General features: G+C 39.1%; 4 protein-coding genes, 3 non-coding genes and 1 pseudogene across 40 annotated transcripts in view; 5 read left to right on the top strand and 3 right to left on the bottom strand.

The window, feature by feature from the left end:
* The window catches only part of RGS22 (regulator of G protein signaling 22), a 108,300-nt gene extending 48,443 nt beyond the window's left edge, over positions 1-59,857 (top strand). The window contains exons 12-28 of the mRNA XM_036338586.1: positions 586-700; positions 2,277-2,399; positions 3,147-3,248; positions 26,645-26,839; positions 30,013-30,105; positions 32,264-32,436; positions 33,788-33,950; positions 36,908-37,066; positions 39,357-39,425; positions 41,987-42,148; positions 46,790-46,969; positions 51,169-51,327; positions 55,174-55,272; positions 57,177-57,270; positions 57,386-57,424; positions 57,733-57,780; positions 58,435-59,857. Of these exons, the coding sequence (XP_036194479.1) occupies positions 586-700; positions 2,277-2,399; positions 3,147-3,248; positions 26,645-26,839; positions 30,013-30,105; positions 32,264-32,436; positions 33,788-33,950; positions 36,908-37,066; positions 39,357-39,425; positions 41,987-42,148; positions 46,790-46,969; positions 51,169-51,327; positions 55,174-55,272; positions 57,177-57,270; positions 57,386-57,424; positions 57,733-57,737 (1,930 nt within the window). The 3' untranslated portion in view covers positions 57,738-57,780; positions 58,435-59,857. The remainder of the gene's footprint in view (positions 1-585; positions 701-2,276; positions 2,400-3,146; positions 3,249-26,644; positions 26,840-30,012; positions 30,106-32,263; positions 32,437-33,787; positions 33,951-36,907; positions 37,067-39,356; positions 39,426-41,986; positions 42,149-46,789; positions 46,970-51,168; positions 51,328-55,173; positions 55,273-57,176; positions 57,271-57,385; positions 57,425-57,732; positions 57,781-58,434) is intronic.
* LOC118671049 lies at positions 47,020-47,207 on the top strand. The gene has a single exon (XR_004972574.1). It is a non-coding gene; the product is annotated as a U2 spliceosomal RNA (small nuclear RNA).
* Positions 59,858-80,408: 20,551 nt separating the features above from the next.
* Positions 80,409-89,719, top strand: LOC118670671 (cytochrome c oxidase subunit 6C). Of its 2 annotated transcripts, none has more exons than XM_036337884.1 (4): positions 80,409-80,551; positions 82,097-82,225; positions 83,708-83,836; positions 89,599-89,719. In XM_036337884.1, exons 2-3 carry the CDS (start codon positions 82,112-82,114, stop codon positions 83,819-83,821), a joined length of 228 nt encoding a protein of 75 aa, XP_036193777.1. In that variant the 5' UTR covers positions 80,409-80,551; positions 82,097-82,111; the 3' UTR covers positions 83,822-83,836; positions 89,599-89,719. The 2 variants fall into 2 exon arrangements, with proteins under 2 accessions (XP_036193777.1, XP_036193778.1); XM_036337885.1 differs by having other exon boundaries at positions 80,500-80,631.
* Positions 89,720-90,031: 312 nt separating this feature from the next.
* Positions 90,032-703,046, bottom strand: VPS13B (vacuolar protein sorting 13 homolog B). 30 transcript variants are annotated; one of them, XM_036337862.1, is made up of 62 exons: positions 702,873-703,008; positions 702,290-702,468; positions 695,172-695,315; positions 686,032-686,152; positions 681,752-681,919; positions 676,324-676,505; positions 669,774-669,948; positions 668,061-668,329; positions 662,256-662,351; positions 661,685-661,807; positions 661,082-661,219; positions 660,064-660,151; positions 656,075-656,266; positions 652,522-652,691; positions 649,207-649,401; positions 640,335-640,459; positions 621,688-621,869; positions 554,301-554,435; positions 553,361-553,534; positions 479,495-479,604; positions 469,700-469,844; positions 447,245-447,372; positions 435,420-435,654; positions 418,119-418,339; positions 404,689-404,889; positions 395,481-395,652; positions 394,856-394,970; positions 392,575-392,716; positions 388,598-389,006; positions 377,946-378,057; positions 344,057-344,260; positions 332,978-333,104; positions 329,619-329,762; positions 283,225-283,912; positions 266,124-266,261; positions 243,621-244,016; positions 225,693-225,895; positions 219,590-219,791; positions 219,079-219,263; positions 184,642-184,838; positions 176,841-177,022; positions 175,247-175,596; positions 170,149-170,310; positions 147,226-147,381; positions 138,303-138,566; positions 137,510-137,593; positions 137,158-137,333; positions 136,512-136,682; positions 135,952-136,153; positions 134,396-134,584; positions 131,985-132,131; positions 130,487-130,770; positions 128,229-128,356; positions 127,320-127,519; positions 116,458-116,576; positions 112,161-112,966; positions 107,930-108,106; positions 105,306-105,476; positions 98,174-98,350; positions 95,918-96,020; positions 95,243-95,492; positions 90,032-91,557 (listed from the first exon to the last, which is right to left on the bottom strand). In XM_036337862.1, the coding sequence occupies exons 2-62, from the start codon at positions 702,434-702,436 to the stop codon at positions 91,306-91,308; spliced, it is 12,048 nt and encodes a 4,015-aa protein (XP_036193755.1). In that variant the 5' UTR covers positions 702,437-702,468; positions 702,873-703,008; the 3' UTR covers positions 90,032-91,305. The 30 variants fall into 30 exon arrangements, 24 of the variants coding, with proteins under 24 accessions (XP_036193755.1, XP_036193757.1, XP_036193753.1 ...); XM_036337858.1 differs by having other exon boundaries at positions 91,306-91,557; positions 469,700-469,847; positions 702,912-703,046; XM_036337857.1 differs by having other exon boundaries at positions 91,306-91,557; positions 469,700-469,847.
* On the bottom strand, positions 427,920-428,083 carry LOC118671084. Its single transcript, XR_004972596.1, has one exon. It is a non-coding gene; the product is annotated as a U1 spliceosomal RNA (small nuclear RNA).
* Positions 480,110-482,607, top strand: LOC118670743 (annotated as a pseudogene).
* Positions 488,542-488,674, top strand: LOC118671036. The gene has a single exon (XR_004972569.1). It is a non-coding gene; the product is annotated as a U11 spliceosomal RNA (small nuclear RNA).
* Positions 703,047-745,870: 42,824 nt separating the features above from the next.
* OSR2 (odd-skipped related transciption factor 2) lies at positions 745,871-757,848 on the bottom strand. 4 transcript variants are annotated; one of them, XM_036337854.1, is made up of 4 exons: positions 757,425-757,847; positions 752,736-753,499; positions 751,549-751,648; positions 745,871-748,993 (listed from the first exon to the last, which is right to left on the bottom strand). In XM_036337854.1, the coding sequence occupies exons 2-4, from the start codon at positions 753,389-753,391 to the stop codon at positions 748,985-748,987; spliced, it is 765 nt and encodes a 254-aa protein (XP_036193747.1). In that variant the 5' UTR covers positions 753,392-753,499; positions 757,425-757,847; the 3' UTR covers positions 745,871-748,984. The 4 variants fall into 4 exon arrangements, with proteins under 4 accessions (XP_036193747.1, XP_036193742.1, XP_036193746.1 ...); XM_036337849.1 differs by lacking the exon at positions 745,871-748,993 and adding an exon at positions 750,204-750,794 and having other exon boundaries at positions 757,425-757,848; XM_036337853.1 differs by lacking the exon at positions 745,871-748,993 and adding an exon at positions 750,204-750,712.
* Positions 757,849-832,064: the final 74,216 nt, after the last annotated feature.

The following is an 832,064-nucleotide window of genomic DNA, read 5'->3' as shown; positions in this document are numbered from 1 at the left end:
ATAGAAATCCTTATTGTGAGAATTACATATGAGAATGTGAGTTATATTGTAGCAGATGTTCACTTAACTGTTACTCTAAGCAAATTAGTTAACTTGCTGCCTTTTAAACAGGCGTTTCCTGCCTACCTTTATATATTGCTCATTATTCTCCCCATCTAAAAGAACCCCTGGAAACACACACACACACACACACACACACACACACACACACACACACACGCACACACCACCCCCACCATTATCTCCTATCCATTTTTCAGGGAAAGTCTCATTTCTTTATTTACTAATGTACCTCAAAGGAACCTCTCATTCTTAGACTCCTGTAGCACGTATTATCCATCCCAGTCATTTGGCAACTATAATATATTCTTGAATTCATTCAAACGATAGTTACGGTGTTAACAGTTTTCTTTCTGCACACGCATTCTCTCAACTAATTCCTCAGGACTGGACCTGACACTTACACTTGCTGTTGTTTTTTCTAATTCTCTTACAACGCTAAGAAGCACTTCTGAGGCGTGGTGCCATGTATACCAGAGGCGCTCAAAATATGCCCGTTGATCCATTAGTTCTCATCTAATTTAGGTCAAGGCAGATGTCAGAGAGATACAATGTTATTCATTTGACATCCTACACCGACATTTCGGAATGCCTGAAGCCCGAGCTGGAGAGAAGATTTACTTATTCAGAAGAACCTTTGGTAAGTATTTTGAGGACTGAATAATCTTATTCCTCATTTAACTGATCAATGTCCCTTGATTTTAGAGAATTTTTATTGATTTACCATAACATTTTTTCTTTACTAAACAACACATTTTATTTTTTCCTCATGACAAGATTTTTTACACAAAAATTTCTTCTGTTTCCTTTTGTAGTTCCATGTTGCTATATATTCCACTAGAGGCCCAATGCACGAAATCTGTGCAAGAGTAGGCTTTCCTTCCCCCGGTGCTGGCACTGGCTTCCCTCAATTGCCCCGGCTTCATCCGGAATGTCATCTGGAAGGACGTCCAGTCTAATTAGCATATTATACTTTTATTGTTATAGATTGATTGCTGTTTTCAAAAACAGCTGTGTTCTGGTTTTGGTATGAGAACACTTCAAACACAAAATAAGACTCTCTAGGATTTTAAGTTTTTAACATGATAAAAAATAATATTTGATGTTATGTTTTGGAAGCTTCAAATTTTTATGAAGCACTTTTTATGAAGTATTTTTGTAGTGTGGCTACCTTGAAAATGTGGACTTAGCACACCAACTCTGGATGACAATTTCACACTCCCTAAGGATTTTACTTTAGCGTGGTATTCCTGATATAATCGGAACACTTCGGTATGATATTACATAACTATTTTATTCTACGCGAACAGTTCTCCTTTTCTTCTAATTGGGGTATTCTTCCTACCAAAATGATGATATTTTCGTTTTGGAATGCCAATGCTTAGACATCACAAAAACATTGAATTCTCACCTCAGAATTTGTTTAGTAGGACGATAGAGAGGCAGAGAGACACTATAACAAAGAGAGAGCAAGAACCGTACTTAAACCCCAAATCGTTTATGCCACAGTTATTTTAAGATTAGAAAGAAGTCCAGGTTCCAAACAACAAATAGCAAAGAGTTAATATGAATGTAGGTGCCCTTTTGGATTCTAGAGTCACTCTTGTGCTTGAAGAAATAAATGGGCAGCTCTCTGTGTTTCAAGAATGGTATTAGGGTTGCCAACTTTATTGGCAGGGAAGCCCATAAATAGCAGTTTTATGAGAACTTCTGTCATTTACGCCCTGACGGCCGTGACCTGTATGGGGTGAGACTATCCAGAGAGGGAACCCCTCCCCCTGAAGACTGTTAATGAGCAGCATTGAGAGGCCTTGAAGATAGTTCTTTTTATAACTTTCTTGTAGCTATTATCGCATCACCTCAAGGCTAAACTAACAGTAAACATGCAGGAAGGAGGCCACCAACAGTGATTTGGGAGACTCCTAAAATGGTATCGCTGTGCCAAGAAAATCGTTGAGATTGCAACATCGTTCTAACATTAAGCTTGAAATCCGATTGGTTTAGGATAAAATGAACTCGGCTGCTATATTTGGCTCCAGAAATGAACCTTATATGACAGTCAGATGCAAACATACTGCATTGATTACATACATGGGACAAAAATAAAATAGTCCTCTGGGACATGACAGCCTCACAGAATTTATGAAACCAGTTGTGCAATGTCATAAAAATGACAATGTTTCGGGTGGATCATGGCCTTCTGTTTTGTTATCTAGGTTAAAACCATGGCAGATGGTGCCTTGGGAGGATCTGACATGGAAAATTTGTTGCAATCGTTGTATGTAGAGAATAGAGCTGGATTCTTCTTTACTAAATTCTGTGAGCATTCGGGGAACGAGGTAGAAAATTATTATTTTAAACATAATTTTATACTTCATTTTAAAATAAAGGTTGAAATAATTCAGTACTCACATAATTATACTTGATGTTAACATTCCATCTCTGGTAAGAAATTTCATACTAAATATTTAGGTTCACTACCCTGCTTAAATTTTAAAAAAGTAAAATACAGATAGACAAGAATTGACTTGCACTGTTAACAGTTCATTTTCCTATAACTTTGTTTCAGTGTAATACATTCTATTCAGAGTTGATTTCTAGCCTATAGTTTTATTTTTTGATAATTATGAGAATTAAAAATTACAGTGGGTAGTAGAAAACTTGTTTTTTAATGTTGTTGTTTTTTAATCAGAAAGTCTTCACTGTGCTCAAATGAAAAGTATTTCACTAGTTCAAATGAAGAGTTCTGTTTGGTTCTGGTATGATGTACATTTGCCCATATATATCAAAATACCTTTAGATTTGGGGTTCGTGCCAGAAATATGTGAGTGCTCTTTGTTAACTAGAACACTTACTATTTTAATGACCAATTATATGAGAAGAAGCACACATGCAAAAATATAATGTTCTAGTGAGTACCAATAAATATTTTGTATGTTGCCAATTTGTGATAAAATAGAAAACTATCTTAAATGGAACATGATTTATGGTAGCAGCAAGAAGCAAAAGCAGTTGTTTACATCTGAAGTCAGAGCCTTGAAGAGCTTTAATAGTTGGGTGGTCATCTGTGCTTTTTCCATCGGCAGCTGTGGAAGAACAGCGTGTACTTCTGGTTCGACCTACAGGCTTATCATCAGCTTTTCTACCAAGAAACACTTCACCCTTTTAAAGTATGCAAGCAAGCCCAAGTAAGTAGTAAATAATGCTGGCTCCCTGCGAGGCTCTGAGGACACAGAGAAATGAGAAATTGTGTCCAGGCCCAAACAAGAGAAATCTGGGAGTGCAGGCACAAAGCAACAATTAAGTTTTTGCCACGGGGATCACTTTATTGAAATGTCAGCAGAATATTGTTTTTATCATCTGGTCTGTGGGTCCTCAGTTTTATCTTTTTTATTTGGTTTGCTTTCTTTTCTCTTTGCTGCCAATATTCTTTCTTTTCTTTCTTTCTTTTTTTTTTAAATTATGCCTTTTGGTATGGCCATGAATGATTTAGAAGAGAACCCCGAGAGAGGATATGTAACGAATCATGGAAGTGATGGGGAGTGGAGGCATTGACAAAGCTGTTCTCTGAGCTTCCTGCAGAAATTGACTGTTGGATACACTAAAGCTGCTGACCTGTCTGAAGGGAGGGAAAGAATGTTGACTGTGGTGTAGGCCCTGTGTGTCGCCTGGGCTTCTGTGCTACACACGATATAAGGCAGATACTCAGAGAAAAGACTATCTCTAGACCTCCCTGAAGCAGAATAGAAGAGGAGGGGAAATGGAGGCTGAACAGAGGATTCTCTGTGAGAGACAGAGTGGCCAGTTGTTTTGTTTTGTCGTGTGTGTGTATGTGTGTGTGTGTGTGTGTGTGTGTGTGTATGTGTATGTTGTGGAAGAAGGAGAGGGATTAGAATTATGAAACTGACTTTTCAGTTGTTTTATATTCTTAAGCTCTTCTGATCTTTTATAGAGAGAGGTTGTCAAGCCTCGAAAACTGCTAATCACTTTGGGTTCTGTTAAACATTTCAGCGGTCCTTAAAATCTGAATTAACCCCATTCCAGAGGAACTCTCCCTGAACAAGGCTGAGATGAGCTCTGTCGTGTTATTTATTACCCTGCCATCATCTTATTTAGGGCATCCAAGAACACTGCTGCATGTTTGCTGCTCCTTCCACCACCCTGACTCTGGCGTTAATAACGGTGCTTTGCAAATCAGCGGACAGAACTTTGTACTTTTCACCGTGAGAATAAGGGCTTCAGTTTTACACAGCCCAGCTCTGGCTTCATGAAATCATGAATTTTATCTCTAACTTGCCAGTACCATTTTCTGAGACCACACAGCTAGCTCTTCTGCTTGTCAATCCTTTACCTGTGATTCTCTATTTATCATTCTCCCCCTAACCTATTGCCCCTGTCTGCTAAAGTACCATCCGTTATTTTTATTATGTTTTCACTACTACAAAGCGTACTCCAAAAATCTTCAGTGGCTCAATTAAGTGGGATCTTTGTTGTTGTAATCACCATATTTCCATGAACTTGTAAAAGAGGAAATTGTATTTGAGCTTAGTAGACTTATTAATTCTTAGTAATGATGTTATTCAACCAGCTATGAGTAATTGTGAAACAGGATACAGTCAAGTTTTATCCATTCTGAGATGGATGATTCTGTTTGGCGATTATCAAGGTCCATAAACTTTTTCTTCTTTTGTAGGTTATCTTTTGGGGCCTCAAGGTGGGGTGGGTGGAAGGGAACATTGGAGAAATTGGCTTTAGTGAATAGGGAGAAATAAAAGGAGCAAGTCATGTGTTATTTTCTTACTTGGTTACTTTATTTAATTTTTAGTTAGTGGGACAATTATCTAAATTTGTTTAGGTTTTAATTACTTTAGATTTCTGTGCCTCCCGATATAAGAATTGACTAATACCATAGCTCTATAGATTTATTTCACAGTATAAAATACCATTTATGTCTTTATAATAGAAATGTATGGCTTTCTTTCATGGTACATTTAGCTATAGATCTTTGGGTTGATAATGCTGACGGCAGGACGTTATCAGCTGGTGCTGTGTTAAAGTGGCTATGAACTTGATTTTGTATTGTTTTTATACATCTGGCAAGCTGTATAGTAAGAGACCCAGAGTTGATTCCAAAGGCGTACATGCTTTTATGTATGCTAGTAGGCAGATTATATCCCTTGAAGTTTATTACCTCAACAAGTATTGCAGACGTATCTGTAGGCAAACTAGTTGGTGTGTGTGTGTGTGTGTGTGTGTGTGTGTGTGTGTGTGTGGAGGGGGGTCAGTGACAATGATTTAACGTGACTAACTGAGGTTAGGAGTTGGAACTACAGTCTTGGGCACGCCCTGAAGACTTTCCTGCATGGCTTCAACAGAAAAGTGTGGTGAGAAACCAATCGAAATGGTTTTGGCAAGGAGTTAGGGAATCTATAAGGCAGGGTGACTCTAGCAACAATTTACCGGGGGACTATCTATGACTGCTAAGCTTTGGGGCCTACATTGCATCCCAGATAGCCCTACTGCTTTCTGACATTACATTCCTGCTTCAGTGATAGGGTACCTAGAATAGAATGAAGCAGATCTGGGCACCACTGTATTTTGTAACTTCCATCTTTGTAGAAATCTTTCAAACGCACTGTATCCCTATAAAAACTATACATTTAGAATTTACCACTCTGGACAACATATACATTGGGATTTTAAAAAAATAGTAAGCATGTATGATTCATAAATATACATGTTTACACATATGTATATACATATACAAACATGTACAAAATTAAAAATATTTTTAATGGGAAGGAGGAAGAGAGAAAAAAACAGTAAAAATGAGAGCCTATGAGAAAAATAATGTGGAGCATGTAGGAATTAGAGCATAGGTAAGGATGAAAAGGAAATGAGAAATAAGAGGATTCACAGCTCTTCTACCACAAAGTCCTGTTAATATAAAGATATTCTTGCATCAGTGTGAGGTTTTTGCCTTTTTGATTTGAACACTAGAGTAACATATTGTTATATTCATGTATCACCTAAATCAGAGTCTATATGTCATAGAAGGGAAAAAAAATCAAGAACTTGCAATGGAAACACATGAATTTAAGTCACATTATGGTAGTTATTGGCTGGGTAAGTCGGGCACTTTAACAAGCCTCAGTTTCATGTTTTGAAAAATGAAGGTAGTAATAATGTTTTACATTTTATTTCCTCCTATTTCTGTTTTCACCCTTCTAATTTGAACACATATACTAAAATTAACAAAGTACACAATCATTATATTTATCGTCCTCTCAAACAAGTGAAGGATCTTAGAACACAAATTCTACCACACCTCGCACATTTTATATATTCTTTTTTATAGCATTTAAAATTTTCTTTTACACCCCTCATGTAGTCATCATTATATTTTTAAATAATGTATAGATTTAGTCATACACAAATTTCATTGCTTTTTTCATCACATTCCTTTTTTGGGGGGTTAATTCATGAAGAACATATTTTAGTGGGTTTTTTAAATTAGGATTTACTAGTGGTGAAAATCAGGTTTCGTTTGTCTGAAAATATCTATTTTATGCTCTTATTGATCATTTAGCTGAATATAGAACTCTAGGCCGACAATTTCTCTTAGGACTTTGGAAATATTATTCCACTGGTTTGTATTGCTATTATTGTTCCTTGAGGCTGGATACTTTTTATCATTGTTTGCTTTTATAATATTCTCTGACTTTGGTGTTTTTTATTCACCTCAGTGTGTTTACTATAATTATCTTTCTTGGGTCTAAATTACTTCTAGAACCTGATAAATGATGTCTCATCAATTCTGGAAAACCCTCAGCCATTATTTCTTTTAGTATTTCTACTTCTCTTTTCTGTACTCTGTCATTCTCTATCCCCTGTCCGGTCAGTGTTTGTGCTTATCAATCCTCTATCTCTAGTTCAAGTTTTTCCATCTTTTACTATCTGTATTGTGTGTTATAAATTGAAATAGATAAACTTTCTTTGATCTGTTTTATAGTTCATGTATTATTTCTTCTTTTAATATTTTATTGATTTTTTTACAGAGAGGAAGAGAGAGGAACACAGAGAGTTAGAAACATCGATGAGAGAAACATCGATCAGCTGCCTCCTGCACACCCCCTATTGGGAATGTGCCTGCAGCCAAGGTACATGCCCTTGACCGGAATTGAACCTGGGACCCTTCAGTCCACAGGCCAACGCTCTATTCACTGAGCCAAACCAGTCAGGGCCATGTATTATTTCTTCAGCAGATTTTAATCTGCTGTTTAACCCATCCATTGAGTTAAATCATTTTAGGAATTAGGTTTTTTTAAATCAGACTTCCTACTTGTGTTTTTTCCAGTCTTCCTTCTGTTTATTCTCTTTGTCTTATGTTTTCATGTTTATCTGTCCTTTTATTTCTTTAAGCACTTGAAACAAATATGGAAGTCTGTAGCTGCATTATTTATCTATTCCTGCACAATAGTATTATAACTTTGTGGCTTAAAACAACACACATTTATCATCTACAGTGTATGTGGATAAGGAGTCTGGGCACAGCTTTGCTGGGTCCTCTGTGAGGCTGTAAATCAAGATGTTGGCCAGGGCTGGTGTCTCATCTGGGGCCCAAATGGGAAAGGATCTCTCTCAGTGCTTTCATGGCTGTGAGCAGCATCCAGGCTGCTGGACTGAGGACTCACTGTTTTGCTCCTGTTCACTAGAGGCCACCTCAGCTCGGTGCCATGTTTTACTTGCTTAATCCCCTGTCCATATTGGCAGCTCACGACATGGCAGCTTGCTTCTCCAAAACCAGCCAGGGAGAGAGTGTCTTAGTAAGATGGGCATCACCCCCTTATGGAACATAATCACATATACACAGCCACACAAATCTCTTCACGATTGCTGCATTCTGTTGGTTAGATGTAAGCCACACATTGTGCCCACACTTGGGGGAGAGGATTGCAAAAGGGCATGGCCACTAGGAGATACTGTGTTCATGGGAGCCACCCTAGAGTCTGGCTGCTACAGTGTCCAATAATTCCATGATTTGTAGTTCTTAGGAGAACTAATTCTGCTATTTAGGATTTCTGCTGACGTGCTGGATTCTTTCCTTGTGTATTTTGTAATTTTAAATTATGAGCTCATTAGTAAGGTTTTTATCTTTGGTGCTTCTGCTAGGCACATTTAATATATATCCTATATAGTAAAGAGGCAATATGCTAATTGACCATCACATCCTCACAAGATGGCGGTGCCCACAGCCACAAGATGGTGGTGCCCAGTCCTGTCAGCCCTGCTGGGACAGGGGGTGGGGGGGGGCTGACAGCCGTGACACACGCCTGACACTGGAGTCCCTCAGTCCCCTCAGCCCCACCGGCAGTGAATTTTCATGCTACCATTACCTTTTTAAAAAATCCTTACCTAAGGATATGATTATTTCTTTTAGATCATCTGTTCTCGGGGAGCAGGCCTAAGCCAGTAGGTGGGCATCCCCCAAGGGTCCCAGACTGTGAGAGGGCACAGGCTTGGCTGAGCGACCCCCCATGTGCATAAATTTTCATGCACTGGGCCTCTAGTATATATATATTGTTGATTTTAGAGAGGAAGGGAGAGGGAGAGAAACATCAATTATGAGAATCATTGTCAGCTGTCTCCTACACGATTGGGGATCTAGCCTGCAGCCTGAGCATATGACCTGACCGGGAATTGAACGAACCATGACCTCCTGTTTCATAGTTCAACACTCAAGCACTAAGCCACAATGGCCAGGCTGCTAGGCACATTTAAAAAAATACATTTTTATTGATTTCAGAGAGGAAGGGAGAGGGAGATAGAAACATCAATGATGAGAGAGAATCATTGATCAGCTGCCTCCTGCACGCCCCACACTGAGGATAGAGACCACAACCCCGGCATGTGCCCTGACCAGGAATCGAACCAATGACATCTTGGTTCCTGGGTTGCTGCTCAACTGCTGAGCCACACATGATTTCTTCATATTTATTTAGTATCCTGCTGCTTTGCTAAATTTATTTATCAGTACTAGTGGGGTTTTTTGGTGTGGAATCTTTAGGATTCTCTATATACAGTATCATGTCATCTGCAAATAATGACAGTTTTACTCCTTTCCAATTTGGATGCCTTTTATTTCTTCTTGTCTGATTACTGTGGCCAGGACTTCAAGAACTTTGTGGAATAAGAGTGGTGAAAGTAGACAACCCTGTCTTGTTCCCCATATTAAGGGAAATGCTTATAGTTTTAGCCCATTGAGTATGATATTGTCTGTGGATTTGTCATATATGGCTTTTATGTTCCATCTATTTTCACTTTGCTGAGAGTTTTTAATCATAAGTGGGTGCTGGATTTTATCAAATGTTTTTTCTGCACCCATTGATATGATCATGTGGTTTTTATCCTTCATTTTGTTTATGTGGTGTATCATGTTTATTAATTTGTGAATATCATACTAACCTTGCATCTTCAGAATAAATTTCACTTGATCATGGCATATGACCTTTTTAATGTATTGCTGGATCTGGTTTGCTAATATTCTGTTGAGGATTTTAGCATCTATGTTCATCAGGGATATCTATCTATCTATCTATCTATCTATCTATCTATCTATCTATCTAAAAGCCTAATATGCAAAGTGTCCCCTCGGGAGTTCGACCAACTGGGAGTTCAATCGCTCGCTATGACATGCACTGACCGCTAGGGGTCGGTGCAGAACGAAGGAAGGCCCCAGCCGGCAGCCTGCAGCCACTAGGGACCCTCCCCATGCACGGATTTCAGTCATTGGACCTCTAGTAGGCCTATAATTTTCTTCTCAATTTTGAACCAAAAACTTTTATCTTTTGGTGTTATTCCTGCCCTGTGAAACAATACACAATAATTATCTTTCTTTTGGGTGATAGCTCTTCAAACAAAAAAAATTATGCTGTCCCGTGTTACTCATATCAGCAACTTTAGATGAAATCTCAGGTCTTTTCAGTGTAGTGAACTAGATGAAATCTTGACATTTGGAAATCCCACTCTGGACATCTCCACCCAGTAAATTGACAACTTGGAAACCTTCTGGCCGACTGATCTAGTGAGGGACTTGCTGCTTCCTTTTATATACATTCCTACAAAGAAATCATTTGATGGGTCCCAGGGTAGATACGTCAGTCTTAGTGTCCACCCCTCTCTCCTCAGGGTCTATAATGCTGTCATGAGTTTACTCTTGTGTTTGCAAGATTTCACGAAAGAGAAAGGAAACACAGAAGCTAAGTCAGTACATGTCATCAGACCTATACCATACATTGGTATTTTTAGGAAGCCATGGTTGTGATGTAATAGCAGTGCAGAATTCATTGTGTTCATTGAGGAATTATTTATTGCCATACTTCTCATCCTCTCTTGCCTCAGATCACTTCAGTTTCCCATCAGGAGATCCTAGACACACAGTGTGGGTCCAAATGAAGTTCAGACCAGGTTGTGCAGCATAGCCCAACCAGAGGTTTCTACAAGTATGTCCGTGGACTTGGCCCCTCGGTTCCTGCTCTTGTTTCTATGACTGTAGAATGAGGAAATCAATGTAAACTGGATAGCAGCAATTACAAGCACATTTGTCCTAGCCTGAAGAATTTTATTGATAGCTCCACAAACATTTATCAGACATCTAGATCCTCTGACCCATGCCCGGAATACTTTGGTGAACAAAGCACACATAGGTGCTGCCCCCTAAGTGCTATCCAGGTTCAAGAATATGTTCTTCTTTTGCTGTCATTTCCAGAGAACCTTAGCAATATTAAGAAAGAAGAGGCCTTGTAGTACTTTCCCCACAAAACTTGCATTGTGCTGACAATGTTTTCCAGTGACGCCTGAGCTAATTTTAGGAAGCCAAAACCTTGGGTGTTACCACAGATCTCTCTGAAAAAACTTTTGGCATAAGACAGTCAGAATAGAGGATTTTTCTGATATGCAGCTTACTTTTTTCTTTGCTTGCTGTCACCCATTACCCTAATTGTTTAGTTCCTCTCTTTACTTGGCGTTTACAGGACTTCCTGGTAAATACTTCAGGGTGGTCCTGACATTTTCATTAAAGTGCTATGAGCTCAGTGCTCTTTCTCTAGCCTGCTGGTGTATTTCCAGGTGCACTAACCGAGTTCATCATTCCTTCAGACAGCAGCAGCATCGAGAACCGAGCTGTGCTTCCTAACAGATGAATGGGCGTGGGTGAGGAGCGAGGCAAGGGTGGTGGTTAAACACAGAGAATCAGGTACCTCTGTATAGCTTTGTGGTGAATGTCAGTGCCTCTATAATTAGGTTGTTTCTTGAGTGCTGGGCAATTATTATTCAGGCTTTGTTAAATTATTTGTTTTTGTTACCAGAGAGATGGTGTCACGGGGAGCAGCGAGGCTTGGAATCCCGAGCGCGGTGAATCACTGAGCACAGAGTCAGCAGGGTCCTCATCTTGAATCCCATTTCAACGTGCTTGCTCGTCAAGTGGGTTCCGGAGAGAGCACGGGTAGCAGCCAGCTCTCTGGCTGACGGCTCTTCATTCATTTCCCCTCTTCCTGATGTTTATACCAGCTATCCACATTCAGTCTTAAGATTTTTGAATACCCTAGGATTATTATTTCAAAATAGGATCTCCAGATATCCTCTTTTAATCCTCTTGTTTCCAGAAAAGCCAACCCTTGAGCTTCTCTAAACCATAATTATTATTATATCTGACATTTATTTAATGTTTACTCTCTGTTAGGCTCTGTGGGAGTCACTTTACATGAATAAATTTTTATTCTTTATTTATTTTTAAAAATATATTTGTATTGATTTCAGAGAGACAGGGAGAGGGAGAGAGAGATAGAAACATCAATGATGAGAGAGAATCATTGATCAGCTGCCTCCTGCATGCCCCACACTTGGGATTGAGCCTGCAACCTGGGCATATGCCCTGACTGGGAATTGAATTGTGACCTCCTGGTTCATAGGTGGATGCTCAACCAGTGGGTCACGCTGGCTGGGCTGAATAATTTTTTAAAAACATTCTTGACAATCCTAAGAGGTAGATATTGGTATTGTCCCCATATTATAGTTTAAGAAATTGAGACTTAGAGAAGCTACACCGGCTGGGCCATATATTTATATTCTTAGCAACATATTGTAAACCTAATTATGGATAATAATTGTTTATATATGCCTGCCAGCCAGGTGTTTTTACTTAAACATTTTCAGATATCATCGTTTAATGAACCCCCATATGCAATCACCCAGCATCAGCAAGGACCAACATCAGTCTTTCCAGACATACCATGTTTATAGTCCAAGTTTGCTCTTCATAGAGAGCTCTTGACAAATTTCGCTGGAGCAACAGTGAAGTCTCCCAGTCCCTCCCACCTCATCCACAGAACTTCAGCGGTGGAATCAATGTGTAGTAATTCAGAGCAGATATGAGCAGTTGTCAGGAGAGGGAATGGCTTCACAGGCCTGAAAGGCTTGCAACAAAGAAGCCAGTCCATCCAAAGAAGCAATGTTCTAGTCAAGAAGGGGCACTGGTCCGAGTGGCATCCGGGAAGGGAAGGGTCTCAGGGCAGACAATGCACTGGAAGCTCTATCCCACCAACTTGTCTACTCTGTGGGCAGCGGGCAGCCCACTGGAGCTGATGGAGAGACCATCACAGGGATCCCAGTCAACTTCCCTGAGTCTGACTCTAAGCAACCTGCTCCACGTAAGCTTGCTTTCCAAGGAGACACGCTGGTTAACGTAAACATCCACCCCGTGTGACAGTTGGTTTTCTCATTGTAAAGTAATCCCTCAGTGTCATGGATCTGCCTGTCATGCTTGTTGGCGGGGAGTAGCTTCCCTTTTCGACAGGGTTTTGTTTTCTTTGAGGCAAAACGTTAATATCGTCATGCTTTTCTCATTGAATTATACTTTGTTCACTGAGTTTCAAGAAATTATTTTTATTGGAGGTTAAATCATTCCATTAATTTAAATACATATTTTGCGTTTGTGAGTTAAAAGTTTTTCGGGCCCTGACCAGTTTGGCTCAGTGGATAGAGCGTTGGCCTGCGGACTGGAAGGTTCCAGGTTCGATTCCGGTCAAGGGCATGTACCTTGGTTGCGGGCACATCCCCAGTAGGGGGGTGTGCAGGAGGCAGCTGATCGATGTTTCTCTCTCATTGATGTTTCTAACTCTCTATCCCTCTCCCTTCCTCTCTGTAAAAAAAATCAATAAAATATTTTAAAAAATGTTTTTTGTTTTTTTTTAAATGAATGAAATGATCGAAAGGCCTATTTGTTCCATAGGTTGCCTTAAACTGCTTAGTCAGAAATCTTTTTTGTGAAATTGTTTATTTTATTTTATCATATAGGAATCAATTTTAAGCCACGGCCCAACTTGGTCTTTAACTCGGTCTGTTTTGTCCCTGAGTTTGTGGTTCCTTTTTGGCTTTACTTAACATGTTCTGTTTTCCCTTCTGATTTTTCATCCTGTCCAAAATGATTCAAGTTTGTTTTACTCTTCTGTCCTATTGGCATTTTCTCAGGTCCTCTTTCGCACTGAGCTCTCCTCAGTGGAGCCTGCGTAACTGCCAGGAACGCTCAATTTGATTGTCATCACATTATCTTTTTCTGTGCAACTCCATCTTGTGTTGATCCCTGTCGTAGTTTGAGTCCCGGTATCAGGATGTTGCAATGTCTAGATCCCACTTTTAACATTCCTAATTGAAAAGCCCCAAGGTCCTTCACATGAAAACCCATTTGCGGAAAGCTCCATCTGTAATTTATCCCCTCTCAGCAAAGCTCTCAGTAATGTTCTTTGAGCTCCTACGGGATATGAGAGGTCATTAAAAATCATCATATTTTCCTCCTCTTCCAGAAAGAAAAAAAAATTGGATTGCTTCAACTTGCTTGTTATTCTCTTTTTCTGCCTCATATGAACTCAGATAATGATGTTCTACGCCTGCTAGAGCTGTGAAAGGCTGTGAAAGCAGACTGCTCCTTTTGCCGAAGTAAATGTTTTATGATTTCTGAAAGTGTTCTGTATTAGGGCATTTATATTCCTTTTATAAACTCCTCTAGGGACACTTTAGTTTTTTTGGTGCAGTTTCATCTTATTGTTTCATGTAAATTCCAAGAATAGAACTATTGAGCCCAGTGCTATTTGCCTTTGAGTACAGCATTATGCTACTTTATTGTTGTCACGGTGCGGTGGACATTTGTCCTGTTGTGTTTAAAACTATCTGTGAAGTGATTTGGGTCTCTGGGGTCCAGACACTGCACCAGGACCCGGGAGTACCAGTTGTATTTCTCGTGATGCTTTCAGTGTTTCTTCTTCATAGCTCTTCCTTGTACTTTGTTCTTTTATTATTTTAAAATATATTTTTATTGATTTCAGAGAGGAAGGGAGAGGGAGAGAGAGATAGGAACATTAATGGTGAGGGAGAATCATCCATCGGCTGCCCCCTGCACGCCCCCTACTGGGGATGGAGCCCACAACCCAGGCATGTGCTCTGACTGGAATCAAACTGGCGACCTCCTGCTTCATAGGTGGACACTCAACCACTGAGCCACACTGGCTGGGCTCCTTGTACTTTCTTATGAGGACAATTTAACGAGTTTTTCCCCACTAAACAAACTCCTATCTTTCTGGTTTACTAATCAGACTGAAGTTAAATCTAACATTTAAGTCTTAGCTTTTCTCTTTTCTAGATAAATACTAGAAAATGGTTTACTATCCAAACTGTCAACAATTTCAAAGAAAAGCTTGTTTGTCCTCCTCTGGCAGTTCAGCTTGACTCTAATTTGAATATTAAAAGGAACTTTACTGTGTCCGTATTTTTAAAAAGTAGATGTCAGTTAAACAGTATTTCAGTACACTGTGTTGTAAATTGCCATAGCCTGGTGTGAGTTGGTACATTGTTACGTGGCTTTGCCTCCAGTGAATATATGAACCAGTTGGTGTCATTTGCTTTTTTCCTACTTTATTTCTCTTTCTCTACCAATGATGATAGGAAAGAGAAGTACATTTTCCTTGTGATTAGTGGTGCGATGATAACCCGCCCTCCAGGGGAAAATAAAGCAGCCCTGCTTTGTAGCACTTACTGGTCTCTGGGTGCAAATACTCTCACCACGGATGATTTCAGGCTGCCAACGCGACACCACTGAGTGCAGAGCTGGGCAGAGCTGTGCGGTAGCCCACCGTCACGTAGTGTTTCCTGGGCATCACGTGGTATTTCCACCATGCAGATACAATACCGTTAATAACCAGGGCACGGATGATAGTAAAACAGTACAGTCAGTAGGAAGTGATACATTTTGAGTATGCATTGTCTGTGTTTTTAATATAATTTATTTAACAGTAAATTTGGGTAATTTAATTTTTGATAGTGACTGAGTTTAACCTCTTCACACAATTCCTGAAAATCCATGAATTGGCTCTCATGAGCGGATACAAGCTGGTTCCAGCATACCATTGCTTATGATGGAGGAAGAGAGAGAACGACAAGGGAGCTGTCACTCTGGTCCTCTCTATTTGAAGTCGCTTTCGTGTTGTAGCCGGAGACAACTGACCCTGCATCCTCAGACTTATCTCCCACCCTCGGGAGACTGCTTATGACCCCTCGCTTGCACCCACCAAACGCAGGCACACCCTTGGCTCCAGACGCTCCAGGTCCTATGAACTGTAAGAAAGGAGCTTATGAAAAAGACTGTCTACTTCAGTCACCAAAGGGTTTTGTTTCTTCTTTCGTCTTACGAGTGCATGCAGTCGTGTCATGGGTTCAGTCTTTTTCCAAGCGGGCCAGCTAGAGCTTGTCGATACCGCTCTATAAGTCCATCTGGCAGCACCCTAATCAGTAAAGGAAACTGCAGCAGCTGCGGCTTTACATTCCCTGTGCTCCTGGTGGGCATCTTGGCAAAGATGAGGAGAATGTGAAAGACACACGCCTTCCTGCTGCCTTCCTGTCACAGGGTCAGCAGTCCTGTTACTGTTACAGTGGGTCCTAAGGAAAATGGACTTGCCAGTGACACCAAATGCTGGCGTGGGACTGTTCTCTCCTCACCTCTGGAATATATTCATGAGTCATATTGTCAGTCCACTTTTTAAATGTCCCTAGTTTTTGCCGATGTGGTGATATGTCCCGCTAGATGTCCTGTAAACTAGTATTCGGATCTCACAGCATATGGATCTGGACACATCTTGCCCCAGTGTCCTGAGGGGCTCATTACAAGTCATCCAGTTCCGAGGCGAAGTTTTAGTACATTTCTCTTTCTTACTTCCAGTTCTGGCCTGGTGGTGACAGCACAACATCATGCGATCAGGGTTACCAGGCAGTCCTAGAAAGATACAGCCACATGATTATGAAAATAACTACATCGGAACGAAGTATGTGAAACCGTTCCATTAACATAACCAACAGCTGAAATGTAACATAACAAATCAACACATGTGCTACAGCATTTGGTATTCTTCTTGACGTTGCCTTTTAAGTCTACACAGACATTATTCTTGTTTTCACTGGAACACAGATGAGTGTCAAGCTGCAGCTCATCAGATGGCCCCCAGTCATGGGAAAGAGGCCTCCCAAAGCCGCGCTCACCTAAGGCCCAGGGAGGGTGCGTGCTCGGTGCTTCTACAGCGTGACGGTTGGAGTCTAACCCCACAGCTGTCCTTATTTCATTGTTGGTACAAGGGGACATCCAGATAGCACAGACAGTTGTGAGAAATGTTTTATTGTTTGGTTTTGACATTGTTAGAGACAATAAATTCAATAAGCCTACCGTTCTCCTGTCTCAGGCGTGTCTAGCTAGGCTTTCTGAGCGAACGGGAACACAGCCACGCCCTCCAGGGTCGGCGAGGATGAGTAAAATGTGAGACACTGAGCCCGAAATGCACTCTGATACATTTGAAAGGCAGTTGGGATCCACTTCCCGCCGGGAACATGCTCATTAGAATGCACCGTCTGTCAAAATGACTTTGAAAACTAGTGAGTGGCAATGCTGACTCTTGTGTGAAAAATAACGTAGAGTTGGAAAGAAATGTAAATTGCCACGGGAAATGTCATATTTTAATTTGAGCCGTCGCCCATGTAGTGCAGTACAGTGTTGTGTACAGGATACTGGCTCTCATTAGATAAATAAAGCATGTGGAGAGGGCCCTTCTAGTTGCTAGAGGGAATGCTGCCCGATTCATAAATTGCTAATAAAGCCAATTAGATCTTCAGACAAACAAACAAACAAGCAAGCAAGCTGAGATTTCCTTGAAGAGGCAAACATAGAAACACTGTGTTTTTCTTTTCTTTTTATTTGGGATGGGGGGGGGGGTCTTTACTTCTCCATTCCACTTTCCAATTCAATTCTTCCTTCTGTGTCCACAGCATCCACCCTACATCTTTTTCTCTTGAATGTCTTGTTAAGCGTCATATGGTCTTGAGAGCTTAGTTAAATAACAACAACAAAAAATCAACCCCCAGGATTTCGAGCCTGTAAGAGACTTTTTTAGGGAGAGGCATTGCTTTTTTTCCATCCCTATCTGATACCGTCGCCAGGAAAGTGAGTCACAGGCACAGGTGTAGAGCGGGCTGGGCCAGCAGCCCATTGTGCATTTCCTGATGACATAACCTTTGAGTGCCTCCAGGAGAGATGGGGTTTAGAGCCGTGCTCTGCGCTGTGCCAGGCAGTGTGATCAGACAGGCATTGCTTGTATCCCTTCTCAGAAACTTCCCTGCTGTGTTGTTAAAGCATCACAGGTTAATGTTTAAATTGGAATCATGTCGACCACAGCTGTGCATGAGTGAATCTCTGCTTTAATGTGAATCAGAGTAGCAGACTGGGAGATGAAGGGAGCGTTTTCTTCTCCAACATTAGCCTCATTGTTATTTGCTCAGCGGCTAGAAGGGAAGAACTGGGTGGCCAATAAAAGAGCAAATGACCCAGGATGCTTAAACAATGTTTCTAGCCCATCGTTAGACTGTTTTATTTAGTTATCATATAACGTAATCTTTACTAGTATATTCCATCTTAAAGTCAGTGTACACCAATTTAAAATAAATTTTTATCATTTTTATAAAGATTGTAAACGTGTTGCTTAGCTTTTTAATTTTGTTTCATATATGTCCCTTGTGTTTGTTATATATAGTCAGTTACCAGTTATTCACTTATAGGTTGTCCCTGGATTATTAGAAACACATTATTAGAATACATTTTCAGATTTTAATGGCATAATTCAGTTGAATGTACTATAAATTTACTGTGGAGCCTAATGCAATTCAATTTTCTCCTCCTGACCCCCTTAAACACCCTGGGGAGGTGAGGAAGAGTGACAATAAATGCCCATCATGTGGGTGTGGGCTGCCATGGGAGGCTAACCTTTCAAACCTCTCTCCAGTGCTTTTATCGGGGAGATGAGGGAGTATTGTGGCGGTTATCATAGTAGAGGTTGATACTTGCACAAAGAGAAATTACTTGGGTGATAATGAACAATGTTCTAATAAACTGGCTATGAGGAAGCCACACACACACACACACACACACACACACACACACACAGAGTTAGGAGGGCACACAAGTCCCTAAATTTAGATGCAATCAGAGAGCGGAAATACAATATTTTTAAATTTGTATTAGGATTTTCATTTAGTGCATTTATTCTTTTTAAAAATGTATTTTTATTGATTTCAGAGAGGAAGGGAAAGGGAGAGAGAGATGGAAACATCAATGATGACAGAGAATCATTGACTGGCTGCCTCCTGCACACCCCCTACCGGGGCTCAAGCCCAAAACCCAGGCAGTGTGCCCTGTTGGGAATCAAACTGTGATCTCCTGGTTCATAAGTCTATGCTCAACCACTGAGCAATACTAGCCAGGCTAATACATTTATTCTTAACAAGGAAGTCTATGAAGCTTCAGCCCACATTATAAATAAATATTTCTGGTTTGAGATGTTGGCCTTTAACAGCTATTCAATTCATATGGTTGTAAATTAGACAAATGGTATGTATCTTAGCAAGGAATATCCTCTGACTTTCCTTTATTCCCAGCATTTCTGGGAGTCCTATCTTAGAAAAACTTCATAGTTTTATCTAACTGGTGGCAGTTAAATATAGGGATTTGTAATCTAAACCAGAACTCTTTTGAGAGTGAACAGGGAACTATAATTATGCCAGAACAGTAGTCTTAAACCGGACTTGGGACATATGGCTACCCTAAATATGCTCTTTGAAAATATGGGATATGCAGCTAAGTCAGATGCATGGACCACTTATGGCTTCATGAGCAGAGAGTATGGGGTCGGGAAGGAAGGTAGTAGTAGAGAGTAGCCTGGAAAGGGTCTGGCCTGGCTTGGTCAGAAGACTGAGTTTTATGATGTTTCTCATTGGGGTGGAACTTCTGCTGCTCGTTTCCTCCTCATGTTTTTATACTTGTTCTTGACAATTTTTCCTTGTTCTGTTGTAGAGATTAAATTAATAGGATTTGCATTTGAGGAAGAAGGAGAATATAGGCAAGTCAAAGAATGTGCTGTGAATGGTATTTTATTAATACAACCTGGAAACACAGGAGAAAGGGAAAGGTTTGGAAAACTAGGGAAATACCATTCATTATATTATTGAGTCATTGAGTTTGAGGGTTGATGGGCTCTCTATGTAAAGTGTAACAAGTCCTGAACTCTAGGTTTTGGGTTCAGGAAAGAAATCAGGTCTAAGGAGCCTACGAATGGAAGTAGGCAGAGGATCAGGAGAAAGTATTGAAGACAGAGGAGAGAAAGTCAAGAGAAGAGGATAATCAACAGAGTTAAAGGTGAAGAGATGAAGCAGAGAAGCTACTGAATTGGTGGTTATGTAGTTTTTAATGATCTTAAAGATCAGCTTCATTGGCATGAAAACCAGATTGCAGTAGATTGGGCAGTGAGTGAAGAGTGAGTGTAAAGATTTGTAGAGAAGGGAAAGCGAGAAATGGGGTGACAACTGTTTAGGATGGGAGAGACACTTCACTTGAATGCCTTTATAGCACAAGGAAGGAGATGGAATCAATGGAAAGGTAGATTAAGGAGACAGGTACTAAGAACACAATTGATGTTGCAAGGTTCTGGAGGAATGGAGTCAAAAGCACACATGAATGCCTTAACCAGTTTGGCTCAGTAGATAGAGCATTGGCCTGTGGACTGAAGGGTCCCAGGTTCGATTCTGGTCAAGGGCATGTACCTTGGTTGTGGGCACATCCCCTGTAGGGGGTGTGCAGGAGGCAGCTGATCAATGTGTCTAACTCTCTATCCATCTCCCTTCCTCTCTGTAAAAAATCAATAATATATATATATATATATATATATATATATATATATATATATATATATATTTATATTTTAAAAAGCACACATGAGTGATTCAGCCTTGGAAAACAGTCTTCCTTTGAAACTTGAGAAAGAAAAAGATTTAGAAGAAAGCTCTAGAGAGGGAAGTTGAGGGCATTTATACCAGTGATTTTTCCCAATTAAGTGGGATGCAGTCTACCGAAAGCAAAGAAACATACGGCTGCATCTGGAGGCTTTAAGGAAGATGGCAAAATTTAGAAATGGGGAGATGGAGTTGACTAGAAACAAGCAATAACTTACCAAGCTTTGCAACCGTAGATGAGCTGTGATATTTTTTTTAAAGGCTATTTAAGTGGAGACAATTATTATAGTTTTTACAGGGAGCTTGAGGATAGAGTTGGAAAAAAATGAATGAATGAATGACTAGACTGACCCCAAACTGGGCCTTGACAAGGCAGTATATCAAGCTGGGAGAAACTAGGGATATTTGTAAGAGTTAGTTGAAATGATGGGCAGTCTTGAGTCCCAGTCAGGTAAGAAGGTAAGAGATGAGGTGGTGCCTGATTTATTTAGAGGACAGATTGTGCAGAAGGTAGAAAAAGCTTGGTGAGAGGTATTGAAGGATACAGAGCAAGGGTCAGAGAGAGGAAGTTGTGCTACGAATACAGTAAGTGGTAAAGTGAAGTGAAGCTCATTCTGAAGAAAATCATACAGCAAATTTCAGAAGGTCAAAGCCCAAGCCAGTTGGATACGGTGACATAAAGAGATCTGGCTTTAACATGGCATCATGAAATGTCCACCGTGGTGTGGTGATAGAACATGTAAATAGCACTGGGAGCCGTTCATAGGCCTGTGGCAGCAGTAGATTTTAAAGACAAGACATGAGTGAAGGCAAGACTGAAAGTGAAAGGGGAGGGCACGGATGTGGACACCCCCCAGCAGCCGACCTATCACTGTTATTCTAGTTACCATTTCAACTTATTTTGTGCTTTATGCTCTTCACTGCTACCATGTTTTTAAATCAAAGGAATCATGCCGATTTCTACAGAAAAGTTTGGTATGTGGCATACCAAGTCTCTTTAAGCTACAGCCTTTAATGTAGCTGACCCATTGACAAAGCCATTGCTTTATTTTGCCATTAGAGGGTATTCCTGCCCGAATAGAAGTTGAGTCTGATTTTTAACCTAATTGATGTGGGGAGTCAAATGTGCTTTCCTTTGAGGTAAGCTTGAAATTATTAAAGTGACTTCTGGAATCATTGTTTAATGTTGTTAAGTTGGTCATTTTAGTCTGTAGTTTCTTAATTTACCTTAGTATGGCATTATTTTAATTCACTTCCAAAACTTCCACCTTAGAAAATGGTCAAGAACAGATTTGAATCCGATTCAATCCTAGCTTGTTAGACTAGTTAGATTTACAAGTCATTCTTCTAAATAATTCCCAAGGTTAGAAAAATTTCCTTTCTCCGTGTGTGTGTGTGTGTGTGTGTGTGTGTGTGTTTGTGTGGCAACTTTCATTTTAAATATTATGTAATCATTTGGAAAGAGTATGATTCACTTTGGACTATTCAACCCAGTGGAATATGTACTTATGTTTTAAGTAACTAAGTTTCCAGACTGTAGATTGCCTAATTAAATAGGACATCTCGAATGGCTAACTATGCCCCTTCTCTCATATTTCACAACACTTCTTCTCTGCTGCTATTCAAGACTCATCTTTTAATAACTTCAAAAACTTTGCTGTCTGCTATGTCATGTAATTCCCCCATTCTTAACCCCAATAATGTCATCCAAAGATCATCTAAGTTCTGTTTTACCTTCCTAGAAATTTTCATTACATGACTCATGAACTTTCTCCCTACCTTTTCCTTCTATTTTATCATCTTGAAGCTCTTTCAACACCCACACAAATTGCCCTTATAACATATATGTTGTGGAGTTTCTTAATTGACCCAATTCCAATGTTTTTAATCTATGTTTTCCCTAAGTTAACTATGGGATGGCCATATGTTGGAATCCACCATAAACTGGAACTATTTCAACTTTGAATTTTGAACTCTGATATTCCTTGTTCAGATCATAATTTCACTTTAGGCCACTAATCTCCCATTTATCCTTTTAGTAAATATTTATCGAGTGCCTATAAGATACTGAACTTCAAGTACTCCTTTTAAGGGAGGACTAGATAAAAAAAAAAGTCAATTCTGATTTTTGTAAAGTACTCTAAATGCCTCCTTTCTTTATTTTCACCTCAAGTTCTTTACTACTCCCCACTGCATGTTATTGTGTTACTGCCCTGATACTAACCTCAATTGCTTTTCTACCTCTAATGGGCCTCATGGTACATCATCTCAATTGCAGTTTAATCTGCATCTTCAATTCTGGCTTTTATTTTTTTAGTCTCTTTTACTATTTCCTCTGACTTTATTCATTATTATTATATTTTACAATCAATATGTATTTACATTTATCTACATATTTATGCTTTCTCTTGTTCTCTATTCCATCTTGCTTTTGTTTGGGGCTTCCCCTTAATTAATTAATTAATTAGTTAATTAATTTCATGCAGGTCTGCTGGTGATTAATTCTCCGTTTTTGTTTGTTGATTTCTGACATCTTTATTTTATTTTCATTTTGGAAGGGTATTTTTGCTGGGCATTCAATTACAGGTGAGCAGTTGTTTTCTCTTTGCACTTAAGATTTAAGGCTGGAGTTTATACCTGGTCTGCCCCTGCTCTTAGGGTGTTTTGAGAGCTTATGGTATTTATAGGAGCTTCCCCCACTGCCAGGCACTAAACTACAATGATCCATATCCCATCAGCATCGAGAAACTGCCAAAACCTCCACCTATTGGTAATTGTAAGGACTTTGGTTATTACTAAGTGTGAAATGGGAAGATGGGAGTTTGAGGAGGAAAGTGACATGCATAGTGGATTCGCTGTTTGCTGTGGTAAAACTGTAAGAGAGCAAAGAGGAACCTGGCAAGACCAGCTAAGAGGCTATTGCAGAAAAACAGGTAAGAGACGAAGGTGGCATATAATTTCTTATTTGACTATTGAAATGACTTCCAAATGGCCTCAAACCTTGATCTGCTCAAACTGTTTCTCCCTTCGACACCATAGTGATTTATTTCTAAAATTCATATCCAATGGCGTCACTTCTCAGAGTTTCCCCATTATATATCTTTAGGTAAAAATTAAAATTCCTTACCAATGAATAAAAGATCATATTCATGCTCGGATACCTGCCTCCCTTTACAGCATCCTCTCTTATTCTAACTCTTTCTTTTAGCCAGCGTTACGTACTTGAAGGCTCAAATCTCACAGGTTATGCCTGGCCGGTGTGGTTCAGTGGTTGAGCATCCATCAGTCTATGAACCAGAAGGTCACGGTTGGATTCCCAGTCAGGGCACATGCCTGGGTTGCGGGCTCACTCCCCAGTAGAGGGCATGCAGGAGGCAGTCGATCAATGATTCTCTCTCATCATTGATGTGTCTGTCTCTCTTTCCCCCTCCCTTCTTCTCTGAAATCAATAAAAATATATTCTAAAAAATTATATTTAAAAAAATCTCACAGGTCATAAAACCTCTTAGGGCCTCATGCCTTGGCCCATGTTTTCCTTCTTTCTTGAATGATCTTTCTCATCAGCTTTCTTGCCTGATTGACTCTAACTCATCTTTAAAGATCCAGCTTAAGGATCTAGGGTAAGAGAAACTTATCTTCTCTTGGAAGAGTTTCTGAGTCTTTTCCTTCCACATTCCAAGATATAAATGAGTATTTTTGGTGGATTCAGTACAATTCAATAAACATTTATGGCATCTAGTCTCTGCCAAGAACAGTTTTAGGAGTTGGAGAATCACAGATGAATAAGCTGAAGTTTTTACCCTCAAAAACCTAGTTCCAGAAGAGAAGACACATAAATACTTAACGGTGTTATAGTGTGATAGTATAGCAGTTGACAAGTATGATCTTGGGAGGAGGGTGTGAGTGAAGGATCCTTAGAGGAAGAGAAATTCCTGTTGACTTTACAGAATAAATCAGAGTTTATCAAGCAGACGAGGTGCATGGGGTAGGGTCAATACAAGATATGCAAAACATGGAATGCCAAACAGCAAGGTGAAGGGAAATTAAGAAAAATTGACATTTGATAGCTAAGATTTGGAAACAACCTAAGTGCCCATCAGCAGATGAGTGGATTAAAAAACTATGGTACATCTACACAATGGCATATTATGCCACTATAAAAAAAAGAAGGAACTTGTACCATTTGCAACAGCATGGATAGAACTGGAGAGCATTATACGAAACGAAATAAGCCAGTTGGAGAAAGATAAATATCACATGATCTCACTCATATGTGGGATATAATGATCAATATAATTTGATGAACAAAAATAGATTCAGAGAAAAATGGCAGGGGACGTGGGTGGGCGGGGGGGTTAGAGGTCAACCAAAGGACTTGTATGCGTGCATATTAGCATAACCAATGGACACAGACACTGGGGCGGTGGGGGCTTACCCAGGGTGGGAATGGCTGGGGGCGGAGTCAATTGGGAAAAAAGGAGACGTATGTAAAACTTTAGACAGTTAAAAAAAAAAGAAAAAAGGAAAAAAAGAAAAATTGATATTTGAGTATAAAATTTAAAAGGTATGTAATGGGAAGTGAGCTTGAAAAGATTGGACAGACAATCATTGAAGATCTTATTTCAATATATACCTCCACTGTGGTACTTTTCATACTGAAAACCACTGGTTTTCATCTCCATGTCACCACCAATGGGCTCCTTCAGGGCTGGCATTAGGTCTTACTTATTAATCTTTGCATACATAGCACCTACCCAAGTGTCTAAAATGTGGTGGATACTCATAAATGCTTATGTTATTAATGTGGATCCTTTAAAACTTTTAAAACATTATTTTACATAAGGGTATTATTTGGTACATATCTACTTATCATTTAATCTATATCATCTATCTATCTATCTATCTATCTATCTATCTATCTATCTATCTATCTATCTAACGCCTGGGTTAAGTCTGGACATTATCAGCTCCAAAGTCTAAGTATAAAAATAAAATTGAAATAAAATACAATTAATTAAAGATTCTGAGTAAAACTAAATTTAAATCTGATATATAGGGCATGACATATCCAGTTTGTAACATTTAAAAAATAAAATTTATTAAAGTGCTTCTCAGATTTAAATAACTATTATTGAGAGACAAGACAAATGAATGGAACGAACTAGACCCGTGATCGGCAAACTGCGACTCGCGAGCCACATGCGGCTCTTTGGCCCCTTGAGTGTGGCTCTTTCTAAGCCTTAAGAGTACCCTAATTAAGTTAATAACAGTGTACCTACCTATATAGTTTAAGTTTAAAAAATTTGGCTCTCAAAAGAAATTTCAATCGTTGTACTGTTGATATTTGGCTCTGTTGACTAATGAGTTTGCTGACCACTGAACAGACATACAACTTTCCCTAGAGCAGCGGTTCTCAACCTGTGGGTCAGAACAATGAAAATACATTCTGCATATCAGATATTTACATTACGATTCATAACAGTAGCAAAATTACAGTTATGAAGTAGCAATGAAAATAATTTTATGGTTGGGGGTCACCACAACATGAGGAACTGTATTAAAGGGTCGCGGCGTTAGGAAGGTTGAGAACCACTGCCCTAGAGGCTGTGTATGTGCTGTGTATATCTTTCCATTCATGCCTATTTCCTCCTTCTTTCTCTATCACAGCCCTGGACACGAGATATGGACATTTTTACAGCAGAAAGTCTTAACTCTGCAACTCAGCTGGTTGGGCAGGTAGTCTTCTGGGTCTCTAGACTAGAAGACTATCAGTCAACTTTTCAGCCTTAGTGTATTCTTTCCTCTTGCTTTCCAGCGGGCATTTCCAGCCACTTTGGAAAGTAGCACATACAGTTAGAACTGTCATGAATATAAGGAAAAAAGGAAACATATAACGTGAACGCAATCATTATAATCCACAGTAGTAATCTGAGGAAAATTGCAATATCTAAATCACCTACTTTTGTGCAAGATCTCCTGGCTAACTGACTAATTACAAATGAAGAAATAGGAAGAGAAAATTTAAAAAAACACACAAAAAGGTCTTTTGGATAAACACACTGCTTTGTCTTAAGTAGTTTTGTACATCTTTTTTTAAAAAACCACTCAAGCTTGTTTGTCTTTTCTTACCTTTAAAAAAATGTCTTTGCCGCGGAACCTGCTAATTATTATGGTTTCTCCCAACATCCACTCCTTTCTTCCCCTCCTCCTCTAGTTGCTTTTTGCCACATATGTTGCTCCTTCGGCCACTCTTGACATTGGACTCCAGCAGCAAAAGAAAAAAGAAATTTATATGAAAATACAGCCACCGTTTGAAGACCTTTTTGACACAGCAGAAGAATATATTCTTCTCCTCCTGCTTGAGCCCTGGACAAGGATGGTACAATTAGACCAACTTGCCTACAGACAGGTACGGCGACACTGATACATTGTGTGTGAACCAGTCGGGCTTATTGTAAAACTGATGATAAGCAGCATGGTTAACTCACATGATAAAAACAAACAAACTGGAAAAGGTCTCAGTTGGGCCAGGGATTCAGAATTTTCCTGTCGTCTCCTAACAAAACACATCGGTGTCGTTTTTAGCTCTGTGCGCAAATGTGTCAGCAGAGATAACTCTGACCTTGGGTTTCCTGTGACCCAACAAAATGTGCCACGGTAATATACTGGCTTTGTCCCTTCTTGCCATTTTCAGCGGCAGTCTTAATTTTGATTAATGGACAAAGCTCGTTCAATTTTATGCTGGATGAGTTACAGTAAATATTATACCCATGGAAAACATAAACATTTCATATGTATTGTGGAAAGCACATTCTCTGGCTTCGGCGCTATTGTCAAGCGCACCCAGATGTTCATCAGGTCAGGCTGCTTGATTGGGTAAAAGTTTCAACACATCTTTTTTCATCCCCAAAGAGGTCATGTTAACCCTTCGTGCTGGAATATCTTCACTCTTTTTATTGACGGGTGGAGGAAATTTCTTTAAATATTTATTTTGAGTTACAAATTAAAACCATTCATGGGTATTTTTTATATTAAGTTAATGCATGTGCCCTGAACATGTGGTCATTTCAGGTGGGACTCTGGTATCTCTGTGTTGCTATTCTTTGTTTGTATCTCTTCCACAACTTCTTAGTCATGTCTTTCACCAGAAAGGATAGCTTAGGTAATTAAAATAAAATTAATACTGAAATACCCTGGATAGAGTTATCTTATTGAATTGAAACAACCCGTATGGCTTACTAAATTCAGTAACCAAAATAATTAAAATTTTATTTCTGATTTTCTCTTTGTTCTGAAAACTTAGCATTGCAAGCTTTCTTCTACAGAAACACATAGATTACATTACGAAAATTAGGCTATCGTATGAAATTTAAAAATATCTCTCTAGTTGTTATTTTAAATATAATATAGGGTGTAGGGGGAAATGGACCTGAGATATGGTCCTGAGATGATACTTAGAATTATAACTAAATTCCCTAAACCAGCGGTTCTCAACCTGTGGGTCACGACCATTGGAAAACTCATATAGCATATCAGATATTTACATTACAATTCATAACAGTAGCAAAATTACCGTTATGAAGTAGCAACGAAAATAATTTTATGGTTGGGGGTCACCACAACATGAGGAACTGTATTAAAGTGTAGCGGCATTAGGAAGGTTGAGAACCACTGCCTAAACCAAAAGGTTTTGGCATTGGTAATGATGTGCCACGCCAGCACAGCCAAGGGTGAACATGAGGAGGGGCGGTGAAGGATTAAAGAAGACAGACAAGAGAATACAGCTGGGGCTCGGTGGATCTCTTGTGCCTGGATGAGGACACAGAGAGACCCAGCCTGCAAGCCGAAGCTTTATTTTATAGTCAGAGCACACAGAGCAGAACAAGGGAAGTGGTCAACATGTTTACAATGTTCTTGTGAGTTTCACCTTGTTTTGGCAGCACTTTCTGCACCTCCCACAACCCATTAGCTACCTAGGAAGGAACTAGGGAGGACTAGAAGGTAAAGTTTACTTATGCTAGGAGGGCTCTTCCCTCCAAGCTGGGACTTGTTTATGGCCCTGCCACAGGTCAGTCTGAGGCTTAACCCTGTTGCTGCTTCCTATAGTAATGATTCTTATAAAAATGCATGGGACAAATAATACATTCTTTTTAATAAGAGGAAAAAGAAATCTCTCTTAATTCTAGACACATCCTTAAATTCAGACTAGAGATGTCTCTAAAAGTCCAGCTGACTGGATTAGGTAGACTCTTCCCCAAAAAGGATAACCAAGGGGACTCCCAAAACTAGCTGTGAAATACACAACATTCTCAGTCCGCCAAACTGATTTTCCCTGTGACAGAGAATGGAGAGTGTTCTTGTTCTCGTGACTATATAAAATAGTGCACTACACATTCTGAAGGCTGAGACTACTAAGGAGTTTAATCGGATGATTAACGCTCTCCTCTTGCTACACCAATAAAACCTTTGCTCACAGACTGATAACAGTGGAGTCCGGTCATTTCGTGTTCTATGGATTATGTGGTGCCTAACGCTAGTAGTGCCTGCCTTCGTGGCTGTTATCCTATTATAATGAATAGAAGCTAGAAATCTGACCCGAAATGTTTCCATTATTTGTTAGTTCACAAGGGGTGTCCAGAAAGGAGGAAGATTTTTGTTGGCACTATATCAGCGATTTTCAATCTTTTTCATCTCATGGCACACATAAACTAGTTACTTAAATTCTGCAGCACACCAAAAAATATGTTATTTTGCCGTTCTGACAAAAAAAGGTATAATTTTGATTGATTTATAAAAGAAAAAGTAATAATAGCAATTACTGATTCTTCTAGCTCCAAAGTGATTTTTTAAAAAATCAGGTGCCTATATTTGTATATAAGGATTTCTGATACCAAGAATTAACCAATGAGACACAACATTCTTATGCAACATGATCAATGACATGCAAGTCTATCATGACCTGTATATTTATTATTCAAGACAGAATATTCATGCCTAAAGGCTATTGCTGTGTTGGCTGTTATCATATTTTTATTTGTCAATCTAAGGGAAAAGAGGTCAGTGCCCCTGACTAAATAGTCAGGTATTGCATGTTTTAAAAATTCTTGCAGCCCCTGGTTGAAAATCACTGCACTATATCATTACCTAGAAATGCATGTAATTTTTAAAATATATTTTAATTTTTTTCGGAGAGGAAGGGAGAGAGAGAGAAACATCATTAATGAGAGAGAATCATTGGTCGGCTGCTTCTGCATGCCCCCTACTGGGGATCGAGCCCCAGCATGTGCCCTGACCGGGAATAAAATTGTGACCTCCTGGTTCATGGGTCAATGCTCAATCACTGAGCCACACCAGCCAAGCAAAATGCTTGTATTTTTTATAGTATGCATTCAAAGCCTGACTTTGCTGTAGCTGCTTTTTTACATTATGTTGGTCTTCCTGCTTTTGCCTCCAAACTAATTTACTTTATTGGCAAATGTATTGGTCTTTAGCCCACTTTTCCTGGCAAATGGTGCATTCTTTCCCCACTTTTTCATAATGCACATACTATTGATGTTACATGTTTTATTATTATTTTATTAGGTGAAGTTGGTGGAAGAAACTCGACAGCTAGACTCTGTCAACTTCAGAAAGCTACAGGCTTTGTATAAAGAGACAGTTTTCAGGAAAGCTGAGGTAAGACAACTCTCTAAAAAAAAAAAAAACTTTTATCCTGAAGAGGATTGCCACCACATATATTGTTGGGGGTGGGGATGGGAATAGATGATCATATATTGATAAGATAGGGAATAGGCAGTTTCATTTTTCTGCTGCTGCTTTGCCAAGGATGCTACAGTTTGATAGGTGGCACATTTTATTGACACATTTAACGACAAAGTCAGAAAAACAAAGCAGATAAGGTAGCACAGGTTGCCAAGCTCCTTGGCTGCCTTAGCTAAGAGCCTACTAGCCACATTATATTCCTTTGAATGTTATTGGTTATTTTCTGTATGGCAGCACCTCTATTTGTTGTCAAGTCACAAGAGTTAAATTGTGTTTTCCAAACAGAAAAGAGGCTATTGTATGCCATCAGCAGGCAAAACAATTTCTTAAAATATGGAAAGAATTTGGGGAGTTCAATTAAAAAGACTATAGCATTGCCTAGGATATGCTCTGATTGGTAGGTTAGCTTGCTGCTGGGGTCCGGCCGATTGGGACTGAGCGAGAAGAGCCGGACACACCCTGGAGTCCTCCCACGATCCCTCCCTGACTGGCCAACCTCCTGCGTCCCTCCCCAGCCCTGATCATGCACCAGTGGGGTTCCTTAGCCTGGCCTGCGACCTCTTGCAATCCAGGCTGAGGGACCGCCCACCCCCCCAAGTGCACAAATTTCACGCACTGGGCCTCTAGTATTACATAAATGTAAGAAACAATAACACTGGTGTTGTATGATCTTATTTATATAAAATTGCATATGTATTACCACATGTGTACATATATACAAAGAGATAATCTGGAAAGATGTTCACCAAAATATTAAAGATAGCTCTGACTGAGCATGGAACAGAGGGGAAGGCAGGGGTAGGGGTTGGGGAGGAAAGATTAACCGGGGAACTTATATACATATATACATAGCCCATGGACACAGACATTAGTGTGGTGAGGGCCTGGGGGAGGGGATGCAGGGTGGAGGGGGTTAATGTGAAAAAAAGGAGGCCTTCTGTAACACTGTCAGCCATGAAAATAAAATAAAAAATAGCTCTGAGTGGTAAGGTTTCAGGTGATTTTTACTTTCTTCTTTGTACCTATTCGAAATTTTTATTCTTTTACAATAAGGTTTTACAAAAAACAATGAAGTTATTTTTTAAAATGTAACCTTCATGATGGTTGCCTCATTAACACAGAAGTTCTCTATTTGAGACACTACTAATTAATACGTTGGAAAGGATACATAAAAATCCACAAAGATAGCATTTTGTAAAATTGTATTTTAAACTTTATGAACTAAAATTTATAATACTCCCCATCATTAGCCTTCTTCCTATGAAAATGGATTTTGAAAATATTGGCAGTTTATATCATGGTCTGGTGCTTTTCAAAAACATATAGGGAGATGAATTAATCATACAATGAATTACAGAAAGAATAGGGCTTGTAAACTGTCTGCAAAACATCAGAGGTTTTTAAAATACCCCCTAATTAACTTTTATATGAAGGAGATTATATTTAAAGGATGTAATCTTTATTAGAAAAGCATCTTACATTACTGTGTAGCTTTTGAAATTAAGTTATAGATAAAAGAATGTTTTATGGTCATGATATATTGTTAAGAAAAGGAACCAAGTTATAAAACCATACATAGTTGTATAGTCCTGCCCTCATTTTTAATAAACTACATGTATGTAGACAAAAAGAAATCTAGAAGGGTATATATAAAAAAGCTAATGGTGATTATCTCTGAATGGTAGTATTATGTATGCTTTTTGTTTTCTTTTTATTATAAAAGACATTACTTCGGTACTAACAAAAATAATAAAATTAATATTTTATAAGCAAGTATGTAATAACTGTTTACTAAATGTTCATGAAAAGAAGGGAATGGAATATAAAGGAACATTAATATTTTATAAGCACGTATATAATAACTATTTACCAAAATGTTCATGAAAAGAAAGGAATGGAATATAAAGGAACAGAAGAGAATTTGATGTAAGTTAGAACCAAATTTTAGATTCTAGATTCTTTGGCCTGTTAAATGGCATTGGCCTAACAGTTAATTTTTATTTCAGTTTATTTAAATTTGAAAAAATAATTTGTGCTTAAGAGATTTTTATGAAAAGTATTATTTTACTAGGATGCTACTAGTGACATTGGAACTGGTATTCCCCCACATCCTGCTACCACTAAATCAACAGAATACTGGAATCTTGTCCCTGCAGAATATAAGAATTTTAATTTTAATAATCTCCTTAACAACAAACTGGAGTTTGAACATTTCCGTCAGTTTCTTGAGGCTTATTCTGCAAGGTAAGGAACATAACCATTGTAAATTATATTACTCTCTTAAAATATTCTTTTCTAAGCTACTTATTTTTTTTAAGCTGTATGGGTAACTTTTTGTTGGGGCATGCAGTTTAAAAATAGCAGCCTCTGAAATGTTATTTAAGTGGTTAAATAATATTTGTTGATACTTTTAGCATTGGCTAAAGTTAAACACCAGCATGGTTTATTTATTTATATATGTTTTTGTTATCCTTACCTGAGGATATTTTTCCCATTGGTTTTTAGAAAGAGTAGAAGGGAGTGAGGAGAGAGGAAGAGGGGGAGAGAGAGAAACATCAACGTGAAAGAGACACATCGATTGGTTGCCTCCCGCACACGCCCTAACGGGGCGGGGATCAAGCCTGCAATTCAGTATGTGTCCTTGACCGGAAATTGAACCCACCACCCTTTGGTGCTCAGGCCAGTGCTCCATCCACTGGGCCACATTGGCCAGGGCAATACCAGTGTGTTTTATCCAGTCCCTTTTCTGCTGTTTCTTTTGCATTTGTCTAGACAGGTGCTTCAATTACTATTTCATTATCATTATTATTATTATTAATATTATTGATTTCAGAGAGGAAGGGAGAAAGAGAAAGAGATACAAACATCAACGATGAAAGAGATTCATTGATTGGCTGCCTCCTGCACTCTCCCTACCAGGGATCAAGCCTGCAACCAGGGCATGTGCCCTGACTGGGAATCAAACTGTGACCTCGTGGTTCATAGGTTGATGCTCAACACTGGCTGGCTTCAATTACTCTTTCTGAGAAGTGTCTCTTTTATAGTTCACTAAGCTATTGAAATGAATGTAATATTTTATAACTTTTGTTAGCTGACACATAAATAAAATGTAGTTTTGCACAGAATCTTAGGACCTTATAAAAATTTATCTAATATAAAGTGTTCATATTTTTTCTAATAATTTTCTCACAAGTTAGTAGAGATTGATTAGACTTGGGAGCCACATTCCAGATACATAGTTGCTGTTGGCGCTGAGGATTATTTTTAATGTAGCTTGTTGCCAGACAGACATGCAGAAGGTGGCATGTTCCCAGATCTGAAACAGAGAGTACTAGTCCAGTGTTCACAGAAGAACTCCGAGACCCCACCAACAGTGGTGAGAGTTATTTTTCTGCTCCCAGGACCCCTGGTATTCATTCATATTTTTAGCCAGGATCAGAAGCAGTATTGTACTTATTAGTTTCATGATCTGATCCCTTGTGCTAATTGGTCAAGACAACCACTTTTTAAGTTCTGTCAAAACAGCCGCTTGGTTTGGGGTTTAGTAGAATTGAGAGAAATAAATAAGAAAGGCTGTACTTTGTTTTTATTTTAGCATCGACCTGATGTGCTGGACAGACATTGAGCAGTTCCGAAGTATACCTTACAAAGATCGAAAGCAAAGGGAGGCAAAATCTATTTATATTAAAAACAAGTACCTGAACAAAACATATTTCCTTGGACCTACCAGTCCAGCTTCTCCATATCAGCAGGACCAGGTATCAACGTGAGAAGATATTTTCTATATTGACATATAAGAACCAGTCAGTTCTTTCTCTTTGCCAGCAACCTGAAAGTCATCTTTTTCATTTGCTTTTATGACTTAAATGCTGGACATGTTGGGTATCTCATTTTTTTAGGTATTCACAAGTATCTATAAAATAAATGCCTTTAAAACTCAAGTATTACATATTATAAAATGCGTTATCTTAACAAGTAATTTATAGAATTAACAACAATAACCATTCATTCATTCATTCATTCATTCATCTGCTCATTCAGAAAATATGAGTGCCTGTGACAGGTTGGACTCTCCTAGGTGCTCAGGAAAAGTGGTGAACTAGAGGGTCAAGTCCAATCAACAAGCAGGGAAACTGCCATTTTCAGCCACTAAGCTTCATCTTTACTTCTTTTCTTTGCTTCTATTAACGGATATTACTCCAGACGTCATTGATCTTAAAACAATCCTGTTTGCCATTGTATTGTCCCCAGAAACTATTTTTATTGACCAGGGACATAGGTTTGGTCATTTTATTGGACCAAAGTCACACGGTCTGAATCACAACTTATTAATAACCATAGCATTATTATTATTATTTACAGCAAACAGTTCTTATTGGGACTCAGCAGTGGGTTTGATCACATAAAATATGGCTCAATTTTTGTGCTTTAAAAATTTCTCTAGTTTGAAGTTTGCCAGTCTACATTACCACCTAGAGATCAAACGACAGCACTTGACTTCTTTATATTGGTCATGTGAACAGATGCATATTCTGATGCCATACATTTATAAAATACAAATCTCAGATGAATGCTAAATTAGTACATGAAAGAAAAATTCAGAGATGTTCACAGGTAGAGCCTACCAAATTAAAAAAGCTCAGTCTTTGCAGGGAGAAATAAGCAAAAGTCCTTGGGAATAAGAGGAAGAAGTGGTAAAATTAAGCAACCTTGACAAAAATGCCTCGCTCTTTGTTAGTTCCCTGATGTGTTAGCGAAAGAGGTTGGTATCTCACTAAGCACAAGCATGAAATAAGCACACGGAAGAATTTGTTTTCTCTCTGGTCTGCACTACGTTGGTGAGGTTCGGTGGTATCGGATGCTACTGTGTGAACCCTCCATAGTATAACATGCTGAGAACTTAAAATTACTTTTATTTTTATTTACTTACTTTACTCTTAAGGATATTCGTATTGCATTATGCTTTCTATAGATCATGGGTCCATGGGCTAATTTCAGTTGTGTGGTCAATTTGCTCTTTGATTAGCAAAGTAATCCTTTCTCTTTAATACAGGAAAACAATAGTGTTATTGTTAATGTTATTAGATTAATAATAAAGAATGGCTAAGAGGGTTTCTCTTTTTATATATTTTAATTTTTAAAGTATTTTATTGATTTTTTTTTTCTAGAGAAAGGAAAGGAGAGGGAGAGAGAAACATCAATGATGAGGGAGAATCATTGATTGGCTGCCTCCTGCATGCCCCGCTACCAGGGATAGAGCCCACAACCCCAGGCATGTGTCCTGACTGGGAATCTACGGGGCAACCTTTCAGTGCATAGGACTATGCCCAACCCACTGAGCCATACCAGCCAAGGCTGTTTTGTGTGTGTTTTAAGATTTTATTGATTTTTTTTTTTTTTTGAGAGAGAGAGAGAGAGAGAGAGAGAGAGAGAGGAGAGAGAGAGGGAGAAACATCAATCACCCTACCCCGTTTGGCTCAGTGGATAGAGTGTTAGCCCGCAGACTAAATGGTCCCAGGTTCAATTCTGGTTAAGGACATGGTTGCAGGCTCAACTCCCAGTGGGGGATGTGCACGGGGCAGCTGATCAATGTTTCTCTCTCATCGATGTTTCTAACTCTCTATCCCTCTCCCTTCCTCTCTATAAAATCAATAAAATATATATATTTTAAAATTGATGGGTTGCTTTCTCTATGTGTCCCTTCCCTCTCCCCCCACAGCAGGGCTCCAACCCATAACCTAGGTATGTGCCCTGACTGGGAATCAGACCCATAACTTTGTGGTATATGGGACCAATTGAGCCACTCTGGCCAGGGCTCTATCTTGTTTTTATGGAAAACAATTTATTAGTAGGATCCAATTAATCTTATTAATAAAAGAGAATTGTAAAGAAAGCAATTTTTCCAATGAGCAGTCCAAAAATTTTGAGTGGTTTGTATACAGGAACGGATAGAAAACAGAATGATTTATAGTGGGAAATAGCCATTAATAGCTGTTGAAGCCAGTACATATGCAGAAGAGAGATTTGGGGGCACAAAGAAATTGTGTTTTATAAAAGGTACTGCCTGTGCGAGTCAGACTACTGTCTGTGTAACCTGGCCTTTCTCTTCTTCCTCTGCCTCTCTGTTCTTCTTAGAAATTGGTGGAATAGCCCTACATTGCTACCACCACCAGCAACCCACCATCCCCAACTCAAAAGTTTGGGTATTATACACATGTATAATATGTGAGTCAAGGCTGTCTCTTTACTAAGACTCACTTTCCTCAGACACAAAAGAAAACGATTTCTCAAACATGTCCATTTGACTAGAATCACCGACTCACAGAATATTAGACCTAGAAGAGGACTTAGGAAACCAATACGCTAATGCCCTCATCTTACAGTTGACGACACTGGGGCCAGGGAGGAAAAAATGGCATTGCTTGTGCTCACACAGGACAAAAACCCCATTCCTGTGTTCTTTGAGATATATCATAAGCAAAATCACACACCCAAAACAACCATCCCAGGAACCTCACAATTCTCTGATTGGTGGTAGAGGAGTTATCTGTCTTTCTATACACCAAAGAGCCAGGAGATACTTTACAGAAAATGAGAATTGTGCCACCTGTCAGTGCTCAGCAAAAGGTTTCGGGTGAATTAACAAATTCATGACTAGTAGTGTTTCTTTCCCCACACAGACGTTTGCAGTTTCTGTTTTGTTGTATTTTCTTAGATCATGAGTTTATGTGGTGGCTGGGGCAGAACCCTCCATGAGCAGCTGGACCCGCCTGTTTTCGTTGAAGTTCAGAAGCATGTCCTAAGAAGGCTAGAGAATGTGTGGTTGCCACTGTTTCTTGCAAGTGAACCGTTTGCAGCACGTCAGAAGATAAAGGTACGTAAGTTAGTACTATAACCTTTGGATAGCGATGGACAGTATCTCTCGAAACTCAAATGCATGTACGAGTTGACCCAGCCATTGTACTTCTTGGCGTCAGACTTCCGAAGTTTTACTCTCAACACTGCCATATATTAATTGTACAGCTTTCAGTCTTATAACCTTAGTCTTCTCATTTAAAAAAAAATGGGGGGGATTAATAAGAGTAATTGCTTCATAAGATAGTTGTAAAGATGAAATGAAATGAATGGTGTGTGTTTAGTTTCTTAGCATGGTGCCTGGCACATGGCAAACACTGAAATATCATCTACTAATATAGTTGTTTTTTATATTATTATTATTATTATTATTATTATTATTATTATTATTATTAAGTTCTCACATAAATGGGCAAGGGGGAATACTTAAATGAATTATGAGAATTTCATACTATGAAAAACCATGCAGATTTTCATATAAAATGATATTAAAATATAAATTGAGATTTCCTCATGTGCTGATATGAAAGATTTTATCTGAGTGGAAAAACCAGGATGCAGAACAGTATATAGAAGATAATTCAATTATATATACTTACATCTATATATCTATTTATATGTTTCTATCTCTAGACATTCATCCATCCATCCAACTATCTATTTTTATGTTTATGAAAAAAATATCTAAGAGGAATGGCTTTAGGGAACGAGAAAGATTTTTATTTTACTTTGAAAGTCGTATGAGATTTTTTTTTGTTTCTTTGCTTTATTTTATTTTATAAGAAGCATATATTACTTTGATAATTTAAAATGTCATTATCACACCTAAAAATAGGAAAACCTGATCTTTACAAAGACAACATAAGGACAGAGAGCATGTGACTTTAGTATGCAAAGCACAAGCTATTAATAATGATCGGGAAGAATCCCCCCCCCCCCCCCAAAAAAAAAGTTTATCAAACACTTAGAGGCTTACTTACCTTAGTCTTCTGAGAACCTTAAGTTATGGAAAACACAGCACACCTGGGCACATAGGATTTATAACATGGAGAAAAGCTGACTTGCTTTAGTTCCTGGAAATAAGCTTTGGAATAACTCAAATTTCCTCATTCCTTTCTTCAGGCGGACTCTAGTTCTCTGTCCAAAGCCAAGTTTAGATATTTAACTTAGTAATATAACTTACCACATTTCCCCACAGTAATCTTACTGTAACTTACAGTTATTTCCTGACTTAGCATTGGGTGGCCAACAACATAAGCTGATTTGGGCAACCTTAAGCCAAAGACAGAAGAGAAGGGAGAGCATCTATAATAATAAAAGCGTAATATGCTAATTAGACTGGACATCCTTCCAGACGACCTTCTGGATGAAGCTGGGGCTGCGAGGGAAGCCAGTGCTGGCAGCTGGGGGAAGGAAGGCCTACTCTTGCACTAATTTCATGCATCAGACCTCTAGTTTGTTATAAAGTGCTGCTGGAGCATCTCACACACTTAGGGGGAGAGTTGACACCCAGGCTTTAGGAGGGTCAGGGGCCAGGCCGAGGCTGTCAGAAAGACTCAGCAGTGACTCCATCCTGTGTCTCTAGCTCAGCTTCTGGGTCTGTCTGTGGAAGAGAGGTAAAGTCACACAGGACAGACTTGGCAGGAGTGAGTCCCAAGAAAGGAAAAATAGTGCCAATCGGCAGTAACCTCAGGAGGTATCTTCTGTATTTTCTGCCTGTATTGCGTACCTTTGTACTCATCTAAAATTAATGTGGCTAGATAATAGCACACAAATCTGGCAAGTCCTAATTATCCATTCAGTTTCCATGTGACCCAAAGTGGAAGTGCCACCTACATTTAGGGCAATGCAGTTGGCTGTCATTGTCTCCATTTTGCAGATGAGGAAACTGTTCAGAACAGAGAACTTGAGTAACTCGCCCAAGGACAGGGGCAGAACTTTCATTTCTACAGCTGATCCTTTTTCTTCTGAACTGCCCCATCTCTTATCCACGCTTACCTTTACCTCATTTAAATATATATATATATTTCAGAGAGGAAGAGAGAGGGAGAAAGAGAAACATCAATAATGAGAGAGACACATTGACTGGCTGCCTCCTGCACACCCTCTACTGGGGATCAAGCCCACAGCCTGGGCATGTGCCCTTGACCGGAATCAAACCCAGGACCCTTCAGGCCTCCGCTCTATCTGCTGAGCTAGGGCTACTAGCTAGGGCTACCTCATTTTTTAAAAGCTAATAAATTATTAAATGATTTCAAAACTTTAGCCATTCTGAATCATTGACATAAGATCATTGGTTTTGCTTTTAGGTACAGCTGAGAGAAGCAACTGATGAGCTCTTACTGCCGAAGCGTGAAGGGAAAATTGGGATCTGGAAGGTAAGTACCATTTTTTATATTCTTCCTCCTGTACGTTCTACTCTGTCAAAGTATCTTTCTCCCTCTTCTTGTTCATAAATCCTCATTGTAGACTGTTTTCTAAGCCACCAACTGACTGCCAACACTGCTCTAATTGGCTGATGGGATTTAGTGGAAAGTGTGATCGTATCAGGGCCTTCTTAGAAAGTTCCTTTACCTGCTCAATCCCAGAAGTGTCCATTGGACTTTCAATACGTCTTTTTTGTTAATCCTCACCCAAGAATATTTTTTCCATTATTTTTAGAGAGAGTGGAAGGGAGGGGGAGAGACAGAGAGAGAGAAACATCAATGTGAGGGAGACACATCAATTGGTTGCTTCCCGCACGCACCCCAACCTGCGCCGGGGATGGAACCTGCAACCGAGATTCATGCCCTTGACCAGAATTGAACCAGGGACTATTCGGCCAAAGGGCCAACACTCTAGCCACTGAGCCAAACCGGCCAGGGCTCAATATGTATTTTTATTTGTTTTCCTTGTGATGGATTTATTGAGACAAATTGTTCATTCCAGCGTCTGGTAGGATATTTATTACTGAGAGTAGGTTACACAAAGGGATTAAGAAGTATGCAATAGAATCAGCAGGTTAAATTACCTTATGTTATCTCCCTTGATTTAGAATTACATTTTAGCTTTAAAAGAATTAAGATACTATCATTTTGGTGTTTTTTTAAATCACATAATATGATACCTCACTAGAAATGGCCTATTTTGCTTCTTAACAAGTGTGATAAATACAGTATTCTTTTTGAGCCTACAAATTTATGGGTATTTATCCTTCTACAAGTCTTGATAAAATGTTAAACTAGACCCAGGGAAAAAAACTAACAAACTAACAAAGACAAGACTTTATCTGACCAGTAGAGGAGTATGTATATGTTAGGCTTCTCTTTTTCTGTATTTTCCTCTTGAAAGGAAAGAAAACCTGTTCTTATGTTTGTCTTTTGCTATGTTTTTATTGACATGCTAAGTACAATAAGCTCATATTTCATATTATTATGCGTTATATATTATTTTTTGTTCAGTAAAATTTCAGGCTTTAGTTAAATTACTAAGGTTTAGTATCTTAAGAAGCAGGTCTTAAAACGTTATTTGCTGAGTGGGTTTTAAACAAACATCCCATTCTAATACATAGTTGTTCCTATTTATAGGGCTATAATTTTAATATGAACCATATGGTGAGGGTCTTAACTACTTGAGCACAGAACACAGCCTGTGCCTCACTGAAACAGTGATAGACATCTACTCGCCTTATCTGGGTTCAGGGCATCACCATCCATCTCGACTGCCTGGAGTTGCCTTCAGTTTTCAGTTTCCAATTCAGATGTCGTCCTGAAGGCCCTTCTCAGTAACGCTTTTACTTCTCCAGGCAGAACTAGTTACTCCTTCCTTCGTGTTTCCGCAGCACTTTTTACATAACTCTCTCAAGCCTCATTTTGATGATCACATAGAATGAAACAGTCTATAAACCTTATTTTATGCATGATCAGTAATGGCTATTTATCATGTGTTTTGTTTGTTACTGTAATTCCTAGGTCCACCTAAAACATTGACTTTGGAATGATGCATGGTTGTAGGCTAAACTCGGATTTGGGGAACTTCAATAAATGTATCCAGTAAAAAATATATATATATATATATAAATATATATATATATTCAGTAAATTCATTAAAATGTTGTTTTTTTTTTGTCATCTAAGAGGCTAACGAGAGATGAATATGTGATCTAAATGGTCAAAGTAAAAGAAGTAGACATCTTAAAACTGTGAAGATATGAAATAAGTAATACCTTTAGGCTTTAATAAAACACCAGGGCTCCTTCAGGCTTTTTTGTTATGTAAAGTGCATCCTTAGTCAGAGGAAGTCTGTTATTAAAAATAATGTATTAATAATTATTTCTCCTTATTAATTCTTAATCACAATTTGTTATTAAAATAATATATAGATAGTTCACCAAAATATATGATCTTTCCAGGGTAGAATTATAGTGAAGCTCCACAGTGAATTTCCTGTTTAAATTAATAGGATTAATTGGTAGTTATTTTTGGAAAAATTTGAAAAAATATCTTAAATGTTCAACTGCTTTTACTTTTGAAAAGGTAGGAGAATTAATATGTAACAATATGTGAAACCATAACATAAACAATAATATAACAATGTATAATCATAACATCATGATTATTTTGTCCCATTTAAGCACAGAACTCACACTAGCACTAAAATGCAGTTTTTCAGCATCGTCTCAACCTGTAATAATTAACATTCTTAAACAGTGTAGTCATAAGCTCTAAATCAACCAGTCATTTCTTTTTCTCTCTACCCCTTAACAAAATGACGCCATAAAAACGTAAAGGAGACAGAGGCGAGAGGATCAGAGGGAGGCAGTTCCCAGATTCTGTTGTATCCAGGCCACCAATGTCAACAGTCAAAAGTAAAGGAGATAGCACGTGGTGATTTTCCAGTCCAATGACTTTGTTTACATTTCAGAACACAGCTAATTTTCTGTTCTCTCTGATTTGGGCAGCCTGTGGAGAGTAAATGGATATCTTCATCTTCTGAAATCATTGCTTTCCGTAAAGCATTATTGAATCCAGTTACTGCAAATCAATTTCAACAGTTCGTGGCTCTAAAAGGAGATTTATTGGAAAATGGGGTGCTCTTTTGGCAAGAAGTACAAAAATATAAGGTATCTTATTGGGAGTGGGAGAAAACCACCTTTTTCTGAGGAGGGGATGCATTAACATTGATTCTGAACTGGAACATGATGGAGAATATATCCCAATTTTGCCACCTTCATACAAATAGGAGAATATTGAGGTGTTTATATTTCTATTTTAGACACATTATTATTGTACAATGAAGAGTAAGAGTGAGCCCTAAATGATTGTATAGGTTCTTAAAGGTAGTCCCATATATGATCTAAGGAGAAACTTTTTGAAAAGTCTCAACTATATTTTTGCATATCACTTATTTATAAAAGTACTATATACATCTTCCCCTGAAGGTGTCCATATTCAGTACTTCAACCAAGACTTCTTTATAAGAATTCCCAACCATATTTACAGCAAGAGTAATCAAAGATAGTGGATTATAGATAAATAAACCAACAGAGATGAGAGAAGCTTTCCTGTTAGAAAATGGCAAGATTCTTTTTTTATTAAACTTTTTTTAATGTATTTTTATTGATTTCAGAGAGGAAGGGAGAGAGAGAGAGAGAGAGAAACATCAATGATGAGAGAGAATCATTGATCGGCTGCCTCCTGCACGCCCCCCTCTGGGGATCGAGCCCACAACCCAGGCATGTGCCCTTGACCAGAATCAAACCTGGGACCCTTCAGTCCACAGGCCAACGCTCCATCCACTGAGCCAAACCAGCCAGGGCAAATGGCGAGATTCTTAACAAAATAAATGTGAGCCCAGCCAGTGTGGCTCAGTGGCTGAGCGTCGACCCATGAACCAGGAGTTAATGGTTCAAGTTACAGGGGCAGGGCACATGCCCAGGTTACTGGCGTGGTCCCCAGTAGGGGTCATGCAGGAAGCAGCCGATCAATGATGTTTCTATCTCCCCCTCTCACTTCTCTGAAATCAGTAAACATGTTTTTAAAAATCTTTTTTAAAAAAGTGAAAAAACAAGTGCTTAGTTTCAAAAAGCAGTTTATTTTCAGGTTTAAGTGTTTAATAAAATCATATAGACTCTTTGCATTGAAAAGGGGGAGAGGGCTTTGTAGGTTATACAGTCCAGACTTGGATACAGGAATGTTGTCTAGAAATACCTAAGAGCAGGTATGCAGCCGCCGCTTAAACACTCCAGGGGTAGCAGGTTCATTCCCACTATAAAAGGAGGGAGTAAAAATAAAACTAGAATTTAAGAGGATAATGCTTTCAAATGGCGTATAAATATGTATTATGTAGCATGACTACTCTACTCCATATATATTCCGTATAGTTAGTAGTTGCTCAATAAAATCTATTTCTAAACTTTCTCCAACATACCACGAAATTGTTTTCCATGCTTTTCTGCTAACAACAGTTTTTGTATTATTCACAGCTTAGAAATTTTCTCAGGAAAAAAAAAGTTTTAGAGATAAGTTTTTTCAAAATTTGTCATGAGATAAGTAATATTAAAATATCTTTTTGAGAATTAGAAAGGAGGTAGTTTGTTTTCCAAAATAGGCAATTATGTATGGGTAGAAGTATCTTCAAGCTAATATGAATCTGAGTAAGCCCAACCTTGTTAAGACAAGAGGTGATGAGATAAACCTTCCAAAATAAGTATTTAAAAAAACATAGTCTCATACATAGTCAACCCTTAATTTTGTGACTATTCCTTCTTCAAGGCTGCCCTTGGCCTTCATTTAGGTATCTTTTCTGTATCATAGGATGGAGGACGTATAATAGTAAGTAGCTATTAAAAATCATGCTATAGGAGTGAATTTGTTCATTCAGTAAGCATTTCTTAAGTATGTAATGTACTAGCCATGATGCTGGACTGTAGGAATAAAAAAGGTGAATATAACACATTGCCCTCTGCAGGAAGGGAGACGTCTGTGAAAATCCACAGTATTGATTATGACTTATGCTCTAACTAGGTGTTCCCACAGAGGAGGGAATGAGGCAGGGAAGGTGGTAGGTCAGGGAAGTGTCCGTAGATGAAATAATACTAGGATTGGGTCGTGAGGGAATTTGCCAGGTAGAAAGCATTCCACCTAGCAAAGTCCTACTGAGCTCACTTTTATATGGTTTACTCTTACTGTTTGCTATCTGCCAGATAGTGTCTTAATGCTTTTCATGTCATAACTAATTTAATCGCCATAAGAATCCTATGAGCCCTGGCCAGGTGGCTCAGTTGATTGGAGTGTCATCCCATAACACCAAAAAGGTTGTGGGTTCAATTCCCTGTCACGGCGCATACCTAGGTTTCAGGTTGGATCACCAGTTGAGGCGTGTGGGGGAGGCAGCTGATTGATGTTTTTCTCTCACATGGATTTTTTTTTTCACTCTCTCCCTCTCCTCCCTCCCTCCTTCTCTCCCTCCCTCCCTCCCTCCCTCCCTCCCTCCCTCCCTCCCTCCCTTCCTTCTTCCCCTCTAAAATCAATAAACAAATCCTCAGGTCATGATTTTTTTTTTAAGTGAATACTGCTAATCTCCATTAAAAAAAAAAAGAAGGAAAAAGAATCCTATGAGGCCAGAGCTGTTATTCTCACTATTTTATGGATGAAGAAGCTAAGGCACAGGAAAGTTAAGAAACTCCTGACATCATACAGCTAATTAAGTGGTAGAGCTGGAATTTGAATCAAGGCATTGTGTTGCTAAAACTCATGCTCTTATCCACTAAGTTATACTCCCTCCCAGTGATGACTGTAGTAATATGCAAAGAGATGGCTACAGTGACCTTAATCAAATTGTTCTGAATTGTGAAAAATTAGAACGAACCCAAATATTCAACAACAGGACATTGGTTACTTAGTTATGATACAATAGAATACTCTGCAGCCATTAAAAATGTGCTGTAGGAGAATAATCAATGATGGGAAAGATACTTATTTTATTGATTTTTTTTTTAAAAACCCAGCTACTAGAAAACAGTATGATTTCATCTAAAGTGTGTCTCCATAGAGAAAAGACTGGACGCAGATGGTCATGCAATAGATACTTATTGAGCACCTACCAAGGGCCATGCTAAGTCCTGAGGAGTCAGCTGTGACCAGCACAGTCTTCCCTCTCAGACAGGTGGCAGACACGGCAATCACAGCAGCGTGCTTAGTGCAATGGTGGGAGAAGCACAGGTTAGCAAGTGCCTACGGTGGACATCTCCCCTGGGCTGAGGGAGCCACAGTAAGCTCATTAGGGGAGGTGTGCTTACCCAGAGACTTTTATGACAGGTAAACGTTCACTAGGCCAGTGGTATAATAGAAAGAGCAATTAGGAAAAAAATCAGTTTTCATTGTCTAAATACTCTCCCTTCATCTCAAAATTAAACTTCAAATTTTTTTTTATTTCATAAACCTCATATTTTATAGTTACAAACCAGGCTCACCCAATAATTATTATGATAATCTCACTAGTAATGGCAAAAAATACATTTTTGGTAATATGCCAAGCGTGGTATAAATAGGCATTTTTGGAAGGAATACTAAATTGAGTAAAAAAATGCTAACCATTGTCTCAATGTAACATAACAAGCTTTCTTCACATGCAACTTATGCCAAACTGTATGTGAAGTTTTATATGGCAAGCACTAGAATTTTCTTTAATAGTATCCATAAGACATGTTATTACAATGTCCATCATACAGTGAGTACTTAATAAATGTTGGCTCATTTCTGCCCTAGAATTATTTCCAAATATGTGTACTTTCTAGTGATTTAGAGAACAATGTCTTTGACAGACAAATGCCATAATTCAAGCTAAGCTACCTCTTTATTTTTTAAAAAAATGATAGCCCTACATCTGTGACATAAAACTAGATCTTTTAAATGCACGATCACTATTTTTAAGTTCTTTAGCAATAAAGAGGATAAGGTAATAGGTTAATTGAAAAACTATAGATGCGTACTGACACACCTGTCACCACCAGCACGTAGCTTAGGTAGCTGGCCTTTTTGAGCCCAAGTCCCCGTGCTGTAGAAGCAGTTATGGTTGAGAAAGCTTTTGTAGCCACCTGTCAGTTGAGTTGGGTGCCTGTTCTCAGTGCTCTCCTGGAACGCTGTGTATGCTTTTATCAGAGCGCTTACCAACTACCTCAAATTGGAGTAGCGTTGCCATGCTTCTCCTCCAGTAGAAATCGGCCTTTTAAAGGCCAGGTACTGTAAGTGGGGCTCAGCTCAGTGTCTGGCATATAGCAGGCACTCAACATAAATTTGCCAAGTAAGTCGAAGTCGACACTAGATCTGTTCCTTTGCATAGGAGAAAGGATTAAAATGAAACCTGTATTTACGTGAGGTATATCCATCAAAGACTTAGGTTCCTCAAACCCAAGAGAAATAAAAGCTATGATATTTTAAGATAGCCTTCGCATGTCCCAGTACCCTCTTGACCTGAAGTTAAAATGTATATATTAGACCTTGTCTGAATACATCAAGGTTGCCGGTTTGGCCTTCAGTCAGGGCATGTACAAGAAGCAACTAATGAATGCATAAATAAGTGAAACAACAAATCAGTGCTTCTCTCTCTCTCTCTCTCTCTCTCTCTCTGTCTTCCTCTTTCTCTCTCTCAAAATCAGTTTTTAAAAAAGTATATATTAGCTGAAAGACATATTGGCACAACTCTATAAAGTGTTCTAATAATCCGTTAATCATATATTGTCCTATCTATCCCCCTTGTCCAGGACTTGTGCCACTCCCATTGTGATGAGTCTATCATCCACAGGAAGGTCATGACTATTATCAACTGCTTTATTAACTCCAGCATTCCACCAGCTTTACAAATAGACATCCCAATGGAGCAAGCCCAGAAGATTATTGAACACAGGAAGGAGTTAGGACCATATGTATTCAGAGAGGCACAGGTAAGCGATCGGGGCATGTGGCTAAAGCATACTTTTAAATAGATTGACACATCGCTTCTCGACCTTTTGGCTAAGATCAAGTGTAGTATCTGTTCTTATCAGTTTAAATAGATTGACAACCTAGGTGTTCTCGTAAAGCTTTTTGCATTATTCATATTTGGCAGGGCTTCAATCATCCTAACACTGGGATTGATCCTAGGTAATGAAAAAGCAACTTTTCATATGCCACAGAACGTAAGAAACTAGCAATTGACTATCTTGTTGTTGATTCTGCACAACAAATAAAATTATTAAATACTACACTTAGACTTTGCATGGTTACCATTTTTTGTTTCTAATGTAGAAAACAAGCTAAGTCCTCCTTCCTTTCCCACCATTCCTATTCCCTTTTAAAATATCCGCTACCACAAAAACGTGTGGCATGTGTGTGTCCCAAGGTCTGTGTATTTTTAAAGATTGGAATATTCACGTCGCTCATAAAATAAGCGAGAGGAGATTTAAGTACCCGACCAACATAAAGTACACAAGCTCATGAAAGGAAAGTCATGCCTGTTAACCTGCTCACATTACTTCTTCTTAAGATAAATAATAGAAAACAGCGATTTGATGAACATAATTTATTTGCATTTTGAAAAGCCTTTTACCGATGTTGTTCCTGAAAAATGATTAAGAAAAATAAATTATAATAGAGGTAATAGGGAAGGCCATGTCATGACTTAAGTGATATGAAACAGAGATTTGGGGTATGATTGCCCTTGAGCATGGAAAGAGGCCATTACTCCTTCACATGCATTTGTGAGCCAGCTGTGCTCTAAGTCCTCCAAGGGACTGAAAGTGGACTCACAATCCAAATTGTGCATTAAAATCGGCGAAAATATCGAGGAATGATTGAGGATGTGCTAGAGAGAAACAGAGAAAACGTGGTGCCAGAATCGGGGCGTCTGTGAACGAAGGGATCTGAGAGATCACGCAGCCGGGCCTGGGCCCGGGTCTGCCGATAACCAGGCCCCACGCCCGGCCGCCCGATGCATCAGAGGCCTTGAGCCGGGCGGGAAGGCCTGGGGCTGCACACGCCAGTCCGTTCGCAGTGTCCAGGGGAGTCCTCTCCTTTACGCCTTCTACCTGATTTCCGAAAAGGAGTCCCCGGCCCGTAAGAGAACATTTATTTAGGGGCCTTACCCCACCAACTCTGTTACTCCTCCTGTGTCTCCTCAGAAAGCTCAGAGAATGGTCAGAGGCCCGGGCACCGTCTCCACGCCCCCCTTGCCTCCATGCCCTGGCCGCCAGACCTTCATTCCCTGAAATGTATCCCTCTGTCTCCCTGTTCTCTGTCATTCTACCTACTTCTCTCCAACTTCATGTGACTGCCTCAGTCCCACCTGCCAAGTCTCACAGTGATGACCCCAGGCCCCCGCCTCCGGGCTCTCTCGAAACCATTTAACTCCCTGCAGACAGAGCCGTCTTTTTCAAAAAGTCCATCTGGTCATGTCACTTCTCTGCTCTCAGTTACAGTTGCTCCCCATGGTCTCCAGAAGGGAGACCGTGCGCCTTCCTACATGTCTCCAACCACATCTCTGACCGCTTCTCTCCCAATCTCACCTCATGGTCCTGTCGGCGGCCTCATTCTCTTCCCTCCTGAGCGCTGGGCTCATCCTCTTCTCCTCCGTGCGCTGTGATGCTATCCGGTGCTTGTCCCTGTCAGAACACTTGTTCCACAGAATTGAAAAGCACCGTTCCCATGCCTGACTTTCCCATCAGACTGGGAGGTCGTTGAGGGCAGGGCCTGTTTCCCAGTTTCCTTTGCGTCCTGAACACCTGGCACAGAGGCAACACCAATAGCATCTTGGAACGTGGGAATGAACGATGTGAGAAGAGAGCTATCGCAGCAGAAAGGAGTAAGACCAAGTTGGAAACGCGAGCAAAGTTGAGAGAAGGGCTAACTAGTAAATTTACCTGTTTTAGGATTGTTATCAGTGTATCCTCTGCTTTCCCCACCCGCATCCCTCATCCCTCAGCCAAAGTCCTTATCACTGGACCTTTTTACTCACACTAAAGCCATTGTCTATCTGCTGGCAGTGAGCAAAATAGCTCCATACTTATTTTTAAGTTTTTTGTTTTTGTTTTTAAATATATTTTATTGATTTTTTTACAGAGAGGAAGGGAGAGAGATAGTTAGAAATATTGATGAGAGAGAAACATTGATCAGCTGCCTCCTGTACACCCCTCACTGGTGTTGTGCCCGCAGCTAAGGTACATGCCCTTAAGCAGAATCGAACCTGGGACTGTTCAGTCCACAGGTCGACACTCCACCCACTGAGCCAGATCAGTTAGGGCAGCTCCATATTTACTAAAAACAATGTCTTAGCCACAGTTTGGTTATCTTTTTTTTTTTTTTAAATATATTTTATTGATTTTTCACAGAGAGGAAGGGAGAGAGATAGAAAGTTAGAAACATCGATGAGAGAGAAACATCGATCAGCTGCCTCCTGCACATCTCCCACTGGGGATGTGCCCGCAACCCAGGTACATGCCCTTGACCGGAATCGAACCTGGGACCTTTCAGTCCGCAGGCCGACGCTCTATCCACTGAGCCAAACCGGTTTCGGCAGTTTGGTTATCTTTTAAGGCTGCGTAAGTTTCATGAATAACACGTAAGTTATTAACCTAACATCTTTAATTACGACTTTCAGAAATGGAGCAATTTGGCCCGGCCAGTGTAGCTCAATGGTTGAGTGTCACCCCATGAACCAAGAGGTCACTAGTTTGATTCCATGTCCAGTCAGGGCACATGTCCAGGTCGCAGGCTCAATCCCCAGTAGGGGGCCTGCAAAAGGCAGCGATCAATGTTTCTCTCTCATCCATGTTTCCACCTCTTTATCCCTCTCCCACTCCCTCTAAAAAAAAGAAGAAAAAAAAAGCAATTTTATGTCTGCCTTTGAAAGGTTCTGTGTTAATTAGGTGACTTTTACCGGAAGGCCTTCTAGATACATGTATTAGAGAACGACTCAGGTTCTGGAGAGATCCCTAAAAAGTAGGGTCAATAGTTGGTAGATAGGGAAGGGGTATTTAAGCGTAAGAAGTTCACAGGAAAGCTATCATGGCCCCTGAAGAGCGGAGCAGGGGATTATTAAATTAACTACGTGGCAGGTAAATGAAAAAAGTTAAAGGCCTGCATTTTATTGAGTAGAGTATCTCTGGCTTTTGTGTTCACAATCCCAAGAGGCTAACAGGATTCGGTGACAAATTTTAGAATTACTAATAATATCCACGTGCAGAAAAGAGGAGTCATGAAACATGACTGATTCAGGACTCTGCTGATCACCGCAGCTTTTACTCTCTAAAAAAGTCTTCTTTTCCTCACAAGAGCTGGCTCCAAGCCTAATGGGATGGTTCATTTTCCTCCAGGGCATTAGGGAAAGGCCATTCCTAGCAACAACATGTTGGGCTTGATCTGATGTGGCAAGTCCTACCTTCTTGGAAGTAATGTCTGCCTCTGGAACTAATGGAAAGACTTGGCAGGGGAGTTGGAGCAACAATTCTTATCTCTATAAATATCACAATTAATCACTTGCTGTGGAGTGTCCTCATAGAAAGCACTTGTCCAGGATACCACTCGGCTTTTTAAATGTTACTTTTCTTGCTCTCACATAAAAGAGAGATTGTATCATTTAAAAGTTACTCAAGATTTATTCTTAGATCTGCAGCTTTGTTTAAGAGCTTTTCCAGAGGTAAATGGTATTTCCTTTCTCTAAAAAGAAAGAAAAGGGGCGAGGGGAGAGGAGTTCCCTTGATGGACTGAATATTTGGAATACTTGCATAAAACAGCAGTGTGTGGCAGATCCGCTAGTATATGCTTTAAAAGAAAACATAAATTCCTTATTAAAAAAAAAAAAGACCTAATGGATTCTTTATTCATACAATCAATGGGTTAGGGAAACATAAAGAATAAAGTGACCTTTAAGTGTATTTTAAGAATTCTTTTTTTTTTTAAAGAAAGACTTCTCGTTGGTAGTAAAAAAAATTGATGATAAGCATGTGCCGAGCTAAACTATACCAAGATGTCTGGCGACAATAAGTTGGAGGAAACATGCTGTATATTAAAGATGCAATAGTTAATCCATTATTATGGTGAGTTAGAGTTTAAAACGGTACATTTGTATAACATTGTAACCTGAGACATGCTTTGTTTTTTTATACAGATGACAATTTTTGGAGTTCTGTTTAAATTTTGGCCTCAGTTTTGTGAGTTTAGGAAGAACCTAACTGATGAAAAAATTATGAGTGCGTTAGAGAGAAGAAAAGAATTTCATAGGCAGAGAAAGAGGTCGACAATCGTAGAAGAGGAAAGAATTACAAAGGTGAGACCAGACTCATTTTGGGTTTAGTCAGACGGATAAAAGCCATTTGTAGAGACACTTGGGCCAGCGAAAAATCCAGCAAAGTGACAGAAGACAAACTTCAGGGACCTTTAAGCCTTTAGTTAGGGGTTTCAGACTTGGTTTTGAGTTCCTTAAAATTCATCTCCAATGTCGCCTTTTCTATGGGAAGGCTTCCTTGATAGTCTCCTGGGCAACTTAAGAACTCACGTCCACTGTAGTCACTTGTAGGAACCTCTCTTGGGGAGCACGTTATATGGTCTTGTGAGTAAGTTTTTGCATTTGTTGTCCTCACTGGACTGAGATTCTTAAGGATAGTATCTGTCTTACTCATCTGTGTCTCATAAGCACTTACACCAGTGTCTCCCACACATGCAGTTATTAACAATTGTTTACTAAATGAATGGGTGAATGAATGAACAAATAGTATGTACTGAGGGCAGCACTTTAGAATTATAATTACAGACGTATACATTGATGGTGAAATTTGTAAATATGAATCACAAATTGTTCAGCCTGCCTATTTATAAGTTAGTCTGTCCACTCACCCATCTGCCCATCTTTCTTTCTATTTCTCTATTTGAATTGAAGAGGGATAACTGCTCCCCAATAATGTATTTTATCTTATTTATAAGCTTATGCCTACTCTATTTTATATATATATAAAATATATACACACACACACACACACACATACATATATACTAGAAGCCCGTTGCATGAAGATTCGCACAATAGGCCTTCCTCCCCCTGGCTGCCAGCACCGGTTTTCCTCTGAAACATGGTACCCAGGCCTTTGTTCTGGCCGCAGTGAGGCTTGGCTTCTTCAGTCTTCAGTCTCCACTCAGGCCGGAGCCTTAGGTCTTCACTCTGCATCTGCATATGCAAATTAACTGTCATCTTTGTTGGGTTAATTTGCATAGTCACTCTAGTCACTCTGATTGGCTGGTGGGCATAACAGAGTGACACCAATTTGCATGTTTCTCTTTTATTAGTGTAGACTAGAGGCCCGGTGCACTAAAATTTGTGCACTTGGGGGGGAGGGGAGGAGGGGTCCCTCAGTCCGGCCTGTGCCCTTTCGCAGTCTGGGACCCCTCGGGAGATAACGACCTGCTGGCTTAGGCCCGCTCCCGGGTGACAGAGGGCAGGCCCAATCCCTAGGTGCAGCCCCTGGTCGGGCTCAGAGCAGGGCCGATTGGGGAGTTGGGGCGCCGCCCCCTGTCATGCACAGAGCAGGGCAGATTGGGAGGTTGCGATGCCACCCTCAGTCATGCTCAGGGTAGGGCCGATTGGGGGGTTGGGGCACCGCCCCCTGTCACACTCAAGGCAGGGTCGATGGGGAGGTTGCGGCGCCACCCCCTGTCATGCACAGAGCAGGGCTGATCAGGGGGTTGGGGCGCTGCCCCCTGTCACGCACAGAGCAGGGCCGATCAGGGGGTTGGGGAGCTCCCCCCCATCACAGAGCAGGGCCAATCAGGGGGTTGGGGCGCTGCCTCCTGTCACGCGCAGAGCAGGACCCATCGGGGGGTTGGGGCTCCGTACCCTGTCACGCACAGAGCAGGGCCCATCAGGGGGTTGGAGAGCTCCCCCCTATCACAGAGTAGGGCCGATAGGGGAGTTGGGGCACCGCCCCCTGTCACAAACAGAGCAGGGCGGATCAGGGGGTTGGGGCGCTGCCCTCTATCACCCACAGAGAAGGGCCAATCGGGGTTGGGGCGCCGCCACTGTCACACTCAGGGCAAGGCTGATGGGGAGGTTATGGCTCTACCCCATCACACACAGAGCAGGGCCTGTGGGGTGGGGGTTGGGACGCCGCCTTCTATCACCCACAGAGCAGGGCCGATCAGGGGGTTGGGGCACCGCCACTCTCACACTCAGGACAGGGCCGATGGGGAGGTTATGGCTCTACCCCGTCACACACAAAGCAGGGCCGATCAGGGGGTTGGGGCGCTGCCCCCTGTCACACACAGAGCCACAGGGCGATCAGGGGGTTTGGGCGCTGCCCCCTGTCACGCTGATCCCAGTGCCGGGAGGCCTCGTGGCTCCGCTGATCCCGGTGCTGGGAGGCATATTATCCTTTTACTATATAGGATAGAGGCCTGGTGCACGGGTGGGGGCTGGCTGGTTTGCCCTAAAGGGTGTCCTGGATCAGGGTGGGGGTCCCCACTGGGGTGCCTGGCCAGCCTGGGTGAGGGGATGATGGCTGTTTGCAGCTGGTCACACACCCTTCAGGGTGGGGGTCCCCACTGGGGTGCCTGGCCAGTCTGGGTGAGGGGCTGAGGGCTGTTTTCAGGCTGGCGAGTGACTGAAGCTCCCAACTGCTCCTTTTTTTCTTTTTTTTTATTCTGGGCCAGCTTTAGCTTTAAGGCTTGGCTCCAGCTCTTAGGCCTCCGCTGCTGAAAGCAGGTTTCTGGCCTTTGTTTATCTTCTGTATTTGAAACAATGCTGTGATTCTGCTCGCTGAAGCCTGATGGACTAAAGCAGGTTTCTGGGGTTTTGTTTAGCTTCTATATTTGTAACATAGTTCTTAGAGTTGCAGCTCAGAGGCCGGCAGTGGCAGGCAGGGAACGTTGGAGTCCTCCGTCACTGAAGCAAGCAAGCCTCATGTTCACGTTAAGCTGCCTGGCTGCCGGCCGCCATCTTGGCTGGCAGTTAATTTGCATATTGCCCTGATTAGCCAATGGAAAGGGTAGCAGTCGTATGCTAATTACCATGTTTCTCTTTTATTAGATAGGATATATATATATATATATATATATATATATATTTTTATATATATTATTGATTTTTTTTTTTTTTTTAGAGAGAGAGGCAGGGAAAAGGATAGAGAGATAGAAACATCAATGAGAGAGAAACATCATTATAGATTAAATCTGTGCATTTCCCTAGTGAGAAATTTAAATGGATATTAATGAAAATGTCTGTAGTGGTTTTTCTTGGATGCTAAAATTTGGGGGTGATTTTTACATTCTACCTCATGATTTCTCTCATTTATTTTTAGTATTTTTATATTAATAGTAGAGGCCCAGTGCACAAAATTTGTGCATGGTGGGGAGGGGGGTCCCTCAGCCCAACCTGCACCCTCTCACAATCTGGGACCCCTCGGGGGATGTCCAACTGCTGGTTTAGGCCCAATCAGCATTGGGCCTAAACAGGCAGTCGGACATCCCTCTTGCAATCTGAGACGGCTGGCTCCTAACCGTTCGCCCACCTGCCTGATCGCCCCTAACCGCTCACCTGCCTGCCTGATCGCCTCTAGCTGCCTCTGCCCCTACCCGATGGGGAGCTGCCTTTGCCTCGGCCCCGCTGCCACAGCTTCATCCAGAAGGTGGTCCAGAAGGATGTCCGGGATGATGTCCAGAAGATCGTTTGGCTGTCCGGTCTAATTAGCATATTATGCTTTTATTATTATAGATGAAAGCAATATTATTTTTTTTAAAATATTTTATTGATTTTTTACAGAGAGGAAGGGAGAGAGATAGAGAGTTAGAAACATCGATCAGCTGCCTCCTGCACACCTCCTACTGGGGATATGCCCGCAACCCAGGTACATGCCCTTGACTGGAATCGAACCTGGGACCTTTCAGTCCGCAGGCCAACGCTCTATCCACTGAGCCAAACCGGTTTCGGCACAATATTATTTTTTAATGTTTTTATATTAATATGAAAGAAAAATAAAGATTATGTCACATTAGTGATATTGACTTGATGAAACCTCAAGTGTGGTGCTCACCACACAGTGTTTTTTCACCAGCTATTATGACTCCTTAACTGTAAGTTTATATTAATTAATTACCCCTTTGGGGGAATAACTTAATATAATTACAGGAAGGATTCAAACAACCTGAACAAGTTCCAGTATCTCCTGTGAAACCATCTGATTTGTTCAGTGACCAATCTCTAATCCTGCAAGCATATGGCCGACAGGTAAGCAAGAGAGACGCCACGGGCATCACTTCTGCAGAGCGCTGGGTGGTGGGAAGCAGTCGTTTGGAAACTTTACAGTAGTAGAGGTGTGTTTGCTTGAAAATGAGGCTAAAATTGTAATCATAGAAGAGATGGGAAGGAAATTTCCTTGAGCCTCCAGAGGACATTAAAATGCCAGCTGATCTTGAATAATATAATCAAGAAAAATAACTTCTTGATACATGTGAAGATTTAAGAGGCAGAAATTGAAGTGACTATCTTATCAGAAAAGAGAGAATAGGGCAGATACAGAAAAAAGTTAAATATATATAAGTTCCTATATTTTTGGGTTAAGAGAGGAAAGATGAATGGCAAATGCTTTGTCTCAATTTTTAAATTATTTGAAGTGATTGTAAAATTGGCCAGTACATGACCATCAACTAATATATATATTTTCATGTATAACTTGACCATTAACATCACTTCCCTGAAATTTTAGAAGTTTAATTTATGTCCGTTTTGAATGACTTCGATTGAAAGTGATTGCATCTTAAATACTATTAGCTTGGGAATCAATCTTTTTGGTATTCAGCAATGTCAAGTAGGTTCAGCTACCCCGCTAAGATTACTGATAGGCTAGGAAGCTTTTATTGAAAGAAGAGAAATGTCCAGTTTTTTGGAACCATCTAAAAGTGCATGATACCTAACAATGACATTTGGAAGTATATTTATTAGCAAATGACTAGTGTTACATTTCAGAAACACAGAGTAAAAATAAAGGGGGAAATATGGAATTAGAGATACCAGACTTCTAATTTTTACTCTGACACTTGCAAGTCAGTATCACGTTGAAGCCTGGAAGAAATGACTTAATCTCCTTTGAGGCTATTTTCTTAGCTGTTCAAAAGAAAAAGATGATGATGATGATGATGATGATATTGTCATATATCTAAGATTAAGAAACTAAATGCTTTTGGAAACCAAAGGCATTTTTATAAATATAAACTAGAGGCCTGGTGCACAAATTCATGCATGGGTGGGGTCCAGCCAGCTCACCCAGATGGGGGCCGATCATGGGCGGGGCCAGCTGGGGGGAGGGGCCATGGCTGGCCAGGGGAAGGGGCCGCAGGCAGTTTGGGGAGGTCAATTGGGTCCACAATCAGGCCTGTTGGCCGCTGCAGTGCACATCATAGCGACCAGTCATTGCAGTCATTCTGGTTGTTCTGTCATTCTGGTCACTTGGCTTTTATATATATTATTATTATTATTATTATTATTATTATTATTATTATTATTTTCATTATTGCTCGTTAATGTATAGATGCTGAATTACACTAGGAATTGTTAAAATAATAACACACTGCCATTTAGTATGTGTGGGATGCTCTACACATGCATTTCTTTCAGATAAATTTTACAAATTGAAGAATTGTAATTAATCCAAAGGCAAAATTACCCCACAAAAAACTTGGATCTTTCCTAAGCACATAAGTTCATAATCAAATTGAATGTATAACGGTGACTGAATAGCTGTCAAGAAACCTATGAAATTTTTGAGAAACTGTTTTACTGAGAAGTAGTGAATCATCCTTCTCACATCCCACCAGCCTCCCAACCTGAGGCGAGGGAATTTAACATTTTAAGTCCAGGCTATAGGAAAAAATGCCTTTACTCCATCAAAATATTCTTATTAAAATGGTGTAGGGTAGACTGATAACAGTTTGTGGTGACCAGTTGAAAGGTTAAGTGGTTAAGTTCCACTTGTGAAATTTTATAATAAGTTGTGATATGTGCACATTTTATCATATGGGTTATACTGCAATAAGGTGTTCAAATGAAGGGGCTGATATAAGTTATCATCTTACCTTCAATTTATTCTCTGGGGCAAACATTTCTAAAATTGACTCTGAAAATCATTTTTCTAGCCATCCTGGTGCTACTCGAAGTACATAGAAGCCTTAGAACAGGAAAGGATTCTTCTTAAAGTTCAAGAAGAAATAGAAAAGAAGTTGTTCATGGGTAATTTTTGCTTTTTGCTTACACGTTGTTTGTTATCTTCCATCACAGGTTTATTTTAGAGGACTTTGCTGATGATTGCTTCACTGTGTCCCTTATTTCTCTTATTTTTGTGCAGGTGGACTATCTCTTATAAACGTTAAGCCTAATTCTTCAGGTGCGTCTTAGAAAAAGACCTTATCTTTCCAAAGCAACCAGAATGAGTTTCTGATGACAGTCTGTGAGGAGGTCTTCAGTTCTTCCTTCCTTCTTGTTAGAGCTTTGCCTTCGTCCTGGCCTTGCCGAATAGAGAGGGCAGGGGGCAAGGACTGACTCCCTCCAACTGATCTGACCCTGAAAGTTAGGAGAATTTCTGTGTGTGTGTGTGTGTGTGTGTGTGTGTGTGTGTGTGTGTGTGTGTTCTCTCTTCCCCACCCCTCCCCGCTGAGGAGAAAAGGCATATCTAACATTTCATTCCATTTCCAGAGTGACAGTACGCCTGTGAGGGCATACCCCGGTTTGGATAGGTGCAAGGTAAGTCATAGACTGAGAGTTGATCAGTCGTATCCATGCACCTATAACATACATACTCTTGTGCTTTCACAGCTGTATACATGTACACACAAAAAATACATGCACACATGTACATCAAACATATATACACACCAAATAAACACACGCATGCCACACACACACACACACCACTAACAAATGTATGGGTAGAGCACTTTGCCTCCCTTCTGAATGGTACAATCTGAAAAGGACTTTGGATACAAATGTTAGAGTTTAACGATGCCCCTATAAAGTAGTATGGTAGCATAATGTAGTATACGTGTAACCCATTGACCCAGTACTTGAAGAACCAGTAAAAGTCCCCTTTCTCTTACCTTCTGTCTTGCAGCTGACCTTTTTATTTCTCAAAATCTTTAGTGTCCTGACTCTTGGGAGGGCTTGATGAGCAGATCTTGATGTTCTGAGCCAGCTCATCTTTTTCCTCTCTGGTTTATCCTAGCCACTGCCCCTTTCTCTCAGTTCCCCTCTCCTTAGGCCAACCTCACATGTAGAATGTGCTGACACATGTTAATGTTTTTATCCTTATCACAACTCTGTGTTAGGTTTCTTGGTTTGTTTTGGATTTATGTTTTCTATAGCTACTTATGTTTTCAACCATTTATTTTTCTCTTGCAGGAATTCTTTAAGCCCAATTTAACTGACATGGAAGCTCAAGTGATTTTTTGATGGTCTTCATTAGAGCAAGCCTTCCATCTAAGCAAAGTTTGGCTTGTTTTACGCCCACCATTTTAAAATGACAGCTATTCTGCACACAGGACATACAGACTATAAAATTTTTAAAAACGTATTTAGAATAAAGCTACACTCTAGGTTAGACAATCAAAATGTTTATCACAGATCTTAAGGATGCATCACGCTCCTCAAGTAATTTTTCAACAAATATCCTTGAGCATGACTCTATTTGATTAGCAGATATATTTAGCAGGTGGTTAGGGAACTAATATTCCTAGCAATAAATTGGCCCAAAACATAAAAGGGAGGAACCTTCCCCAGCCCATCCCTATCCCCAACTCTAAAGGAACCCTATATTAAAACAGTGGCTCTCAAACGTCAGTGTGCGTAAGACTCACTGGTGGCATCTGCTAGCAATGCAGATTCCTGGACTCGCTCTCGGAGTCCGATTCAGTAGTTCTCTGGCAGGACCCAGGAATGTCCCTCTTCCGCAGACTTTCCAGGTGATTCTGACTCAGGTGGTCCCCAGGCCACTCTGTGATACATGGTAGCAAGAGAAGAGCCTTCAAAGGGAAAAGCCCTCTTATTGACTGGAGTTACACTCGTAGCAGAGAGAACCCAGTCCTACACCCTTATCTTCCCTGGAGGGAAAGGCGAATGTGGCAGAAATGACTGCACCATCTCTAGGCTTCTGGACTCAGAAGCTCCAAGGTCTATGGCCTGGGTTACAGGATGGTAAGCATCAGATTCCACTCGGATGCAGTCTCAGAAAGCATTTTCACAGTGGGAACTGCCATTTCCAGTTCTCTGAAGAGTTAGGCATTTTAAAGAGGGAAAGCACCAGTAGGCGCCATCTTTTTTTCTAACGCAGGTTTTTAAGGAGCACTGGGACTCTGTATTTCCTAGAGTTTACCCTCACACTACCCCACAACCCACAGTGGCCGAGAAGTTGTCTGTTTTCCATTTGTTACCCTTGTCCTTTGTTTCTTTTTTTTTTGTATTCCACTCTTTTCCTGCCTTTTGTTTTGTTCTGAGTAATTTATGTGATTATATTTTCTCTCCTCTCAGCATATCAGTTATACTTCTTTTTAAAATTTTCTTATTGGTTTCCATAGAGTTTACAGTATACCTTTACAACTAATAAAAGTCAACTTACAAATAATACTCTACTGCTTCATGGGTCGTGCAAGTACCTTATAACAGAGTATATCTAAGTCCTCCCTCCTGTCCCTTATCACATTGCTGTCAATTCACTCTACTAATCCATAAGCTATAATCACTGAGTGCATTATTGCTATTATTATTTTGAACAAACTATTTGCTGTTAGGTCAAGTAAGAAGAAGGAAAAATAAAACATTATTTTACCTCCATTTATTCCCCTTTTTTAACGCTCTTCCCTTCTTTATATAGATCTGAGTTTTTTACCTGGATCATTTTCCTTCTCTCTAAGGAACTTTTAACATTTCTTGCAAGGCATGTCTAATTAGGACTCAATACTAAATCAACTATATAATATAATTCATAAAAATTTAAAAAATAGATAAATAGCATTTCATAAAATTGTAAAACTTTTGTACTTCAAAAGATCCCATTAAGAAAATGAAAAGACAAACCAGGGACTCAAAGAAAATATTTGTAAATCATATATTCTGCCAAAGACTTAAGTCTACAATATATAAAGAATTCTTACAATTCAACAGGAAAAAGACAACCCATTTTTAAAATGAGCAAATTATTGGAAAAACATTTTACCAAACAAAATATGTGAATGGAAAGCTATTCAAACATCATTAATCATTAGGGCAATGCAAATAAAAAACAACTCACATTCACTAGAATGGATATAATAAAAAAGATAAGAAATAACAGGTATTACCAAGTATGTAGAGAAACTGGACTTTCATAAATTGCTGGTGGAAATGAAACTGGCAACTTTGGAAAAATTTGGCAGTTCCTTAAATAGTTACATGTTTACCACACTACTTAGCAATTCAACTTTTAAGAATCTACACAAGAGAAATAAAAGCATTTCCACACAAAAATTTGTATGCTAATATTCAGAACAGTACTGATCATAAGGGCCAAAATATGGATGCTATACAAAAACCAATCAACTCATGAAAGGATAAACAAAATGTTGCACATACACACAATGAAATACTATCAACAATAAAAAGAGCACAATACGGATACATGTTACGATGTACATGAACCTCAAAAACATGCTAAGTGAAAGAAGACAGATAAGTAGCATTTATTATATGACTAGAGGGCCGGTGCACGAGATTCGTGCACTCGGGAGGGTTCCTCAGCCCGGCCTGCGCCCTCTCGCAGTCCGGGAGCCCTCGGGGGATGTCCACCTGACAGCATATGCCCCCTTCTCAGCAGTCGGACGCCTTTAGCGCTGCTGCGGAGGCGGAGGCCGGAGAGCTCCTGCCACCATTGCTGTGCTCACTAGCCATGAGCCTGGCTTCTGGCTGAGCGGTGCTCCCCCTATGGGAGCGCACTGACCACCAGGGGGCAGCTCCTGCGTTGAGTGTCTGCTTCCTAGTGGTCAGTGCGTGTCATAGCAACCGGTCGTTCTGCTATTCGTTTGGATTATATAGAATTCCATTTATATAAAATGTCCAGAAAAGGACAATCTGTAGAGATAGAAATTAGATAGTGGTTGCCTGGGGCCTAGGATGAAAACTGGGATTAATTGTAAATGGTCATAAGGGATCTCTTTGGGGTGATAGAAATGTTCTAAAACTGCACTGTGGCGATGGTTGCAATATTCTCTAGATTCGCTTAAAAAAAATGATTGAATCCCCCCTCTAAAAAAATAATTGAATCCTAAAATGAGTGAATTTTATAGTATATAAATTGTGTTTCAATAAAGTCATTTGCAAAAAATACTGAAACTAAATTAACACACCAAAGAAGTGTGTGTGTGTATCTTTATTTTTCATTTGTATTTGAAGTGGTTGCTGGTATTAACAAAGGGCTATTACAGTGATTCCATTTCAAACAGGAAGAAGACCATAAACCTTGGCATCAAACACATCTATTAACTCACACTTCCTACCATATCTATCATCTCTCCTCGCTTACAGTAAAACCAGAGAGGCTCAACCTTTTTGGTCTCAAGGCCCGTTTATACTCCTAAAAATATTAAGAAACCCAAAGACCTTTTAATTTTGTGATTTATGTCTATTGATATTTACTGAATTAGAAATTAAAACTGAGATCTTTTAATTAGATTTATTAAAATACCAATAATAAACATATTAAACATATAAACATGCTAGCATAAATTATACATTTTTCTTTTAAAAGACTACATTTTTGAAACAATACTATTTAGGGAAAAGAATAGCATTGCTTTATATTTTTGCAACTCTCTTCAATGCCCACCTTTAAAAAAAAGGCTGAAATCATATATCTGCTTCTGCTTTTAATCTGTTATGTTATATCAGTGGTTCTCAACCTTCCTAATGCCATGACCCTTTAATACAGTTCCTCATGTTGTGGTGATCCCCAATTTCATTGTTACAAATTGAACATAGTTAAAGCATAGTGATTAATCACAAAAACAATATGTAATTATATATGTGTTTTCTGATGGTCTTAGGCGACCCCTGTGAAAGGGTTGTTCGACCCCCAAATGGGTCGCGGCCCACAGGTTGAGAACCGCTGTTATATTGTTTTGGTCAAACTATATGAAGAAAATCTGGCCTCACACAGATAGGCAGTTGGAAAAGGAAGGAGTGTTTTGATAGCTTTCTCAGATAATTAGGGGTATTCTTCTTTGTACTACCCCAGCACTTGAAAAACTGGTCGATTCTTAAAGGTTAGTTGCAATATGGAATCTGAAACCACACCAATACTTCCCATACTCTGTTACACGAAAATCTATTGGTCTTTGTGGCCCTTTGAATGGATCTTTTATCCATGTGTGATTGTGTAACCTCATGCTTTGTTCTTTTTTGTGGGGGATTCACTGAGTTATGCAGATATTCCAAGTATTGCCATTGTATTGTACCACATCAAAAAATCACCAATCTCATCAGAAAAATCTGTGAGAATTGGGAAGCTGCCAAACCCACAGTGGTAGATATATTCTCCAGAATTCTTATCGTCACTGGAAGCTTGTATTTTATCATCGGAAAAAATACTGTCTGTTGTTTTCCTTGAAGTAACAGTTTTGCTTTGTACATTTTTGAGAAAACACCTGCCAAGTACCCCAGTCTGAGTAGCTGTACTTTGTATGTCAGTCCTTCCACGTGAAAGTGGCGTTTTATGGAGAAAGCGCCACAGTCAGCTGGCAGCCCCGACAATTGCACAATTGCAGGCTTTTCCTGGAGATAGCCATTACACTTTGGTATGCAGTGGGCACGCTTTCTATTTACTTCCCATTTCATCATCAGAATATTTTTTAAATGTGTACTCAAGGGTGAACATTTAATAAAGTTAATACTTTGTGACATTCTTAAGTGAAACTGGCTTTTTTTCTTTAAGAGTGAAGAATGCAGTTGTTTTGGGGCCACTGCCTTGATAAAGGGGCGAGCAGTTTCACCCACCATTGTATTAGCATCGTCAGTACAAGTGCCAGCACAGAGGGAAAGGCACATGCCATCTTAATAATATTAACATTATTCTGAAAATAGCTTTGACCTCATGGGTCTCCTGAAACAGTAGTGTGCAGACCACCCTTTGAGAACCACTGAACAAAGGACAGCTCAGGAGTAAGTCGTGCGGTTGCCTATCCATTCCACCTCCTGGGCATCCCTTTCCTCTTCCTCCTGCAGAATTCCTACCCATTTTCAAAGGCCCAATTCAAAATTCTCTGCTTCTTAAAGTTTTCCCTGACCCTCCCCCCCCTCCTAACCCCATTGAATTGATTGGTTGGTTTTTAAAAAATCCTCACCCAAGGATCTTTTTTTTCCATTGAATGGTGGGGATGGAGGAGGGGGGAATGAAAGAGAGGGGGAGGGAGGGAGAAAGGAGAGAGAGAGAGAGAGAGAGAGAGAGAGAGGAGAGAAGAGAGAGAGAAACATTGATGTGAGAGAGACACATCAATTGCTTGCCTCCCATTTGTACCCCAATGGAGGTATGTGCCCTTGACCAGAAATCAAACCCATGACCCTTTGGTCTGCAGGCCGATGGTCTAACCACTGAGTAAACTTGCTAGGGCTGAGTTGATTGGTTTTTCTTTTGTTTTGCCATGGTACCTTGCACATATCTTGCTATAGTACTTATCACTAGTGTTACATTTTTTGTTTACATGTCTTATTCATATCCTCAGCCCTTTAATTAGACACTCAATTATTTATTAATTTTTTTAGTCTTATTTTTTCAATAATTTAATGAGAATGAAGTTTTGTAATTGTCTACAGAAAATGATGGCAATAGCTTTTTCTTCTTATTTTGAGGGCTGTTTTCTAGTGTCTAACTATAATAGTACTAGAAAAATAAAAAAATAAACACAGTAGTACTGCCATCGAATCGCTCTGCACTATATGTGTGGCACACCCTACTCCTATGTAATGGTAGTTCTTGGCTGGGTGCCCCATTTGTTAATTATTCAAATATACATTCTATAAATAAACAAAAACCCACTTATTCAATTCCCATAAGAGTAGTGGGACTATGTATTTTTTAATTTATTAATTTAAGAGAGGGAGAGAGAGAGAGAGAAATTTGTTGTTTCATTTATTTATGCTTTCATTGATTGATTCTTATATGTGTCCTGACTAGGGATTGAATCTGCAACCTTGGTGTATCCAGACAATGCTCTAACGAACTAAGCTACCCAGCCAGGGAGTATAGTATCTCTAATCAAATCTGTTTTATCTTGTATGTACTTTCTTTTTAAGTTTAAGTAACCTTTATGGACTAAACTTCTCCATTGATCATCAAAAGCTGAAAATAGCGTGTCTTTCAAAGGATAATTAATTTGGCTCAATGAGAAACATTTTATAGATAGTGATTACACTTACTCCATCTGAGGATTTTAAATGGATATTTACAAAAACACCAGTGTAACTTTTTTCATTTTGCGTACTATTCATTTTTAAGACTTGTCAGCAGACAAGAAGAATGGTCTTAATAGACTGCGGATCTAATTGAAGAATTTTTGTGCATCCATTAAAACTATCATGGGCCTGGTTCTTTTATGGCTTATGTTTTGAAGTTCCCATCCTGAAAGAAATACAATATTTTTCAAATCCAGAGAATTATCTCTTCTCAGAAAAATATTCTTGCACACAGGAAAGCAATCATCTCATTAACTAGAACGTGAAATGAGACAAATGACAGGACAAACAAAAAACAAGCTCATGGTCATAGAAGAAGAATGTGCTGGCGTCCCACCGCGTACGTCTTGCTGATGTTATGACAAATAATGTGATATATCAACAAGATGTAACATAATGTGTAAAAAGTTTTATAAGTGTTTTTGAGGGAGTGTTTGTGTTTGGAGGATGGCTATGCTTGTTGATAAGTATTCATTATTAGAATTCAGATAAAGAATGACAATTTTAATTCAGATGTAATTCAGCAAAGACCACTGTGCAAGCATTAGAGCCATCAACAAACTGATCCACGTGCCGTGGGTCCAAAAGTTACGAAAGCTGTTTCTGAGTTCTTGTTTGTACCACCATCTTAAGATTACATCAGAATGAAAGCATGCAAGACTTGAACTGACTTCAGAAACTACGCTTAGCCTGCTAGTTTAGCTTTTTTCTTTCAGTGGTTCATGTTTTCCATTTGGCTTCCACATCCTGTTCTAGCTTGATGCCCCTTCTAGAATTTCATTTACAAATCTTACAGTCTTGGTTGGAGAAACACACTAATTAATGTTGTGGTGGAGGCTGGGGATTTTAAGCATTCTCATGCCTCCTGCTTGGAAAAATACCTGCTGTTTTTCCACCATGCCTGGGACCATATTGAACATGCATCTTAAGTGGAACTCTCAATACATTTCATCAAAAATGCATTAAAGGAGGACTGTTTACACTGTCTGCTGCCAATACTGGTAATCATGCAGTTCAAACCTTTCAATGCAACAGAAATATGAGATCTACTTGATTAGATTTAAAAAAGTAAAAACAGGTCATTTTATGACTAAAAAAAAAAAAAGAAATCCCAAGTAATTTAGTAATCCTTAGGCAAGAGCATTCCAGCTTTATAAAGTGGACAGTTCCAGGGGCTTTGAAAATCCCTCTAAATATACTAAGCAATACTAATTTAAGGGACAGATTCCAGTTCCATAGGTCTTTGGCCTGCCTGGGAATACTACCTACCCAGATAACTAAGCTCAGATTTGCAGGTTTATACTTGAAGTTTTGTCTATGACCAACATCTCAAAAGACTTTGGTCAGTACTTTGTACAGCCATCATATTTTAGTTGGGATTGAGTAAACTTACTTGTGTTCATTTGCCTATACTATAAGCTTTTAGCAGATCCAGAAGGTGCCATATACTTTTGGTTGAATCTAAGGTCACCTTTTCTGCATGCTGTCTTGTGATGGTGACAGTACATGCCATTTCAGTATTTTCTGAGCAGCATGTAGCGGCCAGTCTTTTCGTAGGTTTAAAACCTTTGAAAAAATAGTCGGGTGGTTTTATAAGCACTGCACTTGGTAGCTCCTGAGGTTACAGTTAAGTTTTCGACTCTGGGATTTCTCCAACCTTAGCTAACTGATGAAGAGGAAAAACAACCTACTCTTGAAACTCCAAATTCAGTGAACCTGGAACATAGCACCCTTGTTTGGTGGGACGACTTGGCCACAGTAGTTGGCCGTCCATAAACCGAGGGAGATGGAAAGGATACTCTGGGAATTGGGGCTGGAGATGTAGCAATCTCCACTGCCAAGTTCAAAGCTCTGTTTGCCAGGTTACTTTATTATCCAAATCCTCATGTATTTGAAAACTTTATGTGTCCCTTGAGACCTTCTGATGAATGTGATTCTACCATCCTTCCAAGAACCAAGGATTAACTGATGAAAAAACAATACATTTACCTTGAGCTTTGATTGGCAGTATTTGTGTTAACATCGCCCCTATGTTCTGACTAATGTGTGTGGGTAAACACAAAGGAATGACAAGTCGGTTCCAAAACAACAGTTTAAAAAAGTGTGAGGAAAAAACCTGTATGTGGCTTGCTTAAGGCTTTTTTCCTCATAATTTAAAAATATCTTTTCCAAGATGGCATTCTTTGTATTTTTTTTATAACATTTAATTGAAAGTTTCTTTTTGAAATATAGAAAAATGTAGTTCAGAAATATTCTCCTTGGTTTCTACTTTTAAAACACCTAGCACAATTCTCAGGTGCTTTAACATATATGCCATTTACTCATATTTTACTAAAGAGGTAGAAAGACAAACCCAAAATGATATATATAGCTTACATTCTTTTTGGCAATTGTTTTTTCAACCTCTTAAATTTTTTTTTTTTTTTTTTTTTTTTTTTTTTTTTTACTGATTTTTAGAGAGAGAGTAAGGGAGAGGGAGAAAGAGAGAGAAAAAGATTGGTGTGAGAGTGAAATACCAATTGGCTGCTTCCTGTACGCCCCCTACCAGGGATGGAGCCTGCAACCTGGACATGTGCCTGACCGGGAATCGAACCAGCAACCTTTTGGTGCACGGGACGATGCCTAACCAACTGAGCCACACCAGCCAGGATTCAACCTTTTTTCAAATTGAATTTATTGGTGTGACATTAGTTAATTAAATCATACAGGTTTTTTCAGGTATACAATTTTACAGTCCATCACCTGCATATTGTCTTGTGTGTTTACCAAGTCAAGTCTCCTTCCATCACCATTTATCTCCCCTTTACCCTCTTCTATCTCCCACCACCCACCTTACCTCTGGCCAACACCATACTGTTGTTTGTGTCCCTGAGTCTTTTTTTTTTCTTTGCTTAATCCCTCCCCCTTTCTCACCAATCCCCAAACCCCTTCTCCCTGACAGCTGTCAGTCCGTTCTCTGTACCCATGAGTCTGTCCCCACTTTTTCAGTTTATTTTGTTTATCAGATTCCACGTGTGAGTGAAATCATATGGTACCTGTCTGTCTCTGACTGGCTTATTTCCCTTCGCACAATACTCTCCAGAGCCATCATGCTGTCGCTAAAGGTAAGATTTCCCCCCTTTTGATGGCTGGGTAGTATTCCATTGTGTCACTGTACCACCGCTTTTGTATCCACTCATCTCCTGATCAGTCCTACACAAAGTGAATGACAGAGTTGTGGTCAGTACTCGTGACATCTGAATTTTCTCACTGTAGTAATGATGACATTGATCATGATAAATGGTTACTATGTACCATGTTGTTCCTCACAAGAACTGGAATCATCAGTAAATTACAGAGGCAACACCTGGGTGTAATAGATGAACTTGTCCGTGGTTCCACTGCTAAGCTTATATCATTAAAGTAGGAAGCTTTCCAGCATTAATTCCCTTTTGAGCCCATTCAAGAACAACTCAAATTTGCACAAAAAACAGTGCGCCTACATAAAGGAAAAGGAAATGGAGTTTGGTGAACATGTAGCATTGTCTTTTCCACAACTGGGAAATAATCAACTTCTTGGAAAGCAGAGTGAAAAGGTGGAAAGTACAACTGGGTTGTGACTACCTACAGTTTTGTACAAAATGTACCTAATTCAATGCGCACATTACCTCTTGTATCTACGGGTCTATTAGGGCTAGATTTAGTCTTAGAGCCAGTGGTCAAAGGAGAATGGAGTGATTACATTGCCCACACACTCCAAAAGCAGAGTGGTACTTGGGTACTAGCCAGGTAGGATTTTTTGTGTTTTTTTTAGACTTTATTTTTAGAGCCATTTTTTAAAAATCAAAATTATTGGGGTGATATTGGTTAATAAAATTCTATAGGTTTCAACCTAGGTAGTTTTCATTCCATTTTTATGAATTTACAGGTCATCCTCACCACAAGCTGAGATTACTAAAGTTATAGGAAGCAAACAGATAAGGGTCATATGTGTTCCTGTCATAAAGAAAACTAAACTGGAAATCACATAATAGAGGTTTGCCTACCTTTAATTTCTTGCTACATAAAAATAAAATTGAATTATAAGAACTTTATATTTTTAGACTTTTGGTACTAAATATGATGGAGTCATTGGTATCAGACGCCCTATCCTGACATAAAAAAATATTAAACTGGCAGTGCCCTCGGCTCTGTCTTCTGCTTCAACAGTGTTTGGATGGAACAGACCCAGGAACACCCCTTCTTCCAACCTCCGACCACCCTCCAACCTCTCTCTGGGCTTCTATTTTGACGGCGGCAATGTGGCTCTCGAGGGCGCGGGCCGCTGCTTCTGTGATTTGGCTGAGAAGAGGTGCCAGGGCGCTGAGCATCTTAAAGATGCAAAACCATGTTCTCTTCCTGGACATGCTGAGGCCTCCCAAGGTGAGTGGGCAAAACTCAGGGCCACAGAAGCCACCCTGGCCTTGGAGAGAAGCCTGACCCAGGCCCTTTGGGAGCTGCAGGCCCAGGTTCTGCCCACGCAGACCCTTAGCCCTTTGGCTTCCTGGAGAACCACTTTCTGGATGAGGAGGTGAAACTCATCAAGATGGGTGACACCTGGCTCCCCTCCGCAGGCTGCCGGCCCCAGGCTGGGTTGGGCGAGTATCTCTTGGAAAGGCTCACCCCCAAGCATGACTTTGAGAGGTAGGTGTGGGCCCGCAGAGGCGGCTGGCCAGGCGGTTGACCGCAGTCTCCACCTCGATGGAATAATTCTGACCAATAGGGAGCTCATGGTTGTTTGGCAATAAGTAGTGAAGGTCAGAAAATGATCTTGGAATCTGAGGTGGTTCTGAAGGTGGTGACTGGAAAACCACGGCTCTAAAGAGTGTTGAATTTTGTTCAGGCAGAATATTAAAGTATTGGTGGGTCACTCTGATCCTTGAGGCTTATTTTAGGCTTTTATTGAAGGTTTATTTCGGTTTTCTTTTATTCTAGGGTTTAGCCCTTACTTATAGGGCATGGTCCATACTTCTTTTTGGAGTCTGTACAAGATCTGTCGATTCTGACCAGGTCAGAGCTCTGTCTGTCTGGCCTGTGTGACTTCTGAAACCTAGGTTTCCTTTCAGCTTTTCCTGCTGTTGTTTCCTGATAGGCCTTGCAGGGTGTTTCCCAGCACATCTACAGCTTAGAACTTGGCCAAGGGCCCAAAGGAAATCTCTGTGCAGCCCCAGGGACGACTTCTTTGCAGCTCTCTCATTTCTAGGTACTGTGAATTGCAATTTCAGCCACCTTAGCAATTCCCATCTTCAGTCTATTTAACTGCTCCAACTCCCGTCCATGATTTGGAAAATGCCCACAGGTTGAATATAGAGCTCTCATTTAGTGCTTTTCTCTGAAGGATTGTAGTCATGTGCTAGGTATTATCCAATGCCTAAACACAGTTGATCTGTACATTTTGTTCAGTTTAATAGTTGGGGTTTTTTTGCAAAAGCCAGACACCAGGGGACACACACACACACCACCACCACCACCACCACTGGCAAACACCATTCTCCACCGTTCTACTTTGTCTATATGAATTTGATGGTGCAAGGTACCTTGTATTAATGGAATCACACAGTATTTGCCTTTTTGTGACAAATTGCACTTAGCATAATATCTTTAAGATTCATCTGTATAATAGCGTGTGTCCAAATTACCTTTATTTTAGCAAATGTATAATACTCAATTGTATGTATGTACCACATTTTGTTTATCCTTTCATCCATTGATGAACGTGGGAAGAAACTTGCCTCCATGTTTTAGCTGTTATGAATAATACGTTATGAACATGGGTGTACAACTATATCTTCAAGACCCTGCTTTCAGTTCTTCTGGGTATATACCCAGAAGTGGACTTGCTAGATCATATGGTAATTCTGTGTTTAATTTTTTAAGGAACTACCATACTGCTCTTTCAAAGTGGCTGCCCCTTCTCACTAGCAGGACACGATTGTTCCAATTTTTCCTCTCCAACAGTTGTATTTTTTTAAATTTCTTTAATTTTAATAATAGGTGTGAAATGTTATCTCATGGTTTTGATTTGCACTTCCCTAATTATTAGTGATGTTGAGCATCTTTTCATGTGCTTATTGACCATTTGGATATCTAAATGGAAGGGAGAAGGAGAGAGAGATTGAAACATCAATGATGAGATAGAATCATTGATTGGCTGCCTCCTGCACGCCCCACACTGGGGATCAGCCCTGACCTGGAATCGATCCATGACCTCCTGGTTCATAGGTTGATGCTCAACCACTGAGGCATGCTGGCCGGGCTTTTTGGATATCCTTTTAGAGAAATGTCTATTCAAGTGCTTAAGCCAGGGGTGGGCAAACTTTTTGACTCGAGGGCCACAATGGGTTCTTAAACTGGACCAGGGGGCCGGAACAAAAGCATGGATGGAGTGTTTGCGTGAACTAATATAAATTCAAAGTAAACATCATTACATAAAAGGGTACGGTCTTTTTTTTTTTTTTAGTTTTATTCATTTCAAACGGGCCGGATCCGGCCTGCGGGCCGTAGTTTGCCCACGGCTGGCTTAAGCCCATATTTGAATTGAGTTGTTTGTTTTTGTTGCTGAGTTGTAGGAGTTCTTTGTTAAGATATTAGCCCCTTATAAGATAGAGGATTTGCAAATATTTTCTCCTATTCTGTAGGTTGCCTTTTCACTGTGTTGATTCTGCCCTATGATGTGCAAAAGTTTTAAATTTTGAGGTAGTCTAATTTATCTGATTTTTTTGTTGCCTATGCTTTTGATAATATATCCAAGAAATCACTGCCAAATCTAGTGTCATGAAGCTTCTCTTAAGTTTTCTTGTGTCTATAGTTTTAGCTCTTACCTTTACGTCTTTGATTCAATTTGAGTTAATTTTTGTATATGACATAAAGGAAGGTCCAACTTCATTCTTTTGTGTATGAATATTCAGTTTTCCCAACACCATTTATTGAAAGGACTGTTCCCCATGAGTGTCTTGGCACACTTGTGGAAAGTCACTTGGCTGTCTATGTGAAGGTCTATTTTGGGGCTCTCTGTTCTATTGTGTTGGTCTATATGTCTGTCTTTATGCCAGCCCCACACTGTTTTGATTACCGTAACTTTGTAATTGGGAAGTGTAAGTCCTCCAGCATCGTCCTTCTTTTCCAAGATGGTTTTGGCTATGAAGGGACATACACTATCTTAACCAGGAAGTAAAAGTTAACAGTAGCAGTAATGAGGACAATTGCCATTGTGTGCTTCTGGACAGGATGCATTAAGTAGGACACAACACCACTTCTGTGTTATTTCTGCCAAACAAAACTTCTCTTGAAAAGTGAGGACATATCAGACAAACCCAAATGAACAATAGTCTGCGATAAATAACTGGCATGTACTTTGCAAAAATGCCAAAGTCATGGAAGAGCAGAGGTAATCTTCCAGAAAATTAAAGAAAATTAAAAAGACTTGGTACGTCTATTTGGGATGAGATTGTATAAAGAACATTATCGGGACAATCAGTGAAATTTGAGTAGGATCTATGGGTTTAATGATAGTATTGTTTCAGTGTTAATTCTCTGAATCTGGGTCATTATACCTGTAACTTACTGTCAAATGGTTAAAATTATATTATGTATAACTATACATATTTACAATATTGTATCATATTATATATAATAGAATTTATAATATGTATAAGATATATGCAAGAAAGAGGGGAAGACAATGATTATGCAAGTGTGGCAAAATGTTAACAATTAAATTCTAGCACTTAAAAAGGGTACTTGGGAGTTCTTTGTAATAGTCTTGCAATTTTCTGTAAGCCCCAAATTAATTCAGAGTAATTTTTCAAATAGAAAAATTATGGCCCAAATCAGGCATTTTCAGAAAAACAAAAGCTGAGGGAGTGTGTTGGCAGCAGACCTGCACCGCAGGAAATACTTCAGAGTTTCCCAGGGCAGAAGAGGAATGATCCAGATGGGAGCCTGCGTCTGCAGGAGCCCTGGAGTGGTGAGATCTCCGAATCCCCTTTCACACTTGTAATTCAATATGGTGTCTAAGCACGCGCACTTAGCTCCTCTCCTCCCAACCCCCTAAAACAAGGATACAGCTGTAAACCTACAAAACTAGAAGGCATCCGTGGATTGCAGGTCTTAACAAAGCCTGGAGACTGAAAGTGGGTGATAGAGTAAGTGTTGAGTGGGGCAGGGAAACCTCACTTGAAAGAACGCGTGGTGGATATTGTAGTTGAGGAGATTGTACAGCTGCCCCTCAGAAGCTTGGAGAGGCTTAGGTCTCGGATGTGCCAGGTCTGCAGAGAAAGGTTAATCGGGCATCTGTAGACAGAACATTCGACCCTGCAGAGAATGCCTCCCTCTGCCCAAACAGAGAAAGAGACACAGAGAGCAAGAGGCAGAGAGAGGAAAGATTGCCAGCTTGATTGATTTCATGTCAAAAGAAGTGGGAAGATACCATTCTTTTTCTCTCTTCTCTTGTGTGGGTGACAACACTTCAAGATCTACTCTCAGTAAATTTCAATATACATAGTATTAACTATAGTCTGGTCTAAATATAATCCTTTCTTCTTTTTTAAAAAAATCCTCATTTCAGGAGTGAGGATACTTTTCCCACTGATTCCAGAGAGAGAGGCAGGGAGGGGGTGGAGGACAGTGGGGAAGGGAGAGAGAGAAAGAGGAACAGAGAGAGAGAGAGAGAGATTGAGAGAGAGACATCGATGTGACAGAGACACATCGATTGTTTGCCTCCCACATGTGCCCTGACCAGGGGCAGGGATCAGACCTGCAACCCAGGTACACGTCCTTTACCAGGAATCGAAACCAAGACCCTCCTGTGCACAGGCCGATGTTCTAACTGCTGAGCATGCCGGCCAGGGCTAATCCTTTCCTTGTTTTTCTTTTCCTAATAGCTCCCCTGCCACACCCTTCTTCCTATAAAAATCTTTCATTTGTACAACCCATTGAACTCACGTCCTCAGCCAGCAGGCTCTGCTCAAAGGTCACCTCCCCAGAGAGGGTGTTCCTGGCCCCCAGTGGAAGGGCACCCCGCCAACACATTCCATTGCTTCCCAGCACTGACCCCTGTCAAAAGCGATAGCATGTATGTAGTTGTTTACTTGTGCCCTGTGTCCCCTGTGCGAGCAAGAACTTTTTCTTTCACACAGTGTCTCAGCATTGCTTGGCCCACAGTTGATGTTGGCAGATATTTGTTGAATGAATAGATGATCTCATGCTGATCTCCATCTTCCAAACTTCCTTTTGCATTAATTGATTCCGTCTCATGTTGGTCCTGAACTCCCCCTTGTATTGGGTTTCATGACTCTTCTTAATGAAATTTCCAGCTACTGGAACACAGGGTCTGGGTTGTACAATTCCCTGCCATCTCCCATGATGGCTGGCACAGACTGGGGAACATAGCAAGTGCTCAGTATCATTTTTTAGTTATAGTGGGAAGATTTAGTTTAGTTTATTCTTTACAATGAAGCTTAAAACATCACACATAGATTCATATGCACAGTTTGAATATTGAGTACATTTAAAATTCAGACTTTTTGTATTCAAGACAAAAGGAAAATATTGTATTTTCTAAGAGGGCACAACACAGTCAAAAGACATCAATTATCATTTTAAAAACACAATAATGAATTAAAAAATTGTTTTATTGATTTCAGAGAGGAAGCGGGGGAGAGAGATAGAAACATCAATGATGAGAAATAATCATTGATTGGCTGCCTCCTGTATGACCCCTACTGGGGATCAATGGAGCCTGAAACCCAGGCATGTTCCCCGACGGAATCGAACCGTGACCTCCTGGTTCATAGGTCAATGCTCAACCACTGAGCCACACCAGCCAGGCCAAATAAGATTTTTTTTTAAATATATTTTTTATTGATTAAGATATTACATATGTGTCCTTGTCCCCACGTTACCCTCTACCCCCCCCCCACTCATGCCCTCACCCCCCCGTTGTCCATGTCCATTGATTAGGCCTATATGCTTGCATATAAGTCCTTTGGTTGATCTTTCCCCCTTACCCCCACCCTCCCCTACCTTCCCTCCAAGTCCCGACAGTCCAATCAATGCCTCTCCATCTCTGGATCAGTCCTTGTTCATCAGCTTATGTTGTTCATTATATTCCACAAATGAGTGAGATCATGTGGTATTTATCCGCTCTCCAGTTCCATCCATGCTGTGGCAAATGGTAAGAGTTCCTTTTTCTTCTTCCTCTTCTTAAAGAATACCTTTCAGCATTTCATATAATGCTGGTTTGGTGGTGATGAACTCCTTTAGCTTTTTCTTATCCGTGAAGCTCTTTACCTGACCTTCTATTCTGAATGATAGCTTTGCTGGATAAAGCAATCTTGGTTGCAGGTTCTTGCTATTCATCACTTTGAATATTTCTTGCCACTCTCTTCTGGCCTGCATGGTTTCTGTTGAGAAATCAGCTGACAGTCGTATGGGTACTCCCTTGTAGGTAACTGAGTTTCTTTCTCTTGCTGCTTTTAAGATTCTCTCTTTAGCTTTTGCTCTTGGCATTTTAATTATGATGTGTCTTGGTGTGGTCCTCTTTGGATTCCTTTTGTTTGGGGTTCTCTGCGCTTCCTGGACTTGTAAGTCCATTTCTTTCACCAGGTAGGGGAAGTTTTCTGTCATTATTTCTTCAAAAAGGTTTTCAATATCTTGCCCTCTCTCTCCTTCTGGTACCCCTATAATTCTGAAGTTGGTATGCTTGAAGTTGTCCCAGAGGTTCCTTACACTATCTTCATATTTTTGGAATCTCTTTTCTTTTTTCTTTTTCGGTTGGGTATTTTTTGTTTCTTTGTATTTCAAATCTTTGACTTGATTCTTGGGATCCTCTTGTCTGCTGCTGGATCTCTGTAAATTATTCTTTATTTCAGTCAGTGTATGCTTAATTTCTAGTTGGTCCTTTTTCATGTCCTCCATGGTCTCCTTATACTTATTGAGGGATTCATTAAATTTATCGGCGGTTTCCATAAAATTCTTGAAAAACCTTATAAACGTGGCCTTGAACTCTATATCCAGTCGTTTGCTTTCCTCCATTTCTGCCATTTGTGACCTGTTTCTTTGTCTCCGCATTTTGGCAGCTTCCCTGTGTTGATAGAGTGGCCCTGCGCGCCAGGTGTCCTGTAGGGCCCAGTAGCTCAGCCTCCCCAGTTACCTGGGGTGGACACTCTTGGTGCACTCTTGGTGCCTTGGTTGTTGTAGAATCACTGGGAGGAATTGACCTCCAGGCCAATTGGCTGTGAGAATCAGCTGTGTCTAAAGTGGGAGAACTTCTGTGCTGAAGACACCCTTCTGGGGCAAGACTTGCTTCAGTGGGGCTTTGGTGCTCACTGAGTCTGCTCCCTGAGTGTGTCCCTTATGGATCTGAGGAGTTGCAGTCTGGATGGTCCCCCTCTGACCACTGGGTACAGTGGCTCCTGGATCTAAGGAGGTGCTAATTCAGCCTCTGCCTGAGGCCACACAGCAGGAGCCACGAAGAGGCTCAGCTGTGAAGCAATGCAAGCCGCTGCGGGGCCTTGGGCCTTCTCTTGGAAGTTCCGGGTCTGCCTGGCTCGGCTGCAGTTAGGTACATTCACATGCAAAAGCCTCTGCCGCAGCCTGGGTGGGGCGGGGTCTCAGGGAATCATAGGGCGGATCAAGGAGCTATGGCTGATTCTCCGCCCGGAGTCGCGGGTCTCAGTGACCCGCTAATTGCTGCAAGCACCTCTGAGGGAAAGCCGCCTTCAAGTTCGCCCGCTGCCCGACAGACCAGCTTCTCCCCGTATGAGTCCTGGGTCCCCAGAGACTTCCCGGAACCGGAGTTCAGAGCAGTGGGGAGCTTGTGATTCAAAAAGACAGCCGTGTCCCCAGGTGCCACCCCCTTTCCTCGCGCGCGCGAGCCGCCGTACCTCTGCACTTCACCTCCGCAGCGCCTCTGGCTCTCAGCGTGCTTTTCTTTCCTTCTAGTTGTAGAATTTACACTCAGCCAGCCTTTCTGTTGTTCTGGATGATGTTTGCTCAGTCCTTTGCGGTAATTTTCAATTGTTGTGTGAGGCGACAATTTCCCGGTGTTTACCTATGCCGCCATCTTAGTTTCTCCCGGCCAAATAAGATTTTAAATGAAAATGATTGTTGCTAGTACAGATCTGAGTTAAGAGCTTATTTGGAATTTTACCACGTCTCTCTTACTGAGGGTGACGTGTGGGACCACCTTTGAGAAAAGACCTACATTTCCTCTGAATTGTACTGGTTGTCGGGCGTAAGCTGTAGTGACCTTCGTTTAGATATGGGCACTGCCACAGCCGATACGCTTAGAACACTCACTGTTCCCTCCTCAACCCACGACGTGTAGTGCTTCCCAGGCTCCTGCCAGACACCATCAGCGTCTGGTGGGTCTCTCCAGCCTTTCTGGGCGCGTGCAGAGCCAAGTCATCTGGAGCTGAGCTGAACATGGCTAGTCTCTCGGAACAGGAAGTCATGTTCAGATCACTCACAGCATTTGCTTGGTCAATAACAGTATCACTGAGAAAAACATTTCACCAGTCTTAAAGGTTTCCTTTATTTGAGAAACAAGGAAATAAAAGCTTACTTCTCTTAAAAAAAAAAAAAAAGTTTCCTTGGATCCTTATCTACGTATTGAATGTGGTCAGGTTGAAAAAAGTACCCCAGACCCAAACTTTTGTGATGGTCCATAGTTAACGCTGACTCAGCAATCTTTTATTATTTGTTAAATTTGAAAGTAGAAATAAGTTATATGTAAAAGAGTGAACAGCTCTACCCCCAAGATTTGTCAAATATTGCAATTGCTGCTATTTTACCTCACCGAGTGTTTGTTTTTGATGCTTCTTAACTTTTCAGTCCCTCGTATTTTCTTAATTCACATAATTATTCATGACTCTTCTCATGGATACTGTTGTAGGCAGCAGGAACCGTACCAGGTGTCTGACGGGTGGGGTCAGACCAAACCTGAGTTCAGCAGCCTCGGCACTTGGGTTCTGCCTAGGAAAGAATTCAGAGCCAAGACCCAAACTGTAAGAGAACATTTATTTGGTAAAAACACAGAGGTAGAAGGAGTAATTTCTAGAAGAAATGGGCTTAGGAAACAAGTTATGGAGACAAAGGAAGGGCCCTAGGAGCTTGGGAGTGAGGAAGCTAATGGTAACTTGCCCGGGGAGGGGAAGAGGAAGAGGAATAGGAAAGGTAAGGAGGGCGAGCACACCGGGTCCTCCATCCTAAGGGCGTTAGGGTGGAGACATTAGGGCAGGTCCCAGGGGAAGGTTTGAATAGACTGGTCAGCAGCTTTCCAGGTGTGTCCTTCAGGGCTGTGGTCTCCACTGATTGATGGTGGCACCAGGGAAGGGGGGTCTTTATTCAAAGCAGCTGGTCCTGAGGCTGGATTTGTTGCTCACCTGGGCCTGGAGCTGAAATCAACTGAGGCCTAGATGTTACCTCTAGGGGGGAAAGGTCAGGGGTTCCAAACCAGCGACCATTGGTACACTAGGGGAGGAAAGTCACCATGGGGGCGAGGTCCCACCCTACCATTGATTGTCTGCTGCCAGGCACCTGGGGCTATCTGCCCTGGTGACCTTCTGACCTGGCCCATGGTCCTTGCTCTGCTTATGTCTGTCTAACCACCCCTTTTAGTTCCTAACGTTGCAATCTGCCTTTCTAGGTATTGCACACCCTTTCCGCACTGTGAGGCCCCGAGCCCAGGTGAGAGCAGAGTAGTAATGGAGGAGGCATGGCAGAAGTTCCCTTAGGCCCATGTTCCAAAAGTGATGTCTCTCCAACACATTTTAAGGCAACACATGGACCTGGTGACTGTCAGGTCAGGAAAAAAAGATGCAGGAGGAGTAAGATTGTTGCTTTGCTTCTCTCCCAGTCAAGGGATCCTGGGGTCCTCCAGCTCAGGGGATGTCTTTGGTTGAGGATCACCTTGAAAGGACTGATTTCTAGCCATGGTGAATACCTAACTAAAATCTGGCTTTTCTCACCTTCCACTCAGCCATCCTAGTTGATTTCTTGGGGCCATGCAGAACAATCCCACTCGTTCCATTGAACCATCTTTTACTCTAGTGTAGACCACGGGCTCGAGTCAGCTGCCTGTCTTTCTCAAACTTCCAATATAAAATGGGTACTTTTGTTTTGTTAATTCTCACCCGAGTATATTTTTTCCACTGGTTTTTAGAGAGAGTAGAAGTGGGTGGGGAAGAAAGAGAGAGAGAGAGAGACTGGGTACTGGGCCTGGGGATGAACCTGCAACCCAGGCATATGCCCTTGACCCAGAATTGGACCCGAGAGTATATAGGCCGATGCTCTAACCATTGAGACAAACTGGTCAGGGCAAAAATGGACACTTCTTTATTCAACTTTCTTTGCCCATACTTTCCTCTGTTTTTTCCTTTGCACTTATCACCATCTGACATGTTTTTGTTTCTTGTCTGTTCTGTCCTCCATGAGGACAGGTTCTCCCTATCATTTGAACAGTACCTGGCACATTGTAGGCACATACTACTCTCTGGCTTCCTACTCTGAGAGCAGCAAGACCCCTCCTCCATCCCGCTATGCTCCCTGAAGGAAAGAGCCTTCCCCCTAATGGTTTTGACCAAAGCTGTAGAGTCGAGTTTCATTGCTCTGGTCAGGGCTCTTTGCCTATCCCCAACACAAGGCTGTGGCCAAGGGGGTTGGCTACGTTGTTTGGCCCCTCTTGAGTCATATGACCCCGTTAGATCCACGTGGCCAGGACTAGGTAAGGGTTGGTTCCTGGAAGGACAATCAAGGACTGCTATTAGCCTGGCTGGTGTTGCTCAGTGGTGAGACACCTATGAATCAGGACCATTGCTCCCCTGGTTGAAAGCCTCATGGGGTCGTTCCCTCAGAGGTTAGGGGGGTATTGCCTGTGAGGAGGGAGAGGGGGAAGGGAATGGCAGGGGCATGCTTCCTGGAGGGAGAGCAGGCTGGACGTTTAGGGGAGGTCTTAGGGGGCAGAATATTTATCAGCTTTATGCTGATGTTCCAAAACGAGGTCTATTCTCTTCATCTGTGTGGTTGGCAAATGGCACTAATTGGGTTTCTGCTGTGTCTCCCTGAGTAGGGTGATTTAAGTATTTACCCGCTGGTTGAGGAGCAGAAGTGCAAACCATTTACTCTGAAGTGTCCCTGGTTTAGGGAAGATAGGATTTACTCGGTGGCTGCAAACTGCTGTTGAACTATCTGTCGTAGTTTCCCCATTCCGCTCGTCCTGGAATTTTCCTAGCTTCTTCCTATTCTATACCATTCCCTGTGACGTGTTGCGTCGATCCCATGTATCCTTTGTGTCCTGGTGTACCTTCCACAGTGCTTGCTGAGTTGACTTAAATCAGGCCTTACAAACCCAGGTGGTTTCCGTTAACAACCAAGCCTCACCCCCCTGAAGCATGAGAGCCTCCCCCTTACACATCCCTTTTAACACGCCTCCAGCTGTCTTCCCTTAAAACACCCGTGTTTTACTTAAAACCCCCACACAAATACTTCCACCAAAACTTGCTCCACCCTGCCAGGCAAGCAATTGCTTCCACAGTCGCTTGGAATTGGTATTAATCTGTTCATGTTTGTCTCATAGGCGAGGCCTTGGGCTAGGCTGTCTCGTTCAGCCTTTACCCAAACCGAACAGTTATTCGCCTAAGACTAGTTATAATAGTGAAAACGTCGGTTTGTGCACAATGCTCAGCCAATCCGTGGGCCCAGGATGATTTGTACTGTCCTTGTACTTTTAAAAAATGTACATGTTGACTATCTCTGAGTTCTCTACTAAGTTCATATCAAATCTGTATTAGTAAAACGAATACCTCCACTTTATTAAGGAAACCGACTCAGAAAGTCAAGTCCTAAACTGAAGGTTGCATAAATAATGTAATCACACAGGTGGACTTCAGCAACAAGCGGCAGCAGGCGCGCCAGAGGGCTTTTGGCCTCCCTCGGCCACCGTCGGCCCCTTCCCTTTTGAGCGCATGCGCGCTGCCGGGCGTCACCCAGTTCTCCCTCTGGAAGGACGGACGTTGGTGTCGGGGTGAGTTGGGACGCTGTCGTGTACCTCGTTCGGGCTCCCATAGCTGCCGCCGCCTGCTGCTGGCTGTCCGTGGGCCCAAGGTTTGAGCCGTGACGCCGCGTCCCGTCGGTCGTGGAGCCTCGGACCCCCCCGAACCCCCGCCCGCGTCGGCCCCTGCGCGACCCCCGCCGGGGCCTCGGGAGGGCGCGGGGGCCCGCGGGGGCCTCAGGGGAGCGGCCGGGCTCCTGGGGCGGCGGGCCTGGGTCCCCGGCGGCTGAGTTTTCCCCGCCGTCGCTGTGACCTTGGTCAGGTCATTCGGCCTGTCCGGCCCCGGGGTGCTCGCCTCCCTTTGCTCGGCCACCTTGGGCGCCCGCCTGGGGCCCGCGCGGGGGGCTGGAGGGAGGGCCGGCTTCCCGCCGCCTCCCCGCGCCCACGGCCTCGCCCCCGCCTGCCCGCCGGCCGGGAGGGAGGGCTGCGGGAGCGGCCCCGCTGTGGGCCGCGGAGCCCGGGGACCAGGCCGCCGTCTCGGGTGGACCTGCGGGCGGCTGCTGGTTCCCGCCCGGGCCTCAGTCGCCTCGGGGGCCCCAGGGCTCCCGTCGGGAAAGTGGAGTAAAACGTGGCCCGTAGGGTGGCCCCGCAGACAGTGCAGAGCCGGTGCTGTGGGTGCGTGTGCACTTGCCGGCCTCGAGCCGCTGCTCTCCGGGGGCCGGGGGAGCGGTGTGCAGTGTCCGCTGCCGCCGGGTCCACTGTCTCATTTAGGGTGGAAGACAGGGATGGGGCTCAGAACAAGGCACCCCAGGGTGCCTCTGCTGTGCAGATTGCTTTGAGCTAAGGGCAGTTACTTTTTACTCCATCATCATTATTTTAATGTAGAGGGGAGAGAGGAAGGCGGTGGAGGGGGAGAGAAAAAACGTCGATGTGTCTCACTCACATCGATCGGTTGCCTCCCTCGGGCACGCCGACCGAATCGAACCTGCAGCCCAGGTGTGTGCCCTTGACCGGAATCCAACGGACCAGCGGCCTCACCGCTGAGCAGGACCAGCCCGCTTCAGGCCCAAGACACTTGAGCCTCCTCCCTTTACCTAGAAGGACTTGAATCAGGGGCCTTCCCCATATTACCACCCACAATCCCACCTCTATGGCCGGCAGACCTTTGTTTCCTGAACGTCTGTTCTTGACCTGCTGCAACCCTTTAAAGCCCCCAAGGTGTGTCACCTCATCCCCAGCTCAGGGCGGCCTACACCCAGCTCCCCCTTTCTGCTCCGAGCCTCTCCTGCTTGCGGGGTGCCCATGCATGCATGGGTACATTAAACTCGGTTATTTTCCCTTGCTAATTAGCCTCATGCTTGTTTGATTATTAGGCCAGACCCGCAGAAGGTCCTTGAGGGCAGAGGGAAGTTTGTTCCTCCCCCACAAGCCTAAGCCCTTAAACATCTTAGGTTTTGTGGGAGGAGTTGGTCCACTGTCCGTCCTTCCTGTGCCTCCCTAGGTACTAAAATGCATGATGCATAGAATTCCTTAGGTTTTTTAGTGTTCTCATAATTTTTAAAAATTTTTATTTACCAGGAGACTAGAACTGCCATGTCTGCCGGTACTTTGCCAAAACCTCAGATGCGTGGCCTTCTGGCCAAGCGTTTGAGATTTCATATTGTTGGAGCCGTAATTGTATCCCTGGGGGTTGCAGCTTCCTATAAGGTATGTATGTTTGATTTTTACTTGGTGCTTATGGTCCCAAATGTGCTTTACATTTAAAAATGCATTTTATTTTCATAAGCAATTTCAAGTCTTCTAAAGAAACTCTTTAATGTGCTTCCTTCCTCTGACTCTCCCTGCATTCACCTCACGTGATGGGAAAGTACCTTATTCCCAGATAACGTATCCTCCATCTGTAAATGAAGCTGAATGAGTTTGCTAGGGCTTCCATAACAAAGTCCACAAGCTGGGTGGCTTAGACAACAGAAGTTTTATTTTCTGTTCTGGAAGCTAGAAATCTAAGGTGGCTCCTGGATTGATTTCTCCTGAGGCCTCTCTACTTGGCCTGTAGATGGCTGAATTTTCTCTTAATAGGACACTAATCATATTGGTTAGCACCTACCCTGAAGACCATGTGTGATAAATTACCTTCCTGGTGCTTGACCAGGACGTTCAAAACTGGTGGATTGTTCCTGGCGCTGGCCAGGTGGCTCAGTTGGTTGGCGCATCATCCCGTACACCAAAAAAGTGGAAGGTCCCATTCCTGGTCTGGGCACATACCTAGGTTGCAGGTTCGATCCCCAATAGGGGTGCATATGGGAGGCAACCAACTGATGGTTCTCTCACATTGATGGTTCTCTAAAGTCACTAAACATCTGGTGAGGATTTAAAAAAAAATGTTTCTGGAAAAGGTTGAAACAACCATTAGGTTAGGTCTTAAATCTGGGTTTGGTATCATGGGCCATTTTGTGCCTGTGGCTTTTTTTTTTTTTTTTTTTGATTGATTTCAGAGGGGAAGGGAGAAGGAGAGATAGAAACATCAATGATGGGAGAGAATCATGGATCGGCTGCCTTCTACACACCCCACAGTGGGGATCGAACCCGCAACCCAGGCATGTGCCCTGACTGGGAATCAAATTGTGACCTGGTTCATAGGTTGACGTTCAACCACTGAGGCACGCCAGCCTGGCTGGCTTTTCTTTTTGACAGCACCTTCAAGAATTGTTGCCATAGGAGAAAAAAAGAATCAAAAAAGAACTGTTAGAAAATTGCTTTGCAAATTAAAGCTTTACCTTCTTTAATGTTTGCCTTTTTATAAATATTTTTTATTGTGGCAGAATACACAACAAAATCGAACGATTTCTAAGTGTATGGTTCAGTGGTATTACAAACATACATAATGTTGTGCAACCTTTTAGATTTCTGGATGTTTTCCTTCGGCTCCTGCCAGTCTACCCTCTCTCCCTACCACCATGGACACCCACAAGGAATTTCCCTCCCCAGGCAGGGAGGGCCCTTCTTGCTGACTGGTTTCTCTGAGATTTCTTTCCCTTTCCTTGCATCTGTGTTAACGCCCCCATCCTTTGTCTTAGGAAATACAGGGGTTAAGTTAAAGGTGAACACAAACAGTTTGATTTATGTTGTCTTTAGATGATAAGTTTCTAATCTAAAAAATAAGCCGTAATGGGATATGCTCTTTTTCAGTTTGGTGTAGCTGAACCAAGAAAGAAGGCATATGCAGATTTCTACAGAAATTATGATTCCATGAAAGATTTTGAGGAGATGAGGAAGGCTGGTATCTTTCAGAGTACAAAGTGATCTTGGAATGTAAAGGTAATATGAAGTTACCATTTAAAAATTTTTAAAATTGTGGTACCACCTTAACTATTTTTAATGTATAATTCAGTATTGTTAAGCAAATTCACATTGTCGTATAACCAATCTCCAGAACTCTTCATCTTACAAAACAAACTCTGTACCCATTTAAACAACTCTTCATTCCCTCCCATTCCTGGCAACCACCATTTATATCAGAGTATTTGTCTTTTTGTGACTGGCATATTTCACTTAATGTAATGCCCTCAAGGTTCATCTGTTACAGCATGTGTCAGAATATCCTTTTTAAAGCTAACTATTGCATTTTATGTATATACCATATTTTGTTCATTTATCCATCAGACACTTGGATTGCTTCCGTTTTTTGACTTATGCATAACACTGGTATGATGTTTATGTTGTTAGCAGTGGGAAAGACACCACGTGTAGACAGGTGGGGTCAGACCAAACCTGGTTTCTGGCTAAGAAAGAATTCGGACCAAGACCCAAACTGTAAAAGAACATTAAGTAATTCCTAGAAGAAATGGGCTTAGGAAACAAGTTACGGAGACAAAGGAAGGGCCCTAGGAGCCCGGGAGTGAGGAAGCTAATGGTAACTTGCCTGGGGCAGGGACGGGGAGAGCAAAGGCGAAGGCTGTGCTCCTGGGAGGGAGAGCACACTTCCTGTCCTGGGTCCTGAGGGTTCTAAGGGTGGAGATTTTAGGGGAGGTCCCAGGAGAAGATCTCAATGGAATAGTCATCAGGTTTCCAGGTGTGTCCTTCAGGGTTGTGGTCTTCACTGATTGATTGTGGCACTAGGGCAGGGGGTCTTTATTCTATGCAGCTGGTCCTGAGGCTGGTTTTGTTGCTTATCTGGGCCTGGAACTGGAATTCAACTGAGGCCTAGATGTTATCTCTAGGGGGGCAAGGTCAGGGGTTCCAAACCTGGTGACGGGGGGGCCACACTGGGGATGAGGGCCTACCTACAGTTGATTGTTGGTAGGCACCTGGGGCTTTCCATCCTGGTGACCTTCTGTACCTGGCCCATGGTCCTTTCTCCACTCAAGTCTAACTGCCCACCACTTTTATAAATAATCTCTTTGAGTAAATACCCAGAAGTGGAGTTGCTGGATCATATAGTAGTTCTATTTTACTTTGTAAGGATCTGCCATACTATTTTGCATAATTTTTACACTCTAGCAATAGTGTAAAAAGGGTTCCAATTTCTTCACTTCCTCAGCAAACTTGTTTTCTGTTTCATGATGTTGAGCATCTTTTATCATGCTTGTTGGCCATTTGTATATGTTCTTTGAGGAAATGTCTATTCAAGTTCTTTGCCTATTTTTAATGTTGTGTGCACTTTTATTTCAACTTGCAGGCCCCATTTTAATTTGCAACTCCCATTGCAGGCCTATTAGTAATGAACTCCATATCCTTTAGCTGTTGTTTACCTGAGAATGCCTTTAATTTCTTATTTTTGAAGGACAGTTTTCCTGGATATAGGGTGTTTTTTGTGAGCACTTTAAATATATTAATGGGCAGCCTTCTAATCTGCAAGGTTCATGCTGACAAATCCATTGCTAATATTATAGGCTCTGTTGTAGACTGTGAATCAGTTTTTCACTTGCTACTTTTTAAAGGTTGCCTTGCCCTCTGTGGCTCAGTGGTTAAGCATGGATCTATAAACCCGGTTGTGAGCTTGCTTCCTAACAGGGGGCATGCAGGAGGCAGCCAATCAATGATTCTCTTTCATCGATGTTTCTTTCTATCCTACCATCCTCTTTGAAATCAATAAAAGTACATTAAAAAAAACAACACCACAACAAATTGTAATAAAAAAAAAGATTTATTGTCTGGTTTTTGACAGTTTGATTATAATGTGTCTTAGTGTGGATCTCTTTGGGTTTAACCTACTTACAAGTAATGTCTTGTAATAGTATATACATTTCTCCAAATTTGGGGCATTTGGGCCATTGTTTCTTCTAGATAAGTATTTTGCCCCTTCTCTTGTTCTGGGTTTCCATAATGGATATGTATTGGTCTTTTGGTGATATCCTATAAGTCCTTTAAGCTCTCATTTACTTTTCCTTTTTGCATCTTAGACCCAGTAATTCAAATGAACTATTTTCAGGTTTGCTGAATCTTCTGTGTGTTTGAGTCTGTGTTTGACACAGATGGCTGTGTTCTCCCACTGCTAACACCCTCTAGTGAATTTAATAATTCAGTTACTGTAGTTTTCTGTATTTTTTATTTTCTTTGTTAATATTCTCATTTTATTCATATGTTGTTTTCCTGATTTTGTTTAGTTGTCTGAGTTCTTTAGCTCATTGAGCAAATTTAAGACAGTTTTAAAGACTTTGACAAGTCAGAGTCAATGTGTGTTTTTTCAGTGTTGTTTTCTGGAGATTTATTTTGTTCCTTTGAATGAGCCACGTTTCTCTTTATGTCCTGTGATCTTTTGTTGAAATTTAGGCATTTGATTAAACAGCCACCTCTTCCGTTGTTTTTGGATTTGCTTCATGCAGGAGATCTTAACAGCCTGGCATAAAGGCTTATGGTTTGTCTCAAACTTTCTCTGGGGTTATGTCTTGCCTTAGCCTTTGCTTTTGTTCTAGTTCCCGAGTATAGTCAGTCACTTTTAAGAGCTCCTAAGATTCTGACTCCTGCTTCCTCTACGTAGCCTTAGCTCTTCTTGTGTAGTAGGGGCCGAGTGCACGAATTCATGCACCTTGAAAGGAACTGTGGGCCACGAGTCTGTGGTGGGTCTTGGCCCATCCTCTGTGCCCCCGCCTGGTCCCTCCCTCCGTGGCCCAGTCCCCTGTTTGCCAGCAGCCCCACTTCCACCACCGCTGCTCCCACGTGCTGATGGTACCAGCCCCGCTTGCACCTGCTGACAGCGTGGAGCGATTGGGGCTGGCGCCGTCAGCGGGTGTGAGTGGCAGCTACTGTCCCAATCACCCCTCAGGAGCAGGGGGATGTGGAGAAGCTCTCAGGGGCAATCGGGGCGGCAGCCACTGCTTGCACCCACTGACAGCGCCAAGTGATTGGGGTGCTGGGCACTGGCAGTGGGTGTGAGTGGCAGCTCCAGCGCCAGCAGCGGGTGTGAACAGGGCTGGTGCTGGCAGCAGGTGTGAGCACCGGTGGGACAGCGGCATGTGGGAGCAAAGAATTTTCAACAACCACCAGAGGCTCGCCCCAATGACAGTGACTGGCGCCCTGCCTTGGTCTGGCACCCCGCTCACTTGCTCCACCATCCCACTGTGGCCGATGCCTGCCATGTTCCATACGTGCCCCTGGTGATCAGCACATCATAGCGACAGGTTGTTCGGTTCCACTCTTTGGTCTATTTGCATATTAGTTTTTTATTATATTGGAGAAAAAAGAAAAAAATATATATATATGGCCTGATGCACAAAATTCGTGTAAGGGGCTTGGCCCTGGCGGCCCCGGCTGCCTTGGCCGGCCCTCGCAGCCCTGGCTTCATCCAGGTTGTCCAGACTGTTGTTCTGCTGTTTGGTCTAATTAGCATATTAGCTCTTTATTATATAGGATTGCTCAGCCCATAATCTCTTGCTCATCATTCCCTCTGCAGCTCTTTTGTGTCATGAGACCCATCACTGCTTTCAGCAGCTTGCAGGCTGATTCTAAATGATGTCACCATTCCCATTAGTGCTCCGAGATAGGCAAGTAGAAAACCGTCCCTAAAACAAGCCAGAATGCAGCCAGTTCTCCTCCTCTTCCCGTCCTGAGGGAGAAGCCAGGAGCTGGCTGGGTTCCTCCTAACCACACTGTTACCCTGAGGGTGGGAGGAAAAAATTCATGAAATTTCCTGCTGTTTTGAGTGGCTGTTTCTTTTTTTAGGTGTTTGCTTATTTGCAGCAGCTTCATAACTGGTTTCTGGTTCTCACACAGACATGTTGGTTCTTACGTTGATGGGTTACTGTGGGGGAGCGGGAGCCTGGAGCTTCATAGCCAACCATCTTGCTGACTTCGGCTCAAAATGCTCTTTATTGCTAAATTGGCATTAGGAAAACCACTTTTAGAAGTGTTTCATTTTTTTAAATACTTATTTTCTTAAATTTATCACCCCCCCCTCCGCCCCCCGCCCCCCAGCCTTGAACGAATCAGTTTTAGCTTTCGGCCCAGGGGTGTCTCTCTCAGGTCAGTACACAGCCTCTTGGCTTGTTCATGTATCACTGCCTCCGAAATGTCGCTGGCTAACTGCTTTTCCATTTTCCAAATCAGTAACTGTTTTTCTACCTCTTTGTGATCATTGTTTCTTTCACATCTTTAGCAACATTAGCCCTCTTGATGGTCTTTTTTTTTTTTAAATATATTTTATTGATTTTTTACAGAGAGGAAGGGAGAGAGATAGAGAGTTAGAAACATCGATGAGAGAGAAACATCGATCAGCTGCCTCCTGCACATCTCCTACCGGAGATGTGCCCGCAACCCAGGTACATGCCCTTGACCGGAATCGAACCCGGGACCCTTCAGTCCGCAGGCCGACGCTCTATCCACTGAGCCAAACCGGTTTTGGCGTCTTTTTTTTTTTTTTTTTTTTTTTTTTTTTAAATGGTGCTAATCATTGGTTTTGCCAGCAACAAAAGTGTTCTCTCCTTTGTGGCCTAGGAGCCGCTTTTTTTTTTATGCTGAGGTATCAGGGTTGTCATTTCAAAAACCAAAGTTTGGTTCTACATTTTTTTTGTCAAGATGGGAGACATGTAAGAAACAAGGTTTGACTGTATAAATAGGATTGAAGGTTCTCTCCGTCCAGTGTGAGTTTGATGTGATAAGGGGAAGGCGACTGTTTTTCAGGCAGACTGTACCTGAATGAGCATTCCAAATGCCATATATCTATCTTTCCCAAGGTCTGGGGTGTGGGGGAGACCTACTACATTGGACTTCAGATCACTTTTCTGAAAGACTTGAGAGACATTTACGTATCTTTTGTCCAATATAAGACTCAGTTCCATAATCCGTTTCCATAGCTGCTTAAGTAGTATCTGAAATGCAGATTGATGCATGGACTAATTAGCCGTAGAATTACTTAGAAAAAGTACAGAGAACTTTATTTCCAATTGTTGGAAAATTGATGAGGCCCGTTAGAAAAAATGATTCACAAACATGAACAGATAGATTATTTTAAGATAGAAAATTAGGAATGTTAAGGATGATCATGTTAAGTAAATTACACAAAATCCCTGAAGGTGAAAAGGTCAAGAAAATGTTAATGGTTCTGTATAGAGTCTTAATCTTAACATTGCTATTTTCTTATAACTGACATTTTCAAATTTTACTCAGTGGGTATTCATTTCATGGTTAGATGTTAACAGGATGATTTCAAATATTAGATTTTTACCTTTTTATATAAGAAGTTAATTGTGTTTAAAAGCCATTAAGAAAAACAAACTTGGAGACAGAAATATAAATTGTTTAGAACAGATGGGCTGCTGCTTTTAAGAAGAGTTTGTGGGTATGAGAAGGGAATGGGGATGGGGATTTGAGAGAAGGAAAAAAACCAGTTTGGAAAGTGAAAGCAAGAAGCCAGAGATAGGGTGTTGTAATTCCTGAAATGGAAAGGAAGCTGGTCAGGGAGTTTGGTGGAGATAGGACCGTGAGCTCAGGGAGCTTGAACTGGGCTTCTCTCGGGCTTAAGGTGAGTGAGCAAAGCGTGGGCTACTAGTAGGAACAGACCTTATGTGATCGCAGGGTGGTGAGATACTGAGAGAGATTGAGAATGCTGGATATTAACTTAGCAACTGTGTTCTTCTCCACAGAATTTCTTTGGGTTGAATTCCACAGAAGTTTGTCACTGACCTGTGTTCCTGAACTATGAAACATGAATATTTGAGCTAAGGAATAGTTTATCTTGATAAATAAACAATGAAATACTGTGGACAGTGTTTGTTCAGTTATTCTTAATGATGTAATTTTGGGCACTTGCATCAGAATTGGTTAGGGATTTTTAACTGTTTAAGATAACTTAATTTCAGTATTAAATTTCATTATTTTAGTACAGTTTCTTAGTCCTGGGTCATTGATTTAAGCCAACATGACTATTATACTGCCGGCTGTTACAAGAGACAGGGACCAACTGGCCTTAACTTAGAATTTTTGTGTCTTGAAAATGTGAGCTGAATTATATCAGGTATCAGTGAAAACATGCATTTAAAAAACAAAATACCCAGTGACAACACACACTGTGTGGTCATTAATTCAAGGTTTCCTTTTATTTTAAATAATTTTATATAACAAATCTTAGTAGTATTCAAAATTCTCATAAAAGAATTAATGTATATCTGCATTCTTAAAAATAGTTACTCTTGAGGTTAACTGACCAAGCTCACTTTCCTAAATGAGTATGGTACAACAAACTAACGGAGGAACCATTTTTTCATAGTCAGTCCGAATTGTCCATTAACAAACTTGCTTTCCAGAAACAACTATGCAGTGACTTACGATGCCTATGCATAACAGGTGAGACTTCAGGTAAAAATTAGTGGACATTTGAAATTGAATTTTCTTTAGTGTCTCACAATGATAGGTAACAGGTTGTAGGCCCAAGTTAATATGTAATCAATAAAAACATGTTTCATTGGAGTTGAGATATTTACCAAATACTAAAATGATATCTGGTGACCCAGGATCTTGAGCCAAACCTGTTGTTAAAAGCAAAAGAAAATATTTGGTCTGGTTCATTGTTAAGGTTGTTGATGGGGTTCTTCACTCCCCTCCAGGACAGCAGGCAAGTATGAATCCTTCAGCTACACCCTTTCCACAAGGGAATGTTCCCAGTAGTGTTTTGTTTCTAAGACTAAAGAGACTCACTTGAGCACTCCAGATCTATTTTTATCAGTAGACACAAGACTTACTCTAAGTTTGACTAGTAAAACAAAATAGAAAAACATTTTTCCAGAATGTACCTGGACAGGCATCAGAATGCTTGGTAAATTCAATAAAATGCAGACTTTAAGGAATATACACAGCAGCTTTCACTTAAAGAATACCAGCACCTACAAGTAACAGATTTAACAAGTTAAACAATAAAATCCTAAATATTTAATTTCATTTAAAGAGATCAAACTTTTGCAGATCAGGGTATTCAGCAAAGACAATGTCATTGGAAATGAAGTTTTAATGTCTCTCCATTCTAAGGCCTGACCATCTTTTACATTAGCTGAGTGTTAATAGATCCTCATTATAGTAAAAATTGTAGCAAATACCATAGAGCAAAAAGGAATGTATTTTCAACTGTGGTAAGACTGCAGCCCACAGGATTCTGTTAGTCAACTGTCCCCAAATGGAAAACGGTTTTTCACTCCATTTTATTCAAGTATCTTAGTTTTAGGGTGGAGGAATCTGAATTAATTTTAGGCCAAAAAGTTACTGTAGAAAGGTGTTGGCCTTGTGTCCATAAGAGCTATTTAGGTTTCTTATTAAAAAGATGCTGCATAAGCAGGAACTGGTGCCTCAGACGAGGGGACTCACGGGAACCCCTTCCTCAGGGCTTTGTTTTTCACCATGGTGAACTTACTGACGAAGACTTGAGCAAAATGCGGGTCGACCACGTAATGGTATGTTTTCACGTTGGAGGGGAGAGGTTCCACAGGCACCACAGGGCATGGCGGTGTCTGCGTGGACAAGCAGCTGGGGGCCAAGTGGCAAGATGTCTTGGTGACGTAGTCCACCAGCCTGTTGTACTGCTGCTCTGACAGTCTTTCTCGGACTCGATCCACCTGGGAGCAGAAATGAACAGTTCTGTAGTGACCGAATTCTCATAAGACTTTATAACAGAATTATCCCCTTTCTTTTGCCTTGATAGTTTTGATAACTTAAAAATGTATCTAACAAAGCTATTTTATCCAAAACTGCTTTTACTTTTCCTGACTGACGATAATACTGTGATTTCAGCAGTGTAACAAAAGTTCTGCATGAGAATATAAAGACAGCCTCCTTAGAATAAGCATTTGGTATTATATAAAATTCCCATGTTTCAAATTGACCATACCATTTTACTCAACAGCTAAACATCTGTCACTGTGCTTTACTAACCAGCCCAGGGAACAAAGTGCCCTTCCTCTGCTTCAGTCTCCTCACCAGTAAAAGCTCTGACATGAAGGCTGTTTGCCTGTCTCCTCAGCCTTCACACAGAACCTTCTTTGTTGGACAGGAGAGTGGGGAAGCGCACCTCTTTCAAACCAATGGCTTTGGACAGAGCATTAAGAGAATACCTTTGAACCGTAACATGTACTGTTTTTATAAATACTAGGATTTAAAGCCAGAGAAAATAAAACTGGGCAGAGGAAGGGGAAATTTTTATGGAAAAGAGGATGCAAAGTACATTTATGATTCATAAAAGTCTGGCTCATCTTCAGTGGAACTCAAGTAGAACTGAGATACAGTAAGTACCTAAGTCCTCAAGTGAGATTTCCTGAGAAAGCATCCATCAAAGGCACTTGGAGCTCTAATTCTTCCCACCCTGAAACTAGCTGGTCTGTGGGAACAGGTAGCCACTGACCTTTCAGTGGTCTTTACCTGCTAAATGTTGGTGAGGCCACTCTGGCAGAATTAGGAACATTTAAAGGAGGGCTCTTTAGTCCTCAAAGTAGTAAAGAATTGTATATATCTGTGTAGGGCACAAATACAGTCAAGGGTGTCTTAAACAGAAAGCCAGTGGGACAGTAGAGAGTGAAAGGCGCCTGCCAGAATAGTAAGTAGGGTATCTGTTAGCGTTCGGGTCTCATTTTAAGCTTAGGAAGGAAAATACAGGCCCCTAAAGACTCACTGACACATGAAAGCTGCACCACCAGGCACAAGCCAGAGCGCTGATATCATTTGATGGGGTCAGAACTCCGCTGGAAGGCTCTGAGTACACAAAGGTCTTAATTGCTCCTCCTGAACAGCAGCACAGGAAAGCCGTGTTGTGAAAGGAATCTGGCCAAGGAATAAATTGACCTTCTGACTCATTTTGAGCCTCTCATACGGGACTTCAATAATGTGCCAGGCATATTAAGCAATTATTACCCTAAAAATGGCTGCGTTTACCCAAGAAAAGCAAATGCTGCTTGTAGAAAAGCATCTGAATCCTGTCATATTTGAATATACTGAATGATGTCATCTACAAATTAATTCCTTTTAAAATTCAAAGGAACTGAGCCTCCTAGTTTCTAGGGCAGTGATGGTGAACCTTTTGAGCTCGGCATGTCAGCATTTTGAAAAACCCTAACAACTCTGGTGCCGTGTCACACATAGAAATTTTTTGATCTTTGCAACCATAGTAAAACAAAGATTTATATTTTTGATATTTATTTTATATATTTAAATGCCATTTAACAAAGAAAAATCAACCAAAAAAATGAGTTCGCTTGTCACCACTGACACGCGTGTCATAGGCTCGCCATCACTGGTCTAGCAGCACCGCTGAGGGCCCCCTCCCATTTAGAACATACGTGGGATTACAGCACTCCCAAGGAAGGGTTTACTCAGAAAAAAGGATTTTGTCTGCAGCTTGGATCTCCTTTGGGAGTAACTGGGGGAGGTTAGGATTTGGACAGAGGACTAAGGGGTCAGTTTCTTACCAGGGGAGAGGTGAAGTGAAATAGGTAGTGAAAAAGAATTTGGAGACTGACGGCATACTGCATGTCCACCCTCTCCAGTGCCAGGTGCCGCTGTGTACGTGGCCGTCTGTCTCAGCTGCCCTGCAGCCCTGCCTGTCTTTCCCTGCCTGCTGAGCCATCCCTCAATCCCAACCCTCGTTACCCTAACCTGAACATCAAAGGAAAACCAGTGTAGAGCGTGGTGTCAAGGCAGTGCTTCTGCCTGTAACTCTGATCCCATGGTCTCCATTAGAAACTTGTAGGGCTGGTGATCCAGATACCTCACTGATGGATAGAGAAACAGGTTTGTTTCCCCCCAGCTGTGATCATTCCCTACAGTACCCTTCACAAACAGGTAAGCGAGAAGGATCACAATTGACTAAAGTAGCGGCCGTTCAACAGCAAAAGATGAATCTCCAGTCTCAATAGTTTAGGGTCTGAAATATTTCCCAAGCAGTTAAGGAATAATGACGGTCACAAATACTGCTCAGGGCCTTGGAAGTTTCTTGCTAACGACCAAGGACTTGAAGATAATGATGCTATCCCCTGCCAAATCCTGGAGCCACATCACTGGTGCTTTATTGTCAACTAGATCAGACGATTTTGGCAGATCTAATAAAGTCAGCCTGGACATCTGACCTCTGTTTATTCCCAGAAAGTCATCAACTTGAAGCAGCAATGTAGTCCTTGTGCCAAGCCCTAGCTTAAAGCTTGACTGATTGTGATCCAAGAAACTAGAGAAATCTCAGTTGTTGTGCTTGGCCGCCTTCCACCTTCTCATAATTTTACCCAAGCAGTGGTGTGGGGGGACAGGCTCCCATACCAGCAGAAAAGGAAAGAAGGAATTAGGATCTGCTAGAGGCAAGTTTGCTGTCCTTTCCTGGGGCTACTGCCCTTTCCCTGGTTAGGACTAGCCAGCTGCACATTGTCCTCACCTTGCCATGTGGGTGAAGTGTTTCTGAGGGCGACTCTTAGGGAGGGTCGAGGGTCCTGTGGGTCAGGCATTAAGCGGGGCGGCAGGGGCAGAGAGCAGCTTTCCAGTGGGTGTACCTGCTCCCCAGGCTGGGGTTGCAGGAAGCTGTGCCACTCCTGTCAGGTTTCATCCTGACGCTCCGTATTCCATTGCCATCAACTTTGTGTGGCCAGGAGTCAACAACCAGCACATCTTAGGAGCTGGGTGGCCAGGAAGCTGCCCAAGAGCCTAAGCAGAATCCCTAGGAGGTACCCAGGGAACTTAGGGGTGGGAAACTATCCTTTGGGGAAGGGGACACAGCCACGTAGGATACAGAGCAGTAGATGGGGGAGAGAGGTTGGTTTATAAAATTTTGACCTCTCAAGTCTTAGGAATGGGGGAGTGAGTCAGACCTCCTGGCTTGTGAACTTGGCTAAGGTCTGGCCTACTACCCATGCCTTGTTTCACTCAACATCCCACTATTCTTCAGCGGTCCTCCCCTGCTACAGACCTGCTGCAGCCGCCCAGGCCATGCACAGGGGCCTGTTTCACAGAGTAAGTGCATGGCATCGCTGCCTTGGTCCTGTTCCTAGCACAGACCTGCTCATTTTGGAGTCCGTTGTCCTGGCCTGTCCACTCCCGCACTCCAGCCCATGACCACCAAGCCTTGTTCATCACCTGGTGGCTTAGCCCCAGGCTGGGAATCCCCTGGACCTGCTGCTGGGCTCTCACATGTACAGCTGGGTGACTCCCCTCCCCCTTTCCCCCCACACTCCCTCCTGAACTCTAGCAGCCACTCCAGAAGTACCAGTGGTCAGCCCACATCTTGACTTCACTGGTAGTTAGCCCTGGTCCCTGTTTTCTGGACTGTACCTCCACATCACAGGCTGCTCTTGGCTGCTTGAGCTGCAGGATGAGCAGGTGGTTTTGCATGCTGTCCTGTGCACAGTCGATCTCCGTGATGGGGAAGGCCTGCTGCTGCGTGTCCTCGCTGACACTCACCACGAACAGCACTTCCGACGTTAGCAGCAGGCACCCTTCATGCTCCTGGCCAGAGCCCCTCACCAGAACCACATCCAGGGCCATGTGGACTTCAGGTCTGCCCAGAGACTGAAGCATTTTCCTGTTCCAAAGGAGAAAACAGTCAATACCCATGCTCACTGTACCAGGGTTGGGACCAGATGCGACCTCCCCAAAGGTTTATTCATTTGATCTTGAAATAGAACTGTCACTTTAATTCTCAAAGTGATTCTGGTCAACAGAGCCCAGCTGGGCTCTGTTGAGTTCTTTCCCTTCCCATTAGAGATGCCATCCCTAATGACAAGGCTCGTTCCCTAGGAAACCTCAGGCCCTCTCACAAGCCAGGGGCATCCTGGGTGGGAGACCCAGATCGGGGTCAGCGGCCTCCCTCTGGCTCCAGGATGCCCTTGTGCTGCCTGAGATGCTGAAAACAACAGCCCCTGCGTGGCTCCCGTTAGCCTGAGATCGAGCCAGGCCCCGTGAACCCAGTGCGCATGTGCAGCTGAGCGAGCATCTAGAGGATTTTACCAGACGTATTTGACGTGGCTGTTTGAAGCCTGGGCAGCATGTAGATCACTTGGCTGGTAGCGCTGTTTGGGAAGCTGAGAAAGTCCAGCTCCGTGTAAAATGCCTGCGGTAAGAGAAGGAAGGAAGTTTTACTAGTTGTTTTCTGGAAAACAGTTCCATGCTACAGTGATGTCATCTGCTAAGAGCCATCATAAAATGCTGCAGATCCAACATGATGTCACATCTTTGGAAGCAAGTGAATAGATAATCATTAAACACTGCAGTGCTCTTAACCCTGGTGATCTTACATCAGCTACAAACTGAAGTCTGAATGAGCTGCAGTCTAAGCACAGACTGCAATTAGAGGGAGCGTGATGCTCCTGGGAGTAATGGGTCCTGAGCAACGGCTCGCACATCATTTACAATTTATGTGATCAAGACAAGACTGTTAGTTGACTTTGTTGTTAATAATACAGCTGTATCTGCTGTGGCTGGTTAAATAGTAAAAAACAACGGAGATGCACAAAAGGCACGTGGTTTGTCCAGGTAGTCCCTAAGTGGCTTAATCCAGCTCTTAAGCATGAATCCACATACATTTATGAGCGCTCCGGTTTTTTACACGCTCCCCCTGGTGCCAGCACCCAACCAGGGCACCCAGCAGCAGCCATGTAGGCCTCCAGAGACTCCAGAGCCAACGATGGTACAGCCTGTGTGCTCTCAGGGCTGGGAAATGTTTATAAGCGAGGCAGTCATTAGACTAAGAGTTAGTGGTTTATAAAACCTTCAGTGCGGTAATAAAAGTTTTACAGGATGATGGAAACCAACGAGGCCATGTGAGGCTCTGCTCTGAGATGCTCTTACATAAGGGAGAGCCCTCAGCCCTGGGAACACACGGTGAGGGCCAATGGCATTTTTAAACCAAAGGAACTTATGAAGTATAAGTTGTCTTTTCCTCACAAGAAAAAGGGAGTATTTGACTTCGTCCACTGAGGACTTGCAGCAGTTCTTCCTGTCAGTGTCCTTGTGAGTGAAAATGTCATTCACAGGAAGAGAACAGAGAGGGAGGAGGCAGGGGAGAAGGAAGAGGAGCATGTTTGTGTGTGTGGTCTCTTAAAGGAGCCTCTCCCTTGGCTGCCCGAGTGGGTATTCGTCTGCTCTCTCTTCCTTTCAAACAGGGTTTTTATGCTCAGATCTGGCTGCCTCTTGTCAGGTCAGATCTACTGAGGTGCAGGATGTCTGCAGTGAAGTGTCCCCCCAGCCCCCCGCCGGACTATGGCCAGATGCAGAGCACTCACCTGTCTGGCAAATGACAGAGCCCGCCTGTAATTTGTGATACTAATGAGACAGCCCACTTCACCACCAAAATGATGACATTGATTTCTGGGTAAAAAGATGACAATTCTGGTCACCTGTTTTTTAAAAGTCACTTCCATGTGCTCTGTCAAGAATGCAGAACATAAGCATGGGATGGCGTCTTCCTTTCCCATGCACGGTACTCCCATGTGCACCCGCATGCATGGGAGCCCCGTGCCAGCAGTGCCACGATCCCAAGGTCTCCAAGCTGTCTGCTTGGGGAAAGGGTTTTCATTGCAGCTCATACACCTTCGCTGCCATTGGCTAGGACATTCAGCCTGGCTGCAGTGGCAGCATGGAGTCTGCGGGTGAGAAAGCCATGCCAAGTGCAAAGCTCTGTGGGCAAGTGTGCGCACACACATACATGCTCCTCTCTCATTCTCCAAATGCTTGTACATTGTAATATAAAGATATCTTTCTGCCTCAATCTATTTTTCCTTTTGAACTGCTCACCAGAAAAATAATTATAATCATATTGTCCTCAACCTCTAATTGGTTATTTTTCATTAAAGTCTACTTTATTAAATGGATTGTTAAAAGATTCTGTGCCATGCATAGATATACTGAAATTACTAGTTGATTTCTGGTTCTAATTTGTATGTCACAGAATCTTTTAACAATCCATTTAATAAATTAGACTTAATGAAAAGTAACCAATTAGAAGTCGAGGGTAATATGTTGAAGTACTGAATTGCTAATTGATTTCTGGTTGTGTAATTTTATTACAACTTATTCTTAGTCATACAGTTCTACTCTTCATGTAAACAAGCATAAGGAGGTGAGGAAGAGAACTATTTAACTGCTGATTTATCAATTCTCACTCCTCTGCCACGTGCGGGCGAGGGTATCTCAGGGACTCCGGGTAGAACAACACAGGTTACTTGGCCGTGTCCGAGCCGGCCCGCCAGGCGTCCCCTCACTCACCGTAGCCAGTCTGCGACACGAGCTCGGCAGCTCCTCCGATGGGTTTTGTGAACACCCCCATGATTCCTTTCCCCATGCCTGAGATCACGCCCTTGGCCTTGTGTCCTGCTGAAGCCTGAGCATCGGATGTTCTCTGGAAGTTTTGCATTGGCTGATCGACTATGCCAGCAATTGCACCTGAAACATAGCAAACGCCCAGTAAGGGCTGAGGCTTAGCATCTTGAGAAAGGGAAAACCTTCCATTAGGAACACAGTTGCATTTTTGATTGACAATGAAAGCCCACCCTCATTTTAAGTTCTTTACATTTATTTACCAACCACCTACATGCACTGAGGGCAGTTCAAGTTAGACATTTATTGTCTCAACAGAATACAATGTTCAGACTGGGTTTGGTCCATTATAGTCAGGATCTGTGAAGTTCAGTTCAGAATTTAGTGAACATGCCAGACTATTCCAAAATGACCCCCCTTTTTCTCCCCTCATTGCCTTTCTCCAGAAAGCAGGCAACACAGTTTAGGGAAGAGAAAGCCTGCTCAGCCTAATAAATTTTCAATGAACAGGAGGATGAAAATAACTGGAAGGCTCAGTTCCTCTCCATGTTGTCACTTTTAATTAGAGCAATTATTAATTAGTAACTTAAATGTGTTAATAATTAAAGAGTAGTTGTTGATGTAATAATTTCCATTACACAGTTCTGCATAACGACATTTGGGTCAACGACAGAATGCATATGTAATGGTAGTCCCGTAAGATTAGAATGGGCCCTGGCCGGTGTGGCTCAGCTGGTTGAGTGCGCCGAAAGGTTGCCAATTCTATTCTTGGTCAGGGGCCTGCAGGAGGCAGCTGATCAATGATTCTCTCTTGTCACTGCTGTTTCTCTTTCCCTCTCCCTTCCTCTCTGAAATCAATAAAAATATACTAAAAAAAAAAAATAAAGTGAAAAGTAAGTGGCCAAACCTCAGTTGAAGTGAGAGAAGTTTTTTCCAAGACTAGCAAGGGAAGAGACTGTTTCATAAACAGGATCAGTGAACAGCTTGGTGGTTAAGGGGGAGGCAGGGACCCAAGACCCAAAATCCTGCCTCAAGCATGGGACAGCTGTGTGACCTTGGGGAAAACTCCTTAACCTCTCAGTGGCCTGATCCAGGAAGTGAGGATAAGAACCATGCCTGAATCCTAGGACTATTTGGATTAATGATTTCATACAAGCAAAGCTCTTAGCACAGTCTCCCAGCACAGATTAAGCACTCACGTGAGCTAAGTCATATGCAGCTTAGCGATGGGGATATGTTGTGAGAACTGCACCACTGGGTGATCTTGGCATTGCTCAGATGTCATGGAGTGCACTTCTAAACCTGGACGGTGCTACACAGTGTAGCCTACAGCTCCCGGGCCACAAGTCTGCACAGCACATTACTGTACGAAACAACACGACGAAATCGAACATAAGAGAAAGTGATGCAAAGAAGAGGTGTGGTGACCCTGAGCTGTAGGAGGCTGCTGCTGTTGTAACACGGATGCTGGTTTACAGCCAACTTTCTTTTACATAGTGTACACACTAAAACCACGAGAAGTACAATACAGCAGGTCCTCGAGTAGTCATTTCTTTGTAATGCTGATGAGACGCCACAGAAACTTCTCCTTTATGTCAAGCAGCCTATGGTAAAGTTTGCTAGCCACGGTGCCACACTGGCAGGCCTCTTCCCTTTGGAACAGCTACAAAACCTGCTCCCGCTCTGCTCTCCGCTGACGGCTTTCCCATGGGGTGGTCTGTTCCCCTGCTCTTACTTTGAGGGGCCAATGATGCGATCCAGCCAAGGCCTCACCAGTCCAGTTTTTTCCGTAATGGAGTGGAGGGTTCCCTAACTCAGTAAGAGGTAAAAATTTCACTCCAATTCTTGACAGAATCTGTTTTCAACTCAAACCTGCTAGGATTAATGAAAATGCACAGTCCCCCTGTAGAAACTTTAGTACATGTCAAATCCCATTATTCCAAATGCCACTAATTCAAGGTCTCTTGGGAAACAGAGGTTTCCAGGTCTCAGTTAATGACCTGCTAATTTCAAGCAATATTCCACGGAACAAAATCCAGTAAAACCAAAGGCCAGTTCCTGCGGGTCAATTGTAAAGGGAATGTGCTTCAAGGGTTCCATTCCTCTCAGTTTTGACAGAGCCATTTAAGTTTATGTACTGACAGATTAAGAATGACCTGAGGCGACAGGTCCGTTTCCCAGCCTCGACCAATGCTGCTCAAACCGTCTACAGAAATGATGCCCGAAGCGGGGGAGCGGCTCGCAGCTGGCCCTCGGCTCTGGCGATGGAAGGTGGAAGGATCACTGTTTCAGTGACACCCAATCCTGGCACCGAGCTGGGAGCCCGCCTCACATTTCCAGTCGGAGGAATCCGATGCTCTGCTCCCCACTGTGAGGTCAGGAGTCAGGGCAGCTGGGAGTGTTAGGGGACCGGCCACAGTGGAGGTGATGGCTGCCTTCAGCGTGCGGGGGAGGTCTGGTCGCCAACTCATTTCATAGCAGACTGTTCAAAATGGTTAGCACGAAGCCAGTGACCACGGCTCCTGTGATTTCATCATCTGATTCTGACAGGTCTCTGAGTGTGGTGATTGTGTGTCGGGGGGAGCAGGGGGAGGTGGAAGTGGGCATAGAGGGGATAAATGGTGATGGAAAAATAAAAGAGGAGGAAAACTGGGGTAAATAATTATAAACTCATCAATCAATTAAATTCTTGCCTGCATTTCTGGTAGAAATGTCTATTCTCAAGTGCAGAGTCCCATAAGCCTATTACAACCGAGTTGGAGGGCTGGCGGTTGTTTTGGTGAGCATCTCCCATTTCCCTTTAATGTGCAGGCCTAACCGGTAGTGGGCCTTGGGGGCGTGGCTGTCCACCACAGGGGCTCCAACTCCCACCTGCCTGAGTGCAAACAGGTGTCACAGTGAAACTCCCCTTTGATCTTAGCTTCCTCCAGCCAGCGGCCAAAGTGAAGGCTCGTTACTACGGCTTTGGCAGATAAGCTATTTGGGCCTCCGGAGAGTGGAAAGCCTGTAGCCCATGACAAGGTGTTAGGTTCTCAGAGGTAGAGGAGAGGCTGTCAGACCACATGCCATTGCCGCACCAGGCCCTGCCGGGAGGAAGCTGCCCGTCGCGCACGCACACCGACACCTCCCTGGCCTCCAGGTGCAGCTGGCAGCAGAGGCTGCGAGCGATGGCAGTCCCGCCTGTGCCCCGGCCGGGCCTGAGAAGCAGCCTCCCCGAGGGCTGCAGAGGCTCTCACTGGCAGGACCCAGCTACCCACCACTGCTGTCATTCACTGCCGGGCGCTCACACTGCTCGGAGGTTTAAGCAGTGGAAACTGAGCCCCACACTGGTCCTTGGCGCCAGGCCCGTGGGGTGGGCGGCCACCTGGAGACGGCTGTGAAGTGATGAAGCGAGGCGAGGAGGAAAAGCGCACCTTGGAGGTGTGTCCACAGCCCCTGTGCTGGCCACGGCACAGACTGCGGAGGTGTCTCCTCTTCTAACCTTCTGCTGGGAGAGGAGGCTTTCTTTGAAGCCAGGGAACTAGAAGGCCTTCCCGCACCTCTTCTGGGACTTGCTCCTCGCCTCCGGCCAGAAACCCTGTCCCTGAGCTATGAAATTCCTGCCTGTCTGGTTATTTTGGTGCTGTCCTTACCACACATTGTAATTCTATTTGGGGCACTTTAAAAATAAATCGCAAAAGCAAAGCTACAGGCTGAACCTGGGACACCCCTCCACAGCTCACCGTTCCAGAGACAAACGGCGCATCGGCTAGTCCAGCTTCAGGTCAGCAAATTGAGAAGGAAGCACCGTCTTCCTGAACCCCTCCCCCCTGCAAACCCATCTGCTGGCGCCGACGGTGGTGTCAGAGATGACCTGGTGCCGTGTCTTGGGTGCACAGTTCTTGGCTCACTCGCTGGAGGGAAGTGTCCTGCTCATCTGGCGGAGGCCTATTTTGTTGGGATTCCACATGGCACCCCAGGAGTGGTGGTGAAGAGAGGGTGTGGCTGCTGGGAAGTCAGTGATGCTTCATAGTCAGGCAGCAGCCCAAGAAGCGTGGGTCAGAGCAAGTTCTGACGTCCTGCCAATGGGGCTCACGAGCGAGAAGTCACGTCTCGGGGGCAACGCAGAGTGTACGGGTGATAAGGAGCCACGTCCTCAGCACAGACTCCAGGGAGGGTAGAAAGTGGAGCGTCTGGGGACTAGGTCTGGTACATGTGGGCGCGCCCGATGCCAATTCTGCAGGCTACACAGCCTGTTCCAAAGCCGTTGTTTTTCCAAAACCGTGGTGGGTCTTGTCCAGGGCCTTGGCCACATCTCTCAGTGGCATCTCTGCTGGCTGACACTTCTTGTTGACCTCAGGCGATGTGGCTGGGCACGGCGGCCAGAGACTCCCTTTGATTTTTCAAGTGCCTCATACACTGCACAGCATCTCCGTGAGGGTGAAGCAGCGCCAGGAAGGCCCACCACCCCATACACATTTGGGGGATGTGCTTTCCCTACCTGGAACTTCTGATGGTCCGGCCCCCCACATCCTGACTGTTCCCAGGCGTGGAGCCCTTGGGGGTGGGTGATTGTGGAGGGGCCGGGATCTTGTCCTGGCTGGAGGTTTGACCTGGGCAAGCTCTGAACCTCATTCAGGCCTGGGGTTTGATGATCAAAGGCCACGCATGTGAAGCCCTGAAGTGTTCTTTAAATACCTTTCTAGCTTCAATTAGGTGTGCAGTCGCGTTTCTGGGGACGGATTACATGGTGACAGTCCTATTCTTTCCCAGAATCCTAGCTTCTCTGTCTTCCTCTGGGACCTGGTGTTTGGAGCTAACACTGAGATTATGTGGGATACAGAGGGTTCTTACACTCGTAGAGGGAAGGGAGCCCGTGTGGGCCCACCTTGAGATGCCCACTGTGAACTACATGTCTGAGGAGCACAGACAAGGACGTGGAGCCCAGGGTGTGCTGTGGGCATGGAGCTCCTGGGCCCCGGCCAGGCCAGCATCTGTAGGTGCACACGTGGGGCAGGGTCTACGTTACCCCCAGAATACCTAGGTTTCTGGAAATTACCAGAAATGCAGAAAAACTCTGCGCCCACTGCAGGTCCCACAGACAAAAAGATTCCCTTGCATGGAGGAGGATGTACAGGACACAGACCGAGGAGGAGATCAAAGCTTTATGGCCAACCACGAGCCAAGCCCCAAGGGCAACATCGCCACGGCAGGTCCACGGCTCCTCCCACAGCTGATGTCTACGCCAGGCACAGTGTCCTACAGTGGGGAGTGGTAGTGGCGCTGCTTCTCGGGGACGAGAGCATTAGGACAGAGGCGGCCACAGGCCAGCCACGCAGGTCTCCTCCGGGAGCACCTGGAGCTCCTCTGGCTCAGACGGGGGGAAGGAAGCTCTCCTGCCAGAGCAGGGCCACAGAGCCCACAGGTCTCAGCGAAAAGAGGGCCCACAGACCCCAGACCATGACCTGAGCCCCCAAGGTTGTCATTTCCGGTGGTTACAGCAACTGGAACCCACTGGACTAAAACTAAAGCAAGAAGGCTCCTGCCACTGCCCATCCGACACGCTTTGAAACTGAGCAACTCGCACAGCTCCTTCGCTGCCATGATTTCATAATGACAGGTTCTGATGACCAAACACAGGCCCTGGGCGGGCACACGCCTGACCCCCATGACTTCTAATAATGGTGTTTCCAGCCCCGATTTACACCAGAGAAACCCAGGCTCAGGGAAGATAAGCACATGTCTGAGGTACAAAAGAAGGAGTGTGGTCCACCCCACACCACTGCCCTTTCCCACAGCAGCCACCATGCCTCCGGGCTGCTGCTCTACCCAGCAGTCCCATCCCAGCCACCAGCTCCCCACTCCCAAGCATGAGTCAATGACTGCCGCGCACCACTGCGCGTTCCGACGGGAACAATTTCTAGTAACCGAGCTGCTCCTGTAACACCTCGCCACGCCCTCTCCGAGCCTCCGTGGCTGCACTGCGAGCTGGGGTGATGTCTGCACCGGCAGACTGGGGAGAGGATGAACCCTTCAGGCCCAGCTTTGCTGACCTTTGCTCTCTGCACTGGGCACTTTGATCTCAGGAGATGCACCCTTCTTCAGAGGTTGGGCAGGCATGCTGCCAAGCAACACAGTTTTAAATTCCTTTGCAAACAAACAGAAAATACCCTTGAAAATCCTGCTCTGCAAAAGTTCAGCTCTGAAGCTTTTTATAGATTTTTCCAAAGCAACTTATTTATCAAACATTTGTAAAATTTGGAAATTTTAAGAGCAATCTTCACCTCTAACTATACCATCTGGCTGCTCAACAACTGATAATCACGCCAGTCAGGCTGATCTGGCATTCTTAAAAAACACAAAAGCAAAAACTGGCTTCCTCATGAGGTTCGCATGAGTTAGTTGCAAGTTGCTCAAGTGCTTAAAAAACAAAAGCAGGCATCGACAGTGGTGCTGAGGGAGCAGGTGTCTGGGTGGTGAGGAAGCAGGTGTATGGGTGATCGGGGAGCAGGTGTCTGGGTGATCGGGGAGCAAGTGTCTGGGTGATCGGGGAGCAGGTGTCTGGGTGCTGAGGGAGCAGGTATCTGGGTGGTGGGGGACCAGGTGTCTGGATGGGGGGGAGCAGGTATCTGGGTGGTGGGGGAGCAGGTGTCTGGGTGGTGCGGGAGCAGGTGTCTGGATGCTGGGGGAGCAGGTGTCTGGGTGGTGGGGGAGCAGGTGTCTGGATGCTGGGGGAGCAGGTGTCTGGGTGGTGGGGGAGCAGGTGTCTGGGTGGTGGGGGAGCAGGTGTCTGGATGCTGAGGGAGCAGGTGTCTGGGTGGTGGGGGAGCAGGTGTCTGCAGTGCCTGGGGTGCTGAGGGAGCAGGTAGCCTCTGGTCAGACAGGATGGCCTGTCATAGCCTCACCCTGGTACTGGAACGTGGGTCCTGTTCCACAGCCTCACTGACTCAGGGCAGGAACTGGGGTGAGCGCCATATCCTCTCCAAGCCTCCGATGGTCTACAGAAAGGATGTGAACTTCCCAACCACCTCCCGTCCTGGGAGTCCATGTCCCACGGCAGAGCCAGAGGGCAGACGGGCGCGCACATCCCTGCACCCCTTACCGAGCAGGCTGATGCCCAGCCGGGACAGGCCCAGTCGGAGCCCCTCGCCCAGGCTCTCCGGGAGCTGTCGCCGCCACTCCTCCTGCCGGTTGTAGTGCTCCTCATCAAGGGAGAGCCGGTCCATGTTTCGGGCCAGGCTCGTGGCCAGGTTGGTGATGGAGGTGAGGGTACCTGAGGGCACAAGAGCACATGGGTTGCCTCCTGGTCATGTACAGAGGACATGGAGAGTGGTGCCCAGAGGCCGCGGGATAGTAGAGAGGGCAGGGAAAGCCCATCTGTGCCCTCTGGGTGAGTGATGGTGGCTTCACTTGCCTGTGCCGATGATGGCTCTCCTCAGAGGGGTAGGATAAGAGTCTGTTACCAGAAAAGTGCCTAGAGTTTCACATGGACCGGGCTCACTACTATCTGACTGTCAAGGCTTGGCTAAAACAGTTGGTTTTAGGAGGTCACAGTTCCATTCCTGGTCAGGGCACATGCCCGGGTTGCGGGCTCGATCCCCAGTGTAGTGCGTGCAGGAGATAAGCCCAAGGATGCTGATGTTTCTTTCTCATCGATGTTTCTATTTCTCTCTCCCTCTTACTTCCTTTCTCAAAAAAATCATAAAAACAGTAAAAAACAAACAGTTGGTTTTGAAGTCCTCACTGAGGCCCGGTTTTGAAGGTTAAAATCTGTCTACTCTGATTTTATTTTATTTTATTGTTAATCCACACCCGAAGACATTTTCCATTGACTATTTATTTATTGATCAATTGATTGATTGCAGAGAGGAAGGGGGAGGAGAGAGGGAGGAAGGGGGAGGAGAGAGGGAGGGAGGGAGGGAGGGAGGGAGGGAGGGGGGGGAGAGGGAGAGAGAGAGAGAGAGAGAGAGAGAGAGAGAGAGAGAGAGAGAGGAACATCAATGATGAGAGAGAATCATTGATTGGCTGCCTCCTGCATGCCCCCTAATGGTGATTGAGCCCACAAACCAGGCATGTGCCCTGACTGGGAATCAAACAGAGACTTCCTGGTTCAACCATGCAAGCTGGGCTGGGCTCCATTAACTTTTTAGAGAGAGTGAAGGGAGAGGGAGAGAGAGAAACATTGATGTGAGACACATTGATTGGTTGCCTCCCACACGGAATTGAGCCTGCAACCAAGGTACCTGCTCTTGACCTGAATCAAACCCTCAACCCTTCAGTCTGAGGGCTGATGCTCTATCCACCGAGCCAAATCGGCTGGGGCTGCCTGCTCTGATTCTAAAGGTTGAGGTTAGTTGCTGGATTTTTGACAGACTGCAAAGAGATGTTTTCACTTTTGGACTAAAAATTATTCCCTCCTTATTATCTGACATTTTTGAGGAGATGATTATTGTGCCGCAGAGAGCATGTGCAGTTTTGATATTCAGGATGTTCACTGTGAAAAATGTAAGGACAACAAAGGAAGCAAATCACGTGAAAGCCATGATCCTGTTTTTTTCCTAAGAAAGGCTATTTCAGCATCTTACTCAAGATATTCAGCCTCCTTTCTAGCAAGTCTGCACCAATCCCCATGAGCAAAGGGAAAGACATCAATGGACACAATTCTGAAGCTAATGAATGAGCTCATCTGTGAGGATGTCAGGTTTTAAGAAGAGATGGGAAGTGTCATTCTTGCAGTTGCATCTTTACCAGTAATCTGAAAATAAAGACGATACATGCGCACACACAGATCCCAATAAACCGCACGGGTCTGCGAAGAGGAGAGAGCCAGTGTAAAAACATGCAGTGAGCCAGATGTTAAAATTACCGGTGGACTTCAATTTAGCAGGTGTTGGTTGTCTTATTTTAAAATACAAACAACAGAACCACAAAGATCTAAGTGTCACGGGTGAGAAGTCTACCAGTGACTCATCTGTGAGCGCTGGCAGCTCTGCTCCCAGGCCTCCTGGGTGACTGGGAGGGGGAGTGGCCCTGCCTTTGTCCATTACCCAGGTGCCGTGCTGTTGACAGTAAAAGGCCTCGCTTGGGGAGAAGCCCTTCGCCCCTTTTCCCTGCCTCCTGCTGAGAAGAATGGGGACTCAGATGGTTCTTGTTAGCTCCCGAGTCCCTGCCAACCTGACCAAAATGTCGTCAGGCAAACGCGGAAACCAGGGAAACACTGCCCTTGTCCAGGGGGCACCTGGGCTTCTGCGCCTGGCGGCCCGTGCAGCCACCAGATGGCACTGTGCGCGCGGCTTCACTCCCCATCGGCTTCCCGTCCAACTGTATCCACAGCCTCACAGAAGTTATGACAACTGTATCTACATTAAAACAATAGGATGAGGCAACAGAGTGTAGGGTTTCTGATGTTTAGCAGAAGTCCGAGCACCTTTAACATTTCTGCATTTATCACAGGGGAGAGCCGCTGAGCCAGTGCATGCTTCCCCGGTGAGCGGTCTCACATCCGAGGCTTCTGGGATCCTCACACACGGCACAGGCACGCAGTGATCTGCTTAACACATCAGAGCGCGGATACGAGCTTTGTCACAGAGCCAGCGTTTCACTGCAAGCCAACACGCCACACAGAGCTAGAGGCAACACTGAAACTTTAGCACGTTCTTTAAAAAGAGAAAAATAAGTCAGGAAGGAACGAAATAAGGCATTATCACAAGGGACCGAAATAGCTACCTTTGGAAATGTGCTTCACAAAGGACGTGGTCCCACGGGAGACGCCGCTGACGAAGGCCCCGGGGCCGCGGGTCAGCCCCTCGTACGGGAGCCGGAAGAAGTCGGCGATGCCGTTGCCCACGCTCCGCACCAGGCTGGCCGGGCTGCCGAGGATTTCCAGGGATCCAACCACCCAGCCTGCGGGAGCAAAGGGAAGGGTTGCTGAGACCTTCAACAGGGCACTTTCAACATTTGGGAAAAATAACACATTTTCCCTGCAATTCATTTTTCACACTAGAACTGAGAACGTAATAAGCTCTTTTGGAGCAAAATATGGGAAATAACTCATTCACTGTGAATTCAGATATGGCAAACTTCCCTAGTTTATAAATCAAAGTGGTCCTTTGGCAGCCTCACAAACAGCTTTCTGTGGCCTCCCTGCCGAGCCTCCCTGTTCCTGCTAAAAGGGACCGTGTGCGGGACGCAGGCCCAGGCGCGGGAGGGCGGCCCCTCAGGCTGCGGGTGTGCGCAGGGGCAGCGGGGCCCTGGGATCAGAAGGTGCCTGGTCGGGAGGCCAGATGCTGAATGGGTGTTACAGGGGATGCAGAGTCCTGACCAAGATGGAGGAGTTATTTTTAATCTTTCCCACTCTGACCAAGCTGAGCGCTTCCCTCTAGCGCGGAGCTGGAGCCAGACACACGTCTCCCTTTCCAGCCCAGCTCCAGTTGTGTAAACCTCGGTGACAGGGACACACTGATTAGTTAGCGAGGGGAGCGTCCCCTGCCAAGGTCCCGGGGGGAGCCCCGGGTCTGGTTTCCTGTGTGAGCCGGGCTTGCCAGGAGCGGCCTCACTGCTGGGCGCCCTGCCCCGTGGGAACGTGGCTGTGGCATGGACCCTGGCAGTGGCTTCCCTTCGTCCCCCCACACACCCCGGGGTGGGGGCTTGGGGCTCTCGCCCAGAGGATGGAGGTGCAGGCAAGGGCCAAGGGCTAAGGAGAGGAACATTCCTGACGGGCGGCTTTCTCTGGTAACTGACTCCCGGCCCAGGGCTGACAGCACTAACGGGAGGCCAGCGGATGGAAGCCCTGGGAGCCGAGCCTGCCTCACCAGCAGGTTCTTAGCGGACAGGCCTGCGACAGAGATCCCCAGGCAGGTCACCAACCCCGGGGGCCGGACAGTGCGGGTGCAAAGGCCTGTGGAGCCCCAGGGCACCCTGGCCCAGCTCTTGTAGAGGGGGACGTTCTTAAAATTGGAGCCCCCTCTTCTCTGGACCATAGGAAGACAACACCAGGGCTTATGTTATCACAGGGAATAACTTCCAGAAGAAGATCGTAACTGGGAGGCCTATAGGGGCCAGGCATTGGACATTTTTAATTCTCAAAGGCAACTGTGCAAGAGAAGTACTATCACTCCTTTTATGTAAGTTCAGGTCAGCTAAAGACTGAACCCCTGGGCTCAGGAACCGTCCGAGACCCAGGGGACAGAGAAGACTGTTAATTCCCCGCCTCCACTGCCTCCCAGGCAGGCAGGGAAAGGGGGAAAGAGAAGAAGTCCACTGTTCACCATCTCCCCAGGGTTAGACACGTGGGCTGGGTTTCAGCCCAGGTTTACCTGATTCCATCTGCACCCCACCCCTCCCCGTGAGCCCAGGTGGTCCAGAAACATTTTAATTCCCCTTCTCTCCAAAGACTTCACATAGAAGTAAAGGAGCTACTGCCAAGCAAAACCCCAGGGCAGGGGGCAGGGCAGAAAGGACCCAGCCCCTCGGTCTCCTGGATCGGGACCACGGGCTGACGGAGGCCATGCATGGCCCAGAGCTACTGCATGTGCATGTGAGCTGGACCGAAAGGGCACAAAGCATCCCAGACTCTCCTTTAACGAGTTTCCTCCAAAAGCAAATGTAGCCTCAGCTTGCTTGTCCGGGAATTTTGTTGAAAAAGGATGTCTGTCTGATAGCTAATCAAACTGAGACTTAGGGGTCGTGAGGGCCCCAGGAAAATATAAAGCCCACATTCTTTCCTTTAAATAGGGTTAGTTACTCATTTCTAATTACTTTACTGTCTTTATGCAACCTGTTCACTTGTTCCTACAAGACTCATCCTGGGGGTTGGCCACCTCCTACCGTCTTCCCATTTCCAACCTGCTCATCACTGCTTCTTCCAGATAATCTTTAGATTGTCGGTAGGTTTTTAGTGACAGACTTCCCAGCAGGCTCTAAAATCTGGCCCTCTGTATTAGAATTTCGTCTCAGCGATAATGAGGTTGGGACACAGCTTAGAGGATTTTTAGGTGGATTACAAAAGATCCAAACGGAATGTTCTTGGGAAAGCTCGTTAAAAACAAACAAAGCAGAGCGATCGCTTTTGGCGCTGGGGCTGCAGGGACGTGGCTCCCGGTGCCACAGCGCGTGTCGGTGCCAGATCGTGGCACAGATGGGTGCTCCCCACACTGCAGGCACGTGGTGCCCGGCCCAGGGCGTTTCCTCCCAGGCCTGGGTCAGCGCTCAGTAACCTACATGCCTGCTCCTCATGTTAAGAGCAAAAACTGCCCGAAAGGGTAAGTTTCTGGAATACCCGTCTATTAAATTTGAAATGTTAACAGCTTATTTCTAAATGGTTTCTTAGCAAGAGGGAATATTTCTTCATTGTTGTGCAAGCTATCAAAACAACAGCTCAGCAGGGCCCTCCCCGGACCCTGTCATTTTCAGTTAAGGGTTGTGAGTAGCCCTCTCTACACTGTGCATTTCACGGTGGAGAAAACGCAATCTTACCAGGACGGCAACAACATGAGTCATTGCTGCTAAAATGATCATCTCCGATGGGAATGCATTCCAAGTACAATGCTACAAAGGCTCTCTCTCTGCTATTTCAGAAAGTAAGACTTCCATGTTCCTTTATCAAACAGGGCCCACAGACCCACTCTGGCTGGTGTTTGTTGCCTAAATTCAGGGGAACTTAAGGAGTCAGACTGTCAAAATGAAACGGCTTCCGAGTGCATTTAGGTCAGGAATGTGTGCTTTGACACCGGTTACCATAGAGCAGCCAGAATTTTCAAAACACACAATACCCGGCTATTTAGTCAGGGGCATGGACCTCCCTTCCCTTAGATTATCAAATAAAAAAAAATGACAGCAGCCAACACAATAGCCATCTGTTGTGAATGAATCAAAATTATATCTATTTTTGTGTGTGTGTGAGATTGGCAAAAAATAGAATATATATATTTTGGTGTGCCACAGAATTGGTTTATGTATGCCATGACACAAAAAAGGTTGGAAACTGCTGCCAGAGTATTCTGAAACAACCTGGTCCCCAACACTCAACTCTCAGCACCGCCCTTCCCACATAACGTTCTGTGCACATATTCGAACCAGCCCTGCGGGCTTTCCCAGCTTGGGTGTGTGGGAGGCTGAGGCACCGCGGGCCCTCTGTCATCTGTCCAGACGGGCAAGGCCGCACCGGGCAGGCAGAGTCTCTCTATGCATCTTACTAGCAAATCAAGCCTCTGAATTTCTCTCCTACATCTCTTCATGAAAGACTGCAATGAAGAAAGCTAACAGCCCGGCCAGTGTGGCTCAGCAGTTGAGCTTCGACCCAGGAACTAAGAGGTCAAGGGTTTGATTCCCAGTCAGGGCACATGCCCGGGTTGGGGGCTTGATCCCCAGCAGGGGGAATACAAGGGGTAGCTGATCTATGATGTTTCTCACTCATGGATGTTTCTATCTCTCTATCCTCCCTTATCTCTTTCTAAAAATCACTAAAAACATTAAAAAAAATAGTGTTGAATACAAACTATAATTGAAAAATAAAATGATTAAAGGCACTGCTTTTCGGCTGGGCTGCTCTTCCTGGCTGCACTGGTGTGCTAACATAGAGCCTGGTACCAGCAAGAGGCCAAAGACTGTTTCCTCCGTGGGTTTCCAATTCTAAGTTATTTGACAGCAAATAGAACAGCTGTCTTGCTTTAGTTTGTTAAGTGCCAAGCAAAATTCAGGGTACTTAATTCAGGATACTTTCATCGTATCCTCTCAAAACCCTCAACAACCCATTTTATCGCGGAGGAAACTGAGACTTGGGGCTGTTCAACGACTTGCTCAAGGCCTTCCAGCTAGCGGTGGCAGAGCCCAGGCTTAAATCCATGGCTGTCTACCTGCCAAGCCCACACTCCTCGCCTCTCACCGTATTGCCTCTTGATGTCCTTAAGGCACGACCCCGAAACATCTCCTTTGCCCAGACCCTCCACCCCGTCCTCACCTGCTCTGAAAAGAGCCCCCGAGGCGTAGTGCATGGCCAGGGCGTGGACGAGCTGCCGGGCCGTGGTGAAGACGGGGCCTCTTTCAAACACCGAGAAGGAGAGCGGAGTGTGGTCGGAGGCTATGTACAGCTTGAGGGAGGCGTGGATGCTGACAAGGAGGCTCACGGGCAGGATCACCAGTTTCCGCAGCTTCACGGGGTTCACCAGGGCCCTGGCGTGCTGTCTCACCTGCACGGGCAGAGCCTGTGAGCCACCCGCGGACAGGGTGGGGGGGCCGGCCAGGCTGCTGTGAGGAAGGTAGGTCTCAAACAGAGTTCTGATGTAGTAGACAAACGTGTCTTCCACGTACAGCCGGGCAGGTTTCAGCTCAAAGCTGAGCTCGTGAATGTCACACAGGAAGCTCTCGCCCTCAGTGAAGGTGAGGCCCAGGCGGATGAAACTCTTCCTCCTGCATTCCTCCAAATCGCCGCTGGACGCGAAGAGGCTCTGCGTGCTGGGGCCCTGAGCCGGCTCTGGCTTCTCTCCCTGGCAGACCAGGACGGCGAAGTGGAAGTTGGACTTGTGGTACAGCTGGTTGTCCAGCTGCAGGTCCCCACAGCAGACCTCCACACAGTACAGCTGGGAGGGCGCCACGCTGGGCTCTTCCCCCAGGAGGGGACCGGCCGCCGGGGCCATTTGGAGGAAAACATTGTCCAGCGTGAGTCTCAGCAGTTCGGAGGAGACCGTGTGGTGGGTGAGGTCATCGAACACGGCCAGGCTCAGCCGAGTGACGAACATCTTCAACGCCACAGTCCTCGCCCGCGTTCTGGAGGAGAGAAGGACAGAAGAGTGGCTCCCCTGCTTCCTTCCTTTTGTGTGTGTGAATGGCAGTGCCTTATTCAACACCTGCTGAGGTCCCCTGGGGTCCTCACAAGGAACGTGAGAGCTCCACTTTCAGTGCATTGTGTCTGGACAGAGCCCGTCACACTCGGACCATCTGGGGAATGTTCTCAACGGGACTACCAGTCCCTGTCATGTTCCTCCACGGGTTTCCCTTATCAACACCAGACTTTTACTCCACTGTCCTCTCGTCTTTGTGCCCGAATCCTCTGTTACAATCATCGCAAGGCAGAAAGACTAACAAAATAACCAAGACTCCTTAGCTTGAACAAGGAGAGCAAGCGAAAAAAAACTGACCGCAAACCGCTCCAGCGTCTCTGCCAGCGCTGCTTCCCGCCACTTCTACGGCTCACGGGCGAGTCGCTTCCCCTCCTCAAGGTCATCACCACGAGCAGCTTAGAAGCTGTTATTTCTCCTGTCTGAACAAATCCCTCTTGTAGCTCCATTACCTCCTCCAGCTACCACTCATTTTTCTGATCCTTCTACCAAAAAACTCCAAAGACTTTTTTTATATACATCATCTTCTATTCTCCTTTCCTTTTCCCTTAACCTTGCTCCACGCAGGCTTCTGCCCCCCAACAGTCCACCAAAGCGACTCTCCTCAAGGTCACCAGTGACTGCCGCCTGGCTACATCAAATGGTGGGCTTCAGTGTGTGGCTCACTCAACTACTGTGGCCTCTGATGGCGATAACTCCCTCCAGCTGGGAGTGATTTCTTTCCATGTCTTCTCTGTCCTACCTCTGGACATCCATCCCCGTTCCTTAAAGTTCAGGTGCCCAACGCTCGGCCCTTGGTCCTCCACCTCCACTCACTCCCCTTGGAAATACTGTCCAGCCACATGACTTGGTGAGTCATCTATGTACTGATGACTTCCAAAGGCACACAGTTAGCCTAGGACTCCTCCGAACTCCAATCCACAGTGTCACATATGTCTAAATGATGCTCAACTTGTCATATCCGTAATCAAACTCTTAATCCGACCCCAAATCTACATACAGTCTTTCCCATCTCAGTTAATAGCAACTAAGTTCTACCAGCTGCTTAGACCAAAAACTGTGATTCCTTCTTGATGCCTCTATTTTTCTCCCTTCTCCAATGCATCAGGGAAAACCCAAGGGCTTGTCCTCAAAAGGCTATCCAGAAACTGGCCACTTCTTATCTCTCTCTGGTGTGAATAACTGTCATGATCTCCTAACTAGTCTTCCTGCTTCCACCCTCGCCTTTATACCATCCACTTTAACAAAGCAGCCAACAAGCATCTAAAATTTTAGATCAGATCATGGAACTTCTCTACTCAAAATGCTCCAAGACTTCCGTTTCACCCAGAATGAAAACTGGGCCCCACATGTGTCCCTCCTTCCAGCCTTTACTCTCGGACCTCCGGCACTGCACCCCCACGTTCACCCCTCCATCTGGCCTGCATGGGCTCCCCCTGCTTCGCCAGACTGTGCCCTCTGTCTGGACAGCTCTACCTCCAGAAAACCACATCACTAACCCTCTGGCTGCTTTTAGGTCTTTGCTCCAACGTCAACATCTTGGAGAGACTTACACCGTTTTCAAAAACTACCCTCTGTCCTTCTTACTGAGCTCTGTTCTTATATCTGCAGCATGCCAACCTTCTTTACCTTTTATTATAATGAAATAAATTGAGATTTATGATCATCATAAAATTTCCCTTTCCATTATGTTTACCCTTTGTTTTCCCATCCCATGCCTATGAGAATGTGATTCCTCAAGAGCAGGGATTTTGGTCTCTTTACTCACTGATATACCACCTCCCCTAGAATAGCACCTGCATCCAGTAAGTACTTGAAAAGTAAGCGTCGAATAAATGAGTTACAAAGTACAAGTAAATACGGGTGTCTTTCCTGTTTTCACCACTGGACGCATGGATTGTGGCTCTTGTCATTAATAATGCCCTCCTAATGCTTAGATAAATGTTCATGAAATTCTGGGGTAGACTTAAAATTTTGTACTATGCAATTTAAAATGTAGTCTCTGAATTTTAGTCTCTTAATTAATTTCTTACAAATACTTCTGGGCCAAGAAAACATTCTACTTAACTTTGTTTGAAATATTATAAATTCAAATTAATAATAATTTGGCAGGGTACAAATTAATGAGTTCCTACCCATATATGAAAAGCGAGAAAATTTTTTAAAAAGGACCTAAACAAATGTATCAAAGTTGATATCATTTAAGAGTTCGTAAAATCAATAATTTTTCTGATTATAAATTTTTACTGTAGAAAACGAAAATACAGAAACTTATTAAATAATCACTTTTAACCCCACATCTATTAACACTTCTGATTCTTTTCAGGTTTCTTTTTAGGAATGTTTCTCTTGTGTGGGTACATGTGTGAGACAGAGAGTGAATGTGTGTGCATGCACATTTATTTATGTAGACTATGTGTACATATGACATACAGCTAGGGCCCTATTTATATACTCAACTTTATACTGTTTTCTCCACTTTAGGTTTATCATGTGCATCTTCCTATTACACTATAATCCTCTGTGCCTATTTTCTGTGGATATACCACTCGTGGTACATTTATGTGTTATCTATTCCTCTACTGATAGCTGTTGTTCTCTTAATATTTTGCCATTATAATTGGCAATGTGATAAATACCTCTCTGCATATATCTTTGCCAACTTCTCTAATTATTGCTTTAACTCTTAAAATTGGAATTTCTAAGCCAAAGGGATTTTAAAGCTCCAAATATGTATTTCTAAAGTGCTTTCCAGAAAACGGTAACAACGTACACTTCAACTAGGACCATATATGATGGAACATATTGTTATTTGATAAGAAATATATTTAATTTAAATATGCATTTCTTTAGTTACTTGTAGTTCCTCTTTCTAGAATTTTCTGTTCATGTCTTTTGCCCTTATTTTATTTTTGGAAGAAGAGGCTATCTTCATGGTAAGCCTACTGAATTATATGAGTTCTTTTAATTTAAGGATATTAACTCTTGGATTCATGTTTGTAAAACCTGATGGTGACATTCAGGTTGAAGGGGGAAAACGTGGTTCTAAGAGGTGAATTTACTTTTGATGCAGCTCTAATTGCTAAGTTAGTTATTAATTACTAGGTTGTCATGTGGATACAGAAGTATTAATTAGCATTTCATGCTAGTGATAACATACAATTTTAAGAAGTGTGCTTTAGTTTGTAAATGTTTGTTAATATCACAGAAGAACTGGAAGGGGCATCCAGGTAAGACAATAGATTGCTCCCCATTATAAATATGACTTAATGCTAATAACCATATCCTGATGGATTACCCAATAATTAATCACAAGCTTCAATGTATACATAGGGATGACCACGAATGGTAAGTGATAGGTTTACAGCTTCATAGTGGGAAAGCTTATTGTCCTGCTGCTGAGATAATGATTAAACCTACTTGTTGGTATTGGTTACAATAGGTCCTGCTTTTCCTTCTGGGGCCAGAGTGATGAAGATGGAGCCACATTGATGGACAATGTCCACGTACACATAGCCAAAGCCAGTCAGGAACACAACCTGCAGGAAGAATATTCAATATCTGATGAAAAAGAAACAAGACACACCACTGAAATGACCGACTCTCAATGTCTCAAGTTCTGATTCAATTCCACAAACACTTCCTGGTTCTGTTTCTGTATATCCATATCCAGTTGATTGAAAGGAAGAAAAGAAAGAAAGACCAAATCAAGATTTTTCAATATCCAGCTGTAAGGTTCATGGAAAACACATGATGGATGACGGGGCATGAGTGTCTTCCTTCTCTGCTTCTTTGGAACAGGCAAATAACCCGGCGAGGGCTGGAGCCCAGCCACGGGCCAGCTGTATGTGCACATACGAATTCCTGTGGAAAAACCCCTCTAAACACTCCGAGCTTCACATGCAATGTGCAGAAAGTTTCAGGCTCTTGAGTGTTGATCTCCTACCACAAGGATGCTCTTCTATGCTGGGGATAAAACAAAAACCTACCCACAAAGGCCTGTCATAATCCTTCCAAGGCCCTCACATAACTTGTCACAAGAACATCAGATAACGTCATGTGAATAGAGTCAAAATTAATTTTTCTACAGTGAGAAGGTGGACTCAGACTTAAAAAAAGTTCTAGCTCAGAAGCCAGGTGCCAGGCCAGCAGAACAGATGTCCTTTCAGCCATAAATAGTGATGTTGCTTAAATGGATAAATATTTGAAAACAGAACAGAACTATTTGAAAAACAACTCCAAGAACACCATGTTCACAGCCAGCATTACCTGCGGGTGGAAACAAGAACCTCCTTATGCTTGGAATGTTGATTATGATGGTTAGGACAGCAAATAAAAGACTGACAATTCCTGGGTGAAGGAACAAAGCCAGGTGCCCACGTGAGATGCAATGAATGTCTTCTCATTTTGACCCAACGAAGAGTTACCAGGAGTGTACACAGAACCACAGGAGTGAGTCACAGACTCAGATTTGGAAGCAACCTCAAGGCCACTGAGCTTTTTTCCTGAACAAATGGCTCTTTCTCCCGGCTGTGCCCAGCATCTAGGGCACCTAATGTCGTCTCTGCCCCCTCCCTCTCCTCACCCCTGCAGCCCAGCAGTCATCAGGGCCTTTACGCTGCTGCCTGCTAACCCAGCACCCTTTTTCATTCCACACCATTGCTCCAGCTTAGGCTCTTGTCTGACACTCAGCCCTAGAATATGCTCTGACACTGTGCCTAGAATACGCTTTCCCCATAAAGTCCTTCAATTCCTATGTACTTTTGCACATACAGCTTAAGGACACTTTCTTCCATTCCCTAAGTTTTCTAGTCCCTTCCTCAGCTTGATACCATGCCTACACCTGCATTCCCACAGTACTTTGACCATATTTCTATCCAATCACAAATAGTATTGTTTGCCTTACAGTCAACTGTTTATATACCTGACTTACTAGTAGTCATGAGACCGTCCACTTCCTGGGGGCAGGAGTAGAGTCAATTTGTATTCTCTACGGACTGGATGTGCTTCCCAAATGGATTGCTTCACAAAAATGTCTGTTTCAAAAGACTCCTGTATCCTGAATTTGACTGCTGTGTTCCAAGGTCAGAACTGAACTTGACTGTGATAAAATCTAGAATGTAGCAACTTAAAAAATGGCCCAGCTCACGTAAAACAGGCATTCTTTGAGAAACACATTATAAAAGCCATTATTTTATATGACATGTAAAGTAAGCCAACTGCCTCTCTGGCCTTGCAGGTGTGAGGTTATTCTCTTAGCACACTCCCTTCTCTCTATCACTGCCCATGACTTTGGTGCCCGCCCCCCCCCCCCCCCCAGGGTTTCACCACACAATGAACAACCAGAATTACTACCCCACAAAGGGAAGGAGGGGACCAGAAGAGGGAAATATATTGTTCTGTTCATTATCAAAGTGATCTTCATGAATTATGACAGGAGGACATTTGTTTGTTCTAAGTAGTAAAAATAAGGCAAGTTGAGGGTTCTGCTCACTGCCCAAGGGCTTTGAAAGTAAGCAAATTAACCAAACCTTTAAGGTGCTTCTTTCTCTTCTGCAAAGAAAGTTGTGCTGGGTGTCCCTTTCACTCCATCAGAACGGGAGAAGTACTGACGTGAGTTCTTGGAGCCCACCCCGTCTTTTTCCCCAAGTGGAGAGACAGGGCACGCGCCGTGTCTTTTGTACAGTGGCAGCTCCAGGGATTAGGGAGTTGGGTAACTAAGTGCCAGAGAAACTAGGCACCTGTAACCAGGTCCTCCAGAGGCTGAAAACAAATCCTTGTTTTGGTTTGATGTTTTGATCACCCAGTCATTCAGTCAATTTTCAACACTTAAAGAGGACTCACAATGAGCCAGCCACTGTACTAGGCATCAAGAAGATACAATCACGCCCTTAAGTTGCTCACAGCCGAGGCTGTCAAAAGCCAAGTGCACAAAAGTGAGACAAGGCATGGCTAACAGTTTCAGGGCAGAGAGCTAGAAAATGCTCCTCCCTCTCAGGTTATTAACCATTGTGGTTGCTGTATACACTCCTGAGTGCAATGGTTTTGTGTCCATTTCTTCTGTACTTATAACCAAGAGCCTGGGACTCAGTAAAGATCTGAGAGGACGTTATCTCAATGTGGCTCCTGTGGTGGAGACTTCTGTCCACCCTTGTCTGCTGCCCTCTCCTTCCTGGCACGAGCAGGATTCTACTCCTTACCCCATGCAATTAGGTATGACTAATTTTGGTCAATGAATTGACATGTGTTGCTTCTGAGGCAAAGCATAAAAGAGCCAGCCTTCCCCCCCACTGCAGTCTACTTGCGTTCTCAATAAACTGCTACTGCTCTGTAAATTTATGAACCTAGAGTAAGAGAGACTATGATTATTTGAGACTCAAAACAAGCTGCAATACTGGCCCAGACAGAGCTCTGAGGGTAGATGCAAGAACTGGAGGAATAATGGGAAGAGCGCTCTTCCAAGAGCAGAAATGGGCTCAAAGACTAAGCTTCGCTTCCAGGGTGTGATCCACAATACATGCTCTCAAAATTCCAGACTTGTTATGGACGAGAGGCTCTCATCCCTCCTCTTTCCAATTTGGAGGGACCGTGCCTGTTATCCTGTCCTGTACAAGGGGGAAGAGGCAGCAGATAGTTCATAGGTCTCCAGAAGGGAGTTACACCCAGACTACGGGAGCCTCATGCAGAAGACTGGGTTTCAACTAGGATGTGACTGGTTAGCATCCTGGGGAGATTTGCTTGTTCTGTGTGTGGAAAAAATGAATTACTAAATGGGGATTGTTTTTTAGTTGTTTGGTACTGCTCAAGGAGCTAGTGGGTCCTAATCAATGCTGTCACTTAGTTATGTTTTACTTTTCTCACTTCACACCGTAGCATGGGGGCGGGGGTGTGTGTGTGTGGAAGGCTATAGGAAGAGAGGTGCCGTTCTCAGTGCAGAACATTCAGGGCTACTCTGCTGCCATTTGTACCTGTTAGAGCACTCTGTCAGTGACTTTCTCTTACGTGTGGGTCAGTGGTTAGCGTGTCAGCCCACACACTGAAGGGTTGTGGGTTCAATTCCTGGTGAAGGGCATGTATCTGGGTTGCAGGTTTAGGGCTTGTATGGGAGGCAACCTATCGATGTGCCTCTCTCACATCGACATAGCTCTCTCTCTTTCCCTCTCCCTTCCACTCTCTCTAAAAAGCAATGGGAAAAGTAGAAACACTTTAATATAATTTGTGCTTTTCTATATATTATCTTCATTAAAATGATTAATTATTATATTTATATCCAACACATAATATTTTAAAATATTACAGTTTTAATTGTATTGAACAAATAAGTTACAAGGTGATACATAGGAAATCATTGAAAATATTCTTGAAAATCTTCCTTTCTTTCCCTCTTTCTCTTCCCCCTTATAGGCAATGTGTGACAACCCAGAGATAATCAGAGGCGCCTTCAGCATCCAGCACTGCAGCCGGTTAAACCAGGCCTCTCAGAAGGAGATGGCTGGTGGGTATTGGACACAGATCCGGAGCTTCAAAAAGGTGTGGAGGCCAGAGATGGTTACTGGCAGTGCCTGGGTGATAGTGGCTAAAGCTATGAGATGAATTAGATTCCCAGAGAGAAAAAGGAGGGAGATGAATTTCTAAGATGATCAAGGTGGAAAAGGATGGAAAGAAAACAGCAGGGGCTTGAAAAAACAGTGGTTACGTAACTTTCTCAAGATTCTGAGGACTCTCATGAGTCATGACATCCTTGTAACCAGATAAGAAATATCTGGGATAGTTCGAGAAGTGCCTTTGCATGCATCTTCTCATTTAAGAGATGTGGGCGGTGACGGTGAGTTTGGGGTGCTGGCGGCTGGCTGAACCCACGCACCAGGGAAGTGTCTAGAGTTTCACTGCAGCGCGTAGACCTTGCCTCGTCTTGCTCCACACACTAATGATGACGACGGACGCGCAGAACGCATGCTTACCACATCTACAGACGAAGGACAGCTACCACGGATACTTAATATGCTGGATGGCAGCCTCACATATTTTTTTAAAGTGATTTCAACAAACTGGACTGGGCCAATAGCAACAAGATTTAATTGATTGGGGAGAAATGTACGGTCCCGCCACTGGGTTAAAATCAACTGTACAGCGAGTTACATGATAAAGACCTGGGGAATGTGGTTGACCACAAGCTCAATAATAACAAAGAGTCTGAGCTCGTTAATGAAAAGCTAACTCAGTCTCTACTTTCTTCATGGAGGTATGGGGAGGCAGTGGCTGCTTAGACCACATTTGGAATACGGGGTGCCCTCCGGCTGCCAGGTTTTTAAAGGGGAACCTAACACACCAGTGTGCTCAGAGCAGGGCAACTGTGGGGATGGGCCTGGGAGTCACATGACTGGAGGAATGAGTCAAGGAACAAGAAAGGTGTGGCCTGGAGGGGAGGACGCTAGAGAAGTGTCCAGGCTGCCTTCCATGCCTTAGTGTCGCTCTTAAAAGGGAAGTAAATAACTGGATGCTCCAGAGGGCAAAACAAGGCTGCGTGCACGGATGCTACCAGGGAGTCTCCGCGAGATAGCAGCACAGACTGCCTCGCTCCCTGCGGCGGGAGTCTTGCCTGGACACGGGCAACATCGTGGAAGGGACGCTCGCACGAAGGGAAAGGGGTCCTAGAAAACCTCTGACCGGTGCTTCTGTGAATGTTCTGGTAGCGTATTTGCAGCCGGGACAGGACTCCGAGGGCAGACAGTGACCTTAGCTTCATGTATGAAAAACAAGACGGGGCCGCATCTGACCACATCCAGGTTCCAGCCTGATCCTGCTCCGCCAGTTACAACCCACCCAGCTGACTCCTCAGTAAGCCTCAATCCTCTCACCAGTTAAAAAAACACACACACATAAAAATTATTACTCTATTTTAGAATTTTTGTGGGGATCAAAGGCTCTATCTTAGATACTTGACAACATTAATTTAGTTACTCAGGTTTCTGAAGGCAGGAATTAGGCCTTTCTCAGGGCAAAAGGTTTGGCCCTTGATAGGCCCTCAGTAAAAGTTTATGGAATAAATGAATGAAAGACTGTGAATGTGAACGCACTCTGTAAATGGTACAGAGCTATATAAACACGAAGGACTTCCATCTCCCCTCCCCACACCCACACACAATGGGAGAAGAAAACAGCGAGGACAGTGACCCACGACACAATTATGCGAGAAGTCCAAGATCATGGGTATTTACTGGGTCATTGTAGAAGTCATCAGCAAAGGGATTATTTTAATCTGAGTTTTGGGGTTCAAACCACTCATCCTTCTCAACTCATACAAATTAACAAAAGGAAGACAAACAATCCACCTAAAAAATGGGCAAAGGACCTAAATAAATAGACACTTCTCCAAAGTGGAAATACAGATGGACAAGAGACATATGAAAAAATGCTAAAAGTAACTAATCATCAGAAAGATGCAATTTAAAACAACAATGAGTTATCACCTCACACCTGTCAGAATGGCTGCCATCAACAAATCAACAAATGACAAGTGTTGGTGAGGATGTGGAGAAAAGGGAATCCTAGTACACTGCTGGTGGGAATGCAGACTGGTGCAGCCATTATAGAAAACAGTATGGCATTTCCTCAAAAAGTTAAAAATAGAACTGCCATTTGACCCAGTGATCCCACTTCTAGGAATACAAGCTAAGAAACCAGAAACACCAATCAGAAAGAATATATGCATCCCTATGTTCACAGGCACACCATTTACAATAGCTAAGATCTGGAAACAGCTCAAGTGTCCATCTATAGATGGGTAAATAAAAAAGCTGTGGTACATTTACATCGTGGAATACTCTGCAGCAGTATAAAAAGAAGGGTCTCTTACCCTTTGAGACAGCATGGAGGGATCTGGAGAGTATGATGCTAAGTGAAATAAGCCATCAGAGAAAGAAAAATATCACATGATCTCACTCATATGTGGAATTTAATGAACAAAAAAAACTGATGAACAAAATAGATCCAGAGAGAAGGAAGCATGGAACAGACTGTCAAATCTCCAAGGGAAGGCAGGAATTGGGGGCCGGGGGGGGGGGGAGGGGAAGTGGAGAGAGATTAACTTGGGAACTTATCCTATCTAATAATAGACAAACATGGTAATTGACCATACCTTCACTATGCCTCCCATTGGCTAATCAGTGAGATATGCAAATTAACCGCCAACAAAGATGGTGGTTAATTTGCATACGTAGGCGCGAAGTGGCGGAGCGAAGACTGAAGGAGGCTCCGGCCGGAGCAGCGCAGGTCTGAAGGCGGCTCCGGCTGGAGCGAAGGCCTGGGTCCCGGGTGCTGGAGGAAAACTGGAGCCGGCAGCCAGGGGAAAGGAAGGCCTATTGCACAAATCTTTTTGTGCAACAGGCCTCTAGTTCTATATAGTAAAGAGGCAATATGCAAATTAACCCTCACAAGATGGCTGCCTATGACCAGGCTGGCAGGGGGGTTAGTGAGGGATGACCAAACAACTGAACAAGCAGGCTGCGTGGGGCGACCAGGCCGGCGGGGGGCCGTGAGGGGCGACCAGGCTGGCAGGGGGGCGCAGTAAGGGGTGACCAGGCCGGTGGAGGGGGCAGTTAGGAGCGACCAGGCAGGCAGGGAGGGGGCAGTTGGGGGCAACCTGGCCGGCAGGTGGGGGCAATTAGGGGCAATCAGGCCGGCACACAGAGGCAGTGAGGGGCGATCAGGCTGGCAGCAGGGGCGCAGTTAGGGGCGACCAGCAGGCAGACAGGTGAGTGATTAGGAGCCAGCAGTCCAGGATTGTGAGAGGGATGCCCGACTGCCGGTTTAGGCCCGATCCCCATCGAATTTCATGCACCGGGCCTCTAGTATACATATATGAATAGCCCACGGACACACATAATACTGTGGTGAAGGCCTGGGGGCGGGCAGGGTGGAGGGGGTCAATGGAGAAAAAAATAGAAGACATCTGTAATACTTTCAACAATAAAGATAGATTTATAAAAATAAATATAGTACCTCTTTGTGTCATTAAAAAGTTATCTTCTGCATATTCCCTTCCATAGCCCATTACAAAATTATACAACATGACACTATCCTATTCATAAAGCCGAAACAAGGGGGCACATCGATGACTGACAAAAGCTACAGGACTTCTCTTCCTTGCAGCTTAATGGGGATTTTCTGGAGTTTTAATTCTGCTTTTTGAAATTTGCATCATGTGCCTCGGAGAGGGCTGAGGAAAGCCTCTGAGACAAGCTCACTCCTACAGAAGAGCTGCTTCCTTTCATCATAGGACACACGCCCTCCCTCCCCAGTGATTTATACGCCTGGTGCACTATTGAGGCCGCGGCCGCGAGGGGCTGGAACAAATCTTCCTGCCGAAGAGGAAGTACGCCCTGGTCTGCGGGACATATGGCACACAGTTCCTCGAAGATTAATGGGAACATGACACTCTGCTGGGTCCTCAGACCAGGGATGATAAGGGTGTTGGAAAGAGTACCTCCCCTCTTAGCTTTGAAGTATCCCTGACTACAAAGGTTGGAGGAAATTTAGAGTGGATGGGAATCCCCGAAATAAGGTTGGCGGGCAGAATGCCCGACTGTAAAGACGTCCCAAGACCATATATAAGCCAGGTTTTGAAACTCTTCTAACGGACACAGAGTAGCTCACAGTATTTACTTTGTAAATTAATGTGACCAGGAGCGTCTCCTGAGGCTGCACAGACTCTCACTGTTCATCAAACAGCCTGTGGATGGAAAGCACACCCTGGGTATTTTGGAGCCACTGTGAATACAGGTCTCCAAAGTGAGTGTAGTCTCCAGGCTGCTTGGCCTCTTGCACCTGCCCCCGGCCAGGTCCTTCAGCTCTGCACAGCGACTGCTCTCCCAAGCTCCCCCTCCCCCGCCCCTTTCTCTCTCTCTCACAGATGATTCATTCCACACTTCACAATAAACTTAAGGCCACCGAGTACCAATTTATTCAATGTTCTGGTCCCATCCCTCCAAATATCTCCACCTACACCTGTCCCTTCCGCACTCTTTTCCGTGGTCAGATAAGAGGACATGGCCCTTCTGTTGAAGTCGAATTACAGGCTCTGGGTTTGGACATGTCTATCTGGGCAACTTCTTGCTCACATTTTCCACTTCTTTATTGACTCCTCCCCTGCAGCATGCAGCGAGCTTCCTCCCCTCTGATCTCATCTGCTTCATGGCCTCGCTCCTGGGAAGAACACCTTTCCCCTTTTCCTCCCGTCCCTCACTTGCATTTACTCTGCACTTGTACTTCGCTACGCTGCTTTCCTCTTTCCACATCTCACGCCCTGTGCACTTCCGCGCTCAGGGGCTTCGTGCTTCCACCTGCCGGGCTTTCCTCCTCCCTCTCTGCCTCCTCCTCAGTCTCTTGCTGCACTGGACTTATATAATGAAGTTTCCCAAGGGTAGGCCTGGAACCCTCTTTCTCTTCTCCCTTGGTAACCTCATCTTCTCATTCATTCATTCATTTGATATTTATTAACATCTTATTGTGCTGACTGGTACTATGTTGTAGGCTAAGAATGAAAAAGGCAAATATCAAGTGTTCTGTAAAAAAGAAGGAAATCTTACCTCTTGTGACAGCATGGAGGGACCTGGAGAGTATTATGCTAAGTGAAATAAGCCATCAGAGAAAAGAAAGTACCATATACTTTCACTTACATGTAGAATCTAATAGACAAAATCAACTGATAAATAAAATGGAAACAGTGTCATAGGTAGAGAATAGACTGGCAGCTGTCAGAGGGGAGGAGTTGGGGACTGGGTGAAAAATGTGAAGTGACTGAGCAAAACACAAAATAAAAACAAATTCATAGACACAGACAACAGTGTGTGATTACCAGAGGGAGACAGGGTGGAGGGAGGTAGAAAAGGGGAAAGGAAGATAAATGGCGAAGAAAGGGAACTTGATTTGGGTTGAACACACAATACAATATACAAGTGATATACTATGGAATTATACACCTGAAACCTGAATAATTTTATGAACCAATGTCACCCCAATAAATTCAATTAAAAGATGTAAAGTGCTTAGCCCAATGCCTGTCATACAGTTGATTATTAAATGGTAATCATTATTACTGTACATATATTCATAATTTTAATGTGTTTTGTTATCATTATAATGGGACCTACCTCAAAAGCTTATTGTGAAGATCAAATAAACTAACAGATGAGAAAGAACATTAGAAAAGTTCAGCACAGTATTATTTGGCTATAAAGTGGAATAAAGTTCTGATACCTGTTATAACATGGACAAACCTTGAAAATATTATGCCCAGTGAAATAAGCCAGACACAAAAGGACACATATTGTTTGATTCCACTCTTGTGAGGTGCCTAGAATAGGCAAAGTCAGACACAGAAAGTACAATAGAGGCTACCAGGGGCTGAGAAAAGGGGAACATCGGGGGTTATTGCTTAGTGGATAGAGCTTGGGTTTGGGATTCTGAAATAGTGCTGATGGCAGTACGACATGGTGAATGCCACTAAATTATCTATTACAAATGGCAAATTTTAAGCACAGCAGAAACAAAATGCTTGACTCATGTGCCATTTTCAATATAAAATAACACCAACTAATATCCAGAGTAAGACAGGGACAAAGCCAGGACCTTTTTACCTGTTCAAAATTTTAAAACTCATATTTGCAAAGTTTTATAGACTACTAGGAAAAAATATATATTTTTAAATTAGTAAATTTGTGCCCTGGCCGGGTGGCTCGGTTGGTTGGAGCGTCATCCTATACACCAAGAAGGTTGTGGGCTTGGGGCACATACCTAGGGTTGTGGGTTCAATCCCTGGTTGGGGCGCATACAGGAGGCAACCAATTGATGTTTCTCTCTAAAAATCACATATCCTCAGGTGAATACTAAATAAGTAAATAAGTAAATAAATAAAATTAGTAAACCTTCAAAAGAGGGAACTGATCTAGGGTTGTCACTATGATTGTTTTAACATCTGGCCAGTTGGACTACCTTCTATGACAGAAGTCCAACAATTTCATTTCGTTTTTGACCTTGTACTGGAACTAAGGTGGGCTTCTTTTCCAAGTGCCCTTCCCTGGTAAACAGCTGTATAAAATGCGTTAGAGATACATATGCTGCACTTATATTTGAGAATTTATAACATGAGGATACACACACACCCTAATGCAGACACAGGAAGTTCAGCATTTAGAAAACTATGCTTACAAATAGAAAGCCACCGAAACCTCAGAAAAGGGAATCCTCCTTCGGGCAGTAGCAGGACCGCACGGCTCACTGACCTGCATTCCCTGGCTGTTGATGTCGATGGCATCGCTCCACTCGGTCGTCATTTCATCCTGGAGTTCCACCCTCAACAGGAGGCTGGGGAGGAGGTCTCTGGTCTTGCAATCTGGGTAACTGGAAATCTGATGATAAAGCTCATGATGGACTGAGCACTCAGAAGGGACTTTTCTGCAATAAACCTCAAACTTTGGAATATCTAAAAAAAAAAATTGCATATTTAAAATTTATTTCAATTTTAATGATATTTGTTTTCAGAGAAGCTTAGATAACACTAATGAACACTCATATTTGGTCAATATACATACAGTTCTTGGTTAGATAGCCATGTTGCTGAGATAGTATTTGTAAATAAAATTTTTATTGACCAAATTAAAATTAAATGTTTTACACTCTGTTACTCTCTAGAGCAGTGATGGCGAACCTTTTGAGCTCGGCGTGTCAGCATTTTGAAAAACCCTAAGTTAACTCTGGTGCCATGTCACATATAGAAATTTTTTGATATTTGCAACCATAGTAAAACAGACATATTTTTGATATTTATTTTATATATTTAAATGCCATTTAACAAAGAAAAATCAACCAAAAAATGAGTTCGCGTGTTGCCTGACACGCGTGTCACAGGTTCGCCATTACTTCTTTAGAGGAAGGCCTTCACAAATATCAATGAAGAAAATGTCCTATTCAATTTAAAGAAAATATAAAAAATATTTTTAAAAAGGCATATGGAAGCTTAGGCCTTTAAAACAAACTCAGGGATATTAAACAGAGTGTGGCAAGAAAAACTTTATAGGGGAGGAATAATATATGTATTTAAACATTCTTCAAAGGATCACAACTACTAAGTCAAAATCCTCCGGAAAAAATACAAGTTCTGAATCATTTAAATTCAATGCTATAAAATATACCTTTAATATTTTCCTTTATCACTATTGTTACTGGACATCTGTTGTGGAAAATGATTCGAGGACTAGGGTCTTCTGAGAAGGTTAAATAAGTCACTCCAAAGTGTTCTTGATATGTCAGTGCAATAGCCCTAGAACAGAATCAAATCAGATGACAGAAATGGTTTAGAAATAAATTTATCTTTTTCCCCTGATCCATGTTTACTTCGACTTGCAATTCAGGACTCTACAATCCTTCTCTTTTATAAATCAGAGGAAATGTTTTCTAGAGAAAGAAGGGCATCTTCTTACATATTAACTGCCATATACTAATTATAGTTTACTGATTTTTTCCTGAAAACAGTTTATTGTAAACCACTGTTTAAAATGTGAAAACCTGGTTAAAAGAATAACCCTAACTTCTACACTCAGAGAATGGCAGGTAACCTCCTGCTAACCTGCCTCTGGCCGCTTTCCCCTCAGTGCGCATGAGCCTTAACTTTTCAGACAGGTGCTTTCTCCTCCAAGTGCCTGGTAAATTTGGGCAGAGGGGGAGCTGGAGTGCTTTTAGCAGGACTCCCAGAGAATTCAGGTACTTGTTGTTTTTTTTTTTCCACCTAGAGGTGGGTAGGCTCATAATGGCCGTTTGTCTTCACAAGCATCATCCTTTGCAGGATCTCCGTTTTGACTACCAACAACAAAGCTGGATTATTCGGCACCATACTGCTGTGTGGGTCAGGCTGCCTTCTACAATAGAGTGACAACATTTTTCCAATTTAGACCTAATAAACTACCAAACAACAGTTCCTATCAAAGCAGGAAAAATTCTCTCTGAAGTTTAAATGACATGAATTGATTATTTAAATTAATCAAATAAATCAGGTATTTGCCATTTATCCTGTCCACCAGTGTCTGAGTCCTTCCTGAAGACTGTATTTGTCTGAAATGCCAAAGTGAACTGTCCACTGGCATTTGGGGAAATCCCAGCAGCACCACCACGAGATGTGCACTATTTGACTGAGGAGAGGAGGGGATGGGGCAGCAGGAGGTGCGTTCCTTTCAGAGTGCTGCCCTTGGGTCTGCACCAAAGTTCTCTGCCAGCTTGATTTTGAAAGAGCTGAGCAAGCCAACCTCAGAGAATTTTCTTGTGGACGGCCACGAAAGCTGGGGCCCGCACTGACATACGGGCTTTAAATCTAACATCTCGCTTAATAGTTAAGAATAAGATTAAATTATTTTAATAAAATTATGTCTTGTAATTCTTAGAATTTTAAAGTTTTAAGTAGAAACTTTAATTTTGTCTTTAAGTTTAAGAAATAAGCATGTTTTCTAGACACAGGCTCACATCACTTTCAAAAACACTTCCTTAAACTCACCACACTTCACTTCTCCAATCGGAACAGAAGGATGGCCACTCCTCTGGGGGGGGAGGAAGGGAGGAAGTGTGCATAAAGCAGGGATAAGGCTGGATGTTGTGAAAGGAGGGATGCATGCGTGCAGGGTAAAGTGAGTTAGGAAGTTATTTTCTAAAGTGTTACCACTAGAAATAGAGCCTCGCCGAGTTCGGATGACTAACACCTCAAGTAAAGTCTGTAAGTCCGCACTCACGGGAATAAGGTCCCTCTCCTGCGGCTGCATTTTCTTTTGTACTTTCACGTATGGCACACCTAAGTCCCCCCGGCAGCTACAGAAAGGACATAGTGCAAGCAACACAACCACAAAATAAAAGTCCAGTCTGAACAAACCACTGCCCGTCCCTGGCTTGAGTCAGCGGTGGTTATTTGCATAATTGGTAACTTGTGTGCAGGAACGACCACAGGACAGAGTCTTCTGTAACTTGTGTTTATCTAAGTTATCTCCCTTAATGACTTTTGGAGAAAAATTCCATTTTAAAGTAAGATATGGGAAAAGAAAAAGGTTTTCCAACTCGACTCTCATATTTTAACCCTTATTTCCTATCATTTGACAGGGGCTAAGAGGTCATAAAAGAGGGCGGTCTTTTCCTTGTGATGCGGTGCTGCTGTTATTCGAGGGTACAGACATCCTCATCTGCCCCAGGAGGAGCCGCCTGGGGAAGAATCCCATCAGCAGTCTCCTGGGGCCACCCACACGTGGTCTTCACATTTGTCCAGTTGTATGCTCTGTCTCGGAGAAGTTAACAATGAAAGTGAACCCTAGCTTTCCACATGGTGAACGTGGCCATTATTCCCCTGTCTCTTTCCACACCTCCATCAACAGCTGCAGTGACAAGCAAACCAGGGCATGCACATGGTGTAAACTACCTGGTACAGAATCCGTCTTCCCTGCGACTGCCGACGGGCACGGCCACACTCTGCCTGGGAAAGTCCTGCCGAACCACAGCCGGCAGGCTCCAGCACTGGGAGCTGCCGGCACCTGTGGCTGGAGAGAAGGCCAGAGAAATCTGTTTCTGAAGCAGAGATGCATCCAATGCTGACTGACTGAGGTCAGGCATTAAGTCCCAGCAAGGAAGGGAGCTGCAGTGCACAGCAGGCTGCTTGCCACCTGGGCAAATGCTGAAGGTAGTGCTGTCGGGAACGCGAAAATACTGAAACAAAGAACAGACGATGCAGAGAGCACACTTACTACAGTACACAAAGAAGTTAAGGTTTTTCAAGCAAAGTGTCTAAGAAACCATAGCCATGTAATCTCAGGGGTGGCCCCAACCTAATGCTTCAGGAAGCCCCCAGTGTGGGGAGAAGCAGAATTTATTGTCAAATCCCTTCCCTACAATGAAAATGGTATTGACCTCTATTTCCCACCTGGGTACTTCTGCTCACCTATTTATTTATTAATATGTTTTTATTGATTTCTTAAGAGAGAAACATCAATCAGCTGCCTCCTGCACATGTTCCACTGGGGATCAAGCCCGCAATCTGGGCATATACCCTGACTAGGAATCGAACCTCGACCTCCTGGTTCATAGGTCAATGCTCAACCACTGAGCCATACCACCTGGGTTGGTCACCTATTTATTTTAACAACACTTTAATGAACCAAGATAAAAATGTACTATTCTGACATTTTTGTAAATACTGCAATTCATGGTAGACGTAGAAGAATAAGACTTTCATCTGCATTTTATTGTTCTAATGTAGTATTTAGGAGCTGAAAGTAAGAGATAACGGTGAATGTAGACAAAGGTAAAGTAAGATAATACTTTCCTACAGGATAGTTTCAATAGCATAAAACAACAGCTACCATTTAGAATGCTCTGTATTTAAGTCCTTTTAAAATATCTTCCTTCTCTCTAAATATAACTTCATTTTAACTGTATAAAGAACTGCATAAAAACCCTCCTTGGATTTGTTTTCCGCGTATTCTGCCATGGAGATGTTGACATAAACGAGTTGGTACATTTTCACATTTACTCTCCCGGTGGATGCGGAGCTCGGTGCTCCCAGCCGCGGCGCAGCTGGGGCCCAGCCCTGCGCCCACAGGCTTCTCCAGGTGCCGCAGCCTGAGACCTGGGAGCCAGGCCTCAGGAGGACCTCCCGCCTGTGCTGGATGCCTGTGCCGCAGCCTCCCAGCGGACGGGGTGGGCAGTGACTCCATGCTGTGTCAGGATGTGTCTGCTTGTTAATTACCTTACAAGCACTGACCATGACATCCACAGTTTTAATTAAAGCAAGAACAAATGCATTTCTCTTTACCTATATTCAGCATTAGCTTTTTATTTGTTCCAGATTTTAAAAAGTTGATCCTACTTTATTGTAACTTATTGAAACTTAAGACAAGCCAATCACACTGAGAACCACTTACCTCTATTTCAGAATGGGGCTTGGAGACAAGTAACTGTGGTTTATAAAATATTTGATATGGGGTATTATTGATTACTGTAGTCTTGTCTTCAATCTGAATAATCTGTATGCCCTGCTGTACCATGGAGGAAATGCAGAACTGACACAACTGCAAGAAATTGGAGGAAGAGAACACTTGAGAACCTTATAAGGCAAATAGAAATCTCCTGGCTATTTTTAAAAGGTCATTTTACCATTGGGTTTCCCAGGTCAGTACCAAGTTACCTTCTGCTCCAGAGGACTTAACAGAGTCCCCTCTCAGTTTCAAAAGTGCCCTGGCCCCTCGTTACTCTACAAACGGGGTGCTTCAGCAAACCAGTTAGTTTTGCTGCCACCGTGTAGTGACCGATAGAGACCTGCTTTCAAGTTACTCCCTCACAAAATATTTATTTATAAAGCACCTTTACATAAACAAACGCCACTCATCTTTTTCAGCATAAAAAATTCAACGAAACATTCCTCCTCTCTTCTTCGTGTGCATGAGAACAGCTGTCTCCCTGAGTGCCTACCTCGCCAAGGGGAGTTCCGGGAACTTCAATGCTGCTGCTGCTGCTAATGAAATCATAATGATTGGCCCTCATATAGTGCCTTCTGTGGCTACCTGTAAGTACTTCATGCATATTAACTCACAGAGCTCTCACAACAGCCACAGGGAGTCACTACTCTTATCCCCATTTTACAGACGAGGAAAATGAGGCACAAAGAGGTTAAGTAACTCGCCTAAGGTCGCAAATATAAAGAGGGTTGAAAACCATGCAGTCTGGTTCCATGGTGCTGCTCTTAATCACTACATGTATCATCTCACGACCTTACCATGTTATAGGAACTGGTGCTCAGAGAAGACATTATTGCCTAAAGGTACCCACCTAGCAAGTGGCACTATCAGGACAGCAGTTCTAAAAATGTGGTCTAGGCCCCATGGTCCGAGGGGGTGTCTTTGAGATCCTTGGAGGGGTCCCAAGGTCAAAACTGTCTTTATAATAATACTAAGATGCTATCTGTCCTTTCCACTCTAGTTCTCTACTGAGTGCACAAACGGAGTTTTCTGGAGGTTATAGGATGTATGATGTCATCACTTTCATGACTAATGGAATGTATGTGTATCCTCGTGCTTTAATTTTTTTGTTTTGATTTCTAATTTGATAAATACCAATAGGTATAACCCACATGTGCGAAAAATTTTGGGAGGTCTTCAGTAATTTTAAGGGGTCCTGAGAAAGAACGTTTGAGAATCGCTGCTGAAGAATAATGAGATATAAATATATAAAATAAATTTTCCAACAGTTCATTCATTCATTCACAAACATTTATTCAGCCTTTGCTGTGGCTACGCTGTGAGGTGCTGGACATATTGGGTGTTTGACTGTATATCATAACATTTTTTCCAGGTTTTGATGGTAGTTCTCAACTTACAACTATTCAACTTTGGGTGATTCACGCTTACAGCTCTTTGCCATTTACACCCATGTTCCAGTATTTTGGCCGGCAGAGCATAAACATGTGTTGCCCAGACAACTTTGAGGAAATGGATACCAGCCTTGAATACTGAAGACCAACTTCTTTGTATCAGAGAAATTTATTTTTAAAAAGTCACCAAGTGACCCTAACATTTCTTGAGAAACTTTTCAAAGATGCCTGTCAAACCTAACTTTTCCCACAGAAAGGCCACTGAATTATACTCCCCCCATGAAGTATTCCTTTCTTTTTCTGATTTGGGACAGCTAAAACAACGGAGATATGATTAAGTACAGCAGGAGACCTCGACATGGTACAACAGGATAGCGCACTTTCATACATGCAGTTTTATATGACTTGTCACTGTATTATTCAGCTTCATTGGTTTTCATGGACTTTGGAACATTTGTATTTAATTAATAACTGCTTAAGTATGTTTTTTGTATTCAGATCTTTAAAGACATGGGTACCAGTCTCCCGTGCAAGGATACAGCTCCCACTTAGAGCACTGGTTCTATGGGAAACCTGAATGGAGGCCATCACTGCGCTCAGGACAGAACCTGTGTGGCAGAAGCCTTTGTCCTTTTAGGTGTTGCTCAGAATGTTAGCAACTCTACTTCCTCCTCTACCAGACGGAGGCCAACTACAATCTGTGGATATCTGTGAATACATCAAGTGACTGCTGAGTGTCCTGAGCTGGAGCAGTTATCGGGTAAATTATGTGACGCAGCTTTTACCATTGGCGTAAGGAAAAACCTATAAAACGGAGAGGTCTAAGAATTCACGTGTTTCACTGTTCATAAACTGTCTAGAACAAGTAATACCAAAGAGGGATTACAAAGAAAAGGGTGGGCTCATTTTAAGCAGGCTGAGGGGACGGCATGCTACTTGCCTTGACCCACACAACTTTGGTCCTACCTTCTGATGTCCTGGAAAAGCACCAAGTCTTATTTCAGCATCAACAAACCCTTCTTCGTCCAGTGACACAACTTCGCCATTCCCTCCATCTTTCCACTTTGGAGATGTCAGGTTATGAACCAGTTTAACTGCTCCTGACTTGTGCACAGTGTTTGTATTTGCCCAGTATATTCCAATTTGAAAAGCTTCCTGGAAAAATAATGCTTCAATTATAAAGTATTATTCTTAACTTTGATATTTTTATCTCAATTCACAGGAGTTTTTTTTATATTACAGTGGGGCCTTGACTTACGAGTGTCCCGACTAATGAGTTTTTTGAGATACGAGCTGTCTCTTGGCCGATTTTTTGCTTTGAGTTGCAAGCTAAAATTCGGTTACGAGCCGGCTTCAGATACCCCATCGCTAGTTGGCGCAGCGAATGTCACAGTGAATGCCACAACATCAGCCCAGCATCACATGTCTCACTCGTTCACTTTAAGATTTGACATACGAGTAATTTGAGTTACGAGCTCTGTCACAGAACTAATTAAACTCGTAAGTCAAGGCCCCACTGTATATAATAGGTCTATTTAGGCAAACAATTCCTTTATGGTTTTCTCTTTCTTTTTCTACTTTCTTTCTTTTTGTAATGGCAGCACACATTTTATTTTAGGTCTCACTGTTTTCTTTGATTCATGGTGGAATTCATATTTATGGAAGAGGGGAATAAAACCAAACCCACGCTGTAACTACCCTATAAATACCAAAGGCTTAAAAACTGAAGGTTTCATTTCATTTGACAAAAGAATAACATGCAACTTTAGGTCCATGGAGGTCAACATTCCAATTCCATAAGGTAACATCATCTGATTATTTTTTAAAAATGCAATTGAATAAAGATGTTTATGAACTGAAGTCCCCCCAAAAAGAACTCTCAAGTTGTTCCCTACCAGAAAACATGTTACTTAGGTGTCCCTTGTACTCTATTTTCTTATAGATTTATGTGCCCTTTAAAATGAGCTAGCCTTACTGAGAAAATTCCCTGTGAGGGAACATAAATCTTCCTGTGAAGTTCTGTCTGTGGTTAGGTTTCCCCCCCTGACAGTGATGATTCCATGTTATTGTCAACACTGGGTGGGCATCATGATTATGGAATTCAAATCCACTTATTTAAAAAGGGGGCCGTGACAAAAATGGTTGCTCAGAAATCCTCAATTCTTAACCATCTTGCAGATCTCTGGGGGGTCGGTTAGCACAGAATATGGCTCTATGGCCTGAATATGTCTGAGCAGGCTGGTTCTAATGCTTGTCAAACATCCAGTACGCAATGGAAATGAGAATGTAACAGTACAAGTTATCAAAGTTAATGATATCTCAAACATGAATACTGCTGATGGGCAAAAAAGGACGTCTGAGATGTTTGAATATCAAAGAACATTCCATACCCCTTACATGTGTATCTCAGAGGACAGTTTCCCACATCTGATTCATTCTGCTGTGAACATAAATGCAACCTCAGAATAAAAGCTAGCTGTTGAAAGAAAGGAATTCATATTAGTTAAAAAAAGTTATAGTACCTGAAAATTAGGAGGAATAATAATTTTGCCAGCAGGAACCTGCAGAACAATCTTCTCTCCTTCAAACAGCCAGAGGTCCCACTGGGACTGATTGATCAGCAGGGCCCAGGGGAGAAGCTCTATCAGCAAGGTTCTAACATGTGGCTTCCAGACTGACAGCTTCACGCGCATCGGGCTGTCCCACTGACTGAGCTGTTCGTTCCTGTTCCAAAGACCACATCAAGGGACTCGGTGAAATGCAGCTACTTCAGTGTTCAGGAAACATGGCTAAGGATCCCAGACACACCGTGTCCGGCAGGACACCTCTTCACATCACCATTATCTAATGCTGGGTGTGCACCAGGAGAAACTTTTCATGCAATTATGTGCCAGATTATGAGTAAAGTCATCTACAAAACACATCTACTGGATGATAAAAGGGCGGAATCTGACATATACAGGCAAGTATCTTCTTTTTACAAACACACCCTTTATTTTGGATATCTAACGTTGTTGTGAATGGTCTTTTATTACTTAATATTGAGAAATGTTTGTAGAAAAAGATTGCTGGAGGACATTACCTGTCAGTATCCTTCCTGCTATAGGGCCAAAGGGGGTGAAGGGACTTCTCTGGCCCGTAGAAGTCATCAAGGATCTGGTGAATGGGACCTCCCGGGTGCGCCTTTGAAGCTATCTGCTTAACAAGGCACGTTGAGATGGGGACAGCGCAATGTGAAGGATCATCTTCTTCTCTGGGAAGTGGGGAGAAAAAGCAAGAATATCAGGTTTCCACAGTGGTCTGCAACTTACGGAAAAGAATTAAGTACAAAGGTAATATAGTCCGGTACTTCTTTTGTGAGGTTGAGTCAACTTTTGGTGTTTTAGGTTTTGGTGACACCGTGTTTTCATGACCTGGCCCTGGCTTCTTCCTCTTCCTACCCCTCCCCCGACCACAACTGTGCTTGGGTGAGTTCTCTATTCATCTCTTCTTTTGTGAGAGAAATTATGTGCCAATTAAATTTTCTGATGATCCCTCTTGTTTACTTCTAAGCTTAATAAAAAAAAAAAGGCTGAATTTTATTTAAAACTATAGAACAGTGGGCAGGATAATTTTAAAACAACATTCTCATAAGGTATCATACAAAAACCTCAATCTTCCCTCTTCCTCTCAATAGGTTAATTTTCTACTGAACTTCTCTTAGGAAAATACAAGGATTTTCCCAGTACCTTGCTTGAAATGTGAGGTGATGCACAAGGTCAGGTTCTATGTTTTGCAGCGGTTTCTCCTGCCCTTTTCCTGGAATAATTTGTGTTTCACTCAATCCCAGACTCCTTTTCTCCAAATGTATGATAATGGGGTCTGGAAGATGACTCCTCATGATAAAGAGAGGGCTGAACACAATCTGTAAAAAATAAAAGGACAGAAGAACTTTCATATTTGCTTTGTTGCAGTATTCCAGCTGTTTGATGCTGAAACAAACGTCATAAATCTCTTCCTTGGGTCACTGTGACCTTAATTTATTTCAGAACAGAAAAGGTCAGAGTCATATACCATATTTTAGGATTGGGAAGCACTCACCAGCCGCTGTTGCACTTGAGAGTTGGGTTCCAAAGTCAGAACGGTGCACCAGACGTAAATAATGGAGCTGTTTGAAGACGGCACCTGCAGGTGGCATAGAAAAGGGTCCCATCAAACCCCAGGTTACTGATTAATGAAAATAAGGCACAGATATAATACCGATTGGGAGGATTAAAAGGTTTGAAGTTATAGAAAAGAACCATAAAAAAGAAAACTAAGCAAAAACAGACTTCATTAAGGCATAAAGTGGATGTGCAGTGAGTTAATGGGGGCAATTTTTTCCATCAAGACGAGGGGACTCCTACGGGGAGAGACTGATATAAGACTGAGTGGGAGAATGGAAGAGAGGATTTGTCCCTTATGGGGATGAAAGTGATGATGGTGGAGATTGAGGGAGAGATAAAAAAGTCACAGGTCATCACAGATTCCTGAGTGGGGAGGACACTCTTTCTCCCCCACAAAGCCTGTGCACCAGCAGCTTTTTCAAGCTACAACTCGCCTTCCTCTGGGAGGGGCAGCATTTGGCTACACGAACGCCTGGACTGGATACACACGTGTGGTCCTGGGATGGGGAGGAAGTCTGAGAAGCAACACGCAACGCCACTTCACATTATTTCAGGTCTCCCCTCTTTTGAATACACTGCCTTTTATTTTTATTGCTGACAGTATTATAGACGTCCTTCATATTCCCAGAATAAGTCATCTTTTAATAAGAGGTCTGTATTGAATACAGGACATCCTGACAGCTTTAATTGTAAAGCTGCTCTCCTCTCGATTGTGCCACTTCTTGTACCTGGATGACAACGCTGTGCTCGGGGGCGGCGGACTCCAGGCACACGTCCCTCGACCAGTCTTCATCTCCTTTGGCCTTCACACACAGCTCTGTCAGCTCACTGTTTTCCAGGATGTAGGAAGGCAACTTCTGCTGGGCTGTGAGGCAGTCAAAATGTTCTCGAACCACAGCTTGTCCATCGTGACCCATGTAATGCTGGACGACTTTCAGTTCTATGCTTTGAGACAAGTAACTACAGATGATCTGTCTTCCACAGATGATAATCTAAAAGACAATAAATAAATAAGGCCTTCATCAGCTCTGAAGGGTTGCAGGTTGGGGTGCATGCGGGAGGCAACTGATAGATGTCTCTCTCACCAATGTCTCTCTCTCTCTCGCTCCTTCCCCCCCTTTCCCTCCCTCCTTCCACTCTATCTAAAAGTAATGGAAAAATATCCTTGGGTGAGGACTGAAGGAAGGAAGGAAGGAAGGAAGGAAGGAAGGAAGGAAGGAAGGAAGGAAGGAAGTTAGGAAATAAATGAAGTCTCTGGCTGGGTAGCTCAGCTGGCCAGAGCGTCATCCAGTTACACCAATGTTGCAGGTTCCACCTCCAGTGAGGGCACATACAAGAAGCAACCAATGGATGCATAAATAAATGGAGCAACAAATTCATTCTCTCTCTCTCTCTCCATCCCCCCCTCTAAACTCAATTAAAAATGAAAAAAGTTATTACCTTATAGAGTGCAAGAAGAAAAAGAGGCTTCAAAGGAGAGAGTTTGCTCTATTGAGTTTGCAGCATTCAAAGGAGAGACACATAGAGGTGGGGGTGTGTGTGCAGGTCCAGCTAGAAATACTGGCCATATGCTTGAGAGGAAAGGTGGGGCTGGAGATAAAAGACTTGCAAATGTTCACAGGAAAATAGTTTACTTGGAAGAGAAGGTAGAGGCTCAAACCCAGCAACTGACCAACACTTTAGGGAGAGCTTCTCAGGGTGAGAAGCCAAAGCAGAGGCCGGGGAACAAGGGGTGAAGGGGTGGTGGTAGAGCAGGCGAGAGGGTGCTGCGGGAGCCCCTGGAAGGGACTGGCCAAGGGGAGGTGGTCAATGGTACAAATGATGCAGCAGAAAGAAAGGATGGGACCGAAAACAAGACTTCCCTCTGGTAGCTGAGAGGGCGGTTGTGATCAATCTGTTCCCTGAAGGTGATCTCCAAGGGTTTATTCTGTTCTTACGCAATAAGACAATTTGTTACTCAGATGCCTAGTTGCATTTTATTTTATTCAGGTTTTTCCTATAGTGAAGCATGTATCTTCATAAAACACACAGAATTACTCATTAACCCCATGGATTACCCAACTGTTCAGTCAGCTAAGAGTATAGTTCATAGTAGGGATTAAGAAATCTCTCTTAAATAGATTGAAATGGAAAAGGCAATGCAAAATTTATTCTTATAAAGTGAATATTTTCAGAAAGCAAATCCTTCCATAATAGGAATACTCACCATAATGGGGGAAATAGGACTTTCCCATCTGGATTTCCTTCTCCGTAATATTATTTCAGGTTATAAAATAATAACTAGTGTAAACACTGCGGAGTTACAGGCCTAAGCATGTGATGGTTCATTTTATGTGTCAGGGCACACAGATCCGGTCACGCGTGGTCTGGTCTGGGTGTGTCTGGGAGGCTGCCTGGATGAGATTAACATCTGAGAAGGCTGATGCGTGAAGCAGACTGCCCTCCAAATGAGCGTGGGCCTCGTTCTATCAACTTTGGATCTGAACAGAGGGGCCTGAGTGGGAGGGAACCCCTCCTGCCGACTGCCAGAGCTGAACACTGGTTTTTCTCGGCCACTGGATGTGGACTGAAACGTCAGCTCTTCCTGGGCCGGCCTCCTGCTGGTTTAGGACTCGAACTCCATGCCGGCCACGGGGTCTCTGACTTGCAGACCTTGAATCTTGGGACTTCCTGACCTCCATAATCACGTGAGCCAACTTATCACAAATCTTTCCCGCTCCTTCTGTCCGTACATACATAATATGTGTGTCAATATCTGCGCGCGCACACACATCTTCTGGTTCTTTCTTTGAAGAGCCCTGACTAATACCAGCCTTTCACAAATTAACTCTTTTCATCTCACAGCAACCTTATAACATAGGTGCTATGATGACTCCTCATCTGAACAAGGAGAAAATGGAGGCACAGATGGTGAATAACTTGCCAGTATTACCCACCTGGCACGGAGTCTGTGCTGATAATCACCTTGATAGTCTCTCATTGATACCTACGGATTAAGAAAACTTAGAACTATAAAAAGAGGATAAAGGCTGCCCATCATAATGTAAATGTGGCAGACACCACTGGTTTTGTTCCAAATAGCTGGCCCCTCCTCCTCCCTTGCTATTAAAAACCCTGACTTGGTTTAGGTCTCAAATATCAGCAAAGCATTCAGGGAAGGTGTACTGAGTACTGTATCATAATTGGCATAAGCTAATCCTGGTAGTTCCTTTTGCAATGATTAAGGAATAAACATGGGACTCTTGGCTAATAATATGGAAGGAAAGACTGCTAAAAGGCTCTGGGGGAGACTTGCTCCTGGATAAAAAGGGGGATAAGTCCTCTCTCCTGGCCTGGAAGGTGTTAGGAGAGGAATACAGATCCCTCTGCGGCCATCCCGAAACAGGAGGGAAACCCACGTGGTGGCAGAGCAGCAGAGCATCGAGGCGCTTAGCTGACCAACAAGGAGCCCACTTCCTTCCCTCTTGCCATGTGCGATGGTAAATGTAAAACAGTAACCATAATAGTGTCTGCCGCAATAATTTGCTATGAAGATTAAAAAGCCTATTTTGTAACTTTAAGCTGAAAACATCCTAATTGATATTTTTGCTATGTCACTAAGAATATTTTGTAACCATTGTTTTTAACGAACTATTACTTACACAAACATGAATGACTATTTAAGAACTATAGTTTTACCCCCAAGAACCTGTTGTATTGATAGAAGAAAAATTGTTATTGTTGTTTCAACTTGCATTTTTTGAATAGTGAGGTTTAGCATTTTTTGAATAGTGAGGTTTAGCATTTTCTTAAACATTTATTTCCCAACAATTTATTCCTTTCAGTTTTCTTTAGAAGGAATACATCTGTGAAAACCAAGCTGTGCTTAACTGTTATATTTCCCCTAGATACTCTGGCCATTATATATATATTTAAGACAAAAACAATGTTTTCACAATAGCTAACATAACACTCAACTGAACTATGGGTCCTAACTTAGGAGGCAAGTTTTTCTTTAGTGTATGCGAGGGGTTAACACACATTCACGATTACTATTTTGATGCCACAGCATCACCCAACTTTAAGCAAACATTCGAGAGCTCTGAGGCTGTATGGCAGTCAGTTCGCGTTCTGGATGAGCCAGCCTGGCCATGCACCACGGCACTCTTGCTTCAGAACCTTTGGGCCCCAGGAGGTTGGGGAGAATTTCACTGTCTCTCACAGAAACCACAGCATCTCTGCAACCATCTGGGACTCACTTTGTTTAAAGACAGAGATCGTCTTGGTGGGTTTTATATAGTTTCATTTTCAACTAAAAAGCCTGTTAAACAGGCTTTCAAATTTGATAAAAAGAAAACCTTTAAAAGTAGCCAGGAGGGAAGGCCACTGGATGAGGGGCATCCAGCACGGCTGCTCCTCCTGGACTCTGCGTGCGGCTCCCACGCAGGGTCCCGTGCAGCCACGTCTGCTTTTCTTCAAAGTGGCAACACTTACAAGGCCTTTATTTTGAACATTATGGTTAGAATTTCAAGATTAATTTATCAGTTGAAGACAGCTACTTAATTTTTTAAATGTAGGGTTTCTCTTTAATACACATTTCCAGGTTTCACACTAATTCTCCTCTTTCCCCAAAGCCACAAAGATGTGTACTGAAGATTTCCACATATGATTGTACTTAGCAGGTTTCAGAACTCTTATTAGATCAGTGCCAAGGAGAATAGCGATATTAAAGAAGGACTCCAGAGCACCAGATGCACTGGAAAATGATATCTCAGCCATGATTAAAAGTGTATGGATAAAGATACCAATGTCTACACAGACATACACACGTACATGTATGGTTTTAGAGTCGTGAAGCTCCATCAGGGGGTGGGAAACATGGAAGCAAATCCGTGTGCATGAGTAGCTGTACAAAGTGCCTGGGAATCTGTCATTCAGTGGGGAAATGCGAGGGGCAGAGGCAAGGCAGGGTACAGACAATAACCAAAGTCACTGCTCAGAAGAGCACCAGTCAATTTTCCATTACACAGGGGCCTAGTAATGTGGTCAAGGTACACCATCTCCCCAGTAGGGCTTCGTAATTAGGCAGCTGCAGTTTATTGCAAATTCCCAGGCCCAGGCTGAGTAGAAGGAAAGAAACTAAGAGACAGGGAGGCAGGCATCCATGAAACTCTTCTGAAGTCTTGGTTCCTATCTTCCTTCCTGACCCGGCTAATTGAGGAAATCTGTGTCTCTGATGTACTTGAACTAGAGCTAATCTCAATGTTAATTAATCTACCCTGACAATAAAATAATAAATCCATTTTAAAAAGACACTAAATTTTTGCTTGTGTGTGTGTGGTGGTGGTGGAGGGGAGGAGGGAGAAGTATAGAGGGAGAAGTATAAAGGGAGGGAGGGAGGGAGGGAGGGAGGGAGGGAGGGAGGGAGGGAGAGAGGAGGGAGGGAGGGAGGGAGGGAGAGACAGACAGGCTAAAAAACACTGACTAGAAAGGTTTTTCACAAGTTCAATAGCCGCAGCGGTGCATTTGAGGTTCGCACGGTGGTCTGCTGAACCTTTCAGTATCACCCAGGTTCAGTATTAACCACTCGCCATTTGCTTCATTCCAGGTTAAATAAATTGCTGCTTTTGTGTCCCGCGTTTCACAACCTAAGTTTTTAAATGGTTCTAACATAGAGCTCAATCTCACCTGACTACAAGAAATGCTAACATTCAAAATATAACTGAAGTGTGTGCCTTCCTGACAGTGGGAATGTGCAAGGGACTTCCAGCTCCTCTGGGAGACGATGACACGTCCCTTCAGACAGGTGAAGGCTGCCCGCTTCATTACTGCTCTCCAATAGGACTTTTCTGTGTGGCTAGATTCTTTTTTTTTTTTTTTTTTTTAGGATTATTGATTATAAATAGGGTAGAAGCAGAAAAAAGTGTGAGAGGTAGTCCCCACAGAAGATGATTACCAACATTAATCAGTACAAATAGCATTTGGAAAAATTCTGAAATGTTATTTGGCACCAGATGTCTTAAAATATGTATACTAGTATTTGACATTAATGCAAAGAATGATTAAAAGAATTCCTTAAACTTGAAATGTATGGAAATTATTTTTGTTGGTTATGTTTTGAACCCCTCTTGATATTAATACTTTTTTAAAAAAATAATGAACAACATAAACTGATGAACAAAAACAGATCCAGAGACAGAGAAGCATTGATCAGCCCATCAAACTTCAGAGGGAAGGTAGGGGAGGCTGGGGGTAAGGGGGAGAGATCAACCAAAGGACTTGTATGCATGCATATAAGCCTAACCAATGGACACAGACACCAGGGGGGTGAGGGCATGAGTGGGGGGTGGGGGGGGCAATGGGGGGATAAGGACACATATGTAATACCTTAATCAATAAAGAAAAAAAATGCTTAGTTTGAAAACTAAGAAAATCAGCAGAAGTTTTGGGGCAAACATATATTTAAAAGATTAGTATAGCCCTAACAAGAATTTGGTGAGACAAAACAATGAATTTTTGTTAAAGAATAAAAATACATGTTTTTAGTTTGGGAATATGCATCAAGTACCATAAAAACATTCATATACTTTGCTCACGGAATTAAATTTTATAGCAAATTATATTAGGGATAGACTCAGAAATTTGGACATCTATTTATACACAAAGATATTTATTTATAAGTATTTATTATAGTGACAATTGGAAATTATCTAAAACCCAACAACAAGGAAATGCTGTTTCAATGGATCATATGGTAAATTAATATGCAACCATTCAAAGAAAATTTTTAGGAATTTTAGATAACATGAGAAGAGTTATGTTTTAAGTGGGAAAAAACAAGTTGAAAAATTGTTATTATAACCAGATCTCAAGTTGTTTAAAAACATCTACATAGAAAAAATACATCAAAGTAATAATATTATTTATCTTTGGGTGGTTGAATTATGGGTAATTTTTATTTTCTTCATTAGACTATCTGTGGTTTTAGAAATATTTTATAACAGTTAATACAAAAATAACAAAAGTGAACTAATATTTTCTGGGTGCTTTCTTTTACAAAAGGAATATAAAACATGTAAAGATTAAGAAATTTGTCTAAGATCATATGGGTAATAGGTACTAGTTATGGGAAATCTTTTACAATCAGAAAAAAGAAACAGGTAACATTTTTGAGAATTGAAAAAAAAATGTATTTTTCATTACTAACTTTTTTGACTTGTGGTGAACTATTGTAGTGTGTCATATCTGCTCCAGAACATTATATATATTCATTTTCCCTGAAATTTAATGTCACTCCTTGAAAATATGTAATATGCATGAAAGAATGAGAGACTTAGAGTAAACAAAACAAGTCCAACTGGTGCCACTCCTGCCTAGGAGTATGTCATCATTGTTATTGTAACGAAAGCTTACTGGGTTACGATAGTGGGCCAGACATGTTGTGAGGACTTTACATGTAAAAACTCATTTAATCCTCCCACTAACTTCTTGAGGAAGCACTATTACTATCCCCATTTTACAGATGAGGAAAGTGATTCACAAAGGTTAAATAACTGGCAAGATCACACAGCTAGCAAGGGCATATAGCCAATTGCCTTAACCACCAGGACCTACCACGGAAACCATTTCTTCATAGAAGTACCCTGCCATTCCACTAGTTGGTAGATGGCCCAGCAACTTCATGCACAAGAGGTGAACGAACTGGGAAAGGTCAGACAGAGCTGTATGGTCAAAGCATGGCCCCCGGACCAGAAGCATCATCACTTGAGAACTTGTTAGAAATGAGCACATCACACCAAGAGTTTCTGGACCTGGTCCCGTGGGAGTGTGACCAGGAATCTATCTTAACAGGTACACCAAGGACTGTGATATACTCTTCAGCTCGAGAACCACTAGCCTAGAGAGAAGGAAAGGAGGAAAACATCCTCGCTTCCCTCCTGTTCTTGAAGGTGCAGAGGGGCATCCTCCCAATAAGGTGTGTGGCTGTTCTGTCCACCTCACAAGTTCTGAGGAATGGTCAAAACTGGCTGAATGGTAATAATTTCGACTCAAAATTGGGAAAAAACCCCTCATTAATAGCTAGCAGTAACGGGAAGGGCTGCTGTGTGAGAGCATGAGCCTCTCATCGCCTGGAGTATTCAAACAGATGCTGGAGGACCTTTTCTCAGGCACGCTGGTGAATGAGGAGGTGGATAGGCATTCTTGGAAGATCCTGAGTGACAGAGTCAGAAAACCGGTCTGAACGAGGGGGAGGTATTTGTTGAGAGCACATCCATGTAAGAAAGTTCTGAGGGCAGATGGGAGTCAGTGACGCTGCTTGTTCTTATGACTTTCCAGCTCAACACTCACACTAGTTAGGCAGTCCCCTCACTGTCTACTTGAAATGCCCTCCCTTCATCCACATTCTCCATGTGTTACAAAGTCCAGCTCAAGTCATATCGTCTTAGTGAAACCTCTAAATTCCCTTCACACTTACTATTAGTTGCGTACATTGTTAGGTTTACATAAATTTGTAATTTAAGAGCAGACTGTGTCACATACTTAGTACCTTTCATTTTACCCAGTTCCACTGTAGCCATCAGTTGACTGGGGAGACTACTCTATGCTTCACTTCTGAGACGTCTCTGTTATAGTTCTCATTTCACTTCTTTTGCCCACAATAGTAACAGGCAATTCAGCTGCGACCTGATTAGGTGCGGGCCAGGAATACCGTGTGGGTCCCCCTGTTCACCTCACCAGTTGCTTCCTGCTCACCCCTGGCAAACAGCAATGGCGTGGCCCTGCTGCTCCATAGGGAGGCTCCCCCTTTCTGTTTCCGGGGCTGGGAGCTGCTGCTATCATGTCCTCAGATAACTACGTCCTGGAAAGACTGTGACAATCAAGATGCAGAGTGTATGTTCAAACCCGTATGACAAGCCCAGTTATACTGTGGGCAGTGAAGCCAGCTTTCAGGTTTTCATACTTCCTTTTTTTCTTTCTACTCTTGTCATGCTCCATGCTTGAGAACCATCTTTTAAAAACCACATTCTCACATCTTAAGAACACAAAAAAGTGTCAGATACTCCCCCCCTTTGCAGTCTTGGAACTTCAAAAGCAGCCCAAAGGAAGTTTTATAAAATACGTAGAAATATGTGCTGAGAGCTGAGGTTTTATATGCCAAGAGCTAGACTGCAGTGGGTTTTTACTGCAGTGAGCATGGACTCCTAGGAAAGAAGGCTGGAGACCCAGGCCGGGCGTCAACGCTTCCTCCCAGACTATGACTGCACGTATGAGAACCAAGTCATCCACTGGGGGTTATCCAGGGTCCCTTCACTCTTCGCTTTTTTTTCTTTCTCAATAAAGGCTTTTTGGCCATTTCACAGCTCATTAGCACCTCCACCAGAGGTAGGTGGTGACAGGGAGAAGAGGTGAAACTAAAATCAGTAAATTTTACTGCTCGTTAGCAGCTCTTGTAAAAGACAAGGACAAGGGGGTCTGAGCCATCTCCATCATCATCATCAGGACCATTGGCAGCACTTAAGTGCTCAGGTGCACGGCTGCAGTAGGTGTAACTAGGCATATCACTGTGATTCTCTTTATTGTTATTTCCATTTTTTAAGTTTTCCTTCCATTAATTACATCCAACATCCACCGACTAAGAGCTGTGTGGGTCATGAACACAAGGGAACTTACCTGTTTTTGCACTCCACTGAGCTGCTGAACCTTGATGATGAGTGAAGCAGTTCGACCCTTGTACTGAATAGTTCTAATAAAAGTCCCGGCATGGTCCACGCTGAAGGGCTCTGACCAACGCCAGTTGCCCCAGCCTTCGATACAGATGTGTAACAGCTGGAGGGAAAAACAATAATCGTCATAATGCCAAAAGTGCCAACAAAAATCTCGTCCTAAAATGAACGTCTCCTTGCTGGAAAACCTTCCTATTGGTAATATTTAGCATCTGTTTTCTTTCTAACCTGCATTATTCATCCACTTCCAGCTTATTCCACCAGGCTAAGAATAGCAAATATGCCACATAGAGTCAATGTGGTTTTCCAGATCACATTTTAAACCTTTTTAAAAATAATTGTCCGATCAAATGGTAAAAGGCCTGTTGAACATTTGAGAAAAGACCATTTCATTCATGTGGGGGAGAAGGAGGTTGAAATGTGAGATCAAAGAGCCTTGGTCTTGGCTGATAGTTTATTCCTTCTTTTGGCTAGATAGTAATTAAAGCTAAATTTGGTTTGTGGCATTATTTTTGACCCAAATTGCCATTCTGTATTTTTTTATTTTGATAAAGAACAAAATAGCAATTTGATTATGCAGTTTATTTAATACACTCTCCTTATGAGGTCACATATATCAAATCAGAAACACCTTCAACATTTTGAATGTATAGAAAATATCTTTATTTTTTCTAGTATGGATTTATTGTAACTTTCACCATTTGAGTCTCCTGATTCACATTCATATTTATTCATATAGTATTGCTGCCTTTGGTAATATTTAGATTTCTTTCATGGTCATCAAATATTTTCCATTTCCACTCCCACCCACTAAATGCAACTAAGAAAATCAGTCTGAGCAAGTATTCCAAAACAATGTAATAATTACTGTTTCTTTAGGACACATGTTTATATGAAAATAAACAATGTTCCCTATGATTATTAGCTATAAGAAAATAAAATGGACATTTTAGGAAAAACATTTACATGATATACAAACTTAATATTTTCTTTTATATCACATATAAATTTTTGAAAGCTAACCAAAGGCTAAGCGCATGAAACATTTTCCCAATTAACAGAATGAATAAAACTTTGAAAACATTCTATAAGAGCTATCATAATCAGTCCTTAAAATAAATATATTAAAGATTTGCATGGGAATTGTCATAATAACAAAAGTCTTTTGATGAAAAGATTATTTTTCAGTTTTAGAATTAAGAGGAGCACTTATAAAGTACTTAAATTAAGAAATTTCCCTGTGTGGGTAGATAGGGGCTGGGAGCGAAGGGGTAAAGGGGAGGAAAATGGGAGATATCTGTAATACTATTAATAATAAATAATGTATTTAAAAAGAAAAAAAAAAGAATAAAATCCATACATTTAATCATAAAAACATTTTCCCAAGGTCATTGGTCACCATAATGTGATTTTTGGTGAAATATTAAGAGCTTTTTTTTTTTTTTTAATATATCTTAATAAAACATTTTTAAAAATCTAACTCATTTCCCAGCTTTTAATAGGGCCCCATTCCAGTTCTTCCTCCACACAACTGCCAGTCATCAAAAGGCTACCTGCCATTCAGATGACTTCTAAAAAAGAAGGCTAACAGATTAAAACAAACAAACCGAAAAACACCATCTAGACAATAAATACCTTTAGGGAAAATTTGGTCTTATATGCACTCTGTCATAAAGTTGATATTTAAATACGAGTTACAGAAAAAAAGAAAAAAACAATAGTGATGTTTGGAACCACTTCAATTTTTGTAGCAGCGACTGGGAAAAAAGCTCGGGCACACACAGAACTAAAAGAAACAAGAAAGTTGTTTTCTTTGGAGAGACTAGTAGCTGGAAATGACAAAAAAAAAAAAAAAAAAAAAAAGGCAAGGTACGTAAGGTCAAGCTCAACTATACTTAATTTTGAAGAATTCATAGCTTCTAAAGAAACTGTAATGTACACCATGTAATTTTAATTGAGGAGTGTTCACATTTGCATATGAGCGCAGTTTTAGGCAGCTGCTCACTCTGTGTACACAGCTTTTAATGACTGGATGTCACCAAGGAATACGCTGTCAGGTTTCACTTGGCAGCTAGTGGTTCTCAAAATGTTGGCACAGTATTTTCTTTGAATTACAAAAATTCAGATTCATTTGGATTTAGTTCACACAGAAAAGTTAAGTAGGAGAAAAACATAACACTTCTTCCCACATGCATCACCAGTAGAATATTTGCAATGTTTGATCTACTGTTAAAAAGCATCTAAATATCACTGGCAAGTAGATGTATATAATTTATGAGGACAGGAATTACATTCCTGAGGGGAAATCTACAAAAGGGAATTCAGCAGGCCTGCTTTTCTAGTCCTCCTTCCTGTGCTGTCATTGACTTGGGCACGAGGCAGATACCCACGGACATCAAGCAAGAAGAAACTATAAAACCAGGCATAAACATTTGAACTTCGTGTTAGCCTAGCTGATCCTAATGAGATTTCCTTCCATCATTTATCCAATATATTTTTCTTACTCAGATACCATAAGGAAGGCAAGATGCTAGACACTATGGAGAAAATAAGGAAGAGCTCAAGAAGCTTAAGATTTTATAGGGAAAATAAGGCATGTGCAAATAACTAATAAGAGACATTAGGAGAGGTACAAAATGATACAGGAGTCTAGAGAAAGGAGGGCTTCTAGGCTGATGTGATTAGAAGAGCTTCATGAAGCAATTGGGTCTCAGAGTTTGGGTAGGATTTCAGCTGGCAAAGATGACAGTCCATTTCTGGGCCAAAGGGACAATCTGGTATGTGGAAGTCAGAAGGTACACCTGGGGCAAAGTTAATAGCCTTGACTGGTTGGAGGAAAGGGAACATGAAAAAACAGTGAGGAGTAAAGTCAGACAGACAGACCTAGATTGCGGTCAGCGCTGATTTCCTAAGCTAAGGAATTGGTGTTTTCAGGAATTCAGGGGGTAGCTACCGAAGCCTTCTGTATAGGGGAGCAGTGTATTGACAGAATGGTAAGAGTAGGGTGTGGAGGTAAGAGGGCAATAGTCAGGATGACAGGCAATGTAGCCAGAAACAGGCGAGAGAGAAAGCAGTGGGCTTAGCAAAATATCACCATCCCTTTTGCCTGGAGCCCAAGGTATTTTTATGTTGTTGTTTTTTTTGTTTTGTTTTTTTTTTAAAGTCAATTTGGATATTTCCTTTCTCCTCTTTTCTATTCAACTTCCCTTACTCAGTTCCCCTACCATCTTTCCTATCCAGGCTTTTCATTCTCTTTGGACTACTTAGCTAGTAAATAATATTTTCCATTGGGAAAAAAAATCAAATAGGAACTACTCTTGTTTGAACTTTTCAATGGAAACAGAAACTAAGCAATAAGTCAGGTTGTACAGTGGCCATTGATGGAAGGTCCCAAGGGGCTACATTTTCATTTTTTCCAGCAGATCCCTCTCTTCTTCCTCTTCCCACCCAGCCCCCAATGCTGTGCTGGCAACAAGACTAAATTCGTAGTTTTTCCACTGAAGACCTCGTATGGGAGTATATACAGCCTTTCACTCATTTTTTCCTCTCCAATACAAAATAAAGCTGAAAATGAAATTACTGATCAGGAGACTGGGGACCAGCTCTCAGGACCACCCACAGTCAAGTCTGAAGGGAGAATTCCCATATTGACAGATTACAGAGGAAAGAAAACAAGATAAAATCTAGGAAAACAGTGTGTACCAAAGAAGAGAAAGAGGATAGTTAAGAAAAATTTAAAAATTATATCTTAATTATAAATGAAGGAACCAGATACTTTTCTGTGAACTTCATTTCATTATTTTTAAATTATTATCAAAATTATTTCTACCTAATAATTACAAATTAAAAATTTGTCTTCAGATTCATTTGCATTGTTTTCCACTTTTTAACAATTTACTATATAGTAATTTGTGATGTTCTTAAAAAAAATGAAAAGCTAAAGAACTTCAAAACCTTTCCCAATCCATTGTATCCTTTATAGAAATTTTACAAGTTCTGAAAAAAAACCCTAAATATGTTATCCAGGTGAAATAAATGACTGAAAAAATATATATTTATATATACTTATTACATAAATATATAGTGTATTTTAATATATTAAAGCTTAGGCAACATATTTTTTTAACTCTGAAACTTATCACTGTATCCCAAGAGCTCAGTGCACAGTATTGAATAAATAAATGAATTAACAATGACCCAAAGTAAATATGCAAACATTTTAGTAGTTATATTTTCACATAAAATATTACCATAAAATGAGTATCAAATCAAAATATTGAGAAAAGGCTCTATTTTAAATGGCCTTTAATAGAGCCCTCTGATCCATAATTCAGATACCGTAATGTTTAAAGCATAAATTAGACCCCAAATGGTACACTAGGTGAGCACCATGAGTGAAAACTAAGTTAAAATATAAATTTTCTTTGTCTATCTAAAATTACATCTGAAAAGCTACAGATCAAATTCAATAGATTAAAGTAAAATTGCTTGTTTGAAATGCATAAAACTGATTGTATATTTCACACCAACACATTAACATAAAAAGAAAATGAATTATGTTGCTCATTATTGTTTTTTCAAGGCAGTTGAATTTTAAGATGCTTAGAGTCCTGGAAATAATGCTAAGAACGAAGTAGAAAGATTTCTGATAATGGTTCATGTTTGGTGTCACCCTGATTCAATACTGGAGTCTGAGGACCCTATATATTGTTTACATTTAGAGAACACAATCTCCCACCGAAAAGAATGATAAAGTGGAACTAAGTCAAAGTGAATTATATTTCAGTGGAGAACACGGGCTCTTTTGATGCATTAGACTTTGGGAGAAAAAGGAGAAAGAGAAGGGAAGTCTTCCAGCGGACTCTTTTAGAGGTAATATGATGGACGAGTCACTGTCACTACACATGGGTCAGGTAGTTTACTCCTCTACAGCATGAGTGCTTGCAGGCTTTCCCTCAAGACTGAATTCAGTGAAGGCCACGAATACTGGACAATCAGCACAGAACAGCCTCCTGCAAGAGGGAAACCTAGCACTCACAAAATGTGGGCTACAATGAAAATTGTAGCTGGAGAGGGATCCTTGTATCACAAGCCTTAGTCAGATACTCATTGACTCATCAATTCTACATGGGAATGTATCCTAAGGTAATAATTATAGATATGTGCAAAGATTTATCGAGATGTATGTTTTTTCCAGCATTTTTTAAATAATATAAATGTGGCATTAACAGGAAATTGGTCAAATAAAATATAGTACAATCAATATCAACTTTCATTTACCGGACACATATTATGTGTCAAGCACAAGATGCTTTTAATATGCTGTCTTATTCATTCCTTAAAAAAATCTTATAAGGTAGATGCTTTTATTTAATTTTACAGATGAAAAATCACACTAAGAGACAGAGCGATTGAGTGACCTGCCCAGGGCCTCAGTGTTGGGGAGGGCAAGGTATAAGCTTTGAATGGAGGTGTGCTTACTCAGCCTCTATTCTTAACCATACCTCTCCTATGGAATCCTTTCAGGCCGCTGACAAAACTCATAGCATAAAAAACATTACCAATGTCAATTAGCAATAGGTTAACTGAGAAAGAGCATGTTACGAAAGACTATGTGCAGTAGGCATCCCATTTTTGTAAAATGAACAAAAATATATATGCCCACTCTTAAGGGAGAAAATGGCTACAAGTACGCCAGAATGCTAACAGTGCTATCTTGTGTTGGGGTTATGTGTTTTAAATCTCTTTTTGTGTGTGTGCTTTTATGTATTTTCCAAATTCCAAACTAGAAATATGTATTATTTTGTAATCAGATAAAATTAATGTTATTAAGATGAAAAATGTCTAGTAGGAAGCATTCAGGACCTGCATTTCCAGTAAGAAGGTACATTTGTATTTTAAAAACAGCTTCCTGCGTGAAGCCACCCACACGCCAACCACTGTCCTTTTTCTCTCTGCAGGGCAGGCATGTTACTACTGGTGCCAGGCTCCCCTGCTCACCTCTGCAGCCTCCAAAGCTCCTCCCAGACTTGCTCTATTGCCACTGACTTGACTCCTGGAGCAGTTTCATGTAATTAGTTTGAGTTTTCCCCGTACGGACAATAGTGTGTGTGTGTTTATCAATTTAGCAAACATTTTTAGGATCCACATCTATTAAATGTTTACCATTTGCCAACTGACAGTACCACACATGGTGAATATAGATGAGTGAGGCACATTACTTGCACTGTAAATTCTCACACTACAGTGAGAGAAACAGATATTTAACAAGGAAAAAATTTATATTGCAAATTTTTATGAGAGGAAGGAAACAACTGTTGTGGGACTCGAGGTATACAGCTTGGGGAAGTGAAAAGAATGACCAGAGAGCGTATTTTACTTACCCAGAGAAACAACATGAAAAAAGGCGCATCTGAAACAGAGTAAAAGATACGCAGGGCTGTGACTTCTGATAAACAAAAGCAGGCAACAGCCTAACTTGGAGTGGTTCTTTTTGTACCCAATCCCTTACTGAAGTATTAAAGACACCGAAACGAAGTAAATGACAATTGCTGGGCTGTTTGAAATAATGCCATTCCCTATGTCCCCCACTATGGGACTATGTCTACCGGAAGCTGACAGCTTTCTGGAAACAAAAGATTCGAGCAGTACCCTGTTGCTTTTTATGAGTGTTTGCCACAAGATAAAGACAGAGAGTCAGGAAAAACAACAAAAACAGTATCTGCGAATGAAGAAATTGTAGTTGTTCAGGAATTTGAACAATTCAGGATATCAGAGAAGCATGAAAGAATGTGAAGAAGCTTTTACTGCTGTATAGTTGAAAAAAATTAGCAGCCGAAACCGGTTTGGGTCAGTGGATAGAGCATCGGCCTACGGACTGAAAGGTCCCAGGTTCGATTCCGGTCAAGGGCATGTACCTGGGTTGTGGGCATATCTCCAGTAGGAGATGTGCAGGAGGCAGCTGATCGATGTTTCTCTCTCATCGATGTTTCTAACTCTCTATCTCTCTCCCTTCCTCTCTGTAAAAAATCAATAAAAAATATATTTAAAAAAAAAAATTACCAAATGCCAGCTAGAAAAGAGGAACTGACTTTATCATCTGCCCAGTGGCTGGAGACATAATAGAAACCTCACCATTCCTCAGCTGATAACAACAAGGTCTAGCCCAGGATTATCCACTTAATTCAATCCTATAATAAAAGGCTAATATGCAAATTGTTCCCTTGGGAGTTCGACTGATCGGGAGTTTGACTGCTCACTATGATGTGCACTGACCACCAGGGGGCAGCACAGAACGAAGGAAGGCCCCGGCCAGCAGTCGTGAGGGACCCTACTTGTGCACCAATTTTGTGCACTGGGCCTTTAACCATTAATAAACAACAGAAATAAAATGAAAAGAAGCCAGAGACCTATGAAAAAGTACTGCAAAGCAAAGGAGAACGAATGTCATCCTTAAAAAATGAGGTGAAGAAGAGACTAGTTAAAGTAAGCACCCTGTCGCAGAATTCAGGGAAAAAAATACCAGGAATGTTTTGGGTTTTCTCTAAAGTATGCAAAATTACATGATTTCTATAAAACTGTATGAAAATATTGAGGGGGAAAGAACAGTCTTATGTAAATGGAAAACAGCTTGAGGTTAAAAAAACTAAATGATATAAAAAGGAATTAGATAAGAAATAAAAGCAAGGAAATAAAAAATGCATTTGCAGAATAACAATCTACAATGATAGAAGTAGAGCAAGTTTTTTAAGAAAAAGACTTAAAGACCTTTATAATTATGCAGAGCAAAATGACAAATAGATGAAGAAATATGAGAGAAAATGTCATAGGTATGAACAAAAAACAATATACTCATAATTATTATAAAAAAGAAATAACGCTATTGATATCTTATATCTCTAAGTCTTCATAGCTTTAAAACCGTGCATTGTGTCACTTCACTATATAGTTTACAATAAATTATTTGAATTTATGTGGGCAAATAGAATGTCAAATGTCACACATTTCTAGCAAACATTAAGGCTCAATACATGTTTCAACATATCTATAACCAAATCATAATCTTTTTCGAAATAAAAAACACTAATTTTTCACCAATGACATATTTTTCACTGTTCAGGCATTAGTCTCTTCAGTCTCTGGCTGAGATGGACATACTTAGAGAAAAGTAAATTTAAAAAGAGGCAACAGTAGGGTGAATAGTAGTGACACTTGATTTATTCATTATCAATAAAACAATGGGGTGCTTAATGGGCATTCTTTATTAAAAATTATCTAAATTGAAACTATTTAAATTAGGAAAAAATAATTAAGATTACAAAAATTTTTGCAAAAAGATTTAATGAGCAAATTCATTTTTAAAATATAACTTTATGGAACCTATCGATTATGAAATCAGATATAACTGCATACAGTAAAAAAGTATAAAAAGATATATATAGGCTTATTTTAAAGAGGTCATTTCACATTACACATGTATTGTTTTCATGTTTCGAAAGGGTGTGAGCACCCCTATATTCAATGATACACAACTGAAAATATATGAATTGTGATGCCAATAGCTCCTTATATTTAGAATTGTGTGACAGTCTTTGAGATTATTCACCTTGACACTACCACAGAGGGCTGAAAAGTGAAAATTCAGAGAAATCTGATATGTGTATGTGTGTGTACAGAAAAGGATGGTGTGTCTATAAAATAGAATAACATAATTCACACTTTCTTTAATAAATAAAAACTTTAATTGCTTAATTGAGCTGAACTATCAGCAGGAGATTTGGTACCACGTAGACACACTTTCTTGACAGAAAGATAGTCAGTGGTCGTCAAGCCCTTGGCTGGAGCCAACTCTTCAGTGGAAGAGGTAAGAGTATGTCGGATGGAAATGATAAAGAATAATTTAGGTGAGCGGAGAAATGGAAGCCAATAAGATAAGCAACTGGAGATAGATACCCTTTGATCATCATTCAGATTTGGATGCATATTTGAGTTTCTGAGCCCAAGTGTCAGGTTTTGTTTGAAAACCAATGTTGACTAAATACAAATATAAACAATAGAGACACCCAGCCAAAGTGTAAAAAAAAACTTTCTTTGAAATATTTCTCAAATGTAACATTAGTCATTCAGCAAAATTTAGCTTAGTGTAAAGTAGAAGGCAGGCCAGCCAACATGTGTCCTAAGAAAAGATCAAGTAGTTTCGTGCAATCTTTATTTTTAGTCATCATGGCAATTTAGACAATTTTAATTGTTATCCCTAAATTTTAATTAGCAAAAAAAGCAGTCAACAGATGGATATGAAAGAAATAGAAAAATTTTAGTTATTTATTTTCATTGAACTAAAATGCCTTGCCATACTAAGAAAACATTTGTATAAAGGTTAAATAAAGTATTTCGTGGCAACCACTGCTTCTGAGAGCCTGTGTAACAAGAAACATGAGCCAGCCAACGTTGTGCAAGTGGGTTTGCTTTCCCTGTAAGGGAATGTGGTATTGAAGACCTTGTCCTAACTCATTTTATCCCCAAGTGTAAGTCAAGCAAGTCAAACATGAACTAATGCCTGAAGGGAAGTCCTGGACTCCAAAAGTATGGATTATTTCACGTTTATCTTAAAATCTGTTCTCAGAGTTCTTAAAATTCACTAACTTGGCAAGTCGGGAATTATCATGAGAAATGAAATAATTTCGTAACTATGAAGTCATCCAACATTCCATGCATCTGACACTCTTGGGCTTGGCCATGTCTTGGGCATTACTCTGACCTTTAGATAATAAGCTCTTCAATATCCTGGTCAGCATGGAAATAATTAAAACGTGCCCCAGAACAACGTGCCCCATTGTCTTTAATGGAGTTAATGCTTTTGCTGCATGGACTTGTGGTAATAGGTGATGATGAAAGACAATCACAGTATGTACGCTGAAATCTTTATAACATTCTTGATCAGTATTTCCCATTACTTAAAAATGGCAAAATACCATGCTTTAATGGTCCAGCTGCATTCCCTTTCCCCAAGCACTCTGTATTAAAATTCACATTTAAAATTAGTTTCGTAAAGGAACTTTATGTTTAGACATCAAGAATTCACATTAGCAGAGCACTGGCTTGTGAAAAGCCTTTGAGTGTCTTGTAAAAAGCTTAAGGAATCTTCAGTATACTTTTCTCCAAAGCTGTATTTCAGTATCTAGAATTTATTGCCAGTGGGGGACAGAGAGGCCATTAGCAGGACCAGCAGTCATTCCTCTGGGTGCTTCGCAGCTGAAATAATCCCCAGGCACTCCCTTTCATGCAAGCTTGTAGAAAACCCCAGAAACCAGCCTGTGATGGATAAAGTGCCCTAACACAATCCTATCTTTGCCATTTCTTGTGACAGACCTTACCAAGTCTTAACGAGGTCATACTGCAAACCATTTTCACAAAGAAACTTTGAAATATATAGAAAAAAAACAAAACCTCAATCCAAACTTCTGCCTCTCACTTAAAAAGAGTCAATATATTTCCGAACAGATAATGAAGAAATCACAAAGATGCTCTATCCACCAGCTACTTCATGACCCAAACTGTCAGGCCCATTCACTTCTGATAATTTCCCAAGTCCCTATAACCTTCCTCAGAGAAATGTATACTATAACATTCTTATAAAACTGGACCTTCTTATAAAACTAGAAATATTCTTTTTTTTAAAAAAATATATTTTATTGATTTTTTTTACAGAGAGGAAGGTGAGAGGGATAGAGAGCTAGAAACATCGATGAGAGAGAAACATCGATCAGCTGCATCCTGCACACGAACCCCTGCCCCCCCCCCACCCCCCACTGTGGATGTGCCGAAACCAAGGTACATGCCCTTGACCGGAATCAAACCTGGGACCCTTCAGTCCGCAGGCCGACGCTCTATCCACTGAGCCAAACCGGTTCGGGCTAGAAATATTCTAAGAGAGAAAGGTGAAGGAACTGCGTCTACAGCCTTCCATTTGCTGTTTCATTACTGCTTAAAACGAAATAAAAATGCAGCTGATGGTCACTGGTCTCGGGTATTCAACTGGAGTCAGTGTTTACAGAATATTTTGGATTGCAATCCGTGCCAGATGGTCCCAGGCACTGCTTGCCTCACTGCGGACTTTAGCTATCTACTGTCAGCAACAATAAGCAGCTTGCGACTGCCACTGGGGAGGGAAGGCACACGATTTTCCTCCCCAAGTGGACCTGCAGAGAGCTGCCCACACAATAGCCAGGGTGACATTGCAGGTTTCTGAAAACCTACTTCCATGACTACAGATAGAGACAATATATGGCATATTTAACTTGATGTAGTTTTAAATTCGATAATATTTGGTAATTGTACAATGCATGGCCAGTGTATGATAAATAAGAAATTTTCACAGTTAAACCAAAGTGGGGAGTTAGACATGCATGTGGACCTGAGGATGGTCTTGCCTGAAGTGCACTGCTAAGCCCCTCCTGTAGCACTGTCCTTATGATCCCATAGGCCACTGGGAGGCCAAAGGGCTGAGGTGGGGAGACCAGGAGTAACTCTTAATTAAGAGTCCAGGGCACTGACAGTAAACTGAAGGACACATTTTGAGATCAGAGGACCTATTTTTGTGTGCCTATATAGTATACACAACATCATCCAACATGATGCAAAGAATGTTGCTTATAATTTTCATACTAAGATAATTAAGCTTTTTTGTGTATGTTTGTGAGAAATGTCTGAAATGTTATGAGAAGTCTCAACACTTATATGTTCTGTGAAGATTAATTGAATGCCTATTATGGGCAGGATACAGGACTAGATATTGTGGAAAATCACTCTTTTAAAGCCTCCTTTTTTTCCCCCTTTTCCTTTCAGCAAAACACACACCAACCTCACATTTGCACGAAGTATGAGGCTTTTGTGGGTGTTGCAAATGGCCACAGATTTCCTCAGCAGCTCTCACTAGAAGGTGAAATCTTGTCCCTTACCCTTTGGATCTGGCCTGATCTTGAGACTTGCTCTGCCTACCAGGATGTGGCAGAAGAAATACTGCATGACTCTGAGCTCAGGGTCAACAGGCTTGCAGTCTCTGCTCCTGCTCCCATCTGGGCTGCCTGCTGACAAAGTCACGTGGAAGAGAACCAACAGCACCTGGGCCAATGGCCTGTCAACTACCAAAGACAGGTGAGGCTGTGGGACCACCCAGCCCAGCTGGCCTACAGCTGGCCACAGCCTCATGACTGAGCCCAGCAGAAGAACCTCCTGATTGAGTGCTATAGATTTCTGACCAACAGACTCAAGAACTAATAATTTCTTTAAGGCACTAAGTTTTCAGGTGGTTTGTTTGGCTGCAGCAGATTAAGTGGTACAAAATCCTCCCACCCGCAGTCAATCCTTCTACCTGTGATATGGACTCCTCCCTCTGCTTCCGTTCTAACACCTTATGACATTAATCCTTCTTCCTTTAGTCTGTGCATCATTGGCCTCTTCACTGTTTATTTTTTCTTATATATGATCATGCCTAAGTCTCTTCCATTTAAAATCCTCACTTGACCCTGCAGCTTTCTCTAGTTACTACCCAATCAAGATTAAAAAAGAATCATGTTCATTCTCTTTATTTCTTTACCTCCCATGCTTCTCTCAACCCACTGCAAACCGGCTTCTATCCCTATTTTGTCACTGAATACGCTTTCCTTGAGCCATCAGTGACATCCCAATTGCCAAATGCAATGGCCTCTTCAGTTCTTGTCTCACCGAGTCTCCTTATGGCATCTGACAACACTGACAATTCTACACCCCTAGATATTCTTCGGAGGTGTTTAGAACACCTTTATGTCCTAGTTTTCCTGCTATGTCTTGGGTTTCCTCATACCTCTTATTCCTCCTCAGTGGACCTCATTCCTCAGCTTAAACCCTACATTCTACCATGAGTCCTCATGGCAGCCCACTTTCTTGACAGCCCCAATAACCCTTGGCCCCTGTTATTTGTGCCTTTGTGTAGTCCCTTCCACACTGAATAGGGCTGGTCCATGTAACCACTAGGATATTACAGAAATGACAATGAATGACTCCTGAGGTTAGGTCATAAAAGACACTGTGGCTTCTTATTCTATCTTGGTCCGGGAAAAGCCTCCTGCTACATCCTGGGAACACTCAAGCAGCTCCATGCAGAGACCTGTGAGGCAAAGAGCGGAGGCCTCCTGCCCAGAGCCATGTGATCGAGCCATTTTAGAAATGAGTCTTAGGTGACGGCAGCTCCAGCTGATGTTTTGACTACCTCCTTATCGGGGCCTCTCAACTCCAGAGCCATTCAGGGAAACCACTCCCAAACTCCTGGCTAATGAAACTGAGAATAAACATTTGTTGTTTTATGTACTCAAGTTTTAGAGTAATTTGTTAAACAGCAGTATGTAACTAATAGAGATGTTGGTATCTGCAAGTGGGGTGCACTGTAACAAAAGCCTAAAATGTAGGAGGGCTTTGGAGCAGAAGGTGGGCAGAAACTAGAAGGACTTGGGGACTGTTAGTGTCTAAGGTGCTTCAAAGGTATTAATAGGAACTTGGTGGCCTTAGAGGAGGCTGCCAGTGAGGACTTTAGGAAAATGTTATGGGAAACTGGAGGACAAGGGATGCTTGTTATGTAGTCGCAGAGAGTTTAGCAATACTATCACATGCAAAGTAAAAAGTGTGCTTAATAAACCACGTGATCTAGCTAAGGAGATTTCCAGGCAGTGCCTAAATGCCTTCTGGTTTTTATCTGCTGCTTATATTAAAGTCCGAGAGGGGCGATATAATCTTAAAAGAGAACTATCAGATAATAAAGATTCAAGATTCGCTAATTTTCAAAATTCCCAGATTTCCAGATGGCAAGTGATGCTAAAATCAAGAAATGGCTTCCAGGCAAAAATCATATCCAGGGCATGGTCTAGGAATGAAGCTAAGGAAGCGGCTGCAAGCCCTCTGTTAAAGGCCTCAGACAGATCTAAATCTGTGTCTCAATGAGCTGTTTAAACCACAGGCTTCTAAGCCACAAAAGGGTGACGTCCCTCAGCAGTGTCTGCAGAATCGCAAAGTGGTGAAGAAATAATCTTGAAGAGAGAGATGCATGTGATTTTCTCTAGGGTGGAGGTGGAGGCGGCCATTAAGGGGAAAATGGTGATGGGAAAACATAAAAAACTAAAGGCAAGTAATATGGCCCAGTCAGTAATACGTAAGATTCAGCATATTGCTGGTAATTAAGACATAAGCAGAGAGAATATAAATAATGTTCATGAAGATTTTCAAGGCATAATTCTTCTTAGAGACAATGGAATATTAAAAAATACCCAATTATTCAAAAGAAGGAAGAGAAATGCAAAGGAACAAAGAAGAGATGGGACAAATAGAAAACATATCAATGGTGGACATCAACTAAAATATGAATATGTATTTTACAAAATATAAATTTTTATCCTCTTTTAAGTCCTTTGTGCTATTGTTGTCATATATTTAACTTCTATGCAATTTATAAGCCCCATAGTATTTTGTTATGTTTAATTTAAGCAGTTAATTACTTCAAAAATAATTAAGAAAAGATAAAAGAAAGATTAATAAGAAACCCACAAAATTGTTTAAAGAATTATATTGGCAAAAACACTGCCAATTTAGATGGAAGAAACAAAGAGAGTACAAAATGTAAAGAGGTCTTTGAATCTTCAAAATTCTAGGAATAGAAAGCAGCCTGAGAAAACAATGACGAGTGAACACAGGATACTTTCCATGGAAAAGGATGGATGACTCAGAGGCTTGCGCCAAGGGTCTGAAGCCATGAGCCATAGACAATTATTCCCAAGCAGAAGTATGAATGATTCTAACCAAGAAACTTCCAACATTAATCTGGTTGGATTTCAGATCTACTTCTCCAGTTTCCTCCTTTTATGAATGGGAGTGTCTACAGTAGTTACCTGATGCCTGTGCCACCACTGTGCACTGTTCTACAGCAAGAGATAACTAATAAAGTCCTCTTGGCACTCTCTCCTCAGCATTTTTCTCTCTATCCACTGCTATGTAGGCACTGATGATAGGCCAACTTTTTAACCTCTAGGCCATACTATTCTTTTGAGCTCCTGACCCTTAAGTTCAATGGCCACTTGGACATCTGGTAAGAAAGGGAAAAGGGAAAGGAACCTTTTGTTACAGAGAGCGGAGTTCTTTACTAGGCACTTAATGTTGTTTCATGAGATATCACTTATTTTTGCAGAAGAGGAAGTTGAAGCTCCAAGGAATTAAGAAACTGCCCAATCTTACACAGCTAACTAACCTTAGGGGTGGAACCCAGGTATATTCATATCGGGAGTTTCGACTCGGGAAGTATCCCCTTCCAGTATCACTCAGGCTGGTGCAAATTTTTTTTTTTAAATATATTTTATTGATTTTTTACAGAGAGGAAGGGAGAGAGACAGAGAGCCAGAAACATCGATGAGAGAGAGACATCGATCAGCTGCCTCCTGCACATCCCCCACTGGGGAAGTGCCCGCAACCCAGGTACACATGCCCTTGACCGGAATCAAACCTGGGACCTTTTAGTCTGCAGGCCGATGCTCTATCCACTGAGCCAAACCGGTTTCGGCAGGTGCAAAATTTATTGCCTTGCGGATATATGATTAGGGGCTCCTTCAAGTCCTGGGCGCTTCCCACAGTGTCCTTGCTCATGGCCCTCTGCATAGGCAGTCACAACAAGGCAGTCTGCTTCTGCAAGGCCAGCAAGAGCCTGTGTGTCTCCCTCGCCTCACAAAAGGGGCCAAATGCTCTTTTAGGACTTTTACCTTATTAAGTTAGGCCCACCCAGAATTATCTCTTGCTTTTTTCCCCTATGTTAGTGTTTTACTTCAATTCCCCATCATTTCTCCCTGTCTAGAACTGCAATAATATTCTGATACTGATCATGTCTATAATAATTTGTTTACTCTTCTGATTCCCTCATCCTATATAGTAAAAGGCTAATATGTGAATTGTCCCCTTGATCGGGTGTTTGACCAGGAATTTGACCAGGGAGTGGGGTCAGGCTGCCAACCACCTATGTCCCCTCCCCCTGGCCAGCCCCTCTCTCCATCGCCCTCCCTCCCCATTGGAGAGGGCCAGCCGGACCCCACCTGTGCACAAATTCGTGCACCAGGCCTCTAGCTAGACAATAAGTTTCTTAGAAGAAAATTATGTATTTACAAATGAACAGGAGTGAGGGGAACTAAATAATAAGTGAGAGAGAAATAATGGCAAACAGGAGGGCTTGTGAGTAGACTGAGGAAGGCCTTTAGATGCCATGTAATTTGGAAATATTTAATAGATGGTCAGAGAGGCTGTGAAAAATTTTGGACAGAAAAGTGTAATAATCAAAACATTACTCAAGAAGTAATCTGCAGATAGACTGGCATGGGGGCAAAGCTGTAGCTAAAAGAATAATTGAGAAAAACTATTGTAATAGTTCAGATGAGGAGAAATAAAGAAAACATTATTTAATTATTTAATTAATATATCATTACACTTGCCACCGACTTAGTCTGCATATAATTTTTTCCAGGATGCTTAAATTAACTTCTCTCCAATTTAATAATCTATACCTCTTGTTTAAAAAGTTGAGAAGTATATAAAAATGTAATAAAGTGAAAAATATCACCTTAACCCACCATTCAGAGGCAACCACTGGTAAGAGTTTCACGCATCTCCTTCTCTTATTTTTCTTTGCCTTGTTCGTATATTGTAAGGGCCATTCTGTAAATGCAGAACCTTTATTCTGCTTTTCTGACTGCTATAATATGGTAGCACTTCCCCTTTCAATGTAAAACTTTAGAGGTCCCATAATAGTTAATCTTTTAGGTATGCCAGATTTTTAATTAACTTTCCTCAAAGTGAACATAATGGTTTTTAATTTTTTGATACTATAAAAATTAAATTGTGATACACATTTTTATGTATAAACCTTTGCTTTAATTTGAATTATTTCCTGAGAGTAGGCTATGATGATTTTAATAGCTTTGACTCTTCTTACCAATTGCTTTGTAGAAAGGAAGCATTAATTACATTCACCTTCAATGTGTAAGAATGTCCTCTAAATAAACTGTAACATGCATGCCATGTACAATGTAACAGAAGAGGCAAACATCTGAAAAAATTTATCAATTTGAACAGTTTTGTCAACACAGTGTATTTCCTTCCCTAAGTCTGCTTTTAAATTTTCTAAATTGTGACTGTGCCAAGGAATGTCTTTCTCTAGATATATGAGTACTTGCACTTATTAAATGAATAAAGGAGAGTGGTAACTGAGTAAGAAATATAATCTAGTTAATGAAACTGCCAGTTGAGATTATCATAAAATAAGTAGATAATACTCAAAATCCATTATTTTCCCCTTTAGATAAGAGAAAAATGATCAGATTTCACTCTGAAATATTTTTACATGCAAAAAGAGAACTGGAGAACTTTTGATCTATACAGGCCTAGAAAGAGTACAATAAAAATATTTTACTACTTACTATGGGGTGAGTACAGGTTGATTATACGTGTTACGTATAAACTATTACTTATCATTCCTTACTTTCTGAAACATTTTACCAAGTTTTCAAGTGACAGGAATACCATTTAGATCAGAGTAAAAATAATGTAATATCAAACTGCTAGTGTATTGAATTTTGTTAACTGGGAGGCCTTAAAGCAGGCTGGCAAGTTGTGGCATGTGGGCCACACTGGCGCAACGTCTATTTTCATATAGCCTGTGAGCTAAGAATGGCTTTCACATTTTTAAATGGTTGAAAAAAATCAAAAGAACATTTCGTGATGTGTGAAAATTACTGAAACTCAAATTTTACCGTCTATAAATAAATTCTATTGGACCCAACCATGCTCATTCGTTACGGCTGCTTTTGTGCAGAGCTGAGTAGCTGCCACGCAGACTGCGGCCCTGAAAGTCCACATAGGAGACGGAGGCCGGCCTCTGACTTAATGTGTGCTTTCTATTTTCTTCACTAAATCTGATGCTTTAATGGGTACCTCTGCTGCTCTTCCAAACTAATTCTTACCTTGTTATATTTTGCATTTTTAGATATCTGCTATTTTTCATGAGCTTATGAAACTTTCTAGGGCAGTGATGGCGAACCTATGACACGCATGTCACCTCTGAACTCATTTTTTTGGTTGATTTTTCTTTGTTAAATGGCATTTAAATATATAAAATATCAAAAATATAAATCTTTGTTTTACTATGGTTGCAAAGATCAAAAAATTTCTATATGTGACATGGCCCCAGAGTTAAGTTAGGGTTTTTCAAAATGCTGACACGCCGACTCAAAAGGTTCGCCATCACTGTTCTAGTGTATCCATTTTGAAGCAGCATTTTATTATTTTCTTTAGCTCTGTCTATAGCACATTTTCACCCTGCTTGGTGATTTGATTATTAACATGAAGTCACTGAGATTTGGAAATCTGCAATTCCAAAAACAATGTACAATCTATACGTTGTGCATGTTATAGGGGTAAAAGCAAATGTAGTTCCTTATGTATGAAGTAGAAGCATTCCTATTTCAAGCAGTTTAATTAGCCAACAGTGCTCTCTATTAACCAGTAAAGGACTTTAACTCAGAAGGAAGGCGGGGGTGGGTGGGAACTTGTATGTATATACGCATAACCCATGGACACAGATAATAATGTGTGAAGGGCTGAGGTGGGCTAGAAGGGGTCATTGGTTTACAATAAAGTTTTTTTTTTAAAAAAGGAACTAAACAAAAAAAGGATGTTAACTTAAACAGACTATACACAAATCCTCCCAGTTGATGGAAATGTCACTATATTTGGTTTGGTAAATTAAACATCGCTTCCCTTGCCTCTGAACTGCCCATACTCTGGGGAAGGACTCCATACACTTACACTCTGGTCCCTATGTGACCTCTACAGAATGTGAAACACTTCTTTGAAGACCAATCCCTCGCCGGTTATTGTACCCATACAACCTGATCTGAAGTCTACTGGGCTGGGATATTTAGGGCCCTTTGTGGTGGCAAATATGGCTGTGCAGCTGAATAGATTCAATTATTTCCTAGGAAAGAGTTATGTTCTCCCTCCGATTGTTTAAGGTAGCAACTGTTGTGGGATAACCAGCATTTTAAGCGACTCTGCCTCAGAGCGTGTGCTGGAAACCCTAAGGAGAGTCTCTAGCTTTTCATTTCTAAAGGGTTTTTCAGCTTTGGATTTCCGTGTTTCTGCCCATCCTGCTGGGACTTACTGTTGTTAGCAACCTCCTGTGTGGTTCTACGGCATGTTGACCTCTTTGAAACCTTTCCAGGTGTCACTGCCACTCTCTTGATCCCTGCAATCCAAGCTGCATTGTTTGGTGGAGTTACGTTCTGTGAACTTTAGAAATCCTCCCTGCGACTATGAATTGACTAACACCCAAGGTAGCATAAGCAGCAGACACAAATGTTCCTGAAACCACGCCTGCTGGGCAATGCAGGATGTGACTTGGAGCCTGGAAAAGAGAACAGTTTGCTCACTTGCGAAGCTATGACTACCTCCAGGTGCGGTTTGAAGCTAAGTGACTAGTTTTTCTTTATCCTCAGATGGAACCTCTCATTAGAACACAGCAGAATCTGTGATTGTGGATGGAAGGAATTCCATGAAGACCCCATGGGCCCAGTAAGACCTCTGGCTTCAGAGGATCCTAAAACACACTTCCTTCAGCATACGTGGGTGTGGGAGAGAGCCACTGTGGTTTACTGCTTGTTGTCATTTTTTTTTTTTTTTAAGAAATCTGATCAAAGTTTAGCCTAAGATTATAATGAACACAGCTTATTCTAAAATTTGTGTCCAGAGGCTGCAGTTACAGATTTAAAAGAAAAAAAGTTTAATAGACACCTGTCTTACTTATGTCTCCAGTTTGTCATTAAAAATTATTTGTTTTTGGTAATACAGTTAAGGCTTTGTAAGGGTTTCTACTTGGACTAAGAACCCCATTAGTCTAGCTTTAAAAGTGGAGTATTAGACAGTGATTTCCAAGCCCTTCTTTTAAAGCCTCACAGCTTGGCTATCCTAACAGACAATTCATGCTGCCAAAACCTAGGAGAGTTTGACAACGTTTTGAAAATAACACTATACTGAGAATGAAAACATATGGGATGCCAACTCTACTGCTATCTTAGCTTAATATTTCTAGCTTTCTCCTTGCCTAAAAATATGCATAAGAAATGACACAAAGCACACAGGGATACTGTGAAAACAAAATTAGTGATAAATACAAAAAGACCTTGGAAACGTGCAAGAGCGTTAACGTGAAAGGTGTTGAGGCCGCGGTGGCCGTCCATTCTTTCCCGTTGGCCTCCTTCCACCCACCACTGTATGCCCGTAACAGGAAGGGTGATCACAGAACAGCTGGCTCATATACCACTGAGCCAGCTGTTCTCACCATCTCCCTTCCCATGTGGGCGCCTGTGTCCGGGGAACCCTGAGGGCCAACAGGCCATGGTGGTCCATGCATCTTAGGGGGCTGTGAGGGGCAGTAAGCCTCCTCTGCTTCACTTCCTGAGGCCCGAAGCTGTGTGTGAATGGGGGACGAGGCGACAGGTACAGTCAGTGTGATAGTGGGGAAGGGCATGTAGTGAGAACAGAGCCACCGTTGTCTGATAATTATTCACCTCACTGACTACAGATGATAAGTTTCCTTACTGACCCTGGGGAACTGGAGGATGAAGCAAGGCTGTAAAAAGGTAAGATGCTTCGATGGGTCCATGACTCAGAAAATACATTTTGAGAACAGACCAAGGACAGGACACGCTTTGATTTGGTTGCTGTGCCCTGACCCTGACCCCCTCAGGGACACTGACCATTCTCCGGTCCCAGGAATGGGCCGAGCTGGCTATAACATCACAAATTAGCCACCTTATCGGATTCTGAGCTCCTGAAGGCCGGACTGCAGACTCTACCCTCCCCTTTCCCTGTTACACTTGCAGCTCCCAGCTGCATGTAGCTATCTTCTCCCTCGTGTGTATATGACCAGCCAACTGGCGGGGTGGGGGTGGGATGCAGAGCAGATATTCGTGGATGACCTGCTGCTCTCCCATACCGGTGGCATTATTGGAATAAATGCTCATATACGATTCAACCCCGTCTCTGCTGAACTGGTTCAAGTAGTGACAGGCAGCCTGGACCCCTTGGTTGCCGTTTACAAGTGGACGATAGCCCATGTGCAGCTTCTCAGAGGCCTGCTTCCTGCCACTGCTAATTCACTGTTGTGAATGCAATCACCATGGAAACCTTTCAGAACTCTAAAAGGCGACAAGTGTCAACCCAGGTTGTCTGGGTGGCTGGAATCAGAGGTGGTCATTTTTTTATTTGGTCTACTTATCTGTATGTTCTCACTTTTGCAATGAATAAGAAACAAAATAAAAAGGAACTTAATTTTAAAATAAATAAACAAAACACCCTTTAACTATATTATAAGAGGCAAATAACCAAACGACCTAAAAACTCTCTAACACGGAAATTCCTCAAGAGGAAAATTTGAAAATAAGGGCATGCCATTCACTCTAAAATTATGAGTGCAATATTATATCATTTGAAAAATATTTGTAAGAACTTTTTTACTAAAAAGGATTTTTGTAGTTTTAATGTCCTGTCAAATGAACTAGAATTGGATAAACAATATACTTAAATAAGAATTGTACTGTATCTACATTTCCAAATTTTATAGTAAGAGTGTGGCAATTCATGAAACAGCAAGGAAGAAATCAGAATCTAGCTACTGGGGCGGGGGGTGGGAGAGCAAGCGGCAGCCCGAGGGCACAGCATGTCCTGAAGCCAGTCTATGGAAGCGGGTCCCAGATGGGAAACCTTGTTCTCTAATTTAATGACTTTCTTTTAATCACAAGCAGACAGTTTCCTTATTACCCCGCGTGTTAGAAATACGTTATTCCTGAGAGCACTTCCTAGGGTTTCTTTGACTCATTTAAGACCACATCTTTGTGTTTAATTCACCCTCATATTATCCCTCCGGGGCACATCCCTCTAATTATTCCCATCGAATGTGACAGGAAAATGGAATTACACTACTTGGAAAACAGACATCCTTTGGTATGTCTCTCCTCAGTGCTCCCTTGGGCATATTCTGTTGTCCTGCTCACTTCATTACAGACCGGGAGCTGTCCCTCAGAAGGCGAGGATTACCTTTGAACTCCCAGTGCCTGGCACATGCTTGGCACACGGTAACAATCTGAATAAATAGCCTGGCCGGCGTGGCTCGGTGGTTGAGCATCGACCTATGACCCAGGAGGTCATGGTTCGATTCCCAGTCAAGGCACATGCCCGGGTTACAGACTCTATCCCCAGTAGGGGGCATGCAGGAGGCAGCCAATCAATGATACTCTCTCATCATTGATGTTTCTCTCTCTCGCTCCCTCTCTCTAATCAATAAAAATATATTTTAAAACATCTGAATAAACAAATGAATAATAATAATACCCAACGCATAATGCTTACAGTTTATCAAACACTGTTTGGTGCCTTGTACGTATTTATTATTTAGTCCTCACCATCCCATGAAACAGTTACTGATATTATCCCCGTGTTACATGTGAGAAAGCTGATGTGTGGGAAGTAAAGCAAGGTCATGCCCGGCCAGGATCTGCACCTACGTCTAGATTCAGTCTCGTGGCCACCGGGCCGTTCCACCGCCCGTGCTCCCGGGAGAGCGTCCTCTCCAAGGGGCGCTGGGAACACCGTGCTCCCACCTCTCAACGTTTCTGGGTTCCTGTCAGGTGTGGCTGACGTGGGTCCTTGGGAGACCCACCCAAAAGGAGAAATAGCTGGACACAGGCACACAACTGCAGAACAAGTGAACCGCCGGCCTTAATGATCGCTGTGCTGTGAGCTGCTTCTCGCATACCTGTGGGGATCTGTGCGAGCGCCAGCTGTACTGGTGACGGTGGAGGCTCGCCAGCAGGACGTTCTCATCCGTGTCCACCTGGCCAAACCGCAGCGTCTCCTGGGTGTCGTTACAGATCACAAAATGGCTGAAGACCAGCTCCTCCACCTCAGGGCATTGGTTCTGAAAGAAAAGGAAGAGGAAAGCCAACGTGCATCAGATTAATTGCAAGATGTTTGGCAGCTGTCTGCCCAGTGGCGATTGTTACAACGCAGGAACGCTCAAGGATCTGCTGTCATTAGCTCGTGTATACAAAGGATTCTATACTTCCAGGACAAGCACCAAAAATACCTTAAAGAGATCTTACATGGTCCAAAAATATGTTTTGACTTATACTGCTGCAAAATAAATCATAGACACAGAAGAGTAAAAGAACAATGAGATCCCTCAAACTTTTAACATTTTAAAATGAATTAACATCCTACAGAGAACGCTGGGCTGGGTAGTGCACGTGTTTGAGCAGAGTGCTGGCGGCTAGAATTACCGTGTTCCTGGCCTTCTCAACTCGGCAATCAAGACCAATTACAAAGCCACAGTTTGTACCCTACAGAAAGTAAGGCTCTTTTAGGTAATACGTCCCCAGATCCCTTAAGGGGGAGGGAGGTGGGGAGAGACAGAGAGAGAGAGAGTGTGTGTGTGTGTAAATGTGCTCAGGGAGAGATGCAAATAAAACCACAAGTTTCCCTCTATTGTTAAGAGGCTGCACACACAAAACAGACCTGCTCCAGAGTCGGGTAAGCCAAGTGCAGTTTTCAAGAGAAGTATGTTAGCTAAAAAACAGGTGTTGCTGTCTGTTGCAGCTGATAGTCTTCAATCAGCGAGTGTCTCCCATGAACCTGTGAAGGCTCAGCAAATTAGTAATGGGCTCCTGTGTTTAGGCCTCCTTTTCAACTTAGTGGTGTCTCCCCTGGTTGCTGTTATATTAAAACACTGGCAAAGTGATAGAGAATTTCTGTTCTTACTCTGGTTAGGTTATGGCTTAATAAACAATAAGTATGCTTTGGGTAAACGAAAAGAAAAGCTAAATAAATGATGCTTGAGAATGCAAGAAAAAAAAGTATAAACCAGCCCATCAATTTGCAGACAATAGGAGGTAACATGCTTCTCCGTTGGCCTGTTTCCTGGTTGTGGATGTAAATGACGCCACAATGCCACACGCAGTCATTTGCCGTTTTACTGAATCCTCACGAGCACAGGGAGTTACGCGATGGTGAGGCCTGAAGCCAAGTGGATGGATGAACCCACCTGAATCCAGCCCAGACCAGGACCTGACCTAGAACTCACCCAGAGCAGTTCCTGGGAGGAGGAATCCTCGTCACCCGCCAGTCCCCAGATGGGGGCAGTGCTCTGTGGCTGCAGCTGGTGAAGAGGCGCTGAGGTAGCTCCTTCCAGACATCCCTGAGGACTCCCAAGCCCTCGCTCTATCACCCAGCCATTCCCACCAAACCTCTCTGCTCCTGGAGCGCCACCTTGCTGGACAGCCACACTAACCACGGAAACAGTCTCTGTTCAGTATCAAAGGGATGATAACAGCAGTTATCTGCTGTCTCCCATAACGCTCTCGGCTGCGGCTTTTAACCCCAAGCTGCGACTTCATGGCCTGCCAGCAGGTTCCAGATGTCCTGGCCCTGCCACATCCGACCTCCTCTCCACTTGCTCCGACAGCCCCTCTCAGGTCCTCCCACATGATCCTGACCATGCTCAGCTCACCCAACACATCGCTCTCCTGCCTCAGTGCCTGTCCCCTGCCTCCACATCCTTCCTCCTGGCTCGACAAGCTCTTTCCACTCAGCCTTCAGGCTCCTGTGTCCAGGCTCTGTCCTCGGAGCAGCCTCTGAGCCCTCCCCACATCAGGGCCCTGTTTTATGCTTGCGTCTTACTCCATCTTTGCAGAATTACCCCTCTGGGACTAAGGAATTGTTTGTGTGACCGTGGGTTCAATCTTGTCTCCATCACTGGACTCCATGCTTCATAAGGGCAGGAATCAGTCTGTGCTAGTTATAACTTTATCTCTAGTTCTCAGCATAATGCCTGACATATAAAATACTCAATAAAAACTTATGAAATAAATATAGAAGTTCAATTTTTAAAAGTATGAATTGTAATAAATGCTCACAATAGAAAAGTTAGAAAATACAGAAAGTCTGGATTGTTTTAAAGTCTCTAACTGCAATTAACATTTCGATGAATTTTCTTCCAGCAGTTTTTCTCTTCTGAGTGTCCCGCCTGTTCCTGTTCGAGTCCATCCTATCCAATCCTCTCTTCTGCACCTTATATAAGGTTCGTAATCAAATGGAGTCCCATGTATAATTAGTCCTAATGGTTTTTCCATTTAGCATTATGTAAGCAACACAAGCTGCTCTCCTTGTAAACAGTTTTCCCCTCCTTTAGGCCCAAGAGCACAAACATGAAGACCGGATATGAGCCAAACTCCCACCTAGATAGACATCCCAAGGTTGGAATTCAGTTTTCATAATGAACTGGGATCTCTGCGCCGGTGACACAGAGGTTAAGTTACCAGATGGGGCTTGAGTAGAAAAAAAATCATATTACTTTCCTCATCTCTGAAAACTGACCTTTCATAAATGATGAGAGTTTTAGGAAAAAATGTAAATGAAAGAACACAAGGGGGTTGTTTACATTTTTCTAAAGAATACTCACAGTCCTCAGGGAGCTGTTTCCCTACTGCTCCTTCAGCGTGGGGCTCGTTATAACTGCAACACGCTGAGGCATTTCTTGGACTGTTTTAAATTCTGGTATAAAAAGATCATACACATTTCATATGACTTCCAGAGGCTAACCCTCAGAATGTTCACTCAGATGTGTAATTAAAAGGTGGCTTATTTACATTTAAGGTTTGCGTTGGGGTGTTGTGTAGGCATTTGTAGTTAAACAGAGATATCGTTTTGGTGTAAGATAAGACACATGAGTATAAGCCTGATTTTTAAATAAAAATCCCCTTTAAATGCTATTTTGTTCAAATGTGGGAATGTGACATAAAAATAAAAAGCAAACTTGAAATGTCATTTTGGGTCCTTAAGCTGGTTTCACAAGACATTATTTACCAAAAAAACCCCCCAAAAACCCAACAACAAAAAACAAAAACCAACAAAAAACTACCACCAGAGAAATCAGACACTAATGAAGGCTTCTGTTAATCTTGAACTTGTGACCTAAAGGTGAAAGGCCAAATTGTTTCATGCTTCATCTGTCTGGTCCATCTACACTGGATACAAATGACTTGTCTCAGAGATGAATCTGATAAAAAGTATGTGGAGAACTCAACATATCCTGCTTATTAAATTCATATTTCTCATGGGCAACTATTACACTGTATAGATCACTATACACACAATAAAATCCAAGTTGGGAAACTAAGTTTCCCCTCTAAAGGGGATAAACCACATTCTGAATATTTTAGAAACAATGAACTTAATAACCCTTTATAAGCCCATTTCAATGTCACATGTCCTATAATTTTGAAGTTGTGCATTTCTGTATTTACTTTAGAATACACAGGGTTAGATGCCTACCACATTAAAACTTGGTGGCAAGTACCCTTGACACGGGAGGAAACAAGAAAATTACAGCAACAATTACAGAAGTATATCCGCTTGTGGCTCATGTTAACATTGCCAAATCCCTGTGTAAATCAGAACCAACTATTCATAGAATGTACCTGTCAGCAATATGCTACGTGACATATGGCTCTACTTAATCAAATATACAATTCCATTAAAAAAAAAAAACCCCTCAGAATATTCCTTCAAGGCACTGGGCTAGCCAGTCATTCACACTCTGATGTGGTTTAAAACATTTAAATATTTATGCACTGTGTTATTTATATGTATGCCTGTGTCTAAGAGAACATTTTCACCCTGAGAGGGAACTGGGATTTCTGGAGGCCATTTTGCAGTAGTTGCTACACACGAGTCCCCTTATAATGGCCCCGATACCAAGACAAAAATATCCTACGTTTAAGTCCTCTATCAATGACTCTTTTATGTTTTCTAGGTTTGTTTTTTATTAAATGCATTGTTCAAAATATGACAAAAAGCAGAAATTGGAGCCATGAAAGTTTTTTTCACATCGCTATTCGAACCAGCTGCAAAGATTTAGATCACACTAGCTCTTATTTTACGCATGTCCTTTGCAACAAGAAAACCATGGAATGCCCTTAAAAAGGAATTTTAAAATATAAAACAGATGTGTTATCTTCTTTCCCTTTGCTATTGTAGTGCCATGTTAGGTAATTAATTCCTTAGTCTTGTATAGGTCTTTGTGCACATAAAGGAAAGTTTATTCCCATAAGATTCTGATGCCCGAGAACTCAAGCCCCTCCCCCTGCACTGTGCCTGTTCCCATGTGAGGTCAGTGCGGGATGGAGGACCATTTCTCTTGGGGAGCCGGCTCCACACAACTGCACGTAACATACACAAAAGGTGGGAAGTGCCTCAGCTTACGCAGCAACACGAACTTGATGGAAATACAATATTATACTGACTATCAGAAAGAGAAGAGGAAGTGACTTGTTCTTAAACCACTGAGTATATTATCGTCCAAACATTCCAATTAAAATCCATTATGAAGTGTTTTAATGACTCAAGATGGCAGACTGTCATAGGGAAAGACTAAGCCCACCCCGTGCTCACACGTTCCCTGTGTAAAGACGGAAGGCTCATTAGCAGAGAGGTGCGCCCACAGGTCCTCCAGTCTGCAATGGGCGCTCAGACAACTTGATACATAGCTGAGCTGAAGCTTTGGCAAACTAGAGCCATAAAACTTGAAAACTATTTCTGGGAATATGTTACTTCCCACACAGATGTGGTACATTAGTCACAAAAATGTGGGCATGTTCTCCTATGCATCTGTAGAGAACCCATATCCTCCAAAGCCTTTATGCATTACTTAGCCCAAACAGAGAAGGTCCCAAATATGATGGTGCCCATCAAACCCTTCGTTCTCACACTGGAGTTTATGCTTATCTCTACAAGTGATAACAGAGTGCCTCGTCAAAGCTCACACGTGGACGAACTGTAATGGTCTCGGGTGCACGTACCTGTTGCCAAGCCTGCACCGCAGTGTTTAGGGAGTGAACCGCGTGCTGCCCGAAGTTTACAAACACAGAATCGACGATGACGGTGCAGTCGAGCCGCTTTTCTGCGGCATCGCTGGAAACGGCCATTTGTCCAGAGAGGCTGAAGGGTTTCACCAGGCTCTGCATCGTCACGTTCCTGCACTCCAGAAGCTTGCAGTCTGCGTGGGCTGAGAACTGGATCTCCTGACAGACGGAACTGTTGCTCCACTGTCGGAGATACAGGTGTGGCTCTCGGAAGGAAATGATCATGTACTCCAGCTCAGGTGGCACATTTTTATCCGAAACAAATGGCTGTAGGTAGGGCGGTGGAGCTGTTGGAAAACAAGCAAGGAAAAGAGCAATTGAGACGAGCCTGTGCTTTACGGAAATAGAGAGATGACGTTTAAATTATTCGGTTTTTGGTTATTGAATTCAACACTGGATGTTTAATAAATTTAAACGTTCTCCTGAAGATAATGCAATATCTGAACTGCCATTTGATATCTGCAAGCAAAACTGGTTTGTTCAACCAACAAGGCCTCTTAAATACATATTGTCTCCAAAGGTTACAGTCAGTTTCACAGGCAAACTTTGATCACAGAGACAAGAAAGAAAATGAAGAGGAGGTAAATATTTGAGGAGAGTTTCTTGGAAGCGTCTGTATCTACCCACCAAATCTCAACAGCAAAGTCATGACTCAGAGAGTTAGACAAATCAGGTTGAACTCCATTTTTGCTGAAAAGGCAAGATGTTTAACAGCAGCTGTGTTTAGTTTTAATCTGATTTTTCCCCTTTTTTCCATTACATGTAGGTTGAAAACCTAATTCCTGAATAAAATGTATTTGCTAGAAAAGGTTTGGTAAAGGCTTTGAGGAATAATACATGTAATATTAGCAAATCTACAAAAGGCCACTTTGGGGCTGTGGGGAAATTTAATCTTTAACTGTACAAGCTTCTAAAAGTGCTACTCCTTCAAATTATTGGAGAAATTGCCAATCTTTTATAGAATGTAGTCATGCTTTTAAAATAAGGTGATATCAAGCATTTTTGGAGTCTATCTGCCATTAATGTAATGGGTCAGGATATAGAACAAAAACATGTATTTCTTTCAAAAAGATCTAATTGGAATAATAGCAAAACCTGCAATTTTAGTAACTTGCTTGAAAATTCCTATTGAAAACATGCAAAATCATGTCAGTTCAATACAATTAGTAACCTATATAATAGGTCCATAAGACAGCTCAAAAGTAAGAGGCACACCTGTTATATGAAGTTAACTTCAGAATAACGTTGCCAGAGCTCACTGTTAGGGGAAAAGAGGCCGCTTCTAACGCCTTTCACCAGCGTGTGGGTGGTGGTCAGCAGAGAGGACCTCTGGGTGGGGAAGTGATTAGCAATCACAGCACTTTGTAACATCACTAACACTCTAGTGCACAGAATGGAAACACCTCCCAAACTTTTTATTTCCTCAAAAGAAATTATCTGGGTAAAAACAGATGAATTGTGTCTTGAGAACCCACAAGACAAAACAATGAGTATTAAGTGGATGTTATTCTGATGCTAAAATGAAGAGTACCTGTGCCTAGTTGATCCAAGTGATGACAAAGATGGAACTCCAGGTGAGCAAACTGGAGGGAAATGCAAAGAGATGGGACAAACCACGGGGTGAAGCAGGAGTCCACCCGGGTGCAGGCAGCCAGGGCTGTTGGTGTTACAAGCTGGTCACAAGTGCTTTGAGAACCAGATTCACTTGCAGAGCTATGGGAAAGAAGAGAAAAAAAGAAGTTCAATAACCTAAATCTCCCAATATCATGCAAGTGAAATGTCTTTCGATAGGGTTCTTAAAGCTAGTACCCATAATCCCATAGTCAATGTTATCAAATCTTTTGTATTTACTCACATAAATTAGTTGTTTTTAAACATTTAGGTCATGTGATTGGTCCCTATGAGCTACTAGCAGAAAAATTTCAAAGCCATTCCTCAAACCCCAGGCCATGCTGACATCTCTGCAACCCAATTTTTGTTTTCCATCTACAGCTCATGTAACGTATGGACAATTTGCTCTCACATTAGTTTAAGATCAACACAACTCAGAGCATGACTGCTGTTCAAAACACCCAATACTTTCAGTGTCACCATAAATGTCTCACTTCTGCAGATTGTCCACATCCATGTCCCCATGTGAACTAGTCAGTACTCTTTACTGAACACCTACTGAATGCTGTACGAAGTGCCACACAGTCCTGACCATGATCAGAAGGACCCAGGTCCCATGGACCATTACCCTGCATGGCCCTCTCTTCACTTGCCCATCCTCTTCACACCATTTCACACAAGTAAACCTGATCAGCAGGAATAGTGAGGGCATCGGCAGGAGGGAAGACGTTTGTAGTAGTGGCTGCTGGTGTGCAGGGGGACACGCTGCCTCGCTGCCTTGCCCCCGTGCCAGTAGAAGCCGAGAGCTGGGGATTGTGAGGGGCAAGGTGCAGCCTGGCCACTGTGCACGCTGAGTGATGCTGCCCACGTCCCTCTCACTGTCTTCCATGCCCTTCTTTCCAAATCTAAAATTCCTCTGCAGTTATGGTAGCTTGGCTCCCCAATCCATGAGGAGCCTCACGAAGTAACACTGTGATTTACAGTATCCTAGGGAGAACTTCGACAGGAAAAACTAAAGAAATAAATCCTTGGTTTTCCAAGAACTCACAGTCTGTCTGGTGATATAAAATATGTGGACATTTAGAAACATTATACAACAGCCACCACCCACGGACAGAAAAGTCAGAAGAGCTGCCAGAGTGGAAACAAGGAACGTGGGATGGTGTGGGGTGAACCATGTGGAGCAGATCTTCAGCTGAGTACTGAGAGAGGCAGCGGAAAAGCTGGTGAGGAGAGCTGGGGAGAAGGAGAAGCTGGGGAGGAGAAGCTGGGGAGAAGGAGAGCTGGGGAGAAGGAGAAGCTGGTGAGAGACGGGGAGAAGAACTGGAGAAGGAGAAGCTGGTGAGGAGAGCTGGGGAGGAGAGCTGGGGAGAAGGAGAAGCTGGTGAGGAGAAGCTGGGGAGAAGGAGAGCTGGGAGCGCGGCCGGCAGGCGCAGGGTGCACCGTGGGTGAGGGATCTGCTCGGTCAGGGCACCCGAGCCTTGTAAGGCGACCTCTGCCAAGGCTGGAAGAGCACAAGCCCTTGTTCTTCACTTACAGAAACCTGCACCAGCTCCCACTGGAGTGAGTCACTGAGAGATGAGGGACACAGAGCGTCCACACGGGTGGAACTGTGCCTTCACTCACATAACATAGTTGTGGGTCCGGAAGCCATTGGGTCCCTTGTGTTTGGATCTTGGTGACTGCTTAGAAATTGGCCGTCAGAGAGCTTTCTGTCATCTTCCATTAGCTAATAACCTACTGCACTTCCTACCTTCAGAGGCAGGCAAGTTGAGGGAGCTGCAGACACCAGACATTTCTGCCAACTGTTTGCCAACTTCCTGTGAGAGGCTTTACCCGGGCCTTTCCCGCAGAAACCTCCTCGGTGAGTGCATGCCACCTCTGCCCGCCGCCCAGCCCTGGCGAGCTCTCTCTGGCTGGAGACCATCTTGCGTTTCTGCCTCTTGATTTACATCGATCTCGAGAACGACAATGCTTGGATAACAACCTTCACCTGAAAGGCTTGCCAGCCTAGCTGCACAATCAAGTCATCGGGTGCAGCTGCTTTCCTTTTCATCGGGGCCGCTAACCGCTTCCTCCCCGCCGAGGCGAAGGCCAAGGGGCAGGGAATGACCGCATCCTGTGTCTGCAGGAGCTGGCCATCACGCCCCCCCCCCCCCCCCCCCGCAATTTCCTAAAGCGGAACTTTCTCCTGTCTCCTTGCCCAGAGTCTCCTGGGAGCATAAAGTCTAGCACTTAATAGAACCCTCCCCTTTTCTGGCTGGCCAACAGAGTACCGTGCTGGTTATTCAGTTCAATATGAATCATTAGTGTTTACCGTTAGTTCCCAAGAGGGACCTCACACTCACACTGACATTCACCTCCATGCAGCGTTGTCTCTCACACGCTGGCTCACCTAAACCAGCGGTCGCCAACCGGTGGTCCGAGGAGCACTGGTGGTCTGTGAGGTCTGAAAGGTTGGCGACCGCTGACCTAAATGCTCTCCTCCTGCAGGGACACTGCAGTCTCAGACACTGCCTCTCAGACACTGCTCTGCCCAGGCTGGGAGAGTGCTGTCATTTTAATAATGTTTCAACTCTAACTCAAAATAAGAAATACGCTTTTATTGTAGCCTTGTACACATTAAAACGAAGGAGGGGGTAGGAGGTTTACTGAAAATATGACACTGATATTTTAAAAATTGTGGTAAAATATACATAACATAAAATTACTATTTTAGCCATTTAAAACTATACAGCTCTGTGGAATTAAGTGCATTCACACTGTTGTGCAACTGTCACCACCATCCATCTCCAGAATTCCCAAAATGAAACTCTATACCCATTAAACAATAATTCCCCATCCCCTCTCCCTCATTCCTTGGCAACCACTATCCTATTTTGTCTATAAAATTGACTATTCTTGGTATCTCATATAAGTGTAGTTATATAACATTTGTTCTTTTTACACTGATACTTTCTCTTTTATTAAAAAAAATTCCAACTGCAATTGATTTCATCACCCACTAATGGGCTGCAACCTGTGGCTTACAAGCAGGCTTAGATGGGCCCTCAGGGAAAGGACTGCCTATAAAGAGACGACAGAGAGATGGAGCTAGGGACAGGCAGAGCGATCGCCCGGGTTCAGAGAGTAAGCACCATGCCACACAGACTGAGTTGGCAGCATCAGCCCAGAACTTAGGGTGTGACCTGAGGAGCTCGGGGAACCTTGGGGAATGTGTATGGGGAGAAGGACTCCCTCGCAAAAGGCCAACTCCCTGGAGGGGTTGTTACATAGAGTTTAGCCTCCGACTAAAAGGAAATGGAAAAAGACTTCAAAAAGACACTTGGGTAAAACGCAAGCATTCCTTCTACCCAAGGGAGAAAAGGCAAAGATAAATTTAGCCCTGGGAAGGAATTTTCTGGATAAATCCTGGATTATATCACGGGATGACTAGAAACATAGGTGACAAATTAGTTCCAAATGTCAAGATTTATGTCTGAATTGTTTATGAAAGACAAAAGGTTTTTAAAAAAGGTACCCAAGGAATTTAGGTTCATCAGAGAGTGCAGACCCTGGGAGCCCCGTGGAGGGGACCCATATCTGGAGGCCCCGGCCACCTTCTGGTAGAATGTTCAACCCGTGGAGAAAAGAAACAATCCAGGGACTTGCCCTTCACGATGGTCTCTCTCTCTGCTTCCTCCCCACCTATTGGGAAAGGAAAAGCATCGACTCCTCGCTGAAAAGCTGTGGGCCACTGCCTCAGGATTACCGACTACGAGCTGACAGTGACTTCTTTCCTGGCCTTTTTAGGGCCTGAAGAGAATGTTTTTTTGGGGGCACATCCAAAGATGAAAGTGCTCCAAAACACTCACCAGAGTTTCATTTTTCAGTGCTGAAGAAATAGCCACACACCTTAAGCCATTTCTCTTGCCAGAATGTCTTCTAGGGACCAGCATTTTGGGGGTGGGGATAACAAGTCCTTGTGGGAAAATGACCATGCAAGGAGGACAACAAACGACCACAGCCAGGGCACAGGTGGTCAGAGTTTAGATCACAGAACTTGTAAATGTTGGCTGGACATACATATCAGGTCTGCACGGATATTATTGTGCTCCATAAATGCCTGGGATGTGTGTGACTTCGCTTATCACATACTCTGGGCGTTAGCCATGTCGGTGAGGATAAGAGGGGAAACAAAGTTGGAAGTTGTTCTGGTCCATCAGAGACATCTCGTTAATACCAAACCCAGGGAACCTACCAGGGAGGCTCAAAGCCTGAGAGTGGGTACCACTCCATTCCCTCGTTTCCCTCCTGGGATGAGTCATGGGTAAGAAGCTGTAAATTCCAAACAGAATGTGTGCTTGCTGCCTGCGTTCTGTTTGCCCACTAGATCCATTTTCTACTCTTCCCCATCCTTTTCTTTGCCCCTGGACTATATCAACAAGATGCTTTGCCCAGCTGATGTAGCTCAGTGGCTGAGTATTGACCTACAAACCAGGAAGTCATGGTTAGATTCCCGGTCAGGGCGCATGCCTGGGTTGCGGGCTCGATCCCCAGTTGGGGAACTGTAGGAGGCAGCTGATCGATGATTCTCTCTCATCGTTGATGTTTCTATCTCTCCCTTTCCCTTCCTCTCTGACATAACAAAAATATATAAAAACAAAAAACAAAAAAACCCCAAAACAAGCTGCTTTGTCCTTTGATTGGGCCAGTGGGAGGTGCCCACAGAAGAGGAGGGTGAGGGTCGTATTCCCCTGACTCCTTGGCAGTATCACCATACGCTGCTGTGCCTCTCTTACGCAAAGTACCTACCACACCTGCTCGGCGTTAGTTTTGGTAATAATGCTCCATCACCTGGATCCTTTAGGCCTAAGAGTGGATGGTTCCCCAGGGTTCCCAGCTCCATCCCTTAAACCTACCCACGTGGACCTTTGTAAATAGTCTTTTCATTCAACTCTCCTCAATCCTCCAGTCAGAGTGTGCCTTCTGCTTCTTGTTGGGGCCTGATAGAGGGGGTTATTTAGGCTTCAGCAATGGGTGTGGGCAAACACATAGACGATGAGATTAAAAACAAGTGGCTGAAATGGATATCTGATCAGGGCTTAAAGGTCATATCTCTTGCTTCCGGTCCAGTGCACAAGCAAAGAGAAGTCTCCTAAAGGCCAAGACTATTGTGGAACCTAAGCTTGAATTTAACTCTACTTCAAATGCTAACTTAAAAACCCCCACCATAATCATTACTCATCACTCATTTTCATATGATCAAGCAAATCATTAGTTACAATAGTGGAATGTAATTATTACATATATGGTGACTGAATTAAAGATCATACACCTGCATGGGATAAACACACCAGGTATAAGAGTGTGAATCTTTTGTCTCCAGTTCTTTGCTGAAGACTAGCTCCTCTTGGGACTAGTTAGCGCCTATTCATCCCTTAAGGCCTCAGCTTAGAAATCAGGTTCTCAAGGCCAAAGAGCTAGCTGGGAAGAGAGTCAGGCCTTGGAGACCGGGCTCTAATGTGAAATTCTCCACTAAGCAGTGCTTCCACTGCACAGGTACAGTGATACTGAACCACTGAGCTGCCTACACTATTGCAACTTTATGATAACTATGGACATGGGAGTTATTCTTTACAAACTTTTTCTTTCTTCAGTAATGTACAGTCTGATGAATATCCTTCTCAAACCAAAGAAAATGTTACTTATAAGACCATCTCTTATTATAAAAGTGTCAAGTTTTTGTCCAGTTCTAGATTTCTAGTGACCGAATATACTGGAGCAAACTGTAGCAGTTTCTTTCATAATCAAATGCTGACGTTCATCAAAGCACTGATGTTTTCTTTCTAGAAATTGGGTGAAATTTATTGTCCATTCTGAAAAATGTCTTAATAGTGTTTTATTATGTGGGCTTTTAAACCAACTTTTTAAATTTCAATTTCATTAATATCAGTTTCTACCTGAAAAATAGTTAATCTCAAACAATTTAAAGCAAGATCAATTGTGAAATATTAGGTAAGTTGAAAAATCCCAGGTGAGGGCAAAAGATCTGTGCTTACAGTGTCAGAAGCTTGGTGAAAAATTGCCTGAATTTGATTGTCTGCATAAATTTCCAATCCCCAAAGGCTCTACATTTCTGTAGTGCTAAGCTTACCACAAAAGTAATTTTTATGGATGTTTCAGATTCAGAGGAATTAACCTTGTCTAAAATGCTCCTTTCAATAATGAAAATGCATTCTTTCATAATTAGAATCAAGAAATGATTTCTAACCTGACAGTAAATTTTATTACACATAGTTCTATTTTCTGAGGTTTCCTCATTTCTGACTAGGTAACCTATACTTAGATTAGGCAATCTTTCCATCCATCTGCTAATTCTCACAGGATGGGTGTTCTTTTCATTGCTGCATTACATACAGGTAAAATCAAGACCCCACTCCTCTGAAACATTTTCACTAATCATATATTACTGGGTACCCTCTGAGAAAGGTAATTATTTTTGAAGAGCCCAAATGACCTAGAAATAGAATATATAAAGTATGAAACATATTATTATTAAGCACACAAAGTCATCAATTAAGAAGACTGGGAGGCAACAGACTAAAATGTTAATAGGTTATTTCACTGTGATATAATTATGCATGGAATAGTGTCATACTTTCCAATGAACTCTTCAATGAACATACATTATTATTAATAAAAAAGGGAGAAAGCATTCAAACGCTATAAAATATAAAGTAAAAATCAGAATATCCAATGGTGTACTATGATTATGAGCTTGTAAAGGCGTACAATAATGGGCAAAAATAAAGGTAACAGAAAAAACAGTTGATTTTCAGGGTGTTTGAATGGTGGATTCCTTTTCTCTCTGTTAGTGTCAGATGCTGTTTGGGGGGGAAAAAAGGAGGGATTATATAAAAGGATTAAGATTCCTCCATCAGGAGAACTGGAAGGCAGGACACTGGAAACAATGGGCAGCAGGAGGGGGTCACAGGCCACTGTCCACAGAACATCACATGGGCAAAGGCACGCTCCACTGCATGTGATGCGGTTACTTCTTTTATGGGAGCGTGAAGAGGAAATGCTGAGGCTACACTAAAAATGGGGACAATCTGGGCCCTTTTTGCCAGGAACCAGGTGTCCTGTAGGAGGTGTGGGACAGGAAGCTCTGGGGACATGGGTCAGGATACCTCTATAGCTCTAGAGGCTGATGTGACCAAACCGAAACTAGAGCTAAATAAAAGTTTGGCTATTAGAAATCCTTTGGGTATATTATTTTGGTTAGCCAAGTTTTTCTAATGTCTGGAGGTTTGTCTTTTATAGTTATTCTAAACACCACTTAAGAAGGAACTATTTCCAAAAGTTATCTTTTTAGAAGGAAACAATTCAATCTATTTATCCATTCCCCTCACCTTCCAATTTCCTAAGGTTATCATTATACAAATTGTGAGGTATATATGGCTCTTTTTCTATATTTTTTGGTTCAGGATGACTGGATTCTTTTGGTAGTTTGTTTTTTGCACTTTTTATATTTAAGGAAGAGGTTCTTAGTCAAGGCTCAGTATGAGCAAAACAGGAGTTTTTAGTACACATATTTGAAACACCAGCTCTCTCTGCTTCCTGGTTCATCTGTAACTGAGGCAGATACAGCTGCTAGCCGCTAAGTGAGGGGTCACCAGATAAGATGACAACGATGGCCTCCCCAACACAATGCCTCTATTCCATTTCCACTGAGTTACCTTTGGTCATCAGCTCCGTTTTGACTGCTGTTCAAGACAATCCTCCAAAGATCCGAGGATACCAGTGTCTTCTGGTCATTCACAAGATTGACATCTGGCAACTGCAGTTCACAAACTTTGCTTTCAGACAGACTGAATTCTCGAAATGCAACAAAAACCTTCTGGAGTTCATCCCAGTATTCCAAACTGCAAGGAATCTACATTAAAATAAAAAAGGTTTCAAAGGGTACAAATGGGAACTATGCTGCTATGTTTGTTAAAGTGCAAATTAAACCTTCAAAGAAGTTTCAGCATTATAAGACTTTTAAAAAGGGTTAAGTAGTTCATAATTTCTTTATAATGAATACTTATATTCATGTTGTTTACCTATTTTATTTTAAGAGACCCATTTAAGAATATGTGAGCTCTTCCGGTGGTGATGCCCTCCCCAGGACAACATGCCCCTCGCCAAGGACGTCCTCTATCCCTCTCCAGAAGAGGAGAAGAGAAAGCAAGAAGCACCAGGTGCAGAGCCCCAGTTCCTACTTCCTGGATGTGAAATGCCCAGGATGCTGTAACATCACCACCGTCTCTGGCCCTCCACAAACGGTCATTTTGCGTGTTGGCTGCTCCGCATCCTCTGTCAGCTGACAGGAGGAAAAGCAAGGCTCACAGAGGATGCTCCTTCAGAAGGAAGCAGCACTAAAAGCACCTGAAGCAAGGTGAGTGGGGAATCATCCCAATAAAACACTTTGGATGCAAAAAAGAAACAAATGTGGTAAGAGCCAAGAAAGTTTTTAAGTGAAAGTGAAATAATGGGGGGCAAATTCTACCAGGTGTTAAGTGTATTATAAAGCGAGAGTAGCCAAAACCGGTTTGGCTCAGTGAATAGAGCATCGGCCTGCGGACTGAGGGGTCCCAGGTTCGATTCCGGTCAGGGGCATGTACCTGGGTTGCGGGCACATCCCCAGTAGGAGATGTGCAGGAGGCAGCTGATCGGTGTTCCTCTCTCATCGATGTTTCTAGCTCTCTATCTCTCTCCCTCCCTCTCTGTAAAAAATCAATAAAATATATTTAAAAAAAATTTGTATAAAGCGAGAGTAATTAAAAGATAACATTGTAGTAGTAACATCCAAATAGATCATAGGTTCTCAACCTGTGGGTCGCGACCCCTTTGGCGGTCGAACGACCCTTTCACAGGGGTCGCCTAAGACCATCCTGCATATCAGATATTTACATTACAATTCATCAGAGTAGCAACATCACAGTTATGAAGTAGCAACGAAAATAATTTTATGGTTGGGTCACAACATGAAGAACTGTATTTAAAGGGCCAGAAGGCTGAGAACCACTGAAATAGATTAAAAGAATAGAATAAAAATAGTATAAGATGTAGGCACCAATACATTTTAGTATGTAATAAAGATGTGATCTCAAACAAGTAGGGGAAAGAGGTTGCAAGAACTGGCTAGCCATTTGGTAAAACCAAAGTGGGTCCCTACATCATTCCTGCATTAAAGTAAATTTCAAAAGGACCAAACGTTAAAGGCTAAAAACTAAAAGGTTAAAATTTAAAAAATCAGTTGGTATTTTTATCATAATAGGGCATCCTTTTTCCATGCATGGCTTGGAACTCACGGTTGTAAAAACCCCACAATCGATGAAATAAAATTAAAAAACAAAACAAAAACAAAGTAGAAGTATAGTCAATGATAGACCTGGGAATAATTGTAATAGCAGAGAGCTCTTATAAATCAGTAAGATGGTAAGTGAGCACATAACAATGGCCGTTGTTGGAAGAGGCAATTCGCCATGGGACTTAAACGTCTCTGCGTATTCTTACTAATTACGCAAAGGATGCAGGGCCCTGAAAACTGTTAACTGGGACCATTTCGCAGGCTGTGTTTGCAGAGAGCAACCAGGCGGGGATGAGGTAGTCTCTTTCTAGGACCAAGAGCAGTTGTGCTCTGAAAGAGGTGGGTGACAAGCTCCTTGCTCCTCAGCTGAGTCACCTATGGACTCCACGCATAACATCCCCCTGGGTGCCCTTCAGCTTTTGCCCTCTTTCGCCTTGGCGGCAAGAGAAACCAATGCAAACGTGATGCTCATGCTGCTTGCGAGCAATAATGTTCTTTGTTTCTGACCCAAGAGTCTTATGTCTTCCGCCAGAATCCATGAACCACTGACAGGCAAATTTATTAGCTTGCACAGGTAAAATCCCAGACATTGACAGCAATTAGTTTACCAAAAATATAACCAGCCTGACACCTGAAAAGATACTCAACTTCATTAATACTTAAGAAGTTCAAAATAAAGCAATAATGTAATATTTTTAATTCATTAATTTGGCAGTTTTGAAAGATTGACAGTTCCCATTTCTGTAGAGGTGAGAGCAAAGAAGGCGGGGTGGGTGGAGGTGGGCAAAGGGGGGGGGGGAGAGACACCTGCAAAAGTGGCACATTATTTTTAAAAATACTCTTAGCATCTAACAGTTCTGGGGACATAATAGGATCTTAATAAAAGCTTCCCGAAAGAATAGATTTCTCCTTAACCTTTCTTTCCTTAATAGTGATTCTTAATCCTTTAATGGGGACAATATGTTTTCCCCACCTATAAGGAAGTTTCTTCTCTTTCAAGGAACTTGAGCACTCATGTGTGAAGAGGTGCCAGATGGGAGGAAGGAGAATGCAGCACTATGCACGAGAGGCTAACTGTGATGAAACAGGCATATGTTCTGGTCAGTGGCAAGTAACACATCCATAGCATTCTACTTCCAGCTACCATTTCTTAAAATCCTTTTCTTGCTTTCCATGACTTCCTTTTTCTAACTTTCCCCTCTGGGTCTTTGTTCCTAAATCCTCTCTCAGTCTGAAATACCTTACACTCTCTAGTTTCTTGTTGTCTCACACTTAGATCCTTTCCATCTATCAAGGTTCAGATGAAATACCACCTTCTTTTAGTGTTTTCACCTCTCCTTTTTCTGAACTACAATACTTTTTTAAAAATGGGATCTGCTTCATAGCTCTTACCCCTGTATACCTCATGTCACAGTTATTTCTGTATCTAACATAGTCCCTGGTAGACACATTCCTTGAGGGCATGATTTCTATTTGGCTAAGCTATGGATTTTCACAGCACCTGGAAAAGTGTAGACAGTGAATGTTCAAAAAAAGTTGTTGAATGAATAAATAAATAATTCATGAATGAATGAATGAGTGAATCACATACTGGGTGATTTGACCCATCTCTGACACATTAAAACTTCACCACGAAGTACAGAAGATTAAAGCATGAACACTGGAGTCAGACCTAATGAGATTCAAATCCTGGTTCCATTAGCTATGCATTCTTGGGCAGGTTAATTTCTTAACATTAGTTCCCATACCTCTAAAAAGAGGAAAATAACAGAACTGTCATGAACTATTATGAGGATTAAATGAGACAAAGCATCTCATTCAGTAGCACATCCTAAAAGTTTAGGAAATGTTAGTTATGAATTACTTATCTTTCTCATGCTCAACGAACACTTTTGAAGCATGGGTGCTATGATCAGTGGTAATCAAGAGTACTCGTTGTTAGGTTTCTTTACAATAGGTTGGATTTGGAAGAAAATAGTAAACCCCGAACCTGGGTGTTCAGAAACATTATAATCATAGTTCAACAGGTTTCTGCTGCATACCTGTTACCACATGTCCCTTCATGTTGGCTAGGACTTGAGAGACAAAGGAATATCTTTTTGCTTAATTCCTCTCTGGACTGCCAGTGACTGCCAGTGAGTCAGCCCTCTGGCTTAGGACACTCACACCCAAAGGTGGTAAGATGTGGGAAGTGGTGTAAGACATATGTGTAAGAATATAAAAGTTTCAATGGAAGAGGACAAATGAGTTTAGGAAAAGCATATTTAAAACACCTATTTTAAAATACAAATAATAAAATGTAAAGTTCAAAATCATCATTGTGGTAGAGAGGTTACCAGAAAAGGGTGAACATATACTTCGTTTCTGGTATTGTCTCCAGACGTTCTCCATTAAATTAATAAATAATAGCTCATGAGAATTAGCTGTCACGTTGGGAAGCAGATTGGGGCCTTAAGGAAAAAGCCCTCGCAGTTTTGATGTACGAGGCGTGGGTTGGAATAGGTCCATACTTAAGGGAATCCAGGCTGGGAACTATTGTGGGCAGCCATTGGCAGTTTCATGGCAATTACAGTGGACTGCACCAACATGGGCTTAGAGGAGAGCAACTGAGATAAATAAAAAAGAGAAACTTGGAAGAAAACCAAATAAAAAACTTTATTTAGTTCTCAACTATGTGTGAGGCTGGCTCTGTGGTTACATACTTCAATTGGAACATTCCAGGCTACTTTGCAAATTCAAAAAACAATAAAAAACTACTAAAGAAATACATCCCCAAATATGGCAGTTATGTGTTTGTCAGGATTTTCCTTTATACACCCACTTTCCTTGGTTAATAAAGGGTTATTAATAAATTTGCTCCCAATGAAAATTCTGTTGAAAAAATTTTAAAATTGTATGCCTATAAGTGCATTTGCAAAAGTCACATATGAACTCTTTTCCCATTATAAGAATATATTTATCTTCAAAACGTCAAAAGAAAAGCTAATAACATTGAATATAATTACTATTTTAAAGGGAACTTTAGTCAACTGTCCATTTAAATATATATTGAGCCATAAATTTATAAATCTTATGGATATAATCTTTGTATTTTCCTATTTCTGCATCATAAAAAAAATCTTGTTGTGGGTCCACCCCTCCGAGAGAGCTCCTGAGCGTCTCCCTGCCCCCAAAACAATAAAGGTGTCACCCACATTCCTCAACCCCCCTCCGTAAAAAATAAATCTTGTTTGCATTAACCCTGGCCCTGCCACTTGAATCACTGTTCTAAGACCTTGAGCAACTTATTTAATGACTCTGAGCCTCATCTGTGAAATGCAGCAAATAAAAAACCATATTATTTTTTAGGGCACATTGAGGATTTGGGGCCTTATCTTAATAAAATCAAAGGGTTATCTTAGAAAGGTTTGAAGAAAAGAAGTTAATGCAGCCAAATTTATGTTTTTAAAACCTTTGGATACTGTGTAGAGGCTACTGTTAGGATTAAAAAGGTCCAAGCTAGAAAAGTAGTAGCTTAGCATGTGGCTGGTGGCAGTGGAGTGGTATGTGGGAGATTCCTGGGACATAAAAATTTGGTGACTGATTATATGTGAGAAGAGGGAGGTGTCAAGAATGATTCCCAGGTTTTTGGCTCAAACCACTGTGTGGATACTGATGTCATTTAGTGAGAGGTAGGAATCACTTGTCTCGTGAGGAGGAGGGGAGATCGTGAGTTCATTTTTAGACAAACTGGATCGGAGGCCCCAGTGAGCGATCCAAGTAGAAATCTTGAGTACGGAGTTGGTTGTTCAGAGAGCACACGGTTATAGGGTCTTCCTGCCTTAACTTTTGCAGGAAATGGAAGGACTAACAACAGCAAAGTTTAGGGTATTTGTTTGCAAGACGGTGCTTGAAGTAATGAATTAAGTATATAAACTAGTTAAACGGGATATGAAGACAGTAAGATGAGGGATAGGCAGAAATCAGAGAACTACAGGTTTATATATGATAGTAGTTTACTAGATGACTATAGCAGGGCTTGTTGAGTAAACAGGATGGAGAGACTGAGAGACTGTGAGGGAGATTAGAATGCTGAAATGGACAATTCAGGAGGCAGAGGACTTTGGGATGATGTCAAGGTCCAGGGCTGTGTGTGAGAGAGGGTAGTTAGATGGAGTGGGGAGAAAAGCACTAAGATGAGGACAGCAAGCTGGCGTTTGGCTGGGCCATTGGCCTGAATGCTGATGGCAGTGGAGAAACAGGCTGGAAGCCCTGGGACCAAGACTTCTGAGAAGGAAAATGATAAAGTGAGCAGATGCAACACAAGGGGTGAGGATGACATAATTAGGTGCAGTGAGTCTAGAAGAAGCAGAAGAATTTTACAGGAGGGTAAAAGGATAAAGGCAAGTGGCGTTGGTGAGCAAGGAGAACATCTCATCTCCTGACCATGGGATCCCAGAGAATCAACAGCCTCCACCTCAGAGGGTCACAATGGTGCAGAGAGCCCCAGGGGACAGCAAGACTTCCTTTAAGCTAAAGGGGTAGGGAAATGCTTGAAGGAGAGGCTGAGGATTAGGTAAATTCACTAATCACAGAGCAGGTGTTCGGCAGGCTCAGTGGGAGAGTTGGGAGGTGGAAGAGGAAGGATGTTGGTAAGAGGACAGTAGGATACAAATCAGTATCTAGACAAGAGAGGCTAAGTCTTATCGTTTGAGTGGTGACTAGGAAAGAAGGAAGGGAGGCATGTGTTGGAACTGAGTTCCGATTTAGGAGGGGTAGGGGCAATGCTTGAGTCTAAAGGTAGCCTACTGCTCCTTCCGGAGGCCTGGCTCGCATTCCGTGTTCTCCGACAACTATTCTTAAAGAACTCCAGGTATTTCTCCAAAAAACTCAGAGTACAGGGTCTGATTCATGATATATGATTAATAGTTCTTAAATTAATCAATGCAGATAGGGGCTGTAAACGTAACAATTTTAGCTTCTTTTGAAAAGGTTTTGCTTATATACTGAACACTCCACTCCCTTCAAATTATTTTGTAATCACACCCACTTTTTAACAAACTTTCCATTAGCTCACTAATCTTCCTTTCCCAGCGAGAAGCTGACATTTCCCAGCTAATCTCTAGGTTAGTAGTAACATAATTAAACTAAAAATCTAGTGCGGTCATTTTGTGCTTCATGTGGTAGCAATTAATTATTCTAAAGGAATAATTCTGGGCTCTATTTTGTGTGATCTATTTAAAATAACTTTATTATGTGCTTTTAGGTTTGAAAGAGATGATGTGAATGATCTTTAGTTACATATCTATAGCTGAGGATTTATTATTAATGCCGGCACGGAATAACTTGAAGGAAAGATGACTATTCCAAGAAAGTCTGGTTGCCAAAAAATAGTTTAGAAAGCCTGAATATCTAGTACTGAGTCATGAGAAGTGGGAAGACGTAAATTGGCTTCCCTGGAAAACATTCCACATGTAACACATGGTACATTTCAAATGACTGTCAAGATTATATATATTTTTATTACATTTTGTTTTCCTATGCATTATTTGACAGGACCTAAAAAATTAGCCAGCCATACATAATAAACTGTACTCTAAGCATATGTGGTCTCTGCATATGAATATATTTTAGGTTGTATATCTGCCAGTTGGTAAGAGCACGTGTATTTTTGCATTTAAAATGTTATTCCACAATTTGTTTCCATTTGATGGCTAATTTGGGAAGATTTGCATGTGTGTTGGTGATTTAAAAATATTTTTGGTACAAAGAATATTTTGGCACTTAATTTGTTTTTATTACTTAATAGTACTGCCAAGACTATTAGCAGGGTTGCAACTGCCCATGTGTTCTCACAGATAAAAGCTCTGATTTCTTTGTGTAGGGGCTGCTGAAGCTGGGCCATTAGCCCTTTGCCCACTCAGTCCCACTAAGCAAACTAGGCAAAGGATACAGAAGTGTCTTCCCTGTATTTATGTGCACGATAACAAGAGATCTAGCCCTAACCAGTTTGGCTCACTGGATAGAGCGTCAGCCTGGGGACTAAAGGGTCCCAGGTTCGATTCCGGTCAAGGGCATGTACCTTGGTTGTGGGCACATCCCTAGTAGGGGGTGTGCAGGAGGCAGCTGATCGATGTTTCTCTCTCATCGATGTTTCTAACTCTCTATCCCTCTTCTTTCCTCTCTGTAAAAAATCAATAAAATATATTTTTAAAAAAACAAGAGATCTAGTAAACGACGTATTATATCAGTCTGCCTCAATTGTCCTTTCCTTTATATTATGACAAAATAGAGGTAACTGACTATGTAGGGTTGGCCAGTAATTGAAGAAGCTGGAGTTTCCTTCAGGACTAAGTCACTAAAGCCTGGTTACAGCAGAGGGTACCATCTTTGTCACCCTCCCACCACATTTCCAGACTTATTGGGTCTCCAAGTCAACAGGTGATTACAGTTGGGGAAGAGCAGATGTTTTTCCACCACCACCTGTGTTTGTGGTAGTTGCAGTAATAATAATACTGATGGCAGCCTTGATAGATAAAACAACCTTGTGAATAGCCATTTACAATTTACAAAGATTTTTCTTATACATTGTCATAGTGAAGAAAATATGCTCCCCATTTTACAGATAGAGAAGTTAGAGAACTGTGGTTTAGAGAAGTTAGGTAGTATGTTGTATGTTCAAGATTACACAGTTAGTGGCAGACCTTTGGGCTGTAAATCCTATGCTCTTTAAACTAGTTACCTTTGGATTAAAGAAGAAAAACAGACCCCATAATGTGTCATTAACAATTTCCTGTCCCATTTTCTTTAAAGTGAATTCTTAGGAAGAAATCTAAATGCAGAATACATTTTGATCTTTACCATTTATCCCAGGAATTTATAGTTGGCAATTATTATTCTCTTTAGCAGACTTTTCCTTTCAGCATTTTGAATATGTTACTCCTCTGCCTCTGGCCTCAATGGCTGCTGATGAGAAATCAGCTGCTAATCTTACTGAGTATCCCTTACATATGATGAGTCACTTCTCTCTAGTTGCATTCAAGGTTGTTTTTGTTTTTGTTTTTTAAAGTTTGACTGTGCTTGTGTGGAAATCTTTGAGTTTATTCTATTTGGAGTTCATGGAGCTTCTTAGATGTGTCAACTAATGTTTTTCATTAAATTTGGCAAATGTGCAGCCATATTTCTTCAAATATTCTTTCTTCCCTTCTAAGACTCCCATCATGTATACTAGTATATTGATTCCCTTGATGTTATATTCCACAGATCTCTGAGGCTCTGTTCATTTGTCTTCATTCTTTTTTCTTTCTGTTCTTCAGACTCAATAATGTCAATTAATGTAATTTTAAGCTCACTGATTTTTTTCTCCTGCCTGTTTAAATCTGCTGTTGAACACCTCTAATGAATTTTTCATTTCAGTTATACTTTTCAACTCTGGGATTTCTCTTTGGTTCTTTTTTTTTTTTTTAAATAATTTCTATCTTTTTATTGATATTCTCCATTTAATTAGACATTATTGTCTTATTTTCCTTTAATTCTTTAGACAATGCTTTCCTTAGATTCTTTGAACATATTTAAAACTAGTAGCCTGGCACATGAACTCATGTGCCAGTAGCTTGCTGCTGCCCTCCTATAGCTCTCCACCCACTGCCCCGCCCTCCCGGAACTCCCCCCCCCCGCCCCCCGGTTTGCTGCCCTGCCAGCTCCTGTAGCTCTCTGCTGCTCGCTGCCCCACCCTCCTGCTGATCCGTGATCCGGTCATTACACAGTAGGTCATTATGTAAAGACCATTTGCATATTACATCTTTATTATATAGGATAGGTGGTTAGCCCTGCTGGGTAGCTCAGTTGGTTACAGTGTCGTCCCAATATGCCAAGGTTGTGGCTTAAGTCCCTAGTCAAGGTACATACAGGAATCAACCCATGAATGCATGGATAAGTATAACAATAAATAGATTTCTCTCTCTCTCTCTCTCTCTCTCTCTCTCTCTCTCTCTTTCCCCTTCATCTCTCTCTCTCTAAAAACCAATCAACAAATTAAAAAAAATTAAAGTAAAGATCAAAATAGGTGGTTAAAGTCTTTGTCTAGTAAGGTCAACTTCTAGGTTTCTTAGGTACAGTTTCTATTGATTGTTTTTTTCCTGTATATGGGCTAGACTTTCATATTTATTTGCATGTCACATACTTTCTTGGTCAAAAACTAAATATTTTAAATGATACAACATTTTATTATATTAGTGATGTAATGAAATAGTAATAAAATAGTGACACAATAAAATAGTAATATCATTAACTATATTACTATTATATTATTAGTAAATAATGGTAATTGTAGAAATCTGATTCTCTCTCTTCCCCAGAGCGTCCTGTCACTGCTATTTGTTGTAGTTGTTTGCATGTATTCTTTGTCATATGGTCAGTGAAGTTTTTACTCAGGGAGCTTAGTGGTCAGTTAATGATTAGATAAAGATTTCCTTAAAGGTTTGGAACCAGTAAGGCCACTGCTGGGGGGTTCTGTGTGCCTATTGACGCATGCCTTCAAGTCTGTGTTAGCTTCCCTTCCTACTGATGCAGAGCCTTAAGAGCAACCAGAGGTGACAGTGCAGGGCCTTCTCAGGTCAATCTTGAGCATGCACAGAGCCTGGGCAAGTGCACAGCCACACACATGCGTATGCTATTCTAGTTTCCAGGAATTTTATGGAGCTTTCAAAATTCTGTAGCCATTTTATCCCTCGGCTTTTCCTTTTAAGCTTCTCAGCTTAAAAGTTCATCTGTGATCCTGCTCCAAGCAGCCATTACATTAATTTCCTTGAATTCTTTCTGACTTCCATCTCTAGGGATGGTGGAGGGAAGGCTTTCACAGAACATTCATAGGTGATAACTTTTGAAAGTATAATCATTGTGAAACTCTTATTAATAGAAAGTTATTTTACCTCATTAACTAAGTAAAAGTATATATTGCATTTATAGCAATGTCAAGGTGGTGATAAGACCAAATATATTCTCCAATGGAGAGAGCACTGGAAAGATTACAAGTAGATAGGTTCAAGAGCTTTCAATAGATGAGTGGAAGAGAGTAGGGAAGTGGATAGTTAAGAAATAGAAAGTGAGGTCTGAGCATGTAATAATGGATTGATGGATGACTGAAAGAGACCATGTATATGTAGAAATGAGAATAAATAGCAATATAAACATTAAAACCTAGTAAGGTAACAAACAGCTTTGCCTCTGTAGAGTATAGAAGAAGTTTCTATTTATGATTGTGACTTTAAAACATGAAGAACGCTTCTTATAATTAGTTATTTATAATGATAAGAGGAGAAACATATTCATCACACACAATCAATGCAGTTAAATAAAGATACTTTTCCATAGTTCATAAGTAAAAATCTAATCTGATAATGGTATTTGTCAATTTTTTTTTGGTGTGTCTATTCCAAAGTATAAATCTACCATTTAACAATGACATAAAATACAAATATGTTTGCAATCTCAAATGTTTTAGCTTTTATTTCTAAATAATATTATTTCTTTTTACATGTATCTGCTTTTTAGTTGATTTTGAAGAAGGAAAAGAAAGCTTCTATACATCTTCAACTAATAGAAGCCATACAAAAAAACTCCAAAAACGTAAACTATTGGAACCAGTTGAGAAACCACAAGTATTCAAATGCAGGAAATCATGATTTTATAACATTTTAATGTGATCTACTCTTGGGAAACCAAGTTAACCAAACCCTATTTCTGTACAGGAAATATTCCAGCATACAGTTGTAATGCACTGTGGTGGAGTGGCACAGCTGCAGTGTTCACCTGTAATGCCCCACTGGTATTGTGGCTGACTGCATTGCATCAGGCTGCTTTCCTGTCCGGAAAGCCCTCTAAGTACAAACAAGACTCTAAGTCCAGATTTTATTTTCCCATGGTATCAGGATATGGTAATTTAAGAGCCCTGAGAAATACTTTTAGCCTTTAAAAGGAAATATGTAACATTCTTTTATTGGGATCTATGTTTGGGTTGGTTTTCAAAAAACTTAACATATGACCCAGTTATCTTATCAATTTATCAAGCTACCAAGTTTCAAGCAAATGCAGGTGTGTAATATGACATCTTTCAAAATAATATTTTTCCTTAAAGAGAAATAGTAAAAATGTATTAGGAACTTCCGAGTCAAAACTAACTTCAGCAGGGGACTGTACTTCTGTAAGGTTTCTTTTAACGAGACTCAAACCCTAAACTCAATATTGTGTTCTTATCTCATCTCTAATTATCCAGGTATTTTATTCATTTGTAAGAAACAGTCATATATATATGTATATGTATATGTATATGTATATGTATATGTATATGTATATGTATATGTATATGTATATGTATATGGCATATTGTAAAGAGCATTAACTGGGAATCAGGAAGAGGTTAATTGTAACCTAAAGTTAATTGCTAACTGGTTTTGTCACCTTGAGTTGAAGTCAAGACCAATCTGAACCTAATTTTCTTATCCATAAAAAATTAGGAGGATGGGATAAGATTACTTTAGCTCTTTCCAACTCTAAAGTAATATATAAACACAGGATTTGTTTTTTAAGTCTATATTTTAGGAAGAAAGTTTATATTTTAAAGTGTATGCTATCTGCCAAGATTGACATGATTTTATTCAATCTTAATGGTAATTCTGTAAGTTAGTAAGAGTATAACCATTTTACAGACGGAGACAATAAATCTCAGGAGGGTTAAACAACTTGCCAAGGACCTGCAATGATAGTAAGTTATGGAGCCCGGACTGTTGGATGCTAGGACCCAGGAGCGCATTCATCTCATGATACTGACTCCGGTATTTAGTTGCCTGATTGTGGCAGGATTTCAAAAATATGTAATCTGACAAATAAGCAATGCTCATAAACCAAATATAGTTATACTGTGGTAATTTTCTATATAGCTATTTATAAAAATTAAAAAAGTTCAAATACAGTAATCATTGATAACAGCTCTTAACAAACCTTTATAATAAGAAAGAGAACTACAGTACAGATAGAGTAAGCCTTAATAATTGGAAAGAAATCAATAGAAATTACACAATAACTTTTAAAAACCAGAAAATATTTTACAACAAAAAGCAGGCTTAGCATATTTTATAAAGGTTTGTTATAAAGTCAAACCTTTAGACTAGATCCAGCCCTTTTTAGTAAAGGGCTAGATAGCAAACGTTTGAGGCTTTGTGTGTATGTTCTGTTGGGATTACTTGACTTTGCCTACTGGAGCATGTAGATAGTACCTAAATAAGTGTGCCTGTGTGCCAATAAAATTTTATTTACCAAAACAGGTGGTGGGCTGGACTTGGATTGCAGGCTGTAGTTTGCTGACCTCTTGAAGAGTGTTGTTCGATAGAGGCCCTTTCGGGTCCATGTCTGTGAGGAGATAATTCTCCAAAGGCCTGTCACATTTCCACACATCTTAGAGGCGAAGGCATTGTCTTTATTCCAGGCTATCTTTTGAATGAAATATGTATAGCCGACAGCTATGGAAGACAGACAGTATCTCCCTACAAAAAAGGGGCAGGCATGCTTATTGTCTTTTATAAGAAGATTCAGGTTCCCAGGTTCCTTCCCCACCCTGTGTGTCTTAAGTGTCATCTGGCTCTCTTCATGTCACCCGTAGGGAACTGAGGCTTGGGGAACTGACACATATGCAGACAATCGGTTGTCGGTAATAAACTGTCCTTCGCCTCTGACCTAGCACTCCTATATTTTCTACCAACATCCATGAGACTGTGGCAGGCTAAGTTGTTAACTTGTAAATGGAGTAAAACTCTGATGCTCCATAATTTTTGACAAAATCTATAGTTTATTTAACATATATTTTTATATGTACCACATAATTACACACATATATAAATGTCTGTATAAGAATGAGATTAACTAGCCTATTAATTAAACTTAATTTATTCACCAAATATTTGTTGTTTCTCTGGTAAGGGCAAGTGAGAGGTACAATGATCAGCAATATAGATGTGGTTCCTGACTTCCTGGGACTTACAAGCAAGTACATAAATATTAAGTGCCTGGCATTGTCAGAAACAATTTAAAATATTTTTTAAAAATATATTTTTTATACCAATTACTCCATAGTTTTTCTGGTAAATTTGGATTTGTCTCTATTCTCTAAGTTTCCTAAGACAATCATATTCTCAAACAACCACGTCGACACTGTAGCCCCAAAGTGGGCTGTAAAGAGTAGTCAGGCATATCTATAATACATACCCTTAGAGGAGACATGAACGTCTTTGACACTGATTATGATTCTTTTCCTATTATCTGTCATGCCAAATTTGCCTGAAATAATGACTTATAGTAGTTTAGTGCCAATCACTCTTAACCTTATACTTCCCTGATTTGCCATTAAGAACAGCCACAGGGTGTTAGAAAATATGCCTATTTACACACCAACGGAACGTATCGGACCACAGCTCTGCTCACTGGGTTTGTTTTTAGGCTTCAGGTGGCGAGGGAACAAAGAAGGCTCTCACAGATATCTATAATTTTCTGAGTCTTGCAAAATCATCTCTTCTAAAATCTACAGAGAGGCAAATTTCCTGGGCTGGAATGACTGGCTCTTTCTTCATGAATTTACAGATAGAATTTCTGGCTGTACTGACCACCATTATTTGGTGGTGACCTATGTCCTGTTAAATAAGTCATCATGTAGAAAGAATGTAATGTGGAAAAGATGAATTTTGGGAGTGCTTTTTAGACAATTTAGTTAAGTTCAAACAAGGCCTAGCCTAGAATATAAGCCACAGACAGCTAATTTGCTGTTTAGGGTACATCACAGGCTTTATGTGATGAATTTTTCTCTTGAGATTCATGGAAAGAAGCAAAATGTAAAATAGAAAACTAAGAAATAGTATGGACAAAGACAGAAAAAAAGAACCAATAACCAGTTGTGCCCATAGACCTGTTTTTGTATTCACAGTCAGCGGCACCTTCTTGGGTGTTCCCCACTCTGACCCTCTTCCCGTGACCCTGCTGCCCAAGGGGAAACAAGTATTCTCGGAACATGTCTCTCTGAGGAAAAAAACCCCATACAAAACACAAAGAACAAATTCTTCTATAGTCCACAAATATAAGCAATTCTTAAACTTTAGTGAACAATTAAAATAAATGACATTGATTTTAGAGACTTACTTTTAGGGTTAAAAATCTATAAACATTTCGCCATGTTACATAATCATAAAATATTTTAAAGATCTTGGTTTTCATTTATAATACAAAAACTGACTATTCCAAAGAGCACCAGAATGATTTTATTCCTGAATGAAAAATACAGGATGTTGGATTCTCTAAAAGGTACAATCGGGGACAGGTCTGATGAATTGAGAGCTGGTATGCATTTCCTTGAAGCTAATGAACTATGATTTTTTTTCTTTATTTCTGCAACTATATATCTTCACTCACAGAACTTTATTGTACCTCAACTGAATATTATGGTTTAATAGTTTGATCTAAGTATTTAAAATTCTTCTGGCTAAAAGCCAAATTCAAAACTTTTTTTGTACAATAACATATCTATTTCTAACTTCTGGCCTGCTTCTCCCTTTGGACCTCATCCCTGACAGACATCTGTATTTTGTAACTTTTCCTGCTTTCTGGCTCTGAAGATACTCTAGTTTTGGCCCAATAATTCTTTTCTGTTTGAATTCATTAGCGTGAGAATCGCAGGACTGGAAAGGACTTTGGGAGGTCATGTAGGCATCAACTTGTTGCTCCGGACAGCCCTAACTCCAAACCAGGAAGACAAATGATGTTTAAAGACTTGTGGAGAAGATTTTAGGATTTCTCTCATCAACACTGGAGTGCTTAGCATGCCTCACTATTAGAAAATGCTTTGTGATATAATTTTCATTTTTTAAAAATGTTATTTGGCAGACATCATGGCTTTCTATAAAATGAATTACCATATAGCTTATATTTTTAGTCCATTAAAAGGATAGTGAAGACTGAACTAAATTACTTGCTGGTCTCCAATGGTCCAGAACTGGGGCAAGGGAAGTACTTAGGTTACATGACATTAACATCGCTTTATTGATAGTAATGCACATGTTATAGATGTTGTCATTCTCATTTAGTTTGGTCTTTAGTTTTAATCTGTCTTATCTACTACAAACAAATGAGAGTATTTTCTAAGTTAATTTTTCATAAAAAATGCCTAATACCAGCATAACTGGGTTCACTTACTAGCTATATGATTTTTAGCAAATTCTATCTGCAGTTTATTAAGTTATAATGATGACATGGAATGCACAAGATTTGGGAAGGGCAAATGAAAGACTGTAGGTAAACTACCAAACAAAATTTTGGCACATAGAAATTGCTCAATAAATGCAAGTTGCCTCTTCTCTCTTAGTGAAAAATGAGTCACTGAATTTATTTCTGTGGGTTGGGGAAATTGATAACAAACTATCATAAACATCGATGGATGTTAAAACCAGCATGTAAAAGACTGATGTGGACTACAAAGTGATGGATCAGACTAACACCACCTGATCAATTTTAACACTGCCAAAAGTGAAATAAGCTGACATCATGTGCCCTGTGTTGTGATAAAGTAGGAAGATAACTGTGACACTTAAGAAGTATTCTTCCCCCAAACCTCCCCCCTCCTCCTAGCAACTCAAATCTAATCAAGCTTCTATAATAACTATTACAGAAAATAGGGAGGATAGAGAAAAATGTTAGGTAATATTATAAGGTCAAATGAGTCAAAGTACAGAAGGTAGGAAATTCTATAGGTCAAATGATCCCATCTCTGCAACAAATAAATGACATGAGGGAGAAAAAAGAGAGATGGAACTGTTATAGATTAAAAGAGACATAAGAGCCATATCAGTCAAATGTAATGTGTGGATTTCAGTGGGACCCTGATTCAAACAAACCAACTAGGAAAAAACATTTCTGAGACAATATGGGAGAAATAAATATAGATTATTATATGACATTAAGGAATTATTATTAATTTCATTGACTATAACAGGTACTGAAGTTATGTTTAAAGATATTTACCAATGATTACTGAAGTATTTATGGTGAAATAACATAATACCTGGGATTTCTTTTAAAATATTCCAGAAAAACAATAATAGCACCAACAAAAAGTGAGCAGGAAAATAGCTGTAACAAGGACAACAGGCTATTGATAATTACTAAAAATGTGTAAGAGACATGTAGAATTTATTATATTGGTCTCTCTACTTCGGTATATTTCAGATTTTTCATGACAGAAACACTTTTTTTCCCCCAAGGAGAATCATCAAATTCCCCCTCCCCCTCAAACTAAAATTCATAAAATGATAAAAGTCTTTCTGAGAAATAATGTAAAAAGCATATCAATCAAGAAAATTTAAAATTTGTGCTTGAAGCTTCCTTCAAAATCAGTTCAAAAATCATTTTAGGAGATAGAGCTCATATAACAGAAATAACTTTGATGAAATCATGCACTAACTTAGAAAAGGCCAAATTTATACTGCATCAATAAAAAAAAAAAAGAAAGAAAAGAAAAAAGAAAGCTAAAAAAGGTGCCATCATGGAAAAAAATATTGGCTAATCATATATCTGATAAGGGGACAATATCCAAAATACATTAAGAACTCATACAACTTAATATAAACAAACAAAAGGTCAGAATATCTGAATAGAAATTTTCCCAAAGAAGACATGATGGCCAACAGGTACATGAGATATTCAACTTCATTAATCATCACGGAAATGCAAATCAAAACCATAAGGATATATCACCTCATATCTGTTAGAATGGCTAGCATCAAAAAGACAAGAAATGACAAGTGTTGCTGAGAACGTGGAAAAATGAAGGCTCTTGTGTACTGTTGGTGGAAATGTAAATTAGTTCATTCAAACAGTATGGAAGTTCCTAAAAAAAATTAAAAATAGAAGTACCATATGATCCTGCAATTCCACTTCTGGGCATTTATCCAAAGAAAATGAAAACTCTAACTTGAAAAGATATATGCACCTCCATATTCACTGCAGCATTATTTACAATAGCCAAGATATGGAAACAACATAAGTGTCTACTGATAGATGAATATATAAAGAAAACATCTGACAAAATGTACTTTAAAACAAAGGCTATAGTAAGAGACAAAGAACACTACATAATAACAAAGGGAACAATAAATAAGAGAATATAAACCTCGTAAACATTTATGCACCCAACACAGGAGCACCTAAATATGTAAAGCAAATCTTCAAGGACATAAAGGGAGAAACTGACAGTAATTCAGTCATAGTAGGGGATTTTAACACACCATTGACATCAATGGATAGATTTTCCAGACAGAAAATCAAGAAGGAAACAGCGGCCGTAAACGACACACTAAATCAAATGGGTTTAATTGATATCTTCAGAGCATTTCACCTCAAAGCATCAGAATATACATTCTTCTCAAGTGCACATGGAACATTTTCTAGGACAGACCACATATTAGGACACAAAACAAATCTCAATAAATATAAGACTGAAATCATATCAAGCGGCTCCTTTGACCATAATGGTATGAAATTAGAAATCAATTACAAGAAAAAAAACTGAAAAACACACATTTGAAAGCTAATTAGCGTCACTAAACAATGAATGGGTCAAGAAAAAAAAAATCAAAAGATACCTTGAAACAAATGAAAATGAGAGCACAACAATCCAAAATTCATGGGACAAAGCAAAAGCAATTCTCAGAGGGAAATTCATAGCATCACAGGCCTACCTCAAGAAGCAAGAAAAATCTCAAGTAAACAAACTTTATACTTAAAGGAACTTGAAAATGAACAAACAAAGCCCAAAGTGAGAAGGGAAGGAAATAATAAAGATCAGAGCAGAAATAAATGAAATAGAGTCTAAAAATACCATACAATAGATCAATGAAACCAGGAACTGGTTCTTTGAAAAGATAAACAAGATTGACAAATCTTTAACCAGACTCATCAAGAAAAAAAGAGGACCCAAATAAAGAAATACAGAGGATTCTAAGAAAATATTAAGAACAACTATATGACCACAAATTGGACAATCTGGAAGAAATGGGTAAATTTCCTAAAAGTATACAATCTTCCAAAATGCAATCAGGAGGAACAGGAAATCTGAATACACATATTGCAACTAGTGAAACTAAAGCAGTAATAAAAAACAAACCCCAAAACAAAAGTCCTGGACCAGATGGCTTCACAGGAGAATTTTACCAAACATTCAAAGAACTAATACATATCCTTCTCAAACTATTCCAAAAAAAAAATCAAGAGAAGACTCCCAAGTTCATTTTATGAGGCCAGTATTATCCTAATTCTGAAAACCAGATAAAGACACTACAAAGAAAGAGAATTACAGGCCAATTATCCCTGATGAACATAGATGCCAAAATCCTCAACAAAATATTCGCAAAACAGATTAAACAATACATTAAAAAAATCATACACCATGATCAAGTGGGATTTATTGCAGGGATACAAAGTTGGTACAATATCCACAAATCAATAAACATGACACACCACATAGACAAAATGAAGGATAAAAATCACATGATCAGATCAATAGATGCAGAAAAAGCATTGTATAAAACCCAACACCTACTGATGATAAAAACTCTCAGAAAGTGGGAAAAGAAGAAATTTATCTTAATACAATAAAGGCCATATATAACTCCACAGCCAACATTATACTAAATGGGCAAAAACTAAAAGCAACCGAAACCGGTTTGGCTCAGTGGATAGAGCGTCGGCCTGCGGACCGAAGGGTCCCGGGTTCGATTCCGGTCAAGGGCATGTGCCTCGGTTGCGGGCACATCCCCAGTGGGAGATGTGCAGGAGGCAGCTGATCGATGTTTCTCTCTCATCGATGTTTCTAACTGTCTATCTCTCTCCTTTCCTCTCTGTAAAAAATCAATAAAATATATTTAAAAAAAAACAAAAAAAAACACACACAAAAAAACCTAAAAGCAGTTCCTTTAAGCTTGAGAATAAGACAAGTATATCTGTTTTCACCATTCTTATTTAATATAGTTCCAAAAGTCCTAGCTACAGCAATCAGAATTCAAAAAACGCTAATACCCAAATGTCCAATAACCTATGATTGGTAAGTGAAATATAGTATATCCATGCAATGAAATATTATTTGGCAACAAAAAGGAATAAAATACCGATCCGTGATACAACATGGGTGAATTGTGAAAACATTATGCTTAATGAAAGAAGCCAGTCACAAGACTACAAATTATATGGTCCCATTCATATGAAATGTCCAGAATAGGTAAGTATAGCAACACAAAATAAAGTAGTGGTTGTGTAGGGGTGGGGAGTGGGGGACTGGCGGGTGACAGCTAAAGCACAGTAGGTTTCTTTCTGAGATGATAAAAATGTTCCGAAATTGACTGTGGTGATGACCGCGTAACTATGTGAATACGCAAAGAACCATTCAATTGCACCCTTTAAATGAGTGAACCTGTGGTATGTGAATTTTATTTCAATAAAGCTGCGAAAAATGCTAATAGCATGAGAGAACCAAGATTTGTAACGCTGACTTTGATGTAGCATATGAAGGTGTTGCTATAAAACATGTAAGGTTCTCAAGTTTGACTTTTTTTCTAACTAGGAGTTGAATTTAAAAATTGGCAGTCATGCATGCTTGAAAATATAGGACATAATTGAACTTTTAGGCACCTCTATGAAAACAATGGGTAAAGAATTTGTGGCTTGTTGCCGAGGCCGGTTTGGCTCAGTGGGTGGAGCGTCAGCCTGCGGACTGAAGGGTCCTAGGTTCGATTCTGGTCGGGGGCATGTGCCTGGGTTGCGGGCACATCCCCAGTGGGAGATGTGCAGGAGGCGGCTGATCGATGTTTCTCTCTCATCAATGTTTCTAACTCTCTATCTCTCTCCCTTCCTCTGTGTGAAAAATCAATAAAATATATTAAAAAAAAAAAAAAAGAATTTGTGGCTTGTAATCGAGGCTCAGTTTCTCTCCAACATTCAGAATCTAGGGCAGAACAAGAGGCCAACTGGCACCTGCAGAAGGTAAGCCCTTCGAGGAAAGTAAGAACTGCTAACACAAAGCACCAACTATGCGCTGGACACTGTTCCTCTTCTCACATATAGCAATCGGTTATTTCACCCAACAACTCAAAGAGGCATCAACTATTATTAGGCCTAGCTTACAAGTGACGAGATCCAGCTTCTATGCCCTTAACAGTTGGGCTATATGGCCTCTCTGTCTTCCTTTTCTCCTGCTTGTTACTTTCTTCAACAATGTAGCTTTTAAGAATTAACTTATACTTCATGAATAATGGCATTTACTGTGACTCTAATGGGGGAAATATTGCTATTTCTGGGGGGAATATAGCTTTGCTATTTGAGGGAGAGTAATTCATAAACATTATTATAACCATCAATTCATATTTACTGTCCTTTCTTTCTTTTATCCCCAAACCTTTTTAATGCAGAGCAGCAAACATCAAACACTGATGGCTAAGCATAGTTCGTCGTTTCCAGAGAGAAGTGCCCCCCACCCCTTTTAATGCAAGAGTATTTAATTGGAAAAGAGAAATAGGCTAATAAAATGTCTACCACCAAATAAAGTGACAGGACAGAAATGACTTCAGCATTCTTCCAGTTTGCAAATGTTTTCCATTTACTTTAAAAGCATGTATTATTGACAGATTCCTTCCCCACCTCTCATTTTTTTTAAGGGCAGGGAATGCTAGCATTTTAAACTACAGTATCTATCTATCATCTATCTATCTATCTATCTATCTATCTATCTATCTATCTATCTATCTATCTATCTATCTATCTATCTGAAGTCTCATTTGCTTTTTAAGTTTTCACTGGGAGTCCTGCTTCAGCAGACCATTCACCAATGCACTGGGGAAGGATTTCTCACTGCAGCACAGACTAAACCAGGGGTGGGCAAACTTTTTGACTCGAGGGCCACAATGGGTTCTTAAACTGGACCGGAGGGCCAGAACAAAAGCATGGATGGAGTGTTTGTATGAACTAATATAAATTCAAAGTAAACATCATTACATAAAAGGGTACGGTCTTTTTTTTTTTTTTTTTTAGGTTTATTCATTTCAAACGGGCCGGAACGATGGGTTTCACAAGTAGGCAAGAAGCACACAGGTCCCAGGGCTGGCGAGCACCTAGGTCCTAGGAGACTGAGAGGTCAGCAGGGACTGCTAGGGGCCGGTCTCCCAGGAGCTCTCCCGCCCTTCCTCCTCAGCAAATAAGTCCCAATGTCCCCTTTAAGTAGGAATAGCCATGTGACACAATTCTGGATTCCGGGATGTTAGCATGTGTACAGGGTGGGGGTTCCAAGACCTATCCTTGAAGGAAGGAGGGGTGCTCTTTTTGGCCCCTTCCTCTTTCTGTGGTTGGAATGAGGACAAGACACTGAAGCTGAGCAGCCAGGGAGGAGGAGCAGGTGCTGGGACAGCGGAGCAGCAGGAAGCAGGGGCCTGGGCCTCATGACCAGGTAGAGACTGTCACAGTCCTAGACTGCCTACCCGTTACTGCTCAGCTGTGCTGGGAAAAGAAACGTCCGTGTTGTGCCGCTGCTGCTGCTGCTTTGTATTTTCTGCCTCTTATATCTGAACCGGATCCTCATTGACACAGGGCTCAGGAGCTGTGGCAGTGTTTCCTCTGGTGTTGCAATTCTTTTTTTAAAATAATATATATTTTTATTGATTTCAGAGAGGAAGAGAGAGGGAGAGAGAGAGAAACATCAATGATGAGAGAGAATCACTGATCGGCTGCCTCCTGCTTGCCTTCTACTGGGGATTGAGCCCGCAACCCAGGCATGTGCCCTGATCAGGAATCAAGCTGTGACCTCCTGGTTCATAGGTCAATGCTCAACCACTGAGCCACACTGGCCGGGCTGGTGTTGCAATTCTTCATCAAAGATTCACGTCAAGAAACACCAATCAGAAAGGACATACACACCCCTATGTTCACAGCAGCACAATTTATAATAGCTAAGATTTGGAAACAGCCTAAGTGCCCATCAGCAGATTAGTGGATTAAAAAACTGTGGTATATCTACACAATGGAATACTACACTGCTATAAAAAAGAAGGAATTTTTACCTTTTGCAACCGCATGGATGGACCTAGAGAGCATTATGCTAAGTGAAATAAGCCAGTTGGAGAAAGATGAATACCACATGATCTCACTCATTTGTGGAATATAATGAACATAAACTGATGAACAAAAATAGATCCAGAGACAGAGATACAAAAAAATGGACTGTCAAACCTCAGAGGGAAGGCAGGGGAGGGGGTGTGTGTGTAAGAGATCATCCAAAGGACTTGTATGCATATATATTAGCATAACCAATGGACATGGACACTGGGGTGGTGGGGGCTTGTCCTGGGGGGTGGGGTGGCCAGGGAGGGGTCGATGGGGAAAAAATGAGACATATATAATACTTTAATCAATAAAAAAAGAAATTAAAAAAAAGATTTACGTCAGTTACAGGAACCTATAACTTCAGGAAATTGTATGTTACAACTTGTGTGTGCTCATGTACTTTTCAAGGAGAAATGGCCATGATCATTCATTTAACTTCTTAGATGCTCAGCTTTCTTTCTGTAACAGGGGAGCACAACACTCCCCTGGGCAGAGTTGATGTCAGGAGTCCATGTAATTTGTATGCACTGCACAGCAGTGAACAGTGCCTAGCATAGTGGGTCCCCCTGATTTACAAAATCTTATACAGTCTGATACCTCTCATTGAGCTTCAATGTAGCAGCATCTATGACTTCTCCTACTCTCTCTCATTAACTTACCATGTTAATTGCCAAGAGCACAGATTCTTTCTCTACAATGTCTACTGCACTCACTTCTGTTCTTCCGTGCCAACTGCCCCTCCGCCCCCAGCTTTACAGCCTCTGTCATCTCCTCTCTGAGACCCTGAACAGGCCAACAGACCTTCTCATTTGGGTTCCTTTTCTACTCCACATTCTATCAGACAAAGTCCTGGACTGCCAATGGTTCTCCAATACAGAGCAACTGAAACTACAAATTCAATGCTTTAGTAGTCAAGGTAGCACAACACAGAAGAAACCTTATGGATTCATACAAACCTAGGCTTGAGTACTGGTTTTACATCCTTACTTGCTCTGTGATCTTGGGAAAATGTTATAACTTCTCAGAACCTAAGTTACCTAAGCATGAAATAGAGACAACAGCACCCACTACACAGGTTTAGAGTGAGGACAGGAAAACATGACATATGAAAGAACCAGTTTGGTGCCTGGTACATAGTAGGTGCTCAGTAAGTTTGGTGTTTGCTTCTTTCCCTCTCTGAAATGGACATGCACTACAAAGGCATGTCTGCAGCCATCACCCCTCCACTTACCTCTTATTTGACAATGTGTGCCAGTCAAGCCAGATTATCTGCCACTCCCCAGATGAACATTGTCTTCTACTCAATTCTGAAATTTGCTCATACTAATTATTTTTTCCAACTGTTCCCCCCCCACCCCATTTTATCTGATGGAATCCTATTCAGCCTTCAAGGACCCCCTGAATTACCATCTTCTCCATGATTCCCTCTTCCTGATATTTCCAGTCTGACAGGAACCCTTGTTTGAAGAGGCACATTCTCATGTGCCTGCTATGGAACTTCATAGTTTGTATTCCCTTGATTTGTGTACTTGTTATCCCGTCCAAAAGACCATTTGCCTTGAGATCAGAACCATAGCCCCATCCACTTCCGTGTCTCTTATGGCCCTAGTCCAGGTCCTTTTATCTGTATTTACTGAGTTATCTCAGGTGGAGCTCTTTTAATATCTTCCCAGACCCCCTGTCATATTTCACAACATTGTGAGGACAGGATGATTGAAAGTGGGTCCAGGGAACACTCTATTTTAGGTTCCCCCTTACTGTCAAAAGAGAAGGCAATGACTTCTGGATGCAAAACTCTTAGTAGTGGGCCCAGTACTATTACCCATAATTCAAAACCATTCATTACTGTGTCCACTGGGTGCACACAACTTCCCTTTATTTCCTAAGAGTCTGGCTCTGCCTCTAACTTCCCCAAAGCCCCCAAGACTTCTTTGTCTTTTCTGCATTTCAACAAGAATGAATCTCCTCTCTGCCTTTGAGTCCCCCCCTAAAATGATGGATGGGAGCTAAGCCTTCTGGACACGTCAGTACAGCTGCCAATGGGCAGGAGGTGCTTATAAAACAAAGTTCAGGATTCTGCGAACATATGTGCAGCCATAAGTGATCCGCCCAACACAGCTGGAAAGAAGCACCCGAGAACGCGCCCCTTTATCCTTTGTAAGCTGCATAGACGAGGCAGATCACGTTAGATTGCGAGCATCTCTCAGAGGGTTCTCTCCTGCAGCGTCACCAGCGCTAACATAACCTGGCCTACCAGGCCCATGTGCTCTAGCCTCACAGGAAGCTCATAAAGCCAGGTTTAAAGCACAAAAGTCTAGTTTTTAATTTATTGGGTCATATCGAGTATTACTGTCTGACTTGGAACATTTTTCCATGTAATTAATAACTAGATTCAAATCCATACAACTATAAGGTTTAATGAAGCTTTAGTTCAGTCTGTGGATAAGTGTGCAAGATAAAATGTTACTAGAATACCAAACACAATTAAATCACCACTAAGCTACAGACATTAAGCATCACACATTGTAAACTCAATTTCAAAAATAGCAAGTATTTTCTATGTAAAGTTCTCACACATCGTTAGAGCTGGGGGAGGATCCAGAACCTGTGCATTTGCCTGTGAGCCACACCGTCCTATGTTAGGAAGGAAGCACGGATCAAGACAAGGTATCGCTTAAGCATCTTGGGGACAAGAAAATATCTCATGTGTGTCAGTAAAACACACGTGAAGCTTGCCTAATCTATATGTTGGGAGGATGCGGGGGAGGACGATGAGAAGATTTAAACAGTGATGTGAGGCTTTTCTCCAGATGCAGATGGCCTTTGATGTGCAGAGAGAAACAGCTTTGCCAGAATCTGCAAAGGGAAAGGCTGAGAAAACCATAGCAAGAATGAGTCAACTTTTCAGTGAGGCAGTCTTTCTAGAGACCCTGTGCTGGGGCGATTCTCTAACCACAGCCCATCTACAAAAGGCTCCCATAGAGCTGAGCACACTGTGCGGCCTCAGAGCCAGTCAGCCTGGACAGAAACGCTCAGAGTGAGGCCGGTACTGACCCTGAGTGTGGCCACAAGTGCAGTAAGAGAGAGATGATATAGAGTGGATCCCTGGAGGTAGCTGTAAGGTCACAATGAATTCACAGCCATGCTGGTGAGTGTGACTCCACACCCACGGCCGTAGTTGAATGGGCCAAGGTCCTGACATAACCAGTTCAACCAGGGAAGTGGAACTGGACTGGAGGTTGAACTTGGACCTCTGGGAGCTGTGGGGAGGCTACCAGGTGGCCTAGAAGCTGGGCGGGGCAGCTAGCCTGTTAAAAAGGAAGAAAAAAGCAAATATGGGCAAAGAGCAGAGAAAGTGAAGGGAGCAAACATTCCCCTGGGCTCCTCTCTTCCGGTCCTGGCCCCATCTCTCCAGAGGCCCAGCAGCATTTTGCCCTTGGTATCCTCAGATGCAGGGGGGAGACCCTGCTTTGCTAAGCCAGCTTTAGTGCCAGTGGGGTTTCTGGGTTTCTGCTACCTGCAACCTAGAGGACTGTAGCTGGTGTACCACCTGGGCAGCACCGGACCCTGTAGCCACAGGAAAGTGCTGTCTTACAGTAGCTGTTCTCAGTCAGTGAGAGCAGGCCATCAGTCACTGCAGAGCCAGCATTCGGACAGTTATTGCCATTAACAGACGAGAAACATGAAAATTTCTCAGAAACAGGGCTTCCTTGGTCTCATACAGTAGGACCCAGGTTTCTTAACTGATTGCTAGGATGACGATGATGACAACAGTCATAACAGCAGCTACTATTTATCTAGTGTCGTCGTCGTCGTCATCATCATCATCATCATCATCATCATCATCGAGCCTTTAACTGTGGAAAGCACTGTGCTCGGTGCTTTACCTGCATTATCTCTGCCCCTCACAGCTCTTGAAGGCAGTGAGAGTACACGTTTGCTTGGAAAGGCCTGTGACACAAGACACAATAAAGATGTCACCTGGGAAAGACCAGCATGCTGGGAAGGCAGGTACCATAAAAGAGTACTTAGCATGATGGATTCACCATAATTCAAGATCTGGCCTCTGACCTTGCAGTCTCAGAAAATTTTCATGGTGTCCTAGCACTGACTGGATTTAGGAATGCTGACTCATGCAACAAAGTTCACAGGAGACTGATATATAAACCAGATGCCAAGTTATTTATTTACCATCAGGTGTGTAACTGCCAAGGAGCCTGGAGACCGATGCTGGTCAGAGCAGTGTATGGTCCTTCCTACACAGACAGATTGTGTTGGGAGCCTGACTACTAGATGGTTGTTTGGGTGGTTGGATGATCTGAATATTAGACACGGAGACTGGACAGCTGCTATATTCATCTCCATAAATGGGATTTAGCTGACAGGTAAACCACACAGACACTTGGGTACCAATTCTTTGGATGTTGCCAGGAGGGCTTTTGCCAATGAATAATTCCTTGAACCTCCTAGGCTTCTAGAGCTGCCCAGCTCTCCTTCCTGAAGGAAACATTCTTTCTCGAGATATCCCCAACCCATCTTGTGTGTCTGGGAGTCCTTTTATTTAAGGTTATTTTGTATATCTTTGGTCTGTTTTGTTGTTTTATGATTTACAGTTTGAAGTAAAAGAATAATTTTATTTTCCTTCTTTTCACATTTCTCAACAAAGTAACTTATCATCACCCAACACATCACCTACAGTATTATTATCCCAATGTTGTACACATAGGGTGAAGAGCATGGGACCTGGAGTCTCAGAAAGACCTGGGATAAAATTCTGGCTCCCCCATTTTACATTTTATGATAAAAGACCAGTTAATTTCACCTGGCCTCAGTTTCCCCACTTATATAATGGAGATAATGCCCACATCACAGAATCAAATAAGATTTAATGAGGTTATATGTGCAGAGCACCTAGCACAGCACTGGGTATAATACACCAAGGTGACCACAACACATCAGAGCAAAAGTAACACAGTTCTCAACCATTTAGATTCTCCTTGGTTTCTAAGTATACAATTTTTTTGTTCATTATTCTTCCAATATGATTTTTGTAATCATATTAGTGTAAAAAAACTAGTTTCCTTAACTTATGAACCAAATAAACCAAAGTGAATTGGGAACAAGTGCATTGGTTTCTTTGGCTTCCTGTTCTCCTTCTCCACCAGAAACAAACAAATGATACAGCTTGCTTTTGTCTTTTTTTCTTCGTTATCCTTGTGAAAATATCCTTTAAGGACTCTAGTCATGATGTTTTCATATAAGAATTCTGCATCAAATTTTGAAGCTTAAGAGTGCGTTTATTTTGTTTGTTAATCTCACCCGAGGCTATTTTTCCCATTGATTTTTAGACATAGTGGAAGGGAGGGAGAAAGAGTGTGTGTGTCGGGCGGGGGCGGGAGGGGGATCATGGCGGGGGGTGAGACAGGGAGAGAGAATCATCTATGTGAGAGAGACATATTGATTGGTTGCCTCCCACAACCAGGGACTGAACCCTCAACCCGGGTATGGGCCCTTAACTGGGAATCAAACCCGAGACCCTTCTGAGCACAGGCCAAAACTCTAACCACTGAACATACCAGCCAGGGCAAGAATGCCTTTTTAACTGAGAAAGTCCTATGACATCATATAGCTCTAGTAACAAATTTATTCCCCCCCATCCCCACCCCCATTAATTCCATGTACTCTTTAGATGTCAGAATTACACGATTCTTCCTATATAAATGTACTGTCTATGCTAATATATATTCAGCTATTCTACCTTATGGGCTTGCAGATGCAATTATGCCCTCTTTTCAATTATATTATAAACCTTATAAGAGTAGGGGTAGATCTTCTATCTCTTTATGTCCTCATTTGTACATACATTGTTTCTATATTGATATTGAGAAGATATTCAATAGTTATTTGTTAAGGAGAAATGCTGTAAAGTAGAAATAAAAATAACAAATAGCTGTTTGTCTTATTTGTTAATTTTTAGTCACATTTTTTGAAAGTATGTATCTGAATCTAAGTGTCTATTTACTTTTGTTTTGTGAACCTATGTTAATTTTCCCCTAAATTACCTAAATGTTTTCTTTCTTTTTTTCTCTGACTTTTAACACCTGGAATCTTATGTACACCCTAGAGCAGTGATGGCAAACCTATGACACACGTGTCAGAGGTGACACGCGAACTCATTTTTGTGGTTGATTTTTCTTTGTTAAATGGCATTTAAATATATAAAGTAAATATCAAAAATATAAGTCTTTGTTTTACTATGGTTGCAAATATCAAAAAATTTCTATATGTGACACGGCACCAGAGTTAAGTTAGGGTTTTTCAAAATGCTGACACGCTGAGTTCAAAAGGTTCGCCATCACTGCCCTAGAGATTTCTTGCACTAGAAAAATTCCTGACATTAGCTCTTACATCTTTCTTTTTAATCCATAAAGTATATTATCACTGCCAAACTCATCCTCCGTTTTCCTTCTTTAATTTTGTTCCCCATCTGTTTAAATTGCTTCAGCGACCCCCATCCACTTAATGTTTGTCTTGAATTGTAATGCTGCAGCTTTATTCTCCTATGGTTCCTTGGGGGAAAGATGATATTTAGTTTGGCCTATTGTCACATACCAAATGAAGATATCTAAAAATTTAGTGCAACACACAAATGCAAATAAATAAGAAAACAAGAATAATACAGTATTCAGAGAATAAGAACAAGCACCATGATGGATCTGGGTGAGAAGGAAATATCCGTTTCCAATTCTACTACAGAGGCTGGATGAAATTGTACAATCTGGGAACCTGGGTGCTTCCAGAATGGAATCCTTAGGCAGAGTACCCAAAGGGATGAGAAGAGAGTAAAACTTAGTCCCTACCAGATACGGTGCCGGACATTCCTTATTCTTAAGCTCATCTAAACCACAAAACATTCGGCATAACTCTACCTTGTAGATACTAAATATACTACTAACAAAGTTTAACATGACAAAATTACAAACTGATCACAAAATAAGATCCTGTTGTTTTCCGTGAACTTTAATAATTTCAGGGTCTTTAGTCAGAACCTGTGATTAGTTTGATTTAACATTATAGACATGTTTTCCATATTTTTCACTACAATTGCAAAATAATTTCCATAAAGTCATAGGGGAGCCTATCTATACATCTCGTTATCAATCACAGAAAGATGTGTAAACAGGCAAATAGGAGGGTTCTGTAAAAGTGAACTCTCTAAGGCTAATTTTCCATGAACTAAATGGTCCTGCAGGAAAAAGTTATCCAAACTCAATTGTTTTTAGGACTAAAAGACAAGGAGATGAACTTATCTTTGAAATTAAGAACTTGCCTCTGTCTAGGGGGCAGTGGGCTTGGCAGAACATTCAATGATCTCACCAAGAGCCTGTGTAATGTAATAACACGAGACTGTGTGTTTATGGTAGATAATACCGCTGAAGCATAACACGATGCATCCTGACATAATTCCGTTTGTAAAACCAGAACTCACTCAATATCCCCCATAAGACAATGACAAACAATGTGATACTCTTGAATAATATAAAACAGGAACACGACATTCATCCATTCAATGTATTTACTGAGCATCTCCACGGCAGTGGGTACTCTGAAGGACACAATGACAAATGAGATCTGATCATTCCCTGTGGAAACCTACAGCCTAGGAGGGAGACATGATATGGACACGCAGTTAACATGTGAGGAGCAGGGCGAGCAGCAGTGTAACAGGTGCCATGAGGGTTCTGGACTTTAGAGGAAGGGGGTAGGTGTTTGCAGATGGTGCCCAGGAAAGGCTTCATGAAACAGATGGCACGTGGGCTGTTTGGAGGTGGGGCTAGGATTTCAGCAGAAAAGGGGAGATTCAAATGAAGAGAGGGAAATGGAGTGTCACAGGCTGGTTTTGGGGTGCTGACAGGCCAGCTGGACTACAGCACAGATGGTGTGTAAGGGAGTGAAAGGAATGGTGGGTGGGGGGGCAGGGGCGGAGCGGGGAATGTAGACGGGTATTAAGGTCAGTCTCGTAGGGTGAAAGACTGCCTGAAGGCTATTCTCAGGGAAGGGATACATTCCCCCTGCACTTTGAGAACATGTAGGACCGTTTGGAAGGGAAAGAGATTGAAGGCTGGAATTCCATTACGGGGCTCTTTTAGTGCTCCAGGCATTCGCTTGTGAAGGGGGAGTCTAGGGAACTCACTATGAGTAACGCATGCGTGTGTTTTAACTAATATTTCACTTAATTCTCATGACAACTCTGAAAAACAAATAACATTAACTCCGGGGGTTCAGTTGAGGAAATTAAGGCTCCAAGAGATTACTAAGGTCACTGAGTTAATGAAATAAAAATGTGAGGGGAGCAGGACTCGGCAGTGGGACTTTAATGTCCACATCATCTGCATGATACCACTATGATAAAGAGCCTTTTAATAAGCTCCCTCCATGCAGGCTCGGCAGCTCAATATTGTAGGTGTGCCTCTGGTACAGACCTAGAGAGAATCACATGTTGTATGAGAATGACTCTGATGACAGACAGTTTCTCCTTGGAAGTTGAAATCAGGGAGATTCCTCTGCCCCAAGTGACCAGGGAAACTTCCCTGCTACACTGAGAGCTTCTTATGAGTGGATGCTGCCTTACCTGCCTTGGAGTCCCCAGGAGCCCAGGGAAGTACTCAAGGAGAAACTGTCATCATGAATCAAACTTGTGATTCATGCAATATATTTTCTATTCTGAACAGACATTCCAAGGACACGAAATAGTTTGTATGGTTCTAAGATAGCAACCCTGAGAGTTATTTCCACATATTCTGCTCCAGGTCTGGGATATATAGTAAGTTCTCACTTAACGTCATCGGTGGGTTCTTAGAGCTGCACCAAAACAATGTATAACAAAACCAATTTTCCCACAGGTTAGTTGACATGAACAAGAGGTAAGGTCCCATAGCATCACATCGATGTCATAATGAAACAAGGTTATTCGAGGACCTGCTATTCAAGGGTTGGACCAGGACCTCATCAGCATGGCAACTGCTGCCTGACCTGCGCTGCTCCGCCAGCCCAGCTGTCAATTCCAGGTGCTCCTTCCCACCACTGGATCGAGCTCTCCCTTTCTATTTACAGTCGGTGCAACCGTGTCTTGTTCTTAGGCTAGCACCCCTGTCTTTGAACTCTGCTCACATCTCAGTTCCTGTCTCCCTAACAAGATATGGAATGTGGCAGGACCTCTCTAATACCAACGCTTTGCTTTGCTTGTGGAAACCGGCCAGGTCCACTGTCTAGGCTTCTGGAACTGTCCCCATCTCCTGGCCTACCCCAGAGGGCCTGCAGAGTCATCAGCCCCCTGCTCTTTCGGGTCTAGCCTGTGCTTCTGCTTCATGAGAAGAGTTCTGAGAACAGTCATCATAGCGGTGGAGATAGTCTTCATACTTACATAGCACTTGCTCTGTGCTGGGCATTGTTCCAGGTATTTTACAAATATTAATGCCTATAATCATCACAGTATTAACAGCCTCATTTTATTGATAAAAAAAGGCAAAACAAAGAACCTGAGGCTGAGAGATTAAGTTACTTGTCTAAGGTGACATGGTTTGCTAGTGGCAGAGTCAATAATACGAATCCAGCATTCTGGCTATAGTTCATTCTCTTAACCCCTATGTGCTCCTCCCTCCCTCTCCAATGACAGTGAGAGGGTGAAGTACATATCATTAGTGAATGTATTTACCATCTTAGACGCCCCATTTTCTACACCTGGAATAATACTATCACTAATAGTTATCAGATTTATGTTCATAAATATATTAACATTTAGCTATAAATCTGATCCACCCAAAATCAGTTAGAAAGACCTTACATGATGCTGAAACTTTGATACATGAGTATTTTCATTTTGATTGAAAATACCACAGATGTTCTGCATTTAGGGACGTCTAATAAGACAGTAGGGTTCAAAGATATTGCTATTTTCATAGCAAAAATTATCCAAGAATACTGGTAGAGAAGACAATCATGAATATGACATTGATGGGAGGGAAAACAAATATGAAGATTTAAAAATCAAAGGAGAGTTACTTAAAAGGTCTCATCATAATAAAAAAAAAGAATCAAAGTACAGACTGTCGACATCTGGGCAAATTGGATAGTTCTGTACTTCCTAGCTCACTTGACAAAATGATAACACATCATGGTTATCAATTCAGAAGGTGAACGTCTGACCACATGTATTATAATCAGGAATTTTAAAAGGAATTAAATAATATAATACCTATGCTAATATGAATTTTGCACTGCTCTGATTTATATTATTATCCTGATTTATTAAATATAGAGCAATCATTATAAAACTGGTGAATATCCCTATGTGCCAGAGGACGGAGATAAGTGATCAAGGCATAAAAGAAGCTTGTTTTCTAACAGTAGAGATGGAAAGACCATAAGCAAGTCAATAAGTAAATGCACAGGATAATTCTGTATAGCAAAAAGAGCTATGAAGAAAGTAAAACAAGGTTATATAATCCAGAATAAAGTCAACTCGTAGGGATATGACCTTTGAGCTGGTACCTGAGTAACAAACAAGGGAGCAGAAGGAGAGAAAGGAATCTGTACTGGCATGCTCCCTGCGCCAGGAGCACAGGAACAATGGGAGATGGGCAGGCCTGCAGCCAGAGAGGTGGGAAGGGCACACATCATTGGTCCTTGTAGCCATGGCAGAGGGGAATTTTATTCTAAGTGTCAGAGGAAGTCAGCATAATGCTGCAAGTTAGGGAAGTGGTGTGACCTGATGTACATTTTGAAAGATCATGTTAGCTGCCATTTGGAAAATGCATCCTAGGAAGTCAAGCATGGAATCAGAGAGACCCACAGGAAGCCCCTGCAGCAGGGAAAGCTACTGTAGTAGGGAACTGAAGATGGTCGCTTGGGCGTAAGGTGTTTCAGTAGAGAAATAGATGGAACGGGAACGTATTCTGGAGGTAGAGTAATAGGACTTGTTGATGAATTAGAGGCAGGGGGTTAGGGAGGGCAATTGGGAATGATTCCTGGGCTTTGAGTGGATGGTGTGTGATCTAGTAATAGGTAGAAGACTAAGAGAAAAAAAATTAGGAGAAATTAAGATTCATAGGATATTAGTAAGCAGAATGATAATAGAGTGATATCCACAATGACATTTACATTAAACTCAGGGAAGTGGTAAGTAACAAACTCTCATAAAAATCATATGGCATATGATCACTGGTTAGTTTTCCTGTTAGCCTACTCAAGCCCCAAGACCATCTTCAGTTCTGGAAACGAAATGAAAACTTAGTCATCCATTCTGGTTTTATGTGGACATACTTTATTTTAGAGAGCAGTTCTAGAAATGCTGAGGAGTTGCGAGCACATGATAAGTACTCAAAAAAACATGTGGTGAACCGAATGACACCTATTTGTCTTAGAGACTACGTAATCTACCTACGATAGGACTAAGAGTAGAATTCAGAACTCTCAAAATTGCCGTGTACTATGAATCTGAATTACATCAGTCCCTTATTTTAAAATATTCTTTGTGTGTACATATGTGTGCATTTCTCTCATATACTATTGTTAGAAAAAATAGGTATGCTCCAAACATTTGTCTTAGTATTGAATCAGCACTTTCCCACAGAGTTTTATTTTAAAATGGATAGTCATTACTTACCTGCAACATATCACCAAGATCTGCTGTGCTAATATCCGGATCCTCTGTGGTGTTGAAGGGCACAGGAGTTATCCGCACGAGGGTGAGCACCCTGGGTTCTGGATATCTCCATAGCATCATTCCCGGGCTATCTTCGGTTTCGTTGTAAAACAACACTTCATAGACACCAGGCATTTTCAAAGGTTCTGTTAAATGGAAGTATAATTAACTGTATATTTCTGAAGGGAAACATTTTGGTGTATGAAAAAAATTATGAGGATAAAAGTAAAAGTATAAAGAAGCTGGGTAGTCAATTGTATGGGTTTGAGATGGGAACAAATCAAGAATTTACCCTTAAGATACATCAAATGGTAACTTACTATTTTTTGTACTTCAGGTATTAATGTACTTTTTCAAGTGATCTTATTCTGTTACCTCTTAGTAAATGTGCAGCTAAACCTGCACACACATGCGCATACACACACACACACACACACACACACACACACACCCTGAAGCTGTTACTACTTACCGGCATCTCTTATATACTGAAAGAGACCCGTCCGCAGGTCATCAGAACTTTGTTCATTTTTAAATGTCTGGTTCTTTTCCACAGGAGGTGGCACATGTGGCACCGCTTCAGAAACTTCAACATTTCTCTCCTCATTAAGGTATCCATTGAGTAACTCATGTAGAAGAACTAAACAATTCAAATGTTCTTGACCCCAGAAAACCTTTAAAACCAGATGAAAAATTTTAGTGGCTTTAAAATATAAACATTTCATGAAAATAATTAGGCACAATCATATCTGAATTAATGCAAGACTGCAATTACATTTAATGTAATTACTGACAATAAGTAAACTATAATTTCTAAGTAATTGGACCTATAGGATGTAATTCTACTGCTTGAGTAAATATATAAAAACAACAAAATCAATTACATCATATATTATGTGAATAACAATCAATTTTAAATGCTAAATTAATGATGAAATTATGTTAATGTGAGGTAATGTTTATTAACTTAGCTAAAAAGGAAAAGAACACCTATTGTAATCTAAGAAAAGGCAATGAAAATCTTCTAAGCCAAAATGTTAAAATAAAAATAATAATCTTGTAGAATAGCTTCCTACATTTTGTCATGAGATTAAAAAACACATATTGATTATAGGGTTCTTTTCCTTGCATTTTTATTTTTAAGAGAAAGAGAGATGGAAGATGCTAAATGAACCTGAACTACTCAAAAGCCTCCCAACTTCTGTGTTTAGTGAGAATGTGCCCATACACAATATTCCACAGCCCGAACCAACTGGACAGGAGCTATAGTAGAGTTTCAGAACAAATATATTAGTGTTTCTTATGAGAGAGAGGATCAAGGTCCCTTTTTCTACATGTGAAGAATATTAATCTATAACAGAAGTCTGACTAGTGGGTAATAATAATTGTGGATTCAAAATGTCAATAATATTATATGTCTATGAATATATTGGATAAAGGCAGCACAACTATTAATTCTAAGAAAACCATAAAACGCGCGCGCGCGCGCACACACACACACACACACACACACACACACACAAATATATAGAGAGGTAGAAAAAATTAACCCTGTACATTGTAGCTAAGTTTAAATCCTGGATTTGGGTTCTGCTTTCTGGAATTAAGGTATCTCAGAAATGAAGGTAAGAGATATGATACTAAGTCTATTGATATTAAGTCTATCTAGGTCAGTGGTTCTCAACCTTCCTAATGCCGCGACCCTTTAATACAGTTCCGCATGTTGTGGTGACCCCCAATTTCATTGTTACAAATTGAACATAATTAAAGCATAGTGATTAATCACAAAAACAATATGTAATTATAAATGTGTTTTCCGATGGTCTTAGGCGACCCCTGTGAAAGGGTCGTTGGACCCCCAAGGGGGTCGCGACCCACAGGTTGAGAACCGCTGATCTAGGTTCTCATCAATATTATTTTTGGATCTGAAAAGATAGAGATAAGTGAAAAGTCAAATCGAACACTGCTCCAGCCTTTAAATTGTGAAGAGACAGTCATCTTTGTAATATAGAGATGCTACCTTGGTTTTGTTCATTGTTTTTTTATTAAAATTATTGGGTGACATTGGTTAATAAGATCATCTATGTTTAAAGTGTACATTTCTATGAGACATGATCTGTATATTGCATTATGTGCCCATCACCCAGAGTCAAATCATCTTCCATCACCATAAATTTGGCCCCTGCTCTTTTTGTTTTTAATGTGGAGTTACTCTGCTGCCTTGAAAAAATGGTAATACAATTAATGTTCTTGATAACACAACACAATACCACATGTTTATTGTTAAATATGTGAAGATTTCTAATAGATGTGGGAAATTTCCAAAGCAGTACAAAGCAAAAGGTTATTAGGATCCCCCCCACATCTAGATCTGTGTCAGTAAGAATGCTGATGAAAAAGGTGGAGCAACACAATTTTAAGATGACAATAAGAAATTAATATATAATATGCCTCCATTATTCACACATTAGTCATTTCCATTTTCTATAATTGTGGTTTTCTTCAATTTTTGAAATTATATCAAATTTGGGAGGTATCAACTCATTTAAAGAATACATTAACAGGAAAAATAAGAAAACCAGAATAGGTCAATAACAACTGATGGAATTGAAGCAGTAATGAAAAAACTTCCAGCAAATGAAAGCCCTAGTCCAGGGAGCTTCACAGGGGAGTTTTACCAAACATTTAAAGAAGAACTAACATCTGTCCTCCTCAAATTATTCCAAAAAATCCAAGAGGAAAGACCCTTCCAAGCTCTTTTTATGAAGCCAGCATTGTCCTAATTCCAAAACCAGATAGAGACACTACAAAGAAAGAGAATTACAGGCCACCATCCCTGATGAACATAGATGCTAAAATCCTCAAAAAAATAGCAAATTGGATCCAGCAATATATTAAAAAGATCATACACTATGACCAAGTGGAACTTATTCCAAAAGATGCAAGGCTGGTACAATATTCACAAATCAATAAATGTGATTCATCACATAAACAAATTAAAAGATAAAAATAACATGATCATATTGATAGTCACAGAAAAAGCATTACACAGCCCTAGCCCGTTTGGCTCAGTGAATAGAGTGTCAGCTTGGGGACTGAAGGGTCCCAGGTTTGATTCCCGTCAAGGGCATATACCTTGGTTGTAGGCACATCCCCAATAGGGGGTATGCAGGAGGCAGCTGATTGATGCTTCTCTCTCATCAATATTTCTAGCTCTCTATCCCTCTCTCTTCCTCTCTGTAAAAAAATCAATAAAATATATTTTTTTTAAAAAGAAAAAGCATTACACAAAATCCAACATCAACTTTTCATAAAAACTCTGAGCAAAGTGGGAATAGAGGGACCATACTTCAACACAATAAAGGCTATGACAAACCTACAGCCAACATCATATCGGACGGACAAAAAGTAAAACCATTTTCCCTAAGAACAGAAACAAGTCAGGGATGTCTGCTTTCATCACTCTTATTCAACATAGTACTGGAAGTACTGGCCATAGCAATCAGACAAGAAGAAAAAATAAAAGACATCCAAATTGGAAAGGAGAAAGCAAAACTGTCATTATCCACAGATGACAGGATATTGTACATAGAAAACACTAAAGACCACCAAAAAACTACTAGATTTAACAAATGAATTCAGCAATGTAGCAGGATACAAAAATAACACCCAGAAATTGATGGCATTTTTATGTAATGAACTTTCAGAAAGAGAAACAAACAAACAAAAAAACCACCAACAATCCCATTTACCATTAACAAATGGTAATCCCATTTGTTAATTAACAAATGTTAATTTGTTAACAAAAATGGGTTACCATTAACAAAAAATCAACTACTTAAGAATAAACTTAACCAAGGTGGTAAAAGATCTGTACTCAGAAAACTACAGGAAATTGAAAGAGACAGAAGAAGATATAAACAAGTGGAATAATATACTGTGTTCATGGATTTGTAGAATTAACATCATTAAAATGTCCATACTACCCAAAGCAATCTACAAATTCAATGCAATCCCTATTAAAATACCAATGGTATATTTCACAGATCTAGAACAAATACTCCAAAAATTTAAATGGAACCCAAAGAGACCCTGAATAGCTCTGCAGCAATCTCGAGAAAGAAGGACAAAGTTGGAGGGAACACGATACCAGATATCAAGCTATACTACAAAACCACTGCAATCAAAACAGCCTGGTCCTGGCATAAGAACTGGCATATAGATCAATGGAACAGAACAGAGACTCCAGAAATCAACCCAAGCCATTATGCTCAATTAATATTTGACAAAGGTGGCAAGGGCATACAATGAAGTAAAGACAGTCTCTTCAATAATGGTGTTGGAAAAAATTGGACAGGTACATGCAAAAAAGTGAAACTAGACCACAACTTACATCATACTAAAAAATAAACTCAAAATAGATAAAATATCATACATTTCACATAACAGAATTTTCACAGATACGTCATCTAGGGCAAGAGAAACAAAGGAAAAAATAAACAAATGAAACACATCAAAATAAAAAACTTCTGCACAGAAAAAAACAACCAGGGTCAAAATGAAAAGTGAACCCACTGTATAGGAGGAACATGTTTGCCAATGATACACCTGATAAGGGGGTTAATCTAAAAAATATAGACAACTCAATAAAAGGAAGACAAACAATCCAATTAAAAAATGGGCCAAGGACCTAAATAAACACTTCTCCAAAGTGGACATACAAATGGCCAAGAGACATATGAAAAAATACCCAAAGTCACTAATCATCAGAAAGATGCAAGTTAAAATGATAATGAGGTAGGTACCAACTCACCCCTGCCAGAATGGCTACCATCAACAAATCAACAAACAACAAGTGCTGGCGAGGATATGCAGAAAAAGGAACCCTCGTATACTGCTGGTGAGAAGCAAACCGGTACAACCACTATAAAAAACAGTGTGACGTTTCCTCAAAAAATTAAATATGGACCTGCCATTTGACCCAGTGATCCCACTTCTAGGAACAGATCCTAAAAAGTCTGAAACACCAATCAGAAAGAACATATGTACCCCAATGTTCAGAGCAGCATTATTTACAACAGCTAAGATCTGGAAAACATGCCAAGTGCCCATCAGCAGATGAGTGGATAAAAAAGCTGTGATATATTTACACCATGGAATATTATGCAGCTATAAAAAAGGAGCTCTTAACCTTTGAGACAGCATGGAGGGACCTGGAGGTTATTATGCTAAGTGAAATAAGTCAGTCAAAGAACAACAAGTATCACATAAGCTCACTCATATGTGGAATCTAATGAACAATATTAATTGACAAAGAAAATAGATCTAGAGTCATGGAAGCATGCTACAGACTGATGAATCTCAGAGGGAAGGGGGTGGTGCAGGAAGCGATTAATTCTTTGTTTAGAGCCAAGTATAAAATGTGTGAGGGTTTCCAACTTATTTCTTGAAAATTTTCTTTATTGTTGAAAGTATTACAGATGTCCCCTTCCCCTCAAACCTCATTAACCTTCTCATCCCCACTCCCAACCCCTTCCTAGGCCTTCACTGCACTGTTGTCTGTGTCCATGGGTTATGCATTTATGCATATAAGTTCTTTGGTTAAAGGTTGCAATGTGACTTATATGTCAAGTCTTAGTCATCAGAATTTTCTCTAAGGAATCTGCTATTAGAAAATGGTTCTCATATATTGTTGATGAAATTGTGCTTGAGATATGTCGACTACTTTGTAATTAGAAAAGTGTACACATTAGGAAAAAGTTATTCATGACCTAGCAATTCTGCTCCTAGTCATGTATCCAAGAGAAATGAAAACATGTCTACACAAAAACTTGTACACAAATGTCCGGAAATTGATAACTGAATAAATAAAATATGACATATACAAAGTGGAGTAATTTAGCCATAAAAAAAGAATGAAATACTGGCACCTACTAAAAAACGATGAACCTTGAAAACACTAAATGAAAGAAAATGCTAAGTGAAAGAAGCCACTCACAAAGTACCATATATTTACATGAAATGTCCAGAAGAGTCAAATCAAACAGAAAAAAAATTGGTTAGTGGTTGTATAAACCTAGAGAGGGGATTAAAGAATAATGGGGAGCAAAAGCTAATGAGCATAGGGTGTTGGAGTGTGTGTATGAAAATGTTCTAAAATGGATTGCAGTGATGATCACAACACTTTGTGAATATACTAAAAAATCAGTGAATTATGCACTTTAATTAGGTAAATTGTATGGTATATGAATCGATAATACCTTTCTCACCACATCAACATTTAAAATTAAAAAAAAATTTAATTTTGAGGAAGGGAGAGGGAGAGAGATAGAAACATCAATGATGAGAGAGAATCATTGATAGGCTGTCTCCTGCATGCCCCCACTGGGGATTGAGCCCACAACCCAGGCATGTGCCCAACCTGGGAACCTAACCGTGACTTCCTGGTTCATAGGTTGATGCTCAACCAATGAGCCACATCGGCTGGGCCAAGATTTAAAATGTAGTGAGAGTTCAAAAAATGAATAAAGGCTCACTAAAAACTTATGGGGAAAATATAGAAAATGCCCACATACCTGTAGAAGACCCCCGCTCAAATCTATGGATATTTTGGGTATAGACTGTTCTGGGCCTGGGTTGCCACTGTGTTTACACCACCTAGCTTCCACATCGGCAGCCGCACAACATGGTCCTATCAGAATCCGGCTTTTTTCTCGGAGACTTGTTTTAAGGAGAAAATCATTTACACTGAGTAGAAATGATGACCCAAGAATTACACCTGAAAAATACAAAGAAATGGAGAGGGATATGAGAAATAATTTTTCCTTGTAAAAAAGTAAGTTAGGGCAAGAATTTGTAGTTTTTAGAGCATTAATTCATCTTTTGTCCTCTTTTAGCTGGCTTTCCCTCACAGCTTTATGCCATTTATACAGAATTCTGGTTACGGAGCAGGTATGCCGCACTCACGTTCCTAACAAAGCATTATTTGCCAAAACATTATGACTTTTTCCATGTGTGAGCATTTTAAGTTTTATGCGTAGAGACATTTTCATTAAATTGTGCTAGTTTTTCAAACAACGACATTAAGAATAAGAACAGCTGCTTCATTTGTCTATTGTTAACATGATGAGAAAGGGCAATTTTCTGTGATTTCTTACAGTAAGAGTAAAGTATATTACTCTGCTAGACACTCAAGTTTTTGACTGGCTCATGTTAAAATCAAAACAATCAAAATATATAACATGTGTTTTCTAAAAATTTTAGTTTAATCCAAACTTCACACATCATAACCACTTGAAGTTTACAGAGTCTTAAAAACAGATAGTGGCAGGTTAGATTTATGAGGAAAACTATATGCCATAGTTCAAAGTAAATATACCCAGAAAAGGAATACACTTTAAAATGTAGGTTTTCTTTTGAACTTACACTAGAAGTGTAGATCAAAACCTTTTCATAAAACCAATGGCATACTTTAAGATATTTGAATGCAAAGTTAGAGTGGTGGGTTAACTTTCCCCCAAGGAGCTCATATTCTGAATTGTCATTGTGAATATTGAATTTCACCAGACCACATTTGTAATGCCCATGGCTTATTTTTCTAATAATATTTGATCCTTAAGAGAGATGAAAGATTAAAAAACACCTTGGGCTGACAGTATACACTTTTCAAAGTACAGTAACCACATTGACTTTTCAATTCTGTGGAGACTTGAAACTTCACATACACTGTATGTTCCTACTGCAGAAATAAGATACACAGAAGACATCACACCCACCAAAGTGTTAGGGCTAAGGCTTTTATCAAAATTATGATGGTGAAAATCAATTTCTTAATTTTTTTTCGTAAAATATATTGTGGCACTAAGACTTCCCTTTCATTTACATAGTTTTCTTGATTTAAAGTTATACTTCACTTAGACTAAAGGAAAACTAAACAAAATAAAAAAATAGAATCCGACCTGCATGGCTCAGTGGTTGAGCATTGACCTATGAGCCAGGAGGTCATGGTTCAATTCCCGGTCAGGGCACATGCCCAGGTTGCGGCTCAATCCCCTGAGGGGAGCGGGTGTGCAGGAGGCAGCCAATGATTCTCTCTCATCATTGATGTTTCTATCTCTCTAACTCTTTCTCCCTCTCTCAAATAAATAAAAAATATTTTTTTAAAAGAAACAAGCCCCCGAATAAATAAGAATTAAAAATCATTTTATTAATGGAGTTTAGAACTTAAGTCATAACTTCCTGACTTAACTGTGTTACACTTCCTGGAACACAGTTAAGACTTCTCAACAGTAAAGATCTGCTAAATAGAAATATTAATTGATTACTCAGTAATCTGTCATAATGACATTAAAAAAGTATAAGGTTACTTCAGTACAATTATCTAGCAAATGTATGAATTACATTACCCTTTATTCTCAAATGCATGCATCATCATACTAGCCTACAATGAAATATTCAATTATCTGGTGGTAACCTTAATGTGAATGTCTTATTGGTCCCTCATAGACAAAGTGTTTAATTTCAAAGGCTCCCTAGCTTGCTCATCTTCTTTAATGTTTATCATGATCTCATCACATATTCAGATTGAAAAATAAAGATAGGTTTAGATAGGTTTCCAAGACTTATCAATTTCTATATAATTCTATCCAACTTCATTATTTTAAAATGTCAAGGAAGAGAGACCTTAGTAATTGAAGTGATTGAACAGAAGACCACACCATTTTCAAGCGTCACTAGGCTGTGATCATCCTGGAGGCCAGGGCCACTTTATTCATTATAGTACTGGGCACAACAGTAGCTAACCAGGACACACCCCACTGAAGGGAATTGGCAGCTTAGAATATGATCCTGTTTTCACCTGTCTCAATATATTTCTTACTAGACAGTAGAAAAGAAAAGTACTTGAATCTGCCACCCTTGATTTGCGTCATGGAACACTGTATCATAGAACAATAAGGTTAGATAGAAGAGACCTTAGAAGCCATCCATTCCAAGTCTCCTTCCTCTAAAAAAAAGCATGCAAAATACTTTAAAAAAATTTTTTTTTGCCTGGCATAACCATTTTAAAGTCTTTTTAAAAAATATATTTTATTGATTTTTTACAGAGAGGAAGGGAGAGGGATAGAGAGTTAGAAATATCGATGAGAGAGAAACATCGATCAGCTGCCTCCTGCACACTCCCTACTGGGTATGTGCCCGCAACCAAGGTATATGCCCTTGACCGGAATCGAACCTGGGACCCCTGACTCCACAGGCTGACGCTCTATCCACTGAGCCAAACTGGTTAGAACCACGCAAATACTTTTAATTTTGAAATATCAGACTTGCCTAAAAGTCGAAAAAATATACAGAGTTCCGTTATATCCTTCACCCAGCTATGTAACCACAGTATTAAACTGAAATCAGAAGTCACACTGATATAATACTATTAAGTAATTTACAAATCTTGTTTAAATTTTGCTAATTTTCCCACTAATGTCCTTTTTCTGGTCAAGTGTCCAACATAGGATCCCCCACTGCATTTAGCTGTCGTCTCCTTAGTCTTCTTTATTCTGTGGCAGATCTTCTCTGTCTTTCATGACCTTGATACTCTTGACAAGCCCAGGCCAATTATTTTGCAGGCTACCTCTCGATTTGCTTTTATCTAATGATTTCTTATTAAAATGTGGTTATGGATTTTTGACAAGAATGCCAGAGAAGTGAAGCCCTTCTCTGCATCATATTTGGATAAGGGATGTTGATGTTTTATTACTGGTACTGTTAACTCTGATCACATGCTACAAGTAAAGTGGTGTTTCAGGTTTTGCCACTATAAAGATGTTATTTTTCCACTTAAAAGTAATAAAATCTGTGGGGATATAGCTGGAGATTATGCACTATCCTCTTTTACATCAAACTTTTACTCATTAACATTGGCATCCATCTCTGGTTCTTGAATGCATCAGTTATTACTGTGGTGCACGACAATGTTGATTTCCAACTTTCTTATTCTTCTACATTTATTAATTAGTACTCTATGATGAAAAGAGCTGTTCCTTCTACCCCACTTATTAGTTCAATTATTTATTTATATCAGTATGGACTCATAGATACATATTTTATTTTGTGGGTTATAATCGAATACTCCCATTGCTTTGTTGCTTAAATGGAACCAGCGTGGGACATTAGAAACCCCTTCAAGTTGGTTCCTATGCCCTTTTGATAGTCCCCCATCATTTCTTGGGGAACTTTTTTACTTTCTGCCCACAAGATGTTTCATGTTCTGATGAGGTCCAAGATGCTATTTTAGGAAGACCCTGAACTCACCTGCTCCTATAGACACACTGAATATACACCTACATATAGAGAAATTCCTCCTGAAAAAGAAATGAGGACGGATAGAACAGCTGCACAACAAAGGAGGGAGGGACCACATGGAGAAGGGTAAGAGCGATAGAGACATGGTAACAGCAGTAACCTCACCCCTGATGAGTGAACTGCAGGAGGGAGATATCACTGAGGGTCCTTGTGCAGACTGGCCTACCCTGGGCACAGTGAAAAAACAGTGTATTAAAGGGCAGCAGACTATGTGAAGGAAATCCATTTACTAATCCTGCAGCTTCTGCCAAATAGGAGAGAAACTGCTGGGAGTCTCTCTGGGACTGGAGGTGCTGGCCAGGGCCATTTTTACTGAATCATGATGAAATAGAAAACCTGAATAGACTGATTACAAGTAATGAAATGGAATCAAGAATTTAAAAACTCAAAAAACATCTCGTCCAGGATGAGATGGCTTCACAAGAGAATTCTACCAAATATTTAAAGAATTAATGTTTATACTTCACAAATTATTCCAAAAAACTGAAGAAGGAAAAATGCTGCCAAACTCATTTTACGAGGCCAGCACTATCCTGATACAAAAATCAGACAAAGACACCACAGAAAAGAAAATTGCAGGCAAACGTCCCTGATGAACACAGACGTTTAAATCCTCTACAAATTCTTAACAAACTAAATTCAACAATACATTAAAAGGATCACACACAATAACCAAGTGATATTTATTCCAGGGACACAGGATAGTGCAACATCTGCAAATCAATCAATGTGGTATAGCACTTTAGCAATATGAAGAATAAAAATCATCTCAGAGGGAAAGAAAGAGGGCAGTGAGAAGAGATTAACCAACAAACATATGCATATATGCAAAGCCCACAGATAATAGTGTGGTGAAGGTCTGGGATGCGGTGGAAACTGGGTGAAGGAGGACAATGGGGGGAAATGGTGGACATCTATTATACTCTCAACAATAATGACAAATTTTAAAAAAGAATAAAAATCATATGATCATCTCAACAGATGCAGAAAAAGCATTTGACAGAATTCAACATCCATTTATGATAAAAAAGAAACTTAACAATGTATGTATATAGGGACTGTACTTCAACATAATGAAGGCCATATATGACAACCCCACAGTTAACATCACACTCAATGGTGAAAAGCTGAAAGCTTTTCCTCTAAGATCAAGAACAAAACAAGGATGCCTTCTCACCACTTTTATTCAACATAGTATTGGAAGTCCCAGCTGCAATAATAGGGCCAGAAAAAGAAATAAAACGCATCCAAATTAGAAAGAAAAAGTAAAACTGTCACTATCTGCAGATGTCATGATACTATACTCTAAAGACTGCACCAAAAAACTATTAGAATAAATGAATTCAGTAAATTTATAGGATACAAAATTAATATAAAGAAATTGGTTGCACTTCTATATACACTTATAAACTATCAGAAAGAGAAATAAAGAAAATACACCCATTTACAATTGCATCAAAAAGAATAACGTGTCTAGGAGTAAATTTAACCAAGGAGGTAAAAGACCTGTACTCTTCAAACTAAAAGGCACTGATAAAAGAAAGTGAAGATGACACAAATAAATGGAATGATATATTGTGCTCATAGATTGAAATAATATTGTTAAAATGTCCATACTACCCAAAGCAATCTATAGATTTAATGTAATCCTTTTCAAAGTATCAAAGGCATTTTTCACTGAACTATAACAAAAAATCCTACAATAGGTATTGAATCACAAAAGATCCAGAATTGACAAAATAATCTCGAGAAAGAAGAAAGTTGAAGGTATCATGCTCCCTGATTCCAAACTGTACTACAAAACTATTGTAATCAAAATTGTATGATAGTGGCATAAAAACACATGTGTAAATCAAAGGATTAGAATAGAACACCCAGAAAAAACCACACATATATGATCAATTAATCTATGATAAAGGAAGCAAGAATAAACATTTGGGAAAACACAGTGTCTTCAATAAATGATCTTGAACTGCTACATGCAAAAAGTAAAACCAGACCACTTTCTCATGGCATATATAAAATTAAATTCAAGATGGATTACAGACTTAAACGTAAGACCTACAACCATAAAACTCCTACAAGAAAACAAAGGCCATCCATAATCTCTTATTTCAGTAAAATTCTCTACTATCATGGTTTTAAGTATAGTTTTTTTATGATAGTATCCATAACCATGCCTAATTCTTAAATAAGTGCTTTTCCCAATAAAAAAATGTGGATATCCTGGATCACCTCCAACTTGATATTTATGCAGGCATTCATTATTCAACCAATATTTATTGATTATCTACCATTTACTGGATATACCAAGATAAAGTGAATAATTTGTGTATTCTTTCACATCACATTTTTCCTTGGCAATTTGTTAGCCTCAAGTTTTGAGATCTCAATAAAAACTAGAGGGGAAAAAAGACAACCAACAACATTTATAATATTGCCTCTGTTAAGCAAGTGAACTGTTGAAAGACATGAACACTTCCCTATTATCATACAAACCCCATTCTTTCTTGCTTCTTTTAATTCACTTCATGTGCTATCAATTCTTTCATTCTGATCCATTATTTAATTAAGTCTGTGTAGTTGCTGTCCATTTTTTTCTTTCCCCTTTCACCCTTTTCCCCAATAGCTTACTCTTTACTTTACATTTACTTTTTCTAATCTTTTTACAGTTTGTACTTGCCTATATCTCAGGTTTAGTAGCACTGATCCCAGACTTGTTTAAACACACACATGACATTGAGGATTGAAGATGGTAATGTTGGCCGCGATCACACAGGAACAGGCACTGCCTAAGTGCATGAAGAAGACATATGACCAATAGATACCAGTGTGCCCTTCCTGGTGTCTTGTCACCTTTCTTGTCCTTTGTTTCATACACCCATAAGGAAATTAGGGGTGGATCACTTTGGAGACTAATTTAACTCATCCCCATGTGCCTACCTGCCCCCTACACTTGCTACACACACCAGTCTGCCTTGGCTTTGCTCCTCATGACGGAATCCAGTTATCTGGGGAACCACAGAAAGGTTCACTCACAGATACAGCTTTTAAGTTTAAAATAGAGTCTCTGTTTCCTTTTAAACATTTCCTGCTGATTTAAAAAAAAACACAAACCTACAACAAAATAATAGAAAACCATGTTAATTCAGTGACTTTAACGTTGGTCTAAGTGACCAATAAGAGATTATGGTGATCACTTAATAATAAAGAGTAGTTATGAATTTTATAGGGGCCATTTATAAATGGTAAACCAAACTTCACATTTTTACCACAAAATATGAAAATAATCCCTGGGACTCATGACAGGCTGTTAATTCTCCCTTTCCCTTGCTCTCACTCTGTGAGAAGCTGGCCTGTGGGACACCATCCCCTCCTTTCTTTCTTAATCAGGAAACGTGCTAAGTATCTTCACTGGGATAAAATGAATCATATTTTATATATCACCCCACACATACGCCCAGGGCCACTGAGAATACTGAGTTCTTAAGCGGAATACTTATACATTCAAAATCTGGTATAAATGGCAACAGTTCCAGCATATATGTTCTTCTGAATGAATTCACGCAGAATTGGATAAAGTGGCTACGTGTAAAAATTATGAAGAGCTATCTTCTTGGCACTGGAACATTGGGGAAGACTGAGTAATTTTGTGAAGTTTTCTCTCTCTCTGCCTATATGTAAATGGCAAAATGTTTACCTTTGTTCCAGCTGGTGAGAATATAGTTGTTTGATGTGTTATGCGTTACATTTTCTGTACTTTTACTTTCCCCGCTAAATTTCCAAAAATGAGAGAAGGAAAATGTTAAAGAAATATGCTGTGAAAGTATAAGATTATAAATGATCAGTTATCCTTTAAAAGCATGAATATCATTAAAATTACTTAACCTCTGATCAGGCCATTTTTAAGAACTTTTAATTTTGCAATAATGTTAGGCTTTCAGCAAAGTTGATAGCTTTCAACTTCGATATCCTTCACCCAGCTTCCCTTAATGTTAATTTAACAACTTATGATAGCATGATTCTCGAGAGCCAGTAAATTAACATCAATGCAAAACAACTAAGCAATTTAGACACCTTATTTGAATTTCACCAGTTTCTCCTCTCATGTCCAGTTCCGATTCCAGGATCCTACCCAGGACCCAACGCTGCACTTAATGACTGTGTGTCCAGGTCATTCTGACCCAGCATATAACCTCTTCCCTCTACCTCCTTCCATTCCACAGAATGCTTTTCTGCCTGATTTTTCCATGGGTTTGTTTCAAAAATCTGTGTTTATATTTTTAATTTCAGCTCTAGAAAACTAATGGCAGATATTTAATTAAAGTAAATGAGGTGTAGCAACATTGAGAAGTAATTTCAGAAACAACTGGTGTGATAAACAGAAATAATCTTGCTTTGCTTGCATACTGACATACTTTTCACTGAGTGTAAAAATTTAGTTCAAGGAACTAATAGTTTCGTGACCTTTAAAATACTCCTTCAGAAGACTAATAAATGCAAACCACTTGTTTTGGAGAATGTTTACAGAGCGCTGCCAGCGCTACATCATCGTCTCTCCTAGACCTCAGTAAGGCTCCTGCATTTCCATGCTGACTGTGCAAAACGCACTTGGAATCAAGCTTCTGTATGTCATTAGAAAGAGCACTCTATGATGACATGTGCTAGCAAAGCATGTCCAGGTATTTTTTTTTTTATCCAGCTGGAAGTAATCTGAGGCTACCAGAAAACCAGCAAACATGTGTTAGATACATCCACAAGTCGATCTGCACAACAGCGAAGCATCACGATGCCTCTGAAAGTAAGGAAGAAAACTTTTTATCCGTACGATCCATGAAACGATGACCAGAAGTGACTAGATGACTAGAAAAAGGTTTTTGTAAGTATGGTCCATAAAAAGACGATTGGAAATCTTTTCTAATTTCTTCAACTAATTATGTAGAAACACATAAAAATAGCATGTGGGTATTTTAACCATGGAAAAAAACACACCTTGCTTGATCAGAATATGTAAGTTGGTCAGATCCTTTTTAGTTACACTATATTTTATTTAATAAGCCTATATAATTATACCTAGTAATAAACTAAAGTATAGGATAAGATCAGTATATGAACAAACCATAAAGCCGTCGGAATTACAATGGATACGAGCTGAAAGGGATGCTGATGCTTCCCAATTTACTAAAAAGTCTGGCCATCAAAATGAGAGTCCGAATGGCTGGTCTACCTGCTAACACGTCCCTCTCCAAGGCACCTAATGTTTTCTCACGAGTGGGCTTTTCAGTCTCCAGGGATGCCCACCAAGGCCTCAATGGACCCTAGACTAATCCAAACCTTTCCTTTGAACATAGGAAAATGAGAAGTAGCAGAAATAGAATTTTTTTTCCCCCTTTCACATTAAGAAAGGGAGAATTACTCATGAAAGATGAAAATGTCTGCTGAGTTGGCTATTTATACTTGGCCCTGTCTGGGAAAGGTATTTTTTGAGAAATGTCTTAAAACATTGGGATCCTAGAAAAACCAAACTAAAAATACCAAAGGGTGCAGAGGGTATGCTTTGCCTCTTTCTTCCCCTCCAATCTGCCACCATGCTCACTGTTTTTACAGTTGTGTCAGTTTATTAGAAAAATAAAACTTGATTGGATCATGTGTCCATGTTTAAAAAACACCCAGACTGGCAGGCCGGACTGTGCATATTGGAAAGTGTATGACAGCCTTTCCAGAGAGGAAAGAACAGCAGCAAATACACACTCCATAGGTTCTTAGATGAATACAATAGCTGGTTAGTGTAATTACATTAGGAAACTGCCAGTGAATTAATTCTTTAAAAAGTAAGTCACGTGAATGGAAGAATTGGCATAAACTTATCTTAACAATGTTGAAAGCAAAAGTAACCTACTGCAACGGCTTAGAAACTGGTCTGGATCTACACAATCGAGGCTGTAAGGACTGGTGCAACAGAAAGACCAGACTGCCTCAGCATACCCCTGGCTAACTGCTCCACCTTAACTCATGAGGGATTAGGGCTAGCTCAGGTGGCCGCACCCAGGGTTCTTTGACACTTAGGGAGTTTCACATCGTAATGGTGGTCCATGAAGCATTTTCAGTATTTCAGAGAGGTAAAAGAAATCACAGATTTGTCTGAGACAGACAGGGCTGAGGAGGTGCACTGAAGCTTTACTTTTGGTTGGAGTCGTATCACAGGCAGGTATAGCCATGTTAGCTACGTAATCCTAAAGGCAGTTTGGTTGGATCATGAGGCCCATGAGGGAAAGAATAAAAAGGGTTCTTGATAAAGAAAAGAAAGATCTTTAAGGTAACTTCCAGCTCTAAAATTTACTGATCTATGCCCTCAGCATTCACTGGTGTAACTGAGTTGGGGAGGAAGATAAAAAAACCAAAACACCAATATTTATTGAGGAACATAATAAATTTGTACCAAGGAATGTGTAGAATACCCTATATACATTATCTCGCCTGATGTTCTCAACAGCCCTGTGAATTAAATATTTTTGCCTTCATTTTGGAAATTAGCTGAATTGTAACTTTTACCACAACCAACTGCCGGTAAGTAGCAGGGCCGGGATTTAGATTCCCTCTGCCTCCTTCCAGCACCATGTTGCCTTATAAAAACTGCTGCTGTTAGTTAGCTCTTAGTAATTTCATTTTTCCAGTTGGTAACACGGTTGTGAATAAATGCTTTTTCCTGTCCCCAGCGGTTTTACACGGCCTCGGTATGTTGTGCCAACATAGCCTACGGGTCCAGGGGCCTGGCCAGAGAGCAACAGAACATCTAAGATGTGTCTTCAGCCACTCATCACTGACTGGGGTGCTTTGCCAGAATCTTTCTTAGCAAACAGCCTCCTGGCTTATGTGGATGAGAGGGCAATTTGCTGTGACCACAGGCAAAACTACAGGCTGCGTGGGGGGTAGAGACTTACTTCTAACCCTCTCTTTTTCCATAGTCCCAATGCTGGGGGCTATAACAATTTTTGTCCATTTCTCCAAATACTAACCTACACGGTGCTACCAAGGATGCAGAGGAGAAGCTGTGAAGTAAAAGATCTCTAGCATTTAATTACCAGGACTAGAACCTTTCTTCTCCAATGGGATTTTGCACAGTGAGATAACTTCATGTTAATTCATAGCGTTTCTGTTGTCTAAAAGGCCCGTTTTTCTCCTGCCCAAGGAACATTCTGTTTCAATATGTGTACATAAGAAATTTTTATCAGTTGTCTTTTCTCCCCCCAAATGTATCTAAATCTAGAGAAATGATTCTTTACCATACATTCGTTAAAACAAGGAAAGAAATAAAAACGACTTTTTTTTTTTTTTTTTTGCTATAGTACTAAAGACAAAATCCAGGGCAATGGGACAGAATTCTAACACATATAACCTGGCGCCAACATTTTTCTAGCAGTCTAGATCAAGTCTGAAATTTGGTAACTAAAACAATAGGAAGGAATAGAGTAATTTAGCTGGAGACAAGATCTGAAGGGGGATAGATACACTTGGAAGCCTGTAGCCACGGTCCTGGATTTCTCATTAGAACAGAGCAGAGTCTTATGAAGACTTCATATTCCCCACGAGAACCACATTTACACAATTAACAATTCTTTGGTGAAAAAAAAAAAAGCTTTCATTATTGCACGTGGACACATGTGGGCTGTGTAAAAATATAAGAGATGTGTAACCCATGGTAAACAGAAAGTAATGATCTTAAACAGGCCAAACCCTTGAACTCGTCATTAATAAATGTCTCTCCTGCATTCAGCTACCCGGGCTGCTGGGAGCCTGTTTTCTTCAAGTACTTCAAACACTGAAATCCAGGAACATTTATTATTTTAATCCATTACAGGCAGTGCTTGATTTAACTTTATTGGTTGTGGTGGTGGTAGTGGTTATAAGTGGGGGCACAGCAATGTTCTTTTACACATCATTTCAAAAGGGCTTAATTATATTTTATAGCTTGGGCCAGGAATTCTGCTTGTTTTTTGTCTAACAAGGTTCAAATGGAGTTCAGGCCGGTGATGAATCAGAAGAAAAAGTCAGAGATGGTTATCTCTGTGAGAGGAGTTCACCCCCTCGGATGGCTGGCAGGTACATCACATTCACCCACCACAGCACAGGACGGTGCTCCACAGCCCGGCTGGCTGCGTACTACATGGTTTTTACTTTTCATGCAACCTGGAAATTAACACATCAGACACTCAGCCCAGCGGGTGTCCTCTAAATGTCTGCAGTTACACTCCTATCTGTTATAAGGCTTCCCACTGGAATCCAAAACAGTGATAGTAACCACACGGCACTAAAACAAAAATGTACATGAAGAACAATAATCACATAACACTTAAAATGCATAAATCCTTATCACAGAAAAACATAAGTATCCCGAATGAGAGATGTATGTGCCTGCACTAACGTAATCTGGTTAAACAAGAGACTAGTGACAATCTAAGCATTCCTGGACAGCGTGTATCCACTAGTGGGTGGTTGTTTTTTAAATATCAAACCTTCTTAACTTCTTACCTCTTTTTTTGAAGATGTGAAAAAGATCATTCTAACATAGTAGTGTTAATATTGCTTATATTCTCCAGAATTATGTCTAATATTATATTATGATAAAAATTACAGCAACGAGAATAAAGTTCATTTGTTGGGATTTTCCCCCCCACTGTGTAGGATTTCTGAGAAGAGGACAAAAGACCTACTCCCCAAGGGAGTATCTTACACATTTATGGTATTTATTTCCCACAAGGTTAGGAAAATAATATGGGACATTATTTTGAAAAAAAGTTATGAGAATTTTATTTTTTCTATTTCCCATTCAATTTTCAGAACTTCCAAAAATTGTATTTTTTTAAATGTCTCATTTCACCCTTATGCACAGAAAAATATCACTGTTGAAAAAGCTCAGTATTCTAGAGGTAATTTAAGAGTAAAAATGGAGGGACATGCCAGTTCATCAGTAGCAACTTTGAGCTTGTTATAAAGTAACAGGAGGGAATCAGAGCAGGATTAATAGTGGTACTCGGTCCTGGGATGAAGGTGTTGTGTTTCCTGGACTCTAGGCCATCTGTTCTGCCTGCCTACATTTTACTTCTGCAAAACTATAAACGCACCTCTACCTCAGGGACTATAGAAAGGCATTAGAATTCCTCTGCTTTTCATTATCACAAGATTCAGTAACTCATTTCATTGTCAAGATAATCCCCTTTTACTCTTTCTTTTGCGCTTGTGAAGTTTGCCAAAATGACAAATAAAATCCCAGATGTTATACACCCAATGAGGTCTCCACCTTCCCTCCAGGGTTGGGTTTAAGCTACTTGGGACAGTGTCAGAAATGACAAGACCCTGGTGCCCACACCCAATATTCATTCAGGTCGGTGAGCGGCCCATCTGGCTGCTGACCAGCTGTGCTTCCACTTCAACCCTCAGTGGCTGCTTCAGGTCAGGTCTGTCCTCTGGCTCTGCCTGTCAAAGAATTCATTTCTTATGGTTCAGGCATTGGGAAGAAGCACCATTTCTTTGTAAAAGTGACTAAAGTCTTTGGGGTGTTGTAAATGGCTTGTTATGGAACGTATTCTCTTAGGCAGTCGTACCTAATTGGATGCTTTACTTCCCCTCGGCTTCCCGACATCTCCGGAGCATCCACTGGTGCTGACAACGCCTTGAGAGCGTGTCCTCTGGAGATCCAGCTATCTGGAACGAAAAGCTGGAGCTCCACTCTCCGCAATTAATGGCCCGGTGTCACTTTTCAGTACATGAAAAGGAACTTTAGGTTCTTTATATTTTATTGGTCCTGAATTCAGTGAACATGAGAGGAGGCATTTGTATATGTGAAAAATAATATGGTTATGCTTTTCCCCGTTTTTGTTTATACACAGAGATAAGTACATCTGGATGACAGAGGCAGGGGCAGTTGTTTAAACCATAGCTTTCTGACTAGGAGTTCAACTCATAGCTTTCGGCGTGGATGAAAAGTCCCTTTGGAAAGGGATGCTTGCAGCTCTTCCCATTTCTGACTACAATGCCAAACAAGATGGCCTCACTTAGGCTCCTCCCCTAACCCTTTGTTCATTCCCGATTTCCCTTTTCCTTACTTTACATTGAGATTGCTAATCTAAGTGCCCCCGTGAAAGAGCAAGGAAGCCTACAGTAAGGCTATTTCACAGCCTGAATTGTGCGCCCTTGTTGCTGAAATCTAAGGAGTGCCGCCCTAATAGAGCCATAATTTACTCTGACAAGGGGAGCAGAAGTCTGCAGCTCCTTCCCTCCCTCCCTGTGGAAAGTGCTACACTGCTATCCAGGATTTATAGCTACATACTCATGGCTTCTCGAAAACACACGCTTCAAACGGCAAAAAACACTGTGTTGTGTGTGTAGGCGTGGGGGGGAAAGGTGGCTGTTTTTTAAAAAAACATACTACAGAATGGGATGGATTTCATGGAGAGCAGAAGAAATATTATCTGCCTTAACACGATTCCGAAAATAAGATATAATTTCTAAGTGAGATTCATTTTGTTATTGATAATACAGTCGTAGGTATTTTTTGTGATATTATACACCAACTTTTAAAATACAAGTATTATGTCTACTAAAATCAACTTTAGGGCCCCTTTCCCAAAGACATATGGAAGAATGTAAGTATTCTAGCAGAAATACAAGTTAAGTTATTATAAGTCACTGTTACACTAGCATCTGCAGGTGGAATTTAAAAAAATCAAGTCCCTTGAAACTCATAGTTGAGGATTGCATAACAGTACAGGAAACTAAGGAAAACTAGATTTTTTTAAAGTGGAAAATATTTAACCATTTCATTTTGTTTCAAACAATGAACACATTTCAGTGAGTAATCAGTACATCTTTCGTTGTAAAAACCAGTAAATGAATATAAAAACATTTCAGATTTAAATGTATTGACAATGTCTTGGGAAGAAAACTAACTGTCCCCCTTTACTTTTTTATTATTCCCTTTTCCTATGCACTTCCCCTAAATTTATGACAGTTAAATGATAAAAAATACAACTAGGCAAACTGAAGTATTTTTGTACCTTTCAGAAGTGAGGAAACATGCCTATAACACATTCTCAATTGTGTTTCTCTAAATATTCCTTACAACATAAGATTCCTCTAGCATTACACATCTATTTCAGCTCCTAAATTAAAACTCATCTGGAAAGGACCGTTTTACCCTGTTTATATAACATTGTCACATAAAGAGTGTTAAAAAAAATATTTCACTAAAAATAGCTTGCGTAAGTTAGGGATTAGAGTAGTTTCTGCTGCTATAATTATTCCTTTGTAGTTTTTTCCATGATGTTTTTGCACAGTGTTTTTGACTGTGTTTATTAAAGTCAGCACATCAAAAAGGATCAAAGAGAAAGTGAGTGAGAACCAAAGAAACCCCAAGTGTGTTGTCTCATTGGGGAGTTATGCAGATTCGCATAAACAAGTGCAAATTGCTGAGGTTTTAATGAAAATTTTCTACAATTATTTTATCTTAAGTCATTCTATACAATAACATCTGTACAGCAGATGGTTATACTGTACCAAGGCACTGTTCCTTTTTCTTTCTCTATTTAATAGTACATCTGAGATGACTACTTTTGTCACTGTGCTCAATTTGGTTCAGCAAATAATTTGAAAAGTGCAGCTGCTGCAGATGGTCACAATAGTTATATAAACTATAAAATCAAAGACACAGTTAAGTATTTCTGTATTAGATTCAAACTATAAAAATTTGACTTTAACTCTGTTGAGCTCAAAGATATACTACAAAAATTTTGGTCAAATGCATAACGATGTTGCTTGAAAAATATGAAATATGACTATTAATAGGAGACTTTTCTTTTTGGTGGGTATCACTTTTAACTACTTATCAAAAATATACCTCAAATAAAGAATTACATGTGTTTTACCTAAGTTCCAAAGCATGGATTTTTAAGATATTCAACTACACAATAAAATTAACACTTAAAGCTTAAATTGTATTTTACTTTAAAAAAGTTTTGCTTAGTTAAGAATCACTTTTTGAAAAACATGTAGTAATCTCTCAATTATAATTTCCTAGAAATTAGTCTTCAGCAGGAACCAGAACTTATTCTTATTTTACTTAATTATAATTTATTATTATTTTGCTGACTTTAACTTCTTAAAATGTTTGAGCATGCCATTCCACTCAGCAGAAATGCAGAGAAACCCGATTTGGTATTCGTTATGCTCTCATAATAAAACCGTTCAGTTTAATGGCTAACTTCGAACTGTTTTAGTTTGCTGACATAAATAACTATTTTAGAACATTTGCTGGATACCACAACTAGAGTTGTATGATTTATGTCTTAGTCAAAGCTATAGTTGCTACTTCTGTGTTTGACTAGATTAAGAAGCATAAATATAAAAGAAATAGGGTACGCAGTTTTTCTAGGATTGAGTGGAAAAAACAAATACAAATACAGAATGAGTCTATGACCTTGTCTAGCTCAGTGAGAGGATTTTCATGACATGTTAGAGATGTTTACAAGAATAGACACATTAACCAGTTAACTGCCACGATATTTTGAATTTAATTTAAAAAGGTCTGCTGCTTGCATCTATAGACGCTTATGGCATACAAATGGTTAAACGTGGATAAAATATGAGTAGCTAAAAAATAAAACAAGAAATGAGGCTGAAAAAAGAAAAGGATGTAGAACTGAGCACAGTACATTTAAACTCTCACTCGGGTTCAGTCCTAGCCTTTCCCTGCTATATGATTCGGTAGAACTGGAAAGGTGTGGGAACCGGCCCAGTGTTGTCTGGGTTGCAATGTGGATAAATCAGATATTGTAGCCCAGTGTTTCATAATCTTTCATGCCCCATGCACCTTACATTTCACTTCTAACTTTTAAGACAATAATAATAAAAAAAATACAGTGCTTTCAGCTGGCTTGGTCACAAATATTTCTGGTGAGAAAGAAATAAATCATCTATTTTTTGGCCTAAAATTCATACTTCTCAACTATAAAACTTTTTCTTTATCTCTTAAACTACTGTGCCCAAACTGCTATATGGAACTAAGTTATAGTTAGTCTCCAGCTGCCACTTAATTACTTTTTTTGGTAAGCTACTACATTGCATATAGTTTCAGGATTTACTATACCCCCCTACCCCCCAATTCTTTCCTGCAAATTAAAGTGAGAAAAAATGTTTCCCTTTTGCTACTTTTACTTTCAAAGTAAAATTTCTGGCACGGTGCCCTGAACTCTCACAGTAGCAGCTCCAGTGATTGAAAGCTGTTATTTCCCACCTGTGCCTTGTCTTTTCCTTCCCTCGGCGCATTCCTTCTGCCTACCCTTTCTGACTCAGGGTGAAGAAGCACGTAACAATTTAGTCATGGTAACAAAAGAGGAAAATGTAGATGTCACTGCCTGTTAACTTCTCACCTCTCCACCACCCATCCAGGACACCCGGTTGCAGGGCCCATACCTCCCTGTCTTTGCTGGGCTGGGCAGCATACACGGCTTTTCCTTGCCGGGGCTGCTGCCTGGTAATCCGCAATGGCCCTGTCCTTGCAGAACTGAACCCTGACTTCTAGTACACTTTGGGTCGCATACCTGCCACTAGAGCAATCTCTCTTTTTTAAATCAACTGTTACCAGGGACTTAATGCAGTGCACCGGAATCACCTGTATGACTTTTGCAACACAGACTTCTGGGCTCCATGCCCAGAGTTTCTGATTCAGTAGGTCAGCAGTAGGGTTCAAGAATTTGCATTTCTAACAAGTTCTCAGCTGCTGCTGCTGCGGCTGTTTCTGCGACCATACCCTGACAACCGCTACTCTAACGGCTGGCAAAACCATTTCTCCTTGTTCCACTGCTGGCTGTTTTAGGGAACAGAAATTTAGGATGAACAGGTTTAAAGACATCTGCAGGAACATGTCCGAAGAGGTGGAAAGGAACAGTTTAGTTTAGCACATTAAAATACTTAAACGCTTAATGGATTTGTTATAAAATTTTCTCTACAATAAGGTCACAAACCAGAAATATCCCATCTCTGATGGCCCTTAAAACTTTTAACCTCCAAATAATATAAATCATCACCATTATGCATTTCCTGATGGTACCAAGTCACATTGTCATCTCCCTCTCCCCTCTCCTGTGACTTACCAGGTACTTTTTGTGCCGCTTTAACATTCAGGCTTCCACTGAGGGTCGACAAAGATGCTAACAGGCAAGGCTTGTTAGGATGGGGGACAGTTTCCATGGCGACCACAATCTGAGTAGTATGGACAGAAATTTTTTGAAAGCAGGAAACAGCTCTCCACATGTTTTCCCGAAATGGAACCTTTCGTGCCGCATCACCATGAACTTTGGATTTAGACAACTTCCCACGGTAACATTTGGAGGCTGGGAGCTCATCCTTAAGCCGCACGGTGTCCAACGGCGCCGAAGTCTCGTTGCCGTGTGCACTTCTGATCTTCTTTAAAAAATGGTTGATCTGATCCAGCTTGGTAAAACTCAGGTTTGCTTTCAAAGGCTTTGATATATCCAAGTTGATGTCAGCTATAGAATTGAAAAAGATAAAAAAAAAAATTACTGAAGCTCTCTTACTGAATATAAGCCTTTACTTCCCGTCAAGTTCCTATTGAAGTTCCCAACATCTGTATTGTGGACTCATTAGAATGCCAGATGTTGTCATCCTTTTACTAATCACCTAACTATTCTTTCTGTGTAGTTACTTGAAGAACACTTTCCCCGGGCTACTTCCATGCCCACATTCCTGCCTAATCCACGTGACTCCCTGCTCCTGACAGAATCAAGGCCTCACATCTACTTTGCCCTCTCAACCGAGGCTAAATGAAGCAGCCTTTCCAGTTTGGTACTACGACTGACATCCCTTCTTCCAAGGCAAAAGGACTCCCCCTAGTATCCAGCACAAAGTTTGACACAAATACTGGTATCAACAATATGTGTCCGACTGATTAAGTGAAGTAGCCTCCCTACCATTCTCTTATCAAATATATGCAGAAAATGTTTGCTTCACCTTGTGGCCTGCTGCAAACCAGAAGGCTCCCTACATCTTTCCCCATATATTTTGCGTTGATAACATTTCAAATACCTCATCATGGGTAGACTGAGATTTCTTAAAACCTATAGTCTATTTTACATGTATCATATACCAGAAGTTGTCCTTATCTGCCACTTAGCTGCCAGACATTAAAACTAATAGTCCTATTATTTCTGTGTTTGCCTTATTTCAGTGTCTTTATGTTTTCATTATCAATAAGACATAAGACCATAAGCATCGTGAAGCAGAGTATGTCATACACCTTTATGTCCAAGGACTAGCATAGTGTGTCTCGCCTATGTATCTGTTCAACCAATATTTGAGTTTAACTGAATCTAACAAGTGTTCTTTTCATTGGAGCCTGAAGATATAATACAAGACATAGTCCCAGATGAAGCTAGGAAGAGCAAAGTAATTAAGCAGCTAAAATTAATAGTCCTTATTAATAATTTCATTATCTACATCTCTCTTCATAAGGAGGACCTCCTCTCACCTTTCTCGGGCATCAGCACCCATGGGTTTCCTCCTGGCTACCCAGGCTCCCTCAGGGCACTGCCCCTTGCAAGTGTGCCTTCTCTTGGGTTTCTTTAATCAGGGCTAGCAAAACTCTGAGACCCCAGCTTTTCATTAGACCTCTGAGTCATCTGACTGAAATATTAAAAAGTTCCCTGCTCCCATATTTTTTAAACAGGAAAAAATATCCAAACTTAAAGGAATTACCCTTTAAAAAACATTTTGTTGACATATAACTGACATACCGTACAATTTACCTTTTTAAAGTATACAATTCAATGATTTTTAGTATACTCACAAGGCTGCACAAGAATCACCACCATATAATTCCCGAATATAATCACCACCACATACACACGAAATCTCGTACCATGTAGCAGTCACTCCCCTCCCTTCCCTGCCTCCAGCCCCAGCAACCACTACTTGAATTTCCGTCTCTACACAGTTGCCTGCTCTGGACATTTCACACAAATGGAATCACACAGTCTCTGGCCCTCTATGTCTGGTCTCTTTCGGATATGCTTTCAAGGCCCATTCCTATTGAAACATGTATCATCAGTACTTCACTCCTTTTTGTGGCTAAGACTTCATCAAACGGGGACACCACATTTTGTTTATCCATCATCAGCTGATAGACATGTGGGTTGTTTCTACTTTTTGACTGCTATGAACACTCATGTGCAACTTTTTTGTGGACTTTTTCATTTCCATCGGATATCTTCCTAGGAGTGGAACTCTAGGTCATATTTGATTACGGCCATCCTAGCTGGTATGAAGTGGCATTCCATTGTGATTTCCAGTTGTATTTCCTAATGAGTAATGATGTTGAACATTTATTCATGTGCTTAGTGGCCATTTGCATATATTCTTGGAAAAATGTCTATTCACATCCTTTGCTCATTCTTAAATTAAGTCATTGGTCTTTTTATTATGGAATTGTCTGAGGTTTTTATAATCCTGGATAAAGGTCCCTATCAGATATAGGATTTGCAAATATTTTCTCTAGTTCTGTGGATTGTCTTTGCAGTTATTTTGATGGTGTCATTTGCAGCACAATTTTAATTTTTGTGAAATAAATATACCTATTATTTTGTGGGGGCTTTTGGTGTCAATTGATCTGCAAATAATGACTTTCCAATTTGGATGCTTTTCATGTTTTCTTCTTGTCTGATTGCTGTGGCTAAGACTTCCAGGACTATGTTGAATAAGAGTGGTGAAAATGGACATCCCTGGCTTGTTCCTGATCTTAACAGAAATGCTTTTAGTTTTGTGCCCATTGAGTATAATGTTGGTTGTGGATTTGTCATATATGGCCTTTATTACATTGAGATATGTTGCCTCTATTCCCACCTTGCTGAGAGTTTTTATCATAAATGGGTGCTGGATTTTATCAAATGCTTTTTCTGCATCTTACTGATATGATAATGTGATTTTTATCCTTCATTTTGTTTACATGGTGTATCACATATATTGATTTGCAGATGTTGTACCAACCTTGCATCCCCAGAATAAATCCCACTTGATCACGATTTATGATGTTTTTAATGCATTGTTGGATCTGGTTTGCTAATATTTTGTTGAGGATTTTAGCATCTATGCTCATCAGGGATATTGGCCTATAATTTTCTTTCTTTGTAATTTCTTTTTCTGGTTTTGGAATTTGAATAATGTTGGCCTCATAAAATGAGCTTGGGAGTCTTCCTTCCTCTTGAATTTTTTGGAATGGTTTGAGAAGGATAGGTCTTAGTTCTCTTAAAGTTTGGTAAAATTAACCTGTGAAGCTATCTGGTTCAGGACTTTTGTTTGTTGGGAGTTGTTTTTTTTAATTACTGGTCCAATTTCACTAGCTGTAATTTGTCTATTCAGTCTCTGATTCTTCCTGATTCAGTTTTGGAAGATTGCATGCTTCCTGGAATTTATCCATTTAGTCCCAATTGTCCAATTTGTTGGCATATAGTTGTTCGCAATATTTTCTTACAACCCTTTGTATTTCTGTGGAGTCAGTTGTTATAGAAATCTGACTTTAGACTTATTTAATTCCCTCTTTTCCTGGTCCAAATTCACTCACTGATTAAGTTCTGTCAATTTTACTTCCAAAATATTACTTGAATTCAATTCCCTTTTCTCAGCATTCCTGTTACTCGCCATTTCTTTCCTCCAAGCCTTTGATATTGTTCAGCTATTATAAAGCCTCCTAAATGGTTTCTCTGTCTAGACTGATTCCGGTCAATCTAGCATCCCATGTATTTCCAAATGATTTATGTCTAATGCAATCCTGATTGGCTCACTCCTGCATAAACCTCTTTAATGACTCTTCTTTCCCTTTGGAATAAAAGATCAAGCTCCTTAGAATGAAAAAAAAAAAAAAAAGCCCTACTTTTCCTTAGATACAGCCATGTCCTCTTCATACTTTAAAATTCCAGAAATATCACGGAGTTTATAGAATCACTTCCACCAAACCATGTAGTCACTAGTAGGCCTTTGCTCAGTTACTCCTTTAGAATGTACCCTTTCTTTGTCTAACACTTAATCTATAGGATACTGCTCAGCATTTTCTCTAAGAACTTGATCTGTAAAACTGCCCCAGCACAAGCATTTTACATGAGATTATATCTCCCACCAATTAAGAAGATCTGTGAGCACACATTTTTCATCTTTGATACTTAGCACCGGGCCTGAAACGCAACCTGAGGTAGGTTTGGTCACATCATGCTGGAGCCCTCCAAAACATTCTCAGCTGGTTCTTTGCCAGGCAGAACTCCAAGATGACTTTCGCCCCACGATTCCTGTCACCTGGTTATTGAATCAAATACTAATCCAGATACTGCTGTGTTATAAAGGGATTTATAGTTGTGATAAATATCCCAGGTCAGCTGAATTTAGGACACAGAGCCTATCCAGAAGGACTGATCTAATTACAGGAGTCCTTTAAAAGGCACACGAAGGAGGCAGAAGGGCAAGTTAGAGAGATCTGGAGGAGAAGGCTCTATTACATATCATTGCTGCTGTGAGGATGGTGGGGATTATGTAGAAGGAATGGGTAGCCGTAGAGATGAGGGAAACCCTGGCCAATAGCTGACACGGGATTTGGGATCTCAGTCCTACAAACAGAAGAAGCTGGATTATAGAAACAAATGGAATGAGCTTGAAAGTGGATCCTTCCCTGGAGCCTTCCGATTAGTGCCAGCCCAGCTGACACCCTGATTTTGGCCTTGTGAGATTCTGAGCAGTGACTCCAGCTGAACCCACTAGGACTTCTCACCTACAGGACTGCGGAATAATACGTTTGTGTTGCTGTAAGCCAGTACCATTCGTGGTAATTTATTATGCATCAAAAGAAAACTAATACCAATTCCATATGCATATTTACCCTCATGATATTTCCAGTTTCTAATGGGAGCATAATGGACTTTAAAAAACTAGGAATATTTGCCTGTTTCTTTTATTTTTTTTTCCCCAAAGCAAAAACATCTCTTTGTTAGTTGCCAATTCCCTCTCTTTGGAAATTATTTCAAGGTTCTGGGAAAGATGAAACCCTGTCTCTGCCACTCTATGCAGCTACAAAATCTGGAGAGAATACAGCTATAAAACCACAAAGCAGCTACTTGAGGGCTCTGAAAAGTAAATGGTAACAGGTAGACTGGAGAGGGCTAGATTTCAAAATACCACCAAAATGCGGGTGAGTTTCTCATTTCTCCTCCTGTATTCCTCAGCCTGGACTAAAGGTGGGGCATTGAGTACAGAAATAGGGAGTAGTAGAGAAGTGGGCATAGGGTGCAGAAATATGAAGTACCAGAGAAACCTTGTATTTCTGGCTTCCGGAAATGGGAAGGAAATTCCTAATGTACAGTGGGTTTATAAAAATCCCTCACTGCTTCCTTCTTTCTTTTCTTCATTCTCTTGTGCTACAGAAAAAAGAGGAGCAGAGAATTTTCCTCATTTTATGAAATCATCATTCCTGATACCAAAACCAGACAAGACAATAAAATAAAAGTAGAGATATAAAAATTCTCAAAAAATTTAGAAATCAAATCCAGCAAAATATATAACTAATAATATAGCACAACTAAGAGAGGTTTATCCTGGGACTATAAGGTTGTTTCAATATTGGAAATTAAATCAATGTAATGATATTAACAGTTTACAAAACAAAAACAAAAAAAACCATGATCATATCAATTGATGCAGAAAAAGTGTAAAAAGTTCAATATCCAAAATCCATTTACGATAAGAACTCTTAGTAAACTATCAAATAGAGGAGAAATATCACTAACATCATACTTAACTCATGAAGGATTGAATGCTTTTCCCCTAAAATCAGAAACTAGGCAAAGATATACATTCTCACTACTCATGCTCAACATAACAATAGAAATCCCAGCCAATGTAACAAGGCAATAAGCCAACCAACCAACCAACCAACCAACCAATAATTAAGTAGCATGAAAATTGAAAACAAAGAAATAAAATGTCTATTTACAAATGACATGATTGCCCATGTAGAAAACTCCGCAGAATCTACAGAAAACTCTTAGAATTAATAAGTGAATTTGGCAAGATATTAGAATACAAGACCACCAGACAAAAATCAATTAAGTTTTTATAAACTAGGCATGTGCAATTGAAATAAAGAATTTAAAACAAAAATAACATTTATTATAGCCCAAATAAAATAAATACTAAGGTATAAATCTAATAAAACATGTATGGGATCTACATGATGCAAACTACAAACTGCTAATTAAAAATTGAAAAAGACCTAAGTAAATGGAAAGACCTACCATACGCATAACATATTCATAGATTCATATACTCAACATAATAAAAATGCCAGTTCTCCCCAAACTGATCTATGGATTTAACACAATTCCAATCAAAATCCCAGTAGTATCTATATAATAAAAGCCTAAGCAACTGTTACGACAGAACGACCAGAACAACCAGTTGCTAGGATATGCACTAACCACCAGGGGGCAGACACTCAATGCAGGAGCTGCCCCCTGGTGGTCAGTATTCTCCAACAGGGGGAGCACTGCTCAGCCAGAAGCTGGGCTCACAGTTGGCAAGAGCAGCGGTGGTGGCGGGAGCCTCTCCTGCCTCCACAGCAGCATTAAGGAGCAGCGAGCTGAGTGGTAAGGAGCAGTGAGCAGGTGGGAAGCAGGAGCATTGGGTCCCAGACTGTGAGAGGGCACAGGCCTGGCTGAGGAACCCCTCCTCCCCGTGCACAAATTTCATGCACCGGACCTCTAGTTTATTATGAATATAGAGAAGCTGATTCTAAAATTTATTAAGGAAAGTGAAGGAACTAGAATAGCCAAAACTCTTTTGAAAAAGTATAACACTGGAGGACTTATACTACTTGATTTTAAGACTTACTATGAAGCTACTGGGATCAAGACAGTATAGTCTTGGAGAAGGTGTATCAGTGGGACAGAACAGAGTCCAGAAATAGAGAGGCCAAACAAATATTGTCAAATGACTTTCGAAAAGGGTGCAAAGACAATTTAAGTGGCCATCTAGAAGTTAAAAAAAAAGTACTTTGAATTTACCTTCATACTTTATACAACACAAGACTGGTGGTACGCTAACTTTTTATAAGCAAGAAATAGATATTGGAACATTTACATATTTTACCTTTTAAATGTTTTTTTGTATGTTTGTGTACAGTGCAATCTTTACACATGATGACCCCCATTGGGCCAGAGAGTACCTCAGCCCCACCCCACTTATAGCAAGAGCACTAACCATATTCCTTGCAAAACACATCCTGTTCCATGTATAAACGGAGAGGCTGGGGCAGCACCATTTGAGCAAGTTGGATAGCATACAGGCCAAGAGCCTAAAAAGCAGAGCTGAAATAAGGCTACGCTGTAATTCTAGGTGTTCCTTTGAACAGAACCAGCTCCACCAGCAGACAGGAAGCATGGACCAGAATGAGAAGCACCACCAATGAAATAGCCACTTTATTGTGGTATAAAGTCGACCAAAAGTGTGACCCCTTCAACTAAAGCAATGAAGTCATTGTCACATCTAACAATTCAACCAATCTGTACAGTTATTTTTATTACACAGTGTCTCTAGACTTTCAAAGCCTTGAACTAGCCAGACACTTTTTGGTAGAATATTAGTGCCCTTATTGTAAATATTTTCAGTCTCATAATAATAGGAAGATTACTTTTACAAATGGGAAAAATTATACAACAAAGTTTTGCATTTATAAGCATAAAAATAAAAGTAAAAATTAAGCAATGTAGTTTCTGGTCATTTATAATTTAAAAAGATGGTAAAACAAAAAAACTTCTGCACAGCAAAAGATACCATCAACAAAACAAAAAGGCAACCAACCAAATGGGAGATGATATTTGCAAATGATGAAGAACTTATACAACTCAAAAACAATGACAAAACAATCCAATTAAAAAATGGGCAAAGGACCTGAGTGGACACTTTTACCAAGGAGACATACAAATTTCCAGAAAATGGTTCCAGCTATTTTCTCATTTAAAATGTTCCAACTTTACTTGACTCAATAGACATATGAAAAGATGCTCAACCTCACTAGCTATAAGGGAATAGAAATCAAAACCGCAATAAGATACCACCTCACACCTGTTAGAATGACTATTATCAATAAGAAAAGAAATAGTGTTAGATGTGGAAAAAAGGGAACCCTCATAAAGTACTGATCAGAATGTAAATTGGTGCAGCCTCTTTGGAAAACAATATGAAGGTTCCTTGAAAAATTAAGAATAGAGCTACTACATGACCCAACAAATCTACTTCTGGGTACCCGGAAATTTCGAAAACACTTATTTGTGAAGATTATATAAAGATTGGATATATGCATATATATCCATCCCTATGTTGACTGCAGCATTATTCACAATAGCTAATGGAAACAACCTGTGTTCTTTGACCAGTGAAAAGAACATGTGGTACATATATACAATGGTATACTACTCAGCCATACGAAAGGAGTAAGTATTGCCATTTGCAACAACATGAATGCACCTTGCAAGGTTCATGTCAAGTGAAATAAGTCAGACAGAAAAGGATAAGAACCATATGATTTCACTCATGTGTGGAATATAAAACAGAAAACAACAAATGAACAAACAAAACAAACTCAAAGTTAGTTTGGTGGTTACTAGAGGGGAAGCAGGGTGGGGAGAGGGTGCAGAGGGCAAAGGGGGTTAAATATATGGTGACGAAGGAAACTAGATTTTGGGTGGTGAGCGCATATTAGAATATACAGATGATGTATTATAGAATTATACTAGTATACCTGAAACGTACAATGTTACTAACCAATGTTACTCTAATACTAGTCAATTTAATTTTAAAGACTGATTAAAAACATTAACCTCATTACTGAAATAAAAACATTAAAGAAATGGACTAGAGAAGTTTTATTCAACAGTGGGATCTGTTTTATGAGAGCTGGAAATATAACTGGATAAAGAACCAGACATAGATTGTTAATGTGGGTTTTATTCAAATTATTATCAGACGTGTTTTAAAGGATTTTGAATTTTTCATAATCCTCACTGAACTTTAATAAATGATTATCCAAGTTTAAATTTTAAGACTATGAGTTGTGGTCTTCCAGCTGAGTTACCTAGTCCTCTGTCAGATCTAATTTTTCACCGTCTCCACCATAGATTCTGTGTCTTTAAATCTCCAGTAAACCCATGCCTGTCCATTATTTGATTCTAATTACCTTTCAAAACTTTCTGAACAGCTACCAGGAAACAGAATGATGGGATGACTATTGAGTTAAGAGGAGACTAGACAAATACAAATAAATTACACTTATTTTATGCTCCCATCACCGTAGGAGATGACTTAATAGTGAAAGGAAAGAATCATATTTTAATAATGAAATCAGAGAGGGTATTCAAGCCCCAGTGGTGAGTCCCCTAAGTTTATGTTAATGTACACCTCGTGGGGGACCAAACAACAACAGGAAAAATTTCTAGAAAACGGTTCCAGCTATTTTCTCATTTAAAATGTTCCAACTTTACTTGACCCATTAGTCATCATATTACTTACATTTATGATGTATTTTAAATCTATTACCAAAAACCCAATGGATTCAATATGGCTTGTTATACCCAAATCATAACATTTATGAAAGAAAACTTCTTTGTTAAGTGCTTCTTCCTTTGGAATTTTATTTGCAAGAGACAAAAATTTTTAGACAAGCAAAGCTTGCTAGGAAAACAGTCATTACATACATGCATGGCTATGTACAGACACAGGAATGATAATTTCCATTCCTAACCCTTCCACCCCCAATTTAGAAAGGTAAATGCAAAACACAGAACAAGTCTATAATCAAGACTAACTTTATGCACTAGAGTAACTCCAATAAAAATATTTTTTATTATTAGTTCCTAGTACATTTTTTTCTCTTATTCAGGTATTTAAATTCAGATTTTTGTTAATGTCCAAGTAAAGGTGTTCATTGTGAAAGGGAAGGTAGAGAATTAGTACTCACAGGTGTGAGAACTAGAGGCAATGAGATCAACCTGTTCTCATTGCAGGTGCGAAGTATGAAGAGCTCAATGGTGGCAGGTATGAGTGCTTCAATTAACAATGGTATAGCGAGGCTGGTGTGGGTCAGTGGTTGAGCATCAACCTATGAAGCAGGAGGTCACGGTTTGATTCCCAGTCAGGGCACATGCCCTAATAGGAGACGTGCAGGAGGCAGCCGATCAATGATTCTCTCTCATCATTGATGTTTCTACCTTCTCTTCCTCTCCTTTCCTCTCTGAAATCAATAAAAATACATTTTAAAAGCACACACACAAGAAAACAATGGTATACCAAGTGAAACTGTGTCTGAGCTATCCCACATGGTGTTGTGGAGGCTCAGCGACATGAACAGACACATGCCCATGACTGGGTCAGCCAGCAGCAGTTCATGGTACTTATCACTAGAATTTGGGCATCATGACCACTAGCTTAATTACTCATGCACATATTCCCATGATGAAGCAATGACTTTTTGTGTCTGTATTGCCCTCCCACCCACCAAAACATTTACAACATAAAAGTTCTTATTTTAGGGTAATTGTCCTGGTTTTCTAAAATGAAGTTATTGAAATGAACTCATCTAAATGAAGTTCTCTAAGTAGTCATCACAGGGGCTAAGTACATTCAATTGCTCCAATAATTCTAGCAGCTTTTGGGGGACCTACTTCCTTTTTTTGTTTCCTATTCTCAACAATGGCATAAACTCCTCCTTGGAGACAACAGATTTGATATTTGAAAACAGCCCAATGTTGTTTTGAGATAAGGGAGAAAGGGTTCCAGACTGAGGAAAGGTTAAAAACATAGAAAAGCCAATTTACAGAGGCTCCCACTGCCAAGGATGAGAATTTGAACATCATTAAAAGTAATGAGTTCAGAATAAGAAACAACAGCTAATTGGCCACCTTTGTAGTATGCTAAAAAACCAACTAACTTTTTTCCAGCTTTACTGAAGTATAAGTGACAAATAAAATTGTAGGACATTTAAAAAGTACAGTGTGAAAATCTGATAAATATTGTGAAAAAATCCATCCCATCTAGAAAAACAACTAATTTGCAAAAATGGGTAAATCAAGGGAAGAAGTAAGCATTCATCCTACTTCTCATAGATGAATGATGTTACTGAGTCAGTGGTCGCCAAGCTTTCGGACCTCACGGATCACAAGTGGACCACCAGTTGGCGACCACGGGAGTAGATGATTGAATGTGTTTCTTTATAGAAGTCTTCCAGCTAGCATATGAAAAAGGAATGCTAGATTTAAAATATTACTGTTAGCAACCTCCAGTGAATTTAGTCTTTGAGCATCAATGGCCGTCAACATAACAAAAAGAGACCTGCCTTCAGCCCAGCTGGTGTTGCTCAGTGGTTGAGCTTCAACCTATGAAGGAGGAGGTCAAGGTTCAATGACCAGTCAGGGCACATGCCCGGGTTGGAGGCTCAATTCCCAGTAGGGGGGCATGCAGGAGGCAGTCAATCAATGATTCTCTCTCATCACTAATGTTTCTATCTCTCTCTCTCTCCCTCTCCCCCTTCCCCCTTGAAATCAATAAAAATATATTTAAAGAGACCTCCAGACATTATATGCCTCCTGATGAAGCAATACAAAACCTCTTACAAAACAATCTTGCTAAAAACACACACACCTGAATAAGATCAATCCAACCATCAACTTATATGTAGGAAATACAGAAGATAGGGGCACAGACAAAATCAAAACTATGATAAACTATAGGACAAATGATGTAGTTTTTTAAATATAAAATTGCAAGAGATGAAAAAGATAGCGGGGGAGACCTATTGATAAAAGAAACTTCAAAGACATGTCAACCAATAGCAATGCATAGGCCTTATCTGGCTCCTGGTTCATATATATACATACTATATACATTGTGATATTTATGAAATAATTGGAAATTTGAACAATGACTAAATGCTTGATGATACTGAAGAATTATTATGTTACGGTTATGTTTTTAAAGGTTCTAATATTTTTTAGATATACATGCTGAAATATTACAGATGATATAATACATGGGATTTGCTTCAAAATAACACAGAAGGTGAGGAAATGGATAGGAGTATGTAAGAAACAATATTGGCCATAGGTTGACAATTGTTTAAGCAGGAGGTCCTATATACTATTCAGTGTACTTTTGTATATGTTTTAAGATTCAATGATAAAACATTTTAAAAAGATGAATGAGTATGGCATATGAAGAAGTGATATTGGAAGATGATTTCAAACCATTTGCCTTCAAACCATCAAATTCCTCTCATCCCTCTTCAACTTCCAATCAGTGACCTTCTTTCTAGCTTCATGGAGAAAGTTAAAACCATTACATTTCAATTACTTGCTACCAAACTGGAAAAAAACCCCCTGCAAATGCCATTTTCCTTCCCTTTCTTAATTTATGTTTCTCTAATCTAAAACCTGTTCTGTCATATGCTTATTGGATTCTTCTCCTTCCCTCTTTCCAAGGAACCCACCTTTATCTTTTTTCTTTTTATTTTATCCAACCCTTCTCTCAACTAGATTCCACTTGCTGATATTTAAACATAAGAAAATTTATGTCTCTTTCATCATAAAAATAAAACCACCAAACCCTGATCCTAAATGCTCCTACATATACTACCCTTATTGTATTTTACAGCCAAACTTCTTGGAAGAGTTACTTATACTCTCTGCTTCTATTTTTTCCCTCTTGCTTACTCAATGAGTTTAGACTAGTGTCCACCCAGGCTAATCCAGGGGAAAAACACTGTAGTCACAATGTCTATAAATCTATGAGATATTTTAAAATTCTCTTTTTTTGTGTCACTACTTGAAATCGTTGAGTATGTCTTCTTTATTTGTTGTTTTAAATTTTATCAAATTTTATTTATCTATATATTCATTTAGAGAGAAACATCGATGAGAGAAAGACACATTGATTAGTTGCCTCCCACACCCACCACACCAGGGCCAGGGATTAAACCTGCAACCCCTCCACCCTTACCCCTCCTCGTATGTGCCCTTGTCTGGGAATGGAACCCAAGACCCTTCAGTTCGAGGGCCAAGACTATATTCACTGAGCAATACCAGCCAGACACCGGCCAGGGCAAGATTATCACCTGGTTTAACCAGCTTGGGCTGCTATAACAAAATCCCATTGAGAACTTACACAACAGAAATTTATTTTCTTACAACTCTAGAGGCTAGAATTCTGAGATCAGGGTGCCGGAGTGGTTGGTTTCTGGTGAAGGCTCTCTTCCTGACTTACAGATGGCTGCCTTTTCACTGTGTCATCACATGAATGAGAGAGAGACAAGCAAGCGCTCTGGTATCTCTTCTTATTTGCACATTAACACCCTCAAGGCATCATCTAAAACCAATTTATTTCCCACAGGCCTCATCTCCAAATACCACCCCGCTGGGGCTCTGGGCTTCAACATGAGAATTTCGTGGCGACACAATTCAGTCCATAGCACCATTCATCCAGTCAGGACAGTCAGAAACCCAGAAGTCATGCTTAAATCTTACTCTCCACCCCCTCTACTCCATTACCACCATCTGTGGACCCTCCCTCTCCAATATCTATCAAAGCTTTCAGTTTCTCCATTTCTAAAAGCATTCCCTGATTCAGCTTACCATTATCTTATATCAGTATTACTGCAATATTCTCCTAATTGGCCTTTTCATCTACTTTGGTCCCTCTAATCTCTTGTACACCCTGTAATTATAATCATCATTTCAAAACATAAGCATATCAACACACACACACACACACACACACACACACACACACACACACACACACACACACCTCCCACCAGATACGTGTCCTGCTTAAAGCTCTTCCATGGTTCCCCAGTGCTCTTAAGATAAAAATCTAAAATCCTTTATTATGGCAAGTCTGGGCCTCCGTCTCTCCCTACAGCCTCATCTCTTCCCTCACTCTTCCCTGTATTCATTTCCTTCAATGACCCAGGAGCTATCTCCCCACAGGGTCTTCTGCACTTTCTCCCAGAAATCCATCTATCCCATCCACGTCCTTGGTTACTCCTTTTCATCCTGTGGAACTCAGCTCAAGTGTCAGTTACTCAGAGATGTTTTCTTAGATTTTCACTTTGTATGAATCCACAGGACTTCATGACACTTACGTTAGTTTATATTTACATATTGCTTTCTGTGGTTATTTGGTAATCAAATTGTCTTTTCTATTAGACTGTGTGCATTTATTGAGAAGGAACTGTCTACTTTTGCTCCCCACTACCCAGTGCTTAGAATGATACTTGGAATACTGTATTGCTCATAAATACTTGTGAAAGTCAATGAAAAGTTCCATTGGGAATTATACCCACCATTTTAAAACTTGAAGGGATCTTAGAACAAGTCTCTTATGTTACAGAAGGAGATACTGAGGTTCAAGAAGTGAGATGATTTTATTGAGGGTCATTTGCTTAGTGACTGTAAGCCTGGGTTATACAGGTGACACCAAGTTAGAGAGCCCTGAAGGTCCAGGGGGGTTGAACTGATGAACTGAGGAAGGTGGGTGGTCTAGCCTCATGGGTTTGGCAGGAGAGGCTAATCTAACAAAGACATCAGGGACAGAATTATTGAAAGAATCTGAAGTGAGGGCTGCTAGCAAACAGGTTGAGGAAGTAATCAGGGCATAAATCTACACCAGGAAGGTAGCAGGCACAGGGAGGACCTGGGATAAAATGGAAAACTAAAAAGGACTTGGAATAAAAAGAAGGATGAATTGAAGGTGATAGTAAAGTTGTGAGAGGACAGGGCTGGAATAACATTGCTATGTAAAGAAATTTGAAGACTATACTAAAGAAAGGAGTGAATAAGGAGAGGGGAGAAAAATGACTTAATTTAATGTAAATAAGTTGTTATTTTAAATGACTAACCGTATCTAATAGGCAATGGAAAAGTAGTCCTGGACTTAAGTAATAAGTCAAAACTAGAACTAGGCACTTGGAAGTTGTTAGCACAAAAGATAGCTGAGGTTCTGGTTTGTATGGAGCAAGATAAGAACAGAAGGCTCAAGACTGGGTCCTTGGCAAGGTGGAGGGCTAGAGATTTTGGGGAAGAGCTGTATGCAAACACACGGGATGTAATCTTCTAAGTTAATCAGGAAAAGCCAAGTAGTGCTCTTTTCTCTTCTACCTTAGCCCACTCCATGTCTCTACAAAGATATTCCCCAATTACCCTCACTCTCTTCTGTAGAGGAAAGAATTCTGACAGCATTATAGTACACGAATAAATAAAAAATCTAAATAATTACCTCACCACTGACTTCCCTGTAGACCTTGTGCTGGCTTCTCACCATCTTGCCACCCCCACAACCAGCTTCTGTGACTCTTTGGGTCCTATTACTTAGCCAAGTTCAGTCCCCTGAAGGGACCACTGTCAGCCAGACCTTCAAAGATTTACAGTCCCTTCATTCTACAGGGCTGGAAAGGAATTACACGGCCTACTGATGCTCTGGTGGAAAAGTTGGTATTAAAATCAGGTTGTTATCTGAATAAGAGAAAATGTTTATTAAAAATCAGTTAGTTAAAAACCATCCATTTTTCTAATTTCTTTGCAAAATCCAAGTTATAGTTGAAATACTAATGGTGGAATAATGAAAGGATTTCCTGTATTTTAAAATTCTTAGTCCATTCCCTATTTGACATCCTGACATCAAGTTTACTGTTTCATTTTGATAAATCATGGAGAATATAAACTACAATAATGTAATGCTGACACTGCAAACTGGAGCCTGTAAAACTCAGGAAATGTAAAAGACAAGGTTCTTACAGTTTTATTAGCTAGTTTACATTTCTTAAATGTAGAAGATAGCCTGCTAGTATGGCTATAAAACTGAATTAAGATAAAGACAGGACTCCAGTGTTAGGCTATGGTCCTTGGCCTTATTTCTGGAAAGAGGAAAGAGACAAAGGGTTAACTACCAGGGATACATTAATAGAAATAAATTTAAATAGCTTCTTACAATGCTTTTTTTCATTTTGAATCTTCTTGCATTTAAAAATCATATTACCTATTCTTCATTTATCACTCTGGAAAATATCAGGAGGCTATTTGGGGCATCTTTTTCAGGTATTTTACCTTTTTTCCCCCCTGTTGCCTCCAACCTTAATTCATAAACTTATTCTATAGGTAGTCATAAAGAGGACCCTGCTACGAAGTTCACACTCCAAAACAGGCTAATATATAGATAATGGAAAAAATAAAATGGAAGAAGCATTGCTAAGAGAATCACTTAAAAAGGAATCAGGAGGCCATTGAGAAAGTAGGGCAAATGCACACATCATGTCTTATTTCTTGGAACTATTATTAAGTTACTGACCTGTTGCTAAACTCAGCTAAAGGCTAAACAACAAACATCCTGATCAAATATTGCTACATGGATATATGTAAACTTTGCACACTCTTCATCATGGTGACCAGACCATTTGCATTCTTCATCTTGAAAAGAACTAATTCATTTTGATAACCAGTATTCTTTATTTACATAGTGAGCCTAACCAACCCCAATTGACCTAACCAACATACATCATTTACATGGGGGACCTTATAAGGAATAGCTCTTACATTTTGCCCTTTATAAAACTGCCTTTCTTTCTTTTGGGGCACAATTAGGTTGCTAACTGAACCTGTATTACTTATCTTACTTTACCTGAACCAGTCACCTTCAAGATACGTTTGAATTAATCTCCACTGAGTAAGGAATTTAGGAATAAAAGAATATATAAGCAGAGTTCACCAAAAAAGTAAATTTCAAAAATACACATATTTGAGGAAAACAATGTAAAATGTCTACTTTATATTCATATAAATAAAACTATTTGAATGGTGTGTTATGTAACTGAGAAGTTTATAAAGTAATAGTTTACATTATTTAAGTATGTATATATTTTTATATAAATACATAAATATAAAATACAAAAAATATAAATATGTATATATTTTAATCTTCACTTGGGAATAGGTTGTGTGTTTTTTAACTGATTTTAGAGAGAAAGGAAGGAAGAGAGAGAGAAAGAGAGAAACACTGATGTGAGAAAGAAACATTGATGGGTTGACTCCTGAACTTGCCTCAACCAGGGATCAATCCAGCAACCCAGGTATGTGCCCATATTGGAAATTGAACCTGAAACTTTTTGGTGTATGGCATGAGGCTCCAAACACTGAGCATCCCAGCCAGGGCTAAGTACACATTTTTATTCAAATCAAAGGTCTTTTTGGAAATGGGATATTTAGAATTTTTTTGCAATTTTTGAAAAAAAAATTATTTCAACAAATAATACAGTAAACTAATCCATAAAATATTAAAAAAACAGTTTTCAAAATAGGATTCAACCAATTAATAATCAATTAAAATTTTAAAACAAAAATAAAATAACACCAGAAGTAAAACCAATCCAAACCTAGAATAAAATCAGAAAAATGTTAAAACACATAAGAAAATTAATGAACAGGTTAAACAAGGAGAGACTAAAGAAGTAGTTTTTTTAAGAGAAAAAAATATTAATGGCTATGTGTTTCAATGAGAGACACCAGGTATACTAAAATAAAGAAATTTGAAAATACACTCGTAATTTTGTGTTTGCTATAATTATGTTACTTAAATTATATGAAGATGTGGTATGCTAATTATAAAATAACATAAATGATGTGGGAATGTTCTCCCATTTTGGCATATTTTTTTCTTTGTTGTCATTTAAATGTTATTTTATAGCTACAGTGACAGTGCTCAAAAATATGCCTGCAAAGGAACAATGAAAAAAATACCAGGGAGCTCAAATGTTTTTGCAAATTACCCTGGTTAATTAGAAAAATCTGCACCCTTCCCAGTTCTTCTTCTCACGTGTCAGCTCTCATTAAATTAAAAAAATTCTCATTTCAAAGTTAAGAAGTCCTATGGTTACCAAAACATTTAAACTGGGACCAAGTGGGCACAGCTATGTTTCTGTATGATGTCATACCAAGTAGTGTGCAGCTGAATTTGAATTTGCAAGAAGTATGAATGATTTCTTAATAAGAAGTATCTGATCTAATGCTAATTTTTTCTCCATAGGCTAACTGTGCGGGGAACAGGTGGCCCTGCTTTCAATTATGGAGGGCTAGCATGCCAGTGTGAGGCCTGGATTAGTTCACCTTCTCATGGGGAATTTTCCTCGGTTGGGAATGAATTTATTATGGCTTCACACATGGAATAGAGCTCATGTCAGCTGAGGGCAGTGACACATCATATGATTCAAATTAACCTGCTGTGGACTGTTCTGCAGGGCTTAGATTGTGTATTAAAATGACGACATTTTAAAAACAGCTTGAAAGAAACCAGGATTGCTGAACTGCGATGGTTCCAATTTGTTCCAACTAATCTATCACCTGCTGGAGATATTATTCTAGTGGGTTTCTAGTAGCTGCTGTTTTCCAGGTTTCTCCAAGCCACTGACCTTGCTAATGGGTACAATTGTTGCCTCTGAAGGATGGAAGTGGGGCTGAGAGAGCTTTGAAGGGGTTTTTGATGTAGAAGTTGGGACCTACCATTTGCTCTAAGGAACTTATTAAGTAAGTAGAGGAAATAAGGGAATACTCAAGAAGTTGAATAATTTTTCCAAAAACAAATGCCAAAAGAGCAGCATTTTTATCACCTTGTTTAGATAAAATAATCTCTGAAAGGCTGAATTCCATGTCTCTGGATCTATTTTGTTCATCAGTTTATTTTGTTCATTAGATTCAACATGTAAGTGAGATCATGTGATACTTGTCTTTTTCTGACTGGCTTATTTTGTTTACTTTTATTGTTATTGCAGCCTTAATTCAAGAGCAAGAAAAGAATAAATGAAAATATACTATTTTAAAGATGTAGCATAAAACTGTCTTTGGAAATGATGCTGAAAAATATGTGCAATAGCTAAAAAACTAATGGTGGCAAATGATTACTTGCAATACTAAAAAAAGCATTTCCATTTTTTTCAGGAGAAAATAGTATTAGGGAATATTATAAAGTTGAAATTTGTCCCCCGTCTCAACATAAATAATATTCCTTTTAATATACTATTACCTAAAATCTGGACAAAATATAATTTTCTTGAGTGGCCAAAAATCTAAAAATTAATACATCCATAAGGCAAGACATGTTTTAATCTATCCTATTATTCCTATTGATCTCTAAATTAGTATAGAGTGGCAATCTGGCTGTGTAATCAGAGAATATAATTATTCTATGGAATAATATATATATATACTAGAGGCCCAATGCACAAAATTTGTGCAAGGGTAGGCCTTCCTTCCCCCAGCTGCTGGCACCGGCTTTCCTCTAGCACCCGGGACCTAGGCTTCCCTCTGGCCATCGGCAGGCACCCGGGACTTGGGCTTCCCTCTCAGCCCTGGCTTCATCCAGAAGGTCGTCCAGAAGTACATCCGGTCTAATTAGCATATTACGCTTTTATTATTATAGATATATACATACTAGTAGCCCTGTGCACGAATCTGTGCTCCAGTAGCTCTCTGCCCGCTGCCCCACCCTCCTGTAGCTCCCCCTTCCCCCCACCCCCCCAAAGCTTGCTTCCCTGCTCCCTCCTGTAGCTCTCCATGGCCCGCTTGTAGCTCAATGCCCCACCCTCCTGCTGATCCGCGATCCGGTTGTTACGTGGTTGGTCATTACGCTTCACAGAGTAATGACCATTTGCATATTACATCTTTATTATATAGGATATACTTACATATACTTTAAATAACAGTTATGGTTAAGGAACTTTCTATCTAAGAGTAAATTCTGGAGCAGTTCAAGTTTGCTGGGTTAGTGCTTTAGTGGAACCTGCACAGCTGATATGTCATTCAAATTAATCTCCCCTCAATTTACAAAAGAGAAGCACTCTTGATTAAAAGAAACTTAGAAGAACTGGACTCTTAGACTATGAAGAACTTTAACCATTCACTGAACATTGTTTTTGATTTTTCATAAAAAAGTACCATTTAAAAAAACGACTCATCATTCTCTTCTCCTGTGCCCCCAAGTATCTGCAGATTGGCCCTCAATATTTGTAACTGATGGTATTAAAAAAATCATAGACATGCATATTTTTCTTTCATATATGAGTCATATAAAATCTTGGTACAAAAAGTGGAGTCTCCAGAGTCCCCGTGGTCGGCAAACTGTGGCTCGCGAGCCATATGCGGCTCTTTGGCCCCTTGAGTGTGGCTCTTCCTAAGCCTTAGGAGTACCCTAATTAAGTTAATAACAATGTACCTACCTACATAGTTTAAGTTTAAAAAATTTGGCTCTCAAAAGAAATTTCAATCATTGTACTGTTGATATTTGGCTCTGTTGACTAATGAGTTTGCCGACCAGTGCTCCAGACCAATAGCTCCCACTTACTTGGGAGTCTGTAAGCAATGCAGAATTTCATCAGTACCTTCTAGGACTATTAAATTACATTTTTATTTTAACAAGCTCCCCAGAGATACTTCAAATGCACACTCATGTGTGAGAAGCACTGCTGTAAAATAACTATTTCAATTCATTTATTTAGAAGTTTGAATCTCCTGATAGATTATCACTATTACTGAATGAACAAAAGATTAGAAATGGCATATATGTAATTTCCAATTTAAAAAGTATAGGAAACATAAAGCAACTATTTTTAAAAATCAAATTTCTACTACATAGTCATTTTAAATTCTAGAATTATAAACATATAATTTTTGATTCATTCATTGACATTCTTCTTAACATTCAATTTATTTGATTGCCATGAAAATATGGTAAACAATTTTCCACTGACTTGCAGATCCCATTCAAATCAGTCAAATGTAAACTAGAAGAGAACTTTTTAGCCAGATTGAAAGACTGCCTAAAAACAAAAGAAATCTGATACCAGGAAAGAGAAATAAGAGGTAAACCCTAGTCGCCCAGTTGCTTTTCCATTAACTAACCATATGATCTTACCCTATTTTATCCACTCTAACATGTTCAGTTTTTTACATGTGACCACTTCTAAGTCAGAAAGTGTCTTGCAACTGATGTAATAAGAAAGAGCTGTATCATAGTTTAAACAGTAGATATTTTTTCTTTTTTCTTAGTGGTAATATAAAATGGTTTTTTCCCCCTACAACTGGTGGTGGCTTAGATTCAATGAAGTATGGTACTTGACATTCACCAATCAAGTATTAAGCCATCACCTTACCCCAAAAGCTTCTTCCACTTTAATGACTCCCTTAGCCTTCATCATTAGCTTCTAGCTTTCCTCTGCGTCTTTAGAACCATGTCTAGGTACTGATAATGATGAGAAATAGTGCTGCATGTGTCCACTCTTTATGTACCATCAATAGAGAAACAGGGCCACAGGGAGAGGCCAGTGGTGGTGGTTTCAGGCTCCGTTTACTGCAGACACAATGACAGACCACCTTCTCCATCCTCATTGGTGGATGCTAAGGGCCTTGGCTGCCGCAGCACACAAACTTAACCAGGTCCACACAGCAATACTTTCACTCATCAAAATGCATACCTTTCAGAGTATTGCTAGTGATCTTAAGACAATGTAAAAGCATTGTTTTAGATTCTTAATGAATAAATTAATCTTCTTTTGAGGACCAATATGTTTTGAAGCACTGTAAGTACAAATTAACAAGAGGAAAACTGAAATGTAGTACTTTCTGTTAACTAAATAGCTAAAATTTCACTGGGATGAGGAAAGAATGATAAAAAAAAAAAGAGGCAGAGCATGAGAAGAAGGAAGAAGAAACAGAGCAGGAAAAAGAAAGAGGAGGAGGAGCATATGGGGAAAACAGAAGAACTTTAGTTATGGTAAAATTAGTATAGTACAGAAGCGATCTAGGTCTTTGGAGGCATAAAAACAGGGTTTAAATGGATCCTCTGTCACTATGACCTTGGGCAATTTACATCACTTTTCCTTACTATAAAATTGGGATAATTATAGTGCCCACTCCTTGGGTTATATGAGTGTGTAAAACACTTAGTGCCTGGATGTTATAAGCATTCAATATACTTTTATATCTGTGTCTCTTTAAAACTGAGTATTAATATATTTCAAGTACTTTGCTAAGCTTTTGAAATAAATGAATTTATGTATCTAACCAAATCTGTGTATACTATGTATACTTATGTATGTATATCATGTATGTTATCCACCCATACATCAACTCACCCACACACCTACCCACCCACCCATCTACCTACCTATCCATCTACTTTATTCTTTTCACTTACAGGCAAGGGGATCAAATGCTTAGGGTCACAGAGTTAATTAGTAGAAAAGATAGAAATAAAATCTTGGGTCTTTGGTCTCCAGTCAATACTCTTTAATTGTTAACTACATTATGTCAGATTAAAGGTAAGTTTTAATGCATATTAATATTTGCCGTTTGACCTCTATAATGGGCAGCCTGAGAACAGCACACTTCCGGAAAACTAATGAACTGTTCATTTTCGGCACCGAATATTAAGATTACTAACAAACCCTATGTACATGTTCATATACTCCCATGAAAAAAAAAGAGTACATGCATTTTGTATTATGACTTTCTTACCTGGTCCATTAAGAAAGTCTTTAATTTGTAGCATTACCAGGGAAGGTGGAATACCACTTTTGCTGTCTATTTCTCCAGGCACCGTCTGCAGCCAAACTGTGCAGTAATCAAGGGCTTCAGGCAGAGTCTTCCCAGGATCTGAAGTGACAAAATTGAAACGAAAAATGTCAATTACATCACAAACGTCTCATTTTGGTGCCAGACTCAGCTGACAGAGAGGGGGGGAAAAATCTGGTTAATTATTTATGTAACCTTCATTGGTTCATCTGTATACATAGAGAATACTCATTTGTAACACAAGTGTTTGCATGGAGAAAGAGCAGCTCTCTTTGCACAAGGTGAAAGGATAAAACCATGTTTTCCAGAACCAGGCCCAAAGGAAAAGACATTTCAAATCTTAACCAATACCATCTTTGAGTGAAGGTAAAGTTTCTGTACACTGAGCTGCTGACCGTTAACAGTTGAACAGTTGTATTTCTTTTTTTTTTTTTAAACGGGATGTTGGAAACAAATTAAAGAAAAAGTGCAACCTTTTCAGCTTAAAAAAGCATCTACATGTTCAAAGCAGCAGTGGATTAGTACTACTTAAGGGTTATTTGATCTGTTTCAGAGTGTTACTGACATTACAATCACTTTTTACTGCTAGGCTTTTGAAGTTAACTTCAGTAGCTTTCCCATAACCTTCTTTAATGATAAAAATTGGTCGATCTTTTAATAGTCCCAATTATAACTAAAATTGGACTTTTTCTGGTTTAAGTTTTTCTATTAAGTACAGTGTATTTTTTAAAAACTTTTTTCTCGTTAATATTGCATATAGTTTTTAAAAGCATTTTTTTTTTAGCAAACGGATGGCAAACGGAATTTTCTTTTTAATGTTTAGCAAGCCAGTTTTTATTGAAATAGCTCTTTAAATAAAAACAACTGCTGTGTCTTGGCATACAATGTAGTAGGCTTTTTAAAAACTTCTAAATATTCACAGTTTTTCTTTAGTTTCAAGATTGTTTTACTCTCTGTGTTTTAATGGCCTCTGAATGTCAATTTTATAGGGATGTTCTTGCCATAGAGTCCATCTATTCCATTTTCAGTTGATTTGAAATGTGTTATTAAAGTGTTATTTATTTTAGGTTTTATTGATTGGATGACTTTCAAGAATAGCATTTACATACAGTGTATTATATTCAACATATGGCTATACAGTATTACTGTCATATGTGAACTGGGCATATAAATTCTGCCTTGGAATTTGTATTTCCTGACCTTATCATGTGATCCTTATGAAATTTGGCATATGAACCTTTATGTGATTTCAAAGAAAATACTGAAAGCAATTGATCGTGACGTTAGATCTATGTGGTAAAGATCAAACACTAAACTAGTGCATTCTTCTCTTTTTATATGATCAGTGAATTTAAAGCAGTGAGAATATGCATAGTAGATCCATTACATAGTAACACTATACTATTCTCTCTTTTAAATATAATGGTCAAGTCTGGGGAAAGGATGTCAAATGTCTGTTGTTGGGAGGATCTACAATTAGTCTGGAGGAGCTATGGACCTGCCAGGGCCTTACCCATGTAGCCATCAAGAAGCTGTTATTATGAAGTAAGTGGTACTGTGTCAAACCTATACAAGACATAATTCTTTATTTTGAAGAAAACACAATCAAGAGAGAGAACAATAATCTAACAGAGAAAACAGAAATCAGATGTAAGTATGTAACTAACTAAATAATGAACAGAGATGAATTCAATTGATGTAGAAATATTATGTGTAAGAAACTGGCAAGTAAAACTCATACTGTTAAATAAAACAAGCTATAGGAATCAGATATCCAAACCTGTCTGAGAGAATAGGGATATCATTAATATAGAGCATTCATATAAACAACGGATATCAATAGAAAAATGGGTAGAGGATAGATAAGCAATTATTAAATGAAGAAAATCCTATCTAATAAAAGAGAAACATGGTAATTAGCCATACGTCCGCTACCCTTCCGATTGGCTAATCAGGGCGATATGCAAATTAACTGCCAGCCAAGATGGCGGCTGGCAGCCAGGCAGCTTGAAGCTAACATGAGGCTTGCTTGCTTCAGTGATGGAGGACTCCAACGTTCCCTGCCTGCCGCAACTGCCGGCCTCTGAGCTTGCAGTTTGAAACATTGTTACAAATATAGAAGCTAAACAAAACCCCAGAAACCTGCTTTCAGCCTCCGGGATCTCAGAGCTGGAGTTGATACAGTGTTTCGATTATAGAACCCAAACAAACCAGATACCAGCTTTCAGCAGCAGAGGCCTCAGAGCTAGAGCCAGAGCTAAAGCTGGCCCAGAATTAAAAAAAAAAAGAAAAACAGGAGCAGTTGGGAGCTTCAGTCACCCGCCAGCCTGAAAACAGCCCTTAGCCCCTCACCCAGACTGGCCAGGCACCCCAGTGGGGACCCCCACCCTGAAGGGTGTGTGACCAGCTACAAAAAGCCATCAGCCCCTCACCCAAGCGGGACCCCCACCCTGATCCAGGACACCCTTCAGGGCAAACCAGCCAGCCCCCACCCATGCACCAGGCCTCTATCCTATATAGTAAAAGGGTAATATGCCTCCCAGCACTAGGATCAGCGGAGTCGAGAGGCCTCCCGGCACCGGGATCAGCGTGACAGGGGGCAGCGCCCAAACTCCCTGATTGCCCTGTGGCTCTGTGTGTGACAGGGGGCAGGGCCACAACCTCCCTATCTGCCCTGCTCTGTTCGTGACAGGGGAAGGCGCCCCAACCCCCTGATCAGCCCTGCTCTGTGCCTGATAGGGGGGAGCTCCCCAACCCCCTGATCGCCCTGCGGCTCTGTGTGTGACAGGCTGCGGTGCCCCAACCCCCTGATTGGTCCTGCTCTGTGTGTGACAGGGTGCGGTACCCCCCCACCCCCCACGGGCCCTGCTCTGTGTGTGACGGGGAAGAGCCATAACCTCCCCATCGGCCCTGCCCTGAGTGTGACAGTGGCAGCGCCCCAACCCCCTGATCCGTCCTGCTCTGTGTGTGACAGGGGGGAGCTCCTCAACCCCCTGATGGGCCCTGCTCTGTGCGTGACAGGGGGGAGCTCCCCAACCCCCTGATTGACCCTGCTCTGTGCGTGACAGGGTACAGAGCCCCAGCCCCCCTGATTGGTCCTGCTCTGTGCGTGACAGGGGGCAGCGCCCCAACCCCCTGATTGGCCCTGCTCTGTGCGTGACAGGGGGTGGCGCCGCAACCTCTCCATCGACCCTGCCTTGAGTGTGACGGGGGTGGTGCCCCAACCCCCCAATCGGCCCTACCCTGAGCGTGACTGAGGGTGGCATCGCAACCTCCTGATCCGCCCTGCTCTGTGCATGACAGGGGGCGGCGCCCCAACTCTCCAATCGGCCCTGCTCTGAGCCCGACCAGGGGCTGCACCTAGGGATTGGGCCTGCCCTCTGCCACCCGGGAGCAGGCCTAAGCCAGCAGGTTGTTATCTCCCGAGGGGTCCCAGACTGCGAGAGGGCACAGGCCTGGCTGAGGGACACCCCCTCCCCCCCGAGTGCACAAATTTTTGTGCACTGGGCCCCTAGTGAATAAATAAACAATAAACATTTAAAAATATAAACATTAAGAGAAATTCAATGTTAGCAATAATCAAAGAAAATAGTTTTTAGTAAGTAGGCCTATCAGATAGGCCAAGACTAAAAAAATCGATAATGTCTGTGTAATACACATATATGTGCGATAGAAAACAGAAAGCATGAAACAAACAAAAAGCCTTATGGACACAGACAACAGTATGGTGGTTATTAGAGAGGAAGGGGTAAGAATCTTTAGGATGATCCTAAGCACATATATGAACCTAGAATTTATTCAGAGCTGAAAAAAATAGGACAACACAGCATTTATAAAAATTAAAATAAAGGGGAGAGAAAAAAGCACTTCAAGGTAATGTGATGTCCTGCCTTCATCAAGGTATAGACTGGGGGAACAGCAAAGTATGATAATGTGAGTGAGCGTTTTACAAGCAGGGGAGGTGGGCCTCATGCAGATTGCCTCTCTTTCAGTAGAAGTTGGAGGACCTGCATCTGGCACCCAGCCTAGGAATCTGCATTAGGGCAATTACAGGACGATATGACTTGACAGAAAATAAACAAACTGGCAATAGACTAGGAATAAAGAAAATGGAAAAGTCTAGGAAATGTATACAAGGAAGCCAAAATTTCAATGACTATTACCCAACAAAATATTACTGGCTTAATGATATTGTTGGTTTAATTACTACACAACCAGTTTAGAAGCACAGCTGTCCTTACAGGGCTGATAGAAAAGAACTGAAATTAGGAACATCCAGGAAAGTAAAGGTTGCATGGTTGATGAATACTGAATGTTTGACAAGGCTGGTGGCCACTCTCCAATTTTTGGTTAAAATCTCCACTCTGAATATTCCTGTAGTCACTGTGGTTATAGGAGGCAGCAGTAGTAAGAGAAAGACATGTCAAAATCCCAGTCACTGTTTAGTCCCTTATACTCTAATGGCTAGATAATGAGGGTATGACTACTAGACTTCCGTTACTGTCTTCAATTTAACTTCTGAATTCCATTATCGGGCCTAGAAAATAGGATTCGTATTACACATCCCTCAGGGTCAATATAGCTGGGAAAGCACCAGATAAACTAAGATTAAAGGAGCCTGTGAATATAATATAAATGGAGTGACAAATACGGAGACTGTTTCACTGGAAGCTCCTTCAGACTTTGCTAGTTTTCTTTTCATACTTTGCAAACACATATTTATTTGAATACAGGAAGCTCTTAAAATTAATAAGCTTCTCCTAATGTTGATGAGCGCATTTATCTCTAAGCCTAAAAAGTAGGAGAAAACCACATTGTATTGGGAGTAACAGACTGTGGGAAATGGGTCAGAAAAATGACAAATTGCTCATAGCCATAAATCTTGTTCAAAGTCAGCTAGAATTCACTTCAATAAGAAAAACAAATATTATAACTTATAATACCTGTTTTTCTTCTGGGTTGACCTGGCCTCCAAAAAAATAAAAAAAAAAAAAAAAAGGATAGTTCATCATATCCTGCCACAAGAAACAACCAAAGATAAGATTCAGAAAGTCTCAAGGCCATTTCCGGATAGATCAGGTATTGTTGGCTTCCACAGAGAGGTGCTTCAGATTGTATTCTTCATGCTTGCAGATTACTTTGTTCTTCTTCCCAAAACCTTCATCTTACTTAACTGCTTGGAAGGTCTTCCTCTGAAATCTGATTCTTTAGAGCTGCTCATTATTATTATTATTTTTAACCCCTAGCAAATATTCAGAATTAAGTATGTCTTTGCTTAACATTTGAATTAATAAAATACAATGTGACTCATTGTGCCCAACTCAAAACAAAACTTTGAAAACGAACTAATTTATTTTCTTTGCAATCTTATACTTAACATAAAATTTCATTTTCCACACTGATACAGAATAGCTGATTGCTACAGATTTTGTCGGCTTTATTATTAACTCTGCTTTGTTCTACTATGTGGCAGGATAATCCTTTTCTATAACTAAGCTGAAAGTTTACTAAGGTGCCAATGAGAAGACATTTCCCCACAGATTTTAGTGGTAATTTTCTCATTTTAAGTTTGATATAACACTGAATATATAATGAAGTCCAATTACTTTTACACCAGATACTTCTGTTACCTACCATGCAGACAAAAAGTTTTAAATTCTTTTGCCAGGTGAATAAAGAACTTTGAACTCTAAAAAGCCGAGTGCCATAAGAATCTGTTCATTTTGAAAGCCACATATCATTATAAAGCGGACTAGAGTGAGCTCTACACCAACAGAATTTTCTCCCTCATTTGCCCCTTTCTCACAGTAACTTGATTAACCACAGGTTTATAAGGAGGTGATACTGTGCCTCTGTCTGCCTTCTCTTGGGCACTTTTGTGTTTAAGAGCCTCTCTACAAGTGGATTGGTTAACACGTTAAGTGCCCAGCCTGTTTTGTCTTCCGGACGGAAAGTATAGTGTCAGTCATTGGTGACTGACTGGGCGCTTAATGTGTTAAGGACGGGCAGGAAGAAAGGTTAGCCCAATAGTTATTTTCTCTGACAGTTCCAGGCAAAGTTTCTATTGTGGAAAATGCAAGAAACTATAGTCACAATAATGGTTTTTGACCCTTGGATTTAATTTTCACATGATACTCTTTTCTTTGACATTTCTGTGAAAAATTGGTGCTAACTTAAGTGTCAAGAAAACAGAATTTTCCTATAGTGGAGAGTTCTTGCAACCTGATGTTTCTGGAAAAAAATCTTATTAATTGAAATTTGGGGGATGAGTCTGAAAAATAAACTTCTGATTAACTGGGTTGTGGTGTGCCTCATTTTAACCATGTTTTCTTCCCCAAGAGAATGGTTTGACATCTTGCTCCTGGTATGAGCTTCTTGCTATATTAAACAGATCTTGCTGCTGCTTACAATCCTGGGTAACAAAATCTTGCTCAATATTATCAACAACTTTTGGAATTACATCATGCTTTAATTTCCAATCCTATGGATGGTAATGTTAGCATTTCAATGATATGTAATTAAAACTGTTCCCTAAACTACTATCGCAGATTTACATTTCAGTAGCTTTCTGCTTTGATGTCTTATAGCATTTGAGTTTTCTTTCTGTTAGTAGAGGATAAAAATATCACAAATTCATCAGAAGCATAAAATTAATGCTTATATGATGCAGCACTGCAAATAGCCTCAAGATTTACTTGTCTCCATTTTATTTACTAACCAATGTCATCTTAATAAATTTAATTAAAAATAAAAAGTGACAGACTATATATTTTATTCACTTTTCTGCAAAGTCTTCAATGGCCTATAATTATGGGTTACAAACATCCTGAAGTCTGCCACAGCTAGTGAGCCCAGGCCTGTCCCAGGCTGCCACAGAACCAAAGTGGCATCTATGGCTGCTTAGGAAGGCAGGGTCTCTGTGGCCTGAGGCACAGGGCTGTCATGTTTATAAAACAGCATTAAGTGACTTCTGATGGACTCTTGAGGGACAACATGGAAGGGGCTTGTGAAATAGCCTGTCACTGACCCAGGACTTACTGAAATCAGAATTAGTTCATGGAGCTTTCTCACATTTTGTTCCAGAGGAGAGTTTATGTCAGTTTATAACAGGATAAAATGGAGGGTAATGAGAACAACATGAACTCTGAAGGCAGACAGACCTGGGTGTAAGTCCTGACTCCTTGAAGTGGGTGAGTTTAACCTGAACACTGCTGAGTTCCAGTTTCTTTGTTTGCAGAATGGGAATAATAAACTAAATTGCAGGGCTGTTGAGAATATTGTACTAGATAATATGTGTAATGTGTCCTATGGGGCATATCATAATAGGAGTCCAATAAACAGTCACTATTTTGTTTCTTAAACTCAAACTCTAAACAAAATAGGAGTGTGTGGTAGGCCTTTCAAGTAGCTACTCTTCCTAGTTTCTGTTTTTGTCTTTTGAGTTTGAAAAATTTTTTTCATTACTGATCTAAAATAAGAGGAATACAAAAGGTAAAAGATAAAAACCTTTGCTTATTAGTGAAAATTATACCCAATTTTGATCTGAAAAATAGTAAGCATATTTATATTTAATTTTTAAAATAATAATTGAGATTTGAAATACTAGCTAATGTACTTACTTCCCTCTAATACTCCTAGCTAGGAGAAATTATAGACTTGACAACGTCCCTGCACTTTGGTTTTGATTAATTACCAAAACTATAGTCTTACCCTCTTTCCCATCCCTTAGAAATATTTGGCCCACATACAGGAAGTAAATACTCTGCCAGGAAGTAAATGATCTGCAAGGCAAAGTAGACTTCTTCCCATATTTTTAAACTAGAAGTTAGAGACTCCTTTACAAAAGGATCTGGGTATACCAACCTTTATACAAATAGATCAAAATGACACTTTAAAATAATTTATAAAAACACATGGTGAATGCATGAGGACTGCAATTTCACACCCCTTCTCTCCTTCCTCCTTCCTTCCTTTTTTTTCACGAAGAGCAAGCAGAGTCCACAGCTAGTCAGAGCAGCTGGTGAGAAACTACTTTACAAGGAATCAGGGTAGAAGATGAGATTCCCTACTTCCCTCCTTCTCTCCCACTTCATTGACAAGATGATGCTAACCAGCAGGTAATATATGAAATAGCATTTCAATAAATTCTTTTTAATTTGTCTTCTATGCTGTTCCGTGGTGTTCTGATATCTTTCCTATTCGGTTGTTTTATGTTAAATTCAAATGTGGGTTCAGATGTTTTGCAGGACAACATCTGATTAAATTCAGTACACGTGAATACAGGGTGCTGTCTAGTAAAGAAATGTAATCATATACACCCAAGGAAGATCAACTTAATCCCAACTGTGAGCCTCTTCTCTTAGCAAAGTCAGTTCTGTAATATCAAAGCCAAACCTGTGGCCTTAAGTGATTCCTCCCATTTTCATTCATTTTAAGTAAATATTAGTTAAAATGGGTGTCAAAAAGGCCAGGACACTAATCTTTTCCTCATGTCCAAAAGGGAAGGTCTATTAAGCTCTCCCTTCTACTAATACTAATTCCAGAAGTCCCAAGTTACTGCTGACGAACGTTTCATAGTTCCAAGGCATTGCATAAATATTGTCTCATTTGGAGCTCAGATTAAACTATAAAAAACAGATATTATTATACCCATTTTAGAGACAAGAAAGCTAAAACGCCAAAAAATTTAGTTATTTGCATAAAAAAGCCAAGAGTATTACAGCCAAGACTAAAAGTAAAAATTACTGATTTTCATCTCAATACCCTTCCCCATACATTAGTTTCCCCCACTGGCTAGGTCATTTATTTTTTTCCAGAGAGGAAGGGAAAAGGAGAGAGAGATAGAAAAATCGACGATGAGAGAGAATCATTGATTGGCTGCCTCCTGCACACCCACCACTGAGAATGGAGCCTATAACCTGGACATGTGCCCCGACCCTGACTGGGAGTAGAACCATGACCTCCTAGCTCATTGGTTGACACTCAACCACTGAACCACATTGGCTGGGCTGGGTCACTTCTTATTTAACTTTCTCAGCACAATTCTTGTTGAGTGCCTCTCATTTAATAGACCTACTTACTTGCTATTCCTGTCAAAGTAATACTTTCATTTCACATTATAGGTCAGCAAGAAATGTTCCCAGCAGCTAAATTTTCAGATAAATGTTCAAGTTATGATCATTATGACGGTAAAGTCACAGGTTAATGCTAAGCCTTTCCAGGGACATTAGCAAAACCTTTAATTCTAAAGAGACATGTAACTCAATCCTTCTCTTAAAGTCACAATAACTAAATGAAATCAAGATATGATTTATGAGGTGTAAGAAGCCAGTTTATGATTTTCCAACTGTTGGTTTACTCAAATGTCTTTGGCACATTTTCTGCAGACCTAATTCACAAAAGAGTAAAGAAGTCAATTACTGTAACTGCAATTTTTAAAATTACACAATAGTAATGATTGCACTGAAGTGATGTGAATTATTTTTGCTATTAGAACCACTATTTTAAAATTGGATTGAAGATATTAACAATGATGATAAAAGCAACAATAGTAATAGTAACATTCATTGAGCCCTGTGCAACACACTTAGCCACGAGCTATATATACATTATTTAATCCTTTCAGCAACTTTAGGAGGTTGCTGTCAGTATTATCCCCATATTAGAGATCAGGAACTGAGGTTTAGAGAAGTTAAATAACTTGCCCATAGTTACACAGCTATAAGTAGCAGAGATGGGATTAGAACCCAGGACTGAATGACTCCAAAGTGAGCTCTAAAAAAAACAAAAAACAAAAAAACCCCACAGTGAGCTCGATTCTATTCCATGTTTGCCTCTTAATTGAACCTGAAGTCATAGCTGTAACATTTAGAAAACTCATATTTCTCAGTATGATAAATTCTAATCAACTTTAATTTCTGTATTTTAGTTTTGCTGATGCTTGAAAAATTAGAATAAGGTAGAGAAGCTGCAAGAGGGCAGAAGCATTGTTTTCAAATCGATTTGTTAGTTCCTAGAACACATTAATAGGTAATAAGATACTGGGCTGAATGACTGTGTACTAAGGAAGCAGAGGGGTTAGTTAAATTCTGCCAGGATGGTTCAATTCCTTCACAACTGACCAGATGGCACAGTCATTTCTTCAAAAACAAACAAAAGCTCTAAACAAACAAGAAGAAAAATGACTTTTTGAGGCTGCCTTGTCAAGATATGAGGCAATTTCCAATCTGGACTCTATTACCTCAAACAAAACAAATACCAATTTTTAAATATTTATAAACACAACTAATACGATTATGTTAAAAACAACTACATACATCTTTATTTAAATGAGAATTGCCAATAACCCAGCTGCTGCACATGAGAGTGCTGGCAGACCTCGCTTCGGGCAGAGGTTGCTCCAGGTGAGGAGGGCAGGGAAAAGCCTATTGGCACATTATTTCAATATTTTAAAAAGAAACCTGTTAACTCACAGTTGTATTATCTAACTGAACTAGGTAGAAAACCACTTATGGGTTATTGATATTAATAGCCACAAAAGAAATTCACCTTGATAACTTAGTCTTTAATCTGTCATTTTTTAAATCATGGAGAGTAAAACAAAGCTACACACACACACACACACACACACACACACACACACACACACAGGTATCACTGGTATAATTTAAGATAACTAAATTGTGCAGATTGGGGATTATGCTTTATCACTGAAAATTATAAGCAACTCATCATTCTTATTTCACTTCAGGTTTCTAAAACAGATATAGCTATAGGTATAAACACAGACTATCATCTATTCTGGGTAGCTATTCATAGTAAATTTAGGTTTTTTAATATATGTATATAAATTGTATATAACACACACATATATGTATATATGTCAAGTCACATGTGCTGAGAAGGCAACAAGATAGGAGGGACAATGAGTTTCACAGAATTTCCTCTTCTAACTCGATTTTATAAAACATGAAAGAATATCCCTAAGGAACACACAGAGAAAACACCACTACCACCCTCTGAGTATTTGGCCATGTTCTTTGTGTAATGGTGACATGGGCAGAATCAAGTTAATGCTGACAACTCCCTGAAAGCTGTAATTATTCATTACAATACATTTAACTGATCTGTGCTTATAGATGTAAAGATATTAAAGTATCACTTTTGGGGGGAAATCTTGTATTAAGTTTCTCAGAAAGCCATGTGTTGGTTAATGGACTAGGAAATATTTTTATTATTTTAAATTGCAGGATTTCTGGTGCCAGGCAAAATTGAAATAAGTTCACTGCAGCCTAACTCTCATGCTGCTTACAAGTAAAACCTTGAAAAAAATACAAAAGCAAATACCTGAGAACTCAGAAAAGTAAACAAGAACAATGCAGATTTGGGAAGGGCCTCAAAATTGCAGATATGAACTATATAGTGGTGAGTTTCCCATTTTCTTTTTTTGTTTGTTTTGTTTTGTTAATACTCACCCAATGATATTTTTCTCATTGATTTTGTTTTAGAGAGAGTGGAAGAGAGAGAAGGTAGAGCAAGAGGAAGGAGAGAGAGAGTGTGTGAAGCATTGATGTGAGAGAGACACATTAATTGGTTACCTCCCGCATGCACCTCAACCAGGGTTGGGGGATCGAACCCAGGTACATGCCCTGGACCAGGAATCAAACACCCGGTCCTTCGGTGTGCCACTGAGTCACCGCCAGGGCCCATTTACTTTTCTTGTGTTTTTCGTCTTTTCTCTTATTACTTTGACTTGAGAGTGAGTCCTAAGTTGTGGTGCATAGTGATGGCAAGAACAGTCAAAATTCCAAGAGAGCTACTTTTCTTTTATTGTTCTCTCCTAATTTTGCCGCAAGGTATTCGCGCGCGTGTGTGTGTGTGTGTGTGTGTGTGTGTGTGTAACATGTAGGGCAGTGGCTATCATGTGGTGGCCGTGACAAGCGTCTAAGGCATTAGCAGGTGTTATAACTATGTTTCATGAGGTAAAGGTAAACACACTTGGAAATGAATGGAAATATAGTTCTCAGAAAAGAAACAAATGACAAAAAAGAACCAAATGGAAATTTTAGAACTGAGAAATTCAACAGAAATTATCCAATATAAAGAACATAGATAAAAAGAAAAAAACCAAAGGAGTCTCAGTGATCAGCGGGATAATATAAAATAGTTTAACATTGGAGTCCCAAAAGCAGAGAAATATTGGTGCAGAAAAACATTTAAGGAAATAATAGCCAAAAGGTTCCTAAATTTAATTTCAAAACATATATTTACAGAGTCAAGAGAACCTCAAACAGGATAAATTAAAAAAAAAATCAAGCCCAGACACATCATAATCAAGCTGCAGAAAACCTAAAATAAAGAAAAAAATCTTGAAAGCAGATAGAGAAAATAACATATTACATACATGGAAATGAAATAGGAATTAACATGGATTTCTCTTCAGAAACCACAGAGGATAAAAGACAGTAGAACACACGGTATCTCTGAAGTGCTGAAAGTCATGACAATCCAGAATTCCATTTCCAGCAAAAATATCTTTCAGGAATGATAGAGAGAAAATAATACACTCTCAGATCATAGAAAACTAAAATAATTCCTTGCCAGAAGGCTTGCTCTAAAAGAAATGCTAAAGGAGGCTCTTAGTGCTGAAGGAAAATATAACAGGAAAACTTGGCATTTGAGAAATGAAGGAAGAGCTCTGTACAAGGAAAAAATAAAATATCGACTAGTTTTTGCCCTGTCTGGGAGGCTCCGTTGGTTGCAGCTTTGTCCCGTACACCAAAAGGTTGTGGGTTCAATTCCTGGCCAGGGCACATGACTAGGTTTCAGGTTTGATCCCTGGTTGAGGCAGGTGCGGGAGGCAAGTGATAAACGTTTCTGTCTCACATCGCTGTTTTTCTGTCTCTCTTCTCCTTTCTCTCTCTCTAACATCAATAAAAACATATGTTCAGGTGAGGATTAAATATACCAGTATATATAAATAAAAAAATATATACTAGTTTTTCCTGTTTTAGTTCTTTAAATTATGTAACATTATTGAAACAAAGATCAAAATTCATCTGATAGAGTCTTCAATATCTGCAGACATAGTCTACATGATAATTAAAATGTAAGTGGCGAAGGATAGGAAATCTATATGGTTGTAAGGCTTCCACATTTTCCTTGAAGCGGTAAAATGTAACCACTAAATAGAATAAAAGATTAGGCATGTTAATTGGAAACTCCAGAGCGACCAGTAAAATATATTACAAAGAAATAAAGCCAAAAAACAGATAAAGTAAATAGAATGCTAAAAATTATTCTGAATTGCAGCCAGAGCTCAATCTACAAATAATTTAGAAAAAATAATTTGAAGAGCAGTCCTATTTCATTCCTCTGTATCCAAGCAGTTTTTCTTACTCCATCATTTGCATACAAATGATACTAAGCTTTTCCAAATTGCTTCTCTGGCACAGCCTCCCATGGTCATGAAGTTCCATATTCTGCTAAACTTTAATCATTAATCATAATTAGTATAAAATTATTAAGTCATGTCTGACATACTCAATTGGGGCAATCACTGAGATGCACATATATGTTAAAACTGCTATTGGCTGGCTGCCACTTGAGTTACCTTATGGAAAAGGATTAATTTTAGTATCAAGGGAGAAAGTGCAGTAAGTCCTCCCTTAGTGTCATCCATAGATTCTGTGACTTTAAGAAACACAACATACAATGAAACCAATTTTACAGGCTAATGGATATGAATAATAGTTAAGTTCCTACAGTATCTCATCAATGTTATAAAAATATGATGTTGAATGAAATGACGTTATTTGAGGACCTGATGCATGAACACTGCAGAAAGACATATGCTATACGCTTTCATTTTTAACTTATGACTTTTCTTTGACCATTCTCCGAAAGCTAGTGTCATGGTGATTGATGCCCCTTTTTGTCTTTCCAATTAAGACACTGCAATGCCTCCTTCACTTTAGAATCCAGAAATGGAATAGGTCCCTTCCATTTCCAGCTCCTCCTTCCCAAAATTGTTAACATTATATTCATTCATATTTTTCTCTTTTTTCTTACCCATATGGGCTGTTTCAGGGCTTCAAAAGAATACTGGACATGGACCAGTGCTTTCTGTTCAAGAAGGAAAGCGCAACATGAAGTGTTTCTAGATAATGAAATTGATAATGGGACTTGAGTAATTCATTCAAGTAAGCAATTTAAAATAGAAATTCTCCAGATAAGTTATTTTAAAAAATAACTTCATTAGCATTTAATAAAATGTATTTAAAACACTGAATAAATTAATTAGTGCTCCACTGGAATATCAAAAGAAAATATGCATTTTTAAAAGAAGTCAAAATAAATTTTAATCTGATAGGGTAATGGCTTACACATATCCACTCTGAGGTGAAAGCAGTATACTTTATTTTTAGAAAGGTGAGTGTGGGGAGATGACTTCCAAATTACTGACTGATCAAACTTTAGAATTGTAATGGGCCTTGTTAATATCTAGAATAGGCATCACATTTTACAGACAAGGAAACAGAAACCCAAAGAAGTGAACTGCCTGGCTAAGATCACTTGCTAGTTAATGGCAGGGCCAATATTATTATTACAGGCTTTTTGCTTCCCAGTTTAGTCAACTTTCTACTATATAATAACAGGTAAGCAGTAGCAGCACACATTCATGAGGACCTACTATTTGCTGGACTCAATGATAAGTACTTTCATGAATTATCTTCTTTCAATTGCACGATCACTCTATGAGGTAGGCACACACCTCTGTAAGTGACAGAGTTAGAATCTGAACTCGGGTGTGCCATACTACCAAGAGGAGGTCTACAGTGTAGCCACGTCATGGGCACATTTAACACACACAAGTTCACCAGATAAAACACTTGCATGGTCGGAAGTGGGACACTGGAGGCTGAGAATTGTGATTGTCACCTTTCTCTCCACTCTAGGGATCTAGACAGGCTGTGTGACAAGACTCAGGAGTCCAGCGAATCTTGGCTTTGAATTTTAGCTGTTTATTGCTAGGTTTGTAATCTTGGACAAGTTACTTAGCTTCTCCAAACTTTAGTTTCCTTCTCTGTAAGATGGGAATATAACATTTCCCTTAGAGTTGTGATAAAGACTAAATGAGATCATGCATGTAGAGCAGCTGGTACAATGCCTGGCACAGACAGAGTACTCAATAAATGCCAGTTCCATTTTTAAGCCATTATATTTTAACTACTTTCTTTCTGATAAATTTCTCCAAATTGCTAAATGCATTTTTAAGAAACATGATAATTTAAATAGATACTAGTACATAACATGTAAGCCTTTTTCCTCCCACGTGTAGTTCCCTATACTGACTCTGGCTCATAACCTTCACTTTAAGCTTCCTCTACTGAAATTGGGGTCCATGCCAGCCTACACACAAGGACTTTTTAAAAACAAAATGTACTTCATTATTTTTACCTAGGAACTGATTCAAATGTACATCTTTGATATGAGCCCTGATAACTTTGCTGAATCTAGTATAAATATCTCTTTGTAGAGACCACTGAACCACCCACCTATAAAGAGGCTACAGCTGAAAGAACTTAAGGAGGGGCTTGGAATGAAGTTTCATTCTCCATATCCTGCAACGAGTTTTGGCCAATGCTAAGCAAGTATCAGGTATACAGGCATAAGTCTCTGAATCACATAACATCAACTACCTCACTCCACTCTCATTCCAGTTCCCCTGAAATGCCTACTATATTGTAGGCCTCAGTAAAGGAGAACATGTTTGAGGAAGGGAGGCAGTGGTTGCTGGTACATGTTTAACAACTGGCCCTCAGAAAAGGAAAGCTGATTGACAGCATTTGCCAATATCTGTGGCATAAATACTCTCATTATGGCTGACTTAAACCACCAGTGGTTCAACTACTCTGTCTTTCAAAGTACCAAATGTAGCAATTGGCCCTTGCGAGCCAGTGGGAGCCAGAGGCAGCACCAGGCTGTCTGAAAGGTAACCCTAGGTTACTCCGAGCAGCAACTAGCCCGTCACCCTGTCAAAAGCAAGGACCTGCACTGCACTTGCAAGGGCTCCTTTGACCTTACTTCCTTGGGCTGAATCCTGATCCTCACACCTGTCAGCATGGTTCTCCTAATGCCAAGCATGAACCACCAGACTGGACAAACTCTTCAAATGCCCACTGCTGGCCTCCATCTTCCAGATGGAACCACCTGGCAGCAATAATTAATATGCCTGAATCAGACCTGAGCTTGCTAGGGTCCTCTTCCAATACCACGTTTTAAGTGACTCAGCCACCTTCTCCAGTCTTTCTGGCCAAATAGCTAACTCTACATTGTTATTTAAGCCCTTGTTACTTAACAGCCAGTATGTCTTCAATCTAAATCACTGATCACTTGCCTAATCTCAACCAACAGGTGTCAGAAGTTCAATAAAATTATAATAATATATTAGAATGCTTTCTGGTTATAAGAAAGGTGTGGATGGGGCAACAAGAGCCAGTTGGCCAACACCACTAATACATGAGTTTTGTATTTGTATACAAATCTTTAAATCATCTGAGTGTAAAAATAAACCTTCTCTAATGCATTTATTATTATGCTGATATAGCAAGATGATTAGATCAAAACAATAAATGCCATTTTCTAAGGTTCTTTTTTTTACCTGGATAGCTGCATTTACATGGAAAGCTCACCTACAGGCCATTACTATGAAAAAAACCAAACAACCCTTTGCTACCCAATCACTGGAAATTGTCAAGCATTTCTATAGCCCAGAAAGAAACCTGTTTCATTTAGCTTCTGGAAAAAAAAGAAGAAGAAGAAAAGAATATTCAGAGGCACAGTAAGGACATGAGGGTTTACACCTTGATACATTTCAAACACTTACTTAAACATGATTCAGCTGTAGGACGTGAACTTTCCAAATTACATATTCTGTAAAGAAGTCTTGTCTGGACTGCCAGCTGATCAATCTTGAAAGTGGGAATAAAACTTAATATATAATAGCAGTTTCTATCACTCCAGTAAAGTTGAAGGCTCTTACCTGTACATTTGTAATCGGAGGCTACCCCTTTAAGCACAGCATCAAAAATGGTCATTTCCACTCGCTGCTTCCGGTGGTGACAACTCAGAAGCAAAGACGGCTGGGAGACAATGACGTGTAAAAGGGGTTCTAGCTGCAAATTGCCGGCCCCTCTTCGTCCCGGCTGCCGAACGATAGTTACACCGAGTGCCTGTCTCGCAGATGACCTTGTGGTTGCATGAAGACTTTCAAGAGAGATGGCCCCTATTTTTTTCCCCGAGGGAAACGGCACATTGCTGCTTAAGAGATCGTCTGCTGTGACTGTGGAAATACATGCCTCACTGGATTTAGTAACATCTGAATCATCTTCTGGGAGATTTAATGAGCTCTTGCCTGTTTTTTCATTATCCTTCTGTTCTTGCGATTTCGATTTGGGTAAGGCCGTGCAGGAATATGTCATTAGTGAGATCCTACTTGCAGTAATAAATATGTCAAAGGGGATGAAATTTAGGTTTTTTACAATGGATGACTGGTGAGAGGGACGGGCGATGCGGTGCTGACTGGTACCACTGTGTTGCTCTATTTGCACTATTCTGATTTTAACACTGTCACTGCCAATGCCACTGTCCTGGGCACCACTGCACCGAGATGAGGTGTCAGCCACACTCCCATCAAATGTATCCATTTTTTTCTGTTCTTGCTTAGAGATCTGTAAGGAAAAACATGAAAACATTTTTAGCTAGTTACATTCCAAGTGTTATTACATAAAGGATGTTATATAAACATGTTTATAAAATGGTAGTCTAGTGTAACTTATAACATAATAATCATAAAAACAAACGAGGAGCCCATTCAAAAAATTATTCATATTAAAATGCCAAGGAACTATGTGAGAAAAAGCATCAAATTTGCATTTCTAACATTAAAATACACTTTTGAGTGTCTGACTTTCTTTCTTTGGACTAAAAAAAAGTAGTATATATAAAACATGCCTCTTTAAAGAATTAGTATTCTTTACAGTGATTTCCCAAGTAGTACAATAAACTGTTTCCAAATCGTGATTACTGTTGGTTGAAATTACACGTTAGGTAATAGTTTACACTGTTTACCCTTGTCATTATAAAACTGATTTATAGGTTTCTGGATAGTAAGAAAGATAGGGAAAAGTTATGAAAGACAAAGAAAAGTAAACTAAGATAAATGTATGCCATTCAAAATGTTTATTTTGCTCTACAATATGACTTGAAACAGTGTAAATGTAAGTGATCAAATAAAGTGTAAGCAATTAAAGCCTTTGAAGGTGGATTTTTCTTGGTGCACAAAAGACTACTCATCCTCAGAGCCTTCCATCAAGGAAACGCTCTGAGGAGAACAGAACCACCTGGCGGTGGCAGCAGTGATGGCCAACCTGGCAGCACAGCTCCAAGACCTTGCCTGTGGTTCTTTGTTCCACTTTCTTCGGGATCCCAACCATCAATCTGCTATATGCTGTTTGGAAGCTAGATGTTTCACTTTCTTTTCCATCGAAGTAACCATGGAAAATCCGAGGAAAATCCCAATCCTCCCAACCCCCATCATATCACCAAACAAAACCAATGGTAACACTTTAGTGCATTTCCTCCCAGTTTTTTGCCTACCTGTGCAAAGGTTCCTCTCACCCCTTTATGGTTGACATTATACTGCAGAGACAACTTTTGTTACCCAATGTTTTTCCAAGCTAATATACTCTTCATAAATGCCACTTTGAAAGGCTGCACAATATTTCATTTTGTGTTAGAAACAAGTTATTCAACCATTCCCACATAATCAGACATTCAAGTGTTCAATTTTTGACAACAAACATCTCTGACAAACATCGAATACTATTTCCTCAGGACAGGCTCCTAGAAGTAGAATTGCTAGGTAAATAAAATGGTAAGAAAAGTTTAAGGTTATAGAATATTGTCAACACCATTCTAATTTAATATTACTACTGGTAATGGAAAAAATTTCCCCAAAGTACTGGGTATTGCTTATCTTTCTTTTAACAGGCTCTTCCTTAATGGTATTCATAAATATAATACCATTTTTCCACATGCTAAAAATTATTATAAGTTGCTTGTGAAAATGTTAAAGGGTTGTTAAGTCAAGACAACAATGTCAGAGTCATTAAATTTTTTCAAATAATATTTCTTGTTTATTGATTTTAAAATTGAGGGAGATACAGATTATTGTTAGAAAAATCCAGCATGAGCTATTTGAAACAAAAACAATTTCCCCCTGTTCTTTGAAGAGACGAGTTTGTTTAAACCACTCTATTGATGCCTTGCTGTTCCCAGGTTGGGAGTGGCCCTTCTGAGCTGGCTGTAGCTGGCACACATTTAACATTCATCAATACGCATAACAAACGACACTTGTCTGAGAACTGTTCTCTCCTTCTTGGTGATTTTACTTTACTTATGCTTCTTTTTAAGGATGTATTTGCTCTTAAAATGTTTTGTTGTGGCAGTATCAGATCCTATTAAACCAATTTATAGGCTCTGGAGTCACAGACGTGGGGTCAAGTCCAACACTTTCTAATTGCATGAGTTCAGACAAATTACAAACTTCTCTAAGGCTACATAACCTTATCTGTAAAACAGGGATAAAAAAAAATCCTATCTCAAAGGGTTAGTCTGATGATTCAGAGAGCTGATGTAGCTAATGAGGTCAGTCACAGTGCCTGGCACATAGTAAATACCCCCAAATGGGCAGCTGTTATGGTTCTGTTTCTTTACCAGATGGAGGACTGCTAAATGGACTGGGACATATAATTTCACTTCTGGCCATCACTAAGGAGCTGGTGCAGTGCTGGGCACACTGATGAGAGGATCCATAAATGTTTGATGATATGTGAGTTTCTGATAAAATATTAAATTATTAAATATTAATGAGAAAAACTGCACTGCAGATTATAAATGAATGTTAATATGTAAATACTAGAGGCCTGGTGTATGACATTAGTCACTGGGTTGGGGGGGGGAAGGTTGGGGGTCCCTGATCCCGGTCTGCACCCTCTCGCAGGCCGGGACCCTCGGGGAGATGTCAAGTCCTTAGCACTGTCATGAAGGCAGGAGAGGCTCCCACTGCCACCGCTGTGGTCACCAGCCGTGAGCCCAGCTTCTGGCTTAGCAGCACCCCGCCTGTGGGAGCACACTGACCACTAGGGGGCAGTTCCTGCGTTGAGCGTCTGCCCCCTGGTGGTCAGTGTGCATTATAGAGACTGGTCATTCCGCAGTTTGGTTGATTTGCATATTAGCCTTTTAATATATATATATAACTCTAATATGCAAATAGACCGAATGGCAGAACTGAACCGGTCGCAATGACGTACCCTGACCACCAGGGGGCACATGCGGAACATGGTGGGCATTGGCAGTAGGCGGCAGAGCATGGAACATGGTGGGTGTTGGCTGCAGAGGGATGGTGGAGCAGGTAAGCAGGGGCGCCAGACCAAGCCGGGACGCCAGTTGCTGTCATTGGGGCAAGCCTCTGGTGGTTACTTAAAATTCTCTGCTGTTGTGCACCATGGTCCTGCCTGGCGCTTGCACCTGCTGCCGGCGCAGGCCCCACTCATACCTGCTGTTGGCTCCTGGCGCCGGCTCCAATTGCTGGGTGCTGTCAGCAGGTGCGAGTGGTGGCTGCTGGCCCTGACTCCCCGCTCCGGGCTTCTCTACCTTTCCCTGCTCCTGAGGGGCTATCTGGGCAGCAGCTGCTGCTCGCACCCGCTGCGGGCGCTGGCCCCAATTGCTCTGCACCATCAGTGGGTGTGGTTCCGTCAATGCGTGGGAGCAGAGGCAGCAGCAGTGGGGACCGGGGGCCATGGCGGGGGCACAGAGGATGGGCCAAGACCCGCCCCTGTGCCCACCGCAGCCTCGCGACCCACAGTTCCTTTCAAGGTGCATGAATTTGTGCACTGGGTCCCTAGTTTAGGATATGTGGGAACAGCTTTCTCCATGTACTGTACTCTTTAAGGTCTTTCCAGACATATTCATGGGCTCTTTCCTGACCTGCATCCTCCACCTTGTGGGCTGATTGCACGTCAAGCAACCATCCCAGCCTCAGCTGGGTCCTCACCTTCATACAAGACATTAGCACCCAACTGCCAGAGTTGCTGCAGCGTTAAATGAGTTAATGTATTGAACGCAAGTAGTAGGCACTCAATAAAGGCTATGTGAAAAAAGGAGTCCCTTGCTTTGCGAAGACTTCTTTAACCCTTCCAGATGATGCCAATCTCTCCAGCTTCTATGCTTTTAGCACAAACTGATATTGCCACCAAACTTTTTACACTGTGTTTTGTCTCAGAGAGCTTGAATAATTAAAGGTAAAAGTAAAATACCACTGAGCTCTGGCCAGTGTGGCTCGGTGGGTTGAAGCATGGTCTCATACACCAAAAGGTTGCAGTTTCAAGTTCGATCCCTGGTTGGAGTGTGTACAAGAGGCACAATGGATGTTTCTCTTTCAAATTGATGTTTCTCTCAATCAATCTCTCTCTCTCTCTCATCAATAAAAATATATCCTTAGGTGAGGATTAGAAAAATACTACTCAGTACATTATTTGCTAAGTGTTGTTAGCAAATTACAAATATTTTCATCACCAAGTATTACAACCCTTTAAAGGGGGTACTGTGATCCCCATTTTCCAGCTGAGGAAACTGAGGCTTAAGAAATTATAGTTCCAAGGGCAGATATCTAGGGGGCTATGGATAAGAAGGAAACGCATTAGTATTCCTAGCACACACCATACTGCCTGTCACATAGTAGAGCTTAATAATTGTGGTGTGCTAACTGAATACCTGAATAAACATAATTTAAAAATTTAATAAAGTAAAAATTAAGGCAATTATCAAAATGATAGCTTAATTTTAAATCTTTCAGTTATCCCTAATATAAAAATTTAGAATACATCTACAAATCGATTGCCAACTAGGAAGTCTCAAATAACAGATGAAAAAATAAGATAGTGAAGTGCATAAGTAGTTTATGATTTATCGCCCATGTTCTGAGGCATTACAAACCAAATATCTGTATACAGCATAACTGAAATATTTCTTTAGGTTAAATTCTACAGCAAAATCAAATAAGAACTCAACTACTTTTATTCTCTCAATCAAAAAAGGCGACCGTAGTTTACTACATGAGGCTATTAAGTACTTTCTATGCGCAGAGTATATTTTCTTATTATTTACAGATTTTATTTAAAATCCAGTCTCTTCTTCTTTAAAGTGAAAGAGTTCCCCATCAGTGGTAACATGGGGACAAAACCAACCACCTGCAGGTGAAGATAAAACGTTTAGTGTCCAACCCTATTACGTATTGACCTGCCACATTAGACTCTGGTGAATGTCAAGTGGCCCAAGCCTGAAATTTAAAGCCAGCAGGGGCAGGATGGCAGCTACTGGCTCGGGTCACATGGCTACTGAACAGAAGTCAGATGGTGACCAATTCTCATCACTGCTGAGCAGAATGGAATTTGAACCAATGACCTGAGATGAAAGACTCCGATTCTTATAGGAAAAAAAAGGTACCAATTTCCCAGTACTAGAGAACCAAATTCTTAAAACTGAGTTAAAAGTCAAGATTTTCTCCATTTTTCTAAGCCTCCACACTATTGGTAGACCTGAAATAAGAAAGATGGTGATTTCTGAGACATTTACAAATCCACTGGATTGTTACCAGTCTACTGTACACGTACCTATTATATTGAAGAGTACCTGGGCTGCTACTGAGAAAAGTTTTACAATTAATTTTTTGTGCTATGCCCTAAACCTGGGCATCAATTTACTATTCCTTTGTGGAAAAAGAAAGGTTCACAATGCTATAATTCTGAAAATAACTTTTGCTTTATTATTGTCCAAGGGGACTAATAATTTAAGTTGTCAAAAATAGCAAACTGGATTGCTGTTAGTGGATGCAGCAGACACACGTATCTCTGGGTAGTGTTGTTACATCAGCTCTCCCACTCTTTACCTAACTCATTTAAAATGAACAATAAAAGTTTTCTTTAATTAGCTACTGGTGTGCATTAACATGATCATGATTTAACCATAAAAACCAACTGTACATTACTCTGGTCCCCTCTTCCATATGTTTTGAATTATTCTGTTTGAAAATGTACTTTGTGTCCCTTTTAAAAGTTCGACCTTCTGCTTTCAGAGAATTAAATGCATATTACTGTAGTGAAGAAGATAATGTTTCAGACCTCCAGGCATATATTAAACACACTGGCAGCACTTGAGACAAAATGCTTTACTTATTAGATACTTCCTATTCTAAACAGTGTCATCAAAGGCTAAAAACAAAATCCATATAAAAGCTGCACAATGCTTCCACACAGAACCTGTGCCAAAATCCCTGTACTTTCCAACTAATGAGGAAAGGATGTGTACTCTTAACATATGAATGTAAGATTTTCCAAGCATTCACTTTAGGAAACTGGCTATTGATTCCATATGCGTTATGTTAAATGAAACTGTATTGGTAAAATAACCTTTAAGATATCTGGCAAGATAACTATAATTAAACAATATTCAAAAGACTAAAACAAAAGGGAATTTGGTTCCACAATGGCTAATTAAAATAAAATGAAAAAACACAGCATGTCATCTCTCAAGATAAATTGTTATTGTTCAAGAACTATTTAAATACTGTTAAAATATACTTTTAGATAAAATCTGAAAGAGCTGGAAAAATATTTGTGGCTTAAAAATGGATAGTTTGGTGAAGAAAAAAGTATAGGACTCGGAAATTTTATGCGGAGATAACAGCTTTAAAGCCTTGAGCACAACCAGATGGTACTTAAATTGCAGGAATTCTACAGTTTCACTATCAATGGGTTTCAATATGAGAAGGTTTTCAATAGCTAGGAAAACATGTCAAGTTGATAGTTTACTTCTTAGATCATTTCAGCGCATTTTCCCATCCTTTCCCAGTGTATAGGGTACAGATACGAGCCACCTTGGGAAAGGTGCTGAAAGGTGTCCTAGTAGCTGGGGCACTGGAGCGAGTTCCTCCTTTTAATGTATTGCGATGGGCAAGTTTATTAGCTCGCCCTGGAATCCAGGAAGAGCCACAGTATCTTAGGAGTGCTGGTGAAACCACACTTGAATATGTGACAAGATCAAAGGATGCATAAAACTAATTACAAATCATTTCTCCAGTAGCATTTTGGAGTGGAGAAATATAAGCTTGATGGATTGAAACTTCTTGTTTGGCCATATTGACCTTTTTATGAGCACAGTCAAAAGTCAGCCTCATTAATAAAAATGCTACAAATAAATGGATATTTAAAGAAAAATATGCGGAAACCAACCACTTGAGAATTAAAAGGACTAAAATAAATATAATTTTTGTTTTGATGGCTGACAAGAAAGGGTAATTCAGAATCTATTTCAATATATTAAGTCACATTATTTTAAAAAAATTTCTTTGTCTTTTTAAGGAAACCTTAACTATACACCAAACATAAACATATCAACATATTTTTACCTTCTTATCATCATTATGGTTATATAAGAGCAACACTGAAGTAATATTTCCAACATGCAATAGTTATACTTTAATCTTATCAAAATATCTTGTACCAATCATGAGAGTATTTAAACATCTTATAAATTATGAAAAAGTCAAGTGTGAAACCACAAGATCAAAGCGACAATCACATGTGTGTCACTGTGACATTTATTCTAATTTTACTGCCCTTGCTAAAATGTAGTAGTGTTTTTAAAGAAATAAAATTTTGTCTACCTTACAAAACCAAATACAATAAAAAAATGGGTGCAGTATTTCAATGGTTTTACATACTAAAATTACAAAGAAAAATTTTTACAAACTTGAAAAAATATGTGCCTCGCTGTTTAAACATTTTCGAACATACTCTTCTAGCTTATCTCTTAGAAATTTGGTTTCGGTATAGGATGGGGGAGTGCTACTGAGAGAGGCTGTGTTATGCTTTTAACACAGACAGTCTACACTGGAAGCCTGAGGTAAATAGCAAATTGCTGTAACAATTGGGACTAATTTAAACTTGATCAATTAATTTAATCAAGCAAGCAAACAATAAAAGTATATTTTAAGTCTTGGATTTTCAGTGTTGTCAGCATTACTATTCATAAAATTTTATCATTTTATACATTTTATACCATTGCAAATCAGGGAGGTGCTGAGTATCTAAGCACATTAAATTAAATAAAAATTATAAAGAATAAATTGACATTGATATGCAGTATCTCCTTCAGTGTAACCAATTCACCTTATTTTTCACTTAAAAATAAACTTAAACAAGCACTCTATGCATGTGGGTACTACAGATATGGAGTGCTAGAAAACAAGGGCTTTTTATATTTTACTTCTCTAAGCCAAATGTTATACAAGATCCCATATAATATAATTGTTCCCAGTCGGAAGGCAAAAAAAGTTTTCACAATACTGCAGTAAATTATGCAAAAGAGCAGAACTAATGATACCCATCACTGCTTAACAGATAGAATGGTAAAGAACACTAGTTTCAAGTTTTCCCTTTCATGAAGTTACTTTCTGGCTCTTTGAAGTAACAGTCTGAGGCCACTATTGCCTGCTAAGTATCAATTCAAATATTCACATTTCCAGACCAGTGCTAACTGCAATAAAAGCAGCATGGAGATGGTTCGGGCAAGGGTGTGTTTTATCGTAGTCTGTGTTGGGTCTATTGTTCTAATTTAGGTTGAAAATTATGAAAAGGCACCAGTGCTGGTGCTAACCTGTCTATAATACCTAGATCATTATCAGTGTCTGTTTCAATATGATAAACCCAACAACAAGGAGTGTATACGCACCAACCTACACACACGAGGAAGTTCAAATCCTATTTATTGCGACTTTATCTGCAGCATTGCCCTTTAGACTTTTGTCTGTTTGTTCTTTTACACATACATGGTATATGATTTCACAGCATAAGCTTATTTTCAGGGGCTTCTAAATTTATGAGAAAAAAAAAATCAATTCCAGGCGAAACTTTGTATACAAGGTCTTAACCCAGAAAAAGTTCTCCTTCTCCCTCCCGCTCTTTTTCTCTGTATAAAATTGGAATATGTTGGTCATTTTTTGTTCAAGGAGACTAGAGCTAATTGATTTATCCTAACTTCCAAGTCTGTTTGACTTGTTTGCTTTTTGTAATGGATTCTGTTTCTTTTTTTGTTTTTGTGTTTTTTATAAAACTTCACATATTCTGGGAACTTTGGGATCTTAATCAAAACCAATGGCTCTACATGAGAAAAGACAACTTGCTTTGAAATGGCCATGATGTTAATTCTTAAAAAGTGGCTACCGTGTGTACAAGGTAACTACTCTTCATACTGATGAAATCCAAAGTTCATTCCGCTGATGTCAATGTGGAAACCATTTTGTCCCATGGCTGCTTAAAGATTTTCAATAGGATTAAATCAGCTGCAAGTCCTCATTATATCAGCGTTTACAATTGTGTCTGAGTCGGAGTCTGTTTCTCATAGAGTTTTACTCAGGGACTGACTTAGACTGGCTCCTTAGGGCTAGTCTGATTTTACTAGAAACAACTGTATCACATCAGCCACTCTCATAAACTTGCCGTAAGATTGAATCAGCCCTGACCCTGAAGAGATGAAAGTTTATCGAGTCTACGCGTTCTCTGTAAGTCACAGAGAAGTGCATTCCGTTTCTGCAGCAATGCAGAGGAATATGCTCATTAATGATTCCAGGGGGCCTTTGCCTCGAAACTATGACCCTGATTTTCTGATAAGAAAATTAAAGTTGAACTTGGATAAATTTCTATCAATAAAAATTCATACAAATCCTTATTTGATTATTTTCTCTCTCAAATTACATATCCTCCTTTAAAGAAACTGTAGGGTTTATGGACATAAAGCAGGAGCATGCTTTTAAAATGAGTTTTCTCTTAATATTCAATAATAATAAAAATGGTTTAAGTATATCCATAATTAACTTTATCCAGTAGTTAGTTTCCTTGGCCACATAGTTATTTAACAAAAATATTGAGCTAATATTATTTTATGCTCTATTTACTAAGTATAAACAAACCTTCAATTAACCGTAGATTCTCTACCAGGCAAACCTGAACCTCAGTACTTTCTACTATGCATCTGATTTTACTGAAGTTCATCAAGACATGAGTAATTTATAGAATAGAGTAATTTACAAACCTTTATATGTATATGTGTGTGTATATACATATATATAAATTTATTTTTATTTTTGAAAACATGTTCCCCTTTTGTCCCTCACTGAGCCCCTCCACCCCACTCATCCCCCTCCCTAGGCCTTCACAGCTCTATTGTCTGTGTCCATGGGTTACACATTTATGCAAGTAAGTTCTTTGGTTAATCTCTTCCTGCCCTCACCCCCTTCTCTCTGAGATTCATCCGTCTGTTCCATGCTTCTATGTCTCTGGACCCATTTTGTTCGTCAGTTTATTTTGTTCATTAGATTCCACATATAAGATCATGTGACACTTGTCTTTTTCTGACTGGCTCATTTCGCTTAACATAATACTCTCCAGGTCCCTCCATGTTGTCTCAAAGGGGAAGAGATCCTTCTCTTTTACAGCTGCATAGTATTCCATTGTGTAAATGTACCACAGCTTTCTAAACCATCCATCTACTGTTGGGCACTAGGGCTGTTTCCAGATCTTAGCTATTGTAAATTGCACTGCTATGAACAAACGGGTGCATATATTCTTCCTGACTGGTGTTTTAGGCTTCTTAAGATATATTCATAGAAGTGGAATCACTAGGTCAAATGGCAGTTTCATTTTTAATTTTTTGAGGAAACTCCATACTGTTTTCCATAGTAGTTGTACCAGTTTGGCTACCTTTAACTTCATAATGGCCGATCAAATAAAGCCAAACTCAACTTAACCTATATAATAACTATCTGTTACATGTTATCAATACCTTAATGATGCAATGGACTTGAAATGCAAATGGTCAAGATGTCAAAGAGAAACACTTGTTTGCGCCCTGCAAACAATTCTTCTTTTCCATTGAAGGGCTTTGTTGTTCTTTGCTACTGCACAAAAACTGCTTTGATTCTATCAATCTCTCACTTCAATTCTTAGAAATGTGCAGTATTCTTTAAATCAGGTAAATGTTTGTAACAATAGCCCCAGTTGGCTAGCCCTACAACATCAGTACATTTTCATATGCTGATACGTCCCAAGTAATTCCTGCTGCTCTAAGAATGTAACTTTCTGTATATTAATGAAGGTAATCCAACCTACACTTTAAGGATATTCTTAGTCTTGTCGGACTACTTGAAAAAAAGATTCAAAGTCAGAAAGAAAATGTAGATTGCCACTTCCCAAATATCAAGCATCATCTCTAAAACATTAAAATAGTAACCAAGTATGGACACACCTGAGAACTCTTTCTCAAAAAGCCATGAATTAGAAAATAAATTTTAACCATAGCTGGTATGTGCTTACTAGATGACCTTATCAGAATGCCTCTTGTTATTGCTAAATTTTAGATCACATTCACAACAGTATTACCAAATTAGCACCATTAAAGTTCTTAGCCTTTAACACTTAACTCTCTCCAAACGAGTTAAAGTTGTTTTTTCAAAATCCTCACCCGAGGACACACTTTTTTATTGATTTTGGAGAGAGAGGAAGGGAGAAAGGGAAGGAGAAGGTAAAGGGGAGAGAGGGAGAGAGGGAGGGAGGGAGGGAGGGAGGGAGGGAGGGAGGGAGGGAGGGAGAGAGGGAGAGGGAGAGGGAGAGGGAGAGAGAGAGGGAGAGAGGGAGAGAGAGAGAGAGAGAGAGAAAGAAGAGAAATATAGATCTGCTGCCTCCATATGCACTCCAACTGGGGATCAAACCTGTACCCTAGATATGTGCCCTAAACAGGAATCAACCTTTTGGTATATGGTGTATGGGATTATGCTCCAACCAACTGAGCTACCCAGCCAGGGCTAAAATTTCTATTTTTAAATGATGTTGTTATTATTTTTCCTTTTATTGAATTTATTGGGGTGACATAGGTTTATAAAATCATATATGTTTCAGGAGTACAATTCTATAACACATCGTCTGTCCATTGTACTGTGTACTCACTACCCCAAATAAAATCTCCTCCTATCACCAGTTATTCCCCCTTTACACTCCCCTACTGCCCCTCATCCCTTTATTTTTAAGGTAACATTCAGTCAAGTATGGTTAATGTGTGGACTTTAGCTACAATAATTTTACTGGGATAAAATATTTATGGAGCTTCTTGAAAAAAGAGCCATTGCCAAAACTACTGAGCAAAATGTGATATAAAATTTTATTTCACATCCTTCATTCAACAAACTCTTATTGAGCATCTACAGGCATAACTCAGAGATATTATGGTTTAGTTCCAGATCACCACAGTAAAGCAAATATCACATTAAGGTGAGTACATGATTTTTTTTTTTTGTATTCCAGTGCATATAAAAGTTATGTTTGCACTTTAAGTGTGCAATAGCATTTTCTATAATGAATGTACATACCTTAATTGAAACACGTATGGTGATAGAAGATAATCTGACTTTGGGTTGTGGGCACACAATGCAGTATACAGAGCATGTATCATAGAAATGTACACTGAAATCTATATGATCTTATTAACCAATGTCAACCCAATACATTTAAAAATACTTTATTGCTAAAAATGATAACCATCATCTGAGCCTTCAGCAAGTTGGAATTTTTTGCTGTTAAGGATCATAGCTTGATGTTAATGACTGCTGACTGATCTGGGCGGTGACTGCTAAAGGATGGGGTGACAGTCTTATTGGCTATCCTTTAACTTCATGATGACAGATCAAATCCAAATTGAACTAAAGCTACATAATGATCCTGTGAGTCATATCAATACCTTAATAGTGCAATGGACTTGAAATGCAAAATGGTCAAGAAAACAATGAAGTGTGCCACACTGTGTCCCTTCCTTTCATGAGCAATTTCACTGTAGCAAGTGATGCTGTTTTGCTAGCATTTTACCCACAGAACTTCTTTCAAAATTGAGGTCAATCCTCTCAAACCCCGAGGCTGCTCTATTAACTCAGCTTATGCAATATTCGAAGTCCTTTGTTGTCTTTCAACAATCTTCACATCAACTTCACAGGAGTGGATTCCATCTCAAGAAACTTTCTTTGTTCATCCATAAGAAGCAACTCCTCAGCTGTGAAACTTTGGTCATGAGATTGCAGTAATTCAGTCACATCTCCAGCTCCACTGATAATTCCTGTTCTCTTACTGTTTCCACCACATCTACAGTTAGTTCTTCCACTGAAAGTCTTGAACCCCTCAAAGTCCTCCATGTAGGCTGAAACCAATGTCTTACAAACTCTTGTTAGTGTTGATATTTTGACCTCTTCACATGAATCATGAATGTTCTTGATGGCATCTGGAATGGTGAATGCTTTTCAGAAGGTTTTCAATTTACTTTGCCCAAATCCATTAGAGGAATCACTTCCTATGCAGCTAAGCCTTAAATGTATTTCTTCAATAATAAGACTTGAAAGCCAAAATTACTTTTTGATCCATGAGCTACAGAATGGCTGTTGTGTTAACAGGCATGAAAACAACATTACTCTCATTGCATATCTCCATCAGAGCTCTTGGGTGACCAGGTGCATTGTCAATTAGAAGTAATATTTTGAAAGAAATCTCTTTTCTAAGCAGTTCTTAAAATTGCACTTAAACTATTCAGTAAACCTTGTTGTAAAGAGATGTGCTGCCAATCAGTCTTTGTTGTTCTATTTATAGAGCACAGGCAGAATAGATTCAGCGTAATTCTCAAGGGCCCTAGGATTTTTGGAATGATAATTGAGCTTTAACTTAAAGTCACCAGCTACAATAGTTCCCAACAAGCGAGCCCGCCTGTCCTTTGAAAACAGGCATTGACTTCTCCAGCTATGAAAGTCCTAGATGGTATCTTCTTCCAATAGAAGGCTATTTCATGTACACTGAAAATCTGTTATTTCATGTAGCTACCTTTATTAGTTACTTTAGCTTGTTCTGGATAACTTGTTCTAGTTCCTACATCAGCATTTGCTGCTTCACCTTGCAATTTTATGTTATGGAGATAAAGTTTCTTTTCTTAAACCTCATGAACCATCACGTGCTAGCTTTGAACTTTGCTTCTGCAGCTTCCTCATCTTTCAGCCTTCAGAGAATTTAAGAGAGTTAGTAGAGCCTTGCTCTGGATTCAGCTTTGGCTTAAGGGAATGTTGTGACTGGTTTCATCTAACTGGACAATTTAAACCTTCTCCATATCAGCAATAAGGCTGTTTGCTTTGTTATCATTCATGTCCTCACTGGAGTAACATTTTTAATTTTCTTCAAGAACTTTTACTTTGCATTCAAAAATTGGCTGTTTGGCACAAGAGGCTTTCAGCCTATCTTGTCTTTCAACATGCCTTCCCACTAAGCTTAACCATTTCTAGCTTTTGATATAAAGTGAGAGATGTGTGACTCTTCCTTTCACTTGACCACTTAAAGATCACTGTAGCATTGTTATCTGACCTAATTTTAATATTGTTGTGTCTCAGGGAATAGGGAGGCCCAAGGAGAGCAAGAAAGACAAGGGATTAATAGGTTGGTGCAATAGTCAGAACACAAACATTTGCCAATTTAGCTTGCCAAAACAACTACAATAGTGACATCAAAGCTCACTGGTTATAGACCACCATACCAAAAACAATAATGAAAATGTTTAAAATACTGGGAGAATTACCAAATTGTAACACAGAGACATGAAGTAAGCAAATGCTGTTAGAAATATGGTGCTGATAGACTTGTTCAACACAGGGTTTCCAGAAACCTTTAATTTGTAAAAAAAAAAAAAAAAAAAAAAAAAAAAAAGCAATACCTGCAAATTTCAATAAAATCTGGTAGACCTGCACTATGTTGACAATATAATTTTATGTCACACACACACACACACACACACACACACCATATTTGATGATGGATATTGGGTATTATGAGAGCAGAATAAGAGTCAAAAATAATGTGAGTTTTTTGGCCTGGGCAACTACAAAAATGGAGAAAGATAATTTTCCAGACTATGCAAGCAGCATCTCAACCCATCTATGTGTTAGTTAATTCTTTAACATTCTGCCTTTCAAAACTTTGCCTGTTTTCCCAAGAAACATACATGACTGTAGTGATCTTCACATAGAGAGATGATGACAGTCACCACCATACCAAAATTTAAAGGATTCTCTAGTGCAATTATGATGTCTTCCTTGTTCCTCCAGCAAGTCAAACCCCCAATCAGCTAAGAACTATTTAAGGGAGAGCTATAATTAGAGGTAGTTTTCTGGGGTTGGGCCTAGACCTCATTCTAGCCAAACACTTGGAAAATAGAGAAATGAAGCTAAGACATGGGGTATTGCCACATCCCTAGAAAATCAAATGAGTGAGATATAGAGTATTTCTTAGGAGGATTTTGGCCTTGGGACAGCTGAAATTGAAACAATATTCATAAGTTAAATTGGAGAAGGCTGGGCTCTTACAAGACCTCCAAATTTCTAATTCTATTGAGCATTTCTATTTGGATGTCTTATTATCAGTATCACACATCTAAAAGATCTTCTTATCATTTAAAAATATTTCCCCCAAAATACCACTTCTAAACCTTAACATTTTATTTATTTGTTCCTTCTCAAAAAGCTCAGATGTTAAATATACCTTCTTGGTCCCACCAAGTACTGATGAAAGAATGACTATTAATTACTCCTACTGTTTCCTTTGTATTTTCTATTTTTATTGGCCCTTCCCACTTTATACTGGCTAGTTCAAGAGTTCCTTAATTAGCTTCTTTCACTGATCTTTTCCTTTCCTAACTTATAACATATAGCACTGTCAGTTTACTCTTCTTAAAACACTTTTAATATTTACTTACAGACATTTGTCCCAGTAGAATGTAAGTTCTATGAAAACAGACTTTCTGAGTGTTTCCTATTTTTCTACTTAATCACCAGCACTCACAACAGTGCTTGGTACATAGTAGGCGCTCAACAAATATCTAAAGAAGGAATTAAGGAAGGAACAAATGAACTGAATAATTTACAAGGTACTCATTTAGGTCCCTTGGTGAGGGAGTAGATATAAGGATCAGTTAAACTTGAAATCTGCCTTCTAAATCTTTCAGGCACATCTGAACCAAGACTGAAAGAAGCTAGAATTTGTACTTGTTGAAATGGCAGTAAGAACACTGAGGTTGAGGGAGACATAAATGAAAAAGGGACAAAAGACAAAAAAAAAAAAAGAGCACGTATAAGTGTATGGAAAAGGTAATGTCCTATTTGGCTCAAACAAAGGATATATTGATGAGAACAGTGAAAGATGAAGTTGGAAAAGCAGGATACAGGAGGATTCTAGATGGCAGGTTAAGAAACTTGAGTTCTTAGTTTTATGCTGAACTTCCTCAGAGCAGAGCCTGTTGACCACCTATATCAGAATCCCTAATGCACTTGTTAAAACAGATTCTCAGGCCCCGTGCCAGGAGTGTCTTACCTGAAGGTGAGACCTGGCGACTTGCACTTGTAACAAACTCCCGGTAATCTTCATTCACACTAATGTTTGAGATATACTGCTTTAGACAATGGAAAACTATAAGAACTTTCTTAGCAAGCAGATTACAAAATGGCACTTGAGAAAATTCGATATGAGGAAAATGGGCAGTAGGAGTAGAGAATGAGAGAGCAGAGAGATTGTAGGTAGCACCACCAGTTAGAAAGCAACTGGCAAGATGACTATGAGGGGAGGTGAAAGAAAGCAATTTATGAAGCAGTGGACTTCAGGAGATGAATGAAAAAAATCTTATTTGATCACCTTAGCTCAGAATCTGGTCATGGCAGACCACTTCCTACTGAATAATTTAACCAATAATTCTGGGACTTCCTCTCTAACCCATCCCTCAGCACTCCTCTTGTCAAATTCTCCGTTATGGAACTTCACAATTACCTTCTTGCCTCCACATCGTCACTCATGCTGTTCTCCCAGCCTGGAGTGCCCTCCTTCTTAAGAATCCATTTCCTCTATAAAGCCTTCCCTTTATAAGTCCACAATAACTTCCCTCTCGCCTACAATCCTATAGAACATTATCTTTATCCCTTATCTGGTACTTCAAATATGTTACCTTCTATTGCTATTTTCTTTTCATCCTTACACTCTAACTCTTAAGTAGATTATAGGATTCTAGAGTTCAGAACCACACAACATCAGTTTCTGTAGATCCTGTGAACAAAGAATGTATATGAAGTGAGGTAAGTGTATATGGATGACAGTGATGATGGTGTAGATGGCAACAAAGATAACCTAACTAGCTGATTCAAAGCAATGATACCAATGCATAGACAACAATTATTGGATGTTTAGATTGGTCAAGCATTTTTCTATGTACGCTTAGTAGATGTCAGGCACTTTTCTGTATCATTTCATTTAATCATCAGAACAACTCTATAAAGTAGATATTATTATTATCCACATTTTAAGATAAAGAAACTGAGTCCCAGAGAAGTTAACTTGCTCAAAATCACACAGCTAGTAAATGGTGAACCTGGGATTCGGACACTGGCAATGTAATTCCAGTGCTTATTTCAAAATCATAACCTACAGCGTCTCTATCTCAGAACCTTGTTTCGTTCACAGTACTTACCACAATTTGAACTCTCTAAAGCTTGTTGTTGTTGTTAATATGTCTCCTTATTAAATGGCAAGACCCATCATTGTTGGAACTAGTTAATTTTGTTCACTGCTAGTGGTGCTTTGTAAATAAATGAATGAATAAAACAATAAGGAAAAAGGAGCAGGAGAAAGGAGTAAAGCTGAAGAAACCACTATGAATATCTAAGGGCCTAGGGAGTTGTTTTTTATTTTATTTTTTTATTTTATTACTACAGATTTCAGACAGATGGCTTCCCAGAGAGAGCCTTCATCAATATAGGAATATATTTTGAAATGCTGAAAGGAAAATTCCATTTGCAAGGTGCTGGGACCAGGTGTCTCTATTTTAGCAAATCACTGTACTCAAGAACAGGAAGCGGAGCCCGGAGATAGAGCACTGCACCAGGGAACTGAAGACCTGGCTGAGCTCCAGTTTCCACTAAGTCACACCTGTGCAGCGACGTGGGAAAAAACTGTCTGTTCACAGCTTTCCTCTTGTCGACATGGAGTTAACATAAGAGTAATCTAGGCCAAATCCAAGTTCTCATTTCAATGCATCAGAATCACGGTTTATTATAGCTGGAAGAGGTTCTGGAGTTCATCGTTTCCAGGACTTCTTCAAACTACGTTTTAGCCACAGTATCCCTTCTTTAAAGAAAATCTTATGGCGATGGGGTTAGTGGGTGGCAGAGGATACATAATATGTCAACCCGATAAAAGCAACGTTGCCCCAGGATGGTTGCATCATGAATGCATATGCATGTGACTTGAGGGCCACAAAGTTCAAATCTGCTACAGGTCAACCACGCCACGATATAATTTTTAAATATATGCCTTGTTGAGACAATTCACATATATTTAATCTACTTAAAGTATACCAATCAATGCTTTTTGGTACATGTACTGAGTTGTAGAACTGTCACTACAATCAATTTTAGAACATTTTTTATCACTCCAGAAAGAAACCCCATACCCAGTAGCAGTCACTTTCCTTCACTATTTCCCTTTCCTCCCTCCCATCCAGCCCCCCCATAATCACTAGTCTACGTTCAGTCTCTGCAGACTTAGTTATTCTGGACATTGCATAGAAATGGGATTATTTAACATGTTGTCGTTTATGACTGGTTTGTTGTACCATGTATCAGTACTACATTCCTTTTTATAGCTGAGTAATATTTTACTGTATGCATATAACATATTTTACTCATTAATTAGTTGATGGACACTTAGGTCGCTTCCACATTTCAGCTATTTTTGAACAGCTTCCACATTTTAGCTATTTTTGAACAGGTACGAGTGTCTGTGTGGGCATATGTTTCCATTTCTCTTGGTTATATATCTAGGAGTGAAACTGTTGGGTTATATATAACTCTGTTTAATTTTTTGAGGAACTGCCAGATTATTTTCCAAAACAGCTTCAACATTTTACATTCCCATCAATTGTATATATAAACGTTCCAATTTCTCCACAGCTTCACCAACACTTGGTATTATGTCTTTATGATCATAGCCATACTAGCGGGTGTAAAGTGGTGTCTCATGGTGGTGCTGATTTGCATTTTCCAGATGGCTAATGATGTTTATAGTTTTTTCATGTATCCTTTGGCCATTTGTATATCTTCTTTGGAGAAATGTCTATTCAGATCCTTTGTCCAATTTTATTATTGATATGCAAGGATTCTTTATACATTCTAGAAACAGGTTTCCTTACCAGATAAATGATTTGAAAATATTTTCACCCATTCTGTGGATTGTCTTTTCACTTTCTTCCCCCCCCCTCCCACAAACACGCCCACTTATTAGCTCACATTCTTTAGGTCACAAATCCACCATGGCACGGCTGGGTTTTCAGCTAAGTGTATCACAAAGCTAAAATCAAGATGTTGCAGTTATCGTCTGGTTTAGGGTCATCTTCCAAGACCATTCACCTCTTTGAGGCTATAGGACTGAGGTCCTCATTTTCCTTCCAGCTGCTGGCCGGGGACCACACTCAGCAACTAGGTCAGACCCACCCAGGGAAAATCCCTTTTTGTGATATAGTGTAATATAATCACGGGAGTGACAGCTCATCATTCTCACAGGTCCCACCCACACTCAAAGGGAGAAGGTTATACACATGTGAAGGCCATTTGGGGTCATGTTATGATTCTGCTTAATACACTCTCTTTATGAATTTTAATTTTACTCTTCTGAGGTTAGACTGGATGATAATGGTACTACTATTTGTATAGCGATTTACAGTTTAATAAAGATCTTTTCACTATTTTCTCATTTGATCTTAACCATCCAGAGATGCCAGTGCTGACCTGTCAGGAAGAGGAATGGAAGGGTGAGGGGAGACACAACCTTCCCTGCCATGCTGGGAGAGTGTGGGAGGGCAGAGACCTTCACTCAAGCCTCCCAATTCCAGCTTCTGGGCTCCTTCCTCCAGTCCTGCCACGTGGATCCGAGAGGACTGGATATATCCTAGTGTCAGTGCCACAGCTGAGGCAGAAAGAAAGCCTCTGGAGTGAAACAGATGTGGGCCTGGGTAAGTCATTCCTCCTGTCTGGGCATCCTCATCTTGAGATGGGGGAGTTGGACTACATGGTTTGCAAGGGCTCTTTCAGCCTCAAATCAGGACAATACTGATTTGCACTGTGGAAGATCGTTAGCTTCATGTTCCCATTCTCTTGGTTGAGGAGAACCCCATAACTATACCCTCTTCAAGGAATCCCTGTGATCTGGGCATTTTATTAGATTCCCAAGGCCACCATAACACAGTACCACAAACTGGGTGGCTTAAACAACAGAAATTGGTTCTCTCATAGTTCTGCAGGCTAGAAATCCGGCACCAAGGCATCAGCAGGGAAGGTTCCTGCTGAAAGCTCTGAGAGAGAATTCTTTCCAGGCCTCTCCACTTCTGGTGGTGCAGGCAATACTTGGCATTCCTTGACTTATGGATGAGATGCATTACTCCCATCCCTACTTCTGTGTCTCCTCCTTTTCTTATAAGGACAATCACCTTTGTATTTAGTCCTCACCCCCAATCCATGATCGTCTCATCTAGAGATCCTTAACTTAATTACACCTGCAAAGACTATTTCCAAATAAGGTCATATTCACAGATAATGGTTAGGACTTGGACAACTCAACCCACATCATAAATTGATTTGTGCATCCATCACCGATGAAATACAGGTGCTTTTTAATTTTTTCGCATCACAAGGAACACTGCAACAAACATCCTTTTTGTATCTCTTTGTGTCCAGGGACAAGAATTTTTCTAGAAGTGGAATTGAGTCACAGAGTATGTATTTTCAACTCTGCTAGCTGCTGCTAAATATTTTTCCAATCTAATCCATTTGAAATGGTATCTCATCAGTTTTTTTAAAAACAAGTGAATTTGTTGGGATAACATTGGTTTGCAAAACCATACAGGTTTCAAGTGTACAACCAAACAAAACATCATCTGCACTGCATCGTGTGCCCGTCACCCAAGCAAAGTCTCCTTCCATCCCCATTTCCACCCTGCTTTGCCCACATCACCTGACCCCCACCTCGATTTTCCTCTGGCCATCATCACTCTGTGGTGTCTATGTAATATATATATATATATATATATATATATATATATATATATATATATATATATATATATGTTTTTTGCTTATCCCTTCACCTTCTCTCATCCATCATGTCCCAATACCCCATCCCCCCTGACAGCTGTCAGTCATTTTCATATATATCCATGCCTCTGTTTCTATGTTGTTCATTTTGTTCATCAGATTCCACATATAAGTCAGAAAATATGATATTTGCTTTTCTCTAACTGGCTTATTTCACCTAGCATAGTAATCCCCAGTCTATCCATGGTGTCGCAAAAGGTAAGATTTTCTTCTGTTTTGTGGCCATGTAGTATTCCATTGTGTAAATATACCATGGCTTTTTTACTCACTCAGCAGATGGACACATGGGCTCTTTCTAAAGTTTGGCTATTGTAAATAATGCTGCAATGAACACAGGGGTGCATATATTCTTTTGAATTAGTGTTTTGGGATTCTTAGGATATATACCCCCAGAAGTGGGACCACTAGGTCAAAAGGCAGTTCCAATTTTAATTTTTGGGGGAAATACCATGCTGTTTTCCACAGTGGCTGTACCAGTCTGCATTCCCACCAGCAGTGTACTGGGGACCCCTTTTCTCCACATCCTCGTCAACACTTTTTTGTTGATTTATTGATGGTAGCCATTCTAGCAGGTGTGGCTTTTCACTTTCTTAATTTTGATGAAGTCCTATTACTCAATTACTTAGGTTGCTTAAGTATTTTGTGCCATGTCTAACATATCACTGTGTAATCTAAGGTCACAAAAGTTTATTTCTATGTTTTCTTCTAAGAGTTTCATAGTTTTAGCTGTTAAATCCAGGTCTTGATCAATTTTGTATTAATTTTTGTATATGTGTGTAATAGTATTTTCTTCTAATTCTTTTTATTTCTGTAAGGTTTGTATTAATGTCCTTTTTATTTAAGTTTTTAATAATCTGAATCTTGCTTGATCAGTATAACTAAGGGTTTTCCAATTTTATTAATCTTTTCAAAGAACCAAGCTCTGGTTCTGTTGATTTTATCTACTGTTTTTCTGTCTCCCCTTGATATTTTACAGAAACCTTAGAGAAAGTAAGGTGTTTGGAGCTGAAGCAAACACAGCTTCCTACCAATCCTTCCATTCAAATGGCCACATGTCTGGGATGGCCCCAGTCAGTCATATTTCACACCTACTGTCTTATTTATTAATAGTGTCCACTGTTAGTCTAAAAATTTTTCTGTTCAGATGATAAATTTTAGGGTTACTCTACTAACAGGCCTGGTCTGAAAATGGATTTCCTGTAGGTTCTATCCAGCTTCCTCCCAGCCCCTGGTGTTTAAGTGCTTCTTGCAGTCCTCACCTCAGGTATAAGTAAAGTAAAAAAGGACAGTACAAACATCAGATCAAAGAGACACATTTTCAGTCAGATTGGTGGGAATGCTTGCCAACTAAGGGAAAAAATAAAAGGAGTTAGTCTTGTCTCTCACTCTCTCTCACTCTTTTTTTTTATTCTTTTATAAACAAGTATAAACTGTGCTTGAGGTTGTACAGAAATATTCCCAAGAACTGCTGCGGATAGAGTAGCCTGCGTTCATGGGTTTAATTTCCCATGAGGCCGAGTCCCATGTTCTGTTCTCCCACTGCACCTGTGCACACACTCTTCCTCAACGAAGAGGGCATGCCTAGTACAACGTAACCCTTTTGAAGGGGGAGGAACACTCTCACCCTTAAAAGAGAGGTCCTACGTCTATGGGCTGAAGAAAAAAACAGGAATCACACTATTTCCTTTTGCCACCTGCCTTCCATGCCTGAATCAATGTACTCAAATCTATGAGATGCCAATAATTCATTTCCCATTCTGTCTATTCACCACTCTGTCCCAGACCCATACTGGCTTTCTGATTCCATTCACTATGCACCTCTGCTTCTCTTCTATAGCCGAAGGCAGGCATGCAAACACACAAATATGCTTGATCTGAGGTGCATTTCATTCATAAGAAGGGCCAGGGAATTATAGAGGTACATTCAGTATTTGTAGAAGTATCTTGCACTAATCAACACCACTCATGCTATTAAACACATTTAATGTACTTCAGTTGAGCCCTAAAATCTTTTGTTGTACTTTATTAATCTAGAAATCTGATCTGTTGTGTTGATCTGATTATTTCACATTACTCACAAAATTTTGTTTTGTTTTAACCAAATGTATTCATTTTTTCCCTACTGCATTAGACTTTAAATTTTATTTAAGGGAGGTTATTTTAGGAAAAGTTTTAAGACGCTATATAAAAATTGTGTTAACAAGAATTTGCCTGACATCAAAGTTAAATCACAATGAAAAAAAATATATATTTCAAGGTTTTCACTGGAATAAAAATGCTCGTTAAAGGGCAGGGGAAAAGTTTACTGCTGTTTTTGGCAATAACACACAGTGATGAAACAAAGCTTCCTTAACAACGTGAAGACGATGGGACAGCGACGCAAGGCAATGGCAGGTATCTGACTTTGCTATTTAACATAGTTTGCAGAATACCAGTCGACTTTGTTCTTAGGAACACATTTTAAAATGGCAGTGATGGATTTTCAGGCCTGGTTACACCTACCAGGAAAATGATGCAACCATTATTCACCGCTTCCAACTATGGTTTTTACTGGCATCTTCTACAAGTTACACTTTGGCACTCTTCTAAACATCATCAGGCCACAGGCTCAGTCTAAATCAAATATTTTTACAAACTAAACAATCCAGTGCTAAAAACTACCCAAATTACAAAGACCTAATGCTGTTTCCGTTCCAAGAACTGGGCTATTTTATAGGGGGAAAAGTGCTTACTACATTAAAAGGGAAATGGTGCTTTAACTCAAAAGAACTGGCCTGGCAAGAGCATGAAAAAAACAAGTAAGGATCGAATCTGCTTGCACTGGCCACCAACTGACAGACATAGCCCACTAGTGAGCTTTTCCAATCTCTGCATATCATGAGCCCACATAATGTATTGTCAAAGTTAGTTCATTCCGCATTGGGTCAGTTAAGTTAGATTCACACCGAAAAAAATCCCATTTATAGACATAGCCTACATCCCTATTCTGGCTAATACTCTTGCAAATGTGAGCCACCGTTCACACTATTATTGCAAAAGAGGAATTCCAAGTCCAAGTGCATGTTCTACTAATGATAGGTGAGTAGCATTATCTCTGCCTGTGCAGAGTATATGACTTTCAAACGCTGAGGGAATACATACAAGCAGGCTTGGCAAGCAGCTAACCGAACAAACCAGTGAGGCCTTCACTTTTATACATTAAATACACGTATACTACAGCATACTCTTTGAAGGTGCTGCAAGTTTTAACAGAAAATTAGTTTCACAGTGACTAGCACATAATAGGTATATTGAAAAATACTTGTTCAATAAGTGAAATGTAGAATACCTGGTTTCCTTACAGATTTAGGAAAGCCATGTTATATCAAGTGCTATATAAAAATTATTTAAGAAGCAAAAGCAATTTCATCATACAGTTTCCTTTCCCCTTAAAAACAAAAACCATCACTCTTTAGTTGAGGAGTTTTGTAACTGGACTAACTCTGTTCAGTCCTACGGATCTCTCTCACTTCCAAAACCTCTATAGGCAGCTTTATCAAGTAGGGCTTCATATTGGTCAACTGCTGTCCAAACCAGCACAGTATTACAGCCTCAATAACTACAAATTTTTTGCTTGGTACTCACTAAATGCATTCATTGTTTATTCACTAGCAAATCGGTACTGAGCTCCCACATGGTATGAGAAAAATAAGAGCAGGGTAAAGGAGACCAGGGATTCTGAGGAAGGACTGAGATTTTAAATGTGGTGGTCATGGTAGGCCTCTTTAGGATGGAGATGTTTGCGTAAGGACTTGTGTGGCTGCTAGAAAGGAGAACATGCAAAGGCCTGGAAGCAGGAATCACACGAGCAGTAACCAAGGAGAAGCAAGGGGGTCAGTATGGCAGCAGTGGAGTAAGCAAGGGTGAGCGCAGTATGAGAGGAAGCGGGGGTAAGATCTTAAAGGGCCTAGAAAGTTGTTACTATAAAAACCTCAGCTTTTCTCTCAGAGAAATAGGAGCCAGTGAAGAAAGCTTCTGAGGGGACAACAGATTAAGTTACTTTAGGTTTTAAAAGGATCACACTGGCTGCTGTATTCAGAATATAAGGCAGGGAGAATAGGGTGCAAAAAGGAAATGAGACAGGAGGCTACCTACTTAGTAAGTAGGGTGAGAGGGGATGGCAACTTGGATCAGGGCAAAAGAGTGAAGGTGGTGCGAAGGAGTAAAATTCTGAATATATTTTGAAGGTAGAGCCAACAGGGTTTCCTGACAGATTAGATGTGGTGTATAACAGAAAAAGAGGCCCTAGCCAGTTTTGCTCAGCAGTGAGAACATTGGCCCATGGACTGAGGGTTTGGCTTCGATTTCAGTCAAGGGCACATACTCAGTTGCAGACTTGACCCCTGGCCCCGGTTAGGATGCATGCAGGAGGCAACTAATGGATGTGTCTCACTCGATGTTTCTCTCTCTTGCTGTCTCTCCCCTTCCCTCCACTTTCTCTAATAATAAATAGAAAAAAAAAATCCTTGGGTGAGGATTAACAAAAAAAACCAAACAAAACAAAACAAAAAAAAGGAATAAGAGGAGGTGGGTATGAGTTCATAAACTTTGGCTTCTTTGGCAACTATAAAAATAGGAGTTACCCATGACTGATATAAAAAAGACTATAGGTGGAGTAGTTTGGAGGAAGAGAAAGATCGGCAGGTTCTTTTTGAACATATTAACCTCATACAGTGAAATAAATGATAATCCTCACATTACAATCCCAGTTCATTCTCCTCATGATACATTTATCTATAGATTAAAAATAAATCTTATTGCTTTTTATTTCGTAGGCATTCTGGCTAGAATTGCATTGGAGACCTTATATAAAATAGCTTTCACTCATTAGAGCCAACATTTCTCTCCCTGCAGTAGCTATAAATTCTAGTCTGTCAATTAAGAATTAAGAAAAGATTCTGCTTGTATTTCATTTACCAAAACCAATGTGTCCCTAGATTCAGAAAAATCTGAGCAGGATGAAGTGGCTATAGAATTAGAATCAGGAGACCTGTAGGTCAAATCTGGTTTCTTCACTTAACCAGTGGGACCTTAACCTATTTGGATCTCAGTGATGACACATAAAATGGAGAAAATACCTACTTTATAGGGATGGTGTGAGATTAAATTAAATGATGTAAGTGAAAAAGTTTCATGGCTTGTAAAGAGTCATACCAGTGTTAGAGGTTATCATCTATAGCTTGCCAAAAATTTTACACATGACTATTGTCTTGTTTTTTGCTCATTCACTTATTCATTCATACATTCCACAAAAAGGAATAAATGTAGAAAAAAAGTTATTTGAATAATCTCTTGACAAATAGGTGAAAGACTTCTGAGAAACTTTCTGGAGGTTTCTTCAGTCTTTAAAACCACATGCCCTTCTATGAACTGACAATGGTTACAAAAATGACTTCTTACACAGGTCTGATTCCACCATAATGAGTTCTGCAACAAAACATTCATGAAAGGACAAAAAAGCCCTAGTAAGGAAACAGGAGGCAGCAGGGTAAAGCAGAAACAGCTCTGAAAAATGGGCCATGGGATCCGTTACTGGAAGAGGCGAATGGACAGAGTCCAAATTGCTGGGGTGAGAACAGAGAAAACTCTTAAGACATAACCTGTGGGAGACGAGAATGATGTATATGGCAGGAGAGGGAAAAAAGACTGCAGTGGGGGTTAAAGTCAAGGTCGTGGCCCTGGCTACTGTCAATTAATTTTGTAAGACCTTGGCTTGCGCTTGATGGCCCTCAGCCTTTTTTTGTTTTTTGTAATATGTTTTTATTGATTTCAGAGAGGAAGGGAGAGAGAGAGAGAGAAACATCAATGATGAGAGAGAATCATTGATCGACTGCCTCCTGCACACCCACTACTGGGGATCAAGCCCACAACCTAGGCATATGCCTTTGACCAGAATTGAACCCAGGACCCTTCAGTCAGCAGGTTGATGCTCTATCCACTGAGCCAAACCAGCTAAGCCTGCTCTTCATTCTTATTTATGGAGAAGAGAGGGCACGTAGGTAATCTTTCTCAACTATATCACCATATATAGAGGCACTGGAAATTCTGCTGAAAAGGAAGTTAGGTGTCCAGTTTTTGGAGGTAGTCTCCGTTTCTCATGAAGCTTAGTGAGTTAACAACAGACCAGGTTCCCGTGTTCTTAAACAAATACCAAAACTCTATAAAAATAATCTCAAGATTCAACAATTTTTTCTTAACTAACTGAAGGAGTCTGGAAGACCTATGAGGATCCATTAATAATTGTTTCTCCACTATGCTCTCAGACACAATGTTATGGGAGTTCTTATTGTGTACCATAATTAGTAACTGTTGAGGGAGTCCTGACAGAAAGTACAAGCTCTGTCAAGGTTGAGAAGGTATTTTATTCATTCTTGTAACCACAGGGCCTCTGGCACAGTCACTTCCTTGATTCCCCTCCCACCCCTTTATTTCTGAATGGCTAACTCCAAAGATCTTTTAGTGAGGGATCATCTAGATGTCCTTGTCCTTTTGTGCCACAGCCTGCTCATACAAAATGGTTAATGCCAAACAATTCCAAGGTGGGAAACCCAGAACTTCAGACCATGCATTTCCCCATAAAGAAATGGAATGCTTGAGACATAAGGGGATAGTATTATTCCAGCAATTCACCTGAATTATATTTGGAAGAGGAATTTTGGCTTCTAGTTCTTCTGAGTCACCCTCACTATTTTTTTAATGTGTTTTTAATTGATTTGAGAGAGAGAGGAAGGGAGAGAGAGAGAGAGAGAGAAACATTGGTGAGAGAGAAGCATTGATGGCTGCCTCCTGCACGGCCCTACTGGTGATCAAACCTGCAACCTGGGCATGTGCCCAGACAGGGAATTGAACAGGTGGCCTCTTGGTTCATGGGTTGACACTCATCCACTGAGCCACAACAGCCAGGCCTCAGTGGTTTTTATTACAACAATGTCATTCTTGTAAAGTACTTTTTTTCCCCCGTCATCATGAAAATATTCAAATACACAAAAAGATGAAAGAATTTTATAGTAAGCCTACCATACTGTATTAAAATATTAAATTTTTAGTAAGCTTATTATATGTACTGTTTTATATTATACACTAAAGGCCCGATGCACGAAATTTGTGCAAGAGTAGGCCTTCCTTCCCCCAGCTGCTGGCACCAGCTTCCCTCTGGCACCCGGGACCCGGGCTTCCCTCACAGCCCCAGCTTCCCCTTAGGAATCTCATCCAGAAGCATATCCAGTCTAATTAGCATATTACGCTTTTATTATTATAGATACCACCTAGATTCTCTAATGGACATTTCCTTGTTCACTTATTTGAACAACTATCTAGAAATAGAATGGGTCTCAGGAGGAAAAAGGCACTTTTATTTCACTGTTTACAATTTTTAAAAAATCTCAGCAAAAATGTTAATATCAACCATACTTATTTATTGAGTCCTTATGTGTTAAGTCCCTTAACTTAAGGTTATTTTTAATCCTTACATAATTCCTACAAAGACACTGAGGCATAGAGGGATGAGACCAGAGTTGGTCTCTGAAAGCTAGACTTCCACCACAACTCATACTCTGTAACATTCTATACTGATCTGAAAAGCCAGAAGAGGAAAAATAAAACCAACCAAAGAAACTGAAGCAGACATTGGTTACCTGCCCATCATCCATTCCAATTTCCCCATTTGAACAAAAATCTAGTTTTTCACTCATCCTATGTGTCTCAGAGAAGAATCCATGGGTGTAATTGGTTCAAAATTCAGGCCCAAGTCAATCAGATAGATAATTGATCAGGCACTATTTCAGGTGCTTTAAACATATCGTCTTATTTCATCCTCATAATAACTCTAGGCAATAGTAGTAGAGTTATGCCCCAGTCTATAGATGAAAAAACTTAAACACAAATACATAATGAGAAAATTTAAGAACCTGCTGGTAAGTGGCAGAACCAGAATTCAAGGCCAGGCCATCTGACTCCAGCGGTTGTGCCCTTCACAGTACCTAGTACCCTCAATAGGGCCTATAGCTGCCTTCTCACTGGGCCTTTTGTTTGTAGTCATTCCTCAAATGCACCTTTCACAAATGGGCAGTGTGGACTTTTGGAAGCACACATCCCTATGTGCCTCTCCATTCTTTCCATTACACTCTCCTCAGAATGAAGTACAACCTTGTTTAACATCGTATTAGGACCAGCTTTCCTCCAGCCACTGTACTGCCCCATCTCCCCATCCCAGAACTGCCCCATCTACCACATTACTCAGTTGTCCAGCTCTACCTGATATTTCTTGTTCACATTGTTCCTGCTTCTTGTAAAACCTTCCCTCACATTTTCTTCTGGGAAATACTGATTTATCCTTCAAAGTCCGCCCCCTATGTTACCTTTCTTACAAGTTTTTGCCTAATATTTCCTTCACCCCTATGGGTAGAACTAATTATTCTCTACTCCTCATCCTCTTTTTCAGACATCTATTACTCACTATCCTGTTATTTTTTTATAATTCTCTAACTAGCCAGTATACTCTTTTATTATCTGGCACTGTAAACGTACAATAAACATTTGTTGAAGGAAGTAAATGTTCAGAGACTAGTCCCAACAGACTCTTCCCCTGCCCAAAAGAGTAGAAAAATCTAAATAGCTTTTAGATAAAATATAAAAGAACATAGCAGTTTAAACTGGGTTGATGATAAGACACTTATTAAACTATTGATTCCTGGGGCCTTCTATGAACACCTATTGAATCCGAATCTCTAAAGATTTTCAACCAGTTTTCATGAGCATCCCTAGTGATTATCAACATCAAATTTAGAAAACACCCACTTACACATACATGTATGTAGTATCAACTAAAGAACAAGGACAATAGAATAATGAAAAGAAGTTGGACCTTTGGAATGAATCAGAATGATAATATCCCCTTACCCCCCCCCCCCCAAATCACTAAATTCTAGCACTGAAAGGGGCATTCACTTCACTTTCGCAATTCCCTTGCCCTAACTCTCCCATTTTATACAGAAGGATGCTAAAGGCCACAGTGATAAAGTGACTTGGCCAAGATCCCTCTGATGCCTTGTTCAGATTTATTTTCATAATACCACAGCATGCAAGTTCTAATTTAGTTTAGATTTGTGGAATAATCGAAAAGAAATTCAGAAAGTTAAGAAATACAAGCTGTCAAAACATATTTAAGTGTACAGTTTTCCTTATTTAAAAAACACTTTTTAAGAAACTTATAAATTAACCTATGGCAGCAAATTCCAGCTAATTACTACAATATTTAAGGGGTATCTACTAAGAGCCAAGCCTAAGTTGTGTTTGTTTTTAATCATATAATTTCTTCTAGGCCTCACAATAAAGTTAAGAATTAAAGAGTATTTCCCAAATTTATAGATAAGGAAACAGACTCAGAAAAATCAAACAGGTTGCCAACCTTTCTAAGCCATTAAGTGGTTTGTATGAAGATTTGAACCCAGCTTTTCTATTCACTCTATGCTTTTTATTACTTCATTTAGAAGATTAATAATATAATTACTAATATAATAAAAATTACTGAAGTTTGCATTGAAACGCAAATTTTAATAGATACGAAATAAACATCTTTATATTGATTTTGACAAGCAAAAATTTGATAATGCAACTTGGTAAAGGCATTTGCCTTTTGCTTAGTATGAGACAAAATAAAATAAATTTACATTTAATTCAAATAATAAAAGCATTAAATTCTGTTTTAAATAATCAAGCAAGGCAGAGCTCTTTTTAAATAATCTGGCTCAAGTCCAAATCCCCATATAAACTCAGGTTAAAATCTCCCTAGCCCATGAGACTTCTTTCTCATATTGAAACACTTTTAAAAGAATAATAATTTAAGATAAAAGATTTTTCATGGAGTTATTTTTCTCTAGTGAAATCACATTAGCCTACACAGACTACCAGTAATCTCTAAGTGTAAATCTATGTACTCCCTTGAATTTGTCATTTAATTTATTCTTGTTTATTTAATTGAGAAAGAGTGGAAATTAAGTAAGTACTAAGAGGCTTCCATATACACAAAGCCAAAGGCCAATATCTTCTTGGTTTTTTCTAGGATTAAATGGTTTGTTCCAAGTATATACTTTTTTGATGGATGGCAACATGTTAAAATAAACCTTATTTACCTAGCGTTACATTTACCTAACCTATCATTCCGGTCCTGCGGAGCTTTGACCTCTATGAGACTTTACCACCAAACAGTATGAAGGCCTTCAAACATTTTCACCTTGAACTTATGCTCCAGGCTACTAACTAGTCCATATAACAAAACATACTACGCACCTAGTTCCATGAAAGGGTTTATGCTGTCTCCTGCGTGGTATACAGAATGAAGTAAAGATGCCACTCCTGCCTATATTTTCAGCCTTGCTGAATGAAGCATGGGATGCTGAATACAAAGGTAGACACATAGGAATGTAAATAAGCAAGCAAACAAATAAAAAAATAACGCTCTAACTGCCTCATAAAACTCCATTCTGATAAGAGGAAAACACTGACTTAGAAAACATAAATTTATCACTGATGATTGGCCCGGCACTATGAAAAACACTAGCAATGCTGAGATAAATAAGGTAGTGAAAATAATTATCTTTCCCAAAGAATTTAAAGTAGGGCCTCTACCCTTCAGAAACACCTGAAAGGTGTTTACATATGGTGCTATACATTTTAAGATAAAGATGAACTGAACTCTGAGTCTGTCTTCAAAAAAAGGTTGCTGGCAGTAAATAATAATCTTCACTAGAAATAATTATAGATAGGTGTAAAGAGTAAAGAGACTTAAGAAGTAACCATTTTAAAAGTAGAAACTGGAGGGGTGTGGGGATGTGAGTGATATTTAAGCTTGGCCTTGATGGCTAAGTAAGATGGCCACATCCACAGATTTAGAAGGAGGGGTCGAGAAATTCAAATCTAGCAGGATAAAGGAATGATAACAGGAAAAAAAGGAGGTAGAAGAAGTTGACCCCCCCACATCTGAGTGATACCATTTGTGTCTGAGACTTTCACACTCACAGAAGGACTTGGAACATCCCTGGTCCCAACACTCTAAACGCAGGTTGTGGGTGCTCAGTAATTCTGACAACCTAAAATATTTCCAAACAACTATCCCCACCCCCAATGAGAACTGTATGTTTCTGTGTAGAAAAGATAAAGCAGGAGGTAGAAGCGAAGCCTTCTGTAAATGGCTGCATTCTCATTTAATTCAGTAGGCAAAGGGAAAGCAATGACGGTTTGGAACAAAGGAGTGATACAACCTTAAATAAACTTGGGAGCAATTACTCCTGGTTGCTGTGTATAATGGACTGGCTTAAAATGAGATAGAATGCAGAGTCAGTTAGGAGGGTATCTCGTATTGCTGCACAGTGGTAAGGGCCACCGGCAGGAACTGGGGCACTCAATAAGAGAGACTTTACTGCAGTATCATCACTGCCACAGATGTTATTACTGAGCACTCTGTGTACCAAGAACTGCGCTGAGCCCTTTATTCCCAGACTTATCCTTACAAGCCCCAAAATGCAGCCAAGATTTTTATGCCCTAAAAAAGTTATGAAAAGCTAAGAGCAGCTACTCTTATTTGTATTTTACAGATGAGAAAAATCTAAGTCTAAAGAAGTTAAGAAACATGCCCAAGCACACAAATGGTAAGTGGTAAAACCAGGATCAGAAATACAGACTGTTGGTCTAATGGCAAAGACAGCAAGCACTTGAGACATATGATCTGGGTTGGAATCGTGGCTTCATCACTTACCAATTATATGATCTTGGGGGGTTGGGGGGAATCAGTGCCTCAGTTTCCCCTTGTGGAAATCAGAAATATTTTATGAGGTTAGAGAAAGAACCGAGATAATGTTCCAAGAGTGCTTACCATGCTTAACTAATAAGTATATACTATATGATTATCATCATTATCAGCTTTATCATGTTGAGTCCTCAGACAGACTCCTAAAATTCTTACACATCGCCCTTTCTGAGTAGCTCAGTTGGTTAGAGCATCATCCCAATATGGCAAGGTTCAATCACAAGATCCAACCAATGAATGTATAAATAAGTGGAATAACAAAATGATCTATCTCTCTCTCTCTCTCTCTCTCTCTCTCTCTCTCTCTCTCTCTCTCTCCCCTCCTTCTCTCTCTCCCCCCCCAAAATCAGCAGAATTAAAATTATTATCCATTACATATATTATCCTTCATCCATCTGTATTTTTATGAAAAAATTTAATGAAATCCATACTCTGAGTACATTATTTCTAGAAAGAAAAAAAAACACATTAGGTTTATATAAAGACTAAGAAACTTTCCAGTCCATTTTACTAGTGTTATAATAGAAACTAAAGTCAGATTCTGCTAAGAAATGAATTTAGAAAATAAAAAACAAAACATTTACCCCAAAATTCCTGTTCTAAAGCAGAAAACTGCTTAAAAGACTGCTTAGAAGGTGAAAAACCCATTTTAGGCAATGAAATTACTCCCATGACATACAAATATGTGGCAAGGACTACGAAACCCAAAGCCTTTTTTGGTCTATTTATTCTTAGTAATAACAGTATCTTGCCAACAGAGCTATTTGAGAATTAAATAAGCGATTGCATGTAATAAAAGAGCATAGTACCTGATCTTTTCTACTGCTATTACCATCACTACTATTGATAACATTTGATTCTTGAGAATTTTAAGATATATTGATATACACTCTAAAATTCTTCCCAATAGTATAGTTTTTGCCAAAACTACTCACAAATCAAGCACTGACAAAAATCAACCATATTGCAATCAGCTAATAAAATATCCATAATTTTTTTATGTTTATTGCATTTTATATGGAGTTAATTTGTAGATTTTTTAAAATATGTATTTTTATTGATTTTTAGAGAGAAGGGAGAGCAAGAAAAACATCCATGTGAGAGCAGAACATCAATGGCTTCCTCAAGCATGCCCCCTACCAGGGATCAGGCATGTGCCCTGATGGAGAACCAACAATCTTCTGGTGTATAGAACGAAACCCAATTAACTGAGCCACACCGCCAGGGCAATTTGTAGATTTTTATGTAACAAATTCATTCAGCTTATTGCAAAAATCTTATTATGTATTTTTGCAGTAGTAAGAGGTTTTATAACTAAATGTATATCTTATTCTTAAAATTTTTCTTTAATCTGTTTACTAGTAAATGACTTCATTTTTCATAGAACACTACTTAAGGGAACTGAGATTGAGAATGTTAGAATGTAAATATAATTTATATTCAATTGCTAATCTAAGAGTATTTTTTCAGCTTTATGAAAATGTAATAGACCTATAGCACTGTGTACAATGTGATGATTTGATACATGCACATATTATGAAATGATTACAATAAGGTTAGTTACCACATCCATCACCTCACCTAACTATTAAGTTTGTGTGTGTTGAGAACATTTAAAATCTCCCTTAGCAACTTTTAAGTACACGATACAAAGTTAACTACAGTCTCCATGTTGTACATTTGGTTACCAAAACTCATTCATGTTTTAACCAGAAGTTTGTACTCTTTGACCACTATCATGCATTTCCCCAACCTCTAATAGTATTTATATAATCACTTTTTGATTATTTATTTATTTATTTATTTATTTACTTTAGAGATAGAGAGGAAAGGGGAAGGGAATGGGGGAGAGAAAGAAAGAAACACTGATTTTCTGTTCTACCCATTCACGCAGTCATTGGTTGAGTCTTGTATGTGCCCTGACCAGAGACGGAACCTGTAACCTTGGCACGTTGGGACATGCTCTAACCAACCGAGCTACCTTGCCAGGGCCTATATAATCACATTTGAAGCCTGAAAGATGATTATTTAATGTCCCAGACAAATTAAGCCTACACTTTTACTAGGGTTTCATGGTATTTACCCTAGATTTTCTATGAAAGTAGCCTTTAAAAGCTAAAGCACTGGAATTAAGAATCAGAATGCTTGGTAATTCAACTTAAAATGAACATCAAGTTAATTGGTCAACCTTAGACAAATAAATAAAATTGATTTCCAATGTTTTCTTATTTTAAAATGAGGGTGGATATTATTTACTTTCCAAATTTCTTTAGATAAATGAAACTACTGGAAGTAGTTCAAATAGGAGAAATAAGCTTAAAAAACAGAATGTTCCAAAATAACAAAAACATATTTGTTTCTACTCAAAATGGCATAACTTTTCATCAATCTTAACATTTCTGGGAAACATAATTTGTAAGTAGATTAAAAAAAAAGAAACTACTTGCCCTGACCGGTTTGGCTCAGTGGATAGAGCGTCGGCCTGTGGACTGAAGGGTCCCAGGTTTGATTCCGGTCAAGGGCATGTACCTGGGTTGCGGGCACATCCCCAGAAGGAGGTGTGCAGGAGGCAGCTGATCGACGTTTCTAACTCTCGATCCCTCTCCCTCTCCCTTCCTTTCTGTAAAAAATCAATAAAATATATTTTAAAAAAAAGAAAGTGACATATCTCAAGTTTTTTATATATCAAAGAAGAACACCTACAAGTACCTTAAAGGTTATTAAAATACCCCCTTTACATATCTGTGTGAAGCTGGATTTTTCTTCCTATACTTCAGCTAAAGTAGCATATTGGAACAGATTGAATATTATACCAGATATGAGAATCTAGCTGTCGTTCATTAAATCATACATTAAAGAGATTTACAAACAATTGAGAAAATGCCAGCAATCATTTTTGTTTTGAAAAATTTAAATTTCAGAAAAACAATTATTTTAGGTCAGGGACAAATTGTTGTAATAGCATAACACTAATCTCCAAATTGAAATAAGATACACAATAAGCAATCTCTAACACTTTTCTCTGTACTGGTACTGTGTCTTTTACTAACAAATACGCTGAGGCTTTTTGTTGTATTGTTTGTGACTCCGGATGAGACACCTAGCGTTGTCTTTGGTAGGTAGCTTAATGCTTGCTTTTTGAGTCAGTAAGACTATGCCATTGGTCATTATTATTAAGTCTAAAGAAGACATATCTCCAATATCATTGTGTGTGGCAGAATAATGGCCCCCTGAAGAAGTCCACATTCTGATCCCCAGATCCTGTTAATATGTTACCTTGTATGGCATAAAGGATTTTCCAGAAGTGATTAAGGTTGCAGATCTTCAAATAGGAAGATTATGTTGGGTTATGTGGGTGGGGCTCAATCTAATCACATGAGGATCCCCCCCCTTTTATATATTATATATTTTGTTAGTTTGTACCAATACATTCTCATATTACAAAGGCAATTTAGTACGAGAATTTTTCTTTTGATATTTGAATCATCTGAAATAATACTGAACATTTAAAAAAAATCCTCATTTGAATAACAAAGACAAGCTAAATAGCAACAAAAAATTCCTTTCTTACAGGTCTACACTGAAGTGGACCTAATTCAGTTTTCTTTTTAAAAGCCTCCTTGCCCTAACCGGTTTGGCTCAGTGGATAGAGCATCGGCCTGCAGACTGAAGGGTCCCTGGTTCAACTCTGGTCAAGGACATGCACCTTGGTTGCAGACACATCCTGAATTATTATGAAGAAATTACTTAAGCAGAAGAGACATTTATGAAATGGTTATTTCCAGAATTACACTTATCTATATACAATGATGAAGACAGTTTTTCAAGTGGCTCAAATTTCAGAAGAACAGAAAAAAATATATTTTGGGGTAACTTCTTAAAACAAACATCTCTAGGTTGAGACTTACTAACTACAATTAAATAATAAATAAACTAGAAACTGCCTTGCAGTGAGTGTTACTTTTTCTTAACTATCTGGTTCCAGCTTACCTCAAGTCAACAAATAGGCATTTATTTCTTGGACAGCAGCACGGATTGCCACTGGAGGTCAGTCTTGGGCTTTCTCTCAGGTCATCAAAAACCCCAGTGCAAGGCTAGAAAGTGAGGTGAAGGCCAACTAGCATGGTCCAAATCTCTCACTTTGCATAGGAAGATACTACATCTCCAAGGGACTATAGAAATGCCTGGCTTAGAAGGGATTAACTACAGTTATAATCCATACTAGTAATTAATTTTCATAATTTTTGAGTATTAAAGGCACATCCATTCTATTTATAATATACAGTATATCTTAAATGAAGACTAGGCAAATATCCTGTACAGGAGAATTCCAAATGACTTATATAGATATTCCCCACTCAACATTAAACAAATCCAAAATAAAGAACATTCTAACAAATACCTGACCAGTACTCCTCGAAATTGTTACAGTCAGCAAAAAGAAGTATGAGGAACTGTCATAGTCTAGAGCAGCCCATGCAAACATAACTCAGTGTAATGGAGTGTATCCTCACTGGGATCCTGGAGCAAAAAAGTATATTAGTAACTTTTTCTTTGTAAAAAGTAAGGAAATCTAAATATAGACTTTAGTTAATATTATGTAGTAATATTGGTTTATTAGTTGTGACAAATGTGCCATACATTTAATGTAAGATTTTAATTATTGGAAAATGGAGTGCAGGACATATGAGAATTTTCTATACTATTTTGGTAGCTTTTCTGTAAATCTAAAATAAAAAAAATTATTTAAAAATATCTATACATTCTAAAAATCAGTAAAACCTTCAAGCAACTTACTAGTATCTATATCTCCCTTTTGGCAGCCAGGAAGTTAAGAGCCAGATCTGAGGTTCAGGGCTCATAGCCAAAATTTATGTTGTTTTTGTTCCTCTGGTCTTAATTTCTGGAAATCTTTGTATTTTACCACTAGAGGCCCGATAGACGAAATTCATGCATGGGTAGGGTCCCTAGGCCTGGCCAGCGATTAGGGCCTACCTGTGGGGTGACTGGCGGGGTGATCGGGAGGCCCCTGCTGGCACCTGCCTTGGCTGACCTGGGGCCTGTGGGCAGCTACTGAATTGAGCATCTGCCTGCTGGTGGTCAGTGCACGTCATAGCAACTGGTCGTTCAGCCGTTCTGTCAATTTGCATATTAGGCTTTTATTATATAGGATTATTTGTGTGCATCTTTATAGATCCCAAACTATATTTACTAGGTAAAAAATTAAAATTTAAGTAGAATAAGCAGCTTCCTCATCTCAAAATTTTAAGCCCTGTACCACTCCTTAATAGTTGTTCTGACACCTATTTCATGGAATAAGAACTCATCAAATAGATACCCCCTCAACTCCCTATTAATAAACTCTTGCATTACTTAGATCTGTGACTATCCTCTCATTTTCCCCTTCTAATACGTTAGAAAAGGTATCATTTATCCTAATGTCAAGCCCTCTATTTTTATTCATGGATATTATTTTCTCACTAGTTTAGGAAAGTTACACACCTGATTTTTCCTTCTCATCATGTATACTTCAGCCTCTCTTACAAATGAATCCTTCCCAGTGACATTTAAATATCTTTGTCTTTTCTATATTTAAAGATAAAATAAACAAATAAATAATATCCCTCTTTTGAACCCGTAGAAAGACGACAAAAAAACAAAACAAAAACAGACAACATTTTTTATTTGGGGGACATCAATGAAATACTGAGCTGCTCAAGAGTTCAAGAAGGTGCAAGATGCAAGGAAGACCCATTCTGTGGCCTTCGGATGCAGTAATAGCTGAAGCCTATAACCAAACATACTGTGGCAGGAGAGTCCTGGCCCTTTGCTACTCACTTAGAACAGCCGGGGAAATAATGGTCTGGAGCACTATCTTTCCTTCAACTCATGCAGCCGTGAACCAGTTCTATATTCCTATGGCTTTCCTTTTATACATCCTCTCAGCCAACGCAGAGTCAGCTTATTATTGGTTTTCTTCCCCTTCTTCCCTAAAACAATGTTTCAGTTCAGACTCTCATTTTCTGGATCTTACTGCTAGAGCTTCCAGGGTTCTTTCTACCTAATGGCCTGCCCCTATTTCAAATGTGAATCTGATCATATTACGTTCTTGTTTTAGATCAGGGGTGGGGAACCTTTTTTCTGCAAAGGGCCATTTGGATATTTATAACATCATTCGCGGGCCATTCAAAATTATCAACTTAAAAATTAGCCTGCTATATTTGTTCAAACATTTAATTAACTCATTCCAAATGCCTTGGCAGGGCCAGACCAAATGATTTCCTGGGCCTCATACCGTCCACAGGCCAGACGTCCCCCACCCCTTTTAGATACTTCAATGGCTTACCACTGCAACACAATAAAAGGTAAACTTTACATGAGAACAATTATATTTATATGACTATTAATTATATTATTATTGTTTAATTCTGCCTATAAACAACCACATCCATACCAGTGAGATCACAGAACTACCGCCAACAGCTCTTTTAACCAATACATTATCAGTGGGGAGTGGGGCCTCATTTGGATACTTACTAGCTATGGAACCTTGGGTACGTTATGGGACTTTGGGGAAATCTGTTTCCATATCTGTGAAATATGAGGAAAAAAGCCCCCAACTCAAAGGGTTATTATGAGGACTAAAAAGTTTAGTTCCATTAAACACTTAGACCATCTGGCACATAGGGAGCACCCAGTAAGTGTTACTAGAGTTACAGATCCCAGGTAGTTCCCTTCGTAACAGACACTGTGACAGGATGGGAAATCACTATTGCCAGCAGACTTCTGTGTCCTCCAAAGGTACATTACTGAATGGGCCATTTTTAGAAAGAAAGGTGGAAAGCATCTAGGGCACATTTTCTGAGTACCAGGGATCTTAAAAAGGTAGAAGGAAGACTACTTGGTTTAGGATTTGGTGTTGCTTTTATATGCGTCTATGCTCTATGAGAGGATTTTTAGACATTTGCTACAGAAAACCTTTGATGAAGAGCCAAAGTTCTAGAAATAAGCATTTTAAAAATCTGTGAGATCTTAAATGACAATTATATACATTCCCATAGTTCTGACATCAATATTTTTTAAAAGTTGATTCATTTATGCAGTAGCACTGAAAGCCCAGAGATTTGCTTATCAGACAGAAAGGCAAGCAAACCCTGGACCCTCAGTTATTTTGGATAGCCAGACATTTACTATATTTTTATTTGAAAAGATAATAAGGAATTCATTATAACCTAATTTCCTAGAGCTTTCCTCCTTACATACAAATTTTGTAGGTCATAAGACAGCATTGGAAATTTAAGAAAAATATATGAGCATGGAGCAGTTACTGAAGAGAGAGTTTAAGGTCAGAGAGAAGACTTACAACTTAGCATGAACAGGATGAACTATAAACATAGAACAGTATAAGGCTGATTCAGTATGAGTTGCAGACCTGGACCTTTGCTCAGTATTCCAGCTCCCATACTTTATTCCTTCCTCGATTCTTTGCTGGATTCACTATTTCTACTAAGGCTAGGATACTTTGATTTCCCTTGCTCAGTTCCTTCTGAAAGATGAAGACCAGAAGGTAATGATGGCTGGTAATTTAACCAATGAGCAATGAGAGTGGATACTCAAACATTACTGGAAGACAGAGAATGCCATAAAGGTTTGACTGAAATAGCCTGAAGGATTTTATACACCTTCACTAAATAGACCAACAATTTTCAGAATATGCAATAAATTTGACGAAAATGGGTCCATCTATAATCAATATTACCACCCAGGAAAATGAAATGTTAGTGAGCCATGTATTTAGGAAGAGTTCCCTCCCCTGTCCCCTCAAAGCAAAACAAAGAACTTCTATTGAGTTAGGCATTTTCCGTAGATCTTTGAGTTATGTTATACAACATTTAGGTTTGAAAAGGTATTGGCCAAGATTGCTTCATGGATTGGTTTTTAGAGGATGACCCAGATCACAGCTTGTAATTCTGCAAAGTGGTACTGAATAAAGAAAGACAAGGCAATTGCATCATTGATAAAATTATGTGATCAAAGGCCATTTTAAACTTCCAGCTGCTGTAAATTGGCACAACCGTGTCTATGTAACAATAGAACAGCTGAAGCAGCTGGGATTACAGTTTGGGTGGGTCTTTCTTGTAAAGGATACCTGGACCTATTTTTTCCATACAAACTGTTACACATGACCCGTGTCTTAACATGCTGAGGGACACTGTTTCACCACAATTACAGAGACAGCATAATGATGACTTCTTCTCTCTACAAGATGGAGCTCCCCTACACTACGCCATAAAAGTGTGCTAGTTTCTTAATGAACGATTACCCAACAGGTGAATAGGTCGACCAGGGCCACTGGATGGCCACCACGATCACTACTACCTCACCCCAATGGATTTCTTTGGGGTGATGTCAAAGATAAAGTTTTTTTTTTGTTTGTTTGGTTTTTTTTTTACAAAAACCACATACTGTGGATATGAGTCACTGCAAAAGAGAAGCATGACAATAAAGAACTCTGTGCCAAAGTGTGCTTGAGTGTCACAAGTAGACCTACAAAAATGTATAAATAAGGCTGGCAAATTGAACACTTACAAGATTATACCTAAGTGCACTGAGCCATTGTGACATTCCTTTGAGTTAATAAAGCAATTGCAATAAAAAAATAAATAAACATAGAAGAACAGATGAAGGAGACTTGGGGAGAAGAGATGAGAGGAGACAGTAGTCCTGAAAGGACAGGGGCTGACTGGAAATGAAGATATACCTGCTCTGCCCTGCTTACATTTTTTAAAAATGTAACTTTACCATGCTTCATTGACAGCAGGACATAGTGAGTGCTTCATGGAGTTCGTAATTCTTTAGATGATTGTAGAGAAGCCAAATATAATAAATAATAGCAGAAAGTCTGGGGAAATAAACCTTACTTTGGTGGAAATATCCATTACTTCAGAAATTTTAAGAAACATTGACTAAGTACTGTGGATTTTATGATGGCTAACATAAACTTCTTGTAAATAAAATTTTGCTTAAAAACATAATTTTTAGCTATCAAAAAGAGAGTATAAAAAGAGGTATCAAGCATGCTTGGGGCAGGATATCAAGTGAGTCATTACCAGAGACCGAATGGAAAGGAAAGCTAAGGAAATGCCTAAAACCAAGTGGTTACATGGAGTAGGAGGAGGAGGAGGGAGAGAAGGAAGGAGAAAAAGCAAAGGAATAAATGCTCAATTAGTGTTATAAATTGTTCTTTCTTCTCCAGGATATGTAGTGTGTGGATCAAAGAACCCCACCTTCAGATCCTCAATGATGTGGTTCCATTCACTGCCCCTAAAATATGGTTTCTATTTTGCTACAAAAGTTTTATTTACTCTAAAACATTGATTTGAAAATGAGCATGTGTTACTCCTTACATACACTACCTCTGTAAGTAGGCTTAATAAGATGATTACTTTCGATTCAGGAATAAGAGAGTAATTACTACAGCCAAATAAACATAACTCAGGGCAATCTTAGTCCTCTCACCCTCTCTTTAGTCAGTTTTAAGATTGTATTTTTTAAAAGAAATTATAGGAAACAATGTGTGATATTATATGCTACAGTTATTTCAAGTCCTAACTGAAATGCTTAATCTGATAATATACTAAATCTACTATATTGTATTATATGAGAATAGAGGAAAATGTAACTATGTTATTTATGTCTCAAGATACACCTACCATCAATGTGTGAGTTCACCTGAGAGGCCAGCCTAAAATGGATCTGAGCTTTGAAGCGAACAACTGGCTGAAGTTGTTCTCTAGTTCAGTCAACCTCAACTCCTCAGGATTCCTGTTCCCTAAACATTTCAGCCTCGCATTTATGTACCCCACCTGTCTCCGTGACAGATACAGTAAAGCATCAATTTCTTCCATTTATTTTGAAGTGTATGTCATATACATCTTATCTTTTCCATTTTAATGAACAATAACAGGAATACCTATAAATTAAGCAATCCATCTATTAATTCATAGTGCAAGCATTTACTCAGCGTCAAATTCTATGGTGTGCTCAGCACTTTCCCAGGGTTTTAACATTTCTAACTTAAATTCTGTAAAAGTATCTGTATCAGTGAGGACTGAGTTTGGCCTCAAGTAACAGAAAGCCACACATTAGTAGCCTAACCATTTACGTATTTCCTTCTCCTAAGCTAAAGTCCAGGGCTGACTGCAGAGGCTTCATCTGCTCATTTTGCTATTTTTAGTGGATGGCTTTTATCCTCATGTTTGTAATCACATGGTAACAAGTGCCCGGTCACTTCCCTTGTCATTATTCCAACAAGGAAAAGGAAGAAAGTCAAGTGTATCAATCACCATATAAAGTACATTTTTCAGAGCAAAAGTATTGGAAAAATTTTGATCAATGTTGGGGGCAATTTGCCTAAACCTTCAGCTGGTCATTTATTACCTAAAGTACTTCCTCTTTTAGCTATGTACATGGAAGTTTCATCATAAGTTTGCTACTAGAAATAATCCTCAGATTGTTCCATTGTTTTTACTTCTATTTCCAAAAATTTGTCCATCTTTCTTCCCCTTTGTTTAAAGTTTGGAATGTTTACTCTACTAACAAAAATCCCTCTGCCACATTCTTGAATACATTTTAAATTAATCTTTCAAATAAAAACTTGTCAAAGATTGTCTAAAAATATTAATACTATCCATCAGTTGGTGAGCTTAGAACAGATATGACATTTACTTGCCTGTAATTCATGGGGTTCTTTCTACAGTCCTGATCAATGGAATTTCCATGATTAATCCATCATTTTTATGAAATAATAGATGTTCACAACATCATGGTACACATTTTTAACAAACACATACTCCTTCCTCCACTTCCCCAGTAGCACAGCCATACTGATTTTTCTATTTCTTTAATTGTCAAAAAGATTTCTTTAAATTCTCACCCGAGGATATGTTCTCATTGATTTTAGAGAGAGAGGAAGGAAGAGGGAGGAGAGAGAAACACCAATGTGAGAGAAAAACATCATTTGGCCGCCTCCTGCATGCACACCCATGAAGGATGAAACCTACAACCTGGGTATGTGCCCTGACCGGAAATTAAACCCATGACTTTTTGGTGCATAGGATGATGCTCCAACCCACTAAGCGACCCAGCCAGGACTCAAAAAGAATTCTTTAAAATTAGAGTAGTGTGGTTGTTTTAAAGGTCACCAGGTCTTTCAAAATATATTGTATTCTATGTAGCAAAAACATCTTTATGTTCTTTAACTATTGGAGGTGGGTTATGCTAAATGATTTATGAATAGAAAAATATTTTTCTATTTCACTGAAGGTCTTCTTTTTTAAAAAAAACTGATTTCAAAGAGAGGGGGAGAGAGAGAAAAAAAAACCACAAGGATGGGAGACAATCACAGATCAGCTGTCTCTTGTACACCCCCTACTGGTGATCACTCCCGAAACTAGGGCATGTGCCCTGACCAGGAACCCAATGGTGTCCTCCTGGTTCATAGGTTGATGCTTGACCACTGAGCCACACGGGCCGGGCTGAAGGTCTTTTTTCATATTAAAATTTTCACAGACATATCCCACTGAGGCTGGGGACAGGACCAATTGTTCTCCTCATTAGAGTCTATAGTTATTTTCTTTTAAATTGTGGTAAAATACATATAAAATAGAATTTACTATCTTAACCACTTTTCGGTGTATTGTCTGAACTTTTAACGTTATCTCCAAGAAGGAGCAAAGGACCATAGACACATTTTTAAAATAGCAAAAACACCACCTCGTTCATTTATGGAACTATGAGGGACCACTCAACATTCAGCTAAGGGTTGTTAACTAATCTGAGTGTCCCTTTATACTGAAATTAGATACTACTAATAATAGGCATTAGAAGTAGCTAGGTAAATAGTTAAGGATCAATTTGCTAAGTTGTGTAAATTCCTTAAACACATCAGAAATTAACAGAATGTAAAATACTATTTCCTAGCCAGCTTGCTTCAAGCACTTCATCAAAAATGCCAGGGGGAAATATTTTCTGCTCTACTTATTTTCATGTCATATTATTATACTCTTATTTAAAAAGACTTGTTTAAAAAGATAATAAGCAAATAGAATTCACAGGTGGTAAAAATGATCTAGTTGGAGAATATCCATCTATGAAAGTTAAAAGTTTTATCATTAAAAAAATTTAGTAAAGAAGACTGAGAATCAAATGTAACAATTATGGTACAAGAACTGCGGCAGAAAGGAAAGAGCACAGACTTAAAAGACCTAAATAAAATCTCGGATCTGCCACTCACTGCCGTATGTGTGACATCAGTAGGCTACGCCCCATCTCTGAGCCCCAAGATGCTGATCTGTGAAGTGGTGATAGCGCCCCCTCTCCCTCAGAGGGTGGCTGGGGTAACATGCTTGGAGACACACGAGTCAACGCACATGGAAACACCTGGCACGCTGCCTAGCATCAAGTGGCTCTCAGGGAATACCTTTTCCTTCACTCCCTCCTGAATAAATAGAATTTAGAGCCTTGTGCATAACTCCCGACAAAAAGAATGACTTTTTCATAGATAAACAGTTTCTTCACTTGAGTTTTTATAGACGATTTACTCTAAGCACAGATATGATCATAGAAGTATGGAAACAAAAGCAAAGAAAGACTATCTTGAGAAGCATCTAACAAGCAGCTTTCTTTGTTTCATGGGACATGCTTTGTGGTTACAATGCAGGCTTCCAGTGAACACCAGATCAGAATTAACATTCTAGGCAGATATTCAACTTTTATGATTGTGTCCGTTCTTCACTGAGCCTGGGAAACGAACACTGCAGAAGTTATTTATTGAAGATATTCCCATAGCACTCCTACACAGTTCATTTCCAAAAGAGGCCTTATCCCTTTAATGTGTCTGAGTAAGTAAAGAACTACACCATGGTTTCTTGCACTGTACTTTCAGAACTGCAACAGGGTAATCAAATCATGTTTTTAACAGAGGCTTTCTGAAGCGAGGCCACAGCAATTTTGCAAAGATGCATGATAAATTATAGGAAAGGAGACCAAACAAATTTCAAAAGTAAAGAATACCAATCCAAAATGATTTATGACCACCTTTTGAATAAAATTAAGTATAGAATAATTAGCAGAAAGCATTTAATTTAGTTTTCCTATTATGAATGTAAAGTTGGCACAAATGCAGTAGGCCTAATCAAAATCAGGTAATAGTTACCTCTGTGGCCTTGCTTGATGGTTCCAGTCCAGTCATATTTGCTACTATTAACTGATGTAAGAGTTGAACTTGAGCCACACTCAGGAAGAAATCCAGGTTTGTGGTTATATTCACTTCCAAGGAATGGCCACACACTAAAATCTCCTGAAGGAAAAAAAGGTTGAATACAGATAAAGAAACATGATAGCCATTAGATGATAATTCATCATTCTTACTTATTTGACCTTTACTACACTGATGAATTCTCATGGGACCCAAGTTCATTTGTTAATGAGAATAGCAGAAATGGTGAGCCCAGCCACTCGACACAGTTTAATGGATTAATTTAATAAACATTTATAAGGGCCTGCTATGCGTCAGGCTGTGTGCTAGTTATAGCACAACAAACTAACAGTAAGAATTTTTCACTATTTCATATACATTTGGCATTTTCATATCTCATATCTCATTGTTTCAATAAGTGATGCTGGAGGACGTTAGCATAGTCTTGTTCATTCATTCAAACCAACAAATATTTACTCAGCACCTCCTAATTACCATGCACTATACTGGAGTGGTAGGAATATCACAAAGAATAAGGTTGACCTTGAGGGGCAACCTGCTCTTGAGGAGGTTACAATCTGGCTGAGCAGACAGATGTAAACAGGCAATTGTAGGCAGGCAATTACAATCACAAGTGGTATGGTCTGAGTACTCTCCAAAGGATACATTCCAAATGATTTATAACAAAACACAGTGCTGAAGCCAAAAACAGCTAGACTAATTAATTTAACTTCAAACTGCTAAAATCTTGGCAGCGTTAGGTAGATGTCCACTACTTGACTGGTGCTGCTCTGCATAACTGAGTCACTTGAACATTCTTTGCTGGAAAACCATTCAGAGAAGGAAAACAGAAATGAAAAACGACTCAGAAGCTTCACTTAATAAGCAGAAGTCCTGCCTCTGGTCATGAAGTGCATGTGGGCAATGTTCAAAAGCTTGGAAACATCCACAAACTTTCTCCATTAGTATCATCCAAGGGAATGGATTTAAGGAGACTTATGACTGGTCCAAATACAAACTAAACAGCTTAGAGCAGGTTTCAATAAAGTCATAAAGAACGGCATGTCGAAAATGATTATCCCCCCCTTTTTTTTGGTTAAAAAACCTTTTCCTTACAAGTACCTTGTGTTTACTCATTATAGTTAGAATTCTTATTTTATTCCTCAGGTAATGATGAAAAGGAATATATTCATGTATTTTAAAGCAATTGTGTTACTAAGTAACTGTAAGATATTAGATTTAATTTTTAAAAAACTTCTGTGAATATATAAGACACTATATCTAACCTAACTTTCTGTATAGGGCTATTATAAATATCAAATAAGATAACATATACAAAAATATTGTTTATAAAAAATTCAGGGAAAGAATGGAAAGTTATAGTAGTGTCGATTACTATATTTAATTTGTACCTAATTTCTCTGAACTTTTCATAATAACTGCCTTTAAGTGATCGCAAAATTTATGAAGTTTTCAGTATAACAAATTTCTATGAAGAACCTTGTTTTCTTTTTTTTATGGTTGACATTCAGTATTATTTTGTATTAGCTTTAGGCATACTGCACAGTAGTCAGGTAATTTTATACTTCACAAAGTGCTCTCCCCAATATTTCCAGTACGCACCTGGCACCACACATAGACAATATTATAATTATATTGACTATATTCCCTGTACTTTAGATCCCTGTGACTATTTTGTAACTACCAATTTATAGTTCTTAATCCCTTAGCCTTTTTTACCCAGTCCCTCAACCCTCTTCCCTCTGGCAACCATTAGTTCTCTGTATATATCAAATCTGTTTAAATTTTGTTTGTTCATTTATTTTGTTCTTCAGATTCCACACGTTAGTGAAATCATATAGTATTTGCCCTTTTCTAACTGACTCATTTCACTTAACATGATACTCTCCAGGTCCCTCCATGCTGTCTCAAAGGGTAAGAGATCCTTCTTTTTTATTGCTGCAGAGTATTCCAATGTGTAAATGTTCCACAGCTCTTTTATCCATCCGTCTACTGATGGACACTTAGGCTGCTTCCAAAATTTGGCTATTGAAAATAATGCTGTAAAGAACATGGGGACACATACATTCTTTTGAATTAGTGTTTTGGTTTTCTCTGGATATATACCCAGAAGTCATTCACTGAGTCATAAGGCAGTTCAGGTTTTAATATTTTGAGGAAACTCCATACTGCACCAATCTGCATTCCCACCAACAGTGCATGAGGGTTCCCTTGCTAAGAGAAATGTCAGAGAGTTTACTACCTATGTTTTCTTCTGCGATTTTTATGGTTTCACAACTGACATTTAATTCTTCAATCCATTTTGAGTTTTATTTTATGTATGGTATAATTTGGTCATCTAGTTTCTTTTTTTTCATGGATCTGTCTAATTTTCCCAACACCATTTACTGAAAGACTGTCTTTATCCCACTGTATGTTCTTGCCTCCTGTGTCAAGTATTAATTGACTATAAACGGGTGGGTTTATTTCTGTGCTCTTATTCTATTCATTGATCAATATGCCTGGTATGGTGCCAATATCATGCTGTTTTGATTACTACGGCCTTATAGTATACTTTGATGTCAAGTAGTATGATACCTCCAACTTTGTTCTTCTTTCTCAAGATTCCTGTGGCTATTCGGGGGTCTTTTGTGGTTCCATGTAAATTTTCGGAATTTTTGTACTATTAAGAGCTTTTTAAAGTTATGATGAACCACATTATTATTACATTTCTGCTCTAGGCATGGAGTCACTGATACACAGTGATCAGACTTGAAACCTGGACCCACCAATAATTGGCTAACACGGATCAAGTCAAGTAACCTAATCTCTTTTGCTGTTTCCTCCTTCATAAAACATGGCTACTAAAAATATCTATCTCAGAAGGATGTTGTGAAGACTATGTAAGGTAATCCAATTGAGAACTCTAAATTATCTGTCAGTAATATTGGTGCTTTCATTAGAAAGAGGTGTACAGGTTGTGTATAGTCTGAAGCCAGACCATTTGGGTGCATAGCATGCTTGCCACTCACTACTTGTGAACATTTGGACAAGTTATTTGGATTAGTTTTTTATGCTTCAGTTTTCCCATCTGTAAAATGAGGGCAATAGAAGCAAATATAATTATTATGAGGAATGAACGAGTTATTACATACAATAAGTGAACAGTACTAGAAAGTGCTCAATAATAGCTGCAACAGTAACTTATTAACAAGCTAATTTAATATTCTGTGCTCTGAAAATATGAAAACTCCTAACATACAAAGAGGAGCTGCTCCATTTTTTAGACTAAAATGAGACTTAAATTATGCTCTGACCTCAGTGTGCATATTTTCTGGAGAAATTATTTTGGTGAAAATGATGGCAGGTGCTCCAGTTATTCGGACAGAAAAATCTGTTAAAATGGGAGTCATAATTGCTCTTCTTTCTTGATGCCGCCGTATGCTAAAAAATAAAGAACAGAATTATTAGCCATTGCATTATTTTTCAAGAATAAGTTTCATTAAATTTGTACAAGTCTTTGAACTACAACATGTATGACAAAATCACATTATTTTGGGAGTGCCTCTTTATATATTTTATAGTCACAGTTCTGTAACTTCAGTACTTAACTTCAGATTTATAAAGGATATAAAAACCATTGAGATATTCAGATATAGTCATTTAATATTAGTTGCATCCTAATACTTTTCAAAAAATTACTTTGTTTTTAATTCCGCTTATTTTTACAAATAGCTTAGTATCTTTTTTGTTACCAATACTCTGTTTTGTGATAATTTTTAATTCCCTATATTTTATATTACTGACCTTCTAGTTGACAACTGTCCTCTTAACAATCTCACTAGGTTCCCAAGTATATCCTCTTAATCTTTGACCTCTTTTTTTAGCTCTAAGAATCCTCTGTTCATTGATTATTACTGCCTTTAAAGCATGTGGAATGGCACTTCTGACTTTGATACTAAATGCTGCTTCACAACGAAACTGTATGTAGCCTAAGGAGTATTATTAGCCCCATATTACCTCTAAGGAAGGAGGGTCAGGAACAAAGATTACACAGTTGGGCAATGGAGGGAACTTGATACCAGAGCAGTACTTGGCCTCTGTTTTAATTCTTCTTTGTATATTTTCACTTTTCATCAGTTATTTAGTATGACATTTCTACTCTACATTAAAAATTGCTAATAATTTCAAAGGAAGTATTGCAAATGTGGTAGAGGATGAAATTAGAAAACCTTATTAAGAAACCAAAGCTTGTGCTAGTACAGATCTTCAGGTCTACTATTCACATTCTTAGTTTCCACTTTATGAAATAATACAATATGTCTTACTAGCAAGCCATGCCCCCAAAGTTCCAAGGAACCATTAATTTAAACTTCCTCATAAATGCATTCCTATTATTCCTTTATATTATAAAATGATAAAGTTGAGATCAGTGACTGACATGTTATCTCATGAAAAGGTCAGAGAAACTCAAGTCTTTCCACTTGCTTTTCCAGCGGAGTCTTGAGGTTACTAGTATCTCTTGTTGAATTTCGCAATGGGCAGAGCTTTATATGGTGTCTGCCAGAAAAGAAAATTGGATCATCTGGTTCTGTGGCACATACATATTGGATTTTAAGAAAGTCAATTTTAAAGAATTAAGAGATCTGGTGAACAGAGGGTAACAGGAAGAAGTATTAAAATCTGTGAATACAGAGAAAAGGCTGAGATCCTGAGAGAAACCATAATTATAGCCTAATAGCTCAAATTCCATAAAGTGACCAATGTGAGAAGCATGTACCATGGTGATGTACTCTCATAGGGGAGTGCTAATATATACCTTTTATTAAAAATACCTTAAAGTGGGAAATATGGCAAGGAACCAAATAAAAGCAAACATTACCTAAAGTACTAATGAAAAAAAGCACTTTTCTGTATCATAACTTTTTCTCCATTATATGATGAATTAAATCAATTATACAACCTTTAAAAGACCTATGACCTTGGAAATAAAAAGAAAAGCTTAAAAGGGCAACAGTCCTATAAAACTATAACTTTTCTGGTACACAGTGATAACTTTTGTGTTATTCTCTGTTCAGTATTTGAGGTAATAATACACATTTTAAAAATCATCTTTTTTAGATTCAAATATTTTCACGGATGAATTTTAAAGAAAAAAGCAACACAAAAATAACTACAACAAGAATTAAATTTTACTACCATTTTACTAGATAATAGTCTAGGCTAAAATAACAAAAGAGAAGCAAAACTCAAAATACTAACTGACATTTTTAATGACTTCAAGGTCTTAACCACTTTCAGTAAACCAAGGGAATAGATTTTTAATGGCCATATTGAGACCTCAGGCTAATTCTCGCATCCCTGATAGGCAGGACTTTGAAATGAGCTGGCTATCTGCACCTGGGGCCCTAAGGGCCAGAAAAATATCTACCATCAGAAACGGGGACGAATGAGGAAGTTTGCCTCTTTTGGCAAGAGAACTTGTTGAGAAAAAAAAACAGATATCTCCCTAGAAAATATAGGAAATAATGAGTGATCCTTCAACCATGTTTCATAGATCTAATTTATATTACCTATGTTGGTCCAAAAATACCTATTTGGAATAATTTATATAAAAGTGGCAACACAACTCTGATAATCCTGAGCATCTATCAGAAATAGAACATTTCCTCAAACTGACAAAAAGCGTTCTCAGGGACAAAGACCAGTGAAGATAAGTTCCTAATCACAGATTATCTTTTATGCCCCACAAAAAATTATTCCTTATTAGTAAGAGGGAGAAGTCAACCACATCATCATATTCATTGCTGAGAACTTCTGATAATGTTATTACCACATAGGGACAACAAAATATAGGATGGAATAAAAACATGAATAAAAAAGGCAAAACTGATTTGAAAAACAAGTAAAACAATATAGTAATTAAAATTAAATATATAATAGATGAATAGTTCTTCAGATTTGCTTAAGAAAAGTTACTAGTAAAAGAGGTAAGTCGCTCTCGGCCACTGGAGCTTACCGTTGCATCGGTGAGTGTGGCAGGGGAGCCAAACCTAGGTTTGAAATGAATGACTCTTTGCTTTTGCATCGGACTCGCTGGCTCCCTGTGGGTTCTTGGGAATCATGAAATCTGGGCACAACATTTGGGGGCTCGTCCGGGATTCCCAAGACCATCGAGGGACCCCCGATCCGAAGAGTCTGACTGACCGCGGTATGTGTGTGTCGTTGTATGTTCTGTTCAGTGTGAGCTCCTTTCTGGAATCTGTAATTGCCTGAGGGGTCTAGGCGGACGCGCCGTGAACGACCACAGGCAGGGGAGAGTTGGAAGACGTTCCGCTCCCCAGGAGGGATGGATATGCCCCTCACCCCAGGAGGGATGGATATGCCCCTCACGAGGGATGGATATGCCCCTCGCGGATTTGAGACGAGGCAGGTCGCTCCTGCCGGTTTGGCGTAAGGCCAACGTCTAGTTGCTTCCACGGAGTTGGAAGCCTGTATTTTCGGGCCCTGTTTAGTGTTCTGTGTTTGTACTGGACGGATGTTATGGGATGGACTCAGACTGCACCTTTGGGTATTGTGATTGATCATTTCAAGGAGATTGGGGGAGGCTTTAGAGCTCCCTCAGGAGTTGGGAAGTTGTTAGGAATTGAATGGATTGTTTAAAGTCTGAATGAATGTCTGGTGAAAGTGTGGGAGTGTGGAGGGAGGGGAATTGCCCTCCCCCCTCCTTTGTGTGGCGGTCGGGCGGCCGCCTGAGTGAGGGTATGTGGAAACAGGTCACCCCCTCCCCAAGTAAATGCGTCTGGGACTTCTGTGCACGTGTTAGGAGAAAAGCTGGCTTAAAACTAATGTGCGCACCGTCCGTTTTTGGATAGGGTTTTGGGCTAGTGTATTTAATTTGCTACCTAAGATTTTAAAAAGTTCTGCAATATAATGTTGGCCATCTATCTTTTAAGGGTTTTGGTTTGCTCTTCCCTTGTTTATTGTGAGAATGAGGAAATCATCCTTTCTGTCAGAGAACAGTTTAGACCGCCACAATGTTGAGCTGCCTGACTTGGCAGCCGCCATGTTGGCCGCATGGCATGCCGTGCCCCTGGGGGCCGCCATCTTGGAACAGCAGGCCCCTCCCTCTGACTTAGTCAATCACAAAAGGAATGTCTGTTCACTGAGGCAGGATGGGATTTCAGGGGTGGAGTTTTAAGGCGGAGTTTTACTAAGGAAATGCAGATGGGGCAGAAAGTGTGCCTGCCTCCCAGATTTATTTAATACTAAATTAGCAATCACGGTCTTAATATGATTTTAGTGGTATGATAGACCAATGTTTTGAGCAGTTGGCTTTATAAGGGCCGACAATAGAGCTTGTATTTCTTAAAGGGCTTGTAGATAGAGAATTGAAAAGCTTTTACAAATTCATAAATGCATCGGATCTGGCCTATCTTTTAAAAAGGTAGAAAAGAAGCATTCCTAGGCAGTTTTCTACTGCCTCTGTTAATAGTTATGGGTTTGCTTCTTGAATTCCCCAGCAGGAAAATTGTGACCATTAACCCAATTTCTAAAGTAAAGTACAATTATTTCAGGTAGAAACTGTGGTTTAAAAGTTCTAGCTACCTGGAAAGCATGGCCTTGGTATGATGGGAGGAAAAAGAAATATTAAATGAATGGTAAACCAGTGAACTGGGACTTGTCACTGATGGTGGATTGTGAAAAGGGCTGGACGTGGCCTAACTTCTCCTTCCTTGGTACCCCTGAAACGTCTGAGGGTACTTCTGGCCTTGGTTTTCCAATGTGTTAAATCTGTCGATTTTGTTGTTTTGCCAAAATCCTCTTGAAGGACATTGAATGGTTCTTTCCTTCTTCTTTAACTTTTAAGTTGGATGTTTATTTGATGTTTGTATGTCTACTTGGGTATAATTATTTGTTCATGTAAGTAGAAGTCTGTGGGAAAAAAAGGCACACGCTTGCCCCAAGAGCGCTTGCTCTCTGTCAGAGGTGGATTAGGCCCGCCTAACTAGTAAACATCTCTGTCTGTTTGTTTGCTGGGAACTTTGATTTGCTATGTGATATTCAGTGCTGGGTTGGGATTTTGGAATTCTGGGGTAGATTTAAAAGGTATTTGTGGCTTTTCTAGCCTGATTGGGACATTTAAGGGTGGGGCTCACAGTTCCTCAGGGCAGAGATTCCATGGGCCCTTCCCCCTGCCTGTGCTGAATTAAATAATACAGGCCAGTGTCATTTAGCTTGCTGGTTAAAGGAAAACAATGGGCCTTAGAATCTGTAAAGGTGGGCAGGAATGAAGCTGTTCAAATGTACTGCAAGGGTTTGGTACCTGTTGCTGCTAGCAAAGGAGGGGCTGATACCCACTTCTAACGCACTCCCTTGAAAGAGGCCTGGTTGCTGCTCTGCCACAAAGGGAACTGATAGAAAGGCCAAAAAAAAAAAGCAGAGCGCTGTAGCTGATAAACAGGGTTACCTAGAAGCCATCAGGACTTTGAAGTTCTCCAAGAGAGGAGGAATCTGTCTGACTCGGAGACTGGCGAGGACTGGGTGGCTTTTCTTTAACAATCTCTTTCCTTGAGAGGGCTCCAGAGGGCGCACGAGGACATTTGGCCGCGCCTCCGCGCCATCTATGAGACCAGCCCAACCCCAACTCCTCATCAGCACAGACCAGGAGATTGGGTCTACGTCAGAAGGCACCGCCGGGAGACCCTAGGGCCACGTTGGAAGGGTCCCTACATTGTGGTGCTGACGACCCCCACCGCTCTCAAGGTAGACAGCGTCGCGACCTGGGTCCATCCGGAAAGACTTCATCACCAAATGGAGCATCGATCGAGATCAACGCAACCCGCTCAAGCTCAAGCTACGGCGTGCTCGACCTGCCTGATGCCGGTAACATGACTTGGGATCACTCCTGTCACCAGGAGCCCCCACAATACTGTGTAATAATGCCTGCATCTTCATGGACATGGATCCAAAGAGACAAGGACAATTTATAGGATCACATGTTTAGTAGCAGAAGATTTGGCTGCCTGAAGCGGCCATGATGCCAATATTATGTTTCATTGTATTGATATGTTATATTAACCTTTGATTCTTTTGCAGGTTTGAATGTATGTTGGCTGTCCTGGAAGGGAGCTGTGTGGGGTGACCCCCAAAAGTAAAGGGTGCCTAGCTGCCAAGAGGGCAGGTGCCCAGCTGGGCAGGGAAGGGTGCCCATCAGGTTTTGGTCTCTATTGAGAGACAGCTAACAGTTGGCAGCCTGTAATACTGTCTTGCAGGCCTGAGTCACCATGCCCATGTCAGGGTTAGTAAAGCTGGAAAAAGCCTGTTTAGAATAGAAGGTCTGAGGCATAGTTATGCATAGAAAGAAGGTTTTATGCCAACAGTTACTGTTTTGTTTTAAACCCATGAAAAGGAATTAGCAAGGAAAGTCAGAAAATCTTAGAGTAGATCAGTATGTTTTTCTCCTTATGTAATTCCTCCGAAATCTGGCAATGCTAAATAAGTACGTTTCTTTGCATAGATCCAATGAGACTGATTCCTATTAACGGAAAACTTTGACTGGAGTATCATGTTTTGAAGAGCCCTATCTGAGCTATAAAGATTTGAAGCCACTAAGAATGCCACGAAGAAAGCCTGGTATCCTGCTTGGGAGCCCTGAAGATGGCTGGCGCTGAAGCGTCAGGCCCATGCCCTACCATCACTGGCGGTTGGTAAGAGTAGAAGGGGAGCAGTAAAGATGCCTCTGCATCCCTGCGGAACCCCCACACACTCTGGGCCGCAACAAGTAGGAGGGCTACTGAGATGGGCCTTAAAGCCTGGAGCGTGGGCTCAGGTGGAGTTGCTACAGGTGAGGGATTCACCTAACTCAGCAGATACTGCAGGCAGGCCTGATGGCAGCTGGATGGCTTGGCTTCCTGGCCCTACGGGGCACATTAAGGTTCAACCATGAAATTCCAGCAAAGGTAGTCAGTTACCATTCTTGTTGTGTTTATGCAAACATCAGGAATCTTGATTTGGCTTTTTGATAGTCATGGAGGAATTTTAAGAAGAAAAATCCTGTTTCAATAGAAGTTGTTCTTTCCCTTCCACCGGGCCATTTGTTAAGCTTATAGGGATAGTTCAGTTGATAGTTCTGTGTGCCCAGTATGGGCCTCTAGCAACGGTGGAATAGAAATGCAGTCCATCTCATGATTGAGCCGGAAGTTCCAAGACAAGGGGGGAATGAAAGGGCGAGGAGTACGCCCTCCACCTTGCCCCAGGGTAAGGGCTATGCCCTTCATCTTAACTTGGCCATGTGCTCAGCAAGCTTCTTCCCAGAAGATAGTCAAGGGAAGTGCACGCCATCACTATGACCACATCCTGTGTACTCGGCCTGGCCAATCGGCAGGGCCCACAGTCCTTTCTCCTCCCCTTACCCCAAACCCCTATAAAACCTCTCTCCACACCGAGTTTTCTCTCTCTCGGCCACTGGAGCTTACCGTTGCATCGGTGAGTGTGGCAGGGGAGCCAAACCTAGGTTTGAAATGAATGACTCTTTGCTTTTGCATCGGACTCGCTGGCTCCCTGTGGGTTCTTGGGAATCATGAAATCTGGGCACAACAAATACAGAATGCTTAAGTACTTCCCAGGAGGGAATAAATCCTTTCACATTCTCAAAATATTTAAAGAATTAATTTGTAAGTTTGTTTGGGATAAATGCATAATATACTGTTGTAAAGCATCAAAAATTATTAATAAAACTTGTAGAATAATAAAAAAAAAAAAAAAAAGAGGTAAGTCTGACATATTTAATTGCCTTTCCAAAATGAGAGAATAGAAAGAAAGAAAAGGTGATAATATTAAAGAAATAATGACTGAGAATTTTTCAGAACTGATGAAATATAGGGATAAACAAATTTAGGAAGCACGATTCCTGGTTCAGATAAATATCATAAAATCCACAATTAGACACATCTTGCTGAAACAGCTATGCACTTATGATAAATAAAATATATTAAAATAAGCTAGAGAAGAGATTGAAAAGAAATATTTCTCTGATATACTCTAATATGACAATGACTTAATATATCTTTACATTGTCCATAGAAACAAAGAAATAGTACAGTGGTTTGTACTATCATCGAACATAGAGGGTTAAGCCCACAGAAACTTACAAAACCCTCTTTGAGGACAAAAAACATTGACAATCATAAGGTGCAAATCAAATAACAGGGAGTAATCATATGTGTTAACAAAAGCCATTCTGTTAAGCTTTGGGGGAAGTAGGTTGCAAGTAAGGAAAGGTATGGTTTCTGAGAGTGTTACTAATCAAGAAGGCATAATGATAAGCCACAAGCACTCATGAAAATATGTGTTTAGGAAGTCAGTGGTCATTTTTTGGGGCTCAGCATATTTATATTTTTCTGCCCACCGTACATTTGGGTCTGACTTTATGGGTAATATTCAAGCAGTTTAAGAACCCTACTTCAAAAATCACATAATATGAAAGACTAGGAAAAACATTACTAAGGCTTCCAACATATTACACCAAAAATACAGAATAAAAAATGACAAACAGCACATTTGAAAGCAAAAATTAATAAATAAATAAAAATCCCTCTTTAAAAAAATAATACAACTCAAGTAGGCCTTTAATCAATAATGTATGGGACTTAGACTAACATATAATTCTGCTTAGGTATTAGTTTCATATTTTCACAAATTAATAAGACAAAAGTGATGGGTTTGGCCCAGGCCAGGTAGCTCAGTTGGTTAGAGTGTCCTCCCAATTACACCAAGGTTGCGGGTGGGTGAGGTCCCTAGTCAGGGCATATACAAGAATCAACCAATGAATGCATAAATAAGTGGAACAACAAATTGATGTTTCTCTCCCTCTCCCTCCCGCCCTCCCCCCCCCTTTCCTCTCTCTAAAATCAATCAATAAATTTTTTTTTGAAAAGAGAAGAAAAAAAAGGTAATGGTTTTCAGGTTAAATAGTAAGAACAAAGAAAATGCTTTTATGCCACATTCTGTTAATGATTTCAGGTACAATTCCTGAAGGAGTTCATACATGATTAATCACAAATCAAATAGGCAAGGGCTCCTGTGAATATTTGGGTAATACATTTATTTCAAAAAATAAAAATAAGAGATCAAAGACAAATGAAATAGTCACAATCTCTCAGAATTAAGCCAACAATATATGCTTTAGGGACTTTAATGTCAACACAAGTCCAATGTTATCAATCCTGTGAAGCATAGGATGACTGAGTTTAGGAATGTGTCAAGTTCAAATTCAACTTGCTAAAAGCAAGCATAGTAACAATGATTTAAAAATATCCTATGTAGGGGGGAGGTAGGAAAGGCCTACAGAGTAGTATATGTAATTGATACCTGTGTATCAAAATATTTAAACAAATGAATATGTTGAAACTATTTCTCTGACAGTAAAGTTTGAAAGAAAAATTACACAGGGAAATCAAACACAGGTAGAATGATAGGGACAAATAAAAAGTGTTGTGATAAAAACTAAATGATTTATTTTTTTAAGTATAGTTATAACTAAGTTTATTCAAATTAAATCTTTAAATAATATAAACAGGAAAATTATATTAACATTAATTTAGAGAATTAAGGCTTACAGGCATTTGAACAAAATTACAAAATAAACTTTCCATCCCCCATTGCCACACACCCAGAGGACTAATCACCATGTGAAACAGCAATAGTGATTTGAATGTGTAACCTGCATATGGCAGACATCAGTATAGGTTGTTTTAGTTCTCAACACTTCATTTCCTCGTATTATAAAATAAGCCCAGATGTAGTAAAAATGGTTGCTAAGAGAAAAAGGTGAAAAAAAGTGATTAACAATGAACTTTAGCATTAAGTGTAAGGGGTCAGAGCATTGAGAAAAAGAAAAGTAGTTGATTTTTACTAAGAGGAAGCAAACCAGGGTTCTACACTTAGCTCTATTTTAAGTGCTATTGTACAAGCCAAGAAACCTCCTCACTTATGGTGGTTTTATTTTGTAACAAATTGCTAATAAGAATGGTTTGAAGTTCAGAGAGAAGTTTGTATGGGATTTGGAAGATGTAAAGGAAATGGTAGCCAATATACCCTTAAAGTCACGCTGTTTTAAATGTGTGAGATTCTGATGCGGAGGTGCTGACAGGTTCTAGCTTATCTCCACTCTTCCTGGCTTTGTAATGAGCTTTTTTTCCTGACCTACCAGGTAGTATTTGGTTTTAGGCAAACCACTTATTTTGTCTAGGCCTTAGTTACTTCATGAATAATTAGGGAAAACAGTTCTTACCTCTAACATTATTGTGAAATTAGGTAAAGTGATAAGCATTATATAATCTACTAGTGGCCCTCTGCATGAATCTGTGCGCAAGTAGCTCACTGCCGCTTGCCTCAGCTGGCCGCCCCGCCCACCACCGCTCTCTGCAGCAGGCTAGCCTCGCCCTCCTGCTGATCGGTCGTTATGCAACATGGCGTAACGACCATTTGCATATTACCTCTTTATTATATAGGATTATTGATGTTATCACTATTATTAATGCCAAGACTTGGATAAATATAGTTTTGGTGTTAAAGGAACAGAAACCCAAAGCAATCACCATTGCAAAAGGCATACAACAAAGTCTACACACAGTGCTTTAAAGAAATCCAATTAACAAATCAACATGGTATGTTATCAGCAACAGATGTTATTGAATCATATAAATTAAAAATAAAAACAGTGAAACATAACTAACACTTTCTTACATCATAAAAACCGTTTACAACAGACAATGTGTACTTTTTACAATATAAAAGTATCTTTAATGACCAGTACCTTCTTTCAAGAAAACAATTCTGTCCTTCTGATGAGAGCCTCAAATAGCCCAAGTAAGGTGGCAGTGGTTCTACAAATCTTACAGCTTACATTCAGGACTAATTCCATTTTACATTTTTCTGTGAACATACCTGCCTTTGGTTAAAATGAACTTTAAATAACCAACCAGTGTCATTTTTGCTTTTCTCCTCTTATTATTATGTGTGCTGCCAAAGCAAGCACTTCTCTTATTATTACAAGCAGAAAGCAGACACTTAAAACAAAATCTGACCTTGAATACAATGGATTTCAAGGGAAAATGTGAATGTAACCTTAGCCTGAAGTGGAACCTTTCAGCAAATAGCAAGGTTTAAAAAAATGCTAACACAATCTTAAATTTGCAATAATTACAGTGTAATAATAGGACTAGTAGATTTCCAGTAAAATCATGAAATTCAATTACAAAATGTATTCATGTTTGTCATGCAGTGCAGAAGTAATACTAAAACCTTCAGGTTGGGCATGCTAATGATTGTATCACCAACTGATCTGGCAAGGAAATACACAAAGTGCGGCAAGTTTCTCCATCACCTCCTACCTGCTGGCCATATTCCATTCCAGGGCTGGGTTCTGAGAATTTCTTTCGCTCTCTGTTAGCACCCCTCCTGTGCCAGTTTCCTTCTCTGGTTTTAGTTGATCCCATTGCGCAGTACCAATATTGATAGACTGCAGGTCTATTTGGTATTGTCTATCTTCAATTTCCGATCCAGGGTCACGAAGAATTCCTAAGTTCAAGGCTCTTCTGTAAAGGCAGTGGAAAAAACGTACATAGGTAATGTCAATTTTCTATGATTACTTTGTTCACTAACAGTATTATCATTATTTTTCCCCCTTTGTGTTACTGATGCATACACTGGGTTAATCAAATCTATGAGGCATGTATTGAAAAGTTACCACAAATTATAACTTGAAAATGTATCCAAAAACCTATCACTTACTGTAACCTACTTAATAAGGAGTTAGTTATTCCTAGCTCTGTACTTATTTTCCTAAGAACTTTCACACACATGATTTCAATCCAGGAGATGCTGAGGTTCTATTATCATCTCCATTCTTATTAAAGAGAAAGTAATTCACAGAGGTTCACTTAGCCAAAGTGACCCAGATAGTAGGTGGCAGTTTTGTGACTCAAAATACAAGTTTTCTGACTCAAAAGCAAGTCTCCTTTCCAATGCTATCATGTACCTTCCTCAGCCTTTTGATGTCTTGTTAGGAAGAGTCTTGGAGCCTTGCCGCTTGCCTTTGATACTTTATATACCCAACTGTCATACAGATAAATTGTTAAGAACACTACACTGTTTACTGATGTAGAAACACTGTGAGGCTGGCCCATATAGAGTTGGGACTTTGATCTTATTGGACCCAATGCTCGGCGAAGAAATAAAATTACCAGTGGCTTAAAGCTAAATTAGAGGAAGGAAACGGTTAAATTTTTCATGAAGGTTTTAGAATGAAAATAGCAAGGCAATATGGTAGGGCAGGAAGGTTTAGGAGCCAGATCAACCTAACTTTATGGGAGTTTTCGAACTGTTTAATTTTGTAGGCTCACAAATACTTCAATATGAGTTATCTAAAGGAAAGTAATATTTGGGCTCCAAGAAAATGTCAACCAGTAAAAAGAACCCTGAAATCACATAATGAATGAAAATAGTTTTACTAATATAGATATGTTAAAAACCTACAAATGCAGGTTTATAAAAAATACAATTAAATGAATTACATCAATTGAACACTAATAAAACTAATTGAGGGGATGAGAAAGTTGAGTCCTAGTGTGAAAATTTCAGAAAGAAGGTAAAAATATGATTAAGATGATGCCTTGGCTAAGTAAGTAGTGTGGGTCTGACCATGCCAGGAAGTTGGTCAAATATTGATCACTGATTTTAAGACGGGGGTGTCTAGGCCATTTGCCCAGGAGTGGAGATGGCATGCATTGGACCAAACAGGATGAGGGCTGAGGCTAATGAATTCAAGTGAAGAGCGTAGCAGGGAGAAGACTGAATTAAATGAGCAGGCAGATCATGTGGGGAGATAACAGAAGAGAGTTACAATAAAGAAACAGGGAAACAGGCATTGGTCAAGAAGCCAGAGCAGGAACTAGAGAAACAAAAATGGATGCATTTTCCTTATTCCTAAGATAACAGACAAACGTGGCTCTAACTTAGAAACATTCCAATCTAGAAATGGGCATGCAATGAAAAGTGGCCTAAAGTTTTACATGAACACAATAACTGCATTAGAAATAGGGCTCATAACCCTGTCTGTGCTCCTAAGGTCTCTCTACATAAAGCAGTACAATAACATCACAGTGATTTGTCAGTCTTCTCCAATATATCATAATCAATAAATGCTGTTTCAATTCAGTGATTTTAACGGACACAAATCTTTACATATCTCAAGTGAAGAAGCTAATCTGTCCATGGCAATAGAAAGCACATAGTCTTTAAACAGGAAACTTTTGATTCAGTTCCACATACATTCTAAGTTATCTTGGGCACTTGGTGGCCTAACCTATTTCCGTAGATTGTTTTCCCCATATAAAATTTGCATTTACTTATTTTACTCTCTAGACAGTGCTTCTTACAATGTAAATAAATTCCTTAAACATATTTGAAGGTGAACTACTTTAAGAATCCTTGAAAAAAGTATTTTTGAAAATACAATTAGTGCTATATTAGCACCAATTAGTGCTATAATAAAAGACAAAGCAACCTAGTCCAGCATTAACATCAGGCTTTCTGTTTTCCTGGGCACATGGAGAAATGGCATAATCAGAAGTTTACAACCACAAAAACACTGAGTGTCATCAGTGGTTTTCATTTAGGCTTCAAATTCCCCATATTTTGTCTTGGCCATATTCCTCCCGTCATCCATCTGTGGAAAACATGACTTTCCACAGGTTCTTCTTCCCAATGGAAAAATATATATATTGAGCAATAGCCAGATACTTCTAACCATGCTAATTGAAAATTTTCAAACTGTCTAAGAATCAAGATTGGAGAGTTTTTCTCTTTCTCTTTGCTTTTGAAATTAAGTTATATATTTGTCCTTTTAAGCTGATTTGAAAGTTCAGAGAAATATATAGTGTTTGGGTGTGTAAATCCAACTTAAGAGTTAATTGTGAAACCATTTAAATGCAAGTTGCGGAGAATGGGTAAGCAAAAGATTCATGTGAACTTGGTTCTCACTTTCCATTGGCCATAAGCTTATAGAAATTAACTTTTCTGGGCTTGAGTTATTTCAATATTAAGACTAATATAGAGATAAATAAAATATATGCCTGAAAACTAAACTATTCCTAAGAGGTCCATTAAAAACTTTATGAACATTCTTTGAGTATATTATCTTTAAAAGTTCTGAATAAATAGCATATCTAAGCATCAATTAATCATAGATAAAAAGGCACCAAGATATAATAAAGTCTACTTTTCTAATTATGAAAAAACTACAATGAAACCGATAAAGATAAGTGTTCTTTAATATTTCCAGGGTCAACTGTTTCCAAAGTATGGATTATTAGAAACCCTGAATGAACCTTCTTCTGAAACAAGTAAAATGCTAAAAACAATTTAAAGTATCACTTTAAATACATCTCAGAGCTGGCAACAATGATCAGAAGCTGTAAAATCCCTCCAAAAGAGTGAACCAGCAACACTAATAATAACTAAGCGCCCAAAACCAGCTTTCTGCTCTGATAACTGTGCAGAAAGAGATAAAGCTCAAGGCCCACCCAAGGTGATAAATCTACTTAATAGGAGACCTTGCTTATAAAGCTGGTGTCACGAAGGACTACATCACCATGAAAAAATAGATTAAAAACAGCCCTCCTAGGAAGTCTTTTGGTGATAGAACAGTTCTGTACGTTCATTGTATTGGTGGCTGCCTGACTCTACATATGTGACAAAATGCACAGAACTATGCACACATACACAGAAATGAGTGAACATAAAACCGGTGAAATCTGAATATGGTTGTGGTGGATCAGACTGATGCAAAATTCCTGGTTTTGATACTGTACTATGGTAAAGCAAGAAGTTATGCAAGATCTGAAACAATAAAACTACTAGAAAAAAAACATAAGGGTATGCTTCTTAGCATCGTTTTGTTAATGAATTTTTGGATGTGACACCAAAGGCAGAGGCAAAAATAAAAAAATAAACAAGTAGAACTACATCAAGGTAAAATGCTTCTGCAAAGCAAAGGAAATCATCAACAAAATGAAAAGGCAACCTTTGGAATGGGAGTAAATATTTGCAAACCATATATCCAAAATACAGAAGAAATTCATACAATTCAATATTAAAAAGAAAATAACCCAGTTAAACATGGGCAAAGGATTTGAATACACATTTTCCCAAAGATATACAAATGTTCAACGGGTACATGAAAAGGTGCTCAGTATCTCTAACCACCAGGAAAATTAAAATTAAAACCACAATGAGACATCACCTTACACCTACTAGGATGCCTACTAGCAAAAAGACAATGGATATCAAATGGTGGTGGGATGTGGAGGAAAGGGAACCCTGTACACTGTTGGTGAGAGTGTACACTGATACAGCCACTTTGGAGAACAGTATGGAGATTCCTCAAGAAATTGAAAATGAACTACCATCTGAAACTATCCTACTCCTGGGAATATCTCCAGAGGAAATGAAATAATTACCTAGAAGAGATGTCTGCATTCCCATGTTCATAGTAGCATTATTCACAATAACCAAGATATGGAGTTAAAGTTAGAATGTAAAATAAGAAAAGATCAGAAAAATTTAGACAAATAACTTATAAAAAGAATGAATCCACATATAACTATAATCACAGTAAACACAAATGATTTAAACTTCCCAGTTAAAAAATAGAGCTGTCAGATTGGATTTAACAAATCACAGTTTTATTCTGTGTGGGTTTTATTTTTAATGAAATATACCTAAAACATAAGTGCACAAGAAGACTAAGTGTCAAAAAGAAGAAAATTTATACTAGGGAAACAGAAGCCAAAAGAGAGCTCTAGTAATTATATTAACATTTGACAAAACAGACTTTAAGGGGAAAAATTATTAAAAATGCAATTACTACCTGAATATAAAAGATCCAATTTGCCTGAAAGTTAAGACAATTCTAAACTTATTTGTGATAATATAAACTCAAAACATAAAAGAGGCCACTTTGCTATACTCGAAACTGGTACAGAAGAGTACTGAATACAAACTGTGGTTTAAAAATGAAAAAAAAAAACAAAAAAAAAAACATATGAAAGAGAAACTGACAGATCTACAAGGAGAAATTAAGACATATATCAAACATGGTAGAAAATTTCAGCCCACTTAACTCAGAATGGATCAATTAAGCACATTAAAAAAACAACAACTAAGAATACATAAAATTTAAAAAAGTAATTATGATGAAGTGGACATTTATAGAATACAGTATTCAAAAACTGGGGAATATACATTTTTCACAAGCACACAGAAACATCTATAAAAACCAATAAACCACCTGATTGGCAATAAAGTTAGCCTCAACACAGTTCAGGGAATTAGTATCAGATGGATTATGTCCTCTGAGCTTAACGCAGTGTTAAATATTTTACTTAAAAAGAGAACTGCAAAACTTCCTATTTGGAAATTTAAAAGCATATTTCTTAGTCACTGACTGATAAAAAAAATCATAAAAAAATAAGAAATACTTAAAAACAAAATACTATGAATCACAGGTTATAGGATATAAAGTGGCAATAAGAGAGAACTTTATTGCTAAAATGCTTGTTTTAGCAAAAAAGAAAGGTTCAAAATTAATGAGGTAAACATAAAAATTACAGGGGGAAAAATAAGACCAAAAATTAATAATTTTTTTTTAAAGGCAGAGATCAACAAAGCCAAAAATAGACTAACCTTCAGCATTCAAGGAAAATAAAGAGATAAAGAGAGAAGGCAAAATAAACTATATTTGCAATGAAAAAGAAAACATAAGTATGATGTGGTAGAGATTAAACACATAGTAAGAGGATATTAGAAAGATTTATAGCAACAAAAATTTACAATATTGTGAGGGGAAAAATCTCTCCTCTTTATTATTGTCCCTAGAGGACATTTCTAATCCGTTTCACCATGGGATTAGTATAAAGGTTGTCCTCTCGTATCTTCTACCAAATATAATATTACTTCTCTTTTTAAAAATGACTATTTTAAAACTACTAGAGGCCCGGTGCACGAATTTGTGCACGAGTGGGGTCCCTCTGCCTGGCCGGCGATTGGGGCAGATCAGGGTGTCTCACCCAGTCCTGATTGGGGTCTATCAGGGCCGGCTGTTTGGGGGTGGAGAGGGACTGCAGGAGGTTGGCCGGCGGGGATGCAGGGGCCGTGGGAAGTTGGCTGTGGGAGTTCACTGACCACCAGGGGGCAGCTCCTGTGTTGAGCATCTGTCCCCTGGTGGTCAGTGTGTGTTAAAGCAACTGTCGACCCGTCATTCCAGTCATTCAGTCATAGCGGTCGCTTAGGCTTTTATTATAAAACTATACTCTGACAGTACAAAACTGCTGGTAATGTAGTAACTGGTTTGAAAGCAACCAAGTTCTTCCCTATTACTCACCTTAGTCAAGAATGTCAACACGATACTAGTATCTTCCCTAAATCTCCTTGGACAAGGGAATCAAAAGAAAATATAAATAATTGGAACTACTTTAAACTAAAAAGTTTTGCATAGCAAAAATGAAAGCATCAACAAAACAAAAGGGCAAACTACTGAATGGGAGAAGACAAAGGGTTCATATATCAAAATTTATAAAGAAATCATACAACTCAATAACAAACAAACAAACCAATTAAAAAATATGCAGAGGACCTGAAAAGACACCTCCCCAAAGGGACATACAGATGGCTAATAGATGCTCAAAGTCACTAATCATCAGAGACATGGATATTGAAACCACAATAAGATACCACATCACACCTGTCAGAATGTCTATCAATATATCAACAAACAATTGTTGGCAAAGAAGTGGAAAAAGGGGAACACTTGTGCAGTGTTGGTGGGAATGCAAATTGGTGCAGCCACTATAGAAAACGTATGGAGTTTCCTCAAAAAATTAAAAATGGAACTGCTTTATGACCCAGCAATTTCACTTCTGAGTATATAACCAAAGAAGCCCAAAACACTAATTCAAAAAGAGACAGGCACCTCTATGTTCCATGCAGCGTTATTTATGATGGCCAAAGTACAGAAACAACCTAAGCACCTATCAACAGATAAGTGGTATGTACTTAGCCAAAAGAAAGAATGAATATTGCTTAGCCAAAAAGGAGTTTAGGATGTGGATGAATCTAGAAAATATTATTATGTTAAGTGAAATAAATCAGGCAAAGACAATGACCGTATGGTTTTACTTATATGCAGAATCTAAAGAGCAAAATAAATGAACAAACAAAACAGAAACAGACTTACTAGCAGAGATACAGAGAGCAAACTGATGGTTGACAGAGGGGAGGTTGTTTGGGGGGCTGGGTGAAAAAGGTGAAAGGATTAATATAAATTGGTAGTTACAAAATAGTCATTGGGATGTAGAGTACAGCATAGGAAATATAGTAAAATAATATTTTAATAACTATGCCAAGTGGGTGCTTGAAATATTGGGGGACAGAATCACTTTGTAAATTATGTGATTATCTAACCATTATGCTGTATATATGAAACATAATACAAAATAATATTGAAATTCAACTCAAGTTGAAAAATAAAATAAAATAAAAAAACCATTTTCTATCTAAATAGCCCTCTCTCCTCTGAGCTAACTGCATTCATTCTTTCAAAGATACTTGGTGGGCACTGCATGCTCTGCAGTGTGACAGGCCCTAGGGATACTGGGTCAAAGGTCCCGACCTCACACAGCTTAGAGTCAATTAAAAAACAGTTAATGCCATAAAACACTATATTTAGAATGCAACAGAAAGCACACAGGAAGGAGAGACACCTGACCAGATTGGGGGGGGGGGGGGGTTCGGGAGGGATGGTAAAGAGGAAGTAATCTTTAAAGGTGTTCAGTCTCATTTCAGACAATGAAGAAGGTATTCAGGCTGAGGAAAAACAGGTTCTAAGACCCAAAGGTGTGAAAAAGCAGCACAGCCAGAAACCTCCATGAGGCACTGAGTGGTTGGCATGGAAGGAAGGAAAGTCATCAGGCTGCAGAGGCTTCCAGCCAGACAAGTCTTCTTAAAGTGTCAGGGGTCTATGCTAGGCCCAGCCTTTGGGGGTGGAGGGGTGTGGCCATGGCTTGCCTAGCAAATTAGCATTTTCTCCTCTGGCAAAAAGGGGACAGAAATTAGGTAGTAGCACAGTAGTCAAACGCAAAGAAAGACCCGAGTTTCTTTCTTAATTATGAAAATTAAGTGAGATAACATACAAAGAGCCTAGCACAGAACTTGCCACATCATAAAAAGCTCAGTAAGTGTTTAAAAGTCATGCTTCGATTCTCTTCTCAGTCTCTGTATAAACTGTTAAACATAGCTGTAACTGGTTTGGCTCAGTGGATAGAGCATCAGCCTGCGGACTCAAGGGTCCCAGGTTCGATTCCGGTCAAGGGCATGTACCTTGGTTACGGGCACATCCCCAGTGGAAGGTGTGCAGGCGGCAGCTGATCGATGTTTCTCTCTCATCCATGTTTCTAACTGTCTATCCCTCTTCCTTCCTCTCTGTAAAAAAATCAATAAAATATATTTTAAAAAATGTTAAACATAAGTGAAATGACTAGAAAGAGAGTGGAAGATAAAACACACATTAGGATTCTGCAATCAAATGCTCTACTATTGAGCTATACCCTCAAAACATTAGGATTTGGGGGGGGGAAAAAGCCTAAGCAGAGAATCAATGAGCCTCAGTGTAATTAATCAAACTCAATGACTTCTACCCACATCTTCTAATTTGATCTGTTTTCATCTATCTGAAAAGGTCTTAATATCATGATGGTTAGTGTGCAATAAACCGTTTACTTTCTAAGACAAGAAACAGTTCATCGTGGAAAATTTAGGTCAATTAAAAATCACACTTGCATCTTTAAAAAAACACACATTCTTCAACAATTTTTTAGCCTCCTGAGATATCAAATTCAAAAAACATCAATGTATTTCCTCTGCATACAGTTTCCCAATTATAACATAACTTACAAATAATAAAGATAGGCCATTTGGCTTATTAGTTTAGCTTAATATAAAGATTAACTATATTTTAAAGAATTAGCTAATATCACAAAATTTACAAGGTAGGTTTGATTTTTCTCTGATAAAAATAAATACAAGATAACTTTTTTCAAAGCCGAAAATAATATCTAATTATTCTTTGTTATTACACGATTCCCATGACTTACTTTCAATTCTTTAAAGTCAGAAAACATAAAGTGGTATACTGATTTACTTCATTATCCAAAAAGTACTTGAATTTTTCCCAACTTGAAATATAAACTAATCTTTATTCTTTAAAGTAAAGATATGCCCATTTTGTTTTAAAACCAATGCCTGTTATTATAAGATTCTAAGCACTTTTATTTTTCAATACCAAATTAAGAAAACATATTCAGAATGTTTTCATTCAAATATCCTACATTAACTTTTATTATCCACTATTAGAGCAAGATGTCTTCTGAAAGATATATTTCACATATCTTGGTACACTAGAGTTTTTTTTTTAAAGGTATAAATGCATAAATGGTTACAGACATAGATTTGAAAGTAATTTATATTTATTTTTTTCAAAAGCTGGAAATGATTTTACAACTTTTAAAATGCTATTTTTTTCTAAGCAAAGAACATTATATCTTAAATAGCTTGTTAAAAGTAAAATACAATCTGACTACAATTCCAAAAATGAAAGTATACGTTATTAAGAAAGCTTTGATTTACTGCACTACATTCTCAAAGCACAAGGAACAACTGCAAAATCATTAGAGCCAAGAATTGTAATAGAACTAACCATAGGAAAAGAACTTTATGAGTTCAGTGAGGACCAAAATATCCAATATTAACAATGTCCCCTTAAAAATTACAATGAAAATACCTTAGTAAGAAAAGCTTTATGTTCTTTCATTTCCTAATTAAATTTTTCCTATGAATGTTTGATATCATCAGTAGGAATGAAATTTTGTCTCAAATTCACATACTTCTAAGTGCTCTATGGAACTTTGCTCTCCCTCCTTACTGCAGTCTTTAAAACCTTTTAGCAATTCAAATCAAGAAGGGGGGTGAGTCAAGATGCCCATAACTTCCTTACCCTTAACACAAAAAGCTGCTTTACTGGCTAAAATGTAGGAGTTATAATTGTAATTGCTTTGCCCTTCCGAAACTCCTCTCCCATACCATAGGAATTGTTCAGCAGGTGGTGGAGGAGGATAAACTAGAGTCTGCAATAGTTGGTCAATAATATAATCATAAGGAACTAAAGAAGACTTTAAGTATATAACAGGAAACATAGCTTTAATGTTTTCCTTTTTAAATTGATTTAGTCTGGGTCGGGCCTTTTGTATGTTTACATAAGGAACAGCTCATGTTGAACCATTTACTGCTCAGTGCTGAATAGGCTATCTCGGGAGCTCACTGTAAAGAAGTAAAATTCATTACTTACAACTCAATTGAGATCTACAAAAATGTTCAACAAGCCAGAAAATAGGAATGTACAAAGAAGTAAAATGTATATACCCTGATTAAGTTAAATGTCTACATTTTTATCACCAATTCTCCAAAAATAACAGTAAATTTGAGAATAAAGTGGGGCAGAGGGGAAAAAATGGCTGACCATCAGGCTGAGACCCAAGTGGTCCTCATGACCAATGACTCAGAGCAGAGCCCCATCTTCAGCATGCAGAAGAATCACCTGGGGGGATTCAGCAACATGCCCTCTCCCTTCTTTGTTATTTTCCTTTTTTTAATCTAAACTAGCATCCTTATGGATTGTAAAAACCACATCTGACACTCAGAGCATTAGCCATGTCTCTTTGTGGTTTTTTTGTGTGTTTTTTTTTTAATTTATTGCTTAAAGTATTACAAAGGGTATTACATATGTGTCCATTTTATCCCCCCGCCCTAGACAGTCCCCTAGCCTCCCCTATCCCCCACTGTCTTATGTCCACTGGTTATGCTTATATGCATGCATACAAGTCCTTTAGTTGATCTCTTACCCCCCTACCTCCTGCCCCCCAACCCTCTCCGGCCTTCCTGCTGCAGTTTGACAATTTGTTTGAGGCAGCTCTGCCCCTGTATCTATTATTGTTCAAAAGTTTATAATGGTCTCTATTATCCATGAATGAGTGAGATCATGTGGTATTTTTCCTTCATTGGCCATGTCTCTTTGATTTGAACATTTTATCTCTGCTATCTGCACTGAGGGGAGTAGGAAAAGACCAATAACTCAAAGGCTTTGTCATTTGTAAAACCGAGAAATTAACACTTGCCCTGCCTCCTTCCCCAGGCTGTGTAGAGGAAGCATCTCTTCCAAGAGAGGCCAAGATCTCTGTGAGTTCACTTCACCATTAAAGACTGGTTCAGTTCCTGTTTTCTCACCTCCATGTACTTAGCCACAGGGCTTGGCACATGATAGCATTTTATTTCATGAAAGTTGAATACATAACAAATATTTTTTATTCCGGTCATTTCCAATGGGAGATTCACTGAATCGCTTTTTCATTTTCTCTTCTGTATCTTTACACTTCAGACTAAAAATGTGTTCAAGTTATTGTCCCTGTAAAAAAGAGACAGACTCTGTCCCCCTAAGCCCTGCATCCCACTCTGGCTGCCACTCTTTCCTCATGTTCCCTTTTAACCAGAAACTTATTTGTTTGCAGTATTTCTATTTTCTCTTCTAACCAAGAACAATCAAGTATCATCCCTACCTACTCTTTGAAATTTTCCTGGAAAAGAACGGCAATTAATTTTCTTTTTTTAATATATGTTATTGATTTTTTTACAGAGAGGAGGGGAGAGGGATAGAGAGTTAGAAATATCAATGAGAGAGAAACATCAATCAGCTGGCTCCTGCACACGCCCCCCTGGAGATGTGCCTGCAAACAAGATACATGCCCTTGACCGGAATTGAACCTAGGACCCTGCAGTCCACAGGCCGACGCTCTATCCACTGAGCCAAACCGGTTAGGGCCGCAATTAATTTTCTAATGACCAGATCCAATGGATGATTTTCAGGAATTAACTCACCTCACGTTCCTGGTCATTTGACAATTCAAGATGGCAGGATAGGATGCTGGAGAAGAGCACGGGCTACATGTGCTCTGACTGTTGAGGTGCGCAAGTCTAACCCTGCCACCTACCTCTGGGTGCTTTTGGGCAAATTAAAGTGTCAGTGCTTTACTTCATTTGTCTGAAAGTGAAGTCATTGAGGGGAGTCAAATGCGTTAATGCATGCAAAGCAATATCTGACACAGAGTAAATGATTACTACATATTAGAAGTTATTATCACAATCTTGCTCATTCTTGAAATTTTATTCCATGAGCTTGTGTGGCTCCACTCCCTCCATTGGCCTTTAGTCCCCTTTACTAGATTCTTTTCTCTGGTTTGCCTGTTAATATTTGTGATTTGCAGGGCTCTATCTTCAGTTTTATTTTATGCTTCATATGCATTCGGTAGCATATCTGATTCACAAGGGACATTATATGTACTTATCATATCTGCAATGAAGGAGATAGGCTTCCTAGGATCCCCTTACATTTCTGGTCGGGTGCATTCTATAATGAATGGCAAACATCTGCAAGACAGGTGGCTACCATTAGGGTCCCGTGGTCAAGGAAAGTACAGTATAGTAATACTGCATTAAGAGCATAATTTTAATGTTGCAATTACATCTAAATTCTAGTCTACCATACAAGCTATTTATCAATGGAAAAGTCAATTAACTCAGTGACTATCAGTTTCCTTCGTAGGGGATAATGCTGCTTAGCTATATAGGCTTTCTTTGGGAGCAAATGTGGTAACTTTAATTAATATGATATTAATATCAATTAATATCAATAAAATCAACACCTGCTTATTGTTATTACTATAGGGCAGTGGTCGGCAAACTCATTAGTCAAAAAGCCAAGTATCAACAGTACAACGATTGAAATTTCTTTTGAGAGCCAAATTTTTTAAACTTAAACTATATAGGTAGGTACATTGTTATTAACTTAATTAGGGCACTCCTAAGGCTTAGGAAGAGCCACACTCAAGGGGCCAAAGAGCCGCATGTGGCTCGCGAGCTGCAGTTTGCCGACCACTACTATAAGGGATGAGAAAGAAGCTGACTGGTCACACTTACTCTGTATTATAAAATACAAAAGTATACCAAGGATATAGAGATTTCAGTTTAAACAAATGGGCCCTACAATAATTTCTTGAGTTGAAAAAAATAATTTCTCATTATTTCTAGTCTGATAAATTAATAATGAAACATTTATTATGTATTTAACAGTCTCAAAAGAAAGAAGGGGTTTATAAAAGTAAAGGAGGAAAAGCAAAGTTATCCAATTATTAAATTACTAGTGACCTAGCGCGTGAAACCACGCAAGACCCAGACCTGCGGGAAATCATGCGAGACCTGGGACCCCCGAGTCCCGCCAGCGCCATGGGACCCAGAGTCAAGTCCCCACCTAGCAGCGCGCACCTCACACCTCGCAGCGCACGCAGCCTCCTGGTGACTGGTCTTTGGTTGTTACGACCACTGGGTTTGTATTATACAGAATTTCTAAGAATTTATACTTTCTAAAAACTAAAATTAATTTTAATTAATAAAACTTTATAATAAACAAGCAACTTTACATTAACAAATGATTACATAGGGCAATTTTAAAACTCATTTTTTTCCTAGTTATATAAATATGATTAGGTATACAAATCTACATGATATGAGTAAAAGTAAATACTACATAACAACAGTATTTACTATTTCTTTTCTTTTCTATGGCTAAATTATAGGTAATTCCAATAGAATACAAAATATTTGTATCTTTCTGCTTCAAGATTCTCAAAATATTCTCATTAGTTAAGCAAATAAGAAACTAGATTTTCACAGTCTATCTTTAGGAAACATGAGCTTCGAATTTTTTTCCTTCAGTATATAGTCACAGATTTGAGCTGATAAGTCCTCATTTGCTAACTAATGTAATAAATGGGACATATCTGCAAGATAATTAAAAATATATAGAGAGTACACAATGTATGGTCAATGTGAAAGTATGCCACGCTACATCTAACAACTCTCAACTCATTAGAAATGGGTTCAAAAGAAATGCAATAACTGAACATGCACTGCATTGAAAAATTTGTTGATATGACCAACGAATCTATGTTTGATCTCAGAGAAATTACTAAGAGACATACTAGAATACAGAGAAATAAAATGCTATTTCAATTTTGTAAAAAAATTAGTTATGATGTTGATCTTCAAAAAAATGATTATTCATTTATCAGAAAAATTTTGAAAACAGAATAGAATATTAGGAGTTGTATGAATTACAAATAAATTAAACCAAGCCAAATCCATTTCCTTGTTTGGTTGTATTACCATAACAAATGAGAAGACAGCATCAATATTATGGAACTTGATGCTATAAGATGTGTAAATGATTAAGATACATTTTTTAATAGAGAGATGTGAACTTGATGAAAACATAGTAAAGTGGATTTAAAGCTGGTTTAATACCAGATACAGATAACATCTATTTGGAATTAGGTCTCTAGTAATATGCCAGAGGATTGGGCTCAATTAAATGGTTTTTATTATTAATTTCAATGAGTTCATATAAATCAGTTTTTTCAAAGTTTCAGATGATAAAGTTGGGAAGCACAGCTAATTTGGTCTATGAGAGAATCAGGATTCTATGATAAATGGTTTTTATCTTTAATTGCAATGATTTCATATAAATCAGTTTTTCTCAAGGTTTCAGATAAAGTTGGGAAACACAGCTAATATGATATATGAGAGAATCAGGATTCTATGATATCCTAAAATATTACAGCAGAGTGTCAAAAACTAATAAGATGAAATTTAACTGGAAGAAATGCAAAATTCCATATGTAGGTTCAAATAGCCAACTCTGCAAATACTGGAATGTGAAAGAGATTGACAACACCTCACAATACAACAATAACAACAATGTCATTCTAGCCTTTTAATTTTTAAAAAGCATAACAGGCAACACATGATATAGTTTCATAGGATTAGGCATTCTCTTCCTTATTATACTAATATAATAGTGCAAATCTTAAATACTATTCTTTCACTAATATTCAAACATTAAATTTTAGAATGAGCTCCTTTTATATGCATAGCTTTAATTCAAATAATAATATCTAGTATTTCATTGACAAGAGGGGATTTTTTTGGAATCTATCTATATAAAACCCCAATATGCAAATTGACCGAACAGGGAATGACTGTCCGAACGACTGGTCACTATGACGCACACTGACCACCAGGGGGCAGACGCTCAACACAGGAGCTGCCCCCAGCCCGCAGCCCACAGGCCCTGACCGGCGGCAGTGGCAGGGGTTGGGGCCAGTGAGCAGGCGGCACCAGGCCAGCCAAAGCAGGTGCAAGTGAGGGCCCCCCTGACTGCTCCGCCAGTCACCCCGCAAATTGGCCCTGATCGCCAGCCAGGCCTAGGGACCCTACCCATGAACGAATTTCATGCACCAGGCCTCTAGTGTTATAATAAAATCCTCAAAGATTTCTAAAACATGCAAGTACTTAAAAGATAATGCCTTACGTATATTAGAGCCCAGAAAGGTTTTAGCAGTTCAGTTTACTGCAATTCCCACATAAGTGACTTTGAAACCCTAACTATAAATGTAGTAAAACACCTGCTCAAATTCAATATATTACCTTGTTCTGATTCTTCTATGGAGATTCTCTGGTTACCCCAAAAGACTTCACTATGAGAAGATCTCAGTTACCTTACATCTATAATCAAGATGTGAGGTTAATTACATGGAAATGAATCAGGACACTATGATTCTAAACAGCAATACTGCAACAAAAAAATTCTGAGGATATTCTTGTCAATAATAAATGTATATATTGTTAAAGCATTTGCTGTTTTCCAAGGTTTGGCAGTAGAATTTTCCTCTTTTGAAAACTTTTCCTTATAGAAACTTAATCTCATGAGATGAGGTTCTAAAAGATCTCCATTGAACACTATCCAGATTTACAGAAAAAGTTTAAAATATTATATATTACTATAGATAAGAATTCCAAATACAATATTATTTATACATTCAGTAATTAATGAAGCTTAAAGTCAATCACTACCTATTTCACTAGGAAGTGAACACTATAAACCAGTGATGGCAAGCCTTTTGAGCTCGGCGTGTCAGCATTTTGAAAAACCCTAACTTAACTCTGGTGCCATGTTGCATAGAAATTTTACTTTACTTATGCAGTCACCAAATTAAAAAATTTAGTTTTGAAAAAGACATGGTAAAAAGTGGGCAAAGAGCTAGGAAATATTTACCAATAAAATTGAGACATGAAAGTGGTGGGAAGAAAGGGTATTTTTCACACCTTAGCATGTGTGTTGAGGCAAAAGCATTAAAAATAAAATTTATGAACTGAGAAATAATGAGGTCAAACAGCTGGTAAAGAGATGCTACAAAAATTACTCCCAACCTAGCTTGGTAGAAGTTTTACATTTCTCTTCTTTTTGTGAACACTATAAAGTATTTCTTAATAATGTAACTGCTTATAGAAATAAAGATGTGTTTTCTGATTTAGGGCACCGAGAAGAAGAAACAAGATATATCTACACTAAGAGTGTCTGTTTCCAATAAAAGGAGACATCATTATACTTACTTCTATGCATCTTTTCTATCACCAATTTCTCTAACAATTACCTATTACATTTATTCATTATATCAGTTTATATTATGTGTAAATACTTCCCATTTATACTAGCAGCTATTCATATTTGCATACATTAATAAAATCACATTTATATTAAATTATAGAATTCTCCTTCAACATTAACATGTTTTTGAATTATACATGTTGTATATCTATATCTTAACATGTTACAAAATATGCAAAAGAAAGTGAAGAAAACTACTGTGCTTTTTTTAAAAAAAGGCCAATTGAATGTTTAGAAATTATTGGTGAAAGGTCTTAGTTATTAAAGTTTTTTTACTTTGTATACTATTATGCTTCTAATATAATCATGATTATTTTGATTTTAAGATCATATTAAGATCATAAGCCATGACTTGAAAATGACTTTGTCTTAAAAATAATGAAATACTTTCTTACAAGATAAAACAAATGCAGATGCTGCATTAATATACTAAGGATATATAAAAATTCAGTGAGGCCATATATTTCATTACCTTGAGAAAATTTTGTTTAAAAACCAATCAATTAATATTAATAAATCAACTGGTTTAAAAACCAATCAATTAAGTATAATTGCAAAGATGACTAAACTCTGTTCCATGAACATAATGACTGTGAATATTTTTATCGCCATTGTAGACCTATACCTAGCAAATAGCTGGTAAATGATAAGCATTCACAAATGTTTTTGAGGAAACAAATGGCTGATTTATTATGTAAGGAAGAAAGAGAGGTTATTATTTCGATATTATATAAAAAACCTGTTTGGCAGCTAGTACATTCCTATAGTCTTAGCCAAATCAATGTAGAATACTAAATCTGGGAGATTAAAAATGGCGGCGGAGTAAGTGGATGCTACACAGACAAGCTCCCAGGATCAAACTGGATTTACAACTAAAATTAAAACAAACAAACAAAAACATGCTGAATAATCAACTGAAGACTAGCTGGAGAAAACCCTGATAACCAAGGACAGAAAGTGCAGACCACATAGAGACTGGTTTAACAGATTTGAAATAATGGGTGAAGCCAAACTAAGCTTGGGACAATGAAAATTTATTCACTGGACTTTTTTATGGGAACACATAAAAGATAAAGTTTACAGTACAAAACCAGCAACAGTTGACGAGACAAAGGTGCACAAATACCAAACAAAATTATTCTTGATTATTCCATCACTTCATGTTATCTGCTGTGCCTGGACCAGAACAGTCAGTTTGAACATAAGCATTAACAAAATTGTTTTATTTTAAATTTTGAAAATGAAGTGTATGTTAGTAAACACTGACTTGATAATAAAAAAAGAATACTGTATCTGGCACCACACTGAAAGACAAAAGACAAATACTGAAATTATCAATATCCTATCTAATAAAAGAGTAATATGCAAATTAACCATCACTCCACGACAAAGATGGCGGCGCCCATAGTGGCTGGGGCAGTACGCTGGTGGCGTCACCCCGGCAATGTAAGCCCAGCAGGCAAGCGCGGCCTGCAGGCAGCACCCAGCAGGCAAGCGTGGCCTGCAGGTAGCACCCAGCAGGGCCTGCTTGCCCATCCCCGTGGTGTGGAGCAGGCAGGCCCCGCAGAGAGCAGAGAACCACAGGGAGTGGGCCCAAGCTGTCAGTAGGACATCCCCTGAGGGCTCCGGATTTGGAGAGGGTGCAGATCCCGCTGAGGGACCCCCCCCCCAACCTCCTGTGCACGAATTTCGTGCACCAGGCCTCTAGTACTTATATAAGGAGAAATGAGGTTCCCCAAATGAACAAAATAACCACCAACATACACACACATACACACACACACCCCAAAATGATGAGCACATATTTCTTTAGAATCACCACTGTCGAGTGCTGAATGATTAATGGGTGAACTAATGATATTATACTAAAAATAAAGTTTATAAAAAGCAAATATAAAAGTGATAGAAAAGATCAATATGAAAGAATAAAGGACCTATTTTCATATATTTTACACTAAATAAAAAAACTAAATATTTAAAATAATATATGAAAACTTAAAGATGTGGTGGATATAGAACTGCAAATTTTAAAAACTTTGTAAAACTGCAACTGCAGAATTCAAATTTGTCTAACAAATCTAGAACTTGGCCAGAAACCAAAGCAAGAAAAAACTTCTCATAGACCGATAATCCAAGGTAGCTTGGTGTGTAACCATCTAGGCTATTTCCATTCACATGTAAATGTGAACATAAAACCAATCTTATAGTACATGCAGTTTTTAAAACCCATTTGTTCACCTAATAGCTCTACTATATTTCATGTTAATAAAACAGGCAAACATATTATCCTTGCAATGTTGCTTAGAATTTCACTGCATGAATATACTACTATGATATCAGCCAACTGTCTACAGCTGAGCATTTAGATTGTTATCAAATCTTTGTCATTATAGTTAAACAGCAACTGTTGTTCATTTTTGTTTAAAAAAACAGCCTAGCCCTGACCAGTTTGGCTCAGCGGATAGAGCGTCGGCCTGCGGACTGAAGGGTCCCAGGTTCGATTCCGGTCGAGGGCATGTACCTTGGTTGCGGGCACATCCCCAGTGGGGGTTGTGCAGGAAGCAGCTGACATCGATGTTTCTAACTTTCTATCCCTCTCTCTTCCTCTCTGTAAAAAATAAATAAAATACATTAAAAAAAAAACCCAAAAAAAAAACAACAACAGCCTAAGCCTATAGCAATTTAGCACCTTCACTGCTTTTCAATGCGATCTTAGAATAGTAAAGACCATGAGGAATCATCAACTCTGTTTCTTTAAAGTATGTAACATTGATAGGAGCGATTTTGTCAATGCCTGTAAGGCACCCCTCAGCCCCCAGGAAAACGACATTATACAGCTAGTTTCCATCTTGAACTTTGTATGCCCACAGGAGGCTGTGGGAAGAAAATGTTGATTTAAAAACCAGGTATGCAAGGTAAAACAAGAAACTAAAGAGCATCTATCTATAGTACTGTTAGCATTGGCAGTCTCTAATACTGAATCATCTCTTTCATGAGAATCACTGTCCCTGCGAAGATTATCCAATTATGAAAAGTAAATACTTTAATGAAAATGAGAAGTGGTTATCAAAAAAACCCAGTATCCTTAATTATAATAATGCTGCTTGGTACAGTTAATGACCCTATACATTAAGGATGGTCTAACATCAATGTGCTGGACCACACCAGGGTCACAATTGGTAGCAGAACATTGATCAACATATAAAAGCCACTGAACACATGAAAGAAATTACAGTACATCACACATCAAACATTTTGGCCTGGTGCTTCCTTCCTCTAATCCTACTGGCAGGAAATGCCCTACATATCCTTTGAGGTGACCGGACACATTTAAAAATAGTCCCCTGTTAAAAAAAGCTCTAAGATACTGCAATTTTCTCCAAGGAGGAGAGCAGCTAGCTGGGCACCGCTGCACTGCTTCTACCTGCGGCGCGGAGACGGGCTCCACTGATGAGGTACTGGATCTGCATGATGATGTTTCTTCTTCAAAGGGTTAAAAAAGGGTAGAAAGTAAACCTGGAAACTATGTTTTCACATTGTGGGTGATACAGTATTGGGAAAATTCACCCATAATGTTATAAGTTGAACTATTTTGTTATAAATATATGTAAAAACAGTTAAATATTGTATGAGTAAACATGTCTTCACCTACATGTTTTCACCTTCTAAGTTAGCTTTTCACCAGAATATACTTATAGCACTAAGAATAAACTTTTCAATAATCTTTTTTTTAATATTCTCAAACTTAACCTCAAAAATATACAAATGATTCAGGTTACTATTCAAAATGAAGGCAGCTAAATTTCTGCGGATGAATATTTTCAAATAAAATAATTAAATGAAGTTGGAAAAAATAGTGAGTGATTCAGATTGAAAGATAACTTTCCCAGGGAGGGTTATCGGTTGTGATATAAACTAGGATAGAAAAGAAATCAAAACATACTTGATTTTACTGTTTTATTCTAAAATATGTTTACAGCATACTTTGCAGCTCTTTACCAGAACAACAGGATATTAAGTCATTACTTTACTGTGTATTTCATTTACATCTATTCCCAACACCAAATTGAACAATTGCACTTCTATAACTATGTATTTTTTTTTTCTAGTTTGTGGATAATCCTTAAAGTTTAGTGGTACTATACCTCAGTTTTAACAGGTGTTCTTTAAAATCACCTGGAAATACTGAGGTTGTGTTTCACTAAACACGAGCTTCGTAATTTCTATTCAGAACTTAAATGACTGGGAATGTATTCAAATGCCCAAGACCTGCTGTCCACAGTGTGTTTGATAAGCTGACATGGGACAGGAATTCTTTTCACTGTTGTGTCAGTTTATCAAACCCATACCTGGACGACCTTCAGTTCAGTTAGAGGACACTGGAGTCCTGGAATACAAAGCATTACTTCCCTTTCGAGAGAAGCTATGTATTCTATGACATACGAATGCCACACACACAAGTATATGACAATGTGCACTAAATAACTGTAATAGCAAATAAAATTCATAGAAATTGGTTTAATGCCCACATTATAATCAGTTATTAATATGTATCCTAGGAATTTAACTAATGAATGCAGATGTTTATTAATAAAAAATTTTAATATTTATATTCAGTTATTTTTGCTTATATTCATTAGTGATTTACATGGAAAATATCATAGTGGATGAATATACTATTTGATATTAAGGTATAACAACTGAATTTAAAAATTACACTTTAATTCTGATCAAAATCATTTGTATTTTGAATTGTAAGATTTGACACTGGCTGAGAAACCAAGTCAAATAAACTTATATATAATGAATTATGCTGAGAAAAAGTTTCACAACTTAAAAATTCATTTTTACGTTTAGCTGTGTCAACACTAATCTATGTTTATAGAGCTCAGAACACTGGTTAACTTTGTAGTGCAGTTACCCTACACTGTAACTGTGGGGCTCGAAAGAAAGATTTCTGGGTGCTAGGTGGTGGTAACATGCCTATATCCTCATGTAAAAGTTCATCGAGCTGTTCACAAATGATTACTACACTTTCCTGTATATAAGTTAAAACTCATTAAAATATAGAGATGAAAAGTAAAAATCAGAAAAAAATTAGCAATGTGCTTATTTTGTTATCTATTTTTGCAATCACATTTGTATTATTAATGTGCAATGATTTTCAGGTATCTAGTTTTTGGTCAAAGCTTAACGTAAGGATGAGCAAGGAGGTGTTTCAGACTGAGGAAACACCTGCCTTCATAGAAAATGCATGGTCTGCACACAGAGGCTAAATGCTTCTAGTGCATAAAACAGGTAAAATTGTACTGTTTATTTTAGGACAGTGACCTCAGAGGACACCAAATAAAATAAGAAAAAAAGTATGTATATTTAATAATTATTATTTAATTTGGTACTTTAGAAAATAATAATTTACTTGTTCTTATGAAAATTATAAGAATTTTTGAAAGGTAGCATCTTATTAGTGGTTAGCAAGAGCTCTTACACAATGTGTAGAGTTAATTTATTATTAAATGAGTAGAGGTATTTATAATTAATTAATAGATATTAAATGAATGATAGATGCTTACTTACCAACTTGCTTTCTAATTAGCTTCTATATTTGTGGAAAGGATAAGAAGAACTTGACTGAAAAAAGACACAGGGTGAAATGGGTCTTCCACAGATTGCTATTACAAGGCCAACACTACAGCTCACATTTACAAGTTTCCTAAAGTCAAAGCCGGTCAAAGATCTATCTATCTATCTATCTATCTATCTATCTATCTATCTATCATCTATCTATCAATCATCCATCCATTCATCCATCCATCCATCCATCCATCCATCCATCCATCTTTCTATCATCTCAACTGTTTATTCCTTTTAAGATAATGAGTAGGGTACATTATAGGAATAACTACAGAAATAAACATGCAGGGTACTCTTTAGTTACAATACTCAATCCTGTTATTAGTGACAAAAATGTAATTTTTCCTTTACATCAGACACTTAAAGAGTAAAACAATGTTTCACTATTTTTAAAAGCTCTGTTTTCTATGCAGGTGCTTCTGGTGAACACTCATCATATTCCAGAAACCCTAGAGTATAATATGCTTTCTCTCACTTATCTTTAAGCCCAGTGGTGTTTGGATAATAATTTCACATGATAATGCTGGTGCTTCAATCAATATACAAAAATCAGGAATGCATAAGATACTATATATCCAGTGTATTTTATATAACCAGGATGTATGTGAAAGAATGTAAGATTTTCAAAGTTAATAATAAAAGGCTGTTATGATGTGGAATCCAAACATTCTCTATTATTCTTTAGTTTCTTTCCAACATGAATTTCTAGAGGAAAGTATCAAAAATATCAATAAAAAGGGTTAAATACATTTAAGATAACATTCCAAAATTGACAACAGTAGAAGTTACAGTCATTTTCAACACTGTTATTGAGGTAGCTTTTGGCAGCAAGTAGAAGCACATTCATGGAAACCTACATCCTGCTACAGGAAGCCACAAACGACGCAGTTACTTTGGTGAGGGCCAAATATAAATCCAGAGCCTTCACACTAGATCAGCTGAAGAACATGACAGGGACTACAAGTCTGCCAACAGTATTTCCAAACAAAGCTTTTAGGCAAGTTACTCTAAATACCTACTATCCCAATCTCTCTGATTTGCTAAAAGGGAGTTATTTGAAACCAAGACTAAGCATTATAGGATTAGGAACCTAACGTCACTAGATATAAAATATATGTTGCCAAAAACCAACACAATGCTTGTTTGAGAACATATATATATAGAAAGAAAATCAGGAAGAAATTAAAGGTTGGAAGGGGAGGGCACAGTATTATGGAGATATTTAGAATTTAATTTTTACAGTATATCTGGGAGCCAATGTTAAACTCATCTATGAAAGAACATTAATCTCATCTATGAATTTCTACTGATCATCTGCTTCAATTAACAATTGTGTAAGCCTATGTATATTGTTTAAATATACATGTAAAATGAGATGCAAAATTTAAGTTAATTCAGATAAAAGTTAAGAAGCTTTGTAATTAAAATTACTACAAAAGAAAAACAGTCTTCTAAGAGTAAAAATAAATCAGCTCCCCTAACTTTTATAACCCTTTAAAGGTAAAATTCCACAAATTAAACTGCCACAGCAAGGTATACCTGTCAAAAAAACTTATTTTTTTAAAATGTCTTTAAATATTTAGTAAAATTACCATGAATTTTTCATATAATGCTTATAAACAATATTTAAGAGAATAAAATTCTCTATGGAAACTGAAACCCAATACTAGATTCAAATATATTAAGTACTGAATACACTAAAAAGGACTAGGAAATGTCTGCAAAAAAGAAATGGATAAAAAATTCAACAACTGACAAAGTTTATAAGGAGCTATGGGATAAATTAGTCACAGATAAAATCCCAGAAGGGACATCAGAAGACCCACAAATATTTATGGCATGAACCAAAAGCTTTATGCAGAAGTTCACAAATATCCAATTAACAAAAGCATATAGTTCTCTCAAGTAAAAGATGAAAGTTAAGAAACTTTGTAATTAAAAATACTACAAAAGAAAAACATTCTGTTTTAAATATTTTAAAATTCTTTTAACAAGTAAAATATTTTGGGAAAAAGTATGAAGTAAGTTTTATTGTTGAAATCACTAGTTTATTTTTTAAAACTTTTAGAGTAGGTATTAAAAGATTATGTGGATATTTAAATAATCTAACAGATATAGGGAGTCAACATATAATCTTAAATGGCTTCTTAATTTATATATCTAACTGTAAGCCTTATTTTCAAATATGTAGCTTAAACACAATATTTTTCAATTGCATATGATTAGGAAAAAAAAGCCCAAGTTATAAGAAACATTCTTCATGACATACTTATTCAACTTTGATATAATTTTGATGTATGAAAAATACATGTGAACAAATAGTACATAGTTGTTTTAATAAAATCAGTATTTTCTTCAACAAAATTTTGAGAAAAATGATATATAAGAATACTCTGGGAAGAAAAAAAGTTTACATTTATTTTCTCTTCATAACTGAGATAAAACTATAGTAATAATTAAGTTATACTAATAATTAAGTATACTTAATTAAGTAATAATTAAGTAATAATTAAGTAATAATTAAGTTATACTAATGTAAAAACAGAAAGATTTGTAAATATTTATGTTTTATGATTTAAAATATCAAATGAAATAAAAAATACTGAATTTATTAATCAGACAATCTATGTTAATATGTATATCTGGTCATGACTCACTTCAGAGTTCATAATAGATGTGAGAAAAAGTTTGATGACAAAAAGAAGAAAAAAAATTTGATGACAATCAAAGTCATCAGCTAGGTAGTAGTAACTTTCTGTAGATCAAATGCAGTAGCAAGTTTAATGTAATTGAAAATCCTTTTAAAATAGACTGTATGTTCAATATCATCAAGGGCCAGAGAACTCAAACACTGGGGTTATAAGAGTTTTCACTATAAATTGTATCTCTAATATCCATAATATTAAGTCTAACCAGACTGGAATGTTTTAGGGAACCTAAGGAAAATGCAAAATTGGTACCTAGTAGTTTTTTCAACTTATTCACTCTTAAGAATGTTGCCCAAAAACACACATATCACAACAACAATAAAATTTAATAGAATATAAATGTGAAACTTCAAAACAGTTTCAAACTTAATGTCATATACTAGTTAACTGCACATTAGTTAAATTAAAGCCAGTCTGTCTTACTAGAAACTGCGTGACTGGCATCAAGTAGTAGCAAGTAGTGGTAAAGACCATGGGCAATGGGATCTGACCCAGGAGAAATTATTTAATGTCTAAGGTTCCATTTTTTGTCTCTAAAATACAGATAATCATAATATCTGACTCTCATGCTTATTGTGAAGCATTGCATTAAAAGCATCAAGTAGAATCCCTGGCACAAAGGAAGCTCTCAATAGATCTTAGATATCACTGCTGCTACTACTACTATGCTACTCATATTCCAATTGTAGGATAGAAGGCCAAAGAAAGGGAAAATTACTTCTACGTAAAATGATCATGAAAAGTTTCAAAAAGAGAGGACATAAGTGAGATATTACAAGACAGGAGTGATTCTTAAGAATTATTTAAATTAATGATGTTGAACACCAAAGAAAAAGGTTTTTAAAGGATCCAATACCTAACCCAATATACAGTTTTTATAACCAAAACTATTTGAAAGGCTGAGCTGGAAGAAAGCTGTATTTCAAGAAAGTTGAAACTGCATGCATAAACTAGGGCCACAGAAAAGAACATACTAAGCACTAGTGAGTAAACAAAATGTTTAACAGGAATAAGTATCTTACATAACAAAGCAATTAGTAGTAAGAGTTGAAGTATAGGTTTAGGTCAGATAATGCATGTTAGGCTAACAGAGATTTGGTCACGTTAAAAATTAAGCACTATGACAGACATTGAATTGAGAGCTGCTATCATCAAGTGATGTTTCGAAATGGTACATTAAAAATAAAACACCTACAATATTTTAATTCACATAGTAGTACTGAATTGTGAATCACTTAGTCTTTGTAGTTTGCATGCTAACAAAGAACATTTTAGCTACAATAATTTCAATGTCCTATTGGTAACTGATAAATTTGTTCTTTGCTGACCACTCTAGTAGCTATTTCACTGAAAGAAACAAAGTTTTCCTTTTATAAGTTCTCAGATACAATAATGTGAGTGTGTGACTTTATTTTTTTAATCTGTATTGTTCAAAATATCACATATGTTCCCTTTTATCCCCATTGACCTCTTCTAGCGCCCCCTCCCCACCATCCCAGGCTTTTACCACACTATTGTCTGTGCCCATGGATTATATAAATATGCATGTAAGCTGTTTGGTTGATCTCTTCCCACCAATGCATTCCCTCTGAGATTCATTGCTCTGTTATAAATCCAGTACTAGATTCAAATCTATTAAGTACTGAATGCACTAAACAGGATTAGTGAATGTCTGCCTTTATAACTCTCTGCTTCTCATTTGAGACAAAAATCTTAATTATCACTTAGGCATAAGGGTTGTCAAAGATAAAAGAAAAACTATCAGGCCAGAGTATGCTTCAGGACCACGCACAAGTCAGGGAAAGGGTGGAACACATCACAGAATAGGAGAATCCCAGATCCTGTCGTCCAGGATAGCAGAAGTCAACCAGGAAGGTCAGCAGGCAAGGAGAGGCAGTGCAAGAGGGTACAAGGTTAAGGGAGGGGCCCAGGAGGATAGACAGCTGAGCATAAACACTTAATAAATGTTATATAAGTTCATGTTTTCTAGTGGTTCAGATGCTTTTGAGAGTAATAAAGTACAAGTCCATGCAAGTTGCAAGTTAATAGAAGTCTTGTTATTTTATATATTCTGAATTATAGATTCTGAAAGTTAACAACTGCTATCAACTGAAAATTCTGAAGCTAAGGACTGCACTGAGGGCAGTCTTAGGGAGTAGGAGAGCCTGGCACTCATTTTTTGAGCCTTTCACAATATTTGCCCATGGAGCATTAAAAATTACTGGCATTTATTAAAAATATATATATTTTTTTAAATCCTCTCTTTACAAAAGGTTTGGAACCACTGATCTAATCTGCTCCACAAGGTGTGGTCCCTGAAGCAGCACATCAGAACCACAAAGTATCAGGGTCACATCCCACACTCAGGTTGGGTTGTGTGGAAATGTGGCATTTCGGGCCTCATCCCAGACCTCCCAAGCCAAAACCTGCAGTTTAAAAAGATCCACAGGTCCCCTAATCGGTTTGGCTCAGTGGATAGAGCATTGGCCTGCGGACTCAAGGGTCCCAGGTTCGATTCCGGTCAAGGGCATGCACCTTGGTTGCGGGCACATCCCCAGTGGGGAGTGTGCAGGAGGCAGCTGATCGATGTTTCTCTCTCATTGATGTTTCTAACTCTCTATCCCTCTCCCTTCCTCTCTGTAAAAAATCAATAAAATATATTTTAAAAATAAATAAAATAAAAAGATCCACAGGTGATTTGTATGCACATTAAAAATTTAAGAAGCACTGGTCTAATTCAACATATATCACACCTTTCTATGCGGCCTTCTTGATTGGCCTCTGCAACATTAGTGATGGGGCGCTCACTACCTTCTGAAATAGTCAGCATTTAAAAAAATAAACTCCTGATCTCCATCAACCCCAAACCATATCCTATCACAGTTTTCCTTCCCTCAGTTAACCCATCTCATCCTTCCAGTTGCTTAGGCCATGCAACTGAATTATCCTTATCTTCTTTGTCTCAAATCCCATGTGCAACCCATCTGCAATTTTTCCTAGTCTTTACCTCTAGAACAGCTCTAGAATCTGACCACTTCTCACCACCTCCACAGCCACTGCCCTGGGCCAAGCCACCATATCACTCTTGCCATGATTATCACAAGTAACAACACCTTGCCTTCCCTGATTGCAGTCTTTTTTCACATGTTGGCCTGAATTATCCGCTTACATATAAATGAAGTCACTTCTCTGATCAACCCCTCTGAGGGCTTCTCAACTGATAAAACAAAGGCAACCCCTCAATAATAAAGCACTTCATATCACATATTCAGTTACATAGGAATAATCCTTAACATGACTCCTTTGGAGCACAGAATCACACTTCCATGTGTTTCACTGAGCACTCACTCCCTGTGTTTTGAAATGAATAGTTCCCCTCTTTTCTAAGGTGTACCGTTAGTCCCTACTGGCGATCCCTTCATTTCTGCAGGTAGGTATTTGGTCAACAAAAGCATTATTTCAAAAATTCAGTTTACTCCACAACTACATCTCTCTCAAAACAACAGCCCACCTCTCAGAATGGCCTGTAAGCTCTTCCATGGCTGCCTCACAGCCCACTAGTTCCCGGGCACATGACTACTTTGCGGCTACCGGCTTCTTCAGCACACTCCTGCCCAGGATCCTGTGCCTCCTTAGGGAGGCGTTCTCTCTGATTAGGCCTATTGTCCACCTCTAACTGCCACTTTCCATCTCCTCCCTGCTGTGTTGCCTCCCTAATAGTTATGAGATTCTAACATACCAGAATACCTATTTTTTAATTTGTAATGGTCTCTCCCCCTCATTAAAAGCACACTTCATGAGAGCAGGGATTTTTCTTTGTCTTGTTCACTAATGTACACCCAATATCTAAAACAGCGCCTCGTGCACAGCAGGCTCCCAATGAGCATTTGTTAAATAATGACTAATAAACAAACAGCCCCGTTTATTATTAGACTATTACAACTTGAAAGATCTTCATTCTATTGAGCGCTAACTAGTGTTGTTATAATATCCACTAATTTAACAATCCTAGTTCTATTCTGAGCTTCAGAAGGAATGAAGTTACTCCCTAGGACACAATAGGCCAAGTATCTGAAGATGGTTCCATGTTCCCTAGAAGTTTTCTCATTTTCAAATTTAAGGTCTTCAGTATGCCAGGCTTACTTCAAAGGTAATATGTCTCTTTTGTCCTGGCTGAATTTGCAACTTTCAACTCAATTCACCTTTGACTTCAAACTTCTCAAGGGTGAGACTTATCCTGTGTTTCTTGCAGGCCTCTCTTAACAGTGTTGCACTGCTCGATAGAAACATAAGCAAACCACAAATGTGGGCCTCCTAAATAAATAAACATCTGCCAGTAGTCACAATGAGAGAAAGGTTTCTAAAAAAAAAAAAAGGTGGAACATAGTTGTAATAATATATTCAACCCAATATATCTAAAATATTGTCATCACAATGTATAACGAATATAAAGATTTTAAATGACATATTTTACTTTGTTTTCTTCTTAATCCATCAAAATCTTATATATATTTTATACTTCCAAAACTTCTCAGTTTGGACTAGCCACATTTCAAAAGCAGAATAGCCACATGGAGATGGTGGCTACTGTATTGAACAATGTGTCTCTACCATGGCTTTGTCTTCTTAGGAAAGTGAAACTTTGAGAAACTCATATTCTTCTTGCTAGAGTCCTCTCTCCACCCAACATTCAGATAAAGCACTGTGGAGGGCTGACTGTGTTTGGTTTCCCTCTAGATTCCATTATGTCACTCTAGACCTCATGACGGAGAAATGTCATTTGCCTTCTTCTTTCCACAACAAAGTCCCTCAGTTTATAGCCAGACAAGGCAAAAAATTCCAGACTTAAAAAAGAGCACCCAGTCTTCACTAAAAAAAAACAAAAAAAAAAAAAAAAGAAAGAAAAAAGGCATTTCTCTCTCTGGAATTTAATTTCTCTAGAACTTTTTGTAACATCAACTTTGATATGTATGTTTTTTAATCAGCTGTACTGAAATATCATTGATACCCCATAAAATTTACCTTTTTGAGATGAATAATTCAGTGTTTTTGGCATACTCTCATTGTACTCACTATACATCATTTATTGATAAGCACTCAGTGTGCATCCCAGTTTACATCACGACTACCTAATTCCAGAATAGTTTTATCACCCCCAAAAGAAATCCTATCCCTATTAGCAGTCATTCCTCTCTCTCCTCCTAGCAATCACTATTCTAGTTTCTGTCTCTATGGATTTGTCTATTGCGGACCGTTCGCATAAATAGAACCATATAATATGTGGCTTTTTGTGTCTGGCTTCTTTCAGTTTGCATGTTTCCAAGGTTGATCCATGTTATAACATATAATCCATTCCTTTTTATGTCAGAATATTATTCTAATGTATGAATATACCACATTTTGTTTAGCCCTTCGTCAGTTGATTAACCTTTGGGTAGTTTCTACTTTTGGTTATTATTAATAGTGCTGCTTTATAAACATTGCTGTGCATGCTTTTATGTAGACATATGTTTTCAATTCTCTTGGGTACATACCTAGGAGTAGAATTGCTGCATCATATGGTAACTCTACGTTTAAACTTGTGAAGAATTGCCAAACAGTTTTCCACAGCAGCTGCACCGTTTTACCTTCTCACTAGAAATGTCTGAGGGTTCCAATTTCTCCACATCTGTTATCTTTTTTATTATAGGCACTCTACTGGGTGTAATTTTGACTTGCATTTCCCTACTGACTAATTGGGTTGAACATCTTCACACACGCTTACTGGCCATGTTTCTATCTTCTTTGGATATATATCTATTCAAATTCTTGCCCATTTTAAAAATTGGGTCACTCTTCTATTATTGAGTTGAAAAGTGCTTATATTCTGATGACATGTTTCTTATTAGATACATGATTTGTGAATATTTTCTCATATTCTGTGCATTGTCACTTTCTTAATAGAGTCGTTTGCAGCATGAAAGTTTATAATTTTGATGAAGTCCAATTTATCTATTTTTCCTATTTTCTCCTGTGCTTTGGTGTCATTTTTAAGAAACCATAATTTAACCCATGGTAACAAAGATTTACTCCTATGTTTTATTCTATAAGTTTCAGAATTGTAGCTCTTATATTAGAGCTCTGATCCACTTTTAGTTCATTTTTGTGTATGGTATCATCTATGCAATAGTCTGAGCACCATTTATTGAAGACTATTATTTTTTTAAGACTATTCTTTATCAATGAATTATCTTGCCTCCTTTATCAAAAACCAATTGATTATAAATGTGATGGTTAATTGGATTGATTCTATTCATTGTCCTATGTGTCTATCCTCATGCCAGTTTTCCAATATCTTAATTACTTTTGTTTTGTCTTAAGTTTTGAAATCAGGAAGTATGAGTCCTCCAACTTTGTTCTTCTTTTCCAAGCTTGTTTTTGCTATTCTGGGTCCCCTGAATTTCCATATGAATAATTTCCATCTGAATTCTAGGATCAGCTTGTCAATTTCTGCAAAGAAGCTAGGCTGGAATTTTGATTGGCATTGTGATGAGTCTGTACATGATTTAGAAGACACCTACCGACACTGTCTTCTCAACTATGTCTTCTCAAATAGTAGAAATAATCCTTAACACACACACACACACACACACACACACACACACACAAACACACACACACACACATTTAAGACATTTTTTAGTTTCCTGGAACAACCTTTTGTAGTTTTTAGAGTATAATTTTCACAATACTTTTGGTAAATTTATTCACAGGTATTTCTTTTTTATGCTATCATAAATAAAACTATTTCATTAATTTCACTTTTGGATTGTTCATAGCTCATTGTTATTCTGAACTTACTTTTTACACTTGATTTATCCTTCAACTTTGTTAAACTTGTTTATTTTCCCAATAGTTTTTCTGTGAATTCTTTAAAATTTTCTATATATAAAACCACATCTCTGCAAAAAGACATAGTTGTATATCTTCCTTACAATCTGGGTGCCTTTTATTTCATTTCTTGCCTAAATGCCATGGCAGAAACCTCCAGTATAATGCTAAATAGAAGTGGGGAGAGCAGATATTCCTGTCTTGTTCCTGATCTTAAGTGGAAGGTATCCAGTCTTTCACCATCAACTATGTTAGCTGTGGGTTTTGACAGATGACATTAACAGGTTGAGGGAGTTAGAAAAACCAAGACAGAAAGAAAAAACACCAAGAGCAGATTAAAAGAAAGGGAAGTAAAATCATAGGGAAAAGGAGCAAGAGAGTAAAATAACTAAATTTTATAAGTAGGGGGAGGGACTAAATAATAGAAAAATGAATTAAAAAAGAATTCTGAAAGAAATTATAAGAAATAGATTCTGAAATACTTTGTCATTAGTTAAGTATATGCCTTTGGCAAATATGTAAAAATTCTCTATCTCTTGTTTTGTCAATTATAAAAAAAGAATGAAAGAAAATTTATTTTATAAACATTAAATACCTAGTATGTACTTTTATGTACATTTTTATGTCTTTTGTGTGAGACACTGAAGTTCTAAAGAGATAATACACTTTCTGGACAATTTATTTTTTTGGCCTTATATTTCTATATTCTATAAAACATATCCAGCAAAATAGCAAAACAGGAAAGGCAATGAAAAAGAGAAAGGAAGGAAAAAGTAAAAAAGTAAAAAAGAGAAGGGAAAAAGTAAAGAAAAAGAAGAAAAACACAGAAAGTGAAAGGTAAAGAATGAAGAAACATACAGAAAGGTAAGGAAAAACTGGGTATGAAGAAAGTAGGGAAAGTAAACATGGAGAGAGACTGAGAAAGAGTCTGAGACGGACAAAGGAAGATGAAAGCCTCATCACAGAGGAAGGCTGAGGGCAGCGAGAAGAGAGCAGAGGAGGAAAGGAAGTATCTCCGGAGTTCACTTTATTGATGGTGAAAGGGTCTTTTAATGGGAAACATATTTCACCAAAAGTAAAGTAGGGCTTGTTTTGAGAACCACTTACTTCCAAAGTGAAAAGAAAAGATAAATACACCTGAAAGAATTTCTAAATATTAGAAAATCCAATTATTCTCATCCAGAAAGGATTCTACTTACTCATTTTCCTAGATACAGAGGGACTCTAAATATATGAGCTGTGATGTTGGCTCTATCAATATTTGACTAGAGACAACTATTCTTTTGTGTCTTCCATTTCCTAATCTATTAAATAAGTTTGAATTAGATAATTCCTAAAGCCTCTTTTAGTTATGACATCATAAGGTTTTACATAAGCTAGCAAAATAAAAACTTATTTAAGGAATGAATACTGTAAGCTAACATAAAAATTAATGCAAGAAAAAAATGATACGCCATTCGAAGGAAAAAATATCAACTCTAATAACAGACAAATTTGAGGAAATAAAACCCCCCACTTAAAGTGGCTATCACCCTGTAGGTAGGTGGTAAACGCATTACAAACATGAGCATCTTTTCCTAGCGGTAACGTTTAGGAGAACAGTAGGGATTTATTTTTTAAAAGAGGCAGACATCTGAAAAACAGACCCGCAGGAAGACTAAGACACTTGTTCATCTGCATTTCTGTGACTTGTCTTGCTTGGTTTATTTGCTATTGCACTTTTATGTCTGGCAGCAGTGCCAACCTCAGTCCAAATGATATATTATTTTTATCATGTTGATTACATATGTTCACCAGTTTAGTTGTCCATATATGCTTGGTGTGGTCTGCAAATACTCGGCGACAAAATCCAGAGCATAGCATTTTCACAGAAAGTGTTTACTGTGAAATTTCTCTTTAGAACTTCGTTTTTACAGCTTTGATCCATATGATATCCACAGTCCTACATTTCAAATAATTGCTTATAGTTAAAATATGCTTCTTCAATATTATACAATATGACTACAATAGGGTTTGTTCTTGAGGAGACCTCATTTTCTTATATGATCAGAAACTTAGTCAAATTTAAAGTCTGCTTGAATTTTCCAAACTGCGCTTCTTCAATTTTATAGTGACTTGGTACTTACATTCTGTTATTCATCAACACTTCACAGAAATACTTGATTTGTCTGAATGAATTTAAAAACCCACAACTGAAGAAAATCAGAAAAACCTGGTTTTAAATATCAAAAGATCCCAAATGAAAAGTATTTCTACAGGCCACACCAAGCAAGTTTTATTGATCAGTGTACTTCTTCGCAGGATGAAAATGCTGCAAGACTGAACATAAGAAAATAAACTTACTGGTAAATGTCTTTCCTGAGGACAGATCTGCCGAGGGGATTGTCAGCCTGGGGAGCCATAGCAACAGAGCCAATCTTCAAAACCATGGTGTCTTCTTTTGCTGCCTGATTAACTGTAACAAAATAAGTAGATTTATGGGGCATACAATGGATCTGCACATAAGGACAAATCTTTTTATTTTTTGGTGAAAACAATTTGTTTGTTTTTAATGACAAACTTGGAAAGAGCCTTCATGGGTGCTGCATGAACGGAATGCATTCTCTTAGAAAAGCAACAGAGCGTGTTTGAAGTTGAAACACTGTGACAGATGTGGCCCTACCCATGTATCTCTAACAGGGAGGAATCTCTGAGTAAAGGTGTAGAAACATTAAAATAAGGCCAACAAATGAGGACAGAAAAAATTAGGTTTAAAAACATCTGATGTTTCTTAACTATTTCTTTTATATCCAATTAAGTAGTTTTCTGTTACACACAATAATGACAGAAAAAAACAAATCCACCCCAACATTAAGACATGATATTAAACATATACAAGCAGTACTGAAACAGTGTTTACCTAAATTTCATAATCTTATACTAAATCTGCATCTTACTACTCCCAAGTGATGTTCAGCCCTGGGCTTTTTAACACTGCTATTGTCTACAAACATATTAAAAGATACCACACAGTAACAAATGCTCGAAGCATTTAAATTTACATGATTAATAGTATCTACACACACACACACAAGGTATACCAAAAGATCAGCTGTAAAATGTCAGAAAATTCCAAAGAAATACAATGGCTGCAATGCTGAAGGAAGAAATCAACCATTTCAACTTATTATTCTAGATACTTTAAAATTTTTTAATTTCTACTGTGAAATTGCATGACAAATAGCATTTCCACACCTGTGTAAAAGTTCTACCTCCTAGTGGAAACTAAAGCAAAGGTAAGAAAATCTCAGAAAACTATAAGAGGTGAAAAGATAAATCAATTCTGATGCTCTCCTTCTAAAACAATATTTTACCATATGCTTTCATCCTATAAAGTTCAACGATTTTTCTAAATATCACCAGCTAATTCAATATCTTCTCTTAGGGACTATCTGGAATGGATCGCAGCTCTTGATCTTATTAAAGTATATTAATTTTTACTCCCTCTTCTCAACAGATTATTCAACTGTAGTAGATGTTTAAAAATTGTTTTAAAATGTTTAAAAATTGTTAACAATATACAATTTCCTGGGTTTTGAAGAAAACATATACTAAAACTCATAATTTCTCTCACGAAATTATCATCTGCCACAAATGCAACAGAAAAGGACTGGCTGCAAGACCTCAGGAATATTCTGAACAGAACATGCCAGCAAAGGCATACAATCCATATTTCCCAAACTGTGTTGCCCAAAGAATGCAAAAGCCAAGAGATTATTTCCAGCTGCTTCAGCAGTACACTCAGTATGGTCTGACTTAGATTAGTCTAAAAAAGAAAATCAGAATTAAAAAAATCAGAAAAAATAAGAAGAAAAATATTCAGTGATGGAAAAGGAAACAGATTAAGGTGTACATAAAGGGAGTGGCAACATGGAAGTGGGGGAAGAACAGCAAAATGGGGAATAAGAGATGAGCTATCATAATAAATATTAGCATGTGTATACCACAATAAAGACAGTACTTTTAAATGTCGACGGAGGAAAGATCAAACAGAAAACTACTTCTCATGCAGCTGCACTATTTTCAAATGACTAGAGGTCTGTCTTGATTATAGGTCCTTATATTCTGGACATTGTTTACATTTCACAAATCTTGCATTTTACGCCAAACTTATCAAATAGTTCCATGTGGGTAAAACCTCTGATTAAGCAGCAGGCATCAATTAAATCAATAAATAGTAAGCCTGGAGAATAGACCAGGCCACAAAAGTGCAATTAGTATACTTGCTAACTGTTCTCCAGGCTACAGATACTGCCCACCACGTGAAGGTCTGAAGTGTACTAGAAACACTGCAGTAAATGAGGTACATATGGAAGGAAAATGACGTACTTGGTGTTACATACAAAGCCAGATCCAAGAACAGGACTCTGTTTCTGCTAGAGCCAAAAGTGTTCTCACTAGATTATACTGACTATGAGGTTATAAAAAAAAGCACTTAATACAGATCATTCACAAACTAAACCAAACTATTCAATTTTATTATAGAAAGTAATTAGCTAATCAAAATGTAACTTTGAGATGTAAGAAAAAAATAACAAAAATATGTTTTTATACAAGAAAGTGCCCTGAGTCATTTCTTCGGTTACTTTATAGCTGGAAAAAACAAGCTTCCCTTTTTGAGTTTACTTCACCTGCATTTAATAGTTGGACCATATGAGGAAATGTTCCCTCTAGAAGCATTTTCAACATGAAAATGAATGCCTTCCTTTATTGCTTTAACTGTATTTCAAAAATTGAGCCTCATGAGGAACTACTCACTCTAGAAGACACACTAGATCCAAAAAACAGTCCTCTCTTCTGAAATAAATAGCTTAAAGCTGGAAGCCAAACACCTGTAGATTCAGAATCTTGATAATAACTGCGCACAATGCAAACAATATTCCAGTTGAAACCCAGACTTTCAATATTATTATTTTAAATAAAAGTTTAGAATGTTAAATATATTTCTTATAATTATTAACTGAATTTTACCCATGAACTTTAAAAACTTTTATATTCAGTGGAATATAAAATGTAAGTCTAAAAGATGTTATCTGTTCTTGGGGTAAGAGAGTGTGTATTAAAAATGAAAAGGCTGTGAACAACTCTAAAATTATGAGCTTGTATATGTAAATAACCAAAAGCGTAAGCAAAGAGTGGACTTCTCATGCAATTGTCAGGTAACAGTAAGATTGTTGATTATAACTAAGTTTTCTTAAATCCAAGATGAAAGAAGCGTAGTTTGGAGACCAATTTTCCTTTAAGATTCTCAACATAAACTCAGTATAATAAAACATCTTAAGTCTCAAGAGTATTTTAACTTGCCACTGTGCAATGTTATACTACTATAAAGCCGTAACTGTTGTGCCAATCCTAGAGTTACCAACAAAAGCTTTTATCAGTTTTTGCCATATTTGCAGTTGAAGACAGAAATAAGGTTCAATAAATGTGTAACCTAATGACTTCTAGGTATATTGATGAGAAATACAGTTGTATTTACTTTATCAATCAAAACTTGCTTAGAGATATATTTTTAATATAGTTTCTGCTGAGAAGTATGCTATAGTACCATTTAGCTATGCTATTAAGACATAATTTACACATATACTTTCAGTTTAATTAGTGTGATGAAAATATTATTCAAGAAAGCTTTTTAAAACCTTTCTGGAGTAAAATAAATACTATGCTCTTGACTCTTAAGTCTTATTGGAGTCATTTAAGTAATCACATTTATTTCTAATGAAAATACTACTTCAATCATGTTTTCCTTACTTAGTCACATTCTGTCTTTTACATTTAACATTCCATATAAAATAAACATTTAAAAATGTATCTATAAATGGTTTAAGTGGTAAATTTTATGTTATATGCATTTTACTGCAATAAAAAAATTTTCATGAGTGAACTGTGATAATTTGAATTAACAGTAGCAATGATGAAAAATTAAGTGTCAGAAATTGAACATAATGTAATATGCCAAAACCTTTGAATTTTAGGTATGCATGTTTTTATTTGTACTAGAGGCCCAGTGCACAAAAATTTGTGCACTCGGGGGTGGGGGGGTGGGGTCCCTCAGCCCGGCCTGTGCCCTCTCGTAGTCTGGGACCCCACGGGGGATGACCACCTGCTGGCTTAGGCCTGCTCCCCAGGGGATTGGCCCTAAGCTGGCAATCAGACATCCCTCTGGCAGCCGGCAGCCCTCAGGAGATGTCCACTTGCCAGCAGGGAGCAGGCCTAGCTGCAGTAGGACATCCTTAGTGCTGCTGAGGAGGCAGGAGAGGCTCCCACCACTGCCACTGTACTGGCAGCCATCAGCCTGGCCTGTGGCTGAGCAGAGCTCCCCCTGTGGGAGTGCACTGACCACCAGGGGACAGCTCCTGCATTGAGCATCTGCCCCCTGGTGGTCAGTGTGTGTCATAGTGACCAGTCATTCCCAGTCGTTCTGCTGTTAGGGTCAGTTTGCATATTACCCTTTTATTATATAGGATAGAGGCCTGGTGCATGGGTGGGGGCCGGCTGGTTTGCCCTGAAGGGTGTCCCGGATCAGGTTGGGGGTCCCGCGGGGGTGCCTGGCCAGCCTGGGTGAGGGGATGATGGCTGTTTGCAGCTGGTCACACCCCCTTCAGGGTGGAGGGTCCCAACTGGGGTACCTGGCTAGCCTGGGTGAGGGGCTGATGGCTGTTTGCAGGTGGTCATACCCCCTTCAGGGTGGGTATCCCCACTGGGGTGTCTGGCCAGCCTGGGTGAGGGGCTGATGGTTGTTTGCAGGCTGGGGTCAAGCCCCCCCCCCCAATGGGTACCCTCACCCCATGGAGGTTTGGCCAGCCTGGGTGAGGGACTGATAGCTGTTTTCAGGCTGGCCACACCCCCTTTAGGATGGGGGGTCCCTACTGGGTTGCCTGGCCAGTCTGGGTGAGGGGCTGAGGGCCATTTTCAGGCTGGCCAAGGCCCCCCCGGCAACAGAAGCTCCCAGCCTCTCCCTTTTTTTATTTTTTTTATTCTGAGATTTATTTACTGTCTATAATTGAAACTTTGTTGCCTTCAGTGGAGCTCAGAGCCAGCCACGACAGGCGGGAAGCTTGGCTTCCTCCATCACTGAAGCAACCAAGCCTCCTGCTTGCTCCAGCTCCATGGCTGCCGGCCGCCATCTTGGTTGGGTTAATTTGCATATAGTCGCTCTGATTGGCTGGTGGGCGTGGCTTAAGGCATAGCAAAGGTATGGTCAATTTGCATGTTTGTCTTTTATTAGATTAGATTTTATGGATAGGCACATATTCTGGCAATTCATAACATCTCAGATAGATATTTTATTATAAATATAAGTAAGATGTACGTATGTAGATATAATAAATATAGATATACACATAAGTATAGACAGGCACATATAGGCAGAAGGCAAAAAACAACAATGAAAGATGTATGCAATACAATGTAGACCAGATAAAAGACTTAACATAAAGAGCTCTTATAATTGATAAGGGAAAAAATAAGAAACTCCTAGAAAAAGAGTGTACTCTTTGACTGACAAAAGACCAAAATCTTTGATAAACCTTTGTTAGGATGAGATTGAGAAAACAGTATAAACTGGTACAGCCAGTTAAGAGGGCAATTTTACATCTCTTTATATTTTAAAAGCACATGCCCTGTGATCTAGCAATCATTTTTCCTAGAATTTTATTCTAATAGATATACTCACCCAAGTCATAAAAAAATACCACTAAAAATGTGTTTATTGCAAAAAGTATTCACATAAGCAAAAGAGTAAAATTTACCAAATGTCCATAGAGAATGTGGCAGACCGTATTTTCTGAAGATGGCTATATAATGACTTCCTCTGATATAATATGTTGATTATCAAGGTATCTACTTAGAAGCTACTTACGCATTTTCATTTTAGAATTAGACCTAAAAATCCCACCAAAATCAGCACTAAAAAAAAAAAAAAAAAAAAAAAAAAAAAAGGAGGGGAGAGCTTTAAAAAAATGATAGCAAAAGTCTGGAAATACTTTTGCAATTACAATCAATTGGGGATTTTCCTAGTTATAGCAGCCAAACGGGAAATTTAAAACAATAACAAAACTATGTATATATAGTATTAGTTAATGGCTATAACACAATAAGCCAAAAACAAGAAAAAAAGTGCATGCACACAAAAAGGAAATAAAGCTTTTATTTTTATCTCCTTTCTCTCAAATAGCCTCTTATTCCTTCTGACATGTACACAAATCAATGAAGCACAGAACCTGTTTCAATAAACCACTGCTCAGTGACAGAAAACTAAAGCCAGGGTTAACCAATGAACTTCTGACCTATGCTCCTTGCAGAGGTGCTCAGCACACAGGAAACCCCATTGCTCTTCTTGTTAACTGAATTATGCCTGAACATTAGCTTAGTTCAGAAATTATCACAAATCCTGCCCCAGTCAAAATGCCTTCCAAACAGATCAGTGGTTCCTCAACAACACAGAATCCTAAACACAGAATTAGCATGATCCAGCAATTCCACCCATTGGTGTATGTATGTGTATGTATGTATGTATGTGTATGTATATACATGTATGTGCATATGTGTGTGTGTGTGTGTGTGTGTATATATATATATATATATATATATATATATATCTCAAAAGAACTGAAAATGGGCTTAACTGTACCATCGTATGCCAGTTTTCACCACAGGAGCTAACCCAAAGATGGAAGCAGCCCAAGTGTCTGACAGGTGAATGGATAAACAAAATGTAGTATCCTATATAATAAAAGCCTAATATGCTAGGTGTCTGGTTGTCTGTTCAACCAATCAAAGCATAATATGCTAAGGCCACTCAACTGCTCGCTATGACATGCACTGACCACCAGGAGGCAGACAGTTGACCGGTTGACCAGTAGCTATGACATGCACTGACCACCAGGGGAAGATACTCCGACTGGTAGGTTAGCTTGCTGATGGGATCTGGCTGATCGGAACTGAGCAAGATGGGCCGGACATGCCCTGGAGCCCTCCTGTGGTCCCTCCCCGGCTGGCCAACCTCCCGTGTCCTTCCCCAGCCCCGACTGTGCACTGGTGGGGTCCCTTGGCCTGGCCTGCACCCTCTTGCAATCTGGGACCCCTCAAGGATGTTGGAGAGCCAGTTTCAGCCTGATCCCACAGGCCAGGCCGAGGGACCCCACTGGTGCATGAATTCGTGCACCTGACCTCTAGTATGATATAACGGAATACCATTCAGTCATAAAAAGCAAGGAGCAATTCACTATGAAAATGTCCCCTCTACTAACAAATACCAAAGAGATTCAGAAGCATTCAATACATCAAATAGATAAAATATTTTAAGAAAAATGAGCAAATTTTAAGTGCAGCTCAAATGCTTACACTGAGAAACAGCTACGTCTAATTCAGGACTACTTATCAGTATAAACACTATTGAACACCTACTTAAAAGTCTTAGCCAAGTCAAAGAGACTTGACTTGGGTGGTGAACACACAATACAATATACAGATGATGTATTATAAAATTGTACACCTGAAAGCTGTACCATTTTATTAACTAATATCATCCCAATAAATTCAGTTTTTAAAAAAATTCCATGAAAAATAAAAGTCTTAGCCAGACTGACTCCTCTAGAAAAAGCAATATACTGATACTGCTTTATATGCTAGGCCCAATTTCAAAACAATAAATGAGATGAAGCATATGCATTTGGTTCATCTTCTTTTTGTTTGTATTTGTGACCAATATTGATATTTTATGTTGTGTAATTAAGATGTAAAACCTTAAATCAGTATAGGGGATATTACAGGAAAAAGGACTCATCTTAGGTTTAGTTAGGTGATTACTATTTAATAGTATATTTGAGGACCATCTGTAATTCCTGAACACTTCTATGTTACCACAAAAGCATTACTCAGATGTGTTGCTTTACTTCCTGATATGTCCGCATGACCGTTCCCTATTTTTTCATAGAGCATTCTCTCTGTATTTTTCTCCACCTCATCCAAACCTCTCACCTCCAATATCAATTTATTTCTGATGTTTCAATGAAATTTTGCATTTACATTCAAATAAAAACAATTAAAAAATTATGAAATGGAGAATATCAAGTATATATTATAACGAATTTTCAGAAAATCACAAAAGCTTATTAACGTATCTATTGTTAATGAAAATTACAGGAACTCACTCTAGTTAGAAAAATGAATGCTTGTATACCAGCCAGAGAAATATTTGTGGAAAACAATACTCTTAATTGTTAAAAAACATTTAGATTTTTTATGAGATATCATGAGACTATTTTTTTAATTTTATCTAGATACAAAATATCTAAAATTATATTTTAATGAAAATAAGATATAGATACTACAATATGGTATTTTTAATTTTATTTTTATTGAATTTATTGGGGTGACATTGCTTAATAAAATTATGCAGGTTTCAGATGTACAATTCACCTTCCATCACCATTTATTCCCCCTTTACCTCCTTTTGCTTCCCCCACACTCCGCCCCCCCACCCCCAGCAATCATCATACTGCTGTGTCCATGAGTCTTTCTTTTTTTTCTTTGCTTAAACTGTCAGAGGTGACGGGGTGGGGCTCTGGCTGAGAGGGATGAAGGGATTATGCAATATGCTGTTTTTAAAATGTAATGTACTACTCCAGACTCTGTTCCCAAAATAATAATACATTTTCTGTAATAACAAAGCCAAACTACTTCTGTTTCCTTAGTGTTTTCCCTTATTCTCAGTTGGAAAATCAAAAATGGTTTGAAAATCTCAGTCACCTTTCATGTCTGTTCCCTTTATGGTTACAAGAAAATGTTATTATGACTCTAACTGGTTCTCAGAAAACTATATTGTGCATAAATGTTAATTTCCTTTTTTACCTATGCAACTTTAATATAAATTATATTATCTAAATATTCATTAGGTATTCATATAATAAAGAACAATAAAGAAAAAATATAAAGGTCATTGCCTCTGCAATAAATATGCAGCCTCTTTTCTGGTTAGTGGTTTGTCTTTCACGTCACTTGCTGCTCAATAAAGACTAACACTTTAGCCCTGACCAGTGTGGTTCAGTTGGTTGGGCATATTCCCAAGCACCTGAAAGGTTGCAGATTTGATCCCCAGTGGTGGCACATGCCCGCTTGTAGGCTCTATCCTTGGCAGGGGGCATGCAGGAGGCAGCCAATCAATGTTTCCTCTCACACTGATGCCTCTCTCTCCCTCCCTCCGTCCCCCACTCCCTCCCTTTCCTTTCTTCTCTACCTAAAAGCCAACAAAAAAATCTTTTATAAAGAAAAAGACTAGCTCAGGTGTTTCTACAAACTATCTGAACAGATGAAAAAAAAACCTGAATAGTGCAGTTAGAATATAAAGAATATGCAGACAATAGTAATTTCATATCTCAAAGTAATCAATTTTATGATGGTCACTAGTAAAAAATTAGAATTAAAAAATAGGAACTGATTTGTATTAAGAACAAACTGAATTTATCTCTAGATAGACATCTTGGTAATTAAGAACTAAAAAAACCTCTATAAATATTTTCTTTTATTTATAGAAATGTTAAAGAAACCATTACTTTTAATACACCTTAATGATTGAGAATTTTAGGCAAAATACCTTCCCTAATTAAAATCACCTATTAATGTGAGACAGAACAAGAGACAGACTGACAAGGAGACTAGAACCAGGTGTTTTCTTTTGTTATCTAACATTGCTGACAATTCAAGGTCTTCCTCCTAATAACTAAGAGAAGAAGAAAAAGAGCTTTGCTGTTTTCTTGTGCATAAACTATCCCTCAAATATTCGTTCTCTCTTCTCTAATTCACAGAACTCTAACTTATTAGCTGGGCACACTACCACCTAGGAAAGATTGTGTCTCCCCTTCTCTTACAGAGGGCATAGTCATATGACCAAGTTCTGGCCAATGAGGGATAAGCAGTAGTGAAATGTGGGACTTCCAGAAATTCTACTTTAAAAGAAAGGGCAGCACCTTCTTCTAAGACTTCCTTTATTGAGAGCTTACTATGGAATGGCACCATGCACGGTCTCATGTAGTCATCTTTGAAAGTAAGCTATCAATAAGGACTATTCGGTACTACTATCACCATTTTTTAAAAATATATTTTATTGATTTTTTACAGAGAGGAAGGGAGAGGGATAGAGAATTAGAAACATCAATGAGAGAGAAACATCAATCAGCTGCCTCCTGCACACCCCCTACTGGGGATGTACCCACAACCAAAGTACATGCCCTCGACCGGAATCGAACCTGGGACCCTTGAGACCGCAGGTTGATGTTCTATCCACTGAGCCAAACCGGTTAGGGCTACTATCACCATTTTAAATACAGGGATTTAGTCAACTCGCTCAAGATTTCACAGTTCATAACTGGCAAAGATGGGCTTGGAACTCAGGTCTGTGTAACTACAAAGTTCATACCATTAACCACTGTGTTATAATTTCACTGAAAATTCTTTAAGTTCTTCATTCTTTTATATCATGGGGGAAATTAAAATTTAAAAGTTACTCTGTGGATGGAGGCAGTGGGATTATCAATTCATTGTAAAACCTTGAACAATTTCAGAGGGAACCAAGGTGCCTGGAAGAAGCCACAAGAGTCTTGGTGTGTTGGCTATTTTTAACTGATTTTTAGTTATCAAGTACATAGAACCCAACATTTGAGTTTACTATAACAAATGACAGAAAGTCTAAGCGTTACTTACAAAAGCCCTGAAAAAAAACCCTCATATTTCTTACAATAGTAACTAAGAGAGTCAAAAACATACCCAATATTCTGACATATCTCCTAAAGATATAGTTGCAGAATGACTATAACATATTTACTCTTTCTGAAGCACACCAAACTACAAACTATAACCTGGTACCATCTTTTTTTAAAAAAGAAAGCAGCAATAAGACTAAGGTCTCTAGAAGAAAGTTATTCAAATAATATTAAAAGAATTTCAGAAGACAATACCTTCAATGCTTGGCTGCATTTCTTCTGTTTTTGGAACAAAAATTCTGATTACGCTTGTGTTGATGTAAATCAAAGGTAAATTGCGTGAAGTTACTGTATGGGTCCTCATGGGCTGACCAGGAGATTTTCTTTTCTCTTTTTGGGTCCTTGGTAATTTTGCTTGAAATATACTTGCAATGGCATTAAGTAAAGGAAAACACAGGACAATATCAAACGCTTGTGATGAGAGAAGAATTTCATGAAGAAAATGAGGGGACCCATCCGTTAGACCTTCAGATAACTTATGAAAACTTCTTCGCTCATTTCTTGATATTAACTTGTGGCGGACATTTTTTGTTACAGCTTTTGTGTATGTCAAAGAAAGAAATCCATGCTGCTGATGAGAGCCATCTAGAAGTTTTGTAGTTGTCTGTTCCAGAAAAAGGAAATCACAATATACATTTCATTAAAAAAAATCTATTTGAAAGCAGAAAATCAACTCAGTTGGTAATATAACCTTTTATCATGTCTATACCTCTTAATGAGCACATTACAGAACAATTCTGAAGATGGGGCAAAAGATGGGACCATTGGTATGACTGAACTGAAAGTCAGGAATCCTGAGTTCTAGTTGTAGGTGTTGAGAGAGGTAATTAACCTCTTTGTGTCTCTTTCTGTGACTTGTACATTTTTGTAACATTCAGAATTTGGAAAAGATCATCTCTAGGTTTTATCTTTTCATTCTTGTTAATTTATCATTAAGAAAATACATATTTTGTCACGATATGGGCCACAGAGGAGTTGTTTATACAGGTGAAATTTATATAACCATGTCATTTATTTCCATTTGTGATCAACAACCTGAGTAGAAAAGATAACTGACTTCACTTGACTTACATTTATAAAAACCTTTTTTCCCATTGATAATTTGGCTTATTTATATAAAGACTGAGCCCGTAAGAAGAGCCTAATTGATATCATGCTTTAATAACTAAACTAACCATTTAATACATGTTTACTGGAAATGATAACATATCACAAAAACAAAACATTTGCCCTTTAAACTTGCCTGTTTCTAGTGGCTATCATAGAATTTACAAAACCTATCAACACTTCTACAATTCTCATTCTTTGCGTTCTATACTGCATTAATACACAAACAACATTTGATTGAGAGTGAAAATTATGTCATTGTAACTTTAATATTTATGACAAAATTTTCCCAATTATCATATGCAAATTGCACATTTTAAACAAATTATAGTAAAACAACATACTTATGAGTAAAGTAAAATGCATACTTTGTAACATATGAAAAAAAATTCTCCACTAGTTTCTCTGAACAAATTAATATACATAAAATCCTATTTTGAAAATCACTCAATATAAAATTAGAGTTATTATAATTCACATTCCTGACCCCTCTTCCCAGGGCTTAATAGCTTTTTTGTTATTAGATTCCAAAGAGTAATGTTAAGAGAGAAGGTGAACTAGGAAGAAGAAAAAGAAAGGCATATATCCTCCGAAACAGGAAAAACATGAGAAGTAGCAATGCAGCACTGTGTCTGAATCCATGTTACCCCAACACTAGTGAACCTCTTTTGCTTCCACTTTCTTCTTCTTGTGTTACTGCCTACCACTCAATGACAGGCAATGGAGGGAAAAAAGTATGCAATTCAGCTATTATTGTTGATTTTGTTTTTAATCAGGACTTTATGATGAAGAAAGGTGAGATAAAATTTACCTTTGTACTATATGTTACTTTTTTAAAGTTAATTTCATGAGCACTAAGAAAACTTGGAAGTAGACATTAAATGGGTGTGCAGTATAATAATTTTTCATATAACTGTCCTGCCCTCAGAATATATTTTTACTGTTCCTAACTTTCTCATTGCCCCTCTTCAGATTTCTCTTTCCATTTGCTTTCTATATTCAAAACAAAAGGAAACCCAGTAAAGCAGGAAAAATTACTACCACTCTTATCATCGTGCTGCTGAATATCTGGCAGCAGTAGGGGGAGGAGGGTGGCTGTGGCGCGGCCCTGGTAGAAGAGGCCAGCAACACTTTTCTGTCTCTGGGTGTCCATACAGGATGTTGGAGAGGGAGTAGAATCAACAACTGATCTAAATAACCCAACTCAAATCTTCATTAATGACAATATTTGAATCCTGGAGTTAATGTAAAAGGTATTTCAATGTCTAAATGTTTCGATTTAAAAAAATATTTTTAGAATACTGAATATAGGTACTCTTAAAAGGTAAATTTCCATAAGCGATAGCTTGTTTGTTAAACTACTGAATCCATAACTCACTTAAGATTAGGGGGGGATGCCCTAGCCGGCTTGGCTCAGTGGATAGCATCCACCTGCGTGCGGACTGAAGGGTCGCGGGTTGGATTCCGGTCAAGGGCACATGCCTGGGTTGCGGGCTCGATCCCCAGTAGGGGGAGTGCAGGAGGCAGCCGATCAATGATTCTCTCTCATCATTGATGTTTCCATCTCTCTTTCCCTCTCCCTTCCTCTCTGAAATCAATAAAAATATAAAAATAAAAAGATTTAAAAAAAGATAAGGGGGGAAGAAAAAATGAGTGAATACTAGCTGGAGTTAATATATAATTACTTTCATACCATAATAATCAATATTTTATATGATTTAAGATGAAAATTTAGGAAACACTAATAATTAGGAAATATTAATAAAATAAAAAATAGTGCAGCTGATAAAGAACATTTTTAAAGGACATTAATAATTTTGTTTTTTTCATGAATATACGTTAAAATTATTAAGAATGTTTCCATGAACACTAATGAACCTTCAAAGAGAAGAAAATAAATCTAAAAAGAACTTTCTCCAACCAAAATCACATTAGGAGACCTATTTTTTCCAGACTAGGCTAGAAAAAATTTCAAAACGCAAATCAGAAAACGAGCATTTGCCATGCCAATAAATATTAAAGATTAAATCTAGGAACAAAATTATTTAAAATACTTGGCAACTTAAGTTTTAAAATTCTAAAGATATATGCTTTAAATTTCTTTTGATTTACAAAAAACGGGGAAAGAAGTAGATAAGTAGTTTACATTACACACGCTAAGAAAATATCTAATGTTTTCAATAATTTAATAAATTCTCAAGACAATAACTACTACCATTGTGATAATCTGCTCTTAATAATTTAAAATACATGTATTTTTACTAACTTAAAAATGCCACTTAGACCTGGCTGGGTGGCTCAGCTGGTTGGAGCGTCATCCTGTACACCAAAACGGTTGTGGATTCTATTCCCAGTCAGGGCATGTACCCAGGTTGCAGGTTTGATTCCCTGAATAATGTTGCTCTCATATCAATGTTTCTCTCACTCCCATTTCCCCTCTCTAAAAATCAATAACATATTCTTGGGTGAAGATTTTTAAAAAGTCACTTAAAATGATTAGTTTAGTAATATATTCAGATGCATTGTACTGTTAAGAAAAACCAGGTTCCAGACTTCTAAAAGCCATTGTTGTACAGTCTAGTGTTCATTTTCTATCCAGTCAACAAAGGACATACAGCCTTTTCCAGAGATTCTACAGGGTACCACATAAGGTGCTTTGAATTATTTGTGAAAAGGAAATGGCATAATAAAATGTGGGAGAAGCAAACTGAGTAAAAATTCATAAAAGGAATGACAAAAGCAGTATGGTCAATTCTTGATCACTCATCACATGCATAATTTAAAAAACATATTTAACATCTGTTTTTAACTTTTTATGGTGATTGTAAAATTAGTTTGTATTCACAAAACCAGGGGAATACATAGCATAAGCAAGTAACCCAGAAACAAATCAGATTACAGTGGAAAACCAGTCTATGATTTAAAAAGTAATGATACCTCATTTACAAAGTAAGATGGTACAGAGGGAAAGGAAAATCAAGAGTTGACTCTATGAACAGTTCAATCCCTTCTCTGGGTTCCTGTTCATGGGAGTTCTGTAGCATAATTTAAAAATTATTTCTTACAGAAGGAAAGAAGCCAGAGCAATTACTGAAAGGGTCCTGCTTGCTGATGGGTCGAACCAACAAGGTGCGTCTGTTCAGCTTGTCAGTACAGGAAAGGAAGACACCTCCACATTGCCCCAGAGACCAACACTCTTTCCCAAGGCTTGAGGTGGACAGGAGCAAAGAAGGTGAAAAGACAAAAAGCAATAAAAGCCATAAGCAAACACCTCAATACTTTTAATTCTGCTCAAGTTTTATAGGTTTAGATTTGAACCACTGCTAGGTATGACTTGTGTCTGGACCATCTTCTGCAAAAGCATTGTTAATGGAAATTAACAAAAATGAGGTATTTTTAGTGTAAAATGACTACTTTTAGTTTATGATAAAAAAAAATCCACATGGCTCACTTATGAATTAGAAAAACTTCTAAAAAGTCAATATAATAACACATTAATGTTAAAATATATTGATAAAAGCAATCTTACCTTTGACCTTTGGAAAAATTTACTTGTTATTCAGGAAAAATGGTTACAAAACAGAAGCAGCTAAAATAATAGTTTTATTTTACAGTGTAATTTTGGAAAAATAGGTCAAAAATTATTCTGAGCTCTAATTCTTGTAACCATTTGTCCTACTGCATGAAAGAACAAAGATAAACAGTTTATATTTTCAAAAAATCATAGTTACTAAATGAGTCTCACCACAGGTTTTTCTTTGCACTGTAGAAATACTCCTTCAAAATGTCCTGACTGCCAACCTTCCCCTGGCCTGGAAAACATAAGTTCACCTTATCTGTTCTCTTCAATTATTCTGAATTTAAAAAGTGAGCATATATAACTGTTTCAAGTAGTAATGATGTAAACAACACTACTAAGCAGCGGAACTAAAATGTGGATCTGATGATGCAATCAATAGGACAATTTACTTAGCACCACACCCTGGTAGTTCTGCACAGAAACATTTGTCTTAATGATAAATTATTTGGTTAAGTACTTATTTCTATCTTACCCATGAGACTATGAGGTCCACAAGGGCATGATTTATGTCTATTTTGTTAATCACGATATATCCACTGTCTAATAGTGTGTGACACACAATACACATTCAGTAAATATTTTGATTAAACGAAATGAGTAAATGATCTAAAGACTTACTAAAATTCTCCAAAATTTCACAGTAAAAGTCATAGATGATATAGAACATAGATTGTAATATTTACATCATCAAGAAATTATTTCAGCTATATTATTCATGTATCACTTGCAAGAATCATTTTGATATAGAGATATACCATTTAAAAGGAACAAAAGAGCTAAATCAAAAATCAATTAATGATTCACTATTAATACAATAAAAACAATTATATGCTTGGCAAGATAATACTATAATAACAGATCTTAAAATATATACAGCAAAATATTTTGAACTTCACAATTATGACCCAATTTTTCAGCTGTGGCAGTTGGATAATTAGTGACATGAGCAATGTGATATATGTGATAAAGGATAAAATTCAAATGTTTTAATGTAGAATTAGAAACCTGTTAAATAAAAAAGACCTTTTTAGGGTATATAATACATCAATAAAGGTATATAAATATATGTGCTTCTGCAGATACTCAAGAAATAATTTTTGAATGAACATTATGAATTGAGAAAAAATAAATACGGCTATTATATGACAAAATACAATGAAATTTAAAATATGATGCGATTTGGATTTGGATTTTAATTTGGAAAAAAATGATAAAATTGCTATATAGCTTTGTGAAAATACCTAAAATTTCATTTTTTACTACTGTTATTTATCATTATAAACAAATTATATTTGCTTATAATCATACTTTTCATAGAAATGTTTTAGGGAAGAAAAATATGAATAGTCTCCAGAGTGAAAAGGGACATGAGATGTTGCTTCATTTAATCTACATTATACTGTTATAGGGAGTGGTTGGCAAGGATATAGCAAAAACCAAAGCCATCACCTGTGTCCCAAGCATCTTAGCAAATAAACAACCCATGTAACAAATGTCAGAGATGATTAATAAAAGCAGCTTATGTCATTTAATATGGCAATATGGATATTTATAAACAAATTTGCCATTTTATGAAACAAAACATTATTATATTTCACATATGAGTGAATACCAAATAAAATTAACCAATTTATCTGTTAAGAAACCTCTTTGAGAATAATTATAGTATTTCTAAAAAATAACTAACCAATATAAATGTAAAAATTCTTATTATACTTTGTTCAAAGAAAATATAGCCTTTCCCATAATCATTATTCTTTACTTACCTGCTTCTGTAGTGATCAATATTGAAACTTTCTACTTTACATTTCACTTTGGTATATACATCCTGGACATCTATGGAGGCACTGAGGTCTTCTAGTTCACTGACCATACAAAGCTCTGCAATAAGAAGTGAACATTAATTTCAATACTGACGTACGATCAATGGCATGTATATTCTTGGCATCTACAAAGGGACTGAGGCTTTCTATTCATTGACTACACAAGATTCTGCAATAATAAGTAAAATTTATATCAATATAGGCCTCACAATTAAAATAGGACACCTATTTCAAAATAGGGGAGTTCATAGTTAGTGTTTTATGTGTCGTATCTGATATCAGTCATTGATTTTTGCAATACTTTTAGTGATAATAACCTAATACATCAATATGATCAAGAAGAAATTACCTCGTGGCTTTTAGGATGAATTTTAATACAAACAAGACAAAATTTAGGTATAATATTCAATGTTAGTATTGCTAATAGAAATCATGTGAATTAGATCTGATGACATTTATTTAATTTAAATGGCAATGACAAATAAAATGAAGTCTACTATGATTTTTTTTTCTAAAAATAGTGTTTAATATTTTATCTTTACAGTACAGAAGAAAAGGAGTCCTGTACCTGTGCCTTTATTTTCAGGATCCGGAGCAAAGAGTTTTATCGTAATTTTGGGCAGTACCCACTGCATCCATAGACTAACACGTCCACTGGATCCACCAATGTTACTTGTAGTTTGTTCCAAGGTAACAGAATCAGAGAATGGTGAATCATCACCTGCTTGTACAGAATCTCCCTAGGTTGACAAAACAACACTATGTAACTTAAAAAAATCTTTAATTTTTACCTATAACTTTTCCATATGCTAATGCTAATCATATAAATGGTTATACTAATACATAATGCTAATAATATAAGCTAATAATATAAACATATACTAATCAATAACACTGATGCATGTTATTATACTATTTGTTTAAAATATGTGTATATATATTTAAACAGTCAAGTACTAAAAGTTAGTCTAGTAGGCAGCATGATGTATTAGGTTAAGAACTTCAGATACTAGCCATGTGATTTAATCTTTCAGATTGATTCCTCTTCTGAAGAAATGGTTATTATAATAATATTTACCTCTTAGAGTTAAGATTTAATAAGAACATGAATATAAAGTGATTACCTATAATAAACAATGCACAAATAGCAGGTATGATTATCACCATCAAGCTTGACCGATACTTAGAAATTGTACACTCATATTTTTAATAATTCTTGTCTTTCTCATTTTGTCATCTTTCTAATTTTAGCACATTTTCATGTGCTATTTATTCCTAACTTTTAACTTCTAACTCCATCTATGCCAAGGAGTAATTTAGCAACAGTCAACATCTAGAACAAAACATCCCCTAAAATTTGATCGAATTCAATGTAACATTATCAGTATACTGTTTTGTAAGGATAGCTTCTCAGACTAATCTTTTACTGAAACCATTAGATTGGCTCTTAGAAATAGGAATGATGCCGAAACCGGTTTGGCTCAGTGGATAGAGCGTCGGCCTGCGGACTGAAGGGTACCAGGTTCGATTCCGGTCAAGGGCATGTAACTGGGTTGCGGGCACATCCCCAGTAGGAGATGTGCAGGAGGCAGCTGATCGATGTTTCTCTCTCATTGATGTTTCTAACTCTCTATCCCTCTCCCTTCCTCTCTGTAAAAAATCAATAAAATATATTTTAAAAAAAATTAAATTAAAAAAAAAAGAAATAGGAATGATAAGAAAAACCTCAAACAAAACAAACCTAAACACTCAACTTTCATATATTTGTGAAATAAATATATTGTAAATATATTACCACAAGACATTTACCCTGACGTCAGATTTACAGCATCTTTTAATCAGAATAAAATTCAATTTAATGAATCCCCATAAGGAGACCAAATGGGGAAGACTTTCACAAAACAATAGATAGGTTTTTATTGTTGGAATAGTTAAGCACCGAGCACAGTAAAGCAATAGTGTCCTGTGATTTACAGTGACAAAAAATTACAGACTTAATCCTGAAGGTAGTATAATCACTTCTTGATCCAATTACATGAAGCAAAGCAACCAGCTTACTGTTTAGTGATGTTTTCATATAAATGCTTCTCCAAAATAAGTGGTCCTATATATCTGCTTTAATTAAAATTCCTAGAATTTGAGAAGCTATAGAAAAATTCGGGTTTTTGGTTAGCTGTCTAAAATAACACAGCATCCAATGAAAAGCATGAACTAATCTCAGAAAAGGATGCATTTTACAAAGAAAAATTCACTAAAAGACAACATATTATAGTCAGTGTGCCTTTCTTTACAGATAGGTTCTTAGATCAGAAGCATTCATAAATTAATTCTCCCTCAAACAGAAGAATATCATAATCATAAGCCTGGAAATTGCAGAGAAAAACAGCCATCTCATATCAATGAGATAGTGATTTTTCACAGTTAGGCATATTCACTATGAATGCTAAGAAAACTCTGGCTGCAAATTTAATAAGTAAGCACTACAGAGGAAAGGTTTTGCTTTCCTTCCTCACGGAGTTTCAATTTTCGTTTTGGATTTACAACATTTGGTGCGGTATTGTTAAATATGTTTATGCATTAATTTTCTGCGCTATTTCCAATTCTATAGCAAAATTGAGCCAGAATTGGAGATGCTGAACTATTTTCCCACACCTCTATGCCAAGTTCCAAAATATACAGTTTAATTCTTTCACCATTTTGTTGCAAATTGACCAAAATACTGAGTTTATTTTCCTAGCTGAATTTATCTTTGTTCATCTGGAAGAGCAAACACTTCAGCCCTTCATCCTTGGCCTGTTTCAGACCTCAGGGATGATCATAGTTTTGGCCACATTGCTATTCTCCCTTATCAAAATAACTCCAGAGTTCTTGTTCAATCACGAAACGTCCCAAAGGGCTAAACACTTCCACCACTGTTTGTACTTAAGTCAACAGTAACAAGTGGCCTGCTGTGGTTTCCACTACCTTTGCTCCCATTATTTCAATGCAAGGGTGGGAAAAATGATTAACTGTTTTTTAAGCTCAGTACTTAAGACTCTCACTCATATTTCCCCCTCTACACCACCCAGATGGATATTCAGGAAGCTAGGGCTATATTCACCGAAAAGTATGGTGCTCCCTATCAACATGTCAACATGAAAAGAATTACTCATAGTTTAAAGTATAAATCATCCAAGAATCATATAAACAAATACTTCTACTTAATACAAACAATTGTTAAGAGTGTGCTTTTTAAAACTAGATTTACAGTAAATTCTTTACAGTTAAAACAATTTAAAAATAATAGTTTTGACCCAACTCACCAAGAGAAAACTATACTTTAAATAGTAAATGTTTTTTACATTTTTTATGAACTTTTAAAATGCAAATATTAATTAGAAATTTAAAAAATTCAAAACTGCAACTTCAAAGTGGTGCTCCGATATATAATTGATATACATAAGCACAAGAAATGTAAGGTAACCTCAGATTTTACCTATACAATAAAACTATTTGAAATTTAAAATCAAGTAAGCCAATAATGAAAAACTAGAGAGATTATCTGAAAATAAATGCATTTTGAACAACTAGTGGATACTAAGAAATGAACCACTTTATGCTGGATGAACCACTTTTTGAGAACAGGGATGCCAAAAGTAACTTTAATTCCTTAATCAATAAAGAATGCAAATCAAAGTTTGTCATGAACCTAAGCTTCCACACACTGGAGCTTAATCTGTCAATTCTTACTTTAGGGTATGTTGTTAATCAACATTAGCATTCACACAGCATTTTAAATTTTTCTAATTTTAAAATTATTTCTTATACCAATGCTGTGAATGAAGATAGCCTATCAAAGACATTACTCATACATACAAGAAAGCAAAAATGGAAACCTCTAGCTATGAAATTAATAGTGAAAAGGTCCCACAGGCTGGTGATCTTAGACTCTGAGTCCCTCAGAGAAGCAAATACATAAAAGTTCCTTTGCAGGGGACCAGGCCATCCCTACTATGTAAGACCTTCATAAAGAAAAGCCCCATTAAAGAAGTACTCCCAAAATAAGATTACATAACACATAAGGAAACAATCTACTATAAGAAACAGTTAGGAACACAACAAAGAGTAGGATTAGAGTCTCAAGAAATGCATGTAACAGAGCTGATAAAAATACAAAATAATTATGTTTAAAACAATTAAAAACAAAAATTAAGCTAATATTCATAATTTTATATATTTACATAAAAGTATATTTGTAGTGACTTAATGAATATATACATATCTATGCCTTGTACCATAATACATCAGACTTAATTTAATTATAATATGAGTTGATATTCCCAAATTATTGAATATCCATATATTAAAAAACAACGTGAGTGTAAATGTATTCTGTACCAAGCCCAGTTGCTTAAATTAGTGTCATCCTTGGAAAACAAAGATAATTAGCAATAGATCATGGTGAAAAGTTTGTATTCCACACCCAGCATGGCATTGAAATAATATAACCCTTATTTGACACCTTGACTTCTGCGCCAATCGAAACTTCTCAGTATAAATCATTTTACTTCTAAAGTACAATGTTTGACTACACACTTTTTTTAAAAGATGGAAAAAAGCAGCATAAAAAATACAACTAATATGGAAATGAAAAAGGCAACAGAGGGTCAACACAGGGCACATGGACAAACTGCACATTGTCAGTTAATATGGATATTAACCCTTGAGTGCCAACCAATATCCTAGGAACTATGCTAAAATTGCCAAGGCATTTTGAGTTAAGGTTTTTAAATTTTTTCCCCCACATAAAGAGTGAACTACTAGCATCTAATAGTGACACTGCAGGAGGAGCGCGGTAGCGCTCCAGGCACTTTTGGCGAAAGACAGGAGGAGCGCGATTGCTCTCCCTGGCACTCTAGGGGTTAACATTATCCCCATTTTTATAGATGATGAAGCCGTGGCACAGAGGTTAAACAATGTAATCATAAGTTGCAGAGATAAAATTCAAGTTGTTTGATCCCAAAATCTCCTCCACAGATTCCATTAACTTAGAATCACATTAAGAGACCCTGATCCAATTCCAACTATGTGTGGCACTTCAATTCACTGTGTTTCCATTTTCTAATACATAAAATAAGGATGCTGGTCGAAATCATCTCTCCAACAATTCAATTATATAACTGTAAGTTGATGGAATTAAGAGAAACATCTTTGCTCCTTTGTCAAATTCTGCAAAATTATATACCAAAGTCAGAGGAAGGTAGTTCTTAGGAGAGAATCTATGGCAAAGAGTGGGGAAATAGCATACACAATTTAGCTAGTTTTCCCGGGGGGGGGGGGGGGGGAATACACCTTAGAGAAAATTACTAACATTCTATTTTGCTGTTGGAAAGGTTACTATAGAAACTAAACACATTACTCTAATTTTCTTTTTTCCCCCCTTTGGTACCCACATTCTCTGCCAAATCTTAGAAACATGCTTGAACACATTTGGGGATAATATTAAGTGTCACTATAATTCTAAACCATCCATACTAGCAAATCACATTAAAATGACATAAATGTGCTTTTTTGAGTCAGAAAATCAGCACTGAATAAAGCATCTTTAAAGATTCTGGATTCACTTTCTTTCCTCCACCTCCTAATTGTTATACCAAATGCCTCAGTTATCAACATATTTCAACAGGTCAAGAAAAATTAAAATAACATATATGATATTACATTAGTTTGAAATGGTTTGTCAGACACAGTCATATAACATGTATATAATTACTTCCAGGTAAAATTATATCATTAAAAGTCAATTAAACCTTGTACACCAATGTTCATAGCAGCATTATTCATTAGAGCCAAAAGGTAGAAACAACCCAGATATCTATCAATAGATCAATGGATAAATAAAATATTATATATATAATAAAACAGTACTAATCCATAGACAGGAATGAAATTCTGACATATGCCACTACATGGGTGAACTTTAAAAACATTACCCTAAGTGAAATAAGCCAGACACAAACAGAGAACTATTGTATGATTCCTCTTATATGAGGTACCGCGAATAGGCAAATTCAAAGTGACAGAAAGTACAATAGAGGTTACCAGGAACAGGGATGGGAGAATGGGAATGTGGAGTAATCATTATAATGAGCATAGAGTTTTAGTTTGAAATAATGAAAAAGTTCTTGAAATGGATAGTGGTTATGGTCACACGACACTATGAATATACTTAATACCACTGAATGGTACATATAAAAATGGTTAAAACAGTGCATTTTAGGTGCTTATATTTTACCACACAAAAAATAATTAGAAAAAGTTAATCAATGATACTGGGAACCTAATATAATAGGTACAAGGCAGAGAAAGAAAAACCAAGATTTAAAAGACCAGTTCTTGGTACTCAATGATGTTTAAAGACATTTTATTTTACATCAAGCAACATGGCAAACTAATTTGAAATGAAAATTTTTCTTTTCCACTACAAAAGCAAAAAAATTTTGGATAAAACACAGTAAGAATTTGTTTTAGTACATGAAAGTGCTGTATGTCTTTTCTTTGGCCTAGCCAGTGGTCGGCAAACTCATTAGTCAACAGAGCCAAATATCAACAATACAACAATTGAAATTTCTTTTGAGAGCCAAATTTTTTAAACTTAAACTATATAGGTAGGTACACTGTTATTAACTTAATTAGGGTACTCCTAAGGCTTAGGAAGAGTCACACTCAAGGGGCCAAAGAGCCGCATGTGGCTCGCGAGCCACAGTTTGCTGACCACTGGGACCTATTCTCCACCATTTTCTAACCTCTGTGCCTGGGAGTGTAACCTGTATGAATATATATCTGTACTCTTGTCCTCTGCTTTCTGGTTGGCTTCAACTAATGAGGGGCAGTGGCAGGAGACAGAAATGAGAGAGGAGAAAGAAGTCAGGGTATTTATTCCCTGTTCTGATAACCTCTCTCTCCCTGGCGTTAGCCTAGTGGTAGCAACAACATCCCAGTGTTAGTAGGTCCAGATACGGTACTACCTCCAGTGGTTTCCCGTCTCAGTCAACACCTATTTCCTTTTATTAAACGCTCTTATACTGCTTGATTTAAAAATGCTATCTTTTTCTAATTCAATAGCCAACCTTGAAAGAAGTAAACGCAAATCTCGAAGTATCAGAAATGAAGAGGAAACACTACGTCATGGTAATGAGGGTAACGAGTGGGAAGTGAGCCCATGGTGGCAAGTGGAAGTGTCAGTTTGGTAAGGGTTTAGGGGTTGCACAATGGCATTCAGGGGCTGAAGACAAGGCTTAGAGACCGAGTTAAGGAGTCCTTTGCCTAGGCCTGGGGCCAAAAAGAGCTGCTTCTTCAGCAAAAGGGATAATCTCTTAAGGCTTCACCAGACTGAAGAAATAGCATAGATGTTTTCTATAATGGGCACTAAAGTGGGAGGGAGCAAGAAAGAAAAACACCAACCTCTCTCTCCTCTCTTACTCCAATGTCCTGTTTGTAACACTCCCCAAAGGATTAGAAATGGCAAAACAAACAAACAAAACTGAGTAAACTGGAATAAAAGGAAATTGAGGAAATGAATAGAAAGAAAATACAGAGAGCTAATGAGAGTAGAAAGGACAGGGAAAAAAAGTGGTTCAAAGACAAAAGGGTCTCCAGTTAAGTAAGTTTGGAAACTCTACATCATTCAATAAAGTTTACCTGTTTTCTTTACTGCGGGAGCTTTTGTATTCTATCAATATTAGGAATCTCTAAGAAAGAATTAACTGCTTTTACCCTGGAAGGGATATGGCCCGTTGACTTCATATGGGCACATTTCTAGATTCTACACCTATGCTTCATGGGGGAGGAGGGGCTGCAATCCCATTACTTAGGTCTTATGTTTCTTAAGATTTGGAATGAGCAGGGATAAAGAAGTTGCTTGCACAGGGGTCAAACAGATCTACTACACACGTTTTAAAGCCTCAAAGCAACTAAAGAAAAATGCCCTTTTAACTGAGTTTGGTCGCTTTTACAAATTTGTAAGAAAAAAGAAATTAACACTTCTTTACTTGACTCTTTTTCCCATTCTGTATTTTGCCAATAGCTTTGTTTCCAGAGGAAATTATACCTTTATACAAAAACAAAAACATAACTTCTATCTCCATCTATTATAGTATTTCTCAGAGATAAAAGTTCAGCCCTCCAGAGGGTGTTTTGAAAAACTATTAGGGTGTTTTGGGTTGACTCAACGATTGAGTGTCACTACTGGCATTTAAGACTCTCACAGATACTCATGTAGCTGAAAATCCTGTTTATAATATTTGGACATAAAATTGAATTCTGTTTTAAATCTAAACAATATATTTTTTTGCATGTCTGCTTGATTTTATTATACACTAAGAGTTCTAAGGCAACTACTGAAATGAAAGGAAGACTAAACTTTGAAACTTTACTACGAGTTTGCCACTATATATTTTCAAAAATCATGCTACAAACAACAATACCATGGTATCTATATATATAAAAGCCCAGCAACCGGAACGGGGGAACAACCGGAATGACCGGTGGCCATGACGTGCGCTGCAGCAGCTAACCTGCCTGATCCGGGCCCTAATCAGCCTCCCACCCCGGCTGGCCACCACCCCATCTCCCAGCTGGCCCTGCCCCTGATCAGCTCCCAACACCCCGATTGCGGGCATGTCCGGCCAGCCAACTGCCTGTGACCCCTACCCCCTGCCAGCCCAGCTCGATGGGCCCCTATCAGGGCAGGCCTGCCAACCCTACCTGTGCACGAATTCGTGCACTGGGCCTATAGTTTAATATAGACCTACACAAGTCTATTTGTACAAGTCAGATTCACAGTAATTATACGTATTTGATTATGTTGTTATGTCTTCTAATGTAGTCATGCCAGAGTATTTATATGTGAAAATACATATCATTGTACCTTAAGTTACTTTCCTTTTATTCTGTATATTTTACATAAATATTATAGAGTTTTGAGATCATATGTATATGTAGGTTATTTTTCATTTTCATTTCACGATAGTAAAGGAGGCACAATAAAATATTTGTTACCAAAATCAGCACTCACTGGCATGTTGGGTGAGGTTAGGGTGTTAAAAATGAAAAATAAGGGGCCCCACTGGGTGGCTCAGTTATTTGGAGCTTCCTCCTGTGCACCAAAAAGGTTCAAAAAGGTCGTGGGTTCAATTTCTGATTAGGGAAGAAGCCTAGATTGTGGTTCCGGTCTCCCGTAGGGGTGCATACTGGAGACAACTGATCAATGTTTCCCTCTCACTCTCTTTCTCTCCCTTCCTCTTTCTCTAAAATCAACAAAAACATATCCTAGAGTGAGGATTAAAGAAAAAAGAAAGGCTTTTAAGATGATCCGAAGAAAGGAGAGGACTACGGTTCTGACAGAATTGAAAACCATCAATCTAAAGATAACAATACCACCCTGGTTCAAAAAGGGGGTAGAGGACGAGAGGGTACAGGAAGGGGAGCATGAGCCTCTTTTCACTAACCTTCTAAATTTCCATGCTTCTGAGAAAGCATAACGTTACTGTGTCTCAGTTTCTACCATTTCACAGCACCCCCACTTCCTGCACTACCTCACTCCCTACTGAAACTGATTAAAATACTTGGACCTAAAAGGAACAGTAAATGCACAGCCACTGCTACCATCTCCTCAGGAGCCTCTGAACCTGCCAGCTTCCACAGAGGTGAGGTCATCTCCATTCTCATTCCTGACAGGGAACTCTGTGCTATATATCACCCTTCATTTGGTAACAGAATTCTTCAGAAACACTTACCTCAGTAGTAGTTCCAATGTCAGCAGATGGGCTGCATGTGCTGGTGTCTGGAGGAGCTGTGCCCACACTGCTTCTCACTGGGGAACTAGGAACAGGCCCAGCCATGGTCTCTGGATAGGCTGAAGCACTGAGGCTGCCTCTCTTCTGAATCTTATTCCACACTTTTCGCATAATGTCAGTTAGCTCATACAACAGCTGCACCTGAGCAGAAGAAAAGGGAAAACAGTCTTTCAACTTCCAGGCACAACTGACTTAATGTGAGAAAATTAAAACAAGTCCAGGAAAACAAGAATATATATCAATGTATCACTGATCATGATCTATAATCTATGATAGGCAATTATTATATATTATCATGAATATTTTGTCACCACACTATGATTCTAATAAGAGATACAAAGAAAAAATTCAGATATAAAAATTTATAATTTTCAGCATTTTATCATGATTTGAATTTAAAACAGATATAATGATTTTAGTCATACTTGAAATCTGCCTCATTAGCAGTTGGATATTTTATAAGCAATTTAGCATTTTCATAGAAAAATAATGCTACTATGATAATAATGCTAATATAACAGGTTATTCCAGGAAAGATTTCTTTTTACATATGAATAAAGCAAACATAAAGAAATGCCTCTTAACAGAATCAAGTTAGAAATCAAATATATCTTAGTAAGTATGATTATTTGGTGTTTTATGAAATAATTAACATAAATGATTCCCACATTTAAATCCTATTTCTCAGGGGAATATATCTGAAACTGGACTTCTTGCCCAGCAAAATAATGTGAAAAAAATAATAGAACAGTAAAGGAAAAATGTTAAATATGAGACTTTTCTATAGATAAAGAACATAAATCATCCAACCTACTATTTCCCTAGGATTTGTCATTCCAATATTCAGAGAAAAAAATGTTTTAACTTGCACATTGTTTGACTAAGTTCTAAGATATTTACACAAGATTTCATAAATAAGCATTAATCATGGAATTTGTATGACAACATATTGCCATATACTGTATAAAATAAGCCCAGAGAAAAAATGCCAACACAATATATAAGCAAATCCACAGCTGGATACCATATTCTGCTTGCCATTAAAAAAAAAAAAAAAGCAAAATTCTTATATTTATAAAAAGTTTCAGCCCCAGGACACATCCAGATGATAAAGCTGGCTTCTTATGTGGGCAGAACAGATGCATAAAAACACTGTTGTCAATCCTTATTTGATATAAAACAGTACTGGGTTACAGTTTTCTCCTTTTTGTGTGATGAAGTCTCAAATCTCAGGTTATAGCTCTTTTTGTTAAAAAAAAAAAAAATCTAATGGCTAGAGATCTTACAAAAAACCTCTTAAAATTTTAGTTCAAATTCTTTCGTCCTTCATTATCATGAATAAGTTCTCTCTAAAAAGAAACAATCTATGGCAACCCAAATTTTTTAAATGATTATTTTACTTTTCCTTAAACAATTAGAACTGACAAATAAGGAAAGCATAAGCCAAAGAAAACAGGTTCTAAATATTTCTAAGGGCATAAGGTTTATTTACTTAAGGGATAGATGCGAGTTTATTGTCACTACTTCTGATTGTAACACTTACCATTAAATAATTGTATACGAATGTCACAAAGGATACTGTGTATTTAACATACCAAGCAAACTCTGACACAAACTTTAAACCTATTTTTATTTTCAAAGGAGAGAGTTGCTATCACAGAGCTGAGACTCCCCAAAATCTCTTTAAAACGAGCACCATGAGAGGCAGCAGTATATGGGATATGTATGAAAATAATTAAATATCAATATCTGGAGTATCAAATAGTAACTCAATATCAAAAATGTAACATTTTATTGTTTAAAAATTAATTTCACATACAGATTCTCATTTCATCTATGACCAGTCAGAAAGGAGACAACTGGATTAGAGAGGCTGCCATAAGCCTCAAGGAGATCCATTCCTAATGGATAGACAGGATTTAGGTGGGTGCAGAAAGCCATTCCAGTCAAAAGAACAGCAAGAGCAAAAGCCAAGTGCAACAAATGATCATCATATGATGATGTAGGGGCAATAGAAAATCCTATTCAGTTAGGAAGAACTTGTCTTACAGGGTATTAGTAGAGTCTAATAGAAGAGTTGTCATAAAGGTAGAGAGGAAGAAGAAAAACCATGGGTACACAATGTCAATGGAAACCACAGAGGAATGACACTTCAACAAGCAATTACTTACTTTTTTTTAATCTTTATCGTTGAGGGTATTACAGATGTCCCCCTTTTTTCTCCCAATTGCCCCCCTCCACCCAGGTCCTGACCCATCCCAAGGCTTTCACCACCCTATTGTCTGTGTCCATAGGTCATGCATACATGCATATAAGATCTTTGGTTAATCTCTTCCTGCCTCCCCGCCCTCCTTCCCTCGAAGATTTGTCAGTCTGTTCCATGTTTCCATGCCTCTGGTTCCATTTTATTCATCAGTTTATTTTGTTCATTAGACTTCTTACTTATTTTGATTTTTAGATTCAATTGTTGATAGATATGTATTTATTGCCATTTTCTTCTTCCTCCTCTTTCTCTTCTTAAAGGATACTCTTCAACATTTCATGTAAAACTGGTTTGGTGGTGGTGAACTCCTTTAGCTTTCTCTTATCTGGCCAGCTCTTTATCTGATCTTCAATTCTAAACACAGCTTTGCTGGGTAGAGTAATCTTGTTTGCAGGTCCTAGCTATTCATCACTTTGAATATTTCTTGCCACTCCCTGTGGCCTGCAACGTTTCTATTGAAAAATCAACTCACAGTCATATGGGCACTCCCTTGTAGGTAAGTGCTTTTCTCTTGCTGCTTTTAAGATTCTCTTTGTTTTTAACCCTTAGAATTTTAATTATTATGTGTCTTGGTGTGGACCTCTTTGGGTTCATCTTGTATGGGACTCTCTGTGCTTCCTGGACTTATAAGTCTATTTCTTCTACCAGGTAGGGAAAGTTTTCTGTCATTATTTCTTCAAGTATGTTTTCAATATCTTGCTCTCTCTCTTCTCCTTCTGTCACCCCAATAATGTGAATATTCGTATGCTTGATGTTATCCCAGAGGCTTCTTACACTATTTTCATATTTTTTGCATTGTTTTTTATTTTGCACTTATGATTGGATTTTTTTACTTCCTCATATTTCACATCGATTTGATTCTCAGAATCCTTTACTCTATTCTTGAATCCCTGTAAATTATTCTTTATTTCAATTTCTAACTGGTCCTTTTTCATGTCTTGAAATTCTAAGATCCTTGTAAGTCTCACTAAGTCCCTTGAAGCTCTCATTAAGCTCCTTGAGCAACCTTATAATCATTATTTTGAACTCTATAGTTTGCTTGATTCCGTTTCTTTCCTTTTTGATATGTTTCTTTGTCTCTGCATTTTGGTTGCTTCCCTGTATGTGTTTCTATGTAGTAGGTAGAGCTGCTATGTTTGCTGGAATTAGTAGAGTGGCCTTGTGTAGTAGGTGTCCTGTAGAACCCAGTGGAATGAAATTTCAATAAGCAATTACTGATACGTTTTGAATAGTGCAGAGAGCTCTAAGTGAATATGAATTGAGAAAGACTATTTCATTTGGCATGGAGGTTGTTACTAATCATAAAACCTCAGCGTTAAGGTGGTGGTGGGTAGGAAGAGATCAAACAAAGAACTTGTATGCATAACCCATGGATACATAAAGTAGTGTGGTGAAGGCCTGGAGTGGGGGTGGACTAGAAGGGGTCAATGGGGGAAAAGGAGGACATATGTAATATTTTCAACAATAAATATTTTTTAAAATAATTTTTTTAGAAACTTAGTTTTGAAAGAAAAAATTTTTGCCAAAAATATAACCTTTTTCATATAGAGCATTACACTTACATATTATAGTTTCCCATATCTAATTTTCTTTAAAATATAAAAATGAAAATCGGAGGATTAGAGAAATCACAAATGAGTAAGTGGTACAAGAATACAAATCCAGGTTTGTCTGAACTCATGAGTGTGTTCTTAGACAGTAATGCTTAATTCCATTATTCTGGTGAAAACTGAACATAGATTAAAGCAGTAAGACTGAGTAAATGGACAGGAAACAAGAATAAAACCCATTCTTTCTCTAGTTCCACATACTTTTAAATCCAAAAATGCAAAGATAGTTTTGTTTCTAGGAATGCTATATAGGAAGAGAAAATAATAGCAATTTATTGGCAGAGGGAAAATTGAAATTACAGAGATTTCTATAGGCTTATTTAATTTTGGGATGAACACAAATTTTAAGGTCTGAGAGACTAGTGTCTAAAAAGATTGAAGGGAATTGTATAAGTTTGGTAAAACAGTTAAGATGAAGGGACTACTTGACAGGAATCATCCCTAGGAGGGGAAAAATCTGATTAATCAACTAAGTTATATATTTTCTGTGTACAAGGCTCTTGAATGGCAATGAGTTCGAGGAACTGACACAGTAGTTTAGGTCTCTATAGTTGATATAAAGAACTACAACAATGTCTGATATAACAATGAATTTTCTCTGGGCCTGCCCTATATATACAACCAACACTACTTTTTTAAGTATATAAATTACTTGAGGCCTCTGTGTCTTGGCAATAATGAACCAAATTAATTAATGTATAAGGGTCAACACGATGTCACTCTAATGGATAAATAAAAGAATAATATGTATTTAAGTAGGAATTATTTCTCTGAAATGGAATCAAGAAGCTTATCCACTGACTACAATCAAAAGTCCACAAAGCTTCTGATAATATATGCAAATGCTACTGTAAGGTATTTACATTGTTCTGGGGGAAAAGCTCATAGCTTTTACCAGATTTTCAAAGAAGTCCAGAGCACACACAAAAAAGACAAGTACTATCTTTCACAAAAAACACAAAAAACAAAAGCAGATGAATTTATAAGCAACCATTCATGAGAAAAGTTTGAGTCATTAATCTTAAAAGAAAAAAATAGAAACATAAGAAAAATTTTAGGATCCTATATACATATGGATGTTTGTATTTTACAGACCCATAATACATTTATGTGAGGTAGGATACACAGAAAATAAAGACACATAGATATATTTCACTAAGAAAGATTAAACATTTTTTGGCAAAAGATTTTATAAAGTTTAAAGGCAAATAAGTGTATTATCAATATAGGGTTTGTATTTATAGAGTATAAGGGAAGATCTTCAAAATAAGAAATGTAACAGAAAAATTGGGTACAAGATAAAAATTATCAATTTATAAAAGAGCAAATTCACTGGCCAATAAACATTCAAAAACTGCTCGACCTTATTAGTAATCAGGAAAATACAAATTAATGTAAACAATATGAATTGCCAGCTCACAAAAAAGCAAACTCAATGGCCAATAAACATTTGAAAAGATGCTCAAACATCTGGTTTCATTTCCCTTCAACATGAGGACTTCCTTTAGGATTTCTTATAGTTCAGATCTACTGGTGATTGATTTTTTTATGGGAAAATATATTTAGACTTCATTCATAAAAGTTATATTTATTTAAAATTCTGGATTGAAAAGATTTAAAATATTTTTTTCACAATTTAAAAATGTTGCTCTTCTGACTTGTGGTTTCTTAGGGCAAGTAAGCTAAAAATCAAATCTTGGTTCTTTTGTTTGTAATGTATCATTTTTCCCATGATACTTTCAAGATTGTTCATTATCTATGGCTTCTAAGAGCTGGATTATGAAATGTATAGGCATTGCCTTCCTCGTGTGTTTATCTTATTCATCTTTGTTTCCCTCATTTCTGGCTTACATGTAGAGCTCAATAAATATTCGCTGAATTCACTTGTGGGGAAAAAAATCAAATCATCATTTGTAATTTTGACAGAATCCAGAGGAGAGTCTGGAAGCATATGCTAAAGTAACCACTCGTGTTTACTGGAATCTCATGTTTAATCATTAAAATTCTGATTAATCTGGCACACCAGGGTATAAAAAAATATTAACTCCTTACTAAATCTTTGAGGACACACTGATTCTTCAAAGCTATACTCTGTGTCTTCCTATTCTTTCAAGAATACAACTTCATTCCACCAGGGATATTCAGATCAATTTATGAGAGGGGTCTCACATAACAGAATTGATCTAAACTAACAAAATGGCATTCATATAGTATAGAATTTACAAGTTTTAAACATAAATATCTCACTTAAATTTCCCCAAATCTTATGATCAATTTTGGTTCTAGCACATGGTTAATACTTTAACAGAAGTTGGTTTGTGAGGAATTATCAAGAAGATAGCTCGGCTGACATGGCTCAGTGGTTCAACATCAACCTACCAACCAGGAGGTTATGGTTTGATTCCTGGTCAGGGCACATGCCGGGAGCCGGTCCATCCTTGCTGTTTCAAGGGACCTGGCATATATGGCATACTGTTCTTATTATGTTTGCTCACCTTCTTGGCACTGTGTTTTAACCAAGGTCTCCTCTCTGAGAAAGGTTGTTTCCCCAGGTAGGGATTTTCCCCTGAAGTTAGGGAGGGAATAAAACCCCTCAACTAAGTGCCAGGTGGGTAATTAATCACTTTAACTATGAACAATCATGCTTAAGCTATATAATCTTTACTCCCTGGAATGGAGATAAGAAACGCCCTAACCTTTGTAATAGAGATTGATAGGATTGAATCAACTGGTATAAATACAGTTGTAACAAGACAGCAAGACTCAGAACTTAGAACACAGAACTCAGAAGACAGAAGGGAGAAGACAGAACCTACACTCAGAACCTCGACACAGAACCTAGTGAGAGAACATGGCAAAAGATCCTGGACTGAACCTGACTACAGAAATTGGCAAGAGAACCTGACTAGAACCTGGTGACTGAACCTGGCTGGAGAACCTGGACAGAACCTGGCTGGAGAACCTAGCGAGGGAACATGGCTACAGAACCTGGCTGGAGAACCTGGAGAACCTAGCAAGAGAACATGGACACAGAACCTGGCTGGAGATCCTAAGCAGAACCTCTCTGGAGATCCAGACCAGAACTTGGCTGGAGATCCTGGCTGGAGATCCTGGCTAGGCTGCTGATCAACTGAACACTGTCTCCGTGTCCTTCCTTCTTCGCCGACTCCGTCTACACCTTTGGGAACCCCTGGACCTGCTGGGGTTGGACCCCGGCAGGCACATGCCCAGGTTGTGGGCTCCATCCCCAGTGTGGGCCATGCAGGAGGCAGCTGACTGATGATTCTATTTCATCATTAATGTTTCTCTCTCTCTCTCCCTCTCTGAAATCAATAAAAATATATTTAAAAAAAAAAAGATAAAGTGGAGTTAATAAGAATGATTATATTCTGAGTGAAAGGGATTCTCAAGGCATGAGGTTTATTCAGTCTTGGTTTAAGTCTCAAATAAAGGTCCTTGGTATTTGAGGAGCAGCAGCAAGTATGCCCTGGGAGGCAGATTACAGGAGAAAGTGACAGAGGAAGGAGACATTAGAAAATACCGGCCTAACATAAGCCCCTACTAGTATCTATGTGATGACTTTGCTTAGAAGTGGTTTATATTTAAGCAACAACAAAATCTAAGCTTAGTTCCAAACAAGGTAAATATCTAAAGAGGATATCCCAGAACTCTAGTTTTGAGCAATAGTATTACATTTAATAGGATTCCATACAAGTCACAACATTACTATCTCAAAAAAAAAAAAAATATATATATATATATATACACATATACGTGTGTGTGTGTGTGTGTATATATATATATATATATATATATATATATATATATTAAAGATTAATAACAGTGGAGTTCTAGACTAAAACAATAATGGTAACAGTATTTATTTTAAGCTAGGATGGCTATGGATAACCAGAACATGTAGAGTAGGATAATTCTCCCAAAGCTATATGATATTTCCTAAGTCCCTAAATTACAAGATCTCTGGGAGACAACTTCAAGTTACAGTTAGCTGCTGATCATACAGGGATTAAGCTACTACTACAGATAAATATGAATACTTTTTTAATATTATCTCTAAAAGTTTCTTCATATCCCTTTGTAATCTGTCCTTCTTATTAGTCCACTTTCCTATTACTCCCTCCTTCCCGCTCCCTGCCCTGCCTCCAGATAACAAGGAACCTGCTTTCTGTCACAATAAAGTACTTTGAATATTCTAACATTTTATATAAGTGGAATTATTCAGTAAATACTCTTTTTGGTCTGGTTTCCTTCATTCAGCATAGTAATTGTGATATCCATCCAAGATATTTCATTTTATCAATAATTCAGTGTTTTTATGGCTGAGTAGTATTGCATTGTACACAGAGGCCATATTTTAATTATTCACTTATTGATGAACATTTGGTTTGTGTTCATTTTTGTGCTACACAGACAAAGCTGCTAAATACCTCTGTGTACAAGTTTCTGGACATATATTTTTGTTTCTCTGTGAAACTACTTCGGGAGGAAAGGCTAGGTTGAATGGTAAGTGCATGTTGTTGGGGGTTTTTTGTGTGTGTGTGTTTTTCAGGAATTTTGAAGTTGTTTCCAAAGTTGTTATAATTTTTATATTCTTACCTGCAGTAGGAATGTAAAAGTATTCAAGTTGGTTCACAATACTCAGTCTTTTTTATTTTAGCCAATCTAAAAGATGCATACGGTATGTCTTCATGTTTTCTTTTTCCATGATGAATAATCATGTTGTGCATCTTTTCAACCTACCTACCTTACATGGTAAATGTCTGTTCAAATACCTTCCCCATTTTGTCTTCATCTTATTTTATTTATTATTATTTGTTTCAACTTATTGAGTAAAAAGGATTCTTTAAATATTCTATACAACAGTTTGATGAAAGTGTTGCAATTACATTCTCTACATGTGCTTTTTGCTATCTTACTATGTCTTTCAACAAGAAGACATTTAAACTTGATTATGCCCAATATCTTTGAGTCTCCCAGCAGCACATCTCTCCAGCAATCCTGTGTGGTTTTCAGGGTAGTGATCTTGGGCATCTCTGTTAGATTCATTTGTTGATGTTTCTTGGCACCAATGTAAATGCAAATGATCCCTTCTATTTTCCAATTGTTTGCTACGTAAAAATTACAATTGATTTTTATATATAAATCTTGTCTCTTGCAACACTGATAAACATGTTTATTAGTTCTAGTAATAGCCTCTTAGAGTCCTCTGGGATTTTCTGTAAAACACAGTGTTGAGCAAAAGTAAGTTTACAATTGTTTGTATAGAAAATAATACAATAATTAATAAATAATAATACAAGAATAAAATGTTTTCGCGACTCACAACGATAAACCTACTTTTATCCCATCCTGTATTTTGTCATATGCAACTAGCAAAAGTTTTACTTCTTTTCTTATTTTTATGGCTTTGATTTCTTTTGCTTGGTTTATTGCAGTGGCTAAGAGGTTCAGTATAATACAGAACAGGGTTACAGTAAAAGCAGTTATCCTGGGCATTTTCCTGAACTCAGTGGAAAACAATTCAGTATTTTACAACTAAGTATTATATATGTTTTCTCATATATGTCCTTTATTGGTTTGAAAAGGTAATCTAATACTTGTAATTTACTGAGTTTTTTGTTTATCAGAAATAGGTGTTAAATTTCATCAAATGTTTTACATGTATCTATTGAGATTATCAGATAATTATTCTCCATTGTATGTATGTATGTATTTTTAGAGAGAAGGAAGGGAGAGAGACAGAGAAACATCTGTTTGTTGTTATACTTATTCATGCATTCACTGGTTGTTTCTTGTGTGTACCCTGAATGGGGATCAACCCCTCAACCTTGGTGTATCAGGATGACACTCTAACCAACTGAGCTAGGTGGTCAGGGCCACATTCAATAGCTTTTAAAAGATACATAGGGGTATGGCATTCAGATTTTCTATTTCTTCTTGTATCATTTTTCTACAGTTCAATAAAAAATTTTATTTCACCTAAATTTTGCATTTGTCAGCATAGAGTTGTCCCTTTGTGTCTTACTATGCTTTTAATGTCTATAGAATCAGAGGTGATAACCTCCCCCTTCTTTCCTGATAGTGGTGGTTTATATTAACTCTTTTTACTGTTTCACTCACTTCTGCTCTTTATTATTTTCATTATTTTCATTACTTTGGGTTTACCTTCTTATTTTCTTAGCTTCCTAAACTGAACTCTTATTTTTTTTTTAATTTATTGCTTAAAGTATTACAAAGGGTATTACATATGTGTCCATTTTATCCCCCCGCCCTAGACAGTCCCCTAGCCTCCCCTATCCCCCAGTGTCTTATGTCCATTGGTTATGCTTATATGCATGCATACAAGTCCTTTAGTTGATCTCTTACCCCCCTACTTAAGTGGATGATTTAAGCTCTTTCTTCCTTTCTAATGTAAGTATTTAAAATTATGCTTTCCTGAAAACACTGCTTTAGCTGTATCCACTTTTTCATTATCATTCAATCAAAATACTTTCTAATTTCCAAGTGATTTTGTCTTTGATTCATAGATTATTTTAAACATGTTGTTTAATGTCCAGATAATTATTATTTCTAATATAATTTGACTATGGTTAGATAATATACTATATTAATCTTGATCCTCTTAAATAAGCATAATGAAACCATACTGTACACCTGAAAAAAAATGTGATTCCACAGTTGTTTGATATGGTGTTCTGTAAATGTCAATTAGATGAAGGTGAGTTCTTAGTATTCTTCATATTCCTTATATCTCCAATTATTTATTTGTTTTTATCTAGTGGCTTTATAAAATACTGAGAAAGATGTTATAAAAATGTCCTAATATGACTGTGGTAGTATATCTTTTTCATATCTTCTATATCTCTAATTACTTATTTTTCATCCAGTTGTTTTATAATCACTGACAGAAATTGTATTAAAAATGCCATACTATGATTGAATATTATGTTTCCATTAATTCTGTCCCTTTTTTGTTTCATACCCTTTCAACCTCTGCTAATATTCTTTTTATATGTCTATTTCATTTGAAAAATAAAAAAAGCAAGTCAAGCACTTTTACGCTCTTTGAATGGTATCTTTTTCCTATGCATTTATTTATATTCTATTTCTTTGTATTTCAAATATTTCTCTGCAGTAGTCTTGCTTTTCTCCCCCCTCTATAAATCTTTGCCTTTTAATGGGGGTAGCTGGATCAGGGTCAGCTTTTTCTGTAAAGGGTCAGACAGTAAACATTATAGGCCTTGTGAGCCATATTATCCTTTCCTGCTACTTACTTCTGCAGTTGTAGCATCACAGCAGCCTTGACAATATGTAAAAAATGTTATCCCCAACTTTGCCTTGCAGACCTTAGTTGCAAACTCCTGGTGTAAACTCTATTAGTGAAGAACTTTAACATTTAATGTGTTCATTGATTAAGTTGGTTCAGCCCCTACATATTATTATTTTTTTTGTTTCTATCCTGTTTTTGTAACTCTATTACCACTTCTTGACTTCATTAAATAGGAATATTTTTTAGTGTTTCATTTTATTTTATTATTTTTAAAGGATTAAAAAAAAATTTTAGAGAGAGGAAGGGAGAAGGAGACACAGAGAGAGAGAAAATGAGAGCACAACATTGATCAGCTGCCTCTTGCACGTCCCCTATCGGGGATCTAGCCCCTAACCTGGGCATGTGCCTTGACTGGGAATTGAACCAGCAACCTTTTGGTGCACGGGACAACGCCCAACCAACTGAGCCACACTGGGCAGGGCAGTATTACATTTTAACTAATCTACTGGCTCTGGCTCCACCTGATTGTATTTTTGCACATTTTTCAACTTCAGTATTTTCTATGCTCCATGTTCAAGTTCAGTGATTCTTTCTTCTGTCATATGCAGGGCATATCTTAAAACAACAGGAATTTTTTGTTTCATAATTTTGGAGGGAAGAGTACCTAATCAAGGTTTAGTAGACCACCCTCCCTCTGAGACAGCAGAATTGATTTCTCTCTTCCTTGCTTCTGGTGGTAGCCAGCAATCCTTGAATTCTTTGTGCAGCTTAATTAATCCAATATTTGCACATGGCACTCTCCCCTGTGTGTGTCTTCATCCAAATTTCCCATTTTTATAAGGAAATCAATCACATTGGATTAGGGCTTACACTATGACCTCATTTTAACTTGATTATTTCTATAATGACCCTATTACCAGATAAGGTCTACATATATATAAAAGACTAAGATGCAAAGTATCCCCTCAGGAGTTCGATCACTCGCTATGATGTGTGCTGACCACCAGGAGGCAGAGTGGAACGAAGGAAGGCCCTGGTCAGCAGCCAGAAGGTTCTGATAGTCCCTGATCACCAGCCAGGCCTAGGAACAGTACCCGTGCATGAATTTCGTGCACCGGGCCTCTACTACTAAAATAATGGGTGTTAGGAATTTAACATGTCTTTTGGGATGGACACAATTCATCCATAACAATTTATCTTCTTCTTGGAAATGTTTTTAAGCAAATATCAGCAATAGCATTCAGGGAATAATCTATGAAAGAGTAAGTCATTTCATAATTATTCTCTCCTATATCACTGTGGGTCATAATAGAATGTCAATTACTTGCATTTTAATAAGGACATCACCAATATATAGCAGGTCCAATGTTTACAACATGCACAAATGAAAACTAAACCAAACTGTATAATATACAGTACGGGGGTAGAGGATGGTATTAAAAAGGAGGCTTTATAAAAAAAACACAGAGTTATAGCTGAGCCCACTTTAAAAACATACTTTTAAAACTGGCTTAAAACAACTAATGCTGGGATAAACAGACTTTCAATATCAGATCTAGTAATACTCTAAAAAGTATTCGTTTAAAAATAATATTTCAAATAGAATTCAACACTGAAAATCTATATAAAAATATACTATAGTCTGCTTGAGGTAAAAAAAAAAAACCCACAAATATTAAATTCTATGCAATTAATGATTTGCACAAATCTAGGTGATTAAAATAGAAACCAAATTATAAAATTGTAGAATATAATGTTTGGCCTATATCAACTAATGTTATGAGAATAACAAAATACCTTTTTAAAACAGTAAACAGTGCTTTTTAAAAAATGTATTATATATTGAGCAAAAGAAGTTCTGAATGGTAATCTGAGTGAAAATTACATTTGATCACTTCAACAGACTCCTCCAGTCTGATGGCAAAGTAGTTCATCCGTATTTAAAAACTTTACATCTGCAACTGATTTTATTCCATCAGCCAAAAGATGCATTTATGCAGCCACCATTACATTTTTAAAAGAGTTTAAATTACAAAACTTGAGAGAGAGCCAAAGAAATTCTTAATCTAAACATTCTAATCTTGATGGCCTAGTTAAAAATAAATTTAGGATGCTTAATAGAAGAGAAACTCTGCAACAAAATGGATAACAATTGTTCTTAAATCACATTATTTTACATTTCTTTTCATAAATCAAATGTACCAACCTGGGGATTTGAGCATTTTATTTCAAGCGACTCTAGGTCAACATGGAGGCAGACAACAAATGAATGTCTTGCATCAGGTGCTGTTGCGAGTAGTTTTTGAGATGTCACGGCTAGAGTAGAGGTACAACCCATAGGATCCACTAGGCAAAGTGTCACTTGTTTTCCAAAAAGGGTATATACACTGAAATGATGCAAGCTAATAGTCCAAGGAAAAGCATCACCTGGTAAAAAAGCACACATACATAAATGTTGTTAATTGTCACTAGATAGTAAGTTGTCTATTATCTAAATTTGAATTATAAAACATTCAATAAGGCATAATTAATAAAGAATATAGTAGCCCAACTGGCATGGCTCAGTGGTTGAGAATCTACCTATGAACCAGGTCATGGTTCAATTCTTGGTCAGGGCACATGCCTAGGTTGCAGGCTCAATCCCCAGCCTGGGACATGCAGGAGGCAGCCAATCAATGATTCTCTCTCATCAATGATGTTTCTCTCTCTCTCTCTCTCTCTCTCTCTTTTTCTCTCTCTCTCTCACTTTCTCTTCCTCTCTGAAATCAATAAAAATATATTAAGAAAAAAAGAAAATAAACGGTAAAATGTTAATATCTAAATAATTAGTAATGTAGTATACCAGAGAGTAATATGGTAAACAATTTGCATGCTATATTATTATCGTCTAAAACTGTTAATTTGTATTTATTATAACATACTATTACATCATTAATTACATACATTATAAAACATACAGAAATAGAAATGAAGGAAATGAGATAGAAATATAAATAGAAGTTCTAACTTCGTCTTCCCTCATTCTAGTGGGTTATATTATGCAACTGCTAGGGATGTACGCACTATACTTTAGAGACCACAGAGAGTGTGTTAAGTTAGAAAAATGCAATAATCTTTGCAGTGATTGAAGGTGATCAAAAATCTGGCTGTGGAATGAGAAAAGAACAGAATAAACAATATAATATGGTCTGTTGGACCACCTGGAAGAGAATCATGTGAGTGCTTACTTAAAATACAGATTCTGGGTTACTACTTCAGATCTATTTAATCAGTACCTCTGGTGGTAAGACCCAAGATACATTTCAGTACCTTTCCTTGGTGATTCTCATGTATAATGTCATTTTTATGTAAAATACACTTGATAAAAGTATAAACATTCAGTGATGGAGGAAGCCAAGCTTCCCCGCCTGCCTTGCCAGCCTCTCAGCTGCACTCTAAGCAACATTGTAACAAATATAGCAGCTAAACAAAACCCCGGGATTCAGCCAGCAGGACCGCAACATTGTTTCAAATATAGAAGGTAAACAAAGGCCAGAAATCTGCTTTCAGCAGCGGAGGTCTCATAGTTGGAGCCGAGCCTCAGAGCTAAAGCTGGCCCAGAATAAAAAAAGAAAAGAAAAAAAGGACAGGTTGGGAGCTTCAGTCACCGGCCAGCCTGAAAACAGCCCTCAGCCCCTCACCCAGACTGGCCAGGCACCCCAGTGGGGACCCCCACACTAAAGGGGGAGTGACCAGATGCAAACAGCCATCATCCCCTCACCCAGGCTGGCCAGGCACCCAAGCGGGACCCCCACCCTGATCCAGGACACCCTTTAGGGCAAACCAGCCAGCCCCCACCCGTGCACCAGGCTTCTATCCTATATAGTAAAAGGGTAATATGCCTCCCAGCACCGGGATCAGCGGAGCAGCGAGGCCTCCCAGCACCGGGATCAGCGTGACAGGGGGCAGCAACCAAACCCCCTGATCGACCTGCGGCTCTGTGTGTGACAGGGGGTGGGGCCACAAGCTCCCTATCCCCCTGCTCTGTTCATGACAGGGGGGAGCTCCTCAACCGCCTGATGGGCCCTGCTCTGTGCATGACAGGGGGGAGCTCCCCAACCCCCTGATCGCCCTGCGGCTCTGTGTGTGACAGGGTGCGGCGCCCCAACCCCCTGATCGGCCCTGTTCTGTGTGTGACAGGGGGGAGCTCCCCAACCCCCTGATCGCCCTGCGGCTCTGTGTGTGACAGGGTGCAGCGCCCCAACCCCCGCCCCCATCGGCCCTGCCCTGAGGGTGACAGTGGCGGTGCCCCAACTCCCCTATCGGCCCTGCTCTGTGAGTGACAGGGGAGAGCTCCCCAAACCCCTGATCAGCCCTGCTCTGTGTGTGACAGGGTACGGAGCCCCAACCCCCCTGATGGGCTCTGCTCTGTGCGTGATAGGGGGCAGCGCCCCAACCCCCTGATCGGCCCTGTACTATGCGTGACAGGGGGTGGTGCTGCAACCTCCCTATCGACCCTGCCTTGAGTGTGACAGGGGGCGGTGCCCCAACCCCCAATCGGCCCGACCCTGAGCCTGACTGGGGTGGCATTGCAACCTCCCGATCCGCCCTGCTCTGTGCATGACAGGGGAAGGCGCCCCAAACTCCCCAATCGGCCCTGCTCTGAGCCCGACCAGGGGCTGCACCTAGGGATTGGGCCTGCCTTCTGCCACCCAGGAACGGGCATAAGCCAGCAGGTCGTTATTTCCCGAGAGGTCCCAGACTGTGAGAGGGCACAGACCAGGCTGAGAGACCCCTTCTACCCCCCGAGTGCACAATTTTTTGTGCACTGGGCCTCTAGTCCTATATAATAAAAGGCTAATATGCAAACAGACTGAAAGGCGGAACAACTGAACCGGTAGCTATGAGGTGCGCTAACCACCAGGGGGCACGCACAGAACATGGAGGGTATCAGCAGCAGGCAGCAGAGCGCAGAACATGGCGGGCATTGGCCATGGCAGGATGGTGCAGCAGGTGAGCAGGGATGACAGACCAAGGCAGGGTGCCAGTCGTTGTCATCAGGGCGAGCCTCTGGTGGTTACTGAAAATTCTTTGCTCCCATGCACCACAGTCCTGCCTGGCGTTTGCACCTGCTGCCCCCTCCCACCTGCAGCCAGAGCCACCGCTCACACCGCAGAGGATGGGCCGAAACGTGCCCCTGTGCCCACTGCAGCCTCATGGCCCACAGTTCCTTTGAAGGTGCACGAACTGGTATATTGGGCCCCTAGTGATATATAAAAGATAAAAGTAATAAAATAGCCACAATCCATTGTCCACCGTGTCACTCCCAATGATAAACATTATAGTGTTGAACATGCCAACACAGATTAGAACCAGGATCACATGCTATTTTTAATGTAGTATACTCTCTGGTATACTATATTATGCTATTTTTCCAGGTACACACACACACAAAAAGAAAACACATACACACAACAACAACAAAGCTTAAGTGCCTTACTAAGAGGATCATACTATGAATGTATATATTAAAGAAATCTAAATATGCATTTGTGTCATGAAAGGTGATACTCAATGAATACTACAAGGTAGACCCTCATGAGTTTAAATATTCAAAATTTCTTGACCAATAATAGTTAATACAATTAAAATCAGAAACTTTTAACTTGAGACTTAGATAATAAATCTAGCTATAAAGTAGTCCATAATAACTTGAGTGGAAACAACTAGAACTGCATGATATGTGGTCAGTACTATGGTAATCTGCCTGTTTTCAGACTTAAAAAATGTTGCCCCAAAGAAAAAAATAACAAACTTTAAATCATCTGTAATTAATTCTAAAATTACTTTAAAACCTATAAAGATTTCCATGCTATTCACAAAATAAAGGCTTTGTCAAATTTGTCTTAAAATATTTTGGAATGATTTGAGGTTACACATTTTAAAACTGGTAGTGAACTGTATATAGTTTTCAAGTTTTATGTTATCCAAGAAATGCTAAGTGGTTGTTATGCTGGATAAAAATCAGCACATTTAAATTCATTAAATTAAAAAAAAAATGACATTGAGACTGTCTCAGATATGTGCCTCTGCTTCTATACTGGAATCAGACCAATAAATAGAAATTAAGTACATCATATTCTAAATCTTTAAAAGAACCTTTTGAGTTAATACTTTATGTACCTTTAAGATGAGGTCTTAACGTGCAATGACAAATATCCCCAGAATTAAACACTATAAAAAATATTAAAGCAAAAGTCATTAACTGCACAAGTATTCCTTTTGTAGACACATGCATGTATATGCACAAAATAAAAAACAAAAGCACCTTATCTATTTATAACACAGGCAATAAATATTCTGGAGACTCCATAAAATATGCTCAGGCACCTAGGACAGGACAGAACAATATACTAATCTGAAACTTTCAAAATTAATATTTTTCCTTTAATTGGAAAGTTCTAATGCCATAATATGGGTCTTTTATTTTAGAGAAGCTATTGCTAGCAGAATTCAGAAAATTTAAAACAAACTGTCTAAAAGAGTAAGAAAAACTAAAAATAAAGCAAGAAGACTGAGAATTCCATTTGTATATGCATTTGTGAACCCTCCTCTACACATAATCAACAGAGAAAAACATATCAATAAAATAATTCTCAAGAAAATGATGACCTAACACTGATGTAATTCAGATAAAATAAGGTGAAAGAAAATGAGTAGGACAGAGCTTTGAGACTAAATGAATAAAGAAAGAAAATTCATACTCTGGTTTCTCTTCAGATCGCATAAATCTTTCGCCTTTTACTAAAGAAAGAAAATTCCGAGACAGTGTTATGTGAGACATGTGTCAACAATGGGTAAGGAATTAACTAGATAATATTGATGTACAATTGAGTAAATTTTAGAAAAATATATAGTATGATTTCCATACATTCTATCACATGTTGCTGATTTTGCACAACACTAGAAGCAGAAGACAAAGGTAACACTCTACTCAGTTCTTCCTCGTTTTCATAACCTTAGTCATTAAATATCTTTAGAAGCAAATATCTTCTTCCTTTCCCTCCCCCGCCCCTTATGTCCCACAATCCAGTATGACTCAGGAAGGTTTTTATTTCAAATATGAGAGTGTAATCAATAATATTTAATTATCTATGGTGAGGGTTAACACTTTCTTGAGATTATATACACTACACTCCCCAAATATAAATGACCCAAAATAGCTCATATAATTTCCCCAAACAACTTAAGCAATTAAGTGACTTAAAGACAGTTAAAGAAAGGGTTTTTTAATTCTAAGTGATGTTAATTAAGTAATGGGGACTTCCAAAGAATTAAGACATTGAAAATGATAAAAAGTATAAACAATTCTCCTAGCACAGAACAGTTGGAATGTCTAGAAGAGAGGAAAATAAAAATGAACACCATATAGTTTTTTTTGCTCTGTAACCAAAACTCTACATTTGGAAAAAAATATTGTTTTGTATTAGTTAATGTGAAATATAGTACATGTATAAAACATAATAATTGGGGGAAAATATTGCCTAATTGATTTCAAATTTATGAAATATTTTCTTTACATCAAGGAATGTGAATTCTCACTGCTAGAGCTATTATTAACTTCTGAATTTACTATTGGCTTACTCATAACTTAATCATCAAAGTTTCATTACTGAATAAAGAAATATAATACTGGCTTTTAAAATTCTCAAGCATTTATTATTTTAATTATAAACAATTCAAAAACAGAACAATCATTGCTGTTAAAACTAGAAGGGACCTCAACAAATAGTACTGTCCTTCAGGCAATTAAGGTATTAGTAGCCACTTCACAGTTTGAAAGAGATGTCAAGATTATCACAATGCAAGACTTACTTAGGGCCATATAGTTAGCAAGCAAGAAACAGCCCCAATTTCTACAGGTAATCTTAGGAAATATTACAATTCCATATATTTTCTAAGCAACTTGCCACTAACAGCACTCCTAACCTTCCCTCCTCAATTATTACATAAAAACTCTAACATAATTAAGCAAACATTATAAAATACTTCTTAGGTCTCATACCTCGTTATATGGTATCCTATATAATAAAGGCTAATATGCAAATCAAAAGGAGGAATGGCCAGTCACTATGATGTGCACTGACCACCAGAAGCAGATGCTCAATGCAAGAGCTGCCCCCTGGTGGTCAGTGTGCTCCCACAGGGGGAGCGCCACTCAGCCAGAAGCCGGGCTCACAGCTGGCTAGCGCAGTGGCGGTGGCAGTGGCAGGAGCCTCTCCTGACTCAGCAGCAGCGCTAAGCCGTCAGTTGGACATCCCCTGAGGTCTCCCGAACTGTGAGAGGGCTCAGGCTGGGCTGAGGGGACATGAATTTCATGCACCAGGCCTCTAGTATGGGTTATAATTTAGAAAAGAATATATATGGTATTTTTTAAATGCTGGGGGTTTTTTGTTTCCTGATTGTTACTTTAGTTTTCCTTAAATACTGAATAACTGAACCTCATTAAACTATTAATAGAATAAATATTTTATAAACAACATGTTTTCAAACTTCAATAACAACAAACAAATGCTTAAGACACAATTCCCTTTCCAAAAATTTTAGCCATATACATTTGCAACAATAAAAATGACATAAAATGACTGTAACATTACGATCCCAGATAGTAAATAGATTTCATCGTTTTTCTTAGCAGAACACAGTGCATGTAGCCATTTTAGTTAATTTGAGCCAAAGCTACAGCAGTCCTTCCCTTGTCTGTAGTTTCTCTTTTCGCAGTTTCAGTTACCCAGTCAGCTGTGGGAGGGAGGGAGATGGGGGGAAGGTGACTAAAAAACAGGTAAAAATGGCTGGGTCTCAAGCATAGCAGCAGAGCTGGCTGCACACCTCAGGGACCTTTGGGAGCTCTTTTTCTAGAGAAGCTCTTGGCAGAGACTCAGACAGTGACTGAACTGTGTAGCTTTGGAAGAGGGGCCAGTCGTCCCCACCTCTGACACACACCTGGTGCCCTTCCCACCACCTGTTGAATCACTTGGCCTTCCCTTCCCCTCCTGGGGTCCTGGCTGCTGAGTTATGTCCCATGGGAGGATTGGATGCTCCAGGTGGAGCTGAGACTTTTGGAGCAGGGCTCTTAAGGAGACTTCTGTCCAGGAATCAGACGGGTAGGCGGAAAGAAGGGAGTGTTTCACAAAGCTGGGACATCAGGAGTATGTCTCCCTAGGAGGCTGTTGTCTGGAACCTGGACAAAATGCTTGACCCCCCTGCTGCAGGCTCCACAGGCAATACTCCCAATGGGAGACTCTTCTGATATATCCTCCCAAGTCCCGGTGGCTCTGCCCAGCAGAGCTTCTTTTTGCCCAGGGGATAGCTGACTGAACCTGTGGTTCCCTCTTCCTAGGGGAGCAAGAGTTGGAGACTGGCAGACTGAGTGGTTTGGCTCTGGAGTAGGGGACATTTTCCCTTCATTGAGTGCCTGACCACAGCACCAAATAGGGCACCCAATAGCCCTGTCCTCCTTACACTGATCAGCGACTACAGAGCTCCCAAACTGTGGAAGGGTCTGTGGGTGGCGACCTACCTGGGCCCACACTACAGTCTTTCTTTGGAAGGCTCTGGAGGAACACCAGGCACCCTCAGTGGGAGACAAAGTAGTGACAAATAGAGGAAGACATCAGGGAGCCTCAGACCTTTTACAGATCTGCCCCCAGCTCTACACAAAATGGCCCCTCCCATGCACGCCCAGGCCCAGCAGACACAGCCACAAACAGTGAATAGCGTGGTACCTCCAGACAGGTAGATTAATACTGGTTACAACAAACATCTGTTTGTTCTTTTTTAATTTTTTAAAATATATTTTTATTGATTTCAGAAAGGAAGGGTGAGGGAGGGAGAGTGATAGAAACATCAATGATGAGAAAGAATCATTGATCGGCTGCCTTCAGCACCACCCCACCCCCCACCCCGCCTTACTGGGGATCGAGCCACAACCCCTGCATGTACCCTGACCGGGAATCGAACCTCGACCTACTAGGTCATAGGTGGACGCTCCAACCAACTGAGCCATACAGCCAGGGATAAGGTTATTATTGATAGATACTTATTTATTGCCATCTTATTCCTTATACCTATGTTCCTCTCTTTTTCTATTTCTTCTGCATTTGAAAGTAGGCCCTTTACCATTTCTTACAACAGAAGGTTGCAGGTTCGATTCCCAGTTAGTCAGGGCACTTACGGAAGGCAACCAATTAAAAAGAATATATGCACACCCATGTTCACAGCAGCATTATTTACAATAGCCAAGATCTGGAAACAGCTCAAGTGCCCACAAGTAGATGACTGGATAAAAAAATTGTGGCCCAGCTGGTGTGGCTCAGGTGGTTGAGCATGCTCCCAATCACCGAGGGGTTACCAGTTCGATTTCTGGTCAAGTCACATTCCTGGGTTGCAGGCTTAATCCCCAGTGGGGAGTGTGCAAGAGGCAGCTGATCATCGATATTTCTATATCTCCCTTTCCCTTCTTCTCTCTCTAAAATCAATAAAAACATTTTTTTAAATGGTGGTGTATTTATATAGTGGAATACTACTTAGACATAAAAAAAGAAGTAAATTTTACCTTTTGCGACAGCATGGAAGGACCTGGAGATTATTGTGCTAAGTGAAATAAGCCAGTCAAAGAATGACAAATACTATATCATTCATTACATGTGGATTCAAAATAAAGTGATGAACAAAATAGAAACAAAGGCACAGATACATGAAATAGATTGACAACTGTCAGCAGGGAGGGGTTTTGGAGGTTGACACAGACAACAGTATGATGAAGGCCAGAGGAAAAGGGGGCTGGGGATAGGCAGATGTGGGCAAAGGGGAGAAAACTGGGGATGGAAAGAGATTGCTTTGGGCAAGGGGCACACAATTTTGTTGAGTTTTATACTTGAAACCTGTATGGTTTTGTGAACAATTGTCACCCCAGAAATTCAATTAAAAAATAAACTCTATTTTCCCCCCTTAAAAAAACAGAAAATGTAAGATGAAACCAAAACAAATTAAGTAGAAAAAAAGGAACAAGGAAAATAAGAACGGGAAGCAATGAAACAGAAAATAGAAAAAAAATCAGTGAAATTAAAAGTTGGTTATATGAATAGATCAGCAACCTGACAACCTTCAGAGAGAGAGAGAGAGAAAGAGAGAGAGAGAGAGAGAACCCACATGTTGCCAAAATCAAAAATAAATGAAGAAATACTACTTTTACTCTATAAAAATTACAAGGAATTTAGAAGCAATATTATGAACAACTCTACATGTCCCAATAAGTTAGACAAATTAGATGAATGGACAACTCTAAACTTAAATTGCCATTATTATTGGGGAGGTTTTGTTAAAGGGTGCAAACTTGTAACTCAAGATGAATACGTTTTGATCTAATGCACAGCATAGCTAATAAGCCAAAAGCACTGTATTATATATGCCAAAGATGCTAAGAGGCTATGTTCTCAGCACGAAAAAGAAATAGTAAACATGTGACTCGATAGAAGTGTTAGCTAGCACTACAGTGGTGATCACACTGCAATATGCAAATGTATCAAATCAATGTTTTATAACTTAAACTTACACAATGTTAAATGTCAATTGTTGCCGAAACCGGTTTGGCTCAGTGGATAGAGCGTCGGCCTGCGGACTGAAAGGTCCCAGGTTCGATTCCGGTCAAGGGCATGTACCTGGGTTGCGGGCACATCCCCAGTAGGAGATGTGCAGGAGGCAGCTGATCGATGTTTCTCTCTCATCGATGTTTCTAACTATCTCTCTCTCTCCCTTTCTCTCTGTAAAAAATCAATAAAATATATTAAAAAAAAAATGTCAATTGTAACACAATAAAAAATAAATTTCCTTTAATGAGAACATATTACCTTGTTAAGATTTTAAAAAAACATTTTTAAGATCTTAAGACAATATAAATTATATCGTTTATTTTCAAAAGGTGATGAACCAACGTATGACAGCATGTCAGATCTGCCATTTTCTTTTCCAGAGGAGAGCACCAATGCAGTCCCCCACTACCACAAATCACGCCGTTGAATTTCCCACGTTTGGGGAAATCACGGGGATCAGCACATTCAAAGTGCAACCAATAAGCCTCGCCCTAGGGAAACCATCTTCATGATCATGGTATCTCCCCTGCCAGGTGAGTATGCCATTTTGGTTTTTGTTTTTAAAATAAGTGTGTGTGTGTGTAGGGGGGGGGGGGGGGGGTAGAGAATGAAAAACTGATTAACAGGAAATAAATAAAAGACAGTTCCTTTCCCAGTCTTTAAATGTCACAGAATCTACAGCTAAACAAGTAAAGGAGCAGGCTGGACGTGAACCACTTTGAAGCAAATAACTTCTGTTCAATGCAATTCTATTAACTACATTTAGGCAATTCAACAGCTTAATTTCATTTGTAACATATATATGATGGTTTTCAAGAGAACTATTTTAAAAACAACATCAAGGAGAAATCTAAAGCTCTTTTCTGAGCTCCCTTTTTCCCCTAAGGAATCCTATTTACATATGGTTTAAGGATTAAAGTCAAAGACACTCAGTAAAACTGGAAAGAAACTATTACCGTAGTGTGTGTATCATGATCCTTCAGAACAAGTGGAAAATATAATTATCAAGCTATGATATTTTTAAAAATCTGAAATGGGACAATACATATAAACTACTAAAGTAAACCACAATTACACGAAAAAAACAGCCCTCATGTTTTTCATAGGTGTTCAACAATTTTCACATCAGTTTCTATTAAAACTTACTAAATCCAATAATAGCAACGTTTTAATTTATTTTTCATAGATGCTCAACGATTTTCACATCAGTTTCTATTAAAATTCACGAAATCCAACAACAGCAAAGTTTTAATTTATAAATGATCTCAATATTCCATTTGTCAAAATATTTTATTAAAGTCACAGGCAAATCTTTCAAAGAAGAAAAAACAAACCTCTGCTAGGCACAGTGTAGAAACCCATCTGCTCAGAGGTGTGAGCTGGATGTAGCAAATTACATCTGCAAGCCTTACTGCAAGTGCTCCCTAATGAAATCCAAGATGTTGATTTTGACCCAAACACTCTACACAGATTGAATCTGGCTATATTAGAGTATATTAGAGATAATCTCTCCCTTCCCATGGCAATTGAAATCAGATGACACATTTCAACATAGTTCCTCGTTTTGAACTTTAGAAGTCCAAGTCTCAAATCTATGAGAATCCATCTTGTTTATCCTACAGACCACCTTTGCAATGGTGGGTAATTTTTTTTCAAATCATAATGACTAGGAATTCTTTTCCGTTGCTCATGAAGCTGAAGACAAGTTAGAAGCTGACCTTTTCTCTTTTTTTTCTCCTATAGTAACCAAAAGAGTTAGCTAAATATGCTATTTACTGAACAGCAAACTCTACAATTATTTAGTGAGCTCATATTTTGGAACATGGTTGTGATAGATTTTAGGAATAGAACAGTGAACAAAACAGATATATTGCCTACCCTATTCACCTTATTAGGGGACACAGAAGGTGAACAAAAATTATTCAGATAAGAGTAGTAAAAGTGAAGCGTCAGGTACAATGAGAGCAGAGAAGAGAGGGACTTGACTAATGAAATACCCTGAAACCTGAAGATGAGAAGAGAAAGGAAGCCGGGAGAAGAGATCAATGAGGAAGGCACATTCCTAGCACATGATAATGCCTGTGATAGGACAGAGCTGTGCTGTTGAAAGAACACAAAAAAGGCTACAGAGGGTGTAGGAGGGCAACTGGTAGCAGTGGGAGAGAGAAAAAGTAAGGGTGGGCAGGGCCAACTGATACAGGATCTTGTTGGTCATGTTAAGGATTTTAAATTTACCCAAAGATTGATAGGAAGCCATGGAAGAGATTTCAGGCAGAAATAACTAAAATAGACAAAAAAGAGAGGGGAATTTGAATTTCCGTTCCTTAGGAGATCAAAGAGAAAGAAGAGTCAGGAAGAGAAACTTCTTATGGCAAACCTGCTAAGAATTCTAAAGGACAAAAGTGTCTATAATCCATGGATACAGACAATAGTGTGGTGAAGGCCTGGGACTGGAGGCGGGATGGACTAGAAGGTTCACTGGGGGGAAAAACAACGTCTGTAATACTTTCAACAATAAAGATAAAAGAAAGAGAGAGAGAGAGAGAGAGAGAGAGAGAGAGAGAGAGAGACTAATAGAGACTTAAAAATTGTTTGATAGGGGTGTACCAATACCACTTATGCCTTTAGTATGAAATTTTCAGTAAACTCTATTCTTTAATGCTTCATGTGAGTGAATATTATAAGGGAATTGAAAGAGGTGAAGGATTTTATTTCTACTTCAGAGACAGGGTTCCACACCCAGTTTCAGGAACACAGTAGTTGAAGAGACCAGGAAAGAATAATATATCTGGACAGCAGTAAACATGGAATTTGGAAATCATATTTAGATATTAAAAACTACAATGGGCCTGGCTGGTATGGCTCAGTGGTTGAGCATTGGCCTATGAACCAGGAGGTCACGGTTCAATTCTTAGTCAGGGCACATGCCTGGGTTGTCAGCTCGATCCCCAGTAGGGGGTGTGCAGGAGGCACCTAATCAATGATTCTCTCTCATCATTGATGTTTCTCTTTCTCCCTCTCCCTTCTTCTTTGAAATCAGTAAAATATATATATATATATATATATATATATATATATATATATATATATATTTAAACTACAATGGCTTTTACTGAGCACTTGTCATGTGACAGATACTTTTTAAAGTGTTCATACATTATCTGATATAATCCTAACAATCTTTTTTAAAATATACTAAATTTATTTATTACACTATTCCTTTCAATAGTCTGTAAAATATGAGAGAGCAGGCACCATATATATCTGGTTCAAATGTGTACTCTCTGTGTCTGCCATAAGGTAGATGCTCAATAAATATTGGATAAATAAGTGGGTCAGATATGGGGCAGATGGGAAAATGAGGAAGCAGAACAAGGCTAGAGGAGTGAGCAATACAGCAAACAGAGATGGTTGACGAAAAAGCCATCCTAGGTTTTAGGAATATAAAACAAATAGATTTCTTCAAAAAGCTGGGCCAAGTAACTTTCTCATCAGTAAGGATGAACATTGTGTCAAGGCTTACTGAAGACCAATTTATGTCTCTTTTGGAATCCTCAGAATATAGAGAAAGCTTAAGACATGAATAAAATGGTCCCATTTTACTTTTGTTCTGGTTGCATTATAATTATCATCTTAAATTGAAGAAGACAAAAATAAATGGAAAGATATTCTATGCATATGGACTGGACGAATATTGTTAAAATGTCTATACTACCCAAAGCAATCTACATATTCAATGCAATTCCTATGAAAAATCTAATGGCATTTTTCACAGAAAGATAATCAGCAATCCTAAAATGTATATGGAAGCACAAAAGAACCCAAATACCCAAAGTGGATTTAAAGAACAAAATAAATGAACAAAACAGGAACAGACACATATATACAAACTTACCATATGAACCAACAATTCTTTTCCTAGGTACACATATCTAATAGAAATTTAAACATAGATCTACACAAAAACATGTACAAGAATGATCATAGCATCATCCTATCTAATAAAAGAGAAACATGGTAATTGGCATAGGACCGCTACCCTTCCCATTGGCTAATCAGGGCGATATGCAAATTAACTGCAAGCCAAGACGGCGGCCGGCAGCCAGGCAGCTTGAAACTAACATGAGGCTTGCTTGCTTCAGTGAAGGAGGACTGCAACGTTCCCCGCTTGCCTTGCCGGCCTCTGAGCCTGCAGTTTCAAACATTGTAACAAATATAGGCGCTAAACAAAACCCCAGAAACCAGCTTTCAGCTGCTGGGATCTCAGAGCTGGAGTATACAGAGTTTCGATTATAAAACCGAAACAAACCAGATACCTGCTTTCAGGAGCGGAGGCCTAAGAGCTGGAGCCTCAGAGCTAAAGCTAGCCCAGAATAAAAAAAGAAAAAGAAAAAAAGGAGCATTTGGGAGCTTCAGGCCCAGCCTGAAAACAGCCATCATCCCCTCACCCAGGCTGGCCAGGCACCCCAGTGGGGACCCCCACCCTGATCCAGGACACCCTTCAGGGCAAACCAGCCAGCCCCCACACGTGCACCAGGCCTCTATCCTATATAGTAAAAGGGTAATATGCCTCCCAGCACTGGGATCAGCGGAGCCGTGAGGCCTACCCGAACCGGGATCAGCGTGACAGGGGGCAGCACCCAAACCCCCTGATCGCCCTGCGGCTCTCTGTGTGACAGGGGGCGGGGCCACAACCTCCCTATCTGCCCTGCTCTGTGTGACAGGGTGCGGCGCCCCAACCCCCCCGTCCCCTGCTCTTTGTGTGACGGGGTAGAGCCATAACCTCCCCATCAGCCCTGCCCTGAGTGTGAGAGTGGCGGCGCCCCAATCCCCCCCCCCACACACACACACACACACGGGCCCTGCTCTGTGTGTGATGGGGTAGAGCCATAACCTCCCCATCGGCCCTGCCCTGAGTGTGACAGTGGCGGCGCCCCAACCCCGATCGGCCCTGCTCTGTGGGTGATAGAGGGCGGCGCCCCAACCCCCAACCCCCTGATCCGCCCTGCCCAGAGTGTGACAGGGGGCAGTGCCCCAACTCCCCTATCGGCCCTGCTCTGTGCATGACAGGGGGGAGCTCCCCAACCCCCTGATTGACCCTGCTCTGTGCATGACAGTGTATGGAGCCCCAACCCCCCTGATGGGCCCTGCTCTGTGCGTGACAGGGGGCAGCGCCCCAACCCCCTGATTGGCCCTGCTCTGTGCATGACAGAGTACAGAGCCCCAACCCCCCTGAAGGGCCCTGCTCTCTGCGTGACAGGGGGTGGCGCCACAACCTCCCGATCCGCCCTGCTCTGTGCATGACAGGGGAAGGCGTCCCAACTCCCCAATCGGCCCTGCTCTGAGCCCGACCAGGAGCTGCACCTAGGGATTGGGCCTGCCCTCTGCCACCCAGGAGCAGGCCTAAGCCAGCAGGTCGTTATCTCCCGAGGGGTCCCAGACTGCGAGAGGGCACAGGCCGGGCTGAGGGACCCCCCCCCTTCCCCAACCCCCGAGTGCACAAATTTTTGTGCACCAGGCCTCTAGTTAATCATAATAGTCAAAAAGTGAAGACAACGTACATGCCAATCAACTGATGTAGGGATAAAAAAATGTGGTAAATACATAAAATGGATTATAATTCAACCATAAAATGAATCAACCTTGAAAATATTATGTAAGTAAAAGTAGCCTGTCACAAAAGACAATACACTGCGTGATTTCATTCATATGAAATGTCTACAATGAGCAACTTTATAGCTACAGAAAGGTTAGTGGTTGCCAGGGGCTGAGGGAAGGAGGAATGAAGAGTAACTGCCAATAGTGTAACAATTTGTTTCTGGAGAAATGAGACTAGACATTCTAAAATTTGATAGTGGTGATGGTTGCACAAAACTAAATATATTAAAAATCATCTACTAAATACAGCAAAAATTATCTAATCATATATATAATCATATATATATATGTGTATATACATATATATTAAAGGGAATGATTTTTACAATATGCAAGTTATACCTTTAAAGTTGTCATACACATATGAGGGAGTTTTAACAACAACAAAAAATCAAGGAACAAATCATTTTAACCTTACAAAAATTATTCCAGAATTAAAACAAAAAACAAAAAAGAGGAAGCACTCCCCCACTAACTTTATGAGGTTGGCATATCCTTGATATAATATACAATAGCTGTTGTGATAATAAAGAATTCCCTATAACCAAAAGCAAATGGCAAAGAATGGGTATGACATTTCAGTATGCTAGGGAAATGATCCTTGCATCAAAACAAAGGTCACACACACGCAAAAAAAAAAAACGCAAAAAAAACTCTAAAGAACTTCCTTCTGACTCTAAAATTTTATAACTATGATAATAGCATTCATATTCAATAATCTTAAATATCAACCTTAATTTCTGGCATTGAAATCATGCTTAATTCTGACTAATCTGAGAAAACTAGATTTCAATAAAAATTTCAATACAAAGAAAAGGAGAAAGTAACATCAAGTCACAGTCAGAGTTGCACAGACTTTGACTTTCAAAAACAGTACGTATGTATAATAATCTTTATGATATCAGTATTCATACACTTACATCCTAATAATATGAACAAGGTGTTGACCTGTTTAGCACTGTCAAAAATTTAAACCTTGTTGTTAAAATATAGGTTCACATTATTTACTTTGAGATTTAAAACTTTTCCAGGTTCATATACTGTTTGAGATCAATATGTCAAAGTTCAAAAGGGTATGAATTTGCACTAAAAACACTGCAATATCACAAATCAAGTATTTATTAAAGAAAGAGCCATGGCTCCAACCATCACACAATTACCTCCTTTTCCTAAATAAATGAGAAATCAAGAAATACATTATGTTTGATACAAATAATATATTCATTTGATTATGTATATGCTATAACATAGACATTCACAAGTCATATATAAATTAGATAAAGAGCAGGCTGATAGCTCTTGGGTGGGAGTGGGGGACTGGGGGCATGGAGGGATTGAGCAATAAAGGAAAAAGAAAGAACTCATGGACAGTGACAACAATGTGGTGATTGTCGGGGGGAAGGGGACTGGGTGGAGGTAAAAGAGGATATGGGGAGATAAATCATGATGGAAAAAATTAAATTAAATTAAATTTTTAAAAATAGATTAACCTAGTTAACAGTCTGCATTCAGCCTAATGCATACATCTAAAACCAACTTTCTTCTCAAGTTAATTTTATCTCTTTAGCACTTTAATGATTATACCATATTGCATATGATCTTTTGTGCATAGAATCCATTTGTATACATATATATAAGTATATGTATAGGATTGAAAGGTGTGGATGTCAATAATAGCATCACTTAGTTATGTTCATTTACTTTGTAAATCTTTCTTTTTAGATCATTTTGTAGATCACTTAGTTTATTTTCATGTAGATCTTTCAGTGAGACTGCCTTACATGTGCACTAGCATATTTTTTAAAAAAACAAAAATAAAAATATCACTATCTATATCTATACATATGAAAGCCTAAGCAGCCGTCCAACCACCTGACTGGTACCTATGACATGCACTGACTACCAGGGGGCAGACGCTCCGACCGGTAGCTATGATGGGCACTGACCACCAGGGGGCAGACACTCAACGCAGGAGCTGCCGAGTTGCGGTGACTTGGCAGCTATGGTTCTCCGGTGACACACCCAGAACCAGAGAGGAGGGAGCCCTGATTCCAGGGTGCGTCACCCTCTCGCAATCTGGGACCCCTCGGGGGATGTTGGAGAGCCGGTTTCAGCCCAATCCCCACCGGCCAGGCTGAGGGACCCCACTGGTGCGTGAGTCCATGCACTGAATCTCTAGTAAAATATAACAACCATAAAAATAATTTCTTTAAATGTACCTTCTTCAAGGATGGGTCTTGGGATGGCAAATGGAATCTCCTGCAGAGGCTCCATATACTTGTGGCCAGCACTAATAATCTTTATTTGAGGCAAGCAGAGCACAAGGGTTCCTGGCATGCTGGTTTGTCCGTGGTACCAACTTCTTACTGTTCCAGGGATGTCACCAGATACAATTGTACTTGGGGAAGGCAGGCTATCATTTGGAATGAACACACAACAAGACTGTACTTCAAGCTAGAAGAGAAAAGTAGAATTAAAATGTTTGGATCAGACTAAATATGGGAGTAAACAGACCCTCAAACATGGTATCTTTACCAGAATAAACAAAAGCAAATAAAAAAGAAAAAGTCCAATACTTAAAGGATTTGTTTTTTTGCTATAAATTTGATCAAAAGTGCACAGTGACATGAGATGAAAACATATCTGCCTTTCCACAGTTCTTTCCAAGAAACATAACTGAGTTAGAAAATGTGCTGGCAAAAAAGGTGAGAAAATCCTCCTCCTTTTGCAGTTCATTAGATTTTGTTAACACCAGTTAAGTCCTTAGAACTGACTAGCATTTTATTGCTCCTACTTTCTCTGACTGCCAGTCAGTCAGAGAAAGACAAGGACCATATGATTTCACTCATATGTGGAATCTAATGAACAAAATAAACTGACAAACAAAATAGAAACAGGCTCATAGACAGGGAACAGACTGCCAGCTGTCAGAGGGGAGGGAGGATGCAGGAGTGGATAAAAAAGGTGACAGGATTAACCACAAAAACAAAAACAAAATCTTCATAGATATAGGCAACAGTATGGTGATTGCCAGAGGGAAAGAGGGGACGGGCCAGCTGTCAGAGGGGAGGGAGGATGCAGAGTGGATAAAAAAGGTGACAGGATTAAGCAACAAAAACAAAAACAAAATCTTCATAGACATAGGCAACAGTATGGTGATTGCCAGAGGGAAAGAGGGGACGGAGGAGGGAGAAGAGGATATAGGGGGGATAAATGGAGATGGAAGGAAACTTGACTAGGGGTGGTGAACACACAATACAATATACAAATGATGTAATATAGAACTGTAGATCTGAAATCTATATAATTTAATTAATCCATGAATTCAATTAAAATAATTTATAAACACTTTTTTAAAAAGCCCACAAACTGTTATTTCTACATGAATTTGGTCCTTCCTTTTTTACTTTACAAATTAAAATATAAGAACAAATGTTTAAAATGTTCAGATTATATCTCTAAGCAAACAATAAAACAGAACATGTTTATATCACATACTTTTCTCTTTTTATATACACGCATACCAAGGCTCAATATATTATATCACATTTATTAAATACATGGTTATGGAGAAAATTCAGAAGCCTTAAAAATCAGAGTGCCTTCCTTGCTATTACCATACTTCAAATTATTACCTACACTGCTTTCATGTGAAGTTTTCATGCATCCCTATACCCACTGTAGTTACTTAGGCTTGCAAGCCCAAATCAAAACCTGACTTCATCTCATCATGAGTTCTTAATTCAAATGCAAAGTAGGTTAAAGTCTACTAGTCTCAATTGATTCTCACAAAGTAATACTCTGACCTGGTTAGTAAATTCCCCAAACAGACTAACATACTTGAATTATTTTTAAAATGAAAAATATGACCAGTTAGTTTTCTATAAAGTACCTGGTATATAAAGGTATTATCGGAAAGTATAACAAAAATAAAATTTGTTTCCTTGATAAATGCTTAGATATTCTAGCAAATCATATTAGCAAAGACACTATATTTTCTGAATAATAACTAAGAATACAGTAAACATCACTTCTGATGGAGCTAATCTATTCCTTAGTGACAGCATAACAATATGTTATGATACAATAAAGAATTTGCCAGTCTTATAAATAAACTTAACTCATCTTTGCTTCAACAGTCTGTACATGGGCAAACTGATGAATTCAGTGAAGAAAAAAATATAAGTAAAATTTCCCCCCAAAAAATACATTGGTTCATGGAGTATAAGCTCATTTGTTTAGTTCTGGAATTTTACCTTGCAGTTTAGATCATTTAAGTGTATATATGTTAAGTATTTAATTGACTTAAGATTACAACATATTTTTCTGAAATAAAGTGTATATTGTCTCAGATGCATTAAAGGTTTTAAGTATTTAACATAAGTCATTATTGATGTTCAATTGCTCAAGTTAAAATGGCGCATTGAGAGCATATTCTCCTATATAAATTGCGGTTATAGGTCAAATTATGAAGAATCAGCATTTAACACTTCATGTAGGTATTAATGCTATGCTCCAAACTGCTTTTAATAATGTGAGACATTTATGTTAATATGCCACAATATACAAATATATACATGTAAGTCCTGAGAAACAAATCTAAATTGTGCCTAAGTTTCCAAAATCAATATATTCCAAAATTCCACTAATTCAGAAATAAATTATTTCATCAAACCTAACCTCAACAATGCATACAGAACCAAGTGTATTAGCATAAGATACATAACAACTCTAAAAAAATAAACTTTCTAAAATGTGTGTTTTGGGGATTTCTTTAATGATAATAACCAAAACATATACATAAATCCAAATTGCTCAAACTTCTAATGCTATATCTATTATATATAGTAAAGCTATCACATAAATCTTTTTACACTTTTAAAATAACTGTTAAACTGTATGTCTAAAATTGTGGTTTTAATGTAAAATGTTGAATGATTTGTGTAAGTGAACAGAAATCTGCAGCAGTAAATTTTGCATTAATGTAAGGATCTGACAATCCAAGGGAAAGAAAATGAAGTAATCTGCCAGTAAGAAGTCCTCAAACCGGGGGTCAGATTATGTTCATGGAAACCATCTGGTTGGGACCCTCTGAGCCACACCAAACACAAATGATCTTTTAAAAAAATATCCTATTCATTAATGCATCACAGCTGCACTGAGTGTTACTTCATTTTTCCATGGCAACATCCTTTCTGTTTCAAGGATCTTATTTCAGTTTTGGTAGCAACGTGTTCTTTCCCCAATATTGAACACATTCATGTGTTAAAGTGAAGGGATTATTACAAATTCTTGAAGTAGAACCACCTCTATTTTGATTCCTATTAGGTCAAGGGCTACATATCTAAGTATTATATCCCAAGGATAAACCAATAAAGTAGAAATTACTCAGTATTCTTATTTTAATAAATAAAACAACTGCAGTTTTTTTCGGAAGTTCTAAGTTTACATGGTACATGCTATTGTGTACCATCATATGTAAGTTTTGGTAAACTTAGATTTTTCTAATTTGTGTGTTCCATACTGTGATACAACTCAGGTAAAAAGAAGAGGCTAAGGTAGGTTCCATTTACATATTAATCTGAATATTTTATTTAGCCTATTGGCTATGTAGAGGATACTTTACATATAAATGCTCTAAATGTTATTACATATCATCTGCTCTTTTAAATAATGGTCCTGTTTCTTATCCCCAAATAACATGTTTCTCCTTCTTTAAAACTTAAAACTTTAGTGATAATTATATTTTGCAAAAGTTCTAACAGAATGAAACGTTCTCTGTATGAACTTATTTCATCCTTCAGGAAACAGCTTTAAAAAACACACAAAAATAAGGAAACATTTCAGGGTGTGATTTCATTCACATTTTCTTTCTATTCAGAATTCTTTAATATTTACCATGAACTGATTTGGAAGTCGAGAACACAGAGACAAAAGACATAGTCCCAGCACTTAAAAAAAACTTGAAATAATAGGGTTTTTAAATACTTATAGCCTTAGAATTTTCACCAGAACACAAGCTCTATAATTCTAAACATGGCCTATTTTGCTCACTCTACAGTGTTAGTACATACTATAATGCCTAGCATATACCAGGCATTAAACAAATGAACACAATTATTTTTGTTAGCATCAGATACAGATGTTAATTAAAATAACTGTTTGATGATGTTCATCATTTCATTCCACAGAGACAATCTGGTAGGGTAATTTATTTTATTAATCTTCCCGGGAGGATATGTTTTTATTGATTTTTCGAGAGAGAAGAAGGAAGGAAGAGAGAGAGAGAGAGAGAGAGAGAGAGAGAGAGAGAGAGAGAGAGAGAGAGAGAAATATCAACTGGTTGCTTCATGTACGCATCTCGACCAGGAATAAACCCGCAACCTAGGTATGTGCAATGACTAAAAATCGAACTCACAACCTTTTGGTCTATCGGACAACATTCCAACCAACTGAACCACTGGGCCAGGGTAATTTTTAGGGCAATTTAAAAAATTGACTTATCAACAGATGGGTTCAACTCCACCCTGGGACCTTCGACAAGTTATTTAACTTGTCCATGACTTCAGTCTTCTCATGTGTAAGTGGAGTGAAATTAGCATTGACATAAAGATGTAACATAGTAAGTTCCACCTAAATGTTTGCTCAGTAAATAAAGTCAATAAACATATACTAAATATCTACTACAAGCCAGATCCATAAAATATATTAGCCTCAGGGACTTAAAGATGTACACAGTCCTTTTGTTTTAAAATGCTCTTGCTTGTGAATGAACTATCTACGTACACAGAGTTGACCCAAACATTCCATTTGTACTACAACAAATATATAAATATTACCCAAATCATAGTTTTGCTATTCTATAAATCCTCACTACAATATGAAAATACTCTGGGTGTGTTATATGTAGTAGAAATCTAAATGTAGTCTTTTAGGGCAATAAGTTAAAAACCTCAAAAGTGAGCCCTGGTTTCTTCTTTTCCAGAGTGAGTGTTATAAATCTCCATACTCTGCCTATACTTGTCAGGGAAAGACATAAAGAGACTAGTAGATTTGTATTCTAGACTTCCTCCTGCTAATAAAGTTGTTACTTTCTCAATGTGTATAAATAAAAATAAGGTGCTGTGTGCAAAGTTTTAAGCATTATAGGTAAAAAGTTAACTTTTAGAATTAAGATTATTAACCACTGATTGGTCCAGTGGTTTTCAACCTTCCTAATGCCGCGACCCTTTAATACAGTTCCTCATGTTGTGGCGACCCCCAACCATAAAATTATTTTCGGTGCTACTTCATAACTGTAATTTTGCTACTGTTATGAATTGTAATATAAATATCTGATATGCAGGATGTATTTTCACTGTTCACGACCCACAGGTTGAGAACTGCTGGGACTCTAATCTGAAATGCCTGATCTTATTTAATCCTGGAGATAAGCCAGGAAGTCCAATGGATATGAGAACATCAAGTGCATCATGCAGTATGATTACAGCATCACGGGTCATAGTCTACATGTAATTCCTGGGAGAAAAAATTCAACTGGTCTACCTTAACTGATTATGTGGAACCTGAAATACTTAGGTACTCTAAGAAAAATCATACAAACTGTGGGAAGTTGTTCCCTGAAGGAATAACAGAGCATTATCAGAAAAAAAAAAAAGGGGGGGGGGAGGGAGACAATGATGCTTAGTATAGAAAATAAAGAGTCCATTACACTATACTGTACACTCAGAAGACTTCAGAATGTACAAAAAACACACCCAGGAAATGACATGGGACAGCAACATTATCTTCAATGTAAAACAGGGGAAAACTGAGCTGATCTTGGCAAACACCAAAGCAATGTTCTCCTTTATTAGTGAATTCCAGGCCAGAGAATTTTATTTTGTCAACTGCATGTCACTACCAATTATGTGCTTCTGAACATACAGGTAGTGTTTGAAGTATAAAACACAGGATCTTTGCTTCAGCAGATAAAGAAAAACTGCAAAGAACAATTGAGTTTATGTTAATCTATTGTGGAAAGGCCACAAAACCAAGTTCATATTTTTTACAAAATTGTTCAAAAATCCATGTAGTACTATAAAACCCACTACAATGAAGTGTGAAAGTTCCATTTCCAACTGAAAAACAAATATTGTTTATATCTTTATGCAATTTAAGTCTTTCTATCATAAATAAAAAAGAACAATGGGCTTAGAAAACATCAACTTTGGCTTCAAAATCAACTTCCCAGAAACTCTGACTCCAAACACATTTACTTGTTCAAACTTCTACTAAAAGTATAATCCTTTGATGGCTTTAAGTTATGATATTCTGTTTTACCTGATGACAACTTCAGGGTTTTCTGTTTTATATTTTGGTTCATGAAACATTTTGGAAAATGGGAACTACTCTTAAAAAAACACCTCAAAATTTTAGGGCCCATTTTTAATCATTTAATCAAGTTTTTATCTTCTAACTTTTCCACAATAAACTCATATCTGGAAATGTCTAAATACATAGCATGTATAATATAGGGCTGAGACTAGGGTGAGGCAAATAAAGTACCTAGATCTATTCAAGATAATCTATACAACGATATATCGTTTAGTACTCCTGTAATTATGTTTACTTATGCCCAATAAGCTGAGTCAAAAGAGAAACATAAGACTAAACTGTACACTTAAAAATGATAAACTTCATGGTACGTGTATTTTACCAGTACTAAAATTTTTAAAAAGAAGAAAAAATGAGGAACATCAGTATCTCTACTTACAACTTATCCATAATGTCATATACTATTAATTTCACTGTTGGTGATAAACTAATGAGGTTACTACATCTTTATAAAATAAACAAAAAAAAAAAAGAATCCCACAAAAATGTTAGAATTGGAAACAATCAAAAATTATTTAATCTAACCATTTCATATTGTAGATTAGCAAAGTAAAGCTCATAATTAACATCCAGAATTTGATACTGCTGACCATTGTCTGATAGAAATTCTACATACCTTTGGCTTTATTAACTCTCCTACCTTTCCTCCTACATTCTGATCACTCCCTTACATTCTGATCACTCCCTTACTTCAGGGACATTGTCTTTTCTACTGACTACTTTAAAATTGGTATTCCCTGGGCCCATTGCTCTCTAAATTTTACATACTTTTTTGAATGACCCATCCACTTGGTTTTAACCATCCTATATAATAAAAGGTTAATATGCAAACAGACCGAAGGCAGAACAACAGAACAACTGAAAAACCAGTCACTATGACGTGCGCTGACCACCAGGAGGCACACGCATAACATGGTGGGCATTGGCCGCAGCAGGATGGTGGAGCAGGTGAGTGGGGGCACCAGACCAAGGTGGGGCGCCGGTTGCTGTCATCGGGGGAGCCTCTGGTGGTTACTGAAAATTCCCAGGGCCCCGATCGCCCCTGAGGGCTTTTCCACCTCCTCCTGCTCCTGAAGGGTGATGGTGCAGCACCGCCCACTCGCACCCACTGCTGGCACCAGTCCCAATTGCTCTGAGCCATCAGCGGTAGTGAGTGGGGCAGCATGGTCAGCATGTGGGAGTAGCAACAGCAGGGGTGGGGCTGCCAGCAGACAGGGGACCAACAGTCAGAGGACCAGGGCCCCGGTGGGAGGGGTTGGGCGGGGCTGTGGAGGATGGGACAAGACCCGCACCTGTGCCCACCACAGCCTCAGGGCCCACAGTTCCTTTCAAGATGCACGAATTCATGCACTGGGGCCCTAGTATGTAAAAATTGTATCTCTACTGTGAATCTCTTTTTTAATCTGTAGATAGGAATATCCTACTATCTAAGAGGTAGCTGGATATTTTACAGGCACTTCAAATGCAAGTGTAAATTCAATCTCCCTATCTGACCTAAACACTGCCTAAAAAGCTTTTTCTATCATTAATGGCATCACTAGCCAAAACCAGAATGTAGAATACCACTTAGCTTCCTTTCTCTCATCCTCCAAACCCATTAGTCACTTGGGCCTCCTGGGGATCACTATGCAACTGGGCCTACTGTCCAGTGTTTTGAAATCATTATGTAACATCCTTTGTCCATATTTGGTTGTTCCAAGTAGCAAGATAAATCTTGTCCCTGCTACTTCACCTGGGCAGAGGAGGATGCTCTCCAGTATATCGTACATTGTGGAAGGTTCATGTGCCTACGGTGAGCTTACAAGAACCATAAAGATTTCTTACATCATCTGGAATCATAAATTTTAAGATTTTCCTAGAGCTGTCAAATAATCACGTAACATAATACTATCTTTTTTTTTAAATCTTTTATTACACAACTACTCAAAATGATATCATTAAGGGTAGTCACACTAAATTAGTCATTTTTGGCTGTGTATAATGGACAAATGGAATAAGGTTACTTTTAATAAAACTACTTATATCATGAAGTAAATTTTAGGACCAAAGTAAACTTCAAACAGCTAAATATTCTTGATATTTATTATATTCAAAATAATGTAATAGTGTCATCTAGTTCTTCTACAAATCAGTAAACACTTACTCAATGGGACAGGATTTAAATTCATCACATTCCCATTTCTCCTTAGGCCCCTAAGAGTTTCTAAGGGATCCCTCTAAGAGAGGCTTCCAAAAGGTGCTTCCCATACAATGGTTCTTTGCTTTTTTCCTGCTAAACCAAGAGAACTAGTATGTTTCTTTCATCACCTCAGCATTTAGCTTGATACATAATAAAAATTAAATGCTGAATGTGAGAATAAATGAAATAATAATAAATGAATTCCATAATCTATTGCTACCAAACTAACTGTTTTTAAAAGTAAACAAATTTAGCCCTAGTCGGTTTGGCTCAGTGGATAGGGCATTGGCCTGGGGACTGAAGGGTCCTAGGTTCGATTCTAGTCAAGGGCACATGCCCGGGTTGTGGGCTCAATACCCAGTAGGGGGCGTGCAGGAGGCAGCCAATCAATGATTCTATCATCATTGATGTTTCTCTCTCTCCCTCTCCCTTCCTCTTTGAAATCAATAAAAATATATTTTAAAAAAGTAAACAAGTTTATACTAGGGCATTAAAAGGTTAGTATGCTTATGATTATTAGGTACTTATATTTTAATGGAATTTTTAAAAGATATATCATTTATCAGGAAAGATATACACACACACACACATAGGGTAAAGGAGTTCAAATAAATGGTGACAAAAGAAGATTTGACTTTGAATGGTAAACACACAATGCAATATACAGATCATGTATCATAGAATTATATATTTGAAACCTATATAACTTTACTAACCAATGTTACCCCAATAAATTGAGTAAAAAGAAAAACAACTAAAAAAAAGAAGAAAAAAAGAAAGGATATATGGAATTTCAGAAAGCCAGGAGGATATATTAAGGAGCAGTAGGACCTTAGAGAAATTCCTAAAATTATATTCCAACTTCATCATGAACTCCAGGGCTATCTCTGAGGAGACTACAGGCAATTTATTTTAAAAAGACACATAAGCTCCAAGAGACCTGCTATAGACCCACTATAATAGAACATATTTGTAAAATGAATGAATGTTATACAAGCTTATTTGGTATCGAAACACTTTCAGTAGAATAAAGAAGGAAAATTGAGCAAAAAAAAAAGAAAAGAGTTGTGTTACTTAGAAGAGAAAACAATAGATTAAAAAAAGTAAAAAGAAGGCAAATTTTATCTAGCAGGCTAGACATTAAAATTCAAGGGAGATATTATCCATGAAGGTATATTTTACGCTGAATAAGTCTCAGAAAATAAAAATATAGTTTTCCTTCCACAGTTCTTAGTCAGAATTCAGTGAAACCCGAATACCACTAACTCCTGAAAACAACTGGCTTAAAGTGCTAAAGAAAAGCATGATGAACAAGGAAAAGCACTTGAGTGACATCTCATATTTGGATTATTCCTTTTTCTATAAAACAGTATTGTGTCAAACCATAATTCAGAACTTCTATAATCAGATAAATTCACTATTATTTTCATAATTATTATAGTAGAGATATGGGCTTTTCATAGTTACTCATCTTCTCAACTACTTACTAGTCATTATGGTATTTACCTTTAATGACTGCTAAATACACCACAGATTACTCTTTCTAAAAGACCACTAAAGTAGTATGTTACAAGATGATATGTAGTAGTCATCAGTAAGAAACACTTACTTTATTGGTGATTTAAACAGAAACAGAATATATTAAATCAGTGAAATTAGAAGAGCATATAAAGGCATTATCTAGAAACACAAGAAAGAGGACTTCTCAAGTGATTTTCTTGTGAACACAGACTAGCGTAAGCTGAGAATACAGATTGAGTTTGACCAAACGGAGGGAATATAACCGAAATAAAATTGCCCATATGCTATTCTCATTTCCATCAATAATGAGTCCCTTTGAGATTAAAGATTTTATCATAATAAAAACTACATGTATTTAAGTGAATTAATATAAATAGTAATCAGGAACGAAACCACAAATGGTCTAATTAAGCTCTAACATGAACAGGGCATAGATAAGTGTTTATACAAGTACTAAGTGATAAATAATGAAAGAGATTATATATAAGGAGATAGTGTTTTATTATAAAGAGATTAACAATGAATATAAATGTTCAGCAACATCTTAAGAGTACTGTGTATCTTCTGCTTCTACAATCACATACAGCATAAAGGCTCTAAATGTTTCCTGCTTTCCTGCTGACTCATCCATCCTTCTGATGCCACCAGTGCATGGAAAGAAAAGGAGAACTGAGGAACCAACACAAGGAGCTACTAGTACTATATAAATTGTGAAAGACCTCATGCTGGCTAAGATTGGTGAGACATAGCTGATGTCTGTGAGAAAGTCATATTTCCTGCAAGGTAAAGAGTTAAAACAACCACAAAAGAATGAGAAAACATACTTTTTTCCTCCACTCTACTCTTAATTTTCTTACAAGCAACATGCTCAGAAAAGAGAGGCTGTAAAGAATTGCCAATATCCAGGTTATTGGTTCTTGTATTAGATAGTATTTCAAGTAATCACATTCCCTAACTGATACTAGGCAACTGTAATAGTTGTTAGATATGTTTCTAAAAAGTGTTTGAATAGGTTAAGTTTTCATTATAGTAATCAGAATATATTATAATTAAACATAACGTCTGTATTATTTTTCTATGCTGCATAACAAAATGCAAGTGTAGTAGGTAAAAACAGCACATATGCATTATCTTGCCATTTCTGTGGGTGAAGCATCCTGGTATAATTTGTAGATCATCAACCGTGCACTTGTTCTTTATGTGAGAGCAACTTATTTCGCAATTTTCTATCTTAAACATAAGTGGAAAGCCCCACTACTTAGGTATTACTGTCTGGCATACATAAAATCATATAAAGATGACTTTGATATCAATCTTTCATATTTTATTCAAAGAGAAAAAATTCGATACAAACCTTTAAACATGTGTAACTGTTGAGTTACTTTTACCTAATTCCTGTGAGAATCAATAAGCATTTAATTGTGCATTTTCATCACATAAAACATGACATATCTAATCAAGTAAGTAAATAGTTATATTTACCATCTTCATATTTAATTTGTGACTAGGTAGGAAAAATATTTACATAACCCTTTTATTTTAATTTAATTCCAACTAAGTTTTTATCTCAGTACGAGATAAGAATGTGATCTGTACATTAGGCATTTAAATTCTTTCAAATAATGCTTAAGAGAAATAAAAATGTAGTGTGAATTTTTTAATTCAAGGTACATCTTAAAATTTTTCTATTTTTATAGCTTAAAAGAAAGAATTAAAATGAATTTTTTTAATTCAAGAAACATCTCAAAATTTGTATATTTTTAGAACTTTATCAGAAAGTTCATGTAATATGTGTTTCACACCATTCTGTTAATAACATGCAAAGTGCACCAATAGTCTTCATCTTAAATTAAGGAAATAAAATGATTTCCATAAGTGTTACCAATGAAAAAATATTTACCCATAAAAAGGTGCTGAAAATTAAAAAGGCCATGATAGTTAGCACAATATTTCTAAATTTTATTTTACCTGCAATGTGAGCCTCTTTACAGCATTCCATACTGCTCCAATAAATTCTTTCATTCTTTCTTCAGGACTTCTACAGCCTTCAGTTATACTCAGCATGGCCTTCACAGGAACTGACAATGGTCTGGATTCTAAGGATAAGAACAGCTAGTTATTTAACAGAAATGTACCTGGTAATTAAAAAATATACAGAAAATATTTTCAAGTTTATTTCTTTCCTTGCTTAAAATTAAAACTACATGGGATTATAATATAGCATAGGTCGTTTTATCTTATAGAATTACTTATACTTGCAACTATTCAAAAGTAAGCAAAATGAAACTGTTAAAAGTCAGGAGGGTGTTGGTTAATCTTGTTGGGGATTAAAGACTGGAAGGTGGGTTTGTGGAGCAACATGGGTTTTATTTATTGAATACTTGGATGTACTCACTTTGCAAAAATTAAGTTGTAACCAAAAAGTCTTTCCATCTCTCGATAAAAACTTTACTTGAAAAAAAATTCAACTACATGGTACCGGATTCACACAAAATTGATGGGAAATGGGTCTTCCCATATGTGAATATTCTTGATAACAAAAGCTTACCTATAGAACCTCTCAATTCTAAAAATTGACTTTGATGGTAACCAAAAGAAGTGTGTGATTGCATAAAAGGCATATTTATATATTAAGAAAATGAAATGTGATATTCCATTCTCTGTGTTATTAAAAACTTTGTTCATGTAAGATATATTAGAGATTTTCAACAGTTTTTATAATGTAAAATTTCAGAAATTACTTAATAATTTCTAACATACCTAGAAGGTTCACATATACTTAATAATTTCATATAAATGCAAACATACTTTATATGTTTAATTTTAAGTAGCATAAAATAAACCAATCAGATCATGCTTTACAAGACTTTTACTAAATTAAGTTTGATGATGCTAGAATGTTCTCCAAGGTAAGGGATACCATATCACCACTAGGAGAATGACAGTTGCTATATAGACATCCCTCTTCTCCCAACCTGGTATCTATTTGCATTTATACTTAAATTTATAATACCTTAAAGCAAGGAGCACAGACCTTTTTTTTCTCATACTTATAATTCCACAGTCTATATCTACCACATCATGCATATTAGAAATTTTTAAAATGTTTGTTTAAAAGAAGACTTTGGGAGACATACATGAGCAGAGTATTCTAGGCAGATAGAACAACAATGCAGAACTGCTAAGTTAGGTGTGAGCTTAGGATGATCAAGAAACAGGAAAGAAGATGCAAGGGTGGCTAAAGCAGAGTCGAAGAGAGGCGTAGGAGACAAGGCTGGAGCTATCAATAGGGAGCAATCATACAGACCCGTTACAAAGGCCCTGGGAAGAAGGTTGGGTTTTACACTAAGGGAGCTGGGATATGATAGTGGATTCTAAATACAGCCATATTTTGAAAGAATTTCTCTGGCTGCTATATAGAAAACAGACTATATGGATCAAACATTAAAACAGGAAAACAACTTGTGAGAGGTGATAGCAGCAAAAGAACTAGTAAGAAGTGGTGAAATTCTGTGTCTAATTCAGCAATATAGCTAATCCTATCTAATAAAAGAGAAACATGGTAATTAGCGTACGACCGCTACCCTTCCCATTGGCTAATCAGGGCGATATGCAAATTAACTGCCAGCCAAGATGGCGGCAGGCAGCCAGGCAGCTTAACCTGAACATGAGGCTTGCTTGCTTCAGTGACGGAGGACTGCAATGTTCCCCGCCTGCCTTGCCGGCCTCTGAGCTTGCAGTTTGAAACATTGTAACAAATATAGAAGCTAAACAAAACCCCAGAAACCAGCTTCAGCCGGCCGGGATCTCAGAGCTGGAGTTGATACAGAGTTTCGATTATAGAACCTAAACAAACCAGATACCAGCTTTCAGCAGCTGAGGCCTCAGAGCTGGAGCCAGAGCTAAAGCTGGCCCAGAATTTTAAAAAAAGGAAATAAAGGAGCAGTTGGGAGCTTCAGCCATCAGCCCCTCACCCACACTGGCCAGGCACCCCAGTGGGGACCCCCACCCTGAAGGGTGTGTGACCAGCTGCAAACAGCCATCATCCCCTCACCCAAGCTGGCCAGACACCCCAGTGGGGACCCCCACCTTGATCCAGGACACCCTTCAGGGCAAACCAGCCAGCTCCCACCCATGCACCAGGCCCCTATTCTTTATAGTAAAAGGGTAATATGCCTCCCAGCACTGGGATCAGCGGAGCCACGAGGCCTTCCGGCACCGGGATCAGCGTGACAGGGGGCAGCGCCCAAACCCCCTGATCGCCCTGCGGCTCTGTGTGTGACAGGGTACGTCGCCCCAACCCCCTGATCGGCCCTGCTCTGTGTGTGACAGGGTGCGACGCCCCAACTCCCACACCCCATGGGCCCTGCTCTTTGTGTGACGGGGTAGAGCCATAACCTCCCCATCAGCCCTGCCCTGAGTGTGAGAGTGGCGGTGCCCCAACCCCCTGATCGGCCCTGCTCTGTGGGTGATAGAGGGTGGCGCCCCAACCCCCCCTCCCCGCACTGGCCCTGCTCTGTGTGTGATGGGGTAGAGCCATAACCTCCCCATCGGCCCTGCCCTGAGTGTGACAGTGGTGGCGCCCCAACCCCCTGATCAGCCCTTGCTCTGTGTGTGACAGGGGGCAGTGCCCCAATTCCCCTATCGGCCCTACTCTGTGAGTGACAGGGGGGAGCTCCTCAACCCCCTGATGGGCCCTGCTCTGTGCGTGACAGGGGGCAGTGCCCCAATCCCCTGATGTGCCCTGCTCTGTGTGTGACAGGGGGGAGCTCCCCAACCCCCTGATCAACCCTGCTCTGTGCGTGACAGGGCGGAGCTCCCCAACCCCCTGATTTACCGTGCTGTGTGTGTGACAGGGTACGGAGCCCCAACCCCCCTAATGGGCCCTGCTCTGTGCGTGACAGGGGCAGTGCCCCAACCCCCTGATTGGCCCTGCTCTGTGCGTGACAGGGGGTGGCGCCGCAACCTCCCCATCGACCCTGCCTTGAGTGTGACGGGGGCGGTGCCCCAACCCCCCAATCGGCCCTGCTCTGAGCCCGACCAGGGGCTGCACCTAGGGATTAGGCCTGCCCTCTGCCACCCAGGAGCAGGCCTAAGCCAGCAGGTCGTTATCTCCCAAGGGGTCCCAGACTGCGAGAGGGCACAGGCCGGGCTGAGGGACCCTCCCCCCCCCCGCCCCGAGTGCACAAATTTTTGTGCACCGGGCCTCTAGTCTTATGTAATAAAAGCCTAATATGTAAACTGACCAAACAGTGGAATGATTGGTGGAACGACCAGTCAACTATTACACACACTGACCACCAGGAGGCAGATGTTCAATGCAGGAGCTGCCCCCAGCTCCCAGGCTCCAGGCCAGCCAAGGCAGGTGCCAGTGGGGGCCCCCCGATTGTCCTGCCAGCTGGTCTGTAGAGGGAGGCACCAGCAGCAGCGGTAGGGGGCGGGGCCGGAGGGTGAGGCCAGCAAGTGGGCGGTGCCAGCCTAGCCAAGGTGGGTGCCAGTGGAGGACCCCTGATCATCCTGCTGATCGCCCCACAGATCGGCCCTGATTACCGGCCAGCCCTAGGGACCTTACCCGTGCATGAATTTCATGCACTGGGCCTCTAGTATCATAATAAATACCATGATATTTATTACCAGAGGATTTACTGATGGACAAGATGCATAATAAAAGAAAAAAACAAGCCAAGATGACTCCAAGGTTTTAGGTGTAAGCAATAGGAAGAATGAAACGGTAGGAGGAAAACTGAGAAAAAAAATAAACTTAAATCCTGTCAAGTTGAGATTTCCATTAGATACAGAAATGAGGATATCAAGGTGGCAAATGGATAAATAACTATAAAAAATAAAATATACGGACAGATAATTCAAAGAAAAGTATAATTTGGCCAGTAAACTTATTAAGAGATGCTCAACCTTGCTAACAAAGAAATAAAAATTAGGACAATAATCAGACATTCTTTTCAACTGTCATGTTGGCAAACATGGTAATGAGTGAATTTGCATGTTTACAAAATTTGTCATTATTGAAGCCTCTTCTAAGAAGGTTTCATATACAGGAAATATAAAGAATCACAACAAAGGGCCAATCTGTACGTATCAGAATTTAAAAATGCATTTCTTACAAAATAATCCCATTTTTAAGAATCTATGCTACAAGATATTAAAACATATATGAATGCATGCATACAAACAATTTATAAAGGATGTTCAATACCAGCAGCATTATCTGAAAAAGGAAAAGAAAAAAGGAAAGGAGTAAGAAGGGGAAGAGAAAATGCTAAGCAACTTATCTCATGAAAACAAAATGCTTAAATTAACTTTGGGAAACCTGCAATAAAGATTATCATTCAATTATTTTAAATGAGGAATAACTAAAGGTATGACAGAAAACATATTATGTTATCTTGTGAAGTGAAAAAATATATATGTGTAGCATAAACCAAATATATTTTGAAAACAGTGTGAGTTTGAGTTTGAGCATGTACTGTCTACCACATAAACAGGAAAAGTTACATAAGAGTAAAAAGTAAAGTTTTTACAGTGGTTAACTCCAAGAAGGGTAAAACAGAATTTATAAGGGTACTTAATTCTTTACTCCTGATATTTCCAAATTAAATGTTTTATAACAATGAATTAAATGTTATAATTTTTAAAAATAAAACACATATTTACTTACGACTCACTTTGACTTCATTGCTTTTCTTTTGTACACTAGTCGTTATGAAAAGAAAATGGTTACCTAAACTTATTGTAGAACTCTACCAATTAAAATAACTAACTTAAAGGTAGACCAATTACACCAAAACTGACACATGGATGTTTATAGCACCTTTACTAATAATTGACAAAATTTGGAAGCTGCTAGGATGTTCTGCGGCAAGTGAATTGATAAACTCTCTGTCTCCAGAAAACAGAACATTATTCACCACATATGAAAGAAGTGAGCTATCAAGCCGTGAAAACACATGGAGGATATTTAAATGCGTATCACTAAATGAAAGCAGCCAGTCTGAAAAGGCTACACACCACATAATTCCAAGTACGTGACACTGTGGAAAAGGGTATAACTATGGGGACAATAAAAAAATGCATGGCATAGGAGTTAGGAAGTACCGAGGATTTAGGTCAGTGAAACTACTCTGAATGAAACTACAATGGCGGGCATCTGTCATTATAAATCTGTCCAGACCCCTAGAATGTCCAGCACTAGTGAACCCTAATGTAAGCTACGGACATAGGTGATTAGAATGTGTCAATATCAGTCCATCAATTATAACAATGTACTACTTTGGTGGGGGACATTGGTAACTGGAGAGGCTATGCATGTGTGGAGGCAGGGGGCATGTTGTAAATCTAAAACTGCTCTGAAAAATAAATACTACAAAAAATGTTCAAAATTATTTAAAACAATGAATACCAAAGGTTTATACAAAAGCTGGTCATGATCAAATTTTCAAAATCTACTGATACAGAATATCAGTGTTATATAAATACAATTATTATAAATTAAAAATAAATCCATCTAAGAAATGCTAATATTGCCAAGCAATTTGGACACCATTACAATTTTGTGAAGCAGTATTATAAGTAATTACAGAACCAAAAGAGCCACATGTTTATCATAAATGCTCTCTCCTCTAATATATAATAAAAAATAATTAAAGGATCTGAAATCTGTCTATAACAGCCGTGGGCAAACTATGGCCCACGGGCCGGATTCAGCCCGTTTGGAATGAATAAAACTAAAAAAAAAAAAAAAAAAAAAAAAGACCGTACCCTTTTATGTAATGATGTTTACTTTGAATTTATATTAGTTCACACAAACACTCCATCCATGCTTTTGTTCCAGCCCTCCGGTCCAGTTTAAGAGCCCATTGTGGCCCTCGAGTTAAAACATTTGCCCACCCCTGGTCTATAACCTCAAAGTGCTGCCCCAAAAGCTATGACAAACATAACTTGTTAAAAACTCTGATTAAATAGCATTATCTGACTATTAGAGGTATAAAAGCACATATTCTGGGTAATTTTCAATCCATAATATTTTCTAAAAGATAACAGGAAGAGAAGTTGGTTTTTTCTAAAGGGACAATTTTTTTCTGTAGTTTTATGTATTTTACAGGTAGGATATTTATACTTTATAAAACTTCAAATCTTGATCCATATTTAATTTAACCAAAACCTCCGTAACACCTGCTATAAGCCAGGTACCATTGTGTTTTATAATTATCCACCCAAATATCTGATGTAGCAAAAATACCCTAAAAGATTATGTACACCAATTTAAAATGTACCAAAAACTGCTAACTTCTCCTAAATATTTGATGCATATCCCTAGGAAATCTGGTAACAGATATGAAAAGTTATAGGACATCAACTTAAATAAATTATCACACAGGGGGCAAAAAAGGTTAAGGAATAAGATTGTTAAGCTCTTAAATAAGAATAATGAAAGAAAAAGGTTTCATTCATTCACACAATAATTACTATATATTTGATCAATGCCAGAAATAGTTGTTAGATTTCCAGGAGTACAGAAGTAAGTCAGTCAAATATGGTCCTTGATATACATTCCAGATGAAAAGACATTAAAAAAAAAAAAAGAATGGGAACTATCATAAGTGTTGTGAGGAAGAAAATAGGAGTGTTAAGGTAGGAAATCTTGAGGAAGTGGCACAGACCTATGTTAAAAAGGCTGAATAGGGATGGTTTCTTTACTGAAAGGTTAACATCTAAACTAAGACTTGGAATATGAAAAATGCATAGCTATGAAAAGAGCAAGGGAAACAATAGAAAGAGCATATGTAAAAGATCCCAGGCAAGAAAAAGCAGAGTGTTTGAAGAAATACAGAGGGTGAGTGTAAGAAACAATGACCAAAGATGGGCTGAAAGAACCCTGCAAAGACTGGAGCAGGTCAAACTATGCAGACCATGTGAGGGAGCTTGGACTTTACCTTAACTGTCATAAGAAGTCACTAAAGTGTATAAAGCAGGGAATAAAATGATCCAAGTTAGATTTTCAATAACATGATTTGCTGTCATCTGGAAAGTGAATTAGGGTAACTGAGATCACATGATGAGACAATTTGGAATTGACACCAGCGAGACTAGTTAGAATAGCCTTACATTACTCCATACAAGAAATTATGTGGCTCAGAGTAGGGATGCTGCATACAAACAGACTAAAATAAAAAGATTCAAGATACCACTTACAGGCAGAATGGACAGTAAAAGAGACACTTGGGATAAATCCTCGGTTTCAGCCTTAAGTAACGTGGTCAGTGGTATTGTGGGGAGAGATACGTAGTTGTACACATTTCATACATGTTAGACTTGAGCAGCCTGGAACATACCTGAGATGTCTAGGCAATAGGACATGAGACAACTTTAAAAAGAGAGAGAGAGAGAGAGAAAAGAGAGAGAGAGAGAGAGAGAGAGAGAGAGAGAGAGAGAGAGAGAGAGAGAGAGAGAGAGAGACTGGTATAACAAAACAAGTGAGTTAAGGCAAATGTAAAATACAAAGATCATCAGAGTGAAATAAATGTTAGGTAAGCATGAATGGAAATACTAAGTTTTAAGGCAACTTTAAGACCATTAAGATCAAACAGAGAAAAGAAAAAGTAAAATTTACTTCCACGTCAGAAGCCAATAGATGAAGTAATGTTCACCTTGCTTGAAGCCTATGCTTTTCCTTTTAAAATAGAAACATATTAAAAACATGATCTTTACTTTCTATTTGAATTGTGGTGAGGTGTGTGTTTTTTTCCCCCAGCTTCTTTATTACCTTTTATTTTTTAAAGATATTTTTATTTATTTCAGAAAGGAAGGGAGAGGGAGGGAGAGAGATAGAAACATCAATGATGAGAGAAAATCATTGATCGGCTGCCTCCTGCACACCCCCAACCAGGAATCAAGCCCGCAACCCGGGCATATGCCCTTGAACAGAATCGAACCTGGACCCTTCAGTCTGCAGGCCGACGTTCTAATCTCTGAGTGAAACCAGCTAGGGCTTGAATGGTGTTTTATTATTTTAAAGAACTTTCATATATCTTACTTTAGTTAAGTCCTCTACTAAAGTCTTATAAGAAGACTTAAATCTATGAGATATTATTGGGTATATTTAACAATTTATAAATAAAGAAAATGTGGCTTTCTGGGGTTAGCTTGACACTCAAAACCTAGGTTTTTTGGTCCCCAGTCTACTGGATTTTCTAACATATCTTCCTAATTCTTGATCTATATTTTATACTAATCATTATTTTTGGCAACTTTATTAGGCAATATAAATTCAAATAGCTTGAAGAGAAAAATGACCTTTATATAGTAATACTATTTTTAAATTTCTGGAGTTTAGATAACATATAAAGCTTTAAACAACTTGCCTTAGAAACTGCAATAATGCCTGAGACATTTCATCAAAATACAAACTCCATTTGATACTATCACTCCTGAAAGCCCCTCGGGAAATAATGGCTTTTGGATTCTGCAAGTCAGCGTGACATGGCATGCAAAATTGCATCTCATGCTGAGCCAACCAGGAAAATATATGTCATCACTATGTGACATTCAGAATTTCATCTGGAAACTATAATCTTGTTCTGACTGCTACAAAGGGGAGGCGAAGGGAGATTGCATACAAAACAATTTGGTTGAATTTTTGCTGAATTCTTGCCAGTTCATGTAAAAGCTATAAGTAGTAGAAGAACTCTATATTAAAAAAATTTCAATGTATTCATTATCATCACAGTGTGCTCTCAAACAACTTTAAAATTAACTCAGTTTAAGTCATATGTTAACTCGAATTAAGGAATCGCTGGAAAAATATTTGCAATAAAACAAAGTTACAAAATTAATAAATTGTGTAAAGCAAAACTGTATTGTTCAAAACTGTACACAGCAAAAACACTTCCTAATTCCTTTCCCCTAATTGAACAAACTCTAGGTTAATAAACAAACAAACAAAATGTTATAAAGTCTGCAATCTATCTTATAAATACCAAGTCTTTCTATTCTAGGTTCTTTTCCCTCTGTCTACTGGTTCATGTATACAATATACCTTCATAATCCATTTACCTTATTTCCACCAAAACAGAAATTTGTGAATGTGATTTAGTCTAAGTATTATATAATCAAAATGTTGTATTTTAAACCTGCTGAGACTAACAGTAAAGAGAAAGTTTAGTAGACATAAACCGGAATAGATGACCGGCTCTCCCCAGGAGCCATGTTTCTGCTATACCTACATTTTCTAGTAAGACACCTCATCCCCCTGAACACGGAGGTGGATGCATGACCCATCATAGGCTGCCACAGTACCTAACTTCCCTGGCCCCAGTGATTGTCCAAGATGTGTGCACATAATCTAAGATAGACCAAACAAAATCTTCCTCAGGTATGTTTTCAAAAGGTACTGGATCCAATCTCTTCCTTTTTGGTCTTAGGGAGTTACATATGTGAGTCCAGAGGTGCCATAGCTGTATACACAGGGGTGTCAAGAAACCTACTAGTATGTTCAGTAAAAGAAAATTAAGCCAACACGAGAAGACAAAGTCCTGATGATGTGGATTCTAGTTACAGGTCATTCCAAAGAAAAGATCTATCTTTGCCTTTTTTACTATTTTGGTTATAGGAATCCATATATATCACTGACTTTTTTTTTTTTTACTTAAAATCATTTCAAAATAGTTTCTATCTCTTGCAATCAGAGTTCTTTCTAATTTAGAAGGTAAAAGGGGGATAAATGGAGATGGAAGAAGACTTGACTTTGGGTGGTGAACACACATTGTAGTATACAAATGCTGTTCAATAGAATTGTACAACAGAAACATATATCACTTTATTAATCAACATCACCCCAATAAATAAAAATTAAGAAGAAAAAAAAACACATGTCTTCCATAGTAAAGGAATCATCTATTAATTAGGGGCTCAGCGGGAAACCAGGCAATATGTTAGTGGTTGTAACGGCCCAGTCCTTTCATTACACAGCCTGCATAGGCTTCAAATGTCTCCAAATGCTTTAAGCGTATTATCGCCTTCCTCCCCATCTCCCAGACTCACTTCCTCAGGAACTATTCAACCTCACTGCCCATTTAGCTTACCTGCCTCTCACTCCTTTCATTAACTTATTCAGTGATCATTATCCAGATGAGTCCCTGCCTAAATCTCCGTATTTGGAGATGCTATTGATTTTTTACTTCTCTCAACTTTTCTCTGGCATTCAGGACATTTCTTGATCTACATTAGGAAATACTTTCTTCAGTTTTACTTCACTTCGCGGGACCCTCCAACCTGGACCCTATATGAGGGACTTTCTGTAGGCGACCCTAAAATTTCCAAATAATAGCTGAGGATTGACTCAAGGATTCCTCAGGTGAACACACTAGGAATTAAAGAAATTTAAGTATGTGATAGTGCCAAGTGAGTAGCACAATTATCAGATACATGTATAAAAATTATCATTCAAATGACCAAGGAATATTTCATGAAACACAAACAAAACTCTAGGTATTAAGAAACTTTCACCTGTGGCTACAATCATCTAGAATAATGCTGTTATATCGCATAATTATCTGGCATCTGTTGAAATCCTTTAGGAAACTAAGTTTAGAATTGTCTGATTATAAATTACTAGAGGCCTGATGCACGAAGATTCGTGCAAGAATGGGCCTTCCTTCCCCTGGCTGTTGGCACCGCCTTCGCTCTGGCCCGGAGCCACCTTTCTGCCTTTGTTCTGGCCTGGAGCCGCCTTTCCACCTTCCCGCACTGCCCAGAGGCCCAGAGCAGCTGGGGTAGTGCAGAATGCCTGCGTGGTCGCCATGGAAATTAGCCCGCCATCTTTGTTGGGTTAATTTGCATATACACTCCTGATTGGTTTGTGGGCATCACAAAGGTATGGTCAATTTGCATATTTCTCTTTTATTAGTGTAGATCAGGGGTCCTCAAACTACGGCCCATGGGCCACATGCGGCCCACCGAAAACATTTATCTGGCCCGCCAGGTGTTTTCGCCACCGCTGCCTGTTGCTTAGCAGCTGACTAGTTTTTTTTTAAACTTTAGTCCGGCCCTCTAACTGTCTGAGGGACAGTGAACTGGCCCCCTATTTAAGAAGTTTGAGGACTCCTGGTGTAGATGTTCATTGCTCAGAATAATGTAGAAAAAACATATTTTTCTATAAATTTTAGGATTAGAAATAACAATAAATTTTCTTACAAAGTATAAAAGGGAAAAAACAATTTAATAAAGCTATATTTTCATTAAGTACTCATTACTTTCTGAATGATATTTTCAAGTTGTTTTATTTTATACTAGAGGCCCAGTGCACAAAAACTTGTGCACTCGGGGGGAAAGAGGGGGTCCCTCAGCCAAGCCTGTGCCCTCTCGCAGTCTGGGACCCCTCGGGAGATAACGCCCTGCTGGCTTAGGCCTGCTCCCACGTGGCAGAGGGCAGGCCCAATCCCTAGGTGCAGCCCCTGGTCGGGCTCAGAGCAGGGCCGATTGGGGAGTTGGGGCGCTGCCCCCTGTCATGCACAGAGCAGGGCAGATTGGGAGGTTGCGATGCCACCCTCAGTCATGCTCAGGGTAGGGCCGATTGGGAGGTTGGGGCACCGCCCCCTTTCACACTCAAGGCAGGGTCGATGGGGAGGTTGCGGCGCCACTCTCTGTCACGCACAGAGCAGGGCCAATCAGGGGGTTGGGGCGCTGCCCCCTGTCACTCACAGAGCAGGGCCCATCAGGGGGGTTGGGGCTCCGTACCTTGTCACGCACAGAGCAGGGTCGATCAGGGGGTTGGGGAGCTCCCCCTGTCACGCACAGAGCAGGGCCCATCAGGGGGTTGGGGAGCTCCCCACTGTCATGCACAGAGCAGAGCCCATCAGGGGGTTGGGGAGCTCCCACCTGTCACTCACAGAGTAGGGCCGATAGGGAAGTTGGGGCACTGCCCCCTGTCACACAAAGAGCAGGGTGGATCAGGGGGCTGGGGCGCCGCCCTCTATCACCCACAGAGCCGGGCCGATCAGGGGGTTGGGGCGCCGCGATCTCACACTCAGGGCAGGACCGATGGGGAGGTTATGGCTCTACCCTGTCACACACAGAGCAGGGCCCGTGGGGGTGGGGGGTTGGGGCACCGCACCCTGTCACACACAGAGCAGGGCCCATCAGGGGGTTGGGGCACCGCACCCTGTCACACACAGAGCCACAGGGCGATCAGGGGGTTGGGGAGCTCCCCCCTGTCATGCTGATCCTGGTGCTGGGAGGCCTCTTGGCTCCGCTGATCCCGGTGCTGGGAGGCATATTACCCTTTTATTATATAGGATAGAGGCCTGGTACATGGTTGGGGCTGGCTGGTTTGCCCTGAAGGGTGTCCTGGATCAGAGTGGGGGTCCCCACTGGGGTGCCTGGCCATCCTAGGTGAGGGGATGATGACTGTTTGCAGCTGGTCACACACCCTTCAGGGTGGGGGTCCCCACTGGGGTGCCTGGCCAGCCTGGGTGAAGGGATGATGGCTATTTGCAGCTTGTCACACACCCTTCAGGGTGGGGGTCCCCTATGGGTGCCTGGCCAGTCTGGGTGAGGGGCTGAGGGCTGTTTTCAGGCTGGCGTGTGACGGAAGCTCCCAAATGCTCCTTTTTTTCTTTTTCTTTTTTTATTCTGGGCCAGCTTTAGCTCTGAGGCTCCAGCTCTTAGGCCTCCGCTCCTGAAAGCAGGTACCTGGTTTGTTTCGGTTCTATAATCGAAACAATGTATAACTCCAGCTCTGAGATCCCGGCTCGCTGAAAGCAGGTTTCTGGGGTTTTGTTTAGCTTCTATATTCATTACAATGTTTCTTAAACTGCAAGCTCAGAGGCCGGCAAGGCAGGCGGGGAACGTTGCAGTCCTCCGTCACTGAAGCAAGCAAGCCTTATATTAGTTTCAAGCTGCTTGGCACCGGCCACCATCTTGGCTGGCAGTTAATTTGCATATCTCGCTGATTAGCCAATGGGAAGGGTTGCGGTAATACGCCAATTACCATTTCTCTTTTATTAGATAGGATGTACTAAACTTCATTTTAAACCTTCTTCTATTCAAAGAAAGAAATATCATTTAAATCACATTTTATCCCTGACAGAATAAAATCAATTGTATATTATGCATTAGTGTCTACTCTCATGATTTAATATTTTACAATAAAATTAAATACCTAATTACACAGAAATGGAATTTTATGGTCAACTATCTGATTAAAGTAAGAAATTTACACAAAAATATATCTCTTGTACATTAATACTAATTCCACATTGTATTTAAGAATATGCTTGCTCAACATTCAAGCTTAACCAAATGAAGAATGGCTTAAGCACTTTTAGATGAATAACTATTTTGGTGTGACCCATTTTATTTCTAATCCACAATTTTTAAAAATTAGAAATCCAAAATACATCGTGCGTTCATAAGCAATTATTACTAGCAAAAATTGAAAATCTCCCTACTTGAAACCATCCTAGTAGTATACTACTTCCTGTGGATAGAATGATTTCTTAAAGATTTAAAGGACTTTCAAACTTCAAGGAACATATCAAACTGTGTTTTTTTTTCTTGTTCTTGTTTGTTTTTAAAATATATTCATTGATTTCAGAGAGGAAGGGAGAGAGAGAAACATCAACAATGAGAGAGAATCATTGATTGGCCGCCTCCTGCATGTCCCACACTGGGGATTGAGCCCGCAACCCAGAAATATGCCCTGACCCAAAATCGAACCCTGACCTCCTGGTTCATAGGTCCGTGCTCAACCGCTGAGCCATGCTGGCTATGCTGTTTTGTTTTGTTTTAAAGGAAGGAATAGTGTAATGTCATGTCTTATTTTCTTAGAAGGAGCATATTTCTTACATGTGAAAAACAAGGGGCTTACCTTCAAAACATACATTTGCTTGCCTCTTACATTCTCTGAAACAGTGCAAGGAAAACAATAGGTATCCTGCATAGATATTTGTTTGAGAGAAGAATAACTAAATTGAATGATAATGGTATATATTCTTATCTTCTTACCTCTGACTCAGAGAAAAAGGCAATTCTCTTGACTGTTAAAACCTACATCAGTTTATATTCTGCTTTATCTGTGATCTAATTGTATAAATTACCACCAACTTCACTGAATCTCCAATTTTTCCTTCTCTCCTCTTTACCTTTCTACAGCTATAGGCATACCCAAGTGTCTGTATAGACAGATTTCCTGAAAGAGTGATATACATAAGCTGTCTCTATGTACCCAATTCCCATTCATTCCCTAACAACTACAGCTTCTTGGGCCAAATGACCTTGGTCAAGTGAATTTTTTAGCTTCCCAGTTCTTATGACTCTTACAGTATATCATGAAGTTATTTACCATCATCATCTTGACACCTTTTTTAAATCCTCACCCAAGGATATAATTTAGTGATTTTTAGAGACAGAAGGACACGTCATTTGGTTGCCTCCTGTACACACCTTGATTGGGATCAAACTCCCAACCTAGGTATGTGCCTTGATTGGGAATCAAACCCCACAACCTTTTCGGTGTAAAGGACAATGCTCCAACCAACTGAGCCACCCGGCCAAGGCTTGACACTTCACACTGCTTTCTATTCTCTCTCTCTCTCTCTCTCTCTCTCTCTCTCTCTCTCTCTCTCTCTCTCTCTCTCACACACACACACACACACACACACACACACACACACACACCCCTTTGTTGTCTACTTCTCACAATGATGTTTCTCAATCTCCTCCATTGGCTCCTTCTTCTGGCCCTTCCATGAGAAAGTTGCTCAGACTTTACTAGTACATTGAGCTTTCTTCTCACCTTGCTGGGTATGGTCTCCCTGAGAAGTCACATAGGTTCTGTGGCTTTGACTATGATTCATGTTGATGACTCCCAAACCTCTACCTCTCATTGTGAAAGATCCAAGCTACAACTCAGACATGAAAACACTTTTACCAGCTCTGTCTTCTGATATCCCCACTAACACGAAAATATTTATTTTCAAATTCTCTTCCCAAACTCAGCTTGTGACATTTAAGTTATTGTAGCAGAAACTGATAAATCACTTCTAATATTCACTCTCCCTTTCTTTCTTAGCTAGAACCCACACGATTCATCCAGGCACATGGCCTTAAAGAATACAAACTACATTCCTGACACCTCCATGCAGCTAAATATAGTCATGTGACTAGGCTTTGGCCAAGAGTATATAAGCAAAAGTGGAGTGTGCAACTTCTGTATAGTTTTTAAAGAGATAGGGAGGTCCCCTCCTCACTCATTACTGCTCACTGAAATGCAGATATGATAAATCACTGAAGCATCCATTGTGAACCATTATGGGTGGCACTTGAGGCCACCCATAATGGAATAGGAAAGTACCTGAACTCGAACAGTTCTAACACACCTTGAGGTACCTACCCAAGCTTTCACATGAGAGACAAATAAAATTCAACCTTGTTCAAACTACTGTTACTGAGTGTTTTCTAACATTTTCAGCCAAACTTAACTCAATCTTAAATATTATAGCTACATTCGTAAACTCTTGCTTAGTTTAAAAATACTATGCTTTGAAATGAAGTCAGAAAAAAATGCAATTAGAAAAATTCTACCTGATAACTCAAGTTCATTATCAAATAAAAGATTCTTTTTTTAAAAAAAATAGCCTGGAACCTTATGCTATCTGTAATATAAAAAAGTGCTTTTGGAAATTTCAGGATTTTTCATATTTCTCTTTGAGATCTAAATTACATAGTATTTCCATATGCCTGACAAAAAAACTAAACATCTGAAACATCATAATTTTTTATTGGAAGGATCAATAACTCTGAGATATAATTAAGAACATATCAAGAAATAAAAAATATATGCCAATATTAGTGTTTTAACTTTGAGTCTTATCAAAGCAGCACCTAATTGAAGAAAGGCAGAGCCTCCCCTGCTCATCACAGAGGTTAGGAGTTTCCCAGTATATCCATGTCGGTAGCACTAATACAAAACTCTTCACTATATTAATCCTACAGAACTGGGCTGAAATTTTAGAACAATTCCTTGAAAAAAAGAAAAAAAAGACACACTAAAGTAGGCTGCTTATATATTAGGTATTAGAAGGAAAATAGTGGATGACTACATTTGCATAGACCTGATTTTTAGAGCTGGTTATAATCCGCCAGTGAGGAACAAAAGAAGGCAAACTATAATTACAGAATGACTACTATAATCTCGAACTTTCATTTAAAAAGTCTGACTAGCCCTGGACCCTGGACAGTGTTGCCCAGTGGTAAGAGCATCAGTCCGTGTGTAGAAGGGTTGGGGGTTCGATTCCTGGTCAGGGGCACATACCTTGGTTGCAGGTTCCATCTGGGGACAGGAATCTTGCCCTCTCTATAACTCAATCTCCTTAATTATAAAGTGAAAGGGATAACTTATTCACATAAAAATGTGTGTATATATTCATTCCCATTTGATCATTCCTCAAATACTCCATGGCTCATTCCCTCACTGCTTCAGTATCTGGTAATGTGGACTTTCAATGAGGCCTTCCTTTAATATCCTAATTAATTATTGTCCCACAGTTCACTAAAACTCAGGATATTTTTCTTCCTTTCTTCTATGGTCATGTCTTCAAGTTTATTGACTACTTCTTCTGTAATGTCTACTCTACTGCTAATTCTACCCAGGGAGGCTCTCATTTCAGATTTTGCATCTCTAGAGATAGGCTTGGTTCTTTTTTATATGTTCCATTTCTCTCTAAAATGTATTAATACTTTCTTAAATACTTGAATACTGTTTTAAAATCAGTTTTAATGTATAAGTTTTAATATATTTGCTAATTCCATCATCTATGTCATTTCTCAATTTATTTCTGTTGGTTATTTTTTCTCCTGGTCAAAATTTCCTGTTTCTTTGCAGCTCATAGTTGTTGTTGTTATTTTTTCTCTTAGTTCTTTCTTCTTCTTTTTTATTGAATTCATTGGAGTGACACTGGTTAATAAAATACAGGTTTCAGGTGTACAATTCTATAATACATCTTCTGTATATCAAATTGAATGGCTGACACTGTGATTTTTACATTGTTGCCTGTCTGTATCTTGTTGTATTCCTCTTAATAGCACTGAGATTCATTCTGCCAGAAGTTAACCTACTCATTGTTTTAGTTCCTTTTGTAATGCTTGTTAAAGGTGGGTCTAGAGTAGCCTTTACTCTGTGGATAGGTTAGCTCCACTACTGAGACATGCTGCTCTGGGTTCTCTACAATGTTCTGAATGATTTCTAAGAATTGTATGCTATGGATAGTAGGAATGTGAATGCCTTCCAGCCCTGTGTGAGCTCTGAGAACCATTCAGTTCACAGCTCCTTAGTCATCCTATGTCCAATCTTGCGGCGTCTCATCCTATACATCTCACTCATTAGTGAATACTCAAGAACTCTATTGCGGCTTTCTGGGACTTCTTCACTGAATAGCTTTCTCTCTCTGGAATTTTGTCCCCTAATTTCCAGTCATCTCTGCCTCCTTATACTTCTATCCCTGTGCTTCCCATAACTTCAATTCAGCAACACAGCTGAGCTTAATCTGCTATATCCCACCCTGCTCAATTGTCTGGAATGTGCCTACAGCCAGAAAGCCAGGGCAAGCCTAGCCCTCACCTCATTCATTCATTTCCCTTCTGTGAGGGAGCACATCCTATACTGCCTGTTGTCCAATGTGCACAAACTTTTATTTCTCCCATATACTTTGACCATATGTTATTTACAGCAAGAATATAATCCGAATCCCTGTTACTCCATCATGGTCAGAAGTTAAAGTTCCATACTTTTCACTTATGGCATTATCTCCTAAACTTTACATCATTAATGATCACATCTTTATTATTTTGGTAGATTTAATGAGTCAAATTAAAAGGCCTTCTATTATTTTAACTGTGTACTTGCAGAACTTTAGACTTGATGATAATGAATAGGATTTTTTTAAAGTTATCATTTATGGAGTATCTTGCTTTTTACAGTTTTCATTTCCATTACAGACATTTTTGTCAAGAGCCCCAAATTAATGTTCATAAGGTTTCCAAAACAGAGGGTAAACAGATGTCCTATCTTTTAGGGTTTCCTTGTTTTGAAGGGTATACAGATTCTCTGGAAGACAATTTGGAGTTCTATAATAATATATTATCTTCATGTGAAACATGACTTGATCCTGGCTTGGCCTGCCCTGCGTGCCTGTATCAGTAAAACAGTGCTGTTCTGCTGTCAACACATTCCAGTCATCAGTCACATGTTCCAGGGCAGCGAGCTACTTTACCCTGGTTAATTGAGACTGGAAGAAGATGTCTGCTTCATCTTGAAAAATTAAAAACCAAAATCAAGCCTGGTGTTTATCAGCTAGCCTCCATCATCATGTGCCAAAAACACTACATAAGTTGTTGGGGATGAACTTAAAACCAATATTGGACTTTAGGTTGAGATTATAAAAATAAAAATTTAATAAGAATTCAGGAAAAAATTAATACTAACATTTCTCCATTGAAAGTTCCGTTTAAAAATTAAAATGTGTATTTCAGAACAATGTGAATACACTTAACACTACTGAACTGTACACTTAAAAAGGTGAAGATGGAAAAAGTAAAACAAAAGCAACAAAAGGCTCTGAATACCTTACCAAATTCATTACAGTTCAGGATGTAATGTAAACAATAATAAAAACAATGATAACTACATATAGAAGTAGGTAAACATTCAAAGGACTTACAAAATATTTTTTATTTAAAACCAAACTGGAACTGTATACTCTAATTAAAAGGGAAACAAAACGTTTTGAAACTAAAGTCTACTGAGAGCATATGGTTGGCAAAGAGCATTCTTAAGAAAAGGGAGAGACTACCACCAAGGTTCCCAGGAAAGTACAAATGGGAGCATCCAAAGGGGAAGGCATGTAAGTCGTAAAGAATAAATGTTCTTTTCCCCAGGACTTCTCACCTCCTGAACATGCTCACAGTGCCAAAACAAGGCAAGCACAGGGGATTAGTTTGGTAACTGTTAATTGTTAAGCTAGCTTGGGTAAGAATTAATATTTGGTGAAGTACTAATATCCTTACCTATAAAGAGACTGCCCATCAGATATCTAACCTAAGTGTTCTAGAAATAGGGGAACAATAAAGACAGAAAAAGCAAATACCATAACTCAAAACAAAGAACCACAGTTATTGTAATTTGAAATAAAGAACATGTTGTTTATATACATCTTCATATTCTATAAGGTAATAATAATGATAGAAAGTTATGTTTTTGGTTTATCACTTTCCTCAATATAAAATTAATTTCCTATAAAAATTAATAAATATAAGAAAGCAAAATGTATCTTGGATATTAACTGATATCATTTGTGAATTAATATGTAACTGATATAGATGTAAATTTAGAAATAAAACTTCTCCATGCATAGCAAATGCACCTTTTTCTAAAATCTATGATATTTCTATACAGTTCTATGTCATATAATTTTACTTAAATAAGAATTTCCTGTCACCTTTACCCCATTCTTAACAATTACTTGATATCAATTATTAAATATGATTTAAAGAAGAGGAATAGCCCTGGCCAGAGGCTCAGCTAGTTGGAGCAGGGGAGCATGGTCCAGTACACCAAAAGGTTGCAGGCTTGATTCCCAGTCAGGGCACATACCCATGCTGTGGATTCAATCCCCAGTTGGGGCATGTAAAGAAAGAACCAATTAATGTTTCTCTTTCACATCACAGATATTTCTCTCTCTCTCTCTCTCTTCCCCCCCTCTCTCTCTCTTCCCCTCCCTACTCTTCTTCTCTCTAAAATCAATTATAAAAAATTAAAAATTTAAACAGAACAGGACTAAATAGTAATGCAGGAGGCCAGAATATGTGGTTAATATGTATATAAGATTAAATTTATTTTTATCAATTGACACTTAGTGTACATTTATTTTATTTAGAGAGGATATTTATAGGCCTTTCTGTAAATACCAGTTAAAGAGATGGTAACCAAAGGAAAAAATATCTAAATCTATATTAAAAACTTAATGCAAGTTACAAATAATCTTCCTATGATACAAAAAATAAGCATCAGCATTCTTATCAATTGATAAAGTAAATCTCAACAGAGTAAATGCTTGTGGATACTGAGAGATGAAAAACTAAAAATTCTACAAAATAAACAAACATCGCATTTTAGGAAAGTAATAGAGCACAGAATAATAATAGTTATGTATAAAACTCCACAAAAATGTATATTAGCATATTTATTGTTGCTGTCAAATATGAAAATACTAACTTCTCCTCTTAACCACAAATGATCATTTGAACTTCCTTATGTACACAATCATATTTTAAATTTCTCAAAAGCAGACATTATTTCTTAGTAATATGTCTACCCTCAATATCACTTACAACAGAGTCTTGCCCTTTACAGACATTTAACAGTGGGTTTTGATTTATTGAAAATATAAAACTTTTTCAATATAATTGGCAATATGAGTTATCCTATATCAGCCGTGGGCAAACTACGGCCCGCGGGCCGGATCCGGCCCGTTTGAAATGAATAAAACTAAAAAAAAAAGACCGTACCCTTTTATGTAATGATGTTTACTTTGAATTTATATTAGTTCACACAAACACTCCATCCATGCTTTTGTTCCGGCCCTCTGGTCCAGTTTAAGAACCCATTGTGGCCCTCAAGTCAAAAAGTTTGCCCACCCCTGTCCTATATAATAAAAGGGTAATATGCAAATTGACCCTAATGGCAGAATGACTGGGAACAACCAGTCGCTATAACGCGCACTGACCACCAAAGGGCAGATGCTTAATGCAGGAGTTGCCCCCTGGTGGTCAGTGTGCTCCCACAGGGGGAGCTCTGCTCAGCCACAAGCCGTGCTGACAGCTGGGAGCGCAGCGGCAGTGGCAGGAGCCTCTCCCATTCCCTGTTAGCACTAAGGATGTCTGACTGTTACTTAGGCCTGTCTAACTGCCAGCTTTAGGCCTGATCCCCTGGGGAGCGGGCCTAAGCTGACAGGTGGACATCCCCCGAGGGCTCCTGGGCTTCCAGAGGGATGTCTGACTGCCAGCTTAGGCCCAACCCTGGGGAGTGGGCCTAAGCGGGCAGGTGGACATCCCTTGAGGGATCCTGGACTGTTACAGAGCGCAGGCCAGACTGAAAGACACTCCCCGTCTCCCTGAGTGCACAAATTTTCATGCACTGGGCCTCTAGTATGGAATAAAGCTGAATATCTAAGAAAAAATCACCTGAAGAGAGAATGGCCCATCATTGCAAACATTAGAAGTTAAAGATAAAAATGCCAATTAAAATTAAATCCTAAAATACTGTGAGTTTTTTTCTTCACAATAAAGGAAATAACATAAAATGTTTTATGGAAAAAAGTTTATGTTTTATATTTGCATGGACATTCAGCAGTTCTCCACCTGTGGGGCGCGACCATTGGAAAACACATATAGCATATCAGATATTTACCTGATGATTCATAACAGTAGCAAAATTACAGTTATGAAGTAGCACCGAAAATAATTTTATGGTTGGGGGTCACCACAACATGAGGAACTGTACTAAAGGGTCGCGGCATTAGGAAGGTTGAGAACCACTGGTAGCTCAAAAAGTAAGTGAAGGGGAAGGAAAGAAAATTGAGATGTACTGTCATTTGCAAGAATTAACATTAAGAAGGAACATACTGCCGAAACCGGTTTGGCTCAGTGGATAGAGCGTCGGCTTGCGGACTGAAAGGTCCCAGGTTCGATTCCGGTCAAGGGCATGTACCTCGGTTGCGGGCATATCCCCAGTGGGAGATGTGCAGGAGGCAGCTGATTGATGTTTCTCTCTCATCGATGTTTCTAACTCTCTATCTCTCTCCTTTCCTCTCTGTAAAAAATCAATAAAATATATTTTTTAAAAAAAAAAAAAAAAAGAAGGAACATACTATTGGGAGACAATTCTACAGGATCTCTTATGTTTTTTGCATGTCTCAAAAGTAGAGAGAGTGAGTGCCTTTGACCCCAATGGGGTTTCCAAGGATATCTGAACAGCATGTAGCCTCAGAAGACAGAAATATTATCCTCTTTCTAAACACTGGACAAGTTTACTTACAGTCTTGCAAGGTACATATAGTGCCTCCTTCCAGAAAAAAACAGCAAGCATGCTTTTCTACCCATTAGGTTCACTCAATTGAGGGCTTTTCTCCTGTAATGTATATAGGTATTACACCTATGGAAAATGGGCTAGGAGAGGGACACAAGAAAATGCTAACACTCTGGTTACTGCTAATGCTGTAAATAACAAAGTCCTTTGTCTCCAGTCCAGGAGTCTCATGTCTCTGGTCAACATTCATGAAACTGTGGCCCAGATAATTTGATAATTCAGAGGTTGGGTAAGATCACAGAACCTTTAGAATTCTGGACACATACCTGTTACTGTTTTTGTTTTTATAGGGCTGCTGGCGTACTCAGAGGCCTGATATGACTGCTGCTTTGCCAAGGGCGCACTTCCAACAGATGCCTCATCCTCTTTCCTTCTGCTAATTGGCATAACAAGAGGAACAGCAATCACAGGCTGCTGGAGAGAGTCATATGAAAAACTGAATTACAATTACGTACTAATTCATAAGCAGTGAAAGTTTAACAAGGCATTACTGAGGAAAGGCCTTTACAACTTGGGGCTGAGATTTATACTTTGTCAATTTGTCAATCCAACAACCAATTTCCGTCACCCTTTCTCTTCAGGTCTGCCTCCCCCCCCCCCCCCCCCTCCGTCTCCCACACACACACTGAATGACATTGTAAATTACGCCCAGCTGGTGTGGCTCAGTGGTTGAGCGCCAACCTATGAACCAGGAGGTCACAGTTCGATTCTTGGTCAGGGCACATGCCCAGGTTGCAGGCTTGATCCCCAGTGAGGGGCGTGCAGGAGGCAGCCAATCAATAATTCTCTCAACATTATGTTTCTATCTCTCGCTCCCTCTCCCTTCCTCTCTGAAATCAATAAAACATATATTTTAAAAAATTATAAATTAAAATCCTGTGTGAAATCTTGAAAATAATTGTGAATTTTAGTAGAAAGTATAAAGATAAAATAGTAAGAGCAATTCAAAACTAAAACTAGCTTTGAAAATTAATGTTAGATCGCCCCAATAAATTCAATAAATACAAAAAGAAAAAGAAAAGAAAATTAATGTTAGTAGAAAATTAAAGGTTATTTTTAAAAATGATATTTTAGAGCCATATTCTATAAACTGATTAGGTAAATTTTAATATGGACAGTCCAATATTTTCTGAGAATTGCTGAAAGTCTATTTTGTCTGACAACGTGATATCCACAGCATATTTAGAAAGCATAGAAAAATATCTATGGTTAGAGAAAGCTGGAAAACATTATGATCCTATATTGAATGCATGAGTGCTGAGCTGAACAATAAAGCAGCTGTTTCATCTTTATTCACTGAAATAAAGTCTGATGTTACCACAGATGACGCCCAATACAATCTTGTCAGATTTTTGGCAAAAAAAAAGCATAGGTATTTTTATGTTTGCTGCAGGATCAAAGATCAATGTCGAACGGGGTGGAAAACAATAATCAAATGTTGGGTTTTAGCCACAAACTGAGAAGGAAATTGCAGCTTGGGAAACAACAGATGATAACTGTAATACAGCTGCATCAAACGGTGAATCTGGAGGGGGCCAGCCAGGTTGCCATGGAGTCTAACGTTACCCTCAACATCACAACAACCACCCTTCTACAGACCCAACTCATAGGACTGAATATTATTTAGAATATGAATAAACATTTCAATGACAACATAGGTATGTTACAAAGCTATATAATATAATTGATCAAGTTATAAGCTAGAGGGAAAAGCAAATTATTTTACAAGTTGTTACTTAGTCTGAGTAAAAGGATAAGAAGTTAATAATGAGGAAATGAAAATATTAACTCTATGTGGGAAGCAACACAATGTAGAGTACCTGCTGTTACAGTAAATATTACGTCAAAATATTTTATACAAATATAAATAGAAATACTATTTAAGACCTAGATGAGAAATGCTCAGCATAATGTAAGTATTGATTCAGTTAGATTCTCTTATCTATAAAATACGGGGGTGGAGAAAACCCTGCCGGGGTCCAACCCCATCAGGTCCAGGGGTCCCCAAAGGTGTGGATGGAGTCGGCGAAGAAGGAAGGACATGGAGACAGTGTTCAGTTGATCAGCAGCCTAGCCAGGATCTCTAGCCAGGATCTCCAGCCAAGTTCTGGTCTGGATCTCCAGCGAAGTTCTGCTTAGGATCTCCAGCCAGGTTCTGTGTCCATGTTCTCTTGCTAGGTTCTCCAGCCAGGTTCTCCAGGCTCTCCAGCCAGGTTCAGTCACCAGGTTCTAGTCAGGTTCTCTTGCCAATTTCTGTAGTCAGGTTCAGTCCAGGATCTTTTGCCATGTTCTCTCCAGCGAAGTTCTTCTGTCTCTAGGTTCTGTGTAGGTTCTGTCTTCTGAGTTCTGTGTTCTAAGTTCTGTGTTCTAAGTTCTGTGTTCCAAGTTCTGTGTTGTTACATCTATATTTATACCAGTTGATTCCAATCCTATCAATCTCTATTCCAAAGGTTAGGGCGTTTCTTATCTCCATTCCAGGGAGTAAAGATTATGTAGCTTAAGCATGATTGTTCGTAGTTAAAGTGATTAATTACCCGCCTGGTACTTAGTTAAGAGGTTTTATTCCCTCCCTAACTTCAGGGGAAAATCCCTACCTGGGGAAACAACCTTTCTCAGAGAGGAGACCTTGGTTAAAACACATAGTGCCAAGAAGGTGAGCAAACATATTAAGAACAGTATGCCATATATGCCAGGTCCCTTGAAACAGCAAGCATGGACCGGCTCCCGGCAAATTCCCCCTTTTTTATTTTTTAAAATCAGGCATTAAAAAGAAAAACCCGAAATGCTCTCTTGTATCCATTTTAAGAGTAGAATTGGCGCTTTCCGCTATTACCTGAGTCCTGATCTATCACCCCAGGGAGAGCTTGCCAATCCTGCACTTTCCTGGGGGTGTAAAGGCTGCAGTGGGGTTAAGGATAAGGCTCCTTGGGCCTACCTCCTCCCATGCCTTTACATTTACCTTTCCTTCCTCAGAAAAACATGGACATACTTCTTGTATAAAAAGTTCTGTCTGACTAGGAGTAACCTTAATTCCTCTGCTAGCAAGCATATGTGTTAAAAGATCAATACAGAGTCTTATTTCTTTAGACTCAGTATGGAACATCTTCTTAATCTAAAGATCAATACAGAGTCTTCTTTCTTTGGACTCAGTATGGCACATCTTCTCAATCTAAGAATCAATACAGAGTCTTCTTTCTTTGGACTCAGTATGGCACATCTTCTCAATCTAAGAATCAATACAAAGTCTTCTTTCTTTGGACTCGGTATGGCACATCTTCTCAATCTAAGAATCAATACAAAGTCTTCTTTCTTTGGACTCAGTATGGCACATCTTCTCAATCTAAGTTCTGTACTATCCACCTTCTTACCCTACTTATCCTCTATAGGGGGGTCTGAAGTACCCTGGTGGAGTCCTATCCGTCCCGAATGTGGGGGTTCTCAATGGGGGGGGCTTACCTAGGGGAATCCTGTTCCACGGGTTCCCAAAGGTGTGGACGGAGTCGGCGAAGACTATCCACCCTCTTCCTACGGTGGAGTCCTATCCATCCCGAGAGTGGGGCTTACCTAGGGGTCCCTGTTCGGGCACCAAAACCCTTTTATGCTCTAATATTTAATAATTCCATGAGCCCTTGAATTTCTTAGCCATTATTTACAATCCTGGAATATAACCGAGAATTCTTACAATCAAAATCAATATATATATATATATATATATATATATATATATATATAAGCCTAAGGAACTGAAGGACCGTTCAACCTTTCGACCGTTCAACCGGTAGCTATGACGCGCACTGACCACCGGGGGCAGATACTCAATGCACAGGCATGGAAACATGGAACAGACTGATGAATCTCAGAGGAAAGGGGGGAGGGGGAGGGACGAGGGGAGAGGGCGGGAAGAGATTAACCAAAGATCTTATATGCATAGCAGAAGCCTGGTGCACAGACTCATGCATCTGTGGGGTCCCTCAGCCTGGCCTGCAGGGATCAGGCCAAAACTGGCAGCCTGACATCCCCCAAGGGGTCCCGGACTGCAAGAGGGCTTAGGCCAGGCCGAGGGACCTCACCGGTGCACGCATCCGTGCACCAGACCTCTAGTACCTAATAAATAGAGAAAATTATATGCTGCATAGTGTGTTACTAATTCAAGCATAACAGGTAAAGGATGTGATTAATGAAAGTCATAGTATTGGCAATACTCAATAAACAAACAAAAATCTTTCTTTCATTGGCTGAAACTCTGGGAGCATTTTCACATAGGTAAAAATACAATAAAAGGCCAAACAAAAAACTTTGGCTCTTATAAGCCTTCTACACACCAATATTCCAAATGCCTACAATGGCATCCAACAGACCCTCCAATAAACATCTGCTGAATGATTGCTAATATAGGTGCCACACGTCAGACATGAAGAGATACTGTATGAAGAATGATATGTGATTCCCTCTACTTTTCTGGAAATATGGCTACTCCAGTCAAAAATATCAAAATAAGCAGTAGCCATCTCCCATTCTCTGCTTACTTCTTCTACCTTCTGGTACTAAGTATTTCCCCAAATGTCAGCTGATTGGTCCTATTCTTGCCCCATCAATACCCCATAATCCCAAAAGACTTAAAGCCTGTCATCACTCTTCCTATAAAATGTCCCTTTAATTTATTATTAATTTAATAAATGTAAAAACACAGAAAATAACAAAGAATAAAATAACATCCATATTTTCAATATAACCAGTAATTACTAGCTATTAACATTTTACATTGGCTTCTTAAAAAAAAAAGGGATAGAAAATGTTAAAATAAAGGTAAAATCTCCTCTCACTGCAAACCAATAGCCCATTCCTTCCAGAATCAAACACTATTATGCTTTTGACATAATCCTTCATAATTACTAAAAACCACTTATTTATTTATGTATTTATTTATTTACAGGGTGGTTTTGGAAAAATATAAACAGATACTGTCATATTTCATATGTCCTTGGAAAACTAATTTTTTGCATTAAATAAAATTTAAAGACATCCATATTAAGAGCTACTGTACAATTTTTAACAATTAAGTATTACATCATGTGACTATGCCATGCTTTACTTATCCTATTCACTAGATATCATCAGTTGGGTGGTCTTCAATTTTATACTACTGCAACAACAAAGTTAGACGTGACTCCTCAGGTTCATATAAATAAGACTGTAAGAGCACAGTTGTATCAAAAAGTGGGATTTTGGCATCACAGGGTACGCTCATTTTCAGTTTTACTAGATAATGCCAAGTTTATGAATTTTTACTCATAACAATGGTATATGAGTTCCTCTATTTTCTACATTTTCACCGCTACTGAAATATTGTTTTTCTCAACTAATATATTTTAAATTAAAGACGATTATTCATAAATTGATAATTATTGAAACGATGATACAGTCATAGAACTCAACTATATTATTCTCATAATTTTCCATTTCAAAGAAAATGTAAGACTAAAATAGTACATTAAAGGCATTTTAAAAAGTATGTTTTTGAGATATGTTAAATTATAGTAAAATAGTGATACAATAAAGTGCTGATGAAAATGTATGTAAACTACATAAAATTCTGAAATCAAATTGGCAATATAACAAGGGCCTTAAAATATACTAAACTACATGCCTGAAGCTACTAATTACATTTCTAAAAATATATTCTAAGTGAATAATTAAAGAAAAATGCAAAGATTTAGCTATGAACATATTTACCCCAATGTTACTTATTACTCTGGATTAATAGGATTATGGGTATTAGTTAGGTTTTTGTTTTTGGGGGGTTTTTTTGAGAGAGAGAGACAGAGGTAGGAAGGGGGGGAGAGAGAGAGAGAGAGAAAGACAGAGAGAGAGAGAAAAAAAGAGAGAGGGAGAGAGAGAGAGAGAGAGAGAGAGAGAGAGAGAGAGAGAGAGAGAGAGAGAGAAAGGAGGAAAAAAGTTCATCAGTTGCCTCCCGCATGTGCCCCGACCAAAGATTGAACCCCAATCTTTTAGTGTATGGGACAACACTCCAACCAACTGAGCCATACCAGCCAGGTCTGTTAGTTATCTTTTAAGTAAAACTATTATTTTTGAACTTAGAAAAAATATACATTTATATTTAATTTTAAAATAGTTATGTAATAAAAATAAAAGTCAGAATCTTTGAAGGAACTTGGTATCAAATGAATGTCTAAATTACTTGAGCTGCTAAAACACTACTTGACCTTCAGGAACATCTATGGTGTACAATGAGAACTGCATTCTTTATAAAATAACCAATGAAGAATTTACAACACAGTGGAATATTATTCAGCCAGAGAAGGAAATCTTGCCATTTGCAACATGTACGGACTTTGAGGCATTAGTAAAATTAGTCAGAGAAGATATGAAATCTAAACAAAACAAGACAACCACCACTCCCCCCCCCTAAATAAAATACACCCAAACTCATATATACAGAGAACAGATGAGTGGGTGCCAGAGTTTGGCAGGGGAATGGGGGGTCAAAATGGATAAATTGGTTCAAAAGGTATAAACTTTCAGTTATAAAATAAATGAGTCATGAGATGTAATGTATAATGATGACTATAGTTAATAATACTGTACTGTATATTTGAAAGTTGCTAAGAGGGTAAATCTTAAAAGTTCTTATTATAAGGAAAAAATGTGTAACTATATTGGTGATGGATGTTAACTAAACTTATTATGGTGATCATTTCACAATATATACAAATAATAAGTTATTATGCTGTATAGCTGAAACTGATATATGTCAATTACTATAACTCAATAAAAAAATTTAGAATATTTTTTTCGAATGGTCCCTGACATTACCCTTACTTCTCTATGACCCATACTCTACATCACCCAAATTTTCTAAAATGCAAATCTATCTACATCAGTTCCCTATATTTCCTCTTTCCTCTGTAGGATAGTCTCAAAATCTTAGCTATATAAATAAAATATTTTATGAATTGGTTTCCAATTTCTACCAGTCTTTCTTTATAAGAAGACTTGGCTCTAGTGTGGAAACACTGTATCTTCTTTGCCTCTGCTCAAACAGGTCAGCCCAAAACAACCTTTCCTTTTTGGCTTACCCCTATGACGCTAAGCTCAATTGTCAATTCCTCCTTTAAAAACCCACACCTGCTTGTGAGAACTATTCCTCTTTTTTGTGTGTTTATATAATCCTGTTCATACATTTAACATAGCACTTACTGAAAATGGCATTACTATTTTTTTTAATATATTTTATTGATTTTTTACAGAGAGGAAGGGAGGGAGACAGAGTCAGAAACATCAATGAGAGAGAAACACCGATCAACTGCCTCCTGCACATCTATCTACTGGGGATGTGCCCGCAACCCAGGTACATGCCCTTGACCGAAATCGAACCTGGGACCTTTCAGTCCGCAGGCCGACGCTATATCCACTGAGCCAAACCGGTTTCGGCGACATTACTATTTTTAATAATATTTTCAGCCATCTTGAAGAACAGGACTGCTTGCGACTAGGACCGTAGCCTCACCACCACCAAATCTGGTCTCAGATGCAAGCCGGTACCCTACAACCACTTAGGACAAAGACCTGGATACTCACGGAAACCGAGACATTCTGACCACAGATTACTAGGAGTCACGGAGCCCATCCGCCTCCGCCCCTCCCACCCCACCCCCCACCCCCCACCCCAGGCCTCTGTGGTGGCATAGGACCTGCCAGACCCACTCCCCGCGAGCAGGCTTCCTGCTGACACAGGGTGGCTGTGCAACTTAACCTTGACTCTGGGCGCGCGCACACACACGCGAGTCTGTTTCCTGTGGCGCAGGAGTGGGCCTCCCACCGACACAGGGCAGCTGTGCAACCCGGCCCCCCAAGCAGACCGGGCACCCTGATTCTCCCTGCAAGAGGCAGCACTGAGCACCAGTGGCTTGACTCTCAGTGCGCACACGTGGGGACTGTTTCTCATTGTGCGTGCATGGGATCCCTGATTCTCAGTGCATGTACACTGAGAGCCTGTAACTCCAATTCTCGCGCACACGCACACAGGGACCCATTCACTGCGCGAGGCTGCACCAAGTGACAGAGACTCTGAGACTGGATTCTCAGCACATGCACATGGGGTCTCTGACTCCTGGAGTGCACTTGGGGACTCTGATTTTTGGTGTACACCCGCGGGGACTTGTTTTCAGTGCAGCACATGTGGGGTCCCTGATTCTAGGTGTGAGCACGAGGCAGCACTGAGCGCTGGTGACTCTGTTTCTCGGGGTGCGTGGCTCCCATTGACGCACGGCAGCCACACATCTTGGTGTGGGAGCTCTTCAGTGACACTTGGGTGGCAGGACGCTCCCACTGCACATGGCTCAGGCCCCCGCATCTTGGCATTTGGACCTCCTGGTGATTGATAGAATGGGGAGACAAGGAAATAATCCCCAAAGGAAAGAAAAAGAGGAATTGCCAAGAAAGCAAATAAGTGAAACTGAGGCATGCAACACAATTTACAATAGTTAAGATTTGAAAACAGCCTAAGTGCCCATTAGCAGATGAGTAGATTAGAAAGCTGTGGTACATCTACACAATGGAATACTATGCTGCTATAAAGAAGAAGGAATTCTTACCATTTGCAACAGCATGGATGGAACTGGAGAGTATTATGCTAAGTGAAATAAGCCAGTCAGTGAAAGAAAAATACCACGTGATCTCACTCATTTGTGAAATATAAAGAACATTATAAACTGATGAACAAAAATAGATACAGAGACAAAGAAGCATTGAACAGACTCAAACTACAGCAGGAAGGCTGGGGAGGGTTGTGGAGGGGAGGCAAGAGACCAACTGAAGGACTTGTATGCATGCATATACGCATAACCAATGGGCGCAAGACACTGGGGGACTAGGGGGTGTGAGGGCATCTGCCGGCAGGTAGGGGAGGCCGGGGGAAGGTCAATGAGGGAAAAAAGGAGACATACATACTATTATTTGTAATACTTTAAACAATAAAATAAAATTTAAAAAAGAATAAAAAAATAATATTTTCCAATAAACTATAAAAAGCTCTAGAGGGAGAGATATTTTCAACCATGACTTTTATATCTTAGCCCAGGTATCTAGTATACTGTCTCAAAGTCTGGAACTATTTGAAAAAGAAAGAATGGCATGGGGGAGAGAAGCAAAAGTTTCAAATGAAATTAGAACAAAGTGAAGAAAAACATTTAAAATATGCTCCTTGATATATAAGTTGTACTTTTTAGTGAATTCTTATATTCTAATGTAATTCTAAAAATGAACATTTTTCTCCTACAAAGTAGGTTTAAGTTACTTCAGAAAAAAAGATATAAAGGTATTCCAAGTAGAATATTACAAAACTACAATTAAGTCAATGGGAAATGCAATTAAATACTGCATAAATCTGACCTTAAATTCTAAGTTCTGTCATTTACTGGATTTGTGACAATAGGTAAGAAAGTGTAAATAAGCATTAATTTCTTCATCTTTAAAATGGGAATAAAACCCATCTGTCAGAATTACACTTAAGTATCATGACATGGAAAATTATACTTAAGTATTCTAGAAACCACAGTTAGCTACTATTTACTTTTTAATTTATATCCTTTTAAACAAACACATATTCCAACTTTTTTGCACCAACTATCCTAATCCCAGGGTTAGGCGCCCAATGCATGTGGGTTAATAAAACTACAGATTAAGAAGAAATGTCAAAATAACAAAAAGGAAAACTAACACTTACTAAGAAATGTTTATGTATTTAACACTCTGAGAACAAACATGTAGGCACTATGAGGAAAAACAGGACAGTAAAATAGGATGACCTACCTCAACTAGCCTCTGTCCTGTATCTGCTTTACAAGCAATTGCACAGAAAACACCTTTAATTATCAATGAAACTCTACTTTAAAGAATAGAAATGCTTAAAAGGGGTAGAATGGGAGACAGAAGAATTCTGCCAAGTCCATAAATGAAATCAATAGAAGAAATACCATATATAACTCTAATAAATGATAGGAAAAGATTTATTCATTGAGAAAATTATAAAAATTTCTCACCTGCTGCATATGCCGACTGGTTCGTTTCTGAGGCTGATAAATGAGCCAGGTGTATAAGACTGGATCAATATTAACTGCTAGTCCTTGTACACTACAAAGCAGTACAGCACCTAAAAAGCAAGATGTAAAAATTGTTATAATTCCTCATAAAAAATAATAAGCTTGACATCACTTCACCCTAATTAGGATAAATATGATTAAAAAGACAAAGAACAAGTGGTGACAAACCCTCAGACATTGCTGGAGGAAAAGTAAAAATGGCACAAATACTTTGAAAAACATTTTGATATATTTTCTCCAAAAGCAGTTACCATATGACACAACAATTCTATTCCTAGATATACCATATACTAGTACCAAGAGAACTGAAATCGTGTGCCCATGCAAAAATTTGTACATAAATATTCATAGCAGCATTAATCATAATAGTTTAAAAAGTGGGAACAACACAAGTGTCCATGAATTATTGAATGGATAAACAAAATGTGGCAAAGTCATACAATGGAAAAGTATTTATCCATAAAAATGAATGATGCATGCTAAAACACAGAAAAACCTTAAAGACCATGAAAAAAGCCAGCCACAGAAAATCACATACCACATGATCCCATTTATATGAAATGGCCAGAGCTGGAAAATCCTTACAGACAAAAAAGATTAGTGACTGTCAGAACCAAGAGTAAGAAAGAATGAGAAATAACTGCTAATAGATACACGGTTTTTCTAGGAGTAATGAAAATGTTCTGGAATTAGCAAATGGTGATTGTTATACAACCTTGCAAAAACAGGGTGGTGCAAAAGTAGAATTACAGTTGTTTGTATGAAAAAGTAATACAATAATTAATAAATAATACAAGCATAAACTCTGTGCTTCATGTACTCACAATTGCAAACCTACTTTTGCCCCTCCCTGTATGCTAAGAATCACTACATTATGTGCTTCAAGGAATTTTATGGAATGTGAATCATCTCATTAAAAGTGCATTTGTCTTGGACAGGCGCCCTGGCAGCCTATGAGCAGGTCCAAAAGAGACCTTAGAAGCTGAGAGGCATAGCAGAGCCTGGCGTGACCAAGAAGAAAAAGAAAAAGGACAAAGACATTGTGAAACTGCTGGTGATCAGGGGAACGAGCAAAAAGAACAGAGAAGTGGCATGGCCTGGACAAGCAGACCCTGGCCCAGGCAGCCTTCGAAAAGACGCAGAGGAGGCAGCAAATGGAAATGACTGAAGCAAGCCTCCAAAACCCACAAGCAAAGAGTGGAGGAATTTACTAGACACCGAGAGGCACTCTGGGAGCACTGTGACATCCCCAAAGTCTGCAGGCCGAAGTCCCCTCCATCCCTGCAGCTGGGGTATGGAGTGCACCAAGGGACACGAAAGGCCATGTTTGGGTCTTGTTTGGTGCCTTTGGTATTTTCTAGAAACTTGTTTTACACCCCTTTGTGCCTTCTGTGAAGGCAGCGCTTTTCAAAGGAGTGTGCGCTCATTCGGTGAGAGTAAGGCCATCCTTTTATTCTAGTTTCTCAGTAGCAATGAAGATGAACTTTTTCAGTTTGGATTGGAAATTATTGAGAGCTTACCCAAAGGTTAAGGTTATTTCTGGTGCATCTAACTCAGGTGGACAGCCGCCAGCTCTCTCTGCCTGGAGGAAACTGCCCTAAGGGGAGGAGAAGCTGCAAGTGCAGCCACCTGGCCAGAGAGAAAAACCACCAGAGCAGGGATGGCATGAACGCCTTGCCCCTTTCTGAGCTGAGCTGGTGGCTGGCATGCAGCCTGTTCCCCCAATATCCCATTCCAGACAAGTCAAGTGGATACTGCCAGGGAAGACACTGCCAGTCAAGCACTGTGTTCTCTGTAATGGAACCCGGACACTGCCTGCCTCAATAGCGTCACCCGTGGGCTCCAGGCAGCCCCCATATCTATTTAGAGTTGACACATACATGGAACCTGCTTGGCATTTCCAGCCTAAGGACACCTCAGGGTGATGGGACTAGGGCAGAGCCCCAGTGCAGACAGACGTGGGTGCAGTCTAAGGGGAAGCCCAGGTTCCAGTGCTGGAGAGCCAGGGTGTTTGTGGCCCTGCGTGTCCCTGCCTATGAGACTGCATATGCTTTTTTGACATAAGTCGGGGGGGGTGGGGGGATTCAGAAGAGAAAAAATCTAAGTGTTAGGTTTGCGAGTGTCATATGTGAACTGCAGAAAAAAGCAAAAACAGTTACTAAATTTTAAAAAGTACATTTGTCTTTAAAAAATAATAAGCTTAATATTTTTAGGCAAACACCAATTTCTATATTGGCCATGAGAATGGAATATTATCTCCTTTTTTGTTTACCTTACAAAACTAATTCAGGATGTGAAAGGAAGCATAATTATAATCACTCAATAAATCATTGTACATTACAGCTTTAACTCTTCAGAAGCAGAGAAAGGGAGCTGCCTAGATGAAATACAAGCTAACATTCTGACGTCATACACAAGGCTGAGGTGCAACAAGTTGTAATTCAATCCTACCAACTAAATATTTTTATCCCTCTCTGATAAAAATTAGCTCAGACAGAACTTAACTAAAGCAGAATGTCCCATTTTTTAAGTTATGTATTAGTTATATAGGTTCATAAATAAGGTTTTGCATTTCTACATATGTTGATAAAAATATTAGCACCACAATGATGTATAAAATATGAAAGAAGGCGCATTTGTCTGTTTTGCCCTGAACTTTATCTATCTCCAGCATCTAGAAAAGTACCTGCCACAATGTAGGGGCTGAAAAAAAAAAAGTCAGGATAAACGGTAGATAGGTTAGCTGGGGAAAGCCCATTTGTTCTAAAATACTGCAGATTATTTAAACAATCAGTATTAGTGAAGTTAGTATCAATACTGAGTCCTATGAGAAATGAAGCACAGAGCTGGAAAATAGGATGGAGGACAGGGAGCAAAAGAGAAATTTCCCCTTTTTCAAAGCTTTGCACAGAATTTTCAAACAGGCAAAATTTGCCCTGTATACTCCTGTTCCACCTTACAGTGCTACTTCTCCCAAGGACCCAGAGTCAGTACAGATTCCTAAGCAGCATGCTGAGACAACACAAGCAAGTCCCCCATCCATGTACCAATGAATGTGCTGATGAGTAACGGTTCACTCAAATACATGTCAGGGAAAAAATGATGGGAGAAGCAAAATACAAGGTGATTGCAAAAGGGGACACATAAATGAAGTCAACTGGAAAATACAATTTAATATACTTTTTTCTGTAATAGAATGCAAATTCTTCCTGAGGACCTACATTCTTCTATTTCTCAAATATCAGTAGTATACATAACAAGGTTTAAAAATGCTATGTTATATCAAGGGGAAATAAAACAGGACTTTCCCAAAGTGATATCCAGTGTTCAAACAATTCTAGCAACTTAACTACACCTGAGACTGTCATCCCCAAGTAGTAAGAAAAACGCAGTATTATGGTATGCAGCGGGAGTTCTTTTGAATACTGCCTTTGTTTTACTACAACTCATTTTCTCAAAAAATGTAATTAGGTGAGAAATAGAATTTGCCTCCAAATCTGAAAACTAAAAAAAAAATGTGGCAGAGTGGGGAGAAAAATCATAAGAGAAAAAAAATTTTTAAAGCTTTTAATTAAAAAAATTAGCTGAACACATTTAAATGAACAACCCACCTTCTGCTCCCCACACCTTCTGCCCATGACCTCACACAGGCCCTGTCTTTACATTAATCACCCAAACTTGTATTTTCTTTCTCTGGATTGTTTGATACTGTTCTCACAGCACATCACCTCGTTGCCCCCTCAGACTGCTGTGTTACAAGACTGAGGGAGGTGCTAGCATACAGCCAGTGGCCTTGCAGACAAAGCAAACCGACCCCCAGGTCCCTCACCTCCTGTTTCTGTGAGGTACTGGACTCCTCCTCCTTCACATGATGTGCCACTATATTTTGCATTTATACTTTGGTATTACACTCTTGTAGTCTTGCTCTTTTATAAATGGCATGTAAATAGTTTTCCACTCCCCTCCCTTCTCCAATGCCTATGGTGTTTCTCTCTCTTTCTTGTTTTTGGTCCAGTACATTTTGTTTCGGTGTATGACTCTGTTTTTTGAATCCACATCTCTCCTCTCTAGTATTTTTTAAATAAATGTTTACATTAGAAAAAAATAAAAATGAATAAATAAATGAACAATTTAAGAAATGTATTTAAATTCAAGTATAATTCAATTTTAAAGATTAAAACACTTTTCTAAAATCCAAATAGAGAAATGAAATTACAATTAGATTTAAATTATTATGGACTTCTTCCTATCACACAAGCCCACTGTAATAAAACTTTACAATTAGTATTGGCATAAATAAATATAAACAATATAAATATAAAAATAAATATAAAAAACAACACAAATAACATATCATTAACAATAAAGAACGTGGTTCACCAAAAGAAAGAATAACAAGGAAGAAAACAACGGGATCCAGAAGACAAGGGATCCAAAACAGGAGGAAAATGATGGGAATCCCCAGGATGGCAACAGTGAATAAGTGACAGGTACATGGAAAACTTAACAAACACAATTATTAAATACAGGAAAAACAAATGTTAAAAAAGCAAGGATAACCATTTACAGGATACAACATTACTGTGACATAAGTAATATTTGTAGGCAGAACTATGTAAATTCTAAAAAAAATGACGTACTGGATTAATCAAACCTATGATATAGTAGTGAGACCATGGGTGTATAAGAGAGATTTATGATGGATGCTAAATAGGGTGAAAGTTGGCCAATTATTATCCCCCACAGTAAGACTTCAAGTAAATAGTGCTCTAGAATGAACAATAAAGAAAGAGCAACAAAAGCTATGTTATTTTAAAAATACGTAAATAAACACAAAAATAATTACTGAAAAGAGTTGAAACTAGTTACCTTTTGAAAAAGGAACATTATAAAACAGGTATACTTGCCATGAGAAAGAACTGGGAAGAAGAGAAATGGAAGTAGAGGAGCCTTAGAATGTCTTGCTGAGAAATATCCTGCTAACCACCACAAAATAAAATAAAATAAAATAAAATTTTCTTTGAAAAAAGTCTCCCATACATTGTCATGTAACCGCACAAATTAATATCTGTGAAGAGTACTCATAACACAAAATCAGCATGAGAGAGAGCAAAAAAAAAAACAAACAAACAAACACCACATTTAGTTAGACCTTCAAGTACTGGAGATATCTGAATACAGAACATAAAACAGTTATTTAAAATACAAAAGTATGGATTCATAAAGAGGAGCAGACAATGATAATGTAGCAAACAACATATTTTAAAGAAAAATGGAAATTACAGAAAGACTGATATAATTGAAGTAAAAACCTCACTAGATGGATTAAACAGCAGATTAAATATAGTTGAAGAAAAAATAGTGAAATTCAAGAAACACAAGATAATTTAAAATAATGCATCTGACATAGAAAAAAATGAAAGAAAACTAGTAAAATGATGTTAAGAGACATGAGGACTCAATAAGATCAAACATATGTCTAATTAGATTTCAGAGGGAGCTACTAAAGAATGGGTAAAAGGCAATATTGTTAAAAAGATAACAGCTGAGAATTTTACAAAACTGTTGAAAGGTAGTAAGCCTCAAACCCAAGAAACCCAATGAATTTAAACAGGATGATTAAAAGTAGACCTATATTAGACAAACAAAAAAGAAGCTACAAAACACTGAAGAAAAAAAGATCAGAAACGCATCCCAAATGGAGGAAAAAACAGATTATATGAGGAATAAAAAAAGCAAATAATCGCCTTGACCGGTTTGGCTCAGTAGATAGAGCGTCGGCCAATGGACTGAAGGGTCCCAAGTTCCATTCCGGTCAAGGGCACATGCCTGGGTTGCAGGCTCGGTCCCCAATAGGGGGCGTGCAGGAGGCAGCCAATCAATGATTCTCTCTCATCATTGATGTATCTATCTCTCGCTCTCTGAAATCAATAAAAATATATATTTTTTAAAAAAGCAAATAATCAACTTTTTAGCAAACAATGATATTCATTACATGATTTTACCTCAAAACTTATATATGCTATATATTTCTTTTAAATCTATCAAATGTTATATTTAAAAGATGTTAATGGGAAAAATTTAAATTGATTTTTGAAAATAAATATATCAAGTTTTATTCTCTCTACTATTATCCATCTCAATTATTAAGCCACATATAAACTTTTTTATTTATGATGAAAAATACATAAAAATCCTATACAAACAAATCAGTATATATATATTTAAAAGTATTCAAGCCGCTAAAGACAAAAGTAAATTAAGAAATTACAGACATTCTCCATATTAGGCAAGTTATTTTAAAAGTCTTTTCAGATATGCCAGAAACTAAATGTGCTGAGTAAATTTTTAAAAACTTTCTCAATAAATTATATGCACACCTTTTCAATTAAAATTTTAGAGAAAGGAAAAGAAAAGCAAATGTGAAAATATTTTCACAAGAAAAATTAATCTTGAAAGTCTCATTTATTTTATTATAATGAACATTTAAAAAAGAACTTCATCAGTAAGTGTTCATATAAGTTATATGATTATATTATACCAAAAAATGCCCAAATGACTCTACCATGCTTGAACTTCATGAATGTTACATAGGTGATAAAACAGAATCATCTATTAATTTAACATCAATTTACTTGAAATTATATTTAGAGGTAATGTTCTGTTAAATCTAAAGAGATATTTTCATATTATACTCAATTTACAAGATACAGCCTTTAAAAATAACACAAAAGCTCTAACATATAAGTATGCAGACAATTAGTCTGATACTGAGTTGACTCAGAACAGATCCCCCATAAATCACTAAAATTTGGAAATATATTACTCTGTTTAATTTTAGCCTGGGAGACAACTAATGAGAAAAGTGTGCTTTACTTCTCTACTCACTGCCAAAATGGTTCACTTATCCACATTCCATTCAGGCCTCACCAATTAGTTAAACCAAGGCACCGCAGCCATTTTTAGTTACATCCTAAAAGCTAAAAAATGAGAAGTAAGAGACAGAGACCAAAGTTGCAGAGCATTAATATTACACATACATTCTTCTTGTCAGCTATAGAAACCTTGTCAACCAATGATACTGTCTTGTAAAATACCAACTAATAAATGGTAAAAAGTACCTGGCATTTATCTTGAACAAATGAACGAGACAAAAAACAAACAAACAAACAAACAAAAAAACACAGACAATAATTTACATCTAAGTTTAAAACTTACTATTTTTCTATTATGCTGCTATAGCAAAGTAAGAACTTCTTTAGATCTGTATAACTCTTAAGAAAGTATTTGCTAATCTTACTTCTAAGAATAATTTCAAGAATTCTGGCTAGACAGTTCAGTAAACAAAAAAGGAAGGATTGATACTTCAAAAACAAGGGAGGGTAATAAAGTCAAGACGAGTAATCACAGTCTAAGAAATGACAGAGCAGGTGTGAGCTACCGACTACTAGCAACTTTATCCAAGGTAATTTTCAAATTTAATGTAAATGAAACCAGAATTTTAGGTATGTATGGTAGCTCATGTTGCTTACTAACAATTTCCCTTCCCTTAGGACACAGAGAATCATAAGAGAACTCTACTGTATCATAACAATAAGAATCACCCACACAACCTATCAAAGCTTTTCAACATTCATCAGACAGCAGTTCCAAAGAAACCTAATGAAAAAAACACACAAAAAACTGTAAAAGTGAAAGGCCCCGTATAAGAGAAAAGGAATAAATATCAGCTTTCATTCTTGGCACACAGAAGAAGAAAGCTGACAAGAAGAAAACAACTGAACTTTTAACAAATATTTAAATGTTTGGGGTTGGCATCACAGTTTCGAATCTCTGACAATCCTAGACAGAGGGGAGTCCACCCACCTGCCATCACTTTTCAACAAGCCTCCAGCAAACCCTCTTAAGACTGATGGGTGGGATGGGATGGGACGGAAGATGAGAAAGATCCCACCAAGATGCAGGTTTGTGGAGCTTTAATAAAGTCTGAGGGCAAAGAACTAAGAGAAATCCCGCAGGCACTCTGAACTTATCGGTGGGCATCAAGCAGGGCAATCTATGACTAGGAGAAGAGAAGAGGCACTAAAAGAGTCCCATGTACGAGCAGGTGAACATGGCTTGCTGAAGTCGGAGGGGTAGGTCAGGAGACCTGAGAGAAAATCACAAACCATACCAAAGAAATATTCTGATCCTGCTCTCAAACAAAATAAAGCCTGCAGTAAACATAAGTAAAGCAATAACTGGACACAGTTCAACTACAGGATAGAAAACAAAGCCCAGAACCAATGCAACCACACCATTAACATGACAGAAAGAGGCTTGTCTTTTTGGAGGGCATAAACCTTATTTACTAGTAAGTAGGCTCTATTATTCCTTTTACACATAATGGTTGCCATTCAATTTTCAAAAATTATGAAACACACTGTACAACAAGAAGAAATGACTTATTATCAAAAGCAAGAACAGTCACTAGCACTAGTCCCAAAGATAGGGGGTGTGCAGATACCAGAATTACCAAACAGGGACCTTAAAACAACTATGGTCCTTTAAGAACACAGTGAAAACATGCACGAGCTGAAGGGTAATTGCAGCAGACAGACTAAAAAATAGTAAAAAGAGCCAAATGGAAATATTAGAATTTTAAAAATACAATATCAGAGGTGAAGAATTATTTCAAAAATTCTTTCCAAAACTGAAGAATGGTATCAACTGACAGATCAAAAAAGCTTAGCAAACCCCAAAAATAAATAAAAGAAAAACCAGATCTACACACATAATGATCAAACTGCAAAAAATCAAAAGGAAAATATTTGAAATCACTCCAAGAAAAAAAAGACAATACATATAAGGTTACCATGGGAAGGATAATGTGTCATGAGAAACAATGGTGGCTAGAAAGTAATGGAATGATGTTTTTAAAGTGCTGAAAAAAGAAAAGACAACCTAGATTTCTATATCCATTGAAAGTATTCTTAAAAATTAAGACAAAAAAGGGCCTCTGTCGTAGTGGCACAGGTAGAGCAGATTGATTGCTCTGCGTGCGGAATTGACATCAAGAGATTTAGGAAGCATAATTTTTTGGTACTTGGGCAGCTGGTGATCACTGGTCCTGGCAACCCCCCCAAAAATTTAAGACAAAATAAGAACAAAACAATTTGTCTCCAAAGACTTGCATTACTAGAAATGATTAGTAAAGTGCTAGGCTGAAAGAAAATTATACCAGATAGAAGCTCAATTCTAGAAAAGGAGTGAAGGATACCAGAAAGAGTAAATATGTTGGTATATAAAGAGAACCTCTTAAAAATATTCTATATATATACAGTTGCAATTATACACACATAGACCTCTTTAAGTTTCTTTAAAAACACTCTTAACTTTTTAAGGTAGAAATAACAATGCAATGTGGAGTTCATGCAGTACCCAGAAGTAAAATATATACCCATTGAGCACAAAGAACAGGATGGTGGTAACTGGAAGTAAAATTATATAACAGGGCACTTATTTTATTTTTCAGCTTATCCTAGATTCCCTCTCTGCCCTCTGACTTGCCAATGATCCTTTTAAGTCCAATTCAAACCATATTAAAATATTAATAAATATCTATTTATGTACATGTGTACTTCTTTCTTTCCATCTATCTAACTTCTCTGCACACCCATGATTCAAATTAGCCATTAAGACTTCCTCTACAGACCTTCTCATTCTCTGGCCCACTGCAATACTAAGTATTTATTGTAAGAGCTCATTTTAGCCACTGACAATGAAAACTTCTCAGTTGAGAATAGGATAGCAGAGGAGGTTATGAGTGCTTTAGGAAACTACCGCATGTGTGAAATAGTAACACATCCTACTGCTTTACAACACTGAGCATCCATCTGTGCTCCTGGCCATGAATTCAAAAGGAGTCAACTCATCCGGGTTGCATGTTTTTCTCCAGTCCAGTTCAGGAACAGAGAAAGCAGAAGAATTTGATTTTATCAAGATTGTGTTTGTTTCTTTTATTTTTCCAGCTGTTGTTTTCCATTTTTCTCCCCAGTACAAATTCAAGTTAATAATTGGTCTCCTATCTGATGACTCGTGTGTCTTATTCTCAATTGGCACAGAATACACAAATGGGATTTAATGGTAACCTCAACCCAAAAGAGTCAATAATTAATACTTTGTAATGTGTTCTAAGTTTTATTCTCCAACTTTATGTTCATAATGACATAAAATACTAAAACCATCAAGGTAATTATAGACAGCTTTGACAATAAAAAGCATAGAACTTCTAGATGATAAAAGATAGCATAAACAAAATTAAAGGCAAAAGGCAAACTAGGAGAAAATATTAGAAAATACATAAAAAAGATAATATTCACAACAAAAGACCTCCTAAAAATTACTAAGAAAAAAATACATACAACCAAACAGAAAAAATGGGCAAAGAATATAAATAAACAAATCACAAAATAAATAGAACTGGCCTTCACTAGCAGCCAAAAAAATTTCAAGGTTAAACAATAATTTTTCAGTGACAGATTAGCACAAGTTTAAATGAGTGAAATTCTATTACTGATAAAGTTCTGAAGGATGAAGCAAATTCATGTTCTGCTAAAAGAAATGGAAATTGGTAAAGTCTTTTCAAAGGCCACTTGGGAATTACCTATTAAAATTTTAAATGTACATACTCACTGATCCAGCTATTTTAGTTCTTGGACTTCTATAATAATACCTTAGATGCTACCTAAATTATATACATGCACAAAGATGCTCATCTGTAGCTTTACAGTAACAAAAATATGTGAGTAACATCAATATCCAGAGTCAAATTATGATAATTTATTTAAGGGAACACCATTCAGCCAGCTATTAAATGATGAAGCATGGATGTATGTAATGACACAAAAATAAGTGCAGAATAGTACATTTAAAGTGAAAAAAGGGTGCAAACACAAGAGTACTTCACAGAAATTTCAGGTATTATATATGTATGTATTTAAACATAAGATATGCTTATATATAATATACATACATACTTAAAGATAAAATAGCGATATGTCTGAATGTATATGGGTGAATACACATAGGATATACTGTAGAAGAAGATGAACTACAAGTACAAACCATGATGTATACAAACCAAGGTAGAACAAACATACCACTTCATAATTCAAATATAGTATTATATTACTTACACTCTAAAACCCAGAAACTACATCACCATTTTTATGATCAATTTTGAATTTCAATGAAACCTTTGGTTCATGGAAGAAACAAAAGCAAAACCTTGATTCACTACAATTAAAACAATTCAGAAAATTAAATAGATTAAGAATCTTCAGTCACCCACAGTAAATATTACCTAGTTTTTAAATTCTATGGACCAGTAAAGGTTGGAAAAGATCCTTTCAAAATCATGACTAACTGGGAGGCAGAGTACACATTTTGATTTAAAAATCCTTGAATACTAAAATTTTTATTAATAATAATAAATCTTAACTTGGAAATTAAAAACAAAGCTCTTTTGATCAAGACCAGACAAGCATGTATTTTTTGATAGTTAACATCATTAGTTCTCATTTCATCTAGGATCTCGTGTAATAAATCAGAGGATAGATTTCTAGCATTCCTAAGTAAGGATACTGCCATCCATCAGTCATCCTCTCCAGCCAAGTAATCTCTTCCAATTTTTCTGAAATTAAGGCAGCTGTTTTTATACAAGAACCCTTGGATCACCATTTCCAGACATAAACAAAAATGTTTAGAAAATTGCTCTCCTGCAAGTATCAAACCAACAAAACATAAAATCCCCAATATATATGTTTTTCACTAAGTAACCTGAAACTAAAATGATTTCTTCTCCTAATTTGGATTACATTTTGGAGAAAAAAACTCAAGGCTGAAACAAAAAACAAATATGCATATTTACTTTAGCCAACCTATCATTTTCAAAAATACTACTTAATGGTTATCTAGATTCTTATTCTATTTATACCATATAGAACACCATAAAGAATAGCAGGTCTCTGAAACATGCAAAAGCTTTATTCTACCTGACCCAGTTTTCATATCTTCCCTCTGTAACACAGGCATATAACACTATAAGATACATGTAAAATTGAAGAGCAGGCAACAGTAAACCTTACACAGAACTCCCAAGGTTACAAAACTTTTATGTATCTTAGGATTAGTTGATAAAGTAGAGGCTTTAAAATTCAAAGAGTTCCAATTTCTGAACAGCATTCCAATATTAAATCAAATTCATACACTTAAAGGAGTAAGTTATTACCATTCCTTGGTAACAAACTGGATTAGAGTCTTCTGGAATATATAATATTAATATGGAACGAGTATATAAAACCAAAAAATTAATGAATAATTGCTATAGCTATTAAAACCAATCACAATTATGAAGCATATTAATTCCATACTATCTTATCCCTTTAAAAAATAATGGAGCTTATGCCTTGGTTGGTTTGTTCAGTGATTAGAGCATTGTCCCATGGACCAAGGGGTCTCAGATTCAAATCCCAGTCAAGGGCACATACCTTGGTTGCAGGTTCCCCAGTCCTGGTAGGGGTGCATGAGGGGCAACCAATCTCTCTCTCTCTCTCTCTCTCTCTCTCTCTCTCTCTCTCTCTCTCTCTCCCTCCCTCCCTCCCTCTCTCTTTCTATCTCTCTGTCTCTGTCTCCCCCCATCTCCCTCCCTTCCACTCTCTCTACAAATCAATGGAAAAATTATCATCGGGTGAGACTTTCAAAAAAAATTATGGAGCTTTAGCAAGGTGTCTATTCAGGTAATCTGCCCATTTATTAATTGGATTGTCTGTCCTCCTGATGTTGACTTGTGTAAGTTCTTTATATATTTGGGAAATTAATCCCTTATCAGATGTATCATTGGCAAATATGTTCTCCCATATAGTGAGCTCTCTTTCCAAACCATCAAAGGATGGTTGCCTTTGTTGTGAAGAAGCTTTTTAGCTTGATGTAGTCCCCCTTGTTTATCTTTTCCTGAGTTTCCCTTGCCCTCAGAGACATCGGCAAAAATATTGTCTGGGATTTTACTGCCTATGTTTTCTCAGTTTTTTATGGTTTCATGACTTACATTTAACTCTTTTATCCATTTTGAGTTCATTCTTGTGTGTGGTGTAAGTTGGTGGTCTGGTTTTATTGTTTTACATGTGCCTCCCTAATTTTCCCAGCACCATTTATTGAAGAGACTGACTTTATTCCATTGTATGCAAAGGACCTGAATAGACACTTCTCCAGAGAGGACATACTTATGGACAGAATGATGCTTCAACCAACCAAGGCCAACAGACATGAAAATGTCCCAAGGTCACTTAATCATCAGAGAGATGTAAATAATATAAAATATTTGAAATAATCTAGATCTCCAAAAAATGAGGAATGGTTAAGAAAACTTTGATGTGTACAAATGACAAAATATTTTAATCTTTAAAATGGTGTTTTGAAGACTCTGATAATGGGAAAATTCTTATGATATAAACAGATTTTCTAAATATAATTTAATATAAAATAAAATAAATACCAGGGGGAAAAACTGGAAGAATATATGTTTAAAAATTTAAATGGTATGTTTTGGGTGATGGATTAATCTTTTATATGCTTAACAGATTTTTTTTAACTTTCCAAATTATACTAAATAAAATATAATTACTTTTATAATAAAAACCTAAGAAACAACACATGTAAATATATAAAGATGTAATGTGTTTAGGTGATAAACTGGATTATGTTATTCCTCTGCTTAAATATTGCCTACCCAACCTCCTTCACATTAAATCAAAACTTCTTATAGCCCATAAAGCCATGCCCATCTGACTCTCATCTCTCTTTGCCATCTCTCCTCCAGCACTCTCCCCGGTGATTATACTACAGCTAACCTTGAACACCTCAAATTCTTTGCTGTCCCTTCAGTCACCTATCTGTCTGACTACCCTATCAAACCAGTTTTTTTCTACTCTATTTTTTATCACAGTATTTTTGTCTCTTACTATTTAACATCATGATTGCATATTTTTTTTATTTACTTAATATCTACCTCCTCAGATGGAACCATCTCTAGCGTGTGTGTGTGTGTGTGTGTGTGTGTGTGTGTGTGTGTGTAGGGTGTCCCAAAATTCATGCAAGAAGTAATTTTGATAGAAAACACAGGTTTATAATTAAAAATTGTAAATTTTTTATTGATTCATAAAGTATACAGTATAGGGTTATGTATGGAATAGCACATCGGGTAAATGGCCTCCACGGCTTTGCTGGCACATATGCAAAGCCGTGGTCTTCATTGTCCCTGCTCCTGGGCCATAATTGGTACTTGGTAATGCTTATCAAATTGAAGGGATTGAAATCAAAGGGCAACAGATATAAGAATCTGATTCAATAAACCAAGTAAAATTAGGCTTTTATTTTTTGTTGTTGTTGTTGTTAATGCTCACGCAAAATTCAAATCTTGTGTGAATTTTGGGACACTATATATATATACACACACACGCGCGCATGCGCCAAGCAGTATTTGGCACATGGAAAACACTAATGTAGTGAATGAATAGATGAATAAATTATTGCATTTCTCTTTTATCTTTCAAGCACTTATTATAAAGTACAGCTTCAATTCATACAGAAGCAATTATTTGAAAATGTGCTCTAAATCAAAGAATACTTCAAATACTACTCAATATAAGATACACTTTTGCCCAGCTGGCATGGCTCAGGGGTTGAGTATCAACCTATGAACCAGGAGGTCACTGTTGGATTCCCAGTCAGGGCACATACCCTGGTTGTGGGCTTGATCCCCAGTAGGGGGCATATAGGAGGCAGCTTATCAATGTTTCTCTCTCATCATTGATGTTTCTATCTCTCTCTCCTTCTCCCTTTCTCTCTGAAATCATTTTTAAAAATACGTATTTTTTTTAAAGATACATTTTAATTATTTATAATAGATCCATTTCCTGACCTGACTTCCAATATTCTAATGTGACACTACCTCATGTATGTTGTTTGTTATGCCCTTTATCTGATCATGTAATATAGGGTAATTAGTGATAATTGTATAGTCAACAACAAAAAAGTAGGAAGAAAAAAGTACTTTTAATTAATATTGACATTTTCCTGTAGATGAAACATCTAATATTTAAGGACTTAAACCCCAGTTATTTCAACACCTATGTCTACACTGTAGTCAAATGAAGCTGGTCTCCAGGAACAAGTGTATTTTCTAAAGACGTAATTGGCATCACATTCTAAATACACATTTTATTTAATATCTTATCATGAGCCTATTCCTGTGTCATTTTGTTAGATAGCTACTCCTTTCCCCTGTCTCATATACCTCCATTTGAACCCAAATTGTCTCTTATTCCAGCAATTGCAGTGGTTACCAGCTCTACTTGGGTTCCTACCAACTCCATACAGGGCAAACTGACAAAGCCTAGACTTATGCCCATCCAACATGCCTCTTGTTCGTGCCCCGGGCCCCCACAGCTGACTACATGATATGGAACAGTGCAGCACCTCACACAGTGCCCATAAAAACATGCACAAGATGGTACTGCAGCAAAGTTAGTGCCCTGAGGAGTGGAACCTCGACCAATGGAATATGGGAACTGGTGGGGAAAACCCTTCCCAGAAAGAGCTATCCTGGGAAGAAGTGGTGGCCAGCTAGATGATCCATACCTCTATAGCTCTCCCTCCTTTCCTGACCCATAACCTTAATACTGGGACTTAATCCATAACTATGACCCTAATAATAGTAGCACATAAGCCTTTCTATTAGGCTCTGCTTTCTGAGCAATTGAAGACACTCTTGTTTGTTCCTTCCAGTAAAAGCAACTCCAGTTCCCTGTGGGGAATTATCACACCCCTCCCCTAAAATCACATATACTTTACTGGGATTATCAATCAAAGTATTCCAGTCTGGAATACTTTGGAATACTTCCTGCCCAAAAGATATACAAGTGACTGAAACCAAATTGATTTCAAATTATCTATTATACTTATTTCTATTTCATTTAACTTCATGCATATAATTTGGCCAACATAACCCATTCTCCTTCCCTTTCTTCAATTCTATTGCTATCATTTATAGACCTAACAGCATTCTCCAGATGTTCAGGAGCCCTGCGGAGATGGGGTGGAAAAGAGAAAGAATAATCATCACACAAATGGGAAAAACCAACAGAACTATAGAAAACATAGAAATATATGTCTCAAAATAAGAGGGAAAGCTACATAATAAAGTGATTTCTGAGTGGAATTCTACAGAAGGAGATTTTTTAACTAGACAAGAAGCAAGACGTACTGCAGACAAGAAACAGACATAGCTGTGCAAAAGCATGTATAAGACAGAATATGTAGGGAATATTTAGGAATATACACGTAGTTTAAAAGGCTTGAGCTTAAGATGTGTAGAGCATATAACTAGGTCATAAGTGCTCATTCTGAGAAGTGAATATTTTTATTCTACAACTGTCAAGGTGGATGGAGAAAATGAAATCTCAATGTGCATTCCAGAAAGAACAAAATGAGTGGAGCATGAACTGAGGAGTTGGGGCGCTATTTGGTGCCAATCCCTTTACAATCAATCAGGCATTCAGGACATAAACCACAAAGGCACAACCTTTGAGAATGAGAAATAACATTTTATAACTAAACTAGAGGCCCAGTGCACAAAATCTGTGCACAGGTAGGGTCCCTAGGCTGGCTTGGTCAGCAATCAGGGCCGATCTGTGGGGTAATCGGCAGGGGGCTCAGGGGCCCCCCCACCGCTGGTACCCGCCTTGGGTGGCCTGGGGGCAGCGCCTGCATTGAACGTCTGCATGTGCGTGCATGTATGGAATCTTTCACTGATCCACTTGAGAATACATTTGATACATCCTTTACCTCTAAATATGTCAGTGTGTATTTACTAAGAACAAATATATGTTTTTATATGAATATTGTGTTTTTGAACAAATGTGAATAATTTTTTAATCTTTCCTAACATTGAAAACTAAAAAAAGAAGGTGTGTCTCACAAAGTCTTTTAATATTCCTGGAAAGAAGAGATATTTCCATTACAAATAAAAAGAAAACGCAACATCACTAAAATGAAGTAAGTATTGCTCGGTCCATTTCTTTTAAAACATGTGATTTTCATTACTGAGAATTTTTCAGTCCTTGCCAGTAATCACATAAGAGCTTCAAATTAATTTAGAAAGTTCTTCACTCCCAGATGAATAATAATCAATGTTTACAACCCTTGACAAAGTAAACCGATTGATTATACATCAACCCTCCCAACAACCAGAGTCAGCCAGGTCCAGACAATAAAGTGCCAAAGCACAAATGCTCACCATCCAGGGTGGTGACGGTACACGGGAAGATAACATGAATTCTTCACAGGGATCTCAGCAGAGTTCATCTGAATTTGGAATATCTAACCCTCATTTTCTCCATTTTAAAGATGAAAGGGTAAAGGGGGCCAAATAGATGATTTGACTTTGAGTGGTGGGCACACAATGCAATATAAAGATCATGTATCATACAAATGTATAACTGAAACCGATATGATCCTATTAAGCAATGTCACCCCAATAAATTTGATTAAAAAAAATAAAATAAAAAGATGAAAGGGTTTTGCATCAGGACAAGATAGAGTAATAGGACCAGATTTACCCTTCCCATGTGAAGTAATCCAAATATTGAAGGAATATATGAAACCGACATATACCAGACACTGGAAATCAGGCAACAAAGGACTGCGGATCCCAACATTTGAAAGACAAATGAGGTGTGCCTACAATTGTTCTAGCTTCCTGCCTTGAGAGAACTTCCGGGATATAGTGCAAAGAGAGGAACCAAGCAAAACCCAGCACTCCCAAGTAGAGGAGACCGAGCTTAGAGAACAGGGAAACCAGAATGGCTAAAATTCTCAGGAAAGAGTACCAAAGAGAAGAGAGCTGCAAAGAGACAGAACACCACAGATCTTTAAAGAGTCTTGTCAAGTAATCAACAGAGGGAAGAGGAATGAATATACAAATGGCCAATAGGCACATGAAAAGCTGCTCAACATCATTAATCACTAGGGACGTATGAATCAAAACCAGAAAGAAGTTCTAATTCATACCCATTAGGGTGGCTATTTTCAGGAAGGGAAAAAAATAAAGAAAAAATAACAAATATTGGCAAGCATTAAGGAAAATAGGAACCCTAGTACACTGCTATTAGAAATACAAAATAGTTCACCTGCTGTGGCAACAGTTTGGACCTTACTAAAAGCCTAGATTTAAAGTCTGTTATAATTTATGTTTCCTGAAAGCAAATTATTTCCATTGTGTTTGGTAAAGAGAGCAATGATATCTGCCAATATACAACCAAAAGTTTGTGTTATGGTGTGTTGACTCAGATGCAGTTTCCTGGGCACATTTGAAACTATCAGTTTTCTCACAATTAAAGAGAGTTGGCAACATATGATGATCTTAAGGGAAAGGCTGATAATTCCATAGAAGAACTTTGCTTTCATTCAAGTAGCCAGTCACTGACTCAGGGACTTCATGAATCACTACACCTTCCATATGTTAAGCTACCTGAAGACCAGAGTGCAGAAGAAGATGCTAAGACATACACCTTATGTTTTTAAAAAATAATGAAAAATTCTACACATAGGTTCATTTATTTCATGTTGGTAAAACCAATGTTGAAAGCAAATTTATCTAAGACCTACATCTCAAAAAAATCATGAGCCCTAGGATTTAAGGCTTTCCTGACAGGGATGCTGATTACAACTGCCAGAGATTTAGCTATGCTAGCATTTTTACTAAAACTTGTTATAGTTTTTCTTTATATTCTGGTTATAAAGTTCCATTTGTCTTGAGTAACTGCTTCTCTTGTCCTTTAATTTTATGTGTCAAATTCAAGACTTTTCAGGAATGCATGCATGGCATTATGAGAGAAATGCTTGTACAGCAGAATGCCTTTACAATCAAACAATCTCAATCTCAATCTCTCTCTCTCTCTCTCTCTCTCTCTCTCTCTTTCTCTCTCCCCTCCCCCCATCTTTCTTCCACCATGTTTGTTTGATTACATACACAAGAGCCACTAATAAAGTTTCAATAATATTCTCATTTCAATACTCATGATTAACTGAATTATTTATAATCTTAAATATATATGTATATATATCCATATATATACGCACACACACATATATATGGATACACACATACACACACACACACACACACATACATACAGTGCTGGGCAAAGGTAGTTAGGCCTATAATGCTATGAATTTTCCTCTTAGGAGTGCTTTCACTGTGTCCCATAGATTTTGGGTTGTTGTGTTCTCATTTTAATTTGTTTCAAGGTAACTTTTGATTTTTTTTTTTTTTTATCTCACTGTTAACCCATCCATTGTTTAGTAACATGATATTTAGCCTCCATGTCTTTGTGTGTTCTTCAGTTTTTTTCTTGAGATTGATTTCTGGCTTTACACCACTATGGTAAGAGAATACACTTCTGTCACTGATCCACATTTATAGGAAGAAATCCATTAAAAAAATATAATTTGAAAACAATATGTTTTATTCTCAAATTATGCCCTTCCTATTTTAAAATGTTAATAAGTCCTGTGTTTCATGAAATGAAGGTGATACAGTTTTTAAAATGTCCTTATTTGATAAAAGAAAGTTAGTATTCAATAAAAAGGAAACAATACAATGTTACATTAAGAAGTCAGCATTGGCTTAGTTACAATATCAAGTTTACAACACAGTGTTCTGAAAGAAAAACAGTAGTTTTCCTTTGTAATGAAGTACTAATAATACATGCCTTGGCTGTACATTGTTTCATAATCTAGATGCCATACTTTTCAATTAGAATGAGCATACTGCCTATGTTAGGTGGTTAACCTATGTATTGAATTAGACATATCCTATTTGCGTCTACACTTACATTTTTCTTTAATTTTATTACAGATATTCATGGTTGAGCAACAGTCAATTTTTAATGTAAATTTTCAAAGTAAATTTACATTTTTAAATTACATGAGGACTCAGTATATATAGTATACATTCCTTTATTGTCTAAAAACAAAATGTATTATGATACTCACATTATTGTGCTTCCTATAGTTTATATTTTGTCCATCTACAACACTGAATTTTTAAAGAAATTACATGAACCTATAATCCTGAATATAACATATATTTTGGTTTTAAGCCAAATATAAAAATACTAAAAATATTCTAATGAAGAATAACATTAAGGAACCAATTATTCAAAATATAAAATAAACCCTAAGAAGAAAATTAATATTCTGACTTTTATGAAAATGTTGCTTTTAAGCATTAATGTTATTTTATATTATAACATTTTTACATGTTTTTATTGATTTGAGAGAGGAGAGAGAGAGAGAGAGAGAGAGAGACAGAGAGAAACATCGATGTGAGAGAGAAACAGTGATCGATTGCCTCACACACACTCCCGACCAGGGATAAAACCTGCAACCTGGCTATGTGCCCTGATTGGGAATCAAACCCATGACCCTTGAGTGCACAGGATGATGTTCCAACCACCTGCACCACATTGGCCAGGGCAAGAACATGTATTTTTAAATCCGTTTATATACTATATGTTACAATAGAAATGAAAACAAAATTGAACAAATATACTTAAATATGTGTTTCTAAAGTAATTTTAAGATAGGAAAATACTTATTTTACAATAATCTTATATAATTCAGAGAAAAACAAAGTAATACAGTCTCAAATATTATTCCTATAATTTTATTTATTTATAATTCTACAATATTTCACCTGTATATTTTATTATATGTTTACCAAACCAAGTCCAGTCTCCTTCCTTCTCCATTTATCGCCCCCTCTATCCTCCTCTATCCCCCCGCCCACTTTCCCTCTGGTAAAGCTATCATGGTATATATGCCTAAGAATTTGAAGTACTTAAACCTATTACCACAATAGGCAAGATATGAAATTTCAGATCTTGTGGAAATATTAAGGGTTTAATAGAAAGACACATATATGCTTTGAAATGATAATGGCCAAATTGAGGTCTTTTTTAGTTTTCCATGCCTGATTATCAAGATCTGTAATAATGACAGGGCACAAAAAGTAAATGGCAGGAAATAGCAGGCACCACAAGGTGGTGCTAATAACCTCTCATAACTGGCTGGATAGACCACTGCTGCCTGCTAGTCTTCAGATGTGACCTAAGGTGAGACACTCCAACTCACAGGGTGAATACCCAACTATAACATTATCTGGTCTAAGAGAAAAAGAAAAATATTAACAATTTTGGAAGTGTTTTATTGTTCGTTGTAGGAAAAAAATGAATGTACAATCCTCTAGAATTAACATTTAGCTTGCATCTACATTTTTGTCCTCTAGTTACAATAATTTACATGAAAAGGGCTAAGTAACTCAATGAGCAACTGCCTTTACATTACTGTCAGATGACATTACTAATTTATACTCAATGAAAAACTACCATCATGCACAAATCAAGACTTCGTTATCAACAGTGTTCTTATGTGGGACACCAATACAAGTGATAATAAAACAGTCCAGTGTTACGAAACCCATATGCATATGTCAAAATGTTTTCCAGACTAACACTTTGACTCGTTTCTGTGTATGACCTCATCTTATGAATGTAATGGACTCTTGGGAAAACATGTTACATTTTCCCACAATTCAGGTTCTAAAGGCACTAAACCAAGTGCTAAAGTCACCCTTCCTTGAATTGCTTTTAGTTCCTGTCAGACACATGGATGGATGGATGGATGGATGGATGGATGGATGGATGGATGGATGAAAGGAGGGAGGGAGGAAGGGAAGGAAACAAGGGAGGGAAGGAAAGAAGGGAGGGAGAAAGGGAAGTCCTGTTGCATTTCTGGCTCCCAAATTACAATAGCAATTCAGAATAAAAAAAAAGTGAAAGTTGCTAGAGAGAGCTGATATATATGCCCATTGCATACAGTATGTTATACAAACACACACACACGTTTATATAGGAAATAACATTTAATCCCTCCCACCCCCCACCAAAGAAAATCTCCATTTTACCAATGCCGAAATTGTGTTTTAGAGGTAAAAAAAAAAAAAAGTTTCCCAAGGTCACACAATCAGCAAAAACAATCTGACTTTAAAGCCTCTTTTCACTATTTTATAAAATAATCATGTTAATATTCATGAGTATAACTAGTATATACTGAGTGGCAACTATGTGCCAAACAATGTGTTGAGCATTTTACATCTATTTTCTTGGTTAATCTACAAAAAAATTCTAAAAATGGTATTATTTTCTTCACTACAGATGACAAAACTGAGGCACAGAGCAGCTGAATGGCTTTCCCAAGAGTCCTACAACTATTAAGTGGTAAAGCTGGGATTCAAATCTAAGCAATGTGGCTATAATACGTCTGTCACTTAACCACTTCACAATATTGCCACTCATTAAATACACAACTATTTCCTTTGGGATTAAAATAAATGGCTGTTTAATGAGGAGTAAAAAAAATGCAAAAACATTTTATTAAGCACATAAAATGAATAAAAATGCTGCAGCAGACACTATGGAAAGAGACTTCAAAGAGCCTGAAATATAGATAGGAATACATAGTTATTTATTAACTTGAAAATGTGACCACAGTTATAAAAATACAAAATCAGACAGTAGAAAAGTAAAATGATTAATTATCAATGACTAATTAGCAAAATAAGATATTAGAAAAAGTAAAATATGGTTAATTACAAACAACAGCTGTTATGAGATTTAAAAAATAAGCAATCACTTCAAATATAGCAGGTTGGAAAAATCACTAGAGAAAAGGTAGATTTTAATAGAATATTTAATGAGAAACAGGTTTGAACAGGTGAGAAGGAAGAAGGAGATCATTCTGAGCAGTTTAATAACTATATTAGTGAACATTTACAAGCAGAAACATGCACATTATGTTTAGGAATTGATGAATATCTATAATAATAACAGCATGATATGATAATTAGACCAGAAGTTCTTCAGGATGACCTTCTGGACGAAGCTGAGACTTCAAGGGAAGCCCAGGTCCCAGGTGCTGGAGGGAAGCCAGGGGAAGGAAGGCCTACTCTCACACGACTTTCATGCATCAGGCCTCTAGTGATTATACATAATGTTTATACAAAGAAAACAGTATGTAGGAAAGCTTGAATGTGTTTTATTTTTCCATAATCCTCAAACCCTAGTGATGAATAAATGTATCCATGTTTCTACCTAGTTTATGGTATTTTCTATAATAAATATTTCAGAAAGCAAAACAACAACAACACACATCTGGATTTTAAATTCATGAAGCACCAACCAAAAGGAAATTGACTGACTGTGACAGAACGAAAAGAAAGAGATTCAGCAATGAAAGAACTAATGAAGAAAAAGTTGAAGAAATTAAGTCAAGCAATTGCAACCCATAAAACATTCAGCGGCAATACGAGAGATTCTCTATGTATTCCATTTTGTTACATCTTTGCATAGTACATGTAGTAAATTATAATGTACACTAAAACTCATCATTTAAAATTATTTCATCATTAAAAAACAGGTAAATGTATTTAATTTCTTTGAGGATAAAGGAAAAACATAAAAAATAATCTGTGCAGTGCTGCATGAATATACTATAATAGTATAGTAAATATACTATTTCATGTAACTTCAGAACAATACTATAAGAAGTTACTTCACAGACAGTGTCACAGAAGTATAGTGACTATGCTTAATTTATATTATACCTGAAAGTGCTGAAATTCAAACCCAGGTTGCCAGACTTCAATCTGAAAATTCCTTTTCATTGTTATTATTATTAGGTCTTTATTTTCATCACAATAAAACTTAGAGTGCAAACAAGTAAGGTTTCTGAAAATTATGCACAATATTTCTCGGACCAGATACAATATTACACCTGGCTCTAGAGCAGTGATTCATACATCCCTTCACCTAACAAATATTTATTAGACACCAACTATACACCAAGCACTATTATAGGCACTAAAGATAAAGTAAGTAATAGAGAAATAAACAAAAAAGGAAGCACATTAAGTAAACATCAGTATAATTCAAAGAATTATAATATTGTAATAGGAAAGAAAATGACTGGCTGATTCATTAATATTGGGTGGTCTGGAAGAGCTATCTATAAGACTGATATGTAAGCTGACCCAGAGCCAGCCAAGTGCAAAGAAGAAAGAGCCATTTAAAGGCACAGCTAAAACAGCCCTACACAGAAACATAAAGACAGTGTAGTCAAAACAATGGGAAAGAGGCAGTGTCATAGATTAATAGATTAGAAGAATAAGTAGGAAAATTTTCAGTTAGGAAAAACAGCTGGAATTGTCTATTCTCGATGTGAAAGGAGAGTGTAGGGAATAACATAAGCTTATTTATAGTAAAAGAGGGAAAACTCTCTAAATATAGGAGAGCAAGCTTGGAACCAGAGGCCCCAATGATAGCTAAAGTGACCTAGCAATTCTTCATGACCACCCCCCCCCCCCCACCAAATACCTGAGTGAAATTATGTGCTCCAACAAGTCACAGAAAAGGAGAGGAGGTTCTTATAAAAGTCCTTGCCCTGTTTCAGAGGGTCTCTATTCCAGAAGGAGTGTAGCTAGCAATCTTCCACTGTTAGCTTTCCCACTCCCCTCCTCCCATGACTAGTTTGCCCCTCTTACTTCTGTTCTTTTTTTCCTTGTCCTCTGCCTAGGCTAAAAGTCCACTAGGCAGGCTACTCAATCAGAGTTGGATTTCTGTCTCAAAAGACTATTTACATTGCCTGCATCAAATATCCTTGCTACTTTAAAAAGTTTTGGTTCTGGATAAAGGAAACTAAAAAGACACCTCTATAAATGAACAGATTCCTGAATAGTATGATTTGTCCTGTGTAAGAAACGCTAAAGATAACCTGGACTATAATAGGGAGTTTCCATTTTTAAAATCCTGTTTTGACAAATGTAGGCAAGTTTTTATGCAGTTTGAGTGTAAATATATAAAGCAATTCAAATTCCTAGTATGTGAACACACTAAAACCATCTATGGAAAATTAAAACCACTCTCTGGAATCTGATGAAATATCCAATTTTAGTTTAAGTTTTTTCTTTGTAGCCAGGGATATTTCTTCTCTATTGTTTAGAAAACACAGATTTTGAAATGGAAAAAAAGGCCTGGAGTATCAAGTGCATAATAATAAATTCCCCCCAACATGGTTAGTTTTTAAATATTAAGAGTGAAAAATAACACTCATTTCTCAAGTTTACCAAATGTTTCCCCAATGCCAACTTGAGTCTGAGAAAGCAATGTGTGATGCTGTTCTGATTCCTCTAAACAAGAATTCTTCGTAGTGAAGACGTAATATTAGAAAATAAAATTGTGAGTTGAATAACTTAAATGAAATCTCATTTTTTCTCAGAAACAAGGGTAATATTGCAGGTTAATTTTCTTAGTCATAAATCTGAAATTTTTGGAAATCAATATAATCATTTTAATCAATTATAAGTAATACATCCATATAGAACAAAATATTTTCAAAAGGGGAAAGCAATAACAAAATTATATAAAATATTATAAAATAATACAATGGACTCTTCAAAGTTCTTACCTTGCTTTTCATAATTGTTTTAAGTGCTATAAATCATGAAGGAGCCTTACTCAAGGATATGAAATCGAGGACATATTTGGAAATATGTTCAATAAAGTTGAAAACAGGACCTTGGGGAAAACATAGGTCAAGTAAATGCAATGACAAGGAACAGATCCAAGAATGCCTCTAGTACTGTCTTTTCTGAGTAAATGCTAACATTAGCAAACAGCTGCTGTGCATTCTGTTTTGTGAAATGATTTTTCTATATTAAGGTATAGAAAGTGAGCACTTCAACTTAAACCTGTGGAATCCCTGCCTTTACAGGCAATGAACTAATCTGTTTGTCCTCAAATTAATCATCCTCAACCCCTCAATGCATCCTGCTTTGCAATGTCAAAGGACTAAGAACTGAGATTATTTCCAACTTCATATAATTCAATATTTTACTATATAAGCTTCTGCCATGCAATTTCCCTTACAGTAGTCGCTAGAACTGCTTTTCTCTTCTACCAGCTTTCTTCTCAGAACTGATACTGTGTGACTTTCAAGAACAGAAGATTTTTGTTTGTCTATTTTTTTGCTTTTAAGTAAACTCATTAGAACATAGAATTTGGAAGAAAAATAATTTAATTAAATCATGTTCTTACTGAATAAAATTTTTAGAATTTGCCTTTTTGAATTTCTTTTAAAAAATCTATTCCTCAATCACATAAAAATTATTCTTTTTTACATGTTAGCCAAAGCTCAAGTTTCTCGGTGATATTCAATTGTTTTTCTTTCACCTGTTAAAATTTAGCCTGTTTCTTGCCACTCCCCATTTCTTGGAATAAACTCTGTGGAGCTATCCTTGGACCTCAGGAGCCCCTGTGCTGAGTAGGAAGGCTGTGGAAGCAAACTGAGGCTGGAGATAAGGTGCTGGAACTCTTCAGGAAAGACACTGAGTTCATTTTGTTTCTGTGAAGTATGGAGGGGAGGGGAGGTGTTCTGTCAAGGGCCATTTGGATATTTATTTTTTAATATATATTTTATTGATTTTTTTACAAAGAGGAAGGGAGAGGGATAGAGAGTTAGAAACATCAATGAGAGAGAAACATCCATCAGCTGGCTCCTGCACACTCCCTATTGGGGATGTGCCCACAACCAAGGTACATGCACTTGACCGGAATCGAACCTAGGACCCTTGAGTCCGCAGGCTGACGCTCGATCCACTGAGCCAAGCCAGTTAGGGCACATTTGGATATTTATAATATCACTAGAGGCCCGGTGCACAAAAATTTGTGCACTCGGGAGGAAGGGGGGGCCCCTCAGCCTGGCCTGTGCCCTCTCGAAGTCTGGGACCCCTCGGGAGATAACAAACTGCTGGCTTAGGCCTGCTCCCGGGTGGCAGAGGGCAGGCCCAATCCCTAGGTGCAGCCCCTGGTTGGGCTCAGAGCAGGGCGGATTGGGGAGCTGGGGCGCCGCCCCCTGTCATGCACAGAGCAGGGCGGATCGGGAGGTTGCGATGCCACCCTCAGTCACGCTCAGGGTAGGGCTGATTGGGGGGTTGGGGCACCGCCCCCTGTCACACTCAAGGCAGGGTCGATGGGGAGGTTGCGGTTCTACCCCCCCGTCATGCACAGAGCAGGGCCAATCCGGGTGTTGGGGCGCTGACCCATGTGACGCACAGAGCAGGGCCCATCAGGGGGTTGAGGAGCTCCCCCCTGTCACTCAGAGAGTAGGGCCGATAGGGGAGTTGGGGCATCGCCCCCTGTCACACACACAGCAGGGCGGATCAGGGGGTTGAAGCGCCGCCCTCTATCACCCACAGAGCAGGGCCGATCAGGGGGTTGGAACGCCACCACTCTCACACTCAGGGCAAGGCCGATGGGGAGGTTATGGCTCTACCCCATCACAAACAGAGCAGGGCCCGTGGGAGGGGTGGGGGTTGTGGCGCCACCCTCTATCACCCACAGAGCAGGGCCGATCAGGGGGTTGGGGCGCCGCTACTCTCACATTCAGGGCAGGACCTATGGGGAGGTTATGGCTCTAGATTGTCACACACAGAGCAGGGCCCATGGGGGATGAGGGGGGTGGTGGGGGCGCCGCACCCTGTCACACACAGAGCAGGGCCGATCAGGGGGTTGGGGCACCGCACCCTGTCACACACAGAGCCGCAGGGCGATCAGAGGTTGGGGAGCTCCCTCGTATCAGGCACAGAGCAGGGCTGATCAGGAGGTTGGGGCGCCTTCCCCTGTCACAAACAGAGCAGGGCGGATAGGGAAGTTGTGGCCCCACCCCCTGTCACACACAGAGCCGCAGGGCGATCAGGGGGTTTGGACGCTGCCCCCTGTCATGCTGATCCCGGTGCTGGGAGGCATATTACCCTTTTACTATATAGGATAGAGGCCTGGTGCATGGGTGGGGCTGGCTGGTTTGCCCTGAAGGGTGTCCTGGATCAGGGTGGGGGGTCCCCACTGGGGTGCCTGGCCAGCCTGGGTGAGGGGATGAGGGCTGTTTGCAGCTGGTCACACACCCTTCAGGGTGGGGGTCCCCACTGGGGTGCCTGGCCAGGCTGGGTGAGGGGCTGAGGGATGTTTTCAGGCTGGCGGGTGACAGAAGCTCCCAACCGCTCCTTTTTTTCTTTTTTCTTTTTAATTCTGGGCCAGCTTTAGCACTGAGGCTCCAGCTCTTAGGCCTCCACTGCTGAAAGTAGGTAATCGAAACAATGTATAACTCCAGCTCTGACTCCAGCTCTGAGATCCCAGCTCGCTGAAAGCTGTTTTCTGGGGGTTTTTTTTTTAGCTTCTATATTTGTTAAAATGTTTCAAACTGCAGGCTCAGAGGCCTGCAAGGCAGGCGGGGAACGTTGGTTTCCTCCGTCACTGAAGCAAGCAAGCCTCATGTTAGTTTCAAGCTGCCTGGCTGCCGGCCGCCATCTTGGCTGACAGTTAATTTGCATATCTCCCTGATTAGCCAATGGGAAGGGTAGCGGTCGTACACCAATTACCATGTTTCTCTTTTATTAGATTAGATAGGGATAAATTAATTGCTATGCAAATTTAGAGAAATAGGACGGTGGAAAATGCTAAGTCTCCCTGGAGTGGCCGCATTTTTAAAGAGGTCATGTTTGATCTCGGCCTAAAACGTTGTCAGTGTTTTCAGACTAAAATGAGATTCCAGAAAGAAAAGTGAAAACACTCAAAAGATGTAAAGGCTTTAAAACACACACACACACACACACACACACACACACACACACACACACACACACACACACGGTTCAGGAATAAGAAAAGGAATAAATATAAACTGGTCAAGAAGGTGAAAGTAGCCGAAACCGGTTTGGCTCAGTGGATAGAGCGTCGGCCTGCGGACTAAAGGGTCCCAGGTTCGATTCCGGTCAAGGGCATGTACCTGGGTTGCGGGCACGTCCCCAGTGGGAGATGTGCAGGAGGTGGCTGATCGATGTTTCTCTCCCATCGATGTTTCTGACTCTCTGTCTCTCTCCCTTCCTCTCTGTAAAAAAATCAATAAAATATATTAAAAAATATATTAAAAAAAAAAAAAAAAAGAAGGTGACAGTAGCCCTGCCCTTCAGTTTCTTGGAGCATTCTCCCATGCACCAAAAGTTTACAGGTTTGATACCTGGCCAGGGCACATGCTTGGGTTTAGGGTTTGATCCCTGGTTTGGGGCAACTGATCCATGTTTCTCTCTCACATTGATATGTCTCTCTCTCTCTCTCTGTCTCTCTCTCTCTCTCTCAAAATCAATAAAAACATATCCTTGGATGAGGATTTTAAAAAAAAAAAGTGAAAGTAAATCAGTGAGTCGAGTCCACTCTTAAGGTAATTAAATTTAAACTTAAATCTTGCAGGCAATAGGCATCCATAGAGGGTTCTGAAGCAAAGGAGTAACCTGATCAGGATGCTGAAAAAGGGATAAATGAGTGAAAGGGGTTGATTAACTCAAGACAGAGAAACCTAACCAAAGGCTACAAATACTGTAGGATAAACATTAGAATAAACAAGAGCATGAATATATTTAGGAATCCTTAGTTGGCAAATGGCCTTATTTTACAATAGTACTTTCTAATAAAGAATCTAGTTTTCTAATAGAATAAATCTTAAGAAATAGTGAATGTCTCCCTGGGAAAAGTTGAGAAGGGAACTTTTGCTTTTTATTTTACTTTTACCATTATCATAGTTCTTCTTCTCCCCCCCCCAAAAAAATACTGAAATATTTCATAATTTGAAAAAATACTTTAAAATTGAATATATTTGAACATGAACAGAACTACTAAACAACAAAACTTAATTTCAAGATAAGTAATTCTTAAAAAGCATTCAAAATATAATCTGCTGATTCACCCACATTTTACCCCTACATATAATTTCACTTTGAAAACACTCTCCAAGTGATTTCATCTTTTTTGCTAACCTACCTCTCTAGATAACCATTTTAAAATTTTTATTAGCTTTGCAACTAGAAACCTAAATATTATCCTTAATCTCCTCTCTTTATGACTATTTGCAAAAGTCATCTCCCATCTGGTTGGCTGCCTCTTTGTTTTGTTGTCAGTTTCTTTTGCTGTGCAGCAGCTTTTTAGTCTGATATAGTCCCATTCATATATTTTTGCCTTTACTTCCCATGCCTTTGGGGTCAAGTTCAAAAAATGTTCTCTATGACAAAGGTCCATGAGTTTGGTACCTATATTTTCTTCTATATAACTTATTTTTTGGGTCTTATATTTAGGTCTTTGATCCATTTTGAATTAATTTTTGTACCTGGGACAAACTGAAATTCAGTTTCATTCATTTGCATGTGGCTTTCCAGTTTTCCCAGCATCATTTATTGAAGAGACTATCTTTACTCCATTGTGTGTTTCTGGCTCCTTTGTCGAAAATTATCTGTCCATATACATGTGGTTTTATAACTGTGCTCTCTATTTTGTTCCATTGTTCTGTGTGTCTGCTTCTCTGCCAATACCATGCTGTTTTGATTACTGTAGCTCTGCAATATAATTTGAAGGTAGCATGATAACCTCCAAATCCCAAACAAACAGTTCTAAATAGGTATTTATAATGGCTTTATATAAAATACAGGATAAAACATACATGCTAAAGAAGTGGTTCTCTTGCCGAAACCGGTTTGGCTCAGTGGATAGAGCGTCGGCCTGCGGACTGGAGGGTCCCGGGTTCGATTCCGGTCGAGGGCATGTACCTGGGTTGCGGGCACATCCCCAGTGGGGAGTGTGCAGGAGGCAGCTGATCGGTGTTTCTCTCTCATCGGTGTTTCTAACTCTCTATCTCTCTCCCTTCCTCTCTGTAAAAAATCAATAAAATATATTTTAAAAAAAAAAAGTTTAAAAAAAAAAAAAAAGACGTGGTTCTCATTTTCTTGACACTGCCTGGAAATATGTTTGGTTGTTAAAACTTGGAAGATACTGGTGATATCCACAGAGTATAGATTAGGGATGCTGCAAAACACCCTAAAATGTACAAGACAGTCTCCAACAACAAAAAAGAATTATCTGGTCCAAAATATCAGTAAAACAACTTCAAATTTTTTTGCTGTAAAGAAACACTGAAGGTTAGTAAATTATTTGACATTAGAATTTTTGTGTTACAGTTGGTTATTAAAATCAAAATGATAAGAAAGACACTGTTTACTAAAATCCCAGAGGGAAATCAAAGCACCAAACCGAAAAACAAAGATCACTGGCTTAGTGGTTATACTGAATAAAATCCACAGCAGTTGATGGCTCAGAAAGAAATAAGTTGCTTCAAAACTAAAAGTGGCAGTGACATTGTAAAAAGATCTATTTTGTTTATAATCTGGAACAAACAGGGTTTTTCCCCTGAGGCTAGTTGGATTTCCTTGAACCACTAACACTCTTCTCTGGATGTCAAGATAAAAAGGTGGACATAAAATTTTCATCAGCATTGTCAAACAAGATATATAGACCACACAGTCCATCCAGATTACCTTAAAACAATCTCTTTTCAAAATTATTCATTTTACTAAAGTACATGCTTGGAAATAGCATTGGTTCTAATTCACAGTAGCTGCTTAAGTAATATTTATTGAAATGAATGATGTTTTGAATAGTATGTCCAAAACTAAAATACAGGGTTTTAGACCTCTCCAAATATGACAAAAATTAAAATTTCACTCAATATATTTCACATAAAAATGGTAAGGTAATATTTCGCAAGCAGAAAAATCCTATTAACCACAAACAGCAAAACTGACTGGAACCTTAGAAATCATCCTAAGCCGAACTTCTCAAAGTTGAACTTGTACTTCTAGACATATATGGTAAGCCAAAGAGTATTCCACGTGACAAAATAAGATAGTTGATGAGCAACCTACCCTGTTAGGTAAATAACTAATTAAGTAAAATGGCAGTGGTATTAAATCCTTTGCAGTGAACTTACCACCTTACAAAATGCCATTCTACTGGGAGGTTTATTTTTTACTTTCTTCTCTCCCTCCCTCAAAGGCCCTGCACTACCTAAAAATGACCACTAGGGTTTACTTGGCAGAATGCTGTACCAAGCAATCCTCACTGCTGCAGCCCTCCTTTGTTTGGGTTTATATCCGTTTAAAAGCATGAGCACTGCTATTAAATCTCCTGAGATTGAACACTTTTATCCATAACTGACTAGTTATAGTTTGGCCTCAGGTACATTAATTAGCCTCTATGTGCCACTGTTTTCTCACCTATTGAAGGGGAGATGGGGGGGGGGGGGGGGGAGTAGGCATACCACATAGGATAGTTTCTACATTTAAATAATCTAATATATATGAAAAACATGAAATGGTGTCTGGTACATAGTAACACCTGCTTCGGGTCTTATTTTGTTGGTCAATTCATTTTGTTCATTAGACTCCACAGATAAGTGAGATCATGTGATATTTATCTTTCTCAGTCTGGCTTATTTCATTCTCTTCTCCAGACAGCTCCGGTAGCACTGCCTACAGATGATATTTTTGGTAAGACATGGAAGGCGGAAGCACAGTAGCAGCCATATTCTGTTCACACTCAGAATGTCAGTGTGGCATGAGGTTACTGCCATTCACGCATGTTAGTGCTTATCTGCTGGCCCACCTAGTTGGCATAGGTACCAGCCCCATAGCAACTCCAGTTTTTGCCAAATCTTCTCATCCAACTCCTCCGAGTCCCTGGCTGGGGGCATTATTCATTGTTAGCTATGTGGTGAAGGATGCTGTATTTTCTCACAAGATATCTATACCATCAACGTGGGAAACAGTGAGACATCAGGTTCCACTAGTCCTCATAGGTTCCCATTTGTCCTAGTTTCCCCTTACGTCATGTCTATCATCCCTTCTTGGCATTCTGCTTTGCTGATTACATGTAGTAGCACCAAATACCTTCCACAGACAGTTTAAATAGTTCCCACAATGACGTATGAAGAAATCTTTGTAATAAATCATATATATACACGTACACATACATACATACACACACACACACCTCCTAGTGATCTGCTTCTCTGATTAAAACTTGACTGATACAGAATTTCTGCAAGGTTGCACTTTTATGTATTGTTTAATACTCAATTACAGTATAAATTAAGAAAAAGAGGATGGATAAAACTGGTAATTAACATTAACCATAGATAATAAAGTAACTAATATCTCATGAGATATAGGTAGAACTCACAAAATGTGTAAGCAAACAGCTTATGAAACATAGGTAGAATTTGTAAGACACATTAAATAAAGACAGTAAATCAGTCACTTGTCAGGGTGTGGGGAGAGAAACGAACATGTAAACACTGCTTGGTGCAGGGTGCAGGGGCGTGGTCTGTCCCTCTTGCATCCTATGCTAAGTATGCCGACTGCCTATCACTGTCCTCTTGCTTCTCACTTGTTCAGATTAATCTTGATTGTGCTCTGTTGCAGATTTTTGCCTGTATTTGATTGCTTTATAGAGTTAGCGATTCACTGAATATCTTGGAAGCAAATCCATGTCAGGCAATATTTTAAGATGAAATTGCTGTTTGAGAATTTTGTTAACCTGTCATTTAATATATATACTAGAAGCCCATTGCGCAATAGGCCTTCCTTCCCCTGGCTGCCGGCACCGGTTTTCCTCCGGCACCCAGGACCCAGGCCTTTGGTCCAGCCGCAGCAGAGAAGCCAAGCCTCTTCAGTCTTCAGTCCTCACTCCAGCCAAAGTCTTCAGTCTTTGCTCCGTGCCTGCATATGCAAATTAACTGCCATCTTTGTTGGGTTAATTTGCATAGTTGCTCTAATTGGCTGGTGGGAGTAGCGGAGTTACACCAATTTGCATGTTTCTCTTTTATTAGTATAGATATACTGTAAGACCCTACTTCAAACAGTCTAACCATCACACTTTTTAAAAAGTCTGTCATGCCCTAACTGGTTTGGCTCAGTGGATAGAGTGTCGGCCTGTGGACTGAAACATCCCAGATTCGATTCCAGTCAAGGGCATGTACCTTGGTTGCAGGCACATCCTCAGTAGGAGGTGTGCAGGAGGCAGCTGGTCGATGTTTCTCTCTCATCGATGTTTCTAACTCTCTATCCCTCTCCCTACCTCTCTGTAAAAAAATCAATAAAATATATTTTAAAAAAAAAAGTCTGTCATGACTCTTTCACATTAAGGGGAGGAAATCTGAAATAAACACAGTCCTGACATTTTTCTTCTGGCTTATTTCTCCAGGGGCCTACTACTTTTACAGAAGATATAAATTTATCAGCCAATCATTAAAACATATCTATATCATCTTCCTCTTAATTCATATGTGAAGTACAACATATATCAAAATCAAAGTAAAAAGATTCAGTACTGGTATTATGCCATGGCAGGGGACACAATAAAAAAAAAAGTCCAAACCAACTAAGAACTTTTAATATGGAATATGACAATTTCTTAAAAGAAATTTGAGGAAGTGAAGAAAAGGTTCTATATAACCAGCAATCCCTATAGAGAGCATCCGACTGGTTCCTCTCCAGCAGCCGCTCTCCTCTTCTTCCTTCTGAAGAGAATCCCACCTTTATTCAGGAACCCAGAAGCTAGTGCAACGCCCACTCTAGGTCCAAGCTTATCAGGGCAATCATATCCCCCTTTACTCATTCAAGAAACAGAACTAAAGCCAAGAAATACATGAGGTAATAAATTTAATGGTGGCAAAAAAATCCAAACAAATTAGATATTATTTTCATTGAGATAGTGAAGACCTTTGAAAGAACGCATGGTTTAATATTTGAAAAGTAGATACAGAGGAATAATATTGAAAGTATTGTAAGAATTGATAGGAATTTTTACAAAGACCCAAATAAGAAACTGGCTGATACTTGAAAATTGATAGACCTGTTTTCTACCAAAAGTGATCTTTTCTCTACAAGGAGCTAATATCTTGATTAGGTCCTTGCTAATCATGTAAAATAATGCCATTAAGAGAACTCAATCATAACTTTCCCCTGAGATACCAGATTTATTTTGATTGAGATTTTACCTGAGCTATATATACACATAGATTAGAATTACTCTGTTAAGGTTGATCTTAGTAATATATTTTGCAAAACCTTTCATCCTTTGAAAGGTAGGTTGAAGTGTCAATACCTTTTAGCCTAGAAGGAAATATTTTGAAGAACGAAGGAAGCATAAAAATAAACTGGTTTGTCTAGCTACATTAGATAGTGTGGAAGCAGTTGCAAAGGCTGAAACATTTCAATTTCATTTGATAGACAACTAATTTAATTTGATAGTAATCACTGTGGGGTTTCAGCCATAAAAATCACTGGCAATTTATACAAAAGGAATGAATGAAGAAAGCAAAATTAGCAAAAGAACATTCAAACTATCCAAACCATTCTATGATTAATGTTGACAATCTAAAGTATAAGAAGTGAAGATAAAAAGTAAAGGGATAAATTTTAAAGAATCTGTTTTAAAAATGTAAGTCCTGTTCACCACTTACGTAAGTAGAAAAGGAGAGCATAGATTAAAATATGTCATTAGCCTTTTGAAAATAACAATACTAGATTACATGTTCAGGACCTAAATAAAACTGAGAGTAGTTAATAGAAGTGTTTCAGGTTTAATCTAACATTTTTTTGTTGTTGTTAATCATCACCGAGAATATTTTTTCCATTGGTTTTTAGAGAGAGTAGAAGAGGGGGTTGGGGGAGAGGCAGAGAGAGAGTGACACATCAATTGGTTGCCTCCCACAAATACTCTGACCTAGAGCCTGCAACCAAGGTTCCTGCCCTTGACTGGAGTCAAACCCACGGGCTGATGCTCTAACCATTGAATGAAACCAGCTAGGGCTTAAAAGATATCTTAATAGCTTATCTAACAGAAGGGGAAAGCCTTTAATTAAATGTAAAAATCTAACAATTATTTTTAAAACCTTTTATAATCTCTGCAACTAGAGATAATCCTACAAATCTGATTATATTATGGCAACAAGTCTCAAATTTCCCCTCAAACTATAAACAATCATTCTTCTTCTTAGGAATAAAAGATTCAAGGTAATCCATACCCTTGTGCTCCACCACTTGTCATACATAATCACAAAAAACGTTTTAAACTAATGCCCTTTTAAATTAAATAGTAGCTGAACACGTGGTTTAAAACTTTCTTAGGAGCAGAACTCTTTTTTTTTATTTCAAACAAAATCTTACAGGGTAGTCCAACCATCATCCCGAAAAAAACAGAAGAGGAGCTTTTATGGAATCTAGAAATGAGGGTTCAGAGCCCCATCCCAATGGCAACTCTAGGAAACCTTTGGGTCTGTAGAGCACAGCTTAAAAATAAAGCTATTTGAAGAAGAGCATCATCTATCACTTTGGACCAGTGGGATAAAATCTGCACAACTAACACTAATTAAATTAGTTATCTTATTGACAGACTGAGATATACAAATGAAATAGGCAGTACTTGAAAGCTGAATGGAAGAAACAGGCTAAGATTTGGTTAGAGGAAATAGGTATTAAATAATTATTTACTTCAAGAGCTTGAGAAAGTGAAAATTATCATGAGGGATTGTACTTGCTTCACTTTAATTACTTTCCCATGTTCATCCCCCTATTTGGCTGCTAAGCCTGAATTTCAGATCAAGAATTTGATCAACTGCTGAGTTAAAAAGATCTCCTACTGCTTTTATCTGTTACTAAAGCTACTGTCTACCAAGACCTCCCCCAAGAATCATGGAGTATGAACTATAGGATTGCTCATGTCTGGCCGCTTGTATCCCAGCCTGCATTCATTACTTCACCCCATTAACATTCCACACTGGGAGTCCTTTGCCAGTTTTATGAGGCGAAACCACAAAATGTCAGGTTAACAAAATCCTCACACAGCAATTTCACCTTAAAATACTGCCTGTCAAGAACTTGCTTCCAAGATATTCAATAAATCACCAACTCTATAAAGCAGGTTGCAAGTCAAATAAAGGCAAAATTTTACATCCCAACACAATCAAGATTAATCAGAACACAGGCTGAGTATTTAGAACAACAACCTATGGGGAGAACAGTATGATTTCATGTGTATCTGGAAGCCTAGCTCAGTTTTTATTGCGTTTATAATTATATAAAGTTATATTTAACTATTACAACCATTTCAATCATTCAAATAGCTGATTTCAGATAGTATGATATATATTAGAGAGCTCTGTAGATATAAACATATTGGTTCAAATCCTGGCTCTGCCATGTATTAATTATGTGTCTGTGATGGTCAATAATCTCTCTAAACCTGTTTTCTCAATGTAAAAATGAAGCAAATAATTGTTCACTGCACTATTCTGATTTTAAAAAGATGTAAGACAAAAGCAGCAAGCATAGCGCCTGAAATAGTAATAATAATAAATGTTCAATAATAATAATAGCAAATGTTCAATAATTGTTCCTTCCCGCTTCCTTTTGGAGATTTTTTTAAAATACCAATTTTATTTTTATTTTTTTAATTTATTAAATACCAATTTTAGTAAGAGATGCTGGTCAAGCTGTCCACAATCTATAAAGAGATCATAAGGAATCTAAGCTCAGCATATACAGTCAAGGAGTTAAGAAAGTCAGGTAGAGTATGAAAGAGAGAAAGGGAAAGTTTGTGTTACATACATAAGTGAAGATGCACCTACTAAACATATCTACCTGCACTCCTTTTTCCTTTCCTCAATAGGAACAATGGAATATGAATGAGCCAAGCCTTTAAGATGATGATCATTGTCATTGCTAGTATTTGGCTCTCGTGACAATTATTAAGCCATGTTAAATAACTATCTACGAAGCAAGTATTTTAAGTCAAAAAGCCCATGCTCAAATATATCTTAACATTCTTCTGTTGACCATGTTACAGACCTTCTAAGAAGCTTCCCACTGGACTGTAACTACTCTCAAGCAGATAAAATAAACAGAAATCCCCAGCAAAACATGAAACCTACATTCTACTCTGGACTGGAATTAGTTGGCTAAGACTCCCCTCATTAAATATTTTATTGGGCAACTATTAAGTACCGGACATTTTAGCCTTGTCAGAACTGCCATGAGGACCAGGAGAGGATGATCGCTTTTTCAGGCCTAAAACTAGGTAAGAAAGGTGAGGGCTCCAAACCAAATAATGTGTATCATCAGGAATTGACATGAGAGTAGGTCAAATTCTCACTATCCAACACTAATTTTCCAAAGGGAAGTAATTCATACTCTGATTCTCTTCTATAGTTTTCAGATAGAAAAATGTATTTGTATAGGTCACACTAATGGCCTTTGTGACCTCGTATAGGACCCTTGCTGAGGATACCACACATCACAGTGAACTATCATGGAAGTAAGACAAAAATGTCTAAGAGGCCCTAGCCGATTTGGCTCAGTGGACAGACCTTTGGCCTGTGGACTGAAGGGTCCCGGGTTCAATTCTGGTCAAGGGCACATGCCTGAGTTGTGGGCTCGTTCTCCAGTAGGGGGGCTGCAGGAGGCAGCCGATCAATGATTCTCTTATCATAGATGTTTCTATCTCTGTCTCCCTCTCCCTCTCTGAAATCAATAAAAATATTTGTTTAAATGTCTAAGAGCTGCTACATGTTTTCCACATGTCCTCATTTCCTGCCTAAGAATTATTATTCCTTTTCTTTGAATCAATTCCAATTTCTCCAAATTCTTTGTGAAGGAAGATAACAAAAAGAATAGGAAAAGGAATCAACACAGGACTCTTCTAATAGCTAAGTCTTTGCATATTTATGCTTCTCACCTCCAGTAAAAAATAGAAAAATCTTTGACACAGACATGTGGATTGCACTCATATTCAAGGACCAAATCAACAATTAGATGAGCATTCATGCTCTCACTCTAATCAGCAAAACAAATTTAAAATAAAGTCAATTAATATTAAAAATTCAAATAATGTAATCATTGTTCACATTAGACTATTACCAATCCTCAAATTAAAAATTTACTCTTATTTTCCTCTTCTGTTCTCTTAAGTTTTAGAGAGTTTCATATGCAAAATAATATCACACAACCAGAGCAACATAAAGCGTAGCAGCATAGTCTTCTTGGGTTCTCAGAACCTCACAAAACAGAATCCCTAAACAGAAATAAGCTTCTATCTTTAACTAAATGAAAATATTAATGATCTAGTAGAAACCTTAATTTAATAATTCAATCTTATATACCATATCACATAGCTTACATAATTAGATTTAAATAAACAGTCCTTAACCTTTACTAAAGAAAACAAAATGGTTCTGGCTGGGTAGTTCAGTTGCTTAGAGTGTCATTCTAATACGCCAAGGTTGCAGCTTTGATCCTCAGTCAGGGCACTTAAAAGAATCGACCAATGAATGCATAAGTAAGTGAAAGAACAAATCCTCTCTCTCTGTCTCCCTCTCTCAGAAATCAAGAATTTTCTAAATGTTATTTGCAAATAAAGTCAAATTATAAATGCTATTCAAATGGAAACTGTATTTCACTGTCTCAGCAAAAGTTTACCTGATATGAATCAAAAGTTCACCTGGAATAACAGAGAATGGATGTTAATTTTTTATAACTTTTTACGGGGGTAAAGGGGAGACATAGTCACTATCTGATATAGTAATCTATCATAATTATTTAAGCTGATTCATAACATTGTACATACAAGAATCTTCAGTTTTTAAAAGAAGCTAAAACCCTCTGATCCAGTGTGCAATATCAGATAGGTTTTTTCAGTAATTTTATAGAATGCTCCAGAATTAGACTTTGTTAGTTAACAGAGCCTGTAACTAACAATAGTTACTTTTCATGTAGAAATAACTGACGTTTATTTAAAGAAGATAATTGGTTAAATCAGATGAATGCTAAACATGTGTTTAGTTTAGAAAATTTCAGCACCCGGGGGCTCAAAATCAAACTTAAACTCTGAGTAACCAAAGATCAAGGACAGGCAGATTTGCAAAAGCAGCAATACCTGACCCAAAGGTGACCTGGGAGGAGGGGAGGAACAGAAAATTTTAGCTTTTTCACACTGTAAATATGAAAGCAAATTGACTGCTTTAAAAACTTGTGTTTTTAATTATCATCAAAAATTCATATGAGCTAAAATTTAAATGAACATTTATTTGATGAAAACCTCACAAGTTGTAAGCTTCACCATTCTATAAAAGGTACAGCAGCATTTACCGGTTAAATGTTTCCTCTTAAATAAGTTGGATGGCAATTTAAAACAAAAACTAAAGGTCCCTTCCAACATTTTAATTAATCTTATTACAACACAAACTGATGAACAAAAATAGAACCAGAGACATAGAAGCATCAAACAAACTGTCCAACCTATGAGGGAAAACCGGAGGCAAGGAGGTGAGAGATCAACCAAAGGACTTGTATGCATGCGTATGAGCATAACCAATGGACACAGACAGTAGGGGGGTGAAGGATGGAAGTGGCTGGGGAGAGATCAATGGAGGGGAAAGGAGACTCATGTAATACTTGAAACAATAAAGAATTTAAATTCAAAAAAAAAGAAGAAGAAATGAGCTATTAAGCCATGAAAAGACATAGAGGAAACTTAAAGCTACATTATTAAGTGAAAGAAGTCAAATTGAAAGGTTACATACTGTATGCTTCCAATCATATTCTGGAAAAGGCAAAACTATAGTGGCAGTAAAAAGATTAGTGGCTGCCAAAGAGTAGAAAGGGAGGGTATTAATAGGAAAGCACGACGATTTTTAGGGCAGTGAAACTACTCCATATTACACTACATTGGTGTCTCTACGTCATTCTACTTTTGTCAGAACCCATGTAATGCACAATACCAAGTGAAACAAAATAGGAACTATGGCCTCTCAGTGGTAATGTTGTGTTAATGTAGGTTTATCAATTGTAACAAGTGTACAATGTGATGACAGGTGCTGTTAATGGGGAAGAAGATTGTGCATGTGTGGGGACATAGTATATGACAGCTTTTTATATATTGTGCTCAATTTTGCTGTGAACCTAGAACTGCTCTAAAAATTAAAGTCAATGTAAAAAGAAAATAAATAAAAATGCCAGAAGTAACTATGCCATCTTAGTCTATTAGTAAATGGTTTAAACTAATATGAAAGTTAAACAAGTCAAATAACAGGACAAAGATAGCAAGTCAAATGACAGCACTGGTACGCATTATAAGCAATCACATCCTCACATGCTTTTAGTATTGAGTGATACAATGGAGTTAAATAATAATAAGAGTAAATAAGTACTTATTAATTGCTACTACTACTGGAAAATAGATAAGAGACACAAAGCACATGTCAGGTACTTAAAATACATTATAATATTTTACCCGTTTAACAACTCTATAAGATATTATTTTCCCAGTTTTCTAGAAAGGACACCACGGTTACTAAAGGTTAACTACCTTGCCCAACATCACAAAGTCAACAGGAGTTAAGTAGAAGATCTTAGGAGCAAATCTAAGATTGACTCTTGCCTGTAGCTTGTGCTTTTTGTTCTACAACCAGTGGAATCTATATGAGGATTGTACCACCCTCTAGGGGCATTTCTGGAAATTAGTGTTTCTGGTTGTCACAATAATTAGGAGACATTACTGACATTAGGCTTCAACAAAGAACATTAAAGCTGTTCAATGCTCAAAGAAGTCCTACCTACCAAAGAATGGTCCTGCATTCTATACTATTTCCAAATATCCTGCCAGACATTCATGTGAGAGGAAATCTTCTTATAAATTATTTGAATCTAGTCTCTAACTCCATTTTACACCTAAACATACAGTGGTTTTTACCCACCTTTAATTAACCCCAGAAGTTCCAGAACTACCAGGAATATTGGAGAAAATTATGAATCACTGAGAATTTGACAAGGTTTAGAATTCCACAGAATGACATCACTCATGGCTTTCCATTTGAATATGTACACTGCAAATTTATCAAACATTTAGGGAGGCAAGATTTGTAATTGTCCCAATATAAAACAAGTGGCAGGCTAAATGTCTTACCTGAGAGTTCATTATGTCTTCTAGTGTAGTTATACTCTAATCACTGAAATATATATTTCTACAATAAATTACTTCCCTATTATTTCTCCCTTAATATGATCATTGCATTATACTGATTATAAGTTATCAGCTTTAAAAAGATTAACTATGAATTTAATATCAAGACAGTAAAGGACCATTAGATTTGATAGGATTGAGAATCACCATACTATTATCATTTTGCCCCTAATTGTGAAGCTAACAAGGCTATATATCCTTAGCCTTAAAGTAATATAATAAAATAAGGACACATTTGTAATATCTTAATCAATAAAGGGAAAAAATAAAATAAAGATGCAGGAGAAAAGCAAAATAATAATAATAATAATAATAATAATAATAATAATAATAAAAAAAAATAAAAACTGTCCCAATTATAAGATTCAATTCTACTCATAAAAACTTTCATATAAATTACTCTCAATTTCAGAACCTTTCCTTATATTGAATGAAAGCTCCTTGTTCTATAATTTAAATTGGTTTATTTTTTTCTCTGTCTTAAAATGAGATCTACTGTGCAGGACAGGCGAAACTTAGAAATATCATACAGAGGCTCTATTTTTATCACTATCTCTCTTTATTGAATGCATTTATCAATATCTCTTTTATTTAGCCATTCTCCTCAGTAAGTGTACGATGAATGTCTGTTCAGAGAATAATTGATTCCACAGCATTCTTATTAAATATCAATATGCTCATGAACTGAATAATCCAATATATAAGCTATTTTTTAAATGCTTTACCCTCATAATAATTTTTTGACTGATTATACAGACCCAATATCATTCCCACCCAATATAAAAAGAATGTTTAATTTGCATAGGCAGTAAATTAGAGCTGGCATACAATGGCATTAGCTTAGTTTGAAAACTAAGTCAAAGTTTAAAATGTTAATTAAATTTTCCAAGGATTCCCTACTTTTCCTAACACAAAATAGAATAGTTGTTTGGAAACATATTTATTTATAAGAAATAGATTTCCTCTAGTATGTATAGATTTTACAGTACCTTGGTATGAAAACCTAGGTTCATGACAAAGGTTTTTTTTAAAAAATGAGTTGTATAATTCTTGTCCCTTTGCAAATCATTAATCGTAAATAAGCCCTCCAATACGTCTCACCTGATAAGACTAAGATGCCATTGGTTATAATGATTAAATGATTCATCTTCTCGAGACCTTTTACTAAATGATTACACAGATTCAGCACTATGCTGGATTGCCAGATCTGCGATAATAGTAAAATAAAGCCTTGCTTATAAATATGGCAAGCAATATCGCAGAGGAAGTCATTACCACTTTCAGCCACAAAAGATGACAGTACAGGGTCTCCTGTGAAGTAGGTCCAAGGCTATGTACCATTTCCTGTTGCCTTCATGCCGTTGCTTTTTCGTTACATCACTGCCCCTACATTTCATTATATATAAGATAAGACACTAATTACAAGACTGGGCAATACTTACTGTATCACTGCAAAAAAAAAAAAAAAAAAAAATTCCAAGAGGCCAGTCTGATAAGAAAGTCCGGCATAAATTTAACACATCAAAGCTACCAGTGCAACAGGAAATAAGAAATAAAGCCACTAAGCAGAAAAATAGTTGTTTGACTTGGGCTTCCCATTGGGTAGAGAGACAAAAGTAAATCTTTGGGAATTTGAACCACATGCTGATATTCATATAAATTTGCAGACTGAATCCACTACCAATGAAGTCCAAAAACTTCTCAAGCAGGCAGTTTAACTTATAGCAGTCTCAAGTGGTAGTGCTACAAAACGAGCAGCAAAAGCAGGCAGATATCCTCTCTGGCCGACCTCAACTCAGCCATCAGCAAGTATAAGATATTACTGATTATACAAGGACTCCTAATTTCAGAGATATTAAAATATGAAAAATTGCAAATTTAATAATCAATAAATCAGCATATAGTGCTTTCAGAAGTAAAGAAAACAAATGAAATTATGCTTAGGGAACTGACCAAAAGTGACTAAGTATCTCAATAGTCAGGGGTTATAAAAAGAGGGGGAGAAAGTTCAAGCTAGGGAACTGTACTTTCTTGTTCATAAACTGGAAGCACCTCTTTATTAAGGAATGGTTAAAGCAAAATGGAAAGTTTCAAAATCTTTCTTCACTTTTACATGTGTCAGTGAAATTATATAACTGCACAAGCGAAAAAGCCTAAGGATAATAATTACTAACAATTTTTAAAAGAATCAAACCAATGAGAAGTTAAATTTTAAAAATACAATAAAAAGGGAAATCTAAACTTAATTCCATTATCTCTGAAGTCAAACAAATACATACATATGTACAGGTATATACATATACTATAAGACACAGAATACATATATGAACCCTGAATTATTGCCACTCTTCATCAAAAGATCAAAGATGACAGGTGAATTTTTGTGTGCCCTTTAATTTTAACCAGATTCAGATTCAAAATTTTATCAGTACTGAACCCATTTTACCTCTTTGACAGATCCTTAAGTGTGTACTTTTACTCATGTACTAATACTTATTTAATTGAGTTAATTAATCACAGCTTAACCAAAATATCTCAAACAGACCGCACACAGCATTCAAAGTGCAGCTTGAAATCTTACCCTCCCTTTTCTTTAAACTGGCCTGGGGGATGAAGTCAATAAATTGTCATTTAATAACATACTTGCTTTGATGATTTTTCAGTAATTTACTGTCATCCCACTTCATAAATTTTTTAGTAAAAGTTCTGGGATTTCAAATAAGATATCTCTTCCATGGGAAAACTCAGTTTAAGAGTTTTCTGCTGCCAATAAACCAATAAGACAACCTAGCTCATAATCCTCCCACACTATACCGTGTAGGCTCAAGCACTCAACCAGTGAAAGTTTAATTTGTTCCGCCAATGGCACAGAAAACTGCTCGAATTTATTCAGTAAATAGATGTGAACATCAGTCTCCGCTTTTGGTTAAGACCTAAATTGAACTAAGTCATTCATAGGCAAAAACAAACACACAGTCTTGAACACAGTCCTTTCAGTAAAATAAACATAACTAGTATCCCACTACCAGAGCCAAGGTGCTTGACTACTTATTTTTTCTATCAACTTCTAGTGGGAATTCATTGCTACTGAAGTCCAGCCTCCTCCAAGCAGCACTCTTTTCTCACTTAAAAGTCAGATTCCCAAAACAATATGCACACACAACCCCTGCCGCACTAGCCTTTCCAGCACTCTAAATATCACTTTTGCCTCCTGTCCTCATGATCCTGACCGCTGTATACTCAGATTCTTAGCCTCTACTCACTCTCAGGGAAAGCTCCCTACTTGACATATTTATCCTGTCCACACAATTCTCTGGCCTCTTATCCTGTGAATGAAGATCTTTATCTTCATGCCATCTAAGGACTAGTCCTCCTAACCAATTTGCCAGATGCCCTTAAGTAAGTTCTATGAACCCACTTTTACATTTATTACAATGAATATGCAAAATATAGGGGGGCGACTTTTATATTTCTAGTCAACTGATAAAACAAAAATAGAAAGTATTAATAAGTTATAAATTAAAAATTGTGAGGCTGTAGGTTGAGTGATGGGTACTTTTTTACAGTGACCAGTACTAACAAGAAAGTAGACAAGATCAAGAGTTATTGCCAAAGTGGTAAATAAATAAAAGGAAGAAACTAGCAGAATTACTACTATCAAATGAGCAAAATCTTGGGTATCAGCCCATTTCCTTATTTTTGCCTCTTTAGAATTATTACTAGCAATTAATTTTTACTATCTCCCACTAACAACAGATTTACTGCGTGACTGATACCAAAGATGTGTTCTCATTCAAAATCATTTATTAATTCAATAAACCTTTATTGAATACTAATCATATGCCTAAAACTAAATGATAAGCATTCCGAGATAAATTTTAAAATAGTCTCTGTTTTTGAGTTTCTCATAAATTAGTGGAAAACACTAACAAAAATTAATCATAATTTTTGATAAGTGTTTTAATAAAAGATTCACTAGAGGTTACAGAATGGAGAAGGAAACATAAAGGTACCTAACTTGTCTAGGAAGGAAATTTGCATATTAATTTTCAACAGAAGTAACAGATAGCTTCCTCTGCACTGAAAAATTATATTGCAAATGAAAATGGTAAAGAATGGCATGTCAATGGAACTGAAAATAGTTCCGCACAGTGGGAGAATAGTGTTCATATGAAAATACTAAACGGTATTAGGATAGAGCTGTATATCCAGCTAAGAAGTATGATCTTTATTCAGAAAGCAATGAGGGAGCCATTAAAGAATACTTTAAAAGGAAGTAAAGGAATCGTATTTGTCTTATAAAAGTTTTATAGAAGTCAGAGGATTGGCAACGGCCCAAATAGGAAAGATGAGGAAAAAGGGGAGGAAAAAGGAAAGGAAAAGTTTAGACAATCCCTAGGTTGATAATACCACTATTCAAGGATATGGAGAATACGGGTCAAAGTGCAGGTGTGGAGTGAAATTAATTTGAAAATGCTGAGTCTAATGTGCCTGTGAATTAAGCAAGAAAAAATGTTCCACAGATAACCAAAATTTCACTTGCTGCTCACAGAAAATATTGGCACTACAAAAGTTAGGTGATAACAATTTAACATTTTATCTTTATAGAACTGACTAAACTTATCCAATGCTGGGCACATATCAACTCCTTTTAGTCACTAGATACAATGCTTTATTCATAAAAACTGGTTTTCATTTAAAACAAAAATATTTGTTAATAGAAAATATGAACTTCATTAATATTCCTGTAAACCTGAATATCTTCTAATAGAAAGTAAATTCTGATAAACCAGAAAATAAAGACTACTTTGTTTTAGGGGGTTCTGTCATGAATTTTTGCCTTTACAATAACTAACATTTGTTTGCCCAAATCTTATTCTAAATGCTTTACTCACATGAATTTAGTTAATCTTCATGATAACCCAATGAGAAAGATATTATTATTCCCATCTTACCAACGAGAAAACAAAGTTATTAAGGAGTCCAGGAATTTGCCAATAATCACAGAGACAGTAGTAGATAGTTGAGCCAGGAATCAGTCTAATTTTTAATCCTATTGTTATAATCACCATACTATGCCATCTGTTACAAATAATATTACTCTAATAAATTATGATTATGTAAACATCAAAATTTGTGGGGAGGCGATGGAGAACTACAAGTAGAAACAAATAAGTAGATACGGGTGTAAATGGAAAAGCAGATCCAGTGAGTTATCTATAGCATAAATTTCTTTCCAGGCACTGAGCCACACTCAGTACTTAGTAATCACACACAGGAAACATGCACTCTAATGAACTGCTACGTATAGGATTGCTGCAGCTGCTTCAACATCTTATTACCACTGGCATTTCACCTTTGGATTCACTGGTCCTAGAATGCACCAGTCTTTAAAATATTTGAAATATCCTTCATTCTTAATGCCACCTAAACTCTTTTAATGGTGATATTACTACAGAGAAAATACAGCTACTTATAAGTTAAAGCACAGTACGAGTTACAGGGAAGTCTGCAGCATATGAAGACCACATGGCCATTGTCCCTAGCATCAATTTTCCAGAATAATGACGGTTTCTTTATCTCCTCTTTCTCAACTGGTTTTAAACAATGTAAGAACTTTTCATCATGTTACTCAGCATAACTTTCACTGGTATTCAGGATCAAAATACTAAAGTACTAATCTGTCACATAAGGCCAGAGAGTATGAACTGATGGCCACATGAGTCAAATACTAGGCAGAAAATTCAGTATCTTCAAACCCTTGAATGATAACTGGATAGCAGGCTTGGTGCAGCAGAAAATTTCAATAGCCCTGCTTCCTTAAACTGAGAATCCTTACAGATGGTTGAAGAAAGGAACTGTAGAGAGAACTATAGTAAAAGCCATCTTATGTGACGCTATGAGTGCTACAATGTGATTTAAAATTAGGATGAGCCCCGCCAGCATGGCACAGTGTTTGAGAGTGGACCTGTGAACCAGGAGGTCATGGTTCAATTCCCAGTCTGGGCACATGCCTCAGTTGTGGGCTCAATCCTCAGTCGAGGGTGTGCAGGAGGCAGCTGATCAATGATTCTCTCTCCTTATTGACTAGAGGCCCGGTGCATGAATGCGTGCACCAACGGGGTTCCTTGGCCTAGCCGGAGATTGGGGCCATCTCGCCCAGTCCTGATCGGGGCCAATTGGGGCCGGCCGGCAGTGGGGAGGGACCATGGAAGGTTGGCCAGCCCGGGGCCACAGGAGGTTGGCTGTGGGAGCGCATTTGCCACCACGTGGGCAGCTCCTGCACTGAGCATCTGCCCCCTAGTGTTCAGTGCATGTCATAGCGACCGGTCAACTGGTCGTTCAGTAGTAACAATAGCTTAGGATATTATATATATAGATAGATGTTTCTGTCTCTATCCCTCACCCTTCCGCTCTGAAATAAATAAAACTATGTATTTTTTTAAAATTATGATGAAAAGCTCTATTTAATGGCATTGAAAGATGACTTTAAAACACTGGGAGTGAAAAAGGTACAGAAGAGAATGCAGATATGAAATCATTTATGTAGGATTGTATATTTACATACATAAGCATTTAAAATTTATCTGAAAGAATGTTTACGAAAATATTAACATTATTTAATCTTTAGGTCATAGTGTTTTAGATGATTCAGAATAGTTCTATAATGTTGTTTTAATTCTGCCTTAAGCATCCTATCTAATAAAAGAGAAACATGGTAATTAGCGTACGACCACTACCCTTCCCACTGGCTGATCAGGGCAATATGCAAATTAACTCCCAGCCAAGATGGCGGCCGGCAGCCAGGCTGCTTGAAACTAACATGAGGCTTGCTTGCTTCAGTGACGGAGGACTCCAATGTTCCCCGCCTGCCGCTGCAGGCCTCTGAGCTGCAACTCTAAGCAACTATGTAACAAATATAAAAGCTAAACAAAACCCCAGAAACCTGCTTTAGTCCATCAGGCTTCAGCCAGCAGGATAGCAACATTGTAAGCAAAGTCCAGAAACCTACTTTCAGCAGCGGAGGCCTAAGAGCTGGAGCCAAGCCTCAAAGTTAAAGCTGGCCCACAATAAAAAAAAAAAAGAAAGAAAAAAAGGAGCGGTTGGGAGCTTCAGTCACCCCCAGCCTGAAAACAGCCCTCAGCCCCTCACCCAGACTGGCCAGGCACCGCAGTGGGGACCCCCACCCTGAAGGGTGTGTGACCAGCTGCAAACAGCCATCATCCCCTCACCCAGGCTGGCCAGGCACCCCAGTGGGGACCCCCACCATGAAGGGTGTGTGACCAGCTGCAAACAGCCCTCATCCCCTCACCCAGACTGGCCATGCACCCCAGTGGGGACCCCCACCCTGAATGGTGTGTGACCAGCTGCAAACAGCCATCATCCCCTCACCCAGGCTGGCCAGGCACCCCAGTGGGAACACCCACCCTGATCCAGGACACACTTCAGGGCAAACCAGCCAGCCCCACCCATGCACCAGGCCTCTATCCTATATAGTAAAAGGGTAATATGCCTCCCAGCACTGGGATTAGCGGAGCCGCGAGGCCTCCTGGCACCGGGATCAGCGTGACAGGGGGCAGCAACCAAACCCCCTGATTGCCCTGCGGCTCTGTGTGTGACAGGGGACGGGGCCACAACTTCCCTCTCCACCCTGCTCTGTTCCTGACAGGGGAAGGAGCCCCAACCCCCTGATCAGCCCTGCTCTGTGCCTGATCGGGGAGGAGCTCCCCAACCCCCTGATCGCCCTGCGGCTGTGTGTGTGACAGGGTGCGGCGCCCCAACCCCCTGATCGCCCTGCGGCTCTGTGTGTGACAGGGGGCAGTGCCCCAACCCCCGGATTGGCCCTGCTCTGTGCGTGACAGGGGGTGGCGCCGCAACCTCCCCATCGACCCTGCCTTCAGTGTGACAGGGGACGGTGCCCCAACCCCCCAATCGGCCCTACCCTGGGCGTGACTGAGGGTGGCATCACAACCTCCCGACCGCCCTGGTCTGTGCATGACAGGGGCGGCACCCCAACTCCCCAATCGGCCCTGCTCTGAGCCCGACCAGGGGCTGCACCTAGGGATTGGGCCTGCCCTCTGCCACCCGGGAGCAGGCCTAAGCCAGCAGGTCGTTATCTCCCGAGGGGTCCCAGACTGCGAGAGGGCACAGGCTGGGCTGAGGGACCCCCCCTCCCACCCGAGTGCACAAATTTTTGCGCACCATGCCTCTAGTTTAACATATAAAAGGGTATTTTCATTTTGGAAAAAAGATGAATCAGCACATGATTTTACATATCATTCAATATGAACATAGTAATATGTCTGTTTTGTAAATCCTAAGAAACCTAGTCAATACATACAAATAATTTTTTATATAAAAAAAAACCCATCTGTTAGTTTAAAAACAAAAATAGCTGAACAAGTTTCCAAATGTTATCAAAAAAAGTTATGAACATGACTGCAAGTTTATTAAAAATTTATGGGTATTAGAACAACATATGCTTTTCATATACTTAACCTGGTCTGGCACAGAAATGTTATGTACCGATGTAATATCTGGATACATAATTAAAAGAGTCACAAAAAAGGCAAGGGAATCAATACTAAAACCATTTTAAGTATTAATAAATATTTACCTTATACATACAGTTGTTCATATGGAAAATAATAAATAATACAACAATAAACTGTTTCACATACCCACAACTGTAAATCTAGTTTTGCCCCACCCTGTATATATACATGTTCTGTTGCTTTTAGTTTAGCATGATTTATGACCACTCAGATTCTTCCTTTCTTTCAAATTCAGAACAGATCCCTTCTGATCATGAAAATCTATTACTTAACCTTTTTACAAACGCATTTCAAAATATATTTCTCTCATTATACTTTTCCAGTTGCTTTTCATAGGCATATCATTAATCCTTGCATAAAGTTTTTACATAAGTTAAAAACTACCATATGTATTAGCAAAGTATAATCTCTCATATATTTCTATAATTCTTTTATACTTCGTTATTATAAATACCTGTAAAATCTTCTAAGTATATCATCAGCATAATGCCTCTAACTATGTGATCAACTGTTTGTCAATGAGGATGGTATCTCTCACTTTTTAACCAGTCACATGTTGTCTTTCTCAATTTTACTTCCATCTGTTCAATAGTGTTATAATATAGAAATTTTGTTACAATAATTTTAATGTCATCTCCCTGAAAATCACTGTAATAAATAACAATAGTATTAATAAACAAATTCACTTGCTTTATGACATGAATGCTGAACTCTTTAAAGCAGCGGTTCTCAACCTGTGGGTCGCTACCCCTTTGGGGGTCGAACGATCCTTTCACAAGGGTCGCCTAAGACCATCGGAAAACACATATATAATCACATATTGTTTTTGTGATTAATCACTATGCTTTAATTATGTTCAATTTGTAACAATGAAAATACATCCTGCATATCAGATATTTACATTACGATTCATAACAGTAGCAAAATCACAGTTATGAAGTAGCAACGAAAATAATTTTATGTTTGGGGGTCACCACAAGATGAGGAACTGTATTAAAGGGTCGCGGCATTAGGAAGGTTGAGAACCACTGCTTTAAAGGGATGTCTTTATACAATGGAGAAGCAACTCAAAGGTATTCATATTCAGCACCTGATACTACAATCACTTAATAGATTAAGAAACAAAGTGAGATCAAGTGATTTATACAAAGCCTAGCTAGATTCCATAGCAGAGTTAGAATTCAAGAGTAACAACCTCAAAGTTACAGATACATCTCTTCCTTTGTATAACATGTTCCATATCTCCCTATTTTCTAAAAATCTTTTCTGAACTAGACATCAAAATAGTAGCACAAAAATAAACAAAAATTACAAGTAATTTGTTTTGTTCATAAGTAGTCGTGACTCAATATTAACCACAGCCTGTATTTTAGAAAAAATTTAAAAATTTTGCACAAATGGAACTAATATATAAAATTTACCTCAGAATGGAAATATGTGACTCTTAACACACAACACATTTTAGACTTCACTTAAAGTAAAATTAATTTTTATTATTATATCTAAAATATTTTTATTGATCTGAGTATATGTGATAAACTTCAGCAAAGTAAAATCATTTGGTTTATGTGTTTAATTTTATAAATTTTAAATATACAATATCTAAGTATAATCTTTTATGCTGAAAACTTCAGAGATTTGCTTACTTGAGAGGTTATAATCATTAAAAGTAACAAATAAAGCTGGTCAGTAATTAAACTGACCACATCTCCTGGAAGGCCAAAAACCTAGTGGATGACAACACAACTCAACATTTTACAGCTGCTGAGAAGCAGAAGCTTTCAACATTTGGATGTATGCAGGCATCTTATTTTCCCAGGATTTCAAAGTCCACATGCAGGCTGCTGTTCAGCTATTATAAATGAGTAATTCAAGTAGGGCATGACTGCTTCTGGTATTAACTTGATAAAGATGTTTCACTCCAAATGCATCAACAGTTGTGTTAAGTCGTCCCTTTCACAGGCTGACTGAGGATTACTTATGCTATGCTTTGTTAACAATGAATCCAATAATTTTTTAAAGGAAGGTTTATTAACTTCTGCATTTGTTTTTCTAAGGCTAAAAATTAAGTGCTACTTAATAATTAACCCCAAGCTAAACAACATAAATTAAATACAATATAATGATTTCAATACTTTTTTTAATTTTTAAAAGTCTTGGAAAACAAAAGCAGAAATTACAAGTTTTCCAATCACATTGTAAAATTAAAAAATTATAAATATGACTTTCTGATAACAGTCATCTGAACATACTGAAATACTTTAGAAGAAAAACTGCCTTAACATAAATATATACTAAACATATTTTAACAAACTATACATTTAAAGAAATATGGTCTTGAACTAATACTAATTACCCAACATTTAACAAACAACATAAGCCAAGTGAAGGTATTTGCAATGCTTGAACAATAAAAATTTTCAGCTCATATGGAGTCTTCTCTCATTCCAGGTTTAAATATAAATCCTTCTTTGAGGAATCTTTTTTAATATCACTCAATGCTCCCTTCTTCCATTCAAATCTTCCCCCTCTATTTTCAGATAGAAGTAGTTTTCTCCCAATCGATTACACCGTTTGTAAGGTTAAGCTTGTTTTTAGAATTAACTGTATGTGTACACTCCTCAATAGTGCCTTGTATTAAATACCTTTATATACCAGGCTCTAGCAGTCTCATGCACGCAGCCAGCAACCAATAAAAAAATTAAATAGAATTCAATGAAAATAATCAGTTATTTAAGGTCTGAATTTCTCTACAGTCGTTGAAGGGTTAAGAGTTTAAGTTCTAGAGTCAAATCGGGTGGGGGTTGGGTAGGGCAGGATGGGAGAGGTCAATGGGGAAAAAAGAGGACATAAATAATACTTTCAACAATAAAGATATTTTTGAAGATATCAACTGTAAAAAAAAAATAATATGCATAGAATGATACCTGGCACAGAGGAAGAACTAGAAAAAAATTAATATTATAACAATTGCCTCTATTGCCCTGACTCAAACGTGCTTCTTGTTCCCTTGTTCCTTGTCTCAATGAAAGGCACCCAACTGTGTACCCAGCTCTCCAAACCAGAACACTGGGTGCTTGCCTACTGTTCCCTTTCCCTTAGCCCCATTATATTCAAACTAGAGGCCCAGTGCACGAATTCATGCATTGGTGGGGTGCCTCAGCCTGGCCGGTGATCAGGGCCGTCTCATCCAGCTCTGATAGGGGCCAATCAGGGCTGGCCGGCCGGCCAAGGGCAGGGACCGTGGGAGATTGGCCGGCCACGGAAGGTTGGCTGTGGGAGCACACTGACCACCAGAGAGAAGCTCCTGCACTGAGCATCTGTCCCCTGGTGGTCAGTGCATGTCACAGTGATCGGGTGACCAGCTGTTCAGTATACCAGTCATAATGGTCACTTAGGCTTTTATATAGGTAGATGACCAACAACTCCTGTTGATTCCAGCACATCACAATACCACAAACTTGTGTAATTCTCTGCATTAACATTATCATTTTTTCACTGTAAATTTTCCTGCCTCCTATTTTTTACCCTCATCCTCACTGCTGCCTAAATTGGTTTCTAAAGCATAAATCTGATACAAACTTTCTATTGCTCTCATCCATACTCTGTTGAAAATCTTTAAACTTACTTTCAAGGCCTTTCAAAATCTGAAGGCAATTGCTGATCACATCAAGAATTAACCCTTACCATTCTCCCATTCCATTCTAACTACTGTTACACAAAACTAATTTAGTTTCCACAATCCTAATCAACAAATTTAGTTTCCACAATCCTGACCAATTGCTTCTCCTCTAGCTCATAATTAATGTCTCATCTTGGACATGACATCCAGTATTCCTTTCCAGAATCCCAGGTCTGGGTAAAGGGTTTCTTTCAATGTGAAATTATGCTCTTCTGTTTTACAACAATATTTTAACTAACTTTTATCTGCTCACCTGTATGTCTCCCTCAATGAACTATAAGCTCATTTTTAAGAAGTAAAAGGGTCTTGTTCACCTTTATATCCCAAGGTTCTGGCATGAAGTAAATATGTACCAAATGAATGAAGATAACTACCCTGTTACCCGAAAGGGGCTATTTATATGAATATACATTAAAAAAAAAAAAAAAAACAGACAAGAAGAGTCAGTCTTATCTCTTCCACTCATTTGTTGTTTTACTCTGATGTCAATATTTGGATATCTGTGAAATATTTGCTTTATTCTTTCTTCTGGGTTAGAAAAGATCTTAAAACTCTCTCCCCCATAAAACATTTATATTCTTCTACACAAGATTAGTAATCATAACAAAATCATACTTTAAAGACAATTGAAAATTAATGACTTAACAATGTAAGATGGATTTTTAAAATAACTCTTACCCAGTAACTGCTAGTTTAACGTTGGGTATTCTTCCTTCCCTCTTTCCTCTCTGTTCAGTGGCTGACCGTCACCTGTCAGAGGATTTTAGTCACATCACCTCCTTTCTTACCCCAATGACTATTTGCCAAGCTCTGCCTATCATTCATCAAGGATAACTCATTATTTCAGAAAATTTTATGCTCACATAGTGAAATGAATCTTCTGTAAATTCTTGACTTTTCTTCTTCCTGTCCCTCTGTCAATTCCTATCCAGTCACCCCAAGAAATGTTCTATTTCTCTACTTAAGTCCAGTAGTAACCCTAACCATACCTAATAAGTAATTCTTGAATGGGAAAAAAAGAAACTATTTGGAAAAGAGGGTAAACACAACAACAAGCAGCATTGTTATCAATGTCTATTGTCCTGGAAATGCCAATAATTAAATATCTTTAAGTGTCTGTCTAAAAGAATCTTTTTACTATTACATTCTCCTAAGTCTACTTTTACCTGCAAGAGATCAATTTTAGATATTAAATTTATTGATTGTATTTAATGAAAATTATATACATTTTTATTGTATTTATTCAATTAAATTATTTTTTTCATTAAAATTATAGGGTATTTCACCTTCATTGTGAGTTTAACAAAACAAAAAAAGAATTTTTGAGTTGGCATGGATTTTTACCATGATAATTCTTTCTTCCTATGTAAAACTGCATTCAAATATTCAGACCAACTTTCAAGTGAACACTTAAATCAAAACTCATCAAAGGTTTTCTGTTTAGTACTGTAAGATAGCTGACTAGTGACAAAATAAAATTTCAACTATATTTTGAAAACATATGTATCTATGATAATAAAAGCGTAATATGAAAATTGACCAGTTGACCATCCGGACGTCCTTCCAGACGAAGCCGAGGCTACACCCGTAGCTGCAAGGGATCGAGGCAGCCACCCCAGCTGCGAAGGAGGGATCGAGGCAGCTGCAAAAGCCAACTCTTGCACGAATTTTGTGCATCAGGCCTCCCGTTTTAATAATAGAAAACAAATTATTAAAAAGATGAAGTTATTTTTATCACTAGATTAAAACTATTTAAGGAGAAATGCAACTTATGCTATCCTGAAATCTAGTATCTTATCTGACTATACACTAAGACTCCCAAAACATCTTTTAAAAGTCTGTAGCTTTAAGAGCAAAATGTGCTTTAAAAGTAAAATATTATTTAAAGATATATAAGAATTACTGTGCAAAATTGCATGATTGCGAGCAAAGTAATCATTATAATCCATAAATAACTTGGTTTAAAATAGTAATGTGGAAAAAAATTTGTAATTTTTAAAAGATGTTTTTATTGATTTTAGAGAGAGTGGAAAGGAGAGGGAGATAGAGAGAAACATCAATTGGCTACCTTCTGCACACCCCCTACTGGGCATGGACTTGCAATCCTGGCATGTGCTTTGACCAGGAATCAAACCAACGACCTTTCGGTGCATGGGACAAAGCTCAACCAACAGAGCTACACTAGCCAGGGCTGGAAAAAAAATTTTTTTTAATTATTATAATCCATAAATAACTTAGTTAAAATCGTATTTTGGAAAAGGAATATTTTAAAATACTGTTTACATTTGCAGAAAATATCAAATACCATAGAAGATAGATCCAGAGACATGGAAGCATGAAACAGACTGACAAGTCTCAGAAGGAAGGGGTGGAGGGAAGAGATTAACCAAAGAGCTTATATGCGTATATGCATAAGCCATGGACACAGACAAGAGTGTGGTTGGCCAGCCACTGGAGGGAAGGTACCGGCTGGGAGAGGCAGGGTCGAGGGGGGTCAATGGAGAGAAATGAGGGGACATCTATAATACTTTCAACAATAAAGATAAATTTTTTAAATACCACAGAAGAGAATATTAATGAAAAATGCCTCATAATTCCATCAAACATTGATAATCACTGTTAAAAAGTAATTTTTCTTTATATAAATATAGATGTAAATATATATTTACATGCATATGTTGAAAAATATGCTTAAAAACTACATATAACTTATACATGTAAGTTTATTATTTTATTTTTTTACACAAGCTTTTAATAGAAACATTTTCCTATGATATATATTTTCTATTGGCTAATTTCAAAGAAGTTCTATGGACAGTCTCTAAGTTATTTAATAATTTGCCTACTATTGGACAACAAAGATGATTTGTCATTATTATAAATGAGCTGATGTGAAGACCCTTACATTTTAAATACTAGTCTTTAAATATATTTTTATTAAGTTTTTAAAGAGAGGAAGGGAGAGGGATAGAGAGTCAGAAACATCGATGAGAAAGAAACATCAACCAGCTGCCTCCTGCACACTCCCCACTGGGGATGTGCCCGCAACCAAGGCACATGCCCTTGACGGGAATCAAACCCGGGACCCTTCAGTCCGCAGGGCGATGCTCTATCCACTGAGCCAAACTGGTTAGAGCTACACACTAGTCTTTAAATGCATCTTGGATTACTCCCTTAGGATATAATCTTAGAAGTGGTATAATAGAAGGATAACCACTCTTAAGGTCCTTACTGAATTTTATTAATATCATTTCTAATGAGTTGTACCAATACATAGTCTGTACCCTTTCAGACTTCTTTGAAAGTGCTCATCTCATAAATTTCTCACCTTTCAGTTTAATAATTCTGAAATATCAATTTCACAGGTAAAAATTATTCCTTATTATTGTTTTAATACCCATTTCTTTGTTTTAATTAAATTTTTTCATGTGTTTTTTAATATTTGCATCTTACTTTTGCCTCCTTTGGCCATTTTCCTGTGACATATTTCCATTTTTGTTTTTGTTGTTATTTACCTATAATTGAGTTCTGCACAAGTTTGTCTACTATATTCTTGCAAATACTTTCACTGTATTGCAGAATTCCATGTTTTTAGAACGAAATCAGGTAAGATACAGTTTTTACATTATAAAAAAGGCTACTAATTTACATATCACTACATAATGTACTTAATTCTAATAAAAATAATACCATGAAATAGAAGTGTCATAATCAAGATAATGTTACTTCCGTAAATGTTTGGGAATTCTTCTTTCTTGTGTGTATGTACAAACACACATTCTCTCTCAATATCTAAAGCAGTGCCACAGAGTAAGTACTCAAATATCTGTTGTATAAATACTTTTCCCAGGAAAGCATTTCAATAAATTAGAATACATAACTTACCTAAACCAGGTTAGAACATTTTATTTATTTACTTAATTAACAAGAATAAAACAAATATATAAAACCTCTTTAGAAAAGTTGTACATATTGACTAAAGCACCCAGCCCAAGGGAACTCAATATGACAAGATTTCAAAAGTTAAACTCAAGTTACAGTCTACAGAATTAGCCCACAATTATTTAACAATCAATACCTCCTTTGAACATGAGGAAACTGTTACTTCATCACTGCCCTCTGCCGGTGGCATTATTTCCCTTTAATTTTCCCTCCAGGTACTGAATCTTTGCCTCACAATTACTTCTGACCTGCCTCTATATTTAAACCACCCACTCTAAAAATAGCCTAGCCATCTGGAATTCAGTAAGGCTTGTAGGGGAAAAAATGTGCTTCAATGAAAAGTTCTGCATTGTTTAGTGTACACCCTTCCAGGTTATCTGAGTCTGATTCTATAGACTCTGCACATTTCACTGCCTTTGAGCTTTCTTACATCTGTAAATTGTAGGTAACTGATAGCTATGCAAAATTATTCTCAACTATAAAGGAAATAAATTCTGTCAGATAGAAGCTAAATCGACCTCTCTTCTCCACTGCAGAAGAAGCTAGCTTTGTACCCATTTTCAAATTTGTCACAGTATCAGTAATCTTTTTATTCAGTTCTCCTTTGATCTAGTTGTAACATCTGTCTGGTTCTCTCATTGAAAATGATTTTTAAAATCTTTAACATTTGTCCATTTTATTTTGAACAGTCATGATTGTCTGAAGTCATAATTTTACTTTTTTAAAAAATCATTCTTTAACAGACTAAGTCAGACTACATTTTTGTCCCACAGAACAATTTAGAAATGAAATGATGTGGACCTATAGACATAGGGCTACGCCCAAATGGCAAAAACCATTTCCTTTGATCCATATTCTACTTACCAAATACCTATCACGTACTTGTCATGATCCCTAACCTTAGAAACTCCTAGTTTCACGGGGAAGAAATCCTATAAATAGTTATGACTGTCTGCCATGTGATATGGTCAAAGTGCTGTGATGATGCTTAGAAGGGAGTAAATGATTGGGAAAGGACGGAGAGGAAGGGGAAGAGTAAGAGCAAAGGTCTGACGAAGGTAAAAATAAGCAAAACACTCAGAAAATTGCTTAAACTCTCACACATTAATGGACAACTGGCCCACATCATTTATTTACAAAACAACGCAATAAGGGTATACTGAGTATACTGTACTGACTTAAAGGGACACCAAAGCTAGCTGTAGAATCAAGTTTCTTCCAGAGGAATGGAACAGTTAGAGGAAGAGGCAGGTAGCAAATGCTAATGTGAATATCACTCCTAAGTGCTTTTGCAAATCTACTCCTACTGGTTCACTAAGGCTTCCTACTCTCATTTCAGCCATAGGACAGCTACATACGGTCAACTTCAAAATCTTGACAGGAAGTGCAAAATAAAAACTTACCTTAAAAACATGTCCTTTTCTAAAATAAACTTAAATAATAAATAGTTACGACCTTTTGCGCCATATATAAATATACAAAACATTACACATTTTATAGTGCGTTCACGTTACAATCTGAAATATTTCTTGTAATTTACTATTTACAAAGTGAAGATACTACATATTTACTTTGAATACGTTTCCTTTTACTAAACAAGCAGTAAAAAAATGCAAAAATTCTGACCCTGTTCTATAAAAGAGGGAAACAACTGGTCACACACAAGGCTCAAGGGATTTGTCACATTGGCTTCCTTCCAGAATGTGGGCCCTTTCAAAGGAGCAAGAAAGTAATTTCCTGTTGCTTTGGAGTCTGTTCTTGACTCCTAGCATCATGGCATCCAGGAGACATTTCAAGCTGGAAAGAGATTAGATTCTTCTCCTAAGTGAAGGATTTGCTGCTCCTACGTCGGAACTGCATACCCACAGGCTTATAGAGTTTACTTGAAGAAAAACTTAAAGTGTATAGGGATTAGGTAGATGCAGAAAACAAGGTAAGAAAAAAACCTTAAACTGTGAATGAAAGTTAATTAATATACAGTACTATATTGTACAGAGTAATTAATACTTCATGCTTACCTTATGTTTTACAATTTACAATGTACTTGAGAATATAATTTAATTTAACGTACAAAACAAGCCTAGCAACCAGATAAGAATATCCTCTTTTTACAGATGAGAAACACCACTCAATGAGATGACTTACTCAAAGTAATATAGTTTACAATGGATAAATTCGAACTTGGAATATAAGCCTTTTTATAATTCATTCATTCTTTCAGCCTTAATGTTTATACGCCTATCTCCTCAATATATTAGAAATTCCTCTATAGCAGAGACTTCCATACATCATTATATTTCTGCACACCGAAAACTTGCAATAAACAGTTGCTGCATAAACAAACCAATGAATGATTACAGTAAAAAAAAAAAAAAAAAAAAAAAAAAAGGCAAACATATGAAAACGGCAAAGAAATACTAAAATGTATTACTTCAGGGGCAGGGAACCATTTTTCTGGCAAGAGCCATTTGGATATTTATAACATTCGTGAGCCATACAAAATTATCAACTTAAAAATTAGCCTGTTATATTTGGTCAAACATTTAATTAACTCATTACTAATGCCTTGGCAGGGCCAGACCAAATGATTTCACAAGCCTTATACAACTCGCGGGCCTATGTAGCCCGCGGGCCAGATGTTCCCTACCCGTGCTTTACTTCAATAAAGATGAATTTGAGAATCAACAACAACACACAACAACATCATGATTTGAAAAAAAAAAGTTTTAAATATATAGCTGCTTTAATATGTACATAAACATATGTTTTCAATATATCTGTAAATTCCCTTAATTACTATTCTAAGCAGAAATTTACATTTCCTGTACTTAAAAACATTGTACTGTGCAAAATATTTATTAAACTTTTTACAAAAATAATTATCATCAAAATACATTTTGTAAATAGTTTACAAACCTTTCAGTGTGTGTGTGTGTTTGTGTGTGTGTGTGTGTGTGTGTGTGTGTCTAAACAGAAAAAAACAATTTTTAATTGGCAGGATAAAAAATATAAAAAATTATCTGTACTACAAATGCAACATTGTCAAAAGGCTATGTCCTGGTTGACAATCATAATCCTATAGATATTGTTTACATTATGATTAAAAATCACTTTGCTTCTATATTCCCACAACCAGTTCGTATGGTAAAGAGATCAGTAAACTTACTTTTATGCGTAACATCTTTAACATTTGCTCCCCTTTCTGTGCTTGTGATTAAATGTAACATTTTGAAATCCCAAAGTTCTGAGAAAAACATAAATCCTTGTCTCACAGCTGCTGTTTGACTCTGGAAACACATGCATTTTCTTTTCAAGCATCTACCATCAAAACTCCCAAAGGGCTTGGACTGGAGAACACCTGCATCTCTTCATTTAGTTTCAATAACAGAGTCTAAACTCCAAAATTACAAAAATAGACGCTCTGTTCAGCTGTAGTTACATTTTGCCCCTAATTCCCGTGAACAAAATGCTAGGAGCATGAAATCATTCAGGCAAGCTCTGTCATCAAGAGGATAAGATTTTTTGCACCAGAAGCCCAGTGGGAACACGATAGAAAACTGGCAACAATTACAGATAAAGTACATAGTAAAGTCCTTGGGGAGGAAAGAGGAAATGTAATAAGATAGATGGGTATAATTTTTACACATTTATGCCCAAACCACAAATGTGAATTGTCTTTAATTGCTACAATATATAAGCATTCTTACTCATGTGTCCTGTCAAAAATACTAAAAACATAACTTCAAGGCAATTCACTTAGTTCTACATTGGAAGGAAATTTTTTGAACAAAAAAAATATTCTCCATAAATTAAAATTTACAATCTAAAATACTGTCTCCATTTAAAAAACTACCAAACAATTCATATTCTACCCAACCAATTCTGAATGGTGAAATAAGAGCATATACTAGTATGCTTACTGGTATGTTTTGAGAGAGAGACACTCCCCCCTCCACCACCAATTTAACTATGAATTTTCAGAGACTAGAACTGTAATAGTGACTTTCCTTTGAACAACAATGATCAAAAGTTGCCTATATTTTATCAGTAAATATTGTAATAACTTTTAATAGGTCAATCTACTAAAGTTAAAAACGTTACTTCTAAAACTAGTTATAATGGGAAATAGAAAGATGGGCTTAAACTATATTATATTTAAACTAGAGGCCTAGTGAACAAATTCAAGCATGGGTGGGGTCCTGCTGGCCCACCCCCTAGTCGAACTCCAGGTCGAGGGGACAATTTGTGTATTAGCCTTTTATTATATAGGATTATTATATAGGATGACAATCTAGGAGGAACACTTGTTTTCCATTATTTGATAATATCATAATCATCACATAATTCTTTTTTTTAATCTTAGAAATATTTTGGTTTTTATACATTAAAATCAAAATAGCGTATTCATCTCATTGTTCTCATACAAGCAACTTGTATAAGCCAAAAACACACTTTAAAAGTTATCTTTTTATTAACAGTGGACCAAAATCAATTAGATGAAATTTCATAGAAGTGTAAAATTCTTCAAGCAAATTCATAAACTCATGTAGACATATAAAATATGGAAAGCTGTCTTTAGAGTATTTTATGTGAGGGAAAAAACTCTGGCTTCCAGTGACACATAAATTCAAGACAAATAGTAACTAAATACAAGTTCACTATACAAATCTTCCCTGAGAAATAAACTTTGTACTTTGTGTTGGACTGCATTAAATTTTAAAAGAGACATTTTCAAATAAGTAGTGGAAGTAATCAGTATGACAGTGAATCTGAAGACAAATAATATGGGAAATGACTAAAATAAATTTAATATATTTATACCTGACTATTTAAATTTAAAAAAGAAAATACTTTGTGGAACATCTACCACATGCAGCAAGGAAGGAGAACTAAGCTAGTGCTGAAACTGATAGCACTGAGAGAAGTTTTTAATGGTACCACTAATTGAAATAAGCGAATAATGGAGTATGAAATGGAGTGGGGGAATTATATTGAGTTTAGTTATAAATGAACTAGGCACCATTAAAATATACATAGGGATGTAGAGGTGGTTGACATTTGGAGTCTGGATCTCAAAGGAAAATGGTTGGTTGCTGAAAACAGGAGTGTTTGAGTATATAATACAAATAGGAAGGTGAGGACCAATGCATAATCAATCTTGGAAAGAACCTATATTTAACACACAAAAGAAACATATTTGAGGTGAGAAATGGGGGTAGTTCAGCAAGGAGAACCAGGAAACTACATTGTTCTGGTGTCAAAAATTCTGAGCCTAAGATTTTTACCGTACAACTATGTCTTGAACACGGTAGAAGATCGGAGACTCCAAAGTCAAAGGACTGCATTATTCACAGCACAGCATACAACATGGCTATCAACATCATTTGCTTCAGTTTCCTTTATCCCCAGGTTCCACAGAGATGACAACAAAAATGTATCCAGATGGATGACTGCACATGCAGTGTGATGCATGATAAGAAATGAACCCTGAATTGAGAAACCTAATCTGTTATAATGGGCAGTAAGCATGCCTTCCATTGCCTTCAAAGGGAGGTACCAGTTCTATCTCCCAAGACTGTCAACACAAACACAAACATCCTTGAAGTGACAGTCCAGAACAAAGGGTATGAGCACTTCCACTCACAAGATAAGCAAAAACATGGAAGACTTAACAGAGAGTTGTCTCAATACCTGAAAGCCAAGAGACTAAGGCTGCAACAGAAAGGGTATGGTCATATGATAAATGCCAAAGACTAAAGAGGATGAATACTGAGAAAGAGAAACAAAGTTAAGAAAGATAAGATAATAATGGATTTTGTAGGGTATATTTAGAGCTGATCAATTATTTCATGTCACTTTTAGGACTAAAACCAGACTAAAAAAATGAAAGTTATAGTCCAATGAACAGAGGATTCAATAGAATATGAACTACTGATCCCTAGACACTGGTAGATATTCTCTCCAATGATAGAAATACACAGAAGAAGTAGAAGTATTATTGTCATAATTAGCCAGTTAATTTTAATAGCAGGAAGAGAGCAAAGGGGAGGCTACACATGATAAGAATGATCATCTGGAAGGAACCAAGATGGCGGCATAGGTTAACGCCGGAGTTTGCTGCTTTGAACAACTACTTCAAAAGTGAAACCAAAAAACGGAAGGGACAGCACCCAGAACCACAGGAACACCGGCTGAGTGGAAGTCCTACAACTAGGAGGAAAGAGAAACGCATACGGACACTCAGAGGAGGCGCAGTGCTGAAGTCAAATTCTGAGGTGTGGAGTGCGCAGAGCGGGCTGGCGGCGGAGGGCGCGGTTGGAATTTTCAATCGGGAGGGAGTCGCAGACTCTGAGCTCCAGATCCGGGCGAGTCTTTAGGGACCCAGACTCAAACGGGAGAAACGGGACTGTCTGGCTTCGGTCAGAGCGAGTGCAGCTTTCTCTCTGAGCTTTGCAGCGGGTGCTGGGACTCAGAGAGGCAGAGCCCCTGGGGACAGGACTGAGAGCCGCCATAACTGCTCTCTCCAGCCCACCCGGTTGATCCTGTGCGACCCGCCCCGCCCAAGCCCTGCACACAGGCATTTGCCAGATAGCCTCAGGCAAAGGCTAGATTAGCACCTCCCTAGAGGACAGAAGTTCTCTCACTGCTGACACAGCTGATTCTCATAGCCACTTGGCCTGGAGGTCAAACCCTCCCTGAAATTAGCTACAACAATCAAGATTTAACTATAAGACTGCGAACAAAGACCACTAGGGGGTGCACCAAGGAAGCATAACAAAATGCGGAGACAAAGAAACAGGACAAAATTGTCAATGGAAGATATAGAGTTCAGAACCACACTTTTAAGGTCTCTCAAGAACTGTTTAGAAGCCGCCGATAAACTTAATGAGATCTACAAGAAAACTAATGAGACCCTCGATGTTATATTGGGGAACCAACTAGAAATTAAGCATACACGGACTGAAATAACGAATATTATACAGACTCCTGACAGCAGACCAGAGGAGCGCAAGAATCAAGTCAATGATTTGAAATGCGAGGAAGCAAAAAACACCCAACCGGAAAAGCAAAATGAAAAAAGAATCCAAAAATGCGAGGATAGTGTAAGGAGCCTCTGGGACAGCTTCAAGCGTACCAACATCAGAATTATAGGGGTGCCAGAAGATGAGAGAGAGCAAGATATTGAAAACCTATTTGAAGAAATAATGACAGAAAACTTCCCCCACCTGGTGAAAGAAATGGACTTACAGGTCCAAGAAGCGCGGAGAACCCCAAACAAAAGGAATCCAAAGAGGACCACACCAAGACACATCATAATTAAAATGCCAAGAGCAAAAGATAAAGAGAGAATCTTAAAAACAGCAAGAGAAAGAAACTCAGTTACCTACAAGGGAATAACCATACGACTGTCAGCCGATTTCTCAACAGAAACTTTGCAGGCCAGAAGGGAGTGGCAAGAAATATTCAAAGTGATGAATACCAAGAACCTACAACCAAGATTACTTTATCCAGCAAAGCTATCATTCAGAATCGAAGGTCAGATAAAGAGCTTCACAGATAAGGAAAAGCTAAAGGAGTTCATCACCACCAAACCAGGATTATATGAAATGCTGAAAGGTATCCTTTAAGAAGAGGAAGAGGAAGAAAAAGGTAAAGATACAAATTATGAACAACAAATATGCATCTATCAACAAGTGAATCTAAGAATCAAGTGAATAAATAATCTGATGAACAGAATGAACTGGTGATTATAATAGAATCAGGGACATAGAAAGGGAATGGACTGACTATTCCTGGGGGGAAAGGGGTGTGGGAGATTCGGGAAGAGACTGGACAAAAATTGTGCACCTATGGATGAGGACAGTGGGTGGGGAGTGAGGGCGGAGGGTGGGGCGGGAACTGGGAGGAGGGGAGTTATGGGGGGAAAAAAAAGAGGAACAAATGTAATAATCTGAACAATAAAGATTTAATTAAAAAAAAAAAAGAAAGAAAAAAGAAAAACTCTAAAAAAAAAAAAAAAAAGAATGATCATCTGTGCAGCTTCAAAAGGAAGCTACAGCTTCATACTCCCCAGGGAACCACTAGTTCATTCCCTGCGGATCACTGGGGGAAGAGATCAAACAAAAGGGGAGATAGGTGCATGCACAGTAAAGTAGGGATGATACAGGAAGGCACTTCCCTATCAGTCTAGCCTGGGAATCAATGGATAGACTAGAAGGGTGGAGCCATTGGAAGCTCGTGAAATCTTGGAAGGTTAAGAGGCCCAGACAAAGAGTTCCCGTGTGCCTTGTTCCCTTTTCTCTCTTGCTCCGTGACCTGCACTCACCAGAGAACTTGCCTCCAGAGCCACGTGGCTTTAAGCAGACAAATGGCCCATGGCCATGGGGACCCCACACACAATGGACTGCAGCTGGGAACACAAGCTAAGCCAACCAGATGCTGGACTGGACTCTACTCTAATATGTAACAGAAATTCTGGGCAGTGGCCTTAATTCTGCTGAAGACAAGACTGGACTTCTTCCACAGTGAGATGGATGGAGATGGGATGCTGGAGGGAAACTCCGTAATTTTACATATCACTAAAGCTTTCCACAAAGCCCTATCATCCCGTGGGGGCCTCAAGAAATTCTTCTCTTCTTGGCACTCCAAGAACTCCACTTCCACTGATAACAAAAGGAGGAAGAAACGTACCGACAGAAAAAGGAAGGAGGTTACAGTGTATTAAGAACATACTATTTATCTGTCAATACATTCATTCATTCAACAAATGATCTCTCAAGCATTCCCTCTGTGCCAAGTAATGTCTAGGCCAGTGGTTCTCAACCTTCCTAATGCCGCAACCCTTTAATATAGTTCCTCGTGTTGTGGTGACCCCCAACCATAAAATTATTTTCGTTGCTACTTCATAACTGTAATTTTGCTACTGTTATGAATCGTAATGTAAATATCTGATATGCAGGATGTATTTTCATTGTTACAAATTGAACATAATTAAAGCATAGTAATTAATCACAAAAACAATATGTAATTATATATGTGTTTTCCGATGGTCTTAGGCGACCCCTGTGAAAGGATCGTTCAACCCCAAAGGGGTCGCGACCCACAGGTTGAGAACTGCTGGTCTAGGCCCTGGAGATAATGACTAACTCTGCCCTCACAGGACTCACTGTCAAATGATGAAGACAGACAGCATTCAAATCACACAACTATATAAATATACACTATCATTAAGTGTTATGAAAGTATAGCGAACTATGAAAATGAATGTAACGGAGGCACTTAATCAAATTTGTTGCTGGGGAGAGGAGAAAGGCAGCATTAGCGAAGGTTTCCCTGAAGAGGTAGTCCTTGAGCTAGGATCTTAAGACTGATTTAAACAGGTATAAAGGGAAAGAGTAAGGAGAGTTGTGAGAATCCCAGACAGAGAAAGCAGCATATGCAAAAGCATAGTCACCACTGAGAAACTAAAACAAGACCAAGCTATCTGAAGCACATGGAGCAAGGAAGACACATAAAGAGGACTCAACACTGACTTGGAAATTAAAATGGATGACTTCTAATTTTGCCGGGAGCCGGTCCATCCTTGCTGTTTCAAAGGACCTGGCATATATGGCATACTGTTCTTAATATGTTTGCTCACCTTCTTGGCACTATGTGTTTTAACCAAGGTCTCCTCTCTGAGAAAGGTTGTTTCCCCAGGTAGGGATTTTCCCCTGAAGTTAGGGAGGGAATAAAACCCCTCAACTAAGTGCCAGGCAGGTAATTAATCACTTTAACTACGAACAATCATGCTTAAGCTACATAATCTTTACTCCCTGGAATGGAGATAAGAAACTCCCTAACCTTTGAAATAGAGATTGATAGGATTGGAATCAACTGGTATAAATACAGATGTAAGAAGACAGAACCAGGAGAGACAGAACCTACACAGAACGTTCTCTAGAGACAGAAGAACTTCGCTGGAGAGAACATGGCAAAAGATCCTGGACAGAAACTGGCCTCAGAACCTAGAGACAGAACCTAGCGAGAGAACATGGCAAAAGATCCTGGACTGAACCTGACTACAGAAATTGGCAAGAGAACCTGACTAGAACCTGGTGACTGAACCTGGCTGGAGAACCTGGACAGAACATGGCTGGAGAACCTAGCGAGGGAACATGGCTACAGAACCTGGCTGGGGAACCTAGCAAGAGAACATGGACACAGAACCTGGCTGGAGATCCTAACCAGAACCTCACTGGAGATCCTGACCAGAACGTGGCTAGAGAACCTTGCTATGATGATCATCTGAATGCCCTCTCCGTGTCATTCCTTCTTCACTAACTTCGTCCACACCTTTGGGGACCCCTGGACCTGCTGGGGTTGGACCCCGGCATAATTTCCTTTATTCTAAGTTTACAGGACTTTGTAATCATTTTATATTCCTAAATAGCAGACACCCCAAAATTTATTTATACATTAACTAGAGGTCTGGTGCACAGATTCATGCACTGGTGGGGTCTCTCAGCCTGGCCTGTGCCCTCTCACAATCCAGGACGCCTCAGGGGATGTCGACTGCCGCCTTGGCTTGGTAGTGCACTGCCTTGGAGGCAGGAGATGCTCACACTGCCGCAGCTGCGCTTGCCAGCTGTGAGCCCAGCGTCTGGCACCCGTCAGTCAGCTGAGCGGTGTTCCCGCTGTGGGAGCACACTGACCAGCAGGGGGCAGCTCCTGCGTTGAGCGTCTGCCCCATGGTGGTCAGTGTGCATCATAGCGACCAGTCAAACAGTCGTTCGGTCGCTTAGGCTTTTATATATATAGATACCAGCATTAACAGACTCAGAACTTTTTAACAAGCAGAATCTGTTATAAATCATAAGCAAGTACAGTATATGAAGAAGAGTCAAAGTCTGTATTTAAAAGATAAAATAAGAAAAATGTTTAGAACTCACCTTAAAATAGTTTACATACATCAATTACAGTCACCAAGTTCTTCTACCTCTGAAGGAGCCAAAGAAGCATCTAGTTTCTCTATGTGACCCCTAACATCTACACAAATGTAAGAAACAGAAGTATATTGAATGGCTCCTGTCCATACTAACATGAATACAGAATGTGGGCTGGCACTCTAGACCCCACAGAGGCTTCAGCCACTTCGAGGCAATCAGTCAGAGGAGCAGAGAACACAATGAAGGGTGAAAGAGGGAAAAGTGCAAAGGGAGTTGTTGAGACACTGGAGAGAAAGCAGTGCTGTGAAACCATGAAAACGTGGCTCTTCAGACGATGCTTAATATGAAGTAAGAAAGGAGCTCCTTAAAGTTCAGGACTTTCAAAGCTGGGGGATGCCATGTTCAGCAATGTGGATCCAAAGGTTATATGATAAATATAAATAGCCTAGGGCAGTGGGGAAATGGTATATGGTTAGAAGCCCCAGGTTCAAGTTCAGAGTCTGACAGGCTAGGTACTTGTACAATTTCTAGGCCTCTAATTTTCCTCCTCTGTAAGACACAAATTACATTTGCTGTGCTAAATACAGTCTTGTTTTGTAAACAGATATAAGAATGCATATGACAGTAATTTTTAAATTATAAAAGTACTATTTTTACAATGAGTTTCACTGATACCATGAATATTTTTTCTGTCACATAAAAACCTAATTCATATTTATAAAGCTGTCCATTCCCTTACATTCTGAAGTCAGAGTAAAAAACTCTGCCTCTTTATCCTAACTAAGCTACTCTCAAAACTCACATCCTAATTGACTTCTATAGCTGGCTCCCAGTTTGACAATGCCCTCAATTTGGAAGCATATGAACAAAGACAGCGGTCTTGCACACATCATGGCTTGGCAGGAGGAAGCCCGTTAGAATGAACATAAGGCTCCTGTAAAATACACTTACTATTCTACATTCAAATACCTCTCATGGAAATTCTATAAATCTAAGGGGAAAGTTCATTAACAACCTCACCTGGATTTCTGTCTGTCTGTGAAGGAATCAGCAGAGATTACTTGTACTTCTCTTTAATTATATTTCGCCTAGAATTTAACTACCCAGAATCTTTTTTAAAAAACATTAGGGAAGATCCCTACGTCATTTCCCTTAGGTGTTCCAGCCTCAAAAAAAAAAAAAAAAAAAAAAAGAGGGATATGTAATTATCACTTGCTTGCTCATCCATTCATTAAATATTTGTTGATAGCACACTATATGTGGATGGTTTTAGATACTAGGAATACAGCAGTGACCAAAAAAGACAAAAACTCCTGACCAAATGAAGCATAAATTCCAATAGCATAAGAAAAAAAGAAAAGCAGCCCTGGCCAGTTCATAGTAGCATCATACACTGAAAGGTTGCAGGTTTGATTCCCAGTCAAGGCACAAACCTAGGTTGCAGGTCCAATACTTGGTCAGGGCTCATATGAGAAGGTAACCCATCAATGTCTGTCTCTCTCTCTCTCTCCCATCCTCCCTCCCTCCCTCTCTCAATAAGTACTCAGAAAAACTAAAGAAGAGCAGGGAAATAAGACGTTTCTATGCGTGTGTGCATGCACATGTGTGTAAGAAAAATAGAAAAAAAATGTATAATACAAGGCAGGAAAATACTTGCTGGAAGAGTGATATTTCAGTAAAGGCTTGACAAATTGTTAATGAATTATTTCTTCATTTAATATTTATTTATGATTTGTCTGTAATATCAGATATATATACACACACACGCACACACACCTCTAATTTAAATCTTATTACAGGAACATAAGATTATTCAATAGTATTTTTAAACTGACTTTAAAAATTAATGTTTATGAGCTCTCTCAAAACCATATCATAAATACCTAAGTCATGAATGTGGGTGGCAGTACCAAGGTGAATGGAAAATTTAAATTTAAAAATTGCCCTAAATAAAATAGGGGAATGTAGTTTAAATAAAAACATATTACATTTTAGGATTAAAACATACCCAAGGGAATATTTTCAAAGCACCAAATACATGATCACATTAAAATTTTACACATAAATCCATAAACATATTACTAAACATTAATGTTGAAGACTAGGTAAATTCCTCAATAGCAAGAAAAAACTGTAAAACTTTACCCTAGAAATATCACAAGTAGAATTTTTTATAATAGTTTACTTTTAGACCTATATAATAGATTAGAAATGCAACATTTTGGTGAATCCATAAATTCATTTAAATTACAAAGAATATAAATACTGTTATGAGAAATATCAGGTTATTATTTAAGTAAGTTTGACACACTGATTCATTCTAACTGTATATGGCAAAACAATAAACACAGAGTTCCTCTCCAACTTAAGAGTATGTGGTAGACATAAACAAGCTTACTCCCTTCTTAGATATCAAAATTCTAACCATGTGATCTGGTCATTTCAATAACATTTCAATGATATGATGATTTGAAAACAAAACCTATCAAAAATTACTATATGAATAATTACATAAAGAAGTTTAGCAGATAGCATATTTAAGGAACACTATTAAATAGGCATTAACAAACTGTGATGTTTATTTAACCACAAATCTCTTCTCTTTAAAATAGGAGGCAGCTAACTCACACAGGCTTAATTTGGCCCACCCTCCAGTTTTTTTTAATATATATATTTTTTAATCCTCATCTGAGGATATGTTTTTATTGATTTGAGAGAGAGAGAGAGAGAGAGAGAGAGAGAGAGAGAGAGAGAGAGAGAGAAACATCGGTTGTCTTGCATACTGGCCCTGACCGAGAATCCAACCCGCAATCTTTTGGCCCATGGGACGATGCTCCGACCAACTGAGCCACCTGGCCAGGGCCCTCTCCCGTTTTGGGGAATTAAAGTTTTATTAGAACACAGTCACACCCATTTATTAACATACTATCTATGGCTATTTTTGTGATGTAACATCGGAACTGAGTTGCTGAAATAGGTTATGGTCCACAAATTCTAATAGTCATTTGGCCCTTTATTAAAATTAAAATGTTTACCAAACCCTGTTTTAAAAAATTGATAAAACCTTACCCGTAACCACATTCTTAGTTTGGTCTCTGCCTCATCCTCACATTTTTTCCTTAGAATTCTATACCTATTCTCATCAGGCTGGTAAGTTCTTTTTGAGGATTGTGTCTTTAGCAGCCTGTTGACAGTGGGTCCTCAGACTTACCTTTCAAATAATATGTCCAGTTTCTAATGTGGATGCCATTCAGCTATAAATGCTACTGTAACAATATTCATCTTTCAAATGTTTTCTGTATCCCTGTTATATGCACTTGTGCAACACTTTGAATATTTGAATATCCATTTAGCCTCTGTCTAGTCAGTTAATTACAAATCTTTTCATGGTTTCTACTTTGAACTTAGTACATTAATGTTTAACATGTTTCCTGTAAGTAATAATACCTGTTAATGTTAACAGAACTTTACTCTTAGGCAACTATTCTAAACTACTTCCTCACTTGGCCAGTTAATTCTAAAGAAAAATTTCAGACCCCCTATCCTTTTAAGAAATCTGTATATACCTATCTTATTTCTAGCCTCAGTGAGTGACCACCTTGACTGTATTAACCACACTAGAGGCCCAATGCGTGAAGATTCTTACAAGAATAGGCCTTCCTTCCCCTGGCTGCCGGCCCTGCCTTCGCTACAGCCGGAGCCACCTTCCTGCCTTTTCTCTCGCCTGGAGACACCCTTGTGCCTTCCCAGGCTGCCCAGAGGCCCCAAGTAGCTAGGGCAATGTGGAACGCCTGTACCATGCCGACAATGCAAGCATCCCACCCCACCCCCGGCCGCTTGGCACATGCATATGCAAATTAACCCGCCATCTTTGTTGGGTTAATTTGTATACTCACTCCTGATTGGCTGATGGGCATCATGGAGGTAAGGTCAATTTGCATTTTTCTCTTTTATTAGTGTGAATAGTGCTGATATTGGTCTCAGGTAACCATGTCTTTTTTTTTTCCTGCATTTTTTGTGGACCTTTCTGATATCTCCTCTCTACACGAAAAGTGTGGCTCTGCTATTATAGTGTTGAATAAAATGAAGTAGATTAAAGGCAAAGTGCTTCCAGAGAAGGATATAACTCAAGAAATAAGATCTTGACCTCTGAGTTTTTTCTTGGTTCCACCATCAACATCTTTCCTTTTTGCAAAGCTACAGGAATCACAAACACCTAATTTTAATATAGCAAACTGTGGGTAAGAAAGTACTACTAACCCATGAAAAGTGGTTTCTCTTTCCAGTGTTTTATATTTCTTTTACTCTTTTCTACCTATTACTTGGTATATTTTAAAACTCAGTTGGATTTAGTAGTATGAATTCTAAGTTTGCTATTCATACAACTGAATTCTCTCATATAAAATAAAATCGTTATTGCTTCTACACATTATTTATTGAAGATGATACAAAAATACTTCATTTGTATTTTTAAAGAGTACAACTGCAGAGAGTACAATGAACACAAATTTTTTTAAGTCTAATTTTAAAAGCCTTAATTAAAAAAAAAAAAAAAAAAACTAAAAGAATAAAGATAAGTTTGTACTCACCAGAGTTGTGGCAGTAGTCCATATACTGGGGAACTTGCACTGTAAAGGCTATCAAATCTGGAGCTAAGAGAGATTCTGGCTTCCTACTCTCATTGAGCCACTTGCTGCTATGAAGGTCTTTAGTGTCAGAAGGACCTTGAAGCAATGGAATCAATTTCTCTTTTCCACTCTCACCTGAATAGAAACATTAATGAAAAAAAATCTTATCAAATAAAATATAGGAGTAGCTTGAGGATGCTTATCTTAAAATATACTAACATTATAACATTTCAACTCTATTTGGTAATTTTAAGTGTACATGTAGTTATATTAAAAATTATAAAATTAAAAGCATGTTTAATTCTTTAAAAAATACATTTTCATATTTAGCTAATCAATGTAAAACATGTTTAGAAAAACTTATAAAAGAAAACTTGAACACATAATGCTTCAAATATTCAATGGAATCTGTAGTACCTTATTTTTAAACTTACCTACAAATTTAGCTTGTACTGAAAAAAATTAAATGACAAATAATTTAAGGGAAATATTATGAAGTAAAGTACTGATAGGAAAGTGAAGTCAATTACAACCTTAAATAGAAAAACAACTGGATTTTCTACTTAATTTTATTATACTAACAACATTTTAATTTAATTTTAATGTCATATATATCTGTACTTACTATTTTTCCCAAAAGTATAAGGATAAACTTTCCTTTAATTTTTCTCCCTTATAACCATTCTTAAAACTTTTTCCTTAAATAAAACTTAATTTATTAAAGTTAACAGGTATCATCCTGGCACAATTAATAAAAAATTTTAAGTAAAATAAAAAAATTTAAAACCTCTGATTCATAGGAACAATGAGTAAATTCTTGTTTCAGTAACGCTCCTTGTAAAATGTAAGGCCAATTCTCCTATACAGGCAATAAAGTTTTACACGGTCCAGCTGCACATACCTGGGGCTTTGGCACAAATTTTTATTGATCCCACGGTCCCAGAGGCACATTTGACCAATGATGTGCTGCAGTACTTCAATTCAACATTCTGGATTGAGCCCTCAAGAGTTGGCAGGGGATTCTTAGATTTCACACCTAATAAAAGAAAACTGCAAATGTACTAGCCGATTGAATTTAAATAATTTTTATACTCCTTCACTAAGGCATTTAAACTTAATTATACTTTAATTATCTACCTCAGATGTTCATACAGTATTTTTAGTAGGTTTCATAGTTTAGTGTTTAGGAGGTAAAAGGATGCAATTTTAAAATAAATGGTCTGAACTCTCATAACTATATTCACATAGTCAGTTCTTGATTAGTCAAGCTCAAAAAATAAATAGTTTAAGCAAATATTTTTTTAAAAAAACAGAAGATGTTGAAAATCATATTTGGTTTTAGAATATAGGTAAGATTTTCAGTTTTGAAGCAAATTTAACTTATGAATTTAGTTTCATTTAGGCAGAGACATTTAATTTAAACAGGAAACTTCCAGAGTAAACAGACCTCTTCAAATTATCTTGGTCAGGTAGGGTGAGGAAAGAGAAATAAGATAGCTCAAAACAGCTCCAAAGTTAAAATGCATTAGCTTATAAACAAAATTAACATACAAAATGTATATAAAAGAAAGAAAAAGTATTCTATATTAATTAACCAAAAAAGTGGATATTAACATCTCTACTATGTGCTACTTGCTAAAGGGCATAAAAGCACAGAAGGGAATAATTACCATGAAGTAAATGATAGAGAAAACAATTCAAAATGGGAGAAACTCATTTTGGCCCTGAAGGGTAGGTGAAATTAATCAGGCAGAGACTCTTCAAGAACATTATTCTGACAATATTGCAGACTACTACAATGATAATGCTACTGATGACAAACTCTAATCAACTAACATTTACTGAGGACTTATGTGTCACGTACGTTATCTCATTTTATCTTCATAACAGGCCCATTATAAAAATGTTTATTATCCTCATTTTCAGATTGCTATTCAACAGCATAGAGGGGTTAAGTAATTTTTACTCAAAGACCTATAGTTAGTGAAAGTGTTTAAATACAACTTGATCCCATCACAGAAGACTTTACCAATCATTTTGCCGATATTCGCAAATACCTACCAACATAATTTCCCTATTTCACATTTTGATCAAATGTATACTATCCTTCATATTTGAAACTTATTTAAGCAGAACTAACTATGATTAAGAAAACAAAAAAATTTCTATGATAAATATATTAAACACTAGAGGCACAGTGCAGGAATTCGTGCACGGGTGGGTTGCGGGGGTGGGAGGTTCGGAGGACCTGGATGTAATCAGCCCTCCAGGCGGACGGTGGGACGCCCTTGCCAGCCCCGATCTGGATCCATCCCTGACATTCATGCCAGTTGTCAAGAGCCACCAGGCGGTTGCTTTTATATTGCTTCTTCCTTGCAGAGTATCTAGGGAGTGGAAGCAGCCATGTTGCCTGAGGCCTACTTCCAGGAAGCCAACAGCACTGTCAGGATAGTGCCAGTGGCACTGGTCCATTGGTGCCTGGCCAGTTTTCCAGAGATTGGACCTGCAGGACTGCTGAGGGAGTGAGTGGCTGCTGCCAGACTGGGGGCCAGCAGGATGGGTCTCAGCTGAGTGGCACTCCCACTGTGGGAGTGCATGACCACCAGGGGGAAGTTCCTGCACTGAGTGTCTGCCCTCTGGTGGTCAGTGTGCATAATAGCGACCGGTGGTTCCGGTTGTTTAGTTGCTTAGGCTTTTATATATAAAGATTATTTTGAAATCTTTTTCTCAAACTTTAGTGTGTTCAATAAGCCCCATGATCCTCCAAGAATCTTCCTAAGATGTGGCCCAGGAATCTGCAGTTTAATTAATACACTATTTAATATGAAAATGGTTAAAGGACAACAGGTTAAGAAATACTTTCTTACATACTAACTCCTACTTCAGCAGCAACTATTAATTTACTAATTTCTATTTGGCTATTATATAAACATGTATTAATTGGTTGTTATTTTCCAATATTCACCACCTGTATTGTTTCCATTTGAAGTGATATTTACTATCCTCAGAACAGGTTTCTAAAATGCTATGTATTTTTCTGATTTTATCATTATTTTTATCACATTTTCAAAGCCTTAACAAAAAACTTAAGCAGCAGCATCTCAGAAAATTAAGTGATGTCAACAATACTTGTATAACATAGCAGTAACAGTAGTGGCAATAGTAATAGTTATTATGGCACCTAACATTCGCTGAGTACTTACTAAGTGTATTCACTATGCCTAGTTTATTTATTCATTATTCCCTTCCCTGAAAAGTGGAATAGTTATTATTACTGTTCTATTTACATATGGGAAAAACCAAGTCTAAGAGAAATAAGGAAAGTGGCAAGGCCTGGATCACATCTGTCCTTACAAAGGAAACTGAGCTACCTTACACATTGAACATCATCTGCGGTTGCAGGAAGTTATAATCAGTGGGCAATTTACTCCAATCATTATGTCAGACGATGAGAAGGATACAAAATGGAATAATACCCTCCCCTAGCTCTCAAGTCTGCACAGTCAGACTCTTGTTTTGTGCTCATTTTTCAAGAAATATAAACAACCAAGATAGTGGTCAGCAGACGAGAGTGCCTGAAAGATACTCTCAAGGTTCCCGATGGTGTTCGGAACTGAAACAAAAAAATGAGTTAGTTTCTGGAAAATGCAAAAGCAAAACAATAGAAACAGGCTAATATCAATTTGTTTTCAAATTATTTTATACAACTGCTGCTTCCACAGTTTACTAAAGTTTAGGACTCTACCATGAATCAAAAATGGTAGGTCTTTTTAAATATTTAACACATTATATGTAAGACTCCAATCAGAAGAAGATGCCTAAAACCTCTTCTAATAAAAATCTCATATTCTCATATACCTACACAAAAGTATCTTGGTTTAGACTAACACTATTAAGAATTTAGTTCACATTTTTATGATCACTACATTTCTCAGATATTTTAATTATGCATAATTTCTCCTTAAGAAAAGCCTCTTTATACTTTGTTTTTAATGCCACAAGCCTAGATTTTTAAAAAATATAGTTATATCTTTACAGACTTCAACAATGGAGAAAAGATGCTAGTAAAAAATAATCTTGGTGATGTAAACAATGGACTTTGGGTGATTATGATGTGTCAATGGAGGTTCGTCAATTCTAACAAATGTACCACTCTGTGGGGGTTGCTGATACTGGGGGATGCTATGCAGGAATGGAGGCAGAAGGTGTATGGAAAACTTCTGTACCTTCCCTCAATTTTGTTGTGAACTGCTTTAATATTATCCTCCTGTTATTATTACCTATAAGTTAAACGATGAACTGATGACAATCACAAAGAAAAGTGGCCACGGGTAATTACAGTAAGAAGCAAGTAGATCTGCAATAAGCCATGGAAAGAGAATTAAAGGAACCAGGCAGTTCAGAGGACAAGAATGCAGATGAGGCCAAAAAGATGAGTGACTGAGAGTCTATCGAATGACGACAGAGCCTTTCCCTTACCTCACGCAGGCGTGCAAGTGAGAACCTACAGTCATCCCGGTAAAAGACTGAAGGGTTTACTCTGGAGAGGTTAAACCAGAAGAATTTTGGACCAGAGGGACCATGCTAAAAAGGGAGATTGTCTAAAAATCTATAAAGAGCATATGCATGGGATGAGAACTCCTTTTCTTTTAGTCCTAAGAACTCTGAGAACCAGTCACATAAACTCCAAAAAGGAAACAGAAGGGTTTCTCACTGAAAAGTGGCAAATTCAAGAAAAACAAAACAGAGATACTAATAAATGATTATCCCCCAAAAACAACAAAAAATAAGTTAGTAAAAATAATCAAAAAGTGTATATGGATTTTATTTAGAGGGAAATATCAAAGAATAAACGAAAAATAACTGCCTCTAAAAAAAAAATGATGAAGATAAGGGCCCAGAGGACTACTCTTTTTGTTACAAGCCTTATTATCCTATATCCTATATAATAAAAGCCTAATATGCTATGTGTCCAGTTGTCCATTCGTCCATTCAAACAATCAAAACGTAATACGCTAATGGTATGCTAAGGGCACGCAACCGCTCGCTATGACAAGCACTGACCACCAGGGGCCAGACAATTGACCAGTCACTATGCACTGACCACCAGGGGGCCGACGCTCAATGCAGGAGCTGCCCCCTGGTGGTCAGTGTGCTCCCAGAGGGGGCGCACCATTCAGCCAGAAGCCAGGCTCACTGCTGGTGAGCGCAGCAGCAGTGGCAGGAGCCTCTCCCACCTATGCAGCAGTCGGACATCCCCTGAGGGCTCCCAGACTGTGAGAGGGCGCAGGCCAAGTTGAGGGACACCCGAGTGCATGAATTTTGTGCACCAGGCATCTAGAAATTTAATAAAATGAAACAAAACGTCATTTAGGACACCCGAGCAAGCAGAACACACACTAGATACACAAAAATAATAAGGCAGTGAACCAACCATAAAGATTTCTGAAAGAAGGAAGAAATAAATTATTTTTTTAAATGCACTGAAGCCCTGGACAGTGTTGTTCAGTGTTTAGAGTTTCAGACAGTGTGAGAGACAACAAATGGATCCAATGGATGTTTCTCTCACATAGATATCTGTCTATCTCCCTCCCTCCCTCCCTCCCTCCCTCCCTCTCTTTCTCTCTCTCTCCACTCCCTCCCTCCCTTCCACTCCCCCTAAAAGTCAATGGAAAAATAGCCTCCTCGGGTAAGGATTAAAAAAAAACACCAAAATGCACTGAAGTGATAGCCATTTAGAGTTGTTAAGGAGCGTTACCCAAAATAACAACAGAAAAGTGCTTCCAAATGATTGATAATATAGTAAGAGGTAGGCATTATTCTTTCATGGGAAGAATAAATGGAGAAAGTAAACTGAGAGGAAGATTTATCACATAAAAATAAAGTGTAAGTCTAAACAAAAGTAACTGGCTAGGCAAGAAAATACAAGGTATACCAAGAAAGCTGGTTGGTTCCAAGACTCAGTAGGTGACAAAGATTACAAATGGCTCCCTCTAATAACACAAGCAAACAGGACACAAAAAAATGAAAAAGGTAGTGTTTGTTTTGTTAACATTGTTTATAATGATGATTTCATTGTTTTTAACATGAAAAAGTAAATGAAGTGACATTCTAAGATTGAGTTAAGCCAAATTAACAGGGTAATAAAAAAAATCATGTAATATTATCAACAGAATATAAAATCTAACCATTGAACTATAATTAATTAAATAGCGTGAAATAAAAAGTAATCTCAAAAGTGTAGCTCACAGTGATATTTAGGTGACAGAATTCACCTTTAAATATTCACAAGGAACAAAACACGAAGTCTTACTTCCCACTGTTCCACCCTCACTTGTACCTCAGCAATCCCTGTGCATACTGCTATAACTACTAGTAGAACGAGAGGCAACAAGCATTTACTGACCAACATGTATCTACAGATCTGCTTCTCCCTTTACATTTTTTTAACATCAACAATAGCAAATAAATATTAGACAACTAGACTCAGCTTCATACGGACAGAATGAGCAAAGAGATACCTTAGTTTAAATCCATACATTCTACTACCTAGTTTATTGTTTTTTTTTAATATGTTTTTATTGATTTTAGAGAGAAGAAGGGTCCTTAAAAGATAAGAGCTTAGAGAATCCGTATACCACATTCCAATTCCACCCTTCTTGTCCCCACACCCTTCTTGGTGATTAAAAGCAAAGCCTATTTATAACCGAGGTTGCTAAAGCCCATCAGGATAGACAAAGTTTAAGTGCCTGCTTACCACTCTTGTAGTTTCCTTCTTGTTTTAGACCTCTTCCCCCCTTTCTTGAAGGTTCAGCATGTCACTTAGAATTAAATGTTATACACTATGGAGCACGGGTGTTTGTAGTGGAAAGGTTTCCATGCCACGCTGCCAGGCACAGAAGTCATGCCATGCTATGTATATGTTTCTTAAGTAAGTAAATGTAGCTAATAAATGAATTTTCTTCTCCCTATGATTTCACTCATGATAGAGGAGGAAACAAGTATTTTTTTTTTTTTTTTAGGTAAAACACTGCGGAGTATGCAGAGATATTATACACATTATGAACCCCAACATGTACTTAATACTGTGTTAGCTTCCTTGAAAGTGAGTACAAATCACGAGCTACCTTACAGAGTAATCCTTAAGAGAGCATCTGGCATGTAAACATTCAGTAAATGTTAGCTAGTACATTCTCATTATTGGTACTATTACTACAAACAATACAACCTTGTATTAGGGAAGTTCAGTTTACATACATTAAAAAGTAATGAGGGAATGTACTGAACGATACACTAATCACTAGACCTTTATTCAGTATAAACTCTGCCCTCAAATAGCTCTGAAATTTTGATTTAAAACCTCTGTAGCTCAGTTTCCTCATCTAAAAAAAAAAAAGGAGTGGCTAGATTTGATTATGATAAAGATATCTTTTACTCTAAAATCCAGTAATTAGCAACAGAGGAAGGAGATTAAACACTACATAATGTGATATAAAAAAGAAAAGTGGCTGTGAAGGGAAAAATCTTTTCATATACCATCAGTATTTTTTAAAGGCAAAAAAACTTGCACAAACTAAATAAAGTACTTACGTTTTTGCATATACGGTAAAAAAAAATATGTATTAAGTAAAGTCAGTGAATGACTTCAATGAAAGATGAAAACAATTTAAGGAATAACTATTAATTTGTTTACAAACTGATATTGTAAGAATAACTTCTGAAACCTTTTATATCTCTCCCTAGTTCTAGAGCTATAATACTAGGTAAAGAACGGTAATTTTCTTTTTTTAAAAAAATATATATATATATTTTATTGATTTTTACAGAGAGGAAGGGAGAGAGATAGAGAGTGAGAAACATCGATGAGAGAGAAACATCGATCAGCTGCCTCCTGCACATCTCCTACTGGGGATGTGCCCGCAACCCAGGTACATGCCCTTGACCAGAATCGAACCTGGGACCTTTCAGTCCATAGGCCGACGCTCTATCCACTGAGCCAAACCGGTTTCGGCAAGAATGGTAATTTTCTTTGTGATACAAATAACAAAGTGATGTAACATTAGATATTTTTTTCTATAAATAAAAGGTTTTAGTTGAAATAAAAGATAACACCCAATTACTAGTGAGTATCATTTAGTATTATCCGCATACATAAACTTTGAAAAATAACACTTTGGATAACATATAAAAATAAAATGCTTAGAAAAAAGTGCCTGTTTCTTGGATAAGGTAATTTCTTAACATATGGGAAGGAAATATATGAAACTAAATTCTCAGTAATAACCACTAGTGGAAATATCCAAACTATGCAAAAGTCATATTATATTAAACTACGTATTCTAATAGCCCAAGTGGGGAATGGAGAGAGGATGCCATCACTTTTGGTCACTGAATTAAAAATAAAACAACTATGTAGGCATTAGGGCAAAATGAAATGAGATCATTTAAAATTACCACACACAGGAAGCCTAGCGTCTATTTTAAAACACCTTGTGGTTAAGATTTTTTTAAAAAGAAATTTAACGTGGATAAGGATGCTAAATGACTAGTTGGCAAAGTAAAAGAGGTCATAGTAAAGGGCAAAACTATCTTTTAATTTAAGGAAAATTGTGTGTGTGTGTGTGTGTGCGCGCGCGTGTGTGTGCGTGTAAACGCGTGCGCATCCGTGCATGAGTGTATGTCGAGGGAGTTGATAAAGGGCACACCAAAAAAAAAAAAATGCAACATTCATTCATTCTGCACAGGACAAGATCATTCTTCCTTCCATAGTTTAATTCATATTCTGCCATAGGGCAATCTGACTCCCACCACAAGATAAAATTGTCACCGAAACCGGTTTGGCTCAGTGGGTAGAGCGTCGGCCTGCGGACTGAAAGGTCCCAGGTTCGATTCTGGTCAAGGGCATGTACCTGGGTTGCGGGCACATCCCCAGTAGGAGATGTGCAGGAGGCAGCTGATCGATGTTTCTCTCTCATCGATGTTTCTAACTCTCTATCTCTCTCCCTTCCTCTCTGTAAAAAAATCAATAAAATATATTTTTTAAAAAAATGATAAAATTGTCAAGTTAATTATCTGACCACTGCGAAACCTTGACTCTGACATGCTATACTTTTACTGTAAGAACTCTGGCTGCATGCAACCAAGATTCAATCTTGCTACTTCGGTCGCTGCTTATAACTCTGGACTGTTTCTCACTGTGGAGGGTGATCACTAATAAGGACTAAGCATGATCATCTACTGTTGGTTCCTCATGCATGCACAAACTTTGACTCACACGTCTCATTCATTCCCTTACTTATTCATTTACTTAAGTTAACACTTAAGTATTTACTGTATACTACTGTACACCAAGCTCAGTCTGGGGTTGTGGAGTTAAGAAGGACAATTCAGGCTCTCCTCTCAAGAAATTCACAATCTAGTGAGAGAAATAACATTGGTCATTAAATCAATAACTACATAAATACGTACCTACTTGATAGTGTGAAAAATGCCAAAAATGGGAAGTACCGAGTATTATGGAAACATAAAGAAGAAAGGGACTGAACTAGTCTGGGGAGTCTGAAGAAAATACTACCTAAACTATGACCAAGGAGTGAGCTCAAAGAAAACTAGGAATAATGTTTCACAATCATGGAATACTGTCACCGCCTAAACACAATGTCACAATCAGGATAGCAAGCAGGTGGCTGGTGGAGACACCACTCACTCAAAGGACCATATACCACCAAGTTTCATTTTCCTAAACGTAATAATAATAATGGGTAAGATCACTTACTGCTTAATGCACAAAACCTGTTGCGGAAAGTTACTGTTACAAATGAAAGTCAATATGGCCTTCTTTGACACTTTAACATGTTTCTATTTTAATAGTATAAAGAAATATTAACAGTGAGAAATCAAAGGTGTAATTTATAGAAACTTTCAAAATTTCGTTAATACACTAAGAGCTTAATGAATCACTTAATAAAGCATTTAGATATTTGTTCAATAAATTCATGAATCAGTGAAGGGTAAAGAATACAAAAGTAAACTCACATAAAAAGAAATGCAAGTAATAAAGGATATATGACAAAAGTTAAAATTTGCTATAACTAAAGTAAAGTGAATTAAAGGAAAAGTGAAACATGTAGAATCTATATTATTTAATGTTGTTGAGGCTTTATTAAAACAGTCATTACATATTCATGGAGTGATTTGGGAAATCAATACATATTATATGTTATTTTTTAAAGTTTATTATCCATCACTAAGTTATTCAGTCCTAGGAAATTAACTAAAAGAATAAAAAAAAAAAAGAAAGAGAAATGCTCATAGCAATATAAATTACATCAGCAATTATCAGAAAACACTTTAACTGTCACAGAAGAGGAGAGTGGTACCTGTTACTTGATGTTTATGTAAAAGTACACAAAATGTATTTATTAACAAACTAGAGGCCCAATGCACGAAATTCCCTCTGGCTGCCGGCACCCGGGATGCAGGCTTCCCTCCGGCTGCCAGCAGCCGGCCCTGCCCCCTGCCCACACCTGCCTTGGCCTGGCGCTGCTCGCATCCACTGCTACTATTCTTCTCTCTCCCTTCCCCCCCATTGATCGCTCCGCTGGCCAGTGGCCTAGGCCTCCCTCTGTAAGGCGATTATGGGGCGATGGTGTGGCACCCCTCGACCAATTGCATTGCACCCGCCTAGGCTGACCTGGCGCCAGTGCGTGTCATAGCGTGATCGTCCGGACAGTCGGTCTGCTGTTTGGTCATTTGGTTGATTTGCTTATTACACTGTTATTATTACAGATGTTAAATCAGGGGTCCTCAAACTACCGCCCGCGGGGCACATGCAAATACAAATATTGTATTTGTTCCCGTTTTGTTTTTTTACTTCAAAATAGGATATGTGCAGTGTGCAGAGGAATTTGTTGATAGTGTTTTTTTTAAACTATAGTCCGGCGCTCCAACGGTCTGAGGGACAGTGAACTGGCCCCCTGTTTAAAAAGTTTGAGGACCCCTGTGTTAAATCAAACAATGAAACATAAAATGCTATATGCAATATTGTCACAACTATATGAAAGCAACACATGGATAAATATTAGAAACTTTAGTATATAGAAATTTTCAATAATGTAGAAAAAGCATTTTTGTAAAACTTCATATATACTCTAAAAATTGACTTACTAAATTTGGAGACTTTAATACCATCATTGAACAAATTTCACATTAAAAACAAAAGACAAATAATGCTCTGTAACCACTACGGGTAGAATCACCGAGGGCAACAAAAACAAAAAAACCTACTAATTTTGGTGTGTATATATAGCCAAACTTATAAATATAATGAAAGAGGATAAAAAGAGTTCAATATATATAAATTTAAAATAACACTGACCTTTTTCAATAAATAATCCAAATGTAAAAATAAAATTCTCTCTTATTTGACTTTGGATGGTGGGCACAACTGTAATATACAGACTATGTATCGTAAAAAATTTATGCTTCAAACGTACATATTTGCCGGTGTCAGCAAATACCTCATGGTATTTGACCAGAGTCACCCCAATAACTTTAATTTTTAAAACAAAATTTTAAGTTACAAAATAAAATAAAAGATATATGCAAGAAGAGTAAGACTCGAAATGATAATGCAAGCTATACATAAATTAAGCTCTAAATTATTTACAATCAGGGCAGATCATATCCCTAAAGAACAAATGCTGTTACTACTGCCAAATTCAGAGAAAGATGTCATGCCTTAGGTATGGTTAAGCTATGTATGTATATAAATATATGTTTGTATGCAAATATATGTGTGTGTTATATATGTATGGTTAGCATTAACAAACAGAAGACTACTCTAGATCACATTATTCACCCTTATTCTAATCAAAAAGAAATTTAAAAAAATGTTTAAAAGACAACTTTTCTTAGTTCATTATAGAAATAAACTAGTTCCACTTCCAGAAAACAGGGAAGACTTTTTCTTATTTCTCATGCTAATTACAACTAAAAACCCAATAATATATATAAGCCAAAAATAAGAAGAAGCTGAAAGGCAGAAAGAAGGCAGAAAAGTTAGGGTCTTCAGGACTGAAAAAAAGACATAGTGCTGAGTTGTCTAGGTTTGGTTTTGCTTAACACATTGCGGATGGATCACAAGAATTCTCATATTTTCTGTTCTAAAGCTTGTGGCCAATCACAAGAATTCTTTAAAAAGAGATCAACTAAAGGACTTGTATGCACGAATATAAGCCTAACCAACGGACACAGACACCAGGGGTGAGGGCATGTGTGTGGGAGGTGATGGAGGTGCGGGGGGGAGGGGGGGGAATAAGGACACATATGTAATATCTTAATCAATAAAGAAAAAATTTTAAAAAAAGATACTAGCTTGTAAGAACATGTAATAAATAACTTCAAAATGCAATGGGTATTTAATTTTAAGTGTGCCTTTAATATTTATGTAAAATATTTTTTGTACTCGTTCAATAGAGTAAAGCTAGCAATAAAACTACTGGTCCACAATGTGTATATCCCAGACTTAAAACTGAAGAAGCTAGCAACCCTAGAAAGGCCTACAGGTACAGACATAAAATGTCCCAACAAAAGCTATTTCTCCCTAGCCCAAGGACCTGAAGGGGCATCCCAGCAAGAGAGAACATTTTTAGACAATAACTGTTCTATTCTAGCCAAACAACACAGGAAAACCTGTGGTCCCACCCCCACCAACATCAACAAAGTTGAATGAGAAGTCTAGACTTCCACCTTCGGCATGCTCTAACAAGACACTCCAACACCCCAACTGGGTAATATACAAAAAGGCTAAATAGGAAACCTGGAGTTCTAATCTGACCTGGCAATAGGAGGCAAAGCTCAGCCTTCCAGCTGGCATGGTATCAGAGTCAGGATTTTCCACCAACCCTTGGCAATAATCAGTCCCTCACCACCACCACCCTGGTGTCAGCAAATACCTCCTGGGACCTATAATGATGCAATCCAAACACTAAAGTACAGGGAGGTATCAATGGTGGTCAAAATGAGAGTCATAATTCCAACCCTGGGTCAGAAATTAAAGGGACAGATTCCCCGCTGGTTCTTGGATACAAATGGAAGATAAGTGGAAAACCTGGACTTCTAATCACACCTGCCAGTAACAAGGGTGCATGCATGTCCCTTTTCCACTATTAAAGCATTATCAGATGAAGCCAGATAAAACAGAAAGTTTAAGTAAGATCCAGAGTCTCAGAAAATAATATCCAAAATATCCAGGGTTTCAATCGAAAAAACTTGTCACACCAAAATCAAGATCCCAAAATTAATAAAAAAGACAACTGATAGATGCCACTGAGGTGGCAAGGACAGAACTATCTGACAAAGAATTTTAAACAGCCATCATAAAGATGTTTTAAGAGGCAATTATAAGCATGCTTGAAACAAAAGAAAATAGATTTAGCAAAGAAATAGGAAGCTATATAGTAAGAGAAGAAGAGGGAGAGGAATAGGAAGAAGACAACAAAGATGCCATAAAAAGGAACCAAACAGATATCTTAGAATTAGAAAATGCAATAAAAGAAAAAAGACAGTAAATGGATGGGTTCAATACAAGAATGGAGAAGACAAAGGAAAAAATCACTAAACTGGAAAATAGAACACTAGAAATTATCCAACCTGAACTATAGAGAAATAACAGAATCTCAGGGACCTGTCTGACCATACAAAAAATAGTTTTACATTTTATTTATTAATTTTAGAGGAGAGAGGGGGAGGGAGAGTGAGAGAGCCAGAGAGAACCATTTCCTGTTCCACTTATTTATGCATTCATTGCTTGCTTCTTGTATGTGCCCTGACTGGGGACTGAACCCGTAACCTTGCATATCTGGATGACACTCTAACCAACCAAGCTACCTAGCCGGGGCACAGAAGATTTAACATTCATGTCATCAGAGTCCCCAAGGAGAGTAGAAAGGAGTGGGGGAGGGAGGGGAGGCTGAAAAAGTACATGAAGAAATAAAGATAAAAAACTTCCCAAATTTGGCAGACATAAACTTGAAGATTAAGAAGTTGAGCTAACCCCAAACAGAGTACTCAAAACAATAAAAATACATTATAGACAACCTTCTGAAAACTAAAAACCGAGAAAGAAATCTTCAAAAAAGCAAAAGAAAAAATGACAACTTACCCACAGAAGAAAAACAATTTGATAGCAAATTTTTCATTGGAAACCATAAAGTCCAGTAGGGAGTGGCACAACATTTTACAACTGCTGACAATATCCTTAAGGATTGAAAAGGAAAACCAGACATTCTCACATGAAGGAAAACTAAGAAAATTTGTAAATTTTTGTTAAGCATTTAACTTAGTGAAACTTTCAGGTTTGAAACTGTTTGTCTAAAAGAAATGAACTTTTAGGTAGCAGATCTACATTTTTAAAAAAAGCTAAAGTTAAGTTCCCTAAGCAGAAAGGATAAAACAAGGAATTTTGCAATATTGGGGGTGAAAAAAGAAAGAAAAGAATAGGCCAAAATAGGATAAATATGATAGACTTTTCTTTTTCCCCTGAGTTTTCTAAATTATGATTCATCTTGAACCAAAACTAGTAATAATGTCTGATGTGGCTCTAAATATACATAAATGAAATATTTATGACAATTATAAACAGGGAGGGTAAAGAAACATATTGTTTCTACACATCACTTGAACTAGGAAAATGATAATATCAGTAGACTAACAAGTTAGGTTTATGAAATGTAAACCTAAAACAAATACTAAAAATCTTCACAAGGAAGGAGCAACTAAGATGGCGGCATAGGTAAACACCGGGAAATTGTCGCCTCACACAACAATCGAAAATTACCCCAAAGGACTGAGCAAACATCATCCAGAACAACAGGAAGGCTGGCTGAGTGTAAAGTCCACAACTAGAAGGAAAGAAAAGCACGCTGAGAGCCAGAGGCGCTGCGGAGGTGAAGTGCAGAGGTACAGCGGCGCGCGCGCGCGAGGAAAGGGGGTGGCGCCTGAGGACGCGGCTGTCTTTTTGAATCACAAACTCCCGACGGCTCTGAACTCCGGTTCCGGGAAGTCTCTGGGGACCCAGGTCTCACACGGGGAGAAGCTGGTCTGTCCGGCAGCGAGCGAACTTGAGGGCGGCTTTCCCTCAGAGGTGCTTGCAGCCTTTACAGGAACACTGAGACGCGCGACTCCGGGCAGAGAATCGGCCATGGCCGCTTTCTCCGCCCTCTGACTCCCTGAGACCCCGCCCCACCCAGGCTGCCGCAGAGGCTTTTGCATGTGAATGTACCTAACTGCAGCCGAACCAGGCAGACCTGGAACTTCCAAGAGAAGGCCCAAGGCCCCGCAGCGGCTTGCATTGCTTCACAGCTGAGCCTCTTCGTGGCTCCTGCTGTGTGGCCTCAGGCAGAGGCTGAATTAGCACCTCCTTAGATCCAGGAGCCACTGTACCCAGTGGTCAGAGGGGGTCCATCCAGACTACAACTCCTCAGATCCATAAGGGACGCACTCAGGGAGCAGACTCAGTGAGCACCAAAGCCCCACTGAAGCAAGTCTTGCCCCAGAAGGGTGTCTTCAGCACAGAAGTTCTCCCACTTTAGACACAGCTGATTCTCACAGCCAATTGGCCTGGAGGTCAATTCCTCCCAGTGATTCTACAACAACCAAGGCACCAAGAGTGCACCAAGAGTGTCCACCCCAGGTAACTGGGGAGGCTGAGCTACTGGGCCCTACAGGACACCTGGCGCACAGGGCCACTCTATCAACACAGGGAAGCTGCCAAAATGCGGAGACAAAGAAACAGGTCACAAATGGCAGAAATGGAGGAAAGCAAACGATTGGATATAGAGTTTAAGGCCACAGTTATAAGGTTTTTCAAGAATTTTATGGAAACCGCCGATAAATTTAATGAATCCCTCAATAAGTATAGGGAGACCATGGAGGACATGAAAAAGGACCAACTAGAAATTAAGCATACACTGACTGAAATAAAGAATAATTTACAGAGATCCAGCAGCAGAAAAGAGGATCCCAAGAATCAAGTCAAAGATTTGAAATACAAAGAAACAAAAAATACCCAACCGAAAAAGAAAAAAGAAAAGAGATTCCAAAAATATGAAGATAGTGTAAGGAACCTCTGGGACAACTTCAAGCGTACCAACATCAGAATTATAGGGGTACCAGAAGGAGAGAGAGGGCAAGATATAGAAAACCTTTTTGAAGAAATAATGACAGAAAACTTCCCCTACCTGGTGAAAGAAATGGACTTACAAGTCCAGGAAGCGCAGAGAACCCCAAACAAAAGGAATCCAAGGAGGACCACACCAAGACACATCATAATTAAAATGCCAAGAGCAAAAGATAAAGAGAGAATCTTAAAAGCAGCAAGAGAAAGACAGTCAGTTACCTACAAGGGAGTACCCATACGACTGTCAGCTGATTTCTCAACAGAAACCATGCAGGCCAGAAGAGACTGGCAAGAAATATTCAAAGTGATGAATAGCAAGAACCTGCAACCAAGATTACTTTATCCAGCAAAGCTATCATTCAGAATAGAAGGTCAGATAAAGAGCTTCACGGATAAGAAAAAGCTAAAGGAGTTCATCACCACCAAACCAGCATTATATGAAATGCTGAAAGGTATTCTTTAAGAAGAGGAAGAAGAAAAAGGAACTCTTACCATTTGCCACAGCATGGATGGAACTTGAGAGCGGATAAATACCACAGGATATCACTCATTTGTGGAATATAATGAACAACATAAGCTGATGAACAAGGACTGATCCAGAGACGGAGAGGCATTGATTGGACTGTCGGGACTTGGAGGGAAGGTAGGGGAGGGTGGGGGTAAGGGGGAAAGATCAACCAAAGGACTTATATGCAAGCATATAGGCCTAACCAATGGACATGGACAATGGGGGGGTGAGGGCATGAGCGGGTGTGGGGGGGGTGGGGGGTAGAGGGTAACGTGGGGACAAGGACACATATGTAATATCTTAATCAATAAAAAATATATTAAAAAAAAAATCTTCACAAGATACACTTTAAAAAACTACACATAAAACAACATGGAATTCAAAATAATATTTAAGTAGCCAACAAGAAAGAAGAACAAGAAGTCAGTAAGAAAAAGATAACAGGAATATCTCCAAATACTTGGAAATTAAACACATCTAAATATTCCACAAATCAAAGAGTAATTCTCAAGGAAAATAAAAAACCTACAGTGAACTGAATGAAAACACAACACAGCAAATTTGTAGAACACAACTAAAGCTGTGCAGAGAGCAAATCATATAGCACTAAATGCAACATTAGAAAAGTAAGTCTCCAGTTAATATCTAGGTTCTCACCTCAAAAGCACAGAAAAAGAGCAAAGTAAACCCAAAGCAATCAGAGTAAGGATATAATAAAGCTAGCAGATCAATTAAATTTATTTAAACTTTTCTCAATCAGTAAAGTCGACAAGCTTCTATGAAAACTAACAAAGAAAAAAGAGAAGAGAGAAGCCATAAATTGCCACTATCAGGATTGAAATGTTGCATTACTATAGACCAGGCGGGCATCAAATATTAATAAGGAAACACCAAAAATAATTCTGCACACTTAATTTGACAACTTTGATGATATAGATTAATAAATCAATTTAAGAGGAGAAACCAAGATGGCGGCATAGGTAAACACTGGAAATTGCTGCCTCGCACAACCACTTCAAAAATACAACTAAAAGACAAAACGGACATCATCCAGAACCACAGGAAGGCTTGCTGAGTGGAAATTATACAACTGGAAGGAAAGAGAAAAAGCACACTGAGACTCAGAGGAGGTGCGGAAGTAAAGTGCAGAGGTACGGAGGCGCACACAGAGAGGTCTGGCAACTGAGGACGCAGTTGTCTTTTTCAATTGGGAGGGAGACACAAGCTCCCGGGTGAGTCTCTGGGGACCCAGACTCATACGGGGAGAAACTGGACTGTCTGGCATCAGGCAGAACTTGAGGGCGGCTTTCTCTCAGAGGTGCTTGCAGCGATTACCGCGGAACAGTAAGACCCAGGTCCTCTTAGGGCAGGACTGAGGAGCAGCCATAGCTGTTTGCTCCACCCTGTTGACTCCCTGAGACCCCACCCCACCCAAGCTGTGCACAGAGGTTTTTGCATATGAATGGCCTGGCCCTTTGCAATCTGAAAATTACCTAACAAACTGCAGCTGGGTCAGAGAGACCCAGAACTTCAAAAAGAAGGCCCAAGGCCCCACAGCAGCTTGCACTGCTTCACAGCTGGGCCTCATCTGGGCACCTCCAAACCCCAAACAAAGAAGAGAAATCTGCAGATCTCTCCGTAGCTCCTGCTGGGTAGCCTCAGGCAGAGGCTAAATTAGCACCTCCTTAGAGATCCAAGAGCCAGTATACCCAGTGGTCAGAGTGGGACCATCCAGATTACAACTCCTCAGATCCATAAGGGACACACTCAGGGGGCAGACTCAGTGAGCACCAAAGCCCCACTGAAGCAAGTCTTGCCCCAGAAGGGTGTCTCCAGCTCAGAAGTTCTCCCATTGTAGACACAGCTGATTCTCACAGCCAATTGGCCTGGAGGTCAATTCCTCCCAGTGATACCTACAACAATCAAGGCATAACTACAACAAGACTGTGCACAAAGCCCACAAGGGGGTGCACCAAGAGTGTCCACCTCAGGTAATTGGGGAGGCTGAGCCACTGGGCCCTATAGGACACCTAGCACACAAAGCCACTCTATCAACACAGGGAAGCAGCCAAAATGCGGAGACAAAGAAACGGGTCACAAATGACAAAAATGAAGGAAAGCAAACGACTGGATATAGAGTTCAAAACCACGGTTATAAAGTCTTTCAAGAATTTTCTAGAAACCGCCGATAAATTTAGTAAGACCCTCGAGGATATGAAAAAGGACCAACTACAAATTAAGCATACAGTGACTGAAATAAAGGATATTATGCAGAGTTCCAACAGCAGACTAGAGGATCCCAAGAATCAAGTCAAAGATTTGAAATACGAAGAAGCAAAAATCACCAAACCGGAAAAGCAAAAAGAAAAAAGAATCCAAAAATATGAAGATAGCGTAAGGAGCCTCTGGGACACCTTCAAGCGTATCAACATCCGAATTATGGGGGTGCCAGAAGAAAAGAGAGAGCAAGGAATTGAAAACCTATTTGAAGAAATAATGACAGAAAACTTCCCCTACCTGGTGAAAGAAATAGACTTACAAGTCCACGAAGCGCAGAGAACCCCAAACAAAAGGAATCCAAAGAGGACCACACCAAGACACATCATAATTAAAATGCCAAGGGCAAAGACAAAGAGAGAATCTTAAAAGCAGCAAGAGAAAGACAGTCAGTTACCTACAAGGGAGTACCCATACAACTGTCAGCTGATTTCTCAACAGAAACTATGCAAGCCAGAAGGGAGTGGCAAGAAATATTCAAAGTGATGAATACCAAGAACCTACAACCAAGATTACTTTACCCAGCAAAGCTATCATTCAGAATTGAAGGTCAGATAAAGAGCTTCACAGATAAGAAAAAGCTAAAGGAGTTCATCACCAACAAACCAGTATTATATGAAATGCTGAAAGGTATCCTTTAAGAAGAGGAAGAAGAAGAAAAAGGTAAAGATACAAATTATGAACAACAAATACACATCTATCAACAAGTGAATCTAAAAACCAAGTGAATAAATAATCTGATGAACAGAATAAACTGGTGAATATAATAGAATCAGGGGCATAGAAAGGGAGTGGACTGACAATTCTCGGGGGGGAAGGGATGTGAGGGTGCGGGAAGAGACTGGAAAAAAATCATACGCCTATGGATGAGGACAGGGTGGATAAAGGCAGAGGGTGGGCTGGGAACTGAGAGGAGGGGAGCTATGGGGGGGGAAAAGAGGAAAAACTGTAATAATCTGAATAATAACGATTTAATTAAAAAATTTTATAAACTAAACACATTCATTTAATAAACACCCAGATTTTTAAAAAACTAAAATAAGTAAATAAATAAATAAATAAATTTTAAAACACTCCAAAAAGTACATCTCCAGGAACAGATAAAGAATCAGACCAGCCCAGGTGACGTGGCTTAGTGGTTGAATGTCAACCAACCAGGAGGTCATGGTTGGATTCCCAGTCAGGGCACATGCCCAGATTGCATGCTCAATCCCCAGTGTGGAGTGTGCAGGAGGCAGCCTATTGATGATTCTCTCTCATCATTGATGTTTCTCTCTCCCCCTTTCCCCCTCCTCATTTCTCCTCCTCTCCCCTTCCCTCCTCCTCTTCCCTTCTCCTCTTCCCCTCCTTCCCTCCCTCTCCCTTCCTCTCTGAAATCAATAAGAATATATATTTAAAAAATTAGACCAAATCTTTAAAGAGAAATTAACATTCTTTATACACAGTCTTTTCCAGGACACAGAAGAGAAGGAAACATTTCCCATTTCATTTTATGAAGTTACCCTCATTCCAAAACAAAGGCATTACACAAAAAGAAGGCTACATACAAATTTTCCTCATCAATAAACATGTGAAAACACTTAACAAAATATTATAAATGAAATTCAGCAATGACTTTATTTGCATAAATATAAATATGAATATTCATATTATTCATATGACGAAGTGGAGTTTTTTTCAAGGGATGGATGTTTAGTTCAATATTGGAGTATCAATGTAATTCACCATATTAACAGACTAAAGAAGACAAATCATAATATCTCTCGACACAGAAAACACATTTGACAGCATTCAACACTTATTCATGATATATTCAAGGAAATAAAAATAGAGAGTAATACCCTTATCAGGAGAAAGGATGTCTACAAATATTTAAAACTACTTAATGGTGAAAGACTGAATGCTTTCACACTAAAGATTGGAAAAAAACCAAGGATGTCAGTTCTCACTGCAATTATTCAACATAATGCTGGAAGTTCTGGCCAGTGCAATAAGACAAGAAAGAGAAATAGGAGATGTACAGACAGAAAAGGAAGGAGGGGAACTCTATCCCTCCATACAATTGATATAACCATGTATGAAGCTTAAGGAATCTTTAAAAAAAACTTCTAGAAGTAAGTAAGTTTAGTAAGGTTGCAGGATATAAAATTAAAATAGAAAAATCATGGTATTTCTACATACTAGTAATAAATATATGTGTACACAAAAATTAAAAAATACAGTATCATTTATAATCACTGAAAAAATGGGATAGGAGTAAAATTTAACACAACATGCAGAGGACTTACATGCTGAAGACTATAAAATGCTGATGAAAGAAATAGATGACGATCTACATAATGAAGAGACATACAGTGTTCACAGGTTGGAAAACAACACAGTAAAGATTTTGTGTAATTATAAACAATTTTTCTAAAATATTTTATGAAAAGGCAAAGGAATTGGAATCACTAAGAACAATTCCAAAAAAGATGAAAGTCAGAGAAATAAGTTCACCTAATTTCAAGACTTCTTATACAGCTACAGTAATCGGGGGACAGAATGGAGAACCCAGATAAAGACACTTAGATATACCAAATAATTTTTGACAAAACTACAAATGCAATTCAATGAAAGATAGCCTTTTCAACAAATAATGCTGCAAAAGGTGGACATCAATAGGCAAAAAAAAAAAAAAAAAGAACTTTAACCTAACATCTTATTTTAAAAAATACATCATGGACTGAAATATAAATCTAAAACTACAAACATTCAGGGGGAAATAAAACAGAAGAAAAAACCTCAGAATCCAGGGCAAAGCAAAGTTCCTTGACTTAAAAACAAAATAATAAAAATAAACTATTAATACACACAACAACTTAGAGAGCTCTCCAGAGAACTGCGCTGAGAGAAAAAGAGCCAATCCCAAAACATCCCCTATTACATGACAGGTTTTATATGGCATGTTCAGAATAGGCAAATCCATATAGAAACAGAAAGCAGATTAGCAGTTACTAGGGAGGGGATGGGGCAAAGGAGGGAATGGAGTGATTACTTAAAGGGTATGGGGCATTTTTATGGAGTGATAAAAAGGTTTTCAAACCAGAAAGAGTTGGCAGTTACACCACATTGTAAATAGACTAAATAGCACTGAATTATACACTTTAAAATTGTTAATTGTATGTTATGTGAATTCCACCTCAATAATACAGAGAGAGAAAGAGAAAGAAAATCAATCTAAAAACCCATTGGCTCACATATTTAAAACATAAAACAAACTTGAACAATACCTATTTATTACCCTTTCAATCTTCCTTTTATTTCATGTTTATGAAAATTCATTTGTGGAAGAATGTTCAGTGTTTAAACTACAGCAGGTGCTATTCCAAGAGTTGAAAGGAAGAGAAATATAGGCACTTGTACATGTAGGTGGGATCACTGTAAATCTTTATGGACTAATCTACTTTTTAATTCTTCATAATGTTCAACTAAACGCAAAGCTATCCTAAAGAGTTGTTTTACATTCCAAAAGTGGCGTTTACCATTACGGAAGGAAAACTAAAAATTATTCCTGTGTCACTGAAAATAATTTTTCAAACTAAGTCAGAGACAAGTCTCATATACTATACAATACTTATACTGACAGGTTATTACACCAAGAGAATATTAACCTTCAATCCCTGAATCATTCAAGAAATGTTTGCAAGAATACTTTTGGCCTCTTTATCTGGTCAAAACACTAGAAGCTAAGTGGTGTCTGTACAAACCAATCATTTCACCAGCAGTTTTATATTTCTTTAAAGCCTCATATAAAAAGCACCTGCCTAAAGTGAGTAATGGAGTTTTATATTCATTGCACTTAGGAACAGCGTATGTAACCTATTCCGTTTTCCTCCCTTGTGTAATATATTTCAGCTTATATTGCACAACACATTACCAATGCATATAAAGACTCTCTGATCAGCCATTTGGACTGCAGTCAGCAACCTGCCTGAGTGCCTTATTTTTTTTCCCCTGCCCTAAATAACATACTGATTTTATTCAACCACTTAAATGAAAAAATCTTTTTAAGATGGTGATCTAACTTTCTTAATAAACATGTAACATATGTATGTGTACGAACTATATTTGGAATACAAATTCAAACACACAATTCTTGAACAAAACTTGTGCATTAATAGTTGAAAACCAGCTGAACACATCATTCTAAGGGAATAAAACAGAAGCCTAGATGAAATGCCTTCATGTCTGTTTCTCTCCTGAGCAACCTACAATTAAAAAATTACTGCAACCACACTGGCAAAAAGCTAATTTTCACCTATTAGAGGGACTAGAAGTAGGTTCAAATTATTAATAAAATTTGATCAACCTTATATCTGCCAGACCCTGAAATATTTTCAAGGCGTAAGTTTTCTAGCCATTGACAAAACTTCATGAAACAGTGATGAAGGCAAAATTTACAAAGAGTGATGATAAAAATGTGGTATGATATTTTTGTAACTGAGATCTAAAATTTAAGTACAACTGATAAAAAGTAATAAAGATTGAAGGAAATCAAATTTAAAAATTAGATTTGCCATATTTATAAATTATGGCTCCGTAATATCGTAAAATACTATAATATCTATTTTAACAGACTGTAATATTATAGATGAGTAAGTGAAAAATAAATGACAGTTTGCAAGGCAAAAGTGCCATGCTGCCCCTTGCTGGTACCTTCATTCAATAATCTAAGACTAATAGCTAGCATCAATTAATGAACATTTACTTAGGCCCAACTATGCAAAATCAACGTTTTTAAGTGTTGAGATATTCAGAGTTATTACACATACACACACGTGCGCGCACACAATGGGTTATCATTCAGCCACGAGGAAGAAGGAAATCCTGCTGCTTGTGACAAAGGATGGACCCTGAGAGCATTTAGCTAAGGGACTGAAGCCAGACAGGAAAAGAGAAAAACTACGTGGTATCACTTCTGTGTGAAATCTTAAAGAAGTCAAACTCAAAACCAGAGTGAAAAAAATGGTTTCCAAGGGTGGGAGAAATAGAAGTTGGTAAAAAAGTACAAAGTGTCAGCTATAATATGAACAAGGTCTGAGGATCTAATATATTACATTGTAACTATAGTTGATAACACTATATTGTATAATTGAAATATGCTAAGAATAGAATTTAAATGTTCTCACCAAATATATATAAAAATGCATGGTGAGTGTGTAAACTAATCATTTCACAATATACACACAATATGTTAAATCTTATAATTTTGTAAATTATACCTCAATAAAGCTGAAAAATCAATATCTGAAAAATAACAATAATCAGTAATAATTTCTTCATGTTAAGTAAACTGAAATAAGAAAATTAAAATACTCATATCCCTTCATTTTGTCTACTTAAAATATAAATCAGAATTGTTCTAGTTTCTAAAGTCAAGGTATTTTGGCAAAGAAGGATTGTTATCACTAAAGAGTATCAGCAAAGTAGACTCTGAAATTTAGAGACCCAATTATAAATTCATTCTGATTAATCACCAAGTCCTTACAGTGTTCAGGGCTTGGTGACAAATGCTTAGGTAGCAGCTAGAAGCAAGAAAAACATATGACCTCTCCTCAGATATTTAGATTATGAAAGCAAATAGCTATGGTTTATTTATTGAAGCTTTAAATATGTGCAAGACATTATGTACAATGCTTTATACATATTATCTTTCCTGAAATATCATAAAAACAACATGAGTCAGATAAATAGTAATATCATCACTGAAAAACTGAGGACCTGAGAGGTTAACTTGTCCAAGGCAAGGTCACACAATATGACCAAACTGGGACTTGACTCTCTGTTTGTCATTGAAGACTATGTTCTTACACACTATGTAACAAAGACAAAGTACCCAGTAAAAACAATCACAACATTAAAGTGATTGTGAAACATCAGAGAAAACACATGACACCCAAAGAATGAGAGAAAATCAACCAGCCACATTCATGTATGGTTGTTCTCTATATGACAAACATAAGCTCCAGTAGGTAATTACAATGAAGGATTAATCTTTCACTTCTCATGTGCTACACACACGTACATATATTTTAATTTTTACATGTACACATATTTTAAATATATAAACATGTCTGTGCATGTCTTCTCCGGCAATCTTCCATGATGAAGTACCCATAAAAATAATGTAATAGAGTACTAATTCCTGTTTATTTTAGTGGACTCATATTGGACTCATATTGACAAATAATATGCGGCTGATTTATAATCTCATATCATAGTCTATCAATATAAAGATTACAGACAAGCCTGGCTGGCATGGTTCAGTAGTTGAGCATCAACCGATGAACCAGGAGATCACAGTTCAATTCCCCATTCCCGATCAGGACACATGCCCAGGTTGCAGGGTCCATCCCTTGCCGGGTGTGCAGGAGGCGGCAGATCCATGATTCTCTCTCATCATTGATGTTTCTATCTCTCTCTCCCTTTCCCTTCCTCTCTGAAACCAATAAAAATATATATTTTTTTAATCTTCATCAGAGGATATGTTTATTGACTTGAGAGAGACAGAGAGCGAGAGAGCAAGAAATAGAGAAATATTGATGTGAGAGAGAAACATCGATCAATTGCCTCCTGTTCTCGCCCTGACCAGGGATCAAACCCACAAGCTAGATGTACAGGACAAGACTCCAACCAACTGGGCCTGCTGAACATTTTTAATGCACTGAGGAACAACCTTCTAAAATGTGACTATATTATACATAGACTAAGATGTCTTTCAGGTCAGGTTCTAGTAGCTCCCAGGAAAATAAAATGTGAGGATAACTTTTTTAAATGTGTAAGTCATCAAAAATTCTTTTCTCCATAAGAATTTTTGTGCTATACCATGACAGATCTTTATGTGCAGAAAAGTGTGATGTATCTGGCATACGTTATTTTTAAAATGTACATTAATAAAACTTCAAGGGAAATACTAAATAATATTTGAAAAAAACATATTATAATATTCACAAATTAACTCCAAAAAAACAAAGTATTTATTATAAAGACTGTAATAGTTCAGGCTTCATTGTTTTTTAATATCAGTAATTCTTAATGCAACTTGAAACATTTATAATCTTTTAAGTTTCAAAGAATTATTTTATAACTTGGCTTAATTTGTGAGAAAATCGCTTTTATGAATGCCAGTTGTACTTCTTTGGAAAGACAAATGTAAACCTATTTAGTGATCTGATTTTCTCTTTCATCTTGTCTCCAGTTTCTGTGTAGATTTATAATGTTCATTGTTTCCAATTTTAACAAATCACCTAATGGCAGAAAGGAAAATATGTTAACCTTGGAATTATTTGCAGTTGGAGAAATCCCTTTTGTCTGGCCCATACAGGGCCTGCAATCTGTTTTAAACACAGATTGTCTGTCTTTCGTCTGACAGCCACCAAGCTGCACAAATTACTTTCTGCCTGTTCACCTGTTTGCAGCTGCGTCTGTAAGCTAAAGATTCTGCAGTTTGACTTGAGCAACCACTTCAGGATTGATGACATGTGCTGCTGATAAAGTGAGCAATTTGAAGAAATTACTGGCTATCGTTATTGAAAGACATCTGGGCATGAGCTGAGAACTAGAAGCCTTCAATCATGTGCTTGCAACCTGCAGTGGCGGCAGCAGTGTTTGAAGTGATACCCTACTAAAAAGAAGTTGGCCCTGGCACTAAATAACCAAGTAATGTATGGAACATAATCTCTCAAATGAGTAATAAAAGGTTCTGTCTTGTAGCTGTAAAAATTTGAGGTTTGCACTTTTCCTTAAAATATTCTTTGATTTTTTTAAAAAAGGAAGGCAACAATTGCTGTTTCTACTCTTTTGTAATAATTTTACTTGTATAGTATCTATTTCCTATGTCATTAATTTATTTCAAACTGCTACTACTGCTGCTGCTATAAAAAAATACTATAGTCAACATTTATTGAATACCTACTACATGGTCCACATTCTAAACCTAGAAAGTTTTATGTCTATTATCTTATTAAAACCCAAATCAACTTTATTAAACTAAAAATATGATTCCCCGTCTTTGGTGGAAAAACTAAAGCTCCAGGAAACTAGCCTAATGTCACACAACTGTGAGTCTGTCTCCTGATGAAGAGCTCATTCAATTCTGCTATGCTGCCTTTCTGCTCTGACTTTTTTGGAATTTTCTGGTCTCTGGATGTACTTCTGATGTGTGCTTAATCGCATATTTGCCAGAAGCATTCTACCCCTCAAGTTAGTCATTCAGAGATGTGGATTCTATTCCACCTTTCCAACTCATTATATAAAATCTATTCCAAGTCAGCTGTCTTCATGAATTGAGAAGGCTGACCCAATCAAATTCATACTTTTAAGGCTAGGAACAGTGCTAAAAGTTCAAGGCCTTCCCACATTTGTTGAAATCGGATGATAATAAAATTTCAAGTAAAATTATACCAGAAATAATAGCAAATAAACATCCTTTTATGAGGAAATAATGCCTACTATTAAAGAAAAAGAAAGGTGCTACTTAATAAAAATAAAGACATTATTTAAAGTATTTACAAGTTCAATGTTATCAACAATGAAAATTAATAATTAGTAAGGCCAATAAAACATTAGCACAAATATAATCAAATAATAAACTGTGATAAGACAATGCTACAAATATTGTCAAAACAAACTTATAACTTACATCAATGACAGCAGAAGAATCAATTAATACATTTAGATGTACATATGTGAAGCACACATTTAGCATGTTTCAAATGCAAAATTGGATAGCATTAATTTATAGCATCATTAAATTTTCCTAATTAAAATCACTATGATTTTGGACAAGCCTTTGAACCCCTTCTCTCCATTTTCAAATATTTATAAACCAGTACAGGTCATTAAAAAATCATAGGTAACGCTAAAACACACTTAACCACTCAGATAATAACTTCTCCTTATGCAATGTCTAAAAGTTCTTAATATGTACACGTATTTAAAACATAGTATAAAAGTCAGTATTTTTTAAAACAGTTAAACTAAAACATGTCCATTAATACTAAAAATTAACTTTTTAAAAATTCAAAAGCTATGATGATTCTTGAAAAAATGACTACTATATCAAACATTATCAAAAAGAATTCTAAAATAAGTCTGCAGTTAAGTAACATATATGAGAAGTCTAACTTGCAAGTATTAATTTGAAGATCAATTTTCCAATTATCAAATGATTATTCTTGTTTAAGGTGGACACATTAAGTAAAATGGGTTTCTTCATTGGTTAGAAGGGACATAAAACAAAACAAAAAACTGCCTCTTTCAAAGGTTGTTTTGAATAAAGGGGCTTTTCTACTATTTTTAAGTTGGTGTTTAAATTTCCAGTTTTGGAAAATACTACCTTTGTAAATACTGCTATTTCTTTCAGAACAAATTGAAGTGCATTGGTCAAAATGCACTATCATTTCAACTTGTTAAAATTAAGTATACTGAAAAAAATAGAAAAGCCAAATCCTTCAATTAAGTAATCATATAAATTTGGCTTTCACATTTCAGTATTCAATATTGGATTAAACACAGACCTGACTGACTCCAGCCACAAAAGAGGATATATATCATTAATGATTGTAATAAATCAAGCCTTTATTTATATATTGAATGATATAGTAATAGTAACGTTCTTCCACAAAAAGATGATAGTTACAAAATACCATCTATGTCACTATCCTCTTTCCTAGTCGTATCATGAGTTTATGTTTTAATAGCACCTTTTATTTTAAAGACCTAAGTTGTGAGAACATTCTTATGTACCACTTCATAACTTTGACCCAAAGTACATATAAAAAGATTAGACTTTATTTGGTATAAAATCAGTTGGCAGTTTTACATCTGTGCATGCAACATAAATACACCAGCTGGCATCTCAGGCACACACACATATGGACTTCAAAACAGAAACTTCCTTATTTGCAGCACTGCCAGGGTAATTTTGTATCCTCTGCATACTACAGCTATTTGTCAGGCCCTGCAGGTGTGCACTGCACATAAACACACAGCTGTAGTCCAGCAAGCCAAGTGTTCCATCAAACACATAAAGGGAGACCTCAGCAGTTGGATTAGTCATCCCTACAACAGGTCCAGGGAGAACAATATGGGTTAGTATTTTTGGAAAAAGCATGGATGGGAAATTTATGATTATGCTAGTCTTACCAAATGACTGGTGGATTGTGTCATTTTTAAAGCAGTGCCTACTTATTAAGGTTATTAAGGTTTAGTTAGAATGGTTGGAGAAAAATTGGAATTTGTTTTTAATTTTAAATAAAACAATAATCTATAAATTAGTTTATTAAGTGCAAAATGTGAAAAGGTTTTCAAATTCATCTTTGGTTTTTGGAAGTTATTTCAAGGGTGCCTTGGCTATAATATTTACAAATCATAACTAGCATACTTCAAACATTTACTAGTTCTACATTATATTTTATTATATTTATAATGCTACTGTTTAATTCATATGCATTTAAGATGAATTAGCTAAACCAAGTATTTGTGTCCAATATTAGGTATCATAACATTTAACTAACAAAAGTTACATGCTATATTAATATTAGACTATAAGCAATAGCTTTGTTCTGAAATATGATATGAAAGTACATTAATGTATACATGGATAGGGAAATAAATGAAAATATAAGATGTGATCATTTTGCAATCATATGAAAGCTCCCAAACACATTAAATGTGACCTTATTAATAATCTTTAAAATAACAGGTAAGCACTTCAGGCAGTTGATAATTATGACTATTTTAACCACATTTCCCCCAAAATGCTCGAAGTCCAGCTGGCAGTTGACAAAACATGAAAGATAACTTAGAAAATGAGCTTGAATGCATTATGCCTAATATACTAATCTTCAGTGAACTTGAGGTCAAAGAGTTAGTAATCAAGAAGCACTAGAGTCTCTGACATCAGTGGATTCACATTTTCTTGTCCTGGAAGGTATAAAGGTACTTAAAAATTATGTTAATCTGATACAAATCCCACCCTTCTGCCTAAAGCCTAACTTTAGGAAGTATTGACTCAAATTGAACCCACAAAAATACGATTTAAATTAGGGGGGAAAAAAGATAATTAGATTCCTTTTAAGTCTCATGTCTTGTTTTATTCTTTTATATAACTGTAAATAGAAAATACTTGGAATTCAAACTGGGTCCCATATTACTGATGGGTCCCGGAGGTGTGATTCATAGCTCTTTAAAGCTTCCTTGAACTCCTAAATGCTCCAGGTTGGATCTGGCTGAGTTTTGGTTCTGAACCTTAGAATTACTCTTTTTTAGCAATTCTAGCTAAAAAATTTACATGAGTATCTTTTGTCCCAAAATACTGTCACTGAGGAAAGTGGATGAGTAAAATATCTTGGCCCTTATTGGCCATAATAAAAAACATTTCAAACAAATTTTAGTTAACAGACTCTATTCCAATTATTTATTGCTGTGGAACTGCTCCAAAACTTAGTGGTTTAAAACAACAATCTATTTTTATCTCTTACAGTTCTGTAGATTTTCTAAACTCATCTGGTGGTTCTTGACGGGGTCTCTCTCATGCAGCTGCATTCACATGGTGACTGGGGCTGCAGTCATCTGAAGTCTTAACTAAGCTAAAGATCCAGGATGGTTTTCATCACTCACATGTCAGATACCTCAGCCTGGATGACTGGAACACTTGGGGGTCACACGGGTGTGTGTGTGTATTTCCATGTTTCCTTCCTTCCTTCATCTATGTGGCTAGGTTGGGCTTCCTCACAACATGAGGGTCTCAGAGACACTGGATTTCTTACATGGTGGGAAGTTTCACCCAGAGCAAATATTCTAAGTGACTTAAGCAGAAGCTGTAAAATTTCTTATAATCTAGCCTCAGAAGTCTTAATGGATACCTTCAATAAACCAACAAGCAAGTGTTGGCGAGGATGTGGAGAAAAGGGAACCCTATGTACTGTTGAAGGGAATGAAAGATTGGTGCAATCACTGTGGAAAGAAATTGAAGTTAAATCAAAAAATTAAAAATGGAATTCCCTTTGATCCACCAATCCAACTTTTGAGAACTTATTCAAAGAAACCCAAAACAATAATTCAAAAGAATATATGCAAACTATGTTCACTAAAGAATTACTTATAATATCCAAGATCTGTAAACAACCCAAGTTCCCATCAGTAGATGAGTGGATAAAAAAGATGTGGTACATTTACACAATGAAATACTACTTGGTTGTCAGAGAAAGAAAAAAAAGGAAATCTTACTTTTTGCAACAGCATGGATGAACCTGGAGATTATTATGCTACGTAAAATAAACCAGCCATAGAAAGACAAATACCATATGATCTTACTATATGTGGAATCTAACAAACAAAATCAACTGACGAACAAAACAGAAACAGAGGCATGGATACATGAAACAGACTGACAGCTATCAGAGGAGAGGATTGGTGGACTGGGTGAAAGAAGGTGAAGGGATTAAGCATATACATATCTATACAGCATATAGGCACAAACAATAGTGTGGTGATAGCCAGAGGGAAAGTGGGGTAGGGGAGAGGTGGTGGTGGGCCAAGGTAGGGAAAATGGAGATGGAAAGAGATTTTGCTTGAGACAATGGACTCATGATGCAGTATGTAGATGATGTTTTATTGAGATTATTACACAGATGAAAGTCTGAGATATTTTTTCATGTTATTTAGCTAAGAAATATCTTCCTCTACCTGAGTTGAATTTTTTGAAAGAAAACGACATTTTGTAAAAACTTAAAACAAGTTTTACCATAGGACAAATATATCTAAAACATATTGTTACCCTTCACTAGACTAAATGAATCATTAGAGAACAGAACAATGCCACCATAAAGCATATTATGTGTTTTGTATGTGATTCTATTTACTCTTCAATACCCAGTTAATTTCTTAGTGCTTAAAATTTCTTCAGTTTTTTCATTTTACTATGAAGTGAAATAAGATAAATTGGCCAATAAATGTCAATATTAATATGAAGAATCTACATATTTCAGACTTTTCTTAGATTTTCTCATATAGAATTAATTACTTATGAAGCTTACATTTTCCCAATATAAATTTTATTATAGTCTAACATCTTTTGCTTCTTTTTAATTCTACTAAAACAGTGCCAGAATACACAGGAGAAAAGTTCCTATCAAAATTTAATTAGTTTTTACCAGCTACCAAGTCCAAATTCACATCCTTCGAAACTCAATACCATTATCTTTTCACTTAACCTTCTCTCAGGGCCACCTATTCTCCCCATCCCCACCAGGCTGGGCACAAGGAGGGAATCTTTAAATATTTACTAAACTAGGAGCCTGGTGCATGAAGATTCGTGCACAGGGTGGGCCGGGAAGGGGGGGAGGGGCACCCCTCATCCTGACCTGCACCCTCTCCAATCTGGGAGCCCACAGGGGAGCCCTGTCCAATCTGGGAGTTTCTGTCTTTGCAAACATATGAGCAAATTGTTTGAGACCCCCAACACAGTTTGGTTTGTTGCTCAAAGAATAATAGAGGCATTTTTTTTCTTTGCTTCATTGGTGGAGATTTCCTGGAAGTTTTAGGATAGCTTCCCATTAATTTTTCCTAGACACTCTGATTTTACTTATGTCTCTCACCTTTGCTTTCCCTCCATCCCCCACCGCAACAGGAACTTGCTCCAGGCTCACTTTGCTCTAGTGCAGTGGTCAGCAAACTGCGGCTCGCGAGCCACATGCAGCTCTTTAGCTACTTGAGTGTGGTTCTTCCCAAGCCTTAGGAGTACCCTAATTAAGTTAATAACAATGTACCTACCTATATAGTTTAAGTTTAAAAAATTTGGCTCTCAAAAGAAATTTCAATCGTTGTACTGTTGATATTTGGATCTGTTGACTAATGAGTTTGCCGACCACTGCTCTAGTGCAACGGTTCTAAACCTTCCTAATGCCGCGACCCTTTAATACAGTTCCCCATGTTGTGGTGACCCTCAATTTCATTGTTACAAATTGAACATAATTAAAGCATAGTGATTAATCACAAAAACAATATGTAATTATATATGTGTTTTCCGATGGTCTTAGGCGACCCCTGTGAAAGGGTCGTTTGACCCCCAAAGGGGTCACGACCCACAGGCTGAGAACCGCTGCTCTAGTGTCTAGGACAGGGGTGGGCAACCCCTGGCACGCGTGCCAAATATGGCACGCCAGTAACTTTTGCTGGCACATGAAACCCTCTCTTATAATCTCCCATTTACAATTTTTTTTCTTAATATTGACTTTTTTATTTTTTAGATAAATTCACTGTAGGTGCATCTTAGATAAATAAGTACCTTTACGTAACAAGTTATCTTAAAGACCATAGACATGGATTGACGAGAGAGGGGAAGATCAATTTCTATGCCTCTGCCTTAACTCTCCCTGCCTTCCTAGATCCGACCAGTGTTTTGGTTTCATCCACATACGCTTGTGAATCTTTGTTCTCAGTGATGAATTTTGTTAAGTCTCGTAATAGGAGTAGCCTGACGGATGAAAGTAGTAGCTCGCACATATCTCTGAAGGTCATGAAATATAAACCTGATGTAAAAATCTCTGTCATCAGTGATGCAGCAGCAAAAGTCCCACTGATAATATCAAACAGAATCATAAAGTTTTCTGTCGGACTATCAGTGTACATGTATACATTCAAAAATAAATGTATTTTTCATCATCATATACTGTGTTTTTGTCGCTCGAATGAATTTTATTATTTCTTCAAGGTTCTTCACATACATACACCTTAAGAGATATCAAGTAGGGCGTAACATGTTCTCAAAAAATTAGGGTTGGCACGCAGAAGAATTTTGAGTCAGAGATTTTGCTGGTTTTAGCACACACTCACAAAAAGGTTGCCCACCCCTGGTCTAGGAGATCTGTCTACCACCAGAACTACAATTTCCAGCATTCTTGGTGCTCCCGGTGCTCTGGGCTTCCACTTCCGGTCCTGGGGCTGCTATCAGAACTACTATTCCCATAATTCCTGGTGTTCCCCGCACTGGAAGCGACTGAGGGAGCCACGGCCCCCCAAGCCTCTGGCTCTCCTGCTCTGCTATCCGCCCAGCAACCAAGGGAGCCACGTCCCCCCAAGCTGCTGACTCTCCCCCTTCTTCTCTCCGCTGGCACCTGTATATGCAAATTAACCCGCCATCTTTGTCAGGTTAATTTGCATATGCACTCAATTGGCTGGTGAGCATAGTAAAGGGATGATCAATTTACATGTTTCTCTTTTATTATATAGGATGTTTCCTAAATTTAAAAGCTGGTAAATACTGGAACCAGAAGCCATTCATTCAAAACATTTATTTTGTGCTTATTCACTAAAGACATTTCTTTTCCTATAAAACCTATCTTAAGCTCATTTAAAGAAATGAATAATAAGAAATTACAATGAAATGTGCTAAGTACTATAATAGGAGGACAGAGTGTGTTTGAATTACAGAGAGAGACCTCTAGCTTGATCTAGAAAAATTAGACTAAAAAATAAGGAGAAATAAACCAGAAAAAGTGAAGGTAGAATGACCTGGAGTACTCCAGACAATGGAAAAGCATGGGCCAGGAACCAGGGGAAAGATCTAAGATTGTCCACAGGAGCTAATAAAGAAGTTCAATGGGAGTGAAACTTGTTGGGAATAGTGGTGAGAGTAGCACGAGATGAAGAGGAAGAAATGGAGAACATTAACAGCAGGGGTCCTCAAACTACGGCCCACGGGCCACATGCAAATAGAAATACTGTATTTGTTCCCGTTTTGTCTTTTTACTTCAAAATAAGATATGTGCAGTGTGCATAGGAATTTGTTCATAGTTTTGTTTTGTTTTTAACTATATTCCGGCCCTCCAACGGTCTGAGGGACAGTGAACTGGCCCTCTGTTTAAAAAGTTTGAGGACGCCTGATTAACAATTTTGTAAGGGGTTTGGTCATTCCTAAGGAAAAAAAAAAAAACAGGAAAAAAAACAACACTGAAAACTGCATATTATAGTCAGGTAACAGAAAAACTTCCTAATTAATTCCATACCCCTACAGTGTAGCCTAATTGTCCAAAGATATGTATCACACTTTTTTGTTTTAGTCATGACTTTTTAAAAAATATTTATTAATGTATTTCTCACTGAATACATTTTCATGACATGTTTTCTACATAAACCTATTATATTGGTCACTTGCCATCACCATTTTCACAAAAGGCCTCAACTGTTACCTTTGCAATGGCAGCACACTGAATGGAGACAGACTGTTAGAGTTACAATCCTCTATTTTCTCATCACTCAATCCAATAAGGATCTATAAAAGCAAACACTAAACTATGAAAGGGGGGAAAATACATCAGGTCTTTCATTTATCCCAAAAGTTAAAATGTGGTTGTAAACTGGCATTTTTATTATTGCTCTATGTCTAAGACAGTTGACACAGCATTATGTAATGGTAGGAGCTTCCAAAATATTCTACACATTACATAAGAACTGCCATCCTTTTTTCTCCATTCTCCACTTGCCTTCTTTTACCAACATAGGCTACTTTATTAAAGGGTGAATGCGATAACAGGTCATGATGATCAATGCTGACTGTAACTAGACACAAACCCTTCTAATTCATCTGTTCTATGCTTCAGCAAACGGCAAAATCATTACAATTTCACACTTAAAAGTCACTAAAAACAAATTTTAGAAATTTCACTAAATTGATATCAACAAATAGACTACATACTACATGTGATTAAAGCAAAACCCCTGAGAACTGTTACCCAGGACTTAGATAATGCCCTGATACATTTGGCCAATGAAAGTAGAAGAAAAACAATAGCACTCTGAAGCATCAGCCAGTTAATACCATTGTCATTTACCATGAGTGGGATGCACACCATATCAGACCATAGTTAATTAAATTAAACCAGTTTTGTATTGTTAAAATGTGTCCAGCATTATTTTTTAAGGAATTTTATTGATTCTAGAGAGAGAGGGAGAGAAACAGAGATAAGTTGCTGTATGCACCTCAACTGGGAATCGTACCCACCACTTTTCAGTGTACAGGAAGGCACTCCAACCGAGCCACACCAGCCAAGGCTGTCCAGCATTATTTATTTGGATACTACACAACTGCTTTTAAACCTGAAGATCTCTATCCCCCACATACAGTCAACACTATTCCGTTTCATCTATTGGTAATGGAATCTGTAAGTGGTTACCATAGTGTTCTACTGAAACAAAAACAAAAGAGCAAAATTTTGTTTTATTAATGTATCACTCCTATTTCACAGTTAAGTAGTTTCAACAACTTTATCTCATAAAACAAATGAGAGTAAATATATGTATGCAGTGACCTAAGGGGAAAATGAAATAATGCATAGAAAATGTTTTCATGGTAGCATTTTTGTATACAAATTATGTTGAAAGGTACTACAGGTTTCTTTAATGTGAACTTAATGCAATACATTACTTAGTTAAGAAAAAATATTTGACAATAGCTCTGACTATTCATGCTGAAACTTGTAAAAAATCAAATTCTTTTTTAATGTCCAATCTACTGAATTATTAATTAAAATAGGAATTAGCCTATGAAAAATTTTGGAATGAGAATGCAAGATTTTGATATTAAAAAATCCTTTCTTCTAAAATTACCAAACATTCTGTGTACTTTAGATAAATTGACAAATATGTCAGCCATGTAGAAGGAAAACAAGATAAAGATTTTACTACTTTTCTGTATTATTAAAATTCAGCATATCACACAGCAGGAGCCAAATATCATTACAGTAGAATAAATTTCTGCAATATAAGAGTTAACATAAATTCAAACTAAAAGTAATTATCATTATAAATTTTTATGAAGGATCTTAGGTGCTGACTTTAAATTTGACAGTAGAGTGCACAATTTCTCACCTGCTATCAACTTCTAGGTTAGTTCTGTAGTATGTAGTATGTAGTCTGAATTCAGTGCAATACCAACTGAATTAGATGGGGAGAAAGACATTTTTTGGCTTACATTGCTGAAGTTTTCACCAAGTTATCAAGCTTTTCCTCTTCTATAAATAATAATTAATTTAAAAACTCCATAAGAATAAGTATAAAACATTCTTGTAAAAGTCTGTAATTTTGATGGAGTAAAAAGTTGTGTTCTAGATATCTCATTTTTCTCTAATATTTTCTTCTTTGAATATTTTTTATATTTTTTCATCTTTATATTTCAATCAATATTTTCTTAGCTATTATTAAACATCATTTTGTGTTATCCCTTCTTAAATATTCTGAATTCTGACTTTAATTCAACCCATAAATGTAAAAAATTCCCAAATAGAATCTTATCATGAGAGGCATGTTGCTAAAATAAATTTAAATAACTAGAAAATAAATACATTTAAAGTTTTCTTGATCCTAGTACATTAAACAATTCTATAGATTCTACAAAAAATCAAGATATAATTAAATCTCTACTGTCTTTCATATTTAATTGAAATGTTTAAGCAGGTTTTTAACACACAAAAAAAATACGAAAACCTTCTGTTAATATTTATGTTAACTATCAATCTCTTTATCAAGTCATTGAATCTTGGAAATATTTACTATTGTACATAAAATTAACAGTTTTTACAACCATTGGCACATGTAATACTTTACTCTTTTAATAACAGACATTTATACTCCAACTCTCTGACAGAATTTCAATACATAAAACCTATAAGGAAATGCTCATTCTCAGTTACATGGAGAATGCTTACCTGTAATTAAAAGTGAAAACTGAGAGCTTAATGATAAATCCAGTGACATGCCTCATTTATTAAACCGATGCTGTTAGGGTATTATATACGTACAATGGTAAGTATTTTTACACACAAATTCAAGGATTCCAGAAATGACATTAACGTCGCTATTATGCTATTCAATCTATCAAAGGCTGAAACCAGAGCTAAAGCCAAATTACAGACTTTAGATGAATATCCAAACTGAATCTGTACTACCATACATTCCTAATAAAGTAATACTGCATTTACAGTAGCAGTGAAAACAGTCATGGGATGCTATATAGATAGATAGATAGATAGATAGATAGATAGATAGATAGATAGATAGATAGATAGATATTCATTCTAAGCGACCGTCAGACTGTCCAACTGGCTGGTAGATATGACGCGCACTGACCACCAGGGGGCAGACGCTCAATGCAGGAGCTGCTGAGCTGCGGTGACTTGGCAGCAGCAGTTCTCGGGTGATGCACCCCAGAATCAGAGAGGGGGGAGCCCGTTCCGGGGTCGTCACCCAAGAACCACTCTCTCGCAATCCAGGACCCCTCCAGGGATATCAGAGAGCTGGTTTAGGGTCCAATCCCCACCTGCCGGAGGGACCCCGCTCACTCTACAGATGCCCTTTCAAGCCAGCCAGCCAGGGAGGAACCGTGGGAGGTTGGCTCCAGGGCGTGTCAGGCCCAACTCGCCCAGTCCTGCCCAGCTGGCCACCTTCTAATTAATTTCCTTTCACTGTGCACAAATCTGTGCACTGGGGCACTAGTTTTATATAATTTCACTTCCATCTCGTTATAGGCCAATAAAACAAGTACTACTGGTCTTCCCCATTCTGCAAAGAAGGAAATTTGAGTCTTAAAAACTTGGTTAAATCACATGGCTAATAAAAGGTGGAACCATGGTTCAAACTTTAGCAACGAGAAGATACTTTTCAGGACAGGAACTTAATTTTCAATAAATAATACAAGCCTTAAATTAGAGTCACTGATAACTGAAATCATTCTTAACTAGGCAAATCAATATTCAAATAAAGATTCCTATGGGAGGATAGCAAACTTCTGATCCCAAGAAAAAAAATAGCAGCTCTGGCAATCAGCAATGTGCAGGTCTCTACTATATGCAAGAAACCTGGGATCTTTAAATTTTGTCCTGCACTACACTAGAGAGCGGTATGGATCTAGTGAGGGACTAGTTAAACTTTAAAGGATCACAACCCATTCTCACGAAGAGTTTCAAATGCCTAAATAAAATTCCTACAAAGAAGTTTACTTTTTCTCAGAGTTAAAAATAGTAAAAACAAAAACAAAAAACACAAATTCTGTACCATCAACTGAAAATTAAAATATAGCTAATTGTATAATGAGTAGTTACTTTAAAACAAAATTTTGATTGAGTTACTGTAGAAATATGGGAGAAGACTAAAAATTAAACTGATAATGGAATTGGTGTGTATCTTTGCAGATGTTATAACACTGCCAGCAATGTAAAAGAATCCTCCAAGTTACTACATTAAGTCAGAAGTCAAGACATATTTGCATTATTACTATTAAATGTGGAAACTGGTAAGCAGGAGTAAACTTTCCAACCATAAGTCAAATTGTGTCACTCCTCTGGTTAAAACCCTCCAATGACCTCCTCCCATTTCAGTTAGAATAAAATCCAAAGTCCTTATTGTGCCTTGCAAGGCTCTAGTGGCTGTAGCCAAACTCTCTGACCTCATTTCCCGTCCTCCTCTCTCACCTTCTTTCCCTCCCTCTCCCTCTCTTTTTCAGAACTCTGCAGCCAAAGTGGCCTTCTTTCTTTCTTTTTTTGCCAAGCCAGTGCCCATAACAGAGGCTTTATACCCAATGGTTCTTTGGCGTGGAATATTCTCCTTCCAGATCTTTGCCCTACATGAGAACAGGGTCATATCTGCTTTGCTACATTATCTATGCCCAGCACTATTCCTAGCACATAATAAGTGTCCAGTGATATTTATTAACTGACTACTAGTACATGAACTGAATGAATAATAAGTATCATTCCAAGGCCTACCCCATGTTGACTTCTTGTGGCAAACACCTAATGTACCCCACTCCTTACATTACCCTTCAACAAAGGACACACTGCCCAGCTGCAAGAAATATGATTAGTTGACAGCCTCCAGCTGTTAGCTTCTTTAGAGTTTGCCTCAGCTTCCCAAAGACATACTCCTCTCAGGGAAGCCCACAGCCAACACCTGGGTTACAGTGTAGAGAGACCATCATTTTCACCCAATGCAGACTCCTCAAACAATCTCAGTTCCAAAGGTCTTGTTGGGTTGGCAGGGACTTTGTCGAGTCAGGTTCACACTATGATGACTGCTCTGAACCAATCCTGCTCCCACTGTTTTCATCTTACAGGTGTTATGCCCCAGTAAACTGCAATCCTAACTCCATCTCTGTGCCTGCTTCCGGGAGAATTGAACCAGCACTGTTTCCATTCCAAAAAATCATTCCTTATGCCTACAAATTACAATGGCCACTTTAAACAGGGCACAGAGCATTTGTTTCCTATTAATTATGTGATGAAATAGCTATTACCATCCTCATTCCCTACTAATATTCGCACACACAAACATAGACACACATACTCCCCCCAAACTCCTAACCACATGGCACTTAATAAATTCTTATTTTATTTACACTTACGTCTTTTTTTATATATGTTTTTATTGATTTTCAGAGAAAAAGGGGGAGGGATAGAGAGATAGAAACACTGATGAAAGAGAACCATCATCTACTGGCTGCCTCCTGCACACCCCATTTTGGCGATTAAGCCTGCAACCCAGGCATGTGCCCTGACCAGGAATAGAATTGGCGACCTTTAGGTTCTTGGGTCAATGCTTAACCACGGAGTCACACCAGCCAGGCTTAAGTCATAATGCAAATGTGACCTCTTCTATGAAGCCTTTAAAATACAATCAAATGGCCTTTTCTGGGGGGGGGGGGGGGGGGTTGTTACGTTGGACCATCTAGCAGTATTACCATACTATAATTACGTGATTATATGTCCGTTTCCTTTCCATCTGTGTCTGCCTCAAATTAATAAACCCAGTGTTTCATAATGCACTTCGTTTAAGATGTTCTATAAATTTCTTGATAAAAAATGAGCTAAAATATAACTAATTTTTTTAAAACCTTTAAAAGTATATGGCTTTTACACGGTTTTTTTCTGTAAGGTTGAGTTAAAATGATCAGCATATACAAGCCTGAACCATTCTCATCATCTAAAAATAACTTCATTCTTCTTAGTGAGCAAGCAATTTTGTTTTCAAGAGACAGTTATTACTGCTGAAATTGAAAGATGCTAGGCAATTTAAAGGCCAATTCATTTTGAACTTTTAGGATACTTCCTTACAAATAACATATTAGTTACCAAGGAAAAATGAAGCACTGGTTTTTACAACTCATAAAATTTGTTTGCAACTTCATATGACATGTCAGTTCTCAATTACACCCTCCTGGGACAAAAATCAGGCCAAGCATTCTCAGCAAATGAGAATAAAATAAAACTAAACCATGAAACACACACGAAAGAATAAAGTGTCTACCAGAAAGGCATTTTATGAATTAGAAAAGTTTCATTCTGAGAACTGTGTAACACCAATGATTAAGCCATACTAATTTTTTAATTCAGTTGAGTTAAAATGGGCAAGTAGCATTACTCCTCCACTTAGTAATCAAATAATAGGTGAACAATTTTAAAATCTTAATATTTTAAAGGAAGGCTGAGATTCCCATAGGAAATAAAAGTGGAAATGAGTCCAAGGGAGAAAATGGCTTGGTTCCACACCCTTAAAACTGCCTACAGCAATGCATCAAAAATTAAAATAAAATAAGCCCCCAGAGTCTGGGTCAGCAGCATAGTGTTACAACTTAAGCATTGGGTCATCAGTGGCAATGGTAGGCTGATTAAAGGTTGAGGTAATATATTTACATACGTAGTAAGAAACTGTGCAACAGTACCGCCAACAGCACAAAGAGTTCTTGTGTGGATATCGTGTACAAAGAAAGATTATAACCATCTGCTTATATTTCAATATGAAAATATGAAGCATACTTGAACAACTGTTTAAAGAAATAGATAAACTATATTATAAATACTAATTGTTCAACTTGTTAAAAAAATAAAACTGCATTTAGCAACCCATTAGTTATATTTTCCAACAAAAAAACACTTCAATTTTATTACTTATTAAAATCTGATCCTAACTGAAACAACCTTCCTCTAATATAAGGGAAATGAGCAAAAATGCAAAGCTAATATGGAAAAAGGCAGTTTTTCAAGTAATGAAGCCATTCTCAAATATAAGTAATAAAATTTGTTAAGCTTATTACATGAACAGGTTAAATTAAACACTGATTTGTCTTCATATTTAACAGGTAGCACCAAGTAGTAGAATAAACGTGTATAAATTATATTACACATATTACTACTCAAATCTCTCAGAAAACCTATTTTGCAATTAACCAAGAAAAGACTCTTACTATGTTTGTGTTCTTACAAAGAGTGGCATACAATGGCACCCACATGCGTTTATTAAATGCAAAAATTAATCATAAACTGAGGTCAGTTTTTTGTAAGGATAAAAAATGTATTTAAACACAGAAAATGTTACCAGTACCAACAGTCTTGATTTCTGAAAGTCACTATACCTATCCTGTGACATAAATTTTGGGCAAGACTGATACTAAGAATTATTGCCAAAGGATGACTCCAAGGCTCATAAAAAGTGTCTCTATCTTTAAGTCAATATTCCTTGGAATATTTTGGCAGGAAAATAATTTTTAAAAATATTAATGTGCAAGAAGATGCAAAATGCTTTATCTAATAACTAGCAATCACCTAAATTCCAAGTGTTAATGAATTCCCAAAAATTAACTCAGTGAAATATTCATTAATTCAATTTAAAAACATTTTTGAGGCCTATACTGTATGTCTGACAGCATACTCTGGAAATATAAAACAAGTACACCTAACTCAAAGTGAAGGATATGAAGCCTCAGTTAAGTCTCAACGGAAAAGAAGTCATGAAACAGACAAGAGGAGGAAACGGTCATGAGGGTAGGAAAGGTGTTCCAGGCAGATGCAATACTAGGTGCGACAGCAAGGAAGTATGACAGAGTACGTGTTTTTGGGCCCTCAGTAGTTCAACATAACTAAAGGAAGAAGCTCGAAGAAACTTTGCAGAGATAAGTCTGTGATCATGAAATAACCTTGTCTGACATGTGAAGAAGTTCTAATTTTACCTTGTAGACAAATGGGAAACCACTAAAGAACATAATCAGAATTCCATTTTTTAAAGGTCACCAAGACTGCTATGGGGAGAAAGAACTGAAGAACAAGAGAGAACTAGGAGGCCCTGGCTGGTGGTTCAATTGGTTGGAATGTCATCCTGTACACCAAGCAGCGGTCGCCAACCTTTCGGACCTCACAGACCACCGGATGGCGACTGCTGCACCAGTAGGTTGAGGGTTCCATCCCCGATTAGGGCGCATATGGAAGGCAACAAATCCATGTTTCTCACATTGATGTCCCTATCTATCTATCTATCTACCTACCTACCTACCTACCTACCTATCTCCCTTCCTCTCTCTCTAAAATCAATAAACATATCCTTGGGTAAGGATTTTTTTAAAAAAGAGAGAGGACTGGGAGCCTGATCACTTGGTAAGATACTATAACAATCCTCGCTGAGAATAAAGACAAGGTAACAAAGCAGTGGCCAGACGTTAAGAAGACAGAATATGATGACTCTTAGGCGAATGGTGGTACATTCATTTTGAAAATAGTGAATTTTAGATACCTTGGCACATCCAAATAAATGTATCAGTTTCAGAAAAAAGTTCTAGACTACAAAATTAAAAGAAGTAGTTGTCAGTGGGCACTAGAGCCAGATAGGAGGAAGAGATTACTCCAAGTCCTCCTTCAAGGTAAAAGATAAAAACAAGAAGAGCCCACAAATCAAGAACAGAGTTCTATGGGTGTCAAATACGTAGTCAAAGAAGATAAACGCTACAAAATATATACGGATTCAGCATCAAAGCTAAGTGGAAAGGCAACATGTATATCATTCTATTATTTCTCTATGAAGGAAAAGAGGAAGATAAAATGAGAAGCTGAGAGGGACTTTGAATCTGGGGAAATGCTCTTTGCATGCTTTTCACACAGAAAAGACAAAAATATATGACACCAAAAAGAAAAAAAATGTTTATGGAATGTTATAAAAGAAAAGCATAACATAAAATGGTACATACATAATAAATCAAGTCATGTAAAACTATGTATAAGGACATGAATTAAAAGGAAACATGGAAAATTAAAAACAATCATTTATATTTGTAGTATTTTTTCTTCTATGATTTCCTTTATGATGTCCTATGCAACATTAAAAAGAGAATAACTGCTCTATAAATCTCACCAAATCCCATCATAATGTTAAAATAATTAGAGATGGAAAGTCTTATGATTAATAATTTAATGAAAAATATATCTGTGATTCAATTCTAGCTTTTTAATAATCATCTAATCTATTTCTAAAATGTGTATTCCTAAAAATGAAGTAGCTATTTCAAAATGTCCGAGTTCTGTAAGATTTCCATGTCTCACTAAACTTGGAAAATATGAGGCAAATGACATATTAACTTGAACAATCATAAAAATGCTTAGAAAGTAAAAGGCTCATTTAATGAAAAAAACCTTAGAAATGTTTCCATATGTTTCTATGAAGTATTTTTCCCCACTAAATGAACACATTCAAGATTTTGTTTCTGGCTTTGTTTCAGAAACACACACACACACACACACACACACACACACCATCTGCATAGTACAGCACTTACAAGTACATCTCAGTCATGCAATAGTTATGTCACAGCTCATATATCAAATAAAAATCACATTCAAGCCCACACACCCTCAGAGACCCAAAGTCTTCCTTTCTATTAAGAGTGGTCCTGAGAGAGCTTTCATTGCACCTAGCTGCTGATGTCACATAACTTTTGTTAGAAAATTAAATCCTGAAACTAAAATATCAAACAGTTTGAAGTACAGTTGTGAATGACCTAAAAAACCAACTTTCTCTAGTTATAAACTATGAACATTTCCTTTTCACAGAAACTGGTGCAGAAGGAAGTGAAGGGGGAAGGAACCTGTCACTATACCTCAGTAAATGGTGATTTGTTAAATGAAGCATTATTTCATTATATTAAAGACATGATAAAATGATACTATTTCATTATGCTTAGAATAATCTTGATAGATATTTTAATGCATCTCTATTTAATTCCAATTATGTACATTACATGTAATTTCTAATCATTACAGATTAGAAATATTTTATTATCTAGAGCAGTTTCCACAAAATTCATGTATTTGTATACCAACATTATTATTGCTACCATGTCCTTGTATCATTTGTTATTATTTACTTTAATAAAGAAGCAGCAGTGGCTAAGAGCTTGGTTACTCTCAGAGCACATGGATTGATATTACAGCTCTGCCACTTACTACATCTACAACCAAGTGCAAGATAGTTATTCTCTGTGCTTTAGTTTCTCATGTGTACAATGGGGGTAATAATGGTACCTTCCTTTCAACACTGTTGTGAGGATGCCTGACTCAATATATATCAAAAACTTAGTACCCGACACATAGTACTAAGTAATTAGCCTACACTAATGTTAATGTTTTTCTTTAAATTTACTCATTTTTTACTTTATGATAAGTTTATTTCCTGAGCAAACTTTTATTCCACTATTATTGTAAGCAATAATATCTGAAATTATGAGGATACCCCCTGGGATGTATTTTTTCCTAATACACAGTAAAATAAATAACTTTTATAATTAAAAACAAAAGTTCCCAATATGCTACTTAAAATCATCTCCAATTCCAACAGTGATATTGCATCAATAATGAACACTTAAGCCCTGGCCAGTGTGCTAGGTTGGCTGGAGCATCATCGTCCCGTACAACAGAAAGGTTGCAGGTTCAATTCCTAGTTTGCAGGTTCAATCCCCTGTTGGGACCTGTACATGAAACAACCAATGGATATCTCTCTCTCTCTCTCTCATCAATGCATTTCTCTCTCTCTCTTCTCTCTCTCTCTCTCTCTCTCTCTCTCTCTCTCTCTCTCTCTCTCTCTTTCCCCCCTTCTCTCTCTCCTCTCTCTCCTTCTCTTAAAATCAATAGCCATGTTCTTGAATGAGGGTTAAAGAAAAAAATCTTAAAAATAAAGAACACATTAATTATATAAGTGCCATCTTCTGTAGTATATATTAAAAACTATGTGCCTCAAGGAAAAAAATTAAAGATCCATTCAAAAGAAATGGAGGCATTTAAATAATAAAGCATCCTGTGATAAGTACATTGCTAGGTATCACAAGAAAAACATACAATGCTCTCTGCAGGTTAACTGGCATTAGAAAACAGATAAATAATACAATGCCATTCAATTAATAACTGTCATCCTATTCCACTCTCTAGTTTTAGGGATTTAATAATCCCACTGATACTTCTTTCCATCAAACTAAATTCCTTCTAATTTTAGCTCATTTATTTCCTTTATAGAATTAGAAAATTCTGTTACCTTTCATAAAAGCATGAAATAATCTGATATATTTTATTATTGCTGTCAATATAATTAATAACAGGGGCCACCAATTATCAAGTCAAGCACTGTGATGAATTCAATTTATCACAGCAAACCCATGGAAATGTATTATTATCCATATTTTACAATGAAGAAACTTAAACTTTATGAATCTAAGCAACATGTCGAAGTTCCCACAACAAGTAAATGACAATGAGGATAAGGGAGAATTTAAACCATAGGTCTTGAATATGTGATAGTGAATTAGCAGAGTTAACAATTGCCCTTCAACGTAGTCATAAGCTATTTCAATGTTTAATTCACAAAACATTTTTGCTACTCCTCATTTTCAACTACATTTATGGTCTATAACTCATTCTTCTGAATTGTCCCAATGATGACAAATCTTGATCTTTTGAGGGGTAAGTCTGAATATTTGAGAGAAAAAATTACCACTCAGAGTGAAGAATAGTGGGTAAAGTAAGTGATACAGGATTTCAATAAGTCTCAATATTCTAATAGAAGACATGTTCTGGATACATATTCAAAATTATCTTTTGTTTCTCTCCTTGATAGTCTTTAAAAGAAAATAAATTATATTTAATGGTAAAGTACTGATTTCCTCAGGTGTCTGCTAAATTGGCTACAAAAACAATTTTAAAGAAGTTTTTAAAATCTGTGAATATGACAGTGTCTAAGGATTGAAAAGTACTGGCCAAAGAATTACTTAGAACCACATTCATTTGGATATACAGTTGACCCTTGAACAATGTGGGGGATTATTACTATAGTTAACTCCAAAAAAGTTAACTACAGTAGTTCGTCAGTATCCATGGGAGATTGATTCCAAAACCCCCGCAGATACCAAAATCCACAAATTTCCAACCGCAGATTAAAAATACTGTTTTCTTTTATCCCCATACTGGGGATATGGGAGGCCAACTATTTATTTGTTGAAAATATTCCACATATAAATGGACCCACGCAGTTCAAACCTCTGTTGTTCAGGGTGAACTATATAAGTTTTGTTTCAGTGTAACAGAATAAGCTTCAAAGACATATTCTCTGGGGAACAGTCATAAAGCCTGTCTCTGGTTTTTAAAAAACTTACATTCATCTTCTTTTAAATTTTTCTTCATTTTCCTTGCTCTTCAGATAGCTTACTAAAACCTGTTCAGTATTTTTAAAAATATCGTCTAATGCAGGGGTGGGCAAACTTTTTGACTCGAGGGCCACAATGGGTTCTTAAACTGGACCGGAGGGCCGGAACAAAAGCATGGATGGAGTGTTTGTGTGAACTAATATAAATTCAAAGTAAACATCATTACATAAAAGGGTACGGTCTTTTTTTCCAATAGTTTTATTCATTTCAAACGGGCCAGATCCGGCCCGCAGGCCATAGTTTGCCCACGGCTGGTCTAATGTGTGATAAGCAATACTGCTCAAAATTCTGACTAGTAAAGAATAAAATTAAGAAGAATGTCCTAGTTCTTCCTGGTAACTCTTTTGATTTGGAATCTATCCAAAATCATGTTAATTTTTCACTAATGTACTTACTGACTCATCTTCAAGCTACACATTCATATTCCTTAGGTGTCCAGTATGACCCATAACTTTTCTTATTTGTTCTAATCAAATCTTTGCTTTCTAATTTTATTACTTTTAATCTAAAGCACATTTTAACCTTTATACTTCTTCCTAGTCTTGGATATTCACTTTATATGAATAACAATATGACCAATTTAGAAATAATATCCAGTGCAATGTGCATTATATTTTGCATTCCTTCCTCCATGACATCAATATAAATAAACAGAAATGAATCAAGGTGAAATACCAATCTCTGATGAAGACTGAAGATGCCAAACCATCAGTAATTATACTTTGCACAAGGCAATGAATGATATGTATTTGTTAGGGCGCGTAATGGCAAGACACAAATCCAACTTAAGCTAGCAAAAAAAAACTTAGATTAATTTACTTAAGGAATACAAAGAAGGGTTGATAACAGTGAGAAGGAAAAAAAATAAGGCCTCAAAAGCAATTGGTGCCAGAGTCAAATGAATCCAGAATTCTTGTCACTTTAGATTACGCTAATTCTCTGGGGACCTGATTTCTAACTTCCCAATTCCTACATTTTGTCTTCTTCCACTAGAAAAAAACTAACCTTATTTTCTCTTAGCCAGGAGTACAACTATATGCTGAGTCCACTAAGTTCTTCTACAGAATCTCCAAATGTAGAGGCCTTGGGGACCCCAAACCAAGAACCTATATAGCAACTCTATTTTAATAATTTTTCAAAGTAACTTAAATCACCATATTTTCTTATTAACAATTATCTCCCATGATTTAATTATATCCTTTAAATGATTGACTTTGCTTATTCACTAGCAAAGACAGATCTCCTAGCTCCCAACCACTAAACTATAGATGGTGTCAGAGGATGAAAACAAAGGAGTGATCTTAAGAATTGGTAGAATTTGTAAACTATTTACATTCTGAATAGTCACCAAAAAAAGCAGACATATAAACGCTTACCATTTTTAGACATTCTCCAAAATAAATACTAGTTATTGGGGATAGAGCAGAGGACTAAATGAGGGGCGGTACCTGCCCTCATGGAACAAACCTATTTTCTACTAAAAAAAAGATACTTGAAGAACTGACATTTGAGCTCAGTTCTGAAAGATAAACTTAATAAATAGGTGAAATAGAGGAAGAAGAGCACTGCAGAAAGACGGAATAGCTTGAGTAAGGCCCTAAGACAAAAGGCTAGCTCCTTTGCGACGCTAAAAGGTTAATAAAGTACAGGGCCAGAATTCTGTCTTTATCCTTCAACTAATAGGAAGTTAGTGAAGGGTGAGTGCTGTGATCACATTTGATTTTTTCAAAGTCTAGACAATGGATTAGAAAGGGGGGGAAAAGGAGTTGCACTGGAATGACAGAAGCAAAGGTGGCGAGAAATGAATGGACTATTACAGTAATTTGAAAATAAATTTAATAATACTTGGTGGTTGCTTTACTATATATACCTGATTAAACAGGTAAAAAGTAACCATTACCATAATCAACTTATCCTATATATTTGAATGAGGCACTTTTATTGAGAGCTTGTTTGGAGGTTCTAGCTGGGGAGTGCAGCTACTCGTATACCCTTGACCTAAGACCAGTCTTCTCCTCGGGGGAAAAGTCGAGTGCTTAGATGGATCAATGAGGGAAGAGGGGGTCACCTGCCTAGCCAGCCAGCTCAGCTGAATCAACCCTGGAGATCAATGGGGTGACAGATGTCGCAGCCAGATCGCCCTCACATCCAGGATGAGGCACTTTTCTTTAACAAAATTATTTAAAAATTAAAATGAAGATTATCTAGAGTTCAAAACCCCTATTCCTCAGTATCAGATTGAGTGAAAATTACAGGAATAAATACGCTAATTTTTTCATAAAATATATCAAAAAGTACAATGTTTTAAATAGGCACCAAATGAAAAGTACAAAGCTATAAAGTACAATAGTCCCCACTTCTCCATGGGATATATACATCCTAAGATGAAGGATACCAAACCTTTTATATACTATGTTGTTTTCTATATATACATACATATGTAAGATAAAGTTTAACTTATAAATTGGGCACAGTAAGAGATTAACAACAATAACTAACCCTATATAATAAAAGCCTAATGTGCTAAGTGTCCGACCATTCGTTCAACCAGTCGCTATTACGCACACTGACCACCAGGGGGCAGACACTCTGACCAGTAGGTTAGCTTGCTGCTGAGGTCCAGCCTATAGGACTGGGCGAGACAGACCGGACATGCCCTGGAGCCCTCTCATGCTCCCTCCCAGGCCCGGACAGTGCCCTGGTGTGGTCCCTCGGCCTGGCCTGCACCCTCTCACAATCCAGGACCCCATGGGGGATGTTGGAGAGCCACAGGCTAAGCCGAGGGAAAGCAACTATAAGAATATACTGTAATATAAGTTGTATGAATGTGGTCTTTCTCTCAAAAATATCTTATTGTATTGTGTTCAACTTTTCATTTAAGAAAGCACTTTATAGCTTATCTTTGGCAACTCTGAAGTGCCAGCATCACTACTCTTGTAGTTTAGGTCCATTATTAAGTGAAATAAGGGTAGCAGCACAGTACTACCTTGATAGTCAATCTGATAACCCAGACAGCTACTAAGTGACTAGAAGGCAAGTGGCAAACCCAGCATGAATATGCTGGACAAAGGGATGATTCATGTCTGGGGCAGGACTGAGTGCAAAGGCACAAGATTTCATCACTAGTCAGAACAGTGTGCAATTTAAAACTTACGAATTGTTTATTTCTGGAATTTTCCCCTTCAGTACTTTCAAACCACAGCTGACTGTGGATAACTAAACTGTGGAAAGCAAAACCTTGAATAAGGAAGAGCTATTATTATATACCAGAAGTCAGAAAATCTTTTCTGGTAAACAGCCAGAAAGTATGTGTTTTTTGCAATGTAGGACAAAAGCAGCCACAGACAATATTTAAAGGAACAAGTGTGGTTATGTTCCAATAAAATTTTATTTACAAAAGAAAGCAGTGAGCCAGATTTTCCAACCCCTGATTTATGGAATGAGAGAAAATGCAAAAGCTGAGATGAGTTGTCAGATCAGATACCTGTCCAATAAGAAACAATGCAATAGGTATCCGAGCATGCAAATATAATCCTATCTAATAATAGACAAACATGGTAATTAACCATACCTCCGCTACGCTTCCCATTGGCTAATCAGCAGGATATGCAAATTAACTGCCAACAAAGATGGCAAACAGCAGCCACACAGCCGAAGTGCACATGAGGCTTGCTTGCTCCAGTGACAGAGGAAGCCAAGGTTTCCCGCCTGCCGCAGCCCAGCTCTGAGCTCCAGATGCAACAAGGTTGCAATTATAGAAGCTAAACAAACCCAGAAACCTGCTTTCAGCTGCCAGAGGGCTCAGAGCTTAGAGCACCAGTGATGGCAACAGAGTTTCAATTATAGAAGCTAAACAAACCCAGATACCCGCTTTCAACCAGCCATAGCCTCAGAGCTGGAGCTGGCTCTCAGCTCCAGTAAAAGAAAAAAAAAAAGAGGCTGGGAGCTTCAGTCACCCACCAGCCTGAAAATGGCCCTCAGCCCCTGACCCAGACTGGCCAGGCACCCCAGTGGGGACCCCCCCACCTTGAAGGGGGTGTGACCAGCTGCAAACAGCCATCAGCCCCTCATCCAGGCTGGCCAGCACCCAAGCAGGACCCCCACCCTGATCCGGGACACCCTTCAGGGCAAACCAGCCAGCCCCCACCTGTGCACCAGGCCTCTATCCTATATAGTAAAAGGACGTTGACCGGTTATCTCAGTTGGTTAGAGCGTGGTGCTAATAGTAAAAGGGTAATATGCAAACTGACCCTAACAGCAGAAAGACTGGGAATGACTGGTCACTGTGACACACACTGACCACCAGGGGGCAGACGCTCAATGCAGGAGCTGCCCTTTGGTGGTCAGTGTGCTCTCACAGTGGGGAGCTCTACTCAGCCACAAGCCAGGTTGATGGCTGCCAGTACAGCGGTGGTGGTGGTAGCCTCTCCTGCCTCCTTAGCAGCGCTAAGGATGTCCGACTGCAGCTTAAGTCTGCTCCCTGTTGGCAAGTGGACATCCCCCGAGGGCTGCCAGGCTGCCAGAGGGATGTCTGAATGCCATCTTAGGCCCATTCCCCCGGGGAGCGGGCATAACCCAGCAATTTGTCACCCCCGAGGGGTCCCAGACTGCAAGAGGGCACAGGCCGGGCTGAGGGACCTCCTACCCCCGAGTGCACAAATTTTTGTGCACTGGGCCTCTAGTCCTATATAATAAAAGCATAACATGCAAATCGACCAAACGGCTGAATGACCATTTGGCAGGGGGCGGGCGGCAAGCAGGCAGTGCCAGGCCACCCAATGCACGTGCCAGCAGGCAGAGGGAGGGTACAGCAATGGGGTGCGGGGGGGCCAACACCATTCCTTGATCGCCTGCCTGGTCGCCTTCCGCAGAGGGAGGCCATGGGCAGTGGCAGGGCGATTCAGGGCAGGGCCACCCAGCGCTGTCCCCAGATAGGCCTGCTGGGGTCACCTCTCGCAGAGGGAGGCCACCAGCAGCAGTGGGGCAACAGGGGGGGTGGGGCAGGGAGCAGGCCTAAGCCATCAGTTAGACAGCCCCTGAGGGCTCCCAGACTGCAAGAGGGTGCAGGCCGGGCTGAAGGACCGCTCAAGGGCACGTATTTTCATACACCAGGCTTCTAGTATAACCAATAATTACCTTAAAACACACACAAACACACACACACACACACACACACACACACACACACTAAGATGGGTAGTCAACAGATAGATGCCTTCATATTTCTGGAAACAGTGGAAAATACTACATCCACAGGGCTAACATTAACAAAAAGCCTCCAGAATCTACAGCAATCTGGAAAGGGAAACACAATTAGACATCCAGCAACTGAAATGGGAGTTCAACATAACAGCATGGGTCAACTCAAAACTAATTTCAATCAGTAGAGCTAAGGCACATGGTCACAGCAGGATTAACTACAAAAGGGAGCAAATGTCCCTGAGTCACCTGGATGTGTATTTCTTAAATCATCCCCAGATTAATGACAGGATCAGACCCAGACCCTGAGGCAGGGCTGATAAAAACGGGCAGAGATCATGTGTTCTAGCTGTAGGGAAGAGTAAAGTGGGTGTGGAATATCAAGCAGGCCCTTGAGAGGTGAAAAATTACTAAAGAGTCACTACTACTTATGAGAAAACATCCACAAAAGCAGGTCAAGTCAGGTAGGAAAGAAATGAGTAATTATTTTACTGATAAGTTCTGTTTTCCGATTTATATATAATATTAACCTCACATCACATGAAATTTTCTGTTTTTCCTCATGCTCAATTAAATTTTAGTAAGTTAGTGAATAAAGCTGTTTCTAATTACTCGCTAATAAAAAATTTTGTCAGAGAACAATTTACTTTTGACATTAAAATCAGGAGTTAGTTATTGCATTTGACTATTAAAACTAATGGCCTATGATATTTACTTTCATTGAATATTTGCAATAAATTTTAATCCAGTTATCATGATTAAGTAGTAATAACTGAAAGATACTTCATAAGATGTGAGTCTAAACCAGGGGTGGGCAAACTTTTTGACTCGAGGGCCACAATGGGTTCTTAAACTGGACCGGAGGGCCGGAACAAAAGCATGGATGGAGTGTTTGTGTGAACTAATATAAATTCAAAGTAAACATCATTACATAAAAGGGTACCGTCTTTTTTTTTCAATAGTTTTATTCATTTCAAACGGGCTGGATCCGGCCCGAGGGCCGTAGTTTGCCCACGGCTAGTCTAAACAATATGCACGCTAGATTTTGTCAGAAACCCTCAGTAAAACAGTAACTACAATATAGAATGATGTATATAATCAAAGATTAAATATTATTTTTCCCACATAGACTGAAAATTCTTTATAAACTGGGTCCAAATCTAGCCATTACTAGGTTCTAAATATCTTTTGAAGTGAGCTGATATATTAATCACAATACCACAAAGGAGAAAATAATCTGCTTGTGTGAATGAGAGAAGTATTTGCATAGGAAATACTAATACTAAATATTAATATTACATTCAAATAGGAAGGAGGTAATCAATCAGAGATTTTTTTCTATCTGGCAAATCCAAGAAAATGTGATGAACTTGGTAAGAGGGATTTGATTCAACCAGAGGTAAGAAATGAGGGAGAAATGAAGCTGTGAGACCCATGTCCTAAAGTTTAGGATCCTGCCAGGACTCTTAGTTTATCCTAAAGGCAACAGGGAGCCCCTGGTAATTCATGACAGGAGTTATGGGGTCACTCTTGTCTTCTTGGTACAGAGTTTAGAAATGCTGAGCCCAGAAGTGCCTTAGGAGCCAGATGAGGAAAAGGGGGGAAGCTAAATCCAACCTTGACAGGAGCACCGTCCAAGAGATCAAGTGTTTCCAGGGAAAAGGAAGGAGGGAACATGAGGCCACCTCCCCAAAATCCTTTCAACCCCAAACTGCTGACTGGCTTTGGTCCCAATCCCACCATCAGCGTCTGTCAGGGTCCTGTCTAGAGGCCCCACAGAACACAATGCTGATTACTCAACCTGTTCAGTGCTTTATTGAACCAAGGTCCTAACCAATAACTCATCAGACCCTTGAAGCACAACCCTTCTCACATGCTGAGATTCACAATCCAGAGGTGGCTGTCTTTATTGTCATTGCTTCCATGGCATTTTCTCTTGACTATTTCCAAACTTTAAAATGTAAAGATTTTGTCCCTATAGACACACATATGCTCCTGCTGCAGGCTGTCATGCTCACTAAAATACTTCCACAGCAGTTTGTGTGCATGTGTGTGTATATCATTGTGCATCTACCACTATCCATTCATCCATTCATTTGTTTGTTGGTCTGTCCATCAGTGAAAAGCAAGTTCTGACTAGTCAGGCCCCAGGGCTCAAAGCAGGGTAATCTCTTCCAAAAAAAAATATCAGAGGAGGGAAGACTCCCAAACTCATTTTCCAAGGCCAGCATAAACCTCATACTAAAGCCAGATAAGGGCACTACAAAAAAGGAAATTACAGACCAATGACAGATGAATACAGATGCAAATATTCTCAATAAAATATTAGCAAACCAAATTCAGAAGCACATTAAAAGGATCATTCACCATGATCAAGTGGGATTTATCCCTGGGATAAAAGAGTGATTCAAAAGATGCAAATCAATAAATGTGGTACTTCATATTAATAGAATGAAAAAAATCATATGATCATCTCAATAAACACAGAAAAAAAGCATTTTACAAAACTCAACATCCATTCATGTAAACATTTTTAACAAGTTAGGTATAGAAGGAACATACCTCAACATAATAGAGGCCATATATGACAAGCCCACAGCTAACATAAAACACAATGATGAAAAGCTTTTTCTCTAAGATCAGGAAGAAGAAAAGGTGCCCACTCTCACCACTTCTTTTCAACATAATACTGTAGGACTAGCTGGAGCAATCAGACAAGAAAAAGAGACAAAAGATATCAGAACCAATGTCAATGCCAATAATTTTAATTTAAAAGGGGGGAAAAATTTTTAAAGGCATCAGAATCAGAAAGACCTCAAATTGTTTCTATTTACAGATGACATTTCATATATAGAAAATCCTAAAGACTCCAACAAAACCTTTTATATCTAATCAATGAATTCAGTAAAGTTGTAGGAAACAAAATTAACATTAAAGAATCAGTAGCATTTCCATGTACTAATGAGAAATTATCTGAAAGAATAATGAAGAAAATCCCATTTACAAAAGAACCCAAACCAATACAATATCGTCCTATATAATAAAACCCTAATATGCAAATCGACCAAACAGTAGAACAAATGGCAGAAAGACTTGCACTATGACACACACTGACCACCAGGGGGCAGACGCTCAATACAGGAGCATCTGCCTCCCCCTCCCCCCATCCAGAGGGAGGTGACCAGCAGCTGCAGCAATCAGGGGCGGGGCCAGGCCAGCAAGCGTCCCACCAGTCACCTCCCACAAACAGCAAGTGGGACATTTCCCCCCCCCCCCCCCCCCCCCCCGAGGGCGCAGGCCAGGCTGGGGGACACAATGTATTCTGTATGAAGATCTCAATGGTTTTTCTTTTACCAACGTAGGAAAAAAATCCTAAAGTTTATGTAACCAAACACACACACACACACACACACACACACACACACACAAACACACACACCGGCATAAGCAAAGCAATTCTGGGGGGGAAAAAAGAACAAAGCAGGAGGCCACACACTTCCTGATTTGAAGCTATATTATAAAGCTAAAGCAATCAATTAAAAACTGACACAGCCCAGCTGGCATGGCTCAGTGGCCCAGCAGTGATTTATGATCCTGGAGGTCACAGTTCAATTCCCAGTCAGGGCATATGCCCAGGTTTCGGGCTTGATCCCCAGTGTAGGGCATACAGGATGTGGCCAATCAATGAGTCTCTCCTTTCATTGATGTTTCTCTCTCTCTCTCCCTCTCCCTTCCTCTCTGAAATCAATAAAAAAAAATTTTAAATTGACACACAGACAATGGAACAGAATCAAGAGCCAAGAAATAACACCCATGCATATATAGTCAACTAATATTTAACAAAAGGACCAAAAATACTCAATGGAAAAAGATATTCTCTTCAATAAATGATACTAGGAAAATCAGATATTCACATATAAAAGAATGAAACTAGACTCCTATCTTACACCATTCAGCAAAATTAACTCAAAATGGATTAAAGGCTTAAATCAAAGACCTGAAACCATAAAACTCCTAAAAAAGAAAACATGGGAGTTGAGAGGGAAGATCCTTGACAATGGATCTTGGCAATGATTTTTTGGATATGACACTAAAACACAAGTAACAAAGTAAGAAATAAGCAAATGCTGCTGCAATGAACATGACTGTGATAGGCAGGTAGACAGACATGAGCAGAGCAGAGAAGGTCACCAGATAGAAAAGCCACAGGTAATTAGCAAGGCACAATTGCAGGGTAACCTTTCCTCCCCTAGCATATCACTTGTCAGGTGGTTTGGACTTCCTGATCTTTCTCCCTAGAAATAACATCTAAGCCTCAGTTGTATTTCAGCTCCAGGCCCAGAAAAGCAAAAAAACCAGACCAACAACCGAATGGCTGACCTCAAGGCCAGCTGCATTGATTTGTGGTTACCAGAGGCAGGTTATGAGGATTAGGGGAATTAGATGATGGTCAAAAGGTATAAAATTCCAATTACATGATAAATAGTATTGGGAATATAATGTACAACGTGATGATTAAAGTTAACATTTCTGTATGGTATATTTGCCTAAGAGAGTAAATCCTAAAAGTTCTCATCACAAGGGTAGATTTTCTTCTTTTGTATCAATTGGAAGCAATGGATATTAACTAAACTTATTGTGGTAATCATTTTTCAATGTATGTAAGTCATTATACTGTATACCTTAAACTTATACAGTGCTGCATGTCAATTATATCTCAATAAAACGTAAATGAAAAATCTGCTACACTAGCATATTAACAGAGAGGTCCTATACCTTTCATACAATCTGAACTTTTACACATTATAGGAGGATATCTCTAAAATTTTATATGGCAAAGTTAGTCCTTTTTGTATCTGCTGACTAAAGGTGGTCATGTAATTCGCTCTGTAGCAATGGCTTTCCCATTTTATAATCAAGATAACAAAATGAGAGTAAGCGTAAGAATTAATGGACTTGTGGGAAATGAAGGTGTCTGGCTGATAAGCTCTTATAACCAAGAATCACCCCTGCCCCTTAGTTACTTGGTCACCCAAGACAGTTCCCACATACACTTTTATTTTCCTACTTAAAAAAAAAAAAAAAAAGTTATCCCTATAGGAAAGGTAGTTACGCATTAAATTTTGTTTTTTAAGCCCTTGTAACATGTAAGTTTATTTTCCACTACCAGACATTCAATTTCCAAGCAGTTTCAGAAATACTCTATGTCTAACATGACGGCACTAAAATGTAAGCATATAATGTATGTACACAGAAACAGTACAATCTCAACTTGAGATATGCTCAGTGAAATCAAATGGTGGCCAAGACAGAAATACATTAACACTAACGTGTAGTGCTATAGAAGTGTTCCCCCAAGAGAACATAGCTCAATGGGGTGTAAGTTTCAGAACACTGGAGACAATAAAAACAATTATGTGATGGAAGCATTAGAAGTGAGGAGCAGAAAATATCTGGTATAAAATAAAGTACTTTGTTTTGGAAAATTACTCATAGGATAAAGAATGCTGACTCCCAAAATACATGTGTACAAATGAGGTTCAATAAAGGAAACAGGATTCTGGCGGAACATTCATCTGCCCTCTTCTCTTTATTCACTTACACATAGAACTAGTCCATCTGATTTATTATTCATGACTGTGTTCATATTCAAAAAGCATTAAGCACATTCTTAATTCTCTAAACTATACTCATAGAAAAATAATTATGCATGTGGTTCTTAGTAATTGTCACAATAACTCTACATGAAGTAAAAAGGAATCTTTAAATTCAATAAACATTCATATCATGCAAAATTTATATTGGGGCACTTTAAAAGTCACAAGATTCCTAAAAGTAATATCATTTTACTCTAATTTAAATAACAAGGATATAATTTTACTGGTAGTTCTTAATGCAAATCTAACTCAACTCTTTATTTTTAGAGAAGGATAAATTTATAGTCAATGCCTCTATCTGGAAAGAAAAATTTTTAACAGCTCAAATATATGTATTCTAGAACCACTTGGAGGTATATTTTAGAACTTATTGGAGATGTTTTTCAGATGGGATAAAACTGAAAAGGGGAAACAGAAAAACTGTATCACTATGCCTCAGTCTTTTTCCTACAGGGTTAAAGAACTAGTCAACAACTCCAAAACCTTTTTTATATGCACACCTGGGAAGAATACTGAATCCGTAACTTTGCTCAGAGTTACACTGATGTGGTTTTAGACCAGATGTTTAAATGTTACAGTATGTACATTTTCTTCCCCTCTTCTAAGGCAGAAGTAAAGTAAGAGGAATATTTGACTTCACTCCACAAGAGACCTATTTAATAGTTTGGCGGTTATGTAAGTAAAGGTAGCTTGGCTAAGTCAATGTTGACGACATACAGAACGACATGATCCTAATGAGTTGGAAAATATTGGCTCTCATGAGAATAGACCAGATGCTACTGAGCTGAGAAAGCTACTGTATTATTGAATTTCATTTTTATGAGGTAAAATTTATTATTCAACCATTAAGGTATCCCACATGAAATCTTGCATAAAAATACTTTTACAGTTACTTTCTGGAAAGTCGATTTTTATTTTAGCATTAAGACATCACTTAAATGAGGGATTCAAATGTCCATATGATCACCTTTAGCACAGATTTTGAAGTGTGTTAGTACTTTCCCTGCAAACATCAGATTAATGGAACTAGGCTATCAACAAAACAATGAACTACCTGAATAAGGAAAAAGTGGTAGCAAGTCCTTGTTTTCCTGAGAAAACAAAAATCATCTGTGACTTTGTATTTTATCTTCTGGAAAAATAAATAAGGATTAGAATTTCTATAATTTTAGTGCCATCAAAAACATGAACAGCAAAAATATGTAATCCAATAATCCCAACTAATAATACATATTCAGTTCAAACTTCTACTTTATTCTTTATTTAATTAAGTTTCCTATATTTGCTATTCTTTTATTACATAATTTCTAATTTCTTACTCAATTTCTGGCCTCTCCTAAATTTCAATAACTGAAAATTGAAAATATTCTTATTACCTGACAGTGAGAATAAGACATTCACTACAGAAACATCTATATGTAACATGCAGGTTAATAAAATTCAATGCAAAAAATTAAATCGCTAAATTAGCACAGAACTTTTTTATCATTTATTTTAATATCTTCAAATTTTATCCTGATTTTTGTAAGAACTGATGAAGAAAAATGAATCATTGGAGCTTTAAAGAATAACTCAATATTCAGATAAATATTTACTTTAAGCCTCTTACATAAACATATTCACAAAAAAGAAACTAAAAAAGTGATTCAATAAAAATTATCTCTTGTTTTTTTGATGTCTAACGATATAGGGTTTGTTAAAGAAAACATATTTTCTTCCTAAAGGCATGTTTTAGTTTTGATGTTTGAAATTATATTTGATATCATATATCTGAAGCACCATTACTAATCCAACATGTATGATGAGAAGACTGAGGCACAAAGTTTTTGCAAATTCTTTTTTATGACTCAATAAAATCCAACAACCTAATGTTACTTGATTTTATTTATACAGACCTGTTAAGTTATTAAAAGGAAAAAATGTTAAATATGCAGTTTTTTAATAATCAAGTTAATAAAATAGTAAAAAATTTTGTACCTGTAATCAAAGAATTAAAAATGTTTCTGTGGTCTGGTTCTTTATGTAAGAATGCAGAATAAATGGGACACATATAAAACTTAACTATCAAATTAATTTATTTCCTTTGAGTTAATAAAATTATTTATATTATTCCACAACCTAATTTGGTTACCCTTCGCTAAGAGTGCTGTGTTATTATAACCATGGAATCAATAACCAAGTTTTCTTACATATCAAGATTTCAAAATAAACATTTTTCACATTTAAAATGTTCCAGAAATGTCTAACACTTTACATGTACATGAACTTCCCATGATCCTGTGCTGTTCCTCTTGCCATTTCTTCTTAAATGGTATAAAAAGCAATACAAGCATACCTCAGAGATATTGCAAGTTAGGTTCCAGACTACCACAATAAAGCAAATACAGCAATAAAGCAAGTCACATAAATTTTTTGGTTTCCCAGGGCACATAAAAGTTATTATGTTCATACTATATTATAGTCTTTTAATTGTGTAATAGCATTATGTCTAAAAAATAAACAGATCTTAATTTAAAAATACTACATTGCTAAACAATGCTAACACATCATCTAAATCTGCAGCGAATCATACTCTTTTTGCTGGTGGAAGATCTTACCTTGATGTCAATGCCTGCTGACTGATCAGGGTAATGGTTGCTAAAGGTTGAAGTGACTGTGGCAATTTCTTAAAATAAGACAATAAAGTCTGCCCAACAGACTGATTCCTTCTTTCACAAACGACTTCTCTGTAGCATGTGATTTTTGGTGTTTGATAGCATTTTACCCACAGTAATTCTTTCAAAATTTAAGTGAATCTTCTCAAAACCTGCTACTGGTTTATCAACTAAGTTTATATAATATTCAAAATTCTTTGTTGTCCTTTCAAGAATCTTCACAGCAACTTTACTAGGAGTAGATTCCTCAAGAAAACACTTTCTTTGTGCATTATTAAGACGCAATTCCTCATCTGTTAAAGTTTGATCATGAGATTGCAGCAATTCAGTCACATTATAATTCTAGTTCTCTTGCTATTTCTACATCTGCAATTACTTCCTCCACTGAAGTCTTTAACCCCTGAAAGTCATCCATGAGGGTTGGAATCAACTTCATCCACACTCTGTTAATGATGTTATTCTGTTGTCTTCCCATGAACCATGAATGTTCTTAATGGCATTTAGAAGAGTAAATCCTTTCCAGTAAGTTTTCAATTTACTTTGCCCAGATCCATCAGAGAAATCACTATCGACAGCAGCTATAGCCTTACAAAGTGTATTTGTTAAATAAGAATTGAAAGTTGAAATTATTCCTTTATCGGTAGCCTGAAAAATGGATGTTATGTTAGCAGGCATGAACACAACATTATTCTTGTACATCTCCATCAGAGCTCTTGGGTGACCAAATGCATTATCAATGAGCAGTAATATTTTGAAAGGAATCTTTTTTCTGAGCATATCTCAACAATAGGCTTAAAATATTCAGTAAACCATATTGTAAACAGATGTGCTATCATCCAGGCTTTGTTGTTCCATTTAGAAAGCACAGGCAGAGTAGATATAGTGTAATTCTTAAGTGCCCTGAATTTTTAGAATGCTAAATGAGCACTAGCTTCAACTTAAGTCATCAGCTATAGTTAGTCCCAGCAAGAAAGTCTACCTATTCTTTGAAGCCAGGCATGGACTTCTCCTCTCTAACTTTCAAAGTCCTAGATGGGGTTTTCTTCCAATAAAAGACTATTTCATCTACATTGAAAATCTGTTGTTTAGTGTAGCCATCTTTATTATTTATCTTAGCTAGATCTCTGGATAACTTGCTGCAGCTTTACATCAGCACTTGTTGCTTTACTTGGCACTTTTTTTTTTTTAAATATATTTTATTGATTTTTTACAGAGAGGAAGGGAGAGAGATAGAGAGTTAGAAACATCGATGAGAGAGAAACATCGATCAGCTGCCTCCTGCACATCTCCTACTGGGGATGTGCCCGCAACCCAGGTACATGCCCTTGACCAGAATTGAACCTGGGACCTTTCAGTCCGCAGGCCGAGGCTCTATCCACTGAGCCAAACCGGTTTCGGCTACTTGGCACTTTTATATTTTATGGAGATGGCCCCTTTCCATTTTTAAACCTCATGAATTAACTTCTGCTTGCTTCAAATTTTTCTTCTGCAGCTTCCTTATCTCTTTCAACCTTCATAAAATTGAAGAAAAGAGTGGGGCCTTGCTCTGGGCTCAGTTTTAGCTAAGGGAATGTTGCACTGGCTTTATCTGTGCAGACCAATAAAACTTTCATCATATCAGCAATTAGCTGCTTTACTTTCTTATCATTCATGTGTTCAATGGAGTAACACTTTTAATGTTCTTCAAGAACTTTTCCTTTGCTTTCACAGCTTGGCTACTTGGAGCAAGAGGCCTAGCTTTTCACCTATCTGGGCTTTCTACATGCCTTCCTCACTAAGCTTAATAATATCAAGGTTTTTATTTAAAATGAGAGGCATGCAACTCTTCCTTTCACTTGGACACTTAGAGGCCACTGTAGGGTTATTAATTGGCCTAATTTCAATATTGTCGTGTCTCAGGGAACAGGGAGGAGAGGGGAGAGAGACAGGAGAACGGCCGGTCAATCCAGCAGTCAGAACACACACAACACTTAAGTTCGCCCTCTTTATACAGGTGTGGTTCATGGTGCCCCAAAAGAATTAAAATAGTAACACCAAAGATCACTGATCATACATCATCATAACAATTATAGTAATAATGAACAAGTTTGAAATATTGCAAGAATTATCAAAACGAGACACAGAGATAAGAAGTGAGCAAATGCTGTTAGAAAAATGGCACCAACAAGATTTTCTGGACACAGGGTTGCCACAAACTTTCAATAAGTGAAAAAACAGTATCTCTGAATCACACTAAAGTGAAAAGCAATAAAATGAGATATGTCTGTACTACATTTTCTTACTAAGGAATTTTAAAATCTGAAAAGCATATAATTGATTGTTATTATCAAATTATTGTAGTTCTTTCATTGAAAAGATATGAGTTTTTCTTTTTGTTATTCAGGCATTTCTCACTCCTGTCCTCTTTCTAAAACCCGAATTTTAAGAAGGAGTCACAAAAAATTTTAATGCCTGTTCTCACACACACACACACACACAAAAATTAGAGCAATAATTGCATGTACTAATAAAGTACACCTTTCCTGTTTATAAATATAATAAACATAATAGAAGTTTCTCTTACTACATTATATGCATTCTATTTGATCCTACTTGATTCTTTTCAAGCTCTTAGTAGTAACCAACGAAGTTTATTTCAAACCCCAGTCTGCAATTAATAAAATGGGAAATAGAAATTCAATTATAAGTGAACTTTTCTGAAAATGCCAAAAACTATTAAAAATTCAGATAATAGTGTTGTTTTGGTGGTGGTAGATGCAGCACATACAAAAATTTCTTACTGCAAGCAGAACATGTTGAAGAATAGGCATGGAGAAAGCAAAGATAAAAAGAGAAGAAATCAATCTAGACGGTTACCATCACTAAAACTGTTGGCCATGGGAATCAAGCTGAGTAATAAGTATAAGTAGGATTCTGTGATTTAAAAAAAAGTTTGAAAGAATATAATGATAAAGTCCCAGAAGTAGGATCAACAACAAAAAAGAAACAAACCAATTCTAAATGATAACAGAGTCCAATGTAAAGATGTACTTGAGGGTACAAATGAGAGAAAATTTAGACAGAAGGTGATCATCAGGAAAGTGAAAAGACAAACCACAGGACTGCAGAAAATGTTTATAAACCATATATCTGATAAGAGATTTGTATTCGAATATAAACAATTGTGCAACTTAAAACTAAAGGATACATAGGCCAAGTAAACAAAGACCTTAGTAGACATTTCTCCACACAAAAATATATAGTCAGTAAGCATAGGAAAAGATCCTCAACCTCATTAGCCATGAGGGAAATACAAATCCAAACCACAATGAGACACTACTTCCTTCATACCCAGATGGCTACAACCAAAAGAAAGGTAATAAAAGTATGGTGAGGATGTGGGAAAACTGGAACTCTCATACAGCACAGGTGGGAATATACAATGGTATAAACAGTCTGGCAATTTTTCAAAAAGTTAAATACAGAGTTACCATATGGCCCCACAATTCTACACCCAGATATACATCCATGAGAAATACGAACATGAGTATATGTCCACACAAAAACTTATAGATGAATGTTGGTAGCAACAATATTCATAACTGTCAAAAGTACAAATAATCCATATGTCCACCATCTGATGAGTGGATGAACAAAATGTGGTATATACACACAATGGAATATTACTCGACAAAAAGAGAAATGAAGTATGGATACAAGCTCCAATGGACAAACTTCTAAAACAGTACACTAAAGTGAAAGAATTTAGTCACAAAGACTGTATTTGAGTGTCCAGAATAGGCAAATCCATAGTGACAAAAAAAGATTAGTGTTGACTAGGGCTGGAGCATGAATGGCTCAGGAGTGATGGCTAAAGAATGTGGGACTTTTTAGGGTAATGACAAGACTCTAAAATAAGACTGTGGTGATGGACACAGAACTCTGAATACACTATACGCTTAATACTGTATACCTGAAAGGGTGAATGTATGGTATGTGAATTATAGCTCAATAACGCTGTTTTCAGAGAGGACAAAAAGAACGAGAAGATGGAGAGAAACCAAGGTAAGACATTTCTGGTTTGAGAGGGAAAAGGCGGAGAGGGGGAGGGTAGGCAAAGACATGAATGTGGAAAAATGCAATTTTTTGATGATCAAGAAGACAAGTATAGTGTTAAATCCAAAGGAAAATACTGATTTTAACTTGTGGTAAAGCACTCGTTATCAAAGGACAAAGAATAATGTAGGACAGTATTATCAAAATAGAATTATATTCAATAAGGACAGAGAGAAAAGCCACTAGAGTGAAGAATAGGAAAAAACACTGGATGTTGTGGGTTAGTAATGATCAATAATAAGAGAGCAAGATGTAGGAAGGTAGGCTAGAGACACAAATTATTATAGAAGTTGAGGCAGGAACATTGAAGAGAAGTACTAGTACTTGGCTTATAGTCAACTTTAGACCAGAAGAACAATGGTTCTTCTTCCACACATTATCAGAATATAAGTCTGAAAGACTCAAGAATGTACACAGCCTACATAATCACTTAATTAATGTAGTAAATGAGAACTAGCTATAATGTAAAGCAAAGGATCACATGCTTAAACCAAACATATTAAACAAAGTTTAACAGTGCTAAGTATTGTCTATTAATAGCCCATAGATGCAAGATAATAAAATGCTAAACCTTACACCTTAAATATATATTTCCTGGATCATTATAAGATAGAAATTTTGGAGACAATACTACAAACACAACATCAAGAATAAAATGAACAAAATAAGATTTTGGCTAGCAAAAGAAAAACATAAGATAACTGGGCATTTGGAAATATGGCTTATTAAAATTATTTTAGCTGATCCTTTTAATTTATCTATTATAAATTTTACAGCTGCTTTATTTGATAAAAATAAACTTCCTCGGCAGAGGTGAAAACATCCTAACAGCATTCCACTTTCCTCAATTCCCGTAATCTGCAATAAATCAATTCTACACATTTTAGGTTTCTCAGTGATAGACCATCAGGTTATGAATCACATATTTTATAGTTACTTCTTTGATTGTTTTTAATACCTGTGACTGCATTCTGTTAAGGCAAATAGTTTCAGAATAAGAAATTTTAAATAAAATGTTTTTACAGCACAGTCCACTTGATAAATTTAGAAAAGGAAAGAGGGGTTTAGTTGGGTTTAAAAAAAGGAAAATTATAGAAGTAATTAAAATCACCACCTGCTTATTGATATAAATTGTGGAGCTAGGCGTGCAGACACACAAAAAAATTTAAAATAAAAAAGGTAGATTATTATTGTAAGACAATAAACCAAAAAAACCCTGGAGAGAACATTACAGGAAACAGAAATTTGACGAGCAATTTTATTAAATGAGATAAATTCACAGTGCTAAATAGTATCAGCAATAAAGGCCTCACTGTAGCAGGCCTCGTGGATAAAGATCTAAAAGAAAAGATTTTATCCAAAAAGTAACTCCACATAAAATAATGGCCATATGAAAAGCAATACCACAATGTCTTGGTCAATTTGGACTGCTATAACAAAATTCACAATCTGGGGTAGCCTATAAACAATAGAAATTTATTTCTCACTGTTCTGGATGGAGGCTGGGTGCCAACATGGTCAGGTTCTGGTGAGAACCTCTTCCAGGTTGCAGACTGCTGACTTCTCTCTGTGTCTTTACATGGTATAAGGCGCAAGGAAGCTCTCTCTGGCTTCTTTATAGAAGAACATTAATTTCATTCATGAGGACTCCACCCTCCATCATCGAATCACCTCTCAAAGACCCCACTTTCTAATACCATTACACTAGGCCTTAGAATTTTCAAAAGATGAATTATGGTGGAAACAAACATTCAGACTATAACACATATCTAGTCTTCTTAAATATTCATCAATTCAAAAACTTTTTTTGAATGAAACAAAATTTATATAACATAAAATCTGTCCTTTTTAAAGCGTACAATTATGTGGAATTGAGCATATTCACAATCATAAAAACACCACCACAATCTAATTTCAGTACATTTTCATTACCACCAAAGAAACTCATATCCATTAGCAATCACTTCCATTCCTCTTTCTCCTCACACTCTGGACCATTAATCTACTATATGTCCCTGCAGATTTGCCTGCTCTAAGCATTTCATATAAATGAAATCATAAAATGTGACTTTTTACATCTGGCTTCTACTCCTTAGCATGCTGTTTTCAAGGCTCTCCACATTGTAGAATGTATCAGTACTTCATTCCTTTTTATGTCTGAATAATATTCCACTGTACATTCATCGGTTATAGACATTTGTGTCGTTTCCACCTTTTCGCTACCAAGACTAATGCTATGTGATCTCTTTTACTAGTATATGTGGAATCTAAAAAAGTCAAATACATGGAACAATGGTTACCAGAGCCAAGGTGGTAGGAATAAATGAGAGATGTTGGTCAAAGGTTACAAAGTTATATAAGATGAATGAGTTCTACAGATCTAATGTACAGCATGATGACTACAATCAGCAATAATGTATTATATACTGGTTTTGCTAAGAGTACATTTCAGGTACTGTCACCACAGGAAAAGATTTATAACTATGTGAGGAGACATAGATATTAATTAGTTTGACTATAGTAAGTATTCCATGATGCATTTCAAAACATCATGTTGCACACAAAAAGGATAATTTGCTTACCAACTCTTAAAGTATTATGACCAAGTACTAGTATTTTAATCCATTCTACCAGCATAATCAAACATATTGTATTTGTGCTTGATTTATTTATTATTTCAAACATACACATTGATCCCCTCAAAAGTTATCTATGTAAGGCCAAAGCATCAATTGTACAAGGAGTAGGTAAAAAATAATCTCTTGCAATTATAAAATACTAGAGACCCAGAGCACGAAATCGCGCGGGACCCAGACCCACCACGCCGGCAGGACCCCAGACCCGCAGTGTGCGAGTAGCTCGCCGCCGCATGAGCCTCGAGTCCTGCCACGCCACGTGAGCAGCAAGCAGCTCGTGGGCTGGGTGGAGGGACCAAGAGGTGCTCCATGCACCTCCTGGGGACTGGTCGTTTGGTAGTTACAGTGTTACGGCGTTACAGCCACTGGCCTTTTATAATATAGATATCCAGAAATTGGTGGCAGGGAACACAACTAAATGGCTAAATACACTACACAATTTAAGTTGAGCAAGTTATAAATATAGATTTGAATGATAAAATATTAGTCACAACTAATAAGAATTTTCCATATACTTGTCAAGAAGACTGTGCTCTTACCTATAGTTTGGAAAACTTCATTCATCAAAGCTTCATTCACTACTGAAGAGCTGACACTTCCAATATGAGACCAACTTTGATATATTGCTTGCAGCAAAAGTGTCTGTGCTCTTGTAGCTTGAATTGTAAGATTTGGAAGTTCAAATATACCTTCAGTTATAGCAATCTGAGATCTTTTAGTCCTGCATAAGAAAATAGAAATAATGACAATATAGTAAATAGTATTTACAAACAACAACACACAAAATGAATTAAGTTGCGAGGGAAGAATTGGTATACATTAGAAATACTTTTAAAATAGAATTAGCATGTATACAAGTCCTTCGGTTGATCTCTTCCCCTTACCCCCGCCCTCCCCTACTTTCCTTCTGGGGATTGATATAAGCCATACCAATGGACATGGACAACAGGGGGATGGGAGCATGAGTTTGTGTGGGGGGGGGAGGTTGGGGGTTAATGGGGAGGATGAGGACACATTTGTAATACCTTAACTAATAATAAAAAATAAAAAAAAGTAAGTAAAAAAATAAAATAAAATAAAATAGAATTAGCAAATAGATACACAATTCTACTAACTTTAAACAAGTTTCACTATTTCAGATCTTACATAATAAAATATATAGATACAAAATAAAGTAATCCATACACATAAATTCTGCTCATGCAATTATATTTTGCAAAAGTCAATCATCAGAAAAAACAGCGAAATAATAATATTTAACACTCAAAGAGAATTTACTAGCAGATATATAATGTTCTAAATGTCTTCTATTAACTATCTCATTAAATTCTTCCCTAATACTCTTTGAGAGAGGTTTTATCATTATCTTAATTTTTAAGATGGGGAAAATAAGACACAAAGAGATAAATTATGGTATCAAATACACAGCTATTCTGAGATTCCATTTAAACTTGACTCTGGAAAGTTCAATTTCTGGAATCTATAATAATAAAAGCGTAATATGCAAATCGACCTACTGGCCAAACAGCAGAATGACTGTCCAGATGACTACTGAATGACACGCACTGGCACCAGGCCAGCCAAGGCAGGTGCGATGCAATTGGTCGGGGCCCGCCATCGTCCCACAATCGTCCCACAGAGAGAGGTCCAGGCCACCAGTCAGCAGGGCAATTAATTGGGGGGCTCCGTGATCACCCTGCAGAGGGAAGCCAAGGCCACCCTCTGCGGGGCAATTGATGGTGGGGGGAGGGCCTCCGCAATGGATCACCCCACAGAGGGAAGCCAAGGCCACTGACCAGGGGGCTATTGATAGGGAGGGGGGCTCCGCTATCGTCCCAAAGACGAAGGCCCAGGCCACCCTCTACAAGGTGATCAATCAGGGGGCTCCACGGAACCAGGGAACGGGGGGCAGGGGGGGGGCGCGGATGCAGGCAGCACCAGGCCAAGGCGGGTGCAGGTGGGGAGCAGGGCTGCAGGTTGAGAGGCAGCCGGGACCATGAGGCAGCCAGAGCTGCAAGGGCTCCAGCAGCCGGGACTGTAAATGCCTACCCTTGCACGAATTTTGTGCATTGAGCCTCTAGTTTATTTATATTTGTAAATCTTTAATCTTTCTTTCAAAGATTTTCATTTAAGGTACTGGAGGTAGGACATGAAATTATAAAAAAATCTGAATTCCAATTCTAGCTAAATCAGAAATGACCCATAACATAAAAAGACTCTAAGCCTCGCCAAAAAAAGGGAAATTCAAATTAAAATAATATAAGACTCTTAACCTCTCAGATGAGAAAAACCTCTCAGGCTCATCTAACATATCTCCTAGGAATCTACCTGAAAGGAATTCTCATGACTCTGCAAGAATACTTAGACCATGATAGTGTTTGCAGCATTATTTAAAATAGCCTACACCTGAGACAATCTTACTGTTAGATTCTGGCACATTAACTTCATGTAAAACTACTCAGATATTAAAATAATAAAGGTCACTAAATCTACTCACATGAAAGGCTATCATGAAATATAGGTGAGTAAAATATATGTATAGGGTATCCCAAAACAATATATGCACATACTTTGAATAATAAAGGCATTGTTTATTAAAATACATTTCATTTTCAAAATTGAGCTCTCAGCTGTTGAAGTGTGTACACATTTTTTGGGACATTCTGTAGTTGCCTTTTAAGACAGTTCCTTACAATGGCAGGAAGTGGTGGGTTACCCACACATCATAAAATCATATCTGCATGGGTTTGAATGTTGAAATTAAAAGTTCAGGATAGAATTATTTATAGTAGCCATTCCTGGAAGAGAATAGTGGATGCATTTAGTGTGTTCTTTTCCTTGTTTTCCCTATGTTAATGTCTATATTGCTTTACTTGATCTCTTGAGAAACCTAGACTATTATTTTTTGAAAAATCTGTATTATTCTTTTTTTGAACATTTTAAAGAAATTACAATATTTCAAGAAGGAACTAAGAAAATCACAAACTATATCAAAATGAAGTTAACTTCATAAAACATCTTTAAAATGTGAAGGTAAGATATTAGCATTATTATTGTATCCACCTACCTCCTCTCCCTGTCCTAACATTGGATTATCAAATAATTTCTTACTTCCTCATTGAAATAAAACTTCACTTAAAACTATTCTACAGAGAAATGACATCAGCAAAAAAGGCAGAATAAGGTATACCAAAAATCTGTCCCTCCATAAAAGCGGCAAAAAAGATGTCAAAAGCTGTCAAGAATTAATATTTTTCAGAATTCTGAAAACTAACCAAAAGCTTTGTAGTATTTTTACTTTCCCATGTTGCGTCCTCTGCCCAGAAGCTCAGCAGTGGCACTGAATAGCCCACATTCCTTATCTCTCTTAATTCAGAACTCTTCCAAACGACTACGCAGGAGTATTTATAGAAAACATTTAGAGAACTAATTACATTAGTCCACACTGCCTGGGACAATGTGTAAGAGAAAGGGCAAACAAAATGAATTAACCAAAATCTTGGGAGGAAAGTAATAAAAAAAAAATTGGGTAATAAAAAAATTGAAAAGCTACAACATCTTCCAAAGACTACAGAAGGCCATACACATGTTCAGGACTGTGCAGTTGCAGAGGGAAAACTACAAAAAGGTCTTAAGCTCCCAACCCTGGCTGACTTCCAGGGTTTACCCAACAAGAAAAGAAGGCAGAGTTGTAAACGTCTGGTTGAGTTTTGAAGGCATTCCCCATTAGAAATGATGAAGGCCACACAGCAATAGGATGAAACAGTAAAAGTGCTGAAATAAAAAACTATTGTAATAATAACAATTCTGGCAAAGCTATCTTTCAAAAATGAAGTGGAAATCTCCCAAGAAAGAAAAGTCCAGAACCAGAAGCCTTCACTGGTAAATTCTAACAAACTTTTAAAGAAGAATAAATACCAATCCTTTTTAAACCTGTGCTATAAATATAAGAAAAACCCGTCTAATTCTTTTCATAAAGCCAGTATTATCCTGATACCAAAGGCAGACAAAGACAACATAAGAATTCTTTATACAACCCAATTAAAAAGTGGGCATGGACCTAAATTGACACTTCTCCAAAAAGGACCTACAGATGGCCAAGAGACCTATGAAAAAAGGCTCAATGCCACTACCAGAGAGATGCAAAGTAGAATGAGAATGAGGTATCTATCACCTCACACCTATCAGAATGGCTACTACCATCAAAAAATCAACAAATGACAAGTGCTTGTCAGGTTGTAGAGAAAAGGGAACCCTAGTGGGAATGCAGACTGATGCAGCCACTGTGGAAAACAGTATGGAGTTTCCTCAAAAAATAAAAAATGCAACTGCCATTTGACCCAGTAATCCGATTGCTAGAAAAATACCCTAACAATCCAGAAGTACCAATCAGAAAGAATATATGCAACCTGATGTTCATATCAGCACTATTTATAATGGCTAAGACTTGAAAACAGCCCAAGTGCCTATCAGTAGATGAGTAGGTAAAGAAAGAGGTGGTACATTTACACAATGGAAAACTATGCAGCAGTAAAAAAGAAGGAACTCTGACCATTTGAGACAGCATGGAGGGACTCGAAGAGTATCATACTAAGCAAAATAAGCCAGTCTGAGAAAGACAAGTATCACATGATCTCACTTATATGTGGAATCTAATGAACAAAATAAACTAACGAACAAAATAGATCCAGAGACATGAAAGTATGCAAGTATGCAACAGACTGATCCCTTCTCAGAGGGAAGGGATGGGGAGGGAGATTAACCAAAAACCTTATATGCGTATGTCCCATAACCCAAGGACACAGGCAATGGTGCAGTGAAGGCCTGCGGAGTAGGTAGGTGCAGGGTAGAGGGAGTCTATGGGGGGAGAAAAGGGGATATCTGTAATACTTTCAACAATAGAGATAAATTTAAAAATAAAAGGCAACATAAGAAACCTACAGACCAGTATCCTTTGGGAACATAGATAAAAAATACTATTTGATACTAACAAATCAAATTCAGAAGAATATTAAAAGCATCATCCACCATAACAGCTAGAATTTGTCCTGGAAATAAAAGAGTAGTTCAACTTTTAAAAATCAATGCAATACACCGTATTTATAAAATAAAGGGGGGAGAAAAGCATGTTCATCTCAATCGACAGAGAAAAAGCATTTGACAAAATCCAATACTCTTTCATAACAAAAACACTCAACACACTAAACATTTAGGAAACTTCTTCAACATGACATTGAACATTCACAAAAAACACACAACTAACATCCTTAGTCGTTATAGACTGAAAGCTTTCTCTCCAAGATCAGGAGGAAGACAAGGATGTCTGCTCTTTCCATTCCATTCAACATTATAGGAGAGTTTCTAGTTAAGAAATGAGGCAAAAAAATAAATAAAAGACATTCAAACTAGAAAGGAAAAAAATGAAACTATCACTACTCACAGATAACCTTATACATTGAAAATTCTAAAGGAAACACACACCATTGGAGCTAATAATTAAGTCCAACCAAATTGCAAGGTACAAGGTAATTATACAAAAATAAGTTTTCTATCTATATACACTCACAAATAATCTGAAAGGAAAATTACGAAAATTGTATTTATAACATCAACAAAATGGAAAAAAAATGCTTAAGGATAATTTAACAAGGAAGTGCAAGGCTTTTAAATTGTAAACTACAAAGCATTGTTGAAACACATTACAGAAGGAATCTAAATAATGGTAAGACAGCCCATGTTTATGGATTAGAAATTTTTTTTTAAATATATTTTATTATTGATTTTTTACAGAGAGGAAGAGAGAGAGAGAGAGAGTTAGAAACATCGATGAGAGAGAAACATCCATCAGCTGCCTCCTGCACATCCCCCACTGGGGAAGTGCCTGCAACCCAGGTACATGCCCTTGACCAGAATCGAACCGGGGACCCTTCAGTCCGCAGGCCGACGCTCTATCCACTGAGCCAAACCAGTTTCGGCGGATTAGAAATTTTAATATTAAGATGGCAATACTTGCCAAATCAATATCTAGATCCAATACAATTCCTATCAAAATCTGAGCTATTTTGAATAAATGAGTAAACGAATCCTAAAATTCATATGGACTTGTGAGAGACCCCAATAACCAAAACAAGCTCGAAAAAAAATAAAGTTGGAAGATTCATATTTACTAATTTCAAAATTTACTACATAGGTACAGTAATCAAAGAGAGTCACATGAGCATACAAAGAAATCAGTGCACTAGAACTGAGAGTCTAAAAAATAAACCTTTATGTCAATGGCCACTTGATTTCGAGATCAAGTGATGGGAAATGAATAGTCTTAAACAAATGGTTTGCAACAATTGGATATCCAGATACAAAAGAACGATGTTAGACAACTACCTCACACCATACCAAAATTAAAACAAAACTGATCCAAAGCTAAAACTATAAAACTCTTAGAACACAGGTGCAAATCTTCATGACCTTGGATTAAGGAACAGTTTATTAAATGTGATTTCAAAAGCAAAGCAAACAAACAAATAAACTGAACTACTTCAAAATTTTAAAATTTTGTATATCAAAGGATACTATTCAGAAAGTGAACAACATAGAGTATGGGAGAAAATATTTGCAAATCATATATCTAACAGGGGTCTAGTGTTCAGAATATGCAAAAAACTCCCACAACTCAAAGGCACAAAGACATACAACCTAATGAAAAATGAAACAGGACATGAATAGACATTTGTCCAAAGAAGATACAGAAATAGCCAATAAGCACATGAAAACATAGTCAACATCATTAGTGAAATAAAAATCAAAACCACAATGAGATGCCATTTTACACCAAACAGGACAGATATAAAAAAAGAAAATAGCCCTAGCTGGTTTTGCTCAGTGGATAGAGCGTCAGCCTGTGGACTGAAGGGTCCCGGGTTCAATTCCGGTCAAGGGCACATGCCCAGGTTGCAGGCGTGATCCCCAGGGTGGGGCGTGCAGGAGGCAGCCGATCAATGATTCTCTCTCATCACTGATGTTTCTATCTCTCTCCTCTCCCTTCCTCTCTGAAATCAATAAAAAAAAAATTTTTTTAAAGAAAATAACAAAATGTTGGCAAAGATGAGGAGGAACTGGAACTCTCACACACTGAAAGTAGAACTGTATAATGGTACAGCCACAATGTAAAAACAACTTGGCAGTTCATCAGAAAGGTCAATATAGATTAACTATATGACCAAGCAGTTATATGAACTGAAAGTGTGTTCATATAAAAACTCATACATACAAGTTCATAGCAACATTATTCTTAACCAAAATATGGAAACCCAAATGTAAGACAACTAATGAATGGATAAACAAAATGTGAAATATTTTTCAGTCATTAAAAAAATAAAGTAGTGATACATGCTACAACATGGGTAACCTTGAAAACATACTAGATGAAAGAGGGCAGATAGAAAATGCCACATATTTTAAGGTTCTGATTATATAAAATGTCCAGAAGCCTAGATAGAGAGAGGGTTTGTTTGTTTGTTTATCCTCAAAGGAGGACATTTTTTCCATTGATTTTTAGGGAGACTGGAAGAGAAAGGGAAAGATAGACAGAAACATTGATGTGAGAGAAACATACCGATTGGTTGCCTCCTGCACAAGCCCTGACCTGGACCCAGGCCGGGGAGGAGCCTACAACAAAGATACGTGCCCTTGACCGGAATCAAACCTGAGACCCTTTAGTCCGCAGGCTGATGCTCTATCCACTGAAGCAAAACGACTTGGGGGAGACCGGGTTTCTTTTTTCGAGTGTTAAAAATGTTCTGGAATTAGGAAATGATGATAATGATGATGAATGCAAAACAATGTGAATATACCAATAATCAATGAATTGTACAGTTTAAAACAATATGTTGGCTTTCATGTTATTTGGATTTTATCTCAATAAAAAAAAAAATCCCCCTAAAGTATTCAGAACTCTGTTCCTAGGAACACCTATCCAAGCAACTAACCATTACCTTCTCTCACTCAAAACAACAAAAACAAACCCTGGGATCAGACATCTCTCTTAATTAGCATGTTATAAGTTAGGTATATAGTTTCACAGTAAGATTACTATGGCCCTGTCCATACAACTTCCAAATATTTAATTGAAATATGTGGCTGTACCTAGATTTACCCTTCAATCCACAATCTTGGTCACAGTTTTCCATAAAACCAACAGACAGGAATGAATAGACCAAGAAATAAATATGCACTGAAAAAAATATTCTTTAAACCAAACAGTTAAAATAATAGAGATCAAGAGACAGTAGGAAAAATAAACAGGACCCAATTCACAAATGTATATTTCATTGTCATCACTGGTTTCTTCTGCTTTTCCAACATTGCAGCCATTTTTTAAATCATTTTCTTTTCTTTAATTAAGGGTTTAAATACTGAGAGGTGGTTCTCTAATATGCTCTCAAATTTATTAGTAGTAATACTAAGTAAAGAAAACAGTACAAATAAAAATGCACAATTAATCTAGCTATCTATCTTCAGCCAGATAAACTGTGATATTTGAGAAGTCCTATGGTGTAGCAAGAGTTATGTTCTTATAACTACAGCAATATTTACTTATAAGGCAAAATTATAGTTGGGATTCTTTTTATAAGTGGGTCTTTACAATTTCATAACAAATTCAGCTACTGTACATGGTACTTTAACTTTCAAGTCATCATACATCACATAGAATAGTTCCCAAATGGATAACATAGACTTAAATAAAAACTTAAACATATGCAAATTTAAAAGATTAATTTATTCTACCTTTTAATAATGCCCAAGGGTAGAGGGCCATTCCCTCCTTCAGATTCAATTTAATTCAACATCAAAGGAAATAATTCACTTTGTACAAGAGCCAGAATTCAATAATAAACAAGTAAGTTATATCATACACATAGGACATGTTTTTGTGGTTTGTTTTACTTTCCAGCTGTAACCAACTACAAATAAAAGTACATTTTATTATACGTCTGTTAAGTACTCCAGTAGCATTTGAACTAAAATAAACTATTTTAAAATTATTTGGCAATAGATTGTAACTTACACAATGTACCTGCTGTTTGTATAATATCAATGAAGAGGGGGTTTTTTTGTTTTTGTCAACTCTGAAATATTGCTAACAGGCTAACAAGTATAGGAAATGAACACCCATGTATCCACTTCATAAACCCAATTGATTAACCCATAATATTATACCATATTTACATCAGAGGTTTTTAAACAAATCAATAGCTTTTACAACTTTTCTAAAGCTATTTGGGGTGGGGGGCTCATTAAAATGTCAATGAAAATGCACAATAAAAGTATAATTTTCCTTGTGATTTATGTCACTACAAATATATTTAAATTTTGTTTAAAATAAAACAACTCAATAAAATTCATACAAGAGGTATCTAACAACTTCCGAGTTTACCTAATTTTTTTGAAATACCACTAAACTTACATTTTAACAGTTAAGTTGGTGAAAATAATTTATTTAACAAATGGCTATTTCACATATCCCTAAGTCCTAGTCTGAACATATGTTCATTTTACAGAATAGGTTTAAAAACTATCAGTGTAAACATTACTCTCTAGGGGAAAATAAATCCTAATGTAACTAGTGGGATAAACAACTCATTAAAACTAAACTTGGAAAAACTCCAGGATAAATTTAAGGAAATAGAAACATGTAGGTCTTGATCGTGTAGTAGCAAAGACTGGAAATTAATATGCCCTAATTAACAAATACTTTAAAGACTCTACTTGTACCATCTGCTGACATTATAATACGGAGCTAGTGAAAGTTCTGGACCAATATAGCATCTCTACAAAGAAAATTATTCCTCCAAATTTTTAAATAAAAATGTGGAAGTGGTTCTTATTACTCAATGCAAAGGAATTAACTTATACAATCCATTCATGTTCATAGGAATACCATAAAATTTTTGCCCTACATAAACTTGAAGAACAGCCATCCATTCTTTTAAAATCAACACACCTCACAGCAGTTGAAAGAATAGCCTCAGCAACAGCTGGATCTGAAGATTTATATAGAATCCCCAAATGCAAAGTTTGAGCCTACAAATTGGTTCCAAAAATGTATTTTTGTTATTACTCATATCCTGTACAGTAAAATAAGATTAGATCACTTTTTCCAAAATAAAATGAGTACAAAACTTCACTAACTCAACTTAGAAATGAAAGCAGTTTTAAAGGCTAAGAAAATTATATTTAGTTCTGTATACAATGACCCTTTAACTTACACATCAATACTTAAATGAAAAGAAAGAAGTTTTTAATTAAATGTTAAGTAAAATAATTGGTTAAATTAGCTCTTCTCTTCTCTTTCTGATCCCACCCCACTCCCCAGAGACAACCACATTTTATGAGTTTAGCATATATACCCACAGACCTCTGCCTACTTGATTTTATGTATTCATAGATACACATATAATTTTAATGGGTATATATTTGTATATGACCTCAGCCTCTATTTAGTGACTAAACAGCATATCTTATAGATCATCAAGATCTTTCAACATTAGTACATATACTCCTACAATGGTCTTTTTAATGCCTGCTTGGTATTTTACTGTTTGAATCAAGTCCCACATTCATCAGAATTTCTCAACATCCCCACTAGTATTAACTATTATACTTTTCAATTATAGTGATTTTTAGCATTTGCCAATGGCTAGAAAATATAAATTATATCCTGTTTAATTACAAATATATTTTGCCATTTTTCAAATTTTCTGAAATAAAAATATCATTATTTGAATTTAAATGTTAGATAACAGATGAACAAATAAAATGGGAAGTAAAACTTGTCTATTTTTAAAGCAAAAATACAATTAACTGCTTGATTATTATAACATAGGAAGTCCAAAATCTTATAATGTATTGATGGTAGCAAACAAATAAAATACCAAAGAAGCAAATGCTGTCCTTCATTAATCTCATCATTTCCTAAAAAGTTGTTCAATTCCTGTACTTAAATAAAAGTGTTCTATCTATTCAGGAAAAAAAAAGAGAAATAAAGTATATTTATGATATATATATATACATATATATAATTAGTAACATTCAAATAGAACCTTGAAAATTCTGATTAGGAAAATCACTAGAATTTTAGTTCAACTTCAGTCATTCATTAAAGTCATTGGTTTTTGCTTTGGCCAAGAGCACATTTTACATGTATTACATAAATAAAAAGGAAATAGACTACTAGGTTGTCAAAAAAAGATTACAATCTGAATCAATCAGACAACAAAAGAACACTGAAATCACTGAAAAAATTACCAGCTGTATGTCAATAAATAATCACTTGGGCCTACCATAGATTCAAGGTTTTGACATGTCCTCCATAAAAAAAAAGGGATGGTCCTTATGGAACTTAAATTTTTGAAAACAATTTAGAAAAGTTATTAAATAATCACAACAACTAGATTAAAATCACTTCTTTGAAAAGAACAGTGAAAAACAGAAACAATATCCCACCCTTAGAAGAATGTGACCGAACCAGAGAAAATGTCAATTGGGCCAATATCTGAGGGGTAAAAAAAGATTATTTAGGCTAAGACTAGTGAAACAATACGGTGAAAGACTAGGTTGAAAGAAGACAAACTGAAAAAGGTCCAAAAGGTTGGAGAAGCCGTGGCTGGGTGGCTCAGTTGATTGGAGCGTCTTCCCATACACCAAAACGTTGGAAGTTCGAGCCCCCTGTGGGGGCCCAGAGAGGTATGAGAGGCAACCAATCAATGTTTCTAACATCGATGTCTGTGTCTCTCTCTCTCTCTCTCTCTCTCTCTCTCTCATCAATAAAAGGACATATCTTCAGGTAAGGATAAAACAAAATTTTTAAAGGTGGGAGAGATCAGATGAATCTAGACAGCCAAGAAGGGGGCAGATCTGGAGGGTATCAGAATGTTTTAAGAATTTTTATTTTTATAATAAAAATGTATGTCCTCCCCTGCCTAAAATACTTTCCCCCACCTTTACCCCTCAATCACCACACTGTTGTCCATGTCCATGGAACCCAACTAGGCAGAGTTGCTAAGCCAACCCAGCTGGGAGGGGAAGAAAGAGCGCATGCAGGAGACAAACTTTAAAATGTATGGATATTGCTAAGACAGCAGCTTGCAGATAACCAACCAATCATAAGACAGTAAGGCATATAAACTAATCCCAAGGAAGTTGCTAAGGCAGAATTCTTTGAAAAGACCAATCAGGAGCTGGCAAGGCTATATCCAACCCCTAGGTTAAAAATTGTGGCTTATGGCCCAAATTGTGGTTTGGCTCAGTGGATAGAGCATTGGCCTGCAGACTGAAGGGTCCCAGGTTTAATTACAATCAAGGGCACATGCCCGGGTTGTGGACTCAATCCCCAGTAGGGAGCATGCAGGAGGCAGCAGATCAATGATTCTCTCTCATTACTGATGTTTCTAGTTCTCCCTCCCTTTCCCTCTCTGAAATCAACAAATATATATATATATATATATATATATATATATATATATATATATATATATATATATATTTTTAAAGTGTGGTTTATGGCCACGTGGGACTCTACTAATAGAATAACAGACTTTAACACCCAACCATATAATATGGAAAAAAAAGCTTTCCTGGAACCCCAGCTACACCTTTCCCAGGACTGGCTTCTCTCAATAAACTTTACCCCCTTTAACCGTTTTTGTCCGTGACTTCATTCTTCAGTTTCTTAAGACAATGAACTCAGACTCAAACACCCCACATTTTGGTATCACTGCTATGAAGATAAAACTGTAAACAACCCAAAGAATTCTAACAAGCTCAACTCTTTCTCCTACTCCAAAAAATAAGTACAACTATTCCTAATATGCACTTGGAAAGTTTTCACATGCTCAAGCTACACAAATTTGTATGAAACACTGAGCCAAATCTAAAGAATAACTATTTCAAATAAAAAGCAAAAAATTAAAGAGAGGTAAACTCAGTTTCTGGCTTTGGAGTTAGCTTAAGACAGACATAACAATAAAAAGGCTATGTGTTACCAAAGAACTGGAGGAAAAACTTCCAAATCTATGTATTCTACACTAATAAAAGAGAAACATGCAAATTGGTGTCACTCTGCTACCCCCACTAGCCAATCAGAGCAACTATGCAAATTAACCCAACAAAGATGGTGGTTACTTTGCATATGCAGGCATGGAGCAAAGATTGAAGGAATGAAGAGTAAAGACTGAAGACTGAAGACTGAAGACTGCAGCTGCAGCGGAGAAGCCAAGCCTCACTGCGGCCACAGCAGAGAAGCCAAGCCTCGCTGCGGCCGGACCAAAGGCCTGGGTCCCAGGTGTCGGAGGAAAACCGGTGCCGGCAACCAGGGGAAGGAAGGCCTATTGCGCGAATCTTCGTGCAACGGGCCTCTAGTATATAAATAAAGCGGTGATATGCAAATTAGGCTGAGACACCGTAAAGGGTCATGACCAGACAGGAGGAGGTTGTGCGCGCAGGTGAGGCCCAGAGCAGAGACGGAGATAGAGACAGGGGGGCCAGCCCGATTCAGCGCAGCAGCTCTGGTGGCCCAGAGCAGATACAGGCAGTGGGGCGGGGGGGCCTGAGGCTGGCTGAGCCACTATGCTGGCTCAGGCAGGCCCAGAGCAGACACAGGCAGGGGCTCAGAAGGGACCTGGGGTGGAAGTCAGGAGTGGGTCCCGGCCGCCCGTGGCGCCAGTCAGGCCTGACTCCCGCGGCACTGATCCAGCCTGACTCCCGCGGCAGCCCGGCGCTGCACAAGTCAGGCGCAGGTCCCGGCCACCTGCGGCGCTGGTCCGGCCTGATTCCCACAGCGGCCCACGGGGTGCCTCCTCAAACAGCGGGAGGCAGGAAGTGGGGCACCTCCTCGTGCAATTTCAATCAGGCGCTGGGCCTCTAGTCATATATATAAGGGGTTACTATACAGACCCATATAAGAAACACCTACAACTCAACAACAAAAACAATTTTAAAAGAGCAAAGGGCTTGTATATTTCTCAACGAGAGATATACAAATGGCCATTAAGCACTTGAAGAGATACTCAAGATTAGTAATTGTTAGAGAAATACATGTCAAAAACCACCATGTGATACCATTTCATTTTCATTAGGATGGATATTACCAAAAATACTGAAAATAAAGTGTTGGTAAGGATGTAGAGAAATTGGACATTTGTGCATTGCTGGTGGAAATGTAAAATGGTACAGCCTTCAAAGATGATTAACACAACATAATGTATGTCTTTTCTCCTTCAGGTAAGAAAGAGATCAAGGACTTGGGAACCAGATAACCCTTCATGAGAATCCTTGTTCAGCTCGGCCAGCGTGGCTCAGTGGTTGAGCAATGACCTATGAACTAGGAGGTCACAGTCTGATTCCCAGTCAGGGCACATGCCCAGGTTGTGGGCTTGATCCACAGTATGGGGCGTGCAGGAGGTAGCCGATCAATGATTCTCTCTCATCATTGATGTTTCTATCTCTCTTTCTGTCTCCCTTCCTCTCTGAAATCAATAAAAATATATATATGTATTTTAAAAGATTCCTTGTTCAGCCACTGTGTGATTTTGGACAAGTTACATAACCCCTCTGAGTTTTAGTTTTATAAGAGGGACTATCATCTTATCTCACAAGGTTGTCACAAAAAGTTCATTAAACTAAGAATCCAACAATGTACAGAAAGTACATAATTATCTTTCATATTTTACCCACTCTTTAATAACCTGCTAAAAGTTACCTTCTTTATGTTCTCCATAACGTTCTAAGCCAAAGTAATTTTTCTCTATACTTCCAAAGTATGTTGCATTATTACCCATCTGAATAAAGTCACATTTCTGAACCCTCAATTATAAGAGAAAGTGAATTTAAGACTGTATTATGGTTGCAGTTAACAACCCTCATCAGGAAGAAATGGGGCTAAGGAATACTTGAAACTGGTTTAACTATTTTTAAGTGTTCATATTAAAAAGCTTAGAATCTTTATTCATGTCTAAGTCAAGGTCCAAAATAACTTTCCAAATTCCTCCCCCACTATATGCATGCACAGATCCAATGGACTAACCCTGCCTTTGTTCAGACAGTATTATCCCCCAGAAGCCTCCACACCACACCAACCTCTCAATACACGAATATCTATCTGATTCAGCCATTAAAGCCCAGCTTCTCTGAAGCCATTTCTGATGTCCCAGGGAAATTTTCTAATTTCTTTAAAATAACAGAACATTGTGCTTAAGTCTCAATTTTGTAATTTAAAGACCACTAATTTCATATGCGTCTAGTCCTCTCCCTTACCAGACTGAAAGTTTTCATGGTCAGGGAAAGGAAAATCTCTTACCCTCCTTGCATTCTACCTTAGTCTTTCCCCAGTCCCAACACATAGTGCAATGCCTATCAAAACAAAGAAAATCAAAACATATTTAATGAATGACATCTAATCTCCTCTAATACAATTAAAGCCTCTTAAGGAAAAGAGAAAATGGCAAAGAAATAAAAAAGAAATTGACACAAACTTCAGGTACATATTCTTCATTAAAATTGTAGATAAAGAACATATAAATTGCCCATGTTCATGTAATAGAATACTGTGTATTGACAAAAGCAAACAATCTAAAGGATGAATCTCACAAACATTATTTTGAGTGACAGAAGCCAATCAAAAGAAATATGTTAAATGATTCCAATAATATCAAATCCAAGAACAGAAAAAAAACTAATCTATTCTATTAGAAATCAGGATAATGGTTAACCTTGGAAGAGGGTGTAAAGGAGAGGCTTTGGAAATGCTAATAATACTCTATTTCTTGGTCTTTCAACTCACTACCAAGGATCAGTTCAATTATGAAATACCATAATGTTTGCATTTTTCCAGTACAATATTAATATCTCAATTAAAAAGTTTTTAAAATAGAGTTGAAATACTTATCATTTTCTGTGTTGTGAAAAAAATGGTAAGGCTAAGAATGCATCTAAAAGCCTAAAGAGCTCTGGCCATGCAGTAAGTTGGTTGGAGAGTCATCCTGTGCACCTAAAGGTTATAGGTTCAATTCCTGGTCAAGGCACATTCCTAGGTTGCAGGTTCCATCCCTGGTCAGGATGTGTATGGGAGGCAACAAATCTATGTTTCTCTATCACATTGGTGTTTCTCTCTCACCCTCCCCCCACCCTGCCTCTCTCTCTAAAAATCAACAAAAAGTACATCCTTAAGTGAGGATTTTTAAAAATAATAAAAAGTAAATAAGTAAAAATAAAAGCCTAAAGGTATTACTTACCCATTGTAGAAATTTTAAATATAACTACCTACAGGAGACCAATGCATAATTCTGCTAATGATAATAAATTTATGTTACTTACTGTCCTTAAACTAACTCTTCACTGTCCTTATTAAACATCTTTTTTTAAAGAGGTAAATTAAAGTTTACATTAATTGCTCAATACTGCTCTTACCAAATATTGATCACTGTGTCATTTCCACCATATCCTACATATTTCACTCCTATTCTTAGGAGCTAAAAGAACTAAATGTTAACCTGATATAAACAATAATGAAAAATTTGTTAAAAGTTTATTTTAATATATTTAGAAATTATGTAATATAGAATGAAAGACAAAATATTTTGAAAAAATAAATGCTAAGAAACTGGAATTTACTAAAAGCTTATTCATTGAGACTAAAATAGAAACATTTAAATGAGAGAGGGATAATTTATTTTCAATGTTACTTAAACCATATATTTATTAGCAAGCCTAATTAAAATAAATGGTAGTCTGAAACTTTATACACAATTAAACACTGAAATTAAAAATATTTTTAAACAAGTATAGGATATCTTGCTGATTTACAATGTTAACTCCAACACAGCAACTAAATTTTTTTTCAATGAGCTATAAAATGTCCTTGTTTCAAAAGCTGTGGCCTGGCCCTAACCGGTTTGGCTTAGTGGATAGAGCATCGGCCTGCGGACTGAAGGGTCCCAAGTTCAATTCCGGTCAAGGGCATGTACCTTGGTTGCAGGCATATTCCCAGTAGGGGTGTGCAGGAGGCAGCTGATGGATGTTTCTCTCTCATCGATGTTTCTAACTCTCTATCCCTCTCCCTCTCTCTCTGTAAAAAATCAATAAAATAATTTTTTTTAAAAAGCTGTGGCCTGTGCTAAATATGCTCTTCTCTTTATTGAATGAAATATATACACAGCATCATATATGTATTTTAAGAAACTGAAATGTGAATTTTAAAAATCCAAATGAAAGCAGCTTATATAATCTGAGGAAGGGAGAGACCATGAATGGGAACAGGGTTGACATTTAATGACATAACCAGGGAGCCTTACTAAAAAAATCCTCACTTACTGCATCAGTTAAATAAAACTCCCAGTTCCCATATGATTTTGATTTAATTCCAGCACTACTTGATGTATTTTATCTGCTTAATTTGAGTAAGCTATATCTCAATTTATTAAGACTTGTATTTACTACTTTCAATTTAGAATTGCTAACAACAGATTATAGTTTACATTCTATTAAGGGAAACAATTTGAAGAAAATACTTCAAAACAATATATTTCTGTAAAATGTAGCAAAATATCATTGAAATAATGAGAAGTGGTCTTAACTACAAAAAAAAAGCAAATCATATCCAAACAAATATTTGCATTCTGTGATCTTATGCTTTTAGTATTAAATTGGAATATTTTCTTTCAGATGTCAACAGACATATTTTAAATCACATCTAACAATATTTATAGAAAGCCCTATACATCCTTAAAATAAACCTTACCTATTTAAATATTCAATATTTTTCATATAAAGGCTATAATTCATTTTGGAAATTTTTGGCTTTCATTTTTAAAAGTCATTAAGCAACTTTTATAGTAAACTGCACTGTGTTTCTAATAAAATTTCAGTGTTACGAATAATAAATCAACACACAATTGAGAAAACAGTATTCACAAATATCTATTAAAGTTGATATCAACATATCAACCAGGACATATCATACGGTATTTCTTAATAAATTAGAATATAAAACTTGACTCAAATACAACATGCTATGTATACACAAATAAAATGTTTAAAACGTAAATCTCTAAACAACATAATAAATGATATATGAGGGATATGAATGATTAGCACAAAATTTAAACTATCAAGTAAAAATAAGAATAACCATTTAATAATGTTTTCATTTAATAGAAGAACTGGTTCCAAAACTTAATTAACTGCAATTTCTGTATTTTTAAATTTCTGGATCAGTAGTAAATGTCTTTGAAAATGTGAGCATTTACTTTATAAATTTCATTCTAAAAGTTATATATTATTAAAGAAACATCATCAGCAAATGACTTGATATATAAAAAATATCAATTTTCTGAAAGTTATGTTGCTTTTCAAAATAACTAATTAAAATGCATCCTATAAAAAATAAGCTTACTAATTAGGATGAGAAAGCAAAGATATATTTCAAATAATTGAAATAATCTCAATTTTAAAATGTAGAAATATTAGAATATAATTTCATATATTTAAATCTTATCTCGTATATTTAAACAATTATTTCTTGAATATATTAAAAGTATTGCTTTCACCTAAAAAATGGTTATGATAAGTAACTATTGGCTTTTTTGCTATAAGTCTCTTTGAGTTTAGGAAAATATGACCTCCAAATAAAGTAACCCAATACTGAATGATGAATAATATTAAAATTGATTTCTTCCAAATGCAATGATTACACATATATATGTCAAATATTTTAAATGTGTGTAATGGCTATGAATACACGTAAATTGTTATTTAGTTGATAAATACTTTGGCCTTAATATTAACATGCAACGTTTCATTACTCTTTGTCTGTATTCTCTCAAAGAGAGAAAAAAAAATGTATTTGCCCTTGCAGTTCCTATTACATTATGAAGCAGCAACATTTTACTATAGCTCCAAGATGGATTAGCAATTATAACCCGGACAACAGTTATGACTACCACAAAAGATATTATAACCAAATACATAAATATTAAAGAGATTTTTAGTGTCTCCTTAAAAGACAGAATAAATTCAGATATTTTCCCAAGGTTTTGTATAAAACCAACACACTGACATAAAACAGATTCAACTAGCTTTTCCCTCCTAAGATAATAATTAAAAATTACCATAAACCACATTTCAACATACTTACCAGCATGTGGGTAGTTTCAGAAGTTTAACATACAGAGCAGTGCTGAAAGAGGGAATAACTGGTACAGGTAAGCAGTAAGATCCCCTACAATCCAAAGACGTCAGTCCTGCCTGGAAACCAAATATCTAAAACAAAAAGAAAAGATCCAAATGTTCACAGAGACAAAGTTTTAATAAGCACAGGATGGAATACGTCAGTTTCAATTTGCTCTACAACAGCTGCACACTAAATATGTTCCAATGTCTTTTTCCACTTCCCAAACACCAACATTTTTTTATTCATTTTGACATTAAGTCAGAATTAAGAAATTTACAGTATTTCTTTCACAGCCCTGTTCTTTTTGTGACTAATTTTAAGGCTGCCATTTCTATATTTAATTCTCATTTAGTGTTTTATTATCTGCTAAAATGCACATCTTTTCTATTAATATAAACAACTGACTACATTGTGCACATTGGAGATATTAACTTTAATAAATCACTATTCATATCATCTTGTGTCTTAAAGAACATGAACTACATCAAGAAGAATCCTAATAATGTATTTTGCCTTCAACTTACATTATGTACACAAAAAGAATACTCAAATATATCCTAAAATGTTATATCTTTTCCCTTTTGTGTATGAATATAATTGTTGAGCTGAGATTTGTAACCCAGAAAATTTGGAACAGAAACCACTCCTCTTATGTTTATATTTAAAACGAGCAGATCACACTCAAAAATTTTATAAGCATTCCCTAAAATGTCTCAACACTATATTTGCTTTAATGAGAAAAATCAATGTAACAGAATATTTTACATAAAACATTGCAGAGAACTAAATATGATATTTCTGCTCCAATTATTTCCAATCAGGTAAAAGACAGACATCTCAAACAGAAAATACTAACACACAGGAATACGAAACAAAGAATTACTATTTTCCAACAACATGCAAAAGCAGCTAAACCCCAACATTTAACTTTCATTACTATTTTTTATTCCTTGGGTTTATAAAGCATGAACTTTCCTATCTCTAAGATTAACAATAAATGCTACATGCCATAGTAAAACATGTTTAAAAATTCTAATTTTCAAAATAACTTTCATGTAATAAACATAAATCAATAATCAATTTCTTAGAAAGTATTAAGCTACTTCCAAATGGTTTCAAAAAGCTATTATGCCCTTAATCCTTCATCAAACTTACAATGGCAAATCCTTGCCTACAAAGTCAGTTTTCAGGGAACAAAACAATTTTATGGAAATAGGACGTTAGAATTATATACTTTCAGAGAAACCTGCATTTCAAAGATAGGTCCTATCTAATTTACTATCAAGAAAAATGATAGTAATACATTAGTTAATATATTAATATATTAATTCCTCTAAGTCCTGCTATTAAGACAAGTGACAAAAAGAAACTGAATTGAGAAAATGAAAACATGTTTCTAACACTTAAATGATCAACCTTAAAGATTAAGTTATTCCACCTTCATTCCCTTTGAAGACTTATTCTAAGCAACATTAAGTATACAAAGAACTTCTGGGCACTGTGCAATTTCAGCATTTCATATTTCTTCTGAAAGGTGCATTAAAAATTCTGAAATTTGTAATTATTACCACTAATTACAAAACATGATTATTAAAATATGCCTAACCTCCAACTATTTCTAGAGTGTGCCTACAGATAATGTTTTATCTTAACAGATTATCCAGCTAACAGGTCTCTCAAGCCACTTTTTCATATTCTATAAAATGTCCCAACAGTATAATCACAGACACTATCATTAACTATACTCAGATGGAAAGTAGGTGTAAAGGAGATCCCCTGCTGGCTACTTGCAGAACTGCAAAGAACTTTGGAGAAACTACATATTATTCTGTAATATTTCTGAAGTTTTTACTAAATTTACATGTAGTCCAGAGATGCTTCTAAGAGAACATTCAAACAAATATCTATAATAATAACAGGGTAATATGCCTTCAACTTACATTATGTACACAAAAAGACCAGACGTCTTCTCAACATTATTCCGGACGTCCTTCCTGACAAAGCGGGGGGAGGGGGGGGGGGGGGGGCGGCAGCCTGGGTCTCGGGTGCCTACAGGCAGCCAGAGGAGGGAAGCCCAGGTCCCAGGTGCCAGAGGGAAGCTGGTGCCAGCAGCCGGGGGAAGGAAGGCCTACTCTTGCACGAATTTTCGTGCATCAGGACTCTAGTAAATTATAATGAAAGAGAGCCTATCTACCACATCAAAAATAATTATTTCAATATAACCGATTTTCAACTCTTTCCTTTAAATTACAGCAATAAGATACATAGATTTACAATACCAATATAACCTAATACCTTGTCAACAACTCTTGACCAAGATTACATATACTTCATCTAGAAAAAGGAAAACTAGCACACTATGAATTGAGGCTGCTTTCAGCAAGGATAGTTAAAATGTTCAGAAATGGAATAAAAGTTTTGAACACTGCAAACTAACAGTCTGAAGCAGTTAAAACCGTATGAAACAGTAAGCACTGTTAGAAATTTTAGCTGAAGGAAATGTCAACTTGAATAAGATGAATTATACAATACATTCAATGAAAAGATAAACATACAGTGCCATCTCTTTTTTAAAAAGTCCGACAATGAAAAACAAAGTAAATATAATATGTACTGTAACACTTAACAAATACTCTTGAATTAGCATCTCATATAGAAAAAATACAGAATTAGAAGCAAAACAACTTATTTATATTAGTTTTTAATGAAAATTAGTTGCTAACAGGATTTGCAATAGTAAAAAGACAAAAAATATAAAAAGCACACACTAACTGTGACAATGAAAATGCATAATTATGCAGTAAAATTAGTTATTTTTATGTGTTGTTATAATAAACTCTGTATAATAGTATAACCAGCATCCTAAAGATTTGTCCCTTTTCTTAAAGGGACACACAAAAATATCCAGCATTACCTTCATGTCAAAAGTTAGTCTGTACACAGTAACATAATGAAATATATAAAAAGTGAATAAAAAATAAATCTAGACATCTACAGCATAAGAATGAACAGTTGAGGGGAGGGGAAAGGCCTTCAAGGAGAAAAGAATGGAACCAGACCTAGTTGATTAAAAATTAAAACTTCAGAGCTAGAACTGCTTAGAGATTATTTAATTAAATTACCTCATTTCACATGGGGGAGAAATGATGTCTTAAAAAGAATAAAGCTCAGATGGGGCTATAAAACTGAAAATCATGAATACAATCAGCAGTGAACCAAAACCACAAGATACTACTTCACAACCACTAAGATCCTATACAATAGAAGCCTAATATGCTAATCGACCGAACAGCAGAACGACAGGTAGAACAACGGTCACTATGACATGCACTGACCACCAGGGGGAAGACACTCAATGCAGGAGCTGCTCCCAGCCCGCAGGCCCCAGGCCATCCAAGACAGGTGGCAGAAGGGGCCCCCCAATCGCCCTGCCAGTCGCCCCACAGATTGGCCCTGATTGCCAGCCAAGCCTAGGGACCCTACCCGTGCACGGATTTCGTGCACCGGGCCTCTAGTAACTAAAATAAAAAAGACAAACAATAACAAGTGTTAACGTAGATGTGGAAGAAAATAGGAACCCTCATTCACTGTTGATGGAATAGTACAACAATGTAACAATCCCTTTAGAAGAAAGGTTTGGCAGTCCCTAAAAATGTTAAAAATGACCAGGGAACTTCATACCTAGGCTTACACCCAAGAAAAATTGAAAATTTGTGTTCATGGTTCCAGTACAGAGCTGGCAGCTGTGGGAGGAGTGGCATGGAAGGCCAAAGACCAATCCTGAATCCGTGGCCACAAGCCCAGATCCTCAACACACAGGGAATTGAGCCCCCCAGATGGGCCGTAGAGCCAGAATCGGGACCATGGGGAGCTCCCTAGAGCTAAAATCAGGATGTTCCGCTTCATGAGGGATGGAAAGCCTAAGGATCCCATTTTCCTGATGGACCTCTTTGCTATCACACATGAACCGAATGTGTCAGGTAGCTTTGGATATAGCCCCTTCCTCAGCATTATAGATGGTAACCATCACAAATAGCATGAATTGCTAGTAAACTTTATAATAAATTTTAACACTATAATAATGAAAATTAAACTTTGAAAACTTCCTCAAAGTTTATATATAGTAATCATCCCAAATACCATGAATTGCTGATAAACTGTATAATAAATCATTTCTTTGAGTCAGTTCCCACTACTCATATAAAATAACTCTACCAAATCCTGAAATTTATAAAAAGTACTAGACTACTAAAGAAGCATCAAAAATGCAATGAAATATTCAAGACTCAAGGCTTCTTTGAAGTATTCAATATTCATACTGCTAATGAAAAGTTATTCTACATGTACTATTCCCACTCTGCCGACACCTAACTTCCTGGCACATTTAACTTATCTATCATAACAACAGTCAATCTAACCAAATATAAGAGACAACTAGACAGCATGTATAGCAGTGGTTCTCAACCTTCCAAATGCCGCGACCCTTTAATACAGTTCCTCATGTTGTGATGACCCCCAATTTCACTGTTACAAATTGAACATAATTAAAGCATAGTGATTAATCACAAAAACAATATGTAATTATATATGTGTTTTCCGATGGTCTTAGGCGACCCCTGTGAAAGGGTTGTTCGACCCCCAAAGGGGTCGCGACCCACAGGTTGAGAACCGCTGATGTATAGCAAAAGACCTTTTCCCAAAACATAACTTTATCTAAACTACATTATAACTTTTACATTACCCTGAAAATTACAGATTTTAATATATTAACAATAGTGGTAGTAAAGAACTATTCCAATAACTTTCATGTCAGTGTGGATGATAACCGTATCAGTGACCAACGGCTTTGATAACCATTTTCTTTGAGGACAGGGCATGCCTCATCCATTTTTATTGCTTACTGTCTGCAATATAGAAAGAACTTAATATTTACCAAGTTAATGAGTAAGTAGAATACCTTGAAAAGATTAGTGAACTACTGAAATTAGACCTGTTTGAACAAAACAAAGCAAATATTCTTAACATTATAATCTGATACTCAAGTTGCACCAATATTTTACAAAACCATACATCCCAGTATATTAATGTGATAACTAATTTAAAAGTACAAATGTAAAATTATATATATATATACTAGAGGCCCGGTGCACGAAATTTGTGCACGGAGGGGGGTGGGGTGTCCCTCAGCCCAGCGAGCACCCTCTCCAATCTGGGACTCCTTGAAAGATGTCCAACTGCCTGTTTAGGCCCGATCCCACTAAACAGGCAGTCGGACATCCCTCTCACAATCCAGGATTGCTGGCTCCCAACCGCTCGCCTACCTGCTTGCCTGCCTGATTGCCCCTAACCACTCCCCTGCCAGCCTGATTACCCCTAACTGCCCTCCCCTGCCGGCCTGGTCACCCCTAACTTCCCTCCCCTGCCAGCCTGGTTGCCCCTAACTGTCCTCCCCTTCAGGCCTGGTCGCCCCCAACTACCCTCTCCTGCAGGCCATCTTGTGGTGGCCATCTTTGACCACATGCGGGCGGCCATCTTGTGTGTCTGAGTGATGGTCAATTTTCCATATTGCCTCTTTATTATATAGGATATCAGAGGCCTGGTACACGAAATTCATGAACTCAGTGGTGGGGGGGGGGGGGGTTCTTCAGCCCGGCCTGCGCCCTCTCACAGTCCGGGAGTTTGACCAGGAGACCGGGAGTTCAATCGTTCACTATAACGTGTGATGACCACCAGGAAAGGAAGGCCCCAGCCAGCAGCCAGAAGGCCCCAATTGGCCCTGATCATAGACAAGGCATAAGGACCCTACCCATGCACGAATTTCGTGCCCCGGGACTCTAGTTGATCAATAATTGAGTTTACCTTTTTGTATTACTTATACTGGTATTACTTATTTACTACAAAAAAAAAATGTAGGAGTTGAGCAAAGCCTCCAATAATTAACTTTACATAACTTGATTTAAAGTAATCAAAAGTATTCCTTCTGTGTCAAGAAATTAACATGAATTCAGTAAGAGGAAAGTGACTAAAAAATGTGTTAAAATGCTCCTTATAAAACACTGTCTCACATAAATGTTCCCCTCAAAGAAATCATGAGTCTTTTGGAACACTATTATAAACTAAATGCTCTTTCACACTGCTTATAAATATCATCAACGATACATACAATCTTCAAAAATTATAATTATTATTCTTACAAACATTAATTTTTTCAAATAATTGAAGAGATATCTTTGAATCAGGTACACTTTATTTCTTATGCATTTTAATTATATTGAATAATGAATATATTTGTCATCTTATTTAAATTTAATTTTATGAGATACTAATTCTGTGAAATTACAACTTAAGAAAAACAGATATTTATTTAATTCTCCCCATGCTACCAGATACTAATAAAGAAAAAAATTCGGGAAACTGTACAGATACATGCAAAAAAATGAAACTAGACTACCAACTTACACCATACACAAAAATAAACTCAAAAAAGCAAGAGGCTTTGCAAGGCTGTGCTCCTGCTCCTGCTCCCGCTCCCACTCCCACACCACAGAGGTGCCATGAGCGGCAGAACTGCCTTGAGCGAGTGCCCGTTCACCGCGTGCAGGAGCCTGTACCCCGACCACCTGTGGATGTGGCGGCCCAACGTGTATGTGGACGAGAATGACCGCACCTGGCTGCCCATCATCATGAAGACAGAAAGCAGCCTCCAAGTCCTCATGCGCCAGATCGAGGTCTCCCGCGGGGAGGCCAGGCAGCCCAGCCAGCTGCCCCCCAGCATGCTGCCCCTCATGTGGCAGCTCTACCCTTCCAGGCGGTACCGCGCCTCTGACTCCAGCTTCTGGCGCATCGGGTACCACATCGAGATCAGTGCCATCGAGGACATGGTCCTTGAGCAGCTGCCAGACCCGTAGCGCAAGCCATGCGTGGTCCTGCGGTTCCTGTTCCTGTGCCCTGAGCCGCAGTCCCACTGGCCTGCAGGGGGATGTCCATGCTTCTGTGTTCCTTTTTACCAGCCCTGTTGTTCTGTCTGCCACCCCCGCCGGAGGGCGCGGCCAGGGGATGAGCCCGCCCAGGGGATGAGCCCGCCCAGGGGCCCACGGGAACCTGCCTGCAGCCCCTCCCTCGGCCTCCCGGGCAGATTGGCCCCAGAGAGCGCGGCTCCAAGTGCCCAGGCCCTACCTGTCCCTGGTCTCTGAGCTGCCTGCTGGTTTGTGGCCGCGCACTCTCTCTGTGTCCCTCCCTCCCCAGCCACTCATGTTCTGTGCTACCCACGGGGGGACCAGGCAGCAGGGCCTACACGCCTGAGCCCAGGCCAGGCCCCGAGCGCTGAGTCAGCTCTCCCGTGGCGTGTGCCTGCTCGTGGCCATGCCTGCAAAGTCCCACCTGCCACGCAGGCTCACACGCAGCTCATGGGAAGGCCTAGAGGAGCCGGGCTCCGTGCCCAGCACTCGGAAGCTTGCGGGTCAAGCGTCCACAGCCCCTGAACTCGCAGGAGGCCAGGCCGGCGAGCCCCCCTGTAGGACGGAGGTCAGGAGTCCCCCCTTTTATAGGCACCCACACCCCTGGATGTTAATGAGGTTGTATGTAGCATGAACACTTTGTAATACTGATCGATTAAATGTAAGACAACTCATCTAAAAAAAAATAAATAAATAAATAAAAATAAACTCAAAATGGATAAAGGACTTAAACATAAGACAGGAAACCATAAAAATACTAAAGGAATCCACAGGCAGCAAAATCTCAGACATATGCTGAAGCAATTTCTTCACTGATACTGCTCCTAGGGCAATGGAAACTAAAGAGAAAATAAACAAATGGGACTATATCAAAATAAAAAGCTTTTGCACAGCAACGGAAACCATCAACAAAACAAGAAAGCTCACTGCATAGAACATATTTGCAAATGTTATCACTGATAACATTTATAGGGAACTCATACAACTTAACAAAAGGAAGATAAACAACCCAATCAAAAAATGGGCAACGGACCTAAATAGATACTTTTCGAAAGAAGACAGAAGGCCAAAAGACATATGAAAACATGTTCAAAGTTAATAACCATCCAAAAGATGCAAATCAAAACGACAATGAGGTACCATCTCACACCTGTCAGACTGGCTATCATCAACAAATCAACAAACGACAAGTGCTGGCGAGGATGTGGAGAAAAAGGGACCCCCACGCACTGCTGGTGGGAATGCAGACTGGTGCAGCCACTGTGGAGAACAGTATGGAGTTTCCTCAAAAAACTAAAAATGCAACTCCCATTTGACCCAGTGATCCCACTTCTAGGAATATATCCCAAGAAACTAGAAACACCAATCAGAAAGGACATATGCACCCCTATGTTCATAGCAGCACAATTCACCATAGCTAAGATTTTGAAACAGTCTAAGAGCCTTTCAGTAGATGAATGGATTAAAAAACTGTGGTACATCTACACGATAGAATACTATCCTGCGGTAAAAAAGGAGTTCTTACCATTTGCAACAGCATGGATGGAACTGGAGAGCATTATGCTAAGTGAAATAAGCTAGTCAGAGAAAGATAAATACCACATAATCTCACTCATTTGTGGAATATAATGAACAACATAAACTGATGAACAAAAACAGATCCAGAGACAGAGAAGCATCGATCAGACTGTCAAACCTCAGAGGGAAGGTAGGGGAGGGTGGGGGTAAGAGGGAGAGATCAACCAAGCATATAAACCTAACCAATGGACACAGACAACAGGGGGGTGAGGCTATGTGTGGGGATATAGGGGGTAATGTGGGGATAAGGACACATATGTAATAACTTAAAATAATAAAAATAAAAAATTCACTTTTCATACCTTAAGGTAGCAGTGTGCATAGCAATAATGAAGCAGATTATCAGAAGGCTGAGTAAGGCTGCTGACCACTTGCACCAAACTTTCAGCATACATTGGCACAGAATGTTCCAGATTAATTTTATCCACCAATATCTGAATAGATGGTAAAGGCCGAAGAGGTTGGAAGTTTGTCGTATTCATGAAGTTACTTGAGTTCTGGAAAATAAGAGTGTTCACTTCGTATTTCAGAACAGTGACTGATGTGCAATGTCCTCTATATAAGCTTCAGACTAGCACATTTTGCAGTGATATCAAATCAATCTAGAAATGATGCCTTTCTATGGGACTCTTATCAAAACTAAAAACGATATTCAATAGTCTGTTCCATGCTTCTATGTCTCTGAATCTATTTTGTTCATTAAGGCAGGGATGGGTGAGAAGAAATTAACCAAAGAACTTGTATGCATATATGCACAACCTATGGACACAGACAATAGTGTGGTTAAGGCCTGGGCTGGGGAAGGCAGCGAAGGGGACACACAGGGGGAGGTTAAAATAGGGGGGCGGTGGAGGGGAGGGGGGAATGGGGCATCTGTAATAATTGCAACAATAAAGACAAATTTTAAAAAATACAAAACCTTGTACATATTTTAAGTATGTCCCAGATTTCAAAAAATATTTATCTATTGCAAAATTATCAATGCACCTCTTAACTAAAGCTTTTTATTTTTTCAATCAACTGTAATAGTGCCACTATGTGCCTCAGTACATTTCCAAAGCATAATCATTCCAAAAAAATTTACTAGATATCCCAGAGCCAGGCATCTTTCATCTTCTTTCCTTCTATTCATATTTAGATAACTAAGGGACTAAGTGGACTACTTCAGACAGTTTCAAAAATACTTTTAATAAGCAAGTTTGAAGAACAGAAAAATGTCTGATCTGTATCATATCTATTAATAATACACATACTAAAGGCTCATAAAGTCCTAAGAATCTCAAGATAGGCTTAGTATTTTCAGTGTTTCAAAGTACAGAACTTTTCTAAGCTTAAAAATAAATGCATGTAAGTTTCCAGGTGTTCAGAATATCAACTCTGATTGACAAACAATCCCTTCTTATCTTAGAACTTATGCTCTTATAATGCCATCCCTGCTGTTCTCAAAAAGGAACACTCTGACCTTATACCCAGAGAAATGTGAAAAAATGTGGGAAGAGCAGTTTCACTGTTTTGTTTTGTCTGTCTTTGACTGGGAAGCAGTACTAGCATTTAGAAGCCCCTAACGATGGTAAATGCTACTTAATACTCCTCTAGTTCAAAAAATCAATAGTGCAATTATTGAGAACTACTGTAACTAAAATTGACTAAATTGAGTTTACAATCCTGAAATTTTGACTATTAATCATAATTTTTAAACCACCATCTATCAAGCAATTACTTTATTTTTAAGTGAGTTTATTTTGAATTACCAAGATATAACATACAGTAGAGCACACAAATCTTAAGTGTAGCGCTCAACAATTTTTTACAACTGACATTTCAAGTACCTTAGAAAGCTCTCTTTTGTTCCTTCTCAGGCAATATTGAACCCCATCCAGAGGTAACTAATATTCTCACTTCAGTCATCATAGATTAGTTTTGCCTGTTTTTGACCTTCATATAAATAGAATCATAGAATATATACTCATGTCTGCCTGCTTTCATTCAACATAACACTGGTAAGAATTATCTGTTTTTCATTCCTTGAGTTGACACTTTTATCATTATGAAGAGGTTCTCTTTATTTATAATTCTTCTTGTCTTGGCTCTAAATTTGCTGATATTAAATTAGCCATACTATCTTTCCTTTGATTAGCATTTAAATAGTATATCTTTGTCCATCCTTTTACTTCTAACTTGTGTCATAATTTTCAGTTCTGGAACTTCATTTGGTTCTTTTTTTTATGACCTGGAGTTTCTTTTGAACTTATTCATCATAGTTACTTTAAGGTTTGTGCTTAATATTGACATTTTAATTTTCTCCATTGAAATTTTCCTCAGGTTATCTCTTTACCTAGCAACACAATAACTAATTATGAGTAGCCAACTGAGAGCAAAATGAAACTACTGCATCATAGTCAATTCCATGCCATACTTCCAAAAGTTCTTATTTAAAGTTAGGATATTTTTTATTTCTATAATCATCATCAGTATATAGACATCAAAAGAAATATAAGCAAAAAATAATAACTTAAATATATCAGATACCTTATATGCATGTGGCAAACTCAGAAAGCAAGACATTGTATACTGACCTAAATAAATATTAAACATTTAATAAGTCCTCATCCTATATAATAAAGAGCTAATATGCTACTTAGACTGGACGGTAGAAAGACCTTCCGGAAGACCAATGGGCGGGGGGCAGGGCCACGGGGTCATGAGGCAGCCGGGACTGAGAAGGCCTACCCTTGCACAAATTTCGTGCATTGGGCCTCTAGTTAACAATAACAGTAGTAATCACTGGGTTTCTAATATGCGCAAAATGGTTTACATGTATTATCTCATTGAATATTCAAAATCATTCTAGAAGTTAGGTACTAGAGAGGAACTGCTCTGTGCCAGCACCCTGACAGTTTTTCACAAATCCATGTAGACCACACAGGCGAGGCTCAACTTTAGCAGAGCTAAGCCTTGGTAGAACATCCTGTGATAGCTCTCAGAATAAGAGATTAGTGGTTTTGTAAGGAGCTGCTAAAAGACCATTTCTCACTCACCTCATCTTGAGAGAGGCTACTATGAAACATTTTCTCATCAGCCTCATTCAGGTGAGATAAGGGACTTTCCACCTACCCATCGTAAGAGTATACCTGTAGGCTATATAACCGCTTAGCTGCAGTATAGAATTGAACCCTATGAACAGGGTACCCTACCAGTATGTTAGATGTCAGTTGGCCCTCTGGTTTCAGGCTTATCCTCAAAAGGGAATGCAAGCTGACACCACTATGAGTTGCTTTTGCTGTCTCTGTAAGTAATAAACCATTTAATATCTGTACTTGTTGCTTTTTTACTGGCTGAATCTGTCAGCCCACTTGAAAAATACAGCTAGGATATGGTCTGACTTCTAGACTCATGCCCTCCAAGATTTCCTTATATAGCCTTAGCTTAAGGTTATTGTATTTAAATATATAAAAGTTACTCTCTAAGAAAAAGCAATCATAGTTACATTGATTCAACTTTATAATGGATAATTACATAAGCAAATATTCTTTTACTTAATCGCCTTCCTCTTACAACATCACAGAGCCAACAAATATGGAGATATGGAAAAACGAGTAGTAAACCACAAAATATACCTTTTCTCCCATAATGACAGGTAGCAAATGATCCAGCAAATTGAATTCAGCCATAAAAATTGTGCAGGTACATTTGAGGAGAGTAATACTTGTATGTCGAGTAGGAATATACTCCTCCAAAGATGCCACTTCTTCCAAACTCAATATTGTTTCATTTTCATCTTTAATATCTAAAATGAAATAAGAGGCAAAAATTTTCAATTAAAAATTAAATTTTAAATAATTGATTTTCTTAAATTACTGAAAAATTCATTGGCTTCCCGAACTTTAAGGTCAAATTCTATTTTTCAACAATAAAGCAGTTGTTAAATAATGTTTCTTTAAATCAATATGAATTAAATTACTCTAGAATATAAATATATTTGCTACGTAAAATTTTATATTTTTATTTTTAAATGTTTTTAAGATTTTAAAGAAATTCCCAATCTCTTTTGTCAAAGGAATAACAGCTTCTATTCATGAAAACACCGTTAAGATAATGTAAAAGCCAGCCAGACAGGGAGAAAATATATCCCATAGATAGACAGATACATAGACAGACATAAATATCTACATAAAGGACTTGTACCTACAGCATATTCAAAATAAAAAAAATTTAAAACCCCTAAAAATCAATAATAATAAATAAACAATTCAATAGAAATATGGCCCAAAAAATCCGTGAATAAGCAAAAGACAATATATCCAAATGGCCAAAAATCCTATCAAAAGTTAGTTACTATCATTAGGCATCAGATAACTGCAAATAAAGTCACAATGTGATAGAACTACAGATCCATTACAAAAAATTAATACAATAGAGAGCTGGTTCTTTGAAATAATTAATAAAATTGACAAATACCTGGCTGGCCTAAGGAAAAAAGAGAAAAGATCCACATAAATAAAATCAGAAATGAAAAAGAAGTTACCACACAGACTGTCAAACCACCTCAGAAGGAAGGGGGGGGAGGGATCAACCAAAGGACTTACATGGATGCATATAAGCATAACCAATGGACACACACACTAGGTGGGTGAGAGCATGTGCTGGTGAGTGGAAGTGCCGGGGAGAGGTCAATGGGGGAAAAAGGAGACATATGGAATACTTTAAACCAGCGGTTGCCAACCAGTGGTCCATGAAGTCCGAAAGTTTGGCACCCACTGCTAAACAATAAAGAATTAAAGAAAAAAATCAAGCACACAGCCAATCCATGATTCTCTCTTATTATGGATGTTTCTCTCTCTCTCTTCCTCTCCCTTCCTCTCTGAAATCAATAACAGTGTTTTTTTAAAGAAATTAGTACATATGTTTAACAAAAGGCATGTACTAGAATGTTTTTGGCATCAGTATCATAATAACTGAAAACTAAACTAATACTAATAGTAAAATGGATAAATAAGTTATAATATAATCACACAATGGGATACTATCCTGTAATTAGAATAAATCTCATGTACATAATGTCAACTAAAGCCAGAAACAAAAGAGTCCATACTGTGTGATTCCATTTACATGAATTCTAAAATAAACAAAGCAAAACCTATGATGTTAGAAGTAAGGAGAGTGGTTACCCTGGGGGTGAGAGTAGTAACCAGAAGAGGGCACAAAGAGACTTCTGGAGTGCTGGTAAGCATCCATATCTCGAACATTTACACAAATGTGGTTAAGTTTGCGAAATTCACAGAACTATACCCCTGGGTTTTATGTGCTTTCCAATATGTGTATTACACTTCAACAAATAGCTACCAAAAAAGTGGAGAACTGCTAACTACTTGAGATTTAATGCCTGTGTACTAGTACAAATGTAGTAAATATTCAGGGTTTGGCAAAAGTAGGTTTACAATTGTTCACATGGAAAAAGACATGCAGGTTATTATCACAGTAAAATTTTCATATACTCACAACTGGAAACCTAGTTTTGCTCACTGCTGTATGCATATACAGGCAGCTCTCGCTTTATATAATTCTGATATGCACGAATTTGTTTAAAAATGCCAGTTCCCAAAAGCAGTAAAAATATCAGTTACCACAGTATATAAACTGTAACTAACTGCATAAAGTATAAACTTCACTGCTAGTTGTTCAGCCCACATATCACTTTCATAAATAAGAGATGAGCATCATCATCAGTGACCAATCATGTCACTTCTTTCCAAGTTTGTCAGGTTTGGTTACTAGTTACTGGTATCTGTTATATTTAGCTCATGCATAGATAGCAAAGCATGTGGTTGTATTGCTTCTTTGATTACTAGTGATAAATCTGCATGACATTTTACAAAAATTAATAACTGAAACAGGGAACTGGCAGTCAAAGATGAAAGTGCAGCAACCAAACAAAAACCGATAATATTGGAAATTGAAATTTTAATTGAACATAACTGGTGTTACAGAATAGCTGAGCACGGAAATATCGATACTGCATGCTTAGAGAGACTAGATATTCAGCTAAGGGAGGTTAGTATAATTTAGGATAACAGCAAATATGCTGTGATAAAAATAAAATTTAAAAAGTGTCAACAAAAACAGGAGTTTATTTCTCTTTCAAAGAACAATCTGCGTCTCAAGGGTCAGAGCAGACATGGTGCTTCCACACTACGAAGACTCAGGCCCTATCTTACTGCTCTGTCACATGCAGCATGCAGCTTTCACTCAGGGTCTAAGATGACAGCTACAGCGCCTGTCATTGTAATTGCTTTCCTGCCAGGAGGGGCCAGTGGGAAAGGAAAGCATGCTCTTTACCTTTAAAATCCTGGCCTAAGAATTCATATGAAGTTCTGCACCAACCTCAGCAGCCAGAATCTAGCCATATGACTACACTTGGGGTATGTAATCTTTATTTCTATCAATAAAATTTCTATCATAGAAATTTATTTTACTATAAAATAACAGGAGAATGGATATTGAGAAGACAATTTAACCATCTATCACAATAATTAATTTAATTATAGACAAAGAGAAATGAAAAATCAGTGGTGTTAATTAAATTTCCTTTGGTCAATAATAAGTGGGAGTCAGAATTCAAACCACAGTCTGACTCCATACGCTGAGTTCTTTACTGTCCCTTACACTCTCATTGTGCTATTACATCCTACTTTATAGTACTTTATTATATAAAAAAGAAATTTATATTTTATGAAACTGATAACCACATCTTCATGCCATGTAGCAAAACTTCATTGTACAGCAAATTCCTTTTTACCAGTAAGATCTAAGTTTTCCTGAATACTAAATATGTATGTTTAAAGCACATCTTCATGTCTGCTCTTTAGAATCCACCAGCGTAGAAAAATGGTCACATTTCAAGAGTATTCACTGGAAAGAGTACACCAAAAAGGTGTGACATTAAAATATCAACAAATACTGGCAAATAAGTACTTATTCAAATAACTCCCTAATCTTGACCTCTCCCATAACTTCTATACACAAGTTTATTTTTTAAATTAACAACAAAATACATGAAAGTCAGATAGGCAAAATTTACTAAGAAGGGTAAGTTAGCAAAATATTAAAAAATAGATTATATAATCATTCAAATCAATTGGCAAGAGATTCAAAATTAAGATAAAAACAAACCTGGTTTTAGCCCACTATATGGTTCATATTCGTGTTCCAAGGCACAAACAATCATTTTCAAAATTCTATGTACTGCACTGCTATCCAAGCGAAAATCAAGAGGACCTATAACAAGGCTTTTGGTAGACTTCTCCTGAACTATTCCCAAATCTTCACTTTTTCCTAAAGAAAAGTCTTGTTGATTTGCAGAACCTAAAAGAAGCCAACTTTTATATTAATATTTTTGGCATCGAACATACCAAGTATACATTTTAATATTACTCTTCTCTCATCTTTTTAGCTTATAGCTTAATGCCTTAAAACCAATTCTCCATCAGTTGCATACACAGAACTTTGCTGATCTATAATTTTCTCTATGCAGATGAGAAGATACTATCACCAAAAAACAACCAATTCAAAATAAATTATTCCTGTTATCTATTTCTGTTATAAGAAGTGCTATAAAATTTAAAGTCATTCTTAGAAATTTATTCTTTCAAATCTAATTGCTTATACCCAATAATTCTATACACAATGCCATTATGTTGAGTGGGAAGGGGGACTGGAAGAAGTTGCATTTTACCACTATTTTAATCTAAGAATTTCACTGAAAATTAGACTGTTTAAAATTACATGATCACAGGATACCTTGACAGTTCTATAATGACCATAAAAGTGACCAATAGGTAGAAATTGCTTTGAAATCTTTCCAGAATAAAATTATCATGGTGATGCTCCATGATGCAGAATCCAAGTTCCTCAGTCCCTTATCTACCTATATACTGAAGAGAAGATAGAAAATGGGGAGAAGCAATAGGCAATAAGGTGGTTATAAGGATAATGATAATTCAACTTTGGACATATTCAGTTTTGAGATATTTTTGAGACAGAAGTGAAAATGTCAAGTATGCATTGGATATTTAATTGTAAACCTTAAAGAAGGAAATATATGTAAAGTATATGATTGTCTAACCACTCAGCTGTATACCAGAAACCAATACAAAATAAAATTGAGAGGGGGAAAAAAGAAGTTTGGACTAAAAATACAATATGGGCATCATCAAAATATACTTAAATCCATGGGAAAGAATGAGATGAGATTACTTCAGAGAGAGTTTAGGAAAAGAAGTGGTATGCTGGCCTTGTGGAAAGAGCTTGGAAGCGTTTCTTCCTCTTGGAATTTTTGAAATAGTTTGAGAGGATAGTTGTTAGTTCTCCTTTGAGTACTGGTAAAACTCCCTCCCTATGATGATCCTTAAAGATCAATTCCTCTGTGAAGTCTTCAACCCACAGACAAAAGTAGTCACTTACATGGATCTCTCTTAGTTCGCTGTATACATTGTTATTCTTAATATTATTTACTAGAGGCATGGTGCACGGATTTGTGCACCGGTGGGATCCCTCGGCCTGGCCTGCACCCTCTCGCAATGCAAGACCCCTCAGGGGATGTCAGAGGCCCAGTGCACGAATTCGGCCCAATCCCCACAGGCCAGGCCGAGTGACCCCACCGGTGCACAAATCCATGCACCAGGCCTCTAGTATGCATATAAGATGTATGGTTAATCTCTTCCCACCCTCCCTCCACCCCCTCCCCTCTGAAATTCATCAGTTTGTTCCATGTTTCCATGCCTGTGCATTGAGCGCCTGCCCCCTGGTGGTCAGAGCACATCATAGCTACTGGTCAAATGGTTGAATGGTCACGTAGGCTTTTACATATATAGATTACTAGTGCCCCAGTGCACGGATTTGTGCACATTGAAAGAAAATTAATTAGAAGGTGGCTGGTGGGGCAGGACTGGGCAAGACAGGCTGGACACACCCAGGAGTCAACCTCCTGCAGTCCCTCCCTAGCCAGCCATTCCCTGGGGTGGTGCCGCAGCTCAAAGAGTGTCTGAGGAGTGAGCAGGGTCCCTCCCGCAGGTAGGGTCCCTCGGCCTGGCCTGTGGGGATTGGGCCGAAACCGGCTCTCCAACATCCCCCAAAGGGTCCCGGATTGCGAGAGGGTGGTTCTTGGGTGATGCACCCCGGAATCGGGCTCCCTCCTCTCTGGTTCCGGGATGCATCACCAAGAACTGCCGCTGCCAACTCACCACAACTTGACAGCTCCTGCGCTGAGCATCTGCCCCCTGGCAGTCAGTGCACATCATAGCTACCGGGCAGATGATCAGACAGTCGCTTAGCCTTTTATATATATAAATAATCACTTATTTAAGTGCATAGTTAAATACTACCTACTGGCTTCTTGAGAAATGTTTTGGTATTCTTCTCATTCACCTTATCTAACTGAGCACCAAATAAATAGAAATCATTTTCTTAAATATGAAAAGTTAACCAAAAACATGGTGAACCTATTTTCACTAAGTTTTCAACATGAAAAAAGATTGGAATAATAAGCACAACACTCATATTACTGATGTACACACAAACATAAAATGGTTAAATTTTCAAAAACGTCTTATTGCTAGCATTATCAAATTAGAATAAGAATAAAAAAACAAAGCCCAGCCAGTGTGGCTCAGTGAATTGAGAATTGCCCCATGCACCAGGAGGTTGCTGGTTCAATTCCTGGTCAGAGGACATGCCTGGATTCCAGGCTCAATACCCACTGGAGGGGTCTGCAGGAGGTAGTTAATGAATGCTTCTCTCTCATCAATGTTTCTCTCTCCCCTTCTCCCTTCCTCTCTCAAGAAAAAATAAAAACATATTTTAAAAATAAATATCCTCCTATATAATAAAAGGCTAATGTGCAAATCAACCAAACAATGGAACAACCGGTCGCTATGATGTGCACTGACCACCAGGGGGCAGACGCTCAATGCAGGAGCTGCCAAGCCACACTGCTCAGCCACAAGCTGGACTCACAGCTGGTGAGTGCAGAGGCAGTGGCAGGAGCCTCTCCCGCCTTGCAACAGCACTAAGGATGTCCCAGTGTTGTTTAACCCTCTGAGTGCCAACCAATATCCTAGGAACTATGCTAAAATTGCCAAGGCATTTTTGCTGATTTTACAGCAGTTTAGGAAAAACATTATAAATCCCAAGTAAATGAAGTTACATATTCAAAAACTTAAGGAAACCTTTACTACATTGACATATTTAGCAATATTATCACTAATAAAAGCAGACTTAGAACTGGACGCCATTTCAATGCTTTGCTAGCACTCTCAGCACTTTTGGCCAAAGACAGGAAGAGCGCTATAGTGCTCCCCGACACTCTAGGGGTTAAGCAGAGAGTGGGCCTAAGCCATTAGTCAGACATCCCCTGAGGGCTCCCAGACTGCGAGAGGGCGCAGGCCAGGCTCAGGGGAACTCCCAGCCCCCGAGTGCATGAATTTCGTGCACCGGGCCTCTAGTAAAATAATAAAAATAGCTTTATAAAAACAGCCAAAAAAGGATAAAATACATAACAAAACACTACATGTCCACAGTTTCTAGAAGATTTTATTCTGATGTTTCTGCTTCAAATAACAAACTTTTTTAAAAAGATCTATATAACCTTCAAAATGTAATTAATACAGAATATTTACTACTTTTGACAACTTAATGTAATATAAAATTTAACGCATTAAAAGTTTAATATTTGATACATAACTAATTCTAGCTGATTATACAAATTGTCTTTTCCTTTCTTTTTATTTCATTTTATTTTTGCCATCACTATTTCCTCTTCCACCTCCACCCACCCCGCTCCCCGCAACACCCCACAATCACTACACTGTTGTCCATGTCCATGAATTTCAATCAGCTTCACAAAAAAGAGATTAAAAATGTCAAGAATCTAAGAAAATTAACATGGCATTAAAATTCAACCATTCCCCAGCTAGGGGAAGGTCAATGGGGGAAAAAAGGAGACATATGTACTACTATTTATAATACTTTAAACAATAAAATTAAATTTTAAAAAAAATTCAACCATTCCCCAAAGTAACAGAAAGTAAATCTAATGTAACAGAGGACCAATTGATTCTGATGAAGCTGGGGGAAAAGCAAACATAAAAGAAAGAAAACAGTACCTTTGCCAATGCTGTTCTCCATTGTATATAGGTAATCCATGTAGAAAGCCCCAAACCTTTGCATTCCAGCAACTTCAGTATATGTCTCCTGACAACCAAGCAAACAGAAAACATGTATAGAAGAGACTTCTGAGTTTAAAATCTGGTAAGTCAAGAATCAGACACATATCCCTACAAAGAAAGTGTATCAACTGAAAGGAGTACCAAAACAACAAAAAAGCAGAGGTTATCTGAAGAATTCACTTCTAAGTAAGGTAATGCTACCTCTATTACAAACCACACTATAGTTCTACTAGACATTTTGAACACTCTATCAATTATGTCTGGTTAATGAATACCTATAATGGAGGATAGTACACTCTTGACCTATAATACTATCAAAAACTATTTAATAATGTACACTCTCAAATAGTTCCATCCTTAAATATTTCAGCACACTTATTTGAAACAGTTTAAACACTAAAGCTATTCTAAGATATTTAAAAGCATGTTAATTATGCAGATCTAAATTAAACTCTTTATTTTCAACAATAAAAGTAAATCTGTATTGAAAAGGGTTAAATGTAAATTACCTATTCTATTACACTAATCTTCAGACTTTTTGGATTTTTAAATTTATTCCATAAAAATACATTAATATAATCTTATATGGAAAAGTCAAATAATACTAAGACACATACATAGTAATACATGAAATGCTTCATCTCTTCCCATTAATCCTACAACCCAAAAGTAATTGAAATTAAAAGAGATACTTCTATGTTTCCTCCATGACTATTTTAACAGTAGGGAGTGGATAAACTAACTGTGGCTGCATACCACAGAAAAGTAGAGACCTTATGAACTCCTCAAACTTCTCAGGCTATAGAAACTTGATGAAAATATTCTAAATGTCTCAGTAAACAAATAACCTTAAGAATATATTAGATGAGAATAAAGATAACAATAATAAATAGTCATATAAGATGCCCACCCAAACACAGCCTAGAACTTGGCTCAAATATATATATTCTCTGACCTTATGATGAGTTGCATCCAAGATAAATTCTGCACGAGTACCATTATTTTCTGGGCTTCGGTAATCAAACAGTGAATTTGTAAGGTATGTCAAGCCTTTCATACTCAAATTTTCACCACAAATGAAGAAACAGGCTTCCTGAATATAAATGCAAAAATTTTTAACAGGAGGAAAAATCATTAGACCATTTAAGAAAATGAAACCTTGGTTTTATAACACCCATTCAGCAGTCAGTAGAAATCACTACAACTTGAAGTCCTGTAAAAAGACAAGAATGCTGTCTCTATTTTCACTGCCTATTTTGGCAAAGAACATTTTAACAAACCAAAAAGGAACTCCAAGTAGCTGCTATAAACAAGAAAGAAGTAACATTTATGAATTGGAAAGTATTTGGAGCTACTGTCCAGGTGTTAAGTGCTACCAACTTTCTAAATTCCCCTGAGCTCTATAATTTCTTACAGGGAAAACAGTTAAAGTTCCTCTCTCAAGCCAAAGATATATGCAGTCTAGCAGACTTTTTGGTATGGTTAAACACTTCAATAAGCACTTCATTATCCCTGCATTCCATCCAAAAAAAGCAGGAAAGGGAAGATTTTGACTTACAGTTTCACTCCTATTCATATTCTCTTCAAAATCTTTAACACCCATAATTCCTTTAAGGCACATGGCTCTGCAACCTACAAAACCAATCTGGCAATCAAAGAAAGGCTCTCCCATCATAAGGGCCTATAAAAGGAAAGGAAATAGAACTAAGAACTTGAATTTCATAAAAATGTTACAGGTTTTCCTAAATTTCTAAATCAGTTGAAACATCTTTAGAACAGAGCCTTTTCAAATTTATTCTCCTCAGATCATAAATCCTATGAAAGTAAGAAACTTCTTACTTGTCCCAGTATCCTCAAATGACTGGCACTTCATGAACACTAATGCACACATACATATGAGCACACATAAGTTAAATGAAAAAAAATAAATTCATGTTGCAATTATAGTAAAACCTTTGTTAAAAAAATTATTTCAACTAATACTACTAACCACTAAAACAGAAATACAAAACTATAAATATATTTTAAACATACCAATTGTGATTAAAACATAAATTCATTCAATACTAACTTTAAGAACTGCCAAAAGATTTTAAAAATACATGTTAAATGTTGAAAGATTACCTTACCTCAATTGTGGTTCCTTCTTGTTCCCAACACAATACTTCTTTAGATGTTACCTTTTGAGGGCTATAATAACTACTTTCAGCATGCATTTCAGTGAGCTAAGAAATAATATAAGAATGTTAAGTCAAATTAGTATTAAATGGCAATAAACTGTCATTATTATGATGGTTTGATGGAAACAAGGCCAATTTTAAGATTTGGGAAATTTAATTATTAAGCAGGAAAACAAGTGCAACAAAAACAGTTCTAACAGGTTATCCATGGCAAAAAGGTTGAATATGCTAGTCTAATATAAGGTGGAATAGGTATTTAAATTAACTCCTTTTTCTTAACAATCTTGCTTTAAAAGGTGAAAGCTGTGCACCTATAACAGTTCCATAGTTATAAAATGGTTCATATATTCTGCCAAAGTTTTTATATTTTAACCTCAATTTATTTTATATTCACTAATATATTCAGTCAGGTTTATTTCAATCATTTCCAAGATTTCTCCCCATTTGTAACCAAAAAGAAAGCTGTGAGAAAACACAAATACAGTCAACAAATCTCTAGTTCTATGAAAGAAACAGGTTCATAGGTGTTTATTTTCAAAATATGTGTCTCATAGTATGTCTGACTCATTCAATCATGCAACAAATAACTACATAACAAGTACGATTCTAGATGCTGACAAAAGAAAAAAAAACATTCTTGTTCCCCTGAAGCTTACAACACATTATTTGTATGTATCCAAAAATCAGATAAATTATTTTAAAAGGTAGTTTTCTAAATGCAATGTGGTATCCTGGTTGGGATCATGTACCAGAAAAAGGACATTATGAAATTCAATTAAAGTCTGGAATTCAACAGTAATGCACTAATATTGGCATCCTGGGGTTGACAGATAGATGTACTGTGAAAAGTAAAGAGACTAACAATATGAGAACTGTGTAAGAAGTATATGTGAATTTTCTGTACTATCTCTGAAACTTTTCTGTATATCTACAACGATTCCAAAATAAAAATTTTTAAAGGGTATTCTGCCCATGATTGCTAATGATTCACTGCCCCTTATTCTTGTGAAATGGATATAAATTCTTCAACCTTAAATATAAAGTCAACATAAAAAAGAGAAAAACATGTTTAACTTAGTCAAATAGAATTTATTGAACCAAAAAGTTTATCATTTTAAGTATGATCTTTTTATACTGAGAATCAACTAATTATTCTCACTTTTTATAACAAAAATATTTTTATATAATATAAGCCTTCGTTTCTTGGATGCTTCCCAGAACTGGTACACACACATGTTGCTGTTTTCAAGTGCAATTCCATAATCTAAAATGCATAAGTAAAACTGAATATTTTAAGCTTAATCACCTTTCAGCTGTCTGCAATTATTGTACAGAACAAGCAATTAATTGATTAAAAGGACTCAAACATTACAAGAACAATTTTCAACATTATTTTTTAAATGCTACATTTAATCTGGCATGATTTTTGTTGGATTGATATCAACTGTTCAGAATGCTAATGTAGAAACATGACCTTGTTTTCTGATCGAAATATGAACCACAAATTAATTCCATACATTCTTCAAATACAAGTTGAACAATGAATTCTAACATTTTCCTCTAAGGTTGATAAATATCAACATATTTCCCTTAGAGAAACCTTACAGAGAATAAATGTTGCAAATTTTTCAAAAAATATATTAACTAATGACAAACATTGCCCCAAAAGTCTATTACAAGTTTTATATATAAATGCCTACTGACTCAGTTTAATACAATTCTTACTCATCCATAAAGTTAACAGAAATATACCAAATTAATTTCACATTTAAAATAGGCAAAAATCACCAGAAAAATTACCAGCAATCCTTGACATCCTTCAGCAACTTAGATTAAAAATAACTTCCTGCCTGGCATCAACAATGGTTGAGCATCAACCTGTGAATCAGATGGTCAGGGCTTGATTACCTGTCAGGGCACATGCCCAGGTTGCAGGCTCGATCCCCAGTCTGGGGTGTGCAGGAGGCAGCCAATCAATGATTCTCTCTCATCATTATGTTTCTATCTCTTTCTCCCTTTCCTCTCCCTCCCTCTCTGAAAACAATAAAAAATGTTTTGTTTTTAAAAACTTCCTAATTTGGATCATGTAAAACTGGCAATATATCTAATAATTGACAACAGTTGGCTTTTAATTACATTTAAAGATTTTATTGTTTTATCATTTTAATATTGCAGACTGATCCATATTCCTTTAGTTTAGTCAAAGGTAAATCAGTGAATTCTGAAGGATGTGGACTGCAGCATGGGGAATATGGTTAATGGTATTGTTTTGGGGCCAGATGTGTGTTTGGGATGTCAGGGGGACCACTCTATGAAATGAATGGTTCTCTGGCCATTGTGCTGTACACGTCTGAAGCTAGGGCATAATGGTATTGAATGTAAACTGTGATTGAAAAAACATTTTTTTTTAAGAAAAGTATAGGATGGACAATGTAATGAAAAGAGAGGTAGGCGAGATAAACTCAAATAACAAAATTAAAATCTACAATGGAGACAATAACAAAAAAAGGTAAATCAATGAATTTCAATTAAAAATTTATGATAAAATAAAAACTTAATTTTAAGTAATAAAATAATTCAAAAATAATAAATGATGGTGCTAAAATAGTACAACTAATGAGTACATTTTTATCATTTTCATGCAAACTTTATTTGCAAAATAAATCTTTTAAACCAATCAAATCATGACTAAAATTTTTGTTGCAATTTATTATCTGTATTTTTCAGCTTTTGTCATTTTAGAAAATACCAAATGATTTTAATTACAAAAGTCTTTAAAGACTATTAAAGACTATTACTTTAAAATAGTTTAATCTACCATCTGCTATAGTTATAATTTGTTTAGTTGTACTACTGATTGGAAAAAAATTATTTCAAGCAGTTAACAAACAATTCAAGCTAAATTAAAAATACCATGAAACCAAAAACTTGACATTTTTCCACTGCTATATTTCAAGTATATAACTAGTTGCCTGGAATACTACTTTACTCCCTCAGAAAAATGCTTCCATGGAGAAAAAAAAGAAAAACACACACAAAGACAAATAAAATTGGAGAAAAAACAATATCTAAAAGAGGATTCCAAAAATTTTAGAAAATAGAAAGCAAATGAGATGGCTGGATGATGAATGGATGGGTAGATAATGGATGGCTGTATTAATTCAACAGATATTTATTTGTTGAATATGTACGAGGCAATTTCCAAGAATTAGAGATACAACTAACCTTAAAAATTACCACCTAATGAGTGTGGTGTACCGTCAAAAAAGAATATCCATGATTCTCTGAAAAGGCTAGTATCCCTCCATCCCTTGATGGGCATTTGTGTTGTTTCAACTTTTTGGCCACTTTGTATGTATGGACATGTATGCGCATCTATTTTTGTCGTACCATTTTCAATTCTTTTGAGGATATAAGAAGGATTAAAATTGTTGGGTCATATAATAAGTCTATGTTTAACTTATTGAGGAACCGTCAAACTGTTTTCCACAGCGACTGCACCATTTTGCATTCCCACCAATCTTCCTATTTGTTTTTAACCAACTCCAACTAAGATTCCACCAGTGTCAAATCACTGCTCTGGTTAAGATTACCAAGCATTTCCACAATGCCAAATCCAATGATCTATTCTCACAAATGACCTACTCCTCCTTCCACTTCAAAACATTTATGGCACTTAGCTTCCAGACAATCTAGTAGCTTTTTGCCTCCATCGCTAGTCACTTATTTTCAGTTTCCCTCAGAATTTCTTCTTCGTCTTTCCAAATATTTAACATCACAGTGCCTCAGAGCTTGGTCCTAGAATCTCTCCTTATTTCTATCTACACTGATTCCAGTCTTAATAAAATCCTGATTTTAAAATCTTACATTTATACTCAGACTAAACCTCTAATCTGAAAGCGATTCATAAATCCAACCAGATAGTTCTACTTGAATATACAGTGGCCATCTCAATCTTGCCCAAAACAAAACTCCTGATACTTCTCTCAGACTTCATCCTCTCACAATCCTCCATCTCAGAAAATCAGATCTCAACTCTTCTAGTTGCTCAGGAGCCATCCTTGGATTGTCTTTATTTCATTTATGTCTCACAATAAAATGTACCAGGAAGTCCTGTCTTCTGGACCTTCAAACATCCAAAATCCAGTTACTTTTCACCACCTCCACTTGCTACCACCCTAGCCCAAGCCATTTTATCTTTTGCTTGAAAATTGCAATCCTCTCTGTCTGCTTTTGTTCCCATATAATCAGAGTGATGCAGTTTAAAACATAACTCAGATCATTCTATAACTACTATGCTAAAAATTGTCCAAAAACTTCCTATCTCACTCAGGATTAATGACAGATCCCTAAAATGACCTACAAAATATTATAAATTATGGACCTTTCCCAACCCCGTTACCTCTCAGACCTGATTTTGTACTACTTTCACATTAGCTCACTTTGCTGGGGACTTTTTGCTGTTCCTTGAATTATTGGAGTATTTACATTTGCTATTCTCAGAATATTCATTCCCAAGGATCTACAAAGCTCCCTCTTTCACAGGTCTTTTTCTTAAATATCCCTTCCTTTAAGAACTTCCCTGATCACTCAATTTTAATTTGCAAATCCCCTCACACCTAGTGGAAGCATCTGCTATTCCTCTTCTCTCTTTATTTTTCCTACATAATCCGTATCATCAATGACCATACTATGTATCTTCATTTATTTATTTATTTATAACAATTCAAGTTTTAAGAAGCATGATCTGTTCACTATGGTATAGAGTCTAGAGTCAAAACAGTGCCTGGCACACAGATGGTGTTAATATATTTTTGTCGAATGAATTAGATACTGTTCAAGAATATTACATGCATAGTAATACTATTATAAAAAGCCAAGGAATAAATAACCTAAAATTAAAATTAGGTTATATTGTAGGGGCAGAGAGGACAAAATATGACCGAAGAACACATAGGGTGCCAGAATACTATAAAATTTTATTTTTCTTAAAATAGTGTTCACTTTATTATTCTTTAACTTGAAAATATATATTGTACAATCTCTTTTGAATATATATTTTACATGCATTTCTTTTTTGTTGTTGTTAATCCTCACCCAAGAATTTTTTTTTTCCCACTGATTTTTAGGGAGAGTGGAGGGGAGGATGGGGGATCCATGAAGTCCAAAAGGTTGGTGACCGCTGCTTTGGTGCATGGGCCAATGCTCCAACCACTGAACCACACCGGCCAGGGCTTATATGTATTTCTTAATGAAGTGGAAAAACTATGTTAAAAACTACTAAAAACAGAGTAAGATAAGAAATTATACTGTCTTAAAGAGTGAAAGAGAGGTGGGAAGGCGATAAAATACATCAACAACCCTTTTAAGTAAATTCCGTAATGAAAGGGAACACAGAGAAGAAAAAGTAGCTGGAAGGGTATATGAGTAAAAGTAAGGTCATCTATGTGCATTTCTTTTTTAATGGAAATATTAAGGCATCTTTGTAAGCCAATTGAAAGATTTAGTAGGGAGAGAAAAACGTTTCAAGAAGCTGATTTTTAAAAAGAAGGGAAGTGGAGAAGGCCTTAAGAAGTTAGGAAGACACCAAAATTCAGAGATGTCATATGAGGGGACCTATACATGAAGTAAGGATTGGTAGAATGTATCTTACATCTATTGAATGTAAAACAAACTTTATGCTAGATCCTACTTAGAAATAAAAATGTAAACATTAAGCTGAGAGATATGAATAGCAAGAAAAAAGAAACTTACTTTGAAAGTTACTGTTGCCTTTGTACAGTAAAATCCTATAGAAACAATAGGATCCTTCAAAGTCTGAGATTTCTGCTGATGCATGGTTGATGTTGGATCATTTCCAAGGTAGTCTTCCTCACCATCATCATAACTCACAATTGCAGGCACAAATGACCAGGCCCATGATACCCATCCCTGTGACTGTTCATCCTCTTGCTGTGAATACAACTCTTGACCTTTGTACTGAGAAGGATAAGGCATATCTATTCTTGTTTCATCTTCAACACCTATCAATCAAAATAAAATGACTTTAAATAAGTCAAAAGGATTTAAATTTAAAAAATTAGGAAGGTAAATTCTGTTAATATGTATCTCCCACATCTTTCTTTCTACATAAAAAGTATGAACAAATCATACATTGGTTATTATTTTAAACCAATAATTTAGCATTACCAACTTTAAGTTTCTATATGTTATATTTTGTCAATCTCCTTTCTTTTTTTTAAATATATATATATATATATATATATATATATATATATTTTATTTCAGAGAGGAAGGGAGACAGAGAGAGAGAGAGAGAGAGACATCAATGATGAGAATCATTGATCAACTGCCTCCTCCTCACTCCTTACTGAAGAATTGAGCCTGCAACCTAGGCATGTGCGCCGAATGGAAATCAAACCTCCTGGTTCATAGGTTGATGCTCAACCACTGAGCAACACAGGCCAGGCTCACTCTCCTTTCATAGGCCATAATTAATGTTATATGGAAAGCATTTTACCACATAATTTTATTTTACCACATAATTTTAAATGTAGTTGATAAATAAAATTAATAAATTCATTTATTGGCATTTCACTCATTAATTTAAACAACAAAAAACCCTACTTCCCAAAAATAAGGCTAGAGTGCTAAAAACTGACTTTTCTTAGAAACATAATATCAGAAAACTACAAGAAAAGTTCCTGATTCCCTGATGCACCCAGAAAATAAAGAGAGAGAGAATGGCAATTACTCTGGGCAAAATGCACACCCCCCAAAAAATAACTACCCCAAAGGATGAAAGCAAATGTTATAATGAAATTATTCTTATATATTGTAAAAAAAACAATAGCATTGATGACTCTTATTAGCATGTAACATAAATTAGTATCTTTTCTTATTCTACAGATGAAAAATTATAGCAAACAATTTTTATTTGGTTACAAATTAACAGAGACTAAAGGTTTAAATTCCAGCTGCTCTTATTCCATTTTGTAAAGACAAATTCCACCAGTCTCTTAACATTATTGTATCTCAAGGGCACATGCCCGGGATTGTGGGCCCGATTCCTAGTAGGGGACGTGCAGGAGGCAGCTGATCAATGACTCATCATTAATATTTCTATCACTCTGTCCCTTCCTCTCTAAAATCAATAAAAAATATATTTTAAAAAAGAATAATTTACTAGGAAATCTCGAGGTTGCACTACTTTAACTTTTGTATAATATACATTCTGAACACTTTTACCTATTAGAAATATTAGTTATTTTTAGCATGCAGAAAAAAGAAAATCAAAATAGTATCAAGCATGTAGGAAAAAAATCAAAGTAGTGCCAAACAACCAAAATAAAATAATGCCACCACATTAGAACTGTATAGCTCAATCTAATGTATTTTTGAAGTTTCACAATTATGAAAACACTTTGTAAGAACAACAGTTCTAAAATAAATTTTTATTATATTTACCTGTTATGTTTCCTGACATATCTTTATTATGGCAGGTAAAGTCTTCAGTTTCTCCATCTTTAACATTGCTTATTTCTCCATAGTAAAGAGCAATCCCAAGTTGCATTATACGGATAAACATAGGCAGTTGTTGATCTGTGATAGAAAGTTTCAAACTCTCTACTAAGGTGTGAATCTGTATTTTGAAAAAATAAAAACACCAACAAAATCATTTTTAAAGGGCGTATCTTTTAGCATAGGGAGAGAAACGTTAAATCTTAATTGGAATAGCATAAGAGAAATAGTAATATCCCAAACATTTCTAACATTAAAGCCAAAACAATAGTTTATTCTAAAATCTTAGGAATTAAACAAATTTTGCTCTGATCAATAAACTTTAGATAGAAACTATACTAAGCCAAATGATGTAAATACAAATAGTAATAATAAAAAGATATAATCACACTAAATTTTCAGAAAGAAAGTTATGTAACCAAAATACAGCAGTACCCACTTATCTGCGGGAGATAATTCCAAGACCCCTAAAGTATGCCTGAAATTCCAGTTAGTACCGAACCCTATATATCCTATGCTTTCTCCTAAACATACATACCTTTTCCTTAAAGGAAGCACTTGAAGGCTTCTCTTTGGCCTATCCAAACTGCCAGCATCACTACTCTTGCAATTAAGAGCCATTAGCAAATAAAATAAGGGTTACTTGGACAAAAGCACTGCAATACCACGATAGTGGATCTGACAGCCAAGAGGGCTACTGAGTGACTGACGGGCAGGAAGCACATACAGCATGGATGTGCCGGACAAAGAGATGATTCACAACCAGGCAGGATGGAGCAGGATGGAGTGAGATTTCATCTCACTACTCGAAACGGTGCACAACTTAAAACATGAATTATTCGCCACCCCAAGTCAAGTCTCCTTCCATCACCTTTTATTCCCCATTTACCCCTCTCCCTCTTCCCCTTACAACACCTCCCCACACCCCCACCTCCGTTGCTCTGGTGATCACCATACTATTGTATGCCAAAGAGAGGTTATATTTTAATTAAAACCTATAAAATTTCATTAACCAATGTCACCCCAATAAATTCAATTAAAAGGTTTAAAAAACAACTTATGAATTGTTTATATCTAGAATTTCCCATATAATGTTTTTGGATCATAGTTGATTGAGGGTAACTAAAACGATGGAAAGCAAAACTGTAGATAAGGGAGGATTACTGCACCCACTCTATAATGCTAAGAGTATGGTAGTACTGCCTCCCCTTCAAAAAAAAAAAAAAAAAAAAAAAAAAAGGCCTCTGTCACAACCAAGAATAAAAGTTTCATGATATCATTTTAGTAAAATTTTAATCACTCTTTCCAGCTATATTAACCAAAAAGAATACACACACATCCTAAAAACATGTTAGGAGAGAAAATTACTAATATTTAACTATGGAAATATGAACATAATAAAATTGTGATAGCCAAATATGAAAAAAACAAGGGAAATATATGTTTGGGAAATTTTTTCAAACAAGTTTTAAATAATAGATTTAAACATGACAAAATTTATAACATGAATCAATTATAAGTATTAAGTTTAATTACTAGGAAATAGGATATATAGAAGTCAATCAAAGTTCTCCTCATAGAAAGAGACATCAATGGAATCTAAACACAGCCTCAGTATAATGGTTTCCTGCTGTTACATAAACATGGAATAGAACCAATTAAGCCATAAAGTCAAGTTTCTTGGAAGGTTTATTTTGACTCACTGGTATTTGAGTGTCTATGAAACATGAAAAAGAAATAATGGTAATCATTATATTTTTAGAACTAAAGACAAAAAATTTGTACTTGAAGGTGAAGAAAGCTGTATTGGGGGGAGGGTTATAAATGCCATATTCAACTAAGAATACAGATTTCTTAAAACTGGCCTTAAAATCATACACTGAACAGACCGTGAAGAAGTAAGAAAATGGTGAGGAGGGAAAAAAGGGGAGAAGTGTGCAGGACAGACCTGTCAACCTCTTCTTCATTTAAGATTTCTCTTCCACATCCTTTTATTTTGTTTAAATGTTTTAAAAATAAAATTTTTACTTTAAAATAGTTGTAAACTTCTAAAAACATTGCAAAGGTCATAGAGAGAGATCTCAGATATTCCTCATCCAGTTCCCTATTGTTAACATTCTGTCACCAAGTGGTACTTTTGTCACAACTAAGAAATGAACATTGGTATATTACTGTCAACTACACTCCATGCTTTATTCTGATTTCATTAGTTTTTCCACTAATGTCTGATCTCTCTTCCAGGATTCCATCCAGGAAGCCACCTTGCATTTAGCTGTCATGTTTCTTTAGTTTCCTCTGGTCTGTGACAGGTTATCAGACTTTTCTAGTTTGTCAATGACCTTGACAGTTTTGAGGTATACTAGTCAGGTATTTTGTTGACTGTCCCTCAATTTGGGTCTATCTAATAACTTTAATTTTCAAACAAATTATATTGATTTTAGAGAAAGGAGACACACACACACACCACAGACAGAAAGAGAGAGAGAGACATCACAATGTGAGAGGGGAAACATCGAATGGCTGCCTCCCACACTTAACCCTGACCAGGGATCAAACCCAAAACCTGGGTAGTGCCCTGACCAGGAATCAAACCCACAACCTTTCAGTGTACGGGACAATTATATAATTTACTAGCGGCCCGGTGCACAAAATTCGTGCACTCGGGGTTGGGGGACGGTCCTCAGCCCAGCCTGCACCCTCTCACAGTCCAAGAGTTCTCAGGGGATGTCTGACTGCCTCGGAGACAGGAGAGGCTCCCACCACCGCCATTGTGCTCGCCAGCTGCAAGCCCGGCTTCTGGCTGAGTGGCGCTCCCCCTGTGGGAGCACACTGATCACCAGGGGACAGCTACTGCATTGAGCATCTGTCCCTTGGTGGTCAGTGCATGTCATAGCAACCAGTCATGCTGCCGTTCCTTTGATTTGCATATTAGCCTTTTATTATATAGGAAGTGACCACTCCATCCCACCCCTAATAATTCAAGTACCCTCCTGGCACCATACAGAGTTACTACAATAGCACTGACTATATTTCCTATGCCAGCGGTTCTCAACCTGTGAGTCGCAACCCCTTTGGGAGTTGAATGACCCTTTCACAGGGGTCACCTAAGACCATCGGAAAACACATATATAATTACATATTGTTTTGTGATTAATCAATATGCTTTAATTATGTTCAATTTGTAACAATGAAAATACATCTTGCATATCAGATATTTACATTACGATTCATAACAGTAGCAAAATTACAGTTATGAAGTAGCAACGAAAATAATTTTATGGTTGGGGGTCACCACAACATGAGGAACTGTATTAAAGGGTCACAGCATTAGGAAGGTTGAGAACCCACTGTCCTATGCTAAACTTTCCCTGTGACTATTTTGTAACTACTTCTAAATCCCTTCATCTGGCATCCCCCAACCCCCACTCCCCCCCTCCCCCCCCGCCCGGCAACCATCAGCTTGTTCTCTTCACCTATGAGCCTGTTTCTATTTTGTTTGTTCATTTATTTTGTTCTTTAGATTCCACAATTGGTAAAATCATATGGTATTTGTCTTTTTCTATCTGACTTATTTCACTTAGCAGAATACCCTCCATGTTATCACAAATGATAGTAAGATCTCATTTTTTTATGGCCAAGTAATATTCCATTATATACATGCACCACTGTTTTTTTATCTATTCATCTACTGATCAAAACTTAGTTGCTTCCATAGTTTGGCTATTGTAAATAACTCTGCAATGAACATAGGGGTGCATATATAATTTTAAATTAGTGTTTTGGGTTTCTTCAGAAAAATACCCAGAAGTGGAATTGCTAGGTCATAGGCAGTTCCCTTTTTAATTTTCACCACATCCTTTTAAATATTGTATGGCAACAGTGATAAACAATCTTAGCAAAATCAATGACAAAAAAATCAACCTTTTATATAGATAGATAGATAGATATAGGTATCTATCTATTATTTTTATATATATATATATATATAGAGAGAGAGAGAGAGAGAGAGAGAGAGAGAGAGAGAGAGAGATATGGTGAGACAAAAGGTTTACAGTTGTTCGTATGGAATATACAGTAATTAATAATATAGGAATAAACTGTTTCATGTACTCACAACTGTAAACCTACTTTTGTCCATCCTGCATATTTAAAATATGTATCTTTAAATATATATTTTGTATATTTTGATATTATATCCAAAAAATCAGTAAGATTAATCGCCAGTAGAAAAATAGACAAAAAAAATCTAAATGGATTTTTCAAAAAGCAAATTATAAGTGAACATATTGTCACTAAATGTAACTTAACTAATAATCAAATAAATAATTAAAATATATATATTTTTTGCTCAATAAATTGGCAAGTTTTAAAACATGAGCATACTTAAAGATCACAAGTATGTAATATAAGCACTCACTTAAATGTTCATGAGCATTTATGCTGGTAAAACCTTTCTGGAAACAATTTTATAATATAGATCACAGGTCTTAAAAAAGTTTAAGTCCCTCAATATGATATTTGCAATTACAGAAATCATTCCTAAGAAATTAATCAGATATGTGTTCAAAGCTAAATGTGGAAACTTTTATTCCTCTGAAAAACAACTAAAAAATGTAAATTTTCAAAAATGGGGGAAATGTTAAATTAATTATGTACCCTTATAAAATTCTCTCTCAAAAGATAGAAAAATCATAAAAAGCCTACTCAAAATATAAATAAACTAAAAAAACACTTAAACAAACATACATGAGAGATTTTCACAAATAATTAGGGTATCTGGAACATTTTGGGAAATCCCTCGTTGAGGTGATCGATGAGGTTCAACCATGTCCATATTTCTTAGGACTAGAAGTTGGAGGACTGATGGGGCTAATTCAAAATGGTAAATCTTACATCACAGCACATAGTATTAATAAAAAAAAAAACTCAAACTTTTATTTCAGTTAAGCATAATATGTTATCTTATATTTAGTGATTACCAGAGTCAAAAAACACATACACCTGTACTGGTATCAACAAGCTTATTTATATTAAGGAGTGTTGTATAATAAAATGTCAATTTTGAGAACACAACCTTACTTAAATTCCAATACTAATTTTCCTCAAGTTCATTTATTTTTACTTTCCTCTAATTTAGCTACATCCTAGAACATACAATTAAATTTGTACTAATGATCAATAAGATAATTTTATACAGTAAGGCTTCCATGTATCCATTACTTGTTTGCAAAATATATCTTGGATCCACCTTAACATTCTTCAACTTTACTAGCAGGTTCAAGACTAAAGATGGAAAGTAAGCCCATTATCCTGAGACAGAAGTAACAATACTACTGAATTAATATTCTTCCATGGTTATCTTTGCCAAAGAAGCTAATTTCAAATACAGAAGGGATAAGTAACAGAATTTAAACAAACCACTATACACATTGGCAGGGGGGGCGGGGGGAGGGGCACTCATGACTGAGCACTACAAAAGAAAATCAGGTGGATTTCATGTATAAATTTAAGTATCAGAGAGCTACATAAAATCAAAAGTTTTACATGTTTTTTTAATGTAAAAATAATACTTCATGCAGCCATACCCAAACAAGCACAGTAGTCAATACCTATGTTCAGACTTAGGGCTCACTTTTCCATTACAAAATTTTAGTATTCAGAGGCATGTAATTCAATAATAAAAATTCATTTCACATTAAAAGTTCGTTATCAAGATCACAAATCACTTTGGGAATTCTTTTTCAAAGATACATTAGTAGATGGAGGTTTAGAAAACAGTTATGTAATCAAAGGACAAAAGATTTACAGTTGACACTATACACATTGATAATCATACCAATTTCTTGGAGAACAACAAATTTTCATATGTATCAAAAGACTTTACCTGAAAATTCCCATAGTCTGAGATTTTAATTACATTTTGAAACCAAAGGTCAAAAGCTAATATTTCCTGAACCAATAAGATATCAGGTTAGCAAATCAAGCCTTAGAAATTTATGGAAGAAAAAGAAGAGAGAATAACTACAGCCATCCGGCCATGCTAAACAAATTATAAGAATTTAAACACAGACTGATAATCAGTCCATTGTGGGCATAAAAATACTTTTTTATATGATCTCCTCTAACTACTTGAAGGAAAAAAGCCACTAATAAACAGCTGGACAAACTAAAAAGGAAACTAAAGTCACACATACACACACACACAAAAAAAATAGGTCCCCAAGTATCTCTTCTAGAACACATAATGTTATAAACATAATATAATATATGTTATAACATATAATATATGTTATAAACATAATATAATAAATAATATAAAATAGAACTTATAAATATAACTAAAACTTTTGTATAAAAACAAATGGCATAAAAATAAATGGCATATACATTTATGAGGTTAATTTCTTCTTAGTTTTTTAATAATAATTAGCATGCACAGGAGCCAATAAACAAAATAGAGACATACAAATCAACTACCAGAAAAAGAAACACCTACTTTAATAACAGACGGCATCTTGGAATTTAGGTTATCATACGTAAAATGCAGACGAGTTCTGAAGGAACATTTATATAATAAAGGGTCCTGGTAAAACTCTATTTTGCCACTAGCATTCCGTTTATCAAGACAAACTGTACAGTCTGAAAAGTTGATAACTTTTCTCAGCACCAGATCAGTGGCTAAAAAAGAAAGGAAAACATTTTAAGTAAAATAAAAAGTTACAGAAAAAAGGCAACTATTATTTATTAGTACAAGTAGTAATGCAAATAAGATTAATAGAGCATTAAATATATGCTGCCAGAACCTATGCAAAGAACATCTCATTCATTATATCTTTTAAATCTTCCAACAACTTTATAAAATAGGCACAAAAATCCTCATTTTCTGTATAAAGAATTAAATAGAGACCAAAGAAATGAAGTAGCTTATCCCCAATTTGCTTGACACCTAACCTACAAATTTAAGACAAAAATTGTGGAAAATTTCATTATGTTTTGCTATCTGCAACGAGATATTAAATAACCTATAATAATAAAAGCGTAATATACTAATTACACCGGACAACCTTCCGGACGAAGCTGGGCTACAAGGGAAGCCCAGGTCCCAGGTGCCAGAGCGAAGCCAGTGCCAGCAGCTGGGTGAAGAAAGGCCTACTCTTACACGAATTTCATGCATTGGGCCTCTAGTAATAAAATAAAATACCTGAGAAACCATTTAGTAGTAGTCACTCATTTAATATTTATTTTACACTAAAAAACTTGAAGCTATGATCTAAACCTACACTCTCCAACATGGTAGCAACCACTGATACATAGCTATTTAAATTTATACATGAATTAATTATAATTATATGAAAATAAAATTTCAGGTCCTTGGTTGCACTAGCCACATTTCAAGTGCTCAACAGAAACATGTGGCTATTGGCTACAATACTGGATCATAAAGATATAAAACATATCCATCATCATAAAAATTATGGACTAGCACTGCTCTAGATAATAACTAATGAAGAAATTACCAATAACAGTACCAAGGTTTTATTCAAGGCAATAAAAATGAAACAATTACTGGTAAAATACCAAACTAGAAAATGAAACCTTTAGCAAATCAGTGTTTTTATTCCTAATAAGCAATTCCTAGGTAAATATCTGGCCCAAGTCTACTTGGTCAGTGATTTTAAGTTAGCTACTCCATGCTATGGCCATGGGAATGTTCAAAACAATAAAATATGCCTTAATTTAAAATATGAATGCTTTAGTGCATTATTTGATAACACTATTTTTGAGTATGCCCTGACAACCCCTAATTAATTCAACCTTTAATTTCCTTATCTTTTTTGGATTTAACTTTTTAAGAAGGAAAAACTAAGGAGTATGCACATGTGTGGAAACAGTAAAGTTTTATTAGCAAATAAATTTCAAATTTGTCTTTTAAAAAAATGCACAAGCTTACCATATATTTCATTTTACATAGTATATTATTAAATTACTTCGTTACTGATATTATATACAGAAACCAAAGACTGGGTTAGGCCTTTGTATACACTCTTCTTTTTTTTTTTTTTTAAATATATTTTATTGATTTTTTACAGAGAGAGGAAGGGAGAGAGATAGAGAGCTAGAAACATCGATGAGAGAGAAACATCGATAAGCTGCCTCCTGCACATCTCACACTGGGGATGTGCCCACAACTCAGGTACATGCCCTTGACCGGAATCGAACCCGGGACCCTCCAGTCCGCAGGCCGACGCTCTATCCACTGAGCCAAACCGGTTTCAGCTGTATACACTCTTCTTTATGCTTCACAACAGAGCTGTGAGATCAGGATTATTCTTGATTTTTTTAAAATATATTTTATTGAATTTTTACAGGAAGGAAGAGGAAGAGAGAGGGATAGAGAGTTAGAAACATCGATGTAAGAGAAACATCGATCAGCTGCCTCCTGCACACTCCCTACTGGGGATATGCCCGCAACCAAGGTACATGCCCTTGACCAGAATGCCCACAACCAAGGTACATGCCCTGGGACCCTTGAGTCCGCAGGCCGAAGCTCTATCCACTGAGCCAAACTGGTTAGGGCTATTATTGATTTTTAAAATGTGAAAACTAAAGCTTGGAGAACACACAAAAATGAAACTGTACTCCAATTTTGCTCATTGCTAGTTGTATGCCTTAACTAGGCAAGTCAAATAATCTTTAGACTCAATTTCATGTTCCTATCCTTTAACTAGGACTTAAAATGAGCAAATGAATACATGACTAAATGAAAAAGAAAGTGTTACAATAGACAGTCAGGGAGTCTTCCCCAATGGCCCACATGGCACAGGGGTAGGTTCTTACATTGGGCGTGCCAAAAGCTAAAAAGATGAGTGGGTAGAGCCTGAGCAGTTAAAGCTAGAAAGAGGCCGAGCACATCAAAAGCTAGAAAGATGACTGATCAGAACCCAAGAGTGCCAAAAGTTAAAATGCACAGGGCCCAGCACGCCAAAAGTTAGCAAGATAACTGAACAGAAAAAAACCCCTCCCCTCCCTAACCCTGTAAGAGATGGTCGAGACAGGAGTCCACCATTCGGCCAGGTCCCAGCACCCAAATAAACCTCTTCCCTTGTGATAGGCAGCCAAACCTGCGTTTCAGTTACAAAAGAATATCATTATTTTATGGAGTTGTTATGAGAATGAGAGAAAATAAATGTAAATAATAATAGCAGCTCCCTTTCTGAGCAATTAATTACGTACAGAAAACTTTTATAAGTTCTTTCAGTGCCCTCATGTATTTAATAAAATAATTCTATAAAGAAGCTCCTTTTTATCCTCACTTTACAAATGACAAAACTGAAAAACAGACGTAAACTAAATCACCCAAGGTCATACATCTAGAACTAAGTGGAAGAGCCAGTATTCAAATGCAGGCAGCCTAACTTTAGTGCCAGCACTTTTGGGGTTTTTATTGTTTTTTTTGTAAATTTTCTTTTTTTCTAATGTAGAGTCATTTTCACAGTGTTATTAAAGCATAATTCCTATTGAAATATACTGCTGATATATACAGTATACAATTTCATAGTTTTGGGGTTTTTGAACTTTTTTAATTGAATTTATTGGTTCACAAAACCAAACAGATTTCAAGTGTACAACTCAACAAAACATCTTCTGCACAGTGCATCGTATGCCCATGGCCTTGAACAAAGCCTCTTTCCATCCTGATTTTCTCCCCTTTTGTTCACCTCTAGCTACTCCTACTCCCCTTTCCCTCGGGCTATCCCCGCACTGTTGTCAGTCCCTAAGTATTATGTATATATGCTGTTTTTGCTTAATCCCTTCGCCTTTCATCCAGACCCCCAATGTCCCTCCCCTCTGACAGCTGTCAGTCTGTTCTCTGTATCTATGAGCCTGTTTCTATTTTGTTCATCAGTTTATTTTATTCATCAAATTCCACATATAACTGGCTTATTTCACTTAACATAATTTCCAGATCCTTCCATGCTATCACAAAAGGCAAGATTTCCTTTTTATTATGGCCAAATAGTATTCCATTGTGTAAATGGACCACAGCTTTTTTATCCACTCATCTACTAATGGGCACTTGAGCTGTTTCCAGATCTTAGCTATTATAAATAACATTACAATGCACATAAGGGTGCATTTTTTTTAATATTTTTATTGACTTCAAAGAGTAAGGGAGGAGAGAGATAGAAACATCGATGAGAGAGGCACATGAATCAGCTGCCTGCTGCACACCCTCTACTGAGGATCTAGCCTACAATTCGGGCATGTGCCCTCATTGGTAATCAAACCCTAGACCTCTTAGTCTCCATGGGATGGTGCTCAATCCACTGAGCTACAACAGCAGGGCGAGGGTGCATATATTTTTTCAAATTAGTGTTTCCGGTTTCTTGGGATATATTCCCAGAAATGGGATTACTGGGTCAAATTTTTTAATTCTATTTAAAAATGTTTAACTTTTTGAGGAAACACCATACTGTTTGCCACAGTAGCTGCAACCATCTGCATTCCCATCAACAGTGCACAAGGGTTCCCTTTTCTCTACATCCTTGCCAGCCCTCTGTTAATTTACTGATGATAGCAATTCTGACGGTTGTGAGGTGATACCTCATTGTTGGTTAACTGCTTTTCAGATGTATCATTGGCAAATATGTTCTCCCATTCATTCAGTGGGCTCACTTCACATTTTGTTGATGGTTTCTTTTACTCTGCACAAAGTTTTTTAGATTGATGTAGTCCCATTTGTCTATTGGTTCCTTTGTTTGCCTTGCCCAAGGAACTAAATCTGCAAAAATATTGCTAAGAGAAATGTCTGACATTTTACTGCCTATGTTTTCTTCTAGTATGTTTATGGTTTTGCAACTTAGATGTAAGTCTTTAATCCGTTTTGAGTTTATTCTTGTATATTAGTGCCAGCACTTATATCATGGCAAGTCACAGATAAAAGGAGCTCACAATAGTCTCCTTAAAATATTTTCCAAAAATATACATTTCTTACTCTAACAGAACATATATAATTTATCAACAAATGTTAATTAACATCTCTCCTGATAAAACTAATAAGCAGTGTCTATTTTCTTCACAACTATAGTTTTGATGTTAATACAGTGCCTAGCATATGGAATATAATAAAATAGTAATAAATAAATGGTAGTGATTAAAATTGTATTATTACTTAGATATTTTAAGATAAGCAGGAGAGTAAAGTATGTTAATAGTTAAAGGAGGTTTCAGGAGTATCCAAAAATCCCATATGTACTCTAGAATATAGAAACCTAAAACATAAATCAGTCAGATATACTGTTTGCCATTACCAAGTAATGTAAAAGCAACATACTCTTTCCTCCTTCAAAAACATTAAAAATTTTAACTTAATATAATTCAGTTTTTATTGCTATAGCCCACAGCATTGTAAATATCATACATCACCTTTGAAATAAGCATGTTATAGCTAAGAAAAAAATTAAAATTAAAAATATTTTTTAAAAATCTGGGATTTCTGCCCTAGCTGGTTTGGGTCAGTGGATAGAGCATCGGCCTGTGCACTGAAAGGTCCCAGGTTTGATTCCGGCCAAGGGCATATGCCTGGCTTGTGGGCTCGATCCCCAGTAAAGAGCATGCAGGAGGCAGCCAATCAATGGTTCTTTCTCATCATTGATGTTTCTATCTCTCTTTCCCTCTCCCTTCCTCTCTGAAATAAATAAAATATTAAACAAAAAAAGTCTGGGATTTCTTAACCTAAGGTTCTATTAACCTCCTATAACCGCATGCCAGATTTTACATATGTACATTTTCCCAGTCTGAAGGCCTACAGTTTCCATTAGATTCATCTAAGAGCCAGCTGGCCCAAAAAAGGTTTAGAATCAATCCAAAAAAATGGTTTCAATAAAGGAGAATCTATAGTATTCTTGATATTATTTACTCACCAGAAATATCCATGAATGCACGATCCCATAATTCACCTACAGTATAGCATTCTGCAGAAGTTATGTTGACTGAAAGAACAATATCATCTTCAACATATTTCAGTATGAGATTATTTATAACAATGTTTACATTATTTACAACTCGTCTAATCAGACTCTGTACATAACCTACAATACAGGAAAAAAAGAATGCAATTAGCCACAAGTCAGTCAATAAATAATTATTTCTTAAAATATTATTGAGCATAACGTACATAAAAGGTGGGTAAGCTCAGCATATTTTGCAAAAAAGAAACTAACACTTAGATAGGTAAACAGGTTTATCAAAGTAACACAGCTAATAAGCAGAAGATTCAGCCAAACAAACACTATTACAGCGAAGTTCTATATAATAAAGTATTCATATACTAAGAGAAACCACATTTACTGGAAACCTTTTAATCCCTTCCTACCCTTCCCTCTGAGAATCTTCAGTCTGTTGCATGCTTCCATCCATGTCTTTGGATCTATTTTGTCAGTTTATTTTGTCCATTAGATTCCACAAAAAGTGAGATCATGGGATATTTGTCTTTCTCTGACAGGCTTATTTCACTTAACATAATGCTCTCCCAAGTCCCTCCATGTTGTCTCAAAAGGTAAGAGAGCCTTCTTTTTTACAGCTGCATAGTATTCCATTGTGTAAATGTAATACAGTTTTTTTATGCACTCATCTACTGATGGATCCTTGGGCTGTTTCCAAATCTTAGCTATTGCAAATAACGCTGCTATGAACATAGGGGTGCATATATTCTTTCTGCTTTGTGTTTCAATGAAAGAACACTCACTACAGATGGATTTTTCATCCATTTTTAAATATTTTTCCTCAGTTTCCCATAATACTGATAAAGTTGAGATGAATAAGGCAATTCATCAAAATAAAAGAACCCAATATCTAAAAAGAACTACATCTACAGAAGACTATTTATGTTTCCTTATTAAAAATGCAAGGTCAAAATAACAGTGACTATACAATGGAATAAATGATACACCACATCAAATAACTTAGTTCTAAGAAAGCTACAATAATCCAAGTTCCTAGCTTAGAAGTAGCATCACTTTACAGAGATATAAAGTATAGAGAATACTGAGGAAAGATGCAAAATGAATAAATAAATGATATAACCTTAAAATGTGTCTCTAAATATGAATTGTCAGGATATCTTACAGGATATGCTAAGTTCAAAACTCAAAACTGTTATTATTAGTAATAACTCAAGGTCTTGGCTTATATATTACTAACTGAAAGGAAACTGTATGCTTCAAACCAGTCAGATTCAAACTCTTCTGACCCCTCTCACAGTAAGAAATATTACATCATTACTCAGCACAAGCGCACACATACGCAAAAGTTTCTTGAAATATTACTACCCTGTACTGCATGATGTACGTACGCTACCAGGTTTTCTATTCTATGCCACATATTCTTTAAATTCACACCATGACCCACTAAATGCTTTCATAATACACTAATTGGTCAGGAATCATAATCGGAAAAAGACTTCTAGATATCAAGAATAGAGCTTGCAATGAAAAGATTATATATTGACTCATAGTCTTTGCCTATTAGAAAGTCACTCAACCTTCAGGGGTGTAAAACAACTAATGGCAACACCAAAACATTTTTCAATAAGCATCTCTGGATTAATGTAAATGTTCAAATTCTAAAATAGTAAACACAGATACTGAAAAAAAAAAAAAAACTTTGCTCTAGAAAATTCTGAGAGCAAGAATTCACCTCTTAATGAAAGAAAATTAATGAAAGAAAATTAATATAATTCCTGGGCAGTATAAGGTTACCAGAAATGAGTCCTCAAATAACCATATGACTTAACCTTGAAATAAAATGATTTACCATTATCCAACTGGATTCTCAAATCATCCTTTTTTTTCCCTTTTGCAAGATTAAGTTTAGCTGCTGTGCCTCCCAGTAATTGCCCAACAAGTTCAGTTACTTCCTAAAGCAACTCCTTAACTGTGATTTATGTCAGCATAAAAGAGGATATGAGTCCTTCTATTAGGTAATGCAGAAAAGCACATGTTAATCCAAAAGCTACCTCAAGTAGTTCAGGTAGAACACAGCTCTGCTTTATACCACTAAAAATAGGATGTTTTATGTTACGTTTATGTTTTTATGTTTTATGCTCCTAAAATAGACCACTTCTCCCAATTCTGGATATCAGTATAAATTCTAATACCGACTCTAATAAAAATCTGGCACCTATTTTGAGTACATGCAAGTTAGCCCATAGAAGGTTGTTATCTGTGAAATTCACAACTGACAAAAGCTTTAAATTTTTCTTAAGTCATTTCTTAGAAGAAGAAAAATGTGCCTTGGCGGTTACTCAATGGTTAGAGCAGGGGTCCTCAAACTTTTTAAACAGGGGGCCAGTTCACTGTCCCTCAGACCGTTGGAGGGCCGGACTATAGTTTAAAAAAAACTATGAACAAATTCCTATGCACATGCACATATCTTATTTTGAAGTAAAAAAACAAAACGGGAACAAATACAATATTTGTATTTGCATGTGGCCCGCGGGCCGTAGTTTGAGGACCCCTGGGTTAGAGCAATGGCCCTCGCAACAGAGGGCTGCAGGTTCAATTCCCAGTCAAGGGCACAGACCTGGGTTGCAGGTTTGATACCCACCTCCAGTGGGGGGGGGGGGGGGTGGAAGGCAACCAATTGATGTGTCTCTCTCACATCTCTCTCTCCCACTCTCTCTAAAAATCAATTAAAAAAAATATCCTCAGGTGAGGAGAAAAAGGAAAGGGGAAGGGGAAAGGGAATGAGACTCAAATGTTAAACCTAAAGCTGATTATTCTTTGCCAGGATTATTCTTTGCATATTATAAAATGAGCTGGTAGAATAAGTTTGGGGGTATATGTAATTAGAAATTTGGAGTGGTAAAAAGGTTGCCCAATTAATAAATAAGAAAAAGCTACAGTTTAATTTAATTTACAGGTTAATTTAAAACACAAGGAATTTTTCCCAAGGAGTTAATTAGCAAGAAAAAATTTAGAAAGTTCCAAAACCACCACACTACTCTAAGTAGAATTAGAAATGTTCAGTAATAAAATATCTTCTGGCACCTTCTCCAACTATAGCAATTAATCTATTCTACAGTCAGAGAGATTACTGAGGCCTTTTAGGTACAGAGTTCTGAAGAATACAGAGCATCAGTGTTAACATCACTATAACACTAGTTTAAAATGTTCAATTCAAATTAACTTAGAGCATACATTTGAGGGAGGAGGGCTATGAAATTGTGTACCTAATACCAGCCTCTTAGAGGTAAAGCACATGGTGCCAGAAGACTGACAAAAATTACCTAGGTTAAAACCAGCAGAAAGCCTTCAAACCTTTGGCACAGAGAGCAAGTGTATACCAATGTCACCTACATCTCAGAAAATAGAAGTGACTGATAGATAAAATAAAAAAGAAGTAACTAATAAACAATTCCTAATTGTAAAAAGACAGCAATGCTTTGGCCACAGAACTAACATGTAATGATCATTGTTTTTTTTCTTCATTAACACATTGTATGCGGGAAACGTATTTATACGTTTTACGTATTTATACATTCTACCAGTGTAGTAGAGCGCGGGACACGTATTAATACGTTTTTTATAGACTAGCGGTAGAATGTGGGTAACGTATAAATACATGAACTAAAGTTATCGTAATTTTACTGAACATTGCCATTTGCGCAAAAAATTAGCAAAAATGGCCCGCGCCAACTGTTAGCGCGCGATAAAAACTACCAGCAAACAATGTGTTAAATATTTATCAAGTAACTTTTATAAGTCACTACTGTTCCAGGTAAATAAAATTTTCAGAAAATAGAACAAATGGTCTCTCCCAATTAAAAAATTCTGTGTCTCTGGTACTGAATTTTATAGTTTCTAGAAACTCCAAACAATCTAGTGTCTTTCCTCTGTTTATCAAGAAGCCAGGAGGACAAAAATACTATGTGTGGGAAATCAGAGGCAAGTTTTTTCAAGGAGAGGACATAAAAAAGAAACGTAAGGAACAACCTACTGCAAAAGAGATTCAAAGTTTAAATGAAAGACATTCCTGAGGGCTCTGGATTCAACCTGTTCTAAATTCATGCAACAAATGCACATGCACATACAGTCTAAATATTTCATAGCCCTAAAGAATACCAAAAGTGTGAATTCTACAAAGGGTTACAACAATTAATAATAATTGAAATGCTGGCTTTGTCAAGCCCATGAGAAGCTACCTGGTGGCAAATCAGGATCTGTGGGAGCAGCCTGCTGAATTCTTCGAGGTTTCACTGATGATTTTGTATTCTCAGTAGTACTAGGGTTGGTAGAATTAGAGCCACAGCTTTCATGGTCATCCTATATTGATTTTAAAGAAAGCAGCAAGTAAGACCTCCTTTAGAAAACAAAAACTCTTATTTGATACCATACTAAGAAAATGATCTACAATAATAAAAGCGTAATAAGCTAATTAGACTGGACGTCCTTCTGGACGAAGCTAGGGCTGCAAGGGAAGTCCCAGTCCCAGGTGCCTGCTGCAGCTGGAGGGAAGCCAGGGCCCCGGGTGCCAGAGGGAAGCTGGTGCCGGCAGCCGGGGCAAAGAAGGCATATACTCTTGCATGAATTTCGTGCATTGGGCCTCTAGTAAAATAATAAAAGATTAATATTTTACATGATAGTATGGCTTCAAATGTTAGCGATATATCAGCAGAAGAAAAAATGTGTTTGCAACTCCAATACAATCAAAAAGTAAAATATTTACTATCATAAACGACAAAGAAAATTTTGCATGAAATTATATTCATTTTAAGTTAATACAAAACAATGTTTCATTCCATGAAACAACTTCACCATTCAATCTTTACAATGACATCTTCTGTTATTTTGGGGGATGTTATAGACTCTAAATACTAAAGACTACTACTATGAATAAAACTTTACTGTAATTACTTTTAGTTCGACTTACATCCTTAAAAATGTCTGTAGTCATACACTTCTGCACAACGTTAACATTAAAAGCACACTATTAATTTTTGAAACATATGGTTGTCTCAAAAGCCCAGAAGTAAAACATGTTCATTAAAGAGATGTGAAAAAATTCCAAGTGAACTGCCAAAGCTAGCATAATTATAAAAATATTTAACACTGAAACCATCTGAAATCACATACTGTATATAGATTACAGTGATGTCATAATAAACATTCCAGCCAAAATGCACTAAAAACTACTGCAGTCCAATAAATCTAGCATGCACAAGATGACAAACATTTTAAAGCAAAAGAAAGAACACGTTATTTTTATTTCTCAAAAATTATTAGTAGCAAAAAAATGGTAAAGAACATAGGCTAAATATGATTTTTCAAATAGTTAAGAAAAAGACACAATGAATAAAGCTTCCCTACAAACTACATGTTTTTATTATTCAAAAGAAAAACTAAATAACTTTATTTGCTTAAACAAATTTATAATATACCTGAAATTTCAGTGTACTTTAAAAATGAGCATAAATCATGGCACTCATAAAAATATATACTATGAAACAAACATTACCAAATGTGTAAACACTTCTTTCACAACTATGGATAGAAAATTATGGTTGCACATACAGTATAATTAGAAAATAATTCTTTTGATAACTTAATTACATTTTGTTTCAATTATAAGTCGGCTTCCATTCAATCCTGACCCAACTAAATTAAATAAAAAATAAAGGAAAACAAGAATTATAATATTTACTATTAAAACAGGAATTACTGCCCTGACCAGCATGGTCTAGTGGTTAGAGCATCAGCCTGCCACCAAAGGGTCTCAGATTCGATTGCTGGTCAAGGACAGGTTGCATCCCTGGCCCTGGTCAGGATATGTGCAGAAGGCAACCAACTGATATCTCTCTATCTATCTATCTATCTCTCCCCTTCCCTCCTTCCCTCCCTCCCTACTTTCCACTCTATCTAAAAAAATAAACAATAAATCAATGAAAAAATATCCTGGGGTGAGGATTAGCACCAAAAAACAAAAAAGAAAAGAAAAATATCTGGAATTACTTCCATCATTAGTTTGAGTTCATCAGCTTTTAACCAGTATACATCATGTTGGACTATTCCACATTTTACTTCACTGAAAGGCTCTAATTCTAATAAAAGAAACTCTGTTCTCAAATACACTAGCTAAAATGTTTTGAGATATTTAACCCCAAACACATTACAGTTATGTCTTTCCCTTTTTCAATTGTTTTAAATATATTTTTATTGATTTCAGATAGGAAAAGAGAGGAAGAGATAGAAACATCAATAATGAGAGAGAATCATCCATCAGCTGCCTCTTGCATGCCCCCTACTGCGGGTTGAGTCCACAACCCGGCCATGTGCCTGACCAGGAATAAAACCATTGTTCCTAAGTTGATGCTCAACCACTGAGCACCACCAGCCGGGCACAATTATATCTTTCTTATTTAGGTGGCAATTTTTCCAAAATGTCCGGTAAACATATTTCATGGCAAAAGAATGTTTCCTCTTAAGGACCACCTAGCTAGTTCTGAAAATACTATCCCTTTGCTCCTCATGAAACAAGCAAGAATGTTATTTCCTTACAAAAGTTCCTAACACAAGAAAAATGTGCCAAACACTGTATGTATATAGATCCATTACTTTCATACTGACAGGTCATGGAATCGTGTAGCGTATGTTTCACCTAAGCCCTCATAGGGCTAGTCAATTAAAACTTGAGAACCGTCAACTCCCAGATTCACAATGGTATGAATAAGAATGAGAACAAAACTTAAAACAAGTGAATGAATCATTCCAAGTCCTCGTTTAAAAAAAGACAGAGGTTAAAATGCAAGAAAGAGCTGAAGAAGGAAAAACTGAAAAGTGGGAACCAAGAAGTAATGTGCTTTATGCTCTTCCACCTTGTGGCACCAAACTTGGCAAGCAAAGGACCACTTGGCAGCTCTAGTCACCAAAAGCTCCTGAAACAGAGTGTAAGGGACTGGGAAATAAACAGCTACAAAGTTCCTAGAAACTTTACCTCTGTCCACTCCAGGAACAAGTACAATATCAATTGTCAGACGCAATAAAGAATGTATAAGAGTAACACTGTAATTCAGAAAATCAGAGCCAAATCAAGTCACCAAAGCAGAAGCACACACTTGGAGAACACAGGAGAGAACCAGGGAGAAACAAGAATCTCTGGTTCACCTCTACCCTGACAGTAATATCAATAAACTTAATTTCAGTCATTTAAAAAATGCCAAGTACATTAAGTAAAGGAGGAATGTGTATGTCCCTCTCTCTTCACACATCAGCTTCAGCCACAGAAGCTGCTTCTGTCTTCTCCCCCATACAGGGTAAGGGTAAGGGTTATGAGAGGCTGGAGAAGAGAGTTGACATTCCCTTGCATTCTTTTACTTAGTCACCCCAAAAGGAGGACTAGCTAACCTGACAGGCCAAAGCTGAACATTCATTAGGCGACATTTTAGCAATGAAAAAGATCACTGGCCAAAGCCGGTTTGGCTCAGCGGATAGAGCGTCGGCCTGCGGACTGAAAGGTCCCAGGTTCGATTCCGGTCAAGGGCATGTACCTGGGTTACAGGCACTTCCCCAGTGGGAGATGTGCAGGAGGCAGCTGATCGATGTTTCTCTCATCGATGTTTCTAACTCTCTATCCCTCTCCCTTCCTCTCTGTAAAAAATCAATAAAATATATTAAAAAAAAAAAAAAAGATCACTGTACTAACTCTAAACCTGTGTGCTGGGGCCACTCTTCTATCTCTGAGATCCATGCTACTCAGTAACAGGACCTGAGCCTTCTCCCCAGAGGATACAATCATTAGCCATCTGTCCTCTGGTTCTTTTCACACACAGAGCCACCTGACCCAGATACTGCCCCAGGCAGAGAACAATCAAACTATGCCAGCTAACAGCAACAAGTCAGGGAAAATGTGCTTATTATTGCCTATGGCAGTGGTCGGCAAACTCATTAGTCAACAGAGCCAAATATCAACAGTACAACGACTGAAATTTCTTTTGAGAGCCAAATTTTTTAAACTTAAACTACATAGGTAAGTACATTGTTATTAATTTAATTAATGATTTTGGATTGAGTACTTAGTATTAACAACATGAGTTCAATACACTAATATATGGAATGCCTATTATGTGTCTAAGGCTGGAGATAACATGACATCCTTCTGGAACTTACATTCTTGTGAGGAAGATCAACTTTAAATAAATAAATAGTCACATCAAATAATTTTAGTTGTCATGAGTGCTAAGGAAGGAAATAAACAGTAAGGGAGAGAAGTTGTTTAGCAAGGTTAGGCATTTAAACCCCTCTAAGCAGATAAGTTTCATTTTATAATAATAAAGCCACCAACACAAAATAATTACAATTTTTAAATTGATGACAAAAATACCTGTAGGATTTGCAGCTGGTTGGAAAAATACAAGTAACTTTATGCTTCGAGTAAGTACTTTTGTCACCCACGTGCGATTTGCCGACGCGACTAGCACTAACCACTGCACATGAGACTGCTGACTGGCTGGCTCACTCAAATCGAGCATAAATAGCGTGCACCTCCGCCCACCTGCGCCGCGTCTCCCATTGCCCCACCGACTGACACCTGCCACTTCCGAACCACTTCTTCAAAATAGACTCGCCCAGGCTGAAATCGACTTCTGCGCATGGGCCACGAAGTTTCAATCGCACTGTACGTGCGCGCCCGCATGTGGTATTTTGTGGAAGAGCCACACTCAAGGGGCCAAAGAGTCGCATGTGGCTCGCGAGCCGCGGTGTGCCGACCACTGGCCTATGGCATCCATTTTCTTCCTATCAACAGGTGAGCATCACAGTGCCAACCTCTCCTCCTCCCCTTTATTTAAACTACTGAATTAAAGTGGTTAAATCCACTCTTAGATTTGGAAGGTGAAATAGGCCAAAATTAAGGGAGAAAAGAACAAAAGTTATACTGAGGCATTTTGGCCTAAATCACATTCTACCATCTAATTTTTAGCACAATTCACAAGGTGGAATTGGGTGCTTAAACAGAATAAAACTGTACTTTGTTTTCTTATATATAATTTCCCTCAGCAAGGAATACCTAGTCAAAGAAAAATATGTGTTAGGCAGTTTGAGAAAAAATAGGTAGGTAGTACCCTTATCTAGGTATTTTACTTACCTACTTAAGAAATAATACTTATATGCATAAAAGATTAAGAATAATTTAAGTTAGTCAGCAACGACCTTTATTGAGCACTTTATCTGTGCCAGCCCTCAGTATTTTAAGGATGAGAAAATTAGAGCTGAAGATGTTCCAAGGCCAGAAAGACAGGAAGTGAGAGAGCTGGGATGAATGCCCAGATCTGTCTGACCAAAAAGCCCTTCCTTTAATCACTAATCTTGAAAGAAAGACAGGAAAGCAGGGAGAAAGTAAAGGGAAGAAGAAAGGCAGGAAGGGAGAAAAAAGAGATAAAAGGAACAAATTGTTTTATTTATGGCACTTCCAACATGTCATCTATTAGTAATAATCACATTACATTCACATGTCTTAATCCTCTTAACAATGCTATGAATTAGACACTACTCCCTGCGAAAAAGTAACCCTATTTAAAGATAAGGAAACTAAGGCATGATGAGATTAATAGTTCAAAATCACACTGCTATTAAATGGCACAATTCTAACCACGTTTTTCTATTATCGTCCCATGAGAAAAGGCCAAGAAAACAGTAAATACTAAGTACCATATATACTAAGAAGTCACGAAAGTGTCTCAAAAAAACAAGGTTTGAAAAGACTGTGCCCTACAGAAAAAAGAAAAAAGGTGGAAGGCTTGAACAAAAAAAAAGGTAAAAAGGAAGAAAGCATGTATTTTATAGAAAAGAGAATAAGTAGTGCAATTTAAGTAAAATAGAGAGCAATGAAATATTAGGCTGTAGAAAGAAGCTAGAGTAAATGGTCTCTACCATGAATATCAGACCAAGAAATTTAAGCTTTACATATTGGTGAGCAAATAAAAGTTAACAATGGGAATTTAAGAAAATGAAGTACTTCATTCAGGACAAAGAACCTTCTGGTTATGTGACAGAAAGTAAAAGCAGAGATCCCAACAATTGATAGACTATAAAAGTTTAGAAATTAAATGATGAGGGAAGCAGCTATGATAATTTTTTAAATGCTATCACCTGAAATTCAACATGTTCAAAACAAAACTCAAACTATGCAACGTACTGTTCCTTTCCCCTTACTCCCAACCCCTCCCCCCCCCAAAAAAATCCTCTGTCCTTTATACTATCCTAATTCAGTCAATGATACAACTATCTTCTCAGTCTCCTAAGAAAATAAAACATACTAACTTTGCAAAACAATGCTAACGAGCTTTAAAAATGTCAAGGCAGAAAGAAAGGCTGAGGGCTGGCACAGATAAGTGCTTGACCATGAATTGTATAGGTTGACTGTTCTCTAAGTTTCAAACTACCCAGGAAATAACCAAATAATTTTTTTAATGTAAATTTTAAGGTAAAATAGTGGATTCAATTTTAGATATGTGGCGTTTCTGGTGAAGGTACATCACACCAACAGATATGTCCTCAAGGGAACTGGACATGTACTGGGAAAGATTGAAACAGCAGAGTTAGATAAAGATTTAGGACTCATCAAAATACAAGTGATAGTTGAAGTTACTAGATTTCCAGTAAAAAGAAATTTAAGGACTTATGCTTCTGAAAATACAACAGACTAGATAATTGGAAACATTGTTGTGGAATGCTAAAATAAAATCAAAGGAAAATTTTAGCTAGGCTCAAAGTAGTGAGTCAGACTGAAGAAAAATACAGGTATGCTCAAGGTGCAAAAGCTGGAAGAGACAGGTGAGAAATAAAGAAGACTCCAAATGAAACCAAGAAACTTTGATTAAATTTAGCTATAAATCCTAGCTCTAGAAATCAGAGAAGAATCTTTTCCCCAGGTAATAATAAATATAAATAATAATGTAAATATACTGTCCACACTAAAAATGTCAACTCCTCAACATAAATGTTTAAAGGCTCTCTAAATTTTTAGTAACCACTAACATCCAAATTCCTATCATAATCAATCTAGAAAAGACAATATACTTTTATCATTTTATGATTTTAATTTTAATGAAATTAAATGTCAATTTTAGACCATTTAAAACTTCATTAAAATAGAGTAGGCAAACTTTTTCTATAAAGGGCCAGACAATAAATGTTTTAGGTTTCAAATCATGTAGACTTTGTCTCAACCACTCAGTTCTGCCGTTGCCCACTGAACCATGAAAACAGCCAAAAACAATATATAAACAATTAAGAGTGACTACGTTTCAAAAGCCTTCACTTACAAAAACAGGCAGGAGGCCATGGGCCATCACTTGATGACTCCTGGTTTAAATCATATGTCTTAATAAAATGTACAAGATAAATAATAACTCTACCTGAAACGGTTTTATAACCCAGTGTTTTCAGTATTTAAGATAAGAAAAATCAGACTACAAATGTATTTAAATTATAAGGGAATCTAAAAAACAGCTGGGGGGAAAGAGGCTGGCACTGCTGGCAGTGGCAGCAGCAGAGGTGTGATGGGGAGTTGCCTCCCACCCCTGAGGGCTCCCAGACTGTGAGAGGGGGCATAAACCCAAGTAACACTCTCCAGGGGTATACACTGCTGAATAATTTGTCCAAATGTCAGCCGCAATTCTCACAAATCCTTTCTACCTCAAAATTTTAAACATCTGTAAAAAATACTTGTTGTGAGAGTGGTTTACAATCATGACACTTTGACCTTTTGCTATGCACACCACAAAATTCAAGTCTCAAATGCCATGCAAGCAGGAAATCTGGATCATTCCTGCAGTAGCCATCTGCATGGTCCAATATCAAATATTAGTTCGAGGTGGCACTAAGTCATGTGTTACAAATCTTTTTCTGCAGCCTCGATAATTAGTTGTAATTTGCCTTTTCTAAAATGTGTTTCTTATGGGACATCTGGCCTTGAAAACTCCACCTACCCGCTGAAAAAATACTTAGTGTCTGGCTTTTTTTTTTTTCTCATAATATGAAGCACTGTATGGGTGCCATAACTAAGTCCAGACATTTTTTTAAAAATTAAATTCCAAGGACAGATGATGACTAAGAACCATTTACCAAATAAAAATGTAAAATAAACTTTGTTGCATTATAACTATCTACAGATTTCTAAACCAATCTCCCAAATATTTAAAGTACACAAAATAAATTTTCAAGGGAATATATAGCACTGGTCTACTTACTTCAAGAAACTACATTAGTAAGTTAAATTGGATAGTACAGGTTTGAATCAAAGATTTCATAAAAGAAAAAAAAAGATTTCAGCCCCATTGGTTGATATGACACTCAAAGATTGTACTTAAATTAGGAAATGATTTTAATAATTCATAATTAACCTCAACTAACTTAAAGAGATTTAAGTTATATTTAGGATACACTAAAATTGCCTTAAGTTCTCTTCAATTTATTTGGTTACAGAAAGCCTTCCCTAAAAATGAAAGGTAAATGTGGATTAAGGAAAAAGTAGTAAAAATGAATGACAGAGACACTGCTTTTCTGCAAGATGAAAGGGAAAAAATGTATCACAATTATGCTGCTTTCCAGATCTATTTGCTTCCTAGACCAGAACATTTTTGGTAGAAACTCCTTAAAATCAATACTACACCTTTATAATAAAACACTAAAAAGAAATGTGGCTCAGAGGTTGAGCATTGACCCATGAACCAGGAGATGACGGTTCGATTCCCGGTCAGAGCACATGCCTGGGTTGTAGGCTCGATCCCCAGTAAGGGGCATGCAGGAAGCGGCCAATCAATAATTATTTCTCATCACTGATGTTTCTATCCCTCTCGCCCTTCCTCTCTCTGAAATCAATTTTTTTAAAAGTCAGAAAAGAATCAGTTTCTGATGACAAAACCTCAGACAACAATGAAATTTGGTAAATAAAGGCAAATTCAATATATTTTTATCTTCTCAAAAATAATGAGATTTTCACCTCATTTAGAAATGTCACATAAATAAAAAGCCATGCGGTTACTATGCAAAAATTCAAAAACTGGACACAATCAGACTTCACTTCTAGTGGATATAGGTAATAGCAATCTATTAGGGCTATGATCAGATTAAGTGAAATTACTATGAAAATACCCCTTGGGATATTTTACCCAAATTTAAAGCATCCTTTTGCAATTAATTATGTTACTTAACAGGCATATAAAAATAGTAAGTATATAAGCTAACATTTATTTATGTAAAAGTTGACATATCCCAAAAGTTTAAGAAATATTCAAACACTAGTAACTAGAAAATTGGTTAACATAAACAAACAATAATTTCATACCTGCATTCCATCTTTAAGTTTCAAAATGCATTCCATTGTGTTAATGGTGATTACCACTGGTTCTGAGCCCAGTTTTGTCCATGGTACATGGATCCTCAATTCGTGAATATGTCCACTTAAAAAAGTGAATGGTAATTTCAGTTCCTTAAGACACAAAATATTAAATAAGTTAGTAAGTGCTTAATGTATTTTCATTCTAATATTCAAATTACTTTCTTAAAATAAAATGAAACTTCCAACACAAAAAGAGTTTGGCAATTATTGTTTATCAAAAAGTAGCATCAGTAACTTATTAAACTACAAAAACCAATTATGCAAGTTACACTTAACAAACTACTGAACCTGTCTAGGCCTGAGTTTCTTTATTCTGATGAATGGAAATAATATATGTATAATACCTAGTACATGATAAAGGCTCATATATGGTAGTGGGGGGGGGCGGGGGAGGGGAACAGTAGTCACCCTAGTAGACAGCAGCAGCACTTGAGATAACTGCAATGGTATATATTATTTAAAATATCCACCTAAAAATACGTTCCCAAGTGTGTTATAAACTACAAGTAGCATTATATGGCAAGTTGAAAGGGGGGCTGAAATAGAGAAAGGAGAATGACCTGACAAAATACAAGTTGACCAACTTTAACAAAAAACTTACTGAACTTTACTTAAAGACTGTACCTGGATACTATATGGTCCATAAATTTAAAATGTTTTTCTAACAGGTTTCCATTATTATTGGATAGAGGGTTAAAAATGAAAACATAATTGTCACTCAATCACTTTATACTAATTTGTTTCACCTCCCAATAAAATTTTTGTTAAAAATCAACAAAGGAAGAAAAAAATTATTTAGATTGTACTTCAACAAATTTTTACAGTTCTTGTAATTCTATTAATGAAAGTTCAAATAAAAATTATTACACTTATTCATTCATCCAACAATTGCTCACCTACTTGGTTTAGCAAGATAGCTAGTAAAATAGCTAAATATACATATAGGTAGTAGGTAAATTGGTTAAGACAAATAACTCCGGAGCCAGCGACACAGATTTAAATCTTACTCTTCTATTTAATCATCCCAATGACAGTGAGCAACTTGTTTAATGTATCTGTGACTCAGTTTCTTATCTGTAAAATCTGGATAAGAATAGTAGTATCTTTAAGGATTAAACTAATTAATTTGTATAAAGTAATTAGAATACTGTCTTCCTAAAAGAGCAATCATTATTTTTTATTATTATTGATTTCAGAGAGGAAGAGGGAGAGGGAGAGAGAGAAACAGCAATGATGAGAGAGAATCACTGATTGGTTGACTCCTGCACATCCCCACCACTGGGGATTCGAGCAGGCAATCAGGCATGTGCCCTACCAGCAACAGAACTGTGACCTGGCTCAGAGACTGACACTCAACCACTGAGCCATGCCTTTTTTAAAGGACAGAATATTAATCATCTATTTCTACTATTCTAATCAACCGTCAAAATTTTACATATTTCTCATTATTACATTAATTTTTAAGCTGAAATAATTTCAAGCATTAATCAACTGGCACAGATTAAATTTTGTTTTGTGTCCATAACAAAAACAAGGTTTACTGAATATTATTCTGTATCAGGTTCTGTTCTAAGAACTTTACCTGCATGCAACTATTTAATCCTTGTAAGAACCCTAAAAGGTAAATACAAATGAAGACTATGAGGCATGGAAGGTCAAGTAACTTCCCTGGTTTATCTAGGAAAGCAGGACACAAAACTTGAAAATCTGATGCCAAGCCTTGCTCTTAACCACAATTATACTACCTCTACACTCCCATTATGAGCACTGAATGCCTTTCCAAATACATCTGTATGAACAATGAGCCAATAACATTTCCACCTCTACCACTCCCTGATTTGTGTAACAACGATACATTTGTGAAATGGCTACCAAAGTTGCAGTCTACGGGCCAAACTGAATTTTCTCAGAGAGAAATTAAAAGACACCTGAATCCCTGGGTGAGGATTAACAAACAAAAAAAAGTTAAAGGAAAAAATTGATAAACTGGACTCAATAAAATGAACTCTATTCATCAAAACACACTTTTAAGAGAGCAAAAAGACATGCCACACACTGGGAGAAGATACTGCAAAACATATACATGCCAAAAGACTCATTTCCAAAATATATAAAGAACTACTATACATCAATAAGAAAAAGACAGAAAACACAATTTTTTTAAAAAGGCAAAAGAATCAGAAACTTTACAAAAGAGAATATCCAAATAGCCAATGAACAACACTGAAAGTGATCGTCATAAATCATTATGAAAATGCAATTTTAAATGAAATACTTACACCCACCAAAAAGTTTAAAATTAAAATACTAAGATGGTGTCATGGGTAAACACATCCTCCCACAACCACATCAAAATTACAACTACACTACAAAGAAAACCATCATTCAGAATTGCCTGAAAGCTAACTGAACAGAAGTCCTACAACTAAGGATTTAAAGAGGAAAACAAATCAAGACTGGTAGGAGGGGAGAAGACACAGAGGGCTGGGCCCACACCCATGTGTGGTAGATAAAAATTAGAATGAGTATCTCCACTGTGGAGATCACTCCTGAGGAGCAAGGGGTCCCAGCCCCACACCAGGCCCCCCAGCTCAGGGTTCCAGTGCCAGGAAGAGGAGTCCCCAGACTTCTGGCTGTAAAAAACAACAGGGATTGTGCCTGAGTGAGGCGCAGGGCTGCTGGAGTCACAGGCAGTTCCTCTTAAAGGGCTCGCACAGGGACTTATTTGGACTCACTCCCTCTGAGCTCCAGCATTTGGGCAGCAGGTTGAAAGGAACTATGGACATATGGGGAGGAAATGAATTGTCTGGCATCAGGGCCAGAGCTGGAGAGCAGCCAAACAGAAGTTCCAGCAGAAACCACTGTTCCTTTTCTGAGGACCCCACCTCCACCACAGAGCCAGAAAATGGGCACCGCATCTCAGTCTCCATCAACCTGGTTCATGTTCACCCCACCCTAGTGATTCCCTGCGACCCCACTCAACTTGCAGGCCAACCCAAGCTGTTTCTATTGGCTTACCCAGTGGTTCTCAACCTTCTGGCCCTTTAAATACAGTTCCTCATGTTGTGACCCAACCATAAAATTATTTTCATTGCTACTTCATAACTGTAATGTTGCTACTGTTATGAATCGTAATGTAAATATCTGATATGCAGGATGGTCTTAGGCGACCCCTGTGAAAGGGTCATTCGACCGCCAAAGGGGTCGCGACCCACAGGTTGAGAACCGCTGGGCTTACCCATATAAATGGCTTTTTGCTCATGTTTTAGACTTTCCTAAAATCTCTCAAACAAGCAGCATCTGGCCCTGGTGTGCTCCATACCTCTAAGTGGCCCCAGGCCCAACACTAACAGCAGCTGGCATTGGTTCACAGCTTAGTCTCACCTGGGCACTACCAAGCCAAGCACAAGTAGCAACCATCTACAGATCATTTTGTAACTCATGCCAGGTGGCTCCAGGCAAAATACAGGCAGCTGCTAACCTTGGTCTACACCTCCAGGGAGGCCTCAGAGCCAGCACACCACTGGACAGCTTCAGACCAAGTCCCAGTACCACCCAACCACCTCCACAATAAACTCATTCAGCTGGAACCAGAGCCCCGCTGAAAGAAGTACTATTCTGTGGGGTAGGTCCCTGCACAAAAAATCCTCCATGGTGGGTGGTCACCGCAACCAGTCCTTGCAGCTGATCAGTCTGGGATCATACCTGGAGTGCCCAGCTCAGGTTATTGGGGAGGCTGTGCCACTGGACCCTACAGAACAACTTCTACATAGAGCCACTCTACCAAGCCCAAGAGCTTCAGCAGAAACAAACACAGGGAGGCTGCCAAAATGAGAAGAGAAGACAACGAAACATGTATGCACCATACTGTGGTAGTTGAGCTTTGATTGCCATTGGCATATCAATGTAAGGTATTTACTGCCAGTAAGCACAGAGTCCCAAACAAGATGAACCCAAAGAGGCCCACACCAAGACATCATAAATAAAATGAAAAGGTTAAAGACAAAGAGAGAATCTTAAAAGCATCAAGAGCAATGCAGTCATTTACCTAAGCGGGAGCTCCCATAAGCCTGTCAGCTGATTTCTCAACACAAACTTTGCAGGCCAGAAGAGATTAGCAAGAAATATTCAGAATGATAAAAAGCAAAGGCCTACAACCAACATTAGTGTACCCACCAAAGCTATCATTTAGAATCATAAGACATATAAAGAATTTCCCAGACAAGGAAAAGCTAAAGGAGTTCATCACCACCAAACCAATATTACATGAAATGTTAAAGGGAGAAGAGGAAGAGGAAGAGGAAGAGGAAGAGGAAGAGGGGGGAGGAGGAGGAGGGGGGGGGAGAGGGGGGGGGGAGGAGGAGGAGGGGGGAGGGGGGGGAGAGGAGGAGGAGGAGGAGGAGGAGACGACGGAGGAGGAGGAGGAGACGGAGGAGGAGGAGACGGAGGAGGAGGAGACGGAGGAGGAGGAGGAGGAGGAGGAGGAGACGGAGGAGGAGACGGAGGAGGAGGAGGAGACGGAGGAGGAGACGGAGGAGGAGGAGGAGACGGAGGAGGAGACGGAGGAGGAGACGGAGGAGGAGACGGAGGAGGAGACGGAGGAGACGGAGGAGACGGAGGAGACGGAGGAGACGGAGGAGAAGGAGGAGAAGGAGGAGAAGGAGGAGAAGGAGGAGAAGGAGGAGAAGGAGAAGAAGGAGAAGAAGGAGAAGAAGAGAAGAAAGAGAAGAAGGAGAAGAAGAGGCCTTAGCCAAGCCAAGCAGCTCAGTTGGTCAGAGTATCATCCCAATACGCCAAGGTTCGATCCTGCTTAGGGCACATACAGGAGTTAACCAATGAATGCATAGGTAAATGGAATAGCAAATGTCTCTCTCTCTCTCCCTCCCTCCCTCTTCCCCCTCTCTCTAAAATCAATAAATAAAGGGGGGGGAGATCAAAAATATGAACAATAAAATGGCAATAAAGACATACCTGTCAACAAATGAATTTAAAAAAATAAACTAAGAAGCAGAACAGAAACAGACTCATAGATACACAGAATATTTTGACAGTTGCCAGATGGGAAGGAGGTTGGAGGGATGGGTGAAAAAGGTGAAGGGATTAAGAAGTACATATTGGTTGTTACAGAATAGTCAAGGGGATGTAAAGCACAGCAGAGGGAATATAGAGTCAGTAGTATTCTAATAACTGTGCATGGTGTCAGATGGGTACGAGCTTTATCAGCATGATCAATTAGTAAGTTATATAATGTCTAATCACTGGGGTGTACACCTGAAACTAATATATTATTGTATGTCAACTGCAACTGACAAATAGAAAATGATTAAAGCCAAAAAATAAAAGTAAATAAAAAATACCAAACATCAAATAATAATAAAACTGGGAACAACTGGGAGCCTTCATGCATTGTTGGTGAGAATGTAAATTGTTACAACCACTCCACAAAACTATTTGGCAATATCCATTAAAGCAACATCCATTAAAACTAAACTACAGACTACCTCCCAGATACACACTTAAGGGAAATTAATACGTATGTTCACCAAAATACAGGTACAAGAGCTTTGTTCCTAAGAGCTTTCTTCACAATAGTCAAAAGCAGAAGTAAACTGTGAATCTTTATACAACTGAATACTACAAGGCAATACAAAGAACAAGGTACCACTCATGCAAAAACATGAGTTAACCTTAGCTATAATGTTGAAGAAGCCAGACACATTTCCCATTTATTTATAATTCAAGGGCAGGTAACATTTGCCTGTGTTGATAGAAGTCAGAATAGCAATCATCTGTATGAGGGCATTAGGAGGATTATTAATTGTAAAGGGGCACAGGGGAGCCACTTGGGGTGCAGAAAATATTCTATGTCTTGATCTGGATGGTAGTTACACAGGTATGTACATATGTAAAAATTGAGCTGCCTACTTAGCATTTGTGGGCATAATTAATGTTGAAGAAAGCGGGAGGAACCAGAATATTATTTCTTAGTGTTAACTCTAGATTATTCAATAACAGTGGAAAGAGTGAGACACAACTAAAAAGTATTGATAACTGTCACCATCAGATTAACTCTTTCCTTATCCCCTAAAAAACAACCGGTCTCTAACTCTTCTGAACTTCCACACGTCTGTATCCTCAAACCTAATAGAGTTGCCTGACATACCTTAGTACTAAATGAAGCAGTAAGTATATGCACTTTGAAGTTACAGTGCATTTGGATCAGAGCATCCTCACGTTAAAAAGAAACGAAACCAAAAAGAAGTGATTAAGAAAGAAGTTTTCAGGCCCTACCCGGTTTGGCTCAGTGGATAGAGCGTCGCCCTGCGGACTGAAGGGTCCCAGGTTCGATTCCGGTCAAGGGCATGTACCTTGGTTGCAGGCACATACCCAGTGGGGGGTGTGCAGGAGGCAGCTGATCAATGTTTCTCTCTCATCGATGTTTCTAACTCTCTATCTCTCTCCCCTCCTCTCTGTAAAAAATCAATAAAAAAAATTAAAAAAAAAAAGAAAGAAAGAAAGAAGTTTTCAGGTTTGCTGGCATTCTCAGTGTCAACTCTATACTTTGAGAATGCCACGGGCAATGTCATCTTTCCTACTATGAGACATAACTTTCCTCAGCATCTTGCTTTCTTTTGGACCCTTCCATTCCCCAAAGGGCGAATGGGAATGTATTGTTTTCTAGCATCACACAAAACCTAGCCATGTAAATTAGCATGTTCCATAAGGCCTGAGAACTGAGTAAATAAGCTGAGCGATTCTAACAAGAACAATGATATTGTTTTCCTATTTGAGGAAGCAACTTTAGGAAATCCGATTCTAACAAACCATCACTAACGACACAGCATTATATATATATATATATATATATATATATATATATATATATATATATATATATATATATATATATATATATTAAAGGAAGGTATCTAGTTTCAGGGTAGCCAAAACTAGTTTAACAGAAAAAAATCATTTTTAAAACATAAAGTCAAAGTGTAGGGAACAACGCATTACTTCTAAACAAGCTGCAAATGTGCCCAATAGATGACAACTACGCAGTTTACCTGTTCCAGCACATCCAACTTTAACTCGAGCTTGCTGAGCACCACATCTCCGCCCCATAGTGAAAGCTGCAGGTCTGACGGCTTCAAGTTCTTGATGTAGCGATTCACATAGCTCATTAAAATCGGAGTCACATAGGACTCCAGCATCGTTTAAGGTGCAGAGAAGTCAACGTCAGAAGCTGGAGGGGGTCAAGACAGAAATATCAGAAGTCATTGAGTCTGTGGTGCAACGAAGGGAAAAAAATAAAAATAAAAATAAAGGCACTTTTCGGGAGGGGTAGAAGAGGCCGAAAAGCAACAGTCCCCACCAAAGCGGCCGCTCGCTTCCTCCCAGAAGCAGAAACAAAACTCTAATTAGACTCTGTCTGCCGAGGAGCGGGAGGAGAGGTGGTGACCTGAAGACACCGACTCCCCAGGAAGAGAATGAAGTGCAGCGGGGCCCCCTCCGGCCGCTGCACCCCGTCACCAGCCCGGCGCCCCCGCAAGGCCGGCGCCTCCCAGAACCCGCCGCAGAACCACAGCCATAAGGAAACCGGCGCCCGCCCCCGCCCCCCGCCCTACTGCACCCTCGGCGGACACTCACGCCGGAAAGAACCGCGGCATCCCTTCCACCTCCCGGCACCTCAAACCCCGCCCGGCGGGAGGCCGCTCCTGCGCAGCGCCACTTCCGGGTGTGCGGTCCTGGGTGCTCAAAACAAACTGTCCCTCCACCGCCACCACGCGACTCCGCGGCGGGACCGGAGTTCCCAGGCGGGGCCAGCCACTCAGCGCGTCCTGTGGAGGGAAACTTCCTGCGCCCGGCTGGCCGACGTCCCCGCTCCGACGCCGCCGGCGGTCAGGACCCGGCTTGCGGAAGTGCCGGGGGCAGGTGGGCGGACCGGAAAAGGGGAGACACCCGGGACCCGGAAGTGGCGCTCCGCGGGGAGAGTGCCCGCAGGTGGAGGAGATCCGGTGGGGTGCTGGAACGCGGAGGCCGGAGGGCCGAGGAGGAAGAAAGCGGGCCCCAGTGTTCCAAACCCTGAAGAACAAGTGGCGGTTGTTTCTCTCGGGAAATGGAAGGCCTGGGAAGAGGAACTGGGGCTCAGTGGGCAGGACTCGAAGGCCGTAGGTTGGAAAAGCGGTGGCGGGGAGAGTAAATGTAGACCCGAGCTTCATTTGCTGGGGGGGAAAAAAGGTGGATGTGGAAAGAGAAAGCGAAGGACTGACTGGTGAAGGGGTGCGACTTAAGGGGATGCGTTTTGTAAACGAGCTGTGGCGTCCTTTTATTTCGGTGAAGACGGGGGTTGGCGTCACCAAGCTTGTGCTGCGGGGCCCAGAAGGCATGGTCCGAGGAAACCCTGGAGAGAGCATTGGGTTTGCAGTCTGACTCGGGACTTCAGGAAAGGGGCGGAAATACCAGAGGAAGAAGGAAATGAGACTCTTACTAATAGATACACAGTGAAAAGAAATAGCAGAGAGCCCTAGCTGGTTTTGCTCAGTGGTTAGAGCGTCGGCCTGCAGACTGAGGGTCCCAGGTTCGATTCCGGTCAAGGGCATGTACCTGGGTTGCGGGCACATCCCCAGTAGGGGGTGTGCAGGAGGCAGCTGATCGATGTTTCTCTCTCATCAATGTTTCTAACTCTTTATCCCTCTCCCTTTCTTTCTGTAAAAAATCAATACAATGTCTTTTTAAAAAAATAGATAAAGAATTAATTCGGGGGTTTTAAGAGTCAGTGTTAGTTTTTATGAGGCTGACAAGAATGTATAAAATATTTCCTTCTGGTACCCTGCAAGCTAACAAAGTCAAGCAACTCAAGCACTAACTTGGAAAAAGACACACTGAGCTTACAGGATAGCACAGGGCATGTGGCCAGCGTTTTTTTGACCAGTGTCTCTTATTTTCGGTAACCACTGAAGAAAACCCCTACCGCGGCATTTTGAAAATAGACAACTTTTGTAAAATTATTAATATGCCCACCCATGTTGTCCTTGCATTTAATTGTAAGCACTTTAAGTAAAGTAAATCCCTAAAAGCTCTTGACAGGAATTCAAGTTAGGATTTCTTGAGTTTTAAAAACTGCAATAGAAAATAAGCACAAGCGAGGATGCCAAGGTGTTTGGATTTATTTTTTTTTTTTAATGAAAATAATGAACTAAGTTTAAAATAAAAAAGACGGCAACTAATTGCTAATTCAGAGCAACTGTCCCCTCACAAAAAGCCTTGAAGAATAACCCAAGTAATTTGGGTCTTAACTAAAAACCCACTAAATTAGGCAAATATTTTAGCTAAGTAATTTCTTAGTGGCCTGCCTCACCTGCAAGGAACAGATGGAAGCCATGACTAAAATACCACGTGCGGGCGCGCACGTACAGTGCGATTGAAACGTCGTGGCCCGTGCGCAGAAGTCGGTATTTTGTGGAAGAGCCACACTCAAGGGGCCAAAGAGCCGCATGTGGCTCCCGAGCCGCAGTTTGCTGACCACTGATCTAAGAGATGGTGATATTTCATTTTGTTCAGTTTTTTACTGAACAAAATGATGGCGTTGCAACTTTTAAGCTACTTACATACTGTACCAGAAACCAAAAGTCACAGGTGAAGCTTTTAAATACTTGAATGGTATTTAAAAGTTTGAATAAAGTAGAGAAAGGCTCCTTTACTGTTTAGTTTTCTATTTTATTTAGTGTATGTATGAGATCTTCAAGAACTTGTATCCATAGCACACCTTATATATTATATGATAATAGGTTGTGCGGCAGTTACTAATTTTAACAGTTATTCAATAAATCTGTTTACTTTCCTACGTGTGCACATGACTAGATTATTATTAGAGCTCTCTTACAGTCAGGTGTTGTCAAGTAACTGAGTTCTGAGCATTTGAATTGGGTTGAGGTAATGTGGCTACAGGGCTGGCTCATAAAAGTCCTCCACATAACAGCTTTATTCTTTCTCCCATCACTAAATTACATAAGATGCAACACATATGTAATACCTTAATCAATAAAGAAATTAAAGATAAAATAAAAGATGCAACAGAGAAACCCAATGTCCAAGTGATGCCAAGGAGAAAAAGAATGGGAGAGTGAATCTGAACCGTTGCCTCGAGGTACACAAACTGCTAATTGGTCACATTCATTAGAATTTTGCATGATTGAAAAATCAACTACTGTTTACCTCCTGGGATTTGAGGGTTTAACTGTTGTAGCAGGAAATGTTACATTAAGTAACACATAAGTAAATAGATAATAGACGTTAGCTGAAATTAATCCATTCAACTTTTTTACTTCAGGAACATGAGAATTGAAGTTAATTTACCTATGAAATTATCATTGTTTAAACTTTAAAATACACTTACTTAGACAATCACCGAGTTACTCATTGAATATTTATTACGTGTTACTACACCTTGTTCCTTTTGTAACACAAATATGGCACGATGAGGAAGCTCAGACATGGAAAGATTAAGTGAACTGCCTATTGTCACAGCCTATCAACACAACTCGTATGACTTCAAGTCTCAATTTCTTCCCTTTTGAGAAGGAACAAAAGAAACACAAAGTAAAAATCTGTTAATTACTATAATAATAGAACAACAAAGGAGTTTTTCTGGGTTTAGAGTAATACACATGAAGTAGCTGCACAAAACACTTCTGACTAGCCTCCTAAAGAATTACAGCACATAAAATTTTTATTATAGCCTCAGAGTTAACTATACACAAGTATCTGTGCAAGTCAAATAGGTGTTATCACACTATGACAGCTGGGCACAGTGTGTAGTTCATAAGAAGTTCAATTGGTAGAAAATAATAATCATGGTTGCTTCAAGTTATTGAAATATATTAGTTTGGTATATAACAATGACAAAAAATAACAGAATAACTTATTATATGTGTGGTCTATATACTTTAATGTATACAGATAGTATATGGTATTTATATATAATATATATACAATATGTAGGATATATATGTGCATATCTATATCAAATGCGAATTCTGGAGCTAGAAAAGTAAGTAACTAGAATTAAAAATTCACTAGAGAGCTTCAAGAGCATACATGAACAGACAGAAAAAGGATCAACAAACTTGAAGTTAGGAAAATAAATTATCCAGTCCTTGGAGCAGAAAGGAAAAATAATGGGGCGGGGGGACAACTTGTGGGACAGAATTAAATATCACATCACTGTGGGAGTCTCAGAAAAAAGGGAGAGAGAGAATGGGGCAGGAAGAATATTTGAAGTAATAAAGGCTTCAAACATCCCAGATTAGACAAAAGAGTTGAATCTACACATCTAAGAAGCTCAACGAACTACAAGATAAACTCAAAGAGATTTTCACCAGAACACATTGTAATAAAACTGTCAAATATCAAAGAAAGACTGAGCAAGCAACAAGAGAAAAGTGATTTAACATGTACAAGGGCTCCTCTATTAACAACCTATTTCTCATCAGAAACCATGGAAACCAGAAAGCAATGGGACAACATATTTAAAGTGCCGAAAGGAAAATAAATTATCAACTAATAATTCTACATCTGGCAAAACTAATCTTTAAAAATAAAGGAGGAATAAAGACATTTTCAGATCAACAAAAGCTAGGGAGTTTGTTGCTATGAAACCAACCCTATAAGAAATGCTAAAGGGATTCCTTCAGGTTGAATGAAGGGACACTACCCAATAACTCAAGGCCATCCGAAGAAAGAAAGAATGCCAGTAGAGGTAGCTACATAGGTAAATGAAACAGCTAGTTAGGTATTATGGTACTTTGGGCTTATAACTTATCTTTCATTTCTTTAATGATTTCAAAGACAAATGCATAAAATTATAACTATAGGTTATAGAATAACGAAGTATAAAGGTAATTTCTTACAATAACATAAAACAGAGACACAAAGCTGTATAGTAGCAGCATTTCAGTATGCCATTGAAGTTGTTTGTGTCTACTGAAACTAGATTGTTCTAAATATAAGATGTTAATTGTAATTTCCAGAATAACTACTAAGAAAATAAAAATATACCAAAAATGAAATGGAAAGGAATTAAAATATACACTAGAAAAAGAAATTAAATACAGAGCAGTATTAGAAGAATTGAAAAACAAAAATATCTAAGACATTTATAAAAAACACATCAAGATGACAAAAGTAAGTTCATCTTAATCAGTAGCCATCATAAAAGTAAATGGATTAAATTCACAAATTAAAAGACAAAGATTGTCAAAATAGGTTTAAAAACATACTCCAACTATATGCTGTTTACAACAGATTCACTTAGATTCACAGACACAAGAGGTTGAAAATGAAAAGATGAAAAAAAATATTCCAGGCAAATGGAACATACTAATAGACATTTTAGTGGCTATACTAATAGACTTTAGTAGTAAGTCAGAAATTATTACAAGAGACAAATGTGGACATTATGTCTGTTTCTGATCAATTGCTTTCTTCATTTCATTTAGCTCTTTTTCTGGAGATTCCTCACATTCTTTCATTTGGGGCCTGTTTCTTTGTTTCCCTATTTTTGCTGTTTCTTGTGTTTGTTTCTGTATATTGGAGAGGATTGCTAAGACTCCCAGTCAGTGGGGTGGCCTTCTGTAGTGGGTGTCTTGTGAGACCCAGCGTTGTAGTCTCCTTGATCTTCTGAGCTGGGTACTCTAGGAATGCCCTTGTGTGGGTTATATCTGCCCTCCTGTTATAATTGGGTCTTGATATTTGTTGCCCCATTTGTGGGTGGGCTCAGCCCTCAGTGTGGCTGCCTTGAGGCTCTACCCTGACCACATCATGCAAACTGTTATACAGATGCTGACAGAACAAGACCAAACTGAAAACAACACACAAAGAGAAACAAACCAACAACAAAAAGAATCAGAAAAAAATGAATACTAAATGACCAAGAGAATTAGAGAAGAAAAGAAATAAAAAAAAAGAGGTTATGAAAGAATAGGAAAAGTAAAAGAATAAGAATAAAAAAAAATAAATAATAATAATAATTTAAATGTTATAACAGTGAATAAAATAGAATGTAGAATAGGAAAAGAAACAGAGAAACATGGCAAAAAGAAAAAATAGAATAAAAGAAGAAAAGAGAGAAATAAGAGATATGAAATAAAAAGAGAGAAATTTTTTTAGTCCTCAACTGAGGATATTTTTTCCAGTTTTTTAGAGACAGTGGAAGGGAGGGAGTGGGTGGAGAGAGAGAGAGAAAGATGGATATGAGAGAGATACATTGATCGGTTGCCTCCTGCACATGCCCTGATGGGGGCAGGGATCAAATCTGCAACCCAGGTATGTGCCCTTTACCAGGAATCGAACTCATGACCCTTTGGTGCAAGGGCCAACACTTTAACCATTGAGTACATTGGTCAGCCCAGAAGAAAAAAATGAAATATAAAAGAAAAAATAAAATGAAGACTCTTTAAAAATGCAATTTGCTTGCAAGAGTTTTGTGCCTGCTGCAATTACTCTCTCCATCTTCTGTTTGTGGAGTTCCTGGATTTTGCTCTGATGTCTGAATCTGGACACTTGGTTTGCAGGCCCCAGGCCTCCCAGGAGATTCTGTGGTGCTAGCCAATGTCAGTCGCTGTCCCTGCCTGGCCCTGGGCAACCTGACTGAAGCTTAGCAGGGCTGAGCCCCAAGTAGTTCAGTGGGCTGGGCCTCCACAGCCCAGGGGTGGGGTCCCTTCTCTGAACCACTCTCCTTTCCCCCACAGAACTGCCCTTTGGGGGGATATCCTGGGTTTGGCCAGGGTGGTTTAAATAGTCTAGCGTTGTGGGTGGTGCCCGTAGCTTGTAGCAGGCAGGCTTCCCAGAGCTGCGCTGGCTGTCCTCACTGGGCATCTCCCCTCTCACTCCCCATAATGCAGCCAAAGGGCCCAGCACAACCACAAACCCAGTGGCAATGCCTCAGCTCTGCCTGGTTCCCTGGCACCCCCTCCCTGCCACACCAAGTAGGAGGGGATAAAAAAGAAATTAAATTTAAAAAAAGAAAAGAGAAAATTAGCCTTGCTTGGCATTCCCATCTTTCCTCACAGCTGATGATATCTGAGTCCTCTGAGCCGTCAGACAGAGCAGAAGAGGGTGCAGAGCTCCAGCCCAGCACTGCTCCCCCTCACCTGGTCATAGTATGATGGGCAGATCCAACAGTTCCACAGACGGGAGGTGGGAAAGTCCGATCCTCTTTCCCAAGCCACTCTGTGCAGACCCTGTCGCCAGGCACTCTGCCCAAAATTCTTCCAGAGGATAGCAGGCCCCTGAGTCGCTGCTAGGTGTACCAGACCCTTCTGGCCCTGAGCTCTGCCATGTCGCCCCTCCCGCAAATACAAATCGGAGGAAACTCCCCAGGTTGGTGGTGTCACAAAGAAATCGCTCTTCTCCTGGGATGCTGTGGGCTGTCCTCCAGGTGGGCCAGTTCCCCGCGGGTTCCCACAATGCCTCAGCTATGCGAGCTCCCCTTCCCTTCTCTGTTGCTCTGGATTGGGCTCCCCTGCATGAGACTCAGACCACACGCTCCCAGGGGGCAGGGTTCCAGGGCTGCAAAATCGCTGGGGAAGCTACATGAGTTGGCTCACCCTCTCCTTCCTCCCTCCTGTTCTTCCTCTGAGCTCCCTGCCACCCATATTTCAGACCAGCTGCACTTCACCTCGGCTTTCCAGCTGACTGCTCTGCAGTTTAGCCTCAAGTCCAGTCCAGGTTGGAAGCAAGTGGATAGAGCCTCTTGCTACTCTGATTCATCCAGGATAGCTATAATTTTGGTCCTAATGTTTTTTTTTTAAAAAAATAACTTTTTAAAACTTAGCATTTTACCAAAATTATTGAACACATTAACTTTGTAAATATCAACTTTATGTGTGAGCAATCATCAAAATTAGGGTTATTTTCTGTGAGGGCATCTTTCATAGTCATTACATACGTGCACACATAGCATAAACATCAGAAAATTTTAAGAGGAAAATATTTTATCTGCTATACCTATCCCAAATTAAATTTTTTAAAAATTTTAATAGTAAATAAAATACTTATAGAAGTTCATTCTCAGGACAGCTATCGTAAGTCTGACCTTATGAGATCCCATAGGATGTACATCAGATTAAAATGTTTGATTTATTATTCACTCTGACAGTAATGTAATCTAAAACCACACTCTGGGGCTTACTTTGGTCTGAAAGGTCAAGGATATGATAACCTATAATCTGAAGAGTACAATAATATTTACCAGATTGGTTTTTCTTACTTTTTATGTGAAAGGTAGGCACAAAATATTTTTACCATATTTGAAATTGCCATCTTTAATAAAGAAAAATAATCAAGAAACCACTGCTAGCTATAAGCTTTACAACAATTATAATAGTTTAGTCTATTATTTAAAAAATTTAGCCTAAAAGAAGCATCATGAATAATACTATAGCAAATACCTTTTGGGGAGAAAAAGAAACATCATCGTATTCTATTATTTAGCATGTAACTAAAAAAATAACTTTCTCCAGCTTCCAATAAAATGAAATCTAAATCTTGAACTACCTCTCCCATATCTGAATGAAAGTTTCAAAGCTATTATTATATTTTCTTAGGTTAACAGCTTTGAGGAGGCAAAAACTACATTGTGTTTTTTTTCTATATGTGTCTACATTTAAAATACTATTTTTGCTAGATTTTCCCCAACAAATAATTTTGTTTAGTATTTTCAAAAGTGTAGAGACTTTTTAAAAAAATATATATTTTATTGATTTTTTACAGAGAGGAAGGGAGAGGGACAGAGAGTCAGAAACATCGATGAGAGAGAAACATCAATCAGGTGCCTCCTGCACACCCCACACTGGGGATGTGCCCACAACCAAGGTACATGCCCTCGACCGGAATCGAACCTGGGACCCTTGAGTCCGCAGGCTGACGCTCTATCCACTGAGCCAAACTGGTTAGGGCATGAACAAACATTTGAAATAAAAGTCTCGCCCTAACCGGTTTGGCTCAGTGGATAGAGCCTCGGCTTGAGGACTGAAGGGTCCCAGGTTCGATTCCGGTCGAGGGCATGTACAGTAGGGTGTGTGCAGGAGGCAGCTGATCGATGTTTCTCTCTCATCAATGTTTCTAACTCTCTATCCCTCTCCCTTCCTCTCTGTAAAAAATCAATAAAATATATTTTAAAAAAAAAGTTTGTTCATATTCTCATGGCACATCAAATTTTAAGGAAATATTTTTATCATCAAAAAGGAATTCTGGTAATACTTGTTTCATTGGGTTTGCAAACTTTTCTTCATATTATTTGCTCTTACATCTCCAATCTGCCATTTCCCTTAGTTTTAGGGTATTATAAATTTCTTCAAAATGGTGGAATAAAAAAAAAATGTGTGTAAACATTAATTTTTAAGTATCCATGTCCTTAATCCACTAAAGTAAACTTTTGTCAAGTCATTTTATCTTTTTTTTTTTTTTGAAATCAAAAGCATGTTTAATATTTCCAAGTCATTTTATCTTAATAGTATTTCATGGTGTTTTTTTTAAAAAAGTAAGTGAATAAAACTGACACCCTTCAGTTATACTTTGAACTGTGTTGAAGTTAGAGAACCCTTGTCCATCTCAATAAAAAACAGTCAAGCTATATAACTTTAATATCAAAATCATCAGTTATTGATAGGAAGAAGATTGCACAGGGAGATGATGCTTTCAATGGAGGGTTGTGTTTGATGAAAAGAACATTAAAATTCTAAATGTAAGTCAATAGTAAATCCAAAGCCATTCCTCTCAAGGGAAGTTTGACATTATGTTTTTTACTTTCACAATCCTTTCATCATTACAAGAGTTATTCTTTTCTGGTTCAAACCTTGCTTTCCTCCTTTTAAAAGTCATTCCCAAACACATTAGCCTAGATCGGCTAATTTTGGATGGCTTATTTACCTGCTCTTAGATTTATATGCCACCTGCTTTTGCTTTTTCTACAGATGCAAAGTCAATCTCTGGGGCAAAATTCCACCTTTCTCTTTCTGCCACACAAGTGGTAAATAACATTACCCAATAAATTTTAGCATTTCCCCCCAAATGTGTAGGATACAAAAAATGTATTCATTCGTGTGAGATATAAAAATGTACACTCACACTTCTGAAATCAACAGCCAGCCATTTCACACTTGGGCCAAAGGCAAACAAACATAATTCTCACTGGCAGCTGGACAACATTCCAAGCTGCCACCACATTAATTAACTCACCTCAATCAGATTCCACTTCAACTTGCACAGCTTGCTGCCAAGATGCCTAGCAATAAATTGTTAGGTTAAATACTGAACAAGGTAGGGAAATGCCATATGGTATGTTGTTATAAAAGAGTGGGATATTCTTGTTTAACACTAGTAGCAGGGTTTTCCATTTACTTTTTATTATCGTCTCTTGTGATTTGAGAATAATGAGTATATGTTGTTATTTTGAAAATGATTTTAGAAAGAGGAAAGGAGGGGGGCATCGATGTGAGAGAGAAACATCAATCAGTTGCTTCCTGCATGTGCCCCATTGGGATCACACCCAAAACCTGGGCATGTGCCCTGACTGGGAATCAAACCCGCTACATTTTGGTATCCAGAGACACTCCCACCAACTGAGCCACACTGGCCAGGCCATGAGTATGTATTCTTGTTGATAAAATCTTGCTTGTCTTATTGTGAAGAGGAATGGGAGTAACAAGATAACAAAATACCTTTGTCCATAAGCTTCTATAGTTGATATTCCCTACATTTCAAGGTAGCAGTTTACTTAGCAAGTACTGGGAATCCACTAATTATAAATTACTGTTTTAAATTTGAAGGGAATGTCAAGGGATAGAGAACTCAAATTCTTTTTTCATTGAGGTCTACTGGCAATTTATGAATAAATACAAACTACTTAATACTTGAAAAAATTCTAACCTGCAAGTCAAAATATTGGAGTTTGAAGTGCAGTTTTGGTCTCTGACTAGCCATATCACTTTGGGAAAATCACTTGACAGCTCTGATATTATTTCCTTATTTGTCAAAAGAAGTAGTTTGACTAGATGAGTGGTTCCCAAACCTGAATGCACAAATCAATTTCAGGAGCTTGTTTAAAATGCAGATTCTTGGATGCCGCCCTTAGGGATGGAAACTGATTAGGTTGGATGTGAAGCCCAAGAGTCTGAGTTTGTAATGAGCAAGAAATTCTTCTGCTGATGGACACAGACAATAGGGTGCTGAAGGCCTGGGGGCAGGGGGGAGAGGGTCAATGGGGGAATAAAAGGTACATATGTAACACTTTCAACAATAAAGAAAAAAAGTAATTTGAAAATATTCTTCTGCTGATAGAGGACCCACATTTTGAGAAATACTAGACGACATGACATCTAAGATCGCTTTACCTCTGGCAGCGCATTTTACCTACCAGTCCATGCCATCGCTTTTATTTCTAGTGGTGTGATTTGGGAAGGAGGTATAATTGGGAGTGTTCATTGAGGCCTTAATCGCATTAGGTAGTTCTACTATCTAGTGGAAAAGACTGAAAACACCAGAATATGACTACTCAAAGTCACGGAAGCATTTGCCTTGGGTTGTGGGATGGGTGATGGATGTGATAGCTAAAAATCCTGCCTGAATATGTAGGTAGACTCTAAATCTAGACAAAGCATAATATAGAAAGCCATCTTGCAGATCCACTTTCTTTTTTAATATATTTTTTATTGATTTCAGAGAGGGAGATAGATAGAAATATCAATGATGAGAATCATTGATTGCTGCCTCCTGCACGCCCCCTACTGGGGGGATCAAGCCCACATGTGCCCTTGGCTGGAATCGAACCTGAGACCCTTTAGTCCACAGCCTGATGCTGTATCCACTGAGCTAGGGCCAGATCCACGTTTTTCATATTCCAATTTTAGTGATGAGAGAGAGAGAGAGAGAGAGAGAGAGAGAGAGAGAGAGAGAGAGAGAGAGAGAATGAATTTGTTGTTCCACTTATTTATGCATTTATTGGTTGATTCTTGTATGTGCCCTGACTGGGGATCGAACCTGCAACCTTGGCGTATTGGGATGATGCTCTCACCAACTGAGCTACCCAGCCAGGGCGTATTCATATTCTTTATCACTCATCCAGCATAAGTCTTTCCTTGTTCTAAGGATGTTGTAATGAATGCTTGTTTCATTTATTTTGCTTCTTCTGTACCTTGTGTATTCTGCTTCTATTTTAAATGATAGAACGCAGAAAAATATTCTGTACTTGCTGCAAGATTATAAAAGGCTAGAAACTTTTGGAAACCTCATTCTTCCTAGCTTCTAGGACATGACTTGGTAAGGACAGAAAAAGGCTTAACTAGTATACACTTTCAGTTCATTTCAAATAGGTGCTTATGGATTTTTACTGGGCCACATATATATTCTTCCATCTGATCCCTCTTATGACCAGCAGAGAGCTATCCCATAACACAGCTGTCTGAGCATAGCCTTATATTATGAAAAGAAGAACCTTAATTGGCCCAATAAAACTGTATGCAACACAGGCGTGTCTCACCATGTTACAAATTCAACAGACTTGAAGCCTCAAAAAAAAGACTCCACTATTTCAGTACTTAACACTGTGAAATCACCTTTATCCTTAGTGTCTATCAATGGCGGATGTAAAAAGGCAATGTAGCAGTTGCTTTACTATTTAATTCACACCAATGAAGCCTGACTCTCTTAGACTTGATCAGTTCCTTACGGGCTACTCTAATTACCACAAAAGTAATGTCCTTTATTGATCTTTGTATTCCAAGTACTAAAATAAGGCTCTTTACTTAGTAGATGCTCAATAAATGAATGCTGGCTTGGAGATATTCCAAGAGAGGGAAGGAATGAAGAATTAAATCCTGTTGCAGACTTTTTCGTCCCCTGCAGGTGGTGCTGGGAGACAGGTTCTTTATTTATTTACTTACTTAATCATAATTATTTGGGATGGTTAAGGGTGTTCTCAGTACTTGGTTTAAAGCTATTGTAATTATCTAAATTTCTTCCTCCTTTTTTCTTTAGTTATTGAGTCACAAAGAACAACAAGATTGAAAGGTGATCCAAGTGAAAGAAGGGACATTAAGATAATTAATGGTGTCTCCCAGGTCAGGCAGTAGAGAGATGCTGTAGGAATTTTGGGGAAAGAGACTTTGTACACTTGTACTTTCAAAATTATATATGGAAATATGTAATTTCCATATATTCAGGAAATTACACTTTGGTATTATATCTCTCTCCATATCTACTATATTAACTCTAGTACTGTAGTTGTAATCCCTATATTTCTGGTATTTCTCACCATGGTTAGTTAGATATGACCGGTTGTTGGTATTTGGGGTTTCAAGCTTTAAGACTTTCTGTCCACCTCACAACTTGTTCACCACACCTACCAATCAGAGTCAGCTGCGCTTTCCTCTGTGTTCCTCCAGTTCAAAGAAGGTATTATTGCTTATCGGGGTGATCACTTCATATGTTATATAAATGTCTAATCACTATGTTGTACACTTGAAACTAATAGGTTATTGTATATCAACTGAAAACAAAAAATAAAAATAAAGAAGGTATTACTTATCTTTTAATATCTGAATCTTCCATGGAGATTGTGTCATGATTATCTTTGCATCACTAGTTCTTACCTCGATGCTTGGAATGCGGTAGACACTAAATAAATTGAATGAATAAATGCAGTCAATGAATCTCTACAAATACTGACAGCTTATAACTTAGTATTGCCTGGAACCAAGTAGGCATTTCTCCTCTACCACTCCTGCCCTTAAACTTCCTGGACCTCTAATGTCAGTACCAATCATAATTTTAAAAGCTTTAAGGAGCTTGTTTTAAAAGCTGGTGTTGGCATACAACACCAAATTACATTGATTGGTGGTTCCCCCAAACTACTAGCCATATCTTTCCTGTCTCCCTCATCTGGATGCTTCACAACTACGATTGGTCCATTCACTCTCTCTGATTTGCTTTCTGCTTTCTCACCTCTGAGGTTATGCCATCCCTCTATTTTGTGCTCAGTATACTTTAATCAGTTATTCTCAAAGTGGTTCTCAAGAGGCTCGCAACACTAACTCTCTGTCCATAACAATACTAAGATGTTACTGGCCTTTTCACTCTCATTCTCTCACAAGTGTACAGTGGAGGTTTCCAGAGGCTACATGATGTGTGATATCACAACAGAGGCAGATATGAGAATCCAGCTGTCTTTTATTAAACCATACATTAAAATGCAAAATGTAAAACAATGCCATTCTCTCCAATAAAGTTTAGTTTTGTAGTTCTTTTCCATGAAAATTATATTATTTATGTCAACATGTAATTTATTTTAAGATAAAGTCATAAATACATTTTCTTGATTTTAATTTCAAATATGGTAAATATGGATAGATATAACCCACATAAACAAATGCTTTTTGAGGCCCTCAATAATTTTGAAGAGTATTATAAAGGGGTCCCTATGGCCAAAGAGTTCAACAATGCTGATCTAAATCTCCTGTCTCCTATAGGTCACTATAGAGAGGAAGGGAGAGGGAGATAGAAACATCAATGATCATTGGTCAGCTACCTCCTGCATGCCTCCCACTGGGGATGGAGCCTGCAACCTGGGCGTGTGCTCTGACTGGGAATCGAACTGTGACCTCCTGGTTCATAAGTTGACACTCAACCACTGAGCTAAGCTGGCTGGGTGGCAGCACTTATTCTCTATGAGTGGTCCTTCTTCCACATGCTTTCCCACCTTTCTCTTACTACTTCTCAAACTCTTCGCTAAATGCAGGGGCTGCTCCCTGGTGGTCAGTGCACTCCCACAGAGGGAAGGCCACTCAGCCAGAAGCCAGGCTCACGGCTGGGGAGCACAGCCGCAGTGGCAGGAGCCTCTCCCACCTCCATGGGGAGCGGGCCTAAGCCATCAGTCGGACATCCCCTGAGGGGTCCCGAACTGCGAGAGGGTGCATGCAGGCCAGGCTGAGAGACCCCTCCCCAAGTGCGTGAATTTCGTGCACCGGGCCTCTAGAATAATAAATAAGCAGTTGAAATAAAGAATGGGTGATGCCCGCCAGCATGGCTTAGTGGTTGAGCCTTGACCTATGAACCAGGAGGTCATGGTTCCATTCCCTGACAGGGCACATGCCTGGGTTGTGGGCATGATCCCCAGTGTGGGGTGTGCAGGAGGCAGCCAATCAATGATTCTCCTTCATCATTGATGTTTCTATCTCTCTCTCCCTCTTCCTTCCTCTCAGAAATCAATAAAAATATTTTTTTTTTAAAAAAAAAGAAGAATGGGTGACAATTAAAGATTATTTTAATTCCAATCTGACAGAAGCACTCAGTGGGGTTAGACCACACTGCTGATTTATTCTGGATTGCTCAGGCTATCCATTAATCCTAGCTTCTCTCACTCGGCAGCAGTCTGTTCCAGACAATTTTTTCTTGTCTTCTCGCTTTCCTAACATCTGTCTTCCCAGAATTCTGAAGGAATTGGGCATCATAATACAGACTAGTGAAAAATCCCTACACATATTCTAGATCATTTCGACTAAGTCAAATTAGTCATTTTTTCCTTTGTCCTTGCCCCTTAACTTCCTCCCTTTGCTAATTCCTTCTACCCTTAATCCCAAAGTGCGGACTTCAATTTAACAAAATAGCTTGATTTTGTTGTGCTTATAATGATGAAATTCTTTGATGGTAACTAGTACATAAAATTTCTGGCTCTCTATTTACCAAAAATGTTAACCAGGTCTTAGAGAATCTCAACAAATATAATGAAAAAATCTTGCAAACAGTAGTTTGTACTAAAATTCTTATTTTAGAGCTAGCACCATTCGTTGTCTTTTCTGTACTTAAATCATAGATCTCTCCAGAAAAAATGATTGTATCCTTTTAAGATGTCCAGTTTTTTAAAAATATATCAAATACATTGAGTTTTGCAGGCCATTAGATATTTTTATGTAAAAATTTTCATCTCCCTAATAGAAAAATATATAATCAGCATTATCTATTATGGGTCAGCTGAGTATAGGTCATACTTTCATTGTATCCAATTGTTCTATTATTTTTTTAAATATGTTTTTATTGATTCAGAGAGAGGAAGGGAGAGGGAGAGAGAGATAGAAACATCAGTGATGAGAAAGAATCACTGATTGGCTGCCTCCTGCATGCCCACCACTGGGGATCGAGCTCGAAACCCAGGCATGTGCCCTGACCGGAAATTGAACCATGACCTCCTGGTTCATGGGTTGATGCTTAACCATTGAGTTACACCAGCCGGGCATGTTTTATTATTTTTAAAAATTTACTAGTGATACTATCTATCCTAGATTGGCACTGTCCAAAATGGTAGCCACTAGCCACATGTGGCTGTTTAAATTTAAATTAAATAAAATTATAAATTCAGTTCCTCAATCACACTAGCCATATTTCTAATGCTCAATAGCCACATGTAGCTATTGTATACCCTATGGGACAGCACAGACAGGACATTTACATCATTGCAGGAAGTTTTATTGGACAACACTGGTCTAGATAAATTAAATATAGTATCAGATAGTAATCATACACATAGTAAGGCAGGTATTGTTTCATGAAAGTTTTGTTTCAGTTACCTATATGTGTATATGTGTACTGGTTCACATGTAAAATTTATTTCATTCTGTGAATCCTAGTCAAGTTTGAAAAAAATTGTTTAGAAAAATATTGACAAGAAATTTTCACAAAATGGTTCATTCTCTAAAGCTTGTAACTTCAAATGTTCTAATCTAAATTAGCTGACAAGACTGAATAAATGCCTTATATAATAGGTAGTCAAGCACCAGCAAGGTCCTTCTTTTAAAAACTGTTATCTTTATTTAGATCTCTTTTATCAAAATGTTCACCAGTCAATCAAAATGCTATGCAGTTCCAACCAAATATTTTTACCATTAGTTAATGCAACATAAAGTGAAATGAATATGATAGCTATCTGACATGCTTGGGACTCAGAAGAGGGGATTTGGGGATATAGTTATATTAACCCTGATGATATTCAATAAGAAACACACTCTGAGTTGATTTTTACGGGTTACAAGTTTTCTGCAAGGATCATAAGTACTTTCATATTAGTCAAGGAGTGCACAGGATCAAAATATTTACATTATGAAGTGCTAAGCAATTTTAAGCAGTCCCAACAAAAGGTTGAATAGCCAGTTGTACCACACTTTTAGAGGCTGATTCATCCCAGCTAAACATATCTGAGCTCTACAGAGCTTATTATGTTTACTGACTTGTTTAACTCTTTAAAGTAAACTCTTACTAAAACCTAAACAACTTGAAGTCGGAGAACACATCTATTCAATGCTTTGCCTATACATAGTAAATGTTAAATAATTAGTGTTGAATGGACTGCTGATATTAATTTTTTGTGTATTTTTTTTTTACCAAATATCTGAATCAATAGTCCAGATATTTTCAGAAATATCTCTCTGTAGAGAGGAGTCCCTGGAAAAGCTAAGTCCATCTGGCCTATGCCTTTGTAATACTTAAACAATAAAACCCAGTAAATGTTAATGGCAATTATTTTGTCCTAGCCAATAGAGACACAGGACCAAATTACAGAATAGGAGAGTTTAAAGGTCACTTAATCCTATCCTTTGAAAAGATGGACATTGGGTCTCAGAGAGGTTCAGTGATTTGCACAATGCTATCCAAATAATCTGTACATGACTATATTAGGACTCAGGTCTTGTGATTCCCAGTGGTAATCTTTCCATTATAACACTCTTTTAAGAAATATATATTTTATTGATTTTTTACAGAGAGGAAGAAGATGGATAGAGAGTTAGAAACATCGATGAGAGAGAAACATCGATCAGCTGCCTCCTGCACACCCCCTACTGGGGATGTGTCCGCAACCAAGGTACATACCCTTGACCAGAATCGAACCTGGAACCCTTCAGTCCATAGGCCAATGCTCTATCCACTGAGCCAAACCAGTTAGGGCCATTATAACACTCTTATTTTTTATCTGCCTCCACTTCAACCTTTTTTTCATTTATGCTATGTGCAAAATACTCCCTAGGTAATCTAGAAATTTAAAAAATTAAGATATGCCCTAACCGGTTTGGCTCAATGGATAGAGCGTCGGCCTGGGGACTCAAGGGTCCCAGGTTCGATTCCAGTCAAGAGCATGTACCTTGGCTGTGGGCACATCCCCAGTAGGGAGTGTGCAGGAGGCAGCTGATCGATGTTTCTCTCTCATCGATGTTTCTAACTCTCTATCCCTCTCCCTTCCTCTCTGTAAAAAATCAATAAAATATATTTTTTTAAAAAATTAAGATATAAAACTAAGATAGTCTTTGGCATTAAGGCACTTTAACATGCAAAAGTATACACACACAAAAAAACATTCAGAGATTACTATAATTTAATTCAAATCTCATATCTTCTGCAGTCATTCATGACCATTATGGACTGAAATATTATCTATACTATTAATATAGGCAATATGAAACTTGGATTTGTGTGGTGGCTCAAATACTAAGTAGATGTTTTAAAGTAATTATTTTACTTCAGATTACTCATTTTTAATGTAGGGGGAGATGCAGGGGTAAATAATCTTTAAAGGCCCCTTTCAGATCCAAGGAACAGTTGTCTGTACCAGCCTATTCCAACTCTACACTTTACATCAAAGCCATCCACTTATGCAGCATAGTGTTACAGATATATCATCCTTGATTGTGACAACTGTCCAAGACTCTCACTTTAACCTTAATTCCTCGTTCTATTTCAGTGTCCCTATGGCTTCATTTTTTAGGCCATCTCTTATCCCTTGATGACTGAACTTGGTGCCCTGGTTTTGATCCTCAGTGCTCTCTACAGGACTTGGTTGGTACATACTCTCTGGCTCTTATTATGCCGGGACGTGTCAGGAAAATACTCCCAAGTCATCTGCCTTAGGCACCTGGGATCCAAGACTGAGTCACTGCCCATTTCCAGGGACACCCAACAGAGACACCATAACCCTTCAGGCAGTTTTCCAAGTAACGGTTTGAGATTCTAATATTATTATATTAGTTGTTATTTAAATATTTTATAATTTGACTTTTTTGTATGTTATACAGATCCCTAATCCCCAAAACTCTTGAGGTCAAATGTATTTTGGAAGTCAGAATTTTTCAGATTTCAAAAGGTAACATAACATATATAGCATGTAAAACATAACACCACCATAATTGAAAGCATTAATATTTCTAAAGTGAAACATGAATATTCTTCTTAAATGGAATAAATGGAAACTATAAATAGCTTCACATCAGTTCAAATAAGATTTTTCTCCAGCCAAATGAGTCAATCTTTGGTTAGATTTTTTTTTTTTCATTTATTGATTTTAGAGGGGAAGGGGGAAGGGAGGGCAACAAAGCCCCACTGAAGCAAGTCCTGCTCCATAGGGGCATCTCCTGCACAGCAGCTCTTCAACTGCAATCACAGCTGGTCTGCACAGCAGATTGGTCAATCCCTCCCAGTGACACCAACTGTAAGCAGGGCTCAACTATAACAGGACAGTGAGCACAGCCCACACAGGGGCACTCCTAGAGAGCCCAGCTCAGGTGACTGGGGAAGCTGAGCTACTGGGATCTGCAGGACACCTACTACACAAGGCCACTCTACCAATTCCAGGAGACATGGCAGCTTTACTTAAAACATAGTTTGTTTCTATGTATTAAGTAAAGCTGCACAGGGAAGCAGCCAAAATGCAGAGACAAAGAAATATGTCACAAATAAAAGAACAGAAGAAATCTACAGAAAAAGCAAACTATCAGATACAGAGTTCAAAACAATGGTTATAAGATTAATCAAGGATCTTAATGAGAGCTTCAAGGGACTTAGTGACAACTTCAAAAAACTTAGAGGGAACATCAATAGTATAAAAAAAGATCAGTCAGGCTTGTTCCAGTTTCTCTAGTATCTGGGGAAGTTGAGTGTCATCATTGTATGAACCTCCCCAGCCAAGAACATGGCAAGATCATTTCCAATACCCAAAGGCAGCACTCCATGCTGACACAGAAAGAACACAACTGGGAGACCTCAGACAAGGTGAGAAATAGGGGCTATGACAGTTCTACAATTCTTTGGCCAGCCAGTTAGTATACATTCGTGTTAGCTAGCAATGAAAAGAATTAGTACTTGCCTGTTTATTCTAGTTGAGCTTATCAACTTCTGACAAAACCCAACCTACACTTCCATCTCCTCCACAAACAAGAATCCAGAAATTGTCAAACTTCTGGAATAATCTTAAACTGAAAGTGAAAAGAGTTTTATTTTAATATAAATAAACAAAAATCACTTTCCCTAAAAAATGAAAAATGATCAGTCAGAAATGAAACATACACTAACTGAAATGAAGAATAATTTACAGGGATCAATAGTAGAGTGGAGTACACTGAGAATCAAATCAGCAATTTGGAATATGAGGGAGCAAAATACACCCAATCAGAACAGCAAGAAGGAAAAAGAATCCAAAAATATGAAGTAGTGTAAGGAGCCTCTGGGACAATTTCAAGCATGTTTAATTTTCATCATAGGGGTGCCAGAAGGAGAAGAAAGGGAGCAAGAAATTGAAAACCTATTTGAAAAAATAATGACAGGAAACTCCTTTTGCCTGGCGAAAGAATAGACATACAAGTCCAGGAAGCACAGAGAGTCCCAAACAAGGGGAACCCAAAGAAGCCCACACCAAGGCACATCATAGCCCTGGACAGTTTGGCTCAGTGGTTAAAGGTTGGTCCATGGACCAAAGGGCTGTGGGTCCTATTCCCAGTCAAGGGCACATAACTTGGTTGCAGGTTCAATCCCCAGCCCCAGTTTGGGCTTTTGTGGGAGGCAACAATCCATGTGTCTCTCTCACATTGATGTTTCTTTCTCTCTCTCTCTCTCTCTCACTTTCTCTCTCTCTCTCTCTCTCTTCCTCCTCCTTCCCTTCCACTCTGCATGGAAGTCAATGGAAAAAATATCCTTGGGTAAGGATTAAAAATAAGGATACATCATAATTAAGATGCCAAAGGTTAAAGACAAAGAGAGAGTCTTAAAAGCAGCAAGAGAAAAGTAGTTAGTTACCTACAAGAGAGTGCCCATACAACTGTCAGCTGATTTCTCAACAGAAATTTCATAGGCCAGAAGGGAGTGGCATGAAATATTCAAAGTAATAAAAAGCAAGGACCTTCAACCAAGATTACTCTACCCAGCAAAGCTATCATTTAGAGCTGAAAGTCAGATAAAGAGCTTCACAAACAAGAAAAAGCTAAAGGAGTTCATCACCACTAAACCAGTATTACATGAATTGTTAAAGGGTCTTTAAGAAGAAGAAAAAAGATAAAAAATACAAACAATAAAATGGCAATAAATAAATACATATCTATTAATAATTGAATTTAAAAGTCAAAATAAACAAAGAATCTAATGAATAAAATAGAACCAGAGTAATGGAAACATGAAACAGACTTAAAAATCTCAGAGGGAAGTGGGGAGTGGGGACAGGAGGAGATTAACTAAAGAACTTAATATGCATATATGATATCCCATGGACACAGACAATAGGGTTGGGAAGGCCTGGGGTAGTGTAGGATCCAGGTGGAGGAGGGCAATCGGGGGGGAATGGAAGGGCATCTGTAGTATTCTCAACAATAAAGATTTAAAGAAAAAGAAGAATGCTAAAATGCAAGTCAGTGAGTAAGCACCAAAATTAGTGATGCAGGCATTAAGGATCAGAATTGGGAATAGTAAATCTAAATGTGCGAATTGTAATTTAGTTTAACAGGACCTATCAATCTCTCACAAGTCAACGTTGGCATAATGATTTATAATCTGGAAAAGAAGTAGTACGTAATTTGGTAAGAGAATTCTATTGATCACAAAAGTTATACAGAAAATCACTAGAACTTTTGCTGTAGATATATGGATTTTCAGGCACAGTTTCATTCACACAGATTCCAGAAATGGACATGCATAGAGATGATTCTTTAGACTCAAAAATGAAAGAGTGTAAGAGGGAGAATCATCACCACATAACTACATAGAACTGCGAAGGTGAGACAACCTAATTCTGTGCAAAGAGGAAATTATTTTTGAGAAAATGAGGTTTTTTCAAATCTATTGATTTTACAGAGAGAGAGGAAGGGAAAGAGAATGAGAGACAAAGAGAGAGAGAAATATTGATTTGTTGTTCCACTTATTTTTGCATTCAATGGTTGATTCTTTTATGTGTCCTAATCGAACCCACAACCTTGGCGTAGCAGGATGATGCTCTAACCAACTGAGCTACTGGGCCAAGGTGACAAAATGAAGTTTTAAATCAACTTTTTTTTTTTCTTTTTGGGCCAATTGGGCCCACTTTGGAAGGAATGATCTTCTTGAGCCAAGAACAAATCAGAGAGGAATAAGACATTCACTCAGATCACACGTTAGTTGTAAATCACTAAGCAACTTTAAAGAGACAAGCGATCAATAATTGGTTGTAATGTATTAAGTTTATTTTATGGTAGAACTTGTCTGGCATCTGTTAAACCAAAATGTGAAATATTCCTCAGAAGAGATAAATATAATTATATCTATTTTACAGCTGAAAACCTTGAGCCTGGTTATATTGGATGGCTAAAGGTCAATTAGATAATCAGTACATTATAAGTTTTAAATATAAGAACCATAACTCCAACATCACTGAATAACCCACTAACAACCAATTACCAAACCTAGACAAAGCAATTTGAAAATTCATTGACCTTTTCCCCTAATATATATATAACTATCTTACATAGTCAAAATGATGAGATTGATTGTTCATAAAAACATTTCCTAAGCCTTACTTGTCAATTCTTTCCATCTCTGGAATGTAAAGAACTTGGAATAAGCAAGTTCTCAAACAAGAGATCAAGTCCATTCTGTTCTTTCTTATCATATCCCCAATGGTCTTAAAACAGTAACGTTCCAGTATGAAATTTATAAAACAAATAATGGTCACTTGTTTTAGATCATCCTCTTAAGGAAGCTGAATTTATCATCTGATATTAAATGAATTGTGAAGTATTTTTAGAAGATTTTTTTCCTACCAATAATGAAAAGGAAACATCCTAGCTGTTTAAATGGGAAGAACAACCTGGCAAAGTCTATTACTGGCAAAATGAAAGGGAGCCTATAAATGATATCAGATGACATCTTATAGGGGTTATTTTAGTGGTGATATCATCTGACATCTTCTATAGGGTTATTTGGGGTGAGTGTGACATTTTCTTAATGAGAAGATTAGGAAGTTGCCCTAAAAGAGCCTTATATAATGTATAAGGCCAAGGAACATATGGATAAAGTGTTGCTGGAAAAGTGTAAATATGACTCTTGAAGTAGTAAATGAAGGTTAAACATTAACAGCTGGTGCAGGGGAAATGAAGAAGGGGGTTGGGGGGAGGAGTGAGCTGTTTAGACGGGTGTTTCACTAACCAGTAAGTCACCGCTGTTTCCCATTTCAAGTCACCTGGCCAAAATATATTACATTTCAAAGTTTAAGGAAATAACTTTTAAAAATTGCTTAAATTTAGTGAAATTAACCAAAAATGACATTTTAGGATTATACGTTTGAATTTTGAACTGCATGGGTCTTTTTTCCCCCCCCTTTTAAAGAAAGCAGTACTATTTTAGCTATAAACCTATCACAGTACTGTTTTTAAGGATTCACAATGTATACTTTTATATTAAATCTTAGACCAGGAACATCATCTACCCTGTCTGCACACACAGCCCTCCCACTTCATGACTATGTCACAATTTTGCTTCTGCCTTCCCTAGCTGAAAATCCATCCATTGACTTCCGGAACACCGAGTCTTTGATGCAACTTGAAAATCAAGATATTATTGGTTGCTGGTTATTCCGGTTGACAGAGTTAATTGAATTAAATGTAAGAATCAAGTGACCCAACAAATATCCTAATAGAATACTATTAGGGAGAGCTGGCTTGTAATGCTCGTACTGGAAGGGCATGGAATACATTTCAGTCAACAAGTGTATCTATCCCTGGTACACTTCCGGTAGTAGTCTATATGCAAAATTACTGGTGTGAAAAGCAGGAATTTCCCACTGAGGCCAAAGCATATCTTCTCATTGAGACCAAATCACTTCCAACTTTGGAATCAGAATAAATGATGCAAAGAAGCTCTTTTTCTCTGAGATTGTGTTCTAGAGGTAAAAAGAAAGCATACTATTTATTATGAGTCAGGTCTTTTTAAAAGTCTTGCCATTAAACGGTTAATGTACTTCTAGAGTTTTTAAAATAAGGACTGTGAAATCACCAAATGTTAATCAGTCCTCCATCTGAAAATTATAAGAAATGGTATTATTGTAGCATACATCTTTTTACTTATGTCCGGAGAAGTAGTATGTAATTTGGCAAATGAATTCTATTAATCATAAAAAGTTATACTGAAAATCCCTATAACATTTACTCTAGATACATGGCTAATGTTAAAAGTTGCAGGAGCCCTGGCCAAATAGCTCAGTTGCTTAAGGTGCCTTCAGTATATACAAAGGTTGTGAGTTCAATCCCTGGTCAAGGCACATACAATAATCAACCAATGAACGCATAAATAAGTAGAACAACAACTCAGTCTCTCTCTCTCTCTCTCTCTCTCTCGCTCTCTACTCCCTCCCTTACTCTCTCCCTCTATCTAAAATCAATAAATAAAAAACAAAAGTTGCAGTAAAAACAATGCTAAATACAAAATAATGCTAAATACTGGTTTTGGTTTTAATCCTCACCCGAGGATATTTTTCCATTGATTTTAGAGGGAGTGGAAGAGAGAGGGAAAGACAGAGAGAAACATCAATGTGAGAAAAACACATGAATTGATTGCTTCCTACAAGCGCCCTGACCAGGACCCAGGCCCAGGGAGGAGCCTGCAATTGAGGTACGTGCCTTTTACCAGAATCGAACCCGGGACCCTTGGGTCCACAGGCCAATGCTCTACCCACTGAGCCAAACCAGCCAGGGCTAAATAGTGGTTTTATATCTTGAATAAAAAATTGTAGACTACCCCTAATGAAAACGATTATGACCAATATTGCACGTTATTGCTAGGACAAATTTATATTTGCTAATAAGTTTTACCATAACCCTTATAATCAAGTTATATAAATTCATAATGGGTAGTACATGTAGACAGTTTGGGTTTACTCACTTAGTTCACAATGTAATATACAGTGCAAAGGAGGTGTCATTAGCCACAGAAGTCCGCTGTATAGGAGGCAAGATAGAAACATGCACACAAATAGAAAGCAATGGGAAGAGATGAATGCTGTAAATGAGGGCATCACAAACATTTAAAGGTGGGAGAGATCAGAGAACTTCACAGAGGATGTAGCCTCTGAGGCAGCCTTTGAAGGGTGGGTAGAATTTCCAAAAATGAACTGAAGGAGGGTGTGAGCATCATTCATTTACCACGTTTTTAATATGCCCACTAAATTCCAAGCACAGGTAAGGTACTGAGGATATATACATCTATTAACAAGATAGATAAACGTATTTTCTACACTCATGAAGCAGACATTCCAAATAATAATAAAAAATAATTCTCTTAACTTATATAAACCAACAAAACATGAAAATACTGGAAAGGGTATTACAGAATTGTGCCTATTTCATGTAGAGGGTATTTAGTGTTTGAATCTGAATTTTTGCTACATTTCAATTACACCTCTGTGTTGTCTTTACTGAAGTAGAATGGATCATCCAAAAATCTAGATTGAGTAATTTGAAAGAAACATTGATTATAAAGTTTAAAAACACATGTTTAAAATGTACCATTTTAAAAAAGCAAATATGTTTTTTTTAAAAAAAAGAAAAAAGTAACATTTATCCCTATCTGGGATTTCAGTCCTAACTCTGTCACAAACTAGCTACATACACTTGAGGTCACCATTGTGAGCCTGTTTCCCCAACTATAAAACCAACAGTTTACTGTGAGAATTAAATGAAATAAATGTATCTTAAAGTACTTTATAAGTTACAAAATGCTACACCAAGGTAAGCTAATGGGATTATTATATATTTAACTATGTAATTTTACTACCTATCTAACCTATTCCTTACCAAATAAAAAAATTATTCTATTTAACCAGGGTTTACTTTCTACCTATTTTGGAGTTAACCTGTTTAAAGAAGTAGAATCACATTATCAGAAACTTGCACATCAGATTAAAGCATTGTGTTTGAGCAAAGCTGTGAAGGACTGTCTAGCCTGGTAGAACTGGCATCTGTCTAGACCCGCGGTCAGCAAACTGCGGCTCGCGAGCCACACGCGGCTCTTTGGCCCCTTGAGTGTGGCTCTTCCTAAGCCTTAGGAGTACCCTAATTAAGTTAATAACAATGTACCTACCTATATAGTTTAAGTTTAAAAAATTTGGCTCTCAAAAGAAATTTCAATCGTTGTACTGTTGATATTTGGCTCTGTTAACTAATGAGTTTGCCAACCACTGGTCTAGACTATAAACTCTTCCTTTTTCCCCAAAACTGCAGATCTTAAATTTAATATTCTTAGCTCCTAATATAGTTATGTTAGCTAGAATGGCATCACTTCCAAATAACACTACCATCAAACAAATGATAGTCTTTCTTTAAGTTTTGTTTGGTAAGCAGTTCTTCCATAGACAAATCATGAACTGTCTCTTTATATTCCACGTATTTTAACATGTTGCTTTTGTAATAACTACTGAATAATTTCCAAAATGACATCAGTCACTTTAGAAAACCAAAGCCCTAGAGTGCCAGCTTCTACCAGGAGGCGGATCTCCTGGAGGCTGAGAATACATGGATGGAGGCACCGTCATGTAATCCCTTCATTCCTAATCCCTTCATTCTGCTAGAACTCAAGAGTCTAATATGCCATAGGATGGGTTCAGGGATTTCCCTTTATTGGTGATCAGAGTTTTCAGATTACTCACTGGTATGATTTGTTCCTACACTTAAGAATGACAATAAAGCTCTGGCTGGTTTGGCCCAGTGGATAGAGCATCGGCCTGTGGACTGAAGGGTCCTGTGTTTGAGTGGAGTCAAGGGCACATGCCTGGGTTGGGGGCTCTGGGGCTTGTGCAGGAGGCAACTGATCAATGATTCTCTTGCATCATTGATGTTTCTCTCTTCCTCTCTGAAATCAATATATATATTTTTTTAAAGAATGACAATAAATTTAATTTTCCATTTTTCCATAACTGCTTCAGCGGATTCACCAATGATTCACAGGACATCATATATTCACAAATAATGGGATTTTTTTATAGCTTGATAAAGGCCGTCCCAAATAATATTTTTACAATTATATTGGAATTACTTCTTGTTCCTGTTACTATGTGATCTTCCAGAATGCAATCAGCAGAAATAGTCTTGTATAAACCTTTATTTCAATAAAAAGAATTTGAACCAAACCCTGTGAATGGGTATGTCCTATAAAATTAGATCCTTAGGATCTTTAATAAGTGGCAGGGATAGGCAAGCCCTTTATAGATAGTCAAGAATTAGAATTTCTGCCTTACGTGTTCCTTTAAAAATGGTCAGCAACTCTGACATTTTAAGACTTGCTACTTCTCAACCCCTTCCGTTGACATTTCATACTTCTGACTACAACACACACGCCCCTTTTAAAGAGGAGAGGGGGGGGTGAAAGCGATGATCTGAGTCATGTGACTCAACCAAAGCAGACCTGTCCCAGGATGTAATAACACCCCTAACATCTTGTTACCTTTTTAATTCGTCCACACAGCGCCTCCTGCTGGTCCTGGGGCCGCGGCTCGCGGCGGGGGTGGAGAGCGCGGAAAAGCGCGGCCTCTGGGGCTGAGCCCCGGCCCCGACGCCGCCCTCCTTCCGCGGGGCTGCGGGGCGCTCGGAGCCGGCGCCGCGCGGGAGGCTGGCGGGAAAGCACGAGCAGCCTCGGCGCCGGCCGCCCAGTGCCCGGGGCCAGCGCCAGACGGACGGCCGGGCGGCCCGCTCGCCGAGGGCGCCCCGCGGGCCGGCCGCCCGAGTTGGTCGCCAAGGGCCCCGCTCCCAGCTCGGCGACCCGGGCCGGACGCAGCGCGCCGCGCCCTCCCCGCTGCGCTGCCCCCGCCCCCGCCCCGCGTCCGCCCCCGCGCCCGCCCCGCGCCACACCTGCTCCCCGCGTGGCCCGCGCCCGAGCCGCCCGCGCGCTCGGTGTCCCCGTCGGAGGCTCACCTCCTCTGCGTTCCACGGCCTCCGCCGGGGCAGGCGGCGCAGTTCCATCTTGACTCCCCCAAGGAGCCTCTCCAGGAGGCAAGGAGCTCAAAGACGTGCCCACTGCGGAGAAACCAGCCGGGGCCGCCTCCCGCCCGCACGGCCGCCGCGAGCCAGCGTGGCCCCCGCCTGGAGCCTGCAGCCTGCGCCCCGCGTCGCCGCAGGGCCCCCTTCTCCGCCGGCGGGACCGGGCCCAGGCGCCCTGCGTCCGAGGCGTCTGCGGGCACGAGGCCGTCGAGGAGGCCGCCCGCTCGCTCCTTCCCGCGGGAAGCGGCCGGCCCAGACTCGGCGGCGGTGGGCACCGAGCGGTGTGCGCACCGCTGTTCTCGGAGGCCGCGGCGCCCGCGGGGCTCTCTGTGCCAGGAGGCGCTTGGCCAGCGAGGCTGGGAGGCTTCCCGGAGCGCATTTGGGGGCTTGAGAGACTTTCCTAATGGAAGAGGGCGGCGAGGAGTGGTCTTCCGGCCCCAAACTAGGCCTCTCCCGGCCCTTCTCATCCCTACCTCCCCCCGCGCGCCTCGGATCTCCTCTCCGCACCCTCCCCCACCGCTCCGCCGGGTTCCCCCCCAACTCCCCTCCCTCTCCCGTCAGTCCCCAAACCCCCACCCCCTTTCCTCTCCCCCCCACCCTCGCCTCTCCTTCGCTCACCTCCCTCTCCCCCTTTCCCCTCTGGCCTGTGTCCCCCGCCTCCGCCCCCCACACCTGTTTGTATTTGGGTCTATTTGCTCACTCACCACCGGATAACCTCACTGTTGCTTAGTTTATCCGGAAATGCACTGCCCCCGGATATGAAGCTAATTTCACCTTTTTTACCTACAGCACTTAACGCAGTTTCTGGTATCCAAGGGCGCTGCGTAAATTCCGAAAAGAGGAAGGAAATGGAGCTCCACGCGCAGGAGGTCGCCTCTCTGGGTCAAGGCGAAGGTCCCCGTTCGCCAGCGGTGACAGCGGAGAGGTCCGCATTGGCTACGTGACAAGACCATTTGCTCCATCGCTCTGACCTGGGTCCCGCCCAGGCTCTGGAGACGCAAAGCCAGGGCTGGGGCCGCCTGTTCAAAGGGGCGCACAGAGTCCTGAGAGCCTGGGAACCGGGGCCAGGCTTGTAAATGTCCCACCGGAGAGCAGGCCGCGCTCCCCAGGGGGACCAGTGTCCAGAGCCCCGCCCAAGCCCCGAAGCGGAGAGCTGGCCAAGACTCTCGCTTCTGACCTCCGTTGCTGGAAGGTGCCTCGCGCCGGGACCCGGGAAGGGTGCGCCTCCAGGTTGCTCGGACCGTTCGGCTGAGCCCGCAGACGCGGCCCTGGCTTTCCCTCTGCGCGGCAGTTCGTCCTTTGGAGCAAGACTGGAGAGGAACAGGGGCTCTGTCCAGCGGAGGCTCCTGGTGCACGCGAGCCTGGAGCCCCTTGGTAACCTTCATTCCTCTCCCAGAGACAAAATATGGAGGGCCACGTCTGAGCCCGGCGCGTTGACTGCGTGGCTTCTTTCTGCTCAGTGTGTTAACCTTATATGCTTTATGGAAATTATAAAAATATAGCATATATAATAAATATATTTTTGCAGATTACCTGGACTGGCATAAACAGAAATCTATTCGCTGTGGGTACAAGTAGAGAGTCTTCAAGAAAAAAAGAGATGGCCAAGACTGCAATTTTGGGGCGGGGGGGGGGGGGGCACAATACAATACAACTCTCTCACAGCTGGTTAAATGGCTACGGGCAGGTCACTAGGTCCCACTTTGCCTTCGTCATTCACTAAGTAATGTTGTTGGGTGAGCGGTATAATTCCTACGGCCATCCCTTTCCAACTCAGAGACCCTCCCCCACAGAGGCTTTTTAAAATGTCAATTAGCTTTCGAATTGCTGGCTTTTGCTTTTCTCTTTAACCCTTTTAATCTCTGTTACATTCGAGGAGAGAAACCGTTTGCCATTTAAAGTCAGGAGTAAGTATTCAGAGAAGTCTGAAATTAAATGGAGAAAGTGGAAAGATCAATTAATGTAATTTTTTTAGGTGTCCAGTTTCCCCAGTGAATATAAAACCAAACCGCGCCCTGTAGTGCCCAGCCTCTGGTTCAGGTTTACAAAGGAGCGATGAAGTTCAAGTTTGTGCAGGTTAGGGTATGTATTGGCTTGGTAGGTTCCAATCACTCCCTCTTATCTCTCTAGACTGCCAAATGGAATATTCTGGGTCTTATTTGCTTGTTCCATCAAGTGTGTCTTAAAGCTGTGTATCTTATTGTTCTTAGGGCGAGTGGCAGAACCTGGCCATAAGTAAAATGGAGAAGAAAGGACTGGGTGGGGGGGGAAAGGTTTAAGGGTTCTCCAGCAATATGCCACCTTAACTCAAAGCCCTGTCTTTCCTTTAGCTTCTTAGGTTTACATGCAATATAGCCAAGAGTTAACTCTTCCTGAGTTCACTTCGTGAGCCAACAGTCTGCATCTGTTATGAGTTAGGGGTGAGGTACTAAGGATGCTATATTGAGCAAACTTTGGGGTCCAGTTTAGAGACTAGTGAGATAGTTCTAAGGAAATTGCTATTACATAGCAATACTTGGGTGTCAGGGGAGCATTAAGAAGGAACACTAGAGTCAAGATCCAGAAAAAAAATGAAAAGCTCTCCAGAGGAGTGTCTCTTCCGCTGAGCTTTCAGGAAAAAAGTTGAAAGGGGGCAGTTGGGGAAGAGGGTGGGGGCATCAATGGGTATCCAAAGGACACACCTGAAGGCCCAAGGCTAGAGATAGCTTCCTTTAGAAAAGGTCAAGTAATCCCTCAAAGCAGAGACAAATGGTAAAAATTAAAATTAAAGGAATACAGCTAAAGAAGCAGGAAGAGGCTATATCTTGAACGACCTGGTGTACTGACTTTGAACTTTATCCTGAAAGCTATGGGAAGCTCTTGAAACATTTTAAATGGGAAATGAATGATACAATTTGTTTTTTAGAAAGATCATTTTACAGTAATGTTGAGGACACATAGGACGGTTGGATAGATAGTAGGAAAACCAGTTAGGAGACTATTACAGTAATGACTGACAGAAGTGATGAGAGTCTGAATTTAGACAATGATAGTGGCTGTAGTAATGATATTGAAGGAGGTTAGGGAGAGAGGGAGGGACTGATGCAAGAGATAATAGGAAAGGAGACTTGAGAAAACCTGGTGACTAATTAAGTGTGACAGATGAGAGTGGGGAGCCTGAGAAAGATTCCCAGGCTTCTAGCTTAAGTATCTGGACATTTGATGATGCCACTTACCAAGAGAGAAGCCAGGGTTGGAACACAAAGTTGATGTGTTCGTTTTGTGACATGTTGCGTTTAATGTGTCTGTGAGACATCCAGTGGAAGATGTCAGATGAATGGCTACCTGGGTCTGAGGTTCAGCAGTGATCTGGCTGAAGGAAAAGATTTAGAAATCACCAGCATAAAAATAGTAGTTGAAGCCCTCGGTTTGTTGGATCATTCAAGGAGAGTATTCGATTAAAGAAAAAAAATAGGGAACATAGAGTAAGAGAATAGCTTTTAAGGACATTAAGAAGGAATGGCCAGAAAGGCAGAAGGAAAACATAAGTCTGAGCACCGTTTGGGGGATACCTGTTATCTTCTAGTCAATGGCCTGGGTCTTGATATGCATTATTTTATTGAATCCTTGGGCACAGCCAAATAGGAATGAACCCCAAGAGCAACATAAAGCTAGAAAGTGTATCACTTGATTTTAGTATCCCCACAGGGGTACCACTTTCCTGCCTAGAACCTGGATAAGCCATCTTTCTGAGGAAGCATCTTCAGTCTATACACTTTAAAGTTCAGCAAAGGTGTGATCCCACAGGGAGTCAGGAGTTCTCACTCAAATCCAAGACTCATCTTCCAAGATCCTGTTAATCTTTCTGAGGAACTGCCCCTTGCAGATTATGGATACAGAGGATGCCCACTTTCTTCAGGGACAGTCCTGTCTACCTCTAGGAGTGTGATTTACACTATGGCCTCAACAGTAGAGTCTTATTAGAACACAACAAAACCCAACATTCCTATCGGGGTTGCACACTTTTCATTATTCCTACAAAAAGATGAGACTTCTTGTGCCAACTCTTAATCTTTAATGACCCTTAGGTCTTCTTCTACTCAAAAGTCACTCTGAAAAAATGAGTTTGGATAAAGCCAGAAACTGACTGTAGTCCAATAAGACATAGAAAAAGGGACCTACCAGACTGAAAATAAGGGAAATAATTTTGTCAGTATAATTGAGAAAGAACCACAATTTCATGTTTTCAAAATTAAAAGATGTATAAGATAATAGAAATGAATAAATTATTGGTTAGTGTTCACTCATGTGTTTTTAATCCTGTAATATGGTTAGCTATTTCAAAGTATAGGGACTTTTGATCGTGGCTTTAGAACAATTCATAATGGCAGTTCTTTCATTTGTTTCTTCACACTTGTTTCAAGGAATGTAGAGACATATTCTGCCCTAGGGCTCCAGGCTGTTTACCTCTAAGGTGAGGCTCCTATGCAGAATTTTTGAGGGGTAAGCACACAGCTTCAGAAAGCAGTAGACTCCAAGTCTGTGGCTCAGTTTGCCCATTCTAAAAGCCATCCTCATTAATCATTTTTATGGTAATAGGTAACTGTGAAACAGAAAAGCTGAAATGTATTTCACTGACCCACAGCACCCGTTTTTCATGGGGAATTATCCTCTTTAGGTTAAGAATTTTAGTGGAGTCTGTCAGGCAAGCAATCGGTGTCCCACCCCCGGCAAAAAAAGGAGAGTTATGGTTAGGGCAGTATGGGAAAGGTTGGGTTATTCTTTGTTAATCAGGTGTCTTTACTACTGTGCTTCTCAGACACATTAACTGTTGACATGTATTGTGAAGTTTCAGATGTATTTGACTACAAAATCTTTTTCGTCTCAGAGTCTAAAAGACTTTTGTCATGGATTATGCTTTAAAGAAAACTTATATTTGTCATTACTATCTGATCAGCACTGGGATAACATACTTCCACTGGAGAAAGTAATTTCAATGCTCTCCCATCATTGGAATCACATTCACCTCCTCCAGCGAGTCTTCCACCCTCATTGACAAGGGAACCTTCTACATGCTTATCAGAGAAGCTAACACATACATGGGTAATAAATTTTTTATTTTTTATTCATGTTTTTCTTTTTCTTTATTTGTCTCTCATGCTAGATTAACACAGTGCCTTGCATACTAAAACTCAAATATTTGAGTGGTTATCAAGTGAATGATAAGTATTGGAAACAATATAAATTCTATCATATGAATCTCTTGGTTTCAGATATGCCATAGGGTTCCACATAGGACATTAGGTTATAGAAAGATAAAAAGGACAACCCCCCATGACACACCCACTATGCAGACACCTATTCCACACTCTTTTGTCAGGGCAACCTTAATCATTACCAAGAGCTCCTGTGAGTGGAACCATGGCTGTATAATTCCATTGGATTGTTTCCATAAGGTTTTAGCTCAAGAGAGAAAACATGACTAGGGAAAAGGAATCCTTAATTACATCTTTAAAAAGTATGATCAAAAGCAACATTTAAGAAAAGTGTTTCCAGGGAAGAACTGAAGATGACACCCGGTATATAATAATTCATTTTTCCAAACCCCAGAGCATGTGATCAAAGCTGATATACATTATCTCAGGCTTGGTACCAGGGTGACTCATTTTTTTTCTTCTTACTTTTTTGAAGTTATTTGGATGAATAAATAGATGAAGAAAAGCCAAATCAGGGCCAGCCAGGTGTAGACTATAAGAATCCTGCTGCCTGATCTATAATAATCCCCCCTCCTTTTTTTTTGTTTTCTTTTTTAATGAAGAAGCTGTGGCCTTTGGCAGCTTGACACACTACCATGCAATTCAGACCCTTTTAAATCAAGATAGGAATATAGCATGTTAGAACTTGCAAGAGGAGGACAATGGAACCTCCTCTTAAATGTGGAGGAGGTTGCAAACAGATTAATTATCAGGCATATCGGTGTGATACAAGTACTCTTGACAACCTATGGGCTCAACGCTGGGATCATTCAGTTAATCTGGGTTAGGGATTTAGCTCTAACCAGTTGATCCTCCTTCCTACCAATATCACCAGAGCAGGAAATAAAACTATGAAGCTTCTAATTCTTCTCCCTCCTTCCATAAGGTCTACTAACATTGATTCATTGATAATTGTTGGCAGATCTCCCAGGAAGACTGAACATTTGCTACATTTACTGGCCTATTTGAACTGAGAGATGAAAATTTGCTAGTTTAGAATAAGCAATGTATTATTCTGAAGACCTGATGATGTAATGACAACAATCCCTAACAATTCTAAACATTTTAGAGGTTCAACTCACACATCTTATCTCTTTATATAAGAATTCTCCCCTCCCCCAAGTTTACAGCTTTGAGAAAGTAGAGGGCAGGACTGGGCCAATCATTGGAAGGGGCAACAAGGCGGATTTTTGACTGAACATAAGACTTTTCTAACAGAGTTTTCTAACAATGGAACCTGAGGCTTTACAAAATAGTGACTGCTCTTCCTGTTAGTAATACAATTTAAGTGATGGACAAAGACATTTTTTTTTAAAGTTCCTTCCAACCCAAAGACATTGCTATTCTGGAAACATAATAAATATCATAACTTGGAAAATGAGCGAACTGTCCTGCCAAGCAAACCAGTATCCCATCAGCTCTGGTTCTCAGCTTCTTTGATAAATAATATTTCTTTCTTCATTGGTTCTGAGAAGCTGAGAGGGAGGTGTGGTTGACATAGGAGGGGGCAAAAAACACCCCCTGAGCAACAAAAATGTCTTGAACTCCACAGTCATTGTTGCATATTTTACAAAATAAAAAAGCTGCTCTCTGTTTCCAAAAGAAAGAACCACGTTGGAATAAATATTCTTTGGTCACCAAAACTGTGAGGTCCCCATAATGTGAAGAAAGTTGAATGAGAATCAACATATTACTCTACAAAATCATTTTTTCAAATGCCATTTAGTCTTCTAAGAAAGGCCTAAAAATAAATGTTTAACCTGATATTGTATAATAGCATATATTATTTCTAACATCAATAAGATTTTTAAAATAACTTTAGATTAGCTCCTATTATTTTAGGCAAAGGTTAAATTCTTCTAGCATTTAAATTCTATAGTAATGAATATGACTTGACTCTATCAATTGTACTTTAACTTTTTTATTTTTTAACATTTATTGGGCACCTGTTATATACCTGCTAAAAGCTTTCACATAATTTATATTTGGATAAATAGTTCTACAACCATGAGTTAGCAGAAGAGTTTAAATTATTAGTTTATAAAAAGATTTCAGAGAATTTTTAAAATTAAATAGTGCATGTAGAAGTAATTATAATAATGATTAATATATAGGGTCCATATTGCAGGTTATATCTTTCCAAACACTTTCACATAAATTCCTCTATTCTTTTTTCCTCTACTTCACTGTTTTGTTTTCAAAAATGCTTTATTGAGATATAATTCATATACTACAACCATTACTGATTCTTTTTTTAAATATACTTTTATTGATTTCAGAGAGAAGAGGGGAGAGGGAGAGAGAGAGAAACATCAATGATGAGAGAGAATCATCAATCGGCTGCCTCCTCCAGCCCGGGCATATGCCCTTGACCAGAATCAAACCTAGAATCCTTCAGTCCGCAGGCCAATGCTCCATCTACTGAGCCAAAACAGCTAGGGCAACCATTACTGATTCTTAACCTTATTTAAATAGTGAGAGAGGAACTTGAAGCTGAAAAAACAGAAAGAAACCTTAAGTTTAAAACAAATAAGCAACTCTTAAGGAATCCATGTTTCACTAATATTTAAATTTAAGTATGTTTTGAAGAGATAGCAGAAGGAAGAAAATATTTTGAGGCAAAGTTAGAAAGACAAGAGGAGCGAATCAAGGCATCTGAATAATAATATGAGGAAAGAAAGCTTAATGATATACAGTATTCCATATCACTGGGGTACAGGGGGACAAGGGAGTATGGAGACTGGAAATTAAATTTGGTTTGGTCAGTATCAACAGAGCTGATCAGGACTTTTGAGAGAGGATGGGAAAGATTAAGAGACTAGCCAAGTTAATTTGGAAACAAGCCAGGTTCCCATATGTATAATAAGCCAAAGAACTGTCTGAGAGGATAGGTAATTCAAGAAGGTGGCCAAAGAAGGCTTGCTGCACAAGGAGCAAAGATAAATCAGAATGGACTGATGTCTGAAGTTTAAGTCAAGGGAAAAAATAACTTGTATATATTCTTGTGATATAAAACAAAAAGTGGCAGATCGCCTATTAATCAAAGACTCACGCTGTGCTTCTGCAGTCTGTGTTTTGATTCCAGTCTAAAGTGGATGATTCACCAAGAAAACAAGGTTGAAGAAATGTTATTTCAAGTGTACTAAATAATCGATTTTAAAAAGCCAAACCGAATTACAGGATCCAGTTAAAACAACACTTTTTAAAAATCACATGAAGAGAAGAAATAAAGTATTGTATTTGAATTTAAAATATGATCTCTTAAATTTTGCCACCTATTCCAAATATAAATGTAGGTGGAATTAGTGTAATAATGATCAGATTATTTGGTATTCGTTTTAAATGTTACAAAACTGAGAAATTCCCACCGGGTTTTTCACATCAGAATTTATTTCACTTAGTGTTCTTTATAAAATGAAATTGCTGTTTTTACTCAAAGTGGATTTGAGTCACCATAAAAATTAATTTATGCCACTTTACCGTAATCAGAGCACAATTAATTAAGTAACCTAATGAATACTTTAGTTAGGTTTTTATTACTACTACTAAATATAATGGAATTTTTTCAAACTGCTTTATTTCACCAATTTGTTCTGCCAATACAACATATTTTCAGTTTTCAACCAAATTACTCTTTTTATGTCTTTTATTCCAAATAGTCATGTTACTTTTGTCATACTTGGTTGAATCAGAATTTACATGTAGGTGAATTTAGCCATAATTGAGATTTCACAAGTTACCAAAATTCTGGTCATTGATTAATATTTAAACATTAGTTTACCTTATTAGCATATTCTGTGCTCTTAGTAAAAGGAGAAATTAAAAGCTTTGCACATTCAGATCCTTCGAAAATTTTAAGATATCTAAATACATAAGAAAATAAACCAACACTTCTTAACCTTTTTTGAATTACAGATGTTTCTGAAGATTTGATGAAAGCTATAGCTTCCTCTTCCCAGAAAAACATACACATGTGTATGTGCACATGAAATTTTGTTTACAATTTCACAGAGTTTAGGGGCTTTCTGAGGTCTGCCTGTGGACCCACTAGGAGTCCAGGAACTCTGGGTTAAGAACCTCTGCGATAAAACTTCACTTTGCTTTGGCAAGATGGAAAACTTGCTAGTAGAAAGCATGACTGTTTAAGCTTCAGTTCTTTAGGGGCATCTGTCTAAAAGGAATGATTTTTTAAAAAATCTCCCTAAAAAACTTTGGCTCGGTTATCCCTCCTGTTTAGCCTTAAAATGAGGACCAATTTCCTTTGGGTCAAACCCCAAACTCTTAGTGTCCTGACTTTCTAAATGCTTGACAACTATAGACACTTTAATGAAATCCAAATGGGTGAAATTCAACACTTCATTCTGATGCTCTTTACAGATGTTCTTAATAAGTACACTGAAGAAGTCCTTAGAAGCCTAGCTTCACACATCAACCAGGGGAAGAAAGAACTCATTGGAAAATGAAGATAATGAGTAATTCTGGAGAGTTCCTGTACCAGTCAATATCGAGCACTTACCACATAAACCTATAATCAGCTTTGCAGGGAAGTATATAGTGCACAGGGGTAAAGTTTGCTGGTAGACTCCTGGGTAGCAATAGTGTCAGACCATACTACATTCTGATGCTGAATACTTAAATTCTGCTCAGGATAATTTTTTCCCATAAGAGCTTCATTTCTGTAAGTGATAATTTTTTTAGATGAGTACAGGAAAAAGAAGCTGAAACAATTACCTTTGGCTATCATGATAGTAAAACAATTATTTTAGTAGGCAGAAATGAAGACAAGTACTTGAATAGAAACTTTATGAATGCTAGAATTTTATGGGTAGAATGGATGTGATAACACCATCTAGGTAGATTAGGTCACTATAATTATTCTGTTCTTCTGCTCCCTGTACTTGCCAACAGTGGATAAAAGCTCACCTGAAGTCTGTCTTCAAAGATCTGAAGAGAATAGTTGCAGCCTGGAAAATTATTTCCTTGAAAATTCTTTGAGACCATCTGGAGAGAAGGGTTTGGCACACTTACGTGGACACAAAGGCCTATTTCAAACATTTTTACCAGTGAATTTCCAACTTTGAATGTGAAAAAATACTCAATTTGTCTGACAAGATATTAGTGTTATGGGCCCTTTTCTTACTATTTTCAAAAGAGTAGCATTGCTTTACAGGAGGGTGTGCAAGTGAGGCACATTGACCTGAAAGGTGAGATCAGAAAGAAAGGTACTCAAGATTTTGCACTAGATTAGCCAGAGTTAGGACTTCTGATCCAGACCTTTCACTCTTATGTCCTACAGAGCCTTGGGCAATTTACTTCATCCCATTACTACTCCCCCATTCATCTCTTTCTTTATCCATGAAATGAAGATAATGCTGACCTACCTAATAAGAAAGTTGTGTAAATTTAATGTCATGTTCAAAATATTCTGATAATTTAAAGCTGATTTAATTAAGTTTTAGTGTTTGATGCATATGTACCTTTTGCCCTGTATCTTAAATTAGAGATGGCTACAAAACAGCTAAGGCACCATCATTGTGTTTGTGCCTAACACCATCAACAATTGGAATAACATTAAGCTAGGGAGTGACCAGGGAAAAATAGACTTGTGGGAAGGCAGGGCGGGAAGGCAAGTTTCTAGAATTGGTTTGCACCTTGAGACAGTCACTTAACTTTTCTGCACCTCAATTTTCTGGAATGAAGTCCCTTGTGCGGTCCTTATTATATCTGTTTTTGTATGTATACATGTTTGTTTGTTTTAATTTGGCCTCTTTCCAATAGAATGTAAGCTTCCAGGGTTGTAGAGGCCTTGTCTCTCTGGCACACCAATGTGTCTCTAGCATCACTGAGTAGCTGCCCATTAAATATCCAGTATTAGAAGGTTTCTAAAGTCCCTCTCAGCTCTAAAATCATTCTTTAAAAAAAAAAAGTTTATTATAAAAAGTTTCAAGTATATAGAAAGTATGGAGACATATAATAAACACCCCTACACACACCACTCAGTTTTGTCCAGTCTTAACAATTTCTATAGTTGTTTCATATTTTTTAAAAGAAATAAAGTATCATAAATACAGTTGATGTCCCTTTCAATGTGCACCAGTTCTTATTTTTCCCCCCTCCTTCTCCCCAAAGGTAATTACTATCTAGAATTTGGTGTTTATTATTTTAAGAACACTTTATACTTTTATTGTATTTATACAAGTTATGTATTATGTCTTCAAACTTCACATGAATTATATCTACTTAACATTCTGCAACCTGCCTTTTTTTTTTTTTTTTTACACACGATGTGCTTGAGATTAATCTATGCTGATACAAGTACTACTAACCCATTTTAATTACTACATGATATTCCATTTTGTGACTAGCCATGATTTATTTATCCATTCTCCTGTTAGTGGATATTTATGTTCTTTTGAGTTGTTTTCTACTCTGAGCAATATTTCAGACAGTGTTCTTGCCCATGTCACTTTCTACAGATGTGCTTGAGTTTCTCTAGTGGAATTGCTGGGTCGAAGGGATATATATATATATCTTCACGAGTCTAGGCCACAATATCTGACCCTTTGCCTATATTTCTATGGAGATAGTTGATCAAGTTATTTCCTTTTTTTCTTTTTTGCTTTTGACCTGGGAAGGAAAGAAAGTGTTAATCAAGTTGACTAGAACATCATCTTTCCATTTCTAACCTTTTCTATCTCTAAATAGATAGAAATGGGGCTGAATCCTTATAGAAATCAAGAAGATTCTCATGAAATAAGGATCTTTCAGATGTATCTGGATCAGAACCACATAAAAAACATGGCCATGTCCTGTCATCACATTATGATATTTACGACACAGCACTGTCACTCTGTGATGTTGCAAAACACAGTGCCACATGGCAAATATTGCAGAGGCCTGTGAATTAGTCTCTCTGAGAATTTGTGACTATGACCCAGGTCACAAGTGAAGTCATTCTTAGGATAGAGAACCACAGCAAAACAATGAGAAATGTTAAATTCTGGCCAATCACACCAATGGTACTACTGTTTTAATGCTGTCCTTAAATAGGCAAAATATCTATTAGTTTAACTTGCTGTTCCAAATTCTGGATCTTGTGCAATTCACTTAGCTTGAATTTCAAATGATCTGTTTGGAAAGGTAGGCTCTGGGAAAAGTTCCTCAGTCTAGTCTCTGCAATTCAATAGCTACTATACTTCAATAGATATTTCCTCATTCAATAAATATTAAAATATAATAAAAATGGGAGGGTATTTGTATTGTCTACTTGATGAAGTTTCTTTTTCCTAGACGAATTTTCTTGTTTAGATAAAAGACGTAGTACACGAACACTACAGTTTCACTGGGAAGTTTACCCTGGTAAAAAGACAGGAGCTCACATTCTAGCTTGTCAACGATCCATGGATAATGGGTCACCAGGGGATTTAAGAACTGTATCTTTCAGTTCTTGCCAGGGAGGTATATCATGTGCATTGATGTGAACCATAATATGACACACCTTGAAGAATCCTCAAAGCCCTGAGGCACTTTCTGAGCTGCCATCATGAAGGTAGGGAGCTACAGGTTGTCAGTTAAAGAGATGGCATTTTTGTACAGCATTTCAGAATGACTTTTTAATTTCATGTTTCATTCTTTTTAATATCTTTAAAATTGAAATTTATTTTTCCTTTCAAATGTATAATTGTTTGTTTCAAAACTAAAGAGTGGATCAAGAAAATAAAATATTACATGAATAGCACAACTCGATAGTTACCCAAATTTTACCTTTTGCAAATATTTTTCTTTCATTAAAATTCATTTATTAGCTATTGCAATGTTACCATTAATTACAATGCATGTATTTTTTCTTCATGATTAATTCTAATGAAAATAATGGCTCCTCAAACTTAAAATTTCTTAGGTTCCCCCCCCCCCATTACCTTAGGGGAAGATCTATTTATACTGGTATGAAAAAGTAGCAATAGACCCAATTTATATTGTTTTATTGTTAAGGAGAGGGGGAAGCAAGTTGCAAAGGACTATTAGAGTATGAGCCTATTTGTGTGTGCATGTTTCTAAGTGTACACTTACATTTGCATGTTCCCAGAAAAATGTTTAGAAAGATATACCCAAAATATTAAGAGTGGCTACCTCTGGGAAATAAAATTAAGAGGATCATTAGTGGGTAAGGGAAAAAGAAAAGACTTTTACTTTATACAGTTTTATATTGTTTGAATTTCTTACAATCAGCATGATTGTTATCATCTGAAAAATAATAAGGAAATACATTTACTTTCCAGTTTAAAAACATAACTACCAATCAATAGTCTTCTAAAGAGAATCTAAAATATGAACAGTTTCAGGAAAACATGATATGACAGTATGCAAATAGAGATTAATTTGTAAACCCACTTTTATTTTTACTGAGTTAAAATTCTTTATGGGAGGAAAATGATATGATTTCTTGGTATTTTCTAGCCGTTATCAACAATAGTTACCTCAATGAGAACCACCAATCTTCCAGCTAGAGAAGGCCTTGCTTATTATGTAGTGCAAATTCTCATTTTACAGATGAAAAACTGAGTCCCAGAGAGGGTAAGTGTCTTATTTGTAAACAATTCTAGAGCTTAAATAAAATTAAATTCACCTTCTGACTTCTTGTCCATGGCTCTTTCCATCACAAAATGGCCTCCTGCTCTGAAATTTTTGTGTAATAATCATATAAATAATATTTAAAAACGTCACTTAGCTCTGATCTTAAAATAAACATGCACCTATACTTCAATACATAAAGCATTACTCATAGCAAATTAATGTTCTTCATATAGAAGCTGAAGTAACAAGTCATTTGGTGATGATATTTCAATTTACAAATTGAAAAGAAAATTGTTTTTACCTCTCTGTGATTTCCTCATATTAATCAATTATTACATTCTCTTTCTTCTTCTGCCTCTTTAAATTATTGAGTGGACTAAGATAACAAATAAAACAAAAAAAATTATCAAAGCCAAAGATGTTTATTATTGTGAGGAGAAAAAAGGAATTTAAGGACAACAACGATTAAAAAAAAAAAAAAGTAGATGGGGAGAACAGAGAAGAGTAGTGAGAACCAAGGCAGAAGAAGACTTGACAACTCCAAGGACAGTGGGTAAATACGTAAAGAAAAGTAGGTTGAGATTTGTTTTATGTTTATTATGGTAGGTACATAGTAAATGACTGATGGATAAGATAAAGGGGATGACGGTGTCAAAGGCTAATGCAAAAGTTCTCAGTCTCTAATACACATAAGAACTACCTGAAGTGTTTGTTTAAAACACAGAGTTCTGAGTCTTTATCACCAGAAATCCCATTCACCCACTGGATTAGGGAGGACTCAGAAATAAGTACCCTGGATACTTCTAATGATCTCACCAGGAGAAACATGAGCTAGATGTATCGAAGCTGTTAACAGGGAGGAAAAGTATCAGGACACAGAAACCTAGAGAAGAGAAAAGATAGGAAAAGGAGATTTGAATAGAAATCAAAGAAAAAAGAAAAGGAAACTAGAAAGTAAGGTGTAACTAAATTAAAGGGATGGTTTAGAAGAAGTATGTGTGGGTGTGCATGAAAAGAGACAAGACTGGTCAGAGGCAATAAAGCAAGATGAAAAACCAAAAATATTGAGGAAATTAAGGTTTTTATCTTGGATTTTAAAATAATGTTGGTTTTTGTGGTTTTTTTTTACTTTGTTTTCTTTATAAAAGTAACACATGGTCATTGTAGAAGAGTTGAAAATAAGAAAAGGAGAAGAAAATTTTTTGTTATTCATGAATAGCTGCTATTAATATTTTGGTATATTTTCTGCTAGTCTTTGTTTATGCTTAGTTTTTTTGTTTAGAGGTTTTATTTAATTAGTTTGGATAATATTGTATATGCCATTGAGTATCCTTCATATATATATATGGCTAATATGCAAATTGTTCCCTTGGGAGTTCAACCGGGAGAACAGGAGTTCGATTACTCATTATGATGTGCACTGACCACCAGGGGGCGGTGCAGAAAATGGCAGGCGACCAGCTGGCCAGGCCTAGCGACCCTACCCGTGCACAAATTTCGTGCACCGGGCCTCTAGTAGTAATATAAGCATATCTATCTATATAAAAGACTAAGAGGCAAAGTGTCCCCACGGGAGTTCGACCAGGAGTTCTATTGCTCACTATGATGTGCGCTGACCACCAGGAGGCGGCACAGAACAAAGGGATGCCCCTGCTGGCCGCAGGCAGCTGGGGAAGGGAGGCCCCAGTTGGCAGTCAGAAGGCCCTGATTGGCCCTGATCACAAGCCACACCTAGGACCCTACCTGTGCATGAATCTCATGCACCAGGCATCTAGTCCTAACATAAGGTTGTCCATGGAATCCTCATTTTTAACATCTGTTTAATATTAATAACAACCAGTTCTGCTTTCTTCCTTGCTTGCAGAACTCAGGTGTTTTCAGGCAGCCAAGGGCTCCTAGGAAGACTGCCTCCATTTCCATGCATAAAAGGTGAATTTTAGTCTTAGTTAATCATGGTTATAATTCCATGTCAGTGATTGGCTGAGGAAGGGGCAAGTGAATTAATTCTGGCCAATAATATATGAGAGCAAGTAGACAGGTTGGACTTATGGAGGACATTCTTAGTTCTCAAAAAGTGAAACAAGAAAGAGATAACCCCTTTTTCTGCCTATGGAATGTGTGTGAGAATGAAGTACTAGAGCTGATGGTTGGAGCTTTTGCAGCCATCTTCTGTCCATGAAGGGAGCAATTACGCACAAAAGATACAGAAGAGAAAAGTAAGAAGAACTGGGCGTTGGATGATCCTGTCACTCCAATTAATTACACATCCCTGAACCCTACCTTGAGACTTTTTTTATGGAAGAAAATAAATTCCCTATTGTTTAAGCCACTTTTAGTCTGTTTTTCTGTTTCTTGTAGGTAGAAAGCATCCTAAGAGATATAGCATTATAATTTACCTTAAAATTTTTCTTCTTGTGATATATTTGTGTTACTGGTTTTCACTATCAGTTTTTGCCTTGAATAGTTTCAAGAAAAAAGGTACTTGCTTAGATACTAATGTAATTTATGTTAGGTGGGGAGGGGGGAGGGGGAAGGGCAGGACCAAAAAGCAATAAAGAAAGGGAGCAGGAATAAACATGAACTATCTCAGGTCATCAAAGCTGAATCATTCTGAATCTCCACTCCCTGTATTGCTCATTGCTGTCAGCAGAGGTGCTTATCAGTGGCAAGTTACATTTCAGAAGGAAAAATTGGGAAATATGGTCTCAATATAACATACAAATAAAGATGAACACAAATAATCCTCCAAAATACAAAGCCATTCCTGCTTGCAATATATGGCAAGGCTTCAAATTTCTTTTACAAGGCTTTATTTTTAAAAATTTCTTTATTATAATAATAATAAAATTACTTTGGTAATAAGAAAGGCAACCATCATGCCATGGTAATACCCTTTCATATTAAAATTTGCTATAGTTTCTACACTGTGTTTAATCCAAATGCATCTCGTCTATCATGTTGACAATAGTAAAGAACTAATGTTTCCCAAGTGCCTTCCAGGGGTAGACTGACCCTTCCAGAATCAAATTTGGGGCAAGGGTACTTGATTGAACATGATTTAAGGGAAGAAATCTAAATGCCTATGCTAACATCTGACAAATGAACAGTAGAAGAGACTCGCATTAACTGCCTCTGATTTCATCACTAGTTGTATTTGGGCCTACTTATGATCTGAGATTTGAGATTTGTTTACTTTTTAAATATTTAGTTGTCCTAGAGTCAAATTTTGGAAAGGCCTTCTAATGTAAAAGAGGATGTGCCTGGGCAACACAGTAATCTTAATGACTACATTATAAAGCACGAGGCCACAATAACCCCTATGTAAATATTAGCACCAATAAGTGGACTTAACACACATTGGTAACTTTAGAGTAACAATTACTTTACAACGTAATTCATATTTAGAAATTATTTTTAATCCCCTGCCCCCGCCCCCGCACAGAGATTGTAAAATGAGATTAAAGTCATAGCTCAGTACAGTGCTCATAAAGGTCTTCCACACTGCGGTTGTGACTTGTGATATTTCTCACTCTGGTTTCTGGCCAGGAGTATTAATTCATGAGTTGACTATGATAGAGGCTGTAAGGAAAACTAATCTTAAAACTCAAAGAATGACTCTTCTCTATGCAAAAAAGCTCACCAAAAAAACCCCAAAACCACCAAAAAAAAAAGCGCATCAGACCAATATCATAAGATAAGATGTATCGTTTTCTCTATGATGTCTCATAAGTTTGTCTCATGTAAGATTCACTTCCTGCACACTTGGACATCCTAAAGAAGAAACAACACTCAGAATTTGAAGAGGAACCCACTGTTCTAAAGTTCACCTGAGATCCTGAAGAGTGTAGGTTGAGGGTAGCTATAAAACTAAGTCCTATTAGAGATTTTTAAATTATTCTAAAATGTCCCACCAGATATGGAAAGGCAGAAACTGATCATGAAAATCGTTGGAACCAAGCACAGGGCTTGGCAAATGAAAAGAACATAATAAGCATTTGTTAAATTAATGACTGCATAGATAAATTAGCCTTAAATTGTGAAGTAATGTATATATCGAAAGGGGAAATGCTTTCTCCACTTTCTTCTCTGATTTTCCTCATTCGCTTCTGATTCCCATTTTTTCAACAAAGACAAATGAAGAGGGATCGTTTTCTGGTTATACCTATCTCCAGATCCCTGTGACAGGGACTTCAAGACTACGCCTGAGCTTGATGGTGAGCAAGAGCCATTCTTTGATAATGTGACTGAAGCCTGTGCAATGGAACTGTTGAAGCTTGTAGTCAGTCGAGGTGGGTGGGGCTGTGAAACTGACCACATGGAAAAAGCCTGCAGGATTAGGAAAGCTTTAGGGACAGTCCATGTGTAACCCTGCCCAAAGCATTCAAATCTTCTGTGCCAAAGTGGGCAGGATCTTGAGAGAGTAGGGATAGGGAGGTCACCGAGTTAATTCTATACAAACAAAAGAAAACAAACAGTCTCATTCCTCTGAATACCACACACATATGCACCCGTCCTTGTCCTCTCTCCTCAGTGAAGCCTTTAGGCCCATCCCATGTTGGGAAATGCATTTGTGCGGGTAGTAGACACACAGGCTGGTGAGTAGACACTTTGTTGAAGAGAGGTATCTCTCATGAGAAGCAGAAGTGACTTCCAGCTAGCTCCCCTGAGAACAGAGGAAGCAGTGAGTCAGAACAATTTTGAAAACTCCTTGTCAGTCCTATTGAACAGGGCACTGGTGAGAAATTTTGAATCTAGTCCTCAAATCCCTACCTGCCTTTCTGGAGGATTGTAAGGTGCAAATATAGGACATGTTGCCTAGTATCACTCTGAACATAAAACATGCCATTCCACACAAATGTACAAATGTGGAAAAAAAAAAAAAAACCTCTGAAAATATCTAATTCACGCTGCTGTTCAGTATTAAAGTTTGTGAGACCCTACTGGGCCACGGGATTACAGGTTCCTCTGATGTTCCCCCTTTAAGTTCAGTGATTATTCCTTCCAGACTCCGCATCGTACTACTGTTTACCTGCAGCCAAAGTCCTCCTCCCAAATCCTACACAGGGTCGTCATTCTATCAGTGTCATATTCCCCAGAAGCCATTTGGGAAAAGTTGAAATGCCTCAGAAGGTGATTACAGATTTGCCATGAGTTCTATACACAGAGTCACTTGTACTTCTGGCACTTTCCCAGGGACAAAAGGCCAACTAGTGACAGAAACCCTGCTGGTGGCCTAACTCAGTTTGCTTTGCAGAGAAATCCGAAACTTCTGGAAGAAAAGTTCTCTACCCTCGGAAAGAAATATTGTGTGCAAACACAGCCAAGTGGCCTCTCTCTTCTCCTCTAGTCCTCCATCTTCTTAAGGTTGTAGTTTTCCCCCCTTACCCCCCCCCCACCCCCGTGTTCTGCAGGTTTTAGACCTCTCCCCTGAAGGCAGGGTAAAGTCTGTCTATAGTGCTAAATCACAGTGTTCAAAGTCTAATGGCAAGAGAAGTTGCCCATCATAAACTTTGACACTAGGTCAAGGACTTTAAAGAAATGAAATGGTGAGCAGTTCCTTTTCTTCTTTTTTCGTATGCTTTTTCCCACCTTGTGCTTTTAAGTGGGGCAGTCATTGGACTTGCAGCTTATTAATAATAACTATGTTGCTTTTATCTGAAGGAATAATACGAAAGGACAGCACAGCTGTCCAACTCCAAAATGCCACAGTACAAAAAGGGAAGAGCTGAAGTTCCAGTAAGAGAACTGCAGGTCTTGTTTTTAAAGCCTAGGGGGGAAATATACCCATCGATACTGGCTATTTAGGAGGCAGCCCACTCTTGCAGAGCACAGAGGAAAAACAGAGGCTAAGTAGCAAGACCCTTTGCAGGAGAGTTGAAACAAGAAAAAAGTTTTATTTTGAAAATACAGTCTTTAAAGATAAATTTGGCTTCCATTTTCCATATCCAGGTGCATCCAACAAGATACAAAAACAAACAGAACAACAACACCAAGACCCACGACATTATGTACAGAGCTCTAAAATGAGCTGTGCATATCTACAAGGAACTCGCATATGCTCTTTGTGAAGGGATGTACGTGTGTGGCTGTCTACAGTTCTCAGTCCTCCAGAAGCTCAGTTAACTCCCTGGAGCTGCAGGTGCGGCTGCAGCAAGGGCAGAGCTGGGGTCAGTGAAGGGTTGCAGGGGGGGGGGGGCGGGGTGGAACCCCCGGGTGGGAGGTGTGGAGGGGTGTCTGGGGAGAGGGGAGCAGGGGGGCACGGGGACAGATCCTGGGCTTCTCTAGAAGTCCTGCCGCGGGGTGTGAGTCAGGCTGTGCCTCCGCAGATCACAGTTTCGCCTGAACACTTTGCCGCACTGCTCGCAGCTGTAGGGCTTGATGTCTGTATGGGTGAGAAGGTGAGTTTTCAGATTACTTCTCTGATTAAAGGTTCTTCCACATGTGGGGCATTTGTGTGGAGATTCCTGTTCAGATGTGAAGCAAGCAAAGGGATTAATACTTCACACCACCACCGCACCCTTCTCAATAGTTGTCTCATTGGTATCACATAACACACGCACGCACGGCAACAAAAGAGGGCACAAATCCCTGCCCCTAATCCTCCAATCGCTAACACACACGCGCAGGCACACAGCGGGGCCGATTACACTGATAACGGGGCTGCTGGCCACCGCGGTGGGCTCTGTGATTGCCAGCTCTTTACATTTCATCACCATGTCACGGGCAGGAAAAGGGGGAAGGAAAAACTCTAATCCTCTCTTAAGGAACGACATTCTCCCGGGTAATAAGTCTCCTCTTTGCTGGAAAATTAAACTATTCCTCCATGTTCTGAACACTACAAATTATGAGGCCCCTGGGAAAGAGAGAGCATATGGGATTTCACCATGACTCCATTATCAAAATTACCTTTATTTCCTCCCAAACACGAAAGCCTTACATGCAGGGCAGATGGGATAATAATAATAATAATAATTCTAAAATTAGGATGTAGAATAGAGTGGCCTGTTCTTTAAGAAAACATAACACTGTTTTATGTTAAATGGGATTAATTTTATGTATAAAAAAAGCGGAGTATTGCTTTTCCCACCTAGAAAAAATAATCTAAATAGAGTCTTTTGAGAGGAAGACTCTGCCACTGAACACCTTTTGTCGAGCAAACATGATAAAACGGAACCAGTCACTGTTTTTGTTTTGCTTTTAACAAGAAAACAAACTTACCTGCATGTGTAAAGTTTTGTGAACGGCTAGAGTTCTAGACTGACAAAATCCTTTCCCACACTCCTGACACTTGAAGGGCTTTTCTTTGGAATGAATATACCTGGAAATCAATATAAGGTTTCATTGAAATGGCTTTCCCACCACAGAGAGCAGACTCTTTTGACAATTACTGAACTCGACGTCATGAAAGGACAAAAGAAACAGGATCCCATTATGTATGTTTTTAGATTGTATTTTTCCCCCCTGTGTAATTCTGTTTATGGTTAACCTCAACTAACAGACTCTTCCCAACATTCACTGGACGTAGGTTTTATCTACACTTGATCGCCCTCTCTGGCGTATTCTGGAGCTCGAAATCCTGCCGAGAGAGTCCTTCTGGGCCTCTAGGATTTCGCCAGGGATTTAAACGGGCCAAATCAAGACGTAAAGCGAGGGGGAGTTGGGGGGGTGGGGTGGGGACTGACTTTAGCGAATCCCCGACCAGCCACGGAGGATCGGCACTCAAGTCCCACCTTGGGTAACAAACAGCTAGTGGAGTCCCAAGAGAGATACCCCACCCCCCACTCCTGGGAAGTTTTTACCGGATGAAAACATTAACGTTTCTAGTATTTCTTCAATTGCCGTTGATTAATGCAGAGTTTAAGCTCCTGAGGGCGGGGCGGGGCGGGGGTGGGGGGTGTAACTGTGCCTAAATTCTGGGATCTCAAGACCGACCTCCGCAAATAAATGTAAAAGGTAGAAGGTCCGGGCGTTAGGCTCTGGAGAGCACGCTGGCGTGGGGGTAGGGGATAGGGAAGGGAGGGAACCCAGTTGGGGGTGGCCCAGAGTAGACATCCAGAAATGGTCTCCAGGCTGCCATTGTGGGATTTGGGGTCCCCAGGCTTTACCTGCTACCCCCACCCCAAGGGCGACCTGGAGGAAACTGAGAAACCGATCGCAGCAACCAAAACCACCCCACCCGGTTTTAGCTGCCAAAGCCTGAAAAAAGGACCTCCCGCGTGCATCCCGAACTAGAACGCAGCAATGGCCGGTGAGGGGAAAAGGTAACTACTGGCGGGTCGCTGGGGCCTTCTGGGATCCAGGCTAGTTGAGCGGGCCTTTCCGTGGCACTCGGGGTGCCTCTGAGGCTTTGGTATTTAGGGCGACCTCGCCGCACCTCCCGCGGCCAACCTCCGGCTCCATCTCACCTGTGATCCCGCAGGTGGTCCTGCCGCCGGAAGGCCTTGTGGCAGATGTCACACGTGTACGGCCTCTCGTCCGTGTGGGTCCTCTCGTGGATGAGCAAGTTGTAGGATTTGGTAAAGTGTCTGCCGCAAAACTTGCAGATAAACTCTTTTTTCGTTTTCGAGGGCAGCCTCCCCCGGGAGGGCTTTCTGTCCGGAGTCAATTTACTGAGGCCCGAGATGGGGCTGCCCAGCCCCGGGCTCAGCTTGGTCAGCTCGCCCATCTTCGGGGGGTCCTCTTGCGTGGCGGCCACGGCCAAGTTGGCAAAGTCAAAGCGGGGCCGGTCCTTGTGCAGGGCTGGGAGGACGTGGGCGATGGCTCCCTGCTTGGGGTGGAAGAGGTGAGTGGTGAAGGGCAGAGCCTGGAAGGGGAAGCGCGCGTCCATGAGGCCCTGCGCCGCCGCCATCTCGGTGAGGGTGGAGCGGGTGATCTCGTGCACGTTGGGGTACCCCAGCGTCCAGTGGTTCATGTGCATGGTCTGCACGGCGCTGAGCCCGTACAGGCCCTGCAGGTGGTCCACGGCGGCGGGGAAGGTGTTCACGGCCTGCAGGAAGGAGTAGTTGGTGAGCTGCAGCGACGGGTGGAGAGGGATGGGCGCCGGCAGGGCCTTGCTCCCCATTTTCCGGGCTTCCGGGGGGCGCAGGGAGCCGCCCCTTTCTTCCAGGACTCAGAGGCGCGTGGGTGTGGGGCTCCCGTGAAAACCCAGAGAGACGACAGCAGAGACACCCTGAAAATGACAGGGAGAGAGGCAGAGTCGTGATTGTTATCCAAACCAGCTCGGTCTGAACTTTGGCGCAGGCGCGAGTTACCACACCTTCCTTCTAAGTCCTCCCCACCCTCCTCCCGCGCCCCGAAGAGGTGGTGTTCCTCCGCGTCAGGCGGGCCAGGAAAGGTCCCCTGTGAGCTGAGCTGGGGACCCACAGGAAGGTCGGGCTCCTGCAGGGATGGAGCTGGAGACTCAGGTCCGGGAGAAGGAAGGGGGCAGGGGCGCTCCAGCAGAGGCAGCGCCGGGTCCAGCCCTCCCACCTCACCCTGTCTAGCGAAGCTCAGTCAACCCCCGACAACCCTGATGCCAACACCACGCAGGCCCCGGCTCAGCCCCTGCCGCCTGGGAGCTACCCGAGAAGGACGGGCTGGGGGTCCCACCCGGCCCAGCCCCGCGCGGCGGCTCCTCCCGGTGCGCCCCGCACTTGGCCGGGCCCAGTGGCCCGGGTGCCGGGAGCGCAGCTGGGGGTGCTTCGTGCTCCCGGGCCCTCGAGCACTCGGAGAGGCCCGCTTCGCCCCGCGCTGACCTCGGAGGTTTTCTTTTTCCTTCCTCTGCCTCCGTCCCATTCATCAGCCGTGACGGGCCGCAGGAAAGAAAAGTGACACCTCCGGGGCCGGGTTCCACCAGGAATCGCCTCCGCCTTCCCAGGGGCCTTCCACTCCCACCCCCCACCAAGATCCCTTCCAGATGGTTCGGCTCCCGGGGAGAAGGTGGGGGAGGTTGGGAACGTCCCTGAGGCCCGAAACCCTTCTCCCGGGTGGAGCGCCAAGCCCCAGGAAGGCTCGAGCGGCTTCCCGACCTGGTCCCCCGGAGCGGCTCCTACCCCGAGGAGACCTCGGGAGGAAAGGGTGGAGAGCGGGCTCCCTGGGGAGGGAAGGGGAAGGAGCCGCAGGGGGGCCGCAGCGGCGGGCTCAGTGAGGTCCTGGCGGCCTGGAGGAAGCTTGTTTCTGCCCCTGGAGACGCGTGCTCGGTGCTCCTGCCACCTGGACGCGGGGCCGAGGTCTGCGGCCTGGGCCCAGGCAGGGCGCGCACACTCTGCTCTCCCTGCGCCCCCAATGGCAACACGGAGGTCTGCTTTCGGAACCAGGTTCCCAGAAGCACCTCGCGTGCATTCAGGGTGGGCCTACCCCTTCATAGCACCGGGTTCTGCAGGCTCCTCGGAACCGCACCTTGTCTCCGAGGGCGGCTCTCCAGGTGCGGGACTCCATTGCTACAAGCTGTCCCTGGAGAGGAGCTGGCGGCCCGGCTGAGCCATCCCCCTTTCCGCCTGGCTGTTGAAACCAGCAGAAAGGTGGGAGAGTTTGTTTAGCCTCCCCTCTCCACCCACCCACTTCTGCCCCTGAGTTTTCTTCTCTTGTGTGTGGTGTTGCCAGTGGCTCTGAGGGCGGACGTAGGGGGCCGCGCTAATGACACAGCGCTCTGGCAAGGCGGTCTGGCTGCCTCCACCAGGCCCACACCTTCACTCCCTCCTCCTCTGCTTGGAAAGGCTCAGAGACAGGGATTTATTAATGAGCCGCTTCTGCCTGGTGGTATGCGGTCTGGGAGTTCAGGCCTGGAGTTAATGAGAGGTGTGTAACAGTCAGAGGGTCTCAGTCAGACCATTCAACTGAAACCGTAAACCTCCTTTCGGAACAAACTTTCCCACCACAAATCACGATTCAGTTTTGTTCAGTGGCAACCCCTCCAGACCTCTCCTAGAGAGATTAGAAAAAGGATTCTCCTCAATCCCTGCTAACCTATCTGATTATTTCCTCTTCCATTAAAATAAATTGCACCTTTATTTCCTTCTTGCATAATGAGGGCCAAGAAGAGATTCAAAATAGTCTCCCCCCCCCCCACTAGTGTTAAAAAGCAGCCTCCCGGATAGAGAGGAAACCAAAATTATTATTTGGGTGTATTCCCAGATTTCTTAGAAATAAATACAGGAGGCAAGCACAACTCCCACCATGTTCTGTGTGTGTGTGTGTGTGTGTGTGTGTGTGTGTGTGTTGCCAGTTGCAGGACTACCACAACTTGTGGTTTCGATTCCAAATACACGAAGTGGACTCTGCCATAAAGGTTACATGTCCTGCCAGCATAAAGTTGAATGCCATCTTCCTTCCCTTTTTTCCCCCTAATGGTTCGTAACACAAAAATTAAAGATTCCATTGTCATTCAGCTTCATGGGGGTACACAAGTGCTATTTCACAGTCTGTGTTCATTTTAATTTGCAGGACAAATGGTTTCTTCACAGAGGAGCAGACCATGGGTGACGTCTGAACCCCTTCTACAAACAGGACAACCCTAAATATCCACCTAACATTTTTGCCATAAATAATTAGGGAGTTCAGATTTCCACTCTCCCGCCGAGTTGCTGGAAATATATGTCAAAAAAAAATTTTAAGTCGATCTACAGAGAGCTACAGTACTTTCGTTTTGTCTGGAGTTGAGCATGGAGTTCCCATACTCTGTCTCAAGCAATAACAGTTATCGTTTGCTGTCATTTCTCCACCAGGCCCTTTGGGACCATTGGTTACTTTTAATTTTGCAAGGAAAGAAATTTAAACCAATGAAAATACAGAAGTATTTCAGTGGAGCTGGGGCTGGTTTTCTTTCATCACTCTTCTTCACAGGAATTTCCAGGCATGTACAGAAGTTTTGTAAAATTTAGCCCACTGGCTGTCAACAAGTGAGATGTGTACATGCTAATTTCAGTTCCGTGAAGCTTTCAGAGCATTGGAGAAGAAAGGGGTATGTGATATGGTAATTGGATAAGGAGTCTCGCTTTTAGGTAACAGTGTTGTTACACTGAATTATCTAAAAATAATATACAGTCAGGGGTCATCTGCTAAAACCTGTGGTGGGTGTCTGAGAGGACTGACCGATAGATGGATGGGCTCGCTGAATTTCAGCCCAAATGGCACAATGGGATTTTCACATAAATCAGAGAGGCTACAGTCCAAGTGGATCTAAGGAGGTCATTTTGAAAAAGTGAAATAAAAATGGCCAGACTGGATCAGGTGAACTGAGAAAAAAAAAACAAAAAAAAAACCGCCAGCGAAGTCCCTGCCCCTGTGCAGCGCCTCTGCCTTCCCAAGGAGTTAATTAAATTAAGATGCCTTCCGCATAAGGGTTCTGTTTCTCCCTGCTCCCTCGCTCCCCCTGCGTGAGTAATTTTCTTGTTCTGCTCGGGACTGCAGTTTGTTTTGCAGAGGAACGAGCTGTCTGAGGCGTCTCGCTCCGGGAAACGCCAGCCCCCTTTTGTTCTCTGCTAACAGGTAGGGAGACGGATCCAGCGCTCCCTCCACAAACACCCTTTTCTCCCTCCTCCTTTCTACAACCGCAACTCCTGCTGCTGCTGCTATTTCTTGAGGATCCAAGCATTTCAGACTCGGGGGTATTTGCCTCCCGCCCCCTCCTCCAGAACTGGAGGGTGAGAGGATAATCAAAAAGGCCAACAACACAAGGTTGGAGAGTTACCTAGGGTTGAGCTATGACTTCCCTTTTGAAACGCGTGAGCTAGGCGGGCGCTGTGTGTCCCGGCCCGTCCGCGCTGCGCCGCGGCTGCCCTGGGACGGGTGGAGGTGGAATCCTAGGGCACCTGGGGCAACGGTTTTTTTTTTAATCTCAGGGTATGCTGATCAGCTTTTATAAGAAGACCCGATGAATGCTTGGATTAAATGTTGCACAACAAAACTAAAAACTGTACATACAAGTGTGTGTCCATGGGTGTTCGCTGGGAATGACGCGCCTGGGAGCAGACAAATGAGAAACAATGCCCAGGATCGCATCCACAGGATCCCTTCTCACAATTTCTGAACTTGTGGACCGCCGGCCGAGAATCGGCGCCCCCGGCACCCTTCCTTTCTCAGGGAGCCTGCAGTCCCTTCCCAGGGCGGACACTCACCTCCCGCGGAAAGGTCCGCCGGCGCCGCGCCGCTCAGACCCGCTCCAGGCTGCGAGGCGCACAGCTTGAAAAGGTCATTGGGTCCACGCCGGGCAAACGTCTCTTTCCGCACGGAGTCCCGGCAGCCGCGGACATTCTCTGGAGCATTACGAGCCGCCAAAAAAAAAACAAAAAAAAAAAAAAACGAGAGTGGATCCTCGCCTTCGTCGGAGTCTGTGGACGTGGAATGCGTAAAGACCCGCGGCGCTCGGAGCCGGCGCTCAGCGCTCGCCCGGAACCCCGCGCCTCCGCGAGCCTCTGGCGGACTCCGGATGGAGTCGCAGTCTGCCCCCTCGCAGGGCCATCACCCTCCGGCAGCGAGTGCGTCGAGCTCCGTCCCCGCCCGCGTCCCTCCCTAGGCTGTTCGCGGCCGGGAGTCCGGGGCTTTAGTAGCGGCCCCGCCTCCCCTCCGGGCGGGCGTCCCGCCGCCGCGCGGGGCCCACCGCTCCCAGGCTCCGCCTCCGCGCCCGGCGCCCGCGAATGGTCCACTCTGTTTACTTGTGTTTGGATAGCAACTGAGTCTTAAAGGCACAGGTTTGCCCGAGGTTTCCCAGCGAGAGGCGAAGGTGACTCAGTTCAAAACCGACACACAAACACAACGCCCACCCCTTTCCTTCTCTCTGCCACTTTTCCTTAGTGTTACAAACTGAGCCACTGGCCTTCTGCCTCTGGAAGACCCCACAGGGGAACGGAAGGACATGTTGTAGTTTTACTTGGAACTCTCGCCGAGTTCACGTCCACATCTTAGCACGTTTAACATAACCGGCTTCTTCGTAGGGTAAAAGCAATCAGTTCTAGATTGTATTCTTCAGCATGTAGCGCCCTCCCCCCAATTTAAAACACCAGTGTTGTACATATTCTTGGGTCAATTTTGACTACATGTGTTGTCTGCTTTCACCTGTTGTCTAAACAGTTTGCTTTTGAGGTGACAATGGCTAATTTCTTAATGCCTGGAAAGGCATATGGTGGAATATCCCAGAAGACACGTCTCCCAATATCTAAGCTTTCATCAGCCAGTGTACGTTTCCTAAGCAGTGAAGCGACTTAAAGAGGTGGGCTTCTGCAACGCATTGGTAAATAAAGAATCCGCCTGGAATTGGGTGAGGAACGATCATTTACAAAATTTAGGAACATACTATTTTAGCGTCTCAAAACATGTACATCTTCATTCCCAGCCAAAACATAAAAATAAAATAATAAAAGTAGAGCTCATTGTTTAGTCGCCAGGAACCTTCATCGAGTTTGAAGTGTAGTGATACATTTTTCAGGTTCTTCTACAGGTTTGGTCCTGGGAGAGAGGAACTGCAGAAAGCCCTTCAGCTCCTCTGGAAGTGGGGTGACCGAGTCACACACACTCATTTGAAGCAGCCTCTTTGCAGATGAGATCTGGCTGAGCAACCCTGAGCAAAGCGTCCTTCTTCCAGCCCTTTGCCGGGGGAGGGGATTTGCCTCAGCCCCCTGGCAAGCCCTCGTTTTGGGGGCACAGATCTTCCAGCCAACAGGCTGTACAATTCAAGTGTTCCGCCAAAAAAGTGGTTTTGGATGTGCCACCTCAGAGAGCAATTAAAATAATCTCAATCGTGCAAGGAAGTGGACAAAAATATAAGACGAAACACTGTCAAAAGGTGAACTAGTGATGAGGGAGGCGGGCAGGTAGAAGCTATGAGATGTTAGTTTATGAAGATACAATTCTATGTCATTTATGCCGAGGTGGATAGAATTTTTCGTTCCTTTGGGGTAAAACATAATTCAGGGAGAGCAGATCTTTTCTCCTTTCCAATTTCCAATTCGCAAAGGTTAAAAAGTGAGCTCGGAAGGCAGACCTGGGTGTTTAATATCCTTCAGTGTTGAACGGCTGCGAAGGAGATTTGACAAACAGCATGAAAGCAGTAGAACGTCTAAGAGCTCAGGATTTATTTTTTATTTTTCTTTTAAACGTTTTCCCTGGTGGCTTCTATAGGGGTGCTTTCATTTTAGTGCTCCGTCCTGAGCTCCAGCTACCGGGATGCCTGTGGTCCCCTCTCTCTAACCGCCTCATTCTTTCCGCAGCTTTTCTCAATTTGGAAGAGTTGGAGGGAACTTTCTCTTCTTTCAGACCCCCAGGACACGCACGCCAGGGGTGGTGACCTGAAGAGTGTTCCTACGCGTTGCATTTCCTTTTCACTAAAGTGGTGGCAATTCCCCAGGGGCGGACTTCACACCTTCCTACGGGTGTGTGTGTGTGTGTGTGTGTGTGTGTGTGTGTGTGTGTGTGTGTGTGGTGCGAAACCGCCTGCTTCTCCCCGCAAAGTAGACAGAATTTACAACCACCCATGAGCTGCGCCCTCTTTCTGCAAACCTCCTGAGCCTCGGCTTTTCCCTAAATGCGTTTACCTCGCCCACCCGCGCCTCCGACGTCCCACAATGGAGTCTGGGCCACGCTGGCCCCGAGCGCTGCGGTTGCTTGAAAGGTAGGGAGGAGCCGGCGAGTTCCGGGCTGTGCGGGAAGCTGCGTGTTCCCGCAGACTCCAGGCCCGGCCAACTCCGTCGGCAGGTGCGCGACCCACGTCGAGGGCGAGCCCGAGGCTGAGCCCGGTGCCGCACAGCGCGCCAGGCTCCCGGGAGTCCCCTCCGCGCCCACCCGCGGCAGGCCCCGGAGTTCCTCCACGCGCAGCCCGGCGAGCCCGAAGGTCCACACCGGCCTCTAGGGCGCACACGTGGTGGGGGCCCACCCAGGAACCGCCTCACTTGCCGGGCTCTGCGGGCGACACCTCCTGGCGCGGAAGATTGGCCACGGGGCCCAGCGAGCTGTGGGGTCCGGGTGTGAGCAGAGGGGCGTCCCGGAGCCCACGGCGGCCCAGCGGCGCTCGGGGGCTGCGGCTCCGCGCAGCCGCCCCATTCCCCCTGCGCCCCGCGGAGCCGCGCGGCCAGTTCACTCTGACTTTCGCGCCGACTCCTTCTTCTCTTGCCCTGGCGGCTCTAGGCGTTTGACACCAAGGACGCTCCCAGGGAAATGGCTAACAGACTGACGAGGGGCGCGCTCCTGGATGCTGCCCAAACCCGATCGCCTGAGAAAGTTTACGCCCCTGGAGGACGGGATGAAGGCCAGCGAGAGGAAGCGCGGAGGAGTTGGAGCAGGAGGAGGGGGCCCGAGCGCAGGTCCCTTCCCCTCCCCCCCCCCCACCCCCCCACCCCCGGCCCACCCAGGAGGCTCTGCCAGTGCAGCGGCGAGCAGGTGTCGGACAGACGCCAAGCCTTCCCACTCGGACTGCGAGCTGCGGGCGTCCTAAAATCTTTAAGACACAGATGGCGGGAACCCATTCTTTCCAAAGGGATCCCAGCTGCCATTACCTCCGAGGGCTCGCCACCCTTTCCCCCGGCCTTCCCCAGCCTCCGCAGGGCGGGAACCTTCTGCATTTGAACTTCGCGCACTGTAGGCTGCTTTGCGCCCGCCCGGCGGAGTTGGGAGCCCAGCGTGCACTTCAGCCTCAGAGCAGTGCGGAGGCCCGCGAAGGACAGCGGGCTTTGGGTTCAGAACAGTGGGTGTGGACGTAGGGGGTCCAAAAACTAAGCAGTTTATCTTTTAAAAAAGTAAGTTCGAGCCGGCGCTTTACAGCGCGGATGGGAGGGGACAGCGCCGCCGCCGCGGGAGCTCAGCCGCCGCGAGAAGACCCGCAGCGCCCCCTGGAGGAGAGGTCCGCGCACTGCGCGCCGCGGGCCGCGGGCGGGCACTCGGGCGGCTGGCTCCCGGTGCGAGTGCGGGGCAGCCAGCGACCCCTCCGGCCGCTGGAATCCTTCCGCCTCCACCCCGGCCCGTTTGATTCGGAGGAAGAATGGCGTGCGCGGCAGGGGTGTGGGGAGAGAGCCTGGGCCTGTTGTCTGGGCCCATAAGCCGCTCTCCCCCCACCGCTGGGCCTCGCTGAGCGCCCCACGGGGTGGCCCCAGGGACTCCTCTGCTGGCGGGTTTTCCACGGCCTCGGACACTGTCCCTGCCGGAGAGGCCACAGGGCCTCCCAGGGGGCCGCGCTCGGGAAGGATGCCCCACTCCCCACGCCCTACGCCCCATCCCACCCAGCATCTGAAGCTGTGCGTCGGGAAGCGCGTCGCGGGGACCACCCGCCGCCTCCAGCCGTCCAGTCCCCGCGCCCAGCCTCCTCCCGAGTCGGGCCAAGCCCGAGGCCGGCCCGCGGGTGGTTTCTGCCCCGGGGCAGGGAGAGGGTGCTGAGGGTGCTGGGCCCAAGGGCGCTCGCTGTGCCTGCGCCCCTCGCTCAGCTCCATCCCGCTGGAGACCGAGGCGGGGGCCCTCTCTGCTCCCAGCTTGAGGGGCGCCGAGTCCCCCGGGAGGGGGAGCTGCCTGTGGAGGCCGAAGACCGGGTCGGACAGTTAACTAGAGCTCCTACCGGGGTGGGCAAGCCGGCCTGGGTGTGGCTTTTCTGGGTGAGGTGGTCGGGGGCCCCAGTAGCAAGGCCCAGAGCCTACTCGAGGCCGCCGGCGCCCCGTCTGCCGGTCGCGAGGTGCCAGGGTCGGGAGCCGAAGCGCCGGGCAGGCTCTGCCACGTGCTGGGTGCGGGCAGGACCGGAGCCCCTAGGGCACGGGCTCCCGGGATGCACGGGACGGGGCGCCCCTTCGCCTTCAGGGCCCCTGGGAAAGCGGGTGTCCAGTTTGCCTCTCCAGAGAGAGCCAGGTCAGCGCCCAGGCTCCCGCCTCCAGGGACAGCTTCGAATTCCATTCCAGGTGCTTTGCTCAAGGCGCCGGTTGGTGTCTGCACTAGGAAGGCCGGGTTTACAGGAGAAGTCGGACTGGGGAGGCCGGGTTTACAGGAGAAGTCGGACTGCGGAGGCCGGGTTTACAGGAGAAAGCGGACTGCGGAGGCCGGGTTTACAGGAGAAGCGGACTGCGGAGGCCGGGTTTACAGGAGAAAGCGGACTGCGGAGGCCGGGTTTACAGGAGAAGTCGGACTGGGGAGGCCGGGTTTACAGGAGAAAGCGGACTGGGGAGGCCGGGTTTACAGGAGAAAGCGGACTGCGGAGGCCGGGTTTACAGGAGAAAGCGGACTGCGGAGGCCGGGTTTACAGGAGAAGTCGGACTGCGGAGGCCGGGTTTACAGGAGAAAGCGGACTGCGGAGGCCGGGTTTACAGGAGAAAGCGGACTGCGGAGGCCGGGTTTACAGGAGAAAGCGGACTGCGGAGGCCGGGTTTACAGGAGAAAGCTGACTGCGGAGGCCGGGTTTACAGGAGAAAGCGGACTGCGGAGGCCGGGTTTACAGGAGAAGTCGGACTGGGAGGCCGGGTTTACAGGAGAAGTCGGACTGGGAGGCCGGGTTTACAGGAGAAAGCGGACTGCGGAGGCCGGGTTTACAGGAGAAAGCGGACTGGGGAGGCCGGGTTTACAGGAGAAGTCGGACTGGGGAGGCCGGGTTTACAGGAGAAAGCGGACTGCGGAGGCCGGGTTTACAGGAGAAAGCGGACTGCGGAGGCGGGTTTACAGGAGAAAGCGGACTGCGGAGGCCGGGTTTACAGGAGAAAGCGGACTGGGGAGGCCGGGTTTACAGGAGAAAGCGGACTGCGGAGGCCGGGTTTACAGGAGAAACAGGAGAAAGCGGACTGGGGAGGCCGGGTTTACAGAAGAAAGCGGACTGGGGAGGCCGGGTTTACAGGAGAAAGCGGCAGCAAAGGGCAAGACCCGGCACCTGTACGGATGGTGCCTTCTCGGGGCAGCTTCACCTGCTCCGCGTGGGACTGGCCCAGCCCTGCGCTCCGAAAGGATCGTCCTGGGAAAAGACTAGGGCAGCGTCTGCTAACCTGTCCGTACGGGGCTTACACTTGACAGATGAACTTGCCGACGTTTGCACGTTGGGAACATGCAAACGAAAACCTTGATTTCCAATGAGCTCTCGCGCTCTGGCGGAGCTGGAGCTGAGCAGCTCTGTTCTCTGTCCTCAGCGGCCAGGGTTGTTGTTGTTGTTTAAAAGCCGGGCCTTGAATTGCCTTGGAGGTTCCGATTCTCCAGGCAGAGGTCGTTTCTCTGGGACGCTGGGATCGGTCCAGAACCGCACTTCTTCGACTGTGGTTCAACAGCAGCAGCGACGTGGGGCAACTTCTTACAAATGCAGATTCTGTAGCTCCACCTGCTGAGTCGGAACCTCCGGGAGTGGGGCCCCAGCGACATTTGAACAAGCCTTCCAGGTGATTCTGACGCACGCAATGAAGTCTGAGGACCGCTGACCCGGGTCAAACTGACATAGGTGGACAATTGCGAGCCCGTCCGATTTATCTGTTCCATGGCTCTCTTCCTTACTCATTTCCCACTAGAGAATGCACTCAAACACTTGTGGCCCAGGACAGCTAATTCATTCATTCATTCGCTCATTCATCACTCTCTCTCTCTCATTCATCTGACTTTCCCCAGGCATCTCCCAAGTCCTTGGAAACGAGCTGAGCATCCCCAGGTGAACAAGGCGGGACTCCTCCCTTCAAGGAGTGGGGTCCCGGGTGTCAGGAGAAGAGCAGGGAGAGAAAGCAGTAGGGGTGCCTTCCCCTTTCGTGGCCAGTTGTTTGTTTATTATTCTAGTCCATCTGATTGCAGGAAATGCCCTGTGAGGACCCAACAGGAGCATCGCACCTCATCTTACAGAGTCTGACCTTCTGGGACTCTTGACTGTCTTCTCCTCTGGGCTGACCTTATTCTCCTATTTTCATCACCTGCTAGGGATGCGGTGTGCCTGCTGCATACACTTCTACACTCACCTTGACACACACTTCCCACACCCTCCCCGCCCTCCCTGCACTAGGTCAGAGTGTGTGGCTCGGGCAGGGGGAGTGTGTGAGGGAGTGTCGCAATCTCCAGAACATGTTTGGACCGAGGCTCAAAGTCCGCGTGCAGTTGGATTTTCCTGAAGCCAAGCTGCGCAGGACACTCTTAGGACAGCAGAAACGGACAAGCCCCTTCTGCTCACCGACTCTGTGGGGCAAGGCTCCCATCTTGCGTCCTGCTGCCCAGAACTGCCCAACGTCCGGAGGTTAGGCTTCCCCAGGTGTTGAGGTCGTGGTCCTCGACCAGCATGTTTGTCACTTTAAGATTCGGCCAATTACCCTTCCCTGTTGCTTGGGAATAAGAGAATAGTTTTTTTTACCCCTCCCAGAGTATATAAAAATCCGGTTGCAATGCATACTCCCTAGTTTTCTTATGCCAAATCTATCTCCCTTCAGCTTTCCCTTTGCACTTTCTCTCCAGAGCTTTGACCTGAACTTATGTGTCCTCAGCCAGTGAAGAGCTGCCTCCCCTGGACTTTAAGGTTCCGGAACCTCTGAGATTTTCAGGTTGGGGGCAGTGAGGATGGGAGAGGCACCTTGCCTCCCAGGCAGTGGTGAGTCTCTCAAAAATCCAGTCAACTAGAAACTTCTAGCCTAGTTTCGGACTCAGAGAAAAAGGTTTCATTTTAGCGAGCCAGTGCCGGGAAGCCACTGAAAATGCACACAAAAATGAATTTTCCTGTTGACCAGAGTCGTAAATTGTATAAAAGCACTCAGCCCCACTTTGCCAAAGGGTTGCTATTTTAATATGACCCTTTCTTGTGGGGGATTTTCAAAATATAAAATGTATAATGGTCAGGAACATGATAATCTTTTTACAACCTGTGATCATATTTCTTAACAGGAGTTTGCTTTCCAGTGCAGATGGTTTGACATAACATTCAAAGCAGTCAACACTTAGTTAGGAAATGCCAAGGCCAATATTTGAATGCAGATACAAGTTTTAACAAAGGAAAATGTCTATCTCTGTAGCTCTTTGCCTGTGAATGTCCCCCAGAGGATTAATACACTATTCTTGAATCTAATCCGACTCAGCAAACTCTCTAAAAAGTCTGTAAAGTGCCAACTCATAAGGCACATAGAATTCCTTGTTACCAAATGTTTTTTCAGTTGTCTACCATGTACCAGGTACTAGGCAAATGGGTTCTTGTTTGAGACCCTGAACTTTCCTCCTGACTTGGGGGCGGGGGCAAGGGCAAGGAAGGTAGGATTTGTAAGGTTGTTTTACTCTGGTTTTGTCAAATTGTTGAAGTATTTGTACTTAATAGCAATCTTTAAAACATTTATTGAACTCTCTGTTACATTTTTGGTCATTTTTACAAGTGAAGGAGAGAAAGTCCGCGTTTAAGCCAACTCATTTATTGGAAAATGAATGCCAGCACAGGCTTAACTTTTGGCTTTCCAACTGGAAGGCCTTAATATCATGACAACATTTTGCAATAATGTTATTTCCAGCATGCCAGGTGATAATTTAGCTGTAGATTTTATGATTAGTGATCATAGCTCACTCAAGCCTTTTTTCTTTTTTCACCTCTTAACTCTGTAGGGAGCCACAGAAGGAAAAAAACAAAAACAAAACACCTTCTTCCTCTGGCACCCCTGTTGGAGGGATGAGTAAAGGAAGCGGCAAACGCCTAGGATGGCCCCATCTTCTTTGTTCCTTGGAAAAACTCCGAACAGGACCAACTCAGATCCAGTTGGCTTGAGAGAATCCAGGTCTGACAAGGGGTGATGAGCTCTGTTACCTTTGCCTCTAAGCCTAAAACACAAACAACGTCCTGACTCTTACCCCATGGACTGTGTCCTAATGCCTGGTCACTGTGCCTGTCTTGGCCACATACTTCATGTTATAGGGCCTAACCCCTCTTCCCATAGTCCCTTTCTCTACACCCTTTCCAGCTCTGCCTGGCAAGTGGGCCTGCCTCCAGGAATCAGACAGGGTGGATGCTATGATGTCAGGACACCAGGCAGCAGCACTTCTAAAATGTGCTAGGCCACAGTTGCCTTTTTCTTTGCCTGGAAAAGTACACAAAGTGCAAGTTGTCTCCCAGGCCGTGAGGCACACATCCAAATGCCCTACGTGGTGGGCCCACCCAGGCCCGGGAGAGTGTGGAGGAGAACACAAGTGTGTCATATGGGTGTGTTCACCACTCCTGCTCCCCTCTGTCTCATCCTTGACCACATTCTCTTGACAGGCCATATGGCCTGGGAGTGACCTGGAATATATTAAGAGCATTGGATTGTAGAACCTTTGCAGACCAAGGGAGCATTGGCAGAGTGGGGTTTTAGACTTGTTAACTCATTTAACATGTATTTATTGAGGATGTTTAATATGTTAGGCCCTATGATAGGCGCCGGGGATACACCAATGAATGGGAAAGAAGCTAGGTCTAAAGGGGAGAAAGACAAGTAAAAAGGCAATTATGATATAGTATGAATCTGAAAACCTGGATTCAAGGTCTCTAGTTAGTACTCTATTACCTCGGGCAAATCATGCCACTTGTTGGAGCCTCAGTTTCTGCATCTTCAAATTAAGGATATTCTGAGGGTTTAATGACATGGATGCATTTCAATGCTATCAGTAGTTATGATTCTTTCTTACCCATTAACATGAACTGACCTCACCATCCTAAATTATTCCTCTAACCCAGTGGTTCTCAACCTTCTGGCCCTTTAAATACAGTTCCTCATGTGGTGACCCAACCATAAAATTATTTTCGTTGCTACTTCATCACTGTAATGTTGCTACTGTTATGAATCGTAATGTAAATATCTGATATGCAGGATGGTCTTCAGCGACCCCTGTGAAAGGGTCGTTCGACCACCAAAGGGGTTGCGACCCACAGGTTGAGAACTGCTGCACCCCTCCAAGGACTTAGAGAAGAGACCAAGAAGAAATCTGACCCATTGTCTCGTGTTTAGTGGTCAAGAGTACAGAAATTAAGTTGCTGCAACAAGTATTTCTAGAGACAAATTCATCTGCCTTTTAGAGAGAAAATGTCTATATTTTCACTGTTAATTGAAAAGTGGGAATACTGTACTGTGCACTACATTTTGTTGTGCGCTGTTGTATTTCATTGTAATTAGAGAATACATGGAATAGATCTATTATGAATAGATTTTTTTTTTTTAGGCTTTAAAGCTATCATTTATACACTCAATGAAATAATGATGCCATTCTTCTGGGGATGTCATTGCTATTTCAGGTCTTAAGAGGAAGGCAATAGTACAGGTTAGAACACAGTTGAGCTCTGATATTAGAAAACCCAAAGAGCATGGATTTAAACAATAGAGACATTAATGTATTATAAACAAAGGCCAGCCAGAGTTAATATGGTGGCTAACTCCTTGATTATCGGGTACTTTGATTCCTTGTTGTTCCACCAACTTCAAAAAAATGACTTTCACCTTATGGTCTAAGATGGCTTCATTCCTGTCAGCAGCAAGAAGGAAGACATGAAGAAGGCCAAGCCCCTCTCTTTAAGGAGATTCCACAGAAACCAAAACCTAGTCCCATAGCTATACCCTCCTGCAAGGGAGGCTGGTTGCCGTAGTCTTTAATCTGGTGTCCGTAGGCTCAGCTAAAATTCAGGCTTTTATTACTAAATAAGAATGTATATTAGGGGATGACCAGTGTCTTCTATAGGATGTCTAGGCCTGCTGCTTTGTTCTTTACATATGTTATCATACATGTGTTGGCAACATAATCACTGTCCTTGGTCCCAGATAGTGTTCACTGTCCCCTTTGCTGATTTTATGGTTTTAAGCACTATATGCAGTGGCAGGATTCTGTTTTGGAACCGCTCAGCATGCTGCCACTACTTACTCTCAGTTGTGGCTGCTGGTATGTGACTTGCTGCTTAGATTGGGGAGATGTGAACCAAGAAGGTGGGTGAGGGTAGGGGGAGAAGACCTGTCAGGAGACTGCCTGGGGGAGATCTGGTTGTGGATTGTGGAGAATGCCACTGTTACCACGTGGCAGCATTTCCTTTGTGGGATGGCCCTGGGGTGTCAGCCAGGCCATGCGAGTGGGTCTTCTGCAGAACTTCATTTTTCCCCTTGGAACATGGGATGAGAAATGAGAGAGAATATGCTGGAGGAAAAGAGGAAGCCCAGGGTTCTTTCTGGCCCTGTGACCATGTAAAACAGACTGGGGGTGGGGGTGGGGGGTGGGGGAGAGGGCAGGGCAAGTGCAGAAGCCAGGATCTGTCTTTTTACAGCTTATGTGCAGGGCAGGTCGCCCTGAGGGATAGAGTCAAAACTACAAACAGACCCCACACACAGCAGAGAAAGCCCTGCTCAGCTGGAACCCAAGGACAATCTCTAAAGATAAGTGTGGAGAGACTTAATTACCACTTAAAGGTAGCCTGACTTCTCTGCCTGATAAACTGCTCCTGGGCCTTATCCTGTGTTCATACTTACAGGCCAAGCCTAGGAGGATACTTAGCGATGTACATAACCTTCCAGGGGTAGAGAGATGGGGGCAGAATGGGCCTGTGTATCCCCAATCTCACCTGGGGTTCCCCCTCAGGATGCTGCTTGGCTTGGAGGTTGCACGCAGAGTGTTAATGCCAATGTGTGGGGGAGAGGATTCTTTCCCTGCAGAAACATCTGGAGTGACACCGAGGACATACTTATACACATTTACACGAGCCCCAGGGGATCCCCATGCCTGAGAGAACTGGCCGGATAGTTCCTATTACACATTTATTTCCTTAAAGGAGGCATTTTATATTCTCCCCTGTAACTCAATTCCTTTGTCTCCCCACCCTGCTAAGAAGGAAAAGAACATACAGTCCAAACAATTTTTAAAACCAACGTTTTTTTCCCCCTCCAAATAGTTAATGTGCACAGTTCGTGCAGCTTTTATACACATCTGTAAGCTATGACTTGTTTATACCAGCCCTTACAATATTTTAAAAATAAAGTATAGTGTTTTTCAGTCTGTATACAATAGCATTTTCTTTTATCAACCCCCCACATACAAATGTATTTCCCCCTTTTAGGGTGTAATTACATGTCTAAATCATAATGTATACAATTGATGTATAGGACCTCTGCTTTATAGCAAACATACCGAAAAGATGTAAGATATTCATGTTGATTCTTTAAAATATAGTAACTAATAACCTACAGAGTTAGAAAAGGCCACCTAAGTTGGTTTGACCTTATTCTATGTGCTGGGGTTGGAGAATTTAGGATCGTGGAATGAGAAAGTATTTTAGAGGCAATATAATCCAGTCCTGTCATCTTACCTAATGTGGCCACAGAAGCTGAGGAGGCAAGTAATTTTCTCTAGCTAGTTGACTTTTCCACAACCCAGAGCTGGGACTCCTGATTTCCAGAGAGGGCCCCGTGATATCTCACAATCTCATCTAGATTGAAGCTGGAATTTCCCTCCAGGAAAAGATGTGGAGCTGATCCCAGCGGCCTGTTGCGCTATCCCAAGAGCCTCGGGAGTCCCAGAACTCCAGCCTCAGCCAACCTTCAGGGTTCGGCTTTTCAAAATGCAGTTGGAGGCCTAGCAGCTTTGGTCTCACCTGGGGGCTGGTTAGAAATGCAGCCAGACCTGCTGAATGAGAATCTGCATTTGAACGAGATCCTAGGCCCTAGGCGGTTTGCCTCTACTGCCAGGTTGTCTCCTTGAAGACCTGTTCTGTTATTTTCCTCTGCTGCATTAAGAACCTATAATGGCCCGAAACCGGTTTGGCTCAGTGGATAGAGCGTCGGCCTGCAGACTGAATGGTCCCAGGTTCGATTCCGGTCAGGGGCATGTACCTGGGTTGCGGGCACATCCCCAGTGGGAGGTGTGCAGGAGGCAGCTGATGGATGTTTCTCTCTCATCGATGTTTCTAACTCTCTATCTCTCTCCCTTTCTCTCTGTAAAAAATCAATAAAATATATTTAAAAAAAAAAAAAAAAAGAACCTATAATGGCTTCCTACCGCGTATCTGTTCTTATACAAATGCCGTTAAAGTCCAGTCTCAATCTATTCCTAAACCAGCGATTTTCAACCCTTTGCATCTCATGGCACACATAAACTAATTACTAAAATTCCTCGGCACACCAAAAAATATATCTTTTGCTGATCTGACAGAAAATAGGTATAATTTTGATTCGTTCACACTAGATGGCTATTGTTGTGTTGGCTCTTGTCATTTTTTTTTTTTAATTTGACAATCTAAGGGAAAAGAGGTCAGTACCCCTGACTAAATAGTCAGGTATGGCATGTTTTAAAAATTCTTGCGGCACACCAGTTGAAAAAAATCTCTGTACTAAACCTGGGAGTACAGTTTCTCTGGTTGTATACTAGACTTTCTCTATAGGTGGGTCTGGGAATCTAGATATTTAAAGCTCTTGCCAGGTGAGTAGCCATCAGTGGGTCCTTAAATTGGCTGTTTGAGAATGACTAATAATTTAGACTAGGTAAACCATGGAAACCAGCAACCTTGTTTTTCTCAGATATCAAGTTACAAAGGCTTTTTTTATTATTATTATTAACTGCATTTTCTCTCTACTTTCCTCCCCTGTCATTGGCTGCTCACTTGCTCCCAATTTGAGAAGATAAACTTTGCTTGATTCCCAAATGTCCTCTTCCACATCCCTCATCATTAGTAACAGGAGTGAACTATCCTGGGGGCCTAGTTAGATAACTTTGAGATCCAGTTGTTGGATTGATCTGGGTGCCATATCTGATATGCCAATGATCACCAGGATCGATGGGCTAATCTGGTTGGCTAAGTGCAAGTCTACATCTATCTCACCATGCAATTAAAGTCCCTCCTGAAGTTGTGCTTTGGTCAAAAATAACATCCCAGAGTAAGTCAAGGCTAAATCAGTTAATGAGCTCCATTATGTTAGTAAAGGAAAGCACTTAACCATAGTTACCAGCTCTGCACTTGCACTCACCCATTCCAGGAAAGGGGGTTGTTGTGTACAGTAGGGTTTAATCTAGTTCAGTATTAATTGCTTTTGTTCTGATGGGCTCCTCTCTTTCAAGGCAATGACTTAGGGTGGAGCCCATCAACAAAGTTTTTTGTGCCTATTTAAAGGCTGTTACCAAAGCCCAGCACCTCTCCAGGCTATTCACTGTTACCTCATTACAACGGTGATGTCATCTGCTGAGTATCTGGGCTTACACTGACCACAGCAGAGAGAAGCCAGGGCATTATTTGCTCAAATGATTTTATCTTCCTCCTCCTCCTTTTCTTTTCTTTTTTTTCCCGTTAAATATGTGCAAGATGGATCAGGCTGGGAAAGGGTGAGGTGGGGTTGTTATTCCACTGAGTGTGATGTGTCCCTTTTCAGCATTGTACTACTTCCACAAAATAGACTCTATGAGCTGTATGTTTGCTTTTCTGTTTTCTGACTTATTGTTCTCTATCCTACATGGTTCTATTAATTTGATAGTGTCTGGCTTTAGTCAAACATTTGTTCCAAATTCTGCCAAAGTAAGGGGAAGTTTCTAGACAAAACTCTGCCCAAGAACCTTCCTAAGCAAGCAGAACTTCTTCAGCCCACCCCCCCAGGCACTGCAGTATCTTCCCAGGGGCCTTCAGGAGCTGAATGGGGCCAGTGGTAGGACTCCAGCTCAGCTACTTCGATACCTAGACTCTGTGACAAGACACATCCATAAGCAATTCTGCTACCAGCTCAGTGGCAGAAACCTGGGTCAGAACCTGGTTAGGAACCAGGTCGGAGCGTTGAGAAGTACAGAAACTTGTAGGGTCCGCGCCCTCCCTCCTGGGCTGAGCGCTTCCTTCAGGCTCGGCACAGCCGGTTCACCCCAGAATGACATTCACATTCCACTCAAGTAGCCTGCCTTTGTAATTCCCTGGGGATTTTCATGAGCATAGAGGTCACTGTTTCTGACAATTAAGCTTTAAAGTTAATTCCCAAGATAAATAGAGCAAATTAACACCACTTTGGTAGTAATTTCTCTTGCTTCAAACTCTGAAAGACAAGTGAGCCAGCTGCCGGACTCGGTTCCTGGAAATTGAAGAAACATAGGCATTTTATGTTTTACCTTTCAAAATGCGGCAATTTAGGGTGGCCAGAAACAGCAAAATCCATGTAAACGTCTTAATTCTACAGTTTTGCTTGCCTTTCTAAGAGGACAGAGAATCATTGTTTCTGTGTTTTTGAAAAGCATTCTAAGTAGTGGTTTCTTTTTAACCTGGAATGATACAGGGTTGTAATTTTTTTAAATTCAGATCTCACAGCAAAAAAGCTAGGCTTACTTGTGAGCTGGATGATTAGGTAACGCAGTAAATAACTGAACCCATACTTTATAATTACACACGGGGGCTGGGGGGGCGGGAGGGCGGGGTGGGGGATTCAAAGCCGCAGTGCTGGAGTGGAGTGTGTGGGCCTGGGCCACAGCTGCAGGTCCGGCCATTCCTCCCAGGACGCCCAGGGCAGGGCAGAGAACGGGAATCCAGAGGTCTCTGCAGGAACCCAGGTACTGAGGGGAGTTGCGGTCCACTGAGCAGGAAAAGGAAGGATCTGTCATTCTGGGCCTTAGCAGGAAAATTAGGGTTTATAGGATAAAATGGCAGCCTTTACTCCATTTCCTAGACAGCATTCAGGACACCTCATGATTTTAATAATTTTGCTGAGAGAAGAAAAAAAGATTCCACTGTCAAATAAGTTTGGGAAAGGTTGCAAACTACCTTGATTCCCCTGTTGGAGAATCAAAGCTCTGAGAAGTCCTACAGAAAAGACATTTGTTTAATCCAGTCTTCCCCACACCTATTTGATTTCTAACGTTCCTTTCAGCTACAAAGGTCTATAGGTTTGTGCTGACCAAGCTAATTCATTCGATGAAAATTGTGGTAACTAATTCACATTTTAAAAAATTGGGTTGTAACACGGTCAAAAAATACAGGGATTTAATTATCTCATTGTCAACGCACACCAAGAGGCGGGTACGACTTAATGGTAACAACCTGAATTTTTAAGCCCAGTGCTGATACTCCTCAGCTGTGTGACCCTGGGCATTCACTTAGCCTTGGTTTTTCCAGTTTTGACCTTTGATTAAAAATCTGTTCGTGTCTAACACTTGTCCATGTGCAGGACTATTGATTAGAGAGTCTTCTTATAATAAATAGTTCATCCAGTTGTTAAACTCTTCACCACTCATCCCACCTTTGAAAATCAAGATGAGAAGAATGGTGTTTGGTTAATAAGTACTTACTACATCCCATTCATTGTTCAACGGTGTTTCACTTGTATTAACACCACGGCCTACCACGCCAAAGCCCAGGAATCTAGAAGAGACACTTGATTAGTCAAAGGTTAATTCTATCTAGCTATTCCCGAGGGACTGACCAACCAACCAATCACTCAATCCCTTAACCCCCTGGTTGGCAAACTGCGGCTTGCGAGCCACATGCGGCTCTTTGGCCCCTTGAGTGTGGCTCTTCCACAAAATACCACATGTGGGCACGCACACTCAAGGGGCCAAAGAGCCGCATGTGGCTCGCAAGCCGCAGTTTGCCAACCACTGCCTAACCTTTTAAAGGGGGCATATAGGTATATTTCAAAGCATCAGCATTGCGATTATCTTGTTTTTCACAGTTTCACAGGTGTGGCCTTTTTGTGTCCAGCCAGCACTCTGCAGGTTATGTGCAGGGTGCTGTAAGGCCAGGCATTGAAAAGGCAGAGCAAGCATTTTCCCCGGGTGAGGTAATAGCTTTATATTGCTTTAACTTTAGACTTGGCTCCAGAAGCCCTTGGATTACATCTGTGAAGGTAGTCAGTGTGGTTGCAGGCCATCATGGAGGTAGGGCGCACTGGTAATGCAAGGAGAACTGGAGCCGTGGAATGCCACAACAATTGTGTGCGTGTCATAGGATGTCAGTTGCTTTTCACATCCAGATTCATTTCTCCTGCTCTCATACCCAAGTATCCCACAGACAAGCCTGCATTAATCAGGACTCATATTTGCTAATAAACAACAGCAACAAAAACACACACAACTATAATTAGCTTAAGCAATAAAGAGAAATTTCTGGTCCATATAATTGAAAAGTCCATGGGTTGAACAGCTTCAGGCACATCTAGACCCAGAAACTCAAGTCATATTATGAGTCTCTCGCCCTCTCTCCTTTTCAGAATATATGACCTCCTCATCTCCTTGACTGCAGACAACTCCCACACTCAGGCCTTGATAGTCATTTGCATCTCCAGGGTATATAATCCTTATAGTGTACTAATCCAGGGGAAGCAAGGGTGTCTTTCCTTGCACATCAATAACCCAAGCTCTGGTACAAAACTTCCCAGTTACACAATCTGCCTTTACTACCCAGCTGTGTGATCTTAGACAAATTATCTTTGTCTTAGTTCTTTTATCTGTAAAAGGGATATAATAATAGCATCGCCTTATTCAATTAATATGAGAATTAGATGAGATAATGCATCTAAAGCTTTTAGAACAATTCCTGGCACATGGTAAGCCCTCTATAAATGCTAGTAGTAGGAGAAGACCTTCAATAGAAGAATTGGCTCAGCTTATGCCATATGCCTACCTCTGGATAAATCGGTATGGGAGGGGGAATGAGTGGCCAGATCTGAGTCACATTCCCACCCTTGTGCACTGGGAGGTTAATACCTAAATCACATTGAATCATAGAAAAGTCATATGTTGGGCAGACAACATATGTTCACTACGGGCCAACACCTGGTCCAATCCTGACCAGGACAGGAAAGAAGCAGCCTCAGCCCTGCCCTTCGGTGTGATTTGGAATGAAGTTGGGTGGCCGGCATGATCTCACATTCAGAGGCTGAGCCTTATGTAGTTCTGACTTGGAAGCATCATCACCCTTATTTACCATCTTAGAACTGGGCCCCTCGAGATGTCACGATTCCAGCTTGATAGCTACGCAGTTACCTAGCCTTGACCCTCTGGCCCTGTGCATAACTGGGACACACTGTGAACTTCATTTTGCTTGGCTGTGGCTCTTACAAACCTGGTCTGGATTCTGGTCCCATGACTCTTGTAGGTCTAACCAACACCCACACTACTACCCACCACTGTTGCCTGGGACCTTTCGGCACCCTGCCTCACCTGCTGGTTTGGGCCAGCTGGTATTGACCACACCTGAGCTTACTGTATCCTAAGATAGTGTGCCTTAGATATCCTAGAGTCAGTTTCCTCACAGTTTCACCTCTGCCCTGCACTTCTTCCTGCGTTGCTCCAAATCCCAACGTGTCTTGGCCCCATTTTAGCAAGACCGGGCTTTGCCTTATTTCTCAGTGGCCTTGCTCTTACAACTGTATTTGCATTTGGTCTCGTTGGTCATTTTTTTTTTCAAAGCTCTGGCTCTTATTCAAAAAACTCTTCCCAGGTCCCCATCTCTATTACTGGGTAACATGATTTTTAAAAATTTCTCTTGAAGAGAACATTATTTGTGATGTCTTAGCCCAAGCCGCATGAGCTGCAATACACTTGAGTTCCCATAAAGGACATGTTGGGTAGAATGGAAAGTTCCAGATTCCCTCTATATGCATGAACAGACAACCAGTTCTGTAGTTGACTAATAAATTTCATTTCCATGTCAGCAAGTAGGTATTTATTTTACAATTAATGGTTCCCCAAATACAAGAACTTCCAAGGAGCAGATAAGGCAGCTGCAAATGTCATGTCAGAATGAATATCAAGAAAGGAAACACAAGCAGCCCGCAGACTTCCAGCTGCTCTTCCCCCAGCGCTTATCAGCATTCTTATGGCCAGGCACATTTGAAGTTGGAAGGCACATTTCCAACAGCTCTTGCCCTTATACATGGTTCTTGAAATATTGCAGACATTCTGGTTCCTATCAAAATAGTAGTCACTGTCACCAAAATTATTCATTTCCTCCTCAACCTCTGTTCTCCCCCTGGCCTCTCTTTGGCAGCTGTGTCTTCCATCCTGATGCTCAAGATGACAAATCCTAATTGTGGGGAGGCTGTGACACTGCATACTTTCATAGGAGCTGAGTGGAGCCAAGGTTAGCTTGTGATTTATGTGATCATTCTACCCACAGGGGCAAGCCAGGCTTTCTTAATCCCATACCTTTAATCCTTGCCTCCTCCAAACCCATCACATTTCCATCTTATTGTTGCAGCTGCACTAAGTTCCTTGAAACGAAACTGCAGTTTTCCAGGGGTGGTAATTCCATCTTCCTGAGCTGATTCAAAGATTAAACAGAGTGCTTTAGAGATTGCATTCTCAGCAAGCAGCAAGGCCAATCAAAAAGTGGTGTCTGGGCCACAACAACAATACAAATTTCAGATGGAAAGAGGGGCTTGAAAAATCCTTACAATTAAAGGTGTTTAAATGAGTTTAGATTTTTAAAATTGAAGACTATGGGGCTGCCTTCTATACTGTAAGATGCTAAGGATTTTAAATTACTATTTCCTCAAAACCTTGGCCCCTTAAATAAATGAGTGAGTGAAGCATACGACACAGAAAACAGTTTTCTCTCCATTTCTGCTGCCAGTCTGCCCATCTACTCTATGAGAGAGCTAATTTTTTTTTTGCAGAATATTCATGTATCTTTAACTTTTCAAGTCTGGATGCCTTATTTTGTATTTTTTTTAACTAAAAAAGTAAATAACCACTATATCACTAAGCCTGTCAGAAAAATTAGGATGCTTGAGCCAAAAGATCGATCCAACATTTGTCTTAAGGAATTTTCAGGAGAGCTATGGCAGCCTGGTACATAAAGTTAGCAATCAGAATTTGATGGATGACTTTGGATAGCGCCCACTCTATCCAGTCAATCTGACCTTATTGGGGCTACCCTGAAGGTTTGGACTTTGGCAACTCCATTCTCATTTCAGGACAACCTTCTAGAGGAAATCTAGCTTTGAATACTTGATAGTGAGTGTTTTCTCTACTGGTCTCCTCCCTGCCTCATCAAATCCAGGGGATTTTATCCTCTTCCTTCTGATGGGCATCATACACTGTTACACACCAGCAACAATCCTGAGGCACTTTACGGACATAAGGCCCATCCTTTGGGGGAAACTGTCCCAGACTCCACTCCCCTCTGGGAAGAGAAAGCTGAGTTCATTCCCATTTTTCTGAGCTCTCCCAGTGTCTCATTGTACCTACTGCTTTCTGTGGACCTGACTTCTAATTCTGACTTTTCCCTCTTTTTAGTTATTTGACCTTGAGCCAGGAAATTAAACATTTTGTTTCTCAGCTCTGACTTTTACAAGGACTATTGCCTATGTGGTGTGATTTAAGGTTCTCATTTCCAAATATAAACCCTACCTCTATGCCCAAATTCAGTTCATAGCGATTCACTCCTTTGTGCCCTTTTTCATGTTTTTGCTTTTTTAATTTAAAGAATCCCGAGGAAAAAAATCCATAGGTCCCTTAATAGGATAATGCAAGATGAAAACAGTGGTTTCATGAGCCATCTGGGCCTTTGAAAGAGGGAAAAGTATGCATAAAAGAGCAGCAAGGATTCCCAAGAAGTAAACTGTACTGACTTCACAACTCTACCCAGGGCTGCCTGCTTACACAACCTTGTCATTTCTTTTTCCTGTGTACATAAAGTCTTTATATAACCAGTTAGGGTAAGCAGAAATTCAATTTAGCAGAGAAACAGAAGCAGATAATGTTTGTTTATTGACAAGGGAAGCAATCAGCCTTTGTTCACAAACTTATTAAACAGACAAGGGTTCTCCCTGCTGTCCAAACTGCAGTCTGAAAGAAACAAGAGTTGGGAGGCCTGCCAAGGGAGGGGAACGGTCTCCTCGAAGTTTTCAGGGTAACAACGGCATCCTTGTCCTTGGCTTCCCTGCTTTCTTGACGTGAGCTCTCTGGACCTTCTTACAAACACTTCTTAAGAGACTCCATGAGCCTCTTAAGAAGGCCTGGCAACTCTTTCAGGATACCATGGACTGCTTCAGTGGGAGGGTTTTCCTTTCTTCTGATATCATGAATCTAAACAACTTCCAAAGGAAAAAAAATAAAACACTAGCTGGCTCAACATAAAACCATTGACATGCCTCCAAAGTCTCTCCCATCACTGTCAACATATACACGTGTTTCTGCAAAGTTGTAATTTGTGTGTTCACACAGTTTCATGTTCTGCTTTCTGTTTTTGCTTAATTGTATTCCATGTATACATTTCCATGACATGGTTGCTACTCCAGACTTAAAAATTTTAATGGCTACAGAGGATTCCTCAGGCTGCATAACCATTCATCCTCCTAGTGTGGGACTCTAGGTAGTTTCAGCCCAGGGAGAATCTATCTTTATCTGAGGAAATGTCCCTGAGTTTCTTGGGCCATTTTTGCAAGTAGTGCTAGGTTTTAGGCTTGTTTGATTGTTTTATGATTTCTTCTGACATAGTTCTCAATTATTTTTGCATGGGATGTTATTTCTGGATGTGGTTGCTTTAAAAAAGTATCCTGTTCATCTTCACCAGCTATCAGTGTAGTGCATTTGTTCTGAAATGCAATCAAGGCCCTCTCTGCAAAGCTAAGAATACCAGTGTTGCCACCTGTTGATGGAAAACTTATTGCACTTGTTTCACTTGGGTCCTGCTGAAGAACAGCGTCAAAGAGAAATTTTATTATAATTCATCAATCCTCAGACTTACTAACATAATATTTGCATTTTTTTTTCTGTTCTTTTTGTTATTTTGACCTTCTTCTATCATGGGCTACTGATTGTAAACTATATAAATTTTGCTTCATTACAATTTGCATTCGATATATTTAAAGCCTTTCCATTTGATCAAGGCTCCACATTTTTTAAAAAATTTAAATGTTCTAGACATCAAACATTTTGCATATCCTAGTGCTCTAAATGAAATAATGCCAACAAACAGCCAGAGTTTGTCAATCCTCAGTGGAACCAATTTTAGCTAATTTTGAGGAAGAAAAATAGTTTCCACATTTCATAGAAAGGATTCCATAATGAATAATAGAAGAAGAGTTAATTTTCTTCAAACTTCAGTAATAAATATGTGTACATAAATAAGCAAACAGCATACACTTTGATAAACCATAATTTATATAAATCAAAGAGCAAGAACCAAAAATCATAATAGTTTATAACCAACTAGAGGCCCAGTGTACAAAATTTGTGCACAGTAGGGTCCCGAACGGCCACTGGCTGCAGGCCGGAGCCTCCCTTCCCCTGGCTGCCTGCCACTGCCAGCTGGGGCAGGGCTGGCTGTGGGGAGGGGCCTCGGGTGGTTGGCTGGCCTGCCCCGCCCCCCTGGTCGAACTCCCAGTCAAACTCCTGGTCGAGGGGACAATTTTCATATTAGGCTTTTATTATATAGGGTACCTTATAAATACTCGTAGTTCTAAAATATTCAACCAGATAATAAATATTAGCAGCTCTTACTCAGCAACCAGCAATGCCTTGTATATAGTAGACATTCGGTAAATGAATTCCTTATTCATTTACAGTAAATGAGTTCACTCATTCATTAAGTAATTGCTGAATGTAATTAGTTACATATTATGAGCTACGTGCTTGGGAATATAAGTTGAACAAAGCACAGTCTCTGTCGTATCTACCTAATGTGGATGTCAGGAAAGTACCAGTTATGGATTACTTGAATGTAGGTAATAGAGAATAGGAGACTAATAGTGGCTTAAACATTACAAATGTTTACATTCTCTCACTGAACAAGAAGGCTAGAGGTGGTGGTATCAGGAAAGTTTTGGTGATTCACCCAAGTCCAAGGACCCAGGTCACGTTTAAGTTTCTGCTCTATAACCCTCAGATGTCACGTTTTCCTCCCCAGGCTTATTGGTTGCAAGGTGACTGCCATACTGTCTGGCTTTACAGTCCACATGCAGTGCAAAAAGAAGGGAGACAGGGTGACACCATCAAGTTCTCAGCTAACAAGGGCTGTCACGAAGAACTCTGTGCAGTATGAAATACCTCCAGGCATTCGTAGGCTGAGTCTAGCAGCTTGAAGATTCAGGATTCAACATATTCCCTCGTTCTATAAAGATTCATTGGAGGGTTTCCTCTTAGCCAGACCCTGAAGATAAAGCAGTGGATAAGACAGACACAACTGCCCTTGAAGAAGAAAACAATAGGTGGTAAACAAATAACTGCATTAAATATGATGAGTGTGTCATTATCATATACTATCATGACCCCATTAGGACTTAACCCCAAATTCAAGCTCAGCAGGCCCCACTGATCCAGGAAGGACCTTAGTAGTAACGTGTATAGGTGGGACTCTCTCAACTCAACTGACCAACCCATTTCAATGGTGTATTTCAAACACAAGTATTACAATTAGGCTTTTTGGCAATGTTATAGGTATGCCCTGGGTGGGTGTTTTGTGTTCAACGGGCACCTCTCAGCAATTTGCATTTGTTAGGAACCCAGGCTTCTAACAGGCACCAACAAGACAAATAAAACAGCCTTTTGCTGTTCTAACTTCAGCCTCTTGCCCTGTCTCTCCAGGGACCAGAGGATGTGGCCAGGCAGTGAGCAGGGCTACGGGCCAGCACAGGAGCCTGGGGGGCTTGCTCAGTGTACACTGGTAACATTTGGACAAACTGAAACTCCTGGAAAAATCCGAGAGCGAGGCCCCAGCCCTGGGAAAAACCATCAATGGACTTCGCCAGGCCCAAACAACGGCTGGGCCACTTGTGGCAACATAAAAGGCCGACATCCTGGCCATGAGTAATGTGCTCTTGGCAGCTGTTAAAAGGGGCCTAAAACCCCACTGGCTCCCAGACCCAGCCGGACAGGCCAGGTGCAGGCTGACAGGAGAGCTGTGTTGATTCTAGAGGCCAGAGATGTTATTTTGAGGTTTGACTGTTTATGTCTCATTACTGCTAATTTCCATGAGTGTGCAGGCTTCGTTCTGTCAACCCCATCTCTGGTGGAGTAATCTATCCACACATGAAGGCTATTCACGAACCTATCCCCACCTCCAATTTTTGTTTGACGAGAATCATTTCTGGGAACACAGCAGACCGCCCGTGGACGTTTCTTGTGCAGTGCGAGTCTGGGTTTGTGGGTCCCTCTCCTCTGATGTCTCTCCCTGGGTGTGAGCAGGGCTGGCCTGGCACACGTTCCAACAGCGTCATTTACCTTCTACTTCCCCTCCCCCTAGAGAGCTTGGAACGATTAAGACAGTGGCCTGTGCAAATACATAAAAGTATTAGCTTACTCTTATATAGTTAGAAAATTCAATGGGAAAGGACCAGATTCATAAGACACAAAAAATGTAACAGGTAAGAAATGTGCAGGAGACAAAGGGGATCCCTCCACCTGAGCACTTTCAGTCCATTCCCCATGCTGCTGCCCCTTGACCCCAGGGGCCCTCACCCCATGTAGCCCCCTCCTTGCCCCTGGTCATACCTCCCTCTGCTCCTGACCAAGACATAATTAGTTGTTGTTGTTGTTTTTATCATGGTAAATTTTAAACATGTACAAAGGAAAACAAACGAATAGTCTAATGAACTCTATGTACCCATCACATGCTGCCATTTCTATGTCATCTGCACCCCTGTTCTCCCTCCCCACTCCATTCTTATTTTTTTCACAGCTTTTTAAGGTAAGATTTACGTACACTGAAATGCACAGCTCTTAGCTGTATAGTTTTAACAAATGGATACACCACCCACTGTAGCTTGCACCCCATCGCTATTTATAGAATTTTCGTGTCCCCAGAAATTTCTCTTATGTACCTTCTCGGTCAGCCCCCCCAGGCAATCGTTGCTCTCTTTTGTGTGTGGTTGTTTTTTTAATCTCAGATATTTTTTGGCCTGTGTGAGAACTGACAAAGATTGTTCTCATCCGTGTCCTATCTCTGAACTCTTTTCTCAGTTTTCTAAGACAAGAGTCAGCTTATCTGTGGAGACAATACACTCATCTACAGGTACGAGCTGATGGATGGATGTGTTAACTCTGTCCAGCCAAATCTTGTCATTGCACAGAGGTCTCTGGAGATATAGATATTAGAATCAAAGGGTCTCTCTTCAATATGCATTCTGTGGCCAGCTGGGGTGGGGGAGACAAATGAGGGGTTCTTCAACTCTTACTCCCTAGGGCCTATTATATATGGTGCTAGCTGGAAAGAATATAGTATTTGTACACTGGTACACAGGCACATCTTGCTTGAGAAATCCTCCCATCGTTAGCAGGGTTTATCTTCACGGTTTTGGGCCCATCTGCCTGAGCCGAGCTCCCCTGACCCTTTCTTCTTTTGGCTGTGACACTGCTACTCCCATTACTGTGAGGCCGGTCCTGCCATGACTGACAGCGGCACCAGGCCCCCCTCCTGACGTTCCAATTGTCAACCTCTCTGCAGAGGCGTGGGTTTAAACATAGGAGAAGGCCACCCAAAGCAAAGAGATTTTTTTCTACAGTTGATGTTAAGTTGTCTTTCTGAGATAAGACCTTTTAATGTAGTTCCTCGCCTGATAGTAAAACCGTGCAGCAGCAGAGAGGAAAGAATATTTGTCGGGCATCTATCATGTGCCAGGCTCTTCGTCCCTTTCTAGGATAAGTTAGCAGCAGGAAGAGCCCCGAATAGCTCGTTTCTATAAGCCACCCAGCAAGGCTTTGACCCACGTAAACTGGGGCTTGGCTTCACTGGGAGGACTTGGTAACATAGCTATTGCTACAGCTTTAACACTTGGCACCCACCATGGACCAGGCACTTTATATACATTATCTCTACTAGTGTGTTGTTTTTATTCCGGACTTAATTTTTTAAATATATTTTTTATTGTTGATAGTATTACAGATATCTCCCATCCCCTCCTTCCCCCAAGTCTTCACTACCCTATTGCCTGTGTCCATGGGCTAAGCAATATCCTATTTAATAAAAGGCTAATATGCAAATTGACCGAACAGTGGGACCACTGGTCACCATGACACGCATTGACCACCAGGGGGCAGATGCTCAATGCAGGAGCTTCCCCATGATGGTCAGTGTGCTCCCACAGGGGGAGGGCTGCTCAGCCAGAAGCCAGGTTCATGGCTGGAGAGCAAAGCGCCAGTGGTAGGCCCCTTCGGGCAATGTCTGACTGCTGGCTTAGGCCCGCTCCCTGAGTGGTCCCAGGCTGTGAGAGGGTTCAGGCGAGGCTGAGGAACCCCCCAAGTGTACGAATTTCATGCACTGGGCCTCTAGTAAGTATATAACTTCTTTGGTTTATCTCTTATCATCCCTCTACTAGTGTTTTTGAAAGCAGCCATTTTAGTCTTTAGAGGAAAAAGGGAAGGGAACAAACATTTATTATCAAATCTGTCTTACACTTGCCATTCCAGCCTATGAAGTAAGTACTATTATTATCCCCTCTTTACAGATGGTGAAACTGAAGATTAACTGAGTGAATACAAGTAAGGAACTTTTACTTTTATTATTATTAGGTAACTAACTGACTCAAGATGCATAGCTAGTAAGGAACAAAGAGGGGGCTTTATCTGGTGGTCTTTCCCCCACCAGGACTGGTTTCTGAGCCCTCAGACCCAAAAGACACAGCCCTCACCTTGGGCTCAGTTCCAGATATCTGGCAAGGGGTTGGGATTTGCAATCTACATGGGGATAAGAGAGGTTCCTATCAAGAATGCTGAGGAGCCCACCTCCGGATTCTGTGCCCTGGAATGCAATCTGCAATACTGCCCTCCTTAGAAAGGCTGTGCTGGTACAGCTGCCAGTCACTGAGAGTGCTGCTCCGTTAGATGGCTGTTAATCACAGACGTTTCCAAGACATTATGCGTAGAAAATCAATTAATCTAAACATTTATAGTTACTTATAATAAATATTTAAATATCAATCTAAAATTGGGTGCCTATTAAGTTTTGAGGCAATTACACAGGTCGTCAGAAATGTGCACATAAAGAGGTTGTCTGAAATCATTTTCAGGGTGACCTAGATGCCTTGGCGTCCACCTATTTTCTGACTTCATCTCTGTGCCTCTCCCATTTGCTCACCATGCCCCAGCCACACTGGCTGTCTTCCTATTCCACTGACACACCAAGCTCATGTCCATCTTAAGATAAGACCTGTGCAGATGCTCTTCCCAGACTGGAATGTTCCTCCCCTAGATCTGCTCGTGGCTGACTCCTCATCCCTCAGATTCCCGTCCTCAAAGAGGCCTGTGTAGCTTAGAACCACTCTCATCACGCCTCTACTTTTTTTTTTTCTAATTGCATCACCCTGTTTATTTCCCACTAGTACTAATCTCAAACTGAAAGTATTTTCCAATTACTAGGAAGCTGCACAGGGGGCAGATTTAATGCGCTAGCCTCTACCCCTAGAATGGTGAGCTCAGTTAATGTTTGTTGCATGCGTGGTGGGTAACAATAACGCGTTCCATTTGGACAATGCTTCACTGTCACACATAGTCATGTGGTCCTCCCAGTAACCAGGGGAGACAGGGAGGGCAATGATGCTTAGGTCCCACACAGAGAGACACTGAGGCTCAGTTGCGGAGGATGATTCTAGACCTGGTGCTTGTTCTCTATTTGCCATTTCAATTCTTTATCAACCCTTCCTTGCATGTCCAGCACTAGGCTAATGCTCCTCTTGCCTTGAGGACTTGACCTCTGGAGCTTGTGCAGTCTGTGCCACAACAGGGGGAAAAGGGGCATTTGAAATAGTAAAAGAAGACTCCTTGAGAGCTTCCAGGAAGAGGTGTTGAATCCGCTGCTCCCTTGTAGGTCTTTGAAGCAGGAAGAATCTGTGATTTAATCCGTGATTTCTATCACTTGTAGAGGAAATATGAGGTACCATGTTGGCCTTAGGGGGGAAGGTATTTTCTCTCAGAGTGGTTGGTGCTCTGCATGATGAAATAATGAATGTCTCACCTGATGCCATTTTTTATTTTATTTTAACAAGACCCAGTTTTTAAAATCACACACATACAATCAGTATTGATTATTATTATTATTATTATTTGTAATTCTTTATTGCTTAAAGTATTACATATGAATCCTTTCCCCCCTTGACCTCTCCCTGCTCATTCCCACCCCCTCCAGTACATGCCCTCACCCCCTTACTGACTGTGTCCATGGGTTATGCTTATATACATGCAAACAAGTCCTTTGGCTGATCTCTCACCCCCTCCACATCCCCAGTGTTGGTTATTATTTGCATTTCAAAAGGACTCCTCAACTGATAAAATAATTCTTTTAATATCTAAGTAACTTTTGTGTATATTAGGTGCTATGTCAGGCACTTTCACATGCAGTTTCTAATTCAATCCTCACAGCCACCCTTTGAGGGGGTGTTTCATCTACACTTTTCACAGGGGAAACTAATGCTTAGAGAAAGGGGTTAAGGACCTTCCCTAAAGTTATACAGTAAGCGGCAGAAAAACATTTAGACTTAAATCCAGTATTCTTTCTAAAATGTAGTCCTACACAGGGAAGTGTCCTACATCACGTAAAATATGATTTCATTTAATGAAAGATTTATTCATTGTCAATTTCTCAGCATGTTTTTCTTCCGTCAGCCACTAGTTCCCCTCCTTGTGTCATAGAGCCATCATTCAGCCACATATCCAGCATATCAGTACGTTTAGCTCTCACATGCCCCAGAGCATACGGTGCTGGCTCAGCCATCCTGTTTGAGGACCCTTATTTAGAAATCCATCCCACTTAATGAGACACTAGGACAGTTGGAAAGGACTAAAAACAAGCTGGCACAATTAACATGTCAGTTGCAGCCTTGACGTGCAACGTTGAGTAATGTGGGCCTGTGTGAACAATTGAAATAATTCAAGCTCCTTACTTTTTGAGTGGAGTGTGTGTGTGTGTGTGTGTGTGTGTGTGTGTATGCACGTAAGTCTACCTTACAGATTTTTTTTTAAAAAATGGGCAATAACTGAGTAATCAGTTGCTGAGATCATTTTCACCTTAATTTACTGCATTACCAGGTGAATATTTAGATGCAAAGAAACGGAAGAACCATGGAATTTCAATGCAGCCTTATCAATCAAGCATCAGTATTTCTGAGATAAGGAAACAGAGGCTGAAAGAGACTGAGGTCTCTCGGTAGAGAGGCCCCAGGTAGCAGCCTGTGCCTGCCAGCAGTGATTGCCAGGGGGACTGTGCTCCCATTCCCGGACTTCTGTGTGCTCCTGATTGATCTGTGCCTGATGTGGGAGATTCTCTTCCTCAGGCTTGGTCACAGAGAGATGTGGAAAGGGATTTAATCTAATGCCTGAGTGGGCAAATATGGTGCAAGAGGCCGGAACCCTGAAATACCTATGTGAGAATCTCCCTGCCCGCCATCTCCTTGGCGCGTGCAGACGCATGTGGACACCTTGTCCCAAGGAGTCTGGACGAAGGCCAGAGTCTTGCACAGCAGGAGTGGGTGTTGAGTCAACGTGCCAGGTGATGGTTCTCTCTTCTTTGCAGATGATGCAACTCCGGCTGAGAGGATGTGCTTTCCTGACCAGAGTTACGCACTGGATTAACTTTATACAAACAAAACAATGATTTCTCCAATCTATTTTCGAGAAGTTTTTATTTTTCTGTTCATCTCTAGGCGTCTCCCTTCCTCTCGTTCTTTTTTCCTTTTCATAGCGTGTGCTTATTGGTTGGTCCTTTAGCATTTCCCACACCTGGCCTTTGCTCGTCCCATCCCTGTGGTATCATGTTACACGTTCCTCTGCTTCCCCTTATCTCCGAGACCAGTAGTTAGCTCCAGGGGCTTTATCACATGCATGCTGTTTGTTCAGCGGCAAGAATATTTCATAGGTGGCACTGAGCACTTTCACCAGGAGGCTTGTAATGCTTCATTGTCTTTCTTTTTGTGCTATGATAGCCTTTGGTCGCCATTGCCAGGATCTGCTATTTCATTAGGGGTACAAAGGGTGCTATTCTATCATTGCTTCCTTATTTATTAGGTGGAATACTTCTATAAGGAGAAACGTACTCTCCTCAACTTTTTAAAAATTTTTGTTTATTGATGAGAGAGAGAGAGAGAGAGAGAAAGAGAGAGAGATTTGTTGTTCCACTCATTCATGCATTCATTGTTTGCTTCTTGTATGTGCCCTGACCGGAGATCGAACCCAAAATCTTGGCATATCAGTAGGACACTAACCAACTGAGCTACTTGGCCAGGGCCAACTATCATCAACCTTGGGTTATCCCAAGGTACAATATATAAGAAAGACAGGATAAATGCTTGATTCTTTTTTCTTTATTCGTTTTCAGAATAAAGAGTTGGTTCCTTAGCATCCATTTAACCTATGAGGTTTGTGTGTGTTAGTTTTGTTTTGTCTTATTTGTGACATTTTTTTATTCCATAAGATATGTTTTATTAATAGGTGATATGGAATCCTTTTGTTCACATGCTTTTTGAGCTTGAATTTTCATATGCAATTCAGCAATAAAAAGTGTGCCACCCAGCCCTGACCGGGTGGCTTAGTTGGTTGGAGTGTCACCCCATACACTAAAATGTTGGGGTTCGATTTCTGGTCAGGGCCCACACCTAGATTTCGGGTTCAGTCCCTGGTCAGGGCATGTCCAAGAGGCAACCAATTGATGTTTCTCTCTCACATCAATGTTTTTTTTTCTCTCTCTCTCTAAAAAAATCAATAAAACCATATCCTCGGATGAGGATTTTCAAAAAAGTGTGCCCCCCAATGGTTTTTAGTATATTCACTAACTTAGAACATTTTTATCACCTCAAAAAGAAATCCATAACCTTTATCTACCACCCTTCTATGTCACCACCTCCTCCCCTAACCCTAAACAACCGCTAATTTATTTTCTGTTCCATAGACTTCTCTGTTCTGGACTTTCACACAAATGGAATCATTTAGTACGTGGATCTTTGTGACTGGGGCACAGAGTGCTCCTGGTGATGTCCAGGTGTCCAGAGCTCAGAAGAGCAATCTGAGCTGGAGATAAAAATGTCAGCGTCACCAGGATGGAGATGATATTTCAAGTCATGAAAATGGATGAGGTGACCTAAAGGGAGAAGGAAAGCTCAAAAAGAGGACAGGACTTAGAGCCATGCCCTAAGGAACTGTGACGTTTAAAGGTCGAGTGGGAGAGAAATGGCTGACAAAGGAGAGTGAGATGGAGAAGGAGGAGAAAGCCCAGGAGAGGATGATGTCATAGAAGCCAAGAGAATAGAGTTTCAAGAATCAGGGAAACTCCAATAGCTCAACTGGGTGGAATGCTACTGCAGCCGTCCTGGCACGGCCCCAGGCGCTTCCTTGGAAGAGCAGAAATCTTGTGAGCTAAAGGGTGACTGCACTAGAGAAGTGGAGAGCACATGTGAAGTCAATCCTTTTGAGAAAGCCTTGGGTTGACCCTTTGTCCTCTTTCCTGCCCACTCTTTCCCAGCTTGCGCAGTAATGATTTATTTGACTCACAGCAGTGTCACATTTCTATGTAGAGATCAGCCCTTCTTTGAAAAGCTGAGGATTTCGGAAATTGAGAAGCTCTTACAGGACACATAAAGCTGCTCTGCCCTCCCCAGCTGCCTCCATCCCAGCCGCAGGGGCTGGGGCATCCCAAGGGAGCCAGCCTGGAATGAGGCTGCGCTCCAGGCAGCAGGTGGGCACAGTCTGCACATCCCCGTGGTGACCAGATCTGCCCTGTGAGCTACCTGGGAATGGAATTTCAGCCCGGGGACCCCTGCTGCTCCCGCTGAGCCGGCCTGAGAGGCTGAGGCTGGCTTGACGTGCCCACAGCGCCTCCCAGCAACTACCCTCTCTCTTCTCTTTCTCTTTCACATTTCTCCTCTTTCTCTCTTAAACCCACGTAATCTCTAAGCATATTTCTGCAAAGCCGTTGATGAACTGAGACTGTGAGGTAGTGCTGTTTGGATAGGGAAGGAGAGGAAGCTTAGAATTAAGAATAGCCATAGTTCATAATAAAAGCTTATGGAGACTCAGACAAGCATAGGGGCTTTACTTATGTGTCATCTCACTTAAGCCTCACAATAATTCTGTGATGTGGGAATCATGATCCCCATCTTTTCATATAAATAAATGGAGGCTTACAGAGTTAAGAAAGTTTCTTAAAGTCACATGGCGATAAAAATGGTGAAACTGAGGGTTCTATGCCAGGTTTCTCGCACATGGAGTCCAAACTTTTCATCACCATGTTACCTACCCACCCTCACAATGAGGTGGAGAGAAAAATGTTTCATTTCTCTGTAATCAGCATACATTGCAGGCTGTGTTTGAATGAGTGACACATTAGAAGGTTATAAATACTTTCATACTCTGTGTCCTCTTTAAAATGCATGTTTTTTTAAATACTGAAGGAATACTGTATTATGTTTAAGGTTTCTGGATCCCAGAAAGTCTTTAGGGAGTTGGTTTTTATGCATTTGTGCAGTTTCCCTCCTCTCTAGTTCTACTTTCTGTATGCTTCCTACTGTGCAGAAAAATTAAGTTACTAAGTGAAAAGTGTAATCTTTCATTTGTAATGCACATTTCTAAATACTTTTTTTAAAAAAAAATGAGGATTGGCATTATTTGGTTAAATCACATAAAACATTTTGGAAGAGGAGAAGAGTTTATGGAGCACTAGGTTTGTGCCATACCTGCAGCCCCCTTTTCTGCAAACAGTGGCCCAAACCAGTTCCTTCCTATATGAAATGCTAGAATATTCCCCTGAGTGAAAGTAACCCTGAGAGCTTGGCCCAGCTGGTTAGACCAGGGATTGGTGTCCAATCCAATCACCTGTAGGCTGAATAGGGGGCGGTTAACTGCCCTTGACAGTGTTTGCTCTTGGCAGCTTGCAATAGGGATAGACTGATGAAGGGCAGTCCGTCAGGCTCCCTGTCAGTAGCTGTTGTTCGGGTTCTCCATGAGGCCTGGCATATGGCCACGGCCTGGAAGTTTAGGGACCCATATGACAGTAGGGACATGGAGAAGGTCCTACATCTTTCCCATGGGCCCCTGCTCCACAGGCTACCTGGTCATCTGAGTGCTTCTTCTCCCAGCAAACTCAAAACCATCCCTAATGTCTTCCCTCAGAAATAATCTAATCAAGTCCCTTCTTATAGATGAAGAAAACCGAGGCCCAGAAGACAAAATGGCCACAAGTGCTCATGGGAGAGAAGCTCATGTTCTGGATGCCGAATGTACTTCTTCCGGCTGCTGGGCTGCTTCATGCCTTGATTATCTGAGGTGATCATCTAAGCATGCTTTAAAGCACAAATTAATATTTATTTTATTCATTCCTCTAATGTGTATTTTCTTAGTAACTAGTAGGTGAACTTCTAGAACTGAGCTAGAAATTCAAGGGAAAGAAAGAGAAAATATAGGCCTTACTCTCCAGCTTTTTATAGTCTAACTGAGGAACCACACATAAAACGTTCTTATAGTCCTATATAATAAAAGGCTGATATGCAAATCGACCAAACGGTGGAACGACTGGTCGTTATGACGCCCACTGACCACCAGGGGGCAGATGCTCAATGCAGGAGTTGCCCCTGATGGTCAGTGCCTCCCACAGGGGGAGCGCTGCTCAGCTAGAAGCTTGGCCCATGGCTAGCAAGCACAGTGGCACTGGCAGGAGCCTCTCCCGCCTCTGCGGCAGTGCTAAAGATGTCTGACTGCCGGCTTAGGCCCGCTCCCTGTTGGACATCAGTGGGACATCCCCCGAAGGCTCCCAGACTGCGAGAGGGCACAGGCTGGGCTGAGGAACCCCCCTGGGTGCACAAATTTCGTGCACCAGGCCTCTAGTTAAGTGGTAATAAGAGTTTATTGAATGACAGGATGAGAGCTGTCATTACTACAGGGGGTTAAAAGACATTTCTTTTTCAAAATAATTTTTAATAAAAATTATTTTAATTAAAAATTTTAAATTTTTTGCTTTTGTGGATTGATAATGGTTGGCTGATTTGATGCATGAGAAAACTTGTGAGGCTACTAGGATCAGAGGAAACAATGCCGGATGGACTGGGATGGCTTGGTAACGCCTGCTCTGTGGTGCAGGGAGCACGTGTGCTGTGTTGGGTGTCTTGTGCAGGTGGATCACTTTTACAAAGAGGTGGACACACAGCATTCCCGATACAAGAAAGTCCCTGAGCAAGGACTTGAGAAAGAGTGTGTGTGTTTGAAGGGCTGTGGGAAGACCGACCAATGTGAGTCAAGAATGGGGCAGATAACAAGCAGATAATGGGATGACAAGTGGGAGTGTTTGATTTACCGTCCCACGGACCAGTGTTTGTGAAACTATGTGAAATGAAGGCACCCATTGAACTTCACAGCTTCTCGGTGGGGAGGCGGAGGCGGGGGGAGGGGAGGCTAAGTTGGGCAGGGGATGTGGGATAGATTGGGGTAGGGCAGGCGAGACCCTGCCTGCCCCTCACACCGCCTTACTTTCCCGGCACAACACTGGTTTGTGTGTTTTATACATTGGGACTCTGTGAAACAATTTTTTTGTCTTCAAAGAAACTGTTCCTTGCTTTAATAAAACAAACCTGACCCCTGTCAGAGGAGTCCAGCTGGTGAGAGCGTCGTCCCGATACACCAAGGTCTCGGGTTTGATCTCCGGTCAGGGCACATACAAGAAGCAACCAATGAATGTATGAATAAGTGGAAAAACAAATAGATGTTTCTCTCTCTCTCTCTCTCTCTCTCTCTCTCTCTGTCTCTCTCTCAAAAAAAAAAAAAATTAAATTAAAGATAAAAATCACAGTAAAAGTACCCTGAAAATCACTGTTATAAGCGAGGATGGTTCCTGGAGGTTTTTTAATCCGTGAATTTGATGCTTTAGGAAAATTGATGGGGTACTAGTTTGTATATTGGATTGGAGAGAGGAATGAGGATACTGTTGCCATTTTCAAGTGTGAGGAGGCAAAGCTCTGATTCAGGATTAGGGGAACAGATGATTAATCAGAACCATTTCAGAAGTAGAGCCAAGGGAGGGAGTAGTCTCCATCCAAGGAAATAAATACATAGAGTGAAATTTTGTTACTCTCATTAACTTGAACTCTAACAACTTATTTTATCTTCTAGATGATAGATAGGGATTATGAGGGTACGGATTATATCTGTCTTGTTTCTTCAGGATGGTGCCTGGGACACAGTAAGTGTTCAATAAATATTTATTCCCTATTTAAAAAAAAGTTTATAGGTAACCATTTGAATGATTTCTGCTGCAAATAAGATGAGTCTTGACCTCAAATTGACTTAAACAGTAAGTACATTTATTTGATCAGATCAGATCAGCTCCAGGCTCAGTGTAGTCAGCAGCCGAGAGATACCATTAAGGATGCAGGTTTTCTTCCTCTCCTCACTCAGAGCTCTTGGCACTTGCTTTTCCTTAAGACCTCTGCTCCTCGTATTGTAGGATGACTGCCTGTAGTTATCAAGCCAAATGCTTCCTTGTGTAAGGACAGCAGAAGGGAGAGAGAAACCTTTCCCCTAAACATAGACTGTAAATCCTTAGTCCCCATCCCCATTCTCTCCAGTAACCAGCCAGAAGAATGCCTTATACTGATTGGCTTTTAGCTCAATCCTAGTCTAACCCTGTGGCTGGGGCTAGGACTGAGTACTGGGGGAAGGAGGGTTCGGAACATGAACAAAATGGGAATCTACTAAAGAAAATGAAGGAATAGGGGTAGTGAGTTGAGTACAGTTATTGGGGCAGTTATTGAGGACCAGCAGCCTCAGGGACCTTGTTAGACATGACAAATCTTAGAGCTCACCTCAGCTCCACTGAACCAGAATCTATTTTAGCAAGAGTCCCAGGTGATCGATCATATGTGAGTGACATCTGAGGAGTGTCGCCCTTTACCATACACTTTAGTCCCTTCTTGGGCTTTTGCCTGGCATGTAGAGCAGATGAACTCCTACAAGACCCAGGTGTGAACTGCTGTCACTCCTCAGCTCCCATGGCATTTTATTCCTAACTCTACCGCCTATCTTCATTCAGTGCATTATAGTTAGTTGTTAAAAAGAATTCAATGAGTTCCTATCCCATTCATTCATTCAACAGTTTTTTAAAAATTGAATACCTGCAATACCTGGCACTATTCTAGATTCTGGGGACATAACAATGAACAAAACAAAGTCTCCTACTTTATGGAGTGTCAGTTCTAGTTATAGGAGAGAGGTATTTTAAAATATATTCTTCGTTATATATACTTGTGTGAATTAATTAATTCAACAAATATTTATTGAGTAATATTGTGTGTTAGGCCTTGTTTGAGCACTGGATGGGATCAGTGAATAAAAAAGACCCCTATTTTCAGTGGTGCTTGCGTTCTAGTGGGGTGCTATGAAACTAACAAAGCAGATGGGGGGATCAAGAAGGCTGGGTCCATGGAGTTGTGATTTTATATGGAGTAGTCAAGGTGGACCTCACTGAGGAGGTGGCAGATTATGTTCTAGTGGGAAAACTGAAGTATTCTGACATGTGACTGGGAGAATGGTGGTACCACAGTAAGGACAGTGCAGCTGTTGGTCAATGTTCTTTTGAGGGGGCAAGATAATGAGTTAGTGTGAACTTGTTGAGTCAGAAGTCTTGGTGAGATATTCAAAGGAAAAATCCAATAGACAATGAAAAATGTGAGCCTAGAGTCTGCTTGTAAGATCAGGGTGGGTGTTTTAGATTTAGGAATCATTAGTTTGGGACCAAGATCTAAAATTGAGAGCCATGATACAGAACTGGTTCACCAAGGAAATAATCCAGAGGGGAAAACTTTCAGAAGCGCCTGGCTGAACCTTGGAGAATGTGGCTAATCTCAGGGTGGGAGGAAGAAGCTATTTTTTCCCCTTGCTCAGAAACATCACTGAGTGATTGATTGAGGCCAGTAGTCAAATAAACAAACACACTAATTTGGCGTGCAGTATTATCCTTCTTATATGCTGATCAGAGATAAAGAGCTTAGTTGGGGAGGGAAATATATGGGCTGGTGAAATTTTAATACTTTTCTGAAAGGTTGTGATAAGCAAAAAGTTAGTCACAGCCTTCTATGGTTAGTCGAGTTCAGTCAAACTGGCCAGGATGAAACGATCTCTCTGTCTTCGTCTTGCCCTTGCAACTTCTGTGTGATATAGGCCTGGGGTTAGGGCACAGCCACCTGGCCAGTCTTGGGTGAAGCCACTGGTCTCAGTGCAGGGACCTTGATTTCAAACCATGCCTTGTTAGGCCATGGAATGGACCTTTCACTAGTGGTGACCTCACAGATGAGGTCAGGGATGACACTAGAGTTTTGGTTGTTATTTTCTTTATACCCATGAAGGGCCATTCTGACCTCTCCAATAGTATCTGCTCTTCCATTCCTTCCCAGTGCTCTTCTCTCTTGGCTCATCACTGCCTTCATGTTGTCCACTGGTTCCTCAGAACTAATTCACACTGAAGTGTGAATTCTCAACATCACTATGCTCATAGAACATAATGCTTTTATTAAAATTCATTTGCTTATCTAGTCGATAAATATTTATTGAGTGGCTATTCTGTGACAAGCCTTGTACTAGGTCCTGGAAATACAGTTGTGAATTAGTGACAGTCTGTTGTTCATGAAATACATAGTCTAATTGGGGGAAATCAGATAGTCATAGGGGTAAAGCTTACCTAGTGAAAAAGTGCTAAATAGGGATAAATGTAGGGTTATGTAGACTTTGGGGAGAAGAGTAGAAAGTGGGAGGGAGTGTTCTAAGCAAAAGAATGATGTGTACAAAGCCCTGGAAGCAAGAATGAGAGATCAAGAAGGGTGAGTGTGCTGACAGGAGGCGGTGGCAAGAAATGAGGTTGGAGCAGTCAACAGTGGCCAGACTGAGGACCTTGTAAACCGTGTTAAAGAATCTGGACTTGATCCTGACTGCTACGAGGAGCCAGCTAATGGTTTTAAGCTGGGATTGTCACAGTCAGATTTGCATCTTAAAAGATCACGTTAGTTGCCGTGTGGAGAACAGACTGAAGGCACAGGGACGGGTCAGGAGCCAAGGCAGTCACCCTGGCAGTAGTGGGCTGGTGACCTGAACTAGCGTCCTGTCAGAGGAATGAAGATAAAGGGACAGAGTCAAGAGCTCTGTAAGAGGAATTTGTGATTGATTAAATGGGGGTCAGAGAAGGAGAGAGAGGAGTCAAGGATGATTCCTACGTTTTTGACTGGGATGGAAACACTCCTTAATGGCAGAATTGCAGGCATCCGTGACCCGGCCTGTAGCATAGCTGTTCTGTGGGTGGGGTGCTTGTCACACTTAAAATCACATTATGCAAACAGCTGCCTCCCCAAATATTTACCTTTAAGGATGGCTCTGGCACTTGATTTTACTTGCTGGCGTAGGGAGGTCTTTTGTTGTGCTAGGGCTGGAGTACTTGCGGCCTGACTGCTTTCAAAGTGTAGTGAAGGGCCACAGAGAATATTTCTCAGAATTATTCAGGATCTTGGCTATTTTCCCCTACGTGATAACTTGAGTTCAACACCCCCCTCCCATTATGAAGTTTCATTGCACCTCCTGTTTATGGTAGAAACAGCTGATTGCTAGAAGTCTTTTTAAAAAAATAATTAATTTATTTTTAATTGAATTTATTGCGAACATTGGTTTGCAAACCATACAGGTTTCAAGTGTACGACTCAATAAAACATCATCTGCACTGCATCGTGTGCCAATCGCCCCAAGCAAAGTCTCTTTTGGTCCCCACTTCCCTCTTCTTTGCCCACCGCCACCTGGCCCCCCCCCCCCCCACTTTCCCTCTGGCCGTCACTACACTGTTGTCTGTGTCTATGCGTTTTATATAAATATATAAATATATATATATATGCTTTTTGGCTAATGCCTTCACCTTCTTTCATCCAGTCTCCCTACCCGCTGCAAGTCTTTTAACAGCATGACATACTAAATTGAATCAGCTTTCTTTTTTTGTTTATACCTGAGTAGTCTCTCTCTCTCTCTCTCTCTCTCTCTCTCTCTCTCTCTCATACACACACACACACACACATAAATGGTTTTATTTAAAGGAAGTATGCATGGCTTAAAAACTTCTAATAAAATTCCATGCAATCTAAATAGCAACTCATTATATATATATATATATATATATATATATATATATATATATATATATAGTATTGTAGCATAGATATTTAGATGTTATACATCTAAAGAAATCTACCAAGAAATCATTAATTATCATTAAGTATGTTTTATTTATTTTATTTTATTTTTTTCAGAAGAAAGGTTACTTTTTAAAAATATATATTTTATTGATTTTTTACAGAGAGGAAGGGAGAGGGATAGAGAGTTAGAAACATCGATGAGAGAGCGAAACATCGATCAGCTGTTTCCTGCACACTCCCTACTGGGTATGTGCCCGCAACCAAGGTACATGCCGTTGGCCGGAATCGAACCTGGGACCCTTGAGTCCGCAGGCCGAGGCTCTATCCACTGAGCCAAACCAGTTAGGGCAGAAAGGTTACTTTTTTAATGACTGGGTGACAAGCAAGGGTTTATAGAAATGATAAACAAGTATATAAAAAAATACACATTAAGTATGTTTTAAAGCATACTTATCCTATATAATAAAAGGCTGCTATGCAAATTGTCCCCTCCACCAGGAGTTTGACCAGGGGTGGGGCCGCCAGCCAACTGTCCATGGCCTCTCCCCCCAGCTGGCCCTGACCCTGATAGACGCCCCCCATCGGAGGCGGGGCCGGCCAACCTCCCCACCGCCAGCCGGACCCCACCCGTGCACAATTTTGTGCACCAGACCTTTAATACATTATAATGTATAATGCAACAAGGGATGGTTAATGCTGCACATAAAGAGTATTAAAACCATAATTGGGAATACCTGACAGAGCAATGAGATTTAAAAAGAAAATAAGTGCACCTGGTCTGCCTTAAATGCTTTTTAAAACACTGTTTCTGGAAAGTTCATGTAAGTGATTTAAGTCTGTGTTTCTCCTGGGGCTGCCAGCACTTTCTTTGGCCAATGCAACAGCTGCACCAGGCGGTGCTGAGCTGCAAAAAGCTCAGCACGTAGCTGTGGTTTCAGCCCCAGCCCTGGCAGGCTGACCTGCACAGGCTTCTAGCTGGCACCTTGAGGAGCTGTTGGGAAGTCAGATTTTTCGCTTGTAACAGTGCTTTCAGCAGCCCCGGCTAACTGAATGAAAGGCATTTGCAAGTTAGGCAACACGGCCATCTTTCTAATTAAGCTTTTCAGTTACTGGCAATGATAACCATGCTCAAGGCTAAGACAATGAAACATGGTCATTTTTCAATTCAAGGACAAACACATGCCCAGCTGAGTGGTGGTTGGAAGATGTATCTTTACCGAAGTAATGGTTTATCTGTATATCTATGTTTTCAGATAATGGATTGTTGTGAACCCTGGCCTGAACTCCTAACGGGGTTCATGTCTCTGGAATTAGAAAAAGACCAGTTTTATAGGTGTTTTCTTTTCTTCTTCAAGGGATTCTAGTTGCTGAATTATGTGTTGTAACCAAGGCTGGTGGAGGAAGAGGGTAGGTTTATGAATTAGCAAGGTCTAGTGAAAACTTCTACTTATGTGACCCCTGGTGGCTGGTGGGAGTGATTGGTGTGCCTAAACGATTTTTTTCTTATAAATTGCTTTATAAATAACAGAGTAGCAGTTTGATGCTTAGGGTCTGGTGGGTGTTGCCAAAGATTCTCTTGTTGCTTGCTATCACATAGATGAGGTAGATAGAAAAGTTAACAGATGGCTCTTCATCCATTAATTCACCCTCCCAAACACTGTAACTAAAGCATGCTGTGGCTACTTGGCTGCCCAATTTGACTGCCTGTCTTAGGCTCTAATGGAGCTAAATAAAAAAGGAAGGGAGGGGAGGAATTCCTGGGCCGGCGATGTGAGCAGAAGAATGATACCTCTGCCAGTGCAGGGAAAATGCCAAGGTAGGAGCCAACAGAGAAATCCGTATGACTCACAATCGTGTTGGCTTCCCCATTTCTTGCCAGGTCCGCTGGTCCCATTTCATTCCAGTGTTGGCAAGAGCCACGACATCTGGTTTCTTGCCCCAGCACAATCACAGATTCCCTGGGGGACTTTGCACAAATGGATTCCCTCTAAGCCAGCGGTTCTCAACCTGGGGGTCGAACAACCCTTTCACAGGGGTCGCCTAAGACCATCGGAAAACACACATATAATTACATATTGTTTTTGTGATTAATCACGATGCTTTAATTATGTTCAAGTTGTAACAATGAAAATACAACCTGCATATCAGATATTTACAGTACGATTCCTAACAGTAGCAAAATTACAGTGATGAAGTAGCACCGAAAATAATTTTCTGGTTGGGGGTCACCACAACACGAGGAACTGTATTAAAGGGTCGCGGCATTAGGAAGGTTGAGAACCACTGCTCTAAGCATGAATTTCCTCACCTGGGAAAATGAAGTTGAACCACGTAGTGTCTGTTTTTGCATCTTCCTGACCTACTTGCTTTGCTTTTCAGCCTTCCCAACACCGCTTCGGACGGCTAGGGTCTTCGTTTCCACAGATCCTGCTCTAGGGGTGGCCAAACTTTTTGACTCGAGGGCCACAGTGGGTGCTTAACCTGGACCGGAGGGCCGGAACAAAAGCATGGATGGAGTGTTTGCGTGAACTAATATAAATTCAAAGTAAACATCATTCCATAAAAGGGTACGGTCTTTTTTTTTTTTTTTTAGTTTTATTCATTTCCAACGGGCCGGCCCGCGGGCCGTAGTTTGCCCACGGCTGTCAGCTAGACCAAAGCTTGTAGAAACCAGGAACTGTGGGCCGGCTTTGCCCCCAGATTTGGAACAGGCCATGTGGATCATCTAAATCACTGGGTCTTCAAATGTGATCCGGGACCAGCAGCATGGGCGTCACCTGGGAACCTGTTAGAAATGCTCATTAAAGACCTGCCGAATCAGACCCGCAGATTCAGAGATTGTGGGGTTGGCGGCCCAGCAATCTGTGATTTAGCAAGCCTTCCAGGTGCTTCTGATGCATGCTAATGTTTGAGTGAAGTATACAATGTATACATTGAATGCAAAAAGCATTGGGTTGTTGTTCTGTTATGCTTTGCTGATCCTGGCATCGTCTAATCGTTTAGTATTTTTATCTTTAAAAACATGCCCATGGGCACTGGTGAGAAGCTGTGAAATGAGCTGAGTCAACTCTGTATTTCAAAAGGTTGTCACATTTAAACATTTCTTTTCTTTTTTACAACTACAGAGTGGTTTAAAATGTAGCCCTAGGTCTGAACAAAGAGAATTCTGGGTAATGTAGTTTGTTTATTTATGACAGGAGTGCTTTGCAAAGGGGGAGTTTGGGGAACTGTCTCCTGGGAGGGGTATGAAGTGTTCCAGAGCACCTCAGACTTGGTGAAAGAGAACCCTTTCTGCTGTCGCTGGCAGCAGCCCTCAGGGAAAGCCCACTGCATTTTATCTTTGCGTGTTTGTTTGTTCTGCTTGTTGAACACTGACTTTCAGACCATCTTGTTCTGTAATTCAAAACTGACTCTATAATTAGGTCTGAAAAGGAATGGTTCCCAGGCAATTCCTTATAAAACTAGTAAAGACAGTTGTGTTTTGCTTTGACTTGTTTTGGTGTAATTTGTCCGAGAGGGCTGCCTGGTGGCTCTATTTGAAGTTATATTAGATGCGCCTCTCTCCTCGGGGTATTTCTAGTGAGAGGAGATGAGGGCTGAGTTCTGCTCTTGGGAACCTACGTGGATGAGTAGAAGATGCTGGCAGATTTTTCTCTTTTATCTCTGGACAGTAAACTCTGAATTGATTGGTTCATGTGTAAGCCCCCCTGGCTCAGGTTTAGCTGTCTGACCTGAGGAGAAGGTTTAACCAGCTAATTACAGGACCACAGGGGACTTGCTAGAGAGCAGACTGAAAGGACTTTCGGTGTGCTAATTCCAAGTTTCCCTTTTTGGATTCCGTGCATCGGAGGCCTGAGACATCCTAGTTAATTTGCATATGTAAAGTTGAGATTCAAATCTGACTGCTCACTAGAGAAAAGGATGACTGCGTTTGCGAACCTCTTGGCTGCTACATCTGGGTGTGGGAGCATCCGGAGGCCTGGGAAGGGGGAAGCAGGTTCAGCCGGGCAGGACCTGGATCCACACTGCCTTGCCCTTGAGCAACCCCACTTTCTTGTTTTGGTTGGCATCTAATCAGATTGCCTCCCTCAAAGACTCGGAGGCCCTAGGAGGCCTCTTGAGCCGTAAGTTCTCCATAGCTGCTTTGCTTCGTTGTGCTTTTTCCAAGCCGACCTAATTTGGTGCTCTTCATAGCGCCCTTGTGCAGACTGGAGAAGCCCCTGCTGGCAGCTCCTTGCCCTGGACTCATCTCCACTACCACATTTTCAGAGAGGCCCATTGTCAACCTTCTACCAGAACTGAGTCCCTGGGTCCTTGCAATGGTTTTGTGGTTGTCCCGTTTTATGGAAGAATTAGGAGGAAAGAAACGATGTAAAATTTCAAATGTTAAAGAAGGGATTGTTCCAGCTTTTTTTTGTTTTGTTTTTAATGTATAATTATAATCATTGTGATATTGATATAATTTTAGGTACATTTGAATTTTATGTGAGCATTTTATTTTAGAATGTCTATATTTATATCATGTCAGAAATGACATCTGTTATGTCATAAACTTGTGATAAAAAATTCTTTTAGGGTGTTTTGAGCAAACAAACAAACAAAACAACCTTGAATACCACTGTTCTTGGTGATTCTGATATGGGTGGCCACACACTGAGTCTTAGGTCAGCTCTACCCACCTCTGGACTATTCCATATTGACCCATTCTAATTAAGTTCCCTTTGTTTCACTTTATATACTCAGAGAGCAGACCTTCAAGTTCAATTATTGTAAGTTCAAAATGTATCAATTCATAAATTATATTATGCAGATCCTCTGACAATAACCCATCCCAGTAAGGGGAGGGGTGTACTTGCACAAACAGACTAATTTATAACGCCTGTCTTTCTAAAATAATTATCACTAGGCAATACGTTTGACTATGCATAATTTAGAAACATCAATTTGGGCAGGTCAATTCACCCAGACCTCTGGGCCCAGTTTCTTTATCTGTAAAATTAGAGAATCAACTAGTTCTCTTAGGTCCCCTCAAATTCTATAATTCTTTTGCTTTATTATTGTATCTCAAAAGTGTCTGGAAGCCCTGGCCGGTTTGGCTCAGTGGATAGAGCGTCGGCCTGCGGACTCAAGGGTCCCAGGTTCGATTCCGGTCAAGGGCATGTACCTTGGTTGTGGGCACATCCCCAGTCGGGAGTGTGCAGGAGGCAGCGGATTGATGTTTCTCTCTCATCGATGTTTCTAATTCTCTATCCCTCTCCCTTCCTCTCTGTAAAAAATCAATGAAATATATATATTTTTGAAAAGTGTTTGGAAAACACAAATAGTAGATAGTAATTATTCTAATATCTTTTCAAGTTATTTTCTCTATAAAACATGGAATAAGTGAATTTATTAACATAGTATTATAGTTAATTTTAAAAAGTGAGCCTAAGAATCAAAAGTCTTAAAAAATTACTTGAATACACTGCTTTAACATCTTAAGCTCTGAAATTTGAAAAGTAGGCTGTACTGTCTCCTGAGCTAAAACTGAGTTGGTATGGAGGATATCAGCCCGAGTATTATTTTAAATTTCAGACTCACAGTTGATAGAATTATAATTGCACTGTAAGTGCTGACCTAATACTGCTTTGTTATCAAAATGCATGATCATTGCATAGCCTTTAAAAACTTTAAAAGAACTGTTTACTTTAACCCTCTTATATGGTAATTCATGTTGTTTCAAAAACTTTTTGGAATAAATACCATAATCCTAAATCACAGTAACCTATCTAACCAGTCATCCTACTTAACAATGTTTACGAAATGTGTAACAAATTCTTAGATAATACTCAAGGCTATGTTAGAGTTTTCAGGGAATAGCTAGGATCTTATTGTTCCGAGGAGAATAAAAGTTTATCTGTTCTGTGAGGAATTGGCAGTTTACTCAAGGGCATTTCTAACTTTTCAAAATGCAAATTTTTAAGCATATTGCCTACATTAAAAAAATACATGTATTTTTTCTTTTGATCTGAACAATAGTTGTGTGCAATAGACTGTGTGCTGATGTTAGTCATGTTTTAGAGAAGAAGCTGGGACGCAGAGAGAGCAAGGCTTTCTCTCGTTCACACAGCTTCTTGGAGGTGTTTGAGCAATGAACTTGACTGCGCCCTATTGAGAGCAAGTCATTGTCTAGGCCTGGAAGCTATATATCCTGTTGTCCACCCCCCACCCCACCCCAATACTTTCTGCTAAACCTGAGAGATGAGAATCTTGAAGAGCCCAATGAGACTGTTTTCATAGTCCTCCCCAAAATAAATGCCCCACTGCTGCTCTCGCCTGTGCTGTTGGTCTACTGCTGACCTTCCTGGGCACAGCTTGTTAGCTTTTCTAATGGAAGCCAGAGATCAGTGATTTCTGATTCCTGCACAGACTCCAAACTCTGGATTTAAGGAGTTTTTCTCCCTAATAATAATGTAGTAACTTGATCCATTGAGATTAATTTGTTGTTTCCTGCAGTAAGGGGAAAGAAAGTGGGGGGAAGGAATTTGTTTCTCATGATTCTGGACCCACTCCTTCAAGCAGTCTGGGTAGTTGTCCTGCTTTAGCTCCCTGGGGGGATTTAAAAGCCTCTTCCTCATCTAACCCTAACCCCTAGGCTCCTAGAGGTGTCGGAGCTGGATTGTCCAATAGGCAGAGTGGCCCCAAGGGCAGAAAGGTCAAAGTGGACCAGATGCTTCCATGTTATTCCCCAGGAGGACTGGACTTTCTTCTTTTTTAAAAATCCTCACCCGAGGATATTTTTTCCATTGATTTTTAGAGAGAGTGGAAGAGTGAGGGAAAGACAGAGAGAAATATCAACGTGAGAGAAACATTGCCTCCTGCATGAGCCCCGACCAGAGCCCAGGCCGGAAGGAGCCTGCAACCGAGGTACATGCCCTTGACTGGAATCAAACCACTGAGCCAAACCAGCTAGGGCAGGACTGGACTTTTGATGAGGATGGGGAGCAGTAGTGCTGGGGACCAAAGTGAACACTAAGAACTGTTGCCTTTGGTGCTGCAACAGAAGTTTCCTATTGCTCTGCTTGGCGCTGAGAGCAATGAAGGAAATAGAGCCACTGTCTTTGAACACATCCTGTGGACTTGGGCAATGCATATTGACCACAAAGATGGCTGAAGAGTAGAGGCTCTTCCATCCCTTTCTGGGAACTACTTATTCAACCCCATCCCAACTCTTGTTCTATCCAAAGGAGGAGGAGAAAATGTGTACCTATCATATCCAAGGCGATAGGTAGCATTCATTGAACATTTGCCTTATGCCTGGCACAGTGCTTACCTAGCAGGGCAATTTATGAAAATTTCATGTGGCAGAATAATACAAAATTAACTGTATCTGTGTTCAAGGCTGTAGGTTCATCAGCAAAGAATGAGAGGATTGTTCCATGTCTCCTCCACCCAAGGAGCCCAGGCCTTATGTTCTGAAGCCTGGGTTTCTTTTACTCTCTGGAGTCGAATGGCTCTTATTTATAAAGGTTTTTCTAAACCATAAGTGGAAACCTAGAGATCTGAGCTTCCATATTTTATTTGGCTTGAAAAATGTTTTAAGAGGATTTGAATTAGATGCCCACATTTAAAAAAACAAGATTTTATGTAAAAAAAAATCCAAATTTCCAGTGCCTCTTAAAAAAATCAAGGGATTTGGTAACATTCGACCTGACTCCTCTGTGGCAACAAGGAGGCAACTTGAGACAACGATGCTCTGCCTGTGTTGCCATAGTAACCAATATGCCTGAATGTCGTCTATGGGGCCCATTTCATTGAAGAATATATACCTGTCTGGCTCCTGAGGACTTTTGAATTTTTTTTTTAATCTCTGGTCTAGGTCTATTGAGAGGGAAAAGTAGACTTTTCCAGACCATTGAGGGAGACTGGCCCTATCCCAGCAGTGACTTCCTCAAATCTAGACAAGAGGACAGGTTCTGGAGCCTTTTCATAAGTGCATGTTTGGGTGTAAGGCCTTCTAAGTTCTCATTTTGAAAAACTATGGCGAGCAAACATAGGCAATCATTAGGCAATGGATAATTGCCATGCATTGTTTTTTTTTTTAATTTTTTTAATTAAACCTTTATTGTTCAGATTATTACATTTGTTCCTCTTTTTTCCCCCCCATAACTCCCCTCCTCCCAGTTCCCGCCCCACCCTCCGCCCTCACTCCCCACCCACTGTCCTTATCCATAGGTGCACGATTTTTGTCCAGTCTCTTCCCGCATCTCCCACACCCCTTTCCCCCCCAAGAATGGTCAGTCCATTCCCTTTCTATGTCCCTGATTCTATTATAATCACCAGTTCATTCTGTTCATCAGATTATTTATTCACTTGATTCTTAGATTCACTTGTTGATAGATGCATATTTGTTGTTCATAATTTGTATCTTTACCTTTTTCTTCCTCTTCCTCTTCTTAAAGGATACCTTTTAGCATTTCATATAATCCTGGTTTGGTGGTGATGAACTCCTTTAGCTTTTCCTTATCTGTGAAGCTCTTTACCTGACCTTCAATTCTGAATGATAGCTTTGCTGGATAAAGTAATCTTGGTTGTAGGTTCTTGGTATTCATCACTTTGAATATTTCTTGCCACTCCCTTCTGGCCTGCAAAGTTTCTGTTGAGAAATCAGCTGACAGTCGTATGGGTATTCCCTTGTAGGTAACTGAGTTTCTTTCTCTTGCTGTTTTTAAGATTCTCTCTTTATCTTTTGCTCTTGGCATTTTAATTATGATGTGTCTTGGTGTGGTCCTCTTTGGATTCCTTTTGTTTGGGGTTCTCCGCGCTTCTTGGACCTGTAAGTCCATTTCTTTCACCAGGTGGGGGAAGTTTTCTGTCATTATTTCTTCAAATAGGTTTTCAATATCTTGCTCTCTCTCATCTTCTGGCACCCCTATAATTCTGATGTTGGTACGCTTGAAGCTGTCCCAGAGGCTCCTTACACTATCCTCGCATTTTTGGATTCTTTTTTCATTTTGCTTTTCCAGTTGGGTGTTTTTTGCTTCCTCGCATTTCAAATCATTGACTTGATTCTTGCGCTCCTCTGGTCTGCTGTCGGGAGTCTGTATAATATTCGTTATTTCAGTCCGTGTATGCTTAATTTCTAGTTGGTTCCCCAATATAAGATCGAGGGTCTCATTAGTTTTCTTGTAGATCTCATTAAGTTTATCGGCGGCTTCTAAACAGTTCTTGAGAGACCTTAAAAGCGTGGTTCTGAACTCTATATCTTCCATTGACAATTTTGTCCTGTTTCTTTGTCTCCGCATTTTGTTATGCTTCCTTGGTGCACCCCCTAGTGGTCTTTGTGCGCAGTCTTATAGTTAAACCTTGATTGTTGTAGCTAATACCAGGGAGGGTTTGACCTCCCGGCCAAGTGGCTATGAGAATCAGCTGTGTCTGCAGTGAGAGAACTTCTGTCCTCTAGGGAGGTGCTAATCTAGCCTTTGCCTGAGGTTATCCGGCAAATGCCTCTGTGCAGGGCTTGGGCAGGGCGGGTCGCACAGGATCAACAGGGTGGGCCGGAGAGAGCAGTTATGGCGGCTCTCAGTCCTGTCCCCAGGGGCTCTGCCTCTCTGAGTCCCAGCACCTGCTGCAAAGCTCAGAGAGAAAGCTGCACTCGCTCTGACCGAAGCCAGACAGTCCCGCTTCTCCCATTTGAGTCTGGGTCCCTAAAGACTCGCCCGGATCTGGAGCTCAGAGTCTGCGACTCCCTACTGATTGAAAACGCCAACCGCGCCCTCCGCCGCCAGCCCGCTCCTCGCACTCCGCACCTCAGAATTTGACTTCAGCACTGCGCCTCCTCTGAGTGTCCGTATGCGTTTCTCTTTCCTCCTAGTTGTAGGACTTCCACTCAACCAGTATTCCTGTGGTTCTGGGTGATGTCCCTTCCGTTTTTTGGTTTCACTTTTGAAGTAGTTGTTCAAGGCAGCAAACTCCGGTGTTAACCTATGCCGCCATCTTGGTTCTCCCGCCATGCATTGTTTTAAAATAAAAGTTGGATCATACTGTTTAAAACAGGTACTTTTTATTTACTGAATATATGAAAGAATTATAAACATCTTGATGGATAGTACAGATATACTCACTGGTTATTCAGGAAACAATTGAGATTAGTTTCCTCTGGCTTCTGTAATAAATTGCCACCAACGTGGTGGCTCAAAACAACAGAATTTCATTCTTTTATAGTTCTGGAGGCCAGAAGTTCAAAATCAAGGTATTGGCAGGGCTGCACTTCCTCTGAAGACTCTAGGAGCATCCTCCCTTGCCTCTTCCAGCTTCTGGCTATAGGTGTGTCTTGGCTGTGGATGCGTAACTCCAATCTCTACCACCTTCCCTGGCCATCTCTGTGTGTCTCAAAGCTCCCCCTGCCACTCTCTTATAAGGACCCCTGACTTTGGATTTAAGGCTCACGCAGAGAATTCAGGATGATCTCATCTTGAGATCCTTAACTTAATTACATCTGCAAAGACTCATTTTCTACGGAAAGTCCCATTAACAGGGTCCAGGTGGACATACTTTGGGGGCCACCATTTAACCCATTATACTTGAATAAATCATATTTTCCCTAAAAATAATGATTTTTAAAAAGAGTGGTTGACAACTCTGGGTGCTTTTTTTTTTTTTTTTTTTTTTTTTTTTTTTTTTGACTTTGTGGTGGGCAGGACTGAGTGGAAGGCAGAACTCCCTTTGAGTTACTGAGTGGCTCCAGGGGGTATGTGGTAGTAAAACACTGGCCACACACCTAAGAAACATGCACTGAGGGTTTAGCTCCCTGTGCTTTGCTTTCCAGAGGAAGTTGCGGGAAAACTGCAGCAACAAAGCTAATGACTCCTCGCCCGAGCCTGTGGGATAAGGAGGCTTCTTTGAGAGGCGAACAGCCTCCACTCACGCACTGTCCAAGATTTCTAAAAGACCGACTTCCACAAAAGGTATTTTGTTTGGCAGAAGAGAAAGAGCTATTTTAACAGTCCTCTTTTATTTATTCTACCTCCAGGATTATGCATTGAAGAGTTAGGTGTGGTTGGCACTTGGTTCCTTTTCAAATTTCTGGAGTTCCCCTGACCGTCTTAAGACTGGATTCTTAAACGATCCAGGTCCCTGGAGCAACTGAGAGTCTTTATTGGCGATGAGGCCGTGTGTATGGTGCTCAGGGAGGGGCGTCATTCTTTGCATACGGCAGGCAAGACTCAGCAGAGCCCTCCAGAGAAGAGGGCCTGCACTTTAAAGAGTCACCGCCATGGGAATGTTATCATAACAGTTAATGTTTAGCAGGTACTCGGTATAGGCCCAGCACAGTGCCCGGCCCGTGGCATGTATTACACTTACTATTTCACTTAAACTTGATAATAATCCTCGAGGCACAAACTCTTATTTTTCTTCATTTCCCAAATGAGGAAACGGAGGCACAGAGAAGGTAAGGGGTAAGCAGCGCAGCTGGCGTTGAAAGCCGGCCAGGTACCTTCAGACGGTGCTCCTACCTCTGTCCCTGCCTCTCCTAATCTACTTCTGACAAAATGATGAAGCGGGCGGGTTATTTCCCTCCAGCGTTCCTCCACCCTCGCCCTGCTCTTCCTTTCGCCCCCTTTCCGGGGCAGGTGGTGTACGAGAGGGCATCTGGCTGTTGCAGGCAGTCTGACTGGGCTCACATCCTGGCTCTGTGGCCTTGGGTAGGCTAGATGTCCTCTCTGAGCCTCAGATGTCCTCATCTGAGAATGATGATCAGAATAACTACTTCATAGGATTGTCAATGGATTAAATAATATAAGATGCACCTTGGTGCCGTGGCCGGTTTGGCTCAGTGGATAGAGCGTCGGCCTGCGGACTGAAAGGTCCTGGGTTCGATTCCGGTCAAGGGCATGTACCTAGGTTGCGGGCACATCTCCAGTGGGAAGTGTGCAGGAGGCGGCTGATCGATGTTTCTAACTCTCTATCTCTCTCCCTTCCTCTCTGTAAAATTTCAATAAAATATATTAAAAAAAAAAAAAAGATGCACCTTGATCAGTTTGGCTCAGTGGTTAGAGTGACGGCCCAAGCACCAAAGGGTCTTGGGTTCGATTCCCAGTCAAGGGTACGTATCTCCATTGCAAGCTCGATCTCTGGCCCAGGAGGCAACCAACTGATGAGTCTCTCTCACATCTCTCTTTCTCTCTCACTCTCTCTCTCCCCTCTTCTCTCTTTCCTCCTTTCTATTCTCTCTCTAAAGATCAATGGAAAAAATATCCTCAGGTGAGGATTAATAATAATATAAGGTGTCATGATATGCTGCCCCATCACCCTTCAGGATGAAGACACTTCCCCCTCCCTCCCGTTCCTCTTCCTCCCCCGCTGCCCGGACATGGCCTGTTGACTGCTGATCCTCTTCCAGAAACTGCCTTCAGCTGAGAGGAGTCAGTCACCTCAAATCATCCTGCCTCCCCAGGGTCAGGTGGCCTCCTCTGACACACCAATGGTCTGTGTGTGTGTGTGTGGGGGGCACAGAGGCCTTCCCCCTCACCTCAATTTAGGACAAAAGAGACCATCCAGCTCCAGAGGCCTCCTGTGGGACGACTGGCTGAGCTTCCGTGACGACCTCATCAACACTCCACTTCTCCCTGCACTTGATCCTGCTTCCTTCTTCCCTCTCAGCTGGCGCTGAGATCACGTCCCAGTGACTCACATCCCAGAGTCTGTGTCCTGGGGGACCTGACCTACAACAGGTAATGTTGGTACAAGGTCTGGCACACGGTGCACGTTCAATAAGTCCTTTCCAGGGTTTCTACTCACCTCGTGTACATCCTACAGCAATGCCTCACCACCTGAGAGCTTGTTGTGCCTCTGATGACCTCAAAAGTTAGCAATCCCATGTCTCACAGACACAGAGGATCGCCGCGCCAAAGCTGTTGTGGGTCAGTGTCTCTTTTCCCCTGGATGGGGGCATATAACCTCCTAGACGCCATTAAATCGTCACAGGTGAGCCTGATTCTAGAGGAGACCCACCTAGGTAGCTGCCCACAGTCCCAGACACAAAAGGCATTCAGTGAAAGCGTGTTGTTGATGATGTAAGGCTGCTGCGGATGCTGAAGAATGGACACCCAGTTTTCACAATTCCACAGAGATGGAATTAAAAAGCTAGACACAGGGAGAACCAAGATGGCGGCATAGGTTAACGCCGGAGTTTGCTGCTTTGAACAACTACTTCAAAAGTGAAACCAAAAAACGGAAGGGACATCACCCAGAATCACAGGAACGCTGGCTGAGTGGAAGTCCTACAACTAGGAGGAAAGAGAAACGCATACGGACACTCAGAGGAGGCACAGTGCTGAAGTCAAATTCTGAGGTGCGGAGTGCGCGGAGCGGGCTGGCGGCGGAGGGCACGGTTGGCGTTTTCAATCGGGAGGGAGTCACAGAATCTGAGCTCCAGATCCGGGCGAGTCTTTAGGGACCCAGACTCAAACGGGAGAAGCGGGACTGTCGGTCAGAGCGAGTGCAGCTTTCTCTCCGAGCTTTGCAGCGGGTGCTGGGACTCAGAGAGGCAGAGCCCCTGGGGACAGGACTGAGAGCTGCCATAACTGCTCTCTCCGGCCCACCCTGTTGATCCTGTGCGACCCGCCCCGCCCAAGCCCTGCACAGAGGCTTTTGCCGGATAGCCTCAGGCAAAGGCTAGATTAGCACCTCCCTAGAGGACAGAAGTTCTCTCACTGCTGACACAGCTGATTCTCATAGCCACTTGGCCTGGAGGTCAAACCCTCCCTGGAATTAGGTACAACAATCAAGATTTAACTATAAGACTGCGAACAAAGACCACTAGGGGGTGCACCAAGGAAGCATAACAAAATGCGGAGACAAAGAAACAGGACAAAATTGTCAATGGAAGATATAGAGTTCAGAACCACACTTTTAAGGTCTCTCAAGAACTGTTTAGAAGCCGCCGATAAACTTAATGAGATCTACAAGAAAACTAATAAGACCCTCGATCTTATATTGGGGAACCAACTAGAAATTAAGCATACACGGACTGAAATAACGAATATTATACAGACTCCCGACAGCAGACCAGAGGAGCGCAAGAATCAAGTCAATGATTTGAAATGCGAGGAAGCAAAAAACACCCAACCGGAAAAGCAAAATAAAAAAAGAATCCAAAAATGCGAGCATAGTGTAAGGAGCCTCTGGGACAGCTTCAAGCGTACCAACATCCGAATTATAGGGCTGCCAGAAGATGAGAGAGAGCAAGATATTGAAAACCTATTTGAAGAAATAATGACAGAAAACTTCCCCCACCTGGTGAAAGAAATGGACTTACAGGTCCAAGAAGCGCGGAGAACCCCAAACAAAAGGAATCCAAAGAGGACCACACCAAGACACATCATAATTAAAATGCCAAGAGCAAAAGATAAAGAGAGAATCTTAAAAACAGCAAGAGAAAGAAACTCAGTTACCTACAAGGGAATACCCATACGACTGTCAGCTGATTTCTCAACAGAAACTTTGCAGGCCAGAAGGGAGTGGCAAGAAATATTCAAAGTGATGAATACCAAGAACCTACAACCAAGATTACTTTATCCAGCAAAGCTAACATTCAGAATTGAAGGTCAGATAAAGAGCTTCACAGATAAGGAAAAACTAAAGGAGTTCATCACCACCAAACCAGGATTATATGAAATGCTGAAAGGTATCCTTTAAGAAGAGGAAGAGGAAGTAAAAGATAAAGATACAAATTATGAACAACAAATATGCATCTATCAACAAGTGAATCTAAGAATCAAGTGAATAAATAATCTGATGAACAGAATGAACTGGTGATTATAATAGAATCAGGGACATAGAAAGGGAATGGACTGACTATTCCTGGGGGGGAAAGGGGTGTGGGAGATGCGGGAAGAGACTGGACAAAAATCGTGCACCTATGGATGAGGACAGTGGGTGGGGAGTGAGGGCGGAGGGTGGGGCAGGAACTGGGAGGAGGGGAGTTATGGGGGGAAAAAAAGAGGAACAAATGTAATAATCTGAACAATAAAGATTTAATTAAAATAAATAAATAAATAAAAAGCTAGACACAGACACTGTTTCAACCATAAGCACTTGGAGAGCTTCACAACTTTTGGAATTTCTGCTCCATCAACAACATACCCGACAAATCTGAGCATCATAGTCTAAAAACCACAGGGTATAAACGGAGCAGGGAGCAGCAGCAACACACAGCTGGCGGGCACACCATCCTGCACCCTGGAACGTTGCCTCCACCCCAGGTTGGGGGACTGTGTGGCCAGGAGGGAGATACAGTTTGAGGCAGCCTTGTGCATTGTCCTGCAGGCGGGCTCCGGGCCTTGAAGGAAAACTAGTGGGCTGTCCCACATGATGGTCACTGCAGGACTAGTAACAGCACCACAGTGGGCCTTGGCACGCCACTGCATTGCAAGGGAATGTGAAGATGGATTTTGATTTCTAGAAAAGCGCTGGTGCTGGCCTGCGGCTGTTTTAAAGGCATCGTGGTGTACCTTCATTAGGGTGTATGCCTGAGCAATGACCTGAGCTTGAAAAGTAACTAATAATCATCACAAAAAACCTGATGTGGCATAGATGGGGGCCTGAGAGGTATGCGGAAAAGAACAGAAGCTTTGGTGTAAAATTGACCTGATTTCAAACTGGGGTCCACTTACCAGCTGTATAACCTTATATAAGTCATTAACTTTATTATTGGCCTGTTCCTTCATCTAGGAAAATGAAAATAATTATTCTTCCTAGTGTTTATTGTAAGACTTAAATGAGAACATTCAAAGCTCTTTGTTGTGAAATGTAACAATACCAAATGAAAATCATTGTGTATTGCATGGAAATAGTGATATTGAAACATTCACTGGTCAACAATGTTCGGATTCCCAGGAAATCTTCCTTAGGCATTTAGGGGGAAGCCTGTTGTTTTTGCCCCATCCTTGGTCACAGAGCTCCTCTTCCCTGTGGGAAACTCATTTCATGTGAGTTGCATGGCAATTCCCTGATCTCATCCAGCCACAAGAGTGAGAACATAATTGTTCTTTTCCCTGGCCACATCAGTTGGTCCAGGGGTGAACACATGACCCTACTTGGATCCATCAGAACCTTCTCCAGATTTTTCTGCCAGAGCCATTAGGAAAGAATGTTGATTTTTGCTAGATTGTGGGCTTGGTAGAGTGTAAAGCTGGGAATGCATGGGGCAGGCCTATCCAAGAGATGATGAGAGCAAAACGTAAAAGAACCTGAGACCCTGGATTCAGCCATGCTAGAAAGTAGCTATACCCCTACACTTTCCAGACACAGGAAACAAAAAATTCCCCCTTTCTCTTAAGTTAGTGTGAATTGGGTGATTCTTACTTGCAATAAACAGAGGCCTGAATAACACAGGACTTAATAATAACTTAATAATAATAGGCATCAATGATACCCGTCATTTTCCAAGGAGTCCCGTATGTGTTGGAATCTTCGTTTTCTCACCTGTAAAATGAAGGGAATGATAGCTACTTCTCAAAGCTCTTGTAGTCAATGAGATAACATGTACAATTCCTTCTTCAGAGTTCATAGAATGTTAGCTATGCTGCATTGGGCACGGTGACTTGCAATGGGATACGGCTACTTGACTTCATGTAGATGTTTCCCACTTGGGGAAAAATCACTATTGTCATCTTGAATCCTGGCTACCCTCTGAAGCAAATTTGCTGAGCAAAGTTGTTTCTCAGGACTGCAGAATAAATTAGCTTTAGCTGTTATGTACAGGGCTAAACTCATCCGTAGGTAAGGCAGCCTCTGAAGCAAATTTGCTGAGCAAAGTTGTTTCTCAGGATTGCAGAATAAATTAGCTTTAGCTGTTATGTACAGGGCTAAACTCATCCGTAGGTGAGGCAGCAGCTTCCTAAACACACAGTTGGCATTTCACCATCTAATGCTAATGCTTGGAATTTTGCCATCAGAGTTTCATGTATTGCTTTTAATTTATGGAAATATAGTATATATATGCAGAAATGTATATAATAAGTATATGGGTCAATGAATTTCCACAAACTGAACACGCTCATATAGTCATTACTCAAATTAAGAAGCAGAGAATTGAGCACACAATGTCATATTATGAAGCTGTGCACCTGAAATTCATGTTATTAACTAGTTACTCCAATAAATTTAATTTAAAAAGAAACAAAATTACCATATACCAGAAGCCTCCCCATGTCTCCCACCCAAAATTACTACCCCTCCAAAAGTAACCACTATCATGATTTCTAAAAACATAGACTATTTGCCTGTTTTTTGTTCTTTATATAAATGGAATTATACCAGGTGTACTCAGTAGTGTCTGTCTTCTTTTGCTCAACATTATATTTGTAAGATTCATTCATGTTGTTGAGTTAGAGATTTTCCATTCTCATCACTCCATTCCATGACTTACTTATTCATTCTACTATTAATGGGCATTTACATCTCATTGGTCATAAATTAATCACATGATGACTCTTATTGGCAAAGAAGGCTAGGAAATACAAGTGTTTTCATTTTAAACCCACAACAAAATCAGGGTGTAGTTATTAAGGAAGAAGGAAAGAATAAATATTGTATAGGCAAATACTAGTCTTTACCACTATTACCCCATACTTCCTTTCTAAAACGTTCAGACTATTATGGATAGTGGGAACATGGATGCTAATGGATAGTTTTCATTAAAAAAAGTTTTGTGTACTAATTGCTTTATAGTAAACATGTTATTTTTCTAATCACCCAGACAGAAAAATAATAATAGCTAACTTTATTGATTATCTATTACATGCTAGACCTGTTCCACATAGTCCATATTTTATTTATCCCTCAAAGCAAATCTTTGAGGTAGGTGTTACTGTTATCTCCATTATATATACGGGGAAACTAAGGCATGGGAAGGGTAAGTGACTTGCCTAGAGTTACCCATTTAGTAAGTGGTAGAGCCAATGTTCAAACCCAGAGAATCTAGCTGAGAGTGTGCCCCTCATCTAAAAGGGAATTAAACAAAGAGAATAAAAAGAGAAGTCAAGTCTGGTTGGCATGAGCCCAGTGGTTGAGCATCAACCTATGAACCAGGAGGTCACGGTTCAAATCCCTGTCAGGGCACATGCCTGAGTTGCGGGCTTGATCCCTAGTGTGGGGTGTGCAGAAGGCAGCTGATCAATGATTCTTCCTCATCATTGATGTATCTCTCTCTCTCCCTCTCCCTTCCTCTCTGAAATCAATAAAAAAAAATTTTTTTTAAAGAGAAGTCAAGCCCTAACCGGTTTGGCTCAGTGGATAGAGAGTCAGCCTGTGGATTCAAGAGTCCCAGGTTCGATTCCGGTCAAGGGCATGTACCTTGGTTGCGGGCACATCCCCAGTAGGAGGTGTGCAAGAGGCAGCTGATCGATGTTTCTCTCTCATCGATGTTTCTAACTCTCTATCCCTCTCCCTTCCTCTCTGTAAAAAATCAATAAAATATATTTAAAAAAAAAAAAGAGAAGTCAAATGCTGCTAATAACAACAGCAACATTCTCACTAACTGTATAGAGACAAGAGCTGCAACTCCAAAATCCTTCATATTATCTTGATATGCATTGTGTTGGATGAGATCCTTGGCTGGGGGCCATGCTCTCCTGAAATCATCTGTGTCCCCACCCAGGGGGCATCAGGCCTGGGCTCTGCTCCCTTTTAAGTGCATTTGACACCCTTGGCAGCTTGGCCATCATCAATACCACTTAACATAGTTCCAAGGAGTCTGGTATGTTTGGGAGTGCCTCCTTGCCTCAAAATAAATTGGCCGATCTAGAGGGTGAGTGCCTGAATCTATGCGAGGCTGGTTTGAACCTGTTCCGTGTACATAAGAATGAAAAATATTAGACATCTGTCACTTCATCCAATTAAGTCCTACATTTAGTTTATTAATAGGACTAAGAGCCTAACATAGGTCACCTGACTCCTTCAGTAGATGCCATTTCAGTGGATTTTGCGGTCCCTCTGATACCAGTATCCTTATTTCTGCCTTCTTGTTTCTTTAAATAATTGCATTAAATAGAACTGCATGAGCTGAAGTTGCTTTGACTACAACCAGTGACATTTGAGTGTTTCAGTGCCTCCAAAAAGCCCTGTTCAGTCTGGCATTGAGCCACCTCCAAATGGAAGCCCATTTAAAAACCCATTTTCCTGGCAGGAAACAAGTGATGCGAACCTAGACTAATGTGGTATTAAAGAGGCCTAGGAATTTACATCACTAACGTTTGTTTGCTGTAATCCCAGGCAGGCAGAGTAAATGTTTATGTAAATCCCTCATTGGATGTACTCTGGATTGATGTGAAGTTACTTGGTTTAAATTCTGGCAAGTGGGGTTGGTGGTTCTTAGGTTTGGATTTTCTAATAAAAATCCTGGCAATCAATTATTTTAGCCCTGTTATATTTTAACACCCTTGAAACCAATGTCTGTGTTAGCTTCCTGCCTTAAGAAGGGAGAAAATCCATTACTCCGGGGGCTCCATAGCTTTTCGACTCAGAATCCTTTTGGGCATAAAGCTAAATTTCATTTTTTTACATATCTCCTCTCTGTTGCCTAGTAAGAAGTTCTAGATCAGCCATGGGCAAACTACGGCCCACGGGCCGGATCCGGCCCGTTTGAAATGAATAAAACTAAAAAAAAAAAAAAAGACCGTACCCTTTTATGTAATGATGTTTACTTTGAATTTACATTAGTTCACACAAACACTCCATCCATGCTTTTGTTCCGGCCCTCCGGTCCAGTTTAAGAACCCATTGTGGCCCTCGAGTCAAAAAGTTTGCCCACCCCTGCCTTAGACCATGAACCTGAGTTCATAAGGCCCTCTCTGCTGTCTCCCTAAAACTATCAATTTATTCTGATGCTGAAAATGCCCAGGCCTCATTCCTATCCCCTGCTCATCCTAAAGATGGAAGAACTATCATCTCCCCGACAAATTCACACCAAGGTGTTGCCGTGCCCTCTTAACAGAGACCACTTGAAGATTAAATACCCTAGGAACCCGGGCACCAATAATACACAGCCCAGTCATTAAGCAGAATGTTTCTTCTCCTAGGGTTCTTTGCATTTTAATTGGGCAAAAGCTTAAGTCAAATAAATGGAGCTGAGATCTTAGTGAGTCCTGAGAGGCGTCCAGTGGAAAAGGGGTGTGGGGGTGACCTTCTTGAGCTTTCAGGGGTCATTCCAATCCTATTGTATGAAAAGCTTAGGCTCCCAGCCCCGGATAGTTGTTGCTTTGCTTCTACCCCTGCAGTATAGCCTGATCTCGGCCTTAGGTCTGGACTTTTGTTTGTAGTGTTCTTGCTATCGTCCCTCTTCCTCAGCTTTATGTTCCTAGCTCTTTATGAAAATATAATTCATAACTTATCATCTTGATTATTTATTTTTTTTGCATTTCCCCTTTAGGAACCTCATAGTTATTGATTTATTGGAAATTGATGTTAACTGAAAATTTTACAGTCTTTTTAAATGTTTGATTTTGCAATTAATACTTTAATATTTTTAGCACAAAAATTGTCAATTAAATACTTTAGACTATAGAATGCAGCAATTTAATAATGAAAATGAGATGTCAGCATAAAAAAAAACACAGACATGTTACATAATGTTACGTGAAGGAATTTTTCTATAAACTTGGATTAACAACTAGTAAAATTATGTATATTTTTATGTAAATAAAGACATCGTGATAGTCCTTCATGCTATTCACAAATATCCCAACTTCCTCCTCCTGGATACAGTGCGTTATTAGTTTGCTAGGGCTCCTGTGCCACAGACTGAGTGACTTAAGAAACAAATGTATTTTCCCACAGCTCTGGAGGCTGGAAGGTCCATGTCAAGGGGTCAGCAGGGTTGGTAACCTATCATCTTTAATTCTTGTTTCACATGTAAAATAAAATCAATGCCTCTCATCTATCTGTGCGCCCCTCTGGTTGTCATGCTTACGTGTTCTCTTTTTCCCAGGGGGCTGTGAGAGATCCTCAAAGGCAAGAACCAGGCCTTTCTCCAGCCAGTCTGCCTAACTTTCTCAGGGTCGCTGAGCTGTAACTGTCCTTTTGTTCTCTTTCTCAAACACATCAAGTCCCTTCTCACCTCAGGACATTTGCCCTTGCCGTTCCCTCTACCTAGAACGCTCTTCACATCTCCATGTGCCAGGCTCCTTCTCACCAGCAGGTCTCACTTCAGAGGCCACTTCTCGGGAGACCTTTTTGTTATAATCAATAACATCCCCTATAAAGAAGCCACGGACCTCCAGCCACTCCATCACATTCATTTGTTTTGTTTTCCTCATAGCACTTATCTATCTGATGTTATTAGGTTTATTTTCATCTCTTAACAACAACAACAAAAATCTCATTTAATTTCATGAGAATAGGGGCCGCGTCTTGTTCACTGCTATGTCCCTCACACCTAGAATGGTGGCTAACACATGGTAAACAGTAAATAAATATTGATGTTAGACATGAATGAAGAATAGTACTCAATAAATGTTAGCCGAATGGATGAATAAATGCCTGTGTTTGATTTCTCCTTCCTCTGAACACCCGCATTCATAGTTTTTATATAGCAGAATTGCTATCTCCTTCTTGTTGCAGTTGTCTTATTTATCTGGGTAGACTTAGAGCTCAAATAGGCAGGGACCCTGTGGAATTCATCTGTGTATTTTACCTAGCACCCCGGAGAGTATCTTCCACATTATAGTTTCTCAGTAGTAACTGCCTGAGTGTCTCCTTCCATTTTTTTACATCTAACAGAGCCCAAGAAATGCCATTTGGGTTCTTACCAATGCTGCCACCCATCTGGTATTCCGTCTTTATGGGTATGTTAATGCCACATGGTGATTATTGCACAGGGTGGAAAAGCAGGTCCTGCATGGCCAGCTCCCTCTACTCCCACGTCTGGGTCTGTCTCAGAACCAGATCTCCTGGGAGCAGTTACCATAGTAGTTTGCTCATGGACAGAATAATCAATGATGCCTTTGGTCTTGTTTACGATAACCTAGCATTGACCTTTTGAATCTCAACAGCACATCAGGATAATTTTGAAGAACAGCCTCAGTGACGCCTAGATCCCTGTGCTCCATCGTGACTTAGCAATCAAATCCATCTCTAACAAGAGCTGGGATTATTTGCCTGCTAATGTGTTTATTGACTTATATGTAGGCCAAAATTCTTCTTTCACTTTGCATAGTTTATCCCTGACATTTTGGCATATCACTCCCTATAAAAGTTTAGTATCATTTTTCCAATTTAGAGATTTTACTGAGCCCTCTCTTTTCCAAAACATAATAAGCCATTAAATCAGATTGGCCTATAATAGATTTGTTGGAAAATACCACAATGTACATTTCTCCCTTTAATAATGTTTTTTTTTCCCTATCACCTTGATATTAATTCTTTACACACGATAAAAACCCACTGCCTAATCCTAAACTAACTCAGTTCAGACAGAGCAATTGGTATAAAAATTTTTAAAGATTTTTCCAAAAACAAAATGCATTTATAATTTCCCCTTTCTCCACAAATCTGTTTTCCTTCTGAAAGAATTTCATAGGTTAGTTAAGCATGATTTCTTCTTACAGAAATGTATTGGATGTTCTCTAATTGAAAAATATTCAATAATTCTAATTTTCATTCACATTTTCACTAATGTGTAGATATCTCCCTTTTAATGGCTTGATCCTCCCACTATCCCTTCAGATTAGGCACATAATGATTAAGACTAGAACCTCAATTTCAGCCTTTCTTTGCTAATATAGGAAGCAGGCACAAGACAGCATTTTTTTAAAAAATCACCAGATCTACCTTATTTTATATATATTTTATTATAAAACAATAATAAAAATTGTTGTCTATGTAATACTCAGCCATTGGTAAGCAGGTAGGAAAATTAGTAAAAAGGATCTGATCAAAATTATCATATTTTCCAGCACCCATTAAAATATTTTACATTTTCTTTTCCTTTTCTGTTTTCTCTAGTGTTGCCTGCTAATTAATTCTGTTGTCATCTCCAGCCCAGTTATTGTTACAGCTCCTTCCTCAGACTTTATATATTTCCCCCTTTTATCCTTAACTCAATAACTCTGTATTTAGTTTCATTGCTGATAGCCAGTAGTTGGTCTAGTAATGAATTTTAACTTGAAATACTCCTTCAGTCCCTACTTTATGGCCGTTGATGTCACTCTTATAAGTTTTAAATGGACTTTAATGCATTATTCCCTTTTTTAAGAACTTGAAATGCTAGTAACTCTTAAAGAAGTATAAACCCCTCTATTATTCTCTAGCATACTTCTCTCCATAATCTGAGCAAATAAAACATTTAATCTTTTCCCATTATTCTGCTCTCTTAGACAGAAACTCAGTACTCTTGATTTGTTAATAAGGCAAATAAATCTTCCTTTGAAAAACATGATGGGTGCTGAACTTACGCTTAAGTCACAACTAGAAATTCTTAGCTCCCAAATAACAATTTTTGAGAATGCTCCTTTAACCTTCAGTAATTGCAAAATAAACAGATCCATGAAGCTAAACCTTCAAGGATTTGTACTAGATGTTCAAAGCTTTTAATGTTTTGAAAAGTCATCAAATATAACCCTTAAGTGGATCTGATTATTGTTTTTCTTAAAGAGTTTATTGAGATATTATTTAAATACCATTCAATTTGCTCTTTAAAGCATGCAGTTCAATGGGCTTTAGTGTACTCAACAGACACGTGCAACCATCACCATAGTCAATGTTAGAACATTTGTATCACATCAAGAGGAAACGCCCTATTCTTTAGCTATCACCCCCTCACTCTCCATCCCCGCTCCACCCTCACATCACTCCCACCTCCTGCCTTAAGCAACAACTGATCTACTTTTGTTTCTGTAAGATTGCTCTAATTTGGACTCTATTATTGGCCAATATTGCATACATGCCTATGCAGATTCTTTGCCCAATTTTAATTAAGTTATGTTTTTTAAATTATTAAGTTGTATTATCTATCTATCTATCTATCTATCTATCTATCTATCTATCTGTATAAAAGTTTAATTTTGATGATGTGCAACTTACTGATTTTTTTTTGGTTGCTCTTGCTTTTGGTGTCATATCTAAGAAACCAGTGCCAAACCTAAGGTAATGAATATATGCCCATATGTTTTCTTCTAAGAGTTTTTAATTTTTGCTCTTACATTTATATTTTTAATCCATCTTGAGTTAATTTTTGTTTATGGTGTAAAGTAAGGGTCCAAATTTTTTCTTTTGCATGTGGCTATCCAATTGTCCCACAATCATTTGTTGGTTCTTTCCGCATTGAATGTCCTGGCACCCTTGTTGAAAATCAGTTGACCACAGATGGGTGCCTTTATTTCTAGATCCTCAATTCTATTCCATTGATCTATGTCTATCCTTATGTCCATATCACAATATATTGGCTACTTTGCTTTGTAGTACATTTTGAAATTGAGAATGTGAGTCCTTCTACTTTATTTTTTCTCTTCAGAATTGTTTTGGCTATTTAGAGTTCCTTGTGATTCCATAAGATTTTTAGAATCAGCTTATTGATTTGTGCAAATAAGTCACCTGGAATTCTGACACAAATTACATTGAATCTATAGATTAGTTTGGAAATTATTGACATCTTAACAATGTTAAGTTTTCTGATCTCTGAATATAGGAATGTTTTTCTATTTATTTAGACCTTTAATTTCTTTCAGAAATATTTTTAGTTTTCAGAGCATTAATTTTGCCCTGTTTTGTTAAATTATTCCTAAGTTTGTTATTCTTTTTAAAATATATATATTTTATTGATTTCAGAGAGGAAGAGAGAGGGAGAGAGAGTTAGAAACATCAATGATAAAAGGTAATCATTGATTGGCTGCCTCCTACACACCCCACACTGGGAATCGAGCCTACAACCTGGGCTTGTGCCCCCACCAGGAATCGAACATTGAACTCCTAGTTCATAGGTTGATGCTCAACCACTGAGCCTGCCAGTCGGGCCCTAAGTATGTTATTTTTGATGCTATCATAACTGGATTGCTTTTTTAATTTCATTTTTGTACTGATCATTTAAAAATTAGGAATACAATTGATTTTTACGTATGATCTTATAACCTGCAATTTTGATTAACTCATTTATTACTTCTAATTGTTTTTTAAATTTCTTTTTATTGATGAGAGAGAGAGAGAGAGAGAGAGAAAGACTTGTTGTTCCACGTACTGGTATTTATGCATTCATTGGTTGACTTTTGTATGTGCCTTGACTGAAGATTGAACCTGCAACCTTGGTGTATCCAAATGATTCTCTAACCGACTGAGCTACCCAGCCAGGGCCCTAATTGATTTTTAGTGGATTCCCTAGAATTTTCTATAAGGAAGATTGTATTAGCTGTAAATATAGTTTTATTTCTTCCTTTCCAATCTGGATGACTTTTATTTATTTTTCTTGTCTAGTCTCATCCATATTAATAAAAGGTGTTGTTCTACCGTTTTCTTGTGATGTGTTTGTCTGCTTTTGGTATCAGGGTAAAACTGTTTACATAGAATGATTTGGTAAGTGTTCCCTCCTCTTCTGTTTTTGTTTGTTTGTTTGGAAGAGTTTGTGAATAATTGGCATTCATTCTTCATTGAATGTTTATTAGCATTCAGTAGTGAAGCCAGGTCCCTCTTCGTGGGCATTTCTTTTTTAAATTCCTGACTCAGTCTCCTCACTCGTTATGGTTCTGTTCTAACTTTCTATTTCTCCCTGAGGTAGTTTTGGTAGTGTGCGCTTTTCTCTCGGTTCCTGATTCTCTGTCCAAGCTTCCCCACTCGATTGTAAGTGGTGGCGGCAGATGTGATGAATCTGAACCAGGACTGTGGGCCACAAATGATTGTGGCTGGCTGCAAGACTTGGAAGAAATAAATATCAGTCAGGGGTCAGCAGTCTGTGAATCAGTGGAAGCCAGAATGTGCATTATTAGCAGGGAAGTCAGGACCAGCCATGAAACAGAGCCGGTGGGAGACCGGCCCCAGGGAGAGTAAGAACCAGGAGGTATGCAAATCTGGGGAGGGAAAACAGGAAGAAAAACAAAGAAGAGGCAGGAGGAGGAGGGGGAGGAGGGGGAGGAGGAGGAAGGGGAGGAGGAAGGGGAGGAGGAGAGGGAGGGGAAAGGGAAGGGCAAGGGGGAGGGGGAGGGGGAGAGGAAGGGGAAGGGGAAGGAGAAGGGGAAGGGGAAGGGGAAGGGAGACTAAGGCTTAGGCAGAACTAAATGTTGGAGACCAGCAGTGAGAACAGAGCTGTGGTATTGAATATGTGATATTGAATTAACCTTTGTTTCAACCCAGAAGCTTTCATGAACTTGTGGTGAAAGCAGTAACCTTTGCTTTGGGCCCTGGGATTTAAAGACACAGACATGTGGTACTATCTGACCACACTGAGGAAGCAGAGGAGAGGAGAATTAAAATAGTGAGAGAATCCTAAAAGGATCTATATAACCTGCTCAAGGCATACCTAAACCAGCGGTTCTCAACCTGTGGGTCGCGACCCCTTTGAGGATAAACGACCCTTTCACAGGGGTCGCCTAAGACCATCGGAAAACAGATATATAATTACATGTTGTTTTTGTGATTAATCACTATGCTTTAATTATGTTCCATTTGTAACAATGAAAATACATCCTGCATATCAGATATTTACATTACAATTCATAATAGCAGCAAAATTACAGTTATGAAGTAGGAACGAAAATAATTTTATGGTTGGGGGTCACCACAACATGAGGAACTGTATTAAAGGGTCGCAGCATTAGGAAGGTTGAGAACCACTGCCCTAAACCCAAACCCTTAACCATGACAGAGATTACATAAAGAGAACAATTAATGTAATTTCACATTAGTATATGTAATTTAAAATCCATTCTTGAGCTATTCACGACTACATCAAATAATACACAATTAGATGAACATTTTATATGTCCCAGAAACAAGAAATGATTTTCTCATATTTTGGAATATAAAAGCTGAGCCTTTCTTTATTCCAAATTAATTCTCATCCAAAAAGCATGGGTAATATGATTCCATTAAATAAATAAAAGAAGTAAAATGGAAAATATTTTTGATCACATATTTGATTAAAATATTTAGTATTGTGTATCTGGAAAAAGATGATCCCTTGAGGAATACAAATTCCAAGTTAGATGGGGTTTATTTTAAAGGGAGCAAGCCACAGCTATGCTAATAATCCCTTTTAAGATTCTGTGGATAACATGAGACCCACAGTAACATCTAACATAAACATGTAAGGAGATTTGAGAGAAACACAACAAAAATAAACTGTGAGAATCACCCCTACAAAGTTTTTTCCACCCTCTGGCTCTTTTAAAATTTGAAGGAAGGGATGAGAACTTCTAGAAGAGTAGACAAAGATAAAGAACAGAATTGGACAAGTGAATTTGTGAACTATTTCCTTGAAGTAAATAATATATTAATAGATAGGTATAGAGATAGAGTGATGATAAAATTAGTATTAACCGAGGCAGGACTCTTTCCTTAGAAAGTAAAAAAACAACAACACAACACAAATGAGCTTAACTTTAATAGTAAGTTCTTGGCTTACATAGTTGCAAAGTCTAAGGGATGAAATACAGTTGTACGTCATCCATCTCACTCTTGCTCTTTCTACCTCTTGGCCCTGCCTTTTTCTTCTTCTTCCTTTTCCTGCCTTTCTCCTCCCTTTCCTGTCCTTCTTCATCATCTCCCCCTCCTCCTCTTCTTCTTTTCCCCCAAGTTGCTTCATTCTGTAGATGAATTCTTCCATGTAGGTAAGGAAAGTAGCCTCTGACCAAAATGGGTTTTCATATTCCTTAGCGTTAATTGTTCATTGATTACATCAAAGAGCTAATGAGCACACTTTAGACCAGTAGCACTGTAGTAATATGGAAGGCAAGATAAGGGCCCGGAGAAAAGCCACCCATGAAGACTCCTCTAACTGTGACTTCTGTCTTTTCAGCCATGATCTCAGCACATAAGAGCCTTTCTCCCCACTGGCCTGGGCCCGAGAGTCTTCTGCACATTGCTTGAGTATAAGAATGGCTTTAGTTCATTCATTTAACACATGTTCTCAAGCTCCTACTATGTGCGAGCTCTGGGGTACAAAGGTCAATAAGACAGTTGTGGTCCTTATGTTCATGGAAATTACTTTTGAATAGGTATGTGTATTGGGGGGTGTTGCTTCCTTAGATATCGATCGTTCTCTCTGAGAAGACGGCATCAGAGCCACTACCTTAAAGATGAGGAGGATTTAGACATATGACGTTCCCTTCATGGGAGAGCTCAGAAAATTTTTGAGGAAGTGCCAGATGAGCTTCTGCCTTAATCAAAGCAAGAACCTTGGCATGTGAAGGTCATACACTTGCCACAGGTTCCTAATTGAGGCCCTCACCATCTCTCACCATGGTGGCTGCAGTAGCCTCTTGAAAAATCTTCTTGTATTCCGAAGGCCCCATTCCACATTACCATTAGAACTCCCTATATAAAATGCAACTCTGATCATGACATTCTCCTGTTTGAACCCTTCTATTGCTCCCAGGATAAAATCCAACCTCCCAGGCACACAGCTTCAGTGTTATTTGTGACTTGGCCCATATGTAACCTCACCAACTTCATTCTTGTCCCTCACCTTGAGCTGCTGGGGTCCAACCCCAGCAGGTCCAGGGGTCCCCAAAGGTGTGGACGGAGTCGGCGAAGAAGGAATGACATGGAGACAGCATTCAGTTGATCAGAGCCTAGCCAGGATCTCTAGCCAGGATCTCCAGTCAAGTTCTGTTCAGGATCTCCAGCGAAGTTCTGGTTAGGATCTCCAGCCAGGTTATGTGTCCATGTTCTCTTGCTAGGTTCTCCAGCCAGGTTGGGTCACCAGATTCTGTAGCCAGGTTCTTCAGCCAGGTTCTGGCTAGGTTCTCCAACCAAGTTCTGTAGCCAGGTCCTGTCCAGGATCTTTTGCCAGGTTCAGTCACCAGGTTCTAGTCAGGTTCTCTTGCCATGTTCTATCCAGGTTCTGTAGCCAGGTTCTGTCTCTAGGTTCTGTGACCAGTTTCTGTCCAGGATCTTTTGCCATGTCCTCTCGCTAGGTTCTGTCTCTAGGTTCTGTCTCCAGTCTCTGTCTCCAGTTTCTGTCCAGGATCATTTGCCATGTTCTCTCCAGCAAAGTTCTTCTGTCTCTAGGTTCTGTGTAGGTTCTGTGTCTAGGTTCTGTGTCTAGGTTCTGTGTGTTGTTGTCTTGTTACATCTGTATTTATACCAGTTGATTCCAATCTTATCAATCTCTATTCCAAAGGTTAGGGCGTTTCTTATCTCTATTCCAGGGAGTAAAGATTATGTAGCTTAAGCATGATTGTTCGTAAAGTGATTAATTACCCGCCTGGCACTTAGGTAAGGGATTTTATTCCCTCCCTAACTTCAGGGGAAAATCCCTACCTGGGGAAACAACCTTTCTCAGAGAGGTGACCTTGGTTAAAACACATAGTGCCAAGAAGGTGAGCAAACATATTAAGAACACTATGCCATATATGCCAGGCCCCTTGAAACAGCAAGGACGGACCGGCTCCCGGCATTGCGCTGCATGTACCGGTCACACTGAACTAATAGGTGTTCTTCTCTCATGACATGCTTTTTTACATCTTCATGCCTTTGCACATACTGTGCCTTGACCTGAAATTCCCTTCCTTCTTTAGTCAACATTCTCTGTGCAATAAATATCCATTCTTTAAAGGTACTGTCTCCTTTAGGAAACCTCTGAAATCCTCCAGGTTGGGTTGGATGCTTGTACTATGCACTTCTAAGACCTCTGAGCTTACCTTAGTCATGTCATTTTATTATAAACTAGAGGCCTGGTGCACGAAATTTATGCACTGGGGGGGGGGGGCGCGGGTAGGAGGTCCCTCAGCCCAGATTGTGAGAGGGCACAGGCCAGGCTGAGGGACCCCCACTGGTGCACAATCAAGGCTGGGGAGGGACACAGAAGGTTGGGCAGCTGGGTAGGGACCATGGGAGGGCTCCAGGGCATGTCTGGCCTGTCTCACTCAGTCCTGATTGGCCAGAACCCAGTAGTAAGCTAACCTACTGGTTGGAGCATCTGCCCCCTGGTGGTCAGTGCACATCATAGCAACTGGTCGACCGTTCTACTGTCTGCCCCCTGGTGGTCAGTGCACATCATAGTGAGTGGTTGAGCAGCCTTAGCATATCATTAGCATATTATACTTTGATTGGTTGAATGGATGACTGGATGACCGGACACAGCATATTAGGCTTTTATTATATAGGATTTCTGTTTATTTGCATCCTCCCCTACTAGACAGTAATCTCTCTGAAGACAGGGTCCTGTCCTACCATAATATCCAGAACAGAATAAACAGATGATAAATGTTTAAAGCACATAAATAATAGTTTTAAAACTACTCAGAAATCAATGTGTAGGAGACAAATTACAGACTAAACTCTTCAGAAAACCAAATAAATGATGTATGGGACAAATTTGAAAACCATGTCCTAGGAAACAGAAAAAAAGTGATAGAGAAATAAAAAAAGGAAAATGATGAGATTGAATATAATAGACATAGAAAGTGTGTTGGGCAGATATTCCTTTTCTGTCTTCCAAGTATACTTTTCCTGTTTGAAACCTCTGGTCCCACATGTAGTATGAATATCAGTCATTTGACTGCACCATTCCTGCCACAGGAATGGGCATGTAACACAGGCTGACCACACTATTCCCTTGGACCTGGAAACTGAACCAGGAATATGAATGCTCCCCACCCCTAGCAGGGCCAATTAACATTCTTACAAAGGGCCTGGTATGGATCCCTTTTAGAATCTTGAATGCTGAGCTTCTAGGGGCACTTCTGCTGTCCAGTGGAACAGGCCCACCTGAGAATTAAGCCAAAGTGGAAAAGTTTGCTGAAGTAGAGAGATGGCATCTGGCTTGCATATGTTGAAGACTTGCATCCAGTTGTATCTGAGGTCAGACCTCACATTTAAACTTCCCAAATATGTGAGACTTAATTTTTCTTTACCTGCAATCCTAAGATAAATATTGGTAACTGGAAGTAGAATATAGCAAGTCTCAGTCTCTAACATGTAGAATGAGTTAAGGTGTGATGAAGGTAATAAGGATTTTTCTGTCCCTATCTGAGAGCTGGACATCCAGATGATAGGATAGGCAAAATTAGACGGTCATCTCTCATATTTTGGAAATCTGATTTTGTGCCTCATGTGGCTAGGGATTTAGCAGCTTGTAGAAAATGTCAAGATATTGGAATAAGTTGATGACATTTTGATATTTTTTAAAATATCAAGAAAAATACAGGTTTTATCCAACAGTTAAACGGAGTTAGCATATTGTCCAGCAATTGCACTTCTGGCTATTTTAAAAGAAATAAAAGCATACATGCACATAAAAACTTGGCCATGAATGTGTATAGCTGCATTATTCATAATAGCCAAGAGGTAGAAACAACCCAAATGTTCATCAACAGATGAGTGGATAAAAAATGTGGTATATTATTCGGCAATAAAATGAAATGAAGGTACTAATACATGCTATGTTGAAGACATTATACTAAATGAAAGGAGCCAATCACAAAGGGCCATGTAATATCTGATTCCATGTATATGAAATGCCCAGAACAGGCAAATCTGCAGAGACAAGAAGTAGATAAGTAGTTGCCAATGGCTGGAAGGAGTGGGAGGGTTGGAAGGTGAGGTCTCAGGGCATTGGAGTTTCTTTTTGGAGTAATGAAAATGTTCTAAAGTTGATTATGGTGACAGGATGCACTGAAAGCCACTGATTTGTACACTTTATAGCGATGAAGTATATGGTATGAAAATTATATCTCAATAAAACTGATCTTAAAAAAATGCAGACTCTAGCTTAAATAGAAAGCAGAAAGGGAATGGCATATGGCTTTGCTGAGAGGCCCTTTCTGCCTATAACTAGCAATCTAAAATACTCAAGGTCAGCTAATGATGTACATTTGGAGAAGTCTAAGACTAGTATTGTCTACTTGAACCTGAAGCTAACGTTAAAGACAGGGGGGCGGGAAGTGCAGTGGAAGCTAAGACTGACAAGGGTAGAAGCCTGACCCCTGAGACACACCCAGACACCTGTTGTTATGTCTTGGCCTGAGAAAGGTAAGAGTAATCCTACTAGTAACAGACACCCACTGGGTTGTAGTTGCTTCTATGTCTCTGCAGTCCAGATAATGATTCTGAGTCTTGGGGCGTTGGGTCACATTTAGGGACAGGAACTGGGAGGAATACAGTTAACCCGAGGACTGGGGTGATAGAATATTGAAGTCTGTGGTAAAGAGAAAAAGCCACTGGGCTGGGGTTTCGGTTCAAGACTCACAACTTGCCAGTCTTTGGCGTTGGTTACCAGCCCATAGAGTTGGCAACTCACTCTGCGGCCAGAGCAGCTGTTTGCTCTTTTCTCCCCAGCAGGTTGGCATGTGCCATGGAGACTTGGTCACCCGAAGCTGGTTTCCCATTTCCAAATGCGAATTTTACTTCATGTATTGAAATATTGAATCTGTTGGAGGTAACTATAGTTCTCATTTATCAATACGTTGCTAGGTGATGAGTCATATCTGGGCCTGAACTCCTGAACTTTAGAGTACAAAGCGGTAAGTGGATGAGTTTTGGAATTTCTTCAAGAGAAATTTGTGTTGTCATAGGAGGAACGCTTTTTAAAGTGAATGTACGGAAATGTGTGTGTGTGTGTGTGTGTGTGTGTGTGTGTGTGCAGGATGCTGAGTAGTTTAGGAATGGAATGGCCCTTTTCTGTTAGGGAACAGCCTGAGAAGCATCTGGTGGACATATGGCCAATGCTCCTCCAGTCTCTGATTGGTCACATTAGAATCATTTTGGGGGGTAAATTTATATGGATTCTGGGGAGAAAAGTCCTTACTTCTTGTGATATCTCAAGTAACCTATAAGCTTACAGCTACAGGGAGCAATTTTTCCTGCCATTTTCAGAAAACTGCTAAAGAACAAAGCCAACGCAGAAGTAAGCAAGCATCAAGAAGGAAAAATTTATGTGTTTTGTGTTCACAATGGCATCCCCAGCACTAATAACAGTTCTTGGCGCATAGTAGGCGCTCAATAAATGTGTGATAAATGAATAAAATCAAAACTGTAAAACAGGAAGACAGAGAATGCTGGTGACCTGGTTTGAACTTGGGCTCTAGTCATGTCTAGAGCCAGCCCTATCCCCTTGGATGTCCCAAGTACATTAGTCAATGAATTCCTTTATTTTAGTTAGAATAGCAGATATTGCAAATTGGCTCATTCAGTAAGATTCCAATGTACGCCAGAAGCTGGAAAACGAAAGTCCACATTACCCAGGTGCCTTTGCAGGGAGGATTTCTACATGTGGTGTGGCGTCCACTAAATAGATGTGTCTAAATAAGGCTTGGAAGGGGTCATGGGCATATGGAGTGGCTATTCTGGCAGCACAGTGGCAGGGGCATTGTGGTACTTCTGCAGCAGCCATGGCAGAAGCCCTGATGTCTCGTCAGTCCCTAGCTCCGTGTGACCAGCAATGATGGCAGCTTGTGTGACCATGGTAGAGGCAACATGGCCTTTATTTAAACCAGCGGTGATGCAGCGGCAGCAGCTTCCCTTCAGGCAGATTTTAGTTGTGGCTTCAGGAGTGGTTCTGAAAGGCCAGCCAGCTACAAGGCTTTCAATCATTCTGTAGTAAGTTAATACTCGTTAGTAGCTCTCAGCTTAAACTGGCTGGAGTGAATTCTGTTGTTGGCAAGTGAATTCTGGCCATTATAACTAATTTAAATAGATTTTCTGTAGCAACTGCAAGAGTCCAGACTAACTATGTAGAAATTCTGATGGTAAAAACAACAAAGAAGCAGAAATAATTAAACCACGAGGAAAGTTCCCAATATATTCATGTAGAAAAATGGTATTTTTAATGGAAAATATCAGACTGGCTTCAGACCTCTGTACAACACCAAATACCATAAAATAATATATCAATATCTATACAACTTGAGGGTGGGGATGTTGCCACTTATGTGTAATGTCAAAAGAATGGCATTCTCAGATATAAAAAATTTCAGAATCAGACCATCTATATGTCCTGTCTGAAAATTTCCTCAAGGAAGGGCTCTATTGCATTGAGAAATTTGTACAAACTAAAGAATTAAAAAATTGGAAATTGGTACAGAAAAAAAAAACTGCTGACATAAAACAAAACCAGGCACACATATAAAAATAAAATGTATAACTATATCATAAAACTGTATTTAAAACAAAAGCAATTGTGAAAGAAATGTGTGGGTTTTTTTTTTTTTTATAGGAAGGTATATCTTTTAGGGTTCTTTGTCAGCAACAGAAATGAACTCCAATTTAAGCAAAGAAAGGGATGTATCTGAGAGCTCTGGGGTAGCCACACAATAAAAATAAAAGCTAAAGCCCTAACCGGTTTGGCCCAGTGGATAGAGCGTCGTCCTGCGGACTGAAAGGTCCAAGGTTCGATTCCGGTCAAGGGCATGTACCTTGGTTGCGGGCACATCTCCAGGAGGGGCTGTGCAAGAGGCAGCTGATCGATGTTTCTCTCTCATCGATGATTCTATTGCTCTATCCCTCTCCCTTCCTCTCTGTAAAAATCAATAAAATATATTTTAAAAAAATAAAAGCTAAAGAATCAAGTCTGAGAAAGGACAGGAACCAGGGCAAGTCGAGAAATCCAGAAGGAACTAATCAACATTCTCAAGTCATTGACCCGGACACTCTGTTTTTGTCAGGTGAAAGCACAGTGCTTCTGATTTACCCTGCTTATTGGAGTGCAGCCAGGAGCAGTTCCTAGCTCCACAGCTGTATACTGGTACCGGAGGCCGCAGGGTGTTGTCCCACGCATATGCTGAACAACATTGCAACTGGAGTCACAATGTGATCTTGTAAGCAGCAGTGCATTGCCATTCTTCAAGACTGGGTGGGATACTTCCAGCCCCCAGCAGGCTTTCCCTCACATATCATTGCCCACAACGGCACCATATTTCCCTTTCTAAACCAATTAATGCAACGAGAACGAAATTCTTTCCATTTGGGCTTAGTCTAATTAACATTCACCCTTGGGTACTGGGGAAGAGTTCAGTCTCCTTGAGGCACGTGGTTGTCTTACAACTTTAAAGTAAATAAATAAAAAAAAGGTGTGTTGAGCAAATAAAAACAGCTTTGGGGTAGGCCCCAGACAGTGGCCTTAATATCTGAAATTCCCCCAGTGATATAGCATTGCCTTTGATTTACAACTTTAATAGGGAGAGGGGACTCCAGTGTCTTCCTACCATACTAGTTAGGGAAAAAACTGGGAATTCTTCAGTTGTAGAGAATATTCCATTCAACACAGAAACTGGAAAAAACAACAACAACACAGGCAGAATGGATTAACAGGTGGACTGGGTCGAACTGTATTTTACCTGACTGAACTAAGCCCTTACTCTGATAGGTAGGTCTTAGTGGATTTCTTTATGCCAGAAATTACTCTAAGCTCAGAGCTAATACCCAAAGGTTTCCAAAAAGCCTTAATTATTTATCTCATTCCAGTACACAGTTACCTTATTAAATGACCTTTAGGAATATCTAGGCATAACAGTAAAAAAAAATTGAACATTTACTGTTAAAACATGGTACCCAGTCTTCCCTTTCAGCAGGATGCTGTGGATCTATAGGTTCAACTGTGGAAATAGGATGAGGTGTCATGACCCTCTATTGTCTTGACTCAGGTCAGACAATTCATCACACTTAGGGCATTTTAGTCACACAAATCAAGTAAGACTTTAG

This window comes from Myotis myotis, unplaced genomic scaffold (assembly GCF_014108235.1).
Source record: "Myotis myotis isolate mMyoMyo1 unplaced genomic scaffold, mMyoMyo1.p scaffold_m19_p_16, whole genome shotgun sequence".
NCBI classification, from domain to species: domain Eukaryota; kingdom Metazoa; phylum Chordata; class Mammalia; order Chiroptera; family Vespertilionidae; genus Myotis; species Myotis myotis.
Note: the sequence above shows the minus strand (reverse complement) of the source record. Positions and strands in the feature narration are given on the sequence as shown.

Coding starts and splice junctions, on each gene's coding strand:
- OSR2 (XM_036337849.1), bottom strand. CDS start 753,391: ATGGGGAGCAAGGCCCTGCCGGCGCCCATCCCTCTCCACCCGTCGCTG. Junction 751,649..752,735: donor GACCACCTGCGGGATCACAG/GTGAGATGGAGC, acceptor ATTGATTTCCAG/GTATATTCATTCCAAAGAAA. Junction 750,795..751,548: donor ACAAAACTTTACACATGCAG/GTAAGTTTGTTT, acceptor ACATCTGAACAG/GAATCTCCACACAAATGCCC.
- LOC118670671 (XM_036337884.1), top strand. CDS start 82,112: ATGTCTGCCGGTACTTTGCCAAAACCTCAGATGCGTGGCCTTCTGGCC. Junction 82,226..83,707: donor GGGTTGCAGCTTCCTATAAG/GTATGTATGTTT, acceptor GCTCTTTTTCAG/TTTGGTGTAGCTGAACCAAG.
- VPS13B (XM_036337858.1), bottom strand. CDS start 702,436: ATGCTGGAGTCCTATGTGACTCCGATTTTAATGAGCTATGTGAATCGC. Junction 662,352..668,060: donor AGGCAACAGTAACTTTCAAA/GTAAGTTTCTTT, acceptor ATTATTTCTTAG/CTCACTGAAATGCATGCTGA. Junction 91,558..95,242: donor GAGCAGCCTGTGATGTGGAG/GTACAGTCCAGA, acceptor TTCTGCTCCCAG/GTGGATCGAGTCCGAGAAAG.